Raw genomic sequence first — 1,070,839 nt, forward strand, 5'->3', positions numbered from 1 at the left:
CAGGTTTATTGTCCTTTATATAGATGTATACCGTCAAACCAGGCAAAGTTTATCTGAACTAGGGTGTAAAGCACAGTTGTACACATAACACACAATAACTTAGGAAAGTAGGGATAAAATCTGCAGATGAATTACACATAAATCAACAAAGTAAAGAGCACAAATTATATACTGTCAGATATGGAACAGATTAACCAGTGACATTTCGAATGCAACGTGGCAGGGTGCTTAGAAGCCTAATAGCCTGAGGGAAGAGACTGTTTCCCATCCTGACTGTTCTTATTTTTATGCAACATAATCTCCTGTCTAATGGTAGAAAGTCAAAGAGGACGCGAGATGGATGGGTAGGATGCTTAATAAAACTAAGGGCCCTGCGTACACAGCGCTCCTGATAAATGTCCCCGATGGATGGTAGAGGGACCCCTATGGTCCCCTCAGAATGAAATAACATTGCACAGTTCATTCCTGTAAATATTTTTTATTATGAACTAAATTTATTTTGATATAAAGAAAATACTATCCATGCTGGCTAACATAACTATGCTAATCTGTTTTTCCCTACTGTGTCAGCGGTACATAGTGTAGTTTAAATGGCCATTGTGCGTTTTTCATGCCAGATGTTGGAGTCCTGGGAGACCCAAAGTCTCCCAGGGAACTACATCTGCGTGAGGTGCATCCAGCTGCAGCTCCTTGAAGACCATGTTAGGGATCTGGAGCAGCAGCTAGACGAACTTCAGTTTGTACAGGAGAGTGAGAAGATCATCGATCAGAGTTACTGGGAAGTAGTCATTCCTAAGTTACAGGATGCAGGTAGCTGGGTGACTGTCAGGAGAAGGAATGGGAAAGTGAATAGGCAGTTAACACAGAGCACCTCTGTGGCCACTCCCCTCTCAATAAGTATACCATTTCAGATCTCCAATCCAAGTTGCAAATATCACACCACTCTTTAAAAAAGGAGGGAGGCAGCAGAAAGGAACTTATAGACCAGTTAGCCTGACCTTAGTGGATGGGAAGATGTTGGAGTCAATTTTTAAGTATAAGGTTATGGAGTACTTGGTGACACAGGACAAAATAGGACAAGGTCAGCATGGTTTTCTTAAGGGAAATTCTTACCTGATGAACCTATTGGAATTCTTTGAGGAGATTACAAGTAGGATAGATAATGGGGATACAGGGGATGTTATATATTTGGACTTTCAGAAGGCCATTAACAAGGTGCCACACATGAGGTTGTTAACCAAGTTAAGAGCTCATGGTAATACAGAAAAACTACTAGCATGGTTAGAGAATTGGTTGATTGGTAGGAAGCAGTGAATGGGAATAAAAGGATACTTTTCTGGTTGGCTGCCAGTGACCAGTGGTCTCTGCAGAGGTCAGTGTTGGGACTGCTTGTTCTTATGCTGTATATCAATGATTTAGATGATTGAATAGATGACTTTGTTACGGATGATATGAAGATTGGTGGAGGGGTAGATAGTGTTGAAGAAACAGGAAGGCTGCAGAAATATATTGTGAACAGTTTTGGGTACCTTATCTAAGAAAAGGTGTGTTGGCATTGGCTAGGGTTCAGAGGAGGTTCACAAGGATGACTCTGGGAATGAAAGGGTTCTCATATCAGGAACATTTGATGGCTCTGGTCCTGTATTCACTGGAATTTAAAAGGATTATGGGGGATCTCATTGAAACCTTTCGAATATTGAAAAGCCTAGACAGAGTAGATGCGCAAAGGATTTTTCCCATGGTGGGGGAGTCTAGGTCAAGAGGTCACAGCCTCAGGATAGAGGGTCATCCATTTAAAACAGATGCTGAGAAATTTCTTTAGCCAAAGGATGGTGAATTTGTGGAATTTGTTACCACAGGCAGCTGTGGAGGCCAGGTCGTTGGGTGTATTTAAGGAGAAGATCGATAGGTTCTTGACTGGTCACAACATCAAAGGCTACAGGGAGAAAGCTGGGGACTGAGGCTGATGAGAGAAAAGAAAGGATCAGCCATGATTGAAAGGAGGAGCAGACTGTATGGGTCAAAATGCCTAATTCTAATCCTATGCCATATAGTCTTATGATCTTCTGGTCAACTTACCTGAATTTGTTCCAAATCCTTTCCAAAGCATTTTCTATCTATGTTCTGTAACTCTCCAAATAATTCTTAAAACTCTGTACTTGTACCTGCTTCAGTCACCCTCTCTGGCAGCTTTATATTTACACCCACCACCTGTTGTGTAAAGAACATTGTCCCTCAATTCCCCTTTAAATATTTCCTCTCTCATCTTAAACCGATGCCCTCTAGTTGTAGACTCCCCAGTCTTTTAAAAATTTTCAACAGCTTTTGTAATTTTTGACACAAATCTTGCAAGTTTGAATGATTATTCCCTCTTCTTAAGAGAAACTCCAGATCTCAGAGCTTATTTGACTCGTCTTATAATTGAAATGCTCTGGAAATAACTCGGGACAGATCCAATACTGTTCAATTTATCTACAGCCTCCTTAAAATACGTGCATGGTCTTGGTTGGAAATTGGGCTATAGAAATCATAGTGTTGGAATTTTACACATTCTATTCATTGTTCCAATTTCAATCGGGATTTTCTACTTGTGTGAAAATAACAGATGATGGAAAGTCACATTGAAGGCACCCAGGCCTAACTCTCTTCTCATTACACCAGCAGAGAGATGCAGTGACTTGAAGACACACACTCTGTTTTAGAAACAGCTTCTTCCCTTCCAACATCACATTTCTGAATGGATGAACATTGCTTCACCATTTTTACTCTGTTTTTGCACCACTTATTTAATTATATATATATTGTAATTGCAATTCACAGAATATTTTATATATTGCAATATACTGCTGTCACTAAAAAAAACAAAATTCATGATGTATGTCAGTGATATTAAATCTGATTCTGCTTCTGATTCTGAATCCTTCATCCACTTCCCTGAGGCATTAGTATATGTTGTATTGATTTTTAAATATCACAAAAAGGGCTGGACGTGCAGAAATCCTGCACAGTCTTAGCTCATTTCAAAACCAAAGACTTCAGCCACTTCTCACGACTTATATTGAAGCAAAATGCTTCGGGTGTAAAAAATACGGAATAACAACTGCACATTTTGAACGTACTCAGCAGGCCTTGTGTCACCTGAGAAGTGAGAGAAGTCTAATAATGTTTCAAATTGAAGAACATTGATGAAAACCGAGAAGTTGAGATGAGGGGAGAGATTAGAGGGATGGGTGAAACAGCAGACATCCCTGACATAGGGTGGAAGGAAACTGAAAGCTCGTGTGAAAAAAAGACTCCAAATCCTCAGTTCTATTGGTCACCAATATCTTTTCTCCAATCAGCCGCAAAGGGAATTCTCAAAGAGCCAAATATCTCGCTAACGATCCAGGTTCAATTCTCGCTGCTGCCTCTAAGGAGTTTGCATGTTCTCCCATGACCTCATGGGTTTCCTCTAGGTGGTTCAATATGTATGTCTGTGTTTATTTAATATATCTATTTATTTACCCATCTATTTATTTATTTGTTTGTTTATCTATCTATCTTTTTATTTATTTAGAGATAGAAAAGTGAACAGACCCTTCCAGCCCAATGAACCACGCCATCCAGCAACTCACTTTTCTAACCCTACTAACCGGTAAATCTTTGGACTGTGAGAGAAAGGCAGAGCACTTGGACAAAACCCAGGAGCACACAGGAAAAACGTACAAACCTTCTTATAGTGGACTCTGGAATTGAACTCTGAACTCCAGTCCTCAAGCTGTAATAGTGTCATGATAATCGCTATACTAATGTGACAACCCATTCCTCACACATTCCAAAGACCTGCAGCTTATAGGTTAATTGGTCACGTGCATCTCATTGTGTGGTGCAGACTCATTGGGCCATGTAATGCACCAAATGGATTGCAAGATTGCAAGAATGTGGCGAATGCACGTGGCGAATCAATTGGACCACCTAAGCATGGGGAGCTCCCTCTCCTTTGGCTTTCTAGTGTACGTGCTTTCTTCTCAGCAGGCTCGGTTCATTGCACAGCATGCAGTATTACTAACATGACTCAGTAAAAAGTTTAATCCTGCTGCTCCCTCGTTGTTCTTGCACTGCGCATACAGAACAGGCCGGAAGGGCCTGTTACCATGACATATCTCTAAATAAATAAAATTAAGAGTAAGAAGCTAGGCTGTTATGTTAATTCATTAGTGATATTTAAACTGAAATGCTGAGGACTGCTTTGGCAGCCATTGCTTCTGTCTATAATATGAATCACCAAATACTGGGTAGGGCAGGAATGCCCTTTTATATTCATGAGAATAAGGAGGAAATGCAACAAGAAGATGACATCCGAACCTCAGTCATGACAGGTTACTTTGTAGAAATGTTCTTCACTCCACAGAATGTTGAAATGTACAGCCAGGATTTAGCATCAATTTGTTCATTTATAAATTAACTCTGATAATTTGGGGAAAAAGTCATTTATTGGAAGAATCTTATCACACAATACAAAACAGCACCCTCTTTCTGTTTGGCATTGTCCACATTAGTCATGGATCAATGCTATTATATCTGATTGAATGGTTTCTAAGGACATGCAGTGGTTATGAAATTGCTTCAAGCAACATCCAATGATCAAGCACTGCATGAACACTTAAGGCTCTATAATGACAGTCAGGAAGTGTAGACACACTTCTAGCTGAAGTGTGCTTAGGTGAAGCAGGAATTCAACCTTTGCATTTTTGACTTAGTTTTTAAATACTGCTGTCCAAGGCTGGTTTGCCTTATGTGTAATAACTGTACTAAACTATTTTATTTGCCTCAGAGAACCTCCTCTTCTTCACTCTGTTTATTCACTCCTTTAGTCATGCTTTTTCACTAAATCAACCTCGTTAGTGATAGTTTAAGGCAACCTAACCCTCCCATTTATTCCTTGAGTCATGGTTTCAAACACATTGATAAAACTCAGTTTTCTCTCTTATAAGTGATTAAGATTCTGAAACAATCGAGAATAGGTTGAGTGAACTGGGCCTTTTCTCCTTGGAGCGGTGGAGGATGAGAGGTGACCTGATAGAGGTGTATAAGATGATGAGAGGCATTGATCGTGTGGATAGTCAGAGGATTGTTCCAGGGCTGAAATAGCTAACATGAGAGGGAGCAGTTTTAATGTGCTTGGAAGTAGGTACAGAGGAGATGTCAGGGGTAAGTTTTTTATGCAGAGTGGTGAGTGCTTGGAATGGGCTGCCAGCGACGTTGGTGGAGGCGGATACGATAGGGTCTTTTAATAGACTCCTGGACAGGTACGTGGAGCTTAGAAAAATAGAAGGCTATGGGTAACCCTAGGTAATTTCTAAGGTAAGGACATGTTTGGCACAGCTTTGTGGGCCAAAGGGCTTGTATTGTGCTTGGCCTGCTGTGTTCAACAGCTTTTTTGTGTGTTGCTTGAATTTCCAACATCTGCAGATTTCCTTGTGTTTGCTGTATTGTGCTGTAGGTTTTCTATGCTTCCTATGTTTCTGTGTTTCTAATTGAAGATGAAGAGTTTCAATCCAATGTAAACAACTTACCATTTTGATCTTGATATTAAGTTTGTCAAGCACATTAATGAGGTTGCTGTGTACAATATTGTTAGAAGTGACATTATACGTTCAAATTCCTTTGCAACAACATTGATCAATTTTGTTCTGTAAGCCCTTTTCAATCTTTACTTTTCTTCCCCTGCAAATTTTTCAACCACTCGGAGTGCCAATTTTTGCTCTGGTTTAAAAATACCTACTGTTTAAAATACTACTCTGCACTTAGTGGCCACTATATTAGGTACACCTGTATAACCTGCTCATTAATGCAAATGTATAATAAGCCAAACACGTGCCAGCAACTCAATGCATAAGTGCGAGCAGACAGGCTCAAGAGCTTCAGTTGCTCAGACCAAACATCAGAATGGGAAGAAATCTGATCTCAGTGACTTTGACTGTGGAATGATTGTTGGTGCCAAATGGAATGGTTTAAGTATCTCAGAAACTGCTGATGCAGGATTTTCACTCACAACAGTCTCTAGTGTTTACAGAGAATGGTGCGATAAACAAAAACCATCCAGTGAGGAACAGTTTTATGGGCAAAAATGCCATATTAATGAAAGAGATCAGAGGAGAGTAGCCAGACTGGTTCAAACCGATAACACAAATAGCCACACATTAAAGAAGTGGTGTGTGGAAGAGCATCTCTGAACATACCACATGTCAAACCTTGAAGTGGATGGACTACAGCAGCAGAAGACCATGAATATACACCCTAATAAAGTAGCCATTGAATGTTGAACAAAATATTTTACTGCTATAAGGGATGGAAAGATAAGTATCTTCTATTGTTTTATCTTAGCTTAACTTCTCCAACATAAATTATTACAGTACTTCTTATCCAATTCCCAGGGATATGGATCACCTGTTACCACTCCTTTTCTCTCATGCATTCTCCATCTATTTCACAAAGGATTATGAATCAAGAATTTCCACTGGTCAGTTAAAATGTCAAAGTTTTTCTGAGGATATTTAAGAACATCCTTGAATTGTTTCTTCTGTCTGACAGTAATCCTCAATGACAAATCTAAGAATAGATTGCCTGTTTCAGAGTCTAGTGTCAGTTATGTGAACAATGCAGCCCATCCACTGGAATCAATTAAATGTAGTTAGGCTAGGGTCTTGGTGCAGGGGATGGTGCCTTGGGAGTTGCACTGACATAGATTCCCTTATCCTGACAGTGAGGTTGGATGCTTAATGGAATCAGAAGTTGTGTTATCCCTTAGGTGCAGACTGCTCCTTCCATTGCTTTAAAGTAAGTAAACATAGAAAATAGGTGCAGGAGTAGGCCATTCGGCCCTACGAGCCTACACCACCATTCAGTATGATCATGGCTGATCATCCAACTCAGAACCCTGCACCAGCCTTCCCTCCATACCCCCTGATCCCTTTAGCCACCAGGGCCATATCTAACACAGAGAAAATTTACAACATGTTGCCGGGCCTGGAGGATCTGACTTATAAGGAAAGATTGAATAGGTTAGGGCTTTATTCCTTAGAATGTAGAACACTGCGAGGGGATTTTATAGGGGTATAGAAAATTATGAGAGATGTAGATTCGGTTAATAAAAGCAGGCTTTTTCCACTGAAGTTAGGTGAGACTACAACCAGACGTCACGGGTTAAGGGTGAAAGGTAAAAAGTTTAAGGGGAACATAAGGGGAAACTTCTTCACTCAGAGGGTCTTGAGAGTGTAGAATGAACTGCCAGCACAAGTGGTGCATGTGAGCTTGATTTCAACGTTTAAGAGAAGTTTGGATAGGTACATGGATGGTAGGGTTATGGAGCATTCTGGTCCTGGTGTAGGTCGATGGAAGCAGGCAGTTTCAATGGTTTTGGCATGAACTAGATGGGCTGAAGGACCTGTTTTCTGTACTTCTCTATGACTGTATGGTGTATGTATCTGAAGTAGTCATAGAACATTGAACAGTACAGCACAGTGAAGGCCTTTTGGCCCAAATTGGTTTGAGAACCTTTTAACCTGCTCCATCATCAGTCTAGCCCTTCCCATCCACATATTCCTCCATTTTTCTTCCATCCATGTGCCTATCTAAGAGTTTCTTAAATGTCCCTAATGTGCCTCGAACACCTGGCAGTGCATTTTGCACACTCATTACTCCCTGTGTAAAATAGCTACCTCTGACATCCCCCTATACTTTCCTCCAATCATCTTAAAATTATATACCCATGTATTAGCCATTGCCACTCTGGGTTAAAGGTGATGGCTATCCATTCTATCTATGACTCTTATCATCTTTTAAACATCTATCAAGCCACCATCAGCTTCCTTCGCTCCAAAGTGAAATGTTCTAGCTCGTTCAACCTGTCTTCACACTCTCTAACCAAGGCAGCGTCCCAGTAAATCACCTCTTCATCCTCTCTAAAGCTTCCATATTCTTCCTTTATGAAGGGACTAGAACTAAAGGTAATACTCCAAGTGTCATATAACCAGAGCTGCAACAGTAAAAACAAATTGTTATTTGTCAGTCTTTGTTTGTAGTTTTTCATTAATTCTATTTTATTTCATTGTTCTACAATGAATGCCCACAAGAAAATAAAACAGCGTAAGATGTGATGACATATGCATACTTTGATAATAAATTTATTTTGAATTTTGAACTTTGAGGTGGGAGGGGGGCTTTGGGGTTCTGATGTTTCTGTCATTCATTCTATGGAGTTTCTTGTTTGTGGATGTCTATGAAGAGTAAACATTTCAAGTTGTATACTGTATATATTCTCTGATATTAAAATGAACCATCTGATCCATTTGAATTGAATGTTATCTTGTGGTTCTTGAACTCAATCCCCTAACTAATGAAGGTCGACACATCATTTCACTTTTTAACTACCCTATCAACTTGCTTAACAACTTTGAAGGATCTATGGATGTGGATCCCAAAATCATCCACACTGCCAAGAATCCTGCCATGAACCCTGTACTCTGCCTTCACATTCAACCTTCCAAAGTGTATCTCTTCATAGTTTAGTAGACTGAACAGTACAAAAGGGTAAGGCTCACTATTTCTGGAAATTGGAGTCTTCTTGTTGGAATTGCGCTGAATTATCTTTCTTTTGGAGGGATAAATCTCTTAAATATGTTAATGCCTGCTACAAATGTAATCTCTATGAGATGTTAATATCTGTAATTAATATTAATTAATCCATCCTCTCATCCAAAGTCCATTAAGCTGCTCTAAACAGATTACATTTGTAAATATGACAACATTCTGAATCATTGCCGAATAATTCACTGGTGTATGAGAGAATGGGCCTTACACTAAACATTTAGAAAAGTATTTTGTATCCTTGCTTTCATAAGCTGAGGCTATAAAAGTTGAGACATCATGTTGGAGTTGTACTAAAGATTGATTTAGACCCATTTGGAGTGTTGTGTGCAGATCTATGCGCCACACTACAGGAAGGATGTGGTATCAACAGAGAGTGTGTGTTAGAGATTCACTAGGACGTTATCATGAATGGAAGGATGTTCAAAGTTCAAAGTAAATTTATTATCGAAGTACATATATTTCACAATACACGACACTGAGATTTATTTTCTCAGCAAATCCATAATAGAATAATAACCATAATCAATGAAAGACCACACCAATTTGGGCATTCAACCAGTGGGTGAATAACATTTGGACGTATCCATAAAGAGAGATTGGATGGGATGGGTTTATCATCACAGGAGCATAAGAGAATGAACAGTGATCTTATAAAGATTTATGTAATTATGAGGGCCATGGAGAGGATGGATAGAATCTTTTTTTTCTCTGTTTATCAATACCTGGAATTAAAGGGCACAGGCATAGGTTTCGCACTCAGAATCAGAATCAGGTTTAATATCACTGGCACACGTCATGAGATTTGTTAGCTATGCAGCAGCAGTACAATGCAAGACATGATAATATAGAGAAAAATACTGTGAATTACAATTAATACATATATATACATATAATATTTAAATAGAAAATATATGAAATAGTTTTAAAAAACAGAAGTGAAAAGGTGTAAGGTCATGTTCATGGGTTCAATGTCTATTCAGAAATCACATGGCAGAGGGGAAGAAGCTGTTCCTGAACAATGAGGTACAGCCTTCAGGTTTCTGTACCTCCTTCCTGATGGTAACAAAGAGAAGAGGGCATGCCCCGTGTGGTGGGGGTCCTTAATGATAGACGCCGCCTTTCTGAGGCTCTGCTCCTTGAAGATGTCCTGGATACTATGAAGACGAGTACCCATGATGGAGCTGACTACTTTTACAACTCTCTGCTGCTTACTTCGATCTTGTGGGGTAAATCCCCCATACCAGATGGTGATGGGGTGAGAGAGGTTTAAAGTGAAAGAAGAAATATTGAAAAGAGATCAAAGAGCTTTTCACATAAAGAATAGAGGTGCAGATAATATCTAAAAGGTTGTTTGGATAGTTACTTTGATAGGAAAGGAATGGAGAAACAATGGGAGCATATGGGATTACCCTAGATAGACAGCATGGTTGGTTGAAAGGGCCCACATCTGCGCTACACTCTTCTATGATTCTGTGATCCACAAAACAAAGATCCTCGCAAGGATCTGTCACTGCACAACACCACCCAATGAAAGGAAATGTCCACAAGACAATGGAAAATGAGAACTAAAAATAAAATACTGCAGATGTGGAAAATTTGAAATAAAAGCAGAAAATGCAGAAGGCACTCTTCATACATTTTCATAAGCAAAGTTGGGTTTTTCAAAATCAAGATACCTCAATGAATTACGTGAAATATCATTTCTGCTTCTAAAGCAAAAGACCTAACATTTGGTAGAGATATCAGCTGGACAAACAGTTATGCACCTTCCTCATCTAACTCTGGCCATTAGGTCCACAGTTCACTCTTCCTTGTGTACTAATCTAAATTCCTCTGAATTGAATTCCCCTGAATATCAAAGAAAGGATGTGCATGCATTGGAGGGGGTCCAGAGGAGGAGGTTCACAAGAACAATTCCTGGAATGATATAGTTAAAGTATGTGGAGCATTTGACGGCTCTGAGCCTGTACTCACTAGGAGTTTAGAGTTTGGCAGGGTGGAGTGTCTCATTGAAACCTAGCAAATATTGTAAGGCCTAGACAGAGTGGATTGGGCTGGATGTTTCCAATAGTGGGGGAGTCTAGGACCAGAAGGTATAGCCTCAGAATATAAGGATGTCCCTTTGGAACAGAGATGAGGAGGGAATTTGTTAGCCAGTGGATGGCCAATCTATGGAAGACTTTGGCACAGACAGCTTTGGAGGCCAAGTAATTGGGTATAGTTAAAGAGGAAGTTGTTAGATTCTTAATCAGTAAAATTTTATGGTGGGTAGGCAGAAGAAGAGGGAACAAAGGGAAAATAAATCAGCCGTGATGAAATGGCAGAACAGTCTCAATGGCCAAATGGCTTAATTGTGCTCATATGTCTTAATGGTCTTATGGAAAGCATTAATAACATTCATCTCAAATCCTTCACACAGTAGTGAATGCCACACTCTCATCATTTACATAGCATCATCATAGAACAGAGGAGCCATTCTCTGCCTCTGCTATTATGCCAATCTCCTAGCCCCGAAAATGTCTCCCTCCCAACTACGTATCCAATTCAGATTTGAACTAATATGGCAGGTGGATTCGAACCCACACGGAAAAGAACAGCGAAGTGATGCAGAGACCAAAGCTAGAGTTAGTGAAGAAAAAAGTAAGAGTAGAGTGCATAAAAGTAAAAAGCAAAAATCGCATAGGTCACTAGATTCTAAAAGGACAATGAGTATAAGGGCACTTTATCTAAATGCCCGTAGTATTAGAAACAAGATTAGTGAACTTGTGGCACAGATAAGTACCAAGGCATATGATTTAGTGGCCATTACAGAAACCTGGTTGCAAGGTGGAGGTGACTGGGAATTAAATATCCAAGGGTATCAGGTAATACGGAAAGATAGGCAGGAAGGCAGAGGAGGTGGGGTGGCGCTGTTGATTAGGGATGAGATCAGGGTGATTGTGAGAGACAATATAAGATCTACGGAGCAGAGTGTTGAGTCCATCTGGGTAAAGATTAAAAATAGTAAAGGGAAAAATCACTGGTGGGAATTGTCTATAGGCCACCTAATAAAAATATCGCAGTGGCAGAGGTGATTAACCAAGAAATAACTGGGGCTTGTAAGAACGGAACGGCAGTTGTCATGGGGGATTTTAACTTCCACATAGATTGGGTGAATCAGGTTGGTCAAGGAAGTCTTGAGAAGGACTTCATAGAATGCATCTGTGATGGCTTTCTTGAGTAGCATGTTAGTGAACCTACAAGGGAAAATACTATCTTAGATCTAGTCCTGTGCAATGAGACAGGTAAGATTAACAATCTTGTAGCCAGGGATCCTCTTGGAAAGAGTGATCATAGTGTGATTGAATTTCACATTCAGATGGAGGATGAAATAGTTAGATCTAAAACTAGTGTACTATGCTTGAAAAAGGGAGACTGCAACGGGATGAGGGAGGAGTTGGCTAATGTGGATTGGGAGAACAGGCTATTTGGTAGGATAGTTGAGGAACAGTGGAATACTTTCAAAGAGATTTTTCACAGTGCTCAACAAAAGTATATTCCAGTCAAAAGTAAGGACAGTAAGTGTGGGGAGAGCCAGCCTTAGATAACTAAGGAAATAAAAGATGGTATCAAATTAAAAGCTCGTGTACAAAGTCGCAAAGAGTAATGGGAGACTGGAGGATTGGGAAAACTTTAAAGAGCAACAAAGAACAACTAAACAAGAAATAAGGGAAGGGAAGATAGAGTATGAAAGTAAATTCGCACAAAATATAAAAACAGATAACAAAAGTTTTTATAAATATATAAAGCAGAAGAGAGTGGCTAAAGTCAACATCGGTCCTTTGGAAGACGAAAAGGGGAAATTGATATTGGGAGAAAAGGAAATGGCTGAGGCACTGAATGACTATTTTGTGTCGGTCTTCACAGTGGAGGACACGTCTAATATGCCAAAGAAGGATGTTATGGACGAAATGGGAGGTGAGGACCTCAGTAAAATCACTGTCACTAAAGAGATAATGATGAGCAAACTAGAGGGCCTGAAGGTAGATAAGTCCTCTGGTCCTGATTGGATGCATCCCAGGGTGCTGAAGGAATTGGCAAGGTTATAGTAGACACATTGGTAATCATTTATCAAAACTCTCTAGACTCTGGGCAGGTCCCTGCAGACTGGAAGACAGCAAATGTCACATCACTTTTTAAAAAAGGATGTAGGCAAAAGACGGACAATATAGGTCAGTTAGCTTAACATCTGTAGATGGGAAAATGCTTGAAGCTGTCATTAAGGAAGATATAGTGAAACATTTAGAAAGGAGTGGTTTCATTAGACACACACAGTATGGATTCAGAAAGGGCAGGTCCTGTTTGACAAACTTACTGGAGTTCTTTGAGGACATAATGAGTGCAGTGGATAGAGGGGAACAGGTGGATGTCGTATACTTGGATTTCCAGAAGGCGTTCGATAAGGTGCCGCACAAGGGACTTATAAATAAGATACAGATGCATGGAGTCAGAGGAAGTGTATTGGCATGGAGAGTGGATTGGTTAACCAATAGAAGACAGAGAGTTGGTAGAAATGTGTGTTTCTCCGGTTGGCAGTCAGTGGTGAGTGGGGTACCGCAGGAGTCGGTGCTGGGCCCGCAGCTGTTTACCATTTACATTGATGATTTGGAAGAGGGGACTGAGTGTAGTGTAGCAAAATTTGCTGATGACACTAAACTAAGTGGAAAAGCAAATTGTACAGAGGATGTGGAGAGTCTGCAGAGGGATGTAGATAGGTTAAGTGAGTGGGCCAAGGTCTGGCAGATGGAATACAACGTTGGTAAATGCGAGATCATCCACTTTGGAAGGAATAATAGAAGAGCAGATTATTATTTAAATGGTGAAAGATTGCTGAATGCTGTTGTTTAGAGGGACTTGGGAATGCTTGTTCATGAATCACAAAAAGTTGGCTGGCAGGTACAACAGTTTATTAAGAAGGCAAGCGGAATGTTGGCCTTCATTGCTAGAGGGATTGAATTCAAGAGCAGGGAGGTCATGCTGCAGCTATACAGGTACCGGTGAGGCTGCGCCTGGAGTACTGTGTGCAGTTCTGGTCTCCATACTTGAGGAAGGATATACTGGCTTTGGAGGCAGTGCAGAAGAGGTTCACCAGGTTGATTCCAGGGATGATGGGGTTAACCTATGAGGAGAGATTGAGTCGCCTGGGACTATACTCTCTGGAATTCAGAAGAATGAGAGGGGATCTTATAGAAACATGCAAAATTTTGAAAGGATAGATAAGATAGAAGTAGGAAAGCTGTTTCCATTGGTAGGTGAGACTAGAACTAGGGCACATTGCCCCAAGATTCAGGGGAGAAGATTTAGGATGGAAATGAGGAGAAACTGTTTTTCCCAGAGAGTGGTGAATCTGTGGAATTCTCTACCCAGGGAAGCAGTTGAGGCTCCTTCACTAAATATATTTAAGATACAGCTAGATAGGTTTTTACGTAGTAAGGGAATTAAGGGTTATGGGGAAAAGGCAGGTAGATGGAGCTGAGGTTACGGACAGATCAGCCATGATCTTAATGAATGGTGGAGCAGGCTCAACGCACAAGATGCTGAAGATACTCAATGGTTCAGGCAGTATCAATGGAGGAAAATAGACAGTTGACAGTTCAGGTTAAAACTCTTCCTTGAGACTGAAAGTCAAGACATGTCTGTTGTGTCAAACATAGATTTTGTGACTCTTCCTCAAAACTTTGCACTTTAGTCAACTTCCCTTGATCAATTTTTTGTCTCTGTTTTTTTTTTGTTTCTGTTCCGGGCTTACTAAGAGGATTTGCAATATTTATTTATGTTGATAGGGCTTTGTAGAAGGCCATTCTTCCTGTTGCTGAATGCATGAACGGCAAAGAAGTAAAGAAAGCTTCAAGCTTTTCTTAAAAATGCAAAGTAGATCATTAATTTAAGCTGAATACTAACACACATCCATAAGACCATAAGACATATGTACAGAATTAGGCCATTCAGCCCATTGAGTCTGCTCTGCCACTCTGTCATAGCTGTCTAATTATCCTTCTGAGCCCTATTAAAATTTAACCTTTGATATCCTGATTCATCAAGAACCTATCAATCTCCATGTTAAATATACCCAATGAATTGGCCTGTACAGCCATATGTGGCAATAAGTTCCACAGATTCACCACCCTCTGGCCAAAGAAATGTTTCCTCATCTCTGTTCTAAATGGATGTCCCTCTATCCTCGGATTTTTCCTCTGGTCTTAGACCCCTCCACTATACAGAACATCCACTCCACATCTACTCTATCTAGGCCTTTCAATATTAGATAGGTTTCAGTGAGATACCCCCTCCCCCACTATTCTAAGCTCCAGCAAATACAGGCCCAGAGCTATAAAACAGTCCTCATACAATATGTCCTGTTCTGCTGAACACTGTCGGCATGATATTTTGGCACCGGAATGCATGGCAACACTCACGGGTTGCCGCAGCACACCCTTAGGTTTTTGTTAGTTGTTAAGGCAAACAATGCATTTCACTGTACATTCTGAAGTATATACAATAAATATGAGGGGTGATTGGTAAGTTCGTGGCCTAAGGTAAAAGGAGTCAATTTTAGAAAACCTAGCACATTCATTTTTCCTACATTTACACACTTAGTCCAGCGGTCGTGGAGCATACGGATCCCTTCTTTGTAGAAGACAGTGCCTTGGACCTCCAGAAGTGGTCCACAGCAGGGGTAATCGATAAGTTCGTGGCCTAAAGTAGAAGGAGATAAGTTATACAGCTCTCGTTACATGCACATGCAGTTCAACTCTTTGAGTGAAAATGCAGAAAATGCAGAAACTCATCTCCTTCTACCTTAGGCCACAAACTTATCAATCACCCCTGCTGTGGACCTTTTCTACGAAGAAGGAATCTGTATGCTCCACGACCGTTGGACTAAGTGTGTACGTGTATGAGGGGACTATACTGAAAAATAAATGTGCTAGGTTTTCTAAAATTGACTCCTTCTACCCTAGGCCATGAACTTATCAATTACCCCTCGTGAATTAATCTGATTATTGAACTTTCGATTCGCATTATTTTGCCATAAAAGGTAGAAAATACTGGAAATTTTCAGGTCATTCAACATACATGCAAATTAAAAAAGAGTTGGCAATTCAGGTTTTCACCTTTCTGGTACTTTGCTACAGAATTCTTTGAAATGAGTCTAATTATTTCCCTTTTATGCTACAGAGTTCCACACATAGAGTCCAATTGCTGCTTATCTAAAGGTAATGTTGGTCACTCTCACATATTGTTGGCAGTGCCATCACAGTCAGTTTATTTATTTTGTCTCTTCCATCCCTTCACTGTTGTAAAATAAAAACTACACAAAAAATGCAAAGTTGCCTATCCCAGATAGCAGGCTTACAGAGCAAACAAAGAAATTTGGCTTCAAAGGCAACTGGGTCTGAATGCAACCTTATGTATTCGTTCATTAGTTATGTGCCATGTCGTATGATGTGGGCGATCATAATCTCTGACCATGATTGTTCTTGGCAAATTTTTACACAGAACTGGTTAACCATTGCCTTCTTCTGGACAGTGTCTTTACAATACAGGTGACTCCAGCCAGTATCAATGCTCTTCAGAGATTGTCAGCCTGGCGTCAGTGGTCGCATAACCAGGATTGTGATGAGCACCAGCTGCTCCATCCACCACCTGCTCCCACGGGTTCACGTGACCCTGTGACCCTGATCGGGGGGGGGGGCGCGTAGGGGTAGGTAAGCAGGTTGCTCCGCCTTGCCCAAGGGTGACCTGCAAGTTAATGGAGAGAAGGAGTGTTTTACACCTCCTTTGGTAGAAACGTAACTCCACTCCTTCATCCCATTTTATATATTAATTCAAATTAATTCAGCTGAGTAACTGACCCCCCCCCACTCTGTGTGATTACATAAATTGACAGAGACAGTGAAGCAGCAAGATCATTTAAAAAGCAGCAAGCAACAAGAAATAATATATATTTCTTCATTCCTTTTATGCATTTTTATTTGCTTTCAAATACATGTTTTTAGTTTCCATGTGAAATCTTGGACAGATCTTTTATTGTAGATCAGGAGGATCAGCCCACCTAAGACAGCCAACACTGAGTTTCAAGACGATAGCTTACAGTAGATGCATGAAACAGGAATCACACCATGGAAATCATATGTTAATTAATGTGATTTGAATCAGCAATGTCTTTTAGGAAGAAAAATCTGCCATTCTTACCCAGTCTAACCAACACATTTGGAGGGCTGAGGACTATGTGCAAGCACAAGAGATTAGTTCAATTAGGTGTCATTAGCTTAATAAGTTTGGCACAAAGAAAAATATCTAAGAAAAAAAATCATGAAAAAGGAAAAAAAAAATAACCTCCCAAAAAAAAACTAATCTAAACAGAATTAATCAACTAAACTTAAAAAAAAGGACCTGGGCTGTTTTGTAACATCGTAAAAAAAGAGAGAAAAGAAAACCTTAATATGTCGACGATGCCGTTCCTCTCAACCAACATTACAGAGAAGCGAAATAAGTTTGGAAATGGTCAAATTACATCATATGAAAATGTTGAATAAATGGCCTCCAAGTCTTTTCGAATTTAATGGAGGGGTCAATTTTTCTTTGTTTTATATTATTCATTTGTAACCTATATGATTGGGAGTTTTATCATTTGTGTTATCTCGTTTTATAATCACTCATGTTAATTATAACAATGTATTCCCAATAACTTTGTACTACTACTATGTTATGTTTATTTTTATGAAACTAATAAAAAGATCGAAAAAGAAAGAAGTTTGGCACAACATTGAGGCCTATTCCTGAGTGATCCAGGCCAACCAATATGGTTGACATTTTGAAATGGCCTCCTAACTTCAAGGGTCAAGAATGAGTGAAAACAAGCACTGCACAAGGATGTACTTAGGGGAGCAGGAAACCTCTTGCCCACATGTAGAATAGGTTGTCACACTGGTGATGTTCGACACGATAAATGACACAGTAACTCCTTTCCCTTTCTCACATGGTCCACCCGCCCCTCCTATCACATTCCTTCTTCTTCAACCCTTTACCTTTGTCCAGCTATCATCTCCTAGCTTCTAACTTCATCCCTCCCTCCCCCAATCATCTTCCCCCTCACCTGGGTTCACCTATCACCTTACAGCTCGTATTCCATCTCGACTCCCCCACCTTCTTATTCTGGCTTCTTCCCCTTTCTTTTTGGTCCTGATGAAGGGTCTCAGCCTGAAAAATCGACTCTTTATTCCTTTCCATAGATGCTGCCTGCCCTGCTGAGTACCTCCAGCATTTCATGTATGTTGCTCCAGGTTTCCAGAATCTCTTGTACTTTGCTGTTCTGCTATCTTGCTCTAGTCATTTCCTAAATCTTTAAAATTTTCGTACTAAAATGCATCACATCAGATTGTCCCTGCACAAGCTAAGGGAGGTTATTCTGCAGTTTTATTTTCGTGAATTCCTTCCTTAACCCATTGGAAGCAATCCTAAAGAATAGAATGAGGAACTGTACTACATTAAAGGTGCTGTACAAATTCACATTGTTACTTCAGAGTCAGGTTTGATAGGATGGAGACTTTTGTGTTGTAGTAAGACATCCTATTGATTGTACTCATATAACATAAAATATGTTGCAGCTGCGAATTATTTGCAAAAAGTTGTTTTTTCTAGTTAATTGGTGAGACGTCTGAGCCTCAAGTGCATTTGTTCATTTAATTGAGAATAACATCATTAACAGCTTTTGTTTCATGATTCTGGATTACATTAGGAGACCAATCTTTCTCAACACATGATTTATTGGTGCCTTACAGTAAATTAATAAGCCAAGACACAGAGATCATCAAACAAAAACAAGTTTCTTAGAACCCTCAAATCATTTGTGAGGTAGTTAATCATAAGATAATTGCCTACAAAGTTTAATAGGCAATGCTAATGAGTCTCATATGGAAAAATGATGAGCTAAGACAGCTACTGCTATTGGTGTTGCATTGAAAAGTTAAAACTTAATCAATATAGAATGTTATATTATAAAATAAATAAGAATATAATTAAATGTTCCATAACTGTTGTGTGAGATTCCAGACATGGTTAAAAATAAAAGAACAAAAGTTTAGTTCAAATACTTTGTAAGCTTATTGATGATTCTGTCAAGAATGAGCGAAGGCATTCACCAGAAAAACAAATCTATCAGTTGCAACACACTCAAAATACTGGAAGGTCTTGGGCCCAAAATGTCAACTGTTTACACTTTTCCATAGGTGCTGTCTGGCCTGCTAAGTTCCTCCAGTATTTTGTGTGTGTTTTGTATGTTAGCTTGCATGGTGTTGCTTTGGATTTCCAGCTTTTTAAGATTTTCTTGTGTTTGTGAAACTTGTCAATTTCCGTACATATAGGAAAATTTACTCAGTTTAAAGTTACACTGTGGTGTGTGAACGCAAAATACTGGTGCATAATTTCCAAGCGGTTGGCATGAACATCAAATGTTCCACCTTCCAGTAAATTTTGCACCTCTCCCTTTCCTCTTCTTCACTTCCCCACTCTGGTCTCTCACCTCCTCTCCTCACCAGCCCATCACTTCCACCTGGTGCCCCTCCCCCTGTCCTTTCCCCCCATGGTCCACTCCCTTCTCCTATCAGATTCCTTCTTCTCCAGTCCTTCACCTTTTCAAAGTTCAAAGTAAATTTATTATCAAAGTACAGTGCATATATGTCACCTGAGACAACCCTGTGATTTTTTTCTTATGGGCATACTCAGTAAATCTAATAACCATGATAGAATCAATGAAAAATCTACCCAACATGGTGCACAAGCAGTCAATGTGCAAAAGACAACAGACTCTGCAAATACAAAAGAGAAAAAAATAGTAATGATAAATAAATGAGCTATAAATATTGATAACATGAGATGAAGAGTCTAGAAAGTAAGGGCATAGGATGTGGGAACAGTTCAGTGATGGGGCAAGTGAAGTTGAATCAACTGGTTCAAGAGCCTGATGGATGAGCGGCAATAACTGTTCCTGAACTTGGTGTTGTGAGTCTTGAGGTTCCCGTACCACTTTCTGAGAGAGCAGAGAGGACTGAGCATGGCATGGGTGGAGTGGGTCCCTGATGATTGATGCTGCTTTCGTGTAAATGTACTCAGTGATGGGGAGGGCTTTACCTATGAGGACTGGGCCACATCCATGATTCTACAGCCATGAGTATATGGCGAGGCCCAGCTCAAAAGGCATCTATAAATATGTTGATGATACAACTATTCTCGGCAGTATTTCAGATGGGATGAGATGGTGTAGAGGAGCAAGCTAGATCAGCTGGTTGAGTGGTGTCGCAGCAACAACCATGCCCTCAGCATCAGTAAGACCAAAGAAATGACGGTGGATTTCAGAAAGAGTGCGATGAGGTAACACACATTAGTCCTCATCGAGAGAGCAGAAGTGGAAAGGGTGAGCAATTTCAAGTTTCTGCATGTCAACATCTCTAAGGATCTATCCTGGGCTCAACATACCAGTGCAGTTACAAAGAAGGCACAACAACGGCTATATTCCATGAGGAGTTTGAGGAGAATTGGACACTCGCAAATTTCTACCAATGTAACTGTGGAGATCATTCTAACTGGCTGCATCACCCTCTGGAATAGTAGTGGCGGGGGGGGGGAGGGAGGAGGGAACACTGCACAGGTTCAGAATAAGTTGAAAACTCAGTCAGCTCCATCATGGACATTAGCCTCCCCAGCATCTAGGACATCGACAAGGAGCGTTGCCTCAAAAAGGCAGCGTCCATCATTAAGGACTCCCATCACCCAGGACATGCGATTTTTTCATTGTTACTATCAGGGAGGAGGTACAGGAGCCAGTAGACACATACTGAACAATTCAGGAACAGTTTCTTCCCCTCTGACATCCGATTTCGGAATGGACTTTGAACTCATGAATACTACCTCACTACTCGTTTTTTTCTCATTTACAGCTACTTATTAAAAAAAATTATATATATATATATATATATACACACACACATGCACACACACACACACACACACACACATATACATTCTTACTATAATATACAGTTTTCTTAATATATATTTCAATGTACTGCTGCTGTATAACAAATTTCACGACATATGTTGGTAATACTAAACTTGATTCTGATTCCATTATTTTTGTAGGATTTTCCATTCAAGGGCATTGGTGTTTCCAAACCAGGCTGTGATGTACTTATCACCTCCCAGATTCTTACTTCAAATCCCCTCCCCACCCCCTTGGCATCACCTATCATCTTGTAGCTTTTCCTAATTCATCTCCCCCCAACTATTTTAGTCTGGCATCTTCTGCCTTCTTTTCCAGTCCTGAAGAAAGGTCTTGGCCCGAAATGTCGACTGTTTATTCATTTCCATCGATGCTGCCTGACCTGTTGAGTTCCTCCAGCATTTTGTGTTCTTTTTTGTTTCTCGGGATTTCCAGTCCCTGCTGAATCCCTTGTGCTCATCAGAAGATCTTGTCTTTGCTCTTGTAAAGTGAGGTATTTCAAAATAGTGCAGAGAAGAATGTAAAATGAAACATCCTTATCAACATCACTTGGTATAACAATAGGTTCAATTTACAGATCTTTGTCTCTGCATATGAATAACTCTATTTTGAGAACTTTTCTTCTGATGTTGCTCATGGCTATTATCTCTCACCTTCCTTGACATTATTTCTGCAACGTGTTAGTCAAGGACCTCCAAAACATCCAATGTTGACAGAGATGTCACTGGCCCCAGAGACTTTTCTTCCTTCTCAACCTCACCCAAGCAGCCACATCATTTCATTTCCTTTGCTGCTCTACTGTACTTTGTTCTATTTCAGGATCCTTATCTGAGCTTTACCACAATACCATTTACCAGCAACACCCACAAAATACTGGAGGAACTAGAAACATAGAAACATAGAAAATAGGTGCAGGAGTAGGCCATTCGGCCCTTCGAGCCTGCACCGCCATTCAGTATGATCATGGCTGATCATCCAACTCAGAACCCTGTACCTGCCTTCTCTCCATACCCCTGATCCCTTAAGCCACAAGGGCCGTATCTAACTCCCTCTTAAATAAAGCCAGTGAACTGGCCTCAACTGTTTCCTGTGGCAGAGAATTTCACAGATTCACCACTCTCTGTGTGAAGAAGTTTTTCCTCATCTCGGTCCTAAAAGGCTTCCCCTTTATCCTTAAACTGTGTCCCCTCGTTCTGGACTTCTCCAACATCGGGAACAATCTTCCTGCATCTAGCTGGTCCAATCTCTTTAGAATTTTATATGTTTCAATAAGATCCACCCTTAATCTTCTAAATTCCAGCAAGTATAAGCCTAGTCGATCCAGTCTTTCTTCATATGAAAGTCCTGCCATCCCAGGAATCAATCTGGTGAACCTTCTTTGTACTCCCTCTATGGCAAGAATATCTTTCCTCAGATTAGGGGACCAAAACTGCACTCAATACTCCAGGTGTGGTCTCACCAAGGCCTTGTACAACTGCAGTAGAACCTCCCTGCTCCTGTACTCGAATCCTCTCGCTATAAATGCCAGCATACCATTCGCCTTTTTCACCGCCTGCTGTACCTGCATGCCCACTTTCAATGACTGGTGTTAAATGACACCCAGGTCTCATTGCACCTCCCCTTTTCCTAATCGGCCACCATTCAGATAATAATCTGTTTTCCTGTTCTTGCCACCAAAGTGGATAACCTCACATTTATCCACATTAAATTGCACCTACCATGAATTTGCCAGATGAGGAGGTCAGGCAGTATCCATGTGGAAATGAACAAACAGTCAATGTTTCAGGCCGAGACCCTTCTTCAGAACTGGAAAGGAAAGGGGAAGGCACCAGAATAAAAAGGTGGGGGGGGGAGGGGAAGAAAGATGCTGAAAGAACTCGGCAAGGCAGCAGCATCAATTGAGGGGAATGAACAGTCGACGTTTCGTGATGAGAACCTTCATCAAGACTCGTGCATGTCAGCCCAAAACACCAGCTGTTTATTCCCCTCCATTGATGCAGCCTGGCTTGTCAAGTTCCTCCAGCTCTTTGTGTGTGTGTTGCTCCAGATTTCCAGCAACTGCAGAATCTCTTGTGAGTACCAGTTAACAACCTCTTTTTCCAGCTGTCAGCCTTCAGAATCAGAATGTGAATCTTGTTCATTATCACTGACATATGTCCTGAAATTTGTTGTTTCCCAGCAATAGTACAGTGCAATACATAAAATGTACTATAAATTACAGTAAGAAATATATCTATATATAAGAAATTAACTAAGCAGAGCAAAAAGAAAACGAAGTAGTAAGGAATGTTTATGGATTCATCGTCCGTTCAGAAATCTGATGGTGGAGGTGAAGAAACTGTTTCTAAAATATCAAATGTGTGTTGTCAGGCTCCTGTACCTCCTCCCTGATAACACTAATGAGAAGACTTCTCTGTGGATTGTCACCTTGTCGTGGTGGAGAAGCTTGTGTGGTCCTGTGATCCCGAGAGCGATGCCGTCTGGAACTATGCTCCTGGTAGGGTCACCCATGGTGGTAAGGTCGAGGGTGAGGTCCCTGACAAAGAACAATCCAGCCAAGACCTCAACGGTGGAACAGGCGGATGAAGTTACTTCGAACTCAACGGCTGTGAAGGCGGATGAAGGCTGAAACAAATCCATCCGCTCCAATCGTCGTGGTTTCCATGCCATTGGAATCAGTTGGTTGATTTGTGAAGTATCGTGCGCTTCTTGGAGTGCAACATCAAGTACATGTTAAACAAATACACGCACAGGCATCTTCACTCTGTGGGCCACTTCTTCCGAACGAAGACCATCATCCTCGACCTCGAGGGATGGCCATGACGACACAATGAGAAGAGGGCATGTCCTGGGTAATGGGGGTCCTTAATGGTAAATGCTGTCTTTTTGAGGCATTGCTTTTCAAAGATTTTTCACTCTGCTGCACTGGTATATTTAACTGGACCCCATTTAGCATCAAAGATATATAAATAATTGTGAGTGAAGGTCATCCTATTTAATGAATACATATAAAATGTAATTTTCTACTCCCCAATAGACACAGGCGAATATTTATATGTAAGGTTGAAATGTTGTCATATTATTCCTATGTGTGTTTCTGGCACAGCTGTCTTGTTGTCTAGGCAGGTGTATGAATCAAGAAAAAAGTGATGAGGCTGGAGATACTGAAAGATGATAAATGATCATGAGGCAGTGCTGCAGTTGAGCCAAACTGAATTATGCAAAAACAAGCTTTCATTAGTCAAATTACGGGCTGGCAGCAAGGTTTGTTTTGACTGATTGGTTATATTGAAGATTGAAATTGTTGCTAAGTATATACTACCATAATCAACTCATATTTCTTCATTCAAAACAGTGAATATATATTCCACAGCTCAGCTTTTGAGAATTGTGTTCCTGTACATTAACACATCTTCAGAACACTTAACGATATTAACAGCTCTTCACTTACAGTCCGTAGTGTTTTCTCAACAAGAATTCTCAAGGTGCATTCAAAGCATCATTGTGTATTTTCACAATGACAAAGGGAATTGGACAAAACCTCTATTTGCTTTCCAATGTTCTCAAACAATAGCAACTCTGTAGCCTGAAATATTGACTGTTTACTCTTTTTCATAGATGCTGCCTGGCCTGCTGAGTTCCTCCAGTATTTTGTATTTGTTGCTACTTTCCAATATTGTTCACCACACAAAGAGGTATTGAAATTGTCAAATGTTACCAGTATAATTTACAATCTGCAAAACTGACACAAGTAAACATTAAGCCCCTTTTTGCTCTAAGCTCCTTTCACACTTTTTATGTTTATCATCTACAATCAATGGCCATTTTATTAGATACCTCCTGTACCTAATAAAGTGGTCATGAGTGTATGTTCATGATCTTCTGCTGCTGTAGTCCATCCTCTTCAAGGTTTGATGTGTTGTGTCTTCAGAGATGCTCTTCCGCACACCTGTGTTGTAACGCATGGTTATTTGAGCTACTGTCGCTTTTTTATCAGTTTGAACCAGTCTGGCCATTCTCCTCTGACCTCTCCACTTAGCAAGGCATTTTCATCACAAAACTGCTGCTCACTGAATGGTTTTTGTTTCTTGCATCGTTCACTGCAAACTCTAGAGACTGCTGTGCATGAAAATCCGAGGAGATCAGCCATTTCTGAAATACTCCAACCACACTGTCTGGCACCAGCAATCATTCCCATGGTCATTTCTTCCCAATTCTGATGTTTGGTCTGAACGACAACTGAACCTTTTGACCATGTCTGCATACTTTTACACATTGATTTGCAGCCACATGATTGGCTGATTTAGATACTCACATTTCCCTGTGAGGATCATGTTTATTGATTTCTCAAGTGTCTTCAATACCATGCAGCCCTCATTGCTGGGGGAAAATCTCTGTTCAGTGCTGGTTGGCACTTCCATTGTATCCTGGATAGTGGACTAACTGACTGGCAGACCACAGTTTGTGCGGCTTCGGGGCTGTGTGTCAGACATGGCTATAAGCAGCACTGGGACCCCACAGGGGACTGTATTTGGTCCCTTCCAGATTATCCTGTATACCTCAGACTTTAGACGCAACACTGAGTCATGACATCTGCAAAAATTCTCTGATGACTCAGCAATAGTTGGGTGTATAAAGGGAGGACAGGAGGATGAATACAGCGCCCTGGTGGAGAACTTTGTCAAATGGTGCAAGCTGAATCATCTGTAGCTCAATATTAATAAGACAAAGGAGAAGAGTAAACCCGCACAGCTCCCTGTTACTATTGGTAATGAGATCCTACAAATACTTGGGGGTGCACCTGGATGACAGACTTGAATGGAGCACCAAAACAGAGGCTGTGTACAAGAAGGAACAGAGTCACCCGTACTTCCTGAGGAGACTGAGGTCCTTTGAAGTATGGCGGCCTCTCTTTCACATGTCCTACCAGTCTGTTGTCGCCAGTACAATCTTCTACGCATGGTGTGCTGGGGCAATGGCATCAACACGGATGATGCAAATAGGCTCAATAAACTGGTTAGAAAGGCTGGCTCTGTTATAGGAGTCAAACTGGACACACCGGAGGCTGTGGTAAAACAAAGGACCCTACAGAAAATCCTGGCAATTCTGGCCAATGCCACCTTGGCTGAACAGAGGAGAACTTTTAGTAATAGACTAAGACAACTGCACTGCTCTAAAGAGCGCTGTCCAAAGTCATTCTTACCCTCGGCCATTAGGCGCTATAATGAGTCAACCTATAGTAGGGGAAGTGAAGACCCCCTCCTGTTAGACTGTTTAAGGTGATTTATTTCTTATTCTTTCTTACTTCTCTTCTAATATTTGTACTACTTTGCTACTGTGACACTTTGAGATCAATGAAGTATCTATCTATCTATTAATGGGCAGGTATACATGTGTACCTAATTCGGTGGACACAGAGTGTATAGTGGTATTTTAAACAGTAAGTGTTTTTAAGCCGAGTGGTTGGAAATCTGCAGGGGAAGAAAAGTAAAGATTGAAAAGGACTTGCAGAATAAAATTGATAAATGCTGTTGTAAAAGAATTTGAACATACTCATTAATGTGTCAGGATCAAAATGGTAAATGGTTTACACTGGATTCACACTCATCATCCTCAATTGTTTCAGAACTTTAATCACACAAGAAAGAAAATTGGGTTTCATCAATGTGTTTGAAACCATGACACAGGGACTAAATGGGATGGTTACCTTAAACTACTACTAAACAAATAGATTTAGTGTAAAAACAGGTCTGAAATAGAAAATAAAAGAGTGAAGAAGAGGAGGTTATTTGAGGCAAATGAAATAGGTTGATACAGTTGTTACACATAAGGCCAACTAGCCTTGGAGAGCAGTATTTAAAAACTTAGTTGATAATGCAATGGATTGAGTTCCTGCTTCACCTAAGCACACTTCAGCTAGAAGTGTGTCTACACTTCCTGACTGTCATTATAGAGCCTTAAGTGTTCATGCAGTGCCTGAGCATTGGATGTTGCTTGAAGCAATTTCATAACCACTGCATGTCCTTAGAAACCATTCAATCAGGTACAATAGTGTTGATTCATGACTAATGTGGACAATGCCAAACAGTACAGAGGGTGTTGTTTTGTATTGTGTGATAAGATTCTTCCCACAAATGACTTGTTCCCCAAATTATCAGGGTTACTTTATAAATGAAAAAATTGATGCTAAATCCTGGCTGTTCATTTAAACACTCAGTAGCATGAAGAACATTTCCACAAAGTAACCTGTCAGGATTGAGGTTTAGATGTCATCTTCTTGTTGATGTCCACCTTATTCCCACGATATAAAAGGAATTCCTACCTTACGCAGTATTTGCTGATTCATAGTATAGTCAGAAGCAATGGCTGCCAAAGCAGTCCTCAGCATTTCGGATTAAATATCACCAATGAGTTAACATAACAGCTTAGCTTGCTAACTCTTAAGTTTCTTTATTTAGAGATACGTCATGGTAACTGGCCCTTCCCGCCTGTTCCATATGTGCAGAGCAAGAACGGCAGGATTAAACTTTTTACTAAGTCATGTTAGTAACGGTACAGCTATGCAACTCACAGTGCAGGAGCTATGAACCGAGCTCGCCAAGCCAAAAGCATGTACACTAGAAAGCCCGCGCCAAAGGAGAGGGAGCTCCCCATGCTTAGGAGGTCCAATCGATTCACTGCGCGATCGATTGGCCACATGTGCATTCGTCACGTTTTTGCCTTCTTCCCATATCATTAGATGCATGTGACCAATCAACGTATAAACCGTACGTCTTTGGAATGTGTGAGGAATGCCACGGTGGCATAGCGGTTAGCGCGACTCTATTACAGCTCAAGGTATTGGAGTTCAGAGTTCAATTCCAGAGTCCACTATAAGAAGGTTTGTACGTTTTCCTTGTGTGCTGCTGGGTTTTGTCCAGATGCTCTGCCTTCCTCCCATGGTTCAAAGGCATATTTGTTGATAGGCTTGCTGGATGGCATGCTTCATTGGGCCAGAAGGGACTGTTCGCTGTTCTATCTCTAAATAATCAAACAAATAAATAAAAACTGAATCATCCAGAGGAAACCCACTTGGTCACGGGAGTACATGCAAACCCCTTACAGGCAGCAGCGAGAATTGAACCTGGATCGTTACCGAGATATTTGTTTCTTTGAGAATTCCCTTTGCAGCTGATTGAAGAAAAGATATTGGTGACCAATTAAACTGAAGATTTGGAGTCTTTTTTTCACACGAACTTTCAATTTCCTTCCACCCTATGTCAGGGATGTCTGCTGTTTCACCCATCCCTCTCATCTCTCCCCTCATCTCAACTTCTCAGTTTTGATTAAAGTTCTTCAATTTGAAACATTATTAGACTTCTCTCACTTCTCAGGTGACACATGGCCTGCTGAGTACATTCAAAATGTGCAGTTGTTATTCCGTATTTTTTACACCCGAAGCATTTTGCTTCAATATAAGTCGTGAAAAGTGGCTGAAATTTTTGGTTTTGAAATGAGCTAAGACTGTGCAGGATTTCTGCACATCCAGCCCTTTTTGTGATATTTAAAAGTCAATACAACATATACTAATGCCTCAGGGAAGTGGATGAAGGATTCAGAATTAGAATCAGTATCAGGTTTAATATCATTGACATGCGTCATGAATTTTGATGTTTTGTAACAGCAATATGTTGCAATATATAAAATATTCTATAATTTACAATTACAAAAATATGTATTATTAAATAAGTAGTGCAAAAACAGAGTAAAAATGGTGAAGCAATGTTCATCCATTCAGAAATGTGATGTTGGAAGGGAAGAAGCTGTTTCTAAAACAGAGTGTGTGTCTTCAAGTCACTGTATCTCCTCTCTGCTGATGTAATGAGAAGAGGGTATGGCATGGGTACCTTCAATGTGACCTTCCATCATCTGTTATTTTCACAGAGGTAGAAAATCCTGATTTAAATTGGAACAATGAATAAATTCCTACACTGTGATTTCTAAAGCCCAAGTTCCAACCAAGACCATACAAGTATTTTAAGGTGGCTGCAGATAAATTGACCAGTATTGGATCTGTCGCAAGTTTATGTCCAAGGTATCTCTGTTATGTTGCAGGTTAAATAAGCTCTGATATCTGGAGTTGTATTTTCTCTTAAGAAGATTGAGCAATCGTTCAAACTTGCTATATTTGTGCCCAAAACCTCAAAAATGGTTGTGAATTTTCAAAGGACAGGAGAGTCTGCAACTAGAAGTTTAAGATGAGAGATGAAATATTTAAAGGGGAACTGAGGGGCATTTTTTTTTTTATATACAGCAGTTGGTGGGTATATCTAAAGCTGCCAGTGAGGATGTTTGAGGCAGGTACAAGTACATTGCTTTATATATACAGAAAATGTTTAGAGAGATATGGACCAAATACAGGCAAATTGTATTGGCCTTGGTATGTTAGCCAGAATGGATGAGTTGGGCCAAGGCTCCTGTTTCTGCACAGTATAACTGTATGACTCACCAGTCTGAAACATTAACTTGGTTTCTCTTTTCTTAGATGATATTTGACCTATTAAATATTGTCCACATTTTCCATTTTTATTTGAGATTTCCAGCATCTACTGTTGTGTTTTAATTCTCATTTACTGAAGTATTTCAGGATGAGGCTGATCAAGGCCAATTTACTGATTTCTTTTCCAAATGGTTGTTCACTGATCAAGTCATAGATCCATACATCACAGAAATTGACCCTTCATGCTGACTGAGATTCCTATCTAAACTAGTCCAATTTGCCAGCATTTGGCCCAGATCCTTCTAAGCCTTTCTTATCGATGTACCTGTCCAAGCACCTTTCAAATATTGTTAATGTACTTGCCTCAGCCACTTCTTCTTGTAGTTCATTCCATGAATGGTCACCCTCTGGATGAAAAAATCATTCCTCAGGTTCCCATTAAATCTCTCCCCTTTCACCTTAAACCTTAAAGAGAGGTGAATCTGTGGAATTCTTTGGCACAGGCAGCTGTGGAGGCCATGTCTTTATGTATATTTAAGGCAGAGGTGGATAGATTCTTGATTGGTCAGAGCATGAAGTGATATGGGGAGAAGGCAGGAGATTGGGGCTGAGAGGAAAATTGGATCAGCCATGGTGAAATGGCAGATAAGACTCAATGGGCCAAATGGTTTAATTCTGCTCCTATACCTTATGGTCTTCTAGTCTATAATCCCTAGTTCTTGATTCGACAACCCTGCAATAAAGACTGTTCATTCATACTATAAATGCCCATCATAACTTTATACACTTTATAAGACCATCCTTACTGTCAAACACGCGAATGAAAAATGTTACAACCTGCTCAACCTGTCTCCATATCTCAGGTTTTCAGATCCCAGCAACTGCCTTTGCTCTCTTTTCAGCTTAATGAAGCTCCCTATAGCCAGATGACTGAAACTGAACACAGCTGAACGCAATCTGATAAGATTCTCCTATCAGATTCCACCTTCTCCAGCCCTTTATCTCCTTCACCAATAAACTTCCCAGATCTTTACTTCATCTCCTCCCCCTTCCGATTTCACCTATCACCTACCACCTTGTACTTCTTCCTCCACCCCCCCCACCCCGCCTTCTTACTCTGACTTCTTCTCCTTCCTTTCCAGTCTGGATGAAGGGTCTTGGGCCGAAACATCGACTATTCTCCTTTCCACAGATGCCTCCTAGCCTGCTGAGTTCCTCCAGCATTTTGTTCGTGTAGAGCAAGATTGCAAATGCATCCTCAGCAATGTCTTGTACAACTGCATCGTAACCTCCCACCTTCAGTGCACTGACTCATGAGGGCCAGCATGCCAAATGCCTTCTTCAACATGATGTCTACCTGCAATGGTACTTGTACTCCACATTCATTCATTATTTTCATCACTCATTAGTTTGGGTTTGGTTCCTAAGCCATTTTACCAACCATGCATAAAGAAGCAATGGTCTTCTCCTGAGCCCAACATGCCACTATTCCAAGGCAGATATTTCTTTTCTTTTGCCGTTTAAGTTCAGATAGAGTACAAGGCACAGCTGGATACAGACAAACCTGTTTACCGAGACACAGTTAGAACCCCAACTGATTAACGTGCTGGCAGCCACTCAGATCTGCCTTGCTGGATGCAATTTCAACTATACATATAATCAGGTCCCTTTTCACCAGGGTTCACTTCGTATGCTATTCAGCAAAGTAATTTGAAATAAGTAAATACTTGCATTTCCGATTTAGTCGCATCTATGATAACAAGTGTTGCTCTGTTGCAGAAACAACACTTTACCAAGAGCACTCAGAAACAGAGGGGGAGAATACACCTTATCGGAGAAAAATATACATAGATAGCTTTACTTTACTTTATACTTTATTGTCACCAAACAATTGATACTAGAACGTACAATCATCACAGTGATATTTGATTCTGCGCTTCCCACTCCCTGGACTACAAATATTAAATATTAAAAATAGTAAAAATTAGTAAATATAAGAATTTAAATTATAAATCATGAATAGAAAATAGAAAAATTGAAAGTAAGGTAGTGCAAAAAAACGAGAGGCAAGTCCAGATATTTGGAGGGTACGGCCCAGATCCGGGTCAGGATCCATTCAGCGGTCTTATCACAGTTGGAAAGAAGCTGTTCCCGAATCTGGCTGTACGAGTCTTCAAGCTCCTGAGCCTTCTCCCGGAGGGAAGAGGGATGAAAAGTGTGTTGGCTGGGTGGGTTGTGTCCTTGATTATTCTAGCAGCACTGTTCCGACAGCTGCATGCAACCTAGAGAAAAAGTAAGTGAGACTTCAAAATCCAAAAAGAAGACATTTTCACCTTTAAATAAAATTTATACTTCTTAAAAATAATTTGCTTTATGCAGAATCTTTTGTCTCCAGAAATTCCATGTGTCCATTATGAAACTATAGGACCACAAGAGATAGGAGTAGAACTAGGTCATTGGCCATCAAGTTTGGTCCTCTATTCTATCATGTAAGATTTATTATCCTTGGGGTGTATGGGGTGTCAGGGAGGGGTAGCACCTCTGGTGGGGGAACATGTTGCGTCCTTTTCAAGGAGGTTAGTCCACCTTTTATCCCCACCTGGCACTCTGCTCTCACTTGTGGCTCCTCATAGCTGTTTGCATGCGACAGCGGCCACACCCCGGGCAACGGCTTCGAACAAGCCGGCTAAACCAGGTGAGGGTAGCCGATGGGTCTCAAACCCTCAGTGAGATAGGGAGTTGTCTATCCCAGCATGAGAAGACAGACTCCGGCGGATTGAGCAGATGAGACCAATAGAAGGTCCAACAGTCAAGAAGGCAGTCTCTGCAAGTGTCGTGGAACGTATAGAGCACGACAAGACACAGAAGACGTCCTGGTCATCCATTGCGCCTAGTCCCATCTCCAGCCGTCTCGACTCTGTCTTGCCACTGGATCCAGATGGGAATTGAGAAGAGAGAGTGAGGCTGACGCTGCGCAACTCTCCCTCACTTAAATCCAAATCAAGCGCTAGTCTCGACACCATCATAAGCCGACTGGTGGTGTAGTGGCATCAGTGCTGGACTTCGGGGCTAGAGGTCCCGAGTTCGAATCTGGCCGGCTCCCTTGCACGCTCTCCATCCGTGATGGGTTAAGCGTCGAGCTAGCAACTTGACCTCGTAAAAATTACTAATGGTGTCGTGGTCTTCACCGATGACAATAGACGAACCTTATTATCCTTCTCAACCCCAAATCTCCTGCTTCCTCCCCATAACCTTTGATGCCCTTATTATGTAAGAACCTATCAACCTTTCCCTTAAATGTACCTAGTGACGACTTGGCCTTCACAGGCCAATTCCACAGATTCACCGAAACACACTACAGCCACACACCAAGGTGCTCTGTCAGCATCTCCAAAACACATAATTTCTGCCACCAAGAATAACAAGTGCGGAAGACTAAATGGAATATCACCAACTGCTTACTTACCTCGATGTGTTTCCCACAACATCACATCATTGCAAGTAAGAAACGCGAATGGAGGATCTTGGTCTGAAAGGTCGACTGTTTATTTTGCTCCATTGATGTTGCCTGACTTGCTGAGTTCCTCCAGCATTTTGTGCATGTTCTTGGAAAATTCCCTGCTTTCTGGCAGTATACAGAAATGCTCAGTACTAGTGTCACTGGCAATAGGATACTGGGCATTCTAAAGAGGTTATACTTTTCTTGATTAGGAATAGAGACATAGGGGCATTGATAAGAAGGATGGTAGCCATCTTTTCTCCAGGGTACAGTAGCCCAAGACGAGGGAGCATAGGTTTAGAGTGAGAGCAGAATAATTTTAAAAAGACCCAAGGGACAACTCAAAAAACAACAGAAAATCTGAATGCTTGAAATCTACTTCCCGTTTCCATTTGTGTTTCTCTTCCCCCCCCCCCCCACCTTTTAAATCTACTTCTCAGTGTTTTTTTCTCCAGTCCTGCCGAAGGGTTTCGGCTCACAACATTGACTGTACTCTTTTCCTAGATGCTGCCTAGCCTGCTGAGTTCCTCCAGCATTTTATGGGTGTTGTTCTGAGGAGCAACTCCTTCACACAGAGGGTGGTGAGCATATGGAGCGAGCTGCCAGAGGATATGATTGAGGCAAGTACAATTTAAGAACAATTTGGCTAAGTACATGTAGAAGTGGAGCTCAGGGGATATGGACTGAACGCAGGAAATTGGGAATAGATGGCTGACAAGGATTTGTTGGGCCAAATGGCCTGTATCTGTGCTGTATTTCTCTAACTCTCTGACGCTAAATAGCAGTTTAACTGTGAGCTACTTTTCACGAGCTACTTTCATCACAGCAATTCAATTTGACTCATATAAAACCAACTAAGAAATATGTGAAGCATGATCATACATTCAATTACCTTCTCAACAAAACACTGATGAAAGAAGGTGTAATATGCCTCGACCAATCAATGAATGAAATCAGGCCTCATTTCATTTTCTCTGCAATGAAAATTCAATCTACAGAAAACTATTCTTAAGACCTCATGGTAAGATATATTTGTCTTGATTACAGTTGAAAAGATTGGGCTTTATTGCACAATTTACCAGTTCAATACTTGGAATCACAGCATCCCGCATTCTACTTTCCGTGATCAAATGATCAGTTTAAACTAAAAACAATCTTTAGTATTTATCGATCCTGTTCGTCATTTATTTGGACACCTGTAGTTTTAAAATTCATCAACAGATTCTCTGGCTTTGCTTGTGATGCAGTCAAAGGATTGAAGGACACAAATCAGTCTGGCAAAATGGATGGCTCAAAGGTTTTGTAAAATTGACCTATGTAGGCCATCCAAGACAAATTTATATTCTGCACTCGTTTATCAGGGCTAGAATAAATAAGGATTTAAGTACTTATATTGCAGCTTTATAAAACTTTAGTTGGGCTACAACTGGAGTATTGCATACAGTTCTAGTTGGACAATTATAGCAAGGATGTCCAGGCTTTGGAGAGGGTGCAGCAGCGATTTACCAGGATGCTACCTGGAGTAGAGGGCATGTGCTATAATGTGAGGTTAGGCAAACTTATGTTGGTTTCCCTGGAGGCTGAGGGAGAGATCTGATAGAAGTTAATAAAATTATGAGAGGCATAGATATACATATTACTTTTCCCCAGGGTTTTAATGCCTAATATTGGAGGGCATGCATTTAAAGTGAGAGGAGGTAAGTTCAAAGGAGAAGTGAGGGGCAAGTTTTTTTTTTACATGGAGAGCAATGAGTCCCTGGAATGCACTGCCTTGGGTTGTGGTAGACACAGACAAATTAGGGACGTTTAACAAACATTTAGATAGGCCCATGAATGTGAGGGAAATGGAAGGATATAGACATTGTGCAGGCAGAAGGATTAGTTTAGTTGGTCACTTGTTTACGAATTTAATTAGTTCGGCACAACCTAGAGAGCTGGTGACCAGTTCCTGTGCTGAACTGTTCTACATTCTATGTTAATATTAAAGGAAAGAAAGGCAGGCATTTACTTAGTGACTTTCATGATCTCAGCAGTGTACAGACAATGAATCCATTTGAAATGTTGTTAAGTAAAAAACAGGGTCACTGGTTTGCACATAGCATGAACCCATAAGCATGGTACTCACATATAGAGCTGATCGTTCTTGCTATTACAGTTGGACGTAGCATGCTTATGGAATCATTAGTGGTTCCCTCTCAATAACATGACTAAAATATTTGTTCAAGCAACACACATCAAAGTTACTGGTGAACGCAGCAGGCCAGGCAGCATCTCTAGGAAGAGGTACAGTCGACGTTTCAGGCCGAGACCCTTCATCAGGACTAAGTGGGTCTCGGCCTGAAACGTCGACTGTACCTCTTCCTATAGATGCTGCCTGGCCTGCTGCATTCACCAGCAACTCTGATGTGTGTTGCTTGAATTTCCAGCATCTGCAGAATTCCTGTTGTTTGTTGTTTGTTTATAAAATATTTGTTATTGTTTTCCTCATATTGAACTGATGATGTGAGTTAATCTGTATGGATGGCATGCAAAACAAAATGCTTTACTCTGTCTCACTATATGTGACAATAATTAGTTAATTATCATTTACCAAACTATTGACAATTAGCAATTGTCATCATAAGTCTAAATAACCTTTTGAAGATAGTTAAGAGTGAACTTGTCGATATAGTACACATCAATATTTGAAAATCTTGATAAAGAACCTCTTGAAAAGTTATCACATGTTGAAGTTTGGGATTAGTTTATCTTTATTTCAAATGAGCTCTCCTGTCCTTATTCTGTGCCCTGTAAAATGACTAAACAGTTAGTTCAAAATTGTACTTCGTAATTGCTGTTAGACAACGTCAATAATTCTATTGTGTGATTGGCTACTCTGCTTGCTACTTGGCATCACTGGTGATCCTCCAGAAGTGCTGACAAGATGGCTTAGAACTGGTACCCATCAGCAACTGACACAGAAAAGATTAAATGAATGCAAAAGAAATTACCCGATTGCTGTGGGAAGATGTACTTGATCGAAAAACCTGAGCTTCTGTACCTCCTTCTGCAACTGATCCTCAACTTCCTAACCGAAAGACCACAATTTGAGCAGATCGGAAATATTATCTCCACCTGGCCAACAATCAACACTGGTGCATCTCAGGGGTGTGTGCTTAGCCCGCAGCTCTGCTCTCTCTACACCTGTGACTGTGTGGCTAGGCACAGCTCAAATGCCATCTATAAATTTGCTGATGATACAACCATTGTTGTCAGAATCTCAGATGGTGACAAGAGGGCATACAGGAGAGACATATACGAGCTAGTTAAATAGTGTCACATCAACAACCTTGTACTCAACATCAGTAAAATCAAAGCACTGATTGTGGATTTCAGAAAGGATAAGATGAGGGAACATACACCAGTCCTCATAAAGGGATCAGAAGTGGAAAGAGTGAGCAGTTTCAAGTTCCTGCGTGTCAAGATCTCTGAGGACCTAAACTAGTATCAATACAGTTATAAAGAAGGCAAAACAGTGGCTATATTTCACTAGGAGTTTGAGGAGGTTTCACTTGAAAGTATTTACAGGTGCACTGTGGACAGTATTCCAACTGGCTGCGTCACCATCTGATATGGGAGGGCTACTGCACAGGATCAAAATAAGCTGCAGAAAGTTATAAAATTAGCGAGCTCCATCATGGGCACTAGTCTCCATCATGTCAAGGTCATCTTCAAGGAGCAGTGCCTTATAATAGTGGCATCCATCATTAAGGACCCCTATCACCTAGGACATGCCCTCTACTCATTACTACCATCAGAAAGGAGGTACAGAAACCTAAAGACACACACTAAGTGATTCAGGAACAGCTTCTTCCCTTCTGCCATCTGATTTCTGAATGGACATGGGACCCATGAACACTACCTCACTATTATTTTTGTACTACCGATTTAGTTTAACTATTAATAATATATATATTAATATTGTAATTCAGAGATTTTTCTCTATTATTATGTACTGCATTGTACTGCTGTCACAAAGTTAACAAATTTCACAACATATGCTGGTGATATTAAACTTGATTCTGAAGACAGTAGCATTGCTTATTATTTTGTGTTGATCTCAGAACTGAAGGATTCATTTTAAAATTTTGCTTTCTCTTTGATATTTTAGAAGAAATTTTCTGTTAGCTTATTGCAACCAGCATATTCAATTCTTAAATGTGTTTTCATTCAGTATCTTATAATAAGACTATTAAGAGTTCCCTAGATGAACTCTAGACTTCACAAGCTGCATCACTATGATCCTTCACCTTATTGTTTCTCTTTCACTGTAGATGTTACACTTTATTCTGCATTTTTATTCTTTAACCTTCTACTACTTCAATGATTTGATCAGTGTGAAACACAAGCTCTTCACTATATCTTGGTATATAAAGGCATCCATTAGTCTTGCGAGACCATGGATCTGCGCCTGGAAAGTCTTCACCCTCCAGGGCACAGGCCTGGGCAAGGTTGTATGGAAGACCAGCAGTTGCCCATGCTGCAAGTCTCCCCTCTCCACGACACCAATGTTGTCCAAGGGAAGGGCATTAGGACCCATACAGCTTGGCACCAGTGTCATCGCAGAGCAATGTGTGATTATGTGCCTTGCTCAAGGACACAACAGGTTGCCTCGGCTGGGGTTCGAACTCACGACCTTCAGGTTGCTAGTCCAATACCTTAACCACCTGGCCACATATCTTGGTACATCTGACAATAATAAACCAATACCATTACCAACACCTCTTGTTATGTAGAATTTCTAAAATATCAAAAGCCTGGATCGTCGAAATGTTTTCAGAGCCACCATCACACGGATTTATTAATGAAAGAGTTATTGACAAATCCGTAGTCCAGAAAGCAACAGGTGGGTGGAATGCTGGGATATGATTATTGGCACAAAGGTTCATTTATTATCAAAGTATGAATACAGTATACAACCCTGAGATCCACCTTCTCCAGATAGCCACAAAACAAAGAAAACCATGGAAATCGTTGGAAGAAAAACATCAACCATCACCCCGCACAAAAAAAATCTCTCAAACAGCAACATGATCGCCAAACCACACCCCCCATACCCCATGCAAAAAAAAATTGTGCAAGTGGCTACAAGAACATTAACCCCTACGCAAAGAAACGAATCATGAAAATAGCAAGAACATCAATCCCCAAACCCCAGGCCTCCTCCACACAAAAAAATCTAACAAATCGCACCAAATGACAAGAAAGAATGAGCAAAAGCACAGAATATAAAGAAAAAAAAACATTAAAGAGCACAATTTGAACTACAGTCAAATCCATAAATCGCAAAACTTTGGTAACATCCTCCTACTGTATTGAGGGAGAGAGAGAGAGACCACTGGAACGCAGAGGCCTAAACCTCACAGGTAAGAAGAATATTGAACTAAAAACAGGAAGTCCTCTAAAGTTGTGAAAAACAAGACCTTTTAAAATAATGAGTAAATTGTAAATACTTGTGTACAAGTGCAGTCTGCTTTTTCTGAATCATGAAATGCACAACGTTAACACAGGCATACTGGAAGGAAGCAACAAGGTTAGCAACCATCTGCTGAAGGAACTCGACAGGTTGAGCAACATCTGTGGGGCGGGGGGACAAGAGTTGTCAAGATATCCCCCTCAACTGCTGCTTGACCTGCTGAGTTCCTCTAGCAGACTGTTTGTTGCTACAGATTCCAACATCTGTGGTGTCTTGTGTCTCTCTGTGGTACATTATCCTTCATTAGAGGTCAGAGTACATGAGTCAGGATGTCCTGCTGAGTCACTGGGGAATCCTGCAGTGCAGTTGTAGGCTCAGAACCAAAGGAATAATATACCTGCCTAAAAGGCAATCATGAGGAATAGATTTATTCGATAGAGTCATAGAGCATGACAGCACAGAAATAGGCCATTCATTCCATCTAATCCATGCTGAACTATTATTCTGCCTAGTCCCATCGAATTGCATTCTGTGGGAAAAACCTGCTTGCATTTACCCTCTCTATACCTCTCATGATCTTGTATATCTTTAGAGGGGAAGGGATTATTCGATGCATTTCCAACATGGCTGTAATATTGACACAAGATTGTCCTGGAAAGGATATGTAAAGTTTTCAGACCATTATTTAGAACATAGAACAAGACAGCAGAATAGAAGTTTGTCAGGGAGGGAGCCAGATGTCTTGGTACATATTGGTATCAACGACATAGGAAGGAGAAGCAATAAGGTCCTGAAGAGAGAATTTAGAGAAACTGGTGCAGGGGGCAGGACTTCAAGTTCTTAGGTCATTGGGATCTCTTCTGGGAGAGGTATGACCTGTACAAAAGGGATGGGTTGCACCTGAACCCAAGGGGAACCAATATTCTCACAAACAACAGGAATTCTGCAGATGCTGGAAATTCAAGCAACACACATCAAAGTTGCTGGTGAACGCAGCAGGCCAGGCAGCATCTCTAGGAAGAGGTGCAGTCCACGTTTCAGGCCGAGACCCTTCGTCAGGACTAACTGAAGGAAGAGTGAGTAAGGGATTTGAAAGTTGGAGGGGGAGGGGGAGATCCAAAATGATAGGAGAAGACAGGAGGGGGAGGGATAGAGCCAAGAGCTGGACAGGTGATAGGCAAAAGGGGATATGAGAGGATCATGGGACAGGAGGTCCAGGAAGAAAGACAAGGGGAGGGGGACCCAGAGGATGGGCAAGAGGTATATTCAGAGGGACAGAGGGAGAAAAAGGAGAGTGAGAGAAAGAACGTGTGCATAAAAATGAGTAACAGATGGGGTACGAGGGGGAGGTGGGGCCTTAGCGGAAGTTGGAGAAGTCGATGTTCATGTCATCAGGTTGGAGGCTACCCAGACGGAATATAAGGTGTTGTTCCTCCAACCTGAGTGTGGCTTCATATTTACAGTAGAGGAGGCCGTGGATAGACATGTCAGAATGGGAATGGGATGTGGAATTAAAATGTGTGGCCACTGGGAGATCCTGCTTTCTCTGGCAGACAGAGCGTAGATGTTCAGCAAAGCGGTCTCCCAGTCTGCGTCGTGTCTCACCAATATATAAAAGGCCACATCGGGAGCACCGGACGCAGTATATCACCCCAGTCGACTCACAGGTGAAGTGTTGCCTCACCTGGAAGGACTGTTTGGGGCCCTGAATGGTGGTAAGGGAGGAAGTGTAAGGGCATGTGTAGCACTTGTTCCGCTTACACGGATAAGTGCCAGGAGGGAGATCAGTGGGGAGGGATGAGGGGGACGAATGGACAAGGGAGTTGCGTAGGGAGCGATCCCTGTGGAATGCAGAGAGAGTGGGGGAGGGAAAGATGTGCTTAGTGGTGGGATCCCGTTGGAGGTGGCGGAAGTTACGGAGAATAATATGTTGGACCCGGAGGCTGGTGGGGTGGTAGGTGAGGACCAGGGGAACCCTATTCCTAGTGGAGTGGCGGGAGGATGGAGTGAGAGCAGATGTACGTGAAATGGGGGAGATGCGTTTAAGAGCAGAATTGATAGTGGAGGAAGGGAAGCCCCTTTCTTTAAAAAAGGAAGACATCTCCCTCGTCCCAGAGTGAAAAGCCTCATCCTGAGAGCAGATGCGGCGGAGACGGAGGAATTGCGAGAAGGGGATTCTCACAGGTAGGTTTGTTAGAGCTGTTGGGGAGGGCTTAAGCTCATTTGGCAGGGGAGTGGGAAACGGAATGAAGAGACTTAAGATCGGTCGGATGGTGAAACAGCAAAGATACCCTGCAGCCAGACTGTTAGGAAGGGCAGGCAGATGATAGGACAAAATTGCTGCCAGTATAGGGTGAGTATCAGTGCATTACAGATGCAAAATCAAAAAGGGTAGCAAATACAGTGCTCAAAGTGTTATATCTCAATACACGGAGTATAAGAAATAAGGTGGGTGATCTTGTAGCACTACTACAGAGTGTCGGGTATGATGTGGCCATCACTGAATCATGGCAGACGGATGGTTGTAGTTGGGAGCTGAATGTTCATGGATACACGTTGTATTGGAGGGATAGGAAGATAGGCAGAGGGAGTAGCGTGGCTCTGCTAGTAAAGAATGGCATCAAATATTAGAAAGATCTAACAAAGGATCGAAAGATGTTGAATCCTTGTTGGGTAAGTTAAGAAACTACAAGGGTAAAAGGACCCTGATGGGAGTTACATACAGGCCTCCCAACCATAGCTGGGATGTGGATCAAAGATTACAACAGGTGTGTCAATAGGGCAATGTTATGATAGCCACGGGAGATTTTAACATGCAGGTCAACATTTGGGAAAATTGTGTTGTCAATGGATCTCAAGAGAGTGAGTTTGTTGAATGTCTACAAGACTACTTTATAGAGCAGTTGTCGTTGAGTTTACTAGGGGATCAGCTATACTGGATTGGGTGCTATGTAATGCACCAAAGGCGATTAGGGAGCTTAAGGTAGTAGAACCCTTAGGAACCAGTGATCATAATATGATTGAATTCTACCTGAAATTTGATAGGGAGAAAGTAAAGTCTGATGTAGCAGTATTTCAGTGTAGTAAGGGAAATCACAGTGGTATGAGAGAGGAGTTGACCAAAGTAAATTGGAAGGAGCTGCTGGCAGGGGTGACAGCAGAGCAGCAATGGTGTGAGTTTCTGGGAAAAATGAGGAAGGTGCAGGATAGATGTACTGTATTCCAAAAACGAAGATATACGCAAATGGCAAAATAGTACAACCATGGCTGACAAGGGAAGTCAAAGCTGGTGTAAAAACTAGAGAGGACACACAACAAAGCAAAAATTAGGCGGAAGATAGAGGATTGGGAAGCTTTTAAAAACCTACAGAAAGCATCTGAAAGAATCATTAGGAGGGAAAAGATGAAATATGAAAGCAATCTAGCAAATAATATCAAAGTAGATAGTAAAAGCTGTTTCAAGTATGTGAAAGTAAGAGAGATGAGGGTGGATTTTGGACCGCTAGAAAATGAGGCCAGAGAAATAGTAACAGGGGACAAGGATGCACTAAATGAATATTTTGTATCAGTCTTCAGTGTGGAAGACACTAGCAGTGTGCCCGATGTTTTCATGTGTGAATAAAGAGAAATGAGTGCAGTTACGATTACAAGGGAGAAGGTGCTCAGAAAGCTGAAAGTACTCATAAGTCACTGAGACCAGATGAACAGCACCCAGGGGCTCTGAGAGAAGTAGAGCTAGGGGCTGTGGAGGCATGAGTAATGATATTTGCGAAATTCTTGAACTCTGGCATGGTGCAAGAGGACTGGAAAATTGCAAAAGTCACTCCACTCTTTAAGGAAGGAGGGAGGCAGCAAAAAGGAAATTATAGATCAGTTAGCCTGACCTCAGTGTTGGCAAGATGTCAATTGTTAAGGATGAGGTTATGGAGTAATTGGTGACACAGGACAAGGTAAGACAAAGCCAGTATGGTATCCTTAAGGGAAATTCTTGCCTGACAAACCTTTTGGAATTCTTTGAGAAAATAACAAGTAGGATAGATAAAATAGATGCAGTGGTTGTTGTATATTTGGACTTCCAGGCTTTTGACAAATTGCCACACATGAGGCTGCTGACCAAGTTAAAAGCTACAGGAAAGTTACTAGCATGATTAGAGCATTGCCTGATTGGTAGGAGGCAGTGAGTGGGAATAAAATGATCCTTGTCTGGTTTGCTGCCAGTGACTAGTTGTGTTCCGCAGGGGTTGGTGTTAGGACCACTTCTTTTTATGCTGTATAGATGGCTTTGTTGCCAAGTTTGCAGATGATATGAAGTTTAGTGGAGGGGCAGGTAGTGTTGAGGAAATGGGTAGCCGACAGAAGGACTTATACAGATTAGGAGATTGGGCAAGAAAGTGGCAAATGAAATACAATGTTGGAAAATGCACTTTGGTAGTAGAAATAAATGTGCAGACAATTTTCTAACTGGGGAGAAAATCCAAAAATCTGAGAGACAAAGGAATTTGGGAGTCCTTTTGCAGAACACACTAAAGGTTAACTTGCAGGTTGAGTCAGTGTTCAGGAAGCCAAATGAAACGTCAGCATTAATTTCAAGAGGTCTAGAATACAAGAGCAGGGATGTGCTGCTGAGGCTTTACAAGGCATTGGTGCAGCTTCACGTTGAGTATTGTGAACAGTTTTGGGCTCTTCATCTAAGAAAAGATGTGCTGGCATTGGAGAAGGTTCAGAAGATGTTCACAGGGTTGATTCTGGGAATAAAAGGGTTATCATATGAGGAACGTTTGACAACTCTGGGTCTGTACTTACTAGAACGTAAAACGATGAGGGGGGATCTCATTGAAAGCTTTTGTATGTTAAAATGTCTAGACAGAGTAGATGTGGAAAGGATGTTTCCCATGGTGGGAGAGTCAGGTACAAGAGGGTACAAGACTCAGGATAGAGGGGTGTCCATTTAAAACAGAGAGGCAGAGAAATTTATTTAGCCAGAGGGTGGTGATTTTGTGGAATTTGTTACCACAGGCAGGTGTGGAGGCCATTTTATTGGGTATATTTAAGGCAGACATCGATAGGTTCTTGATTGGACATGGCATCAAAGGTCACAGGGAGAAGGCCAGGGAATGAGGTTGAGGTGGGTAAAAAAGAATCAGCCGTGATTGAAGTGCAGTGTAGTCTCGATGGGCCAAGTGGCTTAATTCTGCTCCTGTGTCTTATGGTCTTATAATGGATGATTATTATCCATAGCATTTCATTTAACTTTTTAATATCATTTTAGAGATACCTGCCCCAAAAATCCTCTGATTATATTTGAGTTATGAGCAAGCTGCTGTTGCTATTAAGCCACAGACCTTGGTGACAATGTGTTCAGAATGATTTGTTGGCTTCACATGAGTCAGAGACTGAAATTTTTAGCAAGCTGAAAGGGAGTTTATAAATTTCAGAATCATGTTTATTATCACCGTCTTATATGGCATGAAATTTGTTGTTTTGTGGCAGCAGTACACTGCAAAGACATATACAATTACTATAAATTATAATATAAAAAAGTAGTGCAAAATAAAGCAAAATGAAATAGTAATATGAGAAAGCCGGCCGATGCTGTAAATCCAAAGCAACACACACAAAATGCTGGAGGAACTCAGCAGATCAGACAGCATCTGTGGGGGCTTTCTGGTTCATGGACTGTTCATAAATTTAATGGTGGAGGGGAAGAAGATGTTCCTGAATCATTGGGTGTCTGTCTTCAGTCTCATTTTCCCTCTTCTCCAATGGTCGCAACAAGAAGGCATGTACAGATGGTGAGGCTACTTAAGTGTTAGTTGTACCTTCTTGAGGCATGTCTCTTGCAGATAACCCAATAGAGGGGAAGGATGTGGCCCCTGGTGGAACTGTCTGAGGCTACAACCCATCGCAGCCCCTTGAGATTTTGTGCAATGGAGCCTCCATTCCAAGCCGTGATACTACAGGATAGAATGCTCTCCACTGTAGAAATTTGCTCCATTCTTTGGTTTCACACAAAGACTCCCCAAAGTTCATATCATAGCCAATCCCTCTGCAACTCACATCAACATCGAGACCAACCTGACTGGTTCATTTGGAGGATCCACAATGAATGCTGACTCTCCGATTTGCAAGCAGAGTGAACGTTCAACATTCCAGGAGTTCTTTCTGCGCTTGGCTGTGCAGATAAGACACAGCAATGCAAGGCTGCTGGGATTACCCACAGTGCACCTGTACCAGATCTCAGTCAGGAGGAGGGCAAATGCACTGCGGGTGGGGTTGCAGTGGTGCTGATGTGAGGGAGCCTGCAGTGAATTGGGACCGGGGAAAAACAGCTGAACTAAAAAAGCTATAAGAAGGTAAAAGATGAAATATGAGGGCAAACTAGCCAATAATATAAAGCAGGATACTAAAAGCTTATTCAGTTACATAAAGAGTAAAAGGGAGGTGAGAGTTCATATTGGACCGCTGGAAAATGATGCTGGTGAGGTCATAATGGGGGACAAAGGAAAGGCAGATGAAATTAATGGATACTTTGCATCAGACCACTGTGGAAGACACTAGCAGTGTGCCAGAGGTCAGTGAGTGTCAGGGAGCAGGAGTGAGTGCCATTGCTATTACAAAGGAAAAAGTGCTAGGCAAACTCAAAAGTCTTAAGGTGGATAAATCACCTGGACCAGATGGACGATATCCTAGAGAGGTTACTGAAGAGATAATGGCCGCATTGATCATGATCTTTCAAGAATCACTTGATTCTGGCATGGTCCCAGATGATTGGAAGAGTTCAAATGTCTTTAAGAACAGAGGAAGGCAAAAGAAAGGAAATTATAGGCCAGTTATCCTAACCTCAGTGGTTGTGAAAGTGTTGGAGTCTATTATTAAGGATGAGGTTTCAGGGTACTGGAAGATTAATGATAAAATGTCAAAGTCAGCATACTTTCTGTAAAGGGAAATCTTGCCTGACAAATCTGTTAGAGTTCTTTGAGGAAGTAAGTTGAAATGTTGGCATTTATTTCAAGGGGAATTGAATATAAAAGCAAGGAGAAATACTGAGGCTTTGTAAGACACTAGACAGGCCGTACTTGGAGAATTGTCAACAGTTTTGGGCCCCATATCTCAAAAAGGATTTGTTGTCATTGGAGAGAGTCCAGAGGAGGTTCATGAGGATGATTTCAGGTATTAATGGGTTAACATATGAGCAACATTTGGGCAGATTTTGGCCTGTACTCGCTGGAATTTAGTAGAGTGCGTGGGGATCTCATTGAAACCTACTTGTAAGGGGTTTCTTCTTTTATGTTACTGCTAAGGCTAATAAAATAGCTTCTTTGTTATGTTATAATAAAAATGGCTTTTCTGTAAGGAGTTCTCTCTCTCCCTGCTTGTTTGGGTTATATTTATTGATAAGAGAGAGAATGAACCAATCAGTGTCCATGTTATTCTTTTTGTGGGTGATATTCTGTCTCATATGTTTGGGAACCGTGTGCTTTGGTGGGCTTTTTGGGAGGAGAATAGAAGAGGAAGGATGTGCTGGATGCGCCCTGGTCGACCACTGTGGTAGGTCCGGAGCGGCGAGTCGAGGGGGTCGGAGGGGATCGCGTGGTGGAAAGAGGGCCCCGTTAATTGAGCTCCAATGGTTGTGCACAAAGTGGTAGAACTCTAAGTTCGGCGCCTTTTACTTTCCCTTTCATATTGTATCTCTACTAATTACATAGTTCCAGTAAGATTTATAAAGTGTAATCTGTAAACCGTACATTGTGTGCTGTCTGATATTTGATGTGTGAGTTTGTACCAGATGGCATTACACAGCAACTATGCAAACATGAGACACGGTTTGGCAGGTGGACGGGGTTTCCCCTCGATAAACATGAGCCGATTGCCCTGAGCATCACATACTGAATGTTGCAAGTACCAGACAGGATGGATGTGGAAAGGATGTTTCCTATGGTTGAGGTATCCAGAACTAGAGGACACAGCCTCAAAATTGAGGGTCAACTTTTTAGAACAGAGGTAAATAGGAGTTGTTTTTTTTTAGCCAGGGAGTAGTGAATCTGTGGAATGTTCTGCCACAGACTGCTGTGGAGGCCAAGTCCATGGGTATATTTAAGGCGAAAATTGATCGTTTCCTGATCAGTCAGGGCATTAAAGGATATGGCGAGAAGTTAGCTGTACGGGGTTGAGTGGGATCCAGGATCAGCCACGATAGAATGTCGGGCACACTTGATGGGCTGAATGGCCTAACACTGCTCCTACGTCAATGGTCTTATGGCTGGCCATGCATCAGCATCTCCACATTAAACAAAGTCACACACGAAGGTTCTCGATTAAGGATATCCACCCTAACATCTCAGTTATGTTGATCCTAGATCCTGGTTCACACAAATGGTGAAAAAAAATCACCATCGATTAAAAATTTAAGGCTGTTGTCATACCACACTTGAAATATAGTGTAAACAACAGGAATTCTGCAGATGCTGGAAATTCAAGCAACACACATCGAAGTTGCTGGTGAATGCAGCAGGCCAGGCAGCATCTGTAGGAAGAGGTGCAGTCGACGTTTCAGGCTGAGACCCTTCGTCAGGAAATATAGTATGCAGTTTTGGGCCCCCTATCTAAGAAATGTTGTGCTAGCATTGGAGAGATTCCAGAGAAGGTTCACAAGACTGATCCTAGGAATAAAAGGGATAATGTGTGAGGAGTGTTTGATGGCTTTGGGCCTGTACTTGCTGGAGTTTAGAAGAATGAGGGGTACATCTTATTGAAGTGTATTGAATATTGAAAGGCCTAGATAGAGTGGACGTAGAGAGGATGTTTCTGATAGTAGGAGAGTCTAGGATCAGAGGGCATAGCCTCAGAATAGAGGGATGTCCCTTTAGAACAGAGATGAAGAGGAAGTTCTTTAGACAGAGTGTGGTGAATCTGTGCAATTCTTTACCACAGACGGCAATGGAGGACAAGCCATTGGGCATATTTAAAGTGGAGGTTGATAGGTTCTTGATTAGTAAGGGTGTCGCAGGTTATAGGGAGAAGGCAGGAGAATGGGTTTGAGAGAGATAATAAGTCAGCTATGATGGAATGACTGAGCAGACTCAATGGGTCGAATGGCCTAATTCTGCGACTGCCTTATGGTTTTATCATCTTATGGCCTCTGCAGCCATCTGAGGACCCATCAATAGACAACTCCTTTGGAGAACACCAGACACTACTTGAGTGCTTACACTACCCTTCAATATATTTCACTGGGTACACGGTTATCAATCACATTAGCACAACAGCTTTCATCTTTACTTCATCTCTAAGGAGCCCAGGGAGACAGCGATGCATATTCAACAAAATTAGAAGTTGAATTGTAATTTGTTATTTTACAATGTGAATTGCTAAATTTGTACTGTATTGATAATTAAAATTTAAATTGCAAAGCAGTGAATGTTCTAAAATCAATGACAAGATTCTGGTTGGATCATTAACCCATCTGTTATTGAGCTTCCAAGGCTAATAAAAGCTTTAGCAATAATTTCAAGCAAATTATGCTGTCAGACGGATGTAATCCCCAGTCATAATTTTAAATAAGAAAAAAATATTATTGACTTGTTGTTTTAAAAACATAGAATCATACACCATCGACACAGGCCTTGCAGTCCACCTGGTCCATGCAGACCAGAGGACACCCACCTGTACTGAACCAACATTTGGTCCACATGTAAGGATCAGTAGCGAACTCAAGTGCTGGAAACACAGAGACCTTTGCAACTCAATCAACACAAAGATTTATTATATAAATTAACCAGAAAAGCTAACAAGAACTCAGGCAAACTATGCAGAATCTTGATGATCTGAAATCACAGATGATACACAGAAGAACATGGTCTGAGTTTCACCCAAAAAGGAACCACAATGGCCCAACAAAAGTTGGGGGGATGGCATAGCCCTCTGAAATACACCCTGGAGTACATAGGATGTCCAGACATTGACAATACCATGCTAATTAAATTATCCCAAATTCAATAAAAGTGAGAAGAGCAAAGAGTTTAACAATCATAAGAACATAAGAAATAGGAGCAAGAGTAGGCCATCGGGCCCATCGAGCCTGCCCCACCATTCAATAAGATCATGGCTGATTTGTCCGCAAACTCAGCTCCATTTACCTGCCTTTTCCCCATAACCCTTAATTCCCCTATTATGTAAAAATCTATCTAACTGTATCTTAAATATAATTAGTGAAGAAGCCTCAACTGCTTCCCTGGGCAGAGAATTCCACAGATTCTCCACTCTCTGGGAAAAACTGTTTCTCCTCATCTCCATCCTAAATCTTCTCCCCTGAATCTTGAGGCAATGTCCCCTAGATCTAGCCTCACCTACCAATGGAAACAACTTTCCTACATCTATCTTATCTATCCCTTTCAAAATTTTGCATGTTTCTATAAGATCCCCTCTCATTCTTCTGAATTCCAAAGAGTATAGTCCCAGGCGACTCAATCTCTCCTCATAGGTTAACCCCTTCATCTCTGGAATCAACCTGGTGAACCTCTTCTGCACTGCCTCCAAAGCCAGTATATCCTTCCTCAAGTATGGAGACCAGAACTGCACACAGTACTCCAGGTGCGGCCTCGACAGTACCCTGTATAGTTGCAGCATGACCTCCCTGCTCTTGAATTCAATCCTTCTAGCACTGAAGGCCAACATTCCGTTTGCCTTCTCTTTTTTTTATTTTACTTTTTTTTGCTCAGCATAACAAAACATTCAATTTCCAGATACACTTACATTTACATTTCTTCCCCTCACAGATATCAGGTATCAGAACACTTCCATCAAAATATAGACATCATCACAACATCCAATACAAAAACCCTTTTTAGTATAGCAGACAGGTTTACATCTATATACTGCAGAAAAGGTTGCCATGTTTTATGAAAACTATTTGTTTTTGAGTGTACCAGACATGTCAAAAAGTCCAGAGGAACGTATTCCATGATTAATTTACGCCAACCAAAATGTCTAAGAGCCTTATCGGATATCCAACAAAATAAAATGTTCTTCCTCGCACAAAAAGTCAGGATGTTACATCCCTTTGCCTTCTTAAATAACCTGTTGTACCTGCAGGCCAACTTTTTGCAATTCATGCACAAGCACTCCCAAGTTCCTCTGCAGAGCAGCATGCTGTGATCTTTCACCATTTAAATAATAATCGGCTCTTCTATTATTCCTCATAATCCCATATGAGACACCTGCAAAACAAAGCGAATAAACAGGGCTGGTGAAAAGACGAATAATTCGACATAAAAGGTAAACAATCCAAGGACAATGCATACCCACCAGGTGACATTGAGAAAATACAGTCCACATACTAACTGACAAAAAGCCTGTATGCATTCAACTGCTCACCTAGAGAAAACTTAAATGCTGTCAGTAATACAGCTTCAACCATTCTCCAGGGTGGTACATTCCAGGTACGTACCACTCTCTAAGTTAAGAATATCCCCTTCTTATCACTGCTGGATCTCTTCCCATTTCCTTTTTGTAAAAATGGGGATGTTGAAGTTGTAAAAGATAGCGGTGAAGCCAAATTTAGAATATTGTGCAAAGTTTTGGTCACCTACCTACAGGAAACATATCAATAAGATTGAAATTGTGCAAACAAAATTTACAAGGATGCTGTCAGGATTTGAGGACCTGAGTTGTAGGGAAAGGTTGAACAGGTTAGGACTTTATTCACTGGAGCACAGAGAATGAGGGAGGGTTTTATACAGATATACAAAATTATGAGTGCCATAGGTAAGGTGAATGAGGCCCCGATCATCTTATTTTCACTATGGATGTCCAGTCCCGATGCACCTCCATCCTCTATCAGGAAGGCCTTAAAGCTCTCTGTTTCTTTCTGGTCACCAGACCCAACCAGTTCCCCTCCAAGTCCACTCTCCACCATCTGGCGGAACTGGTCCTCTCTCAATAACTTCTCCTTCAGCTTCTCCCACTTCCTTCAAACAAAAGCTGTAGCCATGGGCACTAGCTATGCCTGCCTTTTTGTTGGTTAGGTGGAACAGTTTAAGTTCCAAGCCTACACTGGTGTCACTCCCCCAATTTTTCCTACGCTACATTGACAACTGCATTGATTCTGCGTCCTGCACCCATGTGGAGTTCGTCGACTTCATCAACTTAGCCTTCAGCTTCCACCCTGCCCTCAAATTTACACTGTCCATTTCTGACACCTCTCTCCCCATTCTTGATCTCTCTGTCTCAATCTCTGGAAACAGCTTGTCTATGGATAACTTTTATAAACCCCCTGATTCTCACAGCTACATGGGCTATACCCCTTCCCACCCTGTTACTTGTAAAGATGCCATCCTCTTCTCTCAATTCCTCCACCTCTGCCACATCTGCCCTGAGGATGAGGCTTTTTTATTCCAGAATTAAGGAGATCTCCTTTTTTGAAGAAACGGGCTTCCCTTCCTCCACAATCAATGCTGCCCTCAACACCATCTCTTCTAATACACAGAGGTCTGCTCTCACCCCATCCTCCCTCCATCCTACTAGGCACAGGGTTCCTCTAGTCCTCACCTACCACCCCACCAGCCTCCACGTCCAGCACATAATTCTCCACAACTTCCGCCACCTCCAACGAGATCCCACCACCAAACACATCTTTCCCTCCCTCCCATTTCCTGCTTTCTGCAGGGACCCCTCCCTATGCAAATCCCTTGTCCATGTGGTCCTCCCCACTGAAATCCCCCCTCACACTTATCCTTACAAGTAGGGCAAGTGCTACACCTGCCCCTACATCTCCTCACTCACTACCTTTCAGAGCCCCTAACAGTCCTTCCAGGTGAGGTGACACTTCACTTCTGATTCTGTTGGGGTCTTCTACTGTATCTGGTGCTCCTGATGTGGCCTCCTGTACATTGGTGAGAGCCGGTGTAAATTGGGAGACTGCTTCGCCAAGCACCTAGCACCAGAAAAAGCGGGATCTCCCAGTGGCCACCCATTTTAATACTACTTCCCATTCCCATTCTGATATGTCCATCCATGGCCTCTTCTACTGTTGTGAAGAAGCCACATTCATTTTGGAGGAGAAATATCTTATATTCTGTCTGGGTAGCCTCCAACTTGATGGCGTGAACATTGATTTCTCAAACTTCTGGTAATGCTCCCACCCCCACTTTACCATTTCCCATCCCCATTTCCTTCTCTCACCTTATCTCCCTACCTGCCCAGCACCTCCCTATGGTGCTCCTCCTCCTTCCCCTTCTTCCATGGCCTTCCGTCCCCTCCTATCAGATTCTCCCTTCTCCAGCCTTTCATCTCTTTCACCAATCATCTTCCCAACTCTTTAGTTACCCCTCCCTCTCTCCTGGTTTAACCTATCACCTACTATCTTGTATGTCTTCCTCCTCTCCCCCCACCTTCTTATTCTGACTTCTCATCCTTTTTTCACCAGTCCAGATGAAGGGTCTCAGCCCGAAACGTCCGCCGTTTATTCTTTTCCATAGATGCTGCCTGGCCTGCTGAATTCCTCCAGCGTTTTGTGTGTGTTGCTTGGATTTCCAGCATCTGCAGATTTTCTCTTGTTTGTGAATGTTTGCAGGTGTTTTTTTTCCTTTCTCAGGTTGGGTGAGACTAGAAATAAAGATGAGAGGTGAAACATTGAAGGGGTATCTGAGGGGGATCTTCTTCACTCAGAGGGTGGTGTGAGTGTGAAACAAAGTTACAATTCCTGCCAGCAAAAGTGGTAAATGTGAGATCAATCATAACAAATTGGGCTATGGTCTGGGTGCAGGTATAGTAGTTGAGACTAGTCAAAAGACCAGATTGAAATGGACTGATGAAGGCCTGTTTCTGTGCTGTAGTGCTCCATGACTCTATAACTCTAACTTGAAAGCATGTACCACTCCTTCGGTTTTCTTTGCACTCCCCATCTCTCGTTAGAGTTTTCATTCTTTTTTGCATCCTGACTCTCTTTTTTTCTATTTCACTTCCTAATTTATTGCTTCTCCCTTTTCCTTCTCTCTTTTTAGTCCAGCAGGAATCTATTCAATACTTGCTGTTTGAGGACTGTAGCTTGGGGTTCATCTCACTTCGCCTGGTGCTACAGCACATTGAGCCAACTATGATCTAGTGATTGCCTGAGCTTTGATCTCCCATCTCCCAGAACATGAACACAACAATCAGACCCTTACTATATTTGTCACTTCCTTCTTGGACTGAATTGAATTGAATTGACTTTATTTCTCATATCCTTCACATACATAAGGAGTAAAAATCTTTACGTTACGTCTCCGTCTAAATGTGTTCTCATCCAGAAGTTCCATGAGCAACACTGATTCAGGCAAATGTGAATGTACTAATAATTTTGTACTAATGTCCTGCCGACGAGTCTTGGCCTGAAACATCGACTGTACTTCTTTCCATAGATGCTGCCTGGCCTGCTGAGTTCCTTCAGCATTTGTGTGCATTGCTGTACTAATAATGAAGGTTGTGGTCCATGAATTTTTAAAACTTCCCTAATTTTCTCGCATTATCTCTTACATGCACCGGCCTTTGCTACAAACTTCTTTCACATCTTTTCTTAGGAGTGGCGATGTTTCTAGTCCTAAATCTACAATACTGTTTCCAGTTTATGAACATGAGTGTACTGTATGATATGACCTAGATACGTTATTGAACTAGATATTTCTTTTCAGCTTGAGATTGATTGGCCTTTTCTAGTCTGAGTGATAGTACTTGAAACAATACGAGAAAAAAACCATGGCTACTGTATAACAATGTAGTACACTGAAGACTTTTGAAAAATTACTTTAGAATGCCCGGAAGACACAATCTAAAAGTAAGTTTCTTGTTCATGAGAATCAGTTCAGCTCAGTTCACATGCAAAGGGTTGGAGATAAGTTAGTGATCTTTTTATTGAAACCCAATGCCCTCTTGGATAGACACAGGAGACTCCAATTAAGACCATAAGATGTAGGAACAAAACTAGGCTATTTGACCCATCGAGTCTGATCCACCATTTCATCATGGCTGATCCATATTTCCTCTTAGCCCCAATCTCTTGCCTTCTTCCATATCCCTTCATGCCCTGACCAGTCTAGAATCTATCAATCTCTACCTTAAATATACATAAATGGTTGGCCTCCACAGCCACCTGAAGCCACGAATTGCACAGATTCACCACTTCCTTGATAAAGAAATTCCTCTTCATCTCCATTCTGAGGCTGTCCTCTGATTCTAGACTCTCCCACCCGATCAATCTTGGAATAATTTTAGTGATACTGGAATCTTCTGCAGATGCTGAGATGCTGCTCATCCTGCTGAGTTCCTCTGTCAGAGTTTTGATTTTGGCCATCTCAGGTAGATTGGTCCTGACTGAAGAACAAAGAGTGAATTTATCAACACTTGACATTTATAGATATATACAGAGTGGGCAATCAGATATGTGCTCGGGAGAGAATGAAATGCAGAAATTCTGGTCCAGCCATGTTGATGCCCCACCAATACCTCTAGTTGCCTAACCTAGTTCCATTGGTAGATAGTAAACACACAGGAGGCTAAAGAAATTTGGCACGTCCCTATGGACCGTCAACAAATATTATTAATGCACCATAGAAAGCATTGTGTCTGGATTCCATAATGGCTTGGTATGGTAACTGTTCTGCATGTGCTACAATAAACTGCAGAGAGCTGTAGACACAGCCCAGCACTTCACAGGAACCAGCCACCCCTCTATGGACTCTGTCTATACTTCTCGCTGAATCAAAGGCACCACCCAGCCCAAACATTCTCCCTCCTCTCTCTCATCGGGCAAAAGATACAAAGACCTGAAAGCACACACTACCAGGATCAAGGACAGCTTCTATCCCCCTGTTATCAGACTCTTGAATGGACCTCTTCTACGATAGGATGGACTCATGGGCCCTGGCCTCATAATCTACTTCATTTTGATGTTGCACTTTATTCTTTACCTGTACTGCATTTTTTCGGCAGCTTTTACACTTTGTTCAGCATTGCTATTGTTTTGCCTTGTTCTGCCACACAGTGCACTTTGTAATAATTTGATCTGTATGAGCAGTATGCAAGATAAGCTATTCATTGAATCTTGGTACATTAAGCCAACACCAATACCAGAGATCAGCTTACTATTATTTGCATTATTCTGGATTTTTCTTTCTGAAAAAGATTTAAAAAGACTCGTGTTTCACATTGGCACAATCTCCAAAATCACATCCAGATATATTATTTTCTATTTGAGAAAAAGCTTCACTTTAGCTATAATTGAAAAGCAAGCTAGTTATAATTTGGAAAGATCTGTCCAGCTTCATGTCTTATGATTCTTATTATGGATGATCCTTGAGGTACATGCCTAGCCAAATTAAATGTAGATATGGAAATTCATTATTATTCATAGCGCTTACAGTTCGTGAGAGTGTTTAAAAAAAAGCCGCTGACTTGTTTAGACTATACAACAAATAGGTAGTTGTGCTTTTTCGGCTTATGTTAACCATGTGTCAGGCAGAGCCCAGTCAGGGTGCAAGGATGGTCTCAGCCATACTGACACAAATCACAGCTGTGAGAACATGACTGGAGAGGGACAAGATCTTTGATTGCTTGTAAGTCCTGGGACATTCCTAAAGAGGCCGAATGGGGCTTTGTGAAAGGAAAATTCAATTTAGTGAGCTCAACGGAATTTTATGAGGGGGTAAATAAACCTGCAGATAGGGGAAGATTGGGAGATGCTGCCTATATGGTCTTCTGCAAAGCATTTGATAAGCACTTCGTAAAAGATATTGTTAATGAAAGGTGGTTTGTGGAACCAAAGTTGAATCAATAATCTAGTGGAGTGGCAAGAGACAGACACCAGGGGTTGGTACTAAAATTGGCAAGATCTGACGTTTTGTCCACAGATGAATCTTGGCTTGCAGATTTTATAGTTTAATCCTAATGTAATACATTTATGATGAAAGAACTGCATCAGACTCAAATGTCAATAGCCCCTATGATTGTAGGAGAAGGCAGGTAAAGGTCTTACCACCACTCACCTGATACCTCTGTGGGTGAGAATTGTTCATAACAGAGGCCCTATCAGAGTAAAAGCTAAGTGCACAACTCATTGACTTCATAGATGTCTTCTGTGTGTTACTTCCTCTGGCAGCTCCTTCCATACCCACCTACTGGGTATTTTTCTTTTCCCCATCAGGATCCTATTAAATCTCTCCCCTCTTATCTTAAACAAACACATGGACTCTCCCCACCCTGGGAAAAAAAGATTGTGTACGTTCAGTGTATCCTTGCCCCTCATGATTGTATAAAACTCTAGAGCAGAGGTTCCCAACCTTTTTTTTATGCCATGGACCTGTGCACCCCAGGTTGGGACGAGCTCCTTTAGAAAATCACCTCTCACTCTCCTACACTGCAAGGAATAAAGTCCTAGCTTGCTACATACCTTACCTCAGGCCCTCAAGTCCTGTGGTTGTAAGATTAAGCGTGTCTTCACAAACAAAAGGAAGCATAGAACTGAGGGGGAGGAGATAGGGAGGAGAAGAAGGATGAAGCAAAGACTCTGTTGCCTCCACACAGACACACTGTATTATTTTTGTAATTGAGAGTAATTTTTTATGTCTTCACTGGACTGCTTCTGCAAAACAAACTTCATGGCATATGTCAATGATAATAAATCTAAATCTCATTCTTTAAAATGAGTTGCTAGTCCTGTTGTTCTTAATTTTTATTTCCTACTGGATTATAACCAATAATCATAAGTAATTGTGACAAACTTCACAACATCCATGTAACATCTGAAATCTGCTCATCTCAAAATAGCTCTCTGACACAGGCAACCAATTAAACAGTTTGCTAGTTGTCCAAGTTTTCATTTATTACTTCACTCAGACAATATATTTCCCGCAGGAAGATGCAGCTATAAATCATAAAATCTCATTTGTTTTCAAAAGGTCAGGTCTCAAACTCCAAGTTATCTGAGAATGTGAATTAGATCTGAGAGGAAAAAGAAATAACTGACAATCACAAACATAATACTGAAAGCAAAGAATCTGTGCAATGCTTTTCAGGGCATCTTAAGTCAGATATCCAATGAAATCAAGCTCAAGTTCAAGATTATTGTAGTTCAACATACACATGTATACAGCTAAATGAAACAACATTCCTTGAACAAAGGTGCAAATCATAGTACATATGTCATATACAGCACATAAAATAATATTAACACAATATTAATAGATAATAAAAAACCCTGTAGATGTACAACATAGAACATAGAATCATAGAAATCTACAGCATATTACAGGACCTTTGGCCCACAATGTTGCGTCGACTGTGTAATCTACTCTAGAGACTACCTAGAAATACCCTACTACATAGCCCTTTATTTTTCTAAGCTCTATGCACCTATGGCTCTTAAAAGACTCTATTGTATCCGCTTCCACCACCGCCACCAGCAGTGCATTCCACATACCCACCACTCTCTGTGTGAAAAACTTAACCTTGACATCCCCTCGGTACCTATTTCTAAGCAGCTTAAAAATATGCCCCCTCGTGTTAGCCAATTTAGCCCTGGGAAAGAACCTCTGACTATGCACACGATCAACGCCCCTCATGATCTTATTCACCTCTCATCCTCCGTCGCTCCAAGGAGAAAAAGCCAAGTACACTCAACCTATTCTCATAAGGTGCACCCTCCAAACCAGGCAACATTCTTGTAAATCTTCTCTGCACTCTCTCTACAGTATCTACATCCTTCCTGTAGTGAGGTGACCAGAACTGAACACAGTACTCGAAGTGGGGTCTAACCAAGGTCTTATATAGCTGTAACATTACCTCACGGCTCTTGAACTCAAACCCACAGTTGATGAATGTCAACACACCATACACCTTCTTGTATACAGAAGCAGCAGCTTTGAGTGTCCTATCGACAGGGACCACAAGATCTCTCAGATCCTCCACACTGCCAAGAGTCTTAGCATTTATATTATATTCTGTCTTCAAATTGGACCTACCAAAATGAATCACTTCATACTTATCTGGGTTGAAGCCAATCTGCCACTTCTCAGCCCAGTTCTGCATCCTACCAATGTCCCGCTGTACACTGATAACCCTCAGGACTATCCACAACACCCCCAACCTTTGTGTCATCAGCAAACTTACAAACCCACCCTTCTACTTCTTCATCCAGGCCATTTATAAAAATCACAAAGAGGAGGGGTCCCAGAACAGATCCCTGCAGAACAGTACTGGTCACCGACCTCCATGCAGAATACGAACCATCTACAGCCACCCTTTGCCTTCCGCAGGCAAGCTAATTCTGGATCCACAAAGCAAGGTCTTCTTGGATCCTATGCCTCCTTACTTTCTGAAGGAGCCTTGCATGGGGAACCTTATCAAATGCCCTACTGAAATCCATATATACTACATCCACTGCTCTACCTTCATCAATGTGTTTTGTTACATCATCAAAAAATTCAATCAGACTCATAAGGCATAACTTGCCCTTGACAAAGCCGTGCTGAATATCCCTAAACAGATTATGCCTCTCCAAATGCTCATAAATCCTGCACCCCAGGATCTTCAACAACTTACCCACCACTAACATCAGACTCACTGGTCTATAATTTCCTGGGATATCTCTACTCCCTTTCTTGAACAAGGGAACAACATTTGCAACCCTCCAGTCCTCCAGTACTTCTCCTGTCCCTATTGATGATGCGAAGATCATTACAAGAGGTTCAGTAATCTCCTCTCTCGCTTCCAACAGGAGATTGGAGTATATCTCATCTGGTTCCAGTGACTTATCTAATTTAATGCTTTTCAAAAGCTCCAGCATATCCTTTTTCTTCATGCCTATATGCTCAAACGTTTCAGTCTGCTGTAAGTCATCCCCACAATTGCCGAGGTCTTTTTCCCTGGTGAATACTGAAGCAAAGTGTTCATTAAGCACTTCCGCTACCTTCTCTGACTCCATGCACACGTTTCCGCTTTTGCACCTGATTGGTCCTATTCTCACATGGCTCATCCTCTTGCTCTTCACATACTTGTAGAATGCCTTGGGGTTTTCCTTAATCCTGCTCACCAACGCCTTCTCATGGCCTCTCCTGGCTCTCCTAAACCCATTCTTAAGCTCCTTCCTAGCAACCTTGCAGTTTTCTAGAGCTCTAACAGTACCTAGCTTCTTGAATCTTTCGTAGACTTGTATTTTCTTCTTAACTAGATTTTCTACATACTGTACCTTGTACACCATGGTTCTTTAATTCTACCATCCTTTCTCTGCCTCAATGGAACTCCATGCAAATGTTCCCTGAACATTTGCCACATTTCTGCTGTGCATTTCCCTGAGAACATCTACTCCCAAGCTCCTGCCTAATAGCACCATATTCCCCCCACCCCAATTAAATGTTTTCCCAAATTGTCTGCTCCTATCCCTCTCCAGCGCTATGGTGAAGGAGATAGAGTTGTGGTCACTACCTCCAAAATACTTTCCCACTGAGAGATCTGATAGCTGACCAGGTTCATTTCCCAATACCAGATCAAGTACAGCCTCTCCTCTAGTTGACTTATCGACATATTGTGTCAGGAAACCTTCTTGAACACACCTAACAAACTCCACCCCATCTAAACCCCTTTTGCTAAGAAGATGCAAATCAATATTAGGAAAGTTAAAATCTCCCATCACAACAACCCTATTATTATTGCAATGCACAAGTTGACGTAAAGTGTATGATCCACATATAATTGAATAAACAACCATATACAGCATACTGGCACTGTCACAGATAAGGTGTACCAGGTGGTAGCAGGGTGTTCAGAAGTCTCACAGCCTGGAGGAAGAAGCTGTTACCCAGCCTAGTAATCTTGTTCTTATACTGTGGTACCTTCTGCCCGATGGTAGGAGGTCAAAGAAATTGTGGTACAGATCGGAGGAGTCCTTAACAATACTGAGATCTCTGTGAATGCTGTGCCTCTGATATATACCCTGGATTGATCTAGGGGTGCATATACATTTCAAAGCATGGTTCCTATTGTGATAGAGGCTGTATTGATGAACACTGGTGATTATATCTCAGACAACTGATCAGTAGCCATGCCTGCTGGCATATAAAATGGTAATTACCTGACAACTTGAAGTTGGCATCCATCATTGTGGGCCCTGGGTATCTGGAACATGCCCTGAAGACCCACACCCAATGTTTCAGAAACAGCTCTTTTCCCTCCGCCATCAGATTTCTGAAAGTCCACATGCCCATGAACACTTCTTCACTATTCCTCTCTTGCACTATGTATTTATCTGTTTGTTTATTGCTTTTATAGTATTTTTCCTGTGCACTGAACTGCTGGTGCAAAACAACAGATTTTATAATATATGTCAGAAATCATTCCGATTGTGATTTTTTTTATTAGGTTGGTACCTGTATATAAACCTCAGACTTCAACTACTGCACAGAGTCTTGTCATCTTCAGAAGTTTTCGGATGACTCTGCCATAGTTGGATGCATCAGCAAGGGAGATGAGGCTGAGTACAGGGCTACAGTAGGAAACTTTGTCACATGGTGTGAGCAGAATTATCTGCAGCTTGATGTGAAAAAGACTAAGGAGCTGGTGGTAGCCCTGAGGAGAGCTAAGGCACCGGTGACCCCTGTTTCCATCCAGGGGGTCAGTGTGGACATGGTGGAGGATTACAAATACCTGGGGATACGAATTGACAATAAACTGGACTGGTCAAAGAACACTGAGGCTGTCTACAAGAAGGGTCAGAGCCGTCTCTATTTCCTGAGGAGACTGAGGTCCTTTAACATCTGCCGGACGATGCTGTGGATGTTCTACGAGTCTGTGGTGGCCAGTGCTATCATGTTTGCTGTTGTGTGCTGGGGCAGCAGGCTGAGGGTAGCAGACACCAACAGAATCAACAAACTCATCTGTAAGGCCAGTGATGTTGTGGGGATGGAACTGGACTCTCTCACGGTGGTGTCTGAAAAGAGGATACTGTCTAAGTTGCATGCCATCTTGGTCAATGTCTCCCATCCACTACATAATGTACTGGGTGGGCACAGGAGTACATTCAGCCAGAGACTCATTCCACCGAGATGCAGCACTGAGCGTCATAGGAAGTCAATCCTGCCTGTGGCCATCAAACTTTACAACTCCTCCCTTGGAGGGTCAGACATCCTGAGCCAATAGGCTGGTCCTGGACTTATTTCATAATTTACTGGCATAATTTACATATTACTATTTAACTATTTATGGTTCTATTACTATTTATTATTTATGAAGCAACTGTAATGAAAACCAATTTCCCCTGGGATTAGTAATGTATGACTATGACTATGACTATGATCATGGAAACTGTACAGATCGAAAAGGAGGAGGTCCTTGCTGTCTTGAGGAAAATTAAAGTGGATAAATCCCCGGGACCTGACAGGGTGTTCCCTCGGACCTTGAAGGAGAATAGTGCTGAAATTGCAGGGGCCCTGGCAGAAATATTTAAAATGTCGCTGTCTACAGGTGAAGTGCCGGAGGATTGGAGAGTGGCTCATGTTGTTCCGTTGTTTAAAAAAGGATCAAAAAGTAATCCGGGAAATTATAGGCCAGTAAGTTTAACGTCGGTAGTAGGTAAGTTATTGGAGGGAGTACTAAGAGACAGAATCTACAAGCATTTGGATAGACAGGGACTTATTAGGGAGAGTCAACATGGCTTTGTGCATGGTAGGTCATGTTTGACCAATCTATTGGAGTTTTTCGAGGAGGTTACCAGGAAAATGGATGAAGGGAAGGCAGTGGATATTGTCTACATGGACTTCAGTAAGGCCTTTGACAAGGTCCCGCATGGGAGGTTAGTTAGGAAAATTCAGTCGCTAGGTATACATGGAGAGGTGGTAAATTGGATTAGACATTGGCTCAATGGAAGAAGCCAGAGAGTGGTGGTAGAGAATTGCTTCTCTGAGTGGAGGCCTGTGACTAGTGGTGTGCCACAGGGATCAGTGCTGGGTCCATTGTTATTTGTCATCGATATCAATGATCTGGATGATAATGTGGTAAATTGAATCAGCAAGTTTGCTGATGATTCAAAGATTGGAGGTGTAGTAGACAGTGAGGAAGGTTTTCAGAGCCTGCAGAGGGACTTGGACCAGCTGGAAAAATGGGCTGAAAAATGGCAGATGGAGTTTAATACTGACAAGTGTGAGGTATTGCACATTGGAAGGACAAACCAACTCAGAACATATAGGGTTAATGGTAAGGCAGTGAGGAGTGCAGTAGAACAGAGGGATCTGGGAATACAGATACAAAATTCCCTAAAAGTGGTGTCACAGGTAGACAGGGTCGTAAAGAGAGCTTTTGGAGTATAAGAGCTGGAATGTTATGATGAGGTTGTATAAGGCATTGATGAGGCCGAATCTGGAGTATTGTGTTCAGTTTTGGTCACCAAATTACAGGAAGGATATAAATAAGGTTGAAAGAGTGCAAAGAGTGCAAACATCAAGGATGTTGCCGGGACTTGGGAAACTCAGTTACAGAGAAAGGTTGAATAGGTTAGGGCTTTATTCCCTGGAGCGTAGAAGAATGAGGGGAGATTTGATAGAGGTATATAAAATTATTATGGGTATAGATAGAGTGAATGCAAGCAGGCTTTTTCCACTGAGGCAAGGGGAGAAAAAAACCAGAGGACATGGGTTAAGGGTGAGGGGGGGAAAGTTTAAAGGGAACATTAGCGGGGGCTTCTTCACACAGACAGTGGTGGGAGTATGGAATGAGCTACCAGACGAGGTGGTAAAGGCGGGTTCTTTTTTAACAGTTAAGAATAAATTGGACAGATACATGGATGGGAGGTGTATAGAGGGATATGATCCGTGTGCAGGTCAGTGGGACTAGGCAGAAAATGGTTCGGCACAGCCAAGAAGGGCCTGTTTCTGTGCTGTAGTTTCTATGCTTTCTATGGTTTCTATGATAAAATTTGTCCGCTCAGATTAACCCACTTACCAAGATTGAGGTTTGCTTTAAAGCAAAGAAGATTTCTGTCAAGAGAAAGGATCAGAATGGATGCCACTGCAATGGGGCAGATGAGGTCACCTCATCACCACACTTAGCCTGGGCCAAGACTGTGGTCTGTAATTGGAACATCCCTGGGGCTGTGAGCTCACATAAATAAAAGGGAGATCACAAAAACTCCCACTCCCACTCTCATGGTTCATGTTTTTTTTCATTATTTCCTCGAGAAATTATTTCATTATTCCCTGTGATGTGCTGCTAAAAATATCTCCTCACCAGCTCATCCATGGTGGTAGTTCATTTGATAGATGGAAAGGGTGGATTAATAGCATTCCCAGGAGGGCAGGAGGAAAAGCAGGTAGCTGCCAGGCCTGATCTCTGTTTCAATAATATGAGTGAATTCCTGGTATGTATCATAGCACTAGAGATCAGCACCTCCAGGAAGGATTTGAGTGACTTGTCTAAACCATTGCCTGGAACCCTGGTCATAACAGATCCGAATCTTGTACTATTTCTGGCAGCCAATTTTATAGCAAAGTCCCAAACTAAAACTTTGGTTCCTTCTTCAGATATGTCAAAACCTTATGTCTACGGTAGATTGTTGCCCAGATTAGGGCCAATGTCTGATCAGGCGATCTTTCAGAGGTCTTGAGATTGAGGGTGCTTACTGCCAAACTTCGAGCCTAGTTGTTGATATTTTACAACACCAAAGTGAATTTCTCACCCCTAAGTTTCTAATTCATGAGAGATGCTTACATTTTGTATTGAAGAATTGAAGGGGTTTATAATGCACATCTATAAATATTAAAAAGCATGAATTGCGTGGGCTGTTTGACTTGTGTTGTTAGGACTAGAAGGCAGACCTGAAGTGAGATATGAATAATAAAAATATGAAACCAACCCTGTTCAATGCAACTGGGATTAATTCAGTGATGGAAACAATGAGACTGGATCATACAGGAATGAATGGTAGGCAGAGATGGAATAACTAGAAAGGAAAGACAAAACATTGCCTATGGAGGTGACAGGCAAATATTAAATACTCTAGGTAAGAAACTAATGAATATTCTGCTTTTTCTTTTGCAGATCTTACTGTTAGAGTAAAGAGAAGTTCCTCAGCCTGAGGTGGAAGATGTTTTCAGGAGCTGCAAGACCATTGGGCAAAACTTTCTTATATTTTATAATTATCCTTTTTGAAGTAGTTGTAAAGATACAGCAAGGTAAACACCCCATTTTAATGGAGTTTTTTCCTTCTCCTGACTTTCTCTTCCTTGATACCATGAGGTAGTATAGACATTTTTCCAAATATTTGGCAGAAGCCTCCCAAGTGGAGTTCACTTTCTGTTACAGGGTTCAAAGTTCAAAGTAAATTTATTATCAGAGTATGTATGTGTCACAGTATACTACCTTAAGACTTATTTTCTTGTAGGTATTTACAGCAGAACAAAGAAATACAATAGAATCAATGCAAAGCTATACACAGAGATTGGCCAACAGCCAATGAGGAAACAAAGACCAACTGCACAAATAAAGATAAATAAATAAATCAATCAATCTGAGAACATGAGTTATGGAGCTCTTGAAAGTTAGTCCATAGGGTGTGGAAACAGTTCAGGGTTGAGGTGAGTGAAGTCTTCTATGTTGGCTCAGGAGCCTGATCGGTGAAGGGTGATAACTGCTCCTGAACTTGGTAGTGTGGGACCTAAGGCTCCCATATCTGCTTCCAGATGGTAGCTGTGATAAGAGAACATGCTTATTGCCTCCCCTGGATAGAGTCCGGACTCATTGTTGTGAGCTCTCAAACTAGCACATGGCCATAGGAGCCCAGCAACAGGTGTGGACCACTCTGCTACTCAAACCTTTTCAGCAATTTAATGAAAAATTTACATTTTCCTGCTTCTGCCTTTTCATTGATTATAACATTGATTAATAAATACATATCACTCCTAGAATTAAAATAAAGTTTTACATTATTTGCTGTAGTGTAAGAGTATTCCATATTTCAGTGTGTATTTTCCAGTGGCACTCCGGAAAGATGAGGTGTGGTCTGTGACCTGTGGAACCACATACTCCCAGAAGCGGGCTTTGCTGCCTTCCGTCTCCCATATTGTGAAGAGTAGAGCCCCTTCAACCGATGATATCTATGCTGAACACAAAACAGAACTAAACTAAATCCTTACTGAACAAAACTGATTCATATCCCTCCATATTCGTGTGTAGATTTATATTTTTATATTTAGAAATACAACATGGAACAGAACCTTCTGGCTCACCAAACTGTGCTGCCCAGCAGCCCACCAATTTAACCCTATCCTAATCTCAGGACAATTTACAATGACCAGTTAATCTACTAACCAGCATGTCTTTGGACTATGGGAGGAGATTGCAGCACCCAGAGGAAACTCCAGTGCACACAGGAAGGACGTGCAAACTTTCTTACAGAGGATGCTAGAATTGAACTACTATCTCCAACACCTCGAGATGTAATAGCGTCGCGCTGACTGCTAGGCTATCGTGGCACCCAGCAAAGCGGTATTGCCTAATAAACCATACCCTTACTGTCCAACAGCTTCTTAATACCACTGTCATATTTGCTTCCATCACTCCCCATGACAGCCCATCCAGGCATCTACCACATTTTGTGCAAAAAGAAACCTTATACCCCATGCTTCCTTTAAACTTTCCCCCTCTCGCTTTAAATGCATGTCCTCAAGTACTTGATATTTCTGACCTTGCAAAAGGATACTGGCTGTCTACTTCATCAGAAACAATAGTTTAATGTAGAAGCAGCAATTTGATCTATTTTTGTCAAGATAATTTCAAGCAAACTCATCTCCAAACTCCTAGACTTGAGTTCTTCACATCCCTTTGCAACTGGTTCCTTGACTTCTTGGCCAAGAGGCCAGAGTCAGTAAGAACAGGCAGTAACACCTCCATTGCAATTATCCTCAACACTGGCATCCTCAGCCCACCATCCTGTCCCCTATCACTCTCAAATGATTCTGCTCTAACAAAGTCTGCAAGAAACTGCAAAGAGTTTGGGTACACATTGGGTACACATCTCAGGACACCACGGAAACAAGGTTCTCTTCCATAGATTCTTCTTGCTGTCTCAGAAAATGAGTCATAATAATCAAAGACCCCCACCTTCCCCCGACATTCTTTTTTCTTCTCCCTCTCACTGGGCAGAAGATACAAAAGCCTGAAAAACACTGAGCACCAGCTCTATTAAGTTATTAATAAACTAGAGAATGGTCCCCTAATGAGATGCACTCTGGACTTTGCACCTTATTCTATACCTGCAATGCACTTTCTAAGTAATTGTAGCACTTTATTACGCATTCTGTTACTGATTACCAACTCTGTTGACTGCTGTAATGAAATTATCTGTATGGATAGCATGCAAAACAAAGTTTTCACAGTACCTGTGACAATAATATAACCCAATTTAACAATTTACCAATTAATTTTGTAAACTTCACAGAATAACTCTAACAGAATATAAGAGTTTAACAAGTCCCATGAGGTAGACTGATCTACAAGGTTCAGTCTGATGGAATCTGGAGGGTGGATTCAAAATTAGATGAAATGCAAGAAGCAGAGGGTAATAATAACTTAAAAATAATGTCATTATTTACAGTACAAACACTTGTCATACATTAAGATACAGGCTCAAAGTGATTTACATAGATTGTAAAGATAGATCAATACATCAATACAGTCATAAAAAGAGAGACAAAATTGAAAATCATAAGTAAAAACAAACATTACATTGGATAAAGTATAATTGAATATACCAAATTCTATAAATATAATCAACATCAGCAGATATTAAGTAATCAGATAAGTAGGCCAAATTAAAAAAGTAGGTTTTTAGAAGTGTTTTCAAATGTTCCACAGTACAGTTCTAGCCTGGCACATCTCAGTTGGTAGAGTCTTCCAGACTTTTGGTGCATAAGAGCTAAAGGCCACATTGTTATGCTTTGTAACACCAAAAAAACTAGTTTTAAAGAAAAATACAAAGAGACCAGAAAAGGAGTGGTTTAAACTAATATGGCAGGGGAGTGGGAACCAGTATGATGGAGCTGAGGGATGAGCCAGCAGGTTTACAAGTAGATGATGGATGTTAACATGAATGTAAGAATGGACATGCCAATGACTGGGTACAAATGCAGACAGAGCAAAGCATTAGATTGTACCACAGAGGCAAATTTCAAAAGGGCAAAGAACACAGGACTGAAGGTGCTGCATTTAAGTGTGCATAGCATTCGGCATAAGGTGTACAAACTCGTGGCGCAATTAGAGATTGGTCCGTATGACATTGTGGGCATAACTTAGTCATGGCTGAAAGAAGGCCATAGCTGGGAGCTTAACATCAAAGGATATACTTTGTATCAAAAGGACAGACACGAAGGCATAGGCAGTGGTGTGGTTCTGTTGGTAGTAGATGGAATTACATCTTTAGAAAGAGGTGACATAGGGTCAGAGAATGTTGAATCTTTGTGGGTGGAGTTAAGAAACCACAAAAGTAAAAAAAACATTATGGGAATCATCATCATCATCAGGTGCTGTGCCCAGTTTGAGCTTTGACTGCCATGGCCCACACACTCCTGTTTCAGGTCAAGTGGATCAATTCATTGGTATTCATTTCCAGTTCTCTGGCTGCTGTCTCCATCATCATTTGTCTTTGTCTTCCTCTTGCTTTCTTTCCTTCAATCTTTCCCATAATTACCGTGCATTCTAACTCCTCTTTCCTAATCACATGTCCAATGACGTTACGTTGTCTTTTCATGATCTCATACATTATTTCTCTTTTTGTATTTGCTCTGCTCATGACATCCTCATTAGATATTCGTTTCATCCATGATATTCTTTGAATCCTCCTCAAAAACCACATCTCTGCTGCTACAATTCGTTTCCTCATGTTCCTCATTGTCCAACATTCTGAGCCATATAACAAATCACATATAGGCCTCCAAATAGACAAGATGTAGGGTTGAGATTGCAAAAGGAGCTGCAAAAGGCAAGTAATAGGGTAATGACACAATTGTAATTGGGGACTTCAATATGCAAGGGGATTGGGAAAATCAAGTTGGTGTCGCATCGCAACAGAGTGAATTTGTTGAATGTCTATGAGATTGCTTTTTAGAGCAGCTTGTACTTGAGCCTACTCAGAGAAGGGTTACCTTAGATTGGGTTTTGAGTAATAACCCAGATCTTGTTAGAGAGCTTAATGTAAATGAATCCTTAGAAGGCTGTGATCACAATATGATTGAATTCATACTGAAATTTGAGAGGGAGAAGTATAAGTTGCATGTATCAGTATTGCAGTGGAATAAAGGGAATTACGGAGGCATGAGAGAGGAGCTTGCCCAGGTGGATTGGAGGAGGATACTGGTAAGGATGATGGCAGAGCAGAGATGGCTGAAGTTTCTGGGAATAGTTCATTAAGTGTGGGATAGATATGTCCCATAGAAGAAGTTCTCAAATGACAGAGGTAGGCAACCATGGCTGACAAGGGAAATTAAGTTCAGCATAAAAGCCAAGGAAAGAACATAAAAGGTAGCAAAAGTGAGTGGGAAGTTGGATGATTGAGAAGCCAACTAAAGGCAACTAAAAGAGGTATAAGAAGTGAAAAGATTAAATATGAAGGCAAGTTAGCCAATAATATAAAGTAGGATACAAAAATATTTCTTTTTCAATTATATAAAGTGCAAGAGGAAGGTGAGAGTTGATATTGGGCCACAGGAGAATGATGCTGGTGAGGTAGTAATGGGGGGACAAAGAAATGGCAGATAAACTTAATGTGTACTTTGCACCTGTCTTCACTGAGGAAGACACCAGCAGTGTGTCAGATGTCCATGAGGGTCAGGGAACAGGAATGAGTGCCATTGCTATTACAAAGGAAAAAGTGAATTCAAACTCAAAGGTTTTAAGGTGGGTAAGTTACCGGGATCAGATAAACCACATCCCAGAGTCCTGAGAGAGGTTACTGAAGAAATAACAGAGGACTGGAAGATTGCAAATGTTATTCCACTCTTTAAGAAGGGAGAAAAGCAAAAGAAAGGAATTTATAGGCAGTTAGCCTAACCTCAGTGATTGGGAAATTGTTGAAGTCTATTATTAAGGATGAGGTTTTGGGGTACTTGGAGACTATTGATAAAATAAGTCAAAGTCAGCATGGAAGAAATTGGAAAAATGGGCAGAAAAGTGGCAGATGGAATACAGTGTTCGGAAATATATGATAATGCATTTTGGTAAAAGGAAAAATAGTGCGGACTATTATCTAAATGGAGAGAGGGTTCAAACAGTAGAGGTCTAAATATACTTAGGAGTCCTTGTGCAAGGCTCCCAGAAGGTTAATTTTGCAGGTTGAGTCTGTGGTAAAGAAGACAAAAGACAAATAAATGGTATTTATTTCAAGAAGAATAGAATATAAATGCAAGGAGATAATGCTGAGGCTTTATAAGACACTAGTCAGGTCGCGCTGGGAGTATTGTCAACAATTTTGGGCTTCATATCTCAGAAAGGATGTGTTGTCATTGGACAGAGTCCAGAGGAGGATCATAAGGATGATTCCATGAATGAAGGGGTTAACATATGAGGAGTACTTGGCCGGTTTTGGACCTGTACTCACTGGAATTTAGAAGAATGCATGGGGATCTCATTGAAACCTACCGAATGCTGAAAAGACCTAATAGGGTGGATGTGGAGAGGATGTTTCCTATGGTGGGGGTATTCAGAGCTAGAGCACTCAGCCTCAAAATTGAGGGGCGACTTTTTGAACAGAAGTAAGGAGGAATTTTTTTAGCCAAAGAGTCATGAATCTGTGGAATACCCTGCCACAGACTGCTGTGGTGTCCAAGTTCATGAGTATATTTAAGGCGTAAGTTAATCATTTCTTGATTGGTCAGGGCAATCAAGGATTTGGCGAGAAGGCAAGTGTATGGGTTTGAGTGAGATCTGTGATCAGCCATGATGAAATAGCGGAGCAGACTCAATGGGCTGAATGGCCTAATTCTGTTCCAATGTCTTATGGTCTTATGGTCTAAGCTATATTGCTTGTCTATTGTTAGTTTTCACAATTAAATCTACTCAGTCTTGCATCACTCTAATCATAGAAACATAGAAAACCTACAGCACAATACAGGCCCTTCGGCCCAAAAAGCTGTGCAGAACATATTCTTACCTTAGAAGTTACCTAGGCTTACCCATAGCCCTCTATTTTTCTAAGCTCCATGTACCTATCCAGGAGTCTCTTAAGAGACCCTATCATTCCCACCTCCACCACCGTCACCAACAGCCCATTCCACGCACTCACCACTCTCTGCGTAAAAAGCTTACCCCTGACATCTCCTCTGTACCTCCTTCCAAGCACCTTAAAACGTGCCCTCTCATGCTAGCCACTTCAGCCCTGGGAAAAAGCCTCTGGCTATCCACACGATCAATGCCTCTCATTATCTTGTATACCTCTATCAGGTCACCTCTCATCCTCCATCGCTTCAAGGAGAAAAGGCCGAGTTCACTCAACCTATTCTCATAAGGCATGCTCCCCAATCCAGGCAACATCCTTGTAAATCTCCTCTGCACCATTTCTATGGTTTCCACATCCTTCCTGTAATGAGGCGACCAGAATTGAGCACAGTACTCCAACTGGGGTCTGACCAGGGTCCTATATAGCTGCAACATTATCTCTCGGCTCTTAAACTCAATCCCATGATTGATGAAGGCCAATGCACTGTATGCCTTCTTAACCACAGAGTCAACCTACGTAGCAGCTTTGAGTGTCCAATGGACTCAGACCCCAAGATCCCTCTGATCCTCCACACTGCCAAGAGTCTTAACATTTAAGCTATAATCTGCCATTACATTTGACCTGCTAAAATGAACCACCTCACATTTATCTGGGTTGAACTCCATCTGCCACTTCTCATTCCAGTTTTGCATCCTATCAATGTCCCGCTGTAACCTCTGACAGTCCTTCACACTATCCACAAAACCTCCAATCTTTGTATCGTCAGCAAATTTACTAATCCATCCCTCCACTTCCTCATCCAGGTCATTTATAAAAATCACGAAGAGTATGGGTCCCAGAACAGATCCGAGGCACACCACTTGTCACCGACCTCCATGCAGAATATGACCTGTCTACAGCCACTCTTTGCCTTCTGTGGGCAAGCCAGTTCTGGATCCACAAAGCAATGCCCTCTTGGATCCCATGCCTCCTTACTTTCTCAATAAGCCTTGCATGGGGTATCTTATCAAATGCCTTGCTGAAATCCATATACACTACATCTATGGCTCTGCCTTCATCAATGTGCTTAGTCACATCCTCAAAAAATTCAAACAGGCTCGTAAGGCACGACCTGCCTTTGACAAAGCCAACTCATTGTCCAATTTTTCATCAGCAGCATGCAGATTAGTGCTCTTTTTGAAACTGCGACTTGGCTTTTAATCTTTTTTTTTCTTCCCTGTGCGGTTCGTTAATTTTTGTCTGCCCAACATGCTCTTTGTATGTGTCCTATTTTGTTACATCTTCTGCAAGTTTCGCCTTTAAATCTGCCTTGATGTGGTGTATGTAAGCCCCAGCCACAACGATAACGCAGTTTGTTCGACCAGGCCAGATTCTGTTTAGATGCTGCAATTTTGTTTACGCACATTTTTGTTCCTGACTGCCACTCAATTGTAGCTGCTGCTTCCATAGATACAGCAATTTCCACTGCTCCATTAAATGTAAATTGTGCTTCAGTTAGGAGCTGTTTTTGAATGCTTTCTTGTAAGATTCCACTAACTAAATGATCTCTCAGTGCATTATTAAGTCCACTAACAAACTGACAATGCTCAATCTCTTCAATTCAGCCACACATGCTGAAATGGACTCCCTTTCCTTTTAATTCTGCTTATGAAACCCAAAGCATTTTGCAATCAACAATGGTTTCAGTTCTAAATGTTCATTCACAATATCAGCAAAGCCCATTTCATCTGGTTTGGTTGGAACAGTTAAACTTTGAAGCAAACTGTATGCCTTCAATTACAATGCACTCAACAGAACTGATACCTGCTTCTCATTAATGCTCTTTTTTCATGATCATTATCACCCGGTATTCATTGTTTATGAACCCATGAATTCTTTCATTTTCTGCCTTTTTTCTTACTCGATCATCTCCCCTTTTGTGAAGAAAATGTGCTGCACTGCTTTCTTTTAATCAAATGTTTTTTGCTGCATTTTTATTTTAAGTCAAACTTCTCACTGCTATCAATAGGTAGGTAGTCATCTTGCATACGTTTAAAACTTTCTGGCTGCCACCGCAATGTTTTGTAACTCTAACACATAAAACTAATTTAAGATAAAAATACGAAGAATCCAGAATGTGATTAGAACTTCGATTTTCACTTTAAGTGAAGTGTGCTCACATGCTGGCGTATGTCATGAATTACATGACGTATGTAATTCGTGCAGATTTACATATAACCTATGCTGAAGTAGTCAAACAAATAAAGAATGCTTACTCAAACAATATATTTACAACATTACTCAAATATTACTGAAATATTAAATACACAACATGCATCAGCAGTCTCTAAGCTATGCTTAGAGTCACCAGTCTGTGCTTGTCTCTAAGCGCACTAAGCTCATCAGTATTCACGGATCTAAAATGTATGGAGGAGCTAGACTATTCAGAGCCCTGTATTCAAATTAAGAGTATTTTAAACTTGCTCCCAAAAGGGCACAGGCAGCAAGTGTAATGATGCCAAAACCAGTGAATGTGCTTGAATTTTCTTCTTTTGGTTAAGACTCTTGCTGCTGCATTTTGAACAATTTAAAGCTTTCTGAGGTGGTCCTGAAAAGAGTGCAGTACAGTAGTCTAATCAGCTAAAAACAAAAGCATGTATTAATTTTTCTGCATCTTGAGATGCTATAAGAAATCAAACTCTTGCAATGTTCCTCAAATGAAAGAAGGCAATCTTAATAAGATGGTTAATATGTGATGTGAAATTCAACTCAGATTTAATAATAATGTCTAAGTTCTTTGCCTCTAGCTTGATTGGTAAGGTCAGGTGATCAAGTTCATTTCTAAGATTTACACTTCTTTATTGCTACCAATAGCCATAATATGTGTGTTTTCCTTATTTAGCTTAAGACAATTCGATCCCATCCATTTTGTAATGCTCATAAAACATTGGACCAGAGGGATTAGAGCCTCAGGAGCATCTGGCATAATTACAATTCTGTGGCATCTGCATTGTTGTGGTATTTCACCTTGTGTTTTGAAATTATCTGACCTAATGTGAGTATGTAGAATGAGAACAACGACGGGCCAGGAATTGATCCCTGTGGCACACCAAACGCACTATTGTGGATTTTAGACACACAATCACCAGAGCTAACAAAGAATTTTCTCCCTGTTACATAAGATTGAAAACAGCTTAGGCAGTACCACAAAGACCTACTCATTAACTGAGGTGGTTTATGAGAATGCTGTGATCTACAATATCAAATGCTGCGCTCAAATCTAAGAAAACAAAACACTATGTTAACTGGTGCCTGCATTAAGCCATTAAGTCGTTAACTACTTTAAGCAATGTAGTTTCTGTACTATGATTTGATCTAAAATCTGAATGATACCTGCCAAGAATAGAACTTCTATTCAAGTAATCACTTAATTATTGAAAAACGATTTCTAAAATTTTACTGAGAAGATGGCAGGTTGGTGAAGATCTGAAGTTATCCAAAACTAAACAGTCTAGATTATTTTTCTTAAATAGGGGTTTAACTACTGCAGACTTTAAGAAATCCAGAAAAATGCTAGAAACTGGTGAACAATTAACTATGTTGAGTACACTGTCAATTAACATGACAAAAGATCTTTAAAAAAACCATGTGGAAATAAGATGAAGAGCACAAATGGAAGGTGGTGCTTATAGATTATTTCTTGGAATGGAGGCCGGTAACAAGTGGTGTGCCAGAGGAGTTGGTCTTGAAATCCTTAACTCATTGTTTACATGATCTTGATGTGAATGCACAGGCCTGATCAGTGACACAAAATTAGAATGCATTGTTGATAATGAAGAAGGTTATCGTAGATACCGGGGGATCTTTATCAGTTATAAAAGTGGGCAAATGGATTTCATGCGGGTAAATGTGAGGTGATGCAATTTGGAAAGTCAGACCAGCGTAGGACTGGTATGATGAATGGAGCTAGGAGTATAAATGCACGGTTCACTGAGGGCTGCATTACAGGTAGACAGGGTGGTGCAAAAGGTGTTTCGGAGACTGGTCTTCATCAGTCAAAGGAGTTCAAAGGTTCAATTAATGTCAGAAAGAAGTATACGATAAACATCCTGAAATGCTTTTACTTTGCAAACATCCACAAAACCAGAGAAGTACCCCAAAGAACGAACGACAGATAAACGTAAGAACCCCAAAGGTCCCCCCAACTCCGCTCCCTCTTGCGCGTAAGTTGCACCGAGCAACAACCCCCCCTCCCCCAAATGGCAAAATAAAAGTAGGCATCAGCACCGTCACCGAGCACTCAGCGTGAGCAAAGTAATAACAAAGACACAGACTTGTGTTACCCCAGAGACTTCGCATTTCACCCGGCATTCGACATACCACAGATTCTCTCTCTCCCTAATAAGGGAGGAAAAGGTGTCTCCATTTTCCCAGTGAGCAAGGAGACACAACAAACAACTCACTGGTTTATGATGTTAAAAATCCAGTATGTCATTTTTTTCGAGCTCTGTGCCTGAAGATCACAAAGATCCCGGGTCTTCGGGCCCACAGCAGATATCCCGACTCCCCCGATGATACACGGGTCTCCTGCCGTGACACTGACCCTTGATCCGCCCGTCTCCAGAGCCCCGATTTCTTGGACTTCCAAATTCAAACAGGGCCCTTGGCATGCCGAACAAAGGCCAGTCCTGAAACCCCTAGAATGGGTCTCATTTCCGCAAAAAAACAAAATCAGCGTGTAACTCCTGATCAGGGTCTTCACAAGAACCCTAAACGGGAAAAATGAAGACATTAAAGCTGGAAATAGAGCTATTTCTGAAGTTGGGACATTATTTTGCAATTGTATAAATCATAGTTCAGCTGCACTTGAACTACTGCTTATAGGAAAGATGTGGTTTAACTGGAAAGTGTGCAGAGAAGATTTACATGCATGTTACCCGGACTAGAGGGAGAAGTAGGCCAGACTAGATCTTTATTCCTTAGAGTATGGGAGAATGTGTGTTTAAAGTCATGAGAGGTGTAGATAAGGTGGATGGTATCAGAATTTTCCCCAGGGTAGGAAACCAGCACCATAGGTGAGAGGGGAAAGATTTAAAAGGGACCCAAGGGGCAACTTTTTCACACAGGGGTTCAATATTTCCATTTAATATCAGAACGTATACAGTATGCAACCTGAAATCCTTACTCATCACAGACATCCATGAAACACAGAGAAAAAAATCAAGAGAATGAATGACAGAAAAACGTAAGAACCTCAAAGTTCCCCTCCCCCCACTTGCTCCAGCAAAAGGTTAGTATATGTAAAAAGTGGAAACAGCTTTTTTTAAAATTTATTCATTCACAGAATGTGGGCATCACCAGCTGAGCCAGCATGTATTGCCCATTCCTAGTTGACCTTGAGAAGGTGGTGCCTTCTTGAACGGCTGCAGTCCCTGAGGTGTAGGTACACCCACAGTGCTACTAGGGAGGGAATTCCATGATTTTGACCCAGCGACAATGAAGGGACAGTGACATGTTTCCAAGTCAGGATGGTGAGTGCCTTGATGAGGGATTTTCAAGCGGTGGTGTTCTCAGATATTTGCTGTTCTCATTCTTAGATGGTAGTAGTCGTGGATCTGGAAGGTCCTGCCATATGAGCTTTGGTGTGTTGTTGCAGTGCATCTTGTAGATAGTACACACTGCTGCAAAGGTTCATTGATGGTGGAAATGTTGGATGCCTGTGGAAGGGGTACAAATCAAGTGGGCTGCCTTGTACTGGATGGTGGACAGGCTTTGAGGAGTCAGGAGGTGAGTTACACTGCAGGATGCCTGCTCTGGTAGCCATGGTGTCTATATGGCCAGACCAGTTCAGTTTCCTGTCAATGGTAACCCCCAGGATGTTGATAGTAAGGTATTCAGTGATGGTGATGCCACTGGATGTCAAGGGACAATGGTTAGATCCTCTCTTGTTCAAGATGATCATTGCCTGGCACTTGCCTGGCTCGAGTGTTACTTGCCACTTGTCAGCCCAAGCCTGGATATTGTCTGGGTCCTGTTGCATTTGGTTATGAATGCTTCACTATCTGAGGAGTCACAAATGGTGCAAAACATTGTGCAGTCATCTGTGAACATCCCCACTTCTTATCTTTCGATGGAGGGAACATCATTGATGAAGCAGCTGAAGATGGTTGGTCCTAGGACACTTTCCTGAGAAATTCCTGCAGTGATGTCTTGAGGATGAGATGATTGACCTCCAGCCACCACAGCCTTCTTGTTTGATTCAGGTATGACTCCAACCAGTGAAGAGTTTTCACCCTAATTCCCATTGATTCCATTTTAACTATGACACCTTGATGCTGCCTTGATGTTGAAGGCTATCACTCTCACCTCATCTCTGGTATTTAGCTCTATGTTTGGACTGAGCAGGTCATGAGGTCAGAAGCTAAGTAGCCTTGACAGAACCCAAACTGGGCATCCGTAAGCAGGTTATTGTCGAGTAGGTGCTGCATGATAGCATTGTTGATGACCCCTTCCCATTACTTTGTTGATGATTGAGAGTAGGCTGATAGAGCGGTAATTGGCTGGGTTGCACTTGTCCTGTTTCTTGTGTACAGGACATACCTGGGCAATTTTCCACATTGCCGGGTAGATGCCGGTGTTGTAGCCGTACTGGAACAGCTTGGCTGGTGACGGGGCAAGTTCTGGAGCACAAGTCTCCAGGACTTTTGCCAGGATTTTGTCTGGGCCCATTGCCTTCACAGTATCCAGTGCTTTCAGCCATTTCTTGATATCACGTGGAGTGAATTGGATTGGCGCATTCTGACATCTGGGATGCTGGGGACTTCTGGAGGAGGCTGAGCTGGATCATCTACTCGGCACTAAGCACTGAAGATTGTTGCAAATTCCTCAGCCTTATCTCTTGCGCAAGTTTGCTGGGCTCCCCCATCATTGAGGATGAGGGCATTTGTGGAGCCTTCTCCTCCAGTGAGTTGTTTGATTGTCCACCACCATTCACAGCTGGATGTGGCAGGACCACAGAGTTTAGATCTGATCCGTTGGTTGTGGAACCACTTAGCTGTCTATTACTTGCTAATTATGGTGTTTGGCATACAAGTAGCCTTGTATTGTGTCTTCACCAGGGTGACGCCTCATATTGAGGTATGTCTGGTGTGGTTTTTGGCACGCCCTCCTGCATTCTTCATTGAACCAGGGTTGATTCCCCAGCCTGGTGGTAATGTCAGATTGGGGGATATGCTGGGCCATGGGGTTACAGATTATAGTTGAGCACTATTCAGCTGCTGCTGATGCCCCACAGGGCCTCATAGATGCCCAGCCTTGGGCTGCTAGATCTGTTTGAAGTCTATCCCATTTAGCACCAGCTGCCAGAGAAAGTGTTTAAAGCAGATCAAGAGTATATGTATTTTTTTTATTTATTTAGTGATACAGCGTGTAGTAGGCCATTCTAGCCCTTTGAGCCATGCCGCACCAGCAATTCCACAACCCTAATTAGCCCTAACATAATCATGGGACAGTTTACAATGACCAACTAACATACTCGGCACGTCCTTGGACAGTGCGAGGAAACCTGGGGAAAACACATGCCTTCCATAGAGAGGATGTACAGAGATCCTTTACAGAATGGTGCTGGAACTGAACTCCAAACTCAGGAATGCCTTGAGCTGTAATAAAATCATGCTAATTACTATGCTACCATGGCAACCTTATATTTAAGAAGTACAGGGATAGGTAATGGAGGACTGGGACTTGGAGGCTGAATGCAGGAAATTTAGACTAACTGGACAAGCAATGTGGCCAGCAAGATTGGTTTTTCCAAAGGATCTGTATCTATTCTGTATTGCTCTATAATTCACTCAATGGCCCATTCAGCAATTTCAATGATGGACTGCTCAGGACTGTTGTCAGTACTCCAAGGCTGTCCAACAAAAAACATAGTTTATAGCTTCAAACCAAGCCAATCATTCTATTAACCTCTGAGGTTAGTAAATGTGTACAAGCCATTTTATTGCTGCATGTCCAAAGGATTCAAAGTAAATTTATTATCAAACTATGTATGCAATATACAAATTTGAGATTCGTCTTCTCCACATTCCACAGCCATGAAACAAAGAAAAGGAAGATCAGAGGGATCTTGGGGTCTGAGCCCATAGGATGCTCAAAGCAGCTGCGCAGGTTGACACTGCGGGTAAGAAGCCATACAGTGTATTGGCCTTCAGTAATCGTGGAATTGAATTTAGGAGCCGAGAGGTAATGTTGCAGCTATATAGGACCTTGGTCAGACCCCACTTGGAGTACTGTGCTCAGTTCTGGTCACCTCACTACAGGAAGGATGTGGAAACCATAGAAAGGCTGCAGAGGAGATTTACAAGGAGGTTGCCTGGTTTGGGGAGGATGCCTTATGAAAACAGGTTGAGTGAACTCGGCCTTTTCTCCTTGGAGTGACGGAGGGTGAGAGGTGACCTGATAGTGTGTATAAGACGATGAGAGGCATTGATCGTGCGGATAGTCAGAGGCTTTTTCCCAGGGCTGAAATGGTTGCCACAAGAGGACACAGATTTAAGGTGCTGGGGAGTAGATACAGAGGTGATGTCAGGGGTAAGTTTTTTTACTCAGAGAGTAGTGAGTGAGAATGGGATGCCGGCAACGGTGGTGGAGGTAGATACGATAGGGTCTTTTAAGAGACTTTTGGATAGGTACATGGAGCTTAGAAAAATAGAGGGCTATGGGGAAGTCTAGTAATTTCTAAGGTAGGGACATGTTCAACTTTGTGGGCCGAAGGGCCTGTATTGTGCTGTAGGTTTTCTATGTTTTTCTAAAACCACGGAAGTCATTCAAAGGAAAAGGCAACAACCCTCCCCCACCCCATGCCAAAAAAAACAAATCACACAAATGGCAAAAAGAAAGAATGAGTGAAAACACAGAAAATAAAATACAGAATCAAAAGAGTCCATGTTCAGTGTTCCAACTCAACATTTACATAACCTCTATACCCCTGTATCCACTGTTTCCAACACCTCACCTGTAAAAGTATGATATATTATCACTGCATCATTCTAACAGTATCACTGACTGCTTGAATCATGGCCTGGCATGGAAACACCAATACCCAAGGACAGCAAAACCTACAAAATGTAATGGATACAGCCCAGTTCATCACGGGAGAAGTCCTTTCCACCAATGAGCGCAACCTACAAAGAGTTCTGCCCCAAGAAAGCAGTATTCATCATCAAGGACCCCTCCCATCCTCTCTTTTCACTGCTGACATCGGAAAAGAGGTACAAGACTCTTAGGTCCCACACCACCGGGTTAGGAACAGTTATTACCCTTCAACCATCAGGCTCCCGAACCAGTTTGGATAACCTCACTCACCTCAACTCAAAACCGATCTCTGAACACAACCTATGGACTGACTTTCAATGCTTCTACAACTCAAATTCTCAGTATTTATTTATTTATTTGTTTGTTTATTGGATTGTAATTGCACAGTTTGCCTTTTTTGCACACTGGTTATTTATCTTTCTTTGTTTATGCATTGTTTTTCTTTGATTCTGTTGCATTCCTTTGTTCTACTGTGAATGCCTGCAAGAAAATAAACCTCAAGTTGACGTAAGGTGGCATATACATACTTAGATAATGAATTTACTTTGAAATTTAAACACTTCCTACATTATACTAGTTATGAAGTAATCTACTGAAGTTGTTGCTTTATTAAAATTGGTCTTATTGCCATTCAAACCCAGTTTTCTCTGCTGCTGTCCTTTTTATCCCCGTATTTGCAATCACTTTCTCTCCTTCCACTTGTATTTACATTGGTGGTGAGTGCTTATGCTCAACATGGAAAAGAGTTATCAATGCTGAAGGAAGGAAAATGTTTCCACAATTTGAATCCCAACTGAACACAGTTTAATAATCTCCAAATTCAGCCTCTTCTGAAACATTGCAAAATATCGCATTCCTCCTGCCAGAATTTCTCAAGGCTTCTCTGTGTGAGGTTTGCCAGTTAGCAATGAGTTATGGAGAGGATTGTGAATTTCTCCCCTTGGTCTGAGAATTAAGTTAGACTGTTAAGTTAATTTCCACCCTTTAATGATCTATATATTCCTCAAATAACTTTATTCATTTTTAGAACTGCTTGCCAAGCTCTTTCATTTCAATTTCAATAACCAATGACGTATGTAACAGCAAATTATTTGGTTAGTGAAATTGTATTTGAAAGGAAATGCATGATCCTGAACTGGTAAATTGGGCTGCTTGGTTATATTCCCACAGGGTGACCATACATTGGCCTATTGATTTGTGAGGAGAATTCCCCCTTTCCTTATAATGTAAATTAAATTGGTAATTGATAATTGATTTATAATTGTAGCATGTACCAAGGTACAGTTAAAAACGTTGTTTTGCAACCATCTATTTTACAACATAGTACCGCTAGCTAATACAAAGGAAAGATAGAAACAGACCACAGAATGAAGTGTCACAGTTACCAGAAAAGTGCAGCACAGAAAGACAATGAGCAAGGGCACAATGAGACAGATTGTGAGGTGAAGAGTCCATTTTATTGTGTAAGCGTTCCACTCAACCATCAACAACTAATTTCACAACATATGCCAGTGATATTGAACCGGATCCTGATTCTGATTATAACAGTCCTTGACCCAGGTGGTATGAGACCTTCTGCTTGATGGGAGGTAGGAGATGAGAGAATTGTCCACAGTGAAAGGGCTTTTGATTATGTTGGCTACTTTACTGAAGCAGTGAGAAGTGTAGATAGAGTGCCTGGTGTGGATAAGGGTTTTCAAGATGCAGCGTCCCCAATACCCTGCAGTTTCTTGCAGTCTTGGGCAGAGCAGTTGCCAGACCAAGTTGTGATATGTCCAGATAGGATGTTTTCTATGGTGCATCTAAAATATCATGCTGTGGCTTTGTTTTGACAACAGGAGGAAATTGAGGAGGTAAAATATTGTCATCTGGGGCCTTGGCTTATTTGCTGGTCAAAAGCCACTTCTGCTGTATCAGTCATTGATTGGCCTATTTAAAAATTGCAGAAACTCTTTCCCATTGGTTAGCTTGCATGCCACAGCATCAGATTCAGGTTCCGGCTGACTTGGGGATATAAGAGTAGCATGTGTGGGAGGCTCAGACTCTTTTCTTCCATGCCTAGGGCCTGCTTCAGGCTGAACATAAGAATATAAGAAATAGGAGCAGGAGTAGGCCATATGGACCATCAAGCCTACTCGCCATTCAATAAGATCATGGCTGATCTGGCCATGGACTCATCTCCACCTACCTGCCTTTTACCCATAACCTTTAAATGCCCTACTACTATGCAAAAATCTATCCAACCTTGTCTTAAAAAAATTGACTGAGGTAGCCTCCTCTGCTTCATTGGGCAGAGAATTCCACAGATTCACCACTCTCTGGGAAAAGCAGTTCCTCTTCATCTCTATCCTAAATTTACTCCCCTGAATCTTGAGGCTATGTCCCCTAGTTCTAGTCTCACCTACCAGTGGAACAACTTTCTTATCTATCCCATTCATAATTTTATATGTTTCTCTAAAATCTCCTCTCATTCTCCTGAATTCCAGTGAGTACAGTCCCAGGTGACTCAATCTCTCCTCATAGTCTAACCCTCTCATCTCTGGAATCAACCTGGTGAACCTCCTCTGCACTGCCTTCAAAGCCAATATATCCTTGCTCAAGTAAGGAAACCAGAAATGCACACTGTACATCAGGTGCGGCCTCACCAGTACCCTGTACAGTTGCAGCATAACCTCCCTGCTCTTAAATTCAATCCCTCTAGCAATGGAGGCCGAAATTCCATTTGCCTTCTTGATAGTCTGCTGCACCTGCAAACTAACCTTTTGTGATTCATGCAGAAGCACTCCCAAGTCCCTTTGCACAGCAGCAGGCTGCAGTCTTTTTTTAACAATTTAAATAATAATCTGCTATTTTACTTTTCCTTCCAAAGTGGATGACCTTGCATTTACCAACATTGTATTCCATCTGTCAAACCCTTGCCCATTCACTTAACCTATCTATATCTCTCTGCAACACACATCAAAGTTGCTGGTGAACGCAGCAGGCCAGGCAGCATCTCTAGGAAGAGGTACGGTCGACGTTTCGGGCGAAGGGTCTCGACCCTCTTCCTAGAGATGCTGCCTGACCTGCTGCGTTCACCAGCAACTTTGATGTGTGTTGCTTGAATTTCCAGCATCTGCAGAATTCCTCGTGGTTATATCCCTTTGCAGACTTTTCATGTCTTCTGCACTATTTGCTTTTCCACTCAATTTAGTATCATCAGCAAACTTAGATACACTCCACTCAGTCCCCTCTTCCAGATCATTAATTTTTATTGTGAACACTTGCGGAGCCAGCACTGACCCCTACGGCACAACGCTCACCATTGATTGCCACCCATTGCCAACATGGGATACCCATGTATCTCAACTCGTTGCTTTCTATTAGTTAACCATTCCTCTATCCATGCTAATACATCACCTCCAACTCTATGCATCCTTATCTTATGGATAAGTCTTTTTTGTGGCACCTTATTGAATGCCTTCTGGAAATCCAAGTAAATAACGTCCATCTATTCCCCTCTATCCACTGCACTTGTTATATCTTCAAAGAACTCCAGTAATTTTGTCAAACGGGACCTGCCTTTGCTGAATTTATGTTGCGTCTAACTGATGGATCCATTTTTTCCAGATGCCTCGCTAGTTTTACTGTTTGTACCTTAATTGTAGCTTCAAGCATTTTCCCAACTACAGATGTTAAACTAACTGGCCTATAATTATCTGCCTTTTGCCTACATCCTTTTCTGAACAGTGGCGTGACATTCACCATCTTCCAATCTGCTGAAACCTGCCCAGAGTCCGGAGAATTTTGGTAAATTATCACCAAACCCTCTACTGTAAATTCTTCCACAGCTGAGATCACAACCACTGCTGAGGAGATATTAGGAAAGAGTGTTGCAGACATTGACAGGCCTCCCAGTGTTTGTTTTATTTAGTTCAGTATTTGTTTGTAGCATGCTTAGTTCTTCAGTTTTATAATCTGGGGAGATTTAATTGAGTACCCGGTCAATTATTAAAGAATAATCAAATGTCTATTACTGCAGCTTAGAGTAGTTTAGAGGAACACTCATTTAGCTAGACATCTGGTTTAAAGTTTCACTGTTAATTTTTAAATAGTTAATTTGCCCATTTTAAATCTGTGTCTTCACTTTTACTCATTGGAGCCTCAAACCTGCCTCCACATTACAAATATTCAAGCTGTACTGTATAATATGGGACTACTTCATGTTGTAGGGACACGTCGTTGCATGTGCTACTAGGCATGTATTGAGCATGTGCTGTTAGGTGCATATTGATCTATACGTGTGTGTTCAGTTCGGTTTCAGTCAGTAAAGAACCCTGCTAACTTAGCTCCCGTCTCCAGCATTTTTATTTATAGCTTTATTGTGTAACCCAGCCACATACACAACAAATTGGCGATGAGGTTAATGAACCTACATCGTATCGGAACGCTGTGTTTTAATTGATAACGGCACTTGGAGGAAGAGCACAAGGAATGAGCCAAGGAGCGGGAGATGGTGGCAGAGTGAGGCCTTGAATCTGAAAGGAAGTGGGAACACAGCCGGGGTCAGGAACGTCGGGAGACCAAGAGACACAGTCGGAGCCGCAGCACATTCAGGCGAGACCACAGCTGGTGCTGACCCCTGGGGGCTGAGGGTCTGCTGCCCCAGACAGGAGATAAAAAAGGAGCGACACACACACATCTGGATGGAGTGTGCTTGTGGCACTAGCAAAAAGGTCACGTGAGTCAAAAAAAAGGGAGAACGGGGCTAAATTAATATAACAAAGATGGCGATGATTGGAACCATTACAGCATTTGATGGTAGCATTGAAGACTGGGCAACTTACATTGAAAGAGTGGAGTTATATTGTGATGCTAACAATGTTAATGATGGAAAGCAAGCCAGTGTCTTACTTAGTATTATGGGAGCAAAAACATGCGGCCTGCTACGGACCTTGTTAACCCCTGAAAAGCCAGCTGACAAAATGTTCAAGCAAATAGTAGACACTCTCCAACAGCATTTAAACCCCAAACCACTGGTCATTGCTGAAAGATTTAAATTTCACAATCTGAATCTGAGCAAAAATGAAAGCATTTCTGAATATTGTGCTGAATTGCGCAAATTATCAGGACATTGTCAATTTGGAGCTGGTCTATCGGATGCATTGAGGGACAGGTTAGTGTGTGGCATGCACTGTGAAACCACCCCCAGAAGAAGCACCTGGGTGAAAAAGACCTTACATTAGAGAAGTTGCTGATCATTGCAATATCAACGGAAACAGCCGCACCAGGTGCTTCAGAGATACAGCAAAAATCTCTGGAATACGCTACAAATAGAATGTCACTGAACAGAAACGAAGGAAAGAAATGTTACCGTTGTGGGAACAGGTCACATCACCCTGGTGACTGTTGGTTTAAAGACAAAGAATGCAAAAACTATGGCAAACAGGGCCACACTGGCAGATTATGCAAAGCTAGTAAACAGCAGTAAAAGGACAAAATACAGAGAAACAAGAACCCCCAGAAAGGAAAATACAATAAGGTACACAAAATGAAAGAAGGCAGTTCTGATGAAAACGAATCCGACGAAAGTGAATTGTCTTGTCTGCAACTTCACAGCGTGAAAGAGACAGATGATCGAAGAGTAATATGGATCACTCCACAAGTGGCGGGTGTGAGACTGAAAATGGAGTTGGACACAGGCTCAGCTTTAACAGTGATCTCTGTACACGACTACAAACGACTGTTTTCGCACATACCTCTGAAACGAACTAAACTTCTACTAAAAACTTAACACAGGACAGTAAGTGCATTCCGAAGGCAAAATTCAAGTGACAGTGACCTATGGAGATAAAACACAGCATCTGAACCTCTATGTACTGAAAAATGGAGGACCACTGTTGCTGGGATGTGAATGGCTCAGGAAAATCCAGTTGGATTGGCACACCATTGAGGCACTAGATGTGTCAACAAAGGAGGGCAGCTCGGCGGGGATGATGTCCGCAGCTCTCCTCTCACCTATGGTCGACTAGTACAACGACGAGGAGGAGCTAGACAGGGTCGACAGGGATTGCCAATAAGCAGGATAATGAAGACTACCTGCAAGTAAAAGAGCAGATGTACCAGGAGAAATTGACATCTTTCAAAAGACAGCTACAGCAGTTACAGGAAGATGCTTTACAGGAGTATTAGAAAAGGATGAAGAAACTAGGTCAACAATACAAGGAAAAAGTACAAAATGCAGAGCTTTTTGTGCAACTGGAGACAGAACAAGTGGAAAGGGATTATATTAAAGAGAAGAAAGCAGCAGTGAAGGAATTTGAAGATAAAAAGATTGAGATGGAAGAAAAGAAAACGACGATTGAGAATGAACGGCTAAACAATGGAACTCACAGGAGATTCTATGGAGGCAAAGCCAATAATGACTGGGAAACTAAGGAGGAGTCCTAATGACTCTGTTCCAATTGCAGACAAAACACAAAAACCTGCACCTGCGCAGCTAAATTACTTGCTAACAGATGAACAGATAATGGAAGATCTGCAAACTCTCAATAAGTTTAAATCTCTGAAAAGACCAGCATCTCCGTCTCCTCCTGAACAATTTCCTTGGGAAAGATCCATGAAAATTGGTCTTCCCTTAAAAGCTCTTGGAGAAAATCAATTCCATACAAATAGAACAGCTTTCGCACAAGGTAAATCTTGAACCAATCATTTCCTCCATTGAGAATCATACACTTCATCCTTTGCAGGGAAGTTTCTTTTAGACGTACATATTTTGAATCCTCAGCCAATGTGTCTTGTTTTGCACAAAGAAGTTGGGAAACAGCATCAAAACAGAGGCAAATTCTGGCAACAAGCTGTAAGGTTTCTATTGTTGTATTTTCACACTTGTGCTGAATGTGTATCTGAAGGAATTCTCCCTCTTGATCCAGACAGATAGCACTTCAGGTAATCCTTATATCAGCTGCGACGGGATCCTAAATTACCCCTATGAACTGTGCTCGTTTACCCCTGTTAACTGTGTTTTTGAAAAGAGAGAGAGAGAGAGAGAGAGAGAGTTATTTAACATCGATATCTTGTTTTGAAGAGAGAGAGAGACGAAGACTAACTGTTGGACTGTCACTTTAAGGCACTGGAAGTAACTTTTGGATTTCTGCTGAGTTGGAGACAGCACCGAGCAGCTCGTAAGTTGCTATGGTGACCGAGGGCGTTATTTGATGGACACTCGATATTATGATTTTCGGCAGCGTGTTGATACTTCTCTAGGACAGTTCGGCTGTTTGTGATTTTCTTACACAGAGAGAGGAAGAAGGAGTTATTTGAATGACAGTTGATGCTCAGCACGGGAAGATAAAATAGGAGGTCAGATGATAGACCTCAGACACGTGTTTTGGACACTGAATGAGCATTGTTGTGCCCGCAGAAAAAGAGGGTTTTGGAGGATCGATCAGGCAGATCGATCAGTCGCTCTTGCAGTGAAAAGAGGAAAGGGGTTGACTGGTGGGGAGTTGTCCATGTGTCCACCCTCGCCTAGGGGATAGCTCCACCACAGGAAACCGGTCCCCTTTGTTAAAGTCACAGTTGGTGACTTTTAAAGGATTTCGAAGGACAACGAGGATTGATGGTGTCAGCTCACCTGAAGACTCAGATCTCTCTCCCTCTCTTTCTCTCCATCACTACTCAACACAGTACCACGAACTGAACTGAACTTTACTCATCATCGTAAGACTGTATCTTTTTACCCCTAGACTTAAAGAAGCTTGGTTTTCACATATATTTCCACACTTATTGATTTACTTTTATATATGTAATCTTTGCCAACTTGTTTGATTTATCTACATTTATATTACTGTATTGCGTAGTTACTAATAAATATTATTAGTTTATGGCAATACTGGACTCCAAAGTGTTTTCCATCTCTGCTGGTTCTTTATTCCCATCACAGGGTATGTGACACAACAAAACCATACTTTAAAAGCAGCTTAAGAACAATGGAAAGAATAACAGGATTTTGATCAACTGCTTCATCAAACGGTGAAAGATTACTGGTAAAGTACTGTCCTTCTGTGAGTCATTGGATTGCCCCAACTTTTGAATAACTAGCAGAGACAGCAGATCACCAGCCACTTCTTTTGCTGGTGGCAAGTCATCTTTGAAGCAGACTATGGAAACCAAAGCTACGAAAAATGCATCACACCTCTTGCAAAATATGACTAATTTTGCTACAGCTTCACTTATTTCTTCTGTTACCGCTGGTACATAATCATCACCTAGAGAAGCACGGCACAGTGGGCAAAGTCCCCCCAGAGACTTGAGCTATAAATGGATCATAGACCAAAAGTAAAAAAAAAGCTTGTTATAATTTGATATTATTATGTTACTTTGTTACAATTTGATATTACTAATTTACTAAGTAAACAATTGGTAGGCGTTTGTATGCTAAGGGTAAACGTATTTGTTTAGCGTAGTGCCCCAGTAAAAAAAACAGTTGATACACTATTAAAATACAATCAGAGGAGTGTATTCTATAGCTACTGTATAATATGGGACTACTTTATACTTTAGGGACATGTCGTTGCATGCGCTATTAAGCACGTATTGAGCCTGCTTTATTAGGTGCGTATTGATCTGTACGTGTGTGTTCAGTTCAGTTTCAGTCAGTAAAGAACCTTGTTAACTTAGCTCTCGTCTCCAGTGTTTTTATTTATAGCTTTGTTGTGTAACCCGGCCACATACACAACACAAGCCACTGGGATTTTACCATTCAAAATACTTAGTACCACTTTCTGTAGTGCCCAGTGATCAAGGTTGGTGCATTCCCATACCAGGCAGTGATACAGCCAGTCAGGATGCTCTCAATTGTGCCCCTCTAGAAGGTCTTGAAGATTTGGGGGCCCATGCCAAACATCTTCAGTCACCTGAGGTAGAAGAGAGGCTGTTGTGCATTTTTTGCCACACAGCCCGTGTGTACGGTTCAGATGAGATCTTCAGTGATGTGTATACCGAGGAATTTGAATCCACTCACCCTCTCAACTGCAGTGCCATTGTCGTTGATCAGTTCGAGCCTGCCTCCATTCCTCCTGTAATCTATTATCAGCTCTTTTGTTTTTTGGACATTGAGGGAGATACTGTTATCTTGGGACCACTGTGTCTCCTCTCCTCTGCATGCTATCTCGTCACTACTAGAAATAGGACCAATCAATGTCGTGTCATCTGTAAATTTGATCAGCAAATTGGAGCTGTGTGTGGCAGAACAGTCATGAGTGTAAAGGGAGTAGAGAAGAGGACTCTGGACACCTGTGTTGAGGGTCAGAGGGCCAGAGGGCAGAGGTGAGGGAACCCATCCTTATCACCTAGGATCCAGCTGTACAAGAATGGATGCAGGCCAAGGTCTCTGAGCTTCTTGTCAAGTCTGGAGGGAATTATTGTGTTGAGTGCTGAACTGTAGTCCAGGAACAGCATTCTGACATATATTACTAGAATGTGACTATATTCATCTCAGATGTGACTAGAAAAATGCAATTGCCAAATTTCACGAGCTGATGAGGAAATTTAATTATTGAATAGTGCACATACACATTGAATAATTGTAAAAAATCAAAATATAACTCAAGATGGGCCCTCTTGCTTTCTTGATTTTATTAATCCTTTGTGTTTAGCAGAAGATTAGAGACTTAAAGATCATAAAAAGTCCTATTAGAGCACTGGTCAGATGACTAGAATGCTTCCTTACAAACCAAGGATTTAAGAGTTGTTTGCTTTCTGAAATCTGGAATTTATGATTGTTAAATGCTGTGGCTCCAACTGCCAAGGTCCACAAGAGATCAATTAAAATATCTCCCCTTGCCATGCCAATCTCCAGGAGATTCCTAATATCGTGTGTGTTGTTTTCAAATTTTACCTCTTCTGCGGCCAATAAGAAAGGATTTTTAAAGTGTGGACGAGAGAATCACATCAGTGCAAGGAGCAAGACGGCACTGAAAGTTACGTATTTTTCTACAATGCGTAGACCTTGAATTAAATTGCAAGACCTTTCTTGCCTGGCATATCCAACTGAAGTTATTAAGGCATGAGTAAAATGGTGAATAAAGATTGTTATTTCTATGGCTATTCAGAAGTTCATCATAATAAATTGAGACCGATTTTTCTAGTTCAACATCTAGCACAACTTAAGCTAAATCGTCCCATAAGCTGCATTTGTGCATGTAATTTTTAATTTGTTTTAAATTTAGAGTTATAGTTTGGTAACAGGCCCTTCCAGCCCAACGAACCTGAGGCTATCCAATTAGACCCATATGACCAATTAGCCTACTAACCTGCATGTCTTTCGAATGTGGGAGGAAACCGAGACACCTGGAAGAACTCACACAGTCACAGGAAGAACATGCACACTCCTTACAGACAGCAAAGGAACAGAACCTGGGGTACTGTCGCTGTAATACTGGCATGTTAACCGCTGTGCTGCTGTGCCACTCAGACATACAATACGGGACCTAATGGGCGTGAGGTGGAAGATATTTCAAAACTTCATATTACACTAGTTAGGTCCTAGTTTGAGTACGATGTACAACTCCAGACATCTATTTCCACAAGAAGCTCTAGTGAGGGTACAGTAGACAATTTGGAGGATAATACCAGGCATATAGACAAGGCTCAGTTGAGGTTGTAAAAGAGTACAGATTCAAAATATTAAACTGCCATTTTGGAAAAAAAAGACATATGTAAATCCCAACTGATTTTGCCTCCATTGCCTCTAATCTTAGTTCAGTAACATCTTTTTTTAGATTATGAGGACATGCAGTCCTCTTTTATTGTCATTTAGTCATGCATGCATTAAGAAATGATACAATGTTTCTCCAGAATGATATCACAGAAACACAAGACAAACCAACTGAAAAACTGACAAAAACCACATAATTATAACATATAGTTACAACAGTGCAAAGCAATACTGTAATTTGATAAGAACAGACCATGGGCACGGTAAAAGTCTCAAAGTCTCTCAGAAGTCCCATCATCTCACGCAGACAGTGAACCTCCAGCGCCGCAAACTTGCCGATGCAGCATCCTGGAAGCACCCGACCACAGTCCAACTCCGAGTCCATCGGAAAACTCCGAGCCTCCGACCAGCTCTCCGAAACCGAGCACCGAGCACCATCTCTGCCGAGCATTTCGACCCCGGCTCCGGCAACAAGCAAAAGGCAAAGCCGAGGATTTGGGGCCTTCCCATCCGGAGATTCTCAATCACGCAGTAGCAGCGGCAGTGAAGCAGGCATTTCAGAGGTTTCTCCAGGTGTTCCTCCGTGCTTCTCACGGCAGTCTCCATCAAATCAGGATTGTGCTCGGCATCCTAGTTAACACATACGATATCATTTGGAACGGCCGCGCGCCCTGCGTCGCGCCACCATCTTCTTCTCCCTCCTCAAGACAGTCAAACTGATACTGAGAGAAACCAAGCCACCTTTTTCTTTCTCATATCCAGTTACCAAACTGATAGGTCTATTCACTGAGAAACACATTTCACCTTCTTGCCCATAGCAAGTCCCCACTGTCAATGTCTACAAGTCAAAGCTTGCTGGTGTCAGAAGGATAGTGCTGGCTGGTTGCCTCATCACGAGGAAGCTCTTCTGTAACTTGAGATGTTTTCTGCATGTGGAGGACGTCCGGCATCTTCTGCCTTTGTCCTGAGCACGTTTGAATATTGGGGCACTATTCCATCTCGTTGTTGATGCTCTTTCTTTACTCAATATTGAATTCACCCCTTTCCGTAAGACCAAAAGACCATAAGATATTGGAGCACAAGTAGGCCATTCAGCCCATTGAGTCTACTCTGCCATTCAGTCATGGGCTGATCCAATTCTTCTAGTCATCCCCACTCCCCTGCCTTCTCCCCATACCCTTTGATGCCCTGGATAATCAAGAACCTATCTACCTCTGCCTTAAATGCACCCAATGACTTGGCCTCCACAGCCATAAGGCAACAAATTCCACAGGCTTACCACCCTCTGACTAAAGTAAAGCTTCGAGCGAGTTGGTTTCCTTGCATGTCTCAGAATAAATTGGTCATCCACCTGTGATATTTCCTTAGCTTTTCTCTCACTGTTATCACAGTGGCGACTATACTGATCGGTTGCATCACAGCCTGATGTGGAAACCCCAATGCCAATGAATGGAAGAGCCCAGTCCGTCACGGGAAAAACACTCCCTACCACTGAGCACATTAACAAGAGCTTCCATTAGAAAGCAGCTTCCATCATCAAGGATACCCACCGTCCAGGCCACGTTCTCTTCTCACAGCTGCTATCAGGAAGGAGGTACAGGAGTCTTAGGTCCCATACCACCAGGTTCAGGAACAATTATTACTCTTCAACCATCAACTTCCTGAAACAGACTGGATAGCTCCACTCAACTCAACACTGAAGCAATGTCCAATCTATGGACTCACTTTCAAGGACTCTACAATCCATGTTTTCTGTATTATTTATTCATTGATTTACTTATTTTAATTTTGCACAGCTTTTGTTCTTTTGCACATTAGTTGTTCGTGTATAGTTTTTCATTGATTCTATTATATTTATTTATTTGTTCTACTGTGAATGACTGCAAGAAAATGAATCTCAGGGTAGTATATGGTGACATATGCATACTTTGATAATAAACCTGCATTTTATAACTCTCACATGCCTTTGTCTGTACTTTTATTCTCTGATTGTCCTCATCCCATAAGTGTTATGAACAAAGAATCATTTTCTATATGCACTATTGATCCATCCATCAACCAGATGTATTTGTTTACAGCTAATCCATTCGGGAACTTTGGCTTCACCCTTCAGGCTTACTCCCTTTATCATGTCAGAAATTCAATAACCCTACTTGTAGCTCAATAAATTAGTGTTTTCCTCCCTCCCAGTCCTCATGGAGGGCTAAGCAGTGGAAAGAGTGAGCAGCTTTAAATTCCTGGTTGTCAACATCCTGGAGGATCTGTCCACGGCCCAACATATTGATTTAATCATAACGAAGGCATGTCAGTGGTTCTACTTCATTAGGATTTGGTGTATCACCAAAGACTCCCGCAAATTTCCGGTCAAGATGGCGCCTGCGTACAATGCTCCTTCAGTCGACATCTTCTGGATAGATCATGAAATCATATATTTCACTTCTTTTATGCCTTTTCCGTTTGCTTTTCATCTTGAAAGTGATTCTGGAACTGTTGGAGCCTGTGATTTGCAGTTTGGAGATCGTTTGGGTGCTTCAGCGTTCTGCAGTCTCGAAGAGGCAGAGGCAGCATGCGGGAACCTCGTGATGAGAAGGCTGCGGTACAGGGTACGAGCCAATGTTTGATTCCATCTCACCAAATAAAGCTTCCATTGTTCACCGATTAAAGCGACAAGGGATATTGAAACATCGAGGCGAATGTAGAAGGTGAGTACCAGCTGCCCGCCCTCTTATCCCTGATAAGATCACTCTGCTACAGAGAGGGGAGACTGCTTGTTTATCCCTGGTAAGATCACTCTGCTACGGAGAGGGGAGACGGCCTTTTCATTCCTGAGGGATCGCTCAGCTACCAGAGAGGGGAGACTGCCTTTTGATTGCTGGGGGATCGCTCTGCTACGGAGGGGGGAGATGGCCTTTTGATTGCTGGCGGGATCGCTCACTACCAGAAGGGGAAAACCCGAAGAAAGTTACCCAGATTTTCTGCATTTTGGATACGAACTTGGACTATAGACTTTTTCTCAGTCTTATACTTTTTTATATTCTGCATTTTTCGTCCGATCTTTCCAGATTTTTTGTGTGGGGTGAGGAGGATTTGGGGGTCGACGTGCCTGTTCCATTTTTGTGTGTTTGTCATGCAGGGAGGTGGGATTTGGGGTGCAGTGTTGATGATCATGTAGCCGTTCTTTCCTTTCTTGGTTTCGTGGCTGTCTGGAGAAGAAGAATTTCAGAGTTGTATACTTCAATAAAAAATGAACCTTTGAGCCTTTGAAATTTATACGGATGTACAGTGGAGAGCATTCTGAGGCTCCAATGCACAGGAACGTAAGAGGCTGCAGAGGGTTGTAGATTCAGTCAAATCTATCAGGGGCACAGCCCTGTTCACCAGTGAGAAAATCTTCAATAGACAGTGCCTCGAGAGGGCAGTATCCATCGCTAAGCATAGTCACCAACTGGAACCACTACCTCATTACTACCATCAGGCAGGAGACACAAGAGCCTCTAGAACCACACTCATTAATTCAGGAACAGCTATTTCCCCTAGACCATCAGAACCCATGGTCCAGAAACCCATAAATACTTTACATTATTCCATTTTTATGCCATTTATTTCTTTTAATATCATGTATCTTGGGCATAAAATTCCAAGGGTTCTCTGCCACGTTGGTGAAGCAATTTTTCTTTCATTCCTGCCCTGAATCGCTAATGTCTTATTTTTGAAACGATGCCTCCAGGTTTTTGACATTCCAGCCAAGGGAAGCATCAACATTGTATCTATCTTGCTGATTTCAATGAGATCACTTCTCGTTCTTCTAAATTCTAGAATATGGGATTAATTTCTCCTCAAGTGAAGCAGCACAGTAGTGTAGCATTTAGCGTAATGTTATTACATCACAGGTGACCTGGGTTCAATCCTGCCGCTGGTTGTAAGTTTTTATATGTTTTCCCTGTGACCGTGTAAGTTTTCTCTGGGTGCCCTGGTTTTCTCCCGCATTCCAAAGACATACTAGTTAGTAGGTTAATTAATCACATGAGTGTAACTGAGTTCCACGGTCTTGTTAGGCCAGAAGTGCCTGTTACTGTACTGTATATATAAATAAATAAATAAATAAAATCAGCATCCCAAGGATGCAATTTGTTGAATCTTCACTACACTCCTTCCATTGCAATGATTTCATGATGGTATTGTGCCTCACACCGTTTTATTTGCAAAAACCTACACCGGGGACCTTGATGCTCCAGGACAATTCCAGAGTTATTGAACTTATCAGCCTGTGCAGTCGCTTTGAACCTGCTGGAGTTTTGGGAGCAAAATGCCATTGCTTGGTTTGTACAAGCTGAGGCCCAATTTGCACTACAAGAAATCTCCGTGTACAACACCAAATTTTACTATATGGTAGCGTCACTTAGCATTTCCGTGGCTGCAAGAGTAGTGAATCTACTAGAACACCTGCCTGAACACAATAAATACTGATTACAGGTTTCCCCTGCCATCCGAAGATAGAGCATTCCTGTGAAACGGTTCGTAAGCCGGAATGTCGTAAAGTGAAGAAGCAATTACCATTCATTTATATGGGAAAAATTTGTGAGTGTTCACAGACCCAAAAAATAACCTACCCAATCATGCCAAATAACACATAAAACCTAAAATAACAGTAACATATAGTACAAGCAGGAATGATATGTTAAATACACATCCTATATAAAGTAGAAATACTTTTCACCGCACTGTCCGCCATAGCAAAAATCTCACACAAGCACTCTCGGCAGAAGCACTCTCTCCAGTAATCTTTAAGCTATGAAGCTGCCAAATCATACCAAATAACACATAAAAATACACAGCCTATATAAAGTAGAAATAATGTATGTACAGTGTAGTATCACTTACCGGAATCAGGAAGATAGAGCTGAGCACGCCAATGATGGTGTGTTAGGCTGAGTCATCAGAGGCTGGGTGGTGCAGTGGTCCCCAACCTCTGGGCCGCAGACCGATACCGATCTGCGAAGCATGCAGCAGTAGCCAGGACGCACCCAGAACATCTTTAAGAAAACAGCCGAAATAAACTAGCTAATTAATTAGGTGCTGCCCGGCACGTAAATGTCAGCCCAATCCAAATTGCCTCTGATCTGGGAACTACGAAGGCTAAGGTTGTCAACATGGAAAAACTTAGCATTGTACATGGGTTAAAAAGCCCCTGGACTTCGCCCCTCCATTTGGTCCCTAAGTCTGCTGTTGGTTGCCACCCGTTACTGATGCCTTAACAACGTCACCACCCTCAAACATTACCCAGTCCCATACATCCAAGACTTTTCAGCACACTTAGCCAGAAAGTTAATTTTTTCCAAAGTCAACTTAGTTAGGGGCTGCCATCCGGAGCCTGTGTGTTTGGAGGATATTCCCAAAATGGCTGTCATAACCCCATTTGGCCTCTTTGAGTTTCTGCGCATACCATTTGGCCTGTAAAATATAGCACAGACTTTTCAACAGCTGATGGACTCTGTAATAAAAGACATTGACCTGCTTTTGTTTTCCTGGATGACATACTTGTTCCCAGAGCATCCAGATCCAAACATGTATCTTGTCTCTGCACACTTTTCAAGTACTTAAGCCAACATGGGTTAATTATTAACCCTGCTAAATGCCACTTTGGGTTGTTAACCACTGACTTTCTCAGCCGGAAGGTGTAAAACCCCTCCCATCAAAAATAGCCACTATTATAGATTCCCCACCATCCTGCACTACTGAAAAACTACAGGAATTTTTAGACATGGTGAATTTCTAGCACCACTTCGTTCAGCGAGCTACTGAACTTATGCTGCCCCCGTATCATCTGTTTAAAGACAATACCCCTAATCATGTGCTTGACTGGCCAGCGGACATGACCAGAGCATTTGATAATACCAAACAAGCTCTTTCTAAAGTTACCCTACTTGTGCACCTGCTCACCAATGTACCCATAGCCATTACTACTGATGCTTCAAACTATGTTGTGGGTGCTGTTCACAAACAATTGTTTGGTGTTCCGCTCACTTTCAGCCAGCAGGTCCGTCCCCCTGTTTTACTGTGAGCTTCTCTGTCTCTATCTGGCTGTCAGCCATTTTTGTTTCCTTCTAGAGGGTCGCAATTTCACAACGTTCGTTGACCACAAACCCTTGTGCACACAATGGCCATTATATCAGACCCTTGGTCTGCACACCTCATCACTTACGTATAAGAATTCTCAATTGATATATAACATATCAAGGTGAAAAATAATGTTGTGTCTTATTGCCTCTCATGGCCAGCCACTGAGGCATACACATAGTAGTTAACTATACTGGCATGGCAGCCAACCAAGCTATGGACCCAAAGATCCAGGCTTACCAATCAGCAGTCATGGGCCTGTCACAGGCTGACATTAAGTTCAGGGAAGCCGGGGTTTCCCTCCCATGCGATATCTCAGCTAGTTGCCCCTGCCCCATAGAGCCTGCAAACCGGAGTCGGTCTGCTTTTAACTCCATATATGGCCTCTTGCATCTGGGCTGGAAGTTCTCACAGAAACTGGCTGCGTTAAAGTTTATGTGGCACAACCTTAGAAAGTACGTGCATGATTGGACTGCAGCCTGTGAGTAGAGCCAGTGGGCAAAAATTACTCGTCATGTCCAGGCACCATTGGCACCTTTTGAGGTCCACGAGTGACTGTTTGACCATGTCAACGTGGACCTTGTCGGTCATCTTCCCCAACACCATCATCCACTCCCCCGTCCCCCCGCCCCCGCGGATTCACGCACCTCCTTACCATGGTGGACCGTATACCAGGTGGTCAGAAGTTGTCTCTCTAGCATCGACGATAGCCATAGACATGGCTCAGGCATTCATCAGCACCTGGATGCTTGGTTTGGCACCCCATCTGATATTTCCTCTGACCGCAATCGCCAATTCATATCAGACCTCTGGGCTGCAATGGCCCAGAACCTTGGCGCTCAGCTACATCGCACCATGGCGTATCACTCACAGTCCAATGGCCTATGTGAGTGGTTTCACCACTTCTTAAAGGCTGCTCTGAGGGCTTTCCTGACAGATGAGTATTGGCATGATCGTCTCCGGTGAGTTTTGCTCCAAAACAGTTCCAAAAGAGAATCTCAGACGTCCGCGGCTGAGTTGGTATATGGACAACCATCATGAGTGCCAGGTGATTTCATTCCTACCTCCCATCATGGCGTACAGCACTTTTGGGTTCCTGCTGCCCTACATTCTGCCTAATTTGCTTCCATCTGCCATGATGCACACCAACATCCCCTTAGGCCCCCTTACAATTCCCTGTTCTTTGCAATGGAGAGAAAATACTTTTATCATATATAAGACAGGTAAAGTTGATTGTATTTCAGTAGATCACCTTAAACCGGCCCACCAAGATCTGGAGAATTCCACTACCATGCCACTTCCACTACATGACCATGAGTGTGTCAACACAACTCTGGATGAGGCAGAGGCACCTGCTGTTCCTCCACCCATGGAACATAGGTCCCAAGCAAGACAAGCTCCAAGCTCCGGACAAACTCTTAATGCTGGTCTTAGTGAATCTGGGTGGGGGGAGGTGGCTGTGAAGGGCAATGTATTTGGGGCAATGTAATTGGAGGAAATGTATATAATTCACAACTACCGACATTGAGTTGGGGTTCACTTTAAGAGACTGGTCTGATGTGAAAATGTAATTACGTGAGTTTCTGTTACCACATTTTGTGTTCAGTGTTTAGAGTACAATAAATGAGGTAGTTTTTCTTAAACATAAAATGCCTTTGTTCACCTCAACTCTGAACTGATTCCACAACCTATAGACTCACTTTCAAGGACTCTGCAACTCATGCACTCAGTATTATTTATTTACTTACTTATTAATAATTTTTTTATTTTTTCTCCGCTCAAGCTGGTAAAACCTGGGGTTGGACATTGCCAAACACGCTCATTTTTCAATAGCTAGGAAACTTTGCACTTCCCTACTGGTGTTCAGTATTGCAGCTTTCTGGAAGTTGCTGTGTAGGTCTAATTGTTTAATACTGTTGTGTATGAAATCAATCATCGATATTACTATTGGGACAATGTATATCATGTTCATGCTCCATGATCTTGCAATTTCCTCTCTTAACTCAGCACATTTCCGTTGTTTTTCATTTATTGAATTCTGTGAGTTATCTGTGTTTGGAATGGCTGTATCTATTAAGTACGTTGTTCTTGCTTGTTTATCCTGTAATATTATATCTGGATGGTTATTATAGATTGTCCCATCGCAATAATGTATCAGTCATAATATAATTTGTAGGTCTCTGATTTTAAAACTGGATCAGGCTTGTATTTATAGTAAGTTATGATGTCTTTTATGAGTTTGTCTTTTAAAGCAAGATTTTGGTGAATGAAGTTTGCCACTTGATTGTGCCTGCCTGAGTAAGTAATCAGATTGTTAAACTGCTGCAGGATCCTATAGTATGTTGGATTGTTTCTGGTTTCACTTGACGTTTTCTGTATTTATCATATTGAATGTGTTAGTCTTTTAATGTGTATTTCTGATCATTTTTGTTAATCAGCTGGTCTTTATTGCCACAAGGAACCCTTCTGTTTCTGGGAAGAGTTCTCCAAATCTGAGCGAGCCTGGCATTCAACACTTCCTTGTCAACATCTAATCTGCTCAGGTCATTGGGATGTCGTCCATGGAGGGTCAAGCTCTTCTATTGGTTAATGTTTTCTTCAATAGTGATAATTTCTTCATTTTTCTGGGTTGTGCTTTAATTTAAGTTTACTTCTTATCAGACTTACATATGCTCAATTGGAGTGCTGAATCCTGTTTTTGTTGATGAAAATATATCCTTAGAAGCTTTATTTGACTGCTGTGTAAATTTTTTAATGTCTATTATTCCTTTTCCTCCTTCTGTCCTAAGTAGTGTTAATCTAAGTGTGTTCAAGTCTTTTAGTGACTTCTAAAGTTTGTTATTTCATTTCGCATTTTTCTTTGTAAATTTTCCAAATCAGTTTCAAACCAAGGTGTTATGCCAAAGGAATATGATAATATGACTATAGTGATTTGCCTTTATTGCCTTTGTTATATTTTTATTATTGAGCTCTGTTTGGTAGATTTTCTGAAGCTTTGAAGTTCTGTCAAATGTTTTCCCTTTATTGCAGTATGGTCTATTTTATTTGCTTGTTGATACCCAGATACTTACATTGTATGTTTCCTTTTCATCCACTGGTTGTATTGTATCCTGCTGCTCGGCTTTATATTCGACTAGCTTTATTCCATCTTTCTTCATGCTTAATGTTCTTCACTTATCTATTCCAAAGTTCATGCTTAGATCTTTAGAAATTAGTTCTACTATTTGAATTAATTGCTTTAGCTTTACTGATGAAGGAGCATATAATTTCAAATCATCCATGTATGGAAGGTGTGTCAAGATATAAGTTGTTTGGTTGTTTCTGATTTGATACCCATTTTCTTCTGATTCAGTAAATCAGAGAGCGGGTTTAAAGAGAGACAAAACCATAGTGGACTTAGTGAGTCACCCTGAAAAATGCCTCGGTTTAATTTGCTAACGGTGATTGTTCTTTTTTGGGTTGTTAATAGGTAGGGTGATTATAGTATGTCAGTGCTTCATCACATGTAGGAATTTCACAAAATTTGGATGTAGTTTATATAATATTAATAACCTATTAGTCATGAGTGTGGGACAGAATCAAATGTTCTTAGGTAGTCAATGGAACAATGTGAAAGATTTCTGCTATTTCTTTGGGCTCGATTTAGAATTATTGAATCAATTATAAACTCTGCTTTACTTTCTTTCATACCCTTATGGCATCCTTACTACTCTTCAGTATGTATATTGTGGTTATTTAAGTGATGGGTGATTAGTTGCAAGATGCATGATATTACAATGTTATATAAAGTTTGTAAACAAGTAAAAGGGTGATATTTTGATGGTTCATTTATGATTTCTCCATTATTGTTATTATTATTACTGTATTTGCCCAGTTTGTTTTCTTTTGTACATTGGTTCTTTGTCAGTCTTTGTTCGTGTGTAGTTTTTCATTGATTGCTTTGTATCTCTTTGTTCTACTGTGAACGTTTGCAAAAAAAAATGAACCTCATCGTAGTGTATGGTGATGTATACAGTATGTACTTTGATAATAAATTTACCTTGAACTTTGGACTGAGCTGCCAATGCTGAAACTCTAGGATAGAATTTTGATACTGGAATGAGATTACTTAGTTTGATTATTGAGTTTCGCATGTGCATTGATGATAGAGACAGAGGTGCACAAGAATTAAAGAACTCAACAAATTGAATTAAAACTGGAAAGGAAGCGAGGTGCTTGGAGTGCATAATAACTCCACAGGGAACACAATCAGAATTTAAGGGAATGCAGTTGCTTTTTGCCGTGTTACTTGGAGGCCAGGAAGCAGGATTGCGACCTGCTGAGGAGAACAGGCCAGATCTGAGTAGTGAAATGTAAGAATCTGCAGCATTGTTCAGGGTGAGTCAGTATTTCGTACTAGTAATCTCTATTTTAAATCAGCAGGTTTTTTAAAGGTGCATTTGTTCTCTCAACATCCAACAGTCAGTCGCAGCATCATAATCCAAACTCTTATTTATAAATAGCTTCGATGAGTTGGCGCTCGTCAACTCTAAAGCCTGCTGTCATGGTAACTAGCTAGAAGTGTTAGACATGTTAGGAAAGGTACAGCATGGACATTGTAACTCCTGCTGCTGATTAAGATTATTTTCCTCTACAAGTCCCTCTTCTTTTGAAAAGGCTCTTCTTGATCTTCCTTCACTTATTACATCCTTCCTCCCACTTTACTAATAGACAGTATTTTTCTGAAAGCATTAGAGTTTTTGAGCAAAGAAATAGGCCCTTTGGCCCAAGTTGTTCATACTGATCCAGTTTCCCATTTAAGTCAGTTCCATATACCTGTATTTTGTCCATATTCTTCTGAACATTTCCTATGCATTTATCTGTCCAAAAACCTTTTAAATGTTGTTAATATACTGTACCTGTCTCAAGCAGATCCTCTGTCAGCTTCTTTCATATGTGTACCACCCCTGCATAGAAAAGTTGTCCCTCGGGTCCCTATCATCTCTCTCTTCTTTCACCTTAAGCCAGTGCCCTTTTGATCCTGTTTCTGCTACTCTGGGGGAAAAAAAAGACAGTGTGCATCTACCTTATCTATGCCTCTTGCATTGTTATTTACCTCCATACACTCACCCCTCACTCTTCTACACTCCAAGGAATAAAGTCCCAACCTCTCTCTTTAACTCAGGCTGAGTCCCAGCAACATCCTTGTAAATCTTCCCCTGCATTCTTTCAGTTTATTAAGTTGTTTCTACAGCCTGCTCTTGTAGACACAAGAATTCTGTAGATGCTGGAAATCCAGAGTAACACACACAAAATGCTAAAGGAACTCAGCAGCTCAGGCAGCATCTGTGGAAAAGAACGAAGAGCCAACATTTCAGACTGAGACCCTTCAGCAGGACTGAAGTGTTTTGTAAATGCATTCTTCCTTTTTGGTTATCCCTTTAGAAGGAAAGAGTCATGGCAGAATTTCATCTACTCCATACATTGTCCACATACAATAATGCATATACCAATCTCTCTATTTACCCAACAAAACTGACAGAGTCCCAACTGTGCTTATATTCAGGATCTTGCTATGAACAATAGGCAAAGTCACTACTTTCAGGGACCTAGAAACACAAAAGTGAGTAGGAATACTCAGCGAGTCAGTTAGCATGTCTGGAGGTAAAAACACTTCAGTTCTGTTTTCATTAGGTAAATGGCAATTTGCAATTGTGTCCAATTCTTTTGATTTCTGATGAAAAAACATTTCTTGTCCTTCATCGGAAATGGGAAGAAATGGAGCCCATCAAGTTATAAAATGCAGGAAAAGAGAGGGAGCAGAACAGTGTTCAATACCTGAATCAACACACATCAAAGTTGCTGTGAACGCAGCAGGCCAGGCAGCATCTCTAGGAAGAGGTACAGTCGACGTCTCAGGCCAAGACCCACTTAGTCCTGATGAAGGGTCTCGGCCTGAAACGTCGACTGTACCTCTTCCTAGAGATGCTGCCTGGCCTGCTGCGTTCACCAGCAACTTTGATGTGTGTTGCTTGAATTTCCAGCACCTGCAGAATTCCTTGTGTTTGCGTTCAAAACCTGAATGGTCACTAAACGGAAATGTTGTAGTGAATCAAGTTAGATCCTGTTTCTGACACTCTCCTTTCTCTTTTCTTGAGGCTGAACTTTCCATTTAATGCTATGTACAGTAGAATAAAATGAGCAGGAAACAGCAGCTATGGTGTAAAGCTGAGGATCAAATGCAAATGCAGCCAATTCCTCAGCTCGTGCTTTGTGTTTCACCACTGAACTCAGTGGTGAGTCAATCAGTGGTTCTGACCTCTAACTCTCCTCTTGTTCCTGCGGTTCAATGTGCCAGTAAACGAAGTCAGTGATGAGTAGGTCCACAAGGAAGGATCAGTGGTTGTTTTCCACAGAATCACTACTTTTATGCTGTTTGCGTTTAGGTCAGCAACGAAGATCTTCCATCTCTAGCAGTGTTCAGGTCAGTAGTTTCCTCTCGGTTTTCTCTACTGTCAGTCATGCAAATCCTGGGCGGAGGCTCAGGAATACCGTCACACTCAGGCGTAGAAGAAATCTTCATTGCTGTTTCCGTAACAATTTTGTTTTACCAGTCAGGGTTGTTAGCCCTGAACCTGGAGGACCGGTGGACCACTCTTAGTCTGTCTTCTACCCTTTGACCTGTTTGACACGGGTGACCCTACCAAGAGCCAAAGCATAAAGTCCTGACTCCAACTAACAAAGCTGTCCGAGTTACTGAGGCAAGCAAGCCTCCAAACCATGACAAGATTGTGGTCATCCTGGAGGACAGAATCACTGGCAAGAGGTAAATAGGTTTTAGCATGCTAACTCTGCTTACATCTCCACAAATGTTGTCAGAGCCAAGGAACGGCTGCATTCTCCGTCTTTATTTCAGATTTTATGGAACTGCATTATCTTGCCTCTGAATTAAATGACATTTAGCAAGCTGAAGGACAATTTTGTCTGGGTGACGTTATTTGCAGGAAGAGATTGGGTAACATTTTTGAGAATACACTCATTCTTTTATATCAATCACTTGGCATATTGATAAAAACATCTATTGCTATTCAACAGAGCAACTACTGGTACTACTCTGGCTGGGTATTAGCTAAAAAAAAAAGGAACAGTAAATATTTGAACCGGTTACAAGTAATTCAATTTTGTTTGCTCCTAGGAGAACATTTTATTTCCAATGTTTGAGCATAATATGCATTATATATTCCCTTGTCATGGTACTTTGGCATTTTATACACTCTTGTGAGCTGCAGATTTTTGCCAGGTACAGGGCCCATTTGTAGGAATACTTGTCTGCCTTCAGAAGCTTATTGGCAAGATCTCTTTGCAGCAACTTCTGATTCCTGATTCATTAATCCTCTGTTGTTCAGAGACAATATTCCCTTTGATCTTTCGAGGCCAGTTTGTTAGTTCCAGCCCAGCATGACGTGAACGACCAGGAGGTAACACATCCCGATAGTTGTGGAGACAAGCATCATTGGAAAGCCCAACCTGAAAGCGAAGTAAAGAAATGAGAGAGTAAAAATTAATGCCAGGGAATATGGGCATTCAGTGTAATATGGAGTATCTTCAACTGCCTGCAGATACAGGAACTTAGAGCAACAAACTGTCTGCTGGGGAAACTCAAAGAGTCAAGTAACATCTGTGGGAGGAAAGGAATTGTAGATGTTCTGGGGCAACGTTGTCATAGTGAATGCTGGCACCCAGGTGCAGAGGAATGGCAAACTCCCATGTTGAGATGAAAACAAGAAATTACACGTAGGAATATAAACAGAACATCGGTGGCTTGAACAAGTGGCAGTGCAATCCAAATCATACTGAACGCAAAGCACCCCGCAATGAGTGCTAAACAGGGGTCCACATTAAATAATCATAGGATGTGGGAAAAACCCGTGCCAGTCACAAATAACTTGACAAGGTTAAACAGAAAGCACAAGGGCTTAACAACTCTAGATAAGACAATTATTAAATACAGGAGATCGGCAAATCTAGAAGACCAACACTCTACAGCTCACCACAAAGGGCCACAGGGCTCAACACAGATGTGACCCTTCCTACACAAAAATGCTGGAGGACCTCAGGAGATCAGGCAGCATCTATGGAAAGGAATAAACTGTCAACATTTTGGTATGAGACAATTCATCAGGATTCTCGAGGTATGAGTGACCTGAGAAAAAAAAGTATTGAGCACCTGGACCCCTAAATATATACAAGGAGATAAAGTAGGATTATGTAAGTTATTTGAAGGTTGCAACAATTCTAATTTTTATTTTCTCTGAAAGGACATCACAGAACAGATACTCAAAGGAGAAATGTCAGAATATTTTTCCACAAAGATTGGGCTATGCACAAAGCCAGATTTATGCCAAAAAGAAGTTGAAAATCTATTCCACCACCCCACTGTGCCATTTTCTAGCATCCTCAATGTGGCAGGAGGCACAGAAGCTGAAATCGAGCACTACCAGGTGTTGGTATTGCTTTATTATCTTCACGTGTACCAAGATACAGTGAAAAGTTTGCCTTGCATACTGTTTATATAGGTGGCACGGTAGTGTAGTTCTCAGCACAATGCTTTACAGTACAAGAGATCCAGGTTCAATTCCCACCGCTGCCTGTAAGGAGCTTGTACCTTCTCCCAAATGCTCTGGTTTCCTCCCACAGTCTAAATACATACCATTTGGTAGGTTCATTGTAAAATTGTCTTCTGATTAGACAAGGGTTAAATTGGGGGACTGCTGGTATAGCTCAAAGGACCGGAAGACCCTGCTTCTTGTGTATCTCAATAAATAAATAAATACAAAACAAGTTATTACACAGCGCATTGAGGTAGAACAATAACAATGCAGAATAAAGTGTACAGATAATGTGCAGTGCAAGTAACCAATGAAGTGCAAGAACATGGGGAGGGTGTGGGGAGAAGGCAGGGGAGTGGGGATGACTGGAAGAATTAGATTAGCCATGAATGAATGGCAGAGCAGACTTGATGGGCCGAATGGCCTGTTTCTGCTCCTACATCTTATGGTCTTACCATAACAAGTAGATTGTAAGGTCAAGAGTCCATCTTATCATACAGGAGGTTTGTTCAAGGTCTGTGTCCTTGAGCCAAGTAGTAGGTCTTTTCAGACTTCAGTATGTTTCACCCAATGGGAAAGGGGAGAAGAGAGAATGTCCCGAGAGGGTGGGGTCTTTGATTATGCTGGCTGGTTTACTGAGGGAGTGAGAAGTATAGACAGGTTCAAGAACAGCTAATTCTTGATTCTTGGAAGGATTGCAAGGCTAAAATCGATAGGTGAAGCCAGGTGAGGAGGAATGTAGGTGGGTGGGGCAGGGGGAGATGAAGTGAGAAGCTGGCAGATGATAGGTGGAAAGGAGAAAGGGTTGAAAAAGAAGGAATCTGTTCGGAGGAGAGATAGATCATGGGAGAATAGGAATGAGGAGGGGTACCAGAAGGAGATGATAGGCAGGTGAGGAAAAGAGAAGAAAAAAGATTGTGAGAGGGCAAATCAGGGTAGATGTTGCAAGGTTTCCACCCGCGAAAGAGCCTTGAATGAAGGAACATAATTAAAAGATAGGAGGTGGCACATGCAGGAATTTCTTCTCATGAAGGTGGTGAATCGCTGTATTGAAAGATGGTAGAGGATAGAGCATTGAAAGTATTGAAACAGGTGGTAGATAAACATTTGAAAAGATCAGAAAATTGAAGGTGATGGAGATGTGACACAAAGGAGGAGTTAATGCCCAGAGCAGGTCAACAATAATTGTACTGAATGGTAGGATGAGCTTGAGAGGGCAGGTGGCCCACTCCTGCCCCTATTTCCTTGTTTTAGATTTTTATTTATTTTTATTTAGTGACATAGCACAGTAACAGGCCCTTGCAGACCAACGAACATGATGCACCCATGTGACCAATTAACCCACTAACCTGTATTCCTTTGGGATGTGGGAGGAAATTGGAGCACCCAGAGGAAACGTACGCATTCACAGGGAAAACTTAGAAACTCTTTACAAGCAGCGATGGGAATTCTCGGATTCCAACATACTTCCTGATATGTCCTCTTACAAGGGCATTCAATATCACAACCCAGTTCCTCAATTTGCACAATGAATTCAATTCGCATCTTTTCACAATATGATTTGTGTTCAAACTGAACTCATCAGATGCCATACCAGTCGTAAAAGTATGTCAAGTATCCCTTACATATTGTTCGGGTCAAATTTGACCCATTTTGACATTTGACAGCAGTAAACACACCCTAAATGCCATTTTTTTAGCCAAAATTTGATGACTTTTCCTAAAGTGAACCAAAATGCGCAAAAATGAAAATATTTAGAAATTTTATACTTTTGTACAGGTGCTACAAAATTTTGTACATTGAGGCTGTTCCGGGTCAAATTTGACCCGTATCTATTGAAATGGATTTTATGTCTCTGAAATATTGATTAAGGATTAATCACCCATTTATTAATATCAGATAGGCTATTTATACATTCTAAATAGATCTGTGATTCAAAATTTGGTATAGACACTTGTTATGAGGGGATTCATGGGCCTGGGCAAAATTGACCCGGACCATACTATGAAGGTATAGAATATGAATTGTATGTAAGGATATATGTTCAACATTATTGATACTTATTTCTCTGAGCTTTGGTGGCAATGATAAAGCATAAAGACATTGTTCTTCCTACTCCAAGACTAATTCCACTCTAGTGATCTATTACCCCAAAACCAGCATCACCTTGACAAGAGCCACAACACCCACTATATTACTTGTGGCAGCATTCGCTGCAGAACTGTTTCCTTTACTGTTTAAGTAATTGTCCATATTGGTTTTTCACTTAATGAAAAGAGATAAAAATGAAAGATGACTGGGAATTAGTCAATGCCTGGTGCCAGAAAGCAACACTCAGGTAATATCCTCGTCTAGACTCTTTAGGTTCATCACTGTTGAAAAGGCAGCCTTCATTGTAAGCTCAGAAAGTGTGTACTTATTAATGATTAAAAGTGCAGAACAACACGTGGCACTCAGTCCAAATGTAGGTGCTGAAAAAGAGCATCTATAGATGTACAGTTGAGTGCCTCCTCATTGATTGCATCCCAGCCTGGTATGGAAACACCAATGCCCAAGAATGGAAAAACCTTCAAAAAGTAGTGGATACAGCCAAGCCCATCACAGGAAAAGCCCTCCCCACCATCGGGCCCATCTACAAGGAGCACTACCACAAGAAAGCAGCATCCATCGCCAAAGACCCGCACCATCCAGGCCATGCTCTCTTCTCGCTGCTGCCTTCAGGAAAGAGCTACAGGTGCTGTAGGACACACATCACCAAGTTCAGGACAGTCATTACCCTACAGATATGCTCCTGAACCAGCGTGGATAACTTCACTCGCCTCAACACTGAACTGATTCCTTAACCTATGGCAAACAAGAGAGGATCTGCCTATGTTGGAAATCCGAGCAACACACCCAAAATGCTGGGGGAACTCAGCAGGCCAGGCAGCATCTGGGAAAAGAGTAGAGTCAATGTTTTGGGCTGAAACCTCCAGCATTTTGTGTGTGTTGCCTACAACCTATGGACTCACATGCAAGGACTCTACAACTCATTTTTTTTTGTTTTTGCATAGTTGGTCCTCTTTTTCAGACTGGCTGTTCGTCAGTCTTTGTGTGTAGTTTTCAGTGATTCTATTGTATTTCTTTGTTCTACCGTGGATGTCTGCAAGAAAATGAATCTCAGTGCAATATATGCTAACATATATGTACCTGATAATAAATTTACTTTGAAATTTGAACTTTGAAAAGGCACCTTCTTGATTAAACACCCAGATACAATTGTTTCTTCATCATTTGAATCCCTCCCTTAAATTTTACAGCATTCAGTCTTTGACACAATCAGTGAACAGAAAGGTCATACAACTGATAATATCATTGGGATGTATCTATCATTTCATAAGAAAATGCTGGTGACTCCAATATAGCTTCTGAATTCCATTAATACTTGCTAATTTAAACAAGAAACTTGCAACCAATTCCTTAACCTCAAACCGCTGTAACAGTATGCAAGAAATAATTAGAACCAAGTTATCAGAGATGAAATGTAGAGAGCAGTTTAACTTTTAAAGGGGTCGATCTATTTACAGTCTTATTTTCAAATGATTGGTTTCGGACTCATAACATGTTATAAGACTGTGATTATGTGAATATGGGGAAGATGTTTCCAAGCACAAGGAATGAAAATGAAAGGACATAACATAAAACATAGAACAGTACAGTACAGAAACAGCCTCTTCAGCCTATGATGTCTGTGCCAAACACAATGCCGAATTAAACTAAACCTCTTCTGCCTGTACATGATCCATATCCCAGTGTTACAAACCACTGCTACACTGCCATAGGAATGCCTACTGTTCCATCGGGAAAGTTGATCATCTGGCTGTCCTCCTCCTACCTGCATAGAGGCAGAGACTAAAGAGCAAGGCTCCAGAAATAAGAACAATGTAGAAATGGTTGCGGGAGGCAGAGGAGTGGCTACAAGATTTATTCAAGTCAGTGGAGTGGGCCATGTTTAAGGAAAGATAAGAGGATCTGAACAAATACACCACAGTTGTCACTGACTTCATATAGTCAGTCATGGACAAGAGTGTCCCCACAAAATCATTTAGAGTCTTCCACAACCAAAGTCCTGGATGAACCAAAAGATCTGTAATCTACTGAGGGCCAGATCAGTGGTGTTCAGGTCTGACGACCAAGTAGAATACAAGAAAACTAGGTACGAACTCCGTAAAGACATCTCACATGCAAAATGGCAATTCTGAACCAAAGTGGTATCATTGAAGAATGCTCGACAGCTGTGGCAGGGCTTGAATGCTATCAGCCCTACAAAGTAAAACCAAACGACATAGGTGACAACAAGGTTTTGCCTCCAGATGAGCTCAGTGCCTTTTATGTTTGCTTTGACCAACAAAACATGGAGGAACCTTCACGAATTCCTGCAACCTGCAACAACCCTGTGATTTCACTCTCTGAGGACCATGTCAGTACATCCTTCAGGAGGGTGAACCCAGGGAAAGTATTCGACCCAGAGAGCTACCAAGCCTGAAGACCCATGCTGATCAACTGGCTGGCATGTTCACTGATATCCTTAACCTCCTGCTTCAGCAGGACGAAGTACCCATCTGCTTCAAGCAGGCTTCAATTAAACCATTGTCTAAGAAGAACGTGGTAACTGCCTCAATGACTATCGTCCAGTAGCACTTACATCAACTGTGATGAAGTGCTTTGAGAGGCTGGCGATAAAAATCAACTCTGCCTGAGGAGTGACTTGGATCTATTCCAATTTGCCTACTGGCACAACATGTCGACTGCAGATGCCATCTCGCTGGCTTTTTATGCAACTCTGCAACATCTGGACAGTGAAGATGCAGACTTCTGCATTCAATACCATCATTCCTGCAAAACTAATCAATAACTTCCATGACCTTGGCCTCAGTACCTCCTTCTTCAATTAGATCCTCGACTTCCTCACTTGCAGACTCCCGTCAGTTTGGACTGCCAGCAACATCTCCTTCACAATCTCCATCAGCACAGGTACACCATAAGGCAATGTGCTTAGCCACCCACTCTACTCATTTTATACTTAAGAGTGTGATGCTAAGGACAGCTCCAATACCATATTTAAGCTTGCTGTTGACACCAGTGTCATTGGCAACTACAACAACCTTTAATCAATGTCACTAAAACCGAAGAGCTGTTCATTGACTACAGGAGGAGAACATTGGAGGTCCATGAGCCACTCCTCATCAGGTGAGGGTCGGCAACTTTACATTCCTCAGTGTTATCATTTCAGGGAATCTGCCCTGGGTCCAGCATGTAAGTGCCATTATAAAGAAAGCACGGCAGTGTCTCTACTTTCTTGAAGTTTGCAAATATTCAGCACGTCATCTAAAATTTTGACAAATACCTATAGATGCGTGGTGGAGAGTATACTGACTGGTTGCATCATGGCCTGGTATGGAAACCCAAATGCCCCTGAATGAAAAAGACGAAGTATACAGTCCAGTGCAACATGACTAAATCCTTCCAGAATATTGAATACATCTACACAGAGCATGATTGCAGGAAAGCAGCATCCATCTTCAAGGACCCCTACCATCCAGGCCATGCTCTCTTCTCGCTCCTGCCAGTATGGAGGAGGTACAGGAGCAGCATGACTCTCACCACCAGGTTTAGGAACAGTTATACCCCTCAACTATCAGGCTCTTGAACCTGAAGGGATGACTGCACTCACCACAACATTGAACCGTCCCCATAACCGATGGACTCACTTTCAAGGACTCTTCATCTTATGTTCTAGGTATTTATTGCTTCTTCTTATTATTATTATTACTATTATTATGTTTGTTTTTGTTTCCTTTCTGTATTTGCACACTTTGTTGTCTTTTGCATATTAGATAGATAGATAGAGATACTCTATTGATCCCGAGGGAAATTGGGTTTTGTTACAGTTGCACCAACCAAGAATAGAGTATAATACAGCAATATAAAACCATAAATAATTAAATAGTAGTATGTAAATTATGCCAGGAAATAAGTCTAGGACCAGCCTACTGGCTCAGGGTGTCTGACCCTCCAAGGGAGGAGTTGTAAAGTTTGATGGCCACAGGCAGGAATGACTTCCTATGACGCTCTGTGCTGCATCTCGGTGGAATGAGTCTCTGGCTGAATGTACTCCTGTGCCCAACCAGTACATTATGTAGTGGATGGGAGACATTGTCCAAGATGGCATGCAACTTGGACAGCATCCTCTTTTCAAACACCACCATCAGAGAGTCCAGTTCCATCCCCACAACATCACTGGCCTTACGAATGAGTTTGTTGATTCTGTTGGTGTCTGCTACCCTCTGCCTGCTGTCCCAGCACACAACAGCAAACATGATCGCACTGGCTACCACAGACTCGTAGAACATCCTCAGCATCGTTCGACAGATGTTAAAGGACCTCAGTCTCCTCAGGAAATAGAGATGTCTCTGACCCTTCTTGTAGACAGCCTCAGTGTTCTTTGACCAGTCCAGTTCCCTGTCTGTTTGTTTATCTTTGTTAATTGTAGTGTTTCATTGATTCCATTGTGGTTCTTTGTACTTACTGTGAATGCCAGCAAAAGATGAATCTCATGATAATATATGGTGACATCTATATATTTTGAATGCAATTTACTTTGAACTTTCAACTTTCAAAAGCTTCTTCAAGACCTCTATCGTATTTGCTTCCACACTGCCTTTAATTGTCCATTACAGGCACCTACAACTGCTTGAGTAAAATACTTTTCCCACACATCTTTGAACTTTCTTCCTCTCACCTTAAATACATGTCCTCCAGTATTTGCATAAAATTAGAGTCTAGCCTTTCAGGAGCAAAAATCAGTAAAACAGCTTTAGAAAATCTTAATTTCCTCACACAAAAGACGATGGAAGATGGGGCAAATGTAGCTTTGAAAAGTTTTCTACCTTGTTTTGGCTTTTTGGGTGTATGACATCTAAGTTGGCATGTAGAGGTACTAAAACCGATACAGGATTTGAGAAAAATATACTGTATATAATAAATGAATGGTGGAGGGGGATCGAGCAGCCAGATGTCTTCTCCTAAACCTATGTAAACATAGAACATAGAATAGTACAGCACAGTACAGGCCCTTCAGCCCAATGTTGTGCCAACCCTTAAACCCTTCCTCCCATATAACCCCCCACCTTAAATTCTTCCATATACTTGTCTAGCAGACTCTTAAATTTCACTAGTGTATCTGCCTCCACCACTGACTCAGGCAGTGCATTGCACAAAAAAGATTACAAGAACATGCTGGGATGTTGATGTGGCCAGAATGGAGTAGGTTGTATTCAACGTTCGAAGTAAAATTTATCATCAGAATATCTGGATGTCACCACATACAAACCTGAGATTCTTTTCCTGCAGGTGTACTAAGCAAATCTATAGAACAGTAACTGTAAATAGGAATAAACTGTGTAAATGCACATATAAATAAATAACAATATATAATGAGCATGAAATAACAAGATTAAAGAGACCCTAAATGAGTTTAGTTATCCCCTTTAGTTGAAGAGCCTGATGGTTGAGGTGCTGTAACTGTTCTTGAACCTGGTGGTGTGAGACCTGAGGCTCCTGTACCTTCTACCTGATGGCAGCAGTGAGAAAAGAGCATGGCCTGGGTGGTGAGGATCTTTGATGATGGATGCTGCTTTCCGACAGCAATGTTTCATTTAGATGTGCTCAGTGGTTGAAAGGGTTTTACCCACGATATACTGGACCAAATCCATTACCTTTTGTGGGATTTTCTGCTCAGAGGTATTGGTGTTCCCATACCAGGCCATAACGTAGCCAGTCAGCACACTTTCCACCACACATCTATAGAAGTTTGCCAAGGTTTTGATGGCGTGCCTAATCTCCACAAACACCTGAGGAAAGGGGAGTGCTGTTGTGCTTTCTTTGCAATTATATTTATATAATGAGTCCAGAACAGGTCCTCTGAGATAGCGACAGCCAGGAATTTAAAGTTACTGACCCTCTCCACCTCTGATCGTCCGATAATTATTGGCTCGTGGGCCTCTGGTTTCCCTCTCCTGATTCTATTCTAAGTTCTATTTTATCTTCATCAGTCCACAGGAATTGTTTCCAAAATGCATCAGGCTTGTTTAGATGTTCCTTTGAACCTTTTCAATAGAACTTTTTGGCTGCAATGAGCAAAGGTACATGTGGAGAAAAAAGGGTACAGAATTTCATGAAAAGAACCCTTCTCCAACTGTTAAGCACGGGGGTGGATCGATCATGCTTTGGGCTTGTGTTGCAGCCAGTGGCACGGGGAACATTTCACTGGTAGAGGGAAGAATGAATTCAATTAAATACCAGCAAATTCTGGAAGTAAACATCACACCATCTGTAAAAAAGCCAAAGATGAAAAGAGGATGGCTTCTACAAAAGGGTAATGAACCTAAACACACCTCAAAATCCACAATGGACTACCTCAAGAGGCGCAAGCTGAAGGTTTTGCCATGGCCCTCACAGTCCCCAACTAAAACGTCATCGAAAATCTGTGGATAGACCTCAAAAGAGCAGTACATGCAAGACGGCCCAAGAATCTCACAGAACTAGAAGCCTTTTGCAAGGAAGAATGGGCGAAAATCCCCCAGACAAGAATTGAAAGACTCTTGCTGGCTACAAAAAGCGTTTACCAGCTGTAATACTTGCCAAAGTGGGTGTTACTAAGTACTGCCATGCAGGGTGCCCAAACTTTTGCTTTGGGCCTTTTTCCTTTTTTGTTATTTTGAAACTGTAAAAGATGGAAATAAAAAAGTTTTCTTGTTTAAAATATTAAAGAAATGTGTCATCTTTAACTTTACGCCTTTTGGAAATCAGTTCATCTTTTACTCGCTTAGCTATTCACAGTAACAGAAATTTTGACTGGGGTGCCCAAACTTTTGCATGCCCACTGTAAATGGTGTTGGAGCTATAATTAGCCACACAGTCATAGGTGTAAAGTGAGTAGAGCAGGGGGCTAAGTACACATCCGTGCATATCCCTATTCACAGAAATAGATGGGAAAATTAATGGCTTATGTGATCCTGCAGACACTGGAATCTGGGGGACCAAACAATCTGCTGGAGGAACGCAGCAGGTCAATTATGAAGGGAGTAATTATGAAGGGAGAGGAATGGTCCACATTTCATTTGGTGTCAATTGTCCAGCAGATTGATGGATGCCACAGATTCCAGCATCCACAGTCCCTTGTGAGTCCAGACATACGGGAGGGAGATTGAAAATCTGGTCAAATGGTGCCACAACAACAACCTCTCTCTTGATGTCAGCAAAGCCAAAGACCTGATTAACAACTACAGTTGGAAGAAGCCAATGAGCCAGTTCTCATTAGGGGATTGGAGATGGAGAGGACCAGCATCTTTAAATTCCTTGACATTATCATATCAGAGGATCTGTCCCGAACCAACATACAAGTGCCTTCACAAAGAAGGCATCTTTTGATAAACTTCTGTGGGTGCTCAGCAAAGAGCATCCTAACTGGTTGCATCACAGCCTGGTATGGAAAGACCAATGCCCAAGACTGAAAAGGTCAACAGAAAATGTTGGATGCAGCCTAGTCCATCAGAGGCAAAGTCCTCCCCACCACTGACTACATTTACATGGATGGTGACACAAGAAAGCAGCATCCCACATCATGGATCCCCACCATCTATGCTACCTTATACCAACAGGCAGGAGGTACAGGAGCCTTAGATCCCACACCACCGTGCTGAGGAACAGCTATTTTCCTACATCCATCAGGCTACTGAACTGGCGTGAATACAGAGTACAAGGGGTTAGGAAAGCAGTTGAGAAGCAGGACCTCAAAGGCAGTAATCTCGGGATTACTGCCTGTGCCACGTGACAGTGAGTATAAGAATAGAATGAGGTGGAGGATAAATGCGTGGCTGAGGGATTGGAGCAGGGGGCAGAGATTCAGATTTCTGGATCATTGGGATCTCTTTTGGGGCAGGTGTGACCTGTACAAAAAGGACGGGTTGCACTTGAATCCGAGGGGGACCAATATCCTGGCGGGAAGGTTTGCTAAGGCTATTGGGGAAGAGCTTAAACTAGAATTGCTGGGGGGTGGGAACGGAACTGAAGTGATGGAGGAAAGGGAGGTTGGCTCACAAATAGAGAAAGCTTGGAGACAGTGCAAAAGGGAGGATAGGCAGGTGATAGAGAAGGGACGCACTCAGACCGATGGTTTGAGATGTGTCTATTTTAATGCGAGGAGTATTATGAATAAAGCAGATGAGCTTAGAGCATGGATCAGCACGGTGCTATGATGTTGGGGCCATTACAGAGACTTGGATGATATGGGGGCAGGAATGGCTACTTCAAGTGCTAGTCTTTAGATGTTTCAGAAAGGATAGGGAGGGAGGCAAAAGAGGTGGGGGTGTGGCACTGTTGATCAGAGATAGTGTCTCGGCTGCAGAAAAGGAGGAAGTCATGGAGGGGTTGTCTACGGAGTCTCTGTGTGTGGAAGTTAGGAACTCTTCTGGGTGTTTTTCATAGACACCCAATAGTAACAGAGAAGTAGATAAGGAGGTGTAGATAAGGAGACAGATTCTACGAAGGTGTAATAATAACAGGGTTGTTGTGGTGGGAGATTTTAATATCCCAAATATTGATTGGAATCTCCCTAGAGTGAGGGGTTTAGATGGGGTGGAGTTTGTTAGGTGTGTTCAGGAAGGTTTCTTGACAAAATATGTAGATAAACCTACAAGAGGAGAGGCTGTACTTGATCTGGTATTGGAAAATGAACCTGGTCAAGTGTCGGGTCTCTCAGTGGGAGAGCATTTTGGAGATAGTGATCACAATTATATCTACTTTACCATAGCATTGGAGAGGGAGAGGAACAGACAAGTTAGCGAAACGTTTAATTGGAGTTAGGGGAACTACGAGGCTATCAGGCAGGAACTTGGAAGCATAAATTGGAAACAGATGTTCTCAGGGAAATGTATGGAAGAAATGTGGCAAATATTCAGGGGATATTTGCGTGAGGTTCTGAGTAGGTACGTTCCAATGAAACATGGAAAGGATGGTAGAGTACAAGATCTGTGGTGTACAAAGGCTACTGTAAATCTAATCAAAAAGAAAAGAAGAGCGTACGAAAGGTTCAAAAAACTAGGTAATGATAAGAAACTAGAAGATTATAAGGCTAGCAGGAAGGAGTTTAAGAATGAAATTAGGAGGGCCAGAAGGGGCCATGAGAAGGCCTTGGCGGACAGGATTAAGGAAAACCCCAAGGCATTCTACAAGTATGTGAAGAGCAAGAGGATAAGACGTGAGAGAATAGGACCAAACAAGTGTGACAGTGGAAAAGTGTGTATGGAACTGGAGGAAATAGTGGAGGTATTTAATGAATACTTTGCTTCAGATTTCACTATGGAAAAGGATCTTGGCGATTGTAGATTCTTTGATGACCTTCTGTCCTCTCCTATTCGATTCCCCCTTCTCCAGCCCTTTATCTCTTTTACCAATCAACTTCCTAGCTCTTTTCTTCACTATTATCCCCTCCTGGTTTCACCTATCACCTACTACCTTGTGCTTCTTCCTCTCCTCCCGCCAGTTTCTTACTCTGACTTCTCATTGATGAAGGGTCTGAGCTGAAAGCGTCGACTGTTTTTTAAATTTCCGTAGATGGTGCCGGACCTGCTGAGGCCCTCCAGCATTTTGTGTGTATTACTTGTCACCTGTGTGGCTTGGTTTTACTTTGTAGGTGACAGCATGCACGCCCTGCCACAGCCGTTGAGCATCCTTCTGTGATAGCAGCTTGTTCCAGGGAATGCCCCTTTGCACGTGAGATGGCTTTCTGAAGACTCCAGCTGGACTTCCTGTACTATCCTTTGTCACCAGACCGGAATATCACTGATATACAGTAGGCCTCAGCAGACTGTGGATCTGCTGCTTCAGCCAGGGCTTCTGGTTGGGGGAAGACTCTGAATAAATTTGTGGGGAGGGGGAGGCGTTCGTCCACAGCTGTCCTTATAAAGTCCGTGAAAACTGTGATGTGTTTATTCAGATCAACTGATGAATCCTTGAACATGGCCCAGTCCAGCGAGTCGAAGCAATCCCATACTGCTCCTCTGCCTCCCCCAATCACCCCTTTGTTGTCTCTACCTCTGGAGCCTTGCTCTTTAGCCTCTGCCTGTATGCAGGTAGGAAGAGGGCAGCTAGATGATCAAATTTCTCCAAAGGCAGTCTAGGGATGGTGTGGGAGGCATTGATATCTAGTTGAGTTGCTGTCTCACAGCTGCAACAGTCTGTTTTAACCCTGACCTTTAGTACTCTCTGTGTAAAGTTTGTACAGCTTCACTATGTATGGGCTTACCGTCGTTTCACCTACAAAGAGCAACTAAAAGAATCATTAGGAGGGAAAAGATGAAATATGAAAGCAAGCTGGCAAGCAATATCAAAGAGGACAGTAAAAGCTTTTTCAAGTAGGTAAAAAATAAAAGAGAGATGGGAGTGGATATATGACTGCTGAGAAATGAAGCCGAAGTAATAATAACAGGGAGAAAGGAGATGTAAGATGAACTAAATGAGCACTTTGCATCAGTCTTCACTGTGGAAGACACTAGCAGTATGCCAGGTGTTGAAGGGTGTGAGGGAAGAGAAGTGAGTGCAGTTACCATTACGAGGGAGAAGGTGCTCGAGAACCTGAAAGACCTAAGGGTACATAAATCACGTGGACCAGATGAACTGCACCCTAGGGTTCTGAAAGAGGTAGAACTAGAGATTGTAGAGGCATTAGTAATGATATTTGGGAAAACCTTGGAATCTGGCATGATGCCAGAGGACTAGAAAATTGCAAATGTCACTCCACTCTTTAAGAAAGGAGGAAGGCAGCAGAAAGGAAATTATGGACCAGGTCACACCATCAAAAAGAGTACCTTTCAAGAATCTTTGAATAGTGGGTTAGAAGCTGTTCTTGAGCTTGATGAGAAGAGTTTTCAATCTTTTGCCTCTTTCGCCTCATGGAAGGCGGGGGAGAGGTGAGAAAGACTGGGTTGGGAGGGGTTTCTGATTATGTAGGCTGCTTTTCCAAGGTACGTGACAAAAGAATTGAAGAGATTTGATGGGCATATGAGAAAAGAAATTGTAGTGGAGTGGAACTAGCCGGGTTGCTCTTCAGGAGCCAGCAATAACTTAAGAGGCTGATGACTTCTTTCAGTGGTGTAACAAATAAATAAGACCTAGACATTAAAAGGAAATGTTCCAATAGATTGTGTCTGCTAAAGTGGAGAGAGAGAGAAAAAAAAAGAATCACCTGAATGTAATTAAGATTTCTACTCAATATCCAGCTAGTAATTTGCTGGTTGAAATTGCCCGTCAAAGAGGAAAAATGAAAACTATTGAGATCCACTTTAAATTAATAAAGAAAAATCCCTTCTACGTGGATAATAACATGCTTCATGAAATTGATCAACTAAAAGAGAAAGTGCACTATTTCAGATGCTATTAAACATCAGGAAGTGTTCACTGCAAATTCACGTGTAATTTAACCAGCATTGCATACATTTTAATTAAGTTTGAAAAATATTGCTGTGGAGTTCAGGGAGCAGGAATTAGGGAGATCTCCTGGTTGATAATACACTTCACTTCTGACCCCTTTCCTCCTAACCTGGGCAAGGATAGTGTTATGTACCCCGTAACTGGGTTGCCAAGCCAGCAGAAATGGACCACTAGTTGGAGTCTGGTTTACTAGAAACTAATAAAGTTTTATTAAAGAAATAAATAACACAGTACTCTAATCGTAAGGCTATAAATGCAACAGGTTAGCAATGGTAAAACACACATGTACACAGAACTAGGATAATAGGAATCAATCAAGCTCTATCGCAGTCTAGGGGTAAAATGATCAGTCTCAAGTGACGCAGAGTTCAGTTCAGCTTAGTACAGTTCGCAGTAATCGCTGTTGTGCCGTTGGAGAGAGAGAGAGAGAATGCAAATTTTGATTCAAGCAGACCATTGACGTTCTTCGCAGTTGGCTTTCGGGCGGACCCTTTTATGTCTTCTATCCCGCTGTGGTCACCAACTGTGACCACTCCGTTCCGGATACGACCATTCTTCCGCGGTGAACCCGGCACCCAGGCAAGGGCGGACACACACCCCAGGTTCCTGCCGATCGTACCTTTTCACCCTGTGAGTCTATGGTCAGTTCCTTTGAACCGGATCTCCAAACTCTCACCAACTTGTGGGGGCACACCGCTCTTCCAGGGTCTCGTTATCTCGTGATCTCGTGGTGTGTGTCGTGCCTTAGCGAACCTGTTCTTTTTATCCCCCTGCTGGGGTATCGCCTGTCCATCAAACTTCAAACAGTTCAGGTTCAAAGCAACCGGTCTGTCAATATTCTGGATTGTGTCTCTTTTCGTTATCTCTCTCTCCTCTCTCATTAACGTTTCTCCATTGTCTCCCTTATCTCTCTCTTACTAGCATCAATCTTCTGATAACTTGGTTTTTTGTCACAATAAGATTACCTTTCTTCTCAAATTCCATACCAAGAGCTTCTGCATTTGACAGATAAATATCAGTAATTTTTACTACATTCAATGAGCTTTCCCACCTTTCCCTTTCAATATTCCACAGGGACAAATCGAACTGCCCGGACAGACTAGACTCTCAAAGGATGTTTCCTATAGTGGGAGAGTCAAGAATAAGAGGGCACTGCCTCAGAATAGAAGGATCTCCCCTTAGAACAGAGGTGAGCAGAAATTTCTTTAGCCAGAGGGTGGTGAATCTGTGGAATTCAGTGCCAGAGACAGCTGTGGAGGTCAAGTTATAAGGTATATTTAAAGCAAAGGCTCTTGATTAGTAAGGTTATGGGCAGAAAGAAGAATGGAATTGAGAGGGAAAATAAATCTGCCATGATAGAGTGGTGGAGCAGACTCAATGGGCCAACAGGCCTAATTCTGCTCCTACACCACTGTGAAAAGTCTCGGGCACAGATATATAGCTAGGGTGCTTAAAGCATTTGTGCAGTACTGTATCTGAAAAGAACCTTTTGTATCCTCTTTTGTATTATTGGCTAGCTTACTTTCATATTTCATCTTTTGTCTCTTTATGGCTTTTTAGTTGTTTTCTGTAGGCTTTTAAACGGTTCCCAACCCTCTACCTTCTCAATAACGTTGCTATATTATGTGCCTATCATAATATACGTTGGGAAAACCAAAGTTAAATACAGCGACTGCTCTGCAGAACATCTTTGTTCAGGTGACGGATGAGCTTCCTGTCACCTTAATTTTTCCGTCCTCTTCCACTCTGATCTTTCTGTCCTTGAAGTATAAGATTTTGAAGGAATTGATAAGTTATATGTTTGAGACAATGTTTCCAGTAATGGAGGTCTCTATAACTGGAGGTTATTGTTTCAGAATAAAGATACATCCATTTAAGATGAAGATGTGGAGAAACTTCTCTCAAAGAGTGGTGAATTTTTGGAGTTATCTACTGCAGAGGAAGGGCAGAGCTTTCAGTCTCAGTGAGACTCTCTGACGGTGGTGTCTGAAAAGAGGATGCTGTCCAAGTTGCATGCCATCTTGGACAATGTCTCCCATCCACTACATAATGTACTGGTTGGGCACAGGAGTACATTCAGCCAGAGACTCATTCCACCGAGATGCAACACAGAGCGTCATAGGAAGTCATTCCTGCCTGTGGCCATCAAACTTTACAACTCCTCCCTTGGAGGGTCAGACACCCTGAGCCAATAGGCTGGTCCTAGACTTATTTCCTGGCATAATTTACATATTACTATTTAACTATTTATGGTTTTATTACTATTTATTATTTATGGTGCAACTGTAACAAAACCCAATTTCCCCCGGGATCAATAAAGTATGACTATGACTACTATGATGATATTCAAGGTTGAGGTAGTTTTTTATGGAATTATGGAGAACAGGCAAGAAAATGGGGAAAGCCAAGATTAGACCAGCCTTGATGTTATTGAATAACAAAGCAAGCATAAAGACCTAGCCAACCTATTCTTGCTCCTTTGCCTGATCATGAGTAGTAGGAAGATTGTTTCTCTGATTCACCCCGCCAGACATATTCTCCAAATAAGCCAACTGTCAATTCTGGAAAAACACCTGGGACCCCATTTACCTCTCAGAAGAAGGCTTAATCCTTGAAGTGGTTTTACCAGATCATTGTCTCACATACTATTCACAGACAAGAGAAAATCTGCAGGTGCTGGAAATCCAAGCAACACACACAAAATGGTGGAGGAATTTAGCAGGCCAGGAAGCAAATATGGAACAGAGTACAGTTGACATTTCAGGCCAAGACCCTTCAGCAGCACTGGAGAAAAATGGTGAGGAGTCAGAATTAGAACCCTGACTCCTCATCATTTCTCCTATAGTCCTTCAATAGCCTTAAAATTAACCCTTCTGGTATTCGCTGTTTTTGCCCTTGAAAAAAAGTCTATGTCTATTCACTCACTCTATGCCTCTTAGAGCTCTTAAAATAACTTCCTAATAGATTAGGAAAGAGAGTTTTTCTCGCTGCTGCATAAGGCAATATTACACAGTTGTGTAAAGACTTGACTAACAGATAAAATCAATAAGATCCTTCCAACAATGAAGATAGTACTTGCTTTCATGCATCTCTCACCTCTTCATGATGTCCCAAGATATCTTACAGGAGATAAATTGCTCTGAAGTGCAATAATCTGGCAACTGATTTGTGTGTCGCAAGAATCCACAATAAAAAAAACAGAATGATCAAATAATCTACTTTTTTCTAAATTTCCACAGATGTTACTCGATGGTTCCCCTGGTCCTCTTCAATATGTTAATGTGAATAAATGGATAAGCCTTTAGAAGACCGTCCCTCCCCATATAAAGAACCTCCCTCTCTGGTAAGAGCAACACAAGGCATCAATTAAAAGAGAAATTTAATAACTGCAAGGCGTCATTTATATGCTTCACACATGTATAGCACTCCCTCCTAAATTCAGAGCTTCCATGGTCTCGGAATCGCACTGTCCAGCAGTGAAATTTCAATTCACTCTTGAAATTTGTGAATATTTATTCATTTGCTTGTGAGCATCACTAAATGAATGAGTTTATTTATGGAAGGTCATGGCATCCACATGAGGAATTTTTCTCTGCAGAAAGAGAGGTAGCGGACAAAAAGCAAGGGATAAACAATCACTGAAGATCAGACCACTGGGGGAAATTGCCTTGAACTGATTAGATTTGACGAAACCATTAAATAACAATTAAACCATCAATGAAAAAGCTGATTATCTGTAGGATTTACTGCTTTATAATTAAATCATTAATTTACCTTTATTTTGAGTTTTTAACATAGCACATAGTGCATTTAACTCTGCCATGGACAATCCCAAGCCTGACTGTGAAAGGAGGGCTGGGCATGTGGGTGGCAACTCCATCCTGTAAAAACCCAGAGCTACAGAAATGCCAGCCAAAGCTCCAAAGACCCAAAGACCTCATCCCAGAGAGAGGAAGGATCTTTGCCAAGAAACCTACTAAAGTCATGTGGAGAAAGTGGAAACCTCAGGACTGATCAACCTTCAGCCCAGGACAGAGGATCCTGTAAGCTGCTACCATGGTCCTATGCCCCAGTAGGAGTGATGAGCATAAGTAGAAGAATACTTACTCAGGAATTCCAGGGCATAGGTCCTGAAAGTCAAAATCATGGCCATTAATGATGGTGACATAAAAATTGGGTATGCTCAAAAATATCAAAACCAGGGGAATGCAGATTACAGAGATAAAAAAAGAACAAAGCCACTGAGAGTTTTGCAAATAATTTTTAGAGTGAAAGACTGATAAACCACTTGGTACAGACCATCAGCCACCCATTTACATTAATCCCAAACTGATATTCTCCAAGTTACGACATTTAAATTAGTATCATCTGAGAAAAGTAACTTTTATAATTATTATTAGAATTTGATGTTAAAATATGCCCAACTATATGGGTTTTCCCCCAGAAATAGGAATGAGTTGGAGTAACTAGCAAGCTTAGAATTTCGGAGTCCAGTTTAATATCACTGGCATACATCGTGAAATTTGTTAACTTTGCGGTAAAATGCAATGCATATTAACAGTAAAAAATATATGAATTACAGTAAATATATATATTGAATAGTTAAATTATCTGTGCAAAAATTGAAATAAAAAAAGTAGTGATATAGTGTTCATGGGTTCTGTGTCCATTCAGAAATCGAATGGCAGAGGGAAAAGAATTAGACCATAAGACCATAAGACAAAGGCGCAGAAGTCTTTGAAACCATCTGGATGTCAATGGAACCCAATTACCATCTTCATGTAGTCTGACCTCTGTTTGCTGCCACCCCCACACAATTAATGTACAAGTGGTACAAACTATTGGCAGCAAAGGGTCAAACAAGTCTCTGTACAGTTATGCAATAACTGGTTTGTTTCATTTTCATTCTCAAGATCTGGGCACTGCTGGCCACATTTATTTCACATCATTTGCTTCTAAGAAGGAGGCAGCGCAGTTTTATACTACTGCGAGCTTATAAAACATTTCCTGAAAATATTCCTTCACTCTGCTGTTACTGGGCCATTAGAGATTGTCGCAATATATCCACATAGCACAGTGTACAGGTGTGAGATAGATCTGCTGGGTGAGTAGTTTCACAAAAATCACCTCAAACTCAGTGTCAGCAAAACCAGGGATTTAGTTGTGGACTTCAGGAAGGGGAGGGTGGGTATGAGAACACGCACCAATCTTAATTGAGGTGTTAGTGGTGGAAAGGGTAAACAGCTTGAAGTTCCTGGGAGTCATCATCTTAGAGGACCTTTCTTGGACTCAGCACACAGATGCATCTATGAAGAAGGCATGTGAGCAGCTATACTTCGTTAGGAGCTTGAGAAGCTTCGTCTGTAACCGAAGACTCTCGCAAAATTCTAAAGATGCACAGTGAAGAACATTCTGACTAGTTGCATCATGGTCTGGTGTGGAGGCTCCAGTGCATAGGATCGCAAAAGATTGTGGAGGGGATTGTAGGACAGCCAGCTCAATCATGCGTACAACTGCTCTCATCGTCAAGGACATCTTCAAGAGGAGGAGCCACAAGAAGGCAGCATTTGTTATCAAGGACCTTCCAGGACATACCTTCTACTCATTATCGTCATCAGGGAGATGGACACAGGAGCTTGAAGACCCACGCTCGACGATACAGGAACACCTTGCTTCCCTCTTTCATCCTACTTTTGAATGAACTTATGCACACTGCCTCATTATTCCGGTCTGCACTAATTATTTTATTTTGTAATTTGGAATGGGGTGGCACCGCAGCAGAGCGGTTAGCACAAAGCTTTGCAGCATCAGCAATCATCACTGGGGTTCAGTTCCCACTGCTGTCTGTACAAGGTCCCTATGACCACATAGGTTTCCTCCGGATGCACTGGTTTCCTCCCACATTCCAAAAGCCCTACAGTTAGGGTTAGTGAGCTGTGGACATGCTATGTTGATGCCAGAGCTAGAGTGACACTGGAGAGGAACCCCAGCACAATCTTCGTACTGGGTCGGCCTTTGATGCATTTCACTTGTGTTTCAATGTACATGCAACAAATAAAGCTAGTCTGTCATTCATAGTAATTTTATGTCTTTGCACTTTTCTGTTGCCATAAATGGCAAATTTCACATCTTATAGGACAGTGCTTGTAAGCCCATTTCTAATTCTGATTCAGATTGGGTTATTGCATATAAGCCAGACCAAGTAAGGGTAACAAGTTTCTTTCCTAAGGAATACAAGTATACCAAATGACATTTGACAATTATCTACTCATTTCGAGACCTCTAACATGGATATTCATCATCATCATTATGTACCATGTCGTATGACGTAGACAATCATGTTCTTTTGACCATGATTGTTCTTGGCAAATTTTTCTAAAGAAGTGGTTTGTCATTGCCTTCTTCTGGGCAGTGTCTTTACAAGATGGGTGACCTCAGGCGTTATCAATACTCTTCAGGGATTGTCTACCTGGTATCATTGGTCGCATAACCAGGAATCGTGATATGCACCAGCTGCTCATTCGACCATCCACCACCTGCTCCCATGGCTTCACGTGACCCTCACTGGGGGGCTAACCAGGTGTTACACCTTGACCAAGAGTGACCTGCAGGCTAGTAGAGGGAAGGTGCGCATCACACTCCTTTAATAGAGACGTATCTCCAACTGGCCACCCACGAGGATATTAGCTCTTTTATTTCAGGTTGTTTAATTAACTAAATTTGAATTCTCAAAGCTGTCCCAGTGGGATTTGAACTCACACTTGCAAACTATTAGTCTGGAATAGAACTTCTAGGTGTAGTGATATTACAGCAGCTGTAGTCAGTGACTGGTGAAATTGCCGATGTTGTGAAACACAAACTTGTCAAGGTGGAACTACAAATATGAAGGACAGGTCATAAGCAGGGGAAGATGAACTTCTGAACACTGTAAAAGAGAAAAATCTAAGGCATACACCTCACAACTTCCAACAGGCTGCCACAGTTCTGAAGACATTCTCATTCATTTTCCAGGACATTTGGATGAGTAAATGTTAGGAAATGTTTAGTGGGAATATAGACCGAACCTGGCAAATAGCACTAGATTAGGTGGGCATCTTGGTCAGCATGCACCAGATGGCCTGAGGGGCCTGTTTTCCTGCTGTATTATTCTATGATTCTGTAACTCCAAAGGAAAGTAACAAGAAAATAAGTGGAAAATCAAACATCCTACCACCCTATCAATTGCCAGCACTTCAAACCCAGGGCCTGGCTAACATGACTATTGAACAGGCTCATCCAGGTGCTGGTCATCAGTTCTATACAACAGCACCAGTGGCACAGAGAGTTAGCATTTGACAACTTGCTCTCTTGATCAGGCGCCATGGAGATAATAATCTCTACTGGGCTCCTTCTCCAAGGATCGTCGCCTTGTTGTTGTGGAGAGACCTGTGAGTACCTCAGATCCTGAGTGCGAAGCCGCCTGAAGTTTAGCCGTCTGGCGCTTAGCTGCTGGTAGGATCACCCATGGTGGCAAGGTCAGGGGGGAGGTTCCAGACAAGGAGAAATCTAAACCAAGAACTCAGCGGTGGAGCTGGTGGAAGATGATGACCCATCAAGGCAGCAGTGAAGGTGGAGAAAGACTGAGCAGGTGAAGGGACCCCAGTTGCCTTACATTTCGTGCCACTGGACCCTGACATCAATCTGTCAAGGGCTGTGCAGTGGCTGCCCACACATTGGTCTCCCACATTAAACCAAATGACGCTCAGACTTTCTGCATTAAGGGAATCCAACCTAACACCCTGGATTATGTCCCACGAGGATCAGCAAGTATGAAGGTGGAAGAAACATGAGGTCTGTAAGCCTCAGTCCCACACTGACCAGATTATGTAGATCACGGATTGGCCTCTACAGCCACCTGAAAACCCACCAATACTTTATACTTTATACTTTATTGTCGCCAAACAATTGGTACTAGAACCTACAATCATCACAGCGATATTTGATTCTACGCTTCCCACTCCCTGGATTACAAATATTAAATATTAAAAATAGTTAAAATTAGTAAATATTAAAAATTTAAATTATAAATCAGAAATAGAAAATAGAAAAATGGGAAGTAAGGTAGTGCAAAAAAACCAAGAGGCACGTCCAGATATTTGGAGGGTACGGCCCAGATCCGGGTCAGGATCCATTCAGCAGTCTTACCACAGTTGGAAAGAAGCTGTTCCCAAATCTGGCTGTACGAGTCTTCAAGCTCCTGAGCCTTCACCCGGAGGGAAGAGGGACGAAAAGTGTGTTGGCTGGGTGGGTCATGTCCTTGATTATCCTGGCAGCACTGCTCCGACAGCGTGCAGTGTAAAGTGAGTCCAAGGACAGAAGATTTGTTTGTGTGATGTGCTGGGCTGTGTTCACGATCTTAGAAACATAGAAACATAGAAAATAGGTGCAGGAGTAGGCCATTCGGCCCTTTGAGCCTGCACCGCCATTCAGTATGATCATGGCTGATCATTCAACTCAGAACCCTGTACCAGCCTTCCCCCCATACCCCCTCATCCCTTTAGCCACAAGGGCCATATCTAACTCCCTCTTAAATATAGCCAATGAACTGGCCTCAACTGTTTCCTGTGGCAGGGAATTCCACAGATTCACCACTCTCTGTGTGAAGAAGTTTTTCCTAATCTCGGTCCTAAAAGGCTTCCCCTTTATCCTCAAACTGTGACCCCTCATTCTGGACTTCCCCAACATCAGAAACAATCTTCCTGCATCTATCCTGTCCAATCCCTTTAGGATTTTATATGTTTCAATAAGATCCCCCCTCAATCTTCTAAATTCCAACGAGTATAAGCCTAGTCGATCCAGTCTTTCATCATATGGAAGTCCTGCCATCCCAGGAATCAATCTGGTGAACCTTCTTTGTACTCCCTCTATGGCAAGGATGTCTTTCCTCAGATTAGGGGACCAAAACTGCACACAATACTCCAGGTGTGGTCTCACCAAGGCCTTGTACAACTGCAGTAGTACCTCCCTGCTCCTGTACTCGAATCCTCATGCTATGAATGCCAGCATACCATTCGCCTTTTTCACCGCCTGCTGTGCCTGCATGCCCACTTTCAATGACTGGCGTATAATGACACCCAGGTCTCATTGCACCTCCCCTTTTCCTAATCAGCCACCATTCAGATAATCTGCAGCTTCTTCCGGTCTTGGACAGGACAACTTCCATACCAGGTTGTGATGCAACCTAGAAGAATGCTTTCTACGGTGCATCTATAAAAATTAGTGAGGGTTTTAGGGGACAGGCCAAATTTCTTTAGTTTTCTCAGGAAGTAAAGGCGCTGGTGGGCCTTCTTGGCAGTGGACTCTGCTTGGTTGGATCAAGTCAGGTCATTTGTGATATTGACCCCGAGGAACTCCAATGACAACTACTTAGGAGAACATCATAGTCACCCTCATGTGATCGCACTTTTGTGTTCCAGCAGGTCAAATTCCTCCTTTTGTTGATGTCACAGGGGAATGTCAAAATGATCCAATTGCTTGGTGTTGTGTTTTACCGTTCCAGGAAATTGGCAAGGCTAAGTAGACAGATGAATATAAAGCCTGACATGCCGACTCTATCCAAATGATTCAGTTCTTGATGCAATGAGTTTACCTCAGGTCACAAGATAAAGGTCGAATATTTTTAGTTTTAAAATTAGCCACATTGATTTGATTGTGCCAAATAATTGCAAGGTGGACAAGGCCCAATATGGCAGGGTTCCCATACAAAGAAGGAAAAGGCCACTCCCAACCAATCTGCGAACAGAGAAATGAGTGGGCAATTAAAACTGACTAACAGATGGAACAGTGTGAGGATCTCCTTGCCAAATGCTGAATGAACCTCTGCTCTGATGAAAAATCTGTCTCTAATGCTCAATGAAGAAAACTTGGGAAGTAGGTGAGAAGAACGAAGACACAAATTCAGTGGATCAATTAGTTTGTCTTCAGTTGTTTTCCCTTAAGCGGGGTTTTGTCTCAGTGGAACAGTTGACACTGCATTTTCCTTTTTCATTGCATGATACGGACAAAAAGCAACTTTTTCCTGCCAGTGAATCAATCAGTGGTAATGATAGCTGCAGAAGAGATAAACAGCATGTATTCATTGTAACAGCAGCTGCAGAAAAATGATTGACTACTTTTAATAAGGAGTCATGAAGCAACAACCAATAATTGCTCACGTCACAGGGAAAACAAACTTTTAAACACATAATTTATCATATTTAACAGACTGATGCAATCTGCCTGCTGAGGTACTTGACACATAAGTGCGTATTAACATTGAACACCAATTTCCCAGGGAAAAACATTGCACTCCCTCTTTTTGGCAGGAATCACACCAGGACCTCATTTTGCAAAACTAATGAGCCTCCCCCTCCAGCGCAGCTTGGGTCAATTTGCTTTTGTCTCAGTTTAATGAAAAGTCTGCTCTCACTCAAGTTTCTTTTGTTGCCTTGGGTTACAGTGTAAGACTCCTTTAGAAATGAAAATTTGTGGGTTAAATTTTCTCTGCAAAACAGTCTTCTGGATAGCCAAGATTGAACTGAAAGAATACTTCAGCCTGTTTTTAATGCAAGGCACCACTTAGGTAAAAGGCTTGAGGCCCACATCAGGAGCAGGGATCCTGAGGAGTGTTAAGACTGTAATTGACAATTAATTGCCCTGCTGATGATCAGTAATGAGGACACATGGCACTAGGTGATCCGAAAACTTGATGCATGTGCAAAGTGATATGCCAGCATTAATCAAGAGATGATTTTTCCTCCTTTTAACTGCGGCTCTGAAGGCAATTGGAACGCCCTGTTTCTTGCTGGTTAAAATTAACTAATAATATGACTTGTTCCAGAACAACTTTACTCTATTTGGTTTACATTTACCAATGGCTCACAGATCTGAAGGGTTAGCTGTGCCTCAGTTAGGTGCATTTCACCCACATAATGAAACAATTCAAGATGGTGGCTGTAGCTCATATCACTTTGGGCTGAAGGGCTTGTTTCAGTGCCATTTGACTCTATGTCCTTTTGGGGTCCTGCTTATGTACCAACCATTTGCAAAAAAGTAGTGTTAATTTGCCACAGTATTAGAATTATAAGAGGGTTCTAACTTGCATTTTGGTCATAGAAATGGATCCATTCAAAACAAATAGAAGCAACAATCAATACAACTTCTTCATTTTTCTTTTTTTTTCTCAAATGTAGCTTTAATTTTAAGGTTTGATTCAGGGAATGCACGTAACGTACAATCTCACCTGGTCCCTCAACACCATCACTTTTGAGGGACCAGGAGACTGAGGTGAGCGAGGCCCCATCTCCACCACCCCACCCCCCACTCCAGTCTAATACATATTTGCAGGATCACCTTTGAGAGTTTCCTGACCAGCTGCATCATCATCCAGAATTACAAGGCATCTGACCACAAAGACCCTACAAAGAATTGTGAGGGCTGCTGAACAGATCATTGGGATCTCTCTAACACTCATCCGAGATATTTATCAGGAGCACTGCATACACTGGGCCCTTAGCATTGTCAACAATTTCTCCCATGACCTTTTACCATCAGGCAAGTGGTTCTGTAACATTAGGACAAGAACTGTTAGTATGGGAAATGGCTTTGTCACCCAGGCCGTGAAACTACCGAACTCCCTGCCACCAGCCAAGTCCCATCACACAGGAAGTGCCAATAGCATTATACTGTATACTTCATTGTTTGTTGATTTATTTGTGGTAATATTACTTTATGTGCCGTGTGTCTATTACGTATATGTACTGTGTTGTGAACCTTGGTCTGGAGGAACATTGCTTCATTTGGCATATACATGAAAATGGGTTAACTTACAGGTTGAGTTGGTAGTGAAGAAATGCACTGTTAGGCTTCATTTCAAGAGGACTAGAATATAACAGCAAGGTCATAATGCTGAGGTTTTATGAGGCATTGGTCAGATTATACTTGGTGTATTGTGCGCAGTTTTGGGCCCCTTATCTAAGAAAATTTATGCTAGCATTGGAGACAGTCTAGAAGAGGTTCACGAGAATTATTGCTAGAATGAAAGGGTTAACTGTAAGGAGCATTTGATGATTCTGGGCCTGTACTCGCTGGAGCATAAAAAAATTTTGAGGGATCTCATTGAAACACATCGAATATTGAAAGGCCTAGGTTTGGAGAGTATGTTTCCTATGGTGGGGGAGTCTAGGACCAGAGGCCACAGCCACAGAATAGAGGACGTCCATTTAGAACGGAGATGAGGAGGAATTTCTTTACCCAGAGGGAGATGAATTTGTGAAACTCATTGCTACAGACGGCTGTGGAGGCCGTGTCATTGAGTATATTTAAAGCAGAAGTTGATAGGTTCTTTGTTAATCAGGACGTCAAAGGGTATGGGGAGAAGGCAGGAGAATGGGGTTGAAAAGGATAATAAATCAGCCATGACACAATGGTGGTGAATACTCAATGGGCTAAATGACATAATTCTGCTTCTATGTCTTATCGTCTTATGGTCTTATTCTATAGTAACTGAACAATTATTTGACCATTTGTTTTATCATAGCTTTCTGTGTAAGTACTTGAAAACTTTAACCAAAAATGCTTCCACAATTTATGCTGCCCACATTCTTTGTGTAGGTTAACAGTGGGAAAATTTACCTGAATAAAGATAAATCCAGCAGAGCCCAAAGGCAAAGTCATTCAAGCAGTTTGTGAACAGGAACATCCATCAGTGTTATAAGCTAGGATTCATAAACAATTTGACTTTGGGAAAAGGCTGAAAGTGAATTATCAATTCCACGATTCAATCTTTTCTGATTGAAGCTAAGAATATTGAAAATTGAGAGGTATACATTAAAATGTCCTGGAGAATCAACATTACTCATTTTATATCCGTGCACAAATGCATCTCTTGTGTTTTATACCATCAAATGTAGAATGCAGAAATGTGCATTGTAGAAGCTGTAAAATTGACCTGACATCCAATACCGCAGTCTACTTGCAGCTTATGAGCTTGCTGCCACTGTGAATGTTAGGTGCCATCAAAATCTCGAAGTCGGTACTCTGTCACCAAAATGAAGAGTGAGTAGACTTGCTCAGAGTGACAGTCACTGCCTGCCATATTCTAGAAGAACAGACTTTTAGATGGAAGCAACAAAGAGGAAATAACAAAACAGATAACTTGAGATCTTGCTGGTAAGTAGCTTAATAAGTACTGGTGCACAACCAACTCAATTAAATTAAATCAGGATTTAATTGGTTAATGACTTTGATGGGAAAACTTATTTAAAAAATAAACATTTTATTTAGATTGAGTGTGGAAGTTTAACGCCTCTCTGTGTAGTAGTTCATATACAATATTGAACACAGAGTTACCTCACACAGATTCATTCATCCCACAAAGGCAGCACACTCGGTGCATTAAAATAAGTATCCCGTATAATTGTTATGCTAAAGCTACAGACTGCAATCAGTTTGAGAGGTCTTTTGCTGGTTACATAGGCTTATAAAGAGCTAGGGTGCTTTAGGCTCTTTTTGGCAGGCTGCAATAAGTGCGGGGCCATTAAAAAAGGGAGGATTAAGCAGAGTGGCTATTGTTGGAGTGGGCCAGTGTTAGACTGGGCAGGGTTTGGCCAAAAAAGCTTGGAAAAGCACAAGTGGAATTATAAGTAAGTTCCAGTAATTATTTTTCTCTGTTAGTACATAGCAACTGTGCTGAGAATGGGTCCAGAGTTAATGGTATGTTCCTTGTGTGAGATGTGGGAACTCTTAGAGACTTCCAGTTTCCCTGATAACCACATCTGCACAAAGTGCATTAAGCTGCAGATCATTGTAGACTGTGTTAAAGAATCAGGGTTCTAGCTCAATGAGTTTCAGATCACACAGGAGAATGAGGAGGTGATAGACCATAAGACCATTGAACCATAAGATACAGGAGCAGAATTCGGCTATTTGGCCCATTGAGTTTGCTCCGCCATTTCATCACAGTTGATCCAGTTTTCTTCACAGCCCTAATCTCCTGCCTTCTCCCTGTATCATTTCATTCCCTGACCATCAAGAATCTATCAACCACTGTCTTAAATAATCATAAAGACTTAACCTTCACAAATGCCTGTGGCAAAGAATCCCACAGATTCACCAGTCTTTGGCTAAAGAAATTCCTCCTCATCTCCATTCTAAAACACCACCCCTCTATTCTGAGGCTGTGTTCTCTGGTCTCAGACTCTCCCATGATAGGAAACATTCTCTGCAAACACCCTGTTAAGGCCTTTCACTATTCAATAAGTTTCAATGAGGTCCCTTCATTCTTTTGAATTCTAGTGAATACAGGCCCAGACCAATCAAATGCTCTTCATATGATAAGCCATTCAATCCTGGAATCATTTTAGTGAACCTCCATTGAACCCTTTCCAGTTTCAGCACATCCTTTCTAAGACAAGGGGCCCAAACTGCTCACAATACTCCAAGTGAGGCTTCAACAGTGCCTTATAAAGTCTCAACATTACATCCTTGCTTTTATATTCTAGTCCTCTAGAAATGAATTTTAACATTGCATTTGCCTTCCTTACCACAGACTCAACCTGCAAACTGATATTTAGGGCATCCTGCACAAGGACTCACAAGTCCTTTTGCACCTCAGATTTTTGTATTTTCTCTCCACATAGAAAATAGCCAACCCGTTCATTCCTTCTACCAAAGTGCATGTCCATGCACTTCCCAAAACTGTATCCCATCTGCCATCTCTCTGCCCATTCTGCAAATCTATCTAAGTCCTTCTGTAGCCTCTCTACTTCCTCAAAGCTACCTGCCCCTCCACCTATCTTCATAATGTCTGCAAACTTTGCAACAAAACCATCAATTCCATCATCTAACGTAACATACAACGTAAAAAGGACCCCTGTGTCACATCACTTGTCACTGGCAGGCAACCAGAAAAGGCTCCTTTTATTCTCACTCTTTGCCTCAGTTACTGCTTTATACATGCTAGAATCTTTTCTATCATACCATGGGCTCATAGCTTGTTAAGCAGCCTCATGTATGGCACCTTGTCAAAGGCCTTCTGAAAATCCAAGTACACAACATCAATGTCCTAGGGAGATTGTTTGCTAGTACTGTTGGGGAGGTTTTAAACTAATATGGCAGGGGGATAAGGACCCACACAGAAAAGAAGAAGGAAGTGATGCAGAGACCAAAGCTAGAGGTAGTGAGGGAAAAAGTAAGAGTAGAGTGCATAAAAGTAAAAAGCAAAAATCACATAGGTCACTAGATTCTAAAAGGATAATGAATATAAGGGCACTTTATCTAAATGCCCGTAGTACTGGAAACAAGGTTAGTGAACTTATGGCACAGATCAGTACCGAGGCATATGATTTAGTGACCATTACAGAAACCTGGTTGCAAGGTGGAGATGACTGGGAATTAAGTATTCAAGGGTATCAGGTAATACAGAAAGAAGAGCAGGAAGGCAAAGGAGGTGGGGTGGCACTCTTAAATAAGGATGAGATCAGGGAAATTGTGAGAGACGATATAAGATCTACGGAGCAGAAGTTGAGTTCATTTGGGTGGAGATTAAGAATAGTGAAGGGAAAAAATCACTGGTGGGAATTGTCTATAGGCCACCTAATAAAAATATCGCAGTGGCAGAGGTGATTAACCAAGAAATAACTGAGGCTTGTAAGGACGGAACTGCAGTTGTTGTGGGAGATTTTAACTTCCACATAGATTGGGTGAATCAGGTTGGTCAAGGAAGTCTTGAGAAGGACTTCATAGAATGCATCTGTGATGGCTTTCTTGAGCAGCATGTTAGTGAACCTACAAGGGAATACGTTATCTTAGTTCTAGTCCTGTGTAATGAGACAGGTAAGATTAACGATCTTGTAGTCAGGAATCCTCTTGGAAAAAGTGATCATAGTGTGATTGAATTTCACATACAGATGGAGGATGAAATAGTTAGATCTAAAACTAATGTATTATGCTTGAACAAGAGCGATTACAACAGGATGAGGGAGGAGTTGGCTAATGTGGATTGGGAGCCCACGCTATTTGGTAGGACAGTTGAAGAACAGTGGAATACTTAAGAGATTTTTCAGTGCTCAACAAAAGTATATTCCAGTCAAAAGTGAGGACAGTAAGTGTGGGTAGAGCCATCCTTGGATAACTAAGGAAATAAAAAATAGTATCAAATTAAAAGCTCATGTGTACAAAGTCGCAAACAGTGGTAGAAAACTGGAGGATTGGGAAAACTTTAAAAAGCAACAAAGAACAACTAAACAAGAAATAAAGAAAGGGAAGATAGGGTATGAAAGTAAATAAGCAGAAAATATAAAAACAGATAGCAAAAGTTTTTATAAATATATAAAGTGGAAGAGTGTGGCTAAAGTTAGCGTAGGTCCCTTGGAAGACAAGAAGGGGAAATTGATACTGGGTGATAAGGAAATGGCTGAGGCATTGAACGACTATTTTGTGTCAGTCTTCACAGTGGAGGACACGTCTAATATGCCAAAGAATGATGGTATGGACGAAATGGGAGGTGAGGACCTCAATAAAATCACTGTCACTAAAGAGATAGTGATGAGCAAACTAGAGGGCCTGAAGGTAGATAAGTCTCCTGGTCCTGATGGGATGCATCCCAGGGTGCTGAGGGAATTGGCAGAGGTTATAGTAGACACGTTGGTAATCATTTATCAACATCCTCTAGACTCTGGGCAGGTCCTGGCAGCTTGAACGACAGTAAATGTCACACCACTTTTTTAAAAAAAGATGTAGGCAACAGACAGGAAACTATAGGCCAATTAGCTTAACATCTGTAGTTGGGAAAATTCTTGAAGCTGTCATTAAGGAAGAAATAGCAAAATATTTAGAAAGGAGTGCTTCTATTAGACAGATGCAGCATGGGTTCAGAAAGGGCAGATCCTGTTTGACAAACTTACTGGAGTTCTTTGAGGACATAACGAGTGCAGTGGATAGAGGGGAACAGGTGGATGTCGTATACTTGGATTTCCAGGAGGCGTTCGATAAGGTGCTGCACAAGAGACTTATAAATAAGATACGGATGTGTGGAGTCGGAGGAAGTGTATTGGCATGGATAGTGGATTGGATAACCAATAGAAGGCAGAGAGTTGGTAGAAATGGGTGTTTCTCCGGTTGGCAGTCAGTGGTGAGTGGGGTACTGCAGGAGTCGGTGCTGGGCCCGCAGCTGTTTACCATTTACATTGATGATTTGGAAGAGGGGTCTGTGTGTAGTGTAGCAAAAATTGCTGCTGACACTAAACTGAGTGGAAAAGCAAATTGTACAGAGGGATATAGATAGGTTAAGTGAGTGGGCCAAGGTCTAGTAGATGGAATACAACGTTGGTAAATGCGAGATCATCCACTTTGGAAGGAATAATAGAAGAGCAGATTATTATTTAAATGGTGAAAGATTGCAGCATGCTGTTGTGCAGAGGGACTTGGGAGTTCTTGTGCATGAATCGCAAAAAGTGTGCTTGCAGGTACAACAGGTTATTAAGAAGGCAAACAGAATGTTGGCCATTGCTAGAGAGATTGAATTCAAGAGCAGGCTGCAGCTATACAGGGTACTGGTGAGGCTGCACCTGGAGTACTGTGTGCAGTTCTGGTCTCCATACTTGAGGAAGGATATACTGGCTTTGGAGGCAGTGCAGAAGAGGTTCACCGGGTTGATTCCAGAGATGAAGGGGTTAACCTATGAGGAGAGATTGAGTTGCCTGGGACTATACTCTCTGAAATTCAGAAGAATGCGAGGGGATCTTATAGGAACATACAAAAATTTGAAAGGGATAGATAAGATAGGGGTAGGAAAGTTGTTTCCATTGGTAGGTGAGACGAGAACTAGGGAACATTCTCTCAAAATTCAGGGGAGAAGATTTAGGATGGAGATGAGAAGAAATTGTTTTTCCCAGAGAACAGTGAATCTGTGGAATTCTCTGCCCAGGGAAGCAGTTGAGGCTTCTTCACTAAATACATTTAAGATACAGTTAGATAGATTTTTACATAGTAGGGGAATTAAGGGTTATGGGGAAAAGGCAGGTAGATGGAGCTGCGTTTACAGACAGTTCAGCCATGATCTTATTGATTGGCAGGGCAGGCTCGATGGGCCAGATGGCCTACTCCTGCTCCGATTTCTTATGTTCTTATGTTCTAACCGATTCTCCTTCATCTATTCTGCTTGTTATTTCTTCAAAGAATTCCAACGGATTTGTCAGGCAAGATTTTCCTCCAAGTACCCTGAGACCTTATCCTTAATAATCAACTCCAACATCTTTCCAACCACTGAGGCCAGACTAACAGGCCTATAGTTTCCTTTCTTCTGCCTCTCTTCCTTCTTGAAGAGTGGAGTGACATTTGAAATTTTCCAGTCCCTCAGAACCATTCCAGAGTCTAGTGATTCTTGAAAGGTCATTACTAATGCCTCCACAATCTCTTCAGCAACCTCTTTCAGAACACTGGGGAGTTCACCATCTGGTCCAGGTGACTTACCTACCTTCAGAACTTTCAGTTTCTCAACAATCTTCTCTCTAGTTAAGGAAACTTCACACATTTCATGCCCCCTGATATCGGGAACTTCCACAATACTGCTAGCGTCTTCCACAGACTGATGAAAAATACTTCTTCAGTTTATCTGCTGTTTTGTTCTGCCCATTAACTATTTCTCTGGTATTGCTTTCTAGCTGTCCAATATCCACTCTTACCTCTCTTTACACTTTATGTTTCTGAAGAAACTTGGTATCGTCTTTAATATTATTAGCTAGCTTACTTTTGTATTCCATCTTTACCTTCTTAAAAACATTTTTAGTTGCCTTCTGTTGGATTTTAAATGCCTCACAATCCTCTAATTCCACTAATTTTTGCTCTCTTTGGCTTTTATGTTGGCTTTGACTTCTCTTGTTAGCCCCGGTTGTGTCATCTTTCCTTTAGAATACTTTTTCCTCTTTGGGATGTATATATCCTGTGCCTTCTGAATTGCTTCCAGAAATTCCAGCCATTGCTGCCCTGCTTTCATCCCTGCCAGTGTTCTTTTCCAATCAATTATGGCCAACTATTCTTTCATACCTCTGTAATTCCCTTTACTCCACTGTAATGCTGATACATCTGACTTTAGCTTCTCCTTCTCAAATTTCAGGGTGAATTCGATCATATTATGATTACTTTTCCCTAAGGGTTCTTTTATCTTCAGCCCTGTAATCAATTCTGGTTCATTGCACAGCACCCAATCCAGTATAGCTGATCCTCTTGTGGGCTCAAACACGAGATGTTCCAGAAAGACATCTCGTAGGCGCTCTAGAAATTCCCCCTCTGTAATCCAGCACTAACCCGATTTTCCCAATCTATCTGCATGTTGAAGTCACCCATGACTATTTAACATTATTCTTTCAGAATACATTTTCTATCTCCCACTGTAGCTTGTAGGCCACATCCTTACTACTGTTTGGGGGTCTGTATACAACTCCCATCAGGGTTTTTTTTTTAGCCTTACAGTTCCTTAGCTCTATCGACAATGATTCAACACCTTCCGACCCTATGTCACCTCTTTCTAATGATTTGATTTAATTTTTTACCAACAGAGCAATCCCACCCCCTGTGAACTGTGGAAGAGAAATGGGTCACAAATCACATGTAAGAGTACTCAAAAAGGACTTTGTCTTCGGAAATACAAAGGAAACACAACGATATTCCAGTTACATTGTGTGCTTAGAGTTTGCACTTTAAGGACTATACAATTATACTTGAGAAATCACAGAGACGGATTTATCGTGAGATCTAAATCTATGTACGTTATATAGTTTCATTATCTGGGTGAGAAATGTGATGATGAAGATGATGCCATTTGGATTTCTTCATCTGCTTTGAACATCACACCAGAGAATGATACATTGGCCTTGAAACTGGTGTGATGCAGATGCACTAAAGCTTCCTTTGGGGTTGGAAATAGGGTTTCCTTCACGGATATCACAAGAAAGAAGTTATTTAAACAGAAACATTGCCTGCAAAGGTTGGGAGGGCGTGTGACATGAAAAGCAATTTTACTTGCTCAGCTTGCCTGCTTTGCTGTATTCAATCATTTCCCTCCATAATTTATTTTATACCTTTCTGTGGAACATCTAGTGAATTGAAACCTGAGGGCTAAGCATTTATTTTGAAACCTACGAGCAGCTGTGCTGCTGAAAGCCTGTTGTAGATATGCTCTAATTGGCACCAAGAAATCAGAAGCTTGTACGGAAGAAACAGTTGACAGCACTTCCCCAATGTCTCACCTAATTGAGGCAGCAAGGAAGTTAAGCTCTGTGCAGCAGCAACTCTGATTAGTGGCTGTAGAAATTTGACCTTGTGCTAAGTGCATAAGGCAGTAATGGTCGCACACCCCTACCTTCGTTCTTAATTCACTTCCATTGAAGTCATTAGGACAGACCTTATACAGCAATCATTAGAGCAGTATTTTGGAAGCAATGCACAATGGGTGTATAAGTACTGCAGATAGATGGCACTTAATGAGCTTCCAGGACTCTGGCAGGAGTCACTAGAAATACTACAATTAACTTAACCACTGTCGGGCTGGAATAGAGAGAGGTTAGCCAGAGTTTTCAGCACTGATTGCAGAGAGTATCTCATACACTACATACAGTGACTATCAGGCAAGGACAGAGTACTGTGACAGGAACTCCCTCCAACTGTACAAAGCCCATCAGACTAAACTCTGAGAATAAATCTCTGGAGTGGACATGAACCTGATACCTTCCAGTTCAAAGTCACAGCTAACACATGCCATATCAGTTATAGAATTACCGCTTATTATCTGAACTTCAATGATTCTCATGAAGAATGGATTACATCATAAGACCATAAGATATAGGAGCAGAATTAGGCCATTTGGTCCATCAAGTCAGCACCACCATTCCATCATGACAGATTTGTCATCTCTCTCAACTCCACTCCTGCCTTCTCCATTCTCATGAAGAACTTCAATGATTCTCATGAAGAATGGGAGCCCTCAGGATCTGATTGAAAAGGTTTAGAATCAGATCCTGAGGGCTACCATTACATTGCTATTTACTTGGATCTCCTAATTTAGGAACATCAGTTAAAAAATTCATTGCTGCTAAAGCCTGCTTCTGAATCTCTATCTGACCCTTGTGATGATTTTACCAGATTACCTCCATTGGCCTCCTCTATTGCCATGATGAAGCCAAACTCAGGTTGGAGGAACAATAATTCAATTTCTGTCTGAATAGCCTCCAACCTGCTGGCAAAAACATTAATTTCTCTCATTTCCAGTAATTTCACACCCTCCTCTCTTTCTCTCCTTCTCATATTCCTGCCACCCATTCTCTTCTCAGCTGCCCATCACCTCCCTTTTGTTTCTCTCCCCTTTCCCTTTCTTCCATGCTCCACACTCCTCTCCTATTATATTCCTTCTTATTCAACATTTTACCTCATCCACCTCTCTCCTTCCAGCTCCTTACTTTATCCTCCCTCCCCACCCTCTCACTTTCTCCTTCACCCAGCCTATTCCCCTGCAGAGATGTTGCCATTTTGTGTGAGCTTGCATCTCTCCCCACCTCCACCCTTCTCATTCGGGCTTCTGCTTCCTGCCTTTCCAGTTCTGTTGAACGATATCGGCCTAAGATGTCCCGCTATAAATGATGCTTGGCTTGCTGTGTTCCTCTGTGTGTGTTGCCTGCTGGTAATTGTAGTGTCTTCAACAATGCATTAAGAAACAGCAAATATATATCTTAAAATAGTCAAAATGGTGCATTATCAAATGCTGCAAGACCTGAATAACATTCAAGGAGAAATTATCATATTTGGAGGAGGAATTAGGGGGATTGGTGAACTTGTATTTCCTACCAATTAATTTGGACAAGGCCCATGAACGTTCAACAACACCTCTCCTCCCCTCTCCAAACTATGATCATTTACCCCTGAATATTATTCAAGTCTTGCAGTGTTTGGTAATGCACCATGCTTCTTATCAGGACAAGGAAGTCAAAAGCTGCTTAAAGAAATCAGGCTTTAAATCTTTAGTGTCCACTAACAATAGATTCTCAAGTGTTACATATCTAAGACGTAGAAGCAGAATCAGGTCATTCGGCCCATTGAGTTTGTTCGGCCATTCCAGCAAGGCTGGTTTATTATCCCTTGCAATCCCATTCTCCTGCCTTCTCCCCGTAACCTTTGACACCTTTACTAATCAAGAACCTATCAACCTCCACTTTAAATATACCCAATGACAGCCTCCACAGCTGTCTGTGGCAATGCATTCCACAGATTCACCACCCTCTGGCTAAATAAACTCCTCCTCATCCTTGTTCTAAAGGGACATCCTTCGATGGTGTGGCTATGCCATCTCATTCTAGACTCTCCCACTATAGGAAACATCCTCACCATATCTATCAACAACACTAACAATTTACAGCTTATGTATACAGTATATTTGTATCTGACCAAAAGTGAGTGTAATCTATACTGATGAAGCAATATGTACAACAATTCCACATGGGAATGGTTTATGTGGAGGTATCACAAAATAATCTGGGCTATTGAAATTTAAACACAGAACCTGAAAGGTGAATCAAGACCAGCAGAACACGTGTCACTCTAACTATAAAACAAAATAACATCCTGGAGCACCCTTTCCAATCACTGTCTCCTAAAAGGAATACAAAACAAATGTCTGATTTGAGGGAAAGTTTCTTCCCTGACAATAAGGCAACGAGATGAACCGTAGAAGATCTTCATTGCTTCAACCTTTTAAAATCATTCTTCCTCAAGACCTTTTCAGAAATCTACCAGACTTTAATCAGAAATCGTAATACCTCCTCATTTGGATTGCATTTCTATTTAAGTTTTGGGCTGGAAGCCAAAGACACAGCTAACCTGGGTTCAGACTGTTACTGCCTGCTGCTCAAAGGCATCATAGTTGGCACACGTGCAGTATAACCGTGGGTGATATTCTTGATGTTTCTCCTGCGATCACAAGACTCTGATGGACATTGGTAATGTAAGATGCCCCAGGCCTGTTTCCCTTGTTTGGTGGTGGGACAGACTACGTGGGAGCTGTGTAGCCTCGATTGTAGAGAGAAGTGGAACTAGGGCTGCGTGCTCGCCAGCTGCTGCAGTCCAGGTGAGGAGATGCTGGAAGTGGGCTCACCTCTGGTGCTGCCCTCCTATGTTTGATCAGTGGAATGACAGGCTGGATGGTGTGCGTCTCTGCACTACCAGGAGATTGTATCATCAATTTGCGGGACATGTTGCTCAGGGTTGTGGACTATATATGTTTTTTTTTGCATTAATATATTTTCTTAGCTTGCTTTTTTGAATGTACTGTGTATGTTTTGCATCTTGGCCCCAGAGGAATGCTGATTTGTTCAGCTGTGTCTATGTATGGTTGAATGAGAATTAAACTTGATTTGGTTTGGTTGAGTTGCAATTTGTCCATTGGGTTGGTGAACCACATTTTTCAGCAGGATGCCATTTACAAACTCATGAATTAGGAGCAGGAATAGGACACTTGTCTTCTTGAGACTTCTCTGCCCATTCAATAAACACTTCAGTTATACATTCCTGATCGGCTACTTCACATTTTTAGCTATTTCAGTGCACAACATTGCCTGTGTCAGTTTAACATTTAGATTTTCAGATTAGATTATGAGAACACTCAGTCCTCTTTTATTGCCATTTAGAAATGCATACATGCATTAAGAAATGATACAATGTTTTTCCGGAGTGATATCACAGAAAACAGGACAGACCAAAGACTAACACTGACAGAACCACATAATTATAACATACAGTTACAGTAGTGCAAAGCAATACCATAATTTGATAAAGAACAGACCATGGGCACAGTAAAAAAAAGTCTCAAAGTCCCGAGTCGATCGACTCCCGAGTCCCCGATAGCAGGTGGCAAAACATAGAAACATAGAAAATAGGTGCAGGAGTAGGCCATTTGGCCCCTCGAGCCTGTATCGCCATTCAGTATGATCATGGCTGATCATCCAACTCAGAACCCTGTACCTGCCTTCTCTCCATACCCCTGATTTCTTTAGCCACAAGGGCCATATCTAACTCCCTCTTAAATATAGCCAATGAACTGGCCTCAACTGTTTCCTGTGGCAGAGAATTCCACAGATTCACCACTCTCTGTGTGAAGAAGTTTTTCCTCATCTTGGTCCTAAAAGGCTTCCCCTTTATCCTCAAACTGTGACCCCTCGTTCTGGACTTCCCCAACATCGGAAACAATCTTCCTACATCTAGCCTGTCCAATCCCTTTAGAATTTTATACATTTCAATGAGATCCCCCTCAATCTTCTAAATTCCAGAGAGTATAAGCCTAGTCGATCCAGTCTTTCATCATATGAAAGTCCTGCCATCCCAGGAATCAATCTGGTGAACCTTCTTTGTACTCCCTCTATGGCAAGAATGTCTTTCCTCAGATTAGGGGACCAAAACTGCACACAATACTCCAGGTATGGTCTCACCAAGGACTTGTACAACTGCAGTAGTACCTCCCTGTTCCTGTACTCGAATCCTCTTGCTATAAATGCCAGCATACCGTTCGCCTTTTTCACCGCCTGCTGTACCTGCATGCCCACTTTCAATGACTGGTGTATAATGACACCCAGGTCTCGTTGCACCTCCCCTTTTCCTAATCAGCCACCATTCAGATAATAATCTGTTTTCCTGTTCTTGCCACCAAAGTGGATAACCTCATATTTATCCACATTAAATTGCATCTGCCATGAATTTGCCCACTCACCTAACCTATCCAAGTCACCCTGCATCCTCTTAGCATCCTCGTCGCAGCTAACACTGCTGCCCAGCTTCGTGTCATCCGCAAACTTGGAGATGCTGCATCTCCAAAAGGGAGAAACTCCCTGCCATTTCCTATTGAGTTTGCAAAAATTAATGTGTTTGAGAAAAATTGGGGTCTAAAATGTTCCAATATTTATGATGCTTCACTTAACTAAATTACTGTCAACAAACAGAACGGCTATAAAATGTCTCCTCAGTGTATCTTTTGTACTTTTCACATCCAGGAACATTTAATATAAAATTGGTTATTTTACATTTCAGTTGAAGGCATGCCACAATTACAATTTCAAGTTTCAGGCTTCTGCCCTTCCATGCAATATATGGATTGGACAGAATGTTCAATCAACTTTTCTCAGAATAGTAGAAGTAATGCAAATGTGTAGTGGATTTTACAACATCAGGATGTCCCAAGAGATTTCACTGCCAAAGAAATGCCACTGAATTGCAATGAAGTCGATTTGTGCCTAACATAACAGGAACAGACAAAAGCTAATTTTGACTGGTCGACTGTTCTGCTGAGCAGGACTGGCTGACCCAGGTCTGCTGATAGACAATAGACAATAGGTGCAGAAGTAGACCATTCGGCCCTTCGAGCCTGCACCGCCATTCTGAGATCATGGCTGATCATCTACTATCAATACCCAGTTCCTGCCTTGTCCCCATAACCCTTGATTCCCCTATCCATAAGATACCTATCTAGCTCCTTCTTGAAAGCATCCAGAGAATTGGCCTCCACTGCCTTCTGAGGCAGCGCGTTCCACACCTCCACAACTCTCTGGGAGAAGTTCCTCCTCAACTCTGTCCTAAATGACCTACCCCTTATTCTTAAACCATGCCCTCTAGTACTGGACTCTCCCAGCATCTGGAACATATTTCCTGCCTCTATCTTGTCCAATCCTTTACTAATCTTATATGTCTTATTAACAGTGATTTCAAAACATCAGTTTTCCGTGCAAACTGTTGTGTTCATGAGCCAATGCTGGAAAGAAGTGAACCCCGCCTGAACAGACGGTGTCTTTCGGAGTCTTGAACAAATTATTTCTTTTCGAATCTTTTATTAGAATGTACTTCAAAAGGGAAACTGTGAAATGCAGGGAGGAGAATGGCTTCCACTCAAATGTAGGATGACACCTATCAACTGCCAGCATGTACTCCTTCCCCTCCCAGCATCTTCTTATTTTGCTTTCTAGTCCCTTCCTTACCAGTCCAGCTGAAGGTTCTCAGCCTGAAACGTCGATTGTTTTTTCCCCTTCATGGATGCTGCCTGACTTGCTGAGTTTCCCTATCATTTTGCGTGTGTTACTCAAGATTTCCAGCACCTGCCTAATCTTGTATTTATAGGTTGATACTAACCTTGGGCATTTTCTTCAATTTGCTGCATTTTAAAAATTAGGTTGAGGTTGACGTAAAATGCAAGCTATTCCAAAATTTCAACAAATAGATCAACACCATGTGTCATTTCTAAATCAGAGCAGCAATTCATCGACATTGCCTCTGGGCAGGAGATCTTATGAGCTTTTTCACCATGGTCCACTGTGTACCAATTATGATCCATACTTTTTATGATCTCCAAAGGCAACCAATTCAGATTTACAAGGAATATCTCACAAGATGCAAAGTGTTTAAAGAGATATTCTGACCCTTGATTTCCCCTCCCTTTATACTTTATATGGCAATTAGTTTTCACGCCATCGTACACTCACTGTCCACTTTATTATATACAACTATAGAAACATAGAAACATAGAAACATAGAAAATAGGTGCAGGAGTAGGCCATTCGGCCCTTCGAGCCTGCACCGCCATTTATTATGATCATGGCTGATCATCCAACTCAGAACCCAGCCTTCCCTCCATACCCCCTGACCCCTGTAGCCACAAGGGCCATATCTAACTTCCTTTTAAACATAGCTAATGAACTGGCCTCAACAGTTTGCTGTGGCAGAGAATTCCACAGATTCACCACTCTCTGTGTGAAGAAGTTTTTCCTAATCTCGGTCCTAAAAGGCTTCCCCTCTATCCTCAAACTGTGACCCCTCGTTCTGGACCTCCCCAACATCGGGAACAATCTTCCCGCATCTAGCCTGTCCAATCCCTTTAGGATCTTATACGTTTCAATCAGATCCCCCCTCAATCTTCTAAATTCCAACGAGTACAAGCCCAGTTCATCCAGTCTTTCTTCATATGAAAGACCTGCCATCCCAGGAATCAATCTGGTGAACCTTCTTTGTACTCCCTCTATGGCAAAGATGTCTTTCCTCAGATTAGGGGACCAAAACTGCACACAATACTCCACGTGTGGTCTCACCAAGGCCTTGTACAACTGCAGTAGTACCTCCCTGCTCCTGTACTCGAATCCGCTCGCTATAAATGCCAGCATACCGTTCGCCTTTTTCACCGCCTGCTGTACCTGCATGCCCACTTTCAATGGCTGGTGTATAATGACACCCAGGTCTCGTTGCACCTCCCCTTTCCCTAATCGGCCACCATTCAGATAATAATCTGTTTTCCTATTTTTGCCACCAAAGTGGATAACTTCACATTTATCCACATTAAATTGCATCTGCCATGAGTTTGCCCACTCACCCAACCTATCCAAGTCACCCTGCATCCTCTTAGCATCCTCCTCACTGCTAACACTACCACCCAGCTTCGTGTCATCCGCAAACTTGGAGATGCTGCATTTAATTCCCTCATCCAAGTCATTAATATATATTGTAAACAACTGGGGTCCCAGCACTGAGCCTTGCGGTACCCCACTAGTCACCGCCTGCCATTCTGATATACTTATGTGCATGAATGCAAATTTCTAATTAGCTAATCATTTGGCAGAAACAATGCATAAAAGCATACAGACATGGTCAAGAGGTTCAGTTGTTCAGATCAAACCTCTGAGTAGGGAAGAAATGTGATCTAATTGGCTTTGACTATGGAAAGATTGTGCCAGATGGGGTGGTTTGAGCATCTCAGAAACTGATGATCTTCTGGGGTTTTCACACACAGCAGTCTTGAGATTGGTGTGAAAAACAGAAATCATTCAGTGAGCAGCAGTTCTGTGGGTGAAAACACCCTGTTAATGAGAGAGGTCAGAGGAGAATGGCCAGAATGGTTCAAGCGCATAGGAAGGTGGCATTAACTCAAATAGCCAAGCATTATAAAAATGGTGCGCAGAAGAACATCTCTGAATGCTCAACACATCGAACCTTAAAGTTGATGGCTACAGCAGCAGACGACTCAGGAGATATACTTAGTGGCCACTTTATTATGTACAAGAGATAAAATCCATCTCTTCAATGTTGCGCTAAAATCAATCTCTTCAATTTTACATTAAAATCTATCTCTTTAAATTGGCTTATTTTAAAGGCACTGAAGTTCAGTAAAAGTACTTCACTGTATTGGATGTTTAATTCATACGATAAAGGACCAAGTTCCTCTGCATTTACTTTTCACAGTGCTACAGTATATTCATCCACATCCTGATAGGTTAAAATGATAGTGACCCATATTGAACACCGATTTCTCCAACTTCTGGTAATTTCTTTCACCTCTCTCTTCTCTCTTTTTTCATTCACCACACTGGCTACCCTCTTCTCCTCACCTGCCTATCATCCCCCCTCTGATGACCCTCTTCCTTCCCTTTCTCCCATGGTGCGCTCTCTTCTCCAATCAAATACCTTCTTCTTTAGCCTTTTCTATCAATCACCACTATGCTTCTCACTTCATCCTCCCTCCCCACCCACCTACCTTCCCCTTTACCCGGCTTCACCTATCACCTTGCATTTTTTACTCTTTGGCCTCCTCGTGGCCAAGTGGAGTGGCGCCCCACACAGACTTCCAATCTGCGCCTTGCAAGGCATGAAAATGCCCGACACAGGCCTCTCATGGTCTGAGTCAACGTTCCCCCCCACCCTCCTCCCACCCCACCTTCTTATTCTGGCTTCTTCTTCCTCTTTTCCAGTCCTGATGAAGGGTCTCAGTCCAAAATGTCAACTCTTTATTCCTCTCCAGTTTTGCTGTGTGATTTACTGAGTTCGTCCAGAATTTTGTGTGTGTTACTCTGGACTTCCAGCATCTTGGAAATCTCTGAGCATGTGTCCTGTTCAACCACTGTGGTCACTGAAACCCTTTGTGACTTTGTGAGTTTAACTAATCTCAAAACGTCACATAAGAAGCTTTCCTAGGAAACAGAGGCTCCATAGATTATAGCTGGGCCTCAGGTTACACACCCTAAATTTTTGCCCTGGACTGCCCAGGTGGCTTTTGACAGCACAAGTCTGGGAAAGATCTTTTCAAATGTGGTCAAATATGACCTGGCATTTTAGCAGTGTGAACTGAAATCTAGAAGATGCAGGGCAGTTGTGGCATGATGTGTACAGGCCGAATTGAGGAAGTGAGGCTTGGATCCAAGACAGGGGAACAAATTAATATTTGGCTGCTAGAGTGGAGTTGGAGGCAGAACCAAGGTGAGGCAGAGTTGAGGTGGTGGCACCCAGGCCTGAGGGTGAGGAACAAACTGATGCTTGGCTGATTTATGCACCGGGCTGACCTAGTAAGTTCAGTTATGGGCTGAATCAGGGCAATGGATCCTGGGATCAAGAGCATATCGAAGCAGCAGGGCTCGGGTCCAGGAATGAAGAATGACCCGCTGTTTGGCCGATTTAAGTGCTGGAGCAGATTGAAAAGGTCAGGGCTTCAGGGCTGGAGGAGTGTGATGGGCCAGTTCAGCTCACTGCTCACTGGGTTTACTAGTCTCTGTGCCAAACTGAGGTTCTAGCCTGCAACTCATAGGCTCCTGGATCGGCTGTGACTGGCTTCGTGGATGTAGACTCACTTTCGTGAACTTCAGTTCTGAATGTTAGTTGCTTACTTTTATTGTTTGCATGATTTGGTTTTCTTTCTGCACGTCGGGTGTTTGACAGTCTTTTTTAATGGATTCTATTTGGATTCTTTGTTTTGTGTACCTGTAAAGAGGACATAAGACCATAAGCTATAGGAGCAGGATTAGGCCATTGGGCCCATCAAGTCTGCTTTGCCATTTCATTATATCTGATCCTATTCCCTCTAAGTCTCAATCTCCTTCCTTCTCCCCTTACCCCTCCATGCCCTGACTAAATAAGAATCTATCAACCTCTGCCTTAACTATAAGACCGGTAAGACATAGGAGCAGAATCAGGCCATTTGGCCCATCGAGCCTGCTCCATCATTTCATCATAGCTGATCCAGTTTTCCTCTCAGACCCAGTTTCTCCACCTTCTCCCCGTGTCTCTTCGTGCCCTGAACAATCAATAAAATATAAAAATTGCCTTAAAAATACAAGCAATGAATTCCACAGATACACCACTCTCTGGCTAAAGAAGTTTCTCCTCATCTCCACTCCAAAAGGACACCCCTCTATTCTAAGGTTGTGTCCTCTGAACATTCTCTCCACATCCGCTCTATCAAGGCCTTTCACCATTCAATGGGTTTCAGTGAGGTCACCCCTCATTCTTTTGAATTCCAGTGAATACAGGCCCAAAGGCATGAAATGCTCTTTATATGACAAGCTGTTCAAACCTTGAATCATTTTCATGAACCTCCTTTGAACCCTCTCCAGTTTCAGCACATCCTTTCTAAGATGAGGAGCTCCAAATGGAGCCTCACCAGTGCTTTATAAAGTTTCGACATTGCATCCTTGCTTTTATATTCTAGACTTCTTGAAATAAGAGGGGTGATTGATATATCCATGGCCTAAGGTAGAATGACATGAGTTATACAGCTCTCGTTACATGCACATGCAGTTCAACTCTTTGAGTGAAGTTAATAACTCATCTCCTTCTACTTCAGGCCACGAACTTATCAATCACCCCTGATGAGTTATTAACCTCAAACTTTCTGCATAACTCAAAGAGTTGACCTGCATGTGCATGTAACAGGAGCTGTATAACTCATCTCCTTCCACCTTAGTCCACGAACATATCAATCACCCCCGCTGTGGGCACTTTCTGGAGGTTCAAGATCTGTATGTTCCACGACCGCTGGACTAAGTGTGTAAATGTGGGAAGAGACTATGTTGAAAAATAAATGTGCTAGGTTTTCTAAAATTGACCCCTTCTACCTTAGGCCACGAACTTATCAATCACCCCTCGTAATCTCTAAGATCACATTTGCCTTCCTCACCACAGTCTCAACCTGCACATTATCCTTCAGAAAATCCTGCACAAGGACTCCCAAATTCCCTTGTACCTCAGTTTTTATGGATTTTCTCTCCATTTAAAAAATAGTCAATCCTTTCACTTCTTCTACCAAAGTGCATGACCATACACTTCCCGACACTGTATTCCATCTGCCACTTCTATGCCCATTAACCTAATCTATCTAAGTCCTTCTGTAGCCTCTCTACTTCTTCAAAACTACCTGCCCCTCCACCTATCTTTATATCGTCGGGAAACTTTGCAACAAAACCGTCAATTCCATGATCCAAATCATTATCATAAAACATAAAATAAATTGGCTCCATTACAGACCCTTGTGGAACACCACTGTGCCAACAGCAGCCAACCATAAAAAGCTCCCTTTATTCCCACTCTGCACCCTGCCAATCAGCCACTGTTTTACCCAAGCTAGAATCTGTCCTGTAATACCATGGGCTCGTAGCTTGATAAACAGTGTGGCACCTTGTCAAAGATCTTCTGAAAATCCAAATTCACAACATCAACTGATTCTGCTTTGTCTATCCTGCTTGTTATTTCTTCAAAGAATTCCAACAGAATCATCAGGCAAGGTTTTCTCTTGAGGAAACCATGTTGACAACAGCCTATTTTATTATGTGCCTCCAAATACCCTGAAACCACATCCTTAGCAGTCGACTACATCTTCCCATCCACGGAGGTTAGACTAGCTGGCCTATAATTTCCTTTCTTCTGCCCCTCTCCCTTGAAGAGTGGAGTGACATTTGCAATATTCCATTCTTCAGGAACCACTCCAGAATCTAGTGATTCTTGAAAGAATCTCTTCAGCCACCTCTTTCAGAACCCAGGGGTGTACAACATCTGGTCCAGGTGACTTATCAAGAACCTTCTCCCTAGTAATGGTAACTTCACACACTTCATGACCCCTAACAACTGGAACCTCCACCACACTGTTAGTGTCTTCCACAGTGAAGACTGAAACAAAATATTTATTCAGTTCGTCCACCATTTCTTTCTTCCCCATTACTACAGTGGTCCTAGGAAGTTTGTGAACCCTGTAAAATTTTCTCTATTTCTGCATAAATATGATCTAAAATGTGATCAGATCTTCACACGTCCTGAAACTAGATGAAGAGAACCCAATTAAGTACGTAACACAAAAACCATTATACTTGTTCATTTATTTATTGAGAAAATGAACCAATATTACATGTATTTGTTGGGAAAATTTTGTAAACCTCTGGGGTAATGCCTTCTAGAAAAGCTATTTGGATTCAGGTGTTCCAATCAATGAGATGAGATTGGGGGCATGGGTTGGAGAGGTGCCCTACCCTTTAAAAAAGACACAGAAAGTTAGTTTACTGACAGAGCCTACTCTGCTCAACAAAGATCTGTTTATGTGCAACATGCCTTGATAAAAATAACTTTCAGAGGATCTTAGAAGAAGAACGGTAGAGATGCATGAAGCTGTAAAGGGCAATGAAAGCATTTCTAAAGACCTGAGTGTTCATCAGCCCACGGTAAGAGGAATTGTCTTCAAATGGAGGAAATTCAGTACTGTTGCTACTCTCCCTGGGAGTGGGCATCCTGCAAAGATCACACTAAGAACACAACACATAATGTAAAAGGAGGAAAAAGAGAACCCAAGGGTAACAGCAAAAGACCTGCAGAAATCTCTAGAACTTGCTAAAGTCTCTGTTCATGAGTCCATTATAAGAAAAACACCGAACAAGATTGGTGTTATTGGAAGGACATCACGGCGGAAAATACAGCTCACCAAAACAAAAAGAAATTGCTGCACAAAATAATCTGCAGATGCTGGGGCCAAAGCAACACTCACAACATGCTGGAAGATCCCATTGACGAAGGGTTCTGGCCCGAAACGTCGACCGATCTTTTCCACAGATGCTGCCCGACCTGCTGAGTTCCTCCAGCGAGTTGTGAGTGTTGCAAAAGAAATTGCTGTACTTCTCAAGTTTGCAGAAGTCCACCTGGATGTACTACAACATTTCTGGAAAAACGTTCTGTAGACAGATGAGATATAAGTTGAACTTTTTGACAGAAATGCGCATTGCTAAGTTTGGAGTGAAAAGGCACTGCACACCAATACCAAATCCTCATCCCAACTGTGAAGCACGGTGGATGGAGCATTATGTTTTGGGCTGCTTTGCTGCCTCAGGGCCTGGACAGCTTACAATCATTGAGGGAACAATAAATTCAAAGTTTTATCAAGACATTTTACAGGAGAATGTCAGGGGAGCAATCCATCACCCAAAACTTAATAGAAGTTGGATAATGCAAAAAGACAAGACGAGTAAATCAATAACAGAATGGTTTAAAAAGAAGAAAATTCATGTTGTGGAATGGCCAAGTCAAAGTCCTGACCTTAATCCTTTAGAAATGTTGTGGAAGGACCTAGAGAAATGAGTTCATGCAAGGAAGCCCCCCCAACATCCCAGAGTTGAAGTAGTTTTGGAAGGAGGAATGACCTAAAATACCTCCAAACCAATGTGCAGAACTGATCAATAGATACCGGAAAATTTTGGTTGAAGTTCTTGCTGTACAAGGGGGTCACACCAGTTGCTGGAAGCAAAGGCTCACATACTTTTTCCAGCAAATGCATGTAATATTGGATCATTTTTCTCAATAAATAAATGAACAAGTATCATGTTTTTTTGTGTTTTTACATTTAATTGGGTTCTCTTTACTTAGTTTTAGGACCTACGTGAAGATCTGATTCCATTTTAGGACATAATTATGCAGAAATAGAGAAAATTCTACAGGGTTCACAAACTTTCCAGCACCACTGTACCTCTCCAGCATTGTTTTCCGATAGTCCAATATCCACTCTCACTTCTCTTTTACACTTTATGTATCTGAAGAAACTTTTGGTATCCTCTTTAAAATTATTGGCCAGTTTACTTTCATATTCCGTCCTTACCTACTTAATAACTTCTTAGTTGCCTTCTGTTGGTTTTTAAAAGCTTCCTAACCCTTTAACTTACCACTAATTTTTGCTCTATCATATGCCCTCCCTTTGGCTTTTATGTTGGCTTTGACTTCTCTTGTTAGCTATGACTGTGTCAACTTTCCTTTAGAATACTTCTTCCTCTTTGGGATGTGTATATCCTGTGTTTTCCGAATTGCTTCCAGAAATTCCAGCCATTGCTGCTCTGCCATCATCCCTGCCGGTGTTCTTTTCCAATGAATTCTGGCCAATTCCTCTCGCAAGCCTCTGTAACTCCCTTTCATCCACTGTAATGTTGATGCATCTGATCTTAGCTTCTCCTTTCAAGTTTCAGCATGAATTCAATCATACTGTGATCACTTACCCCTCAGGGTTCTTTTGCCTTAAATTTGTTAATCATTTCCAGTAGATTGCACAACACCCAATCCAGACTAGCTGATCCCCTATTGGGCTCCACTGTGAGCTGCTCTAAAAAGCTATCTTGTAGGCACTCTAGAAAATCCCCCTCTTGGACATCAGCATCAACCTGGTTTTCCCAGTGTACCTGCATGCTGAAATCCCCCATGAGTACTGTAACATTACCCTTTTGGCATGCATTTTCTATCTCCATTGTAATTTTTAGGACACTTCCTTACTACTGTTTGGGTGTCTGTATATAACTCCCATCAAGGTCTTCCTTTTTTACCCTGGCAGTTCCACAATGATTCAATATTTTCCAACCCTATGTCACCTCTTTCTATGTATTTGATTTCATTTTTTACCAACAGAGCAACATCACCCCCTCTGCCTTCCTGCCTGTCCTTTCAATACAAAGTTATCCTTGGACATTAAGCTCCTAGCTATAACATTCTTTCAGCCATAACCCCGTGATGCCTGCAACATCATACATGCCAATCTGTAAATATGCTACGTTCATTTACCTTCTTTCTTATACTGCCTGCATTCAAATATAACACCTTCAGTCCTGTATTCACCATTTTCGATTTTGTCCACCTTTTACGTTGCAACACCTCCTGTTGACTGCAGTTTTGCCCTGTCATCAGCCTCTCCTTGCTAGGAGTCTCCCTACACATTTCCTCTGTTTTTGAACCAACTACCCCATCTTCAACACTATCACTCTGGTTCCCATCCTCCTGCCAAATTAATTTAAATCCATCTGAACAACTCTAGCCAACTTGCCCACATGGATATTGGACTTGCTCAGTTACAGGTGTAACCTATCCCTTTTGTACAGGTCATACCTTCCCCAGAAGAGATCTCAATGATCCATATCTCTTTACCCCCGCCCCCTGCACTTGTTCCTCAACCATTCATTCACCTGCTAAATCATTCCATTCTCACTCTCACTGGCATGTGGCACAGGCAGCAATCCAGAGGTTACCACCCTGGAGGTCCTGTTTCTCAGCTTTCTACCTAGCTCCCTAAAATCTCTCTTCAGGATCTCCTCACCATGTCTACCTATGTCATTGGTGCCAATAGGTACCAAAACCTCTGGCTACTCACCCTCCACCCTTGAGAATGTAATGGACCCGATCCAAGACATGATTGATCCTGACCCCAGGGAGGCAACATACCATCCTGTGTCTCTACTACCCCACAGAACCTCACCTCTGTTCCTCTGACTAAGGAATCTCTTATCGGCACTGCAGTCCTCTTCAGCTCTCTGCTCCTCGGAATCACAGCACCAGACTCAGTGCCAAAGACCTGGTCACTGTGGCTCCTCCCTGGTAGGTCGTCCCCCTCAATAGTGTCTAAAGGTATATACTTATTACTGAGGGGAATGGCCACAGGAGGACTCTGCATTGGCTGCACATTTTCCCTCCTTCTCCTGACAGTCACCTGGTTACTTGTCTCCTGCAACCTAGGGGTGACTACCTTCCTGTAGCCTTTGCCTATTACTTCCTTAGTCTCCCATATGAGTCAAAAGTCATCGAGCTGCAGCTCCATTTCCTTAATACATTCTCTCAGGAGCTGCGATTCAGTGCACCTGGTAACAGATGAGTTTATCTGGGATACTGAAGGTCTCCCAGACTTCCCACATACCACACATTGCCCCTGGAGCCATTGTCAATAATCTCCTATGCCCTACCGGATGAGGAATGAAGAAATAAGGACAGAGAGAGAAACTTAGAAGACAATTTACCTCTCCCAAACCTGATCTCGCCTAAGCTTGATGAACCAAAACCATTATAAACACTGGCACACTCCAAAATAATGGCCGTTCCACTTGAATTAGTTTTAATCACCCTTCTAATGAAACCCACTTGCTGACTGGTCACTCCTCAATTCAGTGAAATTGCAGTGAATTCTGCCATTGAAACCTCTATTGCCCTCCTGATTAAAAGGTACCTCTTTTTACGCAGCCCTGACATCAATATAACCAATTACTTGGCCTCCACAAAAGCAGATTCCACAGATTCACAACTCTCTATGTAGAAAAGTTCCTCCTCATCTCCATTCTAAATGGACGTCCATCTATTCTGAGACTGTGTCCTCTGGTCTAAGACTACCACACCATAGGAAATACCCTATCCGCAAAAACTCTACCGAGGCCTTTCAACATTCGATAGGTTTCAATGAGATCATTCCCATTCTTCTGAATTCCAGTGAGTATAGGCCCGGAGCCTTCAAATGCCTTTCAATCCTGAAATCATGTCTGAAGAAGCCTTTCAATCCTGAAATCATTTTCATGAAATTCCTTTGAAACCTCTCCAATGTCAGCACATCCTTTCTTAGATAAGGGGCTCAAAACTGCACACAACACTCCAAGTGAGGCCACACCGGTGCCTTCTAAACCCTCAACATTACATCCTTGCTTTTGTATTCTAGTCCTCTTGAACTGAATGCTAACATTGCATTTGCCTTCCTCTCCACTAACTCAACCTGCAAATTAACCTTCAAGGAATCCTGCCTAAGGATTCTCAAATCCCTTTGCATCTCAAATTTTTTAATTTTCTTTCCATTTAGAAAGTAGTCTACATCTCAAATCTCTAGGTTATATATAGTATACATATTTTGATAATAAATATACCTCAAACTTTGACAATGTGCTATTCTGTTCTATGTTCTAGGTTAAAGAGTCAAGTGACAAAGGCAAGAGATTACATTTTCTGCTGCATGTGCTAAGCACACATGTTGTAGTACGTGCACATTGAATGCCATTTCTAAAATTGATTTGAAGTTAATAAAAATCAATATCAGAAGAGGAGCTAAAGACAGGTACATCATTACTGATACACTAAGCTGATATAATGAGCTAAGTGTATGAGTAATATTGTTTTGCAGCCTGAGATCAGCTGAAGAGGTCATTCACTGGTGATTCAGCGTGGATTAAAAAAGAACTTGGGAGCTTTCAGCTTTTTTTTTCCTGCAGGCTGAAATCAGCACAGAACCGACAGAAAGAAAGGAGGTGTGATCAGAGTGGCCATTGTTGGAGTGAGATTAAAGATATTAAAGACCAGAAGACAAGGAGTGCACCAATGTTAGAGTGGTCCGGCTTTGCCTCTAAAATATTAGGCAAGAACAGGTTTGGTCAAGCATAGGCAGAGGTTCGAAGTATTTAAGTAATAATTATATTGGTTTGGATACTGTTGAGGGAGACAATCTACCTGGGGGGAAGCTGCAGCAACCAGATTTCTGGCACTGAGCCTGGCTCTGTGGCTCAGAAGGGAAGGGGGGAGAAGTGGAGTACAGTCATGATAGGGGATTCCACAACTAGAGGAGCGGAGAGCAGATTCTGTGGATGTGAAAGAGTCACCCAGATGGTATGTTGCCTCCAAGTGCCAGGGTCAGGGAAATCTCAGATCAGGTTCATGGCATTCTAAAACGGGAGGGTGAACAACCATAGTTGTGGTACATATTGGTACCAACAACATAGGTATAAAAAAGGAGGCCCTGAAGAGGGAATATAGGGATTTAGGCAGAAAGTTGAAAAACAGGACCTCCAGGATAGTAATCTCTAGATTGCTGCCTGTGCAGTCTAGGGCCATTGAGAGTAAGGATAGGATGATTAGGCAGATAGACGTGTGGCGGAAGAATTGGTGCAGGGGGCAGTGTTTCAGATTTCTGGATCAATAGGATCTTTTCCGGGAAAAGTGACCTGTACAAAAAGGACAGGTTATACCCGAATCAAGGGGGACCAATATCCTTGCAGGCAGATTTGCTAGCGCTTCTGGGAAGGTTTTATACCAATTTGGTAGGGGGATGGGAACCAGAGTGATAGGGCTGAGGGTGGAGTAATTGATGTACAATTAGATGCAGTGTGTAGTGAGGTCATGAGGAAGTACAGGCAGATGACAGGGCAAAATTTCAGTCATGGATGAGTTAAAATGCAACAGGGGGCCAAAATCCAAAAGGGTGATGAATACATATATTTGAATGCACGCAGTATACGCAATAAAGGAAGATGATCTTATGGCGTAGTTACAGATTGGCAGTATAATGTTGTAGGTATCTCTGAGTACTGGCTGAAAGAAGATCATAGTTGGGAGCTTAATATCCAAAGATACACATTGTAAAAGGACAGGTAGGTGGGCAGAGGGGTTGGGTTGCTCTATTGGTAAAAAAATGAAATCAAATCCTTGGAAAGGGGTAACATAGGATAGAAGATGTAGGTTCCTTGTCCAAGTCAAAGTAAATTTATAACACTGGACAACAAATTTTTTCAAAAGTGTTGCTTCTTCAGAATTTTTTTGTTTATGATAGACTGCTTGAAGATGAACACAAATATAATTTCAGACTACTTGTATCACGTAGGAATTGGGAGAAACAACAAATTAATTTTTATTGAATAAAGTAAAGGCATCCGTTAGTCTTACAAGACCATGGATCTACGCCTGGAAAGTCTTCACTCTCCAGGGCGCAGGCCTGGTAAAGGTTGTATGGAAGACCAGCAGCTGCCCATGCTGCAAGTCTCCCCTCTCCACTACACTGATGTTATCCAAGGGAAGGGCATTAGGACCAAAACAGCTTGGCACCAGTGTCGTCACACAACAATGTGTGACTAAGTGCCTTGCTCAAGAACACAACACGTTGCCTCGGCTGGGGCTTAAACTCACGACCTTCAGGTCGCTAGTCCAATGCCTTAGCCACTTGGCCACATGCCCACCTTTTTACTGAATATAGTGTGTTTAATTGAATAACAATGCTGATGCTTTGCAAATAGTTCAACTAAGTTAAAAATATTTTGTTAATGATTTTCATTTATATTCAGTGTCTGAGGCTTCTAGCTTAAGTGTCTAACAATAATTTGCCAGCACTGATGGATTCCAGTTGCCCTGGTATCTTTTCTCCATGACCGCAATGTCCTGGTGAAACCTTTCACCATGCTCGTCACTAACAACACCAAGATTTGAAGGGAAGAAGTCTAAATGGGAATGCAGAAAATTAATCTTTAGTGACTATTGCATTTCATGGTTTTATATGCTTGAAGCATGCTTTCAACTAGCTGCATGTAGTTTGGTGCTCTGTAGGTGCCGAGAAAAATCTCAACAATTTCCTTGAGTGCTGTCCATGTGATTTTCTCCGGTCCCACTAGAAATTCTTCAAATTGCCTGCCATTGATGACCTGTTTGATTTGTGGACCAACAAAAGTGCTTTCCTTAATCTTGGCATAGTTATTCTGGGAAACATCTGTCTCAAATATCAAAATCCTTCATAGAAAGTTTTGTGCCTGGTGATAGCAAATTCCATCCTTACAGTCCTGAACCCAATAATTATTACTAAAACCTGTCCTGCCTTGCAGCAGCCACACTGCCTAAGCATGCCCAAGCATGCCTGGACAAGATAAGAAACTTTCTAGCTTACATTGTAGCCAACATTTTAATTGACTTGAATTATGAATTGAAATAATAAACATAAGTTTATTTAAAAAATAGTGCATGATCGGGAAATTTCATGGTGATCTTCATGATCAGTAACCCAAAATTCATAAGATGCACCTAAGGATATTCAGGAAGCAAAATCTTTGTTGTCCAGTGTAATCAAAGTATATACATGTCAACATATAAAACCACGAGATTAGTTTTCTTGTTGGCATATTTGACAAATCCATAATAGAATAATAACAATAATAGAATCAATAAAAAACCTCACCATCTTGGGCATTCAACCAGTGTATAAAAGGCAGAAACTGTACAAATACAATGAGAAAGAAATATTAATGATAAATAAGGGATCAATATCAAGAACATGAGATGAATAGTCCTTGAAAGTGAGACCATTAGTTGTGGGAACATTTCAATTATGGGGCTAATGAAGATGAGTGAATTTAGTCCCTTTACTTTAAGAGCCTGATGGTTCTTAGGAGTTAGTCTTCATAACATGATAGAATTCACCCTGTAGTTTGAGAAGGAGCAGATAAAAATCAGTGTATCAGAATTACAATGAGTTAAAGGGAATTACAGAGGTATGAGAGAGGAGCTGGTCAAAGTAGATTGGAAGGAGATGCTGGAAGCGATGACAGCAGAACAGTTGATGCTCATGCAGGAAGTTCAGAAGGTGCAGAAAAGATATTCGCAAAGATGAACAAGTATTCTAAAGGAAGGCTGAGGCAACCATGGCTGACAAGGGAAGTCAAAGACAGCATAAAAGCAAAAGGGAGGGCATATAATAGGGAAAATATTAGTGGGAAGGTAGAAGATTGGGAGGCTTTTAAAAAACAATAGAAGGCAAATAAAAAACCATAAAGAGCGAAAATATGAATATGAAGGTAAGCTGGCCAATAATATAAAAGAGAATACAAAAAGTTCTCTCAGGTGAATAAAGAGTACTAGAGAGACAAGAATAGATATCAAACCACTGGAAATTGATTCTGGAGAGGTAGTATTGGGGGTTAAAGAAATGGCAGATGAACCGTAATAATTATTTAGTGGCAGAAGTGACTGCCATTGCAATTACTGAGGAGAAGGCACTTGGAAAACTTAAAAGTCTGAGGGCTGATAAGTCACCTGGCCAAGATAGATTACATCCCAGGGTTCTGAAAGAGGTAGCTGAAGAGATTGTGGAGGAATTAGAAATTATCTACCAAGAATCATTACATTCTGGAATGGTTCCTGAGGACTCGAAAATTGCAAGTGTCATTCCACTCTTTAAAAAGGGAGGGAGGCAGAATCAGAAAATTATAGGCCAGATAGCCTTCAGTAGTTGCAAAAATATTAGAGTCCATTATTAAGGATGAGGTTTTGGGGTACTTTGTGACACGTAATTAAATAGGCCATAGTCAGTATGATTTCTGAAGGGGAATTCTTGCCTGACAAACCTGTTGGAATTTGTTGAGGAAATAACAGACAGGATAGACAAAAGAGAGTCTGTGGATGTTGCTCATTTGGATTTTCAGAAGACCTTTGACAAAGTGCCACATATGAGGCTGCTTAACAAGATAAGAGCCCATGGTGTAAGAGAAAAGGTACTGGCATGGGTAGGAGATTCAAGAGACTGGCAGGAGGCAGAGTAGAATAAAGGGAGCCTTTTCTGCTTGGCTGCAGATGACTACCAGAGGGCCACAGGGCTCGGTGTTGGGACTGCTTCTTATTACGTTGTATGTCAGTGATTTGGACGAAGGAATTGATGGCTTTGTAGCCAGGTTTGTAAATGATTTGAAGACAGGTATAGAATTAGATAGTGCTGAGGAAGCAGGGAGTGCAGAAGTAATTAGACAGATTGGAAAAATGAGCATAGAAGAGGCAAGTGGAATATGATATAGGAAAGTCATGCATTTTGGTTGAAAGAATAATGGTATGGACTATTTTCTAAATGGGAGGAAAATTCAAAAATCAGAGGTGCAAAGGGACTTGGAAGTCCTCATGCAGGATACTCTGAATGTTAACTTGCAGGTTGAGTCATTGGTAAGGTAGGTAACTGCAATGTTAGCGTTCATTCAAGATAACTAGAATACAATAGGAAGGAAGCTTAGGCCTTATAAGGCATTGGTCAAACTTCACAAGAAGTATTGTGAACAGTTTTGGTGTCTTTATCTAAAATTAGATGTGCTGACATTGGATAGGGTCCAGAGGCGGTTCACAAGGATGATTCCAGGAATGTAAGTGTTAACATATGAGGAGCTTTTGATAGCTCTGGGTCTGTCGCTGGAGTTTGGAAGAATGAAGGGGAATCTCATTACAACATTTCAAATATTAAAAGGACTGGATAAAGTGGATGTGGAAAGGATGTTTCCTTTAGTGAGGGAGTCTAGGACCAGAGGGTACAGCATCGGTATTGAGGAATGTCCATTTAGTACACAGACGAGGAAAAGTTTCTTAGCCAAAGGATGGTGAATGTGTGGAATTAATTGGCACAGACGACTATGCACACCAAGTCATTGGGTATATTCAAGGTGAAGGTTGACATTTTCTTGATTAATCAAGGTGTCAAAGATTACCGGGAGAAGGCAGGAGAATGGGGTTGAGAGGGATGATAAATCAGACATGATGGACTGGTGGAACAGACTCGATGGACTGAATGGCCTAACTCTGCTCCTATACCTTATGGTCATATGATTTCAACCTCAATCTATTTGGAAAGATCAATTGATGATGGATGTCTTAGATTGGTTCTCTTGTACTTTGCAATAAAAATACCATGGGATCATTTTTGTCTACTTGACATAACATGTGAGGCCATCTTTTATATGAAAGTTAGCACAACTCCACAAAAGTGAGACTTCAACCAGGGAATTTTTTGTCACTGGGGTGGGATTTGAGCTTAAAACCTTCTGACTCAAGGGTAAGTGCTCTACCAATTAATTCATGCTAACATTTCAGACATGAAAGGGATAATCTTTTGCTTTCAGTCTCCCACATTTTATTCATGACATTTCACAATGCCTGTGGCAAAAAATCTTCTGAAGACTCATTTATTAATAAACTCTGTATTTTGCGGTATTCTTTCCCACATTCGGTCAGCGAATACATTTAACTACTCTAGTAAAGACAAAGCCAGCTGTGAGTAGAAAGAAAGTTAATTAGGAATATAATTAAACTTAAGAGGCAAGTTTTTAATTTGTGATAGTGATCCAATTAAATTTCTTGATGTGTATAGAAGGAGATTTCTGAAGCATTGCCCCAATGGTCAGAGACCTGCAACAGGGTTGTGATGAAGCGAGCTGCAAGTTACTAAAAACAAAATCCTAATTGCAAATAACACAGAATAAAACCAGAAGATAGTTTATGCAAAGCAGTGTCGGAAACAATAAAATTGCTGACACAAGAGATTCTGCAGATGCTGGAAATCCGGAGCAACACACACAAAATGCTGGAGGAACTCAGCAGGTCAGGCAGCACCAAGGGAAATGAATAAACAGTCAGCATTTTGGGACCAATCAGGACTCAGAAGAATCACTAACCCATAGACCTGGGATTGTTCAGAATCAAAGGGAGTGGGGAGTGGAGGAATTTAAGGTGGGGGGTTATATGGGAGGCAGGGTTTGAGGGTCGGCACAACATTGTGGGCTGAAGGGCCTGTACTGTGCTGTACTTTTCTACGTTCTATGTTCTATAACATCAAATTTCAGTTATAACGTATAACAGAGGTAACATCAAATTTCAGTTCTAACGCTGCCTGAATATTCACACAGCGTATTTCTGCTCCTCTTTCTTACACAAAGTAACTCCAAGCTGATCTTCTACTTATTCCCCATTTTCCTTCTGCTGCCAAAATAATGATTTATTCTTCAATGACTTCCATCACAGCCAGTATCTAAAAACAAAATACTACAAAAGCTGTAAGTCTGAAATAAAACAAACTATTTTGGAAGCATTCAGCAGGTTAGACTGGTGTTCCAAGAAATTAAATAAAATTATCGACTTCTCATCAGAATTTCTATTTTCAAGTTCAGGTTTATTGTCACACAGCCATGCAGCTAACCGAAATATCGCCTGTCTGGGTTCAAGGAGCAAAGCACAGTACATAGAGTCACACACAGCACATCAAGTTATGATCCATCATGTACAGTCACAAAATAACATTAGCACAAGTCCCTGATTGTCATAACCTGAAAAGGTTTTATTTCAAAGCTGTTAATCTTCAATGATACATCAAAGTTGCTGGTGAACGCAGCAGGCCAGGCAGCATCTATAGGAAGAGGCGCAGTCGACGTTTCAGGCCGAGACCCTTCGTGAGTCCTGACGAAGGGTCTCGGCCTGAAACGTCGACTGCGCCTCTTCCTATAGATGCTGCCTGGCCTGCTGCGTTCACCAGCAACTTTGATGTATGTTGCTTGAATTTCCAGCATCTGCAGAATTCCTGTTGTTAATCTTCAATGATGTTATTTGTTCTTTGAGGGATCCTGCCGAGCACAAACTGGTGAATACTTTTGCCTTTATAGCTGCACTGGAAAAGTAAGTACTGACATGGTCTTTTAAAATGTCATTGGGTTGAACCATTCAATCTCTCTCCACAGATTCTGCCTGGTTGCTGAGCATTTTCTGTTTTATTTCCACTTTTGAGCACCAGTGGTTTATTGCTTTTTAACACTGAGTAAATTCAATGGCCATGTTATTAGGTACAGGAGATACCCAGTAAAGTAGCCATAGAGTGAATTTCCATATGTTCATGGTCTACTGCTGCAGTAGCCCATCTACTTCAAGATCTGACGTGTTGTGTGTTCAGAGATGCTGTTCTGCACACCACTGTTGTAATGCGTGGTTAATTGAGTTACTGTCACCTTCTTGTCAGTTTGAACCAGTCTGGCCATTCTCCTCTGACCTTTCTCATTAACAAGGTGCTTTCACCCACAGAACTACTGCTCATTGGATTTTTTTTTTGTTTTTCACACCATTCTCTGTAAACTCTGGAGACTTTTGTGCGTTAAAATCCCAAGAGATATGTACTCAAACCACCCTGTATGACACCAACAATCATTCCATGGTGAAAGTCAGTTAGATCACATTCTGATGTTTGGTCTGAACAATAACTGAACTTCTTGACCATGTCTGCATGCCTTTATGCATTGAGTTGCTGCAACATGATTGGCTGATCAGATAATTGCATTAACAAGCAGGCATACCAGTGTATCTGACAAAGTGGCCATTGAGTGTATATTGGTCGTCAATTACATTGGAACATCTTGAAACCATTAAAAAATGGCAGGACATACTTGTTGCTTTAGTCATATCTATCTTTTGTGTTGCATTTTTATGTGCTGCCCTAGTACTAGGGCAGAAGTTCAGAAGGTAATTAACACAATCTAAACACTAATTAATTTCATCTCAGTCTTGCTAAATGCTTTTGTAACAGATCTGAAATGGCTTGGGGTTCTGTTTATAACATATGAGAATTAATCAGTCACGACCTGAGTGAAATGTTCCTGACCTACTGATAATTCAAATGCTCCTGGTCCACCGAAGCATATTAATAACTTTGCTACAGGAAGTATTTGATTTGCCTTGTTATACACTGATAGGGAAACCTTTCTAAATCCAATATGCTAACTGAAATGCTAAAAGATTTCAAATATACAAATTGGTACATTTCAGGCTCTGTGCAATTAAGGGAAAGAGCAAGGAAAATGGAATCATTTGGGGCATTTTGCTACTTTACCAACACAGTGAACCAAGCCACTGCCCACTGTGCCATTGACTATACACAAAGTGGCCACTTTATTAGGTACCCTGCACACCAGCTCATTAATGCAAATATCTGATCAGCTGATCATGAAGCAACTCATTACATATAAGCATGCAGACATGGTCAAAAGGTTCTGCTATTGTTCAGGCAAAGCATTAGAACGAGGAAGAAATGTGATCTAAGTGATTTTGACCTCAGAATGATTGACCTCATTGGCCATTTTATTTGGTTTCAGGACGTATCTAATAAAGTGGCCAGAGTGTATACCCTGAGCTCCAATTATCCCAACCCTCACTTTTTCCAGAAATGAGGAAGGACACATTGAAATGAGTGCTGGAAATGTGTGCTGCTGGATTCAGGGAATGCTGCCGTAGCACCCACACCTACCATAATGAAGTGCTTTGTGAGTTTGGTTATGGCTAGAATTAACTCCTGTCTGAGCTAGGACTGGACCTGCCTCTATATGCCTATGGTTGCAACAGGTCTACAGAGGATGCAACCTCACTGGCTCTCCATTCTACCTTGGAGCTTCTAGGTAACAACAGAACATTCATTAGGCTGTTACATATTGGCATTCAATACCATAATCTGCTCAGTGTTAATCAATAAATTTCAAAACCTGGGCCTCTGTACCTTCCTCAACAACTGGATCCTCAACTTCCTCATCAGGAGACCACAGTCAGTGCAGATTGGCAACTCCTCCTTGCTAACAGACCACAGGATTATCTCAAGGATGCATGCTTGATCCACTACGCTACTCTCTCTATACCTGAAAAAGGCCCTGAATCCTTTTGCAATTCTCCTTTAGCCTCAACAGGACTACAGTTTACACAAGGCGCTGTGGGGAAGGGCCACAGTATAAGCTCTTTCTGTTACTGGTCATGGAGGGGCAGATTTGGGTGTGGTAGAAGGTTGCAGATTTAAAGATTAGTTTTATTTGTCATACGTACAGTACATTGAACATACAGCTCCGCGAACAATGAAAGGGATATCACCTCAGAGAGCCAAGAGAGTGCCAATGGTGATATGTTGGTGATCTTCTTTTCTTTACAAGTTTACACCGCTCAGAAGTTAGTTAGTTACTGCCTGTTGGGCAGCATATTACTGAATGCAGCGGCCATTAATATAAAAGGGTGTTGCACTGCTTCTTGCTTTATTTATATTTGTTATTATGAATAAAGTCTATTTTTAAATTAAAAACAATCTTTTTTCAGTAATGCTCTGCGTGGAACTTATTTACTTGCTGCCCATTACACCTGCCAGCGTTTAGACCAAAAATGAAGCTCGTCCATCTCTGTCTGCCCTTGGCCATCTTCTCTATTATGTCCCACATGTGGTTCAGGGTGGACATTTCTGCCTCTATGGTATGGCGCCAAGTTGTCTTTGGTCTACTGCTTTCACTCCGCCCTTCCACAAACCAATATTTTTCTGGGTCTTGGGATTTTCTTCATCATGCCAATAGCTTCCTCTCGGTTTTCATTACTGTTTGTCATGCAAATCCCGGGTGGAGACTCAGGAATACCGTCGCACATATATGTAGAAGGATTTTTCTTTACTGTTTCCATAACAGTTTTGTTTGACCAGTCAGGGTTTTATGCCCTGAGATGATCCCCCGAACCTGGAGGACCAGTGGTCCTGATCTACCCTTAGACCTGGTAGGCATGGGTGACCTTATCAAGAGCTAAAGCATAAAGCCCTGACTCCATGTTCAACATAGTACTCCAGGTCATTGAGGCACACAAGCCTCCAAACCACAAAAAGTTTGTGGTCCTTTTAGAGAGCTCTGCATGGAAGGAGAAGCAATTATTTTTCCATTAGGGAACAAACTCAGAAGGCTTCTGCAGAGGTAATAGTGTTAGCAAAAGAAAAGAAACCCTGAAGCAGCTGTCTCTGATAACACAATGCACAAAATACATACAATTCAAAAGGTCGTTCAGACTAATTGGGGTATTCCAGTGCTAACGCTAACATTTTCTCTTCCCTTGTCATCCAGCACCATCAAAATATTCTTTTAAGCAACACACATAAAAGTTGCTGGTGAACGCAGCAGGCCAGGCAGCATCTATAGGAAGAGGTCCAGTCAATGTTTCGGGCCGAGATCCTTTGTCAGGACTAACTGAAAGAAGAGCTAGTAAGAGATTTGAAAGTGGGAGGGGGAGGTGGAGATCCAAAATGATAGGAGAAGACAGGAGGGGGAGGGATGGAGCCAAGTGCTGGACAGTTGATTGGCAAAAGGGATATGAGAGGATCATGAGACACGAGGCCTAGGGAGAAAGAAAGGGGGAGGGGTGAAGCCCAGAGGATGGGCAAGGGGTATAGTGAGAGGGACAGAGGGAGAAAAAGGAGAGAGAGGAAAAGAATATATATTTATATATATAAAAAATAAATAAATAACGGATGAGGTACGAGGGGGAGGAGGGGCATTAACGGAAGTTAGAGAAGTCAGTGTTCATGCCATCAGGTTGGAGGCTACCCAGATGGAATATAAGGTGTTGTTTCTCCAACCTGAGTGTGGCTTCATCTTGACAGTAGAGGAGGCCGTGGATAAACATATCAGAATGGGAATGTGATGTGGAATTAAAATGTGTGGCCATTGGGAGATCCTGCTTTCTCTGGCGGACAGAGCGTAGGTGTTCAGCAAAACGGTCTCCCAGTCTGCGCTAGTTCTCGCAAATATATAGAAGGCCGCATCGGGAGCACCGGACGCAGTATATCACCCCAGTCAACTCACAGGTGAAGTGTCGCCTCACCTGGAAGGACTGTCTTTTATTCTTTTCTCTGTGGTTTACTTATCCAGTTTTCCCTTAAACCTATACATAATGTTCAACTCAATTACTCTCTGTAGGGGGATCTCATAATGAGGGGGATCTTATTGAAACCTATAGAATATTTAAAGCTTTAGATAGAGTGTGTTATATACCCTAGGGGTCATATTTTTTATGGACTATACCTTTAAAAAGAGAGAGAGAGGTGTACAACACAAACACCTTGTTATTAAGAGAGAGAGAGGCGAAGACTGCTCACAGTTTGTTTATACTTTCTGCAAGGACACTGGCAGCTTCCAAGTTCTTACAACGAGAGAAGGGGGGAGCTGCTTGATGGACGGCTGGTGTTCAGCACAGTGAGATAAATAGAAGGTCAATTGTTAGACCTGCAGACGCATGGTTTTGGACACTGAATGAGCTTTGTTGTGCCTACAGAAAGGTGGGTTTTGGAGGATCGATTGGGAGGATCAATCAGTGGCTCTCGCAGTGTGAAAAGGGTGTGACCGGTGGGGAGTTATTCATGTGTACAATCCTCGCCTGGGTTGATAATTCTACCACAGAAGAATGGTCCCCTTTTTTGTGGTCACAGTCGGTGACTTCTAAAGAATTTTGGAGGACAATGGGAAGATCGATGGCGTCAGCTCACCTGAAGACTCAAATCTCTCTCTCTCTCTCTCTCTCTCTCTCTCTCTCTCTCCATCACTACTCAACTCAATACCATGAACTGAACTGAACTTTACTCATCTCTGTAGGACTATCTATTTACCCCTAGACTCGAAGAAGCTTGGTTTTCATATATTTCCACACTTATATATGTACAATCATTGCTAACCTGTTTGATATATCTGAGTTTATATTACTGTATTATGTAGTTACTAATAAATATTATTAGTTAATAGCAATACTGGACTCCAAAGTGTTTTCCATTTCTGCTGGTTCTTTAACCCGTCACGGGGTTCGTGACAAGTGCATATGGAGAGGATGTTTCCTATAGTGGGGGAGTCTAGGACCAGAGGGCACAGCCTCAGAATGGAGGAAAGACTCTTGAGGACAGAGATTAGAAGGAATTTATTATTCTAGAGGGTGGTGAATCTGTGGAATTCATTGTCACAGATGGCTGTGGAGGCCGAGTCATTGGGTATGTTTAAAACATTCAAACCTCTTTATTCTTCATGCTGTAATGCATCACCTCTCTCCACTATCAGAATTGATTATGTGCTTGTTCAGTAAATTATTGACCCTGCCATGGACGTTCACAAGCCTGGCTGCAAAAGGACGGGGGTTGGGCACAAGGCTAGCGACAGCATCCCGTAAAAACCCAGAACTACAGAAGTTCCAAAGACCTCATCCCTGGGAGAGGAAGATGGATTCCACATGGGGCCAATTTGAAATTGACCCAGGACAGAGGAATCTGGGGAGCTGCTGTTGGGTAAGGGTGATGTGCATACTTTATACTTTATTGTCGCCAAACAATTGATACTAGAACATACAATCATCATAGCGATATTTGATTCTGCGCTTCCCGCTCCCTGGATTACAAATCAATAGTAAATATTAAAAATTTAAATTATAAATCATAAATAGAAAATAGAAAAATGGAAAGTAGGGTAGTGCAAAAAAAGCCGAGAGGCAGGTCCGGATATTTGGAGGGTATGGCCCAGATCCGGGCCAGGATCCGTTCAGCAGTCTTATCACAGTTGGAAAGAAGCTAAGTAAGTCAGTACACTATTGCTGTTTTTTTTTTCATTTTGACAAAGCAAAATTTACCTGAAAAATGCCATGAAGGAGAAGCCATAGCCATGTTGCTCGGCTATCCCAGCACACACCACATTGGCCGAAGCTCCAATCAGTGTGCCGTTGCCTGAAAGTAAGAAGAAAAATCATCTGAAGCTCAAAGGAGACAATAAATGGAATATCAATAACCATTTCATACTTTCTGAATCTTCACCCAGAAGCCAAAATTAAACAACAAGTGAAATATCAATAATCACTTTTTACATTCTGGATCTTCATTCCGAAGCCAAAAGCAAACAGTTTCAACTCAGGGACAAAGGCAATTCTGAGTGGTATTGGCTGGGAAATGCTGAATATATCAGTGCCTCTATTTTCGTAGAAGTTTGCGCAGATTTGGCATGTCATCTACAACACTGACAATCTCCTATAGACATGGATTGGAGAGTATCCTGACCAGATGCATGGCCGCCTGGTATGGAATCACCAATGCCCAAGAACAGTAAAGCTTATGAAAAGTAGAGGACCCAGCCCAGTCTATCACAGGGGAAGCACTCCCCACCACAGAGCACATTTGCAGGGAGCACTGCCATAAGAAAGCAACATCTATTATCAAAGACCCCCACCGTCCAGACTATGCTCCCTTCTCATGGTTGCCATGAGGAAAGAGGTACAGGAGCCTCCATCAAGTTGAGGAACAATCATTACTCCTCATCCAACATGGTCCTGAATCTGTGTTGGATAACTTCTCTCACCTCAACTCTCAACTGATTCCACAGCCTTAAACTAACTTTCAAGGACTCTACAACTCGCATTCTCAGTATTATTTGTTTATTTAGTTATTTATTATTATTACTATTTTCTTTGGTTTTGCACTGATTTTTTTCTTTTATTAGTTAGTTGTTTGTCAGTCTTTGTGTGTAATTTTATTATCGATTTCATTGTATTTCTTTGTTCCCGTGAATGCCTATGAGGAAACGAATCTCAGAATAGTATATGGTGTGATATATGTACTTTGATAATAAACTAACTTTGGACTTTGAAGCTCAAGCTGAAGATTCTAGAATTGAGATTTCCTGGTGGTGGCTGATGGAGTACAGCAATCTGCCGTTGCTCCAACTTTAATTACCTTACTATTTCCAACCTGTCTTGAAACTTTTTTTTTAAGTGTAATATTCTTTCTTTATGGCTAGAAGGAATGCCAGAGGTACTATAAAGGATGATTTTCCTGCCTCTTTGGATTCTATTATGGAATTGCTGCAAAGTTATACACAAGAAGCCTCTGAGAAGTTTCAACAATTCAGCACTGAATTTAAACAAATGATGAATTGGACTCTATTCAACAAACTCTTAATGAACACAATAAACGTATTAAAAATAATGAGGAAAATTTGTTGGCTCTGGAAAGGGAAGTGGATGAATTGCAGAAGCTTTGTGAAAAGCAATCGAAATCCAATGAAAAGTTACGACAGAAGATTATCGACCAAGGAAATAGAACTAGAAGGAACAACCTATGAGTTCTGGGTCTCGAAGAATTAATCAAAGGTAACCATCCTATGGAGTTTTTTGCAAATTTTTTGCAAGAATTATTTCCAGAGATTTTGATGTCTGTGCCTATGATCGATCGAGTTCACAGATCTCCTGAACTTAGACCTCCTAATGCTCAGAGACCAAGATCAGTAATAATCTGATTTCAGGAATTTAAAACAAAGGAACTCTTCATTCACAAATCTCATCGAAGAGGCATGATTGACCATAATGGTCGCAAGACTAGAATTGTTGAAGATTATTCACCTGAGGTTATGCAGGAATGTGTTAAGTTCAAAGAAGTTATGTCCAAGCTTCTTAATATGGGTTTCAAGCCTTCCCTTCACTACCCAGCCCGACTCAGAATCACATTTAGAAATGGTTCTTTTGAATGGTTCCGCTCGACTGTTGAAGCACAAAAGTTTTCAAAATCCAAAGGTTAAATCCAAAGGCTAGCTGTTTAGTTTCTCCTTATATGAAGACACAAGATTAAATGAGAAACTTTTAATTCGCAAATCCTGTCAAAGGGGCAGGATTGGTTATAGGGTGGAATATTAAGATTCTCAAAGATTATTCGCCTGAGGTTATTCAGGAATGTGCTAAGTTTAAACAAGCTCTGTTGAAATTTTTTTTAACAAGAGTTTTAATCCATCCCTTGGCTACCCAGTTTGACTGAGAAGCTCATTAAGTATGGATCCTTCGAATGGTTTCATTTGAAAGCTGAAGCACAAAGATTTTTTAAATTTGAATGCTAATTGCTTAGTCTGTTTTTCCATGAAGATATAAGATTAATGTTCAATGCCTAGCTGTATGAATAATTGCATCTTTTACTTTTGGTAAACCTTTGTAACTAATTTCCTTTCGTATTTTTAATACTGTATTTTTGATATACGAGAGCTGAATCTCTTGTTTGGGTATTGTTTAGTCTCAGTTGGAATATAAATAACCTTGAAACTAATTGGAGCGATCACCAGGTTTTTTTTGGGGGGGGGGTCCGTAGTTTGTAGATGCTGACTTTCTATTGGTCGGTTTTCTTTCTTTGGGAGGTGGATGGGGTTATGGTTTTTTCCCCCAGAAGCTGTTTGAATTTTTAGTCAACTTGTTGCTTCGTTACCATTTCTCAAGGTTTATGGCTTGGTTTTTAACTTACATTTTAACCCTTCCTTTAAATAATATTAAAAATGGACCAAACTATGAACTTACTTAGGTTTAACACAAAATGGTTAAATCACCCTGTTAAACGTAGTAAGATTTTTGCTTACATTAAGAAATTTAAGGTCCCTATTTTTTTTTACAAGAAACTCACATACGCAAATGTGAAAATCTATGTTTTTTTAGCCATTGGAATGGACTTTGTTTTCACTCTTCTTTTCAGGCCAAATCTAGAGGATTTTCGATTCTTATAGATAATACACTTTCCTTTATCCAACATAAAGTAGTGTCTGATACTAATGGATGTTTTGTTATAGTTTCAGGAAAACTAGATAATAAATTAATAGTATTTGCCAATATGTATGCCCCAAATGCAGATGACCCAGGATTCTTTGAACACTTTTTTTCATTTTTACCAGATCTGAATCTTTATTCTTTGGTGATGGGAGGAGATTTTAACTGTTGGCTAGACCCAGTTTTAGACTGATCATCTTCTAAACCAGCGTCTCTTAATAAATCAGCTTTGTTTATTCAATCCTTTTTATTGAAGTGTGGTATAGTTGATGTTTGGCATTTTTTATATCCTTTAGATAGAGAGTATTCGTTTTTTTCCCATGTCCATCACACATATTCCAGGATTGATTATTTTTTTTATCGATAGTCAAATGATTTCATCAGTTTGTTTCTGTGAATATAAAGAGGTTGCTGTTTCAGATCACGCTCCCATATTTTTATCTTATAACCATATAACATATAACAATTACAGCACGGAAACAAGCCATCTCGGCCCTTCTAGTCTGTGCCGAACTCTTACTCTCACCTAGTCCCACCGACCTGCACTCAGCCCATAACCCTCCATTCCTTTCCTGTCCATGTAGCTATCCAATTTAACTTTAAATGACAACATCGAACCTGCCTCAACCACTTCTGCTGGAAGCTCGTTCCACACAGCTACCACTCTCTGAGTAAAGAAGCTCCCCCTCATGTTACCCCTCAACTTTTGCCCTTTAACTCTCAACTCATGTCCTCTTGTTTGAATCTCCTCCACTCTCAATGGAAAAAGCCTATCCACGTCAACTCTATCTATCTCCCTCATAAATTTAATTACCTCTATCAAGTCCCCCCTCAACCTCTACGCTCCAAAGAATAAAGACCTAACTTGTTCAACCTTTCGCTGTAACTTAGGAGATGAAACCCAGGTAACATTCTAGTAAATCTTCTCCGTACTCTCTCTATTTTGTTGACATCTTTCCTATAATTCGGTGACCAGAACTGTACACAATACTCCAAATTTGGCCTTACTAATGCCTAGTACAATTTCAACATTACATCCCAACTCTTATACTCAATGTTCTGATTTATAAAGGCCAGCATACCAAAGCTTTCTTCACCACCCTATCCACATGAGATTCCATCTTCAGGGAACTATGCACCATTATTCCTAGATCCCTCTATTCTACTGCATTCTTCAATGCCCTACCATTTACCATGTATGTCCTATTTTAATTAGTCCTACCAAAATGTAACACCTCACATTTATCAGCATTAAACTCCATCTGCCATCTTTCAGCCTACTCTTCTAACTGGCCTAAATCTCTCTGCAAGCACTGAAAACCTACTTCATTATCCACAACTCCCCCTATCTTAGTATCATCTGCATACTTACTAATCCAATTTATCACCCCATCATCCAGATCATTACTATATATGACAAACAACATTGGACCCAGTACAGATCCCTGAGGCACACCACTAAACACCGGCCTCCAATCTGACAAACAGATTTTTTTTTAAATCCTTTAAAACTCCCTGGTCTTCTTCAAACCAACAGATTATGGTATTTTAACACAACTTTGTTATCTGATAAGGAATTTTCAAAATTTCTAGAGAAGCATATTATTTTGTTTTTTTGAAGAATAAAAAGGAAGAGACTTCTAATCTTATTGTATGGGATACTTTCAAGGCCTACCTTAGAGGACAAATTATTTCCTATACTGTGAGTGTTAAGAATAAAGCTAATAAAGAAAGAAGTGAATTAGCCAATCAATTAAAACAATTAGATCAAAAATATTCTATAGCTCCAGATCCTGTTTTATATAAAGGACATGTTGAAGTTAAAACTAAATATGATCTTCTGTTAACATATCCAATTGAAACTCAATTTCTTAAAGATAAAGCTCAAATTTACATTCACGGAGATAAATCAGGCAAAGTATTGGCCAACCAATTAAAAACTTCTGTAGTTAAACAACAAATTAAAGAAATTTGCAAAACTAATAGTGATAGGACACTGATTACTCTAAAATAAATGATACCTTTAGAGAATTCTATTCTAAACTTTATAGTTCTGATTCCCCTAAAGATAATACTGTAATGAATAATTTTCCAGATCAGTTAAATATCCCTGCACTTCCTGCAGATAATTGAAAACAGATGAATCAACCCATTTCTTATGAGGAAATCGCCAAGGCTATATGTTCATAACACTCGGGGAAGGCTCCGTGTCCAGATGGATTTTCTGGAGAATTTTATAAGGCTTTTTCTTCATTATTTATACTGGAGTTACACTTAGACTTTTTGGATTCTTTCAAATTGGGTAGTTTACCTCAATCTTTTTATGAAGCTTATCCTAAAAAAGAACAAGGATCCAACTGAATGCTCTTCATATAGGCCGATTTCATTACTTTATGTAGATACTAAAATTCTTTCTAAAATTCTGGCTTGTAAGATTGAAAATATTTTACCTTCTATTATTTCTGATGATCAGACTGGATTTATTAAAAACCGACATTCCCATTTTAATATATGCCATGTTATTTACTCTCCTTCTCAGGAGATATCAGAATGTGTGATATCCTTAAAAGCTGAGAAGGCCTTCAATGGGGTTGAATGGAATTATTTATTTAAAACCTTAGAAAAATTTAATTTTGGCCCAGATTTTATTCAATGGATGAAATTACTTTATTTATCTCCTTCTGCTTGGGTTCTTACTAATTGTCAAAATTCCAAACCATTTAAACTTCACCACAGAACTAGACAAGGCTGTCCGTTAAGTCCTTTGCTTTTTGACTTAGCTTTAGAACCTCTTGCCATTGCTTTTCAAGAATTTAATGATACCTGTGGTACTTTGAGAGGTATCACCCACAAAATCTCACTTTACACTGATGATATATTGCTTTTTATCTCTAATGTTGAGACCCCGCTACCTTGCGTACTTTCTTTACTCTCCCGTTTTAGCCAGTTTTCAGGATATAAATTGAACCTACATAAGAGTGAATTATTTCATTTCAATAATTTGGTTTCAATTAATCCTAATCTCCCTTTTAAAATTGTAAGGATTCAATTTACTTATTTGGATGTAACAATCACTAAGAATTACAAACACCTGTTTAAAGAAAACTTTCTTATTTTACTGAACCATGTAGAAAAGATATTATTAAATTGGTCACCTGTTTCAATGTCATTGATTGGACGAATTAATTCTATTGAAATGAATAATCTACCTAAATTTATGTATCTTTTTCAGGCTTTACCAGTTTTTAATCCTAAATCCTTTTTTGACTCTCCTGAATCTATTTTATCCTCCTATATATGGAAAAATAAACATCCTCGTTTAAATAAAGTTCATCTTCAAAAACCTAAAAAGTCTTATATTAATCGTGTAGACTGGTATGGGTTTCTTTAGAAGCTAATTCTGTTAATAAATTTTCTATTATTTCTCTTCTTGGACCCTTACTTCTTTTATTTGTAAGTAAACTAACTGATAATTTAATACTTAAACATACTCTGAGGATCTGGATACAATTTAGAAAACATTTTGGTTTGTTGAGATTTTCCCTTTCTCGTCCCATTTATTCTAATTTTTTTAAACCCTCCATGACTGACTTAGTTTTTAAAGAATGGGACAGGCTGGGTATTAAATGTTTCTGGAACCTGTTTGTTGGAGGAAATCTTTTTTCATTTGAGCAATTGTCAGCGAAATATAGCCTATCCAAAACTCAATTTTTTAGAAATCTATAAATCAGAGACTTTCCAAGATCTCAATTATGCACATTTCCTATAAGCTCAGATAAGAACTTACTAGATGTAATTTTTAACTTGACACCTTTTTATAATGGTTCAATATCTAATATTTATGGTATGTTACTGGAGATGAGGAATGTTCCTTTAGACAAAATTAAGAATCTCCGGGAACAAGATTTACAGACATTAACATCTGAGGAAACTTGGAATGAAATTTTTAAACTGGTTAATACTTCATTGCTATGTGCTCGCCATTCCTTCATACAATTTAAGGTGGTACATAGAGTCCATAGGACTCTACAAGCTATCTCGTTCTTATTCGAATATATCTCCCTACTGTGACAGATGTAATAATACAGAATCTTCATTAATTCATATGTTTTGGACGTCCATGTCTTGAAAAATATTGGAAGGAAGTTTTTCAAACGCTCTCTTTACTTTTCAAAGTCAATTTTAAGCCTAATCCTCTGATGGCCCTATTCAGTATTGTTGCAGGCAGGACAAGATATCAAGCTTCCGATCAGTATTCTTACTTTTTTCTTCTTACATTTAACTTACGTTATTTTTTGTATTTTTTTTTCACAGTAACACGTCGAAGCTGCACCCTCTCTAACGTGCTGGTAGAGAGAGTTTTATTTGGGTTTTTAGCGCTGGAAATAGTTACATTCCAACACGTCACATTAGCGAGACAGAAGCATGGTCGCATTGTTTATTCCAGGGACCAGCTGCTTGCGCTTATGCCGGCCGGTTTAACGAGCAGAGCGGCGGACACTCCCGCTGAAATCTGAAGGAAAACACACAGAGGATGCAGAGGGAGATCATAAGTCGAGGAAAGAGGACCGGGTCGAGACAACAGAGACTTATGGAGAAGAGGAGTTCAGTGGGTAATAAAATGGACGAGTTCACGGCGCTAGCCAGGCGTCAGAGAACATTTCGGGAGTGCAGTGTTATGTGTTTCACTGAAATGGGGCTGCACGAGGACATACCCGATCAAAACTTTTCCATGGACGGCTTCCAGACCGTTCGGGCTGACCGGAAGTGCACTGAGAGCGGTAAGCGTAAAGGAGTTGGGTGCTTACTGTTCTGGTTAACAACAGATGGTGCAATCCGGGTCATATTACGATCGAGGAACGTGTTTGTAGCCTGGATATTGAACTTTTTACTGTTGGACTTCGGCCATATTCCACTGAGATACAACACTGGGTGGCACGGGAGGTCGTTCCTGCCCATGGCCATCGAACTTGCAGCTCCTTCCGTGGAGGGTCAGACACCCTGAGTCAATAGACTGGTCCCTGGACTATTTTCCATCTGGCATAGTTTGCATTTTATTGTTTGATTGTTTGTAGTTTTTATATTGCTATATTTATTCCCTATTCTTGGTTGGTGCGGCTGTAACGAAACCCAATTTCCCTCCGGATCAATAAAGTCTATCTATCGATCTTTCTAAGCTGAAGACATCTGATTTACATATTTTGGCCTTTAGCTCTCTTACAGCTAGGAGGGCGCTTTTGTGTAAATGGAAAGATGTTTCGCCTCCTACTCACGCTCAATGGTTATGAAACATTATGTCATGCCTAGATTTAGAGAAGATTCGTTGTTCAATTTCTGAATCTCGTCAAGACTTTCAAACATTGTGGGGACCCTTTCTGAATTATTTTCAAAACCCTCAAAACCCTCAATTTGTTGTTTAAATTTAGATGTCGGCTATTATTAATTTTTATTATACGAGAAGGTATTTTACCTTTTTTTCTCCTTAATAAACAGTTTTGGTCTTGGTAGGGGTTAGATTTTTTTTTGTAATAAGTTAATATATTTCAATTTAACTTTGACTAACCTACATGAATACGGGGTAATGAGATTGTTATTATGAACAGATATAATGTAATTTGCAGTTGTTTTTTTTTGACCTTTACATATACTTTCTTGTACTCTGTATTCTTTTATGTAGAAACGAAAAAAAATACTGAGAGAGTGAAAATTCTAGAACTCAAAGGACTTTATCTTGGTATAAGGGATTGGCCATTGAAACTGTGACAAGAACATTTTTCTTCACACAGATAGCTGTTACTCTTTGCAACGTCTGGCCACAATTAATGCTATGGACTCTTCATTTTAAAGTACATTCAAGACTAAGATCGACAAATTTTTCTTATTGTGAAGCTGAACTGGAGGGCATGTGGAAATCCCCATTAACACTACCTCACTATTTTTGCTCTCTTTCTGTATCACTTATTTATTTTATATATATCTTATTGTAATTTATTATTTTGTATCTGACGCCTGAATAAGTAGCAACACTTGCAGGCCACACCAGGCTCTCTTGGTTGTTAATGCAAATGATGCATTTTACTGCACATTTTGATGTACACGTGATCAATAAATCTGAATTTGAAACTAAATATTTATGTATTCATCTGTATTGTTGCCACAAAACAACGGATTTCATGACATACATCAGTGGTAATAAACCTGTTTCTGATTCTGAATATGAATGGGAGAGTGGATCTGCCATGAGATTAAATGGCAGGGTAGATTAGAAGATTAGAAGGCTGGCACGGCCTTTCCTTATACCGTTCATAATTTTTGATCGAGCAACTGAAGGTGGACTAAAAACAAATTTATACAGTACTGTGCAAAAGTCTTAGGCACATATGTATAGCTAGGGAGCTTAAGACTTTTGCATAGTACCGTAGTAATTTTATGTGTTGCACTGTACTGCTGTGGCAAAAAAAAATGTCATGACATATGTGAGTGATAATAAATCTGATACCGATGTGGGTCTCTGTTGTGGACTGAGAGTGGGAAGGGGGCAGGGAGAGGGGAATTCTTGGGAAAAGGAGGAGAGGGAATGAGAAGCATCAGAGAGACATTCAGTAACAATATAGAACCAATTGTTTGGAATCAAACAACCTTGCCCAGTGTCTCAGTGCTGGGAGTGTCTGCACCCATGACAGTCCCCATCCTTGGCACCCCGTCTCTGATTATGATTATGATTATTAGCACACACAGTCCCCTTTTATTGTCGTTTAGTAATGCATGCCACACATCTTCCGTAGTGCTCCACTCTCGACATTCCCAACATCCTTTGCTCCTGTCAGATTAGATAAACATTTAGATAAACATTTGCTGTAAATGGATAAGGTTTACATCTTGGCATCTTTCATCAGAGTCATAAATACAGTAGTGCTCAAAAGTCGTAGGCACCTGAGCTATGTATATGTGCCTAAGACTTTTGAGCACTACTGTGTTTATGACTCTGATGAAAGATGCCAAGATGTAAACCTTATCCATTTATGGCAAATGTTTATCTAAATACAAAACCAAGAAGTAATAAGGAGCACCTTTCTGCCCTAATATCTTCCACAGCGACACCTAGAAACCATCTCAGTCTGTTGAATTGAGGAGATGATTAGTTAAAGCTCCACTCCAAATTTGAGCAAATTAGCTAAAGTGACACTTCTACAGTTATAAGTGACACTTATACCCTAAATCTACAGTGGATCCATGACAGCTGATCTTACTCCCAATCACTTGCTCCCCCTCCCAATCACTTTCAGACACCCCACACTAAATCCTGCAGCCATTATTGGAAAGTGAGCTGGTTAAAATCAGTCAGGTCCAGTGAAGCAGCTGCAATGGGATGCCTGACTGCCTCCTGCAGCTTCCTGGACTTACACTGAGAAGCCTCCAAAACCAGAGCTAGGGTGAGATTAAAACTGGAGGTCAAAGGAAATGAGCGAAAGGTGAAATATTTAAGGGCGAACTTCTTCACTCAGAGGGTGGTGTGAGTGTGAAATGAGCAGTCAATGGAAGTGATGGATGTGGGTTCGATTTCAGCATTTAAGAGAAATTTGGAAAAATACATGGATGGGAGGGGTGGTGGGCTATGGTTCAGGTACTGGACAATGGAACTAGGCAGAATAGTTCAAAACACACTACATGGACTGCTTCTGAGATGTAGTGTTCTATGACTCTAAGACAAATTTATTTTGCTATCCCCTGCTCCCTTCATAATTTTTATTTATTTATTTAAAAATACACTGTGGAACAGGCCCTGGGGCCCAGTGAGCCATGCCACCTAATCACAGGCCAATTTACAATGACCAACTAACGCTGCAGTACACTATCAAAATCATACACAGCTTATGCAACAAAAAGCAACTTTCAGAAATGACATTAAACCCTGGTTCTATCTGCCTTTTTGTTGAATCGTTTATATATTCCCGGGAACATAGATAGATTTTCACTCAAAAGAGAAATTAAGGTTTCCAGGAAAATAGACAGGAATTTGGAGCTGAGATCATCAGCAATGGTTTTATTGAGCAGCAAAGCAGACTTGAAGTGTCATATGTCATACACCTGCACGTACTTCATAGCTTCTTATCTGCTTATAACTTCAACCTGAAATAAATACCCTGGGCACTACTTAACGTGCAGAGATTTTCTTGGCTTCTTAGGCAAAGTTCAGACTTCAGTCATCACCAACTGTTAGTGATCCATTCATTCCATTTGCTGTGTATAAAGTTACTACTGATTTTCAGTATTTGAAAATGGCTTCCTATCAAAAGTATTTCATTGATTGTGAAGTGGTTTAGAAGAGGCTTGAAGTGAACAATAGGGAGGTATATTTTTTCCATAACCTCCTTCATAGCTCTATTTTCCACAATTCAGCTCTCAGCTATTATCTTCCTCAACCATTATAACCCCACCATCCCCCTTTCCATTTCCATCCAATCTTTGCTTATTTAATTATTTCATTTTTTTTTCTCAGCTCGAGCTGGTAAAACTTGAGGTACTGGCATAGGTACCTGGATGACAGACTTGAGTGGAGCACCAACACAGAGGCTATGTACGAAAAGGGCCAGGGTTGCCTCTTCTTCTTGAGGAAGCTAAGGACCTTTGGAGTATGCAGGCCTCTCCTTCACATGTTCTACCAGTCTGTTGTCAACAGTACAATCTTTTATGTGGTGGTCTGCTGGGGCAATGGCATTAAAACGGGTGAAGTCAACAAGCTCAATAAAATGATTAGAAAGGTTGCTCTGTTATAGGAATCAAACTGGAACAGTGGTAGAATAAAGGACCCTACAAAAAATCCTGGCAATTCCGGACAATGTTTCTCACTCTCTGTCTGCCACCTTGGCTGAACAGAGGAACACTTTTAGTAATGGACTAAGATAACTGCGCTGCTCCAAAGAGCACTATACAAGGTCATTCTTACCCTTGGTCATTAGGCTCTATAATGAGTCAACCTATACCCGGGGAAGTGATGACCCCCTCATGTTAGACTGTTTGAGGTAACTTATTTTCTATTCTTTCTTATTTCTCTTCTAATATTTGTATATTTGTATATCTGTGCACTTGTAATGCGACTGTGACACTGTAATTTCTTTTGGGATCAATAAAGAATCTATCTATCTGCCTAGCCAAGCGCACTCATTTCTCAGTTTCAGACTATTCTAGTGACGCTTAGTATTGTGGCTTTCTGGAGATTTACATAAACATCACTGTACAGGTCTAAATGTTTAATGCTATTGTGTGGTGCTTTTGGGATGACACCAGTTGTAGATATTACTATTAGGACAATGTATACCCTAATCATGTACTATAGTATTTCAATTTCCACGTTAAATTCAGCATATTTCTAGTGTTTTCCACTTAGTCATTTCTGTATATTATGTGTGTTTGGAATGGCTATATCCACTAAGTATGTTGTTCTTGCCTCTTTATCCCGTGTTATTGTATCTGGATGGTTATAGTAGATTGTTCTATCTGCAATAATAGATCATTGTAATATAATTTGTAGGACTCTGACCTAAAACTAGATCAGGCTTGTATTTATGATAAGGTATGGTGTCTTTTATGAATTTGTATTTTAAAGCAAGATTTTGGTGAATGATGATTGCCACTTGATTGTAAGTAATCAGATTATTGAGTTAAACTGCTGCAGGGTCCTCTAAAGTGTTTCTTTAGATTGTTTCTGGTTTCTCTTGGCATTTTCTGCATTTATCATCTTGAATTTGTTGGTCTTTTATTATGTATTTCTGATTTTTTTTTTGTGTGTTAACCATCTTGGTCTTGTATTGCCACAAGAAATCCTTTTGTTTTTGGGAAGAGGTTTCCAACTCACAGTCCAATCTAATTTGTTATTACTATTAGTTTTTTTCTTTTTTGCATTTGTACATTTTATCTTTTGCACACTGATGGCTTGTCTGTCTTTGTTTTGTGCAGTTTTTCATTGATACTATAGTCTTTTTCATATGTACAGTGAATACCCACAAGATAATGAATGTCAGTGTAGGATATGGTGATATATATGTACCTTGATAATAAATTTACTTTGAATTTTGTTGTGGTGGAGGGGCTAGTGAGTGCCTGAGATCCCAGGAGCAATGCCATCTGGAGATTAGCCGGTTGGCACTTAGCTTCTGGTAGGGTCACCCATGGCAGAAGGTCAAAGGGGAGGTTCCAGATTAAGTGTGATCCAGTCAAGACCTCAACAGTGGAACTGCCAGAAGAAGATGACACATCATAACAACAGTGAAGGCAGAGGAAGGCTGTAGCAGTGAAGGGTCCCCAGTCATTTTGCATTCCATTGGACCCTGACCCCAATCTGTCAAGAACCATGTGGTGGGTTGCCCCTGTGTGACGAAGGCCTGTCACTGATTACAGACGGCACATGGTGCACTCAGTAAAACACTCATCCCCAGCAGTAATAGTGACTGGGTCTGAACCAGAGCTGCCGCATGGAGCTGTCTCATATAGAGGCAGCAGCAACCTGCACAGGTGTGCTGATGGTGGAGGATACCATCTTTAATTGGATAATTGAGTTAATTAGCTTTTGGTTGGGCTAGGGGGAGGGGCTTAGCAGTTATAAGCCTCAGGTTACCAAGGCTTTGGGGTTAGTTTTCTTTTCTGTTTAGTCTGAGGATGGCTATATATATTGTTTTGTCTTGTTTTGAGGTAAATAAAAGCACCTCAATCTAGTTTTGCGACTCAAGCCATCTTGTTATTTTTCTTAAACAATTGGCCCACAGTTTTTGTGACACCCTGCATCAGCCTCACCACGTTAAACCACATTCTCCATTAAGTGAATCCACCCTAACATCCCAGATCCCAAATCGGCCTCTAAAGCTAACTGAGGACCCACTAAAAGAAAATCATACTAAACTCGTGTATTGTGCAACTATTTCCATCTGCTTTACAATTATGTCACCGTTATTCCCCAAGGTACTGAGGTAGATTGAAAAACTTTGTTTTGCACGCCATCCCTACAGGTCAAGTTATGTCAACAGTGCATTGAGGTAGTACATAGGAAAACAATAACAGGTTGGTGTGTTACAGTTTCAGAGAAAGTGCAGTGGATGTAGACAATAAGGTGCAAGGCCATAATGAGGTAGATCATAAGATCAAGAGTCTACTTTATTATAATAAAGGACTGTTTAATAGTCTTAGAAAAATTGGATAGAAGCTGCCCTTGATCCTGGTGGTACATGTTTTTAGACTTTCATCTCCACTGCCTGATAGAAGGGGAGAAGAGAGAATGTCTGGGATGGATGGTGCTGTGTACTTAATACTTCAATAATATTTGAGTAGTCTTGTGTATATATTGTTACATAAAGCATTCCTGTTCGCTTGAATAATTCATTACGGGTTATATGTAAAAATATATTAATTGCATATGTCATCACGGTATCATGTGATACATGCACACCTTAATTAAAGTGAGCTCAAAGTTACACCTGTACTTCGGACTCCCCGCGTCTTCATTTGAATTAGTTTAATGCTTTGAAGCTGCAAAATGTAATAGGTGGAGTTTTTGATTATATTGGCTGTTTTACCAAAGCAGCAAGAAGTGAAGACAGAAGGGAGGCTGGTTTCTGTGATGTGCTGAGCTGTGTCCACGATCTCTACAGTTTCTTGCGGTCATGGTCAGAGTAGCTTCCACACTAAGTCAAGATGCATCCTGATAAGACGCATTGATTAAAAAATGATGAGAGTCAAAGGGGACATGCCAAATTCCATTACCTCCTCCAGATTCAACCTTTATCACCAGGAGCACGGGGGCAGCAAGTGCATTTAAATGCCATCCCTTGCAATTGCACTCCAAGTCACACAACAGATTGACTTGGAAATACAAGATTGGTCGTTTAGATCACAGAACATAGAACATTAAGCACAATACAGGTCCTTCGGCCCATAATGTTGTGCTGACCTTAAAAGCTACTCTAAGATCAATCTAACCCTTCCTTCCTACATCGCTCTCCACTCTCCTATCATCCATGTGCCTATGTAAGAGTTTTTTTTAAATGTTCCTAATGTACAGTATCTGCCTCGACCACCACCCTGGAAGTGCATTGCATGCACCCACCACTGTCTGTGTAAGAAACTCACCTCTGACATTCCCTCTATACCTTCCTCCAAACACCTTAAAATTATACCCCCTGATATTAGCCATTTCAACCCTGGAAAAAAGTCTCAGACTGTCTACTCAATCTACGCCTCTCATGTTCATGTATTAAGTCGCCTCTCCTTCTCTGTCACTCCAACGGGAAAGTCCCCAGCTCACTTAACCTATCCTCATACGACATGCTCTCTTATCCAGTCAGCAACTTGGTAAATGCCCTTTGCACCCTCCCAAAAGCTTCCACATCCTTCATATAATGAGGTGACCAGAACTGAACACTATATTCCAAGTGTGGTCCAAGTAGGGGTATTAAGGTCAGCTCAAAATCCATTAACTCTCTGTATGACAGCATTGTGGGAGTATCTTCACCAAAAGGGTTTCAGCCTTTCACAAGATCAACATCCAACATCCGCAAAGCAATAGGGATGGACATTAAATGCTGGCTATGACAGAAATATCTACATCATAAATCCACAGTAGTTCCAATATGTAACCACCTAATGGTGCAATATTAACACTAACATGGGCACTTAATCATCCATACAACAGATTTTAATTTTATTTTAATTTAGGCTTTTGCACATTTGTCAATGCAAAATGAACATCTGCAGTGTTACTTCCTGCCATTGTTTCTGACAAACAGCAAACACAATTGCTTAGTGAGTTAAATCAGACATTTGTCTTCTAGTTGTGATTAGCCTTGGTAAGGTGAGAGACTTATCTACTTTCCTGTTTGTTCTCCGCTGCCTGCAACTCCTGTAGGACCTTGCATCTGCTCCGTCAAGTAGACCAAATCAATGTTCACCAGCTTAATTGGGTGTTAGTCTGGTATACCAGATCCCCATGCAGCTGGAAAAAAAAACAATCAGTGGAGACTACAATCAACAGCAGTTGACAGGACTTGAGGTGATGAGGTCACAGTGTTATAACTAGCTTTTTCTCTCCTGTCTGCCACATATCGCACCAATTTTCATTTGGACAGTTTTCCTCGACCATATTTTAAAGAAAAAAGTTAACTATCTAAAAATCAGTGTCACTCCAACAGAAATATAGAAAATGTTTGCATTTATTTGAAAGCGTAGACGCATAGTGGTTAAGTAACCAGATATTCATATATAGACCTGTTACTGATTGACAGAGATGGGTTTAAAATCCCAGTATGACATAGAGTATAAAACATAGAGAACATCTCCAAAATGAAGTGAAAAATCTCCAGGTTAGTAGAAGATAAATAGAAATTGCATTTCCAATTAAAGTTGAATTAAGTTCACCCATTTCAACACTTAGCATCAAATGCATCCATTTTTGTTATTACAACTGTAACATAATGGTGCTCTATTTTGTTTATTTATTTGCCCAATTGAGTCCATCCTAATTGTCCCTGAAAAAGGTGGCTTCCTCAACAATTTCAGAACATAGATCATAGAACCTTTCTGCACAGTACTGGCCCTTTAACCATGATGTTGCTTGGATTTTTTAACCTTCTCCAAGATCTTCCCTCCCAGATAGGCGTCCCTTCTTTCATCACGAGCCCACCTGAGTCTCTTCAATGTCTCTAGTGGACATGCTCGTGGCTGGGCTTTCTACGCACCCATCAATCTCTGTATGAAGAACACAGTGTATTCAAATTTGTACATATATAAAATATTGTATTATTGCTTTGCTGCAAATCAACAAATTTCATGATATATCATCATCATATGATGTAGGTGATCATGGTCTCATGACCATGATTTTCTTGGCAAGTTTTTCTACAGAAGTGGCTTGCCATTGCCTTCTTCTGGTCAGTGTCTTGTAATGGATGACTCCAGCCACTACCAATACCCTTCAAAGATTGTCTGCCTGGCGTCAGTGGTTGCATAACCAGAACTTGTGATATGCACCAGCTGCTCATACGACCATCCACCACCTGCTCCTATGGCTTCATGTGACCCTGATGCTGCTGCTACACTTTGTTCAAGCATTGCCGGCAGGCTAGTGGAGAACATATTTGATTCTAGATGGTTGTTTCTTAATTACGCTCTGAAATGATCTATCATCAGCCACGGGACATTCAGGATTGGCAACAAACTACAGTCTAAACTAGAGAGTAAGTGCTGGAAACTTCAGGAAAGAGACAGTATAGGTGAAAAGGGAAGCAGAGTTAACTTCAGAGGTTTTCCTTGAAGACCTGAAACATTTACTCCATTCCTCTTCCCACAGATGTTGCCTCATCTCCTGAGTGTTTCTAACTTCTTATGATTTTACTTCAGATTCCCAGCATCTGCAGGGCTTATTTCCAGTTTTTTGTGAATGAACACTTGTGTTCCAGGGCTCACATCCGTTGAATGCAAAAAGAAAGAAAGAATAAAAGATGTATTTAAACAAATATTTATATTCTCAGCCACTTTCATTCTGTGGACTGCTGGCCCACTTTAAACTATGTATCAAACTTGTTGCTAATTTTACCACAGAATAAATCTCAATCAAACTCAATCCGATCTTCAGCTCATATTAAGTGAACAAGGGCTCACTCCACCCAGCTGTGCCTCTCCAAATTCAAGTCCCTGAATAGAGATTTGAGCACAGATTTTCATTTGACATCCTATTGTGGTACCAAGTTAGTGTTGCATTATCAGGAGAGTTGTCTTTTTTTATTTATTTACTAAGATACAGCACAGAATAGGCTTTTCCAGCCCTTCGAGCCACACTGCCCAGCAATCCCCCAATTTAATCCTAAATCTAACCATGGGACTACTTACAATGACTAATTAACCTACCAACCAGTAGGTCTTTGGACTGTCAGAGGAAACCAGAGCACCCGGAGGAAATCCATGCAGTCAGGGAGAGAACATACAAGCTCCCTACAGGTGGCAGCGGGAATTGAACCTGGGTTGCCTACACTGTAAAACTTTGAGCTAACCACTAGCCTACTGTGCCACGCCATCTTCAGGACACAGCACTGAAATGAGGCACTGCCTGTTCTCTCAGAGACTCGGAAAAGATTGCAAAGCACTATTTTGAGGATTAACGTGAGAGTTATGTGCAGTATCCATGCCAAAATTTATCCTCAATTAACTGTGTGAGAAACAGATTTCCAAAAGAAAGTGAATCTCGGGGCTTGTATGGTGACCTATATGCAGTATGATAATAAATTTAGTTTGAACTTTGGTCATTATCATAATGCCATTTGTGGGAGCATTCTCTGCACAAAATGACAATGACATTACAACAGTGGTTATGCTTTGAAGATCTTTCATTGTTTGGAGTACTCTAATACGGATATTGATGCTTAATAGATGCAAGTTCTGAGTTTTATTAACAACCACATTGGGCACAAAGTGAGAAGCCAATCTTTGAATGACCCAATCTAAATACATTGACAATTCATATAACTGCTTCGGCCAGAGCCTAAAGGAACAATACTATCAGTGGTTGTGTAAGTTGGTCCTTTAATAGACCATTGTAACAAATTTGATCTGTATATGGTGCTGTCTGCACAATTTGCAGACAATTCAAACAGTTCTCAAGATACTTCAGCTTTACCTGAAGCCTTATTTAAATTTCTGCTGTTTTGGGTCAGATACTAATAATAGTAGTAATGTCCAATAGTTAGACATCCTGTGCAGTTGAGTTCCAACATCCCCCCTTCTTTCTGAAGAGGTCTTGAGAGGGCAACTGGGGATGAGATGTTCCATCCAGTCAGAGAATCTGGAACAATAGTGTAGTGGTTAGGTTAACACTATTATAGTGCCCGCAGTCAACAATCAGGGTTCAATTTCTGCGGTAAGGAGATGGTACGTTCTCCCTGTGACTGAGTGGGTTTCTTCTGGGTGCTCTAGATTCCCCCAGACTCCAAAGACATACACATGGGGTTAGGAAGTTGTGGGCAAGCTATGTCGTGATATCAGTACATCAAAAATGCAGAATATCTCTACGGATTGATGGGACTAGGCAGATTAATAGTTCAGCATGGGTTAGATGGGCTGAAGGGCCTGTTTCTATTGTGTAAGTGTGCTACGATTTTGGGATATAGTGTTACAATTACAGGGAAACTGCTCTGCAGACAGACAATAAGGTGCAAGGCCATGATGAAGCGAAATCTCTTCAAAAATCTCTTCCTCTAAAGCAGGGGTTCCAAACCTTTTTTTTATGTCACTGACCCCTACCATTAACCGAGGGGTCCCTGGACCCCAGGTTGGGAACCCCTGCTCTAAAGGCAGTCAAAGCAGAATCTTTGGATATTTTAAAGGAGAAATGGACAGAAACTTGATAAGAAAGGGTGTAAATTACTGCAAGTAGATGGGATTCCAGAATTGAAATTGCAATCAGATCAGTCTATAAAATTTTATTCAATGGTAGAGTTGGCTTGAGTGTTCAAGATGCCTGCTCATGTTCCTAGTTCATTTGTACATCTATTCAGGAAACCACGTTTCATTTTACCTACTGAGTACTGTATTCAATTGGGTCCAGAGGAGGATCACGAAAATGATCCCGGGAATGACAGGGTTAATGTATTTGATGGTCATTGGAGTTTAGAAGAATGAGGGGGTATCTCATTGAAACTGATGTCATATTGAAAGTCCTTAGCAAAGTTGAAATGGAGGGGATTTTTCCAAGAGTGGGGGAATTTGCGACCAGAGGGCATAGCCTCAGAACAGAAGAACTTCCCCTTAGAACAAAGATGAGGAGGAATTTCTTTTGCCAGAAGGTGGTGAATCTGTGGAATTAATTTTCACAGATGGCTGTGAAGGCCAATTCATGGGGTATATTTAAAGCACAGATTGATAGGTCCTTGATTAGTAAGGGGGCCAAAGGTTACGAGGAAAAAGTAGGAGAATGGGGTTGAGAGGAATAATAAATCAGCCGTGACGGAATGGTGGATCAGACTCGATAGGTCAAACGGCCAAACTCTGCTCCCACTTATTAAGGTCTACTAGGTTTTTTTGAAGTGGGCAAACGGGAGTGTTAATTTATACTTTAGTTTAATATATGGATTGGTCTGATGGACAATCAATGTACGTCTTTTTAAATTCATTCACAAGATGTGAACATTACTGGCATGTTCCATTTATATTTTTCCAATTATCCCCGGAAAAGATTCACAAGTATGTTGCCAGAGTTGGAGGGCTTGAATTACAAGGGAAAATTGGAAAGGCTCAGGATTCTTTTTTCTGGAGTGTTGGATGCTGAAGTGGTGACCTTATAGATATATTTAAAAACATAAGGTGAATGGTCACAAACTTCCGTTTAAGATGGCGCTGGTGAAGCACAGCGACAATTTGCTGGCAGCAAACAAAACTATTAACTACTTCATTATTCACACTTCTTCTCAGAAATTATCACTGCAATCAATAGCAGGTAACTTCCCCTGCAGAGCTGAGCTTTTAATCCACCTGCATGATCTGGCATTTTTGCAGTGTGAACTGAAGTCTCGAAGGTTCTCGATAGTTGCAGCGTGGCGGAAACAGGCCAAGTCGATGAGGCAGGGCCCAGGGCCAAGAGTGGGGAATGAGCCAATGTTTGGCCATTGCTGGGTCAGACTTGGAGGCGATTTGAAGCGGGAGCTCTGAGGTGAGGCAGTGTCGAGGAGGTGGGGCCCAGGCCTGAAAGTGAGGTATGACCCACTGTTTGGCCAATTTAAGCACTGGGCCAGGTTGGAAAGGTTGGGTACACGTTGGTGTTCAGCTTGCTGCTCAGCAAGGTTTACTCATCTCTACCCTGAGCTGAGGCTGTGGCCTACTACTAATGGGCTCCTGGATCAGCTGCAGTGATGACAGTCTTTGTGACTGCGGACTCACTTTCGTGAACTTCAGTTTTGAATGTTATCTTCTTACTTTTATTCTTTGCACAATTTTTTTTCCCCCTGCACAATGAATGTCTGATCGTCTTCCTTGTCTACTGGGTTTCTTTGTTTTGAGGCTGCATGTAAGGAGATGAATCTCAAATTTGGATATAGTACACATACTTTGATAATAAATGTACTTTGAACTTTGATCTTTAGGCTTTAAACTCCCCAGTTTAAAACTAGAGGACACAGATTTAAGGTAAGAGGGGAAAGATTTAAAATGGACCTAACTGGCAACTTTTTTGTGTAGATGGTGGTGGCAATGTGGAACCAGGTGGCAGAGGAAGTTATAGAGGTGAGTAAAGTTAGAATATTTCCTTCTCCAAAATACAGAAATGAACAAGATGTGATTTTATATCTAATTTCCTGTTCTTGATATTTATTGCTTATTTATTTATTATTATCTTCTGCCTTTTGTATTTGCACATTTTGGTGGCTTTTGCGCATGGGTTGTTGTAGGTCATGTTGTGTGCTGTTTTTCTTTTGTGTTTCTGTATGTCTACTGTGAATGCCCACAAGAAAATTAATGTCAGGGTTGTATGTGGTGACATACTTGAACTTTGATAATAAATTTAGCTTGAACTTTGAATTAATATCTTCATGATCAGCAATATTGATACTAGTTTTACATTGCAGATTCACTTAATGAATTTAAATCCCACGGCTGCTATATCACTTAAGCACGTACTCCTAAATTGGTAGACTAAGCCTTTGATTGACTTCTCTGGCAACAACCACTCAGCTTAAATATGATCTCACGTCTTCTTCAAGTTTAGTTTAGCAATTTGAACTGTGTTCTCATTATTGTCATTGGACCGTGGGAGAATTAATTGGGTTCTGTTTTGCTCAAACACTTTGTGAAATTTGATCTGATCTAACTTCATTTAGAATGCAATATCCAGAGAATGACATCAGTGAAAGTAGATTCAAGCCACTAAGAAGCTGAAACATTCAAAAAGCTGACAAAAGAAATGTCCTCACTTGCTACAATGGCACAAATTACAGCTTTGGTTAGGTATGCAAATATATTTGGAAATGATGATCTTAACCGTGTATATATATATATAAAGTGAAATGTGTTCTGCATGTTTAAAATAGTGTCTTCAATGAAGACAGATATGCTGTAGCCAGCCTTCCCCACTGATCTGTCGAGAACATTTCCTTCAATCATTTCACAGTTCTTTTGAAAACACTGTTTGTTACTTGTTGGATATCAGTCTACCCTGCCTCCAATTTGTGCAACTAACCATGTTATAACAGACATCTCCCGTCAACTTCTTGGGATTTTTGAAATCTGTGATCCTTTGATGTATTTTATCAGAAGTCTGAGATACTTCTTTTAGTGTCTTTTTTTTTTACCTTCTGTCATTATCTCTCTTAATCCTTGCTGCAAGATTGAGAAATGGTATAACATATTCATGGATATTTGACAGTCATTGTCATACTGAGCTGACAGATTTGAGCAGGATGTTTCTAACTCACCATTTCGTTCAATGTGACATTCTTGTACCTTGCTATATATAGAACATGTTTTGTTGTCTCGATAAGTATTTATACAATGGTCCCCAAAACATGATTTGTGCATATTCACATTGACGAGATTTGTTGCATCTAGATACTGTGATTGCCAGCTCTTTCTCTAAAAGAATGCATTCAAGTTCCACCAGTATAAATTTAGGTATTCATATGCGTCGGGTTTTGGGATCATGTAATAAAATCACACTGAAGACAAATTTTGGAATATCAGTAGTATTCATAGTGCCATGGAACACTACAGCACAGAAACAGATTATTTTGCCCACCCACTCCATGCCAAACTGTTAATTTGCCTAATTTCATTGACCTGCACATGGGCCATAGCCCTCATAGACCTCCCATCCATGTACCTACCCAAATTTCTCTTAAATATTGAAATCAAACCCGTATCCACTACTTCAGCTGCCAGCTTGTTCATACTCTCACCTACCCTAGGAGTGAAGAAGTTCCTCTTCATGGTCTCCTTAAACTTTTCATCTTTCACCCTTAACGAATTGTTGTCTATCTACTATTTTAGTAATATTTGAGTAATGTTGTAAATATATTGTTGATTAAGCATTCTTTGCTTGCTTACGTAATTCATTATGAGTTATACTTAAAAGTACATGAATGGCATATGTCATCATGCCACTATGTCACACAAGCATGACTTGCTTAAAGTAAAACAAAACTAAGGCAAGCATTCTCAACTCTGTATTGTTGCTGTCAATTGGTTTCATGTTTTGGAGTTACAAAATATAACAGTGGCAACAAGGAAGTTTTAATCAAACTTGAGTTGACTACCTACTTGTTGAAGTGCTGCGAGACATTCCAGTTAAAAAAGCGCAACAAGACATTTGAGTTTTTAGAAAAAGCTCAGTGAAACATTTAAGTTTAAAAAAAAGCAGAAAACAGAAGAATTCATGGGTTCATAAACAATGAATACCAGGTGATAATAATCATAAATTTTTTAAGTCAGAGCAGAAATAGCTGGATATATACGAAAAATGGACGCATTTGATTGTGAAGAGAAACTGGCTGCTATATTTGGAACAAGTTGAGCATTATTTTAAAGCAAATGGAATAGTCAAAGAGAAGCAAATGCCAGATTTGATGAGTGTATTCAGTTTAAGAACATAGGAACATATGAAATAGGAGCAGGTGTAGGCCATTTGGCCCGTCGAGCCTGCTCCACCATTCAATAAAATCATGGACTCATCTCCACCTACCTGTCTTTTCCCCATAACCCTTAATTCCCCTACTATGCAAAAATCTATCCAGCCTTGTCTTAAATATATTTACTGAAGTAGCCTTTACTGCTTCATTGGGCAGAGAATTCCATAGATTGACAACTCTCTGGGAAAAGCAGTTCCTCCTCATCTCCATCCTAAATCTATTCCCCCTGAATCTTGAGACTATGTCCCCAAGTTCTAGTCTCACCTACCAGTGGAAACAACTTTTCTGCCTCTATCTTATCTATCCCTTTCATAATTTATATGTTTCTATAAGATCTCCTCTTATTCTTCTGAATTCCAGTGAGTCCAGTACCAGGCAACTCAATCTCTCCTCATAGACTAATCCCCTCATATCTGGAATCAACCTGGTGAACCTCCTCTGCACCGCTTCCAAAGCCAGTATATCCTTCTTCAAAGAAGGAGACCAGAACTGCACACAGTACTCCAGGTGTGGCCTCACCAGTACCCTGTACAGTTGCAGCAAAACCTCCCTGCTCTCAAATTCAGTCCCTCCAGCAATGAAGACCAACATTCCATTTGCCTTCTTGATAGCCTGCTGCACCTGCAAACCAACCTTTTGTGATTCACCTACGCATACTCCCAAGTCCCTCCGCAGAGCAGCATGCTGCAATCTTTTACCATTTCAATAATAATCTGCACTTTCACTTTTCCTTCCAAAGTGGATGACCTCGCATTTGCCAACATTGTACTCCATCTGCCAGACCCTTGCCCACTCACTTAACCTATCTATATGTCTCTCCAGACTCTCCATATCTTCTGCACAATTTGCTTTTCCACTCAATTTAGTATCATCAGCAAACTTAGATACACAAGACTTGGCCCCCTCTCCCAGATCGTTAATGTATATTGTGAACAGTTGCAGGCCCAGCACACCACTCACCACTGATTACCAACCAGAGTAACACTTATGTGTCCCAACTCTCTGCTTTCTATTAGTTAATTAATCCTCTATCCATGCTAATGCATCACCTCCAACTCTATGCATCCTCATTTTATGGATAATTCTTTTATGTGGCACCTTATCGAGTGCCTAAATGCATACAGTTTGCTTAGACATTTGACTGCTCCAACCAAACCAGCCAAAATGAGCAGTTTCAGTTTCAAACAGAGCACTAATCTGCGTGCTGATGATGAAAAATCTGATAATGATGAGACCATTACAGGACTGTGTAGCCTTGAGATTTACAATGTAAAAATTAACAAGAGACAAGTAATATGGCTTACACCAGAAGTGAATGATAAATTAATTAAAATAGAATTGGACACTGGCTCACCTGTTTCAGTCATACCACAAAATGAGTTTGAACTGTATTTCAGAGATACTAAACTGAAGCTTGCATGTATCCAACTAAGAACTCATACTGGGGGAAAAATAACTCGTGTGGGAATGATTTGTAACAATGAAATGTAACAACTGACAGACCACATTAGACTTGTTTATGGTAAAAGCAAGAGGGCCAGCATTATGGTTGATTAGAGATCCATCCACCATCCGCATGCCATAACCCCTGTAATAGAGTCAACTGAAAGCAAATTAAGAAAGATACTGGATGATGCCACAACGGTGTTCAAGGACGACACTGGAAAATTCAAACATTTAAATGAAAATGCTACACCCAAGTTTCACAAAGCCCATCCAGTTCCCTATACCATCTGTGACAAAGTAGCCAGTGAGCTAGATCACATGGAAGCCGAAGGAATTCTGTCAAAGGTTGGGTGGAGCCCATGGGCAACACCAGTGGTCTCAGTAGCCAAGAGGAGCGGGTCTGTCAGGATCTGTGATGATTCTAAGGTCACCATCAACCCAGTACTGAAAGTAGAACAATACTCTCTGCCCAGGATAGAGGATATATTTCCAAACATTTTTTGGAAGATAATACTTCAGCAAAGTGGACTTAACTGAGGCTTACCTTCAGAACGAAATGGAAGAAAAGTCCAAAGTGTTTCTCACCACAAGCACAAACAAACTGCTTTACTGCTATGATAGGCCTATTTTTGGAGTAGCATCTGCACCTGCACTCTGTCTGAAAGCCATGGACTGGGTGCCACAAGGCTGCACAAGCACTCACTGTTACCCAGATATCTTTGTTACCAGTAAGGATGACAAGAAACATCTCCAAAATATCAAGACAGTGTTAAAAAGATTAGAAGATTATCAGCTCTGAGCACAACACATCAAGTGTGAATACCTTAAACTAAGCATCACTTACTGTGGTCATACTATTGGCACACAAGAACTACACAAGTGTGCTGACAAAATTCGAGCAGTGGTGGATGCCACAAGGTCAAAGGATGTGCCCCTATTGCAGTCCTTTTTTAGGATTTATCAATTACTATCACAGGTTCCTACCAACCTGGCTACTGTGCTCCACCCCTTGAACTCAATACTACAGATCGAGAAGAAATGGTAATGGATAAAGCAGTGTGATGTGGCTTTCCAAAAGACAAAGGAAGTGTTGCTGTCAGACACTGTACTTACACATTATAATCTAAACCATCCAGTGAAGCTTGCCTGTGATGTCTTGTCTTATGTGTAGGTGCAGCCACGCCATATGTTATAAGTGATGGAAGTGAGGGCTCCATAGCATTTGCGTCACATTTCCTTATTGACAGAGAGGTCCTGAGTCTGGTTTGGGGTGTAAAACATTTCAACCAGTACTTGCATGAGAGAAAGTTTATCCTCATTACTGATCATCAACCACTGGTGTCCATTTTCAATTCACAGAAGGGCCTTCCACTAACAGCAGCATCAATGCAGAGATGGGCTCTGCTTCTTGGAGGACACAAACTGAAAGTCTCCCAGTTATCGCAGCATTGGCGCAAAGGGAAACCAGAAAAGTCCTCACACTGTCTCAGGTCTACATGGCCACCCAAAATGTCTGGAAAGTGCAGCAGAATTCCAGTTCCCCCAGTCTTTACCAGCACCGGGATGAAATTGCCCTTGACAGGTGTTGGGGTACCATTCAAGCTGAGAGTTAAAATTTTGGAGGAACTATAATTAGGCATGATCAAAATGAAAGCATTGACTTGAAGCACTGTCTAATGTCCTGGGATAGATCAACAGATCGAGCAACTTGCCATGCACCGTGCGGGTTGCCAACACTTCCAGAAGAAAGATGTCCAGAGCTGTCAGAACCACTTCCTGCAGTCCCAGAGTCAACTCCATTGACCATCACAGAGGAGTCCCCCGAATCAGAGATTGTTTCACAGCCACAAGTCTCACCTGCCGGGCAAAGTGATCCCCCTTTGCTTGTCAGGAAAGACGTGATCCCACAAGAGTAAAAAATCCTCTACAGCAATTAAATCTTTAGGTCTGAATGAGACAATTTAAAATTTTCTATGCTGTGAATATCTGTTAAAAAAAGTTTATTTGTATAGTACACTGTGTATGTAGTTGAGATGCATTCTACATTGAGTTAGAGTTTACTGCTAAGCAGTAAGGAAAGTTGTGTTTTTAATATTTCAGTAATATTTGAGTAATATTGTAAATATATTGTTGATTAAGCATTCTTTGTTTCTTTAAATAATTCATTACAGGTTATATGTAAAAGTATGACCTTCGGAAACAGCTCTATTTCCACCTTTAATATCTTTATTTTTCCCTTTCAGGGTTCTTTTGAAGACCTTGACCTGGAGTTACATGCAGGCTTCAGTTCTTTGCAGGAATGGGACCCGTTCTCGGGGTTCCACGACTGGCCGCTATTCGACATGCCAAGGGTTTGGCCTGAGAGTCTTGATCGTGTTCGGAAGCCTAAGATCTTGGGGCTCTGGAGACGGGCGGATCGAGGGCCATTGTCACGGCAGGAGACTCGTGTGTCATCCGGGAGGCCAGAAAATCTTTTGCTGTGAGCCTGAACACCCAAGGTCTTAGCGATCTTCGGACACAGAGCTAAAAAAAAACGATGAAACAGACTTCTAACATCGTAAACCAGCGGGTTGTTGTTATGTCTCCCGCTTGCCAGGGAGAGAGAGAACCTGTGGTTTGTCGAAATGTTGGATGAAATGCGAAACCTTTGGGGTAAATTTGGTCTGTGTCTTTGCATGGGCTCGGTGATGGTACCGATGCGCCTTTTTTTGGCGGTGGGGGGAGCAGGGCTTGTTGCTTATCGCTGTTTACGCGCGGGAACGGGGGGATATTTGGGATTCTCACATTTAACTGTCGTTCATTCTTTGGGGCACTTCTCTGTTTTCGTGGGTGTTTGCAAAGAAAAAGCATTTCAGGATGCATATTGTATACATTTCTCTTGCATTGAATTCGACCTTTGAAGTAAGTAAATGGCATATTGTATGTCATCAAGCTGCCACATCATAGGTAAAAACGAAACTAAGACACACATTCCTGGCTCCATGTTTTCGTATAAATTAGTTTTATGCTTTGGAGTCACAAAACATAACACTCTTGACCTCTACTTCTAGACTCACCCAACATCAGTTGAAAAATCCTGCTTGCATTTACCCTAACTGTACCCTCATTGGTCTTCAAGATCTGAGTGCTCTCTGCTTTGTTTGTCAGACATTATAGAATATGAATGCTCCCACTATTCTCTGGGGACTAATGCATCTGCTTCAGGTTACTTTTATAGTTGTCACTGAGCCATTCATCAATTCTACAATCATTCTATATCTACTTGTACAGTGTAGAAACAGGACCTTTGGTCCATTATGCAGTATATACTAATTCCATTTGCTGAAATTCTTCCTCAAATCCCTTCTAAACATTTTGTCCCTTAGCATAAACCTATGCCTTTTATTAACATATCATGAGGCTGAGGTAACTAATTCTCATTAACTAGTTATTTAAAAAAACTTTGATTGCTTCCAGCACACGTGCCTATGACTTGTGTTGAAGATTTTATGCTACGTAGCTGGCTTTTGGTTTATTATTGTTACACTTACTGAGAAACGTACTTGTGTGGGCTGATGGCAATGCAATTCAGTAGAGTGATTGCTATCCATGATCATATACAGACTGAACAGCTATGGGTCCTATTGAAGTGTCTCAGCCCGAAATATTCACTGTGTTGACAGCATCCTGGCCAGATATATCACCATCTGGTATGGGAGTTGCAAGGAAGCTGACCGCAAGACCCTGCAACGGATTGTAAGGAGTGCTGTGAGAATCTTCAGGGACTCTTTCCTACCCCACTCTCCGTCCAGGGGCACTGCATTCGCAGAGCCCTCACTCCCAACCGCCCCACAAACTCTCTGACCTCCTCTCATCAGGCAGAAGGTACAACAACATAAGAATAAGGACTGATATACTGGGGAACAGCTTCTTCCCCAGGCCATGAAACTTCTGAACATATTATTATGACAGGACTGATAGCATGATACTGTTGTATATTTAACTATATATCATATATACACTTTATGTCAACATGTACATCTACAGATTTTTTAATTATCTATTAATATTATTTTATGTGCTGTATGTGATATATGTACTTGGTTTCGCACCCTGGTCCCAGAAGAGAGATGTTCCATTTAGCAGTGTACATGTATGGTTGAATGACAATAAACTTGAACTTGTACTTGACTGTTTATTCCTTTCCACAGATGCTGCCTGACCTGCAGTGTTTCTCCAGCATTTTTTCTTTGTTACTCTGAATTTTCAGCATCTACAGGATCTCTTGTGTTATGTTTGTTCTCTCTGTTCTCTGAAGTAAAATCTCTGCTACATTATCATTGCATTTCTCTGAAGAACCTGAGTTCTCAGAATCTACTCCTGAAAATGTTGACTCTTATTCTGACCACAGTTGTGTCTTTAATGAGGCTGAGTACAAGGACCTGTAATCAAAAGACTTCACTTTTACTCATCTATTATGTATTAATCATTTTCCTCTGCCAAAGCTTGGAGCCTTATGTTAAAATATATTCATCATAAGAAATATTCTGCAGAGAAATAATATATCCCTCAAACCAGTCCATTTATCTTATCCTTTACAATACATGAATGCATTATGCATGTCTACCACTACTGGTCTGGCTCCGGGATAGTTTGATATCAATCCCATCATCGACCATTAAATTCTTTGTATCTCATTACACCACATGGGCAGTACATAAAAACAGAATGTAGACAATTTAGCCACAAGGCTGCAACTGAAACATTTAGGAAAAAGTGGAAGCACTTGAGGAAAATTGTTAGGAGGCTTTTGAAGGAATATGAGAGGTAGCAATATACAATAAATGAGAAGGATAATCCTAAAGCGTCAGATTATGACTATAAAACCATTCTGCCCTTCAGCCCATTGAGTCTGCTCCAACATTCAATAATGGCTGATTTACCTGCCCTATCAACACCAGTCTTCTGCCTTCTCCCTGTAACCTTTGACAACCTTGCTCGTCAAGAACCTACCAACTTCAGCTTTAAATAAACCAAATGACTTGGCCTGCATGGCAGTCTGTGGAAGTGAATTCCACAGATTCACTACCCTCTGGCTAAAGAAATTGCTCCTTATCTCTGTTCTAAATGGATGTCCTTCCATTCTGAGGTTGTGTCTGAGACTATCCAACTATTGAAAACATTCTAACCTGGCCTTTGAATAATAGGTTTCAATGAGAACCCCTGTAAAATCTTCTATGCTCCAATGAGTACAGGCCCAGGGTTATCAAACACTCCTCATAAATTATCCCTTTCATTCTTGCAAACCTCCTCTGTACCCTCTCCTTCTGAAGATATGGGGCCCAGAACTGCTCACAATACTCCAAGTGCGGTCTAACCAATGCCTTACAAAGCCTCAGCATTGCATCCTTGCTTTTATGTTCCAGCCTTCTGGAAATGAATGCTAACTTTGCAGTTGTCTTCCTTACTACTGACCCAGCCTGCAAGGTAACCTTTAGGGAATCCTGCACTGGGACTCCCAAGACCCTTTGCACTTCTGATTCCTGAATTCATTCTCCATATCACTGAGAAAACAGTCTATGACACATATGTTTTGGTCTTGTTCTGTATTGGAACAGTTCTGGAAGTCAGTTTTTTCAACAATTTCTAAAGCACTTAAAATTAATCTACAATGTAATAAATTAACTGTACTTTTTGGAATAATTCCTCAAAATATTCATGGTATTTCTGTGTCTGGCCAACATGTTATTGCATTTGTAACATTAATAGCTAGGAGGGCCATTTTGTTGAACTGGAAGGATACATCAGCTCCCACTTTGTCACAATGGTTCTCTCAAGTGATGCTATGTCTTAGTTTGGACAAAAATTAGAAGTCGAACCTTTGAACCTTTATTTGATTTTGAGAAAAGATGGGGCTCATTTGCTCATTATTATCATTTGTGCGAATTGATAGATATTTTCCACAATATAATTGTAAATTTTTTGGTATATTTTCTTTTCTTGCTGGCGGTTTGATGTTTATTTTTAGAAGCTTTTTGTATGACACATGGCTCCGGATTGTACACCTAATGGGGTTTCTTTCTCACTTTTTCTGCTTAGTAGGTTTTTTTTTTGTTATCACAAATTTTTTTTCAATCTTTAAGATAATGTATTTTTTGAGACATTGTAAGTGTTGTTACTTCAATGTGCTCGTGTTATTTCTTTTGTATAATATAACAATAAAAAGATTTGAAAAGAAAGAGAAAACAGTCTATGCCTTTACTCCTCCTAGTATAGTGCAGGGCCATACACTTCTTTACACTGTATTCCACCTGCCAGTTCCTTGTCCACTCTCCTAATCTGTCCTAGTCCTCCTGCAGACTCCCTGCTTCTTCAACATGACCTGCCTCTTCACTGATATACTATGGAAGCTGTGCTCATGTTTCCGGCATGGAAGTAAAGCAGAAATGGCTGGGAAGGGTTAGCATTACTATTATGCCAAGGCTTCACACATACACCAAAATGAATACATATTCAAAGCAAAAGAGAGAAGTTAAAGCTACAGCAAAATCATGAGGAATCAGAATGAAATTGGAAAAGCTCCTTCACAGGAATAGTGGGCTTCAGGCTGCATTCTATACTGTAACGACCCATAGATGAAAATCAAAATAACCTGCAGATAATCTGCAAACAGTATAATAAACAGAATAAAAAATAACCAGCATTATAAAAAGTGGTTTGAAGTATCTACAGTGCTTTGCAGCAATGGTACACAGAGTTTGTCCATAAATTTAATCCCACAATAACACCTGTGGAATTAAATTTAGGAAATTAACCCAGGCAACCTGTTCATATTCTATACCTTCACAGTATTGTCCGGGGCAATCTTGACCCGGCCCAAGAATCCCCTCATAACAAGTGTCTATATCAAATTTTGAACCACAGATCTATTTAGAATGTATAAGTAGCCTATCTGACATTAATAAATGGGTGATTAATCCTTAATTAATGTTTCCGAGATCTAAAATCCATTTCAATAGATGCAGATCAAATTTGACCCAGAACAGCCTCAATGTACAAAAATTTGTAGCACCTGTACAAAAGTATAAAATTTTTACATATTTTCATTTTTGTGCATTTTGGGTCACCTTAGGAAAAGTCATCAAATTTCAGTTTAAAAAAATGGCATTCAGGGTGTTTTTACTGCTGTCAAATGTCAAAACGGGTCAAATTTGACCCGAACAGTATGTAAGGGTTAAGTGGGACATCTGGAATTAAAAGGAAAATCTGATATCTGCAATGGTGACCATGATTTGCCTAGATTGTTGTGAAACCCCATCTGGTTCAGTAATGTCATCAGGAATGATAATGGCGTCCTCACCTGGTCTGACTTGCATGTAGTTTAAAAGTTCCAATATCATATGCAAGCTATTCAGTTCAATCAAATAGGGACAAGGAACACTGGCTTCCCAGTAAACAAGTACTCATTCTAAGAAGTAGTTGATCTGCTTAGAAATGAAGAGGAAGTAGAGTTTTAACATTTCAAGGAGTGAGGGAAGATGGCTGAACAAGCGTATGATAAGATGGGGGTAGGAGTCAACAATTCTTCAGATCAAACATTCATACAACAAATTCTGAAATCAGTAACTATCTTTGTAGCTTATTGCCTGATTCATAAAACCTGGAAACAACTTGCTCTCCATATTGTACTGCGCTGGCTGGTGTATTACGTAGACAGCTGGGGCGCAACATCCCTGGTCGACCCGACCAGCGGAGGGTCAGTCATAAAAGCTGGAAGAAAGCAGCAAGCACCCAGCAATCACACTGACAAAAACGCCCACGTACGAACTTCACCAAGGAATTTCTCTCATTAATTTGGTTCCTATGTAGAAAGAAACTTCATCATCTTCAGTGCTGCTGTCAGTGGGAGAAGTATTGAAAACGAGAAAAATGACACCACACATTTCAGTTAAAATTTCAGGAACTCATCTGCCATGCACTTTGATGGAACAACCTTATTGCCTCTTGTTAATAAAATAGAACATATTCTAGGGTGATTTAATACAATGCTGTCACTCACCTCCCAGGCAGGCTCCCATTGCCAGGGCGAAAATCAGAGGTTTCACGGGCAGGTTTACATCAGCAGCCTGGCTCAGATTTAGCAGCACAGGAATCTATTACAGAAAAGAGTTCATTGTCACATGGACAAGTGCACATATGCACGGGTGCAATGAAAATTTTATTAGATTAGATTAGCTTTATTTGTCACATGTGCATTGCAACATCGAAACATAAAGTGAAGTGCGTCATTCTGTGTCAACGACCAAAGCACTCCAAGATTTGTGCTGGGACATCCTGCAAGTGTCACACGCTTCTGGCATGCCCAGAATTTACTAACCCTAACCTGTACAGGTTTGGAATGTGGGAGGAAACCACGGCACCTGAAGGAAACCCACGTAGTCATGGGGAGAACAAACAAACTCCTTACAGACAGCGGCGGGAGTTGAACACTAATCACTGGCACTGTGAAGCATTGGGCTAACTGCTACACTACTGTGCCACTTGTAGCGTTTCCAGCACTGTCACGTGCACACAGCATTAGAGACATTATGTTTAGGAGAAAAGTGGAAATTAAACACTTTTTTCAAGACAGCTGAGGTCAATTTTGATCCAGTAGAGTTCAGCATACTATAGAAGCTGGAGTAAAGAGAATTAAAGAGGCATGAGAGTGGAGTTGACCATAATTGATCGGAAAAGAATACTGGTTAAGATGATGACAGAGCAGCAATGTCTGGAATTTCTGGAAACAACTCAGAAGGCATAGGATATATAATCCGAAAGAGGAAGAAGTATTCTAATGGCAAGATGACACAAACATGGCTAATGAGGGAAGTCAAAGCCAACATAAAAGCAAAAGAGAGGGCATATACTAGAGCAAAAATTAGTGGGAAGTTAGAGAATTAGGAAGCATTTAAATACTAACAGAAGGCAACTAGCAAAGTCATTAAAAAGGAAAAGATGGAATACAAAATTAAGCTTGTGAATAATATTAAAGTTTCTTCAGATACATGAAGTGTAAAAGAGACGAGAGAATAGATATTGGACCGTTGGAAAACAATGCAGGAGAGGTAGTAATGAGGGACAAGGAAATGGCGGACAAAATGATTAAGTATTTTGCATCAGTCGTTACTGTGGAAGACATTAGCAGTATGTTGGAAGTTACCGGTGTCAGAGGTCGTGAGGTGCATGATATTACCTTTATTTGGCAGAAAGGATCTTGGGAAACTGAAAAATCTGAAGGTAGATGTCACCTAGACCAGATAGTGTACACCTTAGGGTTCTGAAAGAGGTGGCTGAAGAGATTGTGCAGGCATTATTAAAGATCCTTCAAGAATCTCTAGATTCTGGAATGCTTCTAGAAGACTGGAAAATTGCAAACATCACTCCACTTTTCAAGAAGAGAGAGAAACAGAAGAAAGGTAATTATAGGCCAGTTAGTCTGGCCTCAGTGGTTAGGAAGATGTTGGAGTCAATTCTTAAGGATGAGGTCTCAGGGTACCTGGAGGCACATGACAAAATAGTCTGTAGTTAGCATGATTACCACAAGGGAAAATCTTGCCTGGCAAATCTGTTGGAATTCTTTGAAAAAATAACAAGCAAGATAGACAAAGGAGAATTGGTTGATGTTGTGTACTTGGATTTTCAGAATGTCTTTGACAAGGTGCCACACATGAGGCTGCTTAACTAGCTATGAGCCCATGGTATTACAGAAAAGATTCTAACATGCATAAAGCAGTGACTGATTGGTAGGAGGCAAAGGTTGGCCTATCAGAGTTCTCTTTGGGAGACAGTTGACTTGATTAGCATTTCTGATCTGGCTATTGTTCATGATTGCATTTAATTAATAAAAAGAGTGGGAATAAAGGGAGCCTTTTCTGGTTGGCTGCTGGTTACTAATGGTGTTCCACAGGGGTCTATGTTGGGACCGAATTTTCTTAAACTTTATAGGTCAATGATTTGGATCATGGAATTGATGGCTTTATTGCAAAGTTTGCAGACAACACAAAGATAGGTGGAAGGACAGGTAGCTTTCAGGAAGTAGAGAGGCTACAGAAGGACTTAGACAGATAAAGAAAATGGACAAAGAAATGGCAGATGGAATTTAAATTAATTAGGTATCCGTTAGTCTCGTGAGACCATGGATTTCCACCTAGGAAGGTTTCCAGGGCGCAGGCCTGGGCAGGGTTGTATGGAGGACTGGCAGTTGTCCATGCTGCAAGTCTCCCCTCTCCATGCCACCGATGTTGTCCAAGGGAAGGGCATTAGGGCCGATACAGCTTGGCACCAGTGTCGTTGCAGAGCAATGTGTGGTTAAGTGCCTTGCTCAAGGACACAACATGTTGCCTCAGCTGAGGCTCGAACTAGCGACCTTCAGATCACTAGACTGATGTCTTAACCACTTGGGCACGCGCCAACACAATGGCAGATGGAATACAGTGTTGGGAAGTGTATGCTCATGCGTTTTGGCAGAAAAAATGAAAGGGTTGACTATTTTCTAAATAAAGATAAAATACAAAAATCAGAGGCACAAAGGGAATTGGGAGTCCTATGCAGGATTCCCTAAAGGTTAAGACCATAAGACATAGAAGCAGAATTAGGCTATTCAGCCCATCTAATCTGTTGCACCATTCCATCATGGCTGATCTTATTTGCAGGTTGAGTCTGTGGTGAGGAAGGCAAATGCGGTATTAGCATTCATTTCAAGAGGACTAGAATATAAAACCAAGGGTGTAATGTTGAGACTTTATAAAGCACTAGTGAGGCTTCACTTGGAGTATTGTGAGCAGGTTTGGGCCCCTTATCTTCGGAAGGATGTGTTAAATCTGGACAGGGCTCAAAGAAGGTTCATGAAAATTATTCCAGGATTGAATGGCTTGTCATATGAAAAGCATTTGATGACTCTAGGCCTGCATTCTCTGGAATTCAGAAGAATGAAGGGTGACCTCATTGAAAACTATCGAATGGTGAAAGGTCGATAGAATGCATGTGCAGAGGATGTTTCCTATGGTAAGAGAGTCTAAGACCAGAGGTCACTGCCTCATAATAGAGGTATGTCCTTTTAGAATGGAGATGAGGAGGAATTTCTTTAGCCAGAGAGTGGTGAATCTGTGAAATTCATTGTCACAAGCCTTTATGTATATCTAAGGCAGAGGTTGATATTTCTTGATTGGTCAGGGTATGAAGTGATACAGGGAGAAGGCAGGAGATTGGGGCTAAAAGGAAAAATGGATCAACCATGATGAAATGACAGAAAAGTTTCAATGGGCCAAATGTCCTAATTCTGCTCCTATATCTTATGGTCTTATAAATGCTTTGTATGAAACACAATTCAGTCTGTGGGCTCTCGGTGGTTTAACTGATGTTTGGCATCTGTTACAGACTTCAAAACACAAGAGTGAGCAGATTCCATTCCTTTGTACCAAGCCTCTAATAAGCTCTTACTGAGTCACATCAGTCAACTGTACTCAGTGGCCACTTTATTAGATACACTTGTACACCGACTGGTTAATATAAATATCTAATCAGACAATCATGTGGCAGCAATTCAATACATATAAGCATGCAGACATGGTCAAGTGGCTCAGTTGTTGTTCAGACTGAACATAGAATGGGGAAGAAATGTGATTTAAATGATTTTAACCAAGGAATGATCATTGGTGCCAGATGGGATGGATTGAGTGTCTCAGAATCTCCTGATCTCCTGGGATTTTCACGTACAACAGTCTGTAAAGTTTCCAGAGGATGTTGTGAAAGAATCCAGTGATCAGCAGTCTGGGGGTAAAATCACCTTGTTAGTGAGAGAGGTCAGAGCAGAATTGTCAGACTGGTTCAAGCCAGCAGGAAGGTGACAGTAACTCAGACAACAGTGGTGTGCAGAAGAGCATCTCTGAACACACAACACATTGAACTTTGAAATGAATGGGCTACAGCAGCAGCAGAAGACAATGAACATACACTCAGTGGCCACTTTATTGTTGGGTACAGGAAGTACCTAATAACATGGCCACTGTGTGTACGTATGTAAATGTAGCTTTTAAGACAACTTTTCAGCTCACTCTCCTCTGGAGGTGATTATCTACTTATAAATTCTCTCAAATTGCCTCCTCTATGTTTTTTTTAATTGTAATACAGCGAGGAATAGGTTGCCAACCAGCAACCCTCAATTTAACTCTAGCCTTATTTCAAAACAGTTTACATTGACTTATAGAATAGAATAGTACAGCACAGTACAGGCCCTTCGGCCCACATTGTTGTGCCGACCCTCAAACCCTGCCTCCCATATAACCCCCCACCTTAAATTCCTCCATATACCTGTTAACTAACATTCTAACCAGTACGACTTTGGACTGTGGGAGGAAACCGTAGCAGCCAGAGGAAACACACACGGTCACAGAGAGAAAGTATTAACTCCTTATGGACAGCGGCGTATAATAAACACGGGTCACTGGTACTGTAATAGTGTGGTGCTAATGACCATGCTATCATGCCACCCTGTCTATGTTTTGATATGGTTGCAAACAATAGTCAATTTCAACAACTGCAGAGGGTGTGGGTGATCAATGAGGGTGTGAAGACACTGGTGCCATACACCAAAATTTAGATCAATTAAGTATTGTGTGCTTCAGGGCTTGAGTTATAAAGATGAGTTGGATAAGTTGGGACTATTTTCCCTGCAGGGGACTGAGGGAATGACCTTATAATAGTATATAAAATCCTGAGGATCACAGATAAGGTGAGTAGTCCCATAGTCTTTTTTCTAGGGTAGGGAAACCTAACACTAAAGGGCAAAGTTTTAAGGTGAGAGGGGGAAGATTTAAAGGGAACCTGGGAGGTAATTTTTCCATACAGAGAGTGGAGGATATATGGGATGAGCTGTCAGAGGAAGTGGTCGATGTGGATCCAATCACATTTAAAAGACATTTGGACGTGTACATGGCTAGGAAAGGTATTTCACCTAAGCACGGTAAAATGAGAATAGCTCAGGTTGGTAACCTGGCTGGCATGAATGTTGGGTCAAAGAGCCTGTATTCATGTTGTACAATTCTAGGGCTCTAATCATCAATACAATCCCATTTATAATCACCAAGACAGTAATAATCGGTGTATTTTCAAAATGTCATTCGTACTGTAGGATGTGGACAACACTGGCAATGATTGCATTTATTCTCTGTCCCTCACTACTCCAGAACTGAGCAACTACCACTTACCGTAGGTTAATGGCAAAATGGAAATGAGCATGCAGGAGAGAGAGAGGGAGAAAGAACAGGGGATACAGGAAAATAAGGAGGAATGGGACAAACAGAACTGCTCCCTTTGGAACCACATGGACCTGATGGACTGAATGACCTACTTGTGTATCACTATAAAAATAACTCGAGACAAGTAGACAATAGACATGTCCATTTTTGTTTTCACAGCCGGCAGCAATCAGCATGGGAATTGATAAGTCCATTTATTTCTCTTGGCAGGTGGCAATCAGCACGAGAGGTCATTCGTTGGTGACACTGCACAAGGTTTAAGAAGAGATCGAGCGCTTTTGCCTTTTTTTCTCGGCGAGCAGCTCAACAGGCTTAGGCGAGAACAGGGTTGGGTAAATACGGACCAGTAAATATGAAAGTTTCTAGTAAGTTTTTTTTTTCTGTCAGTACATGTCTAGTTCATTGAAAATGGGTTTGGAGATAGTTTTATGTTCTTTGTGTGAGGTGTGGGACCTCCAGTCTCCTTGGTAACTACATCTGATTGAAATGCATCAAGATCCAGCTCCATGGAGACTGTGTTAAGGAAGTGGAGCTGCAGCTCAGTAACACTTGGTTCACATGGGAAAATGAGAAGGAGATAGTTAGGAGCTACAGAAAGGTAGTGACCTCTAAGTTGCAGGAGGCAGGTGCCCGGGTGATCATCAGGAGAGGGAAAGGAAATGGACAGCCAGTACAGAGCACCCGGGTGGCTGTTCCTCTTGGTAATAAGCATACCATTTTGGATGCTACTGGGGGAACAGGGAAGTCCGAGTGACCTGGTCTCTGGCACTGAGTCTGGCTCTGTAGCTCAGAAGGGTAGGGGAGAGAAAAGCAGTGCAGTCATGATCGGTGATTCCATACTTAGAGAAGCAGACAGCAGATTCTGTGACGTGAAAGAGACACCCAGATGGTATATTGCCTCCTAGGGGCAGGGTCAGGGATGTCTCAGGTCAACTTGGCAGCATTCTAAAGGGGGAGGGTGAAGAGCCAGAAGTTAGTCATAGTCATACTTTATTGATCCCGGGGGAAATTGGTTTTCGTTACAGTTGCACCATAAATAATAAATAGTCATAGAACCATAAAAAATAGTAATATGTAAATTATGCCAGTAAATTATGAAATAAGTCCAGGACCAGTCTATTGGCACAGGGAGTCTGACCCTCCAAGGGAGGAGTTGTAAAGTTTGATGGCCACAGGCAGGAATGACTTCCTATGACGCTCTATGCTGCATCTTGGAGGAATGAGTCTCTGGCTGAATGTACTCCTGTGCCCAACCAGTACATTATATAGTGGATGGGAGACATTGTCCAAAATGGCATGCAACTTGGACAGCATCCTCTTTTCAGACACCACCGTCAGAGAGTCCATTTCCATCCCCACAACATCACTGGCCTTACGAATAAGTTTGTTGATTCTGTTGGTGTCTGCTACCCTCAGCCTGCTGCCCCAGCACACAACAGCAAACATGATAGCACTGGCCACCACAGACTCGTAGAACATCCTCAGCATCGTCCGGCAGATGTTAAAGGACCTCAGTCTCCTCAGGAAGTAGAGATGGCTCTGACCCTTCTTGTAGACAGCCTCAGTGTTCTTTGACCAGTCTAGTTTATTGTCAATTCGTATCTCCAGGTATTTGTAATCCTCCACCATGTCCACACTGACCCCCTGGATGGAAACAGGGGTCACCTGTACCTTAGCTCTCCTCAGGTCTACCACCAGCTCCTTAGTCTTTTTCACATTAAGCTGCAGATAATTCTGCTCACACCATGTGACAAAGTTGTGGTACATATTGGTACCAATGACATACAGTACCATAGGTAGAAAAGGGGAGAAGGTCTTAATGAGAGAATATAAGGAGTTTGGCAGAAAGCTGAAATGCAGGACCTCCAGGATTGCTGCCTGTGCCATGTGCCAGTGAGGGTAAAAACAGGGTGATTTAATAGATGAGTTGGTTGAGGGCGCAGGGCTTAAGACTGGGATCATTCTGGGGAAGGTATGACCTGTACAAAAAGGAAGGGTTAAACCTGAACCCAAGGGGAACCAATATCCCTGTTGGCAGGTTTGCTAGAGCTGTTGGGGTAGGTTTCAATTAATTTGGCAGGGGGATGGGAACTGGAGTGAAAGGCTTGAAGATGGGATAGTTGATGTACAACTGGATGCAAAACATAGCAAGACGATGAAGATGGCCAGGCAGATAATAGGGCAATGAATGAGTTAAAGTGTAACAAGGGGCCAAAATCAAAAAGGACGATGAATACAAAACTGAAGGTTTTATATTTGAATGCACTCGGTATACAGATTAAAGTAAGCGATCTTACAGTGCAATTAGACATTGGTAAGTATGATGTTATGGCCATCTCTGAGTCGTGGCTGAAAGATCATAGTTGGGAGCTTAACATCCAAGGATGCACTTTGTATTGAAAAGACAGGCAGGTAGGCAGAGGGGTTTGGTGACCCTGTTGGTAAAAAAAAAATGAAATCAAATCCTTAGAAAGAGGTGACATGGGATTTGATGATGTAGAATCCTTGTGGGTAGAGCTGAGAAACTGCAAAAAGACGCTAATGGGTGTAATATACAAGCCTCCAAACAGTAGCCAAAAGTTGGGCTACAAATTACAACAGGTGATTAAAACAGCATGTACAAATGGCAATGTTGCGATAATCATGGGGGATTTCGATATGCAGGTAGATTGTGGAAAATCCGGTTGGTTCTGGATCCTAAGAATGGGAGTTTGTATAATAGTTATGAATGCTTTTTAGAGCAGTTTGTGGTTGAGCCCTCCAGAGGATTGGCAATTCTGGATTGGGTGTTATGTAATGACCCAGATATGATCAGGGAGCTTAAGGTAAAGGAACCCTTGGGAGTCAATGATCATAATATGATAGAATTCAGCCTGCAATTTATGAAGGAGAAGCTAAAATCAAATTTATCAATATTACAGTGAAGTAAAAGGAATTACAGAGGCATGAGAGAGGAGCTGGCCAAAGTTGATTGGAAGGAGACACTAGCAGGAATGACGGCAGAACAACAATGGCTGGTGTTTCTGGGGGAAATTCAGAAGGCACAGGAAAAATACATCCCAAACATGTAAAAGTATTCTAAAAGGGAGGATGAGGCAACTGTGGCTGACAAGGGAAGTCAAACACAGCATAAAAACAAAAGAGAGGGCATACAAAATAGCAAAAATTAGAGGGAAGTTAAAGGATTGGGAAGCTTTTAAAAACCAATAGAAGGCAACTGAAAAAGCCATAAAGAGAAGACAAAATATGAAGGTAAGCTAGCCTATAATATAAAAAAGGAAACAAAAAGTTTTCAGATAAGTAAAGAGTAAAAGGGAGAAGAGAGTGGATATCAGACTGCTGAAAAATAACTTTGGAGAGGTAGTAATTGGAGACAAAGAAATGGCAGGTAAACTTAAGAAAATTGCATCCGTTTTTTTTTGGAAGACACAAGCACAATACCAGAAAAGTAAAGATGTCACGAGGCAGAAGTGAGGGTCATCACTATTACTAAGGAGAAGGCGCTTGGGAAACTGAAAAGTCTGAAAATACAGTAGATCAGTCACCTGGACCAGATAAACTACACCCCAGCATTCTGAAAGATGTAGCAGAAGAGATTGTAGAGGCATTAGAAATTATCTTTCAAGAATCATAAGATACTGGAACAGCTCCGGACTACTGGAAAATTGCAAATGTCATTCCACTCTTTAAGAAGGGAGGGAGGCAGAAGAAGGGAAATTATGGACCAGTTATCATAACTTCAGTGGTTGGAAATACAATGGAATCTATTAGCAAGGATGAGTTTTCAAGGTACTTGGAGACGTGGTAAAATAGGTTCAAGTCAGCCTGGTCTTCTAAAGGAGGAATCTTGTCTGACAGATCTTTTGGAATTCTTTGAGGAAATAACATGCAGGATAGATAAAGGAGAGTCAGTGGATGTTGTTTATTTGGATTTTCAGAAGGCCTTTGACAAAATGCTGCTCATGAGGCTGCCTAACAAGATAAGAGGCCGTGGTATTTCAGGATAGGCACAAGATGGGCAGACTGGCAGGAGGCAATGAGTGGGAAAAAAGGCGACTGGTTGGCTGGCATTGAATGCCACAGGGGTTGGTGTTAGGACTGCTTCTTTTCACAAAAGCAAGGATGTAATACTGCACTTGGAGTATTTCAAGCAGTTTTGGGCCCCTTATCTAAGAAAGAATGTTCTGGCATTAGAGTCCAGAGGAGGTTCACGAGAATGATCCCAGGAATGAAAGGATTAACATTTAAGGAGCGGCTGGGGCTATATGTTGAAAGATCTGGATAGAGTGGAAGTGGGAGGATGTTTCCTATAGTGAGGGTATCAAGGACCAGAGGGCACAGCCTCTGAACTAAGAGACGCCCTTTTAGAACAGAGATGAGGAAAAATTTCCTTAGCCAGAGGGTAGTGAATCTGGAATTCTTTGCCACAGATGACTGTGCAGGCCAAGCCATTGGGTATATTTAAGACAGAAGTTGATAGGTCTTGATTAGTAAGGGCAACAAAGGTTACAGGAAGAAGGGAGGAAAATGGGTTTGAGAGGGACACTAAATCAGCCCATGGTGGAATGGTGCAGCAGACTTGATGGGCTGAATGGTTTATTTCTGCCCCTAGGTCTTATGCTTTTATAGTCATAAAATAAAATATGCCCGATAAAAGGAGAATGTTATTTAACATCTTTAGAAATTCTGCTGAAGAGGATCTTTTGAAAAAAAATGCTGACCTGATCTGTAATGAGTTCAACTAATAAGCAGGGACATCTTTGTACAAGAGAAGGATATAATTTACTCGCAACGGATAGTATAAGTATGCATGAAGGAAGGTAATTTATCACAACAATTTCCATTTGTAAAATATCAAAAAACATCAAAGCTGCTTCTTTGCAGGGGTTACCAAACAAGGTTAAGTGGGACCAGGACACTCAAGGAGAAATGTGACAAATGGAGATGTTAGACAAAGCCCAAAGTTTTTTTTTGAGCAACTTTAAGGAGAGAATGGGAGCAGAAGGCCTCAGCAGGTTTATAAGTTTGACAGCTCAAATCACAGAAAAAAAAGTGGGACAATTAAATTCACCAGCACATGGATAGCACAGGGGGATATGGGCCAAATGCAGGGAAGTGGGACTAGATGAGGTGGACACTAGGCTGCATGGATGCAATGGGCTAAAGGGTTTGCTTACACATTGTACAACTCTAAGACTGTGATAAGCAAGAGGCAAATATTAGAAAGGCACAGACTTAAGAATTAAAGGGCTAAAGAGGTAAAAGAGTAAAATTATGGATGGTTTTCAAAATACTGGCAGAAATCTTGTAATTGAGGAACTGCTTAACTGAGAGTCTGCATAAGCAGAGGGCTGATGTTACAGGAAGTGAATTCGGAAAATGATCACAGGGAAATGGGATGATATTAAGTTTGCACACCATAGACTAGCAAATGTTGGTTTGGAAACCAGTGAACTGTCAGGTGAAGAGATTATAGATACAAGCAAGAGAACTTGCAGAGGGGGAAATAAGAAGATTTAGTTATGCACGATTTCTGGTCAGGAATTCAACTATTGATCGAATTTAACAGTGAGGTTTTAAATGACTATGTTGTATTGTCGACAGCTGTCTTGAAGATGTATAAATTTAATAGCCAAGAAATAATTTGTGATGCAAAACAAAACTATTTTGACCTCCCAATAGTACTGAAGTAAGTAATTTACTAGTGACAGTTCAAAGATGTTACCTCGCTACAAAGGAATATATTTGAAGTTTGATCATGCAAGGAAATATTTTGCTACAAATGCATGGTCCAAACATTTCTTTTAAGGTGATTTCTCTGTTGTTAAATATTCTCAGAAACTGTCTTGTTTGAGCAGAATCAGAATTTGTTTTATTATATATGTCGTGAAATTTCTTTTTTTGTGGCAGCAATACAGTACAATGCATAAAAATACTATAAATTACAATAATAAATATATTAAAAATTAAATTAATTAATCAGTGCAAAATGGAGATCATGTTCATGGTTTGGTCCATTGTCCATTCAGAAATCTGATGCTGGAAGGGACGAAGCAGACATTAAAGATGGATAGTTTGTTGAAGGGGTTTTCTCAAAGTTGACATGGTATGAAAAAAAATAAAACACTGAGATACAATGAGGAAGGTTGAACTCAGAACTTGAATTGACTAATTTTTTTTTTGTCCAAATATCCAAGATTTGACTTACCATGGTTGCTGTGAAAGGAATGTTATCTATCAGAGAACTTGCGAGGGCACTGACCCAAATGACCAGGATTAGAGCAACTGCAAGTCGCTGGTCTTCTGGCACAGACTGGAATAAAGAGAAAAGAAAATACGGGGCATTAGTGTAGAAAAAAATAAGTGATAAATATCAGGCAATCCCAATGGGGAAACTCACAGTAGGTCAGGCACACACAGCCAACATTTCAAGTTAGTGACTCATCATCATAAACCTAGTGAATTTAAGTCTTTGATCAAAAGCATGACCTCTTTTCCCCTGACAGGTGCTGCCTGACCTGTTGAATATTTTCAGCATTTTCTAATTATATTTCATATTTCCAGCATCTGTCAAATTTTGCCCCATCTGATGTTACTGTGTTAAAGGAAAAGTGTGGAATCCAAAATTAGATCTAGGCAAAAGAAATAAGAAATGCATTGCATTAAGAAATAATTCTGTACTTGTAGTGCATATATAAGAACACCACTAGCAAATATCCAAAAGTAATCAACATTAATGATTTAAACCAACTATATAGGCAATGAGGTTATACATTCTATTTCTATTCCCCATAATACATTGAGAATTTTAAACAAAACTACAGTTATATTATAGAATGTTTGCATTTCTGGAACACTATTCATATCACAGTTTTCTGTAATACAAACGTTTTCCCCATTGAAACCTATATAAGTGGAGATGCATTCCTGTAGGAAGCTTTTAGCTCAAAAGTAGTCCAACACCAGTAGACAATCTATAGGCAATATAAATTATAGTCTTGTAGGCAGCAGGTTGTTGTTTAAGTGAACTAAAAATGGATTTAATATTGTTTCATAAAGTGTCATTGCACAAGTACCAACAGAAGAGAATGTCTTGACAGTTTCCAAAGCAAATCCCTTAAGTGGTCTCTCACTGTGAACCAGCAACCTACTGTCATTGTTCTTGGCAAACTAGTTCAGTCCTCAGTATACATTGTGCATTTGTTTATTTATTCATTTAAATTCAATAAGACCATTATTTTTTCTCCATATCTCAAAGTTTTTGGTAGTGATTTTTGATTTTGTAAGGGTGAATTTCCATTTTCCCAGCTGCTGTAATGCAAAGATATGCTCCGAAATGCAAATTAATTGAAGCATTTTCCCATTTATTAATCCAATGTCAGTCACTAATTACAATTAATTTCTTATCATCTAACAAATATAGGAAAGTATTCAAAGTCATAGAAAACTTTTTAAAAATTTTTTTGTTTCTGGTAAAAGGACGGTCAGTAACCAAGGAAGCCAAGTTTAGTGCAATTAAATGAACTGGCAGTAAATTGACAGAAGAAACAGTGAGATGATATAATGTAGAATGTTCTGTTTGAGAAGGTGCTGAATGCAGGTGTATTAAAGACTTTTGAAAGACAATGAGATGAAGTGGAAAGAAATAAAATTTACAGGACTATTTGGAAAGAGTGGGACTATTTAAAGAACTTTTTCATATAACTGGTACAAGTCATAAACTCATAACGTCAGTCATATAATATGAAAACAGGCCACTTGGACAACTGGTCTATGCTAACCAAGATACCCATTTGCCCACTGGATCCCTGCACCTGACCAAGCGTCTTTTAAATGTTGTTAATGAACCTGCTTCAGCCGCTTCTTCTGGCAGATCATTGCATATACCCACCACCCTCTGTGTGGGAAAAAAAAAAGTAGCACCTGAAATCTCTTTTCAATTCTCCTCTCACCTTAATCCTATGCCATTGAGTTCTTGGTTCCCCAGCTGTGGGAAAGAGACTGTATTCACTCTATATGTTCCCTTCATGATTCTATGAGATCATCAAACACCTGTAAAAGTTCACTGTGTTCCTCTATAAGATCACCGTACACCTCAGTAAGACCACCATAGAGGAAGGATGAGCAAAATGGCCTTCTTCTAAGGTTATACCACACCAGCACTCTGAGTCAGAATGAGGTGGGTTCTGTTCAAGCACCACGCTCCCAAAATACCATGGCAGCATTGTAAATATTCTTATTCATTTATTTATTTAGAGATACAGCACAGTCACAGGCTCTTCCAGCCCAGTGAACCCATGCCGCACAATTTTACCTGCGTGACCGATTAACATACCAACCCACTCAACCCCAGAATGTAAGAGGAAACCAGACCACCCAAAGGAAACCAACACAGTCACGGGGAGAACGTACAAACTCCTTATGGACAGTGGTGGAACTAAAGCTGGGTTGTTGGCACTGTAATAGTGTTACGCTGACACATTAGCTAAACTACTGTGGCACCCCTCTGTGTGGGGAGGCTGTTACAGATGGCACTTTAAACCTATGTTGTGCTTGCCCTCTCTGGTAAACCCAATAGTTCCACACTACTATTTTGAAGATCTGCTCTTTCTGAAACCACAGCCCGTTCTGCATCTTCCTGTGGCAGGTCTTGGCTTGTGCAAATCCTCTCATGTTAGATAACGCAGTTTGCCAGATGGCATAACATAACAGTAATGGCATGGATCTTACATAAATTAACACCATCGAGATGTGCAATTTCCTTTTGAACCTACTTGTTAACTTCAGGTCAGTTCACAAGTTTAGTGATCTCTGGCTTCTAGGAACATCAGTAAATATGTTCAGAACAATAATAATTAATACCTTAATACAGCAATAAAATTGCTTGAGTCACAAACAGTGGGGTGTTGGCAAAGAATTACTTTTAAAGAGCCTGTCAATTTCCTTTTAAGAATGATTTTTCTTTGCAGAGTCAAGGCAGATTTAAAGACTGTTACCAACAGTGCAGATTGGAGTTAATTGTGGCCAGTTGGGGTCAGGCTAATTAAAATATTTCACGAGAGCCCCTGGCATTGTTAGTGTCTTTGATTCAGAGCATCTGTTTGGCAAAGGGAAGTGATGAGCTGCATGAGGAATTAATAGCCTGGTTTTAGCCCCACCTGCCTGGCAGTTTAAATCAGACCATCAGCTTAATACTCTGCTATCATATTGCTCAATGTGCTGCCTTCCTGATCTTAGCAGCTGCACTGGGGAGCTAGTTAAATGTTGAGGAATGGGAATAAGATTTAGATTACATTCTAAAGACTTGGGCATGTAACTACTCAGCTAAGAATTGATGATGTCCCCATGTGGCTTAGCCAAGAGACATCATATCATGAATCCAGCTTATATTCTTCTAGCAGAATGACCAATGAAAAATTATAAAGTCACCACGTTGTTGATATTTGTGAGAGCCTACTATGCACAAGTCTCCTGCCATGTCTAATTGCAGCATGTCATATGCCATGTCTAACTACATGTAATGGTGAGGCTTCATAAAGCACTGGTGTGGCCTCACTTGCAGTAATGTGAGCAGTGTTGATCCCCTTACCTGAGAAAGGATGTGCTGACATTGAAGAGGGGTCAAAGGAGGTTTATGAAAATGATTCTGAGACTGAAAGGCTTGTCGTATGAAGAGTGTTTGACTGGTCTGGGCCTGTACTCACTGGAGTTCAGAAGAATGAGGAGAGATCTCATTGAAACCTATTGAATGTTGAAAGGCCTCAATAAAGTGGATGTGGAGAGGATGTTTCTTATGCTGGGGGAGTCAGAGGACGCAACCTCAGAATAGAGGAGTGTCCTTTTTAGAACAAAGATGAGGTGGAATTTCTTTAGCCAGAGAGTGGTGAACCTGTGGAATTCGATACCATGGGCAGCTGTGAGGGCCACGTTATTGCGTATATTTAAGGAAGAGATTCATAGGTACTTGATTGGTCAGGGCACGAAAGGATATGGGGAGAAGGCAGGAGATTGGTGCTGAGAGGGAAAATGGATCAGACATGATGAAATGGTGGAGTAGTCTCAATGAGACAAACAGCCTAATTCTGCTCCTGTGGTCTTAATATAGACTGGTTTTTAACAAGCACTTCAGAGAAGGTGCATCCAATAAATACTTGTGGTGTCTCATCCGAAAATTGTGATGTTTCATGAATACAACAAATAGTAGATTACTTCCAAACATAGGATGTGAAAGAAGACAGACAGCAAGTACACCTTCGACTCTGGTAAAGGGTGCAAATAATCTCAGAATAGGGCAACTATTGCAAAGAGGTAGGAGAACTTTGAATATCAGAGGCCAACCATCAATCAGCCTGTAATTCTTCTCATATCCGCACCAACCCCCTGGCATGGCCAGAGCTACTGACTGCAGCAAATGGATTCTTCCTGTTTCATTCAGTTTAAATGTGATCTAAATAGCACTGTAGCAACTTGAGATCAGTTACACTTTGCATGGATAGCAGCAGAAGCAGCGAGTTCTTTTCTCAGAGCTTCCACTCTAACAGTTAGGAGTTACCTTTATCAGAACGGCAGTCTGTTCTCCGATGTAGTCAATCAATTGCAAGTTGGCCAATGCCTAAAATAGAAATGGTAAATTAAGTGTAAAATCAAGAAAGAGATGGTCAGTGCAAGACAAGGTGGCCTGATTGCTCTCTGCAAAGATAGAGTCAGCAAATAACTATTTGTACTTCTGGTAAATTTGTCATTTTTCAGTTAATGTGAAACCACTAGTTACATAGTCTTCCCCTATAGTAGATCTCAGCATGGATTTATCACTTTGCTAGAAGGCTCTGCCTCAAGGTTATAGAACAGTTTGGTGTTTGAAGCATTTGTTAAGTTTTGAGCATTTACCTTTGAGCTGATATGTTGAGATGCTGAAACAAACTCTTAACACTGACAGAGCAGCTCAGAGTTCGGGAAACACTACCTAGATGTGTATGATCAGCTATCATGACTTAACCAGGTTTAATTAAAAACTGAAACACTGTTAATAACATCCTTCTGTCAATTTTACTTCATTTTCTCAACCAATTGTTTTTAATTTTATTTCATTTCTAATGTGACATTTTTAAATTTTTCCCATAACTTACACCCATAAATCTGATCACTTTTACTACTTGTTATTCTCTACATTCATGGTCCGAATTTCAGTTCTAGAAAAGAACCTCTTGAGAACCAAACTGGCCCACAATCAGTCAAAAATTTGTTCACAGTCAATGAGAGTGAAGATTAGTACGGTCACATTAAATATTCAGCCAGATCACCTCGCAACCCTTTTATTGATTCAATCACAAGATATAGATGGCATCCATCAACACTCTATTGTCTAGCTTGTATTATCTAGCGTTAGAAGAATGAAATAACACTTTTTTGAATATTACAGAATTCTTACAGGATGTGACACTGGATGCTGAGAGGATTAACTTAAGTATTGAATAAAAATGCAAAACCGTAGGATCATACTATATAGTAAGCTATTTGCCTCAATAATTCTGGTCCTTTAATTTTCCACTATCACCTCCCAGTTTCTCACTTCATTTCCCCCTTCCCCCACCCACCTACCGATCCCCCTCACCTGGTTTCACCTATCACCTGCCAGCTTATACTTCTTCCCCTTCTCCCACCACCTTATTACAGATTTTTACCCCTTCCTTTCCAGTCCTGATGAAGTCTGAGCCCGAAATGCTGACTCTTTATGCCTCTCTATAGATACTGCCTGACCTCCAGCATTTTCTATGTATTGTCTATGTTCTATTCAGTTAAAGTGCTATTCAATTACATTCACTCCTGGTTGTTGGCCATTTTGATTACAAGATAGAGGAACAGCTCATATTTTAATATAGCTAGTCTGTAATCTAATGACATGAACAATGAAATCTCCAATTTCAGGTAAACTGCTCCCCCTCTGTTCCCCTTTTCCCCCCACTCTTCCCACTGGGTCCCATAATGTTTCCACCTCCCTTATTTGGTTCAATGCTCCACCTACCTTTCCTATCAGCCCTTCGTTCTATCCGCCTTTCACCTCCCAGCCTCTGGTGCCATCTCTACCCTTCCACCCTTCCCTCCTCCCTGCCACTCACCTTTCTCCACCTGGATTCACCTATCACTTACCATCTCTTGTTCCACCCCATCCCTTCACCTTTTTACTCTGGTGATTTGCCTTCTATCTTTCAGCCTGGATCAAAGGTCTCGACCAACATTCCCTCTAATTTTTTTTAACAACTGTGCTGACCAACCATTGTTCTGAGCAGGAAATTTTTACACAGCCTGAAAACTGTGCGGCACATTAAATGTTTAAATATTAAGAAAATTCCAGCTGCGCAGCGACGAAGGCTATGTGCGCGGGAGCATTTCAGTTACTGCATGGCCACACACCTGCACAGATTAGAGAGGACAGTAACCTCGACCTAAAATGTCAAATGTCTCTTTCTCTCCAGAGATGCTATCTGACCCATTGATTTCCTCCAACACCTATTAAAATTATTGAATTGGGGCATCAATATTATTTTTAATATGCTAATTAAGGATGGGCAATAAATTTTGGCTTTGCCAGAAATAGATCATAAAAATGAAGAAATTAAATAAAACTATATAGTTACTAAGTGCTAACAAGCAGTGAAATTCATATGCAAATATGGCAAGAGAATTAGTCCATTTGAATTAATAATTTGAGTGCTTTAAGTATCTTAGTGCTATAAGATTTTATGAGAACATAGACCCTCAATATGGACTGAAAATAAAAACCACAGGTTCATTCCCATCACAGATTAAGTTGTGTACTACCCGTAGATTCAGGAATTTGAGCTAAGGACTTTAAATACAGGAGGTGTGGAATATAAGGATTGTATCAATGTTAGTAACCATGAAGCTACTAGAGGAAAATGCACAAAACATTAGAGGAACTCAATAGGTTAAGCAGCATCTATGGAGCGAAAAGAACAGTTGATGTTTGAGACAGAGACCCTTCATCAGGACTTAAATGGAAGAGGGCAGAAGCCAGGATAGGAAAGTGGGGGAAGGTGAGTCCAGGTGAGGGGAAGGTAGGTGGATGTTTGGGACAGTTGTGGGGGAGGGGAAATGATGTGAGAAGCTGGGAGGTGAGGTGGAAGGGGTAAATCTCTTGTGTTCTTTAAACTGATGGGTTGTTTTCACAAAATCTATCAGGTTGCCAAATGCCTTTCGGGAAATGAAATTTCTACCCTTCCTCATCTGCCTTGTGTGGAACTCCATTTCTGTGCTACCAAATGAGCCAAGTCTGAAGCAAATCCCACCTGGTTATGCATCACAAGAAACTTGAAAATATGAGATACTATCCCCTGCACAGATAGTAAATATTGACTGTGAATTGCTGAGGACCAACACCAATCCCAGCATTACATTCCAGACTTCCATTCTCAGAATGAACCAATTATTCCCACCTCCTTGCTGCCAGCAGGTTAACCAATTTTATTTCAGTATATTATCCTCAAAGCCAATCAACATCCTGCACGGGGTCTAATTGAAAACCTTCAGTAATTTCAAGTTCACCACATCCATATACATTCAAAGCCTCCTTTATTAACTACCTCCTGTACCTAACAAAGTGGCCTCTAAGTGTATGTTCAGGCTTCCTGCTGCTGTAGCTTCAAGGTTTAACATGTTGTGCGTTCAGAGATGCTCTTCTGCACATCACTGTTGTAACACGTGGTTATGTGAGTTATTGCCACCTTCCTGTCAGCTTGCCATTTTCCTTTGACCTCTCTTTTTACCCATAGAACGGCCGCTCACTTTTTTGTTTTTTTGCACCATTCTCTGTAAACTCTAAAGCAGGGGTTCCCGACTTGGTGTCCATAGACCCCCTTGGTTAATGGTAGGGGTCCATGGCATTAAAAAGGTTGGGAACCCCTCCTCTAGACACTACTGTGCATGAAAATCCCAGGAGATCAGCAGTTTCTGAGATACAAAAACCACCACTTATGCAACTAACAATCATTCTCTTTGAGTGATCATCTCACTTAGAGGCGATTACAAGTAGGATAAATAAAGGGGATGTAGTGGATGTTGTACATTTGGATTTTCAAAAGGCCTTTGACAAGGTGCCACACATGAGGCTGCTTACCAAGTTAACAGCCCATGATATGACGGGAAAGTTACTGGCATGGTAAGAACTGTGGCTGATTGGTAGGAGGCAGCGAGTGGGAATGAAAAAGGATCCTTTTCTGGTTGGCTGCCAGTGACTAGTGGTGTTTTGCAGGGGCTGGTGTTGGGACCACTTCTTATGCTGTATATCAACGATTTAGATGATAGAATAGATGGCTTTGTTGCCAAGTTTACAGAGGATATGGAGATTGGTAGAGGGGCAGGCAGTGTTGAGGAAAAAGGTAGGCTGCCAAAGGACTTAGACAGATTAGGAGAATGGGTAAGAAAATGGCAAATGAAATACAATGTTGGAAAATGCACGGTCATGCACTTTAGGAGAAGAAATAAACATGCGGACTATTTTCTAAAAGGGGAGAAAATCCAGGAATCTGAGATGTAAAGGGACTTGGGAGACCTTGTGCAGAACACCCTAAAGGTTATCTTGCAGGTAGAGTCAGTGGTGAGGAAGGCAAATGCAATGTTAACATTCATTTCAAGAGGTCTTGGATACAAGAGCAGGGATGCAATGCTGAGGCTTTATGAGGCACTGGTGAGGCCTCACCTTGAGTATTGTGAACAGTTTTGGACTCCTCATCTAAGAAAAGATGTGCTAGCATTGGAGAGGGTTCAGAGGAGGTTCACAAGGATAATTCCAGGAATGAAAGTGTTATCATAGAAGGAACATTTGATAGCTCTGGGTCTGTACTCACTGGAATTTAGAAGGATGAGGGGGGATCTTATTGAAGCCTTTTGAATGTAGAAAGGCCTAGACAGAGTAGATGTGGAAAGGATGTTTCCTATGGTGGGGGGACTTTAGAAAAAGAAGGCACAGCCTCAGGATAGAGAGGTGTCCATTTAAAATAGAGATGTGGAGAAATTTTCTTAGCCCAAGGGTGGTGAATTTGTGGAATTTATTACCACATGCAGCTGTGGAGGCCAGGTTGCTGGGTGTATTTAAGGCAGAGATTGATAGCTTCTTGACTGGACACAGCATCAAAGGTTACAGGAAGAAGGCCGGGGAGTGGGTTTGAGGAGGGGTAAAAAAGATTGGCCATGATTCAATGGCGGAGCAGACTCGATGGGCCAAATGGGCTAATTCTGCTCCTATGCCTTATGGTCTTATTCCACAATCAAAGTCTCTTAGATCTCATTTCTTCCTCATTCTGATGTTTACAAATGAACCTCTTGACCAGGTCTGCAGGCTTTTATGCATTGAGTTGCTGCAATGTGATTGGCTGGTTAGGTATTTGTATTAAAGAGCTGGTGTGCAGATGTACCTAAAAATAATGGCCACTGAGCGTCTATTCTACTGATCACATCCTTAAAGTACTTCAGTACATTTTTCAAACACGATTTTACCTTCATTAATCTATATTGATTCTGCTGTATCCAATTGCTTTTATCAAAGTGTTCTGTTATTACATCCTTCATTATGAGTGTAAGTAATGACAGGGGATGAAATGGTATTGTTCTCCTCACTGGCAACATATAGTTTCTCTGACAGATGCCCCCCATAACTGCCATTACTCCTTAAGCCATTTCCTGCACAGACAGGTAAGCATCATCTCTCAACCCAGTGTTTGCAGACATTGTCAATACCTGTTGCATGAACCTGCAAACATAATTATTTCATTTTCCTTATGCACCCCCTGTTCTGGATAAAGCAATCCTGAAGGTATCTTCGTCCAGATCTGAGTCAATTCTCTATTTCTTTGTGTTGACTTCAGATTCCACATGTGCCAGACCAATTTTTATTCAATTCCATTACTCATGGTTCATTTGAAACTGGTTACTTCTTTCCGTGAATTTTACCATGCCACCTAGCTTAGCAAATGCACCTATTCCAAACTCACTTTTTACAATTTATCGTTTACCTGCATTTTACTTCCTCTGTATCTATTGCACTTTATTCTGCGATGTTACTGATCTACATTTACATTGTTCTACCTCGATGCACTGTGTAATCTTTTAATTTTTATAATCAAAGTTCAAAAATTCAAAGTGCAAAGTAAATTTTATACCAGTACGTACATGTCACCATTTACAACCCTGAGGTTCATTTTCTTGCAGGCATTCACAGAAGAACAAAGGAATCCTATAGAATGCATGAAAAGCCATGCACAAAGGCTGACAAGCAACCAATGTGCAAAAGTATGCAAGACAAATTTTTCTCTGTACCTTCGTACATGTGACAATAAACCAATAGCAAGTTTCTTGAAGTGAAACAATCACAATGATAAAGTATCTGAGAATTCAATCTTAAGTTTCATATGTTAAGTGCAAAACAATGAAGACCTCTGACTGTTGTAGTTTGCCTTCAAAAGTTGTTTCCATCAACGTCCATCGAACCAAATTTCAGAAGCAGAGACACCCATGGGGTAGGGTGGGGGTAGTATTGATACAACTAATAAAGTTGTAAAGTTTCATATCCCTACCTCCAAGAGGACCATAACCTTATCATTATTTGGAGACTCGTATGCCTCAATGACCCAGAGAGCTATGTTGGCTGGAGTCAGGACTTTACGCTTTGGCTCTTGGCAGGGTCACCCATGCCAAACAGGTCAAAGGGTAGAGGCCAGACTAAACGTGGTCTGTTGGTCCTCCAGGCTCGGGGTTTCAACTCAGGGCTAACAACCCTGACTAGTAAAACAAAACTGTTAATGAAACAGCAACGAAGAATCCTTTTACATCCAAGTATGATTCATTCCTGAGTCTCCACCTGGGATCTGCACGACTGAGAGTAGTGAAATCCAGGAGGAAACTACTGACATGATGAAGGAAACCCTGAACACTGCCAGAGATGCTGCCCTAAACACCAGCAGCATATTGGGCAGTAAGTAAGTTCATATCCTCAGTTACCAGGGTTCAGTTCTGACCCTCATTTCCCGGGTTTCTTCTGATACTCTGGTTTCTTCACAATGCTTAAAAATATTTGTGCTCAGAGGTTAACTGGAACTCATTGCGTAGGTAAGTGGTAGAATTTGGGGCAGGGTGATAGTCGTGGAGTCATGGATGGAAATGATATGTTAAAATGGGTTAAGGTAGGATTCATCTAATAATAGCCAGTTGATGGTTTGTACAGTTTCAGTAGGCCGAATGGCAGTATGACACCACAACTTAACAATAGAGCTCTACTGTAAATTAAACAGAGGATAATACCGCAGTCTTATCACTTCCCCTCCTCTTTATACTGGCTACTTCCCTGGTACACTCTCAGTCCTTCTGAGACCATAAAATGATCAGAGATAGAAGCAGAATTAGGCCATTGGGCCCATCGAGTCTACTGCACCATTTCATTCTGGCTGACCCATTTCCCTCTCAGCCCCAATCCTCTGCCTTCTCCCCATATCCCTTCAAACCCTGACTAATCAAGAATCTTATCTTTACACAAAAATGGGGCAAATATTTAGGTTTCCTGGGGGGGCGGGAATAGTGCTGAATGTAGTGGTGAAGCATATTGCTGAATAGCAGCCTCTTCTGTTATTAGAGGTCTAATAGACACACTTGGTTATTATATTGATATTTATTTCTGCCGTGTTTGTTTTTATTTTATGGATAATTTTAGGTTTTGTAAGCTATGATTTACACAATTCCAACACTGACTCAAGAGTTCGGGGTTAAAAAATTTTCTAGAAATAAAATTTGAAAAAAAAGAAAGAATCTATCAACCTGTGTCTTAAATATACCCAATAACCTAGCCCCAACAGCTGTCTCTGGCAATGAATTCCACAAATTCACCACCCACTGCCTATTCTGAGGCTGTGTCCTCTGGTCTTATACTCCCCCACCCAAAAGAAACATCCTCCCCACATCCACTCTGTTGAGATCTTTCAACATTCAACATGCAAGGTTTCAATCCAAAATGTTGACCTTTCTCCACCACAGACACCGTTCGACTTGCAGATTGTTTGTTCAGACCACCAGAAGCTGAGCTCCACTTGCAGATTGTTACAACAAGGGGCAAATGTCTTCCTTTTTGCACAGGTCTTATTATCGGTTTTGTTCTTGAGTAACGCACCAGACTGTCATTGTCCTGAGAGTTAACGTCCACTGGGAAATTCAGTTGCTGCAGTTTCTTGCTGATTACAATTAAACTATAAAAACCATAGGGGCTGAACTAGGCCATTCAGCCCTTCAAGTCTGCTCTGCCATTAAAGCATTGTTGATTATTTCTTGTCAAACCCCTTTCTCCTCTGTTATCTCTATAGCCCTTAACACCCCCACCTTACCAACCAAGAATCTATCAATATCCACCCAAACTACACTCAGTGAATTGTCCTACACTGCTCCCTATGGAAACAAGTTTCACAGATCTGCCATCCCCTGACTGAAGAAATTTCTCCTCACCTCAGTTTTCAAAGGACGTCCCTTTATTCTGTCATCCCCTCAATGCCCTCCCGAACCAGGCCTTTCAGCATTTGATAGGTTTAGGTGAGATCTGCCCTCAACTTTCTGAACTCCTCTGAGTTTATTGGTGAAGGGAGTTAAGGATTATAAGGAGAGGAAAGATAAAAGATACTACTGTTATTTGTTTCATGTACACCAAAGCATACAGTGAATTGTGTCATTTGTGTCCATGACCAACATGGTCATGGAAGAAGATGTGCTAGGGAGAGCCACAAGTTTTGCCATGCTGCAGGTGTCGACATAGCTTGGCCACATCTTAACGACTCTAACCTGTACATCTTTGGAATATGGGAGAAGACCAGAGCATACAGATGAAACCCACAGTCATGGGGGGAGAATGTACAAACCCCTTACAGACAACAGTGGGGATTGAACCCCAATCTTACAGCTGGCACTGTAAAGTGTGACGCCAACTGCTATGTAACTATGCCACCAGGAGAACCGGGTTCAAAGATTCAAAGTTTATTATTTATAATCAAAGTATATATGCAGTATAAAACCATGACATCGTTTGAATGGGGTTGAAAAAAATTAAGCACGTAATCCTAACTTTAACAATTAATTAAAAAAAAAACAAGCATACATGTACCTCCATCAGGACAAACAGAGCAGCAAAGAATAGAAGTGTTGCCCATTCTATTCTGTGCAGTATTATCTCAAAGTCTTGGATGTCTGCCAGCACCAGCAACCATATGGCACCTAATATTGCAATCCAACCTATTAAAATGCATGTAAAAAGTTAGTACATGAACAATAAATAACACATCAAAAACTAGTAACTCAAACTTAATGAAGGCTATTTCCAGAGTGATATGCAAAAAAATGCAGAGAGAGCTCAGCAGGTCAGGCAGCATTTATGGAGAGGTACGAGGAGTCAACGTTTCAGGCTGCAACCCTTCATCAGGATGGCCTAAAATGTTGACTCTTTATTCCTCTCCATAAATTCTACCTGACCTGCTGAGTTCCTCCAGTGTTGTGTGTGTATTTTCTGAATTTCCAGCATCTGCAGAATCTCTTGTGTTCAAAACTATTTCTAGGATCTTTATTGGAAGAGATTCCTTACCGCTTTGGTTATCAAACTGTGTGTGATAAATATCAAACAGCAGCTCATTTTGTGCATCTCACTGCATTGCCAAAAATTAATGGTCGATGCAAATTAAAACAATTAACAATTTAGGATTTCCAGCTGGTGGGTTGGTGTACAGTAAGAACGACTTGTAGCTTTTTTATATATCAGTATTAATTCCATGTCCTAATTATAGCTAAATAGAAGTTGTGTGGGCAGTTGCAAGGTACACAAAAAAGAAAAATGTATTTATGATATACACCATTAGACCATAAGGCATAGGAGCAGGATTAGGCCATTTGATCCATCGAGGCTGCTCTCCCATTCATTTATGGCTGATTTATTTTTCCTTCTGAACCTGCTTTCTCTATGTAACCATTAACATCCGGACTTACCAAGAACCTATCAACCACCACTTTAAATATGCACAATGACTTGGCCACCATGGCCGTCTCTGGTAATGAATTCCACAGATTCACCTCCCTCTGGCAAAATAAGTTCCTCCTCATCTCCTCAGCTCCAAGTAAGTTGCAGTAAGTTGTAAAACTAGTCAGCTCTATCATGAGTACTAGTCTCCCTAGTATCCAAGACAACTTCAAGGAGCGCACCACCTTAGGAAGGCAGCGTCAATCATTAAGGAACTCCACCTCACCACCCAGGTCGTGCCATCTTCTCATTTTTACTGTCAGGAAGGAGGAACAGAAGCCTTAAGCACACACTCAGCAATTTAGGAACAGCTTCTTCCCCTCTGCTGTCCAATATCTAAACGGACATTGAACCCATGAACACTACCTTACGACTTTTTTTAATTTCTGTTTTATTTTGAACTACTTATTTTAACTTAACTGTTCAATAGACATACGTATATTCTTCGCAAACACGAGGAAATCTGCAGATGCTGGAATTTCAAGCAACACACATAAAAGTTGCTGGTGAACGCAGCAGGCCAGGCAACATATCTAGGAAGAGGTACAGTCGACGTTTCGGGCCGAGACGTCAACTGTACCTCTTCCTAGAGATGCTGCCTGGCCTGCTGCATTCACCAGCAACTTCTATGTGTGTTACATATATACTTACTCTAATTCAGTTTATTTCACTATATTTATTTATCATGTATTTTATTGTACTGCTGCCGTAAAGTTAAAAAATTTCACGACATATGCCAGTGTTATTAAATCTGATTCTGATTCTAAAGGGATGCCCTTGTATTCTGAGGTTGTGTCCTCTGCTCCTAGACTCTCCCACTATTGGAAACATCCTCTCCACATCCACACTATCTAGTCACATAGCTCATCATTATCAATGAATTACTGTACTTTGTCTGCTACTTTGCCAATTACAGTACCAACACATCTCAGAGAAAATCAAACCACGAATAAACAGGGAAACAGAAAAGTTGTGGCGCTGTTTGGAAAAAGGGACATCAATCAGCAATCATGCAGTTTTTATATATTTCAAATTACATACAGGAATCAAGGAACAATGGAAGTTGTTGAGTCATATAGTCACAGTGAGGTTCAAGTTCAAGTTTATTGTCATCTAACCGTACATGTATACAACCAAATAAAACAATGTTCCTCCACACCCTGGTACGCTCACAAAACATGTGTCACATACAGCTCATAAAATAAAATATTACCATAAATAATTTAATGAAATATAATTCAAAATGCATGTAGTGCACAGCACAGGTAAACAGTAATCAGCTCGTTGTTGTGTTGACGAGACCTCAGAGGTGGTAGCGTATTCTTTTGTCTCACAACCTGGGGGAAGAAACTGTTACCCAGTCTGGCAGTCTTAGTCCTGATGCTCCTGTACCTCCTTCCTGATGTTAGTGAGTCAAAGAGATTGTGGGAAGAGTGGTAGGGATCCTCAACAATACTTTGGGCCCTTCATATACAATGTTCCAAGTAAATGTCAGAAATAGGGAAATGTTACAGACACTGAACAGGCCCTTCAGCCCATTGTGTCCATTCTGACATGTTTGCCCATCTATGTAATTGTACTTGTCTGCATAAAGACTGTCTCCTACAACGCTTTGTCTATTTAAGTGTCGGTGTAAATGTTTCTTAGACATGGTGGTTGTATCTGACTTCACCACCTCTTCTAGCAGCAAGTCTCAATTATCAATCATTCTACGTGTTTAAAAAAACACTTCCCTCAAATCCCTTTGAGAAGTATTCATTTAGGACCCTGCTCACATCATCTAGCTCCACACATAGATTACCCCTTTGGTCCTGTAAATTCAAAGTAAAATTATTATATGTATATATCACCAAATACTACCCTGAGATTCATTTTCACAGAAAGCCTGCAGGAAAATGAATCTCAGGTCAGTATTTGGTGCTTGATCTTTCCCTGGCTATCCTCTTGCTCCTGATACACTTAGAGAATGTCTTGAGATTCTCCTTAAATCTTACTTGCCTAAAATGCTTCACAGCTCCTTTTAGCCCTCCTAATTTCTTTCTTAAATTCTCTCCTAACTTCTATATTCCTCAAAAGATTACCTCAATCCTAAGTGTCCTTACCTTCCATGTGTTTTCCTGTATTAATCACATTTCTCACCTCTCCACATTTTCATCAACATCTCCCCCACCCCCCGCCATCCCCAGATTCTACCACACATGTACACTCTAGGAGAAATCGGCAGTTTCCAATTATCCTTGCAACCTCAGATTGTGGGAGGAATTTGGAGCAACCGTTGGAAATCCGTGCAATCACGGGGTGGAGGGGGCGGTGAGGGGGAGGGGGACATACAGACACCATGTAGACAGCACTCAAAGTCTGAATCGAATTTCAGTCACTGGCACCACATGGCAGCGGCTCCAGAAATGGTACCACAGTGCTGCTCACAAGTAAAAGGTCAGACATGATCCATTGAATTTAACACAAGGTGCCGGAAATCCAGAGTAATGCACACAAAATGCTGGAGGAATTCAGCAGGTCAGGAACCATCTATGGAAAGGAATAAAGAGTTGACGTTTCAGGCCAAGACCCTTCATTAGGGCACTTACAGACTTTAATCCTGGTCGGTGTCCTATTTGTCCAGCAATCTGTTGTATGACTAGATGGACTAGTGCTCTCACATCCAACTTGTTATGATCTTGCACTTCTCTGTAGCTATTAAACGTTATGCTGCATTGTTCTACCTGATTGCACTGTGTTTCCTGATAAGTCAGCTCATCAAAGGTTATGGCAAGAAGGCAGGTGTGTGGGGTTGAGTGGGATCCGGGATCAGCCATGATAGAATGGTGGAGCAGACTCAATGGGCTGAATGGCCTAATTCTGCTCCTATTTCTTATAGAATCATAGAAATCTACGGCACATTACAGGCCCTTCAGCCCACAATATTGTGCCAACCATATAACCGACCCTAGAAACTGCCTAGAATTTCCCTATCGCATAGCCCTCTATTTTTCTTAAACTCCATGTACCCGAGTCTCTTAAAAGACCCTACTTTATCCGCCTCTACCAGTGTCATTGGCAGTGATTCCACACACCCACTACCCTCTGTGTAAAAAACTTACCTCTGACATTCCCCTTGTACCTACTTCCAAGCACCTTAAAACTATGCCCCCTCGTGTTAGCCATTTCAGCCCTGGGAAAAAGCCTCTGGCTATCCACATGATCATTGCCTCTCATCATCTTATACATCTCTATCAAGTTCATTCACCCTATTCTCATTAGGCATGCTCTCCAATCCAGGCAACATCCTTGTGTAATGATTTAATCAGAATGAACAGTGTGCAAAACAAGATTTTCACTGCATCTCAGTACATGTGACAATAATCAACCAATATCAATACATTTTCCAGCCCTAGCTGGTGTAGGACAGATGAACAAAGTGCTTCCAGAACCTTGGCACAGCCTGAGTGAACATGGTGATGTCCACGAGAGGTTAGATATGGCATCAATCAGGTCTCCAGTGTGATTCTAATGCTCTGCAGTGTGGATGACTTGGGAGAGCTTAGGTTAATTTCCTACCGTTAGTCTTCCGAAATGATACACTCAATCATTGAGTGGATGTGGAGGGCACGCTTCCTATAGTGGGGGAGTCCAGGACCAGAGGGCACAGCCTCAGAATGGAAGGACGGCCCTTTAGAACAGAGATGAGGAGGATGTGGATTTCTTTGCCACAGACGGCTGTGGAGGCCAAGATGTTAGTCATACTTAAAGCAAAGCTTAATAGGTTCTTGATTAGTAAGGATGTCAATAGTTACAGAGAGAAGCTGGAGAATGGGATGAGAGGGATAATAAATCAGCTATGGAGCAGCAAACATAAAAGGTCAAATGACCTAATTCTGTTTCTGTGTTTTATGGTTTTATGGTCAATCCTTGGAGTGAGGCTTGAACTCATAACACTTTGTCTTACATGAGTTGCACTTTAGTCTGACGAGTTTTCACATTATCACATCATCAAAGGGCATTTACTTTGATTGCCAGGTTTAACTGTCAATGATAAGTTTAATTGCCAATTAAAATGAAAACCACCAAGTAAGCAGAAGTCCAGGACTGATGTACAATGTGCATAAAACCAATGGCGTGTGCTGTAAATCAACAGTGAATTCTGGAGATTGACAACACTATTCATTAATGCCTTTAATTTAGTGGCCAATTTTCCCATTCATTATGGCATACCTTTCCAACATGCTATTAGTTTTTCAGCAAGATATGCCCTTTTGTCCTGATGCACTAGATTATTTACTTTCTACCTCTTTCTCTGCACAATAAAACCACTGGCTGCAAAGCTGGACCTGCCTCTTAATCTGTGGCCTTTTAATGTGCTCAAATTCATGGAGAAATCACTTTATCATTGTACCTTTGTTTGTTTTCCTTCTAATTAGTTTCTGCCAAGACATCCCCCTAATGAGGTGAGCAGGTAATACGCACACAGAGTATCTGCCTATGCTGTATGAATCCACCGGTCTCTGAAGGAATAAGTAGATCGGAAAGAAAAGAATTATGAGAAACAAGCAACAGAGAAAGGGAGAAAGTTAAACAGAAAAGATTTATAAAGATGAAACACATTTATTATTTTCTGATAAAAAAAAGACACAATCAGAAACAGATGTAATATCACTAAAGTATGTCCTAAAATTTGTTGTTTTGCAGAAGCAGTATGGTGCAATACAAAAAAATGCAATAAGACATAGATTTAAAATAAATAAATACTATTGCAAAAAGAGAGGAAAAATAGTGAAGTGGTGTTCATGGGCTGGTTCCTTATCTGTTCAAAAATCCGATGGCAGAAGGGAAGAAGCTGGTCCTAAAACATTGAAGCTGGTTCCTGTACCTTCTCCCTGATGGAAGTATTAAGAAGAGAGCATGTCCTGGTTGATGGGGGTCCTAAATGATGGATACCGCCTTTTTGAGGCATTGCCTTTTGAAGAAATCCTCAGTGCTGGGGAAGCCAATGCCCATGATGGAGCGGGCTGAGCTCACAGCCGTCAGCAGCTTTTTCCGATTCTGTGCAGTTGCCCCTCCTTACCAGATGGTGAAACAACCAGTTAGAATACTCCCGATGGAACATGATAATTAATGACAGTGGATAGAAAATAGATAAGAAATAATAGGGAAATGTTTGTAAGGCAGTATACTTCAGAGAAAAATATATGGTATCAAGCTTTAAAATCATAAACACATGTATAGGGCATGCTTTCACATTTGGTTCATTTTAGAGGTGACTTTATTCTACTTATATCACAGGAAAATAAGTATATTTGATTTTCTAAAGATTCAGATGACTACATAAATTGTTGGCTTCTGGAATAAATTGCAACTAAATTGCTAATGATAACAACACCTGTATAAAGCAACTTGTCTGGCCACTGCAAATTTACTAATCCATTTTTGTACCCCCGAGCAATCTAGCAACATCATTGACTCAAGTATTCTGGAATAAGTTCATAAACAAATGCAATTGCTTGTTTGTGGATGCGCAATTTCCAAAAGCAAATTCCTCCTTATATGAGGTATTACCAGCTCAGAGTTTGACCAGTGTAAAAACAAATAGAAGTTGGTCTTCAGAATTATTGTTTTATTTTTGGTGAAGGGCAAAATAAAAATCAAATTCTACATGTGGAGTTGCAGGAATGAAAAATAACTCTACCCAAATTTCCCGAGAAATCAAAACATTGAAATTCTCACTTCTTGCAGAGAATTTGTGATCGGATTTTGGAATGGAGGGCACTTGAATGACACCTCAACATACTCATGTGTTCTATAGCAGCGAGGCAGTGGCTTGGTGTGGATGGGTTTGGATTAGTCACAGATAATTCCTACAGATAGTCCTCAAGGAGGACACACACAAAGTGCTGCAGGAACTCAGCAGGTTAAGCAGCATCTATGGAGGGGAATAAACAGTTGACATTTCGGACTGAGCCCTTTCACTGGGACTGGAAAGAAAAGGGGCAGAAGCTAGAACAAGAAGGTGGGGGCAGAGGGGGAAAGGAGTACAAGGTAGAAGGTGAAAGGGGAAGACAGGTGAGGAGAAATGTAGGTGGGTGAGGGGGGGGAATGATGTGAGAAGCTGGGAAGTGATTGGTGAAAAATCTAAAGAGCTTCACTCCATCCACAACAAGCATGGTTTCCGGAGGCCAACCATTTAAATTCTGCTCCCCATTTCCATTCCAACAGGCTGATCCATGTCCTCCTCTACTAATACGATGAGGCCACCCTCAGGTTTGAGGAGCAACACCTCATATTCTGTCTGGGTTATGTCCAACCTGATGACATGAACATTAATTTCTTTAAATTCCAGTAATTTCTCCCACCTCCCCCTTCTCTATTTTCCCATTCCCCATTCTGGCTTACCTCTAACCTCTTCTCTTCTCCTCACCTGCCTGTCACCTCCCTCTGGTGCCCCTCCTCCTTTCCTTTCTCCTACAGTCCACTCCCCTCTCCTATTAGATTTATTCCTCTTCCACCCTTTACTTCCTCCACCTCTGATGTTGGTGATACTCAAGGGGATACATTGTAGAAGTTTTAAGGATATAAAGGATCTGTTCTCCAGAAATTCCTTTATATCCTTAAAACTTCTACTATCAGGGAGGTGGTACAGGAAGTTGAGAACCCACACTCACTCTTTTGCCAATAGCCTCTCGCCCTCCACCATTAGATTTCCAAAATGTCCATGAATACCTCACTAATTCTCTTTTCCACTATTTATTTATTATTGGTAACTTGAAGTAATTTTTATATCTTGCATGTACTGCTGCCACTAAAGAACAAATTTCATGATTATGTCAGTGATTCTGATCCTCTTCAACCAAATTTCTCTAATCTCCTGAAGAATCCCTTGAGAGGCCAAGCTCCTCAATGGAAGTTCCTATCTCAGACCACACAATCCCCCCACCCAGGCTTCAACGTGGCTCATTGACAATCCGTACTCTCCCTCTTCAGTCACTTAGCTGATTGCCAGGCTCTTCCTAGATCCCAATAAAGCCTGCAGCCATGAGCCCTCTCCCTCCTGCATATTTGGGCCTAGTGTTTGCCTTAGGCAGCACACGTTTTGACCATGGAATATCCTGTCAGTAACTATGAGACTTTGGGCCTAGGTCATGGATTTCGTCACAACAGGCTCATGCCTGAAACAGTTATTGATGCCTCACTGAAACAACCATCCAGTAAATGCAATAGAGTTGTAGACCACTATTCCAGAGCAAATTGATTATGCCCGTTCTACAAAATGTCGCATACCCTGTCAAACTCAACTCTTTATTCCTTTCCAAAGATGCTGCTTGAACTGCTGAGTTCATCCAGCATTTTGAGTGTGTTATTTTGGATTCGTAGTATCTGCAGAATCTCTTGTGTTTATTATATAGGTATCCATTAGTCTCGCGAGACCATGGATTTGGGCCTTGGAAGGTTTCCAGGGCGCAGGCCTGGGCAAGGTTGTATGGAAGACCAGCAGTTGCCCATGCTGCAAGTCTCCCCTCTCCACGCCACCGATGTTGTCCAAGGGAAGGGCATTAGGACCCATACAGCTTGGGACCAGTGTCGTCACAGAGCAATGTGTGGTTAAGTGCCTTGTTCAAGGACACAACACGCTGCCTCAGCTGAGGCTCGAACTAGCGACCTTCAGATCACTAGACCAACGCCTTAACCACTTGGCCACGTGCCAACACCACTTGTGTCTATTGTTTTTTCATAATGATGTGATAGAGAGCGCTTGGTAAATGCACTCTGTAGCCACACACACACACCTTCCCCCCCCCCCCAGCTTGATATTTTGCTGTCATTGCACAGAGTGTGCACACTTCAATGTCTTCCACCAGTATATTCTGATAATGGGTTGGTTTTATGGCATTTTCCTGCTACATTCAGTGGAATATCCCATTTCTTCCGTGATGGGGGATGTGTAAATGTGTGTATATATTGTTAGTATACTATATTGAAAGTAGATACTTGTGTTTGTTGTGAACATTGTGGGGTGCATCATATTCTAATTTATGTATAGTCTTAAGTTAACTTTGTGGGTAATTACAGATGGTATGTCCTGGTGCCTAAAAAAACGAGGTGGATTGTTCTCAATAGGAGAGAGAGAGTTCGAGCTGCCAGGAGTTCATTCTGGGTGAAGTATAGAGCTGTTATTGTGATTTGGCAGTTTTCTTTTCACTACTTTCATTAGTTTTTATAAGTTTGGTTTTTTGACACACTGAAGAAACACTCTTGCACTCTTGAAAGTGCTAAGCAACTCCAGCCATTTTTCTTCAGTCATAACCCATGTATGTAACAGATGACTAGTAAAGACTATACAAGGAATTTTTTAAAAGAACTCAATTTCTTTCAGGTTGATGACTTTCCTCTAGTGGGATCTCGGTCTTTAATTCTTGAGGACTCTTTGGCTTTCCCAGATGATTGGCAACTCTATTTTAGGGCCAAAGGGGGAAATAGGTTGATAACAACACTGCTAGAATTGACTTAAAAACAGGATTAGATTTGATAGAGAGGGGGAAAGTAGGAAGAAACAAGATGAGATTTCAAATTTATATTTTTATTATCAAATATTCACTCTGCCTAAGCCCACTGGCCATACAAATGAATGAACCCATAAGGTTTCTCACCATTTTTTTGATGATAAATCGCATTCCTAATATTTCTCCCATTTGACTGTTGTGGTAACCAAGGCAGAAATTATTTGCATTCTGACTGGGTGCGCAGCTCAAGCGGCTGATATAATCACACCCACTCGTTCCTGGTTACCTTCACAACTAACAAATAGCAGCAGATGTTTCTGGATGCAGCCTAAGCTTGATTTGATTTCAATCAAACCAAGGCCAAGAAGTGCAGATGATGGAAACCTGAAATAAATTTAAAACCAAGGAAATACTTAGTTGGTTAAGCAACATGTGAAGGAAGAAAAATGCTTGCCTTCATCACTTTGGGCATAGAACATAGGAAGTCATGTCAGGGATTAAGGATTAACTTTATTCACCATTTACATTTACACGTATTAGGAAATCGCTGTGGCATGTTGGCACAACATGCACAAAGATATTCAACGATTATAAAGAATTATAGAAAAATAATGTTAGAAGTACAGATATGGAATAAAATGTGCATAAATATCTAGATACCAGCATGCAAGGAACGGTTGCAGATGTCACAGATGTATACAACTCGAGTAAGGCTGCATTTGGAGTGCAGTTCTGATTTGTCCATTACAGGATGGATGTGGAGGATTTCCAAAGGTCACAGACGAGGTTTACCAGGATGCTGCTTTGATTAGAGGGCATGAACTAGAAGGAGAGGATGGATAAACTTAGACTATTTTCTCTGGAGTATCAGAAGCTGAGGACCTGATAGAAGTCTATAAAACTATGAAAGACATAGATAGGGTAGATTGCCAGAATCCTTTTCTCAGGATAGACACGTCAAATTTTAGAGGATACAGCTTTAAAATGAGTGCAAGTAAGTTGAAAAGGGCACATTTTTTACAGTGTGATGGGCGCCTAGAACACGCTGCCAAGAGGGAGTAGTAGAAGCAGATGCAATAGTGGATTTAAGTGTGGAAGAAAATTAAATTTTGTCATCGAACTTGACTAGCTTAGTATTGCCCAAGAGTTGGATCATGAGGGTGACAGGATAAAACTCAGACACTGTCTTGCTTGTGCTAACTAACAATAGCTAGCAATAGATCTTGCTAATAACAAGGTATGGCTAGCCTTTGTCCAAGACTGTCTGGCTAATTGATGAGCTGAATGTATATGTGCAGTTATAATTTTGTGTCCTGCACGGAAACATTTGTGAACTGGATGATACCTAACACATTCTTCTTGAAATCGCTGAATAATTATATTTAGCTGTTGGCTATTGCCCAAAATTTACTGTATAAATTTAAGATGTAATTTGACATTGGCAGAGTTGTAAGGGAATGGATCCCCGTGATCACGTAATAAAGGGTTAACCATATACTGAGTTCTGTGTCTTTATTTCAGTTTGATAACGGGGTAAATTCTCTTACAGTAAAATACGGCAAATCAGGGTAGATCCTTTGTCAGATAGGTGTCATGTGCAGGCAGGAGAGATCAGCTTAATTTGGCATCATGCTTAGCACAGATATCATGGTCCAAAGTGCCTATTCCTGGGCTGTACCGTTCTATGTTCTACGTACTGGAGTCATCCATTCATTACATGCTGTGTATGTAAATTGAAACTAGCAATATGTTCCACTTGTTGTTAAGAAGGACATATACATTTCTACAAAGCCATAAAAGCCAAGGCAGTATCTCACAGGAATTCTAGTGACTAAAGAGAGGAAGTTTTCACAGGAAGACACTACAGAGAGGAAGTCTACGCAGTTCTACACCTGTCATAGCATCTTGCACTGACACACCTAGAAAACAAGGACTATTATGTCAGAACAACATACATCAAAGTTGCTGGTGAACGCAGCAGGCCAAGCAGCATCTATAGGAAGAGGCGCAGTCGACGTTTCAGGCCGAGACCCTTCGTCAGGACTAACTGAAGGAAGAGTGAGTAAGGGATTTGAAAGCTGGAGGGGGAGGGGGAGATGCAAAATGATAGGAGAAGACAGGAGGGGGAGGGATAGAGCCGAGAGCTGGACAGGTGATAGGCAAAAGGGGATACGAGAGGATCATGGGACAGGAGGCCTAGGGAGAAAGACGGGGGGGGGTGACCCAGAGGATGGGCAAGAGGTATATTCAGAGGGACAGAGGGAGAAAAAGGAGAGTGAGAGAAAGAATGTGTGCATAAAAATGAAATTACAGATGGGGAGCAGTGAGAGATGGTTTCACTGAACTCCCGTCGAAGAGAGGATCTAAACTTCTTCGGTGTAGGCATCACCGGAAGAGGCTTCGCAGTAGTGAATTTAAACGTAAACAACAGGAATTCTGCAGATGCTGGAAATTCAAGCAACATACATCAAAGTTGCTGGTGAACGCAGCAGGCCAAGCAGCATCTATAGGAAGAGGCGCAGTCGACGTTTCAGGCCGAGACCCTTCGTCAGGACTAACTGAAGGAAGAGTGAGTAAGGGATTTGAAAGCTGGAGGGGGAGGGGGAGATGCAAAATGATAGGAGAAGACAGGAGAGGGAGGGATAGAGCCGAGAGCTGGACAGGTGATAGGCAAAAGGGGATACGAGAGGATCATGGGACAGGAGGCCCTGCTGATTCTAGATTTCATTTCCACATTCAACACTATTGTCCCACAGACTTTGGTGAACAAACTCTGCTCCTCCATCTAAATACGCCACTGGGAGGACTTCCTAGCCAACTTTAGATAGTCAGGATGCAAGGCCACTCCTCCCTCCCCATTATCCTCAACGTGGGTGCCCCCCAGGGCTGTGTGCTGAGCTCACTGCTGTATACTCTGCTCACACATGACTGCATTGCCAAATACCCGATTAATCACAATGTCAAGCTTGCGAATGACATGACAGAGGTGGGGCTCATCACCAACAACAATGAGACAGCTTACAGCGGAGTGATGAAAGAGCTAGAAGCCTGAAGCTGGGCAAATTACTTCTTTCTCAATGTCAACAAGACAAAGGAGACTGGTATCAATTCAGGGGAACTTGAACCATAGATACCCCTCTTTACATCAGCAAGGGGGTAGTGAGGGATTGGTCTGACCTCACTTGGAGTATTGTGAGCAGACTTGGGCCCCATATCTGAAGAAAGATGTACTGGCATTGGAGGGAGTCCCGAGGAGGTCAAAGAATGATTCCAGGAATGAAAGGGTTAATGTATGGGGAGCATTTGGTGGCTGTGGGTCTGTATTCTCTGAAGTTCAGATGAATGAGGGGGGAAATCTATCATATATAGAAAGGTCCATGTAGAGTGGATATGGAGAGGTTGTTTCCTGTAGTGGTGGAGTCAAGGACCAGAGAGCACTGTCTAAGAACAGAAGGATGTCCATTTAGAACACAGAGGTGAGGAGGAATTTCTCTAGCCTGAAGGTGAGGAATCTGTAGAGGCCATCATTGGATAGATTTAAAACAGAGGTTGATCATTTCAGAGGGTGTTTGTGACGGAGAGCACTCGGTAAATGCACTCCTCCTTACACGTGCGCTTCACACGCACACAAATATTGTCTTGTCATTTTGCGTCATTGCACTGAGTGTGTGCACTTCAATAGCTTCCCCCAGTAGATTGTCACAATCGGTCCTAAATGGAGTTGATGCGCTCAGGTTGGCTTATGGTGCCTTTCCCACCATACAGAGCACAATATTCCATTTCTTTAGTAATGGGGATGTGTAAATGTTGTTTGTAGACTGTATTTAAGGTAGATACTTCAGTCTATTTTGTAATATGTTTGGTAATTAGATTTTGGGGCACATCATATTCTATGCTTTGTTGTTTTTTAAAGATGGTATGTCCCAGTATAAAATAAAGGAGCTGATCACCCTCGGTAGGTGGAAAGATCTGGGCTGCCAGTACACACTGAACAAAAATAAGTATGGAGCTATTATCTTTTCTTGTAGCTATCTTTTTGCAATTTCTTTTCACTATTTTCACTAATTTTTGTAAGTTTGATTTTTGATGCACCTAATAAACACCCTTGCACAAAAGTGCTTAGTGACTCCAGCTATTTTTCCTTTGGTTATAACCCACGTACCTAACAATGTTAAAGGTTACGAGGAGAGGGATAATAAATCAGCCATGATAGAATGGCAGAGCAGACTCGATGGGCCGAATTGTGTAATCCTACTCCTTTGTCTTATGGTCTTATGGCGGCATATCAGTAGAAAGTGCGAGCAGTTTCAAACTCTTGGGAGTATACATCTTGCACAACCTCTCAAGGTCCTAGGCAGATCCAACACAATCAAACACAGAAACATAGAAAATCTACAGCACAATACAGGCCCTTCGGCCCACAAAGTTGTGCCGAACATGTCCCTACCTCAGAAATTACTAGGCTTACCTATAGCCCTCTATTTTTCTAAGCTCCATGTACCTATCCAAAAGTCTCTTAAAAGACCCTATCGTATCCGCCTCCACCACCGTTGCCAGCAGTCAAGAAAACTCATCAATGCTTCTATCTTCTGAGGAGGTTAAAGAGAGCTGGACTATGCACATCAGTACTCACGTCCTTCTACAGATGCGCAGTAGAGGGCATTCTAATCAGCTGCATCACTGCATGGTACGGAAACTGTACTGTGGCTGATAGGAAGGCTCTACAATGCATTATCAAAACTTTCCAACGTCTCACCAGCACCAGCCTACCCGCCATCAAGGCCGTATATACAGGAAGGTGACAGATAAAGAACAGCAACCTCACCACCCTGCTCATGGACAGTTTGTCCCACTCCCGTCAGAGCGGAGGCTACGCAGAATCCACCCCAGGACTAATAGACTCAATAACAGTTACCTTCCCCAAGCATTAAGACTGATCAACACCTCTGCCCATGAATTCATCCCGTCACCACTACTTTATCATTTCTGAATGAGTTACCTTATGTACAGACACTCCTGTGCCTAGCATTACTTTATGGACATACAATCAATCTCTGTATATAGTTATCTTATGCATTTATATTTATTGTGAGTTATTATTATTGTTATACCTTCTTGTGTTTTTTTGTGCTGCATCAGATCCCGAGTAACAATTATTTCATTCTCCTTTACACTTGTGTACTGGAACTGACATTAAACAATCTTGAATTTCCCTTGAACTGATGCTACATGTAGAATTTACATCAAATGCAGAAAATAAAACAATTTCATCACAAAAGTATGGCCCAATGCTTCAAAATCACACATATATAGAAATAGCAATGTTCAAAAATATTCCTGCAAAACTGTTAACGGATCCTTAATATTCTCTTCCACACTATGCCAGCTACTGTAAACATCATTTGCATCTTATATGCACCAAAACATTAAACACTACAAGAATTAGTTTTTACTAAACGAGGTAGGTTTCATGCAAGTGCACAGCTGAATGTGGATAAAAGGCAATATTTACTTTGGTCACAAACCAAAAGCTTTTGTCAACATTTTTAATCTTATTAAATCTTAACTGCAGAACTGCAAAGGTGGAGACTCCCTTATTTCAATATGATCATATGTTTGAGCATTTAAAAACACTCAAGACAAAATTTCATGGTGCCACATGAAAAACAAATACTGCAGATGCTAGAAATCTGAAATAAAAACAGAAAATGTTGGAGGGACTCATAAGGCCAAGCAGCATCTATGGAAACGAAATCAAGAGTTAGCATTTCAGATTGAAGGTGCATTGTCAGAATACCATATGGGCATTTAGGAGATAGAAGCACTAGTTTCACATCAGAAATATTGGAAAATTAAGTTCCAGTTTCAACAATTAGATATAGACCTGCAATAACAATAATATAATATAAAGTAAATCTGAAAAATATCTTATGAAGACAGATGTTATCAGATAAATGTTCAAATAAAGACTTGGAACAGAATAAGGTTGTCTTAAATAGGGTCATAGTCACACCTCAAAGGTGAAACAGAGAAATCAGAACTACAGAACCAATCTAGTCGAAGACACCATTACAAAATTGAAAATGACCAACAAGATTTTACCAAAGAGTGTCATTGATTACTGGATGAAAGTGTCTTTACAAAGTCTCTGAATTTCTAGATAGTTATTCAAAATGAACCAAGTAGAAACATGAACACAAGAAAGTCTGCAGGTATTGGAAATACAAAGCAACTCACTCAACATGCTGGAGGAACTCAGCAGGTCAGGCAGCGTCTATGGTAATGAATGGATTGTTGGGTGCAATACTAGAAAAAAAAAGTTTTTTGTCATTCCATGGCTTACCAGGAGAACTGGAGTTGGATAATTGTTCTCACTTCATGTTTTACTATTTGATTACCTTATGAAATAAAATGATATTAAGCACAGAGACACAAATGATTCTGAAGATGCTGGAATCCTTGAACAACACATACAAAATACTGGAGGAACTTAGCAGGTCAGACAGTAACTATAAATGGAAATTCCTTCCATTGACGCTGCTTGATTTGCTGAGTTCTTCCAGCATTTTGTGATATTAAGTGAATCCTTATTTAATTGTAAAATACAACACCAAATGTGGTTACTGGGAGATCAGTGAGAATTACACTCAGTGGCCACTTTATTAGGTACACCTGTACACCTGCTCGTTAATGCACATATCTAATCAGCCAATCACGTGGCAGCAACTCAATGCATAAAATCATGCAGACATGGTAAAGAGGTTCATTGGTTATTCAGATCAAACATTAGAATGGGAGAAAAACGTGATCTACGTGACTTTGACCTTGGAATGATTGTTGGCGCCAGTCAGGGTGGTTTGAGTGTCTCAGAAACTGCTAATCTTCTGGGGTTTTCACATACAACCATCTCCAGAGTTTACAGAGGATAGTGTGAAAACTAAAAAACATCCAAGGAGCATAGCAACACTCACAACATGCTGGATGAACTCAGCAAGTCGGGCAGCATCCGTGGAAACGATCAGTCAATGTTTCGGGCCGGAACCCTTCATCAGGACTGTAGAGGGAAGGGGCAGAGGCCCTATAAAGAAGATAGGGGGAGGGTGGGAAGGAGAAGGCTGGTAGGTTCCAGGTGAAAAACCAGTAAGGGGAACGATAAAAGGGTGGGGGAGGGGAAGCAGGGAGGGGATGGGCAGGAAAGGTGAAGAAGGAATAGGGGAAAGCACAATGGGTAGTAGAAGGAGGCAGAACCATGAGGGAGGTGATAGGCAGCTGGGGGAGGGAGCAGAGTGAAATAGGGATAGGGGAAGGGAGGGGAAGGGAATTATCGGAAGTTGGAGAATTCTATGTTCATACCAAGGGGCTGGCGACTACCTAGACGATATATGAGGTGTTGCTCCTCCAAACTGAGTTTAGCCTCATCATGGCAGTAGAGGAGGCCATGTATGGACATATCCGAACGGGAATGGGAAACTATCCAGGCAGCATAGTTCTGTGGGGGAAAACACCTTGTTAATGAGAAATGTCAGAGGAGAACAGCCAGACCAGTTCAAGCTGACAGGAAGGCGACAGCAACTCAAATGACCACGTGTTACAACACATCGAACTTTGAAGTGGTTGAGCTATGACAGCAGAAGACCATGAACACACACTCAATTGCCATTGAGTGTATTAAGGTAACTTTGAAGAAACACGGTTGCTGAAGTTTAACCACATGACATCAATTAGCAATCTTTTTGCTAGACTACTGTAATGGCACCTTCATAGCAGGTTATATTCCTTCTGTGCTATTTATGCAAAGGATATGATTAAGTGAGTTCAGTCAAATTTTGTGGAGACAGTGGGAAAAAAAGGTGATTGAAACAAAAACAAAAATTGTGAGTCAGCTCAGAGAGAGAAAATTGACTTCAGTTACATGATGAAATTTTTTGTGTTAACACTATCTAGCAAAACTGACACAAAGGAAGACAAATTTGAAGTGATAGCTGAAATATGCAATGCAGTAGTATCAACTGGAAATATTGATTTCAACTTTTTTACTTATTTATAAATAACTAAGCAGATAGATAAGTAAGTGGAAATAGAATCATATGATGAAGTAGGTAAAGAATCATATACACCAAGAGATATGCCATAAAATATTGTAAAGTAATGTGATTATGGCTATTTTTCTAATATTAATCTGGAGGAGATGGTAAGGAAAAGGCACAATATTCTACTCAACTAATTCAAGACCCATCCCCATGCTAAGAAGTGGGTATAACCTGAAGAACACATGCTCCATATGAAGATCATAGAAACCCCAAAAGCTTGTGAATACATTCAGTCTCTAAGTAATGTGTCTGTATGAAAGTTTCTTCCTTTTCAAATACAGCAGTCTGTTTATATGGAAAAGATGCACATGCATGACATAGTTAGGGAGTTAAATAAACCAGGTCAGCATGTCCTAGCACCTTTCCGTGCACTTTAACATTTCTCCATGCACTCTGCGTTATCTGGTCCTTAAAGAAATCATGCATGGTGCACAGCGGTTCCCAACCTTTTTTATGCCATGGACTCCTATCATTAGCTGAGAGATCCATGGACCCCAGGCTGGGAACTCTTGATGTTGCAGATATATGTTAAAAGGAGGTTCAGGGAAAAGGGATCTGGTTTCAGGGTACTTGAAGACATATGATAAAATAGGCCATGGTCAACATTGTTTCCTCAAGGGGAAATCTTGCCTGACAAATATGTTTGAATTCTTTGAAGAGATAGCAAGCGCGATAGACAAAGGAGAATCGGGTGATGTAGTGTACTTGGATTTTCAGAAGGCTTTTAGCAAGGTGCCACGCATGAGGCTGCTTAACAAGCTAAGAGCCCATGGTATAACAGGAAAGATACTAGCATGGATAATATAGTGGCTGATTGGAAGGAGACTGTGGAAGAATTTAAGACTCTTTGGATATGTAAGGGTTAACCTAATAGCTTGTGAATGCTCTTAAAATTCAGCTAAAGTCCTTGCTCTTAGAAGTTAGCTAAAAGACCTTGGTAATGTCTAAAGAGAAATGTTATGGTGCCGCATTTATGTAATGCTATTGTTTGTTGAAATTTAGGCCAGGTTCAAAGTCACGTTGTTTGTTACATTTTAGGCCTAAGTTCACAGTCAAGCAATGTTATTGTTAAGTGCTTTTAGTCACGCACGCAGTGTCTATATAATGAAGCGTGTCTGAAAGCTAATGAGAGCTTCTGAGCACCACTTTTAGGAAAAGAGGCTGTCCGTTATATAATGTATAAATAAAATCCTTTAGTCTGAAACAATTCTCTGAGTCGGCCTGATTTGTTCTGTCTGCTGCTCCTGAGATTTTTCCACAACAGAGACAAACAGTGGGAATAAAGGGAGCCTTTTCTGGTTGACTACCAGTGGCTAATGGTGTTCTACAGGGGTCTGTGTTGGGACCACTTCTTTATATGTTATATGTCAATGACTTGGATAATGGAACTGATGGCTTTGTTGCAAAGTTTGTGGACAATATGAAATATAGGTGGAAGTGCAGGTAGTTTTGAGGAAGTCGAGAGACTACAGAAGGAATTAGACAGATTAGGAGAATGGGCAAAGAAGTGGCAGATGGAATACAATGCCGGGAACTGTATGGCCATGCACTTTGGAAGAAGAAATGTAAGGGTTGACTATTTTCTAAATGGAGAGAAAATTCAAAAATCTGAGGTGCAAAGGGGACTTGAGAGTCCTTGTGCAGGATTCCCTAAAAGTTAATTTGCAGGTTTAGCCTGTGGTGAGGAAGATAACTGCAATGTTAGTATTCATTTCAAGGGGACTAGAATATAAAAGCAAGCAGGTAATGTTCGGGCTTTATACAGCACTAGTGAGGCCTTACTTGGAGTATTGAGAACAGTTTTCAGCCCCTTATCTTAGAAAGGATGTGTTGACACTGAAGAGGGTTCAAAGGAAGTTCACAAGAGTGGTTCCGGGATTGAACTACTTGTCATATGAAGAGCGTTTGATGACGCTGGGCCTGTATTCACTATAATTCGAAAGAATGAGGTGTGACATAATGAAGCCTATCGAATGGTGAAAGGTCTTGACAGAGGGGATGTAGAGAGGATGCTTCCTATGGTGGGAAAGTCTAAGACCAGAGGACACAGCCTCAGAATAGAGGGGTGTCCTTTTCGAACAGAGATGAGTAGGAATTTCTTCAGCCAGAGAGTGGGGAATCTGTGGAATTCTTTGCCACTGGCACTTGTGGAGGCCAAGTCTTTATGTATATTTAAGGCAGAGGTTGATAAATTCTTGATTGGTCAGGGTGTGAAGGGATATGGGGAGAAGAAAGGAGATTGGGGCTGAGAAGAATAATAGATCAGCCATGATGAAATGGTGGACTTGATGGGCCAAATGGCCTAATTCTGTTCCTGTATCTTATGATCTCATGGTCTTTAAATTGTTTACGGCTTAAGACAGAGACATTTCTCTTTGCCAATCAAATATTGTGGTTTGACCATTACCCAAATTGTACAGCAGCAATATTAGCATCTCTCTCCTTTTTGTATAGTGATTTATTGTCAAACAAATACAATTTTTTTATAAGTCACTCAGGATCAGAAGGATATTACATTATTTTAGGTAAAACCATTTTGAAATCAATAGCAATTAGCTTGGCTGATCTAGGATGGTAGTTATTGCAAAATAAAATTATTTTATCAAATAACAGGAATTCTGCAGATGCTGGAAATTCAAGCAACACACATCAAAGTTGCTGGTGAACGCAGCAGGCCAGGCAGCATCTATAGGAAGAGGCGCAGTCGACGTTTCCTATAGATGCTGCCTGGCCTGCTGCGTTCACCAGCAACTTTGATGTGTGTTGCTTATTTTATCAAATGCCAATTTTGCAATATATTGTGATATCTTACAGGCTGCAATACTTGGCAATCTGATCCCTGGTGCAAAATATTATTACTTTCCTGTAAACCTTCTGAACCCATAAAGATTATTTCAAGGCCCATTGTTCTGTCCACCAGTGTTTGAAAGGACAATATGTTCAGATGGACTTCAGATGCTGGAAATCCGAGACAATAACAGGGATGGGTAGAAGCACACAATGGGATATAAAATTTTACTGCCAGTGAGATGGCAGCACGTGCGAATGCAGCGGCCTCTCAGGGGCCAACCAAAGGTGTACTTTTCTTTATAAAATTTGCTTTTTATGATCCACAGATAATTCTACTCCAAGAACATCAGATACTACAGGGCTACTTCATCAGTGAGCTGCTCGTTGATCAGAGTAGCTGGCCTGGTGTTGGTGGCGGGGCTGGCTGAAGTGTCACAGGGGCCAGCCCCGATGTTGGAGAGAGAGCCATCCAAAGTGTCGAAGGGGCCGGCCAAGGCCTGCATAGTGGAGAAGGTGCTGGCCAGGATGTTGAAGATCCACTTGGGATATCAGATGAGCCTGCCGGTGTGTCGGAGGAGCTGATTTGGGTTTGGAGAAGCTGACCCTAGATGCAGACTGCTACTTGGAAGCATCGGAGTTTGTGCAGAAAAACGGTGGGAGATTGTCTCAGACACTTCACTTGCGATCGCAGGGATCAGTTTGATGGTGGTAATGTAAGCTGCTACAGGCCTGTTACCTTTGTCTGGTAGTAGGACAGACGGCATGGGAGCTGTGTAGCCTCGGTTGTCATGACAATATGGCCTCAAGCCTCGGGCCTGCCTGCTGCAACAGGCCTGTTGAGAGATACGCAAGTGCTTACAGCGTGGTGTCCAAACTCGGCTGGGGCCTAGCCTCTCCCATTGGTGTTGCCCTCCCATGTTCAAGCAGTGGAATGACAGGCTGGATTGTGTGCATCTGTACACTGCTGGGAGATTGTACCATCGATTGCTGGAAATTATTGCTCAGGGTCTTGGACTATATACATGTTTTTTTCTGTTTTCGAATGAATATGCTTCTTTGCTCACTATTTTTTATTATGCTACTCACTATTTTTGAATGTTTGCTTGCGATTTTAAATGTTTTGCACCTTGGCGCCAAAGTAATTCTGTCTCATTCAGTTGTGTCTATGTATAGTTTGACTGATAATTAAACTTGAATTGAATTTGATTTAATTTGATTTTCAGGAAACATGGGAGACTGTCAGCAATTTATGTAGAGTCTGCAGAGAGATAGTGTGTGTAAGGGGACCTGAAGTTTGTACCCAGATTAGTGTGAATTATGGCCCAGTTGGTCGAGGTCATCCATTCACCCTAGATATGGGCAGTATGGTAGCATAACACTTTATAGCACCAGTGATCAGGGATCAATTCCTGCTACTGTTTGTACTGTTTGTAAGGAGTTTGTACATTCTCCCTGTAACCGTGTGGGTTTCCTCTGGGTGCTCTGGTTTCCTCCCACATTCCAAAGACATACAGGTTATTGAGTTATGTTGACACTGGAAACACAGCGACAGCTGAGGGCTTTCCCAAGCACCTATTCAAACTGCACTGGTCATTGACGCAAACAAACTATTTCACTGTACATTCTGACGTACATGTGACAACTAAAGCAAATCTTTATCTCTTTTAGATTTAGACACAGAATCCTAGGTTGGTAGAGAGCTGTACTAATAGAAATTATGTTTGAACTGAGTCCTTTTCCCTTCGCCCAATCAGATATTAAAGATACAGCACGAATTAGAGAGATTCTAGAAGCTGAGGACAAGAAAGATTCTACTCAGCACTTCTACTGAGGATTTCTTGTAATGAAGCCCCATCCATTGCAGCCATTACCAGAGTGGCCCTGCTTATCTTTGCCTAGCCACTGAAACCTAGCAAAAGCTGTACCTGCAGCAGGTCAGTATTCAGACTCTGCAACTTTCCCTCTGCAGATGTCAGAACAGCTTTCCACTAGCAGCACAGAGTACGGTTTGGCAAAAGCTGATGGTGCATCACTTCGCAAAATCATCTGCTTGGCAGTCATTGACTTTCCACTGTCTGAAATGGGCTTGGATCCGGGAGACAGCTGATTGAAGGTAAAGTACAAACCCATTGAATGTCTCTCCTTTCAGAGGAGAAACAGTCCAGTGCTGGTGTCTAAATGCAAGCAATTCACCCACAAGTTCCAATATTCTCATGAAAAAAAATCCAGAGTAACACACACAAAATGCTGGAGGAATTCAGCAGGTCAGGCAGCATCTATGGAAAGGAGTAAGAAGTCAATGTTTTGGCCAAGACCCTTCAGGACTGGTAAATGTGTCCTGATGTTTGTGCTACTGGGCATCTTTATGAAAATGAGAAAAGGAAAAGATGAGTTACGGCAGTTCGTTTGACTGTTCTGAAAATTTGGTTGGTTTTGCTGATATCCATCCAATTCTCCTACTTCTCCTTTATTACCCTGCCTAATGGAACTATAAGGTGCAGAATGAGGTTGTTCCAGCCTTATCAAAAAGCAATATTGCATTATCACCCCTCTCCTGCCCTTTCCTTTGCACCTTTTATTCCAAATATTCAATCAATTTTCTTCAGAAGATTATCATTTATTCCACATCTCTGTAGGCAGTACATTTCAGAAAGTAATAATATGTTATGTAAAAAAAAGGCACCTTGCCATCTATCTTCCCATTCTATTTCCAATGGCCAGTGTCAGTAGAAACAGCTTCTCACCGTTTACTCAAATGAAGAATCTGTTCAAGTTTCCCTTTAATATTTTCACAATAAATACTTTCTTGTAAGTGCATCCACTTCCTCAGTAGTTAATTCGGTCTATTTGTTTCCCATCCTGCATCAGGTGACTACTGATGCAGGATTTCAACCCAGAGTGTTGAACACTGGTTCATCAGCAGATGCAGAGCGGGTGGTAACCAGCTGAGGGATCAAAGGTGTTGGCTGCGAGACACATAAGGCAGGCTGTAATACTTATGGCAAGGCTGTTCCCCGACTGGTCCATGAGACATATCTCCCAATCCCAGCACAGACTCCCAAGTGTTCTCCAGTAACTCTCCCAGCATCCTGTGGGTGCCTGCGAGCCCTTAGCTTTGGTAGTTTAGCAGTCAGTGCAATTGCTTTACATTGCCAGTGATGGCCAATCGGGATTCAATTCCCACCACTGGCTACAAGGGGTTTGTACGTTCTTCACCTGACTTCATGGGTTTCCTCTGCTACATGAAATGTTTAAACCAAAACCTCATTCGCCCTTTGAAGTTGTATAAGAAGTCCCAGATCACAGATTCCATAGAACCATAGAACCATAGAAACTACAGCACAGAACCAGGCCTTTTGGTCCTTCTTGGCTGTGCTGAACCATTTTCTGCCTAGTGCCACTGACCTGCACACAGACCATATCCCTCCATACACCTCCCATCCATGTATCTGTCCAATTTATTCTTAAATGTTAAAAAAGAACCTGCATTTACCACCTCGTCTGGCAGCTCATTCCATACTCCCACCACTCTCTGTGTGAAGAAGCCCCCCCTAATGTTCCCTTTAAACTTTTACCCCCTCACCTTTAACCCATGTCCTCTGGTTTTTTTCTCCCCTTGCCTCAGTGGAAAAAGCCTGCTTGCATTCACTCTATCTATACCCATCATAATTTTATATACCTCTATCAAATCTCCCCTCATTCTTCTACGCTCCAGGGAATAAAGTCCTAACCTATTCAACCTTTCTCTGTAACTGAGTTTCTCAAGTCCCGGCAACATCCTTGTAAACCTTCTCTGCACTCTTTCAAATTTATATCCTTCCTATAATTTGGTGACCAAAACTGAACACAATACTCCAGATTCGGCCTCACCAATGCCTTATACAACCTCATCATAACATTCAAAGAGAAAGTGTGAACTTATCCACAGGAGGTGCCATGGTAACGTGTAACACTTTTACAGCTTGGGACACTCCAGAGTTCAGTTCCGGCGTCATCTGTCAGGAGTTTATACGTTCTCCTGTGACCGGGCATTCCGGTCTCCTCCCACAGCCCAAAGACAGACCAATTAGCAGGTTAATTGGTCTATGTAAATTGTCCTGTGATTAGGCTAGTGTTGAACAGGTGGGTTGCTAGGTGGTGTGTCTCAATGGGTCGGAAGGGCCTGTTCCGTGGTGTTTCTCCAAATAACTAAAAGTAAAATACATGTCCCTGGACACCTGACCAATGTTTGTTGCTCAGACAACATCACTGAAGCAGGTCGCCAGATCATCATCACGCTGGTGTCATTGTAATATTAGCTTCTCTGTTTATTATATTACATCAGTGCCTTCACTTCAAAAGCCTCTCATTTGTGTTAAAGTGTCTTGAGACATTCTAAGATAACCTGTGAGAGATACATTATAAATACAAATCAAAATTCTCCAAGTGCTTGATATCTGAACCTAAGGCAGAAAACTCAACCGATCAGGTAGCACCTGCAGTAGGAGAATCTGTCAACATTCCAGGTCTGGGACTCTCATTAGCACTGAGAAAGGGAGAAAAATAAGTTAGCGTTTAGTAGGAGAGAAGATGGCAGGGGGGATGTGCAGAACAAAGGGTATAGCTCTGATAGAGTGAGTCCAAATTGCTTAACGGAGGGGACGGGTGAGTCAAGTTGAGTTTCATTGTCATCAGCACAAGTTAAGTAAGGCACAGGATAACTGAAAAGCTTTCCTGCAGCAGCTTCATCGGCATAAATGTACAGGCAATGCATAGACTATAAATTATGCATACAATTATATCATTCAGTATAAAAGAAGGCTGTGCAAAACAAGATATTAGTGCAACAGAGAACAAAGCCACAATGGAAGGCAAGTCGATGGAAGTGAAAGAGGTGATGTCCCATTGCTGAGGCAAGTGCAAGTGCAGTACTGTACAAAACTCTCAGGCACACACACACACACATATATATATAGTACCTAAGACCTTTGCACAGTAGTGCAGTAATTTTATGTATTGCACTGTACACTGCTGCAAGAAAAGACAAATTTAATGACATATGTGAGTGATGATAAACCTGATTCTGATATGAGTCTCCATTGTGGACTGAGAAAAGGGAGGGGTCAGGGAGAGGGGAATCATGGTTGGGAAAGGGAGGTGGGAGAGGGGACAGAACAGGAAACACCAGCAGAGAAACATTCTGTGATGGTCAATAAACCAATTGTTTGGAATCAAATAACCATGCCTGGTGTCTCGGGGCTGGGTGTGTCTGCACCTGCACCAACACCCCCTACCCCTGGCACTCCTTCTCTGCCACTTGTCCTCACACCCCTCCTGCAGTTCTTCACCCTCCTTCTTCGCAACATCCTTTTATCCCACCAGATGTACAGACTAGCTCTCTGCTCCATGTTGGCAAATACAGTGCTGTGCAAAAGTCTTAGACACCCTAGCTATATAAATTGCCCAAGACTTTTGCACAGTACTGTAGATTCAAGAACTTGATGGTTGTAGGTACCGGCATATTAACTGTAACATTATATAAATGGAACTTGCTTAATATTAATACACCAGGCTGGACAAACAGGCTAAGAAAAGCTATGCCAACATAACATCAGGCAGACATGGCCAGTGCTAATATGGACAGAAAGACAAGCTATCAAAAGTTAGGGAATTTGATATTACTTTAAAAAGACAAGTCTTTCTTTCGGTTATTCCAGAAGTGACTTATACCAACAAAAAAGTAAGAGAAAAATTTGGTCTATGTAAATAGTAGCTTGTCCGTTGTCAAATTAGTTTTTAAAATGTTCCACAGTGGGAAATGTTAAATTAGGTTAATTCTGTAATTACCCCTCTAAATCAAGTGCGCCATATAATGAAATTGAATTGCAATTTTAAATAGATCAACCATTAATTAAAATAAATATAGTTCATCAGGTACTGCATCATTGTGAGTGATAATGATGCCCTGCAGTTGTATGACTCATATCAGGTTGTTTTCAGGCAAAGCCATTGTGATATGCATGAATGATTTGGATGTAGATGTAACAGGCACGATCAGTAAATTTGCAGATGGCACGAAGTTTGGCGGAATTGCGACCAGTCAGGCTACGGAGATAAGATGAACATTGTCAGAAGGATTTCAATCCATATAAATGTGAGGTGATTCATTTTCAGAGCACCAAGGGCATCTATCATGAATGGCAGGGTTCCACAGAGCATTGATGAACTATAAAAAAGAACGTGTTTTTACTGGAGAGAATCCAGAGAAAATTCGTCAGGATGTTGCATACGATGGAACAGTTCAGTTATGAGGAAGCTCTAAGTCTGTTCACCTGGACTGGAGAAGCTTAAGAGGGCATATGGCTGAGCTATATAAAATTATGAGGGGTATAGACAGAGTAAGTGGCAGGAAACTTTTCCCATGTCAGAAAACTTAGGATAAAGGAGTAGAGATTCAAAGGGGATGTGAGGCAGTCGTTTTTCACCAGTAGAGTGGTGAGCACCTGGAATGCACTACTTGTGAGGGTTAAAGAGTTAGAGCACAGAAACAGGTCCTTCAGCTCACCTAGTCCATGCCAAGCTGTTATTTGCCTAATTCCATCAAAGCACACCAGGACCGTATCCTTCCATACCCCTCCCATCCTTGTACTTACCTAAACTTCTCTTAAAATTGCCATCAAACGCACATTCACTACTTCTGCTGGATGTTTCTGCAGAGTGTTTAAAGCGGGGTTACTGACAGCATTTAAGAGCTAACTAGGAGAGAACTTGATTAACTTGGGCATAGAAGGGTATGGGCCAAGTGTTGGGAGATGGGTTAGCATGGGCTGTTGTGATCTGAACAACTTGCTTCCATTATTTGTGTCTCAATGATATCACAAGCAAAATTCAGTCTGAGGCATTCCACTCGAAAGTAGCTAACATACAGTAGTTCAGGAGACAGAAAGTGGTTTTCGTAAGGCTCAATCAGTCGAAGCTCTAGAAGCCAAATTCATTTGTGTGTGAATTTATTCAATTCTGGCTCTTTAGAAGGTTAGATTATCAGCAATTCTGAATCAATGCCCCACAAAGATATCTGAGTTCATCTGAGTTATAAAAAGAATGTATCAGGCACCTCAATAAATTATCAAAATACCTCAAATATTTCACAAAAGCAGTTACCGTCAGTGGTTAGGTGAACAAATAGACCATAGAATAGCAACCTCGCACAATCACCAATGAATACAGTATCTGTCTATGCTCTGTCAGCTCCATGAAGAAGTATTCATCTATTCCCACATTGTTCTTTCTCAAGACTCTTGCAAATATTTTCCTTCCAAGTGGTTCTCAAATTCATCTTTGAAGTTGATAGCCAGGGTCTTGCTGAAATGTTTGTTGCTACATAAAACATAACACATAGAACAGTACAGCACAATACAGTCCCTTCGTCCCACAATGTTGTGCCAAACCGTAACAGCATACTTCATGATCAATGTAACCCCTTCCCCACTAGGGGGCGACATGGTAGTGTAGAGGTTAGCGTAATGCTTGACAACGACAGCTAGAAGATCGGGTTTCATTTCCTGTCTGTAAGGAGTTTGTACATTCTCCCTGAGACCATAAGCTTGAGCAACAATGCTTCTTCTTCTGAGTGGGCATATTGTGGCCTTCCAGACTGATCATTTACTTTCTCAAACAATATCAGAACCAGCCATTTTTTGCTGCAACTCATCTGTAGGTGAAGTCTTCTCAGATTTTGCTCTTCACCACCACTCCATTAGCGTAGCTTGACCTGCTAACTTCAACTCTCTACCTACCACATTAACAACTCGTGCCCACAGCAATCTATCACAGCTATTCCCTTTATTCTATCCAGCAACCCACTCCCGTCTTCCTTACAAATGAAGAAATGCCTTTATCCTGAAACATTAACCCCGGTTCTCTTTCCACAGGTGCTGCCTGTCCTGTTAAGCATTTCCAGCAGTTCATGCTCTTTGTTTCGAACTAGGATATTGTTGCCCCAGTCCAAGGATGTCACCTTTCCTCAGGCAGTGTCCACTTTTAAACCTGAATATTGATCCAGGTTGGGAGATCTGACTGAGACACAAGAGATACTGCAGATATTGGATATCTTGAACAAGACACACACAAACACACACACAATGCTGGAGGATCTCATCAGGTCAGGAGGGAAATAAAACAATCATCATTTTGGTCTTGGTCCAAAACGTCAGCTGTTTATTTCCCTCCATAGACGCTGCCTGACCTGCTGAGTTCCTGCAGCATTGAGTGTGTGTTGCTTAGGAACTCTGACTGATTTCTTTCTGCCCTGTAATGGCCTACATTTCTTCAAATACCCTCTCAAGCCCTTGAATTCCTTTTGTAAACACAATGTCTCCAAGTGCCCTTAGCTTCAATGTAATAATTCAATGGTGTCTTTCTGAGCTTTTTGTTAAAATATTTATTCATAGGATGTGGTAATCACTTGTAGTGCCAGAATTTATTTTTCATCTGGGGTGGCATGTAATGCTATTACTGCACCAGTGACCCCAGGTTCTATTTCCCCCTTTGTCTATAAGGAGTTTGTACGTTCTGCCCAAGACATGACCAGGTGCTCCGGTTTCATTCCACATCCCAAGGACGGAGAGGTTAGTGAGTTAAATGCTTACCTGGGTGTGAGCTTGTTGGGCCCCAAGGGCCTGCTACCATCTTATATCTCTAAATTAAATTTAAAATCTCCAAGAGACAGTTCAGAGTCAACACATTGGTTGTTCCAGAATACTGTATTTAGCCAAAGGCTCTCAACACAAAATATTGACTGTTTATTCCCCTCATCGATGCTGTCTGACTTGCTGAGTTCCTGAAGCATTTTGTGTGCTGCTGTTGACTGCCCACTTTCTTCCACACATGTTGCCTGACCTGACGATTTCCTCCTTTGTTTTTGTCTCCATTCATTTCATGATGCTGATACTGTTATTAGCTTTTTAAAAAATTAAATTTAATTTATTTAATTACTTCAATTTAAATTCCTTCAGTTCAGGGCAATTTGGTTTGGAACATTACAGCACCACTCCCTCCATGCCCTTCTCTGTAAGTCTCAGCCCAACAGCTCTCCAAGGATCCCATAATTTTCCACTTCCCAGAACTTCTTTTATTTTTGACCGACAGCTGCTTTGACACAATTCTCTGGACTTAACTCCCCAGTTACCTCAACAAATCAATCTCTTTTTTTTGTCTTAAGCCTCGGTGTTCCCAAGCATTTGGTCATTTGTCCCGATGTTTCCTGCTTCGATCATTCATCAGTTTAATAGCATAAGAATTAGGAAGAAGGGCCTGACATTCACCTCAGCTGCAGGGGTTTGCTGTATCAGAGGCTCTACATGAACACTTTTTGCTGTCACTGTTGTTCCACTCTGCAAAGCCTGATGTCACACCTGACAATAAATCTGCTGCTAAATTGGAAAAGTCAAGTATTTTACAAAAATGCCAAATTAAGCTCCAGTATTTTATTATGTACGCTGCATTTAAATATTGCCATCATTAAGTCTGAATGAAGACTGTCAAAATGTCAGTCCATTTTCAAGTCACACATTATGCACAGTATATATAATTCCTTTGTAAAACACACTCTTCCCCATTTTACTTTCCGCAGACTTTACCTGGAACTCACTGCAGTGCAGTAGAATGACAATTTATTGGGAACAGGATTCCTCCTCAGAATGATGTGGTGCTGACAGGGCCTTATTTATACAACCCATACAGTTAATTTTAGAAAGAACCTGGATACCAAGCCAATTAAATTCCAGAATTTGAATTCCATAACAAAACCTGTCAGCTCAACCACTTTAGAGCACTGCTACAGTCCAGAAGTGATGACAGTCAGCATGCTGACCCTGCATGATTCAAGACAGCACGAGAAACAGGACTAAGAGAGAAGAAGAAAAAAGGATACCATATCTAGCAACTAATGTTCAGTGAACTGATTTTTCCCCTTCATTTCGTTTTGATTTTGTGCACAGAGGGATGTTTGTATTGACATTGCATGTGGAATCTGACAGTGGTGTAAACGTTAACAAAGTTCAAAGTAAATTTCTTATTAAAGTATATTCATGTCACCATGTACTACCCTGAGATTCATTTTCTTGTGGGCATACTCACCAAGTACAAAGAAACGCAATAGAATCAATTAAAAACTATGCACAATCAAAGACATACAACTAATGTGCAAAGGTCAACAAACTGTGCAAGTAAATAAAAAACAAAAAGATAGCTAGATGCATACATACATACAGTAAAGGAATGAATAATATCGAGAATCCTGATGAAGGCTCTCAGTCTGAAACCTCGACTGTTTACTCTTTTCCATAGATGCTGCCTGGCCTGCTGAGTTCCTCCAACGTTTTGCGTGTCGCTTGGATTTCTAGCATCTGCAGATTTTCTCTTGTTTGTGAATAATATTGAGAAAATTAGTTATAGAATCCTTGAAAGTGAATCCATAGGTTGTGGAATTAATTCAACGTTGAGGAGAGTGAAGTTATCCATGCTGGTTCAAGAGCCTGATAATCGAAGGGTAATAATTGTTCTTGAACCTGGTAGCATGGGACCTAAGGCTTAAGGTTTATCAATGTTGAATAAAGTGGAAGATTTGCAAAGTGTTTGAGAAGAAGGGAAAGGGTAATATTTTCATTATTGGAGGACGCATAATTAGATCCAGCTACTCACAGTACTGGGGAAAAAGGTACAAGATACAGTATTTAGTGTCATCAATAATTGACTCTGCCAATATCATGCAAAACGTTTTAGTCAGAAAGACAGATAAACAAGGAAATTTAAAGAGCAGAAGGGTGCAATAGGATAGAGACTAACAATTACTTCTTAGGTCTTTTTACCAGACAGGTATCCAGGCAGTATAATATCCAACCACAATATATATGTTGGCATGCATCCTCACGAAAGATCAAGAAAAATTAACTTTGTTTGTCACATGTACATCGAAGTATTGAAACATACAGTGAAGTGCGTCATTTGTGTCAATAACCAACACACCCTGGGACTGCGCTGGGGGCAGCCTACAAGTGTCACCATGCTTCCAGAGTCAACGCAGCACGCCCACAACTTACCAACCCGAACTCATGCACCTTTAGAATGTGGGAGGAAACCAGTGCATCCAGAGGAAACCCACACAACTGTGGGAAAAACATATAAACTCCTTTCAGACAACAGCAGGAACTAAACTCCATTCTTACAGTTGGCATTGTAAAGCGTGACACTAACCACTACATTAATATATTAGCATAAAACTGGTATCACACACATTATAGAAATTGCACATTTGTTCATTTCATTAATAGATTTCCGCTGAGTTGGTTGCCTGACAACGTAAGTTTTAAGGCCGGCACCAAAGCGGTCCTTTAGGTTTTGGCACCTTGCCAGAGTGAAGTAGATGTGGTCGGTGGGCTCCAAAGCAACAAATCCCTGGGAAACTGAACCACATCTGAGAGATAGGGGAGGAGATTTGTGAAGAATTAATCTTCATTCTGATGGTGTTATTGGACACAGTAGAGCCTGACAACACAAAAACAAATGAAGTTTTCATCTGAGCTCAACTGAGACATGTGGAATGGGAAACTGTTGACTTATGGCCTGATCTTAACAATGACAGTGAAACAAAAAGGTGAAGCACTATATGAAAATAGCCAAATATAAGCAGTGGCCACAGATGACAACAACTGAACCTCTTGACTATGCCTGCGAGCTTTTACGCATTGAGTTGCTGCCACATAAGTGGCTGATTAGATTATTTTCATTAATGAGCTGGTATACCAATGAACCTAAAAGTGGTCACTAAGTGTATGTTCATGGTCTTTTGCTGCTGTAGCCCATCTATTTCAAGCTTCAATGTGTTATGTGTTCAGAGATGCTCTTCTCTACACCATTGTTTTAATGTGTAGTTATCTGAGTTACTATTGCCATCCTGTCAGCTTGAATTAACCCTCTGAACTCTCTCATTAACAAGGCATATTTTGCCCACAGAACTGCCACTCACTGGATGTTTTTTTGTTTCTCGCACCATTCTCTATTCACTCTAGAGACTTGTGCGTGAAAACCCCAGGAAATGAGCAGTTTCTGACATACTCAAACCACTCCATCTAGCACAAACAATCATTCCACAGTCAAAGTCACAGATCATATTTTTCCCCATTCTAATGTTTGGTCTGAATAACTGAACCTCTTGACCATGCCTGCATGCTTTTACTTTTGACCATGTCTGTGTGCTTTTATGCACTCAGTTGCTGCTACAGGATTGGCTGATTAAATATTTGCATTAACGTACAGGTGTACAACTGTACCTAATGAAGTGCCCACAGAGTGTATACTATCGTTAATCCAGGCTTCCATAATATGCCCTGTAAATGTTGACTAGTTTGCAAACCAGATCCAGTTCTTTCTCAATATTTCTGCTTTCAGCCTATTTTCAATTTAGTCCAGTTAAATTAGCCTTCACTCTGTTTGCTAATGTGAGGTTAGCAGCACTTGGATTAATCTTAATCCCTCAGAGAGGGGTTCAGGCAGGATGTTAAAATTCAGAACTGAACCCATCCTGCTTAACTAATTCCAATTTGAGGATTAATGAAGGCGTGGGAAGTGGTTTCAATAATCAAATATAACAATATTGAGTTTTGATCTAATCTGCTTTTCTGGTTAAAACCAACTAGCTTGATTTACCAGGCTCAAAGAAATCCAGCAGTTGAAGGAGGAAAGGATAGTTTCAGGGAAACGGTAGATGTCTTCATGATGCTCATTTTTAATCAAGAAAGTTTATTCATAATTTTAAAAATTTGTAAGATAAACTGGGCAATGTGTTTTCATTCTTTACGTTCACAGTCAACGTTTTCAGTACTGTTCTATTGCATTCCTATACATCAATAGCATTGCTACCACTTATATGTGGCACTCTGAGGAGATACATTACTGCAACTCTACTGGCTCCCTCACCCAACCCGGTCCCTCCCTCTCCAGCAGGAGAAGAACCTTTGTAGTTACTACTTCAGTGCGTTCCTCAGCATGTACTCCTGCAGCCTGGAATTTGCTAGTCAGCGGCATTCCTCTATGGACTTTCAATGTGTCGACAGACCAACAACTTTCAGGTATACCGAAGGATGTCTTCCACTAAGTCAATGATGTTTGTTTCCATGTGTGTCCCTGGAAAGAGCCCATAGATCGGAGAGTCCTCTGTCACAGGGCTGCTCAGGATGAACCACAACACAGGCCCTTGTATCTTTCTCCGCACCCTCTTCACTAACCCACAGACCTATGGACCTGAGGGAGCCTTGTTCTCCCCAAGACCCTGCAATCTCTGTATTTGTCAGATACCCTCTCCCCAGTCCCACATCTCACACAGGGGGACTGATGTTTTAGGGAACAAACTCCACCTCATTCCTAGCTCAGCTTAGGCAGAATCAAATATCGCTGTGATGATTGTACGTTCTAGTACCAATTGTTTGGCGACAATAAAGTATAAAGTATCAAAACTCTTCATCCCACATAGCATGCCTCATATACACTGTCTGTTGCAATGTTCTTCATGTCTACCAACCAGACTGACTTCTAGGCAAAAAATTCTCCAAAGAAAACAGTTGCAGAAATCCATATCAGTGAGGTTGCATTTGGAATTTTGAGTATATTTAGCCCATCATGCTGGTGCCAGCCTTTTGAATGAGCTATCAGCAGTTCCTTACTTCTGCTCCATTGGGCTGCGAGTTTGCATCTGTTTTAAGCAGATGTTCCTTTCCATTTGAAACTTAGCCTTGATCTCCTTCCACTATTTTTGTGAGTTGCACAGTTACATTGTAGTTAGCATGATGCTTTACAGTGCCAGGTACCCAGGATCAATTCCTGCTGCTTTCTGTAAGGAGTTCATACGTTCTCCCCGTGACTACATGGGTTTCCTCCCACATTCCAAAGATGTACAGGTTAGTAGGTTAATTGTTCACAGGGATGATATTGGGCGGTGTGAGCTCAATGAAGGTCTGTTACTGTGCTCTATCTCTAAATAAAAAATAAAATGAAATAACATTTGCAAGAGTTTCCCATTGATCAGTCAACATACCAAATTACTACATATCCACTCATCATCTGAAAAGATAAGCTTCCTCTTAACACTATCTAACTTGAGGAGAACAATCCCAGTAGAACTAACCATTCTACACATGACTGAAGTTCTTCATCCCTGTCAATGTTTTCGTATAAACCAGGGCTACAAGGAAATTATAGATAAATTAAATCTATTCTTTGTATCACTCTATACTGTGGAGAATATTTCAAGTATACCAAAGATTGCTGATGTGCTAGATTTTCATGTAAAAACTTGTAACAATCGTTAGTGGAAGGGATAGAGTATTGAGAAAACTAATTGATTCAAGATGCAAGATCAAGATTGTTTATTGCCTTTCTTCAATACACGAGTGTAAAGGAGAATGAAGTGATTGTTACTCTGGATCTGATGCAGCATAAAAAACACAATAAGCATAAAGGACATAATAAAAGAACAAAAAAAAATACAAATATAAAAGCAATCCTATAAAACTCAATGTGCATGTAAATGACCAAAGGTAGACAAATTACCAGGTCTCGATAGCCCACATTATAGTGTTTTAAATGAGGCAACTACAGACACAATGATCCTTCAGTCTTGCAGAGGGTGATGTATCTCTGGAACTCTTTACATTAGAATTCTCTACTTTGGAGGATAAATAACTGAGGGCATTTAAAGAGTGAGTAGACAATTTTTTTGAAAGATCGGGAAATTGAGGGCTAGGTGGAAAGGGCCAGGGGCAAAGCAGATTTTTAAAAACAGTGCAGGGTTGAGAGATCAGGTGGCCTTTACCAGCTTCTACTTTCTTGCGTGAAGCAACTCATCTTCTAAAGGGACAACTAGGATGGACATTAAGTGCAGACCTAGCTATTAATGCCAGCATACATTTATTTTCCTCTGTTCATACTTTTGCATAACCCATTCACGCTCAGCTGCCAAGAGCAGAAAGAAACTTGCTGGGGAGTAGGTTAATTAGTAAAACAAGTAGCAGGTCTAAGACTGGAGCAGATTCAACTCAATAAATTGTGTGTGTTAGCTGGGGGCTAGCAACAAGCTTCAGATAAATTGGCACTACATTGGATACAAATTTGTTGGTTTTGTTAATGTACGAATAACTTACTCTGTGAATTGACTTATTATTCTGGAGCACTTCTTGGGCATTTTTGTTGATGGTTCATTTCATTGACAGCATTGTAATATTCACAGGCCGATGATTATCTGAAGCAGTGAGGCAAAGCTTGGCAAACAAATCAATCCTTAAAGCCAGAGTTAGGTCACTAGTATGCACAAGAACATGTGTATATCTAGCTGAGAAAAGTATATTAAATCAGTGTTGAAGACCGTCGGTTTATACATCATGACTTTGCTCTTAGTCATAAAATTTACCGTATGAGTCAGTAGCAGATTTAAAGATTAGCTTTATTTGTCACATGTATATCGAAGCATACAGTGAAACATAAACACAGGAGATTCTGCAGATGCTGGAAACCCAGAGTGACACACACAAAATGCTGGAGGAGCTCAGTTTCCCCTTCCTTTCCAGTCCTGATGAAGGGTCGCGGCCCGAAACATGGACTGTTTATTCCTTTCCATAGATACTGCCTGGCCCGCTGCATTCCTCCAGCCCTTTAAGTACACAGAGTGAAATATGTCACTAGCATCGGCCATGTGCTAGGGCAGCCCACGACTGCCGCCGTACCTCTGGTGCCACCATTGCATGCCCGCAAATTACTAACTCCATCTTGTACACCTTTTGAATGGGGGAGGAAACTGGATCACCCATTTCTTTTAAACTGATCCTGTTCATTCTGGAACCAATGTTGATGAGGAGACACGAGAGACGACAGATATTGGAATCTGGGGTGAAAAATAAAACTGCTGGAAGAAGTCATGGGTCAAACAGTATTTAAAGTATGGACTCAAAAGGACACTCACCATTTCAATATCTTAATAGGAGACAGGGTGGGAGAAGGTATCACTGAGGTGGCTCTGGGTATCCAGTGGCTTATAATAGATGTCAATAGATAGTTTACCTCCTCAGATAAAGACAGGGAGATCCAGAAAAGATAGAGAAGGTGCTTTCCATTCTAGGACTTCACAAACTGGTACATATTTGTCTTACCTTGCTGAGGAAAATGCTAAGAGACACAATTACGCAGCAGAGAGAAGATTCACATTAACAAGTGCCTTTTCCCCCTTTTCCCTCTACCTTGGTAGAATTCAAGTCAAAGGAAACAGAGATGTTCCCTAGACAGAATTTCCTGCACTACATGCTCAGGGTAGGATCAGCCCTGTAACCTCTGGTAAGATGGTCACAGCGACCACACCACGTCCCACAAGTGATGCAAATATGTGTTTTTCTTATGATTGCAAGACATTTGTAATACAAGATACTGCATGTCGGGTTCATTTGTTCATTGGAGAGACCAGCAGCAGGGGAGCTGCATGCCCTTGGTTGTTGTGTGGACCAGACCCTCATACCGTGGCATTGTCTATGACAGCCATCCAGCGGACGAGGCTCTGGAGGCAGTGTGGGAGAGAAGAGAGGGGCAACAGGCTGGGTTAGTGGCTGGCCTCTATAGCTGTCTCTCCCATCAGTGCTGCTCTCCAGTGTTCGTTTCCTGGTAGACAAGCTGCATTGCCTTCATATGCAGCTGACTCAAGGCAAGATGAGGAAGAACTGCTACGTGCCTATTCTTGCAAAAACGTGGCTCCAGGAGAACATTCCATGCACCATCAATCTTCAGGCCATGCCACTCTGGGACTCGTGCTAATATTATTTTGTGACTGTAGGTGCGATTGTAACTATACACGTATATGTGCTGTGGTGGCTGTATGTACTCTGCTTTGCTTGGACCTGGTGGAATGTTGATTCCTTTAGCTGCATACATGAGTGACAATTAAACTTGAACTTGAAATTCAACTTGGACATATGCCACGAGGCTGTGTGCTTAGTCCCCTGTTCTAGTCACTTTACACTTCTGACTGTGAGACTAAGTCCAGCTCCAATGCCGTATTCAAGTTTACCAATGACACCACAAATCAAAGCTGGTGATGAATCAGCATATAGGACAAAGATTGAAAATCTGGCTGAGTGGTGCCATAACAACTACCTCTCATTCAATGCCAGCAAGACCAAGGAGCTGATTATTGACTTCAGTGGGAGGAGAGCAGAGGTCCACGAGCCAGTCCTCATCAGAGGATCAGAGGTAGGGAGGATCATCAACTTTAAATTTGCCAGTGTCATCATTTCAAAGGACCTGTCCTGGGCCCAGCACCTAAGTGCAATTATGGAGAAAGCACGGTAGTGCCTCTTCTTTCTTAGCAGTTTGCAGAGATTCGACGTGACATCTAAAATTTTGGCAAACTTCTATAGATGTGCAGTGGAGGGTATATTGACTGGCTGCATCACAGCCTGGTATGGAAACACCAATGCCCTTGAATGGAAAATCCTACAAAAAGTTGTGGATATGGGCTGGTCCGACACGGGTAAAGCCCTCCCCACCATTGAGCACATCTACATGAAACATTGTTGCAGGAAAGCAGTATTTGTCATCAGAGACCCCCAGCACCCAGGACATGCTCTCTTCTCACTGCTGCCATCACGAAGAAGGTGCAGGAGCTTCGAGACTTACACCATCAGTTTCAGGAATAGTTGTTACTCCTCAAACAGCAGGTTCTTCAATGAAAGGGGATAACGTCACTCAGCTTCACATGCCCTATCATTGAGATGTTCCCACAACCTATAGACTCACTTTCAAGGACTTTTCATCTCATGCTCTCAATATTTATTGTCTATTTATTTAGTATTATTATTATTATTATTTCTTTCCTTTTGTATTTGCAGTTTGTTGTCTTTTGCATACTGATTGAATGCCCAAGTTGGTGCGGTGTCTCATTGATTCTATTATGGTTATTTTTCTATCATGGATTTATTGAGTATGCTTGTAAGAAAATGAATTTCAGGGCTATTTGTGGTGGCATAATGTACTTTGGTAATAAATTTACTTTGAATGTTGAGGCCATGGACAAGACCACCAAAAAAAAGGAACAAGTTCCAAAGGAACGATCTGTCTTCTTGAAAAAAAAAGGCAGGGATGCTCGTCCCCCTTTTAAAGCAATTTTTAGAGGAACTTCACCAAGAGTATCCTGGCTACCAGCATCACCATCTGGCACAGGAATTGCGAAGCGTCTGGCCACAAGTGCCTACACAGGATTGCAAGGACTGCTGAGAGGATCATCAGGGTCTCCCTTCCACCCATCTGGAGCAGACACCATAGCATCCCACCCATCCATCCAACTGTTTGATTCCCTAGTATCAGGCAGGATGTATTGTAGCATTTGGACAGTAACCATTAGGATGGGAAACAGCTTATTCCGCAGGGCCATAAGACTGCTGAACTCCCTGGCACCAGACAGACCTCATCACATATGAAGCACCAGTAGAGTTACGCTGTTTACTTTTTAACTTGTGTTGTATATGCACCTTATTATTTGTTACTTTGTGAGTTGTGTGTACTGTATTGTGCACCTTGGTCCGGAGCAACGTTGTCTCCTTTGGTGATATACATGTATACAGGTGAATGACAATAAACTTGAACTTTTTAGAAGTTAAAAGAATCGTTAAAAGAAAAGGAAGATGGATAAGTCACTGCAATAAAGGTTTGAAACACCAACAACTCTCAATACTTGCAGCCCCATCTTTGACTAATTTTGCCTATCAACGGCCCATCAACAGGTGTCACAGAAAATTTAGCTAATGGAATATACAGATATAAAAGGAAGAAATAAACATGAAGAGCGGGCAATACACTGCGATCTATTAGCACGAGGCTTCTCTGGAATGGAAACCAGATGAAAAGATCTGTTGTCTGTGCACAACTACATATCAACTAAGTAAAAGCATGTATGCAGGAGATGGCTTTAATTGGTGTATTCTAGTGAGAGAAAGAGAACGCAAGGGTACAACGTGCATGCATAGACAACAGCACATGTGCAGGCAACAGATCAATGTGTAGTGTTAACGGGAGGATCATTGCTCTAAAAGAATTAGATCCATACATCACACAATCATTGGACAAACAGAAGAGCTGGCAGTCAAACAAGACCAAAGAGAAAATTTACAAGGATGTTGCTGGGGCTTGAGGACCTGAGTTATAGGGAAAGGTTGAATATCTTAGGACTTTATTCCCTAGAGCTAAGAGAATAAAAAGAGATTTGATAGACATAGACAAAATTATTTGGGTATAGATAAGGTAAATGTGAGCAGGCTGAGGTTGGGTGAGACTAGAATTAGAGGTTGTGGGTGAAAGGCTTAAGGGGAACATGAGGGAGAACTTCATTCAGAGGGTGGTGAGTGTGTGGAACGAGCTGCTAGCAGGAGTGGTGGATGCAGGTTTGATTTCAACATTTAAGAGAGATTTGGATAAGTACATGAATGGAAGGGCTATGGACTGCTTTGGCCTGGGTGCAGGTGGATGGGAATAAGCAGAACAATAGTTCAGTATGAACTAGATGAGTTGATTGCCCTATTTCTGTGCTGCATTGCTCTGTGACTCTCTGACCAAAGGTCAAGAAAGCATGAATGCAGAAATCTTGTCAGGACTTAGACAGCAAAACATACCAAAGAAACCAGAAAGGAGGAAAGCAGAAACCAGTGAAGATCACTCCAGAGAGTTAAAGTAAGAAAGGTTACATATTGAAGGATGCATCTACTGAAGATTCAACCACCCCGCTGTTACAAATAAGCCTCACTTACCGAGACCGAGATGGATGTTGGAGACAAATGAATTGAGAAAGAACATGAGGATAACAAAACCCAAAACACTTGAGCATTTCACCAGCAGGGCCTTGTCCATTATCCTGTGCTGCAAAGATATAATCAATAATAAAAAAAGTGAAAAAATTGCAGCTAAAACTTTATAAATTTAATGGAACAAAAAAGAAAAAAATATCAAACACATTATAAGATCAGTCCCTGTGATGGTAAGACAGCAGTATGAATCAGGCGCAGGTCCATCTGCCGATCAATAAATCTCCTAGTCCTCTGACAGACTGAAAATTAATCCTTGATCATTTTTAATATTGATTTTTAAAAATAGTATCCCAAAAATCATTGCCCCCGATTTTTGGAAAATTCTGTGATGTTTCTTGCATTACTATTACTATTTCCTTTGCAGGAAATCTCTTCAATTTTCAAGAGCTTTTAGCATCTCACCAATTTCATTACTTCTAAACTTCCTATTCTCCAGCGGATATGCAGTAACATTAGTTCACACAAATGAACAAAAACAGAATTATCCTGACTGTACTTTAGAAATAACCCTGTATTAGTTGCTTAGAGAACTAACTTATGTTTAATGCTCACCGAAGTTCATTTGGTGCTTGACAGTATAAGTAACATTTGTGGTAAAAAAAAAAGTTGGAAAACTACTTTTGTATTTCCTTACCTGGGGTTTATTTGATCCCCAAATAGCAAGTGATTTTGTAAGTTGTGTAAGAAGAGAAAATATTTTTTAAAACTTTTATCCAATGGGCAGACAATACAAAAACCTGAAAGCATGCAAGAATAGCTTCACTCCCTCTGTTGTCGCCTCTTGAATGGATTTCTTGTACGATAAGATGAACTCTTGGCCCCACAACTTACCTTGTTATGACCGTGCACTTTATCATTTATCTGCACTGCTCTTTTTCAGTGGTTTTTGTAGTTTATTCTGCATTGTTACTAATTATTGCTATTCTAGCTCAATGTACTGTGCAATGATTTGATCTGTATTAACAGTATACTGCAAAAGCTACGGAGTATTATGAGCAATCCTTCTCACCCCCTCCATGACATACTGGACAAACAGAGGAGCACCTTTGGGAACAGACTGATTCCACCGAGGTGCATCACTAACGACACAGGAGATCCCTGCTCCCTGTGGCTATAAGACTCTACATCTCCTCCTCATTAAGTATTTAAGTATATGGTTTTATTGCACATCTGTCTTTTGCACTATTACTTTTTAATGCTTACTTTGTACTCTTTTTCGTATCTCAATTCTTACATTTTGTATTTTAAAGTATATATTTCTGACTGAGCAACCTCGCAACAATCATTTCTTTCAAGATAAATAAAGCATTATCTTATCTAACCTTAAGATAGGTTTTTCATTTGGTGCACGTGACAATAATAAACAAATACCAATACCAAGATCAAGAGAGTTCTGTAATGTCATTGATATCTGAAGTTTTAAAACTTCCTGGATACATAAACACAAATGCTTCTGCAGATGCTCAAAATCCAGAGCAACACACACAAAATGCTGAGGAAAATTAGCTGATTAGGAATTCATTGACTCTGAGTTTGGAGTGCAAATGCTTAATTCAAGATTCAAGATTCTTTAATGTTATTTCCAGTATATACTGTAAGTGTAAAGGAGAACAAAATGCTTGCTACTCCAGAACTGATGCAGCACACAAAAACACAATAAGATAAAGAAAACTATGATTAAAAAACACAACAAATATAAATATATGAAAAACTTGTATACACACCGTAGATCGATTGTATGTTCATAATGTGATTCTAGGCACAAGAGTGTCTATACAAGGTGATTGAGAGGAAATTATAAATGATGTGGGGGGAGGGTGGTATGGAGGGAACGGTTAGTGGGTGGAGATGATGACCAGCCTCAATGCTTGGGGAAAGTAACAGTTTTTGAGTCTGGTGGGCTGTGTGTGGATTCTATGTAGCCTCACAAAGGAGACTGATCTCCTTGTGGGCAGTTTTGCAAGAGCTGCAGGGAAGGGCTTAAACTAATTCAGCAGGGCGATGGGAACCAGAGTAATTGGGCTGAGGATGGGCTAGTTTTATTCCGTGCGGAAGGATAGGCAAATAATAGGACAAAATTGCAATCAGCGGGATGAATTAAAGTGTAACAGAGGGTCAAATTCAAAAAGGGTGATGAATACAAGACTGAAGGTTTTATATTTGAATGCAACCAGTATACGGAATAAGGTAGATGATCTGGTAGTACAGTTATTAGAGACGGGTAGATATGATGTTGTGGTCATATCTGAGTGGTGGCTAAAAGAAGATCATAACTGGGAGCTTTACATCCAAGGATACACATTATATTGAAAGGACAAGCAGGTAGGCAGAGGGGGTGGAGTCGGTCTGTTGGTAAAAAAATGAAATCAAATCCTTAGAAAGAGCTGACATAGGATCAGAAGATGCAGAATTCTTGTGGGTGGAGTTACGAAGCTGCAAGGGTAAAAAGATCCTGATGAGAGTTATATACAGGCCTCCAGACAGGAGCCAGAATGTGGGCTACAGATGATAACGGGAGATTGAAAGGGCATGTACAACAAGGGCAGCGTTGTGATAATCATGGAGGGTTTCAATATGCAGGTAGATTGGGAAAATCGGGTTGGTGCTAGATCCCCAGAGAGGGAATTTGTAGAATGACTACGAGATGAATTTTTAGAGCAATTTGTGGTTGAGCAACTTAGAGCAGAAATTCTGGATTGGGTGTTATCTAATGACCCAGATCTAATTGGTGAGCTCAAGGTAAAGGAACCCTTAGGAGACACTGATCATAATATGATAGAAATCTTCCTGCATTTTGAGAGGGAGAAGATGAAGTCAGAAGTATCAGTATTACAGTACAGAAAAGCAAAATATAGAGGCCTGAGAGAGGAACTGGCCAAAGTTGATTGGAAGTGGACATTAGAAGAGATGATGGCAGAATATCAATGGCTGGTGTTTCTGGGGGAAATTCAGAAGGCGCGGGAAAGATACATCCCAAACAAGAAGTAATATTCTAAAGGGAGGATGAGGCAGCTATAGCTGACAAGGGAAATCAAAGACAACATAAATGCAAAAGAGAGGGCATATAATATTACAAAAATTAGTGTGGAGTTAGAGGGCTTGGAAGCTTTTAAAAACAAACAGAAGACAACTAAGAAAGCCATAAAGAGAGAAAATTTGTAATATGAAGGTAAGCTAGCCAATAATATAAAAGAGGATACCAAAATTTTTTCTGGTACATAAAGAGTAAAGAAGAGATGAGAGTGGATATCGGACCGCTGGAAAATGACACTGGAGAGCTGGTAAAAGGGAACAAATGAATGATGGACAAACTTAAAAAGTGTTTTGCATTAGCTTTCACTGTGGAAGACACTAGCAGAATACCAGAAATGAAAGAGTATCTGGGGACAGAAGCAAGTGTTTTTGCTATATCTGAGGAGAAGGTACTTGGGAAACTGAAGAGTCTGAAGGCAGATACATCAACTGGACAAGATGGACTGCATCCCAGGGTTCTGAAATAGGTAGTCGAAGAGATTGTTGAGGCATTAGTAATGACCTTTCAAGAATCACTAGATGCTGGAATGGTTCCTGAGAACTGGAAAATTACAAGTGTCACTCTACTCTTTAGGAAGGGATGGGGACAGAAGGAAGGAAATTATAGGCTAGTTAGCCTGACTTCATTGTTTGGAGTCTGTTATTAAGGATAAGGTTTTGGTGTACTTGGAGGCACATGATAAAATAGACTAAGTTCAGAAGAAAACCATCTTTCCTGACAAACCTGTTAGAATTTTTGGAGGATATTATAGGCTGGATAGACAAAGGAGAGTCAGTGGATGTTGTTTATTTGGATTTCCAGAATGCCTTTGACAAGATGTTGCACATAAGTCTGCTTAACAAGATAAGAACCTGTGGTATTACAGGAAATGTACTAGCATGGATAGAAGATTGGCTGACTGGCAGGAGGCAAAGAGCAGTTACCGGTGACTAGTGGTGTGCTGCAGGGGTTGGTGTCGGGATCACATCATTTCACATTATATGTCAATTATTTGAATGAAGGCATTGATGGCTTTGTAGTCAAGCTTGTGGACAATACGAAGATAGGTGGAGGGACAGGTAATGTTGAGGAAGCAGGATATCTGCAGAGAGAACTTAGATAGATTGGGGGAATGGGCAAAGAAATGGCAGATGAAATACAGTGCACGGTCATACACCTTGGCAGAAGGAATAAAGGCACAGGCTATTTTGTAAATGGGGGAAAAATTCAAAAATCGGTGAGCAAGGGGACTTCGGCATCCTTGTGCAGGATTTCCTAAAGGTTAACTTGCAGGTTGAGTCAGTGTTAAGGAAGGTAAATGTAATGTAGCATTCATTTTGAGAGGACTAGAATACAAAGACAAGTATATAATGCTGAGGCTTTTTAAGGCACCGGTCAGACTGCACTTGGAGTACTGTGAGCAGTTTTGGGCCACTTGTCTTAAAAAAGAGATGTGCTGGCATTGGAGAGGGTCCAGAGGAGATTCACGAGAATGATCTCAGGAATGAGAGGGTTAACATATGAGGAGCATTTAATGCCTCTGGGCCCTTACTCACTGGAGTTTTGAAGAATGGAGGAAGAAGTAATTGAAATGTGTCCAACATTGAAAGACCGAGATAGAGTGGATCTGGGAAAGATATCTCCTATGATGGGGGGTCAATGAGCCAGAAGACTCAGCCTCAGAATTGAGAGACATTCACTTAGAACAGAGCTGAAGAAAAAAGTTCCTGAGCTAAAAGGTAGTGTACCTGTGCAATTCATTACCACATACAATTGTACAGATCAGGTGACTGGATCTATTAAAGGCAGATATTGATAGGCTGTTGTGAAAGGTTAAGGGGAGAAGGGAAGAGGATAAGTTGAGGGGGATAATACATCACATGATGAAATGGTGGAGCAGACTCGATGGGCTAAGTGGCCTAATTCTGCTCCTGTGTCATATGATCTCCTTCCTGACGGGAGTGGGAAAACAGTCCACGAGCAAGGTGGGGGGGCGGGGGGGGATCCTTTAGGATGTTATTGGCCTTCACCATATATGTGCCCTTGATGCTGGTGCCGGTGATGCATTGGGCAGTTTCGACTGAGTCTTCCTGTCTGCCATAGAGTGGCTTCCATACCAGGCAGAGATGCAGCATGTTAGAATGCTCTCTACTGTACATCTGTGGACTGACGCAAGTTTAAATGGGCACATGCCAGCTCTCTCCTGCATGGCGCCGGTGAGCTTTCCTGATTGTGCAGGATGTATTCTGGGACTATGAGAGATTGTGTGCACTCCCAGGAGTTTGAAACTGCTGGCAGTTTCCAACTTCGGTGCCACCGATGAAAAGAGGGACGTGAGTGGATTGAGTTCTCCTGAAGCCGATAGCCATCTCACTTCTCTTGTTGATATTTAGGAAGATGTTATTTCTCTGGCACCCAGCCTCGAATTTTTCCACCTCCTTTCTCTAGGCTACTTCATCATTTTTGGTGATGAGCCTCACCACTGCATGTGAGATGTACAAGATGTTGGTGAGGCCAAATTTAGAGAATTGTATACAGCTATTTAAGACCATAGTTACAGCTACGCACGCCCTTAGTTAGACCCCACTTGGAGTACTGGATTCAGTTTTGGTCACCTCATTACAGGAAGGCTGTGGATACTATAGAGAGAGTGCAGAGAAGATTTACAAGGAGGTTACCTGATTGGAGAGCAGGCCTTATGACAATAGGTTGAGTGAACTTGGCCTTTTCTCCTTGGAGTGACAGAGGATAAGAGGTGACTTTATGGAGGTGTATAAGATGATGAGAGGCATTGATCATGTGGATAGCCAGAGGCTTTTTCCCAGGGATGAAATGGTTAACACGAGGGGGCATATTTTTAAGGTGCTTGGAAGAAGGTATAAGGGGGATGTCAGAGGTAAGTTCTTTCCCACACACAGAGAGTGATGGGTGTGTAGAATGTACTGCCAGCGAAGGTGGTAGAGGCGATTACAATAGGGTCTTGTAAGAGACTTTTAGTTAGGTACATGGAGCTTAGAAAAATAGAGGGTTATGCAGTAGGGAAATTCTAGGCATCTTCTAGAGTAGGTTACATGGTCAGCACAACATTGTGGGCCGAAAGGCCTGTAATATGCTGTAGATTTTCTATAATTCTATCTAGTCACCTACCTACAGGAAAAGTATCAATCAGAATGCAGAGAAAATTTACATGTATGTAGCTGGCACTTGAGGATTCAAGTTACAGGGACAGGTTGAATAGGTTAGGACTTTATTCATTAAAGTGCAGGAGAACGAGGGGAGATTTTATAGAGGTATACAAAATTATGGGGGGTGTAGATAGGGTGAATGTATGCAAGCTGTTTCCCCTCAGGCTGGGTAAGGTGTAGGGTAGATTGTGAAGTATTTAAGAGGAATCTCAGGGGGAGACATGGAAGTGGAATGAGATGCCAACAGACGTGGTAGATGTGACTTCAATTGTAACATTTAAGGGAAGTTCTGATAGCTACACGGATGAGATAGATATGGGGGGCTATGTTCTAGGTGCAGATAGATGGGCAGAAAACTAGGCCAACACCGACTAGTTAGGCTTAAGAACCTGTTTCTGTGTTGTAGTGCTCTAATCACTCTATGGCTGCGTCTAGCATGTCACTTTGACTCTGGTACACAACACTACCAGATACTTCCGGTAAGATAGCAGTGCCTTTGGATGCAGCGGCCTCTCTGGGGCCAACCAAAGGTATTCTTTTCTTTCTTAAGTGTTTTTTTAATGATTATAAGACTATACTGGACTCCAACAACCACAGGGGCAGCAAGTCTACTGCATTAGTGAGCTGCTCGTAGTTCGGAGTAGCTGGCCGGGGTGTTGTAGGAGCCGGCCAGCGGGTCGAAGAAGGGGAAGGAACCAGTCGGGATATCAGAGGAGCCCACAAGAATGTTTGAGGAGCCAGTTAGGTTTCGGTGGGGCTGACCTGGCTGCAGACTATGTTGTTGCCCGCTACTCAGAAGTATTGAAGTTGGTGCAGTATAACCGTGGGAGATTGTCTCGGACATTTCACTTGCAACCGCAAAACTCTGTTGGACAGTGATAACGTTAGCTGCCGCAGGCCTGTTACCCTGGTCTGGTAGAGGGACAGGTGACATGGGAGCTGTGTAGCCTTGGCTGTAGCCAGATCTAGGCCTTAAGCCTTGGGCTTGCCTGCTGCTGCAGGCCAGGTGAAAGAAGCGGAAGCGTGGTTGAGCTCGGCTGGGGCCTGGCCTCTCCTGTTGGTGCTGCCCTCCCGTGTTTGAGCAGTGGAATGACAGGTTGGATTGCGTGTGTCTGTACACTGGCTGGGAGACTGTAGCCTCTTATTTTCTTATTCATAAGCTGAACATTGTTGATCAGGATCTTGGACTATATATACACGTGTTTTTTTTTCAAGATTCTTTGCTTGCTATTTTTATATTACATACTCGCTTTTTGAATGTTCCTCACTACTTTCAAGTTTGCTTGCTGTTTTGAATGTTTACACCTTGGCCCCAGAGGAACGTTGTCTCCTGCAGCTGTATCTATATATAGTTTGAATGATAATTAAATTTGATTTGAATTGATTTGAACATATTTTGTTAAGAAACAAGGGAAACTCTGCATTCACAATGCAGAGACTCAAAATGAAAAGAAAAAAAGGTAATAAAAGTAGGTGCAAGATGCCTCAGTGCGAGAAATAGATGACTGACGAAGAAATAATGATAGTGTCTGTGCCTCAAACTTCAAAAGGGGCAAACCGGTCTTCAATACGAAAAAGATTTCTTGTTTATGACATTTATACGTGCTTATAAATAAGAAATGGTAATCACTGTGTATTACATCTAGGGAACAGTAAATGATCAATTATGTTACTGGATTAAATACCTGGAAACTGGAATAACAATCTCAGCCATATCTTTACACCCATCACAGCATCTTATTACCTTCCTGCAGTGCACCTTCTCTGTAACTGTGATACTTTATTCATCACTCTGATGAACTGACTATGAACTTCAGAAAGGATAAGACAAGGGAACACTCATCAGTGCTCATTGAGGGATCGGATTGGAAAGGGTGAGCAGTTTCAAGTTCTTGGTTGTGATTGTCTAGGAGGACCTATCTTCGGCCCAACATATCGATGCAATTACAAAGAAGGACCAACAGTGGCTGTATTTCATTAGGAGCTTATGTCACCAAAGACACTCGCTAATTTTGACAGATGTACTGTGGAGAATATTCCAACTGTCTACATCACCATCTGATGTGGGGCGCCACTGCACAGGACTGAAATAAGCTGCAGAAAGTTGTGAACTCTGTCAGCTCTATCAGGGGCACCAGCTTCCTCAACATCCAGCACGTCTTCAAGGAGCAATGCCACAAAAAAGGTGGCAGCCATCATTAACAACTCCCATCACCCAAGACATGCCTTCTTCTCATTGCTACCATCAGGGCTTCGACAAGCCGGCTAAACCAGGTGAGGGTAGCCAACGGGTCTCAAACCCTCGGTGAGATAGGTAGTTGTCTATCCCAGCATGTGAAGACAGACTCCAGCGGATTGAGCGGATGAGACCAATGGAAGGTCCAACGGTCAAGAAGGCGGTCTCTACAAATGTCGCGGAACGTGTAGTGCAGGACAAGACACAGAAGACGTCTTGGTCATCCACTGCGCCTAGTCCCAGCTCCAGCCGTCTGGACTCTGTCTTGCCACTGGATCCAGATGGAAATTGGGAAGAGAGAGTGAGGCTGACGCTGCCCAACTCTCCCTCACTTAAATAAAAATCACAAGCTAGTCTTGACACCATCAAAATGGTGTCGAGGTCCTCATCAACGTCGACGATGGACGAACAACAACCACCATCAGGGAGGAGGTACAGCAGCCTGAAGGCACACACTCAATGATTCAGGAATAGCTGTTTCCCCTCCACCGTCTGATTTCTGAATGGACCTTGAAACCATCAACACTGCCTCATTTTTTTCTTTTCTTTTTGCACTATTTATTTAATTTAACTTTATATATGTGTACACGTGCGCACACGCACACACACACACACACACACACACACACACACACACCCACCCACCCCCACAGTACTGTGCAAAAGTCTTAGGCATATATACATATATAACTAGGGTGCCCAAGGCTTGTGCTCAGTACTATAGTAATTTTATGTATTGCACTGTACCACTGCAAAAAAATCATGACATGCGTGAGTAATGATAAACCTGATTCTGATATGGGTTTCTATTGTGAGCTGAGAGTGGGAATGGGGCAGGGAGAGGGGAATCATGGTTGGGAAAAGAGGAAAGGAGAGGAGAAGGAGCGGGAACCACCAGAGAGACATTCTGTAATGAAAATTAAACCAAATCCGTGGAACCAAATGACTTTTCCTGGTGTCTCAGGGCTGGGTGTGTCCACCCATGCCACCCTGCACCCTGGCACTCCTTTGCCACCCGTTCCACACCTCTCCCACAATGCTGCACCCTCACCAATTCCAACATCCTTTACTCCTGCCAGATTTACAAACTTGCTCTCCACTCCACGTTGACAGAGTACTGTAATTTACAGTTTTTATAATGCATTGCAATGTATGGCTGCCGTATTACAACAAGTTTCATGACATATGCCAGTGATACAAAACCTCATTCTGATTCGGATTCTGTATTTTGAGATAGTACTCTGTACTATTTCAATGCACTGTTGTTTGAACTAATCCATATGATGGTATGCAAGGTAAATTTTTCACTGTACCTCGGTACATCTGCCGATAATAAACCAGTTTACCTATTCACCAGCATGTGGAGATTTTAAATTCAAATAAGTAAATATATCTGGAACAAAATGCTTGTGACAAATTTTTGTAGGCTCAATTGGTTCACTAACTATATTTGGAAAGGAAAATTCTTGTTCTTAATTGACTGACTCCAGACCCATACAATGTGATCGACTATGAAATAGCCGACAAAACATCAATTTCCAGGAACAGCTATGGATGGACAATAACTGCTGACAAAGCCAGGTTCGTCTACATCTTGTGAATGAATAAATACTTCTTATAATCTTAAACCTTCCACAGGAGTCATTTGAAGATAAAATGGAAGGATTGTTCTTCTCAGATAAAAATGTAGCATTCTCACCTATGAGATAGCTAGCTATGATTCATATTAGTGTAAGAGGTAATGGTAAAACATTCTTTACCTTTTTCTGCAGCTCCTGAATGTTTGTTTCCCAGTTTTTATCTTCTTGTGAAATTTCTCTGAAAGAGAGTAAATGCATCCCGATGTTGAATTAATTCTTTCAAATTAAATCTGGTCAAAGACAGCCTCTATCTAATTCCCAATAACTATATTCCTAAAAATGTCAACAAGTACATCTACCTAATTTTACTGAATACATCCAGCCTTTATCCAAAGAATTCTCATTTGCATTTCCAAGGTTCCTTATTCAATCTTCCTGAAAATATCAGACTCTATCTATGAACTTTTTAATATAAAATTACTAAAAATATCAACTCTACTCAACTTGACCCTTGTGCAATATTTATGAAAACACTAAATTCTATCCATAGATTGGCATCTAGTATCTCTAGATATAATCAAACTCTACCTATGAGCTCAATACCAAGTATTCTGATCATCATCATCATCACCAGATGACACGGGCAATCTTGGTCTATCCATGACCATGACTGTTTTTGGAATTTTTTTCTACAGAAGTGATTTGCTATTGCCTGCTGGGCAGTGTCTTTACAAGAAGGGCAATCCCAGTCATTATAAATACTCTTCAGAGACTGCCTGCCAGGCATCAGTGGTCACATAGCCAGGACTTGTGATATGAACCAGCTGCTCATATGACTATCCACCACCTGCTCCTAGCTTCATGTGACCCTAATAGGGTGAGAGGGGTGACTAAGCAGGTTCGACACCTTGCCCACGAGGGACCCGTAGCAAAGCAGTGCCTTACACCTCATTTGGTAGAGACGTATCTCCACCCCACCACCCATATAACGAAGTAGATATAGTTGTAATTATATTTGTGGGCTAAAAATATGGAAACTCAGACTAATAACCTGGAGACGTGAGAGCTATGGCAGTTTATTAATTATAGTCAGTTAACTGAATGAAAAATGTATAAGATGGTCATATAGTTACTGGGAATCTGTTACCTTGGCTTTTGAAGTTTTTAAAGTAACCTAACTATATTTGGCAAAGTTGGAGTTGAGGGTCACAGATGTAACTTCTAGGCAACTGGTACATAATGAGGAAAAACTTCTTATACAGTGAATAGTAATGATTTGAAACATGAGAGATGTGGAAACAGAGACAATAATTGATATCAAAAGAACACAAGACAGGGATTTAAAGGGGAATGGGACTAGGGGTATTACTTTACAATCGATCAGCCAAGACAGCAAGTACAAAGTACAAAGTAAATTTAGTATCAAAGTACATATGTGCCACCATATACAACCCTGAGATTCAACTCTTGTGAGCAAGTAAATCCAAAAAACACAATAGAATCAATGAAAGACCACAAACAATAGGAAGAACAACCAGCCAACATACAAAAGACAACAAACTCTGCATAAACAAAGGAAATAGAAGTAATAATAAATAAATAAGCAAATATATATCAAGAACAGCATTTATGGGGTTTATTGGTCCTGACTAAATATCAGGAAATGTCAATAGCGATTATATAGCTTCTACCACCCAAGACAAATCCACCTTCACATAGGGCTTAGGTCCGGGTGCACCCTGTCTCGCTGAAGGAGCTCTGTCTATGGCGAATGTTTGGCGCTAGAAAAATAACTAGACCAATGGTGGTGGTGTCACCTAAAATCACCGAAGTCTCTAGCAGCAGGGAGATGGATTTCATTACCATCAATGAATGCTTTAGAAATAATATCACAAATTCTAAAGCCTACCCAGGAGTAGACTGTGGTTCAGATCACCATCCAGTAATAGCTACCATTAAAACAAAATTAAAGAAACTAAAACATGGAAAAAGGGAAAGAAGTATACGTTGGGAGAACCTTAAAAAAATAGCATACTTATGCAACAATTCAAGACAGCTGTAGAAGAACACCTCAACGAAAACGTAGCAACACCTATTTGGGACAGATTTAAATATACTATACAGCAATCAGCAGAGGAGATAATCCCAGTGCAAGAAATCCAACACACTAATGAGGGGTGGATAACCCAAGATATTCTAGATCTGATGGAACAAAGAAGGTTAGTGAAGAATAACGAAGTGCAATACAGAGAGCTAGGCAGACGGACCAGACAATTGAGCAATATTGCAAAGGAAGAATGGCTGAATCAAAAATGCAATGAAGTAGAAGGCCATATTAACAATAGCAAAGAAATGCACAAGAAAATTAAGGAAATTACTGGAATTAAGAAAACCTCCTCTACAGGATGCATAAGATCAGCAGACGGATCCGTACTAACAGATCCAGATAAAGTATGCGGGAGGTGGATTCAGTATATAGAGCAGGTTTTTGAGGATAATAGTGGGGAACCCCCAGATATTAAACACCCTAATTCTGGCCCACTATTACCAAAGAAGAAATAACTAAAGCAATGAAAAGCATGAAACATGGTAAAGCCAACGGACCCGATGAAATTTCTGTGGAAATGATACAAGCCCTAGAAGATCTGTGCATAGATATTCTTTTTGAACTGTTTAATGGCACATATGAGTCTGGTGTATCGCCTGACGATCTCTTGAAATCAGTGTTTATAACTCTGCCAAAAATTCCTGGAACTATTGACTACGATAGTTGCTATTGCCAAAACCAACTTCCAAAAAATGAAACCCATTTTTACCAACAGACACATTTCTATGGCAACACGGCTTAGGCTACTAAAATGTTACATCTGGTCAATCTTGCTGTATGCTTCCGAAACATGGACTATAACACCAGAACTCCGAAGAAACTTAGAAGCAACAGAAATGTGGTTTCTTAGAAGAATGCTGAAAATATCATATAGAGATAGGGTAATGAATGAGACAGTACTCCAACTTGCCCATACAAAAAGATCTTTAATGAGAACATTAAATGAGAGGAAACTTAAATTCTTGGGCCATGTCATCAGAAAGGGAGAAATAGAATGCTTACATTACAAGGCCGTATGCCTGGGAAACACGGTAGAGGAAGGCAAAGAAGAAAATATATAGACACTGTGAAAGAACTAACAGATCTAAGTATGCAAGAGGGAATTAAATGCAGCATCTCCAAGTTTGCGGATGACACGAAGCTGGGCGGTAGTGTTAGCTGTGAGGAGGATGCTAACAGGATGCAGAGTGACTTGGATAGGTTGGGTGAGTGGGCAAATTCATGGCAGATGCAATTTAATGTGGATAAATGTGAAGTTATCCACTTTGGTGGCAAAAATAGGAAAACAGATTATTATCTGAATGGTGGCCGATTAGGAAAAGGGGAGGTGCAACGAGACCTGGGTGTCATTATACACCAGTCATTGAAAGTGGGCATGTAGGTACAGCAGGCGGTGAAAAAGGCGAATGGTATGCTGGCATTTATAGCGAGAGGATTCGAGTACAGGAGCAGGGAGGTACTACTGCAGTTGTACAAGGCCTTGATGAGACCACACCTGGAGTATTGTGTGCGGTTTTGGTCCCCTAATCTGAGGAAAGACATCCTTGCCATAGAGGGAGTACGAAGAAGGTTCACCAGATTGATTCCTGGGATGGCAGGACTTTCATATGAAGAAAGACTGGATGAACTGGGCTTGTACTTGTTGGAATTTAGAAGATTGAGGGGGGATCTGATTGAAACGTATAAAATCCTAAAGGGATTGGACAGGCTAGATGCAGGAAGATTGCTCCCGATGTTGGGAAGTCCAGAACGAGGGGTCACAGTTTGAGGATAGAGGGGAAGCCTTTTAGGACCGAGATTAGGAAAAACTTCTTCACACAGAGAGTGGTGAATCTGTGGAATTCTCTGCCACAGGAAACGGTTGAGGCCAGTTCATTGGCTATATTTAAGAGGGAGTTAGATATGTCCCTTGTGGCTACGGGGATCAGGGGGTATGGAGGGAAGGCTGGTGCAGGGTTCTGAGTTGGATGATCAGCCATGATCATAATAAATGGCGGTGCAGGCTCGAAGGGCCGAATGGCCTACTCCTGCACCTATTTTCTATGTTTCTATATCATTGACGCTGCGTTCAATGTGGAGAGCCATGATTGCCCTAGCGCAAGGCACATGAAGAAGAAGATATTAAGAACATGAGATAGAAAATAGGTGCAGGAGTAGGCCATTCGGCCCTTCGAGCCTGCACCGCCATTCAGTATGATCATGGCTGATCATCCAACTCAGAACCCTGTACCAACCTTCCCTCCATACCCTCTGATCCCTTTAACCACAAGGACCATATCTAAGTCCCTCTTAAATATAGGCAATGAACTGACCTCAACTGTTCCCTGTGGCAGAGAATTCCACAGATTCACCACTCTCTGTGTGAAGAAGTTTTTCCTAATCTCGGTCCTAAAAGGCTTCCCCTTTATCCTCAAACTGTGACCCCTCGTTCTGGACTTCCCCAACATCAGGAACAATCTTCCTGCATCGAGCCTGTCCAATCCCTTTAGGATTTTATACGTCTCAATAAGATCCCCCCTCAATCTTCTAAATTCCAATGAGTATAAGCCTAGTTCATCCAATCTTTCATCATATGAAAGTCCTGCCATCCCAGATATCAATCTGGTGAACCTTCTTTGTACTCCCTCTATGGCAAGGATGTCTTTCCTTAGATTAGGAGATCAAAACTGCACACAATACTCCAGGTGTGGTCTCACCAAGGACTTGTACAATTGCAGTAGTACCTCCCTGCTCCTGTACTCAAATCCTCTCGCTATAAATGCCAGCATACCATTTGCCTTTTTCACCGCCTGCTGTACCTGCATGCCCACTTTCAATGACTGGTGTATAATGACACCCAGGTCTCGTTGCACCTCCCCTTTTCCTAATCGGCCACCATTCAGATAATAATCTGTTTTCCTGTTTTTGCCACCAAAGTGGATAACCTTACATCTTGTGATGTCCTCATCTACATTCTTGGCAGGGGTCTGCCACAACTGTAAAAACCTAAAGTAAAGACATTGTCCAAACGTTGTCCAAAGCCTCAAATGCATCTCTCAATTCAGATTAGATCTGTAGGTGCAGAGCATCAAAGTGTTTCTGTCCAACTTCTCCGAAGTGCACGTGAAGGAGCTTAAGTTTCACCAATATTGCTGGTGAACGCAGCAGGCCAGGCAGCACCTCCAGGAAGAGGCACAGGATAAAGTATAAAGTATAAAGATAAAGTATCTTTGAAAATGACTCCAGAAGTTTTGGAACAATTCAGTAATGGAGAAGTGAAATTGAGTGACGTTATCCCCTCAGGTTCAAGAGCCTGATGGTTGTGGGGTAATGACTTATCCTGAACCTGGTGGTGTGAGTTCTGAGGCTTCTGTACCTTCTTCCTGATGGCAGTAGCAGGAAGAGAGCGTGGGTTGAGAGCTGGGGGCCTTTGATGATGGATGCTGTATTCCTGCAACAGTGTTTCAAGTAGACATGTTCAATGGTGGGGAGGCATTACCTATGATGGACTGGACCATATTTAGTATTTGTTGTAGGATTTTCATTTCAAGGGCATTGGTGTTTTTATACCAGTCTATGATGCAACTAGTCAATATACTTTCCACCACATATCTATAGAAGCTTGTCAAATTTTAAAATGTCATCCCAAATCTTCACAAACTTCTAAGTAGAGGCGCTGCTGTGTTTTCTTCGAAATTGCACTTAGATGCTGGGCCCAGAGTAGATCCTCTGAAATGATAAGACCAAGGATTTAGAGTTGCTGACCCTCTCAGCCTCTGATTCCCCCATGAGAACTGGCTCATGGACCTCTGCTATCCTCCTCCTGAAGTCAATAATCAGCTCCTTGATCTTGCTGACATTGAGTAAGAGATTTCCGTGGCACTGCTCAGCCAGATTTTCAATCTCCCTCCTATATACTGATGTGTCACCACCTTTGATTCAGCCATTGACTGTGGCGTCATCAGCAAACTTAAGTATCGTGTAATAAGACCAAAAGACCTTAAGACATAGAAGCAGAATTAGACCATTCAGCCTATTAAATTGGCTCTGCCATTCAACCATGGCTGAGTTATCATCCCTCTCAACCTCATTCGTCTGCCTTCTACCCATAACCCTTCCCGCCATTACTAATCAAGAACCTAACAAACTTTACTTTCAATATACTCAATGACTTAGCCTCCACAGCCATCTACAGTAATGAATGCCACAGGATTCACCAAGCTCTGCTGAAAGAAATTCCTACTCATCTCTGTTCTAAAGGCAGATCTTTCTTTTCTGAAGCTGTGACCTCTATTCTTTGACTCATCCAGTATAGGAGACACCTTCTCCAACTCCACTTTATCTAAACCAAGCAGTCTCTTTCTGTGCTGCTTTGAGTCTATGAGGGGATGAAACTGTAGTTTCCATAAACTGTTGTAAAAATCCAGTTGATTCTCTCTTGCCCCTTTGAAGCGATCATAAGAAAGCCTTGATGATTTGTTGCAGTGAGATTTGGGTGTCCTGTGGGCTACCACCTCAGTGCTCCAAAGGATATGAATTTTAGGGCCTTCAAGCCAAATTTATCGAGCTGACATCATTATCAAGCAGATCGTCAAAACCAACCAGCCGCCAAATCAATGTCAGTGGACAGGTCTCAAATGGACTTCCCCCTTGCGACACATTCATGACATGGTGAGAAATGAACCTGTGCAAAGCGTGTCTCGGTTAGCGGATGTTGGGAGGAGTATAGTGGAAGCTGAAGGGATGAGATTGGAGATAGAGCATGAATCATTTGTGTTGAAATGCAAATCAGTAAACTATTCTAAAAGTATTCTAGAACTGATGTTCCTTCTAGAGCTGAAAAGAATCTCAGTGGGAGCCTGCTCTGCAAATAACTGACTAAGGTGTTACAACATGCATGCAGCCTCCGGTGTTTAGACACTCTGACTCACCGGAATATGGATAGCTAGTGCTTCCCCTTTAAAGATTCAGGCTGCCCTGCTAATTGATATCCATGTTTGGTGCCAGGATTTTCATAATTAAAGAACACCTGAACTGAGGTTTGGTGCTCAATCATAAGCTTAAGTTTGGATTCTTGTCTAGTGTTTTGTTTAGAAATTTAGAACTTGTATCATGTCTCAATTTCAGTCTCAGATAGAAACATAGAAAACCTACAGCACAATACAGGCCCTTCAGCCTACATGTCCTTTCCTTAGAAGTTACCTAGGGTTACCCATTGCTCCATGTACCTATCCTAAAGTCTCTTAAAAGACCCTATCATATCCGCCTCCACCACCGTCGCCGGCAGCCCATTCCACGCACTCACCACCCTCTGCATAAAAAACTTACCCCTGACATCTCCTCTGTACCTACTTCTAAGCACCTTAAAACTGTGTTCTCTCGTGTTAGCAATTTCACCCCTGGGAAAAAGCCTCTGACTATCCACACGATCAATGCCTCTCATTATCTTGTACACCTCTGTCAGGTCACCTCTCATCCTCCGTCACTCCAAGGAGAAAAGGCCGAGTTCACTCAATCTATTCTCATGAGGCATGTTCCCCAATCCAGGCAGCATCCTTGTAAATCTCCTCTGCACCCTTTCTATGGTTTCCACATCCTTCCTGTAGTGAGGTGCCCAGAACTGAGCACAGTACTCCAAGTGAGGTCTGACCAGGATCCTATATTGCTGCAATATTACCTCTCGGCTCTTAAACTCAATCCTACGATTGATGAAGGCCAATGCACTGTATGCCTTCTTAACCACAGAGTCAACCTGCGCAGCAGCTTTGAGTGTCCTATGGACTCGGACCCCATTAATACTATATTCTGCCATCATATTTGACCTACCAAAATGAAGCACCTCACTCTTATCTAGGTTGAACTCCATCTGCCACTTCTCAGCCCAAGTTTGCATCCTATCAATGTTCCACTGTAACCTCCGACAGCCCTCCACACTATCCACAACACCCTCAACCTTTGTGTCATCAGCAAATTTACCAACCCATCACTCCACTTCCCGAGCACTTTGGTTCTAACCATCCTTGCCTAGGTCTCTCGTCAGAGTATGATTGAGCCTAGCAATGGCTCAGCGGGGGTATCGGAGCTTCTCGTCAGCTGCGGCCTGCCACAGCGTGAACATTTCTAGACAGAGAGTGGAGATCCATGCTCTCCAGGTCGCCGTGTCCCAGCTATCGCGAGGTGGAAGTCAAAGTCGCTCGGGTGAGGCTGTCGGTCGCTCCACAGAGCCAGTCCATCTTCTGACGCTGAACAGGATCAGCAGTGACCTGGGTTCTTCCCATGGATTCCTCACTCAGTGTTCATTGGTGTTTAAACTCCAGGGTCCATGTTTAGGAGCCTCTCCCTTTGATACGATCTGGTGACTGGATCCCATAGGGCATCACCTTGGTTTGCTCCTGAACTAGAGACCCTGTCTCTCTAGTTCCAGTGCACCTCAGCTAGACATGGTTGGGACTTGCACTGTCCTGTTGGCCAGAGCTCAAACAGCGGTACATGACAGCTCCCCTTTTGGTTGCACCTAACCTGGACCTTCCCTTCATCGTGAAGGTAGAGGCCTCAGAAGTGAGAGTGGGTACAGTGTTGTCTCAACGGACACCTTCGGACAATAAACTGCACCCGTGTGTGTTCCTCTCCAGGCAGCTATTCCTGACAGAGGTGAAATATGACATTAGAAATAGAGAGCTGCTCACAGTCATACTGGGTTTTGGAACAATGGCACCACTGGCTTGCGGGGACCAAAAACCCTGTTATTGTAAGGACAGACTACAAGAACCTAGCTTATATTCAGGAGGCCAAAAAATTGAATTCCAAGCAGGCCAGATAGTCTCTTTTCTTCAACCACTTCAATTTCATCCTGACCCATCAAGCAGGGTCAAAAATCAGAAGCCGGGTGCCTTGTCTCGTCAGATCGACAAACCCAAGTGAGAGGAGTAGTCTATCACCAGTTTGCCCCAGGCTAAGGTGATAGTGCCAATTTGATAGAGAATTGATTCACTTATTTGTAAGGCCAAGAAGGAAGGGGAGATCCCCAAAAACGGTCTTCTAGGTTGTCTGTTCATCCCAAATTCTGTCAGGTCGCAGGCACTTCAATGGGGACACGCATCAAGAAAGACCACTCACCCTGGGATTGTTAGGATGCTCAAGTTCATTAAGTGGAGATACTGAAGGCCTGGAATGGTGAGAGGTCTGGCAATATATGATGGCAGGCAAGGTGTGATCCCAGAACAAGGAGCCTTGCACCCAGCCTCAAGGACTCCTTCACCCTCTATCTGTTCCAGACAAACCATGGGCTCACATCTCCATAGACTTTGTCACAGATCTTCCATCTTGCAAGGGGAAGACCATCATCTTGGTAACTGTAGATCATTTTTCAAAGGCCTGAAAATTCATTGCCTTGGACAAACTACCATCTGCAATGGAGATAGCCAAAATTGTCCTGCACCAGGTCTTCAGGATCCATAGATTTCTGGTGGACATTGTTTCAGAGCACAATCCTCAATTGACAAGGTGCCACACATGAGGCTGCTTACCAAGTTAAGAGCCCATGATATTACAGGAAAGTTACTAACATGGTTAGAACATTGACTGATTGGTGGGAGGCAGCGAGTAGGAATAAGCCTTTTCTGGTTGGCTGCTATTGATTAGTGGTGTTCCACAGGGATCGGTGTTGGGACCATTTCTTTTTATGCTTTATATTAATGATTTAGATGATGGAATGGAATGGATGGCTTTGTTGCCAAGTTTCCTGATGATACAAAGATTGGTGGAGGGTCAGGGAGTGTTGAGAAAACAGGCAGAATACAGAAGGACTTAGACAAATTAGGAGAATGGGCAAGAAAGTGCCAAATGAAATACAATGTTGGAAAATGCATGTTCATGCATTTTTGTAGTAGAAATAAATGTGTGGACTATTTTCTAAACGGGGAGAAAATCTAAAAATCTGAGATGCAAAGGGACTTGGGAGTCCTTGTGCAGAACACCCTACAGGTTAACTTGCAGGTGATGAGGAAGGCAAATGCCATGTTAGCATTCATTTCAAGAGGTCTATAATACAAGAGCAGGGATGTGATGCTGAGGCTTTATTTGGCACTGGTGAGGCCTCACCTTGAGTATTGTGAACAGTTTTGGGCCCCTCATCTTAGAAAAGATACGCTGGCATTGGAGAGGGTCCAGAGGAGTTTCAGGAGGATGATTCCAGGAATGAAAGGGTTATCATACGAGGAACGTTTGATGGTTCTGGGTCTGTACTCGCCGGAATTCAGAAGGATGAGGGGGGATCTGATTGAAACCTTTCGAATGTTGAAAGGCCTAGACAGAGTAGATGTGGAAAGGATGTTTCCCATGGTGGGAGAGTCTAGGACAAGAGGGCACAGTCTCAAGATAGAGGGGCGCCGTTTCAAAACAGAGATGCAGAGAAATTTCTTTAGTCAAAGAGTGTTGAATTTGTGGAATTTGTTGCCAAGTGCAGCTGTGGAGGCCAAGTTGTGGATGTATTTCAGGCAGAAATTGATAGCTTCTTGATTGGACACAGCATCAAAGGTTACACGGGGAAGGAGGAGAAGAAAAAAGAATCAGCCATGATTGAATGGCAGAGCAGACTCACTGGGCCAGATGATCTAATTCTGCTTCTATGTCTCATGGTCTTATGATCTTAATTTGCAGCTCGTTTTCGGAGGGCGTTCTGTACGTTGATTGGGGCAACATCAAATCTTTCGCCTGAGTTTCACCCACAGTCCAACGACCAGATGGAGCAGGTGAACCAGTATATGGAACGAACCCTAAGATGTCTGGCCTCAGAAAAAGCAGATGAGTGGTGCGACCATTTGATGTGGGCTGATGTCACCCACAACTTTTCACAGCATTCTGCACGTGGGATATCCTTGTTCGAATGCCAATTTAGATATTCTCCATCGCTCTTCCCTGAGCAGGAGGCCAAGGTTGGGGCTCCTGCTGCTGAAGATCTCATCAGGTACTGCAAGGAAAAATGGACTAGGGCAAAGGAGATTTTGTTGGCCTCTATCCAGAAGGCTGAAATAAAGGCAAGGCACAAGAGAAAACAGGGACCAGTTTTATAGCCTGGGCAACAGGTCTGGCTGTCTACTCAGGACTTGCTCTCCGGGTGGAGTCTAGGAAGTTGGCACCTAAGTTCATTGGACCCTTCAAGGTTCTCAAGAAAGTAAAGCCAGTGTTTTACACCTTGCTACTCCCCTAAACATTCAAGATCAATCCTATCTTCCACAATTCCAAATTAAAATCTGTAAACACAATTGGTCCCACCGCCAGCCAGATTATAGGGAACAGGTCTTCACCCTAAAAAGAATTCTGAATTCATGAGCTTTTTGGGGTGTTTGGCAGTTCCTCATGGACTGGGAAGGATACAGACCCAAGAAATGATGCTGAGTTCCTGAAAGGGACGTCTTGTATCTGGCTGTCATCGAAGACGACCACCTTCATCTCTCCGAGCAGCCAGGGCCATCAGGAGTCAGCTGTAGAGGAAGGGGTCCTGTTATGACGTGCACCCGACCACACCAACCTTCAGGGTTTAGACACTCTACCTCTCTGGAATATGGACAGCTGGCGTGGCTCCTTTAAAAATTCAGGTTGCCTCACTAATTGCCAGCTAAGTTTCGGCACCAGGATTTTAATATTTAAAGAGCACCTGAACTGAGGTTCAGTGCTCAATTGTCAGCTCAACTTTGGATTTTCTTCTAGGGTCTTGTTTAGAACCCTGTGTTTGTTTCAGCCTCATATCAGGTCTCAATTCTAGTCCCAGATACTCCAGCACTTGGCTCCTCACCATCCTCACCTAGGTCTCTCGTCGCGTATGGATCAACAATTAACTTTATTCAAGATCAACCCTATCTGCCGTATACAATGGGAATTTGCTGTGGTGTGCTGGTCAGGACGTGACGTGCAACAATAAACAAAAAACATTCAACAGTTATAAAGAGTACAGAATTATGGTTCCTGAAGGTTGTTATAGCTAAGGGTGGTAATGGGGACAAGCTCCCACTACTTATTAAATGCTCCTAATGGCGTGAGCCTCAAATAACCTCTGATGGCTAAGTCCAGCTCCTGTATTTCACGTGTGGCTTAGCTAAAAAGCCCAGCAGAACCATTTCTACCAAGAGGAGAAGGGGCAAAGGCCATTTACTGGCAGCTCAAAACCAGTTGCTTTGGCAGATTGGGGCTTGTCAGCCGTGGTTGGCAGCTCATCAAGGAGAAGGAAAAAAATCTGTTCTCAAACCTCCGCTGCCTTGCAGCTGTACCCAGTTTGGGGAAGGCTTCAGTAGTAATCCCCAAGGGAAAAATCCGGAGCTGGAGTCCCTAAGGCTCAATACTGTCTGGCTACTCTTGCAACCCTGCTGGTACCAAACTGTATCGGCCACTGGCTTTCCTTTAGATTCATCAGATGCGTGGAGAGGTGGAGCTGGCTACGTGGGCCACAGCTTGATCTCCTTATCATACTGTCCAGACAACATCCATGGTCGACCCTGACCGATGCAAAGAATTATATAAAAATAAGTTTTGAGGTGAAAGCATAGACATGGAATCTCTCTCTCTCTCTCTCTCTGGGTATCCATCCCATAGGATGATGATGGTTCCTTTCAGTTCCTCAGAAAGGAACAGCGTGTGCGTGAGTGGATTTTAGGTGAGTAGGGTGTTGCACAGGTCCAGACCCACCTTCTCGACATCCCCTCCCGGATCCAACGGCATGGTGGGGTCCAAGACGGCGGGGGGAAGTTCTGCTGCAGTGAGTGGCCAGACCAAGCTTCGATGCAAGGGATGCCCTTTCCGCGCTTCACGGCACGTGTTTGCTTGGTGGCCATTGACCCTACGAGAAGGTTCATCCGCCCTTTGACAGGTCTTGTTTTTTGTCCTGCAGGGTGTCTAGCCACCCTCCACACCAGGCAAGCCTGGTGGGGGAGCCAGTTTAATCGCCGACCACCCGACCATGCGACAGGTAGAACTGGGTTACATGGTATCAGTAGCACTCTGACGAGTGACCTGACAGTGGAATAAACTGTGCATAAATGCACAGATACCAGCATGTATATCAAATAACCAGCATTATAAAAAATGGTTTAAAGTGTTTAAGGTGCAGTGCTGTAACTGAGGTAAAATATAGAAAGGGTGGGGGGAATAACTAGAATGGTTGATCAGATAGGAGGAGGAGCTTTGGCGAGTCAATGACACCTAACAGTGACTCCTTTGTTTGTATCTTAGGAAGCAGCTCCATATCTATTTTTGCTATCTCTATTTTTCCCTTTCAGTGTTCTTTTAAAGACCCTGACCTGGAGTTACACGCTGACTACAGTTCTTTGTGGGAATGGGACCCGCTCTCGGGGTTTCACGACTGGCCATTATTCGGCATGCCAAGGGCGTGGCCTAGGAGCTTTGTTTGCCTTTTGAGGTCCGAGATTTTGCAGCTCTGGAGATGGACGAACGAAGGTCAGTGTCCCGGCAGGAGATCAGTGTGTCGTGGGAGTCGGAAGACCTAAGGTCTTTGGGCACTGAGCTTGGAAAAAGTGACACAACAGACTTTTAACATCATAAATCAGTGAGCTGTTTGTTATTTCTCCCCCTCGCGGTGAAACAGAGACACCTCTTTCTCCCTTATTAGGGAGAGAGAGCCTGTGGTATGTCAAATACCGGATGAAGAAGTAACCTTTGGGGTACTGCAAGTCTATGTCTTTGCTGTTGCTTTGCTGCATGCTTGAGTGCTTATTGGTGGGTGCCGACGCTATTTTTGCTGATGGTGGGAGGGGGGATCGTTGCTTGCTGCCGCTTACATGCGGGAGGGAGGGGAGCTGGGGTTGGAATTTGGGGTTCTTACATTTAACTGTCATTCACTCTTTGGGGGCACTCCTCTGTTTTCATAGATGGTTGCAAAGAAAAAACACCTCAGGATGCATTTTGTTTACATTTCTCTGACATTAAATGTACCTTTGAAACCTTTGATTAACTGCCTGGAAGAGAAAAAAGCATTTAAGATGGCATGAAATTTACATAGGTTTCAATTTCATTGTCATTTCTATCCCAGTCAAAGTTTAAAGAAAAATGGAAGAAAAAAACAAACCTTTGAAAGGTCCTAAGCTTTTTCCCGAGCACATTCTCCAAGGTGAGAACCTTCTGCATTAGCAGACACTTCACTGCAGTTTCTTCGCGACTGGCTGGGTTAATGCGCTGAGCAGTGAGCCTCCAAACATGAATTTCATGCTTCAACTCTGGGGAAAAGGTATCACAAAAAAAATAGAAGAAATCAGGAAAAATATAACAGGATTATTGACCATACACTAGAGATAGTAAAGATATTATATAATAATGTTTAGTTTGTCCTTGTGCACTTGTAAAATGAATTTATAGAAACAAAAGCTTTCCCAGTACCTTTATTGAACTATAGCTTAATCCAAGCCCTTCAGCCCAAGATGTTGTACTGATCTTATAACCTGCTGTAAGATCAATCTACATGTCCCACCAACATACCCCTCCATTGTACTGCAGATGTCATTAACAAAATGTAAGTATGTAGTGGCATTGCTATTACCTACTAGAGTAGAGGTGATCTGGTGATGCCCTTGCCAATCAAACCTGGTGTTCATACTGCACTGCACACAACTTTTGTATAATTACACAAAGCTCACTCCAATTTTCTGGGGAATAGCACACTTATATGGGGAGAAATTGTAGTTTCTGCCAAAAGTTCCATTTCCTTTCTTCTTTAAATGGATTCTGTTTATTGGGCGATGAGTCCAGTCTTAAGCCCAAACCCAGCTTAAAATGGTGGAGGCACTTAAACGGGTCAGGTAGAGTCACAAGGTATTTAGTAATTGGTTTATTATTGTCAACTGTACCAGAATACAATGGTAAATTTTGTCTTGCATGCCATCCAGGCAGATCTCTACAAACATAAGTAAAATGAAGTAATACAAAAGGAGAGTCAATAGCAGAGTGCAGGATGCCATGTTGTAGAGAAAGTGCAGTGCAGCTTGATAAATAAAGTGCAAGGGTCATGTCGAAGTAGACTGAGTGATCAACAGCAACACACACAAAATGCCGAAGGAAATCAGCAAGCCAAGCAGCATCCATGGAAGTGAACACATAGTCTATGTTTCTGACCAAGACCCTTCTTCAGGAAAACGCCAGAATAAAAAGACCGGGGAGGGGAAGGCAGATAGCTGGAAGGTGATACATGAAGCCAGGTGGGTGGGAAAGGTCAAGGGCTGAAGAAGAATGAATCTGGTGAGAGAGGAGAGTGGACCATTGGAGAAACTGAAGGAGGAAGAGACCATGGGAAGTGATAGGCATGTGACAAGAGGTAAAAGGTCAGAGTGGGGAATAGAGGAAGGGGGGATTATTTTTAACCAGAAGGAGGAATCAATATTCATGCTGTCAATCTGAAGAGATCAAGTTCTTTATTGTACAAAATGTCTTTCCAAGAGTCCTATAGCAGAGCGACTGAAGCTGCTCAAGCCTGGTGGTGTGTATTTTTAAACTATTGTTTCTTCAGCCCTATAGAAATCTTTGATTATATCAGTCGCTCTTCTGAGGCAACAGGGAGTGTAGATAGAGTCAGAGGAGATGACACTGGGTTTTGTGATAGACTAGGCTGGGTTCACAACTAATTGCTTATTGGTTAGCACAATATTGACCCTACACCGCAGATGTGTTATAGAAATATACAGAGTTACATACTCTGAGAATTACAATAAGTAAACATAAAATACATTTCATCACAACATTGTGAATCAGCTTTATTCCAGTTCATTCCTACTACTTCATCTTTTATATTTCTACAACCGTGTTTGTTGGCAATATTGTCAATCAGCTACAGACGGGGAAGTGTATCAACCATAGAGTAAAGAAAAATTTAATATTAAAGATTAAAGATCAGCTTTATATGTCACATGTACATCAAAAAATGCAGCGAACTGCATCGTTTGCATCATAAATGTGCTGGGGGCAGCCCACAAGTGTTGACACATTTCCAATGCCAACATAGCATGCCCTCAACTTGTTAACCCTCACCCATACGTCATTGGAATGTGGGAGGACACTGAAGCACCCAGAGGAAGTCCCGACAGTCACGAGGAGAACGTACAAACTCCTTACTGATAGTGGCAGGAATTGAAACCCGATCACTGATGCCGTAAAGTACTGTGCTAACAAACTCAATTTCTGTGGAAAAGTAGTCTGTTTAGAGGAAAGAGAATGGAAAACTTGTGAAAAAAACAACAGTACCTTAATTCCTGGGATGGCAGGACTTTCATATGATGAAAGACTGGATTGACTAGGCTAATACTCGCTGGAATTTAGAAGATTGAGGGGGGATCTTATTGAAACGTATAAAATTCTAAAGGGATTGGACAGGCTCGATGCAGGAAGATTGTTCCCGATGTTGGGGAAGTCCAGAACGAGGGGTCACAGTTTAAGGATAAAGGGGAAGCCTTTTAGGACCGAGATGAGGAGAAACTTCTTCACACAGAGAGTGGTGAATCTGTGGAATTCTCTGCCACAGGGAACAGTTGAGGCCAGTTCATTGGCTATATTTAAGAGGGAGTTCGATATGGCCCTTGTGGCTAAAGGGATCAGGGGGTATGGAGAGAAGGCAGGTACAGGGTTCTGAGTTGGATGATCAGCCATGAACATACTGAATGATGGTGCAGGCTCGAAGGGCCAAATGGCCTACTCCTGCACCTATTTTCTATGTTTCTATGTTTCTCCCTGTGAAAATAGAGCAATTTTAACCAATAGAAGTAGTCCATAGAGGATGACTCTAAATACATTGGGTGCTTTGTTTCAATCTCAGTCAATCACAGCAATGAAGTTTGTCAATGATGCTGCACGAGCAACAGTGATGAAAGGGCTGTCAGTATTCACAACATTACCATTCTGTTTTCATCAATCCACTTGCAAATTCTGTTCAATTTCTAATGTAATAAATCCAACATTTTAAATACACAAAATGTATGAGCAGCCTGTATTGACCGAGAGGAATGTTGAAAAGTGTGCAAACTCATTAAAGTGAAGAAATTTGTGTTGCGATACAAAATTGAAACTTTGTCAGAAAAAGAGAAAATCTTGCCTGGAATAAATCATAAGTTAAAATAATCAGTCCAAATAGTAAAGATAAGTGCAGGTAGTAATTAGACGTGCTTCTCAAATAATGGCAAGTTAGATGTAATCAAAGACAAAAAGCTTTTGTAACCGAATAGCTGTTACCATACAGCAGTCCCTATGAAGATTACCACTCACAGAGAATACAGTTCTGAGAATTAATCCAATTATTTCCATTGTGCCATACTCAAGTGCACATTTCCAATTTGGAATGTTATGTTTTCTGAGGTTTTAGAATCATTGAATCCTATAGCACGAAACAATCCCTTCACTTACCTAATCCATGTGGAACTGTTATTTTGTCTTGTCTCCTCTGCCCACACCTGGGCCACAGCCCTCCATATACTTCCCATCCTTGTACTTATCAAAACTTCTCTTAAATGTTGCAGTCAAACTCTCATCCACTGCTTCTGCTTGCAGCTTGTTCCACACTTGCACTAGCCTCTGAGTGAAGAAGTTCCCCTCAAGTTCCTCTTAAATATTTTACCTTTCGCCTTTAACCTATGAACTCATGTCCAATCTTAATGGACAAAACCTGCTTGAATTTACCCTATCTATACCCCTCATAATTTTGGTTGCCTCTCCCCTCATTCTCCTATTGTCCAGGGGAAAAGTCCTAACCTATTCAACCTTTCCCTATAACCCAAGCCTTCAGGACCTAGCAACATCCTTGTAGCTTTAAGACTCAAGATTCAAAATTGTTTAATGTCATTTCCAGTAAACAACTTTAAAAAGATAACAAAATAATCTTTCAGTTAGCACTACTGAAGCTGAGCAACAGCGTACTGGTGGTAAATAAGGCAAGAAATATGACTAAATATTTTATTAATAACACATTTTCTGTGGTAAATTGTGGTAAATTATCATTGCAAACAATGAAGAGGTGAGAGAGGATGAGGCTGACTCAAGGGTTGAGACGGACGGACACGATGCAAAGTCAGGGCATGACATGTTCGAGGAGACATGGTCAGAGCGAGGTCGAGATGAGATGAAGTTGGAGATGGAGTCGGAGAGGAATCAGTGCAGAGGAGTTTTGGGGCCCGTTCACCTGAACTGGGAGCAAGGTTGGATCTAATCGCTGAGTCTATTTGGAATGGTTGGAAACAGCCTCAAGTTGGATGCTGGGCTACAGGCCCTGAGCATATCACTGCAGTGGGGCCACGGTCCTAGGGCAGGGGACAACCCGCTGTTTGGACAAGGAAACGGATGGACTGAAAAGGCAAGGTATCTGGACTGGAGGCAAGGGTTGGGCCAATTCCGCTAGCTCTTCCAGGACACTTAGTCCTCGTTCCGTGGTGCTGAGGCTCTGAGGCTGCTCTGGCTGCTCCACACCCCATGTCTGGAGGCTTCACAGTGATTTGTCGGGCTGTGTGATGAACTGAGACTGAGGCTATGGGCCTGCCCCAGCTGCTCCAGGCTCCGGGTCTATGGATTCAATTTGGTTCAGAATGTTGTTGCTTGCTTTTACTGTTTGCATGATTTGCTTTTTTTCCCTCTCACTCTGTGCATTTGGTGTTGGCCTTTTTTTAAAATTGGGTTCTTTCGGGTTTCTTGCTTTGTGGCTGCCTGTAAGCAGTCAAATCTCAAGGTTGTTAATTTATACGTACTTTGATCATCAATGTACTTTGAACAATTGTTCCTTGCTCCAATGCAGCACAAAAAAATAATAAGATAAAAAAACAGAATAATATTATATTATAAACTCAATAGATATAAATACATAAGTTAGGTTATATACATAGACACAGCTAGACACAAGAGTGTCTGTACATAAGATGACTGACAGGAAATTACCAAGTAGTGTGCTGGGGGAGTGGAAGAGTGGGTTAGTGGGTGGAGGTGTTGATCAGCTTTACTGCTTGAGGAAAGTAACTCCTTTTGAGTCTGGTGGCCCTGGTGTGGAGGCTATGTAGCCTCCTCCCTGATGGAAGTGGGACAAGCAGTCCATGAGCAGGGTAGGTAGTATGTTACTGGCCCTTTTGCAGGATATATATATATCCTTGATGGTGGGTAGGCTGGTGCTGGTGATGCATTGGCCAGTCTTGACTAACCATTCTAGAGCCTTCCTGTCCACCGCAGTGCAATTTCCATACCAACCAGTGAAGCAACCTGTTAGGATGCTCTCTACTGCACATCTGTAGAATGACATGAGTAAAAATGTGCAAAGTCCAGCTCTCATCAACCTCCTCAAAAAGCAGAGGCACTGGTGAGCTTTCCTGATTGTGCAGAATGTGTTCTGGGACCATGAGAGGTTGTGCGAGATGTGCACTCCCAGGAGTTTGAAACTGCTCGCAGTTCTTACTGCTGTGCTCTGATGTAAGGCGGGATGTGAATGGTGGGAGTTCTCTTGAAGCTGATGACCATCTCCTTTGCAAGACACACAAAATGCTGGAGGAACTCAGCAGGTCAGGCAGCATCTTTGGAAAGGAGTAAAGAGTCAACATTTCAGGCCGAGCGCTTTCATCAGGACTGCTTGGATTTCCAGCATCTGCAGATTTTCTCATGTTTGTGAACCATCTCCTTTGTCTTGTTGGCATTGAGGAAGAGGTTAGTTGCCTGACACCAAGCACCGATCTCTTCCACGTCATCTTTGTAGGTCGTCTCACATTGTTGGTGATGAGCCTCACCACTGTCATGTCATTGACAATGTGATGACTCAGATGCTTGGCTGTGCACCTCTGTGCTCTTTCAATCTTAGTGAAATCTTTCCTGTAGGTAGGTGACATGAACTGCACACAATACTCCAAATTAGGCCTCACCATCACCTTATACAACTTCAACATAACTTCTTACCTCCTGTAATCAGTACTTTGATTTATGAAGGCCGATGTGACTAAAGCTCTCCTTATACCCCTACCTACCTGTGATAGTACTTTCAGGGAATTATGGATCTCTATTCCCAGATCTCTCTGTTCTATCACACTACTCGGTACCTTACCATCCACTGTGCAAATCCTACTGTGGTTGGTCCTCCCAAAGTGCAACACTTCACATTTGTCTGCATTAAATTCCATCAGCCATTTTACAGCCCATGGACTTTTAATTCATTTTCCAACACTAGACAAGATGAATTCTGTTCTTTAATGCATGGCAAAGAGAAAATGCAGAAGGCAAATAATTGTAAATCATTTCTCGGTGAGCTAGTTCTGAATACATACAAACATAATTAAATTGTGTAAAAGAAAGAATTTAACTAATTTAGGACATATTTTATCCATTATAAATGTGATACTTAAGTATTGAAATGGCATCTGCTAGATGTTTCTAGAATATTTGCAAGAAATCCCCTTTGGTGCTTTATAAACTTTGTAGCTAGCTTGACATCTTGCTGTATTAAGAAGAAATCTCCTGTCGACATACAAACATAAATCAGAGTCACCTGCGGTAATGTCTTTACATCAGTGGTAACAGTCTTACAACACTTGTCAAATCCTCTCACAAACCAGACTAACTCTTTTAAGTTTCCTCATAACCTTCCAAAGGAAACAATTTCAGCCTTTCCTGTTGTTCCTTATAAGTACTGTATCTCAGCCCTTCGAACTTCTGAGCAAATCTCTGCATGCTGTCCAATGCCTTGAAAGGGCAACAGAGAGGTGTACATCATTATTTTTCCATCTTTACAAAGTTAAGACTGATCAAAAGCATCTCTAATCTTGCATTGATGTCAAATAAAATCGTGATTATTTTGAATTTTAATAGAATAGACTTAAAGTGATTTTGATTTAATTCTGTGAAAATTCCAACATAATTTTCAGAAAATACTGTTTTCACAATGCATGTGTAAAATTTGTTTTAAACATGGCAATCAGTGTTTTCAAACAGTACAAAACTGTTCACCCTTTCGGTTTAAGTTCTGTGAGGCAATTAATGCTTCCAAAAGAAAGGATTACTCTGTTTTGTATGGATTGGAATTGAGCTGTATTGGCGCTTGCCCTTCCCTTGGACTACATCAGTGACGTGGAGAGGGGGAATCCACTGCATGGGCAACAGCCGGTTCTTCAAATCTTCCCGCCCAGGCTCATACCCTGGAGAGAACACAGTCCACCAGAGGCGCAAACCCATGATCCCTTGGGATCGACGGTTGCTTACGATACTGGAATTGAACAAGAATTTTGCAGAAATAGATATTCCGTAATAACTTGTCTTGGATTTCTTCAGGCTTTGTTTACTATGTGACTGATCCCAAATAGAAAATAATGGAGGTTAATTCCATTCAGATAATGTTTATTTAGAGATTCAGTATGGTAACAAGAAAATGGGTGGCCCAATGAGCCTACGCTACTCGATTACACCTATATGACCAATTAACCTACTTACTCATATGTCTTTGGAATTGGAAGGAAACCGGATCACCCAGAGGAAACCCATGTGGTCATGGGGAGAACATAAAAACTTCTTACAGGCAGCGGCAGGAATTGAACCTGGGTCACTGGCATTGTAGTGGCGTTATGCTACCTATGTGCACTGTTTCTTCAGTAACAGTGCAAACTTCTATTGCACTGAACTTTTCTGGGCAATATACACATGAAAATAGTTTTATATCAAAGCCTATGAAATTAAAATTACATTTTTCACAACAGATGTTTCTTTGGCCTTGTTCTATCTAAAAGTAATCACATTGATCTGGATGATTAAGAGATTCCAGGTGGAGCTGCTGTGAAGTACCCTTGCCAATATGTTTTATGTAATCAGTTTACACAAAATTACTTTCCCATCTTTGTGAAATGGAATGTATCAATTTTACTTGCCTTAAATAACTTTTTTCACTGGGGACGTTAAAATATCTGATCAAGTCAAATAATGGCTGGAGGGTTTCAGCAAACTGTTGGTGTTCAGACAATTCACAGAGACATGCGGTATACTCTGGACTTATACGTATCCACTCTGAGTTGGGAATTTACTGGACAACAGATGCTGCCTACTTCACTCAGAGGGTGGTGTGAGCGTGGAACGAGCTGCCTGTGGAAGTGGTGGATATGAGTTCAATTGTAACGTTTAACAAACATTCAGGTAGGTAAATGGTTGAGAGGAGTATGGAAGGGTATGGTACAGGAGCAAGTAGCTAGGACTAGTCGAAAGACCATGACCAAAAGACCAGAGTAGATAGGTTGAAAGGCCTGTTTCTGTGCTGTAGTGCTCGATGACTATATAAAAAGATACTAGCAGTCTAACCTATCTATGTCTCTCACAATCCTATAAACTCTTATCAGATAAGAGAGGAAAAGAAAGAAATGTATGGAAATGAAGCCTAGTGATCGTCCAATTCAAAGACAGCCAGTTATACTTCAGGATAATCCATCATAGTAACCAATGCTGTGACTCCTTCCTCCATTGCAACTCCACCAATAGCAGTGGCAGTGACTTCTATGTACTGCATTTATATGTCTCCACTCTGATTTGGGAAATTCTGGATGACTGATGCTGCCATATCTGTCAGTCCTCCCCACTTCTGGAGTTAATGTGGCCTCCAACAATGAAGTCCAGACTTGTAAAGATCTCCCAGCAACACACAGAGAAATCACCCCTCACATTTTACAATAGGTGAGATGATCAGAGATCACACGCATCTACTGGAGATTCTCTGCCTGCAGGATAGGAAAGGTAGTGCATTAACATTAGTTATTTTATGTAATGTGCAATGTGTGATGATTTGCATTTTAATGTGCCATATCATGCTGATTTTTACCCAGCAGTTCTGTGGAAAACAGCTGGCTTTAGTGTTCACATCTGACTCCTACATTGCACATTGCTTCGTAGATGTCAGGAACGTGCTGGAGGTCAGGTCTTGGTGTATCAGACCTCCTCGTATGCTGCTGTACTCCACACTAAGAGCAGATGTGGAGCTCAGCCATGCAGAGAAGCTGGATACATGGTGTAATGTCATTCATGGAACAGGATGCCAGACTGGATTGAAAAGGAAAATTCAGGTAAGTGGTTCTTTTTTCTTTTACTTAGTCTCAATTTACACAATTAACTCCAATGATTAAACCTCTTCAGTTATTTGCAAATGACCTGATTATCAGCTACATTTAGAAATAGTTTATAGCAATTTCACACTATCTCGGTACAACTGAAAACAATAAACCAATTCAATACAATTCTTATTTTCAATACTTGACAACAAATTAATTATTACATCAGTTATATTATTGAAATGTTTCTAAATCTCAGGGACATTTAAAACTGTTGAACTGTTGTACATGTTTAACAGGAATCAAAGGTGCAATTCTAACCTAAACTCTGTGGAGTGTTCTAGGGCAGAGCCTGAAAAATACACTCAGTGGCCACTGTATTAGTCACACTGGCTTGTTAATGCAAATATCTAATCAGCCAATCATGTGGCAGCAATTCAAAGCATAAAGCAGTGCTGACATGTCCAAGAGGTTGAGTTGTTCTTGAGACCAAATGTCAGAATGAAGAAGAAATGGGATCTAAGTGACTGTGGAGTGATCGTTGGTGTGAGACGGGGTGGTTCGAGTTTTTCAGAAACTGCTGCTGTCCTGGGATTTTCTCACACAACAGTCTCTACTGAGTTTACAGAGAATGGTGCAAAAAAAACCCCCAAAATAACATCAGCGAGCAGCAGTTTTGTGAGCAAAAGTAGCTTTGTTAATGAGAGAGGTCAGAGGAGAATGGCCAGACTGGTTCAAGCAGACAGGAAGGGGACAGGAACTCAAATAAGCATGAGTTACGACAGCGGTGTGCAGAAGGACATCTCGGAACACACATCGAACCGTGAAGTGGATGAACTAAACAGCAGCCGATCACAAATATACACTCAATGGCCACTTTATTAGGTATAGAAGGTAGCTAATAAAGTGGCCACTGAGTGTATACTTCCTGAGGCTTCTTAGTATCCTGACATCTGCTTCTACATCCGACTTGGGTGAGCATAAGTGGGAGGGTGACTGCAAGCAACAACTTGAAGGTGGTGGACCATGTCCAGGTAGTTCCTGCCTTTTGTGTTTTAACTTTTATTAAAATCCTATTGCACATTTCCATCATGTAGTTTAAAGACAACCTGCCCAGAGTCGGTGGTTAAAAAACATTTGTACCCTATCAGGATATCACTAGATTAATGCACGGTTGCAGGCCAGAATTTCTCTCAACAATTTAAAATGACTTTATCATTAATTTGCTGATCTACTGTGCAACTATGTGACGCAGAATGAACAGAAATTAAGAGTGCTGCTGGAAAGACGTTGCTACTAATTTCATCGTGGATTAGATCAGCAAAATAGGGACGTTGTTATAGAAACACAATGGAAAAAAACATGTTCGGATTAAACAATTGTCTCAGTCTTCAATACAGACATGGAACACTGAAAAGTCTTTTCTTAATTCTTTTAGCACAATTGCAAGCTGTAAGGAAACTTTTAGTTTTTTTTAATAGTCTGAATACATCCATGGTCTGCTGCTGACCGTGAGCCTGGGACGTTTTCTCTCATTTACGGCTGTTATTAAAATGTGGCACCATGTTCCCAATTAAATCCCTTGGCAACTGAGATTTACGCTATTACAATCTGTGATGTAAGGGTGAAGTGAGAATAGACTTCAGCTGGTCTCATTAGTCTAAAGTTCAGGAGTCATCAGTCGAATGAAATGCAATTTGCAGGAGTCAAAATTCATCGCCCTGTATTTCAGTACGAAGCTATAAATAGGGCACATAATTCTGATTTTCTTTTCACATCCGCATCTGGTGCGTGTGATGATATAAACCCTTTTAATCTTTTTAACTGCACTTTCAAATCACAAAATAGAATGGGAAAATCTACTTATTTATTTCCTACTTTCAATTGCTTCAATATATCAACCAGTTCAATGAGCTCAATGTCTGAAGATGCCTGTTTCTATTCATTTAGTCCCAAGACATATTCCCCTTCACACTCTCTTTACATAGCCATGTATTTTAAGTACTTTCTACACAGAAATTTTTTCAAATTCTTAGCTTCTTTCTCTGAAAGTTTCCTTCTGACAAATGGCTCAAATGCTTCTCAGTAACATACGCTCAGTGTCCATCTTGTTAGGTACCTCCTGTATCTAATAAAGGGACCACTGAGCGATTGTATATGGTCTTCTGTTGCTGTAACACATCGAGATTCAAAGTGCTGTGCATTCAGAGATGCTCTTCCACACAGCACTGTTGTAGTACATGGTTCACTGAGTTACTGACACCTTCCTGTCTGCTTGAACCAGTCTGGCTGTTCTCCTCGAACTCACTCATTAGCAAGGCATTTTTGCCCAGAGAACTGCCACTCACTGGATTTTTTGGGTTTTTTTTCAAATTTATAGAGAATGTTGCGCATGAAAATCCCAGGAGATCAACAGTTTCTGAGGTACTCAAACCACCTCATCTGGCACCAACAAAGCCAAAGTCTTAAATTAATCACATTTCTTCCCCATTCTGATCATTGGTCTGAACAACAACAACTTCTTGACTGTGTCTGCATTCTTTAATACACTGAGTTTCTGCCACATAATTGGCTGATTAGATAATTGCAACAACAGGCAGGTGTACAGGTTTACCTCAAAAAATAGCCACTGAGTGTATACTTTGCTCCTTCGTTTGTATGTGGAATATTGTATGGTGTGGGCAATCATTGTCTTTTCTTGACCATGATCCTACTTGGCAATTTTTCTACAGAAGTGGTTTGCCATTGTCTTCTTCTGGAGAGTGTCTTTACTCTTCAGAGATTGTCTTCCTGTCATCAGCGGCCGCATAACTGGGACTTGTGATATGCACCAGTTGCTCATACGACCATCGACCACCTGACCCTATGGTTTCACATGACCCTGATCTGGGGCTAAACAGGTGCTACACCTTGCCCAAGGGTGACCTGCAGGCTAGCAGAGGGAAGGAGCACCTTACACCTCCTTTGGTAGAGACATATCTTCAAGCTGCCACCCAGATCCTTCGTCATCTGTGCCATGATTTTCTATCTGAGTGCAGAATCATGGTGAAAGGTCGAACTATGACAAGAAGGAGCTCTGCTTCACATTTTTTATTTATTATTACTTTACAATGATGAAGAAAATGTCCAATAATACCTAATGCCCAGGATACCCCCAGTAAATATTAAAATCCAGCAATGTCATGAGTGCCATGAGTGCCATGGCCAGATCTAAAGCTACTCTTAAGAGATCAATTGACCAAAGCCTTTGAATTGGAATTAATAGCATGAAGAGGATGAAGAACAATTACAAGATACTTGCAGTCTCAAATTATGGTTAAGGTAACAGCACTTATATTCCTTGGGGTAATCTGTTGGAAACACTGCCTTCAGACTAGTATTAACTGCATTTTAACTTTACATCCTGTTGAAATTGGACAGGCCACAGTTAAAAGCAAGATAATGAAACTAGTCCTCCGATTCCACTGCCTTCCCACCACATCTCAATATAGTTATGAGAAAGGCTCCCACAGGCTTTACCATTGCAACCCAGTCCAGAATCCTAGCCAAGTTCAAGATCAGTTTATTGTCATCCAACCAAACTCATGGATACCGCCAAATGAAACAATGTTCCTCTGGACCAAGGTGCATAACACGGTGCATATAACTCACACACATAGCAAATAAAGTAATATTACCACAAATAAATTAACGTATAATAAGGTGCATATACAATACAAGTGAAAAAGCAAACAGTAATGTATGAGATCATGAAAAGGCAACATAACTTCAATGGACATGTGATTAGGAAAGAGGAGTTAGAGTGCACGGTAATTATGGGAAAGATTGAAGGGAAGAAAGCAAGCGGAAGGCAAAGACAAATGATGATGGAGACAGCAGCCAGAGAACTGGAAATGAATACCAATGAATTGATCCACTTGACCCGAAGCAGGAGTGTGTGGGCCATGGCAGTCAAAGCAAACTGGGCACGGCACCTGATGAAGATGATGATAATGCTACTGGCGCTTCATACTTGATGAGACACGGGTGGTGGCAGGGAGTTCAGTAGTCTTACTGCCTTGGGAAAGAAGCTGTTCCCCATCCTAACAATTCTTGCCCCAAAGCTACGGTACCTACTGCCTGATTGTAGGGGATCAAAGAGATTGTTCGATGGAGTCAGAGGCTGGAGCAGAGGATAACTGGCAGCTTGACTGTCAGGTCATAGGATACCCAGGCAAATAATTTCTTCCATACTTCCATCTATGTCAGAAGAACTTGGTCCTCCTTTACCCAAGGTAACCCCACCCTACCTCTGCTTGCTATTGATCCTGGCCACAGCCTATTGCTGCTTAAATTCTTGGTCCTGCCCTCAGCCAGATAGTGGACCCAATTAGACACAGAACAGTAGAGCCCAAGGTCAAGATTGTTGTCAAATAGCCTGCTGACAGCAATTATTTGAGTTCATGAACCTCAAAACCCTGAATGGCAGCTGGCAGGTAACACTCTGCCCCTTAACCCTATTGTGAGCAAGTAGCCTCATGAAGGAAATATTGGATAAAAATGGAATAAACGTACTCACCCATAATCTCACTTGGTTCTTTGTTGTAGAGCTTTTTGTTCCAATAAAGAAGTCTCAAGAATGGAAAGGACACCAAAAGCACCAAGATAATTCCAACAAACATGTGTCCTGTGAACGACGCAAAGTGCAGACCCTGTGGTGAGGTGCAAATAAAAAAGGAACAATATGGCAAAAGTCAAGAGATGCCAGAAATCTTCAAGTTGGCAATTTTCTCAGAACAATAATAATTTCTCACTTTTACATGGAACATATAGTGTGGAAAAAAATGGTCAAAAACCTCAAGGTGCAATCAGAAAATTAATCTCACCAAACCTGGATTGGTCACCTCATGATAGGAAGGATGTGGAAGCTTGAGAAAAGGTGCAGAGGAGATTTACCAGGATGCTGCCTGCACTAGAGATCGTGTGTTAATGAGGTAAGGTTGAGCAAGCTGGGGCTTTTTCTAGGGTGAGAGATGGCTTGATGGAGTTATAAGATGATAAGGGGCATTGATAGAGTGGACAGCCAGCACCTTCTTCCCAAGAAGGAAATACTTAACACAAGATAGCATAATTTTAAGGTGACTGGAGGAAAGTATAGGGGGGATGTCAGAGGTAGGATTTTTACACAGAGAATGGTGGGTACATAGATCAGGGGTGGTGATAGAGGCAGATCCATTAGAGACATTTAAGAGAATATTAGCTAAGCAAATGGATGAAAGAAGAATGGAGGGCTGTGTGGGAGGTAAGAGTTAGATTGGTCTTGGAGTAGGTTAAAAGGTTGGCACAACATTGCGAGCCAAGAGGCCTGTACTGTGCTGTATTATTCTATGTTCTATGTCCAAATCGAAGGAGGAGATATTGGTCATAGCTAAAGAACATAAAACATGGATAATATAAAAATAGAGTCACTGGTATACATCACATTGAGTTCACTGTAAGATCATCCACAATAGCCCAGTCCATCACAGGCAAAACCCACCCACCAGTGAGCACATTTACAACAAGCACTGCCACAAGAACAGTGCATCATTATCAAGGATCCTCAGCATTCAGGCCATGCTACTACCATCAGGCAGGAGGTACAGCAGCCTTAGGTCCCACAGCTCCAGGTTCAGGAACTCATATTACCCTGCAACCATCAGATTCCTGAACCAGTGTGGATAACTTCACTCACCTCATCTCTGATCAGATTCCACAACCTACAGAATCACTTTCAAGGACTCTACAACTCATGTTCTTAGTATTATTTATTTATTTTTATTTGTGCAATTCATCATCTTTCACACATTGGTCATTTAATAGCCTTTGCTTATTTATAAATACAAGAGATTCTGCAGATGCTGGAAATCCAGAGAAACACACACACACAAAATTCTGGATGAACTCACCAGGTCAGGCAGTATCCATGGATATGAATAAACAGTCAACATTTTGAGCAAGACCCTCCAACAAACTGGAATGGAAGAGGGAAGATGCCAGAATGCCTTCCCACTTCCTTTTGAGTCCTGACTGAAGAAGGGTCTTGGTCCAAAAGGCAACTGTTTATCCATTTCCATAGATGCTGCCTCAACTATTGAGTTCCTCCAGTGTTTTGTGTTTGGTTTATATATAGGTTTTTCATCAATTCTTCCGTATTTCTTTATTTTCCTGTAAATGCATGCAAGAAATTTAACTCAAGATAGTATATGGTGACATATACGAGGAATTCTGCAGATGCTGGAAATTCAAGCAACACACATCAAAGTTGCTGGTGAATGCAGCAGGCCAGGCAGCATCTCTAGGAAAAGATACAGTCGACGTTTCAGGCCGAGACCCTTCTTCAGGACTAACTGAAGGAAGAGCTAGTAAGAGATTTGAAAGTGGGAGGGGCAGGGGGAGATCCAAAATGATAGGAGAAGACAGGAGGGGGAGGGATGGAGCCAAGAGCTGGACAAGTGATTGGCAAAAGGTATATGAGAGGATCATGGGACAGGAGGCCCAGGGAGAAGGAAAAGGGGGAGGGGGGAAAAACCCAGAGGATGGGCAAGGGGTATAGTCAGAGGGACAGAGGGAGAAAAAGACTTTCCCCCTTGTACCCCATCCGTTATTTACTTATATACCCCACCTACCCCTCGTACCCATCCGTTATTTATTTATATACACATATTCTTTCTCTCTCTCTCCTTTTTCTCCCTCTGTCCCTCTCATTATACCCCTTGCCCATCCTCTGGGATTTTTCCCCCCTCCCCCTTTTCCTTCTCCCTGATCCTCCTGTCCCATGATCCTCTCATATCCCCTTTGCCAATCACCTGTCCAGCTCTTGGCTCCATCCCTCCCCCTCCTGTCTTCTCCTATCATTTTGGATCTCCCCCTCCCCCTCCCACTTTCAAATCTCTTACTAGCTCTTCCTTCAGCTAGTCCTGACGAAGGGTCTCGGCCTGAAACGTCGACTGTACCTCTTCCAATAGATGCTGCCTGGCCTGCTGCGTTCACCAACAACTCTGATATGGTGACATATACATACTTTGATTTTAAATGTACTTTGACTTTGATCTGCCTCAGCTTTAGTTTTTCCAACTTATCGCAAAATCCCTTGACTCCTTAGCTGTGAAAGTCAACCTAAGTAATGAACAGCTGAACATCAACAAGCTATAAATAGAAGAGATTTTAAATCCTCCCACAATCTGACGATCACAATTTGGAACTCACTGTTTCTAAGAGTGTGTTAAATATTCAGGATGTTTGGATAAGAACTCCACCTCAGCAGTGAGTTCTGACAAAGGGCCACAGACCCAAAATGTTGACTACTTCTCCTTCCACACATACTGACTGAGTGAATAAGCTTTTCCAGCAATTTTTCTCCTTTTTGTTTCAGATTTCCAGCATCTGCAGGTTTTTGACTTTCCTTCATTGTCTCAGCATTGCCCACCCATAACATTATGCTCATTTGTCTGAAGTGGGGCTTATGCAGGAGAAAAAAAGTCTTAATTGCAATCACCCAAGTAACAGTTAACAGTTGTGAAGCAAAGAGATCACCCCTCATTCCCTGCTCCTATTTCTTGTGTTTTTATGTTTCTTATGTTCTTATGGAAATGCCAATGCCTTTGAATGGAAAATCCTAAAAAAGGTAATGGATTTTGCCTAGTATATCACGGGTAAGGACCTTCCAACCATTAAGCACATCTACATGCAACATCGAAGTAAAGCAGCATCCATCATCAGAAATCCTCATCACTTAGGCCATGCTCTCTTCTCGCTGCTGCCATCAGGCAGAAGGTACAAGCATCTCAGCACTCAGACCGCCAGGTTCAAGAACAGTTGCTAAGCTATCAGGCTCTTGAGTAAAAGGGGATAACTACTCTCACTTGCCCTATCATTGAAATGTTCCTACAACCAATGATCTCAGTTTAATAACTCTTTATCTCATCATCATTATTTATTGCTATTAATTTATATTTGCACTTGCACAGTTTGTTGTCTTCTGCACTCCAGTTGATCTTTCATTGATCCTGTTACAGTTACTATTCTATAAATGTGCTGAGTGTGCTCGCAGAAAAAATGAATCTCAGGGTTGTATGTGGTGAGGTATCTGTACATAGATAACAGAATTTACTTTGAGCTTTGAACTTTGATACTTTTTCCATACCAACATGTAACTTGGCTTCCTAACTGTTTCTTGGGGCCTTTATGAACCTGCTTTGAGATTCTTGCATGAATTCCAAGTCTACTTGAATGCTCACCTGCTAAATATTCTGCTGTTCCCTTCTGCTTGGCAAAATAGACAATTTCACACTTCATGTTTCACCTGCCCAACCAAGCCAAGCCTATGGATATCTTCTTTCTTTTATCATCTCATGTTGTTATGACAATCATTTCTTGCGGATGTTATTATTGCAAGATTAGTATGACAATCTATTATTGTCTGCATGAACCTTCACTGTGTTCTTTTACTAGCATATGATTCAAAAGGCATGAAAACAGGTTCTTCAGTCCACTGTAGACACAAGAGACTGTGATGCTGAAACTTGGGTGCGTAGCCGTTAGAGCGATGCTATTACAGCTCAAGGCATCAGAGCTCGGAGTTGAATTTCGATGGCATCTGTAAGGAGTTTGTACGTTCTCCTCATGAACATGTGGGTTTCCTCCAGGTGCTCCGGTTTCCTCCCACATTCCAAAGACATACCGGTTAGTAGGTTAATTGCTCCTTGTAAATTGTCCTGTGATTAGGCTAGGGTTAAATAGGAAGCTGAGCAGCGCTGCTCATTGGCCCAGAAGGGTCTGTTCCATGCTGTATCTTTACATAAATAGATAAATAGATAGACAGATAAATAGATAAATAAATTGGCTGGATGAACTCAGCGCATTGAGCAGGGAGAACTCAGTGCAAAATAACAATGTTTTGGGTTGAGGCACGACTGTAGCACGACTGCAGTCTTGCTGCTCCACTCTCAAGCTTTTGACCCGAAACGTTTCTTCCCACAGTTGCGGTTCGACCAGCTGAATCCTTCCAACAGACTATTTGTTCCTTCAGCCCACTATCAAGCGTCCACTTACACCGACCCACATTTATTCCCTCCACAGTCCCACCAATTCCACTCAGATTCTGCCACTCACCTACATTTTAAACACCACCATCGGTGGCTCAATTAACCTACCATCCCACATCATAGGAATGTGGGAGGAAGTAAGAGCATCCATAGCAATCATAGTCAGGCTTATTATCACTGACAAATGCAGTGAAATTTGTTGTTTTGTGGCAGCAGTACATTGCAATACATAAACATTATTACAAGTTAAAATAAGTAATATATTGTAAGTGGTGCAAACAGAGAGCAGACTAGCAAGATGGTACCCATTGGCTCATGACCATTCAGAAATCTGATAGTGGAGGGAAGGAGATGTTCTTAAAACATTGAACGTGCATCTTCAGGCTCCTGTACATCCTCCCTGAAGGTACTAATGAGATGAGAGCATATCCTGGATGGTGGGGGGGTCCTTAATAATGAATGTTGCTTTTCTGAGGCATTGTCTTTTGAAGATGTCCTCGATGCTGGGGAGGCTAATATCCATGATAGAGCATGGCTGAGTTTACAACATTCTGCGGCTTTTTCTGATTCCGTGCAGTGGCACCTCCATACCGGACGGTGTTGCAATCAATCAGAATGATCTCCACAGTACATCTGTAGCAATTCACTGAGGTCTTTAGTGATATACGAATTCTCCTCATACTCCTAATGAAATATAGCCATTGGCTATATTAGTCTTTGTGATTACATCAATATGTTGAACCCTGGATGTATCTTTAGAGATGTTGACACCCATGAACTTGGAACTCTTCACCCATTGACACCTCAATGAAGACTGGTGTATGTTCCCTCGACTTCCTCTTCCTGAAGTCCACAATGAATTCTTTGATTGTACTGAGGCTGAGTGAAAGGTTGGTGTTGCGACAGCACGCTACCAGATGATCTACAGTATCTCACTCCTGTACACCTCCTTGTCACCATCTGATATCCTACCAACAACAGTTGTATCATCAACAAATTTATAGATAGCATTTGAACTGTGCCTAGCCACACAAGAGAAGAGCGACAGCTTAAGCACGTATCCTTGAGGTGTGCATCTGTTAATTGTCAGTGAGGAGGAGATGTTATTTCTAATCTGAACTGCCTGCAGCCTCCCACCAAGGAAGGCAAGCATTCATTTGCAGAGGGGGGGTTGGAGTACAGATACCCAGGTTTTCAAGTTTTTCCAAAGGGAAATTGTGCAAACTCCACGCAGACAGCATTAAAACTTGTTTTCCAACCCTATATACACTTGTGCAGATGTTAAATTATGGGCAACTATTCAGCTGTAGGTGGTTATCACAGTTTTGGACCTTTAGAGTTGTCATTCGGTCTTAGAGCAAGGGATACGGGCCCTTCAGCCCCACATGTCAATGCTAAGCATATTGTCCTCCCACTTAGCCCAAATTTCCAGCATTCAGCCCATATCCCTCGGAGCCCTGCTCCTCCATGTACCCATCCAAGTGCTTCTTAAATGAAATCCCTGCACCTGCCTCATCTGCTTCCTCAGGCAACTCGTTCAATACGATCACCATCCTCTGAGAAATAAGTTACCCCCACTCAGTCCCTTTTAAATCATTCCCCTCTTGCCCCAAATTATGCTGCTTAATTTCGGAATGCTTTTCCCTGTCCTCCCCTGAGAGCTTCACTTTTATTTGCTGTCATTAGTGGCAGCTTTGTTTTTATTCCTCTTCTTGCCTGGCATAAAACCAAAACTAGTTCCAAACTGTGGGAACGATAATGGTTAAATTTAGAGGTATAGGTTACTGATGGAGAAATGAAAATTCAAACTTCCCTATAACACCTGGGAAATTTAAATTCAAATGATTAAAAATAAATTCTAAACTTCTTTACCCAAGTTAATTTAATTCACTGCCCAATGGGGGTATGATTGTGGTTCTGTTACAAGAAGTACAATTCAGAATAATGAGTCAAGGGCAGTACCTCACAATGCAGCACAGTAGCTGAGAATATTACATAAACCTAGATAAGAGAGCATTACAGTGCCTATGAAAGTAACAGATTGTTGTTAAAAGAAGTTCCCTGGTTCAATTAAGTGGGCCAGGGATTGATGTCGATGCCCAGTCTGGGTTATCTGTGACTTCAGACCCACTCTTAACTGGCTTCCAAATCCTTAAGTTCATGAGCAATTAGGGATGGAAGGTGAATGCTGGCAATGTTTAGCAGTGTAGAACTGCTGCCTTACAGCTCTTGTTCAAAGCACAAACTGCTGGAAAAACTCAGCAGGTCAGGCAGCATCTGCGGAAGGAAATGAATACTCAACATCCAGTTTCCAATGTCTCTTGTGCCTTCGTATTTCTAGTGCCGTGGGTTCACTGCTGGCATCTAGAGCTGTCTGAATTAGAGAGCATGTGCTGAACAAACTCGAGTTGTTTTTTCTGGAGCAACAGACCGAGGGGAGATCTGATAGTAGTTGAGAAAAATTATGAGAGACACAGAGTATACAGCCAATAGATTTTTCCCAAGGTTGATATTTCTAATTTCAGAGGGAGATGTGTGGGGCAAATTTTTTTCCCCTCTTTACACAGACTGTAGAAGGTGTCTGAAGTGCACTGTCTGGGGTGGTAGTGGAGGCAAATTCAATGGAGGGGTTCAAGATGCTCTTAGATAGAATAAATGCAAGCAGGCCTTTTACACTGCGGTTGGGTGAGACTAGAACTAGAGGTCATACGTAAAGGGTGAATGGTGAAACACTTAAAGGAACTGAGGGGTGGTCCCAAGTGTGGAACGAGCTGCCAGCAGAAGTGCTGAATGGCAGTACAATTTTCAAATTTCTCTTTCAATATTTTTATTAGTTTCTACATATAAGAATACAGAGTACAAGAAGATATATATTATAAATCAAAAAAAAGATAAAATAATACCAAATACATTATATTAGAATCACACTTGCAATCACATTACCCTATATTCATGTAAAATTAAATCATAACATTGAAATGTAATAATTTTATTATACAGAAAAAAAGTCTAAACCCATTACCAAGATCAAAGCTGATTGGTAAAGAAAGAAAAAAGGAAAAAAAATCCTTATCATAAAGTGAAATATGTTATTAGCCACCATCTGTACTTTAACAGCAAGACAAAGGTTTTGAAAATAGTTCAAAAATGGTCCCCACAATGTTTGAAAGTTTTGGCCAGATTCAGAAATTGAACAACGGATCTTCTTTAAAATTAAGCATAACATAACATCACGTAACCATTGAGCGTGAGTAGGCAGAACGACATCCTTCCATTTAAGTAAGATCGCCCTCCTAGCTAAAAGGGAAGTAAGCGCCAAAATGTGCAAATCAGATATCTCCAAAATAATATCTTTTCCTCCAACAATACCGAATAGGGCAGTCAAAGGGTTAGGCTTAAAATTTACCTTAAAAAGTACCGAGAAAGTTTGGAATACTTCCTTCCAATATCTTTCAAGAGTCGGACATGTCCAAAACATGTGAATTAATGAAGCTTCTCCATTGTTACATCTATCACAAAAGGGAGATTTATCCGAATAAAAATGAGATAGCTTATCCTTAGTCATATGAGCCCACAATTTTCAAATTTAAAAGAATTTTGGATAAGTACATGAATGGGCGGGGTACAGAGGACTGTGGTCCAGGTGAAGGTCAATGGGACAAGGCAGAATAAGAGCTCAGCAAGGACAAGATGAGCTAAAGAAATATAGCATGCATCTGTAGACCTTCACCAATTTACATACATGCACCACTGAAAGCATCCTATCTGGAAGCATCACAGCTAGGTCTGGCAACTGTTCTAACTAAGGCCACAAGAAATTGCACAGATCGAGGGCACAACTCAGTCCATTGTGAAAACTAGCCTTTCCTGCCTGTCTATAATTCTCACCACCTTGAAAAAATAACCAGCATAATTAAGCATTCCTCCCACCCCAGACAAATACTTCTCCTCCCCCTCCCACTGTGTCATTCATCAACATTATGCACCATGTTGTATGACTGCAGCTTGACTTTTTAATCTTTTCCACTACCCCGTGCAGTTTAAAAAAGAGCACCAATTTGTAATATGTTGATGAGAAAACTGATAATAATGGGAGTGACGCAGGACTGTGTAACTTTGAGATTTACAGTATGACAACTAACAAGGGTCAAACAATTTGGCTTACACCAGAAGTGAATGGTAAATTAATTAACATGGAATTGGTCACTGGCTTGGCTGTTTCAATCATTCAGTCTACAAAATGAGTTTGAATGCCATTTCAAAGATACTGAACTGAAGCCTGCAGATATCCAATAAGTACTTGTACTGGAGAAAAGATAATTCCTTTGAAATACAACAACCAACAAGCCACATTGGGTTTGTACGAGGTAAAAACAGGAGGGGTCATAATTGGCTGAGGCAACTACAACCTGATTGGAGATCCGTCCACCATCTGTAATAAAAAGAGTCAACTGAAAATGAATTAAGAAGGGTACTGGAAGATACCAGAGAAGTATTCTAGGATGGCATTGGAAAACTCAAACATACCAAGGGTAAAATAATGTTAAATGAAAATGACACACCCAAGATTTGTAAAGCCCATCTGGTTTCTTATACCATCCCTGATAAAGTAGCCAGGGAGCTAGATCGCATGGAGGCTGACGTAATTCTTTCCAAGGCTGAGTGGAGCCCAAGGGAAAAGCCAGTTGTTTGCAGCTGTCAAAAAGAATGGCTCTGTCAGGATCCATGGAGATTTTAAGGTCATCAACCCACTACTGAAAATAGACCAATATCCTCTTGTCCAGAATAGTGAACATAGCTGAGGCTGACCTCAAAAGGAATATGCAAGACACCAGCTGAGACAAATTAAGGGCTCTTCAAACAAGTAGCCCTGGCATGGGATCAAAAGTGGGTACTTGGCAGAACTAGACCACTCTCCTATGCATTGCAGATTGAGTCTGATGTCCCCTGGAGACAACGTATTGATCAGTTGAGGAGAGCAGAGTCAATTGTTAGAGAAGAAAAGTGTCTGAAGTTGTCAGAACCACTTCCTACAGTTCCAGATTCAGCTCCTACGACCACCGCGGATGAGGACCCAGAACCTGAGATCGTTTCACAGCCTCACTTGCCAAGGAGAGTGACCCTCCTTGAGAGGAAAGATATTACGCCACAGGAGTAAGAAATCCTGCACACCAATTAAATCTTTAGGCCTGAACAGGGCAATTTAAAATTTATTATGCTGTGGGTGTCTGTATAGAAGTTGTATTTTATATATACTGGAGATAAAGCCCCCCCATGGCTTTCACAACCCACCTTGGATGACCATTGATGATCACCCTCTCACTACAGTTGATCAGTTCACTTATCTGGGTGGTGTCATCTCCAATGAAACAATGAAAGTGTAAGGTACATTGCCAATCAACTCACCAGAGCCAGCAGTGCCTTTGGGAGCCTCCAAAAACATGTGTGGAAGAACGACCAGCTATGTCTGTCCACAAAAATCCAGGTGTACAGGGCTGATGTCATCACAATATTGCTCAGCTTCCAAGCATTGAAACCACCTTGCTGCTCAAGCAGCTCTGCTGGTCAGGCCACGTGTTTGACATGGACAGCTCAGGTTACCGACAGTAGTACTCTGTGGAGAACTCTCTCAGAGCACGCAAGAGAGATTGTGGTGCCCTGCGCAAGAGGTACAAAGACGAACTTAAGCAGCAGCTCTCTCTGGCAAATATTGAGGTCAACAAGTAGCTGCAGCAGGCTTGTGATAGAGACTGCTGGAGAATGCTGATCCACGGAGCAGTCAAGGATTTTGAGGAATCCAGAAGATCGACTGCTGAAGAGAAGAGGAAACACAGAAAGGATCCCAGCTGTTCCCGCGTCCCTACGGCTCCAGAGTCTGCAGATCCAGAATTGGCCTTTTTTAATTCTGTTATTGCTTTTTCCATGTACAACCTCAAAGTATTTATGTTGTTAGATTACCTGTGCAGATGGCTTGTAACTTTAAGCACTTTTCTGTCTCTCAATACATGTGACATTAGTTAATCAATACCAAATAGATCAAATTCAAATTTAATTGTCATTTAACCATACACATGAATACAGCCAAACAAAACAGCATTCCTCTGTGGCCACAGTGCAAAACACAGTACCAAATGTTACACACAGCATACAGCACCTGAGTCATACAGTCATAGAAAAGGACAGAACTGAAACATCTAGTCCATGCCTAAGCATTTAAACTGCCTAGTCCCATTGACCTGCACCGGTACCATAGCCCTCCATACCCTTACCTTCCATGAACCTATCCAAACTTCTTTTAAATGCTGAAATCAAGCTTGTATGCACCACTTGCTCTGGCAGTTCATTACATGCACTCACCACCCTCTGTGTAAAGAAGTTTCCCCTCATGTTCCCCTTAAACTTTTCACCCTTAACCCATGACCTTTGGTTGTAGTCCCAACCAACCTCACTGGAAAATGCCTGCTTGCTTTTACCCTATCTACACCTCTCATAATACGTTCCAAGGAATAAAGTCCTAACCTATTCAATCTTTCTTTATAGCTCAGGTTCTCCAGTCCCAGCAATATCCTTGTATATTTTCTTTGTACTCTCTCAAAATAATTTACATCTTTCCTGTTGGTAGGTGACAAAAACTGCACACAATACTCCAAATTAGGCCTTGCCAATGTCTTATACAACTTCAACACAATATCCCATCGCCTGTAACTCAATACGTTGATTTGTGAAGGATAATATGTCAAAAGCTTTCTTTATGACCCGACCTACCTGTGATTCCAGTTTCAATAAATTATGGACCTGTATTTTCAGATCCCTTTGTTCAACAACACTCCTCAGTGCCCTACCGTTCACTGTGTAATATCTACCCTAGTTTGTTACAGAATTGTAACAATTCACACTTCTCTGCATTAAATTCATTTTTAGTCCATTTTTCCAGCTGGTCTAGATCCTGCTGCAGGCTCTGATAGTTTTGCTTGCTGTTCACCACACCGCCAAACTTGGTGTCATCCGCAAGTTTGCTTCTCCAGTTAACCACTTTATCATCCAGGTCGTTGATATTGATGACAAATAACAATGGACCCAGCACCGATCTCTGTGGCACTCCCCCAGTGACAGTCCTCCAGTCAGAGAGGCAACTGTCTACTACTACTCTCTGGTTTCTCCCACAGTCGATATCTAATCCAAGCGACTGAAACTTCTTGACCAAACCCCCATGCAAGCTGTGTACATACATCTATTGATGCTTCTGGACACATCTCCAGTGATGTTCCTGGAATCATCGGGTGTTTCGGGTCTTTCAACATCATACAACCTCCTCCAGGTGACCCAGCCAGGGCTGATCAGACCCCAGCTTGTGTCCAGATGGCTAGCTGAGTCAAATGTTTTGCTAAAATCCATGTAGACAACATTTACTACCTTGTCTCCATCAACTTTCCCGGTAACTTCCTCAAATAACTCTATAAGACTGGTTAGGCACGCACAAAGCTATATCTATCCAAATACCCATAAATCCGGTTCATTAAAATACTTTCCAATAACTTTCCTACAACTGATGTCAGGCTCACTGACCTATAATTTCCTGATTTATTCTTAGAGCCTTTCTTAAACAGCAGAACAACATTTGCTATCCTCCAATCCTCCAGTGCCTCACCTATCACTAAGGATGATTTAAATATCTCTGCTGGGGCCCCTGCAATTTCTGAGCTAGGGGTCCAAGGGAGCACATTGTGGGTCTTGGGGAATTATAACCCTAATTTGCTTCAAGACAGCAAAAACACCTCTTCCTCTGTAATCTATATAGTTCCGTGAAATCAATGCTGCTTTGCCACACTTCTATAGACTCTGTGTCCATCCCCTGAGTAAATACAGATGCAAAAAAAATCCAGTTAAGATCTCCCCCATCTGTTTTGGCTCCTCGCATGGATTACCATTCTGGTCTTCCAGAGAACCAGGTTTGTCCCTTACAATCCTTTTGTTCTTGATATATCTGTAGACTCCTTCACCTTGACTGCTAGGGAATACTCATGCCTTCTTTTAGCTCTCCTGAGTTCTTCCTTAGTGTTCTCTTGCATTTCTTATACTCCATAAGTACATCATTTGTTCCTACTTGCCGAGACCTGCCACTCACTGTTTTTTCCTTAGCCAGCACCTCAATATCTCTTGAAAACTAAGGTTCCCTGCACGTGTTATCTTTACCGTTTATTCTGACAGGCATATACAGGATTTATACTCAGAAATTTTAATTTTTGAACCCCTCTCACTTACCAAGTACACTTTTGCCAGAAAACAGCCTCTCCCAATCCACATTTGCCAAATCCTTTCTGAAACCATCAAAATTGGCCTTATTCCAATTCAGAATTTCAATCCGCAGAGCAGACCTATCTTTTTCCATATTTGCTTTGAAACTAATGTCATTGTGACCTCTAGATACAAAGTGTTCCTCTACACACACTTCAGTCACCTGTCCTGTCCCAGTTAATATGTGGAAAGTTAAAATTACCTACTATAACAACCTTGTGTGTCTTGCAGCAGTCTGCAACCTCTCTACAAATTTGTTCCTCGAAATCCAGTGAGCTGTTAGGTGGTCTGTTAATGTGGTCATCCTTTCTTATTCCTCAGTTCCACTGATAATGCGAGAACTAAATTCTCCAGCTTGTGACATTTTCCCTGACTATTAACTTCCCTGACGCCCCTCCTCCTTTAACCCCTCCCACTCTGCCACAACTGAAACGGTGGAATCCCAGAATATTGAGCCGCCAGTACTGCTCCTCCTGTAACCAAGTCTCACTGATGGCTACAATATCATAGTTCCATGTGTGTAATCCATCTGAGCTCATTTGCTTTTCCTATGATATTTCTTGCAATAAAATCCATTATGCATTGGCCAGGAATCGAACCCGGGCCTCCCACGTGGCAGGCGAGAATTCTACCACTGAACCACCAATGCAACACAGCTGTCACATATGTCTACAATAGCATTAAAGGGGGCAGTCACCAAAACAAAAAGTCCAAGTCCCTGGATGGGATGGCTTGTAAATTGATGGTGCATAGGATGTTGTCTTGCAACCTCACAGCTGTCCTCATCTCCATAAAATAATTTACCTGTGAGCATTTAATTCCATTAAGTAGCTTTTGATGGTTATGTACTCAGAAATGTAAGTATTTAAAGAATCCTTTCAAAAGCAAAATCTATCATTGCTTGAAGATGCAACAGCACTAATGATGTTATTTAGTACAGGGGGTCGGGTCTTCAGACGATGCTGACTTTACCCTTTTCTGATATCCCTTGATCATCTGCAGAAATCGGGCTGCCTGTTTAAGTTATACAATGACACTGTTGACCTCACTTTAGCTGCCTTTTAAAATTTATTGCACTTGCGGTGAGAAGCGCTGTCCAGCTGGAGTGGAGCCGATTGGATAATTCTCCTGTCAATCAATCCTGATAACTACAAACTATTAGTGTCTGGGATTAATTTTAGTTAAAAATCCATTTCATTTTTGAGGAGAAATCACTCCAATGTTACTGGAAAAAAATGCAGTTTTTTCTGTTTACTTCACTTTCAACGGGCTGCTTTCAAGTGGAAAGCTGCGTACAAGAGTGAATAGATTTAAAATGGTCCTGTGGGGGCAACTTTTTCACACAATGGGTGGAGGGTATATTGAACAAAGTGCCAGCAGAAGTGGGAATATTTCCAACACTTAAAGCATTTGGATAGATACATGGATAAGAATAGTTTAAGATCATAAAGACTATAAGATATGGGAGCAGAATTAGGCCATTTGGCCCATTGAGTCTGCTCTGCCATTCCATTCATGGCTGATTTATTATCCCTCTTAACCCCGTTCTCCTGTCTTCTTCCTATAACCCCTGACGCACTTATTATTCAAGAACCTATCAACCTCTGCTTTAAATATACCCAATCACTTGGCCTCCACAGCCATCCATGGCAATGAATGCCACAGATTTACCACCCTCTGGCTAAAGAAATTCCACCTCATCTCAGTTCTAAAGGAAAGTTCTTCTGTTCTGAGGCTGTGCCCTCTGATCATATACTTTCCCAATATAGTTTTCATTCTTCTAAACTCCAGAGAGTGCAGACCTGGAGCCATCAAATGCTCCTCATATGGAGAGGGCTGGGGGTGAAATACAGGCCAAATGGGACCAGAAGGGATTAGCTCAGACAGGCACCTTGGTCAGCATAGATGAGTTGGGCTCAAAAGTCTGATTTTGTGCCGTTTAACTCCATAGTTCTGTGATCCTATAGGGCTTTGGCATGACACCTTAATCAAGAAATGGCATCTCTCTTCGTGCAGTTGAGATTTCTCATCAGGAACTGTTTATTCCTTTCATAAATTCTGCCTGACTTACTAAATTCCTCCATTATTTTGTATAGGCAGCTGCTGGGACAGCAATGTTCCCCTGAGGACATGTGATTATTGAAGCATCTCACTGAGCAGAGGTGTTACATTCAAACCAGGTGCTTCCTTGTGAGGGAGGTGAGGAAAATTACAAAGGCAAATAAATCATTCAGCTCCCATGTGCTTCCTAGAAGAAATATTTAAAAAAGCAGACTGTTCCGCTCCTTGGCCAGGTGAAACACGGGCTTTTTAAAACAAGTTTTAAAACCAAAATATTAACTTTGGTAGTGCGCCTGTTAAATAGGGGCCGTGGACAATTCTGATTTGATGGAGATGGACATGAAAGCACAAAGGAACATCTGGAAAAATTTCTGAAACACCCGTTTGCTGCTGTCGTTACTGCGCGGTCGGGAATCTTTCGGAGGGAAAGCCTCAAAATCTCCGGTTTTGCCTGCTGTTGGCGACCAAGATGGAGGTTGAATCATTCAGATAGAGATGGCGCTCAGTACTTGGTGTCGGAGAGCTGATCAGAGCTCGGTTTTCAGATGACTTAGAGTCGGACCGTGGTCGGGTATGGCAGGGAGAGTTTTTCTTCCTTCTCCCGTCTGTGTGAGATGTGCGACATTTGAGAGACTTTGAACTTTTACTGTGTTCATGGACTTCTTCATCAAGTTATGGTATTGTTGCACTGTTGTAACTATATGTTATAATTACGTGGTTTTGTTAGTTTTTTCAGTCTTGGTCTGTCCTGTGTTTTGTGGTATCACACCGGAGGAAATATTGTATCATTTCTTAATGCATGCATTACTAAATGACAATAAAAGAGGACTGCGTGTCTTCATAATCTAATCTAATTTGCATCAAGCAGGTTACGCAAAAAGAAAGGCAGTAGCAGCATTCTCCCAACTGCCGTAGAGTCACAGGTTCATACATGAAGGATGCAAGCCCTTTGGCCCAACTCGTCAATGCTAACCAAGCTGACTAGCTGAGCTGGTCCTATTTACCTGCACCTGGCCCATATTCCATGTTCCTGCACTGTATGACAATAAAATAATCTGAATCTGAAATGCAGAAAGACATTTACCTAGAATTGAAGAGGTGGCAAAAATTATGCACTCATGCTGCTTATTCGCCCAATTTTTATGATATGAAATTTACAACAATGTCATCCATGTCAGCAAATACAAGAGGATAGAAATGCCCCCAAAGCACATTCCTAGCAAACAAAGGCATCAAGCCCATCTTAAGGAATTGAATTGGCAACAATGCTTCTGATTTGGTATCCATCTCCAAATTTTTCCCTCTCAATTTACCTTTTCTCTCCAACTCCATACCTTGTCCATGCAAAACAGTCATTCCCTGCATGAATTATGAACACCCCTCACTTCAAAGTGTAATCACTCAGTCAGGAATACTCCTGGATTCAAAGTGAGGAGTACAGAGTGTGAGACGGTGTGTGAAAGGGGGAATATTGTTTGTTGAGTATAAGTGGACATCTCAAACTCACTTTAACGGCAAAGAACCTCAGAAAAGAAAGGAAAACGCAATCCCTTCAGTTCTTTAGGAAAATAGAGTTACATTATGGCACATTATTCAATTACATTCTCTTGTTCCTTGATAAATGATACCCACGGCGAAAAGTGTGCACTACTTTTGAGCTGTTAGCTGCTGTGAAGCTGTAAAGCTGTTCACTGTTAAATCCGATGCGAGATGCCATTCTCAGATGTAAGGTAGGTTTTTTTCTTTATTATATAATACTAGTGCATGGATACTTGTGGAAATCCACAAAGAAGGTAAAGAAGTAATCAAATTATTTAAAGGTATATTACCTCTGAGGTTAATAATTGAAACTGCAAATGCCAGTGACTAGTCCCTAGATTTGTCAGTAATGAATAACAATTCTGTGTTTAAGTAAAATTGCATTAGGTCCGCTCTTCCTTTACTGATTTCTTGGTTTCTACATTCTTAAGTTCCTATAAAATTTCCATGTGGCAATATATTTTGCATTTAATTGAGATGGATAAATTTCCAAATACTGTACAGTATTCCACATATAACATCCAACTCCGCAGACACCTTATACAATGAACGCTACTTCTTGCAGCAAACCAGAATCAGTTTTAATGTCTCTGCTGTATGTTGTGAGTTTACTGTTATGCGCCAGCAGAACATTGCAAAATATAATAATAAAAACTAAGTTACAGTGTGTATATATATATATATATATATATATACACACACACATACATATATTTAAAATGTTAAATTAAATGTCATTATCATTATATGCCATCATATAACATAGGTGATCATGATCTCCGTGACCATGATTGCGCTTGGAAGTTTTCTACAGAAGTGTTTTGCTATTGCCTTCCTCTGGGCAGTGTCTTTACAAGACGGGTGACCCCAGCCATTATCAATACTGTACAGAGATTGGGCATAAACAGGACTTGTGATATGCACCAGCTGCTCATACGATCATCCATCACCTGCTCCCATGGCTTCATGTGACCCTGATCGGAGTCAGGGGGGTGGGGGGCGGGGGCTAGGCAGGTGCTACACCTTGCCCAAGGGTGGCCTGCAGGCTAGCGGAGGGAAGGAAAGCCTTACACCTCCTTTGATAGAGATATACCTCCACCCCACTACCCATAAAGGAAATTCTTACAAAAAGAAAGAAAAAAAAGTAGTGATCGTGGGTTCAATGTCTATTTAGAAAACTGATGGTGGAGGGGAAGAAGCTATTCCTGAATTATTGAGTGGGTGCCTTCAGGCTCCTGCACGTCCTCCCTGATGGCAGCAATAAGAAGAGGGCATGTCCTGGGTGATAGGGATTCTTAATGACACATGCCACCTTTTTGAGGCATCGTTCCTTGAAGATGTCCTGCATGCTGCGGAAGCTAGTGCCCATGATGGAACTGACTGTGTTTACAACTTTCTGCAGCTTATTTCGATCCTGAGCAGTGGCACCTCACCCAGACGGTGATTCAGCCAGTTAAAATGCTCTCCACAGTACGCACCTGTAGAAATTTGAGAGTGTCTTAGGTAAAATACCAAATCTCCTCAAACTCTGAATGAAATATGGCCACCTTAATGCTTTTTAGAGAAAGGATACTTTCTTAAGTACAGTATCGGCATAAGGAGCAGGGAATTCATGCATGGCTAGCTTCCACAAATTTGGTGAGGTAGAGGTACAAATAAAACCCTGTGAGGTATGGTGAGTTACAGATGTAATGAAAACCTGTTTACAACACGTCCCAGGCATGCAGGTTCAGACAATACACACATACATAAACTATAAAAGTCACCTACCGATAGGAAAGATATCAATAAGATTGAAAGAGTACAGCGAAAATGAACTTGGATGTTGTTGGGACTTGAGGACCTGAGTTATAGGGAAAGGTTAAATTGTTCAGAAGCTTTTCCCCTAGATCTCAGGAGAATGAGAGGAGATTTGATCAAGTGATACAAAATTATGAAGGGTATCGAAATGCAAGCAGGCTTATCCCACTGAGGCTGGGCGAGACTAAAGATCATGGGTTAAGGGTTAAGGGTGAAAGATGAAATGTTTAAGGAGAATCTGAGGGGGAGCTTCTTCATGCAGGGGGTGGTGAGAGTGTGGGAGTAGCTGTCAGCAGAAGTGGTGGATGGAGGTTTGCTTGCAACACTTAAGAGAAGTTTGGAAGAGTTCATGGATGGAAGGGTGTGGAGGGCAATGGTCCAGGTGCAGGTCGAATGGGACTGGACAGAATAATAGTTCGTCATGACTAGATGGACCGAAGGGCCTGTTTCTGTGCTGTAATACGCTGTGACTCTATATGACAGTGAAGACCAAATAAGAACATAAGAACATGAGAAATAGGAGCAGGAGTAGACCATCCGGCCCATCGAGCCTCCCTGGCCATTCAATAAGATCATGACTGATCTGTCCGTAAACTCATCTCCATCTGCCTGCCTTTACCCCATAACCCTTAATTCCCTTACTATGTAAAAATCTATCTAACTGTATCTTAAATATGTTTAGTGAAGTAGCCTCAACTGCTTCCCTAGGCAGAGAATTCCACAGATTCACCAACCTCTGGCAAAAACAGTTTCTCCTCATCTCCATCCTAAATCTTCTCCCCTGAATCTTGAGGCAATGTCCCCTAGTTCTAGTCTCACCTACCAATGGAAACAGTTTTCCTACTTCTATCTTATCTATCCCTTTCAAAATTTTGTATGTTTCTGGAAGATCCCCTCTTGTTCTTCTGAATTCTAGAGAGTATAGTCCCAGGCGACTCAATCTCTCCTCATAGGTTAACCTCTTCATCTCTGGAATCAAACTGGTGAACCTCCTCCACACTGCCTCCAAAGCCAGTATATCCTTCCTCAAGTATGGAGACCAGAACTGCACACAGTACTCCAGGTGCAGCCTCACCAGTACCCTGTATAGTTGCAGCATGACCTCCCTGCTCTTGAATTCAATCCCTCTAGCAATGAAGGCCAACATTCCGTTTGCCTTCTTAATAACCTGATGCACCTGATAATTAAAGACTGTGAAAAGCAAGATATTAGTGCAAAAGTAAAATAAGATCAGAGACAAGTCCATTATGCAAGAGTAGTCCATGGTGTTCTATTGCCAAGGTGAGATTAGGCAGTATATTAGAAATAGGATATTGATAATGTCCATATAATCTGTTTCAGAATTTTTGAGTGAGGGATAACAAACCAGGAATGGTAACTATTCTTAATAAAAAATGGGAAGCTTAAATCCACTTGAGGAAATAGACAAAGCCTCAGTTTGATCTTCCATTTGATGGTAAAACACTTCCAACTGTGCAGCATCAGCCTTGATCTTTGCACTCTGAAGTGGGACTAAGAGCAAGAATTCTTCAATTCAAAGGTGAGAGAGCTACCAACTGAGCCACAGCTGACACAATGATACATAGTCAGGCTTTCAAAGTAAGCACTCTCTTTTAATGTCAATGTGACCCTTACAAGCCACCACTTTCCATTTCACCACTTTTCCTTTTACAAAGTCTATTCTTCGCAAATCTAATGATCATTTCTCTCAACTGGATGAACTAGGCTTGTACTCGTTGGAATTTAGAAGATTGAGGGGGGATCTGATTGAAACGTATAAAATCCTAAAGGGATTGGACAGGCTTGATGCAGGAAGATTGTTCCCGATGTTGGGGAAGTCCAGAACGAGGGGTCACAGTTTGAGGATAAAGGGGAAGCTTTTTAGGACCGAGATTAGGAAAAACTTCTTCACACAGAGAGTGGTGAATCTGTGGAATTCTCTGCCACAGGAAACAGTTGAGGCCAGTTCATTGGCTATATTTAAGAGGGAGTTAGATATGGCCCTTGTGGCTACGGGGATCAGAGGGTATGGAGGGAAGGCTGGTGCAGGGTTCTGAGTTGGATGATCAGCCATGATCATAATAAATGGCGGTGCAGGCTCGAAGGGCCGAATGGCCTACTCCTGCACCTATTTTCTATGTTTCTATGTTTCTATAACAAACATTATTCTAAATGCTCTCAGTGTTTGCGGTGAAATGTTTCATTTCCATTCACAAATATTGCAAATTCACAAATAAATACTAAGTCAGGGATTCAGTGCGTGACTTGAGAAACCAGAGATTGCATTAACACAAGATATTCTGCAGATGCTAGAAATCCAGAGCAACACACACAGTCGCTGGAAGAACTCAGTAGGTCAGGCAGCATCTGTGGAAGGGAACAAACAGCTGACATTTCAGGCTAAAGCCCTTCATCAGGAATTCAAAAGAACATACATACACATATACATACATATATACATATATCTTCTTCCATTAGATGCGCGATGAACTGAAAACATAAATGTTTATTACATTCCTAGATTCAGGGAGAGTGTCTAAAAGTTGGACATTATGTTGCAGTATTACAAAACACTGGTTAGACTGCACATCGACTTTGGTGTGCAACTCTGGTCACCATACCATGGGAACGAAAATACTGAGGAGATTCATCAGGATGTTACCTCAATTGGAGGGCTTTAGTCATGGAGAGAGATCGGATTGGCTGAAGGATGATCTGATAGAGATACAGTGCCTATAAAAAGAATTCACCCCCTTGGAAGTTTTCACGTTTTATTGTTTTACAATATTGAATCATAGGGGATTTCATTTGGCTTTTTTAACACTGATCAACAGAAAAAAAATCTTTCATGCCAAAGTGAAAACAGATTTCTACAAATTGGTCTAAATTTATTACAATCATTAAACACAAAGTAATTGATTGCATAATTGCTCACCCACTTCAAGTCAGTATTTAGTAGATTCACCTTTGGCAGCAATTACAGCCTTGAGTCTGTGTGGATAGGTCTCGATCAAATTTGCACGTCTCAACACTGCAACTATTCCCCAATTCTTCTTTACAAAATAGTTCAAACTCTGTCAGATTGCATGGGGATCATGAGTGAACAGCCCTTTTCAAGCCCAGCCACAAATTCTCAATTGGACTCTGACTTGGCTGCTCCAGGAAACTAACTTTACTGTTTTTAAGCCATTTCTGTGTAATTTTAGCTTCATGCTTGGGGTTATTGTCTTGCTGGAAAACAAATCTCCCAAGTCGTGGTTCTCTCACAGACTGTGTGGGTTTTCCTCCAGGATTTTCCCGGAGATCCTTACTCCAGCTGACATCAGAGACATATCTCTGTAATGCCCTGGGGAAGGTTTCACTGCTAACGTAATGGTTTCTCTGTAGCAACAGTGTGTTTGGGTTATGACTAGAGATAACAGGGGCTTTAGAATGTACAGCATCCAGTGAAGGGAGTGGTTTTCTTTCTTGTGTGACCGAGAGCAAGGGTTTTGTGGGCTTTTGTTCGGCAGAAGATGGAGAGAGAAGATGCCAGAACGGGGAAGTCATAGACTGCAGGATGGAATGGACATGGCAGTCGGGAGTCAATGATGCCCGGGGGAAATCAATGAGAATGAACAGACAGGAAAACAGTGAGCTCCAACATGCACATTAGACATTAAATGGACCCTTTTTCTTTTTGTTTTCTTTATTAACCCTATAGTCAAATTAAGAACCATAAAGATCAATTGTTTAATTGCATATTGTGTACTGTTTGTTATTTCGGCGTACTGATTTGTAACAGGGAAACACACCGCGCGGCATCCACACAAACAAGATCTCTGAAGTTTGGCCATTCCAGAGGCTGTCTTACCCTGGACTAACGCCACTGGTCAAACCTGAGGGTTATGTCTCCACACCATCTCCCAATATGACAAAAGTTTTTAAAATGTTCTTAGGTAATCACATGAATATGCAGGTAATGGAGAGATGTGGACCATGTGCAGACTGAAGGGATTAGATACCATTAGCTTAATTAGTTTGGAACAACATCATGAGCCAGAGGGGATGTTTCTGTATACTTTTGTGTTCTCTATAAATACATATTGTGGGTGATATCAATGTACCAAGCTTTAAATGCTTTTGTCATATTGGGAGGTGGTGTGGAGATATGTCTCTGAAGTCAGCTGGAAGAAGGTTCTGTGGCCTGATAAAACCAAAATTGAGCTTTTTGGCCATCAGACTGAACGCCATGTTTGGCGTAAACCAAACACCACACATCATCAAAAACACACCCTCCCTACCTACTGTGAAGCATGGTGGTGGCCGCATCATGCTGTTGGGATGTTAGTTTCATGAAAGCCTAGTTTCAAGTAATACCCAGAGAGCCGAGATAAAACTGGGCAAGTTAAGTTCTCCTGACATTTATATGTGACGTTATACCAAAGCTCCACCTGGTCAATTGGGTAGATACAGAAATTCCCATGGCACCATTTCATAGAATTGCTGAAGAGCTATACAATGAGATGATACCATGGGAGCTTCTACACTGGGTGTCCACTCAGCATCCCCAAATGATAGGTTGTCTGATCATTATCACGTTGCAGTTTGTGGGAGCTTGCTGTGTGCAAACTGGAATGCTACGTTCCAGCATTGAACATCAACTATAATTTTAATTTTTTTTTTAAATAGTAGTATAAAATCAGATTGTGAAGACCATATTAAAATAAACCTTCTTTATTTTACATAAAGGTGATTAGCCCATAAGGAACACCAATGACTATATTAAGTCCTACTCAGTCACCACTCAAGACTTCATTGGCAGTTCCCAGCCTCCCTCTCAACATTTCAAAAATCCATACTCACATTTGCCATTCATGACTTCATGCTGGACAACATTCAATCCATCAGACCATTAAGTTGTTGCTCTTCATAGACAATGATTAGTTCCTTTCCTCTCCATGGACTTCATTTTCCATCCTAGCACCATCAGCCCTATCCATCACAAATGCTTCCTTCTCTCTACACTCATGGCCTTTTCACAAACAGACAGTTGAACTCTATTCATAATTTCATGAAGTCAAAGGCAAATTCAAAGTAAATGTATTATCAAATTACAGGAAAATAAATACATCCAATCAAATGTATGAAAAACTATAAATAAGACAGAAAAACAACCAATGTGCAAAAAAAATTGTGTAAATAATTAAAAAGAAAATATAATACTGAGAATATGAGTTGTAAACTCCTAGAAAGCGGAATCTGTAAGCTGTGGTCTCAGTTCAGAGCTGAGGTGAGCTGGTTCAGTAGCCTGATGGCTAGACCATAAAACAATAGGATATAGGAGTCGAATTAGGCCAATTGGCCAAACAGGTCTCTCCACCATTTCATCATGGCTGACCTATTTTTCCTCTCAGCCCCATTCTCCTGCCTTCCCCCATATCCCTTCATGCCCTGACCAATCAAGAATCTATCAACTTCTCCCTTAAATATCCATAAACTCTTGGCCTCCACAGCTGCCTGTGGCGATGAATTCCACAGATTCCCCACTATCTGGCTAAAGAAGTTCCTCCTCATCTCATTTCTAAAAGGACAACACTCTATTCTGAGGCTGTGACCTCTGGTCTTAGACTCTTCCACCAAAGGAGATATCCTCTCCACCTCCACTCTATTACGCCTTTCACCATTCAATAGGCTTCAATGAGGTCATCCCTCATTCTTCTGAATACTCATAAATACAGGCCCAGAGCCATGAATGTTCTTCACATCACAAGCCGTTTAATCGTAGAATCATTTTCATGAACCTTCCTTGAATGCTCTCTAGTTCCAGCCACACTTTCTAAGATAAGAGACCCAGAACTACTCACAATACTTCAAGTGAGGTGTCACCAGTGCTTTAAAAAGTCTCAACATTACATCCCTGCTTTTATATTCTAGTCCTTTTGACATGAATGCTAACATTGCATTTGCCTTTCTCACCACAGACTCAACCTGCAAACTGACCATTAGTGAATCCCGCACATGGACTCTGAAATCTCTTTGCACCTCAGATTTTTGTATTTTCTCTACCAAAGTGCATGATCATACACTTCCCAACGCTGTACTCCATCGCCCATTTCTTTGACCATCCTCCTAATCTGTCCTTCCATAGCTTCTATTTCCTCAAAACTGCCTGCCCCTCCACTTATCGTCATATATTCTGCAAACTGTGCAACAAAGCCATCAATTCCACCATCGAAATCATTGACATATAGCATAAAAAGAATCGGTCCTCCACAGACCCCTATGGAACACCGCTAGTCACTGGCAGCCAACCAGAAAAGGCTCCCTTTATTCCCACTCTTTGCCTCCTGCTAATCAGCTATATCTATGCTAGAATATTTCCTGTGATACCATGGGCTCGTAGCTTGCTAAGCAGGCTCATGTGTGGCACCTTGTCAAAGGCCTTCTGAAAATCCAAGTACACAACATCCACTGATTCTCCTTTGTCTAGCCTACTTGTTATTGCTTCAAAGAATTCCAACAAGTTTGTTAGACAAGATTTTCCTTTGGGAAACCATGCTGACTACAGCCTACTTTGTTATGTGCCTCCAAGTACCGGAAACCACATTCTTAATAGTTATAGGGTCATATCTGTTTTTGATCTGGAACTTAAGTTCAAGTTTAACTATAAGTTTATTGTAGTTTCATCCATTTACACATATACCACCATATGAAATAACATTCCTCCAGAGCAAGGTGCACATCACAGTATATATATGTGTGTTCACCCATCGTCGACGTCGATGAGGACCTTGACGCCATTATTATGGAGACTAGCGCGTGGTTTGGATTTAAGTGAGGGAGAGTTGTGCAACGTCAGCCTCACTCTCTCTTTCCAATTCCCATCTGGATCCAGCCACAAGACAAAGTCGAGGTGACTGGAGGTGGGACTAGGCGCAGTGGACGACTAGGACGTCTTCTGTGTCTTGTCCTGCTCTACACGTTCCACGACGCTTGCAGAGACCGCCTTCTTGACCATTGGACCTTCCATTGGTCTTGTCCGCTCAATCCGCCAGAGTCTGTCTTCACATGCTGGAATAGACAACTCCTTATCTCACCAAGGGTTTGAGACCCGTCGGCTACCTTCACCTGTCGAGGCCGTTGCCCAGGGTGTGGCCGCTGTCACATGCAAACAGCTATGGGGAGCCACAGGTGAGAGTTGAGTGCCAGGTGGAGACCAAAGGTGGACTAACCGCCTTGAAAAGGACGCGACATGTTACCTACCAGAGGTGCTACCCCTCCCTGACACCCCACACACCCCAAAGTATATATATAAAACTCATATATAAGACAGAGTAATATTACCACAAATAAATTAACAAATAATAAGGTGCTTTTACAACACAAGTTAAAAAATAAACCATATAATGCAACTGGCACTTCATATATGATGAGGACTGAGAAGTAGCAGGAAGTTCAGTAGTCCCATGACCTGGGGGTTTCCCATCCTACCAGTCCTTGTCATAATGCTATTGTACCTCTTGCCTGATGGTAAGGGGTCAAAGAGATTGTTGGACAGATAGGAGGGATCTTTGACAATGCTAAGGGTCCTGGTGACTATCTCAGATGTGTGGAAGACAGGCTTTGCAGCAGTCCTCGCAATCCTTCATAGGGTGTTGTGGTCAGATGTCTTGCAATTCCCATACCAGACAGAGATGCAGTCGACACTGTCAATGGTTGACATTGTCAGAATGATGGTTGAGCCCTAAAGTCTGCATTCATCTCTTTAGTCTTGTCCTTGTTGAGACTCAAGTTGTCGTGCTCACTCCTTTCTACAACTACTCTACCTCCTCTCTGTACTCTCTCATCATCGTTGTTGATGTGGACAGCCACAGCCATGTCTTCAGCAAACTGGATGATTCAGTTTGAATTGAATCTGTCAGTACAGTCATGCATCAGCAGCGTGAACAACAGTGGGCTGAGCTCCTATACCTCCTACCCAATGCGAGTAGTGAGAAGAGACCGTGGCCTGGATGGTGGGGGTCATTGATGATGGAACCAAACTTTCCTACATAACCTGATGTCTCTGCATAAACCTAGTTAAGAACCTAACATGAACATAAAGTATCAATTACCTGTGATCTAATTGAATAGTAGATGAGGTTTGAGGAGCAGAATAACATTCTGCTGTTCCATTGCACCTTGTTGTATTTATAGCTTGCTTCTGAAACCTAATTGGCTTTACTCAAGTGCACTGCTTTCATGTAATATTTTGAGACCTAAATAGTTTGTTCCTTAAGGTTGTTATAGCCAGGGGTGGTAAGGGGAGCTCCCACTACCTATTAAATGCTTCCATTGGTGTGCACCTCAAATTGCCTCTGACAACCAAATCCTGATCCAGGCTTTCATGTGTGGTTTAGCTACTAAACCTGGTGAAACTGTTTCTATTGACAGGAGAGGGGCAAAGGCAGGTTACTGGCCTTAAAACCAATTGTTTCAGGCAGGTAGGGTTTGTCAGCAGTGGTTGTCAGCTTATCTGGGAGCAGGAAGGCTTTGACAGTAAACCCAAAGGGAAAAATACGGAGCTGGAGTCCCAAAAGCAGACCTACGTTGAGTTCAACGCTGATTCGCAACTCCTGCGACAATGCTGTTGTCAAACTGTATTGTACTCTGCCATTCCTTTGGATTCATCAGATGTGTGGAGAGATGGAGCATGCTACATGGGCAACAGCTTGCTCTGCATATGGCTCTGCCCAGGCTTAAATATCTAGATAGCTAAGGCACAACAACCATGGTCGACCCTGACCAACAGAGGCCTCTCTCTCAAATAGCTTGTCATTTACCAGTCTTGTCTCTGTATATAAATACATAGCGTTGATGGTGCCAGTGATTTGCAAAACCTGCCCCTCCATTCATTATTCAGAACGGCAACCCAAAAGTTAGCAGACATAGCATCACCAAGCTTCCATTGCAGTGAAACATAAAATAGTCAGTGAGTTCTTAAAACAAACAAGGGCTGAAACTCCAAAGAATCTTTGATGCCTATTATCTAAATTCATAAAACTTTCTGGTCTCTGGGATTGCAGGAAAATCTTAATTGGAATACTCAACTGGATCATCTGCAAATAAGTATATAATCTTAATTTTCTGTACACTGCCTGACAGTGTTAATAAATGGTCTAAGAGTTTACTTACAGTATTATTGTAAGATAGTGATTAATAAAGGAGGCAAGCTTCCTTATGCAGAGAGTGGTTGAAAACAGGGCATGCGGCTATCAGGAATGGTTCAGGGAAAACCACAGATAAGGAGACGATGTCTAAGTTATCGAAGAAAAGGAAGGACTATGCTGGTAGGATCAAATGATTGCATATAGGACATAACTACAGCCAGAGGTCATGTGTTAAGGGTGAAAGGTAAAAAGAGAAACATAAGGGGAAACTTCTTGACTCAGAGGATCATGAGAGTGTGGGGTGAGCTGTCAGCACAAGTGTCCGTGTGAGCTCGATTTCAAATTTTAATTGGAGTTTGGATAGATTAACGGATATAAGATCTAGGGCTATGGTCCTAGTGCAGGTCAGTAGGAGTAGGCTGTTTTGGCATGGATTGGATGGGCTGAAGGTCCTGGTTCAGTTCTGTGCTGTGCTTCTCTATGACTCTATGACTATGACAACAATCTCTCAGTTCCTTCCAATACAGCAATCTTGCCCTCAGTTTTGTTCTCCAGAGACTGCACATTTGCTAACGGTATCCAGGGTAAAGGGGGTCTCATTCTTCTGTGTTTCGGCCTGGTTTGGAGACTCCTCCCTTTAGATTCAAAGTTCATTTATCATCGAAGTACATATGCAGTATGCATCCCTGAGACTTGTCTTCCCACAGACAGCCACTAAAACCTTGGAACCCATTCAGAGAAAAAAGAGCAACCCGCCCTCACACAAAAGAAAACAAATTGCACAAACAGCCAAAAAATACAAGAGCAAGAACTACAGAATATAAAACACAAAATTGAAGGAGTCCAGGCATACTCGGTTCAGTTCAGTCTTCCACTGGGTCGTTCTGTATCTGTGGGCCGCCCCAATCAAAATTGCCCAAAATGGCAACAAAGAAAGGAATGACCAGAAACACATCTTAACGTGTACTACAACTACAATCCACAAACTGCGTCAATTAAACCTTGCACAAGACCCAGGCCTTCAGCACGATGCTCTGGCAGCATCAAGTGAGGAGAGAGACCATTGTATGTGGGGACCTTCCCGCGGCAGCAGCGAGTGAGAGGCCAGTAGACGGCACTGAACACCCACTTCCACCTCGATGATTTCAATCTTCCTCAATGAGGAAGAGCAAGAACAAGATCTGCCTCCATCTCAGCCATGGTGATGAACCTCTGAACGCTTAAAGGTGCCGTACCTGCTTGCTTGAGAGGCAAGTTCACTGAGTCCTTCAGAAGACCATAAAATCTGTAGTTTATTAAGTCAATTCCTTGGTATTATTATTTTGGAGGACATGTCCTGGGCCCAGCACACATTTGATTACAGAGAACGTGTGGTAGCACCTCTACTTCCTTAGGAGTTTGCAGAGATTCTGCATGACAACTAAAATTTTGACAAACTTCTTTCGCCGTGTGGTGGAGAGTATATTGACAGGCTGTATCACAGCCTGGTATGGAAACACCAATGCCCCTGAACTGAAAAGTCTACAAAAAGAAGTGGGTATGGTCCAGTCCATTATGGGTAAAACTCTTTCTACTATTGAGCACATCTACACGAAGCATTGGCACAGGAAAGCAGCATCCATCATCAGGGACCCATATTACCCAGGTCATGCTCTCTTCTCGCTGTTGTCATCAGGAAGAAGGTACAGGGACCTCAGGACTTAACACCACCGTGTTCAGGAACAGTTATGACCCATTAACCATCAAACCATTGAACCAGAGGGGATAACTTCACTCAACTTCCCTTGCCCCATCACTGAACTATTCCGACAGCCTATGGACTCGCTTTCAAGGTTCCTTCATCTCATGTTCACAATATTTATTATTGTTATTATTTCTGTGCAGCTCTCCGGTGAAATGATATCATATTTGTAAGTAGGACGCCGTGCACAATTCTGATTTGATGGAGACAGACATGAGAAGGCACAGAGGAACATCTGGAGAACTTTCTGAAATGCCCAGTTCGCTGCTGCTGCTACTGTGCGATCGAGAATCTCCAGAGGGAAGGCCTCAAAATCCCCGGCTTTGCCTGCTGCTGGCGACCGAGGCTGGAGTTGAAGCATTCGGCAGAGATGGTGCTCAGTACTCGGTATCGGAGGGCTGATCGGAGCTCGAAGTTTTTGGATGACTCAGAGTCGGACTGTGGTCGGGCATGGCAGGGAGAGTTTTCTTCCTTCTCTCGTCTGTGTGAGATGTGGACTTCCGAGAGACTTTGAACATTTTTTTTTACTGTGCCATGGCCTGTTCTTCATCAAGTTATGTTATTGCTGCACTGTTGTAACTATATGTTATAATTATGTGGTTTTTGTTAGTTTTTCAGTCTTGGTCTGTCCTGTGTTTCTGTGATATCACACTGGAGGAATATAGTATCATTTCTTAATGCATGCATTACTAAATGACAATAAAAGAGGACTGCATGTCCTCATAATCTAATCTAATCTAATCTTACATTCCATGCCACTGACCCCTGACCCAAATCATTCAAGGACCGTGTGGTTGCTACCCATGCATCAGCCTCTCCACAGTAAACAAGGTCACACATAGACATTCTCCATTTTGGGAATAACCCCTTAGGAGAACATTATACTCAACTCGCGCGATCACACCACTATCACTAACAATGTATGATCCAATTCTCCTGCCAGATCATATTTTGCACTTTTTCAACTGTAAATTTCAAAACTCTTAAGAAGAAAAGCAGGATAGACAAAGGAGAATCGGTTAAAACATAAAAACATAAGAAATAGGAGCAGGAGCAGGCCATCCGGCCCATCGAGCCTGCCCCGTCATTCAATAAGATCATAGCTGATCTGTCTGTAAACTCAGCTCCATCTACCTGCCTTTTCCCCATAACCCTTAATTCCCTTACTATGTAAAAATCTATCTAACTGTATCTTAAATATATTTAGTGAAGAAGCCTCAACTGCTTCCCTGGGCAGAGAATTCCACAGATTCACCACTCTCTGGGAAGAACAGTTTCTCCTCATCTCTATCCTAAATCTTCTCCCCTGAATGTTGAGGCAATGTCCCCTAGTTCTAGTCTCACCTACCAGTGGAAACAACTTTCCTACTTCTATCTTATCTATCCCTTTCAAAATTTGTACGTTTCTATAAGATCCCCTCTGAATTCCAGAGAGTATAGTCTCACACTTAAGTGGCTCTTCCCACACTTACTGTCCTTACTTTTGACTGGAATATACTTTTGTTGAGCACTGTGAAAAATCTCTTTGAAAGTATTCCACTATTCCTCAACTGTCCTACCAAATAACCTTTGCTCCCAATCTACATTAGCCAACTCCTCCCTCATCCTGTTGTAGTCTCCCTTGTTCAAGCATAATACATTAGTTTTAGATCTAACTATTTCATCCTCCATCTGTAGGCAAAATTCAATCAGGTGCCCTTATACTCATTGTCCTTTTGGAATCCAGTGACCTAAGCAATTTTTGCTTTTTACTTTTATACACTCTACTCTTATTTTTTTCTTGACGAACTCTAGCTTTGGTCTCTGCATCACTTCCCTCTTCTTTTCTGTGTGAGTTCCCATCCCCCTGCCAGATTGGTTTATAACGTCCCCAACTGCACTAGCAAACAATCTCCCTCAGACATTCCTGGCCCTGCCCAGATGTAGACCGTCCGGATGGTACTGGTCCCACCTCCCCCAGAAGCGATTCCAGTGCCCCAGGAATCTGAAATCCTCCCTCCTGTCCCACCGCACAAGCCACATTTTCATTCTAGCTATCCTGCTATTCCAACTCTGGCTAGCACATGGCACCAGTAATAATCCTGAGATTATTACCTTTGAGGTCCTACTCTTTAATTTATCTCCTAGCTCCCTAAATTCAGCTTGTAGGACCTCATCCTGCTTTCTTCCTATACCGTTAGTACCTACATGCACCACGACAGCTGGCTGCTCACCCTCCCCTTTCAGAATGCCCTGCAGCCTCTCCGAGACATCTCTGACCCTTGCACCCAGGAGACAACACACCATACGGGAGTCCTGTTTGCAGCCACAGAAGCTCCTCTCTACTCTCCTTACCATGGAATCCCCTCCCACACAGCTCCACCACTCTTTTTCTTACCCTCATGCGCAACAGAGCCACCCACGGTGCCATGATCCTGGCTACTGCTGCCTTCACCTGGTGAGCCACCTCCCCCGACAGACTCCAAAGTGGTATTGACATAGAAAAGAGAAAAAAGGCAAAGGAATACAAAGAGTGGAAAGTAGAGACTCAAAGAGAAAAAAAAACAAAAAGCAAAGCAGAGACAGGAGTAAAAGTAGATTATTTTCTGATTACTTTTACTTAATTATTCCTCCTATTCAGTCCCACTGAATTTCTGCATGGTTTTGTTATCTCTGCAAGAATTATAATTATCTCGGTTCTCTCTGCTGTACTTTTATATTCCAGTATCACCATATAGGACGCATTCAGAAAGCTCTACCTCTTATTCATATTTTTCCAATTTTCCTTTAGCTTTAGAGGTAAAAGAGAGATAAAGTAAATTAAAATAATGACCACTGACATTCATCCGCCGTTGTTACATAACAATCGGGGACATAGCAGAAATTTAAGCCAATAACAGAGGCTGAAACCTCAATGCTAGAAAACACTTCGACTTACACAATTATTGTACCACATTTGGAGTATTGCGATCAACTGTGGGCCCCATATCTAAGAAGAGATGTGCTGGCATCAGAGAGGATCCAGAGGAGGCTTACAAAAATAATCCTGGGAATGAAAGGGTTAAGCTATGAGGAGCATTTGATGGTCCTGGGCTGTACTCACTGGAATTTAGAAGAATGAGTGGGGATCTTATTGAAACCCACAAAATTTTGAAAGGCCTAGATGGAGTCAATGTGGAGAAGATGTTTCCTGTAGTGGGAAAGTCTCAAATAGAAAGATGTCCTCTTAGAGCGGAGATAAGAAAGGAAATTCTATAACCAGAGGGTGGTGAATCTGTGTGTTTCATTGTTACAGTTGGCTGTGGAGCCCAAGTCATTGGGTATATTTAAAGCAGAGGTTGAAAGCTATTTGATTAAGAAGGACGTCAAAGGTGATGGAGATAAGGCAAAAGAATGGGGTTGAGAGGGAAAATACATTAGCCATGATTGAATGGTGGAGTAGTCTCAATGGGCTGATTGGCCAAATTCTGCTCCTACATCTTATGGCCTTATGGTCTTATTAAAAGAATCTGTTAATACCTGGCACTTTACAAGAGAAAAGGAGATGGTGCAGGAAGGAGGGCTTCAGACTTTTGGATCACTGGGCTCTCTTCCAAGGAAAGTAGGGTCTGTACAGAAAAGACAGCTTGCATCTGAACTGGAGGGAAACTAATAACCCAGTGGGAAGGTTTGCATGCTGCATGGGGAAAAGGGCGGGGGTGGCGTAGAGAGTTTACACTAAAGTTGCAGGAGATTGGGAACCAGGGTGCCAGAACAGATAGTGGAGTGGTCGTGCAGAAAGATGTCGTTGAGCCAACAAACAAAGTCAGGAATCAAAAGATTGAACATGGTGGGACTAAAGTTCTGAGCTTCGTATTATTTCAATGCAAAGAGTATTGTAGCAAAGGCGGAGGAGCTTAGGGCATGGATCAGCGTATGGAATTATGACATTGCAGACAGTAGTGAGACTGAGTTGCAGGAGGGGCAGGACTGACAGCCCAATGTTGCAGGGTTCCATTGCTTTAAACGTGACATGGCGGGAGGGATTAAAGGGAAATGTATGGCTTTACTCGTCAGTGAATTGCCACTGCAGTGCTCAGACAGGACAGACTGGAGAGCTTGTCTAGTGAGGCTTCATGGGTAGAACTGAGGAATCAGAAAGGTATAACCATACTAATGGGATTTAGAGGAGCAAGTTTGTAGAGAGATTCCAGACTGCTTCAAGAAACATAAGATCATGATAGTAGGTAATTTTAACTTTCCGTATATTGACTGGGACTTCCATACTATAAAATAGCTGGATGGGAAAGAGTTTGTTAAATGTGTTCAGGAAAGTTTCCTTAATCAGTACATAGAAGTTCCAACTGAAGAGAATATGATACCAGATCTCCTATTAGGGAATGAGACAGGGTAGGTGGCAAAAGTTGGTGTAGGGGAACACTTTGCATCTAGTGATCATAATGCCATAGTTTCCAGGTAACTATGGAAAAGGATAGGTCTGGTTTGTGGGTTGAGATTCTAAATTGGAGGAAGGCCAATTTTGATTTTATGAGAAAGGATCTGGCAACTGTGGATTGGGACAAATTTTTACTGGCAAAGGTATAATTGTTAAGCGGGAGGCCAAATGAAGTACCCGAGAAGTGTAAGAAATGCAAGAGGACACTTAAGAAGAAAATCAGGAAAGCCAAAAGGAGACATGAGGTTGCTCTAGCAGACAAGGTGAGGGAGAATCCTAAAGGCTTCCACAGATATATTGAGAACAAAAGGAGAGCAAGAGACAAAATTGGTCCTCTGGAATATCAAAGAGGTCATCTATATGTGAAGCCACATTGCACTTTGGGAACACCAACCAGGGTAGGTCTTACAGAGTGAGCAGTAGTGTACTGAGGAGTGTGGGAGAGAAAGGATCTGAGGAGTGATCTGGGAATAAAGATCTATAATTTCTTGAAAGAGGTGTCACAGGGGGGTGTACGGGGTGGTTGGGTCCTGACTAAATATCAAGAAATGCCAATAGTGATTATGTAGCTTCTACCAGCCAAGACAACTCCGCCTTCACGTAGGACTTGAATCCGGGTGCACCCTGTCTCGCTGAAGGAGCTCTGTCTATGGCGAGTGTTTGGCACCAGAAAAATAACCAGACCAATGGTGGTGGTGTCACCTAAAATCACCGAAGTCTCTAGCAGCAGGGAGATGGATTCCAAGCTTTGGTGGAGGATTGTCTTTGTACAACAACAGTAAAGGTTGGGCGACGTCTAGTGTATGATTCCCAATTGGGAACACCAGTAGAGGTCAAATGCTCTAGTTAGATGAGCACTGCGGTAACAGAAGGCAACGGCAAACCACTGTTGGAATTTCTGCCTAGTTAATCATGGAAAGAAACAAAAGAAGGAAGCGAGACAACAGCGTGAATGGGGTTGATTCTAATCAACAGAACAACACCTAGCTCGGTAGGGGTAGTCATGTGCTGCAGGTGACACCAGACTGTCATCCAGAGACTGTAAGCAATAAGGAAAGGCTAAGGGTAGCAACATGGAATATCCGAACACTTTACCAGAAAGGAAAGTTGGACAACACATTAAATGAAATGAGAAGGTTGGAAGTTGATATCTTAGGCCTGTCAGAAATTAGATGGACCGACAGTGGCAAATTCACTAGGAATAGTTCTCTGATAATGTATTCTGGAGGTCAACACCATATGTATGGAGTTGGAATTATTTTAAACAAACAAATATCAAAATGTCTTATGGGATATTGGGCGATGTCCGACTGACTGCTTTTAGTTAAATTAAAGGGTAACTCTCTTAACATTAGCATAATCCAAGCCTACTCGCCAACAAATGATGTGAATGAAGAAGATATCAACAAGTTTTATGAAGATCTCGACAGTGCTTATGAGCAATGTAAATCCCAGGATATAAAACTAGTCATGGGAGATTTTAGCTCCAAAGTTGGACAGGAAAGGGTTGATAACATCATAGGACCTTCTGGATTAGGGGAGAAAAATGAAAATGGAGAAAGGTTTACTGATTGATGTTTCAGAAACAACCAAGTGACCACCAATACTTGGTATAAAAACCATCCACGTAGATTGTGTACTTGGATTAGCCCTGGAGATAGAACAAGGAATCAAATAGATTTCGTTACCATCAATGAATGTTTTAGAAATAATATCACAAATTCTAAAGCCTACCCAGGAGCAGACTGTGGTTCAGATCACCATCCAGTAGTAGCTACCATCAAAACGAAATGAAAGAAACTGAAACATGGAAAAAGGGAAAGAAGTATACATTGGGAGAACTTAAAAAAGATAGCATACTTAAGCAACAATTCAAGACAGCTGTAGAAGAACACCTCAATGAAAATGAAACAACACCTATTTGGGACAGATTTAAATAAGCTTTACAGCAATCAGCAGAGGAGACATACAACATACCAACAAGGGGTGGATAACCCAAGAAATTTTAGATCTGATGGAACAAAGAAGGTTAGTGAAGAATAACGAAGTGCAATACAGAGAGCTAGGCAGACGGACCAGACAATTGAGCAATATTGCAAAGGAAGAATGGCTGAATCAAAAATGCAATGAAGTAGAAGGCCATATTAACGACAGCAAAGAAATGCACAAGAAAATTAAGGAAATTACTGGAATTAAGAAAACCTCCTCTACAGGATGCATAAGATCAGCAGACGGATCCGTACTAACAGATCCAGATAAAGTATGTGAGAGGTGGATTCAGTATATAGAGCAGGTTTTTGAGGATAATAGAGGGGAACCCCCAGATATTAAACACCCTAATTCTGGCTCACCTATTACCAAAGAAGAAATAACTAAAGCAATGAAAAGCATGAACATGGTAAAGCCACTGGACCTGATGAAATTTCAGTGGAAATGACACAAGCCCTAGAAGATCTGGGCATAGATATTCCTTTTAATGGCATATATGAGTCTGGTGTATTGCCTGACAATCTCTTGAAATCAGTATTTATAACTCTGCCAAAAATTCCTGGAACTATTGACTGCGAAAATTATAGAACAATCAGTCTTATGAGTCACATACTAAAGATTTTGTTGAGAATTGTTCTTAGTCGAATTAAAAACAAGTTAAGGCCAGAAACTTCTAAACTGCAATATGAATTTACTGAGGACAGAGAAACTAGGGATGCAATTTTCATACTACGAATGCTTTCAGAAAGGGCAATTGAATATCAAAATGATGCCTTTTTATGTTTTATTGATTTCACTAAAGCATTCGACAGAGTGCAACATGAAAAATTACTTCAAATTCTCGCTAAACTAAACATGGACAGAAGGGACCAACAACTGCTTCAAAATTTATATTGGAACCAAACGACGGTGGTAAAAGTTGAAGATAATATAAGTAGTTGGACTAAAATTCAAAGAGGAGTTAGACAGGGATGCGTTGCCTCACCGGAACTATTTAATACCTGTAGTGAAATGATTCTCAGAGAAATAGAAGACCTAGATGGGATAAAAATTGGAGGTGTTAACATTAACAATATAAGATATGCAGACGATACCACCCCAATAGCAAGTGCTGCAGAAGACCTACAAATCCTTCTAGACAAAGTAGTACAAACAAGTGCAGATTTTGGTCTAACCATCAACTGTAAAAAAACCAAATGTATGATAATATCAAAACAGCAGGATACTCCGAACTGCCAATTGTACATCGGTAATGAAGAGATTGAACTAAAGACCAGCTTTAATTAACTTGGTAGCTTTATATCACAAGATGATAGAAGTAAAGTAGAAATAAAAAGAAGAATTGCCATTGCCAAAACCAATTTACAAAAAACGAAACCCATTTTTACCAACAGACCCATTTCTATGACAACAAGGCTTAGGCTACTAAAATGTTACATCTGGTCAATCTTGCTGTACGCTTCCAAAGTATGGACTATAACACCAGAACTCCAAAGAAACTTAGAAGCAACAGAAATATGGTTTCTTAAAAGAATGCAGAAAATATCATATAGAGATAGGGTAACTAATGAGACAGTACTCCAATGTGCCCATACAAAAAGCTCTTTAATGAGAAAATTAAATGAGAAGAAACTTAAATTCCTGGGCCATGTCATCAGAAAGGAAGAAATAGAATACCTTACATTACAAGGCCGTATGCCTGGGAAACATGGAAGAGGAAGACAAAGAAGAAAATATATGGACACTGTGAAAGAACTAAGTGTGCGAGATATCATTGACGCTGCAAGGGATCGTTCGATGTGGAGAGCCATGATCGCCCAAGCGTGTAATGTGCAAGGCACATGAAGAAGAAGAAGAAGGAGGTGTCACAGGAAGGGACTGATTAGGGATAGTCAAAATGGCACTGTGTGTGGTAGGTCGTGTCTAACCAATCTAATAGAGTTTTCTGAGGAAGTTACCAGGAAATTTGATGAAGGCAAGACAGTGGGTGTTGTCTACATGGACTTTAGCAAGGCCTTTTACAAAGTTCTGCATTGAGAGAGTGGTCATGGAAGGTGGTCAAGAAGTTTCAGTCGCTTGGTGTTCTGGATGAGATAGTAAATTGGATTAGACATTGGGTTTGAGAGAGAAGCAAAAATGAGCTGACAAATGGCAGATGGAATTTTGCTCAGACAGATGTGAGGTGTTTCTTTTTGGGAGGACCAACCAGGTCTTACACAGTGAACCGTAGGGTTTTGAAGAGTGTGTAAAACAGATGCATCTGGGAATACAGATCTTTAATTCCTTGAAAGTAGCATCACAAGTAGATAGGGCATAAAGAAAGCTTTTGGCACATTGGCCTTCATAAATCAAAGTATTGAGTACAAGACCTGGGATGTTATGTTGAAATTGTATAAGACTTTGGTGAGGCCTAATTGGAAGTATTATGTGCAGTTTTGCTCACCTACCTACAGGAAAGATGTAAATGAGATTGAAGGAAGGCAGAGAAAATTTACAAAGGTTTTCTCAGTACTTTGAGGACCTGAGTTACAGGGAAAAGGTGAACAGGTTAAGACTTTATTCCTAAAACATTGAGGCGAGATTTGATAGAGATATACAAAATTATGAGGTGTGTAGATAGGGTAAAGCAAGCAGGTGCTTTCCTCTGAGGTTCAGTGAGACTAGAACTGGAGGTCATGGGTTAAGGGTGAAAGGTGGAATGTTTAAGGGGAACATGAGGGGGAACACCTTCACTCAGAGGCTGGTGAGAGTGTGAAAAAAGCTGCCAGGGCAAGTGGTGGATGCAGGTTCATTTAGGAGAAATTTGGACAGGATATTAATAGAAGGGTCCATGTGTCAGTCGATGCTGTACGTGGTTCGGCATGGACTAGATGGGCCAAAGGACCCTTTTTTTTTGCTATAATGTTCTAGAATCTAAGAGGGACTTGAACCTCTGGCCCAATGAAACCACTTTTACGGCAGAATTCCTGGTATATTGAAATAGTTGTATTGGTATATATTTGTTGGAGACTCTTTGCAAGACACAACCTTTGGGTTGAGTGGATAAAGGTTAGCTTTTTGGTGAGTCCTGAGCTGAATACTCCAATCTGATGAATTAAGCCCGCAGACAAGCATCATCCAATATGGGAAGTGTCCACCCAGGCATAAAATAAGTTATTTTTAGTATGCTTCATTACATGAAGTGGGAGAGGGGATACAATTCGAACAAAATAGTCTTTCCTCTTATCAGAATCAGAATCGGGTTTATTATATTTCCTTACTTATGCAGTGAAAGTTCTGTAACAGCAATATAGTGCAAAGACATGAAATCTATAGTGCAAAAGTAATAATGAGGCAATAATGAAGTAACAATGCGCTGTGTCATGGTCCATCCATGACCATAATTGTTCTTGGCAATTTTTTCCACAGAAGCGGTCTGCCATTGCCTTCTTCTGGGCAGTGTCTTTACAAGACAATTGACCCCAACCATTATCAATACTCTTCATACCCTTTATTCCGCTCTTCAGCCTAACTCCCCAGCCTTCTCCCTGTAACCTCTGGTGCCATGTCCATTCAAGAACCTATCGAGCTCTGCCTTAAATACACCCAATGACCTGGCAGCCATAGCTGCCTGTGGTAACAAATTTCACAAATTCATCACCCTCTGGCTAAAGAAATTACTCCGTACCTCTTTTTTAAATGTATGCCATTCTATTCTGAGGCTGTGCCCTCTTGTCCTGGACTCCTCCACCATGGGAAACATCCTTTCCACATCTACTCTGTTTAGGCCTTTCAACATTCAAAAGTTTTCAATGATGATCCCCACTCATCCTTCTAAATTCCAGTGAGTACAGACCCAGAGCTATCAAATGTTTCTTATATAATAACCCTTTCATTTACAGAATCATCTTTGTGAACCTCCTCTGAAACTTTTCCAGCGCCAGCGGATCCTTTCTTAGATGAGGAACCCAAAACTGTTCATAATACTCAGGTTACGGCCTCACCAGTGCTTTATAAAGCCTCAACATCACACCCCTGCTTTTGTATTCTAGACCTCTTGAAATGAATGCTAACATTGCATTTGCCTTCCTCACTACCGACTCTACATGCAAGTTAACCTTTGGGGTGTTCTGCACAAGGGCTCCCTAGTCCCATTGCATCTCAGATTTTTTGATTTTCTCCTCATTTAGAAAATAGTCTTCACATTTATTTCTACTACCAAAATGCATGACCATACATTTTCCAACATTGTATTTCATTTGCCACTTTCTTGCCCATTCTCCTTCTACAACCTGTTTCCTCAACACTACCTGTCCCTCCACCAACCTCAGTATTATCTGCAAACTTGGCAATAAAGCCATCTATTCCATCATCTAAATTTTTGATGTACAGCATAAAAAAAATTGGTCCCAACACCGACCTCTGCGGAACACCACTAGTCACTGGCAGCCAACCAGAAAAGGATCCTTTTATTCCCCCTCTCTGCCTCTTACCAATCAGCCAAAGCTCTAAACATGTTAGTAACTTTCCTGTAATACCATGGGCTCTTAATTTGGTAAGCAGCCTCATGTGTGGCACCTTGTCAAAGGTCTTCTTTTTAGTCCAAATATACAACATCCACTGCATCTCCTTTATCTATCTGACGCGTAATCTCCTCAAAGAATTCCAACAGGTTTGTCAGGCAAGATATTCCCTTAAGAAAATCATGCTGACTTTTCCCTATCTTGTCCTGTGTTTCTAAGTACTTTGTAACCTCATCCTTAACAATTGACTCCAACATCTTCCCAACCACTGAGGAAACAACCTGATTTTGTCTTATCTTGTCCTGTCATCAAGTACTCCATAACCTCATCCTGAACAATTGACTCCAACATCTTCCCAATCACTGAGGTCAGGCGAACTGGTCTATAATTTCCTTTCTGTTGTCTTCCTTCTTTCTTAAAGAGTGGAGTGACATTTACAATTTTCCAGTCCTCTGACACCATGCCAGAGTCCAATGACTTTTGAAAGATCATTACTAATGCCTCCACAATCTCTACCGCTACCTCTTTCAGGACCCTAGGGTGCAGTTCATCTGACCTGGGTGACTTATCTACCCTTAGGTCTTTCAACTTTTTGAGCACTTTCTCCCTTGTAAGAGTAACTGCACTCACTCCTCTTCCCTCACACCCTTCAATATCTGGAAAACTGCTAGTGTTTACCACAGTGAAGAATGATGCAAAATATTCATTTAGTTCATCTGCCACCTCCTTGGCCCCTGTTATTTTTTCTTTGGCTTCATTTTCTAGCAGGCCTATATCCACTCTCATCTGTCTTATTTTTTACATACCTGAAAAGCTTTTACTATCCACTTTGATATTGTTTGATAGCTTGCTTTCATATTTCATATTTCCCTGCTAATGATTTTCTTGCTCTCTGTAGGTTTTTAAAAGCTTCCCAATCCTCTGTCTTCCATCTAGTTTTTGCTTTGTTGTGTGCCTTCTCTTTTGCTTTTACATTAACTTTGACTTTTCTTGTCAGCCACGGTTGTATTATGAAGTCATGGAAATGATAAATACCTATTGATCTAATTTTCACCTTTTTAATATTGCTTGTAATCCGTCCCCGTCCTGTAGCCCTTCACTACACCTGGTCTTTTGAGCAGTATTTAGTTGCTCAAATTTAATCCCTTTACCTCCGAGTCCTCGGCTGCCAATGTTTAAAGTTCTGAAATTTCCACTGTAAACCTCGTCACCTCTCTACTACCTTTCTTCCTTTTCACTTGCTCCTGGTAACTTACTCTGTCGATCAAGCTTTAGGTCATCTTCCTGAATACCTCTGTATGTACCTTACTGTTAATATTTGGCTGATTATGCTCCTGTGACGTGCTTTGGAATAGTTTTGCTACGTTAACTTAAATTATAAACTCGACAGATTCTGCAGATGCTGGAAATCCAAAGTAATGCACACAATATGCTGCAGGAACTCAGCAGGTCAGGCAACATCTATGGAACTGAATAAGCAGTCGACATTCTGAGCTGAGACCCTGAGTCCTGAAAAAGGGTCTCAGCCCAAAACATCAACTGCTTATTCATTTCCATAGTTGCTGCCTGACCTGCTGAGTTCCTCCAGCATTTTGTGTGTGATGATTGACTTAAATTGTTGTTTTGCCACTACTTTAAGCTAGATGGTGCCTTCCAGCAGTTTATACCTGCCTCAATTTTGATCTGGTAAACACAAATCTTTCAGTTCACTTTTTCCCCTAAATATTCAGATTCAATTTGCTACCACTTACAATATTCCCTTGCCCTGATGCATGATATTTAGAGAAATAAGGTGCAATCTGCCCCTAAACTTTTATTTAAACCTTTTTTTTTCATTTAAACACTTCCCTGTAATTCAGAATCATTTCATCAGCTCAAGTTCCACCATGAGCAGCCTGTAAGTGACAAAGGAGAAATAAAGGTATTATGAGGCTGTTAAGCCACAGATTTTTTTTTAATTTTGGATGGAGCACAGAGCTGTCAAAAACCTAATGGAACTTTTTTATAATTTTTATACAACACCCATCAACACTTCAATTGTATAATCTCCTTCATAAGCAGTCAGTTCCATTAAAAACCCACGTAATTCTTGCATCCATTAATATGTGAATAGATTTATTTTGAGTTCCTTTTCTCAGCAACTCATAACCTTTTCTTTAACGTGACCCCATTGAAATGCTGGAAAACCTTACGTGACCCAAAATGATGCCGATGGTAAGTGAGCTACCTTGCCAAGTAGAAATCAAATCAAACTAAAATTACGCTGTCAATCATCTTTGTGATTCTTTCTATTTGTGTGGAGGCACAACGAATTACAACCACGAGGATGAAAACTACTCTTGTATAATTTAGACTGACAGCTGCATGGCTAAATACAATCCCTAGCCTGACCCTAAGAAATCCCTATCTCTTGCTGTTCACAATTCACACAAAATGTCAATACTGCCGAACTGCCAAATTGTGCTGACTTTCATTTGCATTCTCCTGGGCAGCGAAATTTTAGTGGTAGGTAAGGGTTTAGAATGGGTAAACATGTTCAAATTAAGAATAAATAATTTCTAGATTGGCAGAAATAACATTAAGTGAGTAATAGGAGACTTTAAAACAGACCAGGCGCATTCCGATAAAGGAAAATGAACGACCTGATAAGGACATGGGTGGCAGGGTGAAGGTAGGTCTCTTGCAAAGGGGGTGTAAGGTGCTCCATCCCTCCGCTAGCCTGCAGAACACCCTTGGACAAGGTGTAGCACCCACTTAGCCCCTAATCAGGGTCACGTGAAGCCAGGGGACCAGATGGTGAATGGTCGTATGAGCAGCTGGTGCTTATCACAAATCTGGATTATGTAACCACTGACGCCAGGCAGAAAGTCTCTGACGAGTATTGATAATGGTTGGGGTCACCAGTCTAAAGACTCTGCCCAGAGGAGGGCAATGACAAACCACTTCTGTAGAAAGATTTGCCAAGAACAATCAGTCACGGAAAGGCCATGTTTACTCACATCATACAACACAGCACGTAACGAACGAACGATAAGGACATGAAGCAGAAACAGAATAATATGGAACAGGATAAATATTGTGAAGCAATATGCAAAAAGTACAGGAGGAAAAAGGCATAAAGGCATAAAGAAAAATGTATGAAGTTTAGTTGGCAGGACATATAAACCTGGGTGGTGTGGCACTGCTACCTCAGAACTGAAGTGTCCTGTGTTCAATCCTAAACTTGGGCGCTCTTTGTGTGGAGTTTACATGTTCTTCCTGTGATCATGTAGGCTTCCACCAGGGGAAAGTCAATTTTTTTCTTCCATGTATGTTTTAAAAAAACATTCAAAAAGTTTTAGATGAAATACCATGCAATAATCACACTTGAAGGACTGAATCACATATATTTGAAGGGTAGTTAGGGGCGTGGGCATGGTAAATCAAATTTAATGCAGAAGGTCTGTAGCTGTTCAGTTTTAGTAGGAAGGATGAGGTAGGATTTTAAATTGCTGGAGAAATAAAGAGGCCAGGATTGTGTATACACAGATCTCTGAAGGTGACAGGACAAATTGAGAAGAAAAAGAGGCACAGATTCATTACATCGTCAATGCTGGCATGGAGTACAAAATGTACAAATTTACAAGGTTTTTGTCGGAAGTTGAAGACCTGAGTTATAAGGAAAGGTTGAAAAGACTAGGACTTTATTCCATGGAGCATAAGAGATTTGACGGAGGCATACAAAATTATGAGGGGTATAGACGGGTAAATGTAAGCAGGCTTTTTCCACTGAGGCTGGGTGGGACTAGAACTAGAGGTATAGGTTAAGGGTGAAAGGTGAAACATTTAAAGTGACCCTGAAGGGGAACTTGTTCACTCAGAGGGTGGTATGAGTGTGGGACGAATTGCTAGTGGAACTGGTGGATGCGGGTTCAATTGCAACATTTAAGAAGTGTTTGGATAAGTATGTGAATGGGGTGGGTATGGAGGGCTATGGGACTAAACACAATAACTTCAGCATGAGTTAGATGGGCTGAAGAGCCTATTTCTATGCTGTAATGCTCTATGATTCTTTGACTCTAAAATCAAAAGCATAAATGGTAGACTTTATAGAAAACTGGTTAAGTTCCAGCTTCAGTTTTGCATTCCTTTCTGGTCATCATATTTTAGGAGAAACATCAAAGCCTTGACAGAGATCCAAAAAAAAATGCTTTATTTGGTCAAGTGTTGAAATTTGAGGTGATCTCCCTTACACAGAAAAGGTCGGAGGGAAATTTTATAGTAAGTTCAAAAGTTTGACAGGGTTTCAAATAGGGAGAAATTGCTTCCGGTAGAAGATTGGTAACCAAAGAACAGGAGTAACATGGAATAAAACCAGATATCAAAATCAGAATCAAAGATGAATGTACAGATAAAACAAATGAGAAAATATTTTTAATCCAGTAGGATGTTATTACATGGAATGCGTTACTCTAAGGTAGTCCAATATTTTTGAAAGGGAATTGCATAAATGTAAGTTTTCAAGTATATACATGTAGGGTAGATAAACAAAATCTTCTTCCCATGGAAGAAATATCAAAATAAGACAGAATAGGTTTGAAGTGAGAGAAAAAGAGTTCTAAAAGGGATCTGAGAGGTATTTTTTACACCGTGTTTGATCATCCAGAAGGTACTGCCAGAGGAGGTGGCGTAATCAGAAATGATCTCTACATTTCAGATGCATTTAGACAGACACATAAATAGGCAAGGCATAGAAAGATGTGGCTCTAATACAGGCACATGGGATTAAAGTAGATTGGCAAAACTATCAGCATGGAAATGACGGGCCAAAGGTCCACCTCTATGGCTCTAAAACTATGATGAAAGTATAGGAGAGTAGAACTAATGGAATATCTTTCATGGCAGACAACCACAATTAATCAACTGCAATCCGGCAAATTGTTCCAAGTATGGATAGATGAATTAGGCTGTATGAATTTTTGAAGAGGGGGTTAACACTGTCTAGCTTAGGTAAGTATTTAACACTAGCTTAGATAACTAACCAACACTGAACTGATCCCACAAACTGTGGGCTTTCTTTCAAGGACTCTTCACCTCATGTTCTCGATATTTATTGCTTATTTATTTTTTGGGGGGGATTTGCAGTTTGTTGTCTTTTGCACCCTGGTTATTTGTCTGTCTTTGTTGTGCATGCTCTTATTCATTGATTCTGCTGTGCTTCTTTGTACTTATGGTAAATGCCCACAAGAAAATGGTAGCATATGGTAACATATATGTACTTTGATAATAAATTTACTTTGAACTTGGAACTTTTGAAATATTTTGAAGAGGTCACCAGCACAGCATTTGAGGAAATGTCTGTAAGCGCTGTCCATGTGAACCTTCTGTGGCATTTGTTCAAGTTCTTCACATGATTATTCACTGACATGAAAGTGTACAGAATTAGAGTTAATGATGAAATGGGTTGATAATTGGCTGCCAGACAGGGGGAGAGGAAGTGGAGATAAAAAGAATACTTTCATGATTGGCAGGGCATGACAAGCAGTTATTCCCTAGGGATCTGTCCCAGGGTCTCAGAGCTTTTCACCATTTATATTAATAACTTAGATCAAAGTAAGTGAATTGCATGTTCAGATACATTTGAAGTCAGACGAACAGTGAATTACAGAGGGAAGAATGAGGTAAGGATGAAACATTAGCAGACTAAATGAATGTGGAAATTTATCAGTGGTGTAGTTTAATGTGACCAAGTATGAGGTAATCTATTTCGGAAGGACAAATTAGAGGACATTTTTGTAAACTGCTTGACTTGGATAACAAATGGCTGTACTTGTCACCTCCAAAAGCCTTCATTTATTTCACAGAAGGATTTGAAAATAGGAGCAGGAATCAGCATTCAGTCTTTTTAGCCTGCTCTAAAATTCAACATAGTCACAACAGACTCATCACTATATTCCTGATCTCACCAGTTCCCTTGAAGCCCTTCGAATCCAGAAACTTATGTTTCTCCTGGGTGTATTTAGTGGCATGGCCTCTACAGTCCTCTGTGATAGAAAATTCCATAGATTCATGTCCCATTGAGTGATAAAATTTCTCATTATTTCCGTCCTAAATGTCTTACCCGATATTCAAGCAACCCTACCTTGGGAGAACATCTTCCTTTTATCCCATCTGTCTAGCTCTGTCGCAATTTTGTAAATTTCAGTGATATCCCCCCTTTATTCCTCTAAACATCAGTGAATACTAACCTAGTCATTGCAATCACTGCTCATACAGCAATTGTGGAAGAAGATGGCGCCAGCGAACGACGGGACCAAAGGTGACATCCTTCAGACAGTTCACGAAACTACCTCTTTTGCTTTTCCTTCTTCTTTCAAATATGATTCTGCTACTCACATAAAAGTTGCTGCAGCAGGCAGCATCTCTAGGAAGAGGTACAGTCGACGTTTCGGGCCTAGAAAACCCCCTCCCCTTTTCTTTCTCCCTAGGCCTCCCGTCCCATGATCCTTTCATATCCCTTTTGCCAATCAACTTTCCAGCTCTTGGCTTCATCCCTCCCCCTCCTGTCTTCTCCTATCATTTTGGATCTCCCCGTCCTCCTCCCACTTTCAAATCTCCTACTATATCTTCTTTCAGTTAGTCCTGACGAAGGGTCTCAGCCCGAACCGTCGACTGTACCTCTTGTCTGTGGACCCCAAGTTGAGAAATGCTGGTGTAGAGGATGGCAGTCTCAAAGACAAGCTGCATTTCTCCGTCTACGTGAGAGAGTTCACAGGTTTACTATTTGGAGGTTACCTCTTTGGAGAATCCTCCCAGAACACAAAGACAACATATACAGATAATGCTGCTCTCTTTCTATTCAACTGCACAATAACTTGACTAATCCTGGCATTTATAACACACACCAAAGCAAACATATTTTAATTGACCTGATTAACTGCCTCTTGAACGAGAGAAATATTTGGTCTGAATGTCAGCGCAGATTAAACAAATCCCTATATAACAACATAAGAAAGTAATAAACACAAGATGTTCTGCATATGCGTATTGTTCAACATAAGTATATCTCAGACTCTGAAAAGAACAGGCCAGGACTAATAAGATAGCAGTAAATCTAACACTTCATCATTACAGAAAGCCTAAGACAACCAGTTTATTTCACAGCTTTCAGATAATTAGCACAGGGCTAACTACTAATGAGTTATTTCATACATTATAAAAATAACTTGTGATCACATTTTACTAAATTACATTTCACCCACATACATTCAAAGTGCAGTTGCTATCCAGAAGCAAATTATGTTTCTGATTGTGTAGTGTCATTAAGTTTTCTTTATAACAGGGACTAGTAAAGAACAATGCTAAGAAAGAATGTGATTAAACATGACCATCTGATCAAAATCCATTGTCAAAAACAAAACTAATAACATTATGAAGCTTTTCAGTGGATTCCAGTTTTATACCCAGGTTTTTCATTCAAATCTATGAATATTTGTAAACACTTTTCATAAAACTGCATACTTCTCATGGAATCTAGTTGCCAGGTAACTGCAATACTTTGCTGACCACTCGAGTAATAAATTGGACTATCAAAAGGTTATTCTGCTGGGCGTATTATTGTCTATAGTCATAGTCATACTTTATTGATCCCGGGGGAAATTGGTTTTCGTTACAGTTGCACCATAAATAATTAATAGTAATAAAACCATAAATAGTTAAATAGTAATATGTAAATTATGCCAGGAAATAAGTCCAGGACCAGCCTATTGGCTCAGGGTGTCTGACCCTCCAAGGGAGGGGTTGTGAAGTTTGATGGCCACAGGCAGGAATGACTTCCTATGACGCTCTGTGTAGCATCTCGGTGGAATGAGTCTCTGGCTGAATGTACTCCTGTGCCCAACCAGTACATTATGTAGTGGATAGGAGACATTGTCCAAGATGGTATGCAACTTGGACAGCATCCTCTTCTCACCGTGAGAGAGTCCAGTTCCATCCCCACAACATTACTGGCCTTACAAATGAGTTTGTTGATTCTGTTGGTGTCTGCTACCCTCAGCCTGCTGCCCCAGCACACAACGGCAAACATGATCGCACTGGCCACCACAGACTCGTAGAACATCCTCAGCACCGTCCGGCAGATGTTAAAGGACCTCAGTCTCCTTAGCCCAGTCATAGAGTCATACAGGACCAATTTGGACCATTGAGCCCAACTGTTCAATGCCGAGCAAGATTCCATCTAAGCTAGTCCTATTTGCCCATATTTGGCCTATATCCCTTCTAGACCTTCCCTAACCATGCACCTGTCCAAAATATATTTTAAATCCTATTAATGTACCTGCCTCAACCCCTTCATTCCATATACTGGCCACACTCCAGGTGAAAAAGTTGCCTCTCAAGTACCTGTCCCCTCTAACCTTAAATCTTTGTCCTCTCATTCCTAATTCTCCAACCCTAGGGAAAAAGACTGAGTGCATTCTCCCTGTTAATATCCTTCATGATTTTATACACCTCTATAAAATCAGCCTTCGTTCTCCTACTCTTCAGTAAAAAAAAGTCTCAGCATGCTCAGCATCTCTCCATAACCAGTCTCCAATGACTTTTCCATTCATATTCTCTGACAACAATCAAACATCTCACTTTCCATGGGAAAATGATAGGAAGTAATTAGGAATGGAAAACTTGATCAAATTTCCCATCCTTTAACTAATGTCCACTTTTCCTACTCATATCACTACAACTGTGAGTCGTCCTCATATACTCAAGCAGCATTCTTGCAGACAGGAAGTCTTTTAATTCATTTTGATGCACCTTATCATTCTGAAAGACACAATACAAAACAAAAGGAAGCCTGTCTTCTGTGTATATATGCTACTCGGTAGAGGTAAAACATATAACTTTTCTGATCTTTTTCTGATTGTGAAGAAGTTTTGGTGGCATCAGAATGTGTGCCACTTGTAGGCTGCTCCCAACTCATCCCTTGGAGTATTGGTTGTTAATGCAAATAATATATTTCACTATATGTTTCAGGGTACACATGATAAATGAACTTGAATCTTAATCTTGAATCATGAATCTTGATCTGTAAGGCTTAATTCCACTATTACATTAGTCCATAATCTGTATATTAAGCTGCATTGATTTATGACCTAGGTGTAGCGCTTTTAATATTTCAGTAATATTGAAAATATATTGTTTGGTTAAGCATTCCTTGATTGTTTTGGTTATATGTAAGAAGTACATTAATGGCATATGTCATTACACCACCATGTCATATGTGCACACCTCACTAAATAAAAACCAAGTACATGTACCCCCAGCTCCCATGCTGTTCTTTTGATTAATTTCAGGAGTTACAAAACGTAACGGTAGTGATAAGGAAGTTTTAAAATGAGCCCCAGACAATTCCCTACCCGTTGCAGTGCAGCCTGATGTTCAAGTTTTTAAGAAGTGTGTTTTTCTTCAGAAGGGGGAGAGAAAGACGTTCAAGTTTTTTAAAAAAAGATCATAGCATATGTTTCTTTGGAAAGAGAGAGAAATGGGGTAAAAAAAAAAGGCAGAAAACTGATGAAATCCATAGATTCATAAACAGTGCATACCAGATTACAATAATAATGAAAAAAACAAACAACAGTAATAGCTGGCTACATGAGGAAGATAGATGTTTTTGTTTGTACAACAGATAACTGGATGACGTTACTGAATGATTGAACGGTATTTTGAAGTGAATGAAATAGCCAGTGAAAAGTGAGTACCAGTGTTATTGAGTGCAATATGTGGAAATGTATACAGTTTTCTTAGAGGTTTAACTGTTTCAAATAAACTGGCCAAAATAAGCTTTGCTGATATTGTGAACGTAATGCAGGAACATTTAGAACTGAGTTCATTGTTGATTGCAGAATGCTTTAGGTTTCATAAGTGGAATCAGAAGGAAGGGGAGTCCATTTCAGCTTACGTGGCTGAATTGAAGAAATTATCTGAGCACTGTCAATTCAGTGATGGGCTTAATGATGCACTGAGAGATTGTTTAGTTTGTGGAACCTTACAACAGAGAATTCAAAAATGACTCATAACTGAAACACAACTCACATTTAAAAGAGCTGTTGAAATTGCTGTATCAATGGAAATGGCAACCAGAGACACCACAAGTGAGTTGCAGTCAAAAATGAAAGTAGCATAAACAAAATTGCAGCATCTAAACATAAATCCACCTGGCAAAACAAATTGTGTTACTGTTGTGGCAGGGGCTCACATACACTAAACCAATGCAGGTTTAAAGGTGAAACTTGCGAAAAAAATGTAAATTAGGACACATACAAAGAATGTCGGACAGACAAAAATAATTGGACTGCACAGGGAAGACATAAACTTAAAAAAAGTCAAGTTGCATTTTCAAAACAGGAGGGCAAGCATTGTGGGGCCATGATTACCTGACACAACTACAACTTGATTGGAGATCCATCCACCATTTGTATGCCAGATCCCCTGCAATAGAGTCAACTGAAAGTGATTTAAGAAAGATACTTCATTATGCCACAATGACACAACAGTGTTCAAGGATGGCACTGGAAAACTCAGAAGTATCAAGAGTAAAACAGAGTTAAATGAAAATGCCACACCCAAGTTTTACAAAACCTGTCCTGTTCCTTGTACAATCCAGGATAAAGTAAACCGTGAGTTAGTTCACATTAGAGACTGGAGGAATTCTTTACAAAGATGGGTGAAGCCCATGGGCAATGACAGTGGTCCCAGTGGCTAAGAAGAACGGGTCTGTCAGGATCTGTAGTGATTCTAAGGTCACCATCAAACCACAGCTGAAAGTATTATCAATATCCTCTTCCCAGGATAGATGATATCTTTGCAAACTTTTCTGGAGAGAAACACTTCAGCAAAATAGATTTAGTTGAGGCCTATCTATGGATGAAGATGGAAGAAGAGTCTAAAGTGTTTTGCACCATAAACACTCAAAAAGGGCTTTAAAGCTATAATAAGCTTATTTTTGGAGTCGTATCTGCAACTGCAGAAAGCTCTAGACCAGATGCTGCAAGGATGCCCAGGCACTCTGTGTTACCTGGTTGACATTATTGTTACCAGTGAAGATGACAAGGAACATCTCCAAAATCTCAATATAGTGTTAAAAAGATTAGAAGACTGAAGGCTCAGAGCACAATGCGACAAGTGTGAATTCTTTAAACCAAGCATCACTTACTGTGGTCGCAGCATTGACGCATGAGAATTACTCAAGTGTACTAATAAAATTCAAGCACTGGTAGATGCATCAAGACTAAAGGGTGTGTCACAGCTGTGGCCCTTTTTAAGATTTGTCAATTACTATAACAGGCTCCTGTCAAATTTGGCTATTGTGCTCTACCCCTTGAGTTCATTACTACAAATCAGGAAGAAATGACAATGGACAAAGCAATGTGAGGTGGCTTTCCAGAAGACAAAGGAAATGGTGACATTCAACACTGTATTCACACATTATGATCCACATCAACCAGTGAAGCTTGCCTGTAATGCCTCTCCTTATGCTGTAGGTACAGTCACGTCACATGTTATGAGTGTTGGAAGTGAATGCCCCATAGCCTTTGCATTACATTTCCTTACTGCAGCAGAGAAGAATTATGTACAGATTTGCAGAGTGGCATTGAGTCTGGTTTGGGGTGTAAAACATTCCAACCAGTACTTGCATGGGGGAGAGATAGAGTTTTCCCTCACTACTGATGATCAACTACTGGTGACCATTTTTAATCCACAGAATGCTGCTGCTCTAACTGCAGTAGCACAAATACAGAGGTGGGCTCTGTTTCTCGGAGGGCACAATTACAAGCTCATTATGGAATTGCTGATAGCTTGGAAGAAGCAATTGTCCAGAGTTTAAAGAACTCGCAGTGAGCAAGGTCAGCAGAACACACTACACTGACACTGAACCAGAAGCTCGCCAAATTCCCCCTTTACATATCACAATGCAGCACACTCCACAACCAACAACCCACCAGCTATGTTGTTGTTGGGTTGTCCCTTGCACTCAGGCTTGGATTTCCTCAAGCCCAATTGCAGGAGGAGTATGTAGGACAAACAGCTGAGACAAATTGAGGGCTCCTCAAACAAGGAGATTAGATGTTTCGTTCCTGGACAAGCAGTCCTGACAAGGGACTACAGAGGCGATCGAAAAGAGTAAGGACAGACCGGACGACTCTGCGACACAGTGGAAATTATGTCTGGTGTCATCTGGAGACGACTCATGCAGCAGCTGAGGCGATCAGAGTCAATTGCTGGAGAAGAAATGTGTCTAGAGCCAAAAGAACCACTTATTGCAATTCCAGAGTCACCTCCTACGACCACCAGAGAGAAGGCCCCACACTTCACCTGCCAGGCAGACAGACCTCCCATACCCCATCCTTCAGGAAAGATGTTATCCCACAAGAGTAAGAAACTTCAAATCCAATTAAACCTTTCGGCCTGAATGGGAAAATTTAAAATTTCCTAAGCTGTGGATGTCTGTATAGTAGTTGTATTACATAGTGCATGATATATACAGTATATATGATGACTAGAGAGCAATACATTACATATTAAGTTGAGATGCAATCTATATCGAGTTGAAGTTTATCGCTTTGCACAAAGGAGTGTAGTTGATTCAATACTTCAGTAATATTTGAATAATATTGTAAAACTTGTTTTTACGCATAATTGCAAAATTCATTACTGGTTATATGTATGTGAATGAGATACATCGTTATGCCACTACGTCATATGCACACCTCGCTAAATAAAAAAATAAGTACATGTATTTCCAGCTCACATATTTCCCATTTTCCTGCTGGTACATTTAATTTGTGCAAGTAGGCTCAGTCGTCAATCTGTAGAGCATGTATAGATTCAGCAAAATAATTTAACTAATAATATTAAGACATGAGTGAGGATTAACATCATAAGGCTTTATATAGCATTGCTCAGACTGCACTTCATGTATTGTCAGCACTTTTGGGCCCTTTGTCTGAGAAAGGATGTGCAGAATTGGAGAAGATCCAGAGGAAGTTCACAAGTTCACAGTGGGGAGGAGCTATGATGGTGCTTAATAGCGACTCCTTCAAGCTCATCTGCGGAAATAGCTTAATTTCTACTTTTGACATCTCTCTTTACCCTTTTCAGGGTTGGGCTTCAGTCAGAGACCCCGATCTGGTGTTACGCTAAGGTTTCAGATCTTTGTGATGGTGGGACCCACTCCCGAGGACTCATGACCAACCAAGTTTCAAAATCCCAAGGACACAGCAGAGAAGACGAGCGTGTCTTTGGGGTTCTGAGGCTTCCCAGCCCTGTGGACAAGTCGACTCTATGCCAATGCCACCGACTGAAACGTTGTGGGAGAAAGCTGAAAATTAGGAACAGTGGATTGACTGTCAGGGGGCTCTGTCCTCAGCGAATGAATGAATGAATCTCTCTCTCACACACACACACACACACACACACACACACACACACACACACTGGTGGGGGAGAGTTTGTTGCTGATTTTTGAGTCAGAGAACTCGGGGGGGGGGGACAACGCGGCAAACTCTATCATCGCATATCAGCGAGTTGTTTGTTATGTCTCCCCTCTCACTGTGAAAGGGGGATGCCTCTCTGTCCCTTTATTAGGAGGAGAGAGAGCCTGTGGTATGTCGAATTGTTAGGTGAACGATTAGTTTTTGTTATACTGAAGATCATGGTCTTTCTTGGGGGCTCTGCTATTACTTGCTTGGTAGGTGGACGGTGCTGATGCTTTTTATTGCTAAAGTAAGTGGGGAGGGGGAGGGTCTGCTGCTGGTGTATGGGAGTGGGGCTTTGGGGTTCTCATGTTTTTACTGTCACTCATTCTTTGGGCAGTCATCTGTTTTCATGGATGGCTGTGAAGAACTAAATTTCCAGATCCATATTATGTCCATTTCTCTGATACTAAATGGAACTATTGAAGCTGAGACTGGGAATGAAAGGGTTAACATACAAGGACTGTTTGATGGCTCTGAGCCTGTACTCAGTTGGAGTTTAAAAGAATGAGGGGGATCTCACTGAAACCTATCCAATATTGAAAGGCCTAGATAGAGTGAACAGAGAGATGGTGTTTCTACTAGTGGGAGAGTCTATGAGCAGAGGGAACTGCTTCAGAATCGAATGATGTACCTTTTAAAACAGAGATGAGGAGGAATTTCTTTAGCCAGAGGTTGGTAAATCTGTGGAATTCATTGCCACAGACAGCTGTGTAGGCAAGTCATTGGGTATATTTAAAGCAGAGATTGATACGTTCTTAATTAGTAAGGGCATCAAAGGTTATGAGAAGAAGGCAGAAGAATGGGGTTGAGAGGGAAAATAAATCTGCCATGATGGAATGATACAGCAGACTCGATGGGCTGAATGGCCTAATTCTGCCCCTATGTCTTTTAATCTAATTTTGTAGTGCCTCATTCCAGGCCCTTTACCAATGGGAAAATATCACATAGTCATAGTCATACTTTATTGATCCCGGGGGAAATTGGTTTTCGTTACAGTTGCATCATAAATAATAAATAGTAATAAAACCATAAATACTTAAATAGTAATATGTAAATTACGCCAGGAAATAAGTCCAGGACCAGCCTATTGGCTCAGGGTGTCTGACCCTCCAAGGGAGGAGTTGTAAAAGTCAGTTTTCCCTCAATTTCCTGATACAGCTCTGACTGGAATTCACTGCAGAAATCACTCCACTGCCAAATTAAGATTTTTACTCAGGCATGAGACCTTCGAGGCAGAGGAAACCCAGTAAACATCATTCCTCCTCAGTTGCCAGTCTCAATCAACTAGTTGGATTAAATTACACAAGCTTCATAACATTATTCTTTCTATTCATGTATGGGATGTGGGTGTCAATGGTGGGCGCAAGCGGCAGAACAACAATGTTAAAGCAATCAAAACTAAATAATTAATGATTAGGTAGAATGACTCAATTTGAATAATGTCACTTCAATTACCTAGAAATAAAGAGACACTCAGCAGGTCAAGTGCTGTCTATTGAGGGGGAAATAGGACTAATGTTTCAACTTTTTTTAATCAAAAATTGGAGAAATTTGAAAGCAATTTTTTTTTAATTTTATTTAGTGACACAGAGCAGAACAGGCTCTTCCACCCCAAAGAGTACAGCCCAGCAACCCACCTATTTAACTTTAGCCTCATCATAGAATAATTTACAATGACCAATTAACCTGCTACCTCAACAAGGATCACAAGCAGAGGCTTGCACACCTCAATAGCCCAGAGAGCTAAGCTGGCTGGAGTCAGGGCTTAATGCTTTGGCTCTTGGTAGGGTCACCCATGCCAAGCAGGTCAAAGAGTAAGAGTGGTCCACTGGTCCTCCAGGTTCGGGGATTCAGCTCAGGGCTAACAATCCTGACGGGTAAAACTAAATTGTTACAGAAACAGCAATGAAGAATACTTTTATATCTCAGTGTGATGGTAATCCTGAGTCTCCACCTGGGACTTGCATGACTGACAGTAGTGAAAACCGAGAGGAAGCTACTAACATGATGAAGGAAGCCCTGAACACTGCCAGAGATTGAGGACCCTCATTGCTGCCCTAAATGCCAGTGGCATAACAGGCAGTAAGTAAGTAATTAATCTACTAACCAGTACGTCTTTGGACTGTGGGAGGAAACTGGAGCTCCCAGAGTAAACCCACATGCTCATGAGAAGGACGTACAAACTTCTTATAGACTGTGTTGGAATTGAACTGTGAACTCTGATGCCCCAAGCTGTAATAATGTTGCACTAACCAGCACGCTACCATGACACCACAATACTGCAGAAAAGGGGAAGAAGTGGAGGGAGGGAGTGAGTGAGTGTGAAAAAGAAACCAGCTGATACATGAAGCACAGTGTGGTACATGTGACAAATAAAGTTAACAAAACTGATCTCTCTGGAGGAGTTCTAAATAAAAGAGTGAGGTGTGAGTAAAATACAACCCTGCTACAACTGTGAGATGCAAAAATATGATGAATGGGAATCAGAAATGGAGAAAATACTAAGAGGTCTGGCAACATCTGTGGAGAGAGGAAAAACCATTGTTAAGGTTATGAGTTGATAGCATTACAATCTAATTTCTGACAGAAACTGGAAAGGTAGATTAACTGAAATAGTTAAATTAAAACAATGAATCCCTTTGTCAATTTGAAAAATGAGATGAACTGCTCCATTTTATTTTGGGCTTCATTGGATTGCTTTGAGGTCAGAAATCAGTAATGAGAGTGGGATGGAAAATTAAATTCACAAGGGATTCTGCAGACGCTGGAAAGCTTGAGCAACACACAGAAAATGCTGGGGTATTCTGGCTTATTCCCCCTTCCTTTCCAATACTAAGGAAGGGTCTTGCACTGAAACATTAACTGCTCATCCCCCTCTATAGGTGCTGCATGATCTGCTGAGTTCCTCCAGCACTGTGTGTGTGTGTGTGTGTGTGTGTGTGTGTGTGTGTGGAAAATTGAAGTGATAGGCAACAGGATGCGCAGGCCTACACCATCCTGACACCTGATGCCTGGTCACCATTTGTGACATTCTCCACATCATAGGATGACCCTGTGGAACAGAGGATAATCTTGGTCAGCCCCAACTATCTGGAACAGATCAGTATGGCAGACAGACTGAGGTTCATCCATTGTCCAAAAAAATGATCATCTTTCTCAGAACTATAAAAGTAAACACCTACAGTGTGCAATGATTAGACCATGAAACATAGAACAGTATCTCACTGGACAGGCCATTCGGCCCATGATGCCCTCCTCCTGTATATCATCCATATACCCCCATTCCCTTCATTTTCAAGTGTCTATCTAAAAGTCTCTTCAACTCCACCAAACAATCTGCTTCCAGTACTAATCCTGGTAATCCATTTTAGCTTATTATGATTTAAATTGTTCCCCTCACTTTGCTTTTAAACTACACTTCCCCTCCCCATTAGCCCATTAACCTTAAAAGTATATCTTCTGGTGTTCAACATTTCCACATTGGTAGAAAGATTCTGACTGCCTTACCCTATCCAAGCCTCTCATAACGTTTTAGAACCTCCAGCTGAAGTGAGTTACATGCCACCATACCATATTGACCATCTGACTCAGAAAAGCAACTGAATAGCTATGCTTTATCGAAGTGAGTCTCGGGCTATTTTAGCCAAGGATATTACAGTACTTAACATTGAATTACAGAGGTCAACCCCCGGGTTACAGACATGTTCTGTTTTAACAGACATTCAAAAGATGGTATAGTCCCTAAAGCAGAAAATACACAAAATCACTCATTATGGAATCCATACTCCATGATTCTTTTTGAAACAAATGATGCAATAAAGTTCCTTCTGCCACTACACTGACATCAAGGATGTTTCAGAGACTTGCATTGATATTTCTTAAATGCTAGCTCATGTGTGGCCCAGGAACATGACCTCACAGTTTTGAAGAATTGCAAAATACACTCAGTGGCCACTTTATTAGGTACACCTGTATGTTGCTCATTAACGTAAATATTTAATCAGCCAATCATGTGACAGTAACTCAATGCATAAAAGTATGCAGACATGGTCAAGAGGTTCGGGCCAAACAACAGAATGAGGAAGAAGGGTGATCTAAGTGACATTGACCATGGAATAAGACCGTAAGACATAGGAGCAGAGTTAGGCGAATTGGCTCATTGAGTCTGCTCCACTATTCCATCATGGCTGATTTATTATCCCTCTCAACAATATTTCCCTGCCCTCTCCTTGTAACCTTTCACCCCTCCCCATGAGGAATCAAGAAACTATCAACAACCTCCACTTTAAATATACTCAATGACTTACCCTCCACAGCCGTATGTGGCAATGAATTCCACAGATTTACCACTCTCTGGCTAAAGCAATTCCTTCTCATATCTGTTCTAAATAGATAACCTTCTATTCTGAAGCTGTGCCCTCTGGTCCGAGAGTCACCTATAGGAAACATCATTTCCACATCCACTTTATTTACGTCTTTCAATATTCAATAGATTTCAATGAGGTCCACGTCCCCTCATTCTTCTAACCTCCAGTGAGCACAGGCCTAGATCCATCAAAAGCTCCACATATATTAACCCTTTCATTCCCAGAATCATTCTCGTGAACCTCCTCTAGACCCTCTCCAATGCAAACACTTTTTTTTTCAGATAAAGGACCCAAAACTGCTCAGAATACTCCAAATGCTGTCTGGTCAATGCTTTATAAAACCTCAGTATTGCATTCTTGCTCTTATATTCTAGTCCTCTCGAAATGACTGCTAACGTTGCATTTGCTTTTTGCACCACCTGTGGTGATATCACATGTAAGAACATGATTGGAGAGAGCATTGGGCGTCTGCAGAAATGATAGAATGATCTGGAACATGGCTTGATAAAAACGTGCTTTGGTTTTGTTGCTGTAAATAAAAGCTCTAATTCTTCCAGAATATGATTCTTTATTGTTAACCCACGGTACATATAAATACAAGAACACAACATGGTGTCAGAAGTCGGTCTGGAAGAATATTACATTTGCTAACACGGGAGAAGCGAAGATACTCGAAGAAAAATGAGTTTGAACTGTTTTGGTGTTTGCTAACAGTTTTAAAAATGGAAGGTTTGCAACCTCCACCGACACTTCAGCTGACTGGGAACATAGCTGAGAACTGGAGAAAATTCAAACAGCATTTTGAAATATATTTATCGGCAATTGGAGCAGATAAAAGATAGGAAAAAATGAAATCTGCGTTTCTACTCCACGTTATAGGTGGCGACGCAATTGAGGTATATAATCACTTTGTTTTTGAAGATGGAGATAATTTAAATTTGAAGTCAATAGTGGACAAATTTGAAGTATTCTGTATACCGAAGCGTAATGTGACATATGAGCGGTATAAATTTTTCAAATGTATGCAGAGAGCTGCTGAAACAATTGATCAATATGTTGCTGAGTTGAGACACCGTAGTAAGACATACGAGTTTGGAGAACTGACGGACTCTCTCATTAAAGGTAGAATTGTTTGTGGCATTCAAGATAATGGTCTGAGAGAAAGACTGTTAAGAGAACAAGATTTAGACTTGGAAAAAGCTTTGATGCTTTGCAAAGCTTCGGAAACCGTGACGTCGCAGACTACGGAACTTTTCATTGAAAGCTGCCATGTAGACACTGTAAAAAAGCGTGAACATATTAGAAGAAATAAAATGACAATAAAACCGACAGAGAGCAAGACGTCATCTGAGATAAAAAAGATATACGATCACTGTGGGCGGCAGCATCGACCAAAACAGTGCCCAGCATATGGGAAAATGTGCAACGACTGCGGTAAGAGTAATCATTTTTCACGCTGTTGCAGAATTAGAAAGAAAATAAAACAAGTAAATGCAGTGCTTGAAAATGAACTTGAGGAGTTTTATATAGATGCGCTTTGTGAAAACGAACACAGTAAGAATGACTGGACTATTCCATTGCAAGTGAACCAAAACAATAATCTGTTTAAACTTGATACTGGAGCACAAGTAAATGTTCTCGCAGAATCTGAGTTTAATGCGTCAAAGCCAAGACCAAAGTTACATAAGACAAATATAAATGTGACTGGGTATTCAGGTGCAGACATTCCAGTTAAAGGAACATGTGTGGCAAAAGTATCACACAAAAATATTGTGTGCACGCTTTCATTTGTGGTGGTGCCAATGAATGTACAGTCAATACTGGGTCTATGTGCCTGTGAGAGACTAAATTTGGTGAAAAGAATCTTAGTCCTGGACAGTGACACAGAGTCAGAACACAGTGACAGAATGGAACGGCTGGAAGTCATAAAGAAAGCTCCCAGACCCATCCCTATGTTACCAGCATCTGACAAAGCATTGCCACCAAAACCAGGAGTTGCAATTTTGCCCTCTGGAAGTAACGCACATGCATCAATGGGCCATGCATTCCGTCACAATCTCACCTCTGCAGGAGGACAGAGGTCAAACTTGCCGGTACAGTACAATACTGATCTGAAGCCAAAGAGTGACAAGAATCAGGATCCAATTGAAGAAGTGAAAGCACAAGTGAAGGAATTGAGAAGTTTTATTGAAATGATGAAGTCTCAGCATAAAAAAGAGATTACACAGTTAATGAATGAATTAGATGAAGAAAAGAAGATTTGTATTTCATTACAAATGGAAGTGGAAGGAATTAAGAAAGCTACAGTACTTGCAGAAGTACAACTCAGATCATACATGGTCCAAACAGAAGAAGGAGCAGCGTTAAGAAGAAATCGTAAAGACCTTAAGAAAGAGCCAACTTCAGAGTTTCAGTTAACTGATGAAGACCAGACAAAACATGGAAATAACAAGGAAACACAAGAACTGTGTGAACCACTTAGAAGGTCTACTTGTGTTCGTAAACCCCCAAAGAGACTGATAGAAAATTGTTGAAGTGTGCATTTGTTCTGGTTAATGTTGCTAATTGTTTTTCTTTTTAAAGAAAGGAAGATGTGGTGATATCACATGTAAGAATGTGGTTGGAGAGAGATCTGTGCATGTGCAGAAATGATAGAATGATCTGGAACATGGCTTGGTAAAAACGTGGCTTGGTTTTGTTGCTGTAAATAAAAGTTCTAATTCTTCCAGGATATGATACGTATAAATAGAAGAACACAACACCACCAACACATCCTGTAAGTTTACCCTTAGGGAATCCTGCACAAGAGCTCCCAAATCCCTTTGCACCTGTAGCTTTTGAATTTTCTCCCCATTTAGAAAATTGTCTATGCCTTTATTCCTTTTACCAAAGTTCATTACCATGCACTTCTCTACACTATATTCCATCTGCCACTTCTTTGTCCATTCTCCCAATCACTCCATGTTCTTCTGCAAACTCCCTGCTTCCTCAACGCTATGTGCCTTTACACCTATCTTCATATCATTAGCAAACTTGGTCACAAAGCCATCAATTCTATCATCCAAATCATTGACGTATAATGTGAACAGAAACAATCCCAATGCCAAGCCTTATGGAACATTACTAATCACTGGCAGCTAACCAGAAAAGGCCCCTTTTATTCCCATTCTTTACCTCCTGACAGTCAGCCAATCTTCTACCCATGCTAATATCTTTTCTGTATCATCATGGGTTCTTATCTTGTTAAGCAGCCTCATGTGCAGTACCTTGTCAAATGTCTTCTGAAAATTCAAGTAAACAACATCCACTTACTTTTCTTTGTTTATGCTGCCTGTTATTTCCTCAAAGGATTCCAACAGATTAGTCATGCAAGATTTCCCTTTAAACCACGCTGACTTTAGTCTACTTTATCTTGTGCCTCCATTATCCCAAAACCTCACCCTTAATAATGGACTCCAATATCTTCCCAACCACTGAAATCAAGCTAACTGACCTATAATTTCCTTTCTTCTGCCTTACTCCCTTCTTGAAGAGTGGAGTGACATTTGCAAGTTTCTAGTCGCTGGGAACTATTTCAGAAATTAGTGATTCTTGCAAGATTATTACTTATACCTCCACAATCTCTTCAGCCACCTCTATCAGAACCTAAGTTCTAATCCATCTAACCCAGGTGACCTGTCCACCTTCAGGTCTTTCAGCTTGCCAAGCACCTTCTCCTTAGTAATAACAACTACACTCACTTCTGTCTCTTGACAATCTTGAATTTATGGCATTCTGACACACTGTGTCTTTCACAGTGAAGGCTGATGTAAAATACTTACTAAGTTCACCTACCATTTCTTTGACCCCCATAATGACCTCTCCAGCATAATTTTCCAGATGTCCGATATCCAATCTTCCACTCTCATTTACTCTTTATATATCTGGGGAAAAAGCTTTTGGAATCCTTTTTCATATTATCAGCTCGCTTACCTTCATATTTCATCTTTTCTCTGCTTATGGTTCTTTTAGTTGACTGCCGTTGTTTTTTTTAAAAGCTTACCAATCTTCTTACTTTCCACTAATTTTTGCTATATTATATGCTCTGTCTTTTGCTTTTTGCTGTCTTTGACTTCCCTTGTCAGCCATGGTTGCTTTCTCCTCCCTTTAGAATACTCTCCCGTCTTTGGGATGCATCTATCCTGCACCTTCTAAGTTGGCACAGAAACTCCTGCCACTGTTGTTCTGCCTTCATTCCTGACAGTGTCCTCTTCCAATCAACTTTAGCCGGCTGCTTTTTCATGTCTCTGTATTTCCCTTAACTCCACTGTAATAATAATACATTTGACTTTATCTTCTCCCTCTCAAACTGCAGGGTAAATTCTATCATAATATGATCACTGTCTCCTAAGGGTTCCTTTACCTTAAGATTTCAAAACAAATATGGTTCATTACACAATACCAAATCCAGAAATGTCTTTCCCCTAGTGGACTCAACCACAAGCTGCTCCAAAAAGCCATCTTGTAGGCATTCAACAAATTCCCACTTTTGGGATCCAGCACCAACCTGATTTTCCCAATCTACCTGCATATTGAAATCCCCTAATATTGTCACAACATTGTTCTTTTTGCATGTCTTTTTTATCTTCTTTTGTAATTTATAGCCCAAATCCTGGCTACTGTTTGGAGCCCTGTGTATAACTACCATCAGGATCTTTTTACCCCTACAGTTTCTGAACTCTACTCTCAATTATTCTACACCTTCCGATCCTATGTCACCTCTTTCTAAGGATTTGATTTCATTTTTCATGAACAGTGCCACCCCACCCCCTCTGTCCTTTCGATACATGTATCCTTGGATGTTTAGCTCCCAAATATGATCTTCTTTCAGCCACAATTCAGTGACGCTCACAGCATCACATATGCCAATCTGTAACTGTACTACAAGATCATCTGCCTGAGTCTGTATACTGTGTGCATTCAAATATAAAACCTGTAGTCCTGTCTTCATCACTCTTTTCAATTTTGCACACATTACACTTCAACTCATCCCACTGACTGCAATTTTGCCTGTTCTTCCTGACAGTCTCAGTACACAATGCATTGACTTGGATACCAACTTCCCGTTCCTCACCCCTATCACTCCAGTTCCCATCTCCCTGACAAATTAGTTTAAATTCCCCCAAAGTGCTCTACTAAACCTGTCCGCAAGAATATTGGTCCCCCTCGGGTTCAGATGTAACCTGTCCTTTTATTTGTAGTACAGGTCATACCTTCCCCGGAAGAGAGCCCTATGGTCCAGAAATCTGAAACTCTCCCCCCTGCACCAGTTTCTCAGCCACTCATTCATCTGTACTATCATCTTATTCCTGCCCTGACTAGCATATAGTACTGGGAGTAATCCAGAGATGACTACCTTGGAGGTCCTGCTCTTCAGTCTCTTCCCTAACTCCCTATACTCACAGTGCAAGAACTCTTCCCACTTTCTACTCATCATAGGCGTCGATGTGCTCCACGACCACTGACTGCTCACCCTCCCTCTTGAGAATCTCCTTCAGTTTTTCTGAGATATCCTGGAACCTAGCACCAAGGAGGCAACACCCCATCCTGGCATCTTTATCGCGGCCACAAAATCTGTCCACCCCCCTAACTATGGAGTCTCCTATCACTTTTACTCTACGTGACGTAACCTTTCACTGCTGAGTCTCAGAGCCAACCACGGTACCACTGGTCTAGCTGGTTCTGCTGTGTCCTGATAGGTTAAGCCCCCATCCCCAACTGCATCCAAAAGGGTACTGAAGTGAATGGTGTTGCTGAGGAGAATGGCCACAGCAGAATCCTGCTCTGTCTGCTTTCTTCTTCTGATAGTCACCATCTACTATCTGAAGCCTACACTCTAGGTGTGACCTTCTCTGTAGAAGTCTCATCTATGTTTTCAGCCTCTGGTTGGTCCTGAGCACATCCATCTCCAACTCCAGTTCCTCGATCTTGTCAGTCGGGAGCTGCAGTTGTGTGCTCTTCCTGCAGGTGTAGTCACCAGGGAAACTGTCAAGTACTCTGAAAGCCCACATCTCAGAGGAGCATTCCACTGCTTTAACTACCACCCTGCCTACATTTGTTATATCTCTAACTTTTCAAGCTTGAGTTCTAGCCTGTGCCAGTTCTCCCCTAAGGCTGTTGAGCCAAAGCCCACTCTAACACTCGCCCACTCCAACAATGGCCACTCTGCTTACACCTTGCTTCTTTTTATTGTCGTGAGATGATTGCAGCCTGCCAAAACGTTCCAAAAGGCCTGAAGTTCTTTTTAAACCTCGCACTACCTCATCAATGAATAAATTCTCACGATGATTGCAACCCACTAAAAGGTTCTAAAAGGTCCCTAGCTCTTTTTGAACCTACTAAAGTGGCCACTCATTGCATGTATTAATGTCAGACATTAGAATTTAGTAATGTTTATCATGGGAGGTTATTCGTATATATTGGTGTCTATAAATCATTCATTCATAACCCAGAGACAGCCAGTCAGGGATTCTGAACCTCTGGTATGCATGTTCAAAATGGCACATGCATAAAGTCTTTTCTTAAATAAATGAATACGGGAGATATCCATTTTGGCTTAATCTATAAGTTAGTGAGTGGAGTTGCAGTGGATTCATTAATAGTTGATCAGCTAAGCTTAAAAGATTTTAGGATCAAAGTGTTTGCATATATAGAGCATTCAAAAAAAAAAATTCAACAATTAACTTAGCCAGACCTGGAAAACCGTAGGGAATGGTCTTACACTGGTTTCAGCTTAAAAGTGGATAAATAATTGATATTTACACCTTTGAAGGTCATAGTTTGATAAATTATTAATCATCAATGTTAATAAAATTGAAAAGATTTATCTTACCTTATTTTGCAGTGCCTGATTGGAGATGATAATGACATTTGGAGGATCGCCAACTGCTGTGGCTGCTCCACCGATGTTTGTGAAGACAACCTCTGCAATCAAGACATGCCTGGGGTCCAGGTTGAGCACCTCACACAGTCTGTGGAGACAAAATAACATCAGAGATCCGAATCCCACCTTACGTCCTTTTGCCTCCAAGAACCAGCAGGTGAAGCAGTCAATGGTTTGCTGTGAAAGTTTCAGAGTTATAAATCTCTGTGATCCTCTGGTGAAGGACATGATATGTGTTATTGGGGATTAGCTACAGTGGCAGAGTGGTTAACACAATTATTTTATGGCACCAGCGAACACCATTCATGGTTCAGTTGCCGCCACTGCCTATAAGGAGTTTGTTCATTCTCCCCATGACCGCGTGGATTTCCTCCTGGTGATCTGGTTTCTTCCCAGATCCCAAAGATGTATGATTAGGTTTAGTACGTTGTGGGAAGGCTATGTTGCTGCCAGAAGTGTGGTGACACTTGCGGCCCGTCCCTAACACAACACTCCATGATTTGATTGATACGAACAATGCATTTCACTACGTTTTGATGTTCTGATGTTCATGTGACAAATAAAGCTGATCTTATCTCTTCTTATTTCAACCTTTATTTTGAGAAGTCAGATAAAGCACTTGTTAAACCAGAGTTCGGCTCTCATTAAACTAATCCCCATTAATTGATCTAATACGTGTTCTCACATCAGACCTGCACAGGAACCTGTCTAGCACCCTCTCCATGGTGTTACGTACCCCGTAACTGGGTTGCCAAACCAGCAGAAATGGATCACTCAGTTGGAGTCTGGAGTACTAGAACTAAGAAAGTTTTATTAAAGAAACAAGCAACACAGTAATCGAAAGGATAATAAATGCAACAGTTCAGTGATGATAAACACACATGTGCACAGAAGTAAGATAACAGCATCAATCAAGCTCTATCGTTGTCTAGGGGTAAATGACCAATTTCAAAATGACTCAAAGTTCAGTCCAGTTAGTAGTTCAGTTCGCAGTAATCGTTGCCATGGCGATGGACAACGTGCGGGAAGAGAGACAGAGAGAACAGGAACAACTGATCATTCAGCACAGCTTCACTCACGGACCGGCTAGATGCTCACGAGCAACTTTTGGGCGGGTCCTTGGTGATGTCACCTGAGGTCACCGACTGTGACCCCTCCTCCAGATGCGGTCGATCCTCTGCAGTGAACCCGGCACCCAGGCAAGGGCGGACACACACCGGGTTCCCGCTGATCGTACCTTTCCACCCTTGTCGTTGTCTGATACTTCTCACCCACTCGTGAGAGGCGCACCGCTTCCAGGGTCTCGTTACCTCGGGTGGCGTGTGTTCCTGTCTTAGCGAACCTGTCCCTTTTTATCCCCCTGCTGGGGTATCGCCTGTCCATCACTTCAAACAGTTCAGTGTTCAAAGGGGGGAGCCGCTCCAGACAGCTCTCTCTCCCACATCCCTTCATTACACATCTCCAGACGCTGCTCCATTGTTCCTTATCTCTCCTTCCCCTGAGGGCAGGTGGCAGACCAACTGCTGATGCCACTGATGCTAGCCCAGGCCAGCAAACATCTTAATTTTATGTGTATTCTCGTAACAATGGTAAGAATCAAAGAAATGGAGACAGATGAAGGTATTAGAAACAGAGTTTTGAACAGAACACCTAACACAGAATGGGGATAAAGGGAGATGAAGACCTCTGCTGAGCCAATATTATTGAGGTTTAGAGGGGGAACAATCAAAAGGCAATGAAGAGAAAACAGAAAGGGATAAAAAAGCTGGCTAATGACTTCAGGAAGTTTAAGGAGGGAGACTATTTTCAGGTTCAGAAACAGTTATTACCATTCAATCATCAGGCCCCTGAACCAATAGAGATAACATCAATAATCTCAACATACAAAATTTATTCCTCAACCGATGGATACGGGAAAAAGGCAGGAGATTGCGGCTGAAAGGGAAATGGATCAAACATGTTGAAATGGCAGAGCAGACTTGATGGACCAAATGGCCTAATTCTGCTCCTATATCTTATGGTCTTATAAGTATATGGATAGGAAAGGTTTAGAAGGACATGGGCCAAACATGGACAAGCAGAACTAGCTTAGGAGAGCACCATGGTCGACATGGGCAAGGTAGGTCTAAGGCCTATCTGTGTTATATTGCTCTACGACTCTCTTTGACTCTAGTTGGCATGAGCATGAGGGGTCAAATGTCCTCTTTCCATGGAATACATTGGCACTTCATTACCTGTAGGTGCTGGATCTTGCAAGGGCACAAGATCCAGCTCACAGGAACCTGCAACCCTACCACCCAACAAATCCTTCTGTTGGAGTTGACAGTTTGAGTCCACTGTTTGCCTGGAAACTATAGTCCAACTTAGACTTCTTCTAACACAATACACCATGCAGCAAAGGTCATGCAATGAAAAATTGGAAGTGAGGAACCCAGTTGATTTTCCTCTCAGGTTTCAAGAGCACAATTTGGTTGGAGGTCAGTGAGCAGAGCAGTGGCTACAAATTGAACCAGTTATCTTCCTGTCTGTATGGCTTAGTATCATAGCAGCTGTGGCATCCATCTTCTCAACCATCAGGAGATATCATTCAAAGTATTTTAGTTTATTTATAAATAAAGAATAAGTTGAGCTATTGCCATCACAAGGGAAAAAAATGTGAAAGAAAATAATGTTTTATCCTTAGGTTTTTCATCGTTGGCTATTTTAGACGTGCTTTTAATCACACTCAGAGAGGAGGCCTGGCATTTGTTCAGCATCTGGGGTATGTTATTTTTCTCTCTCTCAAGTTCCAAGATCACAGCATAGCTCAGGAAATAGAAGAGAGTACAGTACCACACGGTACCTTCAGCCCACAATGTTTTGCAGACATTTAATGTGTTCCAAGATCAGTCTAATGCTTCCTCACACACTGCCCTTCATTTTTCTTTCATCCATGTGTCTATCTAAGAGTCTCTTAAATCTCTCTAATGAATCTGCCCCTAGCACAATCCCCAACAGTGCATTGAACGCACTCACCACTCTGTATAAAAAACCTACCTCTAACATCTCACCTGCGTTTTCCTCCAATTTCCTTAAAGTGATACCCCCTCATATTAGCCATTTCTGACCTGGGAAAAAGGTGCTGGCTGTCCACTGTATCTATGCTTCTTATCACCTCTATCAAATTACCCTCGCCTCTCATCCTCCTTCACTCCAAAGAGAAAACCCTTAGCTTGCTCAACCTTTCCTCCTGTGACATGCTCTCTAATCCGGCCAACATCCTAGTAAATTTACTCTCCACCCTCTCTAAGCTGAACACAATACTCCAGGTGATTAATATCAGAATCAGATGTGGTCCAACCAGAATTTTATAGAGCTACAACATTTCCTTGTGGTTCTTGAACTCAAACCCCCGACTAATGAAGACCAACATGCTATCTGCCTTCCTAACCATCCAAGTGGTTATTGATAAATCTAAATTCTGTAATTGGGCCTTGGGAACTTCCCTATTTCACTCAGCCAACACTATAGAGACAGCAAAGTGAAACAGCTGGTGGAACTGCTGTCTCGTAACCCAGCAATACTGGTTCAATCCTGACCTCTGATATGATCCACGTGGAGCTAGTATGTTCACCCTGTGACGATACGTGCATTGGATGCATTTAAAATTCAAAGTTCAAAGTGCATTCATGATCAAACTATGTGTGCTATATACAACCCTGAGATTCGTCTTCCCAAGACAGCCACAGAACAAAGAAACACCACTGAACCCGTTTAAAGAAAACATAAAACAAGCAATGAGCCAAAAAAAATTCGGCCAAATAGCAAAAAACGAGCGAAAAATGCAGAATATAAAACAGCGACCCACAAGCTCATTGAAACTGTCTAGGAATGTTCAGATTAGTTCAATTTAGCACTGTGTTGTTCATTGACTGCAGACCGCAGAGCCACTCTGCCTCGGTCAAAATCACACAAAATAGCAATAAGAAGGGAGTAATCAGAAACCAGAAACACATATAAATGAACTGCAGAATCCAATCCACAAACCGCATTGATCAAACCTTGCCCAGAACCCAAGAATCCAGCACCATCCTCCGGGAGAAGCAGACGAGAGCGGGGAGCGAGACTCGTCAAATGCAGGCAGACAGCGGCGACAGCAGAGATTGATATGTTCTTAATTGGTAATGGGGTTAAGAGTTACAGGGAGATGACAGGGGAATGGGTTTGAATGATGAAGCAGACTCAATGTGCTGAATCGTCTAATTCTGCTTCTCTCATTATCACTCTACCCTAAGGGTTCCTTTACCTCACTAATTGATTCCAGTTCATAGCACAACACCCAATCCAGAATAGCTGACCCCTAGTGGGCTCAACCAGGAGCTGCTCTAAAAAGTCATCTGATAGGTGTTCTAGAAATTCCTCCTCCTAGAATCCAGCACCAACCTGATTTTCCCAATCTACCTGCTTATTGAAGATCTCCATGACTATTGTAACATTGCCCTTTTGCCATACATTTTCTATCTCCCGTTATAACCATAGACCACATCCTTACTACTGTTGGGGGGCCTGTATATAACTCCCATCAGGGACTTTTTATCCTTGTGATTCCTTAGCTCTATCCACAATGGTTCAACTCCTTCTGGCCCTATGTCACCCCTTTCTAATAATTTGATTTCATTTTTGCCAACAGACCCACACAACCCCCTCTGCCTTCCTGACTGTCCTTTCAACACAAATGTGTTTCCCTGGACATTGAGCTTCCAGCTATAATTTTCTTTCAGCCATGATTCAGTGATGCCTATAACACATACATGCCAATCTGTAACTGTGCTATAAGTTTATCCACCTCATTTCTGAATACTGCATGCATTCAAATATAACAACTTCAGTCCTGTATTTACCCTTTTCAATTTTGTCTGGCTTTTATGTTGCACCTCATCCTGTTGACTGCAATTTTGCCCTATCATCAGCATCTCCTTGCGAGGAGTCTCACTACACATTGCCTCTGTTTGTAAACCAACTGTCTCATTTCAGCACTATCACTCCAGTTTCCATCTTCCTGCCAAATTACCAAACCTACCACACAAAAATGGTGGTCCCCCTCAGGTTTAGGTGTAATTAGTTCCTTTTATACAGGTCATACCTTCCCCCGAAGAGATCCCAATAAACCCTTACCCCTTGCACCAGTTCCTCAGCCACATATTCACCTGCCAAATTATCCTCGCTCTTACCCTCACTGGCACATAACACAGGCAGCAATCCAGAGATTACTACCCTGGAGGTCCTGCTTCTCAGCTTTCTACCTAGATCCCTAAAATCTCTCTTCAGGACCTTTTCACCTTGTCTATCTATGTCATTGGTGCCAATATGTACTAAGAATTCTGGCTGCTCATTTCTGACTTATGGACTGTCTAAGTTACAAACAATTCACGGGAACATAACTTGGCAATGACCAGCAAGCCTTTCTCTCTCTCTCTCTCTCTCTCTGCACACTCATCATGGCCTCCTCCAATGCTGCAATGCACAAGTTACTGGTCTGACAGTGGTGGACTGCCTCCGCAAAACACTCTCCACCAGAAAGTTACCATGATAGGTGGCACAACAGCATAATGGTTAGCATAACAATGCTACAGCACCAGTGACCCCAGTTCAACCCCGTTGCTGTCTGTAAGGAGTTTGTACATTCTCTCTGTGACCGTATGGGTTTCCTTTGAGTGCTCCAGTTTCCTCCCACATTCCAAATACATAAGGATTAGTTGGTTAATTGGTCACATGTATGTAATTGGTTGGCGCAGGCAATTTGGGCCAAAAGAACCTGTTACTGTGCTGTGTCTCTAAATAAAATAAGTGACAAATCACAGTTGCGGAGGAAGTTTTGTGGGATGAAGCCTCTGGTCAGCATTGGTTCCATCAGTGGACACGAGGCTGGCAATTTTTTATACCTTCATGGTTCATGGGCATCACTGGTTTCCTAAACGTCGTTTTTTGCCTTTGAACTTAATAACTTGTTGGACATTTTCATAGGACAATTTCACAGAGTCAACTATTTTGCTGTGTGTCTGGAGGCACAGATAGGCCAGGTTAGATCAGTGCAGCAGATTTTCTCCACATAAAGATATTGGTGAACCATACAGCTTTATAGATCAATGCAGCAGGCTTCTCCTGCTCACCATTACAAATATGAGCGTTTCATTCCAGACAATTTAATTAACATCCTCAAGTCCCCAGTTACACATGGTGGGATTTGAACTCGTGTCATCTAAATTATTTGTTCCAGCTCTTGGATTACTTGCCTGGCAACACAAGTAATGACATTGTACCGTGATCCAAGGGCCCGTCTCTGCCAGCCAATTGAACTGGTGATGAAATGTCTCCAGAGGAAACTGCAAAACCAGATTTGTGCAATAATACATATGACTAGGTTTCTTGCTTGAACTGTTGTTGAAGGAGGGCATGGCATGAAAGTACTTCTTGTAATCCCATCAGAATCGACGATAAAGAGAAGTCTAATCACATTTGATCAGAAAAATCAATTACATGAAGATGTTTTGGGCACATAGTTGGCAACTCCTGTGGAAAAATCAAGCTTCCAAGCACAAATGATTTATATTCATGATCTTTCTTGAAACAAATGATGCAATAAAGTTCCATCTGCCACTACACTGGCATGAAGAATGGTTCAGAAACTTGCATTGATATTTCTTGTATGGTAATTCATGCTTGGTTCAAGAACACAGCTTCACAGTTTTGTAGACTTACAAAATGCACTCAGTGGCCACTTTATTAGGTACACCTGTACAGCAGCTTGTTAATGTAAATATTGAATCAGCCAATCACGTGGCAGCAGTCCTGACGAAGGGTCTCGGCCCAAAACGTCGACGGTACCTCTTCCTAGAGATGCTGCCTGGCCTGTTGCGTTCACCAGCAACTTTGATGTGTGTTGCTTGAATTTCCAGCATCTGCAGAATTCCTCGTGTTCAAGAGGTTCAGTTGTTGTTCAGACCAAACATCAGAATGGGGAAGAAATGTGATCCAAGTGACTTTGACCGTGGAATGGTTGCTGGTGCCTGACAGGGTGGTTTGAATTTCTCAGAAACTGCAGATCAGATCTCCTTGGATTTTCACACATAGCAGTCTCTATGGTTTGCAGAGAATGGTGTAAAAAACAAAAAAAGCATCCAGCGTGCAGCAGTTATGTGGGCAAAATCGGCCAAACACGAGGACCACCTCTTGGACTCATCTCTCCATTTTTATTTTGCACTAATGTCTTCTTTTCCAAAGTCTCTTATTCTTTATTATTCTATGTGTTCTGTGTTGTCCAGCTCTACATGCCTCTGACGCTTCTGCAAGCAGGATTTTCATTGTACCTGTACCTCACCCAGCGCCGGGGCCCCTGGGCTGGAGGCCCTGATGGGCCCCTGCCGACACCATAAAATGCTGCTGTACCAAGCAGAAAAAGGCAAGAACAAGAGCAAAGGTCGTACTGGTCTAACTTACAGGCCTGAAGAGGGAGGACAGAAAGTAATGCAAATTCTTAGTTTGAAGGACAGCATCTAAAGCACACAAAAGTTAACCTAGGGGCTTATTTGGCTTAGTAAAGTTATGAGGGAGACGAAGTATGATGTACCCAATCTTAAATCTTTATTTAGCTACTGCTGCACATACCATAGGCCTTATTTCTCAAACAATGCCGAAGCATTTTTATCTGGTATTTTTCTCAACCGTGTGTTCTCAGAAAGTAAAATGGAAATGAGAGACAAAAAGGCCAAGAGAGACGACCCTATGGCAAACTAGGAAACTTGACAATACTCCAACAATCTTTTTGAAAAATGAGATCTGGCACATACTAACCTATTACTGTGCTGTGTGGCTTGCAGAGTAAAGACCACTTATTACTTACGAGGTTTGTAAACAGCCAACTATTAGCCTATTACCACAGAAACAGGAACAGCACTGACACACAAGCCTAGATAGTTACAAAGTCAGATGCTTGTTTTTAAAGTCTAGTTCTTCTGGATTTCTTCGCAACAAAATCCAATTTCCGAACAAGATCACTTTCAAGTGAAATCACAGTAAGATGATTCAGCCTGTCCTGTCCCATTGTGGATCTGAGCCTATTCTTCACTAGCTTGAGCTTGGAGAAAGTTCGCTCACCACTTGCATTTGTGACAGGGAGAGTCAGGTAAAGTCTCAAAGCAATGCTCACATTTGGGAAGATGACCTGCAAGTTTTTTTTTCTCTCTGAAGAAGCATAAAAGCTCTGTTGCGGATGAAATTCCCTGAAATGGACAATCTCCTCCACAAAGTCTAACTCCAGGTCAGCTGAACAACTGCTTTGGAGATCAGATGCTCTCTTGCGCAGATCTTGTACAGAGAGAGAAGGGATATTGTTTGGTATGCCAAATGTGTTGTTAAGGTCATTATATGATGCAAATCTGCAATCAATTTCTGCAAGTAATCTATCCATCACGACCAAAAAAAACAATAGCTGAGATGTTTTCTCTGGCTGACAAGCCAACATCAGGTGTTGTGGATTCACCCAGAAAGGCTTTATGTTTTCTTTGTGGTTTGGTGTCTTTTTTGTACACTTGTGAGACTGTTGGAGACTTAGTTTTAGCTTGGGTCTCAAAAGTATCAAATTGATCACACAAGCTTGCTATGTATCACAGTAGTGATCTCACCAAATCCACAGCATTACACAGGTCTAGATTTACAGCTAGCAATGCAACACTTGCACTTTCAAAGCACTGAAGAATGCAATGCCACAATTTGCTCAGAAAAGCTACCTCAAGCTTGTCCATTTTTTTTGTATAGTGACCTTGCTTCATTTCTAGTTGCCACATTCTGATTAATGTCATCTGCATTGCTCTTTAACGAATCTTGAATATTGGCATAATTTCCGCACAATGCCTGTGCAGCTTCTGCGTGTGCAGCCCACCTAGTATTAGAGAGAGACCTCAGAGTTTCAATGCGCTTGTTCGCATTAGGCTGAAATCCTGCGGTCACCACCTTCCACCTAGAAGTTGACTTGGAGCAGAAGTTGAACACATTCTGCACGAAGCTGAAAAACTCAGCTGTTTCAACACAACAGTTGACTCTGTTGATTCCAACGAGATTCAATGTGTGTGCTGATTTCCTTGCTACGGGATTGTAAGCCTTGGTACGCACTGGACATATTTGCAGCATTGTCACAGCACTGCCCCCTGCAGTTGCTTATGTCAATATTCATCTCTCCTAAAACTTTGAGCACAGACTCATATAACACCACCACCCACCCCTCCCCCCCATGTGGCTCTCAACGGGTAGAAATCATAAGAATCGCTCCTGAATGTTTCCATCAGTTGACACATAACGTAAAATGAATGTGAGCTGATCTACGTGTGCAACATCTGTGCTTCGATCGATGCTAATAGAAAAGTATTTGGCCATTTTGACTTCACTGACAATCTCTGACAACACGATCAGTCATGAGCTCAATAAACTTCTCACTTGTTTTAGGTGAAAGATATGAAGGGGTGCCTGATCCTGCATTTCCAAATTTCTGTATATGCGCCTTCAAAAATGGGTCAAACTCACTTATCACCTCTAGAATGCCCATGTAGTTGCCGTTATCAGGCCTGCCAAATATGTTACTGGAGCCTCGGACAGCCAGTCCCCTCTCGACCAAAAACTTCACAACCGTCACCACTCTTTCCAATACGTCGGTCCAGTAGACACACTCTGACTCGAACTGTTTTTGCAGTTCTGTATCTATTCCTCAGTTGTCAGACGCTAGTGTAACGTAGGTCAGTGTCATTTTCAAAATTCATACTCAAAATTCAAAAAAAACTTTATTGTCATTCTAACCGCACATCAGCTCTGCAGGGCAGAATGAGACAGCGTTTCTCAGGAGCAGTGCAATCATAACATAACAAACACAACACTAAATAATAAACATAACAATAAATAGTAAAACACAACAGCCACATGTCAGTTAAAATCAAGTTATAAGTGTCCAGTGCAAGTTAAAGGTGTCCAAAGCAGAGTCAGGTAGAGCAGCTATTTAGCAGTCTGACTGCCTGTGGGAGGAAGCTGTTTAGTAGCCTTGTGGTTTTAGTTTTGATGCTCCTGTAACGTTTGCCTGATGGCAGAAGAACAAACAGTTCATGGAGAGGGTGTGAGGGGTCTTTAATGATGTACCGTGTCTTCTGGATGCATCAACTTTGAAAGAGATCTTGGACGGAAGGTAAGTAGACCTCAATAACCTTCTCTGCTCCCCTAACCACCCTCTGCAAGGCTTTTTTGTCAACAGCACTGCAGCTGGAGTATCAGGTTGTGATGCAAAAGGTCAGCACACTCTCAACCACGCGTCTGTAGAATGTAGTTAAGATACTAGTGGGGAGTGATGCCTGTGGTGGTTGCTATTTTCATGCTCTCCTATGTACTCAGCGGCATGCTTCCAGTCGCTAAAGCCAGTTTCGCAGATAGACTGACAGTTAAAGGACGGTGGTCCTGTGCTAACGCTGGTGTTAGTGCTAGCTGTTGAACAAGTCTCCATTTGCCCACCAGTCTCAGACAGTGACAAGGGCGATAGTACTGCTGCATCATTGATGACGGGTTTAAAAAATTGTCTGTGTGTCAATTTCAAGCAACACACACACAAAATGCTGGTGAACACAACAGGTCAGGCAGCATCTATAGTCGACGTTTCGGGCCGAGACTCTTCGTCAGGACCAACTGAAAGATAGTAAGAGATTTGAAAGTGGGGGGGGAGGGGGAGATCCAAAATGATAGGAGAAGACAGGAGGGGAAGGGATGGAGCTAAGAGCTAGAAAGTTGATTGACAAAAGGGCTACAAGGCTGGAGAATGGAGAGGATCATGGGATGGGGGGACTAGGGAGAAAGAAAGGGGGAAGGGAGCCCAGAGGATGGACAGCAGGCGAGGAGTTATAGTGAGAGGGACAGAGGGAGAAAAAAGAGAGAGAGGAAAAAAAGGGAAAAAAATAAATAATAAATGAATAAATAAGGGATGGGGTACAAAGGGGAGGAGGGGCATTAACGAAAGTTAGAGAAGTCAATGTTCATGCCATCAGGTTGGAGGCTACCCAGACGGAATATAAGGTGTTGTTCCTCCAACCTGAGTGTGGCTTCATCTTGACAGTAGATGAGGCCATGGATAGACATATCAGAATGAGAATGGGACATGGAATTAAAATGTGTGGCCACTGGGAGATCCTGCTTTCTCTGGCGGACAGAGCGCCAATTTCAATGTCTTTTTTAATGTTTCTTTTTCTTGTTTCTTTTTTCTTTTCTGTGCTCCACTCTTGTATTTTTTTGTCCGCCATGATGATAGCTACCTATTTTGGGCCCCTCTGCAGCTCTGGCCCCTGGGCTGCAGCCCAGCCTAGCCCTGTCTAAAGTCCGGCCCTGACCTCACCGTATCTGTGTACACAACAAAAAAACTCTATTTGACTGGACTTGATAGTAAAAGCACAAAATTACATTAACCTCATCCAGGATAATCAGACTACACAGGGTATTCATTCACCTGACAGTTGTCCACCATTTTTTATCCAACATTTCTGCATTCTGTTCTTATCTGAGGTACCTTAAATGCAGCTCATCTCAACTGTGCCATTCTGGAGTACTGCTTTCTCATTGGTATCTGTCTTATATTCATGGTTTGTAGATTTGACTTCCCTCACAAATTCTTTGAGATTACCGCTTGCTTATCCCGCACCAGGACAGAATAACAATAGCTAATCACTAAGTAGCCACTTTATTAGGTACACGTGTACACCTGCTAGTTAAAGCAAATATCTAATCAGCCAATCATGCGGCAGCACAATGCATAAAAAACCTGCAGACATGGTCAAGAGGTTCAGTTGTTGTTCAGACTAAATGCCAGAATAGAGAAGAAATATGACCCAAGTGATTTGGATACAATAGGGTCTTTTAAGAGACTCCTGGATAGCTATGGAGCTTAGAAAAATAGAGGGTTATGGGTAACCCTAGGTAATTTTGAAAGTAAGTACATGTCCAGCACAGCATTGTGGGTCAAATGGCCTATATTGTACTGTAGGTTTTCTATGATTTTGACTGTGGAATGATTGTTGGTTGCAGATGGAATGGTTTGAGTATCTCAGAAACTACTGACCTCCTGGGATTTTCAGGCACATCAATCTCTAGAGTTTACAGAGTATATGCAAGAAAAAAACACCACCCAGTGAGCAACACCTCTGTGGTTGAAAACACCTTGTCAATGAGAGAGGTCAGAGGAGAATGGCCAGAGTAGTTCAAGCTGACAGGAAGGTGACAGCGACTCAAATAACCACACATTACAACAGTGGTATGCAGAAGAGCATCTCTGACCGCACAACAGGTCGAACCTTGAAGTGGATGGGCAGCATAGGACCACGAACATACAGGCAGTGGACACTTTATTAGATACAGGAGGTAGATAGATAGATAGATAGATAGATACTTTATTGATTACAAAGGTACCTAATAAATTGGACAATGAGTGAATGCTGGATCTAATAGTGAATTGCAAACTGAGAACCACAAGCCGGATCTTTATACACACACAGCTAAATGCCTCCCCAGCTGTTTTGTTATGAAAGTAATGAGGCCCAAGCTGCATATGGGAGAGCTAGCAAACAGAAATGAGCTTGGCTACCAGCTGAACCTCAAGTATGGCAAGCCAATGAGTAGGAAATATCAAGCTGGTGTACTCTCCTGTTTTTCATGAACACAAGGAGGAAGCAAGTTCTGTCAGATTTGGAATATTGTGAACAATTGTGGTCACCCCATTACAGTAAGGTGTTCACCCCATTACAGTAAGGCTATGTAGGCTTTGTGGGCATGTGGCCAAGCGGTTAAGGCATTGGACTAGCGACCTGAAGGTTGTGAGTTCGAGCCCCAGCTGAGGCAACGTGTTGTGTCCTTGAGCAAGGCACTTAATCACACATTGCTCTGCGACGACACTGGTGCCAAGCTGTATGGGTCCTAATGCCCTTCCCGTAGACAACATTGGTGTCGTGGAGAGGGGAGACTTGCAGCATGGGCAACTGCTGGTCTTCCATACAACCTTGCCCAGGCCTGCACCCTGGAGAGTGAAGACTTTCCAGGCACAGATCCATGGTTTCCCAAGACTATCGGATACCTTTATTATGTAGGCTTTGAAGAGGGTACAGAAGAGATTTCCCAGGATGCTGCCTGGATTAGTGGGTAAGAACTATAAGGGAGATTGGGCAAATTTGAATTGTTTTCTCTAAGCATCCGAGACTGAAGGGAGAGCTGATAGAAGTCTATAAAATGATGAAAGGTATAGATAGGGTAGACAGTCAGAATCTTTTGCCCAGAATAGAAATGTCAAGTACTAAAGACTGTGTATTTAAGGTGAGAGAGAAAAAGTTTAAAAGAGGTGCATAGGACAAGGTCTTTTATATCAAGAATGGTAGGTACTTGGAACAGGCTGCCAGGCGTGAGTTGTGGAAGCAGATATGATAGTGATGTTTAAGAGGCTGTTAGATGGACAAATGGATATGCAGGGAATGCAAGAATGTGTGTCCTGTATAAAGTACTGTAAAAAAGGCTCAGATATATAGTATATCTAGATGGATAGGGTGCCAAAGACTTTGGCACAGTACTGTAATTTTATGTATTGCACTGTCCTGCTACCAAAAAAAAATCATGACATATGTAAGTGATGAGAAACCTGATTCTGATGTGGGTCTCTGATGTAGACTGAAAGAGGGAAGGAGGGAGGAAGAGGAGAGGGAGATTTTTGGTCTCTGGTCCACATTGACAAACAGAATACTCTGCAAAAGTCTTAGGCACCCTAGCAATATATAGGTACGTACCTAAGAGTTTTGCACAGTACTGTAGGAAGAAGAGATTTAGCTGTTCTTGTGCTGTACTGTGTTCTATATTCTATACAGACTGGAACACCACCTCACCACCTTACTCGTTTCCTTAGTTCTTTACACTGTTTGTTATCTTGATGGTAAACTGCAAGTGTTAATCTGCCCCATTAGAAATCCAGGCAATAAGAGGGAAGGGAATATTGCCCAGAGAATCCATTTCCTATCTCTGCAATTGGCCCAATACCCAATAACAGCCTCTGCACACTCGTGGTGAAATATTTCAGTAACACTTAAGGCAAATAATAATATGGCCAAAAACATAGGAAAGCTTTATGAGTTTCACATTCAGCTTTCTGTTAAATTAAATCTGCGCTGCTCAGGATATTAAGGAATAAGCACATCACAGCCACTGTTGCACTGACTAGACTATTAATAGGGCTGAAAACAGCCTATATCTAACTATTGCTCAATCGCGTTATGAGAGATTTACTTTTGTAATTCACATATCATGGAGAATCTGGTGAAACAAAGTATTAGATGTGGTTATGAGCTGAATGGGGTGAATGTTCTTTACACAACAGACATTCAGGCTTTCATTTATACCTCTTAATAGAAAGCAAGCTTTATCAGGATAGCTGCAGCAAATCCAGCTACTGATCTCATGCCACACCCATATCCAATGCAACCACCGTTCTTCCCAGTGGATACCTGCAGTCTGACCTAGTGATGCAGGGTGCAACAAGTTGTCCATCTATTCTCCATGAAGTCAGAACACACTGGTGAAACCTCTTAGAATCATGGAGTCACAGATGACTACAGCACAGAAGCAGCATCTTTGGACCATCTCGTCCATACCAAACTATCATTCTGCCTAATCCCATCGACATGCATCCAGACCAGAGCCCTCCATTCCCCTCACATCCATATACTTATCCAAGCTTCTCTTAGATATTGAAATCAAACTCACACCTACCACTTACACTGGCAGCTCGTTCCATACTCTCACCACCCTCTGAGTGAAGAAGTTTCCCCTCATGTTCCCCTTAAATATTTCACCTTTCAGCCTGAACGTAAATACCTAAGGCAGGATGCTGTTTAATGACTACAGATCAACATTGAACACCATCATTCCTGCTGTTCTGATCGAAAAGCTCCAGAACCTGGGTGTCAGCACCTCCCTCTACAACTGGATCCTCAGCTTTCTAACCAGAAGACCGCAATCTGTGTAGATTGGAAATAATCAACGCTGGGGAACCTCAGGGGTGTGTACTTAGCCCACTGCTCTACCCTCTCTACACCCATGACCGTGTGGCTAGGCACAGCTCAAATGCCATCTATAAGTTTGTTGATGAGACGGCCATTGTTGGCAGAACCTCAGATGGTGACAAGAGGGCATACAGGAGTGAGATATACCAGCTAGAAAAATGTGTTGCAGCAACTCAACGTCAGTAAGACGAAAGAGCTGATTGTGCACTCCAGTAAGGGGAAGACGAGGAAACACACACCAGTCCTCATCGAGGGGTCAGAAATGGAGTGACTGAGGAATTTCAGGTTCCTGGGTATCAATATCTTTGACCACAACAAGGAAAATAACCTGGACCTAACCACCTAAACTATTTTTCACTGACCAGTTTCTGGCCTGCCATGTGCCATTATATTTCTCATATATTCTTACATAAGAAATAGGAGGATGCTATTTGGCCCATCGAGCCAATGCAGGCTCTCAGAATATTCCTGTTCCATCTGCACGGACTAGAAGGGCTGAGATGGCCTGTTTCTATGCTGTAACTGTTATATGGTCACTTATTTCCTTGTAACTTCTTTCACATGCCCAGTAACACCCTACTTCCCAATTCTCATGCACCTAATTACACAAGGGGAAATTAACAGGAACAAATTAACCTATCAGCATCTTTTTTTTGTTACGATGTGAGAAGATTTCCACATAGCTTACCAGAAATCCTAACCAAAGGTTCAATTGAACGTGGATCATTGGTGGTAGATGATAGCAGGACTAACTGCTGTGTTACTTTGGGTGATTTTGATGTCTTTCTTTTTGCTGCAACATGACACACGTCTTATTCTCAGTACCCTGACTGATGGAGGCAAACTTGCCAGAGACCTTCTCCTACCTGTGTCACCACACTCAGAGAAGAATATACATGTAGCCTCGTTCTCTCTATTTGACAATGCTTTCCAGGGTTCTGTCCCGGTTTAACTCAATGCTAACCACAGCAGTGAAATCTATTCACCTTGATACAGAGCAAATTCTTACCTTATGGTTACTGGTGTGAAGATAAGCATTGTGGTGACATTGTCCAAGAATGCTGAAAGAATGGCAGCAATGAGACACAGAAAAATGATCATAGGCCATATTCTCCCTCGAGACAGCTGGTACGCCTGGAAAATAACAAGAGTCAAAAGTCATGGAGCACTACAGCAGAGAAACAGTGGGCCATCTAGTCCATGCTGAACTAATATTTTCTCTAGTCCCATCCACCTGCACTTGGACCAAAGCCCCACCCCCCCCCCATACTCTTCCCATCCATGTACTTATCCAAATTTCTCTTAAATGTTGAAATTTCATCTATAAATTTGCTGATGAGACAACCATTGTTGACAGAATTTCATTTGGTGATGGAAGGGCGTACAGGAGCGAGATACAGTGCCTATAAAAAGTATTCACCCCCCACCTCGGAAGTTTCCATGGTTTATCGTTTTACAACATTGAATCAGAGTGGATTTAATTTGTTTTTTTTTGACACTGATCAACAGAAAAAGAGTCTTTCATGTCAAAATGAAATCAAATCTCTACAAATTGATTTAATTAATTACAGATATAAAACACAAAATAATTGATTGCGTAAGTATTCACCCCTTTCAAGTCAGTATTTAGTAGATACAACTTTGGCAGTAATTACAGCCTTGAGTCTGTGTGGATAGGTCTCTATCAGCTTTGGTCATCAGGACACTGCAATTTTTTCCCCATTCTTCCTTACAAAACTGCTCAAGCTCCATCAGCTTGCATGGGGATTGTGAGTAAACAGCCCTTTTCTAGCCCAGCCACAAATTCTCAATTGGATTGTGGTTTGGACCCTGATTTGGCCACTCCAGGACACTTTATGCTTGAGGTCATTGTCCTGCTGAAAAACAGATCTTCTCTCAAGTCGCAGTTCTCTTGCAGACTGCACAGGATTAGAAAACCTACAGCACAATACAGGCCCTTCGGCCCACAATGCTGTGCCGAACAATTACCTAGGATTACCCGTAGCCCTCTATTTTTCCAGGGCCCTGCCATTTATTGTGTAATCCCTGCCCTGGTTTAACTCAGTGCAAACTGCAGCAGTGAAATCTATTTCCACCAGGATTTCCCTGTATTTTGCTGCATTTATTTTACCCTCTATCTTCACAAGCCTTCCAGGGCCTGTTGCAGGGAAGCATCCCCACAGCATGATACAGCCACCACTATGCTTCACAGTAGGAATGGTGTGTTTTTGATGATACGCATAACATTTTGTCTGATGGCCAAAAAGCTCAATTTTAGTTTCACCAGGCCATAGAACCTTCTTCCAGCTGACTTCAGAGTCTCCCACATGCTTCTGGCAAACTCTAGCCGAAATTTCATGAGAGATTTTTCCAACAGTGGCTTTTTCTTCATCACTCACCTATAAAGCTACAACTGGTAAAGCACCACAGCAATAGTTGTTGTATGAGCAGTCTCTCCCATCTCAGCCACTGAAGCTTGTAACTCCCCCAGAGTTATCATCGTGCTGCCCTTCCTCGCTTGTCTCCTTCTTGCATGGTCACTCAGTTTTTAGGACAGCCCACTCTCAGCAGATATACAGCTGTGCCATATTCTTTCCATTTCCTGATGATTGACGAAACTGTACTCCAAGGGATATTAAGTGAATTGGAAATTTTCTTGTATCCATCTCCTGACTTGTGCTTTTCAATAACCTTTTCATGGAGTTGTTGGAGTGTTATTTTGTCTTCATGATGTAGATATTGCCAGGATACTGACTCACCAGCAGTTGGACCTTCCAGATACAGGTGTATTTTTACTTCAATCAATTAAAACACCTTGACTGGACACAAGTCTCCAAAAACAGATCTCCATTTAACTAATTATGTGACTTCTAAAACCAACTGGCTGCAGCAGTGATGATTTGGTGCGTCATATTAGAGGGGGTGAATACTTATGCAATCAATTATTTTGTGTTTTATATTTGTAATTTAGATCACTTTGTAGAGATCTGTTTTCACTTTGATATGAAAGAGTCTTTTTCTGTTGATCAGTGTCAAAAAAGCCAAATTAAATCCTTTGTGATTCAATGTTGTAAAATAATAAAACATAAAATCTTCCAAGGAGGGCGAATACTTTTTATAGGCACTGTATGCCAGCTAGCTGAGTGGTGTCACAGCAGCAACCTTTCACTCAATGTCAGCGAGACCAAAGAGCTGATTGTAGACTTCATGAGGGAGCGCAAACCAATCGTCATAGAGGGAGCTTTAATAGATTTCATGATATATGCCGGTGATATTAAATCTGATTCTGATTCTGAATTGAACCTGCATCCACTACCTCCACACTTTCACTCTTTTACCTCATGTTCCCCTTAAATATTTCACCTTTCACCCTTAACCCATAACTCACCCGACCTCAGTGGAAAAAAGCCTGCTGCATTTACCCTCTCCGTACCCTTCATAATTGTGTATATAAAATCTCCCTTCATTCTTATACCCTCCAGGGAATAGAATCCTAACCTACTCAACCTTTCCCTGTAACTTCGGTTCTCAAGTCTCAGCAACTTCCTTGTAAATTCTCTCTGTACTATTTCAACCTTATTGATATCTTTCCTGTAGGTGGGTGACCAGAAGTGCACACAATACTCCTAGTTCATCCTGGTCAACATCTTATACAAGTTCAGTATTTCATTCCAACTCCTGTACATAACACTTTGATTTATAAAGGCCAGTGTGACAAAATCTTTCAATGTAATACACAACTACAGAAAAATAAATGGTTGTTACGTTCAGACAGTTTGGATTTAACCTATAATGAGTACAGGTTTCCCCTGCCATCCGAAGGTAGAGCGTTCCTATGAAACGGTTTGTAAGCCAGAATGTTGAAAAGCGAAGAAGCAATTACCATTAATTTATATGGGAAAAATTTGTGAGTGTTCGCAGACCCAAAAATAACTTACCAAATCATGCCAAGTAACACATAAAACCTAAAATAACAGTAACATATAGTAAAAGCAGGAATGATATGATGAATACACAGCCTATATAAAGTAGACACAAGGAATTCTGCAGATGCTGGAAATTCAAGCAACACACATCAAAGTTGCTGCCTGGCCTGCTGGGTTCACCAGCAACTTTGATGTGTGTTGCTATATAAAGTAGAAATACTTTCCCACAATCATTGCACACTGTTCTCCGTAGCGAAAATCTCACGCAAGCGCTCTCAGCAGAAACACTCTCTCCAGTAACCTTTAAGCTATGAAGCTGCAAAATCATACCAAATAACACGTAAAAATACACAGCCGATATAAAGTAGAAATAATGTATGTACAGTGTAGTATCACTTACCGGAATTGGGACAGCGCCAATCACACTGATGATGGTTTGTTAGGCTGAGTCGTTGGAGGCTGGTCTGGTGCAGTGGCCCCCACCCTCCGGGCCACCGACCGATACCGGTCCGCGAAGCATGCAGGGGTCCAGCGGTAGCTGGGACGCACCCAGCACATCTTTAAGAAAAAAGCCGAAATAAACAAGCTAATTAATTAAGTGCCGCCCAGCACGTAAACGTTGGCCCAGATCAGAGGCGGCGCAATCAGCAATCGCCTCTGATCTGGGCCGTCATTTACATGCTGGGCGGCACCTAATTAACTAGCTTATTTATTTCGGCTTTTTTTCTTAAAGATGTGCTGAGTGCGTTCCAGCTACCGCTGCATTCTCCGCGAATCGGTATCTGCGGCCTGAGGGTTGGGGTGGTGGGACACTGGGGTGTCACCTCATCGTCGATCAGGGCAGGCAGGTCACCTTCTTCTATGTCTGCCTGCCTCGATGTCAAAGGTCGAGGTTCGCCGTCTGCTGAAGGCTTGCTTGACTACTCAGCCTCACGCATTTTTCTATCATACAGTTCTTTGTAAGCACTCAAACCATCCGGCAAATATGCCCTACACTGACGTACTCTTTCAAAATTAAAGTCATACTTTATCATTGCAGTGAAAATCTCACGCAGTTGCTTCACATTCAGTTCCTGGACGACTTCACTTTCGGTCTGTTCACTACTCTGTTCGGTTTCGATTGTTATCCTTTCCTCTTCCAATTGCATCAGCTCTTCATCTATCAGTTCTTGGTCATGGGATGCCAAAACCTCTTCAACATCATCTTCGTCAGCTTCCACAAGCCAAACTCACTTTGTCCTTACTTTGTTCACCATGATTGAAGCGCTTAATTATGTCTATTTTTACCGTAAGTGTAATATACTTACGAGCTCTTTTAGGCTTTTCCAATACCTTAGAACTCATCTTGCTAACGGCTGCTCACAAGCACGTGTTTAAGCAATGCCGGCAAGAATGCTGTTCCGAATCCGGGGGAGAGTGGCTGCTTTTATCGCGCACTGCTTTTTTTCGTAACAGTGAAAACACCTTCTGTTAGCGAAAACAGGGAACAAATGTAGGTCTTTCATAACAGTGAGGTTTTGTTAAGCGAACATTCGAAAAGCGGGGGACACCTGTGCAACAATTCATACAACTAATTTCAGATTTTTCTTTCGTTTATTGTGTGCTGTGTCATATGACATGGGCGATCGTGGTCTTTTCATGACCGTGATTGTTCTAGGCAAATTTCTCTACAGAAGTGGTCTGACATTGCCTTCTTTGAGGCAGTGTCTTTACAAGATGGGTAACCCAAAACATTATCAATACTCTTCAGAGATTGCCTGCCTGGTGTCAGTGGTCACATAATCAGGACTTGTGATATGCACCAGCTGCTCAAACGACCATCCACTATCCTGATCAGGATGGGGTGGGCAAGCAAGCAGCTGCTTCACATTGCCCAAGGGTGACCTGCAAGCTAGCAGATGGAAGAAGTACCTTACACCTCATTTGGTAGAGACGTGTCTCCTCCCGGCCACTCAATTGGGACTTCTACCATATTTTAAAAAAACATATATTAACCTTAGTCAATATGAATCAAATTTTTATATATACACACACACACACACACGCACACACACACACACACACACACACACACATATATATATATAATAGTAATAGGCATCCGTTAGTCTCATGAGACCGGCCTGGGCAAGGTGGTATGGAAGACTGGCAGTTGCCCATGCTGCAAGTCTCCCCTCTCCACGCCACCGATGTTGTCCAAGGGAAGGGCATTAGGACCCGTACAGCTTGGCACCGGTCTCGATGCAGAGCAATGTGTGGTTAAGTGCCTTGCTCAAGGACACAACACGCTGCCTCAGCTGAGGCCCAAACTAGCGACCTTCAGATCACTAGACCAACACCTTAACCACTTGGCCACGCACCAACACACACTTATTATATATATGAGAAGCCATACATAAACAAAGAATGACAAACAACCAATGTGCAAAAGAAGACAAACTGTACAAATAAAAAAGTAATACGGAGAACATGAGCTGAAGCGTCCTTGAAAGCGAGTCTGTAGGTCGTAGAATCAATTCAGAGTTGTGGCAGTGAAGATATCCACACTGGTCAGGAGCCTGGTGGTCAGAGGGTAATAACTGTTTCTGAACCTGCTGGTGTGGGATATAGTGTTTCTGTACCTCCTGCCCAGTGGTAGTAGTGAAAAGGGAGCATGGCCTGGATGGTGGGGAGCGCTCCATGTAAATGTACTAAATGTGAGGAGGAGAAGATGGCGGCGCGACAGCAGCGCGCGCAGCCTCTCCGGTGATGAATATCTGTAATCTGTCAAGTAGAGGACCGTGCACAATTCTGATTTGATGGAGACGGACGTGAGAGTACAGAGGAACATCTGGAAAACTTCTGAAATGCCCGCTTCACTGCCGCTGCTACTGTGTGGTAACCGGAATCTCCAGAGCAGAAGGCCCTGAATCCTTGGCTTTGTTTGTTTCAGCAGCCAGGGCAAGGTCAAAGGCGCTTGGCAGAGGATGGCGCTCGGGAGGCTGTATTGGAGGGGCTGGTCGGAGGCTCAAAGTTTTCGGACAGACGGACTCAGCGTCGGCTGTGGTCGGCTGCTTCCAAGGCATCGGCAAGTTGACGGTGCCTGGAGGTTTATGGCAGGGAGTTTCTCCCTTTTGCTGCCTGCTATCGGGGACTCGGGAGTCGATCGACTCGGGGACTTTGAGACTTTTTTTTACCATGTCCATGGTTTGTTCTTCATCAAATTATGGTATCGTTTTGCACTGTTGTAACTATATGTTATAATTATGTGGTTCTGTCAATGTTAGTCTTTGGTTTGTCCTGTTTTCTGTGATATCACTCCAGAGAAACATTGTATCATTTCTTAATGCATGTATGCATTTCTAAATGACAATAAAAGAGGACTGAGTGTTCTCATAATCTAAAATGGTGGAGAGGGCTTTACCTGTGATGGACTGGGCTAAATCCACCACTTTCAATAGATTGCGATTTGAAAACCTGTTCAAAATTTATTAATATTTGAAAAAGGCAATTGAAAGATAACATTTCTAAATAGTATTATTATAGTATGTATATCGAAATAGACCAGAAGAACTACTTGTAAAGTACTATCATTAACAAGGCTAAAACAACAATTCACTCTGAATTTTTCCTTGCATTTCATGAAATTTCTGGCATTTACATGTTAATTTTTCACTCAACTTGGTAGGGAAATTGTTAGCTGCTGCTAAACTGAAAAGGTGATTTTGTAAAGACAGACTGCATTACATTCTGTGATCCCATAGTTAATTCATCTCCACCTGAGAGGAATAAAACATTAAATCCTGGTGTCACTATATTGTGTTCTGTTCCCTAAATCCAGTTTCATTGGTATTGACAGAGCTAACTTCAGAGGCAGAGTAGAATGCACTGACTTTACCAGATAATGTGTTGAAGGCTACAATAAATTTCTTGACAATAAGCACATTGAGCTAGATGAGTTGTGGCAAACCTTTTTGAGAGTGTGTGCCCACATTGGCAATAATCTAAAAAAAAATCTCATGTGTGCCATGGTAATTTTGAACAGAGATCATCATTGATTGATGAATTAGTAGCAATAATTATGGGTTTTTTTAAGGGGAAAAGGATGAATCCTGTTGCCTATTTATGCATATTCACTGTTTTATAATGTAATTAATAATTATTTAATAAATTAATGATCAGAGCTAAATTGCAATAAATGAAGCAGTTTAGAAAGCCTGTTCAAAATTTATTAATATTAATCTTTAAAAAAGACAATTGAAAGATAACATTTCTAAATAGTATAGTTAATATAGCCATTTCCTATCCAAATACTGATTTTAAAACGTATCATCTAATATCACATATTCTCCCAATCAAATAGCTCATGCTAAACTGGTGTGAGACATTTCCTATGAAAACAACTCACTGTTCTCAGTTTGTAAAAAATCATTCACTGCTTTATTAGGCAGTAAGGACAATCACTATGTCTTTTCTTATTATGGATAGGGTTTAAAGAGATGAGAGGCACATAGCATGCGAGGTGCCAACAACATTTTTGTGTATGCCATCTTGGGCATGGGTGCTACCCCTGGCGATGCTCAGGAGGTAGAAACACAGAAAACCTACAGCACAATACAGGCTCTTCAGCCAACAATGCTGTGCCGAACAAGTACTTACTTTAGAAATTAACTAGGGTTACCCATAGTCCTCTATTTTTCTAAGCTCCATGTACCTATCCAGAAGTCTCTTAAAAGACCCGATTGTATCTGCCTCCAGTACCATTGCTGGCAGCCTATTCCATGCACTCACCACTCCCTGCATAAAAAACTTACCCCTGACCTCTCCTCTGTACCTACTTCCAAGCACCTTAAATCTGTGCCCTCTCATGTTAGCTATTTCAGCCTTGGGGAAAAAAGCCTCTGACTATCCACATGGTCAATGCCTCTCATCATCTTATACACCTCTGTCAGGTCACCTCTCATCGTCCATCACTCCAAGGAGAAAAGGCCAAGTTCACTCAACCTATTCTCATAAGGCATGCTCCCCAATCCAGGCAACTTCCTTTTAAATTTCCTCTGAACTCTTTCTATAGTATCCACATCCTTCCTGTAGTGAGGTGAGAAAGACTGAGCACAGTACTCCCAGTGGGGTCTGACCAGGGTCCTATACAGCTGTAACATTACCTCTCGGCTCTTAACAACTCAATCTCATGGTTAATGAAGGGCAATGCACCGTATGCCTTCTTAACCACAGAGTCAACCTGCGCCACAGCAGCTTTGAGTGTCCTATGGACTCGGACCCCAAGATCCCTCTGATCCTCCACACTGCCAAGAGTCTTACCATTAATACTATATTCTGCCATCGTATTTGACCTACCAAAATGAACCACCTCATACTTATCTGGGTTGAACTCCATCTGCTACTTCTCAGCCTATCGATGTCCCACTGTAACTTCTGACAGCCCTCCATACTATGCACAACACCCCCAACTTTTGTGTCATCAGCAAATTTACTAACCCATCCTTCCACTTCCTCATCCAAGTTATTTATAAAAATCACAAAGACAAGGGGTTCCAGAACAGATCCCTGAGGCACACCACTGGTCACCGGCCTCCATGCAGAATATGACCCATCTACAACCACTCTTTGCCTTCTGTGGGTAAGCCAATTCTGGATCCACAAAGCAAGGTCCCCTTGGATCCCATGTCTCCTTACTTTCTCAATAAGCCTTGCAGGGGGTATCTTATCAAATGCCCTGATAAAATCCATATACACTACATCTACTGCTCTACCTTCATCAATGTTCTTAGTCACATCCTTAAGAAATTCAATCAGGCTCGTAAGGCATGACCTGCCTTTGACAAAGCCATGCTAATCATATTATGCCTCTCCAAATGTTCATAAATCCTGCCTCTCAGGATCTTCTCCATCAATTTACCAATCACTGAAGTAAGACTCGGTGGTCCATAATTTCCTCAGCTACCTCTACTTTCTTTCTTGAATAAGGGAACAACATCTGCAACCCTCCAATCCTCCAGAACCTCTCCCGTTTTCATTGATGATGCAAAGATCATCGCCAGAGACTCAGCAAACCCCTCCCTCACCACCCAATGTTGGTAATATTTCAATTTATACATGTAAATAAAAGAGGAAAGTTAAAATTACACCATATTTAACTTTTGACCGTCTCTTTGGTTTATAGATGGTCTATAATCATATAATTTCTTATTACTTTGCTTCTCCCTGTGGTATTACAAATTATAGAAGGATGGGATTTGGAATTGAAATAAAGTAAGTCATTAATAAACATTTCCCAACTATTCATAAGACAAGCTAATCCTGAATTCAAAATTAGCTTTAATTTAATGTTTGCATTTAGATTTCAAGTTAAAGCATTCACAGTTTGGCAAACATGACTGTCTCGGGTTGCTTTACGAATCACCATAAACGTCCACAGAAATAGTTCTGATACATCTGTACCAATACATAATAGCCAGGTTTATAAAAAGGGAAATATTACTCATGATCTGAATTCACTACTGGAGATACTCATGCAGGTCAGGCAGCCTCTATAGAGAAAGAAACAGGGTCAGGTCTTAATGACCTTTTGTCACAACTTGCTAAACCTAACCCATACATCTTTGGAACGTGGGAGGAAACAGTAGCATCTGAAGGAAACCCCTGCAGTCGTGAGCAGAGCATACAGACTCCTTACAGAGAACAACACACATAAAGGTTGCTGGTGAACGCAGCAGGCCAGGCAGCATCTCTAGGAAGAGGTACAGTCATTGCTTGAATTTCCAGCACCTGCAGAATGTTGCTTGAATTGCCAGCATCTGCAGAATTCCTGCTGTTTGCATTTTAGACTGTACCTCTTCCTAGAGATGCTGCCTGGCCTGCTGCATTCACCAGCAACTTTGATGTGTGTTGCTTGAATTTCCAGCATCTGCAGAATTCCTGTTGTTTGCGCCTTACAGAGAGCAGTGGGAATTGATCTCCAATCACGATCACTGGTGCTGTGAAGTGTTATGCTCCGTGCTGCCCAAACACATGGCAATCTTATTGAGCACAGTTTGTGGCCCAGGTGTTCATTCAAGAAAATGGGAGTTTAAAAGAAAAAAAAGAAGAGAGATTAAAAATTAGCTTTATTTGTCACACGTTGTGCTACGTGTCCACAGTTTCGTTTTCCTGGGAGTCTATAGTTTCGTTTATTGTGGGCGTCACATGTCCCCAGATTTGTTTTACTGAGGGTCCAACAGTTTCGTTTCTGTGAGCGTTACCTTATGGTGTATGCCGACGGTATAAAAGAAATGTGGACAGTGCTGAGAAGGAGTCGAAGGAAAGAGAGAGAGAGTGAAGACCGAAGGCTTCGAGCTACCCGAGAACAGCTCACGATCGAGAAGGATAAAGTCTATCACTTACCCAAACCCAAAGGATTGGGTTCATCAGCAGCACACTGTGCATTGTGGAGACGTGTCTGTCCTTCATATGATCCATGGGTGTGGATTTCGTGACTGTCACTTTGTGAAATCGCTCTTCGTGGACTTTGGAACAGTATTCCTCAGCTGTGATCTTCAGTAACCGTTTCTTCGTTTGCTAGCCGTGGAATCTTTGGAATTTGTCGTGATCGCCTCTTCGCTGCGCTGTGAATCCACAAGTCTCTCCTTTCACCTATTTCGTGAATTACTGGAACTCTCTGAACTGCCACTTTACGACTGTGCTTGAGTAAGATTTGTTAAGAACGGGTTCTAAGTTTGACTGTAATTGAGCTATAGACGCATAACACTGTTAACTTCTGTTTAGGAAAGTAGTTTATTTAATTTTCTATTTTTTTGAGTAAATGTAAATAAATATAATGGTTTTAATATTAAAACCCGACTCAGTTCATCATCTCTTGCTGCTGGTACGTTACGAAATCGTAACAGTTGAAACATCGAAATATTAAAGTTCAAAGTAAGTTTATTATTAAAGTAGATATATGTATGTCACCATATACAAGCCTGAGATTCATCTTCCTGTGGGCATACTCAATGAATCCAATAACCATAATAGAATCAATGAAAGACCACACCAATTGGATATTGAACCATTGTGCAAAAGACACCAAGCTGTGCAAATAAAAAAAGAAAGAAAGAGTAATATTAATTAATAAATAAGCAACAATTATTAAGAACATGAGATAAAGAGTCCTGGAAAGTGAGTCCATAGGTTGTGGGAACATTTCAGTGATGGGAGCAAGTGAAGTTGATTGAAGTTATCCCTAGTGAAATGTGTTGTGTGCGTCAATGATCAACACAATCTTGGAAGGATGTGCAGGCGGTAGCCAACTAGTGTTGCCAGTCAGGCTTCTGATGCCAGCATAGGTTGCCAACTAGACATAGACATAAACATAGACATACTTTATTGATCCCGAGGGAAATTGAGTTTTGTCACAGCTGCACCAACCAAGAATAGAGCCTAAATATAGAAATACAAAAACCACAAACAATCAAACAACAATATGCAAACTATGCCAGATGGAAATAAGTCCAGGGCCAGCCTGTTAGCCCAGGGTGTCTGACCCTCCACGGGGGGAGCTGCACGTTCGATGGCCACAGGCAGGAACAACCTCCGATGACACCTAGTGTTGTATCTTGGTGGAACATGGCCGGAGTCCAACAGCAGAAAGTTCAATATCTGGGATACAAACATGTTCCTTGATCCTAATATGACCAGGATTGACCAGAACAGCAAGCCCCTAACTCCTCTACGCTTACTGCTCTCAGTGCATTTCCGGTCAGCCCGAACGGTCTGGAAGCCCTCCATGGAAAAGTTTTGGTCGGGTACGTCGACGTGCAGTCCAAGTGGAGAACTCCTCTTCTCCATAAGTCTCTGTTGTCTCGACCCAGTCCTCTTTCCTCGCCTTACTGACCTTAACTCAGAAGCCTCTGGAATGCAGGAGGAAACCGGAGCACCTGGAGGAAACCCTTGCAGTCATGGAGAGAACTTACAAGCTCTTTACAGACAGCTGCAAGAACCAAACCCTGATTGGTTACTGCTGGCGCTTTAGAGTGATTGAGCTAATCACTATACCACCGAGCCACCCCCCTAGTGATCCGTTTGATTATACCGTGATCCTGAAGAAATATGTGGGTGTGTTTGCTTTGTATAAATGGGACTGAATGAACATTTAGCCTGGGGCAAAGGTTTAAAGAAGATTAAATGATTTGCCTTGTAAATAAGCCAGTACATCTATCAATGCTTTAAAAGGATATTGTGAATTGTCAAATGTAGTATATTTTGACACGAGAAGGCTATCGATGACTCTTGCTTGGTAAGCTTTAATGAATTTGCTACATCAAACTTATTTTTCTATTGGAAATAATTCAGAGGATATGTAGCTGGATTGGTTGATGGTTGGGCTGAGTTGTTCCCCAGCCTTGGCAATTAACTTGCAAACGTTTCGTCACCATGCGAGGAGAAATTGTCAGTGTGCTGTTGATTGTGATTGTCCTCTGAATGTTTGGCCTTTACATACTTTTCAATCAGCCGAATGGACATCATTTCAGGAACTTAATTGTGATGTTGGGAGGAAATTACGTCAATGATTGGCAGTGCGGCCAATTTTGTGCGTTGTGGTCAGGAACTTTGCCTGCATTGACTCGTAAGTAGGATCAAGGTCTATGTGCTTGATTACCATAATTGTTCGCTGAAAACCACACTCCTATGAATTCTCGTGCATCAGTCCTGAAACAAACACGTAGACCTTGATCTTACCTAGGACTGATACAGGCAAAATTCCTGACCGCGACACATGAACTTTACCACACAGCCAATCCATGACGAGATTTCCTCCCCACATCACAACTGAGTTACCGAAATGACATCCAATCAGCTGTTTGAAAAGTTTGTTATGGCCAAGCATTCAGAGGACACAGCACAACACTGACGATATCTCCTCAAATGGTGATGAAACATTTGCAAGTAAACTACCAAGATGAGAGAACAACTCAACTCTATCTTTTTTTCTATGTATACCTGGAGCTATATTCAGCTGAAGACCATGTGTATCAATTAGAGTGCATTGTGAAGCAAGACACAGTAGTACATAATAGCAGGGTTGATTTCCCACCGAACCATCTCATGTACCAAGTACAGCCATGGTATTGCTGAAGAGGTGAGGTCAGCCATCCTGTCCTGACTAATTATACTGGAAACCTGCAAGTATGACCACGCTTAGGAATGACTTAGCTCTCTATTCGATAAATGGACAAGTGAACAATATTACAGACGTTGAAGGAAGAAGCAGTTTTGTGAAAATGTAGAACAATATGATTTACCAACACAGTTAATAAAACTCACAGAGATCGGGCCCATAGTATTCAGCACACTGACAGATCGTCTCATGTCATACGAGGTGCAAGATATATTGTTTAAAGATGTTGTGCAGAAATTGGAAGACTAACCTGAAACTATCTGAAATTGCTGAAAGCTATAGGTTTGGGACAAGGAGCCAAAAACAGGAAGAGGTCATCGATGAGCGCAATGTTTTATCAAAGAGCTGATTCTTCCAGTGCAGTTTTGGTGCCTTCTTTTATTGTGAGCTTGTGACCGTTTTTATATTCTGACTGATTGATAAATAATTTTAATCAAGTCTGTTCAACATGTATACTTTCAAACTATCAGATAAAGTTATTGCATGATGGAATTCATTTATTTCTTTAGCGATACCGCACGGCTTCCAACCCTTCGAGCCACGCCACCCAGCAACCCCTGATTTAACCCCATCCTAACCATAGGACAATTCGCAATGACCAATTAACCTACTAAATGGTGCAGCTTTGTTACAGAGGTTGCCAGCATTGAACTCTGACACCCCAAGATATAATAGCGTCGTGTGAAATGCTACATGATCATGGCATCCAAAATGCACCAGCAAGTGACTATGACGCCTACGGTCCACAGTGAGAGAGTGTGGCCCGGCCCAAGGGTACAGAATTGAATCTGAAATGTACAGTATGACAAATTAAAACAATTACTATCATCGTAAAGGCTGTTTGTTGATTTGGAACAGAAAAGAGGTCAAAATATTTCAGCAGCCTGCAGATGTAACGACAAGATAAGCTACAAAAGCTTTGGCAGAAAGCATAACAGTGAGTGTAACACTTTACAGCACCAGCAATCATAACCTGGGTTCAATTCTTGCAATAAGGAGTTAGTACATTCTCCCCATGACCATGTAGGTTTCCTCTGGGTGATCCCATTTCTTCCCACATTCTAAGGATGTACAGGTTAGGATAGTGAGCTCTGTGCATGCTAGACTGGTGGTGGGTGCATGGGGACACTTGCAGGCTGCTCCTCAGATATCCCACCACGAGCTGATTCCAGACTGTGTTGGTCACTGACGCAAACAACACATTTCATTGTATTTTCCTCAATTCCTCACTCTGACCTTTCACTTCTCACCTGCCTATGACTTCCCCCTGGGTCCCTCCTCCTTCCCTTTCTCCTATTGTCAATTCTGCTCTCCTATCAAATTCTTTCTTCTCCTGCCCTAGACCTTTCCCTCCCACCTGGCTTCACCTATCACCTTCCAGCTAGTCTCTTTCCCCTCCCCCTATATTTTTATTCGGATATCTTCCCCCTTCCTTTTCAGTCGTGAAGAAGGGCCTCAGCCCAAAATGTCGACTGTTTATTCACTTCCATTGATGCTGCCTGACCTGCTGAGTTCCTCCAACATTTTGTATGTGTTGCTTAGGGTTTCAATTATTAATCCTCAATCATTATATCTTTTCCAGGGACAGTTTGAAAGAACAAAGGAAGACTTCATCATTTGCAAGTCCATTCAGAAAATGAGGAACTGGGATTGTACAGAACCAAAGTAGAAACAGCAACAAGCTGGTAAACTTTCATATAAAGGTGTTAATTGGTAATGTACGCAATGGATAAGCAAATTAATATGGTCACAGATTGCTCAAGGATAAGTCATTTACCTTGACAAGTTCAGCCACATGTGGTTGTTGGAAAGTATGAAATTGAAAGCCTACTCTGGTGAAGGTTTACAAACATAGGGTAAGGTGAGCGAATATGATCGATAATCATCTTGCCATAAGACCATAAGATGAAGGAGCATAATTAGGCCATTCGGCCCATCGAGTCTGTTGCACCATTCCATCATGGCTAATGTATTATCACTCTCAACACCATTCTCCTGACTTCTCTCCGTAGCCTTTGAATCAAGAAGCTGTCAACCTTTGCCTTTAATGTAATGACGTGGCCTCCACAGCCATCTGTGGCAATGAACTCCAGGGTTCATGACCCTCTGGCTGAAGAAATCCCTCCTCATCTCTGTTTTAAAGGGACATCCTTGTATCCTGAGACTGAGCCCTCTAGTCTAGGACTTTGGCACGATAGGAAACATCCTCTCCACTGCCAGGAGAGCTGCAGAAGTGGATACAATAATGACATTCAGCAGGCATTTAGAGCCAAATGAACCAGCAGGAAATAGAAGGATACAGACCATGCACAGGCAGATGAGATTAGCTTAATTTAGCATCATAGATGGTACAGCCATAGTGGGCCAAAGGGCTTGTTCTTGCATTGTATTCCTCTATGATTCCATGTACCAACTCAAAGCATAAAAACAAATTCATTGGAATTCTAATTCTTCTGCCAATTATCCTTGAGCTGCTAAACCCATTAATAGTGGAAACAATTTCTCCTTACGTGCAGCATCAAAACTCTTCATAATTTTGAGCATGTATCAACTCAGACAGTTGAACTTTATACACCATTAGGCTGTCAGGATGCATCAAGAAGACACTAGGGTAGCATAGCAGTCAGCACAACCCTTTACAGAACCAGCTCTAAAATGAGTCATGATTCAATTCTCACTGCGGGCTTTAAGGAGTTTGCATGTTCTCCCCATGACCGCGTGGGTTTCCTCCAGGTGCTCTGGTTGCTCAGACAGTCCAAAGGCATACAGTTAGGGTTGGTGAGTTGTGGATATGCTATGTTGGCACCATAAGGCATTTGCTGGCTGCCCAGAACAATTCTCCCTTATTTAATTTGACACAAAGAACATACTGCGTTTCACGGCAACACACACAAAGTGCCGGAGGAACACAGCAGGCCAGGCAGCATCTAGGGAAAAGAGAAAACAGTCGCCGTTTCAGGCCAAGACCCTTCATCAGGACTGGAAAGGAAGGGAGGAAATGTCAGAATAAGAAGGTGGGGGGAGGGGAGCATGAAGTACAAGGTGGCAGGTGATAGGTGAAACTGGGAGAGGGGGAGGGGGTGAATTAAAGAATTGAGAAGTTGATTGGTGAAAGAGATAAAGGGCTGGAGAAGGGGGAATTTGATAGGAGAGGGCTAAAGACCATGGGAAAAAGGGAAGGGGGAGGAACAACAGAAGGTGATGTGCAGGTAAGAAGAGAAGGTGTGTTTTGATGTACATGTGAAAAAGCCAATCTTTATCTTCAAAAAATCTTTCTAAAACATGCAGACATGAGTCCATTTTTTCCCTGGCATGGGGGAAATACTTGGAACAATAGTCTGCTAGTTTATATAAAGCTCCCTCTCAGTCAGAGATGGTAGGGCACAGGAGACCACAGATACTAGAATGTGGCATAACACAGAAAGCACTAGAGGAACTCAGCAGGTCGGGCAGCGTCAATGGAGGGAAATGGACAGTTGAATGGCTGAGACGTTTCAGATAAACTGAAATGTCAGAGTATAAAAGAGTTATTCAGAAACTACCATAACCCAAGCTTTTATTATTACTGCACTATAGTGTTCAAACTCATCTAGAAGAAAATATTATGTGTTCCTATTGTCACCAGGTAAAATCCACCCAACTTTGCTGTCTTCTGTCCTTTGAATAACAAGCAAGCCCTTAAAAATGTTGTTGAGTAATATCTCTTCTTTCTGTCCGGATAATTTAAGGTTCAGCTAATTTATTATTTAATATATGTGGACCAGGTATTTTAAGAGCTTGCATTTTTATTTAATACAAGTGCCAACACCATTAAATTCAGATTTTGTTTTCTTGATGACCAACATTAGCATGAAATCATGCACTCACTGAATAAAAATTTATGAACTAGATTACAAGTTATACATAGCTTATTTACAGAACAAAGGACCTTCTCGCAAGCTGGTGGTACAGTTGTAGCTGTCACTATCTGTGTTCTTAAACATGGTCATCCAGGCTTTTAATTGCAAAGCTTCAGTGCTGAATTTCCCATGGGTTCAACTAACCATTTGTTAAATCTGCTGGGGTTGTCTATTATGTCTGGTACTCCTGATGTGGCCTCCTCTATATTGGTGAGACCCGTCGTAAATTGGGGGACTGCTTCGTCGAGCACCTCCGCTCCATCCACCAAAAGCGGAATTTCCCAATGGCCAAACTTTTTAATTCCCATTCCCATTCCAGTTTCAACATGTTGGTCCATGGCCTTTTCTTGTGCCATGATGAGGCCACTCTCAAGGTGGAGGAGCAACACCTTATATTCCGTCTGTGTGGCCTCCAACCTGATGGCATAAATATCAGTTTCTCCTTCTGGTTAAAAGAAATCATCCTCCTCCCCTCTTCTACTCCCCACTCTGGCCCTTTACCTCTTCTCACCTGCCTATCACCTCCCCCTGTGTCCCGTCCTTCTTCCCTTTCTCCTTTGGTCCACTCTCCTCTCATGAGAGATTCCTTCCTCTCCACCCCTTTACCTTTCCTACCCACCTGGCTTCACCCATCACCTTCTAGCTATTCTCATTCCCCTTGCCCACCTTCATATTCTGTCAACATCCCCCCCTCCCTTTCCAGTCCTGAAGGAGGTTCTTGGCATGAAGCATTGACTGCTTATTCATTTCCATAGATACTGCCTGGACCTGCCAGGTTCTTCTAGCATTTTGTGGGTGTTGCTTTGGACTTCCAGCATCTGCAGATCTTCTTGTGTTCATGTTTGTTCTTACAAAAAAAAAGTTGGTTACACCACAGTTCTTCTGCCTAAGAAACACCAGGTAATATGAGATGGGAAGTGGGTGAAAGCACCATCATACATATTTGAGTTTTACAATCATATATGAATTTGTACAATTATGTATAATTCCAATAATTAAGGGTCATTTGGATAAGTACATAGAGGAGAGGAGCTTGGAGATACGTGGGTAACTGGGACTAGCAAGGAAGTTCACTGAATTTATGTGACATTATTCCAGCAGGGTTTTCTCATTACTGCCCACATTTTTTTCTTTCCATTAGAGGGTGGGAAATCAAAGGCTGTTGAGGGCAGAAGGCAAACATTCAACTTTTGCTAATCTGAAAGGTAATGTGGAAAAAAGACAAGTGTTCCTGTTCAAAATCAAGGAAGACTAATTTTGTCCAAAGGCATTAATCAAACATGTTTTAAAACCTCAGTTATAGTCATCATAATGTTTAATCCAAGCTGACTCTCCAAAGTCGTCCTGAGGCTGTGGTCTCCAAAGATGAGGGGATTGTAGTCTCATAAGTATTATTTAGAAAACAACAGTAAAGGAAAATTAGGGTCTTGGTCAATATTTATCACTTTATCAACATCACTAAAACAGATTAGTACCTAAGAGGCTGCATATGCAGGAGTCTGGAGCAAAAAATGCGAACAGCTGCAGGAATGCAGCAGTTCAAACAGTGTCCGTGGAGGCAGAGGGATGGTCAACATTTCAGTTTGAAGCCCGGCTTCAGGACCTAATGCAGTGTCTCGACCCAAATTGTAAACCATCTTTTTCTCTTTGCTGATGCTGCTTGACTCACTGAGTTCCTCCAAGCTGCTAACTACAACAGAGGGTCTGCTAGTTATATTGTTGTTGTCTGCAGATAACTAATTAAAGAGTCTCTTCCATTGCAGTGGTGATCACACGACAAACATACACTCAGTGTCCATTTTGTTTAGGTACTCCTGTACACCTGCTCATTCAGACTAGATGACCATGAGAAATAGGAGCAGAATTAGGCCATTTGACCCAACGAGTCCACGTCACCATTTTATCATGGCTGATCCAATTTTCCTCTCAGTTCCAATCAAGAATCAATCAATCAACCTCTGCCTTAAATATACATATAGACTTGGCCTCCTCAGCTGCCTGTGGCAACGAATTCCACAGATTCACCACTCTCTGGCTAAAGACATTTCTCTGCATATCTGTTCTAAAAGGAAGCCACTCTATTCTGTGTCCTCTGGTCTTAGACTCTCCCACTATAGGAAGCATCCTCTCCACATCTGTCAAGGCCTTTCATCATTCAATAGGTTTCAATGAGGACATACTCATTCTGAATTCCAGTGAATAAGGGCCCAGAGCCACCAAACACTCTTCATTTGACAAGCCATTGAATCCTGCAATCATTTCAGTGAACCTCTTTTGCACCCTCTCCAGTTTCAGCACATTCTTTCCAAGATAAGGGGCCAAAAACTCCTCACAATACTCCAAGTAAGGCCTCACCAGTGTTTCATAAATTCTCAACATTACAGCCTTGCTTTTCTATTCTAACATTGCATTTTCCTTCCTCACCACAGACTCAACCTGCAAATTAACCTCTGAGGGATCCTGCACAAGGACTCTCAAGCCCCTTTGTGCCTCAGTTGTTTGTATTTTCTCTCCATTTAGAAAATAGTCAATTCTTTCATTTCTTTTACCAAAGTGCATTTTACCTGCCACTTCTTTGCCCATTCTCCTAATCTGTCCAGGTCCTTCTTTAGCCTCTCTACTTTGTCAAAACTACCTGCCCCTCCACGTATCTTCCATATCGTCTGCAAACTTTGCAACAAAGCCATCAATTCCATCATCCAAATAATTAACATATAACGCAAAAAGGAACTGGTCTCAACACAGACTCTGTGGAACACCGCAGTCACCAGCAGTCAACCAGAAAAGGCTCCCTTTATTCCCACTCTTTGCCTCCTACCAATCAGCCACTGCTAGAAACTTTCCAGTAATACCATGGGCTAGTAGCTTGTGTAACATGCTGTAAGATTTCACTGATAATGTAATGGTTTCTTTGTAGCAGCAACGTTTGGGTTATGATTAGAGATAACGGGGTTTGAAATGCTGCTGTTCTTTTTTGTGAGCCTGGAAGAGAGATTTTGGTGGTCTTTTGCTGGGGAGAGTTGAGGAGAGAAGACGCGAATGGAGAGAGTTGGTAGACCGCCAGACGGGGTGGGCTTGGAGCAAGGGTCCGAAGGGCAGCGACAATTGGAGGAGGTCGATGGTGGACAATTAGCTTATTTGTGAGCTCCAACATTGCACAAAAGACTGTTTAATAAGATTGGGCCCGTTTTTCCTTTCTTTTCGTTTCTTTACTAACCATATAGTCAAAGTAAGAATTATAAAGCTTAATCGTTTAATCGCATAACTGTTTGTTATTTCGGGGTACTGATTTGTAACAGGGGACACATCGCGCCGTATCCACCCAAACAAGATTTCTTAAGTTTGGTCAGGCTGGGGGCCTATCACCCCCTCTATTAAGCCACTAGCCAAAGTGAGAGTTATACTTGTTTAGCAGCCTTATGTGTGGCACCTTGTCCAAGGCCTTCTGAAAATCCATATACACAACATCAACTAATTCTCCTTTGTCTATCCTGCTTGTTACTTATTTAAAGAATTCCAACAGATTTGTCAGGCAAGATTTTTCCTTGAGGAAACCATGCTGACTACGGCCTATTTATCATTTGCCTCCAGGCACCCCAAAACCACATCCTTAACAATCAACCCCAACATCTGAGGTCAGATTAACTGGCCAATAGTTTCTTTTCTTCTACCTGTCTCCCTTCTTGAAGAGTGGAGTGACACTTTCAATTTTCCAGTCTTCTAGAACCATTCCAGAATCTAGTGATTCTTAAAAGATCATTACTAATGCCTCCACAATCTCTTCAGCCACCTCTTCCAGAACTCAGGGGTGCACACCATCTGGTCCAGGTGGCTTATCCATCTTCAGACCTTTCAGTTTCCTAAGAACCTTCCTCCAGTAATGGTAACTTCACACATTTCATGCCCCCGACACCTGGAACTTCCACCATACTGCTCGTGTCTTCCACAGTGAAGACTGTTGCAAAATACTTACTCAGTTTGTTCACCATTTCCTTTACTACTTCTCCAGCATCGTTTCCAGAGGTCTGATATCCACTCTCACCTCTTTTTACACTTTATGTATCTGAAGAAACTTTTGCTATCCTCTTTAATATTGTTGGCTAGCTTACATTCGTATTCCAGCTTTACTTTCTTGATAACTTATTTAGTTGCCTTCTGTTGGTATTTGAAAGCTGCCCAATCCTCTAACTTTCCACTAATTTTTTCTCTATTATATGCTGTCTCTTTGGCTTTTATATTGGCGTTGACTTCTCCTGTTAGCCATTATGTGTCACCTTACCTTTAGAATACAACTTCTCCTTTAGGAAGTATATATCCTGTTCCTTCCAAACTGCTTCCAGAAACTCCAACCAGTACTGATCTGCCATCATCCCTGCCAGTGTTCTTTCCTAATCAATTCTGGTAACTTCTCTCTCATGCCTCTTTAATCCCCTTTATTCCACTGTAACACTGATACATCTGACATTAGCTTCTCCTTCTCAAAATTCAGGGAAAATTAGATCATATTATGATCACTTTTCCCTATGGGTTCTTTTACCTTAATCTCTCTAATCAATTCCTGTTCATTACACAACACCAAGTCCAGAATAATTGATCCCCTGGTGGATTCAAACACGAGCTGCTCTAAAAAGCTGTCTCATAGGTGTTCTAGAAATTCCCCTATTTGGGATCCAGCGCCAACCTGATTTTCCCAGTGTATCTGCATATTAAAATCCTCCATGACTATTGTAACATTGCCCTTTTGGCATGGATTTTCTATCTCCCGTTGTAATTTGTACACTACGTCTTTACTACTGTTTGGGGTCTGTATATAACTCCCATCGGGGTCTTTTTACCCTTGCAGTTCCTTAGCTCTATCCACAATGATTCATCACCTTCTGACCTTATGCCATCTCTTTCTTATGATTTGATTTCATTTTTTAACCCTTGAACCCTTGAACACTACCTCACTTTTTTAATATATATTATTTCTGGTTTTTGCCGATTTTTAATCTATTCAATAAACGTATATTGTAATTGATTTACTTATTTATTATCATTATTTTTCTTCAATATTATGTATTGCATTGAACTGCTGCTGTTGAGTTAACAAATTTCACATCACATGCCGGTGATAATAAACCTGATTCTGATTTTACCAACAGAGCATGCCTCCCCCTCTGTCTTTCTGCCTGTCCTTTTGATACAATGTGTATTCTTGACATTAAGCTCCCAGCTATAAGCTTCCTTCAGCCATGATTCAGTGATGCTTACAAAATCATACATGGCCAATCTGTAACTGTGCTACAAGTTCATTTATTTTATTCAGTACACTATACACATTCAAATATAACACCTTCAGTCCTATATTCATCCTTTTCAATTTTGTCCACCTTTTACATTGCAAGCCATCCTGTTGACTGCAATTTTTTGCCCTATCATCAGCCTTTCCCTGCTAGGAGTCTCCCTACACATTGCCTCTGTTTGTAAACCAACTAACCTAATCTTCAGCATTATCACTCCGGTTTACATCCCCCTGCCAAATTAGTTTAAACCCACCTGAACAAATCCAGCCAACCTGCCCACAAGTATGTTGGTCCCCCTTGGGTTCAGGTGTAACCCATCCCTTTTGTACAGGTCATACCTTCCCCAGAAGAGATCTCAATGATCCATAAATTTGAACCCCTGCCCCCTGCACCAGTTCCTCATCATTCTCCTGCTACATCATTCAATTCTTGCCCTCACTGGCATGTGGCACAGGCAGCAATCCACAGGTTACTACCCTGGAGGTCCTGTTTCTCAGCTTTCTACGTAGCTCCCTAAAATCTCTCACCAGGACCTCCTCACCTTGTCTACCTATGTCATTGGTGTCAATGTGTACCTAGACTTCTGGCTGCTCATCCTCCTCCTTGAGAATGCCATGGACCTGATCCGAGACATTCCTGATCCTGGCACCAGGGAGGCAACATACCATCCTGTGTCTCTATCGCACCCACAGAACCTCATCTCTATTCCTCTAACTAAGGAATCTCTTATCGACACTGCAGTCTTCTTCACCTCTCTGCTCTTCCGAGCCACAGCACCAGACTCAGTGCCAAAGACCTGGTCACTGTGGCTCCCCGGTAGGGTCATCCCCCTCAATAGTTGTATACTTATTATTGAGGGAAACGGCCGCAGTTGTACTCTGCACTGACTGTTTATTTCCCTCCTTCTCCTGACATTCACCCAGTTACCTGTCTCCTGCAACCTAGGTGTGACTACCTCCCTGTAGTTCCTGTCTGTCACCACCTTATTCTCCCGTATGAGCCGAAGGTCATCGAGTTGCAGCTCCGGTTCCTTAATATGTTCTCTCAGGAGCTGCAGCTTGTGCACCTGGTGCAGATGTGTTTATCCCGGGGACTGGACGTCTCCCAGACTTCCCGCATACCACACACAGTACAAAACACTGCGCCATTCTCATTAATCTACCATGCCCTAACAGATGAGGAACGTACAAAATAAGAATAGAGAGAGAGCAACTTACAAGACCAAGTACCTCACCCAGACCTGATCTCACCTAAGCCCGATGAGCCAAAGCCGCATTAAACACTGGCATGCTCCAAATGGGTGGCTGCTCCACTGGGCCTTGAATTATTCTTACTGGCCCTTTCCAATGAATCCCTCTTGCTGATTGGTTGCTCCTTAACTCAGAGAAACTGCAGCGAAATCTGCCTTTGAAATCTCGATCGCAATCCTGATTAAAAGGTAGCTCTTTTTACACAGCCCTAATGTGGATTATCAGATTATCAAATACCTAATCAGCCAATCATGTGGCAGCAACTCAATGCGTAAAAGCATACAGATATGATGAAGAGGTTCAGTTCTTGTTTGGATCAAACATCAAGTGATCCAAGTGACTTCGACCGTGGAATGCTTGTTGTTGCCAGAGGGGGTGGTTTGTGATTTTCAGAAACTGCTGATATCCTGGCATTTTCACAGACAATAGTCTCTAGAGTTTACAAAGAACGGTGCAAAAAGCTAAAAAACATCTAGGGAGCATCAGTTCTCTGGGCAAAAAATGAGAGGGGTCAGATTTACAAAATACTGCTGCCGCAGAACGACATATTTCACGACATGTGCCAGCAATGTTGAACATGATCCTGATACAGATTCTGAGAATCCGAGACTGGTTCAAGCTGGCCGGAAGACGACGGTAACTCAGATAACCGCGTGTTCCAATAGCGATGTGCAGAAGAGCATCTCTGGAACACACGACATGTTGAACCTTGAAGTGGATGGGTTACAGCAGCAGAAAACCATGAACATACATTCAGTGGTCACTGTATTAGGTACCTCCTGCTCCTGATGAGGCAGCCACTGAGTTTGTTTGATGCACCATAAAGCATTTTGAAATACTGAGGCAAGAGATAAAAGACACCATATAAATGCATGTTTGTTCTGATTTTGCCAGTGATTGTTTCTGTATCAAAGAGACCTCAGCTCAGAATCCTTATTCCCCTGGTTTCAGACCTCTGCAGGTTACAATTACTGTCAAACATCTTAATAGTGTTTTTCCAATAAATACCTTACTACAATACAAACTACAGAAGAATAGGATTTAAAATTATCTGTGTCAACCTCTTTGCAGTTCACAATATAATAATTTTATCTTAACTCAGAAGTATTATTCAGATTAAACTCGAACACGACCGTAGTATTATATTTTTCCTATCAGTACTCTCTACTGCAGATGCTTATCATTACATATCTTTCCATTGGTGCTCCACTCTGCACCCATTTACAACTCTGTCCTATTCTGTAACACACTAGTAATTTGTCAAGAGTTTTTCTCAATCTTATAGACCATAGGTTGTGCAGAAACAGAATGGTGAAGAGTTATTTGTTGTCTTTTCTCCAGAATAGAATAACCTCACAAGGGAAAATACATTCTTACACATTGCCATGGAGTATTAAACTACAACATTCCTCAGTGTTTCACTGAGCATAGTTTTGAATTAATTTATAAACAGTTTTCCTAGGAAGGGTGCTCCAATTATAATCATTTGTTTTAAGATCATAGTGCACTGCAGCACAGAAAGAGGTCCTTCTGCCCATCTAGTCTGTGCTCAATTGTTATTTCTGCCTAAACCCATCGACCTGCACCTGGACCATACCTCTCCTATCCATGTGCTTATCCAAACTTCTCTTAAATGTTGAAATCAAACCTGCATCCACCCTTCTGCTGGAAGCTCGTTCCACACTTTCACCACCCTCTGAGTAATAAAAGCTCCCTCTCATGTTCCTTCAAACATTTCGCCTTTTACCATTAACCTATGACCGCTAGTTGTAGTCTCACCCAGCCTCAGTGGAAAAGCCTGCTTGCATTTGCCCTATCTATACCCCTCAATTTTGTATACCTCTATCAAATCTTCCCTCATTCTTCCACTCTCCAGAGAATAAAGCCCTAACCTACTTAGCCATTTCCTATTACTTAGGTTCTCAATTCCTGACAATATCCTTGTAAATTTTCTCTTCACTCTTGCATTCTTATTGCTGTCTATTGGAGATGAACATGCTCAAATATTCACTCTGACTATACTTAAATGATCTCCGCACATTAATGCAAGATTTTTGTGACTTGTAGAGATTACGCCACATGTTCGGTAAAACTCGCACACGGATTGGATTCACTTAAATTCTCAACTCCATTCTTTATTTAGTTCACTCAGTGCTCAAAAGGTCATGCTACCAGATACATGACAAATCAGAAGGTAAATATCTGATCAGAGATGAAGGAAATTAAATATTTTCCACTCACCTTAACAGCGCAGTAATCAAAAAACCCAGTTTCTGAAAATATTGCCACCAAAATCATCTGTAAAAGAAAAACAATATAATGATTGGAAGGCTCCTGGCTTTAAAGTTTTAGCTACATATTTCTTACCTTTATTCATATCTGTTCACTATTTATCCTTAAAGTCTCTTTACCTTAACTTACAGAGTAATCCCCACCAGCAACAGGTATCACAAGCATCAGCTAAAAAGTCTAGTATTAAAAAGCTTTTCAACAGACCATGACATGAACCATGATTTCATCTGGACAATTTTAATAGCCAACACTAGCTCAAATAGTGTGTGTGAATCAAATAGGGTCAAGTGCCTTGCGAAGCATTTTCAATCTGCCATGAAATCTGGAAATTACTCGAAGTTCACTGAATTGACATGAAGTTATCCTGGCTGGGTTTTTTTATTTCTGCCCACGTTTTTTTTCTTTCCATTAGAGCGGTGTGGGTGGGAAATCAAGGGCTGTTAAGGGCAGAAGGTGAGCATTCAACTCTTGTTAACCTGAAAGGAGATATAACTATGAATGTTTCTGTTAAAAAAAAATCAAGGGAGATTAACTTTGTCCAAAGGCATTAATCAAGTGTTCTATAAAATAGCAAACAACAGGAATTCTGCAGATGCTGGAAATTCAAGCAACACAGATCAAAGTTGCTGGTGAACGCAGCAGGCCAGGCAGCATCTCTAGGAAGAGGTACAGTCGACGTTTCAGGGTCTCGGGTCTCGGCCTGAAACGTCGACTGTACCTCTTCCTAGAGATGCTGCCTGGCCTGCTGCGTTCACCAGCAACTTAGATGTGTGTTGTTCTATAAAATAAGTTGTTCCATGATGTTTAATACGTTTTCTCCCCATAATATTTTAGATCTCTATGCAAGACTCAATCATAATGGCTAATACAAGGGCGCATAATTTTAGGGTGATTGGGATAAAGTTGGGGGGGGGGATGTTCAAGGTAAGTTCTTTACACAGAGACTGCTGATGTGGTGGATACATTATGGGCATTTTAGACACTATTTGGGCATGTGAGTGACAGAAAAATGGAAGATTATGTAGGAGGGAAGGGTCAGAGTGGAGTAAATGGTCGTCACGACGTTGTGAGCTGAAGGGTCTGCATCGCACTATAATATTCTATATGCTATAACACAGCGGGCACCATTTTCTCTTCTGAGATTCAGGCACTGATCCAGATTTCAGTACAATACTGTAACTGTTTCAAATCGGAACTCAAATCAGAATCAGGTTTAGTATCACTGGTGTACATCATAGAACCATAGAAAACTACAGCACAGAAAACAGGCCATTCGGCCCTTCCAGTCTGTGCCGAAACTTCATTCCGCTAGTCCCATTGACTGCACCCAGTGCATACCCTCCAGATCTCTCCCATCCATGTATCTATCCCATTTAATCTTAAACCACATCAGATGGCAGCTCTTTCCACACTCCCACCACTCTCTGAGTGAAGAAGTTCCCCCTAAACCTTTCCCCTTTCACCCTAAAGCCATGTCCTCTCGTATTTATCGCTCCTAATCTAAGTGGAAAGAGCCTACTCGCATTTACTCTGTCTATACCCCTCATAATTTTGTAAACCTCTATCAAATCCCCCCTCATTCTTCTACGCTCCAAGGAATAAAGTCCTAACCTGTTCAATCTTTCTCTGTAACTCAACACCAAAAGACTCGGTAACATCCTAGTAAATCTTCTCTGCACTCTTTCAATCTTACTGATATCCTTCCTATAGTTAGGTGACCAGAACTGTACACAATACTCCAAATTTGGCCTCACCAATGTCTTATACAACCTCACCATAACATCCCAACTCCTATGCTCAATACTTTGATTTATGAATGCCAGGATGCCAAAAGCCTTCTTTACAACCCTGTCTACCTATGACGCCACTTTCAGGGAATTATGTATCTGAACTCCCAGATCCCTTTGTTCCTCTGCACTCCTCAGTGCCCTACCATTTACTGCATATGTCCTACCTTGATTTGTCCTTCCAAAATGCAACACCTCACACTTGTCTGCATTAAATTCCATCTGCCATTTTCTGGCCCATTCTTCCAGTTGGTCCAGATCCCTCTGCAAGCTTTGAAAGCCTTCCTCGCTGTCCACAACGCCTCCAATCTTAGTGTCATCAGCAAACTTCCTGATCCAATTTACCACATTATCATCTAGATCATTGATATAGACAACAAACAACAATGGCCCCAGCACAGATCCTTAAGGCACACCACTAGTCACAGGCCTCCAGTCTGAGAAGCAATCATCCACTACCACTCTCTGTCTTCTCCCACAGCCCCCATTTCGAATCCAGTTTACAACCTCTCCATGGATACCTATAATGTCTGAACCTTCTGAACTAACCTCCCATGTGGGACCTTGTCAAAGGCCTTTCTAAAGTCTATGTAGACAACATCCACAGCCTTTTCTTCATCTACTTTCTTGGTAACCTCCTCGAAAAACTCTACAAGATTCGTTAAACACGATCTACCATGCACAAAGCCATGCTGACTATCCTTAATCAGCCCTTGGCTGTCCAAATACTTGTATATCTGATCTCTCAGAACACCTTCCAATAATTTACCTACTACAGACGTCAGGCTCACTGGCCTGTAATTACCTGGTTTACTTTTGGAGCCTTTTTCTAAACAACAGAACATCATGAAATTTGTTTTTTTTGTGTGTGTGACGGCAGTACATTGCAATACAAAATGAAGATATATAAAGATTACAATAAGTAATATATATGTACTGTGTATATATAATATTAAATTAAATAAGTAGTGCAAAAAGAGAGTAAAAATAAAGAAATATAGTGAGATAGATTCAGAAATCCAATGTACAGAACATACTGTGCAAACAGTAATTATCAAATAATGTTCCCATCCATCAGCCCCCCACTTCCCCACTGGCACACTGCAACTGCAGTAGCTGCCATGTACAAAATGCATGGCATGAATTTAGTCAGACTGCTCCAGCAACACGTTCCGACCGCACGACACCTACTGCCAAGAAGGTCAAGGGGAACAGGTGCACAGGAGCACGACCACCTACAGGTCCTCCTGCAAGAAAAATGCCATCGTGAATTGGAAATACACTATTGTTCAGTCATCTCTGCCTTGGAGTCTGGAGCTTACCCAAATGCAGGATGACACTCTGGCGATGCCTTCAGCAGAAGCACAGTAGAGGTTCAGGAAGGTAGCTACGGTAAGCCATCTCATGTACGCACTGACAATTCCAAACCAAACTTGAATTACTGAAGGATGTTCAACAGCTATGGCAGGGTTTGAATGCTATTACCTCCTACAAAGTGAAGCCAAGTGATATAGGTGAAAATAAGGCTTCACTCCCAGATGAGTTCAATGCCTTACATGTTCGTTTTGACCATCAAAACATGGAGGCATCATCACAGACTCCCACAGTACCTAGTGGCCCTGTGGTTTCAGTCTCTGAGGCCAATGTGGGGGCATCCTTCAGGAAAGTGAACCCATGGAAAGCGTCTGGCCCAGACGGAGTACCTGGCCAAGTCCTGAAGACCCGTGCTGATCAACTGGCTGGAGTGTACACTGATACCTTTCATGTCTTGCTTCAGCAATCTGAGGTACCTGCCTGCTTCAGACAGGCTTCAATCATACCAGTGTTTAAGAAGAATGTGGTAACCAACCTCAATAACTATCGTCCAATAGCACTTACATCCACTGTGATGAAGTGCTTTGAGAGGGTGGTGATGAAACACATCATCTCCTGCCTGAGAAGTGACTTGGATCCACTCCAGTTTGCCTACAGTCACAACAAGTCAACAGCAGATACCACTTCATTGGCTCTTCGCTCATCCCTGGAACACCTGGACAGTGAAGATGGGATACTGTTCATTGATTACAGCTCAGCATTCAATACTATCATCCCCTCAAAACTACTAAGATTCAAGACCTAGACCTTAGTACCTCCTTATGCAACTGGATCCTTGATTTCCTCACTTGCAGACCCAGTCAGTTCAACAACATCTCCCCCACAATCGCCATCAGCTCAAGTGCACCATAAGGCTGTGTGCTTATTCCCCTGCTCCACTTGCCTTATACTTATGACTGTGAGGCTAAGGACAGTTCTAGTGCTACGTTTATGTTTGCTGACAACAACACAGTTGTTGGATGAAACAATGGTGGTGACGAGGAGCGAGACTGGAAATTTGGCTGAGTGATGCCACAACAACAATCTCTCACTCAGGAAGAACAAGGAGCTGATTACTGACTCCAGGAAGAGGAAATGAAAGGTCCATGAGTCAGTCTTCAGTAGATCAGAGATGGGGAGGGTTAGAAACTCCAAATTGCTTGGTGTAGTCATTTCAGGGGGTCTGTCCTGGCCCTCACACGCAAGTGCCATTACAAAGAAAGCACAGCAGCACCTCTACTTTCTTAAAAGTTGGCGAAGACTTGGCTTGGCATCTAAAACTGTGACAAACTTCTGTGGTTTTGCGGTGCAGAGTTACAAAATACACATGGACTAAGATGTTAACTGTCCTGTGCTATCACCAGTGGGATCATCAGTTGATCTGCCACCTGTCTTCAGGGGTTTCGGCCCGCTTGTGATCAAGACTCCCTCGAGGCGGTGGGCCAGCAGTGCTAAAGCACCACCTCCCACTGGTGAGCTTAAAAACTTGGCATCTGCCTCTATCTGTGGTTTTGCAGTGCAGAGAATATTGACTGGTTGCATCACAGCCTGGTATGGAAACACCAATGCCCATGAACGGTAAAGCCTACTAAGAGTAGTGGATCCAACCCAGTCCATTACAGGTAAAGCCCTCCCCACCATTGAGCACATTTATGTGGAGCATTGTTGCATGAAAGCTCCATCCATCATCAAGGACCCCCACCATCCAGGCCATGCCATCTTCTCACTGTTGGCATCAGGAAGGAGGCACAGGAGCTTCAAGATCAACACCACCAGGTTCAGGAACCATCAGACTCTTAAACCAGAGGGGATAACTTCACTCACCCCATCACTGAACTGTTGCTTATGTATTTATTATTATTATTAATATTTTTTAAAGATGGTTTTAAGATGGCGTTGGACGGAGGAAACGGATGAGGTCTTCCGTGACTGCTTTGAATCGGTGGACTGGTTAGTATTCAAGGACTTGGCAGCTAACCTCGATGAGTACGCCTCAGCTGTCACGGACTTTATCTGGAAATGCACAGAGGACTGTGCGTCTCGCAAGACAATCTGGGTATTCCCTAACCGGAAACCTTGGATGGATTATGAGCTCAAGTCCCTTTTGCAGGCTAGAGCAGCAGCTTTTAGATCCAGGGATACCAGTCACTACACGGAATCCAGGCGTGAACTCCGGTATCTGGTGACTCTGCGTGTGCTCTCCTGAGCAAACTGCCCTCTACACTATCCTATACCTGAGAAACCCTTCTAAACCTCCGATCTGCTACATCTAGCAAGATCAACAACACCTTGACGAAGCTACTGACATAGCTGGAGACCACCACACCAGAACTGCTTCTTGACTCCGGACCGCACCTGGACCCGACCAGGTATACATAACCAAGTATAAAGGATAAAGTATAAGTATTTTCTCTCTTTTGGTATTTGCACATTTTGTTGTGTCTTACACATTGGTGTTTGTCTGTGTTGTTGAGTTCAGTCGTTCACTGATTCTATTGTGTTTCCTTGTATAGCTGTGAATGCCCGCAAGGAAATAAATCTCAGGGTTGTATATGGTACTTTGACAATAGATTGACTTTGACAGAACTTTGAACCACCCTTTCAATGATGATTAAGGACAGATAATAAACACTGACTTCACCAGTGACAGTCACTTCTTGAAGGATAAACAAATTGGGTGGCACGGTAGCATGGTGGCTAACGCATCAGTTTACATCAGCAGATTGATTCCCTCTGCTGCCCGTAAGGAGTTTGTATGTTCTCCTCATGACCAAAAGGGTTTCCTCTGGGTGCTCTGGCTTCCTCCCACAGTCCAAAGACAAGTAGTTCGGGTCAGCTAGTTGTGGGCGTGCTGTGAGGATACTGGAAGTGTGACGCCATTTGCCCATCGCCATCCCTGATCATTTGATTTCATGCATACAATGCATTTTACTATATGTTTTGATGCATGTGACAAATAAAGCTAATTTTTATCTTTAACTGGAGGGGGCAGAAAAAAAAAACAGAGGGGATCAGTAGCCAAATATCCCTTTAATTCAGGAGCAATCTAATGATGCCATGGTCTACTTCTGTGTCGTACCCTTCTTTAGGATCCATTGCTTACTTTAGAATCATCAGAGAAGGAGGAGGAGAAGATAGCGGCGTAACGCAGCACGCGCGGCCTCCCCGGTGATGAATGTCTGTTATCTGTCAAGTAGGCTGCCGTGCGCAATTCTGATTTGATGGAGGCAGACGTGAGAGCACAGAGGAACATCTGGTGAAACTTCTAAAACGCCTGTTTCGCTGCCACTGCTACTGTGTGATCCGAAATCTCCGGAGGGGAAGGTCCCGAATCCTTGGCTTTGCCTGTTGCTTGGCAGCCGGGGCCGGGGTCAAAGCGCTCGGCAGAGATGGTGCTCGGTGCTCAGTGTCGGAGGGCTGGTCAGGGGCTGGAAGTTTTCGGACAGACTCAAAGTCGCACTGTGGTCGGGTGCTTCCAGGATGCTGCATCGGCAAGTTTGCGGCACTGGAAGCTCATGGCAGGAAGAGAATTTCTCCCTTCTACCGTCTGCGTGAGATGTTGGGGCTATCAGGACTTTGAGACTTTTTTTTTACCGTGCCCATGGTCTGCTCTTTATCAAGTTATGGTATTGCTTTGCACTGTTGTAACTATATGTTATAATTACGTGGTTTTTGTCAGTTTATCATACCGGAGGAACATTGAATCATTTTTTTAATGCATGCATTTCTAAACGGCAATAAATGAGGACTGAGTGTCCTCATAATCTAATCTAATCTAATCTTTTATCTCAGTCAGGATACCAATGAACACCCCCATGTTAGATCATCATGATCATCATTTTGTGACATAGGCGATCATGGTCTTGACCATGACTGTACTTGCCAAGTTTTTCTACAGAAGCAGTTTGCCATTGCCTTCTTCCAGGCAGTGTCTTTACAAGATGGATGACCTCAGCCATTCCCCAGAGGTTGTCTGCCTGGTGTCAGTGGTCGCATAACAAGGACTTGCGATATACACCAGCTGCTCATGCGACCATCTACAACATGCTCGCGTAGCTTCACATGACCCTGATTGGGGGGCTAAAAAGGCGCTCCACTTTGCCCAAGGGTGACCTGCAGGTCAGTGGAGGGAAGAAGCGCCTTATACCTCCTTTGGTAGAGACAAATCTCCACCCCACTCCAGTGTGTAAGATATAGTGTATGCTACAAGAAAGTTCATGGTTACTGATCTCTCTATCTATTAAAAATTTACCTACAATATACAGAAACTAGAGATGAAAATTGAATTCATTAACTTATTTTTAAAAATAATTTATGACAAAGAAAGAAGCTATTCAGCCCACAGTCCTTTCTGACCACGAAGCAGTTATTGGGATGAATCTTACATATGATCAAGAACATACATCACGATGCATATCCTTATGACACATCAGACATGCTGTACATAAATAACACAGATTCTGGAAATCCAGAGTAACACATATAAAATGCTGGAGGAACTCAGCAGGCCAATCAGCATCTACAGAAAGAAATAAACAGTCAACATTTTGAGCTGAAACCTTTTATCAGGATTTGATGAAGGGCTCACAGCCCGAAACATCAACTATTGGTTTTCCTCCATTGATGCTGCCTGACCTTCGTTAGGTATACATGCAGGTTTCATGTAAATATGAAGTGGCCCTCTGCCTCAGCTATCTTTTCGAATAATGTGTCTACATAACTAGCACTCTTTGGGAGACTTAGCTTTAGTTTTTTCCTTCTGATTCTTTGGTCTTTTATCCTGGACTTCAGGAAAGGGAAACTGGGAGAACATGCAGGGTAACACATACAAAATGCTGCTGGAACTCAGCAGGTCAGGCAGCATCTGTGGGAAGGAATAAAAAGTCGACATTAAAGGATGAGACCCTTCTTCAGGACTGGAAAGGAAGGGGGGAGAAGCCAAACTAAGAAGGCGGGGGAAGGGGAAGGAGTACAAGCTAAAAGGTGATAGGCGAAGCTTCGTGAGGAGGAAGGTAGGTGGGTGGGTGGGAGGGAAGAGGAAATGAAGCAAGAAACTGGTGGAAAAGGTAAAGGTCTGAAGAAGAAGAAATCTGATTGGAGCGAAGAGACCATAGGATAAATGGAAGGAGGAGACGCACCAAGGGAAGGTGATAGGCACATGAGGTGAAGAGAAGAGGTAAGAGGGGAGCCAGAGTCAGGGATGGAAGAAGAGAGAAGGGGGAGGGGGAATAATTACCATAAATTAGAGAAATTGATGTTAATGCCATCAGATTGGAGGCTCCCAGACAGAATATAGTGTTGCTATAGTGTTCCAACCTGAGAGTTACCTCGCTATGGCAGTAGAGGAGGCCGTGGACTGACATGTCAGAATAGGAATGGGGATTGGAATTAAAATGGTTGGACACCAGGAAATCCTTATTATTGTGGACAGATCAAAGGTGCTCGATAATGCGGCTCCCCAGCCTATTTCAGGTCTCACTGATTTAGAGGAGGACGCACAGCAGTTCTCATTGAGGAATCAGCAGTGAAATGGGTGCGTAGCTTCAAGCTCCTCTGCGTCAAAATCTCTAATGTTCTATTTTAGGCCTAATAGTGTCATTTAGGAGTTTAATGAGATTTCGTATGTCACCAAAGACTCCAGCAAATTTATACATACAGATGTACCATGAAGACCATTCTGACTGGTTGCTTCACAGACCAGTATGGAGGCACCAACGTACCGGATCAGAAAAAGCTACAGAGGGTTGTAAACTCTACCAGCTCCATCACGGGCACTAACCTCTCCTCCATCAAAGTCATCCTTAAGAGGCGATGCCTCAAGAAGGTGGCATCAATCATGAAGGATTCCCAGCATCTAAAACATGCCCTCTTCTCATTACTACCATGAGGAAGGAGGTATAGGAGCCTGAAGGTGCACACTCAACATTTTTGGCTTCATCCACTCGGCCATTATATCTCTAAGCGATCCATGAACAAATGAAAACCACCTCATTATCTTGCTCTCTTTTCACACTAATTATTAATATATTCTTATTGTAATTTCTGGTCATTTTTAGGCATTATACTGCTGCCACAAAACAACAAATTTCACAAAATATGTCAAACCGGAGTCTGATTCTGATTCTGTTATCTATGTCCTCTGGGTATTGACATTTCTGTTGAACTAAATAGTGTGGTTATGTAGCTACGTCAAGGCACCCCTTAACTTTATAAATCACAATTACATTTACCCTATATTCCATTATGATACTGAAGTAGGCCAGGAGCACCCAGGAGAAACCCACGCAGCTTACATGGAGAATATGCAGACTCCATATTCTGTTACAGTCTACCATCACCACAACTCTTCTATGTGCCCAGGACAAAGAAGCAGGCAGAAAATAAATTATTGCAGGTACAACCCACCCAGCAAACTGCCTTTTCCAAAGGCTCCCTTTTGGAAAGAGCTATGAGGTTATTAAAACAAAACCTCACGCCATCTTAAAAGTTTCTTTCCCTAGGTTGTTAATCTGATCAACCATTCTAGTTAGACACCCCAACCTCCTCTATCTATTACCTCAATTACAGCAGTGTACTGTAAATGCTTTCAAACACTTTTTACAATGCTTGTAATATTGTAAATACATGATATTTATGTATTTATGCATGCTTTATTTCATATTTGTACTTTAACCTCCAAGCTTATTTTTCATAATTCTTCATCCGTATAATTGTTGAATGTTGTCTCGTCAACACACCACAGAAACTATATACATGTAGATGTATATAGTGAATGAAGTTGACCCTTGATCTTTGATTCCCCCACCCAGACAGCGCTCGTGATCAGGATCAAACCCAGCTCTCTGGAGCTGAGAGGCAGCTGCACAATCTGCTGCACTCTGTGCTTCATGCAGATTCCTTAGCAGACGCAATTCCCCTTCAAATAAAACTTTCTGGCCCCAACAACATTCTCGTAAGTCTCCGCTGCAACCTCTCTACTGCTAAAAGAAAGCCTTCCTTTTTTGTGGTGTACAAAATAACAGGCTGGCTGTGGCACAACTGATGTTTTCAAGTTATCTCTCTGCTCCTAAATGCTCTGACTGGTTCATTGCCAATGTGCACAAGATCATTCAGTTTATTTGATATTATCTTAAACATTTGCTGAGCAGCTGTTCCAAAGTTTAATAAACTAATAGCACCATTGTGGTTTCAGCAACTGCATAGACAGTATGTTTGAGATTAAAAGTACAAAATCCAATTTTAAGTATCATTTTAGATCTTTTCTATTTCTTCTCCTGTGGAACCTTATAAAATTAATTGCTGAACACAGGAAGCAAAGGAAATAAGGAAGTGGTTGTGTTTTCTATTCTAATTAATGTAATATCCATGATTGCTACAGAATACAAATTTTCCCATATTTTATCTGCATTAAATCAGAACTACTTCATTAAAGTTATAAGAACAGCCATTTTCTTTCATCTTGTCTCTTCCAATGTCAGAAATTCAATTTAATAATTCAGTTAAATTACTGGACAAGCATCCTGGCAAACGTTTTTATGCACACAATTGGCAAGGGTCCCTCGTTTACTATATTTTCATAGAGAAATTGCTGTTATCAATGGGAGAAGATGGTGAAGGTTCGTTTTTCTTCCAGTCTCCAAATAGACTGTCTTCTGGATAAATTGACTTGGATCACCGTACAATAGATTGTACTCTGTATGTAAAACAACACATGCCATCACTAAATTATGGGCTGACACAGCTCCGTCAAGAAATACTCTGTTACCGCAAATGGGAGCAAAACCTAGAGCAGACAGGTAGAAAATCGTAGCCTATGAACCAAGCCACAATTGATGCTTTAACACACTCTGAAACAATTTTAAAGTTTCCAGAGTTTTTGACATGATGCTGTTACTCACAGGGGCATGAAATAAATTCCAGAGGCATTGTTGACAGCACAATATCTCAGATCCCAACCAGACCCTTTCGCCTCCTTTATGAGTCTGTCACACAGCAAGTTGCCATCAAACATCATCCATGTGCCTAACTAACAAACTCTTAGATAGGTACATAGATGATGGAAAGTGGAGGAAGATGTAGGAGGGAAGGATTGGATTGATCGTAGAGTAGTTTAAAAGTTTGGCAAAACATCATAGACTGAAGAGCCTGGACTAAGCTATCTTAATGACACAAAGGTTCGGAGTGTTGTGGATAGCGTGGAGGGCTGTCAGAGGTTACAGCGGGACATTGATAGGATGCAAAACTGGGCTGAGAAGTGACAGGTGGAGTTTAACCCAGGTAAGTGTGAGGTGGTTCATTTTGGTAGGTCAAATATGATGGCAGAATGTAGTATTAATGGTAAGACTCTTGGCAGCGTGGAGGATCAGAGGGATCTTGGGGTCCAAGTCCATAGGACACTCAAAGCTGCTGTGCAGGTTGACTCTGTGGTTAAGAAAGCATAAGGTGCATTGGCCTTCAACAATCGTGGGATTGAGTTTAGGAGCCGAGAGGTAATGTTGCAGTTATATAGGACCCTGGTCAGACCCCACTTGGAGTACTGGGCTCAGTTCTGGTCACCTCACTGCAGGAAGGATGTGGAAACCAAAGAAGATTTACAAGGATGTTGCTTGGTTTGGAGAGCATGCCTTATGAAAATAGGTTGAGTGACCTCAGCCTTTTCTCCTCGGAGCAATGGAGGATGAGAGGTGACCTGATAGAGGTGTATAAGATGATGAGAGGCATTGATCATGTGGATAATCAGAGGCTTTTTTCCCAGGGCTGCAATGGCCAGCATGAGAGGGCACAGTTTTAAGGTGTTTGGAAGCAGGTACAGAGGAGATGTCAGGGGTAAGTTTTTTTACGCAGAGAGTGGTGAGTGCGTAGAATAGGCTGCCGCCAACAGTGGTGGAGGTGGATACGATAGGGTCTTTTAAGAGACTCTTGGACAGGTATATGGAGCTCAGAAAAATATAGGGCTATGGGTAACCCTAGGTAATTTCTTAGGTAAGGACATGTTTGGCACAGTTTTGTGGGCCGAAGGGCCTGTACTGTGCTGCAGGTTTTCTATGTTTCTATGTTCTATAACATGTTACCAACTCAAGATTATACTTTCATATCTTTCATAACATATTGCTGCTTAAAAGAACAAGTCTAGAATGAACATTACAAATCTGTAATTTTAAAATGTCTTCAATATATAGATAGAAATTCTTAAAATTAAATAGGATTAGAAGGATCTTAGCTATCACACAAGAACACAAGTGCCTCTAAATTGTCCTCCAAGTCACACAATATCACTCCCGTCATTGTAAAAGCCAGGCACTAAAGCCTGAGTGATAGGAGAGGGCAGGCAGGTTGGAACGTAGGAAATTGGGAGTGACTTTATTGAGCAGTGAAAATGATGATAGAATAGACTGTGTGAATGCACTTTGTCTTTTTTTTTAACCATAAAAGCAGAACTATAAACTAAAAGAGTAAAGGGTGAAAGATTTTAAAGGGGCCTGAGGGGCAAATCTTTATACAGAGTGTGGTGTGTATATAGAATGAGCTGCCAGAGTAAGTGATAGAGGTAGGTACAGTAAAAATATTCAAAAGCCATTTGGATAAGTACATTGATAGGAGGTATTTCAAGGGATATGGGCCACACATGGGCAGATGAGAGTAGTTCAGGTGGGCACCATGGTTAGCAATGGACGGATTGAGCTGACGGGACTACTTCCATGCTGTCCAGCTCTGCGACTCAGTGTTGCAGGCCTGCTTCCTGCATCTTCGCAGCCTGATAGATTGCAGCAGTTCATTTCTTTAACAAGCGGGTGGTGAATCCATGGAATTGCCTCAGATGGCTGTGGAGGCCAAGTCATTGGGTATATTTTAAACAGAGGCTGACTGGTTCCTGATTAATGAAGGAATCATAAGTTACAAGGAAAAGGCCAGGAGAATGTTGTCGAGAGGGATAGTAAATCAGCCATGAGGGAATGTCAGAGGAGACTCGACGGGCCCAATGACCTAATTCTGCTCCAATGTCTTATGGTTGTATTGTCAAAAGCAGCTCAAAACCCCCTTCTCAAGAGAACTCTGGGACAGACAATAAATGCCTGATCCCAATAAAAAAAAAATAATTTTAAAAAGTAGAGTGGAAAGTAAACCATGGGCTCATTGGCTAGTCATTCTGTTGTAAGTTCCAAACTAAATGCTGATTCACTAGCAGCGTTTAAAACAAAATCTTTTGATAGCCTCAAATGACGAAGCTGCAACAGAGTTACTATCCTGAGCTTCCTCCACACTTGTGGCAATTTCCATATTATGGACACTAGCATCTCTACCATCTAGGATATCTTCAAAAGTTGATGCCTAAAAAAGGCAGCATCCATTATCAAGGACCCCCCCCCCCCACCACCCCTCTTCTCGTTACTACCATCAAAGAGGAGGTACAGGAGCCAGAAGACACACACTCAATGTTTCAGGAACAGCTTCTTCCCCTCCACCATCAGATTTCTGAAGAGGCAATGAACCCATGAACACGACCTCACTAATTTTTTGCTCTCTTTTCACACTCTTTATTTAATTTTTTACCTGTATTTCTTATTACACTTAGGCAATATTTTTATGTATTGAACTGTATTGCTGACACAAAACAACAAATTTCATGACATATGTCAGTGATAACCAACCTGATTCTGATTCAACTGTGAATCCAAGTTTATACCCAGGCAGAAAACTAACTAACTAAGAGGGAGGAGAAGATGGCGGCGCAACGGGGCTCGCAGCAGCCACTCCGGTGGTGATGTCTGTTATTTGTCAAGTAGGATGCCATGCACAATTCTGATTTGATGGAGACGAACGTGAGAGCATGGAGGAACATCTGGAGAAACTTCTGAAATGCCTGCTTCGCCTCTGCTGCTACTGTGTGGTCCAGAATCTCCGGAGGAGAAGGCCCCAAGTCCTCGGCTTTGCTTGTAGCTCGGCGGCCAGGGCGGGGTCGAAGCCATCGGCAGAGGGTGGTGCTCGGAGAGGCTGTTTCAGAGGGGCTGGTCGGAGGTTTGAAGTTTTCGGATGGACTCAGAGTCCACTGCGGTCGGGTGCTTCCAATGGTGTTGCATCAGCAAGTTGGCGGCACTTGGAGGTTCGGGCAGGGAGAGTTTCTCCCTTCTACCGTCTGTGTGAGATGATGGGGCTATCGGGACTTTGAGACTTTTTTTTACCGTGCCCATGGTCTGCTCTTTATCAAATTATGGTATTGCTTTGCACTGTTGTAACTATATGATATAATTATGTGGTTTTGGTTTGGTTTGTCCTGTGTTTTCTTGTGCCATCATTCTGGCGGAACATTGTATCATTTTTTAATGCATGAATATCTAAATGACAGTAAATGAGGACTGAGTGTCCTCATAATCTAATCTAAACTGCTCCTGAGTTTAATGCTGGTGAGGTACATTGAACACTAAAGTGACGGCATTCTTGAAGATGTGTTAGGTTAGCAACATTAAAACTAAACTTGTGCATTAAGAAGTGAAGTGCTTCATGCAGACATGAGGAAATGACCAACTTAGTCCCAACACAAAAAGAGCTCATTGGAACATCTTAAAATTGAAACTGATGGATTTTTATTCCAGAATGGGAAAACAGTTGGGCTGATAGAATTAAGAAATAGTTAAAGGTGATTAAATTGAATGGCACAGCATGCTCAAGGACCTGAATGATCTAATTGGGTTCCTAATGTTCCAAACAGAAAATAGAATTTCTAATAGGTGGGTATCTAGAGTTCACTGTAATGCATTTTACTCTTCAGATTACAACATCCTTACAGAAAATGAGCTCCACTCTGAAAATATTACGAGAAAATAATTATTATAAACATTCCTGAAGGATTAATAAAGTTAGGGTTGCATTTGCACAAGAATGGCCTTGAATGACAGCATGATTAATGCTTGCATTTCATGTATTGTTCCAATTATGCTAATCTTGTTTAAAACAACAAATGACTCATTAATATGACAGCTCTTTACAGTTTTGAAAACAGGCTGGGTAATTGATTTTGGACTTCTTTTGAATATATTTAATATTTAACTATTAATTGGGGCCTTTTCAGTGAGAGATAGAAGCTAAATGTAATTTCCTTTCTGTTGGGATTTCACAACACGATGTAGCCACTAATCAATCTTGCTCCACAGGGATGAAGAAAAGTATTAGGTTCCAGTTATTTTCTTACTGGTAGGTATCTATAGAGAACAAACTATAACCTGTGCACCAGACTTCAATTTGCAGCTTAAGCGATGGACAGCAGGAGATCTCAGTCTATCAGTCTCTTTAACATCGTGCAGTTTCATCCATACCTTAGCTCATTTACTACTGGAATCCTCATCAAATCTTTTCATTAGCTGAACATCTGACAAATTCAACACAGACTTGATAGGGCACCCTCATTCTGCTCTCCTGATATGAATCAGGTCATTCAAAAACTCAAAACTCCACTGCACCTTCAGCTCTGAATCCCTGCTCTGAACTTTCTTACTGTCATTTTTTTCTTTCTTTAAACCAATCCTCAAAACTCAAGTCAATGATTAAGTCTGCCCTAATATGTCCTTATATAGTTAAGTGCAATATCTCAGTTGACATTTCACACCCTTGGGAGGACGACTCTGACTATCTATGCCTCTCATCATTTTAAATACTTCTATCACATCATCCTCACCCTCCTACACACCATAGAAAACAATCTAAGTTTGTCCAACATCTTCTTATAGCTAATGTTGTCCAATACAGACAAGATCCTATTGAGTGCCATCTGTAAGTAGTCCAAAGCCTCAAGATTCTTCCTGTAGTATTCAGAAAAGCATTTCATTCATCGACCTCCACTTTATCAGGCACCTTACCCATAAGTCTACTGCAATTGCTGGAAATTTTCTGAAGATCTTTAATACACACAAGCTTCTCCATCACAATAAGGTGGCAAGCCAAGGAGAAGCCAAAACATCATATAAACCATCTTCCCCTCCATAGATTCCATCTACTCTTCTCACTTCCTCAGTAATTCAGGCTACCCTGGGCATTCTCTCTTCTCTCACCTCCCTTCAGCCAGAATTTACAAAAGCTTGAAAGCATATACCACCAGGATCATGAGAACCTATAAAACAATTGAACCGATGTGTTGTATAAGAAGCTGGACTCTTGACATCATAACATATCTCATCATAGCCTTGCAACTTATTGTCTACCTACACTGTAATTTCCCTGTTACTGTAACACTATATTCTACATTCCGTTATTACGTATGCCTTGTGCCACCTCAATGAAATTCTCTGTGGGGATGACATGCAAAACAACGATTTTCATTATACCTCAGCACCTGTAATAATAATAAACCAATTTCCTAATTTACGGAATGTTCATTATTATTGGACATTTTGACACTGGGAGAAAGATACCAGCTGTCTATCTATGCTTCTCATGAACTAATAAACTTCCATCAAGTTTCTCCTCAGTCTCTACTGCTCCAGAGAAAACAATCTATATTTGTCCAACCTCTCCTTATAGCACATGCCGTTGAAAACTAAAGCACAGAGCAGGCCATTTGGCCCATCTAGTCCATGCTGAAATATTACTCTGCCTAGTCCCATTGACCCGCACCATCGCACTCCATACCCCTCCCATCCATGTACCTATCCACATTTCAAGATTCAAAGATTCAGAATTTCTCTGAAATGCTGAAAGTGAACCCACATCCTGGCAGCTTGTTCCACATTCCGAGTGAAGAGTTTCCCCCTCATGTTCCCCTTAAACATTTCACCTTTCGCTTTACCTCATGATCTCTAGTTCTAATCTCACCCAACCTCAGTGGGAAAACTGCTATACCCCTTTCTATACCCCTCATAATTTTGTATAATCACTGGGACAATTATGACGGCCTTTAATACAACACAAGCTTCTCCCTAACAACAAAGAAGCAGCTGAATGAGAAGCTTAAACTCTGTTACAACTTTTCTTCCATGGTCATAATTGACGTTAGGCCTACATTAGGAGTTTGAGGAGATTTGGTAAGTCACCAAAAACACTTGCAAATTTCTACAGAGAGTACCAAGGAGAATATTCTAACCAGCTGCCGTACTGTCTGATAGGGGGGGGGTGGGGGGGGGTAGTGGTGAGAGAGTGGGGCTACTGCACAGGATCGAAATAAGCTGCAGAGAGTTGTAAACTTAGTCAGCTCCATCATGGACACTAGCCTCCATAGTATCCAGGACATCTTCAGGGAGCGGTGCCTCAACAAGGCTCACGACTTTTTTATTTCTGTTTTTACATAACTTATTTGATTTCACTGTTTAATATATAAATACTTACTGTAATTTGCAGGGTTTTTTCTATTATTACGTATTACATTGTACTGCTGCCACAGAGACAATAAATTTCACGACATATGCCGGTACTATCAAACCAGATTCTGACATCGTTCTCAGGAAATCTAAACCATAAGGAGAGCAAAGCTCCTGAGAAAATTCTTCACCTGCAGTTCTCAAAAAGTTGTCGCAATGGGCATATGACCGACTTCAAACATTCTCTCTCTCTGCTTCAGATGAAGCACGTTCCCATGTGCCAAGCATATGCACTGATAACACCTCAGAACCCGCAATGCGTGCGCAAAGAGTGAGACACCTGAACATTTAAATTCATGGCTCACTCAGCCAAAGCAAAATCTAGTTTTGCCAGAACGTTTTCACACAGCTGCTGAGGCATTTAACAAAACTGACAGATGGTGAGATTGAGGTTAAAAATTAAATTCTGCTCTACAATTGCACTCCTTGAAAGAGATACACGGATAGAATATGCATAAGTGTGATTAAAACAATTGCAGTAAGGAATTTTAATTACCATTCCAAACAATAATGTCAGCGTTTCATAGTCGATCCACTCCACAACCGTGGCCATACTTGGCCTCTGTAATAAAAGAACAAAATTAATGCTTCAACTTGTGGAGCCGTTTAGCATTTTTTTTCCCACATTCTACATGCTCCACTTTTCTCTGCATTCCTATTCTTTTCAAATGAAAGTCAATGTTAGATATTTCCATTACAAAGGGCCGGAAACAAAGTTTTAATTTACTAATCCCAACTAATGCATGCAGATTAAATTATTCATAGAATGTTTTACCAGTGTTAGAATTAAAAAGCAAGTACTGAGATATTTTGACAGAACTACTTTAAAATACAAGTGAAGTTCCAGACTACGCTCTCATTGTCTTCCATAAGTAAGCACAAAACAGCAGTGCATAGCTGGAAGTCACCCTCCCTCCTTCAATTTACCGATCAGCAAAACCTAATTAATTCCTGGCCTTTGCTCTTTCATGTGTGTTCACTTCATTATTCACCTATTCTCCTTTTAAGTGATCTCGATTGCTCTTCTGGAAATAAATCTGTCTCTCAGTCACAACAACCCTATGGCTCACAGCTCTATGAGGATTCTCCCAAGTTCTTTTTAAGGATTTTCACATCCTGCAAACTTTCACTCAGTGAGTTCCAGATCCTCAACACCCTACTTTTCCTCATCTTTCCTCTGATCTTTCAAACAATTATTTTAAATCAATGCTGCCGAGTTTTCCAAGGTTCAAAGTAAATACTATTAAAGTACATATCTGTCACTATAGACTACATTGAAATCTTGACTACCTTACAAGAAAATGAAGCTCAGGGGGGTTTCTGGTGACCGGTACGTAATTTGAAAATAAATTTACTTTGAACTTTGAGACTCATTTTCTTGCAGGTATGCATAGTAGAATAAATAAGTACAACAGAATCAATGAAAAACTACCAACAAAGGAAGACTGGCAAACCCAGTCAATGTGCAAAATAAGATAATCTGTGCAAATACAAAAAAATAATGAATCTGGGAATGAATGTGAGGAGCATTTGGCAGCTTTTGTCCTGTACTGACTGGAATTTAGAGGAATGCGGGGGCGATCTCATTAAAACCTACCTAAATAGGAAGGATGTGGAGAGGATGTTTCCTGTGGTAGGGGTATCCAGAACTAGAGGGAACAGCATCAAAACTGAAGGGCAACCCTTTAGAACAGAGGCAAGGAGGAATTTTTTTTTTTAGCCAGAGAGTAGTAAATCTGTGGAATGGTCTGCCACAGACTGCAGTGGAGGCCAAGTCCATGTGTACATTTTAGGTGGAATTGCTCGTTTCCTGACCTGTCAGGGCCTCAAAGGATATGGCGAGAAGGCAGGCGTATGGGGTTGAGTGGGATCCGGGATCAGCCAAGATGAAATGGTGGAGCAGACCTGATGGGGTGAATGGTCTAATTCGGCTCCTATGTCTTATAGTCTTATGATCTAATAATAATTATTATTATTATTATTATTGCTAAATAAATAAATAGTACTGAAAACATGAGTTGTAGAGTCCTTAAAAATGAATCCATTAGTTGTGGAATCAGTTGAGTTTTTGATGCAGTTTTAAGACAAAAGGTCTGTACTATTCACTACCATAGTAATCATTTTATATATCTTAACTCTCCACTTGGCCTTCTCTGTTTCAAAGAAATAAATCCTTGTCTGCTCAATATTTGCTCATAGCTGCAATTTTCCAGCCTTGGCAACAGGTTTGTAAATCCCCAGTGCAGCCTCTCATTTCTTCTATAACATGATGATCATGCTGTATAACAGTCAATTTGTGGCCCAATTAGTTTTATATGCAACCTTGTATTATTCATTAGTCAGGATCTGGACACACCAGCATTTGTTGCCCATTTCTCATTATAGACTCTTAGGGTCATTCAGCAGGAAAACAGACCCTTCGGCCCAACTGGCCCATGCTGACCAAGTCCCATTTGCCAGCATTTGGCCCATAACCTTCCGCCTGCTCTAACCACTTCCTCTGACAGCTGATTCCACAGAGATTCCACCCTTGCATGAAAAAAGTTGCCCATCCCCAATGTTCTTCTCAATCTTTCCCCCTCTTACCTGAAACCTTAAGGTAAGGTTTAGAGGTAGGCCCTCTAGGGGTACCTCATTCTGAAAGTAAGACTGGGTATATTCACCCCTATTTATGCCGTTCGTGATTTTATACACCTTTAACAGATCACCTCTCAGTCTCCTGTGCTCTAAAGAATAAAGCTCTAGCTTGTGCCACCTCTCCCTATAAATTAGTCCCTCAAGTCCTGGCATCGTCCCTGTAAATCTTTCAACACACTTTACAGTTTAATGAGGCAGGGGAGGCAAAACTGAGCACAAGTGCAGCCTCAGCAGCATCCTGAACGACCCCACCACGACCTCCCAAATTTACACTCAATGCCTTGACTTATGAAGACCAACATACCAAAGGTTTTCTTCACCACCCTCTATTTACCAGTGACTCTCCTTGCAGAGAACCATGTACTTGTCCAAGGTCCCTCTGTTCTGCAAAATCCTCTCAGGCCTTGCCTTTCACTGTGTTAGTCCTACCTAGATTTGACTTTCCAAAGTGCCATACCTCACACTTATCTGAATTAAACTTCATTTGCCATTCCTCAGCCCACTTACCCAGCTAATCAAGATCCCTTGTCCACTAAACCACCTATTTTAGTAAAATTTGCAAATTTACTAACCATGCCATACATTCTTATCCAAGTCATTGATATGGACAACAAACAACAATGGGCTCAGTGCCAATCCCCGAGGCACAACATTATTCACAATTCTCCAGTTCAAGAAACAACCTCCTACCATCAACCTCTGCTTTCCACCATTAAGAAAGTTGTGTGTATCCAATTAGCCAGCTCTCCCTGGATTCCACGTGATCCAGCTTTCCACAACAGCCTACTGTGTAAAACTTTATCAAAAGTCTTACTGAAGAGCATAGGAACAACATCTACTGCCCAGACATCATCAACTTTTTTGATCACCTCTTCAAAAAACCCAATCAAATTCACATGACATAAAGACCTTTGGAAGGTAGTGGTTAATTGATGTATCTTTTCTTGCTTTTTTCTTCCACCAGGCCATCAGACTGATTAACTCACGCTGATTTGAGTGTATTCTATGTTACATTGACTGTTCTATTTATTATAAATTACTATGATTGCACATTTAGACGGAGAAGTAACGTAAAGATTTTTACTCCTCATGTACGTGAAGGATGTGAGAAATAAAGTCAATTCAATTCAAATTAACAGTACAATTGTCTACTCTGCCAACTCTCTAACAGGCAGAGAGGATCATAAAATGACATTTAGAGCCATCACAAATTCATTGATTGTTTTGCTTAGGTCTGCTTCATCTGCTCCTACTTATTTATCTACTTTCAAAACTGCTGCACCCTTTAATACCTAGAACATTGAACATAGAACAGTACTGCACACGAACAGGCCCTTCAGTTGTGCTGACCCAATTAAATTAGTAATCAAATGGGCAATCTAACTAATCTGCTCTGCCTACGCAATATCCATATCCTTCCAATTACCTACAATCATGTGCCTATCTAAATGTCTAACAAGTCTCTAATGTAGCTGCCTCTCCCACCCCTCCAGGCAGCACATCCCGGGCACTCGCTGCTTTCTGTGTAAAAACCTTGCCCTTCACATCTCCTTTAAAATTGTCCCCTCTCACCTTAAATGAATGCCCTCTCTCTACATTTAGGTATAATATATCAATTTATTATTGATGATTCAAAACAGGGTTAAATATTGAGACATAAGAGATTCTGGAAATGCTGGGAATCCAGAGTAATGCACAAAAAATACAGGAGGAACTCAATAGGTCATGCAGCCGTTATGGAGAGGAATAAACAGTTGACTTCTCAGGCCGAGGCCGTTCATCCAGACTGGACAGGAAGGGGGCAGGAGACGACGGATAATTGTCACATCCTAATGAAGGGTTTCAGCCTGAAACATCAACTCTTCATTCCTCTCCATAGATGCTGCCTAACCTTTGAAGCTCTCCCAGCATTTTGTGTGTGTTACTTAGGGTTGCCAACTGTCTCGTATTGGCCGGGACATCCCGTATATTGGGCTAAATTGGTTTGTCCCATACGGGACCGCCCTTGTCCCATATTTCCCCCACTAAGGTAGAGCGTTCCTATGAAACCATTCGTAAGCCAAAGTGGCATAAAGCGCAGAAGCAATTACCATTAATTTATATGGGAAAAATTTTTGAGTGTTCCCAGACCCAAAAAATAACCTATCAAATCATACCAATAACACATAAAACCTAAAATAACACCAACATATAGTAAAAGCAGGAATGATATGATAAATACACGGCCTATATAAAGTAGAAATAATGTATGTACAATGTATCAGAATCGGGAAGATTAAGCCAAAACTGATTTGTAGAAAAAAAAAAAATCGGTATGTACATGTATGCGCACGTCATGTATGCACACGTCACACATGCGCGAACAGGTGCCCGCGCAAGGCTTCATGGTCATGGTAGTCTTTCTCGGGGTAAACACAATTGTCCCGTATTTGACAGCTACTTTTGTCCCTTATTTGGGAGTGAGAAAGTTAGCAACCCTAGTGTTACTCTAAAACATTAAGATCTACAAGAACATAAGGTTTAGAAGTGTAATAACCAAAGAAAGGTATGATAATAGATTCCAGAAGAATCCAGGTAGGCTGGTGAAACAGGCAAACTCTTGATAAGTAAAATTTAAGGCAGAGAAACTATCCTCTGTTATGCCTCAACTAAATTAGTACATTTATTTCTGGTCAGCATACATTAAGGATGTGAGGATCTCTGACAGGTGCAGAAGAGGGTAATCAAAATGGTTCCAGGGATGGGGGATTGTAAATGCAAAGGCAGACTGTAGAGGCAGAGATCATTCTCCTTGGAATAAAGGAGGTTGGTTGAGAGAGAGAGAGAGAGAGAGAGAAATTCCTTAGAAGCATACAAGATAACAACAGGCTTAGACAGCAGAGAAAGAGAAGCTGTTTCTATGAGATGACTGTTAATGACTAAAGGATACATACTTAAGGCTTTAGGATAGAGCTAAAGCTGAAATCTGAGGAGAAAACATTTTAATGCATTGTGGGATAATAATGTAGAATTTGCTGCCTACAAAGATAATCAAAGCAGAGGTGGATGATAATCCAAGAAGGAAATTGGAGATGCAGTTGAGGAAAACTGGGATAGAGCAAGGGAATGGATCTGACAAGATTGCTCCACGGAGAGCCAGCACGGATTCAATGGGCTGAAAGGCCTCCTTTCATACCATAACACCCCAATGATCTTGCAATTCTGTAAAGAGATACTTATTTAGCAGAAAGAATGATACAGACTGATGGTGTAACTCTAAATGAAAGACGAACAATGAAGAGACCTTCATACTTGCGAGCAACACACATAAAAGTTGCTAGTGAACGCAGCAGGCCAGGCAGCATCTATAGGAAGAGGTACAGTCGATGTTTCAGGCCAAGAAGTTTAAATCTTCTCGTACTTCTATGTGTGTTGCTGGAAATTCCAGCATCTGTAGATTTCCTCGTGTTTGCGTTCATACTTACCAGCATGACTTTAAAAGGTGGAAGGGTAGGCTGAGACAGTAGTTCATTAATTATATTATTGGGATCGTAAGCCTCAAAAATGGAGACAGAGAGTATAAAAGCAAGGAGGGTCAAGAGAGTAATGACATGTATTACGTCCAGTTTTGGTAATTGAATTTTGGGAGGATGAGATGGCCCAAGACAGGGTGTGGAAAAGATTCACTGGAGTGGTTCCAAGGATGAGGGACTTCAGCTAAGAGGACAGATTAGAAATTATGGGGTTGTTCTCCCTACAGAAGAGGAGGTTGGAAGGAGATTCGTTAGAGATGTGCATGCTCATGATAGGATTGGATAGGGTAAGCAGACTTTGTTCATGTTAGTAAAGGATACAGGTTTAAAGTCACTGGTAAAGCATCCAGGATCGATATGAAAAAAGATCTTTAATACATAGTGGTAAAGATCAGAGTGTGAGTGTGGCAAATGAAAGGTCACGTCTGGTGTCCAAAATGGAATTGGTTACATATTTTAATGTTAAAGATGTAAAAGCATAAGGCAGCTCCTTCTCTGCTGCAACAATTCTATGATTCGATATATGGTTTTCCAGCACATCAGTCTAATTTCTTATAGGGTATCCAATGCAAATTCCTCAGGTATTTTCATTTTTATATCAAACATATTGAGTGATTTTTTACACCTGTACATAGATAGGTAACACACAAAAACGCCAGAGGAAGTCAGCAAGTCAGGCAGCATCTATGGACAGGAATAAAGAGTTAAGATTTTGAGCCACCCAGCTTTATACTTTATCCTTCCTCCTGTACCCACCCAGCTTCCCACTCACCTGTTTTTATCAATCACCTGCCAGTTTGTACTCCTCCCCATCCTCCCACCTTCTTATCCTGGCTTCTGCGTCCTTCCTGGAAAAGAAGAGGGAAGAAGCCAGAATAAGAATGTGGTGGAAAGGGAAAGGAGCTGGCTTCTAGCTTCTTCCCCCTTCCTCTCCAATCATGAAGAAGGGTCTTGGCCTAAAACGTTGTCTGTTTATACCTCTCAATTGATGCTGCCTGAGCTCCTCCACAAGTCTCCAGCATCTGCAGAATTTCTTATGCTTATAGATGGATAACATAGCTGTTTGAAAGATAATAACATTTTGGCATTCAGCTCATCAACTACGAGTAATTGCATTACAACTATCGCAGGTAACAAACATGTCAACACTGAAATTACCCTGTGGAACATCTTTGCTGTTTTCCTCTTTGCCAATCCATATGTTTTAAATATTCTCATTAAAGTAGCAGTGGGAAGTATTAAGCAAATAGTTCAGCATTTACCTAACATTAATGTTGCAGCATAATTTCAGTTAAACCTTTACCATCCAAACAGATCTCCAGAAAGGCACAGCATAGAACATAGCCGGGTGAAAAGGGTCACTTACATCACCGATCACAGCGAGGGCAGCTAAGGCTGCCAGAGATCCCAACATTGCGGCCAATGTTCTGTGAACGATCTGAAACCACAACAAACAGATGGACAATACATCATCATTTAATCAGCTATAACTTGCAGATTGCAGTTCTAAAGCATCCCTGTTTTAGGAGTATAAGGAAGGTTGAACAGGTGAGAACTGAGACTGTCCTAAAGGGAAGGGCATTCCAAAGCTCTGTTTCATGGACCTCTTTTTTTGATCACTTCAGATTCCTTATTGCTGAATTAGCAATAAGGCGCAGCACATCACACAAACCAATCTTCCGTCCGTGGACTCACTTTACACCGCACGCAGTCGGAGCAGTGCTGCCAGGATAATCAAGGACACGACCCACCCAGCCAACACACTTTTCGTCCCTCTTCCCTCCGGGAGAAGGCTCAGGAGCTTGAAGACTCGTACGGGCAGATTTGGGAACAGCTTCTTTCCAACTGTGATAAGACTGCTGAATGGATCCTGACCCAGATCTGGGCCGTACCCTCCAAATATCCAGACCTGCCCCTCGGTTTTTTTGCACTATCTTACTTTCCATTTTTTAATTTTCTATTTATGATTTATAACTTAAATTTTTAATATTTACTAATTTTTACTCTTTTTAATGTTTTTAATATTTAATATTTGTAATCCAGGGAGTGTGAAGCGCAGAATCAAATATCGCTGTGATGATTGTACGTTCTAGTACCAATTGTTTGGCAAAAATAAAGTATAAAGTTTAAACAATTAAAATATAATAAATGAACTACAAGTTCCTAAATAGACGCCTTCAACGGTACTGGTTATTTGTGATGTCATTTAGGTTACTATTCATATCGAACTCCGCACTCTTATTTGGTCATTTGGAACAGTAGCTTTCCAACAGACTACCTGTTACACACCGAGCTGCAAATCAATAAAAAAAATATCTTTGCATATAATTCTGTACTATTTAAACTTCTGGCATTTTCTATAAACAATCCCAGCCAAGTTGGGCAGCACAGTGGCGTAGTGGCCAACAATCTGGGTTCAACTCCCACCCTTGCCTTGTAGGTTCTCCCTGTGACCACGTGGGTTTCCTCCAGGTGCTTCAGTTTCCTCCCACAGTCCAGAGGCGTACCGGTTGGTAGGTTAATTGGTCATTGTAAAGTGTCCGGTGATTAGTCTAGGATTAAATCAGACGATTGCAGGGCAGTGTAACTCAAAAGGCCTGAAGGGCCTGCGCTGTATGTCAATAATTTTTTTTAAAGTTAATTGCGCATTAAGCATTACTCCAGGCAAAGTATCATTTGTGCTATTATTTTCTCATTTACAGTTCTTCCTCAAGGCATCACCTTCGCCATGCTGCTGATGGACCATTAAATGATAGTTGTAGTTTGCTCTATCACATTAATAACGTAACGATGGCCGGAGCCCTAAGTCTGCAAATCTCTGCAAGTCCGCTGAGGGAGTCAAAGGACCAATGTCTGCGAGTCCGGATCTACTGGAGGCTGAGGCCAGCCTGTCCTGGGGGTGGGTGGGGGGGAGGAACGGGGATTGTTTCGCTGTTGTTGTTTTGTTGCTTGTTGTGTCCCTGCGTTGTCCTGCCCAGCACTGTGGGCTCGCTATGTTGGTGCTGCAGGGTGTGGCAACACCTGCGGGCCACCCCAGCACACTCCTGGGTGTGTTTGTCGTTCACAAAAAGGATGCATTGCACTGTATGTTTCAATGTACACATTTTAAATAGATTTGAATCCTGAATTTTGAATCTATTCTACAATGTTATTTAAATCTTATATTTAATCCATAATTCTGAAACAAGAATTTACACTTCTCTATCTATCTGAATCAATGAGTACTGCCAGCACTCACAGTTTTTGTTTTGATTTAACGTTGCTTTCTATCAATGTAAAGAGGTAGCCCTGGATTTAATTTTTATTGGGTAGATATTCATTCCTGGCATCATGTAAGAATCATTCAAATTAAAAATTGAGAAACTTGAAATGGAACATTCAAATAATTAAGCATTGCCTGAATAGAGTTACGCTTAAATGCAAAACATTAGTACTAACCAGCAAGAAAAACAGCAGTAATTAAGAATGTTCAATGCTTTCGCTGATCTACAAGACTATTTATAGCACAACAAGCACGGGTGTACAGAAAGAGCAGAGAGAAGGATTAAGTAGAGCTTTCTGAGCTGGGAACTAGCTCCAGCAGTGGCCCTGATTAGAAGGAGCGGTCCACTGCTTCTGCTGTCAATGCTCGATCAGAGCAGCAAACACACATTGGTCAGGATTTTCCTCCTAACTGCTCCTGCGCCTCTGATGTATCTTTGCTGGAAGCCCTGCCTGAGAAATCCCCTAACAAAGAACATTTTCCATTTCACATGGAGAAGTGCTGAATGTAAGGAGAGTTTCCTGGCCATTGTGATTTGAAAACAAAGAACAGTACAGAATCAGGCCTGTCTGTGCCTATCACAATACCAAACTAAATTAAACCTTTTCTGCTTGTACATGATGCATATCACTCCATTTTCTACATCCATATGTTTACCTAAAATCATCACTGTTACATTACATTTGTGTCCACCACTGCCTCTGACAGGCTGCTAGAGGCATCGATGGCTTAGGGGCTTAATTCCTTAGGGGTGGATATGAACAGTTTCATCCCCACCTCCTTGATTTTCTAATCCATGACCCTCTCTGAAAGGCAGCAGGCCAGTGTGTAATGTCGCCCAGTGCAAGATACATAAGATACAAATTCGGAGCAGAAGTAGGCCACTCAGCCCCTCAAGTCTGCTCTCCCATTTGGTAAGATGGTGACTGATCTAATTAACCTTAGTTCTGTATGCTTTTCTAACACAGTAAACTTTCACACCTTGCCTTCAAAATATTCAAAGACTTTGCTTGCCCCAAACTTTGAAGGGAAAAAAAAGCTTTGTGTTCTGTGTTGTTCTGACAGGCGATGTGGGCATGCTACGTGGGCATGCTACGTAGGCGCCGGGATATGTGGCGACACTTGCAGGCTCTTAAAGCTCCAAAGTCTCACAGCTCCCTCAGAGAGGAAAAGAATTTCAGCTTACCTCAGTCTTAATTTGGGTGACTCCTTATTTTTAACAGTAACACACAACTATATCTGAGTTTTTGATTCCCACCCCTCCCCCCACACATGGAATCCTCCTCTGCTTAAACAAGCAACTAATAAAACAACACACATAAAAGTTGCTGTTGAACGCAGCAGGTCAGGCAGCATCTCTAGGAAGAGGTACAGTCGATGTTTCGGGCCAAGACCCTTCATCAGGACTAACTGAAGGAAGAGCTAGTAAGAGGTTTGAAAGTGGGAGGGGGAGGGGGAGATCTGAAACGATAGAAGAAGACAGGAGGGGGAGGAATGGAGCCAAGAGCTGGACAGGTGATTGGCAAAGGGGATATGAGAGGATCATGGGACAGAAGGGCCGGGGAGAAAGTAAAGGGGGAGGGGGGAGAAAACCCAGAGGATGGGCAAGGGGTATAGTGAAGGGGACAGAGGGAGAAAAAGGAGAGAGAGAAAAGAATGTGTGTATATAAATAAATAATGGATGGGGTACGAGGGGGAGGTGGGACCTAGCGGAAGTTAGAGAAGTCAATGTTCATGCCATCAGGTTGGAGGCTACCCAAACGGAATATAAGGTGTTGTTCCTCCAACCTGAGTGTGGCTTCATCTTTACAGTAGAGGAGGCTGTGGATAGACATATCAGAGTGGGAATGGGACGTGGAATTAAAACATATGGCCACTGGGAGATCCTGCTTTCTCTGGCGGACAGAGCGTAGGTGTTCAGCAAAACGATCTCCCAGTTTGTGTCGGGTCTTGCCAATGTATAGAAGGCCACATCGGGAGCACTGGATGCAGTATTTCACCCCAGCCAACTCACGGGTAAAGTGACATCCTTCCCCCTCCTGTCTTCTCCTACCATTTCGGATCTCCCCCTCCCACTTTCAAATCTCTTACTAGCTCTTCTTTCAGTTAGCCCTGACGAAGGGTCCTGGCCCGAAACATCGACAGTACCTCTTCCTAGAGATGCTGCCTGGCCTGCTGCGTTCACCGGCAACTTTTATGTGTGTTGCTTGAAATTCCAGCATCTGCAAATTTCCTCATGTTTGTGAACTAATAAAACATGTTTGTTTGTTCCTTCGATGGTCTTACAGATGACCCAAAGTACTTCAAAGACTAGTTTCAGTATTTTTTGGCCGTGAATCAGAGTGAGCCGGTCTACAGGAGTGAAGAGCACTGCACTTTCTCTGTAACTGCGACACTTTATTCCGCATTCATTTTTGCTTTCCTTTTGTACCACGTCAATGTGTCTTTGTCTGGATGGAATGCAAGATCTCTGCACTGGACTTCAGTGACAATAATAGACGCCCCATTGTATATGGATGAGAGAAAATACAGGGCTATGTAGGAGGGAAGAGTTAGACTGAACTAGTCTAACTTTTAAGTTAAAAGGTCAGCACAACATTGTGGGCCGAAGGGCCTGTACTGTGCTGTAATGCTCCATGTTGCATATTATTTAGAGGTAAAGTGTAGAACAGGCCCTTCAGGCCCAATGAACCACACCACCCAGCAATCCCCCAATTTAACTCGAGCCTTATCGCAAGACAATTTATAATGAACAATTAATCTACTAACTGGTACACCTCTAGACTGTGGGAAGAAACCGGAGCACCCGGAGGAAACCTTTACAATCACAGGGAGAACTTACAAACTCCTTACAGACAGAGTGGGAATTGAACCCCAAACCTCAGCTGCAACAGCATCGCGCTAACTGCTAAACTGCCACGGCACCCAATTTTATTATATGTTCTAGAATAAGCCAGTTAATATTACCAATCACCAGTACTAATTACCAATGAAGCCAAAGGAAGTTAAAGGAAATTACATCACTGGGGTTGAAGGATGGATTGGATTTCTATTGACCTCCTTCCTTATTATCCAACAAAGTTTAGGACCATTTGTTTAGACTTTAGAACAGTTTGGTGACAGGGGTTACGATATTCTCCTTGTGAACAAGTATATAAAGTGTAACTGAGGAGCGAGTGCCTGTTTTCAGAGTCCAGTTAATCAACAACAACAGCGACCATCAGGCCATAAGACAGTGGAGCCATTCTTCCCATTGAGTCTGCTTCATCATTTCATCGTGGCTGATTTATTATCCCTTGCAACCCCACACTCCTGCCTTCTCCCCCTAACCCTTGACACCCTTACTAATCAAGAACCTATCAACCTCCGCTTTAAATATACCCAATGACTTTTGCCTCCACAGCCGTCTCTGGCAATGAATTCCACAGATGGTCTTAGAACTCCTCCATTACAGAAACATCCTCCCCATGACCACTCTACCTAGGTCTTTCAATATTCACTAGGCTTAAATGAGATCCCCTTTCCTTCATCTAAACTCCAGCAAATGCAGGCCCAGAGGCATGGAGCTCTCCTCATATGTTAACCCTTTCATTCCCGGGATGATCCTTGTGAACCTCCTCTGGATCCCCTCCAATGCCAGCGCAAACTTTCTTAGATAAGAGTTCCAAAACTGCAACAATACTCCAAGTGTGGTCTGACCAATGCCTTATAAGGCCTCACCCAGTAAAACTGTTCACCTACTGATCAAAAAAATTCCTGATGAGTGATCAAGCAGCAACGAAGTGGCGGAATGGCCTCTCATCTGATCCTCTATTCTGCCGCAAGTTTCCCTCGACATGGAAATTAGGTTCCAGCTGGTTGAGCAAAGCACGATAATTTGTTTGAAATTACCAAAGCTCCACCACTCGGGCTGCATACTGATCCTCTTCCCTCCTCCTTCAATGGAAAAACTATTACAGTTTTGCGCATCTCATTATAAGTACAATAATACACACGATGCAAATACAAATGTAAAGAAAACTGTCATCCAGCCACAAGAAATGTGAATAAATGAGTTACGATGGGAAAGGGTTTATTGTTGCTAATGAGAACATTAGAAAAATGAGCCTTCTTTAGTCATTAAAGAGCAACAATATTTACAGGTGACTGCTGCTGCCTTTGGAGATAATTATGAGGAAAATGTAACAATGTCAATGTTGTGACAAATGTGCTTAGATATTCAGAAATGCTCAGCAAACAACATGACCAGAATCTTTTAGTACGAGTGTGTTCACGATCCGTACCATGCATTACCGAGTTAATACAGTGTGCGTTGTTAAAATAAACAACAAGCAGGTTGAGCTGAATCAGCAAGGAGGGATGAATTATATAACAGCATCCACCACGGCAGAATATCCCAAAGCATGGTAAGTCAGCAGACCAGATTTTTGAAGCCCAAGCCAGGTTCATCCACAACATTGAGGAACATTCTCAGTAGGGTCCGTGACGAGAGACGACCTGGGAGAGGTGTACAGAATAAACGAGTGGATAGCCAGATACTTTCTCCCAGGATGGAAACGTCCAGCAGCAGGGGGCATAATTTTAAGAGGATCAGAGGAAAGTATAGGAGGAATGCCGGAGGCAAGTCCTTTCACACAGAGTGTGGTGAGTGCCAGGGGTATTGGTAGAGGCAAATATGTCATGAAACTTCTTGCATAGCAACAATAGTACAGTGCAATACATAAAATTTACTGTAAATTCCAATGGGAATGTATAAAATTAAGTAAGTATTTCAAAAAGAGTGTAAAATAATGAAGTAAACTCTGGACCGTTCAGAAATCTGATGACAGAGGGGAAGACAGTGTACCTAAGACACAGAGTATGTTGTTTTCAGGCTCCTCTGCCTGCTCTTTGATGTTAGTCATAAGAAGAGGGCATGTCCTGGGCAGTGAGGGTCCTTCGTGATGGATGCTTTCTTGAGGCGTTTTGAAGATGTCCTCGATGCTAGGGAGGGTAGTGCCCATGATTATAGAAATTTGCTACAAGTGTGCAGGAAGACAGGATTCCATTTTTGTTGTAGCCTCATGAGATAGCATTGAGAAGGAAAACCTGGCAATGTCAATATCAGCAGGGTAATCAGACCATAGATGATTCCACTATATCAAACTAAGAAGTGGTACTGCGAGTCTGCAGGAGCAGTGCACCAGGGTTAAGCTTTTAGAACCAGCCAATGTAATATACACAGAATGCTGGAGGAACTCAGCAGGTCAGGCAGCATTAGTGGCGAGGAATAAACAGTCGATGCTTCGGGCCAAGAGCCTTCAGCAGAATTGGAACTCGCCAGAAGTTTTTATCTCATTAAGTGTCGTGGACCTGATGCAGAAAGTTAGGAAAGAAAGTCATCAAGTTCTGAGCACAAACTGAAATTAGGTGTTCTAACTAAGTCAATGGAGCTGGATATATTTTATGTTTCATTTGACTTGCCCCTTTCCTATCCCATTTTGCCCTGCACTGTTTTTTCTTCCTTGCTCTATCCTTTCCCATGTGCCGCCTATCACACATCCTTGTATTTATACTTAAAATAACTCGTCTCATTCCTTTTCCCAAACTCTGATGATTTTTATCTTCTCTCAGTTCTGAGGAAAGGTCACTGACCTGAAACTCTAATGATTTTTCTACCTTCGCAGATGTTAACCATTTCCCGACACCTTTTATTTCAGATTTCCAGCATCTACTTTTCTTCAGAAATGTGCTGTCCCTCAAGTCCAAGAAATAAAGTCAATGCTATTTTCAGCAGCAGGCGAGCTGACACTGGGTGAATTCCACTGGTGTTACAGCGATGTATGTAAGAAATATTGCTTGTTACTTTATGATACAGATATGTGGACTAAAGTTCACCTCAGGATCAAATAGGGCATTAGCATTGTGAACCTTCATCTTCAGCTTCTGATAGTTGATAGTCAGCATCTTGCAAACAGTGCCAGAGACAATACTTTTGGTGTCCACATCATAGAAATCACCCTTCCCTTTGGACTCTATCTACTATATACTTTCTCACTGCCTCAGTAAGGCAGCCAGCCTAATCAGTTCAGCCAGCGAGTCTGGGGGGCGGGTGGCAGGGAAACAAAGGAAATGCTTTAAGGATAACATCAAAATCAGCCTGAAGAAATTCAACATTACATCTAAAAACTGGGAAGATGTTGCACTCAGTAGATACACCTGGAGGAATTCTGCTCAAGAGAGAGCTGTGCTACGTGAGAACAACTCCTGCTGTGCCACAGAAAGCAAGCAGTGGTTGTGAAAGGAGAGAGTGAACAACCGTAATGACAGACGCCACTGACTCTTGCCCACAGGAATATATCAATCCTGGATCAGCCTCTGTAGCCACCTGAGGACCCACCAAAAGACAACTCCTTAGGAGAACATCATACTCGACTGGAGTGATTTCACCACTACCACTATAAGAGTGACTGTGCATCAAAATCAGTTCTTCAGTTGCAAAGTTCTTTAGAATGTCCTAAGCATCTGAAAAGTCTTATACAAGTCTCCCTTTACTACAAGGAGCACAAATATTGGTGTACGTTTATATTTTACCTTGTCCAAAGGCTCAATTAAAGTAAAATAACTTTTATTTTCCCAGCACCAACTTCTTCACACAAAGAGTGGTGAATCTGTGGAATTCTCTGCCACAGGAAACAGTTGAGGCCAGTTCATTGGCTATATTTAAGAGGGAGTTAGATAAGGCCCTTGTGGCTAAAGGGATCGGGGGTATGGAGAGACGGCAGGTACAGGGTTGTGAGTTGAATGATCAGCCATGATCATACTGAATGGCGGTGCGGGCTCGAAGGGCCTAATGGCCTGCTCCTGCACCTATTTTCTATGTTTCTATGAAAGACTCGTTCTGCTGGCCTCAGGGTGGGCTCTTCTAATTCTCTGAAGGACAATCATTGTTCAAAAAACTCAGGAAGTAGATGAGCATAAAACATATAACATTACACACAGCACAAACCTCTCAGCCACGATGTTGTGCTAATCTTTTAACCTACTCTAAGAACAATCTAACCCTTTCTTCCTACATAGCTCTCCATTCCTCTATCATCCGTCTGGCTATCTAAGAGTTTCTTAAATGCCCCTGATGAAAAAACTGGTCAGTGCTTTGTCACCATGAACCATTCAGGGAATTCCTTTGTTACATAGCCTGGTGAATGTGAGATTTTAAAAAATATTAGCTTTATTTGTTGTAAACACGAGGAATTCTGCAGATGCTGGAAATTCAAGCAACACACATCAAAGTTGCTGGTGAACGCAGGAGGCCAGGCAGCATCTCTAGGAAGAGGTACAGTCGACAGTCTCGGCCCGAAATGTCAACTGTACCTCTTCCTAGAGATGCTGCCTGGCCTGCTGCGTTCACAGCAACTTTGATGTGTGTTGCTTTATTTGTCAGATGTAATTGAAAAACTCAAAACGTACAGTGAAAAGCATCATTTGTGTGAACTACCAAACCAGTCAAGGATTGTCCCAGTCCAAGCAGGTATCGCCATGCTTCCAGCGTCAACATAAGCATGCCTACAGCTTACTACCCTGCATGTCTTTGGCATGTGGGAGGAAACTGGAGCACCCACATGGAAACCCACATGGGCACAGGGCAACAAGCTCCTCACAGCCGACGGCAGGAATTGAACCACAATCACGGGCGCTGTAAAGCGTAACACCAGCCACCACACTGTAGGTTAAAATATCGTGGTGGAGTACAGGAGAAAAGAAAAATACCATTTCTTTTGCAGGGCTATGGCAGTCTCGCTTCCTGTCAAGGCAAAATGAAGTGTGTATAAATGCAACGCTAAAAGCAGGAAGAAAATAGGAGCACTATTTTACTGTGAAATTAGTTTGGAGATGAACTGAACCCACTTCACACATGGAACCTGATGAGAAACACCACAGGAGCAGTCAAATAATGATGGCACTTGTTTAGCTGCTGTTTATCATGATTATCCTTTGTCAAAGACACAGATTTTCATATTTTTTAGCACTCACACATACTGCGCATACATAGAACCCCACAAAGCAGTTGATACAATATTGTTGAAACAAATGTCCGTGCAATGCTTGGAGATTCTGGCTTTTGTCTAACATAGCTGAGACCAGTTAAGTGATGTGGTCTACTTCAAAACTGCATTTTCAAAGCAGCATGGGCAATGAAAAATTGCCACTCCCTCTTAACAACAGTGAATTCCAGATAGGAAAGAATGAACATTATCATCGTCACCACCTAGACACTGTTTTGGGAAGATTGCCAACTCAATTACAGCACCAATACACTAGAAACTAAAGACATGGAACTTCTTTCTTTCTACTTTACTGTCTATATATCAACGGCTTGTTGGATTTTGAACACGTTACACTTCCCACCCTTTTGCCCAGGTACCTGTCAGCTCATTGACAACTTCATTGATATAAAAAGTTCTCAGCCTGGTTAACTATTCACTCCTTTCTCCGTCTTCCACCCCATCCTTCTCCAGCCTTGTATTCTGTCTCATTTATTCTATAGAAAATTGTCGTGTACATAATTCCCCTGGTAAAACTAGTAAAACATCAACCAGGACATCATGTACTCTGGATTTCTGATCTTGTCCAACTCAGGATGTGATTCTGACATTCCCCTCTAATCAAGTCTTCTGTCCTCTCCTCTCCCATTCCTTCCCTCAATTGCTTCCCATTTACCAAGCAGGATATATTGTTGGTTCCTCCAGTTTCTTAATACACCTTGCTGCTCTTTGAAAAACTTATCTGAAACATAGGCCAATGTGTTTCCTGGTGAAGCCAGTTTTTCACAACACAAACAACTTTTCCAACATCCAGTAGTGAATAGGCAGAAATTATCTCCAATATTGGGAAGACTGAAGACATATCTTTAGTCCTAATGATAAATTCAATTTTCCAGTCAGAAACTCCTTCACTTTCATTGGCACTTCTCAGGACGTGAACTTGATTGACGGCAATCTTGACATTGTACATTAAACTGTAATGAGCTTCCATGTCATCATTAAGAAAACCTATGATTTTTCCTTAATCATACCTATTGTTCATCCCACAACTTAACTACCTATTTTTGGACATGCCTTCAGCTGGTAAATTCAGCTGCCCTCTTCTGTCTCCTACCATCAGGCAGTAGGCACAGAAGCTTTAAAACTCACACTATCAGAGCCAAGAACAGTATTACCCTTCAACCATCAGACTGCGGAGCCAGCATGGATCATTTCACTCATCAGCACTCTGAACTAATTCTATGACCTACAGACTCACTTTCACGGACTTTTTCCAACTTGTGGTCTCAGTGTGATTTTAATTTGCACAGCTCGATTTCTTTTGCACATTGGGCGTTTGTCAATCTTTGTCAGCTTATGCATAGATTTTTTAAAAACTCTACTGTATTTTTTCTTAACTGTAAATGCTTACAAGAAAATGAATTTCAGGGTAGCATATGGTAACATATATGCATTTTAACAATAAGGCTACTTTGACTTTAATTATCTGGTGCTTTTAACATACGAACCTTCAAATTTGGCATATTAAAATTTCAACAAAGAATGCCACTACCCTCTGAATTCATTCCAATATTCCAGCCTTCATTGTCACATTCACAATGGCTAGAAAGGGACTGGAATAAAGCACATAATCTACATTAATCTACACTTCTCTAACTTTGCTTTATCTATCAACTGTTCCACATATATATATTTGTATACCAAGATTTGGCCTGGACATGGGTTTAGCATTTTGATTTTCAGCTCTCCACTCTTGTGATGCACTCTATGATAATCATAAAATAATAGTTTGGACTGAGCTAGATGGGCCAAACTTTCTGTTTCTGTGCTGTAGTGTTCTCTGACTCTGACTGTAATGCAAAACAAGCAGCGCCCCCAAGTGGTGAACTACTGCTGCTAACGATAATTTTTGTCTGAATCTGTGAACAGAATTGATATAGGCTTGGGTAATCTGTGCTGTCTATATTACGTGCATTAAGGCTTATATAATGCTGCAGGCAGATTGTATTGTAGATTGGCTGATATGATTTGTAATAAGTTCTTGCAGCAACAGTCACCTATGGTCTTTCTTATCAGCTAGAGAACTAAAGAGAAAGACAATGGATGTTTGTTTCACCCAGTTTTTCTGCAACACGACACATGCATTTCATTAGAACTGCTAAAACTATTTTAAATTTGTTGGGCAAGAAAATGGGTTTAGGAATGCCTGAGTTCCTACAGTTACAAATCGGCACTAAAAGCATGTAGGCCAAATTGTACTAGGCAATATATTAACAAGAGTGAGCACAGTAAATACCTGCCAGGGAAAAGGAATCACTGTATCATTCAGGATGCAGTGCCCGTATGAAACGAGTATTACGATATTTCCTACCTTCAACACTTTGTCACTATTTTAATGAAAGTGGAGCATGAAAGGTAGGATAGAATTGAATAGAACTTTATTGTCATTGCTCAAGACAATGAGATTACAATGTTACTCCATGCAAAATAGATATTTACAACGCATGTGTTTTAATTTTTGAGAAAAATTTTTAAAACTTTTTTGTCTCTCAGTTGAAGATGTTTATGGGTGACACAGTGACACAGGTAGGAGAGCCACAGCTCCAGAGACCCTGGTTCAATCCAACCTTCGAGTCTGCCTGTGTGGAATTAACGTGTACAGCAATGTCCTCCCCCACCTTACAATGTGCAGGTAAGTCGGTTAAGCGGCCACTGTAAATAGTCCCTAGAATTGTGAGTCCGAAGGGTGAGAGTTGATTGGAGAGAATGGAAATGGGATCAGTGTGCATGGGCAGATGACGATCGGTGGACTGACTGGTTTGTTTCCATGCTGAAGCAGAACTCTCATCATTTTCCTCCATACAAGCTGCAAGGCTATGACATCTGCTGTCGTCAGACATGTAGAGTTAATCACAACAGTCCAGTGTGCTTTTCAAAGTTTTAAAGTCACTTCCGCGTATTACTACTTATTCCTCTGCTAATATAGCCAAGGTTTACGTCCATCTCAGTTCCTGCTTTCCCTTTGTGATCCATTTTTATGGCTTCTCCCTATCCTTCTGACAATTTGCATTTCTGTACTTTAAATTTCATCAGCTGTACATAAGAATTCCCTCTAAGAAGTAAACACAGAAGACCGTGCGGACGCTGGAAATCCAGAGGAACAAACAAAATCAAAATGCTGGAGGAACTCAGCAGGTCAGGCAGCACTTGCGGAGCGGAATACACAGTTGATGTTTCGGGCCAAGAACCTTCATAAGGATTGGAAAGGGAGGGGGAAGAAGACAGAATCCCACCCAAAATATCAAGAGAATAAAAAGTTGAAGTTTTGGGCCGAGACCCTGCATCAGGACCAGAACAGAAGGAGGAAGAAGCCAGAATAAGAAGGTGGGAAGAACGGAAGGAGTACACTCAATGTATGTATACTGAAATTGATTTACTTATTGGTTTATTGTTATTGTTTTATTTTGTTTTTTTTATTATGTATTGCATTGAATTGCTGCTGCTAAGTTAAAAAATTTCACAACACCTGCTAGTGATAATAAACCTGATTCTGATTCTGATTCTGACATGCAAGCTGGCAGGTGATTGGTGAAGCCAGGTGAGGGGAGGGGAGGTGGATGGGTGGGGGAAGGGGTATATAGTGAGAAGCTGGGAGGTGATTGGGTGAAGCCAGGTGAGGGGAGGGGAGGTGGATGGGTGGGGGAAGGGGTATATAGTGAGAAGCTGGGAGGTGATTGGTGAAGCCAGGTGAGGGGGGGGAGGTGGATGGGTGGGGGAGGGGTATATAGTGAGAAGCTGGGAGGTGATTGGTGAAGCCAGGTGAGGCGGGGAAGTGGATGGGTGGGGGAGTGGTATATAGTGAGAAGCTGGCAGGTGATTGGTGAAGCCAGGTGAGGGGAGGGGAGGTGGATGGGTGGGGGAAGGGGTATATAGTGAGAAGCTGGGAGGTGATTGGTGAAGCCAGGTGAGGGGGGGAGGTGGATGGGTGGGGGAGTGGTATATAGTGAGAAGCTGGGAGGTGATTGGTGAAGCCAGGTGAGGCGGGGAAGTGGATGGGTGGGGGAGTGGTATATAGTGAGAAGCTGGGAGGTGATTGGTGAAGCCAGGTGAGGTGGGGAAGTGGATGGGTGGGGGAGTGGTATATAGTGAGAAGCTGGGAGGTGATTGGTGGAAAAGGTAAATGGCTGAAGAAGCAGGAATCTGACTAGAGAAGAGGGAGGACCATGGGGGAAAGGGAAGGAGGAGGGCCACTAGAATGTGGTGATAAGCAGGTGTGGAGAAGAGAAGGGGTAAGAGGAGAGCCGGAATGGAGAGTAGTAAAAGAGAGAAGGGAGAAGAGGGAAGAGTGTAGTGGGAAGTTAGAGAAATCAGTGTTCATGCCGCTATGTTGGAGGCTACCCATACAGAATATGAGGTGCTGTTCCTCCAACCTGAATGTGGTCTCATCATGGCAGTAGGAGAGGCCATTGTCTGATATGTTGGAATGGGAATGGGACATAGAATTAAAATGGGTGGTCACCGGGAAATACCGCCTTTTGTGGCAGACGGAGTGATGAAGCGATCCCCCAGTCTACATCGGTTGCTCTAGATTTCCAGCATTTGCAGAACCTAATGTTTTGATTTTATGTCTTTGTCTGTATCAATGGACACGTGTTGATACTGAAGTGTATGAATGGTAAGGTATATGTTTTCTTTCAGCTGATGGATAGTTCTTGCTGGAATAATTCCTGTTGAGCATTGAACATTTCTACTCCAGTTCTGAATGAAGGTGTTTGATTTTGATTTAAGTTCCATTCATTAGATTAAACAATTATGGAGGAAAAAAACTTGAATTTGAATCATTGAAATGTCTCAGAAAAAGTAGAAAGAGTAAAACCATGTTCTTTCTGGTTTGGGAAAACTAGAAGGGGACAGAAGCCGAGAAGCTCATCTGTCTGTGCATTTAATAGTGTACTAAAGAGTAGTTGTGTGGTACACCATTGGTAGTTTTGGTTGTGTGGTTGTCCTTTAAGTCTTTCTAATGATCACAAGACACTGCTAGATATTAAGAACATCATGTACTGCAAGTTTACCCCACTAGCAAATTGCTGGATAGTGGCTGAGCTCAGCATAGGCTTGTTGTGCACCATGTCATCAATTGCTACAGCCACCCAGGGAAGAAGGCATCTGAGGCAGTGCATGGTCCAACAAGTGGTGCAAATTATTGCCTTGGACGTTTTTCTTATGATCGGAAGAACCTGCGATCAGAAGAACCTGCTGGGTGTGAATGTAGTATACTGCAAGTCTGGTTCATTGGTTCATGGGTGGGACCGAAGGGAGGTGTTGGGGGGTGGGGAGTTGTTTGGCCTCAGATGTTGCACGGGCCAGACTTCTATGCCACGGCATGGCCTGTTGCAGCCGCTCGGTGAGGAGACACTGGAAGTGGCGTGGGAAGAGCTGAGGCATGGTGGGCACACCGAGAAGAGACAAGCACAGAAGGGGAGAGAAACGCACAGAGGAGAGGGGGGAAAGAGACTGACAGGGGTGGGAGGAAGTGGGACTTGGGCTCTATTTTTTGAGACAGAGAGAAGGAGAGGGACTTGAGCTAAGTATATTTTTTGGGACAAGGAGGGAGAGAGGGAGAGGGAATGTTAATTAACAGGTTAAGAAACAATTGATTTTCAAGGTGGCAAAACTGGAAGTAAAAATAAGACAATAGTAAGCTGCAGTCTCAGAATCAAAGCCAAGGAGGAAGAGTGAAAGTGTCTTCCATCTCCAAGACTAAAATAGATATGGAGCTGTGATAAGGTGTAATAGTAGGTAAACAGAGTTGAGGTGCCTGTAACCTATGAACTGATTGAATAAGATGAAGCATAGAATGATTGATTTTTCCTGCTAATGTTGCTCTAATGTGTTAAGTATTCTTTCTGTAATGCACTTTGAGTAAATACCAGCCTTTAGTATCTTGCTTAAGATAGGAATAAAACCTCATTTGATGAAAGGAAATATGATTTAAAAGGAAAATAATTTTCCATTAGAAAATAGTATTCCTGAATATGATAAACCATGTAATGTAACCAGATAGATTTTTCAGATCATAACGTATACTTCAGATCTCTTTGCTTCCCTTCTCCTCCTGCCACCCCGCCCCCCCCCACCCACCTTTTTATTCTGGCTTCTTCCCCCTTCCTTTCCAGACCGGATGAAGATTCTTGGCCTGAAACTGCCACTCTTTATTCTCTCAATAGATGCTGCTTCACTTGATGAGTTACCGCCAGCATTTTGTGTGTGTTACTCTGGATTTTCAGCATCTGCAGAATCTCTTCTATTTAAGTCCTATTTGCTCGCGAGAATCTAATCTAATCCCGTTAATCTGAAAGCAAATGCTATTGACTGGATTTAAAAACTACAACAATTAAGCGGGTAAACTTCTAACCTATTCATACAACTAACTGTTCAATAACTAAACTAGTATTTGCACATGGTAAAGGTGAACTAAGTAATAGTCTAACATAATAGCAATTGATTCTCAAAAGATCTAAAGTCAGACGAAGATGTCCTTAACTGGAAATTCATAGCTAATTTCTAATAGTCATGAAAAATTAAACACGTATAAAATATACATAAGGAGGAAGTGCCAAAAAGAAATGATTCTACTGTGATTTACATTCCCTCAGAGTATTTTGCCTGTTGATTATTCTTTGTTGAGGAATATCAAACTATAATTGGATCACTGCACTCCGTGCCCACTTTATTAGGTACACCTTTCACTCTGGCATGGTCTTTTTTCAGCTGCAGGTTCCGTGTGTTGTGCGTTCAGAGATGCTGTAACGCGTACTGTGTGGTTATTTGAGCTACTGTTGCCTTCCTCTCAGCTTGAACCAGTCTGGCCAATCTCCTCTGACCTCTCTCATTAACAAGGTATTTTCACCCACAGAACTGCTGCTCACTGGATGGTTTCTGTTCATCGCCCCATTCTTTGTAAACTCTAGAGACTGCTCTGTGTGAGAATCCCAGGAGATCAGCAGTTTCTGAGATACCCAGACCACCCCACCAGGCATCAACAATCATTCCACGGTCCAAGTCACTTAGGTCACATTTGTTCCCCATCCTGATGTTTGGTCTGAACAACTGAACCTCTTGACCATGTCTGCATGCTTTTATGCATTGAGTTGGCAGATTAGATATTTGTATTAACAAGCAGGTGTAGCTAATAAACTGGCCACTGAGTTGCATATCCTGCACAGCATCAGAGTCTCGCAGCTTTAACTTAAAAATATTTTGGCAAATGACACTCTTCCTCACTGAACAAGTGCCTTTATTACAGACTTATTGTTTGAGGTTATTACTCATGCAGCTCACTCATGCACACGGTGTTCATTGATGGACTACTTAGGATAATCAGCGGGATACAGGGAGCCTGTCAGCCGGAGGAAGATATTCTGAGTCGTGACTTGTGTTTCACATTCTTATTACCCATTGTAGGAGGCTGCCATTATCGTCACTCACAATAAAAGTATGCAGCATTGCATAGCTCAGTCCCCTAATGCTCTAGACAAGGAACGCCGGCTTTAATCCTGGTTTTGTAAGTGCTTCAACAATTCTGGCTAGTTTAAAAATAGTATAAAATTCAGGCTTCTCCCCCCCAAAGAGCTCTTGCTAATTGGTACAGTTCAGCCTGGAATGAAGTAAGATTGTAAGGTAACACACGCAAAATGCTGGTGGAACTCAGCAGGTCAGGCAGCATCTATGGAGAGGAATAAACAGTCGACATTTTGGGCCGAGGTCCTTCAACAGGACTGGAATGGAAGGGCAAGAAAACAAGAGGGCAGTTCCTTCCCCCCCCCCACCTCTTTATTCTGTGTGGGACAAGTGCTACACCTGCTTCTATGTATCCTCTCTGGGCCCCGAAGCAGTTCTTTCAGGTGAGGCAACGCTTCCCCTGCTAGTCTGTTGGGGTTATTGACGGTATCCAGTGCTCCAGGCGCAGCCTCACCTACATCAGTGAGACACGACATAGATTGAGGGACAACTTCGTCAAGCACCTTCACTCCACCTGCCACGACAGGTGGGGTTTCCCGGTGGCCACTCATTTTAAGTCTACTTCCTGTTCCCATTCTGACATGTCAGTCAATGGCCTCCTCTACTGCCATGCTGAAGCCACTCTCAGGCTGAAGGAGCATTTTCTGTCTGGGTAGCCTCTGACCTCATGGCATGAATATCAATTTTTTTAACTTACGGTAATTTCTCCCCACTCCCCCCATTCTGACTCCCCTCTTATCCCTTCTCTTCTCCTCTTCTCCCCTCACCTCCCTCTGGTGCCCCTCCTCCTTTCATTTCTTCAATGGTCCACTAACATGTCCAATGATGGATAATTGTCACCAGTCTATCACCTGATTCAAGGAAAAATGTTAAGCTGGGGAAGGAAGAAAGGAATCAGATGAGGACCATGTAAAGCTGAGAACTGAGTGGAAATTGGTAGTGAAGATAAAGACATTTTCATGTTCTGTATAAGAGCGGAAAGCTGCACAAATATAGTCCTCAACATAAGATTTGAGGAAGAAGATCTGAATGGGACTGAAACAAGGAACGTTCCGCATATGTGACAAAGAGACAGGGAGAACTTGGACCTGGGCAAGTTCCCACTGCCATACCTTTAACTTGGAGAAAGTGAGCGGGGAGTCTGCAGAAGACCTCATGCAGAATTTCCTTCAGGTTAACTTGCAAGGTTGAGTTGGTGCTAAGGAAAGCAAATGCAATTTTAGCATTAATTTTGACAGGACAATGTTACAAAAGCAAGGATGTAATGCTGAGGCTTTATAAGGCATTGTTCAGACCGTACTTAAGAGTATTGGGAGTAGTTTTGGGCCCTTATCTCAGAAAAAAATGTGCTAGCCTTAGAGAGAGTCCAGAGGAGGTTCATGAGATTGATTCAGGGAATAAAAGGATTAACACATGAGGAGTATTTGATGATTCTGGGTCTGTACTCGCTGGAGTTTAGAAAAATGAGGGAGATCCCATTTAAATCTAATGAATATTGAATAGATAGAGTGAACGTGGGGAGGACGTTTCCTACAGAGGGGGAGTCTTGGACCAGAGGAAATAGCCTCAGAACACAAGGATGTCCCTTTAGAACAGAGATGGGGAGGATTTTTTTTATCCGGGGGGGGGGTGAATCTGTGGAATTCATTGCAACAGTTGGCTGTGGAGGCCAAGTAATCTGGTATAATTAAAATGGAGGTTGATAGGTTCTTGATTAATAAGGGTGTCAAAGGTTACAGGGAGAAGGCAGACTTGATGGGACAGATACCTAGTTCAGCTCCTATGCCTTATGAATCTTCTTGTCCCAGCCAGTGTCAACTGCTACACTGGAAGGAAGCAGACACACCAAAAGATTCCTCTGCCCAGCAGGATCACAGCATGCCTCATAAACGTCCCTGAGCAAAAACAAAATATTCTTCTGGAAATATTGTTTGTGGGATAATTTGTGACTAGGTTAGAAAGAACTAAGCTGCTCATCTTTAATAGTGTGTTATGGGGCTTTTTGTATCCACACGAGCAAGATGGTTTAACGACTCATCTAAGATACAACAGCCTTCACCACTGCTGTCCTGCAGTACTGTGCTAGAGAGCCAACCTTTATTTTGTGCTCTAAACTGTGGAGCAAGCATTGAATAATAATTAAAAACAAAATTCTGAAATAATACAGCATAGAGTCACAGAACATAAAATTGTAGCCTTTGCTTTGTGTTGTTCTCAAAACTTAACCCAATCATTCTCCCAAACCAAAAAAATCATAAGATGTAGGAGCAGATTTGGGCCTTCTGTCCCATCATGTCATCATTCCATCATGGCTGACTTATTATTCCTCTCAAGCCTATTCTTCTGTCTTCTCCAGAGAACACTTGACGCCCTGACTACTCAAGAACCTATCAACTTCCATTCTAAATATACCCAGTGACTTGGCCTCCACAGCTGATTGTGGCAAAGAATTCCACAGATTCTCCACCCTCCTGCTAAAAAAAACCCCCCTCCTCTCTGTTCTAAACCATTCTTTTCTACCTCCCTGTAAAAATCCAGAGTTTCCAAACAAAATAATAACCTAAAAAGCAGTACAAAAGAAACATTGCATATTCAAGTTAATTTCCCTCTTACCCCAGTGAACAAGCAAAACTGAGTGACATTCTCCAGATTAAATTGGCTGTTAGTGCAGGTTCACCTTATTATTGACATAAATGTTTTATGACCAATTATTCCTCTAAAAGTTGTATGGCTTTCCATATGTGACTAAAATCAAAGATTGTCTCAGATTTTCACACTGATTGGCTAATAGTTTCACAATAACAGGGACCTTATTTGGTTATATAACTAAATTAGAGCATTACAATTATTTCAGAATGCATGGAAGTCTTATTAAACCCGTTCATTCTACCCAACATTTTGCACACTCTAATGGCAGAAATAGAATAGAATATAATATGCAGCCAGTCAATAAACAGAAGGAACTTACCTCAAATATAATAAGGATATAAACTCCAGCCAAAATGACAGATGCAATTGCAACTTGAGTCTCGACACTTGCGTAGAAATACTGGTAGCTGATAGATAGTGGAACTACTTCGTTGTTCTGAAGGAAGGCTTGTACATTTATTCCAATTTCTTTGCTGCAAAAAAGGAAAATCACTGAACAATTATGCCTCTCAAAGTCCAACCCTACATCCCCGTTGTGAGAGCTGGAAATGGATAAGGCTAGCCAACAGGGCTCTGGTGAAGCTGTATGAGCCAATCCCCTGTACTGTGCATACAATGGATTGCAGAAACATGGATGAACTCCAACCATACCATCGACTTTGGACCATGGAGATAGGAGGTCATCGATGGCCTCTGTTCCACTGAGAGCTAAGTGCCCAAGAAGAAGACTGAATAATTATAACCATATTGCTTTTTAGAACAAGCATAAACACCTACAATCAACAATATAAAAAATACCAAAAACTTAGCCAGAGAAGTAAAATTTTATGGAGTGGATAGAAGAAGCATAAACAAGGAGGAAGGAAGGAGGGACCAGGCCAGAACTTCCAAGCTCACCCATCTTTCATTAGTGATCAATAAGCTCATCCACTTTTCCATTCCATGAACTTACTAGTGTCCAAACATCCATTAATCTTATCCTTCTGTATACTCAGACATGGTCCTTTGAGGTAGATAATTTTAAAACTTATAAACCAATTACTAATCCAACACAAATGAACCATACAGACAAACATGTGTTTTTGAGGATGAGATGATAAAAGTCTTATGGATAATTTACAAACAGAAGTGCCTGTGACATCAACCTACAATCAACACCTGCCTGCAATTAATTAATCAAACAAATACAACCTAACTAAAACAATTACCTGCTAGCCACCTCAAAGGTCTTTGTCTTGATGAGTTGATTCCTTTGTGGATTTAAGGGAATGGTCCAATTCTGCACTAACTGTAAAATGTATAAATTAGACAGACATTATTATTTAAAATATTGACTTTCTACACAAGCAAACACTGTGCAAATGTGAGATAATGCTGCAAATAGCTTCTACTTACGTACTCTTCCAAAATACACCCAGTGGCCACTTAATTAGGTACCTCTTGTACCTAATAAAGTGGCCACTGAGTATACATTCCATGGTCCTCTGCTGCTGTAGCCTTTCCACTTCAAGGTACAACATGTTGAGTGTTCAGAGATGTTATTCTGTACACCAGTGTTGCAATGTGTGGTTATTTAAGTTACTATCGCCGTCCTACCAGCTTAAACCAGTCTGGCCAACCTCCTCTGACCTCTGTCATTAAGAAGGCACTTTTGCCAACAGAACTGCCATTCACTAGATTTTTTTTTGTTTTTTGCACCATTCTCTGTAAACTCTAGAGACTGTTGTGCATGAAAATCCCAGGAGATTAGCTTTTCTGAGATACTCAAACCTCTCCATCTGCTACCGACAATCATTCAACAGTCAACGTCATCTAGGTCACATTTCTTTTCCGTTATGATGTTTGGTCTGAGCAGCAGGTGAGCCTCTTGACCATGTCTGCATGCTTTTCCATACTGAGTTGCTGCCACACGATTGGCTGATTAGATATTTGCATTAATGAGCAGGGTACAGGTGTACCTAATAAAACAGTCACTGAGTGTACTTCTTCAGTAATAAAGAACAAAATGAAAGCAAAATCATTTCCTGATTATTTGAGCTTCCACATCCAAAATATCATTCTCCGCAACTTCCACTATCTTCAGTGGGACCTACTCACCAAATACATCTCCCCACTCTCCACTGGGATCGCTCCCTCCATGATTCCATATAACCATATAACAATTACAGCATGGAAACAGGCCATCTCAGCCCCTCTAGTCCATGCCAAACTCTTACTCTCACCTAGTCCCACCGACCTGCACTCAGCCCATAACCTTCCATTCCTTTCCTGTCCATATAGCTGTCCAATTTAACTTTAAATGACAACATCGAACCTGCCTCAACCACTTCTGCTGGATGCTCGTTCCACACAGCTACCACTCTCTGAGTAAAGAAGTTCCCCCTCATGTTACCCCTAAACTTTTGCCCTTTAACTCTCAACTCATGTCTTGTTTGAATCTCCCCCACTCTCAATGGAAAAAGCCTATCCACGTCAACTCTACCTCTCTCCCTCATAATTTTAAATACCTCTATCAAGTCCCCCCTCAACCTTCTACGTTCCCTTGTCCATTCATTCCCCCCCCCCACTAATCTCCTTCCTGGCAATAACCCCTGTAGGTGGCAGAAGTACTACATCTGCCCGCTTACCTCCTCCCTCACCTCCATTCAGGGCCCCACACATGTCCTTCCAGGTGAGACAACATTCACCTGTGAATCTGGCAGGCCAGGCAGCATCTCTAGGAAGAGGTGCAGCCTGGCCTGCTGCGTTCACCAGCAACTTTTATGTGTGTTGCTTGAATTTCCAGCATCTGCAGAATTCCTGTTGTTCACCTGTGAATCTGTTGTAGTTATCTACTGTATCTGGTGTTCCCGAAGCAGTCTCCTCTACATGTGAGAGATCCGTCGTAAATTGGGAGACCGCTTTGTTGTACGCTTCAGCTCCATCCACAGAAAGCAGAACTTCCCACTGGCTAACCATTTAAATTCCTATCCCTATTCCTGGACTGATATTGGCCATGATGAGGGAACTCTTAGGTTGGAGGAGTAACACTTCATATTCCGTCTAGGTAGCTTCCAACTTGATGGCATGAACGTTGATTTCTCCAACTTACAGAGATTTTTCCCTTTCTCTTCCCTCTTCTTCATTTCCCCGCTAGGGCCTCTTCCCTCTTCTCGTCACCTGCCTATCACCTCTCCGGTGCCCCTCCACTCTCTTCTCCTATCGGATTCCTTCTTCTCCAGCCCTTTGCCTTTTCTATTTATCACCTCCCATCTTCTTCCTTCATCCTCCTTTCCCCCACCTATCTGGCTTCATGTATCACCTTCTAGCTTGTCCTCCTTACCTTCCCTCCACATCTTTATTTTGGCATCTTCTCCATTCCTTTCCTGTCCTGAAGAAGGGTGTCGGCCCGAAACAACAACTGTTTATTCCTTTCCATAGATGCTGCTGGACCTGCTGAGTTCCTCCAGCATTGTGCACGTGTGTGTGTGTGTTGATCTGAATTTTTTTGTTCACTCAGAGGATGTGGGTGTCACTGACAATGCCAGTTATTCATATCCATTCCTACATCCCCCTTGAACGCAATATCTTACTTGGCCATTTCAAAGACTATTGGTGGAAGCAAATTGATGTTTCAGGGCAAGATCATTCATCTGGACTTAGAGACTGAGAGTAGATAGCCAATCTAAAAAGGAGAGGGGATTGGATGGGTTGGTGCAAGAGCTAGCAAGGGATAGGTAGATTCAGGTGTGAGGAGGTCATCGGCAGATGGAGGGAGGGAGAGTGAAGTGGTGACGGGGCCTGGAGGCAATAGGCTGAGGTGGCAAAGGGCTGAAGATGATAGAATCTGGTAGGAAAGGAAGGTGGACATTGAAACCAGTTAACAGAGGTGGGTGGTAAATGGGGGCAGTGAGTGAGGTGAAAGGTCTCGATTCAAAACGTCAAACATTCATTTTTCCTCCACAGATGCTGCCTGACCCACTGAGTTCTTCCAGCATCTTGTTAGTTTGTCCAGATTCCAATGTCTGCAGTCTCACGTCTCCATTTCAGAAAGGTAGCCATATTGATATGGGATTGGGTTAACACACAGGACCAAACAGATGGGTTTCTACTTCGATCTAGTTGTTTCTTAGTCCCCATACAGCTTTATTTACATAATTTAAATTTCTCAATGGTTTGAAGGAAGTTAAAGATGTACCCCAGGTCATTAAACATGCCTCTTGATTATTAGTTTCATAATAATCCAAGTTGCATGCCATCTTGGACAATGTCTCCCATCCACTACATAATGTACTGGTTGGGCACAGGAGTACATTCAGCCAGAGACTCATTCCACTGAGATGCAGCACAGAGCGTCATAGGAAGTCATTCCTGCCTGTGGCCATCGAACTTTACAACTCCTCCCTTGGAGGGTCAGACACCCTGAGCCAATAGGCTGGTCCTGGACATTTCCTGGCATAATTTACATATTACTATTTAATTATTTATGGTTTTATTACTATTTAGTTATTTATGGTGCAACTAAATAACGAAAACCAATTTCCCCCGGGATCAATAAAGTATGACTATGACTATGACTAATATTACCATTATGTCACCTCATGCAGTATGAAGTAAATTCATGATGATGTATGTGGTGGGAATAAACAGCTTTACTGTTGTATGAAACACAACATTAGGTTGTGTTTCGTACAACACTGGGGAGGGCACTGAGGAGTGTGGTAGAACGAAGGAATCTGGGAATACAGATAATTCACTGAGTGTGGTGTCACAGGGGTCATAAAGAACACTTCTGGTACATTGGCTTTCATAAATCAAAGTACTGTGTGCAGGAGATGGAATGTTACAGTAAAGTTGTATAAGACGTTAGTGAGGTCTAATTTGGAGTGTTGTGTGCAGTTTTGGTCACCTTCCTGCAGGAAAGGAGTAAATAAGGTTGAAAGGGTACAAAGAAAATTTACAAGAATGTTGCCGGGACTGGACAACCTCAGTAAAACGGAAAGATTGAATTGGTTAGGACTTCATTCCTTGGAATGTAGAAGATTGAGGGGAGATTTGATGGAGGTACTCGAAATTATGAGGTGTATAGATAGGGTAAATGCAAGCAGGCTTTTTCCACTGAGGTTGGGTGAGAATACATACAGAGGTCATGGTTAGGGGTGAAAAGTGAAAAGTTAAAGGGAAACATGAGGAGGAACTTCTTCAGTCAAAGGGCCATGAACGTGTGGAATGAGCTGCCAGCACAAATGGTACATATGAGCTCGATTTCAATGTTTAAGAGACATCTGGATAGATACGTGAATGGTAGGGGTGTGGAGGCTATGGTTCTGGTGCAGGTCGGTGAGAGAGGGCAGTTTAAATGGCTCAGCATGGACTAGATGGGTTGGACTGCCTGTTTCGGACCTGTACTTTTCTATGACTCTATGACAAATGACATCAAAAAATGCCTGAAAGGATATAAAATCAGAGCATCGAGGTACCTGAACCTGCTGATGACGCCTCCTTCTTTCACCACCTTCTGCCACTTGTTCTATTTGTAGGTTAATGTATTCCTCGGTTTTCGTACGAACCTGGTCTTCGGCAAATGGTCCTGCTACTTTCAGTTTCAGAAGAACAGCATCCCGAATGTTTGTGAGATTCAATACTGAAATAATTTATTCAAGGATACCACAGAAAAATAAGAGAACTGTGCCAAGTAATATCCCAATAACTAGTGACTTTATTCAAAGTGGTAACAATTGTTCCATTTACAAGGATGTTGCTGCAACTTGAGGACCTGTGTTATAGGAAAAGTTTGGATATGTTGTCCCCATAGGAGAATGAGGGGAGATTTGCTAGAGGTATACAAAATTATGAGGGATAGAGATAAGATAAATGCAAGCAGGGTTTTTCCACTGAGGCTGGGTGAGACGAGAACTAGAGGTCATGGGTTAAGGATGAAAGGTGAAATGTTCAAGGGGAAGATGAGGGGGAACTTCTTCACTCAGTGGGTAGTGAGAGTGTGGAATGAGCTTCCAATAGAAGCTGTGGACACAGGTTCAATTTCAACATTTAATAGAAGCTTGGGTAGGCACATGAATGGGAGTGGTACGAAGGACTAGAGTCAGGTCAGAGGTTCAAAAGATTCAAAGGTTCATTTGTTATCAAGGCATGTATCCATATACAACTCTGAAATTTGTATTTCTCCAGATAGCAATGAAGCAAAGAAAGAGCATGCAAGTCATGAGAGAGAAACATCAAGCCCGCCTCCGCTATACAAAAACGAACAGCATCCCAATCGTCACACCACCCCCGCAAAAACCCCTCCCCCTCGCACAAAATTGAACAGGAACATCGACCCCCAAAAAGCAAACCCTCCCCCACACAAAAAACTAACAGAACATCAACCCCCAAACACCCTCTGCTCGCGCAACAAAACAGAAAGGGAAGAGGCAATTTAACAAAAACACATAATATAAAAACCATAAGTCTGAAAAAGTCCACAGTTCATAAACGCAATTGTCCAATCTATAAACACAGAACCACGTTACCATCTTCCAATATCGCTGACGTTCATCGAAAGAGAAGCACACCACACGAGGCAGAGGGGCCTACTCATCTGCCACAGCGAGCCACACTGTGATAAGACGCTCACAGACTGCTTTTCCAGCAGTGAACAAAAGGCAGACAGTCAGCGCTGAAACTCTCACTCGCCTTCTGCATTCACCTCAAAGGCTGATGGAACTAGGCAGAATAATAGCTCTGCACAGACTAGATGGGCTGAAGGGCATGTTTCTGTGCTGTAGTGCTCTGTGACTCTACCATACAGTATCATCATAATACACTTTGAGAGTCTCATTTACAGCAAGGATATGAACTAGAGACCCTCATTAAAATATAAGCAGCAGGGTTTGAAATGCCTAAATATAGTTTGCATTTAGTTCAGTTGTCTCAGTCCAATCATCAAGTTATCTAATAATAATAAATAACTTTATCATTAAAGGTCCCCACCATCTTGGCCATGCTTTCTTCTCGCTACTACCATTGGGCAGGAGGTACAGAAGCCTTAGGTCCCACATCACCAGGTTCAGGAACAGTTGATACCATGCAATCATTAGGTTCCTGAACCAGGGTGGATAACTTCACTCACCACTACTCTGAACTGATTCTATGACGTACACATTCACATTCAAAGACTCTTTGCAACTGCTGTTCTCAGTATTATTTTTATGTGCACAGTTCGTCTTCTTTCATACATCTGTTGTTTGTCAGTCCTTGTCAGTTTGTGTACAGTTTTTCATAAAATTCTATTGCATTTCTTTTTTCCTGTAAATACCTGTAAGAAAATGGATCGCGAGGTAGCATGTGGTAACATCTACATACTTTGATAATAAATTTACTTTGAACTTCAGACTTTTAATATATGTGTCTGTGGAGGGATATGAACTGGTCAAGACCCATCATCAGCATTGAAAGAGTAGAGGTGTTGTGTATGTGGCCTGGTTACACAACAATGCTATTAATAAAAACGTGGGAGATGGGAGCTAAGGTTCATGGTTCTTTACTGGCAGAAACCAAACTCGGCACACACATACAGATCAATACGCGCCTAATAGCGCATTCAACGATGTGTTACTAAAACATAAAGTAGTCCCTTATTATACTGTAGGCTATACGGTACAAGAGGGAATTAGGCAGTACAGTATAAAGAAGGGAGGGGAAGAGGTGGAGCAACAGCTGGCAATTGATAGGTTAATCTAGGTGAGGATGGATGATTGACAGACAGAGGGGGAAGCGTAGTAATAACAAAAGAGGTTGGGAGGTGATAGGTGGAGACAACAAAGGCTGCAGATGAAGGAATCCAATAGGAAAAGGAGGAGGAGCATGGAAAAAAGCAAGGTGGATGGGAAGGGCAGATGAGAACAGTAGAGTGAGTGTCGCATAAACACAAAATACTCTGCAGATGCTGGGGTCAAAGCAACACTCACATCACGCTGGAGGAACTCAGCAGGTCAGGCAGCATCCGTGGAAACGATCAGTCAACGTTTCGGGCCGGAACCCTTCGTCAGAACTGAGGAGGGAAGGGGCAGAGGCCCTATAAAGAAGGTGGGGCGGGGAGGGTGGGAAGGAGAAGGCTGGTAGGTTCCAGGTGAAAAACCAGTAAGGGGAAAGATAAAGGGGTGGGGGAGGGGATAGGCAGGAAAGGTGAAGAAGGAATAGGGGAAAACACAATGGGTAGTAGAAGGAGGCGGTACCATGAGGGAGGTGATAGGCAGCTGGGGGAGGGGGCAGAGTGAAATAGGGATAGGGGAAGGGAGGGGGAGGAAATTACCGGAAGCTGGAGAATTCTATGTTCATACCAAGGGGCTGGAGACTACCCAGATGGTATATGAGGTGTTGCTCCTCCAACCTGAGTTTGGCCTCATTATGGCAGTAGAGGAGGCCATGTATGGACATATCCGAATGGGAATGGGAAGCAGAGTTGAAGTGGGTGGAAAGTGGGAGATCCTGTCTGTTGTGGCGGACAGAGCAGAGGTGCTCAACAAAGCGGTCCCCCAATCTGCATCGGGTTTCACCAATGTAGAGAAGGCCACACCGGGAGCACTGGATGCAATAGATGACCCCAACAGAGTGAGTGTCCCAGTGGGAGGGGTGTTTGGTGATGTGGAAATAGAATAAGTGGAGGAGGGAGATGAAACAGGTTGGGGGGGGGCTGGAGGTGTTGGATGTGTGAAGGTGGAGAGTGAAAAGGACAGAGAGAGAGAGAGAGAGAGAGAGAGAGAGAGAGAGAGAGAGAGAGAGAGAGAGTGAGAGCAGTTTGCATAAAACAGGAGTAGTTAATGCTCAGGCTGTGGTATACCCAAGTGGAATAAGAGGTGATATTCCTCTGGTTTGTGTTTATATCAATTGCTTAGAGCGAGGAGCCAAACTTCTAAGCAGCTAATATTACAGACAATAAAAACACTTGCCCCATTTCCCCAGACTGGGCATAACCTTTTGTTCTACATGTAAAATTCAATAATTTCCACAACCCAAAGGAAAATTAATTCTTACTGCACATAATAACTGTGTGAACGTTAAGCTCCCACTTCTAAAGTCAGAAGCAGAGTTCAGCATACATAAATTATAAAACTGCATTCAGAGCTTTTACCAGAAGACAAGATCCGTAACTTGAATCATTATCACCCGTTTTTCCTTCAAGAATCATCAGCATTAATTAATTATGGCAATAACAAGTGTCACTGAAACCAAGACCTCAGAAAGAAAGGAGTTCTCTCAAAACAACAGATGCCAACAGTTTTTCTTTATGCCTCTGATGACTGAAGAGAATGTTGGCCATGTTTCACAGTGATATTATGCAAGTAACACATTAAGGCAATTTATCTTCTAAATTGTACTCTGACACATTTCCCAGGCTGGTAAAATTGTTACAGCAAGCAGGACGACTTTCAACCCACTGGGTCGCAGCTGCTTTGCATGAGAACAGTCCAGCTATTTCTTCTTCTCCCACCCTCTTTCTGGGCTCCCACAATCTACTTTCTTTCAGATGCACATTCATCCCTCTTTTAAATGCTGCAGCTGAACCATTATCCTTGGCAAATGTTTTCCACACTTTAACCACCTGCTGTATAAAGCTGTTGTCCTAATGTTAGTTAACCCTAAAACCTCCTGAGAATAAATAATTTTAATCTTTTTGTTGTTAAAGTTTTCAATCATTAGATATACAGTGAAATAAAACAGAGTGATTTGGGTGAAGAGTTACATTATATTAAAGAAAAAGCTCATAAATACAAGAGATTCTGCAAATGTTAGAAATCTGGAGTAACACGCAAAACGCTGGAAGAACTCATCATCTACGGAGAGGAATAAAATGTTGAGATTTCAGAGCAAGACCCTTCATCCAGGCTGGAAAGGAAGGGGGAAGAAGGCAGAATAAGGTGGGGGGGGAGGGAAAGGAGTACAAGCAGGAAGGTGATAGGTGAAGCCAGGTGAGAGGGAAGGTAGGTGTGTGGGGGGAAGAGGGGTTGAAGTGAGAATCATGGAGGTGATAGGTGGAGAAGGCCGAAGAAGAAGGAATTAGAATCAGAATCAAGTTTATTATCACCGGCATGTATCATAAAATTTAACGTAGTGGCAGCAGTTTAATGCAATACATCATAATATAGAAAGAAAAAATAAGTGAATCACTTAGATTATGAGAACACTCAGTCCTCTTTTATCGTCATTTAGAAATGCATACATGCATTAAGAAATGATACAATGTTTCTCCGGAGTGATATCACAGAAAACAGGACAGACCAAAGGCTAACACTGACAGAACCACATAATTATAACATATAGTTACAGCAGTGCAAAGCAATACCATAATTTGATGAAGAACAGACCATGGGCACAGTAAAAAAGAAGTCTCAAAGTCCCGAGTCGATCGACTCCCAAGTCCCTGATAGCAGGCGGCAAAAGGGAGAAACTCCCTGCCATAAACCTCCAGGCACCGTCAACTTGCCGATACCTTGGAAGCAGCCAACACTGAGTCTATCCATCTGAAAACTCCAAGCCTCCGACCAGCCTCTCCAATACAGCCTCCTGAGCTCCATTCTCTGCCTAGCGCCTTCAACCTCTCCCCCGCTGCTGAAACACGCAAAGCCGAGGATTTGGGGCCTTCAGCTCCAGAGATTCTGGTTACCACACAGTAGCAGCGGCAGCGAAGCCAGCATTTCAGAAGTTTCTCCAGGTGTTCCTCCGCGCTCTCACGTCTGTCTCCATCAAATCAGAATTGTTCACGGTACCCTACTTGACAGATAACAGATATTCATCACCGAAGTGGCCGCACGCGCTGCCATCACGCTGCCATCTTCTCCTCTCTCCCGGGAGGTACACAAATCAATTACAGAAAGTATATTAAATAACTCAGAAGTTAACTATTTAAATTAAATAGTTAAATTAAAAATAGTGCAAAAACAGAAATGATAAAAGTGAGGTAGTGTTCATGGGTTCAATGTGCATTTAGAAATCAGACGGCAGAGGGGAAGAAGCTGTTCCTGAATTGTTGAGTGTGTGACTTCAGGCTTCTGTACCTCCTACCTGACGATAACAAGGGGAAGAGGGCATGTACTGGGTGACCGGGATCCTGGGAGAGGAGAATGGATCATGGGAGAAAGCAAAGGGAAAAAAAATCACTGTTTATTTATATTATCTAGTTTGCAAACTCAGCACGTATAGTGTTTATGGTACACACAAATATAATTTGCTGATGAATTTTACTTCTGAGTCAAAGAGAAAGATAACATGGTCAGAAGTCTGTAAATATAATTGCTAGCCTCAGCTTTTTCTAAAGCTGCCCATCATTTCTGTTCCCTACTTGTTATTAGTTACTAGTCACCAGTTATCTACTTGTTATTAACTACCAGTCACCAACCAAAGCCCCCTGCCAGACTTCAGTGAGCTCAAAGAAATGCAGACACTTCCCACCATAAGTACCACATCAATACTTTAACAAACAGTGAGAACATGCCCCAGGCTTTTAGAGTTACACATCTGTAGTATTTTTTGATTTTCAATTACTAATGTCAGGCTAACAGGCCAGTAATTACCCATTTCCCAATCCCTTTTCTTTCTTAAATTGTGGGGTTAACTTTGACCTTCCATCTGTAGAAACCACACAATGATCAATACTGCTTTGAAAGATGATAACCAAAACATCCACTACATTAATAGATATTCCTTTCAAAATTCAGTGACATAAAGTAGATCGCTGGATCCATGGAATTTATAGTTTTTATTAGTTTCTACTATTATACTTTCTAGTATTGCACGGTAGTGTAGCAATTAGCACAGCACCATTTACCCAGGTTCAATTCCCGCCACTGTCTGTAAGGAGATTTTATGTTCTCCCTGTGACCTAGAGAGTTTCCTCTGGGTGTTCCAGTTTCCCCCCAACACTCTAAAGATGTACGAGTTAGAGGGTTAATTGGTCACATGGATGCAGTTGGGTGGCGTGGGCCTGTTACTGTGCTGTATCTCTAAATAAATTAAAAATTTTTAAATGCTAATTTAATTTAACTCCTTGTCCCCACTAGTCCCCTGCTCCTCAGGTATTTCTGACAGGTTCTTTATATTTTCTTCCCTAAAGGCATATACAATGTACTTAATTTAATTTCTTCGTCATTTTTCTATTGCCCATCATAAAATCTATCTTTCAAAGTTCAAAATTCAAAGTAAATGTGGATCTGTAAGGGACCCACATTTACTGTCACTGTTCTTTTCCTTCTTACATTCTTATGGAAGTTTATTCTTACATTAGAAACACAAGAGGTTCTGCAGATGAGCAACACACACAAAATGCTGGACGAACTCAACAGGTCAGGCAGCATCTCTAAGGGGAAATCAATAGATGATGTTTTGGGCCAAGACCCTTCCTCAGACCTTGCTGGATGGTCTCGTCTGAAACATTGACTGTTCACCTCGCTCCGTACATGCTGCCTGGCCTGCTGTCTTCCTCCATTATTTGTGTGTGCTTCTCATTCTTATATCTCTCATCAGTTTACTCCCATATTCTATCTTCTTTTTCTCTACTAATTTGCTGATTTTCATTTTCTATATACTTCTCCCTTTGATTTAATACTATCTTTAATTTCTCCTGGCAGCCGCAGAAAAACCATGTTACCTGCTATATTTCTGTTTCTTCAAGGAATATATGCTTTTCTGTCTTCGTGGAAGACCCTGAGGACACTGAGGTCCTTCATCAGAAGAATGCGGACGCCAGCAAAGAGTAAAGAAATAAGAGTGGTTCTTCTCGTGCTTCCCATCTGTCTGCCCTGCTAACCTTCTCATGACTCCCTGAGGGAGAATCTGTGGATACCACAAAGACCGTCTCAGAACCGACAGAAGTACAAACCACTCCTCTTCAACCCCAAGATGCTGTTGAAGATCGAGAAGATAATTTTTTTTTAATTAGCTTTATTTGTCACATGTACATCAAGACATACAGAGAAGTGCATTGATTACATCAAATTAAATCAACTAGGATTGAGCTCGGCAGCCACAAATGTCGCCACACATCTAGCGCCAACATAGAATGGCCACGACTTAGTAAACCTACTAAGCTGTATGCCTTTGGAGTGTGGGGGGGGTGCAGAGTATGTGGAGGAAATCCATGTGGTTATAGGGAGAATGTACAACCTCCTTAGACTTAGCGGCAGGAATTGAACCCCCATTTTACAGTTGGCGCTGTAAAGCAGGGGATCATATGCAGAGGAATAAGAAGGATTGGTAAGATATAGAGAAAATGTGTAAGGTTGAAAAGAAGCTCTATTGATCACTCACAAAGAAACCAAGGAAAAAAAGTCATTTTAAATAATATTCATAATCCTATCTCCAAACAAATAAAGTTAGTACATCAGACACAACTTTATTTGGAAACTCGTATGTAATCTGCTGTGTCAGATTTCACATATTAAATGTGTGCACACCAGTCTGAAAAATTTGCATTTAATCCTTCGTCTGTGATTCCTGTCACATTTTTAATTTTTTTCTATTAAATGTGATAGCTGGAATTATTCTCTGGTTGCTCAGTCTAACCAATTAAGTTTCCATTCATCCAAAAATTGTTCAAATTACTTACTGAATATTTTGACCTATTATTCTTCTTTTTTTAAGTATTGAAGATTTGCGAAGTTTGAACAAATTAAACTTCAGGAGAAACAAAGTTACATATTTCACAACATGATTTTGTCTGTTCAGTCAAATATCCACAGTGGCTTTTCAAGTCCAGTTTCAAGTTTAATTGTCATTCGGCCATACATGAATAACAATTACTACAGCCAAACAAAACAGTGTTACTCCGGGGCCAAAGCGCAGGATGCTGTACCAACAGTCATACAGAGCAGAAGCCACATATACGATGCTATAAGATACCTGTAAAATACAGTCACACAAAAAATATAGACCAAGACCTGAGTCCATGAATGTTGCAGCATTCTGCAGTTAAACACAATACAGCTTCTTTTCTCCGGAGCGGGCACTAGGGGGCAGTACTGACTCCAGCATGGACAGAGCCACACCACCTCCAGGACTCCAGTGGAGAACTCGACTCTGAAACCACCCCCTGGGAGGCTGCAAACAGGCAACATTGCAGCTTGAGGCCTAGCCATCGCTACAACTGAGGCCATGCACTCACCCGCCATTCACCAATACACCAATGAATTGGACTTGCAGCTTCCACATCCCCAATGTCCAACAGGGTTTTGCGATCACAAGAAAGGTGACTAAAACGATCACTTGCTGTTAGACTGCATTCCTTTGTGAACCAAAGCCTCGCTGTTGCAGGCAGCATCACGGTCGGCACAAAGTCCAGCCTTTTCAGTTTTCCACCAATGAGCAACTCGCTGATGGGATAGACCCATCAAGTACTTTAAAGTTCTTAATATCCAGCAGGATCTTGCAACCATAGAAAAATACATTTAAAAAAAGACAATAATACCTTTGGTTGACCCTGTAGAATCCCCTGCATCCTCTACCCTACCAGAAGGCCATCCTTACATCATTTTAATACCATCATTACGTTTCACTTCAAAATATCAACCCCACGTACGAGCTTGCCATGTTGTTCATACCTAAACCTGGAACTGGAAGGGATACAATGTGTTATTATGTAGTGTAAGTGATGAGTGCTAGACTTGCATTGAGATGCTGGTGAATTAAGGTATAGATTGAAATCCCACCACAGACATAAACATATATTATTTATATTTTTTATATATATATAAAGGCAGACTAGACCAGGAGAGGATAGCCAGTGCCTCATATCCCAGTGAGACAGGAACATACCTGTCCTAGCTCCTGCCCAAGTTACCTTTCCTGAAGTTCACAACCAATTCCTCAGTTCCTTGTTCTCAAGTGTGACTCCACTCCACCAACCGATCTACTTCACTCTTTTGTGCCTCCTTGTCACCGTCTGAGATTTTGTCCAGAACAGTGACATAATTGGCAAATCTATTGGTGGCTTTTGAGCCGTACCCAGCCACAGTCACGAGCGTAGGGAGAGTTTAGCAGTGGGCCAAGCGCTCACGTTTGAGGTGCATGTGTATTGATCATCAGTGAGGAGGAGATGTTAGTATTAATCTGCACTGACTTCTCCCAATGAGGAAGTCTAAATCAACTAGAGCTCCAGTGCAGTACTAAGGGAATTGTGCGATATCACCTTTCAAGTCTTAAATCCAGGCCCCATCTTGTATTAAGGAATTGCAATGTCCCATTCTGAAGAAGAGGAAGTGATTTATCCCGTGTTCTGATCAAGATATGTTCCTCAACTAGCATCACTCAAACATATCTAAATTGCTGGTTGCAGGAGCTTGTGACTGAAACGTTTCTAACGGTATTTCAATAGCTTTGAAATATTTTTGGATGCACTTAAATCAAGAGGGAGTCATGTAAATATGTATTCATTTTTGTATGTGTTTGCTTTCTGTTATTGCCTGTTCCACGGAATGATACCATGGAGACCTCCTTACACTTGCAAGCTGATCGTCAGATTCATCTTACCTCTGAAATGGTAGCGTAGCAGTTAGTGCAATACTATTACAATTCAGGGTGTCGGAGTTCAGAGTTCAATTTCGGCACCATAGATAGCATTTACTATATGGAAAGGAGATAGTGGCACAAAAAAGAGTGCGGAGAATGAAAGCTGAAATCTGAGGGTAAATGTATCAGGAAAGACTGAATCACTTTTCTTTAGAGAAAAGGAATATAATGGACTGCATAGTAGAGAGCTTTTGAATTATCAAAGGCTTTGATAGAGTGGAAAACACAAAGAATGTGGAGTAAGGAATAACTGGAGCCCATCCATATAAGGAAGCACCACCAACAAATTCAGAATTCAGAATCAGGTTTACCACCACCAATGTGAAATGTGTTGTTTCGTGCCAGCAGTACTTTAAGTTGACAATAAACTGGACTGGTCAAAGAACACTGAGGCTGTCTACAAGAAGGGTCAGAGCCGTCTCTATTTCCTGAGGAGACTGAGGTCCTTTAACATCTGCCGGACGATGCTGAGGATGTTCTACAAGTCTGTGGTGGCCAGTGCTATCATGTTTGCTGTTGTGTGCTGGGGCAGCAGGCTGAGGGTAGCAGACACCAACAGAATCAACAAACTCATTCGTAAGGCCAGTGATGTTGTGGAGATGGAACTGGACTCTCTCACGGTGGTGTCTGAAAAGAGGATGCTGTCTAAGTTGCATGCCATCTTGGTCAATGTCTCCCATCCACTACATAATGTACTGGGTGGGCACAGGAGTACATTCAGCCAGAGACTCATTCCTCAGAGATGCAGCACAGAGCGTCATAGGAAGTCATTCCTGCCTGTGGCCATCAAACTTTACAACTCCTCCCTTGGAGGGTCAGACACCCTGAGCCAACAGGCTGGTCCTGGACTTATTTCATAATTTACTGGCATAATTTACATATTACTATTTAACTATTTATGGTTCTATTACTATTTATTATTTATGGTGCAACTATAATGAAAACCAATTTCCCCCCGGGATCAATAAAGTATGACTATGACTATGACTATGACTATGACTACAAGAGAAGTAAATAGTGTAACATAAAAAAAGAATAATGAGGAAATGTTCGTGGATGCTGGAGCTTAGAAGAATGAGGGGGCACTCTCATTGAAATGTACTGAATATTGAATGGCCTAGAGAGAGTGGATGTGCAGAGGATGTTTCCCATAGTGGAGGAGTCTAGGACCAGAGGGCAGAGTCTCAGAATTAAAGGATGTCCCTTTAGAAGAGAGGTGAAGAGGAATTTCTTTCATCAGAGAGTGGTAAATCTGACATACGGCTGTGGAGGCTAAGCTATTGGGTATATTTAAAGCGGAGGTTGATAGGTTCTTGTTGAGTAAGGACATCTAAGGTTTCAGGGAGAAGACAGGAGAATGGGGTTGAGAGGGATAATAACTCAGCTATCATAAAATGGCGGAGCAGACTCGATGGGCCAGTGGCTGGGAGTGATAGAGGTTAATAGTATTTCAGGAAGGAGGAGGGAAATGAGAACTACATTGCTAAAAGCTCTTCTTCAGTACTTTTCTCTCTTTCTCTGTTCTGATGAATGTCATGATCCCAACTATTAATTCCTCATATTCTCCTAATTCCTTTTTCCCTGTTCTCCCAGGCTCCTTGATTGCGACACCTGATTCTCATCTAAAACCTGCAGCATAAAAACCCCGACTTTGCATCCACTCATCGCCAGATCGTTGTTTTAGCTAGTGTGGTAATTCACATTCCCGGCCGCTTAGGATTGTGTATTCTAAGTTTTACTTCCATACCGAGGTTTACCTGTGTAACTCTGTCTCTCTGTGTCAAGATAAGTATTGCCTGCCGTTTGCCTTTCCATTTGCCGTTCAGCTCAGCAACGCTCCATGTCAAGATAAGGGTTGCCTGCCGCCTGCCTTTCTGTTTGCTATTCAACTCCAGCAAATCTTCGTGTCAGGTTCCAGCCACGCTCACGCCCTCGTCTGTATCTTAACTCTGTCTCCATGTCAATGTCCTAGATTTCGCCCCATTCCCTGCAACAATGAAAGGTTTCAGACCAGAAATTGTTTCTCTCACCCCCAAAGCTGACTGACTTTATGAAGATACCCTGCATATTCTGTGTTTATTATAATAGAACATAACCACTTGAGAGATTGCTTGAACCCAACTGGCCTATTTGCATGCTGTACATTCTACTTAACCTAATGCCAGCCTTGTAGTTATAATGATTCCTCAGAGCATTAGGGGGCAAAATTCCAGTGCATTTAAAGACCTTTTTTAATCCTTGGGTGTTACTGAATTCTCGTGGAAAGTATATACAGCTAATGGGTATCAGATATCAAAAGGGATTTATCACAATCTGATTAGCCCAAAAGAGGAGGCCAAACGCAGGGTGGAGGAGCAACACCCTCATATTCCATCTGGGTAGCCTGCAAATTGATGGCATAAATATTGATTTCTCCAAATTCCAATAATTTCTGTCCTTCCCTCCTTCTCTCTTTTTCCATTCTCTCTTCTGGTTACCCTCTCACACCTTCTCTCCTCACCAGCACAGCATTTCCCTCTCGTTCCTCTTCTTCTTCCTCCCTTTCGGCCAAGGTCCGCTCTTCTCTCCTGTCAGATTCCTTCTTCTTCAGCCCCTTACCTCTTCCAGCTATCATCTCCCAGCCTCTTACTTCTTTCCCCCTCACTAACCCACCCACTTTCTTCCTCACCTGGTCACAGTATCACCTTCCAGCTTGTACTCCAACACCTTCCACCCCCAACTTCTTATTTTGGCTTTCCAGTCCCTTTCTTTCCAGTCCTGATGAAGGGTCTCATTCTGAAACGTCAACTGTTTAATCCCCTCCATAGGAATGAGCTGACTTGTTGAGTTCCTAGCGTTTCATATGTGCTGCTCAATAATAAGGTTTGATGATTCTTCTCCCTAATCAGGACAGAATGGGATGTGGTTGGAAATCATGGGGAACCACATGTCTGCTACCTCTGTTTTCTTACTCTTAGGTTTGGTTAAGTGAACAATTCAAGATTTCCAGCATCTGTAACCTCTTGTGATTATGTTTAGTTCCAAAGAATTAAACTTTAAGTCAGATTTTAAAATACACTAGCACCGCTCACTTATTGAAAGATTCAGAAAAGTATATTACCGTGCAAAAGTCTTAGGCACATATATATAGCTAGGGTGCCTACGACTTTGTGTAGTACTGTAGTAATTTTTTTGTATTTCACTGTGCTGCTGCTGCAAGAAAAAAAAACAATTTTCATGACTTATGTGAGTGACGATAAACCTGATTCTGATATGGGTCTCTGTTGAAGTCTGAGAATAGTAAGGGGGCAGGGAGAGGAGAATCATGGTAGGGAAAAGGGAAAGGAAGAGGGGAGGGAGTGGGAAGCACCAGAGAGATATTCGGTATTGATCAATAAACCGATTGTTTGGAATCTAATGACCTTGCCTGCTGTCTCAGGGCTGGGTGTATCTGTACCCGTGCCACCCTCTGCTCCTGGCACTCTTTCTCTGCCACCTATCCCACACCCACCCTGCAGTGCTCCACCCTTTGCCATCACCCTTTGCTCCTGCCAGATTTACAAACTCACTCTTCATTCCACGTTGACAAATACAGTACTGCACCAAAGCTAGAGTTACAAAATACACATGGACTAAGATGTTAACTGTCCTGTGCTATCACCAGTGGGATCATCAGTTGATCTGCCACCTGTCTTCAGGAGTTTCGGCCCGCTTATGATCAAGACTCCCCCGAGGTGGTGGGCCAGCAGTGCTGAAGCATCACCTCCCACTGGTGAGCTTAAAAACTTGGCATCTGCCTCTATCAGAGTTGTTGGGCGCTTCCATTCAACAGATAGTCTGCTCTTCAGGTGTCTATGCAACTACTGAAGGGTTTGCAAGATATGTATACACTGTCTGACTATCTGCCCCTCTGTACATACTTGGTCCACACCCATGCTGATCCTTTCTCTGTTGCCTCAGCTACAGCCCTGCTGCTTGACTTGATCTCTCTTCTAGTGAAGCCAAGGTCACGCAGCCACTTCTGGAGAGTGAATGCAATAAACCCATGGCAGCCTACTTCGAATGGAATATATATGTGCCTAAGACTTTCATGTGTCCCCATCACAGTCACGAAAGTCAACTTGTATCTGAGTGAAAATGGAAAATGTGCATTTTCTATAATTGGGGTCTGACACTACTATCCTCAAAAGGCAAGGTGAAGATTTACCTGAAAACATCACTTAACAGGTAGAACATTAATACTAGCTCCAAAATCAGCAGTAATAAGAAAAAAACAGTTTTAGGCCCTAGACTGTACTTAATGGGATATGTGCAGCATCTATTCTAAAAAAATCCCTTTATACTCTACATCATTATTAAATAAATGCCTTACAGTGTTCTGTTGAAATCCCTTTGCTTGCTTTTATAATGAGGTCATTAACCTACTTGGACTAAAACTATAAGCTGAAATTGTTCATTCGAATGCATTACCCAGCCAGTTAAAAATCACAGATGGACAAATGTCCAGCCTTAATGATGCAAAACCTCCCTCCATCCATTACCATGTTACAGGCTAAAAGCCTTTAGCAGTTCATGATTCAGCAAGTAGAGTTTGATATTTTGTAGAGAAAGTGAAGTTTTTTTTTACAGTGCAGTTAATTATATGTGTACAAGTGCAGGCAGCTACAAATTCTATGGTATTCGCCATAATTGTGCTTAATTGCTGTTACTTCCTGAGGACATTTTATGAGCTCTTTGCCACAATGTCAGGACACAAGCTGCAATGGAAAGCCTCATCACTCATGAAATCTGTTTTTAGCAAGTACATCTCAGTTCGAACTAGACAAGCTGACTATAAACCCACTCTACCACTGAAGTATTACTGACATTGTTGGTTCCTGATGCAAACTTGTTCAGGAGCATCAAAACAAATTTTCATTTCAACTTATTCGTACTGATGAAAAATGTAAAGCATAATGTATGTTATTAGCAGACAAGCTTTTAACTGTGTTATGAACTCCGCAGGGAAAATGATTCTAAATGACACAATACAAAATACACTTTGAAAATATTCCATCTATCAGGTTGAGAGCAGTTGAAATATAGAAAAGTTACCTTATATTTTTGGAATATGCAACAACCTATATGCACTTTATTTCGTACACCTGTTTATTAATGTAAATATTGAATCAGCCAATCACATGGCAACAGGTTAATACATAAATGCATGCTGATATTGAGAAGAGATTCGGTTGTTATTCAGAACAACCGTCAAAATGGGAAGAAATAGTACCGTGGATTTCCTCAGAGTGCTCTGGTTTTCTCCCAGAGTCCAAAGACACACTAGTTAATAGGTTGGTCGTTGTGTGTTGCCGTTTGATGAGGCTAGGGTTAAATAGGTGGGTTGCTCATTGGGCCAGAAGGGCAGGTTTCACGGTGTTTGTCTAAATAAAATAAACTAAATTTAAAAATGTGATCTAAGTGACTTTGACTGTGGAATGATTGTTGCTGCCAAATGGGATGATTTGAGTATTTGAGTCAAAGTGGACACACTGGAGGCTGTGGAAGAACAAAGGACCCTATGGAAAATTCTGGACAATGTTTCTCACACCCTGTATGCCACCTTGGCTGAACAGAGGGGCACTTTTAGTAATTGACTGAGACAACTGTGCTGCTCCAAAGAGCGCTATGAGGTCATTGTTGCCTTTGGCCATTAGGCTCTGTAATGAGTCAACCAGGGAAGTGATGACCCCTCCTGTTAGACTGTTGGAGGTAACTTATTTTCTTATTCATTCTTACTTCTCTTTCAGTATTTGTGTGTTTGTATATCTGTGCACTTGTAATGCTACTGGGACACTGTAAATTCCTTTGGGATCAATAAAGTATCTATCTATTTCAGAAATTGCTGATCTTCTGGGATTTTTGCACACAACAGTCCAAGGGTTTACAGAGAATGGTTTGAAGAAAAACAAAAACATACAGTGAGCAGCCATTCTGTGGCCAAAAATGTCTTGTTAATGAGAGAGAGCAGTGGAGAGTGGCTGGACTGGTTCAAGCTGACAGAAAGTTGACAGTAATTCAAATAACCATCCATTACAACAGTGGTGTGCAGAAAAGCATCCCTGAATCAGTTCAAACCTTGAAATAGATGGGCCACAGCAGCAGAAGACCACAAGCATACACTCTGTGACCACTTCATTAGACACAGGAAGTACCTATGTGACTATCTCTTCATCTATACAGCTATGTGCCTACCTAAGTCCCTTAAATGTTTTAAAAGTACATTCCCCAAAAATGTCCACTGGTTTCACAGTGGAAAGATGGAAAACATTGACAGTTTTCCCTTCAATGGAACCGCAAAATCTGAGTACATATAACAACTGGATCCCTGATGTATTGTTTAACATGTTACCTGCAAAAGCTAGGAACCTGAAGAATTCCTTACACATAATGTTGAATGAACTCAGCAGGTCAGGCAGCACCTATAGAGAGGAATAAAGTGCCAAGGTTTTGGGCCGAGACCCTTCATCAGGACTGGATGAAGGGTCTAGGCCCGAAACGTAGACTCCTTATTCATCTCCATAGATGCTGCCTGACCTGCTGAGTTTCTCCGGCATTTTGTAAGCATTACTTTGGATTTCCAGCATCTGCAGAATCTCTTGTTTTGCCTGAAGAGGCCACATCACAGTTGCCATTACTTCTTACCATTGGGGGAAAAAAATCCAGATTTTAAAACTAATCATTAGGATCTGGACCACTTTTCCAATGTGTAAAAACTTCTGCCTGTTTACAGTCCAGGAAAAGAAAGATTACTTTTGCAAAGAATGGTTCTGATTCATTGAAGCAAAAAGATATCTGACCCATCTCTAGTCCTTCACTTCATTATCCATTTTCATGGGGTATTCACTGATAAATCCCTTCATCAGTCTAGATCTGTGTTTCAATGTAAGCTCTCAATGGTGCTGCTGTAAAACCCATCTTAACTGAATTTTACAGGAGCACCATTGAAAGCGCACTGACAAGCTGCCTCTCCGAACAGTCGAGCATCAGACTGGAAGTCTCTACAAAGAACTATGAGAACGGTTGAGAGGATTATAGAGATCTCCCTACCATCCATCGGGGACATTTATCAGGAGCGCAGCACGCACAGGGCCCTAGGTATTATCAAGGATCCCATCCATCCATCCAGCATCCTCTTTGACTTTCTACCATCAGACAGGAGACTCCCACACATGAAAGAAAGAGTGGTCAGGATGGGAAACAGCTTCCTCCCTCAGGCCATTAGGCTTCTGGACTCCTGACCACATCACATTCAAAGAGTCACTGGTTAATCTGTTCTGTACCTTACAATAGTTAACTTATACACTTTGTTTGTTTATGCATAATTGATCCGTAGACCTTATCCTTACTTTCCTAAATTATTATGTGTAATATGCGTGTTATATGTACACCCTGGTCCAGAGGAACATTGTCTCATTTGACAGTGTACATATAGAAACATAGAAACATAGAAAACAGCTGCAGGAGTAGGCCATTCGGCCCTTCGAGCCTGCACGGCCATTCAGTAAGATCATGGCTGATCATCCAACTCAGAACCCTCTGTAAGGGAGTTTCGACTTTTATGTTACTGCGGAGACTAATTAAAATGGCGTCTTTGTTATGTTAATGTGGGGAATGCTGCTTTGTTGTGTAAAACGCTGAGAAAGTTTGCGCTAGCAGCTTGTTTTTCTTTAGAGTGTGATAAGAGAGCGCTATTAACCAATTGGGATAGTTGTTATGGTTTTGGTGTATTTGAAGATACTGTATGCGCGGGGTTTTGGGGCAGAAGGTGGGAGAGCGAGACAGAGGATGGACGAGGTGCTGTGATGTCCGCTAACGGGGTCAGACCCCGAGGAGGGCGTTTGCCAAGGAGACGGAGACAGACTCGTGTGGAGCGTCTGGTCGACCACTGTTGTTGGTCCCAGGCGGCCGGTCGAGGTGGTCCGAGGGGTCGCAGGATGAAGAAGAAGGTCCTTGAGCTCCAACTGTTTGTGCACGAAGAGATTGAACTTTGATAAGTGTGGCGCCTTTTATCTTCCTTTTATATTTTATTCTCTTTTAATTATATAGTTCCAGTAATATCTATAAACTGTAAATCATTTAATTGTATCTGGTGTATTGTCTGTTATTTGGGCGGGGTGGGGTACATCACACAGCATCCACACAAACGAATTATCCAGTTTGGCGGGGCTGAGGCTGTTTCCCTAGACGACAGCGAGCTGAGCGACCCTGAGGGTGGCCAGAGGGGGCTACACCTATACCAGCCTTCCCCCCATACCTCCTGATCCCTTTAGCCATAAGGGCCATATCTAACTCCCTCTTAAATATAGCCAATGAACTGGCCTCAACTGTTTCCTGTGGCAGAGAATTCCACAGATTCACCACTCTCTGTGTAAAGAAGTTTTTCCTCATCTCGGTCCTAAAAGGCTTCCCCTTCATCCTCAGACTGTGACCCCTCATTCTGGACTTTCCCAACATCGGGAGCAATCTTCCTGCATCTAGCCTGTCCCATCCCTTTAGGATTTTATACGTTTCAATAAGATTCCCCCCTCAATCTTCTAAATTCCAACGAGTACAAACCCAGTTCATCCAGTCTTTCATCATATGAAAGTCCTGCCATCCCAGGAATCAATCTGGTGAACCTTCTTTGTACTCCGTCTATGGCAAGGATGTCTTTCCTCAGATTAGGGGATCAAAACTGCAACAATACTCCAGGTGTGGTCTCACCAAGGCCTTGTACAACTGCAGTAGTACCTCCCTGCTCCTGTACTCGAATCCTCTTGCTATGAATGCCAGCATACCGTTCGCCTTTTTCACCGCCTGCTGTACCTGCATGCCCACTTTCAATGACTGGTGTATAATGACACCCAGGTCTCGTTGCACCTCCCCTTTTCCTAATCGGTCACCATTCAGATAATAATCTGTTTTCCTGTTTATGCCACCAAAGTGGATAATCTCATATTTATCCATATTAAATTGTGTGTCTGTGTGTGTGTGTGTGTGTATATATGTATATATGCATATATATAGTTAAATAACAATAAACTTGACTCGTACAGTAGTCCTAGCTGTTTCTGTTTCATTGAAATCTCTTGGAGGTGAAATTGCAGCTTACTTAACTGCAGGAAACATTATCCCAGTCATGCAAATTATTCCAGTAACTGACACAGAGCAAGTAAACAGAGCCATTCATGGTTAAAATTCACAAAACTTACAAACAAACAGAAGCTATAATGGTCAAACTAACTGACTCTGGTTCATATTCATTTACAATAGGCAGACATAAAGCATTTGTTGTTGATATAATAGTCAGGAAGAAGATAAAGCATTTAGTTAATGAGAATCCTTGGATATTTGAGAAAAAACTCATTCTTTGTATTATAGTTACATGTCAATTATATTCTCGTTTATGCAAATCGATTTTTAAAAGAGAAGCAAAACAGTGGTTAGGTTTTAATTAGAATATTCCCCTAATCTACCCCCAATACTTCTGGAAGGTTGTGGAGGTCCTGAAGCAGGAACAGATAAACTTTATCAGAGTGACTTCAGGGGGAAAGACTATACTTACAGGATAGATGAGAGAATCAAATGTTGTTCCCCCTCAAGCAGGGTAGGTTAGAAGCATGTTAGATAGAGGTTATTAAAGCAACACACTTCATTAGTTAATGACAGGGTCTTCTTGCTGTGGGCCATGTATTTTCTGAAGTAAGACTTTTGCTATTCCAACACTGCAGGACATGTTATTTCTGACTGGGCGAAGTAATTTGTTCCAGCCTCCCAACCTAAGAGACAAATAGTGTTCAATGTATAATACTTCTGTTGTTGTGATGCTCAGAAATGTTGCGCTTGTACCCTTACTGAGATCATCACGCTTTAGGGGCAAGATGGTAGCACGGTAGCATAGTGGTTAGCTCAATTACTTTACAACAAAAGCCATCACCGATCAGGGTTCAATTCCTGCCTCTGTCTGTGAGAATTTTGTACGTCCTCCCCGTGACTGCATGGATTTCCTCCAGATGCTCTGGTTTCTTCCCACATTCCAAAGACACTTGCTCAGGCTTAGGGTTAGAAAGTTGTGGACATTCTATGTTGGCATCGGAAACACAGCAACAGTTGCTGGATACCCCAGCACATTATTTGCAGATTTGATTTGATACAAACGAAACGTTTAACTGTATGTTTCAATGTGCAGGACCTATAAATGTACTCAGCCACCTTGGAAGTTTTCACGTTTTATTGTTTTACAACGTTGAATCACAGTGGATTTAATCTGGCTTTTTTGACACTGATTAACTGAAAAAAACTCTATTGCGTCAAAGTGAAAACAGATCTCTACAAAGGGATATAAATTAATTACAAATATAAAATGCAAAAAAATAGTCGATTGCACAAGTATTCACCCCCTTCAAGTCGGTATTTAGTAGATGCACCTTTGGCAGCAATTACAGTCTTGAGCCTGTGTGGATAGGTCTGTATCGCATATGGACACTGCAATTTTTCCCCATTCTTCTTTACAAAACTGCTCAAACTCTGTCAGATTGCATGGGGATCATGAGTGAACAATCCTTTAAAAGTCCAGCCACAAATTCTCAATTGGATTGAGGTCTGAGCTCTGTCTTGTCCCTTCCAGGACATTAACTTTGTTGTTTTTAAGCATTTCCTGTGTAGACTTGGCTTTATGCTTGGGGTCATTGTCTTGCTGGAACACAAATCTTCTCCCAAGTCGCAGTTCTTTTGCAGACTGCATCAGATTTTCCTCCAGGATTTCCCTGCATTTTGCTGCATTAATTTTACTCTCTACCTTCACAAGCCTTCCCAAGCCTGCAGCAGGGAAGCATCCTCACCGCATGATGCAGCCACCACCATGCTTCACGTTAGGATGGTGTGTTTTTGATAATGTGTGGTTACGCCAAACATAGCGTTTAGTGGGATGGCCAAAAAGCTCAATTTGGTTTCATCAGACCATAGAACCCTTTTCCAGATGACTTCAGCGTCTTCAACATGCCTTTCAGCAAACTCCAGCTAAGATTTCAAATGAGTTTTTTTCAACAGTGGCTTTCTCTTTGCCAATCTCCCATGAAGCTGCGACTGGAGAAGCACCTGGGCAATAGTTGTTGTATGCACAGTCTCTCCCATCTCAGCCACTGAAGCTCGTAACTCCTCCAGAGTTATCATCGGTCTCTTGGTGGCCTCCCTCACTAGTCCCCTTCTTGCTTTGTCACTCAGCTTTTGAGGACGGCCTGCTCCAGGTAGATTTACAGCTCGATGATTGATTTAACTGTACTCTAAGCGATATTCAATGACTTGGAAATCTTCTTGTGTCCATCTCCTAACTTGTGCTTTTCAACAACCTCTTCATGGAGTTACTTGGGGTGTTCTTTTGTCTTCATGGTGTAGTTTTTTCCAGGATACTGACTCACCAGCAGTTGGAAACTTTCAGACACAGGTGAATTTTTACTACAATCAAATGAAACACCTTGACTGCACATGGTGATCTCCATTTAACTAATAATGTGGCTTCTAAAACTAATTGGCTGCACCAGTGATGACTTGCTGTGTCATATTAAAGATGGTGTCATATTATGCAATCAATTATTTTTGTGTTATATTTGTAATTAATATAGATCACTTTGTGGAGGTTTGCTTTCAGTGTGACACAAAGGAGGCTTTTTCTGTTGATTAGTGTCATAAAAAGCCAAATTAAATCCATGGTGATTCAATGTTGCAAAAAATAAAACATGAAAACTTCCAGGGGGGTGGTGTGAATACTTTTTATAGGCACTGTACATGTTACACATAAACTCATTTTTCTTTGCGAACAGCAGTACATTGTGTTTTACAGAACGTAGAACAGTACAGCACAGGAACAAGCCCTTTGACCCATGAGGTCTATACTGAACTAGATTTCAAATTAAGCTACCTTCTTTTGCTTGCAAATTATCTCTATCTCTGCATTCCCTGTATTTTCAAGCCTACTTAAAAGCCTCTTAACCACCACTATCATATCTGTTTGCACCAACAATCCTGGGCAGCTTATTCCATGGATGTCAAGTCAACTCAAGTCAACATAGAATATAGAATAGTACAGCACAGTACAGGCCCTTCGGCCCATAATGTTGTGCCAACCCTCAAACCCTGCCTCCCATATAAGCCCCCAACTTAAATTCCTCCAGTTACCTGTCTAGTAGTCTCTTAAACTTCACTAGAGTATCTGCCTCCACCACTGACTCAGGCAGTGCATTCCACGCACCAACCACTCTCTGAGTAAAAAAACCTTCCTCTAATATCTCCCTTGAACTTCCCACCCCTTACCTTAAAGCCATGCCCTCTTGTATTGAGCAGTGGTGCCCTGGGGAAGAGTCGCTGGCTATCCACTCTATCTATTCTTCTTATTATCTTGTACACCTTTATCATGTCTCCTCTCATCCTCCTTCTCTCCAAAGAGTAAAGCCATAGCTCCCTTAATCTCTGATCATAATGCATACTCTCTAAACCAGGCAGCATCCTGGTAAATCTCCTCTGTACCCTTTCCAATGCTTCCACATTCTTCCTATAGTGAGGCGACCAGGCAAGTTTATTGTCATTTAGCTATATACATGTATATAACGCATATAACCATATAAAATATATAGAAATGAGACAACGTTTCTCTGAACCTGGGTATAAAGCACAGTAGTATACATAACACACATAACACATGATAATTTATGGTACAAATTAAATCTACAGATGAATCACACATAAGTAACAAATTAAAGTGCATTAGTATTAAATATTGTAAGGTACGAAACAGATTAACCAGTGACACTTCAAATACGATGCGGCAGGGAGTTCAGAAGCTTAATGGCCTCTCTGTACCATTAATGTACCAATCTGTGCAAAAATCTTGTCCCACACATCTGCTTTAAACTTATGTTAGCCTTCAGTGTGGCCAGCTTAGTCAGGAAAATAAAGCAATGTGCCTGCTGCTCTTAACTCCAGTTGTATATATAACAGGTAAGTAATATTTGAGTAGCTGGCCGGTTGTGTAGTGGCATCAGCACCAGACTTCGAGGTGAGAGGTCCTGGGTTTCAATCCGGCTGGCTCCCGGCATGCTTTCCATCCTTGCTGGGCTGAGCACCGAGCTAGCAACTCGGCCTTGTAAAAAACAGACAAAAATGCTAAAGAAACAGCAAGGTTGCTGCCCGATGCGCCACAAGGCGTGGAAAGGAACAACAGCAGTATTTGGATAATCTTGTATACATATTGGTTGATTAAGCATTCTTGTTCATTTCAATAATTCATTACGAGTTATGTAAATAGGTGAACTGCATACATCATTGCACTACTACATGATAGCTGCGTGCCTTGTATAAAGTAAACACGAAGTTAGACCTGCATTCCCAGACTCATATGTCTTTCTTTGAAATAGTTTAATGCCTTGAAGTTACAAAACATAACAAATTAATTCTTAGTGAAGTCAAGAGCAGGAGGGACAGGGTTACAGTGATTTTTTAAAAAAATTTTATTCAGAGATACAGCACACTACAGGCCCTTCCAGCCCAACGAGCCCACGCCAACCAATTACACCCATGTAACCAATTACGATAAATTAGCATACTAAACTACACATCTTTGGAATGTGGGTGGAAACTGGAGCACCTGGAGGAAACACATGCGGTCATGAGGAGAAAGTACAAACTCCTTACAGGCAGCGGCTGGTGTTGAGCCCAGGTCATTGGCACTGTAACAGCATTTCGCTAACTCCCATGCCACCACATCCCATAAAGATTAGTTTTATTTGTCAAATGTACATCAAAACTTCAAAGCACACAGTGAAATGCATTGTTTGCATCAAGTGAAGTCAAATCAATGTGCCGAGCAACCTGCCAAGTTTCTGGCACCAACGTAACATGCCTACAACTCACTAACCATAACTTTGCGCCTCGGGAATGTGGGAGGAAACCGAAAGATCCTGGTCATGGTGAGAACGTACAAACTCCTTACCGACGGCGGCGAGAATTGAAACCTAATCGATGGACACTGGTGCTGTAAAGCGACTGTGCTAACCACTATGCCACTGTGCCATACTCAAATTCACACAGTCCAGGGATAATGAGCAAAACATTTTTTTTAAAATCAGATATAATTTGCATGAGGTTACTAGAAAAATCACAGGGAATACAAATTTATTTGTGGTGATTAAAACAGAATTGGGTGAAAAATGCTGCAAGTTAGGAGGAAAGAGTTGGGGGTGGGACTGCTTGGATTGAACAGAAACACTCCAAAAAAAACGGCAAAATGATTAATGACTAAGCTAATCATTTTTGTGATGTTTCTGGAAGAAAATTATTGGTCTGAATATTAATTTGGATTCAAGTAATTCACCAGGGTGTGCTCTGCTCTCCTGAGAGTAAACAGTCCTCACATTAATGCTTCATACAGTATATCAGGATTGTCATATCTAATTTAATCATCCCTGCCTATTTCCATTCTGTCACGTTGCTCTTTGTACATATATAAATACCACTAACAGTCTGAAGTTCTGGTATTTTTCTTCCTGTTGTCACAGAGACAATACGGTATAATAACATCAGACATCAGAGCAAGAAAGAGTGTAGAACTTAGAGGGTCTTTTTCAGCTATAAAATATCACGATCCAAAACTCCACTGTCCTACCTAATCCCTGCCTTAAACCTCTTCAGAGGTGTGCACACTGGTGCATTGAGTAGACGAGCTGGCTCACAGCTCTAATAATCCAGGTCCAAGTCTGACCTCGAATGCTGTCTGTGTGGGGTTTGCATGTTCTGCTGTGATCCCATGGATTTCCTCTGGATGTTCCCACTTCCCCTACCCCAAATATATGAGGAAAATTGTCCCTTACAAATTGCCTCTAGTGTGGCAAAATCATGGAGGAGCTGAGGAAATTGTGAGAATAAAATGGGATTCATCCGAGATTATTGCGAATGGGTGCTTGATGGTCAGCACAGGCTCAGTGGGCTGAAGGGCCAGTTTATTCATGGTACAATTCTATGAAAGAGTTTTCAACAACCGTGTGAACAAACCCCTTGGAATGGAAAACAGTGGATCTATAACCTTCCAAACAAACAATCCTCTCTTAACAATCCTCAATAGTTCATTTCTTATCCCAAACACTGGAACTGGATTCTCCAGCAAGGAGTGATAGTCCTTGCATCAACACACATGAACCCTCTAAAAAATGTCTTATGAAACCAACTTTCTTTATCTCTGGAGACATAAGAGACCAGGGATGCTGGAGTCTTTAGCAATAATCTGCTGGGAGAAGTCAACAAATGTGGCAGGAGTTGTCAATGCTTTGAGTTGAAACCTCCGATGCAGGGTTTCGACCCGAAACATCGACAATTCCTTTCTTCCTATGGATGCTGCTTGACCCAGAGTTCTTCCAGCAGATGGTTTGCTGCTCTCATTATCATTGTGGGATTTGAATCCTGGGTAGCGTTTCGCTTTACAGCACCAGCTGGAAGATCGGGGTTCAATCTCTAGCACTCTACAACCTCCCCATGACCTCCTGAGTTTCCTCTGGGTTCTCCAGCTTTCTCCCACATTCCAAAGGAAGTATGAGTTAGGATTAGTAAATTGAGGGCCTGCTCCGTTGGCACTGGAAACATGACCTCAATTACAGGCTGCCTCCAGCACATATTTGGACCGTGCTGGCCATTGACACAAATGATGCATTTCACTGCATACATCAATGTTTTGTTTGACGGACATGTGACAAATAAAGCTAATCTTTATTCTTATGTTGTTTTTGTCTCCTGAGCAACATGAGTGAGCACTAAAACAAAAGTATAGGAAGTCAAACACAAAACTCTCTTTCTTTCTAAAATACAATGTGACCATTTCCAGGTTGATAAGTACCTCTCCAAAAATTCATTCAGGTACTTTTGATCTCAATTCAAATTTTTGGAGAAATTCCCAAAAACATTGCCTCACCATCACCTCGATGACTTGTCAGGTTCCAATCTCAGTAGCCAAACCACCCACCCCTACCCAAAAGTCTCTGATCATCATTTCAAGGCATCCGTCTGCAGTTTCTGAGAAGGCCCTGATCATCAGGCACTCAAAATCAAGGTAAAATGTATTATCAAAGTACAAATGTACGTATATGTTACCACGTATTCTATCCTGAGATTCATTTTCTTGCAGGTATTTAAGAAAAATAAAGAAACACAAAAGAAAAAAACAAAATATTATACATAAACAAATACAAACAACTAATGTGCAAAGGAAGACAAATTTTGCAAATAAAAACCTAATAATACTGAGAAGATGAAGAGTCCTTGAAAGTGAATCTTAGGTTGTGGAATCAGTTCCAAGATGTGGTGAGTGAAGTTATCACACCGGTTCAGGAGCCTGATGGTTGAGGGGCAATAACTTTCACTAAACCTAATGCTGTGGGACCTAAGGGTCTGTACCAATGAATGGTGTGTCCCTCCTGCCTGATTGTATTAGCGAGTTAAGAGCATGGTCAAAATGGTGGGTATCCTTCATAATGGATGCTTTTTCTTTGTGCGGCTGAGCTCCACTTAAATGTGCTCAATGCTGGGAAGGGCTTTTCCTGTTATGGACTCTTCCTTACTCAATGCTCTGATCTCCACAAAGCCACCTCTTCACCACCAGTCAAGGTTTTAACATCCAGTCACCAGTTTATGGGCACCGTTCACCCACCTCCAAGAATCCAATCTCTCCAAACAGACTTGCAATGCACAAGGGAAGGTGCAATGGGTTAACACTGGCAACGAACAACTTGGATGGGCACTGATGGACTTTGTTGCCCATAGTTACTCCTCTATTTAAAAAAGGCTACAGAAACAGAACAAGGAATTATAGGCCAGTGTGACTTACATCAAGGGTAGGGAAATTATTAGAGAAGATTCTTATAGATGGAGTATACCTGCAAATGGAAAATATCAACTTTTTTAAGACAGTCAGTATGACTTTGTACAGGACAGGTCTTGCCTTACAAACTACCTTGAGTCTTTTGAGGAGTTAATGGAATTGACTGACCTGAGTAAAGCTGCCATGGTAGGCTGATCTAGAGGATTAAAATTCATGGTCTCCATGGATATTTGGTAGATTAGTTGCCTGTAGAAGACAGAGGATAGTTATTCTGACTGATGGCCCATGACTGGTGGTGTCCAACAAGGATCAGTGGCCAATGAAGCTTAATTCCAAAAAATGAGAAGTGTTGCAGTTAGGAAGGTCAGATGTAAGAGGAAAGTATAGAGTAAATGACAGGACCTCAAGTGCATCAATGTACAAAGAGATCCTGGAATTACAAGTTCCCAGTTCCCTGAAGTTATCCACACTGGTTCAAGAACCTGATGGTTGAAGGGTAATAACTGTTCCTGAACCTAGTGGTGTGGGACCTAAGGTTTCTGTACCCCTTCACATACCCAGGAAGAATACGAGATGCTGTTCCTCTAGTTTATATTTGTATTAACTGGATTTATCACAAGGAAAGATGTAAACAATTAGAATATCCCCCAGACTGTGGTCTTAAAACAAAAACATCATGATATTCCGTTCTCTAAATTTCTTGACTGATGATTCTGCTGACACAGTCGAAGCTCACTTATCTACCATGAGTTCTGAAATGATAGGAAGTATATGAGATAACTTATTCAATAATCTTCAGCACATGACAATTGTTGAAAGAATTGGATGAGAGGATGGATGGATATCTTTATTGGAATAACTTGCGGATGGCATGGTAGTGTAGTGGTTAATGTAATGTATGGATATATTTCTTTTAGATCAATGACCCTCCTCAGCACTACATACTGATCTGTTGTCTGCGCCTGCACTGTTGTCTATGCATGCACATTGTGCTCTCTCACTTGTTGCAATGTAAATACACCAGTTAAAGCATCCCTCACGTGCCTGGTTTTACTTTGATATATATGTAGTTGTGCACGGACACAACAAAATTGGCAAAGAATATGAACCTGAATGTCACAGAATCACCAACTGCACCGACAGTCATGGGACAAAACCGCACGAGAAGGCCTATACAGACACGAACAAAGGAACATGTGAGTACAGTGCATGGTAACAGTGAAAGACACGTTGAATTTAAAGTGAAAATAATGCGGCGATGGCTTTGGTTTGGAAAGTTGACAGATTTGATAGTGCTAATGAAGGTAGAGAGTCATATATAGAGAGGGTTGAACTGTCTTGTAACGTGAACAACGTGGAGGAGCAAATGAAAGCCCCTACACTTCTCAGCTTAATGGACCCAAGAACGTATAGTCTCTCACACAACTTACTAAACCCTGCAAAACTAGCAAGCAAGACGTTCAACGAAATTGTTACAATTTTACAAAATCACTTGAGCCCTAAACCACTGGTAATAGCTGAGATTTACATTTTACAAAACAAACCAGTCAAAAGATGAAAGCCTTTCTGAATACATTGCAGAACTGCCCAAACTTCCCAGTACTGTGACTTTAGAGATGGACTTATTGATGCTTTAAGGGATAGGCTTGTATGTGGCATGCATAGTCAAAGCACTCAAATGAAGCTACTGGCAGAAAGACACCTAACCTTAGAACAGACATTGTCTATTGCAATATTATTAGAGACTGTAGCAGAGGATGCAGCAGAATTACAGAAAAGGAGGTTAGATTGTGAAATGCGCAAAATGTCCCTGAATAGTGCAAAAAGCCAAAAATGTTATCAATATGTCAAATCTTCCCATGATACAAATGACTGTTGGTTCAAAGAAAAAGTGCGGAAAGTGTCACAGACAAGATCACATGGAGAGTGTGTGCAAAGCAGACAAAAAGCACAACCAAATGAGAAGTCTCAAACAGAAAGCAAATACATAAAGCTACTGAATGTAAAATGGTATCAGACAACATAGAGTCTGACAAGGTGAACCGTCATGCCTAGAACTGCACAGTATTACTGAAGCAGATAGTAATATAATATGGATCCGATTAGATGGGTCTGACTTAAAACTGAAAAAGGAGCTGGATACAGGGTCAGCCTTGTCTATAATTCCAGAGGCTGTCTACAACAGACTGTTTTCTAAAATACCATTAGAGAAGACCTACAGTACTAGAGTATTTGCGTCCTGGACGATTGTGTCCCAGTCATTAGTGTCCCTGGACATTTGCGTCCTTTTTTTTGCATCCCGGTCATTTGTGTCCCACTATATGTAACTATTACTGGTAACAAACCCTGTGTTATATATGCTAAGCCTCTTATCTCAGCTCAAAAAGCAACCATCTAATCAATTAAGGTAATTGTAGGCAAATAAGGGGTGCCTCATTTGCAACTCAGCTACTTATAAACAAACCCCCACGTTTCCTATTACAACTTGGCTTTAAATTTACTTTTTTTTCAGAAACTGAGCTATGTCACAATTCTTGAAATCAAGCAAAGGTGGAAACATACTTGTTGATGAACAAAGTTATATCTATCACTATCATAAGAAAAATGCTGTGGGCATGAAAACTGGAGATGTGTGGTACAATCCTGCAAGGCAAGAGTTCATACTTTATACTTTATACTTTATTGTCGCCAAATATGCTGAGAACGATGTAATAACAAAATGAATTAATGAGCATAACCATGGTTCTTCTGCTGCTGCAATTAGAGCAAAAGAATCGATTTTAGAGTTGAAAGAAACTGCGATATCCTCACAAGAACCAACAAGACATCTCATTGGAACAACTTTGTCAAAACATGATGAATTTGCAATAGCAGAAATGCCCTCTGTCTCAGCAATGGGGAGAAATGTTCATCGTTGGAGACAAAAAGCACAAAATGCTCCATCTATAACAAACCAAAGTTGTAATTACGAAATACCAGAAGAATATTGTATTCTCCCCACTGGACAAAGGTTTCTTGCAATTGATACTGGCATAAATGATGAAAATAAAATGCTTATCTTTGCTTCTGAAGAGGCTTTGGATGACTTGACACAATTTCAGAATTGGGCAGCAGATGGCACTTTTAAAATTTGCCCACAAATCTATTATCAATTGTACTGCATCCATGTCCAAGATGGTACATTCAGTATCCCTCATGTTTTTGCTCTTCTACCCAATAAGACTAAAGAAACATATGACCGCCTATTCACTCTTTTGTTGCAGACTCGCCCTCAACTTAATCCCAAATTAGTGCTGACGGATTTTGAACTAGGAGCAAGAAAGTGTATAGCAGAAACATATCCCAATGCAACAATAAGCTCGTGTATTCTCCATTTGTCAAAATCTATCTTTAAGAAAATATGTGACCTCAGTTTAAGACAATGGTATAACGAAGATCAAGAATTCAATTTAAAAATTATATGTTTCTCTGCATTAGCTTTCCTTCCAGTAAGTGGTGTGGTAGCAGGCTTTTTTGGATCTGAGTGAAGATCACGAGTTACCTCCCGAATTCATCGCATACTTTGAAGTTACATACATTGGCCAAGCAAGAGGTAGAAGTGGGCACAGGATTAATCAACCTTTTCCATTGCATCTTGGAGTGTTCATGATCGAACAATGAATGACTTGCCTAGATCTAACAATAGTTTAGAGGGGTGGAATAACGCTATCCAAAATTCAATTACTTGTCATCACCCCTCTGTTTGGAAATTAATTGATGCATTGAAAAAAGAGGAAGCTATGGCCACAAAGAAGAAAATTGACTACCAAAGAGGGATTATTGTCCAACCAAGAAATAAGAATAACCATAAGCGCCTTCAATCATTAATTGCACGTTACAATCCTGAGGACAAATTAAGTTTCTTACGAGGGATTGCCCACAACATGCATACTTTTTAAGTTTGTACTTATAAATTAAATTTTTTAATCAATAAAATGCATGCTACAATCCCTTTTTTAATTAATTAAACTGTTTTTGATTTTAAAAATTACATGAATATGTAAAATTATATCTTTTATGAAATACACATATATTGGGACTCAAATCTAATATGAGATATACATATATTGGGACACAAATGTCCAGGACGCAAAAAAAAGGACACTAATGTCCAGGGACACCAATGACTGGGACGCATTTGACCGGGACACAGTTGTCCAGGATGCAATTGTCCTGTCACCAAGACCTACACAGGCGAGAAAGTGTCTCCCAAAGGCAAACTGAAAGTAATTGTGATGTATGGAGGCCAAACTCAATTGTGAGAGCTTTATGCATTGAAAAGTAGAGAGCCAGCACTTTTTGGACATGAATGGTTGAGAAAAATTCAACTAGACTGGCACTCAAACATAGCACTCAGTGTGACAGCAACAGGCAACAGCAGCCCAAATGGTTGCACGAATCAGAGACCAGCACAGCTGCTTAATGCTAATGAGAAGGTATTTGAGAAGGGTATTGGTAAACTCAAAGACACGAAGGCCAGAATTGAACTGGATGAGGTAGCAACACCAAGATTCCATGCAGCATGTCCAGTACCTTACTCACTATGTCCTAAAGTGGCTGCAGAACTTGAAAGCATCTGGAATTCTCTCCAAGATTGAGTGGAGAGATTAGGCCATGCCATTGTTCTGGTGATCAAGAAATGAAAGGCTGGAGCCATTCGCATGTATGGGGATTTTCAAGATGAGCATCAACCTAATGCTGTATACTGTACTGTCATGAAGAGAAGACATTTTTGCATCTTTGGCAAGTGGGGAGAGGTTTTCAAAGATTAACCTGTCACGACCTTATCTGCAAGAAGAGATTGAGGATTCAAGCAGTAAGTTCCTCACAATCGACACTCACAAGGGCCTGTTCCAGTATTATCATCTCGTTTTTGGCATTGCAAAAGCTCCAGCGATTTGGCAAAGATCAATGGACCAAGTTTTCCAGAATATCCCAAGGACACAATATTACCTTGATGACATCATCATGACTGGCAAAAAGGATGAAGAGCACCTCCAGAACCTCGATAAAGTGCTTACCAAGCTGAGTGAATATGGTCTGTGCGCAAAGATGGAGAAGTGTGAGTTTTTCAAGAATGAAATCTCACATTGTGGATATGTCATTGACAAACATGGCTTACATAAGTCACAAGAGAAGATTGAAGCAGTCCTACAGGCACCCAAACCAGAAAATGTATCGCAACTCAGGTCATACTTGGGCCTTGTAAACTACTACCACCGGTTTCTCCCAAACATTGCTACAGTACTGCATCCATTGAATGCACTGTTACAGACAGGAGCAAAGAGGGAATAGTCTGAAAGGTGTGAAAAAGCATTCAAGGAAACAAAGAGACCAATAACATCCGATGAACTGCTCACTCATTATGACCCATCTCTGCCCATCAGATTGGCGTGTGCCATGTCCACTTTTGGCATCGGAACCTTTTTCTCACACACTATGAAAGATGGATCTGAACTCTCGATCTTGTTGGCTTCAAGATCGCTGACAAGCGCAGAATATAACTATGCACAGATTGAACGAGAGGCCCTTAGATTAGAGTAGATGAGATTAATTCAACTTTATTGTCATTGTGCCGAGTACAGATACAAAGCCAATGAAATGCATTTAGCATCTGACCAGAAATGCAAAGAATAATGCTATTTACAAAATAACTGCAAATAAAAAAAAGTGCTACAGCACACAAATATAGAACTACTTGGACAGTACAATATGGATGCAATACTGCTTAGCGCTGTGATGAGGGGTTCAGCAGTGTCACAGCCTTAGGGAACAAGCTCTTCCTGTGCCTGCTGGTGCGAGAGCGGAGGCTCCTGTAATGCCTACCAGATGGGAGGAGAGTAAAAAGTCCATGGTTAGGGTGAGATGCATCCCTGATAATGCTTTTCGCCCTGCCCAGGCAGCACGAAAAGCATTATCAGGGATGCATCTCACCCTAACCACGGACTTTTCAATGGTGGGCTATTGGGTACCGATAATCCGCTGGGCAGTTTTCACCACACGCTGGAGTGCTTTGCGGTCCAGTACGGGACAATTGCCATACCACACTGAGATGCAGTTGGTGAGTATGCTCTCAATGGTACAGCGGTAAAAGTCCGTCAGTATCCTGGGAGAGAGGTTAGTCTTGTATCGGGAATAAAGTAGTTCCATCACTACCTCTATGGACTAAAGTTTAAGCTGGTGACAGATCACCAGCCCTTTGTGTCCATTTTCATTCCCAGGCAGGGAATTCCAGTGATGACTGCTACTTGATTACAACATTGGGCACTATTCCTAGGAGCCCATTCTCATGACATAGAGTTCAAGGGTGTCAGACAACACAGCAACGCTCATGTCTTGTCATGTCTTCCACTATTGGCAACTGAAGAAGAATAGTCTTCGTACTGTGACCCAGCAGTAGTGTTTCACACTGCATTGGTGGTCCGGTTGCTGGTAACAAATTCTGAAATACAAAGGGAAATAAGGAATGACCCAACATTGTCAAAAGTCTATGAAATCACCGTGATGGCCAGCTCATGGTAACCCTATGTTTTCACAGCTCTCAGTGAGATGAGACACACTGTCGGTGTGTCAAAAAACACTGATGTGTGGATCTCGAGTTGAGGTTCCCTCTAAACTGCACAACCAGAGTGTTAGAAAATCTGCTTCAAGGACACCTCGACACAATCAAGATGAAGAGTCTCACCCAGAGCTACATGTGGTGGCCAAGAATAGATAAGCAGAATGAAGATTTTGTCAAAAGCTGTTCGGGATGCCAAAAAGGACAAAATGTACCCTCACAGGCACCGTTATACCTGTGGGAGTAGCCGTCATCACCATGGCAAAGAGACTTTGCTGGGTCATTCATGGACTCCATGTTTCTGATTGCTGTGTATGCCCATTCAAAGAAGCCAGAGGTTATACCGATGAAGTCAACCACATCAGCAAAGACTTTTTCCACTCTGAGGTCTATTTTCCACAGAAATGGATTACGAGAACATATTGTGAGTGACAACGGACCACAATGCATGTCAGAGAATTCCATCTGTTCATGAAGAAAAATAGCATCAGACATTTCAAGTCGGCTCCTCACCACTCAGCAAGAAGCGGGTTAGCTGAAAGGTTTATCCAAGCCTTCAGGAAGTTCATTAAAGTGATGGACAAGGAGGACATTTCTCTACGGCACAAGGTGAACAACCTCCTTTTTCTCTGACGACAAATCAAACTCCTACAATGCTGTTCACGAACAGGAATCTGAGATCTTGCACAGATATCTTGAAACCAGATCTATGGAAGGAAGTGCAGAATAAGCAGTTCAGCCAGTTGCCAAGTGAAGCAGCAAGGAGCTTCGAGATTGGACAGGAAGTCCTAGTGCCTGATTACCGAGGAGACAAGTGGACACCGGTAGGATAGTTACAAGAACTGGACCATTGATGTGCACAGTGGAGGTTAGAGATCAGACAACCAAAGACTACACCTGAGTCAATTGCCTCCAACAAGACGGACACATTACAGTCAACGGACTTATCTCTCAGTGATGATGTCACTGACAGCAACATGACACCATAAACCAAGAACGTTGTCTTAGACAAGAGACCTACCAAACCTGATGCCAGTCCACAGGTCCAGAGCCGTGACGAGATAGTTTAAATTGACAAGCCGCTCCCAAACCTGATGCCACTCCACAGGTCCAGAGGCTCTATCCTGAAAGAACCAAAGTGCCATGCCAACCAAAAGTCTGAACCTTTAGAACTATGAAGTTAGTTATGGATTGTTGTTGTGAAAGCATGTTTATTTGGAATTTGGAATATGAAAAGGAAATTGAATGTTTTGTATATATACAGTTTTATGGTGCATTAATCTAAGGGGAGAGAAAGTGTAATGTATGGATCTATTTCTTTTAGAGCAATGACGTCCCCTTTGACACTACGTATTGGTCTGTTGTCCACGCATGCACATTGTTCTTTTTTTCTCATTGCAATGTGAATACACCTGTTAAAGACATCTCTCACGTGTGTGCTTTTAATATATATGTAGTTGTGCACAGACACAACAGTTAGCATAACACTTTACAGCACCAGCAATGGTGATTGCGGTTCAATTCCCGCCATTGTCTGTAAGGAATCTGTACGTAATCCCCTTGACCATACTGCCATTGTCTGTAAGGAATCTGTACATACTCCCCCTGACCATACTGCCATTGTCTGTAAGGAATCTGTACATACTCCCCCTGACCATACTGCCATTGTCTGTAAGGAATCTGTACATACTCCCCCTGACCATACTGCCATTGTCTGTAAGGAATCTGTACATACTCCCACTGACCATATTGCCATTGTCTGTAAGGAATCTGTACATACTCCCCCTGACCATATTGCCATTGTCTGTAAGGAATCTGTACATACTCCCGCTGACCATACTGCCATTGTCTGTAAGGAATCTGTACATACTCCCCCTGACCACATGGGTTTCTTCCAGCTGCTCCTGATTTCCCCCACTTTCCAATGACGTAGGTGCTGGGGTTAGTAAATTGTGGGCACACTATGTCAGCATCAGAAGCATGGTCACATTTGGGGGCTGCTCCCAGCACATCCTCAGTCTGTGTTGGTCTGAGATACATAGAACATAGAACATAGAACATTACAGCACAGTACAGACCCTGCTGCCCATGACGTAGTGCTGACTTTTTAACATCCTTTAAGATCAATCTAACCCTTCCCTCCTGCATAGCCCTCCATTTCTCTATCATTCATGTACCTGTCTAAAAGTTTCTTAAATGCCCCTAATGTATTGACCTCTACCACTATCCCTGGCAGGGCATTTCACAAACCCACTGCTCTCCGTGTTAAGAACTTACCTCTGATATGCTTCCTATATTTTCTTCCAAGAACCTTAAAATTAAGCCCCCTTGTATTAGCCATTTCTGCCCTTGGGGGGAAAAAGTCTCTGGCTATCCACTCGATCTATGCTTGTTATCATCTTGTCCACCTCTATCAAGTCAATTCTCATCCCCCTTTGCTCCAAGAAAAAAGCCCAAGCTTATTCAACCTATCTTTATAAGACATGTCCTCTTGTCCAAGAGACATCCTAGTAAACCTCCTCTGCACCCTCTCTAAAGCTTCCACATCCTTCTTATAATGAGACAACCAGAACTGAACACAATATTCCAAGTGTAGTCTAACTAAGTTTCCATAGAGCTGCTATAAGCTACAACAAAATTTCACTGTATGTTTTGATGTATATGAGACAAATAAAACTAATCTGTTTCATATCACATTGAGTGTGGAGCGTTACCTACATCTCATTCGGGCATGGATGTCTCTTTCACCTACAAAGAATCAGTCAGAATTAGGTTTAATATCACCAGCATATGTGGTGAAATTTCCTAACTCTGCAGCAGTAGTACAATGCAATGCATGGTATAGAGAGAAAAATTTTTAAAAATTTAAAAAAATAGTGTTCATGGGTTTAATGTCCATTCAGAAATCAGATGGCAGAGGAGAAGAAGCTGTTCCTGAGTTACTAAGTGTGTGCCTTTGGGATTCTGTACCTCCTTCCTGATGGTAGCAATGAGAAGAGGGCATATCTTGGGTGGTGGAAGTCCTTGATGATGGACGCTGTCTTTCTGAGCCACTGCTCCATGAAGATGTCCTGGATACTACTGGAGGCTAGTACCCATGATGAAGCTGGCTAATTTTACCAATCTCTGCAGCTTTCTTCAATCCTGTGCGGTAGTCCCTCCAATACTAGATGGTGATACAGCCAGTTAGAATGCTCTAACACTGGAGGGATTTCTCATGTTGTGAATGTCCTTCACCACATGAGCTTCACAAACTGGAGCACTAGAGTGGTGGGATAGGATTGTGCCTGGCCGAAGTTAAGGTAGCTTTTGAAGCTAGGGTGAAATATTATCAGACAGAGTGAGTCAATGTCCGACATCGATGGCTACAGGTTTCACCTATACGTACAACTCATCAAACGGTGCTCTTGAAACTGATGTATCCATCAAGACAGCTGAGACAGGATTTCGAAGAGATTCACAGGAATGGAGAGAGGGGTCAAAATTATGAACATTATGATGGAATAACTAATACAACGCTGTTTCCAGTTACAGAATTGACAGTACAAGAGGCATCTAACTTCCTTTGCATTCAGTAAAAGACACAGAGGGGAAATGAGGAAAGTTATCTTTTTGTGTGGCAAGTTGCTATGATTTGGAACGTTCTGCTGAAATAAGAACAAATTTAGTTACAGCTTACAAAAGGATTTGGACAGCCACTTTTACAAACACATTTTGGAGTAATATAAATCAACACCAGAGGAGTGGGACTAAATAAACCCTCCAAAAAGCTGACGCAAATACTGCAAACTGAATGGCCCATTCTGTGCTCTGTTACTCCATAAATCTTATTTGCATCAACACCACATGCAGGCCAGTCAAACGATAACTAATTGTGGCCACCCCTTTGCAAAACACAATTATTAAAATGAATACAATAACATCTGCGGGCCACAGCAAATATCAATAAGAGGCAACTTCCGCCGATAGCAGAGAAGGTACCCACTACATGAAACATGAAACAGAATCATCCAATTCCAGTATTTTATCAAATTTGCAGTTACTTAACTAACACATGCAGTGCTCCCCAGGCATCAGATCTAAGGGCACTGAACATCTCAATAATGTCCCCAGCGAGAAATCTAACATATTATTTTTGGATCGTTTCCACAAATAAAGGTCATTGCAACCAAGCGTAGATCTTGAAACAGCCACCTTGTACGATTAATTTCATCTTCCCAAATATAACTGCGTGGAAGTAGGGTACTGAGAAACTAGAACTGCACACAAGTCCCAGAAAAATATGTTTCAAACAACTAACTGCAGCTTTAGAAAACTGCTCCTGGATGCATTTTTTTTTGCCATGTGAACATTTTGTTTTAAATCGTTCTCCTTGGGGTCTACATAACGCACCAAGGTCTATTTCGCATTTACAAAGACAGAATTAGTTACAAAGTAAAAGTTTTGTAACCTAAGAGTTACAAAAGTAAAAGCTTTGTAACTTGAGAGATGAAACAATAGACAGGATAAAGTACAGTATATTCAAAGCAGTGATAACACGCTTACATTGTAGAAAGGAAGATGCAAATAGTAAGGCAGTGCCTCACTATGCAATAACTGTAATGGTGCATAAATGAGGCACTCCCATTAGTCTGTTGAAACCAACAGTCAGGAGGAGGGTGGAGTGCCAAGACAAAGAGTGGTAGGTGATCGGTAGAAATATATTTTAACAACAGCCAGATGGAACTGGGTGAGGAAAGGGAGGTGGAGGGTAGAGACAAGGGCTGGGAGATGGGATCAGATAAGGGAGGGCTGATGGGAAGATGGAATCAGGTGGGGGAGGGGATACCAAACATGGACCAAGGGATAAAAAGGGGTGGCACGGTAGCCGAGCGGTTAGCACAACACTTTACAGTACAGCCCTCAGGTTCAATTCCCGCCACTGCCTCTAAGGAATGTGTACATTCTCCCCATGACCACATGGATTTCCTCTGGGTGCTCCAGTTTCCTCACACAGTGCAAAGACAGTTGGTAGGTTAATTGGGCATTGTAAATTGTCCCGTGATTAGGCTAGGATTAAATCAGAGGAGTTCTAGGTGGCATGACTTGGAGGGCCAGAAGGGTCAAGTTAATAAAAAAGTAAACTAACGCAGGTAAGTGACCTTACATGTGATGGGCAGATGGGACCAGATGAGGATAGATGACTCTTGGGAAAGTGGGGGGCATGAATGGAAAGGTGAACAAAGGGAGAGAGACCCTGGGTGGATTGTAGGGAGAGGGAAGGGAATAAAAGTGGAGAGTGTTACCAGAAATTGGAGCATTCAGTATTCATACCATTGGGCCGCAGGCCCCCCAAGCAGAATGTAAGGTGCTGTAGTTCCAGTTTGCATTTGGTCTCACCGTGGCAGAGGACAGAGTAAAAGTATGACAGGATAGTGTGGGAATGGGGAAGGGGAGGTGAAAATAAATGAAACTGGAGTGTTGCGGGCCATTATGGACAACTGAGGGTAAGCTGATTGAGTAAAACAAGATGTCAGAATCAGAATCAAGATAATTATCATTGACATGGGTGGCGAAATTTGTTAGTTTGTGGCAGCAGTACAATGTAATACATGAAATTAACTGTAAGTTACATTATGAAATGTATACAGTGGATTTGGTTAATTAGGTCATCAGTTAATCGGGCCAGCCGCTTATTTCAGATGTCTCTTAAAGAACAAAAACTAATCAAGAAAATAGTTGGGATTTCCTTCATTCATTTGGGACACTGTGCCACTTAATTGAAACAGGAACCTGTTGTTGAACAGTTTCTAACTAGTGTCAGTCACAAGCACTTAGACATACACCATGCTGAGAGCAAACAGTTTTTAAATAGCATCAGTTGTACGAGTCTGCGTTCAAAAAGCAGTGATTTTTGTCACTGGTCAGAAATAGGCAGTAAGATCCTTCAGAACTGTATTGCTCACTGCGGTTTAGAGCATTCATGCTTGGAGATGCGGGAAATTGCCGGGAGTTAAAATCAAACAATTTCACTACTTCAGCAAGATAGGAACTACGAAGAATTTGAAGGTATTGACAATGGTTTCGAATGTTACACTGAAAATGAAGATTTGGAGGATGCAATCGTCAAAAGCATGGCATGAAGGCATTCCATAACCTGCACTAGGTATCTGCACTGATTTTGTTCATTTACAGTCAATCAAAAGAACACGGCTGCATACAATCCTTCTGTCAATAACTGTTAGGGACTAATGCACAGTTTTATAGTACCATAGTGTATTGGTAGTGTTCTACTTTGTTCTGTATTTCATTTAAATACAGTACATGGTTATTCAGTTAAAATTAGATTGTGTTCCTATACCTTTTTAACTATTTCCATGAAACTGGCTAATTGGGGCGGCTGCCTAATTGGGCCAAAATGTACTGGACTCATTGTGCCCCTATTATCCAGAATCCACAGTATATAAAAAAAAAGGTAGTGCAAAAATAGAGCAAATAGTGAGCTAGTGTTCATGGGTTCATTGTCCATTCAGAAATCTGATGGCAAAGGAAAAGAAGCTGTTCCTAAAACGTTGAGTGTGTGTCTTCAGGCTCCTGTACCTCCTCGCTGATAGTAGCTATGAGAAGAGGGCATGTCACACTGATTGTGCATAAATAGATCTTTCAAAGATCAACAGATCTCCATGTCAAGATGTTGCTTGCTCGGTGGACAGTTTGGAAAGTCAAGCCTCATGTAAAGATCCCACAACCGGACACAATCAGCATCAATCAGGTCTATTATCGTCGGCATTTGTTGTGAAATTTAACTTAGCAGCAGCAGTGCAATGAGATAGGTGATAATATAGAAATAAACAAACAAATCAATCAATTACAATAAGTGTATGTGTATATATATATATACTGAATAGATTATAAATCAGGCAAAAACAGAAATAATATATATTAAAGAAAAGTCAGGTAGTGTTCACAGGTTCAATGTCCATTTAGGAATCAGATAGCAGAGGGGAAGAAGCTGTTCCCAAATCACTGAATGTGTGCCGTCAGGCTTCTGTACCTCCTTCCTGACAGTAACAATGAGAAGGGAGCATGTCCTGGGTGATGAGCGTCCTTAATGATGGATGTTGCCTCTCTAAAACACCGCTCCTTGAAGATGTCTTGGGTACTACAGGAGCTAGTGCCCAAGATGGAGCTGACTAATCTTATGACTTTCTGTGGGTTCTTTCAGACCTGTGCAGTAGCACCCCCACCCCCACCACCCCACCCTCCAGACAGTGTTCAGCCTGTCATGGTACATCTATAGAGGTCTGCAAGTGTTTTATTTGACAAACCAAATCCCTTCAAACTCGTAATGAAATATAGCTGCAGTCTTGCCTTCTTTATAGCTGCAACGATATGTTGGGACCAGGTTAGATCCTCACAGATCCTGACACCCAGGAACTTGAAATTACTCAGCCTCTCCATTTCTGATTAGTTCATGTTTCCTCATCTTACCCTTCCTGAAGTCCACAATCAGCTCTTTCGTCTTACTGACTTTGAGCGCCAGGTTGTTGCTGTGACACCACTCAACTAGCTGGTATATCTCACTCCTGTACACCCTCTCATCTCCATCTGAGATTCTACCAGCAACCTGCTGGTTTCAGCCTTGTGAGTGGTAGAGGATATGGATCTCCCCATCAGTTACTCGATGCACTAAAACAGGGCAGGTTCACGACCGCCTCCCCACTGATCAACTTTAAGTTTAAAGTTCAAAGTAAATTTATTATCAAAGTACACATAAGTTACCAAATACTACCCTGCCATGCATTTTCTTGTAAGCAGACAGTCACAGTAGAACAAAGAAGTACAATAGAATCAATGAATAACTACAGATAAACAAAGACTGACAAATTGTGCAAATGCAGAAAGAAAAAAAGTAGTAAGTAAATCAATCAAGGGATAGATAGATAAATACATAAATACATACAGAGAACGTGAGTTATAAAACCCTTGAAAGTGAATCTATAATTGTATTCAATGTGTTGTGGTGAGTGAAGTCATCCACGCTGGTTCAGGAGCCTGACGGCTGAAGGGAAATAAGTTTTCCTGAACCTACTGCTGAGGGACCCAAGGCTCCTGTACCTCCTTCCCAATGGCAGCAGTGAGAAGAGAGCATGGCCTGGATGGTGGGGATTCTTCATGATGGATGCTGTTTTCTTTAGGCAGTCGGAGCTACTAAACTCCTGTAACCACTTCCACTTTAAAATACAATTCAATATAACTAAATCAAGAAGTCTCACCTCATTGCCCAAACCACTCAGAGAGTAGCATTTTACCCAGATTCTTCCAAACAAGTTTCTTAGCACAGAAGGTAGCTATACATGGCGCAGAAGTAAACAAATAATTGCACTGGAAAAGGATACAAGTGCTTTCAAGGGGCGAAACAGCTACCATTTGCCGGGGGATCGCATGATCCGGATGAGCGCTAAATAGAACCTGGAATAAAGAGAAAATAATGTTGTTTGCAAACCATCATTGCTGATAAATTGAGTAACATAGCTATGGGAGTAAGCTATTTAGCTCCGCAGCTGTATTCTGCAATGCAATAAGATTCTCAGTGACTTCTCTGCATCCCTTGCTTCAGATCCTTTAATACGTTCGCTGAACTGAAATCTATTAATCTAAATTTAATGCTAACAACTAACAAAGCATCAACTATTGCCTGAAGAAGAGCTTTTTTAAAATTTCTGTCATTCTTTGGAAAAGAATTTCCAACTTCAAACACCATTTATCCAGCCCAATCTGATTGGGAGATTATGCCTCCTATGCTAGTCTCTCTTGAGGTCTGAATATAATTCTGCTAAACCAACTCGTTCTTCTTAAGATTATGCCCCTAATTCTGGAATTCCTCTGCCAAGTGAGATATCCTCAAAACATTGTGAAAAATCCACAGAATTGTAGGTGTTTGATAAGATCACCTCTTGTTCTTCAGAGAGTATAAACTCAATCTACTCAATCACTGAGCTGTAGACAAATTACCTCCGTAATGGCACCAGGCTTCCAGAGCTATTCTGGAATATGCAATGATTGAAGACAAATCACAAAATCGCAGGAGCGGGTGACCCAAGAGGAAACCTACTGGACAATTTAGCAAACAAATACACTTCTTTAAAAAAAACTTTTCTTTTAACATTATTTATTCATGTGAAAGAATTAGTGCTGCGAACTATTTCATTGATAGCCAAGATTAATCCAATTGGGTAACAAAGTGGCTGTTTTCATCCTAAATGTCTGTAACACACACATTGAACCTGAAAGTCAGACAGACAGCGTGCATGCTAGCTGGCTGACAAGAGGTGAGAGGTCATGTGGTACCAGAACTTCCAGAGGTACCAGCGTTGTGCATTCTTGGTGGACAGAAAGTTCAAAGTGCAAAGTGAATTTACGATCAAAGTGCATATATGCCACCAAATACAACCCTGAGATTTATTTTCTTGCAGACATACTCAGTAAATCCAAGAACCATGATACCCTCAACCATCAGGCTCTTGAACAAGAGGGGTTTGAATAGTTTGCCATCTTCTGCACTCTGGTTGATCTTTCACTGATCTTGTTATAGCTACTATTCCATAGATTTGTTGAGTATGCGCTCAAGAAAGTGAATTTCAGGGTTGTATATGGTGACATATGTGCATTTTGATAATAAAATCTACTTTGAACTTCGAGAATCAATGAAAGACTGTACCCAAACAACCAACACACACAAGAAAACAAGTTTTTAAAATGGAGGTGCAAAAGACTGCAGGCGCTGGAAATCTGGAGCAACAGACAAAGGTGCTGAAGGATCTCAATGGCTCTGGTAGCAACTACGGAGAGAAATGAACAATCGATGTTTCACATTAGATCCTTCATCAGGGCTGAGTTCCTCCAGCTCCATTATGTTTTGCTACAAGTTTTTCGAAGTCATTCATAAACAAGTTCTCCTGCTCTTCAAACCTGAGGCTGAAGAAAATGTACACGGAACAAAAGGGCTTCACATTTTTCCCTGTGGTTTAGCCTTTTTAGAAACATAGAAAAACCTAGAAAACCTACAGCACAATACAGGCCCTTCGGTCCACAATGCTGTGCCAAACATGTACTTACTTTAGAAATGACCTAGGGTTACCCATAGCCCTCTATTTTTCTAAGCTCCATGTACCAACTTTTTGATTCCCACTTTTACACCAACGCGACAAAGTTTAATGGATACTCCAATAAGGCACGGACAGTGTTACTTGCTCTAATTCCCAAGCGCCCCGAAGCATAGTGTCCTCACACCAATCAAACACAGAGCCATTTAATTTAAAACTGGCTAAAGAAATCTTTTGAGGTGGAAATTTACCAAGCCTGTTTTTGACACTTTATAAGGTCGTGAGAAAAGGAACACCTCAATATATACGGTATTTTAACGACTATCTAGAGAATAGAGCAGTGTGTTTACATCGATATATGGAGCATCAATCTGTTGGTTGTTTGCTGAACTGTATAATAGGAAACAACACACATTCTTGTTGTGCCTCTGATGTACTAAATGATTCAATATTCAAGATTCAAGGTTGTTTATTGTCATTCTTCAGTACATGAGTGTAAAGGAGAGTAAAATGATTGTTACTCCCGATCTGATGCAGCATAAAAAACACACAAAAAGCGGAAAGAACACAATACAAAAATGAGGATAGCATGTCTGCTTCATTCTTACTTTAGTGAGGTACGCACATATGACGTGGTGGCATAATAATGTATACCATTCATGTACTTTTACATATGATCCGTAATGAATAATGTAAACAACAAAGTATTTTTATTCAGACAAAGTATCTACAATACTATTCAAATATTAAATATGCAACAGCAGTAGTGGTGCGATAACTCGAGTTAAGTATGATGTTCTCCTAAGGGACTGTCGATTGGTGGGTCCTCCGTTAGCTGTAGAGGCCAATTCAGGATCCACATATTCTGGTGCAGTTTGGGCACGAGTAAATGGTGGCTGTGGTTAGTAGCTGAGTCTTTTGGTTGTTTAGTCTCTCCATTTGCAGCTGCCACTTGTTCTCTGTCGCACAGTGGATGTTGTCCTCATGTAGCCCAGTTCCCTTTTGAACAGATTTCCTCTACATTTACTACATAGACCGAATGTATGACAGAAAGTGATGCTAGATGATGTGTATGTAGTGGTGGTGGGGTGTGTTAATGGGTGGAGGTGTTGATCCGCCCGACAGCGTGAGGGAAGTAACTCTTTCTGAGTCTGGTGGTCCTGGCGTAGATGCTGTGAAGCCTCTTCCCTGATGGTACAAGCAGGGTGGGTGGGATTCTTTATAACATTGCTGGCTTTGTTCTGGCACCTTTTTGTAAATGCGGGTAGGTTGGTACTGGTGGTGTATTGGACAATTTTAACTACTTCTTGTACTGCCCTCCTGTCCATCACTGTGCATTTTCCATACCACACAGTGATGCAGCAGGCATTTCACAGAATTATTCATTGAAAATTGCAGTGATACAGTGAACCAACACAATTGCCTACTAATAATGTTTGTCAGAGACCAGTACCAGTAGCCATAATTCACTTGAGTCTGTACATCGTAAGTTTTCCTCCTGATGACGTTCACAAATAATGAATGCTAAGTAATACTCCTCACGAGCTAACAGAAAACAAAACACCTACCGAGCAAACGACTACGAAGATAAACAGGCTGGAAATCTTCAGGACCCTTAATGTGTATCTGCAAAAGCAATCAAAGAAAGACATGTAAGTATAATATTTTCTGGGCTGTGGAGAAAGAGAACCAAGTTCAAGTTGAAATATATTGTCATTTAACGCTGCATATGTATACAACTAAACGAAACATCATTCCTCTGGCACAATGGTGCAAAAAACAGCACATACAGTCACACATAACACATATAGTCACACATAGCACATACAGTCACACATAACACATGTAGTCACACATAACACATACAGTCACACATACCACATATAGTCACACATAGCACATACAGTCACACATAGCACATATAGTCACACATAACACATATAGTCACACATACCACATACAGTCACACATAGCACATACAGTCACACATAACACATATAGTCACACATATCACATATAGTCACACATAGCACATATAGTCACACATAGCACATACAGTCACACATAACACATATAGTCACACATATCACATACAGTCACACATACCACATATAGTCACACATAACACATGTAGTCACACATACCACATATAGTTACGATCCCGCACAAACAGTCATAAAATAATACCAGCACAAGTCTCTGTGTGGCATGGCCTGAAGATTGACAGTTTGACATAAAGTGCGAGGTGCTTTTTTTTTATACAAGACAGCTTAGTGCTACTGAAACTATTATAACAAAACAAATCAGTTGTATAAATATATGAAACAACAGATATAAAAGATTAAAAGTGACCAGCGCAGGATCAGTGTGTCTGTGAGTTATGGAGTGGGGCCACAGGGCATTCAGACAGGGTGTACAGGGTGCTGGGTGGCAGCTGGATGTTAAGAAGTCTAACAGCCTGGGGGAAGGAGTTTTTTTCTCCCCAGCCTGACAGTTCTGGTTCTAAAGCTGCCACACTTTCTGCCTGATGGCAGAAGAAAACTGGTGAAGAGTCCTAATAAGGGGTCTCGGCCCAAAACATTGGCAATTTTTTTTCATAGATTCTGCCTGACTTGCTGAGTTCCTCCAGCAATTTGTGTGTATTGTTCTGAATTTCCGGCATCTGCAGTATCTCTTGTGTTTATGATTTGCTGCTCACTGTATATGCTCTCTTTTTGAATTACTTACTTTTTTTGATACATACACACATATATATATATGTATATTTCTTTTTATTTATTTTATTTAGAGATCCAGCACTGCAATACATAAAAAGTGTGTTACACACACATACACACACACAGACTTTTTTATGCATGGCATTGTACTGCTGCCACTAAAATGATGTACAAAATCAAGCAGAAAATAATCAGCTACAGTATATAATATCGTATCCATTTAAATATTACAGGAAGAAGTACTCGAACATATGGTTTTTAACGTACCAGCTGGCAAAACCAACAAAGTGTGGTGCAACTACACTAGTGTCAACTGAAGCTTGCAAATGATACCTGTAAGTAAATGTTTCCTGGGCCATTGGAAAAGAGCTTTACATCATGCAGATGTTTCTGTAAGAAATATATTATTTCAAACTCCTTGTTACCCCAGTCTGGAATAAATCAAAGGCTGCTTGAAGAAACTCTCGGTTACTTTCTGACAATATAACCAATAGACTACATTGAAGATGAAATAACTTTGAGTGCTGGGGTTATTATATCCGAGGTGGCAAAGGCAAATCTACACAGCCCTTCAAATCCATTTTCACCTTCATGTCTGGCAAGGAAATTACACAAGGACAGATGAAGGCAGCAGCTTATTGTAAACAACTTTATTCTGCAAATTCTCTATTCCCAGCTGTCTCCCCAGGGCAATATGTTCCTCTGCAACTAGTCTCTGCTCTACAATGGTTCATTCTCTTTCGTACTCAGTCAGCACTTCATCACCGCCTCTCAGATTACACATTACTAACATAGGTTTTTTGTCACAACCAACAGCAAAGAAAAAGATAAAAAAGAAAAAGGTTGGTGACACTTCTTTTGCTGATAGTTTCCTCAGGGGAGCAAAAGTTGCTTAATTCTAACATTCAGCAATTATTTCCAACTTAGAGGACACAGAGAAATTCTCTCTGCTAGTTGAAGGCAGTTGTCTGAGAAACTAACCTATATAACTTTTCTCCCATCCTGAAGGAACTCTGGTCAGGAACAACACAGCAGAACATAGAGCATCGATCAGTACAGCACAGGACAGGGCCTTTCACCGCCAAGTGCTGTGCCAAAAATAACTAAGCTAATGTAATGACAACAAGGCAGGAGATTGGGGCTGAGAGGAAAATTGATCAGCCATGATGAAATGATGGAGCAGACTTGATCAGCGAAATGGCCCAATTCTGCTCCTCATGGTCTAATCCATTCTGCCTACATACTATCCATATCCCGACATTTTCTGCATACCCACGTGCCTATCAAAAGAGACTCCAACTTATCTGCCTCCACTGCCACTCCTGGTAGTGTATTTAAGGCATCTATCACTCACTGTATAAAAACTTGCCCCAACATCTCCTTTAAACATTTCCCCCTCATATTAAATGCATGCCTTTTTAACATAGAAACATAGAAAATAGGTGCAGGAGTAGGCCATTCGGCCCTTCGAGCCTGCACCGCCATTCAGTATGATCATGGCTGATCATCCAACTCAGAACCCTGCACCAGCCTTCCCTCCATACCCCCTGATCCCTTTAGCCACAAGGGCCATATCTAACTCCCTCTTAAATATAGCCAATGAACTAGCCTCAACTGTTTCCTGTGGCAGAGAATTCCACAGAATCACCACTCTCTGTGTGAAGAAGTTTTTCCTAATCTCGGTCCTAAAAGGCTTCCCCTTTATCCTCAAACTATGACCCCTCGTTCTGGACTTTCCCAACATCGGGAACAATCTTCCTGCATCTAGCCTGTCCAATCCCTTTAGGATTTTATACGTTTCAATCAGATCCCCCCTCAATCTTCTAAATTCCAACGAGTATAAGCCTAGTCAATCCAGTCTTTCATCATATGAAAGTCCTGCCATCCCAGGAATCAATCTGGTGAACCTTCTTTGTACTCCCTCTATGGCAAGGATGTCTTTCCTCAGATTAGGGGACCAAAACTGCACACAATACTCCAGGTGTGGTCTCACCAAGGCCTTGTACAACTGCAGTAGTACCTCCCTGCTCCTGTACTCGAATCCTCTCGCTATAAATGCCAGCATACCATTCACCTTTTTCACCGCCTGCTGTACCTGCATGCCCACTTTCAATGACTGGTGTATAATGACACCCAGGTCTCGTTGCACCTCCCCTTTTCATAATCGGCCACCATTCAGATAATAATCTGTTTTCCTGCTTTTGCCACCAAAGTGGATAACTTCACATTTATTCACATTAAATTGCATCTGCCATGAATTTGCCCACTCACCCAACCTATCCAAGTCACCCTGCATCCTCTTAGCATCCTCCTCACAGCCAACACTGCCGCCCAGCTTCGTGTCATCCGCAAACTTGGAGATGCTGCATTTAATTCCCTCATCCAAGTCATTAATATATATTGTAAACAACTGGGGTCCCAGCACTGAGCCTTGCAGTACCCCACTAGTCACTGCACTGCACCCCACTAGTTTTGTATGAGATGGTTCAACCCTGGTAGGAAGATACTGAGTGTCTAACCGTAAGTTTATCAGAAGCACAGATAAAGTACCAAACAATTTTTTAAAAAGCTGCAGATGCCAAAAATCTAAAACAAAAACAGAAAATGTTGTAAATCTCAGCTGCTTAGGGAGCATCTGCAGAAGGAGAAATGATACATTGATCATTTCTCTTTCCGCAGATGCTGCCTGATTTGCTGACATGTTTTGCTGTTGATGTCTTGTTTTGTTGTTGTTGCTTGTGCTGTTCTGCAGAATTTTTTTGGAATACTCTGTTGATGACAGTATGTGTGGTGACACTTACGGACTGCCCCAGGCTCATCCTCGGCTCTATTGGCTGTTAGAACATTAACAACGCATTTCACTGTGCATGTGACAGATAAATCTGAATCTGAACTCTCCAGCATTTTCTGGTTTTGTTACACAACCATACTACTTCCTCAAACGCATGGTAGGGTAGCGGCTAGAGTGATGCTATTACACTCAGGGGATTGGAGTTTGGAGTTCAAATCCGGCGTCATCTGTAAGGAGTCTGTACGTCCTCCCTGTGGAATGTGTGGGTTTTCTTCAGGTGTTCCGGTTTCCTCCCACAGTCCAAAGACGTGCCAGGTACCAGGAAGTAGGTTAATTAGTCCTTCGTAAATTGTCCAGTGATTAGGCTTGGGTTAAGTCAGGGCTTGCTGGGTGACATGGCTTGAAGTGCTGGAAGAGCCTGTTCCATGTTGTATCTCTACATAAATAAATAAATACTTGATTTAACAATTAAACATATGTAAAAGGCGATATTTCCTGCGGTAACAGAAAAGGCTACAGATGCTGGAAAAAGGTACAACACACAGAATGCTGGAGGAACTCAGCAGGTCAGATGACATCTTTGGAGGGAAATAAATAGTCAATATTTCGGGTCCAGCCACTTCATCCGGACTGTAGAGAGAAGCGAGATGGCCAGTAGAAAAAGGTGGAGGAAAGGACTGAAACAAGAACTTTCTCTGGCCATGTTTTGCCAATTATTTTTTGCTCAGAGAAGCAGAAGTGACAAAAGATGCCTGGCTCATCTCAGCTGCGCACACTTTGGAGAAGCCAATGGCACTGGCTGTGTGGAAAATTAGCATAATTAACTAGTTTGCAAATAAACTGCAGAACAAACTTTTCAAATATAGTACAGCCTTCAGATTCCAGCATCAAATTTTCAACATAATGATGAATTTACACTCAGCGACAACTTTAATATTTTTTCCTTCAGTTGTCCATCGATTTTTGATGTTGACTGAGGCCTGGGCAAGGTTGTATGAAAGACTGGCAGTTGCCCATGCTGCAAGTCTCCCCTCTCCACGCCACCGATGTTGTGGAGACCCATACAGCTTGGCACTGGCGTTGTCGCAGAGCAATGTGTGGTTAAGTGCCTTGCTCAAGGACACAACACATTCCCTCAGCTGAGGCTCGAACTAGCGACCTTCAGATCACTAGACCGACACCTTAACCACTTGGCCAGGCACCACTTTAATTAGACACCTCCCCTATGTAGTAAAATGGCCACTGAGTGTATGTTCATGGTCTTCTGCTTCTGTTGCCTGTACACTTCGAGGCTCAATGTATTATGCATTCAGAGATGATCTTATGCATACCACTGTTGTTAACACACTGTTATTTGAATTACTTCGCCTTCCTGTCAGCTTGAAGCAGTCCGGTCATTCTCCTCTGACCTCTCTCATTAACAAGGCATTTTCACCTACAGAACTGCCACTCTCCAGATGTTTTTGTTTGTTTTTCATACCATTTTCTCTAAACTCTAGAGACTGTTGTGCATGAAAATCCCAGAAGATCAGCAGTTTCTGAGTTACTCAAATCAACCCATCTGGCACCAATAATCGTTCCACGGTCAAAGTCACGTAGATCACATTTCTTCCCCATTCTGATGTTTGGTCTGAACAACAACTGAACCTTTTGACCATGTCTTCATGTTTTCATGCATGAAATTGCTGCCACATGATTGGCTGATTCAATATGTGCATTAACAACCAGGTGCACAGGTGTCCCTAATACAGTGGTCACTGAGTGACTAGTTTCACTCAAGTAATTTTGAGATGACTTCAGTGAGTGGTTCACCAGTCTTTTAAACATAGTTTGAGAATCATGTCAGCAGCAGGATAATCAGCATCAAGTAACGTTCGACAGAGTGTGGTCGGCACGATCTGGGAAGAGAATAGTACAGGGTAACAACAGGAAAAGGTCAAATTGGACTATTACTCATCCCTTTATAAAGGCAGTGAGGTACTAGAGCTGAGCATTACATTCTTTGCCCCGAGGGGAGTGATACTGTGTTGAAAGAAATTCAATGATCACAGCAGGACAGGCAAGGTAATAAGCAATTTCTTATCTTCCCCATCCAGAGTTCTTCTCATTAAAGCTACACTTTCACTGTGGTGCAGCCACATAATAGAACATTCCGAGCACTATGCACATATGAATGGATGTAACCGTGCAATTTAGTGCAGGGAAATCATTGACTAATACATTACTTATTAAGGATGAGCTATGCATATCACCCAGACATTCCATTGTCACTTTTGATTATCCATTTTTGCCACCTTAAGAAACAGCATAGTACGGGCTCTTCAGCTTATGATGTTGTGCCAGCCTTTTAACCTACTCTAAGATTTATCTAACCCTTCCTTCCTACAGTCTCTATATAAAGTATTCACCCCACCCCCCAGAAGTTTTCATGTTTTATTGTTTTACAACATGGAATCACAGTGGATTTAATTTGGGTTTTTTTTGACACTTATCAACAGAAAAAGACTATTTCGTGTCAAAGTGAAAACAAATCCCCACAAAGTGATATAAGTTAATTACAAATATAAAACACAAAATAATTGAAGGCAAGTGGTGTATGCAAGCTCGATTTCAACATCGATGAAAATTTTGGAAAGGTACATGGGTGGGAGGGATATGGAGGGCTATATTCTGGATGCAGGTAGGTAGAGCTAAGATGAAGAGGAATCTCTTCAGTCAGAGGGTGGTGAATCTGTGCAATTCGTTACCACAGAAAGATGTCAGGGCCAAATCATTGTGTGTATTTAAGGCAAAGATTGGTAAAGTTCTTGATTGGTAAGGGGATTAAAGATTACCATGAGAATGGGGTTGAGAAAAAGTCAGCCCAGCCATGATTGAATGGTGGAACAGTCATGAAGCACTGAATGACCTAATTCTGCTCCTACGTTATATGGTCCCATGGTATAATATTATAGACCAGCTTAAAGGACTGAATAATTAATTGAGGCTGAAGATATCCCAGCAGTGTTACAAGCTGCAGGACATGAAACCCATTGTTCACACGCAAAAAGTAGCAAGTTAGCTAAGTAACACACACAAAATCCTGGAGGAACTCAGTAGGTCAAGCAGCATCTATAGAAGAGAATAAACAGTCACCATTTTAGCCCGAGACCCTTCATCAGGACTAGAAAGAAAGGGGGAGAAGCCAGAAAAAGCCCTTGGACTGTGGGAGGAAACCAAAGCACCTGGAGTAAATCCATTCAGTTTAAGGGGAGAACATACAAACTCCTTACAGACAGTGCCAGAATTGAACTCTGAACTCTGACGCCCCAAGTTGTATTAGTGTCTCACTAACCAGTTTTGCTACCTTTTGAGCCTGGAGAGAAAACAACCAAGCACTACTATAGCAATTCATTATCACATAGTGACCTGTTAGAGGAAATCATTCCATGACCACAAACCAGCCTACCCAGCATCAAGGACATCTTCAAAATATCGGCATCCATTATTAAGGACCCCCACCACTCAGAATGTTGCCATCTTCACATTTCTACCATCAGAGAGAGAAGTACAGGAGCCTGAAGATACACATGGAACATTTCAGGAATTTTTCCACTCCACCATCAGATTTCTGAACAGACCATGAACTATGAACACTACCTCACTATTTTTGCTTTTTTTTTGCACCACTAGTTTATTATTTTAATATATATTATAATTTATAGCATATTTTACTTATTTCACTGCACTGCAGCTGCAAAGCAACAGAGATCACCACATACACTGGTGATAATAATCCTGATTCTGATTCCTTGTCTCAGTTTTAAAGGGACAACCTCTTATTCCAAAGCTGGGTCTTCAGATCCTAGACTTTCCTACTAATGGGATACAAATGGCAGGATCAGAAATATTTTTGTGAGCGCAGACATCAGCAAGAGGTTCAGTTGTGGTTCAGATCAAACATCAAAATGCGGAAGAAATGTGATCAAAGTGACTTTGACCGCAGAAAGATTATTAGTGCCAGACAAAGTGGATTGAGTATTTCAGAAACTGCTGACAGACCATAAGATATAGGAGCAGAATTAGGCCAATTGGTCCATCGTGTCTGCTCTGCCATTTCATATTGGCTGTTCCATTTTGCCCCTCAGCTCCAATCTCCTGCTTTCACCCCTCCTATATCCTTCATGCCCTGACCAATCAAGAATCTATCAACCTCTGCCTTAAATTCACGTAAAGACTTGGCTTCCACAGCTACCTGTGGTAATGAATTCCACAAATTCACCATTCTCTGGCTAAAGAAATTCCTCTTCTTCTCTGTTCTGAAAGGATGCCCATCTATTCTGAGGCTGTGTTCTCTGGTCCTAGACGCTCCCACCAGAGGAAACATCCTCTGCAGATCCACTCTGTCAAGGCCTTTCAACATTCGATAAGTTTCAATGAGATCCCCCCCCTCCGCCATTCTTCTGAATTCCAGTGAATACTGGCCCAGAGCCATCAAACACTCTTCGTATGACAAGCCATTCAATCCTGGAGTCATTTTAATATCATCTTACTCTTAATAATTTCTCCTTTGGCTCCTCCCACTTCCTCCAAACTAAAGGTGTAGCTATGGGCACCCGTATGGGTCCTAGCTATGCCTACCTTTTTGTTGGGTTTGTGGAACAATCTATGTTCTGTGCCTATTCTGGTATCTGTCCCCCACTTTTCCTTCGCTACATCGACGGCTGCATTGGCGCTGCTTCCTGCACGCATGCAGAACTCGTTGACTTTATTAACTTTGCCTCCAACTTTCACCCTGCCCTCAAGTTTACCTGGTCCATTTCCGACACCTCCCTCCCCTTTCTAGATCTTTCTGTCTCTGTCTCTGGAGACAGCTTATCCACTGATGTCTACTATAAGCCTACTGACTCTCACAGCTATCTGGACTACTCCTCTTCTCACCCTGTCTCTTGCAAAAACGCCATCCCCTTCTCGCAATTCCTCCGTCTCCGCCGCATCTGCTCTCAGGATGAGGCTTTTCATTCTAGGACGAGGCAGATGTCTTCCTTTTTTAAAGAAAGGGGCTTCCCTTCCTCTACTATCAACTCTGCTCTTAAACGCATCTCCCCCATTTCACGTACATCTGCTCTCACTCCATCCTCCCACCACCCCACTAGGAATAGGGTTCCCCGGTCCTCACCTACCACCCCACCAGCCTCCGGGTCCAACATATTATTCTCCGTAACTTCCGCCACCTTCAACGGGATCCCACCACTAAGCACAACTTTCCCTCCCCACCTCTCTCTGCATTCCGCAGGGATCGCTCCCTACACAACTCCCTTGTCCATTCGTCCCCCCCATCCCTCCCCACTGATCTCCCTCCTGGCACTTATCCATGTAAGCGGAACAAGTGCTACACATGCCCTTACACTTCCTCCCTTACCACCATTCAGGGCCCCAAATAGTCCTTCCAGGTGAGGCATCACTTCACCTGTGAGTCGACTGGGGTGATATACTGCGTCCGGTGCTCCCAATGTGGCCTTTTATATATTGGTGAGACCCGATGCAGACTGGGAGACCGCTTTGCTGAACATCTACGCTCTGTCCGCCAGAGAAAGCAGGATCTCCCAGTGGCCACACATTTTAATTCCACATCCCATTCCAATTCTGACATGTCTATCCACGGCCTCCTCTACTGTAAAGATGAAACCACACTCAGGTTGGAGGAACAACACCTTATATTCCGTCTGGGCAGCCTCCAACCTGATGGCATGAACATCAACTTCTCTAACTTCTGCTAAGGCCCCACCTCCCCCTCCTACCCCATCTGTTACTCATTTTTATGCACACATTCTTTCTCTCACTCTCCTTTTTCTCCCTCTGTCCCTCTGAATATACCTCTTGCCCATCCTCTGGGTCCCCCCCCTCCTTGTCTTTCTTCCCGGACCTCCTGTCCCATGATCCTCTCGTATCCCCTTTTGCCTATCACTTGTCCAGCTCTTGGCTCTATCCCTCCCCCTCCTGTCTTCTCCTATCATTTTGCATCTCCCCCTCCCCCTCCAACTTTCAAATCCCTTACTCACTCTTCCTTCAGTTAGTCCTGACGAAGGGTCTCGGTCTGAAACGTCGACTGCACCTCTTCCTACAGATGCTGCTTGGCCTGCTGCGTTCACCAGCAACTTTGATGTATGTTGCTTGAATTTCCAGCATCTGCAGAATTCCTGTTGTTATCATTTTGATGAACCTCCTTTAAACCCTTTCCAGTGTAAGCGTATCCTTTCAAAGATATGGGGCCCAAAACTGCTCACAATACTCCAAGTGAGGCCTCACCAGTGCTTTATAAAGTCTCAACATTACATCCTTTCTTTCATATACTTGTCTTCTTGAAATAAATGCTAATATCACGTTTGCCTTCCTCACCACAGACTCAACCTGCAAACTAACCTTCAGCGAATCTTGCATAAGGACTCCCAAATCCTTTATGCCTTAGATTTTTGAATTTTCTCTCCAATTAGAAAATAGTCTACAACTTCTGTTCTTCTACCAAAGCGCATGACCATACACTTCCTGACACTGCAATCCATCTGCCACATCTTTGGCCATTCTCCAATTCTGTCTTAAGTCCTTCTGTAGCCTCTCTACTTCCTCAAAGCTACCTGCCCCTCCACCTATCTTCATATCATCCTCAAACTTTGCAACAAAACCAACAATTCCATCATCCAAGACATCGACATATAACGTAAAAAGAATTGGTCCCAACACAGACCGCAGTGAAACACCACTTGTCACCAGCAGCCAACCAGAAAAGGCTCCCTTTATTCTTACTCTTTGCCTCCTGCTAGTCAGCCACTGCTTTATCCATGTTAAAATCTTTCCTGTAATACCATGAGTTCATAGCTTGTTAAGCAACTTCATGTATGGCACCATGTCAAAGGGCTTCTGAAAATCCAAGTACACAACATCAAACGATTCTCCTTTGTCTTTCCCGCTTGTTATTTCTTCAAAGAATTCCAACAGATCTGTCAGGCAAGATTTTCCCTTAAGGAAACCATGCTGACTACGGCCTATTTTATGATGTGCCTCCAAGTACCCTGAAACACATCTTGATAATCAGCTCCAACATCTTCCCAACGACTGAGGTCAGACCAACTGGACTATTGTGCCCTTCCTTCTGCTTCTCTCCCTTCTTAAAGAGTGATGTGACATTGCAATTTTCCTGTCTTCAGGAATCATTCCAGATTCTAGTGATGTTTGAAAGATCATTACTAATGCCTTCACAACCTCTTCAGCCACCTTGAGGTGTACACCATCTGGTCCAGATGACTTATCTACCTTCAGACCTTTCAGTTTCCCAAGAACCTTCTCCCTAGTAATGGCAACTTTACACACTTCTGACCTGTGACACTCTGGAATTTCCACCATTCTGCGAGTGTATTACACACTGAAGACTGATGCAAAATTCTTATTCAGTTCATCACGGTTCCCTTGTCCCATATTACTACCTCTCAGCATCATTTTCCAGTGGTCCAATATCCACTCTTGCCTCTCTTTTACACTTTATGTATCTGAAGAAAATTTTGGTATCATTTTTAGCTTACTTTCATATTCCAAATTTTCATTCTTAACGACTCTTTTAGTTGCCATCTGTTGGTTTTTAAAAGCTTCCCAATCCCCTAATCTCCCACTAATTTTTGCTCTATTGTATGCCCTGTCTTTGGCATTTATGTTGGTTTTGGTTTCTCTTGTTGACCACAGTTATGTCACCTTGCCTTTAGAATACTTCTTCCTCTTTGGGATGTACTGTATATGTCTTATACCTTCTGAATTGCTTCCAGAAATTCCAGCCATTTCTCCCTGCCCGTGTACTTTTCCAATCAATTTTGGCTAGTACCTCTCTCATGCCTCTGTATTACTTTTTACTCCACTGTAATACTGATACATCAGACTTTAGCTTCTCATTGTCAAATTTCAGGTGAATTTGATCATATTATGATCACTTTCCCTTAAGTGTTCTTTTACCTTAAGCTCTCTAATTAATTCTTCCTCATTGCGCAGCATTCAATCTAGAGATTTCCAGGATCATTTTGGTAGCGGTATACATTCCACCTCAGGCCAATGTCAATCAGGCTTTAGGTGATCTGAGCAATGGGATCAACATGCACGAAACAGCTCACGCTAATGCCTTCACCATTAGTTTGGGGAATTTTAACCAGGCCGGTCTGAATAAATCACTTGCAATACCAGAGGAAACAACACACTGGACCACTGTTACACCACCATCAAGAATGCCTACCATGCTATTCCACGCCCTCACTTTGGGAATTCTGATCACCTGGCTGTACTTCTACTCCCTGAGTATATGCAGGCTGAAGACTGCAGCACCAGTAATGAGGACCAAGAAGGTATAGACAAGAGAAGCACAGAAGCGCTTTCAGGACTGCTTTGAATCGGTGGACTGGACTGTATTCCGGGATTTATCTTCGAATCTGGATGAGTATGCTGCAGTTGTTACCAACTTCATTAAAACCTGGATAGATGAGTGTGTGCCTACAAAGACTTACTCTACATTCCCAAACCAAAACCCATCTCATAGGCATTCTAGAAAATTACATTCTTGGGTTCCAGCACCAACCAGATTTTCCCAATCTTCCTGTATGTTGAAATCTCTTGTGACTATTGTAACATTGCCCTTTTGGCATGCATTTTCTATCTCCCATTGTGATTTGTAAATCACATCCTTACTACTGTTTGGGGGTCTGTACATAACTCCCATCAGAGCCACTTTACCCCTGCAATTCCTTAGCTCTCCCCAAATTGATTCAACACCTTCCAATACTATGTCACTTCTTTCTAATGATCTGATTTCATCTTTTACCGACAGAGCCACACCACACCTTCAGTCTATATAATTTGTATCCTTGGGCATTAGGCTCCCAAATATAATCTTCTTTCAGCCATGATGTAGTGATGACCACACCATACATGCTAATCTGTGACTGTGCTATAACCATCTACCATACCTGGGATTTTCATGTTCTGTAGAGATTACAGAGAATGGTGCGGAAAGAAAACATACAGTATGCAGCAATTCTTTGAGAGAAAGCACCTTGTTAATGATAGAGATCAGAGGAGATTAGCCAGACTGGATCAAGCTGACAAGAAGGCAACAGTAATTCAAATAATCACATGTTACAACAGTGGTGTGCAGAAGAGCATCTCTGAATGCACAATATATCGAATTCTGAAGTGGATGGGCTACTGCAGCAGAAGACCACAAACATACAGTCAGAGCTACTTTATTAGGTTCAGGAGGTACCCAATAAAGTGCCCACTGAGTGTATTCAGCATCATAATTGTACTAATGCATTCACAGGAGCATTACCATAGAAAATTCAGCATCAAATCACTGAGGACAGGTCATCAAAACCTGGTCAAAGTGGCAAGTTTAAACTGATGTAAAGGAGGCATAGAGTGCCATAGGGAATTAATGATGGAATTCCAGAGATTAAGGCCAAAGAATCTGAATGTGCATTTGCCATATTGGGTGGGACAAATATGAAGAATGTACATGCCCAAAACTAGAGGAGAGGAGACACTTGGAATGGTTTTGGATCAGGAGAAGAGTAGAGGATTAGAAAAAGGCTGTGCTGCAGATGACCAATAGCAAACATGAAGATATTTCTTAGCTCCATCGCTCCCCCTTCTGTCTTCTCCTCTCACTTCAGATTTCCCCCTCCCCCTCACCCTCCCACTTTCAAATCTCTTACTATCTCTCCTTTCAGCTAGTCCAGATGAAGGTTCTCGGCCCGAAACATCGACTGTACCTATTCCTATAGATGCTGCCTGGCCTGCTGCGTTCACCAGCATTTTTTGTGTGTGTTGCTTGAAGATATTGAAACTGAGGTGTTGCTGGAGTCAATGTAGCTATGTATGCGATATGGAGGTCATCGGTGAGAGTAGGTCAATGGACGTACGAAATATTCAGACAAACACTGAGAGAGAAAACCACCCAGTTTAGCCTTAGAAATGCCATATTTAAAAGTCAAAAAGGCATGAATAAGACTCTCAAATTGGATGAATGGAAATAAGAGGCAGAAATTGGCAGACCTGGCAGTGGAGAGATTGAGGCTGGGACCTGTGCTCCTGGTTAATCGCCTGCCAAGCTTCCAATGAGCTGATATAACCTTGGATAGAAGGAAGATCGAGGAATGCAGGAGGCATCAAGGGAACAGAATTTGTCGCCATCCAGCTACAACTTAAACAATGTTTGTCTGGGAAGAGTAACCTGCAATTTATTCCTGTGGAATTGCTTCGAGCAAGCATCACACTTTTAGGAAGGAGAGGTGGAAAATAGTGAGGGCAGGGAAGGTGAGAAAACAAACTATTGGTGGGAATCTGTTAATGAAATGCAATGTAACAGCAGGATGTTGGTTACCTAAGTTTGCTGGGAATCTTGAAATTGAGATGAAGACTGTCCAGGATGTCACACTTCTCAATGGAATTGGACACAGAAAGCCAGCCAACTTCACTCCCGAGTCGGCCCCTGCGTTCCAGTTCACTTGAACTGTACTCCCATGATTCATCAGGGGCCGAGTAATCCCTTTCACGAAGTGTCGAGTAACTTCTCCTGCAAAAAAGAAACCGCCTTATAACCACCTCTCTTCAAAAAGCAACAGAATGATTGACATTGTAAAATATACCCAGGACGACATGCATGTACTGGGAGAGGTGTTCAACCAGCCACACGGATGTAAAATTGACAGAGAGCACAGCCACGTAACATTTATAAACATGAGAAATTTTATAGGTGCTACACACACACACACACACACACACACACACACACACACAAAATGCTGGAGGAATTCAGCAGGTCAGGCAGCTTCTATGGAAATGAATGTACAGTCAATGTTTCTGGTCGCGACCCTTCTTCAGGACTGGAAAGAACAGGGGAAGACATCAGAGTTAAAAGATGTGGGGGAGGGAGGGGAACGAGGATAGCTAGATGGGGATAGGTGAAGCCGGGTGGGTAGGAAAGGTAAAGGGCTGGAGAGGGATGGAAATGAAGGTAACGTTCATTTTGATTGAATTGGGATTGTTTACTTGTGGTGATACATGCACAAAATTCATGTTATCTCTTTTGACTTTGGATTTCAGTCAGGCTTTAGAATCATAGTGTTGTACAACATGGAAGCCCGCCTTTCAGCCCAACTGATCCAAGGTGGCCCATTTAGCAGCATTTGGCCCATAACCTTCTGACCCTTTCCATCTGGTGGCACAGGGGCATAGCAGTTAACATAACACTATTACAATGCCAGCGACCCAGGTTCAGTCCTGCTGTCTGTAAGGAGTTTGTATGTTCCCCCCATGGCCATGTGGGTTTCCTTTGTGAGCTGCAGCTTCCGCTCACATTCCAAAGATGCAAAAGTTAGTGGATTAGTTGGTCACATGGGTGTCACTGGGTTTCATCGGCTCATTGGGCCAGAAGAACCTGTTGTTGTGCTGTATTTCTAAAGAAAGAAAGAAAGAAAGAAAGAAATCTTTTATTTATTTATTGAGATACAGCGTGGAATAGACTCTTTCACCCCTTCGTGCCGCACCGCCGACAACCCCCGATGTTTAACTTTAGCCTAATCACAGGACAATTTACAATGAGCAATTAATCTATCAACCAGTACGTCTTTGCACTGTGGGAGTAAACCAGCTCACCCAGAGGAAACTCACGTGGTCAGAGGGAGAACGTACAAACTCCTTACAGACAGCGGTGGGAATTGAACCCAGGTAGTTGATACTGTAAAGTGCTATTCTAATCACTATGTGACTGTGTCGCCTTTAAAGGTGGCACGGTGGTGTAGCTGCTAGCGTAACGCCATTTCAGTGCCAGCAACCTGGGTTCAATTTCCACTGCTGCCTGTAAGGAGTTTGTACGCTCTCCCTGTGACCATGTGAGTTTCCTCCTGCTGCTCCTGTTTCCTCTCACATGCCAAAGACATGTGGTTTAATAGGTTAATTGGTTACATGGGTGTAATTAGGCAGCACAGGCTTGTTAAGCTAGGAGGGCCTGTTATTGGGCTGTATCTAGAAGTAAAAATAAATCAATAAATAAATGTTGTTGTTGTACCTGTTTCAACCATTTCCACTGGCAGTTTTCTTTTAAAAAGGTAAAAAGCATCTATCATTGAAATCTTAATCAATGTAAGATTTTTAGTAATGCCACCCCTGAATTGCATGAAATTAGATTCTTTGGTTTTCCAGTTTAAATCATGCTAGACAGAAGAAGAGGTGATAGTTTATGATATGCAGATGCACCATAATGCTTGCCATTCCTCTTCTGCCAGTAGTCCCTTTCTGCATTCAACATGAGGAGGTATCTACTGGAATAGTTTAATATTTCAAGCAGACATCATCAACATTTGGCCCCCTCTGACAAATTCTTCCTACATTCTGCTGAAACCAATGTCTTATCTCTCCATTGTATCCTTCAAACCAATAACATATTTCTAACTCCGCAGCATATTCCTAATACATAAATGGCAAATAAAGTTGGTCTTTGATCACATGAGGTTACTAATTTTATAACTTTATTGTGCCAAATCTGGAGAAACTTGGCGCTCTGGAGCTAACCATCCAAACAGTATAGACATTAAGACCATAAGATATTGGATCAGAATTCAGCTATTCAGCTCATTCAGCCTGCTCCACATCCACTCTAGGCCTTTCACTGTTGGGTAGGTTTCAATAAGATTCCCTCTCATTCTTCTAAACTCCAGCAAGTACAGACCCAGAGCCATCAAACACTACTCATATGTTAACCTTTTCATTCCTTGGAATCATTCTCATGAACCTCCTCTGGACCCTTTTGATGCCAGCACATATTTTTTGTAGATAAGCTGCCATGTCAAATTTTTATATTTGACAATTATTGAACTGCAATGCTAAAACAAAATCACATATTTATTTTGAAAACATTCCTCTGAAGTTCAAGGTGACAAGAGAGATTGATGAAGGTAGAACAGTGGAAGTTGTCTACACGGATTTTAGTAAGGTGCTTTACAAAGTCCGAAGCATGGGGTCTACTGTAAATTCACTGTTTGGATTCAGAATTGGTTTGCACATGGTTGTAAGGACTTATTCGATCTGGAGCTCTGTAATTAGTGGTGTTCCGCAGGGATCTGTGCTAAGACCTCTGCTGTTTGTAATGTATATAAATGACCTGGATGAAAATACAGATGGGTGGGTTAATAAATTTGCAGTTGATGCCAAGATTGGTGGAGTTGTGGGAAGTGTAGGAAACTGGCAAAGAATATAGTACAATATAGATCAGTTATAGATATGGGCAGAGAAATGGCAGATGGAGTTTAACCCAGATAACTGTGAGATGCCGCACCTCGGTAGGGCAAGTGCAAGGAGACAGTACACTGTTGAGGGCAAGATCCTTAACAGTGTTGCTGAGCAGATTAGGTTAGATTCAACTTTATTGCCATTGTGCCGAGTACAGGTACAAAGCCAATGAAATGCATTTAGCATCTGACCAGAAATGCAAAGAATAGTGTTATTTACAAAATAACTGTGAATAAAAAGTAAGTGCTACAGCACACATATATAAAAGTACTAAGACATTACAATACAGATGCAATACTGCTTAGCGCTGTGATGTGAGGTTCAGCAGTGTCACAGCCTCAGGGAAGAAGCTCTTCCTGTGCCTGCTGGTGAGGGAGCGGAGGTTCCTGTAGCGCCTACCGGATGAGAGGAGAGTAAAGAGTCCATGGTTAGGGTGAGATGCATCCCTGATAATGCTTTTCGCCCTGCCCAGGCAGCGTTTATGGTAGATGTTCTCAATGGTGGGCAATTGGGTGCCGATAATCTGCTGGGCAGTTTTCACCACACGCTGGAGTGCTTTGCGGTCCGATACGTGACAATTGCCATATCACACTGAGATGCAGTTGGTGAGTATGCTCTCAATGGTACAGAGGTAAAAGTCTGTCAGTATCCTGGGACAGAGGTGAGCTTTCTTGATGCTCCGCAGGAAATAAAGGCACTGTTGCGCCTTTTTGATCAGGATGGAGGAGTTCAGGGACCAGGTGAGATCATCAGAAATATGGACACCAAGGGATTTGAAGCTTGATACACACTCTACTACAGTTCCGTTGATGTAGATGGGGATGGAGTGTGACTCCTGGCATGCCTGAAGTCCACAATGATCTCCTTGGTCTTCTGGGTGTTAAGGGCCAGATTGTTGTCAGCACACCACGCAGCCAGGTGCTGGACCCCGTCCCTGTAGGCCGTCTCATCATCCCCTCTGATCAGACCAACCACCGTGGAGTCATCTGCGAACTTGACAGAGAGATCTTGAGATCCATGTTCAGAGCTCCTTGGAAGTGGCAACGTAGGTTGATAAGCCGATTAAGAAGGCTCATGGAATGCTTGCTTTTATTAGTTGAGGCATTGAGCTTAAAAGTCAAGAAGCTATGTTGCAACTTTATAAAACCCTGGTTAGGTCTCATCTGGAGTACTGCATACAGTTCTGGTCACCCCACTATAAGAAGGATGTTGAGGTTTTGGAGAGGGTGCAGAAGAGGTTTACTAGGAAGCTGCCTGGTTTAGAGGGCATGTTCTATTATGAGAGGCTGAATAACCTTGGGTTGCTTTCTCAGGAGTGGTGGAGGCTGAGGAGAGATCTGACAGAGATTGATAAGGTTACGAGAGGCACAGACAGAGCAGACAGGGAGTTTTGTTCCCCAGGGTTGAAATGTGCAATACCAGAGGGCTTGTATTGAGATTGACAGGGGGTAGGTTCAAAGGGGATGTGAGGGGTAAGTTTTTTTTACTCAGAGAGTGGTGGAGTTGCCTGGAATTCTCTGCCTGGTATGATGGTAGAGGCAAATACATTAGAGGCTTTTGAGAGATGTTTGGATAGGCACATGGATGTATGGAAGATGGAGGGATATTGACATTGTGTAGGTAGGAATGATTAGTGTTCTTGTGCTTTTGATTTGCTTTTTAGTTGGTTCGGCACAACATTGTTGGCCAAAGGGACTGTTCTAAGTATTCCTGCTTCAACACTTAGAGTCTCCATTTTAATCCAAACCAATCAAGAACAGAAATGTCTACAAATAGGAATTAGCAGGGTTTCTGTCACTCATTTCTTTCTTTCTGAGATGTGTTATGACCTTCCCATTAAAGAGTAAAGGGGTGGGGTAGGAATTTGTCGCCTCTTGTAGCTATGAAGACACAGATGAAAGCAAATTCATATTAAATGCCCCTTCTGACATCTGACAAGAAATAAATTTTGGAAAGACAGTTCAACTAATCCCACTTAGCAGGAAGAACAGTGGGTGATTTTTTTATTCCCCACTCTTTTCAAAGTCCAAAATTTCAATAGCTGTATCTGTTGTACGATTGGACTGTTAAGTGAGATTTTCCTTATGTTCCAATGATAATCCAAACACAGGACACATAAAAGACTGCAGTTACTGGAGAACAAACTGCTGGAGGAACAAGGAGTAATGTATCTGCAGGTGGGGGGAGGGGAGAAGGAATTGTCAATATTTCAGATCAAGACTCTTGATCGGGACACAAAGGTATAAAATACCAATATTTAAATCAAGTCAAAATTTATAGCCACAAATTGCAGCAGCATAGAAAATAATGGTTTTGACACTTTAATCAGTAGAAGTCATTTTTGTTTCCTGATCATCCACTTTCCTGAAATGCAAGTGTCTTTTTGAGAGAAGTAGCCTATTCTGGGATGTTACAATGTCAGAGAAATTAAGAGTTTTAATATCAGCTACAAAGATTGCATCAGGCTGCCTCTTCTTCCATATAATTCTCTCAAAATTGCAGCTATTCAAAACAACATTTTGTAAAGCATTTGGACATTCTCCCTATGACTGTGTGTGTTTCCTCCGCATGCTCTGGTTTCCTCCCACATTCCAAAGACATATGGTTAGGCATAGCGAGCTGTTGGCATGCTATGTTTGTGCGAGAAGCATGGAGACGCTTGCACAATTCTCAATGATTTGATTTGATGCAAATGGTATATTTCACTGAATGTTCAATGTACGGGTGACAAATGAAAACAATATTCTAAAATCTCCTAAAGGTTTCAGCAAGATTACCACACAGATGATGGAAGAGTGGGTAAACATTACCTCTCCTGCACTCCCTCCTTATAATCCTGCCTTCTCCCCGTAACCTTTGACACCCTGACTAATTAAGAACCTATCAATCTGTGCCTTAAATACACCCAATGACTCCCCAGCCACCTGTGGCAACGAATTCCACAGATTCACCACACTTTGGCTAAAGAAATTCCTCATCTCTGTTCTAAAGAGACATCCCTCTATTCTGAGGCAATACCCTCTGGTCCAAGACTTTCCAATTAAAAGAAACATCCTCTCCATATCCACTCTATTTGTGTCTTTCAATATTCGATAGAAAATCCCAGACGTTTTGCTATTGTAGCCCTTCCTTCTGAGTCACCTAGTAAAATTACAATCATGCATACATTTAATTTACACAAGGTTTTGTTACACCCAAGTTGGACTGGCTCTACATAGTGTTAATATACCTGCCTAAACTGCAGAAATATTTTTCCCTTTTCTAGATTTATGAGGAATCAGAACATTAACCTGAGCAATATTTAAGAAGCCCTATATCTAATGATTCAACATCATGATCATTGGTTATTATCTTTGATTCATTTTTATCCAGCTAGGGCTATAAGCTTTTCCATCCTGCTTAATCCTACAGGGAATCACACATTACTAAGGATTGAATATGCCAGCAGAACTTTAGATTGCTGAACTGGCTGTTCTTTCACCTCATCGTTGTTGATTTAGCTTTCGTTTGCAGCTTGCGAGATTGATATAGTTAGCAGCAAATCCCGAATCAAACTTCTCCGCAGTGTGCTGACCGACATTTAATTCCCAACCTACATCACAAAAAACGATAATCTGGTCACTTACTGCGTAGGTGTCTAAGGCACCATCCCACACATAAATTGACTCTCACGTTTCAACATTAGGAACAAATCAAATGTTTTTCAATATTGTAAGGTACTTTGAGACACAACAAGATCCTGAAATGTGCCATTCAAATACAAAGTCCTTGCTGTTTCTCAGTAGCTGTATAGCTTTTTCAAACACGTGCTGAAGCTAGGCTAGCAGGTAGAATGGTGTAGCATGGAGTGAGGACAGTGACGTCAGAGACAGAGCTTGATTTGGTGATATTTTGGAGTATTCCTTCCTCTGGGCACTGAATGCCCCACTGATTCTGATGAGCTCTCCACTGTTCTTGGCTCTCTGCAGGATGAGTCCTTGAATGTTTAGCCATATGTCATCGTGATAGTGGAAAGTCTACAAAAAGTGGTGGATACAGCCCGTCCATCACAGGCAAAGCCCTCCCCCTTATTGAGCACATCTTCAAGGAGCACTGCCACAGGAAATCAGCATCTTTCATCGAGGGCACCCGCTATCGAGGCCACGACCTCTTCTCACTACCATCATCAGGGAAGAAGAGCAGGAGCCTTGGGTACCACACCACCAGATTCAGGAACAGTTATTACCCTACGGCCATCAGGCTCCTGAACTGGTGTGGATAACTTCACTCACCACAACAACAGACTCACTTTCAAGGATTCTACAACACCTCCTCGATATTATTTATTTTGTTTATTTGCACAATTTGTCTTCTTTTGCGCTCTAGTTGTTTGTCAGTCTTTGTTATTTAGAGTTTTTCATAAAACTTATTGTATTTCTTTATTTTCCTGTAAAAGCCTGCAAGGAAATGAATCTCAAGGTAGTATATAGTGAGATATACACACACCTTGATGATAAATTTATTTTTGAAACTTTGCCAGACCTGAAGAAACCATATGTATCTTCATTATGAATAAGTTGCTGGATCTCCAGCATATTTCTACTTATCAGCTCTCTTTAAGCCCACAGGTTTTTTGACGGTTCTTGGATTTCTCTTCCTTCACCACCTCAGGACTTTCACATGCACCTTAGGAAAACTGAACTGCTTGATCACAACTTTGTTCTGTTATCTAACCCAGCAAAGAATAACTTCCAATAGTCTCAGTCACATCAGACTGGATTTAACTACTAAACTCACATGAAATAGCTAATGCTATTTAATTTTAATCATCTTGTGCTGGCTATTATTACATTCATATTAACCTAGAAGTCATAGATATCTGTACAGATATACTGTAATATGCAATGAAATTCTATTAGTGTGCTTAAACACACGCCAATGAAACAACGAAATATCTCAAATCAACTATTATGTTCATGCACCACCGGTCCCACAGCATTAAACTCTAATTCCTATCAAGTTTGCTCCTGGATATATGTTTAGCATTTATGGTGAGTTCGATAGAGATCAGAAAATGTATTCAGCTTCCAAGGCTGCTGATCTTAGCCAAGGCTACAAAATAAAAGCAAAATTACTCAGACTTAATTTCTTGTGATAATGATGCACCATGATGAAAATGATGCATCCTTAACCTTCCACATTTTCTTTGACCTACTTTTATTCAATGACTTATTTTAATATAGATTGCACTCTGTGACTGTTGAATTTACCTCTCTGGGTATTACTTGTGCTTACAGTGATAGTTCCAATTATTGCACAGGTCAATACATTAAGTACATTTTAGTGTATTGCATTGGTAAAACTATACACAGATTGGGTGACAGATTTGCAAAGCACTTCCATTCAGTCCAGAAGGACGACCCTGAGCTTCTAGATCCCTATCACTTAAATGTTTCATCCCACTCCCACTGCGACTTACCCCTCTCCATCCACAATATTGCTCAAACCTCACTAGGGAACAGCATCTCATCTGCCGCCCAGAAAGTTGCAACCCTCGAGTCTCGGTACTGAATTTAACGGTTTCAAGTAGCCCCATTGTCTCTCTCCACAGATGCAGCTTTCCCTCTACATTTCAACGTGTTCCTTTCACCTATATCCTATTAATGGCACGTGCTTTGCTTCTCTCCACTCCTCACTGTTTTGCATTTAATTGTGGCTGTTGTCCTGCTTTGCACCTTGCGGCACATCAGGCGGAAACCTTGCTGTTTATTTAGCATTTGTCTTTTTTTTTTGCGAGGTCGAGTTGCTAACTCGATGCTCATCCCAGCATGGGTGGAATGCTTGCAAGGAGCCGGCTGGATTCGAAACCTGGAACACTCACCTTGAGTTGCTACTACACCACCGGCCAGCCTCATGTATTTAATATTTCAGTAATATTGTATATGGATTGTTTGATTAAACATTCTTGTTTACTTTAACAATTCTTTATGGGCTGCGTGTATAAATGCGTGAACTGTATACGTCATCACACTACCACATGATAGTGTTGCTATCATGTTCAAGTGTTGCATCAAGGCTTTAAGCCTCACTTAAAGTAAACACAGAGGTAGATTCACAGTTCGGACTTCCACATCTTTCTTTCAGTTAGTTTAATGTTTTAAAGTTACAAAACATAACACTCACCCTCTCTGGGACTCAAACCACAGCTGCTTTCTCAATATTCCATCTCCAGTGAAAGGCCCTGAGTCAAATATTTACTCTGTTCTCTCCCAATTGATACTACTTAACCTACTGAGTAGTTCCAGCATTTTCTGATTTCATTCTGTGCACTTCATGTCTTTCATCACACAGTGGATCATCTCTCTGCATAATATTTTTCTAATAACCAATGGCCTGTCCAGATCTCACTGAAGTCTGTGAGGTAGGTCATAGAAGAATTGTACTAAGCCAATCAACCAATCAAGTCCACACTGGTCCACACTGGTCCACACTGCCACCAAATTTATATAACAAGGCACACACTAACATGGCATAGTCTATTGTTAAGGGTTTATCTTTGTGTTTGTCAAATGCCTTCACCACCACAGCAGCCTTGGACTAGCTGCGGAAGCTTTGATTACGACTGGGGGAATACAATTCGGCAACTGTGAGAATGCACAACTGTTGGAGTACAACTGTGAGAACATGACAGTCAGTTCCAATAATCCTTCCCATTGAGCACATCTACAGGAAACTGTCACAGGAAAGCAGCATCAAGGACCCCCACCACCCAGGATGTTACACTCCACTCATTGCTGCCGTCAGGAAGGTAGTGCAGGAGCCTCAGACTCACATCACCAGGTTCAGGAAAAGTTATTACCCCTCAATCACCGTGTTCTTGAAACAAAGGCAGTAACTTCACTCTACCTAATTTGCCCCATCATTGAAATGTTCCCACAGCCAATGGACTCAGTTCCAAGGACTCTTCATCTCATGTTCTCAATATTTATTTCTTATGTGTTTATTATTATTATTATTATTATTATTTCTTTCTTTTTGTGTCTGCACAGTTTGTTGTCTTTTGCCTTCTGGATGGACGCCCAAGTTGGGCGGTCTTTCATTGATTCTGTTATGGTTATTATTCTATAGATCTATTGTGTATGCCCACAAGAAAATGAATCTCAGGGTTGTATATGGTGGCATATATGTACTTTAATAATAAATTCGCTTTGAACTTTGAAGACAGAGGCAGGACTCATGAAGAGTGGTGACAAGTGATGATTGGTTCTGGTTCAGTAGCTAGAGCTAGTGATAATGTATTGGTCTCCGCCTATAGCAGTATATCATATCAGTGCAATGGGTATAAAAGTAGAGCGGTTGGGGGGCTTCACCAATGGGCTGGTTGCAAACAGCGCCACAGAGTGAGTGGGAGGTGTGCTGCAGTAAGAGGGGTCCGTGCGCTCCTAGGTAAGTGTTTTAATACTTGCTATTTTGTCCTAAAAAAAAACAAAGTTTTGTAGTTCTAAGTAGATAATGGGAGTTTGTATCTTTCAGCTTTACCCAACTAAGTACGTGAACCTTTTGTGAACACATTGCACAATCTGATTCCTGTGCAAATCTTTACTCACTCAAAGTAAAGTAAAATGTTTCTTATAATAAGGCACTTGAACAGGTAGATGGATCGGAAAGGTTTAGAGGAAAACGGACCAGACACTGGGAGCTGGGTTGGGTCAAAGGGTCTGTTTCGGTGCAGTATGACTATGACTCTATAATAACTTGCTTTGAAATGTCATCTTCTGCAATAAGAAAGACACTAGGCAACAGAAAGATATGTTAATATTTGTAACAGATTTGAACTTCAATAGACAATAGACAATAGGTGCAGGAGTAGGCCATTCGGCCCTTCGAGCCAGCACTGCCATACACTGTGATCATGACTGATCATCCACATCCACAATCAGTATCCAGTTCCTGCCTTATCCCCATAACCTTTGATTCCACTATCTTTAAGAGCTCTATCCATCTCTTTCTTGAAAGCATCCAGAGACTTGGCCTCCACTGCCTTCTGGGGCAGAGCATTCCACATATCCACCACTCTCTGGGTGAAAAAGTTTTTCCTCAACTCCGTTCTAAGTGGCGTACCCCTTTTTCTTAAACTGTGGCCTCTGGTTCTGGACTCACCCATCAGCGGGAACATACTTCCTGCCTCCAGTGTGTCCAATCCCTTAATAATCTTATATGTTTCAATCAGATCCCCTCTCATCCTTCTAAATTCCAGTGTATACAAGCCCAGTCGCTCCAATCTTTCAACATATGACAGTCCCGCTATCCCGGGAATTAACCTTGTGAACCTACGCTGCACTCCCTCAATAGCAAGAATGTCCTTCCTCATATCTGGAGACCAAAACTGCACACAGTACTCCAGGTGTGGTCTCACCAGGGCCTTGTACAGCTGCAGAAGAACCTCTTTGCTCCTATACTCAATTCCCCTTGTTATGAAGGCCAGCACGTCATTAGCTTTCTTCACTGCCTGCTGTACCTGCATGCTTGCTTTCAGTGACTGATGTACAAGCACACCTAGATCTTCCCCTTTTCCTAACTTGATTCCATTTAGATAATAATCTGCCTTCCTGTTCTTACCACCAAAGTTTCATTTTTAAGGTAAAGCTATTTTAATTCCTATGAATTAATCCATGCCCTAACAAAGATTTATTGAGTGGGAGTGCTGCTTATTAACTACTGACACAAGTTCATTGTGTAATTCATTTCCTGAGCTAAAGACCAGGATTACTTTTGGACTTCCACTGCAGTTAGAAGCTGTAGCAAAGTACAATTATGTGCCAATAATTAATGGAATTCAAGGATAACAGACACTCTAGAAGAAGAAAAAAAATGTATTTTCTTTCTCTGCAAGTGTTAATAGGCTTAATAAGTGTTAATGGATATTCCCTGGAATATGCCTCCACATAATATAAATGGGGAATAAAATATTGTAAACGTGTAAATCTCTGTCATAACAATTTTAAAAGTTTAAACATCATAAATGGGAAGAAACATAGAAACACAGAAAATAGGTGCAGGAGTAGGCCATTCGGCCCTTCGAGCCTGCACTGCCATTCAGTATGATCATGGCTAATCATCCAACTCAGAACCCTGCACCAGCCTTCCCTCCATACCCCCTGATCCCTTTAGCCACAAGGGCCATATCTAACTCCCTCTTAAATATAGCCAATGAATTTGTCTCAACTGTTTCCTGTGGCAGAGAATTCCACAGATTCACCACTCTCTGTGTGAAGAAGTTTTTCCTAATCTCGGTCCTAAAAGGCTTCCCCTTTATCCTCAAACTGTGACCCCTCGTTCTAGACTTTCCCAACATCGGGAACAATCTTCCTGCATCTAGCCTGTCCAATCCCTTTAGGATCTTATACGTTTCAATCAGATCCCCCCTCAATCTTCTAAATTCCAACGAGTATAAGCCTAGTCGATCCAGTCTTTCATCATATGAAAATCCTGCCATCCCAGGAATCAATCTGGTGAACCTTCTTTGTACTCCCTCTATGGCAAGGATGTCTTTCCTCAGATTAGGGGACCAAAACTGCACACAATACTCCAGGTGTGGCCTCACCAAGGCCTTGTACAACTGCAGTAGTACCTCCCTGCTCCTGTACTCGAATCCTCTCGCTATAAATGCCAGCATACCATTCGCCTTTTTCACCGCCTGCTGTACCTGCATGCCCACTTTCAATGACTGGTGTATAATGACACCCAGGTCTCGTTTCACCTCCCCTTTTCCTAATCGGCCACCATTCAGATAATAATCTGTTTTCCCGTTTTTGCCACCAAAGTGGATAACTTCACATTTATCCACATTAAATTGCATCTGCCATGAATTTGCCCACTCACCTAACCTATCCAAGTCACCCTGCATCCTCTTAGCATCCTCCTCACAGCTAACACTGCCGCCCAGCTTCGTGTCATCCGCAAACTTGGAGATGCTGCATTTAATTCCCTCATCCAAGTCATTAATATATATTGTAAACAACTGGGGTCCCAACACTGAGCCTTGCAGTACCCCACTAGTCACTGCCTGCCATTCTGAAAAGGTCCCGTTTATTCCCACTCTTTGCTTCCTGTCTGCCAACCAATTCTCAATCCACATCAATACTTTACCCCCAATAACGTGCGCTTTAAGTTAGCACACTAATCTCCTGTATGGGACCTTGTCAAAAGCCTTTTGAAAATCCAAATATACCACATCCACTGGTTCTCCCCTATCCACTCTACTAGTTACATCCTCAAGAAATTCTATGAGATTCGTCAGACATGATTTTCCTTTCACAAATCCGTGCTGACTTTGTCCGATGATTTCACCGCTTTCCAAATGTGCTGTTATCACATCTTTGATAACTGACTCTAGCAGTTTCCCCACCACCGATGTTAGGCTAACCAGTCTATAATTCCCTGGTTTCTCTCTCCCTCCTTTTTTAAAAAGTGGGGTTACATTAGCCACCTTCCAATCCTCAGGAACTAGTCCAGAATCTAAAGAGTTTTGAAAAATTATCACTAATGCATCCACTATTTCTTGGGCTACTTCCTTAAACACTCTGGGATGCAGACCATCTGGCCCTGGGGATTTATCTGCCTTTAATCCCTTCAATTTACCTAACACCACTTCCCTACTAACATGTATTTCCCTCAGTTCCTCCATCTCACTGGACCCTCTGTCCCCTACTATTCCCTAACAGAAACTAACAGAAAGGAAAAGTGACCTATGTTAAGGATATACTGAAAATGGAAAGATGTTCCAATCCCTTACTCACTCTTCCTTCAGTTAGTCCTGACGAAGGGTCTCGACCTGAAACGTCGACTGCACCTCTTCCTAGAGTTGCTGCCTGGCCTGCTGCGTTCACCAGCAACTTTTATGTGTGTTGGATGTTCCAATCAAAGGCTTCAGGGTTACAGAACCAAGTTGTGTTGGAATTCTGCCTAAGTTTTATACCCTCTTCAATTAGTGGTGAATAGAGTAAAGAAGTCACTGTGGCATATCTTATGATGTCCAATCTAACTTAGATGTATTTCCTTTCTGTAAAACTACCACCACAAAGTTCCTTCCACAGTTATGATGCTAAGCGTTGTGCCTCTCCCTCTGCCTATCTTCCAGTCCTCTCCTGATCAGGCTCCTATCTTTCACATTCAATATACTTCAAGTCAACCAAATCACAATGCTATATAATGTCCTATACCACGTCCATCTATGTCTGATGAGTTAAAAAGACTCCCGGGCCTTACACCGCCCCAGTGCGAAAGAAAAAACAGAAAATGCTAAAACTACTCAACAGGTCAACCAGCATCTGTGTTGAAAGAGGAATAAAGTTAATATTTCATGTTCATGAAGTAAGACCATAAGGTATAGGAGCAGAATTAAGCCATCTGACTCCCAGCAAATTTGCTCGGCCATTTCATCAAATCTGCTGATCCATTTTCTTTCTTGGCCCTAATCACCTGCCTTCTCCTTGTATCCCTTCATGTCCTGACTAATCAAGAATCTATCAACCTCTGCCTTAAATATATCCAATGAATTGGCTTCCACAGCATCCTGTGCAACAAGTTCCACAGATTCAACACTCTCTGGTTGAAGAAATTCCTCCTCATCTCCATTCTAAAAGGACATCCCTTCAATTCTGAGGCTGTGTCCTCTGGTCTTAGAGTTTACCATAGGAAACATACTCTCCACATCCACTCTGTCGAGGCCTTTAAACACTTAGTAAGTTTCAATGTCACCCCTTATTCTTCTGAATTCAAGTGAGTACAGGCCCAGAGCCATCAAATGCTCCTCATATGACAAGTCTTTCACCCCAGAATCATTTTAGTGAACCTCCTTTGAACACTCTCCAATGTCAGCACATCCTTTCTTAGATAAGGGACCCAAAACTGCTCACAATACTCCAAGTGAGGCCTCACCAGGGCTTTATAAAGTCTTATTACAGTCCCGCTTTTACATTCTACTCTCAAAATAATGCCAACATTGCATATGCCTTCCTCACCACGGACTCAACCTGCAAATTAATCTTTAGGGACTCCCAAATTCTTTTGTCCCTCAGATTTTTGAACTTTCTCTCCATTTAGAAAATAGTCTACACTTTTACTTTTTATACCAAAGTGCATAACCATACTCTTCCCACACTGTATTCCATCTTCCATATCTTTGCCCATTCTCCTAATCTGTCTAACCTTCTGTAGTCTCTGTATTTCCTCAAAACTACCTGCCCCACACCTATTTTTGTAGTATCCGCAAACTTGGCTACAAAGCCGATCTCCAAATCATTGACATATAACGTGAAAAGAAGCAGTCCCAATACAGACTCCTGTAGAATACTCCTAGTCACTGGAAGCCAACCAGAAAAGGCTTCCTTTATTCTCTCTTTGCCTCCTGCCAATTAGCCACTGGTCTATCCATGCTAATATCTTTCCTATAATAACATGGGCTCAACTTGTTAAGCAGCCTCATGTGTGGCAGCTTGTCAAAGGCCTTCTGAAAGTTCAAGTACACAACATCCACCAGTTCTCCTTTGTCTATCCTGCTTGTTATTTCCTCAAAGAATTCCAACAGATTTGTCAGGCATGATTTTCCCTAAAGGAAACCATGCTGACTATGGTCTATTTTATCATGTGCTTCCAAGTTCCTTGAAACCACATCCTTATCAACTCCAACATCTTCCCAAGTTCCAAGGTCAGACTAACTGGCCTATAATTTCCTTTCTTCTGCCTCTCTCCCTTCTTGAAGAGCAGAGTGACATTTGCAATTCTCCATTCCTTTGGAACCATGCCAAAATCAATTGATTCTTGAAAGATCATAGCTAATGCTTCCATAATCTGTTCAGCCACCTCTTTCAGAACCCTGAGGTGTTTACCATCTAGTTCAGGTGACTTATCTACCTTCAGACCTCTCAGTTTCCCAAGAACCTTCTTCCTAGTAATGGTAATTTCGCACACTTCTGCTCCCTGACACTCTCAAACTTCTGGCATACTTCAAATGTCTTCCATAAAATACTTATTCAGTTGTCTGCCATTTCCCTATTCCCCCATGACTACCTCTCCAAGCATTATTTTCCAGTGGTCCAATATCTATCCTCACCTCTCTTTTACACTCAATATATCTGAAGAAACTTTTGGTATCCTCTCAAATATAATTGGCTGGCTTACTTCCATAGTCCATCTTTTCCCTTCTTGATGACATTTTAGTTGTCTTTTGTTGGTTTGTAAAAGTTTTCCAATCCTTTAACTTCCCACTAATGTTTGCTTATTATATGCCCTCTCTTTGGCTTTTATGTTGCCTTTGACTTCTCCTGTCAGCTATGGTTTGGTCATCCTGCCTTTAGAATATTTCTTCCTCTTTGGGATGTATATATCCTGCGTCTTCTGAATTTCTCCCAGAAATTCCAGCCGTTTCTGTTCTGCCATTATCCCTGCTAGTGTTCCTTTCCAATCAGCTCTTTTCTCATGCCTTTAATACCCTTTACTCCACTGTAAGACTGATACATCAGAATTTCACTTCTCCTTCTCAAATTGCGGGGATAATTCTATCATATTATGATCACTTACTCCGCAGGGTTCCTTTACCTTAAGCTCCCTAATCAATTCTGGTTCATTGCACAACACCAAATCCAGAATAGCTGATCCCCTAGTAGGCTCACCCACAAGCTGTTCTAAAAAGTTATCTTGTAGACATTCTAGATATTCCTCTCTTGGGATCCAGAACCATCCTGATTTTCCCAATCCAGCAGCATATCGAAATCTCCCATGACTATCATAACATTGCCCTTTTGACATGTATTTCCTATCTTCTGTTGTACTTTTGTATTCCACATCTTTACTACTGTTTGGGGTTCTGTATATAACTCCCATCAGGGTATTTTCGCTCTTGCAGTTCCTTAGCTCTACCCACAATGAGGCAGTATCTTCCAATCCTATGTCACCTTTTTCTAATGATTTGACATCTTTTTTCACCAACAGAGCAACGCCACCCCCTCTGCCTTCCTGCCTGTCCTTTTAATACAACATATATCCTTGGACGTTAAGCACCCAGCTAGAATCTTCTTTCAGCCATGATTCAGTGATGCCCACGACATCATACATATCAATCTGTAAATGTGCTACTTTATTCCGTATACTGCATGCATTCAAATATAACACCTTCAGTTCTGTATTCAGCTTTTTGATTTGTCCGCCTTTTACACTGCCATTTTGCCCTGTCATCAGCCTCTCCTTGCTAGCAGCCTCACTGCACACTGCTTCTGTTTGAAAACCAACTACCTCAACCTCAGCATTATCACATCCTCCGCCAAATTATTTTAAACCCTCCCAAAAAGCTCTAACAAACCCTGCAAAGGTATTGTTGAATCCAAGGCTGAATAATTTAAAAACTGAAGAAAGGAAGATTCTTCATTCACCCTGAAACAAGAAAGAAAAAAATCAACACACGTAAAAGTTGCTGGTGAACACAGCAGGCCAGGCAGCATCTCTAGGAAGAGGTGCAGTCGACATTTCAGGCCGAGACCCTTCCCACTTTCAAATCTCTTACTAACTCTTCCTTCAGTTAGTCCTGACGAAGGGTCTCGGCCTGAAACGTCGACTGCACCTCTTCCTAGAGATGCTGCCTGGCCTGTTGCGTTCACCAGCAACTTTTATGTGTGTTGCTTGAAATTCCAGCATCTGCAGAATTCCTGTTGTTTGCGAAGAAAAAAATCAGTTCATTTCTATAAAGACTGAATGTTTTTCCTCAAATGTTATTTCACTGCACCCTTCATGTTAACAGATGCTTCTTCATAATCATAGCGGCTACATTGACAATATTTGGATAAGCTCAGCACACAGCTACCTTATGTGCTGGATGAAACTGATTAGGTGAAAGAATTAACTGGATGACTGTCTCAAACGATGCTAAACAATTCAAGGAGTTATTATCCAGCCCACCTTTTGCCTGTTCCTAAGCAACACCCAAAATCAGGCCAATGCACACGAGAAACAGTTCCTATCCTTTCTGAACCACTGCCTATAAACAACAGTCTTTGTCCATGTCTTAAATTAGTACCACAATTATTTACAAAAGGATATTAATTTTTTCTAATAACGTATCGGATCCTGTATTCCTAACAATGTAAACATCCACTGTATACTAAAATCACTAAATGTCGGGTTAGAAATTTGCCTTTCATTTCTATCTCTAAATGCTCAATATACTTGTAATTTTGAGATAGTTCTATTAAAGCCAAAATTGCTATTGGTTTATTATTATCACTGACATAAACACAGTGAAAAGCCTGTTTTGCATTACTGTTTATACAGATCAAGTCCTTACACGGTGTTTTGAGCTGGAGTAATGGAAAACAATAACAATGCAGACTGAAGTGTAAAAGCTATCAAAAGAGTGCAAAGCACTCTTGCACCCTTTGGCCCATCTAGTCCATACCAAACCATTTAAACTGGCCACTCCCATCCATGTACCTATCCAAACTTCTCTCAAATATTGAAATCAAGCTCACATGCACCATTTGCACTGGTAGCTCGTTCCACACTCTTACAGCCCTCTAAATGAAGAAGGTTCACCTAATTTTCCCCTTAAATCTTTGACCTTTCACCTTAAACCTATGACCTCTGGTTTTCAGCAGAAAAAGCCGGCTTGCATTTACCCTCCCTATACCCCTCATGATTTGGTATACCTCTATCAAATCTTCCCTTAATCTTCGACATTTCAAGGATAAACTCCTAACCTAATCAATCTTACTTTATAACTGAGGTTGTCCAGACCTGGCAACATCTTTGTAAATTTTCCCTGTACTTGTTCAATCTTACTTACATCGTTCCTGTAAGTAGGTGACCAAACTGCACACAATACTCCAAATAAAGCCTCACCAACCCCTTATACAACTTCAACATAACACCATACCTCCTGTACTCAGTACTTTGATTTATGAAGGCGATGCACTGAAAGCTTTCTTTATGACCCTATCTATCTGTGATGCCGCTTTCAATGAATTATGGATCTATATTCCCAGATCCCTTTGTTCTACCAACTTCCTTAGTGCCCCACCGTTCACTGTATAAGACCTACACTGGTTGGCCCTACCAAAGTGAAAAACTCACACTTGTCTGCATTAAATTCCATCTGCCATTTTTCCAGCTGATCCTGATCCCACTGCAAGCCAGGACAGCCTTCCTTGCTGTCCACTGTACCCTCAATCTTGGCGCATTCCGCAAATATGCTGATCCAGTTAACCATATTATCACCAAGATCATTGATATAGATGACAAACAACAATGAACCCAGCACCAATCCCTGTGGCATTTCTCTAATCATAGCCCTCCAGTCAGAGAGGCAACCATCTACTACCACCCTCTGGCTTCTCCAACAAAACCAATGTCCAAACCAACTTACTACTTCATCTTGAATGCCAAGCAACTGAACCTTCTTAACCAACCTCCTATGCGGGACCTTGTCAAATGTCTTACTAAAGTCCAAGAAAAACAACATCCATTGTCTTGTCTTCATCAACTTTCCTGGTAAATTCCTCGAAAAACTCCATAAGATTGGTTAGACAAGAGCTCTGCTTGAGTGTAAAATTAAATTTAGGAGAATGGGAAATGTGGAACGTGTGGACAACAGGAGAGTCTGGCTTTCTAGTGAACTCTACCCAACCAAAGCTCCTCTGTACCTAATCTAACCCTGAGTGCTTGTTATATTTGCTGTACCAGATCCAATATGGTATCCAGACTTACAATAACCTCTGTAACTTGTCAGACCAATTTCCAGTGTCTGCCAGACTCCTTTGACAAATGACAAATCCATACACCTGGTTTTGCTGTCTATCAAAGTTTTCCAAAGTTGTATATGTAATCACACATAGTTAAAAATAAATAATGAATGATATTTTGAAATGATAAAAATCAACTAAACAATTAAAAAACAATTTTTAAAAAAGAACACACATTTAATCAAACTCAGAATGGCATGGTACAGAAAAAATTCTTTCTAAGATGCAATGAAAAAAAAATGGTAAGGGTCAATGGGAACCTGCTGAATTCTTTCAACCTCCTGGGAAAGAAGAGGCATTGGTAAGATTTTTTGTCCATCAAATCAAGTGACTCTGCAGAGGCCTGAAATCCAGAGCAACACAAACAAAATGCTGGAGGAACACAACAAATCAGGCAGTGTCTATGGAAATGAATAAATAGTCGATGCTTCTGGCCAAGACCTTTCTTCAGGATGGTGTCTGCGTCATTGGATCAGGACAGTCCATTGGTGATGCTTCTAGGAACTTGATGCTCTTATTAATCATGTAAACATGAATGTGTGCACAGGCACCTTCCTTGAGAGGGAGGAAGTTTAAAGGAGATCTGAGGGGTAGATCATTTACACACACAATAACTCGTAACTGGAATGAGCTGCCAAAGAAGGTGATGGGGACAAGAACAGTAACAACATTTAAGAGGCATCTGGACAGGTACTTGAATGAGAAAGACGTGAAGGAAAATAGACAAATGGTTCATATAGATAGGCATGATGTTCGGTGTTGATGTGGTGAGCAGAGAGGCTGTTTCTATGCTGTATAACTCTAACCAGGAACTCAATCCAATTGCAGATTTCAAAGTGTTAAAGTTGTGCCAACAGCCAGCATCGACCTTGATGCCAATTAAGATCTGATGCAGCCAATAATTTTGACTTTGCTTCACTCTTTGCTGCATGTTCCCTCCCAGCCCCTCTGCCAACTGGTTATATGTCATTTGCTGCCAAGAAGCTTCATTTGATTTTGCAACTTACCCACTGCCTTGAGATGCAACCATCAGTAAAGGAGACCTGTCGTTGAATTCACAATCTTTCGACTCTGTGTTAAAGAGTTGGTACTCCAATTTCCGTGAAGCATAGGAGTGGAGCCTAAAATTGAGAAGGAATTAAAGAAAGTCATTAATGTATTTGTACAGAATATCCTGCCAAAGCAAAATGACTGAGGTGCAGTGTAAATTTCACCATCTGATATTTACTCCAAATTTCCTTGCTCTCAAATCATGGATTAAAGATAAACTTTATTCGCCATATACATTTACATATATTAGGAATTTGCTGTGGCACATTGGCATAACATACAATAAAAACAAAAACATTCAATAATTATAAGAATGAACAATGATACAAAATAAACTTAGCGGTTAAGGTACAGATATGGAATAAAATGTGCATAAATACATAAATACCAGCATGTACAGTGGACGCTAGTTATTGGGACACACTGGGACCAGTACGTTTTGGCTCAAGTAAGCAGCTGCCTAATTACCCAAAGTTTCATGGAAATAGTTAAAAAGGTATAAAAAGACAAACTGAGTAACAAATATGTATTTAAATGAAATACAGAAAAAATTAGAAGACTACCAATACTACTGCAGTAATACAAAAGTGTGTATTGGTTCCTAATACTTATCGACAGAGGAATTTTAATGGATTCTTTGGAGGGGGAGCTCTTGTTTCCTGGCTGCCTGTTAGCGGTCCATAAGACCATAGGAGCAGAATTAGGCCATTCAGCCCATCGAGCCTGCTCCACCATTCCATCATGGCTGATCCTGGATCCCACTCAACCCCATACACCTGCCTTCTCGTCATATCCTTTGATGCCCTGACCGATCAGGAAACAATCAACTTCCACCTTAAATATACGCATGGACTTGGCCTCTGCTGCAGTTTGTGGCAGAGCATTACACAGATTCACCACTCTCTGGCGGAGAACAATTCCTCCTTACCTCTGTTCTAAAGGGTCACCCCTCAATTTTGAGGCTGCACCCTCTAGTTCTGGATACCCCACCATAGGAAACATCCTCTCCACATCTACCCTACATTTGGTAGGTTTCAGTGAGAGCCCCCACACCTTCTTCCAAATTCCAGTGAGTACAAGCCCAAAGCTGCCAAACACTCCTCACCCCTTCATTCCGGGAATCTCCAGGATGTATAATATATAGATACTTGATAATAAATGTACTTTGAACTTTCAATTCATCTGTGTCAACGTTCTTTTGACTGTAAATGAACAAAACCAGCACAGACACTTGGTGCAGATGAAGGACTGCCTTCATACAATGCTGTCGATGACTACATCCTCCAAATCTTCATTGTCATGAAGTGTCCTGAAGCAGGGTTTCTGCCAGAACCATCAACAGTTTATTAATTTCCATAGATGCTGCCTGATCTGCTGGGTGGATAGTGGCCACATGACAATTTTTGCCCATTTCGTTGTTGTTTGCCTCAGAACCGACAAAACAATGATTCTTCACAAACCTATGCATGTGCTCGTATAAGAATTTCTGATTTTAGCACACCAAAAAGAATAAGATATCTGGGGGCAAAAGAGGGAGAGGATGCGAAATCAACCATTATCACATGAGGGAAAGTATTAATCAAACACACTGGGTTAAAGTTTGTCGTCAGGTGCAAACCTCAGGTGGCCAGGGAAGGAGTTGGGCAGGACACCTTGGGTGGCACAATCCAGAAGTTCTTCATACACGGAGATCCCAATTCACTATAGGCTTGCTGTAACAGAAGGTTCATTGGGTTTGTCAACTAAAGCTTGGCACAGGTCAACAAGATTAAAGAGATAACCACCTATAGTATCTCAAAGATTGGCATAGGAGAAGTGGGTTTGAATGGATAGGAATTTGGTACCAGTATTGAGGGGCCCTTGCATGGTTTGTCGACTTGTCGTGCCACCAGGGCTTGTGTGCATCAAAGATGCTGAGAGCTAAGCCATCGGTAGTTCATCTACTGCCAGGCCATGATGAACAGGTCTCAGCTGAGGTGTCAGACTAAGACAAACCAGCCACCCGGGCAGCGGCTGCATCTGCGCGGAAGAAAGGCCTGGCAATCTACACCCGTAACTTGCCACGAAAACCCTATGGATAACTACAGTAAAACAAAAACAAAACATGATATAGTTCTGGAAGATGAGACCTCCCCCCCCCCCCCACCCCACAGGTCGGACGACACTCAACAAGCTGCTGGGGAAGAGATGATGGCCCTTCAGAGTAAGGCAGAGATGTATAATACGGTTAGAGTAAAGCCTTTGGGATCTTCAGTTGCTGATGTTCCTGGGCACAAAATGAGGGTCAGAGACTGCAAAGGTGTGCTGATTTTAGGTACATGGAACATACACAGTATTAATCAGAGAAAGCTGTAGACGGTGAAAGATGAAATGGAGTGCTTGCAAGTTGACCTACTTGGAATCAGCGAGCTGAAGTGGACTGGCATAGGACACTTTCAATCTGATCAATACTGGATATACTATGCTGGAAATGGCAAGTATAGGAGGAACGGTGTTGCATTTGTAGTCAAGAAGAAACTGGCTGGAACTGCATTGAAATACAATGCAGACAGCGACCACTTAATCTCAATTCGCCTATGAGGAAGACCTGTTAACATTACCATCATACAAGTATATGCATCAACAACTGATGCAGAGGAAGATGAAGTAGATCAGTTCTATGAGCAAGTGCAGACTGAACTTGATGGAACATGCAAACAAGACAAACTGATATTTATGGGAGTTGGCAGTGGAAAGGATGGTCAAGAAGTCAGGAAATATGGACTGTGTTCCAGAAATGATGCTGGACAATGCTTAGTCGACTTCTACAAAACCAACAATTTGTTCATCTCAATCACGTTTTTCCAACAACGCAAGCGCAGACTGTACACTTCGACCTCTCCCAACGGATTACACAGAAACCAAATAGATTATATCTGTTGAAGTCAGCGATGGAAAAATTCTACGATGTCGACAAAAACAAGACCTGGAGCTGACAGTGGCTCATATCACCAACCACTAATATGCAAGCTCAAAGTAAAATTGAGGAAGTGCAAGCCTTTCACTGGAGGACCAAAATATGATCTTCAAAATATTCCACCAGCATTCAAAGATGGCCTGAACAATCGTTTCACTGCTCTAAGCACAACCGATAGGACTCCAGAGGGATTGTGGGAAAGTATCAAGAATGCTGTACACCAAGTGTGAAATAGTCTGCATGAGGCAAAAACACAGAAGGAACTGAAGTGGATGAGTGAAGAAACTCTGAACATTGCACAGGAAAGAAGAAAAGCCAAAGTTAAGGGGAAAACAGGGAAACATTCGCAGTTCTCATTTGAGCACTCCAACTTGCCACCAGGTGAGAGTGAAAAAACTACTACAAGTGTGAAGAAGTAGAACGGTAAATAAGAAAGGAAGGACAAGATCAGTCTTCTTAAAGCTACGAGCGCTGAAGAGAAAATTCCAGCCTCACACGGGAATGCTGGAAGATGCACAAGGTACCATGCTAAGAAGATAAAACAACAATGGAAGGAATACTGTGAGTCATTATACCAGAAAGATCACTGGATTAGGAATATCATCCTATTTCTGACAATCAGGAGCCGACGGTGATGAAGGAAGAAGTTGAAGCCGCATTAAAGGCACGGCCGAAGAAAGCACATGGCATTGATGGAATTCCTGTTGAAATACTACAGCAATCAGATGCAACTGTTGCAATACTAACAAGACGACACTCTGTCATGGCCAAGTGAATGGAGGAAATCAATGTTTTTACCAATATTGAAGAAAGGTGATCCGACAAAGTGTGAAAACTATTGTACAATCGCCCTCTTTTCTCACACTAGCAAGATTTTACTAAAGATCATTCAGAGAAGACTTTAACCTTATTTAGAGCAGGAGCATCCTGTAGTGCAATCAGGTTTCAGGAAAGGAAGGGAAACAAGAGACATCATTGCAGATGTGAGGTGGATTCTTGAGGAGACAAAAGAATAACAGAAAGACATCTATATGTGCTTATGTGCTTTATTGACTACAACAAAGCCTTCGGCTGTGTCGATCATGACAAACTCTGGATCACATTAAGACACATGACTGTACCAGAACATTTGATTGTCCTGATGCGCAATCTTTATATCAATCAAGAAGCAGCAGTTTGAACGGAACAAGGAAAAACAGAATGGTTCAGCATCCGTAAAGGGGTACGATAAGGTTGTATTCTCTTCCTTGTTTGCTTATATTTTACACTGAATAAATCTTCAGAGAAGCAAGGAGAATGGGTAGCAGAACTATCAATAACCTTTATTATGCTGATGACATGACGATACTGGCTGAAAACAAAGAAGACCTGAAACAACGGCTAACCAACATCTAGGAACAAGGCCTCAAGGAGGGTTTGCACCTTAACCTGAAGAAGACTAAGATTGCGACAACTGGCAGCATAACCAATTTCAATCTCGATTGAGAGGAAATTGAACAGTTCGACATTTTCAAATTACTTGGATCAATGATTAACACCGAAGCGGTGAGCAGTCAAGAAATCCAACAAAGACTCATCCTTGGCAGAGCAGCCATGAAGGACTTAGAGAAGGTCCTTGGGAACAGGAATCTCTGCACACAAAGATTCAACTTGTACAGGCGATAGTGTTCTCAACGACATTATATGGTTGCGAAAGTTGGACGGTAAAGAAGGATAGGAAGCATATTGACGCCTTTAAATTGTGGTGCTGGAGAAAAATACTACACATCTTGTGAACCTCCCTCAGAACAAACGAATTGGTCCTCAACGAGATCAACCAAGTCTCTCTCTGGAGGCTCAAATGACAAGGCTCTGTCTATCATACTTTGGGCACATTATGCAAAGAAACAGCTCTCTGGAAAAGGATATCATGCTTGGCAAGGTGGAAGGACAATGCAAGTGAGGAAGGCCGCCAATCAGATGGATGGACACAATAAGGACAGCTACGAATGCAATGTTATCAATGATGAGCCGCTTTTCTGAGGTTTGAAATTCACTTAGGGCAACTATCAATAGGGTTGCAATGAGTCGACAACAACTCAATGGCACTAAACAACAACACTGGGGGGCAAGGATGAAGTTGTTCCAATAGGACAGGCTCTATCTGAACCATGCTGGGACCAGAGTCCTGCTGAATCACATAACTTAGGGTGTAGGTTGAGTTTTAAACTAACTTGTGGAAAAAAAATACAGTAAACGTTAGCAACACACAAAATGCTGAAAGAACTCAGCAGCCAGTCAGCATCTATGGAAAAGAGTAAACAGTCGACGTTTCGGGCCAAGAACCTTCAGCAGGACTGGTCTTGGCCCGAAATATCGACTGTACTCTTTTCGATAGATGCTGCCTGGCCTGCTGAGTTCCTCCAGCATTTTGTGTGTGTTGCTTAGATTTCTAGCACCTGCAGATCTTTTTTCTTGTTCATACAATATACGCTTCTCTTTTGAAAAGGCGACATGGTAGTGTGGCAGTTAGCACAATACTGTTACAGCACTAGCATCCCGGGTTCAATTCTGTCGCCGTCTATCAGGCGTTTGTACGTTCTCCCCGTGACCACGTGGGTTTTCTCCGAGTGCTCTATTTTCCAAAGACCGACTGACAATTAGGTTATCTGTTCACATGGGTGTAATTGGGTGTGTGGGCTCATTGGGCAGGAAGGTCCTGTTATCGTGCTGTATCTCTAAGTAAATAAAAATATGGATATGGCAAAGATTAGTGGGAAGCCTTTGAAAACAAACAAAGGGCAACAACTTTTTTTTTCTTTTTGTATTTGCACAATTTTTGTCTTTTCCACGTTAGTTGTTCGTCCATCTTGCAGTCTTTCATTGATTCCATGATGCTTCTTTGTATTTACTGTGAATGCCCACAAGAAAATGAATCTCGGGGTATGGTGACCGATATGTACTTTGAAAATAATTTTTCTTTGAACCATGAACTAAGAAGCAATAATGGTGGAAAACATGAAATATGACAGTAAATTAGTCAATAATATAAAAGAAGATTGTAAAAAAAATGCAATATATTCATAAAGGGTATGAGAGATGCAAGAGTGGACCTTGAACTGCTGGAAAATAATGCTGGAGACTGGGGAGTGATGAAATGGCACAGGAACTGAATAGGTACCATGTGTCAGTCTTCACAGTGGAAGACACAAGTAACATGCCAGAAAATCAGGACAGTCATGGGGCAGAGATGAGGAGAAGGTATGGGGGAAGCTGAAAGGCCTAAGGTAGATAAGTCACCTGGACCAGATGGACTATACCCCAGGGTTCTGAAAGAAGTAGGTAGCTGAAGAGATTGTGAAAGCATTAGCAGTGATCTCTCAAGAAAGACCGATGTCAGGGAGGGTCCTAGGTGATTGGAAAACCACAAATATAACACCCCTCTTTAAGAAGGGAGGAAATTATAGACCAGTTAACTGGAATTCAAGTTTCAGAAGAAATGATAAAGGTGGGTACATCAATCATTGCATCATCCAGGCTTTTACTGTAATGGTTTTATTAGTTTCAGTAACAGTAGCATTAATAACCTTACCAACACCTATTGTGCAACCTCATCATATTTGTGCTGGGTTCAGCCACAGTCTTGACTTGTTGTATTTTATGAGTTTTTTGCTGGTGGGGGACGGGGGAGGCGGTCATCACTTTGCTGCTGCTCATGCTTTGGGGGGGGAGCTGGGGGGGCTTTGGGATTCTTAGATTTAACTGTCATTCATTCTTTAGGGCACTCCTCTGTTTTCATGGATGTTTGCGAAGAAAAGGAATTTCAGGATGTACATTGGATACATTTCTCCGACATTAAATGGATTGGACAGATGAGATCTACAGTGAGATCCAATGGCCAGGAGGCTGGTACTGCAACATTCTGTGGAGAGCGAGGACGAGGAGCGCGATGAGACGCAGGAGATGACATGGTCATCCACCACAACCAGGGAAGACTCAAGTTTGTGACACTTGTTCGTACCACTGGACTTGGACTCCTGAGGTCAAGAAATTGGAACTGCCCCAGTGCGACAGCTTTTCCGCTTTGCAAAACTCTCCTGCTCATGTTTTCTGTTATTGTCGGACACAATGGGTGACTACCACTTCCAATGTGTAGTATAGGAAAACAGCAACCAATCTGAGCATGTAAATTTCCACTGTTCGATGTGTGTCTATAGACAACACAAACAACGGGAACAAGTTATATTGACTTACAGAAACATCAAGAGCGACTTTTTTAATTGCATATTCCTAAACACCATCCCAATTAAATTTTATTTGTACTGCTTAGTGGGAATTCTTCTAAGACTTTGCATTTTACAGTTGTTTCAACTTTCCTTTATTGCCATTTGAATGAGAAAACACCAAAAAGATAAGAGATAAAGACCAGCCTCACTCACAAAATTAGCAATGACCATTAAGCTTTCCTGCAACCCAGATAACAGCTTTTTCCTAAGTTGTGCCTAATGGCAGATTCAAGCACCTTCAGAATATCACAATGTAGATGTGCACTTGCATTATTTAACTGAACAGCCAGGCATTTTCAAAAATTATGCAAAGCAATTAGCAATAATGAACACTTAACAAAGAAAAGTGTTATGTTCCTGTGGTAAGTGGCGTTGGAGCAAAGCAGTAATAATCATTCATAAGCCTTTTACCCCTTTTCATCCAGGAGGCTATTGCCTTGCACTTTAAGTACACGGACCAATTCATTGATAAACAAGGGATTTGAGCAGCCAGGTTCATAGTGGCAATTAGATACTGACTGAGGTTGTGACAAAATAAAAATATGACACAAAATCTGTTCAAACTTTGTTGGAAGACTCTTTCTCCATTTGAGGAACTTGGTGCAAGCTAACATTGAACATATTGAATAAAATGTGGAGAAAATGAGGCAAATCTGAAGAGATAGTGTTTTTAAAAGGCTCATTGAGTCTAGATCTCAAGTGAGAATGTCTGTTGGCATCAGTAGTGAATATATACTCTTAAATACCTCAGAGTGTTCATTTGTTAATATGCACTCAGTGGCCACTTTACTAGGTACAACAGTACAGCTGCTGGTTAATGCAACTTTCTAATCAGCCATTCATGTGGCAGTAACTCAATGTATAAAAGCATCCAGACATCATCAAGTGGTTCTGTCTAATGGTCAGAGTAGGGTTGTTAATCATAAACATGAGAAAATCTGCAGATGATGGAAATCCAAAGCAACACACACAAAATGCTAGAGGAGCTTAACAGGTCGGGCAGCATTCCCCTTCCATTTCAGTCCCAGGGAAGCCTCTCATCCCAAAACGTCGACTGCTTATTCATTTCCTTTGATGCTGCCTGGCCTGCTGAGTTACTCCAGCATTTTGTGTGTGTTAGCCAGACTGGTTCAAGCTGACAGGAAGGCGACAGTAACTCAAATAACCAGGTGTTACAACAGCGGTGTGCAGAAGAGCATCTCTGAATGCAAAACATGTCAAACCTTAACAATTCACAGGAAAAACAAAATAAACTTAAAATATGAACAATTCGAACAAAATGAAAATGAAGTCCATTTTAGTACAAAGTGATCAAAGTGGTCATAGCTTTGTTAAACTGTGGCAATTAGGGTTGTGCAGGTTGGTTCAAGAAGAGAAGTAACTGTCCATGGACAGCACATCTACATGGAGCACTGTCACAGGAAAACTGCTTCAATCATCAAGGATGCCCACCATCCAGGACATGCTCTCTTCTCGCTGCTGCCATCGGAAAGGAGGTACAGGAGCCTCAGGACCTGCAGCATCAGGTTCAGGAGGAGTTACTACCACTCAACCATCTATTTGAACCAAAGGAGATAACTTCACTCACCCTAACATTAAACTGTTTCCACAACCTATGGACTCATCTTCAAGGACTCAATATTTATTGAATATTTATTATTTTCTTTTTCTTTTTTCACTTATTTGTATTTACTGCGGATGCCCACAGGAAAATGAATCTCAGGGTTGTCTAGGGTGCTATATATGAACTTTGATAATAAATTTACTTTGAACTGGAGATGTGGAATTTCAAGCCTCTGTTATTTCTTCAGCGGTTTGAATGGGGCACAACTGCGCAAGCGCGTGGAGGTCGGCCAGTGAGAACAGCGGGAAGAGATTAAAAGCAAGCAGAGTTGAAAAGGTGACGGTTACTTCTTCAGCAGTTTGAATGGGGCACGACTGCGCATGCGCGTGGAAGTCGGCCAGTGAGAACAGCGGGAAGAGTTTAAAAGGGAGAAAGATTTACGGAACGGGCATCGGAGGAGCGAGCGATGGAGTAGAGGGAGACAGAGTAGGAAGGCTTTGGTTCAATGGGGCTTCGGCGACAAATGGTCGAGGCCAGGTAGGTTATCTGTTTAAAATAAAAACAGAGAGTATGTGTGTGAGGCCGATTTTCTGTGCTCGGTGTCAGATGTGGGAGATCCCAGAGAATCCCGACCTCCCGGACGACCACATCTGCACTAGATGTGTCAAGCTGCAGCTCCTTAGAGACCATGTTAGGGAACTGGAGCTGCAGCTCGATGACCTTCACCTGGTCAGGGAGAGTGAGGAGGTGATAGAGAGGAGCTATAGGCAGGTAGTCACCCCGGGACCACAGGAGGCAGAGAAGTGGGTAACAGTCAGGAGAAGAAAGGGCAAGAAGCAGGTACTAGAGAGTACCCCAGTGGCTGTCCCCCTTAACAATAAGTATTCCTGCTTGAGTACCGTTGGGGGGGAACAGCCGACCTGGGGGAAGCAACAGTGGTCGCGCCTCTGGCACAGAGTCTGGCTCTGTGGCTCAGAAGGGTAGGGAAAGGAAGAGGATGGCAGCAGTGATAGGGGACTCTATAGTTAGGGGGTCAGATAGGCGATTCTGTGGACGCAGGAAAGAAACGCGGATGGTAGTTTGCCTCCCAGGTGCCAGGGTCCAGGATTTTTCTGATCACGTCCACGATATCTTGAAGTGGGAAGGAGAGCAGTCAGAAGTCACGGGACATATTGGTACCAATGACATAAGTAGGAAAAGAGAGGAGGTCCTGAAAACAGACCACAGAGAGTTAGGAAAGAAGTTGAGAAGCAGGACCTCAAAGGTAGTAATCTCGGGATTACTTCCTGTGCCACGTGACAGTGAGTACAGGAATAGAGTGAGGTGGAGGATAAATGTGTGACTGAGGGATTGGAGCAGGGGGCAGGGATTCAGATTTCTGGATCATTGGGATCATCATTGGGACCTCTTCTGGGTCAGGTGTGAACTGTACAAAAAGGAGGGGTTGCACTTGAATCCGAGGGGGACCAATATCCTGGCGGGAAGGTTTGCTAAGGCTATTGGGGAGAGTTTAAACTGGAATTACTGGAGTGTGGGAACCGAACTGAAGTGATGGAGGAAAAGGAGGTTGGCTCACAAATACAGAAAGCTTGGAGACAGTGCAAAAGGGAGGATAGGCAGGTGATAGAGAAGGGACGCGCTCAGTCCAGTGGTTTGAGATGTGTCTATTTTAACGCGAGGAGTATCATGAATAGAGCTTAGAGTATGGATCAGCACTTGGAGCTATGATGTTGTGGCCATTACAGAGACTTGGATGGTGCAGGGGCAGGAATGGCTACTTCTTTCTTTTTAAATCTTTTTATTGAATAAGTATACAAAGGGTAAACCATAAAGGCACTAATACACTGTTAGAAATTACAGGAGATATTAATACAGAAGAAAAAATTGTTACAAACAGTGCAATTTAAACATAAAATAATATGGTAAAATAATAGTATACTGATTTTTATATATATATCAATAGAGAAAAAGAAAAAAAAAACCCAAAAAAAGACCCCAAAAAAAAACCCACCGTGCAACTAAACTAAAAGCAAAGCAAAGCAATGGGCTAACTTGGAAACAGGTAGAGTTAAAGAACTTAAAATCACGTCCTCAAACCCGACCTCCATTAAAAACAATTTAAAAAAAGGCAAGAAGGGAATATAAATATGAAACAAAAGAGAAAAGAAATTACATTAAATGAAAATATTGAGTAAAAGATCTCCAGGTCTGTTCAAATTTAAGTGAGGAATCATAAAGATTACTTCTAATTTTCTCCAAATTTAAGCATAATATCGTCTGGAAAAACCAAAAAAAGGTAGTTGGAGCATTAGGCTCTTTCCAATGTTGTAAAATACATCTTTTCGCCATTAAAATAAGAAATGCAATCATTCTACCGGCTGAAGGGGAGAGATTACTGGAAATTTTAGGTAGTCCAAAGATAGCAGTAATAGGATGAGGAGAAATATCTATGTTCAATACCTTTGAGATAATATTAAAAATGTCTCTCCAGAAAGTTTCCAGAGTAGGACAAGACCAAAACATATGAGTTAAAGAGGCTATCTGCCCCGGACATCTATCACAAAAAGGATTAATATGAGAATAGAAATGAGCTAATTTATCTTTGGACATATGTGCTCTATGAACAACTTTAAATTGAATTAGGGAATGTTTAGCACAGATAGAGGAAGTATTGACTAATTGTAAAATCTGCCCCCAGTCATCCACGGAAATAATAGAACCCAATTCTTGTTCCCAATCTGACCTAATCTTATCAAATGGAGCTTTCCTAAGTTTCATAATAATATTATAGATAATAGCCGTTACACCTTTCTGACATGGATTAAGGTTAATTATAGTATCTAAAATATATGTAGGAGGTAGCATCGGAAAGGAAGAGAGTATAGTACTTAGGAAATTTCTAACTTGGAGATATCTAAAAAAATGTATTCTTGGTAAATTATATTTATTAGATAATTGTTCAAAAGACATAAGGGAACCATCTAAAAATAAATCCAAAAACCGTGAAATACCTTTAGTCTTCCAAATTTGAAACGCACGATCCATGAAAGAGGGAGGAAAAAATATGTTACCTAAAATAGGGATCGCTAGCCCAAATTGGTTGAGATCAAAAAATTTTCTGAATTGAAACCAAATACGCAAGGTATACTTAACTATCGGGTTAGAGACCAGTTTAAGGCATTTCAAATCAAAAGGAAGAGAGGAACCTAAAATAGAGCCAAGTGCATAGCCCTGAGCAGATTGTAATTCCAATACTACCCATTTAGGAATGGATAGGAATGGCTACTTCACGTGCCAGTCTTTGGATGTTTCAGAAAGGATAGGGAGGGAGGTAAATGAGGTGGGGGCGTGGCACTGTTGATCAGAGATAGTGTCACGGCTGCAGAAAAGGAGGAAATCATGGAGGAGTTGTCTACTGAGTCTCTGTGGGTGGAAGTTAGGAATAGGAAGGGGTCAATAATTCTACTGGGTTTTTTTTATAGACCACCCAATAATAACAGGGACATCGAGGAGCAGACAGGGAGACAGATTCTGGAAAGGAGTAATAATAACAGGGGTGTTGTGGTAGGAGATTTTAATTTCCCATATATTGATTGGCATCTCCCTAGAGTGAGGGGTTTAGATGGGGTAAAGTTTGTTAGGTGTGTTCAGGAAGGTTTCTTGACACAATATGTAGATAAGCCTACAAGAGGAGAGGCTGTATTTGATCTGGTATTGGGAAATGAACCTGATCAGATGTCAGGTCTCTCAATGGGAGAGCATTTTGGAGATAGTGATCATAATTCTATTTCCTTTACCATAGTATTGGAGAGGGATAGGAACAGACAAGTTAGGAAAGTGTTTAATTGGAGTAAGGGGAAATAGGAGGCTATCGGGCAGGAACTTGGAAGCATAAACTAGAAACGGGGAAACATACAGAAGAAATGTGGCAAATGTTCAGGGGATATTTGCGTGGGGTTCTGAGTAGGTACGTTCCAAAGAGACATGGAAAGGATAGTAGGGTACAAAGGCTGTTGTAAATCTAGTCAAGAAAAAAAGAGCTTACGAAAGGTTCAAAAAACTAGGTAATGATAGGAATCTAGAAGATTATAATACTAGCAGGAAGGAGCTTAAGAATGAAATTAGGAGAGCCAGAAGGGGCCATGAGAAGGCCTTGGCGGACAGGATTAAGGAAAACCCCAAGGCATTCTACAAGTATGTGAAAAGCAAGAGGATAAGATGTGAGAGAATAGGACCAATCAAGTGTGACAGAGGAAAAGTATGTATGGAACCAGAGGAAATAGCGGAGGTACTTAATGAATACTTCACTTCAGTATTCACGGAAAAGATCTTGGCGATTGTAGGGATGACTTGCAGTGGAGTGAAAAGCATGAGAATGTAGATAATAAGAAAGAGGATGTGCTGGAGCTTTTGGAAAGCATCAAGTTGCATAAGTCACTGGGAACAAACGGGATGTACTGCAGGCTACTGTGGGAAGCGAGGGAGGAGATTGCTGAGCCTTTGGCAATGATCTTTGCATCATCAATGAGAGATTGGAGGGTTGAGGATGTTGTTCCCTTATTCAAGAAAGGGAGTAGGGATAGCCCAGGAAATTATAGGCCAGTGAGTCTTACTTCAGTGGTTGATTAGTTGATGGAGAAGATCCTGAGAGGCAGGATTTATGAACATTTGGAGAGGCATAATATGATTAGGAATAGTCAGCATGGCTTTGCCAAAGGCAGCTCATGCCTTACGAGCCTGATTGAATTCTTTGAGGATGAGACTAAACACATTAATGAAAGTAGAGCCGTGGATGTAGTGTATATTTCAGCAAGGCATTTGATAAGGTACCCCATGCAAGGTTTATTGAGAAAGTAAGGAAGCATGGGATCAAAGGGGACATTGCTTTGTATATCCAGAACTGGCTTGCCCACAGAAGACAAATAATGGTTGTAGACGGGTCATATTCTGATGGAGGTCAGTGACCAGTGGTGTGCGTCAGGGATCTGTTCTGGAACCCCTTCTCTTTGCGACTTTTATAAATGACCTGGATGAGGAAGTGGAGGGATGGGTTAGTAAATTTGCTGATGACACAAAGGTTGGGAGTGTTGTGGATAGTGTGGAGGGCTGTCAGAGGTTACAACGGGACATTGATAGGATGTAAAACTGGGCTGAGAAGTGGCAGATGGAGTTTAACCCAGATAAGTTTGAGGTGGTTCATTTTGGTAGGTCAAATATGATGGCAGAATATAGTATTAATGGTAAGACTCTTGGCAGTGTGGAGAATCAGAGGGATCTTGGGGTCCGAGTCCATAGGACACTCAAAGCTGCTATGCAGGTTGATTCTGTGGTTAAGAAGGCATACGGTGCATTGGCCTTCGTCAATCATGGGATTGAGTTTAAGAGCCTAGAGGTAATGTTGCAGCTACATGGGACCCTGGTCAGACCCCACTTAGAGTACTGTGCTCAGTTCTGGTCGCCTCACTACAGGAAGGATGTGGAGACCATAGAAAAGGTGCAGAGGAGATTTACAAGGATGTTGCCTGGAATGGAGAGCATGCCTTATAAAAATAGGTTGAGTGAACTTGGCCTTTTCGCCTTGGAGCGACAGAGGATGAGAGGTGACCTGATAGAGGTGTACAAGATAATGAGAGCATTGATCGTATGGATTGTTAGAGGCTTTTCCCCAGGGCTGAAATGGCTAGCATGAGAGGGCATAGTTTTAAGGTGCTTGGAAGTAGGTACAACAGATATCAGGGATAAGTTTTTTACACAGAGAGTGGTAAGTGTGTGGAATGGACTGCCAGCGGCAGTGGTGGAGGCGGAAATGATAGGGTCTTTTAAGAGACTCCTGGACGGCTACATGGAGCTTAGACAAATAGAGGGCTATGGGTAAAGCCTGTGTAGCTCTAAGGTAGGGACATGTTTGGCACAGCTTTGTGGGCCAAAGGGCCTGTATTGTGCTGTATGTTTTCTATGTTTCTACCTCCTGTCCAATGGTAGCTGCGACAAGATGGCATGGCCCAGATGATCTCCATCATGCACATGAATCGATTATCTGCCTTCAAGAGACTCAGACAATTTGTATTCTCCTTCTGAGGATGCAAATCTACAAAAAGCAGTCATCAATTTGACCATGGGACGAAGAAATTTACCTTCAAGGTCTTGATAGCTCCTTAATCACGACTGCAGCTAATTTAATGTAACTTTCTTAAATGTGTCAAGCTTTAAGATGAGGAAAAAAAGAAAATGTATTATCCAGAGGCTTTTATCTAAAACAAAAGCTAAAAATGCTGAAAGCACTCAGATGGTCAAGCAACGGGTATGAGGATTAAAATAAAAAGGGTCGATACTACCAATTCAAACCTTTCAACGGTAGATTGCAGACTGGCAAGTTCCTATTCTGTCCAGCTCTTTGTCAGTTATCGTTTAAAAGATGTACTTGCGCAATCTAGTTCTCTAGCAGGAGGAGTTCATTCAAAGCATTAGCTCTAATGTGCATGAAAGCAACAACTGAAAGCAATATTAAGTTCTGTAATGGTGCCCTGGAAACTCTAAATCAGATCATCAAGAATAAAGGTAAACAAATTTGCTCAGCAAAAGGAGGCCTAATAAATCAAAAATAAGCTTGATAGATTTTCATTGAACTATTAAAGTAAGCAAGCATTACATCTAGAAATCATTGAGTGATGGGTCAGGCTTCAAGGACTAAATGGTGAACACTGATCTACTCACAACAAAAAGCTGGCTTATGAGGTTTTATGGCAGGTCAGTTGACGAAGGAGGAGCACTTAGAAAGTTGTATTAAGCAAAAATTATGGTATAGAAATTAATTCCTGGTTAGTCATAACATGCACTCAGTGGTGACTTTATTAGGTACCTCTGACTTTAAAAAAGTGGCCATTGAGTATATATTTATGGTCTTCTGCTGCTGTCGCTTATCCAGATCAAGATTTGACAAGTCGTTCATTTAGCAATGCTCTTTTGTACACCAGCATTGTAACACATAGTTACTTGACCTGCTGGATCTTGAACCAGTCTGGGTATTCTCCTCTGACCTCTCTCATTAACAAGGCATTATTGCAAAGAGCTGTGACCCTGAATAGACTATTGATCAAAACAAACTCAGAAAATTGGATTCTGGGAGTCAAATTAATTTAAAGGTATCTGCAATCTCCGTCCCTGACTCAATGAGCAGTCATTCCTGGTTAATTAATTCCTAATTTTCTTTCCAGATATTTCTCTACCAGTCCCACCATGATAGGCACACCAGTAAATTACAGTTACTTCATCCTGCTCTCCTCCCCTTAGTTAATTCTTTTATATCCTGAATTGCTTTGAACATCAGCAGACACACACCAATAATTAAGAACAGCAAAGGACACCGGAGACTTATAATCAACACTCCGCCATCTTCACATCCAAAGGCCTGGCTTTCTGCAAATTGAAAGCCATGGTGCTGGGAATAATCACTAACAAGAGATTCAGAGTGCACTCTTCACCACATCCAGTGGGACCCTGGCAAACACAAGCAATTTCTTTATATAGTTCAGTGCTTCCCAGAAGTGTAGAATAAATTGAAATTTTAATACTGGCATAAAAAGCTAGCTCCCCTGTGAGAAGCATTCCGACACAATGAATCGAGTGATAGTCTTTAGCAATGAGGTAAAATTGCATATAAACCTTGTTTACTGTTTAGTATCTGTCTTCATCCGAGACAGTAATCTATTTTCATGTTAATAAAGAAAGAGCTTGCACTTCTAAGAAAAAAATTGTGATCTCAGCATATGTTACAGTTGGGCACTTATGAAGTACAGTCAAGATGTTAATGGAAGAAATTGTATTTAAGACCTCAAAAATGCTACAATTTAACTGCAACTAAGATAAAAAGGCCAGATAGCATTTCTCTTTCTCTAATAAACAGCCACTGTAACAAAAGCCGAAGTCAGTATAGAAAATACTCAGAAGATCTATTCATGGGAAGAGTTTCTCGTTCAGTGTTGAGATTAGAAAAGAATGACCTATCCATGCTAGAGTTTAGAAGAATGAAAGATAATTTCCATGAAATATATAGATTAATCCCCCAAGAGGACCACAACCTTGTCATAAGGTTTGGATGTTTGTGTGCCTCAATGACCCAGAAAGCTATGTTGGCTGGAGTCAGGGCTTTATGCTTTGGCACTTGGTAGGGTCACCCATGACAAACAGATCAAAGGGTAGAGGCCAGTCTAAAAGTGGTCCACCAGTCCTCTAGGCTCAGGGGTTCAGCTCAGGGCTAACAAACCTGACTGGTAAAACAAAATTATTACGGAATTGCTTCTACATCTGAGTGTGACGGTATTCCTGAATCTCCTCCTGGGACTTGCATGACTGACAGTAGTGAAAACCAAGCTACTGAACACCGCCAGAGATGGAGGACCTTCACTGCTGCCCTAAACAACAGTAGTGTAACGGGCAGGAGAGAAAACAGGGTAAGAAGAGGGCCATTGACTCATTGCGCCATCGATGAAACAAGGTGTCCCACCATCGAGGAAATCTTCAAAAAATGGAGACTCAAGAAGGTAGCATCCTTAAACAAGGACCCTCACTATCTGGGACATGCCCTCTTTTCATTACTACCATCAGGGAGGAGGTCCAAGAGCCTGAAGGTGCATACTCAAAGTTTTAGGAACACCTTCTTCCCCTCTGCCATCAGATTTTTGAACAGTCCATGAACTCGTGAAGAGACCCTCACTGTTCCCCCTTTGTACTGTTTATTCCTTATTGTGACTTACAATATTTTTTGTCTTGCCACATAACAACAAATTTCATGACAAACGTCAGTGATAATAAACCTGATTCTGCTTCTGGTACATGCTGAGAGGGTTTTGCCTCAGGCTAAAAAACCTGGAATGAGGGTCAGTCTCCGGAAAATGTGTCAACCATTTAAGAATGAATTGAGGAGAAATGTCTTTTGCTATACTGCCTTTGGTATTGCTGCTCAATAAGGCAAATAGCAGAGGTGAGGCTACAAAGAAAACATCCTTTATTGAAGGTTATTTTGACGCAGACCTTTACTCTTTCCTGCAGACTCTTTTGAAAGCGCAAAGCTGCTTCCACTAACTTTCATTTTCTGGGTCATCTGCTGCTACAGAGTCAAAAGATACAATACACGATGCATAGACACAAGAGGTTCTGCAGATGCTGGAAATCCAGAGCAACACACACATCTCCATAGATGCTGCCTATCCTGCTTAGTTCCTCAGGCATTTTGTGTTTAGTACATGATGCACTCAAGTCTTATAGATACTAATTTACATACTGCCTGTTCCACACCTGAAGGCCCTCCATCTCTGGCTTCCTTCATCGTGTCAGTAGCTTTCTTTCAGTTTTTACTACTGTCCATCTTGCAAGTCCCAGCTGGAGACTCAGGAATACCAGCACACTCAGATGCAGAAGGAATCATCATTGCTTTTTCTGTAACAGTTTTGTTTTACCAGTCAGGGTTGTTAGCCCTAAGCTGAACCCCCAAACTAGGAGGACTGGTAGACCGTACAGATACTCTTACACATTGTACTGTTTCCAGTCTTTGTGGGGGTAATAAACATCAACTATCCACAAATAATGATGAATAATCAGTTAACACTCCAGCTATTCATAATTCAGCTCCTTATACAGCTCCTACACAAGTGGTCAAGACATTCTGTTCTGTTAATTTACCTCAACAAACTGTCTTCATAACTGAGATAACCTAAGATGGACATTATTGGAATTGGTGTTGTCATAGGAGACTGTACAACTGAATTTGATCTCAGCCAAATTTCAGCACTGATTCAGGAATGCATTACTCTGTCTTACAGTGTTAGTAGTGTGATCATTCAAGTTGAGTGCAATGTTCTCCTAAGAGATTGTCAGAATTAGAATCAGGTTTATCATCACCAACCAGCATGTGTCATGAAATTTAACTTAGCAGCAGCAGTTCAATGCAATACATGATATATAGAAATAAAAAATAACAAAGTAAATCAATTACAGTAATTATATACATGTATATTGAATAGATTAATAATAGTGCAAAAACAGAAATAATATCTATTAAAAAAGTGAGGTAGTGTTCACGGGTTCATTGTCCATTTAGGAAATGGATGGCAGAAGGGAAGAAGCTGTTCCTGAATCGCTGAGTGTGTGCCTTCAGGCTTCTGTACCTCCTACCTGATGGTAACAGTGAGAAAAGGGAATGCCTTGGGTGATGGGGGGGTCCTTTATAATGGATGAATGGACAGCACATTTTTGAAGCACTGCTCCTTGAAGACGTCCTGGATACTACAGAGGCTTGTACCCAAGATTGAGCTGACTAATTTTACAACCATTTGGTCCTGTGCTGTAGTCCTCCTCACCTTCCACCCCATAGCAGACAGCGATGTAGCCTGCTGCCAGAATGCTATCCACGATACATGTATAGAGGTCTTCAAGTATTTTAGGTGACAATGCAAATCTCTTCAAACTTCTAATGAAATACAGCCACTGTCTTGCCTTCTTTACAGCTGCATCATTATGTCAGAACCAGGTGAGATCCTTAGGGATCTTGGCACCCAAGAACTTGAAACTGTTCACTCTCTCCACCTCTGATCCCTCTTTGAGGATTAGTTTGTGTTCCTTGGTCTTACCCTTCCTGAAGTCCACAATCAGCTCTTTGGTCTTACTGATATTGAGTGCAAGGCTGCTGCTGTGACACTACTCGACTAGCTGGTATATCTCGCTACTGCACACCCTCTCGTCTCCGTCTAAGATTTTACCAACAATGGTTGTATCACCAGCAAATTCAGATTGTCTACTGATGGGTCTTCAGGTATTGCCACAGGATTTAATCTGGGATGCCAGGGTGGATTTTCTCAAAGGAGAATGTTTGGCATGAGGAGGCTGATGCACAGGCAGCCACAACATGGCCTTCAGGTTGGGGTCAGGGTCCAGTCGCATGAAATGCAAGATGACTGGGAACCCTTCACTTCTGTAGCCTTCCACCAGGACAAGGTGATGATCCTCAAAGAAGATTATAATGTTACAGCTGACCTGAAAAGGCCCAGAGCATAAGGATGTGGCAGTGCTAGGGCTCGGGCCTGAGTTCAGGGGACGGCCCGGTGCTTGGACAATTTAAACGCCAGGTCAGATGGACTGAAAAGGCAAGGTATGGGGACCGGAGGTGAGGGTCAAGCCGGTTCTGTCCCACAACGTATTAACTCCGCTCTCCTCGACACTGATGCTGTGCCATGCCCCGGCTGCTGTGGACTTAGTGACTGCAAGCTTCACGGCGATTTGTCTCTGTGTGATGGACTGAGACTATGGGCTCAATCCGGCTGCTGCGGGCTTCGGGATTATGGACTCAGTTTCATTCTGAATGCTGATGCTTGCTTTATCGTTTATTGTTTGCGTGATTTGATTTCATCTTTTTTCCTCTCTCTCTCTCTCTCTGTGCATTGGGTGTTGGTCTTTTTCAAATTGTGCTCTTTCAGTTTTTTTTGTTTTGTGGCTGCCTGTTAAGCAGAAGAATCTCAAGGTTGTATAATTTATAAATACTTTGATAATAAAACTCTGAACATTGAATTATAATACATATTTTAAACATCAGCTTAATATTGAACATAACATAGGTGAATAAACCTTATCAGCTTTGACAGGTAACAAATCAACATCAGATATGGTAGTTGGATACCATGAACTCAAGCACAGCTGATGTTTTCATTGCTCTTAAGTTTCTCCATTTTCTGCCTCTGCTTTGGTTTCTTTTTGAAATAGAACTTTCCTCTTTCCTGAGATCTCTTTTGAAAACACAGTATCTTCCACTTACTTCCCCTTTCTGGATCATCTAAAAACTTTTGACACTGACATTTGTGCCTGTGACATATCTCTTACTGTCGTGTTTATGAACTGCCTTCTCATTGCAAAGCCATCCTTTTTTAAAGCATCAAACACAACCTGCCCTTAAATCAGTCCAGTCCTGAATTCTGTAAGAGAATTCTGAATTCTCTTTCCCAAAACTCAGTTACTTCAGAGGCGGGAGGAGAAGATGGCAGCGCGACGCAGCACGCGCAGCTCTCCGGTGAGATGATATTGTATCTGTTAAGTAGGGGCGGTGGACAATTCTGATTTGATGAAGACAGACGTGAGAAGCAGAGGAACATCTGGAGAAATTCTGAAATGCCTGGTTCACTTCCGCTGCTACTGTGCAATCAGGAATCTCCCGAGGGAAGGCTCCAAAATCCCTGGCTTTGCCTGCTGCTGGCGACCGAGGCTGAGGTCAAAGCGTTCGGATAGAGATGGTGCTCGGTACTCAGTGTCGGAGGGCTGATCAGAGCTCGAAGTTTTCAGATGACTCAGAGTCGGACTGTGGTCGGGCATGGCAGGGAGAGTTTTCTTCCTTCTCCTGTCTGCGTGAGATGTGGGACTTTTGAGAGACTTTGAACTTTTTTACTGTGCCATGGACTGTTCTTCATCAAGTTATGATATTGTTGCACTGTTGTAACTATATGTTATAATTATGTGGTTTTGTTGGTTTTTCAGTCTTGGTCTGTCCTGTGTTTCTGTGATATCACACCGGAGGAATATTGTATCACTTCTTAATGCATGCATTACTAAATGACAATAAGAGAGGACTGCGTGTCCTCATAATTTAATCTAATCTAATCTAATAGTTTCCTGAGCTACACACACACAGAATTCTGGAGGAACTCAAGATTTCCAACATCTGCAGAAACCCCTGTGTTATGTAGGGCACAATCTCAGAGTAGAAGAATGTCCCTTTAGAACAGAGATGAGGAGGAATTTCTTTAACCCAACCAGAAGGGGTAAATTTGTGGAATTCATTGCCACAAGGGGCTGTAGAGGCCAAGTCATTGAGTAGAAATAGAGAGAAAGTTGATAGGCTAATTCATCTGTGGGATGTGGAAGATATTAAGGTCCTTGGAGAAAACACACACAGTCGCACAGAGAATATGCAAACTCCATATGGATAGTTCCTGAGGTCAGGAATGAACATGGGTCCCTGTACCTGTGAGCCTCCATGTTGCCCAATCCTTCTGGTCGCATCACAAAATGAATTCAATGGACTTTGCACAGAATTTGTATTGACTGCAGTAGATGTTTTACATAGAAGCAAAGAAGTGTTTGAAAGAAAACATTCCCAAAGTTATCTATATAATCAAAATAAAATTTACTTTCATTTTATATCACTCTTATTCACGTCATTTGCTGTTACTACATTTCGTACAAGTTACGTGACCGCCTTCAGATCTCCCCGACATCTCCACTGCTGATCACACGATATTCAATTGCACTCAGAACTCAGAAAATGAAGCAATCTTTGTGCAACAGGATAGTAAGTGGCAAGCAATATTCTCACCTGCCAAGTAGCATTCAATAGCATTACCATCGCTGAAACTGTGGCATCAACATCTTTTGAGTCGTCAGTAATCCAAAATGAAACCAGACCACTCACATGAATGTTGTAGCTACAAGACTGGGTAAGATCACAAGACCATCATTTATAAGAGCAGAATTAGGCCATTTGACCCATCGAGTCTGCCTTACCATTTCATCATGGCTGAAGTATTTCCCTCTCAGCCCCAATCTCCTGCCTTCTCCTCATATCCCTTTATATCCTGTCTAATGAAGAATCTATCACTCTGCCTTAAATATACAGACTGACCTGGCCTCCACAGCCACCTGTTGTAACAAATTCCACAGATTCACCACCCTCTGGCTAAAGAAATTCCTCCTCATCTCCATTCTAAATTGACGTCACTCTAACCTAAGGTTGTACCCTCTGGTCCTAGACTCCACCACCATAGGAAACATCTTCTCCACATCCAATTTATCGAGGCCTTTCACCATTTGGTAAATTCCAATGAGATTCTCCCCCCTGCTATTCTTCTAAATTCCAGTGTGTATAGGGCCAAAGCCATCAATCAGCCATCATATGTTAACCCTTTCGTTTCAGGAATCATTCTCATGAACCTCCTCTGAACCCTCCTCAATGTCAGTACATCCTTTCTTAAATAAGGGACCAAAAACTGCTCACTATACTCCAAGTGAGGCCTCACCCGTGCCTTCTGCAGCCTCAGCATCAAATTCTTGCTTTTATATACTAATCTCAACCTAAATGTTAACATTGTATTTGCCTTTCTCACTACTAATTCAATCTGTAAGTTAACCTTTGAGAAATCCTGCACAAGGACTCCCAAGTCCCTTTGACCTGGGACTTTTGAATTTTCCCTACATTTAGAAAATAGTCTACACTTTGATGCTTGGAGGCTATGTATCCTCCAAGTAACATGACATGACATGTCCAAACCTTCCCACCATCAAGCAGCATCTCTACTTGCAGGTAAGAATATTCAGCAATCCACTTCGTTGTCTGCCATCACCATCCTAAGCATCCATTCTACTGGTAGTGCGATCACTTGAATAGAGCATGACATTCTCCAAAGGGGTTGTCTATTGGTGGGTCTTTGGGTGGCTGTAAAGGCCTATCTGGGTTACACATACCCAGGACGTTAGGGTGGATTCCCTTAATGGAGAATACCTTGTTTAACATCGGGAGGCTGATGAATGAGTGATCTCCCCTGGCAGATCAGCGTCAGGGTCCTGTGGTATGGAATGCAAGACGACTGGGGACCCTTCACTGCTGCAGCCATCCTCCATCTTCACCGCTGTAGTGATGTGTCATTGTCCTCTACCAGCTCCACCACTGAGGCTTTGGTTGGATCACTCCTTGTCTGGATCCTCCTCCTTGACACTACCGCCATGGGTGACCCTACCAGGAGCCAATCAGGCGGTATCACTCCCAGGATCTCAGGAACATGCACACCCCTCCACCATGACAAGATGACAATCCTTGGAGAATCTGCAACTTATTAACCCTCTACTCATATGTCTGGAAAGTGGGAGGAAAATGAATATCTCAGATGAAGGGCGTTATGTGGAACCTCATTGGACATTATATATATATATACTTCAAAATGACAACCAGAATACTTAGTTCCACCTTACACACAGAGGGAAATTATATAAGCTTACATCGAGGAATATGGACTTCAAGGGTTAACATCTTTGTAGTTGAAAAATAACATCCTGTGGAGACTGTGGCATTTAACAAGGTCATTGAAACATATTGCATCTAAAGGAAAACTGCAAACACGGTTAATAATGACAAAAATATAAGTGCTTCAGTGCTCATTAGGTAACATTTAATTATCCACTGTAACTAGTGTTAAAAATTGTGATTAAACTTATTACACTAGTACCGCCCACACAAAGAACTTCAACAGCTGTCTGTCTGTGCAATTAATCACATGTATTTTGTTGACTGTTTTCAAGTACTATGTTGCAAGAAAATGTCTTTTCTATAATAAAACAATGTACAACATATTTAAGGCCAGCTAGTTGAAGGGGTACATTCTGGTTAAGTTTAGATAAATAGTCTGGTTGCTTGTTAGGTATTCCTCTTTGAATGATTTGGAATATATGGGAATCAGGAAATGTGGGCAAGTGATCGATTTCATTGAATACAAAACCAGTCCAAAATGCAACGGAGTCTTATATGTTAACTTGTAGTGCAGTGAGAATTGGGTAAAACTTTCCTTGCAGTTGGCCAAAAGTTATTGCCTAGAAGTTCTAAACACAAGAGATTCTGCAGACCCAGCAAGTCAGGCAGTATCGATGGAAAGGAATAAAGAATCAATATTTTAGGCCAATGAAGGGTCTCGGCCTGAAATATTAACTCTTTATTCATTTCCATATACAGTATGTTGTCTGACCTGCTGAGTTCCTCCATCATTTTGTGTGTGTTGCCAAGAAGTTCTACTTTTTAATCATGGAAGTCCACTGTACACCACCTCCAAAATTCATCCCACTGAAAATGGGTCAATTTCTCATCATGCGCATTTTGGAAAGATTTAGGCCAACACCCACAGCATTTGTTAAAAGCAGTGGATGAGATGGCATTGTCCTTCAAAACCTTGGGGGCTGGAGGGAAGGTGACAAGGCAGCCCACAGGCTTACTGTTTAGATCTCAAATGAATTCAACCACATAGCTTCAACGAGAATTGAAATTCATCATAGGCATTTAACTGTCTGTTTTACTGTACCTCCAATCAATTTCCTTTCCTGTCGGTTGGGATTCAGTTACTAGATTATCTTTGTTTGTCACATATACATTGAAACATACAGAGAGATGCGTCATTTGTGTCAAACACTGTCTGAGTGTGCGCTGAGTGGCAGCCAGCAAGTGTTGCCACGCTCCTGGTGCCAACATAGCGTGCCCACAACTGGGATATAAATTATAGTGCCCAGTTTTACTTATCTCCAGTGAACCTTAATATTAGTTCATATTCAATATATTACGGAAAGGAGAAGATAGGGGAGAACCAGTGGATGTGGTATATTTGGATTTTCAAAAGGCTTTTGACAAGGTCCCACACAGGAGATTAGTGTGCAAACTTAAAGCACACGGTATTGGGGGTAAGGTATTGGTGTGGGTGGAGAATTGGTTAGCAGACAGGAAGCAAAGAGTGGGAATAAACGGGACCTTTTCAGAATGGCAGGCGGTGACTAGTGGGGTACCGCAAGGCTCAGTGCTGGGACCCCAGTTGTTTACAATATATATTAATGACTTGGATGAGGGAATTAAATGCAGCATCTCCAAGTTTGCGGATGACACGAAGCTGGGTGGCAGTGTTAGCAGTGAGGAGGATGCTAAGAGGATGCAGGGTGACTTGGATAGGTTGGGTGAGTGGGCAAACTCATGGCAGATGCAATTTAATGTGGATAAATGTGAAGTTATCCACTTTGGTGGCAAAAATAGGAAAACAGATTATTATCTGAATGGTGGCCGATTAGGAAAAGGGGAGGTGCAACGAGACCTGGGTGTCATTATACACCAGTCATTGAAAGTGGGCATGCAGGTACAGCAGGCGGTGAAAAAGGCGAATGGTATGCTGGCATTTATAGCGAGAGGATTCGAGTACAGGAGCAGGGAGGTAGTACTGCAGTTGTACAAGGCCTTGGTGAGACCACACCTGGAGTATTGTGTTCAGTTTTGGTCCCCTAATCTGAGGAAAGACATCTTTGCCATAGAGGGAGTACAAAGAAGGTTCACCAGATTGATTCCTGGGATGGCAGGACTTTCATATGAAGAAAGACTGGATGAACTGGGCTTGTACTCGTTGGAATTTAGAAGATTGAGGGGGGATCTGATTGAAACGTATAAGATCCTAAAGGGATTGGACAGGCTAGATGCAGGAAGATTGTTCCCGATGTTGGGGAAGTCCAGAACAAGGGGTCACAGTTTGAGGATAGAGGGGAAGCCTTTTAGGACTGAGATTAGGAAAAACTTCTTCACACAGAGAGTGGTGAATCTGTGGAATTCTCTGCCACAGCAAACTGTTGAGGCCAGTTCATTGGCTATATTTAAGAGGGAGTTAGATATGGCCCTTGTGGTTACAGGGGTCAGGGGGTATGGAGGGAAGGCTGGGGCGGGGTTCTGAGTTGGATGATCAGCCATGATCATAATAAATGGCGGTGCAGGCTCGAAGGGCCGAATGGCCTACTCCTGCACCTATTTTCTATGTTTCTATGTTTCTATAAGGTTACTTCTTTACGATGCAGGATTAAAGATGTTTGGACAGAGATTAGTGAACCTGTAAGGTATACCAATCACCACTTTTTCCAAGATTTAAGTTGTTAATGTAGTTGACCTAGCTGGCTGGTAGCGTAGTGACATCAGCGCCGGACTTCGGAGCAAAGGCTCCAGAGTTCGAACCCAGTCGGCTCGCCAGGCACGGTTTCCATCCGTGCTGGGTTGAGCGTCGAGCTAGGAACTCAACCTCGTAAAAAAGAAATTGCCTGCTACAGAAACATCAGCAGCAAAAAGTTGATGGCCTATGCTCTCTCGTCAGTTTAGAAGGCAATTTCCTTTTTTTTGTACCTTTGTAATTGATCATGCAGAAAATATCCCCAAAAATATCAAGAAATCTGAAGAAACTTGGAATAAATCTGCTCAAGACAACTGTTCAAGCTACTGAATGAAGAATATATTGTTTAATTTTTTAAAATCAGCATTTATATACAGAATTATGCAAAAGTCTTAGGAATATACAGTGGGCATGCAAAAGTTTGGGCACCCCTGGTCAAAATTTCTGTTACTGTGAATAGCTAAGCAAGTAAAAGATGAACTGATTTCCAAAAGGCATAAAGTTAAAGATGACACATTTCTTTAATATTTTAAGCAAGAAAACTGTTCTATTTCCGTCTTTTACAGTTTCATAATTTAAAAAAAGGAAAAGGGCCCGAAGCAAGAGTTTGGGCACCCTGCATGGCAGTACTTAGTAACACCCCCTTTGGCAAGTATCACAGCTTGTAAACGCTTTTTATAGACAGCTAAGAGTCTTTCAATTCTTGTTTGGGGGATTTTCACCCATTCTTCCTTGCAAAAGGCTTCTAGTTCTGTGAGATTCTTGAGCCGTCTTGCATTCACTGCTCTTTTGAGGTCTACCCACAGATTCTCGATGATGTTTAGGTCGGGGGACTGTGAGGGCCATGGCAAAACCTTCAGCTTGCGCCTCTTGAGGTAGTCCATTGTGGATTTTGAGGTGTGTTTAGGTTCATTATCCTGTTGTAGAAGCCATCCTCTTTTCATCCACGGCTTTTTTACAGACGGTGTGATGTTTGCTTCCAGAATTTGATAGTATTTAATTGAATTCATTCTTCCCTCTATGAGTAAATGTTCCCCGTGCCACTGGCTGCAACACAAGTCCAAAGCATGATCAATCCACACCTGTGCTTAACAATTGGAGAGAGGTTCTTTTCAGGAAATTCTGCACCCTTTTTTCTCCAAATATACTTTTGCTCATTGTGGCCAAGAAGTTCTATTCAAAAGGTTCAAAGGAACATCTAAACAAGCCTGATGCATTTTGGAAACAAGTCCTGTGGACTGATGACGTTAAAATAAAACTGAATAACTGGCCAAAGATTGGCTCAAGGGAGTCAATTAAATTGAGACAAAGGGCTTCAGGTGTTAAATGACTGTGAAGAGAATCAAAAGATACTCCAAAAACTCCCTGATTGGGTGACCTCTCGCTGGAATCGTCATGTCACAATGCAGTTGCAACAAACGGGGGAATTTCTTGATTTCAAGGAGTTTGCTGATTTTGTGGCACAAGAAGCAGAAATCGCATGCAATTCTGTAACATCCTTTCATGCCTTGAAGCCGACTGAAGAAAAGCTATCTAGAGACATGAAGCGCACAAAGGCTAACGCGTTCGTTACAAATGTGAAAGTGTTGGATAAATCAAGTACAGTGATGGAAACATACAGTGCCGTGGAGAACAGCTCAAAGGATTCAAACAGATGCAAGAAGGTAAACACTTGTTTTCACCTTCAAACCCAGTCACATGCATGTACTGTGGAGAAAGCCATTCCATCCACAGATGCCAGAAGCTCACCAATAAGCCTGTGGAGGACAAGAGAAGGTTCATACTGGACAATAGCCTGTGCTTTGGCTGTCTTAGAAGAGGACACTATGCAAAGGACTGTAAGAGCAAAGCTACTTGTGGCATATGTAAGAAACATCATCCAACACCACTTCATGAAGACCGTCCTTCTGCTGCAGCAGACACATCATCTCATGTTATGCAAGCGGAAGAAAACACATCTTCCCTTTCTTGCTGCATAGACAGAGGCGATGGTGGGAGCACATCCATGATATTACCTGTATGGATTTCTTCAATCACCACCCCTAAAACAGAGACCTTAGTGTATGCCCTACTGGATACACAGAGTAACAACACTTTTGTAGACCAAGAGGTATGTGAGAAGGTGGGGACAGGATTAGAGCCAGTCAAGTTAAAGCTTACCACTATGATGGGAAAAGATTCCATTGTTCAGAGCGGAAGAGTTAGTCGGCTTAGAGTTAGAGGGTTTTCCTCGCAAAGTTTCATCAATTTGCCACCTGCCTATACCAGAGATTTCATCCCCCTCGAACGTTCCCACATTCCTACCCGTGAAATGGCTAAAAGGTGGAAACATCTGAATGGAATAGCACAAGAAATACCAGAGCTGATGGATTGCGAGGTCGGGCTCCTGGTAGGCTACGACTGCGCAAGAGCGTTGGCACCACGGCACGTCATCACAGGAGGTGACGATGAGCCATATGCCATCAAGACTGACCTGGGTTGGAGCGTTTTTGGCAGCTCACCACAGGTCGCAAAGTCAACAGAAGTGACAGGTCTGTGCCACCATGTATCTGTCAAGGAACTTCCACCATTGACACCAGCCACTGTCATTAGAGCCCTTCAACCAGACTTCAGAGCTACAAACCCTGGGGAAAAGAGCATATCACAAGTTGACCACAAGTCCCAGGTCAATGAGTCACAGTCTTCAGAAGTGCGATCCCTGGAGAACACGCTTACAGTCGAGAAAGGAGAGGTTTACAACCTGGGGGAAGTAAGACACTCACTGCCTGAGAAGCTTCAACAGTTAGAGTTTTGTCTCAGAGTGGAGACTTGTTAAAAAGGTGAAATAATTACACAGCTTGAGCAGGAACCAAAAGCTAGCTGGCAAGAGACTAAAAACTTGAATGAAAAAGTCAAAATTTTAGAGGATAACAAATCTCTCCTCCAGGAAGAACTTGAAAATGTCCAGGAAATGTCAGACACAGTCAAGAATGAGAGAGAGTACCTGGAGGCAGAATTACTAAAAAATGTCGACAAGATTGATCAATTAACTGAAGCACTATGTAGAATATGTATTCATATGTAGAATATTTCACTTGTCAATGAATTAGATTGCTTCAGAGAAGAGAAACATCATTTGATCAGAGAAAGAGAAGCCCAGGAAGTAAAATTGGTGAAAGAGTTTGAGGAGTGGCTCCGGTCTGCTCAGAGGGGTAAGACCACAAAGGTGAAATTAAGGAATTTCAAGAATTGTTAAAAGAGAAGCAACAGGAAATGATTCAGTTGCAGAAGGACAGTATCAATGATCCCAAAGGCCTAGAGCCACTTACCCCAAACCATTTACGTACCATGAAAACCTCTGTCCCATTGCCTCCACCAGGAAAATTTATGGCAGAAGATCAATATGCCAGGAAAAGATGGCGCAGAGCGCAATATCTGACAGAGCAATTCTGGAGTAGATGGAAGAAGGAATAACTAGCAAACATCACCTTCAGACAGCGCTGGCACTCTTCTAGATGAAATGTGAAGATTGGAGATATCGTCATCATAAAAGAGGAAGGGATTCCTCGTAGTGAATGGAGACTTGGAAGAGTGCTTGACGTTTGTGAAGATGAAGATGGACTGGTGCAAAGAGCCGCAATACAATTAGGAAATAAAAAGCTAGGAAAAGAGGGTCAACGGCTCATTAATCCATCCATTCTTGAACGTCCTATTCATAAATTAGTTGTCCTTGTACGGAACAACTGAAATGTGTTCCAATGGAACTAATTTCTAAACACCTACCTGTGTGGAGAGTTTAAAGTATCAATCTTGACCTTAGAGTTTGTTACAAATACCAGTTATTTGGTTCCAGAAATTACTAGATTTATTCAAATATTTGTATAAAGGCTGTCATAAATCATAGTAATTTGGTGGGAGTGTAACTGTCTCAGGGACATGTTTCATTGAGATGTTTATTTTAAATGTTTTTGTCATATATTCATGATTAATTTATCACCTTAAAATATTTTATGTAAGGTTTATTTAATGCAGAGTGTAATGGGTCACATGGGCAGAGTTTGATAAAGGCATGACTGTGGTATTATGGGTCAGAACCAACATGGACGCAGAGAAAGACACATGGCCCTAAAATAACCTCATTCTGCATTTGGTCCCAGAGGCGCACATGGTAATTGTTTTTCTTTAATTTGTTTTATATAATGTTGTTGAAGTGTCTTTATATGAACAGTGTGATATGTTTTTAGTGATTTATTTGATCTCAGCACACTTCTGATGTGCTAACGTGTTTGGGCCTGCTTATCAGAGGACACTAGCCTGAGAGACTTTAAAAGACTGAGAGGTGTATGTTTCAAACCTTTCATGATTTTTATTTTCTTGTAGTTTTCATGGTGTCTACTGAAGAAAGAGAGAGAGAGAGAAATAAAAAGAAACTTCAAGGACATCTGTATGTTGAGTGGCCATTATTTCATTGGACTGGTGCAGTTGAAGTCCCCTGACCTAAACATCATCGAGAATCTGTGGATAGACCTCAAAAGAGCAGTGCATGCAAGACGGCCCAAGAATCTCACAGATCTAAAAGTCTTTTGCAAGGAAGAATGGGCGAAAATCCTCCAAACAAGAATCGTAAGACCTTAGCTGGCTACAAAAAGCGTTTACAACCTGTGATACTTGCCAAAGGAGGTGTTACTAAGTACTGCCATGACATATGTGAGTGATGATAAACCCAGATTCTGATGTGGGTCTCTATTGTGGACTGAGAGTGGGAAAGGGAACAGGGAGAGTGGAATTGTGGCTGGGAAAAGGGGAAGAGAGAAGAGAGGGAATGAAAACCACCAGAGAGACATTCTGTGATGATCAGTAAACCAAATGTTTGGAATCTAATGACCTTGCATGGTATCTCATTGCTTGGTGTGTCTGCACCTGTACCACTCTCCAGCTTATTAATCAGATAAACATATCGAATGAATGAACCAGGAATAAACTTGGCCACACAAGGGGCAGCAGATGAAAAAAAATGACATTTATACCTTTTATTGTGAATAGTGAGGTGGGAAGGAGTTTTTCAGGTGAGACGTTCTTTGATATTTTGCTCTTTAATAAGACTTAATTCTGAACTATCCAGAATCCTTTTTACTCTGCAAACATACAGAATATTTGTCTATAATCAAGAAACATCTTAAAGACATTTGCAGATGTTTTATTATCTCAAGAGATAAATGCTTATTCCTTAACAAACCATTGGAAAGGAGAAGGTTGGCAAACAGCCTAGGCAACCGCAGTCTCCAGAAAGAGACAAGCTGTGGATGAGCCATGGCTGCATGAGTGAATGGCAGAGCCATTAGGTACTCAAGGAAGTCAGGATGATGTCCTCAATCAAGGTGCCAAAAGAATCAGAAAGAAGGTCAAAAGCTCCACCGCGAAGGCAGCGATGCTCACCATATCATCAAGGGCCCCCACTATCCAGGCCATGCTCTCCTCTTGTTGCTGCCATTGGGACAGAGGCACAGAGGCCTGAGTTCCAGCACCCCCAGGTTCAGAAACAGTCGATGCCCTTCAACCATCAGGCTCTTGAATCAGTGTGGATAACTTCACTCGCTCTAACACTGAACTGATTCCGCCATCTATGTATGCTCTTCAACCAAGTTCTCAATATTATTTATTACTTTTTTGTATTTACACACTTTGTCTTCTTCTGTACATTGGTAGTTTGACCATCTTTGCAGTTTTTTTTTACTGATGCAATTGTGTTGCATTGTATCAACTGTGAATGACTACAAGAAAATAAATCTCAGAGTAGTATATAGAGATATATACATGTATGTACTTTGAGAGTAAATTTACATTGAATTTACTTTGACAGAAGCCCTTTATTCTTCCTGCTCCACAGGATTTGCTCTAAACTGTAGCAACTCCCTGGAGTTAGAAGATCTGGATTCACTTCCATTCTGTTCTCAGCCCTGCAAAAATCTTTCCTGCAGCACTTGAATTTAAATCAGGCTCCAAACAGCTACATGACCATTTCTGGTCTGTGCAACTCTGCATCACCTCTCAGCAGCTCAGCCATCAGCTTTAGTCCCTTAATTCTTTTAGTATTCCATGAATTAATCGAGCCTTTAGAGCAGCACTAAGCAATGAGTTGGATAACGAAGTTCCTCTAAGCAATCCTCCAGTAGAGTTGACTATCTGACCAAGCGAGGAAGTTATTCTGATCAGAGATAAGAACAACTATAGTCAAGAGCCAAGTAGCCTTGTGCCACCATTAGAGGAAGGTAATTAGTTTAGGACTGAGCTCATCGGGCCAGTGGCATTTCTGGCAGAACCTTATTCAGAGAGACTTCACCCTCCACTGAAAATCACAAGCTCAAGCAATTCTGCAAATGCTGGAAACCCAGAGTAACACATGCTGGGAGGAACTCAGCAGGTCAGGGAACATTTATGGGGAGGAATAAAGAGTTGATGTTTCAGGCCAAGATCCTTCACTAGGACAGCCCTGATGAAAGGTCAAGGCCTGAAACGTTGAATCCTCTCCATAGATGCTGCCTGGCCTGCTGAGTTCCGCCAGCATTTTGTATGTATTACCTTCCACTGGACCTTTTCATAAGAGGTCGGGGTTTTTAAATTAAAGTGGGCTCGATGATTCCTTCACAAAATTCTAGTGGCTGGAAAAATAGATGCAGGAGTAGAGAGGCATACTGCTAAAGAGCTCAAGGAACATCCATGATTGTACGAGTCCATTCCAAACTATGCATTTTTCTTAATCTGGGCATGATTTAGGGATTAAGAGATTCAGAGATTAAGGGAGCTAGGGCTTTACTCTTTGGAGAGAAGAAAGATGAGAGGAGACATGATAGAGGTGTACAAGATAATAAGAGGAATAGATAGGGTGGATAGCCAGCGCCTATTCCCCAGGGCACCACTGCTCAATACAAGAGGACATGGCTTTAAGGTAAGGGGTGGGAAGTTCAAGGGGGATATTAGAGGAAGGGTTTTTACTCAGAGAGTGGTTCGTGCGTGGAATGCACTGCCTGAGTCAGTGGTGGAGGCAGATACACTAGTGAAGTTTAAGAGACTACTAGACAGGTATATGGAGGAATTTAAGGTGGGAGCTTATATGGGAGGCAAGGTTTGAGGGTCGGCACAACATTGTGGGCCAAAGGGCCTGTACTGTGCTGTACTATTCTATGTTCTATGATTTTAAAAAGGCAATATTGTCAATAAATTGCTATTGTCCATAGAAGAGATAAGAAGGAAGAAAGTAGGAAAGATTTGTTCTGGATGGATGTTCTGAGGCTGAATATTTGTTTATTATTTGACTGTTCACTTAACCAAACATATGATGCTAAGAGTAAAAAGACGGAGCCAGCAGGCATATGGGAGCACCTCAGGATTCTCCACCAAGTCACATACTATCCCGATTAGAATGAAAAATCATGTCTTTAATATTGAGGAACACACACAAAATGCTGGGAGAACTCAGAAATCAGGTAGGACTTATGGAGGGGATTAAGCAGCTGATGTTTTGAAATGAGACCTTTCATCAGGACTGGAAAGGAAGGGAGCAGAAGCCAGAATGAGAAGGTAGGGGAGGGAAAGGAGCACAAGCTAGCAGGTGATGGGTAAAACCAGGCGAGGGGGAAGGTAGAAGAGGTAAAGGGCAGAAGAAAAAGGAACCTAACAGCCGAGGAGAGTGGACTATGGGAGTCAGGGAGTGAGGAGGGGCACCAGAAGGAGGTAATGGGCAGGCGAGGAGAAGAGAATATATAAGAGGATAGCCAGAATGGGGAAATGGAAAAAGAGAGAAGGAAGATTGAGGAATAATTACTAAAATTTAGAGAAATCGATGTTCATGCCATTAGGTTGGAGGCTGTCCAAACAGAATATAAGATGTTGCTCCTCCAAACTGAGTTTGACTTCATCATGGCAGTAGAGGAGGCCATGGGTGGACATGACAGTATGGGGTTGGGAAGTTGAATTGAAATGGGTAGCCACCCTGCCTTTTAAAACAGACAGAGCGAAGATCCTCAATGAAGATCTCCTCCCCCCCCCCAATCTGTATCAGGTCTCAGTAATGTAGAGGAGATCACACTGGGAGCGCCAGTCCTTTATTCTAGTTGGTCCTTATTATTGATATGTAAGGAATTTGCTACTCAATAATATTGTGGGAATATCTTCACCATAAGGACTGCACTGGTTCAAGAACTTGACAGACGCCATCTTAAGTGCAATAATAGATAGTGGATATATGTACCTGATCTTGACACCCTTCAGCAAAGGATATGCTTTCTATTCATGCATCAGGACCAGGGTGGTCGGGAAACATACTGATTTACTTCCTTTGCAAATGGAACCGTTAAATGCAGACTGTGGAGAGAGTGAGAGGTCAAACAACAATATCTATTTATTTATTCATTTTTCAGAATGTGACATTGTCACAACATCAGCATTTATTGCTTATCCCTAAATGTTATAAAACAAAGTCAATTTCAAGGCCATATCAGATAACGTTTAAGAGTGTGTGCATCTGGGGTCACATTTAGACCAACGCTGGAGATGCTGGAGGAACTCAGTCAATCTATGTAGAAGAAGATGGACTGTTAAAATCTTTGGTTGAGACTCTTCATTTGGACTGCTGGGGTGGAGGGGAGGTAGCCAGCATAAAAAGGTGGACGTATGTCACATATGGACCTGCACAGGTAAGTTAACAGATTATTTGCCCCGAGTCATATCACTGAACCAATTAAGTCTGTGCAATAATATAGTAAATTTTTGTCACAATTACTAAATTAAGATGCGTATCTTCCAGATTACTAATCTGAGTTTAAATGATACCACTGTTGCAAAAAGCCACAGAGAAGAACAATAAATGGTGACGGTATTTGGGAAAAGGGTAAACAATGTGAGTGTAAAAGTAGAGTAGTTTTATGACAATTGCTGCACACTGTAAGCGAAGGGAATCCACTCTCCCTACTAGCAGGCATCAGTCTCCGTTAACCAGACCAGCGATCAATCCCCAAGATTGTTTGCCTCATTGCGACATCTCTGACAAGAGAAAATCTGCAGATGCTGGAAATCCAAGCAACACGCACAAAATGCTGGAGGAACTCAGCAGCCCAGGTAGCATCGATGGAAAAGAGTATAGTCGACGTTTCGGCCCGAGACCCTTCATCAGGTCCTCAGTTCCTGATAAGTTCCTCCAGCATTTTGAGTGGGTTGTCACATCTCTGATTTGGTTCAATTGCCATAAGTTATAGAAGCAGAATTTGGCCATTTGGCCCATTTAATCTTGGCTGATCCATTTCTCTCTCAGCCCCAATCTCTTGCCTTCTCCCCTTCATTCCCTGTCTAATCAAGAACATAAAACCTGTGATGCATTGGCTGGGAATCGAACCCAGGTCTCCTGCATGGCAGGCGAGAATTCTACCACTGAACCACCAATGCAACTAACAATTAGCCTTAACTTACAAGTTACAAGACCTCAAACCTGAAGGGTAGAAGTGGAGCATCTGCAATCTCACTTAAGTGGCTATCCATTACATAACATTCAGACTTCTAAATATAGTCATGATGGCTCAGTATTCCAGCCCCACCATCACCATCAAACCTCAAGCCAACAACTTGGCACTAAATACCTCAGAAACTATCCTCAGTGTAAAGTGAGTGGTGGCAAGCAGCCTAATTTTAGAACTAATTGCACGCAGGTATGGATTTTTTTAATGGATCATCAAACAGAATAAAGGGATTATGAAACACTGCCTTTAGTACCGCATTAACAACTACATTCGGTGGCCAGTTTATTAGTTGGTGCGCTTCTATTGCTGTAGCCCGTCCACTTCAAGGTTCAACGTGTTGTGCATTCAAGCATGTTCTTCTGCACGTCACTGCTGTAACATGTGGGTACTTGAGTTACTGTCGCCTTCCTGTCAGCTTGAACCAGTCTGGCCATTTTCCTCTGACCTCTCTCATTAACAAGGTGTTTTTGCCCACAGAACTGCTGCCCTATGGATGTATACTGTTTATCACATAATCTTCTGTAAGCTCCAGAGACTGTTGCGTCTGAAAATCCCAGGAGATCAGTAGTTTCTAATATAAACTACGTCATCAGGCTCAAACAAACACTCCATGGTCAATGTCGCTTAGATCACGTTTCTTCCCCATTCTGATGTTTAGTCTGAACAACAATTGAACCTCTTGACTATATCTGCATGCTTTTATGCATAGAGTTGTTGCCACATGATTGGCTTTCTAGATATTTCCATTAACAAGCAGGTGTACAGTGTTTCTAGTAAAGTGGCCACTGAATATCTGACAAGAGTCCTTGACGAGGATGAATTCGACCCAAATGCTGGGGTATCTGAAGCAAGGTTTGAGGCACGGTATTACACTGGACTTGAGCTCAAAAAAAACACCAGACAATATCACGAGTAGGCTTACGATTGAGCCCCAAACCACAGTTCAAGTGTTCCTTAAATACTCAATTCTTGGCACTCGAAACATGATTACCAATTAGCGGGACAGTCCTGAACCTTTAAATGGGCAGCAACATCTAGCCATACTCTGGGGAGTTTGAGCATCTGAATTCCGGAAGCTGGCGCAGTCGGGGTGTCTCTTCACAGAATATATGTGAATGGAGAGGAACAGCTATCAAAGATTCATGACAAAGATGATGGTCTTTAACACTGTCTTCACGTTTTAACATCAGTAAAAGTTTAGTGATATTACTCATCAATGATAATTATTTCATCTTGAAAATCCACACCTCACTGAACACTGGCCTAGATTTCAATGCCAAAACGTAGTCTGGAATCTTAATGATCAGCTGTGGATGTACACCCTGCTGGGTGACTGCAACAAGACAAGCAACACACATCAAAGTTGCTGGTGAACGCAGCAGGCCAGGCAGCATCTATAGGAAGAGGCGCAGTCGACGTTTCAGGCCGAGACCCTTCGTCAGGACTAACTGAAGGAAGAGTGAGTAAGGGATTTGAAAGCTGGAGGGGGAGGGGGAGATGCAAAATGATAGGAGAAGACAGGAGGGGGAGGGATGGAGCCAAGAACTGGACAGGTGATAGGCAAAAGGGGATACGAGAGGATCGTGGGACAGGAGGTCCGGGAAGAAAGACAAGGGGGGGGGTGACCCAGAGGATGGGCAAGAGGTATATTCAGAGGGACAGAGGGAGAAAAAGGAGAGTGAGAGAAAGAATGTGTGCATAAAAATGAGTAACAGCTGGGGTACGAGGGGGAGGTGGGGCCTAGCGGAAGTTAGAGAAGTCAATGTTCATGCCATCAGGTTGGAGGCTACCCAGACGGAATATAAGGTGTTGTTCCTCCAACCTGAGTGTGGCTTCATCTTTACAGTAGAGGAGGCCGTGGATAGACATGTCAGAATGGGAATGGGATGTGGAATTAAAATGTGTGGCCACTGGGAGATCCTGCTTTCTCTGGCGGACAGAGCGTAGATGTTCAGCAAAGCGGTCTCCCAGTCTGCGTCGGGTCTCACCAATATATAAAAGGCCACATCGGGAGCACCGGACACAGTATATCACCCCAGTCGACTCACAGGTGAAGTGATGCCTCACCTGGAAGGACTGTTTGGGGCCCTGAATGGTGGTAAGGGAGGAAGTGTAAGGGCATGTGTAGCACTTGTTCCGCTTACACCGATAAGTGCCAGGAGGGAGATCAGACTCCTGTCCCATGATCCTCTCGTATCCCCTTTTGCCTATCACCTGTCCAGCTCTCGGCTCTATCCCTCCCCCTCCTGTCTTCTCCTATCATTTTGCATCTCCCCCTCCCCCTCCAGCTTTCCAATCCCTTACTCACTCTTCCTTCAGTTAGTCCTGACGAAGGGTCTCGGCCTGAAACGTCGACTGCGCCTCTTCCTATAGATGCTGCCTGGCCTGCTGTGTTCACCAGCAACTTTGATGTGTGTTGCTTGAATTTCCAGCATCTGCAGAATTCCTGTTGTTTGCAACAAGACAATCTGTTTAAAGCATCTTAAATCTTCCATTGTTGAATCTGCAATTGATTTTCAACAGTGCCAAAAGCCGTATTAAAGAGGAAAGGAAATGGGTATCAGAAATACAATGACTCTTCAGGTTAGCACAGCAGTGAATATGGATTATTTAATGTTGTGTACATGGTTTAGCTTTCCTCATATAGTAAGGACACAGAAACTCCTGCACACAAATGATTAAGCCCACGTAGGCCCTAATGAAGAGTCGCTGCCCAAAATGTCAGCTGTTTACTCTTTTCCATGGCCTGCTGAGTTCCTCCAGCATTTTGTGCGTGTTGCTTGGATTTCCAGCATCTGCTGATTATCTAGTATTCACGACTTTGAACCTTGAAGTGGACAAGCTACAACAGCAGAAGATATAACCATTTAACAATTACAGCATGAAAACAGGCCATCTCGGCCCTTCTAGTCCGTGCCAAACTCTTACCCTATCCTATTCCCACCGACCTTCACTCAGCCCATAACCCTCCATTCCTTTCCTGTCCATATATCTATCCATTTTAACTTTAAACGACAATATAGAACCTGCCTCAACCACTTCTGCTGGAAGCTCGTTCCACACAGCTACCACTCTCTGAGTAAAGAAGTTCCCCCTCATGTTACCCCTAAGCTTTTGTCCTCTAATTCTCAACCCATGCCCTTTTGTTTGAATCTTCCCCACTCTCAATGGAAAAAGTCTAACCACGTCATCTCCCCCTTATAATTTTAAACACCTCTATCAAGTCTCCCCTCAACCTTCTATGCTCCAAAGAATAAAGACCTAACTCGTTCAACCTTTCTCTGTAACTTAGGAGATGAAACCCAGGCAACATTTTAGTAAACCTGTTCTGTACTCTCTCAATTTTATTGACATCTTTCCTATAATTTGGTGACCAGTACTGTACACAATACTCCAGATTTGGCCTTACCAATGCCTTATACAAATTCAACATTACATCCCAACTCCTATACTCAATGCTCTGATTAATAAAGGCCAGCAAACCAAAAACTTTCTTCACCACCACATGAGATTCCATCTTCAGGGAACTATGCAACATTATCCCTAGATCCCTCTGTCCTAAAGCATTCTTTAATGCCCTATCATTTACCATGTATGTCCTATTTTGATTAGTCCTACCAAAATGTAGCACCTCACATTTTTCAGCGTTAAACTCCATCTGCCATCTTTCAGCCTACTTTTCTAACTGTCCTAAATCTCTCTGCATGTTTTGAAAACCTACCTCATCATCCACAACACCACCTGTCTTAGTATCATCTGCATACTTACTAATCCAATTTACCACCCCATCATCTAGATCATTAATATATATTACAAACAACATTGGACCCAGTACAGATCCCTGAGGCACACCACTAGACACCATCCTCCAATCTGACACACAGTTATCCACCACTACTCTCTGGCGTCTCCCATCTAGCCACTGCTGAGTCCATTTTACTACTTCCATATTAATGCCTAACGATTGAACCTTCCTAACTAACCTTCCGTGTGGAACATACATATTAATGAAGTTGACTGATGCACTGTTATTGTCCGGGACTGCATAAAGATTCTCCACTTCTTTTTTACAGTACCCTGCAACCTTTTACATCCAAGTTCATTAATTACTTGATTTCAATGACCAATCCATAAACAATGCCATCGCCCAGGAGAACCAGAAAAGAATTAGGTAAATTGCAATTGTTGTATTAGGCTGCAGAAATGTTATTATTCTCGTATTTTTCTTGTAATTTAACTTTCCTTGGCTTAGGTGCCAGAAAAATGCCAGTAATATCATGAAGGATCTCTCCTGTTCATGGACTGTCTGTCCCACCCCCACCAAAGAGGAGGTTCAGCAACACCTACACCAGGACCACCAGCCTCAAGAAAAGTTACTTCCCCCAAGCCATCAAGCTTCACCACTGCCTTCTCATGTCCTGTCAGTTGCCTTATGTACAAATACTCCCATACCTAGTGTCACTTTACGTACATACAATCAGTCAAGCTAATCTTATGTATTTACAGTACTGTGAAAAAGTCTTAGGCTCATATTTATAGCTAGGGTGCCAAAGACTTTAGCATAGTCTATATTTGCCAATGTGGAGTGGAGAGTGAGTTTGTAAATCTGGTGAGAGCAAAGGATGTTGGGAATGACGAGGGTGGAGACCTGCGGGAGGTGAGGGGGACAGGTGGGAGAGGAGGAGTGCCAGGGCAGGGAGTGGTGTGGGCGCAGACTGAGAAACCAGGCCAGGTAATTTGATTCCAAACAAACTGGTTGATCATTACAGAATCTCTCTCTGGTGCTTCCCGCTCCCTTCCCTCTCGCCTCCACTTTTCCCAACCATAATTTCTTTCTCCCTGCTCCCTTCCCACTCTCAGTCCACAATGGAGACCCATATCAAAATTAACATCTTTCACATATGTCACAAAATTTGTTTTTCATTTGCTGCAGCAATATAGTGCAATATATAAAATTACTACAGCACTGTGTTTTCGGCACCCTAGCTATGTATATGTGCCCAAGACTTTTGCACAGTTCTACGTATTTTTTGTGGGGTTTTTTTGTATTGTGTTCTTTGTGTTTATTGTGGTTTTTTTATGCTGCATCTGATCTGGAATAACAATCGTTTCATTTTCCTTTGCACTTGTGTACTGAAAAATAACAATAAACAATCACGAATCTTAAACTACACAAATATGTAATTGTTCAGGAATTTGCTAGAAATTATAGTACAGTTGCTTCTGTAATTTTCCTGAAGCCTCTTAGTTTTCAGTGGCAGGTGTCACACCCCTTGAATCTGGCTATTTTATAAGTTAGTTGTTATCACTGTGACGTTTGTCCTCTCTAGCCTGAGTATGAGACAACCAGATCTACTTGATCCTTTAACTTTTCTTTGTTCTCTCAGTTCTTCCTTTGTATGTTCTTTTTTTGTTGTAGCACTTAATAAAACAATCATAAGCAATAAGTGTCATGCCTCACTCTTGACCTCCGAAGAAGCTTTGGATCGCCTACACAATCTCGCTGGGCTTTTTGGCCTTGGCAGTGAACTACACAGGTGGTTTTCAGAAATAAGCATCCATAAAAGAATTAATTGACGTGCAGTCAAACTGCCTGAAAAAAAAGATTGAGATAATCCCAGAAATCGCTGTGGGAAGCATGGCTTTTCTGTACTAATGATGAATCACCATGATTGAATCCACATTTGAAAGTAATATTCACACCATAAGCAGTTCACAGTTGCATCACCAGGCCTGTAATTGACTTCAATTCTCTTGCACAATATGTGGAGGGAATCCTAATGGAAGTTGTGTATGCTTACTGTAATAACTTATAGAACTGCTGCTGTTATGAATACAGATTTGAGAGCCAGCAAATGAAAAACATTACCGCTTTTGGCAATTCCAATAAATCGTTACTGCAGTATTTAGAAAGCAGCTTAGAAGTTATGGCTTCCTCTGAACGGTGATACATTAAACGATCCATAGCAGAGCATTCTAACTGGCTGCTTCACTGCCTGGTATGGAGGGGCAACTGCACAGAATCAGAAAATGCTGCAACTCCACCATGGGCACCAGCCTCCTAAGATCGAGGACATCTTTAAAAAGCAATGCTTCCAAAAGGTGACATCCATTACCCAGAACAGGCCACCTTTCATAAACAGTATATGTCTAGGGTCAGTATGATTTGGAGTTCAACCAAACAGGTAAATTGGGATGTGCTAATTAAGGAACATTGATTGTAGCGAATGCTGTGCAAATACTGCTCCGTGCAAAGCTATCGTTCACCAGATCATTCAATCAATTATACACCAGCATAAGATTACAAAAGAAATACATTTACCAAATTTTCAACTTTTAACAGTTACAGAAAAAGAAAATAAAATTAGAAGAGCCCATATAGTTAATTTTTTGTGTGGCATCCGTTAGTCTTGCAAGACCATGGATCTGCGCCTGGAAAGTCTTGCTTCAGTCTGTTTTGGTAGAGCAGCGTCTGTTGTCCGCGGTGAGGCGACGCTGGAGTGTCCTTTCCAGCAGTTACCCATGCTGCAAGTCTCCCCTCTCCATGACACCGATGTTGTCCAAGGGAAGGGCAAGGGCCAATACACCTTGGCACCAGTGTCGTCGTAGGAGTTGCCAGAACAAGGATGAAGGCAACGTCGGACCGCCTTAGGGACTCCAGTTCTGGATTTGCCCTCAGAGTTTACTCCGGAAGCTTTTCCCATGAATGGGTATGGCCGCAAGGCAGCGGATGTTTGAAATCAGAGTTTCCCTCTCTTAGATGGACTGCCTTCCCAGGCTGACAAGCTCCATCTACCCAAAGCACTGGTTTTAAGGCACCAGGACCCGCCTTCACCCCTTCTGCTGTTAGTAGAAACAGTTCCGCTGGGCTTAGAGGCTAAGCCACACGAGAAGGCCAGGAGTTGGACTTGGTTGTCAGAGGCTATTTGAGGCGCATGCCGTGAGGAGCACTTTTAAGTACTGGGAGCTTGTCCCCACTACCACTCCTCAGCTTGACTACCTTGGAACCCCGTATATTTAAACGTGCACATAAACATTGGAACTCATTTCTGGAGTAGCCGGGTGTATCACTATTCATGTGTTGGACCGACCGTCTGCGTGAAAGCAGCTGCAACAGTCCAAGCTTCTTTCGAAGACCATCTCAAACAAACTGGCTCCCTCAGGAGTTTTGGCACTTCCTCCATGGAGCCATTCACACCCTGACATAGTGGTTTCAAGAAAACAACCTCTCCCTCAATGTTGCAAAAACAAAGGAGCCAATCGTGAACTACAGGAGGAATGAAGACAGACTAGCCCCCATTGACTTCAATGGATCTGGGGTTGAGAGGGTGAACAGCTGTAATAGTATCACAGTAGCCACTACACCACCATGGTGCCCTATATGTAAAGCTTATTGCCATAATAGTGGATTATTTTGGTAGTATACTATTTCTCCCAGCCTGAGTAACGTGATTCAGTGTCTCTTTTTCACTTTCCAGCTATCCACATCGAAATTTGCTAAGAAAATTCTCCAGTAATTTCCCTACCACTTATATAAGGCTCACCAACCTAGAATTTCTTGGATTATCGCTGTTACCCTTCTTTAAAAATAAACATCCGATATTTTCCAATCTTCTGAGATGTCACCTGTGGCTAAAGAGATCTTTGTCAAGGTCCCTGCAATCTCTAAGCTTGCTTCCCTCAATGCCATCCTCAATACCATGTATAGATCCAACAGGCTTTTCAAGTCTCCAAAACCTTTCTTCTTCAAGTTCCAGTTCAAGTTTATCATGCTCAACTGTATACAAGTATGCAGCCAAACAAATCAATGTTCTTCCAGACCAAGGTAAGCCACATGGTACACATAACATCACTCACAACACAGTAATATTATCACAAATAAATTAATGCAAAGTAAAATATATTATAGCAGATTAACATTTAGCATAAAGGGCATTTACGGCACAAGTTAAAAGTGAAGAGTATAATGCTACTGGCACTTCATAAGTGATGAGATCTAGATTCAGTCATCTCAAGGTCTGGGGGAAGAAGCTGTTTCTCATCCTAACAGCCCTTGTCCTAATGCTACGGTACTTCCCTGCCTGATGGTAGAGGGGTCAAAGAGATTTTGGGGCAGATATATAGACATACCCAAGAATTTCAGCATACCACTTCCCTGATCTCACAGTTATCTAGAGCACTTTCTTGGGACTTTCAAAGTTCTGGACTACAGTGGGTAAAGGGGAGAACAAAGGATGGACAAGAGATGGGAGAACGAAGATGTAGGGGAAGTGGCAGAAGGGTGTGAGAAAGACTAGATAAGGGGGTGGAAATTGACTGGAAAAGAGAATGGGAAGGAAAAGATAGAAAAGAGAGGGAGAGCTGAGAAATGAAGAGTGAAACCTTTGAGAAGGAGACTGAGAGGGAAAAAAATGAGAGGGAGAAATGGAGAGAAAATCGAAACAGAAAGAGAGTGTGTCCCTAAAGTCTAACCTACTCACAAAAGTGTGGCTTAACTATCAGTAAAGACTTTCAGGGTTTCCAAACAATCTTTTGCAAAATAAAAGCCAGATTGTTAAGAATGAAGGTTGAAATTTCTATAAACTGAATTATTGGAAGTTAAACTTCTGAAATGTATCAGCTTTCCATTAATAGATAGGTCATGGTAGCTGTGTATTGTGATCTATCTAATAATGAACAGATGATACACTTTGAAATATTATACTCCTAAAGGTAGTCATCACAATTTGTGGAAATGTATGGTTGTGCTTAGATGGAAAGAGACCAGAACCAGCCATTCATTCCCTGTAGAGAAGGAACAATCCCAGAGGAAGTGATCAAAAAGCTCGTCAAAAGGAAAAATGTGTATAATTTATGTTTCTACTTCAGAACAATAGCAGAAACTCATCACGGATGAAGGAGAGAATGGAATTCCTTGCCCAAAGAGCTATGCTTACTTGGTCAATTTCAAGACTCAGATCGGAAGATTTTTTGGTAGATTCAATTAGAAAGAAATATAATACAAAATGGAGTTAATAAATTTATGCAGGACTGGCATAAACTATCGGAATCCCAGAATGGCCTGTAGGGGCTGAACTGACCCAGCACTGTCCTCTGAGCCAAGATGAATAAACAATTCTCTAAATAAAGAAAAAGAGTCATTTTAAAAGTTTAGCTTTATTTGTCACATATACAGTATATCAGAACATAACCTGGACCCCACTGCCTCAATTCGACCCGTATCCAACCTTTCTAACTCGACCCAGCGCTTAAATCGATCAAACTCGTGACTTTCCTTGTTTTCACTGCCTCGTCTCAATACTGCCAGATTGAATTTCCTCCAAGTCCAAAGGGAAGTTTCCTGCAATGATCACTTGCCAGGAAAAAGTGAGATTAACAAGCAACACACATCAAGGTTGCTGGTGAACGCAGCAGACCAGGCAGCATCTCTAGGAAGAGGTACAGTTGACGTTTCGGGCCAAGACCCTTCGTCTGAAGGAAGAGCTAGTAAGAGATTTGAAAGTGGGAAGGAGAGGGGGAGACCCAAAATGATAGGAGAAGACAGGAGGGGGAGGGATGGAGCCAAGAGCTGGACAGGTGATTGGCAAAAGGGATATGAGAGGATCATGGGGCAGGAGGCCCAGGGAGAAAGAAAAGGGGGAGGGGCAAAAAAAACAGACAATGGGCAAGGGATATAGTCAGAGGGAGAAAAAGGAGAGAGAGAGAAAGAATGTGTGTATATAAATAAATAACGGATGGGGTACGAGGGGGAGGTGAGATTAACAAATATTTACTTGTTTTCTTTGTTTCTTTAGCCACCAGCTGAGCATCACCAGCACCACCTTAGACTGGTATCAGTTATCATGTCAGTTAGAGAAGAGACTTAATACCCTGGGATTTTTTCTCCTTAGAGTGGAAGAGGCAGAGGAGGGGGAGGGATAATATAAAATTTGGAGGAGTATCAAAGGGGTAGGTAGTAAGAAACTTGGGCAGCATAGTAGCAAAGCAGTTAGTACTGTATAGCACTTTTACAATACTGGTGACCCAGGTTCAATTCCACTGCTGTCTATAAAGGTTATTGGGTTAATTAGTCATATACATGAGTATTTGTAATTGTTGTCTTATCGGCAGTAGTTAAGCCATTGTGCCATTGTGCTTTCTGTTTAGTATAGTCAAATTCAGTTGCAAGCAATATTCCCTCTGTAGGCAAAAATCTTTTGCTGTATTCCATCTGGGTAGCCTCCAACCTGATGGCGTGAACATTGACTTCTCAAACTTCCGTTAATGCCCCACCTTCCCCTCGTACCCCATCGGTTATTTATTTATATACATACATTCTTTATCTCTCTCTCCTTTTTCTCCCTCTGTCCCCCTCACTATACCCCTTGCCCATCCTCTGGGTTTTCTCCCCCTCCCGCTGTTCTTTCTCCCTGGGCCTCCTGTCCCATGATCCTCTCATATCCCTTTTGCTAATCACCTGTCCAGCTCTTGGCTCCATCCCTCCCCCTCCTGTCTTCTCCTATCATTTTAGATCTCCCCCTCCCCCTCCCACTTTCAAATCTCTTATTAACTTTTCCTTCAGTTAGTCCTGACGAAGGGTCTCGGCCTGAAACGTCGACTGTACCTCTTCCTAGAGATGCTGCCTGGCCTGCCGCGTTCATCAGCAACTTTGATGTGTGTGGTTTGAAATTCCAGCATCTGCAGATTTCCTCGTATTGTGCACTTTATTGACCAGTGACAACAACATGTGTGCGCTGAATTTTAAAGTGGAAGCAAACCTGATGCTGTCCTAAGGATAATAAACTGCCAAGTCCAGTTTATTGTTCATTGTTTAAAAGAAGTAAAATAACTGTCAATGGGTACTTTGATCTCCTCTGGGTTTGATCGTTTTTGCTCTTGTTCTCCTGCACTCTCACAAAACATATGTAGCAGGATTTTGTCATCGGAGCTTTTGCACACTGCCCATATGTGATTTGCTGGCTAAAATGACGCTTTAAAAAGTCAAGTTTCTAAATATCACTTCCCTTCTTTCCACTTGTAAATTTTCCAGCAGCTTTTACATTATGCCAATATGTGGAGGTAAGGCCAGTTTCTGTATTTCTCATAGCTACATGTTCCTGACCTCATGAGCTTTTGATGTAGCAGTTTCTACTGCTGCATTAAGCCATTCTACTTTAAATGAACTAGCAGTTCTTTTGCACTTCATGCCCTTTGCTTCTTTGGAATTCAACATGGTGAATCAATAATTTCTTCAATAAGAACAGAATTAAGTAAGCCAGTTTTAAAATTTGCAGACAAATCATCGCAAACTCCATGTTGTCAACACTGTCTGCATCAGACCAGAAAAGAAAAGATGATTGTGCAAGATTGTGAAATGTACTTCACATGCCAACAAGGGAGAGGGTAACAACCTTTTGTGCAAAATTTAAATTCCTTCGTGCGCTAGTAGCAAAAGGTGAATGTGCATGCACACGTGCACACATTAGGGGGAACATTGGTTGCAAGAAAAAGTTTGTGAAACTTTTGAGAAACCTGGTTTTCTGCATTAATTACTCATAAAATGTGGTTTGATCTTCATCTAAGTCACAGTAGTAAACACAATCTGCCTAAACTACTAACGCACAAACAATTGTATTTTTCATATCTTTATTGAACACATTGTTTAATCATTCACAGGCCAGAAAAAGTATGTGAACCCTCGTATTTAATAACTGGTACAACCTCCTGGAGCAACAATAACCTCAAGCAGACATTTCCTGTAACTGCTGATTAGACCAGCAAAATGGCGAGGAGGAATTTTAGACCATTCCTTCATTCAAAACTGTTTCAGCTCATCAATGTTTCTGGAATACCTTGCACAGACACCCATCTTCAAGTCATGCCATAGCATCTCATTTGGGTTGAAGTCTGGACTCTGACATGGCCATTCCAAAACATGAACTTTCTTCTTTGTAAACGATTCTGTTGTTGATTTACTCTTGTGTTTCAGATCATTGTCTTGTTGCATCATCCAACTTCTATTCAGCTTCAGGCAATGGACCACTACCCTGACATTCTGCTGTAGAATGTCTTGTTACAACTTTGAATTCACTGTTTCCTTAATGATTGCAAGTTGTCCAGGCCCTGAGGCAGCAATGCTTCACAGTTGGGATAAGGTTTTGCTATTGGTGTGCAGTGCCCTTCTTCCTCCAACATAGCAGGTGTGCATTTCTGCCAAAAAGTTCAACTTTTATCTCATCTGTCCACAGAACATTGTCCCAGAAATGTTGTGGAACATCCAGGCAGTCTTTTGAAAACTTGAGACGTGCAGCAATGTTTTTTTTTTAAGAGCAGTTGTTTCTTCTGTGGTGTCCTTCCATGAACATCATTCTCATTCAGTGGTTTTCTTATAGTCGACACATAAACAGAGATTTTAACAAATTCTAGAGACTTCTGCAGGTCTTTTGCTATTACCTTTGAGTACCTCCTTCACCATTGCACATTTTGCTCTTGGTGTGATCTTTGCAGCATGCCCACTCCTGGGGAGAGTAGCAACAGTGCTGAATTTCCTCCATTTGGAGACAATTTGTCATACTGTGGACTGATGAATGTTCAGATCTTTAGAAATGCCTTTGTCGCCTTTTCCAGCTTCGTGCATCTCCGCAATTCTTCTTCTAAGGTCCTCTGAAAGTTGTTTTGGTCAAGCCATGGTGCACATAAACAGATCTTTTCTGATGAGAGCAGGCTGTCAGTAACCTGTCTTTATAGGGCAGGACACCTGTACAACCCACACCTCCAATCTCATCTCAGTGATTAAAACACCTGACTCCAAAGAGATTTTGTAGATGGCATTACCCCAAAGGTTCACATACTTTTGAAACTGGACTGTGATTGTTTAAATGGTGTACTTAGTATTGACGAGAAGAAGTACAATTGTTTGTGTGTTGTTAGTTTAGGCAGATTGTATTTGTCTATTACTGTGAATTAGATGAAGATCAGACCACATATTTTATGAGTAATTAATACAGAAAGCCAAGTAATTACAAAGGGTTCACATACTGTTTACTTTGACTGGCAGAGGTGTTACGCATACTGTGATTATTTAAAGCAGACTCCTGATTAGTGCTTATCGCAAGGTCCTTGTTCTTTTGAGAACGATTCATCTTGTGGTGTCATTCAGTCAAGCTGCCAATGTTCTGTTAGAATTCCTATGAATACGCTCTTTTTTCTGTCTCTACATGGAATCTTTTGTTCCTCCACACCTGGGTTCAGTCATATGTCAGAGCACACTGTGACAATACTGTCATGAACCTTACCGGCCTGTGCATCTCTATTTGTTAATTATTGTTTTATCTAGCATCGTTAAGCTCCTGTGCTTTCTGTTTAATCATGTCAAATTTAATTTGACTGTCACGGTGTGTGCTGACAAGCGACTGAACCCAGGTGCAGAGGAACGACAGTCTCCCATGTCGAGACAGAAACAAGAGTTTATTCATAGGAACTCTTACGGTGGTTCGGCCAAGTGACACCATGAGACGGATCGATCTCAAAAAACAAAGACCCTGCGATAAGAGCCTGGGAGTCTGCTTTAAATAATCACAGTACACTAAAAACCCACGCCAGTCAAAATAAACTTGTCAAGACTAAACAGAAAGCACAAGGGCATAATGACTCTAGATTAAATGATAATTAATAAATATGGGTGCACAGGCCACAGGGCTCATGACAGTTGCCCCGTCATCTTTAGTCTTTATTCACTTTACTTCTTCCTTTTCCCCTACTAGACCCTTGCTACTATCTGTTTCCAATTCTTTTTGTTCTATTAGTACATAATAAAATGATCGGAAGCAACAACTTTTGTGCCTCATTCTTGACTTTTGAAAGAACCTTGAACTAAAAACATCAGAATCCAACAATTTTTGGAGTAGTCAATGAGGATGGATACAAAGATTTAAGGACTTGGAGGAAATACAGACTAAGTGGATATTTTTAGCATGCTAAGAAAAGAGGCAAGAGCTTCCTCTAATTTCAAATTGTCTGAGAAAAAAAATTAGATATTGCTTTAATACATCATTGGATGGAAGTAGAAGTGAGGAAGCTGCTACATTGCTATTTACAAAAAAAATCTGTGAAAATTAAATACATGCAAACCAGTAGAATACGAAAATGATTAAATACAAGCAAGCTGGTGAGGTACAATATATGCAAGCAGGTGGAGGGAGAAGAAAAATTTCCATTTACTATCTAGTGGCTATAAAACATCTAGATTGCGATTGAGTGAGAGAAGTTGAGAATCGGAATCATTGGCATATGTCACGAAATTTGTTGTTTTGCAGTAGCAGTACAATGCAATACATAATAAAAACTATAAATTACAATAATATGTAAATATTAAAAAAGAATTTAAAATTAAATATGTAGTGCAAAAAGAGAGAAAAAAATACAGAATTTGTGGTTCATTGTTCATTCAGAAATCTGATGGTGGAGAGGATGAAGCTGTTACTAAAATGTTGAGTGTGTCTTCAGGCTCCTGTACCTCCTCCTCGTTGGTAGCAATCAGAAGAGGGCATGTCCTGGGTGATGGGGGTCCTTAATGATGGATGCCACATTTTTGAGGCATCACCTCTTGAAGGTATTCTGGGTGCTGGGGAGGCTAGATGTCCACTGTGGAACTGGCAGAGTTTACAAGTTACTGCAGCTTTTTCTGATCCTGCGCAATCAGAATACTGTCCATGATACATAGAAACATAGCGCAATACTGGCCTTTTGGCCCACAAATCTGTGCCGAACACGTCCTTACCTTACAAATTACCTAGGGTTACCCATAGCCCTCTATTTTTCTGAGCTCCATGTACCTGTTCAGGAGTCTCTTAAAAGACCCTATTGTATCCACCTCCACCACCATTGCCGACAGCCCATTCCACACACTCACCACTCTTTGTGTAAAAAACTTACCCCTGACATCTCCTCTGTACCTACTTCCAAGCACCTTAAAACTGTGCCCTCTCGTGCTAGCCATTTCAACCCTGGGAAGAGGCCTCCGACTATCCACACAATCAATGCCTACATAAAAAACATCTGTAGAAATTTGCGAGTGTCTTTGGTGACATACAAATTATCCTCAAACTCCTAATGAAACATAGCTGCTGTCCTGCATTCTTTGTAATTGCATCAGTATGTTGGGCCCAGGATAGATCCTCAGAGACGTCAACAAACAGGAACTTGAAACTGCTCACCCTTTCTACTTCAGATCCCTCAACGAGGACTGGTGTGTGTTCCCTCCTCTTCCCCTTTCTCAAGTCCACAATCAATTCCTTGATTGTACTGACGCTGAGTACAAGAATGTTTCTGTGGCTCCACTCAACCAGCTGATCTACTGTATTTTGCTCCTGTATGCCTCCTCATTTCCACCTGAAATTCTGCCAACAATAGTTGTCAGCAAGTTTATAGGTGGTGTTTGAGCTATATGTAGCCACACAGTTGTGGGTGTAGAGAGAATACAGGAGTGGGTTAAACACACATCCTTGAAATGCACCAGTATCGATTGCCAGTGAGGAGGAGATTTCATTGTGGTCTCCCAATAAGGAAGTTAAAGATCCAGTTGCAGAGGGAGGTCCGGAGGTCCGGAGGTCCAGGCTTTGGAGCTTTTTGATTCAAACTGAGGGTATGATGGTGTTGAATGCTGATCTGTAATCAATAACCAGCAGCCTGATGTAGGTATTACTATTGTCCAGGTGATCTAAGGCTGATGGAGAGCCAGTGAGATTCAATCTGCAGTAGACCTATTGTGGCAATAGGCAAATTGCAGAGGGTCCAGCCTTACTTAGATAGGAGTTAATTCTGGCCATGACCAACCTCTCAAAACACATCATTACTGTGTTGATCTTAAGGCGTTTATTTGACTTTGTTGGGTCTATGCTTTAAATGATTTGTTTGTAACTTTTTTTTAGTTAAAGTTAAAGGTTGATAATTAAGTTACAGTATAACAAAGGTAAATTCATTGTCTATGGTATATCGCGGCATGTGAGGACATAACCTCCAGTTTCACCGCATCTTAGGTGTAACCTCCGGTTCGGAGAAGGTGTGAAGGCGGGTGCCATGCGTGCGGCATGATCGTGAAGAGCTCCGTTTCTACCCACAAAGAAACATTATAGAAGCAACGCCACAAGTTCATAAGAATGTATTTGAAGTAAAAATATGAATGTGTTTTCTGTTAAGGAAGTGACGGTTTGGGTGGCATGCGTGTCAGCTCTTCAATTTCAAACGCGGGGTTGGCTCGAGCCCGATGGTAGTTTGATGGGACCCCCCCTTCGCCCGCTACTCGGGCGGCTGGAGACTCTGAAAGGAGAGTGTGTGTGGTCTCCAGAATGAAATAGACGCTGTATATGTTTGTATTTTTTTATCAACAGTTTTCACCATACGATGTTATTGTGGAAGAGTGAACAGTAAATGGTTAACCTTACTACAACTCTGTCTTCATTGGCTGCGGTTTAACTTGCTGTTTAGTCAAAGTTTCAGCACACTGCACGAGAACACTACAATTACAGTGAAACCGGGTGATAGTCATTGGGGCAGAACATTCTGCTCTTCTTGGGCACTGGTACGATTGTCACCTTTTTGAAGAAGATGGTAATCTCCGGCTGCAGCAGAGAGAGCTTGACGGTGTCCTTGAACACACCTGCCAGATGTTTGGCACTCCGGTTGTCAGTGCCCTACCAGGTACACCATCGGGGCCTAACACAAGGGTTCACCCTCCTGAAAGATGTTCTGACGTCAGTCTCTGAGACAGGGACCACAGGGTCACCAGGTACTGCAGCGACTGGCACAGGTGTGGCTTTATTTTCCCTTTCATGTAAAAGATATTGAGCTCATCTAGGAGTGAAGCATCGCAGACTTTCATGATGTTCAGTTTTGCTTTGTTGGAAGTAATGGCCTGAAAACCCTGCCAGAGCTGCCGTGTATCCACTTCCGTCTCTAACTTCAATCTGAATTTTTTTGCTCTTAAAGTAGCCTTCCTGGGCTTCTTGTATAGTTCTGGATCACCAGTCTTGAATGCCACAGATCTAGCCTTTAGCAAACTAAGAATCCAATGGTTCATCCACAACTTCTGGCTTGGGTACGTCTGGAATGTTCTCAAAGGTATGCGCTCATCTACACAGACCTTGACGAAGTTGGTGACAACAGTGGTGTATTCACTCAGATCTGAAGGTGAATCTGAATTGTGCTCAATCCACTGGCTCAAAGCAGACCTGTAAGTGCTCCCACACCTTCTTGGTCCTCACCACTGTTGCTGCAGTCTTTAGTCTCTGCCTGTATGTCAGGAGCGCAAGTACAGCCAGGTGATCAGACTTTACAAAGTATAGGCATGTGATGGCACAGTAAGCATCCTTGATTGTGATGTACCAGCGGTCAAGTGTATTGGGTCCTCTGATATGTTGTGATAAAGGGCATAGGTTTAAGGTAAAGTCTAGAGGGGATCTGGTTTCACTGAGATCTGTAACCATCTGTGGCAATGAATTCCACAGATTCACCGCCCTCTGGCTGAAGAAATTAATGCTCATCTTTGTTTTAAAGGAACGTCCTTGTATTATGAGGCTAGACTGGTTCTAGACTCCCTCGTGATAGGAAACATCCTCTCCACATCCACTCTACCTAGGTCTTTCAATATTCAATCGATTTCAATGAGATCACCACTCCACTTCCCACCCAATTCTTCCAAACTCCAGCAAAGTTACAGGCCCAGAGCTTTCAAATGCTCCTCGTACAGTGACGTGCAGAAGGACATCTCTGAATGCACAATACATTGAAGGTTGACATGTATGGCTCAGGAGTAGAAGACCATGAACGTACACTCAGTGGTCACTCTATCAGTTACAGGAGGTAGCTAATGAAGTGGCCACTGAGGGTAGAATCCACATGACTCACCTCACTACAGTTTTTCTTCAGATACTACTGATCCAAAATTCTTCTCCCCCCCCACCCCCACAAAGAATTCGGCTTCTGCTGAAATATGCTATTCTTTCAAATAAATACAGTGCTGATTTCATTCCTGGGGAGGTGCATTGGCAATGTTATTAAAATTGGTCTGTTTTTGATAATTAAAATCAACAGATGTAGCAGTGTCAGGTAAGGCATATGTGCTTGCCTGAATGTTGGGGTTAATGCATGTATTATGCACAGTGTAGGCTCTGATCTTCAAATGGCTATTGTTCTTGAAATGGACGTTCATATGGATATGGCAAAAGAATATTTTTTTCCAAGATGGCGCTGAGCTGCAGTCGCCATCAAGGTTGTGGTTCAGACTTAGCTGTTTTTCTAAAGGTCACAGGGATGGATTTGGAGATAATGAGGGGAGATGGGGTCAGGTCAGGGGTTTTTTTGTAATTCAAATTTTTATTATTATTTATTCTTATTTTACAAAGCAGCACAGCATGTCATGGAACAGATAGAGTACAGCATATTTACACAGCCATCCCATGACAGGAAAACAAGTAAAACTTAGAAACAGAAAGAAGTTCTAATTTAAGTTTAAATTAACATACAACCAAAATTGATCCCACGCGTCTTGCACTTTTCCCTCACTGTTAATTCTTCCCAACATGTGTTCATTTGATGAAATCTTAATCACTTCCTCAGTCCATTCCTTCGCAGTGGGACATCTGGGTTTTTTTCAAGTTTTGCAATATAATTCTTGCAACTGTGATGAGACCCACCTTTAAAATAGTGAACTTGTCATTGATTACATCAGGTATGATTGTCCTATCACCCAGGAGACAAAGCCATGGGCACAAGGGCAGTGTGGAACCCGACCAACTCCCAAACAAATCAAGAACTTTACACCAAAATGGATGAATCATGGAACACTCTCAAATCACGTGAAAATATGTGCCCACCTCATTTTTACATTTCCAGCATAAATTATCAACAATCCCCATTTTTTAGAGTCTAGTTGGTGCTATCTTATATTGAATAAATTTCCCTCTCACTTCCCTAATATGTCTACCCACATTTGATAACATATTTGACCACTCATTATCTTCAATATCGCTTCCAAGGTCCTTCTACCATACTGCTTTGAGTTTGTGACACGATTCACCCACAGAGTGCTTGAACATTTTATAAAACACTGATGCTGTATGAACTTCCTGTGGTAGTGTAAAGTATTCAGTTAAAGGGTTACTTTGTGGGTCATCATTCTTGAATATGCTACTAGTGCAATGTCTTATTTGCAAACACTTCTAAAAATTCCCTTTATCTACAAAGTTATATTTCCTCTGCAAATCCACATATGACATAAAAATCCCATTCTCATAGAGATCACCTACTGTATTCACACCTCTAATCTTCCATTCTTTCCAGTACACCATTCTTTTCCCAATGCATAGGGTTATTCCAGAGTGAGGAGTATAACTGGTTTAAATGTGACATTCTACAAGCTTTATCAATTGGACTCCACACACTCCTTGAGTGAGATAGTATAGGATTTAGATTAGTCTTGTTTTCCATCTGCTGTGAGAGGATGTTAAGGGGTGAATGTGGTGCAGCCAGGCTCCGTTCTATAATTACCTAATCTAAATCAACATCAGCCCTGTCCCAATGTTTAGCTAATTTGGTCATTTCAAAGGATAAGTTATATGCCCTGACGTCTGCTAGACTGAGCCCACCCACGTCCCTGAACATACACATCTTACTCATTTTAATTCTGGGCTTCTTCTTATCCCATAGAAAATCCCTGATAATTTTGTTGTATTGCTTGTAGAGCAAATCTGATATATTTAAAGGAAGCATCCTAGAAAGATAGTTAAACTGAGGTGCTATGACCATTTTAACCAGATTGGCCCCAGAGTGACAGTCTCAGTGCCCCCACTTATCCAGATTATTTCTTATCCTACTCAATAATGGGCCATAATTTAAAGTAATTATTTCATCCAAATTCTGACTATGTTTGACCCCTAGATACTTCATTCCAACTGGCACCAATCTGAAATTAAACTGGAATACTGAATTTGAAAAACACAATTTTGACATTGGCATAGCCTCAGATTTATTGCAGTTGATTTTACAACCAGATACCTCAGAGTATAATTGAATTGTTTTCATTAGTGGGGGGTAAGGAGTTAGAAGGGTCACTCATCAGTAATAAAATACCGTCAGCATATAACATCAGCTTATGCTCCTTTCCACCTCCCTTCACTCCTCTAACATTTGGATCTGGTCTAATCACGATTGCCAGCGGTTCCAAAAAAATCATAAACAACAGTGGGGAGAGGGGGCAGCCTTGGCGTGTACCCCGTGAAATGTTGGAAAATGGGGATATGATACCATTTGTAATAACTGCAGCCTTAGGGTTTTTATACAAAATTCTAATCCATGATTTAAAGATAGAGCCAAACCCAAAGAATGACAAGGCTGTGGTTAAAAATCTCCACTCAACCCTGTCAAAGGCCTTTTCAGTGTCCAGGGAGATGGCAGTAACTGGGATACTACTTGGGGAGTTCAGCCATATTAAGTGCAGTAATCTCCTTGAATTATCAGTTGAGGATCTGCCGTTAATGAAGCCAACCTGGTCAGTATTAATTATAGATGGCAATACTTTCCCTAATCGCAAAGCCAGTATGTCAATCAGTATCTTACGGTCCACATTAATTAAGCTTGTAGGCCTATAATTGGAGGGATCTATTGCCTCCCTGTTCTCTTTTTGGGATCAACGATATTAATGCTTCATTAAATGTATTCGGTAAAGATTCCAAATTAAGTGCTTCTGAATAGATTTTTGTTAGAATAGGAGCCAATATGTCCAGAAATTTCTTATAATATTCAACTGGGAAGCCATCCATACCTGTAGATTTCCCCATTTTCATAGCTGCAATAGCCCGTCTGACCTCATCCTCAGTAATTGGGGCATCCAAGGACTCAGCTTGTTGTGGGGATAATGTAGGCAATTTTATGTTAGTAAAAAACTGATTCAGCTCCTCCTGGTCATGGTTAAACGGTGATGCATTTAAATGTTTTAGAACTGTTGAAAGACTTCTTTATTTCTTTAGATGATGACACTAATGTATCCCCTTTCTTAATTACAAGTATAACACCTTGTCTTATGGTCTTATGGTCATATTCTGCTGCTTTAAATATCATGCCAACAGCTTGCCAGCTTTGTCACCACTTTCGAAGAAACTTGTTTTTAATCTAAATAATGTATATTCTGCTTCTTTGTTATATATGTTATTTAGCTGGAATTTCAAATTGTATCTTTGTATAGGTCATCGGTATATTGTCTTGCTAAAACCTTTTCCAATGTGGTTAGTTCTGCCTCCAGATTTTTTATTTGCTCCATACTTCCTTTCTTCCTTTTAGATATTTGTGCTATTAATTTTCCTCTTATATACACCATGGATGCCTCCCATACCGAGGACAGCTTTACTGTGGTCTTACGTTCAATTCAAAAAATGAAGTCAGATCCTCAGCCAGCTTATCACTGAAATCTTCATCTTTTAACAGCATAGACTTCATTCACCATCAACCTCCTTCCCCTTTCAATATTTAAATCAATTTGAATTTCAACCGGTACATGGTCTGATTATGCTATCGGGCCAATTTTACGGTCTATCACCTGTTCAACAATGGAGTTGGATATTAGAAAAAAATCTATTCTAGAGTAGGATTTATGTCGATGAGAGAAAAATGTATATTCTTTTCCGGATGGATTCACCAATCGCCATATATCCACCAGACCAATATCCTCAATAAGTTGATGTAAGGCGGCCCTATCCCTGGGTACTGTGATGTCTGAAATTTGCTTTTATCAGTAACAAGGTCCATTACTTGGTTAAAGTCTTCTGTTAAAATTATTTTTCCTTCCTTGGTGCCTAAAATTTTGTTCACCTTATTAAGAAAGTCTGGGTCTTCCTTACTAGGTGCATATATGTTACAAAGTACTACCTTCACCACATTAATAAGTGGATCTATACAAATTATCCTGCCTTCCTTGCCTTTAAATTCTCCAAGCAATACAAAATTAAGATTTTTGTTAATTAAAATCATTGTCTCATTTTGTTTGCTATTAAGTGATGAATAGAATACCTGGCCCACCCAATCTCTTCTAAATTTCAGTGCTTCAACATCTTTAAAATGTGTTTCATGGACAAATGCAACATCAATTTGTTTACCTTTAAGGTATGATAAAATCTTTTTCCTCTTGATTGGGTTTTCATACCCATTAATGTTCCATGATATGAAATTAACCATTTTCATGTCCTAAACTTCATGCACACATGTGCAAAAATATACATTTTCCCAGATGGCTGAGTCTGGAATGCAATAACTCCGAAAAAATAGCCCAAAAAAAAACCTGCTGTACTCTATCCCCGTGCTCAATTATTACCAAAAAAAACATTGCTAATTCTGCACTCTCAAACAACAAGCAAACAACCAACATAACCCAAAAACATATAAATAATACATTCCTGCCAGATTAACTAATAAAAACAAACAGGCAGGATAAGCTCCGTCTAGGAAACAGAAAAGAAAAAGACACATGATATGGTTTGCAAAGTGCCGTGCCAGCTAGCAAGCCTCACACTAATCAGACCGCTTCATCCAGCTTCCCACCCACCCTATTATACCTAAAAAGTTAACTCCACTTATTACTGTGATCAAATCCTGACTCAGTCAATGCCAGCATCACAGTTTTTCTGAATGAATTCCTCTGCTTCCGCAGCAGTAGTAAAGAACTTGTTCTTTCCTTTCCACGTGAAGTGTAGAACTGCTGGATAAGCGAGTGTACCTCACGTTGACTTTTTGCAGCATTTTCCGAGCCGTAGTAAATGCCCTCCGTTTTTCAGCCAATTTTCTGGACATAGCTAGAAAGAAGGAAACTTTGCATCCCTCCCACTCAACTCCCCTCTTTGCTTTGGCTGCTTGCAGCACTTTCTCTCTGGCCGAAGAGCGCAAGAATCATATTAGGACCAGCCTGGGGGTGAGGCGATCCTCGCCTGGGATGGGAGCCGAGGCCCGATGCGCCCTCTCAATTTCAAACTCTGCATTCAGTTCGATGCCAAATCCTTCGGACATGATTCTTTGCACACACTTAATCAGACTGCACGTTTCCGCACCCTCCTTTAGACCGATCAGCCTGACGTTGTTGCGTCTGCTCCTGTTCTCAAGCTCCTCGACACGGTTCCACAGCAAGTCCAAGTGTTTCTTATTCTGCTCGCTGGTACCCACCAGTTGCACAGTGGTGTCCTCCACACTGGAGAGACGGCCCTCGGCAGGAATAAAATCATTGCAAAGCCAAATGCCCCAATCCGACATATTCCTGGTTATGTAAGTAACCCTGACACTCAGGTACCACAGTGAGCTGATAAAGACAATTATTAATGGACATTCATAGAAATTGTTATGGTATGTTTCTTAACATCTCATCCTAATAACAGTTTACAAGGTACAACAAAAGGGATTTCCTTTTAAGAACATTACGGCACAGTGCAGGCCATCCGGCCCAGGAAATTCTGCCAACCTTTTAATCTACTCTAAGATCAAACTAATCCTTCTGTCCATTTCTATCTAAGAGTTACTTAAATGACCCTCATACACTATGTTGGCCTCTACCATGTCCCTGGCAGGTCTTTCCATGCACTCAACACTCTGTGTAAAAAACTTACTTTTCATTTATTTATTGAGATACAGTGCAGAATTGGCCCTGCCAGCCACGCCGACCAGCAATCCCCCAACTTAATCTGAGCCTAACTGCGGGACAATTTACAATGACCAATTAACCTACCAACCGGTACGTCTTTGGACTGGGGGAGGAAACAACGGCACCCGGAGGAAACCCACGTGTTTGTGGAGAGAACGTACAAACCCCTCATAGGCAGCAACAGGAAGTGAACCCTGGCCAGCTGTGCTGTTACTCGTCCTGCTAACCACTACACTACCGTGCTGCCCTAAGTCCCTGCATTATCTCCGATACCCCTTCTATAACTTACCCCCAATCACCTTAAAATTATGCCCTCTTGTAGTAAGCATTTCCCCCCTGGGGAAAGCCTCTGGCTTTCCACTCAGTCTATGCCTCTTATCATCTTGTACATCTCTATCAAGTCACCTCACATCCTCCTTCACTCCAAAGAGAAAAGCCCGAGCTCATTTCAATAAAATGTCCACCTTTTTAAAAAAAACAAGAAAAAGGAAATGACAAACATGGTTCTAATATAGATTCCTCAGCATTTCTTTTGCTTCCCCAAATGTTAACAATCATGGAATCAGACTCACCCTTCCTGTTTACTGACAGGGTTAACCTCCTCGCAGTGCAGGGCTCGTTGTTTATGTGCCGCAGTTCCATTCAGGTAGTGCCTCCGCTCTGCTTTTGGACTCTGGACCATCTCACCAAAGCCCTCCAGAAGCTTTAGCTCCCCTAGACCCCTAGACACAACCAGTGGCTTGACGTGCCCATTTAATTTCCCTTCAGGAGCGTCCATCTTTGGTGCAAGTTCCACCTCAATTTGGTTTTTGCTTTCCAGGTACATCATGTTTTTATTGTGATTGACGTTTCTGAAAGAAAATTAAGTGAGAGTCAGTCTCAACATATATACAATGTATTTCTTTAAGTCTTAGAGTCTTGATTTAAAAGAATAGAGCAATTATAACAGATAAAATGAACAGCTATATACACCCAGTGGCCACTTTATTAGGTACATCTGCTCGTTCATGCAAATATCTAATCAGCCAATCATGTGACAGCAACTCAATGCTTAAAACCATGGTCAAGAGATTCAGACCAAACATCAGAATGGGGAAGAAACATGACCTAAGTGACTTTGTGGAATGATTATTGGTGCCAGATGGGGTTGTTTGAGTATATCAGAAACTGCTGATATCCTGGGATTTTCATGCACAACAGTCTAGAGATTAAAGTGAATAGTGTGAGAAACAAAAAAAAACATTCCAGTGAGTGGAAGTTCTGTGGGCAAAACCACCTTGTTAATGAGAGAGTTCAGAGGAAAATGGCCAGACTAGTGCAAGCTGACGGGAAGGCGACAGTAACTCAAATAACCACAAGTTACAACAGTGGTGTGCTGAAGAGCATTTCTGAACACACAACATATTGAACTTTGAACTGGATGGACTACAGCAGCAGAAGACCACGAACATACACTCACTTCATTAGAGACAGGAGGTACCTAATAAAGTGGCCACTGAGTTGCTACAAACTTCGACAAGCTTCTATAAATACACAATGGAGAGTATCTTCAGGGGCTGCATCACAGCCTGGAATGGAAACACCAATCCTTAAGAACTGAAAAGCCTATAAAAAGTGGGAGATACAGCCCAGTTAATTACAGGAAAATCCATCCCCACCATTGAGCACATCCACAGGGGCACTGGCACAAGAATTCATCCTCCATCATAAAGGATCCTGGTAATGCTTTCTTCTTGGTGCTGCCATTAGGAAGGAAGTACAGAAGCCACATAGGTCCCACACAACCAGGCTCAGGATCAGTCATTACCTTCCTGAACGATTGTGGATAACTTCACTCACCTTAACACTGAACAGGTCACTAAACACGACCTACAGACTCAATTTCAAGGACTCTACAACTCATGTTCTCAGTATTATTTATTACTATTATTATGATTTGGTAGTCTTGGTAATGAAGACAACCTCCCAATGGCTTGCACCTCAAATAGCCCCTGACCATGAAATCCAGCTCCTGGCCTTCACATTGGGCTTAGTTACTAAGTCCAGCAGCACGGTTTCTATTGGCAGTAGAAGGAGAAAAGGTGGGTTTCTGGTGCCTTAAAACTAGTCACTTTGAGCAGATGGGGCTCACCAGCTGTGGTTGGCAGCTCATCTAGGAGAAGGAAAATTTTCATCTCAATCCTCCGCTGCCTTGCGGCTCTACCCACTCACAGGAAGGCTTTGTCGGGGGGACCCTGTGGGAAAAATCCGGAAGACAAACACAAAACGCTGGAGGAACTCAGGAGGCCAGGCTGCATCTCTTCGGAAAAATGCGGAGCTGGAGTCCCTAAGGCAGTCCTACATTGAGTTCAACTCTGACTGGCAACTCCTGCGATGCCGCCGGTACCAAGTGGAATCGGCCATTCCTTTGGGTTCATCAGATGCATGGAGAGGGGGAGTTTGCCACATGGGCAACAGCTTGCTGTCCACAATGTACTGCCCAGACTTGCGTATCTAGACAGCTAGGACACAACATCCATCGTCAACCCTGACCAACGGAGGCCTAGTTTTTCTATTTGCAGTTTACCTTCTTTTGCACGTTGGTTGCTTGTTAGTCTTTGTCTGTAGTTTTTCATAGATTCTATTCTATTTGTTTTATTGCAAATGCCAGCAAGAAAATGAATCTCAGAGCAGTGTATGGTGAACTTTGACCAATGAATCTAGATTAAAAAAAGCTTATTTAAAATAAGTAAAATTGGATGGAAATTTTCACTAAATGAAAGCCTGATTAGCCATTAACAATTATCTCACACTCCCATCACACAAGGCTGCTATCTCAACCAGATAGCACCAGCCCCACTTGTAACTCATCCCAGTTCCTTGCAATCCAGCTAGATTCAACAACCGAGGCTCAACATTAAAGCATTTGGCCATCACATAAAACAAACATTTGTGCAGTCACCTACTGGGCGTACAGCTGACACCTCAACAATGCTTTCCACTATGGTTACACTGACATCTTGTGGCAATTATAGGTATTGTTACCACATACGATTCATAGAACATACAACATAGGAACTGACCCTTCATCTCATGATATCTGTGCTAAACATAATGCCATTAATCCCTTTGTCTGCACGTGATCTATATCCCTTCATTCCCTGAAAATTCTTGTACCTGTTCGAAGTTATAAATTAAAACCATATTTTCGCATGCATAGTTCAAAGTAAATGTATTATCAAAGTACACACGTCACCTTATACAAAAGTGAGATTCGTTTTCTGTGGGCATACTTAGTAAATCCAAGAAACACAATACAATCAATGAAAGACCGCACCCAACAGGATAGATGGACAACCAATGTACAAAAGACAACGAACTACGCAAATACACCACAAAAGAAAAAAAAGAAATTAATAGCAAGAACATAATATGAGGATTCCCAAAAAGTGAGTCAATAGGTTCTGGGAACAGTTTGATGAAGGGGCGATTAAAGTTGAGTGAATTTACCCCTCAGGTTCAAGAGCCTGGTGGTTGAGGGGTAAAACTGTTCCTGAAGCTGGTGGTGTGAGTCCTGAGGCTCCTGTACCTTCTTCCTAATGGGAGCAGCCAGAGGAGTGCATGGCCTGCGTGTTGGATTCCTTAATGATGGATGCTTCCTTCCTGTGACAACTGTCCTTCTAGATGTATACTCAATAGTGGGGAGGGCTTTATTCCTGATGGATTGGCCCGTATCCACTACTTTCAATCTCCTATACACATATTTGTCACCACCTTTGATCCACCCCACAGCAATGGTGTCATCAGCAAACCTGAATATGGCATCAGAGCTGTGCTTAGCCATACAGTCATAAGAGTAAGTGAGTGGAGCGGGGAGTTAAACACACAGCCTTGTGGTGTGCCTGTGCTGACGGAGATCTCGCTGCCAACCTGAACCAATTTGCGTCTGCAAGTGAGGAAACCAAGGATCCAATTACACAAGGAGATACTGAGGCCAAGATCTTGAACCTTATTGATTAGTTTTGAGGGGATTATAGTATTGAATGCCAAGTATAGTCAATAAAGAACATCCTAATGTATGCATCTTTGCTCCAGATGCTCCAAGGTTGAGTGAAGAGCCAATGAAATGGCTTCTGCCGTGGACTTGTTGTGCAGGTAGGAAAATTGGAGCAGATATAGAACTCAAAGAACAGTACAGCACAGCACAGGCCCTTTGGCCCACAGTGTTGTGCAGACCCTTAAACCCTGCCTCCCATATAACACCCCCCCCCCGCCACCTTAAATTCCTCCATATACCTGATCCAGGAGTTGATATGTTTCATCAGCAAACCCTCAAAGCAGTTCACCAGAGAGGATGTACTGTAAGTGATACTGGACGATAGTCGTTGAGGCAGGTTACCTCATTCCTCTTAGGCATCAGTATAATTGAAGCCTGTTTGAAGCAGCAGGGTACATCAGACTCCTGAAGTGAGAGTTAAGCTTATTAGTCAATACTCCAGCCAGATCATCAGCATATGTCTTTAGTGCTCGGCCAGGGCCTCCTAGACTGAAAGCACAGCATCAGCAGGGGCTGTGGAGGTCTGTGAGTTATGGTCTCTATGGTCAAAGTGAGCATAGAAGGCATTCAGCTCATCTGGTAGTGAAGCCTTCTCTTCACCTATGTCGCTTCGTTTCACTTTGTTAGAGGTGATAGCATTCAAACCCTGACACAGCTGTCGAGCTTCCCTCAGTGATCCAAGTTTAGTCCGGAATTGCCACTTCACACGTGAGACGGTTTTCCAGAGATTGTATCTGAACCTCTTGTATCATACTTGGGCTCTAGACTTGAATGCCACTGGTCTGGCCTCAACAGACTGAGGATTTCATGGTTCAACCAGGGCTTCCGTTTGGGGAATAATCTGAATGGTTTGTGGGGACTTAGTGTCATAGAGTCATAGAGCACTGCATGATCCATCTAGTCTGTGCCAAACTGTTATTCTGTTTACTCTCATTACATCATTTCCCCTTAGTCCTCAATTGTTTAACCTTTTAAAAATTATCTATCTCACTTTTAAACACCCCCTCTGAAGTAGTCTCCACAACCCTCCAGCATAAGGTACTCTCTGTGAGGAAAAAGTTCCTCAGTTTTAATGACCATCCCCTTACCTCACAACAACATTCTCTCATTTAAGACGCCTCTGCTCGTGGAACTATCTCAAGATCTGTACTGCCTTTCCTTTTAGGATCTTAACTGTTATCATTTCAAAGGATCTGTCTTTGACCCAACACCTATGTGCAATTTAGAAGAAAGCACAGCAACACCTCTACTTCCTTAATAGTTTGTGAAGATTCAGCATGATATCTAATACTTTGACAAACTTCTATAGCTGTGTAGTGGACAGTATATTGACTGGTTGCATCACAGTGGTATGGAAACACCAATGACCTTGAATGGAATATCCTACAAAAAAAAGGTAGTGGATACAGCCCAGTCTATCATGGGTAAAGACCTCCCCACCAGTGAGCACATCTACACGGAGTGCTGACGCAGGAAAGCAGTAACCATCATCAGCAACCCCCACCACCCAGGTCCTGTTCTCCTCTCACTGCTGCCATCAGGTACAAGAGCCTCAGGACCCACATCACCAGGTTCAGGAACAGCTATTAGCCCTCAGTCACCAGGCTTCTGAACCAGAGGGGATAGTTTCACTCAACTTCACTCGCCCAGTCACTGAAATGTTCCCACAACCTCTGGACTCACTTTCAAGGGCTCTTCATCTCATGTTCTTAATATTTAATTGTTTATTTTTTTTATTATTTTTTTCTATTGTAGTTGCACAGTTTACTACCTTTGCACATTTATTGCTTGTCTGCCCGGTTGGGTGTGGTCTTTTATTGATTCTATTATGGTTCTTGGATTTACTGCGTATGCCCACAAGAAAATGAATCTCAGGATTGTATATGGTGACATATATGTACTTTGATAATAAATTCCCTTTGCACGTTGAACTTTGAGTAAGTTCATGCCTCATACAAGGAATAAAGATCTAAGTTCCTCAGTTGCTCTTTAAAGGACAACCCCTCTCAACCATCTGGGGTTGTGATTCTCATCTGAATAAACTCCAATGGCAGTGAATTCTTTCTTAAATAAGGGGACCAAAGCTCTGCATTATATTTCAGGCCTCATTAACATCCTCCAGAAACATAACACTTTCCAAGTTCCTTTCCTCTAGTTGCTATTAGAGGCTGAGGCCCATATGTCCTTAGGACGGGTGCCTGAAGACTGAGGCCAAATGACAGCCAGCCTGAAGGTTTAGTACCAAGGACTAGTGGTTGGAGGGCTGCAGGTGGCCTGCCTGGGGGCTGGAGGATTGCCCATGTGTGTGCCAGCATGGGAAGGTGGGAGAGGGCTTGTCTTCCTGTTGTTGCTGCTGTTTGCGTTGTTCTCCTGAACATTGTGAGCATGCTAGATTGCCGCCAGAATATGTGGCAATATTTGCAGGCTGCCCCCAGCACATCCTTAGGTCGTGTTATTGTCATGGTCCGGATTGGGGTCCCTTTAAATTTACCATGTTTACGTTACGATCCGCACCGTTGATTCCCTGTTTTCCCGTGTTCCTCGACTTTGGTGATTAGAGGCAATTAACACTCAGCTGAATTGGTAGTTTATAATCTCCAGCTTTCAGCCGTTCGGTGCGGGAGCGTCTGCAAAGTCTGCAAAGTCACGGCGTGCCAATGTCATCTGGCCGGAGCAAGCCTAGTCTCTGCTGAAGCGAGTGCCAGTAATTCACCCTTCCTCACCAGAGCAACCCTGTCCAGTTACCTCACCAAAGCGAACCTGCAAAGTTTCCTCACCGAGGTGGGTCCGTCAGTTAACCCGCCGGAGGGAATCAAGAACCGCTGTCTACTGTTCCCGGGCCGAGTCGAGAGCTCGACACTACCCGGAGGTTCCAAGCACCACGTCCTGGCTCTGGTGGCATCCAAGTTCGATGTCCACGTCCACGTCCTGGCCCTGGTGGCGTCCAAGTACCACATCCACGTCCTTGCCCTGGCGGCATCCAAGTTCCACATCCACGTCCTTTCCCTGGCGGCATCCAAGTTCCACGTCCATGTCCTGGCCCTGGCAGCATTCAAGTACCATGTCAAGTCCTGGCCCTGGCAGCGTCCAAGTACCATGTCAAGTATCATGACCCGCGGAGGGTCATGAGTCCCGGCCCTATGTCCTGTACCCAAGGAGGGGTCCCAGCTCTCTGTTCTGTGTGCGAGTCCCAGCCCTATGCCCTGTACCCAAGGAGGGGTCCAGACTCTGTGTTCTGTGTATGTGTCCATGGTTCCATGTACCTGCTCTCCCGAGATGGAGGCTCTGTGTTCCCATGTTCCTCCTCTCCCTAGCCCATGTCATGTCCATGCCTGGTTCTGGGGTTTGGGCTCGGAGTCCATGCCCTAGCCTCTTCATGTCTCCTCTAGTTCTGGGAGCCGATTCCGAGTCCAAGCCCAGACCCTTGGTCCCAGCCTAGTCGTAGTCCTGAGTCCTTATCCTGTTCGCTATTCCTGCTTCTGTCTTGCTCTCCTGGTATCATACAATAAATTAAACCTAAGTAACCTCACAAGATGCGTCTTGCATTTGGGTCCACCCTTGCTCCCAAAGCCCTGCCATTGTGACAGTTATTTGTTAACGCAAATTATGCATTTCACAGTACTTTTCGATGTATATATGGTAAATAAATGAATCTGAAGGCAAGAATACTGCTTGCCTCCCTAACTCCTGCTGCACCTGTTGTAAACTCCCGATAAGGTGGCGACGCTTTCGATCGCAGTGGCTTCTACGGGGTCAACCAAAGAAGTTTTTCTACTTTTTAAATGTATGTTTTACAGTCACAAGACCCTGCTGAACATTAAGAACTTGAAGTACTACAGGTTTATCCCCATCAGCGAGTTGCTCATTGGCAGAGAAACTGAAGGACCTGGACTTAGTTTAGATCGTGCTGTTCCCTGCATCAGACAGGAGTCGGAACATGCAGACAGTGTGCAATCTAACAGCGAGTTATCTTTCTCGTCGCTCTTCCTGAGGTTCCAAGACCCTGTTGGACAATGTTAATGTGGAATGCCGCAAGTCCAATTTACTAGCGGCTGGCGGGGGTGCTGCGTGGGCCTGGTCATGGCAAGGACTAGCCTCAAGCTGCGGTATTGACGGTTTACAGCCTTCCAGGCGAGAGGTGTCAGAGTTAATGTGTAAGCTGGAGTTGGTGCTGCCCCCCCAATATTCGCTTGGCAGAAGACATGCTGTAGTGTGTTCAGCTGTAGATTTCTGCAATATTCATGGAGTCAGGGTCTTGGACTATATTCACTTGTGTGTCTGTATTTTACTGATATCTTATACGTGCTTGCTATCTTATATGGTCTTGTGCTGTATGTGACAGTTGGTACTGTGATTTGCACCTTCACCACAGAGTAATTCTCTTGCTTTTGGCTGTATTCATTCATGTTCATGTCTGGCTGAATGAAAATTAAACTTGAACTCATGATTCTTCCACATGAACACTTAGATCCTTCTATTTTTCACACAACTGCCATAATTTTGATAAACCTCCCTTTAGATTCCTCTTTATTAATTTCATGACCTTACACTTTCTCATATTAAACTCCTTCTGCCAATATCCCCTCTAATTTGTAATGATCAGTGTGCACAAAAACCTTCCGTTGTGCAATTTTTTGCCCAGTGACAACACATGCACACTGAATTTTTAAGTGGAAGCAAACCTGAAGCTATACGAAGGATAATAAACTACCAAGATAAGTTTGTTGTCCATTGTTTAAAAGTAGTAAAATAACTGTCAATAAGTATTTTGATCTCCCCTGGATTTGATCATTTTCACTCTCGTTCATCTGCACTCTCACAAAACATACATAGCAGTCTATAGCATATAAAGAAGGATTTTCTCGCCAGAGCATTTGCATATTGTCCATACATGATTCACTTGCTAAATGACACTAAAAAAAGTCAAGTTTCCAAATATTACTCCCTTCTTCCCACTTGCAAATTCTCCAGCAACTTTTGCATCACGACAATAGATGGAGGTAACACCAGTTTCTGCATTGTATGCAAATATTTCTCATAGCTGCACGTTCCTGGCCTCACGAGATTTTGGTGTAGCAGCTTCTACTGTCTCATTCAGCTATTTCCGCTTTAAATGAACTGGCAGTTCTTTTGCACCTCACATCCTTTGCTTCTTTGGAATTTGACATGGTAAATCAATAATTTCTTCAATAAAAACAGTATAAATAAGCCAGTTCTAAAATCTGCAGACAAATCATTGCAAATGTTGTCAACACTGTCTGCATCAGAAACTGGAAAAGGAAAGGCGATTGTGTACAATCTTGAAATATACTTAACATAGTCATACTTTATTGATCCCGGGGGATATTGATTTTCACTACAGTTGCACCATAAATAATTAAATAGTAATAAAACCATAAATAATTAAATAGTAATATGTATATTATGCCAGGAAATAAGTCCAGGACCAGCCTATTGGCTCAGGGTGTCTGACCCTCCAAGGGAGGAGTTGTAAAGTTTGATGGCCACAGGCAGGAATGACTTCCTATGACGCTCTGTGTTGCATCTCGGTGGAATGAGTCTCTGGCTGAATGTACTCCTGTGCCCACCCAGTACATTATGTAGTGGATGGGAGACATTGTCCAAGATGGCATGCAACTTAGACAGCATCCTCTTTTCAGACACCACCGTCAGAGAGTCCAGTTCCAACTCCACAACATCACTGACCTTACGAATGAAACTGTAACAGGCTGCATGCACGACCGGCGCAGGCGCTCTACATGCCAATGAGGTACAGGGTGACAACCTTTCGTGCGCACTTTAAATTCCATGTGTGCGCACTCATATGCGCACACCTTAGAGGGAGCCTTGCCTTCTGCCAAGTTTCCACCAGTTCACCAAACCTATCTATAATTGCAAAGTCCAATGTCTTCATTGAAAAACGCCCTCCCACTCACTGCTAAGACAATTGATGGTAGATGGTGACAAGGAGGTGAGTGAGTGAGGTGGATCAGCTGAGTGGTGTCGCAACAACAATCTTGCAGCCAGTGAGATCAAGGAATTAATTGTGGACTTCAGGAAGTAGAAGTCAGGAGGACACACGCTAGTCCTCATCAGGGGGTCAACAGTAGAAAGGGTGAACAGTTTCAAATTCCTCAGTGTCAACATCTCAGGGGATCTATCCCAAACCCAACATATTGATGCAATCATTAAAAAGGCACAGCAGACCAGCAGCTATACCTCACTGGGAGTTTGGGGAGATTCGGTATGTCAGCAAAGACTCTGGCAAATTCCTACAGATGTACTATGGAGAGCATTCTGACCGGTTGCATCATAGTCTGGTGTGGAGACGTGTGGATCAGAAAAAGGTGCAGAGGATTGTAAACTCAGCCAGCCCCACCATGGGCATGAACCTCTCCAGCAGCAAGGACATCTTCAGAAGGCAGCGCCTTAAGGTGGTGACATCCATCATTATGGACCGTCACCCACCCAGGACAAACCCTCTTCTCATTACTGCCATTAAGGAGAAAGTACAGGAATCTGAAGACCCACATTCAACATTTTAGGAACAGCTTCTTACCCTCTACTATATTTCTGAATGGTCCATAAACCCATTATTATTTACCTCACAATTTTGTTCTCTTTTGCACCAGTTATTTAAAAATATTTCTTATTGTACCTTATTGTAATATTTTTTATATTTCACCCAACTACTGCCATGAAACAATAAATTACACCACATGCATCAGTGATAATAATAATGATTTTGATTCTGAAAGGAATTATCGACATTTTGGGTCGAAACCCTGCATCAGAACTAAGAGAGGAGGCGATATGGTGAGTATAAAGAAGAGGAGAGGAGAGACAGAAGTTCAAGGACTGAGGAGGCTATAAGATGTCAGACAGGTTGCGTCAGGTAGGAGAGGGGAAAGGTGGAGTGGGGGTTGACGATGAGTCTAATTGTATTCAAGGAACTCAAGTTCAAGGGTTGGAGATTGGGGTCCTGCCTTTGGCTCGTCCTGGGGTCAATACCAAAGACTGAAGGTCAATCAGAAAGCTGGAAGTTGAAGCCCAATGGATGAAGACACGAGTCGACAAGTCTGAGAGCCCACTGGAGAAGTCAGATGCCCATTGTCTGTGAATCCGTGAGTCCACTGGAGGCTGAAGGCCCTGAGTCCTCTCCTGAGATTGGAGGAGTGTGAGTGAGTGAGCGCGTGAGTGAGGGCGTGCGTGCATGAGTGGGCGGCTGGAGAAACGGGGATTATTTTGCTGTTGTTTTGTTGCTTGTGTCTGCTGTGTATTTGGGTCTTGCTGAGTATCCTGGGCACCAAAATGGTTGGCAACACTTGCAGGCTGTTCCCAACACATCCTTAGGTTGTGTTGGTAGTTAATGCAAATGATACATTTCACTGTATGTTTCAATATACACATGTTAAATAAATTAATCTGAATCTGAATCAGCTCCCTCATAGTTGGGGCAGATGTCCAGCCTACTGCTGGGAAAACCAATTCTCAGCACTCCCAATTGCTAGACACTACCTGGGGGATTTTCCATGAAACATGTTATCCAGATTAGCAGGGTTTATTTGCTGTTATCAGCACCACTTGCACTGTGGTTCAGTAATCTTTGCACCAGGTTTTGTTTAATCTTACAGATTTACTGTAATTAGAGGATTCAAGCAACTTTTCAGGAGGTTTCTAATTAGAATCTCATGGGAAAGTTTTAAAATGAATTCTAGCTAACTTTAACTGAGGAAAGAAAGAATGGCAAAGATCAGCAGAAGTAGAAAAGAAATTTCTGTCCTTTCATAGCCATAACCCAAAATGCTCATGTATTTTCTTACCAATGTAGATTCCAAAGCTCGTGCAGCAGGGAAGTGGGGCGGGGGGGGGCATTCTTCATCTCATGTTCTCGAAATTTCTAACTTAATCATTTATTATTTTTCTTCCCTTCGGTATTTGCACAACTTGTTGTCTTTTGCACATTGGTTGTTTGTTCACCCTGTTGGTTACAGTCTTTCATTAATTCTATTGCGGCTCTTGGTTTTACTGAGTCTGCCCTCAAGGGAATGAATCTCAGGGTTGAGTATAGTGACATACGTTGCCTATTCAGCCCCCTTGGAAGTTTTTATGTTTTATTGTTTTACAACATTGAATCACAATGAATTTAATTTGGCTTTTTTGACACTGAGCAACAGGAAAGACTCTTTCGTGTCAAAGTGAAAACAAATTTCCACAAATCAGTTAAAAATTTATTACAAATATTAAAACAAAATAATTGTTTGGATAATTACTCACCCCTTTCAAGTTAGTATTCAATAAATACATCGATGGCAGCAATTACAGCCTTGAGTCTGTGTGGATAGGTCTGTATCAGCTTTGCATATCAGGACACGACAAATTTTTCCCCATTCTTCTTTACAAACTGCTCAAGCTCTGTCAGGTTGCATGGGGGTTGTGACAGAAAACAGACTTTTTCCAAGTCCACCCCACAAATTCTCAATTGGTCTGAGGTCTGAACTCCGACTTGGCCACTCCATAGAAACCATAGAAACTACAGCACAGAAACAGGCCCTTTGGCCCTTCTTGGCTGTGCCGAACCATTTTCTGCCTAGTCCCACTGACCTGCACACGGACCATATCCCTCCATACACCTCCCATCCATGTATCTGTCCAATTTATTCTTAAATGTTAAAAAAGAACCTGCATTTACCACCTTGTCTGGCAGCTCATTCCATACTCCCACCACTCTCTGTGTGAAGAAGCCCCCCCTAATGTTCCCTTTAAACTTTTCCCCCCTCACCCTTAACCCATGTCCTCTGGTTTTTTTTCTCCCCTTGCCTCAGTGGAAAAAGCCTGCTTGCATTCATTCTATCTACACCCATCATAATTTTATATACCTCTATCAAATCTCCCCTCATTCTTCTACGCTCCAGGGAATAAAGTCCTAACCTATTCAACCTTTCTCTGTAACTGAGTTTCTCAAGTCCCAGCAACATCCTTGTAAACCTTCTCTGCACTCTTTCAACCTTATTTATATCCTTCCTGTAATTTGGTGACCAAAACTGAACACAATATTCCAGATTCGGCCTCACCAATGCCTTATACAACCTCATCATAACATTCCAGCTCTTATACTCAATACTTCGATTAATAAAGGCCAATGTACCAAAAGCTCTCTTTACGACCCTATCTACCTGTGACGACACTTTTAGGGAATTTTGTATCTGTATTCCCAGATCCCTCTGTTCCACTGCACTCCTCAGTGCCTTACCATTAACCCTGTATGTTCTACGTGGTTTGTCCTTCCAACGTGCAATACCTCACACTTGTCAGTATTAAACTCCATCTGCCATTTTTCAGCCCATTTTTCCAGCTGCTCCAAGTCCCTCTGCAGGCTCTGAAAACCTTCCTCACTGTCTACTACACCTCCAATCTTTGTATCATCAGCAAACTTGCTGATCCAATTTACCACATTATCATCCAGATCATTGATATAGATGACAAATAACAATGGACCCAGCACTGATCCCTGTGGCACACCACTAGTCACAGGCCTCCACTCAGAGAAGCAATTCTCTACCACCACTCTCTGGCTTCTTCCATCGAGCCAATGTCTAATCCAATTTACCACCTCTCCATGTATACCTAGCGACTGAATTTTCCTAACTAACCTCCCATGCGGGACTTTGTCAAAGGCACTCCAGGACATTAACTTTGTTGTTTTTAAGCCATTCCAGTGTAGATTTGGTTTTTTGCATGGCATCACTGTCTTGCTGGAAAAGAAATCTTCTCCCAAATCACAGTTCTCTTGCAGATTGCATCAGGTTTTCCTCCAGGATTTCCCTGTATTTGCTCATTCATTTTACCCTCTGCCTTCATAGTCATACTTTATTGATCCCGGGGGAAATTGGTTTTCGTTACAGTTGTACCATAAATAATTAAATAGTAATAAAACCATAATAGTTAAATAGTAATATGTAAATTATGCCAGGAAATAAGTCCAGGACCAGCCTATTGGCTCAGGGTGTCTGACCCTCCAAGGGAGGAGTTGTAAAGTTTGATGGCCACAAGCAGGAATGACTTCCTATGACACTCTGTGCTGCATCTCGGAGGAATGAGTCTCTGGCTGAATGTACTCTTGTGCCCAACCAGTACATTATGTAGTGGATGGGAGACATTGTCCAAGATGGCATGCAACTTGGACAGCATCCTCTTTTCAGACACCACCGTCAGAGAGTCCAGTTCCATCCCCACAACATCACTGGCCTTACAAATGAGTTTGTTGATTCTGTTGGTGTCTGCTACCCTCAGCCTGCTGCCCCAGTGCACAACAGCAAACATGATCGCACTGGCCACCACAGACTTGTAGAACATCCTCAGCGTTGTCCGGCAGATGTTAAAGGACCTTGGTCTCCCCAGGAAATAGGGACGGCTCTGACTCTTCTTGTAGACAGCCTCAGTGTTCTTTGACCAGTCCAGTTTATTGTCAATTCGTATCCCCAGGTATTTGTAATTCTCCACCATGTCCACACTGACCCACTGGATAGAAACAGGGGTCACCGGCACCTTAGCTCTCCTCAGATCTACCACCAGCTCCTTAGTCTTTTTCACATTAAGCTGCAAATAATTCTGCTCACACCATGTGACAAAGTTTCCTACCGTAGCCCTGTACTCAGCCTCATCTCCACAAGCCTTCCAGGGCCTGCTGCGGTGAAGCATCCCCACAGCATGATGCAGCCACCACCATGCTTCATGATAGGTAGGGGTGGTTTGCTTTTGATGATGGGTGGTGTTTGCCAAACATAGCATTTAGTTTGATGGCCAAGAAGGACAATTTTGGTTTCATCAGACCGTAGAAGTTTGTTCCAGCTGACTTCAAAGTCTCCCACATGGCTTCTGGCAAAATCTAGCCTAGATTTCATATCAGTTTTTTCAATGGTAGGTTTCTTTTTGCCACTCTCCCACAAAGCTGCAAATGGTGAAGCACCAGAAACAGTTGTTGTATGTACAGTCTCTCCAATCTCAGCCACTGAAGCTTGTAACTCCTCCAGAGTTATCATCGGTCTCTTGGTGGCCTCCCTCACTCGTCCCCTTCTTGCATGGTCACTCAGTTTTTGAGGACGGCCTGCTGTAGGCAGATTTACAGCTGTGCCATATTCTTTCCATTCCTTGGTGATTGACTTAACTGTACTCCAAGGAATATTTAGTGACTTGGAAATTTTCCTGTATCCATCTCCTGCCTTGTGCTTTTCAATAACCTTTTCATAGAGTTGCTGGGAGTGTTCTTTTTTCCCAGAATACTGACTCACCAGCAGTTGGACCTTCCAGATACAGGTGTGTTGTTACTACAATCAGTTGAAATGCCTTGACTGCACACAGGTGATCCCCGTTTAACTAATTATGTGACTTCTAAAACCAATTGGCTGCACCAGTGATGATTTAGTGTGACATGGTAAAGGGATGAACACTAATGCGATCCATTATTTTGTGTTTTATATTTGTAATTAATTTAGTTTCACTTTGTAGAGATCTGTTTACACTTTGATACGAAAGAGTCTTTTTCTGTTGATCAGTGTCAAAAAAGCCAAATTAAATCCATTGCGATTCAGTATTGTAAAACAATAAAACATGAAAACCACCAAGGAGAGTGAATACTTTTTATAGGCACTGTATATGCATGTACTTTGACAATAAATTTACTTTGAACTTTGAACCAGTATGGCAATTCTCCTCTGACCTCTCTCATTAATGAGGCATTTTCACCAACAGAACTGCTGCTCACTGGATTTTTTTGTTCCTCACACTATTCTCTGTCAACTCCAGGGAGACTGTTGTGCATGAAAATCCCAGGATAGCCTCAGTTTCTGAGATACTCAAACCACCCCATCTGGCACCAATAATCCTTCCACCATCAGATTCACTTGTATCATATTTCTTCCCCATTCTGATGTTTAGTCTGAACATCAAATGAGCCCCTTGACCATTTCTGCATGCTTTTATGCAATGAGTTGCTGCCATACGATTGGTTGATTGGATATTTGCAAAAATGACGGATGTACCTAATAAAGTGGCCATTCCATGTAAAACATTATAGCATAGTATAGGCTCTTCAATCCATAATGTTGTGGCAACCTTTTAGTCTACTCTAAGATCAATCTAACTCTTCCCTTCTATATGGGCCTCCATTTTTCTATCATCCATTTAAGAATTTCTCAAATGGCCCGAATGTATTTGCCTCTCCCACTAACCCTGGCAGGAGGAATAGGCAAATGTCTCCTCCATGAAAATGGGATTGCTCATTTTGACTACTTTGCACTACAATGGACTTTTTGTGTTCTAACTGTGTTCTTTTCCATAAAAAATGTGCATAACTTATTCTTAATTTACATTTTTCTAACAAATCTTGTGTATCTGATGCCCTGTGTCTGTGACACTACTGGAAATATGTTTTTCATCTCACCTGTGCATATGATAATAAACTTAATTATAGCAATGTAGTTACAGTATTATTGATGCAAGCAATCCTGAACTAATATTCAGGAACAGACATGTCTGCATCCTACACTGACCATCTCAGAGCTAACTCCTTTTAGAGAATTTATTATGGTGGAGATGAACACAGAACATAGAAAACTACAGCACAGTATGGGCCAATCCCTCCTTCATAGCTCCATTGTTCTATCATCCATGTGCCTACCTCTGAGTTTCTTAAATGCCCATAGTGTTCTGCGTCTACCACCACTCCTGGCAAGACGTTCCGTGTACCGATCACTCTCTGTGTGAAGAACATACCTTTGACTTCCCCCTGTACTTTCCACCAATCACCTTAAAATTATGTCCCCTTGGAATGAGCCATTTCCAGTCTGGGAAAAAATCTCTTGTTATCCGCTTGATCTATGCTTCTTATCATCTTGTGTACACCCGATAGTATGAAGAACATGATAGGATAAAATATACAACTTCTCTGCAAGGTTAAGCTGAATGATATATTTATATTTATATGATTGATTGACTGAGATACAGCGCGAAATAGGCCCTTTTGGACCTTTGAGCCACAACTTTAACACTGGACTATTTACAATGCCCTATTAACCTACCAACCAGTACATCTTTGGACTGTGGGAGGAAACCAGAGCACCTGGAAGAAATCCATGCAGTCAAAGGGAGAACTCCCTTACAGGCAATGGAGGAAATTGAACCCCAGTCGCTTGTACTGTAAAGTGTTGTGCGATCCACTACACCACCTTAATCCCTAATTTCCTTTTGAGCTCTTTTCTATATAACATCCTGGCTCAGCTGCTACCACTGTTGCCGGAAGATTCTGAGTTCAATAACATTTTGCTAAATGACACATTCAATGATTCTTTTAGATGAAAGGGATTTTATGGTACGATCTTTAGCACAGGAAGGGGCCAATTGAGACTTCTTGTGTTAGTGTAAAACAGATGATAGCAAATCAGTAGCATTTTATCTTGAATTTATTTCTCCTGAGAATCAATATCTTTCTGAAAATCTACAAGCACACTATCAATCACATTTCCTTTTAAGTATTCTATCATCGCCCCTTCAAAAGAAAGTCTGTGTTCGTCCATGAATTGCATGGAACAGAAACATATTAGCTGTTTTTAATCCATACGTTTCTAAATTTTTCATCATTTTAGTGAGGATCATTATCGCTTGCATCAGAGCACTGTTAGACAAAAAAAATCTTTATCAGAATTGATATAATGTTTTACCAAAAGTTAAAACTATTCAGGAGTTGATGAGATACAAACACCACCTGCAGCCACATATCGTAATCACGTTACTTTCCATTGCAGAGTCAGTACAAATTAATTTGTGCTTTTCCAAGTGTGATACTTATCTGGTGTGTGATGTATCTACAGCAAGTTTGTCTTGGAAGCTATAGAGCTGTGAATGGAAAAAGAGAAGTCATGGCAATACTTATTTATTATGGAGTAACTTACACAAAATGCTGCAGGAACTCAACAGGACAAGCAACATCTATGGAGGAATATGAAGAGTTGATGCTTTGGGCCAAGACCCACTTGCTTCAAAAAGGCATCAATTATACCAGTGCCTAAAACGAATAATGTGAGCTGCCTCATTGACTATCATCCAGTTGCACTCCATCGACAGTGATGAAATGCTTTGAGAGGTTGGTCATGACTAGACTGAACTCCTGACTCACCAAGAACCTGGACCCATTGCAATTTGCCTATCGCCACAATAGGTCAATGGCAGACACAATCTCAATGTCTCTTCACACGGCCTTAGACCACTTGGACGATACAAACACCTATGTCAGAATGCTGTTCATCAACTATAGCTCAGCATTTAACACCATCATTCCCACAATTCTGATTGATAAATTACAGAACCTGGGCCTCTGTACCTCCCTCTGTAATTGGATCCTCAACTTCCTAACCAGAAGACCACAATCTGTGCAGATTGGTGATAATATCTCCTCCTCACTGATGATCAATATTGGTGCACCTCAGGGATGTGTGCTTAGCCCACTGCTCTACTCTCTCTATGCCCATGCCTGTGTGGCTAGGCATAGCTCAAATACCATCTATAAATTTGCTGATGATACAACCATTGTTGGTAGAATCTCAGATAGAGATGACAGAGTGTACAGGAGCGAGATATACCAACTAGTGGAGCGCTGTCGCAGTAACAATTTTGCACTCAATGTCAGTAAGGTGAAAGAGCTGATTGTGGATCAGGAAGGGTAAGACGAAGGAACACATACTAATCCTCACAGAGGGATCAGAAGTGGAGAGAGTGAGACGTTTCAAGTTCCTGGGTGTCAAGTTCTCTGAGGACTTAACCTGGTCCCTACATATCAATGCAGCTATAAAGAAAGCAAGACAGCAACTATACTTCATTAGGAGTATGAAGGGATTTGGTATGTCAACAAATACACTCAAAAACCTCTATAGATGTACCATGGAGAGCATTCTGACAGGCTGCATCACTGTCTGGTATGGGAGGGAGCTGGCTACTGCACAGGACCAAAAGAAGCTGCAGAGGGTCGTAAACTTAGTCATCTCCATCTTGGGTACTAGCTTACAAAGTACCCAGGACATCGTCAAGGAGTGGTGTCTCAGAAGGACTCCCAGCACCAAGGCATGGCCTTTTCTCACTGTTACCATCAGGAAGGAGGTACAGAAACCTAAAGGCACACACTCAGCTATTCAGAAATAGCTTCTTCCCCTCTGCCATCCGCTTCCTAAAAGAACATTGAACCCTTGAATGCTACCTCACTTTTTTAATATATATTATTTCTGTTTTGGCATGATTTTGAATCTATTCAATATACACGTATACACTGTAACTGATAGCAACATACATCAAAGTTGCTGGTGAACACAGCAGGCCAAGCAGCATCTATAGGAAGAGGTACAGTCGACGTTTCAGGCCGAGACCCTTCGTCAGGACGATTGATTTTCTTCCTCTGTATTACGTATTGCACTGAACTGCTCCTGCTAAGTTAACAAATTTCATGACACATGCTGGTGACAGTAAACCTGATTCTGATTCTGATTCTGATCAGGACTCCATAGATGCTGCCTGACCTGCTGAGTTTCTCCAGAATTTGTGTGTTACCCCAGACTTACAGCATCAGTCTTGATGTTTCTTGTGCCTCTCATAACCTTAAGTCATCAGGTAAATTCAACAATAATAAAACAATTACCAATCCAATTATTTTTTCTTTGTCAACCTTTTTATTAAGTTTCAGATTATTATACATAACAATATTAAGGATACAAAGAGATCAGTATAACATTGATAATGGTTAACATATACAAGCATAATTCAAGTAAAATATATAATTCAAGCCTCCCAATCTCTAAGTAATTGAACATGAAAAAAGAATTTTATAAAGAACCCCCTAAACTAAACAAAAACAAAACAAAACAAAACTGGGATGTCCTGTTCCTTCGGATAAGAACCTTACTTGTCATTAACTCCGCTCCTCCACAGATAAACAAAAGATTATTTAAAAAAGCAAAGGGTTCTGAAAAGCACAACTTACATCATATGAAAATGTTCAATAAACGGTCTCCAAGTTTCTTCAAACTTAACTGAACAATCACCCATGCCACACATAATTTTTTCCAGGTTTAAACATAATATAGTTAATTACTTTTTCTGAATGTCTAATCTTTCCTGTCCTCAGAGGTTGTCTAACCTTCAAGAATAATGGTATTTTGGCCCATATGACCATAAGGGATAGGAGCAGAATTAGGCCATTCGACCCATCGAGCCTTCTGCATCATTCCATCATGGCTGATATTGTGTCCCTCTCAACTCCAGTCTTCTGCCTTCTCCCTGTAACCTTTGACATCCCTACTAACCAAGAACCTATCAATCTCCACTTTAAATATACCCAATGACTTGGCCTCCACGGCCATTTGTGGCGATGAATTCCACAGATTCTCCCCCTCTGGCTAAAGAAATTCACTCTCATGTCTGTTCTAAGGGAATATGCTTGTATGCTGAGGCTGTGCCCTCTGGTCCTACATTTTCCCACTCTTGGAAATATCCTCTCCACGTTCACTCTGTCGAGTCCTTTTAATAATCAGTAGCTTTCAAAGAGATCCCCCCCTCATTGTTCGAGGGGGGAGGAGATTTTGAGCATCAAATCAGTCATTCTGATAATAGAATATAATGGAAGTATTAGAAACGAATGAACCAGCAATTAATATCTTTGGATGAATATACACTGTCATTTTATCAAAAGTATTATCCCACATTTTAAGTTAATAGGCGGGAGGAGAAGATGGCGGCACGACGCAGCGCGCGCAGCTCTCCAGTGAAATTATATCATATTTGTAAGTAGGATGCCGTGCACAATTCTGATTTGATGGAGGCAGACATGAGAAGGCACAGAGGAACATCTGGAGAAACTTCTGAAATGCCCGGTTCGCTGCCGCTGCTACTGTGCGATCAAGAATCTCCAGAGGGAAGGCCCCAAAATCCCCGGCTTTGCCTGCTGCTGGCGACCGAGGCTGGGGTCGAAGCGTTCGGCAGAGATGGTGCTCGGTACTCGGTGTCGGAGGGTTGGTCGGAGGCTCAAAGTTTTCGGACGACTCAGAGTCGGACTGTGGTCGAGCATGGCAGGGAGAGTTTTCTTCCTTCTCCCATCTGCGTGAGATGTGGGACTTCCGAGAGACTTTGAACTTTTTTACTGTGCCATGGCCTGTTCTTCATCAAGTTATGGTATTGTTGCACTGTTGTAACTATATGTTATAATTATGTGGTTTTTGTTAGATTTTCAGTCTTGGTCTGTCCTGTGTTTCTGTGATATCACGTCGGAGGAATATTGTATCATTTCTTAATGCATGCATTACTAAATGACAATAAAAGAGGACTGCCTGTCCTCATAATCTAATAATCTACTCTAATCTAATAGGATGGATTATCCAGGTCCCAGAGGTGACCCAACTTGGCTGAAGCAGCACAGCTCCTAACATCCTCAAGGCCTGGACCAGGAGGGCAAGCAATAACCTGGCTTCAGACCAGGACCTTGGACACCCCAAATGTTCTTGTGAGTGTTTGTGTTATTAATGGGGTGTTTCACCATTTCCAAATGTCTCTGATTTTCAAAAAATGTCTTGTAAAATAAAGTAAGCATGAAAATAATGCCTAGATGAAGCATATTTAACCTTTCACTACGGAGCGCCCACGGGTGTAATGGTGAGCACATGGACAGAGCTTAGGCATCCATCGGACCTCCAGCATCGTCAACACTTCCATGTCAACATGCACTCTGCAGCTAAACCAGAAGTAATCCATTGTCTTTCATTGTCTCTCCTATAGACTAGAAAATCAGGGCATGTGATCTGAGCTGTTTTAGCAAACTGGATCTAAATTGAAGATAGAACAAGAATCAGGTTTATGGGATGGTTACCTACAGATACAGAGGGACATAGATTAGCAGGAAAGTTGTGCAAAATGGTGGCAGATGGAGATTAATCCATGCAAGTATGGCATAATGAATTTATAGTCATTTAACTTGTACAGCAAATGAAAAGGCCATTGGGTTACATGTTCATAGTTTCCAGAAAATTATGACACAATTGAATATTAGATTAGATTAGATTATGAGGACACTCAGTCCTCGTTTATTGTCATTTAGAAATGCATGCATTAAGAAATGATACAACGTTCCTCCAGAATGATATCACAGAAACACAGGACAGACCAAGACTAAAACTGACAAAAACCACATAATTATAACATATAGTTACAAAGCAATACCATAATTTGATAAGAGCAGGCCATGGGCACGGTAAAAAATAAGTCTCAAAGTCCTAATAGCCCCAACATCTCATGCAGATGGCTGAAGGGAGAAACTCTCCCTGCCATGAGCCTCCAGCGCCGCAAACTTGCTGATGCAGCATCTTGGAAGCACCCGACCACAGTCCGACTCTGAGTCCGTCCGAAAACTTCGAGCCTCCGACCAGCCCTCTGACACCGAGCACCGAGCACCATCTCTGCCAAGCACTTCGACCCCGTCCCGGCTGCCGAGCAACAAGCAAAGGCGAGGACTCGGGGCCTTCCCCTCCGGAGCTTCCGGATCACACAGTGGCAGCAGCGGCAAAACAGGCCTCTCGGAAGTTTCACCAGATGTTCCTCCGTGTTCTCACGTCTGCCTCCGTCAAATCGGAATTGTGCACAGCACCCTACTTGACAAATAACAGATATTCATCACCGGAGTGGCCACACACGCTGCGTCGCACTGCCATCTTCTCCTCTCCCCATGGCGGTGGTGAATATGGTAGTGAAGAAGCATTTTGCTTGCTCTCCTTCTATGTGTGTGGGTATATGTGTAGATGGCTAAGCCTAGGATCATCTTACTTCCAGGCAGGGCTATTGCATATGAGAATAAGAAATGAGATGCTGTGTTGCATCTGTACAAGAGATTGGTTAGACTACACATGGAATATGCAATTTTGGTCATCAAACTGTATGAAGAATGTGGTAGCACTAGAAAGAGAAAAGAATAGATTCACCAGGATGTTGCCTGGAATGCAGGGCTTTACGAACTGGATAGACTGGGATTGTTCTCTCTGGAGTGCATGAGATAACCTGAGGTTTACAAAAATTATCAGGGTTATATAGTCACAGAATTTTTCCAAGTGTGTGGAAGTATATAACGTGGGATTAAGGTGAGAGGGAAATGTTTAAAGCATATCTTAGTGTTTGCATTTCTCACAGAGGGTGGTGGGTGTTTGGAACAAGCTACAAGAGGAGGTGGTAGAGGATAACATAATCATAACATTTTAAAAGTTTTTGATTAGGAAAAGAGCAAAGGGATATGGGCCAAATTCAGGAAAAGGGACTTAACATAGACAGGCATCTGGTGTGACGTAGACAAATCAAGTCAAAGGCCTTGTTTCCATGGTGCACAAATCTATGATTCTAAACTACAGCAAAAAGGATATAATAAGGGATATATTATAATATAATAAAATTCCATAAGGTATTTTCATGGTTTATCAGTGACACGTGGCAAATGTATGTAATGCCCTGGTTAACAATTTTACTGTTCATGCTGTAGGGTATTTCATTTGGTAGCTTTCTGTAGAAGCAGTGTGTCCTGCTATAGAATGTTTGGGTTTTCGACTAAGGGTAAGGGGCTATATGCTCAACTTAGGAATGTTGTGTCAGCTCGTCAGGATAATGGAATCGGGAGAAGGTTCTAGAGAGAGCTGGGCAGAGAGAGATTTGTGACGGACATTGGTGGTGGCGGGAGCTGTGATGAGGATAGGAAGGAAGATGGCTGAGGATGCCATGGGAAGGAGCGTCCCCATTACACAAGGTGCTTTGTGCAGATGAATGGCTCTGAGGAGGACAGGCCAGTACTCCGGAGAGAGAGCCCGTTGGTTCAAGATGGATCTCGAGTGAAGTTCGGAATGTGGTGTGTGCTTTCACACAGACCATAGGTCCAGTGTGTGAGTAAAAAGACAATTTCAAGATGAACTGCAACTTTATGTGCACATTTGGATGGTTTAACTGTAATGGGCCCCTTCATTTTTTTCTCTTTTCTTTTTCCTACTGTTCAATAAAGCTAAAGTTGTAAAGTAAACAAGAGAAATTCTGCAGGTGCTGGAAATTCAAGCAACACACACAAAATACTGGAGAAACTCAGCAGGCCAGGCAGCATCTAGGAAAAAGTACAGTCGACATTTCATGCCGAGACCCTTCAGCAGGACCCCCAAGTAATTTGTAAATATACTTTCTTTATAACTTCATGCAGTGTACATTTTGTTATTTCTCGTCAGTTGACAATTGTGTAAAGGCAGTATTTACGCACAACATTCCTGTTTGGTTGAAACCCAAGTCATACTGACTCTAGCCGCCTATTCTTTATGAAAGATGGGCTTTTCCGCCGCTGAGTCCCATGGCTGTTAGTGGGGCCAGCAAAGAGACAAGTTTCCATTCGAGCCCGGTGAGGAGGGCTTCACGTAGAATATTTTATCTAAATAGGTTTTGAATTGACTGGAACCATGGCTACACAAGAGCTTACTGAAAATTCTTGTAATTTACAATATATCTGAGACTCCTTCACTATAGGTGTTCTGTGTGTGTGTGTATGTGTGTGTGTGTGTGTGTGTGTGTGTGTGTGTGTGTGTGTGTATGTGTGTGTGTGCGCGTGTGTGTGTGTGTGTGTGTGTATGTGTGTGTGTGTGTGTGTGTGTGTGTGTGTATGTGTGTGTGTGTGTGTGTGTGTGTATTGGTGACAGCCTCTCACTGTAGGGACTATGTGAGGATTGGTGACAGACTCTCACTGTAGGGACTATGGGAGTGGTGACACCTCTCACTGTAGGGACTATGGGAGTGGTGACGGCCTCTCACTGTAGGGACTGTGTGAGGATTGGTGACAGACTCTCACTGTAGGGACTGTGTGAGGATTGGTGACAGACTCTCACTGTAGGGACTATGGGAGTGGTGACACCTCTCACTGTACGGACTATGTGAGGATTGGTGACAGACTCTCACTGTAGGGACTGTGTGTGGAGTTGTGACAGCCTCTCACTGTAGGGACTATGTGAGGATTGGTGACAGACTCTCACTGTAGGGACTATGGGAGTGGTGATACCTCTCACTGTAGGGACTATGGGAGTGGTGACGGCCTCTCACTGTAGGGACTGTGTGAGGATTGGTGACAGTTTCTCACTGTAGGGACTATGGGAGTGGTGCCAGACTCGCACTGTAGGGACTATGTGAGGATTGGTGACAGACTCTCACTGTAGGGACTGTGTGAGGATTGGTGACAGACTCTCACTGTAGGGACTATGGGAGTGGTGACACCTCTCACTGTACGGACTATGTGAGGATTGGTGACAGACTCTCACTGTAGGGACTGTGTGTGGAGTTGTGACAGCCTCTCACTGTAGGGACTATGTGAGGATTGGTGACAGACTCTCACTGTAGGGACTATGGGAGTGGTGACAGACTGTCACTGTAGGGACTATGGGAGTTGTGACAGCCTCTCACTGTAGGGACTATGTGAAGATTTGTGACAGACTCTCACTGTAGGGACTATGGGAGTGGTGACGGCCTCTCACTGTAGGGACTCTGTGAGGATTGGTGACAGACTCTCACTGTAGGGACTATGGGAGTGGTGACACCTCTCACTGTAGGGACTATGGGAGTGGTGACGGCCTCTCACTGTAGGGACTGTGTGAGGATTGGTGACAGACTCTCACTGTAGGGACTATGAGAGTGGTGACAGACTCTCACTGTCGGGACTATGTGAGGATTGGTGACAGTCTCTCACTGTAGGGACTATGTGAGTATTGGTGACAGACTCTCACTGTAGGGACTATGTGAGGATTGGTGACAGACTCTCACTGTAGGGACTATGGGAGTGGTGACACCTCTCACTGTACAGACTATGTGAGGATTGGTGACAGTCTCTCACTGTAGGGACTGTGTGAGGATTGGTGTCAGTCTCTCACTGTAGGGACTATGGGAGTGGTGACAGACTGTCACTGTAGGGACTGTGTGTGGAGTTGTGACAGCCTCTCACTGTAGGGACTATGGGAGTGGTGACGGCCTCTCACTGTAGGGACTCTGTGAGGATTGGTGACAGACTCTCACTGTAGGGACTATGGGAGTGGTGACGGCCTCTCACTGTAGGGACTATGGGAGTGGTGACGGCCTCTCACTGTAGGGACTGTGTGAGGATTGGTGACAGACTCTCACTGTAGGGACTATGAGAGTGGTGACAGACTCTCACTGTAGGGACTGTGTGAGGATTGGTGACAGACTCTCACTGTAGGGACTATGGGAGTGGTGACACCTCTCACTGTAGGGACTATGTGAGGATTGGTGACAGTCTCTCACTGTAGGGACTATGTGAGGATTGGTGACAGTCTCTCACTGTAGGTACTATGTAAAGATTTGTGACAGACTCTCACTGTAGGGACTATGGGAGTGGTGACACCTCTCACTGTAGGGACTATGTGAGGATTGGTGACAGACTCTCACTGTAGGGACTATGTAAAGATTTGTGACAGACTCTCACTGTAGGGACTATGTGAGGATTGGTGACAGTCTCTCACTGTAGGGACTATGTGTGGAGTGGTGACAGACTCTCACTGTAGGGACTATGTGTGGAGTGGTGACAGACTCTCACTGTAGGGACTACGTGAGGATTGGTGACAGACTCTCACTGTAGGGACTATGGGAGTGGTGACACCTCTCACTGTAGGGACTATGGGAGTGGTGACACCTCTCACTGTAGGGACTATGTGAGGATTGGTGACAGTCTCTCACTGTAGGGACTATGTGTGGAGTGGTGACAGACTCTCACTGTAGGGACTATGTGAAGATTTGTGACAGACTCTCACTGTAGGGACTATGGGAGTGGTGACAGTCTCTCACTGTAGGGACTATGTGAGGATTGGTGACATCTCTCACTGTAGGGACTATGTGCGGAGGTGTGAGCCTGAGAATCTCTTACTGCAGGAATTCTTTGCCCTTGGAGTGCGTTTCTCAAGAAAAGGTGATTGCATTTGTGTTAAAATTAACCAATTACTTTATGGTCTAAAGTAGAAAGTTTTCTCATTTCTGAAGAGGATGCTTCCCCTAAAATGTTAAAATATTTCTTTCTTTCTCATATTATAAAGATTAGCTTTATTTTCCTCTTGTACATCGAAACTTCAAAACATACAGCAAAATATGTTGTTTGTATCAAATCAAATCAGTGAGGATTGTGCTGAGCAACCCCACAACTGTTCCCATGTTTCTGGCACCAACATAACATGCCCACAATTCCCTAACCCTAACTGAGTGCCTTCGGAATGTTATGGGAAATCGGAGCACCCCAAGGAAACTTACTCATTCATGGTCAGAATATACAAATTCCTTGCAGATAGGGTAAGGAATCAAACCCTTATCTCTGATCGTTGGTGCTGCAAAGTGATTGTGCTAACCACTATGCTGCTGTGCCATGTTCAGCATTGAAATGAACATCTCCAGGAGTTACAATTTGTTTAATTTGAAACCTCAATGCCTTCTGTTTATGGATTTTAAATGGCAATAATAATGATAATCTTATTGGATGGAGAAACAGGCTAGGCAGGTGAACTGTTTTGTCCTGTTAAATTGTGTCAAGTAACTCATTTTAATGACTGAATTGCTCTGACATTTGGTGCATCGGAATCAGCAGAACGATTACAGCTGAGTTGAAAATGATTTATTTCCATTGAACTTGCCCCGCACAGTTTGAAGTGAGATTGCAACAAATCCTCGGCTGCAGCAGCCCTAATGTAGCACTTCTAACACAGCAAAAATAGCTCCAGAAACATTATCACATTTTGTGATTTATCACAAAATCAGAATCAGAATCAAATGTATTATCGTTGACATATGTGGTGCAATTTGTTGTTTTGTGGCACCAGTACAGTGTAATACATAAAATATACTATAAAATACAAGAAATATACATGCACTCAGTGGCCACTTTATTAGGTACCGGAGGCATCTCATAAAGTGGCCAGTGATTTTGTGTGTGTGTGTGTGTGTGTGTGTGTGTAAAGAATAAGGCAACATTAAGCTTAGCAATTAATTTCAAAGTGAAAAAGGTTACTTTCAATGAGTGACTTTAAAGGGACATACAGAATACAAAAAGATCATCTTGTATAGCTGCTAAGTGTGTATCAATTAGATTCTTTTTTAATATATATTATTTTAGTATTTTCACTTTTTTAATCTATTCAATATACATACATATACTTACTATAATTGGTTTACTTATTTTTTTTGCTTGTTTGTTTATTTCTATATTATCATGTATTGCATTGTACCGCTGTTGCTAAGTTAACAAATTTCGCAACACATGCTGGTGATAATAAACCTGATTCTGATTCTGATGATATATCAAACAAAGAAAGATAACCACACTAATGTTTGGTTTTTAACCTTAGAACAGAGATTTCTATTATAAATTTACAGATCAGCTGGAGTGTAAGTACTTTCCTGCTTACAGTACTGATAACACGCAGACAATTATAATACCTGCTTAAGTGATGTGCTTTGAATGATTTTGTCAGAAGCTGTACAATGTCAGAAACTATTTCATCTTTATGAAAGAAATTTGAAAGTGGACCAGAAATTAGAACAGGGCTAACAGTAAATATTAAACTTTATTTGTTACAGAAATAGATTGTGGCGACAGCAGCATATAAGTGAACAAACAAGACAAAATTAAGCTGAGATACCTACTGCAGTCGAAATGCCTGTGGTCACTTGGTATCCAGTCTTGAACATACTGACAGAGCATCAGAACATAGAACATAGAACATTACAGCACCTTACAAGCCCTTCAGCCCACAATGTTGTGCTGACCATTAGACATAGATGATGGAACAAACTTAGCAAAATCAATTGAGAAGTCGCAGGGAAAAAGATTAAAATAACTCAATGCTTAAAAAGGAAATATTAAATGTATCAAAATAAATTCTATTTACCTGTGAAAATAACTTGAAAATCTTCAGTTAAGTAACTACTGTAGGTCTTTCCACATCCAGAACAAAATCCCACAAAGACTGATGTAAGTTTTTAGAGAATTAAAAGCACTTTTATCTGGAAAACAGTTATTCCAGTCAAATAGTACACTGAATTGAAAATTGTAAGTTTGGAATGCTGAAGAGATAAGAGGGAATCCGTTCACTAGGGCTGGTAGAATGCAGCAAATGGGAGGGAACACTTCCCAACGCACATGAATAAATCTTGGCTGTCTAGGTTTGCTATCATGTGACAGCCAATTAGCAGAAAGTGCTTCATTTGATCGCCACGTTGTGTAACCAGTGTTGTTGGCCCTCTGGCCAGTTGGACAAGGAAAATGGATTAGAAATTACCCGTGTGTTAAAAGCCAAATAGCTTTTAAGTGTCACTGTTTGCCCTCAGCATACCGAAACCTTTACCGTACTTAAATTTTATTGTGACATTGTGAAGACATTTGTACAGCTGTGTTTGGAGAACTTTCCTTCAAAGCCTTTAGTACACTGTGCAAAATGCCTAAACAGAGAAAAGAATTTATGCAAAGAGATTAGCGTTAGTATACTTCCAGACCTCCGAGGACAGGGGAAGAAATATTACCAATCCTGCCTTAGCCAAGAAATTTTTTACAAAAAAAATTCAATTTTTTTATACAAATATAGAAATCTGTTTTACTTTGGCACAAAAGAGTCTTTTTCTGTTGATCAGAGTTTTAAAAAAGCCAAATTAAATTCACTGTGATTCAATTTTATAAAACAACAGAACATGAAAACTTTCAAGGGGTGGTGAATACTTTTTAATAGCACTGTACATTCCCCATTGCCTTAGATGGGTGGCAGGGTAGAAATATCTCTCGACCAAAGGAGGTGTAAAGCGCTCCTTCCCTCTGCTAGTCTGCAGGACACCCTCAGACAAGGCGTAGCACCTGCTTAAACCCCCGATCAGGGTCATCTGAAACCACGGGAGCAGGTGGTGGATGGTTTTATGAGCAGCAGGTGCATATCACAAGTCCCGGTTATGTGACCACTGACGCCAGACAGACAATCTCTGGAGAGTATTGTTAATGTCTGGGGTCACCCGTCTTGTAAAGACACTGCCCTGAAGAAGGCAATGGCAAACCACTTCTGCAGAAAAATTTTCTAAGAACAGTCATGGTCATGGAAAGACCTTGATCTCCCACGTCATACGCCACGGCACATAACGAATGAACGATTATCTTAGAACATAGAATGTAAAATAGCACAGCACAGAAACGGATCTTTCAGCCAATGATGTTGTGCCAAACTGTTAAGCTAATACCTAATTAAACTCATTCCTTCTGTCCATATCCCTCCACTTTCTGCAGATTCATGTGCCTAAGCGTGTCTTAAACCGCTCAGAAGGACGGTTTGAGATGTGTCTATTTTAACGCAAGGAGTATTATGAACAAAGTGGATTAGCTTAGAGCGTGGATCAGTACTTGGAGCTATGATGTGGTGGCCATTACAGAGACTTGGATGGCTCAGGGACAGGAATGGTTACTTCAAATGCTGGGTTTTAGATGTTTCAGAAAGGACAGGGAGGGAGGCAAAAGAGGTAGGGGGCGTAGCACTGTTGATCAGAGATAGTGTCACGGCTGCAGAAAAGGTGGAAGTCATGGAGGGATTGCCTACAGAGTCTTTGTGGGTGGAGGCTAGGAACAGGAAGGTGTCAATAACTTTACTGGGTGTATTATATAGGCTGCCCAATAGTAACAGGGATATCGAGGAGCAGACAGGGAAACAGATCGTGGAAAGGTGCAATAATAACAGAGTTATCGTGATGGGAGATTTTAATTTCCCAAATATCAATTGGCATCTCCCTAGAGCAAGGGGTTTAGACGGGGTGGAGTTTATTAGGTGTGTTCAGGAAGGTTTCTTGACACAATATGTAGATAAGCCTACAAGAGGAGAGGCTGTACTTGATTTGGTATTGGGAAATGAACCTGGTCAGGTGTCAGATCTCTCAGTGGGAGAGCATTTTGGAGATAGTGATCATAATTCTATCTCCTTTACAATAGCATTGGAGAGAGAGGAACAGACAAGTTAGAAAAACGTTTAATTGGAGTAAGGGGAATTATGAGGCTATCAGGCAGGAAATTTGAAGCTTAAATTGGGAACAGATGTTCTCAGGGAAAAGTACGGAAGAAATGTAGCAAATGTTCAGGGATGTATTTGCGTGGAGTTCTGCATAGGTACAGTCCAATGAGACAGGGAAGTTATGGTAGGGTACAGGAACCGTGGTGTACAAAGGCTGTAATAAATCTAATCAAGAAGCAAAGAAAAGCTTACAGAAGGTTCAAAGACCTAGGTAATGTTAGAGATCTAGAAGATTATAAGGCTAAGAGGAAGGAGCTTAAAAAGGAAATTAGCAGAGCCAGAAGGGTCCATGAGAAGGCCTTGGCGGGCAGGATTAAAGAAAACCCCAAGGCATTCTACAAGTATGTGAAGCGCAAGAGGATAAGACGTGAGAGAATAGGACCTATCAAGAGTGACAGTGGGAAAGTGTGTATGGAACCAGAGGAAATAGCAGAGGTACTTAATGAATACTTTACTTCAGTATTCACTATGGAAAAGGATCTTGGTGATTGTAGTGATGACTTGCAGTGGACTGAAAAGCTTGAGCATGTAGATATTAAGAAAGAGGATTTGCTGGAGCTTTTGGAAAGCATCAAGTTGGATAAGTCGCCGGGACCGGATGAGATGTACCTCAGGCTACTCTGGGAGGTGAGGAAGGAGATTGCTGAGCCTCTGACGATGAGCTTTGCATCATCAATAGGGATGGGAGAGGGTCCGGAGGATTGGAGGGTTGCGGATGTTGTTCCTTTATTCAAGAAAGGGAGTAGAAGTAGCCCAGGAAATTATAGACCAGTGAGTCTTACTTCAGTGGTTGTTAAATTGATGGAGAAGATCCTGAGAGGCAGGATTTATGAACATTTGGAGTGGTATAATATGATTAGGAATCGTCAGCATGGCTTTGTCAAGGGCAGGTCGTGCCTTACGAGCCAGATTGAATTTTTTGAGGATGTGACTAAACACATTGATGAAGGAAGAGCAGTAGATGTAGTGTATATGGATTTCAGCAAGGCATTTGATAAGGTACCCCATGCAAGGCTTATTGAGAAAGTAAGGAAGCATGGGATCCAAGGGGACATTGCTTTGTGGATCCAGAACTGGCTTGCCCACAGAAGGCAAAGAGTGGTTGTAGATGGGTCATATTCTGCATGGAGGTCGATGACCAGTGGTGTGCCTCAGGGATCTGTTCTGGGATCCCTTCACTTTGTGATTTTTATAAATGACCTGGATGAGTAAGTGGAGGGATGGGTTAGTAAGTTTGCTGACGACACAAAGGTTGGGGGTGTTGTGGATAGTGTGGAGGGCTATCAGAGGTTACAGCTGGACATTGATAGGATGCAAAACTGGGCTGAGAAGTGGCAGATGGAGTTCAACCCAGGTTAGTGTGAAGTGGTTCATTTTGGTAGGTCAAATATGATGGCAGAATATAGTATTAATGGTAAGACTCTTGGCAGTGTGGAGGATCAGAGGGATCTTGGGGTCCAATCCATAGGATGCTCAAAGCAGCTGTGCAGGTTGACTCTGTATGGTTAAGAAGGCAAACAGTGTATTGGCCTTCATTAATCATGAAATTGAATTCGGGAACCGAGAGGTAATGTTGCAGCTACATAGGACCCTGGTCAGACCCCACTTGGAGTACTGTGCTCAGTTCTGGTTGCCTCACTCCAAGAAGGATGTGGAAGCCATAGAAAGGGTGCAGAAGAGATTTACAAGGGTGTTGCCTGGATTGGGGAGCATGCCTTATGAAAACAGGTTGAGTGAACTCGGCCTTTTCTCCTTGGAGCGACGGAGGATGAGAGGTGTCCTGACAGAGGTGTATAAGATGTTGAGAGGCGTTGATCGTGTGGATAGTCAGAGGCTTTTTCCCAGGACTGAGATGGTTACCACAAAAGGAGACAGGTTTAAGGTGCTGGGGAGTAGATACAGAGGTGACGTCAGGGGTACGTTCTTTACACAGAGTGTGGTGTGTGCGTGGAATGGGCTGCCAGCAACGGTGGTGGAGGCGGATACGATAGGGTCTTTTAAGAGACTTTTGGATAGGTACATGGAGCTTAGAAAAATAGAGGGCTATGGGTAAGCCTAGTAATTTCTAAGGTAGGGACATGTTCGGCACAACTTTGTGGGCCGAAGGGCCTGTATTGTGCTGTAAGTTTTCTATGTTTCCATGTATCTATTGCATCTGTCTCCACCACCACCTCTGGAAGCATATTTCAGGTACCCACCGCTCTCTTGCCCCCCATATCTTGAGGCAGAGCCTCAAGAAGGTGGCCTCCACCATTAAAGATCACACCACCCGGAACATGCCCTCTTCTCATGATTACCATCAGGAAGAACGTACAGGAGCCTGAAAATACACACTCAACATTTTAGGAACAGCTTGTTCCACTCCATCATCAAATTTCTAAATGGTCCCTGAACCCATGAACACTGCCTCAGAATTCCCCTTTTGAACTATTTTAATTTTATCTCTTATTGTGATTTATCTTAATTTTTGGTAATGCCCTGGTTAAGATGTCTACTGCTATGCTATGAGGTAGTTTATTTTAGCAGTTTTCTGTAAAAGCAGTGCCTCCGCTGGTGAGAGTGTTTGGTTTCAGCTGAAGCTAAGGAGCCATGTTGTTCAACTTAGGAATGTTGTGTCAGCCAATCAGGATGGTGGTATGGAGAGAAGGTTCTAGACAAAGGTGGGCTGAGAGAGATTTCTGATGGACAGTAGTCAGGTTCACGGTCTTTTGGCAGGAGATGTGGAGGGGAGAGGATCAGGGAAGATGCCTGAATGATCCTATCCACAGGGAAGTCCATAATGCAAGGAGTGCTTCTCAAGTTGAAGGAGTCCAAGAAGGGAAGTTCTATCTATGACTGGTGATGAGAATTCAGCACTGTGAGTAAAGCGGTACACCAGACAGCTACAGATATGAGCTCCAATGTTTATGTGCACATTTCAACTGGATTAATTGTAATAGCTCCTTTTATTTTTTTTTTCCTTTTCTTTTTCCTATTAACTGCTTCATAAAGCTGAAATTGGTAAACACACTTCCTTTATAACTTTATGCTGGTGTATGATCTGTTATTTCTTGGTGACCAAAAAATGTGAATGCAGTTTAAGGATTGATTAAGCAGTTTGTGTGCCTAAACCAGTGTTCAAATTAGTGTTGGGGAACGTGATTACTGTACTTTAATATGGATGCCGCAGAGATTAAAGTTGGGTGTGATTATTTATTCCAGAAATAATGCTCGTGTTCTGAGCGCAGTGGATACTTGAAGCCCCAACAATCTGCAATTTAGAGTGCTGAGTTCTGTAGAAGTACTGGGGAAAGTTACACTTTTTGAATGGCATTTTGACCAGTCAGCTGGTAAGGAGTCATGTGAGTCCAGACCAGCAGTGACGTAACTGAAGTTGCACTGCCCGATACACTAGGAGAACCTGGAGAGGTGGGGCCACAGGCACTTCATATTTCTAGAGTATGGGGTAATGTAGCCCAGGGTGAAGACCTTAAAGACAAGTTGTTCTCATTTCTGTGATGTTAGGTAAAGGAGATAACTGATGTGAAAGGTATAATGGGTCCTTCAGAGATTGATGGATGGTTTCGGCTATGACATCACTGGCAGATAAATGCCGAAGACTACCTACAGAGAGCCAAAGTTATTGTAGGCTGAGAATGTTCTCTTGAGTCAAGCTCACTCCCAATGGGAAGGAGAATATGAGGTTTGGGCAGAGTAGACTTCTCAGTCACTGAATGAATGGCAGTGCTCAGATAATATGAAAAGACAGCAACCTGTAGAGGGTCTAAATGGTCCAGCTGCAGAGGTGATGTGGTCTCTAAAGGCAGAAAACCCATTGATCACATCTGTGGACTACGTGCAAGCATTAGAAAGTGTTCTTGGCACAATGGACAGCCCAACGGAGCTTATGGTGGGGTTCAGGCACACTTTCCAGGAGAAAGGGCAGAAACATCTGCCTTCATTTTCAGGCTACAGAGACAGCTGCATTGTTTGTGCCATGAAGGGGCCATTCAACTAGCTGAGATAAATTGAGTAAGGATAGAGCAAGACGTAAGGACACGCTGTCACACGATGTGATAGCTTTTAGTATTTGAACGACTCATAAGACCTGTCCCCCTCCCTCATTTGTTGAACTGATCAGAGAAGTAAGAGAGGAGGAAAACATGATGGAGGAGCAGGAGGCCTCCACCAGTCGGGCAAATTCCTCAGTAGTAGCCTCAGTTGCTGGCGACCCATGATGCCACACAAGTGGGGGTTTTCAGGATGCAGTGAAAGGCCTGCAAGCTGAGGTATCTCAGTTGGTGTCAGCTGCTGCTGCCACCAAACGTGACAAGTCCAGTAGGACACCAGACCCACTAGTAGAAAGTACTAAGCAGACAGCTGCTGTTGACAGGGGTCTCTTGATGACGGACGTTACTGGTATTTTCTGTTACAACTGGTGTGGGTGGACATTTCAAATGGGAATTTGAAGGGCAGATAAACTTTCGGAAAGTAACTCAGCAGTTGCTTAAACAAAGAAGGAAGTCAGGAAACTTTGGAAGGACCCAGTAAGACATCTCGGAGAGAGCACATTCCAAACAATGCATAAAGGGAAACACTAAATTGCAAAACCCTATTCCTGGAGGCTTAGTGGGACCAAGCTCAAGTGTATCTATACAGATTGAGGGTATTTATGATAGAGCCATACTTGACACATGTTCTCAGGTTACTCTACTCTACAGATCCTTTTACAACCAGTATTTGACGCATTTACCATTGACACCCTTAGTACTGATGATTACGGGTATGATGGTTACTTGTCATTGAAGCTGGAGTTTTTGGAAGCAGATGCTGGAGTACCGGAGACCCTGGATACATTAGTGTTGGTCTGTCCAGATCTGGATGGAAAAGATGAAGCTTCCATTATTGTGGGAACAAGTACTCCCATTGTGAGAAGGCTTGTGGGAGCCCGCAAGGAGAGAAGTGGAGAGAGATGAAGATTTTTTTGAAAATCTTGTCCATACACTCAGTGTTCAGGGCTGTATTTGAGAAGGCCGAGGTCCTCCTGTTGGATGCTATGGAGGATCACAAAGGAGAGTCACACTTACCTGCTAGAGTGCTGGTGAGACCTGAATTGCAGAAACCTTCAGTTGTACATGTAAACAGGATGACAGTGATTGTCAGGAACACCTCGAAGAGAGAGGTCACCCTTAGGTGGGAGATGCCGATGGCACATCTTTTCCCATGAACCATAATGTTTAGTTTACTGGTGAGAGGCAGTTTCCTGGATCGGGAAGGTTAACAGCAACGTCATTCAACTTTGGTGACCTCTCGGTACCTGAGGGATGGAAAAGGAGACTACCGGTGTCATGGTTCCGTTTGGCTGTTCCCCTTTAGGTTAGATTAGACTATTAGATTATGAGGACACTCAGTCCTCGTTTATTGTCATTTAGAAATGCATGCATTAAGAAATAATACAATGTTCCTCCAGAGTGATATCACAAAAAAAAACAGGACAAACCAAAGACTAACACTGACAAAACCACATAATTATAACATATAGTTACAGCAGTGCAAAGCAATACCATAATTTGATAAAGAACAGACCATGGGCACGGTAAAAAAAAGTCTCAAAGTTCCAGTCAACTCCCGATAGTCCTGATAGCAGGCGGCAAAAGGGAGAAACTCTCCCTGCCATAAACCTCCAGGCACCGACAACTGCAGATGCATTGGAAGCACCCGACCACAGCCGACTCTGAGTCCATCCGAAAACTTTGAGCCTCCGACCAGCCCCTCCGATACAGCCTCCCGAGAACCATCCTCTGCCGAGCGCTTCGACCCCGCCCCAGCCGCCAAGCAACAAGCAAAGCCGTTCTCTTGTCTGCTTAGAACCGTTAGTTCTAAGTCTAGTTCCAAGTTCTGCTCTAGTTTCAAGATAGTCCCTGTAGATCCCATCTCCTTGTCAAGATTCCTCCGGTTTGCTGTTCTACGTTCACATCTATGCCAGCATCCCCAACTCAGTCGATGTGCCGGTGTCCTGAACGTGGGTTCTCCTCAGTTCCGGTGCAACAACCGGAAAAGATGTTGAAGCTCAAAGATGTCTTTTTTACTAACAAGTTTGGTTTGGGTTGCTCCAGGAGTACTCGCCACACTATTCAAGTGATGGAGGATACCCTTTCAGAGAGCGGTCTCGACTGTTATCACCAGCAGAGGTACAAGAAGTTCTGCTGAAACTGAAGGAAGCTGGAATTATCACTGAGTCGAGGAGTCCCTATGTGTCACCCATAGTAGTGGTGTGGAAGAAGAACAGGAAGTTACGAATGTGCGTTGATTATCAGACATTGAATCGACATACAGTCCCTGACCAATATACTGTTCCATGGATCGAGGATGCTCTGGCTTGCCTGAATGGAGCAAGATGGTTCAGTGTGTTGGTTCTAAGGGGTGGGCATTATCAGTGAAGCTGACAAAGAGAAGACAGCATCTATATGTCCACTTGGATTCTTTCAGGTAGGGCATATTAGGAGTACTGACGTATATTGCTTATGAAAGATGGCCTTCTCACCGTTGAGTCACATGGCTGTTATCAGAGTTAGCTAATGATCCAAGCTGGTATACAAGCCCCGGTAAGGAGGTTATATTTTACATCTTACACTGTACCGCTAACATAAAACAACAAAGTTCATGAAATTCAGTATGTCAATGATAATAAACATGATGCTGACTCTGATTCTGATATACATCTCCTCCAGTATATTAGATTAGATTAGATTATGAGGACACTCAGTTGTCGTTTATTGTCATTTAGAAATGCAGGCATTAAAAAATGATACAACGTTCCTCCAGAATGATATCACAAGAAAACACAGGACAAACCAAGAATAAAACTGACAAAACCACGTAATTATAACATGTAGTTACCACAGTGCAAAGTAATACCATAACTTGATAAAGAGCAGACCATGGGCATGGTAAAAGAAAGTCTCAAAGTCCCGATAGACTCATCATCTCATGCAGGCGGCAGAAGGGAGAAACTCTCCCTGCCATGAACCTCCAAGTGCTGCCAACTTGCCAATGCAGCACCATTGGAAGCACTTGAATATATATATTGGATATCTCACCCAATATATACATCTCCTCCAGTTTGTACATACCCTCTATTATATACATTTCCTCCAGTATATAAATCTCCTCCAGTATATACAGTACATTCCCTCTAGTTTTAGACATTTCAACACTTGGAAAACTATGCCAACTGTCTATCTATGCCTCTTATCATTTTATAAACTTGTATCAGGTCTCTCAGCCTCCACCGCTCCAGACAAAACAACCCAAGCTTACTCAGTCTCTCCTTTTGGCACATGTCCGCTAATCCTGGCAGCAGCCTGGTCAATCTCTTATTTATTTAGACTTGTTTAGAGATACAGCATGGTAACCGGCCCTTCCGGACCAATGAGTCTGAGCTGCCCAATTACACACATGTGGACAATTAAACTTCTAGCCCATACACCTTTGGAATGTGGGAAGAAAGCAGAGCACTCGGAGGAAATCCACACGGTCACGGGACAAACATACAAACTGCTTACAGACAGCGGTGGGAATGGAACCTGTGTCGCTAGCGCAATAAGAGCATTGTGCTAACCACTACACTACCAATTCTGCACCCTACTAAAGCCTCCACAATTGCTCCACATTAGGGGGCAACCAGAAATGAATGCAGTATTCCAGATGCAGCCTAACTAGAGTGTTATATAGTTGCTACATAACTTCCTCACTCTCAACAAGTAAAGGCTAACATGCCATATGTTTTCTTTACCACACTATCAACTTGTGCTTCTTGTTTCAAATAGATCTTGAACCCAATATCCCTGTGAATATCATGCTGTTAAAGATCTTGACATTGATTGTGTACCTTTCCTTTACATTTGATCTCCTATTCTTTTTTCTACGTTCACTTACAGATGGTGTCACCATGTAGTTAAATGGTCTCCAAGGTTCACACTGTGGGATGTTTGTGTACATGCAGCATCACGACCAATCCCAGTTCTACGTCCTCCTCCTGACAGCACACACACTTCTGGGAAGAAGCACCAAAGGGCGATGAAATGCATGAAATGTTTTTTTTTAAATTCTGCCATCTTTCTCATCCTTTCCACATTGTTTGTCCCACTCCCATCAAGGAGGAGGATACGTAACATCCATGCCAGCACCATCAGACTCAAAAACAGTTACTTTCCCCAAGCAGTAACCACCCACTCAGTCAACCCACCATTACTACTTTCCATTTTCTGTCAGAGTCACCTTATATACAGATACTCCTACTGTAACTTTATGAACGTGCAATCAATCCATGTATATAACCTATCTTATGTATTTATATTTATAGTGCTTTTTATTATCATTATTATTATTGTGTTTTTTCAGCTGCATCAGATCTGCAGTAATGATTATTTTGTTCCCCTTTACACTTCTGTGCTGGAAATGACATTAAATAATCTTCAGTCTTGAATCTTGGGTTTATTTGTGCATCTCCTTTCACTGTTTCAGGCAAGGTCAGCTTGCTCAATACTGAATGGGGATTTAAATTCACCTCTCCTGCTCTTTCTAGTTCAGATACACATCGGGAAAGATTCTGAAATAGCAAACGATCCTTTTTATCCGATTTTATTTAGTGATCTGGAATTATTAATTCACTCTACAGTTTGCCTATTTAATTCATAAAAGCTAGAAGGGCACAGAAAGAGTGTTCCTTTAGGATGCCCCAAATTACTACACAGCAATTGAACTCTAATTACTCTTAATGAAAGTGAGCCTTCAATTTAGTTTCTTAAATCAAAGGCACAGGAGCAATTGTCTGGAGCAGGGGATCCCAACTGGGGTCCAAACTCCTCGGTTAATGGTAGAGGTCTATGGCATAAAAATGTTTGGGAACCCCTGGTCTAGACAATTAACTCAAGAGTCTGAAGTGGAATTTCAACTTCTAACTTAACCCCAACTGCCCCGGAAATAATGCATAAATGAATATCAAAATGATTATAGATTATCTATCCTGCAAGAAAACTCTGTTTTTCTCTCCATGGATACTGACTGGTCTGCTGATTATTTCCATCATCTGTTTAATTTTTCAAGTTAAGAACTCACAATATTTTGCTTTTGTTCTAACGCTAAATTCAGTCATTGCATCAATGCAACAGGGCTCGGATCTTAGAGTGAGAAATGACCCGATGTTTGGTCGATTTAAAAGCCGGGGTGGATGGTTTGAAAAGGCAGGCTGTCAAGACTGGAGGCGGGGGTGGACTGGCTCTACGACGTTTGCTTCGCTCTTCACTGCACTACGGCTGAAGCTGTGGGCCTGCTCTGTTTGCTCCAGGCTTCATGTCTGCAAACTCTGCGACGTTTTGCTCAACTGCCTGATGACACCATAAATTAGCGAGTTGCTTTGTTATGACTCCCCTTTCGCTGTGAAATGGGGACACCCCTTTTTTCCTTATTAGGGAGAGAGAGAGCCTGTGATATGTCAGATTACCGGGTGAACAAGTAGCCTTTGGGGTACTGCACCTCTATGTCTTTATTAATGCTTTGCTGCATGCTTGAGTGCTCAGTGGGAGGGGGCGCCGATGTTTTTTGTTGGTGGGGGAGGGGAGGGGGTCGTTGTTTTGCTGCGGCTTATGCATGGAGAGGTGGAGTTGGGGGAGGCTTTGGGATTCTAACATTTAACTGTCATTCATTCTTCGGGGCACTCCTCTGCTTTTGTGAATGTTTGTGAAGAAATAGTATTTCAGGATGTATATTTTATACGGGGTGTATGAGGTGTCTAGGGAGGGGTAGCACCTCTGGTGGGAAGGGGCCTGCTGTGCCCTTTTTCAGAACAGCTCGTCCACCTTTGGTCCCCACCTGGCGCTCAGCTCTCACCTGTGACTCCAAGTAGCTGTAACATACGCAGCGGCCACACCCCGGTAAACCGTCTCGGCAGACTGGCCAAACCAGGTGAGGGTAGATGACGGGTCTTTGACCCTCGGTGAGGTAGGGGATCTGCCTATCCCAACGTGTGAAGTCTGGCCATGGCAGATTGAGCAGAGGAGACCGATTAATGGTCCAATAGTCACAAAGGCGGGTCAGCAGGCGTTTGTGGAGCGCTAAGAGCATGACAAGGCACTTAGATGTCCTGGTCATCCACTGCAAGAGGTGGTGACCACTTTAAACTCACCCGGCAGAAGGTAAAGGCAAACCACTGCTGTAACCTGCCACGAACATGATTTCCCAATATGTCAGAGCGGCGTGGAGGGAAATTGTCCGCCAACTGGAAATTTCAGATGTGACCAAATGACGATGACGATATTTTATACATTTCTCTGATATTAAATGTACTTATTGAAACCCATTGTACTGAGGCACAGACTGCCAGGCCTGCTCCCGCTGCTCCAAACTTTGTGTCTATTGGCTCACTTTCGTTCTGAATGCTGTTGCTTGCGTTTATTGTTTGCACGATTTATATTTTTTACTCTCTCTCTGCACATTGGGAGTTGGTTGGTCTTTTTTTAATGGGTTCTTTTGGGTTTCCGAACCTGGTGGTATGTGCTTTCAAGCTTTTGTATCTTCTGCTTGATGGGAGGGGGAGAAGAGAGAATGTCCAAATTGGGTTGCACCTTTGATTGTGCTGGGTGCTTAAATAAGGCAGAGTTTATTAAAGATCATAAAGCCAAGGTAAATAAATAAACTAAGGTCCTCAATGCAACTGGATAACACAACTTGTTTTAAGTGCTGTGTGGCCTACTTCAGCTCCTATCTTCCAAATGATGAATCTGAATCAGGTTTGTGATCACTGATTGTTGTGATTTTTTGTTTGTTTGTTTTGCAGCAGCAGTACAGGGCCCACACAGAAAATTACTATAACTTACAATAAAAATTATATTTTTTTAGAAAGATCAATCAACAGTGAAAAAAAACAGTACAAAATACTGAGGTGGTGGCTCATGGTTTCATGGGTTATGGGCGTGAGCTAACCCATTCACAAGTATTGCACAGAAGCACAGCTACCTCACTGATGTTCTATACACCTCTGTTCACAATGTCATTTAAAGTGAATTACACTAAAAAAAGATTCAAAGACAATCCAAAATCGTACATCAAATGGGCAGACCTCCAGCCTCGAGAACTTGAGGAGTCCACAGCCAACAGGGCTGCGTAGTGCGCCCTGACCAGAAAAGCTGCATTTGAAGATGACTGAAATCAGCGCCTTGCAGCAGCACGAGACCAACGCCACAAAGCTGTGTATGCACCTGTTCTAACAACCGCCATTCCATGTCCAACCTGCAACCTTCGGCCTCCGAAGCCACATGCGTATCCACAGATAACTGCTCAATGTTTAGTCTTCCTCAGACCCCGAGAGACAACCTCCATACACTATTAACATGTGAATCTGCAGAACTGGTGTGGCTCACCACTGCAGCTGCCAATTATGAATTAATTATTTAATAATTTTAATAATTGAAATGATTTTACTCTCATAAAAATATTTAATAGTTCAGTGCATTTTTCTCTTACTTTTCTCAGAAGTTTGCTTAAGTTCACCTGCTTTCCTTTTTGTCATCAGCTTAAGATATCCTGAAGCATTTTTCTGACTGCCTCAGGATTTATTTGAAGTGAAATAGTTTGTCTGAATGTTCAGGTAATCTTAATCATTCAACTTTGGCCTGCAACTTCACAAATCCCTTCCAGCAATGCATTTCTTTTGCATGGACTGTGACAAACGAAGTACCAGGAAACTTGGAAAATGGAGAGGCTGACAAGAAAGCAGCAGGTGCACATTCGATATGCTGCAAAATCGGTATTTCTCTGTTACAAAATAAATTTACAACATGGCAAAGGAAATTGTTTGGAGTTCTGTTGAGATATTGAAATTCTACTCCCAGTAGAATTCATTATATACTTAACTCAAATAAGTTACTTCAAATACAGGGAGGAGAAGATGGCGGCGCGATGCAGCGTGCAGCAGCCACTCCTGTGAATGATGTCTGTTATCTGTCAAGTAGGGTGCCGTGCACAATCTTGATTTGATGGAGACGGACGTGAGAGCACGGAGGAACATCTGGTGAAACTTCTGAAATGCCTGTTTCGCTGCCACTGCTACTGTGTGATCCAGAATCCCGGGAGGGGAAGCCCCCCAGTCCTCGGCTTTGCTTTTTGCTCAGTGGCCAGGGGCGGACGGGGGGGCGGTTCGAAGCGCTCAGCAGAGATGGTGCTCGGTGCTCAGTGTCGGAGGGCTGGTCAGAGGCTCGGAGTTTTCGGACGGACTTAGAGTCGGCTGCAGTCGGGTGCTTCCAATGCATCGGCAAGTTTGAGGCGCTTCCGTCTGTGTGAGATGATGGGGCTATCCGGACTTGAGACTTTTTTTACCGTGCCCATGGTCTGCTCTTTATCAAATTATGGTATTGCTTTGCACTGTTGTAACTATATGTTATAATTATGGGGTTTTGCCAGTTTTAGTCTTGGTTTGTCCTGTGTTTCTGTAATATCTTTCTGGAGGAACATTGTATCATTTTTTAATGCATGCATTTCTAAATGACAATAAACGAGGACCGAGTGTCCTCATAATCTAAAAAAAACTCAATATGGGGAAAAGTTACTATGGTAATTGAATATCTGGGTCATCAGTAAGATGGGGTGACAATGTGTGATCAGAATAAGGTTCATCATCACTGACATATATCAGTGACAGGCAGCCTATTAATGCAGTTGGAGACCTGTGTATATGAGGGGTGGGAGGATGGAAAAGGAACTTGTGGTCTTGTTCTGTTCTCCTGTTGTTGCTGATGATTATGCTGCTCTGTGTTGTGTGTTGTGTTTGTGACGAAAGTACACATAGACTAAGATGTTAACTGTCCTGTGCTGGCACCAGTGGGATCAGCAGTTGGTCTGCCACCTGTCTTCAGGAGAAAGAGAGATAAGGAAAACAATGGAGCAGCATTTGGAGATGTTAATGAAGGGATGGGAGAGTTTAACGGAAGGAGACACGGTCGGAGAGCTGTCAAGATCGGCTCCTCTTTGAACCCTGAACTGTTTGAAGTGATGGACAGGTGATACCCCAGCAGGGGGATAAAAAGGGACAGGTTCGCTAAGGCGACACACACAACACCCCGAGGTAACGAGACCCTGGAAGCGGTGCGTCTCCCACAAGTCGGTGGGAGTTTTTGGAGAGCTGGTCGTGGGACCAAGCCATAGACGCACAGGGTGGAAAGGAACGATCGGCGGGAACCTGGTGTGTGTCCGCCCTTGCCTGGGTGCCAGGTTCACTGCAGAGGAACGGAGGGGTCACAGTCGGTGACCTCAGAAGACATTACAAAGGGCTCGCCCAAAAGCTGACTGCGAGGAATATCAAAGGTCTGTGTGGAAGCCGTTTTTGAATATTCATTCGCTTTCTCTTTCTCTCTCTCCCACGGCAGTGATTACTGTGAACTGAACTGAACTCAATTGAACTGAACTTTGAAACTGGTCATTTACCCCTAGACGACGATAGAGCTTGATTGATCCTATTATCCTAGTTTCTGTGTACATGTGTGTTTATCATTGCTGAACTGTTGTATTCATTATCCTTTTGATTAGAGTACTGTGTTGCTTATTTCTTTAATAAAACTTTCTTAGTTCCAGTAATCCAGACTCCAACTGAGTGATCCATTTCTGCTGGTTTGGCAACCCAGTTACGGGGTACGTAACATGTTGGACACTGTGGGCATGCTACGTTGGTGCCTGAATGTGACACCTGTGGCCTGCCTCCAGCTCATGCTCGGGCATGTTGGCTGTCAACGCAAATGACAGCTTCTCGCTGTATGTTTCGACAGACATGTGATAAATAAATCTGAATCTGAAATTTATTCTTTTGCAGCAGCAGGGAAGGCAAGACACAAAAAATTACTGTAAGTTACAAAAATAAATAGCGCAAGCTATCTGTAAGGACTTTCTACATTCCTCCGGTTGCTCAGGTTTCCTCTCACAGTCCAAAGACATACCGGTTGGTAGGTTAATTGGTCATTGTAAGTTGTCCCGTGATTGGCTAGGGTTCAGTTGGGGGTTGCAGGGCAGCGCAGTTCGAAGAGCCTATTCCACGTAGTACCTCAATAAATAAAAAATAAAGAATAAGAAGATAGTGTTCACTGGTTCATGACTGCAGTGGCATCAACAATTTTTAACATATGCATGGTTTCTGAAACTGTAATTTTCCATTAAATGTCTACTATCTACGGGTGACACAAAGCCATTCATACAGAGCAAATTTTCAGAGCTCTTCATATGACATTACTTACAGGGTACCTTAAGGGGAAACCTGCTTATCCAATCTGATCCTATCTACAGGTACAGATCATTTCTTTTGGTCCCTGCTTGCTTTCAATGTTTGATTTTAATTCTTGCATTTGCAAGTAGAAAACTTGCAAAATTGTGCTATTCTACAAAATTCTGCTGTTAAATAAATGATTATATTTTGTAGAGCTCTTGGCAACTGAAACCCTTCACAAAAATTCCCAAATTAAATTTCATTGATAAACTTCTTACAACTTCCTTTCTGGTCTCAACCTATAACGTTAACTGCTTGTTCCTCTCCATAGATGCTGCCTGACCTGCTGAGTTCCTCCAGCATTTTATACGTGTTACTCTGGATTTCCAGCATCTGCAGAATCTCTTGAGATTACTTAGATGAATGTAGACTTTTGTGATATACACAATGTTAGATTCGATTAGTTTATGAGGACATGCAGTCCTCTTTTATTGTCATTTAGTAATGCATGCATTAAGAAGTGATACAATTTGTTCCTCCAGAATGATATCACAGAAACACAAGACAAACCAAGACTAAAAAAAAACTGACAAAAACCATATAATTATCACATATAATTACAAAGCAATACCGTAATTTGATGAAGGACAGACCATGGGCACCATAAAAAAAAGTCTCAAAGTCTCTCAAAAGTCCCATCATCTCACACGGACAGTTGAAGGGAGAAACCCTCCCTGCCATGAACTTCCAGCGCCGCAAACTTGCCGATGCAGCATCCTGGAAGCACCCGACCACAGTCAGACTCTGAGTCCATCTGAAAACTTCGAGCCTCCAACCAGCCCTCCAACACCGAGCACCATCTCTGCTGAGCGCTTCGACCCCGGCCCCGGCAACAGGCAATAGGCAAAGCTGAGGATTTGGGGCCTTCCCCTCCAGAGATTCTCGATCACACAGTAGCAGCGGCAGCAAAGCGGACATTTCAGAAGTTTCTCCAGGTGTTCCTCCGTGCTTCTCATGTCTGTCTCCATAAAATCAGGTTTGTGTACGGCCCCTGTTTAACAAATACAATATCAATTCGGAGTGGCCGTACGCGCTGCATCGCGCCGCCATCTTCTACAATATTTGATTTAATTATATTTTCTTATAATATCACAGGAGTCTATTTGGCCCATCGGGTTCATGCCAGCCTTCAGTACAGCAACCACATTGATCTCAATCACCCTTGTCCTATTATAGAGAGAAAAGATGCTGAAAATCCATAGCAACACACACAAAATGTTGGCAAGTCAGGCAGCAGCTGTGGAGGAGAACAAACAGTCGACATTTTAAGCTGAGATCATTCATCAGGAATGATAAGGGAGGGGGAAGGTGGAGGGAGGGGGATGAATACAATCTGGCAGGTGAGGCCAGATGAGAGGATGGTAGGTGGATGGGGGGAGTGAAAGGGAATGATGAGAGAAGCTGGGAGGTGATAGATACAAGAAGAAAGGGGCTGAAGAAAGAATCTGACAGGAGAGGACAGTGGATCATGGGAAAAAGGGACAGAGGCCCACCACCTTCTTATTTGGGCTTCTGCCCCCTTCCAGTTTTGATGAAGGGTCTCAGCTCAAAACGCCGATTGTTTATCCCCCTCCATAGACACTGCTTGACTTGCTGAGTTCCTCAGTGACCCAACTACTTGGATCTCCTTCTCACAGTGTCAATGACCTGGCCTTGACCCTGACCTATTGTACTATATATATGGCCATGTGGGTTTCCTCCAGGTACTCCATTTTGCTCCCTCACTCCAAAGGTGTGCAGGTTGGTAAGTTAAGTGCCCACCTAGCTGTCCCAGCTGTTTGTGCGATACACAAACCGGGGCAGTACGATATGGAGAGCAAGCTGTTGCCCCTGCCCTAATGTAAGACTGCCTGAGAGATTCCAGCTCCAGACTTTTCTTTGGGGTTTACTCCTGAAGCCCTCCCCATAAAGTGGATGTAACTGCAAGGCAGCAGAGGTTTGAGGTCAGAGTTTTTCTCCTAGATGAGCTGCCAACAGCAGCTGAAAAACCCCATCTGCCCAAAGTGACTGGTTTTAAGGCACCAGTCACCCACCCTCCCCTGTCATCTGCCTGAAGTGTCTGGTTTTAAGGCACCAGTAACCCACCTTCACCTGTCAGTAGAAACTGTTCCTCCAGGCTTAGTGGCTAAGGAGGCCAGGAGATGGACTTAGTTGTCAGAGACTACTTGAGACGCATGTCATTGGGAGCATTTAACAGGTGGTGGGAACTTGACCCCACTATCTCCCCCGGCTATGATAACCTTAAAGAATCAAATGGTCATGAGTGAGTAGATAAATGCTGGGGAAGGTGGGGGGGTGTGGGGGGCTGCAGTGGATGTTTTTCTTTTGAATAGCTTCCATAGTTTTCTTTGTTTCGTGGCTGTCTTGAGTAGATGACTCTCGGAGTAGTTGTCTACTGCAGACATACTTTGATAATAAATGTACTATGAACCTTGAACCTTGAACCCTGAGTCAGGCAGGAGCTGCATGGGACAAAATGGCGTCCATAAGGGCTTAATGTTCAGCATGCTCTCAGAAAGCTATGGCGTGTCCCTCATCTCCCCTGTGCCATCTTTAACCATTAATCTACAAGAAGGGATCATTTAAAGCAACTCATTAACCTATCAGTAAGTCTCTAGATTCCAGATGAAACCAGAGCACCCAGATGGTTACAGAAAAAGCATACAAGATCCACACAGACTGCACCTGAGGTATGTATTGAACCTGAATCGCTGGAGAAATGGGGTTTATTAGCTTATATTTTTGCCAAAATGCCTACTATTATGTCTCCATAAGTTTCATGGTTTGATACCACGGATTCTTTGCCAACTTTAGTAGAACAGAGTGAAAAATGTGTTAAATCAGAACCATTAACAATGCAATTCTCTTTATTCTAAGATGTCATATGTCCTTTACTACCCAAAGCAAGATGATTACAAAAGGTAATGCATTGATGAGATTGAAATATAACTCTGTACTCTGGACAACTTTTTCCTTTTACTGATGAAATCTCCAGCTTCAGGGTAAATATGGAATGAATGAGTCCTTTTTCTCCTTAATAAAAAACACTTCCTTCAGCTAAATGATTGTAAGCATATTCAAAGTTGAATTTCACAATATAAATTCCCAGAGATGTGCAGGAAGGTTATCAAACCATTGTATACGACACTTTAATATAGGTATGTGACAAAACAATCAAAGGGGAGTTAATATGTATTCAAGACTGTTTATAAGAATCAAGTTTAATATCACCGGCATATGTCGTGAAATCTGTTGTCTGTGGTAGCAGTACATTGCAATACATAATAATAGAAAAAGCTGTGAATATGTATTATTTATATATATAAGACCATAAGATAAAGGAGCAGAAGTCAGCCATTCAGCCCATCGAGTCTGCTCCACCATTTTATCATGAGCTGATCCATTCTCCCATTTAGTCCCACTCTCCCGCCTTCTCACCATAACCTTTGATGCCCTGGCTACTCAGATACCTATCAATCTCTGCCTTAAATACACCCAATGACTTGACCTCCACTGCCGCCTGTGGCAACAAATTCCATAGATTCATCACCCTTTGGCTAAAAAAATTTCTTTGCATCTCTGTTCTGGATGGGCGCCCTTCAATCCTTAAGTCATGCCCTCCCATACTAGACTCCCCCATCATGGGAAACAACTTTGCCACATCCACTCTGTCCATGCCTTTCAACATTCGAAATGTTTCTACGAGGTCCTCATTCTTCTAAACTCCAAGGAATACAGTCCAAGAGCGGACAAACATTCCTCATATGTTAACCCTCTCATTCCCTATTTATAAATAGTTAAATTAAATAAGTAGAAATAAAAAAAGTAGTAAGGTAGTCTTCATGGGCTCAATGTCCATTTAGAAATCAGATGGCAGAGGAGAAGAAGCTGTTCTTGAATCGTTGAGTGTGTGCCTTCAGGCTTCTGTACCTCCTTCCTTATTGTCATTCTTTAGTACTCAGTGTAAAGAAGAATGAAATGATTGTTACTCAGCATCAAATGCAGCCTAAATAAAACAATAGTATAAAGAACATGATAAAAATAAGCATATATGATTAGCTTACATATATGGACTGATTGTATGTACATAAAGTGATGCTAGGTTCAGGAGTATCTGTACCTCAGCACGAAGAACAAGTTGCAGGACAACAGGGAGTTAAGGAGAAATGAATGATAATGGGTGGAAGAGCTCTGTTGAGAGCCAGCATGGACCAAAGGGCCAAATGTCATCCTTCTATGCCATGAAACAAACTGCTGATGGACCTCAGCAGATAAAGAGCATCTGTAGAGGGAAATGGACAATCAACATTTCATGTCAAGACCCCTCAGGTGTATGCAGCACATCAACCATGTATTCCCTTCTGCAGAAGCTACCTCACCCACTCAGTTATTCCAGCAGATTCTGTGTTGTTCCAGATTCCAGCATCTGCAGTCCCATGTGTCTCCTTCCATGCCATGTTAGTGTAAGTAAATTTGAAGATCCATCAAACAGAAGAAAAGGAAATATGAGCAGAGTGCCAGATATTTAGGGGGTGGGGGGTTTGAGGAAAACCTGAAGAGATACATTTTGTGATTATTTTTAAATGCAAGGAAGTCTAAAAATGGGAATCAAATGAGTTATTTTGGTTAGTTTTTTTCCTATCTAGAAGGAATTAACTTGGAAGCAAGTCAGTCCTCATATCCTAATGATATTAATACCTACTACATGGCACATACTGTAGTAGGATGAGTCTGTCCTTCTCATTTATTTTCCATCAAGAGTCGTTATAATAGTATGGATGTGGGCTACAAGTTTCAACAGGGAATAGAAAAGGCATATAAAAAGGGCAATGTTGCAATACTCATGGGGGACCTCATTATGTAGGCGGACTGGGAAAATCAGGTTGGTGCTGGATGCCAAGAGAGGGAATTTGTAGAATGCCTATGAGATGGCTTTTCAGAGCAGCTTATGATTGAGCCTACTAGGGGAATGGCAATTCCGGATTTGGAGTTATGTAATGACCCAGATTTGATTAGGGAGCTTAAGGTAAAGGAACCTTTGGGAGTCAGTGATCATAATATGATAGAATTCAGCCTGCAATTTATGAAGGAGAAGCTAAAATCAAATGTATCAATAGTTGATGAAAGAGATTTACAGAGGCATGAGAAAATTAGAAGTGCAAAGGGACTTAGAGTCCTCATGCAGGATTCCCTACAAGTTAACTTGCAGGTTGAGTTCATGGTATGAAAGGCAAACGCAATTCATTGCCATGAAGGGCCATGGAGGCCATGTCATTGGGTATATTTAAAGTGGAGATTAACGTGTAGGTTCTTGATTAATCAGGACATGAAGGGATATGGGAAGGAGGCAGCAAAGTGGGGCTGAGAGAGAAATTGATCAGCCATGATGAAATGGTGGAGCAGACTTGATGGGCTAAATAGCCTAATTCTGCTCCTATATCTTTAGAAGGCAGACCAATTTAATGAATAACTTTCATATATCTAACATGTGCTACTTACAGATTTGGTATCAAATACAATCTTACATCAGATCTTTAGATTATTGCTCAGACTGTTGGCCGAGCGTATAGGTTTTAAGGACAGAGAGCAGTCAGTTGGAAGTGTTGCAGAATGCATTGCAGACCACGATGGCTCCACAGTTGAAAGGACATCTGTGTCTGGAACAGTTAGGATAGGTTGTGCTGAAATAGGAAGACATATTACTATTTAATTATTTATGGTTTTATATTGCTTTATTTATACTCTATTCTTGGTTGGTGCAACTGTAATGAAAACCAATTTCCCTCAGGATCAATAAAGTATGACTATGACTATCTGTTAGTCTCGTGAGACCATGGATCTGTGCCTGGAAAGTCTTCACCCTCCAGGGTGCAGGCCTGGGCAAGGTTGTATAGAAGACTAGCAGTTGCCCATGCTGCAAGTCTCCCCTCTCCATGACACCAATGTTGTCCAAGGGAAGGGCATTAGGACCCATACAGCTTGGCACCAGTGTCGTCGCAGAGCAATGTGTGATTAAGTGCCTTGCTCAAGGACACACCACGTTCCCTCGGCTGGGGCTCGAACTCACGACCTTCGGGTCACTAGTCTAATGCCTTAACCACTTGGCCACGTGCCCACCAGAATCAGGTACGTTATCACAAATCAATAAGCTTCAAGTCCTAGGCCTCAATACCTCCTCCTGCAACTCTGGATCCTTGATTTCCTCACTTGCAGACCCCAGTCAATTCGGATTAGCAACAAGATTTCTTCCACAATCTCGCCCAGAACTTTTCATATAAATAATGTAATTCAAAGTGCTTTACAGTAGGACAACATGCAAGCATAAAAATAAAAGACAAAATTAGGTTAGTTAAAAGTAAAGTTGAGCTGGCATTTCGAAGTGTCAGCTGAGTCTGCATCCCTTGCAGTTTTAGGTATTGAGCTTTGGAGCTTAGTTCAAAGAAACTGGCCTGCAATCGGGGTGGGCAATAAGTAATAATGTTACCAGGTGCACCTCGATTAAAAAAAGACTTAATGAAAAGCCTTGTCTAAAATGTGTCAAATGACCTACCGGTAATTCCAGCAGATTCTCATTGCTCACTGATTCTACATGTGACACATCTCTGTGACAAATAGATGATTGCCTGATGACTTATAGCAAGGAGTTTGAACCTTGCTGTTATTAATGAGACTCACATAGATAAATCTGGCATCAGAACTTAAACTGATGTCGTGTGCTTGACTTGTGATTTCAAAGCACTGTTAAAGAATGTATTCATAAGTTACAAGTTCAATGCCAGAAAAAAGTTCTCTCTGAGAAGATCATATCAGAAGAATAGAAAGAGACATGCCAAGTTTCAAAAGGTTAATTTAAGAGTTTCATAAACTCTGAGCCAAAGTACAAATTTTATCAATACGAGAAAGAGAAAAGGAAGATAGATAGCAGAGTTATAGGGGGAGGTTGAATATGTTAGGATGATGACTGGGGAGCCGCGTGCCCTCGGGTGGTTGTGTAGACCAAGCCCTCGTGCCGTGGCATTGTCCGTTACAGACACTCAGGGGAGAAGCCAGTGCTGGGCTGAAGTCTGGCTACTCCCATTGGTGCTGCTCTCCAGTGTCCTCCCTTGGAAGACAAGCTGGATTCTTGTGGCAGACCCAGCATGAGAAAAGCTGGTTTGCATTCATCTACTGAACCACACAAGACGAGGAACTGCTGCAAACTTGGTCTTGCAGAAACATTGCTCCCGAACAGCATCCCATGCACCATCAATCTTTGAGCTAGGGTCCTGCCACTTCCTTCAAACAAAAGGGGTAGCCATGGGCTCTCAAATGGGTCCCAGCTATGCCTGCCTGTTTGTTGACCATGTGGAACAGCTATGTTGCAAGCCTACACTGGTGACCGTCCTGCACTATCCCTACTCTACATCGCCGACTGCATTGGTGCTGCTTCCTGCACTTGTGCTGAACTTGTCACTTTCATCCACTTTGTCACCAACTTCGACCCGGCCCTCAAATTCACCTGCTCCATTTCTGACACTTTCCTTCCCTTTCTCGACCTCACTGTCTCTATCTCCAGAGACAGCTCATCCACCAATGCCTATTATAAAGCAACGGACTCCCACAACTACCTGGACTATACCTCGTCCCAGCCTGCTACTTGTAAAAACGCTATCCCCTTCTTTCAATTCCTCTGTCTCCATCACATCTGCTCTCATTATGAGGCTTTTCATTCTAGAATGAAGGAGATGTCCTCCTTTTTTTCAAAGAAAGAGGGTTCCCTTCCTCCACCATCAACGCTGCCCTCAATCACATCTTTTCCATTTCATGCACATCTGCTCTTACCCCATCCTCCTGCCGGGGATAGGATTCCTCTTGTTCCCACCTATCACCCTACCAGCCTCCACATCCAGTACATAATTCCCCGAAACTTCCATCACCTCCAACTGGATCCCACCACCAAACACATCTTTCCTTCCCCCCCCCCCACTTTCTGCTTTCTGCAGGAATCACTCCCTAAGCAACTCCCTTGTCCATTCGTCCCTCCCCACTGATCTCCCTCCTGGCACTTATCCTTGCAAGCAGAACAAATGTTTCACCTGCCCCTACACCTCCTCCCTCACTACCGTTCAAGGCCCAGACAGTCCTTCCAGGTGAGGCAACACTTCACCTGTGAGTCTATGTTCAGTGCTCCCGGTGTGGCCTCTTGTATGTCGGCGAAACCCAATGTAGATTGGGAGACCGCTTCACCGAGTATCTATGCTCTGTCTGCCAGAACAAGCTGGATCTCTCAATGGCCATCTATTTTAATTCCACTTCCCATTCCCATTCCGATATGTCCAACCATGGCCTCCTCCACTGCCAGAACAAGGCCACACTTAGGTTGGAGGAACGACACCTTATATTTCGTTTGAGTAGCCTCCAACCTGATGGCATGAACATCGATTTTTCTAGCTTCCAATAATGCCTCCCACCGCTTCACTATTTCCCATCCCCTCTTCCCGCTCTCATGTTATCTCCTTGCCCGCCCATTGTCTCCGTCTGGTGCACCTCCCCACTTTTTTCTTTTTTCCATCTGTCTCTTTCACCAATCAACTTCCCAGCTCTTTGCTTCGTCCCTCCCCCTCCAAGTTTCACCTGTCGCCTGGCGTTTCTCTCTCCCCTCCCACCCACCTTTCAAATCTACTCCTCAGCTTTTTTTTCCCCAATCTTGCTAAACGGTCTCGGCCCGAAACGTTGACTGTACTTTTTTCTATAGATGCTGCCTGGCCTGCTGAGTTCCTCCAGCATTTTGTGTGTGCCACTCAGAGACCTGTGCTAATACTATTTTGTCACTGTATGTGCTGGATTGTAACTATGTGCACTGTGTGTGACTGTATGTACTGCGTTTTGCACCTTGGCCCCAGAGATACACAGTTTTGTTTACCTTTATACATGTGTCTTGTTGAATGACAATAAACTTGAACTTTATTCCCCCATGCACATGAGAATGAGCGGAGATTTCAGAATCAGAATCAGGTTTAATATCACTGGCATGCAGTACTGTACTCTGCAAAAGTCTTGGGCGCCCTAGCAATATGCGAGGGGTGATTGATAAGTTTGTGGCCTACGGTAGAAGGAGTCAATTTTAGAAAACCTGGCACATTTATTTTTCAACATGGTCCCTTCCTACATTTACCCACTTAGTTCAGTGGTCGTGGAGAATACGGATCCCTTCTTTGTAGAACTCGGCGTCTTGGACCTCCAGAAAGTGGTCCACAGCAAGGATAATTGATAAGTTCGTGGCCTGTAGAAGGAAATGAGTTATTAGCTTCAAACTTTCTGCATAATCACTCAAAGAGCTGAACTACATGTGTACGTAACGAGAGCTGTAGAACTCGCCTCCTTCTACGTTTGGCCACGAACTTATCGATCATCCCTGCTGTGGACCACTTTCTGGAGGTCCAAGAGGCCAGCTTCTACAAAGAAGGGATCCGTATGCTCCGTGACCGCTGGACTAAGTGTGTACATGTAGGAGGGGACTATGTTGAAAAATAAATGTGCTAGGTTTTCTAAAATTGACTCCTTCTACCTTAGGCCACGAACATATCAATTACTGTGTGTGTGTGTGTGTGTGTGTGTGTGTGTGTGTGTGTGTGTGTGTGTGTGTACTTTTGCACAGTGCGATATGTCATGAAATGTGTTCTTTTGAAACAGTATACATTGCAATACATAATAATAAAAAACTGTTAATTGTGATAAGATGTGTATAAATACTCAAATTAAATAATTACGGCAAAAAGAGAGCAAAAAAAACTGAAAAAAAAATAGTGAGGTAGTGTTCATGGGTTCATTGTCCATTCAGAAATTGGATGGCAGAGGGGAAGCAGCTGTTCCTGAAACATTTGAGTATGTGCCTTCAGGCTTCTGTACCTCCTTCCTAAACACAAAATAATCTGCAGATGCTGGGGTCAAAGCAACACTCACAATATGCTAGAGGAACTCAGCAGGTCGGGCAGCATCCGTGGAAATGCAGCGTCCTGACGAAGGGTTCCGGCCCGAAACGTTGACTGATCGTTTCCACGGATGCTGCCCGACCTGCTGAGTTCCTCCAGCGTGTTGTGAGTGTTGTTTTGTACTGCCTTCCTGATGGTAGCAATGAGAAAAGGGCATGCCCTGGGTGACAGGGATCCACCTTTTTGAGGCAATTAAGGTTTTCTCGATGCTGCGGTGGTTTCTGCCATTGAAGGTGCTGACTGAGTTTACAACGTTCTGCAGCTTTTTCTGACGCTGTGCAGTGGCTCCTCCCTCCCAGACAGAGATGCCGAATCAGAACCGGGTTTAGTATCGCTGGTACACGTTGTGTAATTTGTTGTTACATGGCGGCAGTACATTGCAATACATAATAAAAACTGTAAATTGGAATAATAAATAAGTAGTGCTAAAAGTGAAAAAAAAAGTAGAGGTCATGTTCATAGGTTCAATGTCCATTCCGAAATCAGATAGCAGAGGGGAAGAAGCTTTTCCTGAATCGCTGAGTGCAAACAGTTAGAGTACTCTCCACAGTTCATTTGTAGAAATCTGCAAGGGTCTTTGGTGACATACCAAATCCCCTCAAACTCCTACTGTAATTGCATCAATATGTTGGGCCCAGGATCAACCTTCAGAAGAAGGAACTTGAAACTGCACCCCCTTTCCACTGCTGATCCCTCGATGCGTTCCCTCATCTTCTCCTTCCTAGGTCTTACTGACATTGAGCGCAAGGTTTTAGTTGTGACGCCACTCAGTCAGCTGATTTCTCACTACTGTACGCCTCCGCATCACCATCCGGAATATTGTCCCATCTACTGACCCAAAGCAGTTCCATAAGCGCTCCTCCACACTGAAAACACTGACTGTGAGTAAGTATGGTATATTAATCATTTATTTACAAGCAGTAAAAATTCGATCATACATTCATGTTCCCCGAGTTACAGACAGTAGAAAACTGAATATTCAACAAACATATTTAGTTAAGAGCACGCACAGAGCATACCTTCCCAATGACCATGTGCACCACTTGCCTGAAACAAAGGAAGAGAGTCCAAACCTCCCACACATGCTCTCAATATACCCGGGATATTTGAAACTGGACACCAGGCAATTAACCAATGGGAAAAGCAGCTGCAGTTCCTAAATGAACCAATCATGACAGAAGTGACTTTCAACTATCAGAATAAGTCATATCTTCCTACGAGAGAAAGGTACAGGAGCTTGTAATTACAACTTTAGCCCTGTAAACTTTCTAAATGAACTGAATAGCAATTATCAGTGCATCTTTGGCCAATACACCACAGAAAAAAATGTAGGGAACATTACAAAAACTAGGTCAAACAGGCAGCATTTTAAATAAGGAAAGAGAGCTAGACAGATTTAGAGAGGGAACCACAGGACATAGAAACTTGCCAACTAGTAACAGTGGAGCAAAGAGAATCAAAAATTACATACGCCGGAATAGAAACTTTGCAGAGTTTTGCACTGTGTTGCAGGACTAGAGGAAATTTTATTGACAGAACAAAGAGGAAGCAAAGCTTTAATATTGAGTCACTGGTAGACTGAGAACTGATTTAGATCTGAAAACAAGATAACTTAGAGGTCAGGGCACTTTGCAAGTGAGTATAGTATGCTTAAAAATTAATATTCCACAGCACATTGATCAATTGAAAATTGATACACTAATAACAATTTTTGTCAATGCTTCAGGCTGAGATTCTTCATCCCGACTCATTCTGAAATGTCGATTGTTTATTCCCCTCCAGAATATCTACCTGACTTGCTAAGTTCCTCCAGCAATTGCTCAAGATTTGCAGCATTTGCAATATAACCATTTCCGGGTCAATTGACATCACACCGGAAGTTGCACCAGGCACATCCAAGGCACATCGGATGATTTAACCTATTGTAAAATACCCCCTGTGGAAAACTGTGGAGAATCTCCTGTGGTTCTCTAGTTCCCTGAAGAAATAAGCTTTTCCCCTTAAAAAAAATCAGACTTTTCTCTTAGGAACGGAAGAGGATGAGAGAGAGGTGACTTGTTAAAGGTGGACAAGATGATAAGCGGCATATATCAAGTAGACAGAGACTTTTCCCCGGAGTGGGAAAATGGCTAATACGAGGGGCATAATTTACGGTGTTTAGAGGAAAGTATTGCGGGGGGGGGCGTCAAAGGTGGGTCTTTTTGCACAGAGTGGTGGGTGCATGAAACACCCTGGGGACATTTAAGAAACTCTTAGATAGGCACATGGATGAAAGAAAAATATAGGGCTAGTGGGAGGGAGGGTTTAGACTGGTGTTGGAAAAGGTTAAAGGGTCGGCACAACATCATGAGCCAAAGGTCCTATACAGTACTGTGCAAAACTCTTCGGTACATATATTCTGTATATAGCTAGAGTGCCGAAGACTTTTGCACAGTACTGAATATTATGTCTTTCCAGTTACCAAATAACACTTAATACTACTGAATTAACACAAAGCTACAGGTATGTACTCTTTCTGTTTCCCAACCACCTTCCTATTTTAACCAATACACAGTTCTGTGCAAAAGTCTTAGGCATCCTAGCTATGTACTGTACATGTGCCTAAGAGTTTTGCACAGTACTGTATTTTCTATGGTCGAATACTTCGCATACTGAACAACTACAAATATATCAGTTATAAAAAAAGATCGGCCAATCCAATCTCTAAACTGCTTTGGACTAAAGGATCCAGATTTCCACTATATGTTATGTGAAGAAAACTGGTTCCCAATTTCATTTCTTTATGTTGTCACCCTCCCTAAAAAAACCCTAAATACAAGAAATTCTGCACATGCTGGAAATCCAGAGTAACACACACAAAATGCTGGAGGAACCCAGCAGGTCAGGCAGCATCCATGGAGAGGAATAGTCAATGTTTCAGGCCGAGACGCTTCAGCAGAACTGGAAGGGAAGGGGGCAGGTGCCAGAATAGGAAGATGGGAGGGGTGGGGAGGAGAGGGAATACAAGCTGACAGGCGATATGTGAAGGCAGGTGAGGAGGAAGATAGGTGGGAAGGGGGAGGAGGTATGAAATGAGAATCTGGGAGGTGATAGGTGGAAAACACAAACGGCTGAAGAAGAAGATAGGTAGGTGAGGCGAAGAGAAGGGGTGAGAGGGCAGCCATAATGCCCCTTCTAAAAGCACCATATTTGAGGGGGGATCTCTTTGAAACCTTCTGAATATTGAAAGACCTAGATAGAGTGGAAGTGCAGACGATGATTCCAATATTGAGAGGGTCAGAGGGCACAGCCTCAGAATAGAAGCATGTTCCTTTAGAATAGAGATGAGGAGGAGTTTCTTTAGCCAGAGGGTGGTGAATCTGTGGAAGTCATTGTGGAGGTCAAGTTATTGGGTACATTTAAAATGGAGATTGATAGGTTCTTGATTAATCAGTATGTCAATAGTTATGGGGAGAATGCGGGAGAGTGGAATTGAGAGGTTTGGAACGGCGGAGCAGGCTAGATGGTAAGTTTTTATTAAGTGGCAGCATGCTTAGCTGCAGTGGCCTCTCTGGGTCCAACAGATAGTGCAAATGTTTGTCTTAAACATTCTTTTTACAGTTGCAAGACCCTGTTAGACATTGGTAATATAAGATACTGCAAGACTGATTCATTGGTTCACTGGCGAGACCAATGGACAGTTGTTACTTGAACCAGGCCACAGCGTCAAGCGAGGAGACACCGGAGCCGATGTGGAAGAGAACACAGGCACAGTGGGTGTGCTGGGTTGGGGTGGGGGGGGGTGGCGGATTCCTTCCGTCAGTGCTGCCCTCTAGTGTTCGCTCTGCTGAGGAGAAGCTGGATTTCCTTAGTCTGCGGCTGACCCAGTATGAGATGTGGAACTGCTATGTGCTTGTTCCTACAGAAACATGGCTCCAGGACAACATCCCATGCACCATCAATCTTCAGGCCATGCCTCTCAGGGACTGTGCTAATATTATCTTGTGACTGTAGGTGCTGGATTGTAATTATATGTGCTGCGTGTGACTGTATGTACTGGGTTTTATACCTTGGCCCTGGAGGAATGCTGTTTCATTTAGCTGTATACACGTGCAGAGTTGAATAACAATTAAACTTGAACTTGAACCTGGACTAGTGGAGCAGGCTCGATGGACAGAATGGTCTCATTCTGCTCTTATATTTTATAGTCTTATATTGAAGTTCTGGACATCCAAACCCTAGTATTATTCTAAAGACATTGAATAGTGTACTCCTCCAATATTAATAGATAATCTATTACACGGTAGATGAAACCTGGCTAAGGTTGTGCACAACAGAGGTATCATACTTATCTCAGTTATCAGAGTAACTGAGATGTGTAACTGCAGGGCATTTTGTAAATGATGGTAAAGAGAATGAATGACAAGGGTGGTGGATGGCATGCCAATTAAGTGTGCTGCCTTTTCCTAAATGGTGTTGAGTATCTTAAGTGGTGTCTGAGTTGTACTCACCCAAGCAAGTGGAGCGTTTTCCATCATTTGCCTGGAAATTGCCTTGGATATGGTAGAAAGGCTTTGGATTATCTTGGAATGACTAATTTACCACAGGAATACCAGCGTCTGACTTTTCATTTGTCAAACACAGAACATAGAACAGAAAAACTCAGAACACAGAACACACAACAGAGAAGTCCGTAAGACAAAGGAGCAGAAATAGGCCATTCAGCCCATCAAGTCTGCTCCACCATTCCACCATGGCTGATTTATTTTTACTCTCAACCCCATTCTCCTGACCCGTAACCTTTGATGTCCTGACCAATCAAGAATCTATTAATCTCCACATTAAATATACTCAATGAAATGGCTTCTACAGCCATCTGTGGCAATGAATTCCACAAACTCACCACCCTCTGGCTAAAGAAATTCCTTCTCATCTCTTTTCTAAGTGGTCATCCCTCTGGTCCTAAACTCACCCACTATAGGAAACATCCTGTGCACGTCCACTCCACCTAGGCCTTTCAATATTTGATAGGTTTCAATGAGATTCCCCCCTCATTCTTCTAAACTCCAGAGCCATCAAATGTTCTTCATATTTTTACCCTTTCATTCCTGGAATCATTCTCGTGAACCTCCTCTGGACCCTCTCTAATGCCAGCAATTCTTTCTTAGATAAGGTGCCCAAAACTGCTCACAATACTTCAAGTGCAGTCTGACCAATGCCTTAATAAGCCTCAGCATTGCCTCCTTCCTCAATCTATACTCCCCTATCTATACTCCTTATAATCAAATCCCTCATTCCCCTATGCTCCAGTGAAGGAGAGCCCTAACCTATTCAACCTTTACCAGGTTTATAAAATTTTGCTTGGCTACACCTTAAATATTGTGTGCATTTCTGGCCCCCTCATTACAGGAAGGATGTGGAGGCTCTGGAGAAGTTGCACAAAATGTTCACCAGGATTTGACATAGATTAGAGAGTTTAGCAGCAAGGAGAGGTCGGACTGTTTCCTCTGGATCATCGGAGACTGAGGGAGACCCATGAGAAATATATAACATTATAAGTTAAATGTCAAATACTAGAACGACTAGCTTTAAAGTGAGAGAGGGAGATTTGCAAGGCAGTTTTTTTGTTAAACGCAGAGAGCTGCAGATCCCTGGAATGTGTTGCCAAGGGTGGTGGCAGAAGCAGATAGAATAGTGATGTTTAAGATGCATTTAAGTAAGCACATGAAAATATAGGAGATGGAGGAGTATGGATCACGTATTATAGGCAGATGATCACTTAAATTTGGCAACACACACAAAATGCTGCTGGAACGCAGCAGGCCAGGCAGCATCTATAGGAAGAAGTACAGTTGACGTTTCGGGCCGAGACCCTTCGTCAGGACTAACAAAAAAAGAGATAATCAGAGATTTGAAAGTGGGAGGGGGAGGGGGAGATCCAAAATGATGGGAGAAGACGGCAGGGGTGGTGGGGGAGGGATGAAGCTAAGAGCTGGAAAGTTGATTGGCAAAAGGGATACAGAGCTGGAGAAGGGACAGGACCATGGGACGGGAGGCCTGGGGAGAAAGAAAGGGGAAGGGGAGCACTAGAGGAAGATTGGCATCCTGTTCAGCACAGACATTGTGGTCCAAATATTGAACTGAGAGGATCCGCCGTTTATAAAAATCAAACTCACAGTCCTCAAACTAGACTGTGGCTGCTTCACCAATAGTGGAGTAATGTATTGGGAAACAATCATCTGGAAGGTTGCCATGGAGTATTACACTTTTATTAAGATGTGAGGAAAAATATTGTTAAAACTAAAGACTTTTCCCCAAGCATCCTTTAGTATACCCTATTTGCACACAAAGATGTCACCTAAAACATTGACAAACTTCTATGGTTGCAGAGTGTTGCATCATGGCCCGATATGGAAGCACCAATGCCCAGGAACAGAAAAATCTACAAAAAGTGGTGGACACAGCCCAGTCCATCACAAGAAAAACCCTCCCCACCATTGAGCACATCTTCAAGAAGCATCCGTCACCAAGGATACTCATCATCCAGACAGTGCTCTCTTCTCACTGCTGCCATCAGGAAAGGGTGGCAGGAGCCTAAAGGCTGATTTATACTTGTGCGTCAAATGTATGCCGTTGGTACCGCGTACCCTATGCCGTAGGGTGACGTGCACCTCCCCAAAAACGTAACTCATGCGTCGCAGCGACGCAGACTGCAACAACTGTGATTGGTCCGCTTGGTAGCATCGCATTTCCTCCTACACATTTCCCATTGCTTTTCTCCGCCATGTCCGTACACTGACGTGAAATAAATGGTTGGAGACGATGAACTAAGTCGTCAAATCTACCTGCCGACATCCGAAAATATTTGAAATGCATTTCCTCGTCCATGTCTGTCACGAAGAAACGCAACACAGTGGCATAGAAACCCCACCGTCAACTGGCGTTTTGGCGGTGAATTGTAGAGCGACGCAGACACAATAAGCATGCTTGCTACAGCGTAGGGCTACGCAAAAGTATAAATCAGGTCTACGGCGTAGCCCGTATGCACAAGTCTAAATCAGCCTTTAGGTCTCATACGACCAGTTTCAGGAATAGTTATTACCCTTCAACCATCATGTTCTTGAACTAGTGTGGATAACTTCAGTCATCTCCGTACTGAGTTGATTCTGCAACCTATAGACTCACTTTAAAGGACTCTACAACTCATGTTCTCAGTATTATTTATTTGTATATTTGCTTAATAATTATAATTTCTTCATGTTTGTACTGATTATATTCTTTTCCATATTGGTTGTTTCCCAGTCTTTGTGTGTAGCTCTTCATTGTTTCTATGGTATTTCTTTGTTCTACTGTCAATCATCATTAGGTGCCATGTCATATGATGTGGGCAATCATGCTCTTTCCATGACCATGATAGTTCTTGGCACATTTTTCTACAGAAGTGGTTTGCCATTACCTTCATCTGGGCAGTGTCTTTACAAGACGGATGACCCCAATCATTATCAATACTCTTCAGGGATTGTCTGCCTGGCGTCAGTGGTTGCATAAGCAGGATTTGTGATATGCACCAGCTGCTCAGATGACCATCCACCACCTGCTCCCATGGCTTCATGTGGCCTTCATCAGGGGGTTAATCAGCTGCTACACCTTGCCCAAGGGTGACCTGCAAGCTAGTAGAGGGAAGGAGCACCTTACACTTCCTTCGGTAGAGATGTATCTCCACCCTGCCACCCCACTACTGTCAATGCCTGCAAGAAAATTAATCTCAGGTTAGTATATGGTGATGTACATATATTTTGATTATAAATTTCCTTTGAACTTTGACATGCAGAGGTTCCTAGAAGCAGGAACCAAAACAAAATACGAGCTGAATCACTAAGATTGTCAGGATGATCAAACTGTGCTAAATAGATATGCAGACATTATTTTTACCAATTGAAATTAAGAGCTGTGTAGAATTGAACATGTTTTCCCGCATGAAGTATCAATTGTTACAGTCATTATAAGAGAATAACAAGGCTTTATGCAGGGTCTCTAGCCTCCCAAAATAGTTCCTTCCATTCAGCTCTCTCCAATGTCTCCCACTGCTACTGTGGTAGCCATCAACACACCAGGAGAATCAATTATCGACATAAAGAGCTCAACACCATAGCAGGACGTGACTAATTGTCTCCCATAGGAACATTTCCTGGGGCTGGCAATTTCTACAAGTTTTATAACAGCTTTGAATTTTTTCAATTTTAGCAAAAGAAAACAACATCAGATCAGCAAAATCACTTTTTCTTTCAGTAATAAACCTCTGTGGCAACAGTAAATCACAACTGTCCAGAATTTATATTTTCATTAATTTCACATACTCTGTTATGTACTTGTGTCTTGGCTGTGAACAAGACAAAGAGTGCTGGGAAGTTTGAAGTACTATAATAACTTTAGAACTGGGAGCATAAAAACAAAGATAAGCACTTTATTTTGGTGTAAAAGCAGCACACAGCTTATCTGTCAGATATATATATATATACATAATCCTGTCCCAAAATCACCTATTGTATTTATCTATCATCCGTATATCACACTGCATTTCTTCTTTGTAAATAAGTGTGTGAACACTCAACTAGATTCACTAGATCCTCAGTCCCATCAAACTCCTCAAATATATCAACAGGAATTCTGCAGATGCTGGAAATTCAAGCAACATACATCAAAGTTGCTGGTGAACGCAGCAGGCCAAGCAGCATCTGTAGGAAGAGGTACAGTTGACGTTTCAGGCCGAGACCCTTCGTCAGGACTAACTGAAGGAAGAGCTAGTAAGAGATTTGAAAGTGGGAGGGGGAGGGGGAGATCCGAAATGATAGGAGAAGACAGGAGGGGGAGGGATGGAGCCAAGAGCTGGACAGGTGATTGGCAAAGGGGATATGACAGGATCATGGGACAGGAGGCCCAGGGAGAAAGAAAAGGCAGAGGGGGAAAAAACCAGAGGATGGGCAAGGGGTATAGTGAGGGGGAGAAAAAGGAGAGAGAGAAAAAGAATGTGTGTATATAAATAAGTAACGGATGGGGTACGAGGGGGAGGTGGGGCATTTTAATTCCATGTCCCATTCCCACTCTGATATGTCTATCCACGGCCTCCTCTACTGTAAAGATGAAGCCACACTCGGGGTGGAGGAAAGACACCTTATATTCCGTCTGGGTAGCCTCCAACCTGATGGCATGAACATTGACTTCTCAAACTTCCGCTAATGCCCCACCTCCCCCTCGTACCCCATCCGTTATTTATTCATATACACACATTCTTTTCTTCTCTCTCCTTTTTCTCCCTCTGTCTCTCTCACTATACCCCTTGCCCATCTCTTTTTACCCCCCTCCCCCTTTTCTTTCTCCCTAGGCCTTCTGTCCCATGATCCTCTCGTATCCCTTTTGCCAATCACCTGTCCAGCTCTTGGCTCTATCCCTCCCCCTCCTGTCTTCTCCTATCATTTCGGATCTCCCCCTCCCCCTCCCACTTTCAAATCTCTTACTCACTCTTCCTTCAGTTAGTCCTGACGAAGGGTCTCGGCCCGAAACGTCAACTGTACCTCTTCCTAGAGATGCTGCCTGGCCTGCTGCGTTCACCAGCAACTTTTATGTGTGTTGCTTGAAATTCCAGCATCTGCAGATTTCCTCATGTTTGCATAATTACAATGTTTTGAAAATATTTAGACAGGTACATGGATAGAAAAGATTTAGAGGACTATGAGTCTCATAATAATCCCTAATGTATCTACCTCTACCACCACCCTTGGTAGTGCATTCCATGCACCCACCACTCTGTGGAAAAGCCTACCTCTGACATCCCCTCTACTCTTTTCTCCTATCACACTAAAAGTGTGTCCTTTTTGTATTACCTTTGCCGCCCTGGGAACGAAAGCACTGGCTGTTCACTCTACCTGGCAATGGGAATGGCAAACCACATCTGTAGAAAATTTTGCCAAAAACAATCATGGTCACCAATGTCATACAACAAGACACATAATGAACCAACTAGACTCCTCCAGTCCTATTTACAGACAACCTGCTGGAGGAACTTAGCGGTTCGAGCAGCATCTATGGGAGGAAAGGAATTGTCAACATTTTCAGTCAAAACCCAACAAAACCTGCTCCAAATTCCAGCATCTGCAATCTCTTATGACCGACATGCTGAGTTCTTCCAGCAGATTGTTTGTTGCCCCAGATTCCAACACTTGCCATCTCTTGAGATCCAGGGTTTCAACCCAAAGTGTTGACAATTCCTTTCCTCCTACAGGTGCTACTCGACCCGCTGAGTTCTTCCTGCAGATCGTTTGCTGCTCCAGATTCCAGCATCGAGCAATCTTTTGTGTCTTCAATCCTTGTTAACCAGTGGCCACTCAGTTCAATCTGACTTCCCATTCCCATTCCAGCATGTCTGCCCATGGCCTCCTCTCCAGCCACAATGAGGCCAAACAGGTTGGAGGAGCAACGCCTCATATTCCGTCTGGGTAGCCTCCAACCTGATGGCATGAACATCAATTTCTCCAACTTCTGGTAATTTCTCCCCCTGCCTTCCTTCAGTCTTTTTCCATTCCCACTCTGGTTACCTTCTCACCTCTACTCTGCTCAACTACCTATTACGTCCCTCTGACTTCCCTTCTCCTTCCCATTCCTCCACAATTCACTGTCCACAACTATTTATTAGATTTCTTCCTCTTCAGCTCTTTACCTCTTCCACCTATCACCTCCCAGCTTCTTACCACCCACCTGCCTTTCCCCTCAACTAGCTTCACTTATCAGCTGCCAGCTTTCACTCCTTCGCACCTCCAGCTTTTTATGATGGTTTATGCCTCTTTCTTTTCCAGTTCTGGTGAAGGATGTCGACCTGGAATATCAACTGTTCGTTCCCTTCCACAGATGCTGCGCGGCTTGCTGAGTTCCTCCAGTATTTTTTGTGTGTGTGTTGCTGAAAAAGTTCAAAGTAAATTTATTATCAAAGTGCATATATATCACCATATACAAACCCTGAGATTCATTTCTTTGTGGGCATTCACAGTAAATTCAAAGAAACACAATAGATTCAATGAAGACCTCACAAATTGGACAAACAACCAATGTGCAAAATACAACAAACCGTGCGAACGCAAAAATAAATAAGTAAGCAATAAATATCGACAACATGAGATAAAGAGTCCTTGAAAGTGAGCCCGTAGGTTATGGGAGCAGTTCAGTGTTAGGTGACTGAAATTGAATAAAGTTATCCCCTTTGGTTCAGGAGCCTGAAGGTTGAGGGGTAATAACTGTTCCTGAACCTAGTGATGTGGGGTTGGGTCCCGAGGGTCCAATACCGCCTACCTGACGGCAGCAGCGGGAAGAGAGCAATGCACAATGCACACAAGAGATTTGCAGATGCTGTATAGGTATATACAAAAGGGTTGTCCATTGCAAACAAATCCCAATAGACACCAATATGTAGCTTTGGTATAAAGTAGTGAGTATTTTGTATGTTCAGACCCTCTCATTGCCTAACCTGCTTTGGAAACTTATGACTTTCCTGCAATGCAGATGGTTACTATATTTTGCATATGACGAACATCAAGCTACACACAAGCCTCTGCCCTCTGTTCAAGCAGTGGTCTTGTGAACTAACTACTAAAGAGCACAATCAATGTGATCCTGTTACTTACGGGCTTGAACCCTCAGGAAATGTTTCACATTCCACTTCGATGAGGACCGTCTTTGTATGGATGAGAATAATGATTAGCATCATGTACAGATTCGCACTGCATTGTAGAGTTGTCGAAGAGTAATGCATGGGGAAGAAAGCAAAGCTTTGGGCTCAAAGGATCTCGTGGAAAGTTTATGAAAGAATAAATTAATCCAACTCCCTGATCTTTATCTGTATCCCTGCAAATTTTCTTCTTAAAACGTTTCTCCAATTCCCATTTAAAGGCCACTATTGAATTGTTATCCATCACCAGATCAACCCATGCATTTCAAGTCCTAACCACATTGCCACACGTGTGCTTTTATATTTTTGTCAATTCCTTAGATTTTGACCTTTTTAAAATCAATTCTTCAATTACTCCATTGTACAGTAAAGCAGCAGACAGAACTCACCATGAACACCATTTCCTCCGGGTGCTCCAGTTTCGTCCCACATTCCAAAGACATAGGGGTTCGTGTTAGTGAGTTGTGATCATATATCATTGGTGCTGGAAGCATAGCAGTAATTGTGGACTGCACCCCAACCCCCCCCCCCAATACTGTACATGTGACAAATAAGCTAATCTTTACTGATACCTCATAGCTCCAACAGTTCTAGTTCAAACTTGACCTCTGATACTGTCCATAAGGCCGTAAGACGTAGGAACAGAATTAGGCTATTTGGCTCATCGAGTCTATTCCACCATTCCATCATGGCGGATTTATCATGCCTCAACTCCATTCTTCAGCCTTCACCCCGCTACCTTTGACACCCTTACTAATTAAGAACCTATCAAACTCTCCTTTAAGTATACCCAATGATTTGGCTTCCACTGCACCCTTAGCAACAAACTTCACAGATTCACCACCTTCAGGATAAAGAAATTCCTCTTCATCTCCGTTCTAAAGTGATGTCCTTCTATTCTGAGGCTGTGCCCTCTGGCCTTAAATTTCCTCCAGAATAAGAAATATCCTCACTACATCCACTCTACCTAGGCCTTTCAGCATGGCTTTCGTCAGTTCTCTCTGTAAAGAAACACACGCAAAATGCTGGAGGAACTCAGCAGGTCAGGCAGCACCTATGGAAAAGAGTAAACAGTTGACATTTCGGGCCGAGACCCTTCACCAGGACAGGAAAAAAAGATGTGAATTTAGACCAAGATGATGGGGGGAGTGGAGGAAGAAGTTGTACAAAGGGATTGACCAAACACACAACACACACAAAAAGCTGAAGGAACTCAGCAGGCCAGGCAGCACCTATGGGAAAAAGTACAGTCGACGTCTTGGGCCAAGACCCATCAGCAGGACTGAGATTGTCATTGATTTCTCCTCAAGAAGGATCTTGTCCTGAAGCGTCGACTATTCAGTCATTTCCGTTGATGTTGCCTGACCTGCTGAGTTCCTCCAGCATTTTTTGTGTGTGTTGCTTTGGATTTCTCCTGATGGCTCCTTTCCTCCCACATTGCAGAGATATACTGGATGGCAGGATAATTAGCCCATCTAAATTACCTTTTGAAAAGGATAATATGCACCCCTACAGCATCATATCATTGTGATTCCTCAAATCTAAGTCAGTTAGTTCCTGCTACCTGCATTTTCTTTCCTTATCTTGGGGGAGAGAAACTACTCTTGTCATTTGTATCCAAATACAGTATGTCACTGAATGTTGACTGATTAATCCCATTCCACCTAGAGAAATAATATCTTTCTTGTAAGAGGTGGAAATTGATCTATTTTTATTTTATACAATAGAGTTTAGCCTATGAGCTCTATCTCAGTGATGGAAGCTTGAGAACAGGATCTAGATCATAAGGTTAAAGATTAGCTTTTTCTGTCGCATGTACATTGAAATATATATGATGCACTATCAATTACTCCGAAAGACTGGAAGTAGAGTAAATACTGAAAGGCTTTTATTAACAGTAAATGGCCCAACGTCCATGCTGAGTATCTGCCCTGGACTGAGGGAGGAGCAATGACACAATCACCTTTATTCAGGGGTCTGTGGGAGAAGCCACAGGAGCAGAAAGCAGAGGGGCGTGTCCAGACAGGTAACCCAGTTACAACATATATATATATATGGTTTACCACAATGACGCATTTTTGCGTCGTTTTTTTTTGAGGGGCAGCCCAAAAGCCCACAAGTGTCGCCATGCTCCCGGCTCCAGCATCGCATGTCCATAATTTACTAGCTCTGACTGTACGTCTTTTGGCACCCTGGTGGAGGAAACCCACATGGTCACAGGGAGACTGTTCGGAATCCTCATGGAAAGTACCAGAAACTGAACCGTGATCAGCGATTGCTGGCTCTGTAAAGTGACTGCAGTAATCGCTGAGCTTTCATGCCGCCCTAAATGCCGCAGTCGAGTATCCCGCACTTGCGGACATCACAGGGATCAGCACAGGCAAAGTGCGACCTAGGAGAAAAAAAGCTTTCTGATCAGTCTCTTCCAAGCCAGGTGTGGCTCTGGGACAGACTAACTCTGTGACCTGCAGTCAACATACGATGCAGCACTAGATTGAACTGAACTGAAACTGAACATTCCTGGACAGTTTTGATGACTTTTTGGTCTGCTGTTTTATATTCTAAGTTTTTCATTTAATTTTTTTAGTTGCCATTTTGCGCAATTTGTTCCTTTTTTTTTTACGAACTGGGGGCTTGATGTTTTTCTTACAACGGGTTGCATGGTTTTCTTGTCTGTGAGAGAATGAATCCCATGTACACTTTGATAACAAATGTAAGTTGATTTAAAAGACCAGGAATTTTCAAAGATTCAATCTTTTAGTCACAAGCCCCAGTACAAAGGGCAAGGATACTAAGGAGCAGGCAATAAATACCAGTCCTGCCGTCGACCACACAACCAAAGCTGAACAAAACACAACATGATGAGGTGCTACAGTTTCTTGACCCAATGTGGAATGTAACGTCTCTTTACTCTGTTTTTCACTTGGGACAGCACACATTGCCGTGACTGCACCTTTGGTTTAAGTTTACAAAACCTGTTTGCAATTTCAAAGGGTCAAAGAATGAATGTGCCAAGAACAGAACTCTCAGCACCAACCACTGTGTGTCCACTTGACTTCCCTTCTAGATCAAAGTAATTCTTTTCACTCTTTGGCAGAGGCATTTATAGTTAATTAAGGCTTTCCTGTGAGATTATAATTGGAACTATTTGGAAAAATCATTTAACTGTAAAATGTAAGATTAAACTGAAACATCTGGTGCCAACTTTACTCATAATGAGCAGTGTTCTTGTTAATAAAGAGGAATAAGAATTTTAACAACAGTGCCATATCCATCAAGGCAATGTGTCTGAATGCATTTCATCATTAGATTGCTTGAATTCAACTTGATTCCCAGGCAACACGTGTAAAATGCTGTTAGTTAATCAGGTGTATAATCTACTGTACACCACCGAGTCTCTAAACCTAACTAGGAAAAAAAAAGTCCATTTCTTTTTCAGTTTCTTTATTTTCTGGATGCCCGCTGTGAATTATCTTTGAAGCAGAGGGAGTTTACTAGACGTTAACCGCAATGACTGAGCCATTAGCCGTCCTTAGCTATGAGAAGCTACTGTGCCCTGCAATTGAACATCTGCTTTGTTTTGCCAATACTGAAACAGCATATCAGAAAGGCGATAAAACAAGCAATAATTTTAGAAACCGCTGGAAGGCCATTCAACCATCACACACTCAATGGCCACCTGTATATCAGCATGTTAATATAAATGTCTAATCAACCAATCACGCGGCAGCAAGTGAATGACTGCCACATGTATGCAGATATGGTCAAGAGGTTCAGTTTGTTTTACAGACCAAACATCAAAATGGGGAAGAAATGTGATCGAAGTTGAGTTTGATAGTGAAATGATTGTTGGTGCAAGGTGGGGTAGTTTCAGTATCTCAGAAACTACTGATCTCTTGGGATTTTCATGCACAACAGTCTCTAGAGTTTACAGAGAGTGGTGCAAAAAAAAACAAAAAAAAATTCAGTGGGCGAAAACACATTGTTAATGAGAGAGGTCAGAGGAAAATGTTCAGACTGGTTCAAGCAGACAGGAGGGTGACTGTAACCCAGCGGTGTATAGAAGAACAACTTTGGATGCACAACACATCGGACATTGAAGTGGGTGGGTCACAGCATCAGAAGATCACAAACGTGCACTCACTGGCCACCTAGGTCCATGAGGTACCTACAAGGGGTGATTGATAAGTTCATGGCCTAAGGTAGGAGGAGTCAATTTTAAAAGACCTAGCACATTTACTTTTCAACATAGTCCCCTCCTACATTTACACACTTAGTCCAGCCATCATGGAGCATACGGATCCCTTCTTTGTAGTTGGCGTCCTGGACCTCCAGGTGGTCCACAGCAGGGCCGATTGATAAGTGTGTGGCCTATGGCAGAAGGATATGAGTTATACAGCTCTCGTTACACGCATGTGCAGTTCAACTCTGTAAGTGATTATGCAGAAAGTATGAAGTTAATAACTCATCTCCTTGGGGCTGAGAAGAAAATTGGATCAGACATGATTAAATGGTGGAGCAGACTCGATGGGCCAAATGGCCTAAGTGTATGGTCTTATGGTCAATTATGCTAAATCAATGTCTCTGGTTAGTGAAGCTGTTGGTCTTCCCAACTAAGGCATCTAAATATCTAATAATGGTTTAATAACAAGATATTCCAAAAGGCATAATTCTAATAGGGATACAGGAACAACATGCATACAAAAATAATTGAAAGTGCCAATGAAGGGTCTCAACCCGAAACTCTTTTCCATAGATGCTGCCTGGCCTGCTGAGTTTTGTGTGCTACTCTGGATTTCCGGCATCTGCATATTTTCTCATGCTTGAGGCAGAAAATTCTTTTTTAAAAAATCATATAGAGCCTGGGGCTTTTTAGACACATGGAATGCAAGCAGAATGTCATGGGTAATGTGAGCATCCTGTGGTCTCCTATTCAATCAAAGGCATAATCTGTTAGGTGTTGCAATGGTCTCTGAAGAAATGGTGTTGAATATGGCCAATTTCTGCTCCAAGTTACTTCATACTTTATTGTCGCCAAACAATTGATACTGGAGCATACAATCATCACAGCAATATTTGATTCTGCTCTTCACACTCCCTGGAGTACAAATTGATAGTAAATATTAAAAATTTAAATTATAAAACGTAAATAGAAAATAGAAAAGGGAAAGTAAGGTAGTGCAAAAAAAACCGAGAGGCAGGTCTGGATATTTGGAGGGTACGGCCCAGATCCGGGTCAGGATCCGTTCAGCAGCCTTATCACAGTAGGAAAGAAGCTGTTCCCAAATCTGGCCGTACGAGTCTTCAAGCTCCTGAGCCTTCTGTCAGAGGGAAGAGGGACGAAAGGTGTGTTGGCTGGGTGGGTCGTGTCCTTGATTACCCTGGCAGCACTGCTCTGACAGAATGCAGTGTAAAGTGAGTCCAAGGACGGAAGATTGGTTTGTGTGATGTGCTGGGCCGTGTTCACGATCTTCTGCAGCTTCCTCCGGTCTTGGACAGGACAACTTCCATACCAGGTTGTGATGCACCCTAGAAGAATGCTTTCTATGGTGCATCTATAAAAATTAGTGAGGGTTTTAGGGGACAGGCCAAATTTCTTTAGTTTTCTCAGGAAGTAAAGGCACTGGTGGGCGTTCTTGGCAGTGGACTCTGCTTGGTTGGACCAAGTCAGGTCATTTGTGATATTGACCCCAAGGAACTTAAAGCAAGTTACCAGAAAACCTTAGCTAAGAAACATAGAAACATAGAAAAACCTACTGCACAATACAGGCCCTTCAGCCCACAAAGTTGTGCTGAACATGTCCCGACCTTAGAAATTACTAGGGCTACCCATAACCCTCTATTTTTCTAAGCTCCATGTACCTATCCAAAAGTCTCTTAAAAGACCCTATCATATCTGCCTCCACCACCGTTGCCAGCAGCCTACTCCACGCACTCACCACTCTCTGCGTAAAAAAATCTTACCCCTGACATCTCCTCTGTACTTACTCCCAAGCACCTCAAATCTGTGCCTCTTGTGGCAGCCATTTCAGCCCTGGGAAAAAGCCTCCAACTATCCACACGATCAATGTTTCTCATCATCTTATACACCTCTGTCAGGTCACCTCTCATCCTCTGTCGCTCCAAGGAAAAAGGCCAAGTTCACTCAACCTATTTTCATAAGGCATGCTCCCCAATCCAGGCAACATCCTTGTAAATCTCCTCTGCACACTTTCTATGGTTTCCACATCCTTCCTGTAGTGAGGCAACCAGAACTGAGCACAGTACTCCAAGTGGGGTCTGACCAGGGTCCTATATAACTGCAACATTACCTCTCGGCTCCTAAATTCAATTCCATGATTAATGAAGGCCAATACACCGTATGCCTTCTTAATCACAGAGTCAACCTGCGCAGCAGCTTTGAGCGTCCTATGGATTCGGACCCCAAGATCCCTCTGATCCTTCACACTGCCAAAAGTCTTACCATTAATTCTATATTCTGCCATCATATTTGACCTACCAAAATGAACTACCTCACACTTATCTGGGTTGAACTCCATCTGCCACTTCTCAGCCCAGTTTTGCATCTTATCAATGTCCCGCTGTAACCTCTGACAGCCCTCCACACTATCCACAACACCCCCAACCTTTGTGTCGTCAACAAATTTACTAACCCATCCCTCCACTTCCTCATCCAGGTCATTTAGAAAAATCACAAAGAGTAAGGGTCCCAGAACATATCTCTGAGGCACACCACTGGTCACTGACCTCCATGCAGAATATGACCCGTCTACAAGCACTCTGCCTTCTGTGGGCAAGCCAATTCTGGATGCTCAAAGCAATGTCCACTTGGATCCCATGCCTCCTCACTTTCTCAATAAGCCTTGCATGGGGTACCTTATCAAATGAAATCCATATATACTGCATCTACTGCTCTTCCTTCATCAATGTGTTCAGTCACGTCCTCAAAACAATCAATCAGGCTCGCAAGGCGCGACCTGCCCTTGACAAAGCTATGCTGACTATTCCTAATCATATTATACCTCTCCAAATGTTCATAAATCCTGCCTCTCAGGACCTTCTCCATCAACTTACTAGCCACTGAAGTAAGACGCACTAGTCTTTAATTTCCTGGGCTATCTCTACTCCCTTTCTTGAATAAGGGAACAACATCTGCAACTCTCCAATCCTCCGGAACCTCTCCCATCCCCATTGATGATGCAAAGATCATCGCCAGAGGCTCAGCAATCTCTTCCCCCGCCTCCCACAGTAGCCTGGGGTACATCTTATCCGGTCCCGGCGACGTATCCAACTTGATACTTTCCAAAAGCTCCAGCACATCCTCTTTCTTAATATCTACATGCTCAAGCTTTTCAGTCCACTGCAAGTCAACACTACAATCACCAAGATCCTTTTCCATAGTGAATACTGAAGTAAAATATTAAGTACCTCTGCTATTTCCTCCAGTTCCATACACACTTTCCCACTGTCATACTTGATAGGTCCTATTCTTTCACGTCTTATCCTCTTGCTCTTCACATACTTGTAGAATGTCTTGGGGTTTTCCTTAATCCTGCTCGCCAAGGCTTTCTCATGGCCCCTTCTGGCTCTCCTAATTTCCTTCTTAAGCTCCTTCCTGTTAGCCAATTAATCTTCTAGATCTCCAACATTACCTAGCTCTCTGAACCTTTCGTAAGCTTTTCTATTCTTCTTGACTAGATTTACTACAGCCTTTGTACACCAAGGTTCCTGTGCCGTACCATACCATAACTTCCCTGTCTCATTGAAACGTTCCTATGCAGAACTCCACACAAATAACCCCTGAACATTTGCCCCATTTCTTCCGTACCTTTCCCTGAGAACATCTGTTCCCAATTTAAGCTTCCAATTTCCTGCCTGATAGCCTCATAATCCCCCTTACTCCAATTAAACGCTTTTCAAACTTGTTCCTAACAAACTCCACCCCATCTAAACCCCTTGCTCTTGGGAGATGCCAATCTATATTTGGGAAATTAAAATCTCCCACCATGACAACTCTGTTATTATTACACCTTTCCAGGATCTGTTTCCCTATCTGATCCTCCATATCCCTGTTACTATTGGGCAACCTATAAAAAACACACAGTAGAGTTATTGACTTCTTCCTGTTCCTAACCTCCACCCACAGAGACTCCGTAGACAATCCGTCCATGACGTCCACCTTTTCTGCAGCATGTCAAGGAACATCTGTGAGAGGTAAGGAATTGTTAATGTTTCGGGTCAAAACATCACCAGATGTATGTCAATGATTTGGACTACAGTATTATGTATGTCAATGATGTGGACTATGGTATTAATGGATTTGTGGCAAAATTTGCCAATGATACAAAGATAAGTGGAGGAGCAAGTAGTGTTGAGAAAGCAGAGAGCCTGCAGAGGGACTTGGATAGTTTAGGGGAATGGGCAAAGAAGTGGCAGATGAAACACAATGTTGGAAAGTTTATGGTCAAGCACTTTGGTGGAAGAAATAAATGGCAGACTATTATTTAGATGGGGAGAGAATTCAAAATGCGGAGATGAAAAGGGACTTGGGAGTCCTTGTGCAAGATACCCTAAAGGTTAATGTCCAGGTTGAGTTGGTTGTGAAGAAGGCAAATGCAATGTTGGCATTCATTTCTAGAGGTATAGAATATAAGAGCAGGGATGTGATGTTGAGGCTCTATAAAGCACTCATGAGACTTCAGGATTGAAGGACGTCTCTTTAGAACTGAGATACGGAGAAATTACTGTAGTCAGAGGGTGGTAAACTGTGGAATTTGTTGCCACAACTGGCTGTGGAGACCATGTCATTGGGTGTAGTTAAGGCAGAGATAGATAGATTCTTGATTAGCCAGGGCATCAAAGGGTAAGGGGTGAAAGCAGAGGAGTGGGAATGACTGGAAGAATTGGATCAGCCCATGATTGAATGGCAGAGCAGACTCGATGGGCTGTATGGCCTACTTCTGCTCCTACATCATATGGTCTTATAATTTGTACTGTACCCTTCAATATTTGATTTACGCACCTTAGTTACCTATGCAGAATTAATTTGTAGATTTTATTCTTACTTTCCTAAATTATTGTATGTCATACAAGTGCTATGTATACTAATGCTCATTACACCCTGGTCCAGAGAAACGTTGTCTCGTTTGACTGTATACATGTATATAGTTAAATGACAATAAACTAACTTCAAACTCTGCATCAGGATGGTTCCTAACTTGATGAACTCCTCCAGCACAAGTGGCATCACCTAGAGATAGGGCTTTAAGGAAAGCGTTTGACACATTGGCCTTCTTAAAACAAAGTATTGAATACAGCAGTTGGGATGGTGAAGTACAAGATGTTGGTGAGGTCTAATTTGGAGTATTGTCTGCGGTTCTGGTTATTTACCTACAGGAAAGATATCAATAAGATTGAAAGGGTACAAAGAAAATTTAGAAGGATGTTGCTAGGTCTTCAGGACCAGAGTTATGAAAAGGTTGAACAGGTTCGGACTTTATTCCCTGGAGCATAGGAGAATGAGGGGAGATTTGACAGAGGTATTAAATATTATGAGGGAATTATATAGGGTAAATACCAACAAGCTTTTTCCACGGAGGTTATGTAATACTTGAACTAGAAGGGAAATGTTTAAAGGGAACATGAGGAGGAACTTCTTCATCAGATGGTGGTGAGTGTCTGAAATGAGCTGCCAGTGGAAGCGGTGGGTATGGGATCGATTTCAACATTTAGGAGAAATTTTGAGGTTAACAGATGGGAGGTGTATGGAGGGATATGATCCAAGCAAATTGATGGAACTAGGCAGAATAATAGTTCAGCAGGGTCTAGATAGGCTGAATGGCCTGTTTCTATGCTGTAATTCTCTATGACTCTGATATTGTTGCTCCAGATTCCAGAAGCTCCTGTCACTTATATTTCCTTTCTAGGCCTGATATTGAAGTCACCAAGGAAAATCAGGCTGTCTCCCTCTTCTGAATGTTGGAATATAATTCCTCAAGGCTTCAATCATGGTTTCAAAGACTGGGATGTTGATTGCTATAGGTTACTGGCTCCATGAGTGAATGAGAGGGGTTTGAGACATGCCTACTTCCCACAGAAGTAACTTATTTTTGATGGCCTAGCTTCTCTGGAGACAGCATTCATCCAGGGGCCCTTCTTCAGGGCATATGTCCGTCACCTCAGGCTTTCAGCTGGCTATCTCGTGTGTGGCAACAGTGTCCCAAGTCCACAAACTAATCTCACTCTGGGTGGTGTTGCTAGGATGTTATGAAAAGGCTTCAAATGGATTGTTAAACAAGTTTGGGATTTAAATAGAGAGAACAAAATCTGTAGATGCTGGAAATCCAAGCGACACCCACAAAATGCTGGAGGAACTCAGCAGGCCAGGCAACATCTATGGAGAAGAGTAAAGAGTTGATGTTTCAGGCTGAGATCCTTCATCAGGACTGGAAAAAAGGGTGAGAAGTTAGAGCAAGAAGGTGGAGGAAGGGGAAGTTGATAGGTGAAAGAGATAAAGGACTGAAGAGGGGAGAGGACACGTCATGGGCGAAAGGGGGAGAAGCACTGGAGGGAAGTGATGGGCAGGTAAGGAGAAAAGGTGAGGGAGAGAGAAACGGGGTGGGGGAGGGGGCAACTATCGGACGTTCGAGAAATCGATGTATATGCCATCAGGTTGAAGGCTACCCAGATGAAATACAAGGTGTTGCTCTTCCAACCTGAGTATGGTCTATTTGTGGCAGTGGAGGGGCCATGGACTGACATGTCGGAATGGGAATAGGAAGTAGAATTGAAATGAGTGGGCTTTCTGGCAGACTGAGCATAGATGCTCAGCAAAGCAGTCTCCCAATCTCCATCGAGTCTCATCGATATACGGGATGTCACGCGGGGAGCACGAAACAAAGTTGATGACCCCAAAAGACTCACAGGTGAAGTGTCGCCTCACCTGGAAGGACTGTTTGGGGCCCTGAATGGCAGTGAGGGTGGAGGTGCAGGGGCAGGTGTAGCACTTGTTCCACTTGCAAGGATAAGAGCCAGGAGGAGATCAGTGGGAAGGGATGAACACGTTGGAAGTGAATCCCTTTAGAAAGCGGGGGGGGGGGGGGAGTGAAAGATGTGCTTAGTGGTGGGATCCCACTGGAGATGGCAGAAGTTACAGAGAATTATGTGCTAGACGCAGAGGCTGGTGAGATGGTGGGTGGGGACAAGAGGAACCCTATCCCTGGTGGGGTGGAGAGAGGATGGGGTGAAGGCAAACATGCACAAAATGGAACAGATGCTGGTGAGGGCAGTGTTGCTGGTGGAGGAAGGAAAACCCCTTTCTTTGAAAAAGGAGGACATATCATTAGTTTTGAAATAAAAAGCCTCATCTTGAGAGCAAATGTGGCAGAGATGGATGAACTGAGAGAAGGGAATGGTTTTTTTTTTGACAAGTGATAGGGTGGAAAGAGGTATAGTCCAGGTAGCTGACAATATAAGAGGGTTTATAAAAGATATCAGTAGATAAACTGTCTCCAGAAATAGAGATTGAGAAAAGGGAGGGAGGCGTTGGAAATGGACCAGGTAAATTTGAGAGCAGGTTTGAAGTTGGAGGCAAAGTTGAATAAGTCGACAAGCTCAGCATGGGTGCAGGAAGCAGCACCAATGCCGTTGACAATGTAGAATATGAAAAACTGGGGAGTGATACCAGGGTGGGTTTGGACCATAGACTGCTTCCCTCTCCCGGTTTCATCCATCACCTACCACCTTGTACTTCTTCCTCCTCTCTCCCTACCTTCTTGCTCTAGCTTTTCATTTTTTTTCAGTCCTAATTAAGGGTTTCAGCCCGAAACGTCAACTGTTTAGATCTGCCTGGCCTGCTGAGTTCCTCCATCATTTTGTGTGTTGCTGGGATTTAACCAGGTTGAGTTAGCAAGAAGATAGCAAGTGCAGCACAATGTGAACAAAACAGAACACAAAACAGATTTTGGTGCACAGAACGGAAAAGACCATAAGACATCGGAGCAGAATTAGGCCATTCAGCCCATTGTGTCAGCTCCGCCATTTATTATCCCTCTCAACCCCGTAACCTTTGGAACCCTTACTAATCAAGAACCTATCAACATCTGCTTAAATATGCCCAGATAACTTGTGGTACTTAATTCCACAATTCACTACCAAGTCTCGATATGTTTTTTTTAAATGGTAAGAGACAAGGCGTTGAAAAACCAAAGAAACGTAGATGCTAGAAATCTGAAATGAAAGCGGTAAATGCTGGAAACACACGTGCCTCTTTCTCCAAGGGGTGCATCTGTGGATAACCACATTTATTCATGCAGCGTATCTGGCCCCGCCGGACACTCTGCTCTTAACTGTAGTTCCAAGTAGCAGTTTACGTGCGACAGTGGCCACACCCCAGGACACTGCTTCAACAGGCAGGCTAAACCAGGTGAGGATAGCCAAAGGCCTAACACTGCTGTATGACAGGGACATGCCTGACTCAGCATGCAAGGTCAGCTGCAGTGGATGAGATCTACAGTCAGATCCATGGCCAGGAAGGAGGTGCTACAATACTCTGCGGAGAGTGACGGGCATGACAAGGCACAGAAGATGTCATGGTCATCCACTGCAACCAAGGAAGAACCCAGTTTGTGACGCTCATTTCATACCACTGGATCCGGACTTCTGAGGTCGAGACAATGAAATTGCCCCAGTGCCACAGTTTTTCCCCACTTTAAAAACTTTCCTGCCCAGCTTTCCTGTCATTTTTGAACACAACAGACAACCACCATGCATCCAGTGCATTTATCCAATCTCTCAATTAGTCCAATGAAACAAAGTTTGGCACACAAGGTAACCTGATGAATACTGACAATGCCTAAAGTGATCACGGTGGTACTGAACTGCTCAAGGACCGTTTGTCCCACTCCCATCAAGGAGGAGGTTACACTTTAACTTAAGTCTTTTAAATCAATCTTTTATTCACAAGGAAATGAATTACTTTATTTTTTGTGTATACATGGCACAATATCAAATTATATACATGTAGACAGAAGGGCTGCCTTCAAACCTTACTGAAGTTATTCGGTGGAGTCAAGGATTTTTTTTAAATTTCAGGAAATGACCAGAAGTAATAGAGTTGAAACAATTTGTAAGGTGGTGTTGTTAACGTTAAGTGAGACAACATTCAAAATGTTCACTGTCATATAAACAAACACTGCTAATAAAGTAACTTACATAGTATTTATAATACTATTCTGTGGTTCCACATTATCTTGATATACAGCAGGGAAATTTGATGCACATAACACAATTATTTTGAGCTCCCAAACAATTTTGCACCCTGTCAAAATGAAAAGGATTAGGGGACTCATCTCAGGTACTAATTTATGTCACTATAATACCTTCTGACAAAAAGACAGTAAAAAAAATAATCAGTAAACACAAACAGAAGGTATTAAATCTAATCTGTGTCGATGGTGTGCAGCATCGGAAAACAGAAGTAAACCTCACCAAACTATAATTTATGTATCGAGTTTGTGAGGAATATAGTACCATATTCTAAATTACACATTTGCTCTAAAAGTATTAGTAAACTACGATAAGCAATAAATATTTATTTGTGCACTATGGTTCTGAGAACTGTAAATTTTCTGCATTAATCTACTATCTGAATTCACTTTTGTTCTTTGAAATATTCACAGCATTTTTGAAAGATGGTGCTGTCCGAAAGGTATGCTCAAAAATGTGACTTGAGCTCATCAGATGTCTCTTCTGCCTCTAATGGCCTGTTAAGTAGTCCTGCGTGGAATCAGACGCAAAAGAGTCTGCATCCTCATTGTCAGAGTCATCACTGCTGTCATCAGCTGCGGGCTCCCCTGTCAGTGCAATACGAGCATAATCATCTGTGTCGATTGATTTGCAGAAATGAATAGCGTATTTCAGTTTTTCTTCTAACACCTGCTTACACGAGTATCTGGGCAACTTCAGCAGAAAAAAACAAGTGTACGATTCTGGAAGGAAGTGATCTGGAGGATTGTACTTGTCCAGCACCTGCCACAAGATAAAAATATCTGCTATTAATGACCAGACCAATCTAGGACCCAACCACAATAAATTTTCAATAATAACGTTTATGGTCATTCAACACGTACAGTATATTGCTAAATAAAACAAAGTTCCTCTGGACCAAGGTGCACCATAAGGTACATATAACTCACACGTAACACAAAGTAATATTACCACAAATAAATTAACAAATAGTAAAATATATTACAGAAGATTGACATTTAGCATAAAGTGCATTTACGACACAAGTTAAAAAGTAAACAGTATAACTCTTCTCACACTTCATGAGTGATGAAATCTGGATGGTGGCAGGGACTTCAGTCGTCTCAAGGCCTGGGGGGAAGAAGCTGTTTCTCATCCTAACAGGCCTTGTCCCAATGCTACGGTACCTCCTGCCTAATGGTAGAGGGGTCAAAGAGTTTTGGGGCAGATATATAGACATACCCTAGAATTTCACCATACCCCTTCCCTGATCTCACAATTATCTGGAGCACTTTCTTGGGGCTTTCAAAATTCTGGACTACAATGGGCAAAGGGGAGAACAAAGGATGGACAAGAGATGGAAAATGACCGGGAAAGAGAATGGGAGGGAAAAGATGGAGAAGGGAGGGAGAGGTAGTCTTACAGCACTTGGTGCTCCTAATAGATAAGGGGAGTAGTTAGTGCATCAATTCACAGCAATCAGGTGCTCCAGTTCTAGTGATGTTAGTACAGCAATATATTAGCTAGAATACGAACAAAAACACTGGAGCCCTTCCTCAGCTTTATGCCCTGAGATCTCCTCCACCCCTGTAAGGAATATAATGTGTCATGCAGAGCATTGCACCTATAGTATATTCACTGGTTTTCTGTGCTGAAGAAGCTGACGCAGAGGCATGAATGCTAGCAGTTGAGATATCATTATCCCTAACCATAATTCACTAACCCAAATTCAGATTTCACTACTGTACAACTCAACTGTTTCACTTGTGCATTCCTATATGGAGGCATTACCTGAATAACAAAGTCCCGTCCTCTGAAGTCTGCAATTGTCCTCGGCAATCTTGTCCTTCCCCACACAAAGCGCAGGAAAAGGGAGCGTTCGGTATTGGAGAAGGATTCCATCACTTCCCAGAACCACTGAATTAATGGAGCACTTGGCTCTATTCCTTTGTACGTGGCTACAGATTTCAAAAGATGAAGTGGTATATCGGGACTTCCACACACCTACAATTTTACAAAGAATGGCCATTCAGTTTTAGTCATTATCAGCTATTTTGGGTTGCTTCTTTGTCCCATTCCGTGCAAAAAGTTTTTTTTCTACTTGATCCCTTCCGTTAAAGATAATTCAATTTGTGTCTTTCAACTGAATTCAATTCAAAGTACATTTATCAAAGAAAGTATAAATTATGCAACCCAGTGATTTGTTAGCTTACAGGTAGCCACAAAGCAAGAAACACGAAAGAACCCAAATAAAGAAAAAAAAAATAAAAGACCAACACTCGATGCACAAGAGAAAAAAAACACAAATCATGCAAACAATTAAAGCAAATTTATTGAGTATGCCCACAAGAAAATGAATCTCAGGGCTATATTGGTGAAATGTATGTACTTTGATTATAAACATACTTTGAAGTTTGAATGTACCGAGATGCAGTGAAAAGCTCATCTTTCATACTGTTCATACTGATCAAATCGTAACAGTGCATCGAAGTAGAACCAGATAAAACAATAACAATGCAGAAGAAAATGTAACAGCTACAGAGAAAGTGCAGTGCAGGTAGACTGAGTGCAACATCATAAATTATATCGGAATTCAAGAATCAGAATCTTGAATAGAAATAGAATCAGAATAGTCTGAGGCAGAGTAGGAAAGCTTTGGCTCAACAAGGCTTCAGCGAGAACAGGCGGAGTCTAGGTAAGTTCATTCCTTATTCAACTCTAGAGAGAATAGGGGGCATGTCTACAGAGCCAGTGTTCTGTTCTGGGCATCAAATGTGGGATTTCCAGGAGACTCCCAGCCTCCCCGATGGCCATACCTATACCAGGTGCATGAAGATGCAGCTTCATAGAGACCATGTGAGGGAACTGGTGCTTCAACTCAATAGCTTCTTAGGGAAAGTGAGGCAGTTATAGACAGGAACTACAGGGAGGTAGTCACCCCCAGGCTACAGGAGACCGATAAATGGGTAACTGTCAGGAGAGGGAAAGGGAATGTCAGATAATGGAGAGCACCCCTGTGGACGACCCCCTCGACAATAAGTACTCCATTTTGAGTACTGTTGGGAGCATGACCTACCTGGGGGAAGCAATAGCGGCCATATCTCTGGCACTAAGTCTGGCCCTGTGGCTCAGAAGGGTAAGGAAGTAGGGAACTGAAGAAGATGGCAGCAATTATAGGGGACTCTACAGTGAGGGGGACAGATAGACACAAAAAAGAAACACGGTTGGTAGTATGTTTCTCAGGTGCCAGGGTCCCAAATGTTTCTGGACACATCCACAATATCCTGAAAAAGGAGGGTGAGCAGCCAGGAGTCATGGTACATATTGGTACCAACCACATGGGAAAAAAATGGGAGGAAGTCTTGAAAAAAAGAATATAGGGAGTTAGGAAGGAAGCTGAAAAGCAGGACCTCAAGGGTAGCAATCTCAAAATTACTGCCTGTGCTACACGACAGTTAGGATAGGAATAGAATGAGGTGGCAGATGAATGCATGGCTGAAGAATTGGAGCAGTGGGGAGAGATTCAGATTTCTGGATAATTGGGATGTCTTCTAGGGCAGGTGGAACCTGCACAAAAGGGACGGGTTGCACTTGAATCGCAGGGGGATCAATATTCTCACCGTCAAATTTACTGGAGTTGTTGGGAGTGGTTTAACCTAATATGGCAGGGGGATGGGAACCAGTATGGTAGAGCTGAGGATGAGCCAGCAGGTGTACAAGTAGATGATGGGTGTAACATGAATGTAAGGAAGGACAAGAAAATGACTGGATACAAATGCAGACAGAGCAAAGAGTTAACTTGTACCACAGAGGCAAAATTAAAAAGGGCAAAGAATATAGGATTGAAGGTGCTGTATTTAAATGCATGTAGATTTTGGAATAAGGTGGACAAACTCGTGGCCCAATTACAAATTGGTTGGTATGGCGTTGTGGACATCACTGAGTCTTGGCTGAAAGAAGGTCATAGCTGAGAGCTTAACATCAAAGGATATGCTTTGTATCAAAAGGTCAGACAGAAAGGCATAGACAGTGCTGTGGCTCTGTTGGTAAGAGATGAAATTACATCTTGAGGAAGAGAATGTTGACCTTTGTGGGTAGAGTTGAGAAATTGCAAGGATAAAAAAAACCATTCTGGGAATGATATATAGACCTCCAAGTAGCAGCCAAGGTTGAGATTGCAAAGGGAGCTGGTAAAGGCAGTTAGGGTAATGACACAATTGCAATGGGGGACTTCAATATGCAACGGACTGGGAAAATCAGGTTGGTATCGGATCACAAGAGAATTTGTTGAATGCCTGCAAGAAAGCTTTTTAGAACAGCACGTGCTTGGGCCTACTCGGGAAAACGCCATCTTGGTTGTTATGTAATAACCCAGATCTTATTAGGGAGCTTAATGAAAAGGAACCCTTAGGAGGCAGTGATCATAATATGATTGAATTCATACAGCAATTTGAGAAGGAGAAGCACAAGACACATGTATCTGTATCGCAATGGAATAAAGGGAATTACAGAGGCATGAGAGAGGAACTTGCCTAGGTGGATTGGAGGAAGATACTGGCAGGGATGATGGCACAGCAGAGATGGCTGAAGTTTCTGGGAATAGTTCACAAGGCAGGGGTAGGCCACCATGGCTGACAAAGGAAGTTAACGCTAACAAAAAAAGCTATAAGAAAGGAAAAGATGAAATATGAGGGCAGACAAGCCAATAATATAAAGCAGAATACCAAAAATTTTTTTCAGTTACATGAAGAATAAAAGGGAGGTGAGAGTTGATTTGGACCACTGGAAAATGATGCTGTTGAGGTAGTAGTGGGGGACAAAGAAATGATGCATGAACTTAATGGGTACTTTGCATCTGTCTTCACTATGGAAGACACTAGCAGTGCGCCAAAGGTCCATGAGTGTCAGGGAGCAGGAGTGAGTGCCATTGCTATTACAAAGGAAACAGTGCTAGGCAAACTCAAAAGGTTTTAACATTGATAAGTCACCTGGGCCAGATGGACTACATCCCAGAGTCCTGAGAGTGGTTGCTGAAGAGATAACAGATGCATTGGTCATGATCTTTCAAGAACCACTTGATTCTAGCATGGTCCCAGAGGACTGGAAGATTGCAAATGTCACTCCACTCTTTAAGAAGGGAGTCAGGCAAAAGAAAGGAAATTATAGGTCAGTTAGCCTAACCTCAGTGGTTGGGAAAGTATTGGAGTGTCTTATTAAGGATGAGGTTTCAAGGAACTTGTAGACCAATGTTAAAATAAGTCAAAGTCAGCTGGTTTTCCTAAAGGAAAATCTTGCCCGACAAATCTGTTACAGAGTTCTTCAAGGAAGTAACAAGCAGGGTGGATTTTCAGAACACATTTGATAAGGTGCCACACATGAGACTGCTTAACAAGATAAAATCCCTATGGCGTTACAGGAAAGGTACTGGCATGGATAGTAGAATAGCTGCAAGATGCAGTGACTGGGAAGAAAAGGGGCCTTCTCTGGTTGGCTGCCAGTGACTAGTGGTGTTCCTCGGGGGTTAGTATTGGGACTGCTGCTTTTCACATTGTTTGTCAATGATTTAGATAATGGAATCGATGGCTTTGTGGCAAAGTTTGCGGATGATATGAAGGTAGGTGGAGGGGGAGGTAGAGCTGAGGAAGCAATACAATTGCAGCAGGACTGAGACAAATTGGAAGAATGGGCAAAAAAATAGCAGATAGAATACAGTGTTGGGAAATGTAAGAGAATGCATTTTGGTAAAATGAACAATAGTGCGGACTATTATCTAAAAGAGGAGAGGGTTCAAACATCAGGGGTGCAGAAGGACTTAGGAGACCACGTGCAAGATTCCCAGAATGTTAATTTATAGGTTGAGTCTGTGGTAAAGGCTGCAAATGCAATGTCAGCATTTATTTCAAGAGGAATAGAACATAAAAGCAAGGAGATAACGCTGAGCCTTTATAGGACATTAGTCAGGCTACACTTGGGAGTATTGCCAACAGTTTTGGGCACCATATCTCAGAAAGGATGTGTTGTCATTGGAAAGAGTCCAGAGGAGTTCATGAGGATGATTCCAGGAATGAAGGGATTAACATACAAGGAGCATTTGGCATCTTTCGGCCTGTACTCACTGGAATTTAGAAGAATGCATGGGGATCTCATTGAAACCTACCAAATGTTGAAAGGACTAGATAGGATGGATGTGGAGGGATGTTCCCTATGGTGGGGGTATCCACAGCCTCAAAATTGAGGGGCAACCCTTTGAACAGAGGTATGGAGGAATTTTTTTTTAAAATCAGAAAGTAGTGAATCTGTGGAATGTTCTGCCACAGACTGCGGTGGAGGCTAGGTCTGTGCATATATTTAAGGCAGAAGTTGATCATTTCCTGATCAGTCAGGGCATCAAAGGATATGGTGAGAAGGCAGGTGTGTGGGGTTGAGTGGGATCCGGGATCAGCCATGATGGAACGGCGGAGCACATTCGATGGGCTGAGTAGTCTAATTCTGCTCCTATGTCTTATGGTCTAATGAGGTTTATTATCACTGACAATGTCGTGAAATTTATTGTTTCATGGCAGCAGTACAGTTCACCTTATTGTACTAGGGAACGATTTAATGGTCTTATTACCTCAGCATAGAAACTATTCTTGAGCCTGAAGGTACGCGCTTTCAGGCTTTGGTATCTTCTTCTCAAACGAAGAGAGGAGAGAATGTGTAGAGAGGGTGGGGGTCTTTGATTGTGCTGACTGCTTTACTGAGAGAGCAGGATGCACAGAATGCATAGTCAAGTATAGTAAGGAGATTCATTGTTCAAATTTCCTTAGTACTTAATATTCCTACACTGGCACTTCCATGAACTCAGCTTATTTTGTGACCTGACAAATAACCATAAAGAGATTTCCATCAAAAAAGGAAATTTGTGATAAGTGATTGATTATGTAACTATTAGACCCCATATAGTGGCACGAGATCAAATTACATCCGGCCTTTATAATGTTGGTGACCCAACACAGCCAAAGATTGGATATATCAAGTTATAAGTTGCTGATTGTCGACACCGAATCAAAAGGAAGTACCCAAGACACCTGCAAGGTTGCTAGCGTGCAACGGGCACATGCATAGAGTAATCCCTGCACTACATTGGGTCAACTTGAGGCAAACCTCAAGCTGTGCTTAACACTGAATAACTGAGGATAAGTTCAGGTTGTTACCAAATGGCTCCCTGGGGAATCAAAGTTGGAAGTCAAAACAGTGCAGCACCAAAGTGCCCCAGAGGAGAAAAGGGAAAGCAACACTGAAACAGGATGAAGGAATTAGGAAGGGAGGGGAGGGGAAATGTGATTGCAAAGGAAGGAAAATATGATCGGGGTGAAAGTAAGCACCAGATATTAATAATGTGGTTTACCACTGTATTTATCAATTAGTTTTCACCAATTTATCTTTTTTGACAAAGAACCTTTTTTTATGGCTAGTTGTCAGGTCACAAATTAAGCTCAGTTCATGAAAGTACCGGTGTAGGAACAGTTTAAGCACATAACCAGTTTATAAAGCAAAGGGAAGTATTAGACTTTTGTACCAATACAACATTTTACTTCAAGAGTAATCTTGCGAAGCATAATTCAAAGTGATACATGACTAATCATGTATTTGAGAACATTCAAATCAGAGGTAATTTTTTTAAAAAGGAAGTTTGTACCATTGTTTCCAGTTCATAGCCAGTGAAGAGAGAAAGAAGGGGCACGGGGACTACTCTCGCCATACCCTCTCGGACAGCAGCAACCTGCTCATCAAATTCATGAAGCCTGTAACAGATAAAGCACAGCAAATTAGTAGCTGCTTTACTGTAACTTCTTATAAGCCAGAACTTTTATGACCTCAAAATAAAGTAACATCAAAGCCCAATGCTGCGGTGATCACCCATGACCATTCTTCTTCTTCAGCAGCCAAGATGACTTGTATTCATAAAAGTTGCTGGTGAACGCAGCAGGCCAGGCAGCATCTCTAGGATCTGTGTCCTGACAAAGGGTCGTGGCCCGAAACGTTGACTGTACCTCTTCCTAGAGATGCTGCCTGGCCTGCTGCGTTCACCAGCAACTTTTATGTGTGTTGCTTGAAATTCCAGCATCTGCAGATTTCCTCGTGTATACGTGACTTGTATTTATTCCAGTTCAGGTGAAGGGTCTTTCCCCAAAAAACTAGTTCTCCATTTCCCTCCACAGATGCCACTTTACCCACCGAGTTCCACCAGTATTCTTTTTGTTGCAACAGACTTCCAGCATCTGAAATCTCATATCTCTATATCTACTCCTGTATATTTTTTAAAACTCCAGATATGGCTTATGAGGCCAGTTTGAGAAGCGTAGACACTTCCAGAGATGGGGTAGATAGAAGCTAGGTTGTCAGCTTGTGCGATGGCTTGTTCCGCCCACTGCTTGTGCCTGGACTATATGTACATCTGATGTGTGGCCTTGGAGTGGAAGAGCAATATTCGGGATAATGCTGAGAACTCCAAGTAGTCATGGGTCCAAGAATCTCAGAAGTCATAGATGTTATATTTCTTTAATCAATCTTTTGAGTACATCCTTAAATCTATTTTTCTCTGCATGTTTGGTAATGTTAATACTGTTTTTGGGAACTTAGTATGGATTTTGATGTCCTCAGCAAAGCTGCCCGGCTGTAACCAAGGATACTGTTACAGAGAGAGGACATCACTGATCCTTTCAGTAAATTTCAAGGAATTTGGATAAATAATGTGGATAGTATTTTTCCAGTGCTTGAGAGATGACTACGCTAGATACTCTGGGTAGCAATGCTGCCCAATGTTTTGTGCCAGATCGCAAGTCCTTATGTCCAAACTTTCTTTTACCATTAGACCATAAAACAGAGGAGCAGAATTAGACCATTTGTCCCATTGAGTCTGCTCCACTATAAATCATGGCCAATTTATTTTTCCTCTTAACCCCATTCTTCTGCCTTCTGCCCGTAACCTTTGACAGCATTACCAAGCAAGAACTTATCAACATAAGCATTAAATAATAGGCAGGTTAGACAATGGGGTGTTAATGGATGTTGTCCACTTGGATTTTCAAAGGGCTTTTGACAAGGTGCTGCACATGAGGCTGTTAAAGCAAGAGGACAGCCCATGGTATTATAGGAAAAATAAGAGCATAAATAGATGATTGCTGACTGACAGGAAGCAAAGAGTGGGAATAAAAGGGATCTTTTCTGGTTGGCTGCCAGTGGTGTTCTGCAGGGACCAGTGTTGGAAATACTTCTTTTCACTGTATATATATCAATGTTTGCATGACAGAATCTCTACATGAATCTTACAGACTACATGAAAACAGGTGGAGGAGCAGGTAGTGTTGAGGAAGCAGGGAGCCTGCAGAAGGACTAAAGACAGATTAGGAGAAAGGACAAATAAGTGGCAGATGAAATATAGTGTAGGAAACATATGGTCATGCACTTTGGTGGAAGGAATAAAGGCATCAGCTACTTTTTAAATGGGGAGAAAATTCAGAAATCAGAAATGCAAAGAGATTTGGGAGTCCTTGTGCAGGATTCCCTAAAGGTTAGCTTGCAGGTTGAGGTGGTGGTAAGGAAGGTAAATGCAATGTTAGCATTCACTTCAAGAAGGCTAGAATACAGGATCAAGAATGTAAAGCTGAGGCTTTATAAGTGTAATGCCCTGGTTCACATCTTTACTGTTATGCTGTAGGTATTTCATATAGCAGCTCTGTAAGAGCTGCTGTTCTACTTTCAGCCTGTTTGGGTTATTGTTGAAGATAATGGATGATGTGGAATGTGTGCCATCCAATTAGCGGGAGGTTTTCTTGGTGAGGTGCAATACGGTTGGGCTTGGGGCTTTTGCTTGAGAGGAGGTGAAGAGAGAAAATGCTGGGGAGAACCAGTCTCCAGTGGGAGACTCGGTTGTTTAAAAAGGATTGCGAGTGGTGTTTGGAAGGTGATGTGTGCTTTCACGTCGACCAAGAGTCCAGCGTGCGAGTGACAGAGAAGTTCAAGTTGAGCTCCAACTTGTGCACATCTGCCTGTTTAATTAGAATGGGCCCTTTTGTTTTCGTTATTCTTTACTAACCCTTCAGTTAAGATTTACACATGCAATTTCTTTAATCATATGCAATGTATCATCTGTTATTTCGTGGCATTAATTTGTAACAGGATAGCAAATGACACAGCATCCACACAAACCGAGGTTTGGGGTGGGATCAAGTGCGCCTCAATCTCTCGAGTTTTGCGGGGCTGGAGGTTGTCTTCCTTAGACTTACGCCCAAGGAAATCAGGGCGTTTCATTGTGGGGGCTTGTCTGGGATCGATTTCATTGGATGCTATGTGATTGCCCTGAGCATTGATCCAGTGGGTTCTGTGTTTAAGTCTGTGTTAAACTATTGTTCGGTAAAGTGATTACAGTACATGTTTTTGGATTTTGCAGGGCTGTGAATTGATAAAATGGCGGGCAAAGATTTTGTTCTAGTTCAGACTAGCGCTGACGTAATGGCAATAGAAATGCCAGATACTACTGGGGCCCCAGGAGAGGAGGGTGCCGTGGGCAATCCATACTTCCCGGTAGGATGGGAGGGAATACGAGCGTGCCAATTGGAAGGTGAGTTTCCCGTAGCTGGGGGCAGAGACTTTTAAGACAAGTTGCTCTCATTTCTGCAGAGCAAGGGGCCTGTCAAGATTCTCCATCAGAACCACCTTCTACCTCTGGGACAAGAGGTGCGTGTTGACCTGGAGTATGACCTAGGCCCTACACCTAGTAAGAGGACTCTGCAACAACGTAGTGAGACTGAAGGACCAGCAGCAGGAAGGATTAAACTGGCGCCAGCCCCTGAATGGGATACGGACTCAGAGGATGAGGAAATGGGGGTGTTGTATATGCTGCCTTTCGCTAACTCCCCAATAAATGAGGAAGAGATTCTCAACCTTTCTCACGCTGAGGCAGGTGACATGGGGGGGATTAACAGTGCTCAGGCAGGCTTGCAGCTGGACCAGGAAGTGGGGCTGGGCTCTGAAGTAACTGGGGATGAGGCTCAGTTCAGCCAAATGGCAGAGGGATCCAAGCTGCAGGAAGGCATGAGTGATAGATCGCGGGAGGCCTCACCGTGTAGACCAGAAGTATCCCAAGGAGTGTCTGAAACTGAAGACGTAGATGATGGGATAAGGAGGTCTCAAAGAGTCAGGAGAACCCCAGGTAGGCTAGCCGATGTAGCACCAGTGAAACAATGAGGGTTGTGACTATCCCCCTAGTAAGATACGTCACTACCATTTACAAATGGATTGGAGGTTCTGACATCACAAAATTCCTTTGAAAACGGTGTTATTAATGACGGGATGAAGGACATGACTATTTGTGGTGGGGGGAGAGTGTAATGCCCTGGTTCATATCTTTACTGTTATTTTGTAGGTATTTCATTCAGCAGCTCTATAAGATCTGCTGTTCTACTTTCAGCCTGTTTGGGTTATTGTTGAAGATTTCTGGATCATTGGGATCTCTTTTGGGGCAGGCATGACCTGTACAAAAAGGACGGGTTGCACTTGATTCCGAGGGGGGCCAATATCCTGGCAGGGAGGTTTGCTAAGGCTATTGGGGAGAATTTAAACTAGAATTGCTGGGGGGTGGGAACCGAACTGAAGAGACGGAGGAAGGGGTGGTTGACTCACAAATAAAGAAAGCTTGGAGACAGTGCGAGAGGGAAGATAGGCAGATGATAGAGAAGGGATATGCTCAGACCGATGGTTTGAGATGTGTCTATTTTAATGCAAGAAGCGTCATGAACAAAGTGGATGAGCTTACAGCGTGGGTCAGTACTTGGAGCTATGATGTTGTGGCCATTACAGAGACTTGGATGGCTCAGGGGCAAAAATGGCTACTTAGAGTGCCAGGCTTTAGATGCTTCAGAAAGGACAGGGAGGGAGGCAAAAGAGGTGGGGGTGTGGCACTGCTGATCAGAGATAGTGTCACAGCTGCAGAAAAGGAGGAAGTCATGGAGGGATTGGCTACTGAGTCTCTGTGGGTGGAAGTTAAGAACAGGAAGGGGTCAAAAACTCTACTGGGTGTTCTTTTTTAGAGATAGATAGAGAGAGAGAGATATAGAGAGAGAGAGAGATAGAGAGAGATAGATAGAGAGAGAGAGAGAGATAGATAGATAGAGAGAGAGAGAGAGAGAGAGAGAGATAGATATAGATATATATATATATATATAGTCTATATATAGACCACCCAATAGTAACAGGGACATTGAGGAGCAGATTGGGAGACAGATTCTGGAAAGGTGTAATAATAACAGGGTTGTCGTGTAGGAGATTTTAATTTCCTAAATATTGATTAGCATCTCCCTACAGCAAAGGGTTTAGATGGGGTGGAGTTTGTTAGATATGTTCAGGAAGGTTTTCTGACACAATATGTAGATAAGCCTACAAGAGGAGAGACTGTGCTTGATCCGGTATTGGGAAATGAACCTGGTCAGGTGTCAGGTCTTTCAGTGGGAGAGCATTTTGGAGATAGTGATTATAATTCTATCCCTTTTACATAGAAACATAGAAACATAGAAAATAGGTGCAGGAGTAGGCCATTCGGCCCTTCGAGCCTGCACCGCCATTTATTATGATCATGGCTGATCATCCAACTCAGAACCCAGCCTTCCCTCCATACCCCCTGACCCCTGTAGCCACAAGGGCCATATCTAACTTCCTTTTAAACATAGCTAATGAACTGGCCTCAACAGTTTGCTGTGGCAGAGAATTCCACAGATTCACCACTCTCTGTGTGAAGAAGTTTTTCCTAACCTCGGTCCTAAAAGGCTTCCCCTCTATCCTCAAACTGTGACCCCTCGTTCTAGACCTCCCCAACATCGGGAACAATCTTCCCGCATCTAGCCTGTCCAATCCCTTTAGGATCTTATACGTTTCAATCAGATCCCCCCTCAATCTTCTAAATTCCAACGAGTACAAGCCCAGTTCATCCAGTCTTTCTTCATATGAAAGACCTGCCATCCCAGGAATCAATCTGGTGAACCTTCTTTGTACTCCCTCTATGGCAAAGATGTCTTTCCTCAGATTAGGGGACCAAAACTGCACACAATACTCCAGGTGTGGTCTCACCAAGGCCTTGTACAACTGCAGTAGTACCTCCCTGCTCCTGTACTCGAATCCTCTCGCTATAAATGCCAGCATACCGTTCGCCTTTTTCACCGCCTGCTGTACCTGCATGCCCACTTTCAATGACTGGTGTATAATGACACCCAGGTCTCGTTGCACCTCCCCTTTTCCTAATCGGCCACCATTCAGATAATAATCTGTTTTCCTATTTTTGCCACCAAAGTGGATAACTTCACATTTATCCACATTAAATTGCATCTGCCATGAGTTTGCCCACTCACCCAACCTATCCAAGTCACCCTGCATCCTCTTAGCATCCTCCTCACTGCTAACACTGCCACCCAGCTTTGTGTCATCCGCAAACTTGGAGATGCTGCATTTAATTCCCTCATCCAAGTCATTAATATATATTGTAAACAACTGGGGTCCCAGCACTGAGCCTTGCGGTACCCCACTAGTCACCGCCTGCCATTCTGAAAAGGTCCCGTTTATTCCCACTCTTTGCTTCCTGTCTGCTAACCAATTCTCCACCCACACCAATACCTTACCCCCAATACCGTGTGCTTTAAGTTTGCACACTAATCTCCTGTGTGGGACCTTGTCAAAAGCCTTTTGAAAATCCAAATATACCACATCCACTGGTTCTCCCCTATCCACTCTACTAGTTACATCCTCAAAAAATTCTATGAGATTCGTCAGACATGATTTTCCTTTCACAAATCCATGCTGACTTTGTCCGATCATTTCACCGCTTTCCAAATGTGCTGTTATCACATCCTTGATAACTGACTCCAGCAGTTTCCCCACCACCGACGTTAGGCTAACCGGCCTATAATTCCCCGGTTTCTCTCTCCCTCCTTTTTTAAAAAGTGGGGTTACATTAGCCACCCTCCAATCCTCAGGAACTAGTCCAGAATCTAACGAGTTTTGAAAAATTATCACTAATGCATCCACTATTTCTTGGGCCACTTCCTTAAGCACTCTGGGATGCAGACCATCTGGCCCTGGGGATTTATCTGCCTTCAATCCCTTCAATTTACCTAACACCACTTCCCTACTAACATGTATTTCGCTCAGTTCCTCCATCTCACTGGACCCTCTGTCCCTTACTATTTCTGGAAGATTATTTATGTCCTCCTTAGTGAAGACAGAACCAAAGTAATTATTCAATTGGTCTGCCATGTCCTTGCTCCCCATAATCAATTCACCTGTTTCTGTTTGCAGGGGACCTACATTTGTCTTTATCAGTCTTTTCCTTTTTACATATCTATAAAAGCTTTTACAGTCCGTTTTTATGTTCTCTGCCAGTTTTCTCTCATAATCTTTTTTCCCCTTCCTAATTAAGCCCTTTGTCCTCCTCTGCTGAACTCTGAATTTCTCCCAGTCCTCAGGTGAGCCACTTTCTCTGGCTAATTTGTATGCTACTTCTTTGGAATTGATACTATCCCTAATTTCTCTTGTCAGCCACGGGTGCACTACCTTCCTTGATTTATTCTTTTGCCAAACTGGGATGAACAATTGTTGTAGTTCATCCATGCAACCTTTAAATGCCTGCCATTGCATATCCACCGTCAATCCTTGAAGTGTCATTTGCCAGTCTATCTTAGCTAATTCACGTCTCATACCTTCAAAGTTACCCCTCTTTAAGTTCAGAACCTTTGTTTCTGAATTAACTACGTCACTCTCCATGTTAATGAAGAATTCCACCATATTATGGTCACTCTTACCCAAGGGGCCTCTCACGACAAGATCGCTAATTAACCCTTCCTCATTGCTCAAAACCCAGTCCAGAATAGCCTGCTCTCTAGTCGGTTCCTCGACATGTTGGTTCAAAAAACCATCCCGCATACATTCCAAGAAATCCTCTTCCTCAGCACCTTTACCAATTTGGTTCACCCAGTCTACATGTAGATTGAAGTCACCCATTATAACTGCTGTTCCTTTATTGCACACATTTCTAATTTCCTGTTTAATACCATCTCCGACCTCACTACTACTGTTAGGTGGCCTGTACACAACTCCCACCAGCGTCTTCTGCCCCTTAGTGTTACGCAGCTCTACCCATATCGATTCCACATCTTCCCGGCTTATGTCCTTCCTTTCTATTGCGTTAATCTCTTTTTTAACCAGCAACGCCACCCCACCTCCCCTTCCTTCGCATTGGAGAGAGATAGGAACAGACAAGTTAGGAAAGCATTTAATTGGAGTAAGGGGAAATATGAAGCTATCAGGCAGGAACTTAGAAAATTCTAGATCTCAATCATTACCTAGCTTTTTGAACCTTTTGTAAGCTTTTCTTTTCTTCTTGATTAGATTTTCAACAGCTTTTGTACACCACAGTTCCTGCACCCTACCACCCATTCCCTATTTCACTGGAACACACCTATGCAGAACGCCACGCAAGTATCCCCTGAACATTTACCACATTTCTGCCGTACATTTCCCTGAGAACATCTGTTCCCAATTTCTGCTTCCAAGGCTAGCAGGAAGGAGCTTAAGAATGAAATTAGGAGAGCCAGAAGGGGCCATGAGAAGGCCTTGGCAAGCAGGGTTAAAGAAAACCCCAAGGCATTCTACAAGTATGTGAACAGCAAGAGAATAAGATGTGAGAGGATAGGACCAATCAAGTGTGACAGTGGACAAGTGTGTATGGAACCAGAGGAGGTAGCAGAGGTACCTAATGAATACTTTGCTTCAGTATTCATTATGGAAAAGGATCTTGGTGATTATAGGGATAAGAGGATGTGCTGGAGCTTTTGGAAAGCATCAAGTTGGATAGGACACTGGGACCGGATGAGGTGTACCCCAGGCTACTGTGGGAGGCAAGGGAGGAGATTGCTGAGCCACTGGCAATGATCTTTGAATCATCGATGGGGACGGGAGAGGTTCCGGAGGATTGGAGGGTTGCAGATGTCGTTCCTTTATTCAAGAAAGGGAGTAGAGATAGCCCAGGAAATTATACACCAGTGAGTCTTACTTCAGTGGTTGGTAAACTGATGGAGAAAATCCTGACAGGAAGGATTTATGAACATTTGGAGAGGTATAATATGATTAGGAGTAGTCAGCATGACTTTGTCAAAGACAGCTCGTGCCTTACGAGCCTGATTGAATTTTTTGAGGACATGACTAAACACGTTGATGAAGGTAGAGCAGTAGATGTAGTGTATATGGATGTCAGCAAAGCACTTGATAAAGTACTTCATGCAAGGTTTATTGAAAAAGTAAGGAGGCATGGGATCCAAGGGACCTTGCTTTGTGAATCCAGAATCGGCTTGCCCACAGAAGGCAAAGAGTGGTTGCAGACGGGTCATATTCTGCATGGAGGTCGGTGACCACTGGTGTGCCTCAGGGATCTGTTCTGGGACCCTTACTCTTCGCGATTTTTATAAATGGCCTGGATGAGGAAGTGGAGGGATGGATTAAATTTGCTGATGACACAAAGGTTGGGGGTGTTGTGGGCAGTGTGGAGGGCTGTCAGAGGTTACAGCTGGACATCAATAGGATGCAAAACTGGTCTGAGAAGTGGCAGATGGAGTTCAACCCAGATTAAGTGTGAGGTGGTCGTCTCACACACTTCATTGAAATTTATCAGAGTGGCTCAGAGCTCTGAGTGAGCACAAACACCAATGCCTGAATGGTGCAGCTTGATGCTGAGGTACGATTCATCTTCATGTTTAAGTGTAGTCACTGGAGGGTGAACAGCATCCTATTCAGCTCCATCATGGGCACTAGCCTTCCCAGCTTCAAGGTGATCTTCAAAAGACATTGTCTCAAAATGTGGCATCCCTCATTTAGTAACCACTCCTCCCATCCAGGACATACCTTCTTCTCATTACTACCATTAGGAAAGAGGTAGAGGACCATGAAGACACAGATTCATCCTTTTAGGAACAGCTTCTTCCCCTCTGCTATCAGATTTCTTAACTGCCCATGAATCCTACCTCATTATTTTTGCTTTCTTTTTGCACAACCTATCTTTTAATATACATTTATCATCATAACTTATAGTATATCGGACGTATTGCACTGCACTGCTGCAGCAAAATAACCAAATTCCACAACACGTTAGTCATAATAAACCTGATTCTATTTGTTCTGAAGATTAGCTCCATGCCTGCAGGAAGTTTTAACAAACATATCTGAAGGAATGACGCCATCGTTAAAGAATGGTTCTGTTGTTGACTCCACTGGTTAATAGTGTGGATTGCATGTTGTCACGGAATAATCATCAGATAGAAATGAATTCCTGTGGGCAACTGAATTTGAAGCAGAAAACCCACAATCCTTTCCCAACTGGAATCAAAGACTTTGGATGGGGTTAAAAGAGACCATGTTTAATTCATTGTTTTTTAATTTAGAGATACAGCACACAGGTCCTTCCAGCCCATTAAGCCCGCATCACCCAATTACAAATTGACCAACTAACCAATTGACCAACTTTGGAATGTGGAAGGAAACCACAGCTAACCCCCACAATAGCGGCCGGTGCTCCTTCATGTATTTTTCCTGGAGTCAGTGTACAGTGAAGATTATGCCCACTGTGCATCAGGACGGATGGAATTCACACTGAGCTGTTCCACAAATCCCTTCAGCCGATAGGAGAAAGCAATTGAAGGCAGCACGGAGACCCCTCTGTAGTTAAATGTACCCCCTTTCTTGAAGATAGTCACGATGATAGTACCTCTGAACTCCTCTGTAATTATCCCACCCCTGCCACACGTGGCTGTTGAACCTATGGATTTGTGACTTCATTCCTGAGTTTCAGGATTTATACTACCGGTTATGTTTGGGTTGGAATATAGCCTTCTCAACTCATATCAGTCAGGTCTCATGACAAAATTACATTATAGAGCAACATTCATAACTACGCAAGTCATTATGAAAGAACATTGAGTGATCCACCTTACCTGTAGTTTACGGCCAGTCTTACATACTCAGCCCTGTTCTCCAGTGTAATATGGGAATGCTTGGAGCTCAGTTGAATATCCTGGCCACTTGCATTTGGCACAGTGAAAGGCAAAGCCATGGCTTCAAATTCCTCAGCTGTAGCTTCATTGTCTCTGATGTACATGAGGCCAGGAATAAAATCTTTATCAACCTACGAGCAAGAACATGGACTAATATATACACAGTTTTTGAAAAGCACCGCAGCATCAACGCACAACAGCTTTCACTTAAATGAAGCTTTTAACCACCAAAGGAATTCCTGGCAAGTAGAGGGACAAAACAGGATTTCTAGGAATCCAGAGCTTAGGACCAAAAGGATAGCCACGTAAGAAAAGATATGCAAAGGAAAGTACTTAAATACACAGATAAGAATTTTAAATCTACGGCATAGGGAACTTATGTGAATTAGTAAGCAACAAATAGAAAATGCTGAAGGAACTCAGCAGGTCAGGTAGTATCTATGGAGAGGAGTAAACAGTTGACATTTTGGACTGAGACCCTTCGTCAGGACTGACAAACACACGGGTTATGGGCAAGCATGATTTAATATCAAATACATTAAAGGAAGCAACTGTGGGGTGCTTTGAAAAAAATAAAACAGTGAGGAACAGACATTGTCCAAGATGATATAGGAATATCAAGCTTTCAGTAAATCTAAGTTGTTTTTCTTAGTAGAATACAGGCAAGGTTTATGTGACCTTAACTTAGAGAGGATGAATATACAGGTTAAACAGGAAAGTATAGGAATACAGAAGCCCAAACAAAAGGCATAATGAGGCATAAAAAGGTATAACAAATGAGGCTTCCAACTTGAGATATACTGAGTGGACTAACTCATAAAAAATCAGGGAATTTTTATTGGAAAAAAATCGGAGGTTGGCTTGGATACAAATAGATTGACAAAATTAATAGCATTCTTGTCCAATTTAAGGCAGTTGCCAGGGAGGAGAAAGAATCTGTTGGAAGTTTGCAGAAGTACAGGAGCAGCTTAGATTAGTCCGGTTTGTAACTAGAGAAAGTTGCAGGTTCTAGGATTGTGTACCAGATGAACAACCTAGAGATAGAGGTGCTGAGAAAAAGCAGGTTTCATTAATATAACAAGCCCTATCCTATGTATATCATGGACAATATGTGGACGATTAGAGAGAAGTAAACAAAGGGGGATCGTTGAGGGACTCCAGAGGTAACTGCAGAAATGGGATACACTGTTGTTATTGGAGGTGCCTTACTACAATTATACAGGCAATAATGAAAACAAGTGGGTGCTACTCGCTGAACTGGATAACAGAAGTACAGGTGATGTACACAATGCCAAAATCTGCAGCATGATCGCGAACGAGGACGGAGCACTGGTCATAGTCACAGGCAGTATATTTTACAGCTTTAGTGTACGGATAGAACCTAGATGAACTCAAATCTGACAAGAAGATTTCTACACAGGACTACAAGAAGAATTTTGGGAGCTGCTGCTGAAGACAGAAGAACAGTTGTGAAGTACATACTGGCAAGTAGATTATTTCCATTTAAAGGAGGAACTTATAATATTTGGACACAAGTTAAAACAAGTACTAAAAGCAAAATGTACAGTAGTTATAAACACAAAAATCATCATTTACCTCACTCAGATCAGCAATTGTTAGATTCATTCCTGCCAGTTGCTTCCAGACAGGCTCAGCTAAATTAAGACTCAAAGGACTGCCAGTACGTATAGCAATACCCAGAAGCACACCTAACATTACAGTACAAATGGAAAGTTTCAGAACAATATTTTTTACAGCAGCAAAAACAGATAATCTTCAACTGATTCACTAACAGAAGAAAGTAACAATTTTTCACCTGCTTTATTTAAACCCAATGTGAAGAGTGCAGCATCTTGAATTGTGGTTCAATCTTGTTCTACAAAATTCAACACTTAATCTAGACTAGAGCTAGCAAACATTTTTGAGAGCATGCTCCCAAATTGGCAATAATCTTTTAAAAAAATCTCACACTTGCCATGGCAATTTTGAGCAGAAATCATCACTGATTAATGAATTAGCAACAGCAATTATGGACTTTCTGAACAAGCTGAAAAGGGGCAAATAATCTTTAAAAATCTCACCAACTAATTTACTTAAATAATATATCTTTTCTAATTTAACAGATGTAATGCACTGTAAGGTTTCACTGCTAATATAATGCTTTCTCTGTAGCAGCAATGTTTGGGTTATGACTGGAGATAACAGGGCTTGGAATGTGGGAGGACTTATGCAGTGAGAGAAATGTTGTTGTTTCTTGTGAGTCTGGAAGAGATTTTTGCAGTCTTTTGCCGGGGAGAGATGAGGAGAGAAGACACAAATAGAGAGACCACCGGATGGAGTGGACTGAGGAGCAAGAGTCCGAGGGGCGGCTATGCTTAGAGGTCGACGGGAACAAATGAACGAACAGTGAGCTCCAACATTGCACAATGGACTGCTTCATGAGAATGGGCCCTTTTTTCTTTTTTTTTTTTGTTTTCTTTACTAACCATATAGTCAAAGTAAGAATTATAAAGCTCAATCGTTTAATTGCATAGCATGTACTGTTTGTTATTTCGGGGTACTGATTTGTAACAGGGGACACATCGCGCAGCATCCACCCAAACGAGATTTCTTAAGTTTGGCCGGGCCAGGGGCCATCATCCCCTATATTAAACCACAAGTTGAAGCGAGAGTTACAACAGTGGGAGCTACGTTCAGGATTGATTCCGTTGGATGCTGTGTGATTACCCCGAGCAATGAACCAGTGGGGTAGATATTTGTACTCTGGATGAACTGTTAATTCGCCTGCTAAGTACTGTTAAATTTGTGACTGTAGCCGCCCCTTCGACCCTCGCTCCTCAGTCCACTCTATCCAGTGGTCTCTCCATTCACATCTTCTCTCCTCATCTCTCCCCGGCAAAAGACAGTGAAAATCTCTCTTCCAGTCTCGCAAGAAACAACAACATTTCTCTCATTGGATAGGTCCCCCCACATTCAAAACCTTGTTATCTCCAGTCATAACCCAAACATTGCTGCTACAGAGAAACCATGACATTAGCAGTGAAAGCTTGCAGCGTGTTACACAGAAAAAATGTGAAAAAATATTCATAAAAGCACTAAACTACATACAGTATTTATCATTGTTATCACTGAATATCCAGTGTTCACTCACAAACATCAGAAGAAAACAATATCAGCAGAGTGAAACCAATGCCAACTAGCCCAACCATTTACTATCCAAGTTCGTGTCAGACATTTCGTGTGAAAACATCTCACTGCTCTTGGTTTGTAAAAAAAAATCATCTGGCAGTAAAGACAACCATTACATATATTTTTATGATGTGTGTGATTTAGAGTAGTGAGGGGCGGCGCTGCATGCCACTTGCCAACAAAGTATTTTGCACGTGCCATCTTGGACATACGCCCAAAAGGTTCAACAACTCTATTTGGTTAAAGGTTACTCTATAATTAATGAACTTATAATGTTTTGTTGATCATTTCCATGCCTGGTGACCAAAAAAAGTTAAATCCAGAATTCTTACTCTTTCATAGAACCAGAATCATACAGCACAAAAACAGCCCTCTTTAGCTTATAAAATTCTGGATGCATTTTATATTTTGCATCTCTGCACCCACCACTCTCTCAGGCAATTCATTCCAAAGCCAACCACTCTCCAGGTGAAAAAAAACTCATCTTTATGGCCTCTAAACCACTCAAGTCTATGCTCTCTGATAACAGACACTTGCGCTGTGGGGTAAAGACTATACCCCTCAATTTTGTACATCTCTATCAGGCGACCCCTTCCCCCACCAATGCTTGACCTTCTCTGATCCAAGGAAAACAAACAGCCTATTCAGTTTTTTCTCATAACTGAGACTCCCCATCCCAGACACCATTCAGGTGAATCTCTTCTGCACCCTCTCCAGAGCAATTATAATCCTTTCTGCCTTGTGACCACACAATATTCCTAACATCGATGTTTAATTAACATACACCTCAAATTCCCTGCTTTTATATTCTATGCCCAGCTAATATATGCTAGCATCCCATACCTCCTTTATCAATATATCCTGACACCTTCAGGGAGCTTTGCTCATGTACAACTTCCTGTTCCTCAATACTCCCTAGAGCTCTATCATTCATTACATAGGTCCTGCCCCATTTGGTCATCCACAGAGCATCACTTACCAAAATTAAATTCCATCTGAAATTACTCTAACTTAACAGCTGATTAATGTGTTTCTGGGGCCAAAGACTAGCCTTGTCAGTATCCACAACCCACCAATTTTTTCTGTCAACTGATAAAACACCGGCCACTCCTTCTCCAGGTCTACCGACTAAATACATTTTGCTCAAATTAATTTAGTTCAGTCAAGGTCTATAGCTTGTTCTGCCAATTTTCATTCATGCAATATTCACTAAGTGTAGACTCTCAAGTCAATCCCATTACACCAATAGCTCCCTGTAACCTACTCTCATTATAATGGAATAAAACTCCCTTAGGCACAATTGTACACAATATCAATTATGAGTTCACCTAGCTCATTCACCATTCCCACACTCCTTGCTCTGTACCATCTGACTGCTCACCATTAGCCCATGCTACCATGGGCCTATCTACACTTCTCCAGAAATTCTAAGGACATCCCCACACTTTTAAAAACAGCAACAGATGCTAGATGCTATCACGAAGGCACATGCATGGGGATTATATGGAGTATTGTAAAGTCTGCAGCTAGGTCTCAACCACTATTGCTGGATGCCCAGCCTTCTAGGAACACAAATCTGAACCAGACTGGGACCATGACAAGCCCAGTCCAATCTTCTGACAAATCCAGACCCAGATACATATCCAATCTAGACCCAGTTACAGATCCTTCCCTGTATAACAGTAGGATGCTGTAAACACAATGATGGCTCCCACTTCAATGTTTCATGTAGTGAGTTTGACTCATACCATGCTGTCAATGGAAAAACAAAAATCACACCTCTTTAAAACCACCCCACTGCTGCTTCAAAAACAAAATCTGTTTGATTCTCAATTCTCCCCTACTACAAGTTTACCCTGCCACACAGTAAATCTCTAAAGAGAGAATCTAATTTCCTACTCTTGACATTCAATTGCATTTCTTTCAAAATGTGGATTTTTTGTTTCACCTTTAAATTTTGATTTTATCGGTTCAATTTAAAATTAACTTCCAACATAAAGACATCGGAATATTCTACATACCAAGAAATCTGAACATGTTCATGTGGAGCAGTGATTTGGCTGCTGGATTTAGCAGAAAGCAGTCCCTGTTGGCTCCAGATTCATCTCTTCCATTTGGAGTGACAATCAACAATGGTGTCAAACCATTCTGGAGCTCTTCACACATCTCAGCAATTGACTCGCTATAGCCACCACCACAGTCATCCACAGACTCACCTGGAGCAAGAGACCAGATTTTCCTCTGATAAATCGATCATTATTTCATTCATTTCTGATTTTGTGCATGATAATTTTTGTATGTTTGGTGGGGGTACATAATAAAGAACATTATCAAATTCTTCAAAATCTGAACAGGCCTATAATTCCAGAGAGAAGAGCATCCAGGGACAATGTCAGTTCAGGACCTTTGTGCCACCATAGCCAACTACATTTATGTCCTTCTCCCACCAATGACCACAAGAGGCAAAGATCTTGGACCAGGTTAGTGTGTAAAATGCAGAAAATATCGAAGAGAAAGAAAAAACAAAAAATTTCTGGGTCTTCCTCGTAGAGAGAGCACAAATTAGAATAGAAAGAAGGAAAAAAAGTTTAAATTAGAGGTAAAAAAAATCAGCTCTACACAAATTAACAAAGAAAAACACCTAAAAAAAAACATGCAAAATTTAAATTTATAATTAAATATACCGACAAACTTGACTTTCCAGACACGGTGCGGGAGCAACAGGCTATCAGGACTTAGAGAGCTCATCTTTGCACACATCTGGCCAAACACAGACTTTGTGCCATCAGGACCTGCCAAACCTCCTTTACTTCTGGATCGCTTGACCTAAAAAGAAGGATAAATTTTAGGCTTCAATGTATGAAGCAGTCTAAAGCATGGATATTTATTTCAAAATGCATGCAGAACAATTTAGGAAAACTAATTTCACCATCAACTAAATCATTCACCAAAATCATTTCAAATAAGGTTCTGCAGTCTCCATATTTGCCTACATTGCAAAAAGATAACAGCCAAATGAGAACACTCTCTACTTTATATTCATCACCACTGCCCATATTGAACTCCATTTTGTCTCACTGAATCAAACTTAAAAATTCTTTTGCAGCCTCACTGCATTCAATTTGTAAACAGAAAATATTCTGCAGATGCTGGGGTCAAAGCAAAACGCACAAAACGCTGGAGGAACTCAGCAGGTCGGGCAGCATCCGTGGAAACGAACAGTTGTTTGTTTCCACAGATGCTGCCCAACCTGCTGAGTTCCTCCAGTGTTTTGTGCGTGTTGCACTCAATTTGAACAATTCCCTGCCGCACCCCCCCCCGTCCAGTAATGTGTAATACACAAAGACCTATTCCATTAAATGAGTCTTTTGTCACACAATTTTACTTTTTAAAAGCCTGCTCCTAAAAAGTTTATCCTCTCTAATTTTAAAATATTGGCAGCAGTCACTCTAACCATATCTTTAGTTTCTATCTGTCAACTCCTAGGATGCAAAACTGGGCTGAAAAGTGGCAGAAGGAGTTCAACCCAGACAAGTGTGAGATGGTTCATTTTGGTAGGTCAAAAATGATGGCAGAATATAGTATTAATGGTAAGACTCTCGGCAGTGTGGAGGATCAGAGGGATCTTGGGGTCCGAGTCCATAGGATACTCAAAGCTGCTGCGGAGGTTGACTCTGTGGTTAAGAAGGCATACGGAGCATTGGCCTTCATCAACCATGGGACTGAGTTTAAGAGCCGGGAGGTAATGTTACACCTATATAAGACCCTGGTCAGACCACACTTGGAGCACTGTGCTCAGTTCTGGTCACCTCACTACAGGAAGGATGTGGAAACTATAAAAAGGGTGCAGTGGAGATTTACAAGGATGTTGCCTGGATTGGGGAGCATGCCTTATGAGAATAGGTTGAGTGAACTTGGGCTTTTCTCCTTGGAGTGTCGGAGGACGAGAGGTGACCTGATAGAGGTGTATAAGATGATGAGAAGCATTGATCGTGTGTATAGTAAGAGGCTTTTTCCCAGGGCTGAAATGGCTAACACAAGAGGGCATAGTTTTAAGGTGCTTGGAAGTAGGTACAGAGGAGACATCAGGGGTAAGTTGTCGTTATTTTTTTATGCAGAGAGTGGTGAGTGCATAGAATGGGCTGCCGGCAACGGTGGTGGAGGCAGATACGATAGGGTCTTTTAAGAGACTCCTGGATAGGTACATGGAGCTTAGAAAAATAGAGGGCTATGGGTAACCCTAGATAATCTCTGAAGTACATGTTCGGTACAGCATTGTGAGCTGAAGGGCCTGAATTATGCTGAAGGTTTTCTATGTTTCACTCCCCACTCAGTTGCCCAGTTGTCTTCAGACTTCAAGTCATCTAAGGTTCTAACATTACCCACATCAAGAAAAATCTCCTACAACAGGATTCAAGACTGCTCTTACATGTAGGGCTCTATTTAGACAAATGTTGTGTGAAGGTTGGTATTGCAACATGAATAAACTGTGTGAATACAAAGCCATGAGGGAAAACTTGAAGAACATTAACCTGCAATTTTATAGCAAGATCATAGCGTAACATTCTGGAATAACATAATCAAGTCAACATTTAGTCACAAGATCATGTTGAAGATCCTTCTCTGTTATCAATTTTCTCCTTTGGCAATTTACCTTTGGAAGTGGAATTCTATTCTTCATCAGGACTTGTTTCCCCATCGTTGCTTTGCTTGCATTCGGATGAAAATTAACAGTTAATGATATTCGTAAGGTAATTAAAATCTTGGTTAATAAGGTGGAAGATCACAGTAAATTCAGAAGGAGAAATAGTGTAGATTTCTAAAATCGTTGCTTATACAGGTGAAGGCACACTGAAGGAGGAACTTCTGGATGCATTTGAGGCAAAGTTAGAAGACCGCAGATATGAAAGATTTAGAAGATTAATGTGAGAGAGAAAGGGAAAGACAACAGCAAGGCCTTGCAGAGGTTCAAACTAGGTGATTTTTAGGATTGGATACCCATTAAAATGAGCAAGCAAAGCGACGATGGGGAAAGTCGTCCTGATGAAGAGTACAATTTCCACTCCCAAAGATGAATTGTCAAAGGAGAAAATTGATCATGGAAAAAGGGGACAACATGATCTTGTGACTAAATGTTTTAAACAGAGGAAACGAAGGATTTTCATGAAGTTCAGTCAATGAATGGTCAAAACAATTGCCAACCCATCACTTCTATTTCTTACAGCCCATGAATTTTAAGGAGCAAAACATTTTGTTACACTTACCAATAAACAGGTTATATACAATAATATTAATAAGCTATTTTCAGTTTTCACAAAATCATAATGCAAAGAATGATAGTGAGAAAGTACACAGGATAATCTGTTGTTGTTGTTGTTCGTCCCTCGTTGACGTCGATGAGGACCTCGACACCATTATGATGGTGTCAAGACTAGCGCGTGATTTGGATTTAAGTGAGGGAGAGTTGCGCAGCGTCAGCCTCACTCTCTCTTCCCAATTCCCATCTGGATCCAGTGGCAAGACAGAGTCTAGATGGCTGGAGATGGGACTAGGCGCAGTGGATGACCGGGACGTCTTCTGTGTCTTGTCCTGCTCTACACGTTCCACGACGCCTTCTTGACCATTGGACCTTCCATAGGTCTCGTCCGCTCAATCCGCCGGAGTCTGTCTTCACATGCTGGGATAGACAACTCCCTATCTCACCGAGGGTTTGAGACCCGTCGGCTACCCTCACCTGGTTTAGCCGGCTTGTCGAAGCCGTTGCCCGGGGCGTGGCCGCTGTCGCATGCAAACAGCTATGGGGAGCCACAAGTGAGAGCTGAGTGCCAGGTGGGGACCAAAGGTGGACTAACCGCCCTGAAAAGGACACGACATGTTCCCCCACCAGAGGTGCTACCCCGCCCTGACACCCCATACACAGGATAATCTAACCAATACTGAATCACTGAACACTTCCAGTGGATCTGCAGTGACTAAAGTATATAGAATAAATTATTATATGATAACTATCAGAAATTCTCTGCAAAATGCAAGTCACAGTTTTAATACTACTATCCCCTACTGAATGAGGAAAAATGTCCTCTGACAAGACTTTTTTTTTTAAATGCTCTAATAGGCAGCCGTCAAGCTTCCATTTATGCTTTAGCCTCCTTTTACCACATCATCTCAAGTCCTTTAACTTATAGATTTACTATCACTTCTGCTACTACCTCTCCACTCTTGCACTTGAATTCCAAATAAACAACTCTCCATGCTCATCCTTCTCAAATCCAGCTGTTTCCCATAGCCTCCTACCTCTTAAAACTTGCTACTGACTATCTGCCTCTCAGCATAGCATTGTCCAGTTCATTCAGCATTACTCGACATTATGTGCCCTGATACGTTCCACATTTATAAATATCAAACTTCAAAGTACATTTATTATGAAAATATGTATAGTCAAAATTCCCATTTTAGCACCTTAACTGGTTTTGGCTTGCTGTAAATTGTACCTGGATTCTGTTAAGCTCCACTACAGGCCCATGCTGTCGGTCCCGTACCATCGTTGCCTGAACTACCTTACGGAAAGCAGCTTCCTGCAATAAAATGTGGAATTGGTTAGAAAACCAATTGGTTTGATCAAGGTATGACTGCGCAACCGCGTCGATGTCAGCCAGTTAGACTGGTGGGAAGGATTTAAAAGAAGACAGCTGAAAACAGACTACAGGAAGTGAAGAAGGAAGTTGAGAAGCAGGACCTCAAAAGGTAGTAATCTCAGGATTACTGCCTGTGCCACGCAACAGTGAGTATAGGAATGGAGTGAGGTGGAGAATAAATGCGTGTCTGAGGGATTGGAGCAGGGAGCAGGGGGCAGGGATTCAGATTTCTGGATCACTGGGACCTCTTTTGGGGCAGGAGTGACCTGTACAAAAAAGGACGGGTTGCACTTGAATCTGAGGGGGACCAATATCCTGGCAGGGAGGTTTGCTAAGGCTATTGGGGAGAGTTTAAACTAGAATTGCTGGAGGGTGGGAACCGAACTGAAGAGACGGAGGAAGGGATGGTTGGCTCACAAATAGAGAAAGTTTGTAGGCAGTGTGAGAGGGAGGATAGGCAGGTGATAGAGAAGGGATACGCTCAGACTGATGGTTTGAGATGTGTCTATTTTAATGCAAGAAGCATCATGAACAAAGCGGATGAGCTTAGAGCGTGGATCAGTACTTGGAGCTATGATGTTGTGGCCATAACAGAGACTTGGATGGCTCAAAGGCAGAAGTGGTTACTTAAGAGTCCAGGCTTTAGATGTTTCAGAAAGGACAGGGAGAGAGGCAAAAGAGGTGGGGGCATGGCACTGTTGATCAGAGATAGTGTCATGGCTGCAGAAAAGGAGGAAGTCACAGGGGGATTGTCTACTGAGTCTCTGTGGGTGGAAGTTAGGAACAGGAAGGGGTCAAAAACTCTACTGGGTGTTTTTTTTTTAAATATAGACCACCCAATAGTAACAGGGACATCAAGGAGCAGATAGGGAGACAGATTCTGGAAAGCTGTAATAATAACAGGGTTGTCGTGGTGGGAGATTTTAATTTCTCCAATGTTGACTGGTATCTTCCCAGCAAGAGGTTTAGATGGGGTGGAGTTTATTAGGTGTGTTCAGGAAAGTTTCCTGACACAATATGTAGACAGCCTACAAGAGGAGAGGATGTACTTGATCTGGTATTGGGAAATGAACCTGGTCAGGTGCCAGTTCTCAGTGGGAGAGCATTTTGGAGATAGTGATTATAATTCCATCTTCTTTACCAGGAACAGACAAGTTAGGAAAGCATTTAACTGGAGTAAGGGGAAATATGAAGCTGTCAGGCAGAAACTTGGAAGCATAAATTGGAAACAGATGTTCTCAGGGAAACGTACAGCAGAAATGTAGCAAATGTTCAGGGGATATTTGCGTGACGTTCTGCATAGGTATGTTCCAATGAGACAGGGAAAGGAACCGTGGTGTACAAAGGTTGTTGAAAATCTAGTCAAGAAGAAAAGAAAAGCTTACGAAAGGTTCAAAAAACTAGTTAATGATGGAGATCTAGAAAATTATAAGGCTAGCAGGAAGGAGCTTAAGAATGAAATTAGGAGAATCAGAAAGGGCCATGAGAAGGCCTCGGCGAGCTGGATTTTTAAAAAATCCCAAGGCATTCTATAAGTATGTGAAGAGCAAAACGATAAAACATGAGAGAATAGGACCAATCAAGTCTGACAGTGGAAAAGTGTGTATGAAACCGGAGGAGACAGCAGAGATACTCAATGACTACTTTGCTTCAGTATTTACTACGGAAAAGGAACTTAGCAATTGTAGGGATGACTTACAGCAGACTGAAAAGCTTGAGCATATAGACATTAAGAAAGAGGATGCGCCGGAGCTTTTGGAAAGCATCAAGTTGGATAAGTCACCAGGACCCGATAAGAAATACCCCAGGCTACTGTGGAGGCGAGGGAGCAGATTGCTGATCCTCTGGGAAAGATTGGAGACTGTGTTGTTAAGAATACAGTGTACACAATACAGTGTATTGGCCTTCATCAATCGTGGGACTGAGTTCAAGGGCCGAGAGGTAATATTACAGCTTTATAGGACCCTGGTCAGACCCCACTTGGAGTATTGTGCTCAGTTCTGGTCGCCTCACTACAGGAAGGATGTGGAAACTATAGAAAGGTTGCAGATGTTTACAAGGATGTTGCCTGGTTTGAGGAGCATGCCCTATGAGAACAGTTTGAGTGAACTTGCCCTTTTCAACTTGGAGCGACGGAGGATGAGAGGTGACCTGATAGAGGTGTGTAAGATAATGAGAGGCATTGATCGTGTGGATAGCCAGAGGATTCTTCCCAGAGCTGAAATGGCTAACATGAGAGGGCACAGTTTTATGGCACTTGGAAGTAGGTTTAGAGGAGATGTCAGGGATGGTGAGTGTGTGGAATGGGCTGCCAGCAACTGTTGTGGAGGTGGATACGATAGGATCTTTTAAGAGACTCATGGGTAGGTACATGGAGCTTAGAAAAATAAGAGGGCTATGGGTAACCCTAGGTAATTTCTAAAGTAAGTACATGTTCGGCACAGCATCGTGGGCCAAAGGGCCTGTACTGTGCTGTAGGTTTTCTATATGTTTCTAAGTAAAACCACTGGAAAAGTAGTAGCAGAAGCAGAAAATACTCAGCGGGTCAGGAAGCGTCTATGAAAAGAGAAACGGAGTTAACATTGCAGGTTGAAAAGTGTTTGTCAATAAAGCTAGTGTTAAGTTGCATAGAAGGTGGTGGGAGGGCTGTATAGATCAATGGGGATATCTCAAAAGAGGGAAAACAGAAAAATAAATATAGTGTGTTGGGTAATAGCAGGGCTGTAGGACATGTCTGGCTGTATCAATGGAGAGAGGGAAATAAATAATATTACAATTGGATGACCTCCAGCAGAAACAGCTCGTTCTGATACCGACAGAAAGTCAGTTATCTGAAATTAAGAGAATTCCAAACCACTCCCATCCTCTGCAACTTAAAACTAAATTGTTTTCTCTCTACTGATGAGGGATCTTAGAGCTAAAACATTAACTCCCACCTTTCACAGATTCGGCTGAGTATTTTCAGTATAGTTTTATTATTTTGTGGGCACGTGGCCAAGTGGTTAAGGCGTTCGTCTAGTGATCTGAAGGTCACCAGTTTGAGGCTTAGCTGAGGCAGCGTGTTGTGTCCTTAAGCAAGGCACTTAACCACACATTGCTCTATGTCTGTGTGAGGAGTGGTGCGTCACACAGTCTTTAGTTCCGCGCTTTGTAAAGCATGAAAATGCCTTACACTGGCCTCTTAGGCCTGAGTCGACGATCCCCTCCCTCCTTTATTATTTCTCTAAGCACCGTAGCCTACCTTGCCCTGTGATATCAATATCCCACGCAAGGTGTCAAGCCCAACTGATGGGCCTTGCCCAGTTTCATCAAGTCGGCCTTCCAAATCAAACATCGGAATACAAGGACAGAAGAGCTCGGAGATATGATGTAGTAGTAACAGTCTATTTCGCAATGCGATTATTGGAATTTCCTGGAGGTAGTTATATTCCATTGGAATCTTAAATACACAAAAAATATTAATAGATTTAGTCATTAGCTATAAAACAATGGTCTGCAAACTTCTATCCTCAGATGATGCTATCAATTTAAAACCACCCATCTGACCAAGATCTTGTTGGCAAAAATCATTTCCATTGAGACACTAAAGGCGCACAAAATAACAGTTACATAAGACTTTGATAATCTGTTCTCCAATCATTCAGAAATCCAAATGGTTCAGCACCTGACTCACCATCTGAAATTCCGATAACTCCAGTGGCAGAAAGGAATGAGGTAAATGGGCAGGTGCAGCTGCCCAAATTGATGTATTTTAAAAGATACCACTGATTACGAAAATCAGATGGTGTTTGAGGTATCGCACTCATGTCTGCTCGCTGGGTCCCTGGTTAACACATACGGCTTTTGTGTCTCCTCCTCCTGCTAAAGAACCTCCGTTCCCACCTTCTCTTTAAACCTGCCTGATTCCACCGGCCAGGTTTCCTTTAACCTTACCTGGTTCTATTTCCCATGCTCCCTTTAAGTTTACATGGGCTCCCTTTTAACTTGGGGTTCACTGTAAAATTTATCATTTTACTATGTAACATTCAAAGAAAAAATTAGCTATGGGGCATTGATATAATGATATCCCCTAGTTTGGAAAATCTGTTAGCCCAGTAACTCCAAGTGTGCCAGATGAAAAGAGCTGTATTTTAATTTGTCCTTCCTTGCTAACCACATCCATCACAATCCCATCTTGGTCTGGATAGCTCTGACTGAGGCTGCCAACTCATAACGAAGAATGAGGAATGTCAGCCATGAAGCTTCTCAGTTCACAGAGCAACTCATTCACACCGACAAGCTTTACAAGTAACATGACTATACAAGAAAGCTTTCAATTAACTAATAATGCTATAACTAACCTGTGATGGCAGCTTGCCTGCATTGGCAGGCTTGCTCGTAGACCATGCCAGGGTGTGGGCCGAGCCACATGCCACACGATTTATCTTTTTGCCCTGCAGTGCAGCGACCAAGCGGGGCCGCTGGATGGCATTGGTGGTTCCATCTCCAAGTTGCCCTTCGTCATTGTCACCCCATGTATAAACTTCTCCTTGTTTGGAAAGGAAAAAGAAAGCTTAGTTCATGGCACAGTAGTTGGATCTGAGTTATATATTTTATTTAGTCAGTTATAGAGCACTACAGCACAGAAACAGGCACTTCGAACCATCTCAATTTTTTTGTTTCCCTCCCTAAAAGGACTATTTAACAGACGCCAATCAACAGGAGAAGGGTATCCTCTGGGTCCCTGGCTAATTGACCATTGTTGATGTTTTAGACTCATCAGTAAGCACCATAGCACCAGGAATACCTGGCTCAGAAATGCTAAAACAGACAGTAATAAAATACTGCCATTTCATCTACTCATTTAGGATTGAAAACTCCAGAAAATCTGCAGATGATGGAAATCCAAAGCAACTGGGCTCTTTGCCTGCTGAGTTCCTCCAGCAGTGTGTTGATTTAGGAATGAAAATGTTTTCTTTGGTGAAGGGATTAACTTCAGAGGTTAAAAGTGTCAAAGAGATTCACAGTCAATTAATTTCTGAACTTAGGTCATTAATATAGTAGGGTAAAACCAAATATCAGGTTAGAAATAACTGTTGACCTAACTTCATAATTTAATGTAAATTATACCTGAGGTACCAATAGCTTTGAAAAATGCATTCTTCATCACTAATTAAATATTAAAGTTTTCACTGGGGGGAAAAAATCTTTATCAAAACTTATAAAATGACACACAAATCAAAAATCAGTCAGTTGAGCAGCATCTGAGGGAGGAATGAATCTGTCAAAGTTTCAAGTCAAAACACAGCATCAGAAGTGATGCAGGGTTTTGACCTAAAACTTTGGCAATTCCTTTCCTCTCACAGATGCTACTCAACCCTTCTTCCAGCAGGTTGTTAGTTACATCATATTCTAGCATCTTGCATCTCTGTAGATGATCAGCTTAACTAAGACCATATAGTAACTTTCAATGTCCTAACTATTGTACAATAACATTATTAGTTCACAGATAACAAGTCAAGGCCTGGACTACAAATGAAGAAGCGTGAGCCCAAAATACAGCCCAACAGCTGAAGAATGAAACCAATTCAAGTAACAATATGCACATGGAATAAAATGGTGACTTCAGAATTATTGGACTATTGTAAAAGATGCGTCAGCTAACACAGTGACCTGCATGCAACTGCAAATCCACAGCTAATCAGTTGACTCTTAACAGTTCTATGAGATGGCATTGCATGAACTTCGGTACATGGGTGAGTAGGAGTGGGTAATATAAAAGTTACTAGGCAATACATGGGAGGATATTGGCTTAGCACCATCATGCACTTCTACAAGCCAAATTTTTACAATTACTAATTTCCAGAAAAAATGTAACAGATTAATTTGCCTTCATTTTCAAAATCAGACATCTTTATGGAATTCTTAATCAATATTCTGCACTTATTTAAAATTTGCATCTTATTGCAAATTAACCACACCAAGAGATAAAATAATTCTGAATAGGATCTATCCATAATGAGGCAAAATAAAGATTGATTACTACAACGTGCAGGTACAGCTAAGAAATAAGGCAGAAGGCTCAGCACAATGTAAAAAAATACTGATAACCCATAAATGTTTATCACTGTATACCAGTGCTTTCTGCTTTGTTCATTTAAGATTTTAACCAATATTGCAGATTGGCATCTACTGAAATAGCAAAGAGAGAATTAATATACAAAGAAAATCTAACAGTGTATCTTCCAACAATACGAATTCAGTCCTGATGTCTGGTACTGTAAATGGAGTCTGTACGCCCCTTGTACGACAATGTGAAATTCACCAAGTGGCCAGTTTCCTCCCACACTCTGAAGATGAGCTGGCAGATGAATTAGCGACTGAAAATTCTCCAATGGTAGGTAGTTAGCAGGAGAATTTGAGGATAGCCAATGGGCACATGTGGAAGGTTCGGTTATTGGTGATAAGTGGAGGAATAGAACTCACAGGATTACCCTAACAATTGGTAAGGATGATGGGCTAAATATCCTCCTTCTAAGAAAACAAAAAAAACATACAATTTCACTGCTGAGCCCACACTCAGCTTTGCAATTTTGTGTAAAAAATTTTCATGGGTGCAGCACTTATTTGTTGTGGTGTTGTTGAGCGCCGTCAAGTCATCGCCAACTCAAGGCCACCCTATGGATAGTGTAGCTGTCCATAGGGTTTTCATGGCAAGATATGGAAGTAGATTGCGAGGCCTTTCTTCCATACAGATACTGCTGCTGCCCAGGTTGGGACCCGGCTGGGTTTGAAATCATGACCTTTCGCCTTAAGGTCCATTGCTGATCCCACTAAACCACTGGCCGGCAGCACTTGGTTAAAATATTTCAAATACTGCAAGCCTTACCATCCTCTGTGCAGCACACACAGTGTAAAGATCCAGTTGCAATTGCTATCACTTTCTTCCCTTGTAAACCCTGGACTTGCCGAGGTCTCCTGACATGGTCATCAGAACCATGCCCCAACCTATGGTAGTCACCTTTACCCCTGTAAAAAAATAACATACACCTGATTAAGACCTTAACAAAACAACTGTGTTTTAAAAAAAGTATTTTATTTTCATTGCCAATTTCTAACATCCAGTTTGTAGCTTTGGGGAGAAACTTCCCTGATGAATGCAAGGCAACTGAATGGACTATTTAAAGCCACTTGCTGCTTTCTATACACTTTCTGACAGTTTTGAAGTCATGCTTTCCTATATCTTAATGTTCTGTTTTCAATTTTACTGTCAGTATAACTAAAGCCTTCAAAATTGCTGACCTTTCCCTCATGTGTTTCCTCTTCCTCTTGTATTGGTCTAAATCCGCAACATGGTTCTTGATCCATTCAAATGTACCACATCTTCTCAATACACCTTTCACCAGAGATCTCCAAGTGCCCAAGAAATTTACAACTTTTCCCCTAACCTACTTTTTAATGATTTTTTTCTATGGTCAAACTGTTGCATCCTCACGGGCTGGTTTGTAGCACAATATCAAATATGACATTGCTGTTTATAAAATATTGTTTTTAAAGTTCCCTTCCAATTCCTTGAATTCCCTTTATACAATCCTAACCTTTTTTCTCCCCCTCTCATCCTCTTTGGTTCTGATACGATTCCCAAAGCAATATTGCATAAAACATGGTAAAGAAGGGGCATCATTTTGCTTTGGAAATAATAATTCTTTCAGCTATTCCATGTATTCTCTAACACAAAGCTTGTCTATTCCACCTCTGTAACTCTGAGTAGCTCTCCACATTCCAGCAATTCTGCTGAAAAAACCTTTATCCATGATTCCATCACATCTTCACTTGATAAATCCAACTCTATTTGACACATCACCTGCCTTCCTCTTTTTACAGATTCAGCTTGTGCACAACTTGCTGCTTGCTTTCTGTCTTACATCCTAGTCCACATTCAATCTTCTGGTAAGAAGGCGGCGCACTTGGACCCAGCGTCCTCTCTGAGTCCAAGGTGTAATGGTTCATCTTATGTCTTGTCACAATAGAAGACACTGGTGGTGATCAAAAGTATCAAGTACTACAGGTCTACGCCACTATGACTAGCTGGATAGCAGTGGAGTTGGACTTGTTGAACACTGTGCTGTATCTTGCTTCAACCACCCAAGCAAGAGGGCACTGTAAGTGGTGGAGCGCGGAGGCATTCCGTGACCCAATGGATGGTGCAGGTGATAGGTTTGGATGGTTTTGTTGTGATTACAAGACCCCAGTGGGCATCGATTGTGTAAAATACTGCAAGTCTGAATCACTGGTTCATTGGCAAGTCCGACAGGGGAGCTGCGTGGCCTCAGTCGAGGTGCAGAGCAGGCCCTCATTCATACCTCCTGGTCACTTGTTGCAGCCGTCAAGGAAGGAGATGCCAGAGCTGACTGTGTGCTGCTGGATTGGCGGCTGGCCTGTTCTATTGGTGCTGCCTGCCATGCACTATTTAATATGAGGAACTGCTGCAGGCTGTTCTTGCTGAAACATGGCTCCAGGACAACATCCACGTACCACCAATCTGCAGGCCATGATATTCAGGTACTTGGGCTATGTATTTTTCTGTAACTATGTTTTTATGCTATCATGATTATATGTGCTTATGTGCTGTGTGTTGTGTGTAACTGTTGATTCTGTGTTTTGTACCCAAGCCCCAGAGGAACACTGTTTCGTTTGGCTGTAATAATGTGTATGGCTGAGTGACAATTAAACTTGAACTTGGACCTTCTGGCCAAATGGCCAACTCCTGCTCCTATTTGTTATGTACTTCCTGACCCTATATTTGAATATATTGAGGGGTCTCTCCACCTATAAACCTGCCACAACTTCTCCAAACGTTGTCCAAGTGAGCATTGTCTTTTCATCCCAACATTTTATCTCATTAACAGGTGTGTCTTCAATCATGGCTGTTTCATATTTTGGTAGTGAATATTAAATATTAATTCATTCTCTCTCTATATATATTTTTTTGAATCAATGTTTATTTGAAGTTTCACACTTTTTCTATATTAAAAGAGCTATGCAAGTGCAAGTTGCATAATTTATTCAGATGGTACGCAAGTTCCACGATGGCATGATGGTCAGAGTGCTGGACGGCGGAGAAACTCTAAGGCGTTCCCAGTCACCAATGGTGTCAAACAGGGCTGTGTGCTCGCACCCACACTGTTCAGCATGTTGTTTTCTGCCATGATGTCTTCCAGGACAGTGACACTGGAATCACCCTCAAGTACAGAGTGGATGGGAAGCTCTTCAACCTGAGGAGACTTCAAGCTATTACCAAAGTGAAGGAGACTGTTCTGAGAGACTTCCTCTTTGCTGATGACTGCGCCTGTATGCTGGCTCGGAGCCAGAGATGCAAGTCAATATGGACAAATTCTCCATGGCTTGTGGCAACTTTGGACTCACCAACAACATCAAAAAGACCAGAGTCATGCACCAGCCTGCCCCTCATGCACCATAAACAGAACTGAAAACCACAATCAAAGGACAGAAACTACAGGCAGTTGACCAGTTTACTTACCTTGGCAGCACCCTCTCCCGAGCAGTGACTACTGATACAGAAGTTAACTGCAGAATAGCAAAGGCGAGTTCTGCTTTTGGTAGACTGCGCTCAACTGTATGGGAACGCTGAGAAATCAGTCCAGCAACAAAACTCAAGGTCAACAGAGCCGTGGTACTCACTACCCTCCTGAATGCCTGTGAAACGTGGACTGTGTATTTAGGGCATGCAAAACAGCTCAACCATTTCCACATGACTTGTCTTCGCAGAATATTAGGCATCAGATGGCAAGACAAAGTACCAGACACTGAAGTTCTCTCTGGAGCAAGTCTACCATCAGTCCACACACTGCTGATGAGAGCACAGACCCGGTGGGCAGGTCATGTCATCCACATGCCGGACGAGCGCATACTCAAGCAGCTCCTTTTTGGGGAACTCTGTGCTGGAAGACGCTCGCATGGAGGGCAGAAGAAATGTTACAAAGACACACTAAAGGCCTCCCTGAAGTTGCTCGACATAGACACGACCACCTGGGAAACCGCCCTACCAGGCTCGGCCTCATCCACAAAGGCTGTCAAGCTTACGAAGCAAGGCGCATTGCTGAAGCACAACATAAGCGCGAGCTGCGCACGTCCAGAGCCACCAGCGCAACAACTGCAGTGCCTACACATGTCTGCCCAAGATGTGCCAGGACATTCTGTGCCCGAATTGTCCTGACCAGTCATCTTCGGACACACCACATCCAGTCTCAGGGATGATGACGATGGACGAAAACATCATATTAAAAGAGCTATGCAAGTGCAAGTTGCCATTAAATGACTAGTATTTTGAGTTTAAAGGGGCAAACATCAAAGAAATCTAACATCAAACATAAAGTTTAATAAAACTCAGTACCACCATAAACCGAAAAATATTTAAGACATTAAGGGATTATTGAATGCAGCTGAAGATGAGAAGAGCAGACTACAAAAGGGGAATACTTACCACGTATAAACAGATCCAGACTTGGTTAAGGCCACAGAAAACTGTGATCCACATTCCACCTTAATCACCCCAAGTCCAGTCAGAGAATCAATCTAATAGGGAAAAATGATGGATGTTAGCAGAAAGAACTCCACATTGTATTAATATGTCACATAAATAGTCTCAAAAGTCAAAGGAAACAAGAGTGGTCTACCAGACAACTATTGAAGGTTGAATCTAAAGCCCAGAGTAGATCAATCAGAATAAATTGTAATCATGATGAATTACAAGTTGGATTAATTCTTTGCTAAAAGCAGCAAGAATGATATGGGACAGTATAAATTTGCTTTGCTTGAGAATTTGCTGCACACTCACACAGCTATGTTCATATAAGTTTCCAAAAGGATTCTCCACCACCACCATGTGCAAATCCATTATAAATATAACATACAGTAACTGCTCAGCTGATCAACTGACAACCATCTTCATTCTGACAGCTCTTTGTCGCTTAAGATAAAGAAGCCTTGCAACATTTTCTGGTTATCTCTACTGTGAATTCAAACCATCTGAATGTTTTGAATTATTTCCCTCCCTCCAAATACATTGTCTTCTCTAGATGCAGAATCATTACCCAAAAAGCTCTGTTTTGCAATAAATCGGTGGCTCAAAATAAAATGTCAACACGAATGCATGTTTGCTACACTAAGTAAGTGGAAAGGAAGACAAGAACACAAAACACATATCAGATTTAAGTTTTTATCTGCAGTACAAATAAACCATCTATTTAAAAACTCACAATACCTTCATTGGAACTTTACAGCCATCGCTACCTCCCCTTCCAAGTTTTCCATAATCTCCATCTCCCCAGGACCAGACAATGTCATCATCTGTCAGACAAAGAGTCTGAGCATCTCCGCTCCCACATGCAACATCTACAACCCTGTAACCCTGTAGTGCTTCCACCTGAAAAATAAACATATTCAAATTTATAAAGATGACAATCAAATTAGAGAGAAGGATACAACAAAACATGAGTGATCACAAGAGATTCTGCAGACGTGGTATTAGATTTACGCCACACATACCACTAAAATAAAAGGCATATCCTTGCCCATTAAGACTTTGCAAAGTGTCACTTAGCAGATACTATAAAGATGTGGAAAAAGGTCTTGTGGTTGGATAAGATTAAAGTGGAACTTTTTGGCCTCAACACTTAGCTAATACTGCACATTTGCTGGGCGACACCGAAACGAATGGCGGAGGTATCATCGTGCTATGGTGATGCTTTTCGGCAGGGTCAGGAAATCCCATCAGGATTGAGGCTACAATGAATGCTGCTAAAAACAGAGAGATTCTGGGTAAGAATCTGCTAGCACATGCCAGTAAACTTCAACTGGGGAGGAAGTTTGTCTTTCAGCAGGACGACCCAAAGCACACTGCTAAAGCTCCAAATGAAGAAAATTGATATTCTGGTGGGGCCAATTAAGAGTTCTGACCTTAACAAGACCTCAAGATTGTTGTCCACTGCTGCTCCCAACTAACCTACTGCAGCTTGAGCCATTTTGCAAGGGGGAATAGACAAATTTTGCTCCATCACGTCATGCAAAGCTAACAGAGACTTATCCCAAAAGACTACTAGCTGCAATAGCTGCAAGAGGTGGTTCAAATACTGAGCAATGGGGGATGAATACGTCTGAACTGCTGACATGTCAGTTTTTGAATTTTTAGTTTCCCATTCTTTACAATTTTCCCTGTTTTTTTGGGGGGGGGCTCTACAGTGGGGAAAAAAAAGAGCATGTGATTCACAAATAAAAGTTTTCAGGTAAATTGATCAAAATCCCTGAGTGAACACAGATGCAAAAAAATCATTCAGGATCTCTTTCATCTCTTTTGGCTCCATGCATGGATTACCATCCTGATCTTGCAGAGGACCAATTTTGTCCCTGGCAATTCCTTTGCTCTTTATATATGGATTCTCCTTCACCTGTCTGCTAGGAACAGCCTCATGCCTTCTTTTAGCCCTCCCGATTTCTTTCCAGTGTTCTCCTGCATTTCTTTTTTTTTTGTAACTTATTTTTTTATTGAATTTCATCATCAAACATTTCCATAAGATGTATTTCAGATACTGTACATATCTATCATATAATCATATTTGTCACAAATCTTACACTCCAAAAGCACCACATTTGTTCCTACCTGCTATGCGCCTCTTTTTTTAAACCAAGGCCTCAATATCTCTTGAAAACCAAGGTTCCCTACACCTGTTAGCTTTACCTTTTATAGTGACATAAATACAAACTCTGTATTCTCAAAATTTCACTTTTGAAGGCCTCCCACTTACCAAGTACACCTTTGCCAGAAAACATCTGGAGGGACAAAATTTACTCCTTCCTTTTACAGTCAGTTTATTGTTTCCTACGCATATTAATACTTCCCTCTCTACCTTTGTCTGAACACTCATTTAAAACATCTTCAGAACTTTGATTCTTTGCCCTTACTATTTAGTTTGAAGTCCTCACTGTTTCCTTATCTATGCTGGAATACTGGACCCAGTATTGTTTAAGTGTCGACTTTCCAGTGGCACAGTTCCATCTTCCCCCACAGATTATTACCTTCAAGGTTCTGCTTCTTAATTTTGTGCCCAGCTCCTCATACCAACAAAGCAAAAGCTTTCTCTGACCTACTTATACCATAGATTTCTCCTTGGTCCACAGCAACTGGAACCTCTCCTATCGGCCATTAATTTCACTGCAATATCCAGAGTAGATATCCTGAACCTTAGCTCTGGTGGGCAACATTGCCTATTGGACTTTGCTTTATGTGGCAAAGAAGAGTGTGAATGCAGTCCCACACCATCACTACATTCTTGTTAACTCCTTCCACTGCTAGGCCGAAGGACCTCTTTCTGTGCTGTAGTACCCTATGATTCCACTGGACTTCCTGTACTACAGTTTAAAACATACATTGACTTCTACAGCTCAAAAGGGCACGTTCCTGATTCAAAAAAGGGAGTTTTTTTAAAGTTCTGCTAAACTGAACAAGGAGCACCAACCAATCAAAACCTCAGTTGCCATTTATCAATCACACATACCAAATTAGCTAACCACAATACGGATTACCACAAGACCATAAGAAATAGGGGCAGGATTAGGGCATCTGGCCCATGGAGTCGGCTCTGTCATTTCATCATGGCTGATCTAGTTTTCCTCTGATACCCAGTCTGCTGCCTTCTCCCCCGTGCCCTTCATTACGACCAGATTTCTTAATTATTTCATGCATCTTCTACCACATTACTTGTAGATGGTGAACAAACAGCAGGGTGGGTCACTTGAATGAAAAGATCCTTTCAGAGACTCTTATATCATCATTGCCTGTGGAAGAGGTCCTACATTTCCTGCAAATGTCAAATGTATTTAAAACACAAGAATCCCCAAAGGGGGAACTGAAACTCCCATCAATAATCCTACATTGAATACAGGTCATATGTGAGTCTGCAATTAAATTACTGAACAGAAACAATGCAGAATATAAAATTTTACTTTAATTTCTGACAATGTTTTGTTAAATTCTGCATGAGCATTAATTCTACAAATTCAAAAATGTTGGTCAATGTTCTATTCACAGAAAAATGTTGGGCTCTGCGGGAGAGAAGGGTTAGGTCGATCTCAGTAGGTTAAAAGGACAGCACAACAATGTGTGTCGAAGAGCCCGCACTGTTCTATGTTCTAACATCTGAAAGACAGTACTTCTAATATTGCATGCTCCTATAACAAGTTTCCTTCTGTCATTAACTTTAGGTTTCAATTATTCATCAGTAGTACTCACCAGCTTTGGCTTTAACTGATCTTCACTGTCTCCATGTCCTAGTCTCCCATATCTACCCTTGCCCCAAGTGTAAAGCTCTCCCGCAGCAGTAACACAGGCACTATGTGCTCCTCCAGCAGCAACATCGATCACTTCTATACCACGCAGTGATTCAATAACACGAGGGCGGTCACAAGGACTGAAAAAGACAAAATAAAATAAAATAAATATCCTCGCCACAGAATTCAAGTCATCAGAACATTTAAAATACAGTTTTGCACCTAGCCACAAAAGCCAAAGATGTGAAAGCTTAAGACATCCCTCAGCAAGACATCCCCCAGCAAGACATCCCCCAACATTAGTGTAAGGGTTTCTTCTTTTATGTTACTGATAAGGTGAATAAAATGGCTTCTCTGTACTGTTAACTGCTGAGACAGTGGTTCTCTATAGCTGTATGTTTGGATTATAATTAGTGATAACGGGACTTGTATCCATTTGTTAACCAGTTGGCATAGATGTTATTCTTTCTGTCTGTGTGAAAGCTGTTAGTTGCACGGGCTTTGGGAAGAAGGCACGAAGAGGATGAAGAGAGAAGAGGTGGCTTGAGGAGATGGTTGCCGGACCCGCTGGGCCTGGGCTTGGGGCGGGAGCCCAGGGGTCGACGATGAGCGAAGGAGGATCAGCGAAAGAAAATCTGTGAGCTCTAACATTTGTGCACTGGACATGTTTATGAGATTATTGGCGCCTTTTATTTGTTTTCCCCTTCTTTTGTTTCTCTACTAACCCCATACTTAAATATAAAATCTTAATCGTTTAACCGCACATCATGGACTGAATGTTATTTCGGGGTACTGATGTTACACAGAGGACACAACACGCAGCATCCACCCAAACAAGAATGCGAAGGTTTGGTCAGGGAGGGGGAGCCACCCCTGAGATCATGCCACTGGGCAAAGCGAGTCTTACATTAGTCAGAGAAGCTGGATGGAAACAAGGTACCACCAATGTGGACCAGCTCATATCACTGAACCCTTCTTGTTAAACCACTCACAAACAGCACTCATCATGAAGACCATCCAAATTTCAATTGGTCGTCCAGAATTTGTGCAGCAAATGGCTTGCAATGCAGAGAAAATATTATTAAAATATAAATAGTCCATCATAAGAGAATTATACCCAGTTTCACCCTTAATTATCTCATTAAGGCAGCAAAATTAACAATGTAATTAAGTATTTATATTTGGCCTGGAGTGACCAAACCCTGATATTTAAGCTGTTCCGCTATCCCGGTCCAAAACCTCAAAAGGTTACAGCATTTCAAGTACTCATCCAGATACTTTGGGGGCTTCTGCATCTCACACTCTTTCGGGGAGCCAGTTCCATGTCCAATCCAGCAAGTCTCTCCTCATAACTATAATTCTCCAGCTCTAACAACGTTTTCATAAGCCTGTTCTGCACCCCACCAGTGCTATTTCATTATTTCTGTGGCATGAGGCCCAGAACTAGTGGAACTACTCACAGTGGGGGAGGGGCATAGAGCCCAGACAAGCAGATAAGTCACATTTTTTGCCTAAAGATGTTATACAACGGGAAAATAATATTTTCCAATGAATCCAGAAGGAAACACAGAAACCATGGCGTCAATGCACAAGAAGAAACAGGATCCCGTAAGTAGATACCAAACAATCCGGATTTCCAAATAGTTGGATAGTCGATGATACTGCCATTTTTCATCACCCAATGTGTAATTAGAATGGATAAGAAAAAGCATCTGCAGCAAAAACACAAAATGCTGGGGGAGCTTAGCAGGTCAGGCAGCATCTATGGAAGGGAATAAACAGTCGACGTTTCATGTTAAGACCCTTCATCAGGACTGGAAAGGAAGGGGGCAGAAGTCAGAATAAGTAAGTGGGGAAAGGGGAAGGAGTAAAAGCTGGCAGGTAAAAGGTGAAGCCAGATGAAAGGGAAGGTCAGTGGATGGGGGCGGGAATGAAGTGAGAAGATGGAAAGTGATACTTGGAAAACGTAAAGGGCTGAAGAAGCAATCTGATAGGAAATTACAGTGGACATTGTGAGAAAGGGAAGGAGGATGGGCACAGAGGGAGGTAAAAGGGGAGCCAAAATTGGGAATGGAAAAGGAAAGGGGGGGGGAAGGTGAGGGGGGTAGAGAAATTATCGGAGGTTAAGAGAAATCGGTGTTCATGCCATCAGGTTAGAGGCTACCCAGCTGGAATATGGGGTGTTGCTCCTCTAAGCTAAGATCGGCCTCAACAACCTAAGGGTGCTGTTGCAGTTGGAGGTAAAGTTGCTGCTCACCTTTTCGACCAGCAATAAAGTAGAGAAATACTTCCTTACCTTCTATTGCCATGACCGAGCTTGCCATCTTCTGCCTCACCCCAAGAATAGACTTCTCCTTCAGATGACAAAGCAAGGCAGTGCTTGCCCCCTGAATTCACTGCCACCTTCTTCACAAAAACATGCTGAATGGATTCCAACAAAGTGGGGCTAGACACTGACTCTGTCCCTCCAATGCCCAGCCTTCCTCCAGCTCCATATCCAGTAGCATACAACTAATATGACAAAGAAAAACAAGTCATAAAATGTATTTTACTGCCTTCATGCTCACATACCTTTTCATTCCAGATTAGTTAGCAATTGATGACTTTGCAAAGTGGTTTAAAAAGTGATTTTTTTTTTTGTAAACTGCTAGTCAAGATGATATTTGGGAAATGTATTTGTACTGAATATTTTTGACCGTTTTCTCTAAACATTTCAAAGAAAAATCAATAGTAGTCTTCAAAATCAGATAACATACATGGAGTTCAAGGACTCACTTTTCCATCTGCTGTTACTGCAAACAGTGTTTGCTCTCCACCAATCAGCTGCACAGGTCTCAAGGTTGCCAATGCCTCACATGGTGTTGGAATTTTAACCTTTGCACCTTCAATTCCTCCCAGCTGACCTCTGTGGTTGTGACCCCAACCATAAATAGTACCACTCCCACCAGCAGAAAGGGTCCAATCATCAGACCGCCTGTTGAACAGAGATAAATTTAGCATTGATGTATCTCTCATTGAGAAAACGTGGTAGAAAGCAGATTAAACACCTAAGCCACATGTTGACATTATACTGGAGGAGGTAAAACACCAACAGTAAATTAGTCATTATGAGCAGTAAATCAATAATTAGAAAATGGTTCAATTTTTGTGAAATTGTCAAAGAATATTCTTTATTTCATTCAATCAAATATTAAGCCTATAGACTCCATACCTGTTTATCCACTGGACGAGCTGTTCATCTTGCTCTCTTCTAAATACATCGTGGCTTTCATGAAGGACGTTCATGCTTTCATTATCAGTCATTAGTTCACGGATTTTTTTTGCCACCTATACCAGAACACAAATATAAAAATGTATAATGCTTGAAGCCACTTAAAATTGCACAATTCTCATTTACTGAAAAAAAATTGGTTTGACTAATGTTAAGGTTAGACTATTTAACCCTGAACTTCGAATCATCTGTCATCTTAACTCCACCATCTCACCCCTACATTTATCTTCTTTGTCACTGAGTTCCTTCACTGCTCAAAGGTTCGATGCAAGTTTAAGGCACTTTATGTTTCATTTCAACATATTACAGCATTTTAGACTTCATAATAAACACAGCACTTCCAAATCATCAGCACTTCAGCATATTCATTCAAGATTTCCAGCGTTCCTTCCAAATTGTCTTAGTAATGCCAAATAATTACTCCTTTTCCTTTTGCATTGGTGTTTCATTGTCTACGTGTAATAACTAGTATCAGTGGGCACAAAGTAATTCTTTCATCTATAATCCTGAAAATTTACCAATCAGTTCTTAACAGAAGCAGTTATCTACACATCATCGAACTCAATTCAATTTGTTAATTGTTATTCACATTTATTAGGTGGTTTCCTGGAACCTTATAAAACAAGTTCCATCTTTACAATCTTACATGCCAACCTCACATAATCCACAACAAAGAAATTATCCTACTACAAGCAAGACATACCAATACATCTTGTATGTAAGTTTTCCTAAGAGCCATTCCAAATGGATGAACTAGAAGACAGCCTACTTTATCTAGATTTTATAATATTTATTACCTCATCAGGAAACTGTCGTGGCAAAGGTGTCCGTTTATCCAGAGCTACAGCAACTCTCAAAGCTGTGCAGTATCTTCTAAACCAGGCCCACTTGTGCGTTTCAGCACAGCAAGGCAAAGTGTCGAGCTCCAAATCACATGCCAGAGCAACCAAAACCTGAAAAACAAAAAAAAGTTCTTTAAAAATCGGTACATCAGGTGTGGATATGGCATCATAAATTCAGACTCCTAGTTGTTCAATTACATGAACAGAACCAAAAATGATTACCTTAAAGAAGGGGCTGTGAAGGAGCTGCTTTCCCCCTCTAACAATGGGATCTTCATATTCATACTGGCGTTGCAAAGCTTCAGGAAGACCTTTGACCAACGCAGCTAAAGCAGTCCCTGTAAAGCTCTTTTAAAAAAAAGGACAATAGTGAGTTTATTATGCTAGGTACTTCACTTTTTAAAAATAAAAAACAAACAAATAAAACAATTAAGATCTAATATTCTTAACTGGGTTGTCACCATACCAGAGATCTTGATTCTCCATCACTGTCACCAAGAAGTCGATTGATATTTATAGTCTGACCAAACTCTGTCGTTAAAAGCTTGCGCAGTCTCTGCAAGGCCCACATCCTGTGACTAGCAGCTTTCATAATGAAGCAAGAATATAAGTTAGTACATTGGTCTTAATAGTGCCTGCAGTGAGCAGTTTCTGTACTAAATGCACTTCAATGCTTCTACAACAACGGCGCCAGTCAGACCTCAGGAGGATTCTTCACATCCTTACTCTCTACTCTACCAACTTCACAATGTCCGACACCCCCAACAGAATCCCACCAATAGACACATCACTGCCTTTTCTTTCAGCATTCCCACAAAACTCTTTCTCTAGGATGCCCTAATTCATCACTCCACTTAGGTTCACACTCTCCTTGAGCATCTTCACCAGATTCAGCACCTCCTCTTTCACCCCATCGCACTTGACAGTTTGTACCTTTTTCCCCTCCCTCCACCTTCTTATTTTGGCTTCTCCCCCCTTCATTTCCAGTCCCGATGAAGGGTCTCAGCCTCAAACATCAACTGTTTACTCCTTTCTATAGATTCTGCCTGACCTGCTGAGTTCTCCCAGCAATTTCTGTTTGCTAACCAGGATCCCACATTTTCCACCTGATAATGAGGATGATGAGTTCTTTGTACAGATTTCAGTTTTAGGTACTGTATTCATTGCTCAAAATACGGCTGCATTCCACAGTGGGAAGACTAAACACAGACTGGACGACAGATTTACACAACATTTCAAGTTGTTATGCAAAGCCTCAAATGTGACCTTGAAGCCCAAGTCACCTGTCATTTTAATTTCTCCATCTCACTCATTCTCTAAGTTTTACCACTGAGTTCCTCCTCTGCTTCAACAAAGTTTAATGCCAGGTAAATAAATTGCACCTTATCTTCCATCTGAATAGATGACAACTTTCTACATTCAAAATGAGTTGAGCAGTTTCAAATGAACCACATTTTCACCAAGACTTCTGCCTCCCCTTCAAAATAATTTGAGTAACTTCACACCTTGGCCCCAGAGGAATGCCATTTCATTTGACTGCATTCATGTGTATATGTGAGTGACAATTAATCTTGAGCTTGACCATTATTCTGTACTTTTAATACTTTGGGGGTTTTGTTACCTTACACTCTCATCCTTTTATCGTTTAATCTCTCCAAACCTCACCCTATCACAAACCTACTACTTTGTTCCCTCCTAGTATCACCTTCACATCTCTACACCTTACAAGTGTAACTTTGATCTCATGCAACATTTTTGGTCCTAACCATTCCTTTCCATGCAAATATTGCCCAGATACCCAAGTATTTCTACCATTTCGGCTTGTATATTTTCTTTTAGGTACTGCACTTTTTAATACTTACCAAGAGCACTTAGCTGAGCGCACGCTGCCAAAGAGGCAGCTAAACGTGGTACAATACTTCTGTTTGAAGCAAAGCTTAATCGGAAATCCAACAGGCAAGTAACTAAATCCATTGAGGGGCATGACAAAATACAACGGTCCGACAGAAGATCTTTAGGACCTAATTTAAATATTAAAATATCAATTAGATGATTAGATGTGAACAATGGAAATTTAATAGACATTATAATATTTGATTATTTATTCATAAGAATCAGTCAACATTAGAAATTTACCGGAATTAACCGATACAGATATAAAACAGGTTAAGAGATGATTCAGTAACTCTCCAGTCTGTTACTTTGTGGTCATCTGGCATGTCTGAATCTATAGTACAGATCAGTATTAATTAATTTTAAGATCTAACTGTGATCAAAAATGAACTAAAATCTGTACAAGCATGTAGCTAATTAACCCACCAGTGAAACATCTGCAATCTCAGCTGGCAGCATTTCCAACTTAAAGAAATTTCAGGTTACAGACAGTTTCCAGCTGCCATTTCCCACAACTGTTCCACTATACTTAAAGGACAGTTCTCCTACACAGAGGAAGGTGATCGGGGGAAATTCCTGGTTCACTTCCTAAGGGTGCGTTACTAAAGAGATTCAACCCGCAGTCAATATTATAAAATTTGTACCACAAAGTTCAGGAAATGATAAAACAGGAGCAATACATGCAAAATGCCGAAGAAACTCGGCAGGTCTGGCAGCATCTGTGGGGAGGAAGGAATAAGCAGTTGACTTTTCAGGCCCGGTTTCGCATGAATACTGATGAAAGGTTTCAGCCTGAAATATCAACTCTTTATTCTTCTCCACAGATGCTGCCTGAACTGGTGAGTTCCTCCAGCATTTTGGGTGTGTACTGTGGATTCCCAGCAGCGGAAGAATCTTGTGTTCATGAAGCAAAAGGCTACTTTCTGTGGTTCATCGGACAGAACCTCCCACTTCTAAATTTAGGATGAGCACCCATTAATTTTGAAACAGGATACAAATGAAGGGTTAAAAGGAAAATAAAACCAACAATTTGATCATGGACTATCTCCAACTACTACTTTGATCTTTCTTCATGTTTGAATGACAGTCAATAATAAAAGCAGATTGTGAATGGCCTAAAAGGCCATACATGACAGAGGAAACAAATGGAAGTCAAGTGCAATTATCGGAAAGATTGGGTAGGAGTTTCAAAATTAAAGCAATTGAAAGACATTTAATACTGAACTTTGTCACAAACAGAACCCACAGTAGCTGGCAAAAGACATGTAAAGATAAACATGGCTGGCAAAACAGACATTTCATATTTCTATAAAAAATAATACTTTGTGGAGAAATTAAAACATTTGAGTGGATCCAACAAAAACATATGCCGAAATATAACTGAATGTTTGGACCCTTCAAAACGCATCACAGCTTTCAATTGCTTTATAAGTGCTCTAATGTCATGGAAACAAAATACTAAGTCCTGTTGCCATGGTGCTTGCCTATCTGTGTACTTAATAACAAAAATCTGTGAGTTACCTGCAGCCGGCATTATGGGATACACTGTAAATCGCCAGCCCCAGCCATTCACAGAACCATCACTGGTGAACTTCCATTTTAGCTCATCTCCAGGAATTCTCAGTTCGCTGGACCAGTCTGACCATTCTCGACCTGTGACAGCCACAAATCATTGCACAACTAAACCATAATTGGACCAATAAACCGTTGCACCACAATATTCGGTAATTTTGTGGGTGACGTATGATTCACTGACTTGTGAGATACAAATCTGCACAAAAAGTGGTGGAGCCAATGATAATATCATTTTATGTGGACCGAAGTAACAACAAGTAATTAACTTCTCAAGTTGGATATTATTCCTTCGAATATTTCGACTCTTTAATTGCAGACTTATTTTTTTCTCCCTTATGTTTATAAAATGCCCATAAAATTTAAATCGACATACAACTATCAAAGCAGGAAGTTTTTGTGGACTGTGATAGCCTAGATCATATTCTAATTAAAGCAGAAGCCACACTGAAATAATGGCAGCTCCTATTAACTCCAATTACTGCAAATATGAATGACCAGACACTACGATGCTGCTGGTGGAGCTGTTGCCTCAAAGTTCAATCCTGACCTCTGGTGGTGTCTGCATATTCTCCCTTGTGGCTACATGGTGATCAATTTTCCTCCCCCATCCTCAAAATTAGTGGTAGGTGGGTTTGATAGGTTAATGGTCAGAATAGATTAAAGGAAACTAATGCAAAAATGGGATTACTCTGAGCCAGCGTGAGTTCAATGAGCCAAATGACATCCTACTGTGTTCTTAAGAAACATGGAAAATATTGTGGTTTTGCGTTATTTGACTCAAATTTTACCACCATCATATTCCTTCATTCTTGCAGTATATATTGTGATTGCACCAGTGGCACAGTATTGTATTGCTTAGCACAACACTTGATAGTACAGGCAATTCAGGTTCAATTCCCACTGCTGCCTGTAAGGAGTTTGTATGTTCTCCCTGTGACTGTGTTGGTTTTCTCCAGGAGCTCCTGTTTCTTCCCACAGCCCAAAGATTTACTAGTTGGTCGGTTAATTAGTCACTGCAAATTGCCTTATGATTAGGCTCAGATTAAATTGGGGGATTGCTGGTTGTCATGGCTCAAAAGGCCGGAAGGGCCTATAACATGCTGCAGCTCAATAAAAAAAATTAAAAATAAAGAAGACTGTCTGCTGTCCAATCTTAGCACTATTGCTCCATAAATCAACCAAAATTGTTAAAACATGAAAAATTAAAGGAAAAGTAACCGATGGTGCATTTGTGTGTGAAATATACTCTCTGGTGCTTTGCAGAACAGTGATCAAATGAAAAGACAAACTAATGAAAAAGTTTAAAGAACTTGCTGATGATGCACGTTTCAAGAGGACTGTTAAAATGGATGCTAGATAGCATTTTAAAAAAATCTAGAGCATGGGCTAAAGTCAACTTAAATCATATGCAATAACAGTAAAGCAACAATGTGAGGACCGAGGCTGTAAGGAACAAAGGACTAAATCGTAGATGCAAAAGTATTACAGGATTGAGGGCTAGAGATAGAAACTCAATTTTTTTATTACATATTGCAATGTACTGCTGGCGTTAAACAATACATTTCATGATATAGTCTACGCCACTGATAGTAAACCGAATTTTGACTTTGATTCTGAAGGTAGTAGTACCCAGAATGAAACTTCTTCTTCTGAACCTGCCTTTTAAAAGATAGTTTGATTCTGAATACGCCAGAAACTCATCAACAGGAAGTCATAATCAATGAGACAGATTTCATTAAATACAATATTTTTCATTTGTTGTACAAAATCTGAATAGGTCATGTGTCTTTCTTTCAGAATGTAATTCCTGGGCTAAATATTCAGCAATCTTTCCTCCAAAGTACTATTAAAATAATGCATCAAGTTGCTTCAGAGGTTGCATCACCTTGAATTCCTAATAACATTGCATTTCTTTCACATGAAATTTTTGAAGCTGGACAAATATACCCTTCATAGCATTTTTAAGCACTTCAACTGTTTCAATTAACAGGAAAAGAAAAGCAGTTTTGTAAACGCAATCAAATTTCATATTGCCAATTAAAATATTAGGACAACTCATCACTTGTGACATGCACTGAAAACAGGCTGTTAAAATCCAATTGTTAATACCTGATCTTACAGACACAATCCTGTTGGCACCATCCATTATGGTTAACGGGTCATGGCGACGCTCCGTGGAACACTGTCGATCAAACTCAACTCTAAGGCCTTCTGCACCTAAATAATAGCCACAGGAAAAGTCATCTGCTTGCATATCTAACCTTTCCTTCATACCAAATGCTGCCATAGGACACAAGTAACTGAGCACCTAGAATCGGTATGTTTTACATGCATAAAATTGTAGATACCTGGTATTTTGACTGTTCCACTCGTGGAGGTGTCATCTGTGTACGGGTGACTACTTTCCACTATCACCGGCTGAGGAGCATGTCGCCCACTTTGAGAATCCGAGGCTACATCTTCCAATTCAGTCACACACAACTCCAGCAACATGTCTGCCACCTGTGGTATGGAAATGCAGTTATAAGTTAAATAGTAGCAAGTACAGAATAATAATTGCATTTGGAATGAGTGTTAAAAGCTCAGTGTCTAAAATATTACTATTGAAAAACAAAGAAATCAAATTTCAAAATTAAATTCCTTTAAAAAGTTCAAGTGAGCAACTTAGTATAGAATTTCTTGTCAATAAAGTCAGTCACAGAACACCAGCGCACCTAACAGGCCCTTTGGTCCATCTAGTCCATGCCAAACTATTATTTTGCCTCGTCACATCAACCTGCACGTGGGTCAGAGCCCTCCATAGCCTTTCCACCCATGTACCTATCCAAATTTCTCTTCGATGTTAAATCAACCCCACATCCACCACTTCCACTGGCAGCTCGTTCCAGACTCTTGCCCCCTCATGTTCCTCTTAAATATTTCAAGTAAAGTCATGTCTATTGTCATATAACTACATATACATGTATATAACCATGCAATGAATAGAAATAAGACAATGTTTCTCTGAACCAGGGTGTAGAGTACACAAAACATGATAACTTATGAATGTAAGGATAAAATCTACAGATGAATCACACATAAATAACAAACTAAAGTGCATTAATATTAAATATTGTAAGGTACAGAACAGATTAACCAGTGACACTTCGAATACAATCTGGCAGGGAGTTCAGAAGCCTAATGGCCTGAAGAAACTGAATTTCATCCAGACCGTTATTATTATCTTGTTATTATGCATCGTAGATTGTTCTACTATGACCTGATGGTAGAAAGTCAAAGAGGATGCTGGATGGATGGTTGGAATGCTTAATAATACTAATGGTTCTGCGTATGCAGCGCTCCTGATAAATGTTCCTGATAGATGGCAGGGAGACCCCTATGATGCTCTCAGCTGTTTTATCAGTCCTTTATAGGGGCTTCTGGTCTGATCCTCAACTGCACCCATATCAGATGGAGATACAACTTGGCAGGACGCTCTCAATGGTGCTCCTGTAAAATACAGTTATGATGGGGTTAGGGGGAGGGGGGAGCCTTGCTTCCTCAATCTTCTTAGGAAGTGGATTCACTGCTGTGCCTTCTTGTTCAGGGAGGTGATATTAAGGGACCAGGTAAGGTCATCTGTGATGTGAACTTGCAGGAACTTGGCACATTTAACTCTCTCTACAGAGGAGCCATGAGGGGGATGGTTCGTCTGCACCTTCCTGAAGTCCACAATGATTTCCTTTGTCTTCTCCACATTCAAGCTTAGGTTATTCTTCTTACACCAATCCACCAGCCGCTCCACTTCCTCTCTATACACCTTCTCGTCACTGTTCATGATAAGGGCAATCGCTGTTATGTCATCCACAATCTCGATGACACTGTTTGAGCTGGATCCTGCAACACAGTCAAGTGTCAGCAGTATGAACAGCAGCAGACTGAGCACACAGCCTTAGGGAGTGCCAAATCTCAGCGTAATGGGACGAGAGACGACGCTGCCCACACAGACTGACTGTGGCCTTACTGTGAAGAAGTCAATATCCAGTTGCAGAGGGAGGTGTTGAACCCAGCGAGGACAGTTTCACCACCAGTTTCTGGGGTATGATGAAGCTGAATGCCAAAATGAAGTCTATAAACAACAGTCTGGCATATGAGACCCCATTTTCCAGGCGGGACAAGACAGAATGCACACCTTTCAACCTTAATCTATGACCTCTAGCTCTAATCACACCAAACCTCAGTGGAAAAAGTCGACTTACATTTACCCTATCTATACCCCTCATCATTTTGTATACCACATCAATGGATCTGGGGTTGAGAGGGTGAACGGTTTTAAGTTCTTTCGCATACACATCACCGAGGATCTCACATGGTCGGTACCTACCGGCTGTGTGGTGAAAAGGCACAACTCATGCAGTTGAAGAAGTTTGGTATGGGCCCCCATATCCTAAGAACTTTCTACAGGGGCACGATTGAGAGCATCCTGACTGGCTGCATCACTGCCTGGTACGGGAACTGTACCTTCCTCAATCGCAGGACTCTGCAGACAGTGATGCAGACGGCCCACCTCATCAGTAGATGTGGACTTCCCACTATTCAGGACATTTACAAAGACAGGTGTGAAAAAAGGGCCCAAAGGATCATTGGGGACCTAAGTCACCTCAACCACAAACGGTTCTAGTTGCTACCATCCGGGAAACGATACCACAGCATAAAAGCCGGGACCAACAGACTCCAGGACAGCTTCTTCCACCAGGCCATCAGACTGATTAATTCATGCTGATACAATTGTATTACTATGTTATATTGACTGTTCTGTTGTACATACTGTTTATTATAAATTACTGTAAATTGCACATTTAGACAGACGTAACAAAAATTTTTACTCCTCATGTATATGAAGGATGTAAGTAATAAAGTCAGTTTAATTCACTATCAAATCTCCCTTCATTCTCTAGGAAATAAAATTATAATCAATTCAACCTTTCCCTATTACTCAGATTCTGAAGTCCCAGCAACATATTAGGAAATTTTCTCTGTATTTTTTGAATCTTATTGATAACTTTCCTGCAGGCAGATGACCAGAATTATTTATATTTACCTGTGGATAGGCAGTGCCCATTGCTGAAAGCACAGCTGACAAGACATCTTTGCCTTTCTCACCAGCACGACCTGACACAGCCAACTTCAACAAATCAACCATTACTCGAGTGTCATCTGGTATAAGAAGACTTGTGAATTCATCCAAGTGTTGTGGTTCAGGCCCAGATGATTTAGCCTGGTTTTCTGAATCCTTTTCAAAGAAAATGTTTCATTTAAAGTCAGAAGTTTAAATCAGATCAGTATGATACATCCTTAAGATGTGAAATAGACAAATGATTAAATGTATTTTGTCAACTGGATTCAAGATCTCCCTTTATCACGAGTGCTAGACAGCAAGATGCACATTTAATAACTTCTAACAATAAATATTGCCCAGCTATTTTTTTTTAAATACATACATTTACTATTGTAATCTAAAGCATTTTCATGCATTGCACAGTACTCCTGCTGAAAAACAATACATTTCACGACACACTCTCAGTGACCACTTTATTAGGTACACCTGTATGCATGCTCATTAGTGCAAATATCTAATCAGACAATCATTTGACAACAACTCAGTGCACAAAAGCATGCAGACATGGTCAAGACGTTCACTTGTTGTTCTGACCAATCATCAGAATGGGGAAGAAATGTGATCCAAGTGACTTTGACCGTGGAATGGTTGCTGGTGCCAGAAGGGGTGATTTCAGTACCTCTGTAACTGCTAATCCCCTGGGACTTTCACCCACACCAATCTCTAGAATTTACAGAGAATGATGCAAACAAACATCCACTGTGTGGCAGTTCTGCAGGCAAAAATACCTTGCTGTTTGAGAGAGGTCAGAGGAGAATGGCCAGTCTGGTTCAAGCCGACAGGAAGGCGACAGTGAAAAGTATAACCACACGTTACAACAGCAGAAGAACATTTCTGAACGGACACATCAAGCCTTGAAGTGGATGGGCTATAGCAGCAGAAGACTATGAACATGCGCTCAGTAGCCACACTATTAGGTACATGTGGTACCTAATGAAGTGGCCACTGAGTGTATGTCAGTGATATTAAATCTGAATGTGATGAGACCCAAATAACAGGGATAACCAGTCAAAGAACATGACTGAGGGTGCTTTTAAAAAGGAGAGAATATGGAAACCATTACTATACCCTTGAGAAAAGTGGCAGAACAGCCATATCCTATTATAAAAAGACATCTAACCTAAGCCAATTATCTGTTATTATCACAGAGTCACTGTAAAAATAATATAAGGTTTAGTTTATTAAATGTATTTTAATTATACCGTTATGGCATGGATTACCTCTTTTGTTTTGGTCATGGTCTCTGCAATGATACTGGCAGCTCTAGGGTCATCGGTCACAGGAATGAAAGGACGAGCTGAGGTTGCTGAAGTAGAGGGTGTCACTGCAGATGATGGTGTCAGAACTTCTTCTGAAGATGCAACCTTAAATACATAAAGGTATTTTTATAATTTGAGAGATTGCACATGAAAAGCTGACAAATTTGGTAGAATGTACCAAACAGTCCATCAAATCTGGTTTAAAATGGCCCTGGCAATGCCCAGCGACTATGTATCAGCAGCAAAATTCAAATCAAAGAAAACTATGAAACACCCTATTGATAACACTTTATTAATAACAATCACCACCAACAATGGGCAGGCATGCAAAGATGAGGTGGGAAGAGGCAAGGCGGGAGGTGGGAGCGAGGCATGGCGGGAGTGAGTGGGCGAAATTGGAAAGGTCAGGTACGGGCAAAATTGTGGCACTGAAGTCCAGGCCCCAGAGCTGTCCAAGAGCGAGGAACGACCCTATGTTTGGCCGAATTTAAGTGCCAGGCCAGATTGAAAAGTTCAGGGTGTCGGAATCGGAGGCAAGGGTTAGACTGGTTCTCTCTGGTCCTGTTCAGCTCTGCTCACTGCTCCATGAGGTTTATTCAGCTCTACGCTGAACTGAGGCTGTGGCCTGCTTCAGCTACAAGTCATGCGCATCTTCGTGTCCTTCGTAAAACTTCAGTTCTGAATGATATTTGCTGACTTTTATTGTTTGCAGGATTTTTTTCCTCTGCACATTGGATGTTTGTCTTTTTGATGGGTTCGCTTGGGGTTTCTTTGTTTTGTGGCTGCCCGTAAGAAGACAAATCTCAAGGTTGCATAATGTCAAGATGGGAGGAGGAGAAAATGGCGCGACACAGCGCGCGCGGCCTCTCCAATGATGAATATCCGTTATCTGTCAAGTAGGAGTCCGTGCACAATTCTGATTTGATGGAGGCAGACATGATAGCACAGAAGAACATCTGGTGAAACTTCTGAAATGCCGGCTTCGCTGCTGCTGCTACTGCGTGATCCAAAATCTCCAGAGGGTAAGGCCCCGAATCCTCGGCTTTGCCTGTTGCTTGGCGGCTGGGGCCGGGGTCAAAGCGCTCGGCAGAGATGGTGCTCGGTGTCGGAGGCTCGAAGTTTTCTGACGGACTCAGAGTCGGACTGTGGTCGGGTGCTTCCAGGATGCTGCATCGGCAAGTTTGCGGCGCTTGGAGGTTCATGGCAGGGAGAGTTTTCTTCCTTCTACCGTCTGCGTGAGATGATGGGCTATCGGAACTTTGAGACTTTTTTTACCGTGCCCATGGTCTGCTCTTATCAAATTACGGTATTGCTTTGCACTGTTGTAACTATATGTTATAATTATGTGGTTTTGTCAGTTTTAGTCTTGGTCTGTCTTGTGTTTCTGTGATATCATACCAGAGGAACATTGTATCATTTTTTAATGCATGCATTTCTAAATGACGGTACACAAGAACTGAGTGTCCTCATAATCTAATGTATACATACTTTGACAATAAAGGTACTTTGAACTTTGAAATCTAGTAGAAGACATGGAAGTTGAGGGGCCAGATTTGAAGAGTAGCCAAGATCAATTGCTCAAGGTGAGGTAATACTGATGGCTAAGCTTTATGAATCTATTAGCCTATGTTTTTGGATTCCTTGAATGTCAGAACAAAAACCACGGGCATTGTGTTTCTTCTTATTTAGCTGATAAGGTGGATAAGCCTCAGTGCTTTTGGAGAAAATAAATGACGTGCACTCTAGAAATTGTTTGACTTAGTTTCTGCAGTAAATTCTTTCCCTGCTCCTCTTCAAAATAAATCAGCTGGTAAAGCCACCTCGGTGTTAAGCAACAAACTAGTAAACATGCAGTTGGTAAACAAAACAGATTCTGCAGATGCTGGAAATTCACAATAACACACACAAAACACTAGAGGAACTCAGCAGGTCAGGCAGCATCTATGGAGAGGATTAAACAGTCGAAGTTTCGTGCCAAGACCCTTCATCGGGACTGATGAAGTGTCCTATGGAAGGGCCCGAGCATGAAATATAGACTTTGTTTATTCCTCTCCATAGATGCTGCCTCCCGACCTGCTGAGTTACTCCAGCAATTTGTGTGTGTTACTCTAAAAACGCAATCCATTTTATTTATGACACTTAAGGATTATGTTCAAATAAGTTTCCAAACATTTTCAGAGTTCTATATATGGTTGAGTTATCATTCCATACTTGCAGAAGCATCCTCACCTCTCCTTTTCTGTCCTGCCAAGGATTTGGACTCAGTCTGTCTTCCCTGTCACTTGCCACTTCTGAAGCACAGTCACCAACTGGACTGGTGGCTGTAGATGACTCAGCTGGAGGCACAGGAGATGCTGATGTGCATTCTACAGGTGCAATCATGCTGGCTGGCATCAAGGCTCCCACCAGAGCATCCCTTTAGGGAAAAAAAACATATTTCTTTTAAAACAATCATAGTTGAAAACAATTGATATCAATTCTGAAATTTGTGATACAAAATGAATCAGAATGAATATCACTGGCATGCGTCGTGAACTTTTTTGATTCTGCAGCTACAGACCAATGCAATACATAATAATGGAGGGAAAAATATGAATTACAGTTTTGTACATTCAGCAATCAAATGGCAGAAGTGAAGAAGCTGTTCCTGAATTGTTGAGTGTGTGCCTTCAGGCTTCTGTTCCTCCTTCCTGCTGGAGGCAAGGAGAACAAGGCAAGACCTGGGTGATGAGGGTCCTTAATGATGGTCATTGCCTTTCTGAGGCATCGCTCCTTGAAGATGTCCTGGAAACTACGGAGGCTAGTGCTCATTATGAATCTGACCAAGTTTACAACTCTCTGCAGCGTACTTCAACACTGTGCAGTGACACCTCCACCACCCCGCCCTGATACCAGTGATGCAGCCAGTTAGAATGCTCTCCACGGTACATCTGTAGAAATTTGAGTGTTTCTGGAGACGTACCAAATTTTCTCGAACTCCTAATGAAATATAGCCGCTGTTGTGCCTTCTTTGTAACTGATTGATATGTTGGGTCCAGGCTAGATCAGGAATATGAAATTGCTTACTCTTTTCACTTCTGATCCCTGTGAGGACTGGTGTGTGATCCCTTGTCTTACTCTTTCTGAAGGCCACAATCAGTTCTTTGGTCTTACTGACATTGAGTACAAAGTTGTTGCCACAACACCACTTATCTATCTCACTCTTGTACACCCCCTCATCTCCATCTGAGATTATACCAACAATGGCTGTATTATCAGCAAGTTTAAAGATGGTACTTCAGCTGTGCCCAACCACACAGTCATGGGTGTAGAGAGAGTAGAGCAGTGGGCTAAGCACACATCCCTGTGGTGCAATGGTGTTGATTGTCAGTGAGGTAAATATGTTATTTCCATTTGGCACAGATTGTGGTCTACTGGTTTGGAAGTCAAGGATCCAGATGCAGAGGGAGGTACACAGGCCCAGATTCAGGAGCTTTTCAATCAGAACCATAGGAATGATTGTTTTAACTGCTGAGCTGTAGTCAATAAACAGCATTCCAATATGAGTATTTATGTTGTCCAGATGATCCAATAAAGAGGAAAATCAAATCTCAATTATTTAAAAAAATGAGAAAAGACTTGTACATTAATTTACTAGCTGTGACAGTAAATCAGTATTGCAGTATTTCCTTAAAAATTAGCTATAATTTACAGACAATAAATACATCACCAATATATCACCACCTTGGCCAAGAAAAATCACCAACACCTCTACTTCCTCAGGAGGCTAAAGAAATTTGGTGTTTCCCGGTGATCCTCACCAGTTTTTAATTGCTGCACCACAAAAAGCATCCTATCCAGGTGGGTTGGTATGGTAACTGCTCTGCTCGTGACTGTAAGAATCTGCAGAAAGTTCTGGACACATCTCAACACATCACAGAAACCAGCTGCCCTTCTATCTATACCTCTTGCTGCCTCAGTAAAGTAGCCAGCAGAATCAAAGACTGCACCTACCATGGATATTCTCTCTTTTCCCCCTTCCCATAAGGCAGAAGATACAAAAGCCAGTCTCAATGACAGTTTCTACTCCTCTGTTTTAAAACAATCAAGTATTTCACTAGCCACACACACAAAATGCTGGTGGAACGCAGCAGGCCAGGCAGCATCTATTGGAAGAGGCACAGTCGACGTTTTGGGCCGAGACCCTTCATCAGGACTAACTGAAAGAAGAGATAGTAAGAGACTTGAAAGTGGGAGGGGGAGGCCACCTCCAACAGGATCCCACCACTAAGCACATCTTTCCCTCCCCTCCTCTTTCTGCTTTCCGCAGGGATCGCTCCCTACGCGACTCCCTTGTCCATTCATCCTTGTCTATCCCTTCCCACCGATCTCCCTCCTGGCACTTATCCTTGTAAGCGGAACAAGTGCTACACATGCCCTTACACTTCCTCCCTCACCACCAATCAGGGCCCCAGACAGTCCTTCCAGGTGAGGCAACACTTCACCTGAGTCGGCTGGGGTGATATACTGCGCCCAGTGCTCCCGTTGCGGCCTTCTACATATTGGCGAGACCCAAGGCAGGCTGGAAGACCAGTTCGCTGAACACCTACGCTCTGTCCGCCAGAGAAAGCAGGATCTCCCACTGGCCACACATTTTCATTCCACGTCCCATTCCCATTCCGATATGTCTATCCACGGCCTCCTCTACTGTCAAGATGAAGCCACACTCAGGTTGGAGGAACAATACCTTATATTCCGTCTGGGTAACCTCCAACCTGATGGCATGAACATTGACTTCTCTAACTTCCATTAATGCCCCTCCTCCCCTTCTTACTCATTCATTCATTTATTATTCCCCCCTTTTTTTCTCTCTCTCCCTTTTCTCCCCCTGTCCGTCCCACTACAACTCCTTGCCTGCTCTCCATCTTCCTCTGGGCTTCCCTCCCCCTTTTCTTGCCTCTTGTCCCATGATCCTCTCGTATCCCTTTTGCCAATCAACTGTCCAGTGCTTAGCTCCATCTCTCCCCCTCCTGTTTTCTCCTATCATTTCGGATCTCCCCCCACCCACCCCACTTTCAAATCTCTTACCATCTCTTCTTTCAGTTAGTCCTGATGAAGGGTCTCGGCCTGAAATGTCGACTGTACCTCTTCCTATAGATGCTGCCTGGCCTGCTGCGTTCCACTAGCATTTTGTGTGTGTTGCTTGAATTTCCAGCATTTTGTGTGTGTTGCTTGAATTTCCAGCATCTGCAGATTTCCTCGTGTTTGCGTTTTTAAATATTTCACTAGTGTTGGGCTTCCTACCTACAGCCCACAGATCCCTCAGTTAATGGTAAGGCTGCCTTGCTGTCTCTGATACAGGCCAAGTAAACAGTATTTCCTTCAAAAGATCATAAGACAACCTACAAACCAGCCAGTTTTCTTATAAAACTGCACAACAGTACACCCAAGAGAATTGATGCAGTTTTAAAAGGCAAAGGTGGTCACACCAAATACTGATTTATTTTTTTTTACTGTTTATTGGTCTTTGTAGTACTTTTTTTGATATTTGGAAACTTTCATTTAATAATTTTTGAAAGCATCTTCACTTCACAGAATGTTTTCTTACATAAGACCCATAAGATACAGAAGCAGAATTAGGCCATTCGGCCCATCGAGTCTGCTCCGCCATTTCATCATGGCTGATCCATTTTTCCTCTCGGCCCCAATCTCCTGCCGTCCCCCCGTATCCCTTCATGCTCCGACCCACCAAGAGTCTACAAATTCTACCTTAAATATAAAGACATGGCCTCTACAGCTGCCTGTGGCAATGAATTCCCCTCTCTGGCTAAAGAAATTCCTCCTCAGCTCCATTCTAACAGGAGGTCCCTCTATTTTGAGGCCGTGTCCTCTGGTCTTAGACACTCCCACCATAGGAAATATTCTCTCTACAGTCACTCTATCAAGGCCTTCACCATTTGATAAATTTTAATTAGGCCATCCCCTCATTCTTCTAAGTTCCAGTGAATACAAGCCCAGAGCCATCAAACACTCTTCATTTGACAAGTCCTTTAATCTTGGAATCATTCTTGTAAACCTCCTTTGAACCCTGTCCAGCTACAGCACATCCTTTCTATGATAGGGGCCTAAAACTGCTCACAATACTCTAAGTGAGGCTTCACCAGTGGTTTATAAAGTCTCAACATTACATCTTTGCTTTTACATTCAAGTCCTCTTGAAATTAATGGTAACATTGCATTTGCCTTCCTCACTACAGACTCAACCTGCAAATTAACCTTCAGGGAATCCTGCTCAAAGACTCCCAAGTCTCCTTGCGCCTCAGATTTTTGAATTTTCTCTCCACTTAGAAAATAGTCAACCCTTTCATTTCTTCTACTAAAGCGCATTACCATACACTTTCCATCTGCCAATTCTTTGTCCATTCTAATCTGTTTAAGTCCTTCTGTAGCCTCCCTATTTCCCCAAAACCACCTGCCCCTCCACCTAACTTCATATCATCAGCAAAGCTTGCAACAAAACTATCAATTCCAGCATCCAAATCATCCACATATAATGTAGAAAGAACCGGTCCCAACTCAGGCCCCTGTGGAACACCACTAGTCACTGGCAGCCAACCAGAAAAGGCTCCCTTTATTCCCACTCTTTGCCTCATGCCAACAAGTCACAGCTTCATGTATGCTAGAACCTTTTCTGTAATACCATGGGCTCATAGCTTGTTAAGCAGCGTCATGTGTGGCACTTTGTCAAAGGCCTTATGAAAATTCAAGTACACATCAACTGATTCTCCTTTGTTTCCCCTGCTTGTCATTTCTTCGAAGAATTTCAACAGATTTGTCAGGCAAGATTTTCCCTCGAGGGAACCATGCTGACTATGGCCTATTTTACATGTGCCTCCAAGTACTTCGAAACTACATCCTTAATAATCAACTCCAACATCTTCCAATCACTGAGGCCAGACTAATTGGCCTATAGTTTCCTTTCTTCTGCCTCTCTCCCTTCTTGAAGAGCGGAGTGACATTTTCAATTTCACAGTCTTCCAGAACCATTTCAGAATCTTGTGATTCTTGAAAGATCATTACTAGTGCCTCCATAATCTCTTTAGCCACCTTGTTCAGAATCCTGGGGTGTATACCATCTGGTCCAGGTGACTTATCTACCTTCAGACCTTTCAGTTTCCCAAGAACCTTCTCCCTAGTAATGGTAACTTCACACACTTCATGACCCCTGACAGCTGTAACTTCCACCATACTGCTAGTGTCTTCCACAGTGAAGAGTGTTGTAAAAATGTGTGCGTAAGACTTTTGCACAGTACTATATATTAAGGCTCAGAAATCACTTCCTTTAGAATAATATTCACTTGCATGCCATTACCGAGAATACATGATCTGCAGAGCTGTCAGCACATGGGACAATGCCTGCTGCTTGGAATGGTTCCCATCCAATGAGAGAAGAATCTTCGCAAGCGAAGGTCGATTGGGTTTGGAGTTGTTTAAGCCACTAATTTTGTTGCTGATGGCGGTAGAGTCCATGTCTGATTGAACACCTACATGGAATAAAAGTAAATCACCAGGTTTCTCCAAAAGTAATATACATTCTATAGATTAATGAAAAGGCACACAGTCTGCACAAGATATTCTTGTTAAAGAAATTAACTACTAAATAAACTTTCCACACGTACACTTAACTTCTTGCAAGACAGCAAAAGTTACACTGTTTAATACCCGTGAATTTGATATCTGCTTGTGACAATTCAGACTCTTAATAAAACAGGGACATTAACTGGCAGCTTAGTTAAAAAAAAAACAAGATAATATTTAAAGACAGCAATAATAATACCAAAGTTCTTCAATCCAGATTATAACATAAATGCACAAGTACTCAATATACATACATTTATCCATTTAAACTTTTAACTCGATAAATCACAAATTTTTGAAATATATTTTAACCTGCAGTTCAGAATTCCACGACATACGTGCCAATTAAACTTATCAAGTTAAAATTAAAAAGTTACCCAAGTATGAAGCGCCTAAAGGGTCTCTAGCAGTTTGGAACAGAACCGGCTCATGCACTGAAGGTGTTGCCACATCCACAGTTGTCCAGGCTACACTGTGCGAAGAACCACAAGCCACACGGGTGATCTTTTGTCCCTCCAGACCCTGCACCAGGGTCGGCTTCCTATTGACAGTTGTGGTTCCATTTCCTTGCTGGCCATGGTCATTATCACCCCAAGCGTAAACCTAGTAATGTTTGATTTGTGGAGTGGGGGAATGGGGGAGAAAAATTGAAAAATTGTATTTAAAGCCACAAATTTGGAACATGGGTTTGTTAACAAGTTCACTTTCTCTACATTTTGGTAACACAGAAGAGCACCTCTCAAAAGAATGAAACTTCTTATTTCAGACATATTTGAACAACAGTTTAATTTGAACACATGATCAGAAATTCTAGGCTCCTCAAGCCCAGGAAAATATCTTCTTTGTATTAATTTTGTCGAGCCTTCCAAGAATTTTATATGATTTAGTGAGCTACATAAACACTAAAGAATAGAGGCTAGGCAAACTGGATCTTTCCTTGTACAACATAACTGCCATCCCAGGAACCAGTCTGATGAATTATCACTCTGTTCCTGTGGTGGCAAGTATCTCATTTCTGTAAGCAAGGAGACTAAAACTGCACACAATATTTTAAGTGTGATACTATAGATATTTTACTGACATTGTATGATACTATAGATATCTTACTGACATTGTATTTATTTATTAATAAAATATTACACTGAAACCCATGAAAAAAGGCAAGTTAAAATAACAAGAAAATCAACTTGAAACTTATAATGCAGGTTAGATAATGCTTTTACAAAATCTTTGTAGAAAAAATAAAACCTCTTTCTACTTTATGAGCAGAAATCTGAGCTATGCCCATTCTCAATATTAGCTAGCTGAATATACTGGCATGAATGTCCAGAGGAGGTTCACAAGAATGATCCCAGGAGTGTCTTGAACTCCTGATAATTCCTCCCCCCCCACCCCCCACCACTTCTCCATTCTCCATTCCTGGTTCCCTCTCTCACCTTTTTCCTTACCTGCCCATCACCCCCCCCCCAGTGCTCCTCCTCCTTCCCTTTCTTTCATTGTCTTCTACTATCAGTTTCACCTTTCTCCAGTCCTTTATCTCTTTCACCAATCAACTCCCTAGCTCTTTACTTCACCCCTTCCCCGGTTTCACCCATCACCTACCACCTTGTACTTCTTCCTCTCCTACCCCCCTTCTTTTTAACTCTGACCTCATCTTTTATCTCCAATCTTAATGAAGGGTCTCAACCCAAAACATCAGCTGTTTATTCCTTTCCATAGATGCTGCCTGACAGCAAGTTCCTCCAGCATTTTGTGTGTGCCTTGCCCTGGATTTCCAGCATCTGCAGATTTTCTTGTGCCAGGAATGAAAGGGTTAAGGCATGAGGAGCTTTTGATGGCTCTGGGCCTGTACTTGCTGGCATTTAGAAAAATGAGGGGGGGAATCTCATTGAGTGGACGTGGAGACGATGCTTCCTGTAGTGGGGGAAGCTAGGACCAGAAGGCATAGACTCAAAAGTACTGTTTTAGAACAGTGATGAGGAGGAATTTCAATAGTCAGACGGTGGAGATCTGTGGACAGGCAGCTGTGGAGGACAACTCACTGGGTATACTTCAATCAGAGGTTACTAGGTTCTTGATTAATAAAGGTGTCAAAGGTTACATGGAGAAGGCAGGAGAATGGGGTTGAGAGGGATAATAAATCAGCCATCAGCAGAGCATCTCAACAGGCTGAATGGCCTAAACTGTTTACTTACTTGTCCAGTATCCGAGACAGCAAGGCAGTGCAATGCACCTACAGCCACATGAATAATCTTTTTTCCCCGCAGGCCTTCCACCACCTGAGGCTTCCGCACGTGAACATCAGTGCCATGGCCCAGTCTGAAATAGTCCCCTTTGCCCCTGTGCACAAGAAAAGTTAATCAACAAAACAAATTTTACTGTATGACAACACACTGCTCCCAGGTAAACGTATTGAAGCTCAAAGTAAGTTTATTATCAAAGTATATACAGCACATATACACAGGCTCTGTGGCTACTTTATTAGGTACACCAGAACACCTGCTTGTGGATGCAAATATCTAATCACCCAATCACATCTAATCACTCAATGTATAAAAGCATTCAGACATGGTCAAGAGGTTCAGACCAAACATCAGAATGGGGGAAAAAATGCGATATAAATGACTTTAACCATGAAATGATTGTTGATGCCAAGCGGGGTGGTTTGAGTACCTCAGAAACTGCTGATCTCCTGGGAATTTCACACACATCGGTCTCTAGAGATTACAGGGAATGGTGCAATTTTTTTTTGTAATCCAGTGAGTGGCAGTTCTGAGGCCAAAAGAGCCTTGTTAATGAGAGAGACTGGAGGAGAATGGCCAGACTGGTTCAAGCTGATGGGAAGGCAACAGTAACTCAAATAACCACACAGTGGTGTACAGAAGTGCTTCTCTGAAAGCTCAACACGTCAAACCTTTAAGTGGATGACAAAAGACCACAAACACATATTCAATGGCCACTATATTAGGTACAGGACATAACCTCACAGAGTGGCCACTGTTACCACATACAACCTTGAGATTAATTTTCTTGCAGACATTTACAGGAGAAAAATACTACAGAAATTTATCAAAAAACTATACATAAACAGACAAAGACTGATAAGCAACCTACTTGCAAAAGAAGACAAACTATGCAAATAAAAAGAGATAACACTGAGTACAGGAGTTTTTCAAAGCAAGTCTGTAGATCGCAGAATCATTTCAGGGTAGTGGTAACTGAAGTTATCCACGCTGACTCAGGAGCATAATAACTGTTTCTGAATATGGTGATCCAAGGCTCTGTACCTCTTGCCTAATGGCCCGGATGGAGGATGTCCCTGATGATATGACACTTGCCTAACATGACAATCAAACACTTACAATCTAACACTATTATTAAATCTAAACCTACCAGGTCCACACCACACCAGACTTCGTAAGTGCCAGAGAGAACTGGGCACCACACTCTATTTGGCAAACCCCTTGGCCATTGAGTCTTTCAATGTTTTGTGGAACATTGCAACCTTCACTTCCGCCACGGCCCAGCTTTCCAAAGTCACCATCTCCCCATGAAAATACCAGCCCTAAGGAAAGTAATAAAAAACAGTTGCTGTAAACAAGGCAAAGGGGTTGCCAGATAAAAGTACTGTAAGTTATCAGCAAATTTTTCTCTACCTTCATCGGTTAGTGCAAGCGTCTGTGCATCCCGACTACCACACGCTACCTGGATCACTCTATGCCCCAGAAGAACCTTCACCTGCAATGTGCAAGCCATTCTTAATTTCATTCTTACAGCAGAATTAGATCAAATATACAAGGACTGTTAGGAATATGCTTAACAAAGGTGTCAATGCATTTAATTACAGATAAATAAAAGCCAGCACCTGTGGAAAGAATAAACCAAGTCAGGCGTTAACCCCTCTGTGCTACCTTTAAGAAGCATGTTTTTAGCCAACACAAATCATGACAAAGTGGTTAACTCCACTGCAGAGCTTTGAAGGCAAAAATTAACTTTGAATTTTCAGTAATGATTAACATGAAACCTCTTGCTACAGGTGAAATGTTCTAAATTCTATTATCCGTTGAACTGTAAATTTTCTGAAAATAAACCGAAAAGGTTGAGAAGTTTATAAATTATTAATGACAGAATGTAAAATAAGTAATTACCAATTTTGGTCTCAGCTGTGTTGTGTTGTCACCATGTCCAAGTCTGCCATACTCGCCAAGGCCCCATGAGTACAGCTCACCGCTTGAAGTTATAGCAGCACTGTGCGAACTCCCACAAGCAATATCTCGTATGCGTTTGGTCTTTAATGCCTCAATCAGCCTTGGTTTATCACAATTCCTAAAAAAGACATTTACCTTTAGAAGTAAAGCATACATTCTTTCTAAGCTTTATCATAAGCCACATACAATTTAAATACTATTTGCTGGAGGAATTCAGTAGGTCAAGCAACATTAGTGGTAGGAAAGGAACTACTGAAATTTCACATTGAAACATTGGATTAGAATCAAAAACGTTGGACAATTCCTTTCCTCCCACAGATACCGGTCGACCCCTGAGCTCCTCCCACAGATTGTGCGTTGCTCAAGACTCCAGTAATCTCCTGTGCTACTTCTCTTCCAAATCACAATCAGGTTTAACATGAAATTTGTTGTTTTACAGCAGCAGTACAGTGCAATACATAAAAAAACTAAATTACAATAAGAAATAAACAAAAATTAAATTAAATAGGTAGTTCAAAAAGAGCAAAAATAATGAGGTGGTGCTTATAGGTTGCTCCTTTCAGGAATCTGATAGTGGAGAGAAAGAAGCTATTCCTAAAATGTTGAGTGTGTGGCTTCATTTAAGTCATTCCCAATGGTAGAAATGAAAAGTGGACACGTCCTGGGTGTTGGGATTCTTAATGATGATATGTTATTACAAACAAATACTTAACAAGCCACATAAAGCTCCAGCTTATTATTCATGGGGTCATGAGGAAGAACAGAGGTGAGAGGGGTGATTAGAAGAATTTTTAAAAAGGAACATGCAAGACATCTTACATTCTGCTGAAGTGTCCAAGCTTTCCATCGTCTCCTTCTCCCCAGGAAAATACCTTTCCATCAACGGTTAAAGCCATTGCGTGACGCCCACCTGCAAAGCAAAGTTACATGAGATAAACTTAAAGAAAATTTATTGCACAATGCTTGAATAAAGAAATTTGGGACAGGTACCTGAATGCACAGCAACTTTCTTCACAACGTAATTGCTAAGGGCTGATATCTGTCGAGGAATGGGTATCGTTCCACTGGATATTCCGAGCCCAAGTCTTCCATTAGTGGCCTCTCCACAGGCATAGACCTTACCCTCAGCAGTAACTACAAAACAAAAGTTGAGAAGTGAACAAAAATTGCACCCCTTTAGTCAAAGCATAAAATTAAAAGCTTACAAAGATTTTCCAGGGGAACAATCAGAGGATGAGAAGAAGCACATTTTAATATTGCAAACCATTTCCAATTACAAATATGCTATGCAAATTACTGTAAAGGCATCAAGTTTCAGTATCAACCAAAAGATAAGGAGTTAGGGCAAAAATGAAGGGAAATGCACCCTTTAAACATTGTGCTCTTCATGAATATATATAGTTCATCGTAATACCAAACCACATAGACCAAGAACCATGTTTGATTGATAGTACGTTGCAAGTTAACTGAACAGATAGAAACAGAAATGATGTTACATCAACCTATCAGTCCTGTGCCAGCTAGTTCCCACTTCCCTGTCCTCTGATGTTAAATCTGTAATTTCTTCTTTTTGCATTGATGTTCCATTGCCCTAAAGGTAGCACTTCCAGTTTCTAATCACTTGAGGGATTAAAAAATAGTATTTTCTCTAGTCATTTTCGGATCTTTGGCCCACTTACCTTGGGGCATATATAGTGTCTAGGGAGGAGTAGCACCTCTGGTGAAGGGGCTTATGTCCAATCAAGACCAGCTCACTCACCTTTGAACCCCACTAGACTTTCAGCTAAGGCAAATCCAGGTGAGGGTAACCAGTGGCTTCACACCCCAGTGAGATAGAGACATGCCTCTGTTAGCATACGAAGTCAGCTCTGGTGGACTGGGCGGATGAGATCTGCAGTGAGATCCCAAGGTCAGGAAGGAGGTAATGCAACACTCTGTGGCAAGCAAAGCCATTACAAGGCACAGAAGACATCAAATGATCTTGTCTGGTGTCTCGTGGCTGGGTCTGTCTGCACCTGCACCACCCCCTGCCCTTCACACTCCTTCGCCACCTGTTTCACACCCTTCCCACAGTGCTCCACCCTCACCATTCCCAACGTACTTCACTCCTGCCAAATTTACAAACTCACTCGCTGCTCCACATTGACAAATACTGTGCCAACGCCTTAGGCACTCTAGACACTATATATATAGCAAAGACTTTTGCACACTACTGTATGTTAGAAAATGGATAAGGAGTCAGCATTCCTGTTATTCATTATAATCATTTGTGAAAAGTGTGCATCCAGTAGTAGCAGTGATTTGCATTGTAATATCTCTCCTTTCTGCAAGCTCAAGCAGCCAGATTAAGTGAACTATCAAAGTTTGATACAAAAGAAACAACCAGCGACAGGATATACTGCCAAGCAATGCACAAGAATAATTTAAGCTCAACGACAGTACTATGTATTTAGATACACGTGCAGGCTTCTGAACATGATGGTAATTATTTTTTTATACTCAGAGATGCCGGTCAGTAACAAGTCCTTCCGGCCCAACGTGCCTCCAACTTCACTGATGTAACTAATTAACCCCGTACATCTTTGGAATGTGGGAGGAAAGCGGAGCACCCAGAGGAAAGCCACACAGTCACCAGGAAGACTGTACCATCTCCTTACAGTATGTGGAATTGAACCTGGGTCATTGGTGCTGCAATAGCATTATACTACTGCACAGAGTATTGTCATCTTCAGAAGTTTTCGGATGACTCTGCCATAGTTGGATGCATCAGCAAGGGAGATGAGGCTGAGTACAGGGCTACGGTAGGAAACTTTGTCACATGGTGTGAGCAGAATTACCTGCAGCTTAATGTGAAAAAGATTAAGGAGCTGGTGGTAGACCTGAGGAGAGCTAAGGTACCAGTGACCCCTGTTTCCATCCAGGGGGTCAGTGTGGACATGGTGGAGGATTACAAATACCTGGGGATACGAATTGACAATAAACTGGACTGGTCAAAGAACACTGAGGCTGTCTACAAGAAGGTTCAGAGCCACCTCTATTTCCTGAGGAGACTGAGGTCCTTTAACATCTGCCGGACAAGGCTGAGGATGTTCTACAAGTCTGTGGTGGCCAGTGCTATCATGTTTGCTGTTGTGCGCTGGGGCAGCAGGCTGAGGGTAGCAGACACCAACAGAATCAACAAACTCATTCGTAAGGCCAGTGATGTTGTGGGGATGGAACTGGACTCTGACAGTGGTGTCTGAAAAGAGGATGCTGTCCAAGTTGCATGCCATCTTGGACAATGTCTCCCATCCACTACATAATGTACTGGGTGGGCACAGGAGTACATTCAGCCAGAGACTCATTCCTCCGAGAGCGTCATAGGAAGTCATTCCTGCCTGTGGCCATCAAACTTTACAACTCCTCCCTTGGAGGGTCAGACACCCTGAGCTGATAGGCTGGTCCTGGACTTATTTCATAATTTACTGGCATAATTTACATATTACTATTTAACTATTTATGGTTCTATTACTATTTATTATTTATGGTGCAACTGTAATGAAAACCAATTTCCCCCGGAATCAATAAAGTATTACTATGACTACGACTATACTTACTGCTACACCACTGTACCACCAGTGTTCCAATAACTCACTAAACAATACTGGCATAATAAATATCCTTTAGTTCAAATTCAAGTATATATATAGAACCAAACAACATTCCTCCAGACCATGGTGCACCCACAATATAACTAACACACACAGAATATAAGATCAAATATTACCACAAATAATACAATATACAATTCAAAATGCATGTGAAGCACACAGCACAGTAAACAGCTCACTGTCCTGGTGACAAGATCTCAGTGGTGGCAGGATATTCATTAGTCACAAAGCCCAGGGGAAGATCTGTTACCCAGTCTGGTAGTCCTAGTCCTGATGTTCCTGTACCTCCTTCCTGACAGTAGTTGGTCAAAGAGATTTGTGGGATGGGTGGTAGGGTTCCACAACAGTACTTCTGGCCCTTCGTTTACAACACTCCTAGTGAATGTCACAAATAGGTGGATCTTCTCAGTGGTTTTTACTATCCTCTGTAGGGTCTTGCAGTCCAATGCCTTGCAGCTTCCCTACCACACAATGTTGCAGACGGACAGGATACTCTCGGTGCTACTCAGTGGAGGAATTTAAGGTGGGGGGTTATATGGGAGGCAGGGTTTGAGGGTCAGCACAACATTGTGGGCCAAAGGGCCTGTACTGTGCTGTACTATTCTATGTTCTATGCTCTGTAGAAAGTTGTTAGAATGGGGGTGAGGAGGCTTGCATGCCTCATTCCCCTCAGAAAGTGTAGATGCTGTTGTGCCTTCTTGACAAACGACCATTTATTTCTCATCTTGTCCCAAAATACCACTAAATCCATCCTTGTATTATTTTTCCTGTTCTTTCGATCTCTTCTGCCTTGCACCCCATCATATAGCTTTTCCTCCTTTCCATTTCTGGAGACCAAGGAGTAATGCAGTGACTGAAAACGGGATGGAGAATTAATGTTAATCAACTGGGAACTGAGATTCATGCATAAAGACTGAATAACTGTTCTGCAAATCAATCTACCTTTGGTCTCCCCAGTGTAAAGGTCTAACAAGCAGTTTTTGGCCATTGACTGTCTATCACAGTAATTCTCTCAGATCAGAGGGTGTCTCCTTGAAAGGAGCCAGATAAAGTTCAAACATACATAAAGCGCAAAATATACACCTCCTAAGCCATGTCCAACAGAAGTGCAGGCAAGAATGAGGCCACATCAAGAAAGCTGCTACATAACAATTCCAACAGAGCAGAAACACTATAGATGCTGAAAGTCAAAAAAGGAACAAAATTGCAGAAGGACACAGCAGAACAGGTAGCATCCACAGAGAAAAACACAGACTAACGACCATTCATCAGTTCGGTGTTTCTCTTTCTCTCCCAGTTGTCCAGTGTGCTGAGCGCTTCTGCAATTTTCTGTTCCTGTATTGAGGATTCTGCAGTGAAAGTATGCCGCAGCAAAACAACAATCATAAACTGGAACCTTCATGAAATAAATAATGCTTGCCATATTTCAAGGAAAAATATATTTTCTAATTCAAATCAAAAAGGTTATCTATAACTTGATTCAAGCTATAAAATCAAATTGGCCGAGTAAGAAACTTGATTGCATTGTTTCCAAGTGATTATCAAAATATTCGTATAAAATGTGACTTGCTGAAATCTGGCACAAATAATTATGCAAACAAATTATACAGACTTCCAAAAGTATAGCTCAATTTGCAAACAAAATGCCAATGCTGAAGTCTAACTCATCAATAAAAATAACACTAAATAATAACTGTTCTGATTGAGAACTGACTAATTTAAAATTACACAGGTTCTTGTGTCTTAAGTTTAATAGACAAAATAAAATTACAAGGCCATAGTACTCACATTAAGAGTGTGGATAAAGGGATTTTAAATAATATCTGCACAGAATGAATAGTCATCAAATATAATGCAATAGGCTAAAACTCCATTATTAAAATAACTAATTTTAAAGGAATTGGAAAAAGCAATGAATTAAACTTTTTTTCCTCTACAACATGTTTATAACCCAGTACAAAATGCAGAAAGGATTAATTCCCAAGTGAAATGCAAAGGTCAAATTTCAACGGTGTTTCTAATGGAAACAGTGCTCCAGTGACTCTCATCTGGCACCAATTTACAGACTCACCTGGAAATCCCAACAGGCAGGCAAAATTGGCCAATACAAAACAACATATAGGCACTATGCAAATTGTTTTAGACCACAAGACCAGAAGACATAGAAGCAGAATTAGGCCATTTGGCCCATCAACTCTGCTCTGTCATATCATCATGGCTGATCAATATTCCTCTCAGCTCCAATCTCCTGCCTTATCTCTGTATCCCTTCATGACCTGCCTTAAATATACATAAAGACTTGGTCTCCACAGCTGTCTGCGGCAAAGAATTCCACAGATTCACCACTCTCTGGCTAAAGAAATTCTTCATCTCCATTCTAAAAGGACAGCCCTTTAATCTGAGGCTGTGCCCTCTGGTCTTACTCTCCCACTATAGGAAACATCCTCTCTACATCCACTCTATCAAGGTATTTCAGCATTCCATAGGTTTCAATCAGGTCACCCCCTGAATTCTAGTGAATACAGGCCCAGAACCATCAAATACTCTTCATATGACAAGCCATTCGATCCTGCAAACACTTTTGTGAACCTCCTTTGAACCCTCTCCAGTTTCAACACATCATTGCTAAGATATGGGGACAAACAAAAATTACTCTAAGTGAGGCCTCACCAGTGCTTTATAAAGTCTCAACATTACATCCTTGCTTTTATATTCTATTTCTTTTGAAATTAATGCAAACATCACATTTGCCTTCTTCACCAGACTCAACCTGCAAATTATCTTTCAAGGAATCCTGCACAAGCACTTCCAATTCCCTTCACACCCCAGGTTTTTTTGTACTTTCTCTCCATTAAGAAAATAGTCAACCCTTACATTTCTTCTACCAAAGTGTATGATGACACACCTCCCAAAACTGCACTCCATCTGCCACTTTTTTGGCCATCTTTCTCATCCGAGTCCTTCTGTAGCCTCCCAATTTTCTCAAAACTACCTGCTCCCTCACCTATCTTCATATCGTCAGCAATAAAGTCATCAATTCCATCAACCAAATCTTTGACATATAACATAAAAAGAATTGGTCCCAACAGAGACCCCTGTTGAACACCAATATTCAGCAGCAGCCAGAAAAGGCCTCCTTTATTGTCAATCTTTGCTTCCTGCCAATCACCACTGCATTATCCATTCTAGAATCTTCCCTATAATACTATGGGCTCGTAGCTTGTTAAGCAGCCTCATTTATGCACTTTACCAAAGGCCTTCTGAAAATCCAAGTACACAACATCAACCGATTTTCCTTTGTCTATCCTGCTTGTTATTTCTTCAAAAAATTCCAACAGGTTTGTCAGGCAAGGTTTTCCCTTGAGGAAACCATGCTGACTACGGCCTATTTTATGATGTGCCTCCAAGTACCCTGAGGCCACTTCCTTAATAGTCCACACCAACATCTTCCCAACCACTCAAGTCAAACTAACTGGTCTATATTTCAAGCAACATACATCAAAGTTGCTGGTGAACGCAGCAGGCCAAGCAGCATCTATAGGAAGAGGTGCAGTCGACGTTTCAGGCCGAGACCCTTCGTCAGGACTAACTGAAGGAAGAGTGAGTAAGGGATTTGAAAGCCGGAGGGGGAGGGGGAGATCCAAAATGATAGGAGAAGACAGGAGGGGGAGGGATAGAGCCAAGAGCTGGACAGGTGATAGGCAAAAGGGGATACGAGAGGATCATGGGACAGGAGGCCTAGGGAGAAAGATGGGGTGGGGGGGTGACCCAGAGGATGGGCAAGAGGTATATTCAGAGGGACAGAGGGAGAAAAAGGAGAGTGAGAGAAAGAATGTGTGCATAAAAAGGAGTAACAGCTGGGGTACGAGGGGGAGGTGGGGCCTAGCGGAAGTTAGAGAAGTCAATGTTCATGCCATCAGGTTGGAGGCTACCCAGACGGAATATAAGGTGTTGTTCCTCCAACCTGAGTGTGGCTTCATCTTTACAGTAGAGGAGGCCGTGGATAGACATGTCAGAATGGGAATGGGATGTGGAATTAAAATGTGTGGCCACTGGGAGATCCTGCTTTCTCTGGCGGACAGAGCGTAGATATTCAGCAAAGCGGTCTCCCAGTCTGCGTCGGGTCTCACCAATATATAAAAGGCCACATCGGGAGCACCGGACGCAGTATATCACCCCAGTCGACTCACAGGTGAAGTGATGCCTCACCTGGAAGGACTGTTTGGGGCCCTGAATGGTGGTAAGGGAGGAAGTGTAAGGGCATGTGTAGCACTTGTTCCGCTTACACGGATAAGTGCCAGGAGGGAGATCAGTGGGGAGGGATGGGGGGGACGAATGGACAAGGGAGTTGTGTAGGGAGCGATCCCTGCGGAATGCAGAGGGGGGGGAGGGAAAGATGTGCTTAGTGGTGGGATCCCGTTGGAGGTGGCGGAAGTTACGGAGAATAATATGTTGGACCCGGAGGCTGGTGGGGTGGTAGGTGAGGACCAGGGGAACCCTATTCCTAGTCTGGTGGTGGGAGGATGGAGTGAGAGCAGATGTACGTGAAATGGAGGAGATGCGTTTAAGAGCAGAGTTGATAGTGGAGGAAGGGAAGCCCCTTTCTTTAAAAAATGAAGACATCTCCCTCGTCCTAGAGGTCTATATTTCCTTTCTTCTGCCTCTCACCCTTGTTGAAGAGTGGAGTAACATATGCAATTTTCTGGTCTTTTCAGGAATGATACCGGAATCTAGTGAATCTTGAAAGATTTTACTTATGCCTCCACAATCAGCACCCTCTTTCAAAACCCTGAGCTGTACACCATCTGGTCCAGGTGACTTATCTACCTTCAGATCTTTAAGTTTCCCAAGTCCCTTCTCTGTAGCAATGGTAACCACACACTTCATGACCCCGACACCTGGAACTTACACCAAACTGCTCATGTCTTCCACAGAGAACATTGATGCAAGATACTTAGTCAGTTCGTCTGTTATTTCCTTGGCCCTCATTACTACCTCTTCGACATCGTTTCCCAGCGGTCCAATATCCACTCTTGCCTCTCTTTTATAGTTTATGTATCTGAAGAAACTTTTGGTATCTCCTTTAATATTACTAGCTAGCTTACTTTCACATTCCATTTTACCTTCTCAGTGACATTTTAAGTTGCCTTCAATTGTTTTTTTTAAAAGCTTCCCAATCTTCTAACTTCCCACTAATTTTTGCTTTATTATATGCCCTCTCTTTGGCTTTTATGTTGACTTTAACTTCTCTTGCTAGCCACATTTGTGTCATCTTGTCTTTAGAATACTTCTTCCTCTTTGAGATGTATACATCCTGTGCCTTCTGAATTGCTTCTAGAAATTTCAGCCATTGCTGCTCTGCCATCATCCCTGCCAGTGTTCTTTTTCAATCAATTCTGGCATGCCTCTCTAATTTCCTTTACTCTATTATAATACTGATACATCTGACTTTAGCTTCTCCTTCTCAAATTTCAGGGTGAATTCAATCACCTGCCTCCTAGGGTTCTTTTACCTTAAGCACTCTAATCAATTCAGGTTAATTGCACAACACCCAATCCAGAATAGCTGATCCCCTAGTGGGTTCAACCATGAGCTGCTCTAAAAAGCCATCTCATGGGCATTCTAGAAATTCCCACTCTTGGAATTCGCACCAACCTGATTTTCCCAATCTATACCATAAAATAGGCCATAGTCAGCATGGTTTCCTCAAGGGAAAATCTTGCCCAGCAAATCTGTTGGAATTTGTAGAAGAAATAACAAGCAGAATAGACAAAGGACAACCCATTGATGTTTTGTGCTTGGATTTTCAGAAGTCCTTTAGCAAAGTGCCACACGAGGTTGTGTGCATGATAGCTTACAAACGTGAAATTTTTTTTGATGTATAAACCTATTGGAAGTGTTTCTCCTGTGTCCTACTTTGAATATTGTTGCTGCCATGGAAGAGAGCTATAAAGAGTTAAAGTGAATATAACAACGTATTAACTGTATTAAAATAGTGTAAAATTGAGAAGCAAAGCATGCTGTTTAGTTAACTTGGCAGTGTCTCTGCGTAGCTTACATAGTCTCTCTGTGACCATGTGGGTCACCCCCCCCCCCACTTGTACCCCAGTTCCTCTCACATCCCAATTCAGGGATGGTAGGTTAATTGGTCACTGTACACTACCCCAAGTGGATAGGAGAATGGTAAAATCTGGGAGGAGAAAAGCTTACAGGGAAAATTAGTGTGTGAGAAGGATTGCTCTGAGAAACAACACATTGATTGGCTATGTGATAAGAAAATAGGGGAAGTAGGTAGTTAGACACTTTGTTATTAGATACTGGCATTGCCTGGCACCATTGCTTGCCACTTAATAACCTATGCACAAGTGTAGTCTACAACTTATTGCACACAAACATAATGTGCTTCATTTGTTGAAGAGCAGCAAATAGAATTGAACATTGTGTAACCATCAGCAGGACATCTCTACTTTTGACTTTACAACAGAAGGAAGATCATTGATGGTTGAACCTTGGTCACTGTCCTGAGGATCTTCTGCAACAATATTCCGTGGCTGGAATGATTGACCTCCAATATCACAAACACCTTCCCTTGAGGGAAGTACAATTCACTGGAGCGTTTTCACTTTGATACCCATTAACTGTAACCCTATCAGGGCAATTAGACACTGCACTTGATGACAAGAGCAGCCACTCTCTTTGCACTTCTTGAATTCAACTGTTTAGCCCACGTTTGGACAATGACTGTGATGGGATCTGAAACAGAGTGGTCCTGGTGAAACCCAAAATGTGTATCACAAACAAAATAAAATGCTGCTACACAGCTTCAGAAAAAAATATTTAAAGTAAATTTTGCATTACCTGCAAAAAGACTCTTGGAACCACCAGCCACTTGCACGACATTTAAAGCTGACAATGTCTCTGAAAATGAGGGGACCTTTATCTAAAATTTAAAGTAGAAGAGGTTTTTAAACATCTAGTGAAGATGAATTTGATTGACCAGCAAACTGAAAACAGTTGGAGACACAAAAGACTGCAGATGCTGTAATCAGGTGCAAAATATAAACTTCTGGAGGAAGTCAGCAGCTCGAGCAACATCTGTGGCAGTTGACAAGAACTATCAATGTTTCAGGTTGAAATCAAGCATTGGAACCTAATGAAGGGTCTCAACCCAAAACATCAACAACTCCTTTCACCCCCAACCCACCAGGTGATGCTTGAGCCACTGAGTTCCTCTAGTAGTTCGGTATTTTGAACTGAAAACACCTTACTTTAAAACACTCATCACTAGTTGTCAATCTAAGAGATGTCTTCTTATTTAATTACATTTCAAATGATCAAACATCCTCTGCATTATTGGTTTACTACTGTCACATTTATGGAGATTCAATGAAAAGCTACTGTTTGCAGGACATTCAGACAGATTACATTACTTCTGTATTGAAGAATTATGCTTTGATATAGAAGCTTCAATCTGCAGCACAAGGATATGACAGAATGGCAGTTCTAGTTACTTAATTACAAAAGGCAGGCCCTGATGTACAGATCATTTAACTCCCCATGCCTGTCTGTAATTCAATAAAGCACTTCCATGCACTAACACCCTATCCTCTGATTGCTTTAACATTTAAAATTTATAAGAACATAAGACAATAAAACAGAGGAGCAGAATTAGCCATTCAGCCCATTGAGTCTGCTTCACCATTCCATGGGTGATTTATTATCCCTCTCAACCCCATTCTCCTGCCTTCTCCCCATAACTTTTGACACCCTGATTTATCAAGAACCTATCACCCTCTGCCTTAAACATACCCAATGACTTGGCCTACACACCAGTCTGTGGCAATCAATTCCAGTTTCATCACCCTTTGGCTAAAGAAACTTTTCCTTATCTCTGTTCAAAATGGACATCCCTCAATTCTAAGGCTCTTCCCTCTGGCCCTAGACTCCCCCACTAAATGAAATACCCTTTCCACATACACTCTATTTAGGCCTCATCAATTTCATTGCTGAATACAATCAACAACCAAGGTTCCACAGTTCCAAGGGGTAGAGAATTCCAAAGACTCACTACTCTCTGATCAAGAACATTTCTTCTCATCTCACTCTCCTTGAACTGTGATGCCTGGGACCAGACACATCAGCCAGAGAAAATACTATTCCTGTACCTGCCTGTTAACCCCACAAAAATTTTGAACATTTCAATTAAGATACCTTTGAGCTTTCTAAACTCAAAAGTACAGTCAAAATGTGCTCACTTTTCACACTGCACACCTTCTACCTAGAAATCAGACTGCTGAATATTCACTGAAGTCCCTCAATCACCAACAATATCTTTTCCTTAGATAAGGAAACAAGACTAGTAGACAATATTGCAGGTTCCTTCTAAACAGGACTCCATGTATTTTGTAGGTCACTTTTTTTACCCAAATCCTCTTGCAATAAATCTCTTCCTGCTTGCTTGCCAAACCTGCATGTTTCAATGACTTGACTAAAAGACAACCAGATGCTCCTGAACTTCAATCTCCCTCAAACTCTCATCATTTAAATAATAGTCTGCATATTTATCTTTTCATAATATATTCTATATGTGATTTAGCCCATCCAAGTAATATTGTAAATAATTCTTTAAAAAGTAATCACAGAAATAATAACACTAACCTTTGAGCCTTTCAGTCCTCCAAGCTGGTCTTTATCATTTAGACCCCACACAAATACTTTTGTTCTAATTGTTGCTGTCGACTCTAAGCCAGATGCTTTCTTCCTTACAAGGCTAGGAGGGATGAAAAATACAATTTTTGAAGTTATATCATGCAGGTACAATACTCTTCCTCTTCCTCCATTTTTGAAATAACAAAATAAATCACGATACATTGTTTGCTATTAAACATAATTAACACTGCTCCAAATAAATATAAAGCATAACCTGAAGTTTCCCTTTGGGTCAATTCAGAAAGTTATGGCAAAAAAGTCAAAGTACAGAGATTGAAATAACAAGAAGTTCTGTAGATGTTGTTAACCTTGAGCAACTCAAACCAGAACTCATCAAGTCAGCCAGCATCGATGGCGGGGAACAAGCAGTCAACATTTTGGGTTGAGACCATTATCTCTTCCACCTATCCCCTCCCAGCTTCTTATTCCATTCCTCCTTCCACACCCACCCACCTAATCCCCTCACTCGTTTTCCTGATCACTCACCAGTTTGTACTCCTCCACCTCCCCCCATTCCTGCCCCCTTCCTTTCCAATCCTGATGAAGGGCTTCAGCCTGAACTGTCAACTTTTTATTCTCATCCACTGATGCTTCCTGATTTGCTGAGTTTCTTCAGCATTTTTAAGCATCAGAAAAGTACCCTGATCGACACCCTGACGCAGTGGATATTATACAGGGGCAGCACTGTGTTGTTTTAGAACAATAACATTTTTTAAAGTTCAATTTACCAAAAAGTTTCCACAGAAAATGATCCTATATCGTAATCACAGGCTCCTGCCACTAGAGGTGCTACAGTGTCATTACTGCTGAACTAGCAACATTATAAAGTAACAGTTTCCATAACAAATGTGAACAGAGATACAGTTTAGAAACGTAAACCCTCACTGCCTGGTATGGAGACTCAGGATTGCAAGGCCCTGCCAGCTCCATCATGGACACAACCCTCCTCACCAACAAGGACATCTTCAACAGGTGGCACCTCAGGAAGGCAGTATGCATCATTAAGGACCCTCACCATGCCCTCTCCTCATTACTACCATTCAGGAGGCAGTACAGAAGCCTGAAGACCCCACACAATTATTCAGAAACAGCTTCTTCCCCTCTACCAAGCAGACATCTTAACAGTTTATTTTTGTAATTTACAGCAATTTTATGTCTTTGTTGCTTTGCTGTAGCAGTACAGTGCAAATTTCACATCATACAAGTGAGTGATAATAGATCTGAAGTCTGATTCTGATACCTTGCTCACTAATCCTCCTTTCCCAATCAGGAATCCATTGCCACTAATCAGCAGAACCTCCACCCATCATATTTGTAAAATTCAGATTTAGAATGTCAGAAGTGTAAAATGGGATCCTACTGCTTCAAAGGCTGGAATTCTGCAGCAATAATTGCTCTTTCATTATTGCTTGTTGTTTGTTTTTCTACTGCATCAAGTAGATTAGAAACCCAAGTTACAAATTCAATATTACTGAGAAATCTCTCATGAGTTCTCTTACTGAAAATCTAGTAAGGCGAAGTGTGATGTCTAAAAAGTGACAACATTATCCCCCTTCCCCTCCTTTTTTCAGTTAGTCCTGACGAAGGGTCTCGACCCAAAACATCGACTGTACTTCTTCCTATAGATGCTGCCTGGCCTGCTGCATTCCACCAGCATTTTGTGTGTTGCTTGAATTTCCAGCATCTGCAGATTTTCTTGTGTTTGTAAAGTTATTCCTGTGCTCACTGGAAGTGCAATGCTACACATAGCTTCTAATATATTGCTCATCAGTTTTGTGATCTTCAGACAGAGCTCGACACAAAGTATTGAATGATGAAGAAAACAAATGGAGGGCAAGAGGCAACTAGCCTATGAGTTAAAACACCAGTCACCATTGTCACATATCACAACGTTTGTATTCCCAGAAAGTATCTATAGAATCACATTTGCAATGGCAAATGTCTCTGTAAAGAGTATTACCCATCATTCCATCATTTATACAGTAAGGCACAAGAGTACCTCCAATAGCAGGAGGTTATCATTGCTGGACAAAATGTTTCTCTTCAGATATTTCATTATAAATGTGGATGCAAAAGTTTATTCAGTAACTTTGATCATGTTACAACATCTGGGGGCTCGTCCGGGACGCCTTTGTGACCCATTGTATGGCCAGCAATCTCAGCAGTCTTAGTGGGTGATTATTTTTAAAATTAGCACTCACACTTGGATTTGTTTGGTCGGTGGCTAAGGGATCGTGAGGTGTCTTAAAAAGAAACTGAATTGAATGGAAGTGCATTCTTATACAGGATTGTAACCTCGGTGAACTTTTCAAATTTAAGTAATGCTAGATTTAAAAATTCTAATCAATAATAACGCAGCCCTTGATTCAGAAGCACAAGATATTGGAGCATTGGATCGAATCTACAACTGTAACCTTACAAATATTAATTTTGCTACATATAATCATATAGGATGTACAGAAGGCAGGAGTATCCATGTGGAAAGGCTGGTTACCCTGGCTCTTTCTGACATCAGCTAACAATTGTACTGCAGCTTTGGACAGTCTTCGAGATTGGAAATCAAAACAGAAAAGAAAAATGCCTTTAAAAACATAAGGAAAAGACATATAATTTACATCAAAACTGTACTGTATCAATCAGCCCATAATTTGCTCTCATTATTAGTGCACACAGTACCTTACAGTATTGCTTTTATCATCATCATCCTCCTCATTATCTGAAGCAAGAAAAGGGAAATTTGCTGCCAGATCCTCTTCCTCTGCTCGGATACGCCCCATAATACTCAAGCCGTGGATTTTGCAGTCAATGCCAGAACTTCTGCACTGCTTGATAGCTATTTCAATGTACCTGTGCTGCTGAGAACAGTGGAACTTCATTATAAATGTGGACATTTTCAAACCTCTTGCTAATAAAGCACTTTCTGGACTGAAAAAACTTGCCTTGGAAGCAAGCATGAGAAAAACTATGCCCGATTCCAGCATTCAACATGTCGTATTTTGCATGCAAATAAACTGTCTCAAGATATTTCTTAAAAAAAAAATCTAGAAAGCTGCCCATTACACCATAAGACATTGGAGCAAAATTAGGCCATTCGGTCCAACACATCTGCTCCACCATTCCATTACAGCTGATTTATTAGCCCTCTCAATACTATTCGCCTGCCTTCTCCCCGTAACCTCTGAAGCCCTGACTAATCAAGAACCTTTCAACATTTACTTTAAATACACCAAAGGACTTGCCCTCCACAGCCATGAATTCCACAGAATCACCACACGCTGACTAAAGAAACTACTCCTCATCTGTTCTATACGGAGGTCCCTCTATTGTCCTAGACTCATCTACTATAGTGAACATCCTCTCCATATGCACTCCACCTAGGCCTTTCAATATTCGATAGGTTTCAATGAGATCCCCCTCACTGCTCTAAACTCCAGCTGAGGTCAGGCCCAGGACCATCAAAAGCTCCTTATACATTAACCCTTTCATTCCTGAAATTATTCTCGTGAACCTCCACTGGGCCCTCTCCAATGCCAGCATTTTGTTTTTGTTAGATAAGGGACCCAAAATTGTTTACAATACTCCAAGTGTGGTCCTTTTACCCTTGCCATTTCTTAACTCAACCCATACAGACTCTACACCATCTGATCCTATGTCATCCCTTTCTAATGTTTTAATATTATTTCTTATACACAGGGCCACACCACCCCTTCTGCTTACTAACCTATCTTTCCGATACACTGTATATCTTTGGATATTTAACTCCCAATGGCAGCCATCCTTTGACAAGTATGACATTGTAGCCATCTCTGAAACTTAGCTCATCTGTAGCTGAATTTCAAGATCATCCATTTTATTTCTTATGCTGCGAGCATTCAAATACAACACTTTCAGTCCAGTATTTGTTGCTTTCTGTTTTAACTGTGCCCTTGCCTCTATTGCCCTGTAACTAATCCCACTAGTTGTGACTATGCCTCATCTCTTGCCTGTCCTTTCTATCATCTCGGTTGTATGCTATCTTTGATTTATTTCTGCTTTACCCTTTCTCAGCCCTATCACTCCAGTTCCCATCCCCCTGCCTAAACTCTCTCTAACAGCTCTATTAAACCGGGCTGCTAGGATATTGGACCCTTTTGCATTCAGGTGTAACCCATCCTTTTTATACAGGTCGCACCTCCGCCAGAAGATGCCCCAATGATCCAGGAACCCGAAGCCCTGTCCCCTACACCAGCCTCTCAGCCATGCATTAATATGCTTGATCATGCTATTCTTGCACTCGTTAGCACGTGGCACAGGCAGCCATCCCAAGATTACTACCCTGGAGGTCCTGCTTTTCAGCTTCCTACCCAACTCCCTGGATTCTCTCTTCAGGACCTCCTCCCTTTTTCTACCTACGTCATTGGTACCAACATGTACGAAGACTTCTGGCTGTTCACCCTCTCCCTTCAGAATACTCTGCACTCGATCAGAGACATCCCGTACCCTGGCACCTGGGAGCCAACACACCATGCGAGTATCTCTATCAATCTGGCAGAACCTCCTGTCTGTTCCTCTCAGCCGACAAGGATATTGGTCTCCATCACGTTAGGTGTAATCCACCTTTTTGCAAAGGTCATACCTTCCCCAGAAGATATTCCAATGATCCAGAAACCCGAAACCTTCCCCCTTGAATCAGTTCCTCAGCGACTTTTTCATCTGTACTATCATCCCCGGCTCTTGAATGGACGGACTCATGTCTGCCTCTCCCAGGTCATGCCATACAAAACAACAACAACAAACTATCATCCTATTCCTGCCCTGACTAGCATGTGGCACGGAGAGTAAGCCTGCTCTTCACTCCTCCCACACTCACTGCAAAGACCTCTTCCGCCTTTCTACTTATGTCATTGATGCCAATGTGCACAATGACCACTGGCTGCTCACCTTCCCTCTTGAGAATACCCTGCAGCCGCTCAGTCATCTTTGTCTGTCTGAGTCTTGATGAAAGGTCTTGACCCAAAACATAGATTATTTATTCATTCCCCAGAGCCTCACAAGATCTATTCCAGGATGCCATGGGAAGCAATGGAGGAGACTATTCCCTTGTTTGTTAGGAAGGAGTCCCTGATGAAGGGTCTTGGCCCAAAATATATGCACTATTTCTTTCCATAGATGCTGCCTGACCTGTTGAGTTCCTCCAGAATTTTGTGTGTGTTTCTCTGGATTTCTAGCATGTGAAGAATCTCTTATCTTTCAGATACTACTGGGTCTCTGTTCCTTTATTCAAAAATGGTAGTACTGGTGAGCTTTGCATCAATAAGGAAATTATTAGAAAAGATTTCTAAGGGACAGGATTTCACTTGGAAGGGCAGGGAGCGAATGGGGGAAGCAAGCATTGTTTTGTACGGAGGAAAATGTTGAATCATAAACCTGACTGAATTTGTGGAGATAACAGGAAATTTTATGAGGCAGGACAATAGAAATGGTACATATGGACTTTAACAAGGCTTTTGGCAAGGATCCACACAAGTTTAAACCACACTGTATCTGAAACTGTCTTGATTGTCTGAGGGTACAAAAGGACATAGAAAGGGTGAAAAGTTGAGGTGAGTGGTGGAAGATGAAATGTAATCCATGTGCAGAAGAGAACCACTGGGATATTATCTGGATTAGTTACAAGGAGAAATAGGATAGGCTGGGTTTGTACTCAATGAAGTCCAGGAGGCAGAGGGATAACCTAATAAATATTGATAAAAGCATTAGGATATAGATAGGATAGATAGTCAGAGTCTTCTCCTCAAACGAGAGAACCTAAAACTAAAGGGCTTAAGCTTAAGGTGAGAGGGACAAAATTTAAAAGAGATCTGACAGCCCAGCTTTTCCACACAGCAAGTCGTTATATGGAATGAGCTGCCAGAGTTGTAGAATCATCAAGTCATGGAACTCTGCAGCACAGAAGCAGGCCTTTTGGCCCATCTGGTCTGTGCTGAAGTACTGATCTATCTCGTTCCATTCACCTGCACCCAGACCATAGCCCTCCATACTCCTGCCATCTATGTAGCTATCCAAATTGTTCTTAGATGTTGAAATCAAACCCACTTGCACTGGCAGCTCGTTCCACACTCTCAGCACCCTCTGAATGAAAAAGTCCCCCTCATGTTCCCCTTAAACAGTTCACTTTTCACCCTTGACCCATAACCTCCAGTCCCAGTCTTGCACAAACCCAGTGGAAAAAGCCTATAAGCATTTACCCTTTCTATACCTCTCAATTTTGTATACCTCTATCAAATCTTCCCCTAATCTTTATGTCCCAGGGAATAAAGTCCAAATCCATTCAACCTTTCCCTATAACCCAGGTCCTCAAGTCCTGGCAACATACTCCAAATTAGGCCTCTCTAACATCTTATACAACTTCATCATAACATCTCCAAGTCCTCCACTCAATACTTTGATTCATGCAGGCAAGCATGCCAAAAAAACTCTCCGTATGACGATGTCTACAGTGGTTGGAAAGATGAAGGAGCTCATTATTAAGGATGAAGTTTTGGGAACTTGGAGGCACATGATAAAATAGGCCAAAGAAAGCATATTTCCCCTCAAAGAGGAATCTAGCCTGACAAATCTGTTGAAATTCTTTGAGGAAGTAACAGGCAGGATGGACAAAGGAAAGTCAGTGGATGTTGTTTACTTGGATTTTCAGAAGGCCTTTAATTTGGTATCATACACGAGGCTGCTGAACAAAGTAAGAGCACATAGTATGGCAGGAAGGATGCTGGCAGGAGACAAATAGTGGCAACAATGGAGGCCTTTTCTGGTTGGCTGCTGGTGTTCTGCAAGGGTTTGGATGATTCAATGATTTGGAAGATAGAATTGATGGCTTTGTGGCCAAGTTTGTGGACAAAATGAAGATAGGTGGAGGGGCTGATATTGTTGAGGAAGCAGAGAGTCTGTAGAAGGACTTCGACATATTGAGAGAATGGGCAAAGAAGTGGCAGATGGACTATCGTATGGTAGGGAAGTGTATGGTCATGCACTTTGGCAGAAAAAATAAAGGTGTAGACTAGTCTCTAAATGGGGAGAAAATTCAAAAATCAGAGGTGCAAAAGGACTTGTGAGCCCTTGTGCAAGATTCCTCAAAGGTTAACTTGCAGATTGAGTCAGTGGTAAGGAATGCAAATCCAAGGTTAGCATTCATTTTGAGAGACCTAGTATGCAAGAAGCAAGGATGTCGTCATAGTCATAGTCATACTTTATTGATCCTGGGGGGGAAATTGGCTTTCATTACAGTTGCAGTAATAAAACCATAAATAGCTAAATCGTAATATGTAATTTATGCCAGGAAATAAGTCCAGGACCAGCCTATTGGCTCAGGGTGTCTGACCCTCCAAGGGAGGAGTTGTAAAGTTTGATGGCCACAGGCAGGAATGACTTCCTATGATGCTCTGTGTTGCATCTCGGTGGAATGAGTCTATGGCTGAATGTACTCCTGTGCCTACCCAGTACATTATGTAGTGGATGGGAGACATTGACCAAGATGGCATGCAACTTAGACAGCATCCTCTTTTCAGACACCACCGTCAGAGAGTCCAGTTCCATCCCCACAACATCACTGGCCTTACGAATGAGAAATTGGTTAGACAAGACTTGGAGAATTGCGAATAGTATTAGGCCCATTATCTAGGAAAAGATGTGTTGGCAGTGGAGAGGGTCCAGAGGAGGTTGACAAGAATGAAAGGGTTAACACGATGAGCATTTGATACCTCTGGACATGTATTCACTGGAGTTTAGAACAATGGTGGTGGTGGTGGTGGGGCAGTGGGGGGGGGGGCGGTGTGGTAGTGGAAGCTCATTGAAACCTATTGAATGTTGACAGCATGTGGAAAAGGATGTTTCCTATAGTGGGAGAGTCCAGGACCAGAGAACACAGCCTCAGAATACAGTGACTTCAATTTAGAAGAGTTATGAGGAGGAATTTCTTTATCCAGAGTATGATGAATTTGTGGAATTCACTGCCACAGATGGTTGCTGAGGCCAAGTCATTGTGCATAACTAAAGCAGAGGTTCAAAGACCCTTGTATGATCACAGCGTCAAAGGTTAAGGGGAGAAGTCAGAAGAGTGAGGTTGAGAGGGATAATAAGTCAGCCATGATGGAATAGTAGAGCAGATTCAATAAGCCATATGGTATAATTCTGCTCCTATGTCTTATGGTGTTACTTGTGATGCCACTTTCAAGGAACGATGGATCTGTATTCCCACATCCCTTTGTTCTACCCACTCTTCAATGTCCTACCGCTAAATATGCTGGTCTTACCCTGATTTGCCTACCCAAAGTATAACATCTCACACTTGTCTACATTAAATTCCACCTATTAATTTTCATCCCTTTTTCCAACTGGTTCAGATCCCGCTCCAAGTTTGATATCCTTCCTCACTGTGTACTGCACCCCGAATCTTGGTGTCATTCGCAAATTTGTTGATCTAGTTTATTATGTTATCATCCAGATCATTGATATAAATGACAAAAAACAATGGATCCAGCAGAGATCTCTGCGGCACACCAGTAGGTCACAGGCCTCTAGTCAGAGAGGCAACATCTACTACCGCTCTCTGACTACTTCTACAAAGCCAATGTCTAATTCAATTTACTACCTCATCCAGAATGACAAGTGACTGAATCTTCTTGACCAACCTCCCATGCGGGACCTTGTCAAAAGCCTTGTTAAAGTCCATGTAGACAACATCCACTGCTATTACTTCAAAATTCCTAGTAACTTCCTCAGAACACTAAGACTGGTAGACATGTCCTACAACGGACAAAGCCATGTTGACTATTTCTAAACAGTCCCTGTCAATAAAAATACTTATATATCTGGTCTCTTAGAATACCTTCCAATAACTTATCCACTGCTGATGTCAGGTTCACCGGCCTATAATTTCCTGACTTATTCTTAGAGCCTTTTTAAACATTAGCTATCCTCCAATCCTCCAGCACCTTACGAAATCCTGCCAGCTATAGCTTTCTGTATTCTCTCCTTTCAAATAATTTATTTTTATCATTCCTTCTTGTAAAGACTTACCATAAAATTAAGCCTTTTACTTTCTCTAAAACAAACATTAAGCTACACTAGCAACCCAATTTTCCCGAGCACTACTTCCAGGAACTACGTTCATTATTAACTATTTACATTAAGTTTCTGTTAACTTCTTTGTCCTCATCACGTACTGCTAACTTTCATCACATTTATATCCTGTGTGTGTATGCCTTTGGCAAAAATAAATTTGAACTACTGAACCCTAGAAACAGTAGACATCCGCCTGCTTCTACTAACTAATCACATGTTTCATCTTAGGATTTATTGCAAAGCAAAAGGAACAAAATCCATTGTGCATGTAGATAATGAACACATTGAAAACGTGTACCTCCACACATTCGTTCAGAAGCATTACCACAGTGTCAGTAGGGGTGATATTGATGGTCTTCAGCTCAATAAGATTGTCTAATGAGTTCCCGCCTAAAACAAAAGAGTCAAAATTTGACTTGAATTATCTTCCCAGGACAAAAATGAGCACGAACAAATGCACTGGTGTACTTAACTTACCAGAGACCACAACTAATGAAGGCATATAACTACTATCAGCAGGATCCACAACCATCTTAAGTCTATGAACGAGGACATCTGGAAAAATCTCCAGTCGAATCCAGTGCTAGTAAAATAACAATACACGGTTAAGAAAACAGATCTGTCCACCAGACAAAGATGTTGATTATGTAATTTTTCATAGCAAACTCCCACAAAATCTAATCAGAAATTTAACAAAATAGAACGCAAAAACAGAATTCCAGATTATCTATTTAATCAAAACAGCCACAAGCATCAGTTCCATGTAGATCACCCCAATCTCAACTGATACATTCACCAAGCTTCACCATTTATCAGTCTTAAGATTTGCTGTTTAACCAGCCTGAGAAACAGTATATTTTCTCCTTCAAATTAGTAGTGTAGGGATGCAAGAGAAACTTAATTTCATATTCAAACAGCAGCTTGTTATCCATACCCCATGTGCTGCTTTCATACAACTGCCAAGGGTGGTAAGAATTAATATCATCAACTTAAAAACCCAAAATGCACATCTTCCTTGACAAACAGTAACAGATATCTGCAAGGTTGGATGGCAAAATAATTTGGAATGGGCATACACATTAGTAATATCAGAACAACCAAACTGATAAAAAAAAATACACAGAATATGATGCAGAAGTCTTGAACTGTTCAGAATAAAAATTTAATGGCATTCACCAATGCCTCACATTTTGCATTCACGCCAAATTTGAACCAAGCAACTCAAAGTATGAATCTGATACCTTCAAAAGAAAACCCAAGTCATAAACCCATTTGATTTGCCTCATCTTCTGTCAGTGTACTTCTTAAAGTTTAAAGAACCTCAGATTTAAAATGTATAGCATTTGAGAACCATCTGCATCAAATGCTGCGTCTGAAAGCAACCTGATACTTTCACTGTTGAGGTGGTATAAAAATGGGTCCAAAATGCAATATTCCTGCGAAGCGACCAGCAGTGAAACCTTCGAATTGGCCCAGTTAAGCCCTAGATTGCCCATGCATGAGCTATATACCCTTGCTTTACATGGAAAATGCAAATAAAGACTTGATTTATTACTGGCCTATTTAACTGCGTTAGGTTAAAATACACTTAAAACCTACCAAACCTGAAGCTACCTGCAAGGAGAAATCTAAGCATTTGATTGAGGGCTATACGGAAACATATCTCAGATTCAATTTATTTGAAAGAGAAAAGCTCTGCTTTCCACACTGAGAAATAAATAAAAGAATATTTTTAAAATCAGATCACAATTAATGCAACGGCAGATGTAAAAGTTCTGGAGAAACAGAAGGAACAGTGGTTGATCCTTAAAATATGTGAAAGACAAACATACGAACTAATCAACTCAATCACTTCTCACTTACTTTCCCTTGTGAGCCTGATGACTGCCAGCATTGCCCAGAGCCATCAATTAGGCGGGATGCTTGACTGACAGACGACGAGACTCCAAAGTTTTTCACAACTCTTGACCAATCATCTAACAACATTCCTCTCTGGCAGCTATATCGCTTTTTCTGCTGCTTTCCTGAACGTCCACAGAATACAGGTGTTTGTCCTTTAAATAGATATCGAAGTTATTATTAAAATGCAATTTTAAAATCCATTTTTTAAAAAAGCATTTGAAATTTGTTGCTCCAGATTCAAGCATCCGCAATTTCTCGCATCTCCATTTCATAATCCTGCTCAGCGGATAGAAAGACAGAAATCAAAGAAACAAATGCATGTTCTTATGGTCTTTGCACTTAAGATCTTCAAGACCCCAAATGGAACGTAATGTACAGAAATGAAAATATATGAAAGAAACTTAATTGAAGTTTTAATAATTTTAACACCTTATAGTCCATCCAGGTCGCCTCCAACCTGATAGCATGGACATTGATTTCACCTTCCACTCCTTTTTTCCCCTTCCCCTCCTTTTTTCCCCTTCCCCTTCTACTCCCCACTCTGGCTCCTGCCCCTTCTCCTCACCTCCCCCCGATACCCCTCCTCCTTCCCATGATCCACTCTCCTGGCCTATCAGATTCTGTCTTCTTGAGCCCTCTACCTTTCCCATCCGCCAGGTTTCGCCTATCACCTTCCAGCTAGCTCTCCTTCCCCTTTCCCCATCCCTTTATTCTGGCGTCTTACCCCTTCCTTTCCAGTCCTGAAGAAGGGTCTTGGCCTGAATCGTCAACTGTATATTCATTTCCATAAGTGCTGCCTGACCCGCTAAGTTCCTCAACCGTTTTGTGCATGTTACCTTAGATTTTCAGCATCTACAAAATATTTTGTGTTTATAATTTTACTCAAGTAGTTACTTAAAAGACTGAGAGAATGGGAAATATTTTACAAAAGGATTACAGTATCTGGTACTCTTGAAACAGTTGTCCTCACAAAAATTTTAGGGCTAAAATATACAAATAACGACTGGTAACAGCCATGTCATTTTTCCTTTATAGAATTAATGAATCAGCATGGCCTGTTGGACTACGACTGGAATGTTTTGTAGTATTTTATTTTTAATTGCATTGTACCCGGCTCATTAATTCTCCCGAAGGTATGTCTTGAATTGTGTTTCCTTGTCTTGAAGCAGTTTTCACAGTAATCAAAATCATCACAGTTTCTGCACTTGAACCTCGGCCCATTCATTGGAAACATCTGGCAGCCATCACATCTGTTGGGAAAGAAATAAAGCCTACTTAAACCAAAAAACATGATAACTAGTCTGAAAAATAGAAAGAAATATAAGCCAAAAGAGACCAGTTGACAATGATAGCAAGAACTTATATAAAGGCTTTATAGGACAATCGAGATAATTTTTAAAGGAGATTATGCTAAAACTTGTAAGGGAAGATGTAAATTAAAGAGTGCGATCGATGATACAATAAAACACTTGATTAACAGGCAGATGATGAATTATCAGAAGCCAGAATTCAAATCCTTTTGATTCAAAATAACGATCTCAAATATTGGAAGCAAAATACTCTAAATATGCCTCAGTTTTAAGCAGGGTTGCAGAGTTGGGTGAAAGAGGAGCAGCAATATTAGAAATGGTGACAGAAGAGAACTTTAAGACATTTTTTCCCTTCCAAGATGATTCTAAAATAACAAAATGCAAGATGTTGTGTAAAGCAACAGCAGTAATAGAAACAAGGTAGAACATTGGATGCAGGGTGCCAGCAAGGATGAGGGAAAAGGTCAGTGGGAAGTGCAGAGGTACTACTTAACAGAACTCATTTACTTCCACAAGAAAATCTCTCTCGATTTCAAACTAAATCCATCCCATTTCCTCTCAGATCTCATAATTGCAATGCAGATACTGTGAAACTTTGTAAAGATTAAATGAAAATTCCTATTGTGTGATGCATTTTGCATAACACATTTTGTGTAAAAGGACTAGAATGCATACTAAACCATTTATAAAGGTGAGAAAGGAAGTTAAATTCCTTATGTCTCCTTACAATAGAAAACAAAAATTGATTACTTCAAAGGAAAACAGCCAATTACATCATTTTATTAAATTTCTTACGTGACTCTTGGATGAATGCTGGGTACCAATTCCATTTCAGATAACAAACCAGTCCAGTGAGACTGCTGAGGAAAATCAACGATAACATCCTTCCCATTAGCACTAAATGCTGAAAGAATTAAAATTCAAATGCAAAATGAAGATAATTTAGGATTATAAATAACCACCATAATAGATTCAGGCTAAGACATACTAGTCCTTAAATGAAGAAAAGAACCAGTTTTCAATTCATTTTAATCTTGCTCTGCACATTAAGAATTACTCAGTTGTTTATTACTCATTTGTTACTCATTAAAGTAAAACAAGTATTTCTCATCTGCTTAAAAAATGTACACCAGAATTGTATTAATTTGAATTGATTAACATTGAGATAACATCGTCTCTAAAACACAAAAATTATTTCAATCCTAATTGTTACAACAAAACTTTGCTCCACATTTAGTTTACACCATTATGAAAAATTGAAAGTTTTCTACCAAATCACAAACATAATGTACAAATAATGCAGACTTCTTCAGCTAAAATAATGTGTTAAAAATTTCTCATACAAAATTCTGACTGATTTACATATTCACCATAGTGTTTAAGCAATAGTTTATTATAAATCAAAATGAAACTTAATACTTTGCACAGACAACCTTGTATTTTGTATGAGTGCATTCTTAGAAAACTATCCATATAGGAAAATCTTATTTCTTTTGAATCCCTCATTATTAGTGGTAATGCTACGGGATATTTACCTCTCAATGGTAGTGCTGCTGCTAGTTCACAGTGGGGAACCACTTAAGAGATTGCTTTCTCAGTTTCCAAATCAAATCTCTTAAGTGACCAACAGCTACCATTGGTAACACAAGTGACCGTAGATGCTCCCTACCTTCCAACCTTCAGTTTGAATGGTCACATACACATTTAAACATATATTAAATATAGGCATGATAGTTTTATAATACAACTCAGACCAAATAATTGTTATTTGGGTTTAAAACTTGTGTTAGAACTATGTTTCATTTTATTAATACAGTTAAGCTATTGGGTGTTTTATTTTCTGTGGATCTCAAAATGCAAAGCTGTATAAAAATGTTCCTTTAATTACATTACACAATTGGCTATTTCCTTTTTTTCCCACTGTTTATTTTTCAGTTAAGTTAGGCTTGCTGTATTAGCCAATAGGATATGTCTTGTTAATATTTTTTTCAAGAGCGAGTGTAAGAAAAGAACAGGGGAACCATTTTTTCTAGAGAGAGCGTGGGATCAAAGAATGGAAACGTAACGAACATAACAGAAGAACATGGTGAAACATTCACAGAACCATTTGGAAGGCAGATACCACTGTCAGAAAATCCTCTTTTAGACAATAGTCTCAGAGAATGTGCAGATAGCACATGACATCAGTGAAAGCTCAACACCTTTATCCTTGACACGTTGTAAGTATTTATGTTTCGCTTGGACCAGGTCTTCAGGAAAAATGATGCATCAATGAGCTCCAACAATTACGTCCAGGTTATAGATGAATTTTTATATATACATAAAAAAATAATATATATATATAACGGGCACTTTTCTTTATTTGTATTATATATTATTGTGTTTGTTATAGCTTAAAATATTTTGTCAATATAATTTTGATCTAAGATTATACTGATGTAAGTTAAATTATTGCTTCCTGGCGAATGGTAAATTCGCAAGGGTGTGTTGGTCCATACAAGTAACTGCCTTCATTTTCCCTTAGAAGGTCCATTCAAACATTTATGGTTGAGTATAGCTGAATCATATTTACCTTAGACGTGGTTATTTATTGGAAATTACCTTTTCACTGTTATTTCTGTGCATTGTTGAGTTATGTTGCTATTAGCTTGTATTCACAGTAACAGCTAATTCAGTACAAGCCTACAGTGACAGGGTTACATGTGTAAATAAACTTGATTCTTTTTCAGACTTCTTGAGGACAGATAACATGGAAAACTCTTGAGAGTGGTGGAGGGGAAGAACTGTTGAACAGAAAAATTGAGCTGCTAAGCTAAAGACAGGGCCATATTAACTGCTCATGAATCAAGAAAAGTGATATGAAAAATACTTAAATAGATAAAATTTGTTCCTTTTCCATTTGGTGTAATTTTTCTCAACCACCTCCCCCCCCCCACCCCCCAAACATAAATTCTCCAAGAGGAAATTCCATTCTGTATCTGAGATTCTTGGGTACTAACATGAACTCTGCAAGAGCAAATTTCTGTAACCTAACAGCTGTAATGTGGATAGTGGCCTGCTTTTTGATCTTATGTATCAACATTTTGAAGTGTATACAGTATCCTTTGCTGCAAAATTGTATTGTATTTTATGCCAGCATTTCAAATCTCATTCAAAACAACATAGTTAACATGATTATATTTACTGAAACAGAAAGAAAAATGAGGATCATTTCTTTACCTTTAACAACACCAACACTTCTATGGGTAACTGATCCCCACTTGTACTTTGGAGTTGTAACTGAAGCCTTAACCCGCACTTTATCTGCAATTTTTATATGGGAAGTAGAATTCTGTGGGGGGAAGCCTGAGACAAGAGAAAATGAACATGGTGATGCTGGGTACAGCTTCAAATCGGGTAAGCTGGACTTCAAAACAAAAGCAGCAACTACTGCGTAATATAGGTGTGGTTCCGATTAGTATTATATTTACTTACCCAGTAATTCAACATGGATATATCTGACCCAGTACATGCCACCTTTTTGTTGCCAGTCACACTGCACATTCAGGTCATGCAAGCCATCTCGATCCAATTTTATTACTTTGCCCATATCTCCCTCGCAAACCTCTTCATAAGCTCTGCAGCATCGAACCATCATTCCCACCTGCAGCACCCAATAAAACAGAGCAAAATTAGACATGCATCTCTTGCAACATTTTTTACTTAACCGTGCTCAAACAAAAGTTTCACAATATTTCAGTTAGAACATTATCCCACCTGTATGTTCTCTCTTATGTACACAGCATAATCATCATTACTCAGAAAATCAGCACGTTTCTTAAAAGTTTGGCTCTCTGTCACCACAGCAGCCCAAGGCTACAAAATAAGAACAGTATATTGTAATGTTAATTACAGCTCACATCAACTAAATGTCATTAAAATATGCTAAGTATATTCGGTTTGAAAATTACATTGGATATAGTCGCTTGAGAACCAATGACAGCACAAGCAGCCTCAACCTCCTCCACATCCTCTAGAATTTCTTCATCCGAATACTCGGAGAGAGTGCTCTCAGTATCAGAGATATCTGTGATCTGTACATCAGGATGATCCAACAGCCAACCAACCAATGCTTCAACTCCTTCAAAATAGAATTCAAGACAACATTATTGAGGCCACACATGGAAGATATGTGTATATAAACAAAATATTCTGCAAATGCTGGAAATCTACAGTAGCACCCACTTGGAGTACTGTGCTCAATTCCCACTCGGCATACTGTGCTCAGTTCTGGTCGCCTCACTACAGGAAGGACGTGGAAACCATAGAAAGGGTGCAGAGGAGATTTACAAGGATGTTGCCTGGATTGGGGAGCATGCCTTATGAGAAAAGGTTGAGTGAACTCGACCTTTTCTTCTTGGAGCGACGGAGGATGACAGGTGACTTGATAGAGGTGTACGAGATAATCAGAGGCATTGATCTTGCGGATAGTCAGAGGCTTTTCCCCAGGGCTGAATTGGCTAGCACGAGAGGGCATAGTTTCAAGGTGCTTGGAAGTAAGTACAGAGGAGATGTCAGGGGTAAGTTTTTTTTGTTTTTTTTACGCAGAGAGTGGTAAGTGCGTGGATTGGGCTGCCGGTGGCAGTGGTAGAGGCGGAAACGATAGGATCTTTTAAGAGACTCCTGGATGGCTACATGGAGCTTAGAAAAATAGAGAGCTATGGGTAAAGCCTAGGTAGTTCTAAGGTGGGGACATATTTGGCACAGCTTTGTGGGCCGAAGGGTCTGTATTGTGCTGTATGTTTTCTATGTTTCTAAAATGCTGGAAGAGTCAGGCAGCATTTACAGAGGGGAATAAGCAGTTGACACTGAGTCAAGATCCCTCCAAAGGAGGGTCTCAGCCTGAAGTAGTGACTGCTTATTCCTCTCCATAGATAAAATGAGATTCTGCAAATGCTGGAAATCTAGAGGTCACACCTACTAAATTCTGGAGGAACTCAGCAGGTCAGGCAGCATCTATGGAAAGGAATAAATAGTTGATGTTTCAAGCCGAGACCTTTCATCAGGACTGGAAAGGAAGGGGAAAGAAGCCAGAATAAGAAAATGGGAGGGGGAGGGGGGAAGGAGAATGCGTATAAGGTGATAGGCGAAGCCAGGTGGGTGAGGGAGGGGGAATGAAGTGAGAAGCTGGAAGGTGATGGGTGGAAAACGTAAAGGGCTGAAGAAGTCGAAATCTGTTGGGAGAGAAGAGTGGATCATGGGAAAAAGGGAAGGAGGAACAACAACAGGGGAGGTGATAGGCAGGTGAGGAGAAGAGGGGAGCCAGAGTGGGGAACGGAAGAAGAGGGAATGAGGAAGGAGTTAAAATTACTGGAAGTAAGAGAAATCAATGTTCACGCCACCAGGTTGGAGGCTACCCAGAAGGAATATGAGGTGTTGCTCCTCTGACCTGAAAGTGGCGGTAGAGGGGGGCATGGACCATCAGGTTGGATCGGTTTTTGTATGTACGTGTTACTTCCCTCCTTAGCTGCTGTCTTGCCTGCTGGGTTCTTCCAGCATTTTGCACATGAAGCATTAAGTTCAGTTTTGGCTGCCCTACGACAGAGAAAATATCCCATTAAGCTGAGAGGAGTACAGGAAATATTTATGAGGATGATACCAGGACTTGAGGGAAAGATCGAACAGGCTTAGACTTTATTCCTTGGAGCACAGGAGACTTGGAAGAGGAGCTAAAGACGGCACTAGAGAGCGACTTCTCCCAGGCCATCTGCGAAACTTTAAATTCTTCTCTCTAGTGTCTTTTCTTTTCAAGGTGGCTGGGTTCCTGTCGCAGTCCATGATCTACAGCTGCACTCAAACCGTAGTTCTTCACAGCAGTGGGTTCCCACTCTTGGAGCTTGCCAAGCAGTCTTGCATTGTTGATATCTCCAGGAGCAGTCTGGAAGAGGTACACTGTTGGGCGCGGCCTTCTGCGGCCCTGTGGACCACCTGATTCCTCACTGGTGTTGCCGACGGAAGTATTGTGGGAGAACAGAACATCAAGGTAACAGTGCAGTGGTCAGAGTGTCTCCCTCTTTCTCTCTCGCTGGTGAGAGAGTGTTAGCTGCCAATTCTCAAGTTGAATAAACTAGAAATAAAGTGATGCTGAAGAGTGTTGGGTCTCCCCTCTCACTGTGGTAGCAGTGGTACCTCTCTCTCCCTTGTTAGTGAGAGAGAGAGAGAGAGCGCGCAAGAGAGGACTGTGGCAAGTCGAACTGTTGGGATGGAGTGTTTGTTTTGTTTTATGGACTCCAGATCCTGGTCCCTTTGGGGGCATGATGTCCCTTTTGCTGAGGCATATGGGGGTTGAAGGTTGAAGCTTTCTGCTGCTTGTGTGTAGTAGGGGTAGGCTCTGGAGTTCTATTATTTTCTTGTTATTCATTCATTTGGGTTTTTCATCTGTTTTGTAGATGTCTGGAACAGTAAGAATTTCAGGTTGTATATTGTATACATTCTCTGATATTAAATGGAACCATTGAACGGTGATCATATAGAGGTATATAATATTATGAGAAACAATGACAGGGAGACTAAGCACAGTCTTTTTTCCAGGGCTGGGGATATCAAGAACTACAGATCATTGTTTTAAGGTGAGAGTGGAAAGATTTAATTAAACCCAAAGGGCAACTCTTTCCACACAGAGGGTGGTTCACATATGGAAACAAGCTGCCAGATGACGTGATTGAGCAGGTATGACAACATTTTAAAGATATTTATTTTAGACAGATACGGGTCAAATATCAGCAAATGGGTCAAGCTTAGATGGGCATCTTGGTCAAAACATGATGCGGGTCAAAGAACCTGTTTCCATGCCATATATTTCTATGACAATATATGGTAAATTGATTTTGGTACAAGTTTCTGATTGCAACAAAAAGGCATCAGAGAAACCCTACAAATTAGTCTATTCATTTCACCGGTTTTTAAAATTCCTTCTGATAAGATGACAGCATGTGTGAACGCAGCAGTCTCTCGGGGGCCAAGCAAAGGTGCTTTTTCCTTTGTAAAATTTGTTTTTTATGATCCAAAGACAATTCTGCTCCAAGAACTTCATGTACTGCAGGATTACTCCATCAGTGAACTGCTCGTTGATCAGAGGGGCCGGCCGGGGTGTCAGAGGAGGACCCACTCAGAATTTCAGGAAAGGTGGTGGTCGGGATGTTGGAGGAACTGACATGGCTGCAGGGGGTTGCTGCCTGCTGCTCGGAAGCATCGAAGCTCATGCAGTATAACCATAGGAGATTGTCTCAGATATTTCACTAGCAATCACAAGACTCTGTTGAACAGTAATAATGTAAGTTGCCGCAGGCCTGTTATCCTTGTCTAGTGCAGGGATGGACACATGGGAGCTGTGTAGCCTTCGGCTTGCTTGCTGCTGCACACCAGGTGAGAATTCCCAGAAGATTTACAGCGTGATCTCCGTGCTCAGCTAGGGCCTGGCCTCTCCCGTTGGTGCTGCCCTCCCGTGTTTGAGCAGTGGAATGACAGGCTGAATTGCGTGTATCTGCACACTGCTGGGAAACCATCATCGATTGCTGAACTTAGTTGCTCAGGAACTTGGACTATATATATATATATATATGTTTCTTTTTCCAAGTGAATATGCTTCGTTACTCGCTATTTTAATTGTTTGCTTGCTACTTTGAATATTTGGCACCTTGATCCCAGAGGAACGCTCTCTCGTTCTGCTGGTATCTATATATAGTTTGAATGATAATTAAACCTGATTTGATTCGAAGATTGTAATTAGTCACGTAGTACTTTCTTAGCAAGCTCCAGAATTGAGTAGTTAGCTCAAAAGAAAAAAATATATTATTTGCAAAATGACATGGAAGCACTGAAGTCTGAATATTGCAACTTTTTTTTACCTGGCAATCCTGCAGCATTTCCAGAGATTCCTGTGAGAGATTTTAGTGCAAACTCGATATTTTTCCGTCCGAAGCCCATTTCCATTAGCTGGGCCACAATGGGCAAGGGTGGAGGGGGAGAAGGCTTTTGCTTCTTGTGTTTTATTGATCGCACAGGCTGTACTGTAACAGGCGTCGTAGCTTCACTTGAACTGCTATCATCAAATACTGGTATACATGGTTGTGTGGATTCCACTGCCAAGAACTGACAAACAGCAAGAGCTGCAGCCTGGCGGAAAGCAAATCATAAAAGAAAATAATTAGCATAAACATCACACAAAGAGTACATAAAAAACATGATTTTCTTTGATATGGACAACAATTATATTGCATGAGCTCAAGGAATGTTTATTTTTCAGTTTCTCAATTGCATCAACAAGATGCTCACCAAAACAAGCCATTCCAAACATGAAGTCTAATATCTGTAGCTAGATGAATAGTCCAAAATGCTACTTCCTTCAGCTTTTAGAATTATGCAGAAGCTAAACATGTGCAATGTAAGCAGTACTGAGAATAAGGCTGAAAACTCAAGGTTTTAACCTTAAAAAATGAGGGAGAGACTCCAGGAACCCGTCCACTTTATCAGAGGTGAGCAAAACTAGAGGACAAAGGGATTTAGAGGGGAATTAAGGCAACTTTTGTTTAAGCCCAGAGACTGACAAGTACCTAGAAATGTATTGTCAGGGAGAGTGGTAGAAGCAGAGTTGCAATGAAGAAGGGTCTAGCTGAGCACTTGAATCACATGTAAAGGCTCCAAGCCAACTGCTGAAATTTCAGATTAACAGACATGGGTGCCTCGCTCAGCATAGGTGTGATGGGCTGAATAGCCCATTTGAAATGAAATGAAATAAAGCACCTTTATTGTCATTGTATAGTACAATTTGTCATGCACCAATACAGAGAAAATGAGTTTGCAACTCTCGTACTCAATGCTATAAAACAACAAATAAAATGAACAATAAATAAAATCAAGTAACCAGCCAGAACAAGCAATGTCCAGCAGTACAAAAGCACAACTCAGATACATGACGGCCATAAAACTAGTATTAAAAGTAGCAATATGACAATTTATGGATGATGATTGACCAATTGGTTCAGAGCAATTATAGCTCTGGGGTATGACTTTATGATCCACTTCCAATGAATACCATTATAAATGGCCATTCAGTGACCAGTTACATCCTTCAGTTCTCCCTTGTAATGTATAGCCCACCTTGTACTTCATTGCTCCTGGAGCTTTCATGTCTTCTTGGAGTTGGTTTATTATTGTCACAAGTACCAAGATATAGTGGTCTTGCATGCTGATCATACAGATCAAATCATTACACAGTGCAGTGAGCGAGAACAAGGTAAAACAACAATGCAGAGTAAAGTGTAAAAGCTACAGAGAAAGTGCAGTGCAGATAAACAATGAAAGATCATAACAAGGTAGATTATGAGATTCTTAGAGAAACTAGGCAGCCCATTTGTTACATAAAGGGTCTGTTCCTGAGAATTATCTGCAAGTCCATTTTCTCGCAAGTCAGAAATATCGGTTTTCATACCACATTTACCTATATACACTTGCTATAATTCTTCCATTTCGATTATCAGCCCCCCAAATTATACTAATAAAATGTATTCTTTATACATTTATTAATACCATAACACTTAACAATTATTAGTAGCTTGAAATTATTTTTAAATGTATGGGAGAATCTTAACAGCAGACTTCCTTAAGACAGGTTATTCATAACTCTGGGAGCCCACAGTGCAAACACTTTCCACCGTTTTTCACATTTGTTCTGTATGATAACTTTTTAGAAATCCTTTCTGAAGAAAAGTTCATGCCCAAGGAGGTGGTACCAGACCCAAAAAGCCCATGTACTTTTTGCTTCAACATCCCATTATTTCCTTCAATTATTTTTCTCCATGTACGGTCTCTTGGCCTCATTAACAATGCATGTTTCAGTGCTAAATTAAGTATAAATAAATTGAAGAACAGTCCCTTCACAAGGTTGAAGGTTTTGGAGTGGATCCAAAGACTGAGACAGCAGAAAAGGAAACTAGTTGCACAACTACATTAATAAAACTGGAGAGAAGTTTCCATATACTTTGAGGATTCGTTCATTGAGAACCCACATTTGTCACAAACAATCGGAAGGAGGAACAGCTAACACTCACTGATAAAGTGTTATATAACTTTAACAGATTACACAGGAACAACACATTTGTTATCTGAGCAGTTTCGACATGGGTATCTTGCTTGGGCAGAAACGGCTACTGCTGTATTCATTTAAAGAGAAGGGCCAATATCTTAAGCACATTCTTCATGTACCAAATTTACAGAATGTTTGTAGGCCTTAGATAATATATTTTGGGAAATTTAGGTGTCAAGTCCAGATGCTGCTCTGGTCCAGTGACAGTGGAACAATTTTCATTCACTTGTTTCTTTAAGTGGATGCTCAAGAAGTAAATTAACAACAAAGGTGACCAATAACTAACTTTTGAAATAAAAAACCTTCAGAGCAATAAAAACTGCTACTACAATTCTTTGTGCAGCAAACTCACCCAAGTAACTGAAATTATGATACTTTGCCAGACTTTTATTTAACAAAAATCTCACTTGCATAGAAAGTGCTTTGGATTAGCTTATTTTTTAAAAAATGTATGTTTAAGGAAAGCTTAAAAAAAGGAAAAAAAAAACAGCAAACCTCAAGCTCTGATCTATCAAACACAGCTTTCACTGGAGATGGTTGGGTTGCTGCACTCAGCAGTTGCTGTAGTAAGATCAGAGGGGGTTGTGGTCCTTCAGGTGAAAAATCAGCAATGTCAGGAGAGGAAACTGTCGCATCCTCTGAAAGTGAAGACACAAAGTGGTATAATAAGCAACAGATATTATGGGTACAAAAAGACATGCACTACTTAACTTGCCAAATGTATGGTTCAGATTCCAGCAAATCATGCACTTGCTCTGCTACAAACATCAGAGCTGAAAATTGCAGAGCCAACTTTTATAATAGCTGAGAAAGCATCATAATGCAAGCAATAGAATCTGACTTCAGGACATAAATCTCTCAGTGATTAAAGTTACTATAACATAATGTTGGATTTTAAATTTGGAAGAAAACGTTGAACTCGAATAGGTCAGGGACAGTGGGTCAAGTCTTTGTTCCTGCCATGTTCCTGGATGGAGGCTGCCATTGTATAGCTGTTTTACGTCCTCCATTTTGTGAGATGAAGTTGCTTTGCTTTCTGTGTTTTGAAGTAAAGACAAAGTTACTTCAGGTAAAATGCAGGACTGGAGATAATTTGCAAACAAGAGGTTATTTGTGACTTTTTTTGATATAATATACCAGCGGTCCCCAACCACCGGGCCGCGGACTGGTAATGGGCCGCAAAGCAAGTGCCACCAGGCCGCGAGGAAACGATATGAGTCAGCTGCACCTTTCCTCATTCCCTGTCACGCACTGTGGAACTTGATGATAGGGTTGCCAACTGTCCCATATTTGCCGGGACCTCCCGTATATTGGGCTAAATTGGTTTGTCCCATACAGGACTGCCCTTGTCCCATATTTCCCCCACTAAGGTAGAGCGTTCCTATGAAACCTTTCGTGCCGAAATGGCTTAAAGCGAAGAAACAATTACCATTAATTTATATGGGAAAAAATTTTTGAGCGTACCCAGACCCAAAAAATAACCTACCAAATCATACCAAATAACACATAAAACCTAAAATAACACTAACATATAGTAAAAGCAGGAATGATATGATAAATACACAGCCTATATAAAGTAGAAATAATGTATGTACAGTATAGTCGGAAAGATTAAGCCAAAACCAATTTGTGGGAAAAAAAAATCGGCACGTACGCGCATGTGCACGTCCATATGCACACATCACGCATGTGCACACAGGTGCCCGCACAAGGCTTCATGGTCATGGTAGACTTTCTCCGGGTGAACCCAAGTGTCCCGGGATTTGACTGCTACTTTTGTCCCTTATTTGGGAGTGAAAAAGTTGGCAACTCTAACTGTAAAAGACATGTTGAGGTGAGTTTAATCCTACTTGAACACCCACCCCCAGTCGGCCGGTCCGCAAGAATATTGTCAATATTAAACCAGTCCGCGGTGCGAAAAAGGTTGGAGACCCCTGTAATATACCATGCAGGTTTGTGAATGTTGGTGTCTATGTCTGTCTGGAGTGATTCGAGCTGGTTACCAAAGAGAACAAAGAGCCGTAAATGATCGACTGTCACTTGCAGGGAAGAAGGCAATAACTGGATGCCGGCCTGGAGCAGAACCAATAAGAAGGTGTTAAAGGTCAGACACATGACCTACAGCCTATGACACTGGAATGCAATATTTTAATTGATTTGTAACGAATATAGAGGACGACATTTTGGTGGTGCTATCAGCGATAACTCTCTCAAGGGACCCACCATCGCAAGGAAGAACCCCCACGCCAGGGGCCGGGAGAAGAAAGGATCGATCATCTGGCCAACAGAGATCCCCTATTTTGATGTTATTAATTGGAAAAGTGGTCTGAATGATTATTGGTACAGAGAGAACAGTAGAATTCATGTTCTAAGTGCGAGCTTCTATTAATTATGAGTTGTGTACTGAACTTCCTAACCTAGTTTTGTTGACAGTCAAGAATAAGGATCAACCATGGTACATCAAAAACATGAGGAAAGTGTCAGCACTTAAGACATGGTTTTTAGTAGCTCGCATTTAACACAGATAAAATTGGACCTCTAAAATGTTGATTAGATTTATCAAACCCTTAAATTTCAAGAATTACAATAGCAATACTATTTTATTAATAATACCTAATAATTATTGATATTGATATAAGTCTTTTGATCTACAAATCGCTCTTTAAAGCATGGAAAATAGATTAACTTGTGTATTTACAGATAACATTTGGACCATATGATGCTCTGGACTGGTTTTGTTTGTCTTTGGGGTTGGAAGAATTTTCCATAATATGCTTTACCATCGTCAAAAATTATTTTTGCCCTTCCCAGGTGGGGTGGGAAAGCGTTTGCGTTGCAGTAATCCACATGCAAGCAGGCAAAATTCCTTCACTTTTAACAGTCTAATCCAAATTAGTTCTGCACTTTTTGCAAACCAATATACATTCAGTGGCTAACTTATTAGGTGCACCTGCTTGTTATTGCAAATATCTAATCAGCCAATCATGTGGCAACAACTCAATGAATAAGAGAATGCAGACATGGTCAAGGGGTTCAGTTGTTGCTCAGACCAAACATTAGTATGGGGAAGAAATGTCATCTAAGTGACTTTGACTGTGTAACGATTGTTGGTGCCAGAAGCACATCTCAGGAACAGCTGATTTCTGGGAATTCCACACACTACAGTCTCTAGAGTTTAAAGAGAATGGTGTGAAAAACAAAAAACTTCCAGTGAGCAGCAATTCTGTGGGCAAAAACACCTTGTTCCTGAAAGGTCAGAGGAGAATGGCCAGACTAATTCAAGTTGACAAGAAGGTGACAGTAACTCAAATAACTACACTTTACAACAGTGGTGTGCAGAAGAGCATCTCTGAACACACATATCAAACCTAGCAATGGATGAGCTGCAGCAGCAGAGTATCACCAACATACAGGAGGTACCCTATCATGTGGCCACTTAGTGTTATTTGGAAAACTTAAGAAAATTTAACAACTTGCTTCTTCCAGGTTTTGTCCCGCTTAGTGGCGCAATAATATCAGCACCGGACTCCAGAGTGAAGGTCCCCGAGTTCGAATCCAAGTCGGGTTGAGCGTCGAGCTAGCAACTCAGCCTCGTAAAACAAGAATAGCTTGCTACGGAAACGCCGTCATGATGGTGCCCTGATAACTCCACTGCCTAGTTAAGGGCTATTCTTCTTCTTCTTCTTCTTCTTCCAGGTTTGGGGAAAACATTCTGAACCATTAATTATTGCAATGATTACTGCTGTCACACAACACGTCACATCAGAGCTCCACAAACATAATTGGGCTCAATAGCTTAACTATTTTAACATAGTATTTATTAATTGATCATGAATGGGCCACGTGCATTTATTATCCCGTTCACTCACTGTGTAGCACTGAAAAGCAAACACATTATATCATTATGACTCTTTTACGAGATGAAAGCTTACAAACTGCTGAATAAGATGCAATTAATACCACTAGGTCAGGACTATTAGCTTAAAAATCAACTTAGATAAAGCTTTCACAGTCACCTGAGCAGTTAATGTAACACAGTAATCTGCTTTGGGAAATAGAGGTGGCTTGCTAGATCATACCTGCAGAAAGTGTACCCGTTTCAAACACAGCAGGCTGAGAAAGAATCTGCCTCAATTTATCTTGATGCATGAGTAAAGCTCGTGCTGCCTTAAGTATGTACAGTTTTAGCTGCTGACACCTTAGCAAAAATAAATCCACTTGATCTGAAATGGCAAAAAAAATGTATATTAATACTATTTTCCAAACTGCCAAGCTTGGGAGACTTCAAGTGTTACATTTTATCATTAAAAAAAATTCTTGAAAACTAACATCTAACATTAAAATGATCTTAAAGGTCCACTTGTCATGTTGAGTTTTAATTTATTGTGTCACCCAGTAGAGTAGTGGGGGCAAAAATTTTAAAAAGATTCAGACCTCAATATTAGCAAAAGAAGATTTTAGAAGTTCCTTAAGTGTACCAAAATGATCCCATCCAACGGATTCTGTTACAGGTCAGAAATTTTAATTACAGTTGGTACAAAACCTTTTGTAATTCATCTTTAGAAATGCAAAGTAGCTGAGTCACACAGGAAGATTACATTGTAGAACATGTGCGTGCAGTTGCCTTAATCAGTTTGTAGCCTGAAGTGTCATAAAGTCCACACTCTGCTAGTTCAGAACAAAGATAAAAAATAAACAAAAGAACAAGAGATTCTGCAAATGTTGGAAATCCAGAGTAACACAGAAAATGCTGGAAGAACTCAGCAGGTCAGGCAGCATCTATGGAAAGGAATAAAGCATCAATGTTTTAGGCCAAGGGTCTTCATCTGGACCTTGTTATTTCTTTCCATAGATGCTGTCTGCAGAGTTTCTCCAGCATTTTGTGTGTGTTACTAAAAATAAATAATACTTGAGTTACCTGTAAGGCTCTGATTTGACTTCTTCACCCTGTGCTTTTCAAGTTTGCTCCCTGCCAGATTCACGAGCTGAGCCCAGACAGACAGCATTAGGTCAGAAAATGGCAAGCTGTTAATACTGAAGGCAGTCATTGGGAGCTGAAACATATAAAATAAATGTGGGCATTATGAATTTGGCCTCTCAAGGTATGAATGTAGTGTGGCTCTGCTCAGATAATGCGAAGGCAAGAAATAGAGCTCAGTAACCACATATCACCTACCGGCTGTAACTGACTCAAAGGACAAACTCTGTACGTTCTCATGTCGTGGAACTGCACTGTAATTTTTCCCTTCGGAGTAATTCGAGCTACAGTCCCCTCACCAAGCTCTTCATGATTCACCTGGCCACCCAATCGCAGCCGTCCATCTATTCCACCAATCACAGCCAGAACTGCCATCAGTCCACCAATCTCTGGATTGTCTGAATCCGGAAAATAATCTTCCAAGACTATCTGCAAGATTACACAGAAAAAGAAAAGATTTCAGACACTAAAATGTAGTATACCTGTTGTCTTAAATAAACATTAATGCACAAGAGATCATGGCTCTTTTTCCCAAGAGTGGACAAAGTTTGGTATTCTGTCATTCAGAATATTGACAAGTGACTGCAAAATCCCTTTCTCTTTCCCATTTGTGAAAAAGCCAGAAACTAATGGAGGCACACACCTGGCCTCACAGTCAATGTGAGATCTGGACAGCAAAAATAATATACCTACATATAGTTAACACAAACCACTGGTACAGGTCCACAATCCCTTATCTGAAATGGGCCCAGTTGCATTTCGGAATTCAGAATTTTTTGGATTTCAGACCCCCGCCCCACCCCGATACCAAAAAACACGTATGCTGAAGTCCCTTATTTAACCTGTCACAGTGTGGTGGATTTTAGGACCCGGTGGCACACCAAACTTACCCACATCCTCCCAACACACATAAAAGTTACAGGCCAGGCAGCATCTCTAAGAAGAGGTACAGTCGACTTATACTTTAAATCTCTAGATTACTTATAATACCTAATACAATGTAAATGCTATGTAAATAGTTGTTATACTGTATTGTTTAGGGAATAATGACAAGAAAATTTTTTATTTCCTACAAAAACATTCAATAAAATATAAAAATATACAGCTTCAAACAAACCGAATCGAACACATGGTAAATTACTTATTGGAATAAATGTAGAATGTCACTGTAAAACTTCAGTAACTTGTCTTTCTGTTTATTTAAATCATATACAGTGTTAGTTCCGACAATATTTTCTTCAGTAAGACGCCGCACAGACACAGCACGATCAAGCTTCTGCAATAACTCCACTTTCTGAGTTATTGATAATGATAGATGCTTCCTTCTCTTTTTCTCATTGTTACCCATAGGGGTATCTGCAGCTCTTTTTGTTTAATTTCACTGTGAAAATGTCAAAGTCAACAGTGAACACAAAATATCAGCGAACAGCAAATGCACGTGTAACCAGTACAAGCGTTGAGCCGCAACTGGCGTCTGGCGGCCTCTGCTAGCGCTGCCATGTTACACCTGAGCGATGTCAGCTGTTGGCAAAAAAAAACTTCAGTTTTCAGAGCTTTATGGGTTTCAGAATTTCGGATAAAGGAATGTGAACTTGTAGTTTACAAGTGGTAATTCTAAGGATCTTTGATTTATTTGTCATACGTACATCAAAACACACAGGGAAATGAGTATCTTGCGTTAGATGTGTGCTGGGAGCAGTCCACAAAGCATCAACGCGCTTCTGGCAACAACATAGCATGTCCCAATTTACTATCCCTAACTTGTATATTACCAGATCACCTGGACGAAACCCAAGCAACTGCGGGAGAACGTACTAGCTCCTTATAGATAGTGGCAGGAACTGAACCCCAATCTTACAGCTGGCTACTGTAAAGCTTTGTGCTAACCGCTACACTACCGTACCATGGACAAACGGTTCCGAGAAGAAAGCTGAACACTGTATGTTCCTGGAGACTGATAATGCCCATTTGTTAAGTGTTGCTACAACAATGTAAGAAAACAGAAAACACCACAATCCAGTGAAAAAAGGACAACACAATTGCAACAAAACCAATAGAGCTACTAACAAAAGCTTTGGTCAGCAGGTGAAAGGGCCTGTTTCTGTGCTATGTGACTCTGACCTATAGAAATGGTTGAGAGCTCAACAAAATAAAAGCTAGATGGAAGAATATTCCCATATATCCCATTAAACAAATAAAGCCTGTTTTCACTTAAAAATTGCAAGTTATGGAGGGGAAAGGGGAACTGAGAATGGGAATGGAATTTATAATTCTCATTGTTGGTTCATATATATTGCTTTTATTCTTGTTTCTTTTAAAGCTAGACATTTTAATGCTTTTTGTGGTACAATGGGATATCAAGCCAACAGTTTCTTAGTCACAAAAATCAGATTTACAAGCATGGAACAAGCAAATAGAGGCAGAAAAGAAAACCAGGTATGTACTTACTGCCTCAGCTTGTTTATCTGCCATGATTTCACTGACACAGTTAAGCTGAGAATTGATATATTCATTGATAAGTCCGTTCCACTGACTCAGAGAGTGAAGGGTTCGCAACAGAGCAACTATTTCCTCTGCTAATGTACTGCTGTGAGTGGCTGTCAGAGAAGCCTGAGGTCTAGTTTTCCTTCTTCTCAGCATTCCTTCTACAAAAAGGCAGAAAATACTTTTAACATGTGTCCACCATTATTTTTTCCATCATGTTTCTCGATCAGAAAAATAAACATAAATCACCTCTCAACAGTGGAAGATCAGATGAGCAGGTGCTTAGGAGACTACCCAAAAACACAAACAATTTTTCAACAAGGAACTTCATGTCTCTTGATCGCTCATCTCTGTCCCATGAAGGAAGGACTGCTTGCAGCAAACGCAGGGCTAAGATCTTAACATAAATAAAATAGAAAAGCAGAACATATTAATATAATGCAAGCCTAGAAATTGATTCACTCCTCTCTAGAAAGTCTCATTAAAATGTCTATTCACAACTGGTCAACAAACACTTTACTTGATAGCTTGTCACCAGGAAATTCAGCAAGACCCAAACCATTGAGAACTAGTGAATCAAGCCTTGCACAAGAGAAGGTCTTGCTTTCACACAAATCATCTCTACAGAGTGTGTAAAGAAGATCCATGATGTCAGGGACTTGATCAAGTAGTGGGAGGGGTTGTAAGAGTAATAAACCTGATTGATCAGAAAAAGTGGGTTAAGGCCAGAAGGTTGCTAGGGGGTCAGGTCCAAGGTCAGCAGTTGGGAATGTGATGAGAAGAGTGAATAGCATAGAGGCTGTGTGCCTTCGCAGAAGACACTATCTGTCGGACATATTAAAGAATCAAGGATCTAACAGCAACGAGAAACAAAAGGAACTATTAGTTTAACAAGAAAGCTCTAGAGAATTTGGTGAGCTTGAAAACTGATAAATTCCAAAAACTGATAACCTACATAAGTTTTGAAGGAAGGAGGTACAGCGAAATGAATAGTGAACGTTGTGGTGGTCATCTTCCAGGGTTCTGTAGGTTCTGAAATTGTTCCTGTGGAACCACCATGGTGGTTAAACAACCTCGTTATTTAAGAAAAGGGATAGAGCAAACAGGCAATTACCCACCCATCAGTGTCAGTGAAAAGGCAGGAGTCTATATTGGAAGAGAAAACCTTGAAAATAACAGAAATATAGAGTGTTAACAAGGATTTATGAAAGAAGAATCGTATTTGACTGATCTGCTTAAGTTCTTTCAAAAGGGACCATTCAAATACAAAAGGGGAAACTGGTCCAAGTGAAGCATTTGGATTTTAGGTGGCTTGCAATCAAGCTCCATACAGGAGATTGGTCAATAAAGTGAGAACATATGGAATAGGATAATATGCTTATACTGTACCGAAAGCAAAGAAAGGGAATAAACAGATTGTTTTGTAAGTTAGCAATTTGTGTCTAGTAAGGTACTGCAGAAATTGATGCCACGCCCCAGCTATTCAAAGTAAATTTATTAACAAAGTTCATATGTCACCAAGACTCATCTCCTTGTGGGGATACTCAATAAATCAATAAAAGAATAATAACCATAATAGAATCAATGAAAGTTCACACCAACTTGGGTGTTCAACCAGTATGCAAAAGACCACAAATGGTACAAATCCAAAAAGAAAGAAATAATAATACGTAAATAAGCAATAAATATCAAGAACATGAGATGAAGAGACCTTGAAAGTGAGTCCATAGGTTGTGGGAATATTTTAATAATGGGGCAAGTGATCCTGAGTGAAGTTATGAGACTAATGGTTGGGGAGTAGTAACTTTTCATGAACCTGGTGATGTGAGTCCTGAGGCTCCTGTACCTTCTTCCTCATGGCAGCAGCAGGAAGAGAGCATGCCGTGGGTGACAGGGGTCCCTGATGATGGATGCTGCTTTCCTGCAACAATGCTTCATTTCAATGGGCTAAACGGTGGAGGGAGGGGCTTTACCTGTGATGGACTAGGCCTTATCCACTACATTTTGTAGGAATTTCTATTCAAGGGCATTGGTGTTTCCATATTAGCCTGTGTTGCAGCCAGTCAATATACTCTCCACCACACATCCAGGGAAGTTCATCGAAGTTTTAAATATCATGCCAAATCTTTGCAAACTCCGAAGCAAGTAGAGGCGCTGCCGTACCTTCTTTGTAATTGCACTTAAGTGTTGGACCCAGGAAAGAGCCTCCAAAATGATAACACTGAGGAATTTAAAGTTACTGACCCTCTCCACCGCTGATCCTCCTGTGACTACTGGCTCGGACTTCTAGTTTCCTTGGCCTGAAGTCAATATTCAGCTCCTTGATCTTGCTGAGTGAGTAAGAGGTTATTATAATGGTACCACTCAACCTGATTTTCAATCTCCCTCCTATATGCTGATTCGTCATCATATTTGATTTGGCCTGCGACAGTGGTGTCAGCAGCAAACTCGAACTCTTAATCTATACAAATCTTCTTTACAATCTATACAAGTGATTTGGCTGAAGGCATTAAATGCCATCTTCTCAAATTTGTTGACAACACAGAACCAGGCTCAAAAATGGAGAATGATGTAAAAAGAATACAAGACATAAACAAGCCAAATGAAAGGGCAAGAACAGAGTAATTGGAATATTATGTTGAAGAAAATGTGAGATCATCCACTTTGGTGAACGTAATCAAAAATCAAAATATTTGTAAAATGGCAAGCTACTGGATAGCATAGATATGCAAAGGAATTTGGATGTACTTATATTCAAGTCAGTGAAGATCATCGTGCATGTATAGTGGCCAAATGGTATTTAATCCTTTACATTAAAAGATTTTAATTACCAGCAAATCTCATTACAATTGTGTAGAGAACCTTGATAAGATCATATCTGGAGTAATGGATACAAATTTGGTTCATCTAAGATGTACTTACATGCATATGTGGACAGCATGCTAAAAAAGATTCAGTGGGCTAGTTTCAAAGGTTTGTCATATGAGGAGAAGCTGAGTAGACTAGAACTGTACTCTCTGGAGTTTAGAAGAATCAGAGGAGATCGCTTCAAAACTTACAATACTGTTAAAAGGTTTGACTACCCAGATGCTGAGAAGACGTCTCTCCATTTCCCCTTACTGATGAATCTTCGACTAGGTTTGAAAATATGGGGTAGGCCATTGAGGACGGAAAAGAGGGAACTTTTCCTCTCCTCTACCAACATTTCCCCCAACTCAGAAAGGAATGAACCTTGGAGGACTGTGAAGATTCAATTCAACCATTGAGTTACTTTAAAAACTGTGATTTGTGGGAATATATGGATATGATAATACTATCAAGAAATGATACTGAGGTAGAAGATGAGCCACGATCTTAACAAATAAGACAAAACAGCCAAATGACCTAATCCTGCTTCGATTCCTTACATTCTTGGGGTCGGCAAATGGGGTGTTGGATGATGGTTGGAAAGTAGGTGGGCTACAGGCCCTTGTGAAAGCCAGATAAGTACATTAATCAAGACAGAATAACGCACACAAAATGCTGGAGGAGCTCAGCAGGTCTCAACAGAGTCTCGGCCCAAAACATCGTCTCCAGAGATGCTGCCTGACGTGGTGAGTGCCTCCAGCATTGTGTGTGAATTGAACTGAATTGATTTGACTTTATTTCTTACATCCTTCACATACGTGAGGAGTAAAAATCTTTACGTTACGTCTCCCTCTAAATGTGCAATTTATAGTAATTTGTAATGAATAGTATGTACAACAGGGCAGTCAATATAGCATAGAAATACAATTGTATCAGTGTGAATTAATCAGTCTGATGGCCTGGTGGATGAAGCTGTCTCGGAGCCTGTTAGTCCTGGGTTTTATGCTGCGGTACCATTTCCCAAGATGGTAGCAGCTGGAGCAGTTTATGGTTGGGGTGACTCTGGTCCCCAATGATCCTTCAGGCCCTTTTTACGCACCTATCTCTGTAAATGTCCTATATAGTGGGAAGTTCATATCTACAGATGAGCTGGGCCGTCTGCATCACTCTCTGCAGAGTCCTGCGATTGAGGAAGGTACAGTTCCCATAGCAGGCACTGATGCAGCCAGTCAGGATGCTCTCAATTGTGCCCCTGTAGAAAGTCCATAGGATTTGGGGACTCGTGCCAAACTTCTTCAACTGTCTGAGGTGAAAGAGGCACTGCTGTGCTTTTTTCAACCACACCGCCAGTATTTACGCACCACGTGAGATTCTCGGTGATGTGTATGCCAACGAATTTAAAAGCTCAACCCCAGATCCATTGATGTCAATAGGGGTTAGCAAACCCCATTCCTCCTGTAGTCCACAACCAGCTCCTTTGTTTTTGCAACATTGCCACAACCAGCTCCTTTGTTTTTTCAACATTGTCACAACCAGCTCCTTTGTTTTTGCAACATTTTTACCCTAGATTTCCAGCATCTGTAGAATCCTTTGTGTTTATTAATAAAGACAGACCAGACCATGGTGAGATCCCAACACCAGATGCCACAGACTGGGATTAAATTGGCTGATCACTTCTTCACTCATAAAATGCTAGATACTGATCAGATGAAGAGGTCTCTGACCTCAAACTTTAATTCCAGTTCCTTCGCCATTGGCGCTCCCCAACCTGCTCAATACCTCTAGCTTTTATCTGCTTTTATTTTGAAGCTCAAGCATCAACATTTCAATATGGTTTTACAACTAATACTTAACACTTTGAGGTGAAATACTGAGATGTTTGAATAATGAGAGGGGTTGGGGGGGGAGGAACACTTCAGACAAAAAGCATTTTATTTTTAATATTTCCAGCCCTTGGCTCCTTCTAAAAATGAGTTCAACCACAGAAGTTCTCACCTGTCGCTGCAGTGACACAGCAGTAAATGACTGTTGTCCTTCAACAATCCTGGTTAGCAAACTAATCCACTGAGGTGAACTCAGAGTACCACACATTCGAGGAGTAAGTGCTATGCTTCTAATGAAACCCAGTGTACACCAGTTCCTGTGTTGCTCTCTGGATACCATTTTGTTTACAGAAGAAGCTGGGGGAAAAAAATGGATATTTTAACTTCTCTAAATAATGCACATATGCTTCATGTATTTCAGTAGATTCAAAGATGATAAAACCATGCCTAAAAGGTGTGCAGCCAGTCCGCATTGCGACCTGCACGTTTTATTCATTGTCCCCATCAGTCTAAGGCAATCTTTTGGTTACCAAAGCTCTCACTGTGCCAAATATAACAACTCAATATACAAGAACAAGAGAAGTTTGAATGGGTGCATGAATGAGAGGATTTTGAAGGGAAATGGTCCAGACATAGGTAGATGGGGCAAAAGATCGGGTTTGGTTTGGATACAGTGGGTGAAAGGCCTATTTCTGCACTGCGGTGCTCTATGACTCCAACAACAAAACTACTTTTTCCTTACAGGAGTTAGTGACAGTTGGAATAATTAAATAAAACACAACATTATCACTGACTTTATACACTACTTTGAATCTAGTAGTAAGTGCATGTTCAGCAAACTTGTAAGACTGGGCTCCAGGCCACTAAATAACGCCATATTTAGAATTTCTACACAGACCTAATAATAAATCACTGTTTACTTTAAACTTACAATTCGACCAAGAAACAAGATGCTCGAGGAACTCCACACCATCTATGGAAGGAAATGGATAGTGAATGTTTCAGAACTAGACCAGTTCATTTGGACTGAATGATGGAAAGAGGAAGGGGTGGAGCAAGATTTAGTAAGCGATGGAGTCCTGATGAAGGGTCTCAGCCTTGAAACGTCAACGGTACTCTTTTCCATAAACGCTGCCTGGCCTGCTGAGTTCCTCCAGCATTTTGTGTGCGTTGCTTGGATTCCCAGCATCTACAGATTTTATCTCGTAAGCAATGGATAAATCCAGTGAGGAGGAGCAACAGGCAAAGGAGGGGAGAGTGGGTAGAAGCTGAGAGCTGAGCAGTGGAGATGACAAAGAACTGAAGATTTGGAATCTGAAAGGAGCAGGAAGTGGAGCATGGAATCAGGTCAGGGAGGTAGGGTGAGCAGAGGGGAGCAGCAGGGGAGGGGAACCACAGTAGGTTGGAGAAGAGGAAACAGGGTGACAGGGACTAGAGTGAGTGCAAGAAGAACTGAGTAGATTAGGAGAAAAGACAAAAGAGAACAAAGGGAATTGATTTACTGGAAGCCAGAGGATTCAGCGTTCATGCTGTCAGGTTGCAGGCTATTCAGGTGGAACGGGAGATGCTATTTCTCTAGTTTGCGTTTCGCCTCACCCTAACAGTGGCAGACTTGTCAGTGTGGGAATGGGGAAGAGAATTAAAAAGGGCTAGCAATTGGAGTTCCAGACAGCCAGGGCAGTAGGAGCAATCAACAAAGCAGTCGTCTAGTTTGCTACTGGTCCAACCAATGTTGAGGAGGCTACGGTAGACACACCAGATGTAATAAATAAGCTTGAAGGATTTGCCTTGCCTGGAAGGGATATTTAAGGCTCTGGAAGGGGTGAGAAGAGAGGTGTAGGACAAGTGTTGCAACTCATCCAGTTACAGGTGAAGGCACTTGGCAAGGGTGGGGAGTGATGAGCAGACAAGGAGTCATGGAGAGGGATCCCTGCAGAAAGCAACACAGGTGGAAAGGTCAAATTGCAGTTGAGATGATGTAGATGATGGAAGTTGCTAAGGATGATGTGCTGGATGCATAGACTGGTGGGTGATAAGACCGGGGAAGCCTATCTCTGTTCCATCTGGTGGGCAGAAGGTCTCATCTGAAGAACAGATGCAGCAGAGACAGAAGAACTGAGAAAAGACACAGGCAACAAAACTAAAAACAAATCAGACAGATTATTATACAAAACATAAAGCTTCTATCATTAGAAGTTATTCAAAAAGTGATATTTATAATTTCCTCATGATAGATGAAGTTGAAATTCAAAACATCATCACGGGTTAAAGGTTGGTCCAGACCTTACAGTTCAATACCTGTTTTATCTGAGGCTCCACTTTCCACCAACATCCGCAAAAGTCCACATAGAGTTTTAATAGCTTCATTTGGAACTACGTCTGAGTGAATTCCAGCAGAAAGAGATAACGTCTGCAGAAGATTAACTGTTGCCATCAACAACATCAATGTTGGGTGAGTGTTCTTTTCCACGGATTCCACTTCTGTGCACAAAAAAGATTTCATATTTATTTTTCCAATAGTAAGCATCTTTCAAAGGGCAGCACAGCAGCGCAGTAGCTAGCACAACACTTTACAGTACAGGCAACCAGGGTTCAAGTCCTGCTGCTGCCTGTAAGGGGTTTATACGTTCTCCCCACGACCACTCAGGTTTTCTCCCGCAGTCCAAAGATGTACCAGTTGGTAGGTTAATTGGTCATTGTAAATTGTCCTGTGGTTAGGCTAGGGTTAAATCGAGGTTTGCTGGGCGGCATGGCTCGAAGAGCCTGTTCCCCACTGTATTTCAATAAAATAAAATGAGATCTTTCCTTACTCAGCTTTCCAATATTGTCAAGAGAAGCTCACACTAATTATACATGGCAAGTCCTCATTGGACATTGCAGTTTACACTGAATAACAGACTTGCTTTCATTGTGAAATTAGAATCAATATGGAGAGGATGTTTCCCCTAGTGGGAGAGTCTAGGGCCAAAGGGCACAGCCTTAGAATGCAAGGACATTCCTTTAGATAGAGATGAAGAGGAATTTCTTTAGCTAGAAGGTGGTGAAGCTGTGCAATTCATTGACACGGATGGCTGTAGAGACCAAGTAATTGGATATATTTAATGTGGATATTGATAAGTTTTTGATCAGTTAGAGTATCAAAAGGTTATGGGGAGAAGGCAGGAAAAAGGGATACTAAATCAATCATGATGGAATGGTGGAGCAAACTCAATGGTCTCATTTTGCTCCTCTATATTAAGGATTAAGAGAAATTGCTAAGAAAACTTTTAAGATTAAGATTCACTTAAGTACCTTGATGACACGTTTTGACAATGCTACAATCTGCATTAATAAACCATAACTAAATGTTCAATTCCTTCCTAAACAAGAATAGTTTCATCATTATACACTCTGCTGAATCCAAACTCCTGCATTCAAATAAAAATGCTAAACATTTTTCAAAAACATGACATTAAGCAGATAAAAATATGCACTCCAACTCCTTCAAAACCAGGTTAGTTTAAAAACTATTCCATTCTAGCCCCATTTATGTTTTTCCCCCACTAAAAAATTCAAACTAATTCTAACAGTATTAACAATTCACCAAATATTTGATCACTAACCCGAATCATCTTCTGTGTCAGAGTCTTCTGTAGCTGGCTGCGCAGTGGGTGGTGGTTCAGCCAGCTTCAGGTCATACTTTCCTTCTTTTCCCATCCTGTAGGAGTTGGTGCTCCCAGTATCCCACTGGACTCTGATCCAACCGTCATCTCCCAGTTCCCCAATAACACGGCCTAATCCTGGAGGAGGTCCATCCTGAAGTGGGACATACAAATAAAACGGAAACTAAATGATACTTGTGATGCACCTACCCTGGGCCAACTAAATGCAGAGTAACACACACAAAATGTTGAAAGAACTCAGCAAGTCAGGAAGCAGCAATGGAGAGGAATGAACAGACAACATTTTGGGCCAAGACCTGATGAAGACTTGCTGAGTTCCTCCAGCATTTTGTGTATTATTCTGGATTTCCTCCCAAATGCATTCTATAATATATTAAGTCAAATTATTAATATCTAAACTTCACAAGTTAAAAGTTTAAAGTTATCTTTAACTTTTAGTTGTCTAAATTTAAAATTATTTATGTGCAACATTATAGGCTGAAGGGCCTGTACTGCACTGTTCTGTTCTATTACTTAAATAAAAATTTAAGTGCACCTGATGGGCAAGTGGTGAAATGAGGGGTGAAGAGTTCTTGTCTTTTTATTTATCTTAATCTCAGAGTTTTTAGTCAGTTGCTCTGTACTGGAGAGGGGAGAGCCTGCCGCAGTGTCCAGAGAGTGTTGCCCAGGTTTTTTTCTGCATTTTGGATGTAGATTTGACATATATACTCTATCTTTCAGTCTTATAGCTTTTATATTCTGTGTTTTTATTTTGCCCAATCTTCTCTTTTTTTTGGTTCGGGAAGGGGGATTTTGGGAGAGGGGGGTGTCAATGTGCCTGATCCACTTTGTTCAATTTTTTTGTGTGGGAGGAGGGATTTGGAGATCAACATGCCTGTTCTGTTTTTATTCATTTTTTTGTGCAGGAGGAGGGATTTGGTGGGGTGGGGGTGGGGGTCTGTTCCATTTTTTTGTGCGGGAGGAGGGATTTGGTGGGGTGGGGGTGGGGGTCTGTTCCATTTTTTTGTGCGGGAGGAGGGATTTGGGGGGGTGGGGGTGGGGGTCTGTTCCATTTTTTTTGTGCAGGAGGAGGGATTTGGTGGGGTGGGGGTGGGGGTCTGTTCCATTTTTTTGTGCGGGAGGAGGGATTTGGTGGGGTGGGGGTGGGGGTCTGTTCCATTTTTTTTGTGCAGGAGGAGGGATTTGGTGGGGTGGGGGTGGGGGTCTGTTCCATTTTTTTTGTGCGGGAGGAGGGATTTGGTGGGGTGGGGGTGGGGGTCTGTTCCATTTTTTTTGTGTGGGAGGAGGGATTTGGTGGGGTGGGGGTGGGGGTCTGCTCCATTTTTTTGTGCGGGAGGAGGGATTTGGTGGGGTGGGGGTGGGGGTCTGTTCCATTTTTTTGTGCGGGAGGAGGGATTTGGTGGGGTGGGGGTGGGGGTCTGTTCCATTTTTTTGTGCAGGAGGAGGGATTTGGGGGTTGATGTTCCTGCTGCCTTTCTTTTCTTTCTTGATTTCATGGTTACCCAGAGAATTGAAGAATTTCAGAGTTGTATACTTTAATAATAAATAAATCTTTGATCAATATAATTTGTTCTAACAGTACTGTACTCTTTTTGCCTATTGTGTACTTTGCATTATGAAACAGCAAAACAAAAGGAAATCAATTTCTGGTAACAAAAAACTGACACCAGGAGTGATAAAAGTTTGTTTGTTTCACCACAAGTAATATCATAGTTCTGCTTGCATTCTGCAATTACATACTGGAAAAAGTTCTATCAACTTTTAAACAATGAAAAACATGATAAATATACAAATGGTACTCAAGTTTATAATATGAGCTTCCTCAGATAGACTTTAATCACATTCAAAACCCCGAAATACTAAGTTAAGCTCCCAAAATTTCAAAATAGATGTTTTGCTATGCTTCAAAGTATTATCAGAGCCAAACACAAAAGTCACTATTGAAGCAGGACTCGCAGAAGAACTTCAAATCTGCATGCAAAGGCAGATCATATACATCCAATTAAGATATGCACAAATACAGGGTAAGCACAATGTATGATGCTCTCTATAGTTGTTTGAGAGCTGAATCAGAAAAAGGCACACTCAATTTTCCTTTTCTACTTTGCCCAACTGATACAAACAAACTCAAGAAATACAATTTCTACCTTAGGCAAATATAATATGTAGGAGCCATGCATCTGTTCTCTATCTGCATTGTATTCTGTGTTGCGCATTGATTATGTTTATCATGATAACTAGTCACGTGAGTGGGGGCGAAAAGAGTAAGCTACGTATTTGCGCTTTGTTCATGGCAGTTTGCAGCTGACCGCTCAATTACGCTCAACTTAAACCCGGGTACGCTAAGTTTTATCACTTCAAGATTGTATGTTTGCTAATTGCTAATAAAGGATTAAACATATATCTTCAGCTTTTAGAACAATCATTATTGGCGCACAGGGAGCATCATACAAGTATAACAAATCTGTGGGGGTCGCCAGCAGCGCCAATTTGGTTTAGTTAGAATTGGCCGTTACATAACAGTTTTGAAATAAATCAACATTAATTTGACTCTGTACCTGATCCCCCCATTTCCAGTCCACACCTCTCATGACTCTAGTCCCAATCTTCATCATTGCTGCTAACTCTGGACCAGAAACAGGCAGTGGAACTGGTGTGGTTTCCTTTCTTGACTCCTCTAAAACAGTGGCTGAAGCTCCATGAAGAGAAACACCAACATCATCCTCTCCACTGTCAGAAGCAGGACCTTCGGAGGAAAAAGGAGCTATATTAAGTTTAAATCTGCTTTCCTGCAAAATAATATTCTTAACATCTCCAGGAGACAAGAAACAAATGAATACATTTATCACAAATAGTGTATCCTTGATATGGTCACTTTTGAGCATTTTTCATTTTCTTTACAGAAACAATAAGTAACAAATCATTAAAAAAAACTGCACAAAACCCAAACAAATGACCTTGCAGTCTGAAGTTCTTTAGACTTTGGAATGGCCCAGCTACCACCTTTTCACAGGATTACCTGAAAGCACATGCATCATTCGAGATCTGATTTGCAAACTGTGGAAAGCTAGATATGGGATGGAGGTGGGCAGCTACATGGATTCCATTTTTGGCAGTGGCTAGGAAAACCTCATAACAAGATCCAAGACTACCCATGGCCAAAAGCCCATGGGAATTGATTAAGTGACGGATTTAACAGAAAACCAACACAAAGCTGGAGATCCAGCACCAAAGGCATTGCCAGCATTTCATTTCATGCAAAATCAAAGTAGTCTTTCGGTGGGCTGCTAAGAGTTGGTACCTAGTGTGTTGTTTGCCTATTCATTTCTATTAAGAGATTAGGACAAAAACATTAATGACTTGCATTAAAGAACTAGATTAATTGGTCTAATATAAACATTGATTTTCCTTAGAACTTGATTGTTTAGTCAATAACAGACAGGCAGTCAACACTTCATTTGCATCACTGTCTGTGGTGATGAAAATAATATCTTTAAGGAAGCAACATGCTTAGCATGGTCAAGAGGTCATCCACTGAGCTCCTTTTACATCATAGCCTGTTTAAAAATGATCAACAAATTAGAAGTAAATTCTTATTTCCCCTTCACTCTACCAACACTACATGTTTGAAAAATACATTTTTATTGTAAGATTGATTCTGATCAGAGAAAGCAGGCCTAATATTCAGGAGAGGTAACTTCATTGATAGACATCAGAAATATCTTAATGTGTGCAAATCTAGATTTTTTTTTTAAACAGATGATTACAATGGCTGTTCAAGTGCTTGTTTAAATTCTTTTTTAAAAAATATATTGATAAAATTACGGTTATCCTGGCCTTAAACAAAAGTTGCCTGACAAATGGTCCCACCATTTTCTTTACCAAAGACAGTCAAACAGCAATGGGTTTCAGCCCAAGATGCCAAATATCCATTTCTCACTTCCAATGCTTCCTAGCCTGGTGAGCTTCTCCAGCATCTTATGTGATACTTGCATCACTTTGATTATTCAGAATTACATTTTGGCTTCTCTCCTGACCTCTAAATTACTAAAACATTGTCCCACACTATCTCTCTCAGAAATATCAAAATTTCTTTCAGCACTTAACTCCATTTCATTGACAATCTTTATTTCAGTAAATGGTCCCTTCCTTCACTCTAAAGCCCCAAACTCCTGTGGATTTCGCCAAATATTTACAGCACACCTTCTTCACTTTACTATCTTCAAAGTTTCCTTGGCCTGTGGTTATAACACACATTCCCTGCATCCTTGCAAAAATTAAAATAATCCTTATATGCACCAATTCTCTCTTCTGACTAGCACCTATCCTTGTCACAGTTTCTTACATTCGAATGCTGAGATGTATAGTCCTTCATTTCCCACACCTCTGTGGCATCAAGTTCCTGAACCATTCTTTCACTTCTACTTTAGGTCATTGTCTCAGACAGCCAAAGCTGTAGTCACTAGCAAAGCTCTTCTATCAAGATGAAAGCTTTGTTACAAGGTCATGGAGACTACACTTGAGGAAACCTTGCTTAGTTATTCATTTCTAGAAGTGGCGTAACTGCAAGAAGCATTCAGGATCCCCCATTCAAGAGTAAAAATCATTAATAACTCAAGGCTCATGCCAGATGATAAAAATAATACCAGGCTCTCTTTTCTCTGAGTAAATGCATCCTGAAACTTCATTCCATTGCTCAACCAGCTTGCAGAATTTAACAGAGATGAATGGTTCAGTTACCTCTTTTTCACCATTGCCCCATGACCTACATTTTGCTATTTTGACTCTATTCCACGAACCTCCTGATAGCTATCTATTGTTCCTGGGCTCTGTGTTAGCTGTAAGCGATGTCAGACTATAACACCAAACAGTGTTTCTCGAGCTTGCCTCACTATACAGCAAGATAATGGCCGATCCAACATTCAAGTTCACTTTCACATCCTATCATCATGACCTTGGTTTATTGATTAATCATACATCTCAGCTTCAAATATATTCAAGAAGTCAATTTAAAGGAATTTCAGGGGCTCACAACCCTTTTAAAACGAAAAAAAATCCTTTCTTATCTCAGATTTAAATGTGTGTGCTCTTATTCTGAAACTATGCCCTGTCGTTCTAACTCCTATGGAGAGAGAGAGAGAGAGAGAGAGAGAGAGAGTTAGCCTTCCAATAGTCACTGATCTTATATTTTAATCAGATCACACCTCATTCTTCTGTCCTCCTGATGAATCTGCTGAATCTTTTCTCTTAAAACAACCTTTTAATAACATCTGGGATCATCCTAGTAAACCTTCTCTAAACCATCTCCCATAATAATATCTTTTCTTAAATATAGGGACCAAAACTGTCACAGTACAGTAGATGTGGTTTTCTTGGCACCTTTTACATTTTTAGTAAGATTCCCTACTTTTATAGTTAAACCCCTTGAAACAAAAGCCAGCATTATATTAGCCTTCTCGATTATCTGCTGCCCATATATGCTGTGGCGTGCTTCAGAAACAGTTCTCAAATCCCTCGTTTTGCATCTTTCTACAATTTTTGTCCATTCAAATCAGGTGACCCCAACCTTGGGTCCACGGACCCCTTGCTTAATGGTAATGGTCCATGGCATAAAGGTCCATGATTTAAATGATAACCCTTTCTTCAACTTCTGCTTCTCTTCCTTTCAAAATGACTTCCATTTACTTCAGCTCAGATAAGTCTACCCTTTGTGGCCTTTGGCCATTCCATCTTCAGCCACATTTCACTGTGTTTTTATTTTCCACTCTGACCCATCTGCCACAGATACTTTTGAAGTCTTAGATCTCTAAAATGCGTAAAATCATATTTAGTCTTATAGCAGAAAATAACACTCTAGCATAAAACAATAATATCTTCTCATCTGATCTTCCTCTTTGCAGGCTTCTACATGGGACCTCATAACTCCTCTCCAATGTCTTTCTGTCAAAGAGCTGAAGATATTTTAATCGAAATGCCATTGACAATGACTTACAAATTCTAAAAAAACAGGCTTCTCCAAATCCTCTTTGCTCTTCCTATTATCTCTATACCAATCAAATTGCTTGGTTGATATATACCCTTGGATGAGTTTTAACCTCATTTTCTTCTGAGATTGAAACCAGTGTTTTCAATGTTCATCACCTGACTACTCCAACAGTCTTCTTTCCATCCTCCCATCATCCAACTACAAGAAAACTACACAGCTCGGACCCAATTTTACATTAATTACAAGATACAATTATATACAACTTTCTTTCTGTGTTAGGGCAAGAAAAGACCTTGCTGGATAGTCTCAAGCTAAACCTCATAAGAAAACATCCAAGTTAAAGCAGCTACACTGATCTAGATCTGTCCTGAGAGAACACTAGGATAAACTTTATCAACATGAAAGTCAAAGTAATAAAGGTGAACACCAAATCAAGTTGAAATTCCAGGGTAAAGAAACTTCAGACGTCCCAGTTATATTAATTCCATCCCACAAACCATAGGAGATTATATTCAAAAATAAATCTTATAAATTTAATTTTAGTACAGCAACAAAAAGCACTGCATATTTTTAAAATCCATATGTTTCCATAATACCTAAGGTGCACACTTACCGAATGCGCACAACACAGCCCCACCTTTAAATCTGTTTCTTTCCAATTTTGATATGGACGGTCCTGTTCCTGAAAGTACAAATCGCTTCTTTGAATGATAGACTGGTAATGAGGTCATTTTTGGAAGGCAATATTTATCATTCCTCGAAGTTTTATACCAAAGGAAAGCAGTTTTTAAAAATACTAATTTCTATAAGAAAATAATGATGGCTACATACTAGTAAAAAAAATATACATATGCATAAAATATATAAGCAGCTGGCTGCTTTAGAACTTGATAAAGTCAAAATTTTAACAGTCAGGAGATCATGAAAGGAATTTAGGAAATTATGTGAAAATTGGGAAACAATTTCTACACTTTTAAGGACTTTAATGATATTTACAAATACATTTGAAAGGCTAACTTGATAGAACAGGTCAGAAGGAAATTATGCAATTGAAAGGCAAAAATATAATGAAACTATCGGAAAAACAAGATTCAGCTCGGAAATAGTGTACTTTTATCCAAATTGTCCGAAGAATAAGGAAAAAATATATTGTGCAGGCTAAAACAGTCAAAGGAGCTCAATAACAGACCTGGAATCAAAATTTTTATAAAGACCCTAGTATGTTGAAAACAGTGAGGTGTGAAATGATTTTATCCTACTGCGCCCATTTCCCAAAACATACCATGTCAAAATCTCTTAAACTCAGTTCCCACTCTGCCTAGAGAACCAAGATTAATCCCTTTTGCATCATCACCTCAGGCCATTCTTCATTTTTCCTCTAGACTTTGCCACCTTATCAAACACATCACATTCATTCAAGATTCCTTATATAGCACCTGCACCACCTACAAAACAACCAGTACTTCTCTTACCAAATTTTAATTTCCCCATCTAAGACTATCTTGCAACAGGACCCCAGGGTTCTCTCCTTGCCTACAAATTAACCCGACCATTCAAGTGCCTCAAGAATGCACAAAAAAATCAATTATCAACTGACAATTAAGGAGTCAAGAGAGGAAAGGAAAGAGATAGATTGCTTTTATTTGAGCTTGAATTGACTCCAAGGTGAAAGCTGGAAATACACTCAGTAGCCACTTTACGTACACCTGCTCATTAATGTAAATATCTAAACAGCCAATTATGTGGCAGCAACTCAATGAATAAAAGCATGCAGATATGGTCAAGGATTCAGTTGTTGTTCAGACCAAACATCAGAATGAGGAAAAAATGTGATCTAAGTGACTTTGACCGTGGAATAATTGTTGCTGCCAAACAGGGTGGTTTGAATACCTCAGAAACTGCTGATCTCCTGGGATTTTCACACACCTCAGTCTCCAAAGATTACACAGAATGGTGCAAAACACAAAAGAAACATCCAGTAAGTAGCTGCTCTATGTGTGAAAGTGCCTTGTTAATGAGAGAGGTCAGAGAACAATGGTCAAACTAGTTCCAGCTGATGGGAAGGCAGCAGTAACTCAAATAACTACGTGTTACAGAGTAGAGTGCAGAACAGCATCTCTGAATGCACAAGACATCAAACTCTGTGGTGCATGGGCTACAGCATCAGACCACAATAATTGTGGAACTAATAAAGTGGTCACTGAGTGTATGTTTCGAGATAAAGAGTGTACTAACAGTTTATAGATACTTATAAGAAAGCAGGAATAAAGGTGAACTCCTCATTATGAGAAAAGAAAAACAAGACACAGGTTATAAACAATGGAATAACAAGAGCTGTATGGGGAAGAGGAGAATTCATAAATTGATATCCCAGATACTATTCATGGAAGATTGCTACAAAATCTGCTTTTATTAGCAAAAAAAGCAATACATCTTCATATAACAATAAACCACTTTAATTGGCTCCAAACTGTGCTAAGGTTACATATGTCAACAATCTTCCTTTATAAAGATTAAAAAAAAAGATAGAAGACCAAATTAATGAGATATGTGAAAGAGAATGAAAGTTCTTGGAAAACAGAATCATACCACAGGGTTTACATTTTACTGACCTATCAGACGTAGAATTGTTTGAGTCAATGCGAGCAAACCAGAATTCAACAGAAGACCCAGACTGTTGGCTCCGTGCTGAAGAGTTAGCATATTAATCATTATAAGCAGGAAGCGAGCTTGGGGAACAGTACCAAGGCTTGGTCCTGATGGATTCTCATTTGTAACAGTTTGCAGAGAAACAGACTGCACTCCTAAAAATAGAATGCTTTAATTAGTACTATTTTGATCTTGCAATTATCTTGCATTAAAATACTTTCCATTTGAATAGTCAAATGACCAAGACCCCATTGCAAATAATTAAGTTAAGAAATATTCATTCAAAAGACACCACTACATTACAGTTGTAGTGCTCCAAAATTCTGAAACTGTGTTATATTTACTTTGTGTTCACAATTCCATATAAGAATTGGTATAATTGCTAGAGTTTAGAAGAATGAGGGTGGATCTCACTGAAACTTATAGACTATTGAAATGACTGAATAGAGTGGGCTTGGAGAAGATGTTTCCTATAGTGGAGGAGTCTAGGACCAGACAGCACGGCCTCAGAATACAAGGAGTCCCATTAGAACAGAGATGAGGAGGAATTTCTTTAGCCAGAGAGTGGTGTATCAGTGAAATTCATTGCACAGACAACTGTGGACGCCAAGCATCTGGGTATATTTAAAAGGAAGGTTGAAACGTTCTTGATTAGTCAGGACATCAAAGGTAACAGAGAGAAGGCAGGAATGGGATTGAGAGGGATAATAAATCAGCCATGATGGAATGGTGGAACAGACTCAATGGGCAGAATGGCCTAATTCTGCCCTTACGTCTTATGGTTCGAAAACAATTAGTCACCTGATTTTGTAATTTCCATTGTGATTTTGTTAAATTGCTTTGCTGATGCCTCTGTAAATTCTTTGTTTGTATTGGGGAAGTAATTTCAGTTGGGAATTAGAGACAAATGTACTGAAAAAGAAATGGTAGTTTGTGTAGTAAATTTGAACATCTTGTTGTTTTGCTGCTTATTCAAAACAAATGCATCAAAGTTCATGAACTTAATGCCAGCACAACTACAAGTTTATGTGGTGCTTCTGCCTTGGATAACAAGCGTATTACTGCAGACTATTTCACTATCACTCCAGCAGATGCATTTCCACTAACTTATCAGTAATGGCACACAACATGAAAACATCTGGCAGCATAGATATGGTTTTATCTTCTGTGCCTGGGGTAATTACTTCCAGCTGTCCCACATATTGGTGGTGGCAAGTCAATGACTGGTGGCAAAAGGAAGGGGAAATTTCAGGTATAAATTTCATCTAAGCACATTTTATTCCAAATCTGCACTTTAGCTTCTAACTTTATTTTTATATAATTCTTTACTCTCCATAATTGTTGCATGTTGGTGCTTTTTGTTGCAAGTCACACCAACACACTACAGCAAAGTCTGAATACGTGTAAATGTATATGGTGAATAAAGTTGATCACTGATAAAACAAACAAAGCAACTGAGGCCTATTTGACGGTCTACACAGAGGCATTAATATGCCACAGGCTTGGAGAGTACACTGAATCAGAATCGGGTTAGTATCACTGGCACATATTGTGTAATTTGTTGTTACATGGCAGCAGTACAATGTATTACAGAATAATAAAAACTGTAAATTCCTGTAAGTACATTTATTTTTAAAAAATAAATTAAATAAACAGTGCATAAGGAGAACAAAGTAATGAGGTCGTGTTCATGGGTTCAATGTCCATTCAGAAATCGTGTGGCAGAGGGGAAGAAACTATTCCTGAATCATTGAGTATGTGCCTTCAGGTTCCTGTATCTCCTCCCTGATGGTAGCAACGAGGAGGACACATCCTGGTGATGAGGGTCCTTAATGGTGGATAGAAACATAGAAACATGCCATCTTTTTTGAGGGATCGATTCTTGAAGATATCCTGGATGCTGAAGGCCGCTGCCCATGATGGGGCTGACTGAGCTTACAACTTTCTGCAGCTTATTTTGATCCTGTGCAGTGAAACCCCCCTCCCCCAAAATAGACGGTGATGCAGCCAGTTTGAATGCTCTCCACGGTATATCTGCAGAAATCTGCAAGTGTATTTGGTGTCATACCAAATACCCTCAAATATCTAACAAAATATAGCCACTCTGGTGCCAACATTTGTACTGCATCAATACGTTCGGCCCAGGATAGATCCTCAGAGAGGCTGAAGGCCACCAAATTGTCATTACAAAACAGAAAACGAATAAACTCTGAAGTAATGAGATACTATCAACCATCAGCAGCCCCACCGCAACATTATCGTCAAGTGTATTTTTCACTCTATTGTTATAATCATAATGAGGGTTGATCCATCCTCATTCAATAAAAAGTGCTGAAGCCACAACAGGTACAGTACCACACATACCTAAAAGCTATTATAGGTGGTGACATACTGAAACAATAAAAAGTACACGAGACAGAGATAAGGGATGAGGGGACTAATGCAAAGGACATCCAAAGGAAAACACTCCACTGGCAGGAATCACATCCGGCACAGAAGTTGCAATGTTGGGGTTAATCAACCTGACTCAATTTGCTCTAAAAAATTTGGACTACAGTTCCCAATCTATGTTTGGAGTTTGGTGTTGAATGTAAGCAATCTGACCTGCCCAAAGGAGCAAACTGGGAGGATAGCTAGGGGAGGAAGACACTTTTATTATCTCTGTTATCCTACCAGTGGATTTTGCAAGCACAGGGATTATGATCTCACTCCAATTATTTTGGTCATGAGAATTTTCCCTACATAGCTTAATTTCCTCCTACAACAAAGGGATGTCCTGTTTATGAAATTAATTAACATCTACCAAATGTCCCAAATATTTCAGGGAAAATCGGAGGGCATGTAAGAGAATGAGTTACAAGGAGTGAGTAGGATTGCTTCAAGAGTTGGCAAAGAGTCAAAGCACTGCCATTGTGATAGATGATCTCAGAAAAGCCTTTCCTTGTGGCAAAAAGAAAACCTCTCAGTAGGTATTATAATAAGATTTGTTTCCCTGCCTGGAAATGGCCACAATCTTTGAAAAATATTGGCAGTCTCTTCTTTCTAGACAGGAGAAATGAACTTATGAATGTGACAGGTATTTCTCTCCCTAGAGATCTGCAACTACACCAGTCTCCTCTTAAGGCTCTGTTTCTTCGATTATTATGTCATAAACATACACTTGTTTTCAAACATACATGTACAGGGCTGATAAGACACTGAGAAATGGTCTGAGGCTTGTGAATGATCATATTTTTCTCTAAGCCTGTAATAAATTTATGATTGCGTAAACAAGCATACATATTTGTTCTAGAACAAGGTACCGGTCTAATTCTCAAGGCACTCCAATAAAAAATTATGCCTTTCAAATTATTTTGAATATTTATGGAACTTTAAAACTTCAAGAAATTAAGTAATTTCATGTATAGCAGGTATATGGATACCACAATATGTACAATTTCAAAAAACTGAGATTTCCTTGTTTAGGAATTTCAGTGTTCAAATCCTCTAAGAAATTTCTATTAAATGCTGATATGTAAACACATAATGGGCAATGAATAGCACTAACTACTGAAAGGAACACAAGTTCTTTACACTCTTTAAATACCTAGATCATCAAATCTTCGTTGTGTATCCAGCAACATGGTGCGAATGTTCTGAATGGCCCAGGCATAAAGTTTGCCGAAAGTAACTTCAAGCAGCATACGGTTAAATGGCGGAATGCGATCCACGTCTTTCAAGCAGTCTGAAACAGGCTCACTAAAGAGAGGACTTTCATTTCAGAATATTGTCACAATGTGACAAAACTTAAAACACAAGCACTTAGCGTTAACTTAAATGTTATACAGCAATACATTATAAACAGTATACTTAAGTAATACATTTAGTTTTAAAATTTATTATTAATCTCATGAAGCAGTTAAGAAATTATCAGACAAATTCAAAATATAATGTTAAATATTCAGAGGTGAAAACAAACAGAAAGCTTCAATGCGGCTAACCATGCTAATATCTGTATTTGAACATCTAACATAATTTTTATAGTTTTATTCTTCCTAATTGTTGAATGGTGTTTTTGATGCATGTCACGCCCTGACCAAGAAAGTTGTAATGTATATGGCAAATAAAGTCGATCCTCGATCTTGATGTGATTGTCTCATCATCCTGTTCCCATATCTTCATGTCTGTTATTTTCACCTAAATCCATGGTAATCTTGCCCCACTTCCCCAAGCCCTTTTTGCTACAGAATTAAGTCACAGAAATCTTAACAAAGGAGATTGCCATAACTTAAAATGGAAATGGAATAAAGGCACTTTTACAGCCAAACTAATAATGTTGTCTGGTTGTGGTTGATTAAAACCACTAAATGAAACAAGTTAATTTTTAAAACATTACGATACAAAATGCAATTTTTTTCCGCAAGCAGAAGTATGCATCAGAAAATTGAGAAAAAGTAAGAAGGGTTTTCAACATTAGATGAAATATAGAATGACAATAAATTGCCACTTCTGCCAACAGCTGCTATGCTGTTTCTTAATTTCGATGTACTTTCACATAAACCAGGTGTATACAGAAAATTAATGTTGTTTTACCCTATATTTATTCCCTCAGGAATGAGTCTTTGCCACCCACACAATATGCCATATTGCACTGACGGAAGCAAGAAACTTTTTGAAACTAGTTTCAGCATCGTGTCTATTCCCTCCAAACGGACTTCTGCTCTCTCCAACTGTAAATAAAAATACCAGATCAATTGTTATTAAGAACCAGTCAAGTTGGGAAGCTTTGACAGAATGTGAAATCTTGTCAATATTCTAGTCAGTTACATCACAATTCTGCCTTACTTGTTTCAAAAGACATTTCCTCATTTTCTCCACATCAATTGGCTCTTCTTTCAAAGCAAAGTCAACAATGTTAGCCATTAATGCTGATTGTGGAAAAGAGCTCTGAACATTGTGTTTCAGCCATTTGTATCTGTGAACACTTGATACAGATGAAAGGAGAGGTTGCCATTTGTCCTGCATTACATCAGTGAAAAAAATACAAATTAAAATTGTAATATTATTCAGTAAAATAAATTTCAAAATGCAAAGTGTCAAAAACACGTTTGTTCATTACTGCAACATCTCTAGTTTCCAATAAGACTTAGTCATTATCTGGGTATGAGGAAAATACTTGGACATTTCCTGGGCACAAGGGAACTTTCTATGTAACAGAATGTAGTGTTTTCCTTTTGTTCTACCTAAATGCACTAAATGGATGTCATGCAAACAAAAGCTTTTCATTGGATTGCACTGCATGTGACAATAATAAACCAATTACAAAAGAAACAGCAAGCAAGCATGATTTAAAGCAGAGGTTCTCAACCTTTCTTATGCCATGAGCCAACATCATTAAGCAAGGGGTCCATGGGCCCCAGGCTGGGAACCGCTAACTTAAAAGGTACACTATGAAGAGACGAGTATACAGAAGAAGCAATAAGCAAAGATTTGTCCAGTTTAATTCTTATAAACAAAGAAAGCGAAATATTTAAAGAAGTCGATCAAATATAATGTAAAATACGAAAAGTTATAGAGGAAATACTAATACATTATGATCATGATTTGTTTTTATTCTTCACAGCTCAGATTTCCAAGTCCATTAAATATAACAATAAGCTTTCAGGTTTTTGTTTAAAGAAAGATACATTTCATATGAAATCAGAATCTTTGTCATTCTGTCACCTTTGATTTCACAGGAATGGCTTTTTTATCCACACCTCCAGGATTAAGAGGTACAACACAGGAATCTTCCACATCACTCTCATTATTTTCAATCTTTGATTCTTCCACATCAGCCGATTCTGACTTTTTTGGAACTGTTAAGTCACCACAGAGTTTAGGTATTATAAATCATGTCCAAAAGAAAGCCACAAGTATATATATTTTACATATAGGGTGCCAAGGGTTGTGATGAGAAAAAAAACACAGAAAATGAAGCTAAAGCAGTAACATGAAGTAACTTTTTACTTGGTTTATTAGCATATTGTCATTAAAATTCATATGATTTAGCTGGAATTCACTCTAAAAAAAATTAAACTACATCAGTCAAAAAACTTACGTCAATTTGAATTAGAAACAACAAAAAGCTTTGAAACATATCTCAAGTGAGAAGATTGTAGTTGATTGTGACACTTGACCAGAAAACAAACTTGAGACTTAGGTACTCATTTGATGTTTCTTTGAGGTGTTAATATTCAATTAATTTTTAGTTTGGTATTTGAGCCTCAGTGCTTGAATTAGAAATTTTTCTTCACATTACAGTAAAACTCTGATAATCCAACTATTCAGAAATCCTATAATCTGGTATCGGGCTGATCGGTCATTCTTTGTCACGTTGAGTTCCCACTCTCTGGGGCCCCTGTTCCCAGGCATCCTCTAACAGATCAGATGGAGCCCCAACTCCTACACTCCCTTTCCGTCCACTGGGGCCCAACAACTTTTAAGGCTCATTGGAAAATATATCATCATACCGTTTAACATGTTATAAAGTTAATTAATAGCAATGAGATAAAAAATGAAAATAATCCAGAAATCTGCCAATCCTGTAAACAGAAGTCCCAAACACACTGGAAAATCAAAGTTTTACTACAATAAATTAGAGGTTCACACCTCAAAGACATTTACAGGCCTTACAGAAATAAAATCATTGCTGCAACACTAACTGCTTTCATTTGTTGATCTTATATTCAGAAACACTTTTTCCTCCCAATACTGCATTTCATTTCAAAATTTATAGCATGTATTCTCCATTAACAATGTACATTACACAGCCTTCAAACTAAACATTTGGTAGGGGGTGCTTTAAATTGCCAAGAATAGATTCTAATCTTACATACCTCTCTTCTTTCTTCTTTCACGGATGATTTTCTGGGTAATTTTGCGCCACCGAGGAGATGAACTTAGCAATTTTAGTTTTGACATTATAGAAAGGTCATTACTGACCGCAGGCCGCAGCTCATTGAACAGAAACCTTAGTCGTTCAATTACTGGTGCACACACCTCTTTATATGATCGTCCTTGCTCTTGGTGGGTCTAAGATTTAAATGCAAGACAATTTACCCAGATAGCACCTTCAGAGTAAAAATTAATTGCAGCAGCGCTGTGCACAAGCACATGAAATTTACCTTTATTAATGAGCACTTGGCTTGGTATACTACCCGGCAAACATCTCCTACAGATTTAGGCAAAGATTTCAGCTTTCCCTGATCCACTCCTAGGACATTCTGATTGATAACAGACAAGGCTGCATGGCCTGAATCAAGTTTGCAAAACAAAAAGAGTACACGTTACACTCAAGTCAAACAGTGAGCAAGTACTTTCTGGGAGATTTTAAAACCTGATTTTAGTGCTGTCAACATCATTGTGGCCAAGGTCAACAACTCAAAGATATTGGAAGGAAGGAGGATGTGAAATTATCCAATATTGGACATCATATTACTTATCAATGTCTTTTCCTCTTTATTTAAAAATAATTCAATCCTTTCTACTGCTGGCCTTTGTGAACAATTTCAAATTTGGTACACTAGAAACTAATTCAGTTTACACCATTTCTGCAACTCACTTTACTACCCCGCATTTTTATCTTTGGTAGAAGATGGAACATGAAAATAATGTGTCACATGGCTCATCCAGTCTGTCTCTTAGCTGCACTTTCATTAGTCCTCCTCTTTTCTTTCATTGAAAAAGATGTTTTAATTCCAAATTTATCCTTTTAAATGTTTCTGCATCCTGCCACTTCTCAGAATAGAAACAGTGAGAGTTCTTTTGTTTACCCTACATCAAAGGCTAAAGTAGCTTCTCTTTGGGGAATTTTGCTTCCACCAAAGGACTTTATTGCAATTTGGGACCACATGAAGAACAACCTTTTATGTTGTTCCTTGTGAAAGACAGGATGAACTTCCTTTTGGGTTGATGGTGTAGGAGAGGCAATGGAAACCAACAGTACTGATAGTAAAGAATTAAGTATTTGCTTTGATGATAGTAGAACTAAATTTCCATGGATATTACATGTATCATGTTCAGAATTTCTTAATAGCACAAAAGGTTATGATTCCAGCATGATTGCTTCCCATCAGCAATTTTTCATTACCATTTCATTTACAATAATCATAGCAGAACATCTCTTAGCACATTCTCCTTTCAGCAAATCTGAATTAAACTAAGGACAATTAAAATGTTTGCATCTACCAGTTAGAATCAATTTAGTACATCTCTGGGAAGCTAAACCATATCAATGACATTCTCTCTCTCTGCCTTTTGCAAACAATGTCCAACTAAAAGGTGACTAAAGTGTTGACAGCAGTACTACTTGAATCAGACATGATACTTAGTGAAATAACATTAGATCACCAGTTCTGTTCAAAGATTATTGTAGCTTAAGCTTCTGAAACTTACAAGTTCACCCACAGTTCAAAATGTAAATTACTAAAAACAACTATTATCAATAAAGACAGCCGAGGATGAGTAAAAGGTCAAACCTAAATCTTGGTGCTTTAGAAGACAACACATGAGTAACCGGCCTACATCTTCTACAGGATGCTCCGGAGGGAAGGTGATTGGTGTTGTCAGGTGGCACTGCTTACAAGAGCGTTCTATTTGGCACAAGAAATCCTGTAAACGGAATATAAAACAACAAAAATATTCAAATGAAGCAACTCAAGATTTGGAGAATATATAGAAATTCACTTCAAATCACATATTTTAAAACAGGGGTTCCTTTTTTATGCCATGGACCCCTATCATTAACTGAGAGATCTGTGGAGGGCAAGTTAAGAGCCCCTGCTTTAAAAATTATTACATGGTGTCAATTTTCTCAAAAATCGTATGAAGAATTTGATCTTACATTCATTTTTAAAACAATTTAAGACTAGTTTCCTCGTTCCTCATCTCCCACCCAATTTCCTATTCCCAAATTACCACATGGTTGCTTTGAAGGTATCACAGATTATGGCTCATGGAGGTCAGTTTCGGGGCACAATGGCAACATCAACACCACCACTTAAATGTTTAATAGAAAAATAAAAGTTCCTAAAACGTCAGTATGGGTTATACAAATGAAAAGGCAAAAAGGAAAAGATTTTGATACACGGAACAAAAACGTGAATAAAGGGATGAAATTTAAAGTGAACCTTTGAAGAATGGAAGCCTGGGGCACAAGTGTGCTGGAATGCCACACCAAGACAAAAGGAAGCTATAACAACTATTTTTATACACAGTGACTGATTTTGAATACCTGTAATTGGGCATAGACATTTTGCCTCCAAATAGCTACATGAGCAGCTTGCTACTATTTTAAATTCTTTGCCATTTCTTCAGGTAATTTTGCCCAGATGGTTTGCTAACTTTTTAACCTACTCAAAGATCCATCTAATCCTTCCCTCCTACATAGGCCTCCATTTTTCTATCATCATGTGCCTATCTAAGAGTTTCTAATGTATCTGCTTTCACCACCACCTCTGGCAGTGCATTCCAAGCACCCACTAGTCCCTGTGTAAAGAATTTACTTCCGAAATCCCCCATAATTTCCTCCAATCACCTTAAAATTAAGGTGATTTACATTTCACCTTTCTTTAATTCGTGCCATTTTTCTTTGCAAGTTTTATGCAACAGCAGTTTTAATACATTTCGGAGTAGAAACAGGAACAATAAAAGATTTTTCATGACCCTCCCAAGCTTGTTTAAGTACATACCTTTACATTGTGATCTTGAATGTTATTGTCTGCAATTGCTTGCAGGAACGGTTGAGTGTGATCACCCAGTGTTAAATTCCGCACATACAGTTTGGCCTTGTCTGGTGTGGTGGTGGCACTGCAATGGTCCTCATCTTTCTCTTCATTGTAACTGTAATGAATCTGACTTGTCTGCAAGCCACCGGAGAAAAGGGAAGACTGAAGCCATTCTGTTAAATATGAAAATTGTATTAGTTATACAAATGACTGGGTGTTTTTCACAAACTTCTATAACTTTACCTGATAAAAATCCTGAGATGATAAAACAAGTTTAACCTAGTGATTGGGATCCCCATCCCCAATTTTTGATGTCGAAATGCATTTTAATTCAACGTCCCATCCCAATATGTCAATCCACAGCCTCCTCTACTGTTGAGATGAAGCCACACTCAGGTTGGAGGAACAACACCTTATATTCTGTTTGGGTAGCCTCCAACCTGATGGCATGAACATTGACTTCCCTAACTTCCGTTAATGCCCTTCCTCCCCTTCTTACCCCATCCCTAATTTATTTTTTTTTCTTTTCTCTCTTTCCCTCTCACAATAATTCCTTGCTTGTTCTCCATCTTCCTCTGGTGCTCCCCTCCCCCTTTCTTTCTTCCAAGGCCTTCCGTCCCATGATACTCCCCCTTCTCCAGCCTTGTATCCCTTTTGCCAATCAACCTCCCAGGTCTTAGTTTCATCCCTCCCCTCCTGTCTTCTCCTATCATTTCTGGTCTCCCCTTCCCACCCCCACTTTCAAATCTCTTACTATCTCTTTTTTCCGTTAGTCCTGACAAAGGGTCTCGACCTTAAACGTCAACTGTACTTCTTCCTATAGATGCTGCCTGGTCTGTTGTGTTACACCAGTATTTTCTATGTGTTAACTAAAATTATGTATAGTAACATGACCCGGAGTTTTGCTTGATCAGTTTTGATTACGACAAATTAATTATTGTTATCTTGGACACACTATGAACCAACCCCGAAACTCTTTATGGGCAAGTTTGTGGAAGATACGAAGATACTAGGTGGAGGGACAGGTAGGCTGAGGAAGCAGGGAGACGGCAGAAGGACTTTAACAGCTAGCTTAGGAGAATGGGCAAAGAAGTTGCAGATGAATATAAAATGATGGAGAAGTATATGCACATTGGTAGATGAAATAAAGGCATGGACTATTTCTAAACAGAGGGAAAATTCAAAAGTCAGGTGTGCAAAGCAACTTAGGAGTTCTCGTGCAGGATTCCCAAAAAGTTTACTTGTAGATTGAGTCAGTGGTAAGGAAAGCAATGTTGGCATTCACTTCGAAAGGAGTAGAATATCAAAACAAGGAGAAAATGCTTAGGCTTTATAAGATATTTGTCAAATTGCACCTGGAGTATGGTGAGCAGTTTTTAGGCACCTTATCTAAGAAAAGATGTGCTGGCATTGGAGAGGGTCTAGAGGAGGTGCATGAATTATTCTGGGAATGTAAGAGTTAATGTATGAGGTGTATTTGACGACTTTGGGCCTGTATTTGCTGGAGCTTAGAAGAATGAGGAAGGATTTCATTGAAACCTATCAAATATGAAAAGGCCAAGAAAGAGTAGATATGGAGAGGATGTTTCCTATAGTGGGGAGTCTAGCAGCAGAGGGCATAGCCTCAGAATAGAGGGTGGTCCCTTTGGAACAGAGATATGGAGGAATTTCCTTAGGTAGAGGGTAATGAATCAATGGAATTTAATGCCACAGACAGTTGTGGAGTCCAAATCACTGGGTATATTTAAAGCAGAGGTTAATAGGTTTTTAATTAGTTCGGGCATCAAAGATTACAGGGAGAAGGCAGTACAATCGGGTTGAGACAGATAGATAAATCAAACATGATGGAATGGCAGAGTGGATTCAATGGGTGAATGGTCTAATTCTGTTCCTACATCTTATGGTTTTATGATCTAATTAAGACCCTCCTCTTCAAAACAACCTCTAAAAAAAAAATCTCAGATCATAGGATCTACAATTAATCCATCCTTCATATTAAAGTACATATTTGACCAAGTGGTCATATACCATGAAAAAATGTATACTTAGAAATAAAGGTTGTGAAATCCTGATTCCTTAAATTAAATTTTAAAAAGGTACTTGAACAAAACTGAATCTCAAGAATTCCAAATTGTAAGCCATTTGATGTGAAAATTAATTTTGAAGGAAATAATGGCGAGAGACCCTAGATAAAGCCTTCAGCTGCAGACACTTGGCTTTCACTATTCCACTTTTGTATAAGGCCAGCAAAGATGTACAAACTCATCAAGGAATATTTTAATGGAAAAATAATTCTAAGCTATCTGTGGAGACTGATCAGGATAAGCTCTTTACTGGCAGCATGGTAGGATAGTAGTTAATACTGTTAGCATTAGTGTGGGATCCAGGTTCGGTACTAATCTTGTATTTATATAGAGCTTGCACTCTACATCAGACCTAGAAGTAGAATTGGGCCATTTGGACCACTGAGTCCACTCCACCATTCAATCATAGCTGATTTATTTTCCTTCTCAACCCCATTCTCCTCATAACCTTTGACACCCTTACTAATCAAGAACCTGTCAACCTCCGCTCTGAATTTACCCACCAACTTAGCGTGCACAGCTGTCTGTATCAATGAACACCACAGATTCACCATCCTGCGGCTAAACTATTTTTTCCCTAATCTCTGTTCTATACGGATGACCCTTAGTTCTAAGACTGCCCTCTGATCCTAGACTCCTTAAATAAGGGGCCCAAGACTACTCAAAATACTCCCAAGTGTGGTCTGACTAATGCCTTATAAAGCCTTAGCATTATATCCTTATTTTTGTATTGTAGTCCTCTCAAAATGAATGCTAACATTTCATTTGCCTTCCTTACCAATGACTCAACCTACAAGTTAACCTTTAGGGAATCCTGCATGAAAACTCTCATGTCCCTCTGAACCTCTGATTTTTGAACTTTCTCCCTATTTACAAAATAGTCCACACCTTTATTCCTTCTGCCAAAGTTCACAACCATGCACTTCTCTACACTATATGTCCTCTGCCACTTTTTTGCTCATTCCCCCAATATGTCTAAGTCTTTCTACAGACACTCTGCTTCCTCAACACTACCTAACCCTTCAGCTATCCTTGTATCATCTGCAAACTCGGCCACAAAGCCATCAATTCCTTCATCTAAATCAATGGCATACAACGTGAAAAGAAGCAGTCCCAACATCTAACCCTGTGGCACACCACTCATCACCAGCAACCAACAAGAAAAGGCCCCCTTTATTCCCAATCTTTGACTCCTGCCAGTCAGCCAATCTTCTATCCCTGCTAGTACATTTCCTGTAATATCAGAGGCTCTCAGCTTGTTAAACATCCTCATGCATGGCACCTTATCAAAGGTCTTCTGAAAATCCAAATAAACAACATCCACTGACTCCTTTGTCCATCCTGTCTGTTAATTCCTCAAAGAACTCCAACAGATATGTCAGGCAAGATTTTTCCCCTTAAGGAAACCATGCTGACTTTGGCCTATTTTATCATGTGCCTCCAAGTTGTCCAAAATCTCATCCTTAATAATAGACTTCAACATCTTTCCAACCTCTGAAGTCAGGCTAACTGGCCTATAATTTCCTTTCTTCTATGTCCCTTCCTTCTTAAAGAGCAGAGTGGCATTTGCAATTTTACAGTCCTCAGGAACCATTCCAGAATCTAGTGATTCTTGAAAGATCATTACTAGTGCCTCCACCATTTTTTGTATCCTCTTATATTATTAGCCAGCTTTCCTTCATATTTAATATTTTCTCTCTTTATGGCTTTCTTAGTTGCCTTCTGTTGGTTTTTAAAACCTTCCAACTAAATTGTGCTTTTATGCTGCCTTTGACTTCCCTTGTCAGCCACGGTAGCCTAGCCCACCCTTTCAAATACCTCATCTTCTTTGGGATGTATCTTTCTAATGCCTTCTGAATTTCCCCCAGAAGCTCTAGCCATTGCTGTTCTGTCATCATCCTCACTGATGTCTCCTTCCAATCAGTTTTGGTCAACTCCTTTCTCATGTGCCTGTAATTCAATTTACTCCACTATAATACTAACACATTTGATTTTACCTTCACCTTCTCAAACTGCAGGATGAATTCTATCATATTATGATCACTGTCTCCTGAGGGCTCCTTTATCTTAAGCTTCCTCTTCACATCTGGGTCATTACACGACACCCAATCCAGAATTGCCAGTCCCCGAGCGGGTTCAACCACAAGCTGCTCTAGAAAGCTACTCATAGGCATTCTACAAATTCCCTCTCTTGGGATCCACCACCAACCAGACTTTCCCAATCTACATGCATATTGAAATCCCGCATGATTTTCACAACTTTGCCCTTTTGACATGCCTTTCATATCTCCCATTATAATTTGTTCCCCACATCCAGGCTGCTGCTTGGATGCTTGTATATAACTCCCATTAAGATTTTTTTTATCCTTGCAGTTTCTTAACTCTACCCAAAAGAATACGAAATCTTCTGATCATATGTCACCTTTTTTTTCCCCCCATAGTTGTGTGGTTTCTGCTGGATACTCCCAAAATCAAAAGAAAATTGACAGACATGAAAGATAAGTTACACAGCCACAGAGAAATGAGGAGAAGTAATGACATAGGCAGGGTTGCATGGCTGTGGTCTGGAATGGGATCAAATGAACCAATTGACCTCCTCTCGTAGAACACTAGGCAAGTAATATGATTGAAATATCCTCACTTAAATGAACCAGGAAGAATACACAAATGGGAAGTACAAGATACATTCAGATTGTTTTCAAGAAGTAAAGATGTGGAGTAAAATAACATCCAGAGGGTAAGGTGATTGAGTAATGTAATTACAGCTCAGGGCATTCTGTAGTTCGATTTTCAATTCTGGCGTCATTCTGTAAAGAGTCCTCCCTGTGGAATGTGTGGGTTTTCTCCAGGTGATCCAGTTTCTTCCCACAGTCCAAAGATGTAGCAGGTAGGTTAATTGGTCATTGTGAATTATCCCATGATTAGGTTAAGTTTAATCAGGGTTCTGGGGTCACTGGGTCGGCCTGGCTTAAAAGGGCCAACTCCACACTGTATCATTAAATAAATTGAGCTTTTTAAAAAAATTATAGCTCTCCAAAAGTAATTTTCTTCTGGAGGCATGAGATACCATGCTTGTAAGAACATTTTTCATTGCCAAAGACATTGTTCAGCAACAATTATCACCTAATATGCCTTTAAAATCTCACATGCCCCCAAATATACTAAAGCCATTTGCAACTATTTCAATGTTGTGCGATTCTATTATAAATTGAGCTATTGTCAAGGACAGTAACAGCCAAGGAGCCAGGCAGCAATGAGAGAAACATCTGAGGTTCTGTATTTAAATAACACAGTTACCAGTTCTACCCCCATGACTGCCTCACTATTTTTATTACTGATAAATCTGAGTCATTAAAAGCCTTAAATCTTTTATAAAAAGTTTGATGCAAAAAAGTAGTTTTTTCTGTAGCCCTTTATTTCGTTATGTACTGTTAGCATACTAACTGGCACATTCAACTTCCAGAGATGACAAAGGAGTACTCATTCCCAAATATGAAGCATGTAATCCGAGCAGAAGACCAAGGTTCCTTTCTGTGTCTATTAGAGGTGAAGATAAGCTGCCAAGATCCGGTGTGGTGACTACTTCCTGATCTGGCTATAATGGAAATACAAGAAATGAAAATGTTCAAATTTTTAAATTCCCCAAAATGAGCTGAGATGAAATAATAGATTTGCTTTACTTTACAGCCAGTATTGTGTGACTAAATTGCTCACTTGTTTAAAAATTAAGTTGTTTAAAAATAAGGCATTCATTCAATACTGAGTCAACATTAGAATTAGATCTTAGTCCATTTTTACTAAATATATCTGTTACCTCCACATATTGGCCAACACAAAATGCTTGCATTGATTCACGAGTATCTTCGAACTGGAGAGCAGCTTCCAGTGCAACCACTGGATCTTCTCCAGCAAACTGAGCTGAAAGGAAAAATATATTTCTGTCACCACTGTTAACATCAGCTACTTTCACAGTAACAGAAAGATTTTTAGAAAAAATTCATTTAGCCTTCAGCTGGATGCTTTTCTACAACTGAGTTTTTAGCTCTACCCTTTCTAAGCATCTTCCCATTTAGGAATTAATGTGTCAACTAGTTTATGCTGAGCAGTTCTTCCCCTTCCCATGTGTCAGACTTGCAAGATAACCTTTAATTACAACAGACCTGGTACACATCCGTCATAAATGCAATTTATGCCTGGTTACATCAACATAATGGAGTACAGCAAGACAAAAGTAGCAACATTGCCCTAAGGACGCCCTAATGATGATCCAGAGCAAACAAGGAATACTGACAGAGAAGTGTGAAGGTGGAGCCATTCAACATATTCAAAGCATACATTTGAACTACAAGGGAGTCATGGCTTTGGGGAGAGAGCAGGAAAGTGGTGCAAGACCAGTAATGGATTTTACTAAATGGCAGAGCAAGCATTGGCCTTACTTCTGCTCTTTTTAATGTTGGTGTTCTTATGTTTCATATGTATTCCATTACGTGGGTTCAGCATTCCCATACTTACACGCCCAAAAGCAGGCAAAATAATCTGGTCGACATGTAAATTAAACTCCACCTGTCACAGGTAAGAATGAAAAGAAAAAAAGTAACTGTCAATGGCAGAATAATGGCAAAAAAATTGCCAATTTTGAGTAGCTGAAATTGTCATCTGAGACATTTATTGATATATAAAGGACAAGGGCTATTACAAAAAGTTTACAAGTAATTTAAAAACAAAAGCAAAATTAATTAGAAACGATTCTGTTGCTAACTTGGGATAATTGATTAGGGAAATTTTTTTTGAACATACCATGTCTTTTGTGCATCAAAATAATGGGATTTCGGAGTCACTTCACTTCTTAAAGGCTGTCAATTTTGGCTCAGCCATCACTTTCCAAATCTAGCTAGCTCATCAACTTTATTAGTCCTCAGCATCTTTCATTTTGAAAAAAATCTCGGTCAATTTCCTATGGAACCAACTTATTTTCTAGTCAGCCCATGCAGTTGAGCCATTTTCCTGTTAGACATTTTTCCAATCACTCGTCCACACCAGAGGCCAGTAAATTACACTGTACAGAACCACGGTTTTTAGCTTTCTCAATAATTACTTTAACACTAAAACAATGTAATTATACACTTTCTTGCAGACCACAGTTCAAAAGTATTGTGGCCTGTGAATTTGAAATAGTAGTTCACTTGAACCTCAGTCAATTCCAAATGAATATGAGACTAAGACACAAAAATATCATAACTCTATTCACAATAGCAGTCATAAAAAATTGTTATAAGAACATAAAATAGAAATGTGTCTAAGAGTTACGTTGTTGGGACAGAGCAACTTGACCTGAGCATGCAAACCGGGAATAAAATCAAATAAGCACCCTTTCTGCAGACAACTTCATCTGGATGAAAGAACCGAAGACTGAAGATAAAAGAATGCAACTGATTGAAATGCAGAATTGAAAAAAAATTAGTTATACATACTGTATAAGGCAAAATGCTTTATGAGCACAACGTTTTGAAAAATCTATTTGTGCAAGGACATATGACTTTTCTTAAATGACCAGATGAAATTGGCCCATGAATGAATATTTATCTGGGGAACTGGCACTATTATAGCAGGCATTCCTGCCACCATGGGAAGAGCACGGTAGCCTAGTGGTTAGTGTAAGGGTTTACCGTGTCAGTGCTTGAAGTTCAATTCCCACCACTGTCTGCAAGAAGCTTGTATGTTCTCCCATGTGCATAGGTTTCCTCTATGTGCTCTGGTTTCCTCCCAAAGACACACGGGTTAGGGTAAGCAAGCTGTGGACATGCCATGTTGGTGCCTGAAGCCCAGCGACACTCACAAGCTGACACCAGTCATTGATGCAAACGGCACATTTCACTGTATGTTTCAATTACTTGATGCACATGTAACAAATAAAGCTAATCTTTATTGGCACACGGAGCTTAGAAAAACAAGAGGGCAATCGGTAACCCTAAGTAATCTCTAAAGTCCATGTTCTCCACAGCATTGCAGGCCGAAGGGCCTGTACTGTGTTATAGCTTTTCTATGTTTTTTATTATTAAGTCCACGGGATGGATGAGAACTCTTTTCTGTTCAAAGCCATCTATAATTAACAGAGAATTAAAAATTATTATCTGTTTTTAAAAAATGGTTGTATTTTTTTTAAATCAGCAAAGCCATCTAGAAGGATTGTGTTGTGAGGATGATCCAGGTTAAAATTTCATGAAACCTGTTCAGACACATTAGCACAGAACTGGGCAATGGTGAGTGCTGAACTCAATAATATAGTATGTCATGGTCACATCCAAATTAAGTTGATGAAATTCCTTCTGAAATATTAAAAATTAATCTCACCAAGTATGCTGCTCCCACTCAACGACTGTGCCTGGAAATCTTTGATATCATAAACTTTTGCATCAATTATGGTCCAAAAGCCACCATCTTTATTATGATTCTCGAGGTCAGCTTTCCTAATTAGAGTAACCTCTTCATTATTTCGTGAGTTTTGATTTGTGAACAACGAACCTGCAAAATCAATTTTTTAAAAAAATGACGAACTTTGCTTCTGTTCAAGTTTTTTAAAATGAAGTTTGTACATTATTTTATCAATTTGGTTACAATACATACCCATTATTCCAGGCCACGCTAAATCATCATTATCATCCTTCTCTTTGCCAGGTGCCAATTGGTTAAATCTGTCCAAATGTTCCAACAAAGCAGCCAAAAGAGGAATGGCCCCAGCCTCCTGCATCAGTCCAGCATTCTTAGTAAGTAGCAGTATGACACAAACTACCAACTCAGGAAGCAGAACTCCTACATCAAATTAAAACAGAACAGCCTGAGTAAGTGCCCCTTGTACTTAGTGCCCCTTCATTCATTCACTGCGGAACTTTAGATTTTGACCATAAGTCATAGCAACAGAATGAGACCACTGGGTCCATCAAGTCTGTCCACCAAGGAGTTAGGCACAGACAGTTTTTCACCTTTTATTCCTGCTACCAAAAGCAAAACGATTTTATGAAAGTTTCAGGAAAAGGATTTAGTGCTTTCCTGGCATATATGATGAATAAACTCTTCTCGGGCTTCCAGCCAGGTACCTATAATCACTTTTAACTGACGTTTCAATGACGATGGCAGAGTTTGTCATCGAAACGTCGATTAATGTTGATACCCCCAGCTGGCTGGAAGCCATAAAGAGTTTATTCGAAAAGTTTCAGATTTTACAAATAGATTTTTTATTTGGTTCCAACACTGCTACTACGTCAACTCAGGCCTAGGGGGCCAGCGTCGGGCATGATGACGGACTCTCCACTTCTCCCTCTCCCTCATCAGTGTGTTCAGTTCATCTACATTAGCTGCGCCGCTGTCTTCTAGGAGCGTGTTGACCATAGTCTTGGGAGGGCGCCCAGGGTTCATCCTCCCATGCTTGGGCTCTCATATGATGACTAGGCTGGCAGGTAGCTCGGGGTGGCGTAGACAGTGCCCTGCTAGTTGCAGTCTTCTCGCCTCGATTTTAGTGGTGAGCATCGATAGGTCGTCATAGAGCTCAACGTTCGTCATGTGCTGTTGCCAATTCATGTCAAGAGTCATCCGGAGCATTCGTGTATAGCAACCATCTAGAGACTTTCGCATAGTCTTGGTGAGTGTCCACGTCTCACATCCGTACGTGAGAATGGACTCTATGACTGCTATGAAGATCCTCTTTTTAAGCCCTCTAGTCAGGTTCGACTTCCAGATTTCCTTCATGTCGTTCATAGCTCTCCACACTAGCGCCTTCCGTATCTTAATGTCCTTTTCTGAACTCATCATTCTTGACCCGAGGTACCTGAAGTCAAAGACTTTCTTAATGGTATCATCCATGTACCAACAAGTACTTGGAAACACGATACCAAGCCTTTGAAAAGATGAACAATTTGGGATATAACCCAAAGAAAAACCTTGTTGGATAATTGAGCTGATGTTTGAAAGATAAGTTCATGTTCAAGTTCAAGCTTACTGTCATTCAACCGTACACATGTTTACCACCAAAATAAGCAATGTACTTCCAAATCAATGTTCCCTCTAATTTATTTTTAGTTTGGGATCAGGCTGGGTGGCCAACCATTCCTGAGGATTTTTTTTAAACACACCTCCAGAAAACTGCATAGCAGTTTGGTAAAATATTATATAAAAGAAAATTCCAGCTATACAACAAAGGCTATGAGTACGGGAGCATTTCAGTTACTGCACGCCACACACCCACCCAGCTTAGAGGTAACAGTGCTCCAAGACCAGGCTGCACTGTATAGTACATATAATTCACACATAACATAAAGTAATATTACCACAAATAAATTAATAAATAATATTTACACCACAAATTAAAAAGTAAACAGTATAATGTTACTAGTACTTCATACATGAGGCCTGGGTGATGGCAGGGAGTTCAGTAATTTCATGGCCGGGGGGAAGAAGCTGTTTCCCATCCTAATAGTGCTTGACCTAATACTACAGTGCTCCCTGCCTGATGATCAAAGGGATTGTTGGACAGATGGGAGGGATCATTGACAATGCTAAGGACCCTGCGTATGCAGCACTATAAATATCTAGGATTAGTAGAAGAGAGATCCCAATGATCTTCTCAGCAGTCTTCACAATCCTTTGTAGGTATTTGCAGTCAGATGCCTTGCAATTCCTGCACAAGATAGTGATGCACTGGTCAGGACAATCTTAATAGTAAAATGGAGGTGAGGGGGGACGTGGAAGAACCTCACTCACCTCAACAGGAAGTGGAGACCCTGTTGTGCCTTCTTGCCCTCACATAAATGTGTTTAATAACAGTGACATCCTCAAAGTGACATCCTCAGTGACATCCTTCTAACATGCTGATAGAATTTAGGCAAGACTATTTTTAAGCTAGCATGGGTGAAGTTACCAGCAACAATAAAGAAACCATTGGGGTGTGTGGCTTGCAAGTCACTGATGGCGCAATACAGCAGTGCAACTGTCAAAATCATTCAGTGCTTCTCCAACATTAGCACAGGGAGGCATGCATACAGCCACAATCACAATCGCAGTGATCTCTACCAGAAGCCAGCAGTGGGTAGTCACTACTGAAGCATTCACATAGCGGTTCTTATTAACGTAGATACATAGGCACCTCTAACGCAGGTCATACCAGAGATCGCAGAAATCCTGTCGGCCTGAAACGTGAATCTCTAGCTAGATGGCCACTTCAGGGGTGGTATCCTGGAGCAACATTTTTGTCAGGAACAGCGCACACCTATCCCTCAACTTACACTGATTCAGCCACAGACACAAGTAATCTAGTTCATTTTCTAGCAATCAAACAATTGAAAGCGAGCCGGCCTGCAGTTTTGCTTTCAGTCTCACATGAATACCAGTGCACTTTTGGCGCTTCCATTTCCCTCCACACCACTGCCAATGCCTTCTTCCTTGGGTGGCTGTAGCAGATATACAATATAAGTAATAAACCCAAGCTGCCTAACTCTCCTCTGTCCAACAACTCTCTAGTGAGATAGATTTGCAGTACTTGGTGTTCTTGATATCCAGCAGTGTCTTGCAATCATAAGACAGACATAAAGGTCGAACAATTACACCATTAGGTGAGCCAGAGTGGCCACTGCAATACTGGCTAGGTCGCCATCTTGGCAAACCCATAGATCAACCCAAAAATAAGAGGAAAAAAAACAGGAACCACAATGGTTGATCAGATTACATGTAACAAATTGCTTAAGGTACATTTACAATATGCAAGATCTGAACACAAGTTTGATTAGAATTCAGCTTGTAGGTTCCTGTAAAATTTTTGACCATCACATTTAAGGATAACCAAACTAATAAATTACTGAAGAAAACTGCTTATGAATTTTGAATTTACTATTTCAGAATAAGTTATTACAGCACTGTAAATTTTGAATTTCCATTCTTCTTTCTATATTTCTATGACTTCTAAACACAAATTTAGCCTAATGGTCCAGCAGAACGATGTCCTTCCACTGTGTCAGAGCTAAATGGAATGGGCAAATGCAACAGGCCTATTAGGCTTACTCCATAATCAAAAGGAATATTCACATTCTGAAACAGATTGGAAGTATAGGCTTGCTTCAAAACATGGGAGTATTATGAAGAAAGAATATTGGATATTCATCCAAAATTAAAGCAGTGGAAATTCAGGCAGCATGTGCCAACATTCATCGACCAAACAATAGGGATACAGGTCTTCTAGGGGAAACTGAATAATACAATGGTGTAGAGATTAGTGCATCACTTTACAGTGCCAGCTTTCACCAATTGGGCCTCAATTCTCATCACTGCCTGTAAGGAGCTTATATGTTCTCCCCATAACCACGCGACTTTCCTCTAGATCAGACAACCCCAATAGGCGGACCGCAGGCCAGGTCCGGACTGTGAGAACCAAATGTCTGGACCGGGCCGACCCATTACCACTTGCGTGAACACACCTGTCATAACATGTAAATAAAGCGCGCGCTGCTCTAATTTATTTTAACTTCATCCCACACTGTACACTTGACCTACGCCCTTGTAGAGCGCGCAACCTACTGCACGCCCTCTACGGTCCTCGACTAGACAGCGGCACTTCAACACGATGCATGCTGCCAGTTTTAATGCCAACTACCCTGCAAAATCAGATCAACACAAACAAAAAATTGCAAATATGATAACATCATACAAGCACTCCATTTCTACTATCTGTAAGTCAACATCTGCACAAGAGAGCGCAACAGCTGCATCACTGCATGAGTCATGGAATCTTGCCAAAGCTAAGAGGCCATTCGCTGATGCCTAGTTGATTAAAACGTGTGCAATTGATATGGTTGGCAAAGTTTTAAGTCATGATGAGAAAACCAAGAAAACGGTTGTGGAGCTATTAAAGACGGTGCCATTGCCGGCAACAAGAAGAGTAGAAGTTTTAGCAGAGTTGTGTTTTTCCAATCTACTCACCGATTTGGAGAAAGCAGAAGCCATACTGAACCAATATGGAAGAGCTATACATGTTCGCAAGATTTTTTGATGGGAAGAGCTACTTTGTTTGCTTCCTCTGCCTGGGCACACAACTGAGGAAATAATTTTTAATGAATTGACACAGTTCTTTGAGAAGAACGGCTTGGATGTGAGCAAGATTGTGTCTGTTGTCACCAATGGGGCTCTGTCGATGGAGGGACAACACAAGGGCTTGGTAAGTAGGTTTGCCGCTGTTAACCCAGCACTCTTGGCATTTCATTGTATTATTCACAAATCACTGTTGTGCGTTAAACTGTGTGGGGAAATGAAAGAGGCAATGAATACTGTGATGAGACTGGTAAATTTCGGTCGTGGGAGTTCTAGACTGCAACATCGCCTTTTCAGAGCATTGCTGGAGGAAATGTCAGTGGAACACAAACACCTTTTGCTGCATAATGACGTTCGCTGGCTGAGCAAAGGCTGTTTGTTGGACAGGGTGTGCGACCTGCGCGATGAGCTTGTGTCATCTTTATCCAGCCTGCACAGCCAAAAAGCCCATGGATTTAAGAGGTTTTTAAGTGACACCAAGGTTATGGCACATGTTCTTCTTTTGTGTGACATCATGTCTCATCTAAATCAACTTAATCTGCAATTACAAGGCAACAACCACATTGTTGCAGACATGTACGAGGCGATTGAAGCTTTCCGGTCAAAGCAGAACCTTTTGGAGAGAGACATTCACAGGAGAAAGTTCCACTTTCCACATCTGCGGGCGCATTGCGAGAAGAACGAAATGCAGGCAGATCCAGTGATGAAGGATTTTGTGACGAGCCTGGCAGAAAACGATTTGAAAGCTCCCCTAAACTCCCAGGTGGCATCCTCCTCTTCCTGAGACAGCTGTTCTCCATTTCGGCTAACAGCCAGTGGACTGCAGAGGCCAAAAGGCTGGTGCCTTCCATAGAAGAGGCAACTCTTCAGATGGAGTTCTTGGAAATGGGAACATCTGACTTGCTCAAAGCACAACACAAGAATGTTGGGGTGAGTGACTTTTGGATTAACGTGGTTCCCCAAGCTCAATTCAAAAACACGAGAGCTACTGCATGCTCCTACTCACACTATTCCCCTCCACGTACATATGTGAGCTATCGTTTTCTTCAATGAACTCTGTCAAGAACCAGGACAGAAACAAGCTCTCCAATGCACATCTTGGCCAATGCCTCAGGATTGCCACAACAGAATACAGGCCCAACATCAGAAGAATTGCCTCATCCCGTCGCTGTCACTTCACTCACTGATTGGTGAGTGAATCAATTTATTTTTGTCCATTTGTCAATCTTATTGTGGTATAATAATATTACAGCAACAATAATACTGGCATTTTCATTTATAGCTACACTTCATACTTCAAATGCTACATAGCTTAATTCAAAAGAACAAATAGATTAAATGAGAGAACAGAAACAGTGGAAAAGGCAGTACTACTAAAACTCTTTGTGTGGAAGAGAAGTGGTGAAAACTACCATGTTTACAGTGTATGTATGTATGTATGTATTTTAAGTCCCAGATGAATTCTCAATGTGACAGCTGACAGTTGTGATAGCTAGAGTCATAATTAAATGGTTGGTTTTGGACTTATTTTGCTTCAAGAGTGCATTTTTTTTTCTTGTGTGACCCACAACACAGGCTTTGAGAATCCCAGGCCTGTGCATGAAAAAAAAACCCTGGATGTTTTGGTCCTTGGCTTGGCATGCTTGACATAACTGGGGAACCCTGCTCTAGGTGCTTTGGTTTTCTCCCACATTTCAAAGATGTACGGTTAAAGTTAGTAAGCAGTGGACATGCTATGATGGTGCCAGAAGCGTGGCAACAATTGTGGGCTGCCTGGCCCAATCCTTTCTGATTTGACACAAGTAACACATCTCACTGTATGTTTCAATGTACATGTGACAAATAAAGCTAACCTTTTTTAAAAATCTAATCTTTAAGCTGTATTGCACTGTTTCACTCTGAAGCTCAGGTAAGAGAAAACTCAATGTACATTTAGGCCATTGCAAGTAATTAAGGTCACAAAAGTGAACTCATTAAGTTTTAAAAATGATTTCTCAATAGCTTCACAGTTACTTTTACTAATTACAGCCTATCACTTACAGGTTTCTTCTTTTAAAAAGATGACAGGATTCAAAATCTCATTCACAGGATTATTAGTCTAGGTTTTGGATGACCGAACTGACACTGAAATACTTGGGGCAACTTTATATTAATAGGGCTGAATAAAAGAAATGTGATGCAGATGCTGAAACAAATACGCAAAATTGGGAGAAAATAATGTAGGTCAGGCAACACCCATAGAGAAAATGAATGTGTCAATGTATCAAATTGAACTCTTCAATAAAAAATGATATGGGAAGCCTTGTTCTACATATGTTGGTACAGTAATTATACATTTTAAGATCACAGGAAACAAATATACTCAAATTCCTAAATACTCATGCCTGGAATATTTAATATACAGTGAATTCCAGTTAATTGGGACACATTGGGTCCGGAACATTTTAGCCCAATTTAGCAGTTGCCCCTATTAGCTGGAATTTCATGGAAATAGTTAAAAAGATATATAAAGACCATTTAACTGAGGAACAAACTACGTACTGAAATGAAATACAGCACAAATTAGAACACTACCAATGTATTGCAGTACTATAAAACCTTGTATATTAGTTCCTAATAGTTAGCGACAGAGATAATCATCTGGTGTACACCATTCATGTATGGAGTGTCCAGGGTGGGGTAGCACCTCTGGTGAAGGAGCTTGTCATGTCCATCCTGGGACAGCTCACTCGCTTTTGATCCCCACTGAACACTGAGCTCTCAGTAACTGTTCATCAACAGTCTCTGGTCCCAGTTAAATGAAGGGAATTCCAGCGATTTTCTCTATTAATTTCTGTTCTTTAAGAATTGTCCCAAATAAGCAATTGTCAAGATTAACTGATGGACCAATTAACCGGAATCCACTGTACTTAAAACTGTTGTTACAAGCTGGTTACCTGTCAAATCTCCTTCAAGAATGCGAGACACTTCTGCAAAATGTCTGTAACTGGTTGAAGCAATGCTTGTTGCCACTGGCAAAATATCCCCAATGTGAGTACACAGAAGTGCAATATATTTTTTAAGCAGTGATCCCACTCCTAAAAGCTCTGGACCTGTAAGAAAGAAAGTAATATAGTGCATACTGATTAGTACATGTAAAATCATGAATATTCAGCGTTGAAAAATAAAATTTGAATATGATAGTGAAGTTCTCTCAGCTTTAAAAACATTGATGAAACAAATATCTTACACAAAACAATCTGTTGTGTCCTTCAATTCCAACCAAAGTTATAAGTAAATTTACAATCAAAGTACATATAATACTGTGCAAACATCTTAGGCACATTTTAAAACTTCTGTAAAGCGAAGATGTTTCAAAAGTAATGAAATGAAAAGTTTTCAAATATCAAAAAAAAATTACTTTAAAGAGCAATAAACTAAAAAACTAAATCAAATCATTATTTGGTGTGACCACCCTTTGCTTTTACAACTGCATCAATTTTCTTAGGTACACTGTCCAGCAATTTTATTACAACATTGGCTGGTAGATTGTTCCAAGCATCTTGGAGAACTTGCCACAGTTCTTCCACAGACTTTGGCTACCTCGCTTGCTTCTGTCTCTCCAGGTAATCCCAGAGAGCCTTGATGGCGTTGAGATCAGGGCTCTCTGAAGGCTCTTTGAAGAACTCCTTGTTCTTCTTTTTGCTGAAGTTATTTCTTTATGACCTTGACCTTGTGCTTGGTGTCATTGTCCTGCTGCAGAATAAAGCTAGAACCAATTAGATGCCACCCTGATGGTATTGTGTTGAATGAGAATCTGCTTGTACTTCTCAGCATTGAGGATTCCAGTAATTCCGACCAGATCACCAACAACTTTTGCAGAAATGCAGCCTCAAACCACAGGGAGCCTCTACTATGCTTCACTGTTGGCTGGCAACATTCATCCATGTTGCGCTCTCCAGCTCTTCTACAGACAAACTGCCTCCTGTTCGAGCCAAAAACTTCAAATTTTGACTTGTTAGTCCAGAGCACTTGCTGTCATTGTTCAGCACCTTGTGGTTGTGTGCATAAGTCAGTCTCTTGACTTTGTTTCTACTTTGGAAGAATGGCTTTTTAGCACCAACTCTTTCAGGAAAACCACTTCTGGCAAGACTTCTCCAGACCGTAGAGGGGTGTACTTGGGTTCCAGTGGTTTCTATGAGTTCAGAGTTGATAGTATTTGCTGAACTTCTTTTGATTTAGAAGGGATGTCAGCTTCATGTATCTCCCATCTGCTGCACTCAGGTTCAAAGGCCAACCACAGCATTTCTCTCCTCTACCTTGCCCATTTGTGCTTCTTCAGAAGAGCTTGGACAGCACATCTTGAAACTCCTGTCTGCTGCAGAATTTCTACTTGGGAGAGACATTGCTGATGCAAGATGACCACCTCGTGTCTTGATACTATGCTCACTCTTGCCATGGTGCAAGAACTAATGATTTGAAGGTCAAACTGTCACATCTGACACACCCTCACGTTTTAGTTTGGTTGTCCTTCTACACCCGTGTCAGTTTCAGATAATCAGTTTAGTTCATTCAACTTATTATGTCATTGATCATTAGCATCCAGTTTGTTATCTTAGTTTAATCATGCACTTGCTAAATACCGACAAAGTAATCAAGTTTTTATTTGAAAATTGGTCTCTTGTTTAATATATTACTTTCTTTAACAAATGACAAAAAATTCTCCAACATTTAATTTTTTGGAAAATGAATGTTTAGAAATCTAAAATATACTCTTTTCTACTAACACACTAATGCAAAAGAAAAAATAAACATCTAAAACAAAATTTATACAAAAAGATCTAGGATGCCCAAGACTTTTGCACGGACCTGTATACTATACACCATATACCATACTGTATACATGAGATTCATTTTCTTGCAGAAATTTACAGAACACAGGATCAATGAAAAACTACATACAAAGACCGACAAACAATGTGCAAAAGACAAACTGTGCAATTGCAAAATAAGAATAAAAACAAATAAATAATATTGAGAACAAGTGTCCTTGAAAATGAATCCATAGGTTGAAGTGAGTAAAAATATCCATGCTGGTTCAGGAGTGTAATGGTTAAAGGATAATAACTGTTCCTGAACCTGGTGGTATGGGACCCAAGGCTCCTGTACCTCAGGCACAAAGTCATAGTCATACTTTATTGATCCCGAGGGAAATTGGTTTTCGTTACAGTTGCACCATAAATAATTAAATAGTAATATGTAAATTATGCCAGGAAATAAGTCCAGGACCAGCCTATTGGCTCAGGGTGTCTGACCCTCCAAGGGAGGAGTTGTAAAGTTTGATGGCCACAGACAGGAATGACTTCCTATGACGCTCAGTGTTGCATCTCGGTGGAATGAGTCTCTGGCTGAATGTACTCCTGTGCCCAACCAGTACATTATGTAGTGGATGGGAGACATCGTCCAAGATGGCATGCAACTTGGACAGCATCCTCTTTTCAGACACCACCGTCAGAGAGTCCAGTTCCATCCCCACAACATCACTGGCCTTACGAATGAGTTTGTTGATTCTGTTGGTGTCTGCTACCCTCAGCCTGCTGCCCCAGCACGCAACAGCAAACATGATACATCCCATGATCAATCGGCCACACATTTAAATAAAGTTGACTTATGTCACTGCACAATTTACTTTAGGCTCTGAATCACCGTGATGCAAATTTTAAATTAAATCAATCTTCTGCAGATTGCATTAAAAACTGAAAATTCTAGAGTCTGCAGTTTTTTTCTGCAATATGCATAAAATTACTTGATCATGCAATACATTAACATCAAAAAGGACTTACTGCATCCACTGGTCTCGTATTTGAAATTTACACCTTGGTAAAGTTTGCTGATTAGAAGACGTTGAAATCGCAGCAACAGATCCAAGGAAGCAGATCTCTCGCGATTGAAGTATTCAAGGTCCAAATAAGAAGAAATATGACGAGTGACATCTTTCAGTTTTGCAATGCTTTGCGATGCAATATTTCTTTATAAGAAAACAAAGAAATTAATTCCTTGTTTGAAAGTTTTATAGTATCTACCTGTTTTAATTTACCATTTCTGGCTACACGTTTCTTCTAAGATGATGATTCTTTGGCATGCTAGGCATCTTCACTTTGCGGAACTATCAGTACTTATGTATAGAAAACCAGTTTCTGAAAAGGCATTATACTTTATCAAAAGCTTGAACAAATTTATTACCTACACAAAATAATTTTCAGCAAATGATTCTCAATGATAACTAGGTTTCAAAATACAGCTCTCTTTCCAACACTGCCCGAAATCAGTAAACTCAGTGAAAGGATAATATTGGCTAGCATTGGGGATAAGGGGGGGTGGGTGTAGAAATAGCCATACCCAGCATGCTCTGCAGAATAAGGAGCCAAAAGATGCTGACACACAATTCCACTGCCTGTATCTGGGAATTTTTAAATTTATTTCAGCAGACTTGGGGCTTGCAATGACCCACCTCAATTCAATCCACGAACTCCACAGCTGGTCAAATCATTTCTGAAGATGGATATGGGCTAGCCATAGTACTTGGTTTGGAGTTTTTACACTGATTGATCTACTTTGCTTTAAATTCACCATTACAAGCTTTCCATTCTGAAATTTTCAACTTAAAATGTCAACATCTGCTTTGGAATTGGAATTAATCTCTATCAATCACCAACACAGTAATTTAACCACTAAGTAATTTTCTAATTGAGAGCAATCATTGGTACAAATATTGAAATACTGATGCACATAGAACCATAATTCAGCATATAACATTATTTTAGGAAAGTCTACAAGATATAAGAGCAGAAATAGGTCATTCCATCATGGCTGATTTATTATTCCTCTCAATCCTAGTCTCTTACACTGGATGCCCTTACGAAACAAAAGCCCATCAACCTCCAGGTTAAAGACACCCAATGACAAGGACTCCACAGCAGTCTACTTCAATGAACTCCACAGATTCACCACCATGTGCCTAAAGAAATTCCTCATCTCTGTTCTAAAGGGATGTCCTTGTATTCTGAGGCTGTGACTTCTAGTCCTGGTCTCCCCACTAAAGGAAACATCCTCTCCACAGCCACTGTAACTAGGCCTTTCAATATTCAATAGGTTCCAAAGAGATCTCCTACACATTGTTTTAAGCTCCAGCAAGTACAGGCCCAGAAGCATCAGATGCTCCTCATATGTTAACCTTTTCTTTCTCAGGATTATTCCATTGAACCCTCTCCAATGCCAGCACCTCCCCTCTTAGACAAGGGGCCACAATACTCCAAGTACAGTCTGACCAATGCCTTATAAAGCCTCAGCATAACATCCTTGCTTTGATATTCTAGTCCTCTTGAAACAAATGCTAATGTCGCATTAGCCTTCCTTACCATTCACCCAACCTGCAAATCAACCTTGAGGAAATCCTGAACAAGGACTCCCAAGTCCCTCTGCACCTCTGATTTCTCCATACTTAGAAAATAGTCAACATCTTTATTGCAGCTACCAAACTAGATCACTTCCCTACACTATATTCCATCTGCAACCTCTTTGCTCATTCTCCTAATCTGTCCCAGTCCTTCTGATTCAGGTATTCAGAGAGGAAGAAGTTCAGATACAGGGGAACTGAAACAAAAGTTATTTTTGGTTTAGTCAGTACCTTAATAATTGCTGTACGAGCTGAACAAGGGGTAAACTTTGTTTCCCAGAAGATTCATATATGCCTGTATTGATGAGGTCCTTGTCCAGAGGTGTTCGACTTCGATGGAGCGTTGAAGCATTGGCTTCTTGTTCATCTATTTCCTTCTCTTTCTGTGCTTCTTTCTTTGCTTCTACATCCTAGAAAAACAAAATAATATTTCAATACAAGTGCTATAACAAATGTAAGCAAGATAATTATAATTATATACTCAATGACCATTTTATTAGGTATTTTCTGTACCTAATAAAGAGGCCACTGAGTGTACGTTTATGGTCTTCTGCTGGTGTAGCCGATCAGCTTCAAGATTCAACATATTGTGTGTTCAGAGATGCTCTTGTGCACACCACTATTAAGGTGTGGTTATTGGAGTTACTGTCGCCTTCCTGTCAGTTTAAGCCAGTCTGGCCACTCTCCTCTGACCCCTCTCATTACCAACGTGTTTTTGCCCACAGAACTGCTGCTCACTGGATGTCTTTTTTTTGTTTTTCGCAACATCCTCTGTAAACCTTAGAGACTGCTATGCATAAACACATTCCAGGAAATCTGCAGTTTCTGAGATATTCAAACCATCCCGTCCACCATCAATAATTATTCCACAGTCAAAGTCACTTAGACCACATTTTTTTCCCATTTTGATGTCTGGCCTGAACAACCATTGAACCTCTGGACCATATCTGAATGCTTTTATGCAATGAGTTGCTGCCATGTGATTGGCTGATTAGATATTTGCATTAATGCACAGGTGCACCTAATAAAATGTCCACTGAGTTTTAAATGCAAAGCATAGCAAGGTGTACTTTCACAACATAATCAGATATTAAATAACAACAGTATATTTGGGTTGGTGACCAAAAACTTGGCTAAAGAATTAAATTTTAACATGTAGCAAAGGAGAAGAAAGGTAGGTAAATTGTTTAGATAGGGAGGAAATTTCAGAACATGCAAGCTGAAGAATTGACAAGAGTTCTCAAGAAGCACCTCTAGGAGATAGTATATTCCTAGTAAGATGTTCAAGTTCAATTGCCAGTCAGCTATATACAGGAATACAGCCAAAGGAGACAGCGGTCCACTTGGGCCAACATGCAAAACACAGTACTAGCAGCCACACACAGTACAAAATACATAATTATGATAGTAGATGTACACAGTTACAAAAGAACTAATAATAATACAGCCCAAGTCTGAGAGCCTTGGCCTGTAGATTGATGGTGCGTGGATATTGTCTTGGAGTCACATCTTTGCAAGAACAAGCCACAACAGTCCACTGTTTCACACAACAGCAACTTGTCAAGTTGATAAACCAAGACCTGATTAATCATGATCCTATTGCACAACATGAAGCTCTCCAACTGTCATGTTGCAAGTCTATGATGCAAAATCGATTAAATAGTTATTTATCTAAATTGGCTAAGCTATGTGAATATTTTGTGCCCAAATTAGCTGCTATTTACCTACAGTAATTACTGTCTGTACTAAGTATAAAGACAGCAAGACAAAGAAAAGAAAGCAGATTAAGTTTAAAAGGTAGTTGAAACAAGCCTCCTGAAAAGGACAGCTAGAGTTGCAAGAAAGTTTGTGAACCCTTTGCATTTACCTGGTTTTCTGCCTTAATTACTCATGAAATGTGTTCTGATTTTCATTTTCGTCACAATAATACACTAACACAACCTGCCTAAACTAATAACACAAAATACAATTGTACTTCATCGTTGAGGCAATAATGAATTCAAAACTGTATCAAGGCATTTTATAGGAGAATGTCACGATAGCGGTCCATCAGCTGAAGCTTAATAGTCTTGTTGCATCATCCAACTTCTATGATCAGAAACACGAGAGTAAATCAACAACAGGATGGTTTGAAAAGAAGAAAATTTGTGTTTTGGAATGGGCAAGTCAGAATCAAGACCTTAACCCAATTGAGATGCTGTGGCATGACCTGAAGAGGGCTGTTCATGCAAGGTTACCCAGAAATATTGATGAACTGAAACAGTTTTATATGGAGGAATGGTCTAAAATTCCTCCTCGCCATTGTGCAAGTCTGATCAGCTGCTACTGGAGACATTCAGTAGAAGTTATTGCCGCTAAAGGAAGTTCTACCAGTTATTAACATACTTTTTCCAGTCTGGACTGTGAATGATAAAACAATGCTTTCAATAAAGATACAATAAGTACAATTGTTTGTGTGTTATTAGCTTAGGCAGATTGTGTTTGTCTAGTACAGTGACAGATGACGATCAGACCACATTTTATAAGTAATTAACGCAGGAAACTAGGTCATTGCAGAGGGTTCTCAAACTTTTTCTTGCAACTGTATGTGGTAAAATTGGACAATTAATGGAACCAAAGAAATAGTCTACAAATGTGTTCAAAGCACAAATATTCCAATGATTAATTGATTTTCACCACTTCTACAGCTTGAAAGAGCCAAAGTCAACAGGTTCAGGACAGTATTTAATATGATAATAGAAATGACAGCTTGAATACAGAGATACTTTATAGTCGCCAAACAATTGATACTGGAACGTACAATCATCACAGCGATATTTGATTCTGCACTTCGCGCTCCCTGGAGTACAAATCAATAGTAAATATTAACAATGTAAATTTACTTGATCTGTTTTACCTGTATTTCAGCTGTAATTGCAGCATTGAGAGCCGACTCCAAGCCACCATCTGCCATCAGACTGCTCACCAGAAGATCTATCATAAATCGACGGCCCGGACTGACATTCATTTCATTACCTGAAACTTAATTTCCAATAAAATCAAAACGAGAGCTGAATGTGGATAAGAGTGCAACAAGTTAAAACATACATCTCAGCACAGCGGCCTCGGTGGTGGAGCTTGTTATACACTGGCCTTTCGTCCATACAACTGTATTCAAAGTCTCTGAGCGCGCATATCTCAACACAGCCATTCAGCATATCAAGACTAAACTAGCATTCAGAACATACCCATCCTTCCTATTTCCCTATAACCTATGCTCCTATACATACCCATCACTCCTCCCTTATTCTCCTGTCACCCACCTACACTCAGGGACAATTTACAGTCAGCAGTTATCACCACATCTTCACCCAGAGCAGCCAACAGCAATAGACTCATTAACAAGAGAAAATCTGCAGATGCCGGAAATCTAAGCAACGCACACAAAATGCTGGAGGAACTTAGCAGGTCAAGCAGCATCTATGGAAAAGAGTAAGCAGTCAACATTTCAGGCTGAGACCCTTCATCGGGACTGGAGATAAAAAGATGAGAAGTCGGAGTAAGAAGGTGGGGGGAGATGAGGAAGAAATACAAGGTAGTAGATGATAAGTGAAACCGGAAGAGGAGGACACTTCCTTCTTCAAAGGAAAGGAGCTTCCCTTCCTCCACCATCAATGCTGCTCTCATCCACATCTCTTCCATTTTGCACGCATCTGCTCTCACCCCATCCTCCTGCCGTCACACCACTGATATGGTTCCTCTTGTCCTCACCTTCCACCTCAACAGCCTCCACATCCAGCACATAATTCTCTGTAACTTCTGCCATCACCAATGGGATTCCACTACCAAACACATCTTTCCATCCCCCCTCACATTCTGCGGGGAATGCTCCCTACACAACTCCCTTGTTCATTCGTCCTTTCCCACTGCTCTGCCTCCTGGCACTTATCCTTGCAAGCAGAACAAGTGCTACACCTGCCCCTACACCACCTCCCTCACTACCATTCAGGGCCTCAAATAGTCCTTCCAGGTGTGGCGACACTTCACCCGTGAGGCTGTTGGGGTTATCAATTTTATCCAGTCCTCCCAGGGTGGCCTCCTGTACGTCAGTGAGACTCAACGTAGATTGGGAGACCGCATTGCCAAGCACCTACGCTCCGTCCGCCTGAAAAAGCAGGATCTCCAAGTGGACACCCACTTTAATTCTACTTCCCATTCCAGCATGTCAGTCTATGGCCTTCTCTTCTGCCGCAATGAATCCACACTCAGGTTGGAGGAGCAACACCTTATATTCTGTCTGGGTAGCCTGCAACCTAATGACACGAACATCGATTTCTTGAACTTCCAGTAATTGCCCCCACCCTTCTCCTTCACCATTCCCCATTCCCATTTCCCCCTCACCTTATCTCCTTGCCTGCCCATCACCTCCCTCTGGTGCTCCTCCCCATTCTTTTTCCTCCATGGCCTGTCCTCTCCTATCAAGTTCTCCCTTCTCCAGCCCTTTATCTCTTTCACCAATCGACTTCCCACTTCACCCCTACCCCTCTCCCAATTTCACCTATCACCTACAACCTCGTATTTGTTCCACCCCTCGCCCACATTCTTACTCTGACTTCATATCTTTTTCTCTCCACTCCTGAGGAAGGAGCTCGGCCCAAAATATCAATTGTTTCGTAATTCATTCGTAAGGCCAGTGATGTTGTAGGTCATTCGCAAGGCCAGTGATGTTGTGGGAATGGAACTGGACTCTCTCACAGTGATGTCTGAAAAGAGGATGCTGTCTAAGTTGCATGCCATCTTGGTCAATGTCTCCCAACCACTAGATAATGTACTGGGTGGGCACAGGGGTACATTCAGCCAGAGACTCATTCCTCCGAGATGCAGCACAGAGCGTCATAGGAAGTCATTCCTGCCTGTGGCCATCAAACTTTACAACTCCTCCCTTGGAGGGTCAGACACTCTGAGCCAATAGGCTGGTCCTGGACTTATTTCATAATTTACTGGCATAATTTACATATTACTATAACTATTTATGGTTCTATTACTATTATTTATGGTGCAACTGTAACGGAAACCAATTTCCCCTGGGATCAATAAAGTATGACTATGACTATGTTTACTCTTTTCTATAGATGCTGCCTGACCTGTTGAATTCCTCCAGCATTTTGTGTCTGTAATAACAGGCCTTTTGTTCCATTTACATTAATCTAATTTTATTTTACCCAGACTCTCATCAATTCCAACACTCACCTACACACCAAAAGCAATTCACAGTGGCAAACTAATCTACCAACCCATGTCTTTGAGATGTGGGAGGAAAGCAGAACCCTTGGAGAAAACGTACTGCACTACAGAGAGAACAAGCAATCTCTACGTAGACATCACTTGAGGTCAGGATGAAATGCAGGTCACTAGATCTGTGCACTAGCAATACCAACTGCTATCTCACCCAGCCTACCTTGCCCCAAAACTGACAACCTCACTCAATGAAGACACATGGTTGCTTTTCCAATATTAAAGCCAAAGAATATTTTTAGGAAAAGAGTGGAAAGAGCTTTACTGCACACCTAGCTGTCCAGGGTTCACCTGCTAATTTCTGGGTCAGCAACATTAACTCAGATAAAAATGCCAAAGCCTTACCTGCATTAGGTAGCAATGCAGAAAGTGCTCTGGCTCTTTCTTCAGCAGTAGGGAGCAGAACAGACCAGCCACTCTGCAACACAGCCTGTGCAGATGATTGCACAGTATTCAGAACCCCAGCATTGCTGGCAAGCGTCACCACCGTCTGTTTCAAGCTATTCAACAAAACACTGCCTATGCCCAAACCGAGGCATTCTGGGTCAACTTGATGGCTAATAGCAGCATGAAGCTAGAATAAAAAGTAAAGTAAAGATAGCATTTTTAATCTATTCAATCATATTTCCTTTCCCACACACAAATTGAACTTCAAAAGAATTTCATTTAAAAAGTAATCTTAATCATTTTATTTCCTGATTAGCTAGACAAAATAATAAATAGCTAGGAAGACCTAACTGAAATAGACAAAATTCATATTGTGCTATTGAACTTCGATTTTTTTAAAATTAGGAGTAAACTTTTGTTTTAAGAAGCTACTTGCATCATCGATAAAAAAAAATAAAATGTGGGGAACTGAAATACACAACTCTTGATTATCCATTACCTGAAGTCTCAGTAGATTGAGTGTTGCAACAGCCATGCATTCTTTCTCTTGTGGAGGGGGCCAGTCCGAACTACCATCCATGCCTTCACTTACTTGTCGCAATAGCAAGTCCAATTGCTCAAACGTCATCTGACAAACATCCACAACAAAGGGCACACGAAGGCCAATTGACCATTCTGAACACGAGGACCAAGCAAAACTCTAAAGAAGAAACAAATTTACAAATTAGCCAAATAAAACAGCTGTGTGTGGTAAATATATTACCCAGAATTGATTTCCACAACTCAAAACTCTTCACTCACTATAACTATAAATGAATACTGCAGTAGAACAGAGGGATCAGGGAACACAGATTCATAATTCCTTTGAAGTGGCATCACAAGTAGATAGAATCATAAAGAGAACTTTTGGCACATTAGCCTTCATATCTCAAGTACTGAGTACAGACGCTAGGATGTTACAAAATGTTGGTGAGGTCAAATCTGAAGTATTGTATGTAGTTCTGGTCACCTATTAACAAGACTGAAAGAGTATTGAAAAAACTTACAAGGATGTTGTCAAGATTTGAGGACCTGAGGTATAGAGAAAGGTTGAAGAGGTTAGGATTTCAGTTCTCTTACCCAACCTCAATGGGTTAAATAAGCCTGCTTGCACTTACCCTATCTATACACCTTGGAATATTGTATATGTCTATTGAACACCTTCTCATTTTCCTTTGCTCCAGGGAATAGAGGTCATGGCTTAAGGTGAAAGACGAAAGGTTTAAAGGGAACATGAGAGGAATTTCTTTACTCAGGTGGTAAGGGTGCAGAACAAGTTGCAGCAGAAATGCTGAATGTGGGTTCAATTTCAAAACTTAAGAGAAATTTGGATTAGTACTTGGATGGGAGGGGTATGGAAGACTGGTTCAAGTCAATGAGACTAGGCAGAATAATAGTTCAATATGGACTAGATGGGCCAAAGGGCCTGTTTCTGTTCTCTATGACACTAAACTACTCTCTATTCTCTCATTCAACATTTAATAAGGAAGATTCCTTGAAAAAGGTGCTGCATCCATGGGCTAATAATTTTTTTTTAAAAAACCAGCACTGCTGAGTACAGACACCTGGAAAGATGGCGAGGCTGAATCAGCCAAGGATAAAATCAGCTCAAATACACGGGCATCCTAGATTATGAATCACCTGACTAGTGGAGATGAATATGGATATTTCTGAACTGGGGAAAATTGGTTTTCAGACTGTTCTTAAGAACAGAATCCTCATGCAAGCAGAGGACTGCCTGTATAATGTATGTTGCAATCAAGTAATTACTGGTATTTATTCAGAAAGTCTCACTTAATGTTGTAGACTAACATTGTCCAGAAAGTTTAAAATGTAATCTAACAGAGGATCAATGTTTTTACAACTGTGCTTGCCAAAGAAAGGGAAAAAAATCTATTGTGTAACTTCCTAAATTCACCCCACTTCAAAGAACAAGTTTTTGCTAAGCACAAATTGACCTTAAACTGTAATATATGGTGATTGGCAAAATGAAAACATGACATTGCATGGAGAAAAACATGTGTAAATACTATGCTATGCAAAAAAGGGGAATATGGCCATATATGTACACTGCTAAAGAAATTTAAGGATAAAATTAAGAAATCAAGGAATCTTCATTGATTCTACATTAAAAGTCAGAATAAATTATCTTTCAACATGCGAAGTAAAATGTTCAACTACATAGCTATAACTAGAATAAAAGTTAAGAACAAGTCTAAATTAATCAATTCTATAATCTCTTGATAGCATTAATCCTGAACACAAGAAAACCTACAGATTCTGGAAATCTGTACACAAAATACTAGAGGCCAAGCAGCATCTATGGAAAGGAATAACAATCAACATTTCTTGCTGAGGTGCCAATGAAGGGTCTCGGCCCGAAACATCGACTGCTTATTCCTTTCCATACATGCTGCCTGGCCTGCTGAGTTCCTCCAGCTTTTTATGTGTATTGCCTTGCATACATTCTAAACTCTACTGGGTGCCAAGACAAAATGAATCATAGAATCATACATAATTTGGCCTAACTTGGCCACCCTTAAATATTAACCATATATGGTCCATTTGGTCCACAGCCATTTAAGTGATTCTTTGGACACTTCTCACCTGCGTTCAGCAACTCAGCTTCAACCACTGTCCCGTGCAGTGAATTCCAGATACTTCTTGCTCTGGTAGGTGAGCTTATAGAGGTGTATAAAGTTATCAGGGGCATAGATAGGGTGAATGCACAGTCTTTTCCCCCAGTGTTAAGGAATCAAAAGCTAGAGAGCACGGACTTATGGAGAGAGGGGACAGATTTAATAGGAACCTGAGGCCATCTTTTTAAACCAGACAATGGTCAGTACATAGAATGAGCTTCCAAAAGAAATTGCTGAAACAAGTACATTTACGACATTTGAAAGGTAAATGGATGGATAAGGTTTGTAAAGATATGGGCCAATCTGACTAGCTTAGATGGGAATCTTGGTCAGTATGGACCAGTGGGTGAAAGGGCCAGTTTCCACACTGTATGACTGACTCTGGGTGAAGATTGTCCCCCTCACATCTTCCCTGAATCTCTTCCCCCATTTACCCTAAAAATAATGCACTCTAGTTTTACCTACCTCTGATATGGGGAAGATGATTCCTGCAGTTTACACTGTCATCACTTTACATACCAGAATCACATCCCCCTTAACTCCCCCTGTTCCAGGGAGGGGAAAAAAAAAAAACTGGCTTTTCCAGTCTCTCCTAAAATGTTCACTGCTCTATTCCAAAAAAAAACATCCTGCTGTGTTTCCTCTGTACCTTCTACAGTATTGTCACATCCTTCCTACACTTTGGTAATTAGAGCTACACATGATACTCCAGCTGAGTGCGACCAAGGTTTTCTGAAGTTAGAGTTTAACCTTCCTACCTCTATTCAATGCCCTAACAAAGTCAGCATCACATATTCCTCTTAACTATATTATTTACCTGCTTCGCCACATTCAAGGACATACTGACTTGATTCGTCAATACAACATAATGCATTGCCGTTCGTAGTGTATTAAATATCATCCCCTCAAATCAATAGCTACAGACATCACTGTGACCACTGGTACTGTACCCTTCTGTACATAGTTAAAAAGAATGAATACTGTTAACTCTCCCCTTGATGTTTCATTGAAATCCTACTTTCAATTCACGATCATTTGAATTTTCTTAACAAGCAAAATCACCTCAGCATACTTTGGAGACCAAAATTCAAAGTTACCTGAGCTGCTCCACAAGCAATACCAACAATGTGTTTTGTATCTAACCCAGGTAGAGCAGCTGGTTCTGGTTTTGTTATCCTCAGTGTATCAAAATGCTGACATTGATCATTGCTGCCCCAGCTATGTACTTCACCATCTTCTGTCAGTACCATGCAATGGGTGGATCCAACAGCCACATCAACTACTTTTTTACCTGTAATCAAAAACAATGCACAGAAAGAAGTCTTAGTAACTGATCAGAAAATGCAGATATACATAGACACACAAGAGACTGCAGATGCTGGGATTTAGAACAAATAAAAATAGACTTTTGGAAGAACCACAAAGTGTTGGAGGAACTCGATAGGTCAGGTGGCCTCGGAGGGGATTAAGCAGTTGATATTTCAGGCCAGGGTTCTTCATCAGAACTCGGCCCAAAACAGCGACTATTCCCCTCCACAGATGCTGCCTGATTTGCTGAGTTCCTCTGGATTTCCAACATCTGAATAATCTTTTGTCCTTCTGTTTTGGAAGAACTCAGCGAGTCAAGCACAATCTGCAGAGGCAAAGAAATTGGAAACCTGTTGGTCACAGTGAGGTAACTGAAGAACTTGGACTAATTTCAGCTCCTCTCTACTTTTCCTGAGCCAATAATATTGATGATTAAAAATCATTCAATACTGACGAAGACTCAAACCTTCAATTTTGATAACCAAGGTTGTTACTCGTTAATCTGATTACATTAGGCATTACATATGGTTTTATGTTCATTTTTTTTGATTAGATTCAATCCAGCATTTACATTGTGCCTTTAATGTGCCAAAACAAATCAATGCCCTTTATTGGAAATTGGTCAAAAAAAAACTAATTCCATGCTACATGTGGTATTAGAACGAGGATAAATAGCTTGATCACTCGGACACTATTTTTGAAAAAATTAAGAATTAAAATGGCAAATGGATTTAAGAACCAAACTTCAGCACTTCAGTCTCTGTTAGTTGCCAATGGTGAAATCATTAAACCCATAACACAGAGGCCAAAAGTGGAGAGGACAATACAGAATAGTGCAGCACAGGAACAGGCCCTTGTCTGTGCCAACCATGATTTCAATTTCAACTACACATCTGCTGTACATGGTAAATATTCTGCAATGCACAGCCTGCTCGTGTACCCACCTTAATGTTTCTTAAATATTGCAATCATATCTGCCTCTGTCATTTCCCTTGACAAAGTGTTCCGGACACTTACAACACCCTGCATATGAAAATGTTTCCCTCAAATCTTGCTTAACTTCCAATAACCGCCACCCCATCCCCCAACCCCTTAAATCTATGCTCTCTAGTATTTGGCATTTCCACCCTGGGAAAAAAGATTGAACTACACACTTTGTTATATCTCTTTCATAATTTCATACACTTTTTAAAACAGGTTACCCCTCAGTGTCTAATACACTAGAAAAAAAAAAGTCGAAGTTTGTCCAACCTCTTCTAGCTAATGCTCTCAGGTCTAGGCAAATACTAGTGAACCTCTATTGCGACTTCTCCTTAGCCACCATATCCTTCCTGTAATGCAGCAATCAAAGTCTTATACAAAACTCCAAACATGGCCTAATCAATGTTTTATACAGCTTTGCATGGTTTCACTAATCAGAACACTGAGTGTAAAAATACGGCAATCGTGCACGCCTTCTTTACCACCTTATTTACTTGTGTTGCCACTTTCAGAGAGTTAATTGACCTACAGACCAAGATCCCTCTGTACATCAATGCCAAGGCTTCTGCCATTTACTGCACAACTTCCTCTTGTATTTAAGATCTAAATGCGCAACACCTCACATTAAGAACTATTTGCCATCTCGCCACTCATATTCCCACCTGGTCTATATTCTGCTAAAACATTCAACAACCTTCCTCACTATCGACAACTCTGCCATCTGAATGGGAAAAGAGACATACACTCAGTGGCTACTTTGTTAGGGACCTTCTGTATCAAATAAAATGGCCATTAGAGTGTATGTTTGTGGTCTTCTGCTGCTGTAGCCAAACCACATCAAGGTTCAGCTTGTTGTGAGTTCAGAAATGTTCTTCTGCACACCACTTTTGCAACACGTGGTTACTTAAGTTACTGTTGTCTCCCTGCCAGCTTGAACCAGTCTGGCCATTCCCCTTTGACCTCTCTCATTTGCAAGGCATTTTCGCCAACAGAACTGCAGCTCACTGGATGTTCTCTGGGTTTCACACCATTCTCTGAAAACTGTAGAGACCATTTTGCATGAAAATCCTAAAAGATCAGCAGTTTTTGAAATACTCAAATCACCCGGTCAAGCACTAACAAACATGACCCTGTCAAAGAAACATAGATCTCACTTCTTTCCCACTCTGATGTTTGGCCTGAACAACAACTGCAGCTCTTGACCATATCTGTATACTCATATGCATTGAGTTGCTGCAAAATGACTGACCAAATAGATATTTGCATTAACAGGGTATACCTAATAAAATGGCCACTGAGAGTAGGTTGGGATGGGAAGGTCACGAGAGACGTATTGGAAGGATTTTAAGCTGAAAGGAGAATTTTTAAAAATTGAGTCAATATAGGTAAGTAATCGCAGGGTGATGAATGAATGATGAGAATTTGGTGCTAGTTAGGATATAGTCAGCAGAATTTTAAATAAAACTCAATTTATGGAGATGAAAGAGATAAGACCAGACAGGAGATCACTTAAAAATTAAAAGCAAAAATATAGGGGATTAACCATTAATAAGTTGAAGCAAGGCAATACCAACCCTGAAGACATTCCAATAATTTAGGATATCGCACATGCTCTTCAGTTCCATGTCCAAGTCGTTGGGTATCACCTTTTCCCCAGGTGTAAACCTGTCCATCCTTCGTGATAGCAACCGAAAACTGGCTGCCACAGCGCACTTTGATGATATCAAGATCCTGAAGCTTCTCAATCAACTTGGGAGTTTTACAGCCATCACTGCCGCCTCTGCCCAATTTTCCATAATCCCCATCTCCCCAGGACCATACTTGGCCTACACAGAAATTAATATACACATTAAAGTCACATAATTCTTCTGGAACAGAAAAGATCAAGCAGCAGATAAAGCATTCACAGAAACTACACAAAATTTAAATTTTAAACATACAGCAATAACAGAACCAAAACAGAATACACAACTACATTTAATAAAGTACATTTATCTCATCAATTCTTTTTCTTTGTCTATGTTAATAATATAGATACCTACAGCACATTACAGGCCCTTCGGCCCACAATGTTGTGCCGACCACGTAACCTACTCCTGAAACGGCCTAGAATTCCCCTACCGCATAGCCCTCTATTTTTCTAAACTCCACGAGTCTCTTAAAAGACCCTATTGTATCCGCCTCTACCACTGTCACTCCCATTGCATTCCATGCACCCACCACACTATGTGTAAAAAAAAACTTAGCTCTGACATGCCCCTTATACATCCTTCCAAGCACCTTAACCTATGCCCCCTCGTGTTTGCCATTTTAGCCTTAGGAAAAAGCCTCTGGCTATTCACACGATATAAACAAAATGATTTAGTACAGAATAATAAACTATAACAAAAAGCAGCTTTTTAAAAGAATTTTATATGTCTTAGTAAATGACATCACAATTTCCACCTTAAATTGTATAATTCTACCCCATTTGAAGTTCATCATATACTGTATCATGCAGAAGTCTTAGGTACATATATATAGCTAGGGTGCCTAAGACCTTTGAACAGTACTGTATATTGGTTAAAAAAGAAAGGTGGTTGGGAAACAGAAAAAAGAGTACTTAACTTTGTATTAATTCAGTAGTATTAAGTGTTATTTGGAAATTGGAAAAACATAACATACAGTACCGTGCAGAAGTCGTAGAAACTATATATATTTCTGCTTAAGACTTTTGCACAGTGCTGTATATCCCCAAATATCATCACAATTGCTGCAAAGAGTTCTCCATAAAAGAGTACATTATACAATCATATAGTTTACCAATGTACAGTGATAAATTGAGGTACTAAAGATCAGTAAGCCATACAGCCAATTTTTCCACAGAAACCTACAAGCCAACCAAAGCATCAATAATGCTACTCAACAGATTAATTTTTGATTTTACAGTCTTTAATGATATGTCATCATTTGGATATGTCATTATTTATGGAAAAGTACTTCATGAGAATAGCCATACATAACATACATTTGACAGCCCGTCTACTACTATTGTGGCTCAGCTTGAAACAGGATTGCAGCAGATGAATAAGTATTACTTACCATTATCAGCCACTGCCAGTGTCTGGGCATCGCCACTACCACATGCAACATCCACAATCTTTACTCCTTTCAATCCAGCCACAAGTATTGGTGTAGTCTGATCTTCACTTGACCCTAGGACAGCAGAGACTCAACACATGAAAGGGTTTCTATTTGTTCAAAATGTTAACAGATCTATAGTACTGTGCAAAAGTCTTAGACACATATCTACAGCTAGGGTGCCTTGCCATCCATTTTGCACTGTACTGTAGTAATTTTATGTATTGCACTGTACTGCTGCGCAAAAAAAAAACGAATTTCATGACATGAGTGATGATAAACCAGATTCTGATATGGGTCTCTACCGAGCGTGGGAAGGAGGTAGGGGGAGGAGAATCGTGGTTGGGAAAAGGGGAAGGGAGAGGAGAGGGAGTGGGAAGCACCAGAGAGACATTCTGTAATGATCAATAAACTAATTATTTAGAATCAAATTACCTTGCCTGGTTTCTCAGGGACGGGTGTGTCTGCACCCTTGCGACACCACAAACATCCCCCCACTTTCCCCGGCACTCCTCTTTTGCCAGCTGATCCGCACCCCGAACACGGCATTCCACCTTCAACATTCCCAACATTCTTTGCTCCAACCAGATCTACAAACTCAGTCTCCACTCCACATTGACAAATACAGTACTGTGTAAAAGTCTTAAGCGCTCCGGCTACATATAGTTGCAAGGAAAAGTTGTGAACCCTTTGCAATTACCTGGCTTCCTGAATTAATTACTCATAAAATGTGGTCTGATCTTCATCTAAGTCACAATAATAGACAAACACAATCTGCCTAAACTAATGACACACAAATAATTGTACTTTTCATGTCTTTATAAAACACATTGTTTAATCATTCACAGTCTAGGTTGCAAAAATGTGAACCCTTGTATTTAATAACTGGTAGAACCTCATTTAGCAGCAATAACTTCTACCGAACGTTTCCTGTAGCTGCTGATTAGACTTGCACAACACCAAGGAAGAATTTTAGACCATTCCTCCATACAAAACTGCTTCAGTTCATCAATATTTCTGGGATACCTTGCATGAGCAGAACTCTTCAGGTCATGTCACAGCAACTCAATTGGGCTCTGACTTGGCCATTCCAAAACACAAGTTTTCTTCTTTTTAAGCCATTCTGTTGTTGAGTTACTTTTGTGTTTCGGATCATTGTCTTGTTGCATCATCCAACTTCCATTAAACTTCAGGTGACAGACCGCTACCCTGACATTCTCCTGTAAATTGTCTTGATACAAATTGAATTCATTGTTCCCTGAATGATTGCAAACTGTCCAAGCCCTGAGACAGCAAAACAGCCCCATTCCATGATGCTCCTTCTACCATGCTTCACAGTTGGGATTAAGTTTTGGTATTGGTATGCAATTCCCTCTTTCCTCCAAATGTAGTGGAATGCATTTCTGCCAAAAAGTTCAACTTTTGTCTCATCGGTACACAGAAAATCGTCCCAGAAGTGTTGTGAAACATCCACGTGGTCAACTTGAGGCAAACTTGAGACATGCAGCAATGTTTCAATGTTCCTTCAGTACTGCACATTGTGCTCTCAGTGTGATCTTTGCAGGACGTCCATTCGTAGGAAGAGTAGTAACAGTACTGAATTTCCTCCATTTGGAGACAATTTCTCTTACTGTGGACTGATGAACACCCAGGTCTTTAGAAATACTTCTGTAGCCTTGTCCAGCTTTATGCATCTCTACAATTCTTCTAAGGTCCTCTGAAAGTTGTTTTGGTTGAGATAAGGTGCACATAAACCGATCTTTCTTGAGAAGAGCAGATTTGTCAGTAACCTGACTTTGCATGTCTTTTTTTTTAAAATAGGGCAGGGCACCTTTACAGCCCACACCTCCAATCTCATCTCATTGATTGGAACATCTCACTCCAAATAGCTTTTGTAGAGGCATTACCCCAGAGGTTCACATACTTTTTTTGAACCTAGGCCGTGAATGCTTAACTGGTGTACTTAGTACTAACAAGAAGTCAATTATTTGTGTGTTATTAGTTTAGGGAGATTGTGTTTGGCTATTATTATGACTTAGATGAAGATGAGACCATATTTCATGAGTAATTAATGCAGAAAACCAGGTAATTGCAAAGGGTTCACAAATTCTTTCTTGCAACTGTATATGTGCCTGTATTTTGTTTACTCTGATAACAGTTAAGCTTACAAAAATACAACTCTACCCACAGCAGTTAGCTCAACTACATTACAGCACCAGTGAACGCCAGTTGGGGTTCAATTCCTGCCAGTCTATAATGAGCTTGTACTTTCTCCCTGTGACCATGTAGGATTCCTCTGGGTGCTCTGGTTTTCTACCACATTCGAAAGACGTACGGATTAGGCTTAGTAAAAAGCGGGCATGCTGCCTTGGTGCCAGTAACATGGTGACCCTTTCAGGCATAATTCTCAGACTGCATTGGTTGTTGACACAGTGCAATGCATCATTTTGTATGTCTTGATGCACGTGATAAGCTAATCTTTAAAAACAGCCTCTAAAAGCATAAAGTGGGAGAATTCTTCTAATTAGGCTCCATCATAATTGTAAATCTGCACAAATAATATCTTTTCAATTCTGTTGTGACCAATGAAAATTTCATTGGTCACGTTCAGACAAAACTGCTGAGGGGTTCACCAAGGTCTCGCTCCCCACTATTTGTAATATTTACTGGGAGCATCGTATACAAAGGGCCCTAAGTATTGTTCAGGATCTCTACAATCTCTTTGGCATGTTACCATCAGAAAGGAGGCAAAGGAGCATCAGGGTGAGGACTGCCAGACTGGATAACAGCTTCTTCCCTCAGGCAATGAAACTAATGAGTGCCCTGCCACTGGAGTTCTCATCACCAAGATAGCGAGCTGTTAATTACCCTGTTAACTGTTTACCTACAGTATGCTGAGCACTTCACATGCATTTATGAATTATATTTTGTTAACTTATTTGTGGTGATACTTTGTTTTATGTGGTGTGAGTGATATATTGTATGTATTGTGGATGCACAGTGATCCAGAGGTACACTGTTTCATTTGGTTGCATATATGCACAGTCATATTACCATAAACTCCGACTTGGATTTGAACCATTCAATAAGACCATGAATAACCAATAAAAAGTTAACTTTTAAAGAAGTTAATGCTAAAGACCAACTGAAAAATATATTAGATATTACCTTCAAGAAACATTTACCCTTTTCTCAATCAAAGGAACATTAATTCCATTTATTCCAATATAAACAAATTTACTGAAAATATAAAATATCAATTTATTATAATTCCAGTGCAAAGTATTTGGTGTAACTCTGTGAAACAAAGGTATTGCTTTACTCAAAGTCTAGCTTTTAATATTAGAAATATGCTGCATAACTTTCAGTAAATGAAATGCATCAGTACCATGTCCAAGCCGGCCATAGTTTCCTCTGCCCCATGTATAAAGTTCACCCTCTGAGGTTATAGCTGCACTGTATGTGCTTCCACAAGCCACATGGACAACATGTTTTCCCACTTGCTTCCCTGATAAGGAAGCCAACATTTTCGGTTCTTCGAGAGATCTGTTCAAAACACAGAATTACATGAAAAAATATAACCAATGATTAAATAAAAACAGAATGCTGGAAATACTTGTCAATGGAAAAATGTTTTTTTCTTCAAATCCCCTACTGTCACATCAGTTAGCATTAATAGTGCTTAAGTGTGATACTGTCAATTAAACTCCTGCATTATCAAGGCTTTTAATCCATTCAGTATATATGAATAATTTAGATTTGTAATCAAACTACATGTAAAAATGCCATTCATTTTAAAGTTATAAAGGCTTCCACAAATTTCTAATTAAGTTGCATTTAATTCAATTCTGTTATGAAAAGTGGGAGTCCAGTTTCCTGTGGCTTCTGTTAAAAGGACGTAATTATTTTTGAATTAGTAATCTCAACAACAGGAAAGGACCCAGAACTTGCTGCACAGACAAAAAGTACAATAAACATATCCTGCTAAGACTGTGGGAACTCCGTTGCCATGGGGTGGGTGGTAGTTCAAATTGCATCTTCTCCTGCAGTTAACTAATAGAAAACTGCTACATTGAAAGTGAAAGCACGTAATTATTAAGTAAATAGTTAATCATCCGTCGACGGCTCTTCTTCGGAGGCCTTCAACATCCACAGCAGTGTGAAGCAGGGCTGTGCACTTGCCCCCACCCTGTTTGGCATCTTCTTCGCAGTCATGCTGAAGCACGCCTTTGGAACATCAACTGATGGTGTCTACCTCCACACCAGATCAGACGGGAGGCTGTTCAGTCTGTCCTGGCTGAGGGCGAAAACCAAGGTTCGCGAAGTACTCATTAGGGACATGTTGTTTGCAGACAATGCGGCACCAGCAACACACTCTGAAGAGCAACTGCATCGCCTCATGGACAGCTTCTCAAGAGCCTGCCAGGACTTCAGCTTGACCATCAGCTTGAAGAAGACCAATGTGTTGGGCCAAGGCGTTGAGTACCCCCTGCCATCACCATCAACAACTATGTGCTGGAGGTAGTCCATGAGTTTACATACCTTGGCTCCACCATCACGGACAGTCACGGACAGTCTCTCCCCAGACCCCGAGATCAACAGACAGATCGGACGAGCAGCCTCAACATTCGCCAGGCTGACAAAGAGAGTCTGGAAGAACAGAAAGCTGACGGCGCACCCCAAAGTTGCAGTCTACAGGGCCTGCGTCCTCAGCACACTTCTTTACGGCAGCGGGACCTGGAGCCTCTACTACAGACAAGAGCGGCGTCTCAACGCCTTCCACCTTCGCAGCCTGAGATGCATCCTGGACATCACGTGGACTGACCGACTCACCAACAATGAGGTCCTGGCCCGCGCCCAGATACCCAGCCTCTTCACCCTGCTCCAACAACGCCGTCTCCGGCTGGGCCACATACACCGCATGTCAGACGGGAGGATCCCGAAAGACCTGCTGTATGGGGAACTGGCCTCTGGCAGGAGAGCACAAGGACGGCCCCATCTTCGTTTCAAAGATGTTTGCAAGAGAGACATGAAGTTACTGAAAATGAACGTCGAGGGGTGGGAAAACATCGCAAGTGATTGCTCTCACTGGAGGCTGGAACTATACAGTGGTCTAAAAAGAGGAGAAGAGAAGCTGAGGCTTGCTGCCGAAGAAAAGCACAGTCATCGGAAAAACAGCACCAAGACAACACTGGAGGATAGTGCCTTCAAGTGCCTCCATCTTGGTAAGAAGTTCACAAAAGTAAATACTATCAAATTCCACTTCTCTGTCATCACCTAGTTAATTGTTTCATATTAGTGCAATTTAAAAGTTGTTTAATACATACACAGTATCTCCATGGCCAAGTCTTCCTCCATCACCACAGCCCCAAGAGAACACCTCCCCAGCAGCAGACAAAGCCAGAAAATGTTGACCATCAGGATGCGCAGCAATTTTTACAATGTTCCTGGAGGCAAGGCCTTGCACTAACTGAGGTGCCTGTTTAAGAGTAAAAATGCATTAGCCTTAGCAACATCAATATACAACAAAGTATACTCAAGGGGAGGAAGTCAACAATAGAAGTACGCATTTTTTCCAAAATATTAGAAATGCATTAAATGAATAAGACTAATAGACCTGCTAGCACATAGTAACCATCTTCTTTGGAAAGAGAGCATTATTCCCTTGGGGCTGCAACCATTTTTTTGCCTGAGCTTGGGAAGAAGGCAAGGCCATTTCTTTTTCATTTTTGCCCAGCTGAGTCAATTTGATGGGACAACTTTTGGATGCTGAAGCTCTGCCTGTTTCCACAAGGGATTTTTGATATATGCTACTATGGGACTATTTGTGAAATAGACTTTGTGCACTACAATATTTGCCCTTTAGTTCCATTACGGAAATGCAAAGTCACCCATTTGCTTGATACCATCAGAATAAATGTAACTTGTGTTCCAATGTCATATTCTGTGTTAACCTAACCTATCAGTGGCCACAGCACCGTAGAGTAGCAGTTAGTGCAGTTGCTTTAAAGTGCCAACAATTGCTGATAGGAATCTGTAAGGAGCTTGCACATTCTCCCTGTGACCTCGTAGGTTTCCTTGGAGTGATCTGGTTTTCTCCCACATTCCAAAGACGTGTGGCTAGGGTTAGTGAGTTGTGGGTGTGCTATGTTGGCGGTGGAAGCATGACGACACTTGCAAACTACTCTCCGCACAAACCTCAGACTGAGCTGGTCTTTAACTCAAAATGACAAAATTCACTGTATGTTTCGATGTACATGTGACAATTAAAGCTAAACGAATCTTACCTTGGGTGGCCAATCTAGTAAGACATGAACACAGTCAAAAATCCAGCTAAGAGTGAAACGAATACATGTTAGTAGGGAAGTGGTGTTAGGTAAATTGAAGGGATTGAAGGCAGATAAATCCCCAGGGCCAGATGGTCTGCATCCTAGAGTGCTTAAGGAAGTAGCCCAAGAAATAGTGGATGCATTAGTGATAATTTTTCAAAACTCGTTAGATTCTGGACTAGTTCCTGAGGATTGGAGGGTAGCTAATGTAACCCCACTTTTTAAAAAAGGAGGGAGAGAGAAACCGGGGAATTATAGGCCAGTTAGCCTAACGTCGGTGGTGGGGAAACTGCTGGAGTCAGTTATCAAGGATGTGATAACAGCACATTTGGAAAGCGGTGAAATGATCGGACAAAGTCAGCATGGATTTGTGAAAGGAAAATCATGTCTGACGAATCTCATAGAATTTTTTGAGGATGTAACTAGTAGAGTGGATAGGGGAGAACCAGTGGATGTGGTATATTTGGATTTTCAAAAGGCTTTTGACAAGGTCCCACACAGGAGATTAGTGTGCAAACTTAAAGCACACGGTATTGGGGGTAAGGTATTGGTGTGGGTGGAGAATTGGTTAGCAGACAGGAAGCAAAGAGTGGGAATAAACGGGACCTTTTCAGAATGGCAGGCGGTGACTAGTGGGGTACCGCAAGGCTCAGTGCTGGGACCCCAGTTGTTTACAATATATATTAATGACTTGGATGAGGGAATTAAATGCAGCATCTCCAAGTTTGCGGATGACACGAAGCTGGGTGGCAGTGTTAGCAGTGAGGAGGATGCTAAGAGGATGCAGGGTGACTTGGATAGGTTGGGTGAGTGGGCAAACTCATGGCAGATGCAATTTAATGTGGATAAATGTGAAGTTATCCACTTTGGTGGCAAAAATAGGAAAACAGATTATTATCTGAATGGTGGCCGATTAGGAAAAGGGGAGGTGCAACGAGACCTGGGTGTCATTATACACCAGTCATTGAAAGTGGGCATGCAGGTACAGCAGGCGGTGTAAAAGGCGAACGGTATGCTGGCATTTATAGCGAGAGGATTCGAGTACAGGAGCAGGGAGGTACTACTGCAGTTGTACAAGGCCTTGGTGAGACCACACCTGGAGTATTGTGTGCAGTTTTGGTCCCCTAATCTGAGGAAAGACATCTTTGCCATAGAGGGAGTACAAAGAAGGTTCACCAGATTGATTCCTGGGATGGCAGGTCTTTCATATGAAGAAAGACTGGATGAACTGGGCTTGTACTCGTTGGAATTTAGAAGATTGAGGGGGGATCTGATTGAAACGTATAAGATCCTAAAGGGATTGGACAGGCTAGATGCGGGAAGATTGTTCCCGATGTTGGGGAGGTCCAGAACGAGGGGTCACAGTTTGAGGATAGAGGGGAAGCCTTTTAGGACCGAGATTAGGAAAAACTTCTTCACACAGAGAGTGGTGAATCTGTGGAATTCTCTGCCACAGCAAACTGTTGAGGCCAGTTCATTGGCTATGTTTAAGAGGGAGTTAGATACGGCCCTTGTGGCTACAGGGGTCAGGGGGTATGGAGGGAAGGCTGGGTTCTGAGTTGGATGATCAGCCATGATCATAATAAATGGCGGTGCAGGCTCGAAGGGCCGAATGGCCTACTCCTGCACCTATTTTCTATGTTTCTATGAATGAGCCCATTTGCTGCACAAGTGCTCATACATGACCATCTCAAACAATAAGGAAGCTCAACCACTTAACACTAAGTACCAACATCAAAATATTCCCTGTTTAAAAACAGAATAGGACTGTATCAACAAAATGGTCTCAAAAAGTGAGAAAAAAAATCAAGTATGTAAAACAGGCCTTCAGCCCATGTTTAGGGCAACCATAATGCCAATCTAAGCTCATCCTATTCACCTAAACATGGTCTGTATTCCTCCATTCCCTCCATCTGTCTAAATGCCTCCTAGAAATCACTATCATATTTGCTTCAACCATCTCCCCCTGGCAACGTGTTCCAGGCAACAACCATTGCCCAAAAAAATCTTCTCCCATCAATCTCCCTTAAGCTTTCCCCCTCTAACATTAAGCCTGTGTCCTCCAGTATTTGCAGAATTCAATTGAGAGAAGGACTCTATTGACCATACCTGTGTCTTTCATCATTTTAAGTACTTCCTTCAAGTCACCTCGCCATTGCCAATGTTCCAGAGAAAATAACGCATGTTTGTCCAGCCTCTCCTTACAGCTCATACCCTCTAATCCAGACATCATAGTGCAGTCCACATCCTCTCCAAAACCTTTACATTCCTCCTGTAAGGCAGTGGCCAGAACTGCACACAATACCTTAAATACAGCCTGATCAAAGTTTCATACAGCTGAAATTACACCATTAGTTCCTCAAAGTCAAAGAGAAATAGAACACTTGATTTGTGCTCTCAGTATACTGTAGTTGGAGGACACAATGTGCCAACTATCCAAAGCTCCTTCAACAAAATGCTTTCCCCACGTGTGCTACCAGTAAGTTCCCAAAATCCTGAGTCATACAAAATATAGACATGTCTTTGGCTCAGAACATCCATGATAATCATCTTCACTGAACCCACCTGGCAGTACTTGGCCTGAAGTCGATGCATTCAGTTCAAGTTTTGTCCAGATACTTAATTGTTGAGAGCACGTGTGTCTATCGCTCAGGTCAGGCAGACTCCAAACACATTGGCTGAAAAATAACCTTCCTCAGATCGCCTCCAAATCTTCTACCCCTATTCTAAACCTGCGCCAGCTGATTTTAGACACCTTTGCTGTGGGGAAAAATTTCCTATTATACATTCTTTCCATGCCCCTCAAAATTTTCTATAACTCAATCTGGCCTCTCCCCAGCCTTCTCCACTGCAAAACAAGAGAAAAAAAAAACAGCTTATCCAGTCTCCCCTTATAACTGAAAAACCCCATCCCAGGCAACATCCTCTGCATCTGTTCCAGAGCAATTACGTTCTTCCTATAGCACAAGAGACCAAAACCGCACACAGTACTGCAACAATGGCCAAACCAATATTGTACTATATTGACCCTGTTTCTGTATTCCATGCCCCAGGTAATGAAGACAAGTATTCCATTTGCCTTTATAACTACCTTTATCTATCTATGCTGACAGCATCAGGGATTCTTGGATTTGTACAGCAGGTCCCTTTGATCCTCAAAGCTCACTAGGTGCCTCACATTCATTATGTCCTAGCCATATTAGTAGAGGAAGTTCTGCAATAGTTGCATTCCTATGAAATCTTGGTTTATAGAAAATCACATCATAAAAACAATCGGAAGAGAGGCTAGGATATTTCACACTCGCAATATCAAAGTTATTCTTCTTGTAGGTTTTTGAAAAGATGTGTTTTAAATAGCTTAAGTTCATTTTTACTGCAATCTAAAAATACTAAAGCCTGTAGGCACATTTTGTAACAAAATTTCGCTGCATATGAGTCAATAGAAGCAATTGCTTGGCAACTTCCACTGGCCTCCCACAGTGAAACTAGCAGTCTGCATTCATGTAGAACTATCGTATCTATTTATGGTAGGGAAGCTATGTGTAAAGTTTATTCTCCAAGACTTTCCACCTCCCACCCATCCAAGAGAGCTTTTTCTCTTGCTTGTCAACTTCAAAAGTAACTCTCAAGTGGTTCTCCACTTAAGTGATCAAAATCACTTAATAACCAATTCCATCTATTCAATAGAAATAGCATTACCCAAATCATCAATCGCGTATATCCAATTTGTATTATAGCAGAACTCTTTACACTCTTAAAATGTGTCCCTTCACAGTTATCAGAATTATGTTGTCATTGATTCTTGTTTATCAGTTGAACAATACCATCTTGTATTTATGAAAATCAACATTTGCTTGGCACAACACGTTTGTGACCACGCACACAGATTAATTTTCTGGACATGTATTGTGATTAATAAAACAGGACATTAAACCAAGACTCCCTCTTTTATTAAGGTAGATATTGTAAAGTCCTGATAAATGATACTACATTGGTAGAACTATATCATAGGAACAGAAAGTGGGCAAATTAGTAAAGTTACAATAGTTGCTTTATAACTATTACAACTCAACTTAACAGTTAATTGGAATAGAGAGTACAATTTCAAAAGAAATATATCTTCATGACAGACCAAGATTAATTACGCACATAACAGTGGAGAAGAAATGCAAAAGAAGTAATGGATAGGAACCAAGCAGCATGAACTTAAGACAACAATTTAGTCTGAAATTGTTTGGAGACAAAGGGCAAGGGTTATATTTTACAGAATATAGTTAAAGGTGACAAATCACATCCAACAGCATTTAAGTTTGAGGACAATTTCTCTTCGCTGTGCTTGTCATTAATTTTCATTGCAGTTCTCGGAGAGCAAGGACACCGGTTCAAAGCAATATTAAAATAGAATATGTACTTTAACAATGCTGCAAATAGATTACCAACTTATTATTAGAGTAAAAATTGGCAGATAGATATCTTATCAACAAACCCTGGGTTTGGGATAGGGATAGGGGCACAGCATGCTAAAAAAACACTTAAGAACTATACCAATAAAGTTCTGAGTTCATTCATATAAAAGGGAAAAAAAACTTCAAAAAGGTATGCAATATAAATTGAATATTAACTTTACAGCGTACATTCTAAAGTAATAAGCCTTTTAATAGAGGTTACAGTACTGTACTAACAATCAAAAGACCACATAAAATACTTACCAGTGTATCACTGCTGTATGCCTGCATGTAAACCCTTCCATTCCTTGACAGGATAATAAAACATTTCTCAGCACAGCTTATTTGCGTAACTCCAAGATTTGCAATGGCTTCACACTGAATGGGGCAAATCACTGTCGTTTGGCTTCTCCAACCCAGCAGCCCCCAGGCCAAGACTTCTTGCAGAGAGCCCTATCACAAAAATCGAACAGTCAAAACACTTTTGTCATATAAAGATACCCAATGAAAAAGATTATCCTGGATTTTTAAAAATAATTTTGGTTAAGGACAAAATTTGCGAGGAAGTAATGCCTAGAGCCGGGGTTCCAAACCTTTCTTATGCCATGGACCAATACCATTAAGCAAGGGGTCCATGGACCCCAGGCTGGGAACCTCTGGTCTAGAGGAAGGACTTATTTCAAGGTATTGAACTCAGGGGTGATAGAGTAATACAGCTCGGAAACTGGCCCTTCAGCTTAATTGGTCTATGCCGAAAGCAGCATCCTCCCCATTAGTCCCAGTTGTGTGCACTCAGCCCATAACAGTCCAAGCCCCTACTTTCTACGTACATATCCAAATGCTTATTAAATGTTGCAACTGTACTCACCTCAACCACTTTCTTCAGCAACTCATTCCATTTACTCACTACCCTTTGCGTACACCAGTTAACTCTCAAGTCTCTTTTGAATCTCTCCCCTCATCGCTTGTATCTGTGCCCTGTAGTTTTGGTCACCCCAGCCTTAAAAAGGCTATGACAATTGATCTCATCCATACCCCTCATATAAACTTTTGTGAGGTCATTGCTCATTCTCCTATGGTCCTAGGAACAAAACTCCAGCGAGGCCAACTTCTCCCTAAGTATGGCTCATGCCTTCTACAAAGGCCCCAGTGATTTCTTCCCTGGCCTTCTGTAGGTCCAAAGGTGCACGTGATTAGCACCTGGGGACTTGTCCGCCTTAATGCCCTTCATGGCTACGAATACCTCTTTCTTTGTAATACCACCTCACTACTTATTACCCTCATTTTTTTTGGCATCCATGATAGTACCCCTGGTAAATAAAGGGAAAATACACATTAAAAATCAGCCATCTCCGTGGCCTTAATGATCTTTCAGGAGGATCTGGTTCCTCCCTAGTCGCTCATTTACTGTTAGTATAACTGAACATTGTTGGGTATCTTTCATCCCATTTGCCAAATCCATCCCAGACCCTCTTTTTGTATTCCTAGATTTCCCTCTCAAGTCTGGATTCTGTCAAATCCCATTGTCTAAGTGTGCATATGCTTCCTTATTTTTTACTTATCAGAGACTCAATATCTCTTATCATCCAAAGTTCCCAGAGATTTGCAAGTCTACCCTTCATCCTAACAGGAACATACTGCCCCTAAACTCTTGAAATCACCCTTTCAAAAGCCTCCCACTTGCAGCAGTTCCTTTGCTTTTAGAATCACCCAGTTGACCCCAGCTAAATTTTGCCTCAAAGTTGACTCTTCTTGCTTTCATGATTTCAACCTGTGGCACTTATAGAAGTATTTATAATAAAAACTGAACAAACAAATTGAAATATAGCCCAGTCAAAAATGTCAACTCATCTTCACTCTTCACAGATAGCAAGTCATTTGTTACATATTTACAATAATTTCCATTTCTGTTTCCAAAAATGTCACTCTTGTAGAGTTACGAGGATTTTGAGGTTTTGCTCTAGAGTTGCTGCAGAGGCTTTGTCAAAATTGAAGGGTATCTGCCCAAACATTGACTCCATTCCTTTCCATAGATGCTGCCTGACCTGCTGAGTTCCTCCAACATTTTGTGTATGTCCAGAGAACTCAAATTTCTTGAAAGGTCAGAGACAATTGAGAATGATTGACATGATTAACCTAATACTAAATAACAGCCACAATACTGAACGCCTTAAATGCTAAGTAACGTCACCAAAGGTTTGTAATTGTGAACCTTCAGTTTCATCTGAGGTGGCAAGATGCTTCTACTTTTAACACCAATTATATTTGCAAACTTTGAAGATGCAAGCAGCTATGACAAAACTGGACCCAGATACCAAGTTAGTACAAGGGGAAAATAGCAGCATTCTAATACTTGAGTTACCTTTATTTCAAACTTAGAAGCAAGCAACTATATAGATGTGAAAAGCAGTGACAATTTTAGTGTAGAGGATTCTTGAGTTTTTGAGGTTATTTACACATTTTTACCTTTTGAGATGGCGGAGAGCTACACTGTGGTGGCATGCAAGGAGTTGCCAAACGGTCCAAATGAGCCATAATCACAACTGCTGTCTGTCGTAGATCTATGGCTAAATCATTATCTTGGGGCAAAGTAAGGTATCTCAAGAAACATTCATTTGGACTCAAAGGGTTTCCCAGTATCTGGAAAAAACATGCAAAAATGAAAATTTATTACGAGTATCATTTTGGTAATTACTTATAGCACACAATAGTTATATTGACAATTGTACTAAAATTAGACATATATGTTTATGAGATTAATTTAACACAAAAAAGTTATGAACTCCTAAAAGTTGTACAGAACATTTTCAACAAGCTGTATATGAGTAAGCCAAAATTAACGTGGATGGCTAGAGCTGGCTAAAGGATTTGGGGAGATCAGGTGGATTATCTAAACATGTAAGCACTTTGACTGTGAAACCCACATTATGAAATTTAATATCTAATCAGAATATCACATTAGGACAGATTTTAGGTGAAGAACAAGCTATGTGGAAGGGGAATTTCATAAGCAGAAAATTGCCAAAGATGCAAAATTGGCTAATTCACCCAAAGGAAGCCATTAGTGCTCTCGAAAAGCTATTGATAAATAAGGATTTATAAACCAGTTTTAATTGGCAAAGGTTTATGAGGTTGATTTAGTAGAATTGTAGAGCTATTTCATGTCTAAATGAGAGTCAGAAACACAATAATCAATGTGGAACCCAATATTTATCAAAAATAAAAGACAATAAGCCTCATCCAGATAATTACAGACCAGTCTGCCTGACATATGCCTCAGAGAAAATAATTATAGGATGAAATTACTGTGTGTTCACGCAAAGAAATGATGGCTAAAAACAAAGTGCAGAGATTTCAAAAAGAGAAAAAAAAAATCAGATGCTGGAAATCTGAAATAAAAATAGAAAATGCTAGGAATTTCAGCAGGGCACTTTATTACTTGCATTCTTGAAATCCTATTGAATGTCGAAAGGTCTAGATAGAGCGGATGTGCAGACCATGTTTCCTACAGTGGGTACATGTGGAATCAGAGGGCACAGCCTCAGATAAGAGGCATGTCCATTCAGAATGGAAATGAAGAGGAATTTCTTTAGCCAGAGAGTGGTAAATCTGTAGAATTTGTAGAGAGTGGTAAATCTGTGGAAGCCAGGTCACTGGATCTATTTACTGTGAAGGCTGATAGGTTCTTGATTAGTCAGGGCATGAAAGGTTACGAGGAGAAGGCAGGAGGTGGGGTTGATGAGGAAGTGGATCAGCCATGATGAAATGGTGGAGCAGACTTGATAGGATGAATGGCATAATTCTGCTCCTATGTCTTATGGTCTTATTCAGCCATCTGCAGATGCTGGAAGCAAGCTCGAAGTTTGCTTGCTAACACATTCTCAGTAGCTTTCATGCTAAAGCAACACCAGGTGCCATGACAAATAATTTCACAATTACTGTACTACCTCTTCATCTCCCAGTGGCAAATCTTTATTGCACTGAATGCTCTGGAACCGCTGCAGAAGAGGCAAAAGTGGTGCACTGGTTCCCTGTGATGATCTTTCATTGTCAGTTTCTCTGGTTCCGTTGTCCCAAATCTGCAGCAGTAATAAAACAGCGGACAGCATTTGGCTGTGAAAGAAAATGAACATTTAATAAATGAGAAAGACCACAAATTCTAAGTAAATTTTCTAACTATCTAAACATGTAAGCACTTTGACTGTAAACCTCACATAATTAAATTTAAGATCTAATCAGAATACCACATTAGGACAGATTTTAGGTGAAGAACAAGCTACGTGGAAGGGGAACTTCATAAGCAGAAAATCGCCAAAGATGCAAAATTGGCTAAATCACCCAAAGGAAGCCATTAGTGCTCTCGAAAAGCTATTAATAACTAGACTCATTTTCTTGCAGGCAGAGGAAAACAAAAAATACAATGGCATCAATGAAAAGTTATACACAAAGACTGATAAACAACCAATGTCCAAAAAATAACCGTGCAAATATTTAAAAAAATAAATAAATAATGCTGAGAACCCGAGTTGTAGAGTTCTTGAAAAGACTGATGAACAATCAATGTCCAAAAGTCAAAATGTGCGAAAACAATAAAACAAATAATAGTTTAAAAAATAAATAAATAATCCTGTGAACACGAGTTGTAGAGTCCATAGGTTGTGGATTCAATTCAGTGTTGAGCGGAGTGAAGTTATCCACATGAATTCAAGAACCTGGTGGCTGAAGTGTAATAACTGTTCTGGAACTTGGAGATGTGGGACCTTCACAATGGGAAATAAGTAGAGAATAGAGGGATCTAGGCGCTCGGATGTATAAAACACAAATAGCATGCAGTTACAGCAAGTAATTAAGGTGGCAAATGGCATATTGATCTTTATTGCTGAGGACGGGTTTAACAACGAAAGGCTGGTTTAACAATGATTGGTTGTATAGGGTGCTGGAGTGGCTCTACCTGGAGTACTGCATGCAGCTTGTGTTCCATTATTTGGGAAATAGATATATAGTACTATAACAGATTCATTGGGACAAAAGGGCTGTTCTATCACAAACAGCTAAAATAGTTAAACCTTTATTCAGTAGAATAAAGGGTGATCTCATTGAAATATTCAAGGTCATAGCATGATAAATGCTTAGATATTTCCTTGGGTGGGACAGTCTAAAACAAATGGACATAGTTTGAAAAGACTGAAGTATACAGAAGTTTCTTCTCAGAGAAGATGGTGAATCCCTACAAACGTCTATCACAGAGGGCATTGAAGGTTAAGTCACTGGAGGTATTCAAAGAGGAGGGAGATGAACTTTGAAATATCAAGGAATTGAGGGCTATGAGGAATTGGAACGGAAGAAATTTTTCAGAAAGTACAGGTGCTATTTATGCTTCCTCCAGATGTTCTTGCATTTCTTATTCCATTTCCAAGTCCTTTCATTTGCACTAGAGTTAATCTTTCAAGGGGACCAGAGGATATAGCCTTAAGATTCAGGGGAGTAAATTTAGGATGAAAATGAGGAGGAACTGCTTTTCCCAGAGGGTGGTCAATCTGTGGAATTCTCTGCCTAAGGAAGCAGTGGAGGCTACCTCAGTAAATATATTTAAGACAAGGCAGGATAGATTTTTGCCCAGTAGGGGAATTAAGGGTTAAGGGGAAAAGGCAGGTAGGTGGAGAGGAGTCCATGGCCAAATCAGCCATGATCTTAATGAATGGCGGAGCAGGCTCAACAAGCCAGATGGCCGACTCCTGCTCCTATTTCTTATGTTCATATCTAAAATGAATCTTCTACCCTCTCACAGATTCTCTCTCTGTCTCTATCTCTGTAGTTGCTTAAAATCTGTTATATCTGTTAGAATAGGAGGGAGGAGAAGATGGCGGCACGACCCAGCGCGCGCAGCTCTCCGGTGAAATGATATTGTACTTGTTAAATAGGGTACTGTGCACAATTCTGATTTGATGGAGACAGACGTGAGAAGCAGAGGAACATCTGGAAATTTCTGAAATGCCCGGTTCGCTGCTGCTGCTACTGTGCGATTGAGAATCTCTGGAGGGAAGGCCCCAAAATCCCCGGCTTTGCCTGCTGTTGGCGACCGAGGCTGAGGTCGAACCGTTCGGCAGAGATGGCGCTCGGTACTCGGTGTCGGAGGGCTGATCGGAGCTCAAAGTTTTCAGATGACTCAAGAGTCGGACTGTGGTTGGGCATGGCTGGGCGAGTTTTCTTCCTTCTCCCGTCTGCGTGAGACGTGGGACTTTCAAGAGACTTTGAACTTTTTTACTGTCCCATGGCCTGTTCTTCATCAAGTTATGGTATTGTTGAACTGTTGTAACTATATGTTATAATTATGTGGTTTTTGTTAGCTTTTCAGTCTTGGTCTGTCCTGTGTTTCTGTGATATCACATCGGAGGAATATGGTATCATTTCTTAATGCATGTATTACTAAATGACAATAAAAGATTACTGCATGTCCTCATAATCTAATATCTCCAATTTTTTTTTAATAAGTTATGAGAAAAGGATATCAGTCAAAAATTGTTAATTCTGATTCTTCCTCCACAGACACTGTCTGACTGGTTAAGACAGACCAATAATTTATGGTTTTATTTCAGATTTCTAATATTCTACTTTCAAATCTGTTTTTGATATTGGTTGAGGAATATCTGCTGGCTAGGACACTGGATGGTTCTGTTTCTTTCAACAGTGCCTTGGAATCTCTCACAACCTCTGGCCATGGTTCAATATCTCTGCAAGGAGAAACCTCTGACGGTGCACACCTTTCTCAGCATTGCACTAAAATGCCAACCAAGAATCTGTGCTTAAAATACAGACAGGCGCTAAAATTCACAATATCCCATCTTCAAAATCAGAATATTATCACCGATATTCAAGGTCATAAAATTATGAAATAGTCACCAGAAAATACCATGGAATCACCACGAACTAATTTTTTTTAAATGGGAAAAAGTATCTCCTTCAGGAAAATTATGAGTATTAGGTATTATTTAGAAAGGGCAGGATTAAAAAAAAATCAATGATAGCTAAAAAAAATGTTAAAAATTTATTAACCGTGTTAATAAATCAAAGATCAGACAAAATATTGATTAGTGAATTGAAATGACAAAGAAATGAAGTTAGAGAGAGTTTAAAAAATTAATCAAAGCACAAAAGGAAGTTACTCGGTAGATTTACTGAACGCTGTATACCAAATGTCCACACCAATGGTTACAAATGAACAGGATAAACATGAGGCTAATTTAACTAAATTGCTGAACACCCAGAGTGTCACAATAGTGCAGCTATTAGCGTAACATTTTACAGAGTTCAAGGTTCAGCGATCAAGGTTCAATTCCCAGCACCCTCCATAAGGAGTTTGTATGTTCTCCCAAGATCACATGGGTTTCCTCCAGTTGCTCTGGTTTTCTCTCGAAGACACATGGGTTAGGGTAGTAAGTTGTGGGCACACTTGTTGATGCCAGAACTACGGCAACACATGCAGGCTGCCCCCAGCACATCATCGGACTATGTTGGTCATCGATGCAAAAAACACATTTCACTGTATGTTTTGATGTACGTGTGACAAATTAAGCTAATCTTATCTGAGTTATGAAGATAAAACAGTGCACAGAATAGCAAGAACTGATTACACATGAGAGTAAACCTTCTTTCTGAATCTATGTTGGACTATTGAAGGGAGTAAATCATTACTAAAACTTAGTGATGTAATACTGTGAAAATCAGTACTTAAGAATGATTAAAGATGAATAACTTCAGCAAGAATCCCAATGTCAGTGCATAAGAGTACTAAAATAATTCATTTGTTGTACAGCCTGTGTTTTCACACTTCTGTTTCATGATGGGCAACAGCTCAAACAATGGACTTCTCACTAATAGATTTGTGTGGTTCACTACTTGTTGAATCCATTTTGTACATCTAAATCAAGTACAAAAAGGCTGATTACAAGGAGCAACATCATGGACCTGTTTAGACCCAGTAGATCACTAATAAGGGCTGGTAAATCCTTCAAAAGAGGTTGGGCATATAGGAAGGAAATTGAGAAATCTAGCTGAGTAGTGCCATAATTACAAGTTCTTACTCAATGTCAGTAAGACCAAGGAGCTGACTATTGACTTCAGGAGGAAACCAGAGGTCCATGAGCTGGTCCTCATCGGAGGATCATGGGCATACAAGGTAATCAACTTTAAATTCCTAAGTGTTATTATTTTGGAGGGATGGCTCTAGGCTCAGCAAGCAAGTATAATTATGAAAAAAGGATGCAGGGCCTCTACTTCCTAAAGCGTTTACGAAGATTCGCATAACATCTAAACTTTGACAAACTTCTATAGATTTGTAGTAGAAAGTGTACTGACTAGCTGCATTACAGTCTGGTACGGAACACCAATGCCCTCAAATGGAAAATCCTGCAAAAAAGTAGTGGATACAGCCCAGTCCATCACAGCTAAAGTCCTTCCCATCATTGAGCACATTAACCCAAAAAGTTGTTGCAGGAAAGCAGCATCCATCATCAGGGACCCCCACCACACGGGACATACTCTCTTCTCACTGCTGCCATCAGGAAGAAAGTACAGGAGCCTCAGGACTCACACCACCTGATTCAAGAATCGTTATTACCCGTCCAACCATCAGGCTCTTGAACCAAAGCAGATAACTTCACTCATCTTCACTTGTCCATCACTGAAATGTTCCCACAACCTATGGACTCACTTTCAAGGACTCTTTGTATCATATTCTCGATATTTACTGCTTATTTATTTATACTCATTATTTCTTTCTTTTTGTATTTGCACATTTTGTTGTCTTTTGCACTCTGTTTGAATGCCTAAGTTGGTGTTGTCATTCATTGATTCTATTATGGTTGTTATTCTTTCATAAATTCATTGAGTATGTACACAAGAAAATGAATCTCAGCGTATATGTTTACCTTGAGAATAAATTTACTTTAAAATTTGAACTGTGTTGCCAAGCTTGCTGGTTCTGTTTGAAACACTATGCAACTTTTCTATTGTTATATATAAATTGCAATCTTGTCGCATAGCTGTCAAAAGACAACTTTAACACCCAGTACAAGTGAGAACATTTACCCAATTTCCATAATACCCACTACATTCTGAAACCAAAATACAGTAAGATGATATTAATAATACACTGCATTACCAAATGTAAGATATCACAGAGTCAACCAGGACCTCATCTACTTGCAATTTTCTGCCTCACTCCACGAAATGCAATTCAACTCATTAGAAATAAAATATCTTTGTTACAAAATTTCACATCATCAAGAAGGTGAAAAAGATGTCTATTTTTCCAGAACTCCCTACCTTAGTGTTCCTCTCTGCACGGCCAGTTCTAGAAGTATTGCGAGAGCCAAGTGTTGATCTTGAAGTGGAATGTTTCCTGGACCCTTCAAGCTTGGTGCTCCGTGAAGATCACTGTGGAACAAAACTTTCAATTCTTAATTACAACAAATAAACAGATGTTTGCTTTAACAAAATGCTATAGTCATCTGTTAACTTACCCTGTAACAACAGACCTGAGAAATTTTGTTGCTCTCTCCACAACTTCAAGCCACACACTGGATACCGTGCCTTCGTCAAATAAGGATGCTTCTGGGAGAGAACGAAGTGCATCGAGAGACTCCTGCAATAATTCACTGCACAGGTCTGCATCTTCACCTTAAAACAAAAAGGAAAAAAGTGTCCCCAGGGAACTAACAGCAAAGGTTAAGACCGCAAATGATCTTTAGATAAACAAGCTTCAAAATGCTACTCCTTACCCGACCTCCAGGCTCTGCGGAGGAATGCAAAGGCGAATGAAAGTGCTGCTCTAGATCCAACTCTTGCAAGTCCTTCTACACCTTTCCCAGCAGGTCGGGAACTGACATTTAAAATAAAAGTTAAAATGTCAACGATCAAATGTGCATGCAACTTTAAAATTTTAAGTATCTTATCTTCCTTTATAATCTTATCGACAAAGGACAATACCTTTTCTTGTCAGAAACAGCCACAGGAACACTCAAACTCTTCCACTTAACATTCGTATGTTCCAGAAGTACATTTCTACTCAGTGCAATGAAGTATCGCTCCAGCACTGCCAGCCTCTGTTTCAGTCTTATCCCAGAGAGAGTTGTGGCTGCTGCTTGTGCGGCAACGGACTGCTGTTCCTTCACGAGTACATGTAGACATTCTTTCAACTCACTCACATCTACAATTAAAGTGCATTAGTTATGATTTTCAATGAATAAAAGAGAAGTGGAGCTTTGTAGCTTTATTCTAATCATCAAAAGATTAGTACAACTTCAAATGCATAGTACCATTGCAGTTGCTTCAGCACAATTTTTACTACTTAAACAAGTATCACAACTCTAAAGTAACTTCATACATATAAGATTCAAGCTTTGTTTATTCAACACACATCAAAGTTGCTGGTGAACGCAGCAGGCCAAGCAGCATCTATAGGAAGAGGCGCAGTCGACGTTTCAGGCCGAGACCCTTCGTCAGGACTAACTGAAGGAAGAGTGAGTAAGGGATTTGAAAGCTGGAGGGGGAGGGGGAGATGAAAAAAAAAACTTTGTTTATTATCGTTTTTCAGTAAACAAGTTTAAAGGAGGACAAAATGACTGTTACTCCAAATATCTTGGGACTATACTCGCTGGAATTCAGAAGAATGACAGGAGATCTTATAGTAACATAAAATTATGAAAGGGATAAATAAGATAGACACAGGAAAGTTGTTTCCACTGGTAGGTGAGACTAGAACTAGGGGACACAGCCTCAAGATTAGGGGAAGTAGATTTAGGATGGAGATAAGGAGGAACTGCTTTCCCAAAGAGTGGTGAATCTATGGAATTCTCTGCTCAGTGAAGCAGTGGAGACTACCTCAGTAAATATATTTAAGACAAGATTGGTTAGGTTTTTCAATGGTCGGGGAATTAAGGGTTATGGGGAAAAGGAAGGTAGATGGAGATGAGTCCATGGCCAAATCAGCCATCTTACTGAATGGTGGAGCAGGCTTGACTTGCCAGATGGCCTACTCCTGCTCCTATTTCTTATGTTCTTATGTCAGTTCTTATGAACATGATGTTGCATAAAAAATATAAAAAATAATAAACAAAACAATAAAAAATCAGTAAGTATAAAGGCAATTCTATAAAGTACAATGCACAAGTAACTGTTTTACTTTGGCCTTTCTACTGCCCTCACAGTGAAGGTATACAAAGCCATACAAAGAGTTAAACACCTCAAAAAATCATCCAAGACGTAAGCTTCCTTCGGGGTTTTTAAATGAGATTTTAACTTGTGAAATTGCAGAAAGTCAAGTAAAATACCTATTAAATTTAATACAGAGTCATTACATGCTTGAATGTACTGACATTGTCAATTACTCTCGCAATCGCTGTTAACTAAGGGAACACACACACACTCTCCATAACTATGCCATGTAAACAAAAGCAACTCACAGCACAGTGATATTTTAATAGCAATAAATGATAAACATTATATTTCCTTCAAAATATATCTACTAAATGTTTACCGATATTAACAAAACTTAAGACTCACAGATATTGCCCTTTCAAGGGCAAATAAACAGAGTAAGGAGATAGATGGCTTTCCACCACGTGCTTCAAAACGAAATCCAAATTAATTCACGCAAGAAATTATTTTATATTTTTAAAAAAACAGCTTACTCGACAAACAGTGAGGATGAAAAAGAGTCTTTCCCCCTCAAGCAATCAGGCCTCTGATCTCCCTGCCACATCAAATTCTGAATAATCTGTTCTTTACTACATAATATTTAATTTATGCACTTTATCTTTTTATTTATCCTCACCTTCTTAAGTTATAATGTCTTATGTGTATTTTGTGTACTACTGTGCTTTACACTCTGGTCTGGAGAAACATCTCATTTCTCTATACATTACATGAGTGAGCGGGCCAATGAAGGAGTGGAGCTTTGAGGCTTTGACTCGACAGGCTTCGACGAGAAGAGGCGGAGGGCAAGCTAGCTCACAGTTAGTTTTTACAATGTCTCCAGAGACAGTGATGTGCCTCTCATGTGAGATGTGGCAGACTTGGGGGAACGCCCCTCTCCCGCAGAGTCACATCTGCCAGAAGTGCATATGGCTGGGCGATCTGGAAGACCGTGTAAGGAATCTGGAACAGCAGCTGGATGACCTTCGACTCATAAGGGAGAATGAGGCAGTCATAGATGAGAGCTACAGGGAGGTAGTCACACCTAGGCTGTCGGAAGCAGGTCGTTGGGTGACAGTCAGAGGGGGGGAAAGCAAAGGTGAGCAGACAGGTCGTGCAGAGCACCCTTGTAGCCATTCCCCTGAATAATAAGTTTACCACCCTGGATACTGTTGGCAGGGACGACCAACCAAGTGTGAGCCACGGTGGCAGGGCCTCCAGCACTGAGTCTGACCCTGTGGTGCAGAAGGGTGGGGCGGAGAAGAGGAGAGCTGTCGTCATTGGAGACTCTATAGTCAGGGGAGCAGACAGGAGATTTTGTGGACGTGAGAAGGACACCCGCATGGTTTGTTGCCTCCCGGGTGCCAGGTCTCTGACCGGATGCACGACATCCTGGTATGAGAGGGAAAGCAACCAGAAGTCGTGATACATGTTGGGACCAACGACATAGGCAGGAAGAAGGATGAGGTCCTGAAGTGTGAGTTTCGGGAATTAGGCAGAAGGCTGAAGAACAGGACCTCAAGGGTGACGTTCTCAGTATTGCTGCCAGTGCTACGTGACAGAGATGGTAAGAATTGGAGGAGATGACAGTTGAATGCATGGCTGAGGAGTTGGTGCAAGGAGCAGGGATCTCTTCTGGGGAAGGTGGGACCTGTACAGATTGGATGGGTTGCACCTGAACTCGAGGGGGACCAATATCCTTGCAGGCAGGTTTGCTAGCATGGTTCAGGAGGGTTTAAACTAATTTGCGAGGGGGATGGGACCCAGAGCGATGGAGTAGTGAAAGAAGTGCATGGAGTAAAGCCAGATCTAACATACAGAGAGGCTTTGAGGAAAGAGAAGCAGAATAAACGGTGTAAAGACAGTAAGGTAGAAGGGCTGAAATGTGTGTACCTCAATGCAAGAAGCATCAGGAACAAAGGTGATGAACTGAGAGCTTGGATACATACATGGAATTATGATGTAGTGGCCATTACAGAGACTTGGCTGGCACCAGGGCAGGAATGGATTCTCAATATTCCTGGATTTCAGTGCTTTAAAAGGGACAGAGAGGGTGGAAAAAGGGGAGGAGGGGTGGATACTATGGTCAGGGATACTATTACAGCTACAGAAAGGGTGGGTAATGTAGCAGGATCCTCTTTTGAGTCAATATGGGTGGAAGTCAGGAACAGGAAAGGAGCAGTTACTCTGCTGGGGGTATTCTATAGGCCCCCTGGTAGCAGCAGAGATACAGAGGAGCAGATTGGGAGGCAGATTTTGGAAAGGTGCAAAAATAACAGGGTTGTTATCATGGGTGACTTTAATTTCCCTAATATTGATTGGCACCTGATTAGTTCCAAGGGTTTAGATGGGGCAGAATTTGTTAAGTGTGTCCAGGATGGATTCCTGTCACAGTATGTGGACAGGCCGACCAGGGGGAATGCCATACTAGATCTAGTACTAGGTAATGAACCGGGTCAGGTCACAGATCTCTCAGTGGTTGAGCATCTGGGGAACAGTGACCACCGCTCCCTGGCCTTTATAATTATCATGGAAAAGGATAGAATCAAAGAGGACAGGAAAATTTTTAATTGGGGAAAGGCAAATTATGAGGTTATGAGGCTATAAGGCTAGAACTTGCGGGTGTGATTGGGATGATGTTTTTGCAGGGAAATGTACTATGGACATGTGGTCGATGTTTAGAGATCTCTTGCGGGATGTAAGGGATAAATTTGTCCCGGTGAGGAAGATAAAGAATGGTAGGGTGAAGGAACCATGGGTGACAAGTGAGGTGGAAAATCTAGTCAGGTGGAAGAAGGCAGCATACATGAGGTTTAGGAAGCAAGGATCAGATGGGTCTATTGAGGAATATAGGGAAGCAAGAAAGGAGCTTAAGAAGGGGCTGAGAAGAGCAAGAAGGGGGCATGAGAAGGCCTTGGCGAGTAGGGTAAAGGAAAACCCCAAGGCATTCTTCAATTATGTGAAGAAAAAAAGGATGACAGGAGTGAAGGTAGGACCGATTAGAGATAAAGGTGGGAAGATGTGCCTGGGGGCTGTGGAAGTGAGCGAGGTCCTCAATGACTACTTCTCTTCAGTATTCACCAATGAGAGGGAACTTGATGATGCTGAGGACAATATGAGTGAGGTTGATGTTCTGGAGCATGTTGATGTTAAGGGAGAGCAGGTGTTGGAGTTGTTAAAATACATTAGGACAGATAAGTCCCCTGGGCCTGACGGAATATTCCCCAGGCTGCTCCACGAGGCGAGAGAAGAGATTGCTGAGCCTCTGGCTAGGATCTTTAAGTCCTCGTTGTCCACGGGAATGGTACCGGAGGATTGGAGGGAGGCGAATGTTGTTCCCTTATTCAAAAAAGGTAGTAGGGATAGTCCGGGTAATTACAGATCAGTGAGCCTTACGACTGTGGTGGGAAAGCTGTTGGAAAAGACTCTTAGAGATAGGATATATAGGCATTTAGAGAATCATGGTCTGATCAAGGACAGTCAGCATGGCTTTGTGAAGGGCAGATCCTGTCTAACAAGCCTGATAGAGTTCTTTGAGGAGGTGACCAGGCATATAGATGAGGGTAGTGCAGTGGATGTGATCTATATGGATTTTAGTAAGGCATTTGACAAGGTTCCACACGGTAGGCTTATTCAGAAAGTTAGAAGGCATGGGATCCAGGGAAGTTTGGCCAGGTGGATTCAGAATTGGCTTGCCTGCAGAAGGCAGAAGGTCGTGGTGGAGGGAGTACATTCAGATTGGAGGATTGTGACTAGTGGTGTCCCACAAGGATCTGTTCTGGGACCTCTACTTTTCGCGATTTTTATTAACGACCTGGATGTGGGGGTAGAAGGGTGGGTTGGCAAGTTTGCAGACGACACAAAGGTTGGTGGTGTTGTAGATAGTGTAGAGGATTGTCAAAGATTGCAGAGAGACATTGATAGGATGCAGAAGTGGGCTGAGAAGTGGCAGATGGAGTTCAACCCGGAGAAGTGTGAGGTGGTACACTTTGGAAGGACAAACTCCAAGGCAGAGTACAAAGTAAATGGCAGGATACTTGGTAGTGTGGAGGAGCAGAGGGATCTCGGGGTATATGTCCACAGGTCCCTGAAAGTTGCCTCACAGGTGGATAGGGTAGTTAAGAAAGCTTATGGGGTGTTAGCTTTCATAAGTCGAGGGATAGAGTTTAAGAGTCGCGATGTAATGATGCAGCTCTATAAAACTCTGGTTAGGCCACACTTGGAGTACTGTGTCCAGTTCTGGTCACCTCACTATAGGAAGGATGTGAAAGCATTGGAAAGGGTACAGAGGAGATTTACCAGGATGCTGCCTGGTTTAAAAAGTATGCATTATGATCAGAGATTAAGGGAGCTAGGGCTTTACTCTTTGAAGAGAAGGAGGATGAGAGGAGACATGATAGAGGTGTACAAGATAATAAGAGGAATAGATAGAGTGGATAGCCAGCGTCTCTTCCCCAGGGCACCACTGCTCAATACAAGAGGACATGGCTTTAAGGTAAGGGGTGGGAAGTTCAAGGGAAATATTAGAGGAAGGTTTTTTACTCAGAGAATGGCTGGTGCATGGAATGCACTGCCTGAGTCAGTGGTGGAGGCAGATACACTAGTGAAGTTTAAGAGACTACTAGACAGGTATATGGAGGAATCTAAGGTGGGGGCTTATATGGGAGGCAGGGTTTGAGGGTCGGCACAACATTGTGGGCCGAAGGGCCTGTACTGTGCTGTACTATTCTATGTGTGTTCTATGTATACATGTATATAGTTAAATGACAATAAACTTGACTTCTTGTACACCTTTCTGTAAACTGGTACAAAGGGTATAAGTACATAGTCTCCTAAAAGTGATGATTTAGTTAGATTGCAGGCGGGGGGGGGGGGGTGAAGAAGGCATAAGCCTTCATCTGTCAGGGCTGTGAGTACAATTAGGACGTCACATTACAGCTGTAAAAGTCATTTGTGAGACCACAATTAGAGTAGTGTCTGCAGTTCTGGTCACCATACCATAATCCTCTGTAATTAAACTAGAGAAGGTGCAGAAAAGATTGACAAAGATGTTGCTGGAACTAGGGTCCTTGAGTTCTTAGAGACTAGGTTGACTGGGACCGTTTTCACTTGACCAAAGGAGGTCAAGCGTCACTTGGAGTTTTATAAAAATTATAAGGGCAAATATCAGCCCATCTCAAAGGGTAGGGGAGTCTAAAAATATATAAAGGGTAAAAGAGAGTGGAGGGTATATTTAGGACCAATACAAAATGATGCTGGAGATATTGTAATGGAGAGATGCAGAGATGGCAGAGGAACTGAATGCGTATTTTGCATCAGTCTTCACAGTGGAAGACGTCTGCAGTATACCAGACATTCAAGTGTGTCAGGGAAGTGAAGTATGTGCAGTGAAAATTACGACTGAGAAGGTGCTCAGGAAACTTAATGGTCTGAGGGTGGATAAATCTCCTGGACCTGATGGAATGCACCGTCGGGTTCTGAAGGAAGTAGCTGGAGAGACTGAGCCAGCATTAGCAATGATCTTTCAAGAATCGACAGATTCTAGCACTGTACCGGATGACTGGAAAATTGAAAATGTTACTCCGCTATTTAAGAAGGGTGGGAGGCAGCAGAAAGAAAACTATAGACCTATTAGCCTGACATCAGCGGTTGGGAAGTTGTTGGAATCGATTGTTAGGGATGAGATTACAGAGTATCTGGAGGCACATGACAAGATAGGCCAAAGCCAGCATGGTTTCCTGAAAGGAAAATCCTGCCTGACTAATCTATTGCAATCCTTTGAGAGAACTACAAGCAGGGTAGACAAAGGAGATGCAGTAGATGTGCTGTACTTGGATTTTCAGAAGGCCTTCGACAAGGTGCCGCATACGAGGTTGCTTAGCAAGATAAGACCCCATGGAACTACAGGGAAGTTACTAGTGTGGGTGGAGCATTGGCTGATTGGCAGAAAACAGAATGGGAATAAAGGGATCCTATTCTGGCTGGCTGCCGGTTACCAGTGGAGTTCCACAGGGGTCAGTGTTGGGACCGCTGCTTTTTACAATGCACATCAATGAATTGGACTACGGAATTAATAGATTTGTGGCTAAATTTGCCGATGATACAAAGATAGGTGGAGGAGCAGGTAGCATTGAGGAAACAGAGAGCCTGCAGAGAGACTTGGGTAGTTTAGGGGAATGGGCAAAGAAGTGGCAAACGAAATACAATGTTGGAACATGTATGGTCATGCACTTTGGTGGAAGAAATAAACTGGCAGACTATTATTTACATGGGGAGAGAATTCACAATGCAGAGATGCAAAGGGACCTTGTGCAAGAAACCCTAAAGGTTAACCTCCAGGTTGAGTCGGTGGTGAAGAAGGCAAATGTAATGTTGGCATTCATTTCTAGAGGTATAGGATATAAGAGCAGGGATGTGATGTTGAGGCTCTATAAGGCACTTGTGAGACCACACTTGGAGTATTGTGTGCAGTTTTGGGCTCCTTATTCTAGAAAGGATACACTGACATTAGACAGGGTTCAGAGAAAATTCGCGAGAATGATTCCAGGAACAAAAGGGTTACCGTATGAAGAACGTCTGGCAGCTCTTGGGCTGTATTTCCTGGAGTTCAGGAGAATGAGGGATGAAACTTATAGAAACATTTCAAATGTTAAAAGGCCTGAACAGATTAGATATGGCAAAGTTATTTCCCATGGCAGGGGATTCTAGGACAAAAGGGCATGACTTCAGGATTGAAGGATGTCCTTTTAGTGCTGAGACCTGGAGAAATTACTTCAGTGATAGGGAATTTGTTACCACTAGCTGTGGAGGCCAAGTCACTGGGTATGTTTAAGGCAGGGATATACAGGTTCTTGATTAGCCAAGGCATCAAGGGTTATGGGGTGAAAGCAGGGGAGTGGGGATGAGTGGAAGAATTGGATCAGCCCATGACTGAATGGGCCAAATGGCCTACTTCTGCTCCTATATCTTATGGTCTTAAGGTCTTAAAGGGGACTGGCATGCTCCCCCCTCCCACACTGAAGGTAATGGACACTTGGAGCAAGCTGCCAGAGGAACTGGTAGAGGCAGGAACAATTACATTTAAAGTTCAAACAAGGATCTAAAATCTGAACAGGGATATAAATAGGAAAGGTTTAGACAGATATGGGCCAAATACAAGTAAATGGGGTTAACTCACATAGGTACCTTGGGCGACACAGGTAAGTTGAGCCAGTTTATGTACTATGCAACTCTAATAGGCGTTTAAAAGAGGTGGACAAATTAAAGAAATTAAAAGGGTGAAGAAATGAGACTGCTGGACATTGCAATTTATAAACCTATTGAGGGCAAGGAGGATTCATTAGAGACCAAATTGGCAATCTGTGCATGAGCTGAATGACTGAGCTGAAGCTTTAAATGAAAATTTCATTTGTATTCAGTAAGGAGAAGGATGAGGTAACTGGAGAATTCAGGGAAACTGTGAAAATCTAGTATCAATTACCATGAGAAAACTACTGGTATCAGAATTCTTAACACAGTTAAAGATGGATAAAGCCTCAGGGACTGATGCATTGGGTCCCAGGCTGCGATGCCAGGCAAGGGAGGCAATTGCTGGGGCTTGGACAGAAATGTTTAATCTGAGCTGACCACAGAAGAAATGCCAAATGACTAGAAGACAACAAGTGTGGTACCTTTATTCGAGGGAAGCAGGGTAAGCTAGGCAAAAACAGAGTGATGAATTTAATATCAGTGGTAGCAATACAGTTAGTATGGCTTTGTTAAAGGGATGTATTGTCTGATAACTTGACTGAAATTTGAGAAGGCAATGCTAGTGAGGGTAATGTAATATGCTCCAAAGGAGGAATGCTCTTCTCCATCCTTCCCCTTTAACCTAGCATGATGACTTCAGAGATCTCTCATCATTGCCCACTCCACTGAATGATTAGAGATCAGATCTACAGGTAGGGAATTATTGCCTTCTGCATACTGCCTTCCAGATTTCTCACCAAAAACTACTCATCACCACCAAAGCCATTTCCACCCTGTAAAACGTTCTCACAAATGCACGTATCCATGCACAAATGTGTTCACCATTTCATTTATCAACAAGTGTTATTACAAACCGGTTACTAATCCAATTCTCACACAATCAATGTTGCTTTTGTCCCCAATCTTCCTGCTCTCTCTCAGGACAGATCGCAAAAAAAACAAACAATAAGCAATGAACAATAAGCACCAACTGTACATATGAATGTCCAGTTGGAAATATAGTGGATTCTGGTTAATTAGGACACCTTCAGACCAGTACATTTTGGCCCAATTAAGTGGCTGTCCCAATTAGCCAAAGTTTCATGAAAATAATTAAAAAGGTATTAAAGAGACAAACTGAAGAACAAATCATATACTTAAATGAAACACAGAACAAATTAGAACACTACCAACAGTACTATAAAACTGTATTAGTTCCTAATAATTATCGACAAAATCAGCACAGACACCTCAAGCAGATAATGGACTGCCTTATGGACAACTGCATCCTTCAAATCTTCTTTTTCACTATGACGTACAAGATGATTGTTGATATTTTCAAATTCTTCATAGTGCTCAGCTTCAAGTAGTGAAATCATTTCAGCTTCAATCACTGCTGTTTCTGGCATTTCCAAGCCTGAATGCTTGAAACCACAGTGAGCAGGACAGTCCAGAATTATCTTACTGCTTTCAGTAACACAATTTAGTGCTTTTTTAAAAAAAAATACACAAACACAAGCAAGTGACACCATATAAAAACTATCTGTTCTAAGCACAGTGTAGTACCTAACAGCTACACAGGTACATGCAACTGATGCTAGTGAGAACTTGTTTTTAATGTGGAGAGCATTCTAACAGGCTGAATTACTGTCTGCTATTGGGGGGCAGGGGTGGGGGCTACAGTACAGGATCAAAGTAAGCAGCAGTTGTAAAATTAGCCAGCTCCATCATGGGCACTAGCCTCCGTAGAATCCAGGTCATCTTCAAGGAGCAGTGCCTCAGAAAGACAGCATCCATCATTAAAGACCTCCACCACCCCAGACATGCCCTCTGCTCATTGTTACCATCAGGAAGGAGGTACAGAAGCCTAAAAGCACATGCTCAATGATTCAGGAACAGCTTCTTCCCCTCTGTCATCCAATTTCTGAAAGGACATTGAGTCCCTGAACACTACTATATATAGAAAAGTGCAGCTGGATGGTAGTGAAAAAGAGGCAAACTCATCAAGACTAAAGGAGTCAAGTTGCCTGAAGGCCACATACCAGATGTGCAGTACAACTACAAATACCTGGGGACCCTGCAGGCGCATGGAAGCCAGACGATGAGGACACAAGGAAGGCTGCAACATCCAAGTACCTCCAAAGAGTGAGACAGATCCTAAAAAGCCAGCTGAATGGGAAGAACAAGATCAGACCCATCAACACATTTGCCCTACCAGTCATCAGACACCCCGCCACAATGGTGTGCTGGTCAAGGAACGAACTGGAAGCTGCTGTCATCAAGAGCCAGAAACTATTAATAATACATGGAGGATTCCATCCCAAGTCCAACGTTGAGCGACTGTACACCTGCCAGAATAAAGGAGGATGGGAACTTGGAAGCATCAAGGACACAGTCCTGGAAAAAATGCAAAGCATCCATGAGTACGTCAGGAAGATGCCCTCCACCAAGGACGACCTGCTAGGAAAACATCTCAGACAGCAGGCAGGAGATATGGAAATAGAAGTGGGCGAAGCACAGCTGGAGAACCTGAGGCCATGGCAGGACGAACTACTGCATAGGACGTACCAATCGCCAGATATCAGAGGTGGCTGACACAAGAAAGTCCTACCAATGGCTGGAAATGGCAGGGCTGAGAGACAGCACAGAGGCACTGCTCATGGCTGCTAAAGAACAGGTGCTGAGCATGAGCAATGGAAGCAAAGGTCTATCACAACAGACAAGACCCTAGGTGCAGACTGTGCAAGGAATTCGCTAAAACCATCCAGACATACAAACCATACAGCACAGCAGAGTGCAAGATGCAGGCAGGGACAGCATACACTGAACGGCACAACCAAACTGAAGGAATTGTGTACAGGAACATCTGCACTGAGTATGGATTGGACAGTCCCAAGTCCAAATGGGAAACACCTGAGAAAGTAGTGGAGAATGACAGAGCTAAGATCCCGTGGGACTTCCGAATACAGAATGATAAGCACATACTGGCCAACCAACCAGACATAGGACAAGGAACAGAAGAAAGCAAAAGTAATAGATGTGGCAATCCTGAATGACAACAACATCAGGAAGAAAGAATATGAGAAGCTGGAGAAATAACAGGGCTCGAAAGAGCAGATAGAAAGTCATAGTCATACTTTATTGATCCCGGGGGAAATTGGTTTTCGTCAAAGGTTAAAGCCAGAGTAATCCCGGTGGTGATAGGAGGACTTGGAGCTGCGAAACCTGGACTGGGAGAGTGGCACCAACAAATCCCGGGAACAATATCTGAGATCTTGGTCCAGAAGGGCGCACTACTAGGAACAGCAAGGATACTGTGCCGAACCCCCACCACACACACACACACACACACACACACACACACACAATTTAATTTTCTTTTTCTCTCTGTCATCATGTATTGCATTGTACTACTGCCGCAAAGTTAACAAACTTCACAACATATGCCAGTTGATATTAAATCTGATTCTGATTCTCTTTGGCAAATCCCCTGTCCGACTTAACAGCATAGCGTCCCAAATAAACAAAGGGAATCCCAGCAATTTTCTCAATTAGTTTTTGTTCCTGAAGAGGTATCCCAAATAAGTGGCTGCCCCAATTGACCACAAACACAAGAAAATCTGCAGATGTTGGAAATCCAAAGCAATACACACAAAATGCTGGAGAAACTCAGCAGGTCAGGCATCTCTGGAAAGGAGTTAACAGTTGACGTTTTAGGAGACCCTTCATCAGGCCCCAATTAACCGAGAGCCTAATTAACTAGAATCCACTGTGCTATGTGAAACTGCATACGCATTTCTAGCCTCCAGTCAGAACATTTAGTTTCTTGTTCAAGCTTTAAAATCACTAAAGGAAAATTAAAACTGGGTTGAACTTCAACAATTAAGATAATCTTATTAGCAAGGATTAAACAGCATTTTAAAGGAACAGTGAATTTTAAAAGAATCAGATTAAAGTGCTATCTTGAGAAATTACTAATGGATGCGTAAACAGAATAGAGTCCAACACCGCTCCACCATCTTTTAACCAGGTCACAAAATGCCAGAAATCTACTGCAACTTTTAAAAAGTCCATGTAAGTTTGAACAGGGCTAATAAGCTGAAGCAGTCTAAAGATGACAACCATCAAGTGATAAAGTTATTTTAACAAGCCTGTTAACCAGGCTGCTCTTGTGCGTCAATTTCAGTTGCACAACCTGCAGCTGCTTATCACCCCCACACAGTTCATTCTGGAGAACTCAATGTTCACGTGAACTAAATAGTGCTAAAAGAGTGTCAAAATTCAATGGACAGACAGCATCTGAGCAAAAAAAATCATAGTACATGTTCTTCTCCACATCCACTCTATCTAGGCTTTTCAATATTCGATAGGCTTCAATGAGATGCCTTCCCGCCCACCATTCTTCTGAACTCCAGCAAGTACAGGCCAAGAGCATCAAACACTCCTCATGCATTAGCCCTTTCAAGTTCAAGTCCCTTTTTATTGTCATCTGACTGTACATACATATAACCAAATGAAACAACGTTCCTTCAGACCACGATGCACTCCCAAAATATATCACTCACAGTGCAAAATATTACCATAAATAAGTTAATAAAATATAATTTAAAAATGCATGTGGTGCACAGCACAGGCAAACAGTCAACACTCTTTGTCCTAGTGTCGAGACCTTGGTGGTGGCAGGGTCACAGCCTGAGGTAAGAAGCTGTTACACCGTCTGGCAGTCTTAGTCCTGATGTTCCTGTACCTCCTTCCTGATCGTAGTGGAGGAAAGAAATTGTGAGATAGGTGGTAGGCTTCCTCAAAAATGCTTCGGGCCCTTTGTCTACAACACTCCTGGTAAATGTCACACATGGGGGGGGTGGGGGGGAAGGTAGACCCCAGTGATCCTCTCAGTAGTTTTTACTATCCTGCGTAGGGTGTTATGATCCAGTGCCTTAAAGGTTCTGTAGAACACAATGATACAGCCAGACAGGACAGTCTTGATGATGCTTCTGTACAAAATCGTTAGAATGGGGGCTGGGAGCCCTACACGCCTCACGTTCCTCAAACTTCATTCCCTGAATCTGTTCTGCAAACCTTCTCTGGTCCCTCTCCAATGTTAGCATATCCTTTCTTAGATAAGGGGCCCAAGTGTAGTCTGACCAATGCCTTCATTTTTTTTTAAACCAAAAGAGTCACTCACCCCCTCCATCCACCTGCCAATACGAGGTGTATTCTTGGATGTAAAGCTCCTAACTGATCTTCATTCAGCCTCAACTCAGGGGAGTCTAAGGCCAGAGGGCACAGCCTCACAATACAGGAATATCCTTTTAAAACAGAGATGAGGAATTTCTTCAGCAAAAGGGTGATGAATCTGTGGAACTCATTGCCACGTACGGCTGTGGAGGCCAAGCCCTTTAAAGTGGAAGTTGATAGGTTCTTGATTAGTATGGGTGGCAAAGGTTACAGGTAAAAGGCAGGAAACTGGGGTGGTGGGGGAATAATATATCAGGCATGATAGAATGATAGAGCAGACTCAATGAACCGAATGGCCTAATCCTGCTCCTATGTCTTAGGGTCTTATGTCTGGCAACCTTACTAATCAAGTTATCTAATTTTAGTAAATTTGGATTATTCTTAGTAGACATACAACATGAAGAAGAAACAACTAACATTAGAAATATTTCCTCTTCTCAGACTATTTCATAGAACATAGAAAACCTACACCTTCAGCCCACAAAGCTGTGCTGAACATGTCCTTACCTTAGAACTACCTAGGCTTACCCATAGCCCTCTATTTTTCAAAGCTCCATGTATCCATCCAGGAGTTTCTTAATAGACCCTAGCGTTTCCACCTCCACCACCACCGCCAGCAGCTCATTCCACACACTCACCACTCCCTGTGTAAAAAACTTACCCCTGACATCTTCTCTGTACCTACTTCCAAGCACCTTAAAAATATGCCCTCTCGTGCTAGCCACTTCAGCCCTGGGTAAAAGCCTCTTACTAGTCACACAATCAATGCCTCTCATTATCTTGTACACCTCTATCAGGTCACCTCTCATCCTCTGTCGCTCCAAGGAGAAAAGGCTGAGTTCACTCAACCTATTCTCATAAGGCATGCTCCCCAATCCAGGCAACATCCCTGTAAATCTCCTCTGCACCCTTTTTATGGTTTCCACGTCCTTCCTGTAGTGAGGCGACCAGAACTGAGCACAGTACTCCAAGTGGGGTCTGACCAGAGTCCTATATAGCTGTAACATTTCCTCTCGGCTCTTGAACTCAATCCCACAGTTGATGAAGGCCAATACACCGTATGCCTTCTTACCACACAGTCAACCTCCATAACAGCTTTTAGTGTCCTATGGACTCAGACCCCAAGATCCCTCTGATCCTCCACACTGCCAAGAGTCTTGCCATTAATGCTATATTCTGCCATCATATTTGACCTACCAAAACGAACCACCCTTTCAATCATTTAAAAGTGTTGAGTTGCATCAGTGCAGGCAAGCTGCATACATTACAGTTGCTAGGGTAATAAAAAATGTTTGCCTTTAAAAGAATTCACCAATCACTACCAAAAAGTTTGAGATCTGGAATAAAATAACTCACATATAATTTGTGGAGAAAGAACAAGTTATAAACAAGATTTTTTGTAACTTCCATTTCTTCTCTTTCTCACACACATATCATAGCTTCATATTATAGAAAATCTCGATACACCCTGCTTTCTACCTGTTCTCCCACCATTACCCTATCCCAGCAATATGTCATGGGCCTTAGTGCAAAAATGTATAAAAGGTAAAGGTATAAATTGCAAAATGCATAAGGAAATCAAGTTTCATAGCTAGAAGATATTTACACAATGTGAAACACTGGTCTCCCTTTGCAGAACTTATTTTTAAAATCGTCAATACCATGGAGTGGGTGGAGAAGAAAGTCCCTAAAACAGGGGTTCCCAACCTTTTTTATGCCATGGACCAATACCATTAAGCAAGGGGTCCATGGACTCAAGGTTGGTAACCCCTGCATAAGATTAGGCAGGCTGTTAAAAGAGATAAAGGCAGCAAATTTGTGATTACTGCTAAGATAAAGGAGGTGTTGTGATATGAATTGACCTACAGTGGTGGAAAATAACTTCTTGTAGTTTCCATATTTTAAAAATCCAGCAGTTGAAAATCCAGTGGAACAAATGGCGGGATAGCCAACGAACTTGCATTTGGTCCTGATGAAGAATCTCGGCCCGAAATATCAGCTCTACAGATGCTGTCTGACCTGCTGAGTTCCCCCAGCAACGTGTATGTGTGTTGCATTTATTAGCTCCAATAGTCACAGAGCACTTCGCAGACAATTAAGTACTTCTGAACCACAGTCATTGCAAGATGCAGACAATGAAAATACTAAATGAGGAAGAAACAGTTCCCATTGAAAAAAAATTGAAAAACTGTAGTGGAGTGGGACTGATAAAAAAGTTCTTTTGTGGAACTCTTACGGCACAATGGGTCACTGAACTCCTCTGAATCATGTTTCTTATCAGAAAATGTCAAGTTTCTACATATGTAATTATACTAGTGGTATAAAGTTAACTCAAAAAATGAGAGAAAACATTGGAGCGGAGTCCGTAGCAGAACAAGTGGATCCAAGTGCCCTAGATAAATATCGGAGTAGTAAAGACTGGATTTTATTTCTGTACAAAATTCAATTTCACAAATTAGAATTTAAAGGATAACTTTCAAATGCAACTTCTATGTCAGAAACATCCCAATGCTTTCAATGAACAGCAAAAAAAGTCTCAGAGAGCATGCAAATATATTATTCAACAATTCTGGAAAATGCTCCTCACTTGCCTGGATTTGTGCAATTCTGACAAAACTCAAGCAGCTTAACATTCTATAAATAACACAATAAAGCTCAACCGATACGCTATCCATTCTGTTCTTCTCCCTCTATCACCAGCACAATGCAGTTGCTACTACTACCGCCAAAAGTTCTTCAAGCTCATCCTAATCCCCAAAATCTATGGATCATAAAAGGATATTGCCTCTGTTCCTTATGTCTCATACCATCCAGACCTGAAAACATAGGTCAAAATGCAAGAACATGGTCACCTTTCTTGGTGGTTTTGTGGGAATGCTTAAGGGCTGCAGCAGATCAAGAATGCAGCTTATTTTCAAGAGAAATAAACAATCAGCATAACATGATGAATATGTCAGCAATGCCTACAACCTCATAAGTAAATAAAACCACTTCATCCGCAAATAACATTTAGATTAGATTAGATTCAACTTTATTGTCATTGTGCCGAGTACAAAGCCAATGAAATGCATTTAGCATCTGACCAGAAATGCAAAGAATAGTGTTATTTACAAAATAACTGCTAATAAAAAAAGTGCTACAGCACACAAATATAGAAGTACTAAGACAGTACAATATGGATGCAAAACTGCTTAGCGCTGTGATGAGAGGTTCAGCAGTGTCACAGTCTCAGGGAAGAAGCTCTTCCTGTGCCTGCTGGTGCGGGAGCGGAGGCTCCTGTAGCGCCTACCGGATGGGAAGAGAGTAAAATAGGAGGACAAGTTGAATTTTAAACAGTATTCTTTTCATATGCATCACTTTTAGAACTAGACTCACTGGCCACTTTGTAAGTTATCTCCTATACTGCATGCTCATGACACACTGGAGGAACTCAGCAGGCCGGGCACCATCTGGGGAAACTATCAGTCAACGTTTCGGGCCGGAACCCTTTGTCAGGACCGCAGAGGGAAGGGGCAGAGGCCCTATAAAGAAGGTGGGGGGGGGGTGGAAAGGAGAAGGCTGGTAGGTTCCAGGTGAAAAACCAGTAAGGGGAAAGATAAAGTGGTGGGGGAGGGGAAGCAGGGAGGGGATAGGCAGGAAAGGTGAAGGAGGAATAGGGGAAAACACAGTGGGTAGTAGAAGGAGGCGGAACCATGAGGGAGGTGATAGGCAGCTGGGGGAGGGGGCAGAGTGAAATAGGGATAGGGGAAGGGAGGGGGAGGGAATTACCGGAAGTTGGAGAATTCTATGTTCATACCAAGGGGCTGGAGACTACCTAGATGGTATATGAGGTGTTACTCCTCCAACCTGAGTTTAGCCTCATCATGGCAGTAGAGGAGGCCATGTATGGACATATCCAAATGGGAATGGGAAGCAGAGTTGAAGTGGGTGGCAACCGAAAGATCCTGTCTGTTGTAGCAGACGGAGCGGAGGTGTTTGACGAAGCGGTCCCCCAATCTGCGTCGGGTTTCACCGATGTAGAGGAGGCAGCAGTGGGAGCACTGGATGCAATAGATGACCCCAACAGACTCACAAGTAAAGTGTTGCCTCACCTGGAAGGACTGTTTGGGCCCTGAATGGTGGCAAGAGAGGAGGTGTAGGGACAGGTGTAGCACTTACACTTACAGGGATAAGTGTAAGTGTTGCTGCCACTTGATCGGCTGATTAAGTATTTGCGTTAACAAGCAGGTGTGTAGGTGTGCCAAATTAAGTTGGCACTAACTGCACATACAGTCAATTCGGCAACCAAAGAACATTTTTAAATACAAATGTCTTTAACTATAAAGAAAGAGACAAGCAAGATAAATTGAAAAGCAATCTCAGTAAGTTTCTAATTCAAAAGAATTATTTGAATATATATGAGATTATATTGATTATATATATAGATATATTGAAATTATGAGCCCAGTTGCACTAAGTAAATGAGCTGCATATGCTACAAGTTTGCATCAAACACAAAGAAATACAGTGGACCGATAGATTTAAAATGTGATGCTTGAACAGTAAGGAATGATACTCATGTTTTTATATGTGCTTCTTTTATACCTGGTTGCCTGCCCCAAACCCACGATTCGATGATTGACTTGGCTCGATAGATAGATGTTGGTGTTTCCTCCTCTTCTTTTTTCTCCTTGTCATTCTGGTCATCCTTCTTTAAGCCGGCCTGAAATTCATTATTATCCTCTGTGGCAAGAAAAAAAAAAGTCACATTTTAAGAATAAATTTATCAATTATCAAAAGTTTCAATTATATTTATGCTATATTTTTCATGGAAATGCATACTGGTAATTTCATCCCTAGTTCTTTGGTGAGGTCTCTCCCCCCTGCACCGATGACCCCTTCTCCCATCTTTAACCCTCCTCCTCTTCCTGGACACCCTTCTCTGGTTTCTGCCTGCTCTGGATCTTTTCATTGCCAACTGTTGACGGGACATCGACCTTCTGAACTTCACCACTCCTCTCTTCAATTCCAAATTCACTCCTTCCAAACGCTCTGCTCTCCACTCCCTCCACACTAATCCTAAACTCACCATCAAACCTGCAGATAAGAGGAGTGCTGTAGTAGCCTGGCAGACCAACCTCTACCTCACTGAAGCCTAGCAACAACTGTCAGATACCTCCTCTTATTTACCCCTCGAACAGAATCCCACCAAGGAGCACCAGGCCATTGTCTCTGACACCATCACCGACCTTATTAGCACTGGGGATCTCCCATCCACTACCACCAACCTCATAGTTCCCGGACCCCGCACCTCCTCTTTCTACGTCCTACCCAAGATCCACCAGCCTGCTTGTCCAAGTAGACCCATTGTTTCAGTTTGTTCCTGCCCCACTGAACTCAAATCTGCATTTCTCGACTCAGTTTTTATCCCACGTGGTTCAGACCCTTCTTACCTGCATCCATGACACTTCACATGCTCTTGATCTCTTCAATGATTAAGTTCCCCGGCCCTGAGCATCTTATTTTCGTCATGGATGTCCAGTCCCTATACACATCCTCCCCGCCCCCCCCCCCCCACAGGAAGGAAGGTCTCAAAGCTCTCCAGTTCCTTCTGGATACCAGACCCAAACAGTTCCCCTCCACCGCCACTCTCCTCTGCCTAGCGGAATTCATCCTCACGCTCAATAATTTCTCCTCTGGGTCCTCCCACTTCCTTCAAACAAAAGATGTAGCCATGGGTACTCACATGGGTCCCAAGCTATGCCTGCCTTTTTGTTGGCCACATGGAACAGTCTATGTTTCAAGTCTACACTGGCGTCACTCCCCCACTTTTCCTACACTACACTGATGACTGCATTGGTGCTGCTGCCCGCACCCATGCCGAGCTCATCCACTTCGTCAACTTCGCCTCCAACTTCCACACTGCCCTCAAATTTACCTAGTCCATTTCTGACACCTCCCTTACCTTTCTCATTCTCTCTGTGTCTATCTCTCAAAAAAGCTTAACTACTGATGTCTATTATAAACCCACTGACTCTCACAGCTACCAGGACTATACTTCTTCCCACCCCGTTACCATCCCCCTCTCTCAATTCCTCCTTCTCCACTGCACCCGCTCTCGGGATGAGGCTTTTCATTCCAGAACGAAGGAGATGTCTTCTCATGATTTTTATTAACGACCTGGATGTGGGGGTAGAAGGGTGGGTTGGCAAGTTTGCAGATGACACAAAGGTTGGTGGTGTTGTAGATAGTGTAGAGGATTGTCAAAGATTGCAGAGAGACATTGATAGGATGCAGAAGTGGGCTGAGAAGTGGCAGATGGAGTTCAACCTGGAGAAGTGTGAGGTGGTACACTTTGGAAGGACAAACTCCAAGGCAGAGTACAAAGTAAATGGCAGGATACTTGGTAGTGTGGAGGAGCACAGGGATCTGAGGGTACATGTCCACAGATCCCTGAAAGTTGCCTCACAGATGGATAGGGTAGTTAAGAAAGCTTATGGGGTGTTAGCTTTCATAAGTCGAGGGATAGAGTTTAAGAGTCGCGAGGTAATGATGCAGCTCTATAAAACTCTGGTTAGGCCACGCTTGGAGTACTGTGTCCAGTTCTAGTCACCTCACTATAGGAAGGATGTGGAAGCATTGGAAAGGGTACAGAGGAGATTTATCAGGATGCTGCCTGGTTTAGAGAGTATGCATTATGATCAGAGATTAAGGGAGCTAGGGCTTTACTCTTTGGAGAGAAGGAGGATGAGAGGAGACATGATAGAGGTGTACAAGATAATAAGAGGAACAGATAGAGTGGATAGCCAGCGCCTCTTCCCCAGGGCACCACTGCTCAATACAAGAGGACATGGCTTTAAGGTAAGGGGTAGGAAGTTCAAGGGGGATATTAGAGGAAGGTTTTTTAATCAGAGGGTGGTTGGTGCATGGAATGCACTGCCTGAGTCAGTGGTGGAGGCAGATACACTAGTGAAGTTTAAGAGACTACTAGACAGGTATATGGAGAAATTTAAAGTGGGGGCTTATATGGGAGGCAGGGTTTGAGGGTCGGCACAACATTGTGGGCCGAAGGGCCTGTACTGTGCTGTACTATTCTATGTTCTATGTTCTTCAAAGAAAGGGGCTTCCCTTCCTCCACCATTAATGCTGCCCTCAACCGCATCTTTTCAATTTCACACACGTCTGCCCTCACCCTATCCTCCCACCACCCCACCAGGGATAGGGTTCGTCTCGTCTTCACCTACTACCCTACCAGCCTCTGCGTCCAGCACATAATTCTCCATAACTTCTGCCATCTCCATAGGGATCCCACCACCAAGCACATCTTTCCCTGACCCCACTTTATGTTTTCTGCAGGGATCGCTCCCTAAGCAACTCCCTTGTCCATTCATCCCTCGTCACTGATCTCCCTCCTGGCACTTATCCTTGCAAGTGGAACAACTGCTTCACCTGCCCCTACATCTCCTCCCTCACTACCATTCAGGGCCCCAAACCTTCCAGGTGAGGCAACACTTCACCTGTGAGTCTGTTGGAGTCATCTACTGTATCCGGTGCTCCCGGTTGGCCTCCTATATGTCAGTGAGACCTGACGTAGACTGTGCGACCGCTTCACCAAGCACCTATGTTCCATCTGCCAGAAAAAGCTGGATCTTCCAGCGGCCACCCATTTTAATTCCACTTCCCATTCACATTCCAACATGTCAATCCATGGCCTCCTCTACTATCATGGTGAGGCCACACTCAGACTGGAGGAGCGATACCTTGTATTCCATCTGGGTAGCCTCCAACCTGATGGCATGAACACTGATGGCATGGACATCGATTTCTTAAACTTCCAGTAATGCCTCCTCCTCCCCCCCGCCTCCTTCACAATTCCCCATCCCCTTTTCCCTCTCTCACCTTATCTCCTTACCAGCCCATCCCTCTGGTGCTCCTCTATCTATCCTCTCCTATTAGATTCTCCATTCTCTAGCCCTGTATTTCTCTCACCAATCAACTTCCCGGCTCTTTACTTCACCCCTCTCCCACTCCCGGTTTCACCTACCACCTTGTGTTTCTCCCTCCCCTCCCCCCCAATTTATAACTCTGATTCCTCATCTTTTTTTCCTCCTGTCCTGCTGAAGGGTCTCGGCCCAAAACGTCAACTGTACTCTTCTCTATAGATGCTGCCTGGCCTGCTGAGTTCCTCCAGAATTTTGTGTGTGTTGCTTGGATTTCCGGCATCTGCAGATTTTCTCTTGCTGGTAATTTCAATATCTGACTAATGCTTAAATAAAAAATACATTCAGGAACTATCTTAATCTCTGCCAAACGAAAGTACGAAATTATTAATTCTATTATGGCAAATAGAATAAAATAGATGGAGCTGGAGGGGTTTTGGAGGAGATGGATATGATTAAGGCATATAAGATTATGACAGGAATAGATAGGAGAGACTGAAATTTGCTCATTTCTTAAGTATATAAAACTAGTACTTCAGGTAAAGCTTCGGGTTAGCAGGTGAGAGGGTTAAAGGGGATCCATAGAGGGGCAAGTACCTACAGTAGAGCATTTTAAAATGATGTTGCTGACAGCAATTAAGCAGTATCCAGATGAATAATTGAATTATCTGGACATAGAGGGCAATGGACCAGGTGCTGGGAGGTAACCTAATACGCAAGGTTATCTCCTGGCCAGCATGGATGTATTAAGCAAAGTGGCTTTTTTCTATGCTATACAATTCCATGACTTACCAACACAGTTATGAGTTGGATCTAATAACTACTTTGTGCCAGACATCACACAGAAACAGAAATGAAAGAGAATTTCATTTTTTTCCTAAAGCAGCAACACTAATAAATAGACCGAGCGTATTTATATTCAGTATGCTTCCTACATATTTTACCTCATACTCTGGTGAGATGACACAGATGAATCTCTGTGCCTTCTGGCTGGTGGCCAATGAAACAAGGAAAAGATTTAAATACTTTGTTAATCACTCTTTTTCTGGTAAATGATCACTGCAAGAAACAGCGTGCAACTTCTCTTTGGCACCAGGGCCCAGGCCCCAAAGTGTATTGAAGCGAGTGAACCCGACGTATGGATAACGATTTCAGCGCCAGGCCAGATTTAAAAGATCAGGCTGTTGAGGCCCGAGACGAGGGATGGGACAGTTCAGCTCGCTACTCCATTCTGCACTGAACTAAGTGTCTGGGGACAGGACTCGCTTTATGGATTTCAGTTCAGAATGCTATTTGCTTGTGTTTATTGTTTGCATGATTTGTTTTATTTCTGTCTGCACGTTGGGTGTTTGATGGCCTTTTTCTAAATAGGTTCTTTTGGGTTTCTTTGTTTTGTGGCTGCCTGTTAGGAAACAAATCTCAAAATTGTATAATGTATACATACTTTGATAATAAATGTACTTTGAACTTTTAAACTCTGAGAGTGGGACATGTTTGTCCTAGCATGCAAAGTCAGCTTTGGCTAACTGGGCGGATGAGCTCAACAGTGAGGTCCAATGGCCAGGAAAGCCACTCATGGAGTGTGAAGGGCATGACGAGGCACAAAGGAAGTTATGGTCATCCAAGGTAGGCGGCAGTTTTGATGACTACTTGTACCACTGGACCTGGAAAGAGTGGAACTGCCCCAGTACAACAACTTTTCCACTTTAAAAACTCTCCCACACAGGTTTCTTTGTGTAGTTTACTTCATTACAAGAATGGCACAAATTTAACTGTCATTATTGGATACAATGGACAACTAACCACATATTTAACCCAATGAAACATCAATTCTTTAACGTTTTACAATACTAAAACAAAGCAGCTTTGATGCAACTGATGAGGGAAAAAATTATGGAGTGTGATTTGCCAGCAATCCTAGAATGTTATTTTATTTACTGTCTCAAACCCACTCTTCCACCTTTTTCGCAGAACCTTTGATGCCCTGACTAACCAAGGACCCATCAACCTCCGCTTTAAATATATCCACTTACTTGGCCTAGAATGTTAGAATGTCATTCACTTTAGTACCTTTTGATGATATTGAATCATTAAGATTTTGCGTCGCTTCAGGTCCAGCATAAACAATTTCACCATCCTTGACCATTTCGTTCCAAAGTCCACAGACTCCATCTCGAGTGAAAGCAAGCTAAGAAGAAAGCAAAATGACAAGATTGGTAATTCTTTACCAAGCTGAAACCTTCAACACAAAGTGAAGAATCAGTGATGTTGAAGATCGTTAGAAAGTTGCAAAAATGAAGTTATGATTAATCGGCATCAATTTACTTTCAAACATAAACTTCTTCAAGCTATAAATATGAAGAGAATTCCTTGGGACCAAGCAGTATTCAGCTACAGATAGCTCATGCAATGCCCATATGAAAAAAAGTGAACTTTGAAGTCCAAGTAACACAACACTGCAAAAAGAAGTTACATATATGCTTGGGTATGTTTATATTCATAAATATTTCTTAAAGTCATTGCTCATGCAGGGCTCCCTAAAAGTTAACTTGCAGGTTGAGTCGATGGTAAAGGCGGCAAATGCAATGTTAACATTCACTTCAAGAGGACTAGAATACAAGAGCAATGACGTAATGCTGAGGCTTTATAAGGCATTGGTCAAACCGCACTTTTATTGTTAACAATTTTGGGCCCTTTGGAGTCAGAAAAGTACAGCACAATAATAGGCCCTTTGGACTATTTAGTCTGTGCTGAACCATTTAAACTACCTATTCCCCATCAACCTGCACCGGGACCATAGCCCTCCATACCCCTAACATCCACATACCAATTCAAACTTCTCTTAAACATTGAAATTGATCTTGCATGCAACACTTGTGCTGGCAGCTTGCTCCACACTCTCATGACCCCGAGTGAAGAAGTTTTCCTTCATGTTCCCCTTAAACTTTTCACCTTCCACTCTAACCCATGACCTCGAGTTGTAGTCCCACCCAACCTCAGCGGAAAAAACTGCTTGCATTTGCCCTATCTATACCCCTCATAATTTTGTATACCTCTATCAAAACTCTCCTCAACCTTCTATGTTCCAAGGAATAAGGTCCTAACCTATTCAATCTTTCCTTATAAGTCAGGTCTTCCACTCCTGGCAACATCCTTATAAATTTTCCCTGTACTCTTTCAACCTTGTTTATATCTTTCCTGTAGGTGACCAAAACTGCACACAATGCTGTTGATTAGGCCTCATTAATGACTTATACAATGTCAACATAACATTCCATCTCCTGTACTCCAATTTAAATTGCCTCAAGGCAGCAAACACTCCTACTCTGTAATCTGTATGGGGTCCATGAAGCCAATACTGCTTTGCTTCACTTCAAAAGATTCTGTGTCTGTCTCCTGAGTAAATACAGATGCAAAAAACCCATTTAAGATCTCCTCCTTCTACTTTGGCTCTACACATGAACTATGTAAGAAAGGATGTGCTGGCATGAGAAAGCCCAGGAGAGGTCCATGAGAATGATTCCAGGAATGAAAGGGTTTGATGGCTCTGGCCCTGTACTCACACGAGTCTAGAAGAATGGGTGGGGGGGGGTGGGGGGAGGGAGGAGAATCTCATTGAAACTTATGGAGTATGAAAAGTTCGAGACAGAGTGGACATGGAAAGGCTGTTTCCTAGTTTCCTAGAGTAAGGGGAGTTTAGGACAAGAGGACACAGCCTCAGAGTAGAGGGACGTCTATTTAAAACAGATATGAGGAATTTCTTTAGCCAGAGGGTAGTGAATCTGTGGAATTCATTACCCAGATGGCTGTGGCGGCCAAGTCATTGAATGTATTTAAAACGGCAGTTGATGGAATTTTAATTAGTCAGGGCATCAAAGGTTATGGGGAGAAGGCAGGAGAATGGGGTTGAGAGGTATAATAAATCAGCCATGATAAAATGTTGGAGTAGACTCGATGGGCCCAATGCCCTAAATCTGCTCCTACATTTTATGAAATCACCACAGTATCCAGTGACCCTGTGATGTCTATCACAAAGGCCAATCTCAAATCATTCTTCAAGAGGGTGAAACCTTGCAAGGTGTCAGGTCCCAATGTACCTGGAAACCTGTGCCAACCAATTGGCTGAGTTTTCAAGGACACCTTCAACTTCTCACTGCTGTGTTCTCAGGATCCATTCTGCTTCAAAAAGGTGACAGTGATTCCCATGTCAAGAGAGCAAAGTGAGCTGCCTCAAAGACTATCGACCAGCAGCACTCACATCTATCATACCAAAGTGGTTCAAGAGATTGGTAATAGCTAGAATTAACTTCTGCCTAAACAAGGACCGTGAACCACTGCAATTCACCTACCACTACAACAGGTTCTCAGTAGATGCAATCTCACTGGCTCTCCTCCATGCTTTGGAGCACCGAGACAACAGCAAAACTTATGTCAGACTGCTGTTTATCAATTATAGCTCTGCGTATATTAAACATCAAGCTTCTAAATCTAGCTCTCCGTACCTCCCTCTGCAACTGGATCCTCAACTTCCTTATCAGGATACCACAGTCAATACAAATCGGTGATAACATCTCATCTTCGCTGACATAGACACACGTCAAGAACGGGTGCTTTGCCACTGCACAACTCTCTCTACACTCCTGTGGCTGAGCACAGCTTAAACGTCATCCATAAATTTGTAAATTACCATTGTTGTAGGTAAAATCTCAGATGACGACAAGCAGGCAAACAGGAGTGTGATAATTCAGCTAGTTGAGTGGTGTCACAACATTCATTAGTAAGGACACTTGTCACACAGGACGTGTCCTCTTCTCATTACTACCATCAGGGAGGAAGTACAGGAGACTGAAGACCTATACCAAACGATCCAGAGACACATTCTACCCCCTCCCAACAGATTTTTGCATCATCTAAACTTTTTTGTTATAATTCTTTTTATAAGACTTTGTACTGTACAGCTGCCCCAAAATAACAAATTTCACATTTTATATTAAGTGATTATAGACCTGATTCTGATTTTTAACCGTTCAACTCAGCACAGATCTAGTAACTTGGACCTCAAAGCTCACTTATGTCACTGCTTTGTGAAATACTAATCTTACATCGTGTTGCTGGTAAAACTGCCTCATTTCACATTACCGGCCCTAGGCTCAAGCATTTGACAATACCACCTTCAGAATTAAAGAGCCAACTGTTTAGTCTGAACACAAACATGAGGAAATCTGCAGATGCTGGAAATTCAAGCGACACACACAAAAAATGTTGGTGAACGCAGCAGGCCAGGCAGCAGCTATAGGAAGAGGTACAGTCGATGTTTCAGGCCGAGACCTGACAAAGGTCCTGACGAAGGGTCTCGGCCCGAAACGTCGACTGTACCTCTTCCTATAGATGCTGCCTGGCCTGCTGCGTTCACCAGCACTTTTTTGTGTGTGTTCAGTCTGAAGCTTGCACTGATGACAGGACTAAGTTTTGAACATGTTACTTACTGCTTATCTGGTTGTTGACTGACAACAAGTTACTATCTTACAAAACAGCCACCCTCTGGCAAAAAGAAATTAGCACTATAATCCTGCTGAAAAATTCTAAACAAAAAATAAAATACTCACAGCTGCAAGTCTTGTTACCCAAGGCAGTTGAAATGAAACCAATGCTCTTGAATTCAAACAACATTATAGACTATAAGATATTGAAAATAACCACTGAAGATGCAGTTATTTAAATCTCACTGAAAAATACACACACTCCATGAAACATTACTGTCCTGTACAGTACACAGTCCACTTTAGTTGTAATAAATGCATTGGTGTAAATGCAGGTTGCCTTCCACGGTACAATACAACTGCTACATAATGTCGTACAACAACATCAATTTTGTCCAGGCCTCTGTCTCCCTATTGCTCCGAAGTCCCTTGCAGATGCAATCTTCTACTACAGTACAGTGCAGTCAATAACTATTGCATGTCTCATGCTTTAAAAAGACAAGAAAATTAACTCAAAAGCATTAAAAAAGACTGCTGGCAATTTGCAAGCATCTCAAAAATAAAAATTCCATAGACAACGAAGCAGTCAGCTTTTTTTTTCCCCCAGACTATTTACCAAACTGACTTAAATAATTAATAAAATCCTTGATAAAACGCAGACAACCAAAGCAAATCTTTATACAGGAAGGTACATGAGCCACATCCAATCGAGACAATAAATGCCGGCACCTTCTGTTATTTTCCCTTGGGTTTCCTATCTCCTCAAACTCTGAATGAACATTGCAGATGCACAAGTTTGAAGTTGTTCTCATCACACTGGACTAACTTGCTAAAATTAAACAAGATTATAATCTGGCAAAATTGGTATGAATAGATGCAAGACTTGAAGACATCTTAGACCAGATTATTAGGATGTTCGGTATAGGGCTGGAGGAACGAGCTTGTGAATCAGTGAAACTGGAGTTCAGTTCAGGTTCCCACCATTGGTAATTCCAGATCTCGAGGCCTTGTGTTCAGTGTGTTCTGAGATTGATACCAAGGAATGCTGTCCAAGGACAAATTGGAAGACCAGAAGTTGAGGCCCATTGGCCAAAGCCAAGTTTGAGAATCTCTGCGAGTCCGTTGGAAAAGTCAAAGCCCGGTGTCTGAAGCCTAAGTCAGTGTCTGCTCGAGGATGCAAATGGAGGTCTGTCCTTTGAGTTAAAGGACTGGATGGGAGGGAGGAACAGGACTTATTTTTGCACCAGGCCATTGTCTCCCACACTACCACCGACTTTATCCGCTCAGGGGATCTCCCATCCACTGCTACCAACCTTATAGTTCCCACACCCCGCACTTCCCGTTTCTACCTCCTACCCAAGATCCACAAACCTGCCTGTCCTGGCCGACCTATTGTCTCAGCTTGCTCCTGCCCCACCGAACTCGTTTCTGCATACCTCGACACTGTTTTATCACCCCTTGTTCAATCCCTTCCGACCTATGTTCGTGACACTTCTCACGCTCTTAAACTTTTCGATGATTTTAAGTTCCCTGGCCCCCACCGCTTTATTTTCACCATGGATGTCCAGTCCTTATATACTTCCATCCCCCATCAGGAAGGTCTCAAAGCTCTACGCTTCTTTTTGGATTCCAGACCTAATCAGTTCCCCTCTACCACCACTCTGCTCCGTCTAGCGGAATTAGTCCTTACTCTTAATAATTTCTCCTTTTGCTCCTCCCATTTCCTCCAAACTAAAGGTGTAGCTATGGGCACCCGTATGGGTCCTAGCTATGCCTGCCTTTTTGTTGGCTTTGTGGAACAATCTATGTTCCGTGCCTATTCTGGTATCTGTCCCCCACTTTTCCTTCGCTACATCGACGACTGCATTGGCGCTGCTTCCTGCACGCATGCAGAACTCGTTGACTTTATTAACTTTGCCTCCAACTTTCACCCTGCCCTCAAGTTTACCTGGTCCATTTCCGACACCTCCCTCCCCTTTCTAGATCTTTCTGTCTCTGTCTCTGGAGACAGCTTATCCACTGATGTCTACTATAAGCCTACTGACTCTCACAGCTATCTGGACTATTCCTCTTCTCTCCCTGTCTCTTGCAAAAACGCCATCCCCTTCTCGCAATTCCTCCGTCTCCGCCGCATCTGCTCTCAGGATGAGGCTTTTCATTCTAGGACGAGGGAGATGTCTTCATTTTTTAAAGAAAGGGGCTTCCCTTCCTCCACTATCAACTCTGCTCTCAAACACATCTCCCCCATTTCACGTACATCTGCTCTCACTCCATCCTCCCACCACCCCACTAGGAATAGGGTTCCCCTGGTCCTCACCTACCACCCCATCAGCCTCCGGGTCCAACATATTATTCTCCGTAACTTCCGCCACCTCCAACGGGATCCCACCACTAAGCACATCTTTCCCTCCCCCCCCTTTCTGCATTCCGCAGGGATCGCTCCCTACACAACTCCCTTGTCCATTCGTCCCCCCCCCCATCCCTCCCCACTGATCTCCCTCCTGGCACTTATCCGTGTAAGCGGAACAAGTGCTACACATGCCCTTACACTTCCTCCCTTACCACCATTCAGGGCCCCAAACAGTCCTTCCAGGTGAGGCATCACTTCACCTGTGAGTCGACTGGGGTGATATACTGCGTCCGGTGCTCCCGATGTGGCCTTTTATATATTGGTGAGACCCGACGCAGACTGGGAGACCGCTTTGCTGAACATCTACGCTCTGTCCGCCAGAGAAAGCAAGATCTCCCAGTGGCCACACATTTTAATTCCACATCCCATTCCCATTCTGACATGTCTATCCACGGCCTCCTCTACTGTAAAGATGAAGCCACACTCAGGTTGGAGGAACAACACCTTATATTCCGTCTGGGTAGCCTCCAACCTGATGGCATGAACATTGACTTCTCTAACTTCCGCTAAGGCCCCACCTCCCCCTCGTACCCCATCTGTTACTCATTTTTATGCACACATTCTTTCTCTCACTCTCCTTTTTCTCCCTCTGTCCCTCTGAATATACCTCTTGCCCATCCTCTGGGTCACCCCCCCCCTTGTCTTTCTTCCCGGACCTCCTGTCCCATGATCCTCTCGTATCCCTTTTGCCAATCACCTGTCTAGCTCTTGGCTCCATCCCTCCCCCTCCTGTCTTCTCCTATCATTTTACATCTCCCCCTCCCCCTCCAGCTTTCAAATCCCGTACTCACTCTTCCTTCAGTTAGTCCTGATGAAGGGTCTCGGCCTGAAACGTCGACTGCGCCTCTTCCTATAGATGCTGCTTGGCCTGCTGCGTTCACCAGCAACTTTGATGTATGTTGTTTGTTGCCTGCTGTGTTCTATGTTGTGCTGCTGAGCACTGTGGGCATGCTGTGTTGGTGCCAGAATGTGTGGTGACATTTGCAGACCGCCCCCAGCACGTCCTCATGTGTATTTGGTTGTTAACTCAAATGATGCATTTCATTGAATGTTTCAATGCAAGGATGTTAGTCCCCCTCGGGTTCAGATGTAACCCATCCTTTTTGTACAGGTCATACCTCCCCAGAAGAAATCCCAATTATCTGCAACAACTCCTCCTTCTTTTGGGCAGCAACAAAATTAATGTTACAATACAAATGTTTCATAACGGAGCAAGAATAGCAAGGGAAGGGCTCGAAATGAATCCTCAGAAATCTGTGAATCATGCATTTGAACCAAACTACATACATATATTATTTTTAACAATAAATATATAAATATTATTTATATAATTCTTTATAATTGGTGGATGTTCTTTTTTGTTGCACGTAGCACCAACAGACCACAACACATTCCTAATATGTGTATATGGCGAATAAAGTTGATCCTTGATAGATTTTCAAACCATCTCCAATAAAATAACTGCCCAAAGTTGAAAAGGTACAGATGGTATAGGTTTGGATTATCATCAGGGTCGGCACAGACATCATGAGCTGAAGGGCCTGTTCCACAAAAGTAATTTACAAGAGAACAGCATCTTCCATTTATATAGTGCTTTAACACAAAAAAAACTCACAGAACACTTTGAAGTACCACCGGTGAAATGTTCATCATCAAGAAGGCAGAAGCAGCCAATTTCTGGTACCTCAAGTAGCTCGGGAATGTCCTTAAGGATGTCATAGCCAGGATTAGTAGTTGTGATAAGCTCCTACCATCTACTGACTGCTCCCAATGGTGTTAGTCTCAAATAGCCTCTACAGCTCCTGCCCTTCAATTCTGGCTCAGCAACTAAGCCCGGCAATATTGTTTCTACTAACAGAAGGGGCAAAGCCGGTGTGCTGGCGCCCCCTTAAAATGAGTCACTTCAGGCAGATAGGGCTCGTCAGCCATGGTTGGCAGCTCACCGATCCAAAACTTCAACTGCCTTGTAGCTATACCCACTCATGGAGAAGGGTTCAGGAGTAAACCTAGAGGATAAATCTGGACCTGGAGTCCCAAAGGCAGTCCAACCTTGAGTTCAACACCGACTGGTAATTCTGTGACACCGCTGATACCAAACTGTCTGTGTCTCTGCTGTTCCTTTGGATTTATCAGCTGCATGGAGAAAGGGAGCTTGCTACATGGGGAACGGCTAGCTCTCCATTTTGTACTGCCCTGGCTTGTGTATCACGTAGACAGCTGGGATGCAACATTGAAGATCAACTAGAGGATGTCCCAGAGAAGCGATGGCACATAAAGATTTGAAAACGAGAAGGAAACTTTGAAATTAAGACATTGCAAGAACAGAAACCAATCAGTAAGGATCGGTTGTGTGTCAGGGAATGGACAGCTGAACTTGGTTCAGTGAAGGGTGGATAACAGAAGAGCAATCAAATGTGCAATGGGCAACTAAATTGGAAGTATATTAATTTTCAGCAACAGATTAAGTCAGCCAATGCCTAATTTCACCTCTGACAGTTTTGTTATTGGAAGAATTTCACTTCAAGGTTACAAATACTCCAGTTTGAAACCTCAAATTACTGAGAGGGTCATGAGGGACTGAATCTAAGGAATAGAGTCTGCTGCTGGAACTAAATGCAAACAACATCGCTAAACTTCGGACCAGAGATTTCTATTGAACAAACGTGACAAATAAGAATGGAGGGACAAATAGACCAATTGATGAGTGAAGCTGAATGCTGAACATGGGCAATTACATTTGGCCTTGTCTCAAAGCTTCCAGCATTCAGCTATTTTGACAGAAGTAGACTCCAGATGGACACAAAAGTTCCGTAGATACAGGGTTTGTCTAGCAATCGATGCTGCCATATCGATTTTAATTCTGGATCCATCCTTAATACCAAAAGGAAGTGTTTTTTTCATAAACATGTTATGAACTTACTGGAAACATGTTTCGGTAATTTAATATGACTTTTATTCGAGAAAATAAAACATGAATTAGATGCTTTTTTTTAGTATTCTGAGAATTCCAGCAAGCTTTAGGCAAGTATTCTGTGAATCAATTTTCTATTACATTAGTCTAAACTCTGCAGACCAAGCCCAAAAAGAAGCATTTGGTATGCTTCTCTATTTAACGGAGCTCAATGCTGGTATCAAGATCGATTTTCAGGGAAATCCAATTACTTACCTTCAAGCAAGCTTGCAGCTACAGGCATCTGGTAGCTTTTGAGCTTGATACAAGCCCATAAGCATTCTGGCATATTAATGTAAAATATGGTATCCTTTTATAACTGCTCTGGAAAACAGCCAGATTGCCAGCCTTAATGAAAAGCAATTTAAATGCTGGAAAATGAGGCCAACTCACATGAAATATCACAATGATCTTTGGCACAATCTGGAGAGAATTTAGATCCAATGCACCAGTACTTTTTCATAATCATATCACCTTTTACGGGTATACAGTGCCCAGTAAAAGTATTCAGCCACCAACCCTCTCTTCACATAAATTGAGTATTACAACCAGGGATTTTGATCCATTTAACTGAGAATTTTTATTTGTGAATCACATGTTCCTTCCCCCTCCCCACCCCCACAGTAGAGCCCAAAAGACAGGGAAAATTATAAAGCACAAAAAACTGAAAAGTCAGTTCAAAAGTATTCATTTCCCTGTGCTCAGTACTTAGCTGAACCAGCTCGCAAAACTATCACAGCCAACAGTTTTTTTGGGTAAGTCATGACTGAGCTAGATTTACCCATTTCTCCTTACAAAATTGTTCAGCTGTGCCAAGTTAGTTGGGGAGTGGTGGTGGACAGCAATCTTGAGGTCTTGACGGAGATGTTCAATCGGATTAAGGTCAGGGCTCTTACTGGGCTACTCAAGAACATCAATTTTCATCTATCAAGATAGTGCTAAAGACCCAAGGCGACGTTCTGTGGGCTATGTACAATGCTTCTAAATATACCTTATTTGAATTACTCACTGCAATCTGCTGCATGCAATTCCCCTTCAAGCAATATACTTTTAAATCAACTTAATGAACTACAGATTCATGATCTTCTGAAGGACTCAGTGGACTTAACTCTCAACAACACCTTTAAGCAGACGAGGTTCATTGCCACGGCCAGAAGTGAAGTGGTGGGGGGAACAGAAAGCCTCCTAGCCAGGCTGAAACACAGAGGAATGAGTCCCCTCTACGCAGCATCTTGTTAGTCATAGTCATACTTTATTGATCCCGGGGAAAATTGGTTTTCATTACAGTTGCACCATAAATAAATAGTAATATGTAAATTATGTCAGGAAATAAGTCCAGGATCAGCCTATTGGCTCAGGGTGTCTGACTCTCCAAGGGAGGAGTTGTAAAGTTTGATGGTCACAGGCAGGAATTACTTCCTATGACGCTCTGTGCTGCATCTTGGAGGAATGAGTCTCTGGCTGAATGTACTCCTGTGCCCACCCAGTACATTATGTAGTGGATGGGAGACATTGTCCAAGATGGCATGCAACTTAGACAGCATCCTCTTTTCAGACACCACCGTCAGAGAGTCCAGTTCCATCCCCACATCATCACTGGCCTTACGAATGAGTTTGTTGATTCTGTTGGTGTCTGCTACCCTCAGCCTGCTGCCCCAGCACACAACAGCAAACATGATCGCACTGGCCACCACAGACTCGTAGAACATCCTCAGCATCGTCCGGCAGATGTTAAAGGACCTCAGTCTCCTCAGGAAATAGAGACGGCTCTGACCCTTCTTGTAGACAGCCTCAGTGTTCTTTGACCAGTCCAGTTTATTGTCAATTCGTATCCCCAGGTATTTGTAATCCTCCACCATGTCCACACTGACCCCCTGGATGGAAACAGGGGTCACCGGTACCTTAGCTCTCCTCAGGTCTATCACCAGCTCCTTAGTCTTTTTCACATTAAGCTGCAGATAATTCTGCTGACAAAGTTTCCTACTGTAGCCCTGTACTCAGCCTCATCTCCCTTGCTGATGCATCCAACTATGGCAGAGTCATCAGAAAACTTCTGAAGATGACAAGACTCTGTGCAGTAAGGTGCAGTTATCGGAGAACAAAATTGAGATCCTGGGGGCAAGTCTGCTGTATTGAAGGAAAAAGAGAGATTGTTGTCTTCTATGTTTAATTGAGACATGGCTTACTCCTAGCATGCTAACTACAGTGATTAGACCTGAAGGCTTCTCGATTCGCAGGGTGGACCGAACTGCAGATTTGGAACAAGTAAAAGATGGAGATGTGCTTCATGATAAACTTTTGATGGTGCTCCTACGTGGAGGCGTTATTGAACTGTGTTCCTCTGAACTTCAGCATGTAATGATTAAATGCCGCCCATTCTATTTACCTAAGGACTTCTCATCCATGATTCTCACCAGAGGTTACACATCACCTGCAGCCAACTATAATCAAACGCTTAAGGTACTGCATAATGTCGTCTCCAAACAAAGGACAATCCATCCTGATGCATTTCAAATCAAAGGAGGGGACTTCAGCCAGACTTGTTTGATGAAAATACTGCTCAAATACCATCAGCATATAACGTGTAGCACCAGAAGTCCCAAAACACTAAACCACTGTTATACTAAGATAAGGAATGCCTACCTTTCAATGCCCAGACCGCACTTCGGGAAATCTGATCACTTGGCTCAGCTTCTCCTACCTGCATAGACGCAGAGGCTAAAGAGCAAAGTTCCAAAAATTAGGACAACAAAGAGGAAGTCACAGAGGCAGAGGGGCAGCTATGGCATTGCTTTGAGTTGGTGAACTGGTCCATGTTCCAGGATTCATCTCTGGATCTGAATGAATACACCTTGGTTGTCATGGCCTTATAAAAACAACTGTAGATGAATATATCCCCAAAAAAATCATTCAGTCTTCCCTAACCAGAAGCCCTGGATGAACCATGAAATTCACAGTCAGCTTTGGGACAGATCAGAGGCATTCAAGTCTGGTGACCAATAAAGTTACAAGAGGTCCAGGTACAATCTCCAGAAAGCCATCTCACAGATGAAGTGGCAATTTTGAACTAACTTGAATCAACAAAGGATACGCAACAGTTGTAGCAAGGCTTGAATGCTACCACCTCTTACAAGTAAAATCAAGAGAAAAAGGCGACAGTAGGGCTTCACTTCCAAATGAACTCAATGCCCTCTATGCTCGCTTTGACCGTCAAAATGTGGAAGAACCATCACAAACTCCTACAGACCCCAATGATCCTGTGACTTCAGTCTCTGAGGCTGAACTGCAAACAGCCTTAAAGAGTGTGAACCCACAAAAAACACCTGGCCCAGACAAGGTACTTGGACAAGTACAAAAGGCCCGTGCTGGTCAACTGGCTGGAACATTCACTGAGACCTTTAACCTCTCACTTCAGCAGCCTGAGGTACCCACCTGCTTCAAGCAGGCTTCACTCATATGGGTATCTAAGATGAATGGGACAATCTGTCTCAATGACTATCATCCAGTAGCAATCACATCCACAGTGAAGAAGTGTTTTAAGAGGTGGGCAATGAAACATATCAACCCCTGCCGAAGAAGTGACTTACATCTACTCCAATTTACCTACTAGAGCAGCAGATGCCATCCCCTTGGCTCTTTACTCAACCCTAGAACATCTGGACAGCAAAGATGTCTCTTTATCCACTACAGCTTAGCATTCAATACCATCATCACCTCAAAACTAATCAATAAAATTCAAGACTTTGGCTTCAATTTGATCCTCAATTTCCTCAACTGCAGACCACAGTCAGTTCGGATTGGCAACATCTCTACATCAGCACAGGTGCACCACCAGGCTGTGTGCTTAGCCCCCTGTTCTACTCACTTTATGACCGTGTGGCTAAGCACAGCTCCAACGCCATATTCAAGTTTGCTGATGACACCACTGTTGTAGGCTGAATCAAAGATGGTGACAAATAGGCATATAAGAGTGAGACTGAAAATCTGGCTGAGCGGTACAACAACAACCTCTTGCTCAATGCCAACAAGACCAAAGAAACCAGGAGGCCCATAAGCCAGTCGTCATTGAAGGATCAAAGGTGCAGAAGATCAGCAACTTTAAATTCCTTGGTGTCATCATTTCCAAGGACCCATCCTGGGCACAGCACAAAAGTGTAATTACAAAAAAAAAAGGACGGCAGAGCTCTACTTCCTTGGGAGTTTGCAAAGATTCTGCATATCTTAAATACTGACAAATTTCTATAGATGTGCAGTGGAGAATACATTGACCCACTGCATCACAGCCTGTTATGAAAAATTCTATGTAAAGAAGTGACGTCGGCCCAGTCCATCACGGGTAAAGCCCTCCCCACCATTTAGCACACCTACACTGAGTGTTGTTGCAAGAGAGCAGCATCCATCACAAGAGACCCCCTACCACCCAGGACATGCTCTCTTCTCACTATTGCCATTAGGAAGAAGGTACAGAAGTCTCAGGACTCACACCACCAGGTTCAGGAACAGTTAATACTCCTCAATCTTCAGGCATTTGAACCGAAGGGGCAAACTTCACTTGCCCCATCAATGAAATGTTCCCACAACCTATGGACCCACTTTCTCAGACTTTTCATGTTCTTTATATTTATAGCTCATTTATTATTTCTTTCATTTTGTATTTGCAGTCTGTTGTCTTTCGTACACTGGTTGAATGCCCAAGTTGGTGCAGTCTTTCATTGATATTTATTATTCCATTATGGATTTATGTGTATATACCTGCAAGTAAATGAACTTCAGGATTGTATATGGTGACTTATGTATACTTTAATAATAAAATTACTTTGAACTTTCTTCCGTAGTGCCCGAAACCTCCAAGTGTTGCAAACTAATCCCTCTAACGTGAAGTCTAGCAGGAGGCGGATCAAATGGCCTGCAGCTAACATGACTTCACTGTGGAAGCAGTTTGATGAAGATGCTAACCAAATTCTGGAGGCAACGGCGAAGGGAGAGGTTAATAGGAAGCTGCAAGCCATGACAACAATAATTGTCCCATGGAGGTTGGTTGTAGGGGATTCGCACTATTTTTAATGTAACTATTTAAGCTGGATGGAGAGGTGTCTCCCAGTGGAGGTTGGTTGTAGGGGATTTGCAGCCCGTTCCTTAGTTAGAGCCTTCAGCAATTTGGGCATCGAGGGAGAGAGGAGAGCCATCCGCAGTACCACCGATGCGGCAGAGAGGGCCTCAAGATGGCTGTGGCTCAAAAGAGGGGAGCCATGGAGTCACAATACCCCAGCAGGGATGACAGTGGAACAGCAATGGCAAGTGTTTCTGGGAATAATGCGGAAGGTGCAGGATCAGTTCATTCCAAAGAGGAAGAAAGATCCTAAGGGGAGTAAGGGGAGGCCGTGGCTGACAAGGGAAGTAATGGACAGTATAAAAATAAAAGAGAAGAAGTATAACATAGCAAAGACGAGTGGGAAGCCGGAGGATTGGGAAACTTTTAAAGAGCAACAGGAGGTAACTAAAAAGGCAATACACGGAGAAAAAATGAGGTACGAAGGTAAACTAGCCAAGAATATAAAGGAGGATAGTAAAAGCTTCTTTAGGTATGTGAAAAGGAAAAAAATAGTTAAGACGTAAATTGGGCCCTTGAAGACAGAAGCAGATGAATTCATTATGGGGAACAAGGAAATGGCAGACGAATTGAACAGATACTTTGGATCTGTCTTCACTAGGGAAGACACAAACAATCTCCCAGATGTAATAGTGGCCAAAGGACCTAGGGTAATGGATGAATTGAAGGAAATTTATATTAGGCAGGAAATGGTGTTGGATAGGCTGTTGGGTCTGAAGGCTGATAAGTCCCTGGGACCTGATGGTCTGCATCCCAGGGTACTTAAGGAGGTGGCTTTAGAAATCGTGGACGCATTGGTAATCATTTTCCAATGTTCTATCAGTTTCTAAGGATCAGTTCCTGTGGATTGGAGGGTGGCTAATGTTGTCCCTCTCTTTAAGAAGGGAGGAAGAGAGAAAACAGGGAATTATAGACCGGTTAGCCTGACGTCAGTGGTGGAAAAGATGCTGGAGTCAATTATAAAAGATGAAATTATGACACATCTGGATAGTAGTAACAGGATTGGACCGAGTCAGCATGGATTTACGAAGGGGAAATCATGCTTGACTAATCTTCTGGAATTTTTTGAGGATGTAACTATGAAAATGGACAAGGGAGAGCCAGTGGATGTAGTGTACCTGGACTTTCAGAAAGCCTTTGATAAAGTCCCACATAGGAGATTAGTGGGCAAAATTAGGGCACATGGTATTGGCGGTAGATTACTAACATGGATTGAAAATTGGCTGGCTGACAGAAAAGAAAGAGTAGCGATTAACGGGTCCCTTTTGGAATGGCAGGCGGTGACCAGTGGGGTACCGCAGGGTTCAGTGCTGGGACCGCAGCTGTTTACTATATTAATGATTTAGATGAGGGAATTAAAAGTAACATTAGCAAATTTGCCGATGACATAAAGCTGGGTGGCAGTGTGAAATGTGAGGAGGATGTTATGAGAATGCAGGGTGACTTGGACAGGCTGGGTGAGTGGGCAGGTGCATGGCAGATGCAGTTTAATGTGGATAAATGTGAGGTTATCCACTTTGGTGGTAAGAACGGGAAGGCAGATTATTATCTAAATGGAGTCAAGTTAGGAAAAGGGGAAGCACAATGAGATCTAGGTGTTCTTGTACATCAGTCACTGAAAGCAAGCATGCAAGTACAGCAGGCAGTGAAGAAAGCTAATGGCATGCTGGCCTTTATAACAAGGGGAATTGAGTATAAGAGCAAAGAGGTCCTGAGACCACACCTGGAGTACTGTGTGCAGTTTTGGTCTCCAAATTTGAGGAAGGACATTCTTGCTATTGAGGGAGTGCAGCGTAGTTTTACAAGGTTAATTCCCGGGATGGCGGGACTGTCATATGTCAAAAGATTGGAGCGACTGGGCTTGTATACTCTGGAACTTAGAAGGCTAAGAAGGGATCTTATTGAAACATATAAGATTATTAAGGCATTGGACACGCTGCAGGCAGGAAGCATGTTCCCGCTGATAGGTGAGTCCAGAACCACAGGCCACAGTTTAAGAATTAGGGGTAGGCCATTTAGAACGCAGTTGAGGAAGAACTTTTTCACCCAGAGAGTGGTGGATATATGGAATGCTCTGCCCCAGAAGGCTGTGGAGGCCAAGTCTCTGGATGCTTTCAAAAAAGAGATGGGTAGAGCTCTTAAAGATAGCGGAATCAAAGGTTATGGGGATAAGGCAGGAACTGGATACTGATAGTGGATGATCAGCCATGATCACAGTGAATGGCGGTGCTGGCTCGAAGGGCCGAATGGCCTACTCCTGTACCTATTGTCTATTGTCTATAAGTAGCTAGCCATCTGGACACAAGCTGGGGTCCGATCAGCCCCGGCTGGGTCACCTGGAGGAGGTTGTATGATGTTGAAAGACCCGAAACACCCAAGAATTCCAGGAACATCACTGAAGATGTGTCCAGAAGCATCAGTAGATGTATGTACACAGCATTTGAAGCCACTCTACGGTTGTTCTGGCAGTGTGCTTTGGGCCGTTGACCTGCTGAAAGACAAACTTCCTCCCCAGCTGAAGCTTTCTGGCAGCGGTTGGCAGGTTTATATCAAGGATCTCTCTGCATTTACCAGCATTCATCTTCCCATCAATCCTGACAGATTACAGTAACCATATAACCATATAACTATTACAGCACGGAAACAGGCCATCTCGGCCCTTCTAGTCCGTGCCGAACTCTTACTCTCACCTAGTCCCACCGACCTGCACTCGGCCCATAACCCTCCATTCCTTTCCTGTCCATATATCTATCCAATTTAACTTTAAAGGACAACATAGAACCTGCCTCAACCACTTCTGCTGGAAGCTCATTCCACACAGCTACCACTCTCTGAGTAAAGAAGTTCCCCCTCATGTTACCCCTAAACTTTTGCCCTTTAACTCTCAACTCAAGACTTTATCTGACAACTCAACTCAAGAGTAGGGATGGTGTTACCTGGTTGATGCGCATACACCACACATACCACTTAAAAGTTGAGGCCAAAAAGTTCCACTTTAGTCACATCCAACCACAGGACCTTGTTCCACCTCTTTACAGTATCCTTTAAGTGATACTTTGCAAAGTCTTCACAGGCAATAATATGCTTTTTGCCAAAGCTACAGCTTCTTCCTTGCCACTCTTCCATAAATACCCTTTTTGTGCCTTTAGAGATTGTGGAACCACGAACTACATCTCCAGTTGCAGCCACTCACTTCTGTAGCTCACACACAGTGACATTTGGCATTACGGCAGCCTCTCTTACAAGTGCTGACCTGGGCAATGTGACTGTGGTTTGATATATTTTTCACTTTTTCATGATGGACTGCACTGAGCTCCAAGGTATGTTAAGTGCCTTTGAGCTAGTCTTGTTCCCTTCCCCAGATTTGTGCTCCTCTATTATAAGTTCCCCAAATTGCCTTGGATGCTCTTTTATCTTTATTTTGATTTGGTCTGTTGAAAGTCTACCGTACCGTTGGACCTTACAGAGAGAGGCGGTATTTATTCAGGTGATCCTCTAATTTTTTACGTCAATAAATTGGATGAGTTAAAAAGGAAATATACAGCATTGCACCTGAGGAAAGTTAGCATAGTAATTACAAATATTTCTCAGCCTGACACTTTTGCTTTTTTTAATTTTTACTAAACTGTTGACAGGTTTTAGAATTTTTCCTTTGATTTGACATGATGCACAATATTTTGTAGATTAGCTCAAAAATCCTACTTCAATATATTTTAAATTTGTAAAATGAGACAGTAAAATTTGAAAATAGTAGGGGCTGAATATTTTTTTCACGGCACCGCAAGTAGGAATTGAATAACAAAGTCATCTATTTACTCTACTACTCCTACAATTAAACTACCTTTCATAAAATAGAAATTAATAATTTAAGTGTTAAACAATATAAAAAATGGAGACAAACACACAGAGGAAATGAATTGAATTTGATCAGTTAAATTCAGACTTGAAAAACTCAACTGATCACTAGAAGTTCTATGGACTTTAAAATATGTATACCATGTTTAACCTGCAGTACAAAAACATTTAAATTGCTAACTTTTAAAGGAATATTTTTAACAATACAATGTTCACAATAGTACACATATTTGAGATTGCAATTCCAATAGATTCCTGCGGTGCTTCCTTTACCAATTTATCACATTTCTGCATGTGAAATTAAGCCATGGATTACCCGCCACACCATGACATACAATGCACAAATCAAAGAGTTGCACAGCATGGAAACTGGCCAATCGGCCCACTCCATCCATGCTGACCAGTGGACACCCATCTGTATTAATCCCATTGCCTAGCACTAAGTTAACCTCCCAGACCTTCTAAGCCTGATTCAGATTCTATTCCTTACCCTAAACGTATGTTGTTCAGTTTTATTTACTTTTCATATAAGGAGACATCTTCTACAGTCTACTCTCTCTAAACTCATAATAATTTTATCTATCTCAATCATATCCAAACTTAATTTCCTCCATTCCCAGAAAAACAAACCTGGCCTCTCCACAAAACCTCCTTGACTGACTGCCCTGATCAAAACTTCATTCAACTCTGTCCTGGACGGTTCCAAACCCGGCTGTCAGAGGAGGAGGGCAATCTCATCCCATAAAAACCCAGAGCTACAGAAACACCAGCAGAAGCTCCAAAGACCTCATCTCTGGGAGAGGAAGGATCTTTGAAGATGGAGTACAACTGGGCCAGGACAGAGGACTCGGTCGAACTGCTGTAGATGGCCTAAATCCCAGTAGGGGTGCTGAGCTCAAGTCAAAAATTCATTGAGACTGTCAAAGGCAGATTCTGTCTGACCAAAGTCATGATGACTATCTGATTAGTCCCTGCCATTCCAAGTTATCATTAATCCTGTTCCTCAAACAGATTTATGTGACAAGCACTTGCATGCCCCTCAGTCCTGTCACTTTATTTTGTCTATCTCAAAATATCCTGATCTGTGGCAACGACAAATGTCCTTTTTGATATATAGAACAAAATCAGTCCATTTGGAAGAATCAGTCCACATTATTTATACATAATTCAAGCCAACACTGACATTATGGATCCTTTCCATTTCCTTCCAGCCACCATTTACCAAAAGATAGTCAAACCTCAGAGAAAACTCTTTAGTCATTACCAATCATCTAGAAGAACTGACAAATGTGTGAGCAATCTACACCTGAAAATTTGTTAGCCTACCTCACAACTGCATCTGCTTGTGCAGACAATGCATTCACAACATGACCGCTTGTGAAAGAAATACAGGTGATAAGTAATTGGGAAAAATCACAATGTAGAAACAAGATTTTTGAAAATCACACAAGGATTGATGAAACCCTACACATTTTTGTAACTGCATCAAAACCAAATTTGCATCTAAAGAAATTAAATTATCTCAGTTTAGTGTTGTATCCTCAAGTATTTAGGTACTTCTGCAGTTATACGAATCAAATCAAAGCCTGAAGGTCGATCAAGGTCCAGAAGTCAAGGCACCATAGCTAGATCCTGAGTCTGCAAACCTCTGCACGTCCCCTGAGGAAGCCAAAGGTCCAGTGTCTGCAAATCCATGAGTCCATTGCAGGCGGAAGATGGTCTGTCCTGGAGTTAGAGGACTATGAATGTGTGCGGGTGGATGAGGGAGAGGAACAGGACTTGTTTTGCTGTTGTTGTTTTGTTGATTGGTCACTAGGTATGATCAGTTTTGTTGTGTTCTGCCAAGCATGGTGGGCACGCTATATGGGCGCCAGAATATATGGCAACACTTGCAGGATGCCCCTTGCACACCATCAGGTTGTTAATGCATTTTGCTGCATGTTTCGGTATATATGCAATTAATAAATATGAATCTAAAATTTTAGCTTTGAGACATCAGATCCTTTGATAAGTTGACCTCACATTCTATATACTGTTAGGATTATGAAAATAGAAAAAATATTGGACTATAAGTTAAATCAAAGATTTTTCTCAGACAAGTAATGCTTAAGAAAATATTTAAGCTTCTTCATAAAATGAGCTAGAGTTCAGAGACCATAAGACTGTAAGATATAGGAGCAGAATTATGCCATTTGGCCCATCGAGTCTGCTCTGCAATTTCATCACCACCAATCCAATTTTCCTCTCAGCCCAAATCACCTTTCCCCTATTCCTTCTTCACCTTTCCTGCCTATCCCCTCCCTGCTTCCCCTCCCCCACACCTTGATCTCTCCCTTTACCCGTTTTTCACCTGGCACCTACCAGCCTTCTCCTTCCTACCCTCCCCTCACTTTCTTTATAGGGCCCCTGCCCCCTCCCTCTTCAGTCCTGACGAAGGGTCTCGGCCCGAAACATTGACGTTTCGTTTCCACGGATGCTGCCCAACCTGCTGAGTTCCTCCAGCGTGTTGTGCATGTTGCTTTAGCCCAAATCACCTGCCTTCTCCCATTTTCCCTTCATGTCCTAACCAATCAAGAATCTATCAACTTCTGCTTTAAATATACATAAAGACTTGGCCTCCACAGCTGCCTATGACAAAGAATTCCACAGATTCACCACTCTTTGGCTGAAGAAATTCCTCCTGATCTCCATTCTAAAAGGAGACCCCTCTATTCTGAGGCTGTGTTCTCTGGTCTTAGACTCTTCCACCATAGGAAACATCCTCTCCACATCCACTCTATCACAGCCTTTCACCATTCAATAGGTTTCAATTAGATTAATCCTCATTCTTCTGAATCCTGGTGAATACAGGCCCAGAGCCATCAAACACTCTTCACTTGACAAGCAATTCAATCTTAGAAATCTTTTTGTGAACCTCATTTGAATCCTCTCCAGTTTCAGCACACGTTTTCTCAGATAAGGGACCCAAAACTGCTCAATACTCCTCACCAGTGCATAGACCTTTCAGGCTTTTCAGTTTCCCAAGAATCTTCTCTCTAGCAATGGTAACTTCACACTTCACACCCTGACACCTGGAACTTCCTCCATACTGCTAGTGTCTTCCACAGTGAAAGCTGATGCAAAATACTTACTCAGTTCGTCCACCATTTCCATGTCCCCCATTACCACCTCTCAGCATCATTTCCCAGCAGTCCGATATCCAATCTTTTGGTATCCTCTTTAATATTACTGGCTAGCTCACTCTCGTATTCCATCTTTACCTTCAATGACTTTTTTTAGTTGCCTTTTTTTTTAAGTTTTTAAAAGCTTCCCAGTCATCTAACTTCCCACTAATTTTTGCTAAACTGTGTGCCTTCTCTTTGGCTTCATGTTGGCTTTGACTTCTCTTGTTGGCCATGGTTGTGTCATCTTGCCTTTAGAATACTTATTCCTCTTTGGGAGGACTATACTCTCATTTATAATCCAGAGCACTAACAACATAGACAAAGAAATCCTTCTACTCCCAACAAAATGTGTTCAGCGTCCACATATCTTTGCTTTCATCCTGCACAAAAGACTATAAAATTTGTTTAAAATGCATAACCTCTAAAGAATATCTTACTTAGAGCTGATGTCATAATCTACATTCTCAATCTTTCCTCCTTTGCAACTGGTCTAAAAATCCCATCACATTACTGTCAGGTTGTAAAACAATTGACAAGCTTTTGAAAATCTTAGAAGAATAGCAAGCTACCCCTTTCAAACTCAATCATCTTATTTTGTATTATAGTGAGGCAAAAAATATACATGTGTGATTGGGAAATTTCAAAGGCAACATTGACAAAGTCTGCAGGCCCGATAAATGGATTCTGATAAAACACTAACTAAACGAAACAGAACAAGTATAAAAATCTACTTTGAATTCCATTGCATTAATTTTTTTCCAACCAATGTTATTACAAAGCAAAGTCTATAAATATCAAATTTATTATCAATTTAAAAAGCTACACAGCTTTGTTTACAGCTTGTTAGTAAAGCCCCACGGACAAAACATAACAGTATCATTGCTTAACACATCAATTGTACTGCGGATCACCTACGAATAAGGATCAGTAGAATTCAGTCAGATCCATCATGGGCACTAGTCTCCGTAGTATCCAGAACATTTTCAAGGAGCGATGCCTCAAAAAGGCAGCGTCCATCATTAAAGACCCCCATCACCCAGAACATGCTCTATTCTCAATGCTACCATCAGGAAGGAGGTACAGGAGCTTGAAGGTACACATGCAATGATTCAGGAACAGATTCTTCCCCCCTGACATCAGATTTTTGAATTGACATTGAACCCATGGACACTACCGCATACTTTTTCTAAATCTGTATTTTTGCACTACTTAATGTAACTTATATATACTTCTGTAATTCACAGGCTTTGCTCTCTATTATGTACTGCACTGTACTCCTGCCTCAAAGTCAATAAATTTCACGACATATGCCAGTAATATTAAGTCTGATTCTGAAATTAAGTTACCATTCCTTCCGGCATTGTTTTGGATGAAGACACCAGATGCTGGTGAAATCTCAGGATCTCACCACTGAAAAAAATAGATAACATTTTTGCTCATTTTCTGAGATGAATTGATTTCCAGTAATCCATCCCACTTCCATTTTTGTCTACTATTACAATTCCATTGTTATACCAAGTCCAACCACTAATTAACATCCATTAGCTTCCATCACCAGCCAACATTCAGCATTCAGATTTCAAAATGCTTCATGAACTGCAAGTCATTCTCTAATTCCATTCCATCCTACCGCTGTAACAATTTTCAGTCTTGCTTCTCAACTTGCTTCCTCTTTAACGCTGCACTTTCATATACACACCACATCATGCTCAACCTTCGTAACCCTAAACAACGAAGTTTAGTCCCAAATCTGTATCCTTACCACAGATTTCGCCAACTGGAAGACTGTAAACCACTCTTTGGTTTAGCTATGAATCATCCCTCTTAAAACCTCTCCAAGTCTTTCAACAACAAAAAGTATGCTTTTTGTCTCTTAATAGAGGTTGCACCATTAAAGATCCTACAAGTTCACTGTTTGTTGAAACACAGAAACTTTACAAGAAAACCTGCAGTTACCATGGGTTTGTCTTTTCAGCTCCCTCAATATCATTTTTCGAATGATTGCAAGGATTGGAATGAGAAAATACAGATAAATAGAAACATTTGAGATGTAGAACAGAAATATTTTTATTAAAATCTTTCTTTATTAAGTGAAAAAATTCTTTCTTCAATATGTGGAATGTCTTGATTCAGTCATTGTGAGTTTGTTGACATTTAAAAATAACTAGATGGACACATGGAGAAATGGGAATAAAGGGAAACTGCAGAAGGGGCATACATTTGGAATAAACCACAGACTGACTTGACCTAACAATTTCCTCCTATGTTATTATTAGCAGCACAATTCAATATTTTCCTCTGCATACATTTTTCTTAGTCCATAACCAGCTTATGTACACAGCTTAGTCCATAACCAGACATCAAACACTAAAATACCAAAACTTCCAACACAGAAGCAAATAAGGTAATACAGATTCACAATCCAATCACAAGTCTTTTCCCTTTTCTATGGGGATGAGCATATACTCAGTTGATCTTTCCTGATTTATATAAATGAGCTTGACATTCAACATGTACAGATTAAATCAATATCCTGTTATTCAAACAATGTTCAGCATATAATGTATCTTATAAATTCCTAATATTATTTTACTTTACAAATTATACATTTTTTTTCAGCATCTACTTCAGTTGAAATGACCATCTAGTCCCTTTTTTTCCCTCTGATGCTTCCCCTTCCCTCCAAATAAACAACACTGCTTCAAGAAACAAGTTGACTATGGACTAAAAAGAATTTGAAAGCTGCTACGACATAATTGGTTCAGCACAATTAATGAGATTTTTTTAACAAAAGAACACTAACAGAACCACCATAAAAGGTCTACTTAAAAATCTAAAAAACTACTATAATGTAGCACAAGTTTATTGATATCAATATTATTCTTTAAATACTCCAAGCCGAAGTGAGAGTACATACTGATCTTTGGAATACAGTATAATATTTCAGTACCAGTAATCATCAGTTATGATGACACACACCCCAATCAGAACCAAATTGCACTCAAGACAATACGAAGATTTTATAGAGACACATCTGTGCATTTCTTAAAGCAAATGCATTGTCCTATCTTAATGCCGGATTTGCATCCTTGAAAATTAAGGAGATAAGAAGAAAGAAGTCAGTGTTTCAGATTGAGGGGTGTTTGCGCGAAAAAGAGACTAACAATATGACACACTGCAATAATCCCTCTGCATCCCTCACCCACACACCCAGCAAGAAATACATCATCCCAATCGCATTACTCCCCTTATTTCAAATCGCAAGCTTTCAGGAGACGGTCGCAATTATATTAACCCGCATCATTCTCAGACAAACACATGCGCGCACAGAAACATGCTAAAAATAATTACCTATTTAATTTTAATACCTGCAAATCCGTCTTCAGCCACTTTGAATCGAAGCGAGCCTGCGCTGCCAGGCAGAATCTCTCGAAAGGCATCTTCCTGCCTCAGATCTTCAATGCCAAAGAGAAGGAGAGCAGGGGAAAAGCACACGCATTATTATAATCGGAAACCCGTCGCCATCTGCAGAGATTCCAACCGTCCTGTGCGATCATTCAGAAGAGCGCCTTCTCCTCCCGCACACCATAAAAACCTAATTCCTCCCTCCGCTCGGCTCCTCGCTCCCCTCCCCTCCTAGTCCAGGAAGTAGAAAGCAACCACACGGGACTGCAGCGGCCATTAGCAACGACGCGCCGACGTCACCCGGAGTGACAGCCACCGCCGTCCAATCCAATCGCGGACCGCTGCCATCCTTTGAACCAATTGAGCCAGCGGCTCCGGCGGTCGGGGGCGTGACTTCCTGAAAGCGTGTCGCAGGCTTTGGGAGATCCAGACCAAACGCGCTTAAAGAGCTGGGGAAACTCAGCAGGTCAGTCAGCATCTATGGAGATAAATAAACAGTCGACGTTTCGGGCCGAGACCCTTCAACAGGACAGGTCTGTCGCTCCAGATATGCAGCATCTGCAGATTCTCTTGTGTTTGTTCACTTTCTTTGTCCATTTAAAGAATAATCTGCTTTTCGATTTTTATTACCAAAATAGATAACCAGCATCCCTTGCTAAATATTCCTTCACTCGCTTTATAGAAGCAGAAGAGGCGGCTACTCGGCTCTCTGTGTGCCCATGCCGAATTCAGAAGGCTGAGGTAGAGTTGTTACCTTGCCACCACCTCGCCCTACTAAAGCAGAACCCCCCACCCTCAACGAATCTGACTTCTCTCTTCCATGGGGCAGAGATGTGCCAGCTAGAGACACCAGGCTCAAAAACTATCCTGCTCTTATAAAACTCTTGAATGAACCTCTTGTACAATAAAGATGAACACTCGATGTCTCAATATACTTAATTTTGCGCCCTATTTGTCGACCTGAATTGCACGTTCTCTGTGTCTGCAGCATATATTCGGCATTCTGTTTTTTACTTTTCTGTTTTGTACTCTCTGAATGCACTTATATTTGCAATGATTTGCGAGATGGCATTCAAAGCAAAGTTTTCCACTGTAAAATCAATACATGTGACAGCATTACCAATTACCAAAATTGATCTCGGATTTGAATATTTCGCGCAAATGAAACCTCAGTCCTTGTGGTTAGAAACTTTAAAAGATCTGTCACTTTCTGCGTCTTAGTCTTTGTGAACTCACAACACGCTGTTGCACAAGGATATTGCAGCAAATTTGCTGAATATTATTAGCAAATCTGGCTACAATATCCTTGCTTTTTCTGTCTACATTACCAATAATACTGATCGATCCTCATGACAAATCAACAGTAACCGTTTGCCAGCATAAAAATAATCCAATTAGCCCAACTCTGTTTTCCGATAGTGAGCCAGTCTTCTTTCTGTGCTAATATATTACCCTAAAATGTCATAAGCTCTTACCATGGCTAATAATCTTTTATATGGTAGCTTTCCGAGTGGTTTCTGAAAATTCAGACTCAGTACATCTATTTGGTCTCTCTTGATCCACCCTGCTTATTGTACTCTTATAAACCTGGGATAATTGCATTAAAACACTCTTTCTCTTTCCAAAAGCCACATTAACTCATCGTGATTGCATTATGATTTTCTATATTCCCTAAAACTAGATTTCATCATTTTTGCAATACATTTATTTAGCCTCTAGATTCCATCCACTATTTCTTCATCACTTTCTCTGCACTCTAGGATGCAGGTCATCAAGCTCCCCTAGTACCATTAGTTTGCTGGTATCTCTTGTCTGGTGATATTTACTGCTTTAAGCTCTCCTCTTTTGCCCCAGATTTTCTACACTTACTGGGATGCCTTTGGTGCCTTGTACTATGAAAATGTGCAAAATATTTTTTCAATGTCTCGCCTGATGTTTATTTCCCAGTCTCATAGTCTCAGGGTTAATGTTTATTTTAGCTGATCTCTACCATTTTATATATTTGTCGAAGTTTTAACTGGCTGATTTTTTGGCTGACCTACTCTCATTTGTATTTTTTATTTTAGTTCAATGACAGAAGATGATATTACTATTCCTGCAAATACTCTATTTTTCCATTGCGTTCGAGCATCTCTTTTGTAATTTAATCTCAACTGCCTGTCAAAGACCATGAGACACAGTAGCAGAATTAGGCCATTCAGCCCATCTAGTCTGCTTGCCATTTCATCATGACTGATCCATTTTCCTTCTCAACCCCATTCTCCCTGTAACCCTTCATGCCCTGACTAATCAAGAATCTATCAACATCCGTCTTAAATAAACCCAATGACTTGGCCTTCACAGCTGCCTATGGCAATGAATTCCACAGATTCACCATGCTCTGGCTAAAGAAATTCCTCCTTATATCCATTCTAAACGGATGACCCTCTGTTACTTCTGGTCTTAGACTCCCCCACTATTGGAAACATAATCTCCACATCCACTCTATCTAGGCGTTCCAACATTCAATAGGTTTCACTGAGGTCTCCCCTCATTCTTCTAAACTTCAGGGAGTACAGGCCTGGAGCTATCAAGTGCTGCTCATACAATAACCCTTTCATTCCCAGAATCATTCTTATGAAGCTCCTGTGAACCCTCTCCAAGGTCAGTACATCTGTTCTCAGATGAGCCCAAAGTACACAGTACTCCGAGTGAGACGTCACCAGTGCTTTATAAAACCTCAGCATCATTTCCTTCCTTTTAAATTCTAGTTCTCTCGAAATGAATGGTAGCATTGCTGTTGCCTTCCTCACCATCAACTCAGCCTGCAAGTTAACCTTTGGGGAATTCTGCATGAGGTCTCCCAAGTCCCTTTGCACTTCAAATTATTGAATTTTCTCCTAACACTGTATTCCATCAGTCACTTCTTTGCCCATTCCCCCAAGTCCTTCTGCTAACTCCCTGCTTCCTTAACACTACCTAACCCTACACCTATCTTCATATTGTCTGAAAACTTGGCCAAAAGGCCATCAATTCCATCATCCAAATCATTCACATATAACATAAAAAGCAGTTCAACACTGGTCCCTGAGTAACACCACTAGTCACCGACAGCCAATCGGAAAAGGCTCCCTTAATTCCCACTCTGCCTGCTGACAATCCTTTATCCATGCTAGTATCTTTCCTATAATACCATGGCCTCTTGTTAAGCAGCCTCATGTGCAGCACCTTGTTAAAGGCCTTCTGAAAATCCAAGTACACAACACCCACCAATCTGTCTATCCTATTTGTTATTACCTCGAATAATTCCAGCAGATTTGTCAAGCAAGAATTTCCCTTAACCATTAAGGCTTAATGAAACCATGCTGACTGCTGTCTATTTTATCATGTGTCTTCAAGTACCCTGAGACCTCATCCTTAACAATGGACTCTTAACATCTTCCCAACCACTGAGGTTAGGCTAACTTGCCTATAATTTCCTTTATCAAGTCAAGTGGCTTTTATTGTCATTTCAACCATATCTGCTGGTACAGTACACAGTAAAAACGGAACAACGTTCCTCCAGGACCATGGTGCTATATGAAACAACACAAAACTACTCAAGACTACCTGAAACAACACAAAACTACTTTAGACTTCAGACCTACGTGGGACTACATAAAGTGCGCAAAACAGTACAAGACAGTACAATAATTAATAAACAAGACAATAGGCACAGTAAAGGACAATTACAATATAATAAATGATGTCATGTAAATGTAAACAATGTTATTCTGCTTCCTTCTTAAAGAGTGGAGTGACATTACCTGTGGTTGAATTGATGACTCTCACAGAATCTGAGTCAGAAGGTTGTGGTTTCATATCCAATTCCAGAGATTAAAGAACAAAATTCTAGACTGCCATCCCAGTACAGTTGATTTATTTATCTCCATCATTATACTGGAAATTACATTTCAAAAGCATTTCATTGGTTGTAAGCTGTTTTGGAATGTTCAGCAAGGAACATAAAAGGCTTCAGGTGAGTGTGTCTGTTTTTCCTCAAACTTTTTCTTGTTTTGATGTAAAGTCATTAACCTGAAATACTAACTCTCTTTCATTCAGCGTAACCCACTGAATATTTCCAAGGTTTACTGTTTCTAGTTTTGTCTGATTTTTGTCTTCACAGGAACATAGCAACTGGAAAAGACAAGTTTACTATTCGGCATGAACACAGCATTATGGCTGATCTATGATCATATACCTTCCTGTTTCTCATATTCCTAAATGTCCTGTATTTCGGTATTTAAGAAAGCTATCAATCTCAGCTTTAAAACTACTGTTGGTGTAGCACCAATGCTACCTGTGGAAGCGAATTACAAATTTCTATTAATCTTTGTTTGCATAGTATTTCACACCTTTACTCATTAAAGACTCAACTGTAATATTTAGACATTGCTTCCTTTGACTTCCCCGTTAATACATATTGTTTTCTACCTTTGTCCTCCTTTTCTTGAAAGCCTTCAGCTAATCACCCTGCAAATTTTAAGTGAAATCTTATTTGATGTAATCTTTCGGCAATTTATCCTAAAAGTCAAGGTAAGTTTTATGTCGCCAAAGACTCCAGCAGGTTTCTACGGATATACTGTGGAGAGCATTCTGACTGGTGGTATCACAATTTGTTATGGAGATGGCAGAGCACAGAATCAGAAAAAGCTGCAGAGTTGTAAACTCAGGCAGCTCCATCACCTTGAAGATATCGAAGATCAAAATAAATTTATTATCGAAGTGTGTGTGTGTGTTCACAGTAAAACAAATAAATACAATAGAATCAATGAGAAACTACACACCATCAAAGTCTGACACAAAATAAGAATGTGCAAAAGAAGACGATCTATGCAAATACAAAATAATAATAATTAATACTGAGAACATGACTTGTAGTCACTGAAAGTGAATCCACTTTCTACTCTTCTCTTCATCTTCAATAGGCAATGCCTGAAGAAAGTATCATTGATCATTAGGGACCGTCACCATACAGCACATGCCTTCAGTACTACAATCAAGGAGGAGACACAGGAGGTTGAAGACACACACTCAAAATTTTAGGAACAGTTTTTCCTCTCTGCCATCAGATTCCTGAATGGTTCATGAACCCATGAACACTAGCTCATTTTTTCCTCTCTTTTTTTCACAAATTCTTTTTTTAATTATGTTAGTAATTTATAGCAATTTTTTTATTTGTTGGACTAAATTTCACAACATGTGTAAACAGGATAATAACTTTCTGATTCTAAAGTATATGGTAAATCTCTGGTGCATTTCTCCAAAGCTCATATACTATTCCTGAATTGTACAGTGCATGTGTGATCTCATCAGGACTATAGTAAACTTGCAGTTGCTCACACTGTAACATTCCAGCTGTTGTACATTTTCATGACATTTAATAAAGTACCTAATCCAAGAACTCCAGGGTCTTGCCATTAACCTATATTGTTGGAAGGTAATGTTAGCTGTGAAGTGAGGGCAGTTAGGAGAAGATATTTGTCTTGTAGAAGTTGAGTGCAAGATCTTTGTTCTTGTATGCTTCCATGAATGAATCAATGATGGCTCAAATCTCAGCCTCTAAGCTGCAATTGTTATGTGCACATGCTGCATTAGGGCATTTCATGGCACTACGTTACGGATGGGATACGGTCTGGTATGTCTTGGTGCTTTAACGGTTCTTGAGAGTTAGAGCAACGATTTTCCAATCACGTGGAGACCATTCCTTCACACACCTGAATTGTGTAAGGTGTTAGACAGTAAAAATGCTTCTTAAGTTGGGGAATGAGTTACCCCACCCTTCCCAACCCATTAGATGTAGTCTGTGCCTCCCTTTTTGGCCATGATATTTATGGGGCTGCTCCAGATGAGTTTCTAGTCAATAATGTTAATGGGTGATGTGACAAGGCTAATGCCATTGAATATCAAGGGTTGTGCTGTCTCTCATTGAGAAATACATGTTCCCAACTCTTGTGCAATGCCATTGGCCACTTACCAGCCAATGCCTGAGTGTTGTCTGAGTTTTGCTGCATGCAGGCAGGGGCCCTCTCAGTTGCTGAGAAACAGGAATTCAGCATTGTACAATCATCAGCAACAGTTAACCTTTTGATGGAGGAAAGGTCTTTGATAAAGTGGATGCAGATGTTTGGGCTTGGGGATACTACCCTGAAAATTTATTGTCCTAGGACTGGAATGATTGACCTTCAAACCACAAGGTTTTATGTGTAAGATATCAATGCAATCTTTGGACCCTGGGAATCACTACCTCCCTCGACAAATGAAATCTTGACCTCCTTATTGACAGACTGCAATCAGTAAGCACAGGCAGCAACACTTCCGCCACAATTATGCTAAACATTGGTGTTCCACAAGGTTGTGTCTTCAGTCCCCTACTCCCTGTACACTAATGACTGCGTAGCCAGATTCTGCTCTAACTCCCATCTACAAATTTCCAAATGATAATACCATATCTGAAATAATGATGAGTTGTAGTAGAGGAACAAGGTAGGGAGTTTCGCGACATCTGTCATGACAAACAGCCTTTCACTAACTCAGGAACAGTGGCAGTGCACATACTGCTGTCCACCTCAATGGTCTTGAAGTTAAGAGCTTCAAGTTCTTAACAGTGAACATTACCAATAGCCTGTCTTGATCCAAACATGTTAATGTCACAGCCAGGAAAGCTCACCAATGCCTCTTCTTCCTCAGAGGTTTAAAGAAATTTGGATGTTCCTGTCAGCCCTTAATGAATTTCTATTGATGCATCATAGAAAGCATTATTGTACTCTTCCCCTCCCCCCACCTACTTTCTTATTTTGGCTTCTTCCCCCTTCATATCCAGTCCTGAAGAAGGGTCTCAGCTCAAAACGTTGACTGTTTATTCCTTTCTATTAGTGCTGCCTGACCTGCTGAGTTCCTCCAGCTTTTTGTGTTTGTTGCTCTGGATTCCCAGCATCTGCATAATCTCTTGTGTTTGGGATTTGAATATTAATGTAACTTGTATTCCTTTCAAAGGTAGGAGTTTCATCCAATCAAGGTAACAAAATTTGCTCCTCTAATCTTCTGAAGAGTGTAAATCTTCTGAAGAAGATTCCAAATCTTCTGAAATGGCTAGCACGAGAGGGCACAGTGTTAAGGTGCTTGGAAGTAGGCACAGAGATGTCGGGGTAAGATTTTTATGCGGTGAGTGCATGGAATGGGCTGCCAACGACAGTGGTGGAGGCGGATACAATAGAGTCTTCTAACAGACTCCTGGATAGGTACATGGAGCTTATAAAAATAGAGGGCTGTGGGTAACCCTAGGTAATTTCTAAGGTAAGGATATGTTCGGCACAGCTTTGTGGACTGAAGGGCCTGTATTGTCCTGTAGGTTTTCTATGTTTCTATGAGTGGATTGGCATATTTTAGTAATATGAGACTGTTCACTATCTAATGGCTAAAAGGAAGCAATGATATTGGTCGAACTACAAAACAAAAGATTCAGATAACACTAGTTCCAGTTGTTGTTTAATGGTCCTTCTATACAGTTTCCTGCAGTTTGTTATTCCTTTTTATGGAGTGCTTAGCCTCTGTTCGGATAAAATCAACATTTAATATTATGCTTTATTTTATGGGTAACTGGAGGTTCAGTTCAGCATCCTATTATTTTAAACTATACCTGCGCTGGCCTGCCGTTTGAAATATTCACACATCCTTCATATTCTGCACAAAATACATCCAAATCTTTTTTTTAATTTTAAGCCAAGAAATGAGTTTATTGTAAGTAATTTATTAATAGAAGCATGAATAAGGTATTTCTAATAGCACATCACATTCAACCAAACAAGGAACAAACAATCATGTCAAGTTGCTTTCTGTAAAATATTGTGTAATATGATATTATTGGTCCTGTTCCTATAACTGTAAAATTTTAAGGAGCAAATAATTTTTATTGGAAGTTAGAATAGTTAACGGTTACAGAAAGTGCAGAACATTTAGTTAAATGACCTTGGGATTGATAGTTATTGGCTATTCTTCAGCAAGTGCCGCGCTGGCAGTGAATTAACACATACTGCTGTTGTGTATCCTGGGATACAATTGATTTAAGCCTCAGATAAAGAATTCATTTATTGCTGGTCTCCTTGCAACTTTCCATCTTCTGAGTCCTCTACGTGACTGGAGTCTTCCACATCAGCTTCTTTCATCTAAGAAAAATGGATTTAAATGTTAATGTAATTTATATCACGTGCAAAGATGGGATTTACATACTTTAAACTTTTTGGAGTTTTCAGCATTTTGTGCGGAAGCTTGTACAACTTTAGGGTGAAATGGTTATTCCATTGAGTCTGGACCACTGTGCAGTACTGTGTAACCAGATTTGGAATTACTTGTCACATTTCCTTTTAAGGCTGCCAAACTGGAGAGAAGTAAATTTGAGGTTTTGCTTGAACAGCTGGTTTCTTATCTTAGTCCAATCATCGCCTTAGTTTCTCCAAATGAAGACTCCAGAGTTTTCAACCAGCTGTAAATTTTGAATTCCTTTTTTTAAAGTGGTGAACATATGCCTTTAACTATAAAAATCCTCAAATTTCCCCTATTGTAAAGATAAATAATAGCCGCTAAGAGACATTGGCTCCTGTCTAACCACCTAACTCATAATTTCCAATGATAATTTAATGAAGAGATATTCATTTATGTATAATTTTTCACAAGTTATATTGTATTTCTTTATTGTAAATGCCTGCAAGAAAAGGACTCTCAAGGTGGTGCACGGTGATATACACAGTATGTACTTGATAATAAACTTACTTTGACTGTAACTTTCAGCATTATAATCAAAGTCAGCGTATAGCCGTGATTGTTGAAAAATACATTGTTCTGAAACTGAATCCACTGCCCTAGTACTGCAGAAATTCGGCTTCAGTACAACTGTGAGGGCGTCCTGTCACCTTCTGGGTGGCAAAGCTGCGCCTAGTCACTTTGCAGACTAACAAATCGATTCAATCGATCACTTCTGGGGTCACTTACGGAACGGCGATCTTGAGTAGCAATGCTCAATGGATACGATTCAATATTCCCGTTTCAGCCTGATACAGCTGAGAATCACAACTGCTTCCAAGGTCTGCACAGCTAATGAAGATGTCTTAATGCAATTGAACAAATTATCGTCGCCCAAAACCAACGGAAGCAATGCCGATTGTGGCCGGATTCCACGTGGGAAATATGTCTACAGGTCAGGGACACAAGTGCGTTTAAGGAAACGGGGATTTAGACTCTCTGTACCAACTATCTTGCTGAAAACGTACAGTCTCTAGTTAATAAAATCGAAAATCTTACAGCTAGTGAGCTGTATCAGGGGCACATTAGGACCGCGTGCGTCCTTTGTTTCACAGAATCCTGGTTAATCTCTTCCGTGCCGGACGCAGCAATTCAGATTGGCGGGTTTACTATACATCGTCATGATTGACTCTGAAGTCTCTCCAAAGCAGCGGTGAAGGTGTATGCTTCATGATCAACTCTTGGTGCACAAATGTATCAGTGTGTCTCAATTCTGCTCACCAGACCTGGAATATCTCACAATTAAGTGTTGTCCATTTTACCTGCCGCTGGAGATTTCTGCAATCATTTTAGTACCAGTGTACATTCCACCTCAGGCCAATGCCAAACAGGTTTTAGATGATCTGAGCAATGGGATTAGCATGCATGAAACAGCACACCTTGGCGGCTTCACCATCATTTTGGGAGATTTTAACCAGGCCAGCCTAAACAAATCACTAAATAATTATCATCAGCAACTCACTTTCAGTACCAAAGGAAACAACAGACTGGATCACTGTTACACCACCATCAAGAATGCCTACAATGCTATTCCACATCCTCACTTCGGAAAGTCTGATCGCCTGGCTGTACTACTCCCTGAGTATAAACAGAGACTGAAGACTGCAGCATCAGTCATGAGGACCAAGAACGTGTGGACAAGGGAAGCGCAGGAGCGCTTACAGGACTACTTTCAATCAGTGGACTGGACTGTACTTAGGGATTCATCTTTGAATCTGGATGAGTATGCCACAGTTGTTAATGATTTCATTAAAACTTGTGTTGATGAGTGTGTGCCTACGAAAACCTGCTGTACATTCCCAAACCAAAAACCATGGATGAACCAGGAGGTACGTCATCTCCTGAGGGCTAGATCTATGGCATATAAGCCTGGTGATCCAGAACCGTACAAGAAAACCAGATATGATTTGCAGAGGGCAGAGTGAAGAGACAATTTTGAGTGAGGTTGCATGTCAACTCGGGCAGGGTTTGCAGGACATTACTTCCTACAACAGCAAAACCCAATAGCATGAATGACCGCAATGCTTCACTACCAGATTAGCTCAGTGCTTTCTGTGCCCACTTTGAAAGGGTGACCATAACTACAGCTGTGAAGATCCCTGCTGCACCTGGTGACCCCGTGATCTCTGTCTCAGAGGCTGATGTTAGGTTGTCTTTAAGGAGGGTGAACCCTTGCAAAGCAACAGGCCCTGATGGAGTACCTGGTAAGGCTCTGAAAGCTTGTGCCAACCAACTGGCAGGAGTATTCAAGGACATTTTCAACCTCTCACTGCTACAGTCAGAAGTTCTCTCCTGCTTCAAAAAGGCAACAGTTACACCAGTGCCTAAGAAGAGTAGTGTGAGCTGTATTAATGACTATCGTCCAGTAGCACACACATCTATTGTGATGAAATGCTTTGAAAGGTTGGTCATGGCTAGAATGAACTAGCCTTAGATCACCTAGACAATACAAACGCCTATGTCAGGATGCCGTTCATCGATTATAGCTCAGCATTTAATACCATCATTCCCACAATCCTGATTGATAAGTTACAGAACCTGGCCCTCTATACCTCCCTCTGCAATTGGATCCTCTACTTCCTGATCAGAAGACCATAATCTGTGCAGATTGATGATAATATCTCCTCGCTGATGATCAACACTGGTGCACCTCAGGGGTGTGTGCTTAGCCTACTGCTCTACTCTCTATATACCCATGACTGTCTGACTAGGCATAGCTCCAATACCATCTACAAATTTGCTGATGATACAACCATTGTTGGTAGAATCTCAGTTGGAGATGACAGGGCATACAGGCGCAAGATATACCAGCTAGTTGAGTGGTGTTGCAGCAATAATCTTGCACTCAATGTCGGTAACATAAAAGAGCTGATTGTGGACTGGGAAGAGTAAGACGAGGGAACACAAACCAATCCTCAGAGGGATTAGAAGTGGAGAGTGTGAGCAATTTCAAGTTCCTGGGTGCCAAGATCTCTGAGGATCTAACCTGGTCCCAACATGTCGATGCAGCTATAAAGAAGGCAAGACCACAGCTATATTTCATTAGGAGTTTGAAGAGATTTGGTTTGTCAACCAAACTACTCTTAACTTTTATAGATGTGCCACAGAGAGTGTTCTGACAGCCTGCATCACTGTCTGGTATGGGATGGGGGGAGGGGTGGTTGATGCACAGGATCGAAAGAAGCTACAGAAAGTTGTAAAATTAGTCAGCTCCATCTTCAAGGAGCAATGACTCAGAAATGCAACGTCCATTATAAAGGATCACCCAGGGCATGCCCTCTTCTCATTGACTGACTGTAATTGGTTTACTTGTTTATTTTCTTTCCATATTATCATGCTGGTGATAATAAACCTGATTCTGATCTCTTAACTCTCCAATAAGTAAGCAGTCCATCTGAACCTGGAGTTTAATAGTGGTGAACAAGCCAATACGTACAACAACAAACTGTTTCCAGATGTTGAATTTCATCATAAAACCCAAAAAAACTGAAAGGCCTTTGAAATGCACCGTGGAGTGCATTCTGACTGGCTGCATCACCATCTGGTATAGGGGAGGGGAGAGCTACTGCACAAGATTGAAGTAAGTTGCAGAAACTTGTAAAATTAGTCAGCTCCATCATGGGTACTTGCCTCCGTAGTATCCAAGACATCTTCAAAGAGCGATGCCTTAGGAAGGGGGTGTCCATCATTAAGGTTCCTTACCGCCCAGGACTTGCCCCCTTCACACTGTTACTGTCGGGAAGGAGGTACAGAAGCCTGAAGGTACACACTCAGCGATTCCGAAACGGCTTCTTCCCCTCTCCCATCTGATTTCTAAATGGACGTTGAACTTATGAACACAACCTCGCTAATTTATTATTTCTGTTTTTTATACTACGTATTTTAACTTAAATTTAATAGCGATACAGTAGATATACTTAATGTAACTCCATTTTTTTCCCTCTATTTATCATGCATTTCATTGAACTTTTGCCGTAAAGTTAACAAATTTCACTACATATGCCGGAGATATGTAAGTAAGTATATGTTCAGCACAGCATTGTGGGCCGAAGGGCCTGTATTGTACTGTAGGTTTTCTATGTTTCTGTACTAAATCTGATTCTAATTCTGATTCTGAACATAATGCCCAATTTCCAGGCCAGAGATTAAGGAATGGTATCAGCCTGGTCTTTGTGCTTCATTAACTCGAATCTGAGCTCTCAGATCTACAAACTGATTGGCTTACAAGTCAAAATTTAATTTACTAAAGATGAATGAGATAAATAAAGTTATGCAGAGTGAATGAGGGAGAATCTGGTATGGACTTGTAAGGAAATAAAAAACAGAAAATTGTGAAGGAACCCACAAAGTAATCCAGCGGCCATGGGGAGAGAAGAAAAGTCAAAGTTTTAGGTCAAGGACTCATCAGAATGGAAAAGGTTATTAATGCAATGGATTATTATGGCGTGGAGTACTTATAGAATTACTAAGGAGCAATATATCTGTTCCCTATAAACAAAAATATAAGCATTTGGTAAAGAGCATTGACATATTTGTGATTATGATCGACAAGGAACACAGATCAATTACTTACGACCAAAAATACTACGTCACAGTGATAATGAAAATTAATGTTGAAAATAGCAGGGAGTACATTTTCTAGCGGGAATTGAGACCATCGGGGTGTCCAAGGTTAATGACAACACAGCATTGCCTCCATTTAAACAGTTACATTATTTATAGTGTAGCTTAAGTCATGACATTTAATTCCAGTACACTATTATTAGGTTACATGAAACTGTTTTAGACTAACTGCTGCTTTTAGCTTTTTAATTCTAACCATGTTATCTCATTGAAAACTATATCACACTTATAATATTTGATTTACTTTATGTAGTTTCAAGCAATCCTAAGTCTTTCAATATAATTGAAATATAAAATTGAGGCCTTGGTTTTCCAAGGAATTTTTATCGTTTTTGTGCAGAGGAAAGGAACTTGCAGACAAGTAATTTAAATTATGTTGCCCTGTTTTCCAAGAATGTGAGAACATCACTTGCCACAGAACCAACAACAGATCCAATCTCAGTGCAGGCTGGAGTTGGGCAAGGCTCTATTATCACCTCAATGACTTTAAATACATTACTCTTCTTCAACAAGCTTCCTAGTGGAGTGGAACTAATCCACAGGAGAAATAAGAAACTTTGCCTTCATAAAAGTATCTCGGTCTTTCCATTCTCATCAGCAAACTTCAATGTGCAGGCCACATTTGCATATGGACACGTTGAGCGTTAGGTTGACTTGTTCAACAAAAAATGTTTAAGTAAATGGGTCTTGTATTCTCCATCCTCAGAACAAAGGTCCTCCTCCAGTGTGCCTCTACTGTAAAACACCAAACTGCCCACCAATCCACACCAATGCCACTGACAAGAATCTGGAGAAAGTTCATATATTGGGAATCATGTCTCAGGGAAGATAGACATCAATGGTGAAATTGACATGTACCTTCAGTACTTAAATACAGCCTTTGACTGAGGAAAAGTGATTGAACATTAAGATTTAATACCCAACATGAAGCTTATCATCTACAAGGCATAAGTGCTCCTTACCTTTCTGTTGTTGGGGAATGGACAGTCTACAACAGCAACCTCGAAGCATGAAGGGCTCAACTTTAACTGCCTGTGTAAAATCCACTGACAGGTTGACCTATCTAATGTTCACATCCACACCCAAACATTAGGTTTACTCATCTCTGCACTGAACTAAGGCTGTAGCCTACAGTTAATGGGCTCCTGGACAGACTGCAGCGATGAATTGGTTTTGTGGCTGTGGAGTCATTTACATGTTGTTTTCTAGGCCTCTGTGCCTCCCTCTGCAACTGAATCCTTGAGTTCGTAACTGGTAGACCACAATCTGTGCGGATTGGAGATAACACCTCCACCTCACTGACGGTTAACACTGGCACTCCCACAGGTTTGTGTGCTTAGCACACTGCTCTACGCTCTCTACATCCAAGATTGTGTGCTTGGCATAGCTCAAACGGCACCTATAAATTTGTTTATGATACTACCATTGTTGGCAGAATTTCAGATGGTGACTAAAAGGATGTACAGAAGCAAGATATACCAGTTAATTGAATGATGTTGTAGCAACAACCTTGCACTCAACATCAGCAAGACCAAAGAGCTGATTGTGGACTTCAGGAAGGGTAAGACAAGGAAACACAAATCAATTCAATTCATATTTCCAAGTGTGTGAGTTACAAAGTTTGTAGAATTATATCTACTATTATATTCTTCATACAAAGGAATGTCATTCCACAGCAATTTAAATTACAGATAGAAGAGTGACATGGTACTCATACATGGACAAAATAAATTAGCCCCTCTTTTGATTGACGACCTAAAAATTACTTCATGATGAGAATATTATAAATTGTAAAGGCCCTTTGGGTTATCTGCTTATATCCAACTGGTTCACAACATTTTATTGCCAAAAATTGCTGACCTCTATTGCACTTGTGTTTTCATCTTCATCTTCATTCTTGTTGGGTTCTTGCATTCCTGCTGAAGAAGTAAAAAGTAATAGAAACATAGAAAACCTACAGTACAATACAGTGTCTTTGGCCCACAATGCTGTGCCAAACATGTACTTACTTTAGAAATTACCTAGGGCTACCCATAGCCCTCTATTTTTCTGAGCTCCATGTACCTGCCCAGGAGTCTCTTAAAAGACCCTATCGTATCCGCCTCCACCACCGTCGCCAGCAGCCCATTCCACGCACTCACCACTCTGCATAAAAAACTTACCCCTGACATCTCCTCTGTACCTACTTTCAAGCACCTTAAAATTGTGCCCTCTCATGCTAGCCATTTCAGCCCTGGGAAAAAGCCTCTGACTATCCACACGATCAATGCCTCTCATCATCTTATACATCTCTCATGCTCCACCGCTCCAAAGAGAAAAGGCTGACTTCACTCAACCTAGTCTCATAAGGCATGCTCCCCAATCCAGGCAACACCCTTGTAAATCCACAGTTATTAAAATCATGTGCCTTTTCACAGTCAATCTTAAAATGGAGTTTCATGCCATATTAGCAAATTTTTAGGTTCTTGTTTAATATAAATCATGCTGCTTGTTTTTGTTGCAGTTTTCAAAGTTGACTGTCATCTGAAATTAGAGATTTTTATTTCAGTGAAGCTATTGTGAAAGTCCCTTAGTACAGGATTGGAAAAAATGATGAGATAATTAGAAAGCACTTGTGTTATGTGGTGATCAGGTAGAGTTATTTGAGCCAAGGAATCTGCTGGGTTATCTTGTTAAAATGAGGAAAAAATCATTAAGAATTGAAAAAGAAATCATACTTAAGGGCTTGGTCGAACTTGTACACCTCTATCAAAAAGGCATGTTTCAATAGTCATGAGAGATTTTAGCATGCAGGTAGATTGGGAAAATCAGGTTGGTAATGGACCCCCAGAGAGAGTGAATTTGTTGAATGCCTAGAGATGGCTTTTTAGAACAGCTTGTCATTGAGCCAACTAAGAGATCAGCTGTACTGGATTGGGTGTTACGTAATGAACCGGAGGTGATTAGGGAGCTTAAGGTAAAGGCACACATAGGAGGCAGTGATCACAATATGATTGAGTTCAACTTGAAATTTGCTAGGGAGAAAGTAAAGTCTGATGTAGCAGTATTTCAGTAGAGTAAAGGAAATTACAGTGGTATGAGAGAGGAGTTGGCCAAAGTAAATTGAAAGGAGATGCTGGCAGGGATGATAGCAGAACAGCAATTGCTTGATTTTCTAGGGAAACTGAAGAAGGTGCAGCATAGATATATTTCAAAAACACAGAAATACTCAAGTGGCAAAATAGCTTACAAGGGAGGTCAAAGCCAAGGTAAAAACAAACAAGAGGACATACAACAAAGCAAAAATTAGTGGGAAGACAGAGGATTAAGAAGCTTTTAAAAACCCTTAGAAAGCAACTAAAAGAATCATTAGGAGGGAAAAGATGAAATATTAAAGCAGGCTTGCAAACAATATCAAGGTGGATAGGAAAAGTTTTTTCAAGTATATAAAAAACAAAACAGATGAGAGTGGATATAGGATTGCTGAAAATGAGGCCAGAGAAATAATAACTGGGGACAGGGAACTAAATGGCAGATGAACTAAATGTGTACTTTGCATCAGTCTTCACTGTGGAAAACACTAGCAGTGTGCCCAGTATTGAAGAGTGTGAGGGAAAAGAAATGAGTGCAGTTACAATTACAAAGGAGAAGGTGTTCAAAAAGCTGAACGACCTGAAGGTGCATAAGTCACCTGGACCAGATGAACTGTACCCTAGGGTTCTGAAAGAGTTAGCGCTAGAGATTGTGGAGGCATTAGTAATGATCTTTTAAGAATCATTGGACTCTGGTATGGTTCCGGAGGACTGGAAAATTGCAAATGTCATTCCACTCTTTAAGAAAGGAGGGAGGCAGCAGAAAGGAGAGTATAGACCAGTTAGCCCGACCTTTGTGGTTGGGAAGATGTTGGATTCAATTGTTAAGGATAAGGTTATGGAGTACTTGGTGACACCAGACAACATAGGACAAAGTCAGCATGGTTTCCTTAAGGGAAAAGCTTCCCTGATGAACCTGTTGGAATTCTTTGAGGAGATTACAAGTAAGAGAGATAAAGGGGATGCCCTGGATGTTTTATATTTGAATTTTCAGGTGGCCTTTAACAAGATGCTTACCAAGTTAATTGTCCATGGTGTTACAGGAAAATTACTGGCATGGTTAGAGCATTGGCTGATTGGTAGGAGGCAGCGAGTGGGAATAAAAGGATCTTTTCTGGTTGGGTGCCAGTGGTTTTCCGCAGCGGTCAGTGTTGGGACTGCTTCTTTTTATGCTGTGTATCAATGATTTTGATGATGGAATAGATGGCTTTGTTGCCACATTTGCAGAAGATACAAAGATTGGCAGAGGGAACAGGTAGGCTGCAGAAGGACTAAGACAGATTAGGAGAATGGGCAAGAAAGTGGCAAATGAAATACAATGTTGGAAAATGCCTGGTCATGCACTTTGGTAGAAGAAATAAATGTGCAAACTATTTTCTAAACAGGGAGAAAATCCAAAAAACCGAGATGCAAAGGGACTTGGGAGTCCTTGTGCAGAACACCCTAAAGGTTAACTTGCAGGTTAAGCCTGTGGTGAGGAAGGCAAATGCAATGTTAGCATTCATTTCAAGAGTTCTAGAATATAAGAACTGGAATATGATGCTGAGGCTTTATAAGGCACTGGTGAGGCTTCACCTTGTGTATTGTGAACAATTGTGGGCTCTTTATCTAAGAAAAGATGTGCTGGCATTGGAGTGCGTTCAGAGGAGATTCACAAGGATGATTCTGGGAATGAAAGGGTTATCATACGAAGAAAGTTTGATAGCTCTGGGTCTGTACTCACTGAAATTTAGAAGGATGAGGGGAAATCTCATTGAAATCTTTCGAATCTTGAAAGGCCTAGACAGAGTAGATATGGAAAGGGTGGGGAAGTCTAGGACAAAGAGGGCTGAGCCTCAGGAAAGAGGGGCATCCATTTAAAACAGAGATGCAAAGAAATTTCTTTAGCCTGAGGGTGGTGAATTTGTGAAATCTGTTACCACAGGAGGTCAGATCACTGCATGTATTTAAGGTGGAGGTTGATAGCTTCTTGATTGGCCATGGCATCAAAGGTTATGGGGAGAAGGCTGGGGAGTGGGGCTGAGGAGGGGAAAAAAGGATCAGCCATGATGGAATGGTGGAGCAGACTCGATGGGCCAAATAGCCTAATGCTGCTCCTATGTCTTATGAATCCAATAGGCTGTCTAATTATGAGGAAACATCTTGGTTAAGGAGAAGTACTAAGAAAGATTGAGTGATGTAGTGGTTTTTCCTCACGTGCTCTAGCTCGAGAATGATAACTAATTTTAGCACCAGTCCCCCAACTCAGATAGCATTAACTAGATAAGCACATTTTGGAGTAAAGCTGGTCCAATGAAATATTCTGAAAAAGACTAACATTGTCTATTCCACATTCAGGCGCGTTTTTACAGGGAAGTATTACAATAGATAAGCAAGCATTGTCTCTTCATTACAGAGACCTCATAGGGAGACCCAATTAAACAGGGAAATAATAATCCCTCTCCCATTGGACAGAAAATGCTAGTTGAAACCACATGCTGCTGGACACGAGAAGAGCTTCTACCATCTATAATTACGCTCACGTGCTCAAGATGAATTCTTGATCTCCCATTGTGGCCCTTGCACTTTCTTTGTTTGCCCACACTGTAACTTCTCTGTTGCTGCTACACTCTGTTCTACATTCTTTTCTGAGTACTTCAATGTACTGAAATATAGCATGAGCTGCCTTAGTGGCAGACAAACAAAGGATTTTCACTCTATCTCAGTACACATGACAATAATAAACCAATACCAAGTGTTACATTACATTAGAGGCCAACACAGACATTTTAGTGATAATAATATTTATCTTTAACTTAGAAATACAACATGGTAGCAAGCCCTTCCAGCCTAGCAAGGCCCCACTGCCCAATTACACCTTGTTAACAACTAACTTACTAACTTGTACATCTTTGGAATGTGGGAGGAAACCAGAGCATCTGGAGAAAACCCATACAGTCATGGAAAGGACGTACAAACTCCTTACAGACAGCGGTAGGAAACAAATCTGGGTCCCTGGTGCTGTAATAGCGTCACGCTAACTGCTGTGCCACTGGTGTTATATTCTGTTAATCAATACCATGTTACTAATGTGTCGTAGAAAATTACAGCACAGAAACAGGCCCTTCAGCCCATCCAGTCCACGCCAAACCATTTAAGCTGCCTAGTCCCATCGACCTGCACCCAGAACATAGCCCACCATACCCCTTCTGTCCATGTACCTATCCAAACTTCTCTTGAACGTTGAAATCAAAATCGCATCCACCACTGGTGCTGACAGTTTGTTCCACACATCCACCACTCTGAGTGAAGAAGTTTCCTGTCATATTTCCCTTAAATATTTCACGTTTCACCCTTAACCCATGACCGCTAGTTGTAGTCTCACCCAACCTCAATGGACAAAGCCGACTTGCATTTACCCTATCTATACACCTCATAATTTTGTATACCTCTATCAAATCTCCCCTCAATATTCTAGAGAATGAAGTTATTACCTATTTAATCATTTTTGGTAACTCAGGTCCTCCAGCCCTGGCAACATCCTTGTAAACTTTGTACTCTTTCAATCTTATTTCCACCGTTCCTGTAGGCAGGGGACCAAAACTGCACACAATACTCCAAATTACACCTGACTAACATCTTATACAACTTCAACATGTCATCCCAACTCCCATACTCAATACTTTGATCAATGAAGGCCAATGTGCCAAAAGTTTTCTTAATGACCCCATCTACCTGCGACACCACATTCAATGCATTTTGGACTGTATTCCCAAGTTCCTTTGTTCTACCACACTCCTCAGTGCTCTAAGCTCATTGCGTAAGATCTACGCTGGTTGGTCTCACACTGAGTTATTTTCTGAATGAATAAGACTACTCACCATTCATTCCATCTGCGGATCCCTTTGTGTCATTGTCGTCATTCTCTGACTGCATTTGAACAGCATCTCGAGTTTCTTTAGGGGAAAGTAAACAAAGCTTGTCATAAAGGATTGACGGTGGATATGCAATGGCAAGCATTTAAAGGTTGCATGGATGAACTACAACAATGTTCATCCCAGTTTGGCAAAAGAATAAATCAAGGAAGGTAGTGCACCCGTGGCTGACAAGAGAAATTAGGGATAGTATCAATTCCAAAGAAGAAGCATACAAATTAGCCAGAGAAAGTGGCTCACCTGAGGACTGGGAGAAATTCAGAGTTCAGCAGAGGAGGACAAAGGGTTTAATTAGGAAGGGGAAAAAAGATTATGAGAGAAAACTGGCAGGGAACATAAAAATGGACTGTAAAAGCTTTTATAGATATGTAAAAAGGAAAAGACTGGTAAAGACAAATGTAGGTCCCCTGCAGACAGAAACAGGTGAATTGATTGTGGGGAGCAAGGACATGGCAGACTAATTGAATAATTACTTTGGTTCTGTCTTCACTAAGGAGGACATAAATAATCTTCCAGAAATAGTAGGGGACAGAGGGTCCAACGGATGGAGGAACTGAGCGAAATACATGTTAGTAGGGAAGTGGTGTTAGGTAAATTGAAGGGATTGAAGGCAGATAAATCCCCAGGGCCAGATGGTCTGCATCCTAGAGTGCTTAAAGAAGTAGCCCAAGAAATAGTGGATGCATTAGTGATAATTTTTCAAAACTCGTTAGATTCTGGACTAGTTCCTGAGGATTGGAGGGTGGCTAATGTAACTCCACTTTTTAAAAAAGGAGGGAGAGAGAAACCGGGGAATTATAGACCGGTTAGCCTAACGTCGGTGGTGGGGAAACTGCTAGAGTCAGTTATCAAGGATGTGATAACAGCACATTTGGAAAGCGGTGAAATGATCGGACAAAGTCAGCATGGATTTGTGAAAGGAAAATCATGTCTGACGAATCTCATAGAATTTTTTGAGGATGTAACTAGTAGAGTGGATAGGGGAGAACCAGTGGATGTGGTATATTTGGATTTTCAAACGGCTTTTGACAAGGTCCCACACAGGAGATTAGTGTGCAAACTTAAAGCACACGGTATTGGGGGTAAGGTATTGGTGTGGGTGGAGAATTGGTTAGCAGACAGGAAGCAAAGAGTGGGAATAAACGGGACCTTTTCAGAATGGCAGGCGGTGACTAGTGGGGTACCGCAAGGCTCAGTGCTGGGATCCCAGTTGTTTACAATATATATTAATGACTTGGATGAGGGAATTAAATGCAGCATCTCCAAGTTTGCGGATGACACGAAGCTGGGTGGCAGTGTTAGCTGTGAGGAGGATGCTAAGAGGATGCAGGGTGACTTGGATAGGTTGGGTGAGTGGGCAAACTCATGGCAGATGCAATTTAATGTGGATAAATGTGAAGTTATCCACTTTGGTGGCAAAAATAGGAAAACAGATTATTATCTGAATGGTGGCCGATTAGGAAAAGGGGAGGTGCAACGAGACCTGGGTGTCATTATACACCAGTCATTGAAAGTGGGCATGCAGGTACAGCAGGCGGTGAAAAAGGCGAATGGTATGCTGGCATTTATAGCAAGAGGATTCGAGTACAGGAGCAGGGAGGTACTACTGCAGTTGTACAAGGCCTTGGTGAGACCACACCTGGAGTATTGTGTGCAGTTTTGGTCCCCTAATCTGAGGAAAGACATCCTTGCCATAGAGGGAGTACAAAGAATGTTCACCAGATTGATTCCTGGGATGGCAGGACTTTCATATGAAGAAAGACTGGATGAACTGGGCTTGTACTCGTTGGAATTTAGAAGATTGAGGGGGGTTCTGATTGAAACGTATAAGATCCTAAAGGGATTGGACAAGCTAGATGCAGGAAGATTGTTCCCGATGTTGGGGAAGTCCAGAACGAGGGGCCACAGTTTGAGGGTAGAGGGGAAGCCTTTTAGGACCGAGATTAGGAAAAACTTCTTCACACAGAGAGTGGTGAATCTGTGGAATTCTCTGCCACAGGAAACAGTTGAAGCCAGTTCATTGGCTATATTTAAGAGGGAGTTAGATATGGCCCTTGTGGCTACGGGGGTCAGGGGGTATGGAGGGAAGGCTGGGGCGGGGTCCTGAGTTGGAGGAGCAGCCATGATCATAATAAATAGCGGTGCAGGCTCGAAGGGCCGAATGGCCTACTCCTGCACCTATTTTCTATGTTTCTATGTTTCTATAAGCACTGAATATGCCCAAGATATATATATATATATATATATATACACATATATATATATATATATATACACACACCTAAGACTTTTGCACAGTCGTATATTTAGCAACATGGAACAGAGACAGCGAGTTTGTAAATCTGATGGGAGCAAAGGATGTTGGGAATGGCGAGGGTGGAGCACCATGGGAGGAGTGTGGAACAGGTGGCAGAGAAGGAGTTCCAGGAGCGAGGGTGACAGGTGCAGGCACACCCAGCCCTGAGACACCATGCAAGGTCATCTGATTTCAATCAATTGGTTTATTGATCATTACAAAATGTCTCTCTGGTTCTTCCCACTCCCCTTCCCTTTTTCCCAACCATTATTCCCCTCTCCCTACCCCCTTCCCACTCTCAGTTCACAATAGTGACCCATATTAGAATCAGATTTATCATCACTCACATATGTCATGAAATTTGTTTTTTTTGTGGCAGCAGCACAGTGCAATACATAAAATTACTACAGTACTTTGCAAAAGTTTTAGGCACTGGAGCTACCTACCTATATCTAGCTATCTATGTATCTATATATCAAATACTTCTACACAGTACTTTAATTACAGAGAGACCCTTTATTGCATAGTATACTGTATATTGAAGTAGAGCATGGCAGTCGGCAAAGACTGTAAGATAGATTTCGAGAGTGTTTCTTTCATCCATAAACAATGTGAGGCTGAAGTACAAGTTGTTCCCCACATACAAAAAAATTGCAAGCGGTGTCATATTACAGGCATGATTTCAAAGAAATGTGTGGGAGGGTGTTCTGAGTAAATAACACACATGTTAAATGCAGCTGGCAAGGAAGGAAAAGTGATATTTATAGATGCAAGCCGATCTCAAGCATCGAAGAAAAATATGTTTTGTTCTTCTTACCAGGTACCTCTGAACTTGGGACATCATCATTTGGGTTACTGCAACAATAATTTACGGAGTTGAGAATTTTGCCAAATACAAAGAATTACATTTTTTAAAAACATGCACATAAACCGTTCAGCTGGTAATGAATTTGCAGTCAGGAATTCCTTAAAACAATTCTGAACGTGGTCTCCAGGCCTGAGTTTGCAATCAACACCAGCCAGCACATTTACCCAAAGACTTAAACCACATCCCTGCCTTAATTACAGAACTGTGAACCTCTTGAATAGCAAGCTTGATCTATTTTATGTTCCAGGCGAATTCAGGTCTGGCTTCATGGGGTCCCAGATGAAACCAATGCGCCTCACCTCAGTTCAGTGAACAAAAAGATTCTAGGTGCTAGACGTAAAAACACAAGAAAGCAGAAGCACGAGTAGGCCACTCAGCCCTTCAAGACTACCCCAATGCCCCACCATTACCCCTGTACATAATAAAGTGATCACTGAATGTACAGTATGTTTGTGGTCTTCTACTGTAGCCCTTCCACTTCAAGGTTTGATGTGTTGTGCGTTCAGGGATGTCTTTTGCACATCACTGTTGTAACATGTGATTATTTTGAGTTACTGTTGCCTTCCTGTCAGCTTGAACCAGTCTGGCCATTCTCTTCTGACCTCCCTCATTAACAAGGTCCTTTTGCCCTTAGAATTGCTGCTCACTGGATCTTTATTTGGCACCATTCTCTGTAAACTCTAGAGCAGGGGTTCCCAACCTGGGGTCCACTGATGCCTCAGTTAATGTTAAGGCTCATTGGCATAAAAAAAGGCTTGGAACTCCTGCTCTATAGATTGTTGTGAGTGAAAATTTCAGGAGATCTGCTATTTCTGAGATACGCAAACTACCTCGTCTGGCACCAACAATCATTCCATGGTCAAAGTCACTTCAATCACCCATTCTACTGTTTGGTCTGAACAACAGCTAAGCCTTTCAACCACATTTGCGTGCTTTTATGCATTGAGCTGCTGCCACATGACTGGCTGATTACATATTTGCACTAATTTGCAGGCGTACCTAATAAAGTGGCCACTGAGTGTTCATTTGCAAAAGCCACCCCATATTCAACTAAAGTTCAAGGAATATCGATTCAAACTATTTAGCCTTTCTTGACTTGCTTGCTAACTTTTTGTGATTCATGAATTAGAACACATATATCCCTCTAAGTATCACTCATAGGCAATCTCTGTCCATTTAGATAACCTGACTTTGATTCCACTTACTGATGTGCATGACCTCATATTCCTTCACATTAAACTCCATGGCCATGTTTTGTCCAGTCACTCAATCTATCTGTATTTATTTTTATTCAGAGGATGGAACAGGAACTTCCACCGCAACGAGCCACACCACCCAGCCACCCATCTGTATAACACTAGCCTAATCACAGGGCAATTTACAATGACTAATTAACCTAACAGGTATGTAATTGGACTGTGGGTGGACAGAGCACCCAGAGGAAACCAATGCCATCATGAAGAGAACACACAAAGGCCTTACAGAAGGTGCCAGAATTAGACTCCAAGCTCCGACACCCCAAGCTGTAATGGCATCACGCTAACCACTATGTTACCATCGTGCTCAATTGAAGAATCATAATATCCTCATTACAACTTCCCCTTCCATCAATTTTCAAGTTGGCAAACTTGAAAACCTGACATCTTTTTCTCTTTTCCAGGTCATGAATGTGAATAGTACACAATCGAAGGCAAAGAACCAATCTAAAAGATCTTCAGTTAGTTACATCCCTGCAATCAGAAAACCCATTTATTTCAGCATCTGCAGAATCTCTCCTGTACTTGCTGGAGTTTAGAAGAATGAGGGGGTATGTCACTGAAACCTATGGTATATTGAAAGGCCTAGACAGAGTGGATGTGGGGAGGATATTTCCTATAGTGGAGGGGGGGGGCTAGGACCAGAGGGCATAGCCTCAGAATAGAGGGACTTTCATTTGGAACAGAGATGAGGAAGAATTTGTTCAGAGGGTGGTGAATCTGTGGAATTCATTGCCACAGGTGGCTGTGGAGGCCAAGTCATTTAAAGAGGAGGTTAAAAGAGTAAGGCTGTCAAAGGTTACAGGGAGAAGGCAGGAAAATGGGGTTGAGAGGGAGAATAAATCGGCCATGATGGAATGGTGGAGCAGACTCGATGGGCCGAATGGTCTAATTCTGCCCCTATGTCTTATCGTCTCTCGTGATTTCCTTTTATTCCACTCCCTATTTTCTATGTGGTCAGTTTGCAATCCATGCTCCTAATACACTGGCCTCTTAGGTGGCACCTTGGCAAAATGCCAGTCCAACCGAAAGACTGGGAATCAATACTATTCGCACTTTTGCCATTTGCTCTTTAGAAAGTGGAAATAGATTAGATTCTGAACTTTTTCTACATACCTTTTAAATTTGTATTACAGCATGTAATTGATCCTACAAAAAATGATCTCTTCGTTGAAACCTGTTCTAACTATTCAAGAATATATATAAGCAAAATCCACATAAGCTTATACCTTGCGTGATGTTCCACATCATGAGTTCCAACTGTTTAAAACAGAAATAAAACATTAAATACCAAACATCTCTTTTACAAACATTTGTATATTCTTCAATGTTTTTGTCATGCAAGACATTTGATGTGTAATAGTACACATTTCTGATACTTTCCATTGTTTTACAAGACTATGCTTCTCTTAAAGCATTGAACAGAAGAATGGCAGATAAAAAAAATAAGTTTATTAATAAATGCATCTGTGTTACCCTATACTATCCTGAGATTCATTTACAGGTTAAAAAAAAAGAAATATAATGGAATTTATGTAAAACTATATATAAATATAAAAACAATATAGATTGATAAATACGAGTACTGTATGCAAAAGAAAAATTGTACAAATAAGACAAATACTGATAACGAGTTGTAAAGTTGATGGTGGGTAATAGTTAAACTATTCCTATTTTGTAAAATATTTGCATGGAGGGTAAAATTTAACCTGGGTGGGGAACAAAATGAGTATAACACTGAATGGAATTTGGTGGAAATTCCCACCTGTTTCATGACCATCCCGTAAATTGTTAATGTTATCTGGATCTTTTTTTGCAGAATTTTAAATTTCTCACTTTTTTGGGCAATTACAAGTTCCAATGCCTACGTGATATGCCACAGCCATGTTTTAAATTATATTTGGCTCAATAACATACTTTAAAAGAAAACTATATTAATTAATTAATTATGTAAATATGTTGAGAAAATAAAATAAAATTTCCAGTTGTGCTTATATATATTATGTTACAGGCACTACATTGTACTTTGCATAAAGAGCTATGCTTGAATGGCAATATAGGTTCTCGGTCTCATCTGTCACTATAGGGCAACAGTGCGTTATCTAGTTATTTGACCTCCTGCAAAACCTCTGCTAGTATGAGGGCAAAACATCAGAAGAGTTCTACCAACAAGTCTCTGTTGCCTCTATTTATATATGTTTTTCTACTCTTGACCTCCACCACTTTCACTCGCCCTAAAAGGGAGTCCTTACATTTACCAAGTTTGTGTTGACAAGCTGTTCAACCCTGGTCAAGTCTGAATTATTTTTTTTCACGTGTTATACCAGTCATACTTGGAGTTCTGTATGAAGCTTTGATCACCCAGCTACAGAAAGGATGTCAGTAATCTGGAAAGGGTGCGGAAAAGATTCACAAGGATATTACCAGCATTGGTAATATAACCAGAGAGCTTAGATTTAAGATGAAAGTGAAAAGGAAAGATATAAAAAGGACCAGAGGGGGCGTTTTTCTCAGAGAGCGATATCTGCAACAAACTGCCGGAGGGAGCAGTAGAGGCAAATACAATTACAATGTTTAAAAGAGATTTGGACAGATACCTAAATACAAAAGGCCGAGAGAGATATGGACCAAATATAGGCAACTGGTACAAGTTCAGGTAGGCAGTTGAGCTGAAAGGCATGCCTCTATGCTGTATAACTGTCAAGGGGTCATTTTTGCATATTTGCCAATGCTTTCCACAGTTTATGTAGTGGCTGCACCAGTTAATTGCAGTAATATTCTACTTGCCTTGGTTCAGGAGAAAATTTAGAAATAAGAGGTGCAAGGGGACTTGGGAGTCCTTACGCAGGATTTCCTGAAGGTTAACCTGCAGGCTGAGTCATTGATAGGGAAGGCAAATTCAACGTTAGCATAAATTTTGAGAGGACTAGAATATAAAAGCAAGCCTTTATAAGACATTGGTATGACCACACGGAGTATTACAAGCAGTTTGGGGCCTCACCTAAGAAAGGATTTGTGCTGGCAGTAGAGAGGGCCAAGGGGACATTCACGAGAATGATCCCAGAATGAAAGGGTTAGTGTACAAGGAGCATTTGAAGTCTCTGGGCCTGTACTCGCTTGGGTTTAGAAGAGTGAAGAGGGATTTCATTGAAGCCTTTAGAATGTTAAAAGGCCTACATAGAGTGAATCTGGAGAGGTTGTTTCCAATAATGACGGCGTCTAAGACCGGGGGCACAGCCTCAGAATACAAAGACATTCCTTTGGAACAGAGATAGGAGGACTTTCTTTAGTCAGAGGTTGCTGTATCTGAGGAACTCATTGTCACAGATGGCTGTGGAGGTCAAGACATTGGGTATATTTAAAGTGGAGGTTGACACGTTAGTAAGGGTGTCGAAGGTTATGAGGAGAATGGGGTTGAGAAGGAACTGAACGGCAGAGCAGACTCAATGGCAAAATGGCCTAATTCTGCTCCTATGTCTTGTGGTCTATATTTTGCAAAAAGCTGATGCTAATGGACATGATTCAACAATATCCAACTATGACAATTATTCCAAATTAATGCTAAAATCCCTACATCATGAAAGAGAATATTTACATTTACAGTTTTCTCGGCATCGCTTGCAAAGGAATGTGATGATTATAAGCAGGAGAATTCCACCAAGGATGATGCACATGTATGTTGGAAACTGACTCCGTCCATTGTTGACTGTGACTGGGCAGAGTTTTTCAGTCGATCCCAACTGATCGGGAATTACATCCTCATTCCACGGATCTGCTGTCTCAGTGGTTTTTATTGCATCCGTTATTGTGGTGGGGGAACTTCGTTTTTTCGGGCTAGTGACTGGAGAGGTGTCCTGCATCCACTCTAAATCATTCCACGTATTCAGTGAGGCATTTGTGGTCTCCGGTCCTGGTGTCATGGTAGTAGTAATCTCTTGGGTCGTTGACATTATTGTGGATATAGAAGTGGTAGTAGAAATTGGTGTACTCACTGGGTAATCATAATCTCCAGCAAACATGGTGGTATCTAGAAAATCAGTCTCTGTAATGGTAAAGGAATAATTAATATCTTGAACAAGGTTAAAAAATAAACTGTTGTCAATTTACTGAATGCACTCATGGGTGAATTGAGACCAGTATAAATATTTGCACCTTATTCCTCCCAATACTATTACCACCTGTAACAACCAATCCTTCATGGTGGTATTAAACATAATCATAACTCCTAATGATAACTCAAAGAACAAAACACAAAATGCTGGAGGAACTCAACAGGTCAGGCAGCATCCATGGAGGAGTTTCATGCTGAGACCCATCCAGTATTTTGTATGCTCTCTAGATTTCTGGCATCTGCTTCTATTGTGTTAATGATAACTTAAGGATTGTCTCATGCAGTCAGTCATATTGTTAATTGTTTTTACACTTGATATGCCTCCAAAATGTTTCAAACCTTTTCTTAATTTAACGTACAACCTAGTAACATCACAGCCTAAACATTCACTGCATCTTACAAAGGTCAAATATGCTGTTGAATGGATATCCACTCAGTGGGCACTTCATCAGATACCTCTTGTAACTAAAAAGTTGGCCACTGAGTTTGTGCTCATGGTCATCTGCTGCTGTAACCCATCCACTTCAAGGTTCAACGTGTTGTGTGTTCAGAGATGCACTTCTACGCACCACTGTCGTGATGCGTATTTTTTTGAGTTCCAGTCGCCTTCCTGTCAGCTTGAACCAGTCTGTCTATTCCCCACTGACCTTTCACATTAGCAAGGCCATATCACCCACAGAGCTGCCGCTCACTGGAATTTTTTTTTGTTTTTTCTACTATTCTCTCTAAACTCTAGAGACTGTTGTGCGCCACTATCCCAGGAGATTCACAATTCCTGAGATACTCAAACCACCCAGTCTGGCACCAACAGTCCACAGTCAAAGTCACTTAGACTACATTTCTTCCCCATTCTCATGTTTGGTCTGAAGAATAACTGAACCTCTTGACCATGTCTGCATGCTTTTAGTCATTGAGTTGCTGCCACATGATTGGCTGATTAGATATTTTGGATTAAGAGCAGGTGCACAGGTGTACTTGATAAAGTGACCATTGAGTGTGTTTAACCACAAGCAAAATCAAACTGCTGGAGAAACTGAGCAGGTCCAGCTGCACCTAGGGGGAGAGAAAGAGATTCTCAGTGTTTCAGCTCAAGACCCCTCTCCCCTTCTCCCCTTTTTACTGCTCGTGACGCAGAGGGGAATCAACCAGTATACAGAGGGAGAGGTAGGATGAGGATTGGTGGAACCAGGTGAAAAGGGATGGAGGGGTTGATGGGAAGATAACGCTTGGTGAGGTGGGTGCGTGGAGTTGGACGACAGTGGGTTGCGGGCGATAGGGACAGTTGAGAGGAAAGGGATCAGATTGAGCCAGGTGGGGTTATAGGTTTAGATAACACAAATTCATGTGGACGTTTATAAGGGTATTTAATGTGATGACATTATTTGAAGAAAATTTGATCAGGTTTTCTGGTATCCCATACCCTTTTGCACATTCTTTTGCTTAATGGGACATTTTATCTTACCAATGTTCAGGCATATTTCGGTCACACTAGATTCTTTCTTGGCCATACTGCACCCGTACTTCTTCAAGTGCTCCTGATCCACATGAGAAATAACAAGGGATTGTCCGCCATTGGTAATTCTGACAACTCCAGTGTCTGATACTGCTAATCCATCATATTGCCATTTTATTCGGGGCGTTACCAATTTTGTTCCACAATACGTGCAGGTTAATGTAACTTTGTCTCCAATTGATGCAACAGGTGGTTCCGCACTCAGATATAGATTAGACCAGCACCCTGAAAAAAATGTCTTTATTATGTATAAAATAACAGACGTTCAAGGTTGCTTAATGTAATTCCCTGTACACAAGTGTAAGGAGAATGAAATAACTGTTACTTTGGGTCAAATACAGAACAAAAAACACAAAAGATAAAGAACACAATAATAATAATAAAACACAAAATAAATATAAATACATAAGCTAGCTTCTACACACAGCTTGATTGTATGTCCATAAGGTGATGCAGGCTCTGCATAAAGTGTCTGATGGGAAATAATAAAGAAGTGGTGGAGGTGTTGATTATCCTTACTGCTTGGGAAAAGTAACCGTTTTTGAGTCTGGTGGTCCTGGTGTGGATGCTACGTAGCCTCCTCCCCGATGGGAGTGGGACAAACAGTCCATGAACAGAGTGGGTGAGATCCTTCATGATGTTACTGGCCCTTATCTGGCACATTTGTGTATATGTGTCGTTGGTGGCGGGTGGGCTAGTGTCAGTGATGTGTTGAGCAATTTTCACTTCCTGTCAGCCACAGTGCAGTTTCCATACCATAAGTGATGCATTTTGTTAGGATACTATCTACTGAACATCTGTAGAATGACATGAGTACGGATGTGCCAAGTCCAGCTCTCATCAGCATCCTCAGAAAGCAGGGGCATTGCTAAGCTTTCTTGACAGTGTAGGAGGGGGTTCTGGGATCATGAGAGGTTGTGTGTGATGTGCACTCTCAAAACTTTTAAACTGCTTGCAGTTTCTACTGCTGTACCACCAATATAATTGGGAGTGAAAGTCAGAGTTATACAACGTGCAAACTTCTGGCCCAACCCATCCACGCCAACCAAGTTGCCTAGCCGAGCTCGTCCCATTTGCCTGCAGTTGGCCCATATCCTTCTTTCTATTGATATACCTGTCCAAATGATTTTTAAACATTCTACTTGTACCCACCTCTACCACTTCCTCTGGAAAGTCGTTGCACATATGCATCGTCCTCCGTGTGGAAAAAGTTGCCCCTCAGGCTCCTTTTGAATCTTTCCCCTCTCACCTTCAATGTGTGACCTCGACTTTCAGATTCTCCTGCCCTCGGACAAAAACTGTGACCATTCACTCTGTCTTTTCCCCTCATGATGTTATATACCTCTATAAAATTATCTCTCAGTCTCCTGTGCTCCAGAGGAAAAAGGCCTAGCCTATGCAGTCTCCCCTTATAGCTCAAGTAAACCAGTCCTAATATCATTGTTGTGAATCTTTTCTGCACCGTTTCCAGCTTAATGGCATCCTTCCTATAGTTAGGTGACCAAAACTGCGCACCATACATCAAATGTGGTCTCTCAACATCGTTTACAGCCCTGACCGGCGAAAGCTGTCATGCTAAATACTTTCTTATCCACCCTGGGTACCTAAACACTTTTTAATCTTTCATTTAGCTCAGGTACCACATCATAATGATAGTTATATGGTTTGCGTTGACTTTGAATAATGCATCTAACCAGGTAGGCCTCATGTGTAGCTAAATACTGCTTCCAAAATGACGTTTTCTAGATAAGATTATACTAAATCTTTAAGGAACAGGATCGATTCCTCCTCTTTAACTTTGGAATTCATCACCTGAATCATAGTGAAAGGCTGGGATAAGGAGGAACTGAATAATTCACATTAAACAGCCTATTGGTGTTTTGCCTATCAACAAATGGACAGAAAGTTAGAGAATGATTCCAAAACATCCACCTTCTACAGTAGAGCATGCAACCTAATTCCTCATCATCCCCAAAAGCAGCTGCACTAATACCTGTACTTGAAGCAGGGAGGGCCAAATTATTGTAAATTTCATGTAAAAGTCTGGAATATTTTCTTTGAAAAATCAAGATAAGCTCTGGAAGACCATAATTATTCTTGAATCATGACTAGGAATATTTTAATTCATGCATTATGCCCCACAAATGTTCTCAAGAACACGTGTTCTTCTGCACACCACTGTTGTGAAGTGTGGGTATCTGAGTTACTGTCACCTTCCTGTCAGCTTGCCATTCTTCTCTGACCTCTCTCATTAACAAAGTATTTTTGCCCACAGAACTGTCGCTCACTGGATGTCTTTTGTTTTTCACACCATTCTCTGTAAAGTTTAGAGACTGTTGTGAGTGGAAGCCCCAGGAGACCAGCAGTTTCTAAGATACTTAATCCACCCCATCTGGCACTAACAATCATTCCACAGTCAAAGGCACTTAGATCACGTTTCTTACCCATTGTGAAGTTTGGTCTGAACAACATCTGAACCTTTTGACGGTGTCCCAAGATCCTAAATGATATCTAAACTAAGGTACTTTTTTCAGCATTTTTCCTTCCAGCTCTTTTAGTTATTAACTTGATAGACCTACATTGTACAGTTTTCAAAGTCCTATTATAAAGTCATAAAACTTGTACATTTACCTCTTGGGAAAACAGATCAAATTTTTTGCCAGTCTTTGTCATTAACACAGAACAATGCATTTCATTGTATATTTCGATGTACGTTGATCGGACGAATAAACCCTAATCTTTGTCAGGGCCTGTCCTTAAGGTTACTTTTCAGTTATGTCTTACTGAATAAAGAATGTGTTTCATTGATCCCCCATCCCATTTCAATCTATTTCTTTGATCTTTCCCTGTATCGTATTCCCATTTACACAGTACTTCACATTAATTTTCCCTTCTTTTAACACTGTGACTTTTCTACAGAAAACAGCATCATCAAAGCTCCTCATCTAGCTCAAACCCATTCGTAGTTAATCAAGAGTGAAAATAAACACAGTTAATATTTCAGGTCGATAACTTTTCATCAGAATGTTTTAAGATGAACAAATTCCCAGAAGGGTATGAAGCAACAGTGAGGCCCATTAATACATAACTTGTACACTAACTAGGTCATGCAATCTCATACATCACCCTCCCAGGCTGCCATTTCAGCAAAGTTAAGGATCAATAAACGAAAAGATCATAAAACATAGCGTAGGAGAAGAATTAGGCCATTTGCGCCCATAGAGTTTGCTCCGCCATTCCATCATGGCTAATTTATTATCCCTCTCAATCTCATTCTTCTGCCTTCTCCCCAGAACTTTCAGTACCCTTACTAATTAAGAATGTATCAGCCTCCCCTTTAAATATACCCAATGACTTGGCATCCACTGCCATCTATGTCAATGAGTTACAGGCCCAGAGCCATCAAACGCTGCCTGTATGCTAACCCTTTCATTCTGGGATCATTCTAGTGAACCTCCTTGGGATCCCCACCGAGGCCGGCATGTCTTCCTTAGATAAGGAGCACAAAACTGCTCACCATAAAGGGGCAAGTTTCAGGGAAATGTTTGAGAATATTCCTTTGAATAACTACAGATACTGTAGCTGAATGGTGCTAACCTGAAACGTTAACTCCATTTCTCTGTCTGTGAAGCTGCCGACTAACCAGTTGAGAATTTCTGACTAATTTTGTTTCTCTTCTACTCATACATACCTGGTTTCACCATTAGTCTCACTTTTTTCTCATCAGAGAGATATTCATGGGCACAGATGAACTCCCCCGAGTCAGGTATCTTTATTCCCCTGATAGTGATTGAATAATCGCCCTTCTTAACTCTTGATCGGTATACCAGCACTCGTCCCTTGAACTCCTCTTCAAATACTGTTCTTCCATCAGGATAAATGTCCAGTATCTTGCCACCAGTGGAGCCACTACATTCTGGGTACAGCGCTGTCCAGTACCAGCTCACAGGGCGATCATACGGAAGCTGCCTTGAGATTAAGCAGCTAAGTGTTTCAACACCTCCAACAGTCACTGTCAACTCTTTTTCATCTCCAACAGCCAATTCAATGAAAGCAAAGAGAGCTAAAAGAGTAGCACAAAGTTTAGTACCATAATTTATGTACTAATGTTACTATAAAGTTCATTAATTTCCTATCACACTGTTGGAATACTTTTAAGAAATGGAGATGGATGGCTTAGAATGATTACATACAATTTAACCAGGACCATAAAAAAGAAGTTCAAAGTAAAACTTATTAGTGGAGTACATTCACGTCACCAGGTCCAACCCTGAGATTCATTTTCCTGTGGGCATACTCAGCAAATCTGTAGAACGGTAACTATAAACAGGATCAATGAAAGAACAAGTAGAGCATAGAAGACAACAAACTGTGCATATGCAAATATAAATAAATAGCAATAAATAATGAGAGCATGAAATAAGAAGACAAAGAGTCCTCAAAGTGAGATCATTGGTAAGACATTGGAGGAGATTTGGGACATTCGCCCATCGATTCTGCTTCGTGGTTCCAACGTGGCTCATTTATTATCCCTCTCAACCCCACTCTCCTGCCATCTCCCCATAACCTTTGGTGCCCTTACCAATCAAGAACCTCTGCTTTAGTTATACACAATGACTAGGCCTGCACGGCCATCTGCTGCAATGTTCAAAGAAGCAGAAATTGAAGTAAATCAGATAGTAAAGACTGGAGAGTATCAGTTGGCTTAAATCATCTGATTTTATAGGAAGAAAAGGTGAGGGTTGGAAGGCAAGGAATGGACCCTCCAATTTTAAAGGTCACATATTGTAAAGGTCAGTATTTGAGACGGAAATGAAACATTTCAACACTGGAGAGAATGAAGGGGGAGGTAGTGGGATGCATAGGAGGAAAACAAAAAGTGCTGGAGGAATTCGCTGGCTCAGGCAGCCCCTGTGGAGAGAAACGAACAGTCTATGATTCCAGAGTCCTGATAAAAGGATGAAAGGTTTCCCAGGGTTGAAATGTCTAATACCAGAGGAACTGCATTGAAGGTGAGAGGGGGTAGGTTCAAAGGGGATGTGAGGGGTAAGTTTTTTACTCAGACAGTGGTGAATGCCTGAAATGTGCTGCCTGGTATGGTGGCAGAGCTCAGTACATTAGAAGCCTTTAAGAGACATTCAGATGGGCACATGAATGTGAGGAAAATGGAGGGATATGGACATTGTGTGGGTAGGAGGGATTAGTGTTTGGCTGTTTTTGATCTGCTTTTTAGCTGGTTCAGCACAACATTGTGGGCTGACAGGCCTGTTCCTGTGCTGTACTGTTCTATGTTCTATACTTATTCCCCTCCATAGATGCTGCCTGACCTGCTGAGTCCCTCCAGCATTTTGTGTGTGTGTGTGTGTTACCGTGGATTACCAGCACCTGCAGAATCTCCTGTATTTATGATTTGTTGGAGGAGCTCGCCAGGTCAGGCAGCATCTATGGAGGGAAATGAACAGTTGACATTTCAGGCCAAGCCCCTTCATCAGGACATTCGCCCTGAACCTAATTTCACTTGACCTGCTGATTTCCTCAAGCGCCTTTTGTATTGCACCAGGTTCCAGCATCTGGAGTCTCTCGTGTCCTTGGAATGCATAGAAGATCAATAGAAGAAAAAGCTCCCTCTGTCAACTCAGTAATCATTCAGCATAATCTAATTCTGCTAAGATGTGTAAATTTTGTGTTTTTAAAATGCCTCTCCAAAAGCAATCAGATTGAAATTCCTGTGCATTGATGAATAAGTGTTGACTAATTGGTGGTATCTAGCTGGATTGGGTTTATCCTGCACTCTGCATGCACAATGTACCTGGGCAATTTTCCACGTTGTTGTAACTGCACTGAAGACTTGGCCTGAGTTGCAAGTTTTCAGTGCTAGCAGCCAGGATGTTGTCTGGTCCAAAGCTTTCATTTTATCCAGTGCTCCCAGCCACGGAAGTCACAGAGTGAATGACATTGGCCGAAGACCTGCTTCTGTCACAGTGGAGCTCTCAGGAAGAAGCCTGGATGGATCATCCAGTCAGCAGTTCTGGCCCAATAAGCCAGGAGTTTTGTGCCTGATCTTGGTGTTTAAGTGCTGTTTTCCTCAGACAGCTCAACACTGTGTGGGCTTGCTAAACTGATGGTGAATTTCCTCAGTGATATCTTTATTTACTGAACGGTGGCTCCTGAGATGCAGCAAGGGGGTCCATGTTTCTCAGGGTCTCATAGTGTCCTTAATTGTCCGAGGGCAATGTTGTACACTGGGGCACTTTGGTAGCGAGAATTTGTGTTCTGCATATCGAGTATAAGACCATAAGGCATAGAAGCAGAATTAGACCATTCAGCTCATCGGATCTGCTCTAGAATTCAATCGTAGCTGATCTATTTTCTCTCTCAAAATCATTCTCCTCATAACCCTCACTAATCTAGAACCTAATCTATCAACCCCCATTTCAAATGACTTGGCTTTCACAGCCATCTGGCAATTAATTCCACAGACTTACCACCCTCTCACATAAGAACTTGCTCCTCGTCTCTGTATAAGGCTCACACTCTCACAGTGATTACTTCTACCAATGTTATTATGAACAGAGGCATCTGCCACTAAGATCAATGCATTACAGCTGAAGCAGGGTTACCCTGTGTGTTAATTCAGTCACAATGTGCCTCAAACTCAACGTGGCAGAAATGATCAAGGTCAGGACTCGGCCAGCCCAGTCCAGAATCATGCTAGCAAGCCACTTGTGGACATGGACATCGACACCCGTCAACCGGTGTGCATTCTGTACCCTCGTTTCTTCTGATTCTCCTCCTCCTGCTGCAGAAACATTCCTCATCAGCAATTAAACAGTGACCTTAACTTGTGGGTTTCCTCCGGGTGCTCTGGTTTCCTCCCACTTTCCAAAGACACACAGTACGAGTTATGGTTAGTAGGTGTGAGCATGATACGTTGGCACCAGAAGTGCAACGACACTTGTGGGATATCCCCCGGCATATCTCGGACTGTGTTGGCTTTTGACACAAATGACCCATTTCACTGTATGTTTCAGTGTTCATGTGTCAAATAAAGATAATCAGATCTCCAGTCTGTTTTTGTGCTATGTTGATGAGGAATTAGCCAGAGCTACATCATTATTAGCACATTTAAACATTTAATATGGGCAAACATAACACACTGAGTCCCCAGTTCAATGCTAAGATATTGTGTTGATTTAGCACTTTTAATGTACAGGAGAAACATGCCCTTCACTCATAGATATTTAGGAAATAAACACCTTAAGAAGTAGAAAATAAAAAAAAACTTAAGATTCTGAAAGCCAAGAATTACAAACAGCAAACAACATCTGTCCATGGAGAAACAGTGCTAATATTTAAAGTTGAAAACACTTATATTTTCACTCTTCCAGTTTCGATGAGAATCTTTGACCTGAAATGTTAGCCTCATTTCTCAGGTGCAGCTTGGTGTTTCCAGCCTTTTCTGAGGGACCAAAAGCTTAGTTGAAGGGAACAATTTTGAGGAGGTTTTTAAACAAGACAGAAAGTTACAAAAAAAAATTCAAGAGAGGAGGTCCACATAATGCAGGAGAGAGATGAAGCGTGCTTGTTATATTTGAAGGGGTTGTGAATTCAGTAGGACGAGAAATGTCCCTTATTGTGACAGCAGGGGGCAGTATTGCAGCCTTTAGTGTCTTCCGAGGAAAAGAGAAAATATAAGCACAAGAAAGTCGACAGTTGTTGGAAATCCAAAGCGACACACACAAAATGCTGCAGAAACTTAGCAGGTCAGATAGCAACTATAGAAATGAATAAACATTTGATGTTTCTGGCTGACACCCTTTTTCAGTAAACCAATTGGCCTTTAAGGTGTAAGTAGTCCGGGGTAAACTGTAATGGTCAAACAAACAAACATCCTGCTGATAAAACAATTATATGTAAAACTTATATGTAAAAATTGTTTGATAAGGAATGTGCTTTTTAATATTTATTTGTGTGTAAATCCATAAAACTATGGCATAAAAAGAATCTTTAAGAGCAAATAATTAATAATGAAATTCAAACAATAGGAATTCTGCAGATGCTGGAAATTCAAGCAACACACATCAAAGTTGCTGGTGAACGCAGCAGGCAGGCAGCATCTCTAGGAAGAGGTCCTGACGAAGGGTCTCGGCCTGAAACGTCGACTGTACCTCTTCCTAGAGATGCTGCCTGGCCTGCTGCGTTCACCAGCAACTTTAATAATGAAATTCATATGGCCCTATTTCTGTTACAAAATCCTCTTAGCTAATCTTCATAAAAGTTGCTGGTTAATCCTGACGAAGGGTCTCGGCCTGAAACGTCAGTTAGTCCTGACGAAGGGTCTAGGCCTGAAACGTCGACTGCACCTCTTCCTAGAGATGCTGCCTGGCCTGCTGCGTTCACCAGCAACTTTTATGTGTGTTGCTTGAATTTCCAGCATCTGCAGAATTCCTGTTGTTTTAGCTAATCTTCAGCTTGTTTTAATTCTACTGTTGCCTATTTACCCCAGCTGCTATGCCTTTAGTTTTTGTCAAGTGTTAATAACAGTATCATTAATAGAGAGAAGCTTTATGTTCATTATTTTCCCTAAAGAGTATCACAAATATTGTTAACCAACACATAAGAACTTGTGTCTCGTAACTAAATATATTGCTTCATACATCTGCTATTTACACATAAAATGGAGAAACAACTGAACAAAGTGAGTAAGTTTGTAGTTAGAAAATGAACAGGTCAGTCTAATATCTTAAGTACATTAGTACAATGACCATATCAAGCATTTTCTATTTTAATTTCCAGAATGTTCCTTTTATTTCCAATAATTTAAAAAATGTACTTATAAGCTCACAAAAGCCTTTCACAAAGTGTAGCATGATAGACTGGTCCAGAAGGTTTAGAACACCTGAACACAGGGTTCATGGACATAAAATGGATTGTATCTGCTCTATCACCAGTTACCACCAACCGTTGAATACACCTCCAATTTTTCTAATCTACAAAATTTGCAGATGACAACAAAATTGGTGGAATTATGGACGGTGAAGAAGGTTGTCTAAGGATTGGACATTGGTAATGTAAAATGCTGCATGTCCGTTTCCTTGTTCATTGGTGAGACAGACAGTAGGGGAGCTGCATGGTCTCATTGTAGCGAGGACTAGGCCTCAAGCCGCTGGCTTGCCTGTTGCAGCAGTCCAAGAGGAGAAACACCAGAGGTGGTGTAGTGTGGCGTCCTCGCTAGGTTGAGAGCTGGTCACTCCCGTCGGTGCTGCCCTCCTGTTTTTGCTCGGTGGAAGAGAAGCTAGATTGTGTGCGTGTGTGCAAGCATGCCTTCATCTGTGGACTGCTGAAAACTGTTTGTTTTTGCCAATAACACCCATGAACCATCAATTCATAAGACAAGTCACTCGGGGGCTTGGCCTATACCATATCTATTTTTCGTGTGTGACTGTATGTTTGCTGCTATCATAATGATATGTGCTATTTGTGCCTTGTGCTGTGTGCGACTGGTGTTACTGTGTTTTGCACCTTGTCTCCAGGGGAAAGCTGTTTCATTTTGCTGTAATCATGGATATTCATGTATGGTTGCATGATAATTGAACTTGAATTTAGATTGTAGTTTGACTGGGAAAGTGGGCAAGGTAATAATACTAGATTAAGTTTAACTCCGATCGCTAAATTTGGATGGGTACATGGGTGAGAGGGTTTGGAGGGTGATGGTCTGGGTGCACATCGATGGGACTTGGTAGAGTAATAATTTGGCACTGACCAGATGGGCTGTTTCTGTGCTGTAGTGTTCTATGACCCCATGAGTCTAAATGCAAAGTGAAGCCTTTGGGAAGCTAAACCAGGCCAGGACATACATATTGGGGTGTGCTGTTAAACAGAGAGACCTCGGGTGACTTGGTTGCCGTGTGTGCCACGGCACTGGTGTCTGGTTCCTGGAAAGGGGCTTTCCTTTGTCCTCAAAATGAGTTCCTTTGTCTCCAGGCACTCATTTTGACACCGAGGCCATGACCTGTGCTGAAGAACCATGGGGAAAGAGTACCGCAGATACAGGAGGGCTCACATGCACACTTAGCTAAGTACCTGTTTGTTGAATGTTTAGCTTTGTAGTTGTGTAACTTGGGGAGACTAAATGAGGTTTCTGGTGAGTTTGAAGTGTTACTGAATGTAGTTTATGTAACTTAGGGCAGCTTCAATGTTTGATCGAATGTTTTACTGTTTATAAATAAATGTATAATGTGCTTATTCATAATCAGTGTCTTCTGTCTCACTTACAAAAGCCAGTGAACATGCCTCCTCGTTACAACCACTACCTCTGGGAGCACATTCCATGTGTGTTAAAAAAACCTCCCTCTGAAATCCCCCTACACATTCCTTTCATCACCTTAAAATTATGCTCTCTCATATTAGCTATTTCTGCCCCTGAAAAAAAGCCACAGCCCCATCTATCAATGCCTCACATTTTATCAGGTCACCTCTTATTCTCCCCATGGTTTTCATCAGTTTTACTATAATAATGCTGCAGTATTTTACAGTGCCTTGAAAAATATTCAGCCCCCACAACTACTTTCACATTTTACTGGCTCATTTTCTAAATTTAAAATACTGTATATTGAAGTCGGATTTTTTGAGCTAATCTACAAAACATTGTGCATCATGTCGAATCAAAAGAAAAATTCCAAAATCTGTCAACAGTTTAGTAACAATTAAAAACAAAAATTGTGAGGCTGAAAAAGTATTCATCCCCTTTGTAATTACTACATTAACTTCTCTCAGGCACAATATTGTATAATACCTTACCAATTTGTTGATGTAGAAAATTGGAGGATCGCCTGTTTTCAATTAATTCATAAGAATAAATACCCCATCTCTTTCTAAGGTCCAACAGTATGGTAGATTTTGAACAGACCAAACCAAAATTAAGACTAAAGTCAGGTCAGGGAAATGATAATAGAGAAGCACAAATAAGGGGAAGGGTACAAGACCGTCTCAAAGGCACTGAACATACCTTGAAACTCAGTGCAGTCCATCGTGAAAATGTGGAAAAAATATGGAACCACAGCCCACTGTCAAAGTCAGGCCACCCCTCTAAACTTAGTTGCTGGAGAATAATGACACTTGTAAGAGAGGCTACTGTAACAGCAACAGTCACTCTGAATGAGCTGCAGAAGTCAGTGACTGCAACTGCAGATGATGTTCATGGTTCGACAATCTCTGAGGCCTTGCACAAAAAGGGTACTTATGGAAGAGTGGCAAGGGAAAAAAAAGCAAATCCTTGTCTTAAAAAAAAGCATATCCTTGCCAGTAAAGACTTTGCAAAGCATCACTTAGAAGATACTGGAAAGATATGGAGGAGGTTCTTGTGGTTGGGTGAGACTAAAGTGGAATTTTTTGGCCTCAACACTCAGCGGTACATGTGGCATAAATTTAATACTGTGCATCAGCCAGGTAACATCATTACTACTGTAAAGTATGGTGGATGTAGCATCATGCTATGGGGATGCTTTTCAGCAGCAGGGACTGGAAATCTGGTTAGGATTGATGAAAAGATGAATGTTGCTAAATGCAGAGAGATCCTGGATAAAAACCTGCCAACCTCTGCCAGGAAGCTTCAACTGGGGAGGAAGTTTCAGCAGGTCAACGACCCAAAGCACACTACGAGAGCAACCTTGGACTTGCTTCAAATGAAGAAAATTGATGTCCTTGAGTGGCCCAGTCAGAGTCCTGACTTTAACCCGATTGAACATCTCTGACAAGACCTCAAGATCGCTGTGCACTGCCACCCCCCAACTAGCCTGGCACAACTTGAGCAACTTTGTATGGAGGAATGGACAAATCTTGCAAAGTTAATAGAGACTTGTTCAAAAAGACTACAGGCTGTAATATCTGCGAGAGGAGGTTCAACTAAGTACAGAGCAAAGGGGGATGATTACTTTTGAGCAACTGACATTTCAGATTTTGATTTTTTTAGATTTTCGTGCTTTACAATTTTCCCTGTTTTGGGTCTCTACTGTGAAAAAAAAAGGAACACATGATTCACAAATAAAAATTCTCAGTTAAATTGATCAAAATCCCTGGTTGGGAATTGTTGATAATAATTCATGCTGGAAATGTAAAAATGAGGTGGGCACATATTTTCACATGATTTCAGAGTGTTCCATGGTTCGTCCGTTTTGGTGTAAAATTCTTGATTTGTTGGGGAATTGGTTGGGTTCCACACTGCCCTTGTGCCCATGGCTTTGTCTCCTGGGTGATAGGACAATCATACCTAATGTAAACAATGACAAGTTTACTATTTTAAAGGTGGGTCTCATCACAGCTGCAAGAATTATATTGCAAAACTGGAAAAAACCCAGATGTCCCACTGTGAAGGAATGGACTGAGGAAATGATTAAGATTTCATCATATGAACACATGTTGGGAAGAATTAACAGTGAGGGAAAAGTGCAAGACACATGGGATCTATTTTGGTTGTATGTTAATTTAAACTTAAATTAGAACTTCTTTCTGTTTCTAAGTTTTATTTGTTTTCCTGTCATGGGATGGCTGAGTTAAAGGCATCCATTAGTCTTGCGAGACCATGGATCTGCGCCTGGAAAATCTTCACTCCCCTGGGCAAGGTTGTATGGAAGACCAGCAGTTGCCCATGCTGCAAGTCTCCCCTCTCCACGACACTTATGTTGTCCAAGGAAAGGGCATTAGGACCCATACAGCTTGGCACCGGTGTCGTCGCAGAGCAATGTGTGATTAAGTGCCTTGCACAAAGACACAACGCGCTGCCTCGGCTGGGGCTCAGATCGCTAGTCGAATGCCTTAACCACTTGGCCACGTGTGGGATGGCTGTGTAAATATGCTGTACTCTACCTACTCTATGATATGTTGTGCTACTTTGTAAAATAAGAATAAATGATAATAAAATTTTGAATTACAAAATCCCTGGTTGTAATGTCCATTCATGTGAACAAAGGGCTGGGGCTAAATACTTATTTTACAAAGCACTGTTAAATAACTTTTTTTCACCGTTACATGTTAAACATAGATTAAGCAGGTCACTCTGATAATACGGAGTGAATCAGAAGAGTGGATGTTCAAGTCTATTTACTATTGGTAAATATGTGAATTCAGCCCATCAGCCTCCTTCACAGCCACTCTTCTGTGTCAGATGCTCACAGGTTAGGCTCCTTTAACTCTGCTCATTAGTTAGGTCTACTTAACACTGTTCTAGAAATGTGGTCAACTAGAGGCATGGAAGATTTAATTGAATTTATTGCATAGAATTAATGAGAGAAATGTTTTATAAGTGTAAAACCAATTAACAGCAGCAAAATGTAACTCAACTTTAGAACAAACATTGTTTAGGATTCTTTTTGCTGTAAATGCGGTTTAATTCTGAATAATGGTGTGTTTTTATCACAAAGAAAGAGATTGATAGTGGATTGGTATGTCTTTTTTTTTAAAGTTTCACATTTTTTAAATACATTGAGAAGTAGATTCTAACTTCTACTGTAAAGATATCTGAAAAATGAAAGCTTTATTTGTTAATTCTTCAAATTATATCAAGTGCAAATACACTTGGTTTATTCCACTTAAAATAAGCAAATAATGAAAATATAGTTAGAATTAACCTATTTCCAAGAATGTAGAAAAAGACAAGGTTACAATAGTAATGAATAAAACACATGTTTTCTTATTGTCTCCCTGATATAACACTGCACATCACTTTCTGTTATCGTATACGATAACGTAAGAGGATTTATAAGAATATCTACTCATTATCTGTGCTTTGTAATCTTTCTGAAAAGCCCTCTTGGTTTTTCCAAAACAAAGTTTAGGTGTCACCTACAGTCTAAATTTTTATATACAATGACTTTTCTTGTCTCCTGTTTAGCTTTTAAAGTTTGTTTTTTAAAACCATCCAACCCTGAGGGAGACCGCTGAGTCCATTGTTCCTCTGGCAGCTCTTTGAATGATCATATCCTTCTCATTTCATTTTACATCCTCAGCATTTATACAAATCTTGTACTATAACCGTTAGTACAGTGCAAATTAGTGCTATAACTCTTTTTTATTGCTAGCCATCTTACCCAATGCATTACAGACCATAATAACTCATAATATTTTATCTAATTCCCCACTAGGTCATAAACTTATGTCTTCTATTTATTGACTCGCCCTCCCCCCTCCTGCCCCCAGTAATGGAAATATATTCTTCTATTTACTTTATCAAAACTCTTCATTCTAAACAGAAATGGTTTGTTAAAACTCGATTTGGTGAAAACTAACAAGAATTCAACCAGTTTTAAAAACTCTTTCTAAATCATTTACTTCAGTTTATTTTTCTTATATGTAAGTTTTTTTCCATCACTGAGACTAGAAAGCGCACCATATCTGATCCTTGGGAGAATGGAAATTTGCAATAAATAATGGTACCTGTGTACCACAGCATTGCAATGTTACACTCCTTTGAAAGAATAACTGCTATTCATTAAACTACCCTATTTTTCCCTCACCATTAGAACTCAGAAGCATTTTGTGTTCTGAGCTATCGTCAGTCGCTGTACTCACCCAGGCTGAGTTGGAAGTACAGATGGATGTTGCAAGATTCCATTGTTTCAGCTCCGAGTAGAATCACGGTCAGAGTTCAAAAACCTGATTTTTCCTCAATGCACCAGAGTTAAAACATCCCTCACAGCCAGAAGGCACAGGGTCCTGATTTCTGTCCATAAATGGTAAAACAAAATGCCAAAGAGACGCAGGTCCGATTCATTTTAGCATGTATCCTGAACTGCTGATGTGAGCACTTACCCAAATTCTCAGAAATATGTTGCTCTGTCTAATGGAACAGATGAAAGAGGAAAATGGTAAAATATGGCACATTTTGATTTGCCCAATGGGGAAAATAAAGAACAATTTACAGTGTCCTTACTCTAGCCAAATGGAATAGTTGGCAATTTTTGCAGTGGTAGTAAAATCAGGAACACCCAGGTTAAAGAGAAGGTGAAAAAGATACAGTTCGATTGTTCTAACGTTGTAGCTTTGTTTAAATCACAAATACTAAAATGTCCAGTACACGAATGCATGTCATCCACAATAACCATTCTTCTCCCTTGTCGAAATGACCAATTGAAACTAACGAATATTAACCTTTGAGGTATTAGCAAATATGAGAAGAGCAAGAAAGAATGCATGGATAAAACTAGGAGGTTTACCAGAAGATTAAAACATTGTGTAAGAAACAAATCAACATCAACATCGGTTCAAAAAAAAACAGACAAAAATACACAATCTTATATTTCAAATCAATTTGAAAGAAACTCCCACTTAATCCAAGGATCCAAGTGCAAATCCAAGGATGTGTAGGCAAAATAAAATGGAACGCCGTAAACTGCTTCTTGAAGAGAAAACTGTAAAAATGACATGATCACAATTTTCAAGTGGTAGTTTTGCTTCCTTAATGATCAAAAAACTGCAAATTTTGTGGTGCTTGGTCTCCATCTGCAGCATGAACATACTGTCAGTGAGACATCTTTGAAATGAAATTTGCATTTAAAAGAGCTCCCGTAACTGATTGGTATGTTACCAGCCATGCCAATTCACCTGAGCATACTTTGACCAACACTGTCATAGTGTTGGCTAGATTTGGATCAGGAGGAGGAAACTGGAGGCCCATGAGCCGGTCCTCATTGGGAGATCAGAAGTGGAGAGGGTCAGCAACTTTAAATTCCTCGGCATTATCATTTCAGAAGGTCTGTCCTGGGCCCAGCACATAAGTGCAATTACGAAGAAAGCTTGGCAGCACCTTGACTTCCTCAAAGATTTGCAAAGGTGCAGCATGACATCTAAAACTTTGACAAAATTCTACAGTTGTGTGGTAGAGAGTATATTGTCTGGCTGCATCACAGCCTGGTATGGAAACACCAATGCATTTGAAAAGAAAATGCTTACAAGAAATAATGGATATCACCCAGTCCATCATGGGTAAAGCCCTCATCACCATTGAGCACATCTACATGCAGCACTGTCACAAAAAAGCAGCATCCATTATCAGGGACCCCACCACCTAGGCCATGCTCTCCTCTCACTGCTGCCATCAGGAAGAAGGTACAGGAACCTCAGGGCTCACACTACCACTTTCAGGAACAGTTATTACCCCTCAGCCATCAGGTTCTTGAACCAGGGAGGATAACTTCACTCAACTTCACTTGCCCCATGGCTGAATTGTTCCCACAACCTATATGGACTCACTTTCAAAGACACTTCATCTCGTGCTCTCAATATTTATTGTATTTTTATTATTATTATTATTATCATTACTTTTTTCTTTTGTATTTGCACATTGGTTCTTTGTCCACCTTGGTGGGTGCGGTCTTTCATTGATTCTATTATGGTTCTTGGATCTACTGAGTATGCCCGCAAGAAAACAAATCTCAGGGCTGTATATAATGACATATATGCACTTTGATAATAAATTTACTTTGAACACTTTGACCAAGTATAGTGTACGTACTTAATTTCCTCAGGATGCTGTTCAAACAGCTCTACCTATTTCTCCACAAGGAGCTGATATTTGTTTTGTCGAATTATTTCGGAAAATTTCCTTTTACATTTGGCAGAGTTATTTTTTGTAAACAAGACTAGAGATAAATTCCCAAAAGCCTCATTTGGATAAAGGCAGCGTGTGTTTTATAAATAATCAATGAGACAGTTTGCACCTTGCTTGTCTTCTAGAGATTGGGTGGGAAAGGTAGACTACCTATTAAAATGGCTAGAAAATTTTGGCATGCCCCAATTGATCTTTACCGATTTTTATCAATGCACCATAGAAAGCACATGACCAAAAGAAACCACAGAGAGCCATGAAGTAGCTCAGCACATCAAGGAAACTAGCCACCCTTCCATGGACTCTGTTTACATTGCTCACTGCCTCAGTAAAGCAGCCAGCATAATCAAAGATCCCACTCACCCCAGACATTCTCTCTTCTCCCCTCTTCCATCAGGCAGAAGATTTAAAGCCTGAAAATGTGTACAACCAGGTCCAAGGACAGCTTCTACCCCACTGTTATATGACAATAAAATGGCTGTGTAATACAATAAGTTGGACTATTGACTGCACAATCTACCTCATATGATCTTGCACCTTATTGTCTACCTGCACTGCATTTTTCTGTATTTGTCACACTCAGCAGCAACTTTTATGTGTGTTGCTTGAATTTCCAGCATCTGCAGAATTCCTGTTGTTTGCTATTCTGCTCATTATTGTTTTAACCTGTGCTACCTCAATGCACTGTGTAAAAACAGTATGCAAGTCAAGCTTTTCACTGCATCTCAGTACTTGTGACAATAATAAACCAATTATTATTTGTGGCTTTGATCGCGTGGCTATCCAGAATTTTTTTCCCAGGGCTGAAATGATTAACGTGAGGGACATAGTTTTAAGGTGCTTGGATGTGGGTACAGAGGGGATGTCAGGGGTAAGTTTTTCTCACAGAGAGTGGTGGGTGCGTAGAATGCATTGCTGGTGATGGGGAGGGAGGCGGATACAACAGGTCTTTTAAGAGACTCTTAGATAGGAACATGGAGCTTAGAAAAATAGAAGGCTATGCAGTAGGGAAATCCTAGGCAGTTTCCAGAGCAGGTTGCACGATCAGCACAACATTGTGGGCCAAAGAGCCTGTAATGTGCTGTAGATTTCTATGTTCTATGTTCAAAACCAACTTCAGTTCCAGTTATGAGGAACCTTTTTCATGTAAACAAAAAGAAACTATTTCCTCAAGCAGAGGGTCAAAAACCAATGGACATAGATTTAAACTAATTGGTAGAAGAATTGGAGGGAGGGGAATAAATTTCTTTATATTCACGGAGGATGGTACAGGTTCAGAGCTCACTTCCTGAAAGTCTGGTAGAGGCAGAAACCCGAAGCACATCTAAAAAGTACTTGACCCACAGGGCTAGAGTCCAAGCACTGGGCTGTATCTTTTGGTTTCATGGTTTTATATGCTTGAAGCGTGCTTTCAGCCAGTTGCATGTACTTTGGTGCTCTGTAGATGCCAAGAAAAATTTGAACAACTTCCTTGATTGCCTTCCATGTGATTTTCTCCTGTCCCAGTAAAAATTCTTCAAATTGCCTGTCATTGATGACCTGTTTGATTTGTGGACCAACAAAAATGCTTTCCTTAATCTTGGCATCAGTTATTCTGGGAAGCATCTGTCTCAAATATCAAAATCCTTCATAGAAATTTTTGTGCCTGGTGATAGCAAATTCCATCCTTACAGTCCTGAACCCAATAATTATTACTAAAACCTGTCCTGCCATGCAGCAGCCATGCTGCCTAAGCATGCCCAAGCATTTCTGGTTAAGATAGGAAACTTTCCAGCTTACATTGTAGGCGACATTTTAATTGACTTGAATTATGAATTGAAATAATAAACATAAGTTTATTAAAAATGGTGCGCGATAGGGAAATTTCATGGTGATTTTCATGATCAGTAGCCCAAAGTTCATAAGATACACCTAAAGGTATTCAGGAAACAAAATCTTTGTTGTCCAATGTAATTAGTCAGAATCTCCTGCTGCTTCTGTTTGAAATTGAAAGTTAGCTCTCATTCAACCATATCTCACTTTGTACAAACAACAGATAGGAGTAGAGGTCATGAAATCACCGGTCAAACATACCAGCAGGGGAAGCCATTACACCAATCCTGTGACTTTACACAGATCCTTATTCCCCTGAACATAAGAGAATGAGGGATATTTTGATAGAGGTCTACAAAACTATAAGGGGTATGGATAGAGGAAATGTAAGTAGGCTTTTTCCTCCAAGGTTGGGTGAGATGAGAGCTGGAGATCATGAGTTAAGGGTAAAAGGTGAACTGTTAAAGGGGAAGATGAGGGGAAAATGAAGATAATGCCTGACGGAAAAGAGAAGGGAGAATATATATAAGGTAGATCTTTTAAAATGGCTTCCTTCTGTGGCACAACTTGAAAATTTTTCTATGAACCTCAAAATGGTGATTGTTGGCTTTCTTCTTGACCTGCTGCAGATTGTGTGGTGAAAGTTCGCCATTAATTTCAGTTCCAGATATCCATCCCAACAATGAAGGCAATACACTCAACACACATCAAAGTTGCTGGTGAACGCAGCAGGTCAGGCAGCATCTCTAGGAAGAGGTACAGTCGACGTTTCGGGCTGAGACCATTCATAAGGACTAACTGAAGGAAGAGCTAGCAGCTCCTCCAATACCGCCAAACGATATCAGCTTTACTCGACTCCTTCAGGTTCGGTACTTTAGTAATGTCTTCACTCTCCAATACTACTGAAAAGGTACACCAAGAAATCTGGCAGCTATTGGTGAAACTGCTGGCACAACACTCCTGTACCGTACAATGGGAAGTAAAGCTCTGATTTAAACAAACTGCGTCATGGGACGAATACGCAGCATAGCGGGAGGATCTGACTGATGATTTAAACTGAAAACCTAACTGCGTCACCAGGGGTCTCCCTTTTATACCCCTGGTGAACATGTCATCACGTGATCTCACATCAGCAGGAAAATTACATCATGTGACCTCCACAAAACCATTACATCATACTCATCAGCTACTCAATTACATCATGGTCATAACACAGTCACAAGATATCCATGAGGTATTGAACATGTGTATAATTAAGTTTAAGGCAGAATTGATTGAGGTGGGTACAATGGTATTATTACGAAGTGGCAAATGTGGTATCAATTGTAACTCAGGAGAAATTTCATTCTATTTATTTATTTATTCATTTGTTTATCTACCTATCTATTGTACAGAGGAGAAAAGATCCCTCCCGTCCTTCGAGCCACACCACCCAGCAATCCCTGATTTAACCCTAGCCTAATCATGGGACAATTCACAAAGTCCAATTAACCCACAAACTGGTACAACTTTGGACGGTGGGAGGAAACTGGAGCACCTGGAGAAAACCCACATGGTCACGGGGAGAACGTACATACTCCTTACGGCCAGCGGTGTGAATTGAACCCGAGTCGCTCGTACTACAGAGCATTCAGCTAATCACCACGCTACCTTGTGCTTAGTTTCAGCTGGCACATGGATGGAAGAGTACAGAGTGATATGGTCCGAGTGCAGGTCAGTAGGACAAGGCAGAAGATCAGGCTAGCATGGACTCAATGGGCCAAAAGGCCTGTTTCTAGCTGTAGTACTCTATGCCTCTAAATACTTGCATAGGGGTACTTGAGGGTGCGTGTTGGGAAGGGCCAGGAAGCATATGGGAATGCAGGAAATTGAGATTAGCTGGGTGGGCACCGTGGTCAGCATCGACTCGATGGGCCAAAGGGCTATGCTGTTATGCTCTATTACTCTGTTACTCTAAGGCAATAAAGACAGAGCCAGTCAAATAACATCAATGAATAAACAATGTTTCTGAATTTATTTTCCTAATTCCCCAGCATCTGTGATGTTTTTTCTTTTTAATGACACTGAAGTTTAAAATTGAGTCTTTTCACCTCAGCAGCCTGGGACTTCCTCCCTGCTCTTCGACCATTATATCAGACAGTATCCTTGTTCACTGCAAGAGAAGCCCGATGAATCACGCTGCCCAGCGACCCACCTACTTAACCCTAGCCTCATCACAAGGCAATCTACATTGACCGATTAACCTACTCACCAGTACGTCTTTGGAAAGTGGAAGGAAACCGGAGCACCCGGAGGAAACCCACGCAGTCACGGGAAGGATGTGCAAACTTCTTGGAGACCATGTCGGAACTAGACTCCGAACTCGGATGTCCCGAGCTATAATATTATCATATTAACCAGTACTGTACAAAGGATAACATTTGAACAGAACACGTTGTTGAAAAACTTCAAATATATCCGGCTCAATTTTAATTAGTAAAGACATCACAAATGGATATTAAAGCTTTATTGTTTTTTATCTGTCCCTGTTTTTAAACAGAATTAAAATTACTCTTGTAGCCCTCGGTAAGCCTCAGGTTTGCTCAGCTCACTTCTGTCCAGAGGGAGCAGCCTTCGGCCCGGTCAAACTGGGTAGTCAAGTTTGTGTGGATGCTGTGTGATGTCCACCCGACCAAATAGCAGATAATACACCATATGCGATTAACTGATTACACTTTATAGATCTTACTGGAACTATGTAATTAGTAGGGATAAAATATAAAAGGTAGTAAAAGGCGCCAAGCTTATCAAAGTTCAACCACTTCGTGCACACAGTTGAGCTCAATTAACAGTTTTCTTTCTACCATTCGATCCCCTCCGACCCCCTTGACCCACCGCCTGGTGCCAACCACGGTGGTCGACCAGATGCTCCACACGAGTCTGTCTTCATCTGTTCTCCTCGCCGAAGACCCTGGGCCTCGGACTGCGGCTTGGGGTACGCCCCGCCGCCCAGCTTACAGTATTGAGTCTCCTCTCTCTGTCCCCATGGCGCCTTCGGCCACAAAGCCCGCAAAAAACAATAGCTTACAGACACACAAGAAAGAATGACATCTATCCCAATGGATTCGTTCATTCTCTAATCAATAATATAACCCAAACAAGCAGAGAGAGAGAGAGAACTCCATACATCGCAGTTAGTATTACAGAAAAGCCATTTTTATTATAACATGACAAAGAAGCCATTTTGTTAGCCTTCGCAGTAACATAATAGAACAAACCCCTTACACTCTCAGTATACTGTGCCTGTTAATATAATTAATAAAATTACCAGCAATGCTATTTGCATTAATACTTAACGGATGGATCTTAAAACATTATGTTTTGTTTTATAAACATGAGAAAATCTGCAGCTTGCTGGAAATCCAAAGCAACACACAAAATATTCTGGAAGAATTCAGCAGGTCGGGCATCATCTCTGAGAAAGAGTAAACACTTCAACATTTCGGGCTGAGACCTCTCAACAGGACTGGAAAGGAAGAGCAGTCAGAGTAGGAAGGTGGGAGGAGGGGAGGAAGAAGTACAAGGTGGTGGGTGACAGGTGAAACCGGGAGGGGGTGAAGTAAAGAGCTGGGAAGTTGATAGATGAAAGAGCTAAAGGGCTGGAGAAGGGGGAATCTGAAAGGAGAGGGTGGAAGGCCATGGAAGAAAGGGAAGGAGAAAGGAACACCAGAGGGAGATGATGGGCAGAGAAGGAAATGAGGTTCTTTGTTTTGTTCAAAGGGCTACAAAAACACCACAGATCTTGACATTTATTCATCATTACATCATAGATTTAAGAAATTACAGTTCAAATCGCATAAACTTTCCAATTAGAAACAGCCCATTTAATGTGTGTTCATCGAGACCAAAATGGTTTCCTTTATTATACCCATCAGTTTAATATCATTCCTCAGTTTCCTTCCCAATCCTGTAATTTCTAATGTAGTCTAATCTCACTTTCCTCATCCCGGCCCTGAGGCATTCCACCCAGTCACTTTACTCTCTCTGGCCGTTTCTCCTTGAGTAAACAACCCAGCCCTTTTCACTTCACCAAGATTTAAATTCAAATTAATCCCTGAGATTTATTTCTATATACTGCTGAGTGATTTGTTCCATTGCAAGGGTCAGTGTAGGAAGGTTAGGTGATCCTTACCCCAGCTGTGGTCAAGGAGCTAGCCTGAATCCACTGGGTCTCAGGCCTCGGTGTTTGAAAGAGAGGACTCCTGGCTCTCTGCTTGCTCAGAGCTGGATATGGGAGTTATCAGGCGTTCCTGTTCCACAGCCTGGTACCCACGTTTCCTCCAGCGCTTCCTGGCATAGAAGGTGAGGCTGACTATGCCAATCAAGGCCAGAGTGATGGTAATGGAGATGCCCACCACCACCCCGGGTCCTCTGGAGTGACCGGTGTCAAACAAGTTGCGGGCATCCGAGATGGGGACCACTCTCCACATATTGGTGGCTGTGTCCTTCACCCAAGGCTCCTGGTACTCGGTCATGACCAGCACCGTATTGGTGGAGCCAGTGGTGAGCAGAGGAAGGTGCAAGAACGGGGGCAGGTTGATGGGGGTCAGGTTGAGATTATTAAAGGAGCTGGACTTCACACAGTACAGGATCTGGCAGCTGTCACTGATACTAGCCAGGTGCTGGCTGTAACCTTCTGGACAGCGCTTGGGATAAGCAGTGGCCCTGTCCGGGTTCTGAGCCGGCTCAGCCAGCGGGTTGCCTGCCTCACAGCTGAAGAAGCCGCCAAAGGGCAGCGAGTAGCGGAGGCCCATCTCATAGTCCTCACTCACACAGACCTGCAGCTGCTGGAAGAGCCGCAGGGGGTAGAAGGCCGCGGGGCACGAGTGTCCCTGGGTCACCGGGTTGCTGGACTTGGAGCTGTAGAGGCTGCTAAAGAGGTAGCCGCTGTTCTGGGGCACAGTGGTGCCGGGCATCGCTGCGCACCAGTACGACTCAAAGCGGGCCCTGTTCACGTAATAAACATCACCACACACATCCTTGCAGCAGCTCCCTACAACCCAACAGGATTGGCAGTGCTGGTGACACTCGTACGGCTGAGACCCTCCTCCCTTTGACCCGAGTGCAGATGAATGGCCGAGTAACCAGGAGGGCAGCTGAAAGCCCCCGTCAGCGGGTTCTTCTGGGCCAGGGACTGACACAGTGACTCAGCGTCTGGTCCTGACACAGGGGTACACTCCTGGTAGACACCGCCAAAGGTGAAATTGGTGCCTACCCCCTTACAGGAGCCCCCTTACGTCGACGTTGGCCTGGAAATTGAAGTTGGTTGACTTGATATCCACACAGCCCGGGTGGACGTTAACGGTGTAGTAGAGATTGATGGCCCTCTTGATAGCCCGGGAGAGCTTGGTCACTGTGGGTTTCGGCAGCTCGGGTAGGTTGGCTGGGGTGACAAAGAAATTGAGGGGCTGCCCGCTCCTGTTGATGGCCACCAGCTGGTTGGTGATTTCCTGCTGCCACTCCTGCAGGGTGATTCGAGGGTAAAAGGGCATTCCGCCATTACTCTCAATCCTGAGTGCATCCTGTTGCCCACGTAGTACCTGGTGAACTGATCGGTGCTCTCCTCGTGACTGTTCAAGTTCAGGCTCAGGTTTGCGCCCACGTTCACCGTGTGGAAGAAGGTGACTCCTGCCGAAGCAGTGATGCTCGACCTCTGGCTCCAGTTGTCCGACACAAAGCTGGACTTGACCTGGTCCACCTGCACCAGGCTAGCGCCGGCATCCACACCAGTCAGGACATGGGTCCCATAGTTAAGAACAAGTAACTGGGCATAGTAATCAGCAGCCCTGGTCTGGTTGTTCTCAATGTGGTTGGCAATCTCAATCAGCTGCTGCTTGAAGCCCGCATCCAGCTTGAAGTTGGGTATGGATTTGACGTGGTAAATTAAATTCCTCACCTGGATTATGACGGTTATGCTGCTGTCCCGCACCTGAGCAGTCTTGATCCTCTCAAAACTGGTGGAGAATTTTGCATTCAGGATAGAGAGGAAGGACACCTCAGAGTTGACCGAGGCACTGGTGGTGCTTTTGTAATCCATCCAGCTGTTCATCATATCTGACACAATATCCAATCTGGTCTGCTGCCAGGGTACCACGTAGACCTGGTCTGGGATAAAGTATTCCCCATCCTCACTGGTCTTGCACTGTGAGTAGGTGATGTTCATTACTCGACCTTGGTCGAGGTTCCGCAGGTTGTCCCAGCCTCCTCCAGGCAGAACCTCAAGAGCTGTCAAGCTTTGCTGTTTCCTACAGTTTGACAAACCATCTCCACTTGGCTCTCGAAGGCTGTTGTCTGTTGCCCTCACTGAGAGAACGCAAAGAAACGCATGGGCCAAAGCCAGAGATTTCTTTAAGGATTGCATCATAGAAATATAGAAACATAGAAAATAGGTGCAGGAGTAGGCCATTCGGCCCTTCAAGACTGCACCGCTATTCAGTATGATCATGGCTGATCATCCAACTCAGAACGCTGTACCAACCTTCCCTCCATACCCCCCCCCCGATCCCTTTAGCCACAGGGGCCATATCTAACTCCCTCTTAAACATAGCCAATTAACTGGCCTCAACTGTTTCCTGTGGCAGAAAATTCCAAGACTCACCACTCTCAGTGTGAAGAAGTTTTTCCTAATCTCGGTCCTAAAATGCTTCCCCTTTATCCTCAACCTGTGACCCCTCGTTCTGGACTTCCCCAACATCGGGAACAATCTTCCTGCATCTAGCCTATCCAATCCCTTTAGGATTTTATATGTTTCAATAAGATTCCCCCTCAATCTTATAAGCCTAGCCGATCCAGTCCTTCATCATATGGAAGTCCTGCCATCCCAGGAATCAATCTGGTGAACCTTCTTTGTACTCCCTCTATGGCAAGAATGTCTTTCCTCAGATTAGGGGACTAAAACTGCACACAATACTCCAGGTGCGGTCTCACCAAGGCCTTGTACAACTCCAGTAGTACCTCCTTGCTCCTGTACTCGAATCCTCTTGCTATGAATGCCAGCATACCATTCGCCTTTTTCACCGTCTGCTGTACCTGTATGCCCACTTTCAATGATTGGTGTATAATGACACCCAGGTCTCGTTGCACCTCCCCTTTTCCTAATTGGCCACCATTCAGATAATAATCTGTGTTCCTGTTTTTGCCACCAAAGTGGATAACCTCACATTTATCCACATTAAATTGCATCTGCCATGAATTTGCCCACTCACCTAACCTATCCAAGTCACCCTGCATCCTCTTAGCATCCTCCTCACAGCTAACACTGCCGCCCAGCTTCGTGTCATCCGCAAACTTGGAGATGCTGCACTTAATTCCCTCGTCTAAGCTATTAATATATATTGTAAACAACTGGGGTCCCAGCACTGAGCCTTGCGGTACCCCACTAGTCACCGCCTGCCATTCTGAAAAGGTCCCGTTTATTCCCACTCTTTGCTTCCTGTCTGCCAACCAATTCTCTAAAGAACGTCAATACCATACCCCCAATACCGTGTGCTTTAAGTTTGCACACTAACCTCCTGTGTGGGACCTTGTCAAAAGCCTTTTGAAAATCCAAATGTACCACATCCACTGGTTCTCCCCTATCCACTCTACAAGTTACATCCTCAAAAAATTCAATGAGATTCGTCAGACATGATTTTCCTTTCACAAATCCATGCTGACTTTGTCCGATGATTTCACTGCTTTCCAAATGTGCTGTTATCACATCTTTGATAACTGACTCTAGCATTTTCTCCACCACCGATGTTAGGCTAACCGGTCTATAATTCCCCGATTTCTCTCTCCCTCCTTTTTTAAAAAGCAGGGTTACATTAGCCACCCTCCAATCCTCAGGAACTAGTCCAGAATCTAAAGAGTTTTGAAAAATTATCACTAATGCATCCACTATTTCTTGGGCTACTTCCTTAAGCACTCTGGGATGCAGACCATCTGGCCCTGGGGATTTATCTGCCTTTAATTCCTTCAATTTACCTAACACCACTTCCCTACTAACATGTATTTCCCTCAGTTCCTCCATCTCACTAGACCCTCTGTCCCCTACTACTTCCGGAAGATTACTTATGTCCTCCTTAGTGAAGACAGAACCAAAGTAGTTATTCAATTGGTCTGCCATGTCCGCGCATCCTCTCACCTCATTACACGGTGAGGTCTCCTGGCTTGTGAGCTACTGATGCTAATGGTTTCCTGTTTTGTAGCAGGCTTCTTCCTCTTGCAGTTCCGTGACCCTGCTTCAAAATGAAATTATACAGGGGAAGTGCCAAAGTACACATATTTACAATGCAAAACAAATTTTTTCAAAAGTGTTGCTTTCTCTGAATTTTTTTTGTTTATGATAGACTGCTTGAAGATGAACACAAATATAATTTCAGACTACTTGTATCACGTAGGAATTTGGAGAAACAACAAATTAACTTTTATTGAATATAATGTGTTTAATTGCATAATGGTGCTGATGCTTAGCAATAGTTCAACTAAGTTAAAAATATTTTGTTCATGATTTTCATTTGTACCCAGTGTCTGAGGCTTCTTGCTTAAATGTCCAACAATAATTCACCAGCATTGCTGGATCCCAGTTGCCCTGGTATCTTTTCTCCAATGTCCTGGTGAAACCTTTCACCATGCTCGTCACTGACAGCACCAAGATTTGCAGGGAAGAAGTCTAAATAGGAATGCAGAAAATGAATCTTTAGTGACATGCTGCATTTCATGGCTTTATATGCTTGAAGCATGCTTTCAACCAGCTGCATCTAGTTTGGTGCTCTGTAGATGCCAAGACAAATTTCAACAACTTCCTTGAATGCCTTCCATGTGATTTTCTCCAGTCCCACTAGAAATTCTTCAAATTGCCTGTCATTGATGACCTGTTTGATTTGTGGACCAATAAAAATGCTTTCCTTAATCTTGGCATCAGTTATTCTGGGAAGCATCTGTCTTAAATATCAAAATCCTTCATAGAAATTTTTGTGCCTGGTGATAGCAAATTCCATCCTTACAGTCCTGAACCCGATAATTATTACTAAAACCTGTCCTGCCATGCAGCAGCCGCGCCTTCTAAGCGTGCCCAAGCATGCCTGGACAAGATAGGGTGCCACAGTGGGAGCAAGGGTGGACCCAAATGCAAGACACATCTTGTGAGGTTACTTAGATTTAGTTTATTGTTCGATACCAGGAGAGCAAGGCAGGAGCAGGAGTAGCGAACTGGACAAGGACTCAGGACTAGGACTAGGCTGGGACTAAGGGATTGGGCTAGGACGGAATCGGATCCCAAAATTAGAGGCGATATGACGAGGCTATGGTATGGACTCCGAGCCAGAGACTAGCAAGGACCCAGTACCTGGGTCTTGCCTCGAGCTCGGACCCCAGAACCAGGCATGGACATGACATGGGCTAGGGAAAGGAGGAACAGGGAAAAACAGAGCCTCGGTCTCAGGAGAGCAGGTACATGGAACCATGGACACATACACAGAACTGAGAGCCGGGACCCCTCCTTGGGTACAGGACATAGGGCCGGGACTCATGACACACCCCCACCGCAGGGCAACGGCAAGATGGCCTGACTTACCCCACGGAGACGAGGACAAGACAAGACAAGACAGGACCCCCCGTGGGGCAACGGCAAGACGGCCAGACCTACCCCACGGAGGCGAGGACAGTACAAGACCAACAAGAAAGAACACCAGACAGTACCTATCTAGCTCTGGCGATAGGACTAGACTGAGGTGCAGGTGAGGGCTGCAGATAAGGGCTAGAGGCGAGAGGGGCAGAGAAAGGATTCAGACAGGGGGGTAGGACAGGAATCACAGACCGCCAGGGCCAGGACTTGACTCGGAACTTGGATGCCGCCAGGACCAGGACTTGACTCGGAACTTGGATGCCGCCAGGGCCGGGACTTGACTCAGAACTTGGATGCCGCCAGGACCGGGACTTGACTCGGTACTTGGATGCCACCAGGCCCGGGACTTGATTCGGTACTTGGATGCCGCCAGGGCCGGGACTTTTTTTTAATATAATTTTTACTGAGTTTTCAAAGTGATACATGAGAAAAAAAAAATTCTACCCTCCCCCCCGATATATACTCCTACCTAAAAAGAAAAGAAAAAAAGAAAAAAAAAAGGAACCGCCTGAATATTGGAAGGTTTGCACATGGTCCATGGAATAAAAATAAATTTAATATATATTTGTTACTTTCCCCCAAGGAACCAAGATCTTCATCATCGGAGCTATAAATAAGGGCTCCAATTATTCAAAAATGTTACATATTTATCTCTTAAAATCTAAAACATTACTTAGCTTCTCAACTCTCATAGTTCCCTGGGGAATCTCTTTGAACTTCACGATGTTGCTATGTGTTTCCCTCCCAATCATCCAGGCAAAAAGAAAAAAAAGATAGATAAGATACAAAAAAAGAAAAAGCAAAATACCCCCCCACTAATGTTGTGAATGAAAAGATACACAACACTACCCCCCTCCATTGTGCGGGTCGTGGCTATTGCCACACTTGCACACATGAATAACGTAGCGATTGGTCAGTGTTTCTTCCAGCTCCCCGTAACAAAAAATTATATATATATAGAAAAAAATTGATGTTATTATTCCCAGCTAATATTCCTCAAATTTTAACCTTTCTTCCCCTCCCTCATATAATTAATAATATAATTATATATTCATCCACCTAAAAATTCAACAGGCCTAATCCTTGATCCAGTCTTCATCTTCAATCCATCTCGCTCCCCTAAGTTTGTTCTTGTATCTAGTGAATATTCAAAGAATCTCGCACAAACTCCTCCGCTTTCTGATAATCGTCAAAAAATCTTTTTTCTCCACCAGGCAAAAAAATCTTCAAGCTTGCAGGACAACGCAATATAAATTGATAACCGTGATCCCATAGGGCTTTTTTCACTGGATTAAATTTCTTCCTTCTCTTCAAAAGTTTATAACTTATGTCAGGGTAGAAAAAAATTTTCTTCCCTTCTATCATCAGTGGCCCTTTTCTCTTCTTGGCAGCTTGGGCAGCCACCTATAGAATCCTTTCTTTGTCTTGAAATCTTAAGAATTTTATTAAAATTGATCGTGGATATTGGTCATCTTGTGGTTTTGGTCTTAAAGCTTTATGTACCCACTCAATTTCAATTGATCGGTCTTCCTCTTTCATTTGCAAGGTTTTCGGGATCCATCTTTGAAAAAATTCTATTGGATTATCTCCCTCTATACCTTCTTTAAGACCAACAATTTTAATGTTATTACGTCTACTAAAATTTTCCAACACGTCCACTTTCTCCAATAGTCGATTTCTTTCCGTGTTCCAGACAAGAACATTATTTTCTGTTTTTTCCACTCTATTGTTAATATGCTCCATTGTTCTTTCCATCTTCTGAAGTTTCTTATCCATTTTATTTATCCTGTCTTTTCATAGCTTTATCATAGCACATCTTCACGTCTCTAAGCTCTGTTCTTAATTTAATTAGTTCAGCCGTTAATTGCAATAAAGCCTCTCTAATGTCTCCGTCGTCTCCTTTACTTCCAGTCTCTTCCAGTTCTTTCTCCTCTTCTTCATCTGTATTCTCTGCGATATCCAATTCTGACTCTCAGTCACTTTCAGTGGCAGTGGCCGTCGGTTCTTGTAGTTTAAATTGTGTCGATTTGCGCATGCGTACTACTTTGCGCATGCGCAATTCCGGCATCTTCTTCCGAGAGACCGCTACCGCTGCCATTGCTCCCCATTCTTCTACGCCAGAGATAAAATGCGTCTCCTCTGAAGGGGATCCAACCTGAATCCGAGGCTCCATCGCTGCAGTAGGCCCTCTTTTCTTCCCATCTCGCAGCGACTTCACAACAACAGACTTCTTCTGTTGCGGTTTACAAGGCATATCGTAGAGTAGTCTTACGAAGTTTATAAGTAGTTTTCGGAAAGAATTTATTAACTTTACTTTGTTTAAACGGTACTTTGGTGATTTTTTTACAGGAGAGCTGGATTTACACGTCTCAATCCTATGTCATCACGTGACGCCCCCCCAGGGCTGGGTCTTGACTCGGAACTTGGATGCCGCCAGGGCCGGGACTTAACTCGGTACGTGGATGTCGCCAGGGCCAGGACTTGACTCAGTACGTGGATGCCGCCAGGTAGTGGTGAGCTCTCAACTCAACCCGGGAACAGTAGGCAGCGGTTCTTGATTCCCTACGGCAGGTTAACTGACGGACCCACCTCGGTGAGGAAACTTTGCAGGCTTGCTTTGGCAGGATAACTTGACAGGGTTGCTCCGGTGAGGAAAGGTGAATTACTGGCACTCGCTTCAGGCGGAGACTAGGCTTGCTACGGCCAGATGACATTGGCACGCCGTACCTTGGTGAATTTGCAAACGCTCCCGCACTGAACAGCTGAAAGCCGGAGACTATAAACTACCGGTTCAGCAGACAGTAAATTGCCTCTAATCACTAAGGCCGAGGGACATGGAAAAACAGGGAACCAAAAGGAAACAGGGAGTCAACGGTCCGGATCGTAACATAAACAAAGTAAATTTAAAGAGACCCAGATCTGGACCATGACATAGGAAACTTTCCAGCGTACATTCTAGGCAACATTTTAATGGACTTGAATTATGAATTGAAATAATAAACATAAGTTTATTAAAAATAGTGCGTGATAGGGAAATTTCATGGTGATTTTCCTGATCAGTAGCCCAAAATTCATAAGATACACCTGAAGGTATTCAGGAAACAAAATCTTTCTTGTCCAGTGTAATTAGTCAGAATCTCCTACTGCTTCTGTTTGAAATTGAAAGTTAACTCTCATTCAACCATATCTCACTTTGTACAAACAACAGATAGGAGTAGAGGTCATGAAATCACTGGTCAAACATACCAACAGGAGAAGCCATTACACCAATCCTGTGACTTTACACAGATCCTTATTCCCCTGAACATAAGAGAATGAGGGATATTTTGATAGAGTCTACAAAACTATAAGGGGTATGGATAGAGGAAATGTAAGTAGGCTTTTTCCTCTAAGGTTGGGTGAGATGAGAGCTGGAGATCATGAGTTAAGGGTGAAAGGTGAACTGTTAAAGGGGAACATGAGGGGAAATTGAAGATAATGCCTGACAGAAAACAGAAGGGAGAATATATATAAAGTAGATCTTTTAAAATGACTTCCTTCTGTGGCACAACTTGAAAATTTTTCTATGAACCTCAAAATGGTGATTGTTGGCTTTCTTCTTGACCTGCTGCAGATCGTGTGGTGAAAGTTCGCCATTAATTTCAGTTCCAGATATCCATCCCAACAATGAAGGCAATACACTCAGTAGCTTGGGTACCTAATAATGTGGCCACTGGGTGTATGTTCATGGTTTTCTGCTGCTGTAGCCCAGCCACTTCAAGGTTCGGTGTGTTATGCATTTAGAGATGCTCTTCTGCACACTACTGTTGTAATGTGTGGTTATTCCTGTTGCCTTCCTGTCAGCTTGAACTAGTCTGGCCATTCTCTATCCTTTCCCATTAACAAGGTGTTTTCACCCACAGAACTGCCACTCACTGCATTTTTTTTTTGTTTCTCTGTAAGATCTACAGATTACTGTGCATGTAAATCCTAGTAGATCAGATTTTCTGAGATACTCAAACCACCCTGTCTGGCACCAACAATCATTCCATGGGCAAAGTCACTTAGATCACATTTTATTCCTATTCTGATGTTTGGTCTGAACAATAACTGAACCTCCTGATCATGTCTGCATGCTCTTCTGCATTGAGTTGCTGCCACATGATTGGCTGATTAGATATTTACATTCATGAGCAGGTGTACCTAACAAAGTGGCCACTGAGTGTGATTGCAAATCACGGTGCCCTCTTGCTGTTTAGCTGCAGCTTCCTGGATTCAGTGCGGTCCTTGGGTGCGGCCTGATTCAAGAATGCAACTGTCCTCGTGACTCTGTGGTTTCCTTCCGTTGCCTCCCACACTCCAAAGACGTGGTAACTTTTTTTTTGTTAACCCTTATGCAGCTAAATGGCAAAAAGAAATGAGAATGAACGGTGCTAGAAGCTGGTATGGGCCTGATGATCAAACCATCTCCTGAGTTGCAATAAGTACGTAAGCCAGTATGTGACATACTTTGGAGGAGAAAATGACGATAATGTTGCCCCTATTTGCCTGCTGCTGTTGTCCTGAGAAATAGACGTTCCGGGCTTGTGAGTTCCAGCCAAAGGAAGTATTTCCATGTTGTTTGTTTCTTTATTTATTTAGAGACGTATTGTGGAACAGGCCCTTCCGGTGCAAAGAGATGCACCACACCCAGCAACCCACCTATCTAACAACATCTTAATAAATTTACAATGACGTATGGTTCGTAGGTTAATTGATCATTGTAAATTGCCTTGTGATTAGTCTAAGATTAAATCAGGGGTTGATGGCCAGTGTGGCACAAAGGGCTAGCAGGGCCTACTCTGTACTGTAACTCTAAAGAAATACCCTGTATGTGAGAGAAAACCAGAACACCAGGAGGAAACCCACACTCTCACGGGGAGAACATATGAACTCCTTAGAGAAGAACTTTATCTCTGATCTCCCAAACTCCTCGCAGATGGTGCCAGAACTGAACTCAGGACTCCAGTTGTTGTGAATCCTGTCGATGATCCATCGTCTTCTGGTGATGGGGAAAACAGGTATCTGGTGTGTATTTGTATCATGACAAATAAATATCATTGAATAATGCTGAGCTGTAGATATAGTGTGTGTCATGTGACTGTCAACAATGAATATATCAATTGAGTCAGGGTTTATAAAAACAAACAAACATTTATTAAACTCTGATCATCAATAGCGAAAAATATTCAAATGACTAATTTAACCAGAAGTTAACTGCTATGCGACCACTTAACAAACCGCCACTCAGTACTATTTCTTAAAGCAGTAAATGCAAAAACAGTTCTTAAAGTGGTAAATTCAAACACAGTTCTTAAAGTGGTAAACTCAAACACAGTTCTTAGAATGGTAAATTCAAAGGTCCAAGAGATTTATACAGTCAATTAGGAGAGACTTTCCTGAAGTAAAGAATTTCTCGAAGAATTGACGTTACTGCTGATCCCAGCCGGAACCCACTTGTCCACAGGATTCACGACGACGGAAATAAAACAGTTTAAAGGGACTGACCTTTTTCTCTGTAGAATAGACACTGCACAACCTTTTCTTCTTTAGCAGAGGTTGTCTCACGCAGATCACTCTTTCTTGAAAGAAGATTCGATAATGGTCGATCCCCTCCAATACCCCAGAACGATATCAGCTTTACTCGACTCCTTCAGGTTCCGTACTTTAGTAATGTCTTCACTCTCCAATATTACTGAAAAGGTACACCAACAAATCTGGCAGCTATTGGTGAAACTGCCGGCACAACACTTCTGAGCCTTACAATAGGAAGTAACACTCCGTTTTAAAACAAAACTGCGTCATGGGACGAATACGCAGCATAGCGGGAGTATCTGACTGACGATTTAAACTGAAAACCTAACTGCGTCACCAGGGGTCTCCCTTTTATACCCATGGTGAACATGTCATCACTTGACCTCACATCGGCAGGACATTTATGTCATGTGACCTCCAAACAACCATTACACCGTGCTCATCAGCTACTCAATTACATCATGGTCATAACGCAGTCACAAGATATCCATGAGGTACGTAACATGTGTATATTTAAGTTTAAGGTGGGATTGATTGAGGTGGGTTCAATGGTATTATTACAAAGTGGCAAATGCGGCGTCAATTGTAACTCAGGAGAAATTTCATTCTATTTATTTATTTATTCATTTGTTTATCTACCTATCTATCGTACAGAGGGGAAAAGGTCCCTCCCGTCCTTCGAGTCACACCACCCAGCAACCCTGATTTAACCCTAGCCTAATCACGGGACAATTCACAAAGTTCAAATAACCCACAAACTGGTACAAATTTGGACGGTGGGAGGAAACTGGAGCACCTGGAGAAAACCCACATGCTCACGGGGAGAACGTACAAACTCCTTACCGTCAGCAGTGAGAATTGAACCCGAGTCACTCGTACTATAGAACGTTGAGCTAACCACCACACTAACTTGTGCTTAGTTTGAGCTGGTTCTTGGATGGAAGAGTACAGAGTGATATGGTCCGAGTGCAGGTCAGTAGGACAAGGTAGAAGAACAGGCTAGCATGGACTCGATGGGCCAAGAGGCCTGTTTGTATGCTGTAGTACTTTATCACTCTAAATTCTTGCATAGGGGTACTTGAGGGTGTGTGCTGGGAAGGGCCAAGAGGCATATGGGCTTAATGCAGGAAATTGGGATTAGCTGGGTGGGCACCGTGGTCAGCATCGACTCAATGGGCCAAAGGGCTATGCTGTTCTGCTCTATTACTCTGTTGCTCTAAGGCAATAAAGACAGAGCCAGTCAAATAACATCAATGAATAAACAATATTTCTGAATTTATTTTCCTAATTCCCCAGCATCTGTGATGTTTTTCTTTTTAATGACACTCGAGTTTAAAATTGAGTCTTTTCACCTCAGCAGCCTGGGACTTCCTCCCTGCTCTTCAACCATTATATCAGACAGTATCCTTGTTCACTGCAAGAGAAGCCCGATGAATCACGCTGCCCAGCGACCCACCTACTTAACCCTAGCCTCATCACAAGGCAATCTACATTGACTGATTAACCTACTCACCAGTACGTCTTTGGAAAGTGGAAGGAAACTGGAGCACCCGGAGGAAATCCACGCAGTCACGGGAAGGATATGCAAACTTCTTGGGGACCGCGTCGGAATTGGACTCCGAACTCGGATGTCCCGAGCTGCAATATTATCATATTAACCACTACTGTACAGAGGATACCATGTGAGCAGAACATGTTGTTGAAAAACTTCAAATATATCCGGCTCAATTTTAATTAGTAAAAACACCACAAATAAATATTAATGCTTTATTGTTTATTATCTCTCCAGGTTACAGTGGTATTAAACAGAGTTAAAATTACACTCAATACACGGTGCCTGTTAATATGATTAATAAAATTACCAGCAATGCTATTTGCATTAAACCAATTTCCCACGGGATCAATGAAGTATGACTATGACCATGACTATGAATTAATGGATGGATCATAAAACATTACATTTTGTTTTACAAACACCAGAAAATCTGCAGCTTGCTGGAAATCCAAAGCAACACACAAAAAGTGCTGGAGGAATTCAGCAGGCCAGGCAACATCTCTGAGAAAGAGTAAACATTTCGGGCTGAGACCTCTCAACAGGACTGGAAAGGAAGAGCAGTCAGGGTAGGAAGGTGGGAGGAGGGGAGGAAGAAGTACAAGGTGGTGGGTGACAGGTGAAACCGGGAGGGGGTGAAGTAAAGAGCTGGGAAGTTGATAGATGAAAGAGCTAAAGGGCTGGAGAAGGGGGAATCTGAAAGGAGAGGGTGGAAGACCATGGAAGAAAGGGAAGAAGAAAGGAACACCAGAGGGACATGATGGGCAGATAAGGAAATGCAGTTCTTTGTTTTGTTCAAAGGGCTACAAAAACACCACAGATCTTGACATTTATTCATCATTACATCATAGATTTGAGAAATTACAGTTCAAATCACATAAACTTTCCGATTAGAAACAGCCCATTTAATATGTGTTCGTCGAGACCAAAATGGTTTCCTTTATTATACCCAGCAGTTTAATATCACTCCTCAATTTCATTCCCAATCCCTTAATTTCTAATGTAGTCTAACCTCACTTTCCTCATCCCGGCCCTGAGGCATTCCACCCAGTCACTTTACTCTCTCTGGCTGTTTTTCCTTGAGTAAATAACCCAGCCCTTTTCACTTCACCAAGATTTAAATTCAAATTAATCCCTGAGATTTATTTCTATATACTGCTGAGTGATTTGTTCCATTGCAAGGGGCAGTGTAGGAAGGTTAGGTGATCCTTACCCCAGCTGTGGTCAAGGAGCTAGCCTGAATCCACTGGGTCTCAGGCCTCGGTGTTTGAAAGAGAGGACTCCTGGCTCTCTGCTTGCTCAGAGCTGGATATGGGAGTTATCAGGCGTTCCTGTTCCACAGCCTGGTACCCACGTTTCCTCCAGCGCTTCCTGGCATAGAAGGTGAGGCTGACTATGCCAATCAAGGCCAGAGTGATGGTAATGGAGATGCCCACCACCACCCCGGGTCCTCTGGAGTGACCGGTGTCAAACAAGTTGCGGGCATCCGAGATGGGGACCACTCTCCACATATTGGTGGCTGTGTCCTTCACCCAAGGCTCCTGGTACTCGGTCATGACCAGCACCGTATTGGTGGAGCCAGTGGTGAGCAGAGGAAGGTGCAAGAACGGGGGCAGGTTGATGGGGGCCAGGTTGAGATTATTAAAGGAGCCGGACTTCACACAGTACAGGATCTGGCAGCTGTCACTGATACTAGCCAGGTGCTGGCTGTAACCTTCTGGACAGCGCTTGGGATAAGCAGTGGCCCTGTCTGGGTTCTGAGCCGGCTCAGCCAGCGGGTTGCCTGCCTCACAGCTGAAGAAGCCGCCAAAGGGCAGCGAGTAGCGGAGGCCCATCTCATAGTCCTCACTCACACAGACCTGCAGGTGCTGGAAGAGCCGCAGGGGGTAGAAGGCCGCGGGGCACGAGTGTCCCTGGGTCACCGGGTTGCTGGACTTGGAGCTGTAGAGGCCGCCAAAGAGGTAGCCGCTGTTCTGGGGCACAGTGGTGCCGGGCGTCGCTGCGCACCAGTACGACTCAAAGCGGGCCCTGTTCACGTAATAAACATCACCACACACATCCTTGCAGCACCTCGCTACAACCCAACAGGAGTGGCAGTGGCGGTGACACTCGTACCGGCTGAGACCCTCCTCCCTTTGGCCCGAGTGCAGATGAATGGCCGAGTAACCAGGAGGGCAGCTGAAAGCCCCGGTCAGCGGGTTCTTCTGGGCCAGGGACTGACACAGTGACTGAGCGCCTGGTCCTGACACAGGGGTACACTCCTGGTAGACACCGCCAAAGGTGAAATTGGTGCCTACCCCCTTACAGGAGCCATCGTCGACGTTGGCCTGGAAATTGAAGTTGGTTGACTTGATATCCACACAGCCCGGGTGGACGTTAACGGTGTAGTAGAGATCGATGGCCCTCTTGATAGCCCGGGAGAGCTTGGTCACCGTGGGTTTCGGCAGCTCGGGTAGGTTGGCTGGGGTGACAAAGAAGTCGAGGGGCTGCCCACTCCTGTCGATGGCCACCAGCTGGTTGGTGATTTCCTGCTGCCACTTCTGCAGGGTGATTCCAGGGTAAAAGGGCACTCCGCCGTGACTTTCGATCCGCGAGTGCGTCCTGTTGCCCACGTAGTGCCTGGTGAACTGATCGGTGCTCTCCACGTGACTGCTCAGGCCCACGTTCACCGTGTGGAAGAAGGTGGCTCCTGCCGAAGCAGTGATGCTCGACCTCTGGCTCCAGCTGTCGGACACAAAGCTGGACTTGACCTGGTCCACCTGCACCAGGCTAGCGCCAGCGTCCACACTAGTCAGGACATGGGTCCCATAGTTAAGAACAAGTAACTGGGCGTAGTAATCGGCAGCCCTGGTCTGGTTGTTCTCAATGTGGTTGGCAATCTCAATCAGCTGCTGCTTGAAGCCCACATCCAGCTTGAAGTTGGGTATGGATTTGACCTGGTACATTAAGTTCCTCACCTGGATTCTGGTGGTCATGCTGCTGTCCCGCACCTGATGAGTCTTGATCCTCTCAAAACTGGCGGAGAATTTTGCATTCAGGATAGAGAGGAAGGACACATCAGAGTTGACCGAGGCACTGGTGGTGCTTTTGTAATCCATCCAGCTGTTCATCATATCTGACACAATATCCAAGCTGGTCTGCTTCCGGGGTACCACGTAGACCTGGTCTGGGATAAAGTATTCCCCATCCTCACTGGTCTTGCACTGTGAGTAGCTGATGTTCATTACTCGACCTCGGTCGAGGTTCCGCAGGTTGTCCCAGCCCCCTCCAGGCAGAACCTCAAGAGCTGTCAAGCTTTGCTGTTTCCTACAGTTTAACAAACCATCTCCACTTGGCTCTCGAAGGCTGTTGTCTGTTGCCCTCACTGAGAGAACGCAAAGAAGCGCATGGGCCAAAACCAGAGATATCTTTAAGGATTGCATCCTCTCACCTCATTACACGGTCAGGTCTCCTGGCTTGTGAGCTACTGATACTAATAGTTTTCTATTTATTAGCAGGCTTCTTCCTCTTTCAGTCCCGTGATCTTGCGTCACAATGAAATTATACAGGGGAAGTTCCAAAGTGTGCATAACTTAATAATTAGTCAGAATCTCTTACTGCTTCTGTTTGAAATTGAAAGTTAGCTCTCACTCTCACTGTACAAACAACAGATAGGAGTAGAGATCAGAAAATCACCTGTCAAACATACCAACAGGAGAAGCCATTACACCAATCCTGTGACTTTACACAGGACCTTATTCCTTTGAACATAAGAGAATGAGGGATATTTTGATAGAGGTCTACAAAACTATAAGGGATATGATGGAGGAAATTCAAGTCGGCTTTTTCCTCCAAGGTTGGGTGAGGTGAGAGCTGGAGGTCATGGGTTAAGGGTAAATGGTGAACTGTTTATGGGGAACATGAGGGGGAATGTCTTCACTCAGAGGGAGGTGAGAGTGTGGAACAAGCTGCCAGCAAAAGTGGTGGATACTGGTTCAACTTCAACATTTAAGAGAAATTTATATAGGTACATGGATGGAAGAGGTATGGAGGGCTTTTGTCCAGGTGCAGGTCAATGGGATTAGGCAGATTAATAGCTTGACACAGACTAGATGGACCAAAGACCATGTTTCTGTGACTCTATGACTCTAAGAAGCAGAAATAATTCAGTCACATGGAATAGGTTTTGTCTGAGTTTGAGGAACCTCTGCAGCCCTTTCCAATCCTGTCAGATAAAAAAGAAGCATCATAAGACCATAAGACATATAGGCAACATACATCAAAGTTGCTGGTGAACGCAGCAGGCCAAGCAGCATCTCTAAGAAGAGGTGCAGTCGACGTTTCAAACCGAGACCCTTCGTCAGGACTAACTGAAGGAAGAGTGAAGAAGGGATTTGAAAGTTAGTCCTGACGAAGGGTCTCGGCCTGAAACATCGACTGCACCTCTTCCTACAGGTGCTGTCTGGTCTGCTGCGTTCACCAGCAACTTTGATGTATGTTGCTTGAATTTCCAGCATCTGCAGAATTCCTGTTGTTTGCGTTTATAAGACATATAGGGCTCTTTTCCCTCCGCTAGTCTGCAGGTCACCCTTGGGCAAGGTGTAACGCCTGCTTAGCCCTCTACCCCACTCCAGTCAGGGGCACATGAAGCCACAGGAGCAGGTGGTGAATGGTCATATGAGCAGCTGGTGCATATTACAAATCCTAGTTATGCAACCACTGAAACCAGGCAGACAATCTCTGAAGACTATTGATAATGGCTGGGGTCACCCGTCTTGTAAAGACACTGCCCAGAAGAAGACAATGGCAAACTACTTCTGTCGAAAAAATTGCCAAGAACAATCATGGTCAAAGACCATGATTGCCCACATCATATGACACGGTACATAAACTTGATGATGAATAATCAAGAAACTATCAACCCCCACAGCAAATATACCCAATGACTTGCCATCGTTGGCCATGAACTCCACAGGTTCACCACCCTCCATCTAAAGAAATTCCTCCTCATCCTCCCTTTAATTCCTAAGATCATTCTCATTGAGAGGGTGAACGCTCAATTGGTTCTATTTATTATCAGAGAATGTATGCAGTATATAACCTGAAATACTTGTCTCCGCAGACACCCACAAAAATCAGAAGAACCCCAAAGAATGAATGACAGAAAAGCGTTAGAACCCCGAAGTCCCCTCTCCCCCTTCCCCACACAAGCATCAATGCCTTGTCCTTCCCCACCCACTTCAGCAAAAAGCGTCAGTGCCCACCAGCCACCAAACAACAGCAAAGTTCCCAACAAGAGATCATGATCTGTTGTCAACAAAAAAGTATTTAAAGGAGATGTGCAGAGAACTTTTTTAATAAACAGATAGTTTAAAAGAGTTAAAAAGTGGTAGGTGATAGTCGTAGAAGCAGATGCAAAAAGGAATTGAGAGGTAAATAAACATATAGAGAGTGGAGAAGTGCTCTCTTCACATTTTCTCATTACTACCAATTCCTGTGCTGTACTGATCTATGATCTTTGGTATACAATTGTTTGGAAATCCTGATGGTTTTTCATCTGGCCCATTATTTGAAGTCAACTTTTATCTCTCAATTAATTTAACTGAGTTAAGTCATTCTTACTTTGATTGAGGGATCTTTTTGTCACATTGTCCTTTATCTTTTGAAGTGCTCACTTCAAAAGGAAGTGAATCAGTTTCAAGCAACACACATAAAAGTTTCTGGTGAACGCAGCAGGCCAGGCAGCATCTCTAGGAAGAGGTGTAGTCGACGTTTCAGGCCGAGACCCTTCGTCAGGACTAACTGAAGGAAGAGTGAATAAGGGATTTGAAAGTTGGAGGGGGAGGGGGAGATCCAAAATGATAGGAGAAGACAGGAGGGGGAGGGATAGAGCCAAGAGCTGGACAGGTGATTGGCAAAAGGGGATACGAGAGGATCATGGGACAGGAGGTCCGGGAAGAAAGACAAGGAGGGGGCGGGGGGAACCCAGAGGATGAGCAAGGGGTATATTCAGAGAGACAGAGGGAGAAAAAGGAGAGTGAGAGAAAGAATGTGTGTATAAAAATAAGTAACAGATGAGGTACGAGGGGGAGGTGGGGCATTAGCGGAAGTTAGAGAAGTCGATGTTCATGCCATCAGGTTGGAGGCTACCCAGACGGAATATAAGGTGTTGTTCCTCCAACCTGAGTGTGGCTTCATCTTTACAGTAGAGGAGGCCGTAGATAGACATGTCAGAATGGGAATGGGATGTGGAATTAAAATGTGTGGCCTCTGGGAGATCCTGCTTTCTCTGGCGGACAGAGCGTAGGTGTTCAGCAAAGCGGTCTCCCAGTCTGCGTCGGGTCTCGCCAATATATAGAAAGCCACATCGGGAGCACCGGACGCAGTATATCACCCCAGCCGACTCACAGGTGAAGTGTTGCTCCTCCCACTTCCTCCAAACTAAAGGTGTAGCTATGGGCACCCGTATGGGTCCTAGCTATGCCTGCCTTTTTGTTGGCTTTGTGGAACAATCTATGTTCCGTGCCTATTCTGGTATCTGTCCCCCACTTTTCCTTCGCTACATCGACGACTGCATTGGCGCTGCTTCCTGCACGCATGCAGAACTCGTTGACTTTATTAACTTTGCCTCCAACTTTCACCCTGCCCTCAAGTTTACCTGGTCCATTTCCGACACCTCCCTCCCCTTTCTAGATCTTTCTGTCTCTGTCTCTGGAGACAGCTTATCCACTGATGTCTACTATAAGCCTACTGACTCTCACAGCTATCTGGACTATTCCTCTTCTCACCCTGTCTCTTGCAAAAACGCCATCCCCTTCTCGCAATTCCTCCGTCTCCGCCGCATCTGCTCTCAGGATGAGGCTTTTCATTCTAGGACGAGGGAGATGTCTTCCTTTTTTAAAGAAAGGTGCTTCCCTTCCTCCACTATCAACTCTGCTCTTAAACGCATCTCCCCCATTTCACGTACATCTGCTCTCACTCCATCCTCCCGCCACCTCACTAGGAATAGGGTTCCCCTGGTCCTCACCTACCACCCCACCAGCCTCCGGGTCCAACATATTATTCTCCGTAACTTCCGCCACCTCCAACGGGATCCCACCACTAAGCACATCTTTCCCTCCCCCCCCCCTGCATTCTGCAGGGATCGCTCCCTACGCAACTCCCTTGTCCATTCGTCCCCCCCCATCCCTCCCCACTGATCTCCCTCCCGGCACTTATCCGTGTAAGCGGAACAAGTGCTACACATGCCCTTACACTTCCTCCCTTACCACCATTCAGGGCCCCAAACAGTCCTTCCAGGTGAGGCAACACTTCACCTGTGAGTCGGCTGGGGTGATATACTGCATCCGGTGCTCCCAATGTGGCCTTTTATATATTGGCGAGACCCGACACAGACTGGGAGACCACTTTGCTGAACATCTACGCTCTGTCCGCCAGAGAAAGCAGGATCTCCCAGTGGCCACACATTTTAATTTCACATCCCATTCCCATTCTGACATGTCTATCCACAGCCTCCTCTACTGTAAAGATGAAGCCACACTCAGGTTGGAGGAACAACACCTTATATTCCGTCTGGGTAGCCTCCAACCTGATGGCATGAACATCGACTTCTCTAACTTCCGCTAATGCCCCACCTCCCCCTCGTACCCCACCTGTTACTTATTTTTATACACACATTCTTTCTCTCACTCTCCTTTTTCTCCCTCTGTCCCTTTGAATATACCCCTTGCCCCTCCTCTGGGTCCCCCCCCCCACCTCCTTGTCTTTCTTCCCGGACCTCCTGTCCCATGATCCTCTCGCATCCCTTTTGCCTATCACCTGTCCAGCTCTTGGCTCCATCCCTCCCCCTCCTGTCTTCTCCTATCATTTTGGATCTCCCCCTCCCCCTCCAACTTTCAAATCCCTTACTCACTCTTCCTTCAGTTAGTCCTGACGAAGGGTCTCGGCCTGAAACGTCGACTGCACCTCTTCCTAGAGATGCTGCCTGGCCTGCTGCGTTCACCAGCAACTTTGATGTGTGTTGCTTGAATTTCCAGCATCTGCAGAATTCCTGTTGTTTGAATCAGTTTCAAAGTGCTTTGAGATTCCAGGAAGGCGTGCGGAGCCTTATGTGTTGTCTGTATGGAGTTTCCACGTTCTCCCAGTGACCTCATGGTTTTGGCTCCAGGTGACCTGGTTCTGTCCCATAACCTAGTGATGTGCGGATTGCTAGGGTACTTTGAACTTTGAACTCTGAAGTTTCTAATTAACTTGGAGGATTTTGCAGAGATGCTGTTGGTGTACCCCTCAGCTGTAGCTGAGTGGTTGAATCTGGGGGTGATTTCATAGGAATGTGGGGAGAATAGGGAAAAATATATTGGAGGAATGGGATTGCTCTGTTGAGGTGAACATGGAATTGGAGAGTCAGAATGGTTTAGAGAAGGAATACCAAACCACTCTGCCCAAGGTCCCATTTCCTGGACAAACTCCCAGGATTCCTCTAACTCTACTTACTTCTTACCCAACACTCCATCGCTATTGTAACTATACATATTAAGGGAATATCTATAATATTTTAAAACAATGGATTAGTCACATTTTAAGTTGGACTGAAATCTGTCATGTCCATTTTGCACTCAAGGTAAATAAGATCAAAGAATTAATTAATGAATTCAAAAAGAAGTGAAGGAAACACGCACTAGTCCTCATTGAGGGATCAGCAGAGGAATGAATAAGCAGTTTCAAATTCCTGGATGTCAACATCTCTGAAGATCTATCCTGGGTCCAACGTATTGATCCAGTCACAAAGAAGGCACACCAGCACCTATATTTCATTCGTAGTTTGAAGAGATTTGGTATGTCACCAAAGACTAACAAATTTCTACAGGCGTACCCGTGGTGAGCATTCTAACTGGCTGAGTTATTGTCTGGTACGGAGGGGCCACTGCTCAGGATTGGAAAAAGCTGTAGAGCGCTCGAACCTCAGCCAGCTCATCATGGGCACCCGTTTCCACAGCATCAAGGACATCGTCAAAAGGTGATGCCTTAAAAAGACGGCATCCATCATTAGGGACCCCCAACACCAGCACATGCTCTCTTCACATTTTCTCATTACTACCATCAATGAGAAAGTACTGGAGCCTGAAGACACACACTCAATATTTAAGAATCTGTTTCTTCCCCTCTGCCAGCAGATTTCTGAATGGACAATGAACCCATGAACACCTCCTCACTATTTTTGTACTACTTATTTATATTTTTTATTGTAATTTATATTATTTTTATTTATTTCATTGCATTGCAGCCACAAAACAACAAATATGTCAGCGGTAATAAACCTGATTCTGATTCAGTAACCAAGAAACAAATTTAAGGTTGTATCGTGAACGATGCAATGGAACAGTGTCCTGGAAAATCACCAGATGCCTCCACAGCAGCGAAGTGTGCGGGTTCAGTGCCCACATGCTGTTGCTGTTGGCCTGTTAGGAAGTGTGTTTGACCAGCCTAGGGTGACAGATTTTCCTGCCATTCTAATGGCCTCTGCTCAGCAGTTCCCCACAAGTCACCATGCAGAAAACTGCAGTATCGAGTATACTTCATACCATTCTGAACTTAAATGCCTGTGAATATATTTCTTAAGCTGCGTAAATTTAACAGGACACCCTCTCCTAAATTACTGGCAATTTAGCCATTGCTTTATTTATATAGGTTCACAGGGTTAAAGAATGCCTTACTGCCCAACTCACATCCACGGTGATGAAGTGCTTTGAGAGGCTGGTGATGAAGCATATCAACACCTGCCTGAGATACGACATGGATCCACTCTAATTTGCCTACCGGCACAACAGGTCCACAACAGATGCCATCTCACTGGCTCTTCACTCAACCCTGGAACGTCTGGACAGCGAAGATGCATACATCAGGATGCCCTTTATTGACTACATCTCAGCAACCAGTACCATTACCCCATCAAAACTAATCAATAAGCTTCAAGACCTTGGCGTCAATGTCTCCTTGTGCAATTGGATCCTCGATTTCCTCACTTGCAGACCCTAGTCAGTTCAGAGTGGCAACAACGTCTCCTCCACAACCTATGACAGCTCTGATACCATATTCAAGTTTGCTGTCATAGGCCAAATCAGCATATAGGAGGGAGATTGAAAACCTGGCTGAGCGGTGCCAGCACAACAACATCTTACTCAACGTCAGCAAGACCAAGCAGTTGATTATTGATTTCAGGAGGAGAAGAGCAGAGGTCCATGAACCATTACTCATCGGGGCATTAGAGGTGGAGAGGATCAGCAACTTTAAATTCCATGGTATTATCATTTCGGGGGGCCTGTCCTGGGCCCAGCACATAAGTGCAATTACGAAGAAGGAACGATAGCACCTCTACTTCCTTAGGAATCTCTACTTCCAGAGCAAACACGTTATATAGCATGTAAGTTTGGGATAGTCAGCAACATAAGCAGGATCTCCTCTCCTAAATACTAAAGAAGATGACAAATTTTAAGTTAATTCATTCATATAGATTCATCTGGTTGCACAGCAGAGAAACAGGCCCCTCCACCCAACTTATCCACAGTAACCGACTTGTTAGAATTACCAGTTCTGGTCGTTTTCTGATCATTTAAAATCAGCATCATTTGTCTCACCCTATAGTCATTCCCTCACAAAGTGCTTGTAACTAACTGTATCTGTTACACATCAGTGGGCCTCCTAATACGGGGAAACATTGTGGCATCTGGAAAGGAAAAGAGCATGAATGGACAGTACTTAAGATATTTAACAAGTAGGAAGCATCCGTTACAGTTTATATGCTTCTTAATTCCCCTTCAATGCTGGCTATCATTGACTGTGTAGGATTAATGCCGACCAGGTAATTGCATGTTAATGAAATATTGCATAGTTACCACATGGCAACAGGTCTTTAGCCCCGACTGGTTCAACCAGCCTTCATTCGTTATGTGAAACTCCTACTTCCTTCTTCATCCCCCCCCCACCAACAAACCTTGTTCTCCCGTATCACTGGAGCTTGGCTTGATGGAGTTCAGAAGGCTGAGAGGGGACGTACCGAATACTAAAAGAACTGGATAGATCAGGTGTGGCAAGGATGTTTCCAATAACAGGAGAGGGCACAGCCTCAGATTAAAGTGACGTCCCATTAAAAATGAGATGAGGAAGAATTTCTTCAAACAGAGGGCTGTGAATCTGTGCAATTCATTACCACAAAGGGTGGTGGAGGCCATGTCATGGGATGCACTTAAAGCCAAGGTTGATAGGTTCTTGATTAGTAAGGGGTTTAAGGGTAACAGGTAAAAGGCCAGGAATATTACTAGATAGCTGTGTCTTTTTCTGCAGCATTTTTTCTAAGGTATTGTCAAGTTTTTCTTTTTTCTTCATCCACTTACTGTTTTAATGCCCCAAGTCACAGGATAATCATCAAAGTTCAAAGTACAATTTATTATCAGAGTACATACAAGTCACCACATACTACCCAGAGATCATTTTTCCTGTGGGCATACCTAGCAAATCTATAGAAGAGTAACTGTAAACAGGATCAATGAACAACAAACTGTGCAAATGCAAATATAAATAAATAGCAATAAATAACAAGGTAAAGAGTCCTTAAAATGAGACCATCGGTTGTGGGAACACCAGAAGAAGAATGAGTGCAGTTATCCCCTTTTGTTCTAGACCCTGATGGTTGAGGGATAGTAACTGTTCTAGAACCTGGTGCAGGCCCGGATTAATCTAGTAGCAAAAGTAGCATATGCTACGGGACCCGCATTTTCGAGGGCCCCGCCCGCACTAAATGCGTGCAAGCTACAGCTTGGTGAAATCGGCATCTCACCGTATTCTCACGACCATTAGAGTGAGTTTTGGGTAGACAATTCACTTACTTCTTAAATAAATTACTTCAGCCCTCAGTCTTCTGTTCTGTGACAAAGTACTGTGGATTGAGTTCATAACAATACATTTCCTAAAAGCTGTGAACCCAGTTTCATTTGTAACAATGCATCTCTGGTGCCTCTAAGACAAGAATGCTCAGTTTACAGGTAGTTGCGAAGACACCATATCTATGCTTTTTGAATATGAATTGTCCTCTATGTTAGCATGTAACATACCAAATAATGTATTATGGATTTTAACTTGCATTCCTAAAGGCCATGAATGCCAGCTTAGGCATACTGGCGCCAGTAGAATGAATTTAATCAAAAGATGTGAAAACTTCAAAGAATTGTCTATACTTGTAACTATGAACTGCCCTTTGTGTTTAGCAAATAAATATTGAACCTCAATCACAAGTTGGTTAGACCTGTTCTGCCAGGGTCTCTGCCTGGTGTAACCTTGTTTTGTCGAATAAAGAAACTGCCTTCTACCTACCGGTAATGCAATGCTCTGTGATTTCATCCACGCCACAACAACGACGATCTGGCAACGCTGTTGTTTGCATGTCGGGGGAGTTGCATGCTGCATGGTACAGTATGTGTGTGCAGGCGTGTGTTGGCTCCTTGCTGTGTCATGGTAGAAATGCTCATGCAAACCAAGGAAGGGGATATAAATCATACCTATCTAAAACAACATGTGAGGAATTCATCAATCTGATTGGATCCAGCGTACTGGATCACATTATCAGTGAAGTGAAGAAATACAAGTATATTCTGTTTCATTGGATTCTACTCCAGATATATCTAATGTGGACCAGCTGACTTTGACTGTGTGCTGTGTTTTGCCGTCTGGACCAGATGAAAGATTTGTGAAGTTTTTGGATATGGAAGGTCCATAGCGCTGGACAGCTCACTCAAAGTTTACTTGACTTTTTAATGGAAAATAACATTGATGTAAAAGACTGCCGTGGTCAAAGTTATGACAATGCCAGCAACATGAGTGTCAAGTATAGTGGCTTACAAGCACCAATTAAAGAGCTGAATGAGTTTGCGGATTATATTCCATTTTTTTGCTCATTCACTAAATTTGGTTGGAAAATGTGCTGCTGAATGTTGTCAAGGAGCATTAATTTTCTTTCAATTTGTAGAAGCCTGTACACATTTCTTCTGCTTCTACTTATTGGTGGGATCTCCTTGCTGCTGCATTATCTGATGGTGGTGCTCATTTGCCCATTGTGAAAAGAATGTCAGATACCAGGTGGTCAGCTCGTGCAGATGCAACAAAAGCACTTTTACACAGCTTTTCTGCAAGAAAACAAGCCTTGGATGACACTTCAAATAACAATGATCAGAATGCAGAGTGTCGACAACAGGTTCGTGGACTACTTTCAACCATGATGAAGTTGGAAACAGGAATAATGGTCATATTGTGGGATCAAGTAATACAGAGTTTTCAAATGACCAGTGCTTCTTTGTAATCTTCTGGCCAAGACTTGAACACAGCTTGTGCACTCTATGAATCCTTGCATGGATATATTCAAGCTACGCGGTCTACTTTTTCAGACATTGAGCAAAGAGTCAAGGATCTGACTGTGTGAAGATCATCAACAGCAAACTCGAAGAAAACACAAGCAAAATTGTGCATATGATGATTTCAGTGGTTCCAGCGCTCTTGATACACTTGTTGTATCTCAAACCCCTTCTCAGAAGTTTAAAAGCAGAACATTTCTTGCCATTATTGACAGTTTGCTTTCTGTCCTGTCAAAAAGGCAGAAAGCTTATCTCAAGGTGAATGGTGTTCTTGGAATCCTTCATCAGTTACAGTCGTTTACACCTGAAGAGATCGTAAAGAGGTCATCAAATCTTGGTTAAATTATATCCGGAAGATCTGGAAGAAAGTCTTAATGAAGAACTTGTGCAGTTTACTGAACTGTTGAAAACTGATCTTGCTTCTCATATTGATGCCAAACAAGACCTTGTAGAGTTACAGTTGTACCATTTGATAACTGACAATTCTTTGGAGTCATGTTTTTCAAATGTAGAAATGCCTTGCGCATCTATTTTTCATTCATGGTTATCAATTGCAGTGGAGAACATTCATTTTCAAAAACGGAAAAGGATTAAAAATGAACTAAGGAGCACCATGGGTCAAAACAGATTGAACAATCTCACTCTAATGAGCATTGAACATGAACTTCTGCGTGAAATAGACATTTCCAGTAGCATCAACAAATTTGCTCATGCTAAATCTGGAAAATCTAACTTTTAAATTGTAGTTTTGTTACTTTTGACATTTGAAATTGATACCTACATGTAAGTATTACTGAAGTGTCAGACATTTGTCGTATTATCTGGCTGTAGAGCAAATGAAAAAGTTGAATTATTTTACTATGTAAGTAAATGATTTATGTTTTAATACTTGTGTGCATTTTTAAAATTTAGGGCCCTTTATAACATATGTGACAGGCCCCGCACTAGCTTAATCCGGCCCTGACCTGGTGGTGCAAGTCCTGGGGCACCTGTACCTTCTACCTGAGGACAGCAGCAAGAAAAGAGCATGGCCTGGATGATAGGCAACCTATGGCTTTTACAGTCGTGTAGGCCACCCCAACCTATAATAGGCATCTCACTTAGGTTTTGATTTTAATGTTATCTTTAAAGAGGCTCGCTGACCTTCCCTCAAAGCATGCAGCCATGGTCAAGAGGTTGTTCTTCAGACCAAACATCAGAATGGGAAAGAAATGTCATCCAAGTAACTTTGACCATAGGATGATTGTTGGTGCCAGATGGGGTGGTTTAATTATCTCAGAAGCTGCTGATCTCCTGGGATAAAAGTCTCTAGAGTTTACAGAGAATGGTGCATTGTAGGTAAAAATCTGGGAGGTTGGAGGAACTCAGTAGGTCAGACAGATTCTGTGGTGGGAAATGGATAGGTGCGATGTTAAGTCAAGACTCTGTATCTGTATTCTACTGATGATGAGTCTGAACCTGAAATGTCAATCCTGCATTTCCCTCTACAGATGCTGCCTGACCAATTGAGTTCTTCCAGTAGCTTGTTTTCACTCCAGATTCCAGCATCTACAGTCTCTTATGTCTCTATTATTGATAAAACATGTCAGCAATGTCACATGCTTCCAATATCCAAAAAACCTTACAGTACTATAATATCAATCATGTCCTACCCAGGATATCCCAAGGCACTTTAGTGCAATAATATACTTCTTGAAATTTAAAATATCTTAAATTTCTTTTTGGTACAGTCATATCCTTGACATTATTGATTTAACCAATTTTTATTGGTGCTGGAAACACTTCCTCACCAGTATACCATTTATCCACTGTTATGTTTAATTAATTTTTCCTTTGTGAATACTGCTTATCTGATGCTATGTGTCTCCAATGATGCTACAAGTGTAAGTTTTTCATTGCGCCTTTGCAAACATGTACTTGGGCATATCACAATAAACTTACCTTTGACTTTATAATGTAGGAAAATGTAGCGGCCATTCTGCACAAGTCCAACAAACAACCCGTGGTCATAAGCAGAGAAACACATTTTAGTTCAATGTTCAAAGTAAATTTATTATTGAAGTACATATGTCACTGTATACAACACTGAGATTCATTTTCTTGTGGGCATACTCAATAAATCCATAAAAGAATAATAACCACAATAGAATCAATGAAAGACTGCACCAACTTGGGTGTTCAACCACTATTCAGAAGAAAACAAACTGTGCAAGTACAAAAAGAAAGAAATAATAATAATAACTAAATAAGAAATAAATATTGATAACATGAGATGAAGAGTCCTTGAAAGTGAGTCCAAGGGTTGTGGGAATATTTCAGTAATAGTGAAGTTGAGTGAAGTTATCCCCTTTGGTTCAAGACCCTGATGGCTGAGGGGTGAAAACTGTTCTTGGACCTGGACGGGTGAGTTTTGAGGCTTCTGTACCTTCTTCTTGATGGCAGCAGCAAGAAGAGACCATGTCCTGGATGGTGGAGGTCTCTGATGATGGATGCCGCTTTTCGGCAACATCACACCACTTCAAGGTTCGATGTGTTCAATGATGGGGAGGACTTTACCCGTAATGGACTGGGCCATGTCTACTACTTTTTGTAGCAATTTCCATTCAAGGGAATTGATGTTTCCATACCAGGCTATGATGCAGCCAGCCAGTATACCCTCCACCACACATCTATAGAGGTTTGTCAGAGCTTTAGATATTTTAGTTTTATAACCACTAACTAAAGATTAATTATTGGCCAGGACACCAAAGGTAATTCTCCTGCTTTGTCAAAATCACAATTCTTTACATGCAATTAAGAGCCAAAAAATGTGTCAGCTGAAGAACAACCTCGCTGACAACACAGCCTTCCTACAGTGCAGTCCTGCAGTCAGTCTTCAATTCTGTGCTCAAGTTTCCGTCATGGGACTTGAACCCATGATTCTGTGGGAATACCACAGCTTGAACCATTGTAGACATCATCAGTGACATGTCAACCATGTTTTAAGGAGCTGGCCTGAAAGGAAATGCTGACTTCATAACTTCCTGCTCTTCTTAGAATTGTACAAAGGAATACTAACATCTACATTTGTGCCACAAATATTTTAGAAACATAGAGACATGGAAAGCCTACTGCACAATACAGGCCCTTCGGCCCACAAAGTTGTGCTGAACATGTCCCTACCTCAGAAATTACTAGGCTTACCCATAGTCCTCTATTTTTCTAAGCTCCAAGTACCTATCCAAAAGTCTCTTAAAAGACCCTATCATATCCACCTCCACCACCGTTGCTGGCAGCACATTCTACGCACTCACCACTCTCTGCATAAAAAACTTACCCCTGACATCTCCTCTGTACCTACTCCCCAGCACCTTAAACCTGTGTCCTCTTGTGGCAACCATTTCAGCCCTGGGAAAAAGCCTCTGACCATCCACACAATCAATGCCTCTCATCATCTTATACGCCTCTATCAGGTCACCTCTCATCTTCCGTTGCTCCAAGGAGAAAAGGCTGAGTACACTCAACCTATTCTCTTAAGGCATGCTCCCCAATCCAGGTGACATCCTTGTAAATCTCCTCTGCACCCTTTCTATGGTTTCCACATCCTTCCTTAGTGAGATGACCAGAACTGAGCACAGTACTCCAAGTGGGGTCTGACCAGGGTCTTATATAGCTGCAACATTACCTCTCAGCTCCTAAACTCAATCCCACGATTGATGAAGGTCAATACACCGTACACCTTCTTAACCACAGAGTCAACCTGCGCAGCTGCTTTGAGTGTCCTATAGACTCGGACCCCAAGATCCTTCTGATCTTCCACACTGCCAAGAGTCTTACCATTAATACTATATTCTGCCATCATATTTAACCTACCAAAATGAACCACTTCACACTTATCTGGGTTGAACTCCATCTGCCACTTCTCAGCCCAGTTTTGCATCCTATCAATGTCCAGCTGTAACCTCTGACAGCCCTCCACACTATCCACAACACTCCCAACCTTTGTGTCATCAGCAAACTTACTAACCCATCCCTCCACTTCCTCATCCAGGTCATTTAGAAAAATCACAAAGAGTAAGGGTCCCAGAACAGCTCCCTGAGGAACACCACTGGTCACTGACCTCCATGCAGAACATGACCCGTCTACAACCACTCTTTGCCTTCTGTGGGTAAGCCAGTTCTGGATCCACAAAGCAATGTCCTCTTGGATCCCATGCCTCCTTACTTTCTCAATAAACTTTGCATGGGGTACCTTATCAAATGCCTTGCTGAATTCCATATACACTACATTTACTGCTCTTCCTTCATCAATGTGTTTAGTCACATCCTCAAAAAATTCAATCAGGTTTGTAAGGCACGACCTGCCCTTGACAAAGCCATGCTGACTATTCCTAATCATATTATACCTCTCCAAATGTTCATAAATCCTGCCTCTCAGGATCTTCTCCATCAACTTACCAACCACTGAGGTAAGACTCACTGGTCTATGATTTCCTGGGCTATCTCTACTCCCTTTCTTGAATAAAGGAACAACATCTGCAACCCTCCAATCCTCCGGAACCTCTCCCGTCCCCATTGATGATGCAAAGATCATCACCAGAGGCTCATCAATCTCCTCCCTTGCCTCCCACAGTAGCCTGGGATACATCTCATCCGGTCCCGGCAACTTATCCAACTTGATGCTTTCCAAAAGCTCCAGCACATCCTCTTTCTTAAAATCTACATGCTCAAGCTTTTCAGTCTGCTGGAAGTCATCACTACAATCACCAAGATCCTTTTCCACCATGAATACTGAAGTAAAGTATCCATTAAGTACCTCTGCTATTTCCTCCGGTTCCATACACACTTTCCCACTGTCACACTTAATAGGTCCTATTCTTTCATGTCTTATCCTCTTGCTCTTCACATGCTTGTAGAATGCCTTGGGGTGTTCCTTAATCTTGCCAGACAAGGCCTTCTCATGGCCCCTTCTGGCTCTCCTAATTTTTTTCTTAAGCTCCTACCTATTAGCCTTATAATGTTCTAGATCTCTAACATTACCTAGCTCTCTGAACCTTTTGTAAGCTTTTCTTAAACACAAAGTACTCTGCAGATGCTGGGGTCAAAGCAACACTCACAACACGCTGGAGGAACTCAGCAGGTCAGGTAGCATCCGTGGAAACGATGAGTCGAAGTTTCGGGCTAGAACCCTTCGTCAGTACTGTAGAGGGAAGGGGCAGAGGCCCTATAAAGAAGGCAGGGGAGGGTGGGAAGGAGAAGGCTAGGTTCCAGATGAAAAACCAGTAAGGGGAAAGATAAAGGGGTGGGGGAGGGGAAGGAGGGAGGTGATAGGCAGGAAAGGTGAAGAAGGAATAGGGGAAAACACAATGGGTAGTAGAAGGAGGCGGAACCATGAGGTAGGCTGGTGGGGTGGTAGGTGAGGACAAGGGGAACTCTGTCCCTGTTGTGGTGGGGGGAGGATGGGGTGAGGGCCGAAGTGCGGGAAATGGAGGAGATGTGGGTGAGGGCATCATTGATGACCGCAGAAGGGGAAACCACGATCCTTAAAGGAAGAGGACTACCCTCCTCTGGTTAATAGACCTCACCAGTTCCCCACCACTATCCTCCTCAGGTTGGCGGAACTGGTTCTCACACTTAATAACTTCTCTTTTGGCTCTTCCCATTTTCTTCAGACCAAGGGTGTAGCTATGGGAACTCGCATGGGCCCTAGCTATGCCTGCCTCTTCGTTGGTTATGTGGAACAGTCTGTGCTCCAAACCTATTCTGGTACTGCTCCCCAACTTTTCCTTCGGTACATTGACGACTACATTGGTGCTGCTTCCTGCACCCATGCTGAGCTCATTAATTTCATCGACTTTACTTCTAACTTCCACCCAGCCCTCAAATTCACTTGGTCTATCTCGGACACTTCTCTCCCCTTTCTCAATCTCTCGGTCTCCATCTCTGGAGACAGACTGTCCACTGACATCTTCTACAAGCCCAATGACTCTCATAACTATCTCGACTATACTTTTTCCCACCCTGCCACATGCAAAAATGCCATTCCCTATTCCCAGTTCCTCCGTCTCCGCTGCATCTGCTCCCAGGATGAGGCTTTCCGTTCCAGGGCATCTCAAATGTCCTCTTTCTTTAAGGATCATGGTTTCCCCTTCTGCCGTCATCAGATGCCCTCACCCGCATCTCCTCCATTTCCCGCACTTCGGCCCTCACACCATCCTCCCGCCATTACAACAGGGACAGAGTTCCCCTTGTCCTCACCTACCACTCCACCAGCCTCTAGATCCAGCACATTATCCTCCGCAACTTCCACCGCCTTCAACAGGACCCCACCACTAAGCACATCTTTCCCTCTCCACCCCTCTCCGCTTTCCGCAGGGATCGGTCCCTCCGCGACTCCCTGATCCACACATCCCTCCCCACGGATCTCCCACCCGGCACTTATCCCTGTAAGCGCAAGTGCTACACCTGTCCCTACACCTCCTCTCTTGCCATCATTCAGGGCCCCAAACAGTCCTTCCAGGTGAGGCAACACTTCACTTTTGAGTCTGTTGGGGTCATCTATTGCATCTGGTGCTCCCGGTGCGGCCTCCTCTACATCGGTGAAACCCGACGCAGATTGGGGGACCGCTTCGTCCAGCACCTCCGCTCCATCCGCCACAACAGACAGGATCTCTCGGTTGCCACCCACTTCAACTCTGCTTCCCATTCCCATTCAGATATGTCCATACATGGCCTCCTCTACTTCCATGATGAGGCTAAACTCAGTTTGGAGGAGCAACACCTCATATACTGTCTAGGTAGTCTCCAGCCCCTTGGTATGAACATAGAATTCTCCAACTTTCAGTAATTCCCTCCCTCTCCCTTCCTCTATCCCTATTTCACTTTGCCCCTCCCCCAGCCGCCCTCATGGTTCCGCCTCCTTCTACTACCCATTGTGCTTTCCCCTATTCCTTCTTCACCTTTCCTGCCTAGCCCCTCCCTGCTTCCCCTCCCCCACCCCTTTATCTTTCCCCTTACTGGTTTTTCACCTGGAACCTACCAGCCTTCTCCTTCCCACCCTCCCCCCACCTTCTTTATAGGGCCTCTGCCCCTTCCCTCTACAGTTCTGATGAAGGATTCCGGCCCGAAACGTTGACTCATCGTTTCCACGGATGCTGCCCGACCTGCTGAGTTCCTCAGCGTGTTGTGAGTGTTGTAAGCTTTTCTTTTCTTCTTGACTAGATTTATTACAGACTTTGTACAGCACGGTTCCTGTACCCTACCATAACTTCCCTGTCTCATTGGAACGTACCTGTGCAGAACTCCACACAAATATCCCCTGAACGTTTGCCACATTTCTTCCTTGCTTTTCCCTGAGAACATCTGTTCCCGATTTAAGCTTCCAATTAATCACCTGATAGCCTCATAATTCCCCTTACTCCAATTAAACACTTTCCTAACTTGTCTGTTCCTATCTCACTTCAATGCTATTGTAAAGGAGATAGAATTATGATCACTATCTCCAAAATGCTCTCCCACTCAGAGACTTGACTTCTGACCAAGTTCATTTCCCAATACCAGATCAAGTACAGCCTCTCCTCTTGTAGGCTTATCTACATATTGTGTCAAGAAACCTTCCTGAACACACCTAACAAACTCCACCCAATCTAAACCCCTTGCTCTAGGGAGATGCCAATCGATATTTGGGAAATTAAAATCTCCCATCGTGACAACTCTGTTATTATTACACCTTTCCAGGATCTGTTTCCCTATCTGCTCCTCGACATCCCTGTTACTACTGGACGGCCTATAAAATGCATGATGTGTCAAAGATGATAAATGAGACAGTAACAATTTTTAACATGGGTATTCTCCACATAATATGTGGAATTCATCTTTCAGAATATTTCAAGATTTGTTTGATACCTTTCTTGAGTTAATAATTATGCATTTAGAGTCTGCGTTCTATTCTAGAAGAAAGACTTCACCATATGGCTAATACAAGGGGCGTACTTTTAAGGAGGAAAGTTTAGAGAGGATGTCTTAGGCAAGTTTCTTGCACAGAGAGTGGTGGGTGCATTGAATGCCCTGCGATGAGTGGTTGTAGAGGCAGATACATTAGAGGCTTTTAAGAAACTCCTGGGTAGCCACATAGATGGTGGAAAAATGGAGGGCTATGTAGCAGGGAAGGGTTAGATTGATCTTCAAGTCAGTTGAAAGATTGGCGCAACATCATGTGGGTGGCGGGGCAGAGATACATCTCCTCCAAAGGAGGTATAAGATGCATCTTCCCTCTGGGTCACCCTTGGGCAGGTCAAGGTGTAGCATCTGTTTAGCACCCCCTCCCCCATCAGGGCCATGAGAAGCCACGGGAGCAGGTGGTGGATGGTCGTGTGAGCAGCTGGTGCATATCACAAGACCTGATTATGCGACCACTGATGCCAGGCAGACAGTCTCTGAAGAGTCTTGATAATTGTTGAGGTCACCCATCTTGTATAGACACAGCCCAGAAGAAGGGAATGGCAAACTACTTCTGCTGAAAAATTTGCCAAGAACAATCATGTCAAAACCATGATTTCTCACGCCATATAACGCAGCACATATGATTCATGGGCCAAAGGGCTTGAACTTTGCAGTAATGTTCTAAGCTCTAAAACAGTAAAAGTGAATTTTGTATATTGACATACAGTAAATCTTTTTGTAAATAGTAGATAGAACATAGAGCAAACAAACCAAGGCTTTTTACTGTATTTCAGTACACATGACAATCATAGACCAATCCTAACAGAACATTACAGCACAGGTGCAGGTTCTTCTACCCACAATGTCTGTGCCAACCATGAAGCCAGACCGAACTAAGCTTACCTGCTGCACAGGATCCATATCCCTCCATTCCCTGCACCTCTATGTGTCTGTCTAAGTTCCTCTTGAACGTTTCTAGTTTATCCACTTTCACCACCAGCCCTGGCAGCAAATGTCAGGCACCTACCACTCTCTCTGCTAAAAACTTGTCTCACGGGGGTTCCCAACTGGGAATCCACAGACCCCTTGCTTCATGGTATTCGTCCATGGCATAAAAAAGGTTGCGAACCCCTGGCTTAGAGCTATGCTGTCCAGCAGGACTGCAGTACAGGGATTATATGCTGCGGGGGAATGAGGGGCCAGATTGGGTGAGGAAGCCCCTCAATTATTGTGGTAGTGTAGCACCCCAGATCACGGTTTTAATGGCGCCAGCGAACAACGCAACCAAGTGCAACATCCTTCAGAAACTCCTTTTTTCACTTCTTTTACTTATTCTTTTTCTTTCAAATGTGGTTCTGTTACTATTGAAGCCTGTGATCTACATTCTGGTGGTGTGCTAAAACATAGCAACATAGAAATCTACAGCACATTACCAGCCCTTCGGCCCACGATGTTATGCTGGCCAGGTAACCTACTCTAGAAACTGCCTAGAATTTCTCTATCACATAACCCTCTATTTTTCTAAGCTCCATGTACTTATCTAAGAGTCTCTTAAAAGACCCTATTGTATCCACCTCCACCACCTTCACTGGCAGTGCATTCCACGCACCCACCACTCTCTTTGTGAAAAACTTACCTCTGACATCGCTCCCTGTACCTACTTCCAAGTATCTTAAAACTGTGCCTCCTCATGTTAGCCATTTCAGCCCTGGGAAAAAGCCTCTGACTATCCACACAATCAATGCCTCTCATCATCTTATACACCTCTAGCAAGTCACCTCTCATCCTCCATCACTCCAAGGAGAAAAAGCCAAGTTCACTCAACGTATTCTCTTAAGGCATGCTCGCAAATAATCCTTGCACATCTCCTCTGCTTTCTCTCTATAGTATCCACATCCTTCCTGTAATGAGGTGGTCAGAACTGACCACAGTTCTTTTGGGCCAATTGAGACTTTGCAGTCTCTGAGGGAGGGAGCTGAGGTATCAAGCGAAGTGTGAGACCTAGAGGCCACGAAGCCTGGAGATGGGGCGCAAGCCCATGATTGATTCCATTTCTCCCCAATCTCACCAATTAAAGCATCAGGGAAGATTGAAATCAACGAGGACGAGAGCGAAAGGCAGGTAGCTGTTCAGCGCCAACTACCTGTGGGTGATCAGTCCCACTCTCTTGTTTACTGCTGTCGGAGGAAGGTATCTCCGTGTGTTTGGTCTCTCTCCACCCTCTCACCCACTGCTGCCGGAGAAAGGTGCCAGTGTACAAACAATCTCTCACTCAATGCCGCTGGAGTCATGGGCCTTGGGCAAAGTTTGATCGACGTGGTTTGTGGATTGGACACTGTAGTCATGATGTGTTTCTGGTTTCTCGTTACTCCTTTTTTTATTGCTGTTTTGTGTGATTATGATCACGGCTGACCGGTTCTGCAGCCCGTAAATAACAAAGACACAGCACTGGGTTGGGCTGAACTGAGCTGGATTGAATATGTCTGGACACTTCCGATGACTTTGCAGTTTGGTGTTTTATATTCTGTGTTTTTCGATTTTTTTTTGGCCATTCGCACAATTTGTTTTTTTTACATCTTGGGTGTTTGATGTTGTTCTTTGAATAGGTTCAACAGTTTTCTTTGTTTCGTGACTGTGGGAAGACGAATCTCAGGGATATATACTGCATACATACTTTGATAATAAATGTACTTTGCATCTTTGAAACTTTGGAATGCAATAAATCACTACTTAATGCATTAACTGCAAACGTAAGAATAAAAAGATATTGCTGGCTTATTCCTGTAATTTTTTTTCTACTATGAATAAAGGTAGTAAAATTGCATTAGACATTGGCTTTGTGGGAGAAGCCAAAGAGTGGTAGTAGAGGGGTGCCTCTCTGACTGGAGGCTGTGTCACAGGGATCAGTGCTGGGTCTGTTGTTGTTTGTCATCTATGTCAATGACCTGGATGATAATGTGGTTAACTGGATCAGCAAATTTGTGGATGACACCAAAATTAGAGCTATAGTGGCCAGCAAGGAAGGCCATCATGGGATGGCTTGCAGAGGGATCTGCACTTCTGGAAAAATGGCAGATGGAATTTAATGCAGATAAGTGTGAGGTAGGACTAACCAGGGGAGGTCTTACACAGTGAACGGTGGGGCACTGAGGAGCATGGTAGAACAAATGGACGTGGGAATACAGGTCCATAATTTGTTGAAAGTGTTGTCACAGGTAGATAGGATAGTAAAGAAAGCTTTTGGCACATTGGCCTTCAGAAATTAATGTATTGAATATAAGACGTTGGTGAGGCCCAATTTGGAGTATTGTGTGCAATTTCCATAGTCATAGTCATACTTTATTGATCCCGGGGGAAATTGGTTTTCGTCACAGTTGCACCATAAATAATAAATAGTAATAGAAATAGTAATAGTAATAGTAATATTACTATTAGTAAATAGTAATAGTCATAGAAATAATAAATAGTAATAGAATAGTAATAAATAGCAATATGTAAATTATGCCAGTAAATTATGAAATAAGTCCAGGACCAGCCTATTGGCTTAGGGTGTCTGATCCTCCAAGGGAGGAGTTGTAAAGTTTGATGGCCACAGGCAGGAATGACTTCCTACGACGCTCTGTGCTGCATCTCGGAGGAATGAGTCTCTGGCTGAATGTACTCCTGTACCCACCCAGTACATTATGTAGTGGATGGGAGACATTGACCAAGATGGCATGCAACTTAGACAGCATCCTCTTTTCAGACACCACCATGAGAGAGTCCAGTTCCAACCCCACAACATCACTGGCCTTACGAATGAGTTTGTTGATTCTGTTGGTGTCTGCTACCCTCAACCTGCTGCCCCAGCACACAACAGCAAACATGATCGCACTGGCCACCACAGATTCGTAGAACATCCTCAGCATCGTCCTGTAGCATTTCCTAGCTACAGGAAAGATGTATAGAGAACATTTACAAGGATGTTGCCGGATCTGGAGGACCTGAGCTATAAGGAAAGATTGAATATGTTAGGACTTTATTCCTGAGAACATAGAAGACTGAGGGGAGATTTGGTAGAGGTATAAAAAATTATGAAGGGTGTATAGATAGGGTAAATGCAAGCAGGCTCTTTCCACTTAGCTTGGTTGGGACGACAACCAGAGGTCATGGGTTAAGGGTGAAAGGTGTAAAGTTTAAGGGGAACATATGGGGAAACTTCTTCACTCAGAGGGTCATGAGAGTGTGGAATGAGCTGCCAGCACAAGTGGTGCATGGGAGCTCGATTTTAACATTTAAGAGAAGTCTGGATAGGTACATGGATGGTAGTGCTTTGGTCCTGGTGCAGGTCAATGGTAGTGGACAGTTTAAATGTTTACAGTATGGACTAGATGGGCTGAAGAGCCTATTCCTATGCTGTGCATCTCAATAACTCTAATAAAGTTTATTTTGATATATTAAAAATTGCAACATTTCCACACTGTGAAAAAGACATGATTTTATTAACTTTTATCAGGTCTCCCCTTAAACCTCCAAAACTCACGACAGGTTTGTCCAACCTCAGATTTTTAAAAGATTAGAGAACTAATTAGTAATACGGCTTCTCTTGTTCCTTTGGGAAAACACTTCCCATTGGTCACAACTTGCAAGAGTGTGCCGTGTAATTTTCTGTTGTCAAAGTGAGTTAACCCCAATGTCATATTTTTTCATTTAAAAAGAAGTGAGGCAAATCTGATTATTGATTATCCTAGCGTAAAATATTTATTGGCAAAATCAACATCAAAATTTGCTCCCTGGTACTTGTAGCACGGCGAGGCAGTGCTTATAAGGCGAAGAATCTCTTAGAAAAACTCTCAGCAATTCATTGTACACTTTTCTACTGCGCGTGTGCAGAAAGGGAGGCAGGATGCGGAAGTGGTTGCTCCTGGTGAAAAAATCCTGATGATTAATATTTCTAACAGGTTGAAATTTAAACGCATTTAACGTTATTAAAACTGCTCTACGCCAGCTGGCCTTTAATAGGGTGGGAATTGAGAGTGCCCGTTGGGTGTTGGCTGGCTTGACCTAGGAGTGGCTCTCTGGATCGATACTTGTCCAGATGGAGCAGAATGCAGCTGCCTGCACGGGGCTCGCCATCGCCGTGCTGTCCAGCTTAGTGAACGGCTCCACTTTCGTTTTGCAGAGGAAAGGCATCCTTCGTGCTGAGAGCAGAGGTCTGTAGACACGTCCCCTCACCAACAAAAAAAAAAGCGAATTCCCCAAATTAAACCGTGCTTTATTCTAGAATGGTCAGTGTTGTCGATGTTACTGCACCAAAACCGACTGCTAAAAAGAATTCAGTTGCCTGGGCTATCTGCCCTGCCCTTTCGCACTGGCGGAAATGCGCTATAATAATGCTGCAATGTGTAGGTATCAAAATGACAGTACTGAATGCATTATTTTTTACCTGATTATGTGCCAAAAACATCCCCACCCATTCTTAAGCAACCTCTGCTAATTTTAAAATGGAAATGTGAAATGTTATATCAACAAGAAATTGGTCTTGCCTTTGCTACAGACTTTGCTTTTAATTGTAAACCTTTTTAATATTGAAACGATGGGTTATAACACTTAAGACATAATATTTTCAAATCACGCAAACACGAGGAATTCTGCAGATGCTGAAAATTCAAGCAACACACATCAAAGTTGCTGGTGAACGCAGCAGGCCGGGCAGCATCTCTTTCTTCAGTTAGTCCTGATGAAGGGTCTCAGTCTGAAATGTCAACTGTACCTCTTCCTAGAGATGCTGCCTGGCCTGCTGCGTTCACCAGCAACTTTGATATGTGTTGCTTATATTTTCAAATCATTATGTTTTAGTTAAAACAGTCACCCATTGGTTTTACTGAGAAGGAGCTGGTTTAACACAAAAAGTGAAATTACTTCATTTTAATGGGTTGACACTTGCCAGGTATATGAAAACTACCAAATATTATTTTATCACCTGAGGAATGTTTGTTGGCTGTGGGCCTGTACTCACTGGAATTCAGAAAAATGAGGATGATATCATTGAAACCTATAGAATGGTGAAAGGCTTCCATAGAGTGGATGTGGAGAGGATGTTTCCTGTGGTGGGGGAGTCTAGGACCAAAGGACACAGCCTCAGAATAGAGTGACATCCATCTAGAATCAGAATCAGATTTATTATCAACAGCATATGACATGCAATTTGTTAACTTAGCAGCAGTTCAATGCAATACAAAATATAGAAGAGAAAAAAATAATAAATTACAGTATGTGTATATTGAATAGATTAAAAAACATGCAAAAAACAGAAATACTATGTATTTTAAAATGTGAGGTAGTGTCCAAGGGTTCACTATCCATTTAGGAATCAGATGGCAGAGGGGAAGAAGCTGTTGCTGAATCGCTGAGTGTGTTCCTTCAGGCTTCTATACTTCCTACCTGATGGTAACGGTGAGAAAAGGGCATGCCCTGGGTGCTGGAAGTCCTTAATAATGGACACTGCCTTTCTGAGACACCGCTCCCTGAAGATGTCCTGGGTACTTTGTAGGCTGCTACCCAAAATGGAGCTGACTAGACTTACAACCCTCTGCAACTTCTTTTGGTCCTGTGCAGTAGCCCCTCCATACCAGACAGTGATGCAGCCTGTCAGAAGGCTCTCCACAGTACAACTATAGAAGTGTTTGAGTGTATTGGTTGACATGCCAAATCTCTTCAAACTCCTAATGAAGTATAGCTGCTGTCTTGCCTCCTTTATAATTGCGTCGATATATTGGGATCAGGTTAGAGCCTCAGAGATTTGACACCCAGGAACTTGAAGCTGCTCACCCTCTCCACTTCTGATCCCTCTGAGGATCAGTATGGGTTCCTTCATCTTACCCTTCCTGAAGTCCACATTCAGCTCTTTCGCCTGACGTTGAGTGCCAGATTGTTGCTGTGGCACCACTCCACTAGTTGGCATATCTCACTCCTGTACGCCCTCTCATGACCACCTAAGATTCTACCAACAATGGTTGTATCATCAGCAAATTTATAGATGGTATTTGAGCTATGCCTAGCCACACAGTCATGGGTATAGAGAGAGTAGAGCAGTGGGCTAAACACACATCCATGAGGTGCACCAGTGTTGATCGTCAGCAAGGAGGATATGTTATCACCAGTCTGCACAGATTGTGGTTTTCCAGTTAGGAAGTGAAGGATCCAGTTGCAGAGGGAGGTACAGAGGCCCAGGTTCTGCAACTTCTCAACCAGGATTGTGGGAATGATAGCTTTAAATGCTGAGCTACAGTCGGTGAACAGCCGTCTGACATAGGTGTTTGTGTTGTCCAGGTGATCTAAAGCCATGTGTGCCATTGAGATTGTGTCTGCCATTGACCTATTGTGACAACAGGCAAATTGCAATGGGTCCAGGTCCTTGCTGAGGCAGGAGTTCAGTCTAGTCATGACCAACCTCTCAAAGCATTTCATCACTGTCCATGTGAGTGCTACCGGGTGATCGTCATTTAGGCAGCCCACGTTCTTCTTAGGCACTGGTAAATTGTTGCCTTTTTGAAGCAAGTGGGAACTTCCACCCGTGGCAGTAAGAGGTTGAAAATGAATGAAGATGAGGAGGAATTTCTTTAGCCAGAGAGTGGTGAATCTGTGGAATTTGTTGCCACAGGTGGCTGTGGTGTATATTGTGTATATATAAGGTAGAAGTTGAAAGATTCTTGATTAGTCAAGGCATGAAGGGATATGGGGAGAAGGCAGGAGACTGAGGTTGACAGGGAAATGGATCAGCCATGATGAAATGGACTCGATGGGCCAAATGGCCTAATTCTGCTGCTGTATCTTGTGGTCTTATTGAAAGGCCTCAATAAGAGTGTAATGGTGAGGATGTTTCCAATAGTTGTAGAGTCTAAGACCAAAGGCTGCAGCCTCAGAAGAACAGAGATGAGGAGGAATTTCTGTAGCCGGAGAGTGGTGAATCTTTGGAATTCATTGCTGCAGATGGCTAAGTCATTGAGTATATTTAAAGCTGAGGTTGGTAGGTTCTTGTTTAGTAAGGTGTTAAAGATTACAGGGAGAAGGCAGGAGAATGAGGTTGAGAGGGATAATAAATCAACCATGCTCAAATGGCAGAGCAGGATCGATGGGCTGAATGGCTTAATTCTGTTCCAACATCTTATGGTTGATTTTTTTTTTTAATTTACTGTTCTGTGATTTTAAAGGTTGGTAAAAGGCTTTAAATGTTTGGGATTTCAGATCAACGATATTTTGCAGCTGGAGATGCAAGATCATGAGCTGTGGAATCATGCAGTGTAAAAACAGGTCCTTTGGCCCACCAAGTCCATGTCAAAAATGGAGTGTACATCCATGCCAATCTCATTTCCTGGCACTTGGCTTGCAGCATTCTCTGTTTTGGTGACGCAGGTGTTTGTTTAGATCAAGAGTTCCCAATCTGGGGTCCCCGGACCCCTCGTTAAGGGTAGGAAAAGGTTGGAAACCCCTCTTCTTGATCTTCTTAACATGTTGAGAATCTCTGCTGGCTGCAACCTCCTGGATGATACGTATCGGATTTCATCTTCGCTCTGACCCCTCTTTTCCCTTCTAAACCTTCTACTCTTACTTTAAATCTGTGCCCTTAGTTTAAATACCTGTGCTGTGAGAAACAAACAGACCCTAATGGACAGGTCGAAATATCCCTGAAGGTGGCTGGACAAGTGGAAGAGTTGGTTGGGAAGGCCTATTGGATATTGCCTTCATTAGCTGGAGCACAGAATATTAACAGGAATGTATGGTGCAATATCATATAGGATAATCCACAGCTGGTGTACTCTGTGCAGTTCCGGTCACAGCACAATAGAAATAACATAATTGCACAACATCTCTGCTCCATTTCTATACCAAGTACAGATTTTTGCATGCCTCTATCAGTTTAACTCTTGGTCTCCACCATCCAAAGGAAAAAAATTTAGTCGCTCCTCAAAACTGAAACTTGTAACTCCTCAAGACATCCCCTTCACCTTCTTTAATGAAATTATCTCCTTCCTATAGTGTGGTGTCCAGAAATGCACACAGTACTCCAGCTCTGGATTACCCTATGCACCAGGAATTCCATGTTCAATCCTGTGATCCAGTGCATTGGAGAGCCCAGAAAAATTCTTGAGCATTATCCCAAAAATGAAAGGGTTAAGGTATGAGGAGCATTTGATGGCTCTGGGCCTTTACTCACTGGAATTTAGAAGAATGAGGGGGGATCTCATTGAAACCTATCGAATATTGGAAGGCCTCGATACAGTGGAGATGGAGAGGACATTTCCTATAGTAGGGGAGTCTAGGACCAAGATGTACAGCCTCAGAATTGAAGGACATCCCTTTAGAACAGAGATGAGGAATTTCTTCAGCCAGAGGGTGGTGAATCTGTGGAATTCATTACCACAGACAACCATGGAGGCCAAGTCATCAGATATGTTTAAAGTGGAGGTTGATAGATTCTTGATTAGTAAGGGCGTGAAAGGTTCTGGGGAGAAGGCAGGTGAATGAGATTGAGAGAGATAATACATCAGCCATGATTGAATAGTGGAGCAAACTCTCAGGTTCTAGAAATGAGGACAAGTACCCAATACACCATCTGCTTTCGGGGGCCTTGTACTTATCCACTATGGTTTGTCTGTTTCTCAATACTCTGCAAGACCTTGCAATTCTTTGAACTCTTTACCAAAGGGAGAAATGCAACATTATGCATTTTTGAGTAGGGTGTATAATTATCTCATTTATAGTAGATCACTCTAGTCGAGCATGATGTTTTCATAAAGGATTATTCCCTTGACGGAGATTGGCTGTAGGGACTTTGTTTAATGCGGGTGGGCAGATGTACAGGCAGCCACCACATGGTCCTTGACAGATTGGGGTCAGGATCCTGTGGCATGGAATGAAAGATGACTGGGGATACTTCAGTGCTGCAGCCTTCCTTCACCTTCACCGCCATTGTGATGTGCCATCATCATCCGCCAACTCCACCTTTGAGGTCTTGATTAGATCACTCTTTCTCTGGAACCTCCCCCTTGACCTTGACCTTAACTACCAGGCGCTAATCACCAGATGTCCACACTCCAGACGGCATTGCTCTCAGATCTCAGAAACTCGCAAGCCTCACAACAAGGTGACAGTCCTTGGAAAAGAACACATTTGTACTAGGCATTTAATAACTGTTTTTGAGCAAGCTTTGGTTAATTTGAGAACCATCTCATTAGGTTAAGCAGTAGATAACTTGTGACCAGTTTAGACTGGGTGCTTCACAGGGTACTTGCCGATGACGAAACTAAGACACGTTCTCCTGGACTCCTGTCTTTTTTGCTTTCAGTGAGTTTTATGTTTGGAGTTACAAAGTGTAACAGTAACCACCGTGTTTGCCTCATTACTTGTGGATTAGCTACTTATTGCAAGTGGACACTAACAGTCGTTTATTAGTGTAGCGGGAACACAGTGAGATTGAAAGGTGCTGTTGATGTGATATAGGTTGAACGTATCAGGACCAGGAATGTTGCACGACAAAAAGCAACAGATAAGCAGAGTCTTCACCGTTGGGCACAGCTGCCACATGAAAGCAGCATCCGTCATCAAGGACCCCCACATCCTCGGCCATGCTGTCTTCTGCTTCCATCAGGAAGGAGGTACATGAGCCATAGGTCCCGCACCACCGGTTTTAGGAGCAATTACTACCCTTCGAGCATCGGGCTCCTGAAACAACGTGAGCAACTTCAAAGTTGTGTTTGCGTGTGACAGTGGCCACACCCTGGTACACCACTTCGACAGGCAGGCGAAACCAGGTGAGCGAGGTTAGCTGGTGGGCGTCACACCCCAGTGAAATAGGGCCAACCCTATCCTAGCATGTGAAGTGAGGTCCAACATCCAGGAAGGCGGTTCTGCAACATTTTATTGAGAGTGAAGGCCATGATAAAGCATGGACGAAGTTACCAAGGAAGACCCCAGTCTGTGATGATTACTTGTACCTTTGGACCCGGACTTCAGAGGTTGAGAGAGTGGAACTGTCCCAGTGCAATAGCTTTTCCATTTTAAAACTCTCCCTCGCAGGTTTCGCCATCACTGTCAGAAACAACAGACAACTAACATGCTGCTGTGTTCTTCTGATTGACTGCATATGAGTAAAATTAGCGTAGACACCTAGTGCAAATAATGGACTGCCTTCACACAATGCTTTCAACAATTCCATCTTCCAAATTTTCATTTTTTCATTGTAACATTCAAGATGGTTGTCATTATCTTAAAATTTTTCGTAGTTCCATCATTGCTTAAGTAATGAAATCTTTTCATTTTCAATCACGGCCGTTTCCAGCATCATCAAGCCTGAATATTTGAAACCACAGTGAGTAAAACAGTTCGAAATTGTCTTGCTGCTTATTTCTCGCCAACTCTCAGTGATAAAATTCACTGCTTTTTGAACACAAACACACGCAACTGAAGCTATTTAAAAACTGTTTGCTCTAATCACGGTCTCATGTCTTAACAGTGACACAACTGCCCGTGACTGACGGTGTTAGAAACTGTTTGGCAACAGTCTCCTTATTAAGTGGCATTGTTACCCAGTAGTTTCTTTATGTATCATGAAGTTAAAAGTTTAACAGACAAAGAAGCAATACTGAAATTGGGGAATTAGAATTAGTTCCCCAAACCAGCCATCTGAGGAAGTTTGAGCTTTTTGATCATTCTGGAACAGTCTAACGTAGTTGTGGTTACACTATGCTGGAATGCATGTGAATGGAGCTATTAATGCATGCTTTATTTTTATTTAAAGATACAGCACAGTAACAGTCCCTTCCAGCCCAATGATCCCTTGCCACCCAATTGCACCCACATGACCAAGCATTTCTCTATCACCAACATGAGAGTGGTGTGTGTAAGAAAGCATGTCAAATAAAAGATCAGTCCTTCAAACAAATCTCAGTGTTGCTAAGGTCACTCTGAATGCTTGACCAAAGGCACATGGTCCCCTGCCTACTGACAGTCTTTTTCGGGTGTTAAAGGAGAGGTACTTGGAATAGAAGTGCTTACATGCAGACCCAAATTTGTGATGTAACTTTCCTTCAAAAATCAGCAGAGCCTGATTTTTTTTTTCTTGTGGTTAAAATAAGAAAATGTCAACTTTGTTCTTTTGACAGGAGCTTCCTATTTAACAGAATTGATTTGGTGGACTGGAACTTTAGGAAGTAAGTATCAATTTTCAAAATGCTCATTCCTACTTCCAAGATGGTTGTTTTTTTTTCACTTCTAACTCTGGTCTGACCTGCCCATAATATCCTGTGAGATCAGCGTATTCATCTAATCCAGGGGTTCCCAATGTGGGGTCCATGGCATAAAAAAGTTTGGGAACCCCTGCTCTAATCAAATATTTCTTCCACATTTGGCAATAAACCCTAAACCATTTAGTTTTCTAATATTCTAAAATTCCTTTTTCTAATCCTTCTTGCTTCCGTCTCCTTCAAAATGCTTCTCAAACTCTACCTTTTTGACAAAGTTTTTGTTTGTTGTCATAAAATCACCTTGTGCTACATAGGATCAAATTTTATTTGTTTATTATTGTCACATGCACCAAGAAACAGAGAAAAGAATACAGATCAAAATCATTACATTACATTGAGGTAGAACGAGGTAAAACAGTAACAAAATGCAGAACAAAGTGTAAAATCTATGGAAAAAGTGCAGTGCAAGATCTCAACAAGATCTTCTGAGGTCAATAGTCCAATTATCGTACAGCAGTTCCATTCAAGAATCTGGTAACAAGTGGATTGAAACTGTCCTTGAGCCCAGTGGTACGTGCTTAGAGTATTGTCAACAGTTTTGAGCCCCATATCTCAGAAAGGATGTGTTGTCATTGGAGAGAGTCCACCTCAACACTGTTGATATGGACAAGAAAATGTGTACCATTTCCATCCCTTCCATCTTTCTGAAGTTGATGACCAGCTCTTTTGTTGACGTGGAGGGAAAGTTTGTTGTCATGTCACTAGGCCCTCTTACCGCTTTCCTGTCCTCCAACGCAATTGCTGTTTCAGATACGACGCACTATGGTGGTGTCATTCCACACAATCAGGAAAGCTCACCAATGCCTCTACTTTCTGAGGATGCTGAAGAGAGCTGGACCATGTAAACCAATACTCCATGTCGTCCTACAGATGCAGAATAGAGAGCATCCTAACAAGCTGCATCACTGCAGGGTACAAAAACTATACTGTCATGACAGGAAGGCTCTACAACGGACAATCAAAACCGCCCAAAGTATCTCTGGTACAAGTGTTCCCGCCATCAAGGACATGTGAACAGAAAGGTGACGGAAAAGAGCCAGTAACATCATGAAAGATCCCACCCACCCTGCTCATGGACTGTGTCTCACTCCCATCAGGGAGGAGGCTATGTAGCATCCACACCAGGACCACGAGACTCAAAAATGGTTACTTTCTCCAAGCAGTAAGGTTGATCAACACCTCCACCCCTACACACTCCCAGTTACCACTATTTTATCATTGCCTGGCTGTCACTTTATGTACAGACACTCTTGTACCTAGCAACACACATAAAAGTTGCTGGTGAACGCAGCAGGCCAAGCAGCATCTCTAGGAAAAGGTGAAGTCGACGTTTCAGGCCGAGACCCTTCGTCAGGACTAACTGAAGGAACTCTTGTACCTAGTGTCACTTAGTGGACATAAAATTAATTTGTGAATATAAGCTATTTTGTATATTTATAATAGATTCCCGTTAATTGGATACATTGAGACTTGTACATTTTAGCCCAATTAAGCAGCTGCCCTAATTGCAGAAGTTTCATGGAAGTAGTTAAAAAAGTATAAAAAAGACAAACTGAACTACAGATTATGAATTTAAATGAAATACAGAACAAATTAGAACACCACCAATACCACTGCAACACTATAAAACTGTATTAGTTCCTACTACTCATCAACTGAGGAATACATCTTGCTGCATTCTTTTGACTGTAAATGAACAAAGTCAACCCAGACACCTCGTGCAGATAAGGACTGCCTTCATACAATGCTGTCAATAATTGCATCCTCCAAATCTTCATTTTCTTTTTTTGTTGTTTGTTTTTTTTTCACATGTATAACCTTTTCCAGTTTTTTATATGTATAAAACTATAATTATTTATACATTAAGTACACATTGAGATGAGATAAAAAAGAAATTAGACACTTAAGTAGATAATTATGTACAGTGGAAATTCTAACCTATTAGGCTAAGTAATGGTATTAATTGTTAAGTAAAATAGTAATAATAGTGGATTAGTAATAGTTTCCATTCATCTCTTCTGGAGCATTTCTTCTGGTCCAAAATGTTGTATGTAAGCCTATGTAACAACCATTGTAGGTGTTTATATCCTAACTTGTTCATGCTTGCTCCTGCCCCCAAACATAATTATCCAATCCCTATGTACTTATTTACTTAATTTTATCATTTTTTTTATCCCTTACCCAAATCTTTTCCTTTACTTGTATTAATTCTCTATTTTCCAAAAAAAAACAAAAACAGTATACATTTAAACTAGGGGTGCTTACGTTAGCAATATTACTGTGTTGATGAGAAGAGCAGTATAAATCATTAGGAGAGTCATCTAAAGTCTGCTCACATTGGGGTTATATATTCAATCCATTTATTCCAGATTTGATAAAATTTTTCTTTTTGAATTCTCAGGGAGTAAGTCAACTTTTCCATTTTAAATATTTCCAAGATAGTCTCGTGTCAATCTTCTAATGTAGGTGGTTTTGGATTTAGCCACTTTCTAGTGATTGATTTCTTACTTGCCGCTAAAAGGGCCTGCAGCAACTTTATATTTTCCTTCTGTTCAAGAAACAATACATGCCCCAAATAGAGCATCTCAAAGTTCAGAGGTATCTGGGTCCTAAGAACTTTAACCCAAATCTTCATTTTCATTGTGAATGAAATGAAAAAAAATCAAGTTGATTGTCAATGCCATTTAAATTCTTTGTTGCTTTTAACCTGTTGAAGTAGTGAAATCATTTCATTTTCACTCCCGGCCGTTTCCGGCATCGCCATGCCTGAATACTTGAAACCACAGTGAGCAAAATAGTTCTGAATTGTCTTAGTGTTTATTTCTCACCAACAGTCAGTGACAAAAATTGATGATCATTTGGCATCAGGCACACACCTGATGCTATTTAAAAACTGTTTGCTTGAACCATGATATTGTACTTACTGGGCACACAAATGCACACAAGTAATGCTAGCTAGAAACTGTTCGGCAACAGTCTCCTGCCCCAATTAAGTGGCATACTTTTTCAAACAAAGGGAATCCTGGCTCTTTTCTTGATTAATATTTGTTCTTTAAAAGTTACCCAAATAAGTGGCTGCCCTGACCTTTACATTTGTGCACTGTAAATGATATTAAACAATCTTGAATTTTGAATCACTTCCTAACTTGTAGATGGGCTTAGAGCAGAATCTGACCACACAGTCATGAGTGTACAGGGAGAAGAGCAGAGGACTGAGGATGCAGCCTTGTGGAGCACCAGTAATAGTAGCAGAGCTGTTGCTGCCTATCCTTACTGATTGCTGTCTGTTGGTCAGGATGTCAGGGGGAGTGGGGCTAAATGGGAGAATGGATCAGCTCATGATAAAATGGCGGAGCAGACTCAATGGGCTGAATGGCTGACTTCTGCTCCTTTGTCTTATGTCAAGAAACCAGTTGCAGAGGGGAAATCAATTTTCAGGGTCCGGAGTTTAGTAATGAGTTTGGCTGAAATGATAATATTGAAGGCAGAGCTATAGTTAGTAAAAATTAGTCTGATGTAGGTGTTTTTTTTACTATCTAGGTTCCCCAGAGATGAATGTAGGGCCAGGGAGATGGCATCCACCTACATACTGCATAGGTGAACTGCAATAGGTCGAGGTTGTCTGGACGGCTGGAGCTGATGGGTGCTGTGATGGGTGCTCTGGAAGCACTTCATGATGGTAGATGTCAGAGTTAATGAGTGGTATCAAATTTTGTATCAAAACGCTCCAGTGAAGTGTCTTAGGAGATTTTGCAGTCTTTAAAAAAAAAACACATATGTAACTTGTTATTGAAGCCATGTTGTCATGGGAATAAGCATAACCAGAGGAGGAACTGTGAGAGTCATGGAGGTTATGTGAGTGGTTTTTTGCTGCAGTTTCAGAGGTTGGAAATGAGAGAAGCTAGCAAAGTTGAGCATGTTTTAAGGAAGAGATAGTGAAGTCATCCTGCAAAAAGATTGTTCTGTTGTAGCTTTTACTCTTTCTTTCCTATTTCTTTCCTCTTCTCCTTTTTCTTCCTTTTTTCTCTTTTTCCCTTTATTCTTACTTTTCTCGTAAATGTTTGCCTTTAATTGCTCTTTTCCAATTTGAGCAAAGTCTGTGCTGTCAGCTGGCCAATTACCTAGAGGTTACTTTAGTGCAACAAAGGTTAGTGATTAAATCCAGGTGTTTTCCAGCCTGAGCTTCATCTATATACTACTAAAACTCTCATGCTCTGTCTGTCTGTTTGTGACCTCCAATTAGCGCAAACGGTGCATTACAGCAGCACTTTTTTTGGCTAACTCGAATTAAAATGCGCTAACTTACAGAATGCAGGCAAGGTTCAGGGTTATATATTCGTATAAAATTGCTCATTCGCAAAAATCAACAGGCTCCCTTTCAACCCAAAAGTCAATCTGCCATCATGGAAATCGGGACGCGACAGCCCGACGCATGCGCACGGCCAGCCTGAGCAGCGACACCTACTGGAGCGAAAGGGCAGGGCACCAAAAGCCAGAACAAATAGACTCAGGCACTTTGTCCATTACTGTGGTATTCTGGTGCTGCTGCAACTCATTTTCTGCTACTTATCTATTTAATACTTAATTGCGAAGACAATAACCTATCCCTCAACGTCAGCAAGACGAAGGAATTGGTTTTTAAACGCAAACAACAGGAATTCTGCAGATGCTGGAAATTCAAGCAACATACATCAAAGTTGCTGGTGAACGCAGCAGGCCAAGCCCCCCCCCCCAGCCTCCCCCCTCCCCCTTCTGATCCCAGCTCTCATCCATGCTGGGTCTTTACCATCCCCTCCGACCTTCAACTGTCTGAGGCAGAGCGCTCTGACCTCAGTAAGGGCCTCACCTTTGTCCCCCTTCGCCCACACCTCAGTGAGTTCCATGTTCGCCATGATGCGGAACTTTTCTTCCGCCGTCTCCGTCTCCAAGCCTACTTCTTCGGCAAGGACTCTTCCACCCCCACCGATGACCCCTTCTCCCATCTTCAACCCTCCTCTTCTTCATGGACACCCCGCTCTGGTCTTCTGCCTGCTCTGGATCTCTTTATTGCCAACTGCCGACGGGACATCAACCGTCTCGACTTCACCGCACCTTGTCCCCATTCCAACCTCACTCCTTCGGAACGCTCTGCTCTCCACTCCCTCCACACTAATCCTAACCTTATTATTAAACCTGCCGATAAGGGGGGTGCTGTTGTAGTCTGGCGTACTGACCTCTACCTTGCCGAGGCACAGCGACAACTCGCGGATACCTCCTCTTATTTACCCCTCGATCGTGACCCCACTAAGGAGCACCAGGCCATTGTCTCCCACACCATCACCGACTTTATCCACTCAGGGGATCTCCCATCCACTGCCACCAACCTTATAGTTCCCACACCCCACACTTCCCGTTTCTACCTCCTACCCAAGATCCACAAACCTGCCTGTCCTGGCCGACCTATTGTCTCAGCTTGCTCCTGCCCCACCGAACTCGTTTCTGCATACCTCGACACTGTTTTATCACCCCTTGTTCAATCCCTTCCGACCTATGTTCGTGACACTTCTCACGCTCTTAAACTTTTCGATGATTTTAAGTTCCCTGGCCCCCACCGCTTTATTTTCACCATGGATGTCCAGTCCCTATATACTTCCATCCCCCATCAGGAAGGTCTCAAAGCTCTCGCTTCTTTTTGGATTCCAGACCTAATCAGTTCCCCTCTACCACCACTCTGCTCCGTCTAGCGGAATTAGTCCTTACTCTTAATAATTTCTCCTTTTGCTCCTCCCATTTCCTCCAAACTAAAGGTGTAGCTATGGGCACCCGTATGGGTCCTAGCTATGCCTGCCTTTTTGTTGGGTTTGTGGAACAATCTATGTTCCGTGCCTATTCTGGTATCTGTCCCCCACTTTTCCTTCGCTACATCGACGACTGCATTGGCGCTGCTTCCTGCACGCATGCGGAACTCGTTGACTTTATGTTCCATGCCTATTCTGGTATCTGTCCCCCACTTTTCCTTCGCTACATCGACGACTGCATTGGCGCTGCTTCCTGCACGCATGCGGAACTCGTTGACTTTATGTTCCATGCCTATTCTGGTATCTGTCCCCCACTTTTCCTTCGCTACATCGACGACTGCATTGGCGCTGCTTCCTGCACGCATGCAGAACTCGTTGACTTTATTAACTTTGCCTCCAACTTTCACCCTGCCCTCAAGTTTACCTGGTCCATTTCCGACACCTCCCTCCCCTTTCTAGATCTTTCTGTCTCTGTCTCTGGAGACAGCTTATCCACTGATGTCTACTATAAGCCTACTGACTCTCACAGCTATCTGGACTATTCCTCTTCTCACCCTGTCTCTTGCAAAAACGCCATCCCCTTCTCGCAATTCCTCCGTCTCCGCCGCATCTGCTCTCAGGATGAGGCTTTTCATTCTAGGACGAGGGAGATGTCTTCATTTTTTAAAGAAAGGGGCTTCCCTTCCTCCACTATCAACTCTGCTCTTAAACGCATCTCCCCCATTTCACGTACATCTGCTCTCACTCCATCCTCCCACCACCCCACTAGGAATAGGGTTCCCCTGGTCCTCACCTACCATCCCACCAGCCTCCGGGTCCAACATATTATTCTCCGTAACTTCCGCCACCTCCAACGGGATCCCACCACTAAGCACATCTTTCCCTCCGCCCCCCCCTGCATTCCGCAGGGATCGCTCCCTACAGAACTCCCTTGTCCATTCGTCCCCCGCATCCCTCCCCACTGATCTCCCTCCTGGCACTTATCCGTGTAAGCGGAACAAGGGCTACACATGCCCTTACACTTCCTCCCTTACCACCATTCAGGGCCCCAAACAGTCCTTCCAGGTGAGGCATCACTTCACCTGTGAGTCGACAGGGGTGATATACTGCGTCCGGTGCTCCCGATGTGGCCTTTTATATATTGGTGAGACCCGACGCAGACTGGGAGACCACTTTGCTGAACATCTACGCTCTGTCTGCCAGAGAAAGCAGGATTTCCCAGTGGCCACACATTTTAATTCCACATCCCATTCCCATTCTGACATGTCTATCCACGGCCTCCTCTACTGTAAAGATGAAGCCACACTCAGGTTGGAGGAACAACACCTTATATTCCGTCTGGGTAGCCTCCAACCTGATGGCATGAACATTGACTTCTCTAACTTCCGCTAGGCCCCACCTCCCCCTCGTACCCCATCTGTTACTCATTTTTATGCACACATTCTTTCTCTCACTCTCCTTTTTCTCCCTCTGTCCCTCTGAATATACCCCTTGCCCATCCTCTGGGTCACCCCCCCACCTTGTCTTTCTTCCCGGACCTCCTGTCCCATGATCCTCTCGTATCCCCTTTGGCCTATCACCTGTCCAGCTCTCGGCTCTATCCCTCCCCCTCCTGTCTTCTCCTATCATTTTGCATCTCCCCCTCCCCCTCCAACTTTCAAATCCCTTACTCACTCTTCCTTCAATTAGTCCTGACGAAGGGTCTCGGCTTGAAACGTCGACTGCACCTCTTCCTATAGATGCTGCTTGGCCTGCTGCGTTCACCAGCAACTTTGATGTATGTTGCTCGAAGGAATTGGTTGTTGACTTCAGAAGGAGTAGCGGACCGCACGACCCAATTTACATCGGTGGTGCACAAGTGGATCAGGTCAAAAGCTTTCAGTTCCTCGGGGTCAATATCACAAATGACCTGACTTGGTCCAACCAAGCAGAGTCCACTGCCAAGAAGGCCCACCAGTGCCTTTATTTCCTGAGAAAACTAAAGAAATTTGACTTGTCCCCTAAAACCCTCACTAATTTTTATAGATGCACCGCAGAAAGCATTCTTCTAGGGTGCATCACAACCTGGTATGGAAGTTGTCCTGTACAAGACCGGAAGAAGCTGCAGAAGATCATGAACACTGCCCAGCACATCACACAAACCAATCTTCCGTCCTTGGACTCACTTTACACTGCACACTGTCGGAGCAGTGCTGCCAGGATAATCAAGGACACGACCCACCCAGCCAACACACTTTTCGTCCCTCTTCCCTCCGGGAGAAGGCTCAGGAGCTTGAAGACTCGTACGGCCAGATTTGGAAACAGCTTCTTTCCAACTGTGATAAGACTGCTGAACAGATCCTGACCTGGATCTAGGCCGTACCCTCCAAATATCTGGACCTGCCTCTCGGTTTTTTTGCACTACCTTACTTTCCATTTTTCTATTTTCTATTTATGATTTATAATTTAAATTTTTAATATTTACTATCGATTTGTAATCCAGGGAGCGGGAAGCGCAGAATCAAATATCGCTATGATGATTGTACGTTCTAGTATCAATTGTTTGGCGACTATAAAGTATAATACTGTTTTTTTATTACTGTCTTGTTTTTATCTACCACTTTATTTAATTGCCTGAGAGGAAGCCAGAGTTTCATTGTACCGATGTATAATGACAATAAAGATCATTCAATTCAATTCAATTCAATCGCTTTTAAACTTTCCCTCACTAACTTTAAATGTATGTCCTTTAATATTTGACTTTACACAGAGAGTGGTAGAGGCAGGTACATTCGGGGTATTTAAGAAGCTCCTCGATGGGCACGACATCCTGACCAGAGGGGCCTGTACTGTGCTGCATTGTTCTGTATTCTGTTGCTTTCTAGGTTTGCTGTCTTTAATACAGGTGGGTCTGGGATTCTCAACCTGGGATCCCCGGAGCCCTTGCTCAATGGTATTGATCCATGGCATAAAAACGCCTAGTAACCCCTGTTCCAGATCAAATGTTGGGAAATTGAAAACACTGTAGTTACATTGATGCTCATCCTGCAGTGATACTGTACTATCCTCCTATTATAGTCTTCTGGGCATGTAATTTTAAATGAGTGCCTAAACACATTTGTTTTGTGAGTAATTAATATTTTCCCAATTTTCTGCTTTTTACAGTGGGACTGGGTCAAATCGGGAACTTCTTGGCCTACAACACTGCCCCTGCTGCTTTGGTAACTCCACTTGGAGCCCTTGGTGTACCATTTGGGTAATCTCTTTATTTGACGGTACATCCATGTTGATGTGTGGCGTGGAGATTGCTTTTCACTGAAGCTATTGCGGGGTTACAACGGAACGAGCTGATGTTTGTTTGGCTAATTTAAGTGCAGGGCCAGGTTGGAACGGTTGGGGTGCTGGGGCTGGAGGCGAGCAACGAGGACTGGTCTGCGAGGTTTACTCGTCTCTGTGCTGTACCGAAGCTGTGGGCTGCAACTAACAGGCTCTTGGACCAGCTGTAATGATGAACTGCCTTCGTGGCTGTGGACTCACTTTCGTGAACTTCAGTTTTGAGTGTTATTTGTTTACCTTTTATGGTTTGCACGACTTTTTCTTTTATTTGCACATTGGGTGTTTGACGGTCTTTATTGTGTGGGTCTGTTGGGTTTCTTTGTGTTTTGTGGCTGCATGTAAGAATACGAATTTCAAGGTTGTGTATAGTATGCAAGCATTGATAGTAAATGTACTTTGAACTTTGGTTTCAAGATTGTTTAATGTCATTCCAGTATACGTTTAGAGCAGAATGAAATAATTGTTACTCCAATGCAGCACAAAAAAATCACAATAAGATAAAGAACACAATAATAAAAGAACAATAAATATAAATACATAAATTAGATTATACACATTGATTCAATGTCCATAAAGTGACCAGGGTAAAGAAGGGGGTAGTGTACTATCACTGCAGAATAAGCACCTGCAAACACTATGGTTCCATTAACTGTTTCATAAATAAAAAGTCAGTAACTCACTGATGCACTGATACCTGCTGTGACTGGTTCTAACTTTAAATGCTAGGTGATTCGGTTGAACTCTCCTCCAACATTAAGGACAATGTAAACATGGAATTCCTGAATTATCAAGTATTTCTGATTTAAAATGTTTAACATTTCAGAGTTATTCAGTTCATTGTAACGTGGTATGAATCCAATGAACCACGGACACTAAATAATTTGGGAAATGCCTTTGCTGGGATAATACACAGACGAAAGCTGTATTTTGGTACTTGTAACATAGTGAACCAATACCAATGTTAAATACTTGGTGAGAATGCAATAGTACACTCAGTGGCCATTTTATTACCTCGTATATCTAATACATGTGGGCACGTAACCAAATGGTTAAGGCATTGGACTAGCAACCTGAAGGTCGTGAGTTCAAGCCCCAGCCGAGGCAATGTGTTGTGTCCTTGAGCAAGGCACTTAACCACACATTGCTCTGCGATGACACTGGTGCCAAGCTGTATGGGTCCTAATGCCCTTCCCTTGGACAACATTGGTGGCATTGAGAGGGGAGACTTGCAGCATGGGCAACTGCTGGTCTTCCATACAACCTTGCCCAAACCTGCGCCCTGGAGAGTGAAGACTTTCCAGGCGCAGATCCATGGTCTCGCAAGACTAACAGATGCCTGGTATCTAATAAATCTAGGCACTAAGGGTTCAGATGACAATATCTAATAAAGTGGCCACTGAGTGTAGGTTTGTGATTTCTGCTGCTGTAGCCCATCCACTTCAATGTGTGATGCCTTGTCCAGTCAGAGATGCCCTTCAGCACACCACTGTTGTCAAGCATGGTTATTCAAGTTACTGTCACCCTCCTGTTTGCTCGAACCAAATCTGGCCATTCTCCTCTGACCGCTTTCATTAAGAAGGTGTTTTTGTCCAAAGAACTGCTGCTCACTGGATGGTTTTTTTTCATTTCTCATACCATTCTCTGTTAACTCTAGAGACTATTATGTGTGAAAATGCCAAGAGATCAGCATTTTCCGAGATTCTCAAACCTCCCCATCTGGCACCAGCAATCATTCCATGGTCAAAGTCACTTTGATCACAAACACAAAAAGCTGGAAGAACTCATCAGGTCAGGCAGCATCTATGGAAATAAATAGATAATCGCTGTTTCAAGCTGAGACCCTTCTTCAGGATATTAGATGCTCCCTTTTCTGCTGAGCTCCTCTGGCACGTTAGACGTGTTGCTTTGGATTTCTAGCATCTGCAGACTTTTGCGTGTTTATGCTTTCTTCCCCATTCTGGTGTTGGGTCTGAACAACAACTGAACTTCTTGACCATACCTGCATGTTCTTCTGCATTGGGTTGCTGCCACATGATTGGCTGATTAGATATTTGTGTTAATGAGCAGGTGTGCAGGTGTACCTATTAAGGTATCCACTGATTGAAGAGCAGGAATCTGGTCACTTGTTTTGTCGAAGTGAGTGCACGTTCAGAGGTTTTTAAAGTGTGCTTGTGTATGAGCACTCACCTCTACTATCCTAATCTGTTTTCCAGGTCACTCTTGGCTTCCTATATGTTGCAAGAGAAGTTAAACTTGTTGGGCAAACTCGGATGTTTATTAAGTTGTGCAGGGTCAATTATAATCCTTATTCATGCTCCAAAAACGGACAATATAACATCATGGGTGCAACTTGAAGAAAAACTTCTAGATCCAGGTAAAATTGAATGTGTGTTCCAATTTGTGAATCGTGTTGCCCAACAGCTGGGGGCGCTATGTTGTATTAAAGATGCTATATACATAAAAATAAAAGAAAATGTTATTATTAATACAGATTAGAAACAGTGGATGTGTAAAAAATCTAACATTGGCCATTGATGTGCTTCATTCAGTAACCACCAATGCCTGATAACACTGTGAACTGTAATCTACTGCTGCTGGTTAGACCATAAGACATAGGTCAGAATTAGGCCACTTGGCCCATCGAGTCTGCTCTACCATTCCATCATGGCTGATTTATTATCCCTCTCAATCCCATTCTCCTACTTTCTCTCTGTAAACCTTTGAAGCCCTTACTAATCAAGAACCTATCAACCTCTGCTTTAAATGTATCCTATGACTTGGCCTCCACAGCCAACTGTGGCAATTAATTCTACGGTTTCACTTACTTCTGTCTCAAGAAATCCCTCCCTATCTGTTCTAAACAGATGTCCTTCTGTTCTGAGGCTGTGTCTTCTGGTCCTAGACTCACCAGCTATAGAAAACATCTTCCCCACATCCACTCTATCCAGGGCTTTCAATATTTGATAGGTTTCAGTGAGAACCCCCCCCACCCCCATTCTTCTAAACTCTAGCAAGTACAGGCCCAGAGACATCAAATGCTCCTCTTGTTAGTTCAGCTTGGACTTTACCTTGAAATCATATACCATTAACTCTAAAAGCTTATCATCAAATGACTCGGGTGTTTTCTGGAATCCCAGTATACCACGTGATAAACAGAAATGCTGGAGGAACTCAGCAGCTGAGGGAACAGCTATAGGGGTAAACAGTAAATGTTCAGGGCCAAGACACTTCATCGGAACTCAATGATCTGGTGCTGAGGAAGGGGTTCAGCCCGAAATGACGGAAGGTTTACTTCCCCCATAGGCGCAGCCTGGCCTGCTGTGTTCCTCCAGCATTTTGTGTCTACTGCTCAAGATTTCCAGCATCTGCAGAATCTCTTGTGTCTATTCCATGTGATAATCATCTTTCATGATTCATTTAACTAACATGCCCGTGATAGTCAAGAATATTGCCTGTTCAGAGCTTTTCCCGGGTGTATACAGATCTGCTGTTGCTTGCCAGATTGTAATTATACAACTCATCTTTCATCTATCTCTGATTCATTCAGTTATTACCTGAAAGTGATTTGATGTTGAGTTTGTGTTTGTCATCCTTTTAAAGTATCACCATGTCATCCCACTTTCAATTTCCTGAGATATGACCAGTGATCGTGACTGTGAGGCAGCAAACCTAACTGTTACACCACTGTTTGCTGTGCAAACTAATGGAGAGGATCCTTAGGGGCAGGATTTACAAGCATTCCGAGAAGGATAATCTTGTAAGGGATAGATTGCATGGTTTAGTGAGGGGCCGGGTCATGACTCACAAGCCTAATTGAGTTTTTGAGTTGGTGACTAAACAAATTGATGACGACAGAGCAGTGGATGTGGCGTTCATGGATTTTAGGCGTTTTACAAGGTTCCCCATGGGAGGCCCATCCAGAAAGTCACGAGGCGTAGGATCCTTGGAAACATGGCTGCTTGGATTCGGAATTGGTTTTGCCAGTTGGTAGTAGATGAAGTGTATTCTGTCCAGAGGTCAATGACCAGTGGTGTTCTGCAGGAATCTGTACTGAGACACCTACTTTTCGTGATTTTTTTTATATAATGACTTGTATGAGGAAGGGTGGGCTAATAGGTTTGCAGAAAGCATGAAGGTTTGTATATAGTGTAAAAGATTATCCCAGGTTACAACAGGATATAGTCAGGATACAGGGCTGGGCAGAGAAGTGGCAGATGGAGTTCAGTCCAGAACAGGGTGAAATGATTCACTTTGGAAGGTCGAACTTCAAGGTAGAGTACAAGGTTACTGGCAGGATTCTCAGCAGTGCTGTTGGACAGAGTGATCTTGGGGTCCAAGTCCACAGGTTCCTCAAAGTTGCCATGCAAGTTGATGTGGTGCTTGAGAAGGCAGATGATGCTCAAGGGCTATGAGGTACTGTAATGTTGAAGCCCTGTAACTAATTGGACCACAGTTCGAGTATTGTGTTCAGTTTTGGTCATTTTGTTATAGGAAGAATGTGAAAACTTTAGAGGAGTTTTTCGGAGATTTTCCAGAATGCTGCCCGGATTAGAGAGCACATCTTATGAGGAAAGGTTGAGTCAGTTAGGGTTTTTCCCCTTTGGAGCAAAGGAGGATGAGAGGTGACTTGATAGAGGTGAGTAAGAGACTTAGACAGCCAGTGCCTTTTCCCCCAGGCAGTAATGGCCAATACCAGAGAGCATGCATTTTAGATGAGTGGAGGAAAGTTTAGAGGAGATGTCAGGTCTAGGTCTTTTTACACAGTGGTTGGTGTCTGGAACGCACTGCCAGTAGGTGTAGAGGCTGTTACAATAGGCACATTTAAGAGACTCATAGATAAGCACATGGATGTTAGAAAAATGGAGAGCTATTGACTGTGTAGGAGGGAAAGGTTAGATTGATCATTGAGTAGGTTGGCACAACATACTGTGCTGTGCTGTACTGTTCTATGTTCTATTTTCCATTTGGTGCTTGTGGATTTCATTTATTTTGATTACTGTCTAGTGAGAATGATCCAGTGTCGTCCAGCAAAAGAGGGAAACCCAGACCTGAATAACCTTAAATACTTGCTGCTATAATGTGTGATTCAAAGTAACTGATTCATCAAAGCCCCAACATCAGTCAAAGAATCAGAGATGAAAATAAAATTGTAGATCTATGGAGCACCAATCCCAGCACTTGCTCCCCTTTACCTGTGGCAGGTGTGGTAATCCAATTTTAAAGACTATAGCAATGTTTACTGTGATACCCACTAAATGTTTGTCTTGGGGGCTTGGGTGAAGAGAAATAAGGTTGTTTTTGAATCGTATCGGATCTGTTGCGAGAATGCAGCAAGTGCGCGTGTGGCCAGTTGATCGCGCAGTGAATCGGTTGGGCCTCCTATGCGCGGAAAACACTCTCTTTTGGGCACAGGCTTTTGAGTATGCATGTTTTTTTTTGTCTTAGCAGGCCCGGTTCACGGCCCACTAGCTGTAAGTTGCCCGGCGTGTACTGTTATTAACGTTAATTCAGTAAAAACTTTTAATTATACTACTCCATTGTCGTTTTTGTTCCACGCATACGTAGCAGTTTTTTAAAAAACTTGGACAATTCTCAAATTGTTTTTCTTTCTTTTCAGTGTTCCTTGGATATGTATGTGTTGTTCTGGCAATTCTCGTCTTGCTGATCTTCTGGATTGCACCTTCCCATGGCTCTACCAACATTGTTGTCTATATTGGCATTTGTTCATTACTGGGCACCTTCACCGTACCCAGCAGTAAAGGCATTGGCTTAGCTGCTCAAGATGCATTTCACAAAAACCTGTTAAATAAAAGAGCCCTGAGCCTTTTTATCATTCTGCTGGTAACACTGGGTTGCAGTATTTTCCTTCAGTTTATCTACATTAATAAGGCATTGCAGTACTTTGATTCCTCTATATTTGGTGCTGTATACTATGTGTTTTTTACCGTTTTAGTCATATTAGCATCTGGAATCCTCTTTCAAGAATGGAGTGACGTTAGCTTTGTAGACTTCCTTGGAATACTGTGTGGATTTACTACAGTTTCAGTTGGGATCATACTTCTGCAGATGTTCAAGGAGTTCAACATTTCAGTCACTGACTTAAGGAAAGTCTCATCAAAGAAACACTGAAAAACGAAAGAATTTACAGACGACTTCACAGCTGTAGTTCAGTTTCTGGCCGGATATATATCAGGACAGCAATGAACATTGTCAGATATTTGGAACACAATAATGAAAGTTGCAGAGGATTTAACATATTGTTTCATGAACTTGGTGTGATTAATGTGAACCAGTTTCCATTACCAATGCATGGGTTGTTTCACACTGTCCTTCAGTTGCTTCCCCTCCCCCATATCGATACACATTAATTTAATAAGTAAACACTACTGAGTAGAGGCTTGTGTCCCGTTATCTTTTTTTTCCGCAGGAGTTTAGCACTGGATTGTTGCCTGGTCTCTATTGTTCCAAATGTTGGCAAGTAACCAAAATGTTGGACAACAATTATAAAATGCTAAACTGCAATTCCCATTTGTGTTGGTATTTCATGAACTTCAGTTTGTCTTTATGTTAGACATGTTACTTTGAAGAGGGCAATCTTGTCATGTGATGCCTTGTAACTAATTTTCTTCATTCCCTTTATCTACAACCTTTGTGAATGCTGCATTGTTGCTTTACTGAATACCGAACTCAGAGAGGACGTGAATAGCTTTGCAAGCAGCAGTTTGTACAAGTGTGAATTAATAGTTTTATCCTTGGAATGTGTGTTTATCGGTGATGAATGTACAACAGTACTGCAGTATTGCAGCTGATTTGAAATTCCTTGCATCTTTATGGAAGTTGGAAGAATTTTAAGGGCAAAAATGTGCTTCAATCTATAGACTTTTAAAAGGGATTTGTGGAACTTTCAAAATTATGAAATGCACAACTTCCAACACAAATGAGGATAAGGTGCAGATGATTGAAGTGTTTTGAGAAACCGGATTATTGTTGCTGATGCTCTACCTGAGACCGTGGTAACTTTGGAATTTATCTTCCTGTATTTTCAGTTCCCATCTGTTTGTGTTTCTGTACTGTTTTTCACATGTGAGTGTGTCATCAAGGTTAGTGCGGGTTCAGAAATGGATCCTGAATGAAATTTTAGCAATTGCATTAACTCCATCCACTTCTCCTGCTGAGCTGTCTTGCGACACAGTCACTGCACTGATTCTCTCTGACTTGACTCGGGCTACTTATGGTACTGAATATCTGTTATATTGATCACTGTCTCCAATTCAATAACATGGTGATGCTTTATTGATCAATATTTTTATGTTAGGATAAATACAAATGTGGTAGCATAGTGGTCAGCACAACACTTTACATTACAGGCGGCCCAGGTTCAATTCCCGCCGTTGCCTGCAAGGAGTTTGTACGTTCTCCCCGTGACTGTGTAGGTTTCCTCTGAGTGCTCCAGTTTCCTCCCACAGTCCAAAGGCAAACCAGTTGGTAGGTTAATTGGTCATTGTAAATTGTCCCGTGATTAGGCTAAGGTTAAATTGTGGGTTGCTGAAAGCGCAGATCGAAAAGCCTATTCTGCACTGTATCTCAACAAATAAATAGTTTGATAATAATTGGGAGCAGAGCACTTAACGGTAGCACACACAAAATGCTGGAGGAGCTCAGCAGGTCAGGCAGTTTTCTTCAGCATTTTTCAGCCTTAACCCCAACAATAACATTGAAAAATTGATCAATAATTAAAATGTTCTCAAATAATGGATTGACCTCCTAATAATTATTTATTCTCAAAAGCTGTCTACGCACTGGATGTATTGGGCTTGTGATTAAACTAAAGATAATATTTAACCTACTAAGAGCTGCATACTGGTATCTCAGGTTTTGTGATTAGGAAAATTTTCTACATTTAAAAATTTATGTGAAAGATACTAGTAATTTATTAAATTGATGTAATTCCAATTTTAACTGTTTGACATTGAGGTTGTTTTTGTGCAAAGGTCTCTGAATAGATGTGAAAATAATCAATGCTTTACCTACTATGTGCCTGTGAAATGTTTTATGGCAGAAAACGTGTATTTTTAATTCCTTTTAAATTTTTGTCTAATAGGAATAACGTATAGCTGTAATAAAGAGTAATATTCATATCATGTAATTTGGGACTTCTTTAGTTCTGGAATTGATTAAAGGGGTGAAAGTTATAAAGTAAATTGATTTTTGATATTTTGTGGCTTCCTTAAGCCTGCACATTAAGCTATTTTTGGGATTGTTTAACATCTAAATAAATAGAACAACAGATGATTAAATTACAGATCTTTTACAATAACATTTATAGCTATGTAACAGTAAATGGAGATTGAACCTAAAATATCTATGCCAATTCAGACTTGAAGTAATTTAAGTTAGTTCTCTTTAGTCAATTAACAATTTTTTAATTTTAAGGTTTTTATTTGTATTTGCTTTTGCATTTTAAAGTTTTAATAATTTTGGTTTTCTTTAAATGGTTTTTGAGTTGAACAGTTGGCTTAGTGGCTGTCAAAGTATATATTTTTTTGCTTCACGGGGAGATTTTCTGGTCTTTCATATAACAGTATTTACACAAGCAAGGGCTTTTTCATAATTGGCACTATAGGAATCTGAAAGTAAGTTTGGACTTGTAATGTGGGTCCACAACATTAAATTTTGGGCCAATAATTTTTAAATAAAATGTTTTTATAGGGTAACTGATTCAGGGGCTATTAGTTGTCAAATGGCTAAAGAAAAAAACCTGACATTTATTTAAGGAGAAATGTTAAGAATATCAAATGCTTTCTTACAGTGAACACTGGAGGGCAACACAGAAGTTTTAACACCCATTTTTCCCTCATTGTCCAGCAGAGGTCAGCTGTGAGGTAGAAGTTGTGTCTCAATGCATATTGAAGTATTTTCTCTGCAATGTAATGACTGCCAAATAGAAGCAAACCTAGTAGCCATTTTGTACAGCACAAACAGCCAATCCTTGATTTTTGGATAACTGTATTACTTTGGATGTGATTGAGGTTGGTAAGGGTGGTTGTGTTACCATTCCTCTTCCCAGAGCCTGACATTCACCCCCACCCCCTGTTAGGTACTTTTTATACACTGGTTTAAATTCTATTTCCTAATTATTAACAGCAAATTCCCAATACTTGTACCGTATATGGTAAATAAAGTTGAACCTTGATCCTACACTGTAATCTGCCTCCACCACTGCCACCAACAGGTCATTTCAGAACTGAGACCATCTACTCAATGAAGATGTCCTCTTTCTCAATGTTGTAACTATATGGGGAAAAGAAAAAACATTAATGTCACTTTTTTTGCCATTCATCTTCATTCTCTGTACCTTGATTTTTGGCTTCATCCGTCAAATGGAATGGTTTCTGTTTCTTCGACATATACCCCTGATTTTAAATTCACTCAGTGGCCACTTTATTAGGTACCTCCTGTATGGCTGTGGTCTTCAGCCGCTGTAGTGCATCGACTTCAAAGCTCAACATATGCATTCAGAGATGCTCTTCTGCATGCCACTGCATGTAACACATGGTTATCGAAGTTACTGTCACCATTCTGTCAGCTTGAACTGGTTTGGCCATTCTCCTCTGACCTTTCACATTAGCAAGGCACTTTAGCCTTTAAAAGAGCCACTCACTGGATGTTTTTTGTTTTTCACGCCATTCCCTGTAAACTGCAGAGACTATTTGTGCATGAAAATCCTGGGAGATCAGTTTCTGAGATACTCAAACCGTGCTAGTCAAAGTGACTCAGATGACATTTCTTCACCATTCTGATGTTTGGTCTGAACAAAAACTGAACCTCTTGACCATGTCTGCATGCTTTTATGCACGGAGTTGCTGCCACATGGTTGGCTAATTAGATATTTGCATTAATGAACAGGTGTACCTAATAAAGTGGCCATTGAGTGTATATGTGCTGTATATACTGTGACTATATATACTGTGTTTTGCAACTTGGCCCCAGAGGAATGATATTTCATTTAGCTATATACATGTATATGCTTGAATGACACTGAACTTGACTTTCAATATGAATGGGCTGTCATTACCACCTTCAGTCTAGTCACATTTTATGGAGAATGACAGCTGATGCATCTCTTGACTGGAGTTTCCTCCTGCAGATGCACCAGTGGAGAGTATCCTGACTGGTTGCATCACAGCCTGGTATGGAAACACCAATGCCCAGGAATGGAAAAGCCCACAAAAAGTAATGGATACAGCCCAATTCATAAGACATAGGAGCAGAATTAGGCCATTCAGCTCATTGAGTCTGCTCCACCATTCCATCATGGCTGATCATCTTCTCGCCATGTCCTTTGATGTCCTGACCGATCAGGAAACCGTGTGTGTGTGTGTGTGTGTGTATGTATGTATGTGTGTGTGTATATATATATATATATATATATATATACACACACACACACACACACACACACACGGACTTGGCCTCCACCGCAGTCTGTGGTACGGCATTCCACAGATTCACTTCTCTCTGGCTAAAAAAAAAATTCTCCTCACCTCTGTTCTAAAAGGTCACTCCTGAATTTTGAGGCTGTGTCCCCTAGTTCTGGATACCCCCACCATAGGAAACATCCTCTCCACATCCACCCTATCTAGTCCTTTCAGCATTTGGTAGGTTTCAATGTGATTTTTTTCCCCCATGCATTCTTCTGAATTCCATTGAGTACAGGCCCAAAGCTGCCAAAAGCTCCTCATATGTAAACCCCTTCATTCCCAGAATCATCCTCTGGACTCTCTCCAAAGCCAACATATCCTTTCTGAGATAAACTGTTGACAATAGTCTAAGTGCAGCCTGACTAGTGTCTTACACAGGCTCAGCATTACCTCCTTTCTTTTATATTCTATTCCCCTTGAAATAAATGCCAACATTGCATTTGCCTTCTTTACCACAGACTTGACCTGTAAATTAACCTTCTGGGAGTCTTGCACAAGGACTCCCAAGTCCCTCTGCAACTCTGATGTCTGAATTTTCTCCCCATTTAGATAATAATCCACACTATTGTTCCTTTTACCAAAATGCATTATCATACATTTCCCAACATGGTATGCCATCTGCCACTCATTTGCCCATTCTTCCAATTTGTCTAAGTCCTGCTTCCTCAGCACTACCTACCCCTCCAACTATCTTTGTATCATCGGCAAACTTTGCCACAGAGCCATCAATTCCATTATCCAAATCACTGACAAACAATGTGAAAAGTAGTGGTCCCAATACTGACCCCTGAGGAACACCAGCGGTCACTGACACCCAATAAGAAAATGCCTCTTTTATTTCCACTCACTGCCTCCTACCTGTCAGCCATTCCTCTATCCATGCCAGGATCTTTCCTTCACAGGTAAAGCTCTCCCCACCAATGAAGCACATCTACAAGCAGCACTGCAACAAGAAAGCAGCATCCATCATCACGTACCTCCACCATCCAGGCCATGCTCTCTCCTTGCTGCTGCCATTAGGAAGGAGCTATAGGAGCCTCAGGTCCCATGCCACCAGGTTCAGGAAGAGTTATTACCCTTCAACCATCAGGATCCTGAAATAGTGTGGATAACTTCACTCACCTCAATTCTAAAGTGATTCCACAACCTATCAAGCACTCTCCAACTCGTTATCAGTATTAATTATTTATTTATTTTTGTCTTTTTGTATTTGCAGTTTGTCTTCTTTTGCACATTGTTTGGTTGTCGGTCTTTGTTTGTAGTCTATCATTGATTATTTATATTCTTTGTTCTACTGTGAATACCTGCAATAAAATGAATCTGAGTAGTATATAGTGACATACATACTTTACTGTGGACATTTAAAACTATGATTACTTTGTATTACAACTTTTTTGATCTAATTGTGTCCTTACTTGTAAAAACAATGTATGATTTGTGTTTGTTTTTTCTTGTGAACACTGATTATATGATACTATGTGCCTGTGATACTACTGCAAGTAAGTTTTTCATTGCTCGTGTAATTTTTTTTCTACTGTGAATGCCTGCAGGAAAATAAATCTGATACTCTTGATGTGGCCTCCTCTACATTGGTGCAACCTGACATAAATTGGGGGACTGTGTTTCGGGCCGAGACCCTTCATCAGGCCTGTTGAGTTCCTCTGGCATATTTTTGTGTGTTGCTTTGGATTTCCAGCATCCGAAGATTTTCTCGTGTTTGTGATTTTTAATTCCTATCCCCATTCCCATTCCAACATGTCAGTCAATGGCCTCCTCCTTTGCCATGATGAGTCTGCTCTCAGCTGGCGAAGCAACGGCTCATATTCTGTCTAAGTGGCCTGCAACCTGGTGGCGTGAACATTGATTTCTCCTTCAGGTAATTTTTTTTCTTATCCCCTTCCCCTTCCCTCTTCTTCTATTCCCCACTCTGGCCTCTTACCTCTTCTCCCCACCTCCCTATCACCTGCCATAGTACACCTCCTCCTTCCATTTCTCCTATGGTCCACTCTTCTCTTCCCATCAGCTTCCTTCCTCTCCAGCCTTTTACCTTCCCCACCACCGGGCTTCACCTATCACCTAGCTTGTCCTCCTTCCCCTCCCTCCCCCAACTTCTTTTATTCTGGCATCTTCACTCTTCCTTTTCAATCCTGAAGAAGGGCCTTGGCCTGAAATATTGACTGTTTATTCACTTCCATAGATGCTGCCTGACCTGCTGAGTTCTTCCAACATTTTGTGTGTGTTACTTTGGACTTAAAGCAGCTGCAGAATCTCTTTGTGTTTCTTTAAAAAAATGAACCTGCAGTGACATATAGCTACTTTGATAATAAATATACTTTGAACTTTCAAATACTAAATAACCAACTATTCCTAAACTGAACCAAAATAAAAACATGAAAATTGTTGTGTTCTCGTGCAGTGTGTTGAAACTCTGACTAAACACCAAGCTAAACCAGAGCCAATGAAGACAGAGTCGTAGTAATGTTAACCATTTACTGTTCACTCTTCCACATTAACATCGTATGGTGAAAAGGCGTTGTTTCTATAATGTTTCTTTGTGGGTAGAAACGGAGCTCTTTACGATCATGCTGCATGCATGGCACCCGCCTTTACACCTTCCCGAACCAGAGGTTACACAAAAGATGCGGCGAAACCAGAGGTGATGTCATCAAATGCCGCGATATACCATAGACAATGAATTTACCTTTATTAGACTGTAACATAATTACCAACCTTTAACTAGAAAATAGTTACAAACAAATCATTTAAAGCATAGACCCAACAAAGTCAAATAAATGCCTTAAGGGCAACACAAAAATTATATATCCTTAAGTATCCTGTAGTAGGTCACCTACTGAGAATCGGATGAGAGCTTGTGTATCAGGCAAACACAGATTCAGACTGTTTCATAAGAACTTATGAATCAGGTTAGAAATCTACGCAGTGTAACGGTTAGCATAACACTTCACTACACTACAATCAGGATTCAATACCAGCTGCTGTCTGTCTTCTCTCCCAGTGACCGTGTGGGTTTTCTCTGGGTGCTCTGGTTTCCTCCCACACTCCAAAGGCATGCAGGTTAGCATTGGTAAGTTGTGGGTATGCCAAGTTGGCACCAGAAGAATGCAGACACTTGCGCTGCCCCCAGCACATACCCGGACTGAGTTCATCATTGACACAAAATGATGCATTGAACTGTATGTTTTGATGTACATGTGCCAAATTAAGCTCATCTTTAGCCAGGGAGAAGGTGGCTGAGAGGTTAATCCATAGAGTATAATTACGAGGGGCATAGACAGGATAATTATCCTGCATCTGTTTCCCATGGTAGGAGTGCCTGAAATTAAATGGGGGTGTTTAAAGGGGATCTGAAGGGTGAGGTTTTTTTTCCACACAGACTACAGCTGGTATCTGAAGTGAGCTGCCAGAAAGGGTTCGACACAATAGTGCAGTGGTTAGCGCAACACAATTACAGCTTGGGTTATTTGAGGTCAGAGTTCAATACCGATGCCGTCTGTAAGAACTTTGAATGTCCTTCCCAAGAACTATGTGAGTTTCCTCTAGGTGCTCCAGCTTCCTCTCACAGTCCATCGGTTAGCAGGTTAATTGGTCATTGTAAATTGTCCCATGATTAGGCTAGGGATGAAAAGGTGGGTTGCTGGGAATTGTAGCTCATGGGCCACACTATATCCCTACATAAAATCAATAAATAAACAAACAGATAAAGCGGTGGAGGCAGGAACAATGATAATACTGAAGAGGCAGCTGCACAGGTACTTGAATGAGCAAGGCAAAGAGGGAGACCAGAACGCTGCAGATGCTGGAATCAGTTGTCATTTCAGAGGATCTGTTCTGGGCCCAGCATTTAAGTGCAAATACAAAGATCACACAGCAGCAGCTCTGCTTCCTTATAAGTTTGCAAAGATTCGGCATGTCATCTTAAACTTTGATAAACTTCTACAGAAGTGTGGTGGAGAGTATGTTGACTGGTTGCATCATGGCCTGGTATGGATATACCAATGCCCTGAATGGAAAAGTCTATATAAAAAAAAGTGGATACAGCACAGTCAGCCCTCAGGGCAAAACGACTGGGTCCTTTCAGCACCCTACATTTATACTCTACAGGAGACATCCAGTGAAAAGGTTGTAATGCACCTCATGCGGGCCAATCCCTAGCCAGTTGGTAAGGAAGCTTCAAGGCATCAGACCACAAGACCCTACAGAGGGTAGTAAAAACTGCGAGAGGATCACTAGGGTCTCCATCTCTCCCCCCCCCCATCCCATTCGTGACATTTACCGGGAATGCTGCATTCATTTGGTTGTATGTATGTGTGTATGTATGTATGTATATATATATATATATATATATACATACACACACACACACACACACACACACACACAGAGTCAGATGACAATAAACTTGAACTTCATCTTGCCTGCCCCTTAAGGTCATCCAGTCTCACTCTATCAGAGATACCCCCACTATTACACATTTTCCCTCCCTGCCACCCCACCTTCTCTGCAAACTAAAATCATAGAAAACTAAGCCATGACCTTCATAGAGATATATAAAATCATGCGTGTCATACATTCAATAGACACTTTATTAGGTACATCTGTACACCTTCTCATTAATGTAAATATTCTAATCAGTCAATCATGTGGCAGCAACTCAATACGTGGTCAAGAGATTCAGTTGTTGTTCAGACTTAAACGTCACAATAAGAACAAAATATGATCTGACTGACTTTGACTGTGGAATGATAGTTGGTGCCAGACGAGGAGGTTTGAGTATCTCAGAAACTGCTGACCTCCTCAAATTCTCACGCACAACAGTCTCTAGAGTTTACAGAGAATGGTGTGAAAAACAAAAAAAAAATCACAGAGCGGCAGTTCTGTGGGTGAAAATGCCTTTTTGATAAGAGAGATTGTAATAAAATAGCCAGACTGGTTCAAGCTGACAGGAAGGCGCGGTAACTCAAATAACCACGCGGTACAACAGTGCTGTGCAGAAGAGCATCTCTGAACGCACATCACGTCACACCTTCAAGTGGACGGGCTACAGCAGCAGTAGACCGCACTGGGTTCCACTCCTGTACCTTGTAAGGGCCACTGAGATGGGTGACCACAGTATTTTTCCAAGGGCAAGGGAAGTCTAAAATGAGTGCCAAAAGCTTTTAAAAAGGACCCACGAGGCATCTTGTTCACACAGAAGATAGTGGGGATATAGAATGAGCTGGCAGCAGAAGCTGTAGAAGGGCGTACAATTACAATGTTTAAGACATTTGGACAGATAAATAGATAGAAAAGGTTTAGAGGTATATGGGTCAAATGTAGGGAAATGAAACTAGTTTGGATAGATGTCTTGGTTGTCCTCTTCAAGTTGGGCCAAAGAGCCTACCTCAGTGAACACATAGAGTGTGTGTCATACGTACACCTGAAGGATTGGTGCATAGTCCACTACTCAGCTCTACACTCATGACGGTGTGACTAGGCACAGGTCAAATGCAATCTATAAATTCACCAATAACTCCAATGTTGTTGGCATAATATCATCGCAACGAGGAGGTGCACAGGAGTGAGACGGATCAGCTGGTTGATGGGCATCACAATAACAACTCAACATCAGAGAGACCAAGGAATTGGTTGTGGACTTTAGCGAGGCAATGTCAGGAGAACGTACACCAATCCTCATCATGGGGTCAGCAGTGGAAAGGGTGAGCAGGTTTAAATACGAAGAGATTCTGCAGATGCTGGAAATCCAGAGTAACATATGCAAAATGCTGGAGGAACTCAGCTGGTCAGGCAGCATCTATGGAAAAGAATAAACAGTCAACGTCTCAGGATCTTCATCAGGAAGTAGGTTTAGACCATAGTCCATAAGACCATAAGTTCCTGAGTCTTAAAATTTCAACACTTTGATGAACTCATGATGAAGACACACCATTGGCTCAATTTCATTACGAGTCTGAGAAAATTTGGTATATTACCAAAGAGTTGCAAAGTAATTATTGTGAAATTGTAAAATCCACAGGAAACTATTGTATCTCTCAGTTATTCTATTATTGTCACTTAAGCATTTCTTTTCACTACTTCAGATTACACTGAACTTTGTACCATTTTGTTACTTTGTAGTCACTGTATTTATTGTTCTGTTTATTATCAACATAGACATAGACATACTTTACTGATCCCGAGGGAAATTATGTACCATAATTTACCCTGTGAGCTGCATGTGAACAAGACATTTCATTGTACTCGGGTGTGAATGACCACAAACTAATATAATCTAATCTGAAAAAGCCCGAGAGAGACAATATACACATCAATATGTAAAAACATGCTGACATAAGACCAAGGAGCAAAATTAGGCCATTTGGCCCATCAAGTCTTCTCCATCATTCAATCTTGGCTGATCCTTTTTCCCCCTCTTCAGTGCCACTCCCCAGTCTTCTCCCCATAATCTTTGATGCTGTGTTCAATCAAGAGCCTATCAAGCTCTGCCTTAAATACACTCAATGACCTGGCCTCTATAGCTGCCTGTGGTAACAAATTCCACAAATTCACCACCCTCTGGCTAAAGAAATTTCTCCACATCTCTGTTTTAAATGATGTCTCTCTATCCTGAGGCTGTGCCCTCTTGTCCTAGACTCCCCCACCATGGGAAACATCCTTTCCATATCTATTCTGTTGAGGCCTTTCAGCACTCGAACAGTTTCAATGAGATCCACCCATTGAATTCCAGTGAGAACAGATCCAGATCCATCAAACTTCCCTTGTGTAATAACCCTTTCATTTGCAGAATCATCCTTGTGAACTTCCTCTGAACCCTCTCCAATGCCAACACATCTTTTTTTAGATGAGGAGCCCAAAACTATTCACAATACTCAAGGTGAGGCCTCAGCAGTGCCTTATAAAGCCTCAGTATTAAATCCCTGCTCTTGTATTCTAGACCTTTTGAAATGAATGCTAACATTGTATTTGCCTTCCTCACCATTGACTCAACCAGCAAGTTAACCTTTAGGGTGTTCTGCACAAAGACTCCCAAGTTCCTTTGCCTCTCAGAGTTTTGGACTTTCTCCCCATTTAGAAAATAGTCTGCACATTTATTTCTATTACAAAAGTTCATGACCATACATTTTCCAACATTGTATTTCATTTGCCACTCTCTTGCCCATTCTCCTAATCTGTCTAAGTCCTTGTGCAGCCTACCGTTTCCTCAACACTACCTGCCACTCCACCAATCTTCGTATCATCTGCAAATTTGGCAACAGAGTTATCTATTCCATACATTAAATAATTTCTCCCTCTCAAATTTCAAGTTGAGCTCATTCATACTGTGATCACTGCCTCCTAAGGGTTCTTTTCCCTTAAGCTCCCTAATCACCCCCAGTTCATTACATAACATCCAATCTAGTATAGCTGATCCCCTAGTAGGCTCAATGACAAACTGCTCTAAGAAGCCATCTCATAGGCATTCAACAAACTCATTCTCTTGAGACCATCCACCTTATTTCTTAAACTCCATGCATTGAGATATAACACTTTGAGTACTGTATTTGCTCCATTGTTGATCCTACATTCCAAGTGCACTGATACTCACCATGCTGGCTGCAATTTTGTCCTGTCATCTGCCTGCACATCCTGACAGTTTGATTGAATGCTATCTTTGCTTTTTTACCACCTATCCTATCTTGAGCCCATTTACTCTGGTTCCCACACCTCTGCCAAATTAGTTTAAACCCTCCCCAACAGCTCTGACAAACCTGCCCACAAGAATATTGGTCCCCCTCAGGTTCAGGTGCAACCCATTCCTTTTGCACATTCCTTTTTCTCCCCCAGAAGAGATCCCAGTGATCCAAGAACCTGAAGCCCTGCCCCATGCACCAGCTTCTAAGCCATGCATTAATCTGCCATATCAAACTGTTTCTACCCTCACTGGTGTGTGGCACAGGCAGCAGTCCAGAAATCACAAATGAAAGACATGGTCAAGAGGTTCAGTTGGTGTTCAGATCAAACAACCGAATGAAGAAGAAATGTGATCTCAGTGATTTTGGCCGTGGAATGATTGTTGATGCTAAACAGGGTGGTTTGAAACTGCTCTTCTCCTCTGATTTTCATACACAACAGTCTCAAGTTTACAGAGAATGGTACAGAAAATATCCAGTGAGTGACAGTTCTGTGGGTGTAAACACCTGGTAATGACAGAGGTCAGAGAAGAATGGCCAGACTGCTTCAAGCGGACAGGAAGGCGACAGGAACTCAAATAATCCATCTTTTGGTAAAGATTTTGGTGCATTTGGTCACACCGGCTTCAATGGGGTCATCCAAAGGTGTTATTGTCACTTTTAAAGGTATTTTTTTACAATCACAAGACTCTGCTGGCCATTAAGAACTTATAGTACTCGGGTCTACCCAATCAGAGAGTTGATCGTGGCCGGGGAAACTGAAGGAGCTGGACAGTGCGGATCGTGCTGCCTCCAGCGTCACAGAGGCATCGGTGCGCAAAGGACCTGTGCAGCCTAACAGCAAGTGGTTGTCTCTGTTGCTTTTCTCGTGATCGCAAGACCCTGTTGGACACGGCTAATGTGGAACGCTGCAAATCAGATTCACTAATTTATTGGTGGACGACAGGGGCAGCAGCGGAGGTGCGCAGCCTCGGTTGTAGCGAGGTCCAGGCATCGAGCGGTGGTGTCACCCGTTTACAGCAACCCAGGAAAGAGGAGGGGGTGTGGCACAGCGTCCAAACTGCAGTCAGTGTTCACTCAGCAGAATACAAGCCATATTGTGTTCAACTGCAGATTTCTGCAACATTCATGGACTCTAGGTTTTTTTTATGTGTGACTGTATTTTACTGTTATCTTATATGGTCTTGCTTCATTTATAAATGCTATATATGCTTTGCGCTGTGTGTGACTGTTGGTACTGTGTTTTGCACCTTGGCCCCGGGGTGTAGGGGGCTCTGGAGAGAGGTAGTACCTTTAATGTCTGGCAGCTGCACTCTACCTAGTTGGGTGGATGGGCATCACTAGTCCTCATCCATCTCCTAAATCTCTCTCATCCACCTCCAAATGGCATACCCCAGTACACCACTTCAGCTGGCGAGCTAAACGACCTGAGGGGGTGGTGTTAACACAGCACCACTGGGCAAAGGACCTCATCGATGAAGTCATCGGCCAGGACGGATGAGTTCCCCGAAGAACTACAATGGCCACATCTTCAAGGCCAGGGCGAGCCCCCGAGTTGCAGGACATCATCTATGCTCTGGCCTGGAGAGGGATGGGCACCGCCAGGCCTCACAAGCCCAAGACACACGAAAGCGCCTCTACAACCTATAAACAACAGGAATTCTGCAGATGCTGGAAATTCAAGCAACACACATCAAAGTTGCTGGTGAACGCAGCAGGCCAGGCAGCATCTATAGGAAGAGGCGCAGTCGATGTTTCAGGCCGAGACCCTTCGTCAGGACTAGACGAAGGGTCTCGGCCTGAAACGTCGACTGCGCCTCTTCCTATAGATGCTGCCTGGCCTGCTGCGTTCACCAGCAACTTTGATGTGTGTTTCTACAACCTATAGGTGGGTTGCGGGATCTGAACTAAACCAAACCCGGAGTCACACTGTTTCGTTTGGCTGTAATCATCGGTCTTCACGTATGGTTGAATGACAATTAAACTTGACTTATGAACTACAACAGTGGTGTGTAGAAGAGCATCTTTGAACACACAACAAGTTGAACCTTAAGTGGATGGGCTCAGCAGCAGAAGACCATGAACATACAGTCAGTGGCTGCTTTTGTAGGTACAGGAGGTACCTGATGAAGAGGCCAATGAATATAGAGATGAGAGTAGTGTGGAAATGGCAACTAAATTGGTGAAGCAGCACCAATGCAGTCATTGATACACTGGAGAAAGATTTAGGAGAGTCTCTCAAAAAGACCTGAAACAAAGATTGCGCCTCGTATCCAACAGAGAGGTAGGCACGACTTGTTCAATGTAAGTTTCTATAGACCTCAGACCTTTGATCTGGCAGAAGTGACCAGTGGAGTTGAAGAAGATGGTCAATATGAGGACAAGTTCAGCACGAAAATGAATCCGGACAGATCCAATATTTCGACCTGCTCTTGAGAGGAACCTCAATGTTTCAAGAACTTTAATGATGTTAGGGAATTGATTTACTGTTTAATCCCAGACAACGTTCACTACCTAAGGGACAGTTTACCAATGATCAATTTCTCTCTCTCTCTCCTCTTTCCATCCCCTCCCCCTCTTTCTCTCTCCTCTCACTTTTCCTTTCTCCCTGTCCCACCATCTTCTCTCTCTCTCTCACACACACACACACACAATGGCATGCAAAAGTTTGGGCATGCCTGGTCAAAATTTCTGTTACTGTGAATAGCTAAGCGAGTAAAAGATGACCTGATTTCCAAAAGGCATAAAGTTAAAGACGACACTTTTCTTTAATATTTTAAGCCAGATTACTTTTTTATTTTCATCTTGTACAGTTTCAAAATAACAAAAAAGGAAAAGGGCCCGAAGCAAAAGTTTGTTCACCCTGCATGGTCAGTACTTAGTAACACCCCTTTTGGCAAGTATCACAACTTGTAAATGCTTTCTGTAGCCAGCCAAGAGTCTTTCAATTCTTATTTGGGGGATTTTCGCCCATTCTTCCTCACAGAAGGCTTCTAGTTCTGTGAGATTCTTGGGCCATCTTGCATGCACTGCTTTTTTGAGGTCTATCCACAGATTCTCGATGATGTTTAGGTCGGGGGACTGTGAGGGCCATGGCAAACCCTTCAGCTTGCGCCTCTTGAGGTAGTCGATTGTGGATTTTGAGGTGTGTTTAGGTTCATTATCCTGTTGTAGAAGTCATCCTCTTTTCATCTTTGGCTTTTTTACAGATGGTGTGATGTTTACTTCCAGAATTTGCTGGTATTTAATTGAATTCATTCTTCCTACTACCAGTGAAATGTTCCCCGTGCCACTGGCTGCAACACAAGCCCAAAGCATGATTGATCCACCCCCGTGCTTAACAGTTGGAGAGGGGTTCTTTTCATGAAATTCTGCACCCTTTTTTCTCCAAACATACCTTTACTCATTGCGGCCAAAAAGTTCTATTTTAATGTCATCAGTCCACAGGACTTGTTTCCAGAATGCATCAGGCTTGTTTAGATGTTCCTTTGCAAACTTCTGACGCGAATTTTGTGGTGAGGACGCAGGAAAGGTTTTCTTCTGATGACTCTTCCATGAAGGTCATATTTGTGCAGGTGTCGCTGCATGGTAGAACAGTGCACCACCACTCCAGAGTCTGCTAAATCTTCCTGAAGGTCTTTTGCAGTCAAACGGGGGTTTTGATTTGCCTTTCTAGCAATCCTACGAGCAGTTCTCTCAGAAAGTTTTCTTGCTCTTCCAGACTTCAACTTGACCTCCACCGTTCCTGTTAATTGCCATTTCTTAATTACATTACAAACTGAGGAAACAGCTACCTGGAAATGCTTTGCTATCTTCTTATAGCCTTCTCCTGCTTTGTGGGCATCATTTATTTTAATTTTCAGAGTGCTAGGCAGCTGCTTAGAGGAGCCCATGGCTGCTGATTGTTGGGATAAGGTTTGAGGAGTCAGGGTATTTATAAAGCTTTGAAATTTGCATCATAGCCATAGCCCTAACAAGCTAATTAAGGTCTGAGACCTTGGTAAAAGTTATCTGAGCGCTCAAATCTCTTGGGGTGCACAAACTTTTGCATGGTGCTCCTTTCCTTTTTTTCACTCTAAAATTGTACAAAACAGGGAGCACCACAGAGGCATAGCATTTGGTGTGACGCTATTACCAATTGGGATGTCAGAGTTTGGATTCAATTTATTTTGGTGCCGTCTGAAAGGAGTTTGTATGTTTTCCCTGTAACTGCATGGGTTTTCTCCAGGTGCTCAGAAGTTTTATCTATATTCATTCACTTAGAATCAGCAGCAGCAGTTCAATGCAATACATAATATAGAAGAGGAAAAAAAACAAAATAAAATAATAATAATAAATCAATTGCAGTATATGTGTACTGAATAGATTAAAAATCATGCAAAAACAGAAATATATATTAAAAAGGAATGCCACCCCTTATCAACTTTCACTAACTACCTTCAGTCGAAGTGACTTTCGTGGTCACTTTGTAATTAACAGTTTGTGCGCCCTCCCCATGAATACTGAGGTTTACTCTGGTTGCTCCGATTTCCTCCCACAGTCCAAAGATGTACCAGTTGGTAGGTTAATTGGTCATTGTAAATTGTCCTGTCAGTAGGTTAATTGGTCATTGTAAATTGTCCTGTCAGTAGGTTAATTGGTCATTGTAAATTGTTCTGTCAGTAGGCTAGTGTTAGATTAGATTAGATTATGAGAACACGCAATCCTCTTTTATTGTCATTTAGTAATGCATGCATTAAGAAATGATACAATGTTCCTCCAGAGTGATATCACAGAAACACATAACAAAACGACTTAAAAACTGACAAAAACGACATAATTATAACACATAGTTACAACAGTGCAAAGCATATCGTAATTTGATAAGAACAGACCATGGGCATGGTAAGAGTCTCAAAGTCTCTCCAAAGTCCCATCATCTCATGCAGACAGTGAACCTCCAGCACCGCAAACTTGCCGATGCAGCATCCTGGAAGCATCCGACCACAGTCCGACTCTGAGTCCGTCTGAAAACGCCGAGCCTCCGACCAGCTCTCCGACACCGAGCACCGAGCACCATCTCTGCCGAGCGCTATGGCCCTGGCCCCGGCAACAGGCAATAGGCAAAGCCAAGGATTTGGGGCCTTCCCCTCCGGAGATTATTGATCGCACAGTAGCAGCGGCAGTGAAGTGGGCATTTCAGAAGTTTCTCCAGGTGTTCCTCCGTGCTTCTCACGGCTGTCTCCATTAAATCAGGATTGTGCATGGCCCCCTAGTTAACACATATCGATACCATTCGGAACGGCTGCGTATGCTGCGTTGCGCCATCTTCTCCTCCCTCCTAGTGTTAAATAGGCGGGTTGCTAGACAGCGCTGCTTATTGGGCCAGAAGGGCCGCGGTGTATTTCTAAATAATAAATAAATAAAGTCTGTAAGTTGTTCTGCCCTCATAAAGATATGTAATTATTTTCTCTTTCCGGATATTATCAGTGAATAGTGATTATTATTTTTATCACTATTTCTTCAGATCCAGATTCAGATTTATTTGTCACATGTACATCAAAACATACAGTGCAATGCGTTGTCTGTGTTAACAACCAACACACCCAAGGATGCGCTGGAGGCAGCCCACAAGTGTCGCCACACATTTTGGCACCGATATAGCAGCCCCACCATACTTGGCAGAACAATATTTCAAAACCCAGGGGACTTACAGGGACTCATCATCTCATCTTCTTGATATTGATTGCATATGTATTTATTATTGTTATTACTTCTTATTGTACTTGTATAGTTTGTTGTCTTCTGCACTCTAGTTGAACACTCTTGTTGGGCAGTCTTTCATTGACTCTGTTTTTGTTATTATTCTATAGATTTATTAAGTATGCCCACAAGAAAATGAAAGTCTCTGGGCCATAGAACATAGAATAGTACAGCACAGTACAGGCCCTTTGGCCCACAATATTGTGCCGACCCTCAAACCCTGCCTCCCATATAAGCCCCCACCTTAGATTCCTCCATATACCTGTCTAGTAGTTTCTTAAACTTCACTAGTGTATCTGCCTCCACCACTGACTCAGGCAGCGCATTCCACGCACCAACCACTCTCTGAGTTAAAAAAACCTTCCTCTAATATCCCCCTTGAACTTCCCACCCCTTACCTTAAAGCCATGTCCTCTTGTATTGAGCAGTGGTGCCCTGGGGAAGAGGCGCTGGCTACCCACTCTATCTATTCCTCTTATTCCATATATGATGATGTACAGTATATGTACTTAGATAATAAACTTTACTTTGTAATTTGAAATATATTGTTTGATTAAGCATTGTTTGTTTGTTTAGATAATTTATTATGGTTGATTGGTCCTGGTGTCACACTGGCGGGGGCATTGGGGGCAAGGGTGGACCCAAATGCAAGACACATCTTGTGAGGTTACTTAGATTTAGTTTATTGTTCGATACCAGGAGAGCAAGGCAGGAGCAGGAAATAGCGACCTGGACAAGGACTCAGGACTACGACTAAGCTGGGACAAGGGTCTGGGCTTGGACTCGGAATCAGCTTCCAGAACTAGAGGAGACATGAAGAGGCTAGGGTATGGACTCCCAGCCTGAGTCTGGGCAAGCACCCAGTACCTGGGTCTTGCCTCAGGCTCGGACCCCAGAACCAGGCATGGACATGACATGGGCTAGGGAGAGGAAGAGCATGGGAACACAGAGCCTCGGTCTCGGGAGAGCAGGTACATGGAACCATGGACACATACACAGAACATAGAGTCGGGACCCCTCCTTGGGTACAGGACATAGGGCCGGGACTCATGACCCTCCGCGGGGCAAGACGGCCCAACTTACCCCACGGAGGCGAGGACAAGACAAGACAGAACATGACCCCCTGCAGGGCAACAGCAAGACGGCCTGACTTACCCCACGGAGGCGAGGACAGGACAAGACAAGACATGACTCCCCGCGAGGCAACGGCAAGACGGCCAGACTTACCCCCACGGAGGCGAGGACCAGACAAGACAAAACATGACCCCCCACAGAGCAACAGCAAGATGGCCTGACTTACCCCACAGAGGCGAGGACAAGACAAGACAAGACCAACACGAATGAATAGCAGACAGTACCTATCTAGCTCCGGTGATGGAACTAGACCGAAGTGCAGGCGGGGGCTGCAGATGAGGGCTAGAGGTGAGAGGGGCAGAAAAGGGATTCAGACAAGGGAGTAGGACGGGAATCACAGACCGCCAGGGCCAGGACTTGACTCAGAACTGGGAAGCCGCCAGGGCTAGGACTTGACTTGGTACTTGAATGCCGCCAGGGACAGGACTTGACTTAGTGCTTGAATGCCGCCAGGACCAGGACTTGACTTGGTGCTTGAATGCCGCCAGGGCCAGGACTTGCTACTTGAATGCCGCCAGGGCCAGGACTTGACTTGCTACTTAAATGCCGCCAGGGACAGGACTTGAATTGCTACTTGAATGCCGCCGGAGCCGAGACTTGACTTGGAGCCTCCGGGTAGTTGCGAGCTCTCGACGGCCCGGGAACAGTAGACAGCGGTTCTTGATTCCCTCCAGCGGGTTAACTGATGGACCCACCTCGGTGGGGAAACTTTGCAGGCTCGCTTTGGCGAGGTAACTGGACAGGGTTGCTCCGGTGAGGAAGGGCGAATTACCGGCACTCACTTTGGCAGAGACTAGGCTTGCTCCGGCCAGCTGACATCGGCACACCGTGCCTTTGATGACTTTGCAGACACTCCCACGCCGAATGGCTGAAAGCTGGAGACTATAAACTACCGGTTCAGCCGAGTGTTAGTTGCCTCTAATCACCAAAGTCGAGGGACATGGGAAAACAGGGAATCAACGGTCTGGATCGTAACATAAACAATGTAAATTTAAAGGGACCCCGATCCGGACCATGACACCTGGGTACGACTCAGGACCGGTGCAACCGGTGATGAGGCTCTGATTGGGGACTTTCAGAGCTTTGGGGAAAGTGGAGTTACCCCTTAGTCATTCATTGCTCCCAGGGCCACTCTGACCTGAAACAATAGCACCTGCAAGGGTTCCTGCTCAGGATATGAGCGAAGGCCAACAGCAGATCCGGCAGGTTCAGTAACTGAACATATGATGGAGAAAGCGGATGAGATATGACCTCAAATACAATGGCTATGGTATAGGCAGATGAACATTTGGGAAGAGAAATGGCGATTTCTTCGTTCACCCAACAGAAGGCAATAGTAAACCACCGTTGCTAGATACTAGGTTTCCTAGAATCTATTTGCTAAGAAAAACATGGTCAAACTCTCAAAATGTATCACACAACAACAGTGTCAAGAGGATTTTCAAGACAATTCTGAAGATGCTTCACTCCGTAGGGTTGATTCTGGGCAGCAGGGGATCCCCGACCGTCGTCTAGCTACTGCTCATAAGATTCAAGTAAGACAAAAGAAAATTATTCCCACTTGGAATGTAAGAACTATATCAAGCAGGAAGATTGGACAATGTGATAAATGAAATGGAAAGACTAAAAATTAACATCATGGGAATTAGCGAGGTTGGTTGGACAGGTGCTGGAACATGTCAGAATAGAAACAAAACACTAATTTATTCTTAAGAAACATCCTATACTAATGGAGTAGGAATTCTTATGGATGAAACATGGCAAAAAGTGTTCTAGGACATTAGGCAATATCAGAAAGAGTGCTCCTTGTTAGATTCAGAGGACAACCATTTGATTTAGCAATTATACAGGTATATGCACCAATAACAGATAGAACAAATGAGAATATAGATAAATTCTATGAAGAGCTTGAACAAGCAAAGAATGGATGCAAATCTTAAGATATTGTTATTGTCATGGGAGATCTAAATGCTAAAGTAGGACAAGGTGCTGATGGAAATACCATAGGAAAATTTGGACTAGGGAAAGAAATGAAAGAGGTGAGAAATGAGTAGAATGGTGCAAGATAAATAATCAGGTCATTATGAATACCTACTTTAAAAACCATCCAAGACACTTGTGGACCTGGAAAAGTCCAGGTGATAACACCAGAAATCAAATTGACTTTATTAACATAAACCAAAGATTTAGAAACTCAGTGACTCAATGCAAAACATATCCAGATGCAGACTGTAATAGTTACCATAACCCAGTAATATGTCATGTAAAAGTAAAACTTAAAAAACTAAGGAATCAAAAGCCTGAACAATCCCTTGACTACTCGCAATTAATTAAAGAAGAAAACTTAAGACAAAAATTTACAATTGAAGTAAGGAATAAATTTCAAAGTCCAGAAATAGAATCTGTTAAAGATGACAGCAATCATGAAGAAATGAAGTTTAACTCTCTGAAGGATGTCTTGGTAGAATCAGCAAAGTTAGTGATTCCTAAAAAAGAAAAAAGCACAAAGAATAAATGGATGACAGATGAAATCAAAAATCTAATGGAAGAAAGGATACTGAAGAAAGCAAATCCTATGGAATACAAGTCCTTCGATAAAAAAGTTAAAAGCTTATGTCAAAAAGCCAAAGCAGAATGGTTAAACCAGGAATGTGAGCAAATAGAAAGAATCCCTATTACTGATCCAAAAAGGGTACATCAACAAATCAAGAATATCACTGGTAAAAAGCTCCTCTGTTCTTCAGGTGGATGTTTAAAAGCAAAGGACGGTACCATTATCATGGAAAAAAACTGAATTATGAACAGATGAACTGAATATATTCAGGAATTGTTTGAAGATGATCGAGGCGAAAAACCAGAAATTAAGAAGAACTTTGAAGGTCCAAGTATTTTAAAATCTGAAGTTCGTAATGCAATAAATAAGATGAAGAAAGGAAAGGCAGCAGGTCCTGATGTATTAGTAATAGAACAAATTATTGCCCTTGAAGATTATGGAATTGAAAAACTTACTTATTTAATCAATGACATTTATGAGTCTGGAATAATACCAGAAGAGATGAAAAAGTCAGTATTTATCACTCTTCCTAAGAAACATGGAGCAATAGAATGTGAATTACATAGGACCATAAGTTTAATGAGTCATATCACTAAGATACTTCTAAGAATTTTGATGACAAGAGCTAAAAGTAAGATACAAGCTGAAATAGGAAAAGGACAATGTGGTTTTGTGAAAGACAAAGGTACAAGAAATGCAATATTGAAGTTAAGGATACTGTGGTAAACCATATATATATACTGTAACTGGGTTACCTGTCTGGACACGCCCCCCTGCTGACTGCTCCTGTGGCTCCTCCCACAGATTCCTGAATAAAGGCGATTGCGCCATTGCTCCTCCTCTCAGTCCAGGGGCAGATACTCAGCATGATGGAGGTCACATCTTACTGCTAATAAAAGCCTTTCAATATTTACTCTACTTCCAGACTTTTGGAGTTATTAATGGTGCATCAGCTACTATCAGAATGAGCTATTCAAGTGCAAAAAGATTTGTTTGTTTGTTTTGTCGACTACACAAAAGTATTTGATAAAGTGAAGCACAATAAGTTATTTGAAATATTACAGGAAATTCTAGATCTAGATTCAAAAGACCTTCACCTAATTGGAAATCTGTACTGGGAACAAACTGCCGCTGTAAGAATAAATGGAGAAGTGAGTCAGTTTACAAAAATCAAGAGAGGCGTTAGACAAGGCTGTGTTTTCTCCCCTGATTTTTTTAATGTGTACAGTGAATGTGTACAAAAAATAAGAGACATCTTGGGAATCAAAGTTGGCAGTGAAAACATCAATAATTTCAGATATGCAGATGACACTGTGTTAATTGCAAGTACGGAGGAAGAACTACAAAACTTAATTGATATAGTTGTTGAAGAAAGTGCAAAAATGGGTCTATCTATCAATCGCAAAAAGACAGAATGTATGGTGATATCCAAAAAGCAGGAGAATCCTATCTCCAGGCTGAAAAAAATCGGGGAAGACATAAAACAAGTACAGAACTTTTGCTACTTAGGAAGCTGGGTGACATCAGATGGCAGGTGCGACATGGACATCAAAAGAAGAATAGGGATGGCAAAAGACACCTTTACGGGAATGAAGAGTATACTGACCAATACTAAACTAGGCATGACAACCCGTCTCAGAGTACTGAAATGTTACGTTTATCCAGTTATGTTATATGGATCAGGATGCTGGACAATATCTAGTAACATGAGGACACGAATTGAAGCAGCAGAGATGTGGTTTTTGAGGAGGATGCAAAGAATATCATGGACGAAACAAATATCTAACGAGGATGTCATAAACAGAGCAAGCACAAAAAGAGAAATAATGTATGAGATCATGAAAAGGCAACATGGACATGTGATCAGGAAAGAGGAGTTAGAGTGCATGGTAATTATGGGAAAGATTGAAGGAAAGAAAGCAAGAGGAAGACAAAGACAAATGATGATGGAGACAGCAGCCAGAGAACTGGAAATGAATACCAATGAATTGATCCACTTGACCCGAAACAGGAGTGTGTGGGCCATGGCAGTCAAAGCTCAAACTGGGCACGGCACCTGATGATGATGATGATGATTATGGGTGATATGTAAAAGTACGTGACTGGTATAGATCATATGATGTGGTGGCATAAGAAATGAAACTAAGCACATGCATTCCAGTTCCCATGTTTCTCTTTCAATTAGTTTTTGGAGTTACAAAACACAACTCCACCCAGCCACATGCACAGTCCTCTAACCCAACGACAGGCCATCTTCAGCCTCCAGCCTCCAGCTGTTATTTTGAAACTTATTTTGCAGTTTGGCTGTGGCTTTACTGATGTTAGATGTCTACTTCCTTATTAATCATATAATGGAGACTGCTTGGTTAATTTGTAGTGTTCATTTTGTCTTCGTTGGCCAGGATATAGTTGGGTGCGGTAAAGTTTTAACAGTGATGCTGCACGTAAGAATTTGTGTTGGAAGGCACCCAGTTGGAAGGAAGCCATTTGGATATGGATCAACAAAATCAAGGTACGTATTAGAATGCTTTTCTAAATGCTCATATCTAAAGAGAAACACCAGTTTTACACCAGTTCTCAATCATCATCTCACACCTCCTGACAACAAAGAAGTAAATGACACTCAGTGGCCACTTTATTAGGAACCTCCTGTACCTTACAAAGTGGCACGCTCACAATGCGCTGGAGGAACTCAGCAGGTCAGTCAGCATCAGTTGAAAAGATTAGTTGACGTTTCAGGCCGAAACCCTTTGTCAGGACTGAAGGAAGAACTTTGGGGAGGGTTTGAAGAATGCTGGTAGTTGAAAAAAACAGTAATTTTAAAGACAAAGGGGTAGGGGAGGAGAAGCTGAGAGGTGATTGGCAGGAGAACAATGCGAAGTAGTAGAAGGAGGCGGAACTATGAGGGAGGTGATGTGAAATAGGGATAGAGGAAGGGGGGGAGGGAATTACGGGAAGATGGAGAATTGTATGTTCATACCAAGGGGCTGGAGACTACCTAGACAGTATATGAGGTGTTGCTCCTCCAACCTGAGTTTAGCCTCATCATGGCAGCACAGGAGGCCATGTATGGACATACCTGAATGGGACTGGGAAGCAGAGTTGAAGTAGGTGGCTACCGGGAGATCCTGTCTGTTGTGGCCACTTTGTCTGTTTGTGGTCTTCTGCTGCAGTCACCCATCCACATCTAGGTTCAACGTTTCTGAATACAAAGATGCTCTTCTGCACACCACAGTTCTAATGCATGGTTATTTGAGTTACTGTCACCTTCCTGACCATTCTTCTCTGACCTCTCTCATTAACAAGGCATTTTGACCCACAGAACTGCCGCTCACTGGATTTTTTTGTTTTTCACACCATTCTCTGTAAACCCTATAGACCGTTGTTCATGAAAATCCCAGGACATATAGTATCTGAGATAATTAAACTGCCTCACTTGGCACCAACATTAATTCCCTGGTCAGAGTCACTTAGATCATATTTCGTCTCCATTCTGATATTTAGTCTGAACAACAACTGAACCTCTTGACCATATTGGCATGCTTTTATGCTGCCACATGATTGGCTGATGAGATATTTGCATAATAAAGTGGCCACTAGAAGTATCTGGCCCAGAGTCCTATCAATCCCTCATCCCATTTATTTCCCTTTGACATTCATTTTCATGTGCCATTAACTACACCCCTGCCCCCATTTTTCTACCAGCCCCCTGCACGCGGTACTTTACAGTAGGCAAATAGTGTACCAATAAGCATGTCTTTTTGATGAGTTAGAAAACCAGAGCATCCAGTGAAACAGCCATGGAAACATCCAGTGGAAAACCAGAGCACCCAGTGGAACAGCCATAGAAACATCCGGTGTTTAAAAAAAAAAAAACCCCAGAGCATCCAGTGGAACAGGCACGAAAACATCCGGTGGAAAACCAGAGCATCCAGTGAAACAGACATGAAAACATCCAGTGGAACAGACATGAAAACATCCAGTGGAACAGACTGAATCTCAAGATGAAGCACAGGTGACTGGAACAGACGCCATCTCCTCTAGATGGGAGAAACCAAAGGCAGACTGGTCGGCAGCTCTACGTAACATCTCTATTCTATCTGAAAGGGCAACCCTACCTTGAAAGGGTGGGACAGGACTATGGTGGTTAGCAGAAAGCTTTACTGTGCCAGAGACCTGTGTTCAATTCTGCCGTAGTCCATACGTTCTCCCAGTGACTGTGTAGGTTTCCTCCAGGTGGTCTGGTTTCCTCCTACTTTCCAAAGATATATGGATTAGGGTTAATAAGTTGTGGGCATGATATGTTGGCGCTGGAAGCGCGGTGACATTTGCAGGTTGCCCCCAGCACATCCTCGGACCTTGATGACTATTCAACTGCATGCTTCAATGCACATGACACATAAAGCTAATCTTAAAAAAAACCTGAACTTCCAGATACCTGGATGCTGGATGGATGAGTGGGATCCTTAATAACACTAAGGGCCCTGCGTAAGCAGCACGCCAGATGAATGTCCATGATGGATGGTAGGGAGAGCCCTCTGATCCTCTCAGCTGTTCTCACAGTCCTTTGTAGGGACTTCTTGTCCAATGCTCCACTTCTCCCATACCAGATGGAGATGCAACTTGTTAGGACACTCTCAATGGTGCTCCTGTAAAACGCATTCAAGTTGGAGGTTGGGAGCCTTGCTTGCCTTAATCTTCTTAGGAATTGGAGGTGTTGCTGTACCTTCTTGTTCAGGGAGATGATATTAAGAGACCAGTGGAGGGTTATGGGCTGAGTGCAGGTTGGTGGGACTAGGTGAGAGTAAGAGTTCGGCACGGACTAGAAGGGCTGAGATGGCTTGTTTCCATGCTGTAATTGTTATATGGTTATAGGTGAGGTCATCTGTGATATAAACTCCCAGGAACTTGGTGCACTTAACTCTGTCTACGGAGGAGCCATGTAGTTGCAGAGGGGGATGATTTGTCTTCACCTTCCTGAAGTCCACAATGATTTCCTTTGTCTTCTCTACATTCAGGCTTAGGTGGTTGTTCTTACACCAATCTATCAGCCACTCCGCTTCCTCTCTATACATTGTCTTGTCATCGTTCTTGATAAGGCCAACCACTGCTGTGTCATCTGCAAACTTGATGACACAGTTTCAGCTGGATCCTGTGACACAGTCATGTGTCAGCAGTGTGAATAGTCATAGTCATACTTTATTGATCCCGAGGGAAATTGGTTTTTGTTACAGTTGCACCATAAATAATTAAATAGTAATATGTAAATTATGCCAGGAAATAAGTCCAGGACCAGCCTATTGGCTCAGGGTGCCTGACCCTCCAAGGGAGGAATTGTAAAGTTTGATAGCAGAGAGTTTAGCACAGAGTCTGAGTGGGGAGGGGTGGTGCCAGTGCTCAGCATAATGGGATGACAGACATTGCTGTCCACACAGACTGACTACGGCCTTACTGTTAAGAAGTTCAGTATCAAATTGTAGAGGGAGGTGTTGAGACCCAGCGAGGACACTTTCCCCATCTTTTTCTGGGGTATGATGGTGTTGAACGTTGAACTGCAGTCTACAAGTAGCAGTCTGGCATATGAGACCCCATTTCCCAGGTGGGACAGGACAGAGTGGAGGGCAGAGGCTATTGCATCATCAGTGGATTGATTTGAACAATTAGTGAACTGGAAAGGGTCCAGTGTAGCTGAGAAAAAGGCTTTAATGTGCTCCATGGCCAGCCGCTCAAAGCATTTCAAAATGGTTGCTGTTAATGCCACTGGACAGTAGTCATTTAGGCAGGTTACTGTTGCCTTCTTTGGCACTATACATAGATTGATTGTATGTTCATAAAGTGATGCTAGGCACAGCATTTAAGAACTTTAATGACATTAGGTGATTTATTATTGTCACAGGTACAATGAAAAACTTGGCTTTGGATACCATGGACACAGAACAATTCATCACATCAGTACAAGGGACTCACAATAATAAAATGCATACTTGATAGAGAAAGTACAGGCAGATGATAAGGTTCAAGACCACGACAAGGTAGATTGTGAGGTCAAGAGTCTGTTGTATCCTACTAGGAAAATAGTCCTATCGTGGGATAGAAGCTGTTCTTGAGGCTGGGGCTACGTGGTTTCACCCTGGTCAGTAGGAGGGAGAAGAATACAGAATATTCAGAGTCACCAAGTGATGATGTTCAAAACAGTTCTTCAAAACTGCTCCTCTCATCTGACATCATTCCCACTCACCCCTTCACCCTCATCTTTTACCAGCTTTTAGAGTCATAGAACACCACAGCACAGATAGAGGCCCTTCAACCAATCTAGTCCATGCTGAACCATTAATCTGCCTAATCCTATTGATTTACATTTGCATCATAGCCTCCCATACCCCACCCATCCATGTACCTATCAAAATTTCTCTTAAATGTTGAAATGGAACCCACATCTACCACTTGCATTGGCAGCTCATTCCACAATCTCAGCTTCCTTTGAGTGAAGTTCGTTCTCATGTTCCCCTTAAGCATTTCACCTCTCACCTTTAACCCAAGACCTCTAGTTCTAGTCTCACCCAACCTCAGTGGAAAAGCCCTGCTTGCATTTACCCTATCTATACCCCTCATAATTTTGTACACCTCTATCAAACCTCCCCTCAACATCCCAGGGAATAAAGTCCTAACCTAATTAACCTTTCCCCTTAACTCAGGTCCTCTAGTCCCGTCAACATCCTTGTAAATATTCTCTCCACTCTTTCAATCTTATTTATATCTTTCCTGTAGGTAGCTGACAAAATGGGACACAATACTCCAAATAAGGTCTCACCATTGTCTTATACAATTTCAACATTACAACCCATATCCTGTAGTCAATACATTGATTTATGAAGACCTATGTGTCAACGGCTTTCTTTACGATCCTATGACGATTCCTCTGTTCTACTGCACTACTCAACTCTCTACCAGGTAAGACCTACTCTGGTTTGTCCTCCCAAAGTGCACCACCTTACTATTTGCCTGCATTGTACAGCATCTGCCATTTTCAGCCCATTTTTCCAGCTGATGCAGATCCCACTGTCCATGAGACCCCCGCAAATTTGCTGATCCAGTTAACGGTATTATCATCCAGTTCATTGACATAGATGACAAACAACAACATACCCTGCAGCACACCACTAATTACAGGCTTCTTGTCAGAGAGGCAACCTTCTACTACCACTCTGCCTTCTCCCACAAAGCCAATTTACTATTCATGTTGAATGCCGAGCGACTAAACCTTCTTGACCAACCTCCTATGCGGGACCTAGTCAAAGACCTTGCTAAAGTACATGTAGAAAACATCCATTCCCTTGTCTTCATGAACTTTCCTGGTAACTTCCTTGAAAAACTCATCAAGATTAGTTAGACATGACTTGCTACACACAATGGCATGTTGATTCTCCCTAATCTGTCCCTGTCTATACAAATAATTATATAACCGGACCTTTATGATACCGTCCAATAATTTCACACCATTGACTCACCAGTCTATAATTTCCTGGTTTATTCTTAGAGGCCCTTCTTAAACAGTATTAGCTAGCTTTCAAAATCTCTGGCACCTTGCCAGTTGTTAAGGTTAAGGATGTTTTAAATACCTCTGCAAAGGCCCCTGTAATTTCCACGCTAGCCTCCTAATAGGAGCACTCCCTCTAGCTGGAATGTCTACGTACTGATTGAAGAAACTTTCCAAAACACAATTGACAAACTCTTTCCCATCCAAAGTTAAAATCACCTACTATAACAACCTTATGTTTTTTGCAACAGTCTGTGATCTCTCTCCAAATTTGCTCCTCTAAATCCCACAGACTGTTGGGTAGTCTATAATATAATCCCATTAACATGGTCATACCTTTCTTATTGCTCATTTCAACCCATAAAGCCTCACTAAATGAGTTCTCCAGTCTGCCCTATCAGAGCACTGCCGTGACATTTTCTCTGACTGCTAACACCCAGCCTCCTCCCTTAATTCCTCACTCTATCGCATCTAAAACAATGGAACACCAGAACATTGAGCTGCTGACCCTGCCCCACCTGCAACTGTCTCCTCCTGCTATGATGTCATAATTGCATGTGTTGATACATGCCCTAAGCTTATCCACCTTTCCTACGGCACTCCTTTCATTGAAATTACACAGCTCAGAATATTACTCACCATGCTCCACCTCTATATGTAGGCTTAACCATATCCTTCTCCACAATGATGCAACTACCATTTCTAGCGCTCTGCGTCCCATCCCCCTGCAACTCTAGTTTAAGCACCCACTCTTCCCCTTCTCATACAGCACCAGCAAACCTTCCTGCTAGGATATTAATTCCCCTCCAGTTCAGGTGCAAACAATCCCATCTGTACCAGCCCCACCTTCCCTGGAAGAGAGCCCAATGAGCCCAATGAATCAAAAGTTGTTGGCTCCCTCCTGCCAACAACTCCTTAGCCATGTGTTAATCTGTATGATCTTCCTACTTCTCGCCTCACTAACACATGGCATGGGTGGCAATCCAGAGATCACAATCCTGGGGGTCCTGTCCTTTAACTTAGCACCCAACTCCGTGGACTCACTTTGCAGGACTTTGTCACCCATCCTACTCATATATTTGATACCAATGTGGACCACAACCTCTGGCTGCTCACCCTCCCGCTTAAGAATGCTGTGGACTTGGTCTGAAGTGTCCCTGACCCTGGCACCTGGAAGACAACAAACCTCCCAGGAATCTGGCTGTCACACACAGAACCTCCTTTCTGTTTCCATAACCACTTCTTCCCCGTTCCCTTGTGAGCCACAGAGCTGGACTCAGTGCCAGATCCTACTATTTTGCTTTTCCTCTGCTAAGTTATCTCCCCCCCACCCCCCATAACAGTATCAAACCTGTTATTGAGGGTCACTGCACCAATGCATATCCCCTTTCCCCATCCTGACGGTCACCCACTTACCTGTGTCCTGCATCTTGAGTGTAACTACCTCCCTGTATGTCTTGTCTATTAAGCCCCTCAGCCTCTCGAATGACCTGGGAGTTCATCCTGCTTCAGCTTCAACTCTTGAACGCAGTCTGTTAGAAGCTGCAGCTGGATGCACTTCTTACAGGTGTAGTCATCAAGGACATTGGAAGTCTCCCTGCTTTCCCACATCCTGCAAGAGGAGCATTCCATTATCCTGCCTGGCATCCCCCCCTGCTCAAACTATGCAACAGGAAAAAAATTCAAAGTTTTCTTCTTTTGACTTTTAATGATGGTTGGTAGTCCAACTTAAAGGTGCATTGCCACCACTAACTGGACTGGAGTGTGGTGTAGAGAACTGGGGGGAAAAACCCTTACTACTTCTCTTAAATCTAAATTACCCCAAAGTCCTATAGATTGTAAATCGTGAAAGACAATACTGTGAATTAAATTAAAGTCACTCCCATAACTTAACAAAGTTTTCAAAAGAAAGCTATCAACCCCCAAAGATTGTAATTAAGCCTGCATTTGATTTCAACCTTGTTTGCTTCACACTGCAATAGAATGTGTTCAACCGTTTCATAATGATGACAAAACCTACACAACTCAGAGTGATGCTTTCCAATAAGATATTAGGAATAATTAAGCATAGTATGCCCTTTCCTAAGTTGAGTCAAAATAATTCCTTCCCTTCGAGCTTTACTCCTTTTTCCCATCAACCTAACAGTTTCATGTATTATTTAAAGGTGTCTCCCTTTATGCCCATTATCACACGTCTTGCCATAACCCCCAAATTCTTAACCCTACCAACCCCTTAGCTTCTGATTTGTTAAGTGGAAAGCCTATATGCACAGTTGAACTTTTAACAGCTTTTTTAGCTAAACAATCAACCCACTCATTCCCCTGAACACCTCTATGTGCAGGGAACCATAATAAACCTTTGAAAATGAAACAATGTTTGATGAGCTTCCAACAGTAAGTCAGACCGATTGCTAGACCTGTTTTAAGACTCATCAAAACCGAAAATTAATCTGAACAAATTACCACCGTGCAGGGAAAAATTTCCTCCACCCACTGTGAGCCTAAAATGATGGTAACCAATTCTGCTGAATATGCTAATGAATGGTAGGTAAGTTGTTTCTTTATCATTACCTGAAATTCAGGCACAAAAACAGCCACACCAACATTCCCGTTTAAATTATCTTTGATTCATCTGTAAAAATGGTTAATATATCATAATAATTTTTATGTTCCTGTTAGGTTGAAAGGCAAGGTTAAAAGTTTGAGAGAGCCATGGTTTTCAAGGGATATTTGAAACTTGGTTCGGAAAAAGAGAGGGGTCTACAATAAATATAGGCAGCTTGGAGTAAATGAGGTGCTCGAGGAATATAAAGAATGTAAAAAGAATCTTAAGAAAGAAATTAGAAAAGCTAAAAGGAGATATGAGGCTGCTTTGGCAAGTAAGGTGAAAATAAATCCAAAGGGTTTCTACAGTTATATTAGTAACAAAAGGATAGTGAGGGATAAAATTGGTCCCTTACAGAATCAGAGTGGATGGCTATGTGCAGAGCCAAAAGAGAAGGGGGAGATTTTGAATAATTTCTTTTCTTCGGTATTCACCAAGGAGAAGGATATTGAATTGTGTAAGGTAAAGGAAACAAGAAGGGTAGTTATGGAAAGTATGATGATTAAAGAAGAGAAAGTACTGGCGCTTTTAAGGAATATAAAAGTGGATAAGTCTCTGGGTCCGGAGAGAATATTCCCTAGGACCTTGAGTGAAGTTAGTGTGGAAATAGCAGGGGCTCTGACAGAGCTATTTCAAATGTCATTAGAAATGGGGATGGTGCTGGAGGATTGGCATATTGCTCATGTTGTTTCATTGTTTAAAAAGGGTTCGGGGGGGCGTCACGTGATGATGTGGGATTGAGCCGTGTAAATCCAGCTCTCCCGTAAAAAATCAGCAAAGAACAGTTTAAACAAAGTAAAGTTAATAAATACTTTCCGAAAACTACTTATAAACTTCGTAAAACTACTCTACGATATGCCTCGTAAACCGCAACAGAAGAGGTCTGTTGTTGTGAAGTTGCCGCGAGATGGGAAGAAAAGAGGGCCTACTGCAGCGATGGAGCCTCGGATTCAGGTTGGATCTCCTTCAGAGGAGACGCATTTTATCTCTGGCATAGAAGAACGGGGAGCAATGGCAGCGGTAGCGGTCTCTCGGAAGAAGATGCCGGAATTGCGCATGCGCAAAGAAGTACGCATGCGCAAATCGACACAACTTAAACTACAAGAACCGACGGCCACTGCAACTGAAAGTGACTGAGAGTCAGAATTGGATATCGCAGAGAATACAGATGAAGAAGAGGAGAAAGAACTGGAAGAGACTGGAAGTAAAGGAGACGACGGAGACATAAGAGAGGCTTTATTGCAATTAACGGCTGAACTAAGAAAATTAAGAACAGAGCTTAGAGACGTGAAGATGTGCTATGATAAAGCTATGAAAAGACAGGATAAAATGGATAAGAAACTTTAGAAGATGGAAAGAACAATGGAGCATATTAACGATAGAGTGGAAAAAACAGAAAATAATGTGCTTGTCTGGAACACGGAAAGAAATCGACTCTTGGAGAAAGTGGATGTGTTGGAAAATTTTAGTAGACATAATAACATTAAAATTGTTGGTCTTAAAGAAGGTATAGAGGGAGATAATCCAATAGAATTTTTTCAAAGATGGATCCCGAAAACCTTGCAAATGAAAGAGGAAGACCGATCAATTGAAATTGAGCGGGTACATAGAGCTCTAAGACCAAAACCATAAGATGACCAATATCCACGATCAATTTTAATAAAATTCTTAAGATTTCAAGACAAAGAAAGGATTCTACAGGCGACTGCCTAAGCTGCCAAGAAGAGAAAAGGGCCACTGATGTTAGAAGGGAAGAAAATTTTTTTCTACCCTGACATAAGTTATGAACTTTTGAAAAGAAGGAAGAAGCTTAATCCAATGAAAAAAGCCCTATGGGATCACGGTTATCAATTTATATTGCGTTATCCTGCAACTTTGAAGATTTTTTTGCCTGGTGGAGAAAAAAGATTTTCTGACGATTACCGGAAAGCGGAGGAGTTTGTGCGAGATTCTTTGAATATTCACCAGATACAAGAACAAACTTAGGGGAGCGAGATGGATTGAAGATGAAGACTGGATCAAGGACTAGGCCTGTTGAATTTTTAGGCGGATGAATGTATAAATATATTATTAATTATATGAGGGAGGGGAAGAAAGGTTAAAATTTGAGGAATATTAGCTGGGAATAATAACATTAATTTTTTTCTATATATATATATATAATTTTTTGTTACAGGGGAGCTGGAAGAAACACTGACCAATCGCTACGTTATTCATGTGTGCAAACGTGGCAATAGCCACGACCCGCACAATGGAGGGGGGTAGTGTTGTGTATCTTTTCTTTCACAACATTAGTGGGGGGGTATTTTGTTTTTTCTTTTTTTGTATCTTATCTATCTTTTTTTTTCTTTTTGCCTGGATGATTGGGAGGGAAACACCTAGCAACATGGTGAAGTTCAAAGAGATTCCCCAGGGAACTATGAGAGTTGAGAAGCTAAGTAATGCTTTTAGATTTTAAGAGATAAATATGTAACATTTTTGAATATTTGGAGCCCTTATTTATAGCTCCGATGATGAAGATCTTGGTTCCTTGGGGGAAAGTAACAAATATATATTAAATTAATTTTTATCCCAGGGAGCCTGTGCAAACCTTCCAATATTCAGGCAGTTCCTTTCCCTTTTTTTTCCTTTTTAGATAGGAGTATATATCGGGGGGGAGGGTAGATATTTTTTTTCTCATGTATCACTTTGAAAACTCAATAAAAATTATATTAAAAAAAGGGTTCTAAGAGTAAACCTAGCAATTATCGGCCTGTGAGTTTGACGCCAATGGCGGGTAAATTGATGGAAAGTATTCTTAGAGATGGTATATATAATTATCTGGATAGGCAGGGTCTGATTAGGAACAGTCAACATGGATTTGTGTGTGGAAGGTCATGTTTGACAAATCTTATTGAATTTTTTGATGAGATTACTAGGAAGGTTGACGAGGGTAGAGTGGTGGATGTTGTCTTCAGTAAGGCCTTTGACAAGGTTCCACATGGAAGGTTAGTTAGGAAGGTTCAATCGTTAGGCATTAATATCGAAGTAGTAAAATGGATTCAGCAGTGGTTGCATGGGAGACGCCAGAGAGTAGTGGTGGATAACTGTGTGTCAGATTGGAGGATGGTGTCTAGTGGTGTGTCTCAGGGATCTGCACTAGTTCCAATGTTGTTTGTCATATATATTAATGATCTGGATGATGGGGTGGTAAATTGGATTAGTAAGTATGCAGATGATATTAAGATAGGTGGAGTTGTGGATAATGAAGTAGGTTTTCAAAGCTTGCAGAGAGATTTAGACCACTTAGAAGAGTGGGCTGAAAGATGGCAGATGGAGTTTAATGCTGCTAAATGTGAGGTGCTACATTTTGGTAGGACTAATCAAAATAAGACATACATGGTAAGTGGTAGGGCATTGAAGAATGCAGTAGATCAGAGGGATCTAGGAGTAATGGTGCATAGTTCCCTGAAGGTGGAATCTCATGTGGATAGAGTGGTGAAGAAAGCTTTTGGTATGCTGGCCTTTATTAATCAGAGCATTGAGTATAGGAGTTGGGATGTAATGTTGAAATTGTATAAGGCATTGGTGAGGCCAAATTTGGAGTATTGTTTACAGTTCTGGTCACCGAATTATAGGAAAGATGTCAATAAAATTGAGAGAGTACAGAGGAGATTTACTAAAATGTTGCCTGAGTTTCATCTCCTTAGTTACAGAGAAACTAAGTTAGGTGAACAAGTTAGGTCTTTATTCTTTGGAGCGTAAAAGGTTGAGGGGGGACTTGATAGAGGTATTTAAAATTATGAAGGGGGTAGATAGAGTTGACGTGGATAGCCTTTTTCCATTGAGAGTGGGGGAGATTCAAACAAGGGGACATGAGTTGAGAGTTAAAGGGCATAAGTTTAAGGGTAACATGAGTGGGAACTTCTTTACTCAGAGAGTGGTAGCTGTGTGGAACGAGCTTCCAGCAGAAGTGGCTGAGGCAGGTTCGATATTGTCATTTAAAGTTAAATTGGATAGATATATGGACAGGAAAGGAATGGAGGGTTATGGGCGGAGTGCAGGTCGGTGAGACTAGGTGAGAGTAAGTTTGGCACGGACTAGAAGGGCTGAGATGGCCTGTTTCCGTGCTGCAATTGTTATATGGTTATATGTTTATAATTTTCCTTAAGATATTGATGAACCTACAAACACTCAGGCATAACATAATTCTTAGACTTTATTAAATCATGTAACCTAAAATCAACTAAAGTCATTGGAAAAAAACAAGCTACATTGGGACATATTGCATAATCCACCAAACCCATATTCTGAGCACGATAAGAACCCAGCCACCCAAAACTAAAAGCACTCTTCTTGTGATGTTCCCAACAGTCCTCCAGCACACCTTTAACAGGGTGATCATTTCTTTGCTCCTTCAAATTAATCCAATGTGTTAACATCAACTTCAACCTCCGCATTTGTAAGAGTCCCATTTCAACCAGTAAAGCTGAAACAGGGGATGACAACACAATCTTAAAACCTGTACTTGTATCACATCCAAACATTTTAAAGGTGAAGGTGAAGATAAAAGCTGATCCATAAGCCACACACCCCCAAAATACCCACATAGACACCTGAGAATATTTAATACTCCTTTACATTCATCAATTATTTTATTGTACCTCCCTCTGCAATTGGTTCCTCGACTTCCTTACCACAAGACCACAATCTTTGCAGATTGGTGATAATATCTCCACCTTGCTGACAATTGGCACTGGCGCATCTTAGGGGTGTGTGCTTATCCCACTGCTCTACTCTCTCTATACCCATGACTAGGTGGTTAGGAATAGCTCAAATACTATCTATAAATTTGCTGTTGATTCAACCATTGTTGGTAGAATCTCAGATGGAGATGAGAGGGTGTAAAGGAGTGAGATATACCAGCTAGTTGAATGGTGTCGCAGAAAATGTCAGTAAGACAAAAGAGTTGATTGTGGACTTCAGGAAAGGTAAGACGAGGGAACACAAACCAGTCCTCATAGAGGGATCAGAAGTGGAGAAAGTGAGCAATTTCAAGTTCCTGGGTGTCAAGATCTCTAGGGATCTAACCTAGTCCCAACATATCGATGCAGC

General features: G+C 41.7%; 5 protein-coding genes, 2 long non-coding RNA genes and 2 other non-coding genes across 20 annotated transcripts; 3 read left to right on the plus strand and 6 right to left on the minus strand.

Annotated features, from left to right (window-relative positions):
* The first annotated feature begins 45,578 nt into the window (after positions 1-45,578).
* On the plus strand, positions 45,579-98,022 carry LOC134349077 (uncharacterized). The gene is made up of 4 exons (XR_010018580.1): positions 45,579-45,649; positions 63,155-63,288; positions 77,397-77,484; positions 97,653-98,022. It is a non-coding gene; the product is annotated as an uncharacterized LOC134349077 (long non-coding RNA).
* Positions 98,023-102,088: 4,066 nt separating this feature from the next.
* On the minus strand, positions 102,089-600,599 carry oca2 (oculocutaneous albinism II). The gene is made up of 23 exons (XM_063052933.1): positions 600,343-600,599; positions 540,097-540,210; positions 519,415-519,606; positions 505,082-505,139; positions 501,807-501,879; positions 459,895-460,058; positions 455,644-455,723; positions 454,755-454,908; positions 434,346-434,417; positions 427,327-427,392; positions 409,295-409,351; positions 383,547-383,671; positions 367,395-367,533; positions 302,670-302,802; positions 289,162-289,309; positions 275,180-275,237; positions 264,929-265,037; positions 224,843-224,970; positions 216,245-216,304; positions 211,901-212,005; positions 200,454-200,547; positions 167,382-167,475; positions 102,089-102,720 (listed from the first exon to the last, which is right to left on the minus strand). Exons 1-23 carry the CDS (start codon positions 600,597-600,599, stop codon positions 102,636-102,638), a joined length of 2,565 nt encoding a protein of 854 aa, XP_062909003.1. The 3' UTR covers positions 102,089-102,635.
* Positions 316,050-316,120, minus strand: trnag-gcc (transfer RNA glycine (anticodon GCC)). Its single transcript has one exon. It is a non-coding gene; the product is annotated as a tRNA-Gly (tRNA).
* trnag-gcc (transfer RNA glycine (anticodon GCC)) lies at positions 575,976-576,046 on the minus strand. Its single transcript has one exon. It is a non-coding gene; the product is annotated as a tRNA-Gly (tRNA).
* Positions 600,600-679,825: 79,226 nt separating the features above from the next.
* Positions 679,826-920,462, minus strand: herc2 (HECT and RLD domain containing E3 ubiquitin protein ligase 2). Of its 7 annotated transcripts, none has more exons than XM_063054512.1 (93): positions 920,162-920,462; positions 895,895-896,012; positions 890,490-890,627; positions 872,235-872,454; positions 872,027-872,127; positions 871,784-871,925; positions 871,572-871,682; positions 866,195-866,360; positions 864,714-864,887; positions 862,512-862,700; positions 856,801-856,952; positions 854,862-855,019; positions 851,435-851,548; positions 849,928-850,179; positions 847,162-847,355; positions 843,886-844,086; positions 843,345-843,573; positions 840,622-840,746; positions 837,957-838,135; positions 836,113-836,297; positions 833,227-833,382; positions 825,845-826,030; positions 825,572-825,742; positions 823,035-823,138; positions 822,665-822,815; positions 817,101-817,309; positions 815,889-816,021; positions 814,536-814,663; positions 814,248-814,443; positions 813,094-813,227; positions 812,215-812,388; positions 811,963-812,099; positions 810,977-811,128; positions 807,354-807,545; positions 805,355-805,423; positions 801,314-801,519; positions 798,696-798,888; positions 797,392-797,574; positions 795,266-795,450; positions 790,673-790,820; positions 790,388-790,584; positions 788,138-788,368; positions 787,880-788,015; positions 787,041-787,184; positions 783,457-783,599; positions 780,725-780,992; positions 776,789-776,958; positions 776,595-776,693; positions 776,313-776,481; positions 776,058-776,183; positions 773,634-773,742; positions 772,639-772,778; positions 771,490-771,680; positions 770,104-770,209; positions 769,925-770,016; positions 763,204-763,382; positions 760,477-760,588; positions 758,677-758,758; positions 749,159-749,302; positions 748,988-749,078; positions 748,109-748,286; positions 747,617-747,698; positions 747,354-747,525; positions 746,156-746,300; positions 744,338-744,563; positions 743,695-743,866; positions 738,574-738,760; positions 736,306-736,449; positions 735,008-735,199; positions 732,276-732,429; positions 732,037-732,144; positions 729,874-730,005; positions 728,322-728,480; positions 726,926-727,044; positions 726,682-726,807; positions 726,415-726,570; positions 725,558-725,673; positions 725,122-725,320; positions 724,643-724,857; positions 722,309-722,486; positions 719,285-719,446; positions 718,505-718,596; positions 714,890-715,029; positions 712,362-712,549; positions 711,263-711,460; positions 707,878-707,961; positions 704,071-704,212; positions 703,408-703,602; positions 699,794-699,906; positions 698,138-698,328; positions 687,808-687,913; positions 681,918-682,130; positions 679,826-680,909 (listed from the first exon to the last, which is right to left on the minus strand). In XM_063054512.1, exons 1-93 carry the CDS (start codon positions 920,231-920,233, stop codon positions 680,637-680,639), a joined length of 14,613 nt encoding a protein of 4,870 aa, XP_062910582.1. In that variant the 5' UTR covers positions 920,234-920,462; the 3' UTR covers positions 679,826-680,636. The 7 variants fall into 7 exon arrangements, with proteins under 7 accessions (XP_062910582.1, XP_062910584.1, XP_062910583.1 ...); XM_063054514.1 differs by having other exon boundaries at positions 801,314-801,501; positions 805,379-805,423; positions 871,769-871,925; XM_063054513.1 differs by having other exon boundaries at positions 801,314-801,501; positions 871,769-871,925.
* A 125-nt stretch (positions 920,463-920,587) lies between these two features.
* Positions 920,588-924,602, plus strand: LOC134349079 (uncharacterized). Its single transcript, XR_010018582.1, has 3 exons — positions 920,588-920,731; positions 923,968-924,195; positions 924,343-924,602. It is a non-coding gene; the product is annotated as an uncharacterized LOC134349079 (long non-coding RNA).
* A 47,997-nt stretch (positions 924,603-972,599) lies between these two features.
* Positions 972,600-974,978, minus strand: LOC134349080 (macrophage-expressed gene 1 protein-like). Its single transcript, XM_063052934.1, is given in 4 exon segments — positions 972,600-973,652; positions 973,655-973,850; positions 973,852-974,132; positions 974,135-974,978. Coding segments are annotated over 4 exon segments (2,184 nt in total). The 3' UTR covers positions 972,600-972,789.
* A 10,909-nt stretch (positions 974,979-985,887) lies between these two features.
* On the minus strand, positions 985,888-988,805 carry LOC134349737 (macrophage-expressed gene 1 protein-like). The gene has a single exon (XM_063054517.1). It carries the CDS (start codon positions 988,749-988,751, stop codon positions 986,583-986,585), a length of 2,169 nt encoding a protein of 722 aa, XP_062910587.1. The 5' UTR covers positions 988,752-988,805; the 3' UTR covers positions 985,888-986,582.
* Positions 988,806-1,011,501: 22,696 nt separating this feature from the next.
* Positions 1,011,502-1,037,302, plus strand: nipa1 (NIPA magnesium transporter 1). 6 transcript variants are annotated; one of them, XM_063054522.1, is made up of 6 exons: positions 1,011,502-1,011,568; positions 1,018,772-1,018,819; positions 1,027,834-1,027,889; positions 1,029,659-1,029,792; positions 1,030,218-1,030,378; positions 1,033,622-1,037,302. In XM_063054522.1, coding segments are annotated over exons 2-6 (864 nt in total). In that variant the 5' UTR covers positions 1,011,502-1,011,568; positions 1,018,772-1,018,818; the 3' UTR covers positions 1,034,134-1,037,302. The 6 variants fall into 6 exon arrangements, with proteins under 6 accessions (XP_062910592.1, XP_062910594.1, XP_062910591.1 ...); XM_063054521.1 differs by having other exon boundaries at positions 1,011,522-1,012,012; XM_063054518.1 differs by having other exon boundaries at positions 1,011,522-1,011,820.
* The last annotated feature ends 33,537 nt before the right edge of the window (positions 1,037,303-1,070,839 follow it).

The sequence above is a fragment of the Mobula hypostoma genome, chromosome 7 (genome assembly GCF_963921235.1).
Source record: "Mobula hypostoma chromosome 7, sMobHyp1.1, whole genome shotgun sequence".
NCBI lineage: Eukaryota > Metazoa > Chordata > Chondrichthyes > Myliobatiformes > Myliobatidae > Mobula > Mobula hypostoma.

Bases quoted from the DNA above. Each gene is read 5' to 3' on its own strand.
- LOC134349737 (XM_063054517.1), bottom strand. From the start codon at position 988,751: ATGCAATCCTTAAAGATATCTCTGGTTTTGGCCCATGCGCTTCTTTGC.
- nipa1 (XM_063054518.1), top strand. From the start codon at position 1,011,706: ATGGAGCAGAATGCAGCTGCCTGCACGGGGCTCGCCATCGCCGTGCTG. The intron at 1,018,820-1,027,833 runs GTAAGTATCAAT...TGCTTTTTACAG, and splicing joins GTGGACTGGAACTTTAGGAA to TGGGACTGGGTCAAATCGGG. The intron at 1,029,793-1,030,217 runs GTCAGGCAGCAT...TCTGTTTTCCAG, and splicing joins AAGCTGGAAGAACTCATCAG to GTCACTCTTGGCTTCCTATA.
- oca2 (XM_063052933.1), bottom strand. From the start codon at position 600,599: ATGATGTACCTGGAAAGCAAAAACCAAATTGAGGTGGAACTTGCACCA. The intron at 383,672-409,294 runs GTGAGTGGAAAA...GTTATTTTCCAG, and splicing joins TTGATTACTGCGCTGTTAAG to GCGTACCAGCTGTCTCGAGG. The intron at 367,534-383,546 runs GTAAGAATTTGC...TTGTCTCCACAG, and splicing joins TTCACACCAGTAACCATAAG to ACTGTGTGAGGTGCTCAACC.
- herc2 (XM_063054510.1), bottom strand. From the start codon at position 920,233: ATGCCTTTCGAGAGATTCTGCCTGGCAGCGCAGGCTCGCTTCGATTCA. The intron at 843,574-843,885 runs GTAATGGATAAT...TTTTTATTCTAG, and splicing joins TCAATCTACTGAGACTTCAG to CTTCATGCTGCTATTAGCCA. The intron at 795,451-797,391 runs GTATTGAACTGT...TTTTTCCCCCAG, and splicing joins TGGAGCCTCAGATAAAACAG to CTTCTTCTGTAAACAAAATG.